This window comes from Strix aluco, chromosome 5 (assembly GCF_031877795.1).
Source record: "Strix aluco isolate bStrAlu1 chromosome 5, bStrAlu1.hap1, whole genome shotgun sequence".
NCBI classification, from domain to species: domain Eukaryota; kingdom Metazoa; phylum Chordata; class Aves; order Strigiformes; family Strigidae; genus Strix; species Strix aluco.
In genome coordinates, this window is record NC_133935.1 from 35,037,807 (window position 1) to 36,191,239 (window position 1,153,433).

Consider the following 1,153,433-nt stretch of genomic DNA (forward strand, 5'->3'; position numbering starts at 1 on the left):
TTATGATTTCTGCAAGGCCTTCTACATAGTCTTTCTTCTGTTCTTTGTTCTTCTTTGATACTTTTCGGTATTCTCCCATCACGTCGCCGTTGTCAGCAGTTCCTCGGTGCTGTGCCCTTTCTCACGTAGCCAGTTGTTAGCAAACTGCTCCACAGTTATGGATGTTCACTATATAAGTGGTGGAGTTGACAAGATGGATTTTTTTGATAGTCTGTTCAGCCACACAAGATGCAGTAGGAGCACTGCAAATCCCTGCTACAGACGTACCATAATAGAGTGACTGGGGAGAGTGAGCATACTGCATGGGAAAAAAGATTTAATTTAAAACAATAATTTATATCTACACTAGGGACCGCAACTTCATTAAAAAATCCCTGCTGCAGAAAAAGCCCAGGAGAACAATCATTACAAACATCTTCCCTGAAGATGCTTAACACACAGCCTAATGGAGTTCTTACTCACATCATTCATATCTCACTGAGATAGCAAAATCAGTGCTGCTGAGAGTCTCTAAAAGCCATTTATCCCTCTCCTATGCTGGAGCTAAAATCCACTAAGTCTCCAGCACTGCAGGCAGTATGAAATACTCTCTGACTCCTGCTTCCTCCCAAGTACTTTTCCCCTCACTAACCTATAGTCCCAAGAACAAACTCAGGCATTTTGCTAGAGCCCAGGCAGGAATGTAGCTCTTCATCTGGTCTTTATCCGGTCATCAGTTCACCTGTAGTTCAATGGCTTTTTCAAGCATTTAACAGTAAAAAGCATTCTGCTGATTTTGTTATAATCCTCTCTTGTTGATGTTCTTACATGTGGCATGTATTTGCTAGGTGCATTCAAGTAAGGCCAAGGCACTGAAGGACAGGCTCTAGAAGGAAGTGTTCAGTGAGCCTGGAACCTAGATGACTCAAGGTGAGGAGTTATTAGTCATCCTCTTTCCCATTAGCAGGTTATAAAGGTTTAAGCAATTTGTATTAATTTTTTAAAAAAATATTTTATTAGTAATATGTATTAGCATTTTAATGAAAATATAAGTAGTTCAAGAAGAGACTGGCTTGCTGCATTCTGTAGCCTACATAGGAAGAAAAACCTTTTAAATGCTTTGACATCTAACAGTACCAAAACACACAAGCCTAATAGCTTTTCTTCCCACCAGTATCTGTGATATTCTAGCTGAATAAAAGTTAAATGAATCCGAGAAGCTTTTCTGTTTACTATGGAAGTGGATAATAAAAGATTTGACTTCACAGCAGCATGAAATTCACCCAGGCCTCTCTATTTAACTAAGTTTTCATATCTAGAAAGAGTAGAAGTGTGTTCAGAAAACAGCTTTGTTGCAAGTGCTGGCAAATGGATAACACAGGGTTTGCCAAAGACCTTGACAAAAAATAGATGAGAACATCAATCACAATGTATTTGGGAAGTCTCACTGTGGGTTAGATGCAAGTTATGAATGCACCTCCCTAATTCAAGCATTCACTCAACAGGAATGAAGAGTTAGATGCAGAGTGCCAGCTGCCTGAAATATATAACTTAACATCATCACAGATTATTTAAATGTCAGTTTAAAGTTAACTTTTTACTTAAAGAGAAGAAAAAGAAATTCTATCTTGACATAAATTCTTGTGTACTTTGAGCAATTATCTTCAACTTTTTTCCCCTTCACATTTTCAGCCCAGTACTGATAAACCCAAGTGTTTAAAAATAATAAATAAAGAGTAAAGAGCTTGTAAAGGAATCAGACCCATTTAACCATCATAAAATTGAGGGGCAAAAGTGTGTTGGGAGACTTTTTTTTTTTTAAGTAGCCTTCCTATATTTGTGCCTTTAAGAGGAGGTTAAAGATGCATCAATACTAGTTCCAAATGTTAGTGTTATCTGCATATACAATGAGCGAGCCTCCTCGTCTCCTGCTTGAAAGAGGGACTCCTCTTTTTCCTTCCTCAGATCCTGAAATACAGTCAGCTGCCTATACATCATCCTCTTCCCCTCCCCCTTTCCTTTCATTTACTCCACACACTTTGTATCCCTTACCGTGTTTTGAAGTCATTTTCCCTGACAAGGGTCCTGTCCCATGAGCCTTGGCACCACAGGACTTACCTTTATCTGAAAGTGAGCACACCGAAAGAGACACAGAGGCTTTGAATTAGCCTCTTGAATTAGTAAGGTTTCCTCATAGAAGATAAAAGAGACTGAAGTACAAACTAAGCCTGTAAAGAGAGACCACTTTGCTCTGCTAGTGAGTCAGACTAAAACAAAGCCTTGCCATTGCAGCACAGGTCCTCTCCTCAGCTCAGCAACTTTTACCAATTTCCTGGCTTGCAACAGACTCCACACAGCTCTCTACAAGCTCCTAAGAGTCTCTGTTGTCTCCAGAGGCTCAGGTATTTTTGCTCCACATTGCAGACCCTGCTGTTTGAATGTAGGACAATCTTCCTTGCTCCTCTGCAAAAGAAGCATCATCTGAATGTAGCAGGCTCCATAAGGTATCACCCAGGTTTGTCAAGCTAAAATGAACAATTTAATAGGTAGTAAATGGAGCAGCTTGTTTTTCTTTGTCATTGGGTAACGTAGTCTTACTGGAAATTTCATCCAAATTTGAATGATTATTCTGCTTTTCTGAACCCTCTCCTGACCTCAGCATACACCCATATGCAGACTCCTAATGCTTTTACTTCTATCCCAAAACACGTATTTCTGTCCTGTTATTCCATCTTTTAGCCCTAAATTACTGAGTCTTAGGCAGTTTTCATTGTTTCAAAAAACAATCAAGGGACTGTTTTCTAGTTCTTAGTATAGGATTATGAGCAAAAGAACAGGTATATACAATAGCTGCTTTTACCTTAACAAACTCTCATTTGTTATTACTGACTTGCACCTGTTGAATTTAATGGCAAGTCTAAATTTTCACTACATATTATTGCACAGACATCACTCCTAGGAAAAAGATGAAAGGAGGGGCTGACTCGCTTGGCAGATTGCTCATTAAAGTACATTTTTGTAACCTCTTGAGCATGAGCTTAGCTTTATGCACAAAGAGATCCCATTGGCCTTAGCACAGCTGAAGAATTCCTGCTGTATAGAAATAAAGCATGCAGACAAAGAGCCTGAGCCTTGTTTCCAAAGAGCCTGTCAAACCACCACTACGTATCCAGCTCCAGTTAAAACACTGGGATGACCTAGCATCAAGAGACATCATTACATCTCATGTTTCTCTTATACTTCATGAATTGCAGAAATCTGTGAAAACTCAAGCAGTGTAACAGCGCATGCATGCCCTTGAATTTTTACTTGTCTGTCTGTGCAGAATCAGATTTTACAAAGGACAGTACTTGTTCAGCTAAAACCAAACACTTTATTGTCACAATATGACTTCATTTCTTTTTACAGACACTGCAATATTTTCCAAACCCCAGATTTCTACTTCATTTTTTAAAATTCCTTTGTGTTTATCCGTGTGTCAAATGAAAGGCAAGCTAAGCCAAATGTTGCCTTAATTCATTACCTACTAGGACATTTGGTGATGAGCATTTCCAAAGAAGAGTCTTCCCAGAGAAGTAAAAAGGTGAGCTGAGAACAGGAATGATATCTGCAAACTGCATGCCTTTGCTTTACAGAGATCTTGGTCATCCAGCACCATGAAGGCAACATCGCTCCAATCCAGACCATTTGCAGTCACCTAGCTGCCAGGTTCTTCTTGGTCAAAATTTCTTAGTTTATTATTTTGGGGTTTGGAGAGTTGCTGTAGAGATACAGCTTTTTAATCTTCCAAGTGTGACAATGCTTCTTGTTCCAGGGAGCAGAGCATAGTACGTGGCTGAGGTGGTTGTAGGTTGGGACTGTTGTCCTGGGGGTGAAGAGGGAGAATGCAAGGTCTGAACAATGTAGTTATAGAAACTTCAACATAGCATTCTAATGATTCTACGATTTTGAGACCATAGGTATGAATTTGTGACTGATGAATATGATTGTGTTATTGGGGAAGGTGGGGAGAAGCAGTAAAAGACCTAAAATAAGTTTACACGCTTTTTTAAAAACTTTATAAATCACTCTAAAACACAATTCTTGGAAAACCAATTATGCAATGCCTTTTTGCACAGACACAGTAAGAGCAATATTCTTTCACTAATTACAGCTCTCCAGGTACCCATTTCTGTAAGAATGTTTGCAAGAAGTTTGTTGACTAAGCTAGTAACCACTGGCTAAGAAGATAAATAATCCAAAAAAGGTAAATAATAAAACATCAGCTGTAAGTTGTATGCAGTTACTCTTTCTTAATTATTTTCTTTCACCTTTGGCACAGGGACTGTACTGTTCCCTTATAGCCCAAACCCATCTGAATAACAGAAACCCCATCTGAATCTAGCTTAATCTTTCACAAACACAAGCACCTACTTTTGCTTGATTTGAACAGGAACATTTGTGGCAGTGACACGTAGAGTAGAATAGCTCAGTTGGAAGGAACCTACAACAGTCTTCTAGTCCAACAATACTTATAGTGTGATTCAGAGCTTGTGGAACACCTAGAGATACTTCAGGTTTCATTCTACAGAGCAACATATAAAACCATATTAAAAAATATAAATAACAATGAGGAGTCAGACATTATAAATTTAGGAAATAACAGAATTAAATTGGTCAGAATTTCTTGTAGCTACTGAACTCAGATCTCTTACATGCATTTAAGATGAGATGAGTTGTAACTTCCTGAAGACTAGTTCTCCTTCTACGGGATTGATAGATGGGGATGAACAGACTTAGGTAATACAGGAGAGCTGGACAATTCTCTCATCTCTTGCTGCAGGCAACTAATTTCAGCCTCTAGGAACAAAATTTATATGTTCTTTTATTTCTTTCTTTCTCTCTCTCCCTCTCTGCATGATACCAGACAAATAAATTAAGCTCACCCTTTCACAAGGGGCCACTACCCTTTCTCATTATACAAGTGTCAGACTTAAGCCCATTAGTCAAATTTGCAATGCTGCTAAACACTTCCAGCGGCAAATAAAGTCACCTGAAATTTTTAAGTTATTCAGTCCTGTATCACGCTAACTACTTTGAACAGTGAAGTGCAAGACAACTCAAGTTAATTAACTCACCTGAGTGGATGTTTTAATCTCAGTGACTTTCAGCCTTGATTTTCCTGTTTAAGGAGATAAGCCTCAAGAACATCTCAAGAAGCACTCAGGTGCTGTCAGTGAGATCCTGGAAGGACTCATGACAATGAATTGCTGTTTTCAGCATAGGGCCGCATGCTGAAGTACAGGGAGAATCCCAAATACTGAAGAATTGCTCAGGCAGTTAGAGCTGTTTCTTCTACACGCTGAGTGAAACAGCATTCTGATGAAAATAAAACCCAGAGCATAAATTGTAATTGAAGTGTATGCCAAAATGCATGCTGCATGCACACAAGTGAAAAAGTTGCACTGGGCATCTGAATTATAACATTTTCTAAACTGTGAATGTTTGACTTAACAGTCCTAATACATTCCTTTTGCATTCCAGTGTAAATGGACTGTGATTTAAGGACCCAAGTCTTAGAGGAAACCAGTGGATTCTTAAGCAGGAAATCACAAAAAAAATTCCCAACATTTTTCTTTACACAGTCAAAACCAGGCATAAGCTAGCATAGATGTTCCTATGACCATTTTCATATAGATCACTGGATAGCAAAGATGCTTCTTTATGTATGTATTTGTAACTAATTTGACATAGCTAAATATCCTACTATAGCTGAGGACATATTAAAAACCAGACCATAAAACTGTGTATTCACAAAAATCACCCAATTCTAAAGTAATGTACAGGAGCCTAATTCCAGGACTATAGACCCAAAGCATTTCTATTTAGTTTGATTTTTAAATAAACTCATTCTGCTGCTCTTTTCTTTGGATGCAGCAATAAATATCTTCAAGGTAGTGCAAGGGTCAATGCTGCAGTGTGTACACAATAAGAGTAATTTATTATGGTCTTGTTTCACAGGTGTCTATAGAATAGTATACTCAGCAAAAAAAAAAAAAAGCTGTGAAGAAGCAACACGCCATTGGTAATTATTTATGTTCTTCTGGGAATATAGGTTCCAGTACAAGGAACTCTCTGTTACAGCAGCCTCACTTCAGAAAAGTAAAAATAATAACACTTATATAAAAGTAAAAATAATAATGCTTATATAAAAGATCAGCAAATTGCATGATTCTAGACCTGAATTTCAACAATAACTTTTATTTCCAAATGCAAGAGAGGTAAAGCATATGCTTTCACACTGTAAATATGCATGTAACTGATCTTAATATGGTTTTTATGAGGTGCCATGTTTGAGTACTTTGACAAACACTAATGCATGCTACTTCTCCTGTGTGAATATCCAAACACGGTCTTTTTTTGGGGAAACATGCAAGATTGGCTTTGTTTTGTAGGACCTCAACTTTGCACAATACTTTCTGTCTCAGCACTAAAGGTCAGTTTGATATCCAAGTTCTGTGCTGCAATCCTACTTCCTAAAAACTCTTAGCACAACTTCTGTCAATATTTTCTGCCTAGCTACATTCCTCAGAGAAATGGCCAGGTGCTATGGTCCTGTAAGGTTTTTCTTCCATCTGGAACCCAATACTTTGCACAAAGTGCTATAACAGCATTGATTTAGACAACATCAGTTCCCCTCCCCAACTAGAGAGCCATCCACTGCTGGCATTCCCACTGGGTAACACACCTGAAAGTTCATTTCGGAGTTAATGGGAATTACTGGCTAGCTAGGTCTGTACTGTGAGCAGATCTCACCTCTCAAATATTTTAATGGTTTACTTTTTCTTAAGATGTCTGAAATGTATAAAAGTGTTAAGCTTATTTACACTTCACACAATTTATTTTTCAAAACTTTTAGTAAGGAAGTGATCTTCAGTCTTGGCTCTGAAAAAAAGAAAGTGAAAATGAGTTTTTCAAAAATGTGTTTGCATGAAATGAAAGGGTCTTACAAAATTAAACATCTCTTGCATTATTTATTGCATACCATGTTTGGATTCTGCTAGCTAAAAGGTTTAATTTGAATCAGAGAAAGGTTTTGCCTGTGAATTTTAAGAGAAGTTAAAGGTCTTACATTGCTGGAATAGCCTCTATTAAATTCATAGACACCAGATGGCCCTATAGCACTCACTCATCTAACATTTCCATTTCCCTATAGGGAAATAGAAAAGGCGTTGTAAAGTTTGATGTTTGAAGCTATAGTTGCTTGCAGTTTTAGACAGAAAATTGCCTTGAATTTTATCACATTTATGTATGTGTGGGTGTGTGTGTATATACACATACGAAATTGCTGAGCCATAAATGAAGTTCTTCAAACTGCATACATTCATGTGTACTTCAACAATGCGAACTCAGGAGTTTTCCATATGTTACTAGGTATATGGTTCTCATGTTTTGAGGTTTCTTCTATGTCAGATACTGGCATGGAAAGGAGAATGAAGTTTTGAGGTGTCACAGAGCAGCCCAGTTCTGCAGGGCCCTTGCATCAGCCACACAAAGTCTAAGAAGGCTAATTTTCAGTGACTTTCCTGCTGTTTCTTGAGCTTTTTGCTGTCAATCCTAAGTGAGGTACATTTTAGCCGTCTCGGGGCATCTTCCTATGGGGCCCAAAATCCATTTGGATGGCCTTTGCCTTTTGCTCATTTCATTCTGAACAGAATTTACATACCAGATGGTCCAGTTGGCTTTGTCTATTGTAAGTAAAACACCCATTAGTAGCACAGCCAGCTTTTACCATGTGAAATATGTAGGGCTTTGGTAAAAAAAAAAAAAAAAAACAAAAACAAAAAACAGAAAGATTGATTTGTAGCTTCACATGAACTCTTTTGCATCCTTCAGTATGGCTTTGGAATATGTCCCCAGGGTACTCAATCCAGTCCATACATTAGTAATGGGCAACAGATCATTGGCTACCAAAGGACTTTGAGAGCAATGGCATCAAAGAAAGTGATTCTGATGGTTCAGGTGAGGGACATAGAATCACAGAATCACAGAATCAACTAGGTTGGAAAGGACCTTGAAGATCATCTAGTCCAACCATTAACCTAGCATTGCCAGTTCCCATCTACACCATATCTCTCAGTGCTATATTGACCCTACTCTTAAACACCTCCAGGGATGGGGACTCCACCACCTCCCTGGGGCAATCCATTCCACTGCCTAATAACCCGTTCTGTAAAGAAATACTTCCTGACATCTAGTCTAAACCTTCCCTGGCGCAACTTGAGGCCATTACCTCTTGTCCTATCACTTGTTACTTGGTTAAAGAGGCTCATCCCCAGCTCTCTACAACCTCCTTTCAGGTAGTTGTAGAGGGCGATGAGGTCTCCCCTCAGCCTCCTCTTCTCCAGACTAAACAACCCCAGTTCCCTCAGCCGCTCCTCATATGACCTGTGCTCCAGACCCTTCACCAGCTTCATTGCCCTTCTCTGGACACGCTCAAGTAATTCAATGTCCTTTTTGTAGTGAGGGGCCCAAAACTGAACACAGTAATCGAGGTGTGGCCTCACCAGTGCCGAGTACAGGGGTAAGATCACTTCCCTGTCCCTGCTGGCCACGCTATTTCTGATACAGGCCAGGATACCATTGGCCTTCTTGGCCACCTGGGCACACTGCTGGCTCATGTTCAGCCGGCTGTCAATCAACACCCCCAGGTCCCTCTCTGACTGACAGCTCTCCAGCCACTCCTCCCCAAGCCTGTAGTGCTGCTGGGGGTTGTTGTGGCCCAAGTGCAGCACCCGGCATTTGGCCTTATTGAACTTCATACAGTTGGCCTTGGCCCATCGCTCCAGCCTGTCCAGGTCTCTCTGCAGAGCCTCCCTACCCTCCAGCAGATCAACACTCCCACCCAACTTGGTGTCATCTGCAAACTTACTGAGGGTGCACTCGATCCCCTCGTCTAGGTCATCAATAAAGATGTTGAACAGGAGTGGCCCCAAAACCGAGCCCTGGGGGACACCACTTGTGACCGGCTGCCAACTGGATTTAACTCCATTCACCACAACTCTCTGGGCCCGGCCATCCAGCCAGTTTTTTACCCAGCAAAGCGTGCGATCATCTAAGCCTCGAGCAGCCAGTTTCACCAGAAGAATGTTGTGGGAAACGGTGTCAAAGGCCTTGCTAAAGTCAAGGTAAACTACATCCACAGCCTTTCCCTCATCCAATAAGTAGGTCACTTTGTCGTAGAAGGAGATCAGGTTTGTCAAGCAGGACCTGCCTTTCCTAAACCCATGCTGACTGGGCCTGATCCCCTGGTTGTCCCGCATGTGTTGTGTGATGGTACTCTGGATGAGCTGCTCCATCAGCTTCCCGGGTATCGAAGTCAAGCTGACAGGCCTGTAATTTCCCGGATCATCCTTCCGACCCTTCTTATAGATGGGCGTCACATTGGCCAGTTTCCAATCTGTCGGGACTTCCCCGGTCAGCCAGGACTGCTGGTAAATGATGGAAAGCGTCTTGGCGAGCACCCCAGCCAGCTCCTTCAGCACTCTTGGGTGTATCCCATCTGGTCCCATAGACTTGTGTGTGTCTATGTGGTGTAGCAGGTCACTGACTCTCTCCTGGATTGCGGGGGGGTCGTTCTCCCAGTCTCTTATCATCTGGCTGAGGGGGCTGGATTTCCTCAATACAACTAGTCTTGTTATTAAAGACTGAGGCAAAGAAGGCATTAAGTACCTCAGCCTTCCCCTCATCACTTGTTACCAAGTTTCCTTCAGCATCTAGCAGGGGGTGGAGACTCTCCCTGGTCTTTCTTTTGCTATTGACATACTTATAGAAACATTTCTTGTTATCTTTGATTGCTGAAGCCAGATTAATTTCCAGCTGGGCTTTGGACCTCCTGATTTCCGCCCTGCATAGCCTCACAGCCTCTTTGTAATCACTGTGAGTGGCTAGCCCCTTCCTCCAAAGGCTGTAAACTCTCCTTTTCTCCTTGAGTTGCAGCCAAAGCTCCCTGTTCAGCCAGGGTGGTCTTCTCTGCCGCCTGCTCCTCTTAGAGCACCTGGGGACTGCCTGCTCCTGAGCCATAAACACTTCCTTCTTAAGGAGCGCCCAGCCTTCCTGGACCCCTATACCCTTCAAGACCATCTCCCAAGGGATCCTGTCAAGCTGGTGCCTAAACAAGACAAAGTCAGCTCTTTGGAAGTCCAGGATGTCAGTCCTGCTTAGCCCTTTCCTGGTCTCTCTAAGAATAGAGAACTCTCTTATTTCATGATCACTGTGCCCTAGTTGTCCTCCAACCGCCACATCATCCACCAGTCCATCTCTGTTCACAAGGAGGAGATCTAGCAGGGCATCTTCTCTGGTTGGTTCTCTTACCAGCTGTGTTAGGAAGTTGTCCCCTACACATTCCAGGAATCTTCGGGACTGGTCCCGCTCTGCTGTGTTGTATTTCCAGCAGATGTCTGGGAAGTTGAAGTCCCCCACAAGAACAAGGGCAAACGACCGTGAGATTACACCCAAGTGCCTATAGAATATTTCATCCACCTCTCTGTCCTGGGTGGGTGGCCTATAGTAGACTCCTACTACAACATCTGCCCTGTTGGCCTTCCCCCTGATTCTAACACAAAGACATTCCACCCTGTCTCCACTGCACTTGTATTCAAGGCAATCATAACAGTCCCTAACATACAGTGCTACCCCACCGCCTCTCCTTCCTTGTCTATCCCTTCTAAAGAGCTTGTAGCCATCAACTGGCACACTCCAGTCATGGGAGACATCCCACCATGTTTCTGTAATAGCCACAACATCATAATTTTCCTGTTTCATCATGGCTTCAAGCTCCTCCTGTTTGTTACCCATGCTGCGTGCATTGGTATACATGCACTTCAGATGGGCTGGTGTTTTGCCCCCTTCCCCCTTCAAATTTAGTTTAAAGCTCTGTCAATGAGCCCAGCTAACTCCTGCCCCAAGATCCTCTTCCCCTTCTGGGACAAGTGTATCCCATCTAAGGCCCAGAGGTCTGGTGCCCTGTATACCAACCCATGATCGAAAAAACCAAAGCCCTGATGGTGACACCAGTCTTGAAGCCACGAATTCATCTGTTGTGTTCTTCGGTGTTCATCCTCATCCATCCCCCCAACTGGAGGGATGGAGGAGAACACAACCTGTGCCCCCGACCCCTTGATCAGTTTCCCCAAGGTCCTGAAATCTCTCTTCATTCATTTAATACTTCTCCTGCTAATGTCATCGCTACCTACCTGAAAGACCAGAAGAGGGTAATAGTCCTTGGGTTTAACTAGAGAGGGGAGTCTTCTTGTGAGGTCCTTGATGCGGGCCCCAGGGAGGCAGCAGACTTCCCTATGCGGGTCTGGTCTGCATATGGGGCCTTCGACACCCTTCAGAATGGAGTCCCCCACTACAATGACTCTTCTGGGGTTCCTTTCAGAGCTGGTTTTAATACCTTTTCTAGAGTGACCTGGCCTTGGTGGTCCTTGATCTTCCTCATTGTTTGTCTCATTCTCTTTCTCCATGTCTTCATTCAAAAGTTCCAGGACCCCGAATCTATTGTGAAGAGGCACCATGGAGGGTGAGGGAGGTTGGGAGAGAATTTTCTTGCCTCCCTGAGCAGGGACCTGTTTCCAGTCTCCCTCATCTCTTAGGTCCCCTCCTTCTGCCTGGTAGCATGAGGGTGAGGGATCACCTGCCTTGCCTGGAGCATCTATTTGCTCCTGTTGATTCATGGGTGCCAAGGTGGAACTCCACCAATCAATCTCCCTTTCACATACACAAGCTGAAAGAACTAGACTGAGGTGACCACATGGGAACCTTTAGCATGAGTATGCCTAGACTCGCTCAAGTTTTAGTACAGTAAAAAACACTGCTAGCTACTCTTTGATCAATGTGAAGAACAGGATCTAATCCAGTTTGTCATTCCAGAAGCAAATATTAAGAGTATTGTATGGATTTCTCCTTCTACTAAAGGGAATCTAGTCTAACTAAAGCATGTCAGAAACTTTATTTACCTAACTCACTATCATGAAGTAGTGACAAGCAGGATCACTCTATGCAGTACTTCTCCGGCATAAGAGCTAGCAAGTAAAGGGAGTGCAGATGCAAGTGTCCTTTCCTCCTTCTCTTCAGAACAGCAGATCCAAATGGAGACTTAAGGGCTGCAGTTAGATGTACAAAACCCATAGGGCATACAGGATCCAGACTTTTGTAGGCCAGAGGGATCATGGTGAGAACAAGAGGGAGAAAAGATGTTCTGTTGACTGAATAGCTGAACTTCTGAGTACACACTGTCACAATACAATAAATTGCGCTTTTCTGACAGCCAGACTTACAGTATCTTAATAAGGAATAAAGCATTTTGGTGACCGCTGTAGGAAATCTATAGATTTTCCTACAAGACAATGTAACAGCCACACAATTACTAGAAAAGTAGGGATAACTTTGTGAAGAGCATGACAGTTGCACTGAGCAATACACTTCTGGCAAAGGAAATGTGGTTGCAGGACATCCTGTTGGGGAGTTGCACGCTGTCAGTGCAAGGTAAGAGTACAGAAAAGCCTGGCTTCCCCAGGTTAGGAACTCCATGTGGGAGTAGCAGTCAGAGCCCTTAGCACCTAGAATGCACCAGAGAGGCTATTCTGTTTTTGATGCACCTATAGGTTTAGCAAGGATCTAGCATTGCCCATTGCCTAGTTGTGAGTAGGGCCACAACCTGAAATTACACTCTTCAGTGGAGTCTGAGAAGCAAGAGCTTAAGACTTCAGGAATGCCTCTCCCCTGACTTAGAGGAATGGCTTTGGACTATGAATACTAGAAGACCTTTTTTTAAAAAAGTGACTACCAATCCTCTATGCCTACCCATAAAAAGTGTGAACAATCCCATATTTTCTATTAAGGTCTAAAGACTAGAAAGCTAACCCAGGAAGGAGAAGACATCACTTCATCCTCATTCAGAATAAAACATGCAATTTCACCAGAACGTGTAACACCTACCAGCAATGAAGGCAGTTTTGGAGTAGGAGGAAAAAGCATCTTCCCTATCTCCTTTTAAATCTTTACTGATGGACAGTAAATGATTTAAGATTCCCCGGGGCAAGGAGCCATGATGTTGTAGTTTGATAGTTAGGATACTTACCTGAGAGAGTCTTGGGCTGTCTTTGTATTTTAACATAACATCTTTGTATTTTACACTAATGTAACTAACATCTCTGCAGAGCTTGGTCCTGTAGGAATGAGTATGGTAGATGCCGCAAGAATGCACTTACAAGACAAAGCTGAAGTGGAAGGATAATTAAATCTATATGATTAGGCACCAGCATCAGACTGACAGGAACTGAAGCCACTTTGGAACAGGCAAAGAACTGCAGGTATTAAAACATTTAAAAAAATCAAATAGGGACAAAAAAAAGTTAATTAGGTGACTCCAGGGAGAAGACCCAATTCTCCTCTCAGTAAAACCAATTAAATTTGTTATTGATGGGCAACATGCACAGAGACAGGTGTAAAGTTTGCTGACAGGATATATGCATGGAAAATACTGGCACACAAGTGCTTTATATTTCAGATAGAGCTTCAAAGAATAAAACTCGTAAAGGTATATCTGAAACTATTCAGGCACATTGTCAGCTAGGAAAGAGTAGGAAGCCCCTTCTACTCAATTAGTCATACTGAAACGAGGATCAGAGTAAAGAGGTCTTGAACTCCAAACAAAGCAATGGATTAGAAGCAGCTATTTATGTCTTTGTAATTGCATGTGATGGAAGCTACTATTTATGTGGTGGTAGAACAAAACCACAAGCCTTCTGAAATACATTCTCCTTCCCTCCCCACAAAAGGATAACAGTAGGGGAAAAAAAAAAGCATGCACGTAAAAAAGGTGCAGTATATGTTTATTTAAAATAAGTACTCATACAGGACATTGATAACACATGGAAAAATCAGTCAGATTCTTGCTCCAAGTTATCTTTCTCTTACAAAAACTAATAGAAGCTGAATATTAGACTTGCTATTTGGCAATGTAAACATTGCAAAAAGAGTATGTATTTCCATTAGGAGGTACTTTGTTACATCTTATTCTTGGCTCACCTCCAGTTACATGACACCCATAGTCAGAATATGACTATGAAGTTGGAGACTGCAATATTCACAGAAGTTGAACGATGTTTAAATATATTTTTTTGTAATAAAACCAAGCCTACCCACATTTAACAGGTGACGCATCTTCAGATTAGCTGATTAAGGTTTCAACTGTAAAAGCTTATGATTTTTATTTCATTTTGAACCATAAAATTCAGTCTATTACATGAGATAACGAATCACAACGATGAAGCCATCTGCTTAATTTTTTCTGAAGTTATAGTTCAAAAAGGTAGATGTTGAGATAGCTTTACACTGAGATCCAAAAGTCTCCGTGTTTAAATTACTACTAAAAACCTTGTAAACGGTTCCAAAGGTGTTGTGGGTTGACCTTAGCCAGCAGCTGAGCACCCCACACAGCTGCTCACTCACTTTTCCCTCCGTCCCCATCAAGACAAGGAACAGAAGAAGAGCAGCAAAGGCAAGAAAACTCTCAGGCTGAGATAAAGACAGTTTAGTAAGTGAAGGAAAGAAAAAAAGACAAATCACCATACACAATATGGAATACTCCTTTGGCCAGTTCAGGTTGGCTGTCCTGGCCGCATCCCTCCCAATCTCTTGCCCACCCCCAGCCTACTTACTGTGGGGGCAGAGCAGAAAAAAAGAAAGCTTTGACCCAGGGCAAGGACTGTTCAGCAACAGCTGAAACATTGGTGCGTTATCAACACTGTTTTAGTCACAAATCTGAAACACAGCACCATAAGGGCTGCTGCGAAGAAAGTTAACTCTATCTCAGCCAGACCCAGTACAGAAAGAAACCCCAAGAATTCAGATATTAATATGCATGAGATATACTGCATCGTAACTCACTATTTGGAAGCCCAAAAATCAAAAGCAAGTCATCTACTGTAAAATGCTTTCAGCATACGAAACTGTGTGCCAAGTTTATCAAACCTGAAAGTAGTCCACTACAGTCAATACTGTTCTTAACATTTGCAGTAGTGGCTTTGACCAGTGTATTTATAAAACAAGTAAGCTTAAGGCCTTCCCCAAACATACAACTTTGTATGTGAGCTTGTGGGACTTATGTCCATGTTATTAAAACAGATCTGTTCTCCTCCTACAGTTTGGATATTGGTATTTACTGTTTACTCCCAGCAGGTTGTAAGCAGTACTGTACAGTAGATATGCATAAATAGAATCATAAATAAAAAAGCTAACAAGGTGCTCAGAAAGGCAGCTTAATGACTTTGCCACTGCACATGAGAACTCAGTTTATGATACTTGCTTACTCTAGTTCCAGGGGAAAAATATGTATTAAATATATAACTTCAGAAACTGCAGTTTCCATGCATCTCTTCTCCTACCCATAAGTAAATATCCTGGGAACAGAGAGCAGAAGTGATGGTGTGTGTAAGTCACCAGTGTGTTCACAGACCCTCAGAGCTCCTCAGTGTCTGTAGGAAGGACTGTTCTTTAAACCCAAAAGAACCCAAACAACACTACTCCCAAAGACAGTAGTTTTTATTAATCTACCATGAAACTAATTTATGTTAAGGGTAAAGGTGTTGAGCACCAAAGATGTTTAACCCACTGAAAGCCTTCAGGAGTTGAGAGCATAAACAGTGCATAGCTTTCTGGCACATTCAGATGTTTAAGGCAAATGCAGTCCCTCATTACCTCTTTGGGAAACTACTCCTCACCTCCAGAAAGTAATACAGGAGAGACAGTGAGAAGGTCTCCATAAATAAAACAATAAAGGCCATTGCAGAGTAAGACTGCCCACAAAAATTAACTTCTAGCACTGAGAGCAGTATTTAGCAATTCAGTTTTACATGTAAAGGCCGCTCCTGCAGAGCACTAAGACTCTACCAGTGCAGGTCAGTACTCGCAGCTCTGCGTTACTGGAGCAGGAGCTGCTTTGGGGCTCCATCCCAGGGGAAGGCACCCTCCCAGCAACTCAGGAGCTTCTCTCCATGCAGCGAGAGCTTTCTTTCTAGGAAAGAATGGGCTCACTTATAATCAGATTTGAACATGAACCAAGCAAGGTTATCTATCTGCCCAGGGTTTTAAAAGTAGCATTGCTCACTGAAGAGATCTATCATGATGAGAGGCTAAGGCACAACGAGAGTGAGCGATCAAGGCCATGATTTTCCATGTCCAACTTAACACAAACCAAGATGACTTCACTTCCAAGCAAGCTAAATTCACTTTAAGGCATCTGGGGGACACAGTGAACGCTGATAACGGCAGCTATCAAATCTAAACATGACTAGAGATATCTTTCTCATATGTGCAGGTGACCCAAATTTGAGTTCTGGGATGCTGGTGAACTAAAAAAAACCCACACAGTTTTGTTTGAGGTATTAGAAATGTTACAGCTTGCGCACAGTTCTATTGCTTGCCACAGGCCTTGATGCAGATGTGCCAGAACCACCAGAATCACTCACACTTTGCCCTGGGTAGATGCTTCTTGCGCAGGCTTTGCTCCGTGAAAATGAGCAGCAGCAAAAGCAGCAGCCCTAGCTCCCCTTTCCTCTCTCACGGCTTTCCCACAGCAGGTCAGGCTAGCAGCAAACAGGGATATTCTTTATTCTATAGTGCTACACAGCAGGCAAGCTCACTTTTAAATATATCCAAATAGAAGTTTCTAAACTGCAAAATAAATACATTTCTTAGTGTAAGTTATGCAGCAAAATGTAGGTTATACCTAATATTTCATGGTAAATGTAGTGTTATTTAACTTTTTTTCCTTGTCCTCGGTGTAGCAGATACAAGAGGCCCATCTGAACAAGATTAAGACTTCCACAGAAAGTAACAAATAAGTTTACTTTCTGGGTTTTTTACTCCCTGTCATAACAAAATAGTGATCATCTTGCCTGCTCTTTGTGAAAGGACCTTTTGATACACCAGGCATTCCTTTGTTACATGCCGTTGCTGACTTTCCTTTAGGGAGAGGCTTCTTGGCTGCTGGGGCCAAGCTTTCATTTACTTGCAAGTTTTTGGTTGAAGGCTGACTTTTTGTGGAAGGCTGCTCTGGCTTTTTTTTGGTCACTGCCGCTTTGGCTGAAGTTTGAGGAAGCCGTACAACAGATAAGGGAGTGCGTTCAGGAGGCCTGGATGAAGTGGGTCCGACCTGAGGGGGTTTACTGACATTTGGCTGCTTATTGACAGCTGATGATACATTTTTGCTTGTTGATACCATTGTAGGTGGTGACTTCGATGCTTTGCTAACTGCAAGGGAAGGTACAGAAGCTGAGTGTTTTAGGACTGAAGCACTTTTCAGGTTCCTTGCAAGGTCAGAAACTGTTTGTGGAGGTTTCTGAGGATGCTGACACTCAGTTCCAGAGGTCTGAATAGCATTTCCAGAAGGAGGTTTTGCAGGGAGCTGCTGAGAATGTGCAAACTTGGCAACAGTACACAGATTTGTAACAGGCAGTCGAGCAGCCCTCGGAGCAACTGAATTCGCTTTGGTTTTAGTGACAGATACAGGCTTGCATTTAGCAGGGACATGCTTCTGTTTTGAAGCCATTGTTTCAGCTGTCCCAGGCAAGCGAGACAGCTGTGTTTTAGAGGATGAGAGCACAGGATGTAGCCCTGGTGCTGGGGAGCTCCGAGGCAGGGCAAATTTCACCTTGGGAGCATCAGGGGACCGAATACGTTTGCGCAATGTTTCGGAGTGAACAAGAGCTGTTCTCATTCCTGCAGATGAAGAGCTTTTGCTTGCAGGCTGTGAAGGAGCAGAAGCTGGTGAGTTGTGTGCAGGAGACTCCAGTTTCCTTGAGGTGCCAGCTAATGGTCTGAAAGGAGAGTGCAGGCCTGTCGCTGAAGACCCTTGTAATTTGGACTTGACCGGCAACGACTTTGCTGTGGGGGATGGGGGCACTGGCACTTTCGGTGATGCCAGGGCAGGGGACTGAGGACGTTTAGCTAAAGCCTTCTTGGCACTGGCCCCGAGAGCCGAAACAGGAGTCGGGGGTTTTGATGGCTGCTTTTGAAACATATTGACAGCTGACATTGGATTCATAACAGGAGGTTCCTGAATTCTAGCTGACGAGTTGGGGACACTGTCACTGGTGACCCCTTTCTGAAAGGCCAGTATTTTTTGCTCCAGAGTTGCAAACTGAAGCACTCTGCAAGGATCATATTTAAGCAGAAAACCTTGAAGAGTGTCCCAGCCTCCACCAACACGTACCATCACATGCTTGCCATGTAGCATCTGAGAATGGACAAAAAAGGTGTGGGAGCAGAAGAACAAGAAAAATTTCTATTTTGTTTTATGCAGCATTATGTCATCTTACATTAACATTTATTGAAATTGACTAACAAACAGGACCTCTTTCTTACAGAGAAACATTTAAAAAAAAGAGAAAGTATGTCATAAATAAGGTTTATGCTTCCCAATTCTTTTATGAAATAGTTTCTCCTGCAGAGACAGTCATTATGTGTTGGGAAATAATGAAAGCATATATACAGAAGACATTTTAACCATTCTGTCAACATGTTTATTCAGTATACAGAGTTTTGGATACAGGTTTTGTTCAAATTATGGATGTCCTCATAACACAGTTATGCCTGCTGAAGAGAGTGCTCAACTATCCTACAAATTATAAACCCCAAGTGCCCAGATTTTGAACAAGTAACGTTCTCAGGACATTCTATAGCATTATCCTTATTTATACGGCAAGTCATTACCGAAATTTTAGAAACACCACAGAAAAGCATTAACTTAAAGTGGTTGCAAAAATCAATGGTTAAGATCTTGACTTGGATAGATTGGATCGGTGGGCCAACATTAACAGGATGAGCTTCAACAAGGCCAAGTGCCAGGTCCTGCACTTGGGCCACAACAACCCCATGCATCGCTACAGGCTTGAGGAGATGTGACTGGAGAGCTGTCTGGAAGAAAAGGATCTGGGGGTTCTAATTGACAAGCAGCTGAACATGAGCCAGCAGTGTGCCCAGGTGGCCAAGAAAGCCAACGGCATCCTGGCTTGTATTAGGAATAGTGTGACCAGCAGAAGTAGGGAGGTGATAGTCCCCCTGTACTCTGCACTGGTGAGGCCACACCTGGAGTATTTTGTCCAGTTTTGGGCACCTCAATATGAGAGAGATATCGAGGTGCTGGAGCAAGTGCAGAGGAGAGCAACGAATCTGGTGAAGGGCCTGGAGAACAGATCCTATGAGGAGAGATTGAAGGAGCTGGGACCGTTCAGTTTGAGGAAGATAAGACTAAGGGGAGACCTTATCACTCTCTACAACTACCTGAAAGGACATTGTAGAGAGGTTGGTGCTGGTCTCTTCTCACAGGTGATTAGTGATAGAACAAGAGGGAATGGCTTTAAACTGCAACAGGGGAGGTTCAGACTGGACATTAGGAAAAAATGTTTCACAGAAAGAGTGGTCAGACAGTGGAATAGGCTGCCCAGGGAGGTGGTGGAGTCACCATCTCTGGATGTGTTTAAGGGTCGTTTAGATGAGATGTTGGTGGATATGGTGTAGGGGAGAACTTTGTAGAGTAGGGCTGATGGTTGGACTCGATGATCCCAAGGGCCTTTTCCAACCTGAATGAATCTATGATCTAACCTACTTTGAATAGGGGATTGAATGGGTGATGTGGCATCCCAACCTAAATGATTCTGTATTTCTCAAACAATACCATAGAGGTATTCCACTTAAAAGCATTTTTCTCCCAATTAGGAATATAAATTTGGATTCTGAGAAACTACTTACTCGTATGAAGAGTATTTTATCTCCCAGTCTATAACGTCCTTCTGATAAGTATTCAATTGAAAATCGATGGGAACAACTGCAGGGAGGATCTTCTGCTATATGTTTAACCTAGTTATTAAAATTGAAAGCATTTGTTAGTATTTTGACAGAAGCATGTGTTTAACAGTTTATTGAGAGATTTAATACAAGAAAAGATACTGATATTTTCATCCCATAATCTAAGAAAACACTAGAATTCTATTCTCTCACAAGAAAATCTCAGCTACATAGAGCTTCAAAATGTAGAACAAAAGATTAAAAGAAAGAACCATATGTACAGGCAAATATTTTGAGTTGTTCCAATCCAATTTTTTTCATTTCTTCGATTTTAAGCTATTTCTACTTTCTTTTTTAAGATTTGTCCATAACACTATGCATAGTGGCATCAATTCCAACCACGACCTTGTAAAGACACTGTTATGGTCTCTAGAAATTGAAACAAGTGCCTGGGTCTCTCCGGTGACCAAATCCATTGCTACACCTGACTCAGGGCTACTTCAGCATTCTCCCTAACTTTTTGTAATGCTTTTATAAGTTAATCTTCTATGTGACACCCAAGAAGGAAACCACTAAAAAAAGGAAAAAGGTAGTACCCAAATGAGTCCAGGGTTAGAAAAGATGTGCCTCTTACAGCTACTTAGAAACTTAAAAAAATTGGAAGATCAAGACTATTGCCAAGCAGGAGAAATAGCAAAATTTTTTAGAGGGAGTGAGGATCTGATGGCTGACATTCCCAAAGAAGTGGAAGTTCTACATTACAACACAGAGGACCTTTAAAATAAATGAATTTTAAAGTCTCAACATGCATTTTAAAGCAAAATAGGAAAGTCATTCATCATTCCTTTTGGACCAGTTCATAAGATGTACAAATCATTTCCTTTTCTGCATACATATTCATTTCCAATTGGTACAGCTACAGAGGTTTTATTTAAAGTCTATTCTTCCAAGAGTTTCATCAAAGCCTACTTTAACATCAAATTGAAGAGAAGCATATGTTACAGTCATAGAATATTGACACACCAGAAAAACTGAATGCGTATTTCTTATACTCAAAGAAGCAATGAAGGGTGTGATGGTGGTGTGGGAAATCAAGGCAAATTATATGCACTGAGGCGTTAACTCTAAAACATATAGGACAGCATATTGCTTACATTTTCAAAAAAAAATATTTGTTCACAAGAGGTGCATAACCTTCTGTTTTCTATTTAAGGAGGTTCACAAATATTAGACGAAAAACAGCCTATGCTTACTGAGCCAGATCATATAAGTACTAAACTTAAGAGTTTGATTAAAGTCTATATCACAATAAACAAGTAGTACTTACTGCCTCATGTAGCTCCCCATGGTGACAACATGACTTTGCTGTACTAATAGGTGATGGTGGTCCAGAGGTCATCAGCAGTGTTTCTTCTAGTTCAATTTCCTTCTCTAGTTTTATTAGTACAGGAGGTTCAACTCCATACCTCAAATACAGAAGTATAGAGTTTAATTGCTAATTTACTAAAGAAAACAAAAAGAAACTGATGATAACAAATATGCAAAATTCTGAGTGGCTTGACTGACAGGAAAGAGCACTAAATCAGTCAGAGGAATAACTGCCTTGATAATCCAAAGACAAGGAGCACTCTGAGTTTCTACTAGAAAGGTGGTCTCGGAGCTGCCACAGAAGGCAGTAAAAATACTGTTAATACTACACAATTTAGGTCACATCCAATTTCGATGAACTATCTTAAAGCTTCCAGCTCTGCACTAGAAAGAAATTAGAAGTCTAAATTTAGGGAATGAGATACCTGCCAAAAAGCTTAAAAAAAATAAAGACCTTAAACCTGTATTTAATGTTCAGTAAGTTCTTCCAAGATGTACACATACTTATAAGCTGAATATAGCACTGAAACATAGTTATAAAAAGCAGTGTGGATCAGCACCTCTCCATGAAGAGTCTGATAAATACTTGAAAAAAATACTCATATTGTACAACTGTCCTAGAAAAGCTACTCAATACTTTCTGCACAGAATTAACATCTACTGCACTGCACTTAATGACTGCAGATGGTCTTAACTTTGTCTTAACTTTTACTTAATAGAATGCGTTCTTCCATTTCTTGTTAGGAGCATGTGCGGATCACATACCTGGATACAATGCGCCCAACTTCCAACAGACAAAGATACACTTGTCTTGGATCCTTGTGCAAAACTAAATGGAAAGAGAATAAAAGGGAGTTACAGCTCATATTTACTGTGGGGAGGCCTGTGCAATTAGCTACAGAGAAGGGAAGGATAAGGAACAGATGACTATAACTTCACCATCATTCTACCCAGAGGATGAATAAAGTGGTATATGCTTTCAAGTCTAATTTTCTATTCCATAAAGTGTTTAAGCCCATCCTGGAACTCCTGAAATCAAACTCTTCTCTACCTCCTAAGAGAAATACACTTTATTTGGTTTTATGCTGCTGATATAAACTGGAAAGAAAGAGATCCGAGAGCTTTCCCTTCCCTATCCCCAAATACATTATCACAGTATTAAAGATGAAGAGCATTCAACAACTGCAAACAGGAAAGGTACTTCATCTGTTCATGCTTGTGCGTACAGACAGATAGGCACACACACTCTATTGGTGAACAGTCATAGGAGAATACACAGCAAGGGACCTAACTGACAAGTGGATGGCTATGCAGTCAGTCAGCCTAAGTGGTTTAAACCCTTGGCTGTGGAAGAATAATCCAGGTGATTCTTACCATTTCAGTAAGCAACAGATTTTATTTTTCTTATCACTTTAAAAGTTCTGGGTGCCAGAAGGGTCCATCCATATGACAGATTCACCCAGTTCAACTAGAAGATACCACTTTGCCAGTGGTGACTCCCCTACCCCTCATTTCACCCCTCTCTATCAGATCCCACCTCCTGCCCCATCCACCCAGAGGTTTTCTTCAGAATTGGTATCTTTGTGAGGCTGTATCTGAAAAGGATGGTCAAAACCCCTGACCATAAGATGGTGAGAATGACATTGGTTTAAGAGACAAACACTCAGATTCAAACATCAGATACTCGCTTCTGATCACAGAAAAGAATCAACACAATTCCAGATATGTTAGTAGCACAGAGTTTTCCACTAGGCTTTGCTTCTTGAAGACTGTGCCCACATTAACCCAGCTAGTGCCCAATGCAGAGGGCTGCTTTGCACCCCTCAGTTCAGAGCAGCTCTAGCAGCTGCATGCACTCGAGCATGTAGGCACACTAAATGACAATCAGGAGCACTGAAGAATGAGATGAAATAGTGGAGTTATAGCCAAACGGTGTGAAGGTGACCATGGCAGGTCTTCTGGGTTTTCCTGACAACTTTGAAATGAAAACAGTCAATTATTTCTACTGCTGCAGTGAAGAACAGAAGAGGCAGAAGGAAAACAGTGTCTGTTTTGGTTTCTTGAAGCTTTCTTGTGCAAGAAAATGGAAAAAGAAACAAGGCCATGAACAGAGAAAGAAAATAGTTTAAAATCTCACAAGTAACTACTTCCTCCTCTGTTCCCACAGAAGCCTCAAAATTGAGATGCTTTTCACATGTTCTAAGAACAGTTACGTGAATGCTTTAGAAAACAAACCATTCATGTGCTTTCCTAGCCAACTAGGAATACTGCCTAATAACTCAGAAACCAAGGGCTGGGAGAAAGGTCTTTCAACTTCCCTCAATGCACCTGCATGGCATCATTCTTTCCCCCACCACCATCAAGTGGTGAAAATGGGTAAAGCTGTAGATACAATTTTCATATGGTGTAAAATTTATATGAACAATTCTGACTTTCTTCACACCATGGAGTAACAATATTCAGCAGAAACCGGAAATTCACTCTGAAGAGAAACCTAATGAGCCAGCTCTATATTTACAGATGAAATCTATCATCTTTCTGATGTTCAATTTAATATTTAAAATGATTTTGCTTTAAATAAGACTGAAGTGTTTCCTAAAGTATAAGCTGAGTATGAAGTCAGATGTTCTTGTTTACATCATCTACTCCAGTTTGTAAGTCTACTTTTTAAAAGATCTGATTATGAAGGGTAAATCTAGAATAGAAAGTTGATAGAACCATAATCTAAAAGGTACTAGAAGTAATTTAAATATATTTTTTTCTTCCTGTTTTTGTCAGCTGTGACAGAAGTGGTATAATTTGCCTGAATCCAGAAGAGAAAAATCCAAATATAACCCTAGCAGAGGTCGAGACATTTGTTTTGTCTCAATGTCAAAGGGCATCCCATGATGGCTACTCTCTCTTTCTGCTGTCTCAGGAGCCACTTCACAGCCATCCACACTTTTCAGGAGGTGTTGCTGTATGTATCTGATGGGAAAAAGACAATAGTCAAATTTTCTTTCCCTTATTTAATTCATAAAGAATGGCTTGAAAGTTTGATGGAGAACATCAGTGGAAAGAATGTTTCATCAAGGAGGCTGCAAGTCTGCTCATTTCGACTGCCAAAAAGGCTCACAGAAGCTATTTATGCCATAAAGCAAGCTGTGTCAAGAGTTACAATCAGACTTCAAAACACTTCTTGGCTATGAGCGAAAGCCACAGCAATAGAAAATCCTGTCTGCTTATCTCAGAGAGGCTAGACAGGTTCTAGTTACCCATCCACTTACAGGAACTAAGATGTTTAAGCAATGCAATTCATACAAGTTGAACTGAAAAAAATATTAAGACTAATTTTCTCATAGCTCAGTTCTACTCGTCTGTATTTCCTGGTACTGAAAAGAAGATACACTCACTAGTTAAATCAAAATGAGACAGATGCAAATGAGGATGTTCTCAACTATTTTAAAAGATGACTTATCCAGTAGTGAAGGCACGGACAGTCCAACTCGCAGGGAGAAGAGCTTGAAAGAAAAGCAGTTAATGAAAACAGTGTCTCCCATTTAAATAGCATTAAGTGGCACAAAGGCTTCAAGAAAATCTAGTAAATATTGTGACAAATTAATTTGATTATTGAAAACAAAGGTTCTTCACAATTTTTTGCTATTCTGCTGACAGACAGATATTTTGCCTTTTTTTAAAAAAAAAAATCCACAAAATAAGAAAATGGTTGGCATGCCACAGAAACATTTGTATTAATTTTTACTGACATAATAGCTGGTAGAGGAGCATTTCATTATTTACCATGTGATGAAAGCACAGTTCCTCTTAATTAGCAGTCAAAAAAAATTTATTCCATCTGGAAGGATCAGTCTAGCAGCTGTTTGTTATAAGGGACAGACTGTGCACTGGGGCAGGCATACACACAGTTGGCAAATTAGTTTTATAACTAACTTATTAAATGGGAAAATACAAATGGTTTGGAGTCATGTCAAGTAGGTTCTGAAGTAAATGTTAATTACCAACAGACTGTTGCCACTTCAGGCACAACGCTCTGATGTAGTCACCAAATTTAGCAGTCATGAGTGCATTATTCTGAGGGCTTTCTGCAACAAGAATGAGCTCTAACACCAAATAAAGGATCTTATTGTGAGTTGACTCCGTGGCCCTATGGTCTTCTTGCACAGGGAAAGCAAAACCATGCTTTTCTCCTCTGTTTCTCAGTGGGCCTTTTTACTGAAGGAAAATATGTAAGTTTGCTGCACAGCTGTTGCTCCTCCGTTCATCCTGCACAGCAACTTTTAGAAGTCTGGAAAAGCATCATGCAAGTTAGAGACATCACTGAACTGATTTTTCAAGGCTTTTACTTGAACACTGCCTTAAAATAAATAAAAGCCTTAATAGCTTGCACAAGACAGGAACAGTCGTGACAAAGGCTTCAAAAGACTATACACAAGAGATCTCCCTGACCAGGTAGTTATCTACATACAGATCAAAGCAAATCTTACAAAAAGATAGATGTACCTAAACCTTCAGATTCAAAGAGATAAGTCTCATCAACTCCAATGGCTCTACACCAGTTAAGAAAGTTGGCTGTATTATCTCTGGCAAAAAACGATCCTGATGGAGCATCCTTCTTACATGGAACTTTTCTCATAGGAAAATTCTGGCAAGGGAAAAAAACAAGTGTGCACATCAATTGCCAAAAGCATATTTGCAAAGGAAAATAAACTGTAAATTCTGACTACAGAAACAGTGGTTAGTAACTATTTTGTGTTCAACCCACCATGTACTCTATGAAATAAAAGCTACGCTAACGTAGATGGCATTCCACCTTATCTTTGTGAACAGTCACTGAGTGAACGATCCTTACTTCTGCAGCCTTTCCCAAAGCTGCCCATACAGTTGCTTCCCCACATGCTGAGGTAAAAGTTTTAGTGGTGGTTTCACAGGTCTACATAGTTATTCCCCGCTCTCAAGCTCTGATTGTAGCACAGAGAGAGAAGCCCAAATCAATTACACTATACTTGGCTGTCAGATTTCAACATTTTAGAGCCCATTCTAGAGAGCAAAGGGAATCAAAAGGGAACAAAGGGCCATTTCCTTGAAAACAATTCAGTACTTATTTGTTTTTAAACTGGTATCTTCAAAACTAAACAACCAGTTCAAAGGTACACAAGTTGCACATCTTGTCCTCCTTAAAAAAAAAAAAAAAACAAAACAACAAACCCTAAGGATTCGCAGCATTCATATAGCTCTTGTATAAATACTATTTGCCATCCTAAGACTGCTGTTTTGTGTCCTGCCACCTCCCCCCAAGTTAATAATAAATATAATATTAGTAATTATATTACTTACTGGTACATATCCATTATTCAAAACTAATGCTTTACTAGATAAAACAGTAAGAGGTAAACACAAAAAAAATGGTCTGGCTATGATGAAACAGTTCCTCCTGCCCCCAAGGGAAAAAACTACCAATTAGGGCACATTAGCTGGTGAACTATTATTTGACAAATTCAAGTATCGCTGTAGCTATACTGGGTACCTGTACATTGAACATATGCTACCTGTACAAATGTTACATGGTTTTACAGTCCAAAGTGAAACATCACTATTTTTCATTGTACAAACACAGACCGCAAGTTGCTTGAGATTCACATTTCAACTCAGCCTTGGTTCCTAACAAAACCACTGAAGCCCATCTCCAGGTACATCTCAATATGGATATTTTCATGGCTACCCTATATAATTGAGTTTAGCCACCAGTTTCTGGAATAAAACATTCTACCAAGTGTCAGTGGATATCTTGTTACCAACCCACACTGATGTTATCAGGGGAACAAACTTCAGACATGGACTAGCTCTACCTCTGGCAAGAATTCTACTGAAATCGAACTAAAAAACTAATAAGGACATTAGAGTTTGATTAACAAAGTCAGTCATTTGTTGCATAAGGACAGTTTATCCATCTATAATGCCACACTGTTGTTAATCAGTCTCCGGATACACAGCTCACAGAATGCTGCTTTGGGAAGCCTCACTCACCTGCTTTCCTTTTACTAATACTTACAATTAAAGACTATATATGTATTAAAAAAATTAATTAAAAAAAAAAATCACAATATGACTTACCCTTAAATTATTTGAGTTACAACATTTTTTAATTGTGTTTTGAAGAACACCAACCAATTGGCAGAGTAGTACCCCATTATCAAGTTCTTCTAGCAGTTGTTCTGCTTTGATTTCTATTCCTAAAAAAGAAGGTCAATATTAGAGTTACTCCACAAAAGGTAAAGAAGTTTCATATGAACTTAGAGGCAACTCAAACAGCATTCTATCCATCATATCATGTACTACAGTGTTAAATACTGAAAATCAGTAGAAATATATAAAACTAAAATCAAATATCCACTTAGATTTTAATTAGACTAGCAAGATTCATAAATATAAATTAGAACAATTAATCACCCTACTTCTAAGAGGTGGCAGCTAATAAAATCTGAAACTGAAGCATGTATTTTAATGCAATTTTCCTAGCCATTCAGGCTCAAATACACCAGATCTTAATAGTACTATAGATATTAAGTGTCAACATTGACTGGAATATTGGAAAGTGCTTTGGAATTTATGAGACAGTGATTTATTTTTCACCTCACCCAGTAAGCCAGACAGCCAGATCGACAGATCTTCTTGCATAGGCACCAAAGTTGCTTCATGCCGCACAGATATCCACTGGTCATACAGGCACACATCTGCCAAACCTGGCCCATGTCTGGGAGTCAGAGGACTTCGGGGACTTAAGGGAAGGTCATCGCCAAACCACACCTGGAGAAGATTTCAGTAAGCTGAAGACAGCGAGCTCTAATATTTGCAGTCAGATGACAAAAACTCACAGTTCTGAATTATGCTAGAGATCTATTATTCAAAGCATTTGTTCCCCTTCAGACAGATACACCAAACCAACACAACAGTAATCACAAACAGCTCAGCTCTCATTAGTAACTCCTGTATCAAAAGTACTACTATGTTCATTCTCTTGACTTCTTTGGATTTAAACTTACATACTCCCCTGAATACTAAATAAAGAAAACATGCATTAAATTTGTGTGGGGTTTTTTCCCTCTGCACATTTTAAATAATGAGATCTGCAGTTTATCACATAATTTACTACAGACTACCGATTTCTTTGTTCAAACATTTCAGAGGCATCTTGTGCTTAAATCATGAAAATGATGATGTTAAAAGAGGAAATATATTCCTGTACAAGAACATAACACACTTTAAATTCTTAGCATTTTTCTTAAGGATTGCATATTTTCAAATTGAGAGATACCTTTACATTTCAAGAAAAGGACCACACTGAAATTTCATGTACAAAATTCTCAAAGAGAAAGTGTCCTTCTGGTATTAACTACTTACTTTCAGTTCAGGAAGTGTGTGAGTTTATAAAATATATTTATTTGTACTAAAGTGACTAACTAGAACATAGGGTTTTTAAAAACTCCTCTTAATCATCAAGCAAGTTTTTAAATAATCTCAGCCTTGGAGTTCAAAACCTTCTTAGGTAATAGCCCTTAAGAAGAGAAAGAATCACCTATCTGATATAACACTGGGTTGTCTATCTTGTCACATTGCTCCATTTGTAAAATGGGAAAACTATTACTTTTTTTTTTTTTTAACTAGAGATAACTCTGGGGATTCTAGCACTTCATTTGCTTCAGGGTAGATTTTTGCATTAAAAAAAGTATTATACAGGTTTCAAATATTAAAAAAGGCATTTACCTGAACTGCATTCTGCATGGTCACCTGCATTTACATTAGTTTCTTCCCCTGGGGAAAGAGAAGAGCGTTTTTAATACAGTCCCTCCTACTTTCATGAAAATCCCAAGAAAAACCCATCAGTGCTGTTTTGGAAAAATAAGAATGTGTCTGATCAGAAATGGAGGGGGAGAGAGGGAAGTATCTTAGTAGCTAAGGTTTTGATCCAGTATTCATTCAACTTCAGTTAGTTCTCTGCTCTTAAATAAAGCAGCGGTTACTACAGCACAAAGTATCAACTAACTTCATATGCATAAATAATACTCCCAGGTTTGCATGATTTTAAAGAGCTGTAAGGCATTTACTTTGCCAAAATACTTCAAACCATTCTTGGATTTAACAACGATGGCATTCACCATCTTGTACAATTGTGCATATACGCATCCTGAGTTTACATTAAATACTTTGAAGATTATGAACATCTTGCAGCAAGGAAATAATTCAGAAGAATGAGATTTCTTCCTGCATAGATAACATGAGAGAAGTCAATGTTTTTATTAACTTCTGATGGGATTTTGACTTTCCAGGCAGCTAGCACACACCTATGTTTTTTCAACACAACACTGCAACTATTGCAGCAATATGGTAATCATGACAACTCCCTGGCAAAACAATCCTTAAGGAAAGTTTTAGAGGCAATCTGGTCAACCCTTTCTCTCCTGAAACCAATACAGTATTTTCCAGCAATGCTTTCAATCATGGGAAAACCCAGCACAAACTCTCCACTGGGATGGGGATCAGTAAGTCTCTCCACGAGGTCTAGAGGTGCGCAGTATTACTGGGTTAGCTACATACACATGTACCAGAAGGAATTTCCTCAGCATAATTCTCCACAATGGTAGTGGTGGGCATTACAACCTCAAAATGTACCTATCTGTGTCTTGAAGCCAGTTAAAAGCAACTCTCTCGCTCCATTACTTAATAGCTGCAATAAAATTTCATCTTACTGATTAAGCTGGAAACCAGATTGCAGACATTGTCAGTCGGTTTTAACTCATCTGTTTTCCCTTAAAAATAAATAACTTCCCTCTCCTGTCCCAGATGCTTAAGCTTTATACATAGACGGCATTCTTCTCTCCTCCTCCATCTGTTGCACAACCTGACCTTCCTACAACAAAAGGCCGAATAGCCCATCAAAGATGACCCAATTCTTGTAAAAATTCTCCCCCTTCCTCTTACCCAGAAAGCAGAATGGTGCCGTTTCCTCCCCCTTTTTTTCCTCCCACGCTACACGCTGACACACGTCAGGCATTTCAAATAACTTACAATGACCAGCAAACGAGCAACCAGTTTGTTTTCAGACTGAAGCCACTTCCTTGTATCAGGATTGCTAGCACTTCTCAAACTTTATCACAGACACTCCAAGTGATATCTTTCTCCTTCCTTTTATTTCTAGAGGGGGAAAAAAAAAAAAAAAGAAAGAAGAGACATCCTCTTCTTGATGTCATTTTTCCTTCTATGAATGAACAAGGGAAGGGCAGTGTATATACCAAGCATTACTAATGAGCATGTTATGCTTCCCACAGCTTTGTCCAGGGGAATACATTTTTCTTTAGCATAAGAAAGCTATTGTCTCAAGAGAGTCGCAGTAAGAGGCTTCATTGATTAAAAAAATAAATAAAACAACAGCAGAACAGCCAGTAAAGAAGTTGGTCTCATTAAAATAAGGAGCTCCATATAGGCTAACAAGAGCTCTAGCATACTATCTGCCAAGAGAAAACAAAAGGCAGCCTAATTCACAGGGAGCACTCAAAACTCGAACAAAGCAAAATATTCACACAGCAGATATCACAAGAATGCTCAACATCTGCAGTTTTGTGGCATGCCTAACAAAAAATAGTCTAAAAAAAATTATAAAAAGAGGAGATTGAAGAAAATGGTGGCACTTGAACTTCAAGGGCCTGTTCTTCTAAAACAAGTTATTTTGTAAGTCCATATGCCAAAGGGCTCTCTAGAAAGTCAAACGGCTTCACTTATTATTAGGACATGTGAATAACCCTTAACAAAAAACCCCTCTGATGATACAGATTATCCTGAACGAATTTTGAAAAATTAGCATAGTAAGAATTATCCATTTTCAGATCCCAAACAGTCCAGCTCTGAGATTGCAGGGAATACAGATTAATGTAGCCTTATCACTTACAGGGAGAGGCATGGGATGAGAAGACCCAGAAGTCTGCCACCTTCAAGTAGTCAGCCTGTAAAGATGCAGAAGGTGCTGTGGGGAGGTGAATACTGCAATACCAGGTAGAGTCATAACCAAATCTGACTTCTTCCAAAACCAGTTGGGTTCCCTGCATCAAAAAACTGTACATAATGAATGAAGCAAGTATTTGATGTTGAATTCGGGCAGCTCCAGCTAGAACTGAATCAGTTTCTACACATGCCAGTTTTATCAACTCACCTTCATTCAGCAGGCATTTGGTATTCAAGGATCACAGCTGTGAAAGAAAAGACCCCAAACTGAAAACACACTGTGTCATGTCCCATGCATAGCCTTAGGCCATGCCATTCCCATTTCCAGGCCAGTTGATATCTCTGAGGTCCCTAGGAGGGCTCTCTACCTGCTTCACCCCTTAAAACAGGGGAAGCACCGGAAACCTGCAAGCGCCTTCTAACCAGGGTAGCAACCAGCCCAGTTCCAAGCTCAGCAAAAACAGAGGTCCCCCACCACCAGCATCACTCTCAGAAAACACCTTATTTCTGCTGGCACTTCTGCTGCCATGGGATGGAAGGAGAAATGCCACCTAGTAGCACCTTACAGCCTGATCAATACAGCAACACTGATTTACTGCGAGACAGGCGGTCAGCCCCAAATGATACACTGGGGAAGGCAGGAGCTGCCTTTGGCCAACTGCCAAACCTCCAATAAAGGGCTGGAGCTATGGATTGACATTAGGAAAGAGAGGTGAGAAAAATATACCTATCTACTGACACGTGTCATAGGGACAGGCATTTCTCAGGAAAGGGGGTGCAGACACACCCCAGACATAACCCACACAGGGCAGCCTCACAAGACCACAGTCTGCCTCTGCTTTCCAGAGAGATGCCCACCACTTTGCCCCCAGGCAATCTGAGGAACAGCAAAGTCAGCAAATACTAAAGCACTTTCCACAAATACTTCAGGGTGCTGAACACATGCTCTGAGATGCTACACAAGATAGTCTGCTTAGTATCAGTTAGTATCATTCAGTGAGGCGCAACCAGCAAGACACACTACACTAATTACAAGCCATTCTATAGCACAAGATGAACCGAGTCCAAGTCCCATTTTACTCCACTGCAGAGTTTACAGAGAAACAAAAAGAAAACAATCCACAACTCCACAGATACCTAAAACATACATGAAGCAGCCATTGACCTAGCTTAAGTTGAACCTACAGGGAGTTACAGATTCATTAAAAAGCCTTAGGTTCCCAGACTCATTAAAAAAAAAAACTTGGGTAGAAACACTTTTACATCTTTACCCTATATTTAAGATATATAACACGTCATCTTCTATTCCATCAACACCCAAAGACAGTCACAACAGACTAACCCAGAGCAGCTGGAAAGTGTAGATTAGCCTTGACAGTGCCTACTGAAACCCACGTTTTTAAACATTCTGCAATGAAAGAAGCTGTCAAGTTAGTATCTGTTGAAACCTACTGCAGGACAGCCAAGATTTTTTTTGGTACATATATCCTAACATGCAGAAGAGGCAGGCACAACAAGAGACGGCCACAGAGCAGAGTGTTACTCTGGCTACAGCAATTACAGAGCCCTTTTGTTGCATTACTGAGTCAGCAGCTCTGCTTCCCTGGGGAGGCCTCAGAGGTAAGAAAGAGAAAGAACCAGACTAGTCAGTCCAAGGTGATGGGCTTTAAGGTGGCAACAAACTCATCACATTAAGGCACGCTGACTGCTTTCCTCAGGGACTGCCTTTCCACACACCTCTGTGTGACAGCGCACATAAGCACATGGCAGTGAGCCCGCTGTCCCCTTCCAAAGGGCAGCCAAGGCCCCGGATTCACCTGTCAGGGCAGGGAAACCCACTTGAAATCAGGGAGGAGTGCTCCGTCTCAGCAGCTGGCATCTCCGCAGATGTGCAGACGGCTCCTTTACCACAGGAGCATCCAGTTTGGGGAGAGGCTGGTTAACATGAGACACGTTCACACAAACTCTTCTCTCCCTCCCATTTCCAGTCCACACTTCTTCCAGCAAAACTACACTGAGGGGAGCATCACTTGCTGTCCCAGCAGCAGGCTGCTGGCTAGCCACAGTCAGGAAGAGCTTATTATGATTTAAATATCAAATCCAGTCTTATTATGAAAGGTCCACCCAGTACATTTAGAATTACAAATGCATAGGCCAGCTAGGTCTTATAGGTCCAGAAGGTATACATGTACATTTTCCCATGTCTTGATCTCATACTATGCCAAAGGTGACACACAGCATCCCTGGAATACAGCCAGCTTTTGGGCAAAGAAAGCGGCCAGACATTTCTCAGCTTACTAAGCAATATGAATGAGTATTTCAGCCAAGAGCACTAGGGCAAATTTCCTACAAAAACAGCACCGCATCCCCAGACGCTGGCGTGAGGCGCAGGAGAGACAGGTTTGAAGGCTGTTATGCAAAAACTCTCCCCTCTCCCTTCTCCAAGGTAAGTTTCGCGGCACTTCACTTTCAACACCCGTGCCAGAGAGACTCCCTCGGCCGGGCGGGAGCGGCCGCCCCTGGCAGGGTGACCGAGCCGAGCCCAACACCGGGGCTGTCCCCGCTGCACGACGCTCCCCGCGACGTCCGCTGCCCAACCCTTTTCAGCGCTGTCCCTACAGACAGCCGTGACTGACCGAGTGCCGCCGCCCCGGGGCTGCACGCCTCATGCACCGACGCGAGCGGGACCCTGCGGCAGCGTCCCGGTCCCCACGCGCGGCCGGACCCGCCGCCGCCGCTCGGGCGCCCCTCACCTCCCCCGCCGGCCCGCTCCGGAGTACCGCCACTCCCCGGTGCGGAGCGGGGGGAGCCGCACACTGCCGCACACCACCACCCTCCCCTCCCGCTGCTCCCCGGCTCCATGGCAGCAGGGCCGTGCCCCGCGGTACTCACCGACAGCCGCCACCACACCGCGCTGCCCCCCGCCCCGCTCCGCGCACCAAGGCGCCCTGCCCTCCCCGCGCCGCGCCGCGCCGGCCGCTCCGTTCGAAAGGGCCAATCACCGCCCGCGGGGCCGGGCCGGGCCGGGCCGGGGCGGGGCGGGGCGGGGCGGGGCGGGGCGCCCGCCGCACCTGGCGCGGGTCCGCGGCACTGCCCGGCCCTCAAGCGGCTGCGGGGGGTGCCGCGGCCCCTCGGGGCTTGCCGGGGCCCCCGGTTTATCCGGGGGCAGCTCGGGTGTCTCCACCGGACCCCCGCCGGTTTAGGTGAAGGGCCTGCGTAGCGGAGCCGCCCCTCCGGCCGCCCCCAGGGACGCGTCCTCTGAGGCGGTGCAGGGCGCAGGGTCGCGGCCCCGCTGGCAGCCGGGCCCCTTTCCCCGTCAGGCCCCCACGGAGGCCGGGTCAGGCGTCAGTGCCCCCCCCGCTGAGGCGGCGCGGCAGATGGCCCTCCCGCCCACGGGCCGCTTGGCTGCCAGGAACGCACGAGCCTTAACGTCCCCTTCTTTGTGTCACCAGCTGCGGTTGGAAGCAGTTGTGCTTCCCTGGCGTGGCGATGGCAGGTCTGGGCACGGGCGGGGGGGGCAGGGTGCTGGGTGCACGGCGGTCAGGGGAAGCCCCTGCCCGCGGACAAGCTTACGTCCAAAGAGGCCTTTGGCAGGAGGGCGAAGAGCTGTTCCTGCCCCAGCGTCCTCCCCTGTGCACCTGGCGCTGCCGGCAATGCGGGGCCGCTGCTTGGAGGACCACGGGGTCGGCACATCGGTGTCCCAGCCGCCTGGTGTCACGTTGCTGGGAGCAGACCCAGGCACAAGAAAACCACCCACCTGCCTACAGCCCCTGTTGGCATCAGGGACCCGCCCCGCCCCACACAGCCTCCGAGCACATCTGCCTTCTTGGGAGATGCTGCTGATGGTGTTTTTCAGAGCCACTAAGCGCCAACAGTCAAAGTCGTAAAGCAAAATAACCCATGATACACCTTCACAAAGCACAGATACTGTATAATTTTTACTTTGAAATAATAATGCAAATGAAGTTACATGTTTATATTGTGAAAAGGGATTTTTTTTGTGTCTGTGTGTCTTTTCCCCATTACATAATTTTTCATCTTCTGAAGAAATAATGTCTTGCACATCTTACACGAACACATTTCACAGTTGAACAGCAAATGACTGGCATTAACCATTTCAGCTGGCTTATAACCGTAAATGTCTGGAACACCTTCTTTAATGGAAGCCAAGCACAAAAACACCGCCGTGAAAAACTATGAATGGAAACCTGTATTTCCCCATTTGTCAAGAGGAACTGTAACTGCAATCAGTTTAATTGCAGCAGGAATTAACAGGGTTCCTCTGAGGAGCTAGCAGACTCTGTGATCAGAGAATATAAATACAGAGAAAGTTATTCTCACGTGTGAAGATCTGATAGCTACACAATATTCTGTGTATAGTGAACAAAATGACTTTTATGAATCCATGGCATGTTTCTATAAAAATGCAGTAAAGAAAATTTAACGTACTGGGGGATATTTTTCTATGAAAATAACTGCTATGCGGTCCTTTAAAAAAATATTTCTCCTAAAATAAAAAGTCTCCATCACTGCACATCCCAGATCTCACAGAGAAGAGGTGTGAATTTGTGATCATTCACTCTCCATGACATCAGCATCTCTGCATGATGATGGTTAAATGTCCGCAATTCTGTCAGACGGCCCAGAAGACATGCAAAGTGTTGAGGGTTATCTGGGTGGTGAAGTTTGCAGAATTTCTGTAGAATATCCAGCAGGGGTTCTTGAAGCCTTTCCACGGACTCTCTGTCCTTTATGTACTGTCGATCTGGTTATGGTTTTAAAAGAAAAGAAGTAATTAACAAATACTCTGATACAATGTCAATATTTACACTGATAAATGAACATTAAAATATTCAAATATTTGCACTGGGCACTGATGCTTACACCTACCAAGAATATTTATTTTCAAATTAAGGGACAATAAAAATGCTTAACATTGTATTTTTGATTTGGGGTTTTCATGAAAGCTTCCCACTTCTAGCTAGGGAAAACTATCAACTTTTTCAAAAACTGAAGAGTTTTAACTCAGAAATGTTTCTCTGGGGTTTTATCGTCATCTCCCAATGCAGTTCTGCACCTGAGTCTGTCCTGTGATGCATTGCAACAACTGAGCAGCACAGCATAAGTTCTTGGAGGTGGAGTACAACTGGTGAATTTGCCTGGTAGAGAAGAGTGTACGTGCAGGTCACCAGGGACAAATCAAACATCTTCATCCTCAGATGAAATTTCTTTGTTAGAAAATACTTGTCTTTTTATTTTGTTCATATGGAAATATGTGTTTGGGTATCTGGAGAGGGAGGAAGAGAGGAGGATGGGGTTTTTGTCACTGAAATTTTCAGCATAAAAAAAATTTCCTGAGCCACACTGACTCAAAGAGTGATGGAATTGCTTCACCTTCCCATCTCCTATGAAACCTGATTTGGAAACCTGTCTGTCTTTTGTCCTGAAGCATCAGGCTTCCCCCATTCCTATGATAGTGATTTTGTTTGAGGCACTGTACAATTTCTCCATATTTTGTAGGCAAAGCTGGTTAGTTTTGTGTTGTCAAAGAATTAGTTTTTATAGCAAAGCCTGTAATCAGGGCTGAGATGCTATTGTCCCAATACTTCTGAAAGGTCAGTTTCCAATACTTTATAGTCAAGAGGGCAACTTGCTACTGTCCTTCTGCTCTTGACAGCTGGTGTTTGTTCAATAAAGGCTGAAGACCTTCACTACCATTCTCTGTTCTAAGTTATAGTGTTTCCCAATTTCCCTCTAAAAAATGTAACATTCCACAATGGTCTGTAGTGATGTGCATGTAACCACTTCTGGGATTTTCTGAAGGAAGAAGCCTGTCATGGTAAGCAGTGAAGAGATACCAGTAATGTTTTTAAACAGGGAATTTATGCACTTTTCTTCCTTGTATGCAAAACCAGATGGTGTAGCAGGACATTGGGAGTTTGGATTTGTGTGCTTGTTTTCTGGTTTAACAACTGAATATACTGAATACGCATGTATGTTCACTTACTCTCATAGAATGTAAGTTTTTACAAGTCTCAGGTCACACTCCTCATGCTTTCTTTCCAAAACCACTAATATTTAATTTCGGATGAGAAGTTACCTGGTGACAGGATAACTATGGCTGTTAGCAGCGCATATTCTTCCTGTGTCATCTTCAACTCTCCAATACTTTTATAAAAATTAAACATGGGAGTTATGAATTCATCTGAGATACCTGTGAGAGAAAAAAAATGTTATTTTAAAATTATTGACATAATCTGGTTTATTGCTACAGAGCAATTATTTAGTATTTGAAGCCTTGACTGTCTTGGTGGGAGAAATTTACTGCACAAATGAGGCCTGATGCAAGACAATTAGTTACAAAAGTGCAAGCACATTCTTGTTTTCCAGATCAGAGTAGAAACAGGCAAGCACTGGCAATTTATTTTCGGATGGTTTCAAGGTCTGTCTTTCAAGCAATTCTTTTTCTGCTACAGGTTTGTCTGTCTAGCTCTCCAGGGCGAGTCTCATGCGTGTTTTTCTTGCCGTCTGCTAATATTCTAGCTGTCTTCTCTTTCCAGGATGCACATTTTGCAAAACAGTCCCCATGTTCCCTATCTTTACATTAGTTATATGGAAACCTCTCAGGGTTTCCATGGTTTAATTCTAGCCTAACTCTACAGCTAACTGCCTTGGGCAGTTGCTTCAGTTGTCTCCATAAAGAGACTTAATTGCTCCTTTTATGTAGCCTGAAACTTTAGCTAGGTCTAGGATTACCTGTAGTCCAAGATCAACTTGCTTGCAACTACTACTACCTTAAAGCATAAACTAGTGTTATTATAAAGTACAGAGCCATAAATAATTAAAATTCAGCCCAATTTAAGGATGGGATCATGTGATTCTCTCACCATCAGCGAAACCCTTTGGGGTTACCAAACTGCAACAAGCCAATGGGGCTTCCTCTTACCGACTGTGTCATTAGGTCACGATGTTCTTACTTAGCCTTAAATTACAGATGTACTCTATTCTGCTTTTTGGTGTAAAAGAGAAGTAAGTCCTGTGACATCAAATGGTTTTTATTTTAAATGGTGTGTGAGTCACTCAGAGCAGCCACTAGACTGTTGACAATGGCTGCTTGCAACTCTGAAGCGGTGTAGACATCCAAACCAGTGGTTCTGCAGCAAGAGCCTTTTGGCCTTCCTTGGCTGAAAGGATGGAAACCTCTTTTGTTCCTGCAGATGAGGGCCATAGGGTTTCTTGTCATTTTACTCTTAATTTTGAGCTGTTCTAGGAGAAGCCTTTGTAACTTGCTGTGGAAACTGCATGAAATAATGCGGGTTTGAGTGTTGTATATAACACAAAGCTGAAGTCCAGGACTGATGAGGTTTGGAGTGCTTCCAGTAGGGGAAATTAAAAATTAAACTCGGCAGGTGGAACTCAAAGAAAGGAAACATAAAGTCACTTGACTTAACTACGAAACAGTCACATTTTGCTGTGACAGTAAGAACTTCAATCAGTGGAATAGTTTTGTGTCCCAACAGTAAGTATGGTCTTGCAGGGTGTGGTTTATTTTGTGGCTGAACAATGTGTTTAAACATGTGGCATGAGCTACCTGTGTTCACTTCAGATTACAAACCACGAATCTTGTTTTTGTAACAAGTTCAACACTACTGAGAAGAGTCTAAGACTAAGTCAATTAAGCATATATATATATGATGTGGGTCAGCTCGTTCTGTGGCAGTTGGTAACACAGCTGGAGCTTTACACAGAGCAAACGAGTCATATAACACTTGTTATTGCTAACTTTTGGGGAACCGCCTGTCTCTCTCTTGGGCAGTTTTAAATGCCGAAGTTCCTTACAAGATGACATATGTAAGGAACACATATGACACACCAAAGTCTTAAAGTTTACACGTCTCTAGAAGAGATTCATAGAAAGGAAAAAAAAAAAAAAAGACTAGCTGAGGCCTAAAGCAGAGCAAATTAATTCCTCTCGTGGAAGTGAATAGCTTAGCAATGACATGAGAAAAGTCCAAGACAAACTGGATATTTTTAGAAGTCTCTGTGCAAGGTAGCATGCCGCTCAGCACAATCATCTTGGCAGCAGACAGGAAATGGGAGGAAGTGGGCTGTGAGTAAGACTCCAGTCATTTGTTTCTCATATTCATCATTGATTTTTTTTTTTCTCTTTTTTTTGGGTCAGGTTAGTTTTCAGCTGGATGAATTCATTGTTTTGCTGACCACAAAGCTTCTCAAGTCCTACTGTCAGTATGGTAGAAGTGGGATGAAATTGATGCTTGTGAACAGGGTGTGGAATAACTAATTCAGGTCCTCACTGGTCCAGGCAGTGTATAAGCATGCAGTAAAACAATCCTTGCCCCAGAAGGCTTATAATCTAACATTAAGAAACTAAAGCATGGATGAGTGAAACAAAAAATGAATATAGATGTGGAAGCAAATGAAATTATAGTAGAGAGCTTCTCTGCATTACTGTACTCCAAACAGAGAAATAAAATAAAACAGAAGAGGGGAAAGGAAGTGAAAATGGGATGTTTCAGCAATGCAACTGATTTACTGCTTTTACTAAAGAGAACAGAACTTTGCAATCTTTAAACAGATACATGTCACAAGACAATTATGAATGAAACGATGCAAAATGAGCAATTTTGAGACCAGGATAATGGAATTTTTTCTTGATTACTAGTCTCACCCTCATGCATCTCTGCTGGAGTTTCTCTGTTACTTCATCATCCTATATACATGTTACAGAAACTGCTGTTCCATCACAAGAGGGGGCTGTTTTCTAATGTGATTGAAAATGCTTCAGTTAGATTTAATAAACTCCACCAGGAAGCAAAAAAGCAGGAAACATGTTTGTAATTCTTGCTTTTTTTTTCTTGTCTACTGTACAAGATGTTGTCACTTCAATTCCAATCAGAAAAAGAATTAAAGGCGATTTGGTGCTTCTAAGTGGAAAGGCTAAAGGAGAAATGAATTATATGATTTCAAATGTCATTGTTACAAATCATGCTCCAAGAGGGAAAAAAAAATCAAATAGATAAAGTTATATTTCTGGCCTCAATGAGAACAGAAAAGTTAGCTCCAGCTAACTCTCTTTATTTAGATCAGACAAGAGCCCCGCGCAGTACTGTGTCAGTTAGGCAGAGCTTCCTGGTCAGTGTTAATGGTGCCTCCTTCTTAACTTTTTTCCAAAAAGGTTTCAAAAATATTGTTTCATGCAGCATTATGGCATGCTCCTCCTTCATGTTGCATTGTGCATCATTTTGAATTACATAGATTTCTAACGTCTATCATCTGTAGAAGATACTGCAATTCATTTGACTGATTTTGCTATGTTAATGCACAACTGCCTGTTAAACCCCAGTGTAGTCAATGGGAGATACTAGCTTTACTGAGCATTAGGCTGGACCAGATTTAAACCCATAAGCATTATTCATTCAGCACCTCTTAATTGCACAATTTCATTCCTATCTGTAGCTCAAGACACAGCATTGTTTCAGACCTCACCTTTTTTAGGGTCTTGTTCCTATGATTTCTCTCTGAAGGTAAGATGACTGTTGCTTTCATAAGGTTTGCAGTTTCAGGACATAAATAATTACCTGGTTAAGGTAATCCTGGAATAGATGTTTTTACTGTGATATCGAGTCAGTATTGCCAGCTTTTTGAGATAGTATTCTCTCTTCTATTTTGGCTGTTCAGTAAAAGTGAATAGAATCTTGCAAGAAGAAAGCTTGAGAGTCAGTTCTAATTAACTACTAGCACTGTGTGATTCATATGGATAAAGAGATCTTTTCTTGATAAACATGGAGGTGCCAGTGGTTATGAAATGAAGGGTATATTAGTAGCTGTTTTATGAAAATAAAATAATTACTTGCAAAATTATATCTTTCACAGTGTTTCATCTACCAGAACTGCTTTCCATTCTGCTTATGAGTGATCCCTTCTAAGCTATTCAAATCCATCAGTGGCTCTTTAAACACTGACCAAGTTCACCCTATTGATGTTGAAAGCTGAAAAGGGGAAAATCTAACCAGTAGAGAAGATACACCAGAGCATGTGCACATGACATAATTTGTAGAGGTTAAATGGCCGACTTAAATGAGAGGTTAGCATGTGCCAAGGAGAACTCACAATCAGGATAGCAAAAATCCATCTTCTCAAAAGCAATCAATAGGACCACTGTGAAGCCATCATTGCAAGCAAAGAAACCTTAATTAAAAAGAAAAACAAACAAACAAACAAAACCCAAAACCAAGCAAACCAAACTTGCAAGGAGGATACAAATGACTTTGCCATGTACCATCCTTTGGCAGTGGCCTGGGTGCCTGCAGTCAGGAGAGAAGTGCAGTCTGGCACACAGCAGCAGCATCTGCACTGCCTTGAGCTAGTCTTTATAGGTCGAATCTAAATAAGTTTTTAGCCTGGAGAAGCACACTTACGCAGAATAAAAGACATTGGATCTCCTGACATCTGTTCTTGTTTTCATGGGTATAAATTAACTCTGTAGATACCGTTTAAACACTTTTAACAATTTAATTTGTAACTTAGGAACATGGCACTGGCTAACTCGGTGTGGTAGATTGTGCAGGACTGTATATGAACAGAAAAGCTCTTTCCTATAGCCTTCAATTTAAGGTGGTTCAAACTTCTAAATGTTTTGGACAGTGCACCAGTTTTGGGTCAAGTCACAGGATGGTAAGAGTCTCCTTCCATGTGGATGTACATGACTATTTGGAGGGTTAGACACTTGGGACTCGCAGTGAAGATCATTTCATTTTGTTTCTCTGCACAAACCACAGCGCAATGGGGTTTTCAAGCACCACTGTTACTCAGTACTAATAATCAAATAATAAAAGCCAAAGGCAATGGAAGTGATTAGGTATCCATTGTTCTGGTGTCAAATTTTGCCTTTGGTTGCAGGAGTCTCTTGTCCAAATCAATGGAACTTTGTATCCCACATTCAAGGGCAAAAGGTGGCCTCTTGCCAGTGCTTTGAAATTCTGGCTGTTTCTTTTTTCCTTGGATCTTGTTGTACTTCAGCACCTGTAACCCATCCAGGAAGACAACAGTATATTTCACAATGTCAGGTGTCCTGCTGCCAACTGAAAATTTGGGTCCAGATTCTTCCATTTCTGTCCATATCAGGTAGTATCTTATTCCCATATACTGAAATTAGTAGGACTGCTCTGTAGATAAAATGATGAAATAAAAATCTGTGTCTCTTCATGACCACTGAAAGCCAGCGTCCTTAGGAAAACAAGCTATAAATGCTGACTGAGAAAATATTTAGTATCTCAGCACTGTTTTTTAAAAATATTGTACTGCTTAGTAATGGGGAGGATTTGCTTTCAAAATAACAGAAAAAGTCTAAGCATTAAATTACTAGGATGTCAGCCTTTCACAAAATGAGTCAATCAGTCACAAGGTGGTGTATGTATAGTGAAGTATCAAATAAGATGAGTAAGTGGCACAAGCTCTCATTAACATTAAACAAAATGTCTGTATTTCTCATTAAGAATTTCAGGATCATCATAACTTAATCCTGAGATTAAGAATCTCAGGAGCAGCTAATGAAAGAATTTCCATAACACCTTATGGAGAAAGACCATCAGGGCACAAACAAAGGCAGGCATTGAAATACACCAGGACTTGAGCAATATGCTCAATCTAAGAAATAAAAATACACCTCATTGGCATGAGAATAAAAATGAATGCTGCTAACGCTCAAAGGTCATCACCACCAGATCTCTGGCTTCTTTATCAGGAAAAAAAAAATATCCGTTCCATACAATCAGACCAAGGAAGGCATAAATATTAATAGATGAGAGCAGCTTCAAAGTGGACATGGTGGCAGGTGACAAAAATCTGGACAGCTTGTGACTTTTAGGCAGGATCCCCACCTCCCTCCCTGATTTTATGGATACAGACATCAAGGCTTGACAATAGGACTTATGTGACATTCAGACATTTGTCTGCACTTAAAAATATGTGGACAGACGTTCTGACTAGCAGCAGTCATTTATGGCTGATGACCTGACAGTGTTTAGGATCTCACTAGGAGCCATAAATAATCCTGATGCTTCTTCTTCATTCATTACCTATAAATTTAATTTCTAAACTCACCTAACTCATTGCACTTCCTCTGCTGCTCTCTATGGTCTTTGCAGGGTGTTTCAGTTTGCTGCATTTAGTCTTCGTTTTCAGTGAAATGTATGTAAAAAACAAAGTCCCTATCTTCAATTTTATGTGTAATTCTCTTGGGTTTTCTTCTTTGACTTCGGTTTAATCTCTTCTGACCCGTCTTACCTCTTGAACATGATAATGGCCAACTGCAGCTTTTAGTAGCATTTGTCCTTACTGTCTAAGGCTAGAAGAGGGTGCTTAGGTTTCTACCCTAATATCACATTTGGTACAAGCTATTATTCAACCCAGAGCCCTGGTGTTGAGTCCTATGACATGCAGGGATGTGAACTGTGTATTCAGTATTTTTGAAAGCTGTGTGCGTAAGCAATGATAACAGAAGAATTTGGATGCCTTCCTTTCATTTTGTTTCAATGCAAGACACCTGAAAATTACCAGGATTTAAACCACAAAAATAAGCTGTTTCAGTAGTAGATATTTTTAAACAATTTTAAATTATTCAATTTGTCTAAATGTGTAATTCTGGAATTTATCCTAAACTAAGACAAAATGTGCAGAAAAATTGCACCAATGCAGGCTCTTAAAGTCAAACCAAAAAACTCAGGTAGCATGTGTGATGATGAACATGATTCCTCTGAAAATTCAGTGAACACTGAGAAATACACTTGGGAAACATGGGAGAGTCAAACCTATCTAGTAAAAGTCCTTCCTCTTATAAACCAATCTGCTTGCATTTTCAGTGCAGAGGAAGTGATACCACTAAGTGACAGGCAGTTACCAGTACTGAAACCATAGGAAGAGGGGCATTTAAAAAACACATTTAAGTCTTTTCATGGAAGGGACATTGCCAGGTTGACAGATAGGCTTTAACAATGTCAGTCCAAAATGCGAGACTCTGAAAATTTTGAGTGACATCTAGGAGCATTGGCAACAACAATTAAGTTAAAATTGCTACAAATGTAAAGATTTACAAGCTGCTTTTGTTGTTTGCTGTCACAGCCCCATTAAGTGCAGCCAAGGAAAATGTTTTTAAGTAGGCTTGAATTTGCACAGACCGGAGAAAGAAATCACATGGAAAAGGGTATTTTGTCCTGTATTCTGGCTGTTAATAGAAGGAAAGAATGCAGCCAGCAGCAAGTAAACTGGATTATTCTCCTGTAATATAGGGAGGGAGAAATTCTGGCTGCAGTATTTCCTTGTATGTCCCCAACTTGATCCTGGCTTGAGGGAAGATGTTTTGGAGAGCCTTTTCCAAGAGAAATAAGATATATATGTGTATATATACGCACTAAAAAAATTATTGTGTTTCATTCCTTGGGAACTACTCAGCCCAGGTTTTCTTCTGATCCAGAACTAATTTTTAATTTACTTTAGAGGGTTTTTTTCTCCACAAAAAAAAGAATTGCAGGAAAACTTCCTTTGGAATAAATAATACCACATTTTAAATCGTTACTTGTCTTGAAATTTTCTTCTACACAAAATGCTATTTTTTAAAATCTGTTTCATGACAGGTAAATATTACCGCAGGATACAATGTCATATTCCAGCTAGTCATGTTATGATATGAAATGCTATCTTTAAGTCTAGTACAAACTTGCAAAGCATAATATTGCATCTCATCTGGACTCAGAAGTTGCAAAGAATTAAGAGGCTATTTTAAAATTATGAGTAAGGGAAAAATTATTGTTATGACATAATGGCTTATGTAATGTTCTGGATCAAGGTATTTCCTGCTTCTATTTTTTATGAACAGATGACACCTTGAACAAAAAGGTTAATACTCGCTGTATAGATTAGAGGAGAGAAGCTTTCAGTAACCATGTATTCATAAGGATTCATTTCTCTAAGACCTATTTTTATCAAAAATTTAGGTTATAATCTGATAGAAAGATCTCTTAATGAAGACATTTGGATCCACAACAACACATTACAGTTTCCAGGAAATATCTCTGGCCTTCTTGGTATACTTCTCTGCCTCCAGAACCTGGGCCAGAAGCCATTCATATCACTCTGGAAGTCACCATTTCCAGTCCATCAAACAATAGCCTCTTATAATAAATCAAAATGAAAGAAATATAAAAAATTGCAAAATATAAACCTAGAAATGAATGTGCTAAGGTAAACTAAATACATACCTTCAGCAAATTAGTTATTCTTAAGTTTCCTAACTCCTTTTCAGGGTTTCGAAAGTATTGGCCTAATTTTGCATACATCAGTAGTACCTTCACATTACTGATTTTGTTTCAGAACTGAATTCAAGCTTTCTATGACTAGTATTGAGGTTAAATGTTCTCCTGTCTCTTCTCCTGACTATTAAAAAGGAAGGCCAGAAGCCAGAATCTATAGACAGACTTTGATTCAGAATTGTTGTCACATTTGAATTTTGAATGATAGGTAGCTGAAGGTTGGATAAAGTTTGCTGGTCAATACAGCAAAAGGCAACTCATTGAGTATTGTATCAGTGGAGCACAAAGAATACCAAACAATGCAAAACATGACCTTGCCTTCTTTAAGGAACAAACAATATCCAGCCCTGTTTGGCTTTTCATAATTGTTAAGATTTACGTCTAGAATGAATAGAATTTATCATAGCCAATGAACCTTTGATGGACCTTCAGAAGCAGAAAACATACTGTGAACATGTCATGTTTATATTCTTCTGTGCACCTTGTGCAGTGTGATTCGATTTTACCAAGCTGACCCTAAGAATAGGTGGTTCCCTTCAGTCATCTCCAGTAACATCCTAAAATCTTTTTTTCTTTCCTCCTTATAGTGATTGCCTTTGAAAACATAAATATTGCTATTTTATGTGACTAATTTGAGATGCTGGTATTTCTTCTTAATCTGCTTTCATGCTTATCATTTGAGACTTGTGCTGAGTTTATTTGGTATAGCATTATTCATAATACTTGCAATGTATTTATAAATAAACCTTTACCTTATGACCTTTAGACTGAAGGCTGAGTTAGATTTGTTCCAGTTAATATAAAGAACAACATTCAGATAAACCTGTTTCAGTGCTAATAAACAATTTTACTAGCTTTTCAAGGGCAAAATACTGACACAGAAGTGCAATGGTGTGGTTTGTTTTTACCTCATTAAACAAGATACTTACCACTGTTGCGAATTCTTTCTTCTAAAAGGACGGTATGTCCTGTAGGAAGTTTCCTACTAAAGATCTCAGCTGAACGGAGGAACATGGCTTCTACTGCTGAGCCCTTCAGCAAAGCAATCTGATCTTCATGATCAAGGGTTTGGAAGCCTGGGAAGATGTTAGATATAAGTAAGGCATCAACAGAAAAGTCCTGGCTACTTTCTATCCTTGAAGTTTTTGCACATGAGATGCTACACATCTGTGTAACCTTGATGTTGATGTAAGTAGGGCTACCAAGTGCTGCGGAAATTGAAACCCAGATTCCAGAAAATGAAAGATTTTGGACCTCACTGAAGTTCATGAACATTAGACTTGTGTTTCAGTGTTCATGGTACTTTAAAAGGAACAAGATAAGCAAAATCTACTGGCGTAGAACAACCAAGAGTAGGGATTTTGTCTAGCCTGATGCTGCTCCCTAACATCTTCTGACATATTTCCACCCAAGCTCTCTGTATGACTCTCCCACTGCCATGCTGCTTTCAGCCCTTTCCATGCTCTGATGGCAAAAATCAGCATTTGAAGCATCTAATTTTAAATATTTCACCTTGCCTTCGGACTAATATAATATCACATAGAGGCTTCCTACTGTGTTTTAAATATGCATTTCTCTTTTTGGAGGGGAAAGACTCTAAAACCCACTGAAGAAATCAGGAGAAATTTGGTGACTTGTGTGAATACGAAGAACAGGGAGCTGAAGATCATGGGAAATTTTCCTTGTACTTGCCAATGCAGGTACCCACCTTATACCCTGATTCTGTGAGAAAGCACAGTAAAAGATAAAGTAGACAATGAAGCGATAAATCCTGCCAGATGTACTCTAAGTCAACACTGAAAATAGTAGATTATTCAGTTATGAAGCTCCTCCTTTATTCATTTCCTGTGAGCCAGTATCCCAGTTAGCATGAAAAATATAGTTACAACTGCAGTGCTAGTCTTTGAAGCAAGACTATGACACACAGAGGAAGGGATGATATGATGGGAGTACCAGGAAAATAATGTTTTCATACAGCTAAGCATTACAATGCACCTTCCTTAACTACAAGTAACCTGTACCATGCCCATTGTTCACTCTTGAGGTAACAGCTACTTGGGAGTTAAAAAAAATACTAATGATAAACTCAGGTTTTCAGTGCTGTCCATAACACACCACGCAAAGACCATAAATATTGGTGCCACCAACCAGGGAAAGTTCTTGTTTAGGAATCACAATTCAGTGGATGTCATGACCTAGAGACTTTGCTAGAAAGCAGCAAAGAGAGTGAAGCAGAGTCTGGCAAGTGTTAGTGGTAATTTAGAAGCAGACTATTTGTCACTGCAGTGATATATGAAAATAAAATCTCTCTGGAGATACAACCCCTCCTCTGAGCATTTTGTTTGTCAATAGGTAAAGACTGCCACATCTCAGAGTGGCAGAGTTTGAATTATTCAACATATTATTCCTCTTTAGACAGTTCCTGAAGAATGCATATGTGTTAGAGAAGGTGGCATTTTTGTATAGTCTTCAAACTGTACACAACAATCACCAAATGGCAACTGAAAGGCATGTAAATTTTGCAATAACAAAATTTGCTCCAAGATACTGGATATACCTGGTAGTTTTTTAGTGAATTCCACGAGAACCTGCACATGACTGGTAGCCATTTCTGTTAAAATCAGAAAATTTCCTTCAGCACTGAATTCCTCATGTAACTGTTAAACCAAACAAAATCTGTTAATATTCATTGTCACTTCACATTTAAGAGCATAAAATACAAGAATTATTAGAGTGGATCAGGCAACAGGTCCATCTAACATTGTAATTTGTCTCCAATGGTTGTCAAAAAAAGGTTATTTTGGAAGGCAATGTAAGAAGTAAAAGAAGTAGACAGTGTCCTTTCCTCTGGAATATGTGTCTCACTTCCAATGTCATGTCTAGCAATCAATGATTTAGGCACTTCCTGAGTTAGAAGTTCTATGTGTATCATAACATTTAACCAAAAGCCTTGTTATTCATGAATTTGTCTATTTCCTTTTTTAATATATTTTTGGTTTTGACCTCCTCAACTTCCCATGGAAATAAGTTCCACAAGTTAGTTACGGGTTATTCAATCCTCCCCCTGCAAGTGTCTTCCTTTTCGTTTTCAAAATTAATGACTTAGGAAATTATTTTCTGTGGTCGTTTTGGTTTGTTGGGGTTTTTTTCTTAAGATTGAACATGACAGTTTAGTAAAAAAAAACCCCTCTTTTAAACCCTTTTTTTCCTCTTCTCCGTGTTTCCCAAACTTTACCATCCTACCATGAAAACTGGGAGCAGTTAAAGGGAAAACTGAACCTTTAGAAAGTAGAGAGGAAAAGGAAAGAAGAGGGGATGAAAGAAAAATTCAAACCTGGAAAATGTTTGGAATTTGTGTTAAAAAAAATGAAATATTATCAAGCTTCCAGGCTGGTGTCTTTATGGAAAGGAAGCTTGGCTGCAAGTCCAACTCAAATCACTGCCATACTGACAGTGCAAAAAACAGAGCTCCAGTCAGCAAAGGTTAGATTTGAGCATAAAAGTGTATTTCCAGAGTTGAAAGCTTTTTCTTAGCATTTAAGTTTGGTAAATAAAGATGTGGTCTAACTGTTGACTGAATGGAAGAGATTGTGCCCCACTTATAGCATGTTTTAACTGTAAGCTTTTACCCATAGTTTGCTCTGCTACTTACTACACCTACTTATGCTGAGTACCAATATTTTCTGCTGTGTAATCCTCAGCTTCATTATCCGCATCTCAAAATGAATTAATCAATGCACTTACTAGTTTTTTTGACACCTCCTGTGGTATTTGTTGTTTACTGTATGAATCCATGATGTAATCAAGAAGGTTCTGCTGTTCTGGGGTAAATTCTACTTTCTCCTATACTGGCAAAAAAAAAGCCCATCATGAAGTGCAGTCATAGAAATCATCTATCACAGAAAAAATATTGTATGGGTTTTATAGATGCTTTACTGAGTTTTGACTAAAAATATCAGAACTACTTCTATACTCAAGCTATTTCCTTGACTTGGTGGGAGATGGAGTTTTAATTAATACAGACAGGTCCAGAGAGTTTGTGAGTATTCTATATTCACTGTACTAGCCACATTCAGCTCAAACATCACCACTGCTGTATAAACTATTACAAGAATTTTCTTACCCTATATATTTTAGTTGTAGATGTCACTTGTTTCATGTCATGGCCTTCATTATCTTCACTGACTGTCTGATCTGAGGGCTGTTTCACATTTTTCCGTAGCCTTTTTGACTTGCATTGTATTTCTGTTAACAGACCTAGAACACATAATACAACAGATAGCAATTGGATTTATATATGCCACAGGCACTGAATAGGTCCATAAACATGCCCATGAACACCCTTTACACTAACAAACCCACTTACCTGTTCAGATCATTTCTTGAATGTGCCATTATCTTTGGATGTGAGTCTAATGAGACATAGTAAGTACACACTAATGAGTAGCCTAGCCCAGCAAGAGCCCATCTGCAGAGCAAAACAGTGAGTTCTGGTGAGCCAGCATCCACACAGTGTGCATGTCAGGAGACTTGCTTTGGACCAGCTCTAATCTGGTTTTATAGACAGAAAACCCATTAGTGATGGGAGTGTGCTGAAGTGTGTCTTTGGTTTAGTTTCATCCAAAAGAAAACCCCTTCATGTGCTCCAAGACCTGAACCAAACCACAATAAATGGGAAAAATTGGAAGGCTGTCATCAGAAGTGTCCTCATCTGATCCGAAACAGTAATCGAGGTGCAGCTGTTCTTACACAAAGGACACTGGATGTTTTCAATAACCTTTAAGCAATATTATGGCTGTAGTGCAGAATCTTCTCACAGAAAGCCCTGAGAAGAGAGGACTCCAGGGCTTTAGCCATTACAGTGTCACTATACAGATAGACCAACAGCTGAAAATGTAGGCTCAGAAGTAACTCAGGCTGGCAAATATACCTTTAAAATGTATTTATTCAAAATGTTACCCAGCTGGTCTTGCTATTTTGCATTTCATTGTATTAGAGGACTGAATAAAGCCTTGGTTTTACTATAGCTTTTCACTTGCCCTAATGAAAGGATTTTTGCATTTGTGGGGTTTTTTTGTTCTAGACTACAATTTCAGTACCTTGAACCAGGGAGCATCCTTAAGTGGATGTCATAAAAACTAGAAATTTGCTTGTGCTAACTAAAGACAGGGACAGTAGGTACCCTACACAACCTGTGGAAGACAGCCAGAAAGTACAAATGAAAAAGTAAACAGCTAAGTATTAATCTAAAAATAAACCTATCAGCATAGGACTTCTTTTTCTTTTTTCTCCCTTTTTTTTTTTTTTTTTTTTTGTTTTTGAGCTTCTTTCAAGTATCCTTCCCATTCTTCACCTTTGAAAATGCAGAGCAGGAAAAGAAGCTCATTCAGTGAGTATATGATGGTGGAGGAAGATACCATGAAAACAGTGAATTTCGTTGTGAATGTTTTTAATTTCCTGTTTAAGCACTATATAAAATAACCTACCTGAACCGCTGAGAAAAGAGGAAATTTACATGATTAGAATAAGACCTGCAAATAATACCTTGAAAGGCGGGAATAGGAATGATAGAGATAATAATTGGTATCGAGCCATGTAATTTGTGCTGCCACACAGCATCATAGATTTCTTTTTCTAAATTATTCAGTGCATCCTTTGGTGGTGTTAATGGGCTTGTACTGTTTTCCACCAGGTTAGAATCTGGTCTACTACCTTCCCAAGGAAAATTTGGTTTACATTTGCCTTAGGCAGTAAGACAAAATTTTCTCATGCTTCTGCTACTAAGTAGCACCTTAACATCTTATTCTGTCGCCATTTACATCAGCTGGAAAACTCATGTGAGAGACAGGACTTCACTTTTTACCTCAGAGATAGCTAGGTTTCAATGGGTATTATCTTCCAGGAAGAGTGGCAGAACCTGGGTCTTCCCTAGGTAGACATTTCACCCAAGAAACTTGCAGTTTATATCAAAATATCAGCAAATGACTGAAATGGATGGTTAGTAATTTTGGACTGTGTGTGGTTTCTGTATAAAGGGCAGGAGTAGGATTGTTGAGTATCTGTGCCATAAATATTTGTAAGACTTTACCTCCTTGTTCAGTGCGAAAAAAGAAGCCACAGACCTTGTAATTACAATCCTACAAAATGAGTAAGTGAAACAAAGTTCAAGGTAACCTTTTATTTCCTAGCCATTTTTTTTTCAAATAAATGCTCTATACTACTAGAAGCTTCATGTTTTACTGTCCTGGATCACCTTGAACTAAAAGCAATTATACAGCACACTCCTACTTAAAAGCCATTAAATGGTACCTTGCCAAACATCCTCACTGCAGTGCATTAGAGCATGCTTATGGTTAAGTCATGAGCAACACAAGATACCCAGTGTTTCCATTCCAGAGAGAGAATCAGGTGGCAGTGGCACTCGCTGGCTTTTATTTCACATATGCCAGTTTGTGAAAATGATAGGCCAGTTTAAAAGTTTCATGTGGGCCCAGTCAGTATTATTTACATTGACCTATTTTTTTCAGTGATGGGTTGTTTCTTTGTCGTACTGAGTCACTCAGGCTATTTTGAACCCTCAAAATTTTGGAACAATGGATCTCGGATCAGCACCACAGGGGAGTTATTTTCCTCTGACACTTAGGGACACATTGAGTGCTGTCATCACAGTGGTGCTGTCTGCTCGTATATTTACATATTGCACAAGAATATGTCATATCTCAGGATCTTTGTAGCCTGTTCAATTTGCAGAATGCAAGATTAATTACATTATGCTGGCAATGCATTCCAAATATCGATGGAGCTTATTGTTTCTCACAAAACCAACAGTTAATATAGCATCTTCTGATCAGATTGAGGGATGGAATTATATTAAAAATTCCAAGTAGATTAATTTCCTGTATGAACCTAAATTGGTTTCACACATACGTGTATGCTAAAATGGTTGGAACCGTCAAGAAAAATAAATTGTAGCCCTGTTCATGGAAGGCAGAAGAGCAGATTTTTGCAGTTTTCAGGAACAAGCTTGCAAAAGTAATGGATTGGCCAACATTTTACTCAAAATGGAATTTTAAATGTGTTTAAAGTTGCTCTCCAACATCCCTGTTGTTCTAAGTTATCCAATGTGAAGCTAAATTAAGTGTATAAGCTGTCAGTCTGAACAGAATATTCGCTTTAATATGAAACATTATTAAAGTCCTTCAGCTTCATTTCTGGAGATGGTTCTACCTATGTGCCTATATGCAAGGCAGGAAAATCTATAGTGCCATGAGAAGAGCTAATGAGACTATAAAAAAGGGCTAGCCCTTAGCAGGCCTTGCCTGATTGCTGGGTGAGGTCTGGGAACATACACTTGGCAAGTCCACAGAAACTTCCTGCTAGCAGCAGTCCTCTTTTCTTGAAAATGGCATTGTTTAAATGCCAAAATTTGGACTTGGCTAGCAAGAGCTTGACAGGGAGAGCCCCAGAAAGAGTAGCAAAGAGAAGCACCAGGACTTTCCTTCTCTGGCTTCCATAACACTGCAAACTCCTCGCTCCTGGGAAGTCTCCCATAGACATGCTTCCCCTGACTGCTTTTTCTTCTTGCTCAAGAAGGCTAATGTCTGTCGTCTAGTGCAAGGCAGCCCTTCCTTCACCATTTGCTCAGCTCTTACACCCTTGTGTCTCTGACCACCAACTAAATCCCAGTGCTTCTAAGTGCATTTGTCTTTTTCAACAGGATTTGATGCATAGGCACGGCATCATCTTTAATGCACCTTCCACCTGTGCATTAAAGATGACATCTTTTATAGCTTTATCATTAAAACCAGCCTAAGTAAACAAATACAGAATTTGAGGCACACTCTGACTATATGATGCAAATACCTGTATACATACATTCAGCCAACATGCCCATTTGCTTGCATTTCCTTAGACGGCACTCCTGGCATTTTCTCCTCATGTACATGTCCATCTCACAGTTGCCTCCATTTTTACACTTGTATACTGCATTTTTTGTGATGCTTCTTCTGAAGAACCCTGCACAACACAGTAGTGACATAGATAAAAGAAAACACTCAAAGAAGCAAAGTAATCAAGTTGAAGAACATCTACATCTCCATTAGGTTTTCTGAATGACACGTGTTCTGCTGCACTGCAAGTTTCTTTCAGTGCTTGGATGACTATATTCTTGATATTTGTATTGGCAACAGTATCAAAGTCATATAATTTAATTAATCAACATGATAAATCATGGGTCCAAACATTAGACATTAGCCCAAAGTAGGGTTCTGGAACTGTGAATGTTGTAAAAATTCAGACCCAAGTCTGAAACCTGCCAGAAGCAGGTTGAGCACCAGCACTAGAGCTGTAGGGTAATACCACACAAATAGCCAGTGAAAAAATTACGAGTCTGTTAAGCCTCTTGAGGTACAGGATGTGCAGCAAGAGAGTTGAGTAACTCATCACCATTCCCTCAGCTCCTGTGAGCTGCAGATCCACATACTAGTCTGCTTGTTCTTCCCCAGGTTTAATAAGGAAGCTGCATCATATTTGCCTATTGTACATGTGGCCTGTTTACAATACACTCCAGCCTCATTCACTAAATGCTGTCCATCTGACAAGTTTAGTAGTCACCTAATTTCACCTGCGCAGGCAGTTCTACTGGTATCGCCACTGGATTCACTCCAAAATTGCACTGTGGTAACTGCAAACAGCAACTGATCCAAGAAATTGAGAGAACCTTTCCTCAGCCTGTCCAAATCTCTTACTTGGCTGCTGCCTAGCACACCTCTGAGACTGGCATTGTGGGTAAAATGTGGAGTGCTCAAGATATTAAATGTAATTGAATAAAAGAGTCATCAGAAAACAAAAGTCTTTGCCACCAGTGATGACTTGAATGTGTCCTGAATTTTTAGTGTGACTCACATCATAATCTTTTTAGACTGTCCTTCATATGGCAGAGACTATTTAGCATCAGCTATAGAGGGAATCAGTTCTTCTCTGCATCTGAGGGCAGGTTTCTGAAATAGACTCCTGGGAGCTTCTGCTAGCACATCACTGATTTATAGTGCACTTCAAACTAGAGCTCTGTGTAAATTTACATGAAGCAGAGATATTCACAAAGCTTTCTTATCACCACTGGCTGGCACAATAAAACCATCGTTTTCCAACCTGGCACTTTGATGCACTGAGGGAGGCACCAGATAAGATCCAGTCTCCCATACTCAAAGCACAGGGCAAACTCAGATGTGAATCTGAATTTTGTCCATTGCAGGATTTGTCTGTGTGTTTTCAGAATGCATTCAGCTAAGATACTGTCCTGCTGAATCTAGGTGAGATAACAGATGATGTGATGATTTTGCCGTTGTCAGATGACAATTTCCCAGCTTTGGCCCATGTTTTTATAGTTTCGTAATCTCTTCCAAGCACCAATGTGTAGCTACCAGTAAAACAATTCCACTATCTGGTCACAAAAAATCTGGCATTTCTCTGAATCTGCTGTAATTCCTGCTTGATATCTCTTCCATGCTGTTTTATTGGCTGCTTTTCAGATAAATACAGTTGATTGGCATCAGTCTCTTTTGAAATGCAGATTACTTAGAACATCCAGCAGCCCCAGGCATTATTTTTATTCATCATTCACATGGTGTTTATTACATTACCATTTACTGATGAGGGAAGGGAGAAAAAGGCTTGGATTTAAGCTGTAGGTTCTCAGTGTCAGTTAAAAGCAACTGCATCTGCTTTACATCATTTATTAATTTTATTTGTTAAATTTAAATCCTGTAATTCATATTTGCCAATAATGGCATATTAATTAGTAGTAAACATTGAAAATCTCTGCACAAATATTTATGACATTCTAAGTCTGATTGATGACTTTATCACTTGCCCTACCCACAAGGTATGCATTTGTTTTTTCATGGAGGAGCAAAGAAAAAGAACTTTAGTAAATGAATTTTTCAAAGTATGTAAGAATGTGAAAGAAGAATGCAACAATATGGATACAAAAGCTAGGAACCAACAAGATTCAAGCAATCAAATATTTTCTTTAGATAACAAAGTTTTTGAAAAAGTGAAAAGATATGAAATGAAAAGTGAAATAATTTTTCTGGCAAAAAGTAGTTTTAACCTTACTCTTGCTTCAGTTTTATCACGAAGTGACTTGAATCATTGTCTTCTTGAACAGACTTCTTCATAATTAATTTTGAAATTAGCTTTTTGGTATGAATGGAATTTCTACATATATTATTCACTAATAATTCAAAATGAACTTAAACTGCCTAAAATATTTTATGTATGACCTTCTGTACCAGGAGGAGTTTTACAAAAATTCAGAGGTAAATCACAAATGGCATCTGTTAAACTAATGAAGGGGTAGCCTCAAAAGCTGAAGGGTTTTCTGGCACAGTCTTTTATCCGATCTTGCCAAATTACAAAAAGCTCATGTTGGCTGGAAATGTTGAATTTGCTTTGTTCTCTTAGCTTGTCATGAATATGATTAATTATGGCTAGAGTTGCTCTAGTGTTACTGATGCTGATTTTTCTTATGGAAATTATGAAAGTTGAAGGAGAACAGATGTTAAAAGTGTAGATGAAACCTTTGTAAATATCTGTTTGCCATCCTGATGGCCAACTGTGTTGGGTTTTTCAATTTAAAAGTATTTGAAGTTCACAATTGCTAACAAAGCGCCTACTCCTCTCTGTGAGACTATCAAGACATGCTCCGGCATTCCTTCCCGCCATGCCCACGTGGTGGGTGTTAGTCTGAGGAGAAGATTAAAGTGGGACCCTTCTTTGCAAGAAGTATTCTCTGGTGTGAGAGACATCAAGCATTATCAACACACTGCCAAGCTGCGCAGAGGGAGTTCACAACTAGTTTTTCTCTCAGCATAACTTACTCTGTGGCTTCATTGAACAAATGTGATACTATGTCACACTTGTTCTGTAACATCTGAAAATGGCCCTTAAAACCCAGTATCACTATACAGGCTGAGGCTATACCAAAAAGTGTTTGATGTCTGTCTGCAAAATTTGTCTCAGAAATGCCCTCTACAGCAGCAGACTTTAAAGGATGGTATATTGGTCCCTATACTGTAACAATGCCTGAACTGCCTTATTCTTTATGAACCACAACAGTGATGCTATTATTGTTAATCAAGGCAGCATTTTCTGAAGTGTATATTGTATGAAAGTAAATGTTCTGTTTAATCTGCTTTTGCATAATATGTAAAATATTAATGAAATAATATTTATTTGTTAATGGATGGTAATGTATTAAAAAATATATATAGAAGTGTAGAGTCTTGTCCAGATCTTTAGATTAATATTCTCATGAGGGATGATAAATAAGATCTAAATATTGTTCCTTCTGCCCAAGAAAGAAAAACAAAAAGAATGGAGGGCATTGCTGAATGCATTACCCAAAAAAAGAATGAAAAAAAATATTAACATATTCATCACAGAGGATTGAATCCCATAAAAATATGTGCAAAGCCTCCCACTTTGAATAAGAATGTCCATGGCATCAATGGAGCAGGAGTGCTGCAAGGTGAGAACCAGTCCTGCAGAAAGGGATCTGCATATTTTGAACACACACTCAGCATGAATTAACAGTTGCCAAAAAGAATGGCTAATGTCATACTTGAATGCGAGACACATGAGATAGTTCTACTGTACTAATAAGAGCACAACTGAAGTACCAAGCCCAATTTTGGTCACCATGCTTTGAGGGTAAGTATACCCGTGTGAAAAATTCCACAGATACACAGGAATGATCAGAGGTTTAAAAAACATAGTATCCTCTTCACCTTGTCAAACAGAATTACCAACCTCAGCACATCTTTTTACTGAATCAGCTGGTACTTTAACCACCTCTAAAGTTTATTGTAGAAACAAAATGCATTATCTTTAAATTATTCCGCTTTTACTATGTTTGATCAAGGGTACTATTCTTTGTAATTGATGTTGCAGTCACGAAAGAGAACAAAAACATAAATAAATTATCCCAATAAAGCAGTAAAATCATGGTTAGAGTGATTCAAACTGAATCAGTGGAGAGATGAACACTTATTTCCATTCACCATGGGTTTTAGTCTGTGTATTTACCTGGTGGTTTTACCCTCTCTCCTAGAAACATTCTTTACAAATTTCATACTTTGTAATAGTAAGTCTGAAAAATGGCTAAGACATTTAATAATGAAGTTAATAAACAGTAGGAATAGCTTACTAACAGAGTAAATGTATCCTTACTTCAAATCTTCATATTAAAATTGAGTTTAATCTGTTTTATAATGACAGCATTCATATGAGTAAATTCATATGTTTTGACTTTGAGACTATTCACACTGAGAGCAGAAAGAAATTAATCTCTTCTTTATTGGAGTTATTGAGAGATACTAAATGACCCTTGACTGTATTCATGTTTAGAGTGTGGTCTGTTGTACCCTCAGAAGTGGATTTGAAACAGATAAAGCAAAACCCCCAAATTAGTTCAAAGACCACTCTCAGTGACAGTGAGCTCCACATTAAGATATTTTAGTGCTTCAGTAATGTCCATGCTTTAGCCTTTATGCATAGAATAGAAATTTTAATTAAATGTTTATTCACAGAATATAATGAAAATTAGGGGCATTATTTTTCTTTATACCTCTTGTGCTATCACTTGTTACTTCATTAAAGAGACTCATCCCCAGCTCTCTGCAACCTCCTTTCAGGTAGTTGTAGAGGGCGATGAGGTCTCCCCTCAGCCTCCTCTTCTCCAGACTAAACAACCCCAGTTCCCTCAGCCGCTCCTCATATGACCTGTGCTCCAGACCCTTCACCAGCTTCGTTGCCCTTCTCTGGACACGCTTGAGTAATTCAATGTCCTTTTTGTAGTGAGGGGCCCAAAACTGAACACAATCATCAAGGTGCGGCCTCACCAGTGCCGAGTACAGGGGTAAGATCACTTCCCTGTCCCTGCTGGTCACGCTATTTCTGATACAAGCCAGGATGCCATTGGCCTTCTTGGCCACCTGGGCACACTGCTGGCTCCTGTTCAGCTGGCTGTCAATCAACACCCCCAGGTCCCTCTCTGACTGGCAGCTCTCCAGCCACTCCTCCCCAAGCCTGTAGCGCTGCTGGGGGTTGTTGTGGCCAAAGTGCAGAACCTGCCATTTGGCCTTATTGAAACTCATACAGTTGGCCTTAGCCCATCGCTCCAGCCTGTCCAGATCTCTCTGCAGAGCCTCCCTACCCTCGAGCAGATCAACACTCCCACCCGACTTGGTGTCATCTGCAAACTTACTGAGGGTGCCCTCGATCCCCTCGTCTAGATCATCAATAAAGATGTTATCAATAGTTATTCCATCAGCATAAGCTTTTGTCCCTCTCTGCTAAAATATCTGGCAATCATGATTCCAATAATGGCAATGATTTTCTATATCCCATTTATCTTGACACCAACTTGTGAATACTATTCTCCTAAGAAACAAGATATTTATCCTATAGATACCATCTGTTTCCTGAAGAAGCTCCCTCCCTAGGGATAGGGGCTACCTCTAGAAGAAAATCTAGACTTAGAAATCCTTTCATTTCACAAACCTGAAGACACCCACCATATCCTTTGGGAGCTGGCGGAAAGAGATTCTCTGGGAACAGCCTGCAGGTGGGAGCTGACAGCTTTCCCTTCCTTTCAATGCACCCAAAAGGAGACATTTGGTCTGGGTTTGCAGCTGATTTCTAGGCCAGCCTAGCATTGAACTCCCAGGAGCCTCCATGGGTTTGGTTCCTCCCACAGGCAGAGATCAGCATGAGCAGCCTCCAAGACAGCAGAGCCAGGCTGCCAGACCCCTACAGGGAAGCTGTTCTTCAGTTTACCAAGAGATAATGATGGCTCAAGAGCTGTAGGTTGGCCAATGGTGCTCTATAATCACAGGACAATGGTGGAAGACACTGCCAAACTGTCTTGGGGAAAATACAGAATAGTGTACACCAGATCCAGATGTAAATCTCTAAAATGCTTAATGACTCAGATAGAGTTAACAGGGAAGAAAAAGAATATTCAGAAACCACTGTGCTTATTTGCTGAATTGTATTCCGTAATTGATTTCATCCTACCTTTGCATCCTTCACAAGTAAGAGCATTGTAGTGGTACCCAGAGGCTTTGTCACCGCAAACTACACAGAGCTCTTCTCCTTTCACTCTGCCCGTGGAGTGACCCAGTCTAGGCTTTTTGACTGCAGGGATATCCATTATCTCTGTTTCCCTTGTGAAAAAGGTCTCTGAAGGTATTCTCCTGAGCTCGTACATCCCAGGGGAATACCATTCCTCATGCTGTGGAGGGTAGAAGCCTAGGTTGGAGTAATAAGATGGTGATGAAATCTGAGGCTGAACTTGGGGAAGTGGCACACTGTTGTACTGTGTGTAAGGTGACACATCTGCCTCTTGCACTGGAGAACTCATTGGCTCTGAAAGGACACCTGAAAAATAATAATGCAAAACCGGTTTGTATTACTGCCATGAAATGGCAGTTATGAGAGAAGTTTTCACTTCCAGACATCCATCTCAAAAACAAGGCATAATCATAAAGATTGCATTATCTGAGCTCAGATTGGCTGTGGTTCTGGTCCTACACAAATACATTGCAAGATATTTTAAAAGTAACTTAACCATTCTCAGCCACTCCTTTATTATTGGTGGAAATGTCCAGCATTGGCACTTACGTAAAAATATCTTGAAAGATACTGTGCAACTAATCATATAAATGTTCAGTTTACAAGAAAGAGTAATCTACACCACAGTGAAGCTAACAACCTGAGTTAGGTCTCACAGCAGAAGAAAAGAAATCCAAAAAAAGCCAGAAATCCTATGGCATTAGTGAAAGTTAGATCAAGACTCAAACATCATGTTAATTTCTATTTAATTCTGAATTAAGATGTCATGACAGGGAAAAACTGCACTGGGGAAAGATGACAAGAGTGAGGCTTAATTAGAAGACTAAAAACATGAAATAAACCTTCAAGAAGAGCCTGAAAGGGGAAAGTGAAGTTACCATAATGAAACAGGGAAGATATTCCTAATATAAGTCATGAAATGCAACCTTCTCACCATCCAGCCTCAGTGTCTGCCCAGCCAGCCTCTGCAGCCTGGTGCCCAGCCCCTACAAGCCTGTGCCACTCAGTGCGGTTGTGTGGTTTGCATATGAAGCACTTCTGTAAACCAGTACTGTTGACCTCTGAGCCAAAAACAAACCTGGCTGTGGTACCAGGAATGGCAACCCTTCCAATTGGGATCAACACAGTATCTGGAGGCTACCTTAATTTTGCCCATTTGCATGTTTAAAAATGCAAACAACTTAAGTCTCATTTTTTTCTGTACTACAACAACATCTAGCAGTCCCTGGATGATGTAATCCAAATTAAGCCCATGTCAAACAGCTGAAAAGAGTAATTTAGAAGTTATGTGCAAACTACTTCATATTTTCTGTTGGAGAAAGCCACATCTTTCTGTTTCATGAAGCACTGACACAATTCCTTCACTAGTTCTAAGAAGAGAATCTGAGCAAAATAATGCATATTTCCAGGAAGATGCTGAGTCCCACTTTTATTGGAATCAACAGCAGTATTTACAAAGAAATCATAGATTGATGTTCATTGGTGACCGTTACTTAACAGTGCTTCAGAAGCACTCCAAAAACATTTTTGCTGACATAAAGTCAGTTCCCTGGCAAGTCTCCTTCACTTCTGAGGAATCAGAAACAATAAAGAAATGCTAACAGTTAAGAAGAGGGAATATCTGTAATGACAACAATAATTAAAATCTATAGTAGGGGATTCTTCCCTCTCCTTTGTCTCACTTCAATTAGTGCCAGAAACCAACCTTTTCATTTCACCTACTTTTTCACCTTCAAGGTCTCATGCTCTTGCTCTGCAGCCTTCTGCCCTTCCTACTTTACAGTGCTGCAGAAGCCATACAAGTGTTTTGGATTTGTGTGATTGCTGAATTGTCCACAGCACATCTTTGCCAACAGCAAATGCTGAGGTCCCAGTTCAAGAATAAGCAGCAAGATGTACATCTGGAAAAATGTGACACAAACCCAAATGAGAATAATGTTACCATTTATTATTATTTATTAGGTATTATTATATCAATATTATTGTTAATAACAATATTTTACAATACATATTTCATATATAAATATATCTATCTTTATCTATTTATAATATATAATTATTTTTAGTATATATTATTATTACTTTGTTTAGTTTAATTATGGTTGCATTTAGTTGCTCCAGAAAAGACCAGGGCCCTGAGTACTACACTAGCGGAAGCAGAATAGTAGAAGGCACTTCCCAAACCCAAGTTTATGCCCTTTAAATAAACACAGCATAGATACACAGAGACCTGAGACAAAATACAGGCAGCTGGGAACTCTATGGAAGAGCCTGGAGATGAAGTTACAGCTTCATGCATCAAATACAAACTGTCACTGATAGCTGCCAGCTGCAGCAGTGACAAAACATGTGAAAGGTGAGGACAGCAATGATTTGAAGCTGACCTTTATTGTTCGGTATAGGTTTGATGAGTGGTTTGTCTTTAATTACATTTACCACTTCTTGAGACTGCTGCTCATTAAGAATGGTCAAGGTACTTTAGTACAAAAACTGGTGTTAATTCTGAGATACACAATCATCACATAAATCATTCAGTCTCTCTTTGGAAAGGACTCTGTTCACCATGGAGATGTAAGTTATCATTTGATAGTTAGTAATTACTTAGTTGATTGAGTTTGCTAAAGGAAAGTGGGACCATCCCAAAATGAAAAGGAAGAAACTGTTGATTTTTTTTATGCCATTCACAGGAAATTCCACAATAGCTCTATACCAGCCTCCTGAACTGCTTGGGCCTCTGAAAGAGCACGAAGAGAAGGCAACACTCCTTCCACAGCAAAAAAAAAAAAAAAATGGGGCTTGTTAAAAAACTCAGGACTACTAAAGAACTGCAGTACATCCTGAGACAATGTTGGGTGTTTATTTAAACCACTGTAGATCCATTTGAGTTACAGATATATTTAGAAAAATGTTCACCATCATGAATTCTGCTCCTGAAGGAAACAAAAAAAAATCTGAGTCATAATATATGAAGTTAAATGGGGGAAAAAAACCAATCAGCCTGTATCTCCTTTTTCCTTCTGTGTCAGGCACATAGTTAAACAACTAGGCTCAACTGAGTCTGTGCTCAGAGCAACAGAAAGGAAAGGGAAGAACAGTCAGGGTTGAAAGAGACTGAGAGAACAGTTTCCTGTAAAACAGGTTTACAGATAAAACCCTGGGAAGTGCTCAGATACTAGTTATGGAGACCAGACTGATTTTTAAAGATAATTGGGTTGTAACTATGTGGGTTTTCACACTTTAGCTTAAAGGTGGGGGTTTTTTCTTGTTTATTTGGTTGTTTTTTTAAGTAGACCTATTTGAAGGGCTTGGTGGGTATCTGTATTTCATCCTTAGAAGTCAGCCAACTTGGGCTGACTCAGTGAGACACCATTCTCCATCCAGAGGAGAACAAAAAACAGTTGTCAAATTCTTTTTTCTCCCCACAAAATCATCAATGAGCCTAGAATGAAACACTGCAAGAAATGGTGTGCTCCAAAGCATTAGTGATCTAAAATGATTCCTAAAAACAATTGTTTAAAACTGTGGAGGTGTTCCATAAAGATGATTTCAAAATGAAACTGTTTCATTTTTTTCTTTGAAACATCCTTTTACTCCGAAACATTATCTTAAAAAATTGAAACAAATGATGATGTCAAAATAGAAACTGGATGCCTTGAAATTATTGGGACAAAGTATTTCTATGACCTGATCCAAAAAGGATGGTCTGTGTTCCCCAGCCCTCTGCATGCACGAGGCTTCTGTTGCAGCCCAAAAGGAGCCGTTTAGCAGAGCCTCCTCCCCTTGGGAGCTACAACCAAGTTCAAGATACCATTGGACTGAATTGAGGTGAAACAACATCAGCCAACCAGTTTAACAATTTATTAATACAAAATACAAGTGGTTAGATAGAATAACTCAATGGCAACTACTTAACTGGATAATTTAACTGGATAAACAGGTGCCATGCTACACATTTTTACTTGGATCTAGTTATAATTCATTAAAGAGAAAGAAAGGAGGAGAGAGAGAGACAGAGAAAGATATCACCATCTGTGGATCCAGCAGCATCCCATTGGTCCTCTTGATTCTTGGTGTCTTGGTGGTGGGGGTCCCTCCCTAGCTTCTGATGATACCATTTTTCTACAGTCCAAGTCCCAAGATCTTTGCCCAGTTCCAAGAAACTTCATGCATATGCATGATGGGCATGGTGTCATGTGATGGTAGGCATGGTCCGGTTCAGCACAGGCTCGGTGTGTCCCAGGTGGTCACAGGGAGACTATTTTTGGGGTCACATCATCTGAGACCCTTCTCAAGGTCAACAACCTAGCACCCTACACCTTCGTAGTTAGTTCTTGATAGGCATTAAAACCACAGGTTCTTGCTTAGTTCAAAACCACAGAATGTATTGTTCAGTCCTACCTCTGCAGAGCTGGAAACTGGTGTTTCGTTCTTGCTTGTGGTTTCCTCTGTACCAAGAAATGTTTAAGACAAATGTCCACGCATCTGTCTGCCACAGCTTCCAACAAAAGCTGAAGATGTTCTGCTTTCAGAGGCATGTGGCGCACTGCTCTGTCCTCTGTGACGTTTGAAAACCACCCTGATTTTTGGAATTAGGCTTTGCAAAGTACTTGCGAGTCTATACCAAATATTTTCTTTTTGCAAAAGAAAATTAATCTTATCTTGCCAACTGGAATGTACATATGCTTTTGTCCAGATATGTATGAGTAGAAGCCTGAGATGAGCTGGTCTCATGCCACTGTAGAGCATGAGCCAGTCCACTGAAATCACTGGAGCTGCAGTAGTATAAGCAGTGAAAGTGAAATCAAGAACTAGCTCACTGGAATACAGCGATATTTTATGCTTGTGTGGTCTTAACTATTTTGAAACATGTATCTGCTTTTCCTTTTAGAAACATATCTTTTACATTTTTAAAAAAAGACTACTTAAGCACACATAAATGTGATGTTACAGCTGCAGATGTTTTAAGATTATGTTTTGCAAATAAATGTTTTTTTAATGAAAAACATTTTACAGAAATCTGGAAATCTTACTAATATCAAAGTGAAACCTTCACATGCATGTGGTCATCATTTTACAAATATTTTCCACAGTACCACTTGCAAATGAAACTCATTGGAAAGTTTTGCTTTTGTTCCTTTAAATTTTACACAGAATATTTTACATAAGACTTGAAAAAATATTTGACCTAGGCTTAACTACTTGTAGAAGTGAAAGGGAATTTTCCTTGTAGGAACTAAAGAAAGTGTTTTCAGTTTGCAGAGTTATACTGAGGTTCTGTGCAGATTGAAGGTGATTCTATTCAGAATATTACAGAAATTACAATGAGATCACATTTTAATGTAAAAGTTATTGTTCCACTGATATAAATCTAATTGAAAATAAAAAAAAATCTAAGCAGGTTTAAAATATGAACCTCTGGCTCTCTGTAGGATTTTCATGAAGGAACTTAAATAAGAACAAGATTCAGGATTAAGTAATTTGGAAACCATAACATAACCATTAATGAAATCCTGATTTAATTCCAAATAAATTATTTGCAGATCTTTAAAGATCACTTGGTTTAAACAACCTTCTAGCATCCTACAGTTTCAAGGAAGAATGCAAGATTAGATGGCAAACACATCCAAGCAAGAACATGACAATATCCTACCTTAGGCTGTCTTCAGTCTGACCATTTCTTGAAGAAAAATACTATCCTTAAGGTACCCAGTCCTCCTTTCCCCCTCTTTCTGTTTTTCTCCCTAAAGACTACGTATAAATAAAACTTCTTAATTCTGCTTTGTCTGTATCCTGTTGACTTCTTTACTGTGAGAACTTTCTTTAAGATTAGCAAAGGAGTGACACAGACCACAGGTTATATAGTTTACTGATTAACTTCATTACAGAGAAACTTGTCTGTAAATGTCTGAAACAATAGCAATGTCCCTTCCCAGTGTGGATTTACCTGGATTAAATTTGGTTACCTTTCAAGGGGATGCCTCCAAGTAGCCTAGCCATTGTAATTTTGTAACTATTGTGGTTTTTTTACAATGAAATTTTTATGAATAAATATTTAGTAATGTCAGGCGATTCTGTGCAATAGACTATCTACTTCAATATCACAAGAAGCATGTTTTAGCTGACTGGATTAACAGATGTGTTTTAAGCACAGAAATGTTGTATCATCAAAAAAAGGCCAAAGTTCCCAGGTCATACTAGACACATCTGTATGACAAGATAGAGTGCCAGAAAGATGTCCTTGCCCCAGGGCCAACCATCAAGGATCGATTCTCAGCTATGTAGCTTAGGGGTAACTAACTCTCTCTAGAGTGGGCAGGATGCATCTGCACTACATAGTCTTTGTTGCTGACCTTACTCTTCTGGGCCCATGTAGCCTCCCTGTGGCTCTCAGATAGTATTGTTTAATATATGTCACTTCAGTTCAAAGCATCTGTAACATTGCAAGGGCTGTGTTGGATGCCACCACAGCACTACTGGGAAACCACGAAGTTAGATGACAACTAAGGTATGAAGGTACAAACCCCACTGAGACAGTGTTAGAGGACCATGCAGAGTAAAAGAACCCAAATCTACGGCAGTCTTGTCCATGCTGCCTTTTTGGGAACAGTCTCTGGAGTAAGTCCATTTCTTAAAGACACCTACTAAAGTAATCCAAAACAGAGCCCTAGAGCAAGATAAATTGAGTAGTATCAAGATGGGCATTCAAGGGTACTGTTCCTCTTTCAGTCTTCAGCCTCTTTCATTTAGCACTGTAGATGAGCCCACTAAGACCCAACATCACATTTGTGACCAGAAGTATGTCTGAGGATCACACCTGAAAGTAAGTAGGTAGAGGATCAAGCCCCAGACTGCAAGATTCCCTTTATTTCACAAAACAGTCTCCTTTCCAGGCTAAGATCCGCAAATGACTCACCCATGCACAAAAGAAAGCATCACACAAATGCAGTTCGGTTTTGCCTTGCTCGGTGGTGCAACTGTCACCTCAGAGTCCTGTTCATCTGCATTCCTCCTTGTTAATTTTTTTTTTCTCAGATTGCCACTCTGTTTGGTTTGGATCTCTTAATTATGCTACATACATGATATTCTGTTTAAATTTGTGTTGGTTTGTTTCCTTTTGATTTGGGGGTCTGTTACAGGCCTAATTATCTTCTCTGCAGGGATGAAGCCAGATGTTGCATCATCTGTCAGGTGGTGCTAAAGACAATCAGTTATTTAACATATCTTATGATCCTGAAGCTGTTTAATCAGTTTGGACACTTGATCCTACTACCTTTTTTTTTAAAAAAAAAAAGCATAACCAGAACGAATACAAATTTATCTAAAAGGAATCAGCCTTTTAAGCTCATCTTAGGCGCTTTTCTATGCCTAGAACAGTTTTCAATGGCATTTTATTGTTCTTACATTGTTAAATATTTAAGACAAGTTTAGATGTATTGCTTTCTTTTCCCCTTTGTTACATGTCATTTTCTGTTTATTCTTCCTTGTCCATTTCAATAAAGCTTTTAAGAGTGCTCATTCACCCAAAAACTTCTTTCTCAGCTAGGGACATGTACAATGAGGATGGCATTTCTTGTCTTGTTGTATTTTGATGTCACATGACAAGAAAACATTGTCAGGCCATCAAAAAATACTTAAAATGGGTCTTTATTCAAATTAAACATACAATACTACTGGCTTCTCTTTCCAGGTTCTTAGAAATAATTCCATCTCTGATAGCTGAAGTTTCACACAATATCTTGCATATTGATAACTCCTATATAAGGTGCTTTTACAGAAAATAGAATGGGACTATTCCTTTAAAGGCCTGCTACTTACTTATCATATAAATGACAGTTTGAGTCAAATGCTGTATATATTTCAGATGCCATACAAAAATATAATCTTACTGTCAACATTTAAAATATGAAGAAGACATTTTTAGTATCTGAAAATTAGTTCTTGCCCTTGTAAAAAGGGCATGTGATAACCATTGGAAGAAAGAAGATAATGGAGATACAGGTATTTAACACATGTATTGGTCCCCGTATGAAAACCTTTCAAAGGCAACTGAAAGATGTTATCAAATATCTTTTTGCAACAGTCTTGCCATCCCAGCTGAATTGCCAAGCCATAGAGCAAGGCTTGTCAGCTTCAGCATAGTGCTCTGCTAATACACCTCAGCATCTTCTAGGTCACAGCTTGTGTTCAGTCAATTTGGAGCAAAGCAGAGGAGCTCAGATCAGTCTATGTCTATCATGGTAGAAGTGTCCACAGAATAAATTCATGTCTCTGAAGTGACCCAAAGTCTTTAAAGGAGACCAGGATTTCAGCCTAAAATCACAGGGGTTCAAAAATGCAATTTGGTAGGTGTGTCACTTTTTCTTAGTTCAGGATATGAAATTGGACCAATCCTCACATAGCTGGCCCTGTTCAATTCAGTGGGTCTTGTGAAATAAAAACAAGATTTGACTGAGAAAGAGAAGTATCTTAACAGGATATGTTCCGTGGAAACCTTTGCACCTCTGAGATTTCTTGTCATCAAGAGACCCTTTACATCACTGGGAAAACCAGAGCTAGAAGGAAGAAAAAGTTGATTTTCCATGCAGATGCTATAGAGGATATATCATTTTATGATACTGTTTCATTTATCATTTTATGATATCATTTTGGCTACTTCTTCAAAATGATATTTTCTGTAAAGAGATCTAGGATGTTTCTAAATTACCCAAGTAGTGAGGTAGAAAAATAGAAGCAGTTTTCCAGGAAGACAGGGTGGAAGGGAAGGACCCTCAGTTCTGCTAGGTTAAAGGTCCTTCCTCATTTGCACTTTGAGTCCCTTTTTCCAAGGACTCATAACTACAGAAGTGAAAAACTACAGTTAAAACACACCAACTCCAAAGACAAAGAGATACTTTACCTTAGACATACACTGTTAAAATAGCAACATACAATTTCAGCAAGGTATAACTGCTGAAAGGTAGAAAACCTTTTTTTCTTTATGCTCTTCTGAAACCTGCTATGAATCCTAGAAATCTTGAGGGTGAGTATGTAGAATTGCCCTGGAATTACCATGGTGATGAGGCTCACAGCACAAGCAACTCATGATTGACAACATTTGAGAGACCTGTAGCTAATGTTTGGAGATGCACTTAGATTTGTTTTCAAAAGTCTAAGAACACTCTCCCTGTGGACTGAGTGAAGCATAATGAAAAGATAATATATTTCCAAGGTTTTTAACAGAATGTGGGTATGCATCTTTGAAAAAGGAGACTGTTTTGTGTAACAGCTGATGTTTGTAAACCAGCAATTTCTCACTTGTATTCTATCAGAGCTGTAGTGTGTGAGAAATCCTGGGAGAAATGTATATGCTAAGGGTCATTTAAAATGAAAGCTTTCTTCTTGTTTCCTTGGATTCACAAGTCTCTACCTGCCAAAACTGAATGTCAAAAAAAATGCAGGTAGTTTACAAATATAAAATTGAGAGGCAAAAACCATTTCCTACAAACATTTTGAAGAGATGGACTTATATTTTCAGAACAAGTATCTTTCTCTGTGGACTCAGTTGCATAATATTTCTAATGTTTGTTTTTTTTTTTTTTTTCCAGCTATAAAAGCAAAAGACACCAAATTTGTAAAGAATTCACTTCTGAGACTTGAGTGACATCCCGCAAAACAGGACCAAGTGGCCATACAAAACAGAAGTCAGCTTAAATGAAACACAGCAGGAGTGCTAAGTCTCCTTCCTAATGGGACCTCTGATTCAACCCCTTAATACATTATTTCTTTCTGTTACAGAAATGTCAGCTTGAATTAAATCTCTGCTAAGCTCTGCATACCTATAATGGGAAACACAATCCCTATTCTAAAGTCCTCACAATTTCCGAGTAAGATTTTAATGTGGAGGGAAAGTATTTTACATTAACATGCTTCCTGGTATTTTGAAGCTATCTGATCATTACTCTTTAAAAATAATGAAATAATTAGTGAAAAAGTAGACGTCAGGGGTAAAATCTTCTTGACAAAAATCTGAAATAGTTCAGTTATGCAGGTCTTTTAAAGGGATTACTGGATATAAAATTTGGCACTCTAGATTTGAACATCTTTCTCCTCTTTGTATATCATGGCCTGACATTGGAATTAACAGGTAGCAAGGAAGTGGTTTAGCTATTTACACATACTTTTTTAACAACTGCAAAAACATTTTACCTACCAAAAGCCAACACATTTAAAGGAAAAAACAGTAACACAGTAATGCAATGGGTTTTGTTTATCATTAGAGATAGTGCTTCAGTTTAGCTGTATGGGCCCAGAACACTGGAATTGGTCTGATTTAGAGAGATGTTCCCAGCTTCTAAGAGCTCTGCAGCAGGAGTGGCTCCACATCAGAGTCCCTCCATGCATGGCCACTATTCTTGTTTCAGATAGATGAAACGGAAATGTTTTCAATTTTTCCAGCACTCAAAGAGAGAATTCTCATCTTATTTGAACTGGAAACTTCTGAAGTGTTACAGCTTTCTGTGGGGGTCTGTATTGTGTGGGGCCCTGAATGTATCATGTTACTCAACAAAGGTCCCCCTCTGCTGCCAAAAGAAAGGCTAAAAAATGTACTATTCTCTTTTTTTTTTTTTCTTAGCAATACATATAACAGAAGACAGCTTCCTCATGCTTATAAAATATTGATCAAGAATTCTTCATTCATTAACAAACCCATGCTTAGCCTTGAAAAAGTCTTGAAAAATGGAACTGGAGCAAGGAGAATTTTTCAGCTTGCATTATAACTTTTCTTGTGCATTGAAATTAATAGCATAAGTTTTTATTTGTCTCAATAAGACAATGGTTTTCATTTAGGTGAAATTAATTTCATAAATTGGCATAATATGGCAATGCAAATACATTGCAGTATAATTTTATTACAAATTAACTGAAAATATATCTGCTCAGCTTGATTTAAAATACTCACATGAAGATAACATCCAGCCTACATACAAAGGTCTGTCTTTGCTGAATGGTTTCAGGTATTAGAATAGTGTTATAAAAACAACCTACAACCTCTGCTATGAGCAGTGATGACAGCAATAGTGTGCAGGGTTACATTAACACCACAGATCCATTATTTTTTATTCTTTCCATAGGTATTGAAGATTCAAGAAGGTTGTCACATGTCAAACACACGTCCTTGACTTGAGATATCAGTGCATTTTCTTCTAGGTTTCTGAGTAAAGGATAGCTTGCTATTTTAACCTAATTTGGTGACTTACCAAACAAGTGAGGACCTTCAGCAAGAGAAAATCCATCAGCAGTGGCTAGCTGGTGATGTCCTATTAAATTCATTTCAGATCCCATTTATTCGTCAGTTCAGGAGGAATATGCTAATTAAGAAATAGGTTGAAAGGAGATCCTGAAAGATATAAAACAAAAAGAATATTTAAAACAAGATAACTAATTTTTGTGTACCCATTGTAAGGCAGGATTCAGGAGTTTGTTTCAATATTTACTGTAACAAATGTTGGCTTGAAGCTACAACACCTAAGTCAGCTTTTAAATAAAATGCTGCATCTAGTTTGTTGGTTTTTTCCTTGCTGTGGTATATTTGCCATCCTTCTGCTGTTCATTTAAAACTAATGGCAGTTTATTCTCGACCTTATTCATATGTTCACAGACTGAAGATCTGGCCTGACCTGCTGAGGTCATGTTACCCAGCCCCCCTTCCAGGGAATACCAGTTGTTTGCATTATTTTTTCAACACTCTTTCATCATTTTATTGTTTTCGTTTACTGAAAAACTGTAAGTTTATGGTTAGGTCAGAAGAATCAAGCCAGGAAACTTGAGTTTAATTTTCAGTGACTGGCTCTTTATCTTGCCTTCAGTAATTACTGTCTGAACAAGATAAACAGTGGCAAAAACAGAAAGCAAAGTCTTAGTCTAATAACTAGGCTCGCCCACCAGCTCCCTCTGTGGTCTCAAGCAGCTGTATAACTCTCACCTGGGGAGGTGGGGAGATGTTTGTGCCCTCTCACTAGCGTACTTTCCTAGCAGGTCAGATGGAGCAGCGTTCATCACCTGAGGTTGACAGTAGCACTCTACCCAGGTCTTTTCTTTCCCACTCCAACTGCTAGGCTATTAAATAAGAGTCAAGAGACCTGCCATTGCCTCCTACTCAGACAGAGGCTATAACTAGAGCAGCACCACATCCAGGAGGAAGGCGTGCAAGAGGCTCCCTTGCCCAGGTCTGGCTCATGTGGGTGGGACAGGGCAAGTCAAGGTTGCATTTGAGACAGGATCATCAGCAACAGGAGAACATACAGCTCCAACAAGATGTCTCAGGGGTCTATGCAGACACCAAGAGGATTCTGCATAAAGTTGACAGACATCTGTTTTGCTTTGGTTTATAGTCTTAATTCTTTATTTGGTTTATTCCCATGAGACTATCCCAGGGACTGTGTTTCCACTCACTGAAGGCGTTTGAGAGTTATAGCCCAGTCTGCTTCCCAGCGAGGGCTCAGCATGCTTCTCAAGCAGAAGTGAAGTCATCTGTCAAAAACGTGCATGCAGCAGGAGGCCCCAGTGCTGAGCAGACTGGGAAGTAGCTTGTGAGAGTGGCAAGCACACTGCGTAATTACATTCAGATTTGTCCATAAGGATTCATTAGGTTCTTTCTTAACATAAACAAAGGCCCTCTAATTAGACAGATGTATTTTAAATGTCTGCCCACAGATAATTTGAACAGTTTACTCAGAAATGTCAAAAGCTACTTGTACCGCAGACCAGATTGGGTTCTTGTGGCAAATATCATGTAAACACACAGTCTCAAATCTAGCATGGAAACACTGTTTTGCAATAGCAAAAAAACTTCACATATCTTGGGATGGGGCTTGGCAACCAGCCCAGCCACCGCAGTAGGCCCACGTTTGCTTCCAGCCATTTTACTGCCTCGCCACCACATTTGCTGGGGAAAGTACCTGCTGGACTCACAAGCTGGGGCTGCCCACATGGCTGCAAAAGTCTTACAATTCCTGACAGATTTACCATGAACTGCCCATGACAGACCCTGAGGAGGGGGTTCCTCTTACAGCCTGTTACAAGGTTTCTGCAATGGGAGAAGACGGCAGCACAGTCAGGACCCTTACAATGGTCAGTAAGAGGAACATCAAAATGAGGCATCTTCAGAGGGCTCCTGAATGTTTCTCTGGATTTTCTTGCTGAAGACCAGAGGAGACAGGCCATCTCTACTCCCTCCTTATGTCCAAACCCTTCAGTAGCTTTCTTACAACCCACGGGCATGCAACCCTTGCAGTTCGTTGCAGGACTAGCTCTCCCTGCAGCCAGACTTGGAGATTATGTTTCATCACTACTACTACTTCTCATGTTTCCTCCTCAGACCCTCTATGAGGAGCTAATACTGCAACAGTTAACATGTCACCACTGAGACTGTGAATTTCTATATGTTCATACAGAGCCTAGAACTTAGCTTCTTATGGAATGTTGGATGTTATATCAAAATACTTTAAAAACAGTCCCAAGATGACATCCATTTTAAAGTATTTTATTAGACTGCCAGTATACAGTCAGATTTTCAATGCATAGCTTCTTAGCTTGTAAAATATATATCCTCCATCTGTCTAGTCCATGCTGCAAATTAAGGAGAAAGCAAGCAAGCTATATTTGTAAGTGCTAACATAGTGTCTGTGTTTTTACAGTCTCTTTGAAATGTCTATAAACTTTTCTTGTTTCTTTGAGACTATTCTATTTTTTAACATGTCATTAGATAATGTCACTCTTTAACCTCAAGACAGACTTCTTATAATCTATTATTCTTTACATACACACAAAAAAAAACCCACCCCACCCTGGTGTTATTAATACTGCCTTGTGTATAGTAAGAAACTTGAGGATATATTTGTCATAGCCTCCCAGTATGCTAGGAGGTTACAGGCTTTGTAACTCTACCCCTCCTGCCACATTAATTTTGATCTGGATAGATTCAGTTTGAGTCAAATGTTCATGATGATTTTACAGTTCCCACCTTTTTTAATACTTCATTTTCTTTAATATATTCAGCTGATGTAGACCATTTACTGGATTTCATGGAAGAAATTAATCCTATCTTCTGGGGATTTCTGCAAGGCACAAGACACGATCACCATTAGAAAGGTGAAATGGAAATTTTCTATTACATGTAGATTTGCTACTGTAAGTTTTCCTGAACATCAAACTCTTCATTAAATACTGATTGACATTTTGCTTTAATTTACCCCTGATTCCAGCCTGCTGTGAGCCATCTATCCTGTATTAGACTTACCCAATTAATTTCACCAGTATTTAAAAGAAGCAGCTACTGATTTCCAGCTTGTGTACACCAGGTACACAATAGAGAGTATTTAAGCACCACTTAATCCACACATTGGTCAGTTCTGGGAAATAGCATAGGTCACCGTAAGTCAGTGTCGCAAGGCATCACAGACCCAGGGGTGGACTCCACTTTCAAAGAGCCAGTTCCACAACACGCACCCCATTATTAACCTTTTCTCAGCCTAATCCTTCTACGCTGCTGCTGTGGTTAAACAGCTGTGTTCCTAGCTGGCTGCAACCCCCATGGAGCAGAAGCATTGCTCTGGCCAGTGGGATAGTCACACCCAGCAGACACACAGAGGCACCCAAATTGCTAGCAACACAGCTGGGTGACAAAGGGTGCCATGTGCAGCACCTATGCACAGAATCTTTTGGCAGAAGTATTCCTGCCAAAGATAGAGGGTCTGAGGTGTTTTTATTTGGCTGGTAACATAAAGCTATGTCATCCCAGCTTCCACAATAAGTTCATCTACACAAACTGAGATCAGTAACTACTCTCTTAATTCAGATTTCTTTATGCACCAAAACCACATAATAGCGCAATGCTTCATGATAGTCACAGGCATCTTTGTTATGACTAAACTTTCATAGATATTTCCACCTCATGCTTCTTTCCTTATATGAAGTGTATCTTTTAGCTACTGCTATCAAGATGAATCTAGACTACCTTAGCCAACTTGACTGATACTCCATCCTGAGGTGTAACAAAAATATACATCAGATAGATAGGTAAAAGCTGAAATAAAGGCAATAGGTGCATGGGAAATCAATATTGCTCTCCAAAATAAAAGGCCGTCAATAGAAATTAAGAAGCATGGGATAAGTTACAAACCTTTTTTTCCCCAAGTAATTAAACTCATTAATAAACCTATTTACTCCATCACCTTTTGAAATTATTTTCATAAGCCAAAAATATACAGCAAAGAAAAACAGAGATCAGTATGTATAAAGTAAAATATATGCCTAATTGCTTGAGGTTATTTTGATCAACTGTGTATTAAGAGCTCTGAATTACATAAAATTTTATTACATGTATCCTTTAGCATACTTCAGAACAGTCAATCAATGCATGTTTCTGTATTATGTTTAACTGAAAAAATTGAGATGTACATTATTATATATGTGGCTTGTTCTTTCACTGTATGTATGTGAATGCACGTTTATTCAGCTTTCTTACAGGATAAATTTTCATGAGAGTATACAAATCTATATACATACACATATGCATGTGGGTGTGGGTTTCAGACTTGTGGAACTTACCGGTGGACTACCTCTGACCCTACTATGATCAATAGTAAAGATTCCCCTGGCTTCTGTGTAAGCTAAGCAAAGCCAAGCCTCTTAATGAAATAATTAAAGTTAAAATCAACAAGGCCCACTGAAAGACAAAAGCATTGTAGCCCCATGCTTTCAGGTAAAGTAAAAATATGTTTGATCATCAGGAAAGCTCCATGATAGTCTATTTGCATTTTACCTTCAGAAGAAGAATGATTGAATCTATTTTAATTACTCAGTAAAGGAAGGTGTATAAAAGTACTGGCAAAATTTTTCACAAATAGTAGTGAGGTACATTTCCCTCCTTCTGTCCTGTACTATTGTCCTATCTTTACACATCTGGCTGACAAGTGCTCAAACAGAAATTTCAGTAACATCATTAATCTATGGCCTGATCCAAACACTGTTAACATCAATGGGAAGATTCCTGTCTAGTTCACAGGCTTTTGATCTGGCCTCATAGCCTTTTTGTAGAATATTTAATGTAGTGTCTCACTTCTTTGAGAGGTTTTTTTATTTGTTTGCTTGTTTGTTTTAAAGTGTATCAAAGAGACATGAAAGCATTAGGAAGATTTATGCTCCTTGTTTCTAGCCTTTTGCTGCCAGATCATTTTGGCATGCATGGCACCATGGGCCGCTGATGCAAAATACAAGCAACGATATAAGTAAGTCTGAGAACCAGAGACAGAACTGGTGTTATTCTGTTTGTTTGAAATTTACTGTTTAGATTTTTTAATATGACATTTAAAATCAGATCAGCAAAGAGACACAGGACACAGAAAAAATGTAGGATATTCTTACAGCTTAATTCTGAAGCAGAAATAAATATCTTTAAGTCAGTCAGAAGCAGAACTGAAACCTCTACTAGAAGTGTCAATGGCATTTCTGTGGGTAGGCAATTAACTTCAAAGAGGGGGGGGGCCAGCTTCTGGCTGTCCCTGGGATGACCTGCTGAACACCATTTCTCCATGCCCTCCTTTCTCCAGTATCTTTTTAATGTCTCACCTGATAAAACTGCAAACCCTCCTTTCTTAACCTGTTTTTGGACTCACATCAAGCCTAGAGGGATCCCAATCTAGTTTGGGATCTCTAGGTTCTCTGTAACACAAGCAATAGCAATATAGCAATAAAAATAACAAACCCCAAATGTGTCCCACCACAATCATGGTTTTCTGAAGATAAATGGCTAGCAGGAACACTCAGAATAAACTGACATTTTCTTAAAAACTGGCAACGGATTCAAATAGTAATTGCTTGAAATGTGAAACCCCCTTTTGCTTGTGCTAGTTATGTGAAATAAATGTCGAAGTCCTGGACTTCGGAAGATGCACACAAAACTGTCAAAGACATTACATAAAACAGTTATAACTTCCCTTTCTGGATTGTCCTCTGTTCTCCCATTAATCAGATTTAAAACATTTTCTGTTCCTAAAAGGATAAAAAATTAACAAACCAATACAATTTTAAACCTGATGCACATAATTATCTAGATAGTGTTATTGCAGGAAAGACTCGGTATCAAAGTTATGCTTTATTTTGCAGTGACACACAGACACAGAAGCCAGATTTCTAGAGACAAATTCCAACACTGTCATTATTTTTCATGAATTTAACCTTTTTCCCAAGGGGAATTCCTGCAGTTGCACCAATTTTGCAGATGCAATTACTTCTCCTTATATTATTCTTCAATAAAATACTAGCTTTAAAAATTATTTTTTTTAATGTCAAAAATCCATTAACAACTACTAAATAATTCAGGTGAGAAAATTGCTTTTTTACTACACAACAGCAAGATCTATCAGTTGAAGGAATTATTACTTACTGTTCTTTTCTGGAAGATTGCGGATGGCAGGATGTAAGACAGTTCTGCGCTCAGTTCAGTATCCTAACGATTCTCACAGAGGAACATTTTTGGTTTTGGTTTTTTTTTTTAGGTTTAGCAGAAGCCTGTAGTGATAACACAATGAATCAAAGCTTGGGCTCATTGGCTCAGTGCCCTAATGGACAAGGATTACTCATTAACAATTCTTTCTTTGCAAAACTCTCCAAACACAGGCTGTGTTAAAACATTGTGAATCCCAGCTTGTCCATCAGCACAGAGACTTGAGATGCTCATTAATACTCTGGCTGTGGGGTGATAGTACCTTGTTGATGATTATAACACATTTCTTGCACATGTACATTTTTATGACACACAGTCTTCTTTTATTTTCCACCCAAGAGGTCTAGATATCATTCCAAGACTTCTAAGTATTTCTGTTACTCTTTATACTTTTTAGGGGAAGTGAGTACTGAAGAAGCAGAAGAGCTATAAATTACAGCATCACAGGGATTTGGGGACATTAAAGTTCAGTTCCTGGATCTGCCACAGTAACGAACTGCTTCATTTTGATTTGGACTCATCTCATAAAGCTTTAGGCATGAAACTGAAGCCCTTAACTTTAAAACTAGTAGATTCATGCACCTTTTGTGCACAAGGGGAAGAAATTGGTACCTGTAGATGGTGAATCACATCCTGGATGGGCTGCACTGCATCTGAAAATGCTGATCTTTTGCCACTGACAGAAAGGGGACCTTGAACCACTACATACCCACTTACCCAGCAAAGGAATTTAAAGTAAAGTGGAATGGATCCAAGCTGTTCTGTTTCAACATCCCACCTACACAGCAAGGGTAATAATTCCCTGTTTTGCATTGCCAAACATATCCAGTGGGGGTGAGTTGATCTGGCAGTGGTATTGAGGCAGATTTCAGCCAGAGGGGACAGCTGGCAGCATCACTCATGGTAAGCAAGATCACGTCTGCCACATGGTATATGCTCTCCGTCCTTTTCTACATATTTGCACTGATTGAGAGTGAATACACAGAGACACAAGCTGTGCCTCCTACTCCAGAGAAGAGAGGCATTGGGCAGCAAACAGAGTCCTCTCTAGGAGAAAGGTGACAGCTGCTGGCCCTGAAATTACCAAGAGTAAAATTCCCTCTCTTTCCCCCAGTTTAAGAGAAAAAATTTTAAAAGGTATATTCAACCTCAAGCTTATATTAAGGAAACTGAAACTCTTTATCCTTCTCTTTAAAATGTAATTAATAAAGGGTCTCTCATGCGTTCTGTCCCTTGCCAATTCACCTGGTAGCCAAACACATGTGGTATGACAGGTTTCTGAAGAGATCAGTGGGAAAATGATGCTGTAAGGCTGTCACTGGACACTAGCACTCCCAAGGGAGTACTGTTTTCAGGGATTTATGCCTACAGTTCATTCCAGCAAGCACTGGCTATATGATAAGTACAGTTAAGACTAAGGTTCTCTCAGTCCTCATTTTTGACTCTCTGAAAGCCACCACTACTGTAAGCAATGAGATTTCTCTTTTACAAATTCATGTTTAGCAGAATTGACAAAGTACTTTCAAAGAAGAGAATTCTTCCAAAACACAGGAGACACATGCCAAAAACACCCTCTCTCTGGTCATCCTGAAGCCAGTTGTAGGATTTGTCCCTTACCAGGTGAGGAAGTGAAGGCTGAGCCAAGAAGTCCAACAAATGTCATATTGTGTCTCATGGAGATTTCCATCTCTCTGATAGTTCTGAAGACCTTAAATCTCTTTTTCAGCTTTCGGCCTTCTGCAGCATTGGTCCTAGATAGTTGGCAGCACAGAGCAATTGACATTTGCAAGGCCCTAGAGACCAACTTTCAATAAAGGTTCTTCCCCAAAAAGCATTTTCCTCTGTGTGGATGCTGTTTGTCAGGCAGCAAAGTGCTCACCACAAAGGAAACTGAATTTAATACCCCTATTCACTAACGAATTTATTGCATTAAAACATTTTTCCTTTCCTTACAATAGTAAAGAGGCAAGTGACAAAGTGGTGCTTTGTCCACTAATTGATACTTTCAAGACATTATTGGAAAAAGCAAAGAAAGAATCCACATGATCAAAAGTGGAGATGTTGCCTGTAGCAACAACATGTGGCATTATTAGTTCAAGCCAGATGTTCATATTTTATTGTGGCTGATGCACAAATGAAAATTGAACAGAAAGGAATTAGAGCAAATCAATTATATCTCCTGTAGTGTTACGAGAGACTATCTACACAGCATCATGAGAGGCAAGAAGGGAAAATATTCAAATCCAGTTACTTATAAATAGAATATCTTTTTTAAGATAGTATTGCATGCTATAATTTTTTAAATTTCAAAAAATTAATTGACATCCTAAAAGTTCTCTCTACAATACTAATATTACTTTCTAACTGATAAATAGCACACGTTCTAAAATACATCCATGCCATTATCAGTGCAAATACATGTTCAGCTACAAAAATAGGGATATATATATAAAACATTCAGGTCTAGAAATCTTTCTGCCTAGAAAATACCACTTCAAACCCCACAATCCATGAAATAATTTGAGGTTTTGTCATAGCTCCTGCTACTCTGGCTTTTCTCCACTGAAATAATTGTCATCCCACACTTGCACTGACACTTGCCTCAGCCATGGAAAGGGAAGACAAATCCTGGCAACAAAGTAGTTTGTCATCAAAAGTGTGGATGGAAAAATCTAGCACAGAAGGAGATGGGGGGAAAGGAGGAAAAGGTAGGTTGGGCTTTGACATTTCCTTCTCTTCATACCCCTATGAATGCATCACCACACATTAAAAAAATTTGAAATTAATATACCCACAAATGACCAGTACCTTCTCCTTTTTGTGTAGAAAAATCTGTCAACAGCTGTACAACTTTCTGCCTACTCACAGCCAGTCGCTTGGAGCCCCCGCAGCATTGTACAGCTGACAATCCATCACAACTAGTGAGACACCTTGGGTCTGTGTTCAGTAAGCCAAAGGACATGTGTCTTGACTGAGATCTGCTTGTGCTCAAGAACCTCTTTGCCCTGTGCTGACAGCTCCCAGCACAAACAGTACTGCAGACACCTGAGGACTCCCCTGAACCAAACTGTGCCTCAGCACAAACCATCGGTTATAGCTCAGAAAGTGTTCCCGACTTGGTTATAAACAGTTGCCACTAAATAGCAGAGTCACCTAGAGATTTTCTTTCATCCCTGCAGCACCATTTATTATTGTTACACAACTTCTACACCACTTTAGTTCATGGTCTGTCTCCTCAGATCAGGCATTTCTTATTCTTAGGCACTCTCAGAAATATCACTATTCACCACTCTAATGAATAAAGGAAGATTTTAATTTCTTGAACGATGGCCAAAATTATCACCAGCTTACAAGACATTTTATCATATGAAGATAATTAAACAGTCTTCTGTAGAGGCTGAAAAAATAGGAAAGAAATAGGGTGCAAAGTTTCAATGAGTTAACTCTAGTAGCTGTTCATCTGTTTTTTTCTCCTCCATTTCAAAAGTGGAGGAATAACTCTGCTTTTAAGATCAGTTTAGCTTATTCAACAAGTCTTTCATTAATCAAAGTCTCTTCATTATAAGTTGCTCTCTGATTATTTGGTTTATGAACAGGGCAAAATTTGTTCAATAATCCTGTGTTGTGCCTTGATGAAATCCAATAGTTTGTCTTTATAACTCACATATTTAAAGTGGAGTGTCATAAAGGGTAAAATGACCATGGAACAATCTGTCCTAAGAGGGGGAATTCCTCCCTGATGGCAGACAGTTAATAGTTAGCCAGCATGCTCTAGCAAGAGTGTATATGTCATTAAGGAGATACCATTTTACAGCTTCCCAGGTGCATGAGGAGGGCTGAGCATATATGGAATCAGCTACAGTATCAGATATTAAACTTCCGTCTACCTCCCTCTAGCTGACTTCAACTGAAATTCAGAATGTGTTTTTCTATTAATAAATTCTGGTTATTCCACATTAGATTTTCTCTCATTATTTTAAATCTTAATTAAGGCACTCATATTACATGCTATTTTTTTTTTCCCCCTCCTGCTAGGGGTTACAAGTTGAAAAGTTCCTAGAGGAATCACAGCTTTAAGTTAAACATATTAGTACAGTATTAGCTGATAAGAACTTCTCCTGAAGGCCTCAGAGTAAATATATAATTTATTCTTTCAATTTTTTCCTTTTGACATTTTGATGTTATACAGTATGATAGTGATTGAGTTCAATAAAGGTTAGCCTTCATTTATGTAAATATTTGGAGAGATAAAAATATTATGAACTGTTGATCTATTCCAGTAAATGAATGCACTGTCCTTTCATTAATAAGTGGTTCTTTTAAACTGAATGTCAAAGGTGATGAGTGAAGTATTATAATAAATACTGGGATATTTTTAGATGGACTTCTGAATTGCTAAAATACTCACACTGACTAAATTAATTCTGCAAACTTTTAAACCTCTACTTGTTTCTCATACTGTGTCTAGTGTCAAGGAAAGAGAAAAATGTTTAAAAGAACTACTTCAGTAGCTAACAAGAAACCATTTTTTTCAGTATGGGAGGGGAAATGTAGTCTAGGCATCATATGAATGGACAGTGTAAGCCATTGGAGGTGCAGGAGGAGCCTCTGCTAATGCTATTTTGCAAGCCAGAGTCACTGTTAGCCTTTTAAACCCTCGGTTCTATACTTCATTGTTCTAGAGAAGGCCTTACTGTGCTCTGAAGCATTGCAGGAAGATGACTGCTCTCATTGCGTATTGAAAGGGAGGGCTGTGGAGCAGGCAATCAGACCCCAGACAACTACCCAGACAGAGTAAAGCCCAGGGGAACTGCCCCATCCTGCCCCAAGAAATCCATGACCACCCCGGGAGCAGCGGGACTTCACACACTCAGCAACTGATGGAAGATATTAAAAAGTCAATGTCACAAGTTTAGCTGAAGAGTATTTATGACTCCACCTCACTAAGGAAAAAATGAAAGGGGCTGGAAATTAGATAACACTGAGTCCTGGACATAGCTGAGGTATTGCCAAACTCAGAAAAGTGAGAAAGTATATCATATTATCTTTCAATTGTCTTCACCTTAATTCCAACAAAGTCATCTATGACTGTGTTGGTGGACCCCTTCCCATCTTATTATGGAAGATGGTGGGATGACTGGTGAAACTGGTGCACAGCTCCTAGGCACATTACAGCAACAAGCTCTGAAATGGCCACAGCTCTCTTAGGACAACAGTGTCCTTAGCCATGGAGGTGCAAACAAAGCCATGGAGGTGCATGAGGTACTTCCAGCCATAATTAACAGTAACAAGCAAGTGAGCAGGCAGTGCCCATGTAGTGGGGGGTAAGAAACACGGAGGTGAAATGGAGGAGAGTGGGGGAAACCACAGACAGCTGGGTGGAGGATCCTTATTTCATGTACTAGGGCCCAGGTCAGTCAGATCATCCTCTTGGCTTCCACCTAGAAAATGGTTGGTACTGAGGGGACAAAGAGAGAAAGGCCAAGAAACCTGTGGTATTAGGGGGGATGTTAAACAATAGATCTCTGGAAACTAGTTTATTTTCCTTTCTTTCCTAATCTTCAGTTTACATCATTGTATTCTGAAAACAAATTACTTCCCTTTTTGGAAGAAAAAAATTAAATGCAGTATAAAGTTTATTAAATTTAAACAACACAAATCAGGAAATGGAGAGGTTACTTATCTCATAGCAGTATTAACTTGGGCTTACTCTGGAGAAAAGCTTCATTTATCGTAACCTAATGTGAATACCCTTTTTGTCCAAAATTGGGTCATATCCCAAAATACGAACCATTTGCATTGGCAGATCCCTCATTTATCTCAAATCTCATTTGGTAGATACATCTCATCCCACAACAGAAAACGTAAAACAAAAACAGGTTATCTAGAGAATAATGATAGAGTAGATTACATGCATGGGAAATTTGTCTAGTTCTGTTTCTTGTATTTGGTAACCCCTCCTGCCAAACCTTCACAAGGAAAGGAGTCTTATATATTAATGAATTTTAGGCTTTGACTGCTTCTCTAAGTAGGTGTGTAGGATGAGACAATTTATGTGAAAAAGGGCAAAAACCAGTTCAAAGCATGGCAGTTCACCTACTCTACAGCATAAGCCATTGTTCCTCCCTCTGCACTGGCTCCTTACAAATACAGAGCCAAATTAGAATTCCTATCTTGTCCTCAAGGTTTCCTCAAAATTGCATCAAGCTAGTGGGGGACTGTGGTTATAACTCTTTGAATTTACAGGTCTTCCCCCAAAACTGATATTTCTCACAAGCATTAGAGTTGCCCACCCAGAGGATGTGCCATGCTCAGAGGAGACAGCCCTTTCTCAGCTGCTTACCCATGGTGGAATAAGTCCTCAAGAGCTTGTGGGATCAGTCCCTATGTTTCACCAGCCCATTTCAGCCATATTTGTGTTTCTTGGACATAGAAATTGATTACCACAATGGCAAATGGGGAAAGGAAGCTGTTACTGTTACAGAAATACTGGCTAGGAAGTTCTTTGGAGCAATTTCTTGCTGGACTAAGCAGCCAGCCCTGGTGTTAACTCTTTTGTCTGGCAGGAACTAGCAGAGAAGTGGGCTTCAGCAGGAATCAGGAGTCCTCCTACCAGCTGCTCTGATGTACAGAACTACTTAACAAAAACATTGCCAGGCCACACCAACCAGCCACCATGTAGCATGGAGAATGAAGTTCCAGTTTCTGATCTCTTAAATTTGAGTGAAAAATTAAAACAAAACAGCAACAATGATCGATAACTAGGCACCTGCTCTTCTGGTTATTGTGAAGACTGCAGCTGAGTCTTAGCTGCAGAAAACTTACACAGGAATTTTTTGGGGGCTGCAGCATGTGTATGCCTATGTGTAAGTGTTGCTATTTCTACTCAAAGAAAACAGAATCTGTATTTGTGATTAACAAAGAAATTGTCACTGACAACTTAGGGGCAAAAATCATGCCCTATTCTTTTTCCAGTAGTCTTTTGTCTGTAATATGTGCTGATGATAAACACAGCACCAGAAGTTGATTGGAGCATCAAAATTACCAAATAGTGGAGTAATAGTATGATTATTAGATACAACTGATGCTGTTCTAATGTTCTAACTGATGACTTCCAACATGTAATGCATGCTGCCAGAAAGTCATCCTCATAAAAACACAACAAAAGGGATTCCTTCCTATATGCATGGAAATTACCCAGATACTAGCAGATGATTCTGTATTTCAGATTGTGTCTCATTAATGTGCAGCCAATAAACATACCACCTGACAAATAAAAGATTGATAGAGGAAAAAAAATGCATGTAGCAACATCTGTTTTTTAAAAACAGAAAATATTTTTCTCCTGGATATGTAATATCAACCTGAAAATATACCTAAACCCTGGAACTGCATTCTTTTTTCTCCATGTCCAATTCATTCCAGAGAGGGCCAAGGAAGGGTATACCTAGCTCTTACTGCTTTCAATTTAGTCCAAGAAAGGTACCTCAGAATTAGAAAAGGTGGGGGAACTGCTATTTTCCCAGTGATGGAACTGCTATTCAAGTAGGTGATGAACTGTAACCTTGAACTATGCCAGACCTTCATGTCACTGCTATAGCATGATATCCTCTATATTCAAAAACGTTTGCTCCGAAGAAACATTGATTCTTAAATCTTTTAGGAAAATTTGACAAAGCGTAACTCAGTCATGTTGTAAAGTTGATGTAAAAATTAAGATTACCAAATATATGCCTCTCCTCTGACATTATTATAGAAAAATAAATTGCCTGAGAAAGAGGATAATTAAAAAATATCAGAGACTGTAAATAAGCAGTAGAACAGAAAAATCTTAGTACTTTAATTTACAACTCAGATCTGTATTCTTTATACTTCATACTTTCTAAATCTCTTTTAAAACTAACATAGTTGATACCCATTTTATCAGTTTAATCATTGACTTGTTGCTTAACCTGTCTTGTTGCTTAGTTCTTTAAAAGTCAACAGATAATAATATGAAATAAATAAAACCTTTGTCACTCATTCCTACATCAAGTTTTACGTAACTATCCTAAATATGAGTTGCAACAGAAACCTTTGAACGGCATGCCAGTAAAATGAACTGTATTGCAAAGAAGCTGATAAAGTCTTGTTTGGAATATTGTCAATTTATTCCAGGAATTTAACTGTAATTAACCAGATACTTTAGGCTTCTTGAATGTAATAAATCTCTGTTCTGTAAATATACTGATCTTCATTTCTTCAAGTGGAAAATCTTGATCTATAATGTCCTGGATAGAGTTCTTCTCTTTTTTAAGATTGCCAGTAGAAGTGGTCAGAGACATGATGGTTTCTGTAATAGGAATGTCAGCCAGCAGGTGCTAAAATGAAATGAGACCTTGACTGCCTTTACGCCCGACCTTGGATTACTTCAAAGCAATAACTGAGGTGTGAAAAAGCACTGTTTTCCTGTACCTGTCCTTGATCCCTCCACTTAATATCACAATTTAACAGTATTTTAATAGTCTACTTTCTAGTCCAGAGTTTTAGAAATTAATTAAAAATCTGGGGTGCCTCCATTTTTTTCCTTTAGATGGTGAATACTCACACACTTCCTGCTGAAAAATTATCTGCTCCCTAACGCAACATGGGGTGAGGAAATAAAATGAATTAGAGGCCTGTGTACAATTGCAGGGCTCTGACCTCATTGGGATCATGGAGTCATGGTGGGATAGCTCATATTACTGGAGTTCTGCATTGGATGGATATAGGCTTTTCAGGAAGGACAGATCGGGTCACCAAGGAGGTGGAATTGCCCTGTACACGAGAGCAGCAAGCATGCAAGGAGCTCTGCCTTGGAATGGAGTTTTAGCCAGCTGAGAGTTTATGGGTCAGGATTAGAGGAAGATCAACAAGGGCAATGTTGTGATGGGTGTCTCCTACAGACTGTCTGAAGAGGAAGAAGTATATGAGACCTTCTTTGGGCAACTGGAATAAGTCTCATGTGTCCAGCCCATGGTCCTCATGAGAGACTTTAACCACCCCAATATCTGCTGGGGGGACAACACAGCAGATACAAGCAAATCAGGTAGTTTCTGGAGTGCATTGTTGATAACAGGTAACTGACTAGAACTGATAACAAGTGATTGAGGAGCTGAAGAGAGGACATGGTCTGCTGGACCTGATGCTTTAAAACAAGGAAGAACCGCTTGGGAGAGTGAAGGTCATGGGCAGCTTTGATTGCAATGAGAGTTTAAGATCTGAAGAGGCAGAAACAAGGGAAAAAGCAGGATCATAACCCTGCACCAGGAGAGCACACTTTGTTCTGTTGAGAACTTGCTTGGAAGAACCTTATGGAATATGGCCCTGGAAAGAAGAGAGGTCCAGAAGAGCTGGTTAGCATTCAAAAATCACCTCCTCCAAGCTAAAGAACAGTCCATCCTGAAAAGCAGAAAATCAAGCAAAGGTGTCAGTAGGTCCACATGGATGAACAAGGAGCTCCTAGCTAAAATCAAACATAGAAAAAAAAGCATACAAGTTGTGGAAGCACTGTCACGTGACCCAGGAGGAATATAGAGCATGCTAAGCATGCAGAGATGGTGTTAACAAAGCCAATGCCCTCCTGACATTGCATCTGGTGAGAGATGTGAAGGGCAACAAGAAAGGCTTCTACAGATGTATCAGTAGCAAAAGGAAAACTAGGGAAAATTTGGGCTTGCTGCTGAATGGGGCAGGGGACTGCGTGATGAAGGACATAGAGAAAGCAAAGGTGTTCAATGCCTTCTTTGCCTCAGTCTTCATTAGTAAGAGCAGCCTCTAGGAATCCCAGGTCCCTAAGACCAGTGTGAAAGTCCAGAGCAAGACTTACCCTCCATGAAGGAGAATCAACTTAGGGAACATCTAAACATATTGGACACTCACAGGTCTATAGGTCCTGATGGGATTTACCAAAAGTGCTGAGGGAGCTGCTGATGTCACAGTGAAGTCACTTTCAATTGTCTTTGAAGAGTCATAACGACTGGGAGAGGTTCCTGATGACTGGGAAAAAAGCAAACATCGCTCCTATCTTTAAGGAGGCAATGAATCTGTTAGTCTTTTATGATGAGAAGACTGGTTCAGTGAACAAGGGAAGAGCTTGACTTTAGCAATGCTTTCAGCATTGCCTCCCATAACAACTTCATTGACAAAATGATGAAGTACATACTAAATAAGTACACAGTGAGCTGGATTTAAAACTGGCTAAACTGTTGGTCTCAAAGGTTTGGGATCAGCAACATGAAGCCCAGCTAGAGGCAGTAATCTGTGGTATATCCCAGGGGTCAATACTGGGACCAATATACATTCATTAATAACCTGCATGATGGGACAGAGTACACCCTCAACAGCTTTGCAGATGATACACAACTGAGAGGACTGGTTGATACATCAGCTCATTGTGCTGCCATTCAGAGGGGCCTTGACAGGTTGGAGAAACAGCCCAAAAGGAATCTCATAAACTTCAACAAAGGGAAATTCAAGTCCTGCTCCTGGGAAGGAATAACCCCATGCACCAGTAGACACTGGTCGGCTGTAAAGCAGCTTAGCAGAGAAGGCCCTGGACATCCTGGTGGACAACAAGTTGAACATAAGCCAGCAATCTGTCTTCATGGAAAAAAAGGCCAACAGCCCCTTGAGCTGTATTAGGAAGAGTATTGCCAACAGGTGAAGGGAAGTGATCCCTCCCCTTGCTCTGCCCTGGTGAGACCTATCTGGGCTGCTGGGTCCAGTTCTGGGCTCCCCAGTGTAAGTAGAACATGGACTTACTGGAGTGAGTACAGTGAAGAGCAATGAAGATGTTTAAGGGGTTGAAACATCTCACATGTGAGGAGAGGATGAGAGAGCTGGGACAGTTCAGCCTGGAGAAGGCTCAAGGGGGAATCTCATCAATGTGTATGAATACCTGATGGCAGTAAGTAAAGAAAGTGGAGCCAGACTCTTCTCAGTGATATACCGTGACAGGACAAGAGGCAGCAGGCATTAACTGAAATACAGGAAAAAATATTTAAACATATGAAAAAGCTTTTTCCACTGTGAGAGTGGTCAAACACTGGACTAGGTTGCCCAGAGAGGTTGTGGAGTCTCCACGTTTGGAGATATTCAAAACCCAGCTGGATGCAGTCATGGGAAAGTGGCTCTAGATGACCTTGCTTTGAGTGGCAGGGGGTTGGACTAGATGTTCTCCAGAGCTCCCTTCCAACCTCAACTATTCTGTGATGCTGTAAGAAGAGATGTGTTGTGTGGTAACCAAATTAACCTGGGCACCTTTCACTAAGACACTATCTATGGAAATCTAGATCCCCAAAGAAAATGTAGCATCACTAAATAAATTAAAATGTTAAGCCTGCTCACACTTTGGGGAGCACACCAGGTGCAGAAACAATTTCTGCACAAATTTAGCAGATTTTAGTTGCTCCTCCTCGGCTATTTCATAGTTCCGTGGGGAAAAAACTAATGAAAATATTACTGAAGGAAACACTACGCTCCCTAGAAGGTTTTGTACCAACTGTTCCTGATGAGGAAGTCTGCATGTGTGGTGTGTTGGGTTGAAGGGTTGGCTGACCTTCAACTGTTGCAGTAATTTGATGGCTCAAGGAAACGGCCTTTTATTTTTTTCAAACTAACATGTGCCTGTGTCCTCTAAAACCAATCCCAACCACTGACACAAACCAGAGAACAACCTGTCAGCAAACTTCTCCTATGTGCTTTTTTGAAGAGGCAGATTCTTTTGCTAAACTTTGGGGAAGTCTTTCCTAATAAGTGGCATGAGTCAGCACCATATCTTCCCCGGAAGACATAAAATTGCCCAAGAACAACTGCTAGATAATCCTCCTGCCTGAGCCATAGCATGAGAGATCCAGCAGGTTAGTGGGGTTTGGGCCTGCCCTCACCCCTGCCTTACTCATGCTGCAATTTGTGGGGACCTTGCAGTGTTTAAGGAGGAGAAGAGCCACCAGAGCCAGTAAAGTCATTCAAGCTCCCGCACAGCAGGGATAAAAATATGTCCTCCTGCTCCACATGTGGAGGGGGGTTAGGTGTAGAGGGGTGCATGGACCAAAGGTACATCTCAAGAGTACCGAAGGAGGGATGGACTGGGTGCACTGTGGAGAATGGACATGGTATCTGGATACGGTTTAGGAGATAGAAGGAATTAGCTGTGGGCTGCTCTTTCTCATAAGTAAATATAACAGCCAGTCAGCAAGGGGCATTTTAAGCTGCTCACAGCTTTTCATGAAATTATAACAGAGGTGGTCACTTAGAAATAGTAAAAATGTGGATGAGGGATGCAGAACACGACTTAGAAGCACCAACTACTTCTCATTCTCTGACAGTTCCTGTAACCATTGCAGCTAACAAGGGCAAGGGACAGAAATCCTGACTGCAGTTTCCCTCCCAGCTTTGTCAGCGATTTTGCCCTCCAGCTCTGTCCAAGTATTACATTTCCCTTTGTGCTCTGGCAGAGCAGAGGGGTGTAGAGCAGGCCAGCATTGCCTTGACCTTTGGCCAGGCAGGGTAACACCTCAGCTACTCACCAGGGCCAGGCTGCTCCAGCTGCTGCTGCTGCGAGCAGGAACCTCAGCACAAACTGTCCCTCTTTCTAGAAAAAAAAAAAAAAAAAGGAGGGGGGGGTGTTGCTAAAAAGCAAACCCTTGTTATTATTGACTCTGTGTTGCCCTGGGGTCTCGTGTACCTTTCCATGAGTTAGCAAGGGTCAGGAGAAGCCACATGTGAAAACAAGAAAATACAGAGTAAAGATAAGGGTCCAGTGCAACTGTAGCTCTTTCCTGTACTCTGCCCAAAGCACTGTAACAGGTAAACCTGAAGTCAGTACAGAGCAATGGAAAATGGGAAGTGAACAGTGTGGGACAGAGGATATTGCATTCCCTGCTGAGGGAAAACCTACCTGCTGGGGTTACTCCCTGCCTGCCCCATGCAGCAGCGTTATTCCACAGGAGTAACATTACACCCATTCAGGATGATTGTCCTTCACTTGTTTTTGTCCTTCACTTGTTTTTGTCCTTCATGACTTTCACGTCTAAATTCAAGTTGCACATTAGTACTATGATTTTCCCTTGCCCACCATGAATCAGCAGGGACCTGTAAGCTGATTCCATTCCCCTGCAGATTTCTACCAGCACAAACTACAGAACTGATCACTGTCAGGAGATAAATTGGGTCTCTCAGGACATGCAGACATATTTTGATTACACAGACGGGAAGGAGCAGGGAACAAGCAGATGGGCTCAAAGTCCCCTCCCTAAACCAAGAGAAAATCCCGTTGCCCTTATCTTAATCATGACATCATCAGGTTTCTCCGACTAATTCCCTTGCTGTTCATTACAGCTATGCCCAACAGAGAGAAAGCACCTGGCATGGTGCTTCTGGTGATGACTACCAGCTCCTGAGAGCAGTGGTCTTTATTGGGTACCTTAACTATTTCCTGGTTTACAAAAGTTGATGTCTTTCTGAGGCTGGTGCTCCAAAGGTTTGTGAGACACCTCTGGGTAACCACAACTCTGAGACAATGGAGATTTATTTTTCATGAGTTCCAGTGTTTTCCTAATACATGTTTAACAAAATAGCCATGACCTACTCAAAGGATCTCTGAATTTGTTGTGCAGGTACAACTAAGCCTAAAACAAGGAACAACGTATATGCTAAAAGTTTGTATAGCAGTGATTTTACTGAGCAGATAAATATGGTTATACATAAGCAAATGTAGTCTGTTGGCTGCTGCAGATATCCAGTACACTAATTAAACGAGAGAGGAGGGAAACCAAGTTAAATGGGTCAAGCTTTTATTATGATCAAGACTTAAAATATCCAAATGGTATGCTCTTGGGGAAAAATGTTTTGATTCTTATTATGTTACTTCAGAGATAGTTCAGCATGAAGAAGTACAATCTTGCTACATTTCTTACACAAATTTCCTTCTTTACTGATGTAATTTTGCATATAGAAGAACTGAAAAAATGTTAAGCAGTATCAACACTAAAACCAAAAAAGTTTGAGATAAAAAAGGGACAATTTTTCCTGTCACAGCTAAATATTGTTATCAAATGAAAGTTAAGAAATAACTGATACCAGTATGTGAGTAATTAAAAGCATTTTTACAAAGAAGCCTGCCAGACTGTCTTCTGCATGTACATATAGAGCTGCAGTACTGTTAGTAGTGTTATCTCACTAGTAGTGTTATCTAATCCAACATAAGATTTTTGGGTGACATAAGAATGAACTTGATCTCTCCATTTATTTGTTCCTGTTGTCATGAGATTTAAGCTTTGAAATGAGACCTGAGTGAACTCCCTGAACCTTGGGATGATGCAGAATATCATGTCTTGACCCATCCTGTAGGTTTTTAACTCAGAAATCTAGAGGACTCCAAGTTCTGTTTCCAGGATTTGGAAACTGATTTCTTATCCATCCTCAGCCCTCTGTCTGATTGGCTGCAATTTGATTTCTCTTTTTCTCTTTTCCCCTTTCTGTTCTTTTAATCACAAGAAATACTCCTCTCTCTTAAAATATGAATAATTAAATAGCACTCTCAAATTAAGGTCTGTATTGGAAAATGGGAAGAAAAATAAGATATCTGTTTTTCACAAATTTTTCCTTAAAATAATGACTGAACTTAAAGATCTCTGGAACTATCTGACAACAGCAGTCAATTGGAAACATTCATGTGAAGCCATGACACATTTTGCATGACCTTGAATTAATTTTCACCTTGCTACTTTCAAATTAATTATGTTACACACATGAGACTCCTGGCACTTTGTTAACATCTGGATGCCCTTGTTATATTTTTTACCCAGAAGTCTGTATATTCTTTTGGACTAAGTGATTATTTCCCTGGATAAGTTCCTACTCAGGTGAATTTTCATTGTTTCTGTCATTAATTTTTCCTTTCTCACTACAAGGAATATTTTATTTAGCTCTTATATAAGAGGAGTATTAATTATCATTAAACTTCTGCTAGTAGTGCCTAGAAAACATCAGGTGTCAAGGAAATAAAAGCTGCATCTTTCTTTGCTAAGAAAGGTCAGTGGATAACAACACTGATCAACACTGTACAACATATACCTAGGACTTACTGTCTTACTTTTTCTCTCCTCAGACTTAAATTAATATTCTGTGGCCTATCTATTCTACCATTTCACATTATGGAGAGCTGACTCTTTATCTAGCTTGCTTAAGATCTCTTTTCCAATATAAACCAAATTTTGCTTCCTTCTGCAATTGGAAAGCCATTTTCAAATCAAACTCTGACTGTATGAACGCTGTCTTATATTTAGAAATATGCAAAAGTTATTTTGGACATGGGGACAGAAAAATGCAAATAATGCAATAAATGAAGTTTAATCAAGCTAATATTTCTCCTTAGAAAATATCATTTGAGTTATTCGCATCCACTAGCATTAGAGCCATGACTTTTTGATAGTCAGATTGGGAAATGCCAGCTGTTTGCCTGATTGTTAAAATATTCCAAATTCTAACATATTTTAAGAAGACAGTTTTAGCAGAAAAACCCTCGGTGATTGCGCTTTCTCAGACCCCACAAGAAAAGGCTGTTGGAGCAAGTTGCAGATAGAGACATCCAGCAAAACTAGAGTTACAAATCCTGTTTGATCCCAATAAGTTGGCTTTATTCTTGTTCATAGAGTATTGTGGAAGCCACTGTGTAGATCAAAGAGTTGATTAAGTGACAAAGATTTCCAGGAAAGAAAACTAACTTCCAAACGCTGCTGATGTTCACTTCATGCAATGCACCTGAACATTTTAAACAGATGAAAAGGAAAGGGGAAAGGCAGCCCAAATATCTGAATGCGATTGCCAGGAAAAGCATTGTGGTTTATACATGACTTCAACTGGTCAGAGATGATATTCTGCCTCTGGAAGCAGTTAAATTTAGAAAAGAAAGAAAGTGTTAATTTAAATGCAAAAGCTTGTCCAAATGTTTTTAAACCGTTTCTTTCAAGGCATTAAATACTGCTCAAATGTCCATTGAAGTCAAACTTTCACTGAACTAAATCAGTGCAGTCTGTTTGCAGATACAAAATGATCTTGCTAAACTGAGCTCCTTGCTGTATCACGTGTCACTTGTGACAGCTGTGGCGCATATCTATAACAGTAAGAAATAGCAGCTACATTCATCAGAGAGGCAACCAAGCTTTCATGTGCTGGTTGGCCATTTCCCAAACTTTCAGGATGTCTGTAGCTCTTTGTCATAACAACAGCATTCACTCCTTTTGTGTTTCTCTTAGTGAGATAGGAAAGTTACCCTTTCTCATTACCGGAAAAATGATGCTTCTTCTCAGAAAACATTACTGTTTCTAGAATAGTCTATTGTCTGGTCTTCTCTTTCCTCTCTGCCAGATTATACTTATGCAGATTCTTATATTAAATCCTTTCATAATATGATTTTCCCTATCAAGAGTTTCTGTAGTAATTACATGCATGCTACATGATTGGAGAGGGAGGAAGAAGCTGTTTGATTTGCACATATACAAAGAAATGGTCCACTCTCTTTTGCAAGTTGTAGTGGACGCTGCAAAATAGTTTGAGAGTAGCTGGTCCAGCTTTTGTGATAAATTGGTGAAAGCATTTGACTGAAGCTCCTGCCATTTAATCCCCAGATGTTGACTATAACCTGCAAGAAAGAAGATATTTTCTTATACCTGTTCTAAATGTCAGTAGTGAAATAAGTAACTCTAGTCTAAACTAAAGTTTACAATTTTGAAAAAAATATTATCTCCTGTCCTAACAGAATAAGCAATAAGATTTTTGGGGGGTTGCTTATTAATAAATGGCATTGTGTCAATGTAGCATTCAGCTGTACCGTAACAATACCCCTGTCATTAAATTATCTACTGATACCAATTAAAAAGTCTTCACTGTAGTCAAATTAGGCATGCATCCATTCACCTCACCTTACTTCTTATCCATATATAGTTGTAGATTGGATTTTGCTGGGTAGAAAAGGAACCAGAGACATGAAAAGAGAATCAGCTAACTTCCTGGTCTCACTGTTTAATTACATTTGTAGGGAAGATAGATCATCCATGGATTCAAATGAATGTGCAAGTGTAATTCCACTCATGATATTCAATTGCTCTTGAACAAAATAGCAAAATGCGTGTTAGAAGTGTTCAAATCTTGTGTGCATCACAGTGGCTATATATGGTACATGAGAACAATAATACTGAAACATCACAAAGCACATCGTAGGCTAGACAGGATAGCTTTCACTTGAATTTAATGAAGCAGTAATCATAATGAAAGACAAATTAAATCACAGCTCACTGAAATTCTCCATTTTGAAAAGAGTATTAATGCCACAATGAGTCTCTGAGTTGTGGCTGCTTGTTATGATACAGCATGCTTCACTGGTTGATACTAAAAATGGTAGAAAAAGGCTAAAGCCACTTTATACTGTCAAACATATACCAATGGCAAAAGAAAAATACTTTCAGACATAGATACTCTAACTCTCAAATGGTACAATACTTCATTTGTAGCAACAGGAAGACTGAGGCATTGAAACATTACAGATCCAGAACTAAAGACTTTACTCATGTAAGTAAGCTCATTCACCTAAATGAGGACTGTTGGGGTTGGGACAAGGAACTCTAGCAGTGTAATACTAGAAAAATAAATTTAAATTACTTCACAATAATGAATTGAGTGAGAAACCTGATCCCAACAGGACTAAGATTTCCTTTCATAAGGATGAATAATATTGCATCACTAACGATGATTTTGTATTCAAAATTATTTCATGCCAGCACAAAATCTTTGGAGAGGAGAAATCTCACAAGTATCCATTTTATTGCCTTATCCAGACCCTGTGGGCTATGCATATAAAGCAAACTGTCAATCACTTTGAAGGAACTGTTGAAGCAATACTGTGCCATCTCTGCTACAAGTTCCTCTGCCTCTTGTTGAGTGACCATTAGTAATTAAATTACAGCCTACTGCCATAAAACAGCTTTTCTTTCAACATGAGTTTGCAGTTTGACATGGGTTAAGAAGCTCAAATGCCAACCTACAGGAATCCTAAAAAGTCAAAGAAGGGCCACTCAGGGCAGACTTTCATGCCACTGGAGCCCCAGTAATTACATATATCACTGTGGATCCACCACGTGGTATGACCTTGTCCTTTCTCAGTTCAGGTGAGAAGATGAGAGCACTCCATGCTCCTACAGTCATAGGCTTGCACCAGGCAGGAGCCGTGCCAGGGCTGGTCATCTAATGGGTGCAGGAGTTCCTCCCAAGAGGATATGATGGCTGAGCAAAGATTTAGTATCACTTCTTCCAGTCCCAATGTTATTAGCCCTCTTCCATACTATTAGAAGGGAACTACCACCCCTTGTATCTAGCCACATGGTCAGAAGTTACAGGATTGAATAAGAAAATAAATACAGATACCAGATGATTTGGGGCAGAAGGGGGGGATGGGAGTAGCTGCTATACAAACCAATTCAATTCACAATTTCAAGTATTATGACAAATCTTGAAAATTTCCATTTTCGTAATGATAAGAAGTCTGTTCTTCCATATCTTGAGTAACTTGCTTTTGCTTTCTCCATTCCCTTCTCTGTACTTCACTGTTTTGACTGGTAGCACCATACATTTTCTTTGGACTTACAAAAGTTTCGTTGTTCATCTCTGTTTCTTCAGCTAGTTCATCCTGATCAATTATGCCACATTTCTCTTCATTGAGGTTTTCAGGATCAGCCCATTCCTGCTTCTCCCCAGAAGCAAAGATAGCATAGAATATCACTCCACTGTAATGCACTAGGGCTGCGATCAGAAAGACGTTTTGCCATTCTTCCCGGGTCTGAAAGAATGGTGCAGGTCTCATTAAGTTTGGAGTGAAAAGAAATATTACTCTCTGAATTAGACCATGAATTAGCACATATTGAACAATGACCATGATCACTGTTTGATTCTTGATGTTACGGATAGAACAATTTATGAGAGTCATTGTGAAGATTTTTTTTTCTCATAACAGCTAATAAAATAAAACTTGGGATTTTTTTTTTTCTCACAGTGAAGTTTCTTTCTTGCATGTGAAATATTCATGGAGATGAAAATGCAGGGATTTCTTTAACAACTGATTAATCTTACTATAGATCAGTGATTGCTTAGGAACCCTACCAGGGATGTGTTATAGATGAGTTTCCCAAGTCCTATAACAATTACCCAGTAGTGTGGAGATATTGCAGAGACCCAGCATCAGGTGGTATAAAATAATATCTCCCTACACAGATAGATAGTTTATAATAGCCAAGAATCTGGCCCCCATCATATTGTAAAAGTCAATACTTAAAACAAACAACAGAAAACAACTGCAGAGATCAATGATGAAATGGAGTTCCCAGGAAGCTTCAGAATGTCTTCACTTTTGTTGCATTACCTAATCCTTTTCCTAGAAAACATGAAGAAATGTTACCTTATGTTTCGTCATTGCACCAACAATGAGCGGGCACACCATGCCCGACAGCGTCCCCACGCCATTGGAGATCCCCATCAGAATGCTGGCATAACGCGGAGCTATGTCCAAGTGATTCACATTGAATCCTACAACAAATGAGAGACAATGGTCAACTATACAGCTTTGAGCTACCAGGCCAACAGGTCTTTCAACAGCCATTCTGGCTGAAGAAGCCTGAAAAAAGTAGGAAACCCCATTACCATATATATGAGAAAGAAGGGTAGTGTTTTCTTGGTGATAAAGGTGGAAGATATGTGGCAACTCTTTATTCTTTTTCAAAACCTGTTTTTTCCCCACCTATGGGGATCATGTTTTATGGAAAATAAAGTTTGTTTTGTCCTCGTTTAAAATATCTGTGTTTCCCATCTTCTCATACTGAAACAATGCACTCAGCAAACATTTTTTATTAAGGAATTAATGCCTCATGTTTGCCAGATGTCTGATATCTTTTTTTTTAGTTAGTAGTGGTTTTCAATACACATTTTCCAGTACTTTAAGTAACAGTTTAACAATATAATAAAAAAACAGAGTATAAACCAGTAGGAAAAAGAATTACCCTTACTGCAGCGTATCTTCTGAGTAAATATTTTATTAAGAAATAAAAACAAATAGAAAAAAATCATATCAGGTAATTATCTTGCTTTAGATAATGAAAATTAGTCATATGAGCTATGGATGATCACAAGAAAGGATGATGAATTCCAAGTCCATGGGATTAAATGCAACAAAAAGTTGAGTACTCGGAAAATCCAATAAAAACTGATTGATAGAAATGGTCTGCTAAGCAGGCACCTTGTAACTGAGTAGCAAAACTAATTCCCATCTGCATAATCTTGAAACAATTGAAGACCAGCAGTTACTTTGCTGGCCAATTTTGCTCAGTAGATCCATCTTCTTGGCAGTCTGCTAGCTGATGGCCTTGCATCTTCATAACTAAAAGGAGTTTTTTGATAACGATGGTACTGATGGAGCTGCAAAAGTCAGTCTGAGACTGGTGAGATGCATGAAATGTTAGAAAGAGCTATTCTGGAGAAGGGCTGGTTATAGGACACAACAGAGAGAAGGATGACCTAGAAAGCAAGAAACTGGCAGCTACGGCTGGGAGCAGGGTTGCAACTGATAGCCTTTGAGCAACTATTTATTCCAGAGTAATTCTCTCTCTCTCCTTTTAGGGATACTGTTTATGGAAGAAGAAAAGGTGGCTGACACTATGAAAGTATATTAGAAAATAACAGCACAAAGCTGATATAAACTGGAATCAATAAAGAGCAGGTTCTTTCAAAGCTTCATGTCCTATGTGCAACATGAAGTAAATTATTTCTGATATGAGAATAAATAGAGAATACCCCATAAACAGCCACTCTAAAAGTAAACAATAATAGAAGTGATGATAGTAACAACAGTGAGGATAACAGCATCACTTTTATCACTAATAGTAAAACCAATAACAAGATTAATTCTTACCTGAAATTGCAAAGCCACTGAAGCCTACTGCTAACACCAGAAAAGAAATAGCCACACTTTTTGTATGAGAATAACCAACCACCAAAAGCAAGGTTGCTTCCATCCCAAAGCCTTCAAATGAAACACATGGGAATAAATTACTTTTAAATTACTATTGGTCAGAGATACTAATAAGGTCTAGCCAGGAAAGCAACTTAAAATGAGACAAAGTTCTTTCATATCTTATAGATATTCTTGAACATACTTGGCAGCTTTGTGGATTCACAGAAATATTTGAATATTTATTGTTTGAGAATATACTTTTTTCTCCTCATTGCAGTGTAAATAACCCAAGCAATTGCTGAAGCTAACTCACTGAGCAGTGCAGGGAAACAAGGAGAAAGTGGTTCTGTGCAAAGTGCTGAAAAATTCACAAATGCGAAAACATGATAGGCAAAGGAAAAAAATACTTCTTGCCTTCAATTTCTCATGATTGTAGTGATGTGAGATGTTCTTGGCAAATGGAACAAAAGAGCATTTTTCAGACAAGTGTGCCACCAACCCAGTAGGGTATCCCTGTGTCTCACAGTGAACTTCCATTCTCTGCCATTACTACAAATTAATATTTTCTAGTATGTAACATTTCAATCCTTCTGGTTTTTTGTTGTGGGTTTGGGTATTTTTTGTTTCTTTTTTTAATGACAATGTAACTATGACCTGAAAATACAGTGAATCTGAGAATCCTTTGTGAAGATGAATAGCCAAGCTGCATGGCATCTCTGACTGCAGGCATCTTTATTTCGGGCAGCCTGTACCATCCATAAATAATGTAAACGAGGAATTGGCAGAGGAGAGTGACTCCACAGGTTATCTGGCTTAAAATTTTTTCTCTGATTTAGTATCTTCCTTACATGTAGATGTCATTGATTTTTCAGTTCAGTGACTGAACTGGAAACAAATTATTTTGTGCTGAGTAAAAATGAGTCTGTCTGTCCTCTGCCTTTCTTTTACTCACCCTTTCCAGAGTAAGCTTGCCAGTGGATTCTGCTGGAAATAGCACATGGGAACATGGCCAATTATTGCAAAGCTGTATCCACTGAGAAGGGGTCTCTTCAGCACCACAGTACATGGTTAGCTTTGTCTGTATGAAATTGCAGGATGAGGCCTGTTTCATCACACTACTCTTCTGGACCAGTTCTTATTACCCTTCTAATTATTAACCAGGTTTCTTGCCTCCTCCATCTTCAAAAACATGCTCATATCAGTAAGGATTTATACCATGAGGACATCTAACATCAGCTGTCCATTAAACATTTCAGATTAACCAGCTGCAAATGCAATCTAGAGTAATTTGTCTCTTGTTACAACTAAACATGGACCAAACTATGATATCTGCATCAACTTCAGCACACAATTGAAATATCATATTTTCAGAATCCAGTAGTACCTCCACAATTCATGAGCTTCCTTACAGTGGTAGTGGTTAAAATCTTCCTGCTCCGTAGGAAGTCAGCTAGCTGCCCTCCAATGGGTACAATGATTGTCATGACCATGTGAGGAACTGCCGACAAAAGGCCAACCTGCAATTAGACAAATGAGTTCTTATTGCTTGTGTCCTCCCTCAGGATTTAGGGGGAAGAGAGCAGGAACCATACCTTTCCTTCGCCTCTTCCCCCCCCTCCTCCCTGCACTGGACACATTTTTCTCCTGGATCTTGTGGGGAAGGATTGCGGACTTTTCCTCCAACAGAACCTGCAGCCAAGACCTGGGTGACCTTAGGATGGAGACTCCACAATCTCTCTTGGCAACCTGTACAAGTGCTCAGTCACCGTCAGAGTAAAAACGTGTTTCCTGATGTTCAGATAGGATGTCCTGTATTTCAGCATGTGCCCACTGCCTCTGGTCCTGTCACTGGACACTACTGAGAAAAGCCTGGCTTTGTCTTCTTTGCACCCTCCCTTCAGGTATTCATATACATTGATGAGATCCCCCTCTGAGGCTTCTCTTCTGCAGGCTGAACAGTTTCAGCTCTCAGCCTTTCCTCATAGGAATTGGAGAGGCTCCAGTTCCTTAATCACCTTTGAGGACCTTCATTGGACTCTCTCCAGTATGTCTATGTCTCTCTTATACTAGTGAGCCCAGAACTGAATACAGTACTCCAGGTATGGCCTCATCAGTGCTGTGTAGAGGGGAAAGATTGCCTTCCTCTACCTGCTGACAATATTTTGCTTAATGCAGTGCAGGATACCATTTGCCTTCTTTACTGTAAGGGCACATTGCTGGCTCATGTTCAACCTGGTGTCCACCAGGAGCCCCAGGTCCATTTTTGCAAAGCTGCTTTCCAGATGGGTGGCCCTCCAGCATGTACTGGTGCATGGGTTTGTTCCTCCCCAGGTGCAGGACTTTGCACTTCCCCTTGTTGAACTTCATGAGGTTCCTGTCAGCACATTTGTCCAACCTGTCGAGGTCCCTCTGGATGGCAACACAACCTTCTAGTGTATCAGCCTCTCCTCCCAGTTTTGTGTCATCTGCAAACTTGCTAAGCGTACACTCTGCCCCACCATCCGGATCATTAATGAAGATGCCAATACCCCAATACTGGGACCAGGCCCAGTATTGAGCCCTAGGGTACACTGCTAGATACTGTCCTCCAACTCAACTTCAGCCTACTGATCATCACCCTCTGGACCTGGCCATTCAGCCAGTTTTCAATCCACCTCACTCTGTGCTCAACAAGCCCATACAGCAGCAGCTTGTCTATAAGGATCTAATGGGAGACAGCATCAAAGGCCTTACTGAAGTCTAAGTAGACAGTATCCACTACTCTCCCTTGTCTACCGGGCCAGTCATTTCATCACAAGTTTAGCAAGTTGGTTAAGTGTGACTTTCCCTTGGTGAATTTTCTGCAAAGGGTTCTTGCTGTTTCTGTTAGCTCTGGTACTTATCCCAGATATGTGAAAAGACTGTTTTGTGGAGTTTTAGTGATCAGCATGTCAACTTCTAGAAGCTTTTCTTTGCAGAAGTAGTTTAGTGAAAAGTTTGAGTTTATTTTCTAGGATGTGCAATCTCCTTACGTTGACATTGAGTCACTTTTACATTAGTTTTTAACTAGTGAGGTACACAGAAGTGCAACTCTAACATTTATGAAAGGCAATTCAGAATAAACAAACCTATTTTGTCTTAGTACCCCTGTTTTTCAACTCCATGCTGCACTTGGCCATTCAGAGTGTCACTGACACCACAAAAGCATTGCAGAACCTGGGCACACTGGTGCTCCCAGACCACACAGACAATGATGTTGTTTATCAGTTTGCAGGATTACACTTGCTTGAAAATAATTTACAATATAGCAAGTAGTTTTTTTAAAGGAATGTTGGGAAACCTTTTCTGGAACAAATATTCAGAAGTCCTCATTCATGCTCTGAAGAGGGAGTGTGACAATACTGGATTTAATGAAGCAGCCGTGTCAGGAATATCAATCCATAAAGAATTCAACCACTCATTGTCAATGAAACATAATGAAATTAAAAAAAAAAAAAAAAAAAAAAAAAAAAGAGGATAAAAATTACCTGGCAAATAATGCTAAACTGCCAGGACTGAACAAAATGTAAATTTCTATTCACTTACCTTGTGGTTTTTATGATATATGGTTATTTTTAATCAGCTCTTTCCCAAAACAACTTTTTAGTTCCTTCCTTTTGCTAATAATTTGATGCAAACAAGATTTTATTCTACGAGATCACCAGAAATATGCCATCCCAACTACTGTGAATAATCTACTGTAATGACTCCAGAGAGATCTGGGATCTTCAAGCACTGTTCATCTCCTAGGGTGAGGTCTGAAGGTCACTGCTTCATCTCAGACATTTACCTTGCTTATTGCGAACCCAAAGACTTCTTCAAAGTAAGCAGGCTGACTTATAAGGAGCAAATAGAAGGTCCAGCTTCTGCAAAAATTTGCCACAATGATTGCATAAACTGGCATTGAAGTGAAAAATCTCTTCCAGGGAGTACTAAATTTCTAGGAAAAATAAAAAAATAATTAAAAAATAAAATTGAAAGCATTTCTGAGTAAGCAAAAGGCAGAATAAAGAGCCCAGTATCTTTTAGTATCAGGACTACCCAGTACATTGCATCCAATTTACACTGCAAATCACTTACAATGTAAGTGAAAGATATCTCCTGGATTAGTGGCAAAAGACAAGTAGAGAAACTTTCTTAAAATTGTTAAGATTTTTAAGATGACTACTGTACTATTATTACTCTACTTACTGAAATTACACAAGGTCTTCTGGAGTCCTGCTACTGGGATAACAGGATCAATAACAGAATCAAAGAAAACTAGTGAAAACCTCGTACCATTCCCCACTTTTTGGCATGATGCAGTTTGAGACATTCCACTGAAAGGATTGTGAAAAAAGGTTTATCCAGCCTAAGAAATATGTGGTAGCACAGCAAGAGGTAGTTACCTACTTCAACCCAATTAATTTCATTCACCAAAAAAAGTCTGTGGTATGGGATTTAATTTCTATAACTTGCTTTTAGCACTTCTAATTTCTATTTATGCCTCAATACTCCACACAGCATGAACAAAAACCACGTCAGAGCCCTATTCACTTGTAATAGAATTCAAATCAGAAACTCAAATATGTAACTATGGCAATATACATTGACGTTCTCCTTTTGTTTTTCTAAATGGTAGTTGTGTTCTAGAGGAAATAGTATGCCTGTGGTTGTGTGTGAACGCATGGTGGTGGTGGTACTACTGTCCTCTGTAGTAAAACCACTGTATAGCAGGGGGAAAACCATGTGACCTGGAATAAGTGTGTGTGTCTCCAGCCAGGACCTTAGTGACTTCAACCAAACTTCAGGAGCATGCCCAAAAGGACTGTCTGGTACTTTATATTGCACAAAACATGTAGAGAAAAGAGTCTGGAGTTAATTTGCTCCAGAATGTCCTAGAGTAAAAGCCAAGAAGGAACAGTTTATGCAGAAACAGCTTTGTTTTTCACCACTAGCAAAAATGAGTTATCTAAGGAAATGGAGAGAAGTTTGATGGGAAAATAGGTTTTAGTTTTAAGTTTCCAGGATCTTCCAGGATCCTCTCAGAGAGAGGAGGAAAGTCTTAAAACAATGAGCTGAGCTGCTGTGAGAGTGAGCAGGGCAGAAACCCTGTCCTTAAGCTTTCAGAATTTTAATCATCCTTAGTAAGAGCTAAAAAAGCAGCTGGATAATTTAACATTTGCAGCCAGTTTCTTATTTAGCTATTTCCATTAATATATTTTAGAACAACCTGATAGTTACTCAAGAACAGGAGATCAGAGTTGTTTTCCCTCTCTCCCCACTCCTTTCCATCCCTAGATGAGGGAGTGTCTATAAGCCAAGAGCTGAAATGGCTGAACTCGTCCTGCCCAGCTGCATGAGTCTGATTCTATAATTCTCATTAAAAAAGCACCTCTAAACATCAATAACAAATAGTTCTGCTGCTCTTAGCGGCTAATAGTATCCATCCAGTCATATGTTCATCCTGTGCGAAGTTCTCACAAATCATAACCAGAAAAGCCTTTTTTACTTACACTTGCACTAGCTAGACTGGCTCCTTCTCCAATACTTGTTTCTATATATATCTTTTCTTCATTGGTTATTGTTGGATGTGCAGCAGGGCTCTCATAGGCATGAAGCAGCCAGAACATGTACCAGACAATCCCAAACATTCCTACAGTGGTGGGAAAAGCAAAGCTCAGTTTTAAAAGCCAATAAAGTCACACTTCAGTATCTGCAGGCCTGGAAGTTTGTTTCAAGAGCCAGTTAAACCAGATCTGCTAGAAAATATGCCCAGAGATGTAAGAAAACATGATAACTAACTCTCTGTGTATTGTATGCCTGCTTGCAAAGTGTTTGAGCATTTTGTGACTTGTATTACATGATATGCATGGGGCAGAGAAAAGGCAGAAGTAAAGCTTTATGTGGGACCTGGGGAAGGAAAAAAGCACATAACATTGTGATCATAACATGGCCACAATCTGCGTAAAAGAACTTCACAATCAGATTGCAATGGCAAATCTTACGCTGCACTCTGTCTCCAGGGAAAACCCATCTTAACTGGGTTGCTGATGTGCGAGACCAGGTGCGAGACAGCTCTGTCATGTGCCATAGGGGGAAGCATGAGGCATCACAGCACAGCCACAAGGTCCTACCCCTGTGATGAGACCACTTTGCACTGCTTTTACCAAGGGTCGGCAGCATGGAGCAGATGTTTCGGGACAGAAGGTTTCAGAGGCATTCAGCTACCCATCAGCAGTGTATGCTGTAATATTTGCTGTTAAGTGTGTGCTCTGGGACACATATCACGTGAGGGTTTGTGCTATGGAGCAACCTTTGCAACTGCATCCAACCCTGTCATTGGGTGACCATGGGCTGTAGCCTAGTCATAACAATTTTAAAACATTTTACAACAGATGATTACAAGATAAAAGCTTTCAGAAGCTGCAATAAGTGGGGAATAAATTGGAATATCCATTTGCAACATCTTCATTCCCCAAAACAGCTTTGATCCATACATGTTATACAGGTTTAACTAAACGCCTGGCAGTACCAGTCTAGTCGCAAGGATCCTTTATGTTAAGCAACTCACCATAAATATAAAAGACTGATGACCATCCTATATACTGTACCAGCACACCTGCCAGTGGCATGGCAACCACAGCACCTGCATAAGACCCTGAGGGGAAAAAAAGATTAAGAAAACATGTCAGCTATGATAGATGAGCTCAGCTTCCAGTGCAGATGATCCAGGCAGGTGCTCGCAGGGGCAGGGAGGGATGTCCCTGGCTGATCAGTACCATGCTTTCTTGTGAACGTGGGAAATGGGATGGCAACTGTAAAATCTGGCTTGGGGTGGTGGGAACGACTGGCCCTCAGTGGTGTGGGATCACCAGTCTCATTTTGCAGCTAGAAGGGCTGTGCCCTGTAGGTAAATGGGATTTACAAAGCTGGAACTGATGGTAAACAACCATGCAGGCATAAGCTGTGTGCACTGAAGTGGGCAATCCCTCCTAACCCTGTGACATATGAGGTGAGCTCCAGAGAAGTTAATGCCCAAATTTCAGAAACCTTCTTGGTGTCCAGAAATCCTGATGGTTGCAGATATGCTGGGAGGCTCTTGTGATGGCTCTAGCCCCATGATCCCATAAGTGCTGCTAGCAGAGATGGTGTTCAGACCAGCCCTGAGTCTGTTTAACCATGTTTAGTTCCTATCAGGGGCATGAACAGATAGATGCAATAGACAACAATTGATAGGAAAAAGAAGGATTAAAAAGTGGTCTGTGCCAATGTTTCTGATTGAGAAATATGTAATACTGGTAAAATATATTTCCAAGTGACTTGTAGAAGAGATGAGTATTTAAGTGCTTGGAAAGGAATTTCCATGAAGACCCTAGGGAGAATTCATGCAATCTGGGTTCACCGCAAGATGGTACCAGTGGCTTCATGTGTAAAAAGTGTTGCTTTGAATTATTCTAGGAAATTAGATACTTGTAGTTTTGAGAGTCTAACATACTTTGTTAACAAACATTTGGTATTGCTCTACTCATTAGCAAATACTTCTCTCCAATGGTTCACAGTGACCCTTCTCCCTCATTTCTGTGTAGTTCATCCACTCACCGTTCCAATTTCCCTGTTACAAATGGGAAGGGGCACACTAAATACAGATGATGAGGGTGTCTTAGAGGGAAATGACAGAGTGAAGTAACGAGCAGTGCTTTTTTTCTTCAGTGCCTACACACTGCATTTGAAATTACAGCCAAACCATTCCTGCCCTGTACTCTTCGTATCTGGACTTTTTAGCATAAAAAAGCAGAGGGAGTACATTTGGATTATGCCTTACCTTCCTTACATTTAGCCATTTACCCAAATCCATCCTGGAGCTGTACTAACATTCACTGTTTTCCCTGGAATTAACAGCTAATTGAAGGTTGCAGAGTTACCAAAAGAAGATGAATACATTAGGTAGAAGAGTGTATGAGGAGGGGACAGTTCCAACTAGACCTGGGAAAGGGCCAGACAGGTGTGACACTCACAGTAGTCTTTTCTGGCAAGAAACTGTGGTAGCCCAAAGTAACCTGTGGCAAAACCTGCTACCTGGAGGATGGAATTAAAAGTAGAACCTCCTCCTTTTTTTTTCTTTTCATTAGCATGGCTGTAAGCAAAAGAGGGTATCTTCCTTGAAGAACAAGGTGTAAAACCTTCTGCTCCCTGCTTCATAGCAAGGCTTAAGGCTCTTGCCAGAGGCTAGAAACATTCCAAACGGAATGAGATAGTTTGATTTCTCCCATCTTTCCACTGGGTTCCTCTCCCCAAAGTCTTCTGAAATTTCCCACAAGCCGTCTTCCAGAAGGCCAGTTGTCAACATTGGAAAGGGAATCAGAGAAGAGAGCAAAGTACAAGCCTGATCGTAATTCAAAAAGAGTGAAGCAGAACAGGCAGTTGCAACATGTTACATCACCTCCACTGCAATATATTGAGCAGCCAGCCTAAAGTACACAGGTCCTTTTATGATAATTTTTTTGAGTGTGTGCTTGTTTAGGAGGGTCAATTCAACATGTATAGTAAATGGAATCCCTAAGGGTGAAGCAAATGAAAAAAAAAAAATTGGAAGTGTGATTTCTCTCATGTGACACCTCTAGACCCATTTTAGTTTACTATGGGAGCCATTCTGATGGCATAAGAAACAAAATGACTCTCAGGTTCCTGAGCTCATAATACAAGCTGAATGGGTATGTAGGCAGATGCAGCAAAGGGCAGAGGGTTTGCATTTCTCTTTTAAATCATGAAATTAATAAAATATGTCTAATAGGTATATGTAGTTACATAAATGATAAAAGCCTATCAACTTACCACAGAATGAAGTGGTGGCCAACCTGCTTCTCTCCAGTGGAGGAGCCCACTTACTCCACATCCCATGGCAGGCTGGGTAGGTGACACCCTGGCAGACATTTCACACATCATATGATTTGTTTTCACTGCATTCCTACTTCAAGTACTTGCTGATACTGTTCAACCTGTCTAGCTGTTTGTCACCATGGAATGATGTAGGAAGGATTAGGTAAGCCTGGAAGAGCTTTAATGTTTGGGTACAAAAATGTCAAACTAATTTGGATAATCACTTATATGATAATGTGTTTTGGGGTAAAAATGCTGTTTGGTACATGCCATGGATGGCAAAAGTAAACTAGAATGGATCAAACTGCAGCACCAGAAACCTAAACTTTTTATTTCTTTTTAAATAAACTTGAAAATATAAATTGGTATGATTAAAAAATTATCATCCTAAATATGAGGAACAAGTGAAAATGTAGATCGATCAGACAACCTGACAAAAATATCTTATGACTTTTTAGAACCAAATCTCCAAAAACAAATGATGTATGAAAAGACCAAAATGGTCACTGCTCCTACCTCCACCAGACCTTGCAGAATCCTTACAAACATCACACAGCCATAATGCACTCTTGCTGCAGAAGGGATGAACATGTTCAGTGTAGATGTTAGAAAGATAGCTGCTCCAAATACCCTATGGAAAAAAGTAACATGAAAGGGAATATAGTTATTGTCTGCTTTTCAGAAGCGATGCTGTTTTCAGGTACAATAACAGACACAGCCTCATATACCACAATCTCACCAACCCAAATACTTGCAGAGTCCCCTTATTGGCAAAAGGAGATAAATCCCCATGTGGTCAATACATTTGCTTCTCTGAATGTAACAGAAGTTTTATAAGTACTTAAACAAAGATGCTGGATTTTTCTTTGTATCAGAGGAATAGATATGGATGTTGGTACTGGAGGCTAAGCTGTTTATATGAGTCCTGACCCGAGAGAAGCATTCTTATCCTGCAAAGTACTTAAATTCTGTTATATCATCAGGGTTTAACTTAAATCAGCTAAAGTCTGGTTTAAACGCCTCTCTGAACATGGGCATGTGCTGGTTAGTTCCACTTGCTGCTGCTGTAATGTATAACATGACTGCTTAAGATCAACTCCTTTCCATGATCACTTCTCTAAATAACAGCTACAAGTGTCCTTTGTGACTATGACATAGAACGGGCATTTCTACAAAACAACTTCTGTGAAAAACATGGTATAAACATTTTGTTACCCTGCTTGGGCAGAGAACTTGGTGCTGCTCAGCACAAGTCAGTCAAGGCTCTAAGTGCACCTGGGGCCCAGTGCCCTTGGGAAATCATTTGCAGCCTCCCAAATGTTAACATCCCTCAGAGAAACAAGCAGCAGAAACCTCCATGTAGTGGTAATGGATCCAAGCAACATCCCTGAAAGCCCAGGCCACTCAGACGCTGTGGGGTAGCACTCAAAGCCATGTCTGCCTCACCCACCACAGTCAGTGGGAGCTTTTCCCAGCACAGACACAGGCTTTCCTGTGTTTAACTGAAGAGTGGTACACACTTACTGCCCTGTGTCAATAATAAACAACAGTGACGCTAGACATGAAAGACAGCGAGGCTACAGGGCAGTCATTTCAGTATGGCATGGGCTACAGGTTTGCTAGGCACTGATGCTGCAGTGCAAGAGAAAAGCATCTCTGGGTGCACAGCTCATGAAAGGACACCTGAGGTGCTCATTTGAAAAATGAGGCTGCTGCACCACAAAAAACACCACTGGAAACCAAGAAAGAGACTGGGAACAACCAGATGGAACAATCATTGAAATTACTACCATTAGTAGGAATGAGCTGTATTTGATTGATTAGATTTCATATATCTTCATATCTGGCTGATTGAAGCCTCGGGTTTCCTTTCTGTGCCACAAATGGGGTTCAGTAGCTGTGTCATGCACTCTCTGAATATCAAGAATTCATTAATCCAGAATCTGTGGAAGTTGATCTACATGATGATTCTCTCTAAGATCCTGTTAGAGCACTGAAGAATATCAGAACTGGCAGTAGAAGTTCTCCACATCTGGCAAGCACCATTTAAATTGAATGGATTACTACTAATCCTCAGTAGTTTACTGTCTTCTTTGTGTTGTCTGCAATTCAAAGCAACCATGTCTGGCTCCCTGCAGACTGCCTTTGTGTGGGAGATCTTTCATTCTGCAGATAGAAAGTTGCAGCAGTTGGTGGCCCTAGGGACCACAGCACTTAAGATACGGGAGGTCAGCCCAAAGCTGCCCTGTCTTGCTCCAAGACTCAAGGTGACACCCTGAGAATAAAGCAGTCTCTTTTGTTCAAGGTCCTCAACTCCTAGCTACACTGATGTCAGCTAGCAGCATGCTACTGTTTGTGGACCATAACTTATGTTCCTTTTTCAAACTACTCAAATTCTGTGACTTTTAACAAGATTCGAATTGTCTTGTTATATGTGTGGCATTTCAGAAAGACACACTAAGCTCCCTTCTGATATATGAATGGTGTTAGGCAGATATTTGATTAGAAATCACACAATTTGGACAACAGCAGTATTTCTCTGTCTTTTGATTTTTCTGCCAAAGACATACACAGATCTTATTATGCATAGCTGTTTATCATGCTCCACTTTTAAAACCTTTTGTTGCCATTCTTTTCTTCTCTTTTTTTTTTTTTTTTAATAAGGATTTAAATTGTTTATGTTTCAATCTCTTTTTGAAAACTTATTCACAGAAAATATATGTCACTTCATTTTTTGAATCTGGTCTTATTATTCACAGTAGGATTAATGGTAGTATTATAGTGCAAAGAATCTACAGTCAGAGATCAGCACTGTTTTATCTAAATTCTCTACACCTATTGACAAAAACAACAGTATATGCCTAGACGGCTCATAATCTGAATGACAAGAAAGGGCTCAACAGATGAACACAAAAGCAAAGAGGCTGGGTAGACTGGCAGAGAGAAGTGACAAAGGAATGGATTTATATAGAAAACAGTCTGAAAATCTGAAGTAGAATACAAAGCCTATGATCATATCTTGACATTTAGGAGACTGCTTTCAAAGTCAAGTAAACATTTAACTGAGAAATAAGTATTGCTTAGTTCTCTATTATGATCAGTGAATAAGAGTTTTGCACCTTGCTTCTTGCCACTAATAGAAATATCAGGTCTGTTATTGTAATGCTGTTGACAGTCTCAGGGAACTACAGCAAACTATGTAAATTAATAAGCACGTGAAAGTATAAGCTGTAAGAAAAAGAATGTGTTTAATTATCCAAACAGCTAGCTCTGAAGACTGAGTTTCCAATCTCTGCTACATCATTTAGTGCCAGCTCTTAATATGCCTAGGTTGTAAATGTATCATTTATACTGAGTTAGAACCAGTCACTCTTCTGCTACTACTTAAGAGGTTGACAAGTGTTTTCACAAACAGGCAACATCTTTCCAGCAGTTCACTGTTATTTATCCCAAAGAAGTTGTCCCCACCATGACTAAAAATATCCCCTTTCTCTTCAATTCATTTGCGTATTCTTCTCCCCTCACTGCTCTGATCCCCGGCCACCTGCCACTTTGGGGTCAAAACAGACTCCTTCAGCAACAGACTCGTCTGCCCAGCAGGGTGTTGTTACTGAAAACCAGTATCAGGAGATGCCTTATGTTTTATGTATCCTTGTCACCACCAAACAATGATGAAATTACATTTAGATGCATGTTTGAGAATAAGCAGCAAGTTAAAAGGATACTCAGAATCACAGAATCACAGAATCGTCTAGGTTGGAAAAGACCTTGAAGATCATCCAGTCCAACCATTAACCTAACACTGACAGTTCCCAACTACACCATATTCCTAAATGCTATTTCGACCCTACTCTTAAACACCTTCAGGGATGGGGACTCCATCACTGCCTGGGCAGCCCATTCCAACGCCTAACAACCCGTTCTATAAAGAAATGCTTCCTAATATCCAGTCTAAACCTTCCCTGGTGCAACTTGAGGCCATTCCCTCTTGTCCTATCACTTATTACTTGGTTAAAGAGACTCATCCCCAGCTCTCTGCAACCTCCTTTCAGGTAGCTGTAGAGGACGATGAGGTCTCCCCTCAGCCTCCTCTTCTCCAGACTAAACAACCACAGTTCCCTCAGCTGCTCCTCATACGACATGTGCTCCAGACCCTTCACCAGCTTCGTTGCCCTTCTTTGGACACGCTCGAGTAATTCAATGTCCTTTTTGTAGTGAGGGGCCCAAAAGTGAACACAGTAATCGAGGTGCGGCCTCACCAGTGCCGAGTACAGGGGTAAGATCACTTCCCTGTCCCTGCTGGTCACGCTATTTCTGATACAGGCCAGGATACCATTGGCCTTCTTGGCCACCTGGGCACACTGCTGGCTCCTGTTCAGCCGGCTGTCAATCAACACCCCCAGGTCCCTCTCTGACTGGCAGCTCTCCAGCCACTCCTCCCCAAGCCTGTAGCGCTGCTGGGGGTTGTTGTGGCCAAAGTGCAGCACCCGGCATTTGGCCTTTTTGAAACTCATACAGTTGGCCTTAGCCCATCGCTCCAGCCTGTCCAGGTCTCTCTGCAGAACCTCCCTACCCTCGAGCAGATCAACACTCCCACCCAACTTGGTGTCATCTGCAAACTTACTGAGGGTGCACTCGATCCCCTCGTCTAGGTCATCAATAAAGATGGCAAACAGGAGTGGCCCCAAAACCGAGCCCTGGGGGACACCACTCGTGACCGGCTGCCAACCGGATTTAACTCCATTCACCACAACTCTTTGGGCCCGGCCATCCAGCCAGTTTTTTACCCAGCAAAGCGTGTGCCCATCCAAGCCTCGAGCAGTCAGTTTCTCCAGGAGAATGCTGTGGGAAACGGTGTCAAAGGCCTTACTGAAGTCAAGGTAAACAACATCCACAGCCTTTCCCTCATCCAATAAGCAGGTTGCCCTGTCATAGAAGGAGATCAGGTTTGTCAGGCAGGACCTGCCTTTCATAAACCCATGCTGACTAGGCCTGATCCCCTGGTTGTCCATTGTATGACTTTTAATGGCACTCGAGATGACCTGCTCCATGACCTTCCCTGGCACCGAGGTCAGATTGACAAGTCTATAGTTTCCTGGATCCTCCTTTCTGCCTCTCTTGTAGATGGGTGTCACATTTGCCACCCTCCAGTCCAATGGGACCTCCCCAGTTAGCCATGATTACAGGTAAATCACGGAAAGTGTCTTGGCGAGCACCTCTGCCAACTCTTTCAGCACCCTTGGGTGTAACCCATCCAGTCCCACAGACTTGTGTGCATCCAAGTGGTGTAGCAGGTCTCTGATGACCTAAACTAGTGACTGACTGTCACTAAATGATTCATGAACTTTTTGATGTAATGCAGACCTACACAAATTTGGACAAATGTATAAAGCAAATTACATTGTGTTAGAAGGTTTTAGTGCAAAATCATAAAGCACTCAATATTTTAAGCTGTTCTGAGATCCGTTTGAATCCCACATTATTACAGATAATTATTTGCATTAGAGAAGTGCCTGGGATGGGGGCATCCATGTATGTTCAAAGTTGCACAGTGCTGAGCAGATGCAACAAACAGGTGACAAAAGAGCCTGTACCTAAGTCTGTAATGTCAGTAATTAGAATAGTACATTTCATTGCCAGAGTACAGCTGGGACAGAATAAAGCATTTGTCTCTTTAGGGCTGGTGGGTTCACAGACTGGGCCCAGATCTCTTGGTTTCCTGCCCTGTGTCTTAGCAAATAACCCCTCTGAAACAGGAACTTCGCACCACTGGTGAATCTACCCAAGCTGAAAATGGTTGGGTAGACAAGGAGTAAAGGAAAAACTTAGAGTTAGCCAGACTTGTGAATCCTATTATTGCAAACAGAAATTCTCTTTGAACTCAGCTTTTGGGATATTCTTGTTTCTCAGCAAATTCTACTCCTAAACCCAGTTATGATAGTCAAATCCATAATGTGATTATCTCAATAATCTCAATATAGCATAGATTGAGTCTGAAACTCTCATGGGGACAGAAATATAGCCTTTGTGCATATGCACAACATGTACTTAGGAAGTAGTCCACTGACAAAATACATTGATTTACAGTGTAAACATGGTTGATTTTACTGTTTGCCAGATAATTAAGGAAACAAAAGCCAAACTAATAATACACTGAATTATTCAGTCAACAGTGTGCACATCTGTGTTTTGGGACCCTTCTGCTGCAAAAGCTGGTGGCAAGACTAGAAAGGCTGGGGAAATGATTAAGCTTAGATAATTTGGCTTATTTGGCAGATGGAAATATACTCTGCTTAGGCACTTTTGTGGGGTAGAGAAATGAATAATTGAGGATGCTAGCAATGTTGAAGAAGCAGTGCAAACTGAAATCTGAGTAACTTTTGGTTACAGACAAAGGAGAGTTGGGACTGAACTTCTGGGCAATTCTATGGGATGACTCTGACCTGGAATCATTTCCATAAGGGCATATGGGTGGGAAGAATGCCCAGGCAGTCTTGTAACCCCTATAGCTCTTTGTAGAATGCAGAGAGCAAAGTACTTTGGTTTGGGGCAAAGCAATGTATAACTGAAGGTTTTAAAGACCTTTTCCGATTCTGAAAGCATTTGTAGATAGGTCACATCTTGTTTGAAAGAATGAAATGAGTACTAACCATCTCTTTTATCTGAAGATCGCAAACACCCTTAACATACACTTCTCATGAGCTCATTCACAACCAGCTGTCTTCAGACAATCTGCCTCTCTCTTGTGATCATGTTCCAAGTTCTGAAGACTTTTTGAAGTAAAGCCCAAAACCAAAGTTAGCTTTGCCAAAATTAGCTACTTTTCTTACTCTCATTTTCAAAAGCAGTTGAATTAAAAAAAAAAAAAAAAAGAAACCCACAAACACCACGAGCACAGAAGAAATATGTATAGATGCTCAGAGATCACCAAACAGAAATCATGAGGCTCTATTAGAAGTTCTAGGCAATCCTAATTACAGTCAGTACCATATCTAGCCATGGTGAGGATATCTGTGTGCAGGAAGATGGATTTGTATCTTCAGAACAGAAATATTTCTGTAATTCCTACATGCTTGGCTTCAGTCCACAGGGAATTTTTAAAGGAGAAAGGTCAAATTTTGTTTGAAATTTCTTGTTTGGTGTTGAGTTAAAAAGCACTAAGGCAACTGCTGAAAGACAAATGCTACAATCATTGTCTGAAGCATTATGTGTGATTTTCCTAACACTCCAGAAAGCATTATTGTTCAGAGAAAAAATGTGTAAATATTTGAGATGAACAAGCTAAATTAGGAGAATCAGCAATAGACCCATAATGGAACTCTAGTCTCATTTTTTGTTATAGACATAAATACTGCACATTCAGTTTCAGGTGTGTATTCCTGAAACACATTATTTCACTATTTTGATAATCATAATTTAAACAGTGCAAAGCAGTCACCAGGCTGTAAAGCTTAATTCTTTTGATTATTGCTTTCTTACCTGTTAGCAGCTAATTTGTTTGAGATGAACCCTCCTGGAATTTGTGTCACAATGTAACCCCAGAAAAAAGAGCCATGAATGAGTCCCACTGTCTCTGGATCCCAGTTGAATTGGGCTTTCTGTAAAGGAAACGGAAGAAATTCTGTAAAATGAAGCATATTCATTGAAAGATAACCACTGTTGGGAAGACACACAGAGGTCACCCCCATCCAAATCAAGGCAGCCTCTTTACACTTGCTGGTGTTGCTGAGCTTGAAACCCCCCAGTTAAGGCAAAAGGATGTCAGATTCCCATGTGAGATTACTGCTTTTGCTCTTAGCTTTCAGTCGGGTGAATAGGCGGGGGAAAGGTTTCAGCCAGAAGCCAGCTAATGCTGGATCTTCATCTTTGCCACTTGTCACTGCTTCCCCCTGGGCTGCTTAGTCCTGAAACCTTTGTTTTCAAGCCTGCTCAGTGTTATAACATGGACCTGATGCCTTTCAATGGACATATCAATTTCCCCAAAATTAGCAAGGTTGCTTAGGTCCTTTGGGTTGATCAGCTTCCTGGTCAGGCTTATCCATGGTTCTCCTTGTCAGGGCCAAACTCTGACCATCCACCATCTGCATTAAGTGGCATGGGAGCAGAAAAGTGGGGGGGTGGGGTGTTGGGGAGGGGTAACACCTGAAGACAAGGCAATCTGGAAATAAAACTAGATAACACTAGCTATCTGACTAGTTTATCTTTTATTAAAAGTGATGCCAGTTTTAGGGCTGAATTTGGATGGAGAAGGCCAGCCACAGGCTGGTCATACATGGTTCCTAGCCAAAAATGTCTACAGCCAAGAGAAATACTTTCACCATACACCTCATCCTTGGATACCAAACAGTTTCAGTCTTCTCAAGGCTCTTCCTGAACAAGGACATTCCTGTTCTCTGGTGACTCTGTTTGACATATTTGTTCAGAGGAGGGATAGCCAAAGCCCAGGGCAAAACATAGAGGAAGTGAAGAAAAAGGTGCCCCCCCTGCCCTCTATTCTGGGAGATCAGACAGGGCCTGGCTCAGTACAATCACACTAATGTAAGGTCAGTGTCAACTTTTTCTCCTTGAACCCTCAATTCAGAACTGTCTTGGAGCAACGAGAAACCATGATGTTTTGCTTCATGATCATTTTTATGCTAATCACACAGCAGGGAAAGGTGGCTAAGCATCATGTGAGGAAGCAGCACAGATATCTTAAATTCTGAATTAAAAGTGTCACTAAAACACTACAGAAAAATGAGAACTAGAGTGATAAACCTTAACATCTTTTTTTTTTTTTCCTGTATTATTTTCTGTGTGTAAAAAGAAGAACCAGTTTTCCCAGGTAAGTTGATTTTTTTTCCCAAACAAACATATTGAAAAACAAGTCATCTTTTCATCTGCAGGGAGAAAGATGGCATTAGTTAGCCAGACATCTTTACAGAGAGCTAAAGGATTTCCCTCCCCATCAATATGCATTCTGACAAGAGACCCACTTTCCTCAGCTGAGTTACATTTCTGTTTTAAATACCTAATTTTCTACTAGTAATTTCCAGCTTAGTTTCTAGGTAGTAATTTCTGCAGGCAGAAACACCATGACACATGGGAAAAGTTCCTGTACCAGGAGGTACTCATGCCCAAACACAATAATCTGAGATTTGTGAGAGGAGTTTGTCTGAATTTCCTCAAACTACCTCTTCTGAGCTTCCCAGCCTATGCAGGCACACCCTTTTGCTCCAGTGTGAAATACAGAACCAGGAAGTCCCAGCAGGACCACATGGAGCAGGAATTAGGCTGAATAAATACAAATTCAGCAGCAAGTCTAAGCAGCAGGAGCTGGTTGGAGGAGATTGCAGATGAAGAACTAGAGTCATAGAATAATAGAATACCAGGTTGGAAGGGACTTGGAAGTATCATCTGGCACAATCTCTCTTGTCAAAAGCACAGTCTAGATAAGATGGCCCAACACCCTGTCCAGTTGAATCTTAAGTGTCCAGTGTTGGAGATTCCACCACTTCCCTGGGAAGATTACTCCAGTGGCTGATTGGTCTCATTATGAAAAACTTTCCCTTGTGTCCTGTCGGAATCTCCCCAAGAGTAACTTGTACCCATTACCCCTTGTCTTTTCCATGTGACCCCTTGAAAAAAGGGAGTCTCTGTCTTCTTTGTAGCCACCCTTTAAATGCTGGAATATGGTGATAAGGTCTCTCCTATTCCTTCTCTTCTCAAGGCTGAACAAACCCAGTTCTCTCAGCCTTTCCTCATATGGCAGGCTTCTCACTCCTTTGATATCTTTGTGGTGGACCCTCTCCCAGCTGTCCACATCTTTTTTGTACAGCAGGAACCAAAACTGAACACAGTACTCCAGGTGTGGCCTGACAAGTGCCAAGTGAGATAATGACTTTGCTGGTGATGCCCTTGTTGATACAACTCAGCATCTCACTGGCTTTTTTTTCCCACAGCAGCACACTGTTCACTCATACTGAGCTTGTTGTCCACAGGTCCCTTTCCACACAGCTGCTCTCCACTAGAAAACTATTCATTCACTTTGGTAAATCTTTCTGGGGTTTACTGAGTCTGATTGGAAACACTCTACTTGATAGTTAGGAAGGGCAGAGAAAAACACTGAAAGACTGGCCATAGCATAACGCGGGAAGGGAAGGAAGATTTACTTTATCCCCAGCCCTAGAATCATAAACATCTTCTCTGGTCTTTGCAGATCAATACCTCCTATGACCACGAATCATACAGGCAGGCATACTTTTAACTTTGAAAATTTGCTATAGACAAAAGTTTTTTACCAAAAGTTAACATATCTGTGAGAAAAGCTGATGAATAACTATACAGCTTTTCACTCATCTCTAGAAAAATGACAAAAGGTATCTGTCTCTCTGGGAGATGTGTTTTGTTTTAGGGAATGTGCTGACAAACGAAGGGTATCCATGGGCTGGGGGAAGCCTCCATTCCCTGGGAGGGTCTGATGATACTTTGTCCTTCTGTAGTGGCTTTTCTTCTAGACCTCAACACATGGGGAATCATCAGGTAAGAGTCAACATTCCTGTGATAATTTGTTAGGACAAAAATATCAAAAAAAATTAAAAAAAAAAAATCAATGAGTGGAGCAAATGTAAAGGCTCAAGTTCATGAAGTCCATAAAGGGACTCATGATATCACAGCCATATACCAAGGCAGGACTGGGGAAACTAAGGTATGCATTGAACCTGCAGTTCCTTGGGTGCATTGTTAAAGGCTTGTAGACATCTGCTGTGAACCACATGCCATCTACTGCAAATTTGAAAATAGCTTGGTACCTAGCTCTGAATACCTGTAGACAAAAGTCCACATTGTCAATAACCTCTAAAAATCTGTTGCCTTATTGCCAGTGACTACTTTAAGGTCTTGAAAGTAATCTACTGATCTAAATAGAGTGCAGCACTATGTACAGCAATTAATAATTTCTTCTGCAGCAGCATCAGAGCCTGCTTCCCTGAGAGATGGTAAATAGTAAAAACTTCTGCCACAGCAACAAAATTGGTCTACAACTGAAAGATCGAGGACCTGATAGACATGCAAGCCAATACAATTCTCATTTATGCTGCTTACATGCTCTATGACATTGCAAATCCTCTGATCTTACTGATTTTTAATATGACTTCAACATCTAAATAGGAGTTAAGCAGCTACACATCTATGTGAATCAAGATTCATGTGTCTCCCTGCCTCAGTTTTTGATCTACGTATACACAGTGCTTTGATATGTGGCACTTTGATGATTTTGAAATGGGGTCTGCTCAGAAGAGTGAAAAGAAGACGTTTTCTCACCTGCAGCTCTGGTTTTCCATTAACGTAAACAGTGTTATTGTTCACCATTTCCACGATGGCAACACCTAGGTTACACCTAATTCCAAAGGAGATGCAAAAGCCCAGACCGCTCATTATGGCAATGATGTAGCGCTTGGGCAGCCCACAGCAGTAGCAGTCACATGGTGCTGGCTTGCGGGTGCTTGCCTGCACCGGCCGCCCCTCTTCCGTCAGCTCAATGTGATCCTCCTCTGTGTTGGTGCCATCAATTTTCCTAAATGGATGAAGAAAGAGAAAATGAAAATGCCTTATTTTCTCAGTAAAATTTACTGAAATGTAGATGGGCAATTATGTGTTCCAGTCAGCTGATAAATCATCTCCTTGCGAGGTGTTTGTCTCTTGGCGGTATGATGAGCTAATGCTGGGCAGGCTTTGAAAGGTTAGCATAGACTACACTTTTTCACGAACGACCTCTGAAGTTTGTAAATCTGAACCACCTAGCTGGACAGCTAGTGGAGAAATGTTCACAGGCTGTTCATGAGCATCATTATGAGAGCTAAATTGAGTTCTGTTGTGATAAATGCTGCTGGTTTTTAGGAAAATATACATATGAAGAAATTAATCATGATTTCTAATTAGATCCACTAAGCAGAGCTGGCTGTAGGTTTCAAGAAAAGGCCAAATACAACACAAAACATGGGTTTGCTTAGCCCAAAACTCCCCGTGAATTTGTTTTCACCTGTGCAACAAAACCCAGGGCTATACTGAAGAGGAAAAAAGGCTCTGGCATTAGAGCCCCTACTTAAGAAGTAGAAGAGCCAGACCTAGACTTTCTCTGCCTGAAGGGATTTGAAGCCACATGTCTCCTCTTCTCTGAAACATCCTCTCACCACCAGGAACGTGTTGAACGTGTTGCCCTTTGTGTAAAATACTCAATATTAAATGAGATCTGAAGGAAGACAGAGACTTTGTGGGCTGCTGATTCACCACTGCTCAGCAGCAGAGGCTGAAAGGGCTTTGCCTGGGATCAAATTTGGTGTAGCAATTGCACTGCAGTTGCGAGGAACTGGGAGAGAAGGTGCCAGGGATGTGGGCTTTTCCATTCACTTGGAATAGGAGAAAATGGTACCTAGCCATTTCAGCATGCAAGAGGTTGCCCATCAGCTACCAACTAACATGGGAGTACAGCTCCTCTGGCTTTGAGTATTAAACAAAATGGCACTTCCACATAATCTGGAATTGCATGATAATGCAATTAAAAATTAATTTGCTCTCCCAATCTGATTGGAGCTCTTAACATCCTGTGCTGCAGGACCAGGGAATGTCTCTGGTATAAAAGGCGAGGTGAGAAAGAACTGAACACACACACCAGGGCCAGAGCTAAATACTTCCTTTTCTAATATTAACTTCCCATGCAATTGTTTTAAATGCAGAATATGGGTTTTCTGACATGCTGAAACACTTAAGCTCATGGTTATCTGTGAATACATGACTAGCCCACTGAACACTACCGATGAGCTTAAGGTTAAGTGTTTACTAAAAGGAGGCTTTGATCAGCAGCTACATTATGAAGCCTTTCAGTTTTGGCATTGCTCTGAAACAGTGAGCTCAGGATCCAGCTCCTTTTGTGTCTGCCATGTGTCTCAGTGCTGTGAAAATACAAACAGTTACTTAATCTAAAGGAAGTCCACCTTGCCATGTAAGATGATAAAATTATTTCATTCACTCTTTTCTGATAAGGAGTAACTATTTCCTTCTTTCATACATGTGGCTGAGTGTATTTGAAATTTAATGCACTTCCAAATATAAAGAAATGTTGACAGAGCATACATGGATGAGCTACACCTGACTGATCTACACAGTAGCTGGTTGGGTCTTGTGGGAGAACAGTGTTGGTTTAATCACAGCTTTCTCCAGGTGCTCTAAGTCTTAGGTACTACCCATAATCTAACAGATAGTACTCTATACTAAAGGTTTTGCAAATATAGGCGGTAAGTATGGCTTCCCAGGGTGCTTCTGTGGACTTAAATATATCTTTCCAATATGAAGTTTCACTTTAAAATCTCAGCGTTTCTAGGCTTTAGAGCTACAGGCTAACTGGTGCATCATTTACTATATTATTCCTTTTTACATCGTATCATAAAACCATTACTTCAGCCTTAGTCTTAGCAAAAAGAAAAAAAAAAAGTGTGTTACAGTCCATCAGGTCACATTTCCAAGAAACACTAGAATCAGAGTGTTTTGGGCCAGAAGGAAACTCCTGGGTTTATTTGACCTAATCCTTTGCTCAAAGCAGTGCTAACTGCCAAGTTAGATCATTAGCTCATTGTCAGGCTGGAGGGAAGACTTTGCATTAAAGCAAGGTAACACAGGAAATGTGATATTACTGTGGTGTTATTGAAGGTGATTGAGATCTTATGATTCACTGTCAGGGAAACAGCATTTGTTAGTGAAATGAGAGTACAGAGAGTAATGCAGTCAGGCACTTTAAAAAGAAGACACTTTATATTCCATGCTCTGTGTGCTAATATAGGTAGGTGTAAACTGAATAAAATATCAAAAATAAAAACCTCAGGAAGTAAAAAGACAATTGAATAATTATTTTTTAGAACTGTTGTCATCTCAAAAGAGTTATTAACAAACCAAAAGAAGTAATTTGATTGTCTTTCTCTAACATAATCTAAGCTATTGATTGAATTAAATCAAAGTACAATTTCAGGAAGTGAAAAGACAATTGAATAATTATTTTTTAGAACTTTTGTCATGTCAAAAGAGTTATTAACAAACCAAAAGAAGTAATTTAATTGTCTTTCTCTAACATAATCTAAGCTATTGATTGAATTAAATCAAAGCACAATTTCTCAATTGTTTATACCTTTACCAGGCTCTCTATTTATAAGAGAGACATTAGGCTTTAATTGGTGTATTATTTTGGGCAGCTGACAAAGATTAGACACATCATGCAAAGCCAAAACATCTGTTCTGATCTGGACATTTTCAGCTGGCTGTCAATTCAGATAGGCATGAAAACATCCTCTGCTCCAAATTCACTGTTAAAAGTGGTAAACCAGGACTAGTACTGTGGGCCAACATTGCCTCTGAGGAGAAATTAATTGCTTTGCTATTGTATTCAACTACTCATTAATAAAAGCAAGTTGAGGACTGATCCATGTCCCCAAATCCACACAGTGTATTTCATATCCCCAAAGCTTAATGTTAACCCCTTTATAGCAGATTTATCTTGGAGAAAACTGTTTTGCAATAGCAGTCAAAAAATGGAGCCAGGATGAAGTGCAGTGCAGACATTCACAGAGCCAATGTTTGACCTAGATTTTTGGCTTTATTTTATTGAACAGGTATATAATGAAGGTATGGCAACCCCATGAAAAGATGAGAAATATATCTTCCAATGTATTCCTATGTATTCCAATGTATTCCTATGTATTTTAGTAGTGCCACTGAAAATTTTCATTTGTTTCATTTGTTGTACACCAGTGATTTAGAAGAAAACTGCTTCAGAGCCAGTTCTTTCCTCTAATTATCTGACTAACACTGGAGAGTATTTTGCTGCATGGGAAATGTTCAGTCCTTACATCAATCTGTTTCCTTTTTTCAGCAAATGTACAACACTTGGCAAGTAAAAAGAGCTAGATATCTGTGTCCATGTTTTGTGCCCAAATGTCATCATAACTATATGCAAAATTTCTCTTCTTTATTGAATGACTACTCTGGCATATACAGAATTTTGGAACAATGAAAGAAATTTCAAAAATTCCTATCAGTAATAAATAAAATCCGTAGAACATACATTTAGCAATCTCCATTTATAGGAATTTAGCATAGAAATTAGTTATTTCTTCAAATGATAAAGTAGGTGGACTAGAATCATACGGTTTAATTTCATTTTATGAAAAACACATAGATTCTACAATAACAGGAAAATGTTAATACTTTTACTGTTAATACTGTGTTAGAAAACATTCTAGAATGAATTCTACCAGATATTACAGTTTTTCACAGGCAGCTGCAGCACAATCATACACAATGTTCAAACCTCACACCTACAAATCCAGCATCAGTCATTACATGCAACAGTTACTGATGATCCTGGTGTAACTTCAGAAACTACACACTGACTATCAAAAAATATCATTTATCCAAAAGCAGATACAATCTTCTGAGATCTCATTTAGTCTCTAGGGATTTTCCCATACCAAATCCTGCAATTGATGCATTGGTACAAAATCCTAGTACAGACAGGCAAACCCTTCTAAGTCGCTCAGTGTGGGGGACCTCTCTGGCTCATTTCTGCATGGTATTTGCATGAAACTCATGGCATGGCTCAAACAAATGCACCATGAGATTGCATCTCACAGGTGCTGCACTCCCAGGCTGCAGGGCAGCCTCGCAGTTTCTCCTCAGCACAACCTCAGTGCACTGGAGGGGTGCCCCTTGGGTGCTGCAGCACAGCGTTGCACATGTGTATTGTGCACTTGCACTAACACCATTGTACAAGGGGCCTTGCACGATTCGCAAACCAGCTGAGTCTGGACACCCCACATTGGGTTCACATTGCTGCATGGTCTGCAGTGCATGAAACTCTCTGTACTTGTGTGCAAAGGAAAAATTTGAGACGACTAAGTCTATGACCCAGCACAGGTAGAGGAGCCCTGTCCAATGCAAGGGTATATCACCCAGCTTCAAACTGCAGTTTTTAGAAGTTTAGGCTGTCTAATTCATCAAGGGACATCTACAGCAGCCAGAGCTACACTATTCAGGGCCCAGACTATGTATAGCAGCTGTGTGAAATGGTCAATATGGCTTCTCATGTTAACAGTGACATTATTGAGTTGTAAACCCACTTAGCCACTTCCAACTTCATCAGTAAGCCCATAGTTGCCATTAGCTGGTCCAAGACTCCTGAAATCCTCAGAGTAGCCTGAGATTTTTCTTTAGTTCATAAATTCTTCTTTGACTACACTAAGTTCACTAAGAGGGCCCAAAGTGGTTTTGCCTGCCAAGAAGCACTGCAAGAAGAGCTTTCTTTTCTGGGAAACTTATAAGGCTTGCAGAACCCCAGCTCTGGTATCCATTCACCCAAGCCTTGAATCCTCTAATTATCTTTTTTTGCTGCCCCACTGTATTTAACTAATCAAGAACAAACCCAATTTTGCATAAAAACAATACTTTGTGCAAAACATCTAAAACATTTCCTAAAACATCTTCTAAGACCTCACAAATGAAACCACTGGCAACAGCCTAAAGAAAGGATGCCTCTCAGGTCTCTCCAATTCAGTCCCCCTTGCTTCCCTTCCAGGATCCAGCTACGCTAAGGTAACCTCCTGTGGGCAAACTCTTGTTTTGCAGCACCCACAAAATAATCTGAGGTTGCTATATGCCTGTGAGGAGGCAGCATGTTGCTTTATGCTGCTTGTGCTTTAGCACTTGAACTTGTCTGTGGACAATCGTTATGGAGCAGCCGGAATCTGGCAGCTGATCTTGCCAGACACTGGCTTCTGGATCTGCTCTGTTGTTTGCAATACGGAGGAAATGTAGTAGGAAGGCGTAGACTTGTCATATTTACAAAAGTGAAAATGTATTTTCCTACCCACTTTGCTAGTTTTGATCCCACATCAACACATGGCAGTCAGTGAAATCGCTCATGGTGATCTAATCAAGAATGCACATTAATTTAATTAAACACCTATCAAATGCTAGAAGAGAAACAAAATTCTTTGCCGATTTACACCATACTAAAGCCAATTCACCTGAGTCAATTGGACTGGATGCAGAGCAAAATCAGGGTTGCAGCTGGTACATATACATATATACCATCATGTGGAAATAGAAGTGTATGCTCTCATTTGTAGGCTAAGCTGTAGAGAATGAAGTTCACGTTAAAAACATGCATGTTTCATTCCTTACAGAAACCTTCAAATATGACTGCATATTTCCTAAGAGACTGCTCAACTTGCACCAATTATTACTTAGATCTGATTGAAGACATAGTGAAAAAATATATTGTTTGGATTGTTTCCTCCACTGGCTAATACATCTAAGAAAGACACTGGCATACGTATGTTTTAAGCAGAAAATAATTAAATCCAGAAAACTTTCTTGTATCTCAACTCAGATTTGGTTTAGTTGGATTCAGTAACAATGTTGCTGAAGTTGAATGCCAGTACCATCAGCTGTGTAGGAACCAGCATGGCATCCTTGATACATGGCTACAAGAGGAGGTGTACATGCTTATTTTCTTGCATATACATGCTGTAGTGTAATACATGTCAATTATTATACATTTTCTTGATATCAAAGGCATGTTTAAATATGCCAAGAACTATATCTCAACTCAAAATAGCATTCCCAAAAGAAGGTAAAGGGATGGATATGAGAGCAAATACATTCAACCACTAAAAATACATTCAGTTAAAATACTGGCCTGATCCATACAAAGATTTAAAACACTTAACATCAAGCATGCAAGAAATGCTGCTGAACCCTCTGGCTCTCATCTGTTGATTAGACAAATAAATGTTGTCAGTGGCCATTACTAATAGAAATAATCTTTCATTTAATTAAGAAATCTCTTTCCCTTCATGAGACTGGTCATTTGTTACATTGTATTTTCGTTTATCAAAAAATAAAAATCCTTCAGTTTGTTGTTTCATAAACTGTCAGATTAAGATTAAAAACTTTAATATTTTTACTCTTTTTACTACCAAACAGCTGCTTCTCCTTTTTCTAATTTGTTAGTCTCCGTAAACACACACACACACATCTCTACTTAATACATTTTTTTCTTCCTGATTTAGAACAAGATTTTTTTAAAAAAACTCTGTAATTTAGGAACATTAAATCTAATTTCAAGAGTGGCATCATTTGGGAGTGTTAATTCCCATTAAATCATCAGGTTTTTTCATGTAAGCTAAACCACAGAATTATTCACATTTAATTATTTAAAAGTTTTTTAATCAAAAGACTCTTTCATGCTCTTTGTAATGTTAGAATGCTATTTTATAACTTATTTCACTTTTTGTTGTATAATATAAATATTCTATCACCTATAGTCATACGTTGTTGTAACAGTGCTCCTTTTACATCTTCTGTCTTACAGCAAGGTGTCTCTCACTATCTCAACTCAGTAATTTTGCAACTCTAAATTCTGTTTTATATTTATACATTTTTCTGTACTTCATTTCTCTTTAACAGATTAAACCAATGGACCTGTCTGGGAATTTTCTGTTGGATTTTACCTTCTCAAATTCCCCAGCGAGTCACTAATTGTGTTCTTCACCTCTTCCTTTCCTGGGTTAAAAAATCTTTCCTTCAGTGAACCGAACCCTTTGAAAGGCATTTTGTCTTTCTTCTTCACTAAATCCCTTATGTTAACAAGCATTCACTTCTGCTGTCATATTTCCCGATGCCAGAATCGGGAGCCTCTGCTCTTCCCCTCGGTGACCTCCGCAATTAACAACCAGTTGCTCAAGAAAGGAGCATGGAAGAAAAAAAACAACAAAACAAAACAAAACAAATCTTCCAAAGCCAGAAAGTCAGTCAGGAAGAGCTCTGGAGCAAAAACCCCTGGAAACAGTCAGGGACTCGGTGGTGCACTTGCGGCGGCTCCGCCGTGCATCTGTGCAGGGTCAGGTACCTGTTCGGGGGCAGCTAGTCCAGAGGCTGCAGCTGGCGAGCTGGAGATGCTGCAAGGGCTGGTGTCCCTGGGCAGAATGTGGCTGCCTGCTCCACGAGCGAACCTCAGGCTGGCTCGCTGGGGCTCATCCTCAGTGCCTCCCTCCCTCCCTTCCTCCCTCCCTCCCCTGTCTCTTTCATGCTGAGATCCTGTGCGAGGTGGTGCTATAGTAACGGACACAATACCTGTCCTCAAACCACTCCAGTTCATTAATAAGACCTCATCTATGACAAGGGCAAGAAGTTTATTAAACATTTACGAGTCCTTTCTGCAGGGAGGGAATTACTGCAAGCTACAGTTCCCATTCGCTATATACTCCTTGCCCAGATGAGCCCCCTACCCCCATGCACCTGCAGGTTTGAACCCAGAGCCACCGTCCCCAGCCTGGTCATTTATTATTGATGTTCCTGGGCCCTTGGGCAGACATACGCAGAGATGCATTGATGCGATGCTGTTTGAATAAGCAATGAAAGACCATCTATAAATTAAACGCATTGCATTTTTGAAACACAAAGTGGCTGGAAGAGGTGAACCTGTCCAACTCAATGTGACTTCATGATGACAACACAGTTTTCCTACCATGGAGGAAAGTATTTAATGAAAACATTTTTGGAAATGCAGAGTGCCAGTATGGTCGTCAAGCCTGCATGTTGGCTGGAGTCAGATTAAGAAATTCTGCTTTGGCAAGGCCTCAGTTATTGGGTTTGGGTTACAATGACAAGAAAAAGAAAGAAACCCCATTTCACGTTGATTTTGAGCTCCTGTCCACCCTTCCCCATTTCCTAGGTGGAGTGGAAGGCAGAAACCTTCCAGGTTGTTAGAAAAATTGAGACCTTTGCATTTGCCACATTCCCCTTGCTCTTCCAAGGAAAGTTAAATTAAGAACCTGTCAGTTCCTTGTCAGGCCACCAGCAGGAGAAGAATTGGTTTCCCCAGGAAGCCCCTGGCTGCGAGTTGACATGTGGAGGGCAGGTGGCCAGGCAGCTGTCCACCCAAGAACCCTGGCTCCCACTCTGCCACCAACCGCCTGGTGCCCCTGAGCAAGCTGCTGTGGCTCTGGTCCTTCTCTCCTGCCCTATGCTTGTCGTTACCCTTCCCAGCACAGGGGCCACACTTTTCCCCCTAATTTCTGTTCAGAGCTTGGTCTATCCAGACCCTACAGAGAGAGAAAAGGAAAAAGAAAACAAGAAAGTGATTTCTCCAGAGAAACAAACTGGATCTGAGCTGGTTTTGCTTACAGACTCCTCATTTGGATATCTGAACTGAGTGAGTAGGAGTGGGATGTAAATCAAGGCCAAAGCAAGGCAAGGTCTATCTGCCCTTCCACTCCTCCCCTGTCTCCTTGCATGAACCACCAGACTCTGGGTTTTAGATGTCTCCATAATACAAATACCAAATGTCTGGATTGTCCCAGCTCCACTACAAGGAAGGGAATATTGGAAAAAACACTTCCTCATGGTTAGGTGAGACAGGCTAGCAGCCTGCACTGAAATCTTTTATTCCTAGTATAAACATGAAGAGAGGAGAGAGGAGGGAAGGGAAGGGAAGGGAAGGGAAGGGAAGGGAAGGGAAGGGAAGGGAAGGGAAGGGAAGGGAAGGGAAGGGAAGGGAAGGGAAGGGAAGGGAAGGGAAGGGAAGGGAAGGGAAGGGAAGGGAAGGGAAGGGAAGGGAAGGGAAGGGAAGGGAAGGGAAGGGAAGGGAAGGGAAGGGAAGGGAAGGGAAGGGAAGGGAAGGGAAGGGAAGGGAAGGGAAGGGAAGGGAAGGGAAGGGAAGGGAAGGGAAGGGAAGAAAGCAGTGCTTGGGGTCCAAGGAAGTTTTACTTGGCTGGAGTCTCTTTTGCTGCAGAAATGGTTACAGTTTCTGCTCCTTTTTGAATAATTCATGTACTGTAGAGTAGTGTTGTAAAACTCCAGGCTCAGCAGAGCTAACACACATTTGCCCTAGCAGTCAGTCCTCCCATAGTGAGCAGTAAGCACAGCTAGGGCTGTGGAGCCAGCCAGCTCTCAGCACTACCCACCTGTATGCCTGTAGCAGGGGTTCTCTGGGTGTATTTCTGTCTAGTTGAGTTGAACAGCAACTGCTGTCACTGCCAACTCAAGGATCAAGTGGCAAACTGTCCCTGCAGCATGTCTTGCTGACCTGGGAACAGCTGCATCTCCTCCTCACACTGCTTAGGCTTGAATCTGGCCATCTCCACAGTTGAGCAAGAGGAGGCAATTCCTCCTGGTTTCTCACTCCAGATTCCTGGCCCCGGACACCAGAGGCACACGGACAGCCAGAGCAGCAAGATCACCACCACGGAAAGGAGCACAGGCCCAACAAAATCATGTACATGCATTAAAACAAGGTCTCCCATTTTCAGAGCACACACAGAAAATGAACTTTAGCAGGTTAACTGCCAGACATCAGAGGTATGTATGTTTTTAGGGATATATACATGTAGAAGTATATATTGTAGTTATCCTCCATTTAAACAAACATCTATTTGATATCATTTGGGATAGTTTCCTGAATGCTCTTAAGGCAGCTGAACACCTGAAACCATGTAAGAACCCAGCTCCAAACTGGAAATGGTGCAAATTCCAGTGCAAGAAATTCACCTTGAAAGACTGGAGCTCAGGTTGGAAAGTGGTGTCCAAGACCCATGTCCTTCTTTCTGGACTTCTGGTGCTGCTTCAGTTAAAGAGAGCACAGAGCAGACACAAGAAAGGAGCTGTGCTCAAAATCTAGTGCTTTGTTCATTTATCCACACATTCTCTAATTGCATTTAGCACAGAAGCCTTAAGTCTGTTCTTCATGCATTTGGGAATGCTTCAAGCAGCTCCCTCAGAGATACATCTTGGCTGGCACCTGGCAGGGTACGTAACCCTCACAGATGGAGGGGCTCTCCTTAGCAATATTGCCCACCTCACCACTAGCAGAACTGTACATTTTTCACAGCAGGTTCCACCTCTCCTTCCACTGCCTGCAGTTCTGCAGTGCTGCAGTGGTGGCCCCTTTTGAAATTCACTGACCATTTCCCTAAGGCTTAAAGAAAGGGTGTTACTCACTCTTGCTTCTCTGCAGGGAGGCCGCTCAACAGGACCAGCACTGCTTCTCCACTTCCTCCCCAGGTTCACAGAGTAGTAAAATACCTGGACTCCAAAACGCTGCCACTGAGAGTGTCACAGCAGCTTTGCAGTGCCCTGCTCCTGTTGGGGCACCATCCACAGAGGCACCACCCAATTCCCAACAAGGATGTGCTGGATGAGGCCATGACAATCCCTATGCGACTAATCCCAGTATGCATTTTGAAGTATCAGCTGCGGAAGTCTCTTCTCCTTAACAAGACCTAATATGATAGCCCTTATGGACACAGGTGCCATTGTTCTTTTTTCTTTCCTGTTTTAACCCTATGCCTTAATTTTCTTTTGCAGAAATTACATTATCCCATTGTGATTCTCCTTCTGATGTCTCAGACCTTCTTAAAACGCATGATACTATATCATATCATTGTAAGTCTGCTGCTTGCAAGCTGTAATCTAAGTCTAAGACAGAGCATGATTTAGGCCTGCACATGCAAAGAAATATTTTGCAAAACTAGAACTACTCCTGGCTCTTACAACTTGTAGCTACCGCTGAAACTACAGACTCATATCCCCCAAAGACCTCTAGTAAGGCTGTATTAAAACTGTATTTTAGAGCCAATATGGACATAAAACCAGCATGCAGACAGCCACTGCTGTGGGCTCATATACTATCATTACCTCGGATGCTCAAGAAAAAAATAAGTTGTAAGAAAACCTGGAAACTGGTCAAGTGCACATATAGGAGACGTGCCATTCTGACAACAGCAGTGCCTTGCAGACACAGGGCTAGATTCAGGATTGCAGCATCCCCTTAAGGAAACTAAGCATGAAAATATCAGACCTAGCAATAAATGTAACTCTCACCTGGAAGAATAGCTTCTACAGGTGTAAGTAAATGTACACCTAGAGGCTATCTAATTTGTTACAGCTATTTCTTTTGTTGAAAAGCCTGGAAAAATAACCTTTATGCTACTCCTACCATTGATTCCTCAAAATAATGGTTTGAGTAAAGTCTTTGCCACATTTAAAGGGAAAATTTTGCTACTGGTTTCAGTGCAGACTGGATAGCATACACATTTCGTGTGCAGATTGTGGGTGTCATTCAGACAGTGTTCTTCTGTTAACTACCATTCCTGATACAGACTTGCAAGCAGCCACTTTTCCCAATGTTTGTAAAATATAAAATTTTGAACTCTTTAGAAATATTTAATCATTATAGTCATTCACATCCTGGGAAAGTCAATTCAGACTTTTGGTGTCTCTGCTGAATTAACATAAAGCTACTTCCCTTCATGCTGTGTGGTCAGCCTTAACAACAACCAAAGGCTGCTGGGGTCCTCCAGTGGAAAAAAATGTTGCCACAGCCTAGTCAGTCGAGGTCAGACTAGAATAACCTTGTTAATTTTTAATCTGTTTCGCTTCAGTTCAAGGCCATGTGATCACATCCCTGGTGCTTGTGAGCTGCTTGTTGGATCAGAGATTGCTCTTGTTATTCCTTTGGAGGAACTTTCCATTGATAGAGTTACTTATTTGTGACTCTGGGCTTCCCAGGTGACTTTGTCTTTTAGCACTTACCAAGTCCTCAAACAGTAGAAAATCCTGGGTGCCCTGTCTCCCTAACTTAAGATTTCTTAAAATTAAATTGAATTAAAACATTTTGATGTTTCAAAAGTCTCTTTGGAATTTTTAAATACCTCCTTTTTCTTCCAAATGGAGCAAAATAATGAAGCAGAAGTGATCAATACTGGTTTCATCTGCTCTTAGGCCTTATGATTGGTAGACTTTGATGTCTACAGCAGTGTGAGTTTAACAATGCTTTTCACATTGGTAAAACTTGTCTGGCAGAGTTCACAGAATCATAGAATCATTTAGGTTGGAAAAGACCCTTAAGATCAATGAGTCCAATCATTAACCTAGCACTGCCAAGTCCACCACTAAACCGTGTCCCTAAGTGCCATGTCTACATGTCTTTTAAATACCTCCAGTGATGGTGACCCAACCACTTCCCTGGGCAGCCTGTTCTAATGCTTAACAACCATTTTGGTGAAGAAATTTTTCCTAATATCCAATCTAAACCTCCCCTGGCCCAACCTAAGACCCTTTCCTCTTGGCCTATCACTTGCTACTTGGGAGGAGAGACCGACACCCACCTCTCTACAACCTCTTTTCAGGTAGTTGTGGAGAGTGACACAGTTTCCCCTGAGTGTCCTTTTCTCCAGGCTAAACGACCCCAGTTCCCTGAGCTGCTCCTCGTAAAACTCATTCTCTGGACCCTTCAGCAGATTCACTGCCCTTCTTTGGACTCGCTCCAGCACCTCAGTGTCTTTCTTGTAGTGAGGGGCCCAAAACTAAACATAGTATTTGAAGTGTGGCCTCACCAGTGCCTCTCACAGAGTGACAATGGCTTCCCTAATCCTGCTGGCCACACTATTTCTGGTACAAGCCAGGATGCTATTGGCCGCCTTGGCCACCTCAGCACACTGCTGGCTCATATTCAGACGGCTGTTGACCAACACCCCCAGGTCCTTTTCTGCCAGGCAGCTTTCCAGCCACTCCTCCCCAAGCCTGTAGCGCTGCTAGGGGTTGTTTCAACCCAAGTGCAGGACCCAGAACTCAGCCTTGTTGAACCTCATACAGTTGACCTTGGTGTTGTCTGCAAACTTACTGAGGATGAACTCAATCCCTGTGTCCAGATCATTGATGAAGGTATTAAACAGAACAGGCCCCAGTACTGAGCCCTGGGGAACACCACCTGTGGTCAGCCACCAATTGGATTTAACTCCATTCACCCAACTCTTTGGGTCCAGCCAGCCAGCCATTTTGTTACCCTGTGAAGAGAATGCCTGTCCAGGCCATGAGCAGCCAGTTTCTCCAGGAGGATGCTGTGGCAAACAGTATCAAAAGCTTTACTAAAGTCTAGGCAGAAAACATCAACAGCCTTTCCCTCATTCACTAAGCAGGTCACCTTGTCATGGAAGGACAACAGGTTAGGCAAGCAGGACCTGCCTTTCATAAACCCATGCTGACTGGACCTGATCACCTGGTTGTCTTGTACATGCTATGTGATGGCATTCAAGATGATCTTCTCCAAAACCTTTCCTGGCGCCGTGGTAAGCCTGACAGGCCTGTAGTTCCCTGGATCCTCCTTCCAGCCCGTCTTGTAGATGGGCATCACATTTGCTAAACTCCAGTCAACTAGGAGCTGCCTGGTTAGGCAGGACTGCTGATAAATGATGGAAAGTGGCTTGGTGAGCACTTCTGCCAGCTCCCTCGGTACCCCTGGGTGGAGTCCATCTAGCCCCATAGACTTGTGTGTATCTCAAGTGATATAGCAGGTTGCTAACCATTTCCCCTTGGATTATGTGGGCTTCATCCTGCTGCCCATTCCTGTCTTCCAGCTCAGGGGGCTGGGTACCCAGAGAACAACTGGTCTTGCTATAAAAGACTGAGGCAAAGAAGTCATTAAGTACCTCAGCTTTTTCCTCATCCTTTGTCACTGTTTCCCCCTACATCCTCCTTTTGTTGCTAGTATATTTATAGAAATAATATTTATTGGTTTTTATGGCAGTAGCCAGATTATGTACTAGTTGGGCTTTGGTCCTTCTAATTTTCTCCCTGCATAACTCACAACATCCTCACAGAATCACAGAATCATCTAGGTTGGAAAAGACCTTGAAGATCATCTAGTCTAACCATTAACCTAACACTGACCTTCTCAACTACACCATATCCCTCAGTGCTATGTCAACCCGACTCTTAAACACCTCCAGGGATGGGGACTCCACCACTGCCCTGGGCAGCCCATTCCAACGCCTAACAACCCGTTCTGTAAAGAAATACTTCCTAATATCCAGTCTAAACCTTCCCTGGTGCAACCTGAGGCCATTACCTCTTGTTCTATCACTTGTTACTTGGTTAAAGAGACTCATCCCCAGCTCTCTGCAACCTCCTTTCAGGTAGTTGTAGAGGGCGATGAGGTCTCCCCTCAGCCTCCTCTTCTCCAGACTAAACAACCCCAGTTCCCTCAGCCGCTCCTCGTACGACATGTGCTCCAGACCCTTCACCAGCTTCGTTGCCCTTCTCTGGACATGCTTGAGTCATTCAATGGCCTTTTTGTAGTGAGGGGCCCAAAAGTGAACACAGTAATCGAGGTGCGGCCTCACCAGTGCCGAGTACAGGGGTAAGATCACTTCCCTGTCCCTGCTGGCCACGCTATTTCTGATACAAGCCAGAATACCATTGGCCTTCTTGGCCACCTGGGCACACTGCTGGCTCCTGTTCAGCCGGCTGTCAATCAACACCCCCAGGTCCCTCTCTGACTGGCAGCTCTCCAGCCACTCCTCCCCAAGCCTGTAGCGCTGATGGGGGTTGTTGTGGCCAAAGTGCAGCACCCGGCATTTGGCCTTATTGAAACTCCTACAGTTGGCCTGAGCCCATCGCTCCAGCCTGTCCAGATCTCTCTGCAGAACCTCCCTACCCTCGAGCAGATCAACACTCCCACCCAACTTGGTGTCATCTGCAAACTTACTGAGGGTGCACTTGATCCCCTCGTCTAGGTCATCAATAAAGATGGCAAACAGGAGTGGCCCCAAAACCGAGCCCTGGGGGACACCACTCGTGACCGGCTGCCAACTGGATTTAACTCCGTTCACCACAACTCTTTGGGCCCGGCCATCCAGCCAGTTTTTTACCCAGCAAAGCGTGTGCCCATCCAAGCAGCGAGCAGCCAGTTTTGCCAGGAGAATGCTGTGGGAAACAGTGACAAAGTCCTTACTAAAGTCAAGGTAGACAACATCCACAGCCTTTCCCTCATTCAATAAGCAGGTCACTCTGTCGTAGAAGGAGATTAGGTTTGTCAAGCAGGACCTGCCTTTCATAAACCCGTGCTGACTGGGCCTGATCATCTGGTTGTCCCACACATGTTGTATGATGGTACTCAGGATGAGTTGCTCCATCAGCTGCCCAGGCACCGAAGTCAAGCTGACAGGCCTGTAATTTCTCGGATCATCCTTATGACCCTTCTTATATATGGGCGTCACACTGGCCAATTTCCAATCTGTCGGGACCTCCCTGGTCAGCCAGGACTGCTGGTAAATGATGGAAAGCGGCTTGGCGAGCACCCAAGCCAGCTCCTTCAGCACCCTCGGGTGTATCCCATCCGGTCCCATAGACTTGTGTATGTCGATGGGATGCAGTATGTCACTATCTCCTCCTGGATTGTGGGGGGGTCGTTCTCCCAGTCTTCATCTTCTTATTGAGGAGGCTGGATTCCCTCAATACAAATAGTCTTGTTATTAAAGACTGAGGCAAAGAAGGCATTAAGCACCTCACCCTTTTCCTCATCACTTGTTGCCATGTTTCCTCCTGCATCTAGCAGGGGATGGAGGCTCTCCCTGGTCTTTCTTTTGTTGTTGATATACTTATAGAAACATTTCTTGTTATCTTTGACTGCTGAAGCCAGATTAATTTCTAGCTGGGCTTTAGACCTCCTGATTTCCGCCCTGCATAGCCTCACAGCATCTTTGTAATCACTGTGAGTGGCTAACCCCTTCTTTCAAAGGCTGTAAACTCTCCTTTTCTGCCTGAGTTGCAACCAAAGCTCCCTGTTCAGTCAGGGTAGTCTTCTCTGCCACCGGCTTCTCTTATAGCACCTGGGGACAGCCTCGTAGTCCTCCTGAGTTGCCTGTCACTTCTTCCAAAGGTCATAAACCCTTCTTTTTTTCCTGAGTTCAGACCTCTGTTCAGCCAGGCCGGTCTTCTTCGCCACTGGCTCATCTTTTCGCACATGGGGAGGGCCTGCTCCTGTGCCTTTAAGATTTCCTTCTTAAAGAATGCCCTGCCTTCCTGGACTCCTTTGCCCTTCAGGACTGTCTCCCAAGGGACTCAGCCAGTCTCCTAAACAGGCCAAAGTCTGCCCTCTGGAAGACCAAGGTGGCAGTTCTGCTGACCCTGCTCCTTACTTCTCCAAGAATTGAAAACTCTTATCATTTTATGATCGCTGTGCCCAAGAGGGCCTCCAACCATTACATCACGCACAAGTCCATCTCTGTTCACAAACAGACCCAGCAGGGCGCCTTCCCTAGTTGGCTCACTCACCAGCTGTGTCAAGAAGTTATCTTCCACACACTCCAGCAACCTCCTAGACTGTTTCCTCTCTGCTGCACTGTATTTCCAGCAGACACTTGGTAAGTTGAAACCCCTCATGATAACAAGGGCTAGCAATCGTGAGACTTCCCCCAGCTGCTTATAGAATATTTCATCTGCCTCTTCATCCTGGTTGGATATAACAGACTCCCACCCTGATATCTACCTTCTTGGCCTCCCTGATTCCTACCCATAAACACTCAACCCTATCATCATCATTAAGCTCTAGACAATCAAAACACTCCCTAACATACAGGGTTACCCCACTGCCTCTCCTTCTTTGCCTATCCCTTCTGAAGAGTTTATAACTATCCATTGCACCACTCCAGTTGTGTGAATCATCCCACAATGTTTCCATGATGGCAACTATGTCATAGTTTTCCTGCTGCACAATGGCTTTCAGCTCCTCCTGTTTGTTGCCCATGCTGCATGCATTGGTGTAGATGCACGTCAGTTGGGCTATTGATCCTGCCACCTTTTTGCGGGCAGAAACCCTAGTTCCTCAATCACCATTGTCAGGTGCTTCCGTGGTTTCTAATACAACAATAACCCTTGCATCTTTGCTGCCACCTGGATCTCCATCCACTACCTCCACCAAAATGTCAGACCTCACTAGCACACCGTCCCTCAAATATTGGTGTGCTGCCTCCACACTTATCTCTTGTGAGCCTGGTTTTATCCCTTTCCCCCTTCAAATCTAATTTAAAGGGCTCTTTAAAGAGCCTCTTTCAAAGAGCCCTAGTGACTCCTGTGCAAAGATCCTTTTCCTCCTCTGAGACAGGTGTACACCATCTGTTGCCAGCAGGCCTGGTACCTTGTTGGTATCTTGTCAAGTGTGTGCTACCCTGCTGTCATTTTTAAATTAAATGTAGCAACTTAGGATCATAGAAATTTTACTCCTGTAAAAAGGGTTGAAATTGGATCAAAAGTTAAGCGGGGACACAGAGGAAGAGGCGAGTTGATCCCATATGTTTTGTTTCAGTAGGACGCAAAGTTAACGTATTTGAGACCCCAAGAAATTACAAGATTATAGCTTAGAAAGCATGAGAGTTCATTTCTAAATGAGTTTATTTTACTTTCTTCCTTTCTGAAGTTTCAGAGAGCACAGAAGTCACTCAATTCACCTCAGGAGGCAGACCATTAAATAAGGCAAATAAAAATCCTCCAGTACTAGACAAGAGTTGTAATACCACACTTCTGAGATGGGGGCACAGAACTCGGGGAACAAAAACACTCACGTGATACTTGCCCATGGTCAGCTTCTTCAGGGGAGGAGACCGCAGCAGCTTTAACTTTCTCCTGAAACCAATTATTTCCAAAGAAAAAAAATGTCAGCTGTGGATTTCATATGAGAGTCACTTTCATTCATTTTATTTCCAACAGAAATCACAGCTGTAGATACAGTAAACAAAAAAAAAAAAAAAAAAAAAAAAACCAACTAGAAAAGAAGTGTCCAGACACAAGAAGAACACACATTTAGACATGTCGCAGAAGTGGCCTTGTAAAGATAAGTGTCAGTGAAGATCATTTTATTTATCATGTAACTGAGCATCAATCAACCTGATACTGATATAATCAACTAAGCGGTAACACTTTTCAAATTGCAAACCTCACCACAGCATCTGCTTGCAGGAGCTTGTGTCAGCTACATGCTCCCTGGAAACATAGGATTATCAGCATTAGGGTGAGTTCAGGATTCAGAGGATGAGATCAGGGTTCCTAGGTGAGTTTCCATATTACCTTCTCAAAGGAGTTTCTTTCAGCTCTTTGCACATGCAAAGGTCCACTCAGATGAAAATCATATCTTATCAATTAGACGAGAAACTTTGGGGTGAAACTGTTTTTCCCTTTGTATTTGTACAGTGCCTGGTGTACTGGAGACTCTATTTCTATTGACATCTGTAGGAGCTATTGTAACACTACATAAAAGAAGGTTACTACAGGAATTCAGCCATCAAGATCTACAGCATCTGATGTCAAAAATAAAAGGAGTGACCTGGGATCCCATGTTATACAAGGGTTTGGATTAAATGATCAAAATGGTCCATTGAAATCTATGGCTTTACAACATCAGCACTTTTACTCCATAAATGAAGATGGATCCAAAGACTTCAGGATTCTTTTTTACCATATATGAGAACTGAGTCTTTTTCTGATGTGCTCAAATGCTTTGTGCTGAGTCAGCCCAAATAAAATTTTCAGATGCTGTTTGTTTCCCTGGCAAAACCAGCATTAATTTCAAATAGCTAAAAAATTAATCTTCAGTTTCTAGTTTCTGCTTCCAGATCAGATATCTGATAGGAAAGAAATTTGATCACAGCTGGACAAGAAATAAAAAATAGAGGCTCCTGGGATGCTAACAACAAATAACAATAATGGAAATAGGAATTCTTATAGTTTTTCTTACTGGAAAATGCTAACTAAGTGGTAATTTATTACACCTTATATAGTAAGTAGGAGGGCTTCTAAAGCATTTCTATGTGGAAAGTTACTATGTGAATTACATCTGTTTCTCCACAAAGAAAAGGACAGAGCTTCTATATCATTGCACTAACTACTACAGGTATATTTAATGATGATTTCTGTGCATACAAGAATACACTATTTTATTTTAAAATCTGTCCTTTTTTACTTTCACAAAGCAGTATAAGGAAAGCCTTGTAGCTGGAGAAGAACATTTCTATAATGTTCTCAATTTATTTGAAAGTTGTTTGGGTTATAGTGACACCTTATGGCAGTTTTATTATATTTTACAGATGGTTTTGAAAGTTAAGATCTCATAGCCTTTTACAGCCTGTCACTATCAGCAAGGAACTGCTTTGATGTTTTTAGAAATCTTTTTGTTAAGAGTTACTCAAAAGATCATTCTATCTCTTCAAATTTGTGGTTTCCCTTTTGCCCTTACTAGGAAAATACATTTTAAAGGGGAATAGTCTTTGGTATTGTATTCTCTCCATGTTTAACAGATAATCTACGCCAGGCAGTACGTGCATAACATGCTACTCAAAACTATCAGTGGTGATACACGACCTGTGAGTACAGACTCTTACCGGATTGATTCACAAAATAATAGCACGTAGCATTGTGTTCCTCTATTCCCAGATCTGAACTCCTTAAAAGAAAACATCAGGATACAAGTTAATGAAAAAATTATTTCCTTTTAAATAGTTGAAAGCCAAACCTGTGGAATATGTAAGTAAATATCCAAACCAGAGACCACGTGAAGATCAGAATTTATAAAACCTGCCTTCCTGGGGCTCTCCCTTACATGAATTTTCTAGTTTCTAATAGGAGTTATCTCACTTTTCCTCACTTGAAATGCAAAGCTGGTCCCTCTAATGAGCCAATATTTTTCATAAAACTCATGAATTCCTTGCCTTTAGTATTTTAATCACACTTTTATCAAACAAGGGTTGAAAGTGGGCAATAGGCTCAAAGTTGCAAAGGGTGTGTGGTGGTGCAATTTTCACCCCTCCTCAATCCCCCCCTCGCCCCTCCTTGTTGGGCTGCTTGGTGCTAGGTGTGATTCCACCCACCTCCCCCAAGCTTTACACCAATCTGTGGAGATAAGGACTGCTAATGGCAGTAAATCAGAACGTTAAGGTGCCCCTTTAACAAGCCTGGCTCCTGCCCCTCCTGATCGCTCGGAAATGGTTATAACAGCCCATCATCTCCTAAGGGCCTGGCACACCTGTGCCTGGGATGTGGTCAAATGGGAACCATAACAGAGTTACACATTCATCAAGTTCTTGTGCAACTGCTGGAAGGCACCAGAAGACTTCGTTGTTCAAGTTGGGTGTGAGCAAAAGGTATCTGACAAAAGTCAATTATCTTGGACCGTATAAATTGCGACCACAAGGGAGACCCTTTGAGCTCTCCTGGATTGCAGCGGGCCTGTGACCAGCATCTCCCTTAAACTGGGATACCTCTCAGGTATCAAAACCCTTAAGGTGTTGTCTGCTGCCAGAGCTGATGGAAGGCCAGGGTGAAGTCAACCCCCTCGAGTCTTGATTATTGCCTGTTGAGGAATACCAAGGCATTGTGAGTATCTACTCTAAACTCGAGAGGAGGGAAATTTTACTTTGAGCTAGCTTCTCTTTTACCCACTCTTTCTCTGCTTACTGGTGTGTGTGGGTACATACTTCATTCTACTGGATCGGAATACTTTTGTCTGTGTGTATTTGTATGTTTTGTGTTTGTGTATGTGCATGTACATATGTATAAATTAAGATACCATAAAGTAAATTAGTGTGAATCTTGTCATATTAAAATCTGTAGATTAGTCGCTATTTTTATAACATTTTCTGAATTATTTTGTAATGATCAAGTGCTGTTAGTGATTAATAAATCTAGATTTCCTGTTAAATCATTACCATGTTAATACTTTCATCCAAGACAGGGTGAAGGAATGAGGGAGAAGGACGACTGAGCAGTCACATTAGTCTTAAAAACAGAGCTGAAGTATGCTACAATTTCCTTGGAAGGGGAAGTTGTGTTTATGCTGAACTATACTTAGGGCTTATTTATATTAGAATAAAATAAGTTCCAGAATATCTTTTATGTAGATCATTTTCATCAAAGAACTGATTATGGCATAGAAGGAGACACAGCTTAAAATAAGTCAACTTTTTGTTTCACCGAGCAAAATAAGTCTGTGTAAAGTGAATACTTTAAGTGCTGACAACCTATGTCAGTGACTAAAATATGTCATCTCTTACAGTCTGTAAATTTTAAAAAAATCAAACAACATTTTTTTTGCCAGACTATTAAAAATACTCATATGCTGAACTAGCTGACTAACTAAACACCTAACATCAGTTGATTTTTTTTTTTTTTTTTTTAGAGTGGAAAAAATATCAGCTGTATTTCCATTTAAAAACATTAATTTTTTCAAGTATAGAAACTGAGCAACACTGAAGAAGCAAAACCTTCTCTTCCCTTACAATACATGTATAAAAAAAGATCTGAGGAAGAATGCAATTCGTCAACTGTGGCATCTTGAAGGACATAGTGACCAGTAATGCACAGTTCAGGACAGAACTTGCTATTACTAATACTTTTGTTCAAATAAATCTTGGTTTTTAAACTTTTAAAAAAGTTACTTTTTTATTAATCCAATCTCTTGGTAGTTTCATATACTGAATATTTTACCCACCTTTCACCAGAAAATGTCTGCTACAGCAAATCAGGGGAAACCACAACCATTCAATCTAACAATGTGGTCATTTCTAACAAAAATAAACATGCTGAAATGCAACATTCCAATAAGTGTGTTATGGCTAAATTAAATCTGAGCTCAAGCAGCTGTCCTTTACCAGCAGCAGTAGCTGTCAGAAGTTAAGCTCTTTCATATGGCAGCAGCAGCCAGCACTCTCTTGAAGGGAAGCTGCTACAAGTATACTTGAAACTGTTAATGTACAGGGACCTGTAAAATAAGACATTTAGTTTTAATGTTAGACATCACTTATGTTTTACTAGCTTTTATTTTTTCCTGTATTTTACTGTAATGTACATAATTTCATTTATACTTTTTCCTAACTACCCTCTGTAGTTGTTACCCAGTTACCCACTTGTAAGATGTTTTGAAACCTGTAACTCCTTGCCTAGTATAGATAAGACAGACCTTGGACAGTCTGAAAAAGTCCCTCAGTACATCCCTAATAGCAGGAACCTAAAGAAAACAAGTGCCTAAGAAGATGCCAGTGTCGAGATAAGTGCTGAAAGCTGGAACAAACAGGAGCTGAAGGACGGATGAAGTAACTGTATGACCATATATGGACACTAGAAACCTAAAGTTCACTAACAGACAGTGTGAGAAAGGCTGTGTGGACCCCTAAGGAGGAGAGAAGACCCTCACTCTATTTTTACTATGCATGCTCAGACTATGTAAATGAATTCTAAGAATCCATTAGCCTAAGACTGCCTTTTCTAAGAAATCTAATGCATATGTATGCTTTTTGTGTATATTAGTCAGAGTTTTATTAGTAAGTGCGGCTCTTGTGGTGGAGTGATTCCCCAGTGCTGCCCACCGCTGCGAATAAAGAATACCTGCCTAACAGCTATACTCAATCCTGTTGAGTGAACCTCTTTGTTTCACTCTGCACAGGCAATTTAGGAATCTGAACAGAGCAGATGGATGGGGGACACTAGCTCAAAGAAAACAGGCCCATGCCTATGGAGCTGGCAGTGGATATTCCGTCATTTTGGCCAATGACAGTTTCCACTCCCCTTTCTTCTTTTTTTTTTTTTTTTTTCTTTTAGCCATTCCCCGAAATCTGACTCTGCTTCAAACAGTTGCTGTATCACTCTGGGATCTGGATTTGGTAACCCTCTGGATTACTTACCTGTAGCTGACTTTAACATTTCTCCTCCAGTCTCATGCTGCCCATAGAGCAGGTAGCAAAAGAAACACGTGCCCACTCACCAGCCACCTCCATCGCACAGTCTGTCAGCTTGCCAGAGCTGGACCATCAAGCAGAGATGCAGAGCCTCAGGTTAGGTTCCCCGCTGCAGCCCCTGATGGCAAAGCAACAATCTCCAGCTGAAGAGCGACAGGCACAAAGTTCAGGCTGCCACTGTCCTAAATTCAGCATTCTCTTACCAAGTATCACCAGAAAAAGAATTGTCAGAGCCCTCTGATTTTTGTTACCCTTCTATGATTTTACACAGCCATGCACTGCCTGTGGGCATTGGCATAGGAAAGAAAATCAAAGAGAGAGAATCTGCAAGAGATGGCTGCACCCCAAAGGGCCTGGAAAAGTAGCAGGCATGGAGTCCTAAGAAAAATTCTGATGAAACAAGTGCTATACACGGGGTCAAGCTCAATTTAAGCTGGCAATTACATTTGAAGAGACCTCCATTTACTTAATTTCTCCAACGTGCAAAAAATCAAGGCTTTGTACTATCTATGTCATGAAAAGAATAAGGAAACATCTCCTACCCACCAGCCAGTTAATGATCTGATTAACTTAAGTAATATTTATAGTGCTTGTTTAATCAAAGAGCTTCAACCGTATGGTTCTGGTTTGTAAAATGTGGCAGTGAGTATAATGCAAAGGTGGTATTTCATTGCAAATCTTTTTTTTTTTTTTTTGTAATGGTTGTCAATGAATCAAGTAACTAATTCCTTAGGAAACAAAGCATATATGCACAATCAAACTACAAAAAAACTCAACTAAATTTTAAAGAGTTTCCTGCTTGCCAAATAATAAAAAAGAACAGATTAATCAATAATTTGATCCTGCACAGGATAACAATGAAAATACCTTAGTACTTTATATTGAAAACACTCAGATTGCAGAAATGGCATTTAGTATCTATCAGGTCAGAAATCCACAACAAAAATGATTTCTTTTGCTAGTTTTATACAACAGATCAAGGCTTTGAGCACAGCTGGCATCAAAATTGTATTTAGTGTGTTCCAAATATTTTAAATTATATATTTTTTAGATAGATTTTTTTCTGTTTTGTAACCAAGCTAGGATTTGTAGCATAAGGCTTTTTGGGGAAAGGCTACATTTAAAGTTCCTGTTTAAAAACAAAAGTATGAAAATGACATTTTAGTGTAATTTTATTTTTCCTGATTCTCCTGCTCTGATTTTGTAAGATACAGTCGCTGTAAGATACAATTATTTTTAGAAATTATTTTTAAAAATTTTAATTAACCCCAAAACTATCTGGTGCCATGTTAGGATAGATTCTTTAGATAATATTTATTGCTCTATTTACAGAAGTATCTGATTGCTTCATTACCATTTTTGCTTATTTGCACTTACTTGAAGTCACTTCTGTGATATCAGCTAAGCACTTACAGTCATAGGTAAGCATTTATCAGCATGGCAGGGGCAGATATCTTTTCTACTTTTTGGGGTTCTTTTTCTAATTTTTTTGAGTTCTCTTCTTTAGTATTTGATTTTTCTGTTCAGAAAATAAGCCAGTTATTCCTCCTTATAGTATCTGGTTCTTAAGCCACCTGCTGGAAAGGAAGCTCCTCAGAGTTTTGGTTTTGTTTACTCTTACAAGCCATAGCCTTAAGCTAGCATTAAGGAGACATGCAGACATGAACAAACACTGCCAATACAGTAACTCTTGCTCCAAACACCAAACCCCTTGGTTTTCACGTCAAATATAATAATGTTTTCACTGATGTAGTTTCAAATGGAGCTTCTGCTTTGATTATCCTCGAATTGAATCACAGAATCACAGAATTGTCTAGGTTGGAAAAGACCTTGAAGATCATCTAGTCCAACCATTAACTTAACACTGACAGTTCCCAACTACACCATATCCCTAAGTGCTATGTCAACCCTACTCTTAAACACCTCCAGGGATGGGGACTCCACCACCTCCCTGGGCAGCCCATTCCAACGCCTAACAACCCGTTCTGGAAAGAAATATTTCCTAATATCCAGTCTAAACCTTCCCTGGTGCAACTTGAGGCCATTCCCTCTTGTCTTATCGCTTATTACTTGGTTAAAGAGACTCATCCCCAGCTCTCTGCAACCTCCTTTCAGGTAGTTGTAGAGGGCGATGAGGTTTCTGCTCAGAATGGCTAAGTATTTCAGAACAGTGTAAAGCCTAGTCTTTTGAATGTTGTGCAAAAGGTGATGGACTGTAAGAAATTCTATTTAAAAAGGCCAAATAATGATTAAGGCACAAGCAAAAAGCCTGACCGAAAAGACCTTCAGAAATTGTAAGTAGATATAGGTAGGCCATTAAATTGCTGTAATTTCTAAGTTCCAAGTTGCTCCACATTCACAACTGCCTCAATTAGCAGTAAGAAACTGCACTAGAGCCATAATAATATAGTTTGTAGCAGGTATCTTACAGAGGACAAAAGGAAAGATTTTGTTTTTTAAAGTTTATAGTAATGCTAAAATTTATGCCTAGAATGTTTCAGAAATTATTTTAGAGATTGAATAACTAGTATTTATTTAGCTGCTCTTGGGTTTGTGCATGGGTAGGAGTTTATTTCTGAATTCCTGGTTCATAAGTTTGGGGGTAAGTTTGGCACAACAAATTGGAATTCACCTTGTCACCCTAAGAGCCAGTTTTCCAATCTACTGAGTAACTGCAGTGGTCTCCAACTGATGACATAAGTGCAGGGAGCTTCTGAGATGCAGGGCAGAAGTGCATTTCTGTCTGGCAACAGGTAGAGAACATTGAATGAACTGTTTCTCTTTGCATTTCCTACACCTACTGAGCTGCATTCCTCACAACTGCGAACTTGTTAAGGTAATACAGTTCTACGAACACTGATATAAAAAGAATTAACCTAAAGCTCTGGTGTATGACATACCTAAAGGAGGGACTAGAGATACTGAAGTGATGAAGCAGAGACAATTAGCTGTCAGTATCAAAGTATTCCAGGCAAAGAAGAATCAACTGCAAAGATCTCCAGCTTCTCCTGTTTGAAGACTTAGGTTATCTGAACTCATGAGAGTTTATGCAATTGTCAGTTTTAAGCCACAACATCTGGATATCTGGATTTCAGCACTTCAGACTTTACTGTTTAATATACACGTAATAGTTATGGATCCTACCAATGTCCAGAAATGGAGGGGACAAAGAGAACATTACCATGGTAAAGGACATTCAAGTCAGATGAGGACTGTGATCTGCTGATCAACTTCAGGCAGGCATTTCCTCAGCAGGATGCCATCAAGTATGTCTCTACCTTACTGAAAGTTCACACTCTGATCTTCTGCTACTATTGACTGAAAGCTGGCATATAACAAGGCTGTACTTCCTTGATGGATACAACTGTGGGAGGAATGGGGATGCCCTCACCCTCAGCAAATGAAAATAAAGAGGGAATTGGAGCCACCTGATGCTACCTTTTCATTTCCACCTCATCCCTCTCTTTCTTCTACTCTCTCCTCAGCTAACAGTGATGGTTCTAAGCAGATCAGAGCTCATATGTCTCATACTTGATCAATTTATACCATACAAAAAGCTGAGAACTAGCTTCCTGCCAGCAGTCACTGGCAAACTAATCAGTGTATCAACAAAGCAGTGTATCTTGAAATTCAGGTTTAGAGAAAGGACTGGTTTCTGGGTAAGTGAGCAGTGAAAATGCAAATTGAGATCACTATGTGGCATCAGAACCCCAGATTCTAACATGGGTTTAGTGTGCTTTCAGAAAAAGTAAATGCTAATTTTAGAGACATCTAGTGCGTCAGGTTTACCCCAGGACTTTTATTCTTTGCATGAAGTCAATATGTGATCACATTCTTACAGACGTCTGGACAGCAGCAATCACTCTCAGAAATGAACTCAAAATTACGTGAGATAAAAAGTATTTTAAACAAAATATACAGTGATAAAGTTTTCTACATACGTTACTATTCATTTTATGCAAATTTTAAATAAAAATATCTTCCAACATGAAAATATGAAAAGTTCATTTATTTCCATAGGTAACTTCATTCAGAGTACAAAGTGATATGAATTTCTCGAAACTGTCACTGTACCTTTTACATATTAAGTAACTGATCTAAAATTTGATACAAGAATAAATTTGCTTTTGAAGAACTGTCCAATAAACCAGATATGCACTAATGCCATGCTATGACAGTTCTATTCATGAATCACAGCTGACACTACAGTAACATCACTCTATAAACCTCATGAGAATTTTAATGTTTTACAATCAAAACATAAAACTGCCACTAGTACAGAGACTGTATGATTAGACAAATAAACAAGTATTAAATATTTTGCACAAGGCCTGAGTTCACTATAACACATTTTGATTTACAACTTCATCTCAGAAATCTGTACAGCAGTTAGAAGTGTTTCAGAGAACTTAAAGACAATACAACTTCAGGGGCTTATTTGTTCTATTGATACAAGTGTGAGGCCTGGAAGGCAAGAGGATTTGGTGTATGAATCCAAGGTTTTACTGCCTTGTGTAATTTCCTTGTAAAGCAGTCAAAACCTAACGGAAAGTAAGATACAAGGCAGGACCTCACTTGAAAATCAGCTAACTCATCTGAAATTCTCCAGATAGGTTTCCTCACAGCTATTTCAGAGTAAAAGTTCACAATGAGTATATAAAATGCAGCATATCTCTTAACAAAGAACAAAAAGGGGTCACATATACAACAGGGTATTTTTTCTGTACTCCCCTCTCCCTACTTTTCTTTTATTGGAAATGGCACAAATCAGCGATATCCCACCCACCCCCAATAAAAAACACCTAATCAATAAACAAAGGTCACTCTAAAGTCCAAAAACTTCATCTGCAATGAGAGATCCAGTGTTCATAAACTTTATGTTTTAAAAACTTTCCTTTTCTGCTCAAGTCATGTATATATAGGCAGACTAAGCATGTAAATTTAGAATAGATAACAAAAGTATCATATAATTGTTAGCCTGTATGGAAGCCTTGTGGAATTTGATTCAAATCTAACTTCTCATTTAATCCTTGCTCTTTTGGTGCAACTGAACTGAAAAATCTAAAATCCTGTAATCTATACACACCCTTATCTATCTACAGACATAGATAACATTGTAATAGAGGTTATAACACAATAGTTAACACACATTTTTCTTATTTTAAAAGGCCATTGGGCTGTTTGTTAAAGTTCCACATAAATGTGAAACAGGTGTTGCTAAAAATACAAAACTTAACAGAAAAGGAAAGTTTCAAATAATAAGGCTTGAAATGTTGTGCACCTCTACATCCAAAAAATCGGCCTTCTGCTTGGGGTACTCAGCATCTGTACAGACCTGTAAGGCCACAACTTCCCCACATTTCTAATTCATATCATCATTGAGAGAGGAAGACATAGTATCTTCATTAAAAAAAACCTAGGGCATTCTACCCATGTTACCAGTAAAATTTCTCTCCCCATCTCCCAGATAATTGGTGGACTCCTTTACCTTTCAAAAGACTCCTCTGATACTGTTTTCCTCCTGCATAAGCAGGTTCCACAGGCAGTTCTGTGCCTTACTGGCAACACCTGTGTGATGAAAAGGAACAGAAAATCTGCTTCCTCCTCCATCCCTGAAATGACACTTGTGCCATTTCTCTGTTTCCCCCTGTTTCTCTCCTCCTGTGAGAGGAAGACCTAGGGGCTTCTAAGCTTATCTGTAACTCAGTAGTTTCAAGGTTCCTCTCTATCAGCCCCAGCAGAGCAGGTTTTTCAAGCCTCTTTAATACAACCTTTCCAACTAGCAGGATTAGTTTGTTTTCTAAGACTGAGTTTTCAGAGGATGCTTCAAAAACCTTCATACTTAAAACCAAATGGAACCAACAGTTCTAATATGGAAAACACCATTGTCTTGGTGCGGTCACGTTCATTGAGCATACACCAGAGCAGCCAAAGCACAACTGATGCTTATACTTAAGATGCACAACTATATCCACTTCTTTTCTCCTTTTGTAGTACACATAATACAGATAAATCAATTAAAGAATAGGAACTTAGACTCTTCTCTTTACTTCTCTTTTACAAATTAATGTAAAGTAAACCAGGTGGGCTGGGCAGTTCAACCCAGACCCTGCTCTGATCTTCCCAGTGGAATAAAGATCTGCTCGCAGTGGGTAAGCACAGTGGGTGCACAGGCTGGAGGCTGTAAGATGATAATATAACCTGCCAGGCTTCCACATTTTTTCCTTTAAATTAGGCTGAATACAAAGGGCAGAAATTTTGTGTCATTTACAGCATTGTTCAAGGCATTGTAAAAATAACATTTTATATCAGATTACTTTTTCAGTAACAGAATTTGCAATTTCTTAATCAGATACCAATTTCAAACCTGTGTTGTACATTTTGTTTTGCATTAGGGCTAGACAGTCCTGCTTCAGGCCAAGCTAGGTCTAACACTGCTTTCCATCCAAGTCCAGAAACAGAAGGCCCCTGGAATGCTCACATTTTGTAACACTGCCCCTTCCTCTTACTCCTTCCCATACAACTTGGATGTGAAGTACAACTGTTGCTCTCAAACAATGGTATTCACTCTGGCCACAGGATGAGTCTTCCAGCCTCCTGCAGGGACTCAGAATGACGACTTGTAAGTGGAGAGATCAACTGGACAAGGCTTCCTAAAGAAAAACTATTGTAGCAGGAGCCAAGTGGCACGTGGCCTCGGTGACTTACCTCTTGCAACTCCTCTTTCCACTAAGTTAAGAAGAAATAATCAGAAAACTTCACACCCACCCAGCTTCCTGACACACTAAGCAGGAAGCATCTACAAGGAAGAGGGATTTGACCCTCTCATTTTAACTGAAGTTATGTTTTTCTTTTTTATTCTTAAATAACTAGAAAATTTTGTTATAACTTTTAGAAGCAGCCTTTTCAGTTTTCGTTGTTGTTATTCTTCTACTCTGGCCATTCTAAAAACTGCAGCAAACAAGAGCAATCAAAATAATGTTCTCAAATCTAAGTAGAAAAAAAAAGTATTACTTGAACCAGATAAAGATCTTATTCCATCACATTACCACTGCATATAAAAGCCTCTCTTAATTTGAACTTGTAGGATTTTTTTGACTTTGTTCTTACAAATTAGATTATTTTCTCAGATAGCTCATGCCAAAAGCACATACCCCAAACCCCATAGTTTAAGAGGTCTAGCATATAAAATTTGTTCTTTTTTTTTTTTTTTTTTTTTCCTTCAGTTAATTTCCCCTCCAATAGCTTAAATTAAAATCCAGTTCTGAAAAGCCCCCAGTCCAGGGGGATCAGGGACTGAAACCCAGATCAGGACACTGACATTTAAGACTGCCTTTATCATAGATGTATTAATTTAATACATTCTAGAGTCCTAACAGATGTTAATTTTTAATATAAACTTATTTTCCAAATAATTTAGAGGAATACAGATTCAAGTAATTCTTCAAAGGCTTGCCTTAAGTTACCCTAACAGAGTTGACATACAAGAAGACATTAGTGTGAGAGTATAGAGTACTAGTAAACGTAAATGAACTTAAATAGTTTAACAGTTCCAGTATCGTCTTAAGTTTACACAGATATCTCAACATAACCTACAATGTTTATCATGAATATTAACAGCACATAAGCATCACAATGTGTTAGGTATTGTTTTCTAAACCACAATTTCACTGGTCCCAGGTACTTTAAAATAATAGGAGTAAGGCAGCAGCTATAATACATGAACAATTCTTTAAGAAATATGCTTAATGCTATTACCGCTTAGAACTGTGGAAATATAACAAAATACAAGTCACGTTTACAGCATAAGGCCCTTTGGTTTCTTAAGCAGCAAATGAAAGAACAATTTCTTCAGTGAAAGGCTTTGAAAAATAAAGCATGTAGGCTTTCAATAGAAAAGGTAACTAGTTCTTTCCTTCTCAAAATAGCCAGATATAGTCTTCAAAATATTATGTAAGAAAGCTCCTGAAATTCCTAGGAAAGAAAAAGTTAAAACCCAACAGTGGTGCCTGACAGAGCTGAGATTCTATCATGGGCAAGCTGAACATACACCTTCTGGGAAGTAGAAGAAACTACCGTTTGGTTTTCTGGAGAGCTTTATTAAATTTGGACTAATACAATAAAAAGGATCAGAAATACCTGTGTATTTACCATATATTCTAGAGCTTATGAATCAAATTGAGAACTCACTTCATATTCCTCTATCCTTCACAAGAACTTGAGTTAAAACAAAATTAAAATGAAATAGTTTATTCTAGTCAAGGCAATTTATGGCAGTCTGCTTTTTCACACAACTATGAGCAACTTAGATGAGGCAATCCTTTTCCATCTTCTCAACGGAGCCAAAATCTATGAAGTAATTAAAGATATTTCTGTGTAACTAAACAGTGTCTGTTTAGCTACACAGAACTACTTAGTTACACAGCTGGGGCACTCAACATCCAAATTTTACAGAGAACATTCATTTTATGAGGTTCCATAACTACACATATTCTTTTTTCACACTAGTTAGAAGCAGTATCAAATTAGTGAAAACACTGGAATATACAATAAATGTGATCAAGCCACCACATGTATTTTAAAATCCTGCGTAAGTGGTATACTGCCTTTTGCTATGGGACTGGTAACAAGTATGTCATTATAAAACAGGTTGTAAACCAGCATGACCACTGAAGCAGTGTTCTTACTCTGTCCTAAACTTGCATAAAATTTTAAAACAACTTCTTATGTCTCCTGAACCTTCTTGTAGTTTACTAGCACATTAATTTCAATTATCTTGTAAGAGAAGAAATACAAAGTATTTTCTCAGCCTCTTACTGGTTAGAGATCTTTCTATGTAACATGGCTAACAAAACTTTCTGAGGCAGCGTAAGAATCTACGTTTTGCAACTGTCACATGGCAAAATGACAGTCGGTGCCAAATTCAGGCAACACAAATCATCAATAAGACTTTAGCAGACACTGAAAGGACTGGCCTGCAGGATTTCGTTCACTAGCATTATTACCCCCTAGGCATTTTTGTTGAATTTAAAAACCAAAATTTTGTAGGAAATTTCATAGGAGTTGATTGAGTACACTTCTGAATAATTTTGCAATACTTAGCTGCTTCTTTTTCGATTGAATATATGCATCCTACCTTTAGTGCTCTGCTGTTCAGTAAAGAGATAGGAAATCTTTAGCATGTAAGATGACTTTGCACTTACGCAATTCCACTGCAGTACCAGGTGAATGAAAAATCAAGTCTTTTTCCAGTGCAAAAGTCTTTACTTTGCTGGGTTGAAAGTTTCCCCAAGTCATGCTTTTACTAATCAAAAATAAGATGTTAATCAGCTTTCCCATGATCCAAATTTCATTGATCTTTGAAAGGAAAAAATGTTTTACCCAAAAAGATCTTTTAAGTCATTACTAGCTGAGCTGCTGTTTGTCATTGTGTTTGCTGGTTGTGTAAAGTTCTGAGGAGCAAAGAAAGGATTACCCTGTATACCAAAACCAGGCTGTCCTATCATGTTCATCTGAGGTCCCAAGACCGAACTGCCCGCACTTGGGGACCCTTGTGGGGGTACAAACTGGTTAACCCACTGGCTTGATTTCTGTTGAGCCAACTGTTTCATACTAACTTTGGGTTTTTGAGGACCAAAAAGATTATCTAAAGCAGACATATCTGGAGGTCTGTTCTGTTGTGTCAGTGGAGAGATTGTAGATGCAGCATTCATAGGACTGTAATTTGGCATATTGGCAGTCGGTACAATGTTCATCTTGGTTGCTCCTGTTGCACTTGGACCACTGAAGAAATTCTGAGTGGTGGGACCAGCTCCCATACTGAATCCAGCAGTCTGAAAACCCATATTAGTATTTAGTCCATTTGTTATATTTCTCTTTGTGTTGTCAATAGGTGATGAAAACCCCATTCCAACACCCATAGAAGGGACAGAAGAGAAGCTGTTTGAAGATGCAACTTTAGCTTTGTTGATAGAATGGCTAGTCAAAGATGACATATTATCTATCAAGGTATCTGTCAAGTCTTTTGTCTGCAAAATACATAAAATGCAGTTAAATGCTTTTCCTGTACAAACACTCTAGCAACAGTCTTTATCATTGCTCCTGCAGAAGTGACATTAATTTTTAAGAAACCAGAATTTACTGCATGGAATTGGGCATGAAATTTAATTGTATACAAAACCAATTAGGTTATTTTCATTCTTTGCTACTTAGAACTAATTGTTATGCAGCTTTATTTTATATAAGACAACATATGAAGTACTATTGTGACATTTGCTTACATGTCCCATTCCTATCCCCAAGCCCTTTATAAATTTAGTTAATACACTCTTCAGAGCAAAACCCTTTTTAATATGTGCTTTTTCCTTATCTAGAACAATGGCCTTCCAATAATAATTATTCCTTTGGAAACTCCTGCAATTTAAAAAATGGGAAATATTGCTAATAATGCAAATGGAAGGCAGATTAAAATTGATGTCAGTTTTTTTCAGCTGTGCCATTGTGAAAACAAAGGTGACTCGCAGGAGAAAAAAAATGCTAAATGCATACTGCACTTGAAAGGAAAAAGCATCACAGGCCCAACAGAAACACTGCAGTAGTTTGTTCTTTCTCACCTGCTTCACTGGAGGTGTTATTGCAGTTGCTTGTGGCTTAAGAGGTTGCTGGCTTTTCAGTTTCTGTGCCTGTTCTTGTTCTTTAGCTAACTTTTGCTTCTCTTCAAGTGTAAGTGATGCCTTTGAAAGGGAAAGTACTGACACTAAGTCACACAGAATGGTTATTCTTACTTCGGTATTTTTATTTCATAAATAGCACTGTCACTTCAATAATACGTGGGAGAACACCACACATTTACACAAAAGAGAAAGTGGATAAGCACAAAATCTATTACAATATTTATCATATTGCTAAAAAGTACTTAAAGCAAATAAATACAATATTAAAAGTAGCATAATGAGAAATTTGAGCAGATCTCAAATAAAGAAGTAACACAACAAAACCATTTTAACTTTGTCTTCTTATTGTTGGGCATAAGAAAAAGCGTTTTTCACAGTTTTTGTTTTTATATGGTTACCAACTGGCACATGATATAGAACTGCAATTGACCATGGAGTTGGAAAGGGAATTTTATTTTAAAGATTGCTTAAGAGGCTTTTCAGGATTTTAGCTCTACTTTTGTTAAGGATGAAGGATAAAATCATAGAATCATTCTGCCTTAGTCTAAAATTAGTGAGAGGGTTCAGATAACTAGAAACGTAAATGATAAAATGCATAGATTCTGTGGATCTATTTACATAATTAATAGCATTAAAATAATCTTACAGTAGTTTATGCTTACATTTAATATTCTATGTCATGTCATGGTTTTTCTTTGCTTCTTGTATTTATCCTCGTATTGACTGTTCATTTTCACTTAACTTTGAATTGTACTGTAAATGTCTCTGCTACCGCATGAAATTCTACATTTTATCTTCATCTCTGTAATTTTATCATAAAGTTGCCTATTTTGATTTTCCTATCTAAATCTACTGCTGTTTCATTGAAATCTATAATTAAGGAGAACGAAAATGACCAAAAATTTATAATCCTAATTGCTGCCTACTTTGTACAAAGCTATTTTCAAGGAAAGGCTTTCACAGAAATTCAAGGATATGATTTGAACATTTTTCAGTGGACTTTCACAAGTGACTATGTATGGTGCTCTGCTATACAAAAGGAGTTAGTTTTCCTTTAAAGCTTTAAATATGATAAATATTTACACGTACTCTTTTTATGTAACCGTATCAGCCTTGTATTAGACGAATGGACGTAACAGGATTCCAAAACAAAGTAAAACACACCTTTTTCTGTTTTGATGACATCTCATTCTCTTTACTATCAGATCCACTAGTTAAAAGATCAGTTCCACTAGTATTAAATACCTTGTCAATCTGTTTAAGTTCAAAGAAACAAAACTTAGTTATTTGAAATGTTGTAATTTAAGGTAACATAAATATTGACTAAGTAACTTTAAATTTCAAATTTCTACACATAACGCAATAAAATATTGTCACTTACCTGACTACTTGTACTATTAGATCTTGCCTCTTCAGACACACTCATTTGGTTAGCTATATCCAAAGATCTATATAGTGCAGAGTATACATATTACAAAAAGATAACTTTACAGTCACATCCACAACACTAAACCAGCAATGCAGATTATTCTTCTGCATTTAAATAATACCAAAAAATTGCATTAGGAGAGCACTGCCGTTTTTAAAGAATGTCTGTGGGAAACTGGAAAATGTTAATATTCTAAATTGTAAAGGTTTCCTAATGATGATTTCACATGATCTTAGTTCCTCCTTTTTGAACTGGGTGACACAGACTCTGGGTAGCCCAAGTTAATTCCACTCAAAAATCTCACCTCATAATCAGACTCCATAAAATAGCTGTAAATGTCTTCAAATATCGCCGCCTTCTAAAAGGCTGCAATATTTATGTTTCTCCAGTATGTTTAATGTTCTCAATGACTACTGAAAAGCAACTTAGCATATAGAAGCAAGACATAAACTGTACTAGTGGAGCTCAGTATGAAGTTTACATTTAATGAATTAATTAAAAATTATTCATTCAAAAAAATAAACTGTGACTGAACTGTATAAAAGTAAAGGATTTTACTCTATAAAACCACTGACATCACCATACTATATCATTCTAGGACTAAAAAAATCTTTGCTGACAACTGTGCTTATTTGAGGCAATTGTCAACTACTGAAGTGAGAATTACCTAGATTTTTTATTGCTATGGCTAGAGTTTTCTCACATTTGCTAAAAAATTAAGTGAAATTTATCTCTGCTCACTTGTTCCTTCTCTAATACACATGTAAATAAACACTTACTTCTGTTGCTCTTGCATGACATGAAGTTGCTCAAGTTTTGTTTTATGCTCTGCCTCCAATCTATTAAGCATATCTTTTATAACACAAATAAAAGAATTGAACTGTGAAAGAAATATACAAGAGGTTTGGATTTTGCAGTGATGGAATTCAGACATGTATAACTTAAAAGGTTGTAATAAAACTTGTAATACACAATATCAGATAAACTGCAGATTTTAAAATAATTTATAATCCACCTTCACTATCTTCTATTAGATACCCAACTACAAGCAAAGTATATACTGAAACAGTGAAAAGTATATGTCACTAACAAAACAAGTGGGGCAACCCAGACGAAAAAACTCACAGATTAATATTACCAGATTAATTTTCAAAAAAATCCTATGATTGCACTTCTACATTATCTGCAACATTTACAAACAAGAGCAAAGGAGGAAACATTAAAACTGTACTTTAGCTTTTAATTTGGATTTTAATTATGTTAGTAGTTAACTGCTTTTGCAGGATATTTGGAAGGTGATAGTATTCATTTTGGAATTTTAAAGTGAATCAGTTAAATCCACTGAAAAATAACAAGCTTTAGACATGCAAATACAGTAATACTGGCAGGTTTTTTGATTTTGTTTGTTTGCTTTTACAACAGACATAGACATACAGTAATGTATTAATTTTTCTCTGACAACAGTTTAAATCTATTCTCTACCAATTTATCAATGAAAAGCATGCAACACACTCACGTTCCTACCTGATTGAGATTAAGATTGTTCTCAATACTAAGAGGAATCAGATGGGGCAATACTTTTCCTGCAAGCTGTTCTTTGGTAATTCCCAACTTCTTATGAGTAAATGTACATTTGTAAATACCTGACATACAACATCAAAACAGCAAACATTGTTAAGTTTAGTATGCAATGTGAATAAAGTAGCACTCTCTATATGTATCAGTCACCTGAACATACATTGTCTCTGTGTGCAAGCAGGGACAAAGATGATCAACAGAATCATAAAAGCTAAGTACTCATCCTCAACACAAACATATTATACCAAGAGGCTTTGCTAAAGTTCAGAAGAAGAGGAGGTTCAAAGTAATACTCTGCAGCTCTGAAACCTGGTATTAGGCAATGTATTGTCCTGGTCAATTACCTGAGAATATGCATCTTTGAACATATCACAAGCAACTGAGTTACCACAAACTGACAAATCGCCAGTAAAATATTAAACTGCGTTAACTAAGGATGTGTTCTGTCCTGGGATACTGAAGTGTCTAGGAGTAACTATCACACTACTCTCTGATTGCATTTTACAAAGATTCTTACCTAAATGTTTGGGGCTGTGTTACACATAGGATCAGAAATCATGCATAGCCTTTCTCTGTTCTAAAATCACAGAAAAAAAGAATACTGGCAGGCACGAGGGATCCAGTGTTAAGCTTTTAAGTTCTGTAGTGTTTCTGACAAGAAGATTCCTCTGCTTAAATAGATTACATCTGGTGGCAAACACTGAACATACTAGTACAAAAGAAGCAGCAGCTTTCCGCACTTTCTGTGGTTAGTATTAGAACAGACCTGTCAGCTGGCCAAAGAAGATATTGCACACAAGATGGAAGGTATTATGATTCCAGAAAAAAGGAGAGCCCAAGTATATAAAATTGATTTCAGCGCATCATTTCCAAACTAAAGTTCACTTACCCACTAGATCCAAGTAGAATTCAGGGGTATCCAACTAAAGTGAAAGATACACTGTCCCTCAGCTTTAAATTAGTACTGATGGATGCCCTCTTGCTGATTTTGAGCAAATCAAAATAATGCTACCATCACATATTATTACAGTGTTTGATGAGGGCTGCTGCCAGTACAGTTCAGCGTGTTACAAATGGTCTTTTGTCTACTACTTTGTTGTCAGTAAGAGAAATAGCCACTGTCTTCCAGACTTGGCCATGCATTCACAACTCTTCCTTGGCAGTCACTCCGGTCATCTGGTCTCCTTGGGCCCATTCAAGTTGTTAAAATCACATATCCTGAGTCAGGCAAGCACCAGAGTGGCACTAGGAAAGCACAACTGAGAGTGAGGCCTCCCCTTCCAGAAGTAACAAGCCATTAGGTTTTGTTAGCTGTTTTGTGAAACCTCATGCAGACTAAGCTCCATTTCAGTGAAAAGGCAGCCATGTTTGCATAAATGTCCAAGAAAATGAGTCTAACAAAATCTGCAGTGAAGAGCAGTAGATTTGTAGACAATCATTTATAGTATCTGACAATGCAAGAGTGGTAAGAGAATGAAGCAGTAACATCTTAAAAGCTCCAGCAGTATCTGAAAGAAGACAGATCATATAACCTTCTGTGGAAAACAGCCTCTCTGGCTGTGTGGACCACATGGTCCATGAAAGAGTCACAGCCCATGAACTGCAATGAGTACTCAGAACTGCACTGGGCCTTGAAGCCTACAAATATGTATGTACTAGTGTTTGGAAGTACCAACAACATGAACAGGGACATACTTAAGAACCAGAAACAGGAAGTTTTTAATAGTAAACTTTGTAAACACTATGTAAACACTATCAGTGATAACACAGAAAGCGTTCAGATTTATAACATCAAAGCACAAAAGAGGAGAAAGTTGAAAGTATTAATTACCTAAAATTCCCATTAGCACTGCAGGTTCCTTGGATGGAATTTGTTGTAGAAAAGGTAAAATATCATCAAGCACAAACCATTTATCCAAGTACTCCAAAATCTTGCCTAAGCACACTAGTGAGTTTACCCGGACCTGCGCAATATGATAAGAATTAAACAAACTCTTTACTATATTTTTGCCTAAGAAAAAAATACAACCTCACAAAACTCATACCTAGACGAAAACAGGTGCTACCAAAACTACAACCTTCATATCTGAAAATTCAAGACAAGTTAAAAAATCCCTCTTGTGTCATGAAAGGAAAATACATATAGTTACACACTGCTCACAAAACCTTAGGTTTTCTGCACAACACTGTTAACATATATTATTGTGGAACACACTTCAATAATTTTTAAAGTATTATTAACCAATAAGTTGTTAACTTTAAAAATTTTTAAGAATAAAAAAACAAATGGTGATTCTGTGTTTGTAAAAAGTTTAAAGACACAACAGCAAAAAGGCCAAAGTAATTAAAGGTAACAACACTTTCTAAGGCCTGAGAGATAAAATTATTAGGATACTTACAGCAAGAGAAGAAGTTTGCAAACACGCATTTTTAATTCTTGGAATTAATGAATTTTTCATTGATGGGTAATCTATTAAATTGGCAAATGTGGGAATTATGTTTAGGCAAAGCTCCTATAAAAAAAAATTCTGCATAAGTTTAAAAAGAAACATGCATGCTTATTATAAAATTAGTACTAATATTACTCAAGATCAAAATTAGTTTAAAATGTCTTCTTAAGCTTTCCTTTTAAGGAAATATTTAAGGAAATATATGCAACTAAGCTGACCTTAATCTATCAGACTCACTTAAAAATAGCTAGAATAATAAAGCATTTTGATATGTATACAGAATCTTGAAAAATGGATTCCAAAAGAGTATTCATAAATTTATAATAAAATGTTTGGATAGCACAAATATCAAAAACTACCTTTATATAAAAACCAACTTTTATTACATCAGACTAACATTTTCCTACATAAGTCAAGCAAATCTGAATGAGTACTATCAACAGCACTTGCAGCAGCACAATGATAGGCTGAAAGATAAAAGAGCATATCAAGATTAAACATACTTAAGCAAGAGAGGAAAAAAAATTATCCCATTTCAGCCCAATCTCAAAAAATAAGAGACAGCAATATTAAGTATATGTTGCAAGTAATACCTGAGTAACCAAACTACTGATGCAGGGAAAAAACCTCACACTAGGTATTTAGAAACATATAACTCTATAATATGCAAAGGCTTTGAAAGATAAAAGTCACATCTGATTATCCAAATCCTTCTTTAAGAAATACTTTGTTTATTTATCTCTCCCTCCCACTCTTGAATGCTTCTGGGAACTGGAAGTTAATTCCAGTAGAAGAATGATTTAAAGAAAAAAAAAAAAAAAAAAGAACCTTAGAAAGCTAATGTCCTGGTTTCAGCTGCGATAGAGTTAATTCTCTTTTTAGTAGGTGGTACAGTGTGTTTTGAATTTAGTCTGAGAATAATACTGATAACACAGTGATGTTTTAGTTGTTGCTAAGCAGCGCTATCCTAAGTTAAGGATTTTTCCATTTCCCATGCTCTGCCCAGCAAGTAGGTGCACAGGAAGTTGGGACGGAGCCTGGCCAGGACAGTTGACCCAAACTAGTCAAAGGAATATTCCATACCATAGAACATCATGCTCAGTATAGAAACTGGGGGGGAGTTGGCCGGAAGGAGCAGATCGCGGCTGAGGGACTGTCTGGGTATTGATCAGCAGGTGGTGAGCAACTGCATTGTGCATCACTTGGGTTTTTTTTCTTTGGTTTTATTTCTCTCTCTTTTAGTTATATCCTTTTTCATTACAAATATTACTATATTTTTTATTATTATTGTTATTATCTTTTATTTTGTTTTAGTTATTAAACTGTCCTTTACTATTTTTACTTTTTTTTTTTCTAATTCTCCTCCCCATCTCACTGGGAGGAGGGAGGAGTGAGCGAGCAGCCTTGTGGTGCTTAGTTGCCTGCTGGGCCTAAACCATGAGAGGTAGAGAATGCATAAAGAGAAAAATAAAAACATGGATACATAAAAGTATCACCAGAAGGTATATTAATATGATTTTACAGCAAATCAGGTCTTCAAAGGTAACTGTCAACACACATGTTCTTACCAGTAGGACCTCAGAATAAGCCACCTCTCACTGACTGGTAAGAGAACGCATGCCTGCGTAGTTTCTGCTGAACAGGCAATGTAGTATAAATGCACATGCTACTTTTTGCAATAGTGGCTAGTAAGAATTTAGGATAAGAGCATTAGAACAACAGTCAAATGGGTCCTCCCTAGAAAATAACTGAACTCAATTTTATTTTACTAAAACAAATTTTCTTTAATAAAACATTCAACTCTTTCAACATGCAGAGATATTACACAGCTTTATCCTTTTTCTTCCAAGTAAACAAACACATGAGTATACAAAAAGTTGGCATGTCAATTTAAAGAAAAGAGAAAATAAAATGTTTTAAATAAAGGCTGCAATTACTATACCTGGATCTGAATTGAAGGTGCTTCCAAGGCCCTATAAACCATTGGTAGAACACTGTTCTTTATTTCATCCGGTGGAGTCTTTGTTAGAAGCAAGTCCATTTTTTGCAGGAAGATCAACAAGATCTATTAAAAAAAGGGCAATTGAGAAGTCAAAAGTTTTAACTCCAGAAACATATACCTACAATTTAAAGTGTGTCGTATCATATCATAAAAATTTCAAGTTTTCTTGTAACTTAGTAAATGCAATCACTTACCATGTTGCTTGCCTGAAGGCATGGAAGACAAAAAACACTGACATATTATTGCATTTTAAAAACAGCAAATACAAATCAAACAAAATATGCATGTTCTAGACTAATCCTTCTGAAATAAGAAATAATAATGACTAAGGAAGGAGTCTTGTTTCTATTTACAACATGGTCTTTTGTTAAAATCTTTATACACATCACTATTGAAAAAGCTAAACGTTCAAAAAACTATGGCTCAAATTCTGCCCTCAAAGCATTTGATCACAACTCCACATATAAAAGCTGTATTCCATCTGTATCTAGAATCAAAATAGGGGCACAATGAAAAGAGTATTACAGCTACTATATGGACACAAAATACCTTTATTCTATTTTACATGAAAATTCTGTATCATAAAATGAAAAATCCCAAACAAAAAGATCCACATCATGTTAACCTAAAACACAACACTAGAATAGCACATTTACATATTGGGATTCACCCTGCTTAGGCTTAGCCATCTAAAAGTTAGCTGCTATTCTAAGTTACTCACCCAGACAGTCTCCAACAGAGAACTACGTAACTCGTAAGACTCATGTCTCATCTCAGATAGGTGAGACAACTTGATACAGGTGACATTGACTATCCATTGACATCTAGACTCCTTTTAGAAAATAGGTTAGACTAGATGGATAAATTGTGGTGAATAGTATCGCATTAATAATAAAAAGCCAAGTCTTTCACAAAAGGAAAGGATTTCAATTTTTAAGTCTAAAAATATGTAGCAATCTGTGCTTGTATGTCAAATAAACAGAAGCATCAAGTGTAGAAATACAAGTGCACCAAGACCGCATTACAGGTTTCCTCCTTTCACTTGCTTTCCTCTACAGGGAAGAAAAATAAATTCTCTTAAACTGCAGCTAATGTGTGTTTTCATATTGTATATTTATAATTACCTAAACTGTACACATACATACAAACTCAGACATTCATTCCATGAACGCTGATTCTGATGCAATATCCCCAAAATTAGGAGAATTAGGGCAAGATGGACCAGAGCAGTTTTAAAGTTAGATTTTATAATTATTCTTGAATAAAGAATTTTTATTTATGCTAAACTTGGCTTTTTGAAACATACATGTGCTCATAACACTGTTCTCTTGTCTAGCAACCCTGTAGTACTGTGGCATGACAGTTTATATGTTAAATACAGTTTTGGAGAAGGATCATTTGATTGTTTTTGCAAATTTGAAAAGGACATGAATGAAACCTGTTATTTAACAACCAGAAAAGCTCCTTTAAAATAAGAACCAGACGTTTGAACATATAACAGACTGCTTTTAAGTTAAAAATTATACTATATAGTCATTTAGATTTCACTGAAGCAGTTCAGCCTTTTTCCACTTGCTGTCAATGCTCTTCAACTAAGATAACATGAAGCTGAATCATTTTTGATTTTTCTATCTGTCTTTAACTAGGATGTAGTTCACACTGTTTCAATGAATCCCTTTCATTTTTAGTTTTCTAGGGTCATATGTGATAGTTTCTACTTAAATAGATAAAAGGTAAGATGTTACAGTCACAGACACACACACCATCTAATAAGCAAGCAGCAGAAGTTGCACTCTAAACAATAATGCTAAAGAGGTGTTTCATTCACTAATACAGAGCCCAGTGCTTGTTTGTCAGGGTACACTTTGGTATTAGAATATGAATTTACAGCAAACTATAAGCTAACTCTCTATGGATTCCCTTAGATATAAATTAAGGGTTTGTCTACACTGGGAAGCTATGTCAGCTAGGGCGTTAATTTACAGGACACCTGTTACTCCATGCTAACTCCAAGAGTACGATATGAATGAGTAGCTTAACTAAATATTGCATTTTCATATTATAAATTCCCTCATACAAAGACACTGTGAACACTGGATAACAATTTCTTCACACTGAATTATAGCAGCTTCCCTATGATACACTGACTCCCTAACTCATGTATCCTATGAAAGCCAAGCAACAGGCCCCTTGTACAAATCTAAAACATCTTAAGAGAGTGTTTGGAAGAAACACTGGCACCTTCCCCATTCGCCCTTCTCCATGAGTTACAAACACACTGGAACTGGATGTTTTTGCCTTGCACAGTCAGACCTGGAATTCTGTCCTCTGAACCTTTATATTTTTTCCTGAATTCCTCGTATATTAACTTTGAACATCTGTTCTAGATTACTTAAACTTTGCCATATAAAAAGACCACAGAAATAGTAGTGGAATAAGCCATGTAGTACTTAGTGTGCATTAAAAATGTCAACGTAACAATTGAATATATAGTATCTAGAAAGCAACAAAAAACTTCACAAAACTTGTTCTTTATGAGCTGACCCCAAGTCTGTATTTAGCTTCCCTCATTTCTCAAGAGATAAAACAGCTTTTGTGCCCTTTATGCACCAGATACAATTTTGCGACAAACTTTCTGATGTTAAAGGTAGCAAAACGCAATGTTACCTTTTAGGATGAAACAGCACAAATAAGATGCTCACTGGCTTTCAGTCAGTTACACATTTAATTTTTTCAAAACAAGAACAAAGCCTCAGTGTATCGAAAGTACAGCATTAAGTAGTTCTAATTTTCTGAGGTATTCTCAGTTACACTATTGTCCCTCCTTCCCGCTCCCCAATATAATGAGAGTTCTCTGATTCGGTTTTCTGAAACCCAGAAATGAAAGGTCTACTTATTGATTCCTGTGTTTATCTCATCCCTTAAGTGCTCTGCAGAGAAATAACAGGATCAAGCAGTAAAACAAGGTGAGCTAGAAGGAATGCATAGCTGCCTTTTATCTGTGGAAGCACAATGCCTAACTCAGTGACAAAATTCTCAGGAATCATCATGCATATGGTGTTGACAAAAGGATGCAAATGTTTTGCTCATTTACAGTAATGATAATGTCTTACTACTTTTATGCAACAGAAAAAAAAAGTGCATTTTACTTAAACAATACATTTGTCAAAATGAAACAAATTTCACAAATTTGTGCACAGCTCTCAAATAAAAACTATTTTATTATCATCAATAAACAGCATTTTAAGAGTCTGTCAAAGTTCTAATTTTTCCACCCCATGATCTCTGTGTCAGCAATATGACACAAGAAAAAAAAAAAAAAAAATCATAGGTTCAGCTACTGGTAGAATATGTGCAAATGTTGTACTGTACAACCCTGCTCAGATTGGCCAAGTAAGTCATAAAATGCTTACAAATATACCTTCTACAACCAACCAAAAATAAGAATTGAGTGGTAAATTAAATGTTTCCTTTTTTGCTAATCTAATCTCAGCTATAAATGCAAATATACCTTCAGAAAACCTATCTAAAAAAGCAGGGGTAGAGGCTTTGTGAATTTCCTGGAAAAAATCTATTTTGTATAAATCAAGACTGACTGCCTGGACAACTACAGAGCGGGCTGAGCAACCTGTGTGAAGCTGGAAAAGGGAAATAGAACAATTAGTCATTTTTCAGGGAAAAAAACACCAAAGAGAAAAATTGTGATCTGAACAATATTAACATACCTGGATTGGTTCTTGCTGCTTAAAAACAGGACCAAGATCAGGCAGAATGAGCCTGATATATTCTTCTTTGGTGCATTCCTCAGCAATTAGGAGAACATTGGGCAAGACAAAGGGTACCATATCAGGATTCACAAATTCAGAAGTCAAGCAAGGCAAAATTCGCTGAATTATAACACGCTAAAAGAAGAAAAACAAGCATGCATCACATTGTACTGCATTACAGTCAGTTATTATGTGCCAGCTCAACAGCTTTTGTATTAACCTGATATTTACAAAAAAGCAGACAGATAATGTTCAGTTGGGGACTCTTATTTTCACAGTATACTCTAGCTAATTTACACTGTGCTACTTTGCTAACTTTTCTCTGTTTGCACTCAAAACATAACTGGAGACTGTAACAACTGTGACTGTCAACAAAAAGCAATTAACTGTACAGAAAATAGGACTTTCTGCCACATACATGAATTATGAAAATCTTATTCTATATGCTTTCTGTAAAAAAGACCCTAAAAAGACCCTCTCACCCCCCCCCCCCCCCCAATAACCAATTTTTCAGTGCTATCACTGAACAAACATAATCCTACTATACCTTCCCTGTAAAACTCCAAGTACACCCCCTAAATGGAATTCTGCTGATGACATAGATATTTACACTGTGGATGTCTACTGTAGAGTTAGACATCCTTAAATGCTTTTAAAATCGATAAAGAGAAATACACAGTTCAAGGGCACATGGTCTTTTTCCTCATAAAATACACTTTCAAGACATAAAAAAAATAAATGTCCTAAAGATGATTAGGTTAGTCAGTGGCTGCCTTAAGTTAGGTGAAATACATCCCATCTATTTCCAAATTCAAAGCATCAATGATTTCTGATCAAAGAAAAATATTACTAAATTGGAGTATTAAATATGAAGTCCAAATATTGCACTGTGTAGTTCAAAACAAAATTAAAAGTAAAGAAATTTAATGCAATGGTTGAGAAGCTCAGCTATTCTATTATGTAGCAAACTATTTTTATATCACATATGCATTATGCCTTATACAAATTAAAGAATACCACAAAAGGAAGAGGAGTCAGTCTAGACACAGTGTCTAACAGTACACAGAAGAAATCTGTAATGACAGACATTTGCCTTTGAGGTTTCTGGGCACTGCTAGCACAAGAAAGTCTGCTGACGGAAGGAAGCTTTGCATCATTCAACATTAAAGTACTGCCTTGCTATGAAAACGCTTCAAGTAATCTTATTGGGAGAAAAGGTGGCAAGATGACATCAAAGAGCTATGATAGCATCTGGAAACAAAGGGAAAGCCTTGTAAGTGGAGAGAAGACAACACCCTTTTAAAGTGGGATGAACTACAAGAGGACATGCAAATGATGGTTCCTTACACATACTGATAGCACAATTTGCCATTTTCCATTTAAAGAATTATTGACAGCTGAGGAGTATTTCCACATCAACTATTTTCTAATCCCCCCTTCTTTTCTACAACTCTATTCTGAAGGTCTCATGGCAGTCTACTATGGTACAATGCTATAAAAAGTTCAGCATTCCAAGATTCAGAATGTTCACAGATGTTCACATATTTTTAAACTCACTACTTCACTATTACATATACAGACATACCTTAGGTAGTTTTGGCAGAACCTTTGGTAGCCCTTTAAAAAACTGTGATTTCTGAAGGTTATCCCTTTGAAATAATGAATCAAAATACTGAAGTGTCATTGCTCCTACATCATCGAAGAATGGTATCTAAAAATAAGATTAAAAGCTTTTGATCTGGAGGGAGACAAAACTGACACTGTTACAAAGATTCCAAAGTATAATCATCTATTTACCTTTTCAGTGCCCTATAGTAAACCTTGACAATGACGTGCCTGCAACTAACAGTAAGAAAAGTACTCTTTTTACATATTAAGTAGCAGAATATTCACAGATAAAGGTTGATTACTAAAATGGAATTTTCCTATCATTTTAAAGAAACCCATCCATGTTAAGTGTACCCAAGTTAACTTACTGTATATGAAATAATGTTTTGTCTACAAAAAATGGAATGAAAAGTAAAAACCTTGATTAAAAGTTCTTCTAGGAATAATTATGCTATTCAATATTACAACAAAGGATTACCTCCTAGGCCATCCAGATCTGGCTACCATCTCTGGAAACTTACAATGAATCAATACGCATTTATATGCAACAAATGTGTAATAACATAAATTTCTCTCCACTGTTCAGACCCACTTGTAAATCCTGTCCACTATAATTTCTTACATGATCTCCCATGTTTGCATTACTTCAGCAAAGAGGGTACAGGCCTTCTTAAGTATTGTGTAACAACAAATATACGTAGACCAGGCTTATAAAGATGGCACCAAGAAAACACCAGGGGGTTTCAACTATAGCCATGGTATATCATATTAATACTGATAGAGCTGCTTCATCATTAACGAAAGATTGATAAAAATACATGATGATAACAAGATTGTTTATATAAAAATCCAACCCCAAACATTAACCTTTCAGTTAGCAAATGAACAGAAAGAGTAGAAGTGTGTCTATCCCAGACCTACACAGACTGGAATGAAAAGTTCTGTATTCAAAAACTTCCATGGGTAAGATTCCTTCTTCCTGCTAGCTCTCAGTTTTAGGGAGGGACATATCAAACCTCATGGGCTCACAGTAGTTAAAAGACAAAGCATGGTCTCTCAGACTATTTAGACACTTGTTTTCAGTTGAAAAATTTGTGCAAAACAAAAACATTTAAAGAAGCTCTGCTGTAAGGCAGAAAGAGAAGCCAATAAGAGTAGGGCAACAAAGAAAAAAAAAAATCAGAAACACAGATTGGAGTAGGGTAATACAGAAGAAAAGAATCTTATCAGTAGAGAATTCAAGCTAGCCTGCACTGCAGGCTTAAATTCTGTCTTCTAGATCACATGCCAAAATGTGTGACCATGGAATTCTACACAGGTTAACACAAACTAGTTAAAACTAGCAAGGTAAATGTGCCAATGTCAAGCTCCATTTTAGCTCATGTCATGCTGGCCATAACAAATTGCTTTTAGAACTAAAGTTCTAATATCTCTACCCTACAATTTAGTCTGTAGTGCTGACGTGGTAAAAGAGACTTAATGTCTTTATAAAACCATACTGTTTAATACAACAATTTACAGATTTGTTTGTTGTAGTCCTTCAGAAAAGTGAGTTGATACCTGAGTAATATTTGCCAGTTTCCTCACTTCCCATCTTTCAGCATATATGTTGGCAGAACCACTACCTGTTCACTCACTATTTCTTCCAGCTGTTAAGACACTGATTTCTCTCTCTGAATACAATCTTTTTATATGACAGGAAAAGAGGAAAATTGTTTAGCTAAGCAAACCTATAAGCAAGAATCTGAAAGGCTATCAAATATGACAAAATAGGGTATAAGACAAAGGCAGAATCATGCTTTTAAGTTCTACTTTCAGATAGGAACGTGAAGGAAGAGTTTGTCAAATTAAAACTTAAATTATCCTACTTGCAGTTAATTTTTGTTTCATTATGGCAAGAAGCTCCAAATATATTTTAAGCTATTCTTCTGCATATTTAAGAATACACCAAAAATCATAAGCCAAAAGTTAATTCTTACATTTATTGCCCTTTATCATTTCATGGCTTTAAAAATCCTTTGAATACAGTTTTAAAGACTGAATTGTATAAAAGCATAGCACAGAAAATACTTCCATCTGTATTGGAAAGCAACAAAATAGTGTTGCATTGCATGATTATTCCAAATTTTGTCTCAGCACCCACTTCTTCTGTATTAATAAAGGTCAGCGTAAGGACAACTTTTGGCATCAACTAAGATCATTATTTCCAAAATAGTTAAATATCTAACATTTCAACTAAAATGATTAACAGGAAAACACTTTAAAATAGCTCTACTGTTTCTACAAATCAAACACTCTTTTCCCTCTTTCCTATGGCTTCTGTATTTTCCATAAACTGACCTTAGTCATTTGATCTGCGTCTGGTCTCACTGCTGGAGCTACATTTAAGAGTAGCTTTACATGTTCACGCACCTCCTCTGGTATATTCTGAAGAGTATTGGAGCTTAAACGGCTCAGCTGCATAAGTAATTTAAGCACATGCACCATGAAGTCAGAAAATCCTGCATAAAACTATTTCCAATATACAACAGGACTACACTTTGTCCTCTTGATGGTTTCTCTACCCACACCCTTGGTACCCTCCCTTCTCCCCTTTTATAACCCATTTGCTTCTGATCCCTCATAGTCTTCTTGCTGTCTCCCAACAGCCTACCTGCTTCAGGTCACATTTCCCTATTTCCAACTTCTCATTGTGTTCAGGTTATCAGAGAACACAAACTCAGTATTTTAAACATGTACATGTAATTATCTGAAGTGTTGTCTACACACGTTAAAACACAGTACACACAGTTAAGGCAATGGGCACCCAAAGAAGTTATGACAAAGGAAACTTGCATATGAACACACATTATGTCAGCTGATCCAAGTAACTATCTTCTGTTAATATTCACAGTCCGCAAAGAATGTGAAATAGCTGATAGCTAAGAGGATACCGATTGCAATGTCAAGTGATCAAATCACTCTAAACTCACCCATCTTCAACAGTCCTACATAGGTCACTCACTGATTTGTGTTTCACACTGTTAACCCCAACAGGTAAAGTATTTATTCCAGGAGACCAGCATTCAACAGGTTTACAGAGAAATCAGGTGAAAAATGAAATTTGTAGTTTATAGAGTCGGTACATGTAACCTTCTCTACACATATTTTTATTTCCCATATTTTGCTAGGATTCTTTTTTCTTGTTATAAAGACAGCATGCAAAGCAAAATACCATCAGATTGCTTATGTTGGAGCACCAGTATTGTGTTCTAAATACTGGTTTAAAATAGATTTAAGTAACTTTTCAAATACGAATATCAATGAACAACAGTCACAAATAGAACAAATACCTGATCCAGCTGTCTACTAAAGCTTTTATAAATATCCTGCTTGTTGACCTCAAAAATTGGTTTCCCTTTATTAAACACTGCATACATAACAGCTCCTAGAGAGTACATGTCACTGGCTGTCTCACAGCTCACAGAGAGAATATATTCTGGTGCCAGATATTCAGGATTTGGAAGACACAAGGATGGCAAGTTTGGATCCCATTCCTTACAAGGGAACTTTGGCTACAAAAGAAGTAAAAGAAAGTACATTTATTAGCAATTTTTGAACAACACTTTAAATAAGAAACTCAAGCAGCAGAAAATAATTAATCCACTCAAATTCAGTTCTGAATGAAACAGAAATGGAATAAGGCAAAACTATTAAGAATCTGTGTCTGTAGCTTAGAGTGATTAGCTGATGCAGTTAAGTCTGAATATTAAAGTTGGGAAGTGTAATGTAAAAGCAAAGCACTGTTGTAAGAGAGAAACACAAGCTATGATGGGAATTCATTTTAGGAGGTAGCAACCAGGCACTGGGTGGATGCAAGAGACTAAATTAGGTGGCTTTGCATGGCATCCAACATGCAGGTGGGCAGAAGTGGCACAGGCTTCAGTCTCTGTCTGAAACCATCACTAGTCTATTTTGACTCCACTGAGCCAACTCAGGCTCTTTTTCTGTGATGACCAAAGGCAGCATTTCAGTCCAGACCTGTGCCAGACGTTTATAGACTTCCTGCCAACAAATATAGAGGTAAATATTAAATAAATGATTCTGTACTGAAATGCAAGGTCATGAAACTGGTTTCAGACAAAGATCTGAATTTGAAATTTAATGATGATAAATATAAAGATCTATTACCTCCTGTTCAGATGGATTTGTTGACTGGATACAAAAATCAAAGCCCATAATTTTCCATGCTCCACTCTTATTCAAAATTATATTTTCAGGAGTAATATTTCCATGGACCATTTTCACACTGCTATGCAAAAATGACAAGCCTTCAGAAACCTGTTAATAAAAGATTATTATTTCAGGTTAAATATTTCCCCAATTATCCTACAACATTTACAAAAATTCTGTTCCTGTGGTCACGGTTAAATTGGTAAGTTAACTAAGACACAATTTTTCACCACAATTTTAGGCTATGTCTTAAAAATTATGTATGAAGGAAATTAAACACAGATGGGTAACCAGCAGATGAGACTACTAATGCTGACCAACTATCACAGCATAAGAACAAAAGCGCTTTTCAAAGTTGATCAACATATTCACCAAGTAAAACCTGGAAACTACTGTTCCTCCACAGAAGGTAAAGAAAAGATTCACATATGGGAGAGACAGCTGTAGCACAGACATTTATATAGAAAATAAAAATGCATTCGATTTTGTATTTTCCATGTCAGAGTAAACAAAACCAGTAGCAACTTAGAGCCTGCTGTGTTCATCTTCTCTTATACTTACAGTGATCAGGGCACTATCATCTCTGACTTTCCAATTATTTAATTTACTATAGGCAGACAAAACTTTGGCAGTTTACGAACTTTGTAAAACAATCATTAATACTAAAAGAACAAGAAAATTATAAGGACAACCTATGCCATACCTGAAGCAAACCATATTTGGTCTCCACATCATAAAGTTTGTATTCTTTAATGTCAGATGGTAAAGGAGAAGGTAGGTTGTCCCAGCTGCCAAGAACATTAGCTAAACTTGCACAGATTGGTTCTGTACAAAATGCCAAGCAATCCCTGTAGAGGAAATACATAAAAACATTTCTTGTAAATGAATGTAATAAATCTCTTGTCTGTGAACAAAGAACCATTCAAACATCATATTATACATTACCAGAGCACTTAGTGCTATCTAAAACCATATTATATCACAGGGTTTGAATTCTTATTGGTATATAGGGTGTAGTATATAGAGTAAATATATAAATAAAATACAAAGGGAAATATATAAATATGTGAAGTATTCAAAAATATTAGAATTCTTATTTTATTCTGTAACATTCACATATATCACTAATGATGCACACAATGCTTCATAAAAAGTTTTCACAAAACAATGGTTTTCTTCTCCTGATCCGGGAAAATCAAACAAATAATTCTTACAATTATTGAACTTGCAAAATCAGGCTTTTAGCTGTGCCTAAAGCTCACACATCCCTGAAGCAATACTTAACGTGGTCAGACAATGATCAGAAACAAAATTAATAAAATGTAAGGTAGTACCTGAATATTCCTCTACTTTGCAAATGAATAGAAGAAGTGCAAACACAAATATGCTTGTTGTATGAACTGCAGTTTGTATGTGAAGTGACTGTTTTCTAATTTATTTTATCTATTGTTTTCTTCAAGAAAAATTACAGGTCTTGCTTATGCATTTTTGTGTCAATGGTGTTGGAAAAACATAGATGAAGCAAACCGCCACACATAGAGTGGACTGGTTGTAACACTGTGCCTCAAAATTTCAGATTTCTAAGTCCTGAAAATAATGTATGTCTCACAATGTTTCACAAACTTCATGTAATAGACAGAGTCATTCTTTACATCCACATGCTTCATACTGGTCTGCACAGCACCGGAGGCCCCAGACAGTCATTGCATCTCACTTTTTAATTGTTTTAAAGTTTTTCTGGAGAAAGCATTACATGGATGGTAGCACACATACCTGGTTTAAGGATGAGTTATTCATGAGAATACTAAATACTGCATCAGTATGAACACAGAAAACTAAATAACAGTAATAAAGATATATTTTTTAATTTAAAGTTATAGGCAAGAAGACAAAAGCCTAACTTTTTGCTCATTCCCTAAAAATATCACAGAGAAGACACAACGCCTCAGCATGAATCTACCGCATAGTTTTTATGTATCTCAATAATCAGTAAGCTTGCTCTTTAAAGTAAAATAAGGCTGATGAAACACACAAACCTCTTACTATTCATCCAGATTTTAGTTTTACTTTAGTTTTATCTACTGCCTTTCCAAAGGAAAAACAACTAAAAATTAAAATACATCGAATCATAAGTGTCAGCCAACCTGACAGGACATCTTTGCTTGGCTTCCTTCCTCCCTACCATTCTGTTAACACCAGCCCTTTCATGTTTCTATTAACACAACTAGGGCTATAATACTTGGTTATGTAGTAATCAAAAGAAAGAATCAGAGCACAGAAAGACAAAGTCCTTCATTTTCAATATGACTTCAACTTTACCATAGAGTTTATACATTTAGTTATGGTTAAGGCATAGATGATAGAAAATACCTAGGCTAGGGAACAGTTATTCAGTGGTTTTCATAACATACATTCTCTGACTTCTGTTGTTTTGAGGGAATAAAAAGATCTCTGTTTATTTTTTACTCTAGAAGCTAATTAAATAAGGACCCAATCCACAGTAAAGGAAGGATGGGGCAAATCTAATTAAAGCAATTGAATACTGCGGAAGCTAATGTCTGCCATACAGTGCAGCTTCTTTAACAATTCCCTGAATAATAGCAAAATCAAATTCAGAGTAACATAATAAAAAGAAAACAAGTTAAAAATAAAAGTGATGGCCAAAAATGCATATGCTCTGGGGAAGACTGCAACAGATGGAATGTCTAGTAAATTAAGTATCTAGGACTCTTTACACTACTACTATTTTTAATGGGTAGTAATGACATTATGAGTGAACTTGTAATTTGGCTTTTTTATCCTTTTCTCCTATAACAAGTTAAATATAGAATAATATTGCTATTCTGTCATTCAAGACCAGTTGTAAATAAATAGACTGTATTTATATTAAATATTTAGTATAAATAAATATTCATTATATAAATGCATGTTAAAATTTATACATCATAATATATATTATATATATTTATATTAAATGTAATTATATTGAATACCAATAATCTGGAGTAGAAACATTCTATTAATAGTGGAAAAGCTACCTACACACTAGGATCAGAAAGGTATGGCCTTTCTTTCTATATCTACTTCAGCTGTGGCAGGCACACCAAATATCCTTTTGCCCCACGAAGGAGGAATAAAGGCTGACTTGCAAGCAGTTCAACACAATTGTATGTTACTTTGGAGACACAAAAAAAAGACCAGGTACAGTCTAGCAAGAAGGAGTCCATCACAACTTTCATCAGGAGTAAACGCTCTGGAAAGACCTGGAATTCTAAAGAAATCTTACAGCATGCTTGCACAAGGTTACACACACAAATATTCTAAGCAAACTTTTCTTTTATGAACTCCCTCCAAAAAATGTTCCATCAGTTTCTGGCACAGCAAGCAAATGGACGGGTTTTGTGTTACTGGTGTTTCTACCAGTAGCTGAGTATGGAAAGAAAAACAATTGGAGCAAAGTTCAGGACATTTCTAAAAACCCACAAATGACAACTCTGACATAATTACACTGTTAATTTTACTCAAAAGACTTAAATTCTTTACAAGAACACCACCAAAGCTTTCTTAACACTCCAAGGTATGAATCTCAGCTTTTTCTTCTGAACTGAAGAGTTCAGGGAAAAAATAATTACAGATGCAGTTGCTGAGTCAATCAAAATACTGTGACAATTCTAGGAGAAAGCCTGGGATCTACTCTGGGATTCACCTGCATACACAATGACTGAGATAACTCTAGGCCCTTTAGCATGTAATAGTTTATTTACTGTTGTAGAGTACTGAGAGCTGTCTTCAACTACCTAACTAACTTTCCTTAGGCTTTTGTGAGGGGCATACTGAACCACAGGGGCAATGACAGCTTTGAACACTTGTTAATGAAAAATGTATTTTGTACTGGAGGAAAGATATAAATGAATATGCAAGTGTCATTTAACCCAAGAAATCCTTCCCAAAGTAGGAATCACAAAGACGAAGAAGCATTCCTACAGTATTCTCAGCTCCTAGAAGCCAATACATTTGGAAAAATGCAGGTTAACAGACACAATCAAAAGTGTAGAAGTTTGAAAGGTAATGTATATAAATCTTTATTAGGCTACCATTTAGAAAAACTGCTTTGGAAAAAAACCTTCATGACCTTCCTCAGTAAGGTGAGGATCAGCTTTGTATTTTAACACAAAGCCTTCATTTTATTTCTTAGATTTTAGTGTGTTGTTATCACTGCAGTTGAATGAACCATAAGACTAACCCATTATTGTGCGTAGTGGTCAACCTTACATAAATCAAATAAGCACTACCAGACCACACTGAATTTTGTCTCCCTCAGTTGGCATGAGTACCTTTTAATTGTTCATAGTTGATGTAAACAGCCACATATGCAGCCACAATACATACAATTTACCTAAAATCTCCAATCTCACATGCATGGAACCAATGTATGAACAACCTTTTGCAAGAAAACAATTTTTAAGAGAATTCTTCAAAAGTGAAATTAATTGAACTACCAAATTTTCATGCTTTAAGGGTCATGTGTAGCCTTATAGGTGCAACCGGACTAAGATCGCATATAGATTATTAGTTAGATTCACACCAGAAATGCATCCTATGGCTTTGAATCTCATCAGATTGTGTTGAATCTCATCAGTATGTGTTGAATGTTCCAGATATTTTACGTCCAATAACAAAACAATGATTAAGAAAGTCTGTTCTCAACTTTACTACTGCTTACCTGGATTCTTCCAACGGATGTTGAACAGTAAGTAGTCGAGGGTGTCGAAGCCTGGTTAGTTGTTGAACACCTCGTTTTAACGAATCAATAATCTGATCCTTTTCAAATTTTTGATACTTGTCTATTAGCTTCTTATCAAAGACAAAAACAGCCACTTCCTAAAAATAAGTGACAAAATTCACTCAGTATATAACACAGACAAAAAACAAGCCTATACACCATTACACACACACACACACATTTTTTGAATCAACAGTACAATCCCACCAATGCAGTAAGTATTTCAACGTGTATGTATATATACATATTGTCCATACTTTGTCCCAGTCATAAGCACACAGGTTATTGTATATAACCTCTGGAATATATATTTCAAGAATTAAGGTACAGCTTACAGCTGTACAAACAGTTAATACATAAACTATAACCACTATCTACACAGTGACAAAGCAGCAGATCCACAGGACAGAAATCAGCTTGATTTTAGGTAGATGAAAGCATTTACATCAACTATGAACAATTAAAATATTCTGAGCATATATGCATTCATTTGGCATTAAATACACCAAGTGGCACTTTATTAAACCAGACTCCGTCTCAGCGTTCTGCTCCAAACCTGAAACTAGACATTCATGAAAGATAATTTATAGTCACAGTAATCAATTAACCTGATCAGACCATTCACATGATAAAACATTAAGAATTTGTTAATGCCTAAACATGTGTAAAAAGAAGTCCCAGAAATGCAGTAGATGTTAAAACCAGAGAAAATAGTTCTTCCAATCCACTTCTGCAAATGGTGTGGGAGAAAATTAAAAAATTTATATGAAACTTTAAAATTTCAGAGGTGGATGTGAAATAAAAAGTTAGATCATATCATCAATTTGGAAGCCATTAAAGAGAAATAAATCAATTAAAGAAAAAAGGAATTAAAAACTTTGTAATGAAACAGAGACTTTCTTGAACTCCTACAACAGCAATGAATAATAATAAAGGTTAGAAACCAGTAGAAAATATGAAAATACAGCTTTCAGTCCCAAGAGGAAATCTATGCTCTTGTACTGCATTTTATAACTATTATTCTAATTAAAATATCACAAGAACAGTTACATTATTGATTTTAAAAAAAAGAAAAAAGACTTCTAGAAATAAGACTATATAAAAAAAGAAATTCAGTCCAATACACAAAAAATTGGTTTATACTTTTTAGCTGGTACCTGTTTCATTAAACCATTAGCAGGTGAATGTCTATAACTAATTCAAGTAAGTACACTTTTCCTGCTTCTATCCACATCAGCTCCCTGCTCCAACTCTTAAGTGTGATGGATCAAACATTAACGTTGACACAAGGCAGGGAAGAACCCATGACAGGGTATGGAAGACATACACTATACCCACTATTTAAAAAATACATATTTTCCAGTACAAAATGTGAATGTATTGAGCAGTACGTGACCAATAACAAAAGTTCAAACTAATACATCACTTCTGAAAGAACTTCTGTTTAAAGGCAAGTCAAAAGAATCAGAAAGTGAATATTTAAATCGGATAGTATGAGACATCAGCTGTGGTTTGAATATTTTATGATGGCTATAAATAAGTTCTATTGGTGCTTGCAGCAATCTTGCACGGTTTGTTTGAAGTTTGATAGAACTTTTACAGATCCAAAATTAGCTCACATATAAGTACGTATATGAAACTGTAGTATTCTAGGTACGAAAATGATTGTTATCACATTGATTTTGTAGACTTAGTTATTGTGGACTGTCAAAAATCAAAATAATTTGAGCTGTGTGACAACTTGCTTTCAACACCTTCATTTTCATGTAACACATCTGATACAAGAAGAAAGCACCCAGCCATCTCTGAACACTAAAATGTTCAATGTGTTCTGATATTAATAATTCAAAATATGGCATACTGAAATTCAATTCTATAATCAGCACTGCTTTTTATGTGCAAAATGCCATATCAACAATATAATATCTTAACCCCCATAGGTCACCAGATATTATTGTACAGAAGAATGAAGTGATAGCTGAGTCATGGGCCACAGAACACATTCTCAATGCACAAAAATTACTGAAACCATATAGTAAGCTTGGAAACATTTAAAAGTGTTCACAGTTTTATGCTGTGTGAACCACATAACTCTGTCAAATCTTGACTATGAACACATTAATTCTGTTTTTCCTTTTCTATTTTACAAGAACTGATGTTCAACCCCAAAAAGGAGGGCTACCGACTGTAGTTGACAGGGATTCCATTTCCTGTACTTACTTTCATGGAAACTTACTGAGATGAAAGGCTGCAAAGGCTTACTTCTTTCCGTAGAAAGCTCTAGGGGAGCTTCCACTTTTTTCATTTCATAGTTTTGAAGGAAAAATAGCTTCCTCCTGCAGATGACTACTTGTTATTTAATTCTGCAGTTGTGTTGCAATTCCAACTTTGTGATATAAAAACAAATTTAACAATAAAAAGACTAAAATATATTAAAAAATATGACTGTTCTCCACAAAAAATGAAAAAGTAGAAACAAAACAACCCTTATCTTTAATGACACAAGCTTTCATTTGTTATGTGATAGGAAGTATATGCACCTTGCTCAACAAGCTCTTGTCTCAACATGGTACACTGGTAACATTACTACCTGGGTTAGGAGGTATGGACAAGTATGTAGGGGACTAGACTGGCCAATCAAGAGATCTAAGTTTAAACCTCAGTTCTGTTCACAATATGACATAGTCTGCACCTTGTGTCTCACCTCCCACATGTTTAAGCCAAGTGCTTTACTTCAACGTGGCATTAGGTAAAGCTCAGTGATCACACTGGGACAGCTGTATGTTATGAGGTGTACCATGTAAATATTTGCCAGGATTTAGACCTTCAAGAAAACACATGTTGTTACTACCAAGAATTTAGAATTTTTAACATGAATCACTGAAAAGATCAGTGTTTATGCCTTTGCTAAGGAATTAAATGTCACCTGTGCAATCAGGAGTAAGCATTGTCCACAGCATGCAAGACACAGGGCATGATTTAATTGGGATATAATCATATTAACTCATCCAGAACACTTTAAGCACTGAACAGAAGTGTAAATCAGTTCTCTTTAATTGTGCTTGTGTATTTCAGGGGAATTCTGTCAACCATTGCCCCAAAGACCTGGTAGTCACTAATATACCCCTTCATAAAGTTTTTTTATTCTTGTAGTTTTAATCACTAAATGCCCCTATTTCCTTTTCCCAGATTCTTTGGGCAGTTTTCCTTTGTACTGGGTCTGGCTGAGATGGAGTTAACTTTCTTCATAGCATCCCATATGGTGCTGCATTTTAGATTCGTGGCTATAACAGTGTTGATAACACACCATCGTTTTGGCCGTCGTTGAACACGTCTCACACAGGGTCAAGGCCTTCTCCTTTTCCCACTCTGCCCCCGCAGTGAGTAGGCCATGGGTAGGCTGGAGACTGGGATGGGACAGTGCCGGGACAGCCAACCGGAACTGGCCAAAGGGCTATTCCATATCATATAACATCATGCTCAGTGATAAAACGTAGGGTAGAGGAAGAAGAAGTGGGGTTTTGGCTTCCAAGGTGGCTGTTTTTTGGAGACTAGCTTGACTATCAGTCTGCCTGTGGGATGTGGTGAGCAATTTCCTTTTCTTTGCTTGTTTCCCCCCCGCTTCCTTCACCTATTAAACTGTCTAAATCTTGACCCATGAGTTTTATTGTTTTTCTTCTTCCTATTTTCTTCCCTCATTCTGCTGGGGTGCGGAAGTGAGTGAGTAGCTGTGTGGGTGCCTGGTTGCTGGTCAGGGTCAACCCACCACATCCTCCAAGTCCATTTGCAATCTTGCATTCCTCATGAAACATACACCAACAGTTTAAAATACGTGTCCTTATTTACCCACGTAAACACCTTATAAACCAAAGAGAACGCAAAACCCCTGCTCCTATCTTAGCCATTGCAACTGCTAAAAAAAAAAAAAAAAAACCAAAAAACAAAAAGAAAGGGAGAAAGGAGGAAAGAGAGAGAGAGAAATAATTCTCCCTAACCCAAAAAAGGCAACCAGGCAACCAAGGCATGTCATGCTTTCTCTCCTGCCCCTAAGAGGAAGGCAAGAATTCAGAACACACTGAGTGTCCTGGTTTCAGCAGGGATAGAGTTAATTTTCTTCTTAGTAGCTGGTACAGTGCTGTGGTTTGGATTTAGTGTGAGAATAATGTTGATAACACACTGATGTTTTAGTTGTTGGTAAGTAGCACTTAGGTTAGGGATTTTTCTGTTTCCCATGCTCTGCCAGCAAGCAGGTGCACAAGAAGCTGGGAGGGAGCCTGGCCAGGACAGCTGACCTGAACTAGCCAAAGGGATGTTCCATACCATAAGGCATCATGCTCAATATATAAACTGGGGAGAGCTGGCCAGGAGGGGCAGATCACTGCTCCGGCATCGGTCATCGGATGGTGAGCAGTTGCATTGTGCATCACTTGTCTTTGGTTTTACTTCTCTCTCTTTTTGTTATATTCCTTTTCATTATTATTATTATGTTAGCTATTATTACATTTTATTTTATTTTAGTTATTAAATCACTCTCATCTCAACCCATGAGTTTAACTTTTTATTGATTCTCCTCCCCATGCACCTGGGAGAGAGGAGGAGTGAGCAAGCAGCTGCGTGGTGCTTAGTTGCTGGCTGGGGTTAAACCACAACACTGGGTTTTTGTGTTGAAAAAGATGCAAACAAAACCAGAAAGTATTTCTAAATTAAAGACTCTAAAAGCTGTGGAAATGTAATGATACTGGAATAGCAATGCTTCTTCCTATTCATCTCATTCCATACTGAGAAAGCATGTTAACAGTATCTGTAAAACATGCAAGCGCTATAGTTATGAATACTACAGAAACTCAAATCCTTCTATTTTCAATGACATTTTGAATAGTGTGGAGCAATAATGCCAGAGAACAATAAGGAAGGGAAAAAAAAAAACAAAACAAAACAAAAAATATTTAATAATTACAGTTCACCATCTATCCTGTGAATTGAATGATGTAGTGCTCTCGTGGAAAAAAATTAAATATGATCATGTTAAAGACTAAATCATGAACATAAAAGCAAAGCAGATTTTAAAGTAGCAGTCAGAATGGTTGATTTTAGAAACTCTGTTTGTTTTCCCTTTCATTTTTGTTCCCTATTTTACCCATATGCACTCACACATTTTTTTAATGAATAATCAAATGTTACTTGATATGCAAACACATGATGTTTTACCAAAGCCTCCTACTGTGCAAAGGAAAATAGTCTCTGAACTAAAATACTGGAAAGCACTCTGATACTACTCTGGTCTTTTGCCAGAAAAAGATTTTCCTCCAGCTTTTGGGGGGTTTTAGAAGCTTGCCAATTTTTTTTTTATAACACTACTTTCCCATCAGTTTGTTTCAGTCATAAAGTATACAACTATTTCAGTTTTAAAATTAATTAGCCTTTAAAGCTTGAATCGTAGGAAGCTTTCATTTCAAAGCTATGTATGTGCAGCCAAAACAACAGAAAGGTGACTGACTTACCATTAATACATTTAGTGCTACCACAAGAAAAGTTAAACACAACTACAGTGGTCTTGAAGTGCAAAACATTATCTCGTGAATTCTGCTAGTTTTTACAACTGAGCTGCCAACAAGAACATTAAGTGACCTTCCCCTGTTTCTTTATGATCATACTTTCTAAGCAGAAGGACATATTATGTCATATTATGCCAGAAAAAAATGTAAGTGCATAAAGACTAAGTTAACAAAGCCAAGACAAGCAGGAATACATATTGTAAAATTAGCAACATGTTACTTCATGTATACATGTACACCCAGACTCACAACTCTTTCAAACAAACAGCAGCAAATCAGCTATCAAATAGCACCAGACAAACACATGCACACAGGTAAGTAATTTCCTCACATTCTGCTAGGTTGTTATTCAGTCACCTACAAAGTAAGCAAGAAAAGACAAGACACATTAAAAAAAAAAGAAATACATAAAGATTCAGAAATCCAGAAAAACCAGGAAGGCAGGAACCAGGCAGAACTCTGAAAAAGGAATAAAATCATACATATCTACTGTCACCAGAGACAGAATATTTGTAACTGTGCACTGACTTAAAAAAGGAACCAAATTAATCCATATTTGAAATCTTAACTTCAGCTGACCAACTCCTGTAAGGCTGCTGAGTAACATCTGTCCTGAGAACAAAGATTTCTGATCAGCTCTACTGCTGTAATGCTAAAACTCCCAATTTAACTATTTTATCTGGTTACAATGACTTAAATTATTACTTGTGTTGTTGTAAAGTGACAATAACAGAGGCAATTAAGCTCTTACATCCCACTTGTGTGATTACAATACGCATTTACTGCAAAACAGCTAAGTGCTTGTAGCTTCAAATTAGATATACAGACTTGCAATACAGCAAATATGTGCATCACTTCACAGAAGTGACTGCTGCCACTTGGAAAATGACAGTCAGCCACTTCCACATTGCCCAGCCAACATTCAAAAGGTACATGCCAAAGAAATAAAAAATAGCAGATATATTGCAATACAACAACGTAAATTATTTGTATTGCTGCATAGTTTTATTTTGTAATGGCAAACTGCATGTTGACATGATGTTACCTAACTGGTAATATTAATAATGAATGGTAATTGCATGCCAAATCACCGGCCATCTAAAACTCCCTGCAGTAAAACTGCTGCTGTATTTTTAATGACTAATGATGGCATATAAATGTACAGACATTAATCAGGGTTTACAGAGATATTGCAGGATCACGTGTGGTAATACCTGAACTAAAACTCTGCAAAATCAGTGGTCAGAACACCCATTCAAAGCTTGAAAAACATGATCGACAGGAACCAAGTTACATACACTCTGTCAATCAGGCACTGAAAGAAACTTGCTACAACTCTCCAGACCTTAAAGCTACACCTGCTACAGGTCAAATGCTTACTGGGCACAGAGATTATATAAAACCTATCCTCTGTATAGTTGAATAAGGCCAAAAAAACCTCCAATTGGTACACTGGGTAAATTCAGTAAATACTACATGTACACACTTCTGCAACAGCTAGACAGATGCTTGAGAATATGGCAAAAGTACCTGCTCAACATTATTCAGATGCTGCCACAATCAGATCACACATTCTCCACAGATTATTTATTCTGCATAGTACATTTCTTCTCCATTTGCTACAGTTTATTTTCCTACCATCTAACAGATCACGTACATATATGTTTTCCAATGTTATTCCTTTGTATCCATTTCTTTTCTGTACATTTGTAGCAAGCTGATTCCTTGTCTAAGTGACTTCATATCATTTCAGCAACAGTTTAACTGAAGGCCATAATTTATGAATACTTCTGTTTACTCGTTGAAAATTCATTTCCTCTCCAAGTTTGAAAAAAGACTTTTCACATTTCTCCAGTACAACAAAATCATTTTCTATAATAACAGTTCTTAAATTCTGCACCTGGCAAACTTTCTTCCAAAGTTGCAATCCCACTTTCATTTACACATGTGACTTCAAGTGAGTCAAAAGTTTATATATTAGTGCTCTAACTCCTAATACTTTAATGAAACTAAAAGGGAATGATACTGATCTGAAAGCAGCACAGGGAAGGCACAACTCACTTCCTCCACAACCTCCTCCTCCTTTACCCCATGCCTTCCTGTTACTATAACTCATGACTTAACATTTCTAACCCCTCAATTTCTGTATGGCAGCTGAGCAAAAAACTACAGTCTCTTTTGCTGAGAACAAATGAAAGCAAACTTCACAGTTATTTTAAACTTCAAAAAACCAGTACTGCTACCAAATAAAGCTGCAAGGTAAAACAAATTGGGGAACCAATCCATGTTAAAACAAACTTCTTCCTTCTTGTCAGATCACTTTTAACTCAGATTAATTCTTGATCTTGGTCTCGAATTGTATGATATGAATGCAGAACCACTTTTTTCTCCAGCAGTGAAGACTTAAAGCAGTTATCACCTATATAGCTGAGAACATTATATTTAAATAATGTTGAGTTCTTAATTTTATTTTACTTACAGTACTACCCTTAGGATTAGTCTGCCCAGTTGGGTTTCATTTTTAAATGCCACTTACCAACTGCTACCTATCACTGTTATCTAATGCTTATAAACTTAGGTCTTTACTTGACAACTCACCTGTTTTGTTGATTTTTTAGTTCCATTAAATATCTTCCAAGCAAGACCATTACCACCACTGGCAATATGTCGGCCAACATCAAATTCCCTAGTAACAGGATTTCCCATGACTGCACTGGTGACATCAGCCGTTACCTTTGTAACGGTACTCTTCAATTTATTCAGCATGGACTCCATTGTCTCAGCTGTGCACCAATGTATTATCCTACAAAGACAAGAAAAAAAAAAGCTTCACAGGCCTCTAGCAATTTCTGTTAACGTAAGACACATGTTGAAAACTGTTAACATCTAACCGATGATCCGATAGGATACAGGAGTAACCCACAAAAAGAATACTGAAATATAACTTTCAGTGCTTTGCAGTTATACATACTCACACTGCATACATGTATCTGTGTGTGCATGCCTGGGGATTATATGTCATTGCTTCTACTTCTCAAAAACTCCTGAATCCCTTGATCCTCCATTAGATCTAACAAAGCAATTAAAGACTGAGAAACTCAACTATTTCTTGAAAAGAGGTAATTGAATAAAGAAGAGAACCTATAAACTGCTCCCATGGAGGGAGAGGTTCACAACTTCTACATCAGTATCAACCAACAAAGAGAACCAAATCTGAATGAAACCAGCTTCCTTCAACTCCAGTGCTCTTGAGGCTACCCATTTTCTGAAGGGATTGCTTAAGACCCCAGACCAGCAAAAGAATAGATGTGTATTATACAGAAGACATGTAAAAAACGTATTCTTTCCTACACTGTGCTTGTCAAAATACAGGCTCAAAATTCAGTATTTTACCTATCAGATTGCTGACATTACTATTTGTATGCTATAAGCATTAATGAACTTAAGTATTAATCAGTTGCTGCAGGGGAAGGAAACAAGCAGTGATCTTTTTATGCTTTATTTTAACAAAATTGTACAAGAAAGTTTTACATCACCTTGCAAATTTAAGAGCTAAAAGACTGTGGCACCTTATAATTTCGTTCATCCTAATTAGTTTAAAAAAATCTGACTTGCTTATTCTGCCAGATAGAAGTTCTGAAGTCTATGTCCCATTTATACAATTGTCTCTCTGATACTGGATACACAAGAAAGAATAAAGATGGGAAACAGTGAAAAAAAGATATAGACATTCATCTTCCTTATTGGTGTGAGCAAAGATGAAGAGAGAACGCAAGAAGAAATTATTCCCTGGAATCAGTATTACATGGTATATTCAAAAGCAACCCTTAACAATATTTCTTCATTTTCTCTTTCAAATAAGGTGTGAAGACTATTATTTCTTCAATCTATAGTAAAATAAACCTAAGACAGGACATCAGCAAATGTACTGAAATCTGCAGAAACACTATTTTCAATTATAGTCTTATTTGTCATATACTCAACTCACTGGCATATAATTTGTGTAAAACTACTTCTTTGAAAAATAGAGAATGTTAGTCCTATTCAAATGGAAGAGAAGATTCTGCTGTGGTAAAGGAGATGTTTGCCAAGTCATGGTAACAAGGACAAAAGAAGCAAAGGGCACAGAATCACAGAATCATCTAGGTTGGAAAAGACCTTGAAGATCATCCAGTCCAACCATTAACCTAACATTAACAGTTCCCAATTACACCATATCCCTCAGTGCTATGTCAGCCTGACTCTTACAACACCTCCAGGGATGGGGACTCCACCACTGCCCTGGGCAGCCCATTCCAACGCCTAACAACCCGTTCTGTAAAGAAATGCTTCCTAATATCTAGTCCAAACCTTCCCTGGTGCAACTTGAGGCCATTCCCTCTTGTCCTATCGCTTATTACTTGGTTAAAGAGACTCATCCCCAACTCTCTGCAACCTCCTTTCACAGTAATCGAGGTGCGGCCTCACCAGTGCCGAGTACAGGGGTAAGATCACTTCCCTGTCCCTGCTGGCCATGCTATTTCTGATACAAGCCAGGATACCATTGGCCTTCTTGGCCACCTGGGCACACTGCTGGCTCATGTTCAGCCGGCTGTCAATCAACACCCCCAGGTCCCTCTCTGACTGGCAGCTCTCCAGCCACTCCTCCCCAAGCCTGTAGCGCTGCTGGGGGTTGTTGTGGCCCAAGTGCAGCACCCGGCATTTGGCCTTATTGAAGCTCATACAGTTGGCCTTAGCCCATCGCTCCAGCCTGTCCAGGTCTCTCTGCAGAGCCTCCCTACCCTCCAGCAGATCAACACTCCCACCCAGCTGGGTGTCATCTGCAAACTTACTGAGGGTGCACTTGATCCCCTCATCTAGATCATCAATAAAGATGTTAAACAGGAGTGGCCCCAAAACCGAGCCCTGGGGGACACCACTCATGACCGGCGCCAACTGGATTTAACTCCATTCACCACAACTAACAAACAATCCAGTGAGCACTGGGACTACCAGCCCCAATGTTCTAATCAGATGTGCAGTGCTTGCTTGCACAAATTAAAGCTCTTCCCACTGTATTATATACATTTATAAGGCAATGTTCTGGTCTGCATACATTAGCTGGTATCTATTAATATATGCATTTATACCACAGCTTTTTCGACACTCAAGACAGATGGAGTTTGCTTCCTCTTCAGAGCTCCTTAGTCTCACAAAACCTGTAGCAATTTATTTCTGACACCTGTATACCTCAAACTTGACTGAAATCAATCACACTGAAGTTATTTAGACAGACACACATTAGTATTAAACTGGAAAGATAGACTTTTCTAAAAGCAGTAATAAACTTACAAAATTAAACTTCTTAGAACGTTATACAAGTTACTGAACAATGCACTCCAGTGTAGATATGTGTAACACTATTAACCTAGTCCTAAGCAAACTCCAGCATGGTGCTGGAAGCAACACAACTATGCTGCTCTATCTTGACTATTGTTGCAGTTATATCCCACCTTCAGTACTCTTTCATGGTGAAAGGAAAAAATACACTAATGCATAATACACTGTGGCTCCACAGGTATTTCTCCAATTTCCATATCAGCTGAGTGACACAACTTTGTGCTACTAAATGAAGAACCAGACTAGGTATTTTAAAAAGAAAGGTATCTGGCTGCACAGATCTCAATCTTGCAAATACTCAACTTTAAAGTAGCTATGGCTCCAACGGGACTACTCAGGAGCAGAACCAGGTATGACTGCAAGCATGTTCACGGTGGAGTTGTCTTAATGATGGGGACTGTGAGTTTTAGATACGAGAAGCTGAGTCTGAATACAATGAGATAATCTTAAGAATAATTATGTACTTGTTGAAGAACATAGCTGGAAATGGATTACAGAAACAAAATTCCTTCACTAAGTAATTTATTAGAGTATGTGACATTTTATGACAATATATTAATTTTACTTTATGAATTGTGCTGTGGAAAAACGCACGCAACTCCTAACTGTGCAGCCCAAGACCAAACAGCTTTTAGACACCAGCTAATATCCGTGTATAAAGGAACTTTTCATTAACCTAATAAATAGGCAGAAACAAGGATCACTGAGTATTCTAAATAGGAGCTGTAAGTATTTCCAGCTCTCAGAGATTTTATTCTGCAGCTATTCCATGAGGCAAACTCTATATGCTAAAAGACTATAAAATCAATTCTAATAAGTTTAACATAACCACAAATCTAATTTATTTGTTTCTAAATCTTGTGCTTTTTGCACTGTCCCACTCCCAGCCTTCAAACCTCCCTAGTGTCAATGCAACACAATCTCATGTTTGAACTCTCAAAACTAAAGAGATGCTTTGCAGAATTAATTGTGGAGATATTATGAAGAAAATGCATGTGCATGCATGTTCAAATTCCTTTGTATAAATCTGAAAGGGATATTCTCTACACAGGTGGTGGAAAAATGGTGTAGTATTGATTAAATCAGAAATGCCTTCGCTGTGGGTGACAGACTAACAGCAGTGAGAAGCATGGAAAAACCACTAGGTGAGAATGTTAACAGCATTCCACTGTCTGAAGGATTAGGAATTAAAAATCAAGCCTGGTAAGCCCTGTCCAACCTGTTCCTCTCCAGCTTGACAGTATGCAAACTACTGTTTAATTTAGCTAGTGAGTAAGGAGTACCACGAAACTTACTTCTCAATAAGCAGCTTGGGTTTTAAGTTTACATCCATCTAACACTGTATATTTGTAGAAATTCTCATGTCAACATTTGGACAGTAATCTCAAATTATCTCAAGTATTTTGCTTTCTAAAAACAATTACTACCAACTTCAGTAAAAATATATGTCAACAGGAAGAATGTAACTAGAAAATCCATGCAAAAAAAATATAATTATTTTGGATAGTATCTATGATACCACAAATCATGATGATTTAACCATATCTGAAACATGCAACTTTAGTTCTCAACTGTATGAAAACTGGTTTGTTCACTTAAGACTGAACTACTATTTATAGAAAAATTAACTACCACAGGAGAATAAAGACAGTCACCCACAATGAAACATTCATTTCAAGTTAAAAGCTAATAAACGAGAAAAGTACAGGATCTTAAGAGTAACAATGTTCAGACAAGCAACACAGGACACGCAATAAATGTTCAAGAACTTTGTTTTTTTTCCTGTTTGAATTTCATGGGTAACAGTAATGCTACTAAGTCCATGAAAACTGGAATTGATCCTAAAAAGAAATCCAGATGGTCAATGTGTTGTTTTCATTAATTCCCCTCACAATCAATAATGGTCTTTATGCTGATGTACATCAGCAACAATACCTCAGCACAGTAACAAGCCAATCACTTGGGAAGGTAGTAAGCAACAGCCAACACGAAAATAAGAAATGAGGCAAAACATTCAAAATATTGAAATAAAGGTAAATCCAAAACAAAGATTCCTCATCATTCTTTAATTCTCACTCATGTAAAACAACTGCATGATTTAAAACTATTAATTTATCCTTGAACTAATTCATAGCTTAACCTGATGTGTGGATACAGATGCACACTGTACAGCAGCGCATCACACACTCTGACAGTATTTTGACCTGTAACAAGCTGGGATTCCCCTTTGTGAACCAAGGCAGCTGGCAGGTGCATCAGTACTTCATGCCACCCAACCCAAACTTCCATCCTATCCATCTGACCCAAACAATGATGAATTCACAGAAGAAATAGGTGCTAAAACAACCTAGTCTCACCAAACAAAAGAAAAAAAAAATTTCAGGCACAACCAACCTTTTGCACTTGTTACAAAAACAACAGGAGGATTCAAATGCGATGATGCACAGTGCATGGTGCAGTTGTGCTCACTGTCACCTTCATGATTTTTATTCAGCATTTCGGTACCGAGCTGCAGCTGAAACCCTACCAAAAACTCACGGAACGAGATCGATGCACGGGGACCAGTCTGTCACCTGCTGACAGGCGAAACCTAACCTAACCTATATGCCGCACAAACCCCTGGATTGTCTCTTGCGGGCCAGTCCTCTCGGACAAAGTATTTTCTGCTACTTACAGCGAGACCGGACTCGCACAGCGGAACCCCCCCAGCGGCGCGCGGGGAATCCCCTTTCCCGCTGCCCGAAGGGCCGGTGACTGTGCGCACTCTCCGCGGGGCGGCCGGGAAGGAGCCTGCCTGGGGCGGGCGGCGGCCGCGGCCAGAGGTGAGCGGCGCTGGCGGGCAGGTGACCCGCGATCCGCCACCTCCCGCGGCTCCGCGGTCCCTGCCAGGCCCTGCTCGCGCAACGATCGCGCCTCCACGGCGGCCCCTTCCTCTCCATCCCTCAGCGCCGGGCTCCCGGGAGGCGGGACCGCCAGCCCCAGCCCCTGCAGAGCTACCGGGCCCTGCCCTGCCCCGCGCAGCGGCACTAGGCCACGGACAGCCGCTCCTGCTCCGGGGCGCGGGGGACAGGCCTCTTACCTGAGCCCGCGGGAAGCTGCGGGCGCAGCGCCCGGCTACCCGTTCGCCCTGTGGGCCGGGCGAGCCGCCTGTCACGCCGGCTCCGTCTCCCTCTTCGGCCCCGTCCCGCTCCAGCTACTCCATAGCGACGGCGACAGGCACGGCGCCGGGGGAGAGGGCGGCCGGAGCGCGCCTCACTTCCGCCCCGGAGGGGCGGTGCTGGGGCGGCGGCCGGGGGCGGCGGAGGAGGGCGGGAAGTGATGCACGCTCCCGGCTTCCGCCAGCGGCCCTGGCCGCCGTTATGGCGGTTTATTTGACTCCGCGGTTCAGGAGGCTTCGAAGTCAGAGCGAGTTGGGGCCGCGGCGGGGGAGCGGGCGGCGGCGAGGTGGGGGAAGAGAGTCAGCCCCGTCTCTCCGCAGCGGCGGCGCCTCGCCGGGGAGCGGGGGCTCTCTGAGGGGGCTGGCGCGTGCCTGCCGGTTGAACGGGCGCCTCCGGCTGCCGGGGCCGTGGGAGGGGCCGTTGGCGGGCGGGAGCGAGCGGACGAGTGCGGAGGTCAGCAGCTGTATAGAGCAGAGAGGAGCTCCCTCTCCCCCATAAGTCGTGGTTAAGGGGGGGCCCGGCTGGTAGAACTGTACGGAAGTGCTGGGAGCAAAGGGCTGAGGAGCAGGCAGGTTTAATGTATTGTAAATGTTGGGCTGTCGTCTGCTGAGCTGAGTGAGAGGGGTAGGTGGGGGAGAAACTGGGGACTGGAGGAGCATCTCCCCTAGGTGAGGCTGGGAGAGCTGGGACTGCCCAGCCTGGAGAAGAGAAGGCTCAGGGGGATCTCATCAATGTCTGCGTGTGCCTGAGACTGCAAAGAGGACAGAGCCAGGCTTTTCTCAGTGGTGCCCAGAGAGGTTGTGGATGCTCCACCTTTGGAGATACTCAAAAACTGTCTGGGCATGGTTCTGGGCAGCCAGCTCTGGGTGGCCTTACTTGAGCAGGGGAGGTTGGACCCTGCAAGCTTCAGCCATTCTGTGATTGTGTAATGAATTAATGTGTATGTGTGCATACATACAGTACGTGTGGTAATAACAAAAAAACCTTTCTTGCCTGTTTTTAGTGTCTTTTTGTTCTCTTCCATTGACTCTACCTTAGTGGGTGTGAGTCAACTTAGAAGGAGGACTGATTCATGAAGTGTTATCTTTCTTTTTAAAATTAAGCTGATTTCTGGAGAATTTAAAACAAAATCATATAGATAACTAATTTCACAGAGTAAAAATATTTTTTAAATGTTAAAGCTTTATAAACATCTGTAAAATGTTCATATAAATATTTTGCAGATTGTGATGGTCCTTTTCAAGCAACTCAGCTGTGGAATAGTATTATTCATGCTCTTCACAGTCAGGTGGAAATCAAAAGACGTAGACAACATCTGAAAATATATAAAAACTGTTTCACTGGCTCAAATGCTGTTGATGTGGTACTGAGCCATCTTATGCAAAGCATGTACCTAAGCTGCAATGATATTTCTCGGCTGAAGGGAGTCCGTGTGTGCCAAGCATTGATGGATCACAAGGTGTTTGAGCCAGTTGGAGCAAAACTTTACTTATTCAAGAATGAGAAAGAAACAGAGTTTGAAGACACAAACACTAGTCTATATAAATTTGTAAATAGCAGTCTTACTCCGCTTCTTCCAAGAAAGAATAAAGACAATGAGAGCTTGTCTCCTGAGCAGATCTGCAAACAGAAAACAAAAAGATGTTCCAAGTGAGTTACTCTGAACTATTCTGAATTTTTTTTTTTTTTTTTAATTTAAGGTGGGTTAACTGTAGATGAAGTTATGTCTGTCCAACCCAGGTATTGGAGACTTTTGAAAACTATGTGCCGGTTTTGAGAAATGTCAAGCCTAAATTGCAGATGCAACCTAATATTTCTTGGTAATACTAAACTGCTTTGTTCTGTCCTTGGTTATTTAGAATAGAGTCTGGCACAGTATCATAAGCCTAGGAATCATTTTAGTTTGCAATCAATTGTGCTGAAATCCGAGAATCAGCGTGAATGAGCTACTTGCTGGAAGCTGGTAAAAGAAATGGAACTAATAAACAGTATTTGGAATCAATATCCTTGCCCTTTCCACAAAGCAGATGTGAATGATTGGTTTTCTAGCAGCAGGGGAGACCCCAGATACAATGAAGCCCTAAAGTCCTGGTTTAACAGCAATTTAGGAAGTCACAGAAAGATAAATGTGTCCTGATCATATTTGTTATACATCTGTTGTGATTTTTTTTTCCCCCTAAGCAAAACAAAGTGTGAAACAACGCTTTCAAACCCTTTAGCATTAGAAGCCGCTGATAAAAAGAGGGTAGAGGAGCTTCTTCGATCAATAAATATTCATGGATCTTTACCTGCAAAGATCATTGTTAATGAACCAACTCATCTGCTTTCAAAAAGAGGTGAGGATTGACTTTTTCTCTTTAAAACTTGATTGTTCTTCACTGTATCTACTTGAAGTACATAATTTCTGTTAAACACTGCCCCTCAGAGTCCTAAATTTAACGTCACTAATGACAAAATAGCTAAATGAGTGCTAAATGGATAAATGCTCATAGTAAGTAAACTGAAGAAAACAAAACAGGATTAAGTTTTTGCAGGATGGTGCTATTCTATTTATGCAAAAGGAAATAGGTTTTAAGAGTAAGTACATCTGTATTACGAGATTCCTTTGCTATTCACTTCTGTTTTCTTGTACGTATTACTAATTAGGTTATTACTAATTCTAATATGATGGGGAAGAGAGAGGTTATCTTTAAAGCCTTCGTTCTTAGCATTCCTATTTTGATCCCTTCTTCTCCAACATGGAAACTTCACACTGTGCTGTTTCCTTGCTTTCTTTGAACACTTAAAACATTCTTGAGTGAGTAAAAACAAAGGTTAGTAGTGTTTTACATGAGATCTTATTTCTGAGGGTGTGTTTTTGTTTGTGTATGGTATCAGTAATAGATGATGTCTGGAAACAGCAAGCTCTGCTACGACTGCTGCAGTTAATTGATGTTCCGCTTCTAGAAGATATCTTGGTGTCTTCAGTGAAGACAAAACCAGACTGTTTTGGCAAAGAAGACCTGATTATCTCAAATACTTTCCTGGACAGAGAGATTACATGTAGCTTAAACTTGCCTGAGTAAGTTATGCATCTATAAAACGGATTTGTTAGTAAATGCTTTATTTTACTCTTGATCAAAGATTTGTGCTAAGTGAACAAAATAGACTTGCATACTTGTAGGCAGGGGTGGCATTAATGTACCTTCCTTTGACTTCTGAAAAGAAGTGGTAAGGGACTTCACAAAATGTATATGTTTAGGATTGGATGTTTGAGGATTTTAAGTATACATTAACACTTTAACCTCAAGTGTTGGAAACACTCCTAGTTTCTAGACCAGACACTTCACTCTTAGGTCTCTATAACAGGTATTTGAACTTGAAAAAAATTATTCTGATGCTTTTTGTTTGTTTGTCACAGTTCCTGGTGGTGGTGCTGTGAAGATATAAAGTCAATAAAGCATCTATTGTTAGCAGCAGAAAAGGAGAAGCTAAGCTGTAGCACTGAAGAATGCTTATATCATGAGACTGTAAAAGTGAAAGTGGCTGCATGTTGTCAGTGCCCTTTTCCTTAAATGTTCTCTTATTTTTGTAGTGTTCCTATTGTTTGCACTTGGGCTGATCTCTATCTTGGCATGTACTTTCAATGAATATGTCAAGGCATGTGTCCTTATGTGTGTATGTCTTAGTAATGCTTATTTCTATCAAATCAATACAACTTTTATCTGTGAGACTGAGGTCCATCTGTGTACCCAAAGAAACTCTTTCTTACAGTTTTTACATATACTTTCTTTAAGGAGAAAATATTAATATTTTTATATATGTTTGGAGTCTTGATATAAGTTAATGAAATTCCTGGTTCCAAACTAGGTTTATGGGTGGATAGCATCTTAACTCCATGGCTTTTTCCTCCCAGAATGGCTTAATGAACACTGTTTCTTTTGAGCTTTCTACTTCTGTTGTACTTGATTTTTGGGTGGTTGTTGGATTTATGTCTCTTAAAATATCTCATATGTGGTTCTTACTCTGTATTATTCTGTGTTAAACGTTTCTAACATTTGGGTCTTTGCTAATATATCAGATGAGTGTTAAGAAAATTAAATGCTTGCTTCATTGCTTTATTCTACAATTACTTAAGGGGAGTGCTTGAGTAGCATCTTTGTAGCCAGTATATTATTTAGGACTGTCTTAAAGCATGCCTGAAAAATGGAAAATTCTAGATATGAAGAACAGCCACCAGTATTGCAAGTAGTCATAGGTTTAATTGACCCCAATATGAAGGCAGGGGAGTAAGCATAATTTATATCTCAAATTTTCTATCTTCAGTTTTCATGTGTCATGTCAAATACTTGCTCTCCATGTAGGTACTTAAAAACTGTAATCAAGTCCTGCTTGCAGTGATTGCACTGCTCATGGGATCATAACTAAAGGGAGGGCATGATCCTATTTCTACTTTACTATGTTACTCCATTTATGCATCCAAGAGTTATACAGTCCTTGTTGGCTGCAGCAGTTCTAACAACAGTTCGATTATCTAGCTGTCCAGCAGCCAGTTCAAAATCTTTGTTTCTTCTCTCCATGATAAAAATAAGATTCTGTGGATCTTGAATAATAATCGCATTTTCTCAGAAGTTATTGATTCAGTTCAATTTGTTTTATATCCAGAGAGTCAGATAAAAGGAATTTTTCCTCTGCCTCCCACAGTTCTATAGTTTTAGATTTCTTCTGTACAAAATGGTTGAGTTAGTGACTTTTTCCTTTGACCTTCCAGCCTCTTTGAACAGTGAGTTGTCTACCTGAGTTTTAGGTTCTCCTTACACTTTCTCTCCCTAGTTAAGGGTTACAGGCAACAAATGCTTAAGAAAACTCTTGCCTTTATAGTAGGTCATATAATAAACTGCTTCCACAGTCTTCTGGAATTTAAACTATTTTTATTTTTCTCTGTTTTCAAACTAATTGTCTTGTTTCTCTTCCGTAAAGATGCAGTCCCTTGTTTTTCACCCTGGTTAGCCCTGGTGGGTTTTCGTTGTGTGTGTTGGACTAATAGTGGGGTGGTGTTTGGTTTTAAATCCTAGCTGAATCAGGCAAGTGTCCTGGGGTCAGTGACAATCTGGCATGACTGCAGCTTGTTCTGCTCTGGGCGTACCTCAGGTATATTGTCTGTAGCATATGAAAACCATGGAAGCTGCTGATTTTGAGCAGGTCCTTGAACTACTGTAGTGAAATAAGTTACATAAACTGCTTAATAAGCAACAAGTTTAATGCTGTGGTTCAAATATGTGACTATACCTGCACGGTTATTTCTATCTAATTTTCTTTAAAGGATTATATAAGAATAGGCAGAGCATTTTAAAGTAAGCACTAAAACTAACTTTTCCTTCTACAGGCTTGACAAATGGCTCTATGCTGCAATTGAATGCTTGGAGTATTTCCCAGACCAATTCATAGTGATGGTTAGTCAGCAGTTACCTCAAAGCACTAACAAACCCAGCAGTCAGAATGCATACAAGAAGATTCTTTTTGACATTATAATAAAGTATTATAGTCAAAAGAAGGACTCCCTTCTTGGCACTCAGGATCTTGCTATTCATTCAGGAATTATAGAACTTATAGGTAAGAGCAACCTGGAACAAAAAGTACAAGTGAAACTGTATAAAGGATGTAACTTACTGAGCATTAATTGACTGAATCCGAACACCATTTGCAGTGCTGTTGCAGATAACACTTTAATTTATAGGTTGGAAGGGAATACTCGAGGTTGCTAGTCAGAACTTCTGCTCAAGACAAGGACAAATTTCAAAGTTAGATTAAGTCGCTTAGGGCCTGGTCCAGCTGAATTTCAAAAATCTTCAAGGATAGAGATTTGCCAACCTCTCCGGATAACCTGTTTCAATATATAACTACTCTCATGGTGAAAATTTCTTGCTGCTAGTCAGAATTTCCTTTATTGCTGCTTGTGACTAATCAGATAAAAGTAAAATCATTGCTATAAAGTTTTCTTGTTAACCAGAATAAGGTTTTGTAAGTTCCAGATTTAGGGCTTTTTTAGTAACAGAAGCTATTTAAAATGATGAAAGAGACTGTTGAGGTTGTGATTCCCCGCCCCCCCCCCCCCCCCAAAAAAACAAAAAAAAGAGCTCCCTACATATGCTCACAAGTAAAACAGGAGGGTTTAATTTAAATACAAGTTTAAGATTAATCCTACCCTAAATAGGCCTGTTACTACTTCAATTCTGTAGGGTATATGGAATGTTGTCAAAAGCTTCAGTTTTTAGAGAACTATGACAAGTTTACTGCCATAGGAGCACAGTTGGCCTATGTAAAAATAGGAGCAGAGTGGTGGATCCTGTAGCCAGAACCTCATGAAAATACAAAAGGCGATATTTTTATCAGTAGTATTTTGCTAAGGAGGTAAAAAAATTGAATTATAGTAGAAGAAGTCGTGAAATGGAAACTATTGCAAAATTACATCGTCCATCCACAAAAAAAGAATGCTAATTTGAAATAACTGACTTAGCCACTGGTAAGTTATGCTAAATGTTCACTTTAATTAAAGATGTTATAGTTCATATGTGCACTTTAAATACAAAACTGATATAAACTAATATTATAGAATATTACTAAATTATAGAATCAAACCAGCCAAATCTGTAGGCAAGGGAAAAGACAGTGTCATAATTCTGCTGAATTACTCTAATGCTCTAGTTGCCTTTAGGTCTTGTCCTTATTAAGTATCTGCTTGGTCTAAACTACATGACCTGTGACTGTCCAGGGCTATTCTGCTTTCTTATTCTTGCTTTAATTTTGTCATCTTTCCAACTAGTAAGTAAGACTATCTCACGAGCAGTTTCTAATGCTTTATTTCTTTTTGACGAAGTGGTAGCCATAATTTTATCACTAGGAAATTATTCTCTGTTTGAATATATTAGTTTGTGTTCTTGGGTCCTCAGCTGTGTTCTAGTTCATATTAAATCACTGTTAGGAGATTGTCCTTAACTATTTTACAACCATTTTGGATTCTAACAGTTTTCAAGTAGAATCCAGTGTACTTAACCTTACTTTGTTAAGTGCTGCTGTTCTGACTAGTGCAAGAGAGAGCTCAAACTAGCTATGAATATCTACACATTCAAAACACTTTCAAAATTAATTTGAGAAGTGCTGCAGTTATCTAAAGTACAACTTAACTTTGTTATCAATGTATATACGGTTATAAGTATATTTTCCTCAGTTGTTAAACAGTTTAAGATGGCTGATAATACAGGTCTGTTGTGAAGGCAAACATGTTGCTGTGCTTGTTGACTTTAAAATTCAGAGATCTGGAGTATTTTACTTATATTACAGATTCATGCAGTTGGTCAAACTAGTCTATGTGGTTTATTGAACCTTTTTATGTTGGAACTTTTTTTTTTCCCTACAAGCTTTAATCACAGGTCAGAGAAACTTGAACTTTTATCTAGAAATTATTTAACTTCCTGCCTTCATATCTACACTTTTATCTGGCTTGATGATGTCCTTTGGCAATTGTCTTTCCTGCTTTTTTCTGCCCTTCTTTTGGAAAAGGGTCACTTACTTGCTGTTTTGGTGTTCTTTTTAAACAAAGGTGGTTTCAAATGGCTTGTGGTACACCCCTGAAAGTCCTGGATTATTTTGTGTAGAATATAACCTCTGTCCCAATAATAGGACAGAGGCCAGAAAATCATATGTAGGTTCTATTCCTGTATCTGTCCTCATCTTGCTCTTACCTTAAGAAAGTTAATTGGCTTTTTGATAGTTCTTTACTTGCAAAGTAAAGAAAAGTAGAATTATCATCTAAAAGGGTTTTTATAGGCGATTATTTCCACTTTATGACACTTCCTTGAGAAATTTATAACCTAATGGATTTGAAAAGGGCAGGTGTGAAAGGACACCAACCAACAACAAAAAACAAACAAAAAAGAAAACAAAAAGAGGCAAAACAAGAAATCCAAACAAACAAACAAAACCTCAAAGCAACGAGAAAGTTAGAATATTTCAGCTCATTAATTACTTTAAGATGAATCCTGGAATATAATACAAAGATGTGTAAACACAAAGAGTGCAAACATCACTTCAGTGTTTGCACATTGTACACAGAAAATAATAATGCCTGTATATATTGTCCAAGTACATCTGTTTCCCTGACTAGCTGTGGCACTAAGGTTTTAATCTTGTATTGATTAAATTATATATTGAGTCTTGTCTAAATGTTTTAGAAGTTACTGAGATAACCTGCATGTTTGGAGGGAACCCCCCCAAAAAAATGGCATTAATATTGGTCTTTAAATATATGTTCTTGACTGTGAAAATGGACAGTTGCACTGGATACACTGTTTTACTCCATTGCAGAAAAAGGAAAAACAGATCAAGCTCTAGAGGCATCACAACTTTATTTAAAATTGTTAGCACCAAATATCCGAGAAGAACTACATAGGCTCCTGACATTCATAGCCATTGCATCCAAATCTGAGGGCTACAAATTACAAAAACAAGTAAGTATCTGTTATATTTAGTGTGGGAAATAGCACTTTCCTATAGTAAAGCTAACTTTTTTTCCCAGAGTTAGAAGTATTGTTTATTGCCTTCCAGTGTGATTTGTTTTAAAACAAATATCAAGATGTTCTTCCCACTGATAGCATCCTGTTACCCTTAATCTTTGCTGACTAAGTAAATCTAATGCCATTTATTTGCAATGCCGTTTACACTGCAAGTAAATCTAATGTCAAATCTGGGTTCTTTTTCTAGTTTGATAACAGATCGGTGATCATCAAGACTTGCTCAAAGTTCATCTTGCAAAATAAGACATTGCCAAAACCACAGGCAGAACTGCTGACTCAGTTTCTGATGGACAGTCACTCTGAGCTCTTCAAGGTAGTATTTTCTTTACCTCATTGGCTTTGTCATTTTAAATGTTAAATGCCATGAAGTGCCTTTTTGGAGATGAGAGTGGTCTGAGGAACAGAGTTTAATATTCCATCTGTTACAATTTAATGGTACAGTCAAGTAGGGCAAGAAACTATTTCAGGCTGTGGACAGCTTTTTGAGAGCTTTGCAATCCTTTATGTATATCCTCTCCCTTTATTTGCATCATTTGTGTTAAGAAAATATTTGAAATATTAAGAAATTATTATTGAGGCCTTTTGACACCTTGTTTCTGATGACTGTCTAATCAATTTTTAGGCTTGTTAGTGTCTTTCTCCTTTTAGAAGTCAGCTGAATACTCGAGTGATGTATAAGATGTCATGCTCTGTGCCCCAGCATACATGTACAGCTTTGACAACTCTTAAGAGTTCCTTTTGGTATTTTGAAATGTTAACTAAAATAAAGAAAATAAATAGAACCACAAAATGAAATGTCCTTTCTATTTCACTTGATCAGTTATGTAAAGATACAGATCTATTTTATAGTGTCCTTTGTTTCATCACACTTTCACACGTGAAAAAATGCAACCTTTCCAGACCCTATATTCACTTTCTGAATTCAGCGAGTGCATTCAAGTTGTGATGCTTTGCTACTGTTTTCCTCAACTATAAAATTCGTCATTAAAGCACTAAACTAGATAGAGATTAACTAATTATCTCAGCTGTTGTAAGATAGCTGTAAAACACTCTAGACATTTATTGTTCAGTTACAAATAAGCCTCACAGAAACACTGACTTGGTTTCAGTAAAATGTTATTTTTAGTTCTTATAAAACACATTCATTTCCACTTCTGACCTTAGCTAAAGAGACATGGGAGATTTTTTTTTTTATAAGCTCCAATTTAGTTTGAAAGTATAAAGCGGTTGCTGTGAGTTTTGTATGTGTTAATCTACAACCAAAACCAAATACCTTTTTTTTTTTTCCTGTTATTATTAAGGGTTCTGACACAAGGGTTAGGGCTTTGATTCATGATTGGAGTTGGAGCCAAATCTGACAAATGAAGCCTCCACTGCTTCACAGCAGTGACAGCAGAGTGGATGGTGGCTCGCTCTTTGCCATTCAGAGGGACCTTGACAGGCTTGAGAGGTGAGCTTATGCAAACCTCATGAAGTCCAACAAGGCCAAGTGCAAGGTCCTGCATGTGGGTCGGGGCAATCCCAAGCACAAATACAGGCTGGGAGATGAGTGGATTGAGAGCAGCCCTGTGGAGAAGGACTTGGGGGTATTAGTGGATGGAAAACTGGCTATGAGCCAGCAATGTGCTCGCACAGCCCAGAAAGCCACTTGTATCCTGGGCCGCATCTAGAGCAGTGCGGCCAGCAGGTCGAGAGAGGTGATTCTCCCCCTCTGCTCTGCTCTTGTGAGACCCCACCTGCAGTGCTGTGTTCAGCTCTGGGGCCCCCAACATAAGAAGGACATGGACCTGCTTGAGGGGGTCCAGAGGAGGCCACGAAGATGATCAGGGGGTTGGAGCCACCTCCCTTATGAGGACAGGCTGAGAGAGTTGGGGTTGTTCAGCCTGGAGAAGAGAAGGCTCCAGGGAAACCTTATAGCAGCCTTCCAGTACTTAAAGGGGGCCTACAGGAAAGATGAGGAGGGACTCTTTACAAGGGCATGTAGTGATAGGACAAGGGGTAATGGCTTTAAACTGAAAGAGGGTAGATTTAGGTTAGATATAAGGAAGAAATTCTCTACTGTGAGGGTGGTGAGGCACTGGAACAAGTTGACCAGAGAGGTTGTGGATGCCCCTCCCTGGAAGTGTTCAAGGCCAGGTTGGACAGGGCTTCGAGCAACCTGGTCTAGTGGAAGGTGTCCCTGCCCACGGCAGGGGGTTGGAACCAGATGATCTTTAAGGTCTCTTCCAACCGAAACCGTTCTGGGATTCTTTCACAACTGCAGTTGAGAGCCTTTTGTATTATATAAGCTGAAAAGAGTTCAAGGCCTACACTACAGTTTTTGCTGTAGTTCAGTGGAAAACAACATCTAGATCATCTTGCCTCCTGTGTCTTTGGCCAGAAATATCAGGAATAAACATATGTATATGTGTTTTAGTGCAGTTTTTTGAATGTTTACCTAAATAAATGTAGGCATAGATTCTTCTTTAGCTAATTACGTGATTTTTAAATCAATCATCTGAAAGATTTAGATTCTCAAAATACAGAAGTATTGGTTTTGTAACTTTTTTCTTTGATGGATTGTATTTTCAGACTCCTTTAACTCTTCTGGAACTAACTAGTAGGAGACTTGAGAGTTTGCTAGAAGGACGAGATCCAGATATCGATTCAGGTACATGATGTGATATGCACTTTTATATAAACCTTTCTATAAAAATCAGTTTATTATCAGTTGACTATAATTTTGTATAGACTATGTTCTTTTTCTTTATTAGAAGTTAAGCATTTAAGCGACTAGTGGCTAATTCACCAAATACTTAAATTATCTGCTGTAAGCAAAACACTGACCTTTGAATATTAGAGAACATGAACTCTATTATCTAGTTTGAACACATTACAAAATTCTTTTACTAAATAATTACTCTGGAGAAATGACTTGCTTATAATTTGGTTTGTGAATTTGATGTGATTTTGTATTTAGGAACAGTATTCTTATATTTCTGCTACAAAACACCTAAAATTCTCACAGAAGTCAGTAGTTTGAGGTTCTAATAGATGTCTTGAGCACAGACCTTGATTGTTTAGTGTTTTGAAGAACTTTCTTCCTTTTCTGGATAAGCACAAAGTTTATTAAGAACTTAAGGCTCATAGAAGAGTAATGTAGCCTAAAAGGAAGGCATTTGACACTTGGTGTTGTCCTGGTTTCAGCTGGGATAGAGTTAATTTTCTTCCTAGTAGCTGGTACAGTGCTGTGGTTTGGATTTAGTGTGAGAATAATGTTGGTAACACACTGATGTTTTAGTTGTGGCTAAGCAGTGCTGATCCTAAATTAAGGATATTTCAGTTTCCCATGCTCTGCCAGCGAGCAGGTGCACAAGAAGCTGGGAGGGAGCCTGGCCAGGACAGCTGACCCAAACTAGCCAAAGGGATGTTCCATACCATAGAGCGTCATGCTCAGTATAGAAACTGGGGGGTGGATCACTGCTCAGGTATCGATCAGCGGGTGGTGAGCAATTGCATTGTGCATCACTTGTCTTTTCTTGGGTTTTAGTTCTCTTTTTGTTATATTCCTTTTCATTATTATTATTATTATGGTTTTATTATCATTGCTATTATTATTTTATTTTATTATTTATTTTAGTTTAGTTATTAAACTGTTCTTATCTCAACTCACAAGCTTTACTTTTTTTCGATACTTCTCCCTATCTACTGGGAGGGGGGAGGAACAAGCAAGCGAGTGGCTGTGTGGTGCTTAGCTGCTGGCTGGGGTTAAACCATGACAGGTGTGTATGTGGGATGAGTGTTTTCCAGTTCATTTCTTTTACAGGCTAACATTCCATCTGGCCTTGCTGCCAAAAATATCTTTCAGCACTGTGATTAAAAGGGTTGACTTAAATAATTTAATTTCTCTTTGACTCTAGCTTCTTCCTTTTGACTTCTGTATTGCCAGTTCACTATGTGCTTAAACATCGAAGAGAAACCATTAGGGGACTGAATAATACTGTTATTGTGCTGTTTAATACTATATTTAGTAGAGCAGCTGAGAAGTAGTTTTGGTACAGAATCTTTAACAATCTGTGTTGTGCTCTGGAATGTGTCCAAATTGCTTCCAGTTCATTGTTCTGAGCATCGCATATTGTGTAGCCAAAGAATACAGAGGTGAGCAACAGAGAAAGGAGTTGCCTGTCTGCAGTATTCTTGGAGCCTGCATGGTCTCCATCAGTACGTTGAACAGACAACTGAAGTACAAACCCCATGCTATATTCTCCCTACTAAGTTCTGGACTTTCAATCTGTAAATGCATATAGATTCTATCTACTTGTTGAAATACCTAGTTTGATCTGATTCTAAGCTCTCCAGCATGGCATATTCCTGTTTACCTGTGTGCCTCATGATCTGCTGTCATTTTCCCGTTTCTCATGGAGGAGGCAGGAGGAAAATCTTTCCTGAGAGCTACTGAGCATTCTTAGCTGGTGAACTTCTGAAGTGCAGGTGGGAGCAGGAGGGAAGGCTGGGGGACCCTGCTAAGAAAAGGAGTCTATCTGTTGCAGGAAGGTAATCATTAGGTCTGCTGGAAATAAACATTCCTAAAAACACCAAGGGAACTCTCTGAGGTCGGTTTTAATCTAGTAAGCCACTTGAAACCACTGGACTAAAGGATCCCCACTGAAGTTTTAAGAGTTAATCTCTTTGCCAGAAGTTGTTCAGCTTTCCCTTTTGAAAGAGTTATGTTTTCTTGACCTGACTCTACTAAACCATGAAAAGTATTTCACATTTGGTGTTTGACAGCATCATTGTAAAAGAAGTGAAGGACACGTCCACATTAAAATTCTGGCAGCTCAGGTTACCACTCTGTGTGAAGCCTTAAGAAGATGGTGTTTGTACAGAAGAAATAGAATTTTTTTCCCCTCCAGGCAATTAACATTTGTTCAACCACCTTGCTCACTAAGGTGTGGAGTAGCTGAATTGCCAGAACTCACCTGTCCAATGATGGGGCTTGAATCCTTGCAGGACAGTACTCTACTGCATAGGTTCACAACATTTTTATAGCTAAACAGTGCTTAAGTTGCGTATCTCTCGAGCTCCAGTTCCTTGCTCTGCCCTCACCATGAACTGCTGCCTGTTCCATCACCTCTGTTTCAAGTGCCCAAACCATGCTGAGCTGTCTAGTCACCTAGAAGTTCCTGATTTGTATTCCTGAATTCAGAGGTGTGCTTCAGAAGCAACCGTTTCTCCAAAGTGTTTATTCACTTGCATTATGTACTGGGCCTTACAATGGATCTGAGTCACTCTCAGGGAGTCGCTGGGTTGTGACAACTGCAAAGTGCCATTCTTGTCATGTAACATTCTTCATTATGGCTTCTGTTTGCAAGAACTGTATTGGCTCTTTGTCTTGCAGGCTTGTTTGCAATACAAAATCATCTGTGATACTGCAATTGTAACTGCTTTTCAATTTTATTTTTGCAATTAATGTTTAGATGTCTGTCCATGCTCTGTGGAGGGCTGTATGTTTCATTGTTTGTAGAGAATTGTAATCTCATCTGAACTGGAATACCAATATACCTATGTTTCTGATCACATTTTTAAATCAGGCTCTTATATGATGCATTAAACTTAATCTGAACCTCTGATTTCTTACAAAGGCTTCACCTTCTGTCAGCGCATGACAACTAAAGAATATGAAGATGAAAAGCAACAAACAAATCAGTATCTTCTTGCATTGGTTCGAGAGATGGACAGTGACCCTGCTATTCCTTTGAAGCAGAAGAAGAAAATAATTAAAGAATTCCAAAAATACCACTCTCTCGTCTATTGTAGTGGTTGTAAAACTACATGTGACTTTTGTACTCTAAATGGTTAGACTTGAATATAGCCTTTCTTTTAAAAAAGAAAACAAGGTGGGGGATGCATATGAAAATTGTTTATGATACAAAACATTTTCTTCTTACGTCTTTACATCTTCAGTTACAGGAAACTACAACTATTGAAATTACTATGCTGCTAAAAAGCATTAATTCTAATTAATGACTCTCTTAAGCAACATTACTTTTGAGTTAGTAATAACGGCACACTGCTTGTGCTGCTTTGAGTTCAGGCTTTGGCACTTTTTTTCCTTCTGTCCCATGACCACATGGCTTTCTAGCTGAGCCACTTCTACATTCAGAACCATGCTTGGGTTCATAACCAGTAAGGTTTTTAATCTTTTCTATCTGTAGTTCATAATCTAACTGTAATCTAATTTTAAACTGTAGATTATGACTCCTATGAGTATTGTAAAAGTGTACAAAGTGTGTCAAAAATGTTAGGAGCCAGTCAGTGGGTTTTGAATGCATGGCAGGCAAGATTCATTAGGCAGGGGAGCTGTGTGTGCTTGCAGTCAGTAATTACAGCATGTTACTCCTTCCCCAGACTGAGCTGCTGCTAATCTGACAGTTAAGCAAAAAAAAGTTAAAAATTGCATTTTGAAAAAACTTGAGGAATAATAATCTTGGCTTAGATCTCTTGGTGTACTTAATGTATTTTAACATGAGGATACTTTGCTAGTGTCCAGTTATTTGTCATCAATACTTTGAATAGTATTTATGGATTCATAGGTCAAAGCTAGAAAGCACATTGGCCTATCTTGACACATTGGAAGTTAACTGTATCTTGACAAGGAAATGTTGATTCAAATAATTAAATAAATATGCAATATAATGTTATAGGGGTTAAATTACTACTTCCATCCTCATGACAGACATTTGATCATGTTTTGGAAATAGAAACAGAATTGAGATTAGAAGAGACCTCTGGTCTAGTCCTACCACCCAGCTCAAAGTGCTGTCAGTGCAGGCTCCTCAGGGCCTTTTCCAGTTGAGTTTAGAGTATCTCCAAGGATGGAGATGCCATACCCTCTCAGGTGAGTCTGGTCCAGAGTTTGACCAGCCTCACAGTATTTTAAAAAAACAACAACAAAACAAAAATTACACCTCACGTTATGTTTAGGTAGAACTTCTTGCATTTCAGTTTGTGCTTATTGCCTCCTGTCCTTACACTGAGCACCACCAAGAAATGTTGGGCTGGGTCTTCTTAACTCCCCTGAGCCTTCTCCTCTCAAGACTAAACAATTGCAGCTCTCTCAGCCTCTTCCTTGTGTGACAGATGCTCCAATCCCTTATCATTTTCATGGCCGTCTTGCTGGACTAGCTCCACCATGACCATGATTTTTTATTATGAATATGCTGCTTTAGGTATCTACATCCTCAACTGCTCTTCAAATGTGTGGTCAAGTTACCAGGATACCAAAGCTTTCTGAAAAGAAGCTCCGTTTTCTTTTCTAAATTTAAATGGTTACACTGTTAGATATACCTAACTACGTGTACAGGTAGTAGGTTGTGTTAACTTGCATATTTCAAGTAGCCTTATTTAAATGACCTGATCCTATTAGAAGTCAGGGGATGTAGTTGACTCTGTCCACACGTCCCTGTTTATGTACTTGTTATTTAACAATTACTGTCCAGTGTAAAATAATTTCTGGAGGAGGAAAAAGGACCCAAGTTTCACCTTTCAGAGGTGAATGTCCCAATTACTACACTACAGGGCCGTGTATTCTTTTTCTAGCATTGTGTGGGGATTTTGGTCATTGTCCCAGAAAAGGGAGCATGTACAGAAGTAGGTTATTATTGAGAATTGTAAACAGGAAAGTATTTCCTGATTAAGTGCTTCTGGTGTTGAGTAGCAGGAGAAGGGGATTTTAGTTTGGTTTTTTTTCTCTCTCTCTCTTCAGTCACTTTACTTGGTCTCACTCAAAGTACTGAACCTGGTAACTAGATGGACTGGGAATTGCTTTGGGAAAAACTGTATTTTTAAAAAAAATTCTTGCACTTTGTGACTTGATTAGAATTTTCTTATGCTAATTTAAAGATGATAATAAAGCATTGCATAAAAGTGATGAATCAGTCAATCATTTCATAGTGCTGTCATAAGGAAGAGGCAGCTCAGTGGGTATAGAACCAGGTATCAAACAGTAAGGAAATGCCTCAAGTGGACAGCAGGATAGCAATTCTCAATAGCTGCCAGGTGCTTTCCTTCAGTTCATGGGACAAGAAGTCAAGATTAATCTAGTTCTGCAAAGGAAACAAGAGCTCGAGAGCACTATTTTATTCAGCTACCCTGTCAGGAGGATCTACTAATTTTTAATCTCCTGTTGAAATAAATGTGATCTTTTATACCGGAGTATAAGGGCCTGCTGAACAGAACAGGTTTGGTGAACTACAGGTGACTGGTTTTTATTGTTACTTTCAGTTACATTCCAAAATTAGGAAAACTTTGTTGGACTTTAGAAAGTTCTGTCAGTTATTTTTAACAATATTTGACACAGAATTATCTGATAGGGAAACTTGGACCTCATTTCCATTTATGATTTCTAGGCTAGAGCTATTAAATTAATTGCCAGTATGAATTTGTATTTGAAGTATAAAATTTCTGGAGAGTTTAGTGAAGGTACTTTCCAGTGCAGTCTTATCAAAGAACAAGTGACTTCAAAGTAAGGAGCCTTACTTCTATTCATAGGCCATTCAAGTTTGCTCCTACCAAGGAAGAGGTTCATTGTTGCTTTTATGGAAACAATGTCAACATTCCTTATTTTAAGTCCCACCTAAAGCATGCTGGTAATCTTGTGAAGCAGTTATTTTAAAAACTAGAGGTTGGACACAGGTGGCTATCAAAATAACAGTGTGCTAGACTTATAGATGTCCTGTGTTTTCTTACACAGAGTAATACAGCAGCTGTATCCAAGAATTTGTACGTGGTGGTCTCATGCATGAATACCCTGGCTGCCTCCTGTGTGGCTCCTGTAGCTATGAACAGGAGCAGGGTGCCTCTGCCATTCCTTTCAGCAGGTGAGACTGGAGGAAAGATGCCATGAGCTGTCAGTCCAAAGTCAAAAAGATCATATGCAAGAAGAAAGATCATCTCAGAAAACTATTCAATTGGGGCAGCTCTCCCATTCTCTGGAGTGCTGGCTTCTCTTCTATATTGCCCTTATATATATATATATAGGATATATATATATCTCCTGTTGCCTGGGTAGCAACAGGAGCAACTCACAGGAATCTGGAATGTTGATCGGAACAACCTGGCTCTAAGTCCACGTGCTTATCTGAAGTTGGAAAGAGGTGGAAGATGGAGATGAGAGTATCTCTGTATCTTAATGCTGCCAGTGAGCCCAGGGGCCGGTGGTGAATACAGTGTTTTCCTTGTTCACAGCTCTGTCCATTCAATTACATCCAATACCCTTGGGTCACAGATTGTCACAAAGAACAATTTTTCAGAAGGTAAGAAGATCTAGCGGTGCTTCAGAGTGCCCCTCTCTGGACCTCGTCCAGGATCACTGGAGGGGCCTGAAGTCCAGTGAAGCCTCTACTTAGCCCTGCCATCAACTGCCCAGGTCAGACAGCGCCCTTAGTTCCAAGCTAGGTAAGTGTACTTACCGGTTTTACTTAAGGGCAGACAAGAGAGGGAATATGAGACTTCAGCTGAGACTAGGATACCCCGGTACAAATCCGAGACTACCAATCACCAGCCCAAACTAAAAGGGCTCCCCCTGAGGCCACGAGCTGCATCAGGTCAAGATCAGTGTCAGCACCCATGTGCCCGTGCCTGCCCCTGTCCTGGCAGCCAGGCTGGCCAGGTGGGGCACCCCCTACTAGCGCCACCCTCCGAGACTTCCACCTGGCTCTTGGCTCGTCCTGTTGCTCTTTCCCCTCCTGCCTGCAGTGCTGCACAGGGTGATGGCCACAGTAACAGCTTCTGACACCACCTTTGCTCTGTCAACAGAACAGGCTGGGGCATTTGTGATTATCAGAATGCATGTATAGGACAGAGGTGGGGTTACCCAGGACAGGGCTGCAAGCTTCGCTCACCTTAGACAGCTTCTGATGTCACCTCTCCAGAAAGGTGAGGGGAGCGGCAGGAAACTTATTTGCTCAGCAATTGTTTAAAACAAAAGCCAAACAAAAAACCCCATGACCTACTAACCCCAAACCCCTTTTTAAAAAAGAACTGTTCAAATTACTCTTTCCTCAAAATCTACGTACACTCTCAATAGCAGTGGTCACATTTCAAGTATATTCCTCTCATTCACTAAAACAACCAAAAATAAAACTCACTTATCTCTTTTCAGTATAGGCAATCTCAGACATTTTGAGATGTGTTTAATGTCCATTCAATTGCACGCAGGAGTTAGAGTAATATTCATTTTGAAAAAAAAAATTAAAATCTTTGTTTCTTCTCACTATGTATGAGTGTCACACCAGTACAAGCATTCAATATTTTTATTGTGTCACGCATCGAGGTTTTCTGCAATACAAATACAATGAAGCTATTGGTAAAATATGATAACATAATGAAATGACAATGAGCATATTATTTCATAGTATTAGGCTTGTAAAACTTTATTTTTAAACTCTGAAAATTATTTTTTCCCAACCCACTTAAATACAGGAAAGCTAAAACACAATCCTAACTGACAGGTTGTATTTCAAAGAGTTCCATTCTGAGTAAAACAATGGAATAACAATGTATCCAACTATGCTATCTATATATCAAATTTCTCTTCACAGATATTGTGTCCATGTTCTTCATAATCTTCTCTAGTTACTACCATGTCTTCAAAATCATCATTTTCAGAAATGAGCTTCCCACCTTCCCAAGAATAAGTGATAGGGCTGAAAAATAAACAGTTATTGTTACTCATCTGTATGTTCATTTCAAACAGAAGTATGCAGTGATGATTTCCAAGACTTTTATTTAGCCATACCTATTTAAAAAATACATTTTTGATTGCTAAATCAAACCATCCAGCACCAAAGTTTGAAATTTTAGCAGGGATAACTGACTTTGATTTTTATAAAAAGCAAGTGCCTCTCTGGAGGCAGGTGTGAAGAGGGCAGGAAGTGGGTATGTCTTTATATTTACATTGCACAGATAATGATGTTTTAATATTTCAAAATACTCTTTAATAATACTTTTTAAAAAGTGAAGATTTTTTTGTACTTTCAAGATATACTTGTTTTGTCTCAACTGTATATTCTCTGCAAAGATGTTACCCCTTCCAAATCCCTGAAGTGGCTATATTAATAATGACATGGCAGTTCAGATGCTGAAAATTCTTCTGCGTAAAAGACTAAACTCTGATCTTGCATACTTATGTATCCACTTAATGACAATACAGCCTTATTTATCTGTTTATGATAAAAAAACCTGATCCTGAAAACACTTACTTACATGCTTAACTTTATTAGCGAAAGTACAGGGCAAGCAGGTGGTCTCAAATTTATTTGGTTTGTCTGAAAATACACTGATTTAAAACATTCTTCTTGTACAACTTTGGTTAACTTAATATTTAAATTAACCCCTTTAATCTATCTTTTTAATCAGCAAAAGAAATTCTAGTTTATAGTTTGTTCTGCTAGAAGGACAAAGCTTGTTCTGTACAATTTAGAACTTACTTTTCAGGAAGAACAACAGAAACATCATAATCAGTTGGAGTAAGACATCGAACTTCAGAATAAACCCGATCTCTGAAGCCTGGAAAAAGGGTGTTTCCTCCAGTCAGAACTATGTTCTTGAAGAAATGAGGCTGCATTTCTGTAAAATAAAAAAGTAAATCTGTAGTTAAAGAGACTGAATATATATTTAAAGATTAAAGGTATTTTTCTCAATTTTGTTATGAATTGGAACAGAAGTAAGATATGCATAGAAGAACTTTATGATCATCTAACAATCACGAGTTAATTTCATTGAGAAATACAAAAAAGTGATCAATCACCCTCTTTTCCTTGTGATTTTTAGAATTTGGCATTGATAACTAGTGTTTTTTTATACTGTCTATTATATTTCATGTTTGTCAACACAATTCCCCTTTCAAAAGGGATTTTGAATGCTACAATTTTTTTAAGAGTACAAAATAATAGCCTCAATGCCACCATACTTATGTGGTATCATAAATCCTATGCAAGTCTTCTTTGTAGTAATGACATTAATTACACATACATCATCTATAAAATGAAAGTCTTAGTATTGCTTCTGACAAGCACAGCAGTCAGAAAGGTTTTACACTTTGATGCCTCAATTACTGAGTTTGGTCAGTTTCATTTTTCTTGTCAGTTTCATTTTTATCTTCTCCCAGTGAAGAAAGATATTTTAACACACAGGTAAAACTAATTTCAAGTATGTTCCATCATCAGTGTCAAAGACGGATAGGTCACATTAGAAAAGGATGTGAAGAAGAACGAAGTCTACAGCAATTAACTGAAACAAGAGTAGAAACCAATCGATGAATCACCACAAAACTGTGTTTGCCTAACAATCTTGTAGACAATCAGTTCTTGAGTATATGACACACACCAGAAGACAGCAGAGTTCACAACAACTTAATAACTGGCATATTGAGTGTACTAACTTCCTAAGACACTTTGGATGCTTAAAAAAAACCAAACCAAATCAAACAGAAATAAACCCCAAACCAACACAACACCCTATACACACTTTTCAGAATACTTCGAGGTTATACCTTCAGGTAAATTCTGAATAGAGTAAACAATGGCTTCAGGAATTCCCATCTCTTGAATACCAATATCCGAAGGATGGAAGAGTATTTCTGGAACTGCAAATCTTTCATTTGTTAGACGAAGTATTTGTTCACCAGTCTTGTATTTTCCACTTAACACCATCTCTTCCCTTGGCTAAATTAAAGACATGAATAGTAGCCACCGCTTAAGAAAAGAAACTACATCCTAGAGTATTCAGCTAATCTTTTTCATGTACTGCAGAGGTAGGCAGTATATTCTATGTTAAGTCGTCTTATCAACAAATCTTTTAAGAATACTACATAGTCTGGTATTAAATCTGAAATGACTTTCCTCTTATTTTGCTTTAGGCAAAACTGCAGTTGATAAAACAGATATGCATGAGAGTGGCCTTAAAATAATGGCACTCCTTTTGAAACTATGGCCAATTCAGTAAATGAGATAAATTGTTAAATTGTCTTCATTGATATGAAGACTCTTCAGGCTCATCTACAACGTGACTTTGAACCTTCTACCTATTAGGGTATTTAAGTTAAATTCAGAGAGACTTACAAAAAAGTATCAAAGCAGAGAAAACATTTTCCAACTTAACTTTAAAAAAACCCAACAATAATGATATGGATAGGTAGTATGACAGAGCACAAGCATAGAAAGCTACAAGTATTAAATAATAGAACACAAAATGCTATGCTGGAAAAATATTTAATCTCAACTTCCTAAGGAAAACTTTAATGCACAGCACAGAAAGAAGTTACAGCATTAGAAAGAAGAAAGTCCTTTTAACCTCTCTACTAGACTTGTGCAGGGGAACAGTCCAAAAAATACTTCAAAAACCATACTATCATTACCTTACAAAATCCTTTTTTGATTGTGCTGAAGTCTGGCAAAACATAATCTACCATTACAGTATTTTCCTCTCCTTTCAATCTGAAAGAGAAGAATGTAAAATACAACAGAATAAAGAATAAGTTCTGAATCCCAAATATTTTATACTGACAAGAATTCCTTTGACTTAACTGGAAAGTTTTCTGATTAACAGTATAGTTTTATTTGTTTGTACCAATAGATTATTCAGAAGTACCAACTTTTACATTTAGTACCATTGTAAACATACTTGGCAATGTCCATGTCCTTGTAAAAGTCTTGAGAAACATAACACACATCTTCTTTCACTTGATTAATTACATGTGTTTCATCCATAACATGTAGCTGCCTGTGAAAAACAAAAACCAAAACCACAGAAGTTTAAGAATAATTCTTAGCATTACCTGTCCAGTTTTTCACTGGAGATGATCAACCACAGTTTTCAAATCACAGAAAGTTACTGTCTCAATATCTAAAACTTGTATTCAATTTACAAAAGGATTCCTGGCCTGCTGGAGTTTAGTATTTTCCTATTTCACAGTTCAATAAATACAAACATCTACTTGCATTTGCCCAATGTCTTCATAACAAGTATAGCCACAATCCTGCAATTAGCTCTACTAGCACAGACCTTTACCTAGATAAAGTTCAAAGCTAAAGGATCCTAATGAAAAGTTGATCCTATTGAATTTTATTTGAGGTATTGATAGAATCAGCAAACTGCCTGATGATCTACTGAGACATCTCACTGAAACCTCTCAGAAAACATGCAAGGACTTGAGTAACTGTGAACACACAGGTAACCTGAACAACTTCAAAAGCGCTGGCACTTTAAGAACAGCCTAATTCTTCAAAGAGCTTAAGCTCACCTTAATTCATCTTGAGCTTAAACTCAAGATCACAGCTAGCAGATCATAACAGACAAAAATTCCCTTCTCCTTTAAACAGCACTTAATCTAAAATTCACAGAACCAGTAACTATATCGCCACAAACTTCTAGCTCATTTCATATCAGGTCTCAAGATGATGATCAGCATGCTTTACCTGTAAGAGATTATCTCCTTCAGATGGTTGGTTAAGAGTTTTCCTCCAACATTAATCCTACAGAAAAGGAGTAACACGAGGAATTCCGTCATTATTAACTTCAGGCATAGCAAACAATTCTTCTAGAAAATATATACAGCAGTTTACCTGATGATTGCCTCTTTCTTCTTTTTACTTCTACAATAAGGTACAATGTGCGTAAAAGAGTATCCACTATCCACGATGATACAGCACAGCTCAGATGGATTATCCCGGAAATACCTGTGTGCACTAAGAGCCCCAGCTGAAATATAGAAAATGTCATTCAATTTTTATATGAATATACACTTTTAGAATTTACATTGATACGAAAATGTACTTGCTTCATATTTAAATGCCTTTGACAGACTTTCAAAACCTCAATACATAATACTACAGCCAACACATGAATTAATTTTTACAGAGGATAAAGTTAGGTATTGTATGTGACTCCTTTTATTCTTTTTCAATAATTCGAGTCCATATTCAGTTTCCTCTCCTAAAGTCCAAGCAGACTGATCACACCACAATTTATCAAGCCTATCTGGAGTATCCTAAGTCCAGCTATCTTTCAGAAGAGTCGTGATGTTATTTACATATTCCCTATTAGACACAATACATATCATGATTGTAATGCTGCATTTTATTTGCTAATACAAAATAAAACCAAACAAAAACCCACCCACCCCCAAAAAAAGGAAAGCTATCAAAGACTTCATGAAAATTTTTGGTAGACTTTCTCAAATGCTATCCTGTTTCAAAATCCATCCGTTACCCCTGTCATCCTGACTGTCCACAAATTTCCTTTAACTTTATAACATGACACTCTTAAGAAAGTAGTACAAGAGTATAGCTGGAATTTCTAAAAAAAAAAAAAAAAATAATGTTTAATCCAGTTAAGAGTACATATAGGAGCATATAGGAGCATATATATTACTCAAGAGCCAAGAATGAAATGAAGTAATTTCTTTACTATCTTTATATATACATGTGTGTGCATATGCATGTAGGCATGCTTATTTATTTATTTATTTATTTACAAGGTTAACCTTCAAAATATATAAATGCAAACTAGGAGACAGACTCACCATTTACTCTAAGAACTGCTTGAAATTGATATTCTTCAAATAGAATTTCATTCATGGATTCTTGTATTGAACTGAAGTTAAAATAAGGTTCGGTAATAATAATATTGGTATCTACAAAATCTACCTATGAAAAACAGATAAAGATTGTCATTACACAAAACTTGGAAATTAATACTCCATTACCATATTTTGTAGCAGCTGAAGATCATGCAAATTTGAAGACATGATTACCACTTGCCGTATTTGTTTGTAGAAGCTAGGCTTCAAAAGTTTTAAGTTTTTTAAAGACTTCACAAGCAGTGATACAACTTTATCAAATTAATGAGTAAAAACATAATAGAAGGGAACACCTTCATATATATTCTGCTTCTGTTATGATTCTTACAAATCGTAATCCAACATTTTAAAGAGATACCCATAAAGGAACACTATAATACTGATGTAAAATACACTAATCCTATCAACTACAGAAAGATAAGTCTCTTCAACAGTTCAGCACTTGCATCACAAAATTACTTATCTAACAACCAAAGATGAAGTCCTGCGCAAAGCAGAATCAATAATAAAACTCCCAGAGACCTCTAATGAGGCTAGCAAAAGATCCTGAACTTTCTGCATTTACTGATCACTCAAACCCCTCAGAAGGTTACTTCAATCATAACTGGATATGGCCCTAAACCTATTACCAGCTGTATCTCTCTGTAGTCTTCACTCATGAAAAAGAATTAAAAACAAGTTCTCTCTGAAACCATGACTAAATTGAATCTAGTTTCAAAACTAATATGAAAGCTGTTTCAAAAGCCAGCACTGTATATTTTTGTGTATGGAGACTAAGATAATTTGAGGCATTACTTTCACTCTCAGTACCATTCTGCCTCCTAGGTGTTACAAAAACCAAAAACTTTCGGAGTATATAACACTTTTTTTTAAAGAAAAAAATAAAAGGGAAGCCTTACTACACTTCTTGTGCTAAATCCAGTTCATGCAATAAATAAGAAAAATTAAGTATGAGGTATTTATATTTCATACATTCAACTTACTCATAGGTAGAAAATGGTTAGCCAAAGATGGTTACTCAATGGATATGTCTTCTCGCGTACTGACCGAGCTCATCACTCTTTTACATCTAAAGTTTCTTGATCTCTAAACCACACTGTATCTGTCTATAATTATTTTTTACTAACTTGAACTTAGTTATATTGATGTGAATTTCTTAACATATGTGAACTGGACTCACTACGAATACACATAAGAGTTTCTTAAATTCCTACACTAGAGCTGGAAGTAAAAATTTTCTTCAGTTTGCAAAAAAACAAATCCCCGTGATTTCTAATTGAAGGGACTTTCAAATAAACAGTAAGCTCACCAGTTCTATTTAATATTTTCTGTATTTATGTTAATTCCATTAGTCAGTATTTAACCTAAACAAAATCTGTAATTAAAAAAAGGCTCTTACTTGATACATTTCTTTTCCAAAAAGATAATCCCAAACCTGTCTCTGGACATCCCAGTTCACCAAGTAACCCTGTAGGAATTCAGAAAAAAAAATAACAATGTTTAGAAAATAAAATCATACTTAAAAAAAAATACTAGACATCATAAAATGTCAAGTGATTGATAAGCTGGTAATATAAAGAAATCTGAGTGTAAAAATGTCTAAATTCACATTTCTATGCCAAGAAGTAAATGTTACATAGGATAAAGAATGTTACAAATATTCCCCATCAATGTTAATTATTACACTACAAAACCAATATAAATTGTGTTTCCTATATACATTATTCTCTTTGACAGAAACCTGGCAGTCTGACCTCTGTGCCAGGGAAGGTTATGGAGCTGATCATCCTGAGTGCCATCACATGGCACGTACAGGACAAACTGGTGATCAGGCCCAGTCAGCATGGGTTTATGAAAGCTTCACTAACCTGACCTCCTTCTATGACAAGGTGACCTGCTTATTGGATGAGGGAAAGGCTGTGCATGTTGTTTACCTAGACTTTAGTAAAGCCTTTGACACCGTTTCCCACAGCATTCTCCTGGAGAAACTGGTTGCTCATGGCCTAGACAGGCATACTCTTTGCTGGGTAACAAACTGACTGGATAGTCAAGCCCAAAGAGTTGTGGTGGAGTTAAATCCAGTTGACGGCCAGTCACAGGTAGTGTTCCCCAGGGCTCAGTACTGAGGCCAGTTCTGTTTCTTATCTTTATCAGTGATCTGACCGAGGGGATGGAGCGCACTCTCACAAGATGGACCACACCAAGTTGGGTGGGAGTGCTGATGTGCTCGAGGGTAGGGAGGCTCTGCAGAGGGATTTGGACAGGCTGGATCAACGGACCAAGGCCAACTGTATGGGGTTCAACAAGGCCAAATGCCGGGTGCTGCACTTGGGTCACAACAACCCCCAGCAGCGCTACAGGCTTGGGGAGCAGTGGCTGGAGAGCTGCCAGTCAGAGAGGGACCTGGGGGTGTTGATTGACAGCCGGCTGAACATGAGCCAGCAGTGTGCCCAGGTGGCCAAGAAGGCCAATGGTATCCTGGCTTGCATCAGAAATAGCGTGGCCAGCAGGGACAGGGAAGTGATCTTACCCCTGTACTCGGCACTGGTGAGGCTGCACCTTGATTACTGTGTTCAGTTTTGGGCCCCTCACTACAAAAAGGACATTGAGGTGCTGAAGTGTGTCCAAAAAAGAAGAACGAAGCTGGTGAAGGGTCTGGAGCACAGGTCTTATGAGGAGCAGCTCAGGGAACTGGGGCCATTTAGCCTGGAGAAAAGAGGCTCAGGGGAGACCGTATTGCTCTCTACAACTACCTGAAAGGATGTTGTAGCCAGGTGGGTGTCGGTCTCTCCTCCCAAGTAGCAAGCAATAGGACAAGAGGAAATGGCCTCAAGTTGCACCAGTGGAGGTTTAGACTGAGTATTAGGAAAAATTTCTTCACCGAAAGGGTTATTAAGCATTGGAACAGGCTGCCCAGGGAAGTGGTTGAGTCACCGTCCCTGGAGATATTTAAAAGATGTGTAGATGTGGTACTTAAGGACATGTGGTTTATGGTTGGACTCGATAATCTTAAGGGTCTTTTCCAACCTAAATGATTCTATGATTGTTAAATTTCAGACTGCTGCACTTGATTCTTGCATGACACTATATATAACCCTGCAGTTGGGGCATATTGTATGAAAACTATTCCTTAAAACACCAATTCACATTCGGCTATAATGTTAAACTCAGGTTATCTTACTTACTTTCTGAAAAGGGAGAATATAAAAAAGACCAGAGGGATCTTTAATTTCATCCAGTTGATTTGCCGTAAAGGTTTTCAAGCGTGCAGTCTTTGATCTGAACTGACAGTTGGGAATAACGCTGGAAAAGATTGGGAAGCCTCCTGTTCATCATGACATGAGACACATTCATTGTCTTTACATTACTTTCATAAATAGAATACTTTTAATAATATTTTTGCTGCTGTGTTTTGGTTTTAATTCATTTATTGGACCCCATTACGAGGGAAATCTCTCCATTCTGACACCGCCGGTGCAGATGAGGCACCTTTTGGAAAAACAAAACCAAACCAACCCTGCACACCGCACTGAGCTACCACCACCCCCCGCCGCCAGCACAGCACAGGGAGCGCCGGGGGCTCCCCCGCGCCCGGGCACCGCCGGTCCCTGGGCGGTGGGGGCCGGTGTCGCGGTCCCGCCGGAAGGCTGGCGCGCGCCGCAGGGGCGGGGCCCGGCGCCCGCCGCAGGGGCGGGGCCAGGCCGGGCCGGGCCTCTCCACGGCGAGCGCAGGCGCGCTGGCGGCCCGCTTGCCGGTGAGGGGCTGAGGGAGAGGCGGCGCGGCCTCCCGTGCACCCCGGCACCGGCGGGGGAGCGGCAGAAGGACGGGCGCGCAGTGAGGGTGCCGGCGGAGCGATAAGGGGACGACCGCCCGTCCCGCCTCCTCCCGGGCCCTCACCTGACGTTCGCGTGGCTGTAGCCGATCTTGGCGTTGTAGGCGCCGTTATCCAGCACCAGCGTCGCCATGTTCCCCACGGCGCCACGGCCGCCGCCGTCCCAGTATTGATCCGCCACCGCCGTGGATCTCTATGGTTACCATAGAGCGGAGGAGCAGCGCGCGCGCGCGTTGCCTGATGGGACGCAGGAGTGCCGCGGGAACCGCCTCCGGCAGCGCACCCGCCTCTGGCGCGAGCCGCTCACGTGATGCCGGTGACGCTCGGGAGGCGGCGGACGCTATTGGTCGGGTGCGACCCGGAAGCTCTCGCCGAAGAGACCGGCGGGGGCGGGGGCGAGGAGTCACCCGGTCGAGCTCCCGCTGCGGGGCCGTTCCCTGAGGCGGCAGTGCGCCTGCGCGGGCAGCTCCCCCCCCCCCCCCCCCCGCCGGGGACCGCGCCAGCCCTGGGGGGGCGGGGGGCGGCCGTTGAAGGGGGGCGGGGAGTCGCGCCCTCCAGGCAGGGGCACGGCGGGCACGGGACGATAACACGAGAGCCGGGGCGGGGGGCGCGAGCCCTTCCCCGGTGTGTATGAGGTTACAGACCCCCTCTGTTGAGGGAGGGCCTTGCCCTCCGGTGAGCCGAGGGCCGCGTCGCGGGTGTCCCTGGCAGTTCCGTGCCGCGGATGGTGTGCGGGAACCCAGCGCACTGGGGAGAAACGCGCGGGTTGAAAGTCACGTATGTGAGAGCTAAGCGCGCAACACCGGCCTTGCCTACATAAGAATGTTACAGAATGAAAAGGGAGAAGACTTTAAATTCCACTATCATTATTTTATTGTTGTTCTAAGCGTGCTGTAATTAACGCTATTTTATTATAAATAATATAAAACCAGTGCTATTGGTATTCGCTGTCACTGACCAGCTTTTGTTTTACTGACATCTGCGTCGAATACCACACACCTTGACAGAATCACAGAGCAATAGAACAGTCCAGGCTGGAAGGGACCTCGAAAGATCATCTGGTTCAACCTTGTGTGGGAAGGAGAGCTGAGATGAGGTGGTCTAGCACCCTGTCCAACCCCATCCTGAAAACCTCCAGTGACGGGGACTTCACCACATCCTTGGGGAGGTTGTTGCAGTGATTGATTGTTCTCAGTGTAAAAATGCTCCTTATATCAAGGTGAAACCTCTCCTGATGCAACTTAAACCTGTTGCCCCTTGTCTTCTTGTTAAGAAAGAGCTTCCATCTTCTTTGTAGACACTTTAAGTACTGAAACACTGTGATACTGGAATACCCTGTGCCTTCTCCAATGAGAAAAGACCTAACTCCTTTTCTCATAGGGCAGGTTCTCCAGCCCCTTGATCATCTCTGTGGCCTTCATTTGGACCCTCTCCAGTCTGTCCACGTCTTTTTTGGAATGTGGGGACCAGGACTGGGACGTCGCACTCCAGGTGTGGCCTGACAAGCCCTGAGCGGAATGGAATGATCACGTCTCTGTCCCTGCCAATGCAGCCCAGGATCCGATTTGCCTTCATTGCTGCAGCAGCACATTGTTGACTCCTGTTCAGCTTGCTGTCCACCAGGACCAGCTCCTTTTCCGCAAGGCTGCTCCCCCACCACACAGACCCTAGCCTGCACTGGGCATTTCGGTTATGTTGTCTCAGGTGCAGGATCTTGCACCTGTCTTTATGATGAATTTTACTGTATTTATATATTTTACTTACCATCACTAATATCTTTGTTGTTATCCAATAAATGTGCATTACAGTTTTGTATCTGTATGTAATTGGCTTTCCCGCAAATTTCAGAACTTACAAATAACTGCTACTTTGTATGATGTGAGTCTTTACGCTAACAAGTATCAAGTGTCTTTCCATGAGCAGAATGCACGGCAATCTGATTTTAGACCAATCATCTTTAGGTGCTTGTCAGTATCTTAAGGACAGCATCGTTAATCCCTGCTTTAGCAGATACTTTCTTTGGTTCTTGAGGAGAGGTCACAGGAATTATCAAAAGCCTGTTTTTCCAGTTCAGAAGTTTCTGGATTATTTTAAAGAACATTGTAAAGTGTTTGTTGTTCTCCTACTTTGCCCACCGACAGGTATAGTGATAGTAAATTTTGGTTTTGTAATTAAAACTCAAAATACACAAAACATAGAATTGTAACAAACACTATAGATAGTCACTGTGTTGCAGAGGAACATAAAATATTACTCTTAAAATTACAATTTTTACTTTATCCTTTTATTAATAACATAAAGTTCTTAGAAGAATAATTTAGACTCAACCATTATAGCTATTGCTAGCTTTTGCCTTGTGAAAATAAAGGTGAAAGCCAGAATTTAATTAATTACTTTTATCTTCTAGATACTATCTCCAGCTCTGTGAGACTTCATCAGTTATCATTCAAGGACTTGTATTGAATTCAGAGTTACTTTTGCTTTTTTTTTTTTTTTTTTTAGGACTTACAGGACAAGTGCCAGGCTTTTAACAGTTCACTTAGATTTACGTGTGGTGGTTGATATACATAAATATTTAAAATCTCTTGGAACTAAAGTTGGTATATTTACTGTCCTTGCTAACTGAGGGCAATTCACATGCATATTTATTGAGTTTGTTTACATATGCACCCATGTATTGCAGTGACACTTCTGATAACACTTTCTGTTGTTGTTGATAGAGTCCCTAACAAAGACAAAGTCAGTAACATAGCAAGGACACATAAATAGGAGTTTGAAATGCCCACATGGTAGCAAACCTCATACATTGCTCCTTACGATAGCTTAGAATTGATATTTTGTGCTGTGCTTTAACTTTGAGTAATGGTCTGTCAGACTACTTAAGCCTTGCATGTCTGCATTTGAAGACAAACCACTATCTTTTGCAGTATCCATATGAAACTGTGCCGAATTTATCATTCCGCAAGTATGAAACAAAGCACTCACTCAAACTAAATCAGAACTTCTTAGGTCACATTTTATTTGTTCTTTTTCCACTGCTTCATTTAATGGGAAAAATGGCAAATATTTTTTGTTAACTCTGTGACCTTCCCGTTTCTGAAGTCGCCTGGGCTCTTGTTTTTGGGTTTTCTTCCTCCAACTCCATTCCAGTTTTCACTGGAATCTACATGACCATATGAAAAGTCAAACTCTATCTGCACATGCTATACAAAGCACACAGCCGCTTATTTGCTTTGCTTTGCTCTGGGGGAACAGAATGATTGAATGGTGCCAGCTACAGAATTTGCTGGTTGTTTAGAGCACCCAAAGAAAAGCACCCAAAGAAAGTTATCCTTAAGGAAGAAGTTATTGCATTCTTTGAACCTCACACAGAGGGTGTCTTATCCTGGACTTAGCATCCATAAACTGAACTCCATGCACCTTTTTTTATTTAGGTGATGGTGTAGGGCAGGCTGCTGGATGAGATGACTGCCTGATGGGAAACTACACCCTTGGGTTCTTGGGTCTTCTGTTAAATTGAAAGAGTTCACAAATAGGCCCTAGAAATTACCTGTGGTAAATATAACACAAAATTCTTCTTTGAGATCATTTTAGTATCCTGGATACACTCACAAGTGGTGTTCTTTCTTGGTGACATGAGTGCCAGCTGCTGCTGGCATAAGGAGGGAACACATAAAGGAGGGAAGCCAGGAACTGAAGGAGATACTGTGGTCAGCAGGGCACCACCCCCAGCCAGGGAGCAAGGCAGGCAGGGGAGGGAGGGCAGCCCACAGCCCAGGTCATCAGGCAAGTGTGTGATGATGAAGCAGGTCTGAGGTCAAGCACATGTCAATCCTCAAGTGAGGTCTGGTGGGGTGAACAAGGACCAGACATAGCCCAGGGATCACCAGGCAGGTCCATGGTGACCGTGCAAGTCTGAAGTCAACAGGGAAAGTTGGCGGGTCAGGGTCCAGATCAGCAGGACCCAGATCAGTGGGACCCATGGTAATACATGTGATGATCACAGAATCACAGAATCATTCAGGTTGGAAAAGACCCTTGGGATCATCGAGTCCAACCATCAGCCCTACTCTACAAAGTTCTCCCCTACACCATATCCCCCAGCATCTCATCTAAACAACCCTTAAACACATCCAGAGATGGTGACTCCACCACCTCCCTGGGCAGCCTATTCCACTGTCTGACCACTCTTTCTGTGAAACATTTTTTCCTAACGTCCAGTCTGAACCTCCCCGGTTGCAGTTTAAAGCCATTCCCTCTTGTTCTGTTGCTAATTACCAGTGAGAAGAGACCAGCACCAACCTCTCTACAACATCCTTTCAGGTAGCTGTAGAGCGTGATGAGGTCTCCCCTCAGCCTTCTCTTCCTCAAACTGAACAGTCCCAGCTCCTTCAATTGCTCCTCATAGGATTTATTCTCTAGGCCCTTCACCAGCTTCGTTGCCCTCCTCTGCACTTGCTCCAGCACCTCGATATCTCTCTCGTATTGAGGTGCCCAAAGCTGGACACAGTACTCCAGGTGTGGCTTCACCAGTGCAGAGTACAGGGGGACTATCACCTCCCTACTTCTGCTGGTCACACTGTTTCTAATACAAGCCAGGATGCCGCTGGCTTTCTTGGCCACCTGGGCACACTGCTGGCTCATGTTCAGCTGCTTGTCAATTAGAACCCCCAGATCTTTTTCTTCCAGACAGCTCTCCAGCCACACTGTGGGAGTGTCAGCCCTGCGCAGCTGTGGGAGATTCAATATGTTAAGAGGCAAACTGACATCGGCCGGTCGGCTCTGCGCAGGCCTGGAGAAGCAACAAGGCTTTGAGGAGAAACAGGCCTTGGAAGAAAGATAAGAAACTGCCAGGCTGTGCTAAGGTGGCAGGGAAAAACAACGGACAGCTGCAACGCTGAGCTGTGGAAAAGTACGGAACCGTCTGATGGGAGAGAGAGTTGATGGCTGTCTAGTTGCTGATTTGCTTGTTATGCTGATGGGAGCTTAAATGAGAGCAGAAGTATGTATTGTATAAGTATGTATTATTGTAAGAAGAAAAAGAGAGATTAAAGAAAATAAATGGCCCCTGCCCTGCAGAAAGAAAGAAGAACAATCAGGACTCATTTTTTTGGCCGCTACACCACACCTCCCCAAGCCTGTAGCGATGTTGGGGTTGTTGTGGCCCAAGTGCAGGACCTGGCACTTGGCCTTGTTGAAGCTCATCCTGTTAACGTTGGCCCACAGATCCAATCTATCCAAGTCTCTCTGTAGAGCCTCCCTACCCTCATGCAGATCGACACTCCCGCTTAACTTGGTGTCATCTGCAAACTTACTGATGATATACTCTATGTCCTTATCAAGATCATCAATAAAGATGTTGAACAGAAATGGTCCCAACACCGAGCCCTGAGGAACACCACTTGTGACCGGCCGCCAGCTGGATTTAGCTCCATTGACCACCACTCTCTGGAACCGTCCATCCAGCCAGTGCTTGATCCAGCAGATCGTTCACTCATCCAGGCCATGGGCAGCCAGTTTTTCTATGAGAGTCCTCTGGGGAACTGTCGAATGCTTTTCGAAAATCCAGGTAGACAATATCCACAGCTTTTCCCTTGTCCAATAGTCGGGTCTGTTTTGCTGATTAAGGATACCAGTTAAACTCGGACACCAGAGTGAAAAGAGTAGGCGTACTTTACTAGTGATAACCAAATAATGTAACAGCATAATACAGAGAACATGCAGTAAGAATAAGCAGGATAGTGCACTTAAAGCAACAAACAGAGTAATGCATCAAATCATTACTACACGAGAGAGAGAGAGAATAGTAATTAAGAGAAATACATCACCACTTGCATATATAATCATCATCATCCAGATCCACAGACGCTGGGGAGCCCTGGTTACAGCGAGGATTTGGAGAGCCTGTCCCGGCAAGTGGGAAATCCTACGCGGTGCGTCCACCCATAGGTGAGGCATCCAAAGTCGCTGTGAACGGGCCCAGCCTTATATACCAGAGATCGGCAAGCCAGAATAGCTGGCACCTTTGTTTTGAGCGGAAAGTTTCTGGTTTCATTCTCCTGTTGGATTCCACCCAAAGCTTGGCCAGGGCTCGGGGGGGGAAGACCAAGGGAGTTTCTACAAGGCCAAATACTTAGGTTCTCAGCCTTGAAGAAGGCTGTGAAAGGAAAGTCGGATACATTCTCTCCTCTCTACTGATTATATTTTGTCTTTCACTAGCGAGTTTACATATTTTATTAATGACTACATGCTAAGTTAGCAGCTTCAGCTTGGGGCCTGTTGTTCAGGCTGCAGTATTTCAATACTTTAGCACTTTTTACACCAGCATAAGTGGGTTGTTATAACTTAGTACAATACCTACTAGCACAATGGTTATCAGCTATAAAATATACAGGATTCATCTATAGGTCAACTCAGGCTTGGGCCTGTTGTCCAAGCCTTAGCACTTCAGGGTCATCTTGTCATAGAAGGAGATCAGGTTTGTCAGGCAGGACCTGCCTTTCATAAACCCATGCTGACTAGGCCTGATCCCCTGGTTGTCCATTATATGACATTTAATGGCACCCGAGATGACCTGCTCCATGACCTTCCCTGGCACCAAGGTCAGACTGACAGCTCTAGAGTTTCCTGGATTGTCCTTTCTGCCTCTCTTGTAGATGGGTGTCACATTTGCCACCCTCCAGTCCAATGGGACCTCCCCAGTTAGCCATGACTTCAGGTAAATCATGGAAAGCAGCTTGGAGAGCACATCTGCCAACTCTTTCAGCACCCTTGGGTGTAACCCATCCAGTCCCACAGACTTGTGTGCATCCAAGTGGATCTCCACTTCCTCTTTAATTGTGCTGACCTCATTCTGCTTCCCCTCCCCATCTCCCAGCTCATGAGGCTGGGAGTCCAGGGAACAGGCAGTTCCACTGCTAAAGACTGAGGCAAAGTAGGCATTGACCACCTTAGCCTTTTCCTCATCCTTTGCTATTATGTTTCCCTCTGCATCCAGTAAAGGAGGGAGTTTTTCCCTAATCCTCCTTTTATTGTTAATGAATTTATAGAAACATTTGTTATTCTCTTTAACAGCCTTAGCCAAGTTGAGCTCTAGCTGCGCTTTGGCTCTCCTAATGTTCTCCCTGAATAGCTTCACTACATCTTTATAGTCTTCATGAGAGACCTGCCCCCTCTTCCAAAGGCAATAGATTCTCCTTTTGTTCTTGAGATCCAGCCAAATGTGCCATGATGTGCCACTCTAGCTGCCGCTTTCCTTCTCCTGTGACACAGTTTCTCTGCACTGGGTGGGGAGTCATTTTGGTAAATCAAGAGCAAAGATCCTTGGTTACTAGATGAAGAAATCCTACATAGCAATGTTTATAAGTGCAAAGTAGTCAGGAAGGCTAAGCCACTCTTTCCTCTTTGTGGTTATCATATTAAGGTGACAGCTGACGACACTCTCACAAGGTTCTCCATAAAGGGTTGCCTTCCTCTGTTCAGAGCAGGAACCAGACTTTGAGACTTTGTATCAAGCACCCTTTTTCATGTAGCAGTGGTCTAATTATCATGAACATGCCAGCAGAAATTCATCTGCTGGCAAACGTGAGACTGTGATTTGGACAATTAGTCCAGTCTTAATAAACATAATCTGGGGATATCCTGATATTAATTTGTATCAGGCTGTAAAAAGAAGTGTCAGATACTCTTCTTGAACCAAGGGATAAGCTGTGCTCCTTATCACATGCCCTTCTAATTCCCTGAGGTGGGGGGGGGGTGGGGGTGGTGGGGGGGGTGTTGATCTGTGCATTTTCCTCCATTCCTTCATTCAGTGTGCTCCAGGAGATGGGGGAGAACATGAAGTCACGATTCAGATCAACTCTGCCAGACAGGAATATTTCTGGTTTCCAGTTCTGACACCAGTGAAGAGCCTCTGGACTTTTCCTTTTCTGCCAGAGCTATGCTTGCCAGACACTTGAAAGGGAACACACAGCATGAGTGCTGCTTTCCTTGCCCCTCATATTTTCTTTCTTGATGAGAAGCTGATCCATCACGATGATGAACACTGTTTCTCTGAGATACCAGTAGAATTTTTTCTAGTTGAGAAAAATGAACTTAAAACAGGAATGAAAGTGATAGTTTCATACACAGCTCATTCCCACTTTATAAATCTCTTTAAAGAATGTGAGGTCAGTATTACACAACTGACTGATTTTTAAATGCCTGGAAAAATCAATTGGAAACATTTATCTCCTGACCTATTTTTTCTGTTGCTGCTTTGTATTTCTGACTTTAAGGTCCTTGGGGTTTTTGTTCATTGCATATAAATTATTAATCTGTTATGTATATGACAAGAAAATAAAATAGTATCTGATGTCTTTGCTCTGCAGCTCTAGACTATATTGTAGAGGCAGCAAGCCATCCTTCATACAGAGGTCACATCTGAAAAGCTTGTTAGTTTTACAGTTGTTAATTTTTTTTCTTTTTCCAGTTAATACCACTATTTAGGGTACTTGGTTGCCCACCACTGAAATTCTTTAAGATACCTTTTTGGAATGAGGGACCCGCAGAGAAGAGGGTTACTGGATGAACAAAATTAACACAAGACATTTATTTTTTAATTGGCTTGGAAATTTTGCTACATCATGAGAAGCTATTCTCTCAAAATTAAAATAACTTGTAGGCTTTATATTTGCCACATATACCCAGTGAAATGTAAGCACGTGGGGAACAAATGGACTTTACAAGTCTGTGGGTTTGAGTAATTGCTGAGAAATTTAAGGGAAATATTATATATGCATATACACATATGATTTATTGCCATATCATTATAAGTTTCTGTCAGGAAGCTTTTCTTCTTTTTCTCTGGCCTTGTTCCTTTTGTGTGGTGCTTTAGGGGCAGTAGCCATCCTGGCTTTCAACTGGGCCAAGATCAGCCTCAGAAGGCGTGCAGCTGTTTGGGCAGGGCTTGCTGCCTGAACAACTCTTCCACCTGCCTCTGGAAGGATAGATGGGAGGGTCGAATTTGTTGCTTCTGCTGTTGTTTGCATGCTCAGTGTACCATTTTGGAGAACCTAGATGAAACCAAATTTGAGGATTGCTTTTTGTAGCTGGAAATGAATATTGCTTATAAAACAGAGGTATAAAAATGATAAACATCTCACTTGGCTAATCAAGGTGTATGTATAACAAAAGAGCTAGAGCAATGGAGTTTATCTGGAAAAAAGTAAATATTCTGTGAATGAACTTTGCAGATCACTTGGGGAGAGCATGACATGCAGGAATTAATGCCCAATATTAATGCATGTAGGTCATTAAGCATTTTATCAAGAGAAATTCTTGCTACATACTAGAACCGGGTTTTCTCTTTCTTGTTGTTACACCTAACACTTTTTAGTGGCACTTTATGACAGATGCTCAACAAAAGTAACAGCCGGTATCGATCACTCGGGATGCAGGGGGAGAGCGGGCCGAGCCCACGGGGGACACGCTCCACAGGCGGGAAGGACGGAACCACAGGAGGGGACGCAGGGAGACTCCTTAGGAGTTCTGGAGACGGGAAAGCTGAAGAGGGAGGAAAGAAGCAGCTGGCGGAGGAGAGCGGAGAAAAGGCGGGCGGTGCGGCCCGGGGCGGGCAGAGGCTGAGGGGGACCCTGGCTGTGGCGAGCAGGGGGTCAGCGAGCAAGCGAGAGTGGGCGGCGCCCCTGCCCCGCCTCCGCCGGCCGAGGGCTGCCGCTCCCCGCGCGGGGCGGTGGCTCCGGGCCCGGCCCGCCCCGCTACCGCCCCGCTACCGCCCCGCTACCGCCCGCCGCCGCCCCCCGTCACTAGGCGATGCTGCAGCCAAGATGGCGGCGGGTGCCGAGTGAGAGCGAGCGGAGGCAGCAGCTCCGCTCCCCGCGGTCTCCCCGCCTCGGGCAGGGGGAGGCGGAAGGATGAGGCGCGTCTCCGGTCCCCGCTGGTCGTCGTAAGGGGCACGGGCCGGCAGACACCATGGCGGGGATTATCAAGAAGCAGATCCTGAAGCATCTCTCCAGGTCAGTGGGGCGCCGTGCCCCGGGGAGGCTGAGGGGTGTGCGGGGGGGCGGTGGCAGCTCCCGGTCCCGCGGCTCCGGGCTGGGAGCGGCCCCGGGGCCTGGCGCGGGAGGGGGCACACAGGCGCCGGGCTCCATTCCGCCCGCGGAGGGTGGAGCTGGAGCCGCCTGCTCGGGGTGACTGTTGGAGGCGGAGGGGGTGGCCGGCCGCTTGCGTGGGGCTGTCCGGCGGTGACAGCCGCATCAGTGGCCCCTAGCCCCCTCGCTCGGTGCCCGGCGGCGCGGGGGGGGGGGCGGGGCGTGCAGGCGCCCGCCCGAGGCGAGAAGGGGTCTCGCTCTGCCTTGGCGCAGAAGGGAGTCACCGAGCGAGTGAGTCACCGCCGGGCCCCGGTCGCCTCCCCGCCGGGCAGACGGTGCCCGCCCCCGCAGCCCGCCTCACGGCGCCGCGCCGAGCCGGGCGGGGGCAACCCTGACGGCGGGCGGGGGCTGCCGGGGCGGCGGGCCCGCGGCCCCCGAGAGGCGGCGGCGCAGCCCCTCGCCGGGGGGCGCTGACGGGGCCCGCGGCGAGCCCCCAGAACAGCCTGTGGCGGCGAGGAGGTGTGCGAGGGGGAGCGTGGAAGAGAAAAGGGGGGGGGGGGGGGGGGAACCCCAAACGGCGTCGTAGTTCGGGGGGGTTTACACGAGCCGTCCTGGCTCGCTGGCTGGCTGGGGCTGTGCGAACTCGGCTGTGGCCCTGCAGGTCTGGTCGCGACATCCGAGCTCTTGCACAGGCAGGTGAGGCCGGGTAACAAAAGAGGCGTTTCGGTGCACGCAAAGGGATGAAAGAAGTTCGACGTTTTCTGGGTAACTGAAGTCATATCTAACGTGCCTCGTGGGTTAAAACAAAAGCTAACAAAAAAATTCCCTGCTGTAAAATTCTGTAGCTGTCAATGCCGTGTGCTTGAAAGATGGAAAAACTGCAGAAAGTATGCAGTTTGATTGATACAGTTTTAAAAAGCCACATTATATTTCTCCCATTTTCTAAAGAGAGGTAAAAACCCATTAGGTACTTGATCTGTCATAATACCACAGCGTTGTTATTCTTCAGAGCTTACTTTTATAAATTAAAAAATATAAGCTGAAATATTGGTCCCTATTTGCTTTTTTTTTCCCCGATATGTTTTATTCTATTTTTGTGTGGTATTTCTGAATATTTATTTTCTTCACGTTTCTGAATATTTATTTTCATCAGTGCTAATAAATAGAGAAAATCAAACGAAATGACAGATTGTCATTTGACTAATGTGTTGATCATGCATGGGGAAAACACAATTCACATTCCAAATCCTTTGATATCTATCCACTAAAGATGATGTATGAAGCAGTAGTAGAATAATTTTTCTCTTCCACCCTACTCATGAGTTTTACAACTGGGAATGCTGGTAAAGAAATCTTGTCTTCACATGAGAATAACTGAGCACTATGCAAATGGAAATTCAATACGAAGATGCCATCAGCCTTGAGTCAGTTTTCAAATTGGAAATCTGCCTGAAATCACTGGACTTAATTGACTGATATAGGTCAGTTCCTTACAGTGCTATTTAGCAAGCTGTATGGAAAGAGAAGTGAACTCTAGTCTATGTGCTACAGGTTAAAGTCTAAAATGTGTCTGGGAAATGGGCATGAGTAACATGAACTGGTTTTTGTCTAGTTTTTCGAATTAACAGCTGAATAGATTAGAATTAAGTACTTTTTAATGTTAATAAATTTGTGTTTGCTTTCTTGTATGATGTGATAATGCTTATTCAACAAGACTGTGTCAAATGATTGTGACAAGTTTCATCTTTTTTAAAAAGCTTATGCAATATATCTAACAATCTGAGGTTTGCAAGTTGAAGCTCATGATCCACACTATGTTGAGATTAAAAAGTGTGTTCGCTACCTAAAATACAGACAGTATTATTATTAAGCCCCTTATTACGGGTGTTCTTAATCACATGAGCAGGTAATGTCTTTTCTCCCTGCAGAACTGGTGCTTCAGTGATTGAAGAAGTTGGTTACATAAGAAAATGGAATTCAAGTGACACAAGCACCTGTAAATCTGGGTGGCTTTTTAAATTTCAGGAACTTGTTTTTTCAACAGATGTGATAATATTCTTTATTTCAGGATTTTCCTTAGGATGTTTTATAAGAACATGATTAAAGTAGGCTTCACACACTGTTTTATTTCAGTGTGGAGCCAAATACACAAGGAATTCCTGTAATACAGAGGGTGCCAAAGGACACTTTCACTTTGTACTCTATTACTGTATTGGTTCCTGTTCTGCAGTTGTCATAGTTGCTCAAAACTGATGCTTGTTTGCCATCTTCAACAAAGCAGGTATTAGTGGCAGGTTTAAAATGTACTAGAAAATGTTGATAAAGGAAGAATGGAAAGAATTATCCTGTTATGTTGATTTACTTTCATTTTTGATGATTGTATTTATGTTTGAACAAAGCCAAATCTAGTAAGTACTTCAAAGAACAAATAGAAGATATAAACCTGTGCCTTCAGTTACAGAGAAGTACTCTTCTTTTTTTGCCACAAATCGCAGAATCTCGGAATGGTTGAGGTTGGAAGGGATCTCTGGAGGTCATCTTGCCCAGCTCCCCCAAATCGTCATTGATTTAGCAATATTTGCCATGAAGATTGCCGCAATATCTGAAACTCATGTGTTAGCGATTTTCAGCTTTCTTACTATCTAGATACTGTATATGCAAATTTAAAAGCGTGTCATTCAGCAGTATAGTTTCCATTTAGCAGTTTACTGATATGGACACTGGTGTTGTGAAGGAGTCTTATCATTCTGCATTTGTTAACTAGGGAAAATTTTAACAGAGGCATGAGTCTTTAAGGTCTGAGAACAAGAGGAAGACCCAACCTGCATTTTGGAAATTTTGGTATCTAAATGACTTTTTATCTTTGTAAAAGGTTCTTCTCATTGCTGTGTTACAGTTTAAGAACAGTGAAGGTAGTAGGGCTTATTTACTCAGCTTGTTACAAACCTGTATCTTATGTCAAGATCTGATAAGTTTTTAGCTTTCTCACAGTCTGTTAAAAACTTTTGAAATACAAGCTGTGTCCTCTACCTTCAACATGCGTTGCTCTTCTCCAAGACCATGGAAGAAAATAAGGAGGGAAGGGAACAATACATTTTTTTTGTTGTTCTTCAGATTATGTGGTGCTTGGCATGGGATATGAAACTAAATGCTGTCTACTAAGCTGAGGGGATGAGTTTGTCATTTGGATTAAATTTTTGTCAGCTCCATATTGTGTTAGGTGTGCTTTTTGTGAATGCAAACGGTGGAGTGTCTTTCTTTTATAATATACATTCCCTAAAATGAAACAAGTGTCTGCATAATGGCATTATCCTTTACGAAGGTAGGAGTGAGACACTGTGTCTTCTGTGTAGTGTTGGGGTCACTTACTGTCAAGGTCTTCCCCAGTGAACTGAAACTTGTGTTGAATCTTCCTGTGTAGTGTTACATGTTTTTACAGGTGAGAGATTTCTTGTTGAACAGCACCTTTTATTGCAAGATTTTCTGTGCACCGCCCTGCTATGATAATAGCAGATACCCTTCAGCGTTACTTCTTTTTCCTCAGTTAGACTTTGCAGACAAATGTATAAACCAGTGGTGTTAAACATTTCCAGTACGACTCCAGAATGCACTACACAAGTTCACAGTAGTGTTCATTTTGTACTATCTGTGTTATAAGGGGATCATCTCCACCACAGAGGTTTGGATCTAAGATATTGACAGAGATTGGGTATTACTGACACAGACTTGTATAAGGGTTTTTTCAGGTGTTTTTTTGGTTTTGGCTTTTAGTATCTTTAACTGAAATTCCCTTCTACTAATGAGTGGTCTGAGTCTTCTGTATAAGTATCTGAAATATCCATGCCTTTTTGTGAAAAACAGTTTTGTTTATCAAAATATGTATAAGATCTATGTTAAGTAGTCCCACTGAATATGGCATTCTTCATCTCAATTAGATATTAACTCTTAAGTTTACCAATGATAACACATATTTCAACTTAAGAAATTACATGTTTGAATCTTATTTGCTGTTTTCACAAAGAAAACGGAGGTTTCAAAGTCTTTGATGTGGCAGAAATCTGAATTGTTTTCAGTTTGTGTCATTAGTTAATGTACTGTGTGATCTTAGACCTTCTTAGCTTTTGCTCACCTGAAGCAATAGATGTGAAAATACTAAGATTTCAACAGAAGAAAACTGCAGTAAATTTTGTGACAATTTTTTTCACCTCATAGTTGGGAAATCATGCTAAAATCTATACGGAGAGTGATTTTAGAAAGAATAGCATACTAATTGTATGGATATCAGGAACCAGTTGATCCTGCTATAAACAGTGATATCTTACATCATCTGGTACAACTTCACTGATACATGTCCGACCTAAATATTTGACTTGCATATCTGCTTTTATACCAGTAAGACATGCCTGTTTGGTGAGGGATGTTGTAATCTCAAGAGATCTGAGGTGACTCCTTTTAGAATCTACCAATGTAACACCTTTGTTTGGCCAGAATGGGCTCATTCCTTCCTGTAACTAAATTACCAAAATTGTTTGGATGAACTTTGAAACTTCTGCTAGTAGAAAAAAAGTAGAATTTTTGCTTATTTTCTATTCCCTTTCTATGTCACTTCAGTTTTGTGAAAGTTATTCAATTCTTTTAGGCAGCCAAAGAACACAAAGTGTGTACCTTTCATAGAGTAAGTGTAAAACAGCTTCTCTCTTTGCTTATACTGAAGATTTTACAGAGTGTATTCTATGTGACTGACTATTGGCTTGTGTAATATGTGGGGGAAATTGCAAAACACAGTGTAGACATAACAATCTCCATTGTTCGGAATGAATATATATTGAATCTGAATGCTTATGGAAAGCGTTAGCATAATGTCTTTCTTAAATGTTACACCTAGAGTCTGAAAAAGGACAGGTAGTAAAGCAGAACTGCTTGAGACAGCAGAAGGGAATGAGGAGAAAGATCCATTTTAAGTTTCATTACAATCCTGTATTTATTAAATTCCCTTATGTTTGGAATTCAGTACTTTTTGTATTTAAATGGAGACTTCATGCCAATGGTTTTGTCAGTGTGAACGTGTTGGTAGTGTTCTGATGAGCATGAAGGAATCAATAAATGCTTTTTTCAACAAAAATAAAAAAAAATCACTTTCTTCTATTTTTGTTAGTAGCTTCATGCGTCATATTGCATTTTAAGCTTCTGTAACAGAATGTCTTCCAAAAGGTGAATCTGAAATTGCTGTGGTGCTTTATGAAATTATAATGGTATTTTAAATAAACCAGCAATCATGTATTTGCTGGTAGAATTCTTAATCATTACATTTATTAAGATTTAATACTAAATTTTGTGTTACATTCTCAAAGATCTCTTAAGCTTTCAGTAGCATTTAGGTTAATAAAATGCACAGAATTTGACTTCTGGTTTTCCATTTGTTTACATTATTTTTGCAAATGTATTATAAATCTAGATTCTGCAGTCATTTTATTTGTACAGTTAAAGTTCTGCTGAAGCTTTGTTGAAGTCAGACAACTCTTATGTATACATAATAAAAATTAATGCATTTGCAGAATCGACAGGAATAAATCAGCATTTTACTAGTACAGTATGCGATCATTTTCTTTAAACAATTCTCAGAATAGTTTTACTGGGAAATAAGTTTCACAATGAAAATGATGTTGAAGATTACTTCATGTTCAAGTAGCTGATGTGCTACTGGGAAGCATTCTCAGGAAAAAGGGTATTTAAATAAAGCCTGTGGGGAATAAAATTGTGTCTTATGTTCAAATAATTATGGAGTATGTAAGAATCAAAACAAAGCCCCCAGTTACATTTTTTGAAATTTGATATTTCTCCTGCCGAGGCCTTGGTGGGTTTTTTTATGTCAAAGGGGTATAAAAGTGTGTGCTAAGTAACTTTCAGAGTGAGAGGTGCCTTTTAAAGTGTATTTTGTATTATTTGCTGCTTTCTTCTACAAGCAGATTGGACAAAGGAGATTAGATAATCTCTGATGAAACATGAATGGAATTAAAGGTTTACACAAAGTATTTGTTTCACAGATTTTTTGCAAATCATGGGAATAATTGTTAACAGGTAATTACACAACATCTCTAGGTTTTGACTGCTTGTGGGAGAACCCAGGTTTCTCAATCCCGTGGCTCCCTCAGAAGTTCTTCTGTACACCTTTGTGGAGCTGGTGCTAACCAGGGTTCAGATCTCTTCATTCTCTCTTCTTTTCATGAGAAGAAACAGGAGAGGCAAGTAAAAAAAGAGCTGCAGCTCAGGCTGTGGCTTTTAGTACTTCCAGGCTCCCCTACGTGGATGTACAAGCTTTGCTATGTGAAGAATGCCCCCAGCACAGATTTTGTGGCAGCTCTGCCATGCAGTTTACCATATAGTTTGAGAATACCAGAGCTTTTATTTTCTCAGAGTAGTTGGCTGCTTCTGTTATCTGACTCCCAAAGAAGCAATGTTGGGATCCAGCTACCCAGGAATCTGGAAGTTACATGGTTGCTTACTTTTGAAACAATTACCATGTTGGTCCCATTGCTGGTGATCTGGAGACCTGAGAAAAATAATAATTAGTAACTAGGTATCTAATTCATTTTAGTGTTAGAGCTCTTTAACATTGTTCAGGTATCCCAACAAACTGCCTACCGGGGCACTGTCCAAACGCTTGGATTTTATTGTACTCAAAAGACTAAAAGTGTAGGAATTAATTATATTTAGGCTGAGGCATCTTTTCAAAGTAAAGACAGTTAACAAAAAATTTCTCATTTTGAATTACCACATGATTTGCCAAATTAAATATTCTGATTTTTAATTTTTGAGAAGCTTAGTGTACTGAAATTTCATAGCCTGAAAAATCAGAATGTCAAGAGTGTGCAGGTCTTTGTACCACTGCCCCAAATACAAAATCAAATCCAAGAAGTTCTGTTCTGTTACGTCTGTAGAGTCATGTTTCTTTAGTGTGAATTTTGAATAGGTGAAGTTGAGACACTGTGAATAGGAACAAATAATGTGGGCTGAGAAAACTCAGGCTAGGCAAAACAAAACTGAAAACTTGTCTCCCATTTCAAAATAAAATAACCTCTTATGCTGCATCTCCAGGTTATTTTTCTTCTCACATTCCAAATATACTTACTGAGTATCTCTGAAACCACTTGGCTATATTATATAGACCTTTTCTGCATGATTAAAATTTTCTCCATAAGCTGTTCATTTAAACATGGCTGCAGCGTTGTAGTATCAGACAGCAAGAGGTATTCTGATGGAAATCTAGCATTTTACTCAGGTCTGTTTCCTTTTTAGTTCTATAATGTCATGATGTGTAACAAACTGTTGTAACTGCAGTTATCTTTAGCTGAAACTCTCTTATGTTATTGTATCACTCCTTTTTCCCTTTGAACTTGATCCCTTGTGTGTCCCCTGTGTCCCGTTCCCTGCAGCGATCCCAGCTGGCTCTGGTGGAGATTGGTTTGCTGTGAATATCCTTGCTACCAAAATGAGCACCAGAAGCTTCTCAGAAGCCGTGGCAACTGACCACTTGCTTTCACCAGGAATAGGGGCCTTTTGTCTGAATACCTTGCCCTCAGGTAACTTCCCCTCTCCCACCTTTATAGAGTAAATGTAAGAGGTGGTATGCATTTATTTAAATTTGCAAGTGAAATGAGCTCTGTAAAATGTTAATTGGGTTTTCTCTCCTGTTTGTTTTTGTAACTTATATTTCTGCAAAACAATTGTTTGCTATGCAGCTATGTGTTTTGTTTTTTCGGGGGTTTTTCTTGGTGTTTTTTTTTTTAAGTCCTAAACTAAATTTGCAAAACTGGTTTGTGAACTAAATCAGCAATCCCATTATAAACATACCTTTATGTGTGTTTTCTAATAATCTTCCAGGTGTTTCTCAATGTCTTTAGGCTATTTGACATTTGCATCAGTTACATCTACTTAATTCCTTTTCATAACTTGATGTTTATTCCTTCTGTATTGATAGATATTTGAAGGATCGGTCAGCTTTTTACCTAGTTTACATAAGAGAATACTAATTTTTTTTAAAAATTCTTTAATTAAAGTAGTCCTTACAGTTAATGTCCTATCAAAAAAAGTTATTTTGTCATGAAATTTGATCAGCTAGCATTAAAAAGATATTTGCTAATGTGACATAAATGATGCAGTTTTGAAAAGGCAGATGTCATGCTTTTTTACCCTGCACCGTTATTTCTTGATTTTAAATTTAGAAAATTATTTTGCATCAAGTGGCTTTTCTTTGCATTAGGTACAGAATGTTGTATTTTGAGCAGAATGTGATAGTTATCAAGTATAAGCAAATTCTCAAAATGAGGTGTTGTTTTTGCTGCCTGCAATGTGGAAGTTGCATATACCTTGCCACATACAGTTTAGTATATTAAGGATTTTATGTTATCTTCTACTCAATGTATGTGTTAAGGTCTGTCGAGTATAGGATTGTCATGTTGGAAACAAGTTTTTTGCGTTTCATAATACTGACCATTTCTATGCTTGTGTAAGCGATACGTGTAAAGATTCATGGAATAGAAAAGCTAATATTGGTCTGTGTGAGGACTTACCATAAATGAAAGAGAAATTAAGCAATATTTTACTTACAAGATGATTTATCATTCATGCAGTGTAAGCTCCTCATTTATGCACTGTGCTTGGCTATGTCTGAGCAGATCTGCTGCATGACACATAATTAGATAATAGCCACTGATGACAGCAGCTGTTTCAGTTCTGCCTGTACCCAAAGAACAACCTATACAGTTTTTCTGAGTAGAAAGAAAATAATTTTCTGTATATATTATTACAGAATTAACTAGGGGAAGCTTTATATTCTGTCAAGAGAGTTGGTGAGGATGTCAGTATTTGAGAAGGTATGGAATGGGTCTTAGAGTGAATGGATGAGTGAACTATGATGTCTTTAAGCGGGAGTAGGATTCCACACTGAAGTCCTTCTGTGTTGTGATGAAATGGAAGCAATTATTTGAAAGGCATCAACAAAACAGATGTACTGTTCAGTGCTCCATCTCCTAGGATGTGAGAGAAAAGGGGAATGGTGTGACACTGCACCAGATGCATTACGCACGTATGGGCTGGTTGTTGACTCAGGGTCCTAATTAGTGATTTGCCTGGAAAAGAAGATCTGTCTTTAGACTGCGATAAGTCAAAAGGCCTGCTGAGTGTTAGGTGGTTCAGGTCCAGTACAGTAGCCTGAAAATTCCCACCTGAAGCTGTAGGGTTGTAGGCAGTGTTTTGGACTTGCCTGGTATGCTATAACTCGTGGCCAGCTGAGAGCAGTAGGTGCAGGTGGGGGTGCAAACAGGGGAATGCCCTGTCCTGCTCCAGGGGGTAGGCCCGTGTGCCTCTTCGCAAGATGCTGCGCAGCAGATCATGCAGGTCCTCTCCATGCTGGACATCCAGCAGGCCACGCAGCATTCTCAATCTTGCACTCAGCCACCAAATACACACCTGACAATTCTACAGGAGTTTAAGGTGTGATTAAATAGAGCATGCAAGGCATTTGTGTGGGGTGGCCACATTACCCATGGGTAAAGAGGGTGATACCCTTCTCCTGTACAAATTGATGTTGGAGGGTGTAAGAAGGTGCCAGTCAGCTGTGTACTTGAAAAATCTGGTGACAGGTGTAGCTGCTGCAGTTGTTATTGCCATTTAGGAGTCCCCCGTGATTCCCTATAGCTTGCAGAATTGAGGCGATGGTAGCCCTTGCAGTTCATCTACTGATAGGGGCCTCTTGGGAGGAAACTGAATGGTATCTGGGAATTCATGAAGGACACAGCATTGCTGATACAGATGACTTCTGCATAAAGGCTGGAGGAGAGCCTCTCAGACCACCAAAGTTATGTCCACTATAGTCTTGCTTACTGGTTACCCACTGGCTGCTGACAGTGGTGGTGAGATTTTAGAGTGCTCCCTTCCTGGTGCAGAGTGTGAGAGTGCCATTGTTTGGGGAGATTTTTTGTCCAGAAATACTAAAATTTATCCTCACAAGTGTTTATTTTCAGCCTAATGTACTATGAATATTCTTAAGTAAAGAATTTAAGTGTTTATGTGTCAGTGTGTGTCTAATCCTACTATGCTGTAGGCATAAAAGGTATTGCCTCTTTCTACAAACCCTACCACAAGTACCTTTTTTTTTTTTTTAATTCTTTTAAGCTTTTGAATTTGGTACCGTATTCTGTTCTGATGTTTTCATGGGCATTAAAATGTTATGCAATGACTGTTTCCTTTTACTGGCTTTAAATGTGTTCTCTTTTAGTATTATGAGTGGTTTTGTTCTGATGTTAAGATAAATGGGCATCCAAGTAACTTTTTGTGCATTGTTCATTACTTTGTCATTAATGTTTTTGTTTATCCTCTCTGTTTCTAAATTAGTTTTAATATTTTCAGAAATGGATATAGTGTCCCAGATGAGGGCATGCCGTCATATTTTGTGGTGATACTTAGTACCACTTACCATTCATTTTTTATACATAGGAGTACTTTAGCCTTCATGTATTCCAAGCAGTTTTTCATCAATTGTCTCTTATCTTCCAGCTTTATTTCCTAAAAATGTATCTTTCACTTAGAACCCAGTAGTTTCCATGAATTACATCTTCGGATGTTCAGTACATTGCATCATCAGTGAGTCGGCTCTTGGGTTCCTCAGGTCAGTTTTCTGTGAACTTGATGAATGTGACTTTAATGTTACCTGTCAACTTTTACACATTTCAACTCAGGCTGTGGAGCTAAAGTCATTTACTCCAAATCTTACATAAACCATAGTTAACGGTTTCTTCCTGGGTGAAATACTACTTTAATACACTGCATTAGAATTAGACCATCCCTAGGACAGACAGGATTCATTCAGAGATTTCTGTTACTTCACAGTTCACCAACTTTTTCTAGGGCATTACTAAATATATTCAGTGCCTTGGGATTTCTATGTTTCCCTTACATATATTGGATTTTGTTGTTCTTGCAGTCTTCTGACTAATTTCTACTAACCTTAAGCCTTTACTGTATAATTAATTTTTGTAGCAGCTTTTGTGATGCTTTTTCGTTGAAGTTTTTTAAAGTACCAAGAGAAGATACTAGTTGCTTGATTCTAATCTTGTTTCATAGGTCTGAAAGATTAACACAGACGTCTTTTACAGAAGTATGGTTTTTGTATTTGTTTTTTTTTTTTTTCCTGGTGTATTACATCCATGCAAAATTTTCATCAGTGCCTTACTGTTTCAATACAGGTCAGTCACTTGTTGCATCTGTAGTCTGTCTTTAGTCTGTTTGCCATTCACTTAACAGCAGCTAAATCTTTAATCCTGTATGACTGTAGTCTGTCTCACCTTTTTCTTTTTTCTCTTGTCATATCTGGATCAAGAAGGGAATGCTACTAAGAACTCTTCTGAATGTCACTGTGCTTAATGTTACTGGAATGTAGAGTTGTTTTTTAATCCAGGGAGTCTTTTTCTTATCTAGGACTTGCTGTCAGCTGAATAGATCTAAGCACCTTGGTACTTTTGACTTAACTATGGTGTGCTGCCACAGAGAAAAGTACAGCAGTGCTTCTGAACTCAGTATTTGTAGGTGGTGTTTTGTTCCTGAGACACTGATATTTCTTCTGGCCACAGGAAAAAAGAAAAATAGCAATGTTATGTTGCCTGCAGCGCTCTATTTGCTGTGATTTCTTTTTTTCCTTATTTAAAAGTGGGAGGGATTTAGATTCCCCCCCCCCCCCCCCCCGCCCCCGATCAATTGCAAATCAGCTTTGATTTGTGGTGTTACACCAGATGAGAAGAACTCACTCATAACAGTACACATTCCGGTGATCCCAATGCTTTGTTTCTGTGGCAGATTTGACAAAGAGTTAGTTCTGTTCCTCTTCTATTTAAATACAAAGTCTTAAAATTTGAAGTGGTGCAGTGAGCAGAATGATAGTAGACTTCCTCCTCTCTGTTACCTAGAGCCATGGGAAGCCAATTTTCCTCAGAAATTCAATTGAAAAAAGACTGTTTTTCTTGCTTCAGAAATCATATAGCGTTCCTTAGTAATCCAATAACATGGTTCAGCCAGGTGAAACAGGAAAAAACCCAGTTATCTTTCTGTTCCATTGCTGCTGTTTTATTATTAACATAGTGACCAGTGCTTGGTAGGCTGTGCTTTCCTTTTTTAGAGCCAGTTCTTTTGAACCATACGTCTTTTTAAGGGCTTCTAGTTTGTAACAAGGAGATAAGCAAAACATGTGGGACATATTATGGTTAAATAGTCTGTCATGATTGGAGCATCCATGTAGGATCAAATCACTGAAGGAATTTCATTTAAAAGGCAAGGGAGGCATATGGTAGAGCCAGGTGGAAGAGATTGTGTATTCAGTAGATACGCAAAACATCCGAGAATCCTGTGTCCAGATGCGATCCAGACTTCAGTTATTTCTCTATTAAATTCAGAGGTTGGAGTTTCTGTTAATGAATTTGACAAGGCATCTGGTATTCTCTCCAAACCTTTGTGGAGTGCTGCTCAAAGCTTCGTGTGGTCTGTGGCCTTCGTTATACAAACCATAAGCTTGTGCTTTCAGAGACGTGTTTCCACCATCTTCTCTACTGTTTTTTGGTTGTTCTTTGTTTCTAGTTTCACTTCTTGGCCATCTTCTCTTCAAGCATGGTGGAGTGCTCCATTTGGAGATCCAAGCCTGTGTTGTCACAAACAAAACTTTAGAAAATAAATATTTCAGGCAAGGAAAAAAGGTGCATCTTCTGTGGAGATTTTTAGTCAGAAAAGAACTAACAGAACTGTTGTGGTCCTGACAAAATACAATGATTGTATCTTATATTCTACATATGATTCTTACTACAATGCTGTTATTGTGCAGTCTTTTACGCTTTTCCCTAAACTCTTAGTCTGTACTCTGTAAATGAAAGTTGAACCATCTATCTAACTGCATAGTAATATTGTGTGTGTGTGTGTGTATGTACCCAAGGGAGCTATGGCAGACTGCTTGTGACACTGATAATTTTCTACTTCTGTATTCTTGCATTTAAAGTGTAAAATATTTTATAGCATTAATCTACCTTATAGAATTGAATATTAAAACTGAATTGAAATTCATGTTATCAGATACAGTAATTCAAATCCTATGTTTTGAGAAAGGAAGGGTAGTTTGTGAAATTGAAACTAAATCTGTGAAAACAGTTTTGCCAAGAATATCTTGTGGTAATAGCAAACCAAGTATGTATTGCCTCAGTAACAGTGATGTCTTACTGCCACAGCAAAACAGTGTAACAGAAGGGTTTGGTGAACTCAACCATGTCCTTTATTTCCATTTCTCTTGCCCTTCCCTTTCACATTTCTCTGTTCTGCTTTATTCACTTCCTGTACCAAGTAGTGGATATTAACACTCTGACTGTTCCCTAGAAAAGGAACATGAGGCAGGAGTTCATGGGATGTTGTGTAGGGAAATGGCCCTGCTGTCAAGGCCTCTGCTGCCAGTTTGACCCAGTTTATAAGAAGTAATGAACTTGTTCTAAGGAATGAACACCAGGGTGAAAAACAAATGGGAAGCTGGGGGGAAGCTGTTTGCTTGTGCCAAATCAGAAAGAATGTGGGCATATCATGAAGTTGGTGACACTGTTAGTTCTGAGTAGTTATATGAAAAGCTCAGAGAATTTTAAAATGTTTTTTCCTGATCAAAGATTCTTAATCATGAAACATCATGACACAATCAAAGACTTCTAATTACTGTGTATTCAGAATTACATGACTCTACCCTAACTTTATGGGAAGTACCTCTCTGCTTTACATAAAAATTGTATCATAAATATGATAGCCTAATAAGTTCTCAAAGTTCAAGCAATTAAGCATTCTATGTTTTAGAATATTTATGCTTTAGAATATTTAGAAATGAAATAAGCATTTCTATGTCTAGAGACAAAATAGTTCTTTAGATATAGAGATAACTTGCCAACCTCTAAAGCCATGCTGCCTCCTCTTTAGATTTTGCCTGGCAATAAATATTAGAAAAATGTCTCCAACACCAGAATATTTAGAATAATATTAAAATTTAATAAAATTTAAGGTTAATAGTATATTAAATTGCAGATTTTATTTGGGTAAGAGTTTTGTCAGGTATGATTTTACCAACTCATGACTAGTTCACTAGAACTTGCATTAGACACACATTAGTGTGTCTGTGGTACATCTTCTCCCTGAGCATCTGTTGACTGAATGTGAAGCACACCAGAAGGAAAAGTCAAAGCACTGTAGCTCACAGGGGCATGTCCTGGTTTGATGTACTGTGGCATCCTAGGACAATACCGTTTGGAGAGTTGTGATTGCCCTAAGGCTTTTTTTTTTTTTTTTTAATTCAAAATGATGTTCTTTTTGTTACTTGGCTCTTTTAATTTTATGCATGAAGATCTGAATTCTTATAAATTCTAACTAATGGGTATGATCACATTGTGTTTCTCAGGGTTATGATCACATTGTGTTTTGCAGGGCTAGCTGCCCAAATAGACCAACTTCTAATTTTTTATTTTTTGTTAGAGGCCACTGTATAAAACTAAAAGGTTTTCCTATTATATCAAGTAGTATGAAATGGTCCTGAAAAAGTGCTGAAAATATCCAACAGACAAACAAAAGTGTATTCTATGGAACAACTGAGTTTAGAAAGAGCCAGGGAACTGGCACAGAAACATAAAATATTGGCATCCTCAGTGGAAAATTGGCTCTGGACAAAGCAGATAGACAAAGCAGATGTCATTATTGTATATTATGAAGTTACTATGGGTTCTGGGGAAAAAACACAGTCTCCTCAGCATTCACTCATCAATCACATTCCAGCCATGGAAGTGGGATGAAGAGATCTGCTGCTAGAGGTGCCTACATGCGAAATACCTTCTCACAATTCACCTGTTAAGAGTTTCTTTCTGTGACTCTTGAAATGAAGATGTAGTCTTACAGGTGGAGATCCTTTTACATTGGTCTGTGCTGAATGAGGCATCACTCAGAGCATTTTTCCTTTCACTGATTGCAGGAGAGGTAACCAATTCAAAGCAACACTCTCAGAAGAATTAAAAAATATGTAGAAATGGGGGGAAAAATGATACTCCTTGTTGAGATTGCTTTCTCTGTCCTTCTGCTCCGTGTTGGGAGGGACTGGATCTTATTTTGTCTTTTTGAAGAGTGTCAGAAGTAACTCAAGATTGGCTTTGCTCTCTCCATTCTCTGCCTCAATGGTATTTTGGTGTCTGTCTTGCTGTGAAGCTTGGAAACTTGTTGCTGTAGATCCTCTGGATTTCACTGTGATGTGTCTGCAGTTGAGACCAAGATGACGGTTAGATCTGTCTCCAATTTGAGTGGCATTTCTGGTGTGGCATAGCAACAAGGAACCCTGAGGGAGACTTCTTTCACAGAGCATGAGTTTCTGGAGACTCTGTGTGTGTGTGTGTAACAGCAGAATGTTTTGGCATTTGCTGTATCAATATTACTTTAAAATAACACCAATTTGTGATTCTTATGTTGACCCTCATCTAGAAAGTCAAGAGTGAGAGATACTGTGATGTGACTGTAAACATTCTGCTGCTTTTTCTTCTAGGAATTTGAATTAGCCAAGTCAGATGAGACTTGGCAATATGATTTCTGAGATAGGAGACTATATTTTGCAGTTACTGATGGGATGTTTTACTGAGTCAGGTTATTCAGCTCTTATTACTCTTTATTGTTAAAATGAATAAAGAAGGGTAGCTAGAAAATGAAATAATTTTAAGTTCTTTATTCCCCTCACAATGTTTCTAAACGGAGCATTTAGAAGTATATTAGTTGTCAAGGAAAATATATTTGTCAGTAGCCTTATCTTAATACATTTTTAGTACTGAAACTATTAGAATGTATTATACACATATCAAAGCTCATTCCTTCTGGATAATTTATGCCTTGTAAGCAATACAGAAACAATTGCAACACTTCTATCATAAGAAACATGTCTAGTATTATTTGCAAATACATCCTGAGTATTTTCAGACTTGGTATAGTAAAAGAAAACTAAAAATTTAACTCAACTTTTCTGAACAAGCTTCTTCCCTTGGGCACCTCCAGCCCCCAGATGTCTTGATCTTTGGAGTTCCTCTTTGTGCTTAAACTGGCAGGTGACGAAACTGTAAGTTTATAATGTCTGGCTGAATGATTCATAGAAGTGGTAAAATGGATGTTTGCATTTTGTCAGGTTAGCTAATGCATTTCCAAAGCTTACCATCACAAGAATGCAGTAAAGCAGTTGGACTGAGAAAATGCCTGACATGTTTCAAGCCACCCTTGGAAACGAGGAGAAGCTTGCCAGCCGCCTTCACCTTCTTCCATCATCTCCCCCTGAGTATCTGACTATTATAATAAGGGCTTCATAGTTCACTTAGAAATTGGTCTCTTGAATGGGAAGGAAATATCAAAGTTCATCTCCTGGGGTGTTGCTTCAGGATGATGTTCCATCATTGTGGACAGACAAACCCCTTTGCTCTCTGCCTGCACAATATCAGCATGGGGAGATTTTGGTGGGAAAAGTCACAAGTGTAATGCAAACTAGTATTTTCTACTGCCTAATCTTGTAAAATTAGACCCAATTCATAAACAGAAACAATTTTCCATGGCAGGATGCAAATGTGGTTAAGTATAGCCATTTATTCAGCTTGTGGTAGATAAAATGCTACAGCGGATGATTTGAGGGTAGAGTACCCATGATTTTGTCATGTTATCTTGCAGGGTTGGGAACTACTTGATGCAGTCACATAAATTGCTCTATTGTATGAGCAAATTATACCGCTTTTGAAGTATAATGAAATTTATTGCATATGTACTCTTTTAAATTGTTACATTTTTTAGCCTTTGTATATCAGATTGACCTTTCAAGTTTTCATCCAATATTTTATATACACCATGCTGCTATGTGTGTGTAAATATGTGTGTTTGTATACTTCTAATACACGTTATTAAAATCTATGATTAAACTAATGGATATTGTAAAGAAAGCTTTTCCTTTCAAGGTTTTAACTCTAAATATATATAGAAAGGTACTATTTGTAAGGAGTAGCTTTTTGTTACTTCTCCTGAGTGACTTCTAAGACATTCCTGCTTGCTCTAAGAATGACAGTATAAGTTGTAGAGGTTTTGCATTTTTTTCTTCTTTTGAAAAACTAATGAAGAGTGAAAGAGATTTACTTCTACCTTATATAGTTAAAAATAGTTAAATACTTTGAATCAAGGATTTGTTATTGTTGGTGATCGGTAGATTGGAAGATACCTCATAATATATTTTATTTTATGTATTTGTAAATGGAGTTAATGAGATGCAGAAATTTAGAGTAACAAAGCAATTCCATTGTACCACTTATTGTCAGGGTGAAATTGTACCTAAGAACGTAAGATTATTTCCTCACCCCCAGACCAATGCTTTAAGTTAAGTTGTCAGCTATATGTGGGACAGCTTGTGATTGCTTTATATGTGTTTACTTAAAGTGCATGTTTGTTTTTAGGTTCACCAAAAATCTGTCACCTGACAAGATAAACCTGAGCACATTAAAGGGGGAGGGACAGCTGACCAATTTAGAGCTGGATCAAGAGGTGCTTCAGAACATGCTAGATCTTCCAACATGGCTTGCTATAAACAAAGTCTTTTGCAATAAAGCATCCATTAGGGTGAGTATTTTATTGTACTGGAATGGTAATTACCTAAATCTTTCTTGTTTTTCTTCTGTTACTAAACTTTCAAGCAAATTTGTATTAATAGAAAATTGTGATGAGTGCGTGATAAAATTTTAGAGAAAAATGAAGATGTTACCAGCAATAATTTCTTACTAACTTTTTTTTCATGTGATGACATGAAATGTGTTTGGAAACAATGAAAATAAGCTGTGACTTTTAAAATATATTTTTTTTTCTTTCTGGGTGTAATTTATTCCTGCATGTTCTGAAATAGAGGCAGAGATAAAAGCTTGTATTTGCCAATGGTAATTAGTCTACTGTAATTATTTATTATTATCTTTATGTGTTATTTCTTCTCTTTGCCCCTCTCTTTCTATTGCTTTCCTTCTTCCTTTCCTATTTCCAAAAATACCGTTCTAAAGGATTCTGGTCTCTGTGGGAAATGTGGAAACACTCTAAATCTGTTAGACGTTGCTTTTTTTGGTCCTTGCGGCTGCTAACAATTGAAGCAATGTATATCATCTGTCCTACATTATACTAATATCAGAGTAATAAATTAAGCTATGGCTTGTTTTTGATAGAAGTTATGATCTGGTTAAACTCTGGCACCTCTTCAGTGTTTCGGGTTTTTTCCTTTTTTTTTTTTCCTTAATGGGAGATAGTCCTGATTTTTCTGAATGCAGTGAACTTAATGCTTTGTTGCAGGCATCCAATTACTTGTAGGCCAACACAGCAAATGTAGATTTTCTTTCCTTTTAAAGGAGAGAATGTGGAAGACAGTGTTGCTTTTTCTGATGCTTGACAACTCAGTGTTAGATAGACAGATTCTATTTTGTTTTCTTCTCAGTCATAAGTAGATTTCGATGTTCTGTTTTTAACACCTAAAATAAATTTATGTGTCCATAAATTTACTATACCATATTTTCAGATAAACTTGTTATTTTGAAAGGAATATTGTTCTGAGTTCAGGAGTTACAAATATAATTTGTATGCATAAACCACATTCTAAACAAATGCTCTACTTTACTGTATTTTTAATATTTATTTTGCTTTAGAGTAATGTTTTCCCTTACAGATACCATGGACAAAATTGAAAACACATCCCATCTCTTTGGTGAGTTCCAAGATCAACTCCTAAATATACTCTGTGTAGCAGAATTTATCTCAAATAGTTATATAGTTCTCTTGACTTAACTAGAAATAACTGACACATTAACAGGCCTTTACTAAGCGTCCTCTAAGTAGCAGCAGATTGAGACAAAATGCCTTGATGTTTTTGTCAGTAGGTTTTTCTTAATCTATGTCTCTGGGTGTCATCACTATAATGTTTGACTGTTAGCTAATTTCTGTCAAGTTCTTCAATCATTACATCTTAATTTGGGTTGACCTGAAGGGTAGTTATTTGTCCAACGAACCTTTTCACAAGTTCCTGTCTGTTTTTTGGAGCTATCTTTTCTAAGGACTTTTCTATTCTACATCCGTACTCTACTCAGTGATCTCAGTTATAGCAGGTGTGATGCACATAACATACAGGGTTTTTGTAACAGCATAAGATTCAGCCTGGTTATAAATAGGATGTAAAATGTGTAAATAGGACTAAATTAGAAGTAATGCCAATTCTTGCATTTGTTTAATTTTGTTCATTAAGCATACTAAGAAATGTGGTAGCACCAGAAATTATTTGCTTGATGATGGCTAAACTTTCTTAATTGTGTTTACTTAGGAATTAATATTCCTTTAACTGTCATGCTTCCCAGTCTTGCAGTGATTTCCTGAATGTGCTTGTAATTCCTTAGTTCTGAGTCAGACTTGGGAAAGACATGTTGTTTTAAATACCTGATGCGTTTGCTAGTGACCCAGTTGTAATGTACTAGTGTCTGTACTGCTTCTTCGTGACACACAGAGCTTAGTGTGGTAATGCTGCAGTGCGATGATTCAACCTCTTAACCGTACAATACAACTGCCAAATTAGGAATCAGTTTAAGCCGTGCGATTCTTAAAGACTGCATACTTCGACCTATGGTAGCAAGGCCTGATTGTTTGCTTTGCTCCTGTTGAACTTACATTAGCAATCTTTGAGGCTAAGATAACTTTCAAGGTCACCTTTTTTACATAAAGCTTTCCTTGAACAAGTGTATTACATTGATAACAGAAGTTCACTCTTCAATGGTAGACTGTACAACAGCCTTTTTGACTTCTAAAGGAAAGTGAATTCAGTGACCTAAATGCCCAACTTCAGCCCTTTGTTACATCACTGAACTTCCAGTATTTTGGTGGGGATATTTTTGCTACTGAGAGTTTGATTAAATTGGAATAGCATCCTCTCTTTGCATAGCTTATGAAGTAACTAGAACTCACTTGTCTAGCCAAAGGTACTTTCATTGAGCTGAGCTGACCTTTGTGAAAATCCATCTGTTTATATATTGGCAAATACTAAGTTATCTTTGCTCATAATCAATTTCTATTTCTATATCATAATATAATTTTGAGGATGCTATGCAGCAGTTTTTTCTCTATCAAAGTACAGTAGTTGACAGTGAGAAAATAAGACAGATATCTACATTCAGGTTTTCTTCATTAGCTCCTATTTATATTACACGAACTCCTTAAATCACTGCCCTGCTGTTCTTTGCACTAGTCATGTAGTGAGGGAAAATTTTCCAAAGGTCTTAATTTAAGAAACCTTAAAAGAGAGGTCAAACATCCGAAAATGTAAGTATAATGAGGAGAAATCTCCCACCATCCTCAAACTAAGGGATTGGTTTTTACTTGTTTTTTTCCTTGTTGTTTTTTCCTTTGTTGTTGTTTTGCAAGGCAAGTTATTCATTGAGACAGCTGAGAAAATAATTTTAAAATGTCCAAATTTCCTGTTAACAGCTAATGCTTCCCTTTAAGCATCAAATTATAGTGAAGTATAAATAAATCCAGAGTAGAGAGTTTATTAATTTTCAGGTAGTAGTCAGGGCATTTAATGGATAAGAGCAGCACAGAAAAATGTTTGTGGAGCAAGTGGATTATGAAGACAGGCACAACTAACACAATATGATAATAAGGTCCATTAGGTAGGGCAAGTTGAATCCTGAAAAATCTAAAATTGAGGACAAAATTTTTTAGCGTGGTTTGTCTGACCTAAGAGAGGGTAAGTGGAGGAATTCAGAAGGGGTGGTATAAAGTCAGAACTAGACAGGGAAGTAGTAGCTGTTGTGTTTTGAAAGAGCTTCCAATGGGACAAGACTTCAGAAATATAAGCCTTAAATTAAGAGCCTTTCCAGGTTGTATGATAGATTTAGCTTACAAACATTGTAATGTAAGTTAGGAGATTCTTGAATTTATGCAGTTGCTGGGAATAAGGTTTTTCATTTGGTTTGTTCCCATTCTGTTCATGCCCCTGTTACTATCCATTACAGAATCACAGAATTGTCTAGGTTGGAAAAGACCTTGAAGATCATCCAGTCCAACCATTAACCCGACATTAACAGTTCCCAACTACACCATATCCCTCAGCGCTAAGTTGACCCGACTCTTAAACACCTCCAGGGATGGGGACGCCACCACCTCCCTGGACAGCCCATTCCAACGCCTAACAACCCCTTCTGGAAAGAAATACTTCCTAATATCTAGTCTAAACCTTCCCTGGCACAACTTGAGGCCATTCCCTCTTGTCCTATCGCTTGTTACTTGGTTAAAGAGACTCATCCCCAGCTCTCTGCAACCTCCTTTCAGGTAGCTGTAGAGGGCAATGAGGTCTCCCCTCAGCCTCCTCTTCTCCAGACTAAACAACCCCAGTTCCCTCAGCTGCTCCTCGTACAACATGTGCTCCAGACCCTTCACCAGCTTCATTGCCCTTCTTTGGACATGCTGGAGTAATTCTTTATAAATTCGAGTTATTATTTATAATGTGTGTTACAGTTCTGCTATTTAAATATCGCCTTCAGTTAAAATAAGGTTTAGGTGTCTCATTCGCTTAATTCCCAGCTTCTTTTGTAAGGGTCCCACCTCAAGTACAAAGAATACAATAATAGCATACAATTTTAATATGATGTGTTGCAAATTATACTAGAATATATCTTAGAAATTATGTGTTTTACTAAATCTACTGAAGATTTGTATACACACACACAGAGTGTATGAACACCCATATATATATATATACTATATATATTCAGATTTTGTTTTAAAGATGCAGAACAAAACTCCATCTACTATCATGAATTTCAGTGCACTAGTTTCAAATATTTTTCATTAAAATTTTCTGAAGTTATTGAACCATTTAGAAAACTCAGGAGGTATTAAGTGTTTCACTGGAAGAACAACCACATAGGAACAAAACACAGAGAGTGCGCATTAAATCATGCCCTTTTCAAAATGCAATTTTTTAAAATGTGTGTGATGGATAAATAATACTCAGGGATCCAGAATTCTGTAATACAATATTTGTCTGGGAAGGTCTGTTAGAATTCACAAAATTTAAAAATTTATAGGAACAAATTAAAAAAAAGAATTCTGGTGCATTACAAAAGCTTATGAGAAAATTGACATATTTCAGAAAAAGTTCTCAACTGATTTTTGTTTTTTTTGTTCTTTATATGTCATCTATTTACTTTGTTACCTCTTAGGTCTCCAATTTTTTTGTTTTGTTTTATTTTTCAAGTCCTTGGATAAAGTCGTAATGGAAATGAGCACATGTGAAGAGCCACGTGCCCCTAATGGACCATCTCCTATAGCAACTGCATCTGGACAGAGGTCAGTGATACTTAGATGTAATTGATCCAAAAAAGTTTAAAATACTTGTTTCAAATTACTATAAAACAGTTAGATCCCCTGCAGATTTCCAGAAGTATATAGGGTTGCAGCTTGCCATTTCCATCTCTCCGAGATTTTATTTTATTACTTGTAGGGGGAGTCATGTATGTATAGAAATAAGGGAACTGTCCAGACCCAAACCTGGAAAGAACGTCTGAATTATGTATGGAGCTTCCGAGGCATGTTTCATATGGGTGCAACTACTGCATCAAAAATTTACCAAGTTTATTTGATACTAAGTTTTTTGAAAATTAAACATATATTGCCTTCAAACTATTTTGAAAATATATATAATGATCAGGTGGGTTTTCAAAAATTTTTATTTTTCCTTTGGCCTAAAAAGTTCTATTTCCTTTATTGTATCATGCCAATCTTACTGAAAGATTTCATTCACACTATATATCCCAAAACTAATTTAGTGAAACAATATAGCATTACATCAGTGATTTACATCCCCCCAGTCATTTCCTTTTTATAGACCCAAAACATTTTTTGAGTGGGCATAGGGACCCATATATGGAGAAACACATTTGATGATACAATTACTCTTCTTATTTTAACTTCTGTGTAACATGTAGAAGTCTACATGGGCCTTTACATCTCCTAGGGTACAGCCTGAAAATCATTGCCATAGAGATTCTGTGTAGGACGAAATTTATAAAAAGGAAAAGGAATGACAAACCACATAAACTGTAGTTTTAAAACAAGCAGGAAAAAAAACCCCAAAGGCAAAAAATTTTAGATGTTAAAAAAATATTTAAAATACGATTTTCCGTTCAGTGATCTAAAACATTTAGGACACATAGGATTTTTATTAAAAAATTAATTGCAACTGCTTTTTTTTAATACTGGAATGCATGTTGATTTGGTATAGAATTGTAACCACCACTTAGAATGCCTTTCTTTTATGGAATGAAACAAAGCAAATACTTTATATTATTTTGCATACATAAAAGATACTAGTTTAAATGGGTGGAATAACTTAGCTTATAGAGGTAAACACTAACCAGATTGGAATTGTCAAATAATTAATTTGACATGAATTACTCATGTATAGTTCTACATAATGCTGTGGATTGTTATTCTTATGTATGTATAACATATATGTTATTTTTTATACATTTATATATATGTGTAAAATATGTCATGCAAAAATTGCATTAATTGTTATACTTCTGGAGATTGATCTTGGTCCAAAATGTGTTCTTTAAAGATTATTTTGAGATTAGGATCATAGGGTGGAAATTATTGTACACTAACTTTTTGTTAAGTATATTTAACAAAAATTCAAAACAGGAGAATATATTAGGAAGTTATTTTATGGTTTGTTACATGTTGTATTTCAGCTGTGTAGTAAGTTTAATTTTGTGCTCTTTCATAACGTGTGTATTTAATACGTTGGCATTTCACTTTTTAGTGAATATGGCTTTGCTGAAAAAGTGGTAGAAGGCATTTCGGTTTCTGTGAACTCCATTATAATAAGGATCGGTGCAAAAGCCTTTAATGCCTCATTTGAACTTTCCCAGCTGAGAATATATAGTGTAAATGCAAACTGGGAACATGCTGACCTCAGATTTACCAGAATACAAGAAGCTCAACGTGGAGAGGTAAATACTATCTTTTGCTAGCTTTTTTTCCCTTGTTTCTGTGGTAAAGGAGGAGGAAGTTGAATTGCAACCTTATACAGTCTAGGAAACATGCCGTTACTGGGAACGGAGACAGTAATTTCAGCTGTCCTCTAGGAACCACAAGGATGTAAAAATGGTGGGTTTGAGTCAGATCAAACGCCATGTCTCTAGCAGTGGCCGAAGCGGATACTTAGGGAAGAGAGAAGACCAGGGCAAGCATATGTACTGTTCTTCAAGCTTGTGACCATTTTAAAATGCAAACTAGGCCAGACTTGAAGAGGACTGAAAGAAAAAAGAATGGTATATTAAATGTGGAAGGATAAGGCATTGTACTGTTTTTTATTATTTTTACTATTTTTAAAGCTTTAACTGGTTATTTATTTGCTTGTGAAGGTTTGCTTAATAAGGACTTTTTTTTTTCTTTAAGCAGTTTTAACTGAATTTTAATAAAGTTCCTGTGGAAGAATTAAATTTTTTTTCTTGCTAGTTTTTATATACAAAAAGTTAATACCAGTAAAGTGCATACTTTTCTACTGTCTGGGAGAACTTAACATGGAAGGCCTAGATTGGTGTACACCATTCTTTTGCTTTCTCCTATGTAACCAAAGTAAAATGTATACGGAGTGCAAGGTTGATTCTAAATATTGTGTGTTGTATTGAGAGAGACTTATTTTAGCATGCATCTGGCCTTGGATAAATAGGTGTTTCAAATTTTGCCCATGTTTGCCCATATAGAGATGATTATTCTGAAACAAATAGAGTTTACTCAGAGTTAAGGAGTCTGGTAGTTGCTTTTTATGTAGGGAGAAAAACCCCAAGAGAATGTTAGTTAAAAATACTACAAAAATAATAAGTTGAAAACTGACAGTTTGGCTTTCCTTCAGCTTATCTGTATGCTAATGCTCATGTGTTAATGAGCATTTTTCAGGCTACTTTGCACTGTGCCATTCCATCTTGCTCACTTCACTGTGTGTGCCTCCTTCCAAAATACATTGGGTATGTTTTCACTTAAGCTTCTGCTTATATTTGCAGGACATAGGCTGTAAAGTTTTCAAATTGACAAGAGGAGAATGACAGCTGAAAAATAAGACACATACCAATCACTTTTCCCTCTTCTACCTTCCCCATGGTTGATCTTTTTTTCTTTAGAGAGTAATGCAGGAAGGAGTTTTAGGGAAACTAGTATTATTACATGTTTTTAATTCTTGATGTCCTGTCTATTTCGTGTTCTTCATGTTGTTGCTGCTGGACAATCACTCATTTTCCCATACTTGATTTTCAGTATCCAGCTGTACTTGCTGCTCTTGTATCATTATTCTAACATTTGCTTGCTGTGTCTTCTAGAAATCCATGTAATGGCTTCAAAGCTTGCGGGGTCTGTATGGCATACAGTGTACTCAATGTCTAACTTTCTCTTTTAATTGAAATAAAACACTCCAAAACCCTCTCCTGTCCCATAGCTTTGCTTCCCTTCCTGCTCTTTTACTATGTACTAGGATTTAGCATTTTGAAACTAAACTACGTGATCTTGTTTTTCCCTCTACCAAAAGCAACCTAGTACGCAATAATTGTGACCTTTATTTTCTTCTGAATATTTTAAATGCTGCTTGTTACCTCTGCCTGCTTGGAACTAGCTTAATATTTCTGTGACATTCTGGAGGTAGAGAGAAGGATCAGGGCTTTACTTCCGGACACCTGTAAGTGACACCTGTTGTATTTGTTCTGTTCATATGCCTCTGCATGAAGGATACATGTGAATGTGTGTGTGTGTGTGTGTGTATATATGTATGGATATATACATGCACATGCTTAGGCTCAAGTAAACTGTTGTATTGCATGAAGGTGTTTTTCTCTTTTTCTCTCTCTTTAAAGGTTTTGACTTTTAAAGAAATCAACTGGCAGATGATCAGAATAGAAGCAGATGCAATCCAGAGCTCTAAGCATGAAATCATGAGTGCTCCAGTTCGACTGATTACTAACCAATCAAAAATTAGGGTCACGCTTAAAAGAAGGGTAAACTTGAAAAGTTTGAAATATTTTATTATTTTATGAATTAATTTTTAACTCGTGCTCTTAATGCATACATGTGTATAGGAAAGGTTATAAATTTAAGCCATATAAAATGTAGAATTCCTCAAACTAAATTTTTGGTAACGTGCAATCGGTAAGACTGTCAAGTTTACAGGAAATATTGCAGGCAGTATTTGAAGATGAAGACCTTGCACAGCTCCTACTGATGAAATCATTTGATCTGCAGACCTTTGTTTGTGATGCATGTTGTCTTACCTCTCTAGATTCAGGCAATATTTACATTACTTACATTTAGAGAAATGGATCAGTTTAATATCCAATGCATACCAAACAAATAAAAAGGGAGGCATAAATATACTATATCTTAGATACTTTTTAGTTAATGAGGAATACAATTTAAAATAAAAAATGGTTGTTATTTAGATGGAAGAAATTTGGGAAGTGTTGTTTTGCATTCAACTTTTTTTTTTTTCTTGTATTTAATATAAGAAATGTAAGTATTTAATGGACCCATTTGACTTGTTTAATTCTACAGTTAAAGGATTGTAATGTAGTGGCATCAAAACTGGTTCTGATTCTGGATGATTTGCTATGGGTTTTGACTGATTCCCAGTTGAAAGCCATGGTGCAGTATGCCAAATCCCTTAGTGAAGCCATAGAGAAATCAACAGAACAGCGAAAAAGCTTGGCTTCTGAAACAGCACAGGTATGATAATTGATTGTCTCACTATATCATTATCAGGTGTTCTAAAATACAACACAGTGTGGTTAGTTGTGTTAATCTGTTTTAGCAAATGTTCAGTTACTCATTTTCATTCAGCTGTATATCTTAAATTACACTGGGAATGAATCACAGTGGTATAAAATAAGCTTTATTTTACAACATTTTGTGTATTGATGTTAATTGCAGGGAAAAAAGTTGTATTTCTTTATCCATGTACAGAGTATTTAGACTTCTGTATTTACTTAACAGTTGATTAACTGTTTACTGAATTTCCTCTCCAAATACTTTCTGATTATGAATTAAAAACAAAAATAATTAAGACACAGTAAGGTAACCTTAATGTGTGGATAGATATGCTTACTATAAGGATTTAAAGTGCTTGTCCAGTTTGTTTTCATGGTACTGAAAAGTTAGCTTTCAGTAAGAGCTTCCCTTCACAGCTCTCTTGTTGGAATATATAGTGAAATATAATTCTACTTTTAACATATTTCTGCTGGCATAGATGTGATATTGATGCTGCATGTAAGATAGTCTTAAGTAAATCTTGGTCATCTTTCCACACATACAGCGGGCTAGACCAACTGAGCTTCATGAGTGCTGGGGGGAGGAACCTCTTCTCGTCTGTGAAGAAGCCACACAAATATGCTGATAAAAGATAGTCCTATAAAAATAAACCATAATATAGTACTAAGACTGAGTAAAGTAATTTGTATAGAATCACTTATGATAAAGCTACTGTACTGTAATGGAGAATTGAGTTCTTGTGGTGGTCCTGATGGCTTACAATGTGATTTGATGGTTTAGCTACAGCCATCTAATGGTTAGCTGTTACTGAGCAGGGAGGTCCTGATTCTTCAGTTCCCTGTACTTGCATCTCACCAATTCCCTGGTACTGGCAGCAGCTCACGTTTGACCCTATTATGATGTAGTTTGGGGAACTAAACTAGCAGAAATGGGCCCAACAAAAAATTGATAATTTTCTGCTGGTTTAGTTTCCTGAACAGCTTGCAACAAAAGATAGAAAATTACCAGTGCTGCAAGTGACAAGGCTGTAAAGAAGTGTAGGGGAAGGGGAGAATGGGGCATGCACTGGCATTGCCTTTGTGACACGTAGACATTACCTCAATTTAGTATTATTCTAAAACAACACACTTTAATCTCAGTAGTGATCCAAGCTGAATACATATGATGCATATTTTTCCTTATTTCAAAGGCCTATTTTGAGTAAGTAAAATGATACTTATGCTTGAAAGGAAGGATAAACTTTATAAATTGATATAACTAAATATTTTTCAGAGCTCTGCCCCTGCACCCAGCTCTCAGCAGGTGAAAGCGCACCAGGCAACAGCAGCACCTGATCAAAACGATGCCATAGTAAAATTGTTTAATGATTTTGATGTTAAGGAAACTTCTCATCACTTAGTAATTTCACATTTGGACTTGCATATATGTGATGATATCCATTCTAAAGAAAAAGGTAACTTTTTTTTTAAAGTAACATGCCTGTGAACCATAATCATTTTTAGAAGACATTTTGAGGAATATGATAATGTTAATCAGGAATCTTTATTTTAGAGTAATACTCAGAATTGTCTTCGGTGTCTGTAGACACATTTAAAATTAGCTAGGTGCCTCTATCTGGACAATGTTTCATTATTAGATGTATTTTAGAATAAATGCAATAAAAACTGCTAAGAGTGCTAGTAGCTTCAGTGCTTTCCTATCTTCTAGAAGCTGATTCTGTCCAGTCTGATTATTAGAGCTGTTTTTTTTCTAAGCTGTGTTATGAAGAATGCAGTGGCAACATTACTGTGGCTTGAAAGGGTTATTATACAATCTGTTTCTGTAATACTCTTATAAAATATAGACTTATAAAAGAGCAGTTCTCTTTGTGTTACTGATTCAGAGGATTTGGTATGCTCAGCAGTACATAGAAAGAATGGAGGAAGTGTTCTGTGGCTTTATAACTTCATGTGTGATGCTTTTTTAAAAAATTGTATATAGCCATATTTAGAATCAGAAAAAAAGACAAATGACACTTCTTTCATGCATTTTAAAAGTGATCAGAAGAGAATGATACATCAGTATCATTCTGTATCAAGGAACTGGCTCGTCACTGAAAAATTTATAGTCATACAAGGTCTGCTGAATAAAAGAGTGTGAAAAACTTAGGTTTTAGCAAATGTATTTCCTTGATTAGGGAAGGTACTTGAAGAGCAGCAGAGCATAAGGCTCACTGGCTAGAGATGTATTTCTTTACATGTAGTATATTTATTGCAGTTAGGATTTATCATTCTTAGTGAGATCTCTTTATTGGCCCTTTATTTTTGGCCATGAAGTTTAAATTTAGGAGTGGAAAAATCAGAACAGAGGCCTTTCAGAAGACCTCTTCACTGCAATAATATTTGTCAAATAAAATACAATAAATGATATTTACAATATTCTTGAAAGTATATGTTGACTTGGAATGAGTGATCACAGCCGTATATTCAGTGTGAACAGTTTTGTTTCAGAAAAAATGCAAATATGTGTTCAAAGAGTTGCCTTTACTTTTTAATAGCATTTAAAACAATATGCAATTTGTTAGTAATGACTGAGTACAAAACACAGAGTTCTACAACCTGATCTTTAGAAACCAGTGAAGACTACATGAATGAAAATTTTGAGGGAAGATAATGAGGTTGTAAGAAGAGCCAGTAAAGGGAAGGAAGAATTATCTGTTTGATGTTTAAAGGAATTCAGCAACATGAGAACTAACATGCTAAATACAATGTCTGCAGAGCTGAGCATTTTGGTTTATTTTACAGACTCATGTTTTATTTTACAGACTCAAATAGACGTGTTACAGGAGGGGCCATGCAGCTTTCCTTCAGCTATTTGACAGTGGACTATTACCCATTTCACAAAGCAGGTATGAAAGTGAGCATTTTGTGAATTACCTGTGAATGGAACTTGCTTGGATACTAAAAAATTTGTTTGTGTGTGTATATGTATACAGCTTGGATAATAATGTTCTAAGCATTTGAAATACACACCTTTTTATTTCTTTCTATATGCAAAAGCAAACAACAAAAGCAACAACCTGGGAACCAATTTAATTTCCGTGAATGAGCTATTTTAGGCCAAATACTTTTCCTTTTCACTGTTCTGTTTGGTCAACAAACCGGTCTTTACACATTTCTGACATGAAAAGAATTGTGTGTTGACAGAGAAAGGCAGTATGGCAGACTGTGAATTCACTAATTGGATATTTTTGAGTCAATCTGCTAGATTTTTTTTTCTTTCATGTAGAAGTCTATCATTGTATGTCCATTTCCAAGCAATGTATTGGTTCTTATCTTATTTTGTTAAACAAGAATCCCGGTGTGTAGAGATTTAATTGTATAGCCTTTTGTTGAGGAATTGTTATTAAACAGGTGTTAGCAATTTCCAAAGAAGTGTTTCTTACAAATAATTTCTAGTAAATATGTTTTTCAGAAATCAAAAAAATTTGGAAGAGACAAAATAAGTTTGCTGTTGAATTTGAGATCAAAGGCAATTCAGCAGCGGGGCTTTTAGTTGACGGGGGGGTGGGGGGGGGTGGGGGGGTGTTGGTTGTGCTTTGTTTTGCTTTTTACTAACACAGACCAGTCATTTTGAGTGACTGCCCACATATGTTAAAGATGTGAATTAGCCATAGCTTGCCTGATGTCCTTTTTGTCACTCATGGTTGCAGATGGAATCCTGTAATGTCAATTTCATTCATAAGTAGCAAGTATAGTTTTTGCACCTTAAAAAAATGTAATTTAGCGTAGGTCGAATAAACATGCGCAGGCACAGAGAAGAATATGCTTAAGAAAAACACTATTCTTTGTATAGATTGGCCTAATATGGTTTGAAATTTGTGATATTCACTTCCTGTCCTATAAAAGTTACAGAGGTTTAACGCATGCCTGTCTTGTGACCCAGCTATGTTTTTCATTTACTGTCACTTCTGATTCCTACTATGTCTGAGGGTCTGATCTATCTATGATTTCTGTGAGCTCTCCTCAGAGAAAATGTAGAGAACCAGGGAAATAAATAAATGGTTTATTTTGGAAGGATACTTAGCCAGATTGAACTATGCCCTGTAGGCTCTTGGATGGGCATGTTAGGAGCAAACTGAGCATGCTTTTAGGTAACGGATACATGGACCGTAACTCCCACTACATGAAACCAGAGATGGAAGAGATCATCTGCAGAACAATGGTGGTGCCTCTGAAAGTAGTGTTCTCCTGCAGTCTTAAATGGTGTTCTGTACAGATGTGTTTAAGTAACAGAAATCTAGATCGCACTAATAAGCTATGACAAAAAGCTGTGAAAGGTAGTGGTGGTTGATTCAATAGGGTGTGTATGTGGAGAGGGAGAGAACATGCCAGAATTTTTTTTTTTCCCCACTTTAAGGGGTCATCATCTTCTCATCGTTGTAGAAGAGTGTGGCAATTCTGTGGTCAGACTGTTGTCATAGAGGGGAGAGTCCCTTTACTCAAAGTAAAAGGAGCATATATTAACCTTGAAAGTTCAAAGGGAATCCTCTAGCCATGTGGGTATTGTGCCTCTATATACTGCTGTATCAGGATATTCCCTGTATGCAGAGCATTCCTACCCTGAAGTCAAGGCTCTGAAATACTGAAGGACAACACTGTATTAATACTCTATAACAGTGGGCAAGAAGGAAACAGCTGTATACTTCTGTGACTGTTACCAGACTGTATTCTGGTTTTGTACCTCTCTGGCTATGGAATATTTAGAAATAGCTCTTTTGGTATAGTCTTCTTGGAAACTTTGATTAATCCTTCAGGAAAGAGCCCTCAATGATTATTTTGCAGATTGGGTTCTTGTGGGGGGTTTGTTTGTTTTTGTAACAGACTACACCCAGAAAGACTCTAAAGGGAATCGGAGGCATAATTGCTGTAGGGTGAATTTCTAACTCATTGAAAATCAAGCCTTCCAAAAATAGCCTTTCATATTACTTAAGAAAAATGAAGCAGGTTGTGTGTCCATTGACTGTGATAACCCTAATGTAAGACAGGCTTATTGGATGTTGTAAACCTGTCTGTACAGCAATCCATCGCTTTACTAGTTCTCCCAGACCTTCTATCACAGAAGCTTTTATCCAGATCCCTTATCTGTGTAGCTGATGTGTTGCTGGATGTTGATCAGAGAAAGCTGCTGCTTTGCCATCATGCAGGACATTTTGCAGCACAGGAAATTCTTGATCAAGCTGATATATTGAGACAGTATGAGAAATCAGAAAGCATTTTCTTCCTGGGCAGCCAGCAATAAATTCAGATGGTAGCAACATCAGTGCCAGCTCCACTAAGACATTGTTTTCTTGTTACAATCTAGCCTGCTCTTCACTTTTCACAGATAAATGTGGCAATGGCATCTCCATATATAGGATTGTAGAATAGCTGAAGATGGAAGGCACCTCAGGAGATTGTCTAGTCCAACCCCTCTGATTAAAAGTGGTGTCAATTAAAGTTAGCTTCCTAGGATTGTGTCCAGTTAAGTTTTGAATAGCTCCAAGGGTGGAGACTCTACAGCCTCCCTGGGCAACCTAGTCCAGTGGTTAACCACCCTCACAGCAGAATAATTTTTTTTTTTTACTGTTTAAGTGGAATTTCTTGTCTTTCACTTTGTGCTTATTGCCTCTTGTCCTGTCACTGGGCACCACTGAGAAGAGTCTGGCTCCCTTATCTTCACTCCCCTCATCAGTCATTAATACACATTGATAAGATCCCTCTGAGCCTTCTCTTCTCCAGGCTAAATGATCCCAGCTATCTCAGCCTTTCCTTGAAAGGTGTTCCAGTCCCTTAAGTGTTTTTGTGACCATTTGCTGGACTCACTCCAGTAAGTCCACAGCCACCTTGTACTAGGGAGCCCAGAACTGGACCCAGCACTCCAGATGTAGTCTCACTAGGGTTGAGTAAAGGACATGGATCACCTCCCTTGACCTGCTTTTCCTAAGCAGCCCAAGGTGCTGTTGGCTTCCTTTGCATCAAGGACACATTGCTGGTTCATACTGAACTTACTGTCTCAGGTTTGGGGTTTTTTACTGCAAAGCTGCTTCCCAGCTGGTCAGCCTTTAGCCTGTATTTTAAATGCTAGACTTGGATTTCCTTTTGAAGTTCATGAGATTACTGTTGGGTCACTTTTCCAGTCTTCTGAGGTCCCTCTGAATGGTAGCACAACCACCTAGTGTATCAACCATTCCTCCCGGTTTTGTACCATCTGCAAAGCTGTTGAGGGTGTGCTCTGTCCCATCATCCAGGTTATTAGCGAAGATATATTGGCCCCAGTATTGTCTGTGGGTGTATACCACAGATGATTGTCTCCAGCTGGACTTAATGCTGCTGATCACAACCTTGAAGACTAACAGTTTAGACAGTTTCTAGTCCACCTCACTGTGTATTTACCTAGTCAGTACTTCATCATTTTGTCACTAAGCATGTTACACACAGTGTTGAAAGCCTTGCTAAAGTTGAGGTAAACAACATGCACTTCTCTTCCCCTCATCCATCAAGCCAGTCATCTCATAGTAGAAGGCTGTAAAGTTCAGCAGGCACGACTTCTCCATCATAAATCCATGCATGTATATTCCCAATCACCTTCATCTTCCTGTCCTTAATGTATTTTGAAATGGTTTCCAGGATTATTTGCTTTGTTGCTTTCTGTTACCTTCTTCCATTACCTTCTTTAGGGTTAGGTGAGCCTGTTGTCCTTTTCATCTTCTTCCTTGAAGATAGGAATGACATTAACATTATTCCAGTCCTTAGGAACCTTTTCTGATCACTATTCAGTGATAACCTTTCAAAGATAATTAAGAATGGCCTCCCCATGACATTGGTCAGCTCTCTTAGCACTTGTTGGCATCTCATCAGGATACCATGGACTGGTGCATGTCTGATCTGTTTAAATGTTTTCTAAGTTAATGCTCCTCTGCTGAGAGGAAGGTTTCCTTGCTCCAGACTTCCCCAAAGGTCTCAAGGACCTGGGATTTTGAAGGCAAGTGTTACCAGTGAAGACTGAGGCAAAGAAGGCATTGAGTATCTCAGCCTTCTCCATGTCATTTGTCACCAGGTCCCCTATCACATTCAGCAGCAAGCCTAAGCTTTCCCTACTCTTCCTTTTGCTGGTGATACACCTGCAGAAGCCTTTCTTCTTGTCCTTAATGCTTCTCATTAGATTTAACTCCAAATAGACTTTGACATTCCTAACACCATCATCCATATTCTTTTTTTGGGTAGCCTGATGATGTTTTCACACCTTATATGCTTCCTTTTTATCTTTGAATTTAGTCGTGAGCTCCTGGTTCATCCACACATCCTTCCACATTTTCTAGATTTCCTGCTTTTTGGGGAGGACCATTTTTTGGCTTGGAGGTGATTCTTGAACATCAACCAGCTCTCCTGGACCCCTCTTCTGGCAGGGTTATATCCCAGTAGATTGTTTCAAGCAGGTTAAAGGCTGTTCTCCTGAAGTCCTGGGTTGTCATTCAGCTTTTTACCTTGTTCCTTCACCTTGGAACTCCACCATGTCATGGTTACTGCAGCCAAGGCTGCCCTTCATGGTTACTGCAGCCAAGGCTGCCCTTCACCTTCACATCCCTGTCCAGTTCTTCTTTTTTTTGTAAGAAGCAGGTCTAGCAGAGCATGTGCTCTCCTTGGCTCCTCGATTACCTGTGTGAGAAGATGGTTATCAATGCACTTTCAGAAACCAAAAGGATTGATTGCATCTTGCTGTATTGTCCCTCCAGTAGATACTGGGGTGGCTGAAGTTCCTAATGAGGACCACGATATGTGAACATGATACTTCTTCTAGTTGTCTGAAGAGGACCTCGTCATCTTCCTAATCAGATGGTCTGTAGCAGACATCCACCACATCATCATCCGTGTTGGTCTCTAATACTGACCTATAAGTGCTCAGCTGGCTGATCATCCATCCCAAGGCAGAGCTCCATGTGTTCTCACTGAAGGAGCAACTCACCCTCCTTGCTTTCTTGGCCTGTGCTTCCCAAAGAGCATGTGTCTGTCCTTTGCAGCATTTCAGTTGTGTGTGCTATCTCACTGTGTCTCTGTGATCCCAATGAGATCATAGCCCTGCAACTGCATGCAGATCTCTAATTCCTCCTGCTCCCACACGTTCCTCATGCTGTGTGTGTTAGTGTGCAAACACTTACGAGAGGCACCTGCCCATACCGACTTCCCAGAAGGTATACAAGAGTTTTCCCTATAATGTTGCTGTCCTGTAGGTACTTCAGAGGTTATATGCATTTGCTTGGGGTGACCCCACTTCAGCCCTGTTTTGGAGAATTATAGCTCCATGGATTTGCATTTAATGTATCTTTGCCCTCTTGCTCTCTTTCTGTTTTCTTTCCTGTTCCTTTGTCTTCTTACTTGGCTAGAACAATGTGAATAACTGTCAAAAGGCTGTGAGGTGGGAGGGTGGGGAAAAATGTTGTCTCTTTTGACAGGCCCCTCCCTAAAAGCTTCTTCTATGCTGAAATCTTTGCATTTAGACTTGCAATCACAATTGTTTTCCCCGAAGCATTTTCCTAATTTAACAGCAACTGTATCTACTCATCCCCAGTGTCAGTATCCAAAACCACATTAAGACCCAAATTAAGTTTTCAGATGCTGGTATTTAAAGAGTGATGTACCACTCAATAGAAGTTATTTGTATTGCATCCTTATTATCTGAACAGGTTAGTAGATTGTCTTTACAGGGACTGTTGGAAGAGATCTCAGTTTCTTTCAGAGGTTTAAGTGCTTGACCAACAGAAACATGTTAGGAATAAAAGAATTTCCACTGGACTTGATTTTTAAGGCTGTGTGTGCTGCCACACTGATTGAACTTACCTTCTTGTTTGTGTGCCATAAAGGTGTTAGAAAGCCAAGACAAAAAGAATACATTTCTGGAAAGGGACCAGAAACAACTTAGGACACAGTTCTGGCAGGAAAGATAAGCTTGGAAAAAGTGAGCATAAGAACACTGTTCTGTTACTTGCTCTCACTTTTTTTTTTTAAGTGAAACTTTTTTTTGCATGTTCTCACATATGACATCAATGTGTTATCAAATTTCTCTGAACTGGAAATATTCAGTGATGTTTTGAGCATTAGTGGTGTTAAAAGGCAGGTGGCAATATTGTTTTCTGAGTGATTTTTGTGAAGCAGTGAGATTTGTTTTTATGTAGTATATAACTTCTGTTTTAACGTCTGCTATAACTTCTGTTGTTCTATAATTACAGCATGCAATGAGATTATAGTCTGAAGAATTGTGAAATAGTGGAAATTTATTATTTACTTCAAAGAAAACTTTAAAATAAGTTAATGTTTCCCCCCTTCCTCTTATTTGCAGGAGACAGCTGCAACCACTGGATGCATTATAGTGATGCCACTAAAACCAGAAGTGGATGGGCCAAAGAATTATTAAATGAATTCAAAAGCAATGTTGAATTGCTTAAGCAGGCTGTGAAGGACCAGGTCATAGATTGTCCTCCCAAATCACCACCTTCTGTATCTCCTCAGAACCTACAAACAGGTACTTTGTTTGCATCACTAATGCTCTAATTCCATGAAATGTTAAAACTATTCTAAAAAAGACTGTTCTTTTCAATGATTCCATTACTATTCTTTCCTACAGGCAAGGAACAGATACCAAAAGGAACGTCTAGGGCTTCCTCTGTATCTTCCCAACAACCAAAGGGCAAACTGATGTCTAGTCCTATTGTGGTTAGACTTGCAGATTTCAATATATACCAGGTACGTTTCTTCAAGTTAGTAAAACTGGGGCTACTTCGCCCTTGACTGTTATGTAACTGTTTTTTAAGGGGCAATTCTGAAGCCCATTGAAATTAATAGAAGTCTTTCAATTTGTTATTGAATTAGATCTTTACAGGACTGCTTCTGTTTTGTTGGTGGATATCAACTTTATGTTAGATGATACCCTATCATAATTATGTGTTGGATCCAGGTTCTATTGTTCCCCAAATCTTGGCATTTGGAATTTAATCTTTTCATTGTACTATGTTAGGTACCCAATATTTTAATATGTGGTTTTATATTTCATGCTTTTCTTATTGTTATCTTTTTCAAAGTACATGGATTTTTTTTTAAATGTTAAATTAAGAGTTTTTAACATTTTTCTCCAGCCCCTCTCTCCCTTCCCCAGTGATATTTTGAGTAGACACTTCAACCTTTTTTTTTTCCCCCCACTCCCTCTTTTGTTTGAATGAGTAGTTTTAGTTGCTGATTGTGGTTCAGATCCACTCTTTGGAGGCAACTGGAATAGAGAAGGAGAATATAGTAGTGATATAAGAGAATCTACTCTAAATTTCAGGTCCTAACAGAAATGCTTAGTGTATGCCCTTAGTCATTGCAACTTCTACTTGCTCTTGTTCCAGTTTTCAATGTTTTTTTGCCATATTGCTTCTGGTAGAGTGGGAGGTTGCCAGAAGCCTTCATCTGGGTTTGAAGGGGTTTTATAATATAATTTTGTGCTGTTGGTGTTTTCATTTGCCTTCTACTCTTCAGATACTTGTCTCCTTGTCCTCCCTACACAAATACATTTTCAATTTTTTAAATTGTCATTATTTTTATATAATTTACAAAAAGCTATTTTTCTAAATAGGTCTGTTATTACTTGAATTTTTGTGTGTGTTAATACAGAGATGTTTGCAGCTTGAAAACAGCTACATAGAGTGAAGCAGGCTTATAAAGGTTTTATATTCCTTATTTCCAGTGAAACTAATACAAGTAGACATAATCATATATTTGATACTAATATGTTGGCTAATTTCAAACTAGCAGTCTGACCTACTAGGTGTTGTATGTTGTCAAAAAAAACCCTCTTTCATCCTTTTTAAACAAGGTTACATTCCAAGAAATTTAAGGTCAAATATGTATCAAAAGGCAGTCTATTTATTGTTTCATAATTTACACTGGGAGGAAACAGAAATGGAGGATTAATGTTCCGTAGTGTTTTGATTCCCCTGTGAAGCTGGACCTTCAGACATAGCCAAGCATATGTATCTCAGCCAGGTGCATGCTGAACACCTTGCTTAGCAGTAGACTGTTGAGAGTTGGCCCATGTACTGGAATCTGTCCTTAGGACAGTACAAGGACGTTCTGACACTTGCGTAATAAACTTATCTAGCTTATCTATCCCTTATCATCTAGATAGGGGATCCTTTTGGACAGACAGTATGCAAATATATGTCCTAGTATAATTGCTTCTACAGGAGCTGTAGTATTTGCAGTAAAGATACCAGGTCTACATTCTACTGAATGCCTTTGAAAGTGACCTGCTGACTCCTGCCTTGCATGAAGGAAGGGGATCTGGTACTGTTGATACTATATAGTTTTCTTGTGAAACTGTTCTATGTGGATTGCTTCTACTACAAGGCAAGTAGGTGTTTCTCATCAGCACTTCGTGTAGTAGGGGATCTACATCTGAGAGCAGTGGAATGTTACACCACTAGGGGCAGTGTCTTGCAACTACAAATGCGTAATGATTTATAAAAATGTAACGTATTAACAAAATCTTTTCTTTTACAGGTTTCAACAGCAGACCAGTGTCGTTCTTCCCCTAAAGCTCTGATCTCTTGCAATAAAAAGTCACTTTATCTTCCACCAGAAATGCCAGCTATTCATATTGAATTCACTGAATATTACTACCCAGATGGAAAGGACTTCCCTAGTAACTCTCTTTTTTTATTCTGAACTATAAATTTTGAGTGTACTTTCACCTTTATGAAGCTTAATACTGATTCCAGGTTGACAGTTGAAAGTAGGTAATGGCTTTCTGAAATGGAAGGAACACAACACTGCTCCATTTCCACAGTGCTTGCTCCTGGCAAGCTCCTATAAATACTGTTTTTTATAAACACAGGGTTTAAGTCTGAAAACACAAAATTCTTACTGACACATAAATTGTTCATTCTCCAACATACATGTATTTTTTCTGTAGTTCCACTGTCTGGCCACATAAGAGAACTCAAACTATTGCAGTAGTATCTAAGATGAAATGAAGATCTGCTGGAGATATTTTTATTAATGAGTTATGGGTTTAGTCCTGTTTTATGTACAGAAATGTCAGTGGATTTGTTGGGGATGGCACTTGAGGACAGCAAATCTCCTTGGTCCTGCCTGTCCTCTGTAATGAGGACATTCTCTCCCTCTCCTCAGACTTCATTCTATTTTGATATTAGCTTTTACATTCAAAAATTCAGTTACGTGCTTGGAGTGAAAGAAAGAAGCCATCACTTTATAAGTATCCCTTAAAAATTTATTCTTCCTTGGGACCTAAGGAGTGGGTTTCCATTGTTTCTCTGATGTAAAATAATGGTGGAAATGTAATACTGCACTCATTTTAAAACAAACAAATAGCAAAACAACCCCTAAACATTTTACTTATTCTCATGATTTTGTTTTCTCTTTTAGTTCCATGTCCAAATTTATATGGCCAGCTGAATGCTTTACAGTTCACCCTGGATGAGAGAAGTATTCTTTGGCTAAATCAGTTCGTCTTGGATTTGAAACAGAGTCTTATTCAGTTCATGGCCATGTACAAGTTAAATGACAATTCAAAATCAGATGAACACGTTGATGTTAGAGTTGATGGACTAATGCTAAAGGTAAGCTGTCATTGAGAAGGAGTTTTGTGGTTCCTTGGAAGAAAATACTTATTCCCTTATTCTGAAAAGCTGTTAGCAAAGCAGCTTAAGGAATAAATGGACAAATAAATGAACAAACAACCCATGCAATAAGCAACATTGCTCTGGAAAACTATGCAGAATATGATGCTTTGAAGACAGACATCTGTCTTCCATCCTACTTCATTTATGTCCTAGAGGTATTTTGGTTTTGTATTGAAGACCTGAATGGGAGTATTAAATTATTACACTGTGTTCAATGAAGCTGACATAGCAGAAGAAAGAAACCTGAGCACTGAAGTAAAAACAACTAGCAAAAAAATTCATATTTGCATTCTATATTAATGCAAGGGCCCTCCCTTGTTCCTCTGGCTGTAGTACATCAAAACTCTTTCGTCTTGTTAGTGAGTGCCTGGAGTAAAGAAGGCAGTTCTTCTGAAGGTTTATTTCCTTCTCCAAAACTCATTCTCACTGTTTTCTGTTTCATGCTGGGCCTTGGCCAGCACAAGTTCTCTATATGTTTATTCCAGAGGAGTGGTGCTTGTTAATGTTGCTGAACATCTGATTTTTGCTTCCCTTGTCTTCTCCTTTGGAGGGGAAGGATTATCAAGCAGATAAATTTTATTCCTCCCCACCCTCTCCCTGCCTTGATTTGCATGGGGCATTGGTTTCCAAGGTTCAGAGGTGAACAAAATAGTGAGTCTTTTCGATGGTGCCCACAGTTTCAAGCATTCTAAAAAGTCAGCCTATGGAGAGATGGTTATCTTCCTAAGGCTTGTGGTGCATATTTAATGGAACTTTAAAAGGACATGGTTTGTACTGAATGAAAACAATTATTGAGACAGGCAACCAGGCAACTACAAATACAGGCTGATCTAATACTGAATTACTATATGTGAATAGCCCACTAAACTAATAGAAGATAAAAGTATTCTTAAATCCTCAAACCTTGATTCATATTTGGTTATTTCATCCCTGTATTAACTGCATTATTTTTATTCTAGCAAATTATGCAAGTTTTACTATTGGTGTGTTTGATGTTTATATATCATATAGTTACATATTTCGTTATTTTGTTCTGAGTCCTTTTTTTTACATGAAGAAACTTCATCACTCCCATCTTTTAAGTGTCTTTAGGATGACTTTTTTACTCTGGTCTTTCTAGATTCATCATGGAGATGATGTGACAGAAGGTAGTGTCACTGATACTAGCAAAACTAGTCTGGCCAAGGTCCATGTTAACAACATCAGATACAGAATTTGGCATCAAAAATATATTTCCTTTAAAACTTACACTACAGATATGCTAGTTAAATTAAATCCAGTATACTGAACTATTTGGGGGTTTTTTTAGGAGTTGGAGTGTATTTTTTTTTTGTGATGAAAAAAATTATTATTATGAAATAATAGTTACAAAATACCTATTCTTTATTCTGCAACGTTAAGAATATTAGCTGTGTTAGCACGTTTAATTGTTTCCTTGTATCTTAACATAGAAATAAAATACTGTAGTACTCAAGGTAGTGAAAAACCGTGTTGGAGAAATCAGATTGAAAACCACAAAATTATAATTTAGACTTCAGCGTTGTAAATACTTGGAACACTTGGAGAAATTTTCTGCCAAGCAGTTTCTGAGTTGAAGAAATGAGACATTTCAGCCTAATATAGCTGACCTAAATCTAAATCCTTCAGATAAGAAAAGCCTGAGACCCGTACATTTTTGTACAAACATTGAGTTTTAGATGCCACAGCATTCCTCTTAAAAATGAGAGGAAACACAAATGATAATCTGTGAGCCTTACTTATCCCTGTTCTGTATTAGTATACCAGAGTTCTCATAAAATTATAATTATATTCTTTCATTTTTAGCTGTCATGGCTGTTACTGTTTCTTTAACTGTATATCTTCTTAATCTACATATTTCTAACTAGACAAAATACATTTCTCTCTTGCAGTTCATCATCCCATCTGAAAACAAACCTGAAATTCATAAAGATCAGCCTCGTGCACTTTCCATTCAAAGTTCAGAGATGATTGCTACGAATACAAGATACTCACCAAACTGCAGACACTCTGATCTAGAAGCTTTGTTTCAGAACTTCAAAGACTGTGATTTTTTCAGTAGAACTTACACCACTTTTCCTAAGTCCCAGAAGAATTTTCATCTTTTGCATCCAATCTTCCAGAGGCATGCTCATGAACAAGATACTAAAATGCATGATGTTTATAAAGGTTATATCATCCCAAAATTGAATAAATATGCATTAAAGACATCTGCAGCTACTGATGTTTGGTCCTTGCATTTTTCCCAGTTTTGGATAGATTATGAAGGAATGAAAAGTGGGAAAGGTCGACCAATAAGCTTTGTGGACTCATTCCCGCTTTCACTTTGGATTTGCCAGCCAGTAAGGTTTGCAAAGTCACAAAAAGAGCTTTTCTTGCATAATCAGACAGCTTTTAACATTCCAAAAAGTGAATCTAGTGATCTTGCTCATAGGCTGCAACGTAAAAAACTTCTAAAGGAATATTACAGCAGTGAGACGGAGCCCTTGACCAATGGCATTCAAATGTCAGACACTTCAGGAGTGCTTTCTGAAAGCTCTTCCTCTGATGCAGATGTACATGTTCTTGTCCATGTTCAAAAACACGTAAGCATGCAGATCAATCATTACCAGTATCTTTTTTTGCTGTTTCTCCATGAATCTCTTGTATTGCTCCTGGAAAACTTAAGGAATGATGTAGAAGCAGTGACAGGAAAACCTGCAAAGCAAACGGATGTCTGCATTGGGATCCTGCTGAAAAGTGCAGAACTAGCCTTACTACTCCATCCAGTGACTCAGGGAAACCCTTGTAAGTCTCCAGTTGTGGAAGAAGGAAGTCCCATGGCATCAGAACTCTCCCCTTTAGGAAATGGGGAAGCTCTTACTTCAGAGAGTCAATTAGTTAACAATAAGATAGTGCAAGCTGGTGTTACTAATTTTGATGATGTAAATGACTGCAAGCCTCTGAATGCTGAAGTTAATAAAGGAATTTTAATAGATCCTCTTTTGTTTAAATCGGACAGTAATACGGATTTTCAGAAAGGAACGTCATTTTCAGATGATGCATCAGATAAAGGTTTGGGAGATACGAGTGAAGGAGGAAGCAGTGGACTTTTTAGTAGAAGTGATTCAGAGGAGGTCTGTGGACCTCTAAGTGAGAAAAGTAGCTTGCATCCTAGGGATTCAGCGTCCATTTTAAATAAGAGAGAAGATTCTACTGAATTTTTCATTGATAAAGAGGATGACAAAAACATATTCTCAAATAAGTTAAATGAACAGGACGGCACAACTGAAGGCTGTCCTAACCAAGTCATTGACTTGGAAACAGAAACTGCCTTAGAATCTGAAGAGCTTGAAATCAACAAAGACAAAGTGACTTCAGTTAGAATGTTTGCATCTCAGTCTTCATCAAGGTATAGAAAATTTTATACTAAATCACTCTTCCTACTCTTTGAAAATATTTATCAGTCTGGCCACATATTTTTAGTAATGGTCAACAGAAACGAACATCTAGTAGAAGAAAATTTTAAAAGTATATAAAGATATAAGATATGCAGTATCCGGCATTCAATGAAAGTTAAAATGAACTGTTAGTTAATTGATTTAAACTATTTACTTTCAGTTTAAACACTGTGAGACATGTTGAGAAAAATACTGACACAAATATCTGCAGGAATGCATGCTGTTTTTTGCCAAAGCATTATTGAATGATCAGATTTTTTTCTTTATATCTTGCCTGGTTTAGAGGAATTTTTAAAGTAACTTCTATGTAATTCATTTAATTTGAAATAATAATTTCCTGATATCTTTATATTTAAAAAGTGCAAAGCCTAAGGAACGCTGCCCGTCCAACCTCCCTGCATTCTCTGTTTCTTACAAGAATATGAAGAGAAGTCCATCACAAGTCTCTCTGGATACCATCTCTATTGACAGCATGATGCTAGAGGATCATTTGGTAGAGAGTGATGGAAGTGACAGCCAGAGCTTTCTGGAGAAAGGTAAGTAGGCTTAACAAAATATTCTTAAGCAACACGTGAAAATGTTGTTTGTTGCTAAAATAATACTTGGAAGGATTGTAGTGCAGCAAATCCTGGATAATTTACAGCACTATTTCTGTTAGCTTCTCCAGTCAGCAATATTAAGTGTACTCACAGCACATCATCTCAAGGGAAAGCAATAAGATGTGCTACTGAAGTAGTGCTACTTAATTAAACACTACTTAATTTTCCTCTCTTGAGGAGAGTAAAAGCATTGCAATGCAGTGTTGAATTAAACAGAACTGTTCCTTGCTTTGCTTAAAAGCTATTGCTTTGGCTGTAAGTGTTTACAGGTTTGTACCCTGAATCAATGTTATGCTTGAAGTGGTAAAGAAGCTTTAATTTTAGAAGTAGATGAAAAAGAAATGGATTTTCACTAATATTCACCACACTAATTACCAGGCAGATGGATCTGGTAGTCTCCCTCCAGCTTGTTCCTTACAGAGCAGTTCCTAGCTATTGACTGTCTAACAGCAGGTATTTGCCCAATTTTTGCTTATTTGTGCGTGAGCATTTGCTCCTGATCTGAGGGAGGAATTCAGGCATATGGTAATTATGTCTATATAGTCTGTAGTATTGTGGACATACACAGTTGTAGTGATCTATTAGGTCTCTGGCAAAACTAGTTAAATAACTTTCTAATGTCAGGAAATATGATAAGAAGACTTTATTGGTATCTCTTTTCTGATAAATTCTACTTTGAATAAAGAATGACATTTTTTTCTGTTGGATTTCTTTTCAGTCTAGAGCAATAATGAGAAGAAAGCTTCACTTGAAAAACTTGTTATATATTTGTGTTATAGGAGTATTCCTGCATGTGCTTATGTGGGAGTATGCCGTAAAATACATTTTCCATTTTAAATAACCTTTATATGTCTTTTTAGCTTGTTAAACTATATTTTAACTGCAGGTTAAGTCTGCATCCTTTCTAGTTGTCAAGGAAACACTACCATGATCACTCTAACAAAAATATATACAGCTTGTTTCTCTAAACATAAAACCTCACACATTTCCTCTAAAGGCACTGTGCAGTGTTTTAGGTACATGGCTTGGAATCTTCAACCTTTTTCTCTGCTGGATCAGTTTTATATTTGATTTGGAAGACTAAAAAAGGCCCTTTACAATTTTTTTAAACAATGCATGTAGAATGCTATTTTGGTTTTGTCACTATGATCCTGCCTTACTTGCATAGCATCTAGAACTTTGCACTCTCTGTAAGAGGAACAGATTTGGCAGGTCAGTCACAAATATTTGTTTAATAAGCCATTCAACTCATCCTAAAAAATGAGTTAATGTATGCATACAGTAACAGACACTGACTTTATTCTTAACGCAGGAGTGATTCAGGTTATGCTATGCTAACTTTGCGTTTTTTCTGATGTATATACGGAAGGTATTACAGCCACAAACTATCAAAGCCCATCAGAAAATGCCCATGAAGGAGGCACAGTGATTGAAAATTGTGATGGGTCATCTCCAGATGCCATGAGCGCTGCTTCAGAGAATGCCCATGAGACTAGTGAAGAAATGGTAATATTGCTGAATTCCATTAGAATACATGCTTCAGTAAATTAAAGCTTAAAGTAGAGCTAAAATGAATGCTTTTAGAGGTGATTTTTCAAGTAGTTTTGGGAGCTCTTGTTAGTGCATTATGTAAGCCTGTAGATCTAGTGCACTTGCATTAAGTACAAATGAAGATTATAATCCAAGTTATACTGAGCATTCTCTGTCCTTTTTATCTCCTCTATAGCCACTGTTGATAAATGACAGTAGCCACTTAAAAATGTCAGAAAATATTTCTGGTTTAGTACATAGCAATATTTATAATATCATCATGTTCTCTTATGCTCTGTTGAATATGATATTTAAAATGAGCTTTTTAACATCATCAAGTTTAGATAAAAGAAAGCACCATACTTCTGACATCTCTTATATGGAGATGTTTCCTTAGCCCTGGTAGCATTCTGTAGTATTTGCAAATAGGAGCATAACAACTGCCCTGGTGGGTCACATCAGAGATGCCTCTTGTCCAGGATTATGTCAGGACAATGCCCAGTTCTTAGAGAAGGTCATAATAATGATGCATGTAGACCCAGATTCCCTCCTTGAGACACCATGCAGGGTCCAACTTTTTCAGTCTGCCTATCTTCTACTTCCTTGCTGATCCTTGCCCTAATCAGTGCTTTTTAAATTATATTCTTGTATCAGTTAAGGTCATGACCTGGAAACCTAAGAGTCTATGGGCTCAAAGAAAGTGAATTTACTGAAATCTGTTGTGTTCTTGCTGATGTATTTTCCTTTTTAGTAATGTTAGTCATGTAATTCTACGTTTGCTTTAAAATATTTGTGGATCACAATTTAAAAAAAAAAGCAGCTCCTTTAAAATAAATTTTCAATCATGTGTGCGTATAGGTAATATGGAAAATCCAGAATTCATTCACATTGTTATGCAAATGCATGTTAGCATATTTTTTTCTATTTGTAGACTATAACTAAAAAGTCAGTAGAAGAATGAGCCCATAATATTAGTAATGATGATGGACATATATCTTCTAATATCAAAGCTGGCTTTTGAAACTGGCTGCTATTTTTGTTTGAAAGACACTACAATAAATAGAGAAAAAGGGCTGACTATTTTGCAGATAGCCAAAGTTTAGTAGCCTATCCTGGTTCTTTAACCTGATCTGATTCAGCACCACAAATGCTTGATTGTGCTTATTATATGCATAAAGTTGAATGCGGCCTTAGAAAATTTCTGGTGTCACATAGGTCACATGCTTCTCTGTCAGAGTGGGGAAAGTCTGTCTCACTTTCAGGACTTCTCTGGCCAATTCTGAATTAGTATTAGTGGGTTTAAATACAAGTGTCTGTTTTTGGACAGACAACGGAGCAACCCATTGTCAAACCAATGGGTACAGTAAGAAGAAATGAGAAAACTTTATGCTTTTCTATGAGCAAGGGTTATGGATACAAAGATTCTTTTGCTTATGTGGGGGAAAACAATAACCATTGTAAATTCAATTTATAATATCATATTGTTTTATCTCAATTTTGTTGACAGATGTCTGTTGTGGTTTTTCAAATATTTGGTGTTAATGGTGAAATTGACATCAGAGGTGAAGACACAGAAATATGCCTACAGGTCAACCAAGTGATACCAAATCAACTGGGAAATATCAGTGTTCGACACTATCTTTGCAACAGAACTGTTGGTAAGAACTGACAATTAGATCTCAGTGTTGTGAAATTCGAGTTGGAAACATTTGTTCTAAGTAAAGAAAAACACTGTATTAGCCTTGAAGCACAAAACCAGTTTTATGTTATACAATAGCACCCTCTTTTATACTGGTTTAGAATATCTACTCTGATTTCTTTCCTAATTGCTATACATTCAAAGGGAAGGAAATAAAAATGGAACCATTTCTGATTAGTGTGGGTAAAAAAATGCATTGCATTGAATTCTGGTCATAAGTTTGCTTTTTTAAAATCAAATAAGTTGCATTGCATTATGTTATTGTTTTATGAAGATGGAACTCCGTTACTGCTCTAATGATACTTTGCTTAAATGTACCTTAGTTTGAAGGGGTGTTTCTTTTCTTCAAGATTTGTTTCTCCAGATTAAATTAACACCCAGAGTTTAAACAGATTTATAATCTGTGGTTTAAGAAAAGTTAAAAATTGACTCTGTGTCAGGAAAGGTAAGCTGCAAGTACAGCCTTTTTTTTTTTTTAAAGCTTGATAGGAACACAAGGGGTAGTTTCATGCCAGATATTTGCACAACTAGATCAACCATTGTATTGTCAGAGCTGGTTTTGGGCCTGAGTACATACACATTCTCTGCCAGAAAACCTAGTTCACATACTGTGAGGATTTTTTCTTGGCATGATATATTGGCATGCCACTTCATGTCACAGTTTGCTTTGCTCCCCTCTGCCAGCCTTCCACATGGATTGCTGGATGCCAGCTCTGTTGCGCTGTAGGTTTTTTGGGGCAGATTCCCGCTTCCTGCTTCTGGTTCATCTCCTTTCCTGGGAAATAGCTATAGCAGCTGTTAGCTGCCATTTATTTCCAGCCTTCCAGCAGTATGGATTTTCTTCAGGAAGTTGTGCTTGATGGTACAGCCTCTCATGCCCTAGCTAAAAAACCTATTTATTGATAAGCTGAGCAGTTGCCAGCAGCTGCTGACTGAGCAGCTGTTGCATGATGTTGCAGTTGCATTCAGGCATCTGAAGGCAAGAAGGACGTCCAGCTGCGAAGACTCATGGCTGACCTTCAGTTCATACAGCAAGCAAACTGATTTCTGGTTATCTGTCATAGCCTCTGTATAAGCAAGAGGGAGTAAATAGTAAGAACATGCCACCCTCCTGCTCTCATGTGTACCTAAAACTAGAACCTGCTTCCTCTGGTGCAGCTGATTGGGAGGCTTGTGCGCTGGCTGATTATTTTATGGATAGAAGGTTATAATTGATTGGAATCTCCAAATACTCCCACTTCATATCTCTTCCTTTCTCTTTGCGGGGGGTGTCTGGATGGGTGGGCCAACAACACTGGTTTTTGTACACCACCGGTCACTCCCATTCTGTAATGTACATCTTTTCTTGTCTCCACTGATCTTTTCTCTCCACTGTAGAGCTTTCTGTACTGAGTCAGGAATCTTCTGCAGCCACTGCTGCTCCCCATCTCCCACACTTATTCTAATAGAAGAGCTAAGGGAGAAAACAGTTTTTAACAAAAAAAAAAAAAAAAGAAAAAAATAATTCCAGAGGATCAAGGTTGGGAAAAAGCTTGAGAATTAAATCAAAAGAAGCAATTTAAATGAGTTAATGGCAACAAAATACAACTAAAAGAACCAGTGAGCAAAAGTGTAAAAAAAAATCCCGATAAAAGCAACCCCCCAAGACCTTTAATAAAACTTACCCAAGCGCTGAATTAACAACTGTAACCAGTAAACTGAGGAACCATGCAAAGCAAAGGATAATCAAGTCATAATTACAGTCTACGAAGGTGTTCTAGGTAAAAATAACCATTTAAAACCTGCTATACTGTTATGCAGTTGGTGTAGAAAGGAAAAAGTGTGCCTAATAGCTGGAATAAGTTTGAGGGCACTGTGGCACCTGTGCATTTGCCTGCTGGGCTGGCTGCAGGACGATGTCTTTACCAGATCTTATCTGGCAGCAATAACAAAAGGGGGGATGGAGCATGGCAGAGGTACTCTGGGAAGGACAAGTGCTTTTACTGAGACCTTGTCATGCTTGAAGGAGAAAGGAACAGCAGTTCACAGCAGCTTCCGAATTGTTTAATGCAGTTTTCCTCTCTTGACTGTGCCCCTTTCCGGTATCTGCAGGATAAACAAGATTGACTTCATGGCTGAGACTGAATGTGTGGTCTTTTCTTTTGCTGGTTTGCTATGCTTTGGATTCTTCCAGCAACAATGCAGGCACTCTTTCCTGGTCTGGAAATACTTAGGGCACATACTACTTATTTCTTTCTTTGTATTTGTTGGAATAATATATATCCTTGAGGGAAACAAAGTTTCCCAAACCAATTCAACTGCAGACTCATTGGACAGAGTGGTCATTGTTCTTCCATCTGGAGAGCTGCCCTACCTCTCAAGGGTTGTTGGTAGCTAATTCTCTTCTGTCTGGACTAGAGCCATAAAAGGTACCTGATAGTTGCAGTGTGCTGCCTTTTTTTTTGTTTGGTTTTTTTTGAGAGAGAGAAATGTGAGATCTTGTTAAACCTTGGAAGGATTGAAGAATGGAGTCATGGCTGTTAGCACTGTGGAAACCTCTATGCAGAGGTAGCAAAGGGAGAGGTTTGGTTCACAGCAGAGGCTGAAGATTCTCATGTTCGTTTACAGGTCTTTCCATTGGTCTTTTGTCAACCCAGATCAATGATATGTTCATCTATCCTGACTCTAGTGCCAATAGATATGTGCATATGCCTTGACTACTGCTGCACTGGGTTGTCAGTGAGAACTGGGCACCATACAGAAAGAGGAACCCAATTAATCTGCAGATAGAAAAGCAAAATAATTACTCTGCCAGGCTGCTGTAGCTCCAGGCAATGTCTGTTGCATGCTGCACTGAAACTTGAAATTACAGTTTTCAGAGCTGTACTATGTTCAGGCTGGGGCAGTATTACTTGAATGAAGTCACTGCCTCTTGCTATATGTCTGTTTGACTGCACCTCATCTAGAACTTTATCCCGTCACGTCTTGGAAAGGACCTCCGAGGGCAGAGACTGCACAACATCTCTGGGAAGCCTGCACCACTGCTTAATTTTCCTCATTCCTTACATTCAGTTTGAACCTCTCTTGTTGCAATTTGAGCTGTTGTCTCTCAACCTTCTGATGAGCACCAGTGTGAAGAGCCTGGCTCTGTCTTTGTAACCTCACTGTAGGTGCTGGAAGGCTGCTGATAGATAGCCCATACACCTTCTCTTCAGCTTTCTGATAATTGCTCATATATGCACAAGCAGAAATCAAGAAGGGGAGATTACAATAAACCGCATGTCAGTAATATGGGGAGAGGAGAAGGAATAGTATTAAAGAAACAAAAATAGAAAATGGAAGTCTTACTTCATCTTTAAATTTAGACTTTATCCACTTCTTTTTTCCCATTTCTGAGCTTGTAAACATTGGACTTTACCAGAGTTTAAACAAAGAAGCATTATTTTTTTAAATTTTAATTCTCTCAAATTTGTTTAACAGTTAGATGCTCTACTAATAGAAATTGACATAATTCGATTGATTTCATTTGAGTTACTTTGATTTCAGCTATCTTTCAAGTTTCAGTGTTTGCTTCTTAATATAATTACTTTGAATATGCTTTTTGTCATACAGATAATTTCTGTAGGTCACCCATCATACTGACAAAATGACTTGAGAATCCCATGGGGTAAAATTATTTCTGGTGGTGAACCCTTTTTTTTATACAACAAATGTATACTAGTCATTGCTGCCCCACTCCCACCTTACCTTAAGTCATTTTATTTTATTTTATTTTATTTTATTTTTAGAACTGTTTAGTTGAATGTTGCAGTTGTCCTTATTGGTTAAAGATACTGATATAACAAAAAACTGCTGGGGGTTTTTCAAGGTTCAAATCTACTGCCGCCCAAATAATGGAAGTACCATGTGGTCATGTTCTTTATCTTGCTGCCTTACTGTTTATGTCCCTGTATGTTAGCAAATAAAGCTCCTGAGTCAGGAAATTCTGCCTCTTCAAGAGAATACCTGCTCTCCTGAGCGAGTTAATGGACTTCAATGTTTTTCTGAATTAAAATTGAAGGAGTTAGCGGAAAAGTATGCAAAATTGTTTTTCTATCAAGACATTGAGGAAACGGATTTTTTTCTTTTTTTTTTTTTTGTGCATGCTGATACTTCTGTATTGTCCTCTTCTGTTGTCACAGTGAGGTACTAGTCCTTGTATGTACTGTTTATTTCTTTTTAGTACTTTGAAGTGATATACTTAGAAATTTGCTCTGAAGTTCTGTATTTGCAAAACTAATTTGTGAATAATACTTTTAAAGTACTTTTGGAAAATCACTTGGACAATAGAGGTAGAAGTAATTTCATTGTAATTGCTTTTTTGTACATTGCAAAATTGTAATGCTAATTTTTTTCTATTTGCAACAGGTTCTGACTGTAAATCTGTGGCTGGACCAGCTAATTCATCACCTGAGATTAGTTTGAGATGGGAAAGTGGGCCTAGTGCTGTCATACATTCTCTGCTGGCTGTAAAAAATGGTTTTCTTCAGTGTCATGTAGAGAACTTCAGTGCTGAATTTCTAACATCTTCCCTCACAAACATTCAGCATTTTCTAGAAGATGAAACTGTTGCAGAAGTGATGCCTATGAAGATAAAAGTTTCTAATGCAAGGATTAATTTAAAAGTATGTTGTCAATGAGCTATTTGGCTGCTCTAAAGAAATTGTGTTCTCGTTTCTTTGATGATGAACTACTAATCTGGATAAAGTTAACTTCAAAGAAACTGCTATCATACTCTGGAAGGTCTTTAGATAACACTAAAACAATTTAAAAATCTATAGATTTGGTTAGCTCTGTGGTATGCCTAGAGGGGAATTCTCTGCATGGCCGAGCTATTTATAGGAATTAATATTTTATACATTTTTCCTCCTCTCCCAGTCTCTTTTGTAGAATGACAGTGTCTGGGAGCTTTATAGGTAAGGTATATCAAGTTCCTAGAGGCACAATGTGGGTTTTTCTGGTTAGACATTTTTTGCTTAGCATAGTAATGGTTTTCTAATTACAAACCACAGATTCTAGAGGTTAGTTCTCTCTCCTACTTTGAGGATAGTCCTTGCAATGAAAGTTCAGTACAAAAGAAGGAAAAAGGTTATGGGAATTCCAGTTCAAACCACTTGAATACTGTTTCTTAGAACCCAGATTTTCTGTTCTGCCCTACCTAGAAACAGATATTAAACAGTGAAAGCTTTTCTTACCACCATAGCTTAAAATAGTAGCAATAAGAGGACACTCCTGCTCAAGTCTCCTAGGGGATTGTCTTTCAGACATTTAAAGAAGATGCTGAGTTCTGTGCTGTACAACCATTGAATATGAAGATAAGGACACTGGGGGGGGGGGGGGGGGAACAACAGAAAGGCAAATAAATGTAGAGATAAAATGATTATAACATTGCTTTGGTAATTAATAATCACCCATATAAACTTTGAACAAAGTGAGGACTGGAATAGCAGCTCCAGTTCTGCATCTGGGGCTAAGACCTTGATTCTGTTAAGATCATTCTTGACTGGAAGGGCAAGTGTTATCTCTACACTGTTCATCTCAAAGTGCATCAGTATTCCCTCCCTTTGTGATGCAGTTTTTCCATCCCCTGAGGATCCTTAGGCACTCCTTTAGGGCTGTTTCTACTACAGGGATAGCACAAGCACTTTCTGTAAGTACTGTGGATCTCTTCCTCAGATTTCAATGTATCGCAAACATGAATGCCCAAATGCAAAAAGAAAAGTCTTAACATATAGTCATTTAAACTTAAAACCAGGATTATGCTGGTTTATTGGCAAGAAGGCAGACTTAATCAAAATGTTCTTGAGAAAGCAGCTGTTTGAAGGGGGGAATATGTATTAATAAACTCACAATAAGAGTCTGTTTGGCAGCAAAAACACTGAAGTTCTAACTCAGCAGTGCACACAAGTCACAGTGAAGCTACCCATGATAGTTGACAAACTGCAAATTTGACATGCAGATGATTCATTTCTATAGAGTTGTTGGGTAATAAAGAGCGAGAGGATATGGTTCAAATTTATGCTTCATTGCCTATTCAATGAAATATATTCTATTTCTTCTGCATGAGATTTGATGCTGATGCAGTGTGTTTTGGGCAGGGAAGAATTTAAGAAAGGCTATTTCATTTTTTGCATTTTCTACTGCAGTCTCAGTGCTGTTTCAAGAAACTTTGGCAGTTACATCTCAACAGCTTTCTTGCTGCATGCTTAATGCTGATATGTATAGTTTCTGATCATACTGGCTGCATTATTCTGCTTGACAGGGATAATGAACTATGAAGACTTCCTAGGGAGACCTCAAAAGAACCGATTTGTGAAGTTTCTCTAGTACAGTAATATAACTGAACTGCAGCTGGTGTCATCCCAAACTAAATTCTCAAAAGACAAAATCTGCTCCAGAATGATGGCTGTACCCATTCAATCTTTAAATAGTTCAAGGGAAAATCAGATAGTATATAGTGCAGGCTTCTTACCTCTGACTCTGAGAGCTCCTGAGTTAAAGAATGTCTTGAGTTAGGATATAATCTTATTGAGATGTCTGTAAAAATACTTTGAAGTATTTTAGTCAGACTGTATATATTGAGTTCAGCAGACTTACTCCAGAGATAAATTTGGGCCTTTAATATGATCCCCTGGAAAAAAAATGGAGCAGAAGTTTAGTGGAGATCTCATTAGAAAATTCTACTCTGAAATGTTCCCTTTCAAGTTTCATTAAATCCACTTATGTTTAACTGAACATCTTAATTAACTGTTTTGAGTTCCGGTTAAACTTTTTTTTGAATACATATATTTTTTAGGATGACAGTCCACGTGAAAATCTCAAGGCATCTGAGCTGGTACCCATAAAACTACATATTGACATACTCTGGATAGAAAGAAATGATGATGGCTCTTTTCTTATTAGAGGTTTGTATGTTCCTGCACCTTGATATCATCTTAGTATTATACTCTGATTATTATTAATACTGGTTTTTTCCTTTGTGCAGACATGTGGCTAATAATGAAAAGATAACCGATGATAATTTGTGTAAGTTGTATTGCTATATACCTTAACTCTAACTGTAGCCACATAGAGGAAAATTACCCTTCTGAATAGTGTATTGGCTGTGATAGCAACCCACAGCTGAATCCATCTGAGAGAAATGAAAATACACATATAACTTTATCAGGCTATGCTTCATCAGTGCATATCACTTCGTCATGATAAGTCTTAAGGTTCCTTTAGACCTTTAACTACAAACCAAACAAAAAAATTGCCTTCCTTTAGAGATTACCAAGGTGGTTACCTGTTGTCTTTGTGTTTTTGTGTGATGGGTAGTAATAGAGAATATCGTAAAACAAAAGACTGTTTGAGAAGTACAAGTAGCAGTTTTCAATTCTGTATATTACAGTGGTGTCCTGGCAGCTCATGGCTGGGATTGCACTGAGACTTGAACAGTGATTTAACTTCATACTTTCCATGACGCATGTATACACTTACAATTTTTTTCTACATGTATGGGCAAATACTAAATACAACAAGGCAATACATTTAGAGCTGGAACTTTACTGTTGTCTTTCACAGATACGTCAAAGAATCTTAGAGTAATCTAGGTTGGAAGAAGCCTCTAGCGGTCATCTGGTCCTACTCCTTGCTCAAAGCAGGGGCAGATTAGATCAAGTTGCTCAATGCCCTGTCCAATCAAGTTTTGAGCATTAAAAAGGCGATACCACAACCTGCCCTAAATAATCTGTCCCAGTGTTTGACCACCCTTACGGTTAATTTTTTTCATAATGTTTAATTGGAATTTCCTTTGCTGCAGTTTGTGTCTGTTGCCTCCTGTCCTGCCATCTCAAGACAGAGGTGCTTGAGTACTTGCCAAGCACCTCAGGGAAGTCTGGTCCATCTTCTCTGTACCCTTCCGCTAGGTAGGCAAAGGCAGCATTAAGATCACCCCATAGCCTTCTCATCTTCAGATTTGACAAGTGCATCTCTCTGAGCCCCTCATTTGTACATCATGTGCTCCTGGCCATGATTATCTTGGTGGTTCTCTGCTGTTGGTATCTTTCTCACACTAGGGAATCCAAAACTGGATCCAGTATTCCAGATGTGGTCTCACTGGTCCAGAGTATAGGAGAATAATAATTTCCCTCATCTTGCTAGCTATGGCCTTGCTAGTACATCCTGTTTGTGCCTGGTCTCTGCTGTCAGAGCTCACTGCTGACTCGTGATAAATCTTCTTGTTGACCAAGGCCTACAGGTCATTTTCTGCAATGTTGCTTTCTGTCTAGCTGGTCCCCAACCTGTAGTGGAGCAAGAGGTTATTACTTCCAGCTGCAGGACTTCATACTGGCTTCAGCTGAACTTCATGAGGCTCCATCCTGTCCAGGTTCCTCTGAAAAACATCCTTGCCCCTCAGTGTGTCAGTCACCCTTCAGTTTGATACTGTTCACAACATTGCAGAGGGTGCAACCACCCTTTCAGGTCCTAAATATATTAACCCAAAAATATACAATGTGTTGTATGACTTGAGGAAGAGGAGGCTGCAGGGTGATCTTAATGCCCCCTTTGCCTACCTAATGGGAAGGTATAGCAAAGATGGACCACACTTCTTAGGGGTATGCTGTGGCATTATTTGCTTGTATTTTAATTAATCCACATTATCTAATACATTGTTTGAGGGTTTAGAGATGTTCCTAAATATCAGAAGAAAAGAGTAATTTAGTGAGAAAATACATAGTTCTAAGGTTTCTTTCAGATCATATTTTTTCCCCTTTTTGCTGAAGTGCTTTGATCCTTATTCTTGTCATGGACTGCTCCGGTACAGTGACTTCAAAGGCATAGGTCAAATGCTATCTGTACTGCAGTGATTTATGTATCTGCAGTGCTACATTTTTGAGTCCTCATGTGTCTGTGTGGTGAGAGGAGAGGGTAATGAACAGAAAACTCTTGTTTAGAAGGAAATGTTTAAAAGAGAAAAAAAAAAAAACAACCCAGAGTATCTTTTAGACTACTAAGAACCACGATCCTAATTTTTTCCCTTGGTGTATGGCAGTGTATTTTAATAGATGTTACAGTGCACTTCAGTTATAAATGCTAGAAAGTTTCATTAATGCCAAGTTGTTTAAGCTATCTTCTAATTTAAAAACTTGATCCCGCAGGTTTATCTCACTGTCTTCAAATGTAATTGCAGTCTTCAGATCTGATTTGGACCTGGAGACAGTGTATTAATAGCGATATTAATAGTTCTCAAACTTCCAGTTATTCAGAATGTGTATTCTGTGGTGATGATATTGGTCGGTCTAAAAATGTGATAATTCTCTTCAAGCTACTTGTTCTCATCCTTCCTTTCCTTTCTGTCTTCCTCCAAAAGGGTATGACTTCAAATTTAAGAATAAAAAAAATTAGATTTTGGGAGGTAAATATAAATGTACTTAATATTACAAGTATATTTGTTTAGGTGGTTTTAATTTTGTGCTGATGAGAATCAAACTTTAAAAAAAAACCCCAGCAAAACCCACTAAGCACTACTCTTAAGTACCTTTCTGTGATATAGACAATCAAAGAATAAATGATGTGTCAAAGATGAAGAATTCAACTAGTGCATTGCAGCAAGCAGCTGGACCTGTTGGACATAAAACACAGGACCAAGCCACGCAGACTACTTGTGAAACTCCCAGACCTTCTAAATCAAGCAGGGATTCAGCTGACTTCCTTAAAAATGAGGTATTAAGAATTCCTTTTGACTCCTCCCCTCCCTCCTCAATTATGTTACAATCATTAATCATTGTAATTGTTACATTATCTGGGGGTGGGCTTGGGGATTACTTCTGCTTAGAAATCTGTTTGAGATGGAAAACATGAATTATGGATATTATAGTATAGTTCAGCACTTAGGCATGCAAAATAAATGTAATACTACTTTCTAAATAGGGTAGTAATACACTGAAGGACTAATTCTCCTTTACATCAAAGGGATTTGTGTAAGGGAGCAAGTCTCTTTTCCCCATCTCCCTCATCCCTGAACAACACAACTACCAAAGACAAAGGACTAGACTGTTAAATCAGACCGTTACTAATCTAGCAATCATACCTGGATTTTGAACTGATGATGACAGAACCCACACATCAATTTGGCTGTTTTTTTCCACTGTGTAAAAATCCATTGCTATAGAGCTCAGAACCTGGTGTCATTTCTACTCCACTCCAGAATGGAAAAAGCATAGCTAAAACATTGGGTATCTTGCCTTTTGAGCTAACTGCATCAGCTCTCTCCATTTTCTACACTCATTGACTGGAAATCAGTTGCAATTGACTTGGCCCCTGCAAACCTGCACTCAACAGTGAATGTGAGCATATGGTGTTTCAAAAGTTACTGTAATGGAAAAAGTTGTCAGTATGCAGGAATACTAATAACCCTCTTTTCTAACCCAATCATTTCAGCTTATTGAAGAAAATGAATGTCTCAAACAGGAACTAGCCAAAGCTAAAATGGCTCTTGCTGAGGTCCAAATGGAAAAAGATGCCCTGCTTCATCGTATAAAGAAGATGAATATTGATCATCAGTAGGACAGTGTTCTGTTGGTGCAAGGCATCATCAACAGAACTTCAGGTGATGGTGGTATCTAAAATACTGTTTGTAAATCGCTGGAAGACGTGGGGGTTTTTTTTGTCACAGAGTTTTTCTCTTTATGAACTAATTACTATTCTGAAATGGTCATTAAACATTGTAACTTTTTTTAGCCCATTTTAAACTGAAATGACTTTGGAAAAATCAGTTTATACTGTACTTTATTAATTTACTGAAGAAAAAAACCATCTACTTTTAATATTATCGAAGGAGATTTTTAAATGTTTTCTGAAAAGTGGATGGCTCAGCAATGAAAGAAGGTGCCTAGGTGCATAACAGAGTAAAATGTACCATGCCTCATTAACAATCTGTACCTCTGTTTGTTAAGGTTATGTTTTATTATTGCCAGAAGTTATCTATACAGGAGGTTACATTTGCACTATAATGATATGGGCTAGATCCTCTAGAATAGTATAGCTACTGAAAATTAAAATACCAGCCCTGAACTGGCCCGAAATCTGTGTAGTTTGCCCAGAGAGGATTTTAAGATTAATCCTCTGGTGCTATAGAGTTCCATATACCCGTTCCATATTCACTCCTAAAATACCACAGTAAATGCTGGAGAATTCAAGTAAGAGGGCATACTACTGGGCTTTCCTTCTGCTGAAGGTCTGCTGTATCTGTACAGCTGATGTAATTTAGACATTCAGACTTTTTTTTTCCTCTCTCTGTAATGAGGATGTAGCCCTGCAAAAGGATCTACCCCTTTGTGAAAGGTGAACTTTGAGCCATTTTGCATGCATGTCTGATTTCTGCACAGCTCATCAGACATGCCCAAGGATTTGGTCCAATGTATTTAAATATGTAATGTCAATACTGGGGGGGAGGGGGGGGGGGATATCCTACAGGGATTCATTAATTGTATATTGCTTTTTTTGATAAAAAAAGCTGTAGAGAGTCATTTAATTACCCAGTGAAATTGTGAGATTACATGAAATGTAATTATACAGTTTAAATCATGGGTGATTTGTACAAATCGAACAATAATTTTCAGCTAAAAACCGGTACGGATGAATAAATAAAAAAGCACAACACTGTAAAATAGAGAATATAAGAGTGTGCTTCTAAACAATTTAGGAAACAACATACAAAACCATACATGCCTGTAAGAGATTGTTTTTGCTAAAAGTAAAAATGACTGAATAATTAACTAGTGACCTTGAATCTGACAAGTGAAAACCTTTTAGTTGCTACCACAATTGTTTCTGCTCCATGGGATGTTTGAGGGAAGTTTTGTTTGTAGATCCAGACAAATCTCAAAATGTATTTAGTATCCTGTGGTTTGACTTTGCATATTCAGGCTGTCAAACTAGTTTTAATTAAAATGGTTTTCATTAAAACTTTTTGGAGGACACATAATTTACACTGCTGAAAATAGTTACTGAAAGCATGTAGATTTCAATCAAGAACTCTGTGGAAGAACTGGTTCAGGCACTATTTTAAAGTCTGCCTTATGAAACCCTAGTTGAAACTCCCTTTACTGCCCATGGAAATTTTTATCTTATTATTCTGAATAAGATGAAAAAATAGACACACAACTGTTTCTAATACAGAAACTAAATATATTTCAAATGGTATTTAAGACAACACAGTATTAAATATGAGTAGTCCAATTTCACACAAATATGTCAGATTCAGGGGAGTTCTCCTCAACTGGTTTAATTCTGATTGGTACTTGTTCTGATTAAAGTCAGTAATTCCTACTCGGTTTATCCCTGCCAAGACGTAGTTAGAATTATTCTGAAGAAAGGAATGTATAGAGTGCTTAGTAGCATGTTGCTGGAATAATACATTGAGAATTGTCTAATTTTTAAAAAGAAATAAACAGCAATATCAAATGCCTGTCGTTATTACTGCACAAGCTAGTACCTGCTTCATTTGACAAAAACCAAACACAAACCAAACCCAAAACAACCACCGAAACCAGCTCTTCCTAGTACAGCTGTTGAAATTCAGGGTATCACTTTCTTGCACTTCATTACAATGGAATACATTTCTATTTCATGGCAGTTTTGCAGTAATGAGCATCATCTGTGGACAGTTCAGAAGAGATGGATGTGCTTGGTTGTGGACTTGACATTACTGAGAGTGATAGTACTGTGTCACTCTGCAATGAGGGTTTTTTTAATTGAAAAAATACAGAGGGAGAGTTAGGTTAATGTTTGACAGTACAAAGTTAAACTAAGCATTAATAGGTTGTACTAAAAATAGCCGTTAAGGGCCTCAGATTAAATAAAAAGGCTTCGTTCATTCTCAGGGCTCTGCTGGTGTTCAGAACCTCCTTAAATCCTAGATACAAGATGTGTACCATCAGTAGAGCCTCTTGAATGAATCACCACTTTTATTCTGCAAAGAACTAAATGGTACAGTTTGTAGAACTTCAGTGTACACAGAAAAATGACTCCAGAAGTCTTGCAGGCAAACTGCTACCAAGTTTTATTTTCCATTTTCTATGGAAACTTAGAGTAGTCTACAGATTATCTTAACACTCATTCAGCTTGTTTAGAAATACTGTTTTAATGTCTAATAAAGCTTTCAAGTTAGCTCACCTTGAAGAAAGAGGCTTTGCCCTTCCCCAGGCTAGGTCATTGCATCATGCTGGCATGCACTGTCCCAGTTCTCACAGTAACTCTAATGTTGGTAAGTACCAATTTTAAATGAAAATTATGTGGCCTTACAGAATTTCTTATAAAAGGCCTGTTGGAGAGGCGGCTTTGTAGACATCATGCCTGTTCTCTGATGTCCCAGCTCTGGCTTCATGACAGTAGCTATTCCAGTCCCTGGATTAAACCTGCCATGGATGTTGGCACAGGGAGCCATGGTACTGGCTTCGAGGGAACTGATGCTTCCCCACTCCCCGCCCAAGTCCTTTATTTCCTGGTTCCGTTAGCCCTGTCTGTATGCTGCCTCCCCTAGGAATTGACTTGGAGTCTTAAACTGGGATCATAATTCATCTCTAAAGGATAACTGCTAGTTACAGAACACTTGTAAGTCTGACAAGATAATGGTTACCTTTAGTCATAATAAATTCATAATAAATTTAAGGGGAATGTGATAATAAAGGTAAGGACTTTATCAAATGTCTACAGTTCCAAGAGTACAAAATGTGTGAACATATCGCAGAAGCAAACGCCTTGCAGCGACCAGATTTCAGGTAAGTAATGATGGAGAAAATGGTTTCTATATAAACGTGTTTGTATTGGTCTAGTTCTTAAAACCTTCATCAATAAATGCTTGAAGTAGATTTTCAGGGCACTGTTGCTATCTGCAAATTTTAGAGAGTACTTCAGATTCTGATTCAGCTGTTGATACAAATTAGTCTTTATCTATTGTAGGAGCAGAAAATGACCTTGCTAGTATGTTAAGTAGCAATGAAGTTGTGGGTACTTGCTGTGAAACCCACTAATTCATCCCTCCCAGTAGGGAAATGAGTCTTTTGACAGTGCTGCAATATAACCTTATCTTTTTTTTTTTTTTCCTTCTGACCTGTGCTACTTTTGCTGACTGTCTTCTGAATAGCAGCCCCATTTCCTCTGCCTCAGTGCAGATACCCATCATTGTGAACCTACTAGCGGGTTTTGTAGTGCTGAAGCACATCTCTAATGTATTGAGGCAAAGACATGGCTTCAAACAGTGCAGGAAATCTGCCCAAAGTGCACCCTGTTTAGTTTTGTGCTAGTATACCACCTGATCTTGTATTACTTATAAATGACATGGAATCTGAAAGCATGAGTAGCACAAAGATCATGTTAATCAGTATCAAGGGATGCAAAAAATCTGTAGTGAAACACTAGGAATAGTGGTCTTGTGCTGGAGGGACAAAGCTCTGTTTCTCAAATTAAGAAAAAGCTTAAATTTTAAGATTAATAGTAAATAGAAGCTGAGTAGTTACAATTCTATGTACTTTTTAGTGTTCTTATATAAAAACTTTAAAATCTCACATTTCTAAAATGATTTTGTCTGAAACTTGTTTTAGTGAATTATTTAAGTTTTATGGTCTCCTCATTGCATATAGAGGGCCAAACCTGCTGTCACTTTAATGTAGTAATTATGGATTTATGCAAGTTTCAAGCAGCTTAAACTGCTTCATGAGCGTGAGCAAGGGTTAGACACTGTATCTTTGAATTGTCTGGTTACTAATTAAAATCTGCTTATTGGCTATTGTGTATTTTGGTTATAAAAAATCAGAAGAAGTTTAATTATGAAAGGTATTTTCTGAACACTTGAAAATTAGTACTTAAAAAATATTTTTGCAACTTCCAGCTTCTCAGATACTATAGAACATCTTGCAAGTGTGTGTCACACTACTTTCTAGCTGAAACAAGTTGCAGGAAGTCAATCTTCAAAAATCAATTAAACTCTTGATAGCCTGTGTTCTCTCCCAGAATAAGGGGAAGGTTCTGCATCCCAGAGAGATGAATCTCTCGTATTGACAGCTACTTAAATGGGTAAATATTAACTTTGTTAAAAGGTCATTTTGGTTTTGTCACTGCCCAAGCCATACCTAACCAGTTACATTAAAGTATGTGTATTTTGTTATTTCTTTGCTATCTCCTGCCTTTCTTTTTGTTGCCATCACTCATTTTAATAATACAAGGAGTATATGTATTTCTTAAAGCTTTCCCAAGGAAATCTCAGTATTAAATCTTATGTTGTCTAAGAATTTCCTGAGAGCATAATTTTGGAAGTAAAAATAAGATGCATTACAACTAGGTAAGAAACCATTGAAAATGCTGATTGATTTATAAGGTATACAAGAAAAGGACTAATGCTGTAGCTTCTGTAACAGTAGTCTGGTAGTGTGTGGAGCATATTGCATGAACTGGTTAATGTAGTTCTTCAAGGTTACGGTATGTTTGAAACCACCATGATTTGATTTGAGTTAGATAATTGGTAAGTGTTTTAAACATTTGACAGAAACACGTGAACAGATGAGCACTTCGGAAGTGGTAGTCTGAGCCAGTAAGTGCTGAATAAAGAAGCAGCCTCTACACAACTTATCTGTGAACAAATCTGGATGTCTTCACATTGTCTGTAAACCTTAATACACCATTACCACAGAAGGTGCAACTGTCATAAATACTTTTATCACAGTGTAATTATATTGTTCTAGAAACGATTGACGTTTTTGAGCACTAGAAAATACCTTTGCAAGGAGAATTATCATGTTGAAGGCTATGATGGTTAATGTTTTACTAATAAGAAAAACAGTGCTTAGCCAGTTCTCAGAATTACGATTTTCTCAGTCACTCTCCTAAACATGAATAAACATAGTGAGCAGAACTCTCCTCCCGCAGCCACCGCTAGATGGCAGTCCAAGAAGTCACTTGTGGCTTCATTTCCCCGTGGGTACCAGTATGTCTTGTTTCTTGACTCATGAACGGTCTCATTAAACTAGAAAATGTCAGGATACAATTTGGAGGTTTTTTTAAACTTTTGATGATTAATTTTATAACATGATTTTAAATCAGGCTTTTTTCACCTTTAATTTAGATATCTTTGTTTCTACTGCCTTTATGGCATATTAATGTTTTCCTCTTGAAATACATCATATGAACTGTCTGAACATTGTTAGAAGAAAGACTTTCCTCCCCCCTTTAGGTTTAAATAAATTCTAAGAACATATTTTGGTACTTACTGTCCCTTTTATGATAAAATGTTTATCATATTTGTTGTGCTTCATTATTATCTGTTAAAAAGTTTAGGAAATTTTTCTGGTTTTTCTATCATTGCATAGATGAACAACTCCACGTTGGTATCATCAATTTATTTGTTCAATTTCCTCGCTAACTAGAAAAAACTCTGATTTTTTATTTTACTAATTTTTAATAAAAGGAGCATATATAGAGGTTTCCTATGTTTCCTTGGGAATAACCAAATGTAATCCTTTACAAATGCTTACCTTATCCAGCTTCACCAGATAGTAATCTAACAAGATAGTTTATATTAACACCATAGTGTATGGTAAGTGATCTGGAGTAATTTCTTTTTGTATCCTGTTTGGTTATTCAAAAACTTACAGGCAGAATGACTAAGCAGAGAGAAAACCAATCTATATAAAATCTACTGTAGGAATGGGGTAGCTTTATTTTTGTCAAAGAGCTAGAGAAAATAGCACAGAAAGCAGATGTCTTTTCATTCCTCTGGAATCTTAATGTGGTTTGTTCCTTCCACTTATTTTTTAACTTTACTTCTAATAGGAGACTGCAACTCAGGATAGGTATGATGGAGAGGTTTTTTTAAGGTATCGTCCTGGAATGCCACATACTAGAACATGTTGCAGAATTTGACAATATATGGGACACCAACACAATCACAGCCGCCTACCTGAACTGAATTTGGTGTAGAAATGAGGTTTCTCTGGTAAACCAGAGTCCTGAGAAATCATTTGCATCTAAACCATAAGATTCAATATTTCTGCAGTATTCACCAAAAAAATACAGACTTCTTGAGTACTTGAAAATATTTATACAATAGCTTTCTTAAAAATGATAAAAAAATACATCATCTCCAGCATTTCATTTCCTATCCAGGAGTAATGTAAGAAATAAGTTGCAAACAGACATTGAGAAATTCTTTAAAGCAGTATCAGAGCTATTTGCTTTAACTAGATCCTAAATCCTACCAAATCACTAACAGCTGGTGACATGGAACTCTCATGGAAAACTGCAAGTTAACTTTCCAACTCATATTCATCTGAAGATGCATCTGAGAGTGGCCATGACCTGAATGGTGAGGTTCTTAAACCTTCCTTTGGAGTTATCAGAAGCATTTTCAGCTTATGCAATAGGAAAGTATCCCTTCAAAGTCATAACATTAAGAAGATTTAAAAAGACTCCTTGAAATGGGACTTGACAAAATATTTCAACAGGCAAAGACAACGTAGAGTTAATCTCTTTTGCCTTTCCATTATGCAAAACACGTCCCTTATTTTTAGCTATTGTAAGTTACTGCTGTCAGGAAAGAGGAAAAAATGAGAGTGTTTGAAATAAGTGTAGGGAAAACAGTACACTATAACAAATTCTGGGCACCTTATTCATGAAAACTTGTTCCTATGTGGCTGAATAGCTGTCATCCTTAATGTCATTGTGGCTGCCTTTTGACTCCAGCAGCTGTAGATTTAAAGCAAAATTTTTACCTAGCAGCAATTAGTGATTTATAGGCAGTAATAGATTTTTTTTTTTTTCTTCCCCATCTAGTGATATAAACTTGAACATGAGCAACAACTTACTGTATGTAGTACGTGGCTACTAACTGACAAACACTGCCATAATCTCCCACTTTGCTGATGTCCCTTCACTTTAAGGACACTTGGAAACTTCTTCTGCCAAGCAGGAGAACCTCCATAAAGTAAGATTTACGAATAACAGACTTAATTATATCAGATACTGTGAGATCTCACCCATAGTACTGTTCCTGAGATCCATCAGAAATGGGCCTGCCAGAAGAATCTGAGACTTCAGAGCACTGGAGGTGAAGTTACTGAAGTTAACTGAAGCCACACATACTTAGAAAAGGATGAGGCAGAGCTGTAACTCGAACATGGCATAAGCATGATGAACATTTTCACTACAGCCATCCTAATAGGGTAATCTTCCCCGTGAGAAATACGGAGTGATATTAAAGAAGAGAAGGAAGTAGAAAAGAGGGACAAAGAGAATTTTTATGAAAGGAAGTTTTAAAATTGTGGCAAGAGAGAAATGCACAATAAATGAAGACATGCTGAATTCTAAATCAGGTGTTATGAGTGTTTAGATACCACAAAGGCACGTATACACAATGTACTTTAGATCAGGTACATTACAAAAAGTACCAAAAGATTAAAAATAACTGGAAGATGTGATTTGATGTAAAAGTTCTACCTGAAACAAAAGAAATTTACTTGGCTTCTACAGCAAATCTGAATTGTTTCCTTGCTAAAAACGGTGGTGGTGGGGAAACAAATTGCATCATAAAACGGTATTAGGCTAATGCAGGGTCATATCTTACTGGGATATTGCTCAGAGATGATGAAATACTAACATCATGTGGTGGTTTAGCCCCTGCCGGGGTCTGAGACCACATGGCTGCTGCCCCTCCCCCACAAAGGGAGTGAAATACAAAGCCCTGGGCTGATATAAGGAGAGGTTTAATACAACAGTGCAACGGCAACACAACAAAAAATAACAATAAGAATAACTGTAATAACAATGAACAGAGCAAAATATCTACCAATACAGCAGTGAGAACAGAGCAAATCCCACAGTACACGCGGTAACCCCTTGTCCTGCTTCAGCGCCAGGATGTGATGTCTGCAGGGTATCTGAATAACCCGGCTAGAGCTTCCCCCCCACTGCTGGGGAAACTTAACCCTATCCTGGCTAAACCAGGACACATCAAAATAAAACTGGGGAGTTCCATATTTTGCTGTTTAAATCTTTAAAAAGTTTTATGGTATCTTTACCGTAAAAAGGAATGATGTGATAAAACAGTAGTGTCACAAACTCACTAATTTGCCATTACAGAACCTATTTTCAAGAAACTACAATGCTTGGCAGGTTTAGAGGTGTGAAAGAAACAAACGTAGGAAAAAATCCATCACAACAGTGATCAGATGCATGTGACTTAAGAATCTTCCTACTTGAAATATTCATTCTACTTTAGTTATTCACCCTGCTTTAATACAGTTTCATACGCTTCTTACACTGCATGTCTATTGGAGGGGGATCTTTTTAGCTCTAATTTGTGGTATACTTAATTATTTGATTAAAGATTACTTTGCATTAATTATTGCATCTTTCTCTAGGATGATGCCAGCCTATTTGCATATCTGTAGCAGAGTACGTCTCTGTGCTCTCTATCTTAATAGAATATGGAAATAGACCATCTAACACAATGGCTGTACCAGTTTTCTTCCTGTGGAAAAAACCCCAAGGATTAATTCCTAAATGTGTTTCGCTGAATCAGCTCCAGTTAGAAGAGTGTCATGGATATGCTGGTATTCCTGTAATCCACTCTGCTGTCTTTGCTACTGATGCTCTGGTGTAGGTCAATATGCTATTGTGTACTTTAAACATTTATGTTATTTTTTTTTGTGTGTATGTTTCTGCCTCTGAGCACTTAGCTATTGAATTAAAATCAGTAGGGTGTTTTGCCTGGGGTCAATAGTCACCTTTGGTTCAGATAAATAATGAGCGTAAATCAAATTAATTGGGTGGTTTAGCCATAGACTTTACCAATTATTATTTTTGACCAAAATCTATTGTATTGTCTGAAGGCTGAAAATGAGAGTTGTCACATTAGCAAACAGATTACTCATGCTAATATTTTCCTCTGTAATCCAGTTACACAAGAGATAAATGAGATTTAGAAATTCACTGCATAACCTTGTCCTCTCATGCAAAAAGCAGTAACTTTCTTCCCTAGGCAATACAGGACTAGCTTTCAAATTTTAATAAACACTCTAGAATGTTGTTTTGTGGGGCTTGGAGAAGTAATTAAGAATGAAGAACCTTTTTACTGTTGGGCTAACTGAATAAAATATGTCAGGGGCCCTAATCTTGTGCTGGGAGCAAAGTATCAGCTTCACAAAATCACTCTCTCTGACAAATTTGGTATTAGTTGTTCCTCTTGGCAGATAGCAGAAGTACCCTTAATATCAGAAGCACTGTGTAGTTGTGTATATATACTGTATAAAACCATAGTGTATCATAGTGTATACTCTGTATTTAAATTTACATATGAAGACTACATTAAACTACACTCTTACACAAGGCAGTATCCTGAGTCAAGATAGATTAGCAAGGTGATAAGCAAAGTTTACATACCTATTGCTTGTGCTGTGCTACTATCGATGTGCATGCATAGGTAGCAGTCTCCATGCTAAAAGGTGATTTACCACAATAAGAGCACACACAGCCAAGCATAATAAAAAGCAATGCTAAGCATATTCTAAATTAAAATGTTTGAATGAAAAAATACACTCATGTGTTTTAAGCCTGTCCCCTGACAATTTGTTTCCCTAGGTCTTGTTTAGGAAAAAAAAATATTATGGTTTTATATTTACCTTTTCCATACCACTTATGATTTTATATGCTTCTATTATATCTCCCTATGTTTATAATTTTTTTTTAAAGCTGAAGTGGCCTACTCTATTTCAGCTGTATGAAGGCTGTACTATACATCTGATTAAGGTTCTTCTCCTTTACTGTTATCTTGCTTATTCTGATGTAATCTTTTCGAGACAGGACAAACATGATAGTTTTATACATTGACATAATAATGGTCATTTCCTTTCCTAGTAATTCCCAATGATTTTATTTGTCATTTTGATTACCATATAGCATTAAATGGACATTTTCATAGAAATATCCCAAATAATTTGAGATTATTGTAAAAGGGGAATCTAAAATCTCTCCTATGTTGCAACAGAGAAATTATTACTTTCTTTTGTCAATGTTGAATTCCACCTCCTATTTTACTATCTACTAGAACAATGCCATGATGTAGTCTTTCATACTCAGTTCACACTACTCTGAAAACTGTTGCTTTGTTAGCAAACTTTGTTACTGCACTTCATATTCTCTTCAGAGATTATTTATGGGTTTGCTGGACAGTGCAGGTCCTAGGAGAGACCTCTACATAGCTGTTCTGACAACCTCTCACCATTGTGGAAACTGGCCATTCTTCCATATTACCTTCCCTCCTTTAACCAATTGTCCATTCACAAGAGAATTGTCCCTCTTACTTGATAACAGTTTAATTTCTTTAAAAGTATTCAGTAAGGACCTTGTCAAAAGCTTTTTGGAAATCTAACTGAATTGGCATTTTCCATATGCTCTTTGACCCCTTCAAAGAATAGATACACAAGACATGACTTGCTCCTCCAAAAGCTGTACTGAATCTTCACTATTGTATGTAGCCAGATGTCCACCAGTTTGCCAGGCATGGAAATCATGCTCAACATTTCTCCAAATCCCCCTTCAAGCCCCTTAAAAGTTATTAGCATCACATTTTCTACCTTCCACTCATCTAGTGCCAGGGTTAATTGAAACAGTAGCTCACACCTCGCTATTTTAATTTCATGAATGTTAGATTTGAAGTCTCTTTAGTTGTTTTTATTGATTTATTTCAAAAAAACCTTTCTTATGGGACTGTAACTTGAATTAACCCCCTGGACTTGACCTGTAAATAAACACCCTGGTAGTTCAAATGACAACCACTTTTTCACCACAAATAGTGATGTTCACTCAAAAAGAACTGGCAAGGCCCAAGAATCCAGTGCGAAGGTAGCTAGCTACATCATAACCATCAAAAATAGAAATTGCAAAGATTGGTAAATTACAGCTAATAAGAGAATCAGTGGAAGATTGTGGTTCATTGTTAAGGAAAATTAAGGAAAACCAGTGCTGTGTCCATGTGGTTCCATGTTAATGATAAACTGCAACATTTATCATAAATTTGTCATGTATTTCTCCTTTCAAATGTCTTCTGATTATTCCTAGTTGTATCAACCCCTTAGCTGCCCAGCTCTCAGTCTGAGATTTATACCTCTTCAATATACATAGACAGTTCTGAGCCTTCCTAGATCATTACCTAAATACATTCTATTTTCTTCTGCGTGTATGATCCATTTCCAGTAACCACTCTCCCTTTTGGTCCTAATGAGGTCTGAAGCTATGTGTGGCAGAGCAGCACAGTTGGAATTTCAAACACATTCTGCCTTATTGGTCATCACAATGTGTATCCACAATCATAAACACACCTGAAGGATGTATGATGAGGAAGTGTTTGCTCAATGATTTCTGTTAATCCTGAGGAGTGATTTACCACTATATATTTCTCCATAATAGTTGGTGTTAGTAGAGACACAAACAGAATGGAAACCATTGGCAGCATACCTCTAGCTATGCTATTGCCTTATAGTGCACCAGTTCCCCTGTGGTGGCATTCCTGGATGCTTCTGTTCAAGAGCCAAGGGTAACATTTGTGCACAATTTTAACAGCTGTCTGTACTTTCAGTTGTGGTCCCTCATTACTAGCATATTTCAGCTGAGATTTCTCTATGATCCTTCTTTCAGGCAGTCAAAATCTGATGTGTAGGCAATGTTGTGCATATCTTAAAAGGGAAGACAAGAAGGGGAAAAATATTTTAAAGTCCGAAAGAGGTTGCTATGTATCAAAGGTAGAAAGAAGTTATTTTTATTGCAACAAGCTGTGCATTGAGCAGTACAGGCAAAGCTTTAATACTGTACTGGATCTGTCAGCACACACTGGATTGGGGCATCTCATCGGCATGCTGCTCTTAGCAACTTGTATTCACATTTGATTCTGCATTTCTCTCTAACGAATGAAAAATAGTCTTAGGCACATTTTGATAGCAAACTACAACAGAGCAGAAGGATTGGATGAATAATTATACTGTTAATCCCACCTGCTGTCACACAAGAAATACATGTAAAGAAATGTACAGATATACCAGTTAATATTAGCATCTGATATCAGAGCAAAATTGCAATTGCACTGAAAATGGCATGGCAGACAGATTCGACTTACTGTCAGTACTATCCCATCACTGTTTTCTAGAGGTTCAGCTCTCCAGACACAACCTGCAGCCTGTATGTACCTGAGACTTTCAAGCAGTGGGAGGTTACAGCCCACGCTTCCCATGGTACGTTCAGATGACTCTGTAGGCCAGCGTCTGGGTACAGAATAACAGTTTAATTTCTTGCTCTTCCTCAGTGTGTTTGGAGACCCATGAGAACGATACAGTAGGGTCAGTCAGTCCAAATGCTGAGACAGCATCTTGCTACTGTGCACCACCACTAAGGGGCCATTTTCTTGCATGTTCTTTTCCATTACAAATTTACATCATGACAACATGCCTGAAAGCAAGTATTTACAGAAAATGTGATCTAGTCAGAATTGTATACTCAGAGATTGTTGTGGATAAGTCATCAAAGATGTCTTTTTCCTTACATATGACTTCAGCTTCTACTTAATCTGATGAGTCCAAGAACTCATGCACTCTTTTGAAACCATAGCACTCTTGGTGTTTTTATAATCCTCGTGAGTTAGGTTTAGTACCTTCAGTTTCTATCATCTTATTTTACAGTGGAGGAGGATGCAAGTCCTTTTGCATATTTCAGTGGTGAGAGCTAAACTAAGCAGCATGTGACTATTATGGTGTGCCCCAGTTATCTAAACCGAGGGCCTGTCCATTGTGTCTCTACTTTCTGAGCCTATCACTGAGGAAGGCCTTCAGAGGAAGGCTGATGTGCATCTGGGTTTCACCCTGACAGGGAACCAGGACATGACAGGCATTCATGCCTGGCCTCAAAAGCTCAGACATGCTCCTGGGACCTCCACTTCGGACTTAGCCTCTGAGCCTGATATTTAGATACCTCCTAGATGAGCAGTGCAAACACAAAGCTAGTCATGGTTGTTTGAAGTTCACCATGTCTTTTTTGCACTATGTATATACTGTAAAGAGCTAAAGACAATATCAAGCCTGAAAAACTCTTGTCACCTAGGTCCATAAGAAATAGCACTTTCTCTTGGGCACTTGCAGCCTTTGTCCCTAACTTACTATGGGTATACAAAAATGAGAATAATAATTAGGCCTATTTAATGCTAGTTTATTTTCTATTGCCAAACCGATCTGATGGTTGATTCCAGCATTTTGAGCTCACTCTCAGAATATCCCTCAGAATTTGTAATAGGGATCTTAGACCTTCCTTATACATGAGAAAATTGGTAATACACAGTCCTGAAATATGTTAGTATGTTCACTACTACACATAACTATTTTAAGTATCACAGATTTGGTTTTTTTCAATTCTTTCAACTCCGTTTTTCACATCCCTTCTGTACTCCTGCTTGAAAATAAAGAGGGGAAAGTCACAGAATGTTAGAAAGCACCCATTTAATTTGCCTTCAAGCATGGGAGGCTGCAGGAGGAGGAAATGAAGAAGTTGTCACCATGAGAGAAGTGAGCCAAGTGATAGTTGCATTGTAAAAAACATTAAGGAAAGTCCCTGCTTATTATAGTCAATCCCAGTCCTTTCACATGACAAATCAGTTACAGGATTTCTAGGTAGGCTAACTTTCTCTGGTATTTTAGAAAATGGAAGAAAACAGAAGGTAGGGCATATGTTGTGTTAAGAGGGATTTTGAGATTGAAGGTGTGATGCCACTTAGACACTGACAGCTGCAGCGGTCATAACTTAAAATGTCTTTGCAAATACTAAAATCATAGAATCAAAATTCTGCTGTGGTATGGAACAGCACTGCTCAAAAAGCATACAATGTTTTGAAAGATTGCTTAGCTGTTTTAGAAATTATTTTTCTCATCTGTAACTGCTGCAAATTATAAAGCTATGTTTCTACTTTCTATGTCAAGTTAACATATTTATTGTACATATAATTTTTAACACTCCACAGTGTTGTCCTGATACTACCAGGAACCAAGAACTAAGACATTTAAAATCACAAAGGAGTCCACCTGATCTAATAGGTTTGACCATTTACATTCAACTCAGTCTTGGTACTTTTTTTTTTCCCCCCCCTTACTACAGTCCACTATCGATTTCATCTCTGGAAACAGACCAACCCATGTTCTGAATTCTTCGCTTCAGTAGCCCTTACAATTTATCTATGTTTAACCCTTCCAATAAATTGTGCTGCTTAAATGCCTTTTTACTTTTCAAGTTGATAGAATAACTGTTTTCTGCTCTATTTGCTAATGAAATTGAATCCTTTGTTTAGCCTTTGCAGTTTTGTTGGGCACTAGGCTGATGGGTTTACTGGGGTATGTTTTGAGCTTCACTACATTCATAAAATCTTCCTGAATTTGCTGTCTACTGTATGCATCTGCTCCATTGATATTTCTATCCCGATTCTCCATACTGTTCTTCAACAGCTTTCTGGATGATCTTTTCAATTAGAGCACAGTCTTGAGATTTTATTTTCCCAAGAAGAATTATGTAACGTTTATACTGAGTCATATTTGCCATCTGCTGATCCAACCACATAAACAATACAAATTCTTAAAAAACGGAGTTTTCCTTAGTATCTGCTTCTAATCTAATTTTTCACAAATGTGCAGGCTTATGCACGTACCCCTGCTTTAAGATTAGCTCTTCACAGAATACTGGCACCTCTTCAGAGGCTCTCAGTAAACTTGTGAAATCTCTTCATGCAGAGGGTACATGTGGGAAGGTATTTATCAGGCAATGCATGTGATCACATACAAATTCAAATGCAAGGCAGAAATAAAGGGAAATTACAGCTACCTTAACAGAGGACATTAAGAAATTTCAGAATGCAGGGGTATTCTTAGTTTATGGCTAACATCTGTGAAACTAGTTAATGCTCAAGTGGCTGCTAAGAAGATAGGTAACTTTTTACTCCAGCTTTAAATTACTGTTTTCCACTGTGACTCTGCTGTGACTAAGGACTTAAACTGTAAATACTAATTCATGTGATTATACATTTATTTATTTAAACTATAATGAAAAACTTGTGATCACAGAATCAGACCTTAAAATTGCTATTTATATCAGATTCCTTCAATCAGAAAGGCTGTAGTTATGGAGTCTCTCCACCTAATAATTTTACGCCAGTGCTCAATTCCATGTCCTGTTGACAACATTGGAGAAGACATCATTTCACATCCTGAAAATGCCAAACTATGTAAATTACATTTTCTAGCTAAAAAATAGATACTGTTTTGTTGCTGTGGACAACTGCAATGGAAAAATAGGTCTCTATGATGATAAATTTTCTTCCTTTGTAAGAGAAAATCTGACCCCAGAAAGAAATTTCTATTGATTTTTAAGAGATTAAAATTGTTTAATTAGCTAATAAAAATATGGAAATGCCTAAAAAAGTATTACTGACAGGGACTAAAACAAATTATTTGTGACATCAACAAGAATCTTTCCATTGATTTGAATGTACCATAGGTCTGGAGTAATTAACACTCTCTCTGAACACGTAACATTAAAATTCTGCCTACCACAGTATTATTTTGCCATTGCTGTGCTTTACATCTTGTGAGCACAGTTCACAGGAGAGCGCCACAGATCTCAGCACAGGAACCGTAAGGGGTCTTTACTTGCCTGTTGTACCTGTGGTTCTACCTACACAAATCACTAAACTAAAACAAGGACATGGGGCTGTAATTCGGCTTTTCACGTACGCACGGTATCAAATGGTGCATTAAACAACGACGTGCCTATGAGTTGACCAGCACCGAATATTTTCAGCATAGCTTCTAAGAACCTGAAAGCCATAAGGAATGATTAAGTTTGGTGCGCTGAAGAGTCATACAATTCAAAAGGTTTGAAGCCCGTTAAGAGAACCCAGAGTACCAGAAGGGATGACTGGATCTGACACCACATCTCTTCAGTTATACCCCTCATCCCTTGAAACATTAAGAAGCCACGATCCTGGCGTTTGACGGGTGTGAGCGGTCCCGCCAGGCTGATTCGCAGAGCCAGCAACGCAGTTTTGCTCGTGACCTCAGCGGGGCCCGGATTTTCCTTTTTGTCTACACCGGTTTACTCAAAGAAGCAGGCTGTATGCGTGCCGGAGCGTCCCGCCATGTCCCCGGATGGCGTTAAATCCCCGCCCGGGGGATCTCCTCACATCCACACGCGTAATGCCGCGGTCCCCGCAACCCCGCACCTGCTGCTATTTCGCCTCAGGGGGCTGCGCCTCAGCACCCACCTCCGACCCGCCCGCGCCCCGCCGGCTCCCGGAGCTGCCCTCCCGCCGCGGGGCTGCGTGGCCTCCTCAGCGGCGGCAGGACTCGCCCCCCGCCGCCCTCGTCCCGGCACCCCAGTCCCTCCCTTCCCCTTCCGCAGCGCGAGGAGGCGCCGCCGCCGCGCGCACCCCCGCCGCCGCGGCCGATGCACCTGACGGGGCGGGGCAGGGCAGGGCGGGGCGGGGTAAGCGGGTGCCGCTCCCCGCGCGCGCGCCCCGAGCCCGCAGCAGCGACCGGCGCGCGGCACCGCAGTGGCGCGCGAGGCGCTGCTGGCGGGCGGGGCGGGGCGGGGAGGGGCGGGGCCGCGCGGGGCGGGGCGGGGAGGGCGGAGGCGCGGAGCCCTCGGCGGCGACGGACTGGGGTAGGCGGAGGGGGGCACCGAGCCCGGGCAGCCACTGAGAGAGCGCCAGCCGCGTCTCCCCAGCAACGGGCCTGGCAAGTCAGGGCTGCGCCTCCTCCCTCCGTCCCTCCCTTCTTTCGTCCGTCCGTCCGTCCGTCTGTCTGTCCGCCCGTCGTGAGGGTCGCTATCCCCCTCAGCCCGGTCGGCCAGCGGGGCTAAGGCTGTCCGCTCCCCCCGCCCCATCATCCGGGCCGGGGCTCGGGGTGGGTGCATGGGAGTCGGGGGGGGGGGGGGGGGGGGAGGTTCTTTATTGGCCTCGTCCTCCACCCCCCGCTTTCCCTTCCACACTCCACCCAGAAATGATCCAGTGAAACTAGGAGGAGGTGATTCTCCTCCTCCCTCCTGCTGCTGCTCCTGCTGGTCTGGAAGGGACTGCAGGAATCTCGGCTCGGCTCCGCTCCGAGGCAGGCTCTGGGGAGGGGAGAGCGATCCGTGGAGAGGGGGGGCCGCTGTGGCCGGGCTGTAGCTGTCAGTGTGCGGCGGGGTGCGTGGGGGGCTGCTGGGTCCCTGACCATGGGGAAGGACCAGGAACTGCTGGAAGCTGCTCGCACTGGGAATGTGGCTCTGGTGGAGAAACTCCTCTCTGGGAGGAAAGGAGGGATCCTGGGCAGTGGATCTGGAGCTATTCCCTTATCCAGCTTACTGAGGTAGGGACATCGTTCCCCATCAGATGCTGGGGATATTAACCTCTTCTTTCCTGTCATCATCATCGCCCCTCTCATTTTCATTTCCATTCCTGCATCCTTCATAGTAACAATAAATCGTTCACTCTCTCGCCAAGTACAAGTGTGCCTGTGTTTAAAGTCACAGGCAGTCATTTTATTAATATAGTGATACTGAATTTCTTGCCTTCAATGCGTCAGTAGGGTACTTATTCATTCTGTTACTAGCTGTGGTGCAGAACTTACATTTTTATTGTTGGGCTAATATGCACGATATACTAATTATTCACCCTTTGATATTTCACCTTCAAATTACCACTTTTAATCGCAGATGGAAGCATTAATTACAGACAAGGCATTGCATTGTGGAATTCTGTGTACAAAGCTATAGCTTCACCCCATACCCTCACCCATAGTTGCTACCCTCACTTGCAGAAGAAATTAAGCATGTTGAAGTAATGGTCCTATAAAAGAAAGAAAGGGAATCTTTTTTTATGAGAGGTCATGGAGGCAGAGAAGGTGTAAAACTTATGGAGCAGGTTAGGTAAGAGCAGCATTACTTTCAAGGTACCTGGATTTAGTGAAGTAAAACTGGGTTACTGGCCATGTTGGGTGGAAGGACTTAACTTTAGTCATTAGTCATATCTCAGGCAATCTACAGCGTGGCTTTAATGTTAAGTTTCATCACGCTTTTAAGTAAGAGCATTATCACAAGCATTTATGACATTTGACAGTATTCAAACAAGAGAAGGTCTGCAGCACACGGTCCAGTGCTAGTGTTCAGTACTACACTAGGCACAGCAAAAGAAGACAAAATGAACTGAAACACCGTTGACCTAGAATTTGAATAAATTGGGATTTTGGTTTGGTTTGGTTGGGGGTTTTCTTCTGGGAAGAAAGAAAGGGCCTAGAGAAATGGAAGTTGCTTAAATGACAAAATATTTGTGATTCTATTGCCACTACCTCCTTAGTATGTCATTTCAATGTCCCCTATCAGAGGAAATTTAGTGTAAATGTCCAAATTATACCTGTTTAAACTCTATTATAATAAAGTCTTGCTATTTTAAAGCTGGATTTAGTGCTGTAAACAACAACAGTTCAGATATTCATAGTTTACCAAAGTTACATGGTTCCCCAGTTCAATTAGTTATTGCACCATTGTTGAATTACTAGCCCATTGACCAAAATCAAAACACACCATGCGATTGGTTTTTGTGCTGTACTTGAATAGGCTACTTAGCAAGGAGTATGCCAGATAATTGGTTGAATTTAAAATATGAGTCTTCCTAAAATGTGATACCCATTTTTCCTAAGTACAGAAGTTAAGTTCACTTCAGTACAATGACTAGCCATTTATAATCCAGTTCTACTGCATGGTTTGTGCAGTGACTTTCTTCAGGGCTAGTGCCTGTGCTATATTCTTGCACTGTTACTTTCATGCTGTGTATCATAAGTTCTGTATATCCAGAGGGAGTGTATTTGCTTGTGGTTTTCTTTTTTATTAAACAGCAGTATTTTACTTTGTGTATATGGAACACATTTAACCATGTGTTTTGTATATACAGATGGGTCATGACAGTCATTGTTTATTACTCAGAATTTAATTATTTTAGGTTGTAAACTCATCTGTAGTGTTTTTTTTTTTTTTCTGGAAGTGCACTTAGCTTAAAGAGGAGTAAAGCAAAGTAAAACGTACTGTTTTATTTATATTTCTTACTAATATTATAAAGAATGTCTATGGCTTCTGTAAATATAACTTCAAAAATTAAAAGTAAAAATCTACTATACAGCTGCTAAATATTTCTAATTTTAAATAAGCTATATGAATATATTTTAAAAGAATTGGTGCATAAACATTCACAGTCTAACGCACTAATGAACATAATGCTTTTTAGAGGGAATCTTAATAATTTCATTGACTTCACCAGGAATGCTCAAAGTAGAAGCCACTATGCATTATAGAAAGTGTTTTCAAGAGAGAATTATATGTGCTACGTATTTTAACATAGCTTTTTTTGGAGATGTTGCATGCTCTAACTGATGCCACTAATTATGGATTAAGTCCAGAATGACATGCAAGATTAAGGTTGGAACTATCTTGGTACAGAACACATGGAAACAAAAAAAGGTACTGAAAGGGAGTCATACTAACATCTTGATCCTGTTTAGGAAGTCGACACTTAACTGAAAATAGCAAAGTTGTAGAAGAGTCATAATTGCAGAGTGTAAAAGTTTGAATTTGAGCTTGGGGGAATCTGAAGATTTTTTTAATAGAAAACCAACTGAAGCAGCTTACTAGTAAAGCTATACTAGTATTTTTTGCATACAGTTTATTAGACTAAAAACTGCTTTTGAAAGTTACAGTAATGAGAAAGCAATAGAAAAAACACAGGGACATTTTTTTGTTTCATAGGATCTTTAGGAGACATTGTGTTTGACAGTAACTCCTGGTGTTTCATTGATCATAATTATTGCTCAATTCCTAACATGGTGCCCCAGAACTGTACCTGTCCCATTGTGGTGAGAAAGGTCCATGTTGCTTTTTCTTTCTCCTTTTGGCAATACTGTTCCTAGTATTAGGTTGGAAAAGTCCAAGTCTTTCAGCATACAGTTGGACTAATACTGTGCTTGTTATGTTGGTCTAAGTAGCAGTACACTATCCTTTTGCATTTCTTCTAAGTGTTGGAGACAACTCAGTTTATGTGGCTGAACTCTCCATGGCTTGATGCCTTTCTTTGGTGGAAATTTGCTTTGCAGTAATTATGTACCTTGTGGATGAAATTTAATATTCATGAATTGACAAATACACATCGATTGTTATCTGAACCAAGGAACAAACTATCTGAGCTCTGATCTCCTATTTACATTTTTACAACAATTTTTTTCTGACTCTTAGTATACTTTATGGTACTTGGGGGAAAAATAGGGCAAGCTTTTGTATGGTTGTTTTATAGTTGACCCTATTCATTGATGTTAATTGCAGAGTAAATGATCTAATTTTTAAAGGGCTGACTTCTAAGTCATTATATTAAATTATGACAACAGTTCAGGAAAACAGCACTGTTCCGGAAGGCTATTTAAGCACACATATAAATATATGAATGAATTCCTGTGAGGATTTAAACACATGCTTAATGCAAAGCATGTGCAAAGTGCATAAAAATTATATGTGCTTAATTAAGAGGTCATATGCACCCAGATATCTTTAATAGATACTATGTAAGATCTCATGCCCAAATTGATTTATCTAAAGCAATGACAACAAATCAGTGATGTGTGACTGTGTTGACTATATAATTTGTTTCAATTCAGGAGAAGCACTGAAAGACTCTGGGTCAGTTTGTGGCCCCCCTACCTCAGTCTCCATGCTTTGCTCTGGAATATAAAGATTGTGGGTGAATATACTGAGGATGATTTCCTCAGATGCAAAAGTTAGCATAAGTCATTGCAACATACTAGAGCAAGTATAATCCTCAGTAAACACTTCTCATAGGGTAATTTAGTTGCTTAAACCTAGATAGTGGCATTTTACATGCCCATGAGTTTCTGAGGCATCTGCATGGGCTGACGGACTTTAACAAAGAACCGTGACCTGTGGAGATTAATCTAAATTCTATGTGGGATTCACTAGGACTTCTAAAGCTGTGTTACACGTGTGTGTAGGCTTCAGTCTCCAACCCAAAACATTAGTGCAGGTCTGGGATTTGTTCTTTTACTACGAAACAAAGATATTTTGAGACACCTCAGAAAACATTCAGTTTAGAAGACCAAAGTGTAAGGGAAGTTTCTTGTCTCTGTTTCTTCTGGGATTCCACTTCCTGGAATTGTCATCCATTAGTATATTAACTGTGTTGCATATTAAAAAAAAATGTTTTTAGGTATGTAATAGATTGTAAAGAGAATTTTGACAGATTTTGAAATGATTTCACTGGCTTTTATATTATTCCAGTATAAACAGGAAAATTTGAGAGTGAAATCCTACAGTCCCTCTAACAGAATGTGTCATTCATTTCTTGTATCCCAACTCCTTAAATGTACATTAAATGATTTAACACATAAAAAGGGTAAAGTGTTCCTAACAAAGCCAGTATTTTTAATTTACTTAATTTGATTATCTGTGTATACATAACATGTTTTTATTGACCAACCAGTTTTTCATTATTGCATAGAGACAGACATTTTTTCTTTCAAAGTGTTTTAGGAAAAATAGTTTTGAAGGTTTTCATGTATCACAGAGACCTTACATAATTTTGCCACGTGCAATCACGGACATGCCTTTTTGACCTACTAATATGTTACATCCTGAAGAAAAATGGATAGTTCTTGATTAAATACTAAATTTTAGTCTTTTTAAACTTCGCATGTTAGAAGAGTTTTGGATTTTTATCAGGGCTATGGGATAGAATATGAATTAATATGAACTGACACAGAGTAGCAGTGAAGGGTGAGATGGCCCCTTCTTCCTCTTTGTTGGCTACTGCCACTACACAGCATGGGAGGGCGGAGCAGCCTGCATGGAGCTGGTTTTTTCCCCTTCTACACTTGGCAGACTGTGGCAGGGAATGGCTCCATTCTTTGCTTATCCTTACTTAGTGCAGCTACACCACGTGTAGGCCTGGCCCAAGATATTTCTCCTCTAAAGTATAAGAAACCCAGCAAGCAGATTGTCAGTCTGCGAGTTGCAATCTGTTTCCTCAGCTGTTTCTCAGAGCAGTGTCTTGCTCACAGCAAAGCCACAGTTCAGCCTGATGGCCTCAGTGCATGCTGAGAACCACACAAATCTACTTCTATCCTTGTGCAGAGCCCTGCGATTTGTTCAGCTTCCAGATGAAAAATCCGATTACACTTAGATATGGCTTGTGGAGCAGAAAGTATTTAAAATATTGAAATACTTTATGAGGCTTTAGTTAAAGTTTTAGCAAACTTGTTTTCACGTTGTAATTTAAATAACAAATGGATCATCTTATCAAGAAAAATAAAAGCACTAGTTCTGTTTTTCATTACAAATAGCATTGTTTAAAGTAAGAGAAACTTAGGTTGATTTTATAAAGAGATTGTGTTATATGAGACTTGCAGTAGTAGGGTTCTGGGTTTACATACTTCTGAGGTCACTTGTTTCTATGTTAGAAGGTATTTATTTTAGACAACCAGCACGGATAATAAAATGGCAGTTATTTGTTACATAGAGGTCAATTGGGCATCCAATTAGTCTATGCTTATTTCTGATTTTAGTTATACTTCTTTTAATTAATATGTGGGGGTTTTTGTACTGATGTCCCAAGCAGAGACCACCATTCCCAGATTCCCCAGTTACCTTCTTTATCCTGTCAGAGTAGGAAACTTAAGTCTTTTGGGGACATATTTAATTTTTGTTCCTTCCGTCTTTCAGTGTGAAATGCAAATTAATGATCACTGCGACACTTAGTTTATGCTGTTCGGTATTAGTGATAGTTGACTGCTGCCTTGATTCTGCATGTTTGCCCTTTCAAATGTATGAGCTTCTCTTAAAACTTAACCTCCATTTTGTTATTTTCTACCTTTCTTAGACTTATTCTTATATCTGATAAATGCTTTCAGTCAAAGTTTAAACAAAATTTTATCTATGGAATTCCTTAGATTTCTTCACAAGTTTGAAACATTTACAGAATGTAAAGGTAGCAATATGGGAGTATCCAGGACATCTGGTAGAAATCTCATTGTTAAGGGCAAGGCAATTCACAAAGTTTGTGTAATAAATCTTCCCTAGGAGCTCAGCGTGATCCTGGATTCACAGCGCTGTAGTTAGTCTCTGTGGATAAACTTCTCACTTCTTACTCCAGATCTTGTTTTCTGAGCATTGTTCAAGTGTACATTCTATTAATTTTCTAAAATGTTACACCAAATGTAAAAAATGAACAGCAAGAACTGTAGATCTAGTGTAAAATCTATCAAGATCCTATTATCTGCCATAGATAGGATCAAGATATGGGATGTAGCAGTACTGGGAGGACTGTTGGAGTTTATGACGGAGTCAGGAGGGCTAGTATGAGAAATTTTACAAACATCTTAAGGAGAAGGTAAGGAAAAAACCCAGAAAGTTGAAGTGTCAGTAACTTAAAAGAATTCTAGAATTCTTAGCCACTATATGGCTAGTGTCTAACTCTGCAGAGGACCATATAAATGCGTTTTGATCACCATCGTGTTTTCCCTCTTGTCTCATGTAGATGATTTTAGTAGTTTGGTAATTCAATAGAATTAATGCTGCTTTATACATTTTTAAAATTGATAAATGACATTGATGCTTTTAAGTGGTAGTGTTATAGCAGAACTAAGAGAGGAAATAAATGAAATAAAATGAATGATGTAATCTGAAAGGCCTCCTATCTTGTGACTTGTCAAGGTTGGAAATATTATGATGAGCAAATACAGATGCTTTTAAGACAAGCATTTTCACAGCCACTACACTAGTGATCAAGAAGAACATAACCATGTTTCTAAAACCCTATAGGTAGATTCTTTTATTTCCCTCAGTTTCAGTTTGTATGGGTATTCACGGATGAGCTATTAAGGAATTGCTTTACAGCTCTAGGCCGTGCTTTTATTGCCCTGACATAGGCAGTAGTTGAAGCATCCTATAAACTGCTTTAATTTATGCTACCGGTGTATAATCCCTAAGGGACAATACAGTGTAGAGTGCAGTTACACTCCCTTTCCCTCAGCAAGCTTAGCCTGCTCGCCTGGGGAGGTCACATATACAGGAGTTCCACAGCTGGAATTCCCTTCTGCCATGGAATTTTTCTGCTGGCCATTTCCAATCAGAGTACACATCCTAATCCTTTTTATTACTTCAAGGTAAAATATTTTGACAACTTTTAATGTTAAATGTGAAAGGCATAATAAGCAGTGTTAATTCCTGCCTACTGATATGACATTTTCATGTACATGGATCCTTTTGGGAAGTAGGGAATACATTTTGTTTGAACTTTATAGCCTTTGTGGGAAGACTTTTATTACTTTTTAATTACTTTTTCCTGATCACAGTATTTTCAATATGTTCATTTTGCATTTAAGAAGTGATATAACAACTCTTCTGTACCTAATTTAACATCTATGAATTTCTAATAATATACATGTATCTAATATAAGAAAGGTTCTGTGAGGTTTAATTCCACAAGACTGTGCTTTTATTAAAATCATTTTACACTGTTTTCCATTTATTGCACATAGCTAAAGAAAGAAGAAATGCTAAAAATGACATCTTGAGTGCAATTTGGTTCTAATTTAAAACACCCTTTGGTAGCTATGTTTCCATAGGTGATGTCTGTGCTAGGTGTCGGAGTTCCCATTATAGCCAATGGAGATCGAGTCAATGCAGTTAGGGAGCGTGCAGAGTGATTCAGCTCACCCCAAAGTAGATACTGAATGATTTTGTTCAAACTGAACCACATCCCTAATTTAAATACTTTTGTGGGTAAAAATATTTCAGTGAAGAACAGGAAAACAATTCTAATTGAAGGTATATGTAGAATATATATATATAAATGACCACTTAAATAGTTAAGCTAAAACAAAATTTGGGTATAATTTCTATCCTTTCATATTTTATAGGTGATTTGGATGAATTCAGAAGTAGTAGGCATTAGGTACTGACCAGATAATCAGTAGATTATCTGATCAAGAGGCAGAATCTTGGATTATTGAATTTAGTGATACAAGAAAAATACATAAAAGGCATGATGTTGTATCACATGAGGTTTGTCACCAGTGTGCCAAGCGTGCAAGAATGGAATTAGAAAAACCTTAGCCGGAGTTGAAACCAGTGAGGGATGGGAAGGGCAAAAGTAAATGTTGACAGCAAAAGAAAATGTGGACCCTCTGCTCAGTGGGACAAGAGACATAGTGACAAAGCACATGGAAAAGGGAAGGCACTCACTGCCTTTTCTGCTTGATTGTTTTGGTGGTGACTTCCTAGGTTCCTGAGCCTCCTAGCAAAATTTCTGTGGCAATGAAATATTACCCATGGTCGAGGAAGATCATGGGAACGCTTAAATTCAAGGGACCGATGCTGCTGCGAGGCCACTGTTATCTTTGGAAGATCACATCAAATGTGAGCTTTCTGATGGCTGGAAAAGGAAAATGTCACACCCATCTTCAGAAAGGGCAAGAGGAAGGTTCTGAGATCATCAGTCTCATCAGTCTAACCTAAGTACTAGGGAAAGTTACAGGGCATATCCTCATGGAAGCAATTTCCGAGCACACAAAGACAAGAACGTGATTGAGAACAGCCAGCATGGATTTACCAAGCTCAAATCATGCCTAACCAACCTTAATTGCTTTCTACAATGAGATAACTGCCTCTGCAGACGACGGGACAACTGTGAATACTGTTTAACTTTACTTTAGAGCAGTCTCAGTCAAAATGTTGAGCTATGGACTGAATAAGATGATGATAAGATAGGTGGAAGCTTGGCTGGACTGCATGGCTCTGAGGGTTGTGATCAACAGTACAAAAGCCAACTGTTGGTGGTTTCCTCAGGATTCAAGGGTCAGTACTGATTGCAGTATATCAAGTATAGCAGGTTTGTAGATGATACTAAATTGGGGAGAAAAAATTCATATGAATAATTGCTATTAGGAGGGACCTGGACAGGCTGGAGAAATGGGCTGATTGGAGCCTCATGAAATTCATCCAAAGCCATTGTGAAGTCCTGCAGCTGGGAGTGAATAACCTCTTGCACCACTACAGGCTCCTATGTTGGAGCTGGACAATTTTTTTTGCGTTTTTCTTCTTTTTCTGTCAAATTACAAAATGCCATTACAAAAAAACATCATTACAAAAACATCAATATCACATTTAGTCTTTGAGTTTACACATTAGTAACTTCTTTCTCCTGTAAGAATGGTGTGATTGGTGTTTGGATTTTTTCCTAAGCCTTCATAGCAAAGACAAGTGCTGAAATAGGTTAAGATGTAAAGTATTCGTGTTGTCACAGCATGAGAAGTGTCGAAGAAATAGAGACCTTTTAGAGAAGGTAAAAAAGGAAGAGTTTTATAAATTAGAATTGGGAATATCTTCTGGAATAGGTATTTTTCCTCTGCATATTGCTGGAACCTCAAGCCTTTGTGATGTAACTTTCTAGTGTGTTTGTTACTGGTAGTTCTGAGAGTTAATTGTGAGTTTAATGTCTTCAGTGTTTACTTTCTGACTTGTCAGGGTCATTGTTTTCTATTTTTAGATGCCACTAGATGTGAGGAGTGAATCTGTGTGTCTAAGTTATTTTTGCAGATTAAAACCCCCAACACACTAATATTAGCAGTTTGACCCCAGAATCTCAATTCAGTCATTGGTAAGGTTTCCTAAAAAACATAATTTACACTTATTTTTAGTTTTCAATTTTCTCGAGTAATTATTTATCCACTTCCATATCCTCCTTGTCATCTGTATAGCTAATTTGTCAGATTATGCTCATAAGTAATTTGCAATCACTCTGCTTCCTGTTTTGTGCACATTTATTGCAGAGCAGTATCTTGCATAACCAAGTGGTCTAATGATCTGCCAGGGATCTTCTCACATAATGTGCACAAGTAACATTTCAGAGAACCAAATGTACCAAATGTAGAAATAAAGCGTATGGTATATAGTGTATGTTACAAATCTGTTGTTTGGCTGTCACAATAGTTAAATCTATCCCCTCTTTTTTTACTTTCATGTAGACTATGTAAGTCTGGATTTCAGAAGGAGTCATGACATAAGCAGGAAATGAAGCCTCTGACAGAATGGAATAGGCATGTGTTCTGGGTGAGGAGATGTGGCTAGAAGACAGGTGGACGGAGAGAGACCTGAATAGGGGTATTTGGAGTGTTTTGGCAAGCAGGCTGTATATAAAAATCTGAAAAGGCTGGAATGCTAGAAATGGATGGTAAAGGAAATGAGTATAAGAATTGAGACTGGGAATAAGAACTGAGACTGGTTGACCATGGAGGTTAGGACTGGTGAGGGGCGGAAGAAGCAAGTTTAGGAGACAAGGTACAAGGAACAGGGCAAAAGGAGTTACATTTGGCAGTATAAAGAGAAAATGTATATCCACTGAAATACAGTTTTCATTCAGTGTCTGACATTTTCATATTTCCTTGCTATAACAAATATTTGTGAAAGGCATTTGCAAACTGTCTAATTTTCTTTTAGTGCTAAAACAGTGGTTAATAAAGTGCCATCAGTCATTCCATTAGTTTAAGTGGAAGAGATTGTCGTAATGGATATAGAGATCCTAAATCATGTGGTAAAATTTTGCCAGGATGACACCACATGGTGAAGTTTCAGGAGTTTTAGTGTGCTTTTTTAATAATGGTGAAAAAAAAGTTGCTGGTGCAGTTTTTATTTAGCTCCCTGAATGTGGGCATTATTTTTTTTTTTAATGACACAATCCTGTAGTCTTTCACAAGGTTCTTACCTCAGTTGTGGCCCAGGATAGACAGTGCTCATTGAATAAGCAGTTATTCAATATTTTTTATCCTTACTATTCAGTGTTTAGCCCCAAGCCTTATTTACTGCACACAATTCAAACTCTTCTCTAGAAAAAGAATGATTAAATTTTCTCCTGGACTTTTCTGTGGTGTTTGTCGCTATAGTATCCGACTGCTTCACAACATTAATGAGTTTACTGTCACAGTACTTCCGTGACTAAGGGTGTTAATATCTCCCAAGTGCTAACTGAAGCACAGGTAGATTATGGTGGGAAGTATCCACTGATTTGGTGTTTCTAACTGGTGACTACAAAGAGCTCATTTTTCACAGTATGAATATAGTTAGTGTAAAAACATAGGAATGGCTCTTCTTGGGCAGAATGAAGGTCCATCTAGCCAAGTACTCTTCTCCAGTAGTGACTGGGAGTTAAGAGGCTGGCCTTAGAAGAATATAGTAGCAAAGCAAGCATGTAGTAAGTAATACTTCCTCCAGTGTAGTCTCACAGCTTCCAACAATTTACAGCAGCTTTCAGAGACAGATGTATTGTCTTTGTATTTAATAGCTCCAGTGGATTTTTCTTCCATGCATTTGTTCAATTGGTCTTTGAAGTGATGCAAATTTTTAGCATTCATAGCATCTCACAGCAAGGGTTTCACATCTTAATGAAGTGTTATGTGAAGAACATTCTCTATAGATTAAGTAGCATTTTATATGTTCAAATGTATAAAGATCTTTTCAGATGTTCAGAAGTTTGTTTCTGGACTACAGACACAGATAGAATCCAGTTCTGTGGTGCAGCATTAAACTGCTATTCCTGGTCTTAACTTGTTTAATTGATTTAGTAAATACCAACTCACCTTTTAATACCTTTGATTTTCAAAAAGGAAAGAGTTCTTATTCAGTCATCCTCATTATAGGGAATAGGCCGTCAACTGTTCCATTATCAACATTCATTTCACAGGGAAAAATAATAAGGAATCATGTAATTATTTAAGGCTAATACATATGTGTAAGCAGGATGACTTAGCACCAGCGCTTTAATCCTTGACTTTGCAATCTCAGTAGCTTTTCATGCACTTTTCTGTATATATTTATATATATTTCCACAGAAAAAGTATTTATTTTTCATCAGAAAGATATATTTCTTTTGAGAATGTAGATAAGCTACCTGTGTAGTGGTGAACAGAACATAATGAATTTGGAGATGTCTCTATTAATTTACAAAAAATACAACTCCTGATGTGTATCTAATATCCTTATAAAAAATGATGTGGAATTAGAGATGCTGGAGGATTTTTTTTTTTTTTTTTCTTTTTGGCAAGTAATATGGATTTGAACAAGGTTCCCATTATATTACCTGAAATAGCAAAGGTAAGGCAAGGAAAATCAAGCTTTAGGTGCTGAAAGTAATTTGTGAAGATGGAAATGACACAGCTGCGTGTAGGGGAAGGATGTTACTTTCCTCTCTTTTGTGGGAAACAGTTATTGAGGAAAGAGCAAGGTCATTCCCCAGCGATGAAGTATTTCCTCTTATATGTCATGACCTAGAAAGATAGTTTGAGGCATAAATGGAGTGTTTATCATTTCCCCACTTAAACTGGCAAATCAGAGTTAATTAGTTACTTCAGGAATAAGCTTTATAGTAGGTGAAGCCAGTCCTGGTCACTGGTACTTACCATGTTGGTACTGCTTAACCAAAAAAGAGAGAAACTTCAGTGTTCAGCCTTCACGCCTCTGTCATTCAGGCAAGAATAAATGGAAGAAAGGTAAAACAAAAAGTTCATTATACACTTGCAGGCCCAAGAATTTTGCCGTAATGCCAGTGTTTGAGGGCACACCCATCCCGTGTGATCTGAAGGAGAATATATGTGATTGATTTGGAGTTGTCTACAACAGTCTAAAAATATTAGTACTTGATTGTGACATTATTGTGGTACTGGTTTTGTGCACTTTGTGAATTATGGTAAAGATTACCAAAAATGTAACCAAGAAAGAGGATTTGGATCCAGATGCAGATTTTGCAGAAAATCCTGGAGAAACAGTGAGAGATACTCAGTATGATGCCATTGTTTTATCTCTTCTAAATCCCAAGAAACTGATCTGGGGGAGCAGGTTCAGGCTTGGGCATCAGCTGGGTTTAGAGTTGCACTACTGAGATAGAGGGAGTGGAGTCATGAGAAATGCAGTGAGATCTAGAACCTTACAGGCTAGGGTTCTTTTACTCACCACTCATTATGATCTAGATCATATATGTTTATTATTTAAAAAAATACACTGCTTGAAAGGCAACTTTACTTTGAAGAGATGGAAGCATGTATTTAAAAAGCACCCACCTTAATGCTAGCTTCAGTTCAAGGATTAAGGTGGCAAATGTTTCATAGGGTTAAAGTTCCAGATGTTTGGTCAAGTGATCAGTATCTGTATTTTACACCTGCTTCTACATCTAGCAAGCTACTGCTTAATGAGTTGCCCCTAAAGAACAGTAGTTTATTTGGGGATATTTGCTTCACTCCAAGCATGCAGAGTGACAAAGTCTTCATATTAAGATGGAAGTATGTTGCACTAAATTTAAAAATACTGCAATCTTTTGTTATTTTTAAAAAAATATATGTTTTAAATAAAAATAATCATTTAAAACAAGTACATTTTTGCTGAATGAAAAGTTCTGGGAATTTATATAATTAAAGGGCTCTCAGCAACAAAACACAAAAAATCATTAGCTTTCAGAAATACTTCTAAGGCATTAATGGAAGACTCAGCCATGCTGAAATAAGAACATTTTCTTTTCACCCTGTATTTTCCCTCGTTGAATGTGCCTCCTACAATCAGAAGAAAAATCCTTGGCTTGCATTGCTCACTGACTCAAAGTAGACCAGTGACTTCTTCAGTTAGTGTTTAGGAATAAGTTTTATTTTGTTGATTTTTTAATAGTTTCTTAGAAAATACTTGATACTCATCTCACGGCTAAACAAAATTTAGCCAGTTTATGACGTGACTGTTTTAATAATGATAGATACCCAAACTCTTAATTTTTCTGTTGGTGAGGGTTGTATAATGGAAAAATAGGCTTTTTGTTGTCAGTTTTCAAAACATAATAGGAGTTGACTTTAATCATATGGTCCCTTCACTCTTTTGATCAAACCTGAGGGTATACAAGAATTTCGAGACCTTAGCAGTAATTATGACAAGGTGTCCTTGCCACAGGAATCATTTCAGTGCTCCAAAACTGTGTAAGACTTACATAGGTATAAATGTCAGAAAAGGAGTAACAGCAACAGAAATCTTATGATGTGTTTCCAATGCATAAATAGTTTTTGCCACAAAATGTAGTCTTGCAGCATTTGGTTCTCCTCCTCTTGCTTTAAAGCTCACCTGGTTGTAACAGGGCACAGACTCAGGAAATAAATTTTGAAAAAAACAAGTGAGGTTGCTAAGAAGTGTTTGCTTTTTAAACAGCCAAGGGACCATTCTCTCTGTTAGGCTGTCTACTTCAGTGGACAGGGAATAAATCAGCCAATTATGATAGAGGTAAGAGATAAACAGAGCTTTCTTTCCCTTCCCTCAGTAACTAAATATTGTTTTCATAGATTTTTTTTCTCCTCATCATCCCTTCTTTTCCCAGTAGAACTGATTTTCTCCCCTTTCTTTCTCTCAATGTGACACCCAGCTTGAAAAGGGAGAAAAAGTTAGGAAGTGAGGAATCCTGAAGTTCCTTATTCCAACCTTGAAAAAGAGGACCTTGCTGCAGATACTCACCCCAAGGCCAGGAAGTCCAGTGTGAAAAAATGGAAGATCTAAGTTAATGCTTTCGGAGAATGCAGAAGACACTAGATTTGACAATAGCATGAAAAAAGTAGACATAATCAGGTTGGAATTCATTGGGAAGCTTGAAAGAACAGACACAGTGATGGGCAGAAGCAATAAGATCAGGGATACAGGATTGATTTTGGAAGTGGTGCATGTTAAGTTCTGGATAGAGAGGTAGAGATCCACTTTCAGAACGTTCCTCAAAGACTGATGAAAACTAAGAATGGCAAATTTATTTAGAGAGTGACAAGAAAATACATGTGAGTGGTTGGATGTTGTCTGGTCTTTGTCCAACAGACCTGTACCACATGTGAATGAATCTGCCTAGCTACTTGGGAAAATGCCAAAACCAAAACCACCAGTTCTGACAAAAGGCAGAAGGAAGGAGCTGAGTCCCTTTGTGATATTTCTGTTTAAAAGTGTTCTTGGGTTAAAAAACCTCAGGATAGAATGAGACAGCAGGCCTCTTTAAAGGATGGAGCCAGAGTGTCTAGACATCTTTGGAAGGAAGTATACTACTTCGGCTAGTCTTCAATTTGTAATAGCTCATTACCCAAATCTCCTTTGAAAATATGACTTTCTTAAATGACACAAGATGTTACCATTTCTGTGTAAGTTCCCAATAAACTCTAAAGAGGAATTAAGTTATTCCAGAAGATCAGCTCATATTACACGTCTGTCTTCAAGTTTCACTTGACTTGTGAGATGCTGTAGCACTGTCAGTAGTTTCAGCAACTGTCATGCAGCAAGCGTTGCTACAGTCTAATGGGATTCTTGGAAAAGTCTGGAATACAGCTGAGATCTTCCTGAGAAGAATGAAACTGACAATTCATTATATTCCTGAAAAGTGTCTTCAGTTATTTTTGGGTCTTGGGGGATTTCCTTTCTCAGCTGCACAGAAAGTAGTCTATATACCAGACTAATTTCAGACTATTACACTACCACACTTCTTGAGCATCATCCTGTAAAGCATGTGAAACTCTGCAAAGGACTGCTTTATTTTCACTGTAACTAAAAGGCGGATTCTACCTTTCAAAGCAGTTGGATTGACATTCACATATGGATTTGTCAGGAACTATTTTAAATGAGTGCAGATTTATCAGAGCAGCGAAGGGGGCTGTCCTGTCTGTGTTAGCGCTGCTCAGTGCATTCTTCTAATCATACGCAGTTTTAGTCACACAGCCTAAGATTCAGACATCACAGGCAGATGCACTATAGTTTTGACAAATCTGTTTCCCTTTGCAACTCTATTAGGGCACATTATTGCACATCTAAGCATACAGAACTTGACAATAATATGAATGATTAAAATATTTGTTTTTCATTTAAAGTTGTTATTTAAACCACTTGGATGATTTGTGAAGAATTATTTTCTTTCTAAAAGTTTTCAGTTTAGTTTTGGTGGGTTTCATGCAAAGAGTTTTTAGCTAGATTTGAAAATGCTGAAAAATCTGTAAACAAACACATTGCACTAAGCCTAGTGATTTGTGACCCACCTTAAAAATTGTCAGAAAAGGAAATAACATCCTGACTTTAACTTCTAATTTGAAACGTAGTCTGTCTCTTAATTTGGTATTGCGTTGCTGTGCTGAAGTTGGCAATATGTAATACAGTATCTGATTTTTTTGCATCATATTGAAGTGATTGTTTGATTTTTGAACAGATTTTTTGGTCCGTAAATATACTCTTGAGTAGCAATTACTGTACCCAAAGAGAGGTTTGCCATGCATCCCTTAAAATTGATTCTCAGGCTTAAGCTGTGATCATTTATCTTTAACATAACAACTGAAGACTTTCACACCTAAACATTAATTCACATTCCAAGTGAACAAAATATATTTTGGCTAACAGCAATGTATTCTGCAACTAGACACTGAACATACTAATGATACTGTGTAACTGTGTTACTGCTCCCATTTGTGCTATATACTACACATCTCAAATTCTGTTAGTACCTTGATCATTGGATTCTCTTTTCCATTTGCAACACTATCAAGTTGTGTTTATGTGTTTCACTGTTAATCAATAGTGAGCTAGCCTATCAGTTTCTCAATAGGTCAGTATTTCCCACTACAGCTTAAAAACTTAAATGTAAATAATTGTTCACTTTATCTTCACCCTTTTTTCTGGTGAGGGATGTTACTTAAATGCTAATGAGACAGGGCTTGGTATCACCATCCGCCAGAAAATAATGCAAGTAGGAGAAAACATACTGAAGAAATTTTGTAAATAAATTTGAGTGATGTCTTGCCTGTAGAGGAAACCTTGAAAAATCTGGAAATGAGCACAGTCACAGGTAGCTATGTGTCCATTTTATAGATCTATGCTTCAGTGAAAAGAGCAAGTTCCTTTCCCTAGAGGCACACGTTCCTCAAATGATACAATGACATTGAAGGTACCTGTCCTTTTCCCTCCACCGCCTATCTTTTTTCAAGAAAGTAGAGGTGTCTGTCTGTATGTCTGCAGGCGTGCATGAATGTGTGACGTAGCCATGAAGGGCAGCTAGTCCTGAAACAGGTAGTAAAATTAAAGTGGATAAAGATTCTTTTTTTTTAATTATTTTTTTAAGGCCAACTTTAATGAAGAAATACCAGCTTTTTCCCTTGAACTGCACTAGTTTTTAGGATACTTGTAGTGATCAAAGTTCCTCAGCATAGAAATGACATGGAGTGTAAGAGAATCCAAAACAATAGTTACGCTGATAACCATATCACTCACTTCAGATGTGGAGACTCACGTCTCTGGTCTGTCATTATCCCAAGAAAGTTCTCTAACCACTGGTTTACCCAACACACACATTTTCCCTGGTCCAAAGATTATATATAGTTACATAAACATATTGAAATAGTTTTTAAAAAATTAAAACCAAAATTTACAAGCATTATTGGTCAGGACAGTTGCTTGGAAAACAGAACAATGGTAAGGGAGGACTTTAATCTTCCCATCATAATCGCAGTCTTGAGTTTCATATTCCATTCTTTCCTATTTAAAAAAGTAGAAACAAAAATATTTCAGAATGATTCTTAGTTAAAGTTTCACATAGAAAAGTAGAATTATCAAAAATTTGAAAAGTAGAAGTCAAACACTTTACTGGATTTTAAAGGCAATATGTTGCAAAGTAAGGGAATGTTCTATTTGTACTATATAGAATCCTTTCTAAACTACACTTCTCAACTTCATTATTTTTGTGTGATTTTTTTTTTTTTTTTTGAGTAAGAAACATGTTAGAGCTTTGATGGTAGCTTCAGAAATGTTAGCACTGTTTGAAGTAGACTTGCAGTTTTCTCTGTGGCATGGACTTCAAAGTACAGAACTCTGAACTTCTCAAAGTATTATGACTATTTTTATAAACTTAGCAAGAACTACACAATTATGCATGTATCAGTTGTAGGTTTGATTTATTTAGGCACTGAATAAGATTTAAAAGTGTTCCCTTTTCAGATGGATATCATCAGTCCATTCTTGTCCATGGTGAAGTTTTATATTTGTACAATAATTTTCATCTGCTGAAGTAATTCCTGTTCATATATGACTTCTAGCTAAACTGTTGGGGGAAAAATATGTTCATTATAATATTACATTACTGAAATATGTCAATTTAGAGCATAGAGGTCTCAAGTTTCTCCTTTTCTTTCTCTCCCTTTTCCTCCATCTCTCTCTCTTTGTTTCTCTATCCACCTCTCCCTGTGCTCCCTCCCTGCCTCTCCCTGCCTCTCTCTTCCCATCACTCTCATGCTCCATTAATCTATTTTTCCATTCATCCCTCTCTCTCTCCACCTCTCTTCTCCCATGCTTCATCTCTCTCTCCCCTCTCTCTCCATCCACATCTATCTGCCTCCCTCTTGTTCTTTCTCTCAACCATTTTAAATCATAATGAGAATCACCTGAAACAAAATAATACAAGAACACAAATCAGGAAGCATTGCCTATTGAGCTGGAAATACGTGGAAAGATATCGTGACATAGAGAAGTCTGAAAAGAGAGGTGATGCCTTTTTTTTTGAAAAGTTTGGTGTTCCTCCCTGAGAATGAGCCAATGACAAATATGATTAGACTGAAACAGGAAAAGTCACCCCTAATCCTGTTCAACATTAAAGAGGAAAAGAGTGAAATAGAGGAGGAGACATGTTTTACTTATAATTTGGAAATCTGCTTGGGTTGTATACTCTTTCCCATGAACTGAGACTTACCATAATAAGAACAGCAAATATCCTAAAGAATTTCTGGGGTATTTGACTGATTATACTTAAGTTCATAAAGGAATAAAAGGCTGTGGAGAAATACCTGATAGGAACATGAAGTACTTCAGACATTTAAGAAAAGAGCTTAAGATAAGAATGTCTGATACATTTTCAGAGATAATTACAGAATCACAGAACCATCTAGGTTGGAAAAGATCTTGAAGATCATCTAGTCCAACCATTAACCTAACACTGACCGTTCTCAACTACACCATATCCCTAAGCACTATGTCAACGTGACTCTTAAACACCTCCAGGGATGGGGACGCCACCACTGCCCTGGGCAGCCCATTCCAACGCCTAACAACCCCTTCTGTAAAAAAATGCTTCCTAATATCCAGTCTAAACCTTCCCTGGTGCAACTTGAGGCCATGACCTCTTGTCCTATCGCTTGTTACTTGGTTAAAGAGACTCATCCCCAGCTCTCTGCAACCTCCTTTCAGGTAGTTGTAGAGGGCGATGAGGTCTCCCCTCAGCCTCCTCTTCTCCAGACTAAACAACCCCAGTTCCCTCAGCCGCTCCTCGTACGACATGTGCTCCAGACCCTTCACCAGCTTCGTTGCCCTTCTTTGGACACGCTCGAGTAATTCAATGTCCTTTTTGTAGTGAGGGGCCCAAAACTGAACACAGTAATCGAGGGGCGGCCTCACCAGTGCCGAGTACAGGGGTAAGATCACTTCCCTGTCCCTGCTGGCCACGCTATTTCTGATGCAAGCCAGGATACCATTGGCCTTCTTGGCCACCTGGGCACACTGCTGGCTCATGTTCAGCCAGCTGTCAATCAACACCCCCAGGTCCCTCTCTGACTGGCAGCTCTCCAGCCACTCCTCCCCAAGCCTGTAGCGCTGCTGGGGGTTGTTGTGGCCCAAGTGCAGCACCCGGCATTTGGCCTTATTGAAACTCCTGCAGCTGGCCTTAGCCCATCGCTCCAGCCTGTCCAGATCTCTCTGCAGAGCCTCCCTACCCTCGAGCAGATCAACACTCCCACCCAACTTGGTGTCATCTACAAACTTACTGAGGGTGCACTTGATCCCCTCGTCTAGATCATCAATAAAGATGTTAAACAGGAGTGGCCCCAAAACCGAGCCCTGGGGGACACCACTCGTGACCGGCTGCCATCCGGATTTAACTCCATTTATGTGACAGCTACAAGTGAAAAGAAAAAAAAGTGTGACTAGGGATTGTGGGCAGTAAAGAGAGAAAAGTTTTAGATTCACATGCATTTAATTGACTTTGGTGATATTGCTAGATTGTGTTGCATGGGTTTCACATGTTCAGAAATGTCTTTCTTTTTAATGTATTGTAAAGAAAAGAATTTAACACACAAGTGCTTTAGATTTACAGTGGAGCTGCTCTGAAACAAGCATGAAGAGTAAGAATTAAAGTAATGATTTTTATAGAAAAGCAAAAAGAGTGGGGAAAAGTACAGTGACTGGCTAATTTAGTGGTTTATAACAAACCTGGGGAGATGATTTTGTTAGTTAAGACATAAGTATGGATAAGCATATTCTATTTAGAAGAGAGAGAAAGAGAAGATATGGAAGTGCTTTACAGTCAGTTTGCAATTGTCTTCAGAAAGCGATAATTCATGTAATGGGTAAAAAAGCTGTCTTGCAAATATCGAGGTCATGTACGTCTGCGCTCCACTTCCTAAGCCTCTCTCCCAAAAGATCTTAAGTCTAGGCACAGAGCCATAAAAGTGGGGAGAGCACATTTAGGGTCTCAGACCCAGAAGCACCGGGAAGCATGATGAAGTAACACTCACTTATATTATCTGTGATTGACATTGTCTGTGTCAGGGTCAACAGAGCCAGCTAATAATCTATATATGGCTCTGCTTAGATTCACATATGTGGAAGAATGACACCCAGCCTAAATCTACACAGCGCAAACTTGGGTCTAGCAGGACTTCTTAGCTCAGATTCAGTAACATGCAAATGTGGCTACAATTCTTCCAAATCTTCGCTAGCTTTGGATGCATTATAACTGCATGCAGTTGGCTAAGAAGCACCATTAGATCCAAACTGGCTTTATGCAGACAGTTCCTATTTCTCTGTACTCATGTCTGTCTGCAGGTAGTCTGCCTGTGAACTGAGGCATGTGGACTGCAGGTTGATGGCATGTTGTATGTACCAATGAATGTTGTACATTATTACATGGTATTTTTCAGATAAAATTCACTTCCCTTTCTTAGTGCAAGATGGATGGTGCTCCCTTAGTTTCTATTTAGTATTTTATTTTCTCATTGTTAGTGTGGGCTTATGCCTTTAGTGCACATTATGCAGATGTGTCTATAAAGAGAATTATTTTCTTCACATGCTTCTCAGTGAGTTTTCCAAACTTAATGCATTTATTTTCAAAACAACTTTGTTTGATGACAGGATATTATTACTCCATTTTACAAATGGGTATGTGAAGCCCTCAGACATTAAGGTTGACATTATTGGGTAACTTTGGATGTGTAGTTCAAAACACCTAAAACTTGATTTCTGATTTTGGAGAATATTTGTCATTACGTACCATTTAAAAGTGCAAACCACAATTTTCTCTGATTACCTGGGCTACTGTAAATAGTGCTTTTACAATGAAAATTTGGGATATGAAGTTGGACACCCTGAAAGTTACGTGCTTAATGATCATTCTTGCAAGGTTAAATTTAAGACACTTTCCTACTGTCAAAAAAACTCTGTGGGGCAACATTGCACTACCCTGCATACAATTTTCTTCTTTTTCCTCATGGATTCCTCTAGTTCATTCAGAATATATTCCCCTTTCTGTTTAACTTTACATTAAACAGGTTCTGTTGCTACAAAATCATGACCTACCTTTAGAGCAGGTTACATAGGCTGAGGCAGGTTTACTGAGGAAAAAAATGCATGCAATTAATAGAAAATGGAATCAAAGATTATGCATACATAAGCAGGAACTGAATTAAGATCATAAAGTCCTATTTGTGCTATTTCTTGACTTCTCAGTGTGACTTGTTACAATATTTTGACATAATTGTATCTATGTAATTTCCTTTTTTTTTTTTTTTTTTGTAAAAACAAACTGATAAATTAGAAATTCCATTACGTTCGTGATATCAACACCCCCTGTGCAATTTTTGCATCAGAGCTGATGAGCTGCATGGTAACAGATCATGGGGCTAAGAACCTGAGTATTCATAGCCAAAGAAATCATCTTTTATGCCTGATCAAGCTTGCAAGCCACTAACTAGATGAACCTGATGTACGTCAATAACAACTGATGGCACTTCAAGATGAGCTGCACAGAACTCTGTACTTTAGTGGAATGGTTGGTAGGAGTAGCCAGTGATCATGTGCATTATTGTTTTGCTGAACATGTTGCTGACATTTGCTCAGTTATCATGGGATTCAGTTTGGGAAGATGTGTTCTAGCAGAGTGTCTTAACAAATGTTTCTGCTCATTCAGTGGAAGTTCAACTCTCTACTCTGTCCAATAGCTTTAGCCTTTGTTCCAAATATCTTGTGTGTCTTTGTCCTTTCACAGCTCTTAGTCTTACCCTGGAGGCTGATGCTTCCAGTCTTTTACTGAGCTATTTTAATTCTTTCAACTCCCCCTCTCCAAATTTCTGGTCTTGCCTCTACTAGTTCGGTCCTCTTTTCTGTCTTCTCATTTATTTTATTTTAGTTTCTTGTGAATTTCCATTCAGATGCTCACTCATATTTCCTGCTCTCAGAAATCCCATATTTTCTCCTGCAACTCTAGATCTCCTTTCTTAGACTCTTTAGTCTGAGGTAAATGTCTGACATATGAGATTCCAACTTGAATAAAGCAGTTGTAGTTATAAGCAAAATAAAATGTGATTTTACACTGGGGATTGGAGGTAATGCTTAAGAATAGGCAGTGTTGCTAGGGCACTTGCTAAATTTACCATCCATAAAGAAGAAAAGTTACCCAGAAAAAGAACATCCCTGGATCTGTATTTTACTGATGGTCAGTAACCTTTTAACATGGTTTGTACAGGAGACCGTGATTTATTTGATTTTGCATGGTAGGATGAACAGATTCTTAGAATGCATTAATGTGTGAATAGTACACTCAGGGAACTTAGTGTTTATAAAATACAATCTGATTATTAAAGTAGAATGAAGGGAATACTGTAATCAAGTAGTATGGAAATAGTTTGAGAAATCCTAAAATAATATTAAAATTTAAAAGACTTTTCAAAAACCATGCATGAAGGTGCATGAAAATTTGTGGATTAAGAATCTGCTGGTTGAAAGGGTAAGAAAGAGCACTCATTTATACGTGTGCATATATATGAAAGGAAAAATTAAATCCCTCACTAAATTAAGTTAATTTTATTGGTTTAACTAGTTACTCTGGAGAATGAGTGGGAGAATTCCTTTGTGCCATTAAAAGCACTGTTTTGCTCACATCCAGCATATATGCATGTTACAGGTACTTTGTATTACACTGGTACTGCTGTACTGGTAACATGTTCCAAGTGGAGAACTAGCTTCAGAATGCCAGTACATTGAACACCTTTATAAATCAGTCTTGACATTCTCAAAGTATTTGACTGATAAGTAATGGGAGAAGAACTTGTAAAATTTCTCAAAAAAAAAAAAAAAAGCAAATTTCAGAATACGTGATACTTAAGCACTTTTTTCTTATATAGGCTGGATGTTTTATTTTATTAAGAATATTAGCTTTAAAATGTTCTCCACGTCTGAGAATTCTTTTTCAAAGATAATTGTGAAGAACTGAAATCATCCCACAGTATGGTTTATAGTTTTCAAAAAGGAAAAATATAATTATAAATATTGCTTTCTTTAAGTCTAATATAATATTTTACTATAATTTTAATTTGAATATGAAGAAAAAAAATCATTAATTATCTAGAACCCAGGCCAAAAGCATTAATGATTAATGAATCATAATTTATAAAAAAGTTCCATTTTAAAATAGAATTGTAAAATTAGGTAATGAAAGAAATACAGAATATACAACATCTTTATTTAAAATAAAAGTAAACCAAATGGTACTGTGATTCTTAAAATCTTAATTAGGAAACAAACCATTGCATTAGTTTGAATATGAATGATGTAATGGATTAAAGTTTTACTGGATAAGAAACTTTCAAAATTGAGACTATAAATGATAGCTTATTCTACCACATTTTAAGGTTAGTAACTAGAGGGTTGCTCTAACAATAAAACAAAGAGGAAGATGCATTTAAATGTGGCTGACTCCCAAGCTAACCTCAAGAAAGTCTGGCATGAAAGCTGTCATGTACCTCCAACCTGTTTGTTTCCTTTGTTCAGTGTCTTGAAATAAGTTGTCTCTTGGGGACATGCCAAAGTTTGATTCTGCTGAGTATTTTTATGTTGGAGGAAGAAACCAAAATTACATTAGTCAAATTGACAGATGCTTAAAAACTGGAAATGATTACAAAATACTTTACAGGATAGTATTAGACTATAGTAAAACCTTGATAATCTGCAGGAATGGTTTAATAATTAAAGAATACTTCTAAGAATACAAATAAAATTATAAAGACTGAATATATAAAGAATACTGAGTATGCAGAAGTTGATGTTAGATATTTTAGATAACCACTCTATACAGATCCTTATGTTTATAATATCAAAAGAATTGAGAGCTCTCAAGGAAGTTCATGGTAACCTAAATTCTGTAGCAACACATAGTAAGAATACTTCTAATCCCAAACGGTTTACAGTACAAAACCACAGTCAAATAAAAGTAATGGAAAAAAACCCAACATTTTATCTCAATTTTGTGATTTCTTTTCACATCTTTTATTATGGGTGAGTAGTTCTTGCCTTTTTAGAATCTGTCTAGAGTTCCTCAGATGTCTGTGTTTTGGTATACAGTTCCTTTCTACTTTAGTTTGTGTACTTTTTTTTTTTTTTTTTCTCAACTGCCCCATAGGAGTTGCTGCATCTTGATATTTGTTTTCCTCTTCTTTGATGTCTATAATAAAAATAGTGTCACTTATACAGTTGGTGCTTGGGACACATCTTGGTGCCTGGTTCATTTTGTATTGAAACACCCGGAGGAATTAATATCTGGCAGTACCTGCAGGTAGTTGGGGCAACATCTGTTATTTAGCCATGTAGCTGATCTAGCACAATATGTCAGAATCTATTCTTGACATCTCAAATAATTAACATTTTTTTTTACTTAAATGGTGTATTAAGACTAGTGTATTATCACTAGCAATAAATTATGACATCTTTTCAATAACTTTTTAAATAATTTGAGGTTAAAGCAGATCCTCAGATTGGTGAAAATTCAGACTGCTGATCTAATCTGTGCTACTTTCACTTGATAAAATTATGCCCTGCCATTTCATTTTCAGAAGCTGTATCAAACCTAATGATAACCTGACTTTCACTGTTGTGAAAGTTAGTGACTATAGGCAGCACTTAACATGTTTATTTATAACTTACATTTGACATCTAAGTGCCCATGTTTTGAAATAGATCCTTATGTTTTATACTGATGTGACAACTGTCCTCTCTGTACTTCCACATGCAATTTGCAATGAAGTTACAAAACCACCTTCAGCTGGTGTTGTTTGAGGATGAATCTGAGGACTAAAATGCTTCTATGAACCTCAAGAGATATGTTTCACTTTCAGTACATTACCAAGGCTATTGAAGCCAACAGGATCTTAAGCACATCTACAGAGTATTGCACTGAAATTCTAAGAAGGGTATTGTATTTAAACAGCTGGAAGGAGCATATCATGTATTAGTTTTCTATTACATTATTTCATTGCAGGTGTATTAGATTAATTCCTATTCAGGTGTCTATGAATATGTTTACTGAAGTGCATGATTGAAAATTCCTGGAAAGCTTGATAGACAGTGAATTAGATATGACAAGGAGTAAAGTCAGTGAAACATCATACAGTTGACTGATACCAGATTAATCAAATACATTAAGGATTAATTTAAACAGATCTAGCATTACCCATCCCCAAAAAATCTTCCATGCATGTAGTTTGCCTTCTAAAGTGATTTTGTGGCAGTTGTGGTCAAAGAAAAACAAAACTTTCATTCTTTGTCAGGCTTAAAATTGAACAAAATTCAGAAGACAGTTTGAAATTATCATTAATATATCAACTATTCAAATATTTTTGTTTAGGAATACATCTTAATAAGATTTGAATAGGGCCTATAAGGATAATTAATGTTTGTCTTCTAGTTTGTGTTATTAATATAGTATCATACCAAGTTTTATTATCAAATTATTCTCTATTTATCTTGATCTTTTGCCCTAAAATCACATTTTTAATGGCAGTGTTTTTGATTGAACTTCAATTTTAGTCAGTTTTAAAGACAAAAATGTAAGACTATCCATTAGTTTATGAGCACAGAATTAAAAATGTGTTAGTTCATTGTCAATTGCAGAATTCAAGATGAACCAAGAAAGCAAGAATTTAATTAAATCTGAACAAATTTCATATTTCTGTAGGCATCCAAAGTCATAGAATTAAGTATATGCATAAACATCTGGAAAACGTAAGATTCTATTAAAATTGATTTATCATGGGGAGAAATAGAGTAGGAAGAAGAGAGTAAGGGTGGAAAGGATAAAAATACTGAAATGTCTTCTTTAAAACTGTAGATGCTCTTCAGGAACAAGTGTACAGTGTGAGATAGTAAAAGCAGGGAGGGTGTTTTCAGTGAGAGTGAAAGAGTGTGTATGTTTGTGGCTAAGTGGGTATCTTACTTGGCAGTGGTTTACCCTGTCTTTTGCAAATCATTTTAATTTAGAAAGATAACATTTTCTCAAGACTATTAAATTTAGAACAGAATAGTAGGGACAGCTGGCTTCAGGATAATTGGTAAATTTGAACTCTTGACAGACCAGGCTGACAGCAGTGAGCATATCTGTTGCTTTAACCCTTTAATCCCATAAGAGAAGTGTCTCAGTTCTTAGAATTCTAAGTTAATACAGCTCCCATACCTTTTTCCAGTTTTCTCTCATATACTCTCACAGCATAGTCTTGCTCTTCTCTGAATCTTCTTTCCTTCTGAGAGATGCCTACTGCTTTTTTCGCAAATAAAATCTACACAACTAAATGAAGTTCACCTTCATTTGATTCTTCTACTCACTTGGTAAGCAACCATCCTAATACTGAAGTGTTCTGGATCCTTTGACTGTTCTCCTCCCTTCCCTTCTGAGCTGGCTCTGAGAGATGTGCATCCTTTCCTGCTTCCTGCGGTAGTAGAACCTGGAATTAGTTGTTATTCAGGTCTGGAAGAATTTCAGATCATATGGAGTGTAGGATAATTATTTTATCCTTTCTGATATGTAGTAATCTATCAGTCTTAAATCCAAGAAACAAGTCAATCATGAAAGATGGGGCATTTCAGGAATAACTTCTGACAGCTACTATGGGCAAAATTGAAATGTTCTAATTTTCCCTTGGTGTGACTCCATAGATATATATTTTTTAAAAATAGGTATCTTACCACAAACTGTGTATTTGTTATTTTTGTTTGACTGATTTTAATTAAACTACCTGTCATTAAAAACACAAGTTGTTTGCAGCATCTTCTGCAAGATATTAGCCTACATTCAGAGATTCAGGCTTTCTCAGAGACTAGTCATAGTTACTGAGAGAAAATCCTTGCTCTTCTTTGTGCTTGAAATGTTCTGTTGCAAAGTTAGTGTCAACTGATCTATTATTCTTATGATTGTTTCTGTATTTTATTTAGAATTACCCAAAGATAAATATAGACCCATTCACTAGTTACAGGACTGGAGGGTAGGATATTTCCCAGGTGAATGCTCTAATATCCTTTTTTAAGGATTTGCCACTACCACTGAGCACCTTGGAAAGAAAGTCAGCTTTTTTCAATTCTTGGGGAAAAGGAGATGGCTGCTTATATTCATGAAAGGCCCTCTGAAATATAAGTCTTAAATGGAGGACATTTTTCTTTAGTCTTGAGACCCCTCATCCTTGAAACAAGAGGAGTTTTCAGAAACACGCATGTCTTCAGTGTTTCCTCTTGACTAGTTTTAAGGAACTACATACTGAATATTCTCATTTTAGATGATTCTCTGCTGAAGTGTTAGCTGAAGTGCCTAAATCTGGCAATGCAATGTACGTGTGGGTAACATAGGTATTTAACTCAGGGTTCATCCTGGGGAGACAGGTATATAAAATCTGTGTTATCTATCTCATATGTACTGTCCTTTTCATAATTCTAGGCCTTAAGGAAAAAGCAAAACTGCACTTTAAAATGCATTATAAAGAATTTCATGTCATGGGAACCTGCATACAAAACACAGAACATGGAAGCCCTTCAGCTTCAGCCAGATAATATTTGCTTACAGTTTGGTGTGCCCTACTTTTTAGAAGAGATCTGGAAAAATAAAAGGGCTTTGCAGTAGTGAAGGAAAATATCTAGGCTTCAGTCTATCTATAAGGAAGTAAGATCAAGAGTTGAAAGCCAATCATTGTAATCACGGACTTCTATTAAGCCATGTATAAAGAATGTAAAATGATTATTCCTTTCTTGAATTATCTTCAGTTGTTTTAATATCTTCAGCTTCATAGGGGTCTGTAATTTCTTCAGGAGGTCATGTTCGAGTACATGAAGGACAAGAGGGTGAATGAAGGAATCAGCATGGATTTACCAAGATTAAACTGTACTTGGCTAACTTGATTGCCATCTGTGATGAGAACACGAGTCAGCAGTGTGCCCCCACTGCAGAGAAGGCCAACAGTATACATGGCCAGAAAGTTGAGGAAAGCGTGTATTCACCTCTGTTCAGAGAGGTGTCCAGTTTTGGACTCCGCAGTAGAAGATGTGAACAAACTGGAGAAAATCCGGCAGAGGGAGACACTAAGGTTATTAGGAGGCTGGAGCATTGATGTACAAGAAGTGGAAAGAGCTTTGTTCAGTCTGAAGAAGACTAAATGGGATCTCATTAAGGTGTCCTCAACTACTTCATTTGGTGCTGAGAAGAGCCAGATTCTCACTGCTTGACAGAGGCAGTGAAATCTTCATTGACTGAAGATACTTAATGGCACAATTTCCTGAGCATCTGACATAACCTCAAAATTAGCTCCAACTTTGAGGTTTTCCCATCTCAGAGAAAGTGGTTGAATCAGATGATTCCGAAGGTTCATTTCAAATATTCTTGAGTCTTCACAATTACATTCTGTGCATGTTATTTCCAAAATGTGCTTTCTGACCATGAGCATTCTGTCTTTTCTGGCAACAATATCTACAGCTGCCAAGTTCTTTTGGTGCTCATGCTCAGGCATAGGATTGATCATGATCAATCATGTGCCCTACTTGCTACTGTTACTCAGCTTAAGCAGTGAGCCTCTTGGACAAGAATGCTGTTCTCCTCCCTAACTATCTTTTTGAGTCTTTTTTTCTCATCAATTAATTTAAGGTGCTTTAATTTAGGAACTTTCCTCATCTGTTACCTTCTTCATTAAGAGTTCATATAGATGATTGCATGTTCCCTTTGTTTTCTGCTGCAAAGTCTGTCATTGTTCAAAGTGGCATTGTCCACAAATATTTTCACAGTAGAGCAGTTCTGGTACCTAGAAGTTCCTTCACCCTCTGCAAATTAGTGAGGCTGAGTTTCTGTTCTCCCCATCAGCCCATTACCTGCATTTTCACAGGCACTCTGAAAAGATAAAATTGTTCAAACTGGCTTGCTATCTGGACCACAAATATTTAGATTTTCAGGAGAAAAGAAACAAGTATGTTTGCAAGTGTGCACGTATGGCCATCTTGTTATGTCTTACTTTTGGTACAAGTCATTTGACCAACTTTTGACCAGTCTCATAATTCTTACCCCAGTGATTAATGGGAGGACTTTATGGTAGTACTGAATGCAGTTCAATGTATCTCCCACGTTTTTCTCTAGGACAGCCAAAAGCAGGCTAGATGTTACTAATGCATCATGTATCCTAGCTCCAAGTTTCTTAGAAAGTGTATATAGGATGGGACATGGCACACCTGTCTTACATGTGTTAGAAGGGAAAAAACCTCTCTGGTTTCAAATGACTGGGTGTATTTACTCCGTTGTAATATGAGAGGTATTCTTGATGTAATCTGCTTACTGGTATAAAAAATCCCCACCTTTATTTTTTAGATAAAGTTCAGTATAGTTGAAGATGAGAATTTGGATTCTCTGGATTAGAAGAACAAAGATCACAGATGCATTTTCTATTATGTGTACTTTTATGCATGACATCAGGAGACGGATCTCTTAGTAAAAAAAAATAAAATCTTCATCTTCAATGTAAAATTAATTTACAGAATCACAGGACAGTTGATGTTGGAAGGCACCTCTGGAGGTTATCTGCAGAGGTCAGCTAGAACAGGTTGCCCAGGACTGTGTCCAGACAGATTTTGAGTATTTCCAAGAATGGAGACTTCACAATCTCTTGGGGCATCCGACTTGTGTTCAACCACCCTTTCAGTAAAAAAGTGTCTTCTTATTTTCAGATGGAATTTCATGTGTGGAAGTTTGTGCCTAATGCCTCTTGTCCTGTCACTGTGCAGCACTGAGAAGAGTCTGGCTTTGTCTTCTTTATACCCTCCCATCAGATACTTAATGATAAGATCCTCCCCGAGCCTTCTCCAGCCTAAACAGTCCCAGCAGTCTCAACCTATACTCTTACAAAAGAGACTCCAGTCCCTTAGTTTTGGAAGTTAAACAAATTCTTTTTTTCTCTCAGTAACAATTGGGACGTAACTATGCTGATGGTTTGGACTTAGATTTGTAAAATCTCTTTATTTTTATTTCTTTTATTCTGAAAAGATAGCTTTTATTAAAAAACCTTTATCCCTTCACATAAAAAGAATTATCAGGAAAAAAAATCACTATTTTATTTATGTTTTACGTAACTATAACCTACCCTCATTTTGTTTTCACCTTAACTACAAGAAAGAAGAAATAGCAACAGAACCAATAAAAATAGATCTAAAAGCTGTTGGAAGCACTGATACATGGGGAATTGCTGTTCTTGTATTGCTTGAATTATTGACAAAGCAACTTCACTCATTCAACTTCAAAATATTTTATGCATAATTTATGTTTCATAGTATAGTACCAAATGTTGCAGTAAAAAATAATTTTATATTGCTGTCTTTGCAATGCTGATTGATGATGATATCTATAGTAACTATATTGACTTCTGTATAATATCTTATTCATTCAAAGCTTAGGTTGAATTCGATATAGTAAGATTTTAAATGGGCACCTTTATAAGGATAAAGTCCACATATTGTCTTTTGGAGAATATGAATTTTTTTTCCTCTGATATGTTGCAAATATGAGTTCTGCTTGATGTAGCTCAATATCTAAGTATGAAAATTATTTCTAAAGAAGGAAAATGACATTGGGATCATACTATATGCATATGCTTCTTATTTACAAAGCCCTCCACAGTACGTAGCATTCAGAAGATTATTTTATCCTGTTTGTAGATATGTCTTTGCTTATAGCAGTAACTATATTTTAAATTATTTCAATTTAAAATAAGGTTACATTATACAGTGTGCCGAGATATGTAGTTTCTAACTGTGGATTGTATGTATATGGATTATTGTTCTTTTATACTTCATTTGAGATCCATTGGTTGGGGTCTAAGTTTAGGACTGTATACTTCTTTTATTTCACAGTGAACCACATCACTGGAAACTGTAAACAAGGAGTAACAAAAGAATATGACTTTTATACTATAACTAACTTTAGTTATTATTATTTGTAATCTTGTGGTTGACCAGTACTCTGTGTAACTGAGTAGGACCAGTGCTAGTTTTTTCTCTTCTTTTGTATCATTATTCTTCTCTTATTAGCATCCTTTTTTTCCTTTTTTCTCCTTACACAGACAACACCCAATCCTATCTAGGAGGGCTTGAATTCTATTCCATTGATCTCATCCCTTAAGCACTTGAAAATATTATGCTTCCTAAATTTTGCTTCATGCTTGGCTTCTGCACACATATGGCCATGCAGCTGAAATCAGAACTTTTTGACCAGCAGTGTCTGTAATTCATTACATCCACCATTATAAGTGTAAAGAAGATGGAAAAGCCAGCTAACAAGTCTTTGTGTTCTTTTAATGCTTGTAATTACAGGATTAAACTAGCAGGAGCTCAGTTCAAATAATTCAAATTTCTGATTTCTTTCTTCCTTTTTCTTGTGTTGTATCTAGTTTATTTCTAATGCACGGTATTAACTGCATTTAGTTTTTTATAGGTGTTTTAGTCTGTACCCATTATGTACTTTTTAGGGCATCAAGTTATCAGAAGAGAAGGGAGAACTGTAAAAGCTTCAGCACTTTCTGCTAAATTACTTTCATTGGAACTAAGTAGTGACACCACTTCTGTGAACTTTTCACAGTCTGGAAAGAAGAAATCAGGAATCTTTAGGAATGTATTTTCAATGTGCGTGGTGGTCAGGACAGTGATCTCATCTTCTCTTATCAGATACTCTGAGTTGTTGCAGCATGTAGAGGATACTGGAGAAAAGCAGTAAGAATCCTGGACTTACCATCGTCATTCTTAATGCCAAGGCTTAGGGTGTTGTCACGGCATTCATCTGTGTCCAAAAAAAGAGATACAAGTACTTTCATTTTCTGGTTATTGATGCCAGAAATGTTAACATTGGAGTTTTTCAGGGAATTATACTATTAAATAGATGATCACCTAGGTTATGTGAATGATAACTTGTCTCATTAATTACAAAGCTCACAATCTATCAGCACAAGGAAAATGCCATATCAAGGAGAGCTCATATGTGTGTAACATTGCTCTTTAGTGCATGGAGTCAGGGTTCTGTCTCACCTTTCCAGGAAAACACTGTTCTGTACTGTTCTGTGCTACAGACTTTGCTGGTAATTTGGCTACATGAGGAAGCGCACTGCAGAATAAGATTCCCTTGTGGTTCGGTGCACAACCAAGCTGCCAACAATGTTTGAAGCATAAAATATTGCTATATGTCTAATATACTAAGAGACTGTCATACCTTTTTTTTTTTCTTTTCAGAAAGAGGGAGAAATAGTAATATAATTGACTTTGGATTCATCAAAGTTATGTTTAGAATAGGGGGACTCTACTTTTGTTACATATCTTCGTATTGGACATCACTGGCATTGGTTAAAACATCCACTTACACGTCTCCTCTCAGCCCCATTATTGTACAGAACTATTCCCATTTTCTTTCAGCTTTGGGTGACAGTGGCCATGAAATCAGTTCTGTTTTGTTGCATAGGAAACCAATGGTAAACCAGCTACTTTTAAGTTAGAAAGAAAATAGAGATCCACCTTGAACTTAAAGAAGAGTCCAAATGTTAAAATACAATGCTATTTTATGTTTATATCAACAGGAGTGGTTTGTATCTCTTGGTTCATAAGATCCTTTTTTCCATAGTGTGATTTATCTGTGGGAAATATCTTTTACTTAAAATTGGTTATGACCAATTCCACTATACAATGCTGTTTGTGACTCCAAGAGTCCTCAGTGGCTGTTTCCCTTTCTCAGGCGGACTGGAGTGCCTTTTTATCCTCACTATGATGATTAGGTGTGGAAAGGTAGCTTTCTTGAACAGGTATTAAGTTTTCATTTACATGTCCTCTCCTCTGTTGAGTAGAGTTGACTAGAGTTGCCATGCAGAAATCTTATGAGTTCCTAAAAATGAAGAAGCTTCCAACAGCTCCTCAAATTTCTGTCAGGTTGTGCTGGACTAACTGGTGTCATTTAATGACCTTTCCTGTCAGAATCCACATTATAAACTTTTTTTCTTTTTTTTTTTTGCTTGTGGCACTGAAAAGCACTTTAAGACTATTTAGACTGTAATTTTGTCAGTAAGATTTAAATTTTCCGTAACAGTGGCATGTCCCATTCAGTGGCCCTGAAAGGATGCTCTTTTATTCAAAATTCCTGCCCATGTCTCTTTCCTTGCCTGGAGATGCCACTAAGCCTTGCAGCAATGACTCTCTGGCATTTATGGTAGACTCATCTCTATACAAATATCCTGTTCAAAGTATATGCCAAGTATTTCTTTACCAAATCAAAAGATACAGGAGCTGGCGCTGGTACTGCCACAATATGATACATAAACAAGGAGATGTGAAATTCTTTCTCCTGTATTGGCAGCTGGTTATTCTTTCAGATTGGTATATCCAGTGTAAGATTTGAATTCCTAGAAGCTCTGAATAAACTGTCAGACAATTTGACCTATTTTAGGCTTGTGAACTGTGAGTGGATGATTTAGAACAACATTCTGTAATTTAATCTTATGACCTGAGCCTTCCAGAAGCTGATCTTTTTGTCTCAGATCAATAGGAAGTGTCCCCTGACTTACTTCAACTGTAGTCAGGCCTTGGAATCTCTGTTATTGATTCCTTCTCTGATTAAATTCCCTGATTTATGCTTTCCTTTCCTTTCAATTCTTTCAGAGATTCTCAGAGAGAGTATGACACTCTGGTACTATGAAAGTGCCTAGTTCCAGGACATCCTTCATCATGAATGTGGATATCCAACTCTCACTTTCATCCTTGACCTGTTCTCACAAGACACAGATTTGTTCTTCCTTCTGGAGAAACCATCCAATTAATTACAAGAAATACTATCTCTGATAAGTAGGCCAAATTTTGAATGTTTAACTAGGTCCCTCTCACCTAAGAAGGCTTCTTTCTCCTTAATTTATGATGATTGGGAAATCAGAAGTGAGAAGTCTGTCCGTTTAGTAAGGGCTTTGGCCGTCCTTAATTTCAGCTTGTTTCATACTGATGGGAGTAATTTTTTTTCCCATCCAGTCACTTCTGGGTTCCTCCCGTACAATTTGGATGGGATTTTTTCCCAAGAGCTCCTCTTCCTCTATAGAACTTAAATGTGGGTATGTTTCATGTGAGAATTTCTCAGGTCTATGCCTACCTTATCTTTTCTGAACTATTTTCTAAAGACTGCTTTTTTTGGAAAGTATTCTTTCTGCTAAGAAGTTGAGGAGATTCATGCCACTGTAGCCATTAAAAATCCTTTCCTGAAATAAGGTCACTCTGAGTCCATTGTGGATGCCTTTCTTAGCTTGATACCAGAATGAGACTCCTAGACTGCCTTGGAGGTAAACTGTGCAATTATGGATGAACTGCTAGGAATTTCCTTCAATATAAGTGTGCATGTGAAGAAGGAGAAAAGAAGTAAAGACATTAACTTACCAACAACAGTATATTGTTTGGGATACACAACTTTCCTTCCCCTTCTCCTCTACCTTGGAGTCAGGCAAAGGGCTAAAAAAGCATGTGGGGTCTGTGTACCACTCCTCCCTTCTGTGCCCTCTGCTGGGAGGATCAAAGGCATAAAGCACAAATGTGAACTGTGGACAGATGCTCATCAGATCTGTCTGGATCCAAACTCAGACAGTATTGCTCTTGTATCCTCTAAGCTGATAAATGCTGTTGCTGGGAGACAGGCTTCTGCCAAAGCTATGACAGGAATGTGAGGCCACATCTAACTTTAACATGCCAGGGAACATTTCTGGGTGCTGGAATGTGCCCAAGGAATAAGCTACCAGGCACAGCTGAAGAATTAGTATGGGCCCAGGGCCTGATAGACAATCTGGATGCAGCTATGCTGTTTGGAAGGTTTGAGTAGTGTAGGTGTGGAGCATTCTATGCCAGTATGACCTCAATGCCAGAAAATAGTTCCCAACATGTTTAATTTACTATTGCTGATGCAGCCCGAGTTCCTAGATGGTTCAGACTGGAAGCGACAAGGGAACTGACATGGCATTCAGAATCTGGCAGAATGGAGAGTCCTAACCTGCATACAACCTATGACATAACTTCTCGGAGCTAAGCAGAGCCAGATAGTTTTAATGATCAAGATTGTACTTCAATCTCAACAGTATATAAACATTCTAGATCCCAGATTGCCCACTGCCACTTTGTAAATGAAAATGTGCAATGAGAACTAAAACAATTGTTACATGGAAGACAAGTACACAAAACTCCACTATCTAAACATGATTGTCTGGAAAATTTGTTATGGGTTTTAGGTTGTTCAGAGTGACTGGAGGATATATGAAAGCCTATCAGAAAAACAGTTTCTGTTTGCAAACTTAAAGAGACAATACAGTACCCGTGTACCTTTTGGTGAAGAGTTTTGTAACTACAAAACTGAAGTTGTGAAACTCATCTTGCCATTTAAAAAAGCCTCCAAAGCCATTCAGAAATTATTTAATGCCCTGGATTTGTTACTAAATTTTTGTCTCCTACATGGCAGAACTATATGATCAACTAGGTTAAAATTTGTATTTCACTGTAATGAGAATCTACTGTTTCATTGGCTATTGAGCTGTCAAAGTTTTCTGTTTTACTAAAAGGTCAAAAGTTTTGTTTCTGTTTTTGTTTGCTGTAGATTTGGTGTAGTTTTAAAATTTCTACAACCATAAACTTCATCCTGGTATTCTGTTTCTGTGCCCAAGGAGAAATTAACCTTTCAGCTTTGTTTGATTACTCTTTTACTGAAAATGTTTACAGGTTGTCTGTTCATTTAGACTACTCTGAACTTGTATGATCAAAGTCTGTGTGGAATTATTTTGATCATTGCAATTGTTTATGCTAGTAATGTACCCCAAATTAATTCAGTGTCTCAGTTATCAGTATTAAAGGAGTACTACTGTGGTACAATCCTCTTTTGAATCATAAGCGTGTTATCAGTGAAGGTATCTCATATATATCTGGGATGAGCTCTCATGCCTTTTAAGATGCCAAGTTCCTTCAGATCACTTTGCACTCTTTTAATTTAGCTTCTTGAAAATCCAGAAGATATGGATATTCTAGTGACTAGGTGGTTTTTAAACATTTACTTTTTACAAACTGCCCCCCCCCCCCCCCCCCCGAAAGAAATGTTCCTGGAATAGCACTAACTTAAGCTATGTCAGACACTCCCGTGTGAGGTTCTTTGCCTCATATGCACCAAGGGCCGGGCAATTTAAGGAACAAATCTATTTTTCTATAGTTCTTGCTGGTTGCTGGATATCCAACTACTCAGGAAAGCTGACCTAAACAAAGTCTTGGTTCAATTTAATGCTTTCCTGTATGAAGCCTCGTCCACTTTTTAAATTTAATTCCACTAGAGGGATATATATATATATTTTCTGATATGACTCCAAGTATGACAGATATTTTTTTGGTCAGGCTTCAGCACTTGGAGGAAAACATCCCTCTTCTTACTACTCAAAATCAGATTGTGCACCCTCTGGTGAAATGATTATTTCTTCATTTAACAGAATAATTATACTGTCAAGATTGAACTAACAATCAAAACTACTTGTTGAAAGTGCCCTTAAAATGAGATGTAGAAAAAGATCTTTCTTCCCAAGATTAAAGATAATCAAAATTTAAAGTGAATTCAGTGTAAGGTAAATTCAACAGGGGTCTGTTTTTCAGTGGTTTTTGGGTCTGAATTCTTTTAACAGTTACTGTTAAGTAGCTTCCAGAGAACTTAACCTATATGTATGTCACAGGCCTTCCATCTTCATTATTCTCTAAAGATCTATACCTTTCAAGGTATTTCACAAACAAGGATCCCTTCCTCCCTGCAAATTATCAAAGTTTAAGAACCTTTAATGTAAAACAACAAAATAAATATGATTTATACATCTAATAAAGGAAAACAAGATGGAATCTGCCATCTCACAAGTGCATTTCATAACCTTTTTTGGTGTGTCATCACTTCCCCTTTTGGTGTTGTAGGCCGGTTTATCCTTACATGTTACATTTAGTTTAGTACCTAAGATACTTAGTCAGGGATTGTTTTTATTGCTGCATTATATAAAGAGGTAGGAACACTATTTGCATTAAACACAGCTGAACAAATCTCAGTAAGTGTTTCATGAGTCCTGCATGTACCACGGTGCTAATAGTAGCTTATAGGGATTGACAGTTGGGATGAATCATTTTGCATGGTGCCTTATTGTGGAACTGGGATCTCTTCTCCATTGTTTCTCAGAATCTATGGTATTGGGAGGAATATTCATATCCAAATTTGGGTTCTCCAAATATCTCTTACCAAAGAGGCAATTCAGAAAGAACATTAAATTATTCCTGTAATGGCTGAATCTTATAATGTATTTTACATAAAGGTATGTGCAAAAACAGATTTTGTGGAGTATCCTATCAGTTCTATTTAAGGAGCAGAAAGATGACAAGATTATTCAGTTAACATTCTCAAAATATTTTTCCCCAAATTTAGCATTTTTATTTTAAGATTGCTGAAACGTTCATGATCCATGGGGCTGCAACTGAGCAGAGCACTTGCAATAGATGGCTGCTATATTTTCTAGAAAACATGTTCCAGTAGGAATATTTGAGGTACAAAGACTGTTTAGTTTCTTTGTTAGTATTTCATTATTTTTGTAGAATTAAGAAACTTAGTGTTCGCTTTAGATACATCTAGAAATAAGTGGAGTTTTTTGTTCTTTTTAAGCTGTTTGAAGCTCTACATCAGCCAGATCTTCCTTTATAGTAGAAGCTTCTGTGTCATTTAAACCTCTGAGTCTTGTATTTAATTTCTATATTTGATAAGGCTTTTAAATAGAATAGAAACAATAACTCCTAATGGATTTGAATAGGGAATTCTAACATAAATAGACTGCAGATTTAGTGAATATTTTTACTGTAATTGTATTTTGCCTTCTAAGCTATGTGTCATAAATTATTTTGTTCAATAAAAGGCATCATGTTGGATGAATTTATTTTTTCTGAGTGACTCAAGTGATTATACATCTTACCAAATATTTTGTTGCTGACGTGGTGGATATGACCTTTGTAATTATTTCAGTAATGGTATTAACGAAATTTTAAGTGGTGATATTCTTGTTACGTAGCCTAAAGTTTTGGAAGACCTTTGTAATATGTAAAGTTGTGAAACTATAGCCTCTCTAGTTAAAGTATGTTACTTGTCTTTGTGAAAGTAATTCTGTGCTGATAAAGTAATTCCAATCATAATCATAGTAATGCTTTGGATGCTCCTGAGGTAATTCTGACCTCTGTTGGCAAAGCACAGCAAATGAAATGTGTGCTCAGTAGCACACTTCTGTTTTCATATTATTTATTTCAGACATGACATGTTGCTGAGAGGAGGAATTAAGGCATTAATTCTGTGTTTTTATTGTTGGAAAGCTTTTTTTTGTCCTACCATTCTGATTAGCTTGAGCATAGGATAGAGAATTTATGCTCAAACTGTCCTTAGTTAATAACATTTCTTGGTTTAGTAATTTTTGTACAAAAGAACAGAGTTTCATCCAATATCTTTCTTATCCAGATTTTCTATGCTATGCCAACAACATTTAAGCATGTCACATTATAATAGCTCTATGTGTTAAAGATTGGGTGTTGCAAAGATTCCATTTTAGGTTATGCAGTATGTCTTATATAGCCACCATTCTGTAATACAGTGTTTAAACCTCTGAGAAAATGTGATCAGTGGATCGGTTTTGCTCAGTTGTACTTACTGCAATAGCTAATTTCACACTAATCAACTTTCTTATTTAACATGTTAATCCAGTTGATAGAAGTAAAGAAATAAATACTGAATTGATGTAGTCTGAACAGGTGCTAATTTTGTTTTCTGTGCATCACTGATAATTTCTATCATGTATTTGTCATATCTGTCTTTATTTTCAAATGTCTTTCCTAGATTGTGTTCTTGTTAACAAAGTTAATATAATGTTGATGGAAAGAATGAGTGTTAGCACTTCAGTGGAGCCAGGTAACATGAAAATACTCTATGCTAGCATTTTAGCAAAGACATGAAGTGCACTTCTGTTTTGAAACTATGTAATTCCAGGACAGACTCAAATTGTTTAATATTTTATGTTATGGATAGGAAGGGGTTTTAGTATGATTTTGAATTAATTTTGATCAAAGTTACTTTCAATTACCTTACATCTTGCAGAAATGTACTGTTTCAGGCTTCTGATAGTCTCGGCCTTGCTCATTGTCTCCTTAGGGCTATGAAGTCTGAGTAATTGACCAACTATTCTACCAGAAAGAACAAATGTTGTGTATACGTTGCATGTATGTTATAGGTCGTTGATAGACTTCAGGAGCCTCAATATCTCAGGATTCATATTTTGGAAGTTAGTTGCTGGAGCTGTACTCTTTCACTGTTCTGAGTTTAAGTTGAGTTTGTGGCAGGTTGTCCAAAATGGTTGGACATTGTTGCTGCTGTTATGAGATGAAGATATGAAAGCTTTGGACTCAGAATATGGGAAATCATCTGGATAGTTGATGTAATACCATGTGGATGTAAACACTCGGTGTGAGACTCCTATGTCTGTTATGTTCTCATATGTCAAGATAGATAGCTAGTGATTGATTACATTGATGCGGGGATTAAGACTCTACTATAGGTTGATTTCTGTATCTCCTTTTTAAATTTCAGCATAAATTGAGAATGAGGTGTGGGATGGCCTTCAATAATCAAGGAGAAGTGGAATCACATATTTTTTCTGGTGTCTGTTTTGCTAGTGTCTGATAGAATTACTCTACTTTTGAGGAAACCCTGATTAGGAAGGACAAGGTATTAAAGCCAGCTGAATTGCAGACTATAGATAGCAAGTTCTGTTCTGTGTGTCCTAACACTATATAACAAGGAGTCTCATCTCAGGTTGGTTTCCGGGATGAACAATCTTTAATTCTGGAATGATGTCATAGTTCTAACAGCATCCATATTTAAAAAATTTGTGATATATATTGTTACTCTTCCCAGTGCTGCTTCCAGTGCTAGAGCTTCAGGAATTTTTATTCCACCTAAAGAAGTGTCAGTAAGTGTTCCAGGATGCATAATTAATCATTCAGAGGTTTTAAAATCTCCTTTTATAATAAATATTGACTTTGCCTGTCTGTGATAGGAATGTGTTTAAAATTGCAAACACCATGAATTTATGATGGATGGGAATACTATGTTGGACCTCCAAAAATGTATTCTGGAAAAACACCCTCTATAACTTTTCTTACTAAAGATTCAAAGTCAGTTGAATTAGAAAAAAGAATGGCTAAAGGAGTATCTTTCCTAACAAAATATGTCATCATATCTGTATTCTTGAGAGGCAGAGAAATAGGACTTTGCTTCAGTTTGTTTCTGATATGAGAAATATTAGAGTGTTTTTTATTTTATTTTAGTGTCATCTCATTTTTACAAAAGAAGAACTTGGAGTGGCCTATCTGAGAACGTGTTCTGTTCTTCCAAAGAAAATACTGATGGTATATATTATACTTTAGTGTTCATAGGTATGTTCATGTAAGTGTATCTTACAATCATGAGATATGCAGTGGCTTTCAAAACCCTTCAGAAGATCCACTTCCATTGCTGTGCTTACAGAAAAATAATTATTGTTTATATAATTTGACTAAATACAAGTTGTCTGGGAAGATGTGAAATAACCAAGCATTTATTTATGAAGGGAGTTCAAGATATGTATGTACATATGTATATCTGTATTACATATGCACTGAAAAAAGATATAGTCAAGTATGTCTGATTATTTGTCTGTCTTTATTGTATGGCCTAAAATTACCTAGCACAGTGGAGTCTTGTTCCTGGTTGATCTTGATCAATCTATAGATCTTACACAAAGTGTATAAGTCTGATTAGTAACAAATGTGTAGAACCCATCTACCTCATATATGTAGGGAGCCCAAACTTATGATACACAGGGTGAGGAGTTGCCCTCCATAGGAACAGTTAATCTGATGCATTGATTTTCAGCATTAGCCATATGGCATCCCTGCAGATTGCTCAGATCATGTAAGATCATACATGGAGATATCACTGACAACACTTCTAAAACATGGTTCACATTGCTTAAACATGAATGATTTTACTTATTAAAGATACTGCCTGCTGCTCTGGTTTTGAACTGAGTATTTTCATAATTTAGTTAGTAGCTGTTCTCACAGTGTTCTTGTGCAGGATGATGCCAAATGAGAGTTAAGATTTTTTCCTATCGGGATGACTGGATTCTCAAGGACAGAACTCTGGAGTGGATCCAAGGATCTGTCTGACTCATCATTGACAAGCTGGAGTTACTAACGTTCACTATGAACTAAGCAAAACCCCATCTTGTCCCTGTAGACAACTGGAATACAGAGGAAACCTGCTGTCATAATTGATGAAAGCTTTCTGTCTTGTAGCCACTCCAGGCAATTTGGTTTTGACTGTAAGGATAAGGCAAAGCTAACCAGTATTAGTCAGGAACATATTGCTCTCTGAATATAGCCACAGTATTATGCAATATACCCAGCCAGCATACTTCCAGATGAGTAGTCTGTAAAGAATGATGAAGCTAAGCTAGTTAGATAAAGGTCAAATGCAAAGTGGCCTTATATATGACAAGTTCTTTTAAGAAAGCATGACTAATTTATTGCCTATTCCTTTGTGTGACATCATCAACAAGTCAAAGTGTTTCTCCTTTACGTTTTTGCATATTACCTGGGGTTTTTTTATAACATTTAAACTGATATAGCTATTAACTCAATCAGAATAAAATGATATACCTTCAAATGAAATTGATTCCATCTTCAAGTAAATGGATTTCAAGTTCAGTTACTAGTTCATGTGACTTTTGTTCAGGTCTAGTATATTTAGTTTTTACCATACAAAGTACTTAACTAGAGAGACTGAGTGCTTGTCAACATGTTTTTCTAGGTAGATTCTTTCCCAGACTGAATGTATCTGAATTTGCATGTACTTACATGTGCACAGACTGTCCAATATGCAGACTCCTAGAACACACCTAAGTGTTGTATGGTTGTATGGCCTAAGTCTGCCATACAAGACCACTTATTTCTCTAGTATTTTAAACACAGATGTTCAAAGTTGGGTAAAAAACAAAAATACTTTTTGTGGCTTCTGCAGAAGCCTACTGCTCATCTTCTGGTCTGCAAAATTTAACCTTCATTCTCGTCTCAGAAGAAAGCCAGCTCCTTGCGTGGTCTTAGCCTCAGAGACATGCAAACACACAAGTGGCTCCCAGGCTACTTCACCTACTTGCTGACTAGTCCAGCTTGATCTTCGCTAGCAATCACATGCTGTCTCTCACACCCACACTCCCTACAGTTGCAGGCGTCATGGATACACGGGCCCTCTGACCCATGATCCTACTCCAGTTTCTGGTACCCAGACCCTCATTTGCTCCAGTTTCTCGCAATACAGACACATGGGCTCACTAATCCATCATCTGAGCCAGTTGCTGGCAGCTGGACCCTCATATACATACATGCACACAGAACAGAGTCCCTTACCCAGGAAAACAGAAATGGAATTTCCTAAGATTGAGTGCAGGACATGGCCAGACTATTTTACTGTAGAGCCAACTGTATACATGTGATCAGCCCTCTTTGTCCCTTTATCCTTCTATTTTCTGCCACTTGTTCCTCCCCAAATCACCTAAATCCATCCCTTTCCCTGCCATTGGTTCCTTTCCTAAACATTCCATAGGAAGTCTTGCTCAATCCCATGTGTCCCATACCCGTAGGCCATAGCCCCTCTCAGTCTGAAATGTGCTCCAGCATTGCCTCATCTTGATGTGTGTCACCCCTGGACAGTGGGGTGGAGGCTCTCACAGGGTAGCCCTGGGAGGAGCCCCAACAGGGTGTCTCTTCCTCTGAGTCTATAATCTGGGTTCCTGCCTGTCATTGTGGTGCTGTGCTCTGCTGGACTTGTAGAGATGGGCCTTTAATGCGCTGATGGCTCTTCTGTGGTGAGCTTGAGAGTATCTGGGCCAGGGTGTTACTTGATTCTCCCACCTGCTGTTGTCTCTTTGTGTTCCTCTGTGGTTATACACAGAAGCTGTTTATCACATAACCTGGCACTCACATGTATGAAATTTTGTACAGTTTCTATTTATCTCAGTATTCTTCTAGACTGTTCTTCGGGTACTTCACAAGTGCAATGTCCAGGTTCTGTAATTTCTTGCCTCAGAAGTTCCATTAGAGTTGCTCCTTAAGTACTAACTCTATGAAAATATGCTTTCATAAGACCTTTTCTATTTCTTTCAATTGCAATTCTTCTTTTGTCCTAAGTTTATTCAAAGGATAAGGCCACACTGAATCTGTGAGGGGTCACATTCACTCTGTGAGACTCATCATGACTAAGGGTATTCTGAATATCCAGGACATGTGTGTCTCTCTCTATGTCTGGGATTCTGCCTCTCAGCCACACACTGAACTTCTGCCATTTATCAGACTTTTCTTAGTTCTTTCCACTGGAGAAGGTGTGGATGGCAGATTGGATTAATGACTGTACTAGCCTCATCCTTCTCTAACCAAAAATATAGTTAGTAACAGCAAGAATACTAATGGGCAAGTATACTAGGTTATCTATTTGCTGTTAAGGTTATTTGTACACTTTTAAATGCTGCCACCCTACTCAAAATTTTAGTCAGGGTAGATGTAGTCTGTCAAATCTGTCAGTGTTCATTTAGCAGTGATATTTTGCAAAACTTGAAAAACAGTAATTACAGGTAAGATACTGTTTTTTTGAGTCTTACATTGTTGGACATGATGCCTTTGTTCTACATGCTTTCTAAATTACCCTTTTTACTGCTTGTGTTATCACTTTAAGTGCTGATTCCTGTTGTATATTTGGAAAAAGATCTTTTTCTAACCAACTGTTGTAGCTATTCATGGAGGAAAGAAGCATGATCCACAGAAGATAAACATAGCAGTAATGCTAAATTCATGTTGTGAGTTTATGATTTTTTTCTCTTTTTGTACTGCTTGATATACATCTTTATGAATATTACTATTACTGCACATATCATTCAGCAAAATCAAATTCTGAATTCAATCACAACAGATATAGTAGGAATGCTCTGTGAAGATGAGATTTATTAGGTAGCTATTGATGCTCATGCCTTAGATAGACTAGATGGGAGTGAATGACTCTTCTTTTTCTAATTTGTCTTCACATTTCTCTTCCCAGTTAACATTCAAAAGGGGTTATATGTATACTGGAGGCTTCTACAACAGCTGGGAGGAGAAAACCTTTCTCTGCCTTTCAGAGAGGCATAGAATCACAGATAGACTTCCCAGAAGTATCCCAGTAGTATTTTTGTGAATGTCTGCTATATCTCCCTAATAAAGAATCAAATGGCACTCTCTATGCTCCTTTCTTAGCTTATCCCAGCGTGTTCTTCAAGTTTCCAAGTTCAAGTGCATAATTCCTTGATAGGAAAGGAATGGAGATATCTAGGCAGAATCTTTGTATATCTTACACACTTGCTGCACGGGAGAATTTCCTTTACCTCTGGAAATCTTTAATGCCAGAGAAAGGTGGAGACTGGATTTACCTTTAAGTATTGTCTGCACTCCATTCCAATATTAATTTCATTTACCATGATAAATCTTACACTTATGGAATATAGTTCATACCTGTAGATCTTGTATAAGTAACGATCTTGTAAAACCCTGGCCTTTTGCTGAAATAGGATTCATTGGATTAACTTGATCATGCACTCATAAAAAGGAAGAACGACCTATGGTTTGTCATCTTCTCTGTTTTGATCACAGTCAATGCATACTTGCAATGAAATTCATTCATGATACCCAGCTATTAGGAGACTTCAAGGTAACCGTCCCTAGATATATGGACTCACAGTTTCTCACTGAGATAGATAAAATTTTGCATAAGCTATTCAAGGAGGAAGTACCTTATTGTACGTAACTCTACCTCTTTATTAGGCCACTGTGTAAGAATGAGACCTACTTGTACAGGAGCCTCTCTAAGTATAGTAATAAGTAAATGTTGTATAATAAATAATCAAACCCATATTATTTACTATATTCAGTATTTCATATTAAATAGAAATCACCAATTGAACAGAATCAGTATGGAAATAAAATCACAGTTTGGTGAAGTTCCCCTGTTTTCCAGACTTAGAGTATTTATGGCCAAGACTGTAAACAGATCAGGGTTAAAGAAAATGAGTGGTATAAGCTGCTTTAGAGCCTGAACGTGAATAACATACTTCATCCCATGAATTAGTTGACCATACATTTTGTTGTATTATTTATATTGAGAGAACTAAAGAGCAGAAATCAAAAAAATAAGCACGTTCCACATATTCAAAAATGAAATTTTTTAAAAAATTTTTGAATGAAAATGATACAACAAAAACATTTGAATAAACCACTGGAATTATATATATAATACACTTTAAAAATACAGTTAATATTAACCAAATTGATAATCCCTCTGCCCTTCTTCTTTTTAGTTATTTTTAAAAGTTTAAATAAGTTTTTTTTATTATTATTATTTTCATTTTGAATTTTTTACTCTCAGTTGCTACATGCAACAGCTGTTTTTAATACTGAAAAGATCTAAGATAGCCTTACTCAAGATATCATCTACTTTTGTCAATTTAAGACCTATAGCTGCACTTGCTCAATAAGAATCCAAAAATGCATTTTTTGATGTTGTTTTTCCATGTAGAACTTTTGAGTGCCTTGTTATTATTTATTATCCTTTAACATATGACTTTCTAAAAGGGTTTTTCCCCACTGCCACTAAAGGCAAATACTTAAATTTACTTTCCTTGAAGTAATTTGAAAATACATCTCAAATTCATCAAAGTAGTGTAAATAATAGGTAAAACCATACATGAAAAAGACATATATTCTTTTTACAGGATAATATTTCTTACATAACACTGGATCTCATCAAAAAAGGAATCTGTACAAAGAAAAAAAATACCATATTTACTAAAATGAAACACTTTTATATTTGATAAGTAGCATTATTAATTTATATAGGTTAGAGCAACATCGTTGTCAATTTGATTTATGCATAAAATAAAGAATGAGAGCTATTTTGCTGCTGTTCACAATAGTTAACATTATTATTTTGTGTCTGAATAACTGATGATACATATTATTGGGTAAAAGTTTTAATTTTCAAAAATGCTCTGTAAAATTGTCCATATATTTTGTATAAGCTCAGTTTACATGACTAAAAATGTATGTGAATGTAGGCAGAGCATGAATTAATATAGGAGCCTGGCTATGGGCTCTAATAACTTTAGGCAATGTGTTTCTGTCAGATTAACAACTACAAAATGGAAATTTTGGAAGATTTTGTCTTAGAACAACACAAATTCCTGTAATACATATTTGTTCTATGGAACACAGGAACAATAAGGAAACTAAACTAGATTTATCTGAGCTGGTTGGTGTTTGCCACCAACATCAGTGGGAACAGGATGAAGCTTAGAATTTCCCACTATTAAAACTGACCTGGCAAGATGAGATTCACTACTTCAGTAGTCTGAACAGCCAAGGGGTCTCTAAGAAGAGCTTCCAAAGATATTGAAGACCTGGGAAAGAAGGTGGGGAGAGGAGTGGGAGGGGTGAGGACTAGACATGTTCTAAGTCTCATTCAGCCCTCAACAGGGTTTAGACTCTAAAATGTGCAAGCATGAACACCATGCTCTATCCACGTCCTCTGGAGGAACTGTCATCCTCTTCCTTGCCACTTCATTTCAGAGAAGAAAAAAGTTCCAAGGAGAGTTAACAGTCAGTTGTCAGATAAGGTTTAAGGGAAACCGATGGACAGACAGACACTCACGTCATCAGGCAGCCTTCTACAGCTTTTAGATTCTTACTGTTTTACCAACATATTTTCCTTTCACCTTAGCAAAATTGTCATATAAAGACCATAAATATTAGTGCATGGATAATTAAATAATAATTAAATAATGTAATGAAAGTTTATGTACAGAGGGGAAATAGAATGGAAACATTTAAAGTTGTGATGGATATTCTGTGCACATATGCATGGTTCTTGTACTGTTGATAGAGAGGGTGCCTGTGGGATGAAGATTAGCTGAATTAACTTCTGATTTCCTTGATTTTGTGTTTATATGTGTGTAACAACAGCCACTTCACAATTATTTTTTTCAATATAGCAAAAAACATAGCAAAATAACAAATCACTCAACTATCTTTTTCTTCAGTGATTTTCATATCACTTTTTAAATGCTACTCTTTATATGTAATTATCTTCAGCTCGTAAAAAAGAAAAACATGTTGATTTTCTTAACAAGTAAAGAGTATTTCCAATTAATATTTGACATCAGTTACAAAGGTCAATATTCTTTGTCCACAGTGAGAGCAAACTGTAATAAGAAGGTCTTTCCGCTTTTGGCAGTATTATAAGTATTATATTTCTTTGTGCCTCACTTTGACAGGTTATAATGGAAGAAACTAGTTGATGATCATGTTTTCATTCAGGGTTTTAATTCATCATTGACTGAAAACCAATTTTTTGCACAAAATGTAGGTTCAATTACTTCCTTAAAATTAATTAAATGATAGAAAGATTTTCCTGATTTACTGATGTACATAGGAAAAAAGAATCCTAACTTACTAATGCATGTAAAATTAAGATGCTTGATTATTGGCTGCATCAAAGAATTAGGATAAACATGCTTTTGAGAACATTCAATATTAAAAGTAATCTAGAGGTGTTAATCTTCTGTCAATAAATATTCTTTTCTGGAGTTCGAATGATAATTTGTTTTGTGCCAGATTCTCCTTAGTGTTGCTTTCACAGTAACCATTGAAGTGTTTTAATACACAGATAAATCAATATATTTGATAATTCCTCATATACTGTATGTGTTTATGAAGCCAAAGAAAGGCTCTTTAGGCTTTTTATCTTTCTCTGCCCCACTTTTATTTGAACTCAGATGCTTTTTACAGAGCTAATACACCACTAGACTTTTGCTCTGCTGTATTCTGATTACAAGAGAAGAGCTTTAGATGAACTATTCACTACAGCTGGGAGTTTTAGGGTGTAAGAATTTCTATTCACAGACAGTTCAATTTGAATTTGTCAGTTATTAAAGCATAAATATTCAGTGTATATACTGAACCTGCATTCATTTTGTAGGAAATAATGTTGCAATGCTGTAGCAATGCAAGACCTCCTGGGAGGGGATTTCTTCACTGACCCAAGGGAAAAGAGATGCTAACAGCTGACTCCTGCTCATGTCTCCTGTATTTTTTAGTTTGATAACCAAGTTCTTATTTTGAGCATGTCTTTCTGGGAGCTGACAGCGATTAGTCTGTCCATCCTGTCTTTATCTTTAAACTGCAACAGGGGAGGTTCAGACTGGACGTTAGGAAAAAATTTTTCACAGAAAGAGTGGTCAGACAGTGGAATAGGCTGCCCAGGGAGGTGGTGGAGTCACCATCTCTGGATGTGTTTAAGGGTTGTTTAGATGAGATGCTGGGGGATATGGTGTAGGGGAGAACTTTGTAGAGTAGGGCTGATGGTTGGACTCGATGATCCCAAGGGTCTTTTCCAACCTGAATGATTCTGTGATTCTGTGATCTCTCTGAGTCATCAGGATTTATTCACTCTCCTCTGTCCTTTGTCTCCCAAACTGAATGTCCTGAGGAGCTTCACATAGGTGCATTTATATACTCATTAATAAAGTTTCAGTTTAAAAAAACCCAACAGTATAGTTTCAGTTAAAAAATATTTCCCAAGACCAGAGTCAGGAAGTACAACAATGTGTTAAAGAGTGCCTGGATTAAAGGAGAAAATTAGAGGAGAAAAGAACTAGGTTTTGGTTGTGTTTGGGGTTTTTTGTGTTTTGTTTTGCCTTTTTTTTTTTTTTTTTTTATTAAGGCCTAATGCATCATGAATAATATATGAGCTCATGGATCCCTTGCATTTTGAAAAAACAACCAACAGGCAAATCCTAACAGCTGTAAACCGAAGCAAAGAAGCAAGCAAAACCAAGTAAATTAATATTCTGGTCATTTATAAATTTATTTTAAAATTTAAAATATGACTGTCTATACCACTTTTTTTTTTTTCCTGCTTCATTCTCCTATAAGCTGGTACAAATCAAAGGAAGAAAGTAGAATCCAATAAAGAAGAAAATAACTAATAAAGTATTTTGCAAAAGAAATTATAGAATATCAATAGATAAGGATTTATTTTGTTTCAGTAGATAAGGACAGCCTGTCTTTGCCATATAAATAACATCTGTTTATTATGGAAGAGTTATCATTTCAAGGACTCAATTTTTACTGCTTCATGAAGTTGAAATAATTTCTTTTAACTGGAAAGATTAGAGTGACTTTCCTAGTTGGAAGTTGCCTTTGTAGAAAAGAACATCTACAGACTTCTGAGCAGATTAAAAAAAAAATTACTTCATTTTTTTGCTTCTTTGCAGCCAAGAAAATATTTCACTCCTGTTCTTCCAAGAAATTAAATTGCAGGAAGAGGTGAGGTACCCAGCACTGCGTAGCACTGGGTAGTGCAGAACACAATGTATCACACAAATAATTCTGTATTCATGCAGTATTATTTATGGGAAAACTACTGCTTAAAATTATGAGCTAATTAATCATTTAAACACACACAATGAAAAAGAGACCAGTCTACAACATCAGTATTCCATAGGTAATAAAATACAGATTCCGTAGTAAAGAAGTCTTAAAAAGCATATGTTAAGCATAATGTATCATTTTATTGGTGTAGATCATGAAAAATGTCAGTATGAAAAACTCTTTTTACCTGTTAGCTTCAGATTATGTTCTTTAAAGTGCAGCACTTGATTCTAAGGTATGAAGTGAAGGGAAAATATGGCTTGCCAATGACTGCTTAACACTGTATTAGAAGCTAAAGAAAAGAGACCGTAATTCAGGACTCATAATCTTGTGTCCTGGAAGTTGTAATGCTAATGACTGAAAACTGTGTTACAGAATAAAAAAATTGCTTCCACAAAGGATACAGTCAGTTTTAAATGTAGTCAGAAAAAAACCTGCTGGTACTCAATATGCCTCTGGTATCCAATTTTCAGGGCTGGGTGATTGTTTTGGAGTGGGTTGTTTTGGGTTTTTTTGGTAGATTAGCAGTCACGTTTTTCTACTTTGAAACCAAAAATTTCCGTTACTATTTTGTGAAGAGTCCATGATAGATTGTGAAACTGTTTACATGGAACATAATATGAAGCTGACTAAAATAAGTGCTGTAAAATACAGAAAGATAACAAAAAAAAATGAAATGTCATTTATTAAACTTCTGGTTTATATATATGTAATTTATTTTTAAATATATTTGGTTAATATGGGAGCTAAAATATCAGGCCAAGTAAAAAGAATAAATTTACTGTCCCTTTAAAGGATATCATTGGTTCTCACTAATCTTGCATTTGCATGAATCTAGACTAACTGACCTAAAGTCAATGAATATATACTTGTGAAAAAAAGTGCAAAATCAGATTATAGCCTCAGTGTAACTACCAGAGTAATACTGGGAGAGCAGATCCAATTGAAATGACAGAATAGTTATTAATCTTTGAGACTGCCCTACATAAAGTTCATGACTGCTGTAAAGATGAATGTGTAAAATTATTTTTATAAATAAATTATATTGGTATCAACATGACATTTGCTATTTTAAGTTCTTTTCAAGATAATTTGTCTCTTAAAGTTTAATCACACTTGCTGCAGAGATCTTTAGATTATTTATACATCAAATTTCTGACATTTCTCTACTTGCCAAGCCCAAAATTAACTTTACAATTGTGCTTTACTTGCAGCATCTGGCGGGGACCAAATATAAACTGCACAGACAGTTCAGGTTATACTGCTTTACATCATGCAGCTTTAAACGGACACAAGTAAGTGCCTCACGTTTAGTTTTTATGTAGAATGGTGTTTAACTGCATAACTTAAAAATATGTAGCATAGCTCTGAGATTTCCACAGAAAGTTGACAGACCCTGACTTACTAAAGTAATCTTATTTCCCATGGGATATATTAATATAAGATTTTTTGACACTCATCGATACCAGCATGTAGTAATGACAAATGGGAAATGCAGTTTAGAAGCTATTGATTCTGTACTGGTTCTTCGAAATTCTTCCTCGATTTTGAGTAAATTTATTATTGTTACTGCTAGTGGTGACTCTAGTGCTTTTTAGCTGGTGGGAAATTGCAACAGAAGATTTTGTGTGTGTATGTACACGTGTAGTGCATTGAACATTTAAGGAAGAAATGTTGTGAAACAAAAGACCATTAATCATTATCAAAGTAAAACTAACATGGTAAGAATATTTAGTAGTTATACACTTGAAAGCAGTAAAAAATGGCTATTACCTTGTATGGGACCTCATAGCTTTTCCCTCCCTGCTGTCCATCCAAGTTACCATATGCATGTCTCAACAAGCTTGGGGAAAGCTTGCAAAATCCCCACTCAAGAGTACTGCAGGTGAAGTGAACTCTATGCCATTGATGTGTCAGTAAAAAAATGTGGAAACTTGCTACATATTTTGCTATTACACCTCTTAACTTGATCTGTGTTACCTCTGTTATTAGGTGTTGCCCCTTGCTACATGTTACCTCCATTGTATTATTCTTCCAGCTGCATGTTGTTATTAAGCAGAACAAGAAAGAAAGATTTTAATGAAGTCTATACAGTAAGGCTTTGGGTTATTTCTCTGTGGGAGATAAGGAACTGATCAAAAACCAACTGCAATTAAGAGTGATTTGCACTAACTTAATGTGGTTTTGGACTGTCCGTAAGATAACATATGAATCCATAATAATTGTATGCTTAGTTTTCTCATTTCACAATTTTTGTGTTCTTCCTTGGAAAAATTAAAACTTTAGGATGTGTCTTTAATTGTATTCTAGAAACCCGCATATTTTCTTTAGAACAGATTAATCTTTTGGTGAATATAGGTATAGAATATTCTGTTTCTGAATAAATACATGACGTTAAAATACTGTTAAACAAGACATTGTGCATTTTCCAAAATTTCAGTTCTGTAACAAGATTGAGAATCATCCATTAATATAATTTACCTCCATGAAAGTAGGTCTAAGTTCTTAATATGGTCTATTAAACTCAGCCTTTTTTTAAAAAGGGAGAAAATCACATTTCTCTTGTTTATTGTTTATGGATTGTTTCTTTTGCCACTGTACATTTTTGATTGACAAAAGCCCAAGCCTTAGCTTGCAAAGACTGCTGGTTTTAAGTAGATGAAAACTGAGTTTAGTATGTTTAATACTCACTGTAAACCAATAGTTACCTAGCAAAGTAAAAATATTGCTGTATAAACACTGAATCTATCAGAGATTTCAAGTGAATACTAGCAATATAAAATCCCAAACCATACAAAAGTCAAATAGTGTTTTCAGACACAGTGTTGGCCAAACTTCTGCTGAAGTCAGAGAGAACTTCAAGATGTGGACTTACGTACAGCAGCAGATATAACTGCAGCTTTTGAAAAGGTCATAATGGCCGCTGGCCTGCTGTGAGCCCTTACCTTCACAGCAAGGTAAGTAGCAGTTACTGACATCACATTTATAGCTTTTTATATTAAAATAAACTGAAATACATCATGAGATATTTAATGATAAATCATGATAGTTCAGGACCTGCTAGCCAAGCCATCATACTGATCCTGCTGCAATGGTAGCACTGTCAGCAAGGGAATTGGACAGACAGCTCATGGTTGTAATTTTGTTAGTCACCACAAATTACAAATAGCTTTACACTCTGTTTCAGATTTGAAACTTGATATTCAAAATCAATATTGGGTGTAATCTTTTGACACAAGAGCCTTCCCACTTAGGAGAAGTTCTTGGCCTTTGAAAACTTTGGAGGTTTTAATTTTTCACGCTTTTCATTGGGATGAACCTGAGAGATTTCAGTTTTTCAGGAAAAGGGAGAAAATAACACTTAATGGCCCAAGCAATAATTTGTGTCTGGGATACTTGTTGGACACCAGTGTTCAAGTGCCTGCTTGATCGTTGTATGTGATGAATTCCCTCCTTTGTGGTTATTCTGGGATAGTTCTTTTTCCTTTTGAAACTATTCTGCTTTATATAATTAAATCATATCTGGGGCAGGCACTTGAATCTCAGTCTCCCTAAGTAATTTTACTTAGCCCAGTAATGTTACTGGGCTAAGGACTCTCAGTCGTCTTCTTTCTGATATTTATTTCTACAAAATGAAAAAGTTCTGACAGAGTGCTAAAAAAGACTCACCCTGGAGAAGTTGATGGGTCAAGGCATTCTTGAAGGATGAAGGAGACCTAGGTTCTATTTTGTAGTTTGAATCTTGCAACAAACTTTTCCCAGTAGTTGCTGTATATTGTTATCTATAGATTTCAGTTGTGGAGGGGTTTTTTGCTGTTTTCCCCCCACTCAGTTCAATTTCTGTTTCCTTTGTTTTGTGTCCCTTTAAAACTACTCTGTATCTCTAGCCTTCATTAGATCATCTACTGCAAGACTGACTATTATTACAGGAGAAGTCTGTCAAACCTTATTTGTACTCAAAGTTTCTCTCCAACATCAATTTTCTGGAACTTTCTGTGGCAAAAGTCTTTCTATAGTGGAGCTGCTCATTCTTGGTGTTTTCATGTTATTTGACCTTGTCAGGAGTAAGCAAAATCCAGTTTAAAGTCTCCCTCAAAGCTTAGATGTGATGACTCCAGTATCTCTATGATTTATTTTGAAGACAACTGGGAGTTTCTTTTGACTTTGATATATTCACTATTACTTGCCACACTTTTCTCTCAATAGGCAATTAAATAAGGTTCCATCAAGGTTGGGAGAAAAATTGCCTCAGGATTTACCTTCTGTCTCAGCTTGTAGTCAAGGGCTTTGTTTTTAGTCATAACATAGGCTGCATTGAGCTCCTTCCCCCGCCATGATGTTTTGAGCCAAATCAGTAAGAGCCAGTGTTTCCATAATCAGCAAAAACATGAATAGAACTGTCCACACTGGATCATAGATGCTGTTAATGTAATAACTAATGAGAAGACAAATGGAGAGATAAGACAATTTATTTACTTTCTGACATACTTGATAACATGATCATTCCACACAGTTGATTTTTACGTTTAACTTTTGAAGTTAAGTACAGGAGACTGCTTAAAAATCAGGGATGCAATATACCAGCTTATACTAATCTTTCATTTAATGTATGATAAGCCACACTGAAAATACTGAAAGAAATACAATAAAAATTAAAATAATAAAAGTCACTTTTCTCCTCACTGCTCTCAGGAAGCTGGATGTGGGAAATGAAAACAGAAGTAGTTATTCCATAGAAGATAGTATATATCTAACTAGACCATCATTAAACTGTTTCCTCCATCTTTGAGTTAATGCCTTAAAGATGTATAAAAACTGTTAATTAAGCCTTACTGCAGGAACCGTGTCCATAAATGTACCCTCTTGTCTTCCTGCCTTCAGAAGTCAGAAATGATGGGGACAGGAGTACTTCTCTGCCTTTAGTGCTTGGAAGGTTTGTCTTGAGGGACATGAACGTAGCCTCGATTGGCAAATTCTAAAAATGATTACATGGCCAGGTGATCCTGTTGAAAGAAACAAATTCAGAGAACTGATCATAATGTTGTTGATGGGTGTTCATAAGGAGTAAGAATTATTACAATTAGTAAAATTTTGTCTATGTTTTACTATCCATTTCATTCTTAGAAATGATTGGTCTTCATTTTTGTAGCTGTTTCACTTGAAATATATGTTTTTTTCTGTTATCCAGGGTAAAAATTTTGATAATATGTATGTTCATGTAAAAAACTTAACAAAATAAGCTTTCTGTCAATTTTTTCAGATTTACTTACTGTTTTCCAGGGATATAGTTCTGAAATTACTTCAGTATGAAGCATCAACTAATGTGGCAGATAATAAAGGTTATTTTCCTATTCACTTGGCTGCTTGGAGAGGAGATGTAGACATTGTGAAGATTCTCATCCATCACGGGCCATCACACTCCAGAGTGAATGAACAGGTGAGGTGATAAAAAATATTTGTGTACTTCATCAGAAAAGAACAGCACATATTCTTTAGGTCTGGCAAATCTATAACCAAGTTAAAAAAACCCAACTCCTTTCCATTGTTTCAGTAATTTCTTTCCTGAGACTGATAAAATCTTCCAGTATAAGCATACCAGATATCTTTCTTCTGGATGGACATTGACCTAAAGGATATTAGATCTTACAAGTATGAAAAAACCTTCTGCTTGTTTCTGAAAAACCATATGAAGACATACTCTAATCTTATACATATCGATGTAAATATCTGATGTAATATCTGATGTAAATACACACTATCTTATACATATTGATGTAAATTTGCATAAATTCTCTGTCTTTTTTACTTTATTAGATACTAAATTCCTGAAAAACTTTGAGATAAATTAATACTCTTGGTATATTTTGAGTGTACTGTAAATGAACTGATATGCAGAGATAAATGACAAGCCAGATGGACTGCATGTGTGCATGTGCAGTGGAAAGGACACATAAATACTAGGAAAAAATGATGAGAGTATTACAGTTGGTAAGGGCAGGACAAGTATGTTGCATTCTGTTGTCAAACATATGGCAAACCTTCTGTTTCTATTCTGTATATTCTTATATGGTCCATTTGTAGAGTTAGTATTTAGAAATAGAAGGAAAGAAGGACATTTAAATCTGACACCATCTGAACTGCTTGAGGACTGGAAGCAGGCTATGAAATATGAGTGATAACTATAAGTGAGGAAGTTACTGGAATGCAAAGTTGAGAGTCAGCTCCAGATTCAGATCTAAATTTTAGTGTCTACATTGCCTGTATATGCACCATTTTATTCCACAAAGGTCTAGTCAGTGTAATCACAGGAGCCAGCAGGGTTATTCAGGTGACCAAAAGTAAAGCAGGATTCATTTGTCCAAACACAGAAATCCAGTACCTTCTAAGGCCTTGCGGTAACTGAGACATCTGCGGGGGCCTGAAGGTATGGCAGAGGATGCTCAGAATTTCCATGTCCTTGTGGAGTGGCTGATGGACTCCAGGTGGGGTACCCTACAGCACCTCAAATGGCAAAGTACAATTTAACAAATGAATTGCACTTTCAGTGTCTATGTTAGTGTGGCTGGAAGGCAAACTGTGAGAAAATAAATGTTAGACCTGAATTGCAAAAACTTAACCAGTGTGAGATGCCATTCCTTGAATAATCTATTTGATACTTGAGGTTATACACTTAGCCATTGGAATCCATACAATTACTATGATATGAATATTAAGTATTAGTGCAGGAAATATAGGAAATTCTGCTGAAATATTGAACATCTGATTCTATACCCCACTGGCTCAAAAAATGATCTTGTCATCACATCTCCTGCTGGTTGTGCATTTTACCCAAAAACTTTATAATGGAAAATGTGTGAGCAATCCTCACAAGAAATGTTGGACCTTAAGTCTCTTAAGGGAATCTTGATCATACTAAACTTTGAAGTTAAACTCAAGCATACACAGTTCTTCTGACCTTGTAAATCCTGTGGTGTTCCACTCTAGACAATGTCCAGCTTTAGTATGTGGACCACTTTGCTGGCACTAACTTTCCCCTACTAATTAGCATTGTATGCATGAAAATATTATCCATATCATGGAATGAGGAAAATGCCATGTTGATATAAAGTCATCTCCACCCACATATTCTTAAATAACACCAGAGGGGCATCCTTACCCACCCTAATACCTATTGTACATTCCTATGAGTCTACAGGTTTCTGAGGCTTTTGCTTATTTGCTTATAGGCCCTATAAGCCAGGTGGCTTCTCATGGCTCTCTTAGCTTCTCTCAGATGTGTGGAGCTGAAGCTACAGCTTGCAAGAAATCCTAGGCAATTTTTCATCCTTGTTTTTTCTTCTGAGAGTTGGGGAGGAGGATAGCCAATTTTCCTGACACTTTTTCACCACAGCAAATAATATACTCAAGTCAGACTTTTCTTCCTTTTTTTTTTTTTTTTTTGTAAGGATCACATTAAGAATTTCAGTTTAAGAAGGTAGTTTTGTTCATTATTTAAAAATTGGTGCAACTAATTTGCAATATAGCTTTGCTTTTCATTTATTTTATTAAAATTCTATGTAAAAGAAATGCTTCTAAAAACTTAAGTGAAAGTAATGAACAACATAACAGAAGTCAATGAGAAGCTCATGATGCACAAATGTATATTACAGGAATTAATGGATTTAATATGGTATACCATAAATTTATTGAACTGCATTCTACACATTTAAAATGCAGTTAACTAGCATCATAGGATCATATCAAGCCATATCCAGCATCTAAAGCTCTGAATGCCCCCTACTGTTCCTATTACATAAAATTGAAAAAAATGGTAAAGAGGCGAACAGTTAAATAACAATCATTTTATGGGGGTGGTGGAATGTAGACTGTCAACTCTGCACACAGAAAGTGGTTACAGCGTAACAGTTATGTAAGAATAACTCTATCACTGTTTAATAGAGGAGTCTTAGTTGACATGCATGATGTATGTTTTAAATTACAAAATATGGTGAAGTTACAAAACATGTGTTTGAACTTCATTGCTGAAGACTTGAAAATATGTAAATTATAAATTGAATGAAGATCAAATAAGTAGTATGAGGTCGAGATTTGTTGGTAAGTTAATGCCAAATAAAATAAAAAGGTGTGCTGTTAACAGTCAGACTACTTACATGTTTATGTAAAGACATCTGGATAGCACAAACATTTATTATGGCAATTCTCATCATAGAATTACATAATTGATAAGGAATCCTAATCTGTGAAAAAATAAATAATAAATAACAGCTACATATAGGTTAGTATGTAGTGTTTGGTATTTTTTCAGGAAATCACATGCCAAAAGGCGAATGACATCAGGAATAAATATCAAGTCCAAAAAATATAGATATATATACAGAGTATGGATAGTGAAAAATTTACAGAAAAAATGTGAACACTGCTGAAATATCTTGGTGATGTTCCCTGTTTTGTGATTCTGCCTGTTTTTCTTTATGCACATAGCACATCTTTTTCCTTACATTTGTCTATTTAATGTACTGTGGAATTTGCCTGTGCATCAAATTGTAATTGTCATAAAAATCATTCACATTTCCTTAATGCAATTTGACACTTCTAAATTGTGAAGGAAAATAGTTCAAGATGCATTCATAATATGTAAATACCTGACATCTAACATATTTACTGACTTCCCCAAATCATCAAAATGAAGCACAGACATTATATGCTTCTCTCAGTGACACCTCAGGGACTTTCAGAAGTACAATTCATTTCCAAAGTAGCCACCAAACCCAATAATTTTCATGTTTTGCATTTGATGCTCCCCCTCCCCTTAAATTAGAGACTATGTGGATGAATTTCAGAATTTCCCTTGCAACTCTTATTATAATCTTATTAGAAGAAAAAAATGTGCAGAAGCAATCCTTTTGATTTGAGCCAATTGCAGCAATAAATTTGAAGAAAACATTTATTCAAATTACAGAATTATTTTTAAATTTTGTTTCCACATAAGTAAAGGTGAATTTCAATGGGAAGTCAGTAGATTTGATTTTGATTCACACTGGGTAATTTGCAGCAGAATTTTTCCCAATAACTTTTACAAAAATAGTCCTTTTGAAAAAATATTACTATCTAAATCCAAGTATTCTCTAAATTGTGGCATCTTTATTTGTCATCATATTGTTCTTATATGGTAAAGATATTCATTAGAATATGTTCATAGAATCATAGAAAGGTTTGGGTCAGAAGGGATCTTCAAAGATCATCTAGTCCAACCCCCTGCAGTGAACAGGGACATCTTTCACTAGATCAGGTTGCTCAAAGTCCCGTCCAACCTGGCCTTGAACACTTCCAGTGATGGGACATCCATGGCTTCTCTGGGTATCCTGTTCCAGAGTCTCTCCACCCTCATCATAAAAAATTACTTTCTTATATCCAATGTAAATTGGATAAACCGTTGCCCCTTGTCCTGTCACTACAGGCCCTGATAAAAAGTCTCTCTCCATCTTTCTTTATAAGCCCCCTTTATATATTGAAAGGCTGCAGTAAGGTCTTCCCGGAGCCTTCTTTCTCCAGGGTGAACAATCCCAACTTTCTCAGTCTCTCTTCATAGGAGAGGTGTTCCAGGCCTCTGACTATTTTTGTGGCCCTCCTCTGGACCTGCTCTAACTGGTCCATGTCTTTCTTGTGCTGGGGGTCCTGAAATTGGATGCAGTACTCCAGCTGGGGTCTCACAAGAGCAGAGTAGAGGGCGAGAATCACCTCCCTCAACCTGTTGGCCGTGATTCTTTTTATACAGCCCAGGAAAGGATTGGCTTTCTGGGCTGCAAGTGCACATTGCCAGCTCATGTCCAATTTTTCATCCACCGGTATCCCCAAGTCCTTCTCTGTAGGGATGCTCCTAATTATTTCATTACTGAGTCTGTACTGATATTGAGGATTGCACTGACCCACGTGAAGGACCTTGCACTTGGCCTTGTTGAACTTCATAAGGTTCACATGGGCTCACCTCTCAAGCCTGTCAAGGTCCTTCTGGATGGCATCCCTTCCTTCTAGCAAATCAACTGCACCACTCAACTTGGTGTCACCACAGACTTGCTGACAGTGCACTTCATCCCACTATCTATGTCATTGATGATCATACTATATAGTATTGGTCCCAGTACAGACCCTAGGGGAACATCACTCATTACTGTAAAGTTCATTAGGGATTAGAATACAGAGACTTAAACTGCACTCAGAAGGAAAAAATAGAAATGGAGCAGGATAGCATGCAGTGAAGAATTTCAGTACCTCTATCAATTGTTGTAGATATAAAGAGAAACACGAAGAAACGTAATAGTGTAATAGGGAGAAGGAACTGTCCAACTATGTTGTTTATGAGTATTTCTCCTCCTACAACTGATATTTCTAGTTTAAGTAAAATACTTTTAGTTTTACATTTCTGTTGCAAATAATTGTAAACTACTTGTATCTCTTAAAATAGTTTGATAAACTAAAACTTCTGAGTTGACTGATTACTTGACTTGCTTTTATAGGCAATTGCTCATGCACTAAACTTTCTGTGTTCATTTTTGATTCTGCATGTAGCCAAATTTTCTGGTATTATAAATTATATAATTTCAGCATTCATACTACAATGGATAACTTTTGATACACATTGGAGCCATGTTCAGAATTTCATTCAGGTTCCGCTGAAAAAGATCATATCTCTCCAAATGCCTTTCTATATTTGTTTGGTCTCATTAATGTTGGTTAGATACATTTGTGCAAATGCAGTCCCTTTTCAAAATTACAGTTAAACCCATTATCATTTCTGTGTTAAAAATCATCAGGGGTCCGCATGCCAAAAAATATTCCTAGACTTTTGGCAGACAGCTTTAGGCATTGGTGGAATATTATTTTGTGACAGGACAAGACCTCATGAAAGAAAAAAAACTCAATCAGGAATGGTAGGTCTTAAAAAAAATCCAACAAACTTAGAGAAACACATCCAGTGATACAATATAGAGCTTCTGTAAAATACCTAATAGGTTTGAACTCTCAGGTTTCTAGATTTTTAAATGTAAGCAAAGTTATGAATAATTTTTTCATCTGTGTACAATTACAGTTGTAGCAGAATTAAAAAGGAAAATATTTAGTCTTGCCTTAAATGCTTTGATTTTTAAATAAGTTTTGAAAATACATCTGGAAATATTAGGGATGCCTAAATTCTAATGCTTGGTTTTGTGTTTAAGAGAATACTTGCTAAGGAAATTTATGGGCTTTTTATTTCTTCCATGACTTTTAAATTAGGTTCATTGATGATGTGTGATAAGAAGGATGTCATTAGTTATTTTTCCACATAAAGTGTAAAAATCTGTGCATTGTGTAAAAACCCATTTCCTTCCTCAAAAAGAATGGACAATAAAGTCACAGTGTTGTTCCCAAGAGCTCTCTGCATTCTTGGCTGTGTTTCTGTTGTAATATTGTTCAGCCTTTGCCCTAGACATCCAGGAAAGCACTTTAATTCCCACTGTAATTAAATACAGTGACATGCTACTTGCTGAATCAATCAGGCAAACTTATTTTTTTCAGAATGATTAACTTAAATCGGTGGAACTTCTCAGGAAACTGTCTTCCTGTTTTAATAGATGAAGTAAGATCATCCTGAGATCATTCCTTTCTCTGTCTTGGGTATATTGTTCCTTTATTTTTTCTCTATTTAATTCTTTAATCATTAAATCCTTATTTTTGTATCTTTTTTTTCCTCTATAGTTGACTGTTCTTGAGTATATAGATAGACTTTTTCAAACTCTCCCATTGCTCCATCCTTCTTTAACCTTAATTCTTCTTTCATAACTGAGGCAATAGCACAAAACTTTTAATAAGAAGGATCTTATTCCCTTAGTTGACATTGGGATTTTGTGACAAAGGAATGGCTTAGTGATTTAGGAAGTCTCCCTTTTCAAGTTCATCATCAAAATGCTTAGATAATAAAGGAGTTTAGCATTCTTTGGAAAGGTCTGCAAAATCACTACTTGAGTCAGTACGGCTTGTACAGTACTTGCATGGACTTTAGGAGCTTTAAAATTTGTTTGGCAAAAATAAAGGACTACACAACTATGCAGTAAAAGTCCTAAATATACCCCCTGTTTAACAGTGGCTTCACAAGGACCTACATAATACTCATGAGAGCCGTTTATTCTCTTGATATCTCCTGTACCTCTTCACTATCAGACTGCCAAGCTACAATACTTGTTTTTTATAACATATTTGTTAATCTATCCTCTAATCAATAGACCTTAAGATAAGTTCTACATTTTGTGGTGGCATGTGTTCTTAGTACAACCTGCAGTGCTGACCAGATGCAATGCTGTGAAGGCACAATTCAGTTTGCAGCAACAGAAGTCTAAGTTCTGGCTGTATGTGGAAGAGAACAGATTCAGAGAAAGGCTAGAAAATGTCAGGACCATGCTTGTGAAGAGACCCATGTAACAAATAACAAAGAAGAAGATTACAAAACATTAAAAGCTGAATCATAAGATGCCTTCTTTATTTCTGAAAGAGGTCCATTTGACCATATGAATATCTACTTGGTTAAAATATTATTAATAATGAATATTAGGGACTTCTATTTTATACCTCTTTACATAATATTGGTCTACTCTTCTCTTATATTTTGTATGTCTTGGTTCTGATTCCTACATGTTTCTTGACTCATTCAGTCTTAGGGTCTGTTTTGTAGTTTCTAACATGTAACAAAGTATCTGAAATTTCTAAAAGCATTCTAGTCTTTTTCTTCAGCACTAGATGGGTTATTTAGACCTTGGATGTCAGATTTGGAGATCTAATTACTCAATGGTGACTTGCACACAGACATTTGTGTTTTCATAGCAGGTTAACTGCTCACTGCAATGAACGTTAGCGCATAAACTTTCTGTACTTGACAAACAACTATTTGCATTTGGAACTGAAAATGTAGGCACTAGTACTAAATTATTAATTTCTTCAAGAATGTCTTTCAAATATTTCTTCAAAACAATAGGCAATTTTAGAGATATGAGGAATAACGGTACCTTAAAATCAATAGAGTTACACCTGGGTTAGCTTTGTCTGCACAAAGGACAAGTCAGAAGTAACAGCATTTTTGGGACCAAGGAAATCACGTAACTTCAACTCTTAAAATATCATCATATGTTGAGGGTTTTCTTTATTCTTACTGTATGTCTTCTATAAACAAATGCCTTAAGGAGGAATTTCATAATACTGACTGAGACATCCATGTCCATCTTTCCATGAAGGGTGAGAAGAGGAAAGATACTGTTTCTTCCAGTCCAGGAAATACACTGTTATAGCCTCCTTCATCTTAGGGATCTCTCTGGGAATGCTGAACCAACTGTGTCTATCTGGTAGGCATTCCCTCCTTTCCTAAATTTGAAGATGGCAGACTCTGTCAAAACCTACTTAAAAACTCTATCCTCTCTCCTCAGTAGAACCTCCTACTTCCAAGGTGATTTATTTTATGTAAGTAGTACTAAATTGTCAAAGTGGATAAATTTAGAGGGCATTTAAACAAGTTTTAATTCTCTCTTTGAAAGTTAAAAATCATTCTGTATTTTATACCTGAATTGATTAATTTACATTTTAAAGAGGGAAGGATGTTGTATTATTAAGTTTTAATTGGGTAGTACCTCTCAGCTCTGGTAACACAATATATACAATGCCTGTTCTGACTGCATATGTATAGATAATTTATCATGTTTGTCCAGGTTGGATTCTTATATTTTATTTCAGTGATACCTAGTTCTTTTAAATTTTGAATCAGTTTGATTTGTCATTAACTGAAATGTAGCTTTAATGTTCAATGTTTAATTGAATATAATTTAATGTTAACATTTAATGAACAATGTTCATTTGAAAATAATATTTTGTTCAGATTTAAAGATGCTTTTATGCTGTTTTAAAATATACTTTTCTGTAAATATGCCCTTGCATAAAAATTCAGCTGGATATTCTTTATTTAGAGGGAGCAAATTTCAGTTTTTTGTGCAGCAGCAGTGATTTGGACTGGTTGGTATCTATGCGTCTATATCTGTGGCTGAAATTTTGCCAGTCACCACATTTTGAGAAAAAGGCCATAGCAAATTTAAATTTTATGATTCTTTGAAAATTTAATCAGAATACTTTAAAACTACAATATTAGATGGTTGGCACAAGATTCCAGATACTTTATATGATATCCAGGAATGCTTGAAAAAAATTCAAACATAAGCAGATATTGAATAGATAGATATATCTGTTTGACAATTGTATAGTAAACCTGTATTTTGATGTTGCTATAGTTATACATCTAATTTCTTTGTGTAACTATTTCCACTGGATAAGTAAATACAGTAACTGTAGGCACAAATTACCATAATTGGCCATTTTATGTGCAATTATCTGATTTTCATACTTAATTGTGGTAATTGTACACAAAATTAGACTGCAATTGCCTGTTCATCTATGCGGTTCTGTCCATGACATATTGAAAATCTAAAAATAAATTCTAATAAACTATGCTTGTGATTTGTGGGTATAGCACTGTACAGAAAAAAATTGCTTTGCCCTGTCCTGTATAAAGGATACGTTAGAAGTCACTAGAGCACAAAAAGCATATCACGGGTAGTTGATAGATCATTGTATATGTAGTGGTCTGAATAATTCACAATGATTCAAATACTTATTAGTCATCAAGGCCTGTCTACCAATGGAAACTTCTCACTTTCGACCTGGCTCTTCTCCAGCTTGTGTCTGGCAGTTTAGCAGGAAACATATTCCAGTCTCTGGGATCTTGCGTGGTGTGACCTGAAAACCTGAAAAGTTTATCTGCAACATTAATTTTTCTGAATGTATTGATCTGTCTCTTCTGTCTCCCAGGTTCATCTGAGTAATTTTAAATTACAAGATGAGATGAAAATTACAGCAATGTTGTTAAAACCATAAACCTGAGAATTAAGTTCTTGATTATAGAATTAGAAACACTGTTACCAAAAAGCGTAAAAAGTTTTCTCCCTTTCTACCTTTCTAGATATTACTGTGCAACATGGATTTTCTTATCCTAGCTAGCTTCTGAGTAAGAGGCCAAAGCCTTATTTCTCTGATTCTCTCACCCTTTCTGTCTTTCAAAAGGCAAATCTGTTTTTCTATTTTCAGTTCTCTGTCCCCAGAACTTTATTCAGTTGTTTCCTTGAGAAATACAGCCTACGTATTCAGATTTATCTCTTCTCCTTTTTTTTTTGAATTATATTGCCACCCTTCTCTAGTATCTTTTCTTAATTTACATTAATTTTTTATTTTTGTATATGACACATTAGCTTACTGGCTTTCTACTTTTACAACATTTTCAAAACTGTCACATTTTATCAGAAGAGGCATTCAGTGTAGATACTTTTAAAATTTATAGTGTCTAGCCCATTTTAAGCCTTCATAGAGACTAGATAAGATATATTAATAATATAGTTGGCATACAGAATTCAGAGAGCTCTATAATTTTTTTTTTTTCTCTCTGCCTGAAGTCTGTTTGGGTTTGCAAGTATACAGGCAGAACTGGAAGAAAACAATTAAAGATACTTCTTATTCTCAATATTTATTTATTGTTAAGATTATTAAATAGTGTTTGGGGAAAGACTTGGGGGGCATTGCTTTATAAAACAAAAAATTATTCAATCCACAGCACACAAGTACTTCTGTGCCTTAAAACACACAGGTACATCTCCCTGAAGGCCTGAGAAGATAGCTTCTTACATGATATGCTAAGTTTTTCTAATATCTACAGTTGCTATTTTGCCTTCTTCCAAGCTTTGATTGTTGTCTGATACTAACTTTTATAGTGATATATGAAACTAGCCTTGTGCCTGATACATTTTCGTTACACAGTTTTTCTCTGTAATTTCACTACTCTAATAACAAACTGCTATGATTTAAAATCAGTTAAACTGAGAAGAGACACTTAAGTGTCAGAGTATTTCTAAGAGAAGGACTCAACTGTGATTTCAGGGACAGTTGATTCAAGGGTTACAGATTTCGGCATATCATGAGCAACAAGGGATTTTGGGGCATGTTGTTAAAAATGGATGGGGACCATGTGGACACACAGGGACCTAGTCTGCTTGAGAGCCACAAAGCTGAAGTATTAATGTATTATTAGTAAAATTTCAGTGGAGTAATTCTGAAGCATTTAACATAATTACCATATATTACATTGCAAACCCTGCCTGTGTAGTGATCTCATGGAGGCAATTTATAGAAGCCAAGCAGTTGTATTGTGAGATTAAACATAAATTTCTGAAGCTTTTGTTTTGTTTTAACAGAACAATGAAAATGAAACAGCACTGCATTGTGCAGCTCAATATGGTCATTCAGAAGTAGTTGCTGTTCTGTTAGAAGAGCTAACAGACCCTACAATAAGGAACAACAAACTGGAAACACCTCTGGATCTGGCAGCACTTTATGGACGTCTGCGTGTTGTAAAAATGATCATCAAAGCGTATCCAAACCTGATGAACTGTAATACAAGAAAACACACTCCTTTGCATCTTGCTGCACGTAATGGCCACAAAGCTGTTGTACAGGTGCTTCTGGAGGCTGGAATGGATGTCAGCTGCCAAGTTAGTGTGTAATTTCTTTCTTCCCTTCTTCCTTTCCTCCTTTTTCCCTTTCTTTCCTTACTTTCCTTTATCATTAGAATATGATTCAAATGAAACAACTTCTTACATTTGTTCTTTTAAAATACGCTTGCATTTACTTTGTTAGAAATGCTGCAAGATGATATGTAGTACAAATTTATTTTTTATGACCCAAATGATGTGTTCAAAGGGATAACTCAAGAAAGATACGTGTCTTCAAAGCTGAGAGTATATTTTAATGTTGTCCTGAGACACGTAAATACACAGATCATATCAACCGTTTATGTAGGTGTATTTATTTTTTTTTACAAGATTGCCATTAATGATACTAAGCTGACTTGTTAAATCTATGGCCCTTAATGTTCACAGCAATCTGAAACAATGCTTGACTGAGAACTCATCTTCCCAGGGCTATCCCATTCTAAACCCAAAATTACTACTAATAATTTTAATTTTCTGCGTTTCTAAACACTTGTATAAATCTAAAAGAAAATTCTGTAGCAACACACTCTTGCAGCTACTGACTCTAACCTGTTAGGTGTTTGGTGCATCTAGTTCTATGCACAGTAAATTATTGTGGTGTAAAAGGGGTAACTTTAAATTAAAAAGACATAGATAGGAACAGATACAAGGTACAGCAGCAGTACATTTTATGTTCAATTCTTTGTAGTGGAAAGTGTCTAAGCCTTTTAACTACAGAGGACCTGATTTTGTTATGTGTGAAATCTTGCCTCAGTCTTATGATTTATCTTGATTTGATTTACAGCACTATATTTGAGTTTAAAGTGTATTTTATCTTCAGATTTAAAGTAGCCTTCTTTCTGTCTGGGTATATATAATATGCTTTGAATTAAGGTTGTTTCAGCTTTATATCTATTTTCAGACAAACCAACCAGACAAATATAATTACATTTTAGAGTCACATCCAGGCATTCTTTACCAATTGGTGATTTAATATATCTTGTGAACTTTGCTGAAACTTTGACTAAGTTTTGTAACCATTTTAGGTGCATTTAATCAAACACCTTTGCACATATAATTCCCGTTTATGTGGAAAGATTGCACCAGGATTCCATGCACTTTTGTTATTTCTGGATTTTTACATCAAGGTCATGTTTTTCAACTTTTGAGGAAGAGAATGTGAAATGGGAAAGAAAAGATAGATTTAAAAAAACATAAAGCAAAACATAAAATATTAACATATTTTAAGATTAAAAATGGATATTCGTAAATGCCTTAAAAATGAAAATGTGGTAAAATTGTTTTGCTACTTTTATTAGCTCTAGTGTCTTTTGAGTGAGCATTGTTACTTGCTTCAAAGTATTTCAAACCAAAACACTTTTTTAATGTGGTTTGCCCACTTGTGTATTTGCCTACCATTATGCTTCCAATTTAATTTGCTTTTGATTTTCTTTACTAGAAAATGATAAACTTACAAAGGTTAATACAAGCAGCTCCTTTGTTTCAGCTGTCCTTTACTATTACTACATCTTCAGTAATTTAGAAAAGTTTAATGCTAAAGCAACCCATAACGGAACCCTCAAATACGTTTCTGAATGTATCATTTCTCTTCTATCTCTAGCAAATGAATGAGGAAAAAGTCAGAAACGATGCCTGAATTGATGTCTAAGAAATAGAATAATTGAAGAAGAATAGGCTCTGCCATGGCAACTTACAAACTGATGGTTACATGAGGGCTGAATATTACACAAGGCTTTTATGAAATGTGTTCTTCCTCTTATGTAATCTAGATAATTTTAGCACTACTGTGAATTCTCCTAAGCCATTTCTATCTATAGTTATACCAAAAGTTTTTTGCTGGTCTTTAAAAAACATAGTGGATGAAAATTTTGTGCAATCTTCTTTTGAGAAATGAGAGATTCTTTTAGTAATGGTGATCTGTTTGCCATCTACACTAAAATTCTAAGACTTTTTTTTAAAATTCTAATTTGTTTTAATTAATTTATGTTCTTATTTTTCTTAGTTATTCTTAGGCAGAGGGGATATTTTATTTTATTTTATTTTATTTTATTTTATTTTATTTTGTTTTTTGAACTGGGTAATCTTGTTTCTTCTGTGTTTGTCCTACTTGCCATAAGGAAATATCATTTATTTATTTTCTCATGGGTATACATATTGTCCATCAATATGTTCCTTTTCATTCAGCATCTTAACATATTGGCAAGTTGGCTCTGTACATATTGTTAACTTATTACTTCTATAACCTCTGAAAAATTCTTTGTTGATGATTACTGGCAGCTTATTAAACTGAACAGAGCAGCCTGTTACTTAAAACTGAACTCAGCTCTTTTAATATTAATTAAATTACTCTGCATCACTGATTGGGAAAGAACAACATACAAAGTATAATCCCGTGTGGTAAATAAAATTGTACACATCCATACACGTTAAATAAATTCAGCATGTCAGCAGTAAAGAGCTCTCAATGTTGAGAGACAATTATAGAAGTAGCCTATCTGCTATCATTCTGTAATTGCAAATATTGATTTGTTTAAATGGGAAGTTTACTTTAGCCATGTTACCTTTCTCTTCTGTACTCCCTGAGCACTTTTAATCATAGCAAATATTTGGACTAATAATAGACAGCATTTAATTTTTGATTGAATTAATCACACATTTTATTCATTTCCCAGGTCTATCCAATATCCTTCAATCTGAAATTATTTAGAAGTGGGCAATACAAATCTGCTTCATCTCTTTATGCTTTGAAGTTTTCATTTAAATTGAAACATATGAAAAATACACAGGTTTTGGGTGAGTGATAGATTTTGGGCCCTCAGTAAAATAAGATACTGCACAGTTCAGTGTGTTTCATGTAAACAGTAACTTTATAATTGTAAATACCTTAAAAACTTGGCCTCTTCTGCTTATCCAACTTTCATCTATCCCTGTTTGCCTTCCCTGTCTGTTCCAGTAATGATGGCAATTTCCATTGCTTATCACTGTAGTTCTGCAAAGAGCTATGCGCCTTCCTTTTTGCTGTTACAATGTATGGAGGATATTCTGTGAATCAATTTGCAAAGCTACCATTCTGTCCTGCAGATTATGTCTGAAATCCGTTTCAAAACTATAGTAAACTGCCTATGAATAAGGAGTAGACAAGTAACCTAATTACAAGCTCTTGCATATTTACATGGTTAAAAAAATCTCTGAATAATAAAACTCTTAATGTGGGCCTGCAAATTGTACGTCGATTTGTGTATCCTGGTGTTCCTACTGACAATGTCCTTCTATCCTTGCTTGCTTTGTGTGTCCAGCTGTGACATTGTACCTGTATTTAGCTGTAAGCTTCCTGGGGCAGGGACTGTTTTATTATATGCTTAGCACAATTTGTGCTACGGTTCTCTATTTCATATACAGAAAACTTATTGCAGAGAATCAATATGTAATCTGTTGATGCAGACTTTAGCTCACTGTGTTCATGAAAAAATACCAGGATTTTTTGAATTAAGTATCACTGTGGAAGAATTTCCAAATATATTGGTAGTGTTCACTTTGCCAGGAAAATATGATCCAAGACAATGAAAGCTTCAGGAAGTAAAGCAGTGAATATTGTCTATAAATCTTAAGTTTGCTTGCTGTAGTATAGGCAACAAAAGTATATTAGCACATAGGTACAGCATTATAAGTGAAAAAGATCTACCAAAACCCTCTAGCACATCTTAAATAATATATAGAAATTATTTGCAACTACATTTTTTAATACTTCTGATTTGTGTAACATGCCCTATTGCACCAGAAAAAAACCCCCAATGTTATTTCTATCTTCAAGTAGTAGGCCACATGTCAATTTACAAAGAGATATATATCTAGTCAGCCAGTCCTCCGAGTTTCTCTTGGCCCTGTTCATCCTGAGGCTCAGGACTTTCCCTGTGTTAAAATGGAGTTTGGTAACTGAACTCTCTCTAACAAGGACATTTCTACCTTCTGGACAGTTTTTGGGTCAAGGGATCTGATTCACTCATTAGTTATTCACTATTACCATGAAATCCTGCCTAGGGCTTTTAAGATTTACGTCAGCATTCTTCTTTGTGACATCTCATGCAGGATTACACATCTGCATTTTACAAGTGTGCTTTCAATCTCCATATTCCCAGAGCGATTTTAGTTCAGTTTCATGGTAATATATCCCCTCTTGCTCAGAAAATCACCTATATAGTAGACAGATTATTCTACTGCTTATATGGTGTGCCTTTCAAATTCCTCTTTCAAACAGACTGTTTGTAATATATATCTCATTTCTGGGATATGGCATTCATTAGTATTGTCTGATAGCTTGCAGTTTTAAAGCAAAGACTGCCTCAGAATTGAGGGCAGTGCAGAATGCCTGTAAAGCACTTCAGGATCATGTTCAGATATGACAGGAAATATCATGGTAGAGTAGACCAAGAAGCAAGAAAGTATAAAATGAAAAAACTGGCATTTGGCTTTGGATTCCTCTCCCAACACTATGAATTATGTATGTAGGTGGCTTAAGTTTCTCTACTCCCTTTATGCATAGCAGAGCTTTGGTTCATTGTTACAGAACTATCTTCTGATTCTCAGGTTGCCCCCAGATACATTTGTTTGCCTTAGACATCTACAGGAAATTTCCTCTTCTCATGTTAGATTTCATTCCATTTCTTATGAGATGTATACTTTCATCAAGGAAAATATTACTTGCCTTTCCTCCAGTGGGGAATTTTGATCAATAGAAACCAAGTGCTGCCAGTTCTGATAATTATCATATCAGGATCTTTTCCACCTCTTAACTGAGGAGTCCGAGGACAGATCCTTTTCCTTGTCCTCAAAGCTGTTGATTCAGCAAGCCAGAACATTAATCTTTCTCAGTCTCAGATCACACCACAGCAATGGATTCTACATAGCTGTTGTCAGTAAAGCATGTCCATTTTTTCCATTAAAAAATGTTCTTCATTAATATTAATACAGAATTATCTCTACAATTTTAGTCAAAGTGTGGTTGGTTCCCATCTCTGCAGTTCATCCTCAATAGGACTAAAATTTAGTGCTCAGGCCTGCTATAACATTTGAACCCCTGTGGATTTCATTGTTGGGTATACATCACTAATTATTATCCCTGGCAGAATCACAGAATGGTTGAGGTTGGAAGGGAACTCTGGACATCATCTGGTCCAACCCCTCTGTTCAAGCAGGATCATCTAGAACTGGTTGCCCAGGACTGTGTCCAGACAGCTTTTGAATATCTCCAAGGATTGAGACTCTACAACCTTCCTGGGCAACCTGTACAAGGGCTTATTCACCTGCACAGCAAAAAATGTGTCCTTATGTTCAAACAGAACCTCCTGTGTTTCAGGTTTTCCCATTACCTCTTCTGTCACTGGACTACCACTGATCCTGGCTCAATCTTCTTTGCAGTCCCTTCAGATATTTGTACACATTGATGGGATTCCCTGTGAGCCTTCTCTTGTCTAAACAGTCCCAGCTCTCTCAGCCTTTCCTCACAGGACAGATGCTCCAGTCGCTCAATCTTAGTGACTCTCTCCAGTAGCTCTGTATCTATCTTGTACTGGGGAGCCCAGAACTGGACAGAGTACTCCAGATGTGGCGTCACCAGTGGTGAATAGAAGGGAATGTCACCTCCGTCGACCTGCTGGCAACACTCCTAGTGCAGCCCAGGGTATCATTACCTTTTTTGCTGCAAGGACACATTACTGGTGCAAAGTTACTTTGGGAGTCAAAGCTGTACTTCACATCCTTGATGACAGGGAACTCTATGTTAATAGTACCAGGTCCACCCAATAGTCTTGAGGTTTATTTATGTCAGTAAGTGACCAATCCAAAGAAAATGCCATATTCACAAAATACCAAAGAGGATAATAAGCTGTGTCAAAGCCTTTTTCAAGATTGCTCATGTCAAGCCTTTTTCAGTAATCAGACCTATAGCTATCAGTGACTCTTCTGAGAACTGCTTTCATTCCCAGAAATTTCTGAGCTGCATGTTAAGCTCTGCATGTACCTTTGTGGTTGCACTATGTCATTGCGGAGTTATCCAGTGTTAAAGTCAGTTGCAGTTACTGGAAAACTTCTGTAGATATTGTTTGAGTAAAGGATTCTGAAACCATCTCTAAGTAAACCTGAACATTTAGTCTTCTTGTTCAGAATAAGTCTGTGAATGTTCACCTGGATTGCTTCTGAAAATTAAAAGATTAGAAATGGTTTTAAGATATGTATTTCATATGTGTATTCTCTTACTTCCTTCTCCTCTCCATTAAACTGTTAGTATACCTGATGTGCTGGATGTAAATGACATTGAGCATGCTCTACTTTATACGTCCATGTACTAAGTATGAAGAAAGATAAAAAGTGAGTGTTCCTATTATGGACATAATAAAGAGTTTTCAGGCTCAATTGGTAGGACATACGTACACTTATTTTGTGCTCACATCCCATCTCAGGATCTCTGATTACTTTTAAATATCCTGTCATTGCATTGCTGTAACACTGGTGCATTCCGATACAACTAATAAATAATGAATCACTGTTCTATTTCAGAGTTAATTTTTTTGTGTGTCTTTAAAATCTTTTCACAATAGCAAGCATGACAGTGGTGCATTTGGATAAAATACAGGAAAACCAACTTCAAGCAGTTAAATCTTTACCATTTTCCCACAAATAAAAACCACTCAAAATATAATTTACTATCAAAACAAAAGATGAGCCAGAGATTTAGTGAGATGTAGTAGTGCTTTAGCTAGTGCTAATGCTGTTGTATGGAAAGGCATTCTGTTCAGATTTTTCAGTAACAGTCAGCAGTATAACATACTAAGAAAAGTAGCTTGTTAAGAGAGGTAGTTTGTTTTTCAGTACTGTAAATTTTATTTAAGCAAAAGTCTATTCACAAAGAATTTTGTGTCTCAGAAATCTGCAAAATCAGGTTCACAGACATCTAAGGTAGAATTTAAATGATCTAAACATAGGCATCTAATGCTATTGGAGGTGCCTTAGGGTATCCAAGACATCTGTATGGAAGCAGATGTGATGCAGATCAAATGTGAGTGAGCATCAACTGGATCATCAGCTGGAGGCCAGGTAGGATATTCTAGGGTGTCTCTCACTGTGTAACTGAATTGACCTTCTAGGGTGTGATCCAGCTTCAGATTAAAACGCCTGAGTGTAGGTGTCCACATGTAAACTGGCTGTATGCTGAACAGCTATGTTCCACTGATGGTATTGACTAGATTTTCACTGCCTATAATTGGAGCTTAGAAATTTTACACAAAGGCAGGCTTGTTAACTTGGAGTTGTATTACATCCCTACTATATTTTCTCATATAGTTATCAATTTTTATAGTAGAACTGACAGCATTTATGTTGTTATCATGAATAATAATAATAAAGAAACTATGGTAGCATTTGTTCTTGCCCATTCAATGTTTTTTATGTGTAGATAAAATAGAGGGGAAAAAAAAAAACTTATTTTCTAAATGTATTCTTTTCAAAAGGATTAATTGGTATTTTAATTTGCATTTTAAATGTCTCAATATTTTTTTTTCTAGACAGAAAAAGGCAGCGCACTACATGAAGCTGCCCTATTTGGAAAAGTGGAAGTAGTACGCATTTTGCTTGAAACAGGTAAATCTGATTTACAGGAGACACTGAACAAATATCCTTAATATTCCTAATGTGATGTATGCCTCCTCATGTTTTGGTTGTACAAATTACTGTTATCTTTCTCAGCCTTTGCAAATCTAATCACATGTATCTCTCCTTAAAATAGTGCTTTTAGAATAAGAAATTACTATACATAGAGAACAAAAGGAATATTTTCACTAACACTCAGAAATTCCATATATGACTCAGTGTATGCCACTGTATTCTGAGAATAAATGTATTCTAAGAACAAAATGGCTACATAAATTTTTTTCACTCTGAAAGACAGCCAAGAATATTCTTTGATCTAGAGGCCAGAAGATTCATGTTCACATTTATTTCCTTCACTTAGCTATTCCTAAGAAACACACCATCCTGCTTGCTCCTTCATTTCCTGGATAAACTTTGAGTGCCTGTAAAGACAGGGGAAGGCACTGTGTCTCCAAGAATTTCATTTGTCCTGAAAGGACAGGAGAACAGGGATATAGAGTCCCAACAAAACCATGTACTACGTAGTAAGAGTTTCAGAATTATTGCAGGTAAATTACTCATCTAAACAACTGTCTTCTCAGATAAATGAGAAGACCAATGAGAATGAAAATATCTAGAAATTACTTCTCTGAGATACATGAACTTCTGTCACACTGAGGGATCTCACTGATGTTTATTATCAGTGCTTGTGGGGTTACGTATCGCAAAAGAAGGTATGTCCTGCTCACAGCTCCTCATATGAATCTCAGCTAGTGCATACCTGATCTCTTTTCAGAAAAAAAGGTCCTTCCAAGGTACTTTCCTGTTTGGATGAATAAGGAGGAGGGAGAAAGGGATCTTCCCCTGCCCTCAAAAGGCAGGGCCTTTTTATATTAATTCACCTAAAAGAGGAAGGACTCGAGAACATCACACAAACATAGAAAGCCCTTAGACCACAGATAAAGAATACCTCTTATAAATTAGTACAGATTATAGCATCTGCCAGAGTACAATTGTACAAGACAGTGGAGTAGAATCTTCAGTGTGAACTCCTTCAACCCCAAATGCTTTGCACTTCTGCAACACTATCCACCTTCTGCCTTTTTTATCTAACAGTCCCCTTTTCTCTAGTTCTACTTCAAAAAAGACTCAGAAGATGTTATAAGTAGCTACTGCAAAGGAAAGGTGTAAGTTGGTGAGTCTGGCCTCTGAAAATCATCTGCCGCTGCTAATTAGCCGAGCAATATTTTGGGTTTATTTTCAGTGAGAAAACAAATTATCTCTTTCTCACAAAACAAATTAGGAAACTCTCCATCAGGTCAGGAAATGACAAGAACTGCAGCCTTTTCTGGTGAGTAGAGAAATCCTCCCATGCTTGCAGAATGTCTTTATAAATCCTGTTTCCTCTGATTTCCTCTATTCAGCATCCCGAGAAGAATCTTATTCTGTTTGTTAGGACCTTCCATGCCTTTGCTTTTTATGAAAGTACATCTAAACTAAAAAAACAACTTGTCGTCTACCATTTCCAAAGTAGCTCCTACAAGACAAAGGTGGAGAGTCATGCAGTAACATGTACAACAGGTTCTCTGAGACCTATCCAGAATAAGCCTCAAACTTATTTATGGTTATGTTCACAGTTTGAGCAAAACAATTACTTTGTCAACAGTCTGAACAGTCTGTGAGAAAATGCTCTGGCTGCTCACAGAGCCCTTATACTACATATGGGTGTTTCAGTCTACTGAGAGCATGAATTTCAAACACGTCGCCATGAAGTACAAAACTTTTAAGGTCAAAAACTTTTTCAGTATTGCTCCCAAAACACATACTGGTACTATGGACTAGAAAATCCCCAATGGATCAGCGCAGTTTGGGGAGAATTAGAATCCAGGAATGTAGGAAAAACATTCAGAGAATTTCTTGATTTTATAAAATATTATTTTCATGGCTGTTTCTTAGGAACAGTCTGTTGAAATAATCCCAAGTATGGTTTAAGAAGCTTATTGCATATCCCCATGAGTTGCAGAAACATAAAAACAATCCATGTCAGCATGTGAATTTTAGGCTACTCAAGATTTAAACAGAAGTGGATTCTGTACTTCAACTATAACACAGCTGTTAATCTGCTACAGTTGTAAAACTGCTTGCATTCAATTTGCCAGATAATTGAGTCTGATATACCACATTTATAAACAGAAGTACTTGGGGTTAAAAATTCCACCACAGATCGTTTTCTTTTTCAGGAATTGATACCAACATAAAGGACAGTTTGGGTAGAACAGTTTTAGATATTCTTAAAGAACATCCATCTCAGCAGTCACTCCAAATTGCAGCTCTACTTCAAGGTAAGTCATATTCAGATATACGTTTGTTAGAGACAAATCAGAATAGCATGGAGGAATATTAAGATATATAGTAATTTCTACTCTTTAAATATTTCATTATACAGAAGAGTAGTCTTTTGAATTAAAAAGACAAAATTCTTGTTTCCTAGATGCACAAAAGTGGTTGAATATCTGAATTTCAGAGTAAAACCTTGCCTTTTCTCAGACAATAGATATTAGCATGGTGTGTCACTTATAATTACTCTTTGTACATTCTTCATTACAAAATAACATTGTAATATTTCACTGCAGTTCCATTAAATTGTGATGGTAAACTACAATTGAAATGCTTGATTTGTTCATAAATAACAACTATGACTGAAAGGTGATGACAAATTTTCAAAACATTTCATTACATTTTTCTCATTTCAAAAAAAAACCCCACCAAACAACCAGGCAGTAACTTTTTCATTATAGCAGAAATATTATAATTTTGTACATACATTTGTTCTCATTCCTCATCTTACTTCATGGTGTAAGACTGGTGGAATTCCATTGCTTACTTCAATCTTCTACTCTAGAAGATGGCAGTAAAGTGATGAAACATGAGCTAGTACGTAACCCAGTGTTAAACATAATTCCTTCTCTTTCTATGTAATTTGTTCCCTGCATTTTCAGATTAGTCTTTCATTAACTGTGTTTCACAGAGGAGTTCCCTGCAGGTATCCTTGCTGCATCTCCACCTGTATGATTATTCCCATCTTTGAATAAGCCATTTTAATCAGTTCAGTGTTGGTTCTACATATGAACTAGCTCATGCTTCAGTCTCCTGCATAACTGTATTTCATAAGAACATTTCCTAGAGAAAATAAGGTCATGTGGCCACACTGTGTCCTTCAGGTTTTCTTTTCTGAATAACTTCCAGACTTGGTAGCCAGCTTCAGTAAAGTTTTCTAGTGAGATGATGGACCAAAGATACAAAGCTCCTATAATGAAAATTTTGCAGCTGGAGGAGAGGTATTCCCTTAAGGAGCAGATTCATGTTATAGCCAAACTGAATTAACAGCTTGCCTTGAGGTCTCCCTCTTTCCTGTTTTTTAGCCCCTTTCCCCCATTCCCCCCTCTTTCTCCTCCCCTACTTCCAGCTACACAGTTCCCTTCCATATTCCCTGCTTACAGGAGATTGCAAAGTGATCTGATGCAGTTCATGAACCAGTAATATATAAAACCTATATTTAATAGCATGTAACAATAATACAAAATAAGATTATATAAATATACATTTGTTTGTTTTAATGAACTTGCCTCCTTAGTAATTCAGGTTCCAGAGTTAGCTCTGTCCCAGGTAACTGGCAGAAAAATGCATCAAAAAGTGGGGAGAAAGATATGGGGGGGGATTAGGGAAATGGAAGTAGGATTTCCCCCATTCAGCAGAAGGGAGTTCCTAATTTGACTCAGACTGCATGGTGAAACTTCAGCCTTCATGTCCTCACTGAGCTGCAGTGTGAACATACCACTATGTAGAGGAAAAGAGGGTTTAATATCATACTGAATCTTCTTCAGTGGCAGGAAAAGGATCAATAAAAGCTTCCACTTTCTTAGACATCCAAATCAATCATCCTTCAGATATTAATCTAAGATTCATTATAATGTCCCATCACCAACTGAACTAATTTTCATTTTAGTATCTCTGTATTGTTCCATTTTTTCCTTAGTGTCTCAACCCCACTGATGAACAAAATTTCTTCAAAGTACCCTTACTCTATGAAAATGAGAGCACCCAAACTCCTCTCAAGGGTTTGTCATGTTGATGGATCAGTAGGTGACTTTAGTTTTTACCACAGAAAATAAATATATAAATTTCAAGGCTTTTTGGTGCTTTGACATGTAATTTTTTCACGTGTGCCTTGAAAATATAAAGAAGACTGCTTAGTAGTTTCAGCTCATATTAGTATGATGAAACTGTGCTTGTAACGAGCAGCTGTTTATTTTTGCTCAGTCTGCCTTATAGTCAGAAGTGATGTATGAAGATGAAAAATGTTTGCAAAGATGCCATTCTGAGTCTTAAGAAAACCTGAGGACCCCCTTCAGAACTCCCTGGTGGAACCCACTGAGATTGTTTTTCATCAGCAAAGGGTTCACTGAAGCTTTAACCAGGAAAGATAAAGTTTGAACTGTGAACTGAAGTTGAAAAATAAAATCAGGAGAGGCAGGATTTGGTACTAGCACTGCTGATGATACAGTAGACCTACCCTCCTCTATAAAGCCAGTTGAGTATACTCTTCACTGAAGTGTGGGTATTTATCCTGTTGTAGCTGAAAAATCAGTGAAGCACTGGGATTTTGGGAAACTGAATGTACTGTAATTGAGTTCGACTTCAGTGGGTAATGAATTTCATGCAAAGAAAGGGTAATTGCTGAGAGAGTTAGTGACTTCCAAATACATTCCTGTTAAAGCTCCTGTCTTCAGATGATTGTCTAGAGAAGCCTACATGTCTCCTTCATGTAGATTTATGGGAAAAATAAATTAAATTAATGGCATCAGGCAATTACTGACCAGATTTTGTAAGTTTCTTCCTAATTTTTTTCTTTGTGCAGACACAATGGCATTGAATTGATTCTTTCACCTTGTTGCCAGTATAGAGAAAGATTTTATCACCTAACATTCTCATTAATTTTTACCATTTCCCCTTTGCATTGTTATGAGTGTTACTGTACAGTTTATAGTATTAACATAGCATATTTGTCCCTGCCACAAGACATTAGCTTTTAGACTATGAAACAAAGTCTAAAAGATGCATATAAACAGACTGGCAGAAACAGACAAGGAAATTACTGGTGGTATTACTGGTGGGCCTGATAGGTAGTGTTCTGTCCTATATGCAGAGGGGTAACAGGGTTGTAAGAAAAGTTTTGAAAGAAAATGAGTTGGTTTTGAGGATATTTATGAGAAACTTCTTTGAAAGAAAAGAAAGTAATTTATGGCTTTAGAACCAGTTCATGGAGATGGTAATACTAAGGCCATTCAGCTAATACTAAAACCTACAGGACTGGTAGCCTCCTGTGAATGAGGCCTTCAGAACTTAAGAATTGTAGACAGACGTTTCTGTTGGTGTTCTCCTTTTTTTAAAGAATATTTACAAAACTACTTTTTACAGATTATAAGTTAAAATGAAACAAAACCTTTGTCAGTGAGGTTTTAGAAGTGATCCTAGTGCTTTTGTGATCTTGACATCTTTCCTCACTATCCTGAGAAAATAGTAATTGAAGTTTCTGCAAAAATATTTTTTTCTGTGTTTGCAAAGTCTGCTGTGTTTTTAGAGATTTTGGTGCATTATCTGATGGAAGGAGAATAAATAACAAAATCACTTTAAAGAGCAATGTGAAAAAGGCTAAGCAAGCCAAACACCACATGAAAGTTTTTTTATTGCATGTTAATTATAGATGGAATTACTAGGAATGACTGTTCAAGCTTTAATTCTTTTTCTTTCATATATGACCCATCATTTTCTGTGTCTTGCTCAGGTCTGAGTTGCATTGAACTCAATTAAAAAGACTTATTACAGTTTAGATTCTTTATCTGGTAATGAAGAAGTAGATGTTTAGGCATTATGTACTCAAAGAGTGGAGAATTAGAATACTGTGCCAAGTAAGGCCAGTCTCCTGGATGCATTTCATGGATGTAGGGAAAGAACAGCATTCAGTGCTGAAGCAGTTAACAGTATTGGCACTTAGGGCTTTATAATTAGGCATTGAAGATAAAATGGATGTTGCCAAGGCTAGTAGGGCTAAAATTAAACCGACCAGCTGTGTTTTAGTTTTAGCACATGTGAACGTGACGCAGGTGCATGCTATGCCATCTTTCAACTCTTTCTCCACAGCCCACTATGCTCTCTATTAGAATCTTGCTCTTTTACTATTTCTGGAAGCAGAATTCTTGTTATTATGAAAAAGAGATAGCAGATAAACAGATGAAAAATGACACAAGCCCTGGGAGGGCACAATAAGCTCTGATGCATAGACAGTATGGAGGGATATGTAATGGAAAGCCGTTTCCCCTCTCTTCTGCCGAAGCTGCTTAAGAACCTAACATTGTTTGTACACATTACCAAATTATTCATAAATGGAAAGTGCATAAACAGCTGGTGAACCAGGACTCCTTTCTTCTTCCCTCTGCTTAAATAGCTTTGGTGTCATTAGCACTGGCTTTCTTTTGTGTATTCTCACTCTTTGTCTCCCTCTCTTTCTGTGGACAAGTAGATGTTCCATTCCCCTGAGTGCAGGAGGCCAGCCTCACTAGAAGGATGGAATAGGTTTCCAGTCAAGAATTTAATTACAGCTGTGTGGGATGAAAAGAATTTGGGTCTCAATCCCCCTTTGTTGCTTCTTTTCTGGGGACTTCTCAGCTCCTTTTATAGGCTATTGTGCAAAAGCTGTAGAGCATTAACTGTTTATGAATTAATTTAACTGCTGTTGTTTTGAGGACTGAAAGCTTAGCTGCACCCTTACCTGTCTCAGGATCATATTATGACTTGAGTGCTTGTTTCTGTTTATCTTCTGTGAACACATGCACAGAAGCCTCCTTATGTGCCTATAACATAAACATCTACTGGTTTCATGTTTCTCTGGGATTAAGTTAAACTTGAGTCATTCAGAATTTTCCTCTGAAATTTAGGAGACTGAAGTCAGCCCAACTTCCATCTCAGCTCAAGTCTGTAATCTTAGCACATCTGATGGTGGCAGTTACCAGTCAGTTTTCTGTAACTGCTGCTGCTGTAAAGAGAAGAGGAACTGGGTCATGAAGCCTCAGGTGGGCTCCTTCCCAGGGAAGCAAGTGAGCTGTTTTGGGAGGAGCTTTTACAGAGCTCAGGGGCTGGGACAGAACTTAAAGGAGCTGAGGATCCTCAGTCAGGTTCTGGGAGAGCCCTGGGGAGGGCAAAGCGTGTTCTAAACATTGCTGCCCTTCAGGAAGACATGGAGTGAAGAAGGAGTAAGGATCCCCCCTACAGGGACATTGGCCATGGAGGGGAGTGCTTTCTAAACCAGTTTTATTCCTCCAATCTAGTTACTTGGAGAGCCTTCTGTTTGAAAAGGTGAGTGTTCAGATTTTTGTTCTAATCAAATTTGGCTTTTTTAGAGTTTAAAAAGCCTTTTTGTCTCTTTATGGGAAGTTGCTTTAGGGAGGAACTCTATGTGAATCCACCCCATGGCATGGCTGAAGTAGGCTCTAAAAACAAAAGGGAAAGGAGCTCCTACTTCATTAAAAAAAAAAAAAAAAAGTTGGTTGTTGGATTTTTTTTTTCCATTAAAAGGAAAAGTAGAAAGTTCTCTGAGGCTAATGTAGCCATTACTCTAAAAGCTAAGGTTTATAAAGAAAGCAAAAATCTTGATCCTCTCACCTCACTGAGGAATTAGGACCTAGAGGAGCTGAAGGTAAGGCAAGCTGTGCTCTAGAGCATGAGCTTTTACTGCCCCTGAAAGTTCAGCAGCAGCTCCAGCAGACCTGAGCCATGTTCTCTTCATGGCTGACCTTCCTGGCTCTGGCTGCTCTGTGGAGAGGCAGCTGTTTCCCTGCTTACGTGTTAACACTTTCATGCCTGCTTGGTTTTGGCCTAACGGATGTTAAGACCAGTAACCACTGCTCTTTTTTTTACTGCTGTGTGACTACTTTTATGCTATTACTTTTGGTGCACATGGCCCTATTTAGATTGAGTATGGCTATGTTAAAATGAGGTAACTGTAGAAAAAGAATCCTACTAAGCAGGCACAGTTTTCAAGATTCTTAGTATTAATCCTCACTGAACTGTAATCTGACGTTTGAGTCAATAGAAGTAAAATACTCCATTCTTCCCAAAGCAGTACGGTGAGGAAACATCTCTGAAATGTGTATTAACATATGCCTTCTTCACCTCTTACATGCTAGTCATGCTGGCTGTCTTGGAAACATGGAACAGGATGACAGTAAGCTGGTGAAGGAAGTCTTATGAATCTGACAGGTTGTGTCCCAAACAGCCTTACTCTCCCCTGTCATAAGAATGACAGGCTTTTCTCTAAAATCTGAGACCACAACTGGGGAAACTGTTCTGGTCTTTAAGTGGTATAATTGACTAAGCTTGGCTTTGTACTGGATGATCTTTCTTTTTCTAAGGAAAGTGACAATCCAGAGCAGTCTCTCAAGTACACTGTAGTCAGAGTAGATGATGGTAACAGTATCATCTTTTTAAGTAAGTTTGGGCAGGTTTTGAAGATTAATTTCTAGCCAGCTGCAGGTGAACAGAATTTGGTTGCTGGTGAAAGCATCCGCTGCTTGGGTGAACTTCTTGGGTTTTGACATAGATCACCTGTTTTGTCTCTGTTTCTTTGATAATATTATGGGTAAGTATATATTTACCTAGACTATAAGCCTTTCACAACTGAGTCCATGTTTTTATTTGTCTTGTACATATCTGGTAGAATTTTCAATAGTATAAAACCAAGTTAGGAGTAGAAATCCCACAGAAGTCCAAAGTTTTAAGGGCTACACTCATACAAGGATGGCACACTGCTGGCCTGTTCTAAACCTCTACACCACACCTTGTGCTGAGCCTTTTGTAGAGATTTTCTGGAAGTAACTCTGCAGGTTTTAAAGTAAGTATTTATCAGATTTATGTTGGACTTGGGATTTCCTCCTCAGAACTAGCCTTCAGCAGGTAAGTGCATTGGTCTGAAAGTGGGGCCCGACAAAGAATAAAAATAGAGTATTATTTTAAAACCACAGTCTTATATGAATATTGGACAGCAGGGTTAAAGTCCTTCACAATCTCCCCTGCATTTCCTTTCCTAATAATATCTGTATTGATCCAATAATTTTAACAATCCCACATGGTAGAACTTCATTTTAGGTTTGCTTTTGGACAGTTGCACAATTATCAAGCAAATATTTTCAGGCGTGAATTCCTTTTTTCCTTTTATTTTTCTTTGGGTCTAGCTTCCTTTTTATTTCTCCTCCATCTTGCACATTAACTTGACCTATAATATAGCTGACAGAGCTGGAGAACATTCCAGAGCATTTTGTCATGCTGCTGGTTTTCTCATGGTCTCTTAGAGCTCATCTTTGCTTCTTTGCTTTCAGCACTACACAAAAAAATAGAAGTGCCCATTTTCATATGAAGAAATGTATGACAGATTATCCAAGGGACCACTGCCAGCCATCAAACTTAATATATGACATTTTCAAATCATACGTTCTTTAAAAAAAACTCAACAACCTGCAAAGCATTTTGAAACTGCACTGTGTTCTCTGCCATTTCCAATTTAATTTTCTCCGATGTCTATTTTATCACAGATTGTATTTGGGTTTGGGGATTTTTTTATTTAATCAGGAATAACAGCAAGCTAAACAAGTGTGTTGTAGACTGTAGAAATTAAATCAGGGAGATTTCACTTCCCAGAAACTCTTTAGTCCTTCAGTGTGATATTGGTGAAAGCAGTTACTGTAGTTTGCTTTTGCATGTATTACAACATGTACTGTTGGGGTTACTATCTTGTATTGGAAAGAATTTGTTTAACCAGCTTCAGAAAATCAAGAAAATGCAGATGCAGAATAACTGCCTGAACTGAGAACCAGTCAACTATGCTGGGGAAAAAATGCCACTATTGTATGAATTATTTTCTAATTTATTATTTAATATTTGTCCTACAATAACATTCATTAAGGTCTTGGTGTTCCATTGAGCTAGCCTATGTACCAAAGCACATGTAAAAAATGTATATATTTACACAAAAATAATAGTAATGAAATTGAGGTTTAGCATATTCATCATTCAATGTTTTTCTCTTTTTATAAACATCTTCATGAAGGTGGAACAAGGGACGTTTTAAAGCAAAAAAGCACAAAAATTTTAGAACACTGTTTTTTAGACTGCTAGTTTTAACTAGACTTTTGAGACTGCATTCTTTTTTCTTGTGTACTATCTCTGTGCTGCAAGCAGAATATTTGGTTTTCTTAATAGTATCAATATATCTAACATTCTGAATATCTTGACTAAAAACTCTTCACAAATTTAGAACAAAGGAAGACTCCTTCACCAGTAATAATATAGTGGAACAGTTACATAGATACATCAAGGAGACAGGAAAAACACAGGGATAGTCTCAACTCATTACTTTTACAATGAGATTTCTGTAACAGTTTCAGCAGATTAAAGAACTGGCCATTATAGTGTTTTATAATACTTTCAATAAATGATTGCCTTGCAGCAGTGTTTATGAATAATTACAAGGTTGTAATATGAAAAATTGAAAAGGCTTTAATGAAAAATGAAGTAGCAAATATACTTTTGATTGGATTAAACCCCCTTAATTCAGGAGTTTAAGTGTATGTGTATCTTTAAATTGCAGAATATATGGAATCAGGAAATGCAAGTATTTCTGAGGAACGCCCACTGGAATGCGCAGAACATCAGTCTTGCATTTTGTCCCCAGAAGTTCCTCCGTCTCCAAAGGCTAAAAGTAAATACATGTACTCTGTGAATACAGAAGCTGTACTGAACTTTTCCTTAATATTAAAATTATATTGCTAACACATTCATACAAACATGCAAAATGAAAAAGAGAGATTAAGAAAGTTATTGATGTTGAGAAGCTTTTTACACCATGAATTACCTGTCTTGACTACGTACACTGTAATTCATGTCGTATAGGAAAGCAAAGAACTGTATTCTCAGAAGGGACAAGTTACTGATGGATTACAGTGTATTATGTTATTTGATCTTAAATATTTTTAATTTATCTGACCTTATGCATTTCATATTCAAGTAAAACAAAAGGATACTAGATATGTCAAAATACTCTGCAGGCGTTGTTCACGTTCAAGTTAAAGGTTGACTTTACTTTACCTTTCCCAGTACAATTGTGTTACATTTGAATGTCTCTTTCAAAGATCATGTGTGTACTGCTCTTCCATTCATTTTCTAACATACCTTTCATATACCACAACTATCACTGCTATGTGCACATGCTTTCATCTTATGTTCTGATTCACCCTTTACACACCACAGCCACTTAAGTAGAGCATTTCCCGAGTGTGGTGTCATCCTGCTCTTCCATGAGAATCATCCTTCTGTAGAACCAAACCTAGCTTCTGTCTTCTGTAATCATCCAAAGTAAACATAATTGACTGCTGGCAAATAACTAATCCTTTCTTCTTAGAGGAAGAGTTTCCATTCATGAGAAAACTAAGTTTAAAGCTGCACACCAGATTATGATCTTCATGGTGATAGTAAAGAAATGCTCTAGTTTCATTCATGTTTACTGTTGGGGTACTTAACAGATGTATGGTGTATGAAGATAAATAGTTCCTTTGAGATTAGTAGAATCATGAAGTCAACTACCCTAAGCAATAGAAATATCTGTCCTGAAATTAAGTAGTAAATATTTTAAAAATATGTTTTACTTCTTAATGATAAGGTCATGATCTCACATTCCTTGTTTCCACTTTCAAGGTGTAAATACTGTAAAACATGCTAGCTGGCTTCTGCTTGTCTATTGTATAATCTGATTCCGAAGAAAAGAAATTGTACTTGATTGTGCTTCCTATCCATCTGTCTGACATCCTCTGACAATCTAATTTCAAATAATTTAAACCAAATTTGAAAGAGGGATAGCAGTATCAATTACCTTTCTGTGACTTTCATGAAAACAGGTAGCTAGAGGATAGACCTTAATTAGTACCTGCACTGAAAGAAATAGGGAAAATTTATCTTTTATGTATTTGTTCTGGCAGCAATCAACCAGCCAGTTAGTGTACACTTACTCACAGGTCAGTCAGCACCCTTGCAGTTCCAGTTTTGTTACACAGAATTCATCCTTGCCTGGTAAGAAATATTCTAGGCCATATGTGGGAGAACATGGGACTGGGGACATGAACATAATTCTGTAGGAAACAGTAGTCCTGTTTCTTTTTAGGGCACTGTATTATGATTTTAGAATAGTTCTTAATATTTAGGTATTTTACTTTCAAATTTTATTTATTATAATATTAATCTGGAATAATTTCAATTTTCTAATTAAAAAGCTGAATATGGATAAACTCAATTATATCTTTGTCTAATTTACAAGTTTTGTGCAAAGTTACCATTGACTAAGAGTAATAAGAGTTTTGAATGCAAAATTTCTGTTACTTAGATATTAAAAGGCAATTAGATGATTTTCATTAACAATTTCTGTTCTTGGTTCTGAAAGTTCCAGTCATAATTAGCCATAGTTGTAGTTTTAAAAATATTTTAAAATATTTATATTTACCTAGCATAACAAACAGTGATGACTGAAGGAAAATGACACAAAAAGAACTCCAGACTCTGTTTTTCCTTTTCAGCATTTTATTCCCAAAGAGGGAGTAAAATGGAACTATCTCTGTATTTTATCAAGTCTATGGACTGTAGTTTCCAACAACATGACTCTTGTAAGCTAGTCAAGAGAAGGGGTTTCTTATTTGCCCCTGGAAAAACTTGGTCTTCACTCATATTTTCATTTCTATTACTGGAGGTAACTGTGTAACACTTATGCAATAGATTATCAGAACCTAATGCAGTTGTTCATAACAAGTAGCTTTTTACTCTGTGGAGGTCTTGCTGCTGCCAGTGGGCTGTTTGCAGAAAAGTTAGCACTCAGTGTGATTCTAATAATTACTACCAGTATTTCTAACATTGGCCCTCAGTTAGTATAGACATATAAAGCCCATTATCTTACTATTTTGGTAGATTTCTTAACTACAGATATCTGATAAATTAAGGAGAAAACATGAAACACAGTGCAGAATGCACTAAACATGGTTTTCTGATAGACTGCTGTAGGGAAGTATGTTTTAAACTTGTGGGTTTTGCCCAGTATATTCTTCCACCATTCCATTTAATCCCAGGAAAGTGAGCAAGAATTGTTTATAAAACATAGCTACCTTGATGGGACAGATGTGCATTCTCAGAAACTCAGTTCCAACCTACTTACAGTTTATGGTACCTATGTAGTGCATTAATTGATCACAGCAGCAAACATGAACTTGATGCTGAGTAAGGGACACTGATTTTGTATGTTTGTAGAAACTTTCATTTCCTGAATTAATTTTACGTTCTTGGATAGGTGCTATTTCTAGTCAATGTTCAGGATTAGAAAACAGAGAAAGGGTAAGTATACACTGTAATTCATCCTAATTAAATGCAAGGTATAGGGGAATGCAGAATTATGTAGATTACCTCCAGAGATTCCCATTCTGGAATGAGATGCCATTATTTTTGAGGGGAGAATTGTGCATGAAGATTACTGTTTAGATGATAAGGCATGGATTATAACAGATGGTCAATAAAATTTAAAGAATGTGCATTTCCTTTTTAGGCATAAATTACCCCGGTATTCTAATTATTGACTAACGGTGTGTCTGTTTTTAAAGGTGAAGCTGTGACTGGAGAATTGTCAAAGCTCTTAGATGAAATCAAATTGTGCCAAGAAAAGGAATACTCTTTTGAAGATCTGTCTCATACAATATCAGACCATTATCTGGACAATTTTAGTAAAGTATCAGAGGAAGAACTTATGACCAGTGGAAGCCAAACCAAGCTTAATGTAGTAAGTAAGATGGGATACAAAGACAATATATTCAGTTATATCTGCTTTATTTATGGCACATTCAAGAAAGAAATAGTACAAGAGTGAGAATAGTACAAATCTAACATTATAATAGAAAAAAATAATATAGCATGTGCTCCTTACAGATTTAGAATTTAATGTTCCCCATATTTTACAAAGATATTGCTACCACACCTCAGAATGGCTTTTTATGGCACCACCAATATGACCAAAAGTTCAGGTTAGTTGTTCTTTTGAGCATGGGGAGTGCAAGGAACGTTTTTTTTAAGCAATCAATCAATTGAAATCAGTATGCTCAGTACTATACCAAAGACTAAATGCTTGCAGAATCTGATCAGAAGTGCCCCCAAAAGGAGCAGCTAAGCATCTTCAGTTATGATTCTTATACATTTTATTACTATATAGCTTTCTCAGTAGCCTAATGGTATTAACGACAGTCACAATACTGAAAATTGTTGTGGTTGTGATACTTCAGTGATTTCCAGCTACAGTTGAAAAAATGACTTCATTGCTACTAATCCTGTGAATAACATGCTCTAGGATTATTTTTTTCTTTAAAAAAGGCTTTTTTTTTTTTAAATTGAATTTTCTTCCTCAGAAAGTAAAGTGAATGGAATTGCGCAGGGAATAAAGCACAGAACAGAGGGAAAATGCTAAGTGCTAAATTTCAATTAATGTTGTTCATAAATTAAGAAAAATTATACTCTCATATGTGGGGGGAAAAAACATGGCAAGTTAAGGACTTTTATGTTCTAGAGAATTTATTACAATATATGTAGACAGAATGAGATTTACAAAGATGGTTAGCTGCCCTGAAATGCGGTAGATACTTTTGTAAAGCCTTTCTAGATGTCTGAATGATTAGATACATAACCCATGTTGAAGTCAGTCTGAACAAGGTACTGATCCCATTTAAGCATTTTCATACATCTTTCTAGTGTCTCTCTGTATTTAGGTGCTAACTGCTATTTAAATCTGCTCAGCTGCTTTTTGCAGAAAATGTAATCTATATAATTCCGTCTACTCAGACTGAAATTTTTAGTCCTAAATGAAATACAATGTGAATAGGAGGTACTCAGACACTAAATCTGTAATTTATGTGCAGCAAGCAAATACAAAGGTAAATTAGACAAATGTATTTTTTGAGACTGCATCTATTTGAATATTGAACTAGATGTGAAAACAAATCTTCAGAAATGGGGATTGTTTAAAGCATGCTGTGGCTTTCTCCTAGTAGTGCACACAGCTTTTCTTTCAAAGAAAAGTAGAATCAGGATGATGGATACACACTCCCAACATGAGGTCAGCATGGAGGGTAGAGCACATTTTCCCCTAGAGTAAACACAGCTATACAGGCCCATATAGAGAGGACTCTTTGCTGTGATGTGGGATTTTCCTGTTTGATCTAAAACATCCATTTCATTTTTAAAAGTATTTTAAGGTCACTCAGTCTGTTCAGTTGCTACCTGGCTGTCTTGCATCAAAAAAAAAGAGGAAGTTGCTCCCAGTTCTGACACACTGTCTTTTAGTTTTGGGGAAGTGCTACCTTCCCGTGGTGTGTAGACTCACTGTATAGTGCATGGATGATACGAAAACCCACACACACTGTAAGGAGTCATCAAAGAGTAATCAGGAAGGAGCACTAAAATGAAGAGATATGTTTAGCTCTGAAAATAGATACAAAGGTGAATGCTGCCAAACTACTCTGGGGGCAGGACCAGCAAGCATGGTGGTGAAAGAAGTGTGACAGTAGAGTGATGACTGAAGAAACTTAAATGAATATTTATGTGTAAGAACATGGAGATACAGAGAGAAAGACAGAAGTGGAGACATATATAGATATGGAGAGTCAGAAATAGATTCCTTGGATATGTATTAAAGAGAAAGATTCTTACAGCTTCTTCTGACTTTGGTTTTCTCCTCCCTGGGAAGCTTCCATAAAAATCTCAGTAGGGTAAGTGGGGTCTTCTGTCATCTGCATTCATTCAGCTTACATTCATTGCTGATGCACATATCAAGACTGTGCCAGGGGCAGCACAGGAGTGTGGTAACACTGGAGCACAGGCTCTTTCTGCCTGCAGGACCAAGTGTTTTCTTTCTCTGTTACCCGCTCAAGCACAGGGCTAAGAACTGCACCTGGCATGCCTTTACAAGCAAGTAGTTACTGCAGGTTCAAATCAGCAGTTTTTCCTCAAACTTTCATTGCTGACCATGCCAGCATCAGCTCTGAAGAGGTGTTGAAGTCAGATCCCTGTTGGTAATGTGTCAGATGATACCATTTCCTGGGCAAATGCTGGTTCCAGAGACAGTGACTGGTGCAGGCTTTTTGACTTCTCCTGTAGTCCAGTCATCTGAACAGGTTCCAAAACCCAAGTCAAGATACTTCATGACCCTTAGGGAGATTCTGCAAAGAAACTGGCTGCTAGGAGTCATCTGTATTTTTTGCATCATGCTATTGTTCAGAGAAATAGGAGACAAAAACTGAGGAATTCCTGTTTGGAGTAGTAGCCTGTGGGTCAAAAACCTAGTAAGTTGGAGCAAGGAACATCAGGAGCCACCTCCTGAGGATAACATGGGCATGTGAAAGAGAAAACATCAGGAAGGAAAGTGTATTTCAAAGCATTTTTTTTAAACAACTGGCTCTTTTGAAGAGAGCCAAATCACCTGTGGTACTGCTCTGTCTAAATAAGGTTTAGATTGATTCAGGACTGCAGAAAGGAGTGTCTTGCCTATCTAGGATCCAAAGCCTGGAATTCTCTCCTGAATCTAAGTGCCAATCTCTTATTTGAAAGAGCAGAGTTCACTGGTTTTGTTTAGCGTAAGGGTAGTGGGGATGCCTGCTTTTTAATACAGTAGCTTGACAGTAAAAGGCTTCATCTGGAGAGTGGTAGAGTGGTGTTTATTTCTCGCTATGGCATAAGGGTGGGTTTTAACATCACCTTTATAGTCTCCCAAATAAAGGACTGAGCATCAGCCTGATTCCCTCCAGTATTCTTTCTGGATTTTACAACCGCTGGGAAAATAGCAGTTCAATCCTGAGAGCAGGACTTGGGACTCTATTGTCTGGCAATCTGTTCCTTTTCTGGCCTCAGATGTCATGCATTGTTGCTCTGTGATACAGCACCTGTAGAATACTACTTTTTCTTTTGAAGAAGTTGTGGGTTGTAACTCTCTTAGATCAAGGACAGAATTGAATCCAGTCTTCCATTTGCTGAGTTATTGGACAGTTAGTCATCCAACCATGTAGCAAGTTGTTCTGGTATGTTTGGAGTAAGGGACTTCTTTCTTTTTATCAAATTTTGCATTGAAAACACTACATGTTTTATTACTTAATATGTTTCTGTGTATGGTGTGTGATGTGTGCTTACAGTATATTAAAGTCATGTAGGAAGCAGAGTTTGCACAACTCTGAGGTTAGGAGAAACTGAAAAAAAGCTTTCTGGGTTAAAATTTTGGGTTTAGTCACCCTAATTCCAAATTATTAGTCAGCTCTGTGTTGACTCTTAAGTTTCTTCAGAACATGGAAGAGATGAATAGGAAAATGGAAGGGCAGGATGTTGAGGACTGGAAGGCTTGATCATCTGGGAGGAGGAGGGTACAATGGAGCAGTAAGTAAGGAGAATAAGAATAGACACCATAGTGTAGATGTGAATAGGAACAGATCTGGAGATGAGTAAAAATGTTCCCATAGGACATTTCCTTCCAAAAGCTGAAAGGGAAACTGGGAAAAATTTTGGGTTCTGAAAAAGCAGATTGTGTTAGCTTCTTGAATGAGGAGAGCAATTATTGAAGAGGGTGAAAACTGTCAGTGCTTGTTTGCTGAATAGCACAAGTCAGATGAGAATAAATTAATGTGATAATTTATTTGAAGAGTACATTATAAAGAATAAACTAAAGACAGTCAAGTTAAAGCTACACTGGAAACTTTATAAATTCAGTGCTCAATTTTGTAAATCTGGCTGTGTTACAAAGTCCTTCTGATGGGCTGTCATCTAAAATATTAATTCCATGTTTCCTAGTCTGTCTTCACCAGTCATTAAAACATATATATTATGAGATTACAGACAACAATGCCCTGTTCATTGTTTCCTCAAAATTGAAGGCCAGGTTGAACATAATTTTGCAACTGGAAATGTGGGTTATTATACTACTCAGAGAGAGCTCCAAAAAGGCATTTATATAGGCATGATTTTAGTTGGAATTGCCCATTTTTCTCAAAGGCTTGTACACTGGGTGGACTAGATGATGGATTCATAGATTTTTACTCCCAGTTCCTGTCTGCCTTTTTTTTCCCTATTTTGGACATTGTGACTTGAACACCCTTTAGTTCCACTGTGTATGCAAAGACATGGGAAGCCCTGATAGCTGCTGCACAGGGAAGCTGGGAATGCCTTATACTTGTGTATTATTCAGCGCTGACATATTACAGTTTTTCTACATTTGCAAAATACAAAACTTTCACTCCAAATAACTAGGATTTGATTGTTCAACAAGTCAGAAAAGGAGCTGTGCTTCAAAGCATGTTCTCAGAAAACATGAGGTGGCAAAAGATGTAGGAAAATCCTTGGCTGTATCACAGTTTAGTTAACTTAGCTTAACCTTTTAAAAGGAAACATTTGTCTTAAGCATGATTGCTAGCAAAATCAGCTTTTGACAATAACTTATAGTACTTTCCATTTAAAAAAAAAAAGTATGATTTTAAAAATATTTATTTTCCAATAGATGGCAGTCTGGCTCAGTAATTTCAAGAACAAAACCAGCCATCTTATGTAAGAGTTTTTCAATTTTTTTTCATTGCTACGTTAAAATCATGCATTTTTAACACGGTTGATAGTAGAAACTACTTAAAAACAAACACCTGTGATTCTTATAAGAGGAAAATTTATTGAACATCATGGCATACATTTAAACTACAAACTAAAATATCAAGGCTAAATTTAGAGGTGTATTATAACAGAGGTTACACATCAAGTGTGTATTCTAACAATCTGTTCGAATTCAAGAACAAGTAAGAGAATTTAAATAGGTATAACTTGCAAAGCAGGAATCCAGAAAAATTAAGTGTGTCAGGAAAATGAACAGAAGAATGTCAAAGTACCTATTATGAGGAATCTTCCTGATCTCCTGCAAGTAAATTGCTTTAATTTAGATTCCTCTGTCCTTCGAGTACTAACTAACATCATTACCAGTTTCCTGTCAGGTTTGAGGTACCTGTGTATGTACTCATGTGAGAACAAATTATTCTAAATGTAATATTAAAACCAGAAATATGCTCTATTTATGGCAATGTGCTGGCTCATTGTGTTTCTTAATTTTAAAAAAATCAGAAAAGTATGGGCTTTTTGCCCATTTAAGAAGAAATTCCTGTGGATACCAGAGAATGATATGTTACTGGTTTTTGCTTTGGACAGCCTATGATTGCAAACAAAAAATAGGTTATTAAGAACTTCCTATGTGTGTGTATGAGTATATATATATATTTGCAAGATGTACATATTGGACACAATACATCTCAATCTTTTCCTTTCATAAACTTGATATTTTATTTTAATGATTTTTTTTTCTTAAAATTGACTCTTAAAAGAGGCTTTTCTTATTCTGTGTTCAAAAGTTTATTGAGGTCCTTACTTAAGAATGAATTTGAAAATTGTTGTTTTCTTTTCACTTAGTAACAATAACTATTCTCCATATTTTTTGAGAAGTCATGAAAATTTTTGAACTAAAACTAATCTTAAAGTAATAAAACTCTGCCATACACACTTAATAAAACTGAAGCTCCAAATTTGAAGTCTTTTCTTCAGATCAGTCCCTTCAATCTTGTGTGGTAGGTGGTTGCTTGCAATGTTTGCTTTTATATTTATGTTATTGTGTTCAGAAACGTAGTACATAAACTACATTGATTTGAAAGTGCAAATGCAATATCTTAATGTCTTTGGATGTGTGATATGAGTTTAGGTTAAAGACATAGTTCCAGAAAGTCCTTTTGTGCTCTTAACAGTAGAGTGTATGTCCAAGGATTTTACTTAATTACCTGGAATAAATACTGATAAATGTAAATTATAAGGTGCCCCTATTTTTTTTGCTTACAGAATAAACCTGAAGATAGTAAAAACATGTAGGATTGTAGTGACTGCACTACAGAGGGATTTCACAGAAGTGGCAGCAGTATATCTGATTAAATTTAATGTGGTTATATAATAGATAATAAAGGCTGGCAGCAGTAACTTAAATTTAAACATGAAGAAGCGTTCTGTGTAGTCTCAGAAAAAAGATTGGGATTTCATCACAGGCGTATAAATGTCAATTTCTGCTTACTTCTGTCATCCAGAAAGGGAAGTTGATACTTACGTACGTTAGGAAAGAGTGAAAAATATATATACACTTAAAAACTATATTAACATTGTTGAAAACAGTGATGGTACATATTGATAGAGAAGATTCACTTTTTACTCTCATGCCAGAATAGCAAGAAGATAGGGGTATATAAAGGCAATAAAACTATGATCATGATTGGTTTATATCTAAGGGGAGATTTGAAAGCATATAATTGTGTTTTTGAAAGAAGATGGCTAAGAATTAATATATGAGGTGAATAAAATTTATGCATGGTCCTTTAGAAGTAAGTTGTTCCGATTATTTTTTTCTCTAAGGAAAAGAACAATTATTTTTAATAAAAAGTGCACATATAAAAGAATTTTTTTTTATTTTACAAAGTAATAATCACTGGAATTTATTGAGGAATATCGAGGTAAACAATTTAGTAACATTATTCAATAATACTGTCGGTTAATAAAAAGTGCACATATAAAAAGAAATTTTTTTTATTTTACAAAGTAATAATCACTGGAATTTGTTGAGGAGTATCGAGGTAAACAATTTAGTAATGTTATTCAATAATACTGTTGGTTTGGGGTTTTTTGTTTGTTTTAACATAACATTTCAATAAATCATGGCTGGGCTGAAATATTGTAATGGCTAAGAGTGAGCAAATATGCTGGAGTAAAATGATTACTATCTTGGATCAAACGTGGCAGCCTTTAACAATATCACACACTTGCATATTGACATTATTGAGACAGTGAGGCAAAATTCCACGTGACGATGGTGAGTAAGCCAGTAGTATATACAATGGATGACTAATGAGGATACATTAAAAACACATTCAAGAACAATTTTGGTTACTTATTCATTAGGGAATGGTAAGACAATCAGGCCTGATTGTTTGGGACTACATGGAGAGAAGCATATAAATCTTAAATTATTTAATATAGTAACATTTATTGAATTTGATAATACAGCTTCACTGTATTTTGCAGGTATTTATGATGTATAAAAAAAGGAAGAGAATTGTACCAAGAGTCTGTATTTAGAATGTTGTTGCTTTACTTAATTCCCTGTTTATAATAGTGATAAATAATTTACGTATTGCCAAATTTGACATTACAAGAATTTTGTATTAAGTTGATCTTTAACTCTTACACCTAGTTCAGTTATGAATCTTATTTTGCAAACATATACTGACTCTTATTTCTGTTGAAAGTAAAAATATGAAGGACAATATCTCCCAGGATATGTAAACCCTACTTTTTAAGATTCCCTTGTTGCAAAGGTCTACCCACTCTCTGAAGATAAGATTATATAACTTTAAAAATTGTTTTTAGAAGCTACCGCCCAACTAAAAACCATCTGTTAGTCGCAGTTTCTAATGAGCACACTGGTATTTCCCACTGAGAAGAACTGTTGTTGCTGTTATTTTTTTCATTAGACGTTTATAATGTGACATCCAGTACCAAGCATCCACTTGGTCAATATAGAATGATATGCTTGCTATAAGCTACTTTACAAAATGATTTCTAAATTCTATTTAAACATGAGCTGGTTATTATAAAGAAGCATAGGGAAACATACCAACTTCATACAAATTTTTGTCCCTTCTATTAGATAGTATACCTAGCCAAGGAAAGTTCAGACACTTTTAATGTATCCTTTCCTAATCTATGTTCTACAGCTATTAAAATAGGGGTTTTTTTGTATCTATAGGTTATGCTATGCTTCAGTACAGTGTTGTAAAGATTTCTGTGTTAGAGGGGTCCTAACAACAGCTGAGTGGAACTCTATACAGAATAGGTTGCTCAGTGGCATGCTTCACAGCCAAATGAATTAGCCTGCAGCTCCCTGCTGCTGTGATTTCTGGTAGAAGTATTGCTAGACAATCCTCCAGCATGCTGCACAGTCCTACCCTGTGAGAGCACTTATTTAAGAATATGAAATACCAAAACATGGTAACACTTAGTATGATTTAAACTACATGGAGTAAAGTATAACTAGGGGAAGGTGCTGGCCAAGCCACCAGTTCATCTAACCTACATTAAAAAGTACCTACTCCTTTCCCATTAGAAAGATTTTCTGGAATATTTAACTGTCCAATTACGTATGTGTGTGGCAAACTCCTTGGCTATCAGATACTTGCAGGAAAATAGCTTACAGACAAATGAATCTTTTTGAATGCTGTTATGTGTTTAGCTTGCACTGGTGAATTCTAAATGTATCTAATCCTTTTGCTCCAATCTGTCACATTCTTTACCGCAGTGACCCTGTATCACTATGTTTTGCAGAATATGTGCTGTATGTACAGACATTTTCTTTTATTTGCTGAGTATTTGCTTCCATTTATTCTTACATAGTTAAATCTGACAGAGTAGAAAAGAACAAATAGCTTGTGTACACCCTCTGTAACTTGCAATACTTCAGGCTTGTTCTTTCTTAAAGCTTTCTTTTTCCTGACTAAGTAATCCTAGCATTTTCATTTTGTATGTAAATCTTGCCATGCTACCCACTACTTCATTTGCCCTGCTGTGGACTAAATCTCTTTTACATAAGGATCTCAGATAAGAGTGTAGCATTTTTTCCAAATAATTATATTATAAGCTTTTCAGATCAAAGAGCTTGTTTGTCCTTATGGATATAAAGCTGTATATAAATTTAGGGTGCTCTGGAAATGATTAGTAATATTTTATCTACTCAGCAATCCTGTTGGACAGCTGTTTTATAAAATTAACCACAGTAGGCTTTTGTATATTTTCACCAGGACCATTTTAGTTCAGAGACTGTCATATGTTGTAGTACTGAGGACATATGTAATTTGAAGACTAACCTCTATTTCATTATACTTAGACGAACACCAAAGAAATCTACTAATCTCAACAGGATCTGAGGACTCTATCAGAACTGATCTTGAGATCGTTTTCCCAATATGAAGTATATTTGCTTTAATTAAATATCCTTTTGTGTGTGTTATTCAGTTGCTTTAGAGAACCTTCTTTTTCATCCCTATTTGTGCCATTAATTTTTTCTAATATCCCTAAGCTGCCTGTGCCATTATAGACAGTGTTGCCAGGCTTGCATAGCAGAACTCTTGTTTCCTCCATTTCTTCCATACCCTCAGTGTCCATCATCCTGTGAGTATGCAGTAGTGTACAACACGATGTCCATTTTTAAGCTACAGTGTCCAACTTCATTTGGGATCTTCTGAGAGAATTTCAGTCACTTCTGAAGAACAGAAAGAGAAGATAATACCATGAGATTTCCACCCAGACAGGTGATTTTGCAATATTAACCTCTGTCATATTATTACAAAACCAAATCATCAGGAAGGCTGATGACTTTTGCTATTACTAGGATATTAGTCACCAGAGATCAGTCCCTCAAGCCCTGACCTTCCCTACAGGTCTGCCAAAAATCTGTCATGGACTCCTGCCCTGTGTTTCCCTCCGGTTTCTCCTCTCCTCAGACTCTTCTCCAGTGTTCCAGACAGAATCAGGTTTTCAACTTCTCCCTCACAAGAGAACAAAGAGCTCTTTTCACAGAATCATCTAGGTTGGGAAAGACCTTGAAGATCATCTAGTCCAACCATTAACCTAACACTGACCATTCTCAACTACACCATATCCCTCAGCGCTATGTCGACCCGACTCTTAAACACCGCCAGGGATGGGGACTCCACCACTGCCCTGGGCAGCCCGTTCCAATGCCTAACAACCCATTCTGTAAAGAAATACTTCCTAATATCCAGTCTAAACCTTCCCTGGTGCAGCTTGAGGCCATTCCCTCTTGTCCTATCGCTTGATACTTTGATAAAGAGACTCATCCCCAGCTCTCTGCAATCTCCTTTCAGGTAGTTGTAGAGGGCGATGAGGTCTCCCCTCAGCCTCCTCTTCTCCAGACTAAACAACCCCAGTTCCCTCAGCCGCTCCTCGTACGACATGTGCTCCAGACCCTTCACCAGCTTCGTTGCCCTTCTCTGGACACGCTCGAGTGATTCAATGTCCTTTTTGTAGTGAGGGGCCCAAAACTGAACACAGTAATCGAGGTGTGGCCTCACCAGTGCCGAGTACAGGGGTAAGATCACTTCCCTGTCCCTGCTGGCCACGCTATTTCTGATACAAGCCAGGATACCATTGGCCTTCTTGGCCACCTGGGCACACTGCTGGCTCATGTTCAGCCGGCTGTCAATCAACACCCCCAGGTCCCTCTCTGACTGGCAGCTCTCCAGCCACTCCTCCCCAAGCCTGTAGCGCTGCTGGGGGTTGTTATGGCCCAAGTGCAGCACCCGGCATTTGGCCTTATTGAAACTCCTACAGTTGGCCTTAGCCCATCGCTCCAGCCTGTCCAGGTCTCTCTGCAGAGCCTCCCTACCCTCGAGCCGATCAACACTCCCACCCAACTTGTCATCTGCAAACTTACTGAGGGTGCACTTGATCCCCTCATCTAGATCATCAATAAAGATGTTAAACAGGAATGGCCCCCAAACTGAGCCATGATCTTTCTTGGTTCTCTTAAAATTCATTTTCTCCCTATTTGATCAGAGTATCACCAGTAGGGATGCTGCAGTTCCAAAGGTGGGATCCAGCTGCCTTAATATTAAGTCTCTCGTGTCGCTGTGGATGTGCAGGGTGCTTACTGCATGGGGCTGACATGGGCTCAGTCATGCCTTCAGGAGCAGTGATTAAGGGTCAACAGCTACCCTGTAGTATCCAAAATGACAGTCGATGCATATGCTTGGCAGCTGAATCCCACCATAAGCCCTCAAATCAGTTGCATAAACATAGGCATGTAGTGCTGTTCTGGTCAGCAGCTGAGACATCTATGTGGGGCTGGCAGATGTGAGAAGGGACTTGGAAAGTAACCGTGTTCTAGAGTGGCAGTTAGAGACTAGGCAGGGTGCCCAAAGATAGACACTGGACCTCAATGTAGAGGCAACTTAATCTAGATCCAAATGTTCCTACAGTAGATTGGCAGTGTTGACATTAAGGATTGAGAAATGTTTGTGAACTTCAGTAATCTATTTGGTTTATTGTGTTTGAGCAATAGAGTATGTAAAACTGTATGAGATCTGTAAGGAATATGGAGGACTATGAAAACATTTTTTTGCTCTCTTGAAAAATTAGTTTTGATAGTTTGTAAAAAGCCTAATCTTGAATATGTGGAAGATATATTTTTCACAGTCATATGTAGATATTTACCCTATCAGAAAGATAACTGAGTTAATAAGGAAAGAAGAAGAAATAATGCTTTAAAAATGTGTTTTCTATCCTGCAATACTAAACAAGGAATACATTGTTCTAGAACTTTTTAGCTTTTGATGTTTCTGCATGTTACAGAGGTAGGTATTTCTGTAATATTTCTAGAACTTGATAACTGTTGTCAGCAGGTACCAATGCAGGTTTGATTGTGGTTTTTAATACATAGTGACATTAGAATAAATGCGTGTTCTACCTACAAAACAGGATACAAACAGTAGAGGGGAAAAAAAATAAATCTTAAATACCTAAAGTCAACACTGGTTTCATGTCTACTCTCTTAGTATAAGAATAAAGTCATTAAGCTTGGGACTGAAGTAAAGCCTGATGATCACCATCTGATAGAAAATGCATGTGAAGAGTGAGAACAATATGGGTATGTCTCAGTTGTTTTCTGCAGTGAGTGGAACAGTGTAGTTTTATCCCTGTGGTGTAAATAGAAGATGGAGCCTACTAATCTATCAGAACTATGTGAAATCCTACAGGATCCATTAGAGGATGGAGGGGTGGTGATAAGTGTAAATGTATGGTTTTACTATATTGTATTCTATGATTCTTTTGAAGTTGAATAAGTAGGTACTCCCTTAGCAGCAGCAGTCCCAGTTTCCTTTCTTTGCTGCTTCTTAATAAGAGGTATACAAGTCATTCTAATGGTAAATATTCTGCCATATTTCACAGGGCAAAATGATCATCCATGATAAGCTAATACAAAAGAATGCTTTCTTTAAAAATTGTTTACTAGCTGAAATTAGAACATCGAATTACGTGTTTGGACTACTTGCTTAATTTCATTTTTATTCTATCCTAATGGCAACAAGCATATTTATTTTATAATTGACATATAAAAAAGATTAAGTATTTTTGTACTTAAGCCTTGAAGTAGTTGACCACTCATGACATAGAGTTTCATTGTGTTCTGTTGGCAGATTTTTTTCAGTCCCTGTGAATAAGCTCAGGAAGTAGAAATGAATAGCAGAAGAATATATTGGACCAGATTTTTAGACCACTATAAAATCAGGATCAGGAGTAATTTAGAGTATAAGGAGCAACTGACTAATATTTACTATGCATTGGAAATGTTTGCCCATGGAATTAATACAGACAAACAGCGTGCTATAAATGCAGCCCTCAGCTTTTCTGTAACTTCACTGTATACTGAAACCCTTGGCTGAGTTCAGTGGTAGAAGTTTTAAAATTGAGATTAGAAGCAGAAACCAGGGTTACTTCACCATCCACACATCTGTTTTTACATCAGTTTCTTTACTTTTCCAGAGGGATGTAAGAGTTGAATAATTTACACCAGTTTTGATCATCTATTTTCTTTTGGCATCTGTCCTTCTTAAACTTATTGTAAGTTTCAGTTTAGTGCCAAGAAGGAAAATCTCAGAAGAGGCTCTTCAATTTTATTTGCTTCAGTAGTTATTTGAGATTGAGCAGTTTCTATTAATACTACTGCTATTATTTCTGTTGATATTGGTGCTTTGCCCAGTATCTCTGGAATATGAACAGTTCACAGCCTGCAAAGAAGCAGCCTCAGCACTGTCTGCCTGTCAATCTTAGGCAAAAATAGTATTAAAATGTCAAAATGTTTTATTCCTATGCTGGTCTTTATTTTAATTATTAATAGTTGATTCCTTATGGGTATTGGAATATTTACTACCTTGCCCATATCTCTGTCCAAAATTGTGTTTCTTCTAAGGAATCTCAGTAATTTTAACAGATCACTTATTTAGTCATAGATACTTCATAAGAAATATAGCGTAACTCAGGAGCTATAGATGAAGACATGTTACTGACTTGTCTTGTTTATCTGTATTTTACAGGACCTTTAAGACAGTATATGATGGCTGGCTGAAGAAAGAGTTTAAGTATTAGCTCTTCAGCTACCTAGGTGTATGTCTGGAAAACAACATAAAGGTGTGCTTGCATTGTGGTGGATCTGCACCTACTATGTTGAATCTACCACAGGCGAAAAGAACAGCACAGATGACCTAGCACAGAAAGAGCAACCACTGTCCTAAATCTTCTGGTAGTACTGGTTATTGAGATGACTGCAGTGAAATTACTGTTTTAATTATATGACAGGAAAAAGCAGCATCTTGCAGTACCAGCCCTAGCAAAACCTTTGCCTTCCTTGTGAAGATGATTTTGAATTTTACTTCCTCCTGCCATGTAAATCAGGCTGGATTGAGAGCTGTTGTTCAGTTGATAGTATTCTGCATCTCTTACGGGGCAGTGTGTGTGTGATCCTTTTTTCTGAGAGTCTGAGCTCTTGCATGTTTTACTGAGATCAAAAGATAAATTACTATTGGATCTTTCCCAGTTAGGCCTTCAGTTTCTATAGCCTGTCAAGATGTTTCAACTGATTGTCAGCTATTCCACTGCATTGTTTTTGTACTATATTGTATTACAATATAGCAAACTACTAGTGATTTGTTACTGATGGATCTGTAGATAATCTAGTACAAATATTCTTCAAGGCCTTTTTGATTTATCCACTCTTAAACAGCATTCTTCTTCAGATGACTAACTCAGTGCTGTATATAGTTTCTCTTTAGATTGGTTTTGTCTATTCAGGTGTGATTTTCTCTTATGTCCTTCATTAAGCCAACAGCAACTTAATGGAATAATAACTGCATTTTCAGTAACACACTTTTACTGAGAATATCTGTGTTAAATAAAAGACTCTGCACTGGAGGAGTAATAAAGTGGTGACTTCTGCCTACTCACTCACCACCTGATTTTTCCCCTGCTTTAATTTCTGTTCCTTCTGCTCTATTTCATGACAAATAATGTATTTTCTATAAGTTTCATCATTCTGCCACCCACTTATCCACCCTCTCTTTCACAACTTTAAAAAAAGAAAAATACATGTTTTACAGCTGATTTGCTTTGCAATTACATTGCACTGAGTTTTTCAAATGTTATATGATAGCATTCAGATTGTATAGGGTTGTTAAATACAGAGATGCCTCTGTAGTTATTCTCCAAGCAGTATTTTCTTTCTGTGACATTTAAAGCCAAAAATGCTGGTCCTTACCTTGAATTATAACTTTTCCTTTATGCAAAGGTAAATATGCTTAAGCTTTTAATTGTATTTAATATTTCTAAAAATATTATCATTTGATTTTGATTTTCTGCAGGCTCCTATGCCCTTCATTATCAGTCTCTTCTTTTTCAACTGGTACATGATTTTTTCACAGTGAGTCACATTTTAGAATGAGTCATGTGCATATTGATTCAGGAAGACACATAAGCCTGTCATTAACATGAGAAATCCCATTAGCTTAATTGGAACTATTCATGTGCTTAAACTTCAAGACTAAAAAAAAGTTACCAAATTTGTGCATTTTTGCACAACCCATATTTGTGTATACCCTTCCTACATACCAGTTTAGGTCAAATCTACTATGCCTATGGGTTGGAAAGGCATCCTTAGACGTACATTTCTGTAGCATAGTGTTCTTGCAGTCTGTATGGCTTGCTGGGTTGAATTCTGTCGTGGGGCTTTATGCTTCAACGTGCTAAGTTCTTTTTCCTTGGTCAAGCAAACCACTTGAAGTGCTTTGATATTAAGCATTTGAAATTGATACGGAATGTGTAAATAGTCTGATTTATGAGTATCAGGTGCATGCTCAAAATTAGACAAGTGCTTAAAGCTTTGCTTTATTTTACTTAATGATAAGAGGGGAAAATTAATTTGAAAAGCAATTCAATCCTGTCCCAAACACAGATGGAGTAAATAAATTCTGGAAGTGCCTATTTCCATGCGTTAAAGACAACCAGTTTAATCCATAGATTAACCAAATAGCTCACATTAAATGCTTAGATTTCAAACAGTTCAAACAAGTTTAAAAGAACAATACTCTAAGTGCTTTTTTGAATCAGGACATGTTGAAGCTTCAAGTGGCTAATATTCATCCCATTAATTTCACACTGAAAAACAAACACAGTATATGCTTCCCAAGATACTTAAAAATTAAAATTCTATAGGCTCCATTTACTACATCATTTTTAATAAATATGTTCTTATTGTGATTAAATTATAATTACTAAAACCACTTAGTGTTCCATTCTCTGCAGTTTTTTGATTTATTGAATTCTTGAATTTTCTGTCATTTGGAAGTTTTCATTCACATGGCAAAATCAAACAGGAGTTAGAAAAGAGTGAATATTCTTAGAAAAGAGTGAAGATTCTTACTGAAATACATTGAGGTATCTTTTGCTTTGCACTTAAGACATACACACAAAATATCAGATCATTAAATATGGCTGTCCTAGTAGTAGCTTTTATATATAGATGAAATACTCTTCACATGAAGATTACCACACTCAGATCAAAAGCTTTTATGCTTCATGAAAAATCAATTAGCCAAGATCAACCTTTTTATTAATAAATGACAATCCAATGATGGGCCATTTTTTCTTTTATGGTCATATGGTCATTTTTTAGCAAATGGAAAGCTATCTTAGGTCTTGAAAAAAAACAAATTCCTTTATCAATGGAAGAAAAGGTATCTTTTTTAGTTTATGCCTGGTATTTTCTAATTAATTTATAGCTTGTTAGGTTTTTACGTCCTAAAACTTTTGTCATATCATATGTATGTATGCATCCTTTTATGAGTAGTGCAATGATTCAGAATTGTCTTAATTGTCATTATTTATGTTATATGCAAGGATGAATTAAAAAATCGAAAACTATGGCCCTGCTTTGAATACACGTTCAGATGTACTTATTCATTTTATAATCTAATTTTTACTTAAAATTTTGACCTTATTCAGTGTGTATTGTACTTACCATCTAGTTCCAGGGTGTATGTACTGCATACTGTCAGATCCTGCTCTGAAGACAGAATGATTAATTTCTGGGGTGCTCATCATGATAGGTGTCAATAGCACTTGCCCACTGAGGGACAGTAACTACACATTCATGTACTTTTCATCACATCTGAGAATTAATCATGTTTGCCTAAAGTTAATATATTTTACTTTTGTTACATATAGTCAATTACCATGACTCTGTTGACTTCAAGTTACAGGAATTTTTTCCCAAGTTCAGACATTACTGTTCTTGAGTTTAAAATGTGTCACTGCCTCAGACAAATTGTTTTTTTATGGAACACCAGTCAGAAAGTACTATCACATGCAGCTTGACTGATGTGCAGTGGTGTAGTGTTCAAGATTCTCCCTGTTTGGGACTGCTAGAGCTTGGATTTTCAGAGCACTTAATCTCACATACTACTGAAAATGGTTGCAGAATATCTCATGCTGATTCCTGATGTAGCCCAGCACTTCTGTGAACTTGCCTTCACAATTTCAATATAGCCTGGAAAGAAGGAGCACAAACTTAGAGACCATCTTGGAGGAGTTTAAATGTCATGCCCAGCATCCCACAGGGGTTATGGCAGAGGCAGGTACAGAGTACACTTCTCCAACATTCAGCTGGTTTAGGAACAAGACCACCCTTTTTCTCCTGGTATTTCCTTGCTGACTACAGGAAGTGCAGTCAAACTCTAACCAGACTCATAGTGAATGAAATGATGAAAGAAATGTAAACTAGGAACATATTTATGAAAGCATGGCTACAGGCTTGTAGTGTAAGGTGAAGGACAAGATAATGAGCATGGGAAATGGAAAAACGCCAAGCAGGTAGAAGGTCATCTTGGGGGATGTGAGAAAGTTGTGGCCAGGCCACCAAAATGTTTCACTGTGATTTGTCTGTAAGACATAGAATGTGTCTTGTAAATGAGGCTTATCCTTGTCAGGATCCTTACTGAATCCCAGAAGGGTACTTTTGGTTAATATAGGGATTCTGCTGTGGAAAAATAGCAACTGATGGTGTTACATTTCATGCCCAAATGCTGCTTTTTTCTGTTCTGCATCCATCAGGCATTTTCCGCTGGGAGCAGGCTGGGCAGCAGCAGGGGGAGCACTGAGAGCACAGGAACACTATCCCAGCTCCCCAGTCCCTGGCTCCGCTGCCACAGCTGCTGGGAACAGCAGCACAGAGAACAACCTGCTCATCCTAATTTATAGAGGATATTCAGAAACAGTTTCCCTCTCTATTTGTCCTTAGTATAATGTAAAATTAGAATATTAGACAATAGAACTGTAATTTTTTTTACTTGTATTTCACAACATAATTACATATCCTTTGGGCCAGGCAAAGGAGAGGTAGAGGCACACTTCTGTAATCCAGCGCTTAGGATCATGTGAAATACTTGCATGGTCCTATGTCCGACAAATTATTTCTTCAGAAGAAACCTCCTGCTGACTTGATTGTTCCAGACTGAGTGGTAGCATTTAGCTTATCAAATGCCTGGTTGCTTTCTACCCTCCATAAGCAGGAGATTGCCTTCTGGATTTTGTCTTTGCTGCTCCATTTCAAAAAGCTTATTTTCTTAATATGTGATATGCTACAAGATAAATGAAAAGTTAATGTTAGTGTCCAGAACTATGGTGCAATAGCAAATGGTAAAGTTCCTATTATTTTATATCTTTAACAGTTTTGCTGGTGCTATCTTGCTCTAGTGGATCCTGTCTGAAAGGGTGTTTATTTGCAATACTTCTGCAAGTAGATGATAATTATGAAAAAAGAGAGATACAAGAAGTAAAGAAATACTTTGATGTTTGGTTTTAGATTTCACTGGACTACTACAGGGAAGTCTCCTCTGTATCCTGAAATGAGGGAATTAAATCACATTTTGCCTAGCAATGGCTGCTTTCAAATATCAAGGCAGAAAGACCAGCTTTCATTAAGAACTGAGAAAAAGAGGGAATAAAAGGAAATAGGCTTTGTATGACTTACTGTATTCATAGAGAAAACTTGTCTAGATAATGAGGTCATATGGTAGTCAGAAAATCATTGACATCTGTAAAAATGAAGGCCAAAACTTTATGTACGCTTTATACCTGGCGTAAAGCTTCTGGAGCTGTAGTTTATACAACTGTTGTTGCATTTGGTAGTTTTAAGTAATAGTTAAGATTAAAGGTGCTCTCTTTTTCTTTTCCTGTTGACTTTTAAGAGTGGGACAGACTTTCTTTGCTTTTTTTGACTCTATCATCATTCTGTCTGTTGCTAAATACTGGCTTGTTCTCTTAGATCAGGAGAGAGATGGCAGGTTACTGTGGTAGCCAACATGATGTACATACATATTCTGGGAGAACAAATAGCCTGTTTATAGAATAAAGTACCCTTCCTTCAGTCTAAAGTATCCTACTGGGCAAATTTTGCCTTTTATGTAGATGAAGACATGAAGAACAAGACTTCCATACCTAAATTTTCAAAGACACAATCTAAATGCTCATTAGGTATGAAAATCAGAGGTGACGTGTCAGGTCCAGCAGAGTCTGAGGAAAGCTTGCCACTGATTGTAATGGTCCAGTATCCTTATGCTAGATTTTACTACTCTGGTACTGCTACATTATTATTCTCTCTTTCTTAGACATAGAGAAATTATATTGTTAGTCTCTAACTGCTATAAGAAATTTTTAATACTTAATTCAGTGTTCTTGTAAAAAACACAACTTTTATTAAATCTTCTATTCTGCATCAGTGTCTTGTGGTTCCCCTACCAATTTTTCCTTTTTACATATCTCATCTAATATCTTTTAAGGTTTTCTGTCTGTTTTGTTTGAGGATATATGATGCTTTTACTCATGTCTTCTAGCTTAGGCAGAGTTGGCCTTTTTGAAGCTTAGTATTACAGTTTATATTGACTTCACCATTTCATAATGTCAAATTTAATTAATCGAGCAACTACGATCTAGGTGGCATTTTCTAACTGCATTTACTTTTTTGAGTGAAAACAGGCATGAATAAAAGCTTCTCAGTGGTGTCTATTTTTCTTTAGGTGACAGAAATCTCTTCCTCTATTTCTTTCTTTTTTTTTTTTTTTTTTTTTCTGAAAAGTGGGCATAAATAGCTTTGGTTTCACTAAAACTCTCCCTACAGGACTATTTCAAGGCTTCCCAGCAGCACACACAGAATTAGATTTTCATGTCCAAAGGATGTCTAAGGAGACAAAATTAAATTATACAACAAGATAGAAAAATGAGGGAGTGCTGGGAAAGGAATGAAGGCTGGAAGAGAATAGCAGGAAACTGGATGGTCTGGGTTGGGAGTTTTATGGGCTTGGGTAACAGTCTGAGGTCTGTGGATTGATCATTCTGTATCTCACCTGTCTACTCCAGGTGCTTCCCTCTCCTCAGGGCATGCAAACCCAGTGTACTCCATTTGGGGGACTTCTGAGTCCCCTTTCTCTCATGCATCTATTAACACCTTCCCTCCTTTTTGCAAATGCAGCTCTCTTTCCGTGCAGCAACTCCCACTTACCCCTTGGAAGCTGTTGTCTGGGAAGAACTGGACTTCTGGCAGTGGGGGTGGATAAGAAAGGTGATAGCAATAACTGTTTCTTAACCTTCACATACATTTCTCCTAATGCTTCCTCTCTAGTGCTTTATTGGTAGCAGAAATCTGGGCAAGAAGACAGAAATCCGTTGTTCAGCATAAAAAGAGCCAACCCTACTCTGTATTAGTTTGTAAATTAGCTTGTATCATGTTATTCATACCTGGATTGCCTAGTTGTATAAGTGTACTAGTCAATTTATTCCAATAGTGTGTCTAATGAACTCTGACATTGGTCCTTTTTTGAACGATCAGGAGATCTGACTGTATGATATTTCCCATTTCTTCTCATTCATATTGACATTAATTTAAATTCCTGTGATCCCCACTCTATCTTAGGCTATTTATATAAAATACATCTAATGGAAATAATGCAACTCTCATTCTGCTTGTGTATTTTTTCTATTGTTCAATAATATTTTGGTATGATTTTTTTCTGTTCTGTTCCTGTAATGGCTAAATACTCGTAAGTTCTCCCTTGAATGATTCAAATGTATTGAACTTCATTGTTCATCTTCCTTTAGTTGTGTTGAAAAGTTCTGTTTGCTATTATGTGTGTGTGGTTTTTATCTTTAGAAGGTGCATTGTGATTTTTCTGTGACTTTTGTCTTCAGTCACTTACATGGACTTGTAAGGTCACAGCTAATATGTGTTACCTGCTTTCCTGTACCTGGCACTGCTGCAGTTCTTTGCTTTTTGCTCCAGGGGGCAAGAAGCACTTTATTCTTTGGTACAACAGTTCTGAGGTTTGAAGTATAAAGGTAGGGCAACCACCATGGAAGATGGCATCATAAATAGAAGGGAAAGACCTGTAGTCTGCTTCCTTTGTCTATGTAAATGCATAGTAATAATAGACTTTCAGACCCACACTCTGCAGAGTTAACCCAATCCTTTTAATAATCTGTGTAAGAACATTGGTTGCTATGGCAACACATTCTGTGGTACCACTTGACTGTCAAAATAACCTCATGAAATATCATGCTAAGAATGTTTTAGAAATTGACTTTTAAATTAAAAAGTAAATAAATCCACCGAACTTTAGAAGATATGGCTAGATTCATGAAGTCTGCAAGGGAGCAACCATTTTCTACCAAGGGGAATCAGACTAGTGGAGATGCGTATATTGTGTTTCTCATCTTTGGTGAGTGAGCTGAAATAGAATTTAGAAATATTTTTTCTGCTTAAATTAATGATATACCAACCACATCTGTGTATAAGAAGTTAGCACAAGAGTCAAAGGTTAAATGATCCTCAGATGTTACACAATTTGAGTTAGTGCCTGTTTTTGCGGTGCCTTTGCTTCTCTTACAGTTTCCATTGGCTTGTGTTCATCTTTAGAACTGCTGCTGTCTCTCTGCTCCTTTTCCCCCCTACTTTTCCTTCACCTCTGCATTCCCTTTCTTGCAGCAGACTCAACACATTTCTTTATTCTATTGGCTAAAATAATCTGCAGTTAAGTGGGTTTGTTTTATTTTTATATGGGTGTCATAGCAGTGCTTTAGAGGTAATGTTACTGCCAGATTAATAGATGTGGTCAGTTATTGTCTCAAACAGCTTTATGTTGGTCAAGCAAAAATCCGGCCACTTCTGAAAGATTGTTTAAGACAAACAAACATTCCTAAAGACAGCATTTAGTATCTGAATATCAGGTAGGCTTTACAAACAAATGTCAAGCAGGCTAGAACAGCTATTATATATTCCAATTTAAACATGGACAAAGAATTAAGATGTAAGTAAAGTTTACATTTTTTGTTGTAATTTTTTTTTAACATGAGATTTTAGAAATCATTCATTACTAGCTTAACTTTTCTCCTTCTTCTCCTGAAATCAGTTGCCACTGTAATGAATTCACTTGAGGTGGACTATCCTGTATAGTAAAATAACATAAAGAAATGGGAACTGTCTACTTTTCCTGTTTCTGGCTGTCATAGAAAATTAGGATACTGGTTTAAGCAATAGTCAGCATTATTCCCTTATCACTGAGACCGATATAGAAGCCTTAATGTTCACAACTGAATGACTTTTTCTGGTACTTTTCATCCCTTATAGCCGATGAAACAAAATAAGACAGGTAATTTTAAAATAAAATTTTTGCCTAAGAATAAGCTCATGTTTGTTACTGGTAAATATAAAAGAAAAATTGAAACCTCATATTTTGATTGAATTCATCTTTTTTTCTGCAAAAAAACTTGGACTGATCTAGGCAAACGTAATACAGCTGTGCTTTGATTTTCTGAACACAACAGATGACTATTGAAGCAAAATCCCCTTATCTTACATTATTTCCTACTTGGAGATAGTATTTCTTTTTTAAATGTTAGTTTTTATTGTCTGTGATATCCTATACTTAATGATGTTAAAGCAAATTTTAAAGTAAAATGAAGTAGAAATTGCCAATTATTTGACAATAAAATGAATACATTTTAATGTATATTATTATGTTCACTCGCATTTAAAGTATAATTGCAAATAGATCAATATGTACCTTCCTTAGAAAGTGTGATTTTCATGTAGGAGATTAACAGTTGAGTAGATACTTTGTCTTAAAATAGCACTTTATCTTTTGAAATTTATAATTGGGAATCTTTTAAGTTTTCATTAAGTAAAATATTTCTTTACAATATATCACTGTTTAATTTGAGAGTACTCTTTCTTTATGCACAGAGGCCACCTTCAATATGTTTATCAGCAAGAGAGGAAGAAGAAGATGATGCAGGTGAAAATACTTGTGGTCCCTCAGGTTTATGGGAGGCATTGACACCTTGTAATGGATGCAGGAACCTCGGATTTCCCATGCTTGCACAGGTATATGTTTACCTTTTCATCATAAACCTTATTAACTATAGAAGAGCTGCTTAACCTTTTCTCTGCCTTATCTCTTACAGTCATTTCTAGTCTTGCCTTACTCCCTTGAAAATTGTTACCTTCGGTCTTCATTTTAACATCAAAATCTGGTTTTAAAATAAAATGTTGAGGTTCGGTCATCCTGCTGTAATACTCATTGAGATGAGTTTAATATTGAGACTGTTTTGATGTTCATTACCCCCATTTTATACAGATAGTTTTCGTGTTGCATATCTTTCTCTTCTGATTCCATCTGGAAAAAAAAATTTGAAGTCACATAGTTTCCTTTGGGATAAGTACTCTATTTTTGACCAGCTTCTAATTAACATAATGACATCTCAGCTACTTTATAGAATTAATTGAGGACTTCATGCATAAGTCAGCTGATGTAAGAATATAGCCTAAGACTTCTCTTTGAAGGTTATGTAAGTCAAAAAAAAAGTCCCCAAACATTTTCAAATCTTCATGATAATACAGGGGAGAATAAATAAAAATGAGTTATATACTTGTGTCTGAGTCCCAACAATTCTCAGAGCAGACCAGTCTGCAGTATCCACCAAGGCATGCCAACAGCTGTGTCCTGAACAAGTGATATTGTATTGCTACAGAACAGGATGATGCTTATTGCTGCTTCTGGGTCTCCCTTGTTTTCTCCCCCCACTATAGTTTAGCAGTCTCATTTCTGTAACATTTTTCCTGCTCTTTTCTTGTAGCGTTGGATGGAGGCCTGCCAAATTTCTGTTTAGAAATGCCTGTTTCTTTCAGTTGCATCCTTACTTGGCACTGCATTTAAATAGCTTTGTCAGATTCTTGTGTACCAGATTGGAATTACATATCCTGTCTCACCACACTTTATACACTGTTGCTTTCATACCGTGACTGTACGTTTTATTCCCTTTAGTCTCATGGGACTTGCACCTGTTTGAAGTCAATGCTAAAGCTTCTACTGCAGTCCATGGAAACAGGATATGGCAACTAATGTGCTTGAGTAACAAAGAGCACTGCCCTATCTTTTTATAAGGAGCTTTTATATTCCTTTCCCCTTTCAGTAGCTGTTTTCTACTTCATACTATCTATCATTTTAGACATTTGGCAAGGTGCAGAGCTGTCGGAATTATCCTGATTTATAATAGGAGCACCATAGTTACTAATTCCTCATTTTTAAGAATTTGTTTCATAAATATTTCTTAAATGGAACTTCTCTTATTTAAATACATATCACCTATGGTTTAATTATTGTCAAAATTTCATATGATGTTTTGGAGTGATTTCCTAATTTAAAAAACCATTTTTGTTTTCCTTGTTTCTTTTTAATGTAAGGTATATACCTTACATTAAAGCGTGTTATAAAATTGAGGAATGCATTTAAAATATAGAATAAAGTTGGCTTTGTTGGTTGGTACCTCTTTCCTTTTTATAAAGCTTCATTTTAAGAACAATGCAGGTTTTAAGATAGTGACTCGTGAATTAGTTTTATTCATTGTACTTTAAAATTTAAACTCAACCTTACAATATCTCATCTTTCTTGCTCTGACACCTGGTAAGATTTTAAATTATAGGTACAAAAAAGGGTATATTTATTCTATGTTCATTCATGAAATGAGAGCTAGCCTTTCTAGATTGTTTCTCTCCATAAAAATTGAAGACAGAGATAGTTTGGGGGTTTTTAAAAATTTCTTTTTATGAAAGACATGAAAGAAATTAAACAGTGAAAAATCTCCGATTTACGAACAAGTGAATTCACTTTATAGAGTGTTTCCAGCACTGTATGCGATCTTTCAAGCTGTTAGCTAATCTGTTGGATCTTTCACATTTACTTCATAATGCAGCAGAGAACATCTTGTTCTAAGGGATCAAGAACACAAAGTATTTATTTCAATTTTTAGATTAAGACCAGTATCTTGAATTGGTCTAAGAAATTATGATAGATATAATCTGTGACAGCATGTTTTAGGTAAAAGTTCAAAAATGTGTTTGATACTCATGTCAGTCCACTAACGTATCAGAAAATGCAGACTCATCATGAAGAAACAGTGAGATAAGGGTACTTGACATCATGTCCTAAAATCCATGCTCTACCTAAGATCCCAAAATAGGGTCTATGAATTACTCTTGAACACAAACAACAAGTTCATTTTTCAAGTTCTCTTGTAGTTAAAATAGATTTTACAGTTATATAAATATACTGTGTTTACACATCAAAAGAGAACAACCATAAAGATTGATTCTTGGTTTATATACACAGTCAGAGGTACAATGGTAAAATGAAAGTTAATTTTAGGTGAGATTATGACAGCGTCCATCTGTGACCTAATGAGCTAACAGTTTTCATATGCCAAAGAAAAGGGCAATTATCTCTTTGACATACTTGATTTCTTTATTGCAGTTATGGGAAAAGGCTTGGCTGGAAGTACTTTTGGCATGCAGTATGTCATTTCTGTCTGTACTGTGCTGGGAAGTGTCATTTTAGAAAGGGCTGTCACAGAAAGTTCTGTGTAAATTGTTCTGCAGATATCATTTAAAACCTAACATAGCAGTAATACATGTATTCTAAGAATAAACAACTCTCTTTTACAGTCTAACAATTGGTGAAGTCCTGGAATGTCTTGTAAAAATTTCAGGGTTTTAGAAAGTTCCCAATTCTACATCAGAATGGAGTTAACAACCAGCTTCATCCAACCCCAAAATAAAAAAAAAAAAAAAAAGCCAGAGAGCAAGGATACACAGCTGGATTTTGGGAGACTGAAATTTAAATGCCTTTTATTATTTTAGCAGAGTCAATTCCATTTGTAGGTAATGATTTATGGTTAATGTCAGGCTATTGCTTTTTTCTGAAAATAATCTTTCTTTTCGGGCAGATATTCCATCCTTGGTAAAACTGATGCATATTTTTGTGAAAGATGTTGACTTTCACAAATGAGTATTTTATACCTGAAAAAAACCTTTCTTAGGAAATTCCAAATTCTGTGTTTTCTGGGTGTCAGTACAAAACAAAAACTTTATTTCCACCTATATAACTGAATAACTATCTTCTACAGATTTCAGAATTTCTAATAATCTTAAATATCAGCACAATAGAAACAGTTTTGAAAACTTTCAAAGATGTAAAACCCCAAAAGTGTTTCTACAGCACTCTCAAATTCTAGCATTGCAGGCTTCATTGGAAACAGTTTACCCTCCAATGACATGCCTGTTATACTAAGAGAAAGCTTTTACGAATGGTGTGATAGTATTAGACCCTCTTCCATGGATCTCCAGTTCTTGTAAAATCTTCCTACAGTAACTACCAAGATTTTTAATGCTTTAAAGGTTGCATTTCTGGGCATCATAAAAATATGATACCAATGAACATTTTTCCTGTCCAAGAACTGGAATAAAAGAATATGATATTTTATATATAGTTTTCTCTCAGAGTAGCCACAAAAATAGGAGTTATGTGGCAAAATATCTCACTATGCTGTAGGTAAATACTGGAAATAAAACTGAGATAGGATCCTTAAAAAATAGGCAATGCTTAAAAAATTAGCGATGCCTGCTAATGATAAAAAAAAAGCTGAAAGTATTGTAGTGTCATTATTATTGACCATCTTAAATGAGGAAGCTTTAGTCAAGAAACTGATGGTCAGTCAAAAGACTGATAATTCATCTAGCTACAGAACTGGAAAGTTTAAGGGTAGAGATAGCATTATCAACTTAATGTGTATATAGGTAGTTATAGTTATTAGGATGTCCAGAGAAACACAGGATGCCAGGACAGAGTTCTGCAGATAATTGAATTGCTACTACAGCTTTGTTTATGCTCTTCTTGAGGAATGATCACAGTACAGGTAATGATAGCAGTGAGTATACAGGAACAGGGGCTCAGCACAGTGACTGACCTTGATGACAAACCTGCTGAGACTCCTAACTGTAGAGTCAGACTGTAAGGCTGTACCACCACATTGTCTGCAGCTTGTAAACTGTAGTGATAGCTACAATATAACTGTAGATACACAGCTACAGCCCTGCTAGCAGTCAGACCTTCAGTTCTTGAGCACATGTGCTACAGGTCCTATTTTTCAACCTGTATTGCTCCCGTGGTTGTACTGGGAGGCTGACTCCTCTGAAATCCAGCCTTCAACTGATTTTTCTTCCCAGTCTGAGTTTCAACAAGCTTCTAATTCAAATATGCTCCTTTCCAATGCATATCATCTCCATGCCAGTCCATCTGTCATTGTTCTCTTGTTTTGTTTCAGGCACTTTGCTATGCACATTGCCTTTGGTTAGTCAGTGAATGGACTTAAGTTTCTGTCCTCACAAAGGCAAGAACAGCAAATTTAGGTTGGGTAAGGATTCACCCCTTTATATTTTTGTTAAAAGGAGTTTGAATTCTGGTCCCTGCTCTATGTTTGCAAATGTTTATGACAGTTTATATGGAGTGCCATAAGCATAAGACTAGAGAGTTATAGTCATCTTTGGGTGCTGCTTTTTCATCTGGTCAAATTTCAACTAATATCGAACTTTTCAGCATAGTAAAAGGTTTGAAAATAACCCCCTATTCAGAAAAGCCTATAGTCTAATAATAAATAGGATCTGTGGATGTGATCTCTAAAACAGAAAGAAATTGAAACTTGATCATATTTCCTGAGTACTCTAATTGCTGTATTATTTTGTGCAAGACAGGCACTTCTACCTGCCTAGATTAAAAATAAAACTGAAACAAACCACAAAAACATAGCTAACTGTTTCCACTGTATTCTAGAAAAAGCCTCATCCAGTAGGGGCGTGATGCATTTTCTCAGGACAAGAAGATCACAAATTCCCAGGGAAGGTGCCATGCTTCTATCTAGAGAGCGTGCTTCTATCTAGATAGCTTATTTCTATCTAGATAGTTCAGAAAGGTTCAAGGGCATTTTGTTCTACCTTGTTTTAATGCAAACTAACATTGAGACAAAGTCATTAAGAGAACTTTGAGACGTGTTGAGATAAAAAAGCTGGTCCCAAACTGCCCTAGCACAAGCAAAACCTGTGTTTTCTTGTAAGCGCATAGTCGGGCTACACTAATTCTGCCCCTTAATAGAGGAACATTCAGCACACACTGGGCAAAAGACAAGATGGAGTGAAAAGTACAGATATTGTCAGGGTGGGGGCTGGCAACTACCTGGGAGCGAGGGTGCTAGGAGCCACAAGGGCTACCTGGGATGGAAGGACACATCCTCACTGGGGGCAGTTGGGGGCAGCCCTGAGCACAGTGCATCAGGCAAGTTCATGATGCTGAGGCAGGTCCAATGTCAAGCCAGAAAGTCAGTCCACACATTGGGGTTGGAATCAGGCCTAGTGAAGTTAATCAGGAACCAAGAGCAGACACCAGGATATCCACAGTGATGAGGCAGGTCTGAAGTGAAGCTGGGAAGTCGGTCTGCAAGTCAGGGTCCAGATCATTGGGGTCCTTGACCAGGCATGGGCACCAATGTGACCGAGTTAGAGATGGACACTCCTACAGCTTGTCTCAGGCAGGAACCACATACATACATACTCACATACATACATACTCACATTTTCTTTGGAATAAAGCAGCATACTCCAAATATATGAAACTCTGTAGCTTTTATTCCATTTTCTTTTTATGGATAGTGTGCTTTGAATATTTCTCTGCTAAGGGACAAACAGGGCCTGATGTACAGGGCTGTCTGCAATGTCAGAGAGATGGGTGGTACAGAGTCCTGTGTGATCACAGCAATATTATCAGTTTCAAGCAAGAAGTCTGCACACCTTAATCTTGACAGCCATGCCGGCATATTTTCCTAATTGTGATATAAAGTAATTGTGAGATAAAGTGGGTTTAGCTATGTCCCATTTAGGAAGCTGGTGGGTCAGCTTGACTGCAGTGTCTCTTGAATGAAGTGTTGTATGTATAACTTAAAAATTCTGACAGTTATTCCCTATGTTTGACATGACAGCCAACCAGGAACACCACATTTGCCTATCTATTACAAAATGAAAGTAATATCTGTAAAAAGAACAGTGCAGTTGCTATGGAAAAAACTGAACTTCAATTTAAAAGCCATAAGTATAAATCTTCATGTTGCCAGTTGCCAGGAAGCAAGGCTATTTACTAAGATAGACACAGATGTGGAAAGTTTACTTAAATATTTAAAGAAGCACTGTGTTTTTAGATTAATGACAGATTCTCATCTTTTTAGAAACAATGAACTTCTGGAAGACCTTCACATTTACTTTTAAGACTGATCTATATTCTGTTTATACAACTCCAGGATTCCTAGAGGTAGGAACTCTAGCAATAGGTTCTCCCATGGAAGACAAATTTCCCAAAAAATGTCTTTTATTTAGAGGGAGAGAAGAGAAAGTGGACTCCTGACTACATTTTTAGGAGATAAACTGTGTATAATACTGTTTCTTTATCATTATAGGTTGTGATGTTAGGAATATTTAGAGTCTGTAGTTTGATGCATCAATTAATAGGGCTATTATGTATTTCACGTCCAACTTCCAGAAGATCGTATCTGTCTGTACTTCTTTTTATATAAATTAAAAAAGTAATTTTTAATGGGAATGAATTTTGTATTGTGTTTGTATTGTAGAGGTGGGTTAAGGTTATTCTATAGAAAGCCTGACATAGAAAATTATTATGTTGCAATTATGTTTACAATTGCAAAGACAGTTCTAGTTATATGAGAGACAGATCAAAAAATTAAGTAAAGAGCTAACTCAGTTTTCACATAGACATCACGTCTATTCCTAAAATATCTCTGTAGTGATACTCTGTGGAGAGGCATCATGACTCTATGTTGTCTCTTTCTGGAGAATTTTAATATTGGGAAATTAGTGGGCATTGTTTATTTTCATTTTAACATATTCTTCCGTTCTGAACTCCTATTTTCAGTTGCCTATAAAAATTTTCTTAGATTTTAAGCTCGTGAGTGTTATAGTAATTTTTTGAACTGCTGAGGTGCAGAGGAGGGAGTATTAAAGAGGGAGTATTTCTTCTTTGTCTTTAATAAAACCAGAGAAAAAGAAAGAGCATATTTTTAATTAAACACTGTTGGCTAAAGTATTTTAACAACTTGGATGCAAGAAATGGTGTCATCCTTCACTTCGCTAACAACTTCACCTCTCAGGGCATTCAGTGGAAGTATATTTCAAATTACACTGGTAAAGAAACAGATTTGGCTAATATTAATTGATGTTGAAGTTCACCAAAATTAGAAATTGAAAGCCTCGTGGCATTACCTAATATATGTTTCAGAGGAGAAAACCTATTATCTTGTTTGCTGATATACTAATTTGATAGGTGATGATATAGACATGGTAGAGACAGAATTATTATCCAGGAAGGACCACCATTAGCCAGGAAAACTTTGACATACAGTATACCTGGAACATGATTAGCCAAAATAAGATTGTTATATTACCTATATTATTTTCCTATAGTTTCTAACCTTAATTGGAAAATATGATTTTTTTTCTCTTCTTAATTTAGTGGATTAAATGATGAGTTTACTTAAATGGGATTGACATGGAGACCTATGTTACCCATAAAAAATATTTCTGTTAAATTCTTGACATGTAGTGTTGTCTCTTCTGCAGTAATCTGAGGTTTTATTGGTAATTTCATGCACATGCCACCCACACACTGAAGCAGCTACTGAAAAGTGCAATATGTATTCTGCCTAAAAAGAATCAGCAGGTGATGATTATACCCTGCTGAACAGTGATGGGAAATAAGTATATTGAAAAAAATTGTGGCTTATTTTAGTGCTATGCTACATTTTCTGATTGTGTTTTAAGAAATTAAGCTGATAATTTTGTTCTTGCATATAGTATGTAGCTTCTTAATTTCCAATGTAAATTTCCAGTTGCCTGTGACTTCAGATGGCTTGTGGCAAATGCATTTTTACTGTAGTAATTGTATAATCTGGACACCACTACACAGGTATGTAATGTAACCAGATATGTTGTAATCTGTTTATCCTTGGGTATATTCAGAATTCTCTGGACAAGGCCCAGAGTAACCTAATGGTTAAAATAGCTCTGCTTTGACTGAAAGTTTGGATGAGAGACTTCCAGAGATCTCTTTCATATAATTATAAACATCCACATTCAGTAATTCTCTGTAAAATTCTAGCTGTGTGACCTCAGATGAGCTAATTTATTTAAAAATTTAGGTCTGACTCCATTTTCTTCAGTTTGTAAATTACTGTTTGTGAAAGTATGGCTATCCCTGTCCAGCACTGTGTAAATCTGGGCACCGTTCATCTGTTGTCTCTTGGTGTTTGACCATGAAACAGGGAAATTAAATGAGATGAGATAGAGAAATAAGAGACAAACAATACTGGAATTATTTATATATGTGAGAAATAATCTGAAGTATTGATGGCCATACTGGTTTTCAAGATGGACTTTAATTACTATTAAAGATATTCAGATTCATATAGAAATGGATTGAACACTGTCACATTCCTAACTGAAATATGGCACAGTGATCAACTAGGAAGATCTTGAATAGTGTAAGTATCATAGAATCATAGAATGGTTTGGGTTAGAAGGGACCTTAAAGATCATCTAGTTCCAATCCTCCTGCCATGGGCAAGGACACCTTCCACTGGATCAGGTTGCTTGAAGCCCCTGGCCTTTAACACTTTCAGGGAGGGGGCATCCACAACTTCTGTGGGTAACCTGTTCCAGTGTCTCACCACCCTCACAGTAGAGAATTTCTTCCTTACATCTAATGTAAATCTACCCTCTTTCAGTTTAAAACCCCTAGCCCTCACCCTATCACTATACTCCCTGGATAAAGAGTCCCGCCCCATCTTTCTAGGTACTGGAAGGCTGCTATAAGGTCTCCCTAGAGGCTTCTCTTCTCTAGGCTGAATAACCACAATTCTCTCAGCTTGTCCTCATGAGGGAGGTGCTCCAGCCTCCTGATCATCTTTGTGACTCTCCTCTGGACCTGCTTGAGCAGGTCCATGTCCTTCTTATGTTGGGGGCCCCAGAGCTGAACACAGTACTCCAGGTGGGGTCTCATGAGAGTGGAGCAGAGGGGGAGAATAACCTCCCTCAACCTGCTGGTCACGCTTCTCTTGATGCAGCCCAGGATACAGTTGGCTTTCTGGCCACATTGCTGGCTCATACTCAGTTTTCCATCCACTAATACACCCAGGTCCTTCTCTGCAGGGCTGCTCTCAATCCACTCATTGCCCAGACTGTATTTGTGCTTGGGATTGCCTCAAACCACATGCAGGACCTTGCACTTGGCCTTGTTGAACATCATGAGGTTTGCATGGGCCCACCTCTCAAGCCTGTCAAGTTCTCTCTGGATGGCATCCCTTCCCTCCAGCGTGTTGACTCCACCACACAGTTTGGTGTTGTTGACAGACTTGCTGAGGGTGCACTCAATCCCACTGTCCGTGTCACCAACAAAGATGTTAAATAGCGCCGGTTCCAACACCAACCCCTGAGGCAGGCCACTCATCCCTGCTCTCCACTTGGACATTGAACCACTGACTGCAATTCTTTGAGTGTGACCGTACAGCCAATTCCTTATCCTGTGAGTGGTCCATCTGTCAAATCCACGTCTCTCCAATTTAGAGACAAGGATGCCATGCGGAACAGTGTAAAATGCTTTGCAAAAGTCTGGGTGGATGACATCAGTTGCTCTTCCCTTATCCACCAACAATGTAACTCCATTGTAGAAGGCCACGAAATTTGTCAGGCATGATTTGCCTTTAGTGAAGCCATGTTGGCTGTCACCAATCACCTCCTTATCTTCCATGTGCCCTAGCAAAGTTTCCAGGAGGGTTCAGTCCATGATGTTCTGGGCACAGAGGTGAGACTGACTGGCCTGTAGTTCCCTGGGTCTTCTTTTTTCCCCCTTTTTTAAAATGGGGGTTATGTTTCCCCTTTTCTAGTCAGAGGGAACTTCACTGGGCTGCCATGACTTCTCAAATATGATGGATAGTGTCTTAGCCTTACTTTCCTCAGGACTTGTGGATGCATCTCATCAGGTCCAATGGACTTGTGCACCCTCCGGTTCCTTAGATGGTCTTGAACCTGATCTTCTTCTACACTAGGTGGTTCTTCATTCTCCCAGTCCCTGCCTTTGCTTTCTGTGTGTTGGATGGTGTGGCTGGAGCCCTTGCTGATGAAGACCAAAGGAAAAAAGTCATTGAGTACCTTAACCTTCTCCATATCCCAGGTAACCAGGTGTCCTATTTCCTCTGGAGAGGGCCCACATTTTCCCTAGTCTTCATTTTATCACTGATATATCTACGGAAGCTTTTCTTGCCCTTGACGTCCCTGGCCAGATTTCATTCTCCCAGAGAAACCTAATCCCTGGCTGCTCGGATAGTTTCTCTGTATCCCTCTCAGGCTATCTGTCCTTGCTTGCACCCTCTGTAGGCTTCCTTCCTGTGTTTGAGTTTGTCCAGGAGCTCCTTGTTCATCCACGCAGGCCTCCTGGCACCTGACTTCCTCTTTGTTGGAATGCATTGGAGGAGGTGATCCTTGAATATTAACCAGCTTTCTTGGACCCATCTTCCTTCCAGGACTTTATTCCGTGCTACTCTCTGAAGCAGATCCCTGAAGAAGCCAAAGTGTGCTCTCCTGAATTCCAAGATAGCTTGCTGTGCACCCTCCTCACTGCCCTAAGGATCTTGAACTCCACCATTTCATGATCACTGCAGCCAAGGCTGCCCTTGAGGCTCATGCTCCCCACCAGCCTCTCCTTGTTGGTGAGAACAAGGTCCAGCATAACACCTCTCCTCACTGGCTCCTCTATCACTTGGAGAAGGAAGTTACCATCAACACATTCCAGGAACCTCCTGGATTGCTTACACCCTGCTGTGTTGTCCCTCCAACCCCCATGAAGACCAGGGCTTGTGAACGTGAGGCTGCTCCTATCTGTCAATAGAGGGCCTTAACCTGTCAGTCATCCTGGTCAGGTGGCCTATAGCAGACCCCCACTATACCATCTCCTGTCCCTGCCTTCCCTTTAATCCTGACCCATAAATTCTCGGTCGACTCCACATCCATCCCCAGGCAGAGCTTCATGCACTCCAGCTGGTCAATGACATGGAGGGTGACCCCTGCCTCCTTGTCTCCCCTGTCTGACCTTCCTAAAGAGCCTGTATCCTTCCATTCCAACACTCCAGTCATAGGAGTCTGTTGCATTTAGGGTGAGAATAAATTTGGTAAGAGATAAATCCCCTTGCATTCTAGCCGGTCCTCAGAGAATAGAGGGGCTAGGGGCGACTGAACTTATCCCTTAATAGGTATGCCAATTGGGGCTGTAACTATAGGTCTGACCCGGATGCCCGAACAGCCCATATGCTGAAGGTCAGGTTGCATTCAAAAGAAGCCGCCAGATTCACGAATAGTGCGGATTAGTGGCCATCACTATAGGTCTGACCCAGCCCAAACAGCCCATATGCTGTAAGTCTGGTTGCGTTCAAGAGAAGCAGTCAGATTCACGAATAGTATGGTTTATTGTTATGCAACATCTACAGATTCTTTAAGATTGCCTACAAGAAATGCACAAACTGCAGGTTGGCTATATAGCACTACACAAAAGAAAAACAACTGCAATCACACACAACAAGTTCCCGGGTATACACACAGCATAGCTGAGGAAATTTTACCAAAAGGCGTCTCTTGAGGGCGGGGGGCGGCGAGAGCACAAACCTGTCGATCTGACCCTCCAATTTGGTGTCGGATTATCGTCCCTCCAAGTTAGGTAAAAAATTGGGGTAGTAGTTATCTTAGTTTGTATGTGTGGGTGGGTGGGACTGTAGTCAAGCCATTATCTTTTGAGTAACGACACAGTACATTCTTTGGTGCCAGGGGTACAGATGTTTTTTTGGGGAAAAAAGGGAGGATGAGAAACAAGGTCAGCTCAAAGTGAGTGGTGCAGCTGGGTTTTGTGAGAATAAAAGGAGGATGAGGAACAAGGCCAACAGGCTACTGCAGAAATCATCCCTTGAGAGAAAAGAGTAGATCAGGAGATAAATCTGTCCTTGGCTTTACAGATTTCTCACTGTTTTGCTTTTCTCATGCTTCCAACACCTAACAGAGTCATCCCACCATGTCTCTGTGATGTCAATAAGATCATAGACCTGCAGGCGTGTGCATGTCTTTAACTCCTCTTGTTTATTCCCCATGCTATGCGCATTTTGCATAGAGGCATTTAAGTTGGGCTCCCAATGAAGCTGACTTACTGGCTGGAATTCCTTTGTGCTGCTCTTCAGGTGTTCCCCTGCTGACTTGTGATCTCTTTCCAGGCTCTAGGCATCTATTGCTGGCACTGGCATCAAGCTATTAGGAGTGAGGTGGACTGAGATTCCCCTCCCCTCACAAGTTTAGTTTCTGTTGCATTTTGTCATTTTGTGGTTTGCAATTTAGTGGTAACCAGAAGACACACTTTCAGGGACTGTTTTTGCTTTCAGTACTGCCTGACAAATTGTGGGAAAATGGAAAAAAAAGAACAGTTTGAATTGAACAGCGAATGGATAGCAATCATGTGTAGCAAATGCTTTTGTACATGAAAGAAGTTCAACTTCGTATTAAAAGCTTCAAATTTGAACCTCATCTGCCTCAGAACAGAAATATTAAAGTAGTGTGTTGAAACTTGAAAACTTATGTAGAAGTTCCTGGTTAGTCTGACCAAACTGGGTGTTGATATCTGGGCACTGTGATTACTACATGGATTTACTACATGGATTAGCCATTAAGTCATGCTGTGGTAAGGTTGCAGTTCAGTGAGACATTTTGGGACCTTTTTGAGCCTAACAATTTTTTTTTCTGGTTTGGCTTTAGTTTCTTTGGGTTTTTTTTGTTAGTGGTACAAATATTTGAGAACCACTGACAAGCTAATACTGGAAACTGTGAGGGCTTTTTTTTAAATTCAGTTTTTAGTAGTTTAGTAGTAGAGAAATTCATGGCTTCATAGATTAAGTCCCTGGAGAAGTCTGTAAAATTGATAGGACCTTATTTCTTTCTGAAGAAAGACCTGACTGATAATGGCATTTAAAAAGAACAACTTTGTAGGCTGTAACTGTGAGTCCTCTCTTGCTGTACAAAAGAAATTGTGTGCCTTGGGTTTATGTCATGTCTGGCTGTTGTACACTGAAAACTGAATCTGAAAATGAGATAAACCCTGATTCAACAAATTACTTAAGCATAAGCATCGATGTGCTTAATCCCGTTTGGGCTTCCATACATACAGAACTTTATCAGGGACACTTATGTGTTCACAAAAATCCAAACCCAGTCTAAGGGTAAGAGTTTCTTAAAATCTGAAACTGATTTTTTTCCACTATTCATAATTAAGATGAACTCATGAATTGGTAGTCAAATAAAATGAAACTGAAGTTAAGGAGAGTCCATATTTGACATACCAAAGGGAAGTATGTAAGACTACGTTGTTGGATGTTTTCATGATAAGGTATTTTGGATTTGTTTATTGATAGAAAACATGATCTGCCACTTCTAGTCAAATACATCTTTTGACTTTAAGGTCTCTCAGAGAGGCAATTCAGCTAGGTAATGAGGAATGTTGTGTTTTCTGTTTTTCTACCTAGAATGGTGTTAATCATTTGTATTGCTGTAGAATGCAAATGCTCTATTCACTTTCCAGAAGCAGTAAGCAGTCCTGATCCATAAAATCTTACTATATTAAATAGCAATATCAGTTATGGTACAAATAATGTAGGGAATACTTGTGTTACTTTGGCAAAAGAGGGAGACAGCTTTTTTAAAAACAAGTTATAAATGTCTCTTTGTATAACCAGAACAGTCCACCAGGCATTTTGCAAAGTTTTTCAACATAAAGGATATAAGTGTGAAGACATGGAGGTAAATTAATGAATTGACAGTATCAAGTTGACTATATTATTTTTGGAGGTGCTATTATTTTATAGCTTCATAATTTCTGATTCACAGCATTTTATACTGTGAAAAAGAAGAGAGAAAATAAAATCTTTAGGCAATGTTAAGTCCTGTTTAATTCTACCTAATTTTGAATTTAGCAAAACTGAGTCCATAACTCTCAGACAGTGTTTTAGTCTACCTAATTGTGTAAGTACTTGCAACCCACTAGCTTCGTCCCTAATCGGCCTTTATGTTCAGCAGATAATTAAGTTCTTTATACACATAAAGCTTTTTGAGTAAACTGTTGTAATCCATTTGTATGTGGACAGGTGCCTAAATTCTATTTTATTCAGATTGTTTTCATAAAGCTATCGTTTTTGTATTGTGATGAATAAATATTGACATTAGAAAGTTCATTCAGAAACCCATCTGGGTGCTTCTGCTCCCTGTATCAATGGGAAAGTGTGGACATCTCTGAAGATGTTCAACTGATTGCTCTTTTATATTGAACAGAAAGCCACTGGAAGCCAGCCAGAATGAGACATGAAGTAAAGGGATGTGTTTGACTCCATTCCTAACTTTTGAGCTGAATTTATGTGCAAATGAAATACCAGGGCACTCACAGAGGGTTCACATCTGACAAAGCAGAAGGCCTTCCTTCACTCCTTTCTGTCCACTTCCAAAGTGGACAGATCGAGTGTATCTTTTTTTGTTTCTTTTGAAACAAAATAATGTAATAATGTTTTATTGTAAAGTGCATGAACGATTTTTGAGCTGACTCTTAAGGACAGCTATCTTAATTATTTCTCATCAGGACTGTATGACCAAAGAAGACCTGCAGACACTCCACAGTTTGGATTGTAAATGGCTAGAATCTCATTTTAAACCCAGAAAGATCTGCTGCCAAGTGTTTCCTGTTGTCTGTCTTTAGGTGGCTCCACATGACATGCAGGCTTTCTGAGTAGCAGATTTCTTTTTCTGACCAACTCTGTTTCCCCATCGTGAAATTATGAAAGGATCTTGAGTTTGCAAATTACTTAAATGTATGTTAACTTTAAGCATTTATATTGCTATTTTGAAGTTGAGTTACTCATTTGTTGAAATACAAGAAATTAGTTGAATCAGAACCTAGAGCAATAGAATCAGTAGGCAATGATTTTTGTGTACTTTTTACCATCTTGCTTATGTGAAACATAGTAGCTTGTTCACATATGAAGGAAGGTCACACAAAATTAATAGGGAATATCTGTAGTAAAAGTATTACATATAGCTAGTGTGACTGCAAATCTGGGGCAAGATTCCTTAATTCCAGCCAAATAGACATATGATTCTGCGGTAGCTGTTCTGAAACTGGAATCTTGCAGTGAACCTATAGAAAGTTTCCTAAATTCAAATTTCATTGAAAATGTGACACTGGTTCCCTTATAATCTTTATTCACTTCATTTTATATAATCTCCACATTCTCAGTTTCCATTATGCAATAACTAAGGCTAAGTCTTTGCATTAAGTAAGTAGATTATCATACCATAGAAATCATTATAGTAACAATTAAAGCAGTAGAGCTTTGACATAAAACAGTGGGATTCCTTATTTAAAGAGCCATAAGGAAATAGCATGTTTATTATCAGGATGTTTCTCCTTCAGTGATCAGTAGTGAATTAGGTAACTATGCTGATGTATTGTCCTTATATTTCAGTCTTAGCTAATTGAGTTCAACATGGCCAAGTCAATCATCATAAAGTTGCCAAATATGTAAGCAGCGTGTTAAAATAGCACTGGATGATGGAACTTTTATATCCATAAAGCTAAATATCCACGTTATGATTGTTAGTGGATTTTGGCACATTTTTGGCCAGGAAACAGCAATGTTCATAGGGTCCCATTCTGAACTATGGTTTGAAATAGGGAAATTACTGGGTTCTTTAAGAACATAGGAGATATGGACAACATTGTATTAACATTTGTCTACTATTATTGTGCATATTTCTCCTATTGTAATGGAGTAATTTATTTTACAGTTTTAAAATACTGATTTTAACTTACAGTATGAATTTACCTCTGTCTCTTTCTTGTAGGTTTTCACACTGCTGAAATACCGTGCTTGCTGTAGACAAAGGTTATTTAGTCCTATTTAATTAGAAAGTACTAAGTTTTACAGACTTTGCACGCATCCTGGGACCTTTAAAGTACAATTTCAAAATGTTGTTCTTCTGTTGATTTTGTATCTCATTTTCTCTTCAGTTGTGTACCAGATAAAGGTATGACTCACGACAATGTTTTTAATTTTTTATAATATGACTCTCAATAACTTTAATATTTGGAAAAACATTTTCTTGTTCTTTCTGTTTTACTATGGGAACATGTGTAGGAGGGGTTTCTTTTAAGAGAGTCTTGGTTTATACTATTGCAATAATATCTTTTATACCAAGCATAATTAAATTTTTATTTCTTCAATATCAAGCTGGAAAACTTTTAAACATGGGAGATTCCCTTTCCTGAAATAGCAAATGCTTATTTGTAGCTTCTATTAAACCCATTGTGTATGGCATCAAGTAATTGGTTTCTATTATGCAAATTTGTGAAAGTATTTACATGACTTCAGAACAGGATGCATGGGCAGATACAGAATACTTTCTAAAAATGCACAGATTATTCATAACAGATAAAGGATTAACACACTTTTGTGGTAAAGCTTTCTTTTCAAAGAAAATGTCTTCTGTAATGTCTCATTTTAGTGATGTTATCTGCCCTCCAATCAAGTCAGTTTACAGTTCTAGGGTTCTTTTCTGCTTGATGTTAATAGTGAAAATTACTATTCATACAGATGATGTGTTTTTCTTCCAGATCTACTTAGGTGTATTCAATTCCTCTCTCCCCTCCACAGCAACCCATATATTTTTCATTTACTGGCACAGTAATTGATAGGAATGAATCTATAAAATGTGAGCAAATTTCAGCCTGTCAGTTTACCATAGAGTAGTGTGTTGATTTTTTTCTGGATTTGCTGTCTAGTAAATACTGAGTCCACGTCAGGGTTTCTCAATATCTAACATTTTCTATGGTTTTGCCCCTTCTAATATGAGGGATTATTTTTCCTTCAAGTTTACTGCTTCTATTGGAAACCTAAGATTGGTAGGTTTTAGTAGAGTAGGAGACAAAACTTGCCTAAGAGCTGGACCAAGCCTATGGGTCTTTTAGTTGTAGAGAAGAATCATGAATGGTTCACTGCCTTGTGGTCCAAAGGCAGAACTTTAAATTCTCATTCAGTCTTTCTCTGCATATTTCACACCTACTCTCAGGCACATTCAAAAACATTAACTCAAGGTGTAAGATACTTCTTTTATTGGTTTAGGGGAAAGTAATTTAACAGTGACTAAAAAAACTTTCTGTGATGCTCAAAATGAATCTGTCAGTTGTTAGTAACATACTACTGGGATTCCTGTAAGTCAGGAGATCTACCACTCTTTCTATAAAATTGTTGTGATCCTTTTTTTTTTTTTTTAGTGAAGAGGTCTGATTATGTAGCAAACTGATATTCTGTAAAATGTCCCTTCATAACCATCTTCAAATCTTTGGGCTGTTACCAAATGAAGTCCAGAGCCTGACAAAGTACACACATATTTATCAGTCTCTGGAAAAGTGGAAAGCAGTTTCTTTCTTCTGACTGCCATGGATACCAGGAGAGCCTTCCTCTTGTTCAGCGTGTTTTGAACTTTGAAGCTAACACCCTTGAAACTGTGACACTTTTCTGAGCCTCTTCATTCACCTTCTGAGACATCTTCTGGCCCAAACTTCTCACTTTCATATGAGTTATTTTATCACTTACTAGAGAAAGTATGTAAATAAATGTATGAAAATAAATGTTTTTATGGGCCCTCCATATATGAAGTTCTGTCTATGAAATGCTATCTGAATACTTTGACAAAGATTAATTAGTGGTTTTATTATCATACTTAGTAATGCATAGTATTCTATTCTTAATTTTTTCATCGTGATTTTTTTTAATTTACCAAAATTTGCTCCATGTGTTGAGCTAACTGCTTTTTGTGTGTGTGTTTACAACCTAGGCATTAGAGCATAAGCGACTTACAAAGAAGTATTGTTTCCATGGAGCTGAGGTTTCAGCTCATTTTATCTTTTTAATATAATAGGTGTTATTTTAAATAGGCATTTTCTTATATTTTGGTATTCAAACAAGACATGTTTTTTTTTGTTTAACGTTGTTTATGAAAACAGTGGGAAAAATGGGAGGATATTTAACCTGGAAATTACTTTCTAGTTTGTAATTGCATTTTGTTCAGCTAAACCAAGAATCATTTATTAAACCAGTTATTGTATTATACTACATTGCCACACACAACCATTAGCATTTGCATAAACCAGATTATGTAGACTTGCAGTGTATTCTTTGTCACAGTGAGTTATTTATTAGAGGAAGCATCTGCTCTTTTTCATGGCCTGAATGTTGTATGCATGGGAAAGCATGTAACATGACTACAACAATCTAGCTTTATTTGAAATTCTGAGTATCTGCCAGATAGAATTATAAAAACTCTGCATAAAATATAGTGATATGTTTCTGCTGCTGAGGTTAACACTGCATTCATTATGCTCACAATTTACCCATATTTTCAGACATTTATAGTTTAGGCTACATTAGTGAGTTTTGTATTGTAACGCTTTGTAGGAACCTTTAGCTTTCAGGGACTGACATCTGTAGAGTTTTCATATGGAATTTTAGATTCTGAAGAAGATATGAGAAAATATGCATTTGAAAAGGAGAGGATAAACCTACATTTGGGGTGCTATATAAATAATGCTCATTTTTCCTCAAACACAAAGTTTGAAAAAGCAGATCTAACTTTTTGGGATGGTTTCTAAAATTTATGCATCATCTTTACATTTCTAACAATATAAATATACAGGACAACAAATCTAACATGTTTTTTAAAATGAACATTTTTCTCAGCTCTGTGGAAGGCTTGCTGAAACTTACTCACAAAGACTGTTTTAGGTGCTGGAGGAAAATAATTATTTCAGATAACTGTACACCTATTATTCCTACAACAGCAAATCCACTTTTTCAGGTGCTTGGTGAGAGGGTAAAAGAGAATACACTTTAAAAATCTATATTATAAATACTTTGTGCAGACCAGAGTAGATCCTCCAGTGTCATTACACTTAAATGAGACTATTGGGGATTTTCCAGATTCTGTAATATATCATGAATCTTATTATCTGTTCTATGACAAATTACATATTCAAGTGTTTCTAGCTGTCATAACAATGAACATTTATCATAGTTTGACTCATGAAAAATTATTCTAATTACACGATACTATAAAAGTTACTTTGGTTAAATTATTAGTAATAGATAAAAGTGTTATTACTAGCCATAAAATTATAGTAATATTCCTGATTTCTTTCAATGGAGAGGCAGCCAAAAGAAATATTTCACCATCTAATTGTGGTTTTGGGTTATGATCACATAGGAAATACTTTCACTTGGTTTTGCGCAGTATATTGTTGTGACAAACTCACACAACACCCTTCAGGTTTGGGCATTCTCCTCACCACCTTGCTGCATGTTAAAAAAACTACCCTAATTTTCTTCAGTCACTGGTCAGGACTTCCTTCTTGCTTGAATTCTTGATTCCTCTCAGCAATCATTGTGTACTTACCATGAATATTTCAGTGTGAAGTGTCCCAATCCAACAATGTTATACATCAGTCTGTTTACAAACATAAAGTAGTATGTTTGATGCAAACACATTCAGACTAGATATAAGGAAGAAATTTTTTACAATGAAGGTGGTGAAACACTGGAACAGGATGCTCAGAGAGGTGGTAGATGTTCCATCCTGGAAATGTTCAAGGTCAGGTTGGACGGGGCTCTGAGCAACCTGGTCTAGTGGAAGATGTCCCTGCTCATTGCAGGGGGATTGAACAACATGACCTTTAAATGTGCCTTCCAACCCAAACCATTCTATAATTCTATGATTCTATGACATAAAGGAGACAAATAGAATAGTCATTGCTCAATCATCAGGTTTGGGTTGCTATTGAGTGTATAGGATCAATAACTCTCCAAAGTTTTATTAATAGGAGTATCATAGTACTCTTCTAAAGAACAACTAGGCAGAATTTATCCCACTACGATGGAAGAAGAGCCACTTGGATTCTTCGTAATGGTCCTCTGACATGCAGCAGACCAGGGGAGAAGATACAATACCCTGGTGGATCTCAAGGGGTATGTTAGAATTTAATAGCAGTATTATCTACATAAATGAAAAAGACATTTTCTAAAGATGACAGATACATTTCATTCTTCCTTTCTACATTTATGGGAATATTTCTCTTTAATGTTTATTATTCAGAAGAAAGGAAACCTTGGGTATCTTAGTTGCACTTCTTATTCTTATATGTTTGCAGATAATCAATAATTTTAGCCATAAATTTTTCTGTAAAAGTCTGAATTATCTGAAAATATGATTTAAGACCATTGAAACTGCCCCCTAATCATTCTCTTTCTAAACCAGTTGTCCTTAACTTATATTTTCAAGTATAAATGTGCATAGGGTCATTCTTGCTCTCCGTACTTTCTATAAAGTGCCTTAGGGCTAAAATAACTATTTCTTCTAACCTTTTCTTATTCGGTGTCTTACATAAATTGTGAGGACAGTTAGTGTTTAATGGCAAGGAAGTCAAATATCAAAAGAGAGACCTGAGCAAATCCAGATCTAGGAAGTTTTCAAATAATATGATGCAGTGTGGCCTTCAACTGTGAGTAACCTAGACTCCAGGAGGTCAAGACAACTGTTAATAAATTTAGAATTTATAAATTATAAATAAGTTAATAATTGCCTGGTGAGACACAACATACCTACATGAGTTATCACTGTGAGGAATGAGATGTACATCTTTAGAGGACAGCTTTTCTGCTGTTGCTCATCTGGCAGTAATGTCTAACTCTGATGTGTTGTCCCGTGTCCTAGGGAAATAATAAAACTTCAACTGACCTGATTTCTATAGGAAAGGAGATGGATGGTATGAAAAATTTTCAGTTAAATACAAATTCTATCTTCTTTTAGAATGTCAGTTCAGATTAGATGCCTACTGAGCCTCTATCATTTTATTCTTAGGTCATACAAACACAAATTTGTATATACTGCTTATATCTCAGTCCTTGAGCATACATCATTCAAACTGATTCTTATAAGGAATGTAAGAGTATCTAGAAGGCAGAAGCAAGAGTAGCTAGAAGCTTGTCAGAAATGTGGAAAAAAGGCCTAACTCAACATCATGTAGTTTTTGAAGATTTACTCATGTTATGAAATATTGTTTCACACTTGTATATAACAATTTGCAATTGTCATATAGATACTTTAGAAGTAAATTAATTCCCACTGATCATCAACCACATCCTCCCCTCTGCCCCTTTCTATTTTCTAGTCATGGTTAGGTTTCAGATTACATATGATAGGTATTATACCATCAAGCATATGCTCAGAAGAGACCCAGCTGACTGGAGGCCTGAGTAAGTGCCACAGTGTGTCCCTGGCATGTGCTGTGCAACTTCAATCTCACATTGCTGTTTCTTTCTACAAGGCAAAAATCTAATTTATATTTTATCAGTATGGGCAACTGTTCTCTAATGCTTTCCTGGTGACTCATCTGCTCTCAGTCTTCTCTTTTTCTGTCATTTCTATTGTGTATGTATTTTTATCCTTTCCACAAAAATACTTATTTTAATGTACTGGCAGTCCAGCACTTTACTTTTATGAAGTTGTAATTTCAAATAAGAACTAATCCTGACTTAAAAGTGCTGGTCAGTTACCTGTGTCATCTTTGACTTTTTAGAATAGTTTACAGAAATCTGAGATTGAATAATCTTTAATTAAAAAAAAAAAAACCAAAAAACAAAAAACAAATTATTTTGATTTCAGGACTCAAGATTATTCAACTATAATGGAAGAATATTTGTTTGGAAGATTTTATTATGCAGATGAAAATATCTAGGATGTGTAGGATTATTGTAGAGTTACTTATTGCAGTGGGTGAGGTGAGACAACAGAACTGATATTGAGAAGAATGTTGTAGAGCTTTTAATCCTATAAAAAACCAGAATCATACTGCTTGATGCCTGATACTTGAAGACAATTTTATGTCTTCTGCTAACACCTAACTTGAATTAGTTTAGAGTTTAAAAGAATTTCTAGAATATGCTCAGTACCTGCAAAACAGAGAACATATTGCAGCAACCATAAGACTTTACATTGTTTTTCTCAAGCAATAAGAAGTTTGTCTCTTTTTGCTACATATGCACTTTTTAATTAAGGCTTATCATCTTCACTTAATCAGTTGATAGAATTCCAGACTTTTTGAAGTATTGACAATTCTTTTTTGACTCCAACTTATATAAGTTCTGCTTGGCATATCATATTTGCTTTATTAGGGAGAGATTTAGGAAGAATTTACTTGTCAGCAATTTACTTCCAACCATTTTCTCAGTAACCTCATCATTTTTATTTATTCTTCTTTGACATTTATATTATTGCAATGTTATTTACAGAATGATGAATAACATGCAGAAAATCAAATTGAATGTGAAGAGCAATTAAGAAAGGAGTAGGGTGCAAAAGAGTGAACATCATTATGTCAGTAAGAATACTTGGTGAACCTTCATCTTGAATGCCATGTGAAAATCTGATCCCTGCCACATCACTGAAGACTGTGGGGGTGAGGGGTGACAGAGATGGTCAAAAGCCTGGACTGAGTGAGTAGATTAGAACTTCTCACTCCTTAAAGGAGAGGACAAGGGAATTGTGATAGAAGTCTGTGAAATCACAAGGAGAGGATAAGTAAAGAACAACCATTCATTGCCTTCTAAAGTACAAGAATTAGGGATGTCAAACTTGGTGAGATAACTAAAACCAAAATGGGGTGCATGCAAACTGTAAAAAGTGACGTGTGCTCTGAAGGAAACTTGAGAAGGTAATTTTAGAAAATTTCATTGGTGGACACACAAAACTAAGTCAGCACCTTTTGTTTATGAAGTGTGGGAGCCTCAAAGAGTTGTAGGAGGAGAACTACTAGTACTTGCTTGTCCTGGTCTTGTGATGGTCTCACTGTTCTCTAGGCCAGCTCTGTTGGCTGCCTTTGTAGACATAGACATGAAGTATGATCCAATGTCTATTCTTATGTTTTGTGTTTCAATTTTTAATGTTTTTTTAATGTAGCTGAATTCAGGAGCTGAGCAGGGTTTCACTTCAGTGTTTGGTGACAATATTAAGGCTGCAGTATTTCTTCATAGGCTTCTCTAGGCAGATTTACTATTACTAGGGTTTTGACATTCTGACTTACTCTTATAGAAACTTGCATGTACAAGGATTAAATTGAAGTCTGCTGTTTTAGTCATTGCTTTGTTAAATAAATTTTTGCCTCTGTCTTTTTACGGCAGGCTTAAATGGACAAGGTAGAAATTCCTCTTTTTCAAGGTAGGAAGGACTCGTCCTGCAGTTGCACTTCAGCCACTTCAATGCCTCCACATTACACAGTGCAGTCTAGGGACAAATATTTTCTATAGTTATTGTGATAAAAAGGCAGAAATGTAATACAGACTTAACAGTGCTCTTATTTATAAATTGCAAGATTTTTAAAATCTTCTGTAATTTAAACCTAAGGTTTCAACTCATGCACATTTATTCCAGTAATAAAACTGTGTGTTTGTAAACTTCTTGATTTAAGTTTTACTCTCCCTAATATCCATGCTTCATTTTATGCAGTTATTTTCAGGATTTAAAAAAAAAAATAGCGTTTTGTTTTGTTTTTTTTCTACAGGATGGGGCCTGAAGGAATAATTTTCTATTAATTTAAGGAATGACATGGATTAAGTTTAAAAAGTTGTATTTGGAGCTGCAGTAGACCCACTTATGACCTTTCCTAATTCCTTGTTACAACTTTAGAGTCCACTAGCTGAAACTAGTTACTATTAGTATATATCAGTAAGATTGCAAATGCACAGAGCTCATACTCTGTTTACACATAAGCAGGAAAGGGCAAAAGAGGTAGAGACACAATTGCATTCCTCTTTTAGGCATGTTTTCTGAACACTGACCACTAATCTTGTTTGCTAGTATATATTCATTTTTTACTACAAATGCTTGTTAGTCTTCTGTTTCTTTTACTTTGTATGATTTTTTTCCCTGTTAACCCTTTCCTGTATTCATCTTCAAGTTCTTTATTCAGTTGTGGTTTAACCTAGGATTTAAAATTTGGTTCTACTGAAGTCATCCAGTAGAATTTTGAAGTGGAGCTCCTGTTGCTACCATGTCAACCCTATCCTTTGAGAGGCTTTGAGTTATTACCACATTATGAAGTCTCATAAAAATCACATCACAACACAATGAGGAAGAAAAAACTGCAAAAAGTTTGGTAGTGTAATGATCCACTAACAGTATAAATCATTTACCTAAAAAAGGGACTGTTATCTACAGCCATAGTTTACCGTAGGTAATATGAGTTCTTCTAGTTGAAGAAATTGTTATTCTACATTCTGTTCTAGTCATCACATTCTTTGATCATTTTCTGAGCAGTTCTATGATAATATCTAACTGTCAGGGTGCTTTCTGGCCCTTTGCATTTTATTATATCATATCTGATCGATGTGAGGTGCTTGGCTTTCCCAGGCATCCGTATGTCCAGTGTAAGAAAGATGTGGAAATATGGCTTTGCCCATGCAACTGCTTTCTGCCAAGATTAAAATCACAATTCAAGAAACTCTGGTGAAACAATACGGTATCTTCTTATTCATGTTCTGAAGCAGAGACAGGCCACTTGATTGGACAGTTTAGTGTACCAGCAAAATTACTGAGTAATTCTTTTTTCCCTCCCTCAACATTTACTAATGATGGGAATTCACTTTATGTATCACTGTTAAGTGACCTTGCACCATTATTGCTGTTCACTCAAATACAGAGCAGTGATTCATGTTCATTCACAACCTGGAATTCTGCCATCAAAATGTAGATGGCATATCTTTAGCTTTCTTATGTATAATATAAACATATTGTAAAACCATCCCCAAAGAGAAAGTAATTGTAGTGGATAATGTAATTGTCACTTTCATGAGCTATAATTAAAAAAATTGAATAAGAGACATCCCCTGAATTAGAACCTAGCAAAACAGGTATGGCAAGACCAGTTATGTTGGAGATTTTGGTAAAGACCAAGTTTCTTGAATAAAGACATTTCTGTAACTAAACAAGAACTATATTGCACAAAAATTTAAAGAAACAAGAAATGTTATCTTCTAGTATGTGAGTAATTCTTCCAGTCTGTTACAATTTGGATGTGGTATTTAATTTGCTGCATTTTAAACCCTGCCAGCCAGAGTTATTGAATCTGGTTCTTTTCCTGTGTCATCTGAGAAATATCTCTCTTACCTACTTAAATTTTTGCATTTCAGGAATCTTATTCAAAGAAGAGAGATTATGCATTGGAAGCAATATCCTCTGTACCTCTGGATGCAGTTCCTTCAGAAAATGACAGCAGTCTTTGTGATTCGATAGACATAGCAGTGACCAAAAAACCTTGTTCCCTAGAGATAGCAAGAGTTCCTTCCTCAAGACCAGGTAAATCACCAAACAATCCTTTACATAGTCTTTGGTGTAAGTGTCATGTTATTTGAAGGTATAGAATTATATATAGAACATATAGGTTAATAGTTTTAAGAATGCAGCACTCTGTTTACTTACCACAGTATGATTATAGTCTTCTATTAGCTACCATAAGAACTTAATATCAATATAGAGATTAATAGCAAAATGCTGTAGAACGGAAAACAAAGCAGATGTTTAAATAATTTCCTAGGAAGATGTAAGATTGCAAAAAGCCAAATTAGAAGTCAAATTTCTCTAAGCCCATCCTTTTGCAGTAATCTATTTACGAACCTGTTTCTGTTTTTTAATGAAGTACTTAGCAACATTATACAACTAATTCAAAATTTAAAGTACTCTGTAGTTTCATGTAACATGAAGATCTGCTGTGTTTTTGAAAATGAAACAGTGAATGAGATTTGATAGAAATATTAAATGACAGTTCAGCAGGCTGCTGTTTGTATTATACGGGTTTGAATATCAATAGTTACAACAGTTAAAAAACAATGGAATTATGCTGAGTCAGATGAATGATATTATCTTTGAAGACTCTGTTTGTGTTCTCCAAAATTGTATGCTCTCTTCCATTACCTTTGTTTGAATTTTTCATTAGTCACCACCTGGTACAGAAATTTCAGAATATAATAATTTTGCTATAAGTAATGGGACTGAGAGTCTGCTTTGACAAGTGACAGTTCTCAGCAGCACAGACCTATTTGAAATGGGAAATTGACTTTTTGACCTGTGCTATCTTGATTATGAATCATGATTTAGGAAATACACAAGAATGACAGATTGTTGACTAACATCATCTTACCTATCTAATCTGTGTAAGGGGAAGCACCTTCTTGATTTCACAGCTGAACTAGTATTGGAAGAGTGCCAGAGCGATATCGGGCATAGTATATATAAGGGCCAGATATCATGATACAGCTATGGAGTCTGGAAGGTGAGGTGGAGTGAATCATAATTCCCACCTCTCCATAAAATTTGGGCTAAAGAAGATTGAGGGAACCTGCATTATGAACAGTGATCTAAGAGGTGGCACAAAATAAGATAGCATCTTTATAGCATAGTTTCATAGAGTGGACCAGAATCTGACTCGAAGATCAGCATGACTAATTGTGTAACTGAAGGTTTACTTCATTGATGATTTTTTGACTCTGATAATCTTAAAACAGCAGAGTGTGCAGGACAGTGTTACGAGTTGTTGTTCAGTAAAGGAAGAAAATGCCAAATTATCCTTGTTTTTCAGACTTCTGCTTGATTAATCACCATAAACATACTTATTGCAATGGGAAGACTGCCATATCCCTACCCCATAAATTGGCCAAGGAAGTTCATTATCTGCCTCTGTAGTAATGTGGCTCAACTACAAAGCTTTCCATTGTAATTGGTACCTAAAAAATGATAGACTTTTCACTAGTTAAAATACCAGGCTTTGAAAGCGTGCTGTCTGCTAAACATAAACATTTTTCTTAGGCATAGTAAGTCCATTAACATCAGTATGAAAAACAGATCCTAAAAAAGAAAATTTTTAGGTCTTAATCTGGAAATATGTTTTGCATATGGTTAAATATGGTGTGTATCAGAGGGCCAGAGAATAACTAAGGAAGCTATAGGACATTCATGAGGGCACCCATCATCTTTATAAGATCTAACAAGGTCAATGAGTTGACAATACAAATGTACTGTAATTCCTTCTGTCTTGGTTTTCCATATACCACTATGATCTTTTCCTTGGCATTTTGTTGAGGAGAACATTTGGCTGTATAGATAAGCAGATTCCAAAAGGTGATTTTATTTTAAGCCCTAAATGTAGTAGTTATCTAACTGGCCTGGCTTGTAAGCCGTATCTGCAATCATGTTGGCTGTTATTTTATACTACGGATGGCCCAAATGAAACCACCCATGTCACTCACAGTTATAAGATACTTAACTCTACACATAATTGTATGTGAATGTCAGTCTGCCACTTCAGTTCATACAGATTTATTGCTTGAATAAGTTATCTATGATTATAGAGATCATTAATTTAAAGCAAATATCTAATTTGCATGCATTTTTTTTCCAAATTCCCCTGGTTTTGTATCACTGAGACATGCTGACTTTGGGAATACTGTTTCAAATTGCCGTACTATGTCATGTGTAGAGTTCATCTCAGAGCATGAGGCAGCACTTTGAACAAAAAATTGCATCTGTCAGTCTCCTTTCCCTATGCTGTAGGACACTCTGATCAACTCTCCCCACTGTCTGGGGCATTACTACCTCTTGGCAGTAGAATGAGACTTACTGCACTCAATGATTGAAAATTCTTCTTTCCTGTATTGAGAGGAAAGGTCATTCTTGCTGGCCTTTCAAGCTGTAGAGCTGCATGTTGCAACTATTATCAGCCCTGCCAGTAATCTCCTAACAAGTTGGGAATAGTCACCTTGCCAGTCATCATTCTCTGATCTACTGGGGAAAAAAACAGACTGCTCTGTAGTTCTCCACATTATTTTTAATTTCCTGAATCTTATTCTTGAACTAGTAGGGAATAGCAGAGGATGAGAACTCCATGCACCAAATGGTAAATTGTTAGATAAAAGGGAGAAAAACTGAGCAGAAAGGAAATAAAAGTAGTCATAAAGTTTGTTACTTCCACTTCTGAAATCCTGTGTTCTGTGAGTTTTATTTCTGTTTGCAAGAAATTAGGTTTATATAGGAAAAAGAACAGTTACATTGTTGATTTATGCTGGCAGTTAAAACAATTGCTTCTAATTAGGAATGATCTAAGAGTAAAAAGGTCTACTTGTTTGTCTGAGTTCAAGTTAAGCTGTTGTTTCTTGGTAGATTGATAGGACAAGGTTGACAGAGTGTGTTAGCATATCTGTCTCAGTATCTCTGCTTTTAAACTAACAGGTAAGACTTGATAGGAATATTCTGAGATACCGCACTGTTTTAGATGAATTTTTTTGCTAAATAAAATCTAAATTTGAATTTAAAATTTCATAAATCAATGTCATAAAATTAATTTCATAAATTCATTGATCCATGAATCATTCTTACTAATCTTTCTGTTTGGCTATTTCAGAACAGCATCCTTATTCCTTAAACTAGACATTTCTACTAGTAATTTTAATTTTTAGACTGCCCTTGATTAACAAAAGAAATCACATGACATAGTTAACCTTGAAAAATAACCATAAAATTTCATTAGTTCATGAGGCATGCATTAATATTGCCCTTTTGATCTTAAGACTGTAATTAAATTTTGTGAACTATAGCAACATATCATCTCAGAAAAGGTGTAAACTTTTAATAAATGGCTAAAGCTTAAGGCACTGGATTATTCTAATGCTAAAGTAGGCATTGTCAAGTATCATCATGAAGTTAGTGTGTTTTTGATCAGTTATCTAGTGTCTAGAATACTGGTAGCAGAAGTTTAGGTGCAGCATTATGCTGCATTGGGGCCTGTGCTGTTGAAGACACTTACAGACTTGCATCCTTGGTAGCTTGGACATTTTGTACCATACTCCATCCTTGCACCTCATAATGTCATACACTTTATTTAGCAGAAATACTGAATGAAATCTGAGCTACATTACAGAAGAAATGTTAATAAATGTATTGTTTTCATTGGAGTTAAGTGTGTATCCATATCCAATAGAGAGATCATATCTCTTTCAGTCTGCCTCTATAATTTCTATTGCAGAAACTCCCTAGGAGTGACACCAGGTGGCAGTCTACATGCTACGTTTTTAATAACAGTCAATGATGATGGCCAGTACTAAAATATTTTTATATATACACTAAAATACTTAAAATTGTTTTAGGTCTCATTGAGTATCATTAGGAATTAGAGAGAACTTTTCAAAATCTAATTTTCATTAATAACTTGGTGAAAAAAAAATCCTCCTTTGGGAAAATTGATCTGTCCATGCAGATTAACAAAGGTTTTAATACAGCATCTGAATAACATGAAGTGACACTGCTGTCTGTAAACTGCATGAAAATCATTCTTGGACAAGGGAGTTCTAGTTCAAGGACCTATTTTTTCCAGTTATGTTACTTTACTGTGGCTGCAGGTCGAGGAGACCTTAGTGAGCCATCTTCAACTCTGGAATCAGTTCAGCTGTATCAATGCAGTGTGGGCTGCAAAATCCAGCTGAGAAATAAGGTAAATACTTAGGGGCTTCACTTCTGCTGAACTCTCAGCCACTGCACAGTCAGCAGTTCCCAAGTCAGCAATTTTAAAGATAGCTCTGGTACAACTACTCTACCCAGTTACATCTAAGATATGTCTTCTGTCAAGAGGATAAAAATGTCCTTAGATATGTGATGTGTTGTCACTAGCCTGTAGCAGACAAACACAAGGCAAGGACTTGAAACATAAAGGAAGAGATACCTTAGCAGCTATTCTGGTCATCTACCCAGCTAAATGTACTTTGGAGAAATCTTGCTCTTGTCAGTCATGAGGTTTTTGTTATTTAGAAAAATGACTTAATTTGCACTTAAATTCCACTAACTTCTAAGGAGGACGATGCAAGATAATAAACCTGTAATTAATGATACCTTTTTCTTACAGCCTCATAATCACAACAGGGAAACTAACAAAAAATGCTTGTCACTGAATTACTACGACTTATCAAACTCTCCCTAATATGGTCTACCTACTGCAACATTAGTGGTTTTTTGCTTCCTCAGCCTGGCATCCCTCTCCTGTCATTACAGTGAAAATGAACCTGAAATTTGTAGCCAGTGTGTCAGTTCACGTTTACTTTCATTCTTGTGTCTACTGTATAACACTGTGTCAGCAGTATCATACTGATACCTAGGAGACGGTTCTGTAGAAACCTGAACTGAAAAATGGCCTAGCTGTGATAACATTTTTATCAGAATTAAAATATGAGTCTTCTATATAGTTTCTCAAATCATTAAATACTTGGTTTGGTAAATAAAGTGCTATTTGTCATGTCATCAGTTTCTGACTGACTTCAGGAACAAATCTTCACAGCACCTACCCTGAATATTTGAACATTTTAATTCTCCAGATTGAGATAAGATAGAAAATGCATCTTTTATTATTTAATGAATTTATACCTTCACTTTTTTGCAGTTATCTTTTAGCTATAAGCAAACCAGTGCAAAGTGGCCACAAGAAGGAACCATCACACTGCCAGATATACAAAATTGCCTGGATGAATAGAAATTCAAGAGGCTAGCCTTAGTCACCCATGCTTCATCATTTTGAAACCATAATTGATCTGAAGGATCATGCACTAACCTCCTGAAGGCTACTCACACAAATTGCTTCAAACAGAAGGACTGCTAGTGGAGATGTATTTCATTTGAGCATGCTTTTTAAACCAGAGGTAGCAGGTTATAGTGGATTTAAACAGGTGACGTACAGTCTAACTCCTCAGGATTAAATACTTTCAGTGATTGAGAAAGATCATTTTAGCTGTGTAGAGAGCATAACATAATAAAGGAGGGAGTTTCTTATCAAGCTGAGTAACTGCAATATATAACAGTTGCTCTGGAACTGTCTGAAAATAGCTAGAGTCTATGAAATTTAGCCTAATTTGACACCAGTGTTTCTGATGCAACTGATTGTCCATGAAAGCTTTTGATATTGTGATGCATATTCAAAATCATTACTACCTACCTGCCGTGAGTGCTGAATTTCCAAAGTACTGTCTCAGGCCTGATGTCTCGGGGAGCAGCAAAGGCCAGATGCTTTTTCAGGGATGGGGAGCCAGGAGCGAAGGGGACTACCATGGCTGACAAGGCAGGGGCTTCACTAGTCAGGGCCCTGTGTCACCACCCATGAGCAAAGCAGACCTAGAGATCATGGCCAGGTTCAGCTAAGAGCCCAGATCATCAAGCAGGTTCGTGCTGATGAGGTATATCTAAAGTCAAACTAGAAAGTCAATATGCAGGTCAGGATCAGGTCTGGTGATGGCCGGGAATGTTCATGATGACAAGACCAGGTCCAAGGTCAAGCTGGAAAGTCAGCCCATGCGTTGGGATCTGGATGCACAGGCCACAGGCACAGGCATAAGCACAAGCACAAGACAGGCACTCCTTCAGCATAGCTCAGGCAGGAACTAAAGGCCCTAGACTGAGCTGAAATGGTGTCTTCAGGAAGGGGGATGTGAATGGAGAACCTCAGAAGGGGGTCAGGGCCATTAAATCTTATTAGTGCCTCAGGGACTGACATGATGTATTCTTTTGTCTATTACTCAGGGAGACAGTATCTCCAAAGGGTACAATTCATCTGTATGTTGAGTGTGAAGAGCCACTCAGAGCTTGTAAATAAGGAACACAAAGCATAGGTGTGTATTGTAATGTGAGCCATGCATTGGTTTGGTGTAGATAACTTACAAAAGAGGCTTGTGTTTCCATAACAACCTAATAGCTGAAGTCTTTCTTAGGCAGCAGCTGGTTTCTCTTCTAAGTAATTTTTGGCCTTAGAAAAATGCTCCCATTATTAAGTAAAGTTTCCCAGTTCTCAGGGTCTTTTATACAGTCTAATCCCCCTTTTCCTTTAGCACAGAAAAAGATTCTTAGGCCCGGAAGAATGAGTAAGAGTCTCACAGTGCCCTGACATGATGAGGATACTCCCCTTAAAGGGAGAAAAGTTAGGTTCTAGCCTTTGTGTAGTTCCTTTAATAAACCTCTCAAGATACATCTTAAAAATAGCTGGGATTTTGTGCCTGCTACTCTGAATAGAAGTCTGTTTCAGGAACACTGATTTCTGTTCTAGTGATTAAGAAGCTTCTCATTTCCAATCTTAGTGTATTCATGGCCAACTGAAGTCAAGACAGAGGAACCCTAACATAGTGTCTTTGTCTAAGTCAGAGCTCTCCAGCAGCTCTTCAAGAAGCAATTCTAGGCAGCCTCTGAATGATTCTGAAAATCTCTTATTGCCCTTATGCATGTGTCTATGTACTGCCTTGTCATGGTGGCTAGAGGACTCCAAAGGATGGTAAAGTGTTGCATAGAGGTCTTCCAAGGGTGTGTAGTCTCTGTCACAGTATGTTCAGGTTATTTTATCTTATTTCTGTACTCATGCATTCATTTAAGGTATTGGCCTGTATAGAAATCTGCATGATATTACCTACATACTGTGCCCTAATATCCTTCCCTTTTTCTGTGTAAGAAAAGTATAGTGAGGTTGTAAGTATAATAAGATCTGAAGGGGTTAAACCAAAAAACAGATATATTTTTTCAATTAAATGTTATATTTATTCCAGCTGAAAATATTTTTTTTGTGTTACTGTTTATTAACCTGCTTTTTAGTGACATTTACTTTAAAGTGAAAATTGAAAATTATCAAACAGTTTTCAGCTGTATTTTTCAGTCAGTATCTTATTCATAGTGAAATATAATGCCCAGCCTTAGTTATAAGACCTATACATACTTTTTCTCAGCTCTTCTTCATCTTCTTCAACCTGTGTTTGAACCATATGGAGAGAATTTGGCTATGGTTTGGAATTTCTCAATTTACTTGTTTTAACAGTTTAATTTATAAAGATGTAAGGATCACACAGCTTCAAGATACAAATCTTTGCCAGAACACAGTGTATTGGAAACCAAACTAACCTTCTCCTGACTGAGTTTCAATGATGACACATTTCATATTTGTCATTCCTACTGCCACAGGATAGAGTGCACACTTCTTATCAGAAGCAATTTTGTCTAATGCACTAGCATATGTTTGCAGTTTGGATTTTTTAATTTCATGTGGCATTTTAATAAAGGTTAAGGGAGTGCTGATGGAAGAATAAAATATACAATAGCTCTTCTATCATTCATTTTGGTTTTTTTTCTTCAGTACAGCTAGTACTTGTTTTAAGCACCCTTCAAAAATGTAAAAGAAAAGATTTCTGAAAATTATGCCTGGAGAGTGTTTGCTGATATAGTTGTTCCTATAATATAAATTATAGGTTTATAGTTTATTTTCTAAGTATTTTCTGACATTTAATAGTTCTTTTTATTTTCTTTAAGTACACGTTCCCAAAATATGGGCAGCTTCAGAGTTCTGTTTTATCATGACATTTTCATACCCATTTTCTCTATTTCTAACATTATTATCATAGTTCTTGGAGTACAGTTAAGACGATTTAGATTAGCTTTTTTAACAGTATGTCTCTTAGAGGAGCACAGTTCACCTGTGTTTCTGGTCCTATGTTGATTACTGTTTTGTTGACAGGTGTTATTAACCTACTGATTTTGACCAGTATGTCTTCAAGTGATTTAAGTCTCAGAGGCTGGCATATATTCCTAATCTCACTGATGTTAGGGCATGTTTTGCCATTGATTTCAGTTGAGTTAGTTTTTCACTGTATATATCTTCCAAAAGAAGGGTCTTTGTTAAAATTAGGAATTAGTCAGTTAAGTATTGATATGAGATCAGGAAGAATGTGTGTCTTGTAGTATAAGATGAAAAATGAGGTATTGTCTGTGAGAATATTTCCCTTTTCTTCTGATTTCATCTGAGGTAGTACCTCTTAAGGTAGTATAAAGCTGTTATAGTTAGAAGTGGCTGTAGATGGGTCACTGCAATGTGCATATCTGATTTCTGCCCAGTTAGCTACCTCCCTAAAATCATGTTCTGACAACATGTGCAAGCTATGATCCATTTTATTTATCTTTGGGTAGGTTTCAGGAGGTGAGTGAGACAGCCTGAAAATTCTTTCTACAGTGCAGTTTGTTCCTAGGTAGTTCAGGTAAGCCAGGTTTCTGATACCACAGAAGAAGATCCAGGTGATCCATATACACTTTATGTATGCAGGTCCTGTTCCATATTCTTTCTTGATATGGCTGTACCCTGCTGTCAGTAGAGTTATACCAACAGTGCATATATCCCCTATCTAATGTTTAAAGAAGAAAACATATCCACTCTTTATTGTTTTGATTTCTTATACAATGTGGGAATTGGCTTTCTTGATAGAAGTTACAAAGGGAGATGAAAAACAAAACATAAGTCTTGTGGTACAAAATAGGCACCATTTTTATTAGGGTGTAACTTGAATTATAAATGTATTAACAGAACAAATGAATAAATGAGAGAAGATGAATGATAAAAGATTTCAGTAATAGTTCATCCACTGTCTGCTTCCACTCTAAGCAGTCCTGGACAGCATGAGATAAAGCCATAGGTTCCTCTAACACAGCTGTTTCCTTAATTGTCGTCTATTTTAAACGAGCAAATTTGTATTTGGACAGACTTCTGTTATCATAAAATTCTGTTATTAAATAATAACTAGAAAATTTAAGTGCTCCAATTTTGCCATCACTTGAATGGCAGACTCTAACTGCAAAGCACTATGTTAAAAATTGATTATTTGCTGTGTTTGGAATAAAAAAAAGGCCTGCTTTTTTGTTTCATTTCACTTCTCGCCTTTTGAAAAAAAGCAGAATTTATCCAGCAAAGCAAAAATATAACTTCAGTATCACAAGCTGAGAAGCAGGCAGTGGCAGCATTCGGTGATCACCGTTTCTAGTATCATACCTTCTTGACAGATTCTTGCCCATTTCACTGTCAGCTTTCAGAATCCCAACAACAAACATTAAGAGAATGAGGTTTATACAGGCTTTTTGACTCATGGTATTTTTAGGATAAAGATGGGTAAAACTGTTACCTTTTTTTCATTTGGGTGGTCTGGAAAGAGCAAGCGAGTGATAAATACAGTGGATATTTCTCATACACATACCTCTGGAACCATTCTTTATTAACTTTTTAAAATTACCTTGGTTGCAAACATAGGCCACTTCAATAAATTTTAATAACCTAAATGTAATGTTAACCCAAATATGTTATAAAAGTCAATGTCAAATTAACTCTTTTTACTTATATTAAACTTATAATTTCATTTAAAAAACAGGTTAACTAATAATATTGAGTTTCTCTGAAGCACTGCTGATTTACATGACTTATACCCCTTTTTTCATTTATTATTAATGGTGATCTGTATCAGCTATTCCATTATTCCTGGTGTCAGGCTGAAAGCCTAAAACTACTAAGGTTACTCCATTAACTTCCTTTTAGTCTTCTCAAATCTCATCAATATTCCAAGTGCTATTAAGAAGCAGCACCATTTGTTGAGATAACTTCTTCCCAGATCTTTTTAAACTCTTGAATGCAAATTACATAGATCTGTTGATTAAGAATTTCTAGCTTTACTAACTCTCATTTAACATTCCCTTTGGATATTTTCATATGAGCATATTTTCATATGAGTTTCTGTTTGATATTTAGGGAAAATATTTCACATCTCTATTTTTTATAATATTATTTCTCCTGCCACATTTCTAGAGTAATGTGCCCTAATTTGGTTTGTTCCATTGTCCATTTCCCCCTCTTCTTTATGTCCTTGATGCAACAGAGGTCTTGTGGAGAAACAGCTTTATAATCATAATTAAAGACTTCTTCAGAATGCATATGCACAGGAGGCTGAATTGAGGTTGCAGAAGCCATGTCAATTCTTACATATCACAGCTCTAATGTACTTTCCTTTACAACCTTATCATCCCTCTAAGAGGTTTTTAGTATATAATTAAGATAATTGCTCCCCATCATATGCTCCTCTGGATAACATCTCTGATAACATCCTTAACAATGAAATGTTATTCTTAAAAATACTCTGTCATTTCTGAAGTTAAAGCACATGGGAATGACCATTACCATGTGATCAGTTCATTATCAGAATACATGCAGGTCTCTACCCATCCAGTATGTTCCAGTAAATATGTTTATGTTGTTAAAGTAATTCCACTTTCCAAAGGACTAGCTTACATTTTCTCTGCGAAGTAGGAGGAAAAGGCTGCTGCTTGACATATGTTAAACATTTTCTGATGATTCATTACTTTTTATTATTATTCATTAAAGTACAGTTGAAAAAAATTAGCTTTCATGGGAGTTTGGGGCAATTTTTGCAAATGAGTGCTCATTAAAGTGTATGCATTCTGACCAACACTCAGTTTCACCCATCCCGGTGTGATTACCATCTAGAATGATCTCCTTATACACTTGACTGCCTGCTGTCAGACAACCCCCCTTTTCCAAATCAAGACAATAATTCAAAGGAACATAATTATTTTGAGGTATTTTGCATTTTAAAACCCATAAGCAAATACTATTTAGCAGGATTTGAGTTTTTCTTTGTTAAATGACTATTGCATCATCCTTTGCAAGTACTTTTGAGTCAGGGAAGGAATATGCATAGACCATATACAATATATTCCATTCTAGTAAGTAATCCTATGCTTCAAAATGCTGCTGAGATTGTTTTATAATTGAGCAGATGTGGTAGTACCTTTTATAAGTGGCAATAATTTAATAGATATATGAGGAATAATATTGCTATAAAACCCATCAAATTGCTAGTATTATCATCAATAGTAAAACTTCATCTTGCCATAAATTTGTTTACATTTTACATGCATCTAGTATATTCTGGAGGAATGTAAGCTTGTATAATGGGTATAGCACTGCATGGGGATCTTCAGTATGCATTTAGCTAATGTTATATGTCTCCTGGTGCACCTGTGAATTTTCTACAAACCTTAAATTGACTTTTCTACAAAACTTTTCAGGGTGAATCTTACTCCATATTAGAAGTTGGGAGGAACCAGTCGTCTTGACTTCACACTTTTTATTCTGTTATACTCAAGGCTTTGCCTATTGTCCTATTTTGCATTAAGATGAACCGAGTCCTAAAACTTGAGAGACCCAGTGCTAAAAAGTTAGTGCTTCACTTGACTTATATCTATAATGCAATAAAGTTCAAGTACTATAAAAAAAGCTAAACTCGTTTTCAGAAACACTGGAAATGCAATATAGATATGTCTGAATCACACAGAGAACTCAGATGTCTTTTGTGGAAGATGAATTTCTCCACTTTGGTCTCTCAATTTCAGATGATAAAGCTGCTCAATTCTGAATAATTAATCAGTAAATACTGCAACATATATATCTTAGGATCATCTAGACATTCTCAGCTGTTGTAGAAAGTTATGACATTAACAATGCTCCTGATCTCTCCTGATCTTTCTGTAGTTTTTCAGCCTTTTTTGACATTTTGTATTAAAGGTTGCAGGTTTAATACAGTTTATTAGGGAGTGTTTTGTGACTTGCTGTAGATGGTGAATAGATGTGTAGTCTACAGGTGCCTTGTAGCACAGTTGTTATTATGTGGATGCCTGCACTTTAGGTATTAGATTTGATGACTTGGGCAATCCCTTCTATTTCTATGTCCCATATCAGGGCACTTCTCTGGGATGTGGGGGATCAAGCTGAGAACCCTAAGTACCAGGCTGTATATAATATGGGTGGCTATATCTGTATCACGGGATGTGAGAATGCTGTTCAGTGCTGGGCCTGTGTTTCACATCCTATCTGCATCCCAGCTCCATGTCAGACCAAGAAATACGAACTCAATCCCTGCCCCTCTCTGTCAGATAAGGTTGAGCTCCAGCAGGACCCATGAACTGAATGATGAAAAAATCAGCTTTGTGGGGACACTTGCCTTGCAGTCTTTGTCTTTTTTTTCCCATTAGTCTTGCTTGCAGTCACACACCAGGACTTCCATCCTGCTCCAGAAAATGATACATTTTCCCAAGAAAATCAGTTTGGATTAATCAGTTTTTATATGGTGAAAATCATTTGTCAGAAGATTCACGACCAGCTATACACTGCATTCATATGTCAGTTTGGTGGCTCTGCTAACAGATACTGACGTCTCTGGATCATAGCTCTGCCTGCTTCCCCCTTCCTGCTTTCCATCATTTCTCTCTGTAGGGATCATCTACTGCCACACAGTTACTGTGCTTTTTCAGATATTGTAGTGAAGAGTCGCTGGCTTTGACATGAAAGCAATTAGAAACCTTTCACTCTTTTCTACAGTTCTAGTAGACCTAGCATAGCAACAACTCCCCCCTCTACTCACTGCCAAACAAACCAAAAAAGTTTTGCTGGCCCTTCTGACTGATAATCTTTAGGAGGATTTTTTTTAGTCCTTGACTGCATCAAAATTGGGCTATGATTTTAGCTTATGTCATACAATCAACTGAATATGCATATTAATAATTTTATTTTAGCATTGGCCTGAATCAGATCTGAAATACTGTCTTTTAGGATAAAATATCATACCCTATTTCTACTATCTTTACTTCTCCAGTAAGTAACAACTGAAATGTGTTAATTTTGTGAAAAAATTAAGTTGTTGTATATAATTTTTCAATACCTTTAATTGTGTTCTATTGGAAGATCACTTTTTCATGTGAATATGATATGTTTCATGAGGGTTTTTTTCAAATAAACTTTTCTACTAACTCCAGTACATTTTGAAAGCAGAAATCTTGGCATAGCTTGCTAAATTTTGTTAAAATCAAAATATTGTGAAAATACTAAGCAATTACTAATATAAACCATTTTTGTACATAATGAACAGATTTATTTGTTTTGTTCAGTGTCAGAGATGATTAAAAAATAGAAAAACATTGATTCCTAGTGAAGGTAATCAGTGTTGCATTCTGTAAAAAAAAAAAAAAAAAATTCCCTCCTGTTCTATTTTAAGTAAAATAAAAACCATTCATTTACTTCCATTTTCTCTGCTTCTGTCTCCCTTTCTGCATCTGCTGGTCCTGATGGCAGTATGTAGCTTGTTGCCAAAAAGTTTCCTTCTATTACTTTACAGAGATTCCATTTTTGTTCTTTTCATACCGTTTTTGTTTTTGTGCCACCTCAAAAGGAAATTTGAAGTATGCAGGAGATGTAGGATTTTGCTATATATCAAAATAAGATGGGAATGAGTTTGTATTGCCAAACCACAAGTGTATAGATGAAGCATATCTTTACTTGCAGCTAACAATAGAATAATTTTCCTCTGCAACAGGATATCAAACTAGTCTTTTCCTTTTCTTTTGATATACCTTCAAATACTATGGATTTGGAAGAACCCATATGAAAGAATATTTTCACACTCAGTTGCTTTATCGTTTTCAGAAAGCAGGAAAAGTCTTCAGAAGGACCATTTCATATTTTCTGCTCCAGGGCAGGGTGTATTATTCTTTGTATAGCACAATATATCATTGTATGCAGTAGTATCTGTTCTGGATGAGGATACTAAAACTAGCTGTTAGTAAAAATATTCTTCCCACTCCAGCTCCAGCTGTTCACTCCATGTCCTTTTTCCTTCAGATATCATTCCCCCCCTGCTGGAAGATACTTAAATAATATAGCACAAATAAAACCAGTTTGTTACCAGTAGTGCTGGGATTGAAACTAAATTTTTTTCTTCAAGAACATTTCCATTATTTTGACACCTATTTCTGTATTACATTATTAAGAAAAAAATATCAAAACTTTCTGTGAATATTGTGTAAGTAAAATTTGCAAAAAAATTTTTTTTCTGATTATATAAGTTCCCTTCCAGAGTTTTTCTCATCCAGCCTGTAATAACTTCAACAAGGATTTGCCATTGATAAATTTAACAAAAGCATTAAATGCCTTGTGAAGCCATTGCAAACAAAAAGCAGTATATTTTATAAATTGCTTGTCCAGCTGCTAGATATCAGCCTGATAAACACCCTGTGGAATGAATTTGTGACTCATATTCTAATGGAATAATGACATTTGCGATAGGAAATTGTTAGTGGTTAGGAGTTCTGGCAGTAAGAGTGACAGGAATTCTGTGAATCCTGCCTTTTCTTTTGGCTAAATACTTACCTGTATTCCAGTGTAATTTAATTGTAATTCTTTGTTGTAGTTTAAGAATTGAAGTTAAGGAATATTGAATAGTTTTAAGCCATGTTTTTTACCATAAATCTTGCCAGAAAAAGCATACTTAGTTATGATCCTTCTTTTGGTATTAGTGGTTGGATGGGATCAACTACTTTGTTTCTGCCCCACTATGTTGATATATTCCTTCTTCTCTGAATATACTGATTTGGCTCTATGTCAAACAAATGGGTCAAAGCTGCATGGTCTAGAAGTTGTGATTTATTCATTTGCTGTCAATAGCAAATACAAATAGCATACCTCTTCAATATATGTAAAGTTTTGTGCTATCTTTATCATTCCATTATATAGTTGACTGCAGCTCTCAAAACTTCCAAGGGTCTATCCAAATTCCATACCTGTGGTCTCTATAAGAAATGTAGTAGGTTGCATTAGTGGGAATACTTAATGGGAAGAATTTTAAGAAATCTGCAGATCTAGCCTGTGGATCTTAGAGAACCTAAAACCAAAACAAGAAGAGAAAACCACTGAGGCAAACTGCACACTGTGATAGTAACTAAATTTAATATGCTGAAGTGTATAGAAGATTCTAAACATTCAGAGCAGGAATTATGTAAATCCTGCTCTGTCAGTCAGAAGGTAGGCTTAGTAATTCGTAAATATATAATGCTGTTATAATACATAATTTCATCTAAACTGCAGCAGAGATAAAATAAATTAATGCAGGAATATTAGTAAAAAGGATAGAATTTGAGTATTTTTCAGAAGAAAATGCTCAGTATAAATAAAAATATGTAAAATTAATATATGGCACAATCGTTTGGCATGTTAATTACAAAAAAGATAATTTGGAAATTCAAAAATACAGTCAAGTGTTTGGGGTTTTTTAGTTACTAAAAAGTCTAATGCTGTAGTGCCACAAATTAGTTGTTAACGATTGGAAACTGGATTGTGTTATTCCAAAATTAGCCATAGTATTTCTTTATCTTTCTCAAATCATTTGGACGTTATCAAGGCAAAATATTGGGCTAGATAACTGGTCCATTCTGGTACAGATGTTTCCATATTGCTTTCAAAATGAACAGCAAAGATTTTTAAAATTCCCTGAATTCTGACTTGTATTAGATTAGTAGTGCACACTATCTGCTAGACAAATTCTTTATGCTTAATGAGTATACTGTTACACTGGATAAAATACACATTTTTAGTTTGGAACAAAATACTTTCTTCTATGTAAATATATATATATTAAATACAAAAATATACATTTTTAGAGTGAGAGTTGAGCTCTATGAAGTCGCTCAAAAATTTAGATATTTAAATAAGAATAACTGGAGATTGAAACATTTTAAAACATCATTTCTAGCTCTCTGGCTTTAAAATATTTTGTTTAGCTTTTTGACTTCAGTGTTCTGATAAAGAGCTTTATTAACTAATTGATTCTTCAGAAGAACTGAAGCTCATGAAAATATAGTTTTGTCCATAAGTTAAATTTCATTGCAACTAAAGATAGATGCATATTGAAAGGTTTATCTTCAAGACTACTTAAATTATTTATTAACTGAGCTTGATCCCTGAGGAGTATGGCTATAATCAGTATTACTGAAATGATTTGAGAGCACTTGCTCTCATCACCCTTTGCAGTTTATATTCTGAGATAATTTGAAAATGTAGCCTAATTCACTAATCATCTATTGCATTTGCAATAGTAGAATACTTTCTCTGCACACACAGTTTGGTTATTCTTTTTGGACTATAGAAGAATCCTTATGGAATACTAAGGCATGCATATGATACCATTCAGTGGCTTCTCACTGATGAGTTAAATTTAAAAATAAGCAGAGACATCCCCAATATGTATAATTCTTTTTTGGAGGATTTTTTTTTTTTTTTTTTTACAGGACTACTAGGAATTCAATTTTTTAGTGAATGACTGAAATAAACAAAAATATTTTGGCACCTGTAACTACACCTTGTGCTTTTCATTGAACTTCCAGAAACATGCTGAGACAAGGGAAATGTAGAAATCTATGAAATATCTGTCTAGGCAAGTGCAGTCATTTCACTACAAACCTTTTAAACATGGAAAAGCCAACGAAAAAACCCATTTCACAAAAAATAAGTATATGGCAACTGTATAGCATTGTTTTTGAATGCTCAATTAGACATCAACAGCTTGCAAAGGCAGTCTCAAAAGGTTACTCAGGAAATGGTGAAAATCACCCATCATCTCTCATTAGTACTTAATGAGAGATGTTTTTCCAGACAGTTGCCTGGTATTACAAGGGTTATGGAAGCTTGAAGCAGTTCCAAAGTCTATTTGTGCAGGTGGGTGATTAAAGGAGATAAAAAATTGATAATAGTCATACACAACTCTTGTGGATGATGCAGAAACAACTAAGCAGACCCCCTGCTGCCACTGGAATGCATTGCACTGGTAATTAAACACAACCCTGAAATAGCTGCCACATCCAAGACTGGGCCAGTTATAGCTTCAAGTGCTTTCAACAAGACAGTTGCAGATATATATTTACAATCTTACTCAGAACAATGGTTATTCAGGTTTAAGTGTGTGGGAAACAAAAGAGCAAGTTCAAACAGTTTAGTCCAACTGTTCTCTCTGTGCATCCAGTGTAGCTACCTACTGATTCTATTATTCAGTATTCCATCTGCTCTTTTGAAATGTCTCTTGTAATGTTCGTTCCTTGAAATCCTGAAATACATGATTGTCCTTATCTGTAGTTCCTATATTTATGCCATGTTGAATAGTCATGTAGGAGAGATTTGCTTTGGGGATTTAGTAACGTTAAAACAATTTTAAAGCTGAATCCTATACTATGGAAAATCGCCTAGTCCCTCAATTGGGAGCCTACTATATAACATGAATGCTTTTGTTGCCTACCTGACAAAATAGGAGATTTTCTAATTTTTTCCTGGATTTCTGTATGAACTATAGCCTGTCTTAATTTACTGTATGCAGTTACTGTGAATCTTTGCAATGGGTCCACCACTTACAGGAGCCATCACATTTTTATCACACATGCTATCCAAGAAATCTTATATATGGCAGCTCTGTATCAAATCCAGGCAATTCCTACTATTTTGTGCCTACTCTGCTCAGTTTTGGGCCTTTGTTAGTTTCTTCCTAGTTGTTGGCTTAGGCTCCTGCCTCTTAAATTTACTGCTGGTGGAATCCAGTAGCCTAGACTGACCATTGATGAATGAACTGAGCCTATGTAGTGCTGTCTCCATACAAAATGTTCAGATATATTGTTTTAAGACTTGCCCTGAAATCTGTCTATGGGTATGTTTAAGTGTAATGGGGCGATTCTCCTTGCTTTGCCTTAGAAAGGGCTAATCGTGTTTTAATGAGTCCTCTGTAAGCTTCAGGAAGATCACTGTCCCCACATTCTCTTTACCATGAGGAATAGGATTCCCATGATTCTTCGTGTGGGCCTGGGTCTCTCACTTTTAGATAAAGCTCAGCAACAGTAGGAAAGATTCCCTAGGCATAATCTGGGCAAGTTTCTTGATCTTCTCCTCTGCACGAGGATATCAGCATATCCCTGACAAAACTTCCATGTCTTTGATTATCCCTGGAATCAGAAAATACTGGTTTATCTATCATTCCAGTGTGTGGTTATAAGTGGCAAGTCTTCTTTCATTCCAGTTATGAAGCTTTTTAAAGGACTAGATTATCATTCCCCCATTATTGAAGAGCACTAAAATCTAGTCCGTATGACTAGGGACCTACATTAACCTGTTCATTTCTTAACCAGTCAATGAAACTAGCCCTTCTGGTGGCCGTGACCTCTATGAGGAGATGTATGTAAATTCAGTCACTGGTGACTGATCCTCCAGAAATAGTACTATTTCCATATTATCTTCTTTTATACTCTTCCAAGATTTATATGTGGTTACGATTGATTTCTGTCCAAGACAGATGATTAGCATTGCCATGTTCTTTTCAGACCTTTGTGCCTCCATATAACACATCTGATGTTAAGAGAACATATAACATGTATAGACAAAGGCATTCCAACATTTTTTTCTAAAGACAGATCCAAAACCATAGAAATTGCCAAACTAAATAACTGTTTCTCTAGTAGTTTTCTAATAGTCTAGCAAATTGAGTCTGCTATAACTGACCAAACTTAGGTCTGTCTTGATACCACATTAAAAAGCACTTTGTTCCCAGACAGCACCAAGCCATCTGGAGCTTTATTCACATTTTTGACTTATCCTGATGCTGGGGTGTCCAAAACAGATGCAGGGTTTTGGCCAACCTTCAAGTAGTTTGAAACATTGCATGAAATCTTCCACACTGAGCAGCGCTTGAGGAATAAAAAGAACTTGTTGAAGTTGTTGGTTATATAAATATGCAGGTGTATATATATATATATTCATGCATACGTATATATGTGCCCATTCATTTTCCTCCCTTCTTTTTCTTTCTCCTGGAGTTGCAGTGTACAAATCCATCCAGGCCCTTAAGGTTATAATATAAAGTTCTACAAGGTCATAATGATTAGGCTTTGTGCTTTTAAGTATTTTGTTCATGTCTAGTATTATATTTTCAGAGATTTTAGAATTTATTATATTGTATTTATACACATCATTAGATGTGTAGCATATAATTTAGTTCTAGATTATTACTGGTCTATACCTCTGAAGTTAAATATACATTTCTTCTTATAGTAAATTGTAAATCTGAGCATATAATATTTAAGTGATTCCACAAATAATTGGAGTGTGGAAATAAAATAGGCTGAGTATACACTTGCATTTTGGTTCAGAGCACTGGGTGTGAATTTGAAATAAATCATTGATCCCAGTTACTGTTCATTGCTTCAGTCACAGTATGGTTTTGAAGCACATAAACTAGACTCCTTTTTGATCTGAAGCTCCATTTCAGGTGGGCACCAAAAGTATAGGGTCCTTCTGGAAGCTGAAAGGTACATGTATGGTGGGGGTGTTTGGTAGAATTAATAAATTGTTATATAGTGCTAAAAACTCAAATCCATGTATATTCTAAATGGAGTGTCATGAGGATCAACTGCTTTGATCTGCTGATCCATTGCCATTACACTAAATTGTAGAAATAACTGATGCAATAGCTAATATAGTCATAACTGTAGATTTTGAAAAGGAAGCTAGCATGTTTCTGTAATGAAAGTGGAAAACTACAGATTAGCTGTGTGTTCAATTGTGAAGATTTATTTCTGAGGTGGCATCTAATTATAACTATATTTCTGGAATATGGGCTGACTTTTGGCTTTTGATATTTTGCTTGCTGAGATGTGGTAGGAAGTGTTCTGGTTGGTATACTTGGTATCTGCCTGATAGTTAATATTGTGACATTATATACATATAGTGCCTTTGCTTTGAGTACATTATAAGAAAAACTATCTATTAGAAAAGTTCCAGTGAGGAGTTTGTCCTCTCAGTACCTGGATAGTGGGATGAAAATTTTGATGAAACATTTGTTGGAACTGTGGTGATATAGTCTATCACTATCCATAAGGGCATTTTTCTCTATGCAGTGTACCACATGAAAGAAGACAATCATCCACTAACTGACTACTGATGTCACACAGCACAGTAGAAGGCAAAGTTCCCAGTGCATGATTTTTTTGTAGTTTCAGTTAAACAGTCAACATTTTTATGTTTTTGTCTGACATCTTAGGAGAAGATAGCAGTAAAAGAATGCCATAGTTTGCTCTTACAGTATACTAAAAGAAGACAATATTCACTTCCATTTTGGTCTCCCCAGTCTCAAATCTGAGAGACCCTTTAAAGTGTAAAGCAGTCACCACATCCATGAATACGAAGAGCTCCTTGCATTCCCCTCTTTTGTTGACCTCCTTTATCCTGTACACTTCAGAAAAAAATTACTATAATTTTTTACCGTGACGGTAGAAATAAATTATCATTTTCACAAAGATCTTTTGGAAAGAATGATTACAGTTTTCAAGAATGTGAGTTGGGATTCATCCCTCATGGTTTTAGGATCTTGATTCAGTTGCCCATATATAGCTGCCTGTTGACATTTGAAATGCTTTTGGGTGTCCCAAGCTGATGTTTTAGAAGGGCAGTGAAATTCCATAGTTCCTGCAAGCCTCTTGCAGAAACCTTGAATTTCCTTGGACCACTGAGATGGCGTTAGTTAACAATGCTTTGGCAGTTGAATCTTGCTGTATTTGTCTACAATAGGTGTCTGAGCTAGCTGTCTAAACTTTGTTTAAAGCTAATGCATACCTTAGTATAATTAATGAAGCTTAGGGCTTGTTCCTCAGACCTAATATTTCTTCAGGATAATATATCTAAACATAGAATAAATTCTAATTAATACTGTTTTAATGGGTTTTCGTTGACTTAAAAAGGAGTTTATCTTGCTCACTGAAATGTAGCTGTATTTAGAGAAATCTCACCCTGCAAGTCTGAAGAACAGTTTCTGAACCACTCAAGACTGAGAACAAAATGCCATTTCTTTGGATAGCAATTTAGTTACTAGCATACAAATACAGAAGTTGCTAACTTTAGGCCCTGAAATTTGATTCCAAAACTCAGTCTTATTAGATAGACATATATAACACACTACATAATGTAGTTTTCATTTTATTCAGAAATCCTTTTTGTACTGAGAGACTGCATTGCGAATGAATCACTGAGTACTTAAAATGTCAGTGATAATAGACCCAACTTTTTTTCCTACAAAAGGATTAGTTATGATGTTAATTCTTACATAATATTTTTTGTGTCAGACATGAGGTTAGTTTACTTGCATAGTTAAACATTTTTATGAACAAGATAAGCATACTTATATTGATTAGACTTCAATAATATTGAACTGAATAATACATAAAATTGAACACTGAGCAAAAAGCATCTTTTTTTTTTGCAATTGTATTATATATGACAGTGTGGTAAAAAATATATTTTGTGAGGTGTTTGTCTTGCTGCTTCCTTCCTCTCTTAATGTTCTCATAAAAAGGTGATGTAAAAAAATAAATATGAAATGACTTAAGAACTTAAATTCATAAATTTCAAAACAAAAATGATGTGAACTAATTCTTATTCAATGCTACTCAATTTCATAATTTTCCTGTAAGAATGTATAAAATAACTGTTGGTGAAATATGGAATAACTGGAATATACCAGTAAATAGCTAATCTGGATTTCTGGATTTGGTGGAGTTGATTCAACATTAACAGGTTTCAGTGTAACTGAAATCAAGCCACCTGTCTATAATCAAATGGTGTAATTCTAATTTAAATAATGCTAGTGTGGCTTGAGGGTAAAATATTTTTCAATAGTGGTAGGAACAACCTGACCTTCAACTTCCAAGCAGTGGTGACATAATTTGTAATTACAGTCTTTTGATACATAGGAAAAAGACTAATATGCACAGACAAGTTGTGTGAAGCACTAGTGTGACTATTGTAAATACTGAGTCTTCTAATGTGAATATTTCAAAAATTGGAAAAAATAGCAAATAGAATTTTAAGAAGCAGTAAGATTTGGAATTTAAGATTAAGATGTTGAAACCTGTCTAATCCTGTGAGAAATTTTAAAATCGCCATCTTTTTTCGTATGTCCATGAGACAGTGGTAAATGTGATCATGATGGCATTGTAACACCTTCTGTCCTTTAAAACCTTGTATGCTGAGCCAATTAATCAACCAACAAGCAAAGGAAATTAGTAAGATTTGCCAGAATGTAAATCAGCATAGCTATTTTTATAGTCCATGCTAGATGAGTCCAGTTAATCCAAAACCTGAGTTTATCTAACCTGTTAAAAAATTATTTTGGTTATTCTGGACATAGAAAACATAACATAATATATTTACTTTATCCTATCCTATTCTATTTCCTTTGCCCTGAAACAAAGAAAATGAAGGAGGGAAGGTCCTTAGTAACCATTTTTAAAAATCAGAATAAACTCCAATTACATAATCCTCATGACAGTTTCTCATGTATGATGGAAGCAAGAAGGAATATTGTTAGAGCATGCTGCAGTTCAGTAATTTTTAGCTGCCAGATGATCCTTGGGGCCTGGCATTATCTGACTTGTACAGAAACATCTCTTAGCTTATTGCAACTTGAGCCAGGAACTAGAAGAGAATGACAGCCATAAATACTTCCCTGTTGGCCCCATCTATAGCACCTATCAGAAACTCAGTATGAGAGCTAATCTTTCCTAGATAAATTTGGTAGGCTCTCAAGTTTCCAAGTTCTTTTTGCCATGAAATATTCTACTGAAACTTACAGTATTACCATTATGGTTATGTAATATGGAGCTTTTGGCCTCCTGCTAAGTCATTCTGGTGCTTGATTACCATCACAGCTGGGAAGCTATGCCTTATTTCATAGTCCTCTCTATCCTCTGAACTGATTTTCACTAGCTTTACTTCACATTGTTGAAACAGTGTTAGGAACATTTAGAGAAGGTAAGAACAATATTTTAAATCCCTTTAATGGTCCTTCACAGTGCCATAAAATGGTAACAGCATCACAAAATATGTCTAAACAGCAGTTTCCCATGTACCTGCAAGTATGTAGACAATTTTAAGCCAGCTGTAGGTTATCTAGCTGAGATACTGCTAGAAAGGTAGCTTCTGCAGTGCAAAGCTCTATGGAGGATGCAAATTTCATCTGGGAAGCTGAGTATATTTTCATGTATTTAATCTTTGCTGATCAATTATGTTGCTTACAGTGTCCAGGAAAGTTGTCACTGATGGTTATTAGCATAGGCTGAATTGACTATGTGTCTATATAACTTGTTGAACTGGGTCATATGTGTTAGGATTTTCCAGGATGAGATATGAGTTGCATTATAAAACTCCCAAGTCACCCTTGTTATAATGATAGTACTTGGATTCACAATTGGTAATTCAGGGTAACAAAAGTAAAATATTTGTCTTTGGTTTGTGCCTCATTTTATTTAGGTATTAAGTGCTGTATCCTGCCTTAACACAGAATGTGTGTATGAGCTGACAAAATAAGTGTAGATATGCAGTATATTTCTCACTAAATACATTTAAATTATAATAGGTTTTGTAAGTTGAAATAGTGTTCTGAGTAGCATTCTGTTTTCAAAATAATTTTTTATTTTAAAATGTATGAAGTATTTGTAAGTTCACATAAATGCTATTTTTATTCACAGATAATGCACCTCAGGTAGCAATTACCGCACCAGGATCTGGTAACCATAGAAACAGCTCTACAGGCCCAACACCTGACTGCTCTCCTCCATCACCAGACACTGCACTTAAAAACATAGTGAAAGTTATACGTCCTCAGGTAGGTGATCACCATAAGCATCCTCTTATTAGTTGTATTTTTCATTTTAAAAGCAGGCTATGATGCATGTATTCTAAGAAGATATTATCACTATAAACATATGAATAGGTCAAAGATAGATAAACAGAACACAAAATATTTTTTGTATTTAGGAAGCAATCTTGATAGCAGGAGAAGACAGAATATTTTATGAATAAGCCCAACAATGTACAGAGAGATATCAGTACATTTTTCTTATAGGACTAATGATGAATGAAGTCTTTATGTAATATTTTGTATTGTTATGTAATATTAGTTTTCTTCCAAGTTTATGTTCTGTTTTTATCAGTATTAATTCCCTGTTACTTTTTCAGGTTTTCTTTCCTCTTTCTGCATCTCCATTTACATGGTCCTGTAATATTTCATACCTTCTTTAGTTTACTTTCTCTATAGTATTTCTTCTTGACTTCCATCCTTCCTAACTGTATGTGTTTCTAATAGTGTTTGGTAAACAAGATGCTTAATGAGTAGAAAACTTGAATGCCCCTTGTAATTCTTTAAGTAAGGAGTACAGCCTTTTAAAATAAAAGCTTCAAAATAAATAAATCGTAGAACTTGATTCAGTAGTATAGAGGTAATCAGCATAAAGGAGGTTTTTTTAGAGCCACAGGACCATACGATAACATAGGTCAGAAGAAACCTCAGGGGATTATCTAGTTCCCTGCTTAAAAAAGCATGACATAAGGTGTGTCAAAGCTAGCTGTGACAACTACGTGATGAATTGACTAATTGTGCAACTTCTTTGGTGTGAACCAAAAGAACTTTTATTCCTCTCCTACCAATTATTGGGTTCAAATGCAGCCATCTGTCCTTCATTGCTGAGCTGATCTCTGCAACTAAGCCACTTTGATGCTAGTGGATGCAGGCTTTGCATCATCAGTATGTTGCTGGCATTTGTTTTACTTGAGAAGTAAGCTGAAGGATACATGGTATTTTGGTAAGAATTATATAGGACAGATTGTTGGAGACACACAATGAGTGTACAGTGATGGAGGTAGATCTTCCTTTCAGTACTCATTGGAGCACACAGTTCAGAAGGTCTTGCAGAATTAAAGGTAATTACTAAGTGCACCTGCCATTTCTCTCTAGGAGCCATTGGTTTCTTACAGCTGACGCTGTCAATGCACAAATATTCTAATAGGTGGCTGGTGCAGACCGTCCCTCTTTCATAGTACAGTAGTTTGGGTTCCACATCCTGGTTAAATCTAGATTGCAGGGGGGTCTAAAATAACGGCTTCTTTTCCTTTTCTTTTTTTATATTTGTTTCTTGTTTTGCTTGTTCCTGTAGTCTCTCTGCCCCTCCCACCCTACATCAGTATAGTACTGAAATGCCTCCTTCCCTCTAAGCTGTTTTTTATAGTAGGCGGCAAGCAAACAGAAAGGTATTGGAATATTGTTGGAACAAGCTGTTGTGTGATAGCTTATTGAAAATAGCATTTAAAAAGCTGTTTCCATCATGATATTGCCAACAGATGGACCCAGAACACTGAATGGTGATGTTCTCCTGCTAGTTAACTCTGAATGGATTCAGCAGATTCTGGGGAGCTATTTTCAAATTTAAATCATACCATTTACTGACTTTCAGTATTCTTATCGTTCTGCAGAACAAAAGCTAGCTAGCTGTGTGATATATATGGTCAGAACTTTACCACATTTGCTGAAATGTCTCTCATGTGGCTCTACGTGTGGCATATTTCCTATGCAGAAAACAACAGCAGAATGGCATATGTAGGCTGTTGTACATACATAACATACATTATGCTTAATGTATGTTGTAAATCTCTGCACTAATACACAAGAAGTTGGATACACTATAACATTCACATCCCATTATGCTTCTTCTTTCTCCATGTTTTATGCACATTCCTTCAGTATTCTTCCTTTGCTTTGCTTTTGCTACTTACCTAACCACCCCCTAAGATCACAACCCAAGAATGTAGACAAAGAACTTGTAGATATTTGCAATGTGATGTTTGCTAACCATTGGTATTAATTCTGCCTGCATATTTAATTCCTTTATTCCATGCCTGCTGCATTCAATTACATGCCAAGCTCTTTGAAGTTTAGCACAATAGGATTCTATTCTTGACTGACCTCTCACCACTCATGTAAAACTAATGAATAGTGTTACACAATGCATGCAAAATAATTAATTTTCTGTTGTCTGACAGGGTCTCTTTGCATTTTTCTGGCAAAATAAACAGATTTTATCCAGATCTAAAACAGGGATCATATGAATTTCCAAAACAGCTGTCACTCCGTTCCCGTTTTCATATGTCATGTGCATCCAGCACAGGAAGGTGCCAATAAAAGACAGAATGGGAAACCCTTCAGCAGCTAGTTTTGCACTAGGCAGGCTTTGGTAGCTTGGATGAAACTGCCAGGGAAGTCTGGCCTTTTAACTCATATTGTTATTTTCATTTATAGCCTTATTTATCTTTCCTGGAGTGTTGTGCATATAACAGCTTACCCGCAGTGAGGAGAAACACTGTTTCTATGTAAGCAGCAGCAGAGGGGACCAAAGATTCCTTCCTCCCACCAGTCTGGTGAGTGCAGGCGGTGGCAGAGAGTGGAAAAGAGAAACCTGGCGAGCTGATTTTGAAGGCAGAGGTGGGGGTCATTCTGCCTCCTGTTTTCTTTGGCATTTTATTTCTAAGACTGCGTGACAGCTCACATGGTGGCAGTGCATATATATGCTTCAGCACATGACAGATTTTGAAGACGTTTGTATGAATGTGAGGTTTAGCACAGCGCCAGTGGCCTTTCCTCTCTCCTGGTCCAGATGCTCACGTACCAAATGCAGCTGGTGGGGGACCCTGTCAGATACACTGCCCACATGTTGTCCCTGAAGAGGAGGGAGGCTGTGATGCTGCACTGCCAGCCCATGGGGTGAAAGTACCACAGCTGGGAAGTGTGAGACAGGAACAATCTTATACACAAAGTGTGAGTCCTGAGGGGTCTGGGTCATGGATAGTTAAGGGATTCCTCAGAGTGCACTCAAAACTTGCTTTGTCTTTTTCCTTCTAGTTGTCTCTTAACCTGGCCCTAATTATTCCCCTTCTTACATTAAAAACATACCATCACAAAACCTGGCTGGGAATTTCTATTTCTGGAGTTTTATCCTTTCTTCAATTAATTATGATGAATTTTGAGATGAAAAACCTGCAGGTTGCTGTGACCCTACCACTTGTCCTTTATGAGATCCCATTGCTCTCTAAAATTATCTAAAACTCTCTTTGGATATGTCTCAACTATTCAATTAAGTGTACTATTACTAAAGCTGAAACCTATTTTAACTGGCACAGTACAGCACTCTGGAGAGAGACTGACTCAGATCAGAGAAGGAATACTAAGTTCAGTGCCACCCACCTCTACAGCTTCCAATCCTGAAGCTATCACACATAACAGTAATTCAGGGATCTGTGTGCTCTTTTATCTGTGCACCTTAGCTATGGCCTGTACCTGTGATCTAGCATTTTGCAAATACATGACTTGTTTTCAAATTTTCACAGGGTCAGTCATTGAAAAATAGGATTTGTTGAAAAGTTACATATATGCCGATAAGAAACAAACAGAATTTAGGTCAGGGTTTGAATCACTTGATCTTTTTTTTCAGATTGTCCAGAGAAATCTTAGTAAGTTTTAACTCTTTAATTGCTAACTAGTGAAGACTTTGAGAAAGTAATACACTTTCAAGTTAAAGACATATGCCTCTATGAAGTGGGAGAAAAAACAAGATGTGGTAGAAGACCAAGTAGGTTGATGAGTTAACTAAGTCCCCATAAATTTTAGGCTCTCTCAAGTTTTAACTTAGTTTCGTTAGTACATATGTAAAATATAATTTACCTTATCAGACTGGAACTTTAGAAAGTGGTAGTAAAATTGAGCTTGTTCTACCACAATTCCTATAGCTCTCGGTCTGGATGAAGCCTGAACAAAATTGGGCTGCATGTGACACTTCATGTCACTTCAGTTTAATAAAACTCTCCTTATTTATTTGTTCAGCTTCATTTGAATAAATAAACTATATACATAGAGGGAGAAAGAGCACCTTTTGTCCTAAGAGACTGTTTCTTTTGCTGGTGCTATTCACTTGTCGGTCATCAGCCAATTCTCATAAAATTGAATTCTGACTTCTCACCTTTTAAATTATTTATTAAATGTAATCCAGCATTTGCATATTCTCTTCTTGTCTTTCTAAGCTATGTTTCAAATGGCTAACTGTAGGTACAACTTTTGATGTCTAAAAGTGGATTGTTTAAAAGTGACTTGGATTTTATCTCTTATGAATTAGTACTTTTTTATGTGAATAACCCAGCTCCCTAAGAGTTGTTGTTTCAGTGACATAAAGGAGGGTAGAAAGACAAAGGAACAGAGAATTTTAGCATATCTGATGATGAAATTTCATCAGTTTTATTGCTAAGATCTTCAACAATCTATTCATTACAATATGTTTTTTTTCTTGTGGGTTTGGATGTGCTATCTTTACATTAGGATAAATAGAAAAAATTATGACTATTTAACCTTTTTAAGTGAAGTTACAAGTCCATCTATGATTCATCATTCCTCTGGCTAAGACATCTAGCAATATAAAAGTTTAAACAGTAGAGGACAAAAGAAATTGCCTCATTTTTCTTCAAGTGGTAATAGAATCCTGCAGGACATCGGTAGTCTCTGACAGACTTATCCCACTTGTTTGGGCTACCAGGTGTGCATTGACTAATGTATAACTATTTTGTGCATGCACAGTGAGCCAGGCGTGCCTATGTATATGTAGTTCATTTAGTCATAGGGAAAGACAGGGACCATGTAGTTCCGCCACCCTGGACATGAATGGACAGACCAGCCATAGGAGATATATGCTCAAGAGCCTCTCTAGTGGACCTAAAAAGTGATAGCAATTTACATTCAATGAAATTGTATCTCATCCTTTTTACAGTTAGGTGCAGCAATTACTTTGAACGAAAACAAACAAACAAACAAAATCTTAGAGGCAGCTCTGGAAAATCACAGTTCCAGAAAATAAATTTTCAGAACTAATTGTTCCATAACAGGATTTTAACTATTTGCCCATGGTGAAATAACCCTGGTTCCTCCCCTGTGCCAACACCCTGCTGCAGTATCCTTAGTTCTTCCCAAATGAAATGCATCCCTTGTCACACTTAGCTTGAGTTGGCACACGCCTGTCTCTGCAAACATGGAGAAATCCCCACTGCAGGCTGTTCCACCAGTGCACAAATGCATGAGAACTCTGTGATGTATCTACTGAACTTGTATTGCAGCACAAAAAATCTGGTTTGTTACATTTTAGCATAAAAAGGAGGGCTGCAGAGCACAGTTATGCGGTAAATTCTCACCACTCACTTACTGAATGAGATCACAGGACAGCTGGGGTGTAAGGACCTTCTTTCTCCTATGAACTGCTTTCTGTGCTCAGCCCAAGTTACAACATTCTCAACCAGCCAGGGAATAACCAGGAAAGTCACCATGGAGAAATTCTGTGCAGGCACGCTATGTTTCCTGTTCGGGTGCACGCTTCTTTTTCTGGGATGTTGTTGTGCTGGACTTTGTGCAACCATATGCAGTGTCCATGCTTAGCACAAGAGGCAAATAAGACTTAAAAAAGACTACTGAGAGTTATGATTTTGTGGGCGATCAAACCCATCATCTCCAAGGTAAAAGCCACCCCTGTGTACATGATTTTATGAAGTTCTGAAAGGTGCTGAGCATTTGAAAGTTGCTGAGCATTCCCAAAACCCACTGAAATGAAGGTGTATTCTACAGTCTACAGATGGGGAGATGTAGCCCTCATCATTAGTGTGCCTGGTGTGGAGATTTCTCCTATGTTATGTGGTTTTTCCAAGGTTGCATGTATCTATCAGGGCTGCAAGCACTTTAAGGTCATTGACAGCAGTCAGTGACCTTGATTCTAGGTATGGAGATGTGTTTCAAAAAAGTCTCTCTCTATATATTTTTGTTTCTAAACCTTTAAAGTGTCTATGCAAATCTACTGCACACAGTTTGATATCTTCTCATTCTAATGATGTTGAAATGAATAAAGAAACAAACAGATAAATAAAGCTCCTAAATAGCCTTTAAAAAAAGGAAAACAAAAAAGAAGTAAGAGATATACTGTCAGTGCCATTAAGATGTGGTTAGCAATTCATCTATGTGCGACTGAATATAGGACAGACATTATGAAATTCTGTTATTCTGAAATACTGAGTACCAATTACAAAAAAAAGGTTATGGTTGGAATTGTCTCACAGGACTGATTTCCCCCCCCCCCCCCCCCCCCGGCATTACCACAGAATTAATGGGTAGAAGACATATAACAGAGGATGATATTATAAAAAAGATTCCTTAGAGCATAATGGATACTCTGTGACTATTTAATAACAACATTAATGGAAATATTATTAAAGAGAGGCATTCTAAAAGGTCTCCTTTGACAAGTAACTATAAAACATAATTCTATTTAGATTATTTTAATTAGAGCTGAGATAATATGAAAACATAAACACATCCACCCAATGCACAGTACTAATGAAAATAGCAAAGAGTATGTGTGAGTGCATTTAATTGCAGTTCAACAGGATACTAAATCACAAGTATAAATTAAAGCAGAAGAACACTCTTTATTGTCATGAGTATTATGTTTCTAGAATATCACTTCTACATGCATATGTTTTCTTGGTTGAAGATGGATTCTCTAGGTTGTCTTTTCTGATTCAATATAAACATAAATCATACGGAAGAATTGAACATTTTTCATATCTGAACTTGTAACAGACCAAATCAGTGAAACACTGAGCATAAAGATATTTCAGATAGTTCAAAGGTAGGTATGTACATCCACACCAGTAAAATAGACTTTTGAGCTCTGGAAGGTTGTCATCTATACTGTTGAATTGTTAACACAGTCCTGGGTATAGTTTTGGTCCTGTACAATTCTCTCTCTCCAAAAGTATCTACTGTCAGGCCTGACTTCGAATTTGAATGGATCAAGGACCTGATAGGTAATTCTGCTTTGAAGACCCTGGTCTGAAGACTAATGAAGTTTAATAGTAGGAGTGTAAACCAATCCATGCCAATTGCCCTGCCCTAGTACGTATAATGCTTGGAAATGGTAACACAGAATCTGGAAGATTGAAGTCTTACATATAGTGATTTGATGGGTATCGCATCAGATTCATAGCATTTTCCTTTGCTTCTGTGTAGTACTGGGCAGTTTTGAGTGCCTTAGTTATTGAGTAATCTTATCATCATCTGAAAATACATTACATTTTCACAGATGTGTTCTATTTGTAGTGTGGAACGTAAAAAAATGCCATCACCTTGGCCCTTCAAAAGCAATTTTCATAACCTGTAGGTCAAAATGGGATGTTGTTAATAGCTGGAAGCTGAGATTTTTTTTGAAGAAAATGTCCTTACATCCATTTTCCAACTGTTTCAGTGAAAATAATACTTTCTGTAATTTTTTAAAAGTTAGAGACTTTTTATAGCTGAGGAATAAGACATTCCTCTTATTTATCAAATTTATCTCTCACAATTTGGAGCTCATTTCAAGCGATGTTTTCCCAGGATAGAAATAATGGTGTATCTTCAAAATCTGGTCACTTCTGTCAAAGAAGGAAACCCCTACAAAGGTGTTACAGTTTTTAGCGTTCAGGACTGCTATACCTCACAACCCACAGCAGCAATATGGTTGCAGTTAAAATGAAAGTAGAAGCCAAGGAAAATAGAAACTGTGAGAAGATCTGTTTTTTCCCTTATTTATTCCCAGTCTGATTTGCCATCTGAGATAAGACCAGAGGTTGAAGATGGAAGGGGGCAGCAACTCCCTGACCTTTAGTTACATACTCCAGTGGAGGACTTCTAAAGGAGGAGTGATTATAACACACACAGAGGAGAACAGAACCACAGGAACAGAAAGCACTATGGATATATGAATCACATTGCAGGACTTCCTAACCACAGGCTACAGGAAAGAGCTATGTGTCTGTGCCATCCTTGAGCATGTCACTAATGATGAAATTATCAAAGTACGCTGATGGGCCATGAGATTAGTGTAAAGAAGTATGTACTTACTGCTCATGCAGGATGCAAGAGGTGTCTGTCTCTAAATTAAAAGTCAATCAAACAGAAATTTCTAGGACTTTGGCACTATGATGCCGTTAAAAAATAATTTAGTTTTAAAATGCATTATGCTTTTAGTAATGAAAAGGATCTACAGTTAAAAAAGAGTTAAATCATTTATTTATCTTTTTTTTTCCTTTTAATTCCCATGATCTTGTAAGCTCCCTGTTGTGGCTGCTTGGGATATATTTGCTGCCAGCCACTGTAATTTCTGCCTTCTGCTCTTAAACTAAATTAAGATGTTAAGAAGTAAAAACAAGAATGTCAGGATGAGTGCTGAAACTGCCTATATTTTATTTTTAATTGTAGTCATAATTTAAGATAAGGTTCTATGAAATAAAAAAGAGAAAATTAGATTACCTTATTAAAAACCCAATGTGTTCTCAGCTTGTTTAATATGGTATTTTGAGGCTTGACAGAATAATTGATTCAGGAGTCTAGTAATAGTTCAGTACAGTCTTTCATTTCTAGATGACATAGATGAATCAAACCCAGATCCATTGTAATCTCCAGTTTTTGCAATTTCAAGGCCACCTGATCATCTTAGTTCAGATCCTATAAATCACATAACTCTTGGCAGCAGCATTGACTGATAAGAATGTATCAGGCCTGCTGATTTCTGCAAATCAAAACAGGGATACTTGAGACAGGAGCAAGTGAAGAAGCTTGTCCTCTCACAGGTTGTATTTTACCAAGAAAATTATTAATGTTATATTGGATTTTATGTAAGTGTACATGAGCAAGAGAGATGAAGAGAAAAACAGAGATGGGATGTTGAGGCAGAGGACAGAGACTAAGAAACTATAAAAGTGTTGTGAAAGTTGTATTTGAAAGGGAGGACAGAGGTTAAAATTGGATGCATTGAAGGACAATGAGAGGGATGTAGTGACAAAGTTAGTGGGAGAGAGGACAGTTAGAGAGTTCATTTGAGAGACCTTGATGACAAAACCACAGACAAAGCAGAGAAGCAAGTTTTGGAAGACCAAGTAGAACAGGAACCAGCTAGGATACTGTAAAGGGTGTTTTAGAGTAAAACAAGTAGTTTTGGAGGGAATATAACAATAGACAGAAGAAAACTGAAAAAAGGAAGGGCGTGAAAAGGAAAATGAGTGTGTAGAAAGAGAATGGGGTCTTAAGAAAGAAGGAAGCGGGAGAAAGGAAAATTTCTGAAGTGGAAGGGAGTTGATCAGAGAACGATAAGAATGGAATCATCTGGGTGGGTACCAAAATGAAGGATTTATGTGGCCATATGGCTACGCTAATACTGTGTTATGTATGTTAGATAAATCTGTGAAAGGGGCTACAGCCTTTTACATTCTTGGGTAAGGCTGTATTTTATGTGCTAGGTAGAATTTGGTGATGTGGGTTCAGTTCTCTTCTATCATACATTTTCTGCATGGCTTTTACATTATGTAGGGCAGCTGGAATTTGGCAGGAACACTGCAGAATTTCCTCTAGGCTCATTGGTTCTCAGTGATTTAATGAGCCACACATCTGTCCCTAGCGAGAGCTTTATACCCTAGTTCATCTGTAAAATGGGGCTAATAGCTCTGCCAGAGTGCAGAGGAGTGTTGTGAGAATTGATTCTTTAAAGACTGTGATAGTGGTATGTACACAAATTCCAAAGATAAGAGAAGGTGGAGTCACAAGCTTGTATCGCAGAGTGCTTCAAGGTTGGAGAAATATTTTGATGTTAAATTGAGAAAGGAATTTTGCCCTACTCTGCTAAATGTGGTGAGGAATATTTGAACGATCCCTTGCATGCTCATAGTGTTACATGCGAGTCATAGTAGCATTACAGAATTTGCCTGTAACTTCCATTCATGGGAGCATTAAGTCCTTGCTTGTCTTTTTAATAGACAGGTAATTCAGTATGTGTATTTTGATGCCTTTCCCGTTTTGCGGTGTTCATAGTGGTATCTTTCTTTGCTCTATGTTCACTATTGACTTAACATGAAAATATTCTTATTAGACCTGATTTGAAAGTTATTTATTCTTTATTCTTAATCTTGTTATTGCAATATCTTTAAAGGTTTTTATTGATATTTTTTGCTTTTGCATTGAAGATAAGGTTTCTTCATTGGCCTGATGTGGTATGCTGTTCTAGGATAGTCTAGGTTTTTCTAGGTCAGTATTATGACAACTGAAATAATAGTAATGAAGAAACATTTTCAAGTAAACAAAATCAGTCATTAAAGAGATTTACATATAACAAGTAAATTAAATACATGAATGTAATGAATAAAGAAAATTACTTAAGGACAAATCTGTGTGTGGTTATCTAGCATACGTATCGGGGTGAAGTTAAGCCATAAGTATGCTACAATTTCACAGGGGTTACCTGACTGTGTGCAGACATTCTGAGTAGTATGGGGCAGACATGTAATGGCTGACAAAGCTGGCTTTGGTACAAAAAATGAAGGAAGCGTCATCTCTTTGGGACAGAGTTTTGTGTTCGTACATTCTCCACAGCTATAAAACCTTGACCCCTGACTACCTTTCCTGGATGTTATTCCATATAGTAAATAATCTTCTTAGAATTATTCAGGACCTATCTCAAGAGATCTTTGTAAATTTTATTTAGAAGTGGCTTTGGCAGATGCAGTCAAGGAAACCAAGGTACAAGACTGCAGTGACTTGTTAATTGCTGGCTACACATTCTACCAGTAAGACTGGAATCTGACTCCAGATTCTAACAAATGAAGTAAGGTTTCTAAAGTGTGTCTGCATGTGAACTAGAGGTGGGATTCAATCTGGGACTAAAGCATCTATGCATTTCTCTGTACGTAAGAATCTCTGTATGATTTGGATATCTAATCTCCTATCACGCTCAGGAGAGATGTTGGATTCAACTCAGTTGCCTAAAACTAGGCATCTAATGTCATTTGAGGTGCCATAAAGGTGTCTTTGACATGCACATGGAGGCTGTCAGGTATGATAAAGGGCATACATAAGGGAGACATGCACTCTTCTGAATGGAAGCTGGAGGCCAGGTGGGGTGTCCCAGGGGATCTCCAGTGATACTAGATACCTGTGTTAAGGCAACTGAACTAATACCAAGGTGACTGGGGTAAGGTGAATTGTTCTCTGGACTCTATTGGTTGTATTGACTAGATCTGAATTGACTGTAATGGGAGCTTAAATAGCTAGTGTAGATGGAAATAGCTATGCTGTAAATTTAGTTATCTAAATCTGGAACTGTACTTTAGAGAGACACAGGCAGAGGGATGCAGTCAACACAGACGGGTTTACTGCATCTCTCTTAGCATACATAACATTTTACAGGACCCAGAAAAGGTGCAAAAGACTCCTCTAGTTAGCTACAAAAGCTCAGATGCTAGATTCCTATGTAATTATGTAGAAAAATTATAGACCTTGTTAACTCCAAACAGTATTGGAGAAGCGTTATGCTGTAGAGTACTAGAGGCTATGTGAGTTTCTGTACAGAATCGTTAGAGTGGAAAGACATATTAAACTGAAATATGTTTCTCTGAATTAATAATGTCAAAGCCCAAAATAATATAGGAGGTATTTTGTATCACCCATGTCAGCAGATGGTTGTATGTTATCATGAACAAACAGAAAACATGTTTCTAGTTTCCATAATAATCTTTGAAAATCACTCTAGACTTATTTGATATCACTAACCCATGTCTCCAGAGCAAATCACAACTATTTATTGACAGACACATTTTTAGAATCTGTGAGCTTTGTAAACTAAACTGATCCATAAAAGAAGCTTCAGAACAGTTTGGGTTTTTTTTTTGTTTGTGCTTTCCCTCATCCCCCCAAGACCTTGCAGATGGTTTTTGTGAAACCTTTTAAAGGTGTTAGAATAGCTTGTAATACTACACTGAGGTAAAGTGAAACAGCTGATCAGCCTTAAGTTAGTAAAAGGCCATATGATGTATCAGATGCTCCTATTCTGGCTCCAGGAAAGGGGCATACAGTCGAAACAGTGGCTGGAGACCTGACTGGACAAAGATCAGAGCAGTTGCTTTTGAAGCTGCTTGGGAATACAGAGCTGAACCGTTCCAGCTGCCCTTTTAGGTAGGGTCTGTCTCAGCTTAAGAATAACCAGAGATCCTGCACATCATGTTACTTGAAATGTTACCTTTTCAACTCACAAGCTGAAGTCCTGCAAAACCACAAAGACACCATTGCTTGGCAAAGGGCCAGAAACATCTTTCTAGATGACTGGAGATCTTTTTCAGTTTTACAAATCGATGAATTTGTTTCTAGCAAAAGCGTGCAGTTTAGGTTTAGTTAATACACATGAATTTTTTTGGTCTGATCAGAGAGTTATTTTGGCTCAGGTCCCAAACAATGACTTTTAATCAGACTGGTGTTGGAGTCTGTCCCTGTTCATTGAACTCTCCCATGAAATTACTAGACCTAAGAATCAGCCTTTCAAAGCAGAAGCTGGTTTTAATTATGAAAGAAAGTAAATCCCCTCAATAGACTGTAGATGAGTTCCAGATGAATGTCCAAATTTACCCCTTACAATTTTTCCCAGTTTTAACAGGACACAGTAAATTCACATGGTGCCTAACACAACTTTAACAAACAATCAACATTATGCAGACCTAAGTCTATTTCATTTTTTGTCTGACATTCCAATAGAAAGAGTGAATTTTCAGTGAAAAGTCTGGTACTGTATTTGTAACACAAACATTTCAGGACTCATAACCTAAAAATTAACTAGACCACAAAAAAAATTGAAAATTACCCCACTGGGATAGATTGTATTTAACAGGTAGTTCTAAGTAAGGGATGGTGAATAGCTTCATGGTTCAAGGAAGATCTTATTGCTCCCAGGGCAATAATTTGGTCTTGACACTAATAACTAGCAAATTCTTGACCTTTACAAATATTGTGACCTGTTAAGCCTGACATACTAAACAAAAAAAAGTTACAGCACCCTTTATTCTCTTTTTCTATTTACTTTTCCCAGCTTTAGTTATCTAAGACAGCAGTTCCTGAGATGTTTTTCACTGTCATGAAATAAATATACAGACAGCTATACACCTGGATGCAGGGCGTCCTCTATTTTGGATGAGACATTTAATGTTTCAGGTCATTGGTCTTGAAGCAACAAGGAGCGTTGTGGGGTTATTTTCAGTATTGATCCAGATGAGTGCTGCAACAGACTATTTAGCATGACATTGCAAAGTATCAGTGCTCTGTGACTTATAGTCCATGACATCGAGCACTAAGGTTATGTCTATCTTAATAAGTAGTGCAGCTCAATGGGAACAGATCTGTGTAGTGAAAAACTTGTTGCTGATCTGATGATCACACTATATAGATTTCATTGGTTTTAATTTGGGCTAGCTTCAGTGTGATCCTGTGTTCAAAAGGCCATAAGGAGTTGAAGAACATTTTGTACAATCCTGGAATGTACCATATGGTGTAGATCCACCCAAAAGGAAGGAGTTTCTCGTGCTCTCAAGCTGCTCTGCCATCTGAAGCACAGCCATTAGGTGGGGTCAATCCAGAGGTTCACTTCAAAAGTAAATGTTTGATACAAACTGATATCAAGCTTTTCACTGTTCCATGAAAACTCATGAAGAAAGTTTGATTTTCAGGTATGTTTTCTAAGATGACACATTCCCCCTAAGCTTTTAGACTTTTCAGTCTTTGAATATTTAAGGCAGCCCTTCATAAATTGAATAAACAGCAGAGGGTTGCTTTTGAGTGATGAGTGCTTGGTATTATTTTGTAAATTTCATTATACAGGCATCAGCAGTCTAATTGTTTTGCAAGATGTACCCAGCAATGCAGCTGGTGAAGAGCTCCCTTTTCTATCAAAAGATGATTGCAATTATTATATGCAAGGCTGTAAAACCCTATTTTATTTTGAATTAAATTGATTAGCATGAAGACAGGCATTTTTTCTAATAAAGATTAATCCAAATTTTGGAAGGAAATTATCTCCATACACCACAGCTTGTCATATGAAATAATTTTTACTAGTATAACCTTTGAGCCAAGTAAAAACAGTAAAAAGAGAGAAACACTAGGTAAACTCATTAAATGTCAAGTAATGAAAACTATACAAAAAGTGTATTTTTCACTCCAAACTTCTGTTTTTCTTGCAGCCCAAGCAGCGGACATCAATAGTATCTTCTCTGGAATTCCACCGAATGAATCACAGCCACAATTGTTTTGAAATCAACTCATCTATTGGATGTACAAGTTTTATTTCTACTCCTGCAGTCAGTCCACCTAATTATTCCTTTGGATCTCTGGAATACAGTGTTGAAGAGAGAGAACTTCCAGGTATAGAAAAAAAAAGCTTACTTTGCCTATCAACAAACCTTTATAAAACTATAGGTCTGTGAGTTTAAGCTGGAATTGCTGCTGTCTTTGGTAATTAAATCCTTTTATCATAAATACACAAAATTATTCCTGATTTTTTTTTTCTGCTGCCTAACAAGGGGTTTTCATATTTCATGACCAATATTATTAAAACATAATTTTCCCTGAATGTTATATTTTGAATAAACCAGTCTTTGTTTTACAGAAATGTCTAGAATTTAGGTATTGTAGTTTTTGAAATTACTATGATTCAGGTGCACATCTACTTTTATCATTGTGTGGTCAGCATACTCTAATACCAATTTTAAGCTGGAGAAATGTGATTAGAAATCATTATGTAACCATCACTAAAGATGAGAAAGGGAAGATTTCTAAGTAACCTGACATTCTTTCTGCAGTAGTAATGGGATTCATTAAAGGAAAACTTTAATATATTTGCTCTGATGATAAGAATTGAATAGAGGTATAGTGTGATTGTAACTGTGAAGGTTTTATCTGTATATAGAAGTTTACATAATGAAAATGCTTTAAAAAGGATTAAAAATATGTTCTTCCCAGATCAAAACTTCAGGAGCAAGAAAGTGTCAGAAAACAATGCATTTACCTACTTCTGTCCCTTCAAATTTCATAGACAAATCGCTTTATTTAGGCTAAACTTGTAGCAGAAGAGTATAGTATTTGGGAAAGCTGATATATTGAAACAAATGTCTTTGATACCTAGTTTGTGATCTGAAGATGGAGTTATTTCTTTTAAAGGGATTTTGTATTTAAGACATAAATAGATGTAGATTACTATAAAATAAAAAATAATACAAATGTTGAAATTCAGTACAAACTTATCAGTTGGCATCTGTAGCATTGGTCTTCAAACGAGATGAGTCCTCTACGTTTCTGGTTGGTAGGGTTTGAAAATTCTGAAAACTGTTGCTTTTAAATGATAAAATAAAAAGTAATTTCATGGTCAGATCAAAGGAAAACTATATTGTTAAAGAACTAATGTGAAATAAGCGAAGAGTGGGATATCCTATTTGTTATGATGAAGAAAGAGTTAAAATGACCAGAAATTTGTCATATTGTTTTTCTTGGACTGCCTGTTTTATTATCTTTGAAACTAAAAGAATGTACTTCATGGATATGGCAAATCTTTTCAAGCCCAACTGGAAAAAATTAATTTGAAAGGTATCTTTCATTCCTATGTCTGGCATCATTTGATTCTTTAGGTTTTCAAATGGTTTTTTGTTGTTTTTACTACTGTAAGTTCTCTTCAGTGATCACAATTTTATTCTGGATAGTTGAATGATATACTGAGTATGTCTTGATCTTTAAAAAGTAAAAATAAGAAAACAGAAAGAACATTCATTGGAGCTAGATAATGAACTTCTCCAGATTTCTGCTGTTGTACAGTTCTGGTTAAGTTCTTCATAATATCTGGATTTGCTTTACTTTTATCTCCTTCGGTTAAATTTACAATGAACTGCACTCAGTAACTTTTAATCATTGCATTTCATTTGGTCTAAAATTTGAACTATAATCTCATGCTTATTAGAATTGTACATCTCTAATTTGTGGATGATTTGATTTATGGATTGAGTGGAAGCTGAATTTCCTCTTGTTTCTGCCTAGAAAGCTAAGAAAAAATGACCAAGGCGAAATGACTGGTTCTGAAGTTCTGGGCATCTTCTACATTTTTTTCAAGAGTACAGTTTACCAGAAGTAAATCATTCATTTACCATCAGTACATGAAATAATTACCATAAAAGTGCAATTCCTCCACCCCACCCCCAACTCTCAGATGGTTTCTATCCTAGAATTATTTAAGTAATGTATAGGATCACAGATTAGATACAATCTTAGTCTGAATGAAAACAAAAATATTATTTTGCTCATTAAGGTCCTTTTGACTCCTCCAAGATAGATGATACACTGTAATTCTGCAAGAGACAAGGAGTACTAATGTATAAAGAGAAGAGCAAAATCCAGAAAGATCAAAGTTGTCTCTCTTCAAAAAGTCTATGAGGCTTGTCTCTTACCTAGATTGTTGAAAGCTGAACCTTGAATAATTATTGTCAGCAAGGAGTAGCAGAAGCAGTGTTCTGACACAGCTTTTTTTCTGCTTTAGCTAGTTGTAGTTTCACTTGTTCCTTTTCCAAATCTACAGTGACAACAGTGTTACATGTCTTGATTATAATCCTCTGAATTGCCAACTTGTTCTGAAAATTCATGAAAGATCTGCCCTTTAAAAGAATGTTTAGTTCAATAATAATTGAGGATTTGTGTGCATTTGAGTGTTTCCTTCTGTATTATGTTCTTTTTTAAAAAAAGCATCATCAACAAAAAGCAACAAATTATTTTCTCATGCTTATTGAGGTCAAGGGTCTTCTAGCTGACCAGGAAGAAACAATATACAGAAGGAACCCATTTTCATAGTAACTGCATCTAGTAGTTTTTACAGGATTTCTAAATCAGGAGCTGCCATCCAAATATTTTACTCAATTTCAGTGCTTTTTATGTTTTCTTCAGGAAACTTGCAATAATTCATTATCATTCAGATGATAGTGGGAGATGAATACAACAAAATAAGTATTCTAGTTCTAAAATCATAATTTTGCCTCAACCTCAATAGTCTACTACCAAAGAAGAATCAATCTCTTGTAACTTTTGGTGGATTAGAGAAATTTCCTTTTTATATTTGAAGATTACAGTTTTATTCTTGGTGTTTGCTAATTCCCTACATCCCCTGATTTGAAACAGGGATCCCAATTTTCAAGAAGTGTATTTCTATCAAGTAGAAAATCACTGAACTCTGCCACAGCACTATATTATCCGACTGACAGCATACGACAGCATTTTCTGATTAATTAGCTGGAGAACAGTCCACATATAATGGTAAGTATGTACTTTAGCTTTAGGATCAGATGGCCTTGTATTGTAAACAAAACTGTGTATGTTGCCTGTATGGATGGTAGAAGACACCTTAATAGCCTGCAGCTAGACTCTGTTACTTGTTTTGAACTTTAACTGATGGAAGAACCTGCAACAAGTTTATGGAAACTCTTCTCTCGCTCCAATATACATAGGGCAGACTGTGAATGCGACTTTGGCGTGGCCTATTTTCACAGCTTTATTTGCAGCAAGAACATCAACTTCATAGAAGTGTTCTGGAATTCAGAGTGAATGATCATGCTCTTACAGCATTGCATTTCACCTCAAGTTGGAGGTCAGTGGATCCAAATAATGTCAGCTACTACCATTAAACGTACTAAGCTAAAAGTGCGTCCACTCCGTTGCACCAGGAAGTCATTACTGTATGTAACTCTGTCATGGCAAGATGCTAGTAATTTTCTTGGTCATCTGAATACATATTTAGTCGTTGTTTTGTGTGGCAACACAAACGAAAAGTTAAAGACCTGATAATCAGGTGAGGGTTTCATTTGTGAGATGGTCATATAACTTTGACCATGAACCACTAGATGTTCAAGATCATTCACTCCAGAAGAGGGCAGTCTGGGCTTTTAGGGGGATGCCTCTGTAATATCATAGGTCTATGTCTTATATACATCCCTGAAGTTCTTTTGAAACTGTAAATCTTAAAGATTGAAGGTGACAAAATCGTCGCCATCTTGGTAATGTCAGCTTGGCACAATCAGCAGTTGCAGCTGAAATTGTCACTCTGGTTTATTTTATTTTCTATTTCTGCTTGATTGGTCAGAATAATGGATCTTCTCTAACCCATATTAACTTCATCATGCTTTCTTGTACTGAGTATAATTGGGCTGTGAAATTAAAAGGACAGTTCTGAAGATATTCTTGTTCTGTTTCAGATCAGAAAATAGATCTGTACCCAAATGCACGTATGCAGCAAAAATGTCAGCAGTTGCCTGTAGGTAGTGTCATTACAATCTGTATTTTCAGTCCATGAAAATCTCTAGATTTTCAATAAATTCTGTATACCATTCATATGTAAAAGTGCATATTTTTTCTCTCATCTTGTTGTGGTACCTAAAGGTATTTACTAAGTTTCTCACTTAGTTACAAAGTCTCTCTCCTCTGTAGGACCTTCATATAGATCTTATTCTTTTTACATGTCTTGTTTTCTGACTATGAGTAACATTGTTTCATTTATCTAAGAAGGCTACATTGTTCCTTAGAACAACCCAGAATGTACAATTCAAAGATTCAGTCTTTAATATATGGACTATAATTTTTTTCTCTTCTACAATGAAAAAGTAGTATTTGAGTCACACCTTAGGTTTCTTCTAAACATGTCTTCAGATATTTTTTTAAAGTAAATATCTGACCAAACTGTTTTGTCTCACAAGCCTGATTTTTCTGAAGCAAAAGCAGCCATAAACTTAAGGATAAGTTTGCAGGTTTATCTTTGTCTTTTGAGAGAATCAAGATATTCAGCATATTACTGTGGCTGTTAGAAAGTATTAGAAACTTGGTTCAGAGGTCTGGTCTAAAATTCCTGGCTATGTTGTATTCCTAGATACAGTCAAAATTTATTCTGCTGCAGGAATGTTCATTTATGTGACATCAGCAATGCTGCTATTTGAGTAGGTCCATATTTGTCAACATTACTTTCATATTCAATTATCTCATTTATTAAGATCTGATATGAAAAGACCAAACTGTGATGTCTGTGTAGCCTCTTCAAGACTGGTTTCTTCAATTATAAAAACTTTTGGAATTACTACCAAAAAAATGAAAGGAATGAAAGGAACACAAAGAAAAAAGAAAATAGCTTTTATTGCTAGAGGGTATTAGGTGTTGCTATATGTAAATTCACGGTACAGTGTCTTTGTCTGTTAACAATACCTTACTAATTACCAAAAGAACACATGGTTTTCCAGTGACAGAGAAAGGGGAAAATGTTAGTATGTAATAAAATATGCATAATCAACAAATGCCAGTAAATAAAGCATTCCCATCTCCTGTATATGGACACCTGCACCTCCAGTGAGAGAGCATCTGAAAAAACTGTTATTCTGAGCTTGTACCAACCTATTATGGATCAAGAACTCCCTTCCAGATGAAATGCCTGAGAAGGTCAAATTCAAGCCCTCTTTTCTCTGGTTTTTAATTTTCTTCATCATCTTCTTGATTACAATACAACAAAACCTGACAAGGCATTCTTCAAATGAGGTTAATTGGAGCCTTTTCTTCTATGAATATTATCTCTTTTTTCCCTTCAATTTATAGCTAAGTTCAACTGAGTTCAATTAGTAAGACATTGTAGAGCTATTCCAGGAACTGCTACTGGGGATTATGCTTGGTACTGTCTCAAACAATTTCTTTTTTGTTCTAATTAAGTTGTCCAGCAGATGTAGCATGTTAAGGTCTCCTTATGTTGCCCTTATTTTTACTGCTTCTAATTCCAGCCTTTGCACAGTTATCCAAGGCAGGAACAGACTGTAGTGTAGAGTTAATTAATATCATAAACATCTATTTGTTAACTATTATTTTCTTTACACCTTCAAGTTTCAAAACAACATACTTCATGAAGCTCATTGTAATTATATCTCACTGTTAGAAATATGTCAACATACAGTGTATAATGTCCAAAAATTTGATAGTGGAAAGATCAAGTGAGGCAATGCCTGGAAAGCTGTAGACTCCTGTCATCCCGTTCAAAAACAAGATATCTTTTTGCAAGAAACTGATCTGTACTAGTGATTTCATGAAACATTGGATACAATAAGCCCTTAACTCCCATGCCACCTGAACTTAAAAATAATCTTGTTGGAGATAATTATATTTTTCCAACTTAAACTTCATGATAGTGTTACCTAGCTCTTCAGTAATGCCTATACAGTGTTATCTTTCAGTGTTTTCACAGGCTTAAATAAATTATCTGGACTAAACACACTTAGTAGGTGTTAGTGTGAACCTGCTCTGCAAATATACTGTCTCACATATCACTGACTATGTGGATATTCTGATTGCTAAACCAATGGTAAACTAACATGAAAGTAAAACAAGTTAAAGCAGGCATGTTGGAGCAATAAAACTGCAGATGGATCTCTAAGCCCTGTTGTCAGATACAACATTGGATATGTTAATACAACAAGAAATGACATGAGCAGCTATCTCTTTTCAAATGAAATTCTGAACCTTCTGACCAAATGTGGATAAGCATGTGTTGAGCAATGTGCTTACCTACCTTTTATTCAAATGGCTATTCTTCAGAGTATTTTCTCTTTTCACCCACATTATTTGCTTACTATGAATAAAGCCAATTAGCAGTTGTTGATAATAAAGGGGAAAAAAATCCTATGTAATATGTAAAATACTCATTTTGAAAACCTAAATTCTTGGGCCTCAGTCTGGCAAGCAAGAAGGTGGGAAATAGAGCAATGCTGTGATGTAATTTCTGGAGATGAGAATTTCTTAGAGACTGCCCTAAAATTGGGGAAGATTTCCCTCAGGGTCCTTAGGAACACTACATGTTACACTACAGTCAGCTTCAGGTATTAGCTATTTCTTCAACTTTTTTTTTGCCCCTAAAGTAAACATAAAGTAATGCGTACATGTTTGTGTACATGTCAATTTGTGCTACTAAAATCTACTGCACTTCATTTAGTTGCACACGTCCTGTTCTTTGGGAGATGACAGAACAGACATGTAACAGTGGTTCACCACATCATAAAATGTTTTCCTGAAGGAACATCAGATATTACAACAGTAATCCTATAAAGAAATTTTAAAGAGCTTCTTTGGAGGAAGAGGTTAGAATGCAACATAATTACATTTTTAATTATATATATATGATGTGCATTTTTCCAGTTATAATAATTATCCTGACATACAAGGTCAAAAGAAAAAGTATCTTCTGTAATGTTTCATTTACAATTCTTAGCCATTTCTAGAGACACAGTAACTATAGGCAATACTCATATTTATCTGATTGTCATCTTAGTCAACTTTTTCCTTTGCTGTTTGTTTTTTTTTTTTTTACTAAGCTGGAAACAAAATAACTCCTTAACTTGTAGTGGGACCATTTGCAGAGACAGATCGTTTTAGTCTTTATGCTCTCAGCATGCCTTGTATTGTTTCCTTATCTTTCCCTTGGACATTTTGTAAATAAGATTGACCATGCTTTGGAGGGATACTCATGAGAACTTCATCAGTCAGAAGAATTGCTATTGCAAGATGAGAGCTATAAGAAAAGAGCAGTAGGATGTTTCAGTCTTCAGTTCCTCACAGTATTGTTTGTGGTACAATTTTCTTTCACTCTGTGAATGTATTTAAACTGTTTGTAGCATTATTTAGAAGATTCTATCTTACATTTCAAGGTATTTTTCTTTTTATCACGTCCTCTTATTCATATTTAATAGTTTTCCTGCTTCTTCTCCTTAGCAGAAAGTTTGTATCTTTTAGAAAGCTTTCTGTTCACCTGCTGTATTTCTGAGCCTTACGTGAGATGATTAGAACTGAAGGAAATGGCAAAAAAAGTGCCTGGTTTTTTCTTAAGAACTTTTAGTCCTCCAAGCATACTCAGTGAGCTCCAGTTAATCTATCTGTATCTATAGTTAATCTATCAACCAGTAACAAAGAACGTTTATCTGTTTTCTTTTCTCCTAAGACCATTCTGAAATAAAAGAATTTTTATTTCTCTTACTCTCTGTGCATGTAATGCAACTGCATCTTTTTCTATTTGCTGTTCCTTGCTACCTAATTGTAATGCTACTACCATTTGCTGTAATAAATCTCTCTTTTTATGTTCCGCTCTGTATAAAAACATAGTCTATACAGGTGGGAAAATAAGCCTTCTATACCTTTGGTGAATATCCAACAACTAGGGCAGAGTCAGTCTCACTCATGAGCTAATTAACTAGGTATTCTATTGCCAGCTCGAGTTGAACAATGTAAAAGAAACACATATCAGAGTGCATTGCATTCAGTAGTATTCTTGGGGAAAATGAAAGTTTGATGCCATTTAGTGAAAGGAGAAAATTGAACACAGTTCTTCCTCATTCTGGAATAGCCACTATCATTTTGTCTAAAATGAAGATGACACCGTGAGTTCCAGACTTTTCATTCTAGCCTTGAAAACCTGTTTTAGCAGGAACTAGTCAATAAATCTGAGACACTTCCATGAATGACTGAATAGATCTTACTATAAACCAAGATGAAATATTTGCATCTGGTTTTTCCTATGTTACTGAATAACTTCTATACAGTAGCTAGTTTGATAGTTTGTAATTAGATAAGAATTCAAAAAGATACTGGCAAGTTTGAAAAAATTTAAAAATATTCCTTGCTCTTAGGAGCTTTTCTACACTTTGGTAGAAATAAGTAATGGCACAAATTCAGGACATAATAAATAATATAAATTGAAACTGTCAAGAAGTTTCTTTGAAAATCTATAGAAACATTATATATTATACCTAATTTTGGACTTGGTCATACAAGTTCTGGATATGAGTGTTCATTTTGTATTTCATTTTGTAATGTAACTCTAATTGTAAAGTTGTATAAATTGAAAGGGGTGGATTTTTTCCATTTCTTATTGTTACATAGTGAGAGATTCTATCTTAGAGGTATGTAGAGGTTTCAGTGAGAGTTTGGACTTATTCAGATGAAGAAGATAGGGGCAGATAGCCAAGTCTGGGGAAGATACAAAGCTGTACTCTGAAAATATGTCAGAACTGTCAGAGACCGAAATGAATAAATTCTCATAAGTTTAACAAAACCAGAAGGACATAAAATAAAAAAAGAATTAGAAAGGTTGGCCTGAGTAAGAGTAAAGTTTTATCTACCCTGTATCATGTTTGACAATGACAAAATATGAATGACTTTGGGAATTGTGTAATTGCAAAAAAATATCATACTGACACTTCTTCAGAATGCTCTTACAACCTTCAAGCATTTGCAGCCGAAGGTCCTCCTAAGCCCAAAGTCCTCCTGGATGTTTCCTGTGTATTATGTAACCTTAGTAGATTTATGTTATATGGAATTATCCATTCTCCATTGAACCCATGTAAAATTTTTGAACCCACAACATATTATTGCAGGGAGTTCCACACTTAACTAAATATCTAATCTGCATGAGGGGGGTTGCACCTTTTGTTTCCAATCATTTAAAAATTCAAAAGGCTGAAAATTGGGTACATTTTTTATGTTCTAGAGCTTTCATTTTTGTGACTTGCACCCAGCAGATTGTGACACCAGCTGATGCCAATTTTCTGCATTTCAGCAGCACTGTTCATAGAACTAAGATTCTTAATTCCTGAGGCATAGAATAATTTTCTTTTGGATTGTGGCTTTTTTTCTAGTTATGGATATTTTTCTTATATCAAGAGAAGCCCTTTGTTAAATCATTTGAAAGAAAAATCTTATTTCCAATTTTGTTGATGTTTTGTAGAGCTCATTAGTGCTTATTTACTGTTCGTACATTTACAAGAATGAAAGTATTGAAGACTTACTCTGTAGTGGCATTATTTATGTATGTTATTTCTTAATATTTAAGTCATGCTGAAGTACCCTGTTAAGAAAGAACTCGGGTCATTCTTGTACAGCTCAGAAGGAATAATATTACTCATCTCCTAAGAATTTTATTTGTAAGAAAATATTTAAGAATTGCTGTCTCCAGACATATGTCATAGGAATGGCAGGATTCTCTATAATCCTTCCTCCACACAGGTATATTGGTCACAGTAGAGGAAACACACATCTTGTGTCATCAAAAAAATCAAAACCAGAGTTCTGTGTAGTCTTACCAAGGAGTTTGTAAACCTATATGCACTCTCTTTTTTAATGTATTGAATAGATTGTTACTTTGGTAATAAAATCTATGCTTCTGGTCTCAGTTAGGCTGTAGAGAAATATGTCCTTGCACAATTGTTTGCAAGATGCTTCCTTGTCAAGAAAGAAGAATCTCCATGGAGAACCTCAAGCTATATGTGAAAAACTGAACACATACAAAAAATATGTTCTTTGTAGCATTTTTAGTACCACTTTATTTAAAATCCTGTTTAGTTTAAATTCTAAGTTTAAATTCAACTTAGTTAGACCCAACTTAGTTCAACTCTGGGGCTCAGTGTGCTTGCTTTTGAATTTAAATTTCAGTTTTTCTTCAAATATAATGTTCCCCTGGCAGCTTGTCATTTATTAAGCTATCAAGGTATCAGGCTTATATATATATATATATATATATGTATATTCATGCTTAAGAGCTGTCTTGTTACTGTTACGCTTAGCTTGCATGAGCTATATTAGGAGAAAGGTAGATGTAAGTTTATTCAGTTTTAATGTTCACTGGATTCCATAGTATACCATAAACCAATACTATAGTTCAATAATAATTCAATATTTCAATAGAAATAATTCAATAATAAAGGATTAAATGTTAATTTCCTTTTATGTTACTAGTTTTGATGTTTCCTATAACAGGAGACTGGCGATATTGTTGGGGATTTTTGTTTCTGATAAATGGGTTTAAACTATGAAAAAGCTACATTTACATATGTAGCAGTTCACTAAGAGGCAGTTTAATATCATTATTACTAAGGCAAAAGTGAAAACCAGGTATCCTTTAAATGAATTCTGTATATTATATATCTTGCTGGATCTTAAAGTATTGTCTTGGAATGTTCAGTGGCACCTTAAAAATGGTGGAAGAACAAATCATGTGTATTTTCTACAAAAAAGTCAACAAAAGTATAGCACTCACATTGAAGCCCATCTTCCCATTTAATTTCAGCCAGAAGGAATACAGTTCATGCATTCTGAGATTGCTCCAGGATGTGAACCAAAACACAATAAATAGGAACTGTCAGGAAATTTCCCATCCAAACTAAAACTCTAATGTAGATGTACCTGTAAACCTTCGTTATAAACCAGCTCCTATTAACCATGAAAGAATCAGAATTAAAACAGTGAGAAAGGAGAGATTCTGAATATTTCAGCTATAGAAAAAGCTCTGATTGGCCCTTTTACCATGTCAAATATCAGAGAGCCTGACTGTGAGATACAAGTTTTGTAAAACCAAGTTTATTGCTTTGCTTTGCTTTTCTGAGATAAGGAAAGCCAGTCATTAAAAACATAATTATTAAATTATTTGAACAGTATTCTGTTTATGCAAGCAATTGGAATAACCCTACCTGCTAGCTAGCTCACATGCATCCCTCTGAAGAAGTGAGATGATACCTGTAATTGCCCTCCTCTCCCTTGTCCTGTGAAAGGTATCCTATGCCATCTTCATAGGCAAGAGAAAGGTGACACTAAAAAAGAAAGCAAGCGGATAACAACATAAAAAAGAAAAGTACTGCTAAAAATACAGGTTCAGGAAACGTGGAAGGCTGTTTTTCCCTGTATTACCAGGCATTCTTCACAAAGGTAGTAATGTACATTATTTCTCTTGAGCAACATGAACTACATGGACTATACTATCCCAAACTTTTTTGTAGTTTAGGAGGTCATTTTCTATCATGACGACAGAATAATAAATATTCTATATCACTTGCTCAGACATACTCAGAGAATTTAGGCATGCAGCTACATTTTGGTGGTTTAACAAGTAGCTGGTCCTCACCTGATCTGCTGTATCTTCATGCTTTTACTCTACAGCAAATGTTGAATTAATCTACTTCACAGTGAAACAGATACTGTTCCTTACCATCCATGTAGGAGTGCTAAGAGTACACACATGGCCACTTACTACAAAAGCATTGATGCTCAAGTGACATGTTGACTCTTATCATGTCTCTATACTTAGAAAAAGGATGGGGAAATGGAAATATCACTGATCTCAATTAAAGATAAGGTGAGCAGCACCAAAGTACTAAGTGCCTTGCTTAATTTTCGATAAAGCCAGGACAAGACACTTCGAAGTTCCAATCAAGTGTCATAATCAGACTTATGATTATTTCAGGAAATAATCAGACTTATGATTATTTCAGGATTTCAGAAAATTCTGAACTGATATATTCTTTCTCTCAAGAATATACTTCCACAGTATAACAGCAATTGAAACATCACCTATAGCAACAGTAGCCATGGGGAAATATTTTTTCTCCAGCAGTGAAAGCAATCCACTATCACAAAATTATATGCTTTCAATGTGTATTTTAGTTTTTTACATTTTTAAATGACAGATATCTGAGTTTAATAATGTCATGTATGTTGGTCTAAGCTACTCTGCCTCTTCTTACTCCATGGATGATATTTGCTTGCTTTAAATACTTGTATCAGCTACATAAATAATCAGCACAATTGCTTTAGAAAGTGTTGTATAGTTGTTTCCTTTCTTCACCTTTTGGGATTTAAATAATCACAGATTATTATGTCTTGAATAATTTTTTAACTTCTTGTTATAATTAGACATTCTGTTGTGTTTCACTTTGCTGGGTAAAAAACTGGCTGGATGGCCAGGCTCAAAGAGTTGTGGTGAACGGAGTTAAATCCAGTTGATGGCCGGTCACAAGTGGTGTCCCCCAGGGCTCGGTTTTGGGGCCACTCCTGTTTAACATCTTTATTGATGATCTAGACGAGGGGATTGAGTGCACCCTCAGTAAGTTTGCAGATGACACCAAGTTGGGTGGTAGTGTTGATCTGCTGAAGGGTAGGGAGGCTCTGCAGAGAGATCTGGACAGGCTGGAGCGATGGGCTAAGGCCAACTGTAGGAGCTTCAATAAGGCCAAATGCCGGGTGCTGCACTTGGGCCACAACAACCCCCAGCAGCGCTACAGGCTTGGGGAGGAGTGGCTGGAGAGCTGCCAGTCAGAGAGGGACCTGGGGGTGTTGATTGACAGCCGGCTGAACATGAGCCAGCAGTGTGCCCAGGTGGCCAAGAAGGCCAATGGTATCCTGGCTTGCATCAGAAATAGCGTGGCCAGCAGGGACAGGGAAGTGATCTTACCCCTGTACTCGGCACTGGTGAGGCTGCCCCTCGATTACTGTGTTCACTTTTGGGCCCCTCATTACAAAAAGGACATTGAATTACTCGAGCATGTCCAAAGAAGGGCAACGAAGCTGGTGAAGGGTCTGGAGCACATGTCATACGAGGAGCAGCTGAGGGAACTGGGGTTGTTTAGTCTGGAGAAGAGGAGGCTGAGGGGAGACCTCATCGCCCTCTACAACTCCCTGAAAGGAGGTTGCAGAGAGCTGGGGATGAGCCTCTTTAACCAAGTAACAAGCGATAGGACAAGAGGGAATGGCCTCAAGTTGCGCCAGGGAAGATTTAGACTGGATATAGGAAGCATTTCTTTACAGAACAGGTTGTTAGGTGTTGGAATGGGCTGCCCAGGGCAGTGGTGGAGTCCCCATCCCTGGAGGTGTTTAAGAGTAGGGTTGACATAGCGCTGAGGGATATGGTGTAGTTGAGAATGGTCAGTGTTAGGTTAATGGTTGGACTAGATGATCTTCAAGGTCTTTTCCAACCTAGATGATTCTGTGATTCTGTTTTTCTTATGGGAGTTTTATTTCTTTTTACAGGAGCTATATGCACTCTTTTTAGGACTTACAAACCAAGCTTGGTTATTGGATATGCACTTTCTTTCCATTCAGTTCTTTTACATCACAACCAATAAGACCACTCATGCTACTAATCACTATATTCATATACTGATACTGATTTACAATAATTTTGACCAAAGGAAAACCCACTGATCAGTCTGTGTATAATTAATACCCCTCAACACCCCAGACAACAGATCTTGTACAATTAGCATCCTATCTGTAAGCAAATTAAGCTTAAAGAATTAATTACTAAGCATTGTCATGAAATAGTATTAGGAAATAAATACACAAAATAGTAAAAGGGCATTATAATACAGGCTGGGCAATGAGTGGATTGAGAGCAGCCCTGTGGAGAAGGACTTGGGGGTATTAGTGGATGGAAAACTGACTATGAGCCAGCAATGTGTGCTCGCAGCCCAGAAAGTCAGCTGTATCCTGGGTTGCATCAAGAGAAGCATGACCAGCAGGTTGAGGTAGGTGATTCTGTCACTCTGCTCTCATGAGGCCCCCAACATAATAAGGATATGAACCTCCTTGAGGAGGTCCAGAGGATGGCCACGAAGATGATCAGGGGGCTGGAGCACCTCCCTTATGAGGACAGGCTGAGAGATTTGTGGTTGTTCAGCCTAGAGAAGAGAAGGCTCTGGGGATACCTTATAGCAGCCTTCCAGTACTTAAAGGGGGCCTACAGGAAAGATGGGGAGGGACTTTTTATCAGGGAGTGTAGTGATAGGACAATGGGTAAGGGTTTTAAACTGAAAGAGGGTAGATTTAGATTAGATGTAAGGAAGAAAACCTTTACTGTCAGGGTGGTGAGACACTGGAACAGGTTGCCCAGAGAAGCTGTGGCTGACCCCTCCCTGAAAGTGTTCAAGGCCAGGTTGGATGGGGCTTCAAGAAACCTGATGTGGTGGGGGGTGTCCCTGCCAACGGCAGGGGGTTGGAACTAGATGATCTTAAAGGTCCCTTCTAACCCAAACCATTCTATGATTCTATGATCAACTATATTTCACAGCTATTAGTTATTTTAGTCCTAAATCTGATAACCCAGGGATAACAACACTGATGATACAGAAGAAAAAAAAAAAAAAAAAGGATACTTTTATGTTTCTGAGCAAATAATTTTTCATCTAATAGAAATATATTTCTTAGCATTCATTGTACCCCTCATTTATTCCCTGGAAACTTGAGAGCTGAGCTCGAAATAAACTAAAGATATGGCATTAAGTCCAGTGGTTCTCTTAAGTAAATGTCAATGATATGTTTATACTAACATCTGATGAAAAATGTAAAAGTATTTTGTATTCTGACTTAGGAATACTGTCACCTGTCAAAACTATATGAGAAAGGGAATAAGAAAAATGAGATAGATAGGTCAAAAAGAGGAGAGATAAGAGAAAGTGAAAGCAAATAGTCAGCAGCTTGGTGGTAAGGATACTTATCTATGCTATAAAATCCTTCTTTTTCAATTAAATGGGCTGAGCAGGGATTTAAACCTCTGTTTTCCACATCACCAATGGATACATCAAACTGCTGGTCTTGTAGGTTCATACATTCTCTAGTTTCATCCTTACATTCTTTTCTGGAGCTGAGAAATCTTTTGCCAGGAAAGTGTTATGGAAACCAACAACTACACCTCGTGAATCTTTTGTTAGGTGAATTAACATTTTCTACCAAAAAAAGCTGAAAATTATGTGAAAAAGTCCTAAATCATCCTTTTCTGTAAATCAAATGAATGCGGTTACATGATCTTGTAAGACAGACAAAATAAATTGCTATTGGTTTTTAATGGATATAGCAAATTATTCTGCATGCTACTACTCATTCATTCATAACCTGAAAAATAAATTAGCCTTTTCATAAAGGCATTTTAATTACATGCTGTAGTTACATATTAAATATTATTCTTTGAAGTCACTGTATAGTCCTAAATGTGAAAACATATTTTGCAAAATAAAATATTTGGTAAGGTATCTATGGTTATGACTGTCTTCAGAAGATGTCACAGAATATTTGATATTGACAATATATGCAGTTCAGTGAGATATGTATTGAGAATGCTGATTACCAGTTAAAATTCTCTAGGGGCCTGATGCAAAGCTTGTTGGTATTAGTGGAAATATTCACTCTGAGTTTAGCAAATTTCAGATAGAATCAGGCTCTAACACATTAAAAATTACTAGTGCGAAAGAGCTTTTTCTTTCTAAAAACACTGGAGGCAAATACATTAGTTCAAAACCAGTGGGGTATCATTCTGAACTAAATCTATAATTCTAAAGTAGAACATGTGCATGATAGGTCTGAACAGTGATTTAAAACCGGTTTGAATTGGACTGGCATACTTAACTGACAAGATTTGGGATTATTCTGTGCTCTAAAAAAGCATTTAAATCTGCATGCTTCCTGTTTTTCTGAGGCTAGAGATCAATTTGGGGCATTTTAACACAGTACATCATTTATTTCTGTTTCCGATTCTAAAAATTGCTTTGAAGTATATGCCAGAAGCGAAATTATTTCTGCCCGTAGATGAAATAACTCATTCTCTGTGGCTTCCTCAGATGTGGAGTCAATCTCTGCTCAGGAAAAATATAATTTTTAAAAATAGAATAATATGAAACTCCTAATTTTAAGTTTAGCACTTAGGATTCAGAAAACATTATAGTCTAAGTTGTGGCACATAGTCACAAGCTCTTCTGATGGAGGCACATCAAAGATGATCTCTCTCAGTTGGGCACAATCTGCTCTGGGAAACAGGAGAAAGAGAATGGTCTGTTGTCCATTGCATGTTATGCCAATGAAGAAGTTTACTTGAATCCTGCTGGACAGGTGGTTATTAGAAAAGCATGGGGAAGTTAGAAAAATTTGTTCCATTTCCAGTATTTTTGTCCCTTTCTTAAGAGTGCAAGTTCATGCAAAATAATGTAAGCCTGTTACTACCTTGCCTGGTGTTCTCAGATATTTAATGTAGAACATGCCAAAAGAAAAGATGATTGGTTTATCTCTTCAGTCCCTAGCATAAAAATTGTTCAGGGAGAGTTGCTGCTGTCTGCTGTTCTTGAACAGCTGTCTTGCCAGCTGATGTAAGGTCTTATGGCGGGCTTTCACACATACACAGAAGATCAGGAGCAGTACACGGTCTGGCCCTGTGTAGATTCAGAGCAGTATATAAATAGAAAATGTAGAATTATGTTGTATTTGAAAGAGACATTTAGTTCAGACCATCACAGCTATAGTCACGTTACTACTATCTGGTTTTCAGAACATTTTCTTACCAATTTTCTGCATAACTCTGAATTCTGAAATCTTATGAGATCATTGCAATGAAGCATTATGTCATCTTTATTGCTGAGGCATTGAGGGTCAATTATATCTTCCTATGTTAGTACAGTTTATGAAGAGATTTCAAATAAAGTGAAGTCAGGGCTTGTTATCACTAAGGATAGGATCTCTGGGTCATGCTGGAGACACTTCTAGAATTCACCAGGATACCAAAAGGGTTTCATCAGTGGCTAAAGCAGATCTTTGAGGCTATTAATTTTGCCACCCTTCCACTCACAACCCAAATCCCACAATCCCTTTCTGGCTGAGGTTGGGAGGACACCTTTTTTTTAATGACACACCATTGGAGCTTTTGTCTGCATAAAACATCAGTGAATTTGGTTGATGATATAAAATATAAAGTACAGTTGAGAATAAATATATTAAACATGTGGAAATTAATCTGATATTATTTTATGAGTGTCCAGATTTCTGGAATGAGTAAACTGGATATACTGCTAAATGCTTAAGAATACCATGTATGAGGAAGTGTAATAGGATAGAAGATGCTTATCCAAAATTTGAATGGTGTTTGCATTGTTTAATGGTATGTGGCATAATGTTTGGGAAATGAAAGTATATGGAGTATTCTCTTATGGGATTATCTTTTGGTGACTTTGCACTTCTGTCTTGACCCAGAAATGCACAGTAAATGTGAAGACTGTTTTAAAAAGTGTGGTTAACAATAGAAATGCACCTTTCCAATGAGGTATTTACTAAAGCTGTTTGAAGCTCAAAGCCTGAATAAGCAAAACAGACGCAAAAGTTGTCCCAATTACAGTTCAAGTGTGATTCTGCATATTTTTTTTATAATTAGATAGCATATTGGAATTATAGAATTGTGATAAAGAAAGATTTGGTGAAAACTGTGCTGCCCTGATATTTTGCAGAGTTACTGAAAATAAGTTAAGTGTGAAGCATTTCGCAGATGGTAAAAATTCACTCCAAGGAATTTAAATTGATACTCAAAATGTTGCTGTGTTCATGAAGCTCCTTTTGCATCTTTAAAAAGAAAATTGCAATGTACTCTAATCACTGCCAATTGTACTGTAATTTATTACAGGAAAGATTAAATGAACACAAAAATTGCAGGTGGAAATTGCAGTGTAAAAACTTGCAATATAACATACCCTCATCTTTCAAGGTTTGACCTATTTTTGCTATATTATCATGAAACTCAGCTTTCTTCAAGGAAATACCAGTAAAACATCATGCCCTTATCAAACAGCTGTCAGTGTTAATTTAGTTACAGAGACATTTCCTTCAGTGTAAGCAAGATTTCTTATAATCTCTTGATGTATTAGCTTCTAAAAAATATTTTTAATCAAAGGTTTCATTATTGTGTTTGAAATATTTGAGTCAGTTTAGGATAACAATCTAATATAAACCTTTCTTCAAATTCCTTAACATTGCAGTAGTTTTACCAGTTTAAATTGTTTTGCTGTCTACAGTACTCAATTGTGGGTTACCATTGAACTTTTTTTTTTTCCAAATTTTGCATAACATTTTGTTATCTAACATTTGATATGTGCTTCTTGCTGAGTCAATGCAAGTAATGCTTACCTGATTAAAGAACAGAAACATACAAATTTAGTTTGGCATTATCAGCATAATAATCAGAACTAATTAATATAATAAATGACACATTCTTTGTCAAATGTGACTTACATTGAAAAAAACCAAAATTAGGTACCTTCATAATTAAAATATCTATAAATTCAATGCAGAGGTAATTTTTTCTAAATTAAGAAAGTACTTGTACATGTTCCTGCATAGACATGCCCTGTTTCCCCAGGATTTCCAACACAGAACTTCAAGGTTTTATGAAAAATAAACAAGAGCAAAAGGACTTCAGCTGTGACTGATCCTAATTCTTTTCTTGGTTATGCATCATTCAGAAGCTGATCACAGTTTTATCCATATAAGTCACAACAATTTGTCTGTCTAAAGTGCTAAGCAAGGGAACTGCGTTGTTTAATTTCTATGGCAGAAAAATATGTGATGCTGCTCATAGTCTGAATAGTTTCCATTATGTTCTTCAGAGGTAGCTGCCTGTTAGTGGTAGTTAAAATGTGTTTCATGATATTTGGATCAAAGCAGCCCTATGAATGACTGTGCCTCTTAATTTCTTGCTGTGCATTTTGCAAGAATTATTGCACACATTTCTGTGTACAGATAATATAACATTGTAAAAGCAAGTTTGTGATACTGAGAAATTAAGGTGCTGTTTAAAGGAGAAGATTGTTCTGGTTTTGATTTTTTGAATCTGACAGTAAAATACTAGAGGAAAACCTGGAAAATGGAGAGATGAATCCAATTAATTTTATAAAGCAGCCAAAGATGAAGTTCTCACAGCAACCATATTTTAAAATCTAAAAAAACCCCAAAACCAACAGAAGTATTAATTTCTATTTCTCTTAAATGCTGAAATATGGATCCAGACTTCTTGAGCATTTATATCAAATAAAGAGAGCAAGAAAGGCATATATCCAACAGTAGAAGAATATGTCTGACTGTAAGCTAACCTGTGACACACCAGCAAACTAAGAATTGTTTTATCTTTAAAGAGACATAAGCTTATGTCTACATTAAGCATAAAATATAAAATGCAGGCATTTGAGTAGGTGACATATTTATTGTTAGATTTCTTATTAGTGGAAATCATATATAAAAAATCAAGTATGAGTTTTTAGCACATAGCTGAGAAACTGGGTTAAATGCCGATTCTTAGAATTTTAAACTAAGCTATGTAGAGGAGAGCTGTTAACAGCTTCAGTATCTACTTTAATGTTTGCCTTGTTGTTATGTTTTAGATTATTCTTCTGTGTTTGATGTTTTGAAAATTACTTATTCTAAGACATATTTGCTGGGAATTAATCACTGTTTTCCTAACATATTTATCACTGATCTAGTCTTTAGATGAAGCCCCTCTCTTTATAAAACACAAGGAATGACCATGCATCTGCTATTTTTCTAATTCAATTGAATATGCTAAATACTGAACTCTTGGCTGTAAACCCATGTTGACTCTTCAACTGCTTGTATTGTTCTAGCTTAACACCCTGACTACATTTCCTTCTGTGTCAAATGATGTTCATTTGGTCAAATGAAATTCAGAGTATCTAGGAAGACTACACTCTTTAAGATACAGCTATAGAATGATTGCTAAAATTAGAGCTAGCTTTATTGTAAATACTACTTTTAAAATACTGTGGGGGAAGTAATAATAATGCTACAATTAATATTCTTTATTCCATTACTAATGCATATTTAAACAGTGCAAGTATAGATTACTGGAATTTTTTTTTGGTGAGACGTCATCAGAACCACATCAGCAAAATGAAAGGTTGTACCAGGACCGTGCTATGACTACCTTGATTTGGTACAATAGCACTAGTGTTTAGATTGCAGTGATTTTATAAAGCCTATCCTTTGCTGTTCAAGATGTCAGCTGGGTAATTCGGCTCAAGAAGAGCTTATGTCTTTCTGACATAAAACTTCCTGTGAAATTAATAAGAGAATGTCTTCCATAATTCTTGCATATGTATCACAGAAATGAATCCAAAATACTTTAATGCTTTGCTTGTTATAAAGATATTGCTAAATATCAATGAGTATTTTTGTCTGAACAGGGAGTTTAAAACTCAGCTTCCTTAACGTTTCAATGCATTTTCAAAATAATGTAAGTTGTTGATATCAGTCTTTTTCCAATTCTGTTGGCAAAAAATACACGTCAAAATCAGACAGTTTTTCTGATCTTATGTAAAAATGTACTACTGTGTAAACTGGATACTGATTCTGAATTAAGTGAATTCCCATTCAGTGAGATTACTTTTTCCATATTTTGTTTCATAGCAGTGGATCTGGGTTGCCTAAGCAACCAGCAACCACGTCTGGGATGTGGCTGATGCTTTCTTCCTCTCTCCTAGCCTGAGTGCAGTCACTGCTGTGCAGAGCTCCCAGTCTCAAGTCCCCTTGTAAGGAAAACATTGCCCATCACACTTTACAAAGTGTAAAATGAATAAACTCCCCTGGACTAGACAAAACCCGTGCTGTTTCATGTTGAGGGATCTCCTAGGAAATATGGAGCTGGAGCTGTTGCACTGGATGAGGTCAGAGAACAAAGGGTGCACAACTGAGAATGTGAAGCTTTATTAGCTCTGTTCTCGTAGGGGAAGTTATCAGGGGGAAGACGGAAGCACGGAGAAGTGGTGTGACTTGTTGGGAGACACACACAGATATGCATAATGTAGAGATGTGCAGATAATCACAAACTCTTAGAGCTTCACATTCTCTGCATACAGATCGAGTCTTGCCCAAAAGATGTGTAGCTCTGTGAAGCAATGCTTCTGGGCAGGATATTTTCAGGAGTCCTGTTGGTGATTTTCACATTTCAGCTATTGTTAGATAAATAGGCGCTTAACTGCTTCTGCTCTTGGATTAAACAGAAAGTGGACAGTAGGCTCAGTACTTCAACAAAATTTATTGGTCCGGTTTATTTTGCTACAAATTGAAAATATCAAATTGTTTGAAGTAAGTCTCCTGCCTCTGTTACTCTACAGCAAAATGTCATTGGTAGATTATGTTGAAATATATAGAAGATCAGAATCATGTTACGTTCTTACTTGTTCTTAAATGTATTAGTTAGATTAAGTATTCTTCAGATCAGATGCTGTAATATGAAAAACAAAGAAATGATATATTAAAAAGATTTGGGTTTTTTGAGTTCATACAGTGAGAAAAGTTGAGATTCTTACACTAACATTGCCTTTCCTAGCTTTAAGTACTTGATATCTCACATTCATTTCTGAAGCAATTTTATTTTTTTATTTTTTAATGAATATTTTCCACAGGGTTGTAATAGCAGATCTTATTTGCTTCATTTTCAGTAAAAATTGAGGTAATAAGAAGGTATTTTAAGAAGATGGTTATATACAGTGAAAGGAAAAATGAAAACTTTTATTCCTTTTTTTATTCCTTTTAGTGGTGAAGAAAAAACAAGTGAATTTAGCATAAATTAATGGAGTGTAACTTTTCTGCACATGCGGATAAGGAATTCTGATGCTTTTAGCTCATTTGTTTTGAGTGCACAGTTCTCGAATCTTGAGGGAGAGATGATGGGTTTGAGGGTTCCATCTTTCCTTTCCTCGTCTTCCATCAGCTGTGAACCACAATGATCTGTAGTGTAACAGAGCATTTTGCAGTCCCCAGGACATTAATCCACTGTGACAGGACCTCTCTACAAGTTTATTTTACATAGCCAGGCTGGGTGGGAGTATGAAAAAGCCATGTTCAACATGTTTCTGCTACTAAACTGTGTACACAAACTGTGTATGAAAGCAATTTATTATTTAAAAACAGCCCTTTTGCTAAAGTACCTTATGATTTTTCTTTTTGTTTGTATAAACTGTCTCTTCTTTAGTGAGTGAGGGGGGAGTGGGGGGGTCTTCTGAAACACTTTAAACTGAAAATCCAGACCTGTGGCTATTTTAGTATCAGGAGAAGATGGTCTTTAGAGAGACACCAATCCATGTAACAGTTCCATATACTTGTGGCTTTGCTCACACACACACAAGCTGAAATTAACTGGTCAGCTCGAATAAAGTTAACCATATACATAATTAGGTATAAACCTGGTCTTTTTCTAGAAAAAATGTTAAAAGTTAAAATGTTTATTGAAAGAAATAAAATATTTTTCCACAATTTAAGTTTTTTGAAACACCACTAATTAACATAAGAAAAGTCCAGGCTATTTAAGAGGTAATTGCCAGGATATAGTATTGACAGCAAAATTAGTGCTCTTAGTTTTTTATCATATTATTAGCCCCCTCTACATATAGACCGAACCAATCTGTTTTATGCTCCTGATTGCTAATGAGAAATATTAATACACTGCAGCGGAAAACACTGACTAATCACTTGGAGATCACACTGAAAAAGAGATCTATACTCAAATGTAAATACCAAACAAAATTGGATTTATGGCTTTATTCTGTTTTCAGTATTTGAAAGCTTAATAAACTGTGTTTAAAGCATGTGCAGGTATGCATTCTATTTCTGAACAGTTTCATTATATGGTTTCTTTTTAAAGACTTGTGTGTTTTCACAATGTGACATAAGTAAATGTAATAAGTAAGCAGAAAGCTTTGCATCCTCTTAAAACTCTACATATTAGTAGTGTGAACAGAACAGAAAAAAATGTAGCTTAATATAATATTAGGCTTCCAAAATAAAGAGTTAAATTGCTACATATGTGTTGCTGAAAAATGCTAGAGAATTCTGGGACTCATAATTGTGTATTGCTAGGAAAAAATGAGTTGCTTCTAAAAATAGTTTGACGATCTATTTTATTTACTAGCTATTCATTAAAGCCACAAATTTTAATTGTAATAAAAAGTATTAGCACTAAAACATAAAAAAACCTAAAGCAAATGGTCATCTTAAGAAACACAGTCCTTAAATTTGTTCTGAGGCATTATAATATATTCATTGACTTTAGCAGGCTTTGCACAAGGCTTCACATGCCAAGGTAATGGGAGTTTATCACCATTTTATGTTTTATGTTTTATCAGAAGCAGAATTATCACAAAATCATTATTTTGTAGTCATTCATGCTATCTGTGAGAGATGTGACACTCTGGAAATAATATTATACTGAAAAGTAACAGATGTTAACACCATATGAATTAGTCAGGAACCACTGTAACAACTTCATGTATGTTAGGTATATCAGAGGATCCCACAGGTATTTTCACCCAAAGAATTCTGTGGGGATGAAAGAGCCAAGGACATCTGAAGTATTCTTGATCTCTCCTGCCACTTTACTGCAGTGTAAACTCTAGTTTTTGTACTGTATGTCTTAAATTGTTTTGAGGAGCTGTTTTGGGACCTGTAGTTCATGGCATGTCTGAGGATGGTCTCTGAACTCTTCAGTACTGATGTTCTGCAGCATCAGTGCCTGTTCTTATGAAGGACTAGATGCAGTGACCCCATCCTAGGTTCCTTTGTGCAGCCTTTAATGATGGTATTCCTCCATCAGTGTCACATTCTCCTCTTGGAACTGAAGTTAAAGGATAGTAGTTAATACAAATGACGTGTTTTGGTACAGCGCAAGCATCTTCTCTGTGAAGTTTTAGCCACCAAAGGAATAAGAAAAAATGAGTCCAGGAAACCCAGAAGACTGAGACCTGGAAATGAAAAGCAGTCACTCTGAGTTAATGTAAATGTCATTTTTCCCTCAATCCAAAAATGAACAGATGGTGCTCAGTAAAGAAAGGGCTTGTAAGATAGATTGATAATCTTTAACACTAGTGATAGTAGTAGTAGTATAACAATATCTAGTTCTTAAGCATATATTTGTATTAATTATTTCTTATACCGTCTTACAAAGGTCAGTATTGTCCCCATTTTACAATATTTCTGTGTTGTACAATGAACATGTGAAGATAAAACCAGCAATTCAGGAACTAGAAACAATTAATCTGTAGACCTGTGTGAGGTCTAGTTAGTCCTAAGGGAGAGCACTAAGTAGACAAAATGCACTAAATAGACAAAAAATATATTAACAAATGGGACTGTGTCTCAGACCTGAACTTCTGTTTTTGCATGACATTGCACTGTGATATTAGGCTTACAGTGCATTCAGAGTTAGATTAAGCACATTACACAGCTGGTGATTGGTGTGCTTTCCTTGGGAAATGGGATGTCAGATGTCTTAGAAAGCATAGGGATTGAGTCATTTTCTAGGAAGATGAAATGTGTAGGAGAGAGGAGGAGGCAGATGATATGGATTGGGATCATAATTTGGAGCGATGAGGGAAGACTACATGGCACAGGATTGATTGATAGCCTGTTTGGGAAGCTGGAGCTGTACAGTGGGAAGATTAGGAACAGTGTTTTGGAGGGAAGCTTCACAGATGCATTGATAGTGTCTTGACTCTCATGTTTTCTAAGGTTAGCTCTCATAACAGAGGCGGGTGTAAAATCTCAAGTGATGATGATCTTCAAGGTCTTTTCTAACCTAGATGATTCTGTGATTCTGTCACTCATGTGAAATTAAATTCTTTAGGTCACTCAGGTGACCTTAAATCATATTGAGCTCTAGACAGTAAGCTCAATGACTGGCTAGTTACCTAGACATGTATATAAGGGATTTATAATGTTATAAGATAGTTTCTTAAAAATGTATCTTCTAAATAAATATTGCTTTGTTTTTTGGAAAGCTGTCTTGTCAGTGGTCAGCTTTGTTAGCAAGCCAGCCACAGCTTCTGCTGAGTTAATTTGGGGATTTTGAGGACTTGGTTGCCAGTGTTAAAGAAGATGAATACACTTTTTATTACAAAACTTTGATGATGAGTAGAAGTCTAAGAGCTTAATTGGTTGCCGTGGGAAAGATCATTAAAGGGTCAGGTATTTGTCTGAACTTGGCAATCATGACAACATTGCAAACTCCTGTTACAATTTTTCTCCATATTTCCCTGTGTGCAGCTGCTGCAAGCACAATAAATAAACTTTTAAATGAACATTATTTCTAGCTCCCCTTCCAGTAACAAATGGCTTTCAAGGACCCTAGAAAGCCTGTTTGTCTTAAACATAATAAAATAGTAGATTGTCTGACATATCAGTCTAAGAAGTTGTGAGAATATTAGGTACCATCTATGTCTGATTTAAATTCATTGTATCATACTGTGTGAAAAGTCATGCCTTGCAAAATAATATTTAATCATTTAAATGTTTTAAATCTTTTAAATTCATACCGTTATAGTTAAACCACAATCATGAAACTTCACATTTTCTTTTGAAGTATATGTGCCTAGAAGTAACACATCATTATTTTAGCCAAGGGGCTTTATAAAACATTCTCTAATTTTTCAGTTTACTATACATATAATGACATTTTTGTATACTCTGTAGTTAAATTTGTTTTCTCATATATTCAGTTCCTTTCATGTTCAAAAAGATTCTTACAAACATTAGCAGAGGAGTATAAAAGCACAGTATAAGCATTTTTAAGGGACTTCTGAAAAATTCAAGATTTATGGTGAAGTCTGATAAGCATCTTAAAAGATGCTGATAATATTTAAGTCTCATAGTGCTGTTTTCATTAGCAGGATTTAGAAGGATTGGTATTATCACAGCCAAGGAAATTCAGGCAAACTAATACTAAACTGATTTTCCAGTAAAACCTGGTAAAGTACTGAAAAAGCTAGGAGTAACTCCTGAGTCACAATATAGCAGTGTTTACTTCAGTCTACAGTGTTTTCTTATGCATTCTGATTGGCCTTAGTTAGACAGTCTTCCATTAAGAGAAATAGGTTGCTTTAAATAACTTGTAACATTGTTCCTGCGGATTTTTAAATTAAAAAATATAAAGGTTGGTATTTTTAAAGGTATCTGAGCAAGCCAGGCAAATTGGGGCAAAAACTAATTCCCTTAGTCTTTCTTGGCAGCCCCAGTATTTTACTTAAATTGTAGTGAATATTCCTACAACACTGGCAATTGTGCCATCTTTAAACGGCCTCTAGTTTAAGAACTACTATTAAAATACAGCATAGCATAGGCTAATTTGCTCTGGGGTTTGGAGCAAGTTTCACAGCCTATTCTATGCACTGCAATAATATGTCAAGATTTCTGTAACTATGTAGGGGTTTTTTATGCTAGCTTGCCTGTACAGTGCACTGCAGTTATTGTTGTGAATGCAGTGTGGTCATATCTCATGTCCCTTTAAGCAGTTTTGGTTTTATTCTTTTCTGCTGACCTTTCATATCACCTGTTCCTTTTCTTTCCTTGTCGCGATTCAGCTGCAATGTTAAATACTAATGGGAGAAGTGATACAAACAAAGGTATTAGTTTTAAGTTACAATAAAATGATTTTTATGGATTTTCTGTAGGCATGCAGGTATGCAGCCATTAAATAAGACAGTGTTGAAGTATTTATGTCTGCAGAGTTTATTTCTAGCGTACACTTGTATTAATACTTAGAGCAAAGGGATTTTTTTATAGAATTTCAATACATACTCTTATATTCATCAAATTAGTTTTCATCTCTTACACTTTTTTCCACCATCTAGAGAATCTTTCAGACAAGAAGTGAATTTGCCTTTAAACTAGGTGATGAAAACAGGTCTGTGTTTCATAACCAAGATCTATGTATCCTCTTTTGCATCAAGGAGTTGTATAAAACCTTATTTTCCCTTAGTGGAATGGAAATTACTACTTCAGGTAGTTCAGATTTTTCAATGGATCCCACAATTTATATTTGGAATGGGCAACCTCTTAACAGAATGCTCTCAGTGAACAGCTGGTACACAGTAACATTTTATATCATTACAGCTGTCTTCAAAGTGATTTTATGACTCAGCCTTAGTTTGTTACCAAGACTGGAAGCTTAAATTATGTTCAATTTTTCTCCCTTCATACTTCAAAAAAAATGTTTTCTTCAGAAATAAATTGCCTATATCTTAATCTCTTGATTTACATAATTTTTGACAGTGTGTAAAATTCTAATAAATAATTTCTCTCTTTCAAGAAAATGGGTTCCTCTCCAGTGGCATATGTAAAACTCAAGTTTCTTTCTAAACATGTAAAGTCTTTATTCAGGTGCTGATTTGGTAGGTTTTGAATGTTCTACACTGAAAAAAAATCAACTGAACTGCATTTTTATTCCATCACAAAATGGCTTCATATTGGTGGATGTAGTGGAATCATTATTATTATTCAGCTAGTCTCTGTCACATGTGCAAAGATATCTTCCAAGAAAGCACTCCTGTGTTCTCAAATTCTTAAACAAGAGCAGTTATTACCTTGAAAACTACTCTTAAATTAGGATAGTGGAAATTTGACATGATGGTAGATTTATGAGACAAACATTTACAATGTGCTTACTGACAGACCTGCAGTATTCCCACTGAAATTGGGGGAAGGGAGTTTTTTTGTAAGAAGAAAGCTTCAAGTTGGAGACAGGATTATTAGAAGCAACTGCTTGGAGGCCATATGTGTTGTTGGAGTGGGATATGAGAGAAGATGAACTACATCTAAAAAATGATTGCTGGTGTCTCTAAGATCCCAGCTGTCAATTAAGTGCTTTTCATACTCTTGCGAGTGCGACAATAAAGGCTCTGCATGATATCCTTGTGTTAGTATTGTTTAGTTGTGATGGTAGCTACATCTAGCACTCAGTTATGGCTGATACTTTCAAATCAATCATAGTGTTTATACATGAAATTAAGAAAGAAGTCTGCCTAGTTCACCAGTTTATTTTAAGAATGTGTGGGAGCTTAATTGTATTAACAGTCTTTGAAGTTGTAGAGGAAGCAGAACAATAACAATCTCAGTCATAACACTTCCAAACTTTTCTTGTGCTCTCTCACAAACATTGGACTGGCATATTGTCATTGTTTCCATTTTCTGAAGAATTCAGCAGATAGAGTGTGAAATTTCGCAGTTTATCAAATAACCTCTTTGTCAAAAGGCTGAAGGGCACTGTGAAAAGGCCAAAATTCATGCTTAGATTTTGTAATACTCTTTAGAGTGATACAACCCAATAATGCCTTTAACTGATTAATCTATTTTCCTTTTTTCCCTCCATCTCCATCTGTTTCTTTGGTGTGACCTCCATGAATGCTTTTGTAGTCTCATGAGAATGTAGGATGAAACTTTATATTTTTAGGTTGTAGTTCTCTCTGTAAAGTTAGCATAAGAATGCATAGATTCTGTAAGTGTACACATGATTATCTTCTGATTTACAATGTTTGTGATGACAAAAATAAGTCTATGTGGTAATGGGGATGTGTGTTTGAGAATTTTTTTTTTTTTTGTCCAGCATAGGCCATCTCCTCACAAGAAAAGTATGGTTTCATGAAACAGGTAAAAAATGCCCTTGGTATTCTGTTGTTTTACTTTGACCCCCTTTATCTTCTTTTCAGACTGTTGCTTGGTTGAACTTTGCTTTCTTTGTCCTTAGTTTTCAAGTATTATTGGAATTCTTGAAGATTTTTCTTCAACGGCCCAAAGTGGTGACTTCTCCTTGTGTTAGTCCACAGATCAGCTATGATCTTGGTATCTGCTTCCAGCCATGCTGGAAACTTGGTTTCCAGCTTTTTACTACCTGAGCTTTTTACTATTTCTTTGGGTTTGGGATGTTGTTCCTTTGTTCTCATAACGTTCTGGAGTCTTACAATGACTGAACAAGAAGAAATCATTTGGAACTGAAGATTTTGAGCTGAGGCCCATGAATACAGTAATCTTTGTTCAGGAGTCAAAACACAGGCCATATGTAAGATTGCACAGCAAAGGAATAAGCGCGTAAGGAACGAGAAGGTGTCTCTGGTAACTGAAGAAATTCTGGCTTCATGACTGAAGGTTATCTTGGCTTAACAATCAGTTGTCTTTACAACCTGGTTTACAAGAACATGGCTGGGCTTCCCACATGGCATAGCTGAAAGGGTTGCTGAATGAACATAGGAAATGTTAAGAAAACACACTGTTGACACAACTAAACATCTGAAGAAGATGAAGCTTTAATACAAGAAGACATCTGTCGTGTAATTATGATAGCAAGGAAAAACTACCTATCATAGAATAACTAAAAAGTGTTTGGTGTTATTCCATTATTTTTAACTAAGTCAATATATAGTTTTTCAAAGGTACTTCAGCTACTGTAAACTTAATATTGATTTTTTCATAAGTTTTCCCATGATTGTCATGTTGTCATGATACTGAAAACATTATTATGACTTAGTCTAGAAATTGTCTATGACAAATCTGTAGGTCCAATTGGAGCAACAAAATCAAATGTAATACCAAAAATAATGTCATTGTTATTTATGCAAGAAAAGTTGCATTTAAACATGATTGACCTCAGGCAAGGTATGGAGTAAAACTAATAACTCCAAGCAATCCACTTCATCTATAGAGAGACAGCACACTGAACAGTGTCCAGTCAGCAAGTATTTAAAAACCTCAGCTTGCATCTGGGCAGTAAATTAGATTTGCAGCAGCTGTGATAACATGGGAAAGGAACATGGGAGAAATTAAATAGGGAGACATCAAATTTCAATATCTCGATCAAATGAGCTTCCTGACAGGAGATACGAGATGTAGCAAGAAGACTGAAAGCACTTGCTGAGCAGTGCAGTTCTGGTAATATGCAGTAATTCCCTGGAAGTAGAATTCAGATTCACCTTAGCTTCTGTGTGTTGGGTTTGTGTGTGGTGGGGTTTTTGGTAGTGGGGGAGGGGGTACAGCAGTGGCCTTTTCTAATTCACTATTCTTGAATATTTTTTATTTCTCAGGCATTTTAGCTCTTTTTTAAAGTGCTCTCTTTTTTTATTTCTATTTCTTTTCAAAATCTTCAAGCAGCTTTTTTGTATATTCCATTTAGAATGCAGTGTGAAATAAAAATTAAGTGAGATCACAGGGGGTTGCCTTTTACAAATACTTCAATAAACATTAATTTGTGAAAGAATGATCCCATGATTAAAACTGAAAACTGATTTTCATATTTAGTGTCTTTGGAGTGGGGGCACTAGCTCATCTGCCTAAGAACTGGGATCATCTTTTTTAACTCCTTTGGGTCTGCCATTGGATGTGCATATTGTTCAGGGAGACAGACCTCCTTATTCTGTGCTTTTATATGCAGGACAGGTACAAATGGCACTTTCTGACCTTAAGTTTATGAATTTGAGTTACCAACTGCTGTGTGTGTATTCTTTTTAAAGACATTGTACCATACATGTCAGCTTCGGGAGAAGACAGACTAGCATTGCCTTAAACTCTAGTCCACTTTAACCAGCTGAAAGCCTTTGTCTGATGCCTACCTTTAAAATTCATAGAATCACAGAATGGTTTGAGTTGGAAGGTCATCTAGTCCAATCCCCCTGCAATGAACAGAGATATCTTCAACTAGATCAGGTTGCTTAAAGCCCCATCCAGCCTGACCATGAATGTTTCCAGGGATGGGGCATCTATAACCTCTCTGGACAACCTGTTCCAGTGTTTCACCACCATCATCATAAAAAATTTCTTCCTTATATCTAGCCTGAATCTAACCTCTTTCAGTTTGAAACTGTTATCCCTTGTCCGATTGTAACAGGCCCTACTAACAAGTCTGTCCCAATCTTTCTTATAAGCCCCCTTTAAGTATTGAAAGGCTGCAATAAGGTCTCCCTGGAGCCTTCTCTTCTTCAGGCTAAACAATGCCAAGTCCCTCTGCCTGTCCTCATAGGAGAGGTGTTCCATCACTCTGATCATCTTTGCGGCCCTCCTCTGGACCCACTCCAACAGGTCGATATCTTTCCTGTACTGAGGATGTCAGAGCTGGATGCAGCACTCCAGGTGGGGTCTCCTCACTCTATACCTCTCACATCTTGGTGTATAGTGATACTTTCACACCCACTTGTGGTAATTTTACTTGTTCTGAGTCAGCCTTTCTAACCGACTGATTGAGGAAAACTCATACCACAAAAAGGCTTAGAATTCTTTCTTTTCGACAGGAATTCTTAGAGGGTTAGCCATGTAGGGAAAAAATACTGCTCTGAAACTCTTCACCTGAGAATTGTGAAGAAAAGTTGTACAAGTATGATGGTCTTTCTTTTTTAATATTCTTTATCAGTGAATTGTCTTCAAAAACTTGCAAAAAATATCAGACCTTGGAAATTACTGATTTATGTTGAATGGTTGTCTTTCATGTGGTAAAAAACATTGCTGCTGTTGGTTTTAGTATAAAGTATGGTTTAACTGAAGTAGAACAAAGATGCCAATTTTAAGCAGCGGGCAGTTACTTTGATTCAGACTTCTGTACTCTATGGTGATTGCTGCATGTCTTGCGCTGCTATAAAATGATAAAAACAATTAAAGTTCAGATTGATTAGAGATATTTTGAAGGCACTTGCAAATTACAGACTTTTAGTCTTTATATTGACAGTCAGACTGCAAGGTTAGGTGAACTTGATTTCAAATTTCACTTAAAATTTACTTTTAAACTTCACTGATCAATTTATCTGTGGAGTTAATTTTGGTTTGGAAACATGTAGCATATTTCCTCATATATTTGTAGATGTGGGGTTTTAAGTTTGTCCAAGTTATAATAAACAGCCACAGAGGAGGTTAGAAGAAAGGAAGTTGCTTTCAAAAAAAAAAAAAAAAGCCTATATACCTCTTTTTCTCTCCGCAGATTCTTTCTTTGTTTACCTGTACTGTAGTTATTCCAATTACTTTAAATTTTGTGTCATCTTTTACTCTCTGAGCAAAGATCTTAATAGCTTAATGCCTTGTTTTCCATCTAAAGATGAAGAAAATTCAATTACCTGTTAACTGGGCTAGAAAGAGGCCAGTATGCATGTCCCAGTTGGTAGTTCACTCCTTGTTCATTTAAGAACTCCTGTCATTCTCCTCAAAAATACCTAATGCATGTCACTAATTCTCACAGCCTTCATCAGCCTTCTTTCATTTAGGTTGGTGCAGATAGGCAGAATAATTAAATAACATAAGCTGAAGTGCTAATAATACTATAATTTTCAAGGTAACCTATGCCAGGAGTGACCATCTTGACTTTTTTTGACTGTGCTTCTTTATATTAGGTGCTTATATAAAAATACTTTCATCTTGAGAAAAATGCTAAATACTTGGCATTTCATCTTTTTATCTTCATGAGATTTTTGAAAACTAACAAAAAAATCATAAAAACACTGCACATTAAAAAAGTCCTTTTTAGAACAAATTGTAATTTGAAGATCTTATCAGAAGTTTCTGTGTTTAGAGTCTTCAGAATGGCTTCTTTTCCTCTTATTCTTGCTCTTTTCCCTTCTTCTCCCTGTCTTTTTTCTTTCCTATTATTAGAAAAGGAGAGCAATAAGGTGTTTGCCCACTTTTAATTAGAAAAGTGATTGAAATGTTTTCATTGTAATTTTTCATTATTTAACAATAAAAGCTTTTGAAAAAAAATTAGAAGAAAAAAAGAAGACATCTGCCAGGTTTTGTTCTGATATCTGTTGTGGTGCTTTCAGATATGTTGAGCTGCTAGTGATGCTTATTTGCCTTTTTAAAGAAGAAAAAGTGACTTGTGTAAATGTCTCAGGAGACCGTGATAATTTGATTTCCCGTTTATTCCAAATGATGAATATGCTAATTAAAACAATTGTAATATTGTTTCTGCAATTATTTGTTAATTATGATTGACTTGACGAACTACTTCTGCATACTCAGTTCTCCTGAGTGTGTTTGGTAGGTTAGACAGTTTGCTGGTGCAGAACTTTACGAAAGAAAACTCCAGAGTTGGATTTGAAAGAATCAGCGTTATTTCAAAGCAAGTTGATCCTGAACCTCCACCAATCTGTGTAGCAACAACAGTGGGCTTGAGGCAATGCAAGGTATTGTCTTTTTCAGCAACATAATGTATACTAATGTTAATTTTTCTACAACTGTTAATTTGGTGGAAATATACAGTTTTACGATCCTTTTGAATCATGAAAAACTGGAACAATTAAACTGTGCTACATGACTTCTCAGCAGAAGTAAAAATAGCAAAACTAGTAATAACAGGGCATTGCCAGACCATGAAAGACGAGAATCAATTATTTGATGACTTTGAAGGTTTATTAAGAAAGAATTTGTATGCAACAACTTTCCTTGAAAGTAATAGTGAGAGCCAAAGCATGTAACATGCTCAGTGCAATAGACCAAGAGGGTGTAGAAGAGTTCTTGAATGGGTCAAGAGCGGGGGGCCTGGAGTTTAATAGATACAATGGTCTGGGTAGCAATTTTTAGTTACACAACAGTGTCGGGGATGAAAGTAATGATTTAACAGGAAATCTAGATTTATTAACAACTAACAGCACTTGATTATTAGGAAATAATTCAGAAAACATTATAAAAATAGCAACTTTTTTACAGATTCTAAGATGACAAGATTCACACTAACTTGCTTTAGGGTATCTTAATTTATACATATGTACATGCACATACACAAACACAAAACATACAAACACACACAGAGACAAAAGTATTCAGATCCAGTAGAATGAAGTATGTACCCACACACACCAGTAAGCAGAAAAAGAGTGGGTAAAAGAGAAGCTAGCTCAAAGTAAAATTACCTCCTCTCAAGTTTAGAGTAGATACTCACAATGCCTTGGTATTCCTCAACAGGCAATAATCAAGACTCGAGGGGGTTGACTTCACCCTGGCCTTCCATCAGCTCTGGCAGCAGACAACACCTTAAGGGTTTTGATACCTGAGAGGTATCCCAGCTCAGGGGAGATGCTGGTCAAAGGCCCACTGCGATCCAGGAGAGCTCAAAGGGTCTCCCTTGTGGTCGCAATTTATACGGTCCAAGATAATTGACTTTTGTCAGATACCTTTTGCTCACACCCAACTTGAACAACGAAGTCTTCTGGTGCCTTCCAGCAGTTGCACAAGAACTTGATGAATGTGTAACTCTGTTATGGTTCCCATTTGACCACATCGCAGGCACAGGTGTGCCAGGCCCTTAGGAGATGATGGGCTGTTATAACCATTTCCGAGCGATCGGGAGGGGCAGGAGCCAGGCTTGTTAAAGGGGCACCTTAACGTTCTGATTTACTGCCATTAGCAGTCCTTATCTCCACAGATTGGTGTAAAGCTTGGGGGAGGTGGGTGGAATCACACCTAGCACCAAGCAGCCCAACAAGGAGGGGCGAGGGGGAGTGAGAATTGCGCCACCATAGACAGTTGAAAATGGGAATCCTTGATTATGAGATCGGTAAACCAAGATAGAATTCACAACTTTGTCTGCAGGAGGTATAGGTTCATGTATCAGTTCACCTGGTATTCACCTAGGACTTCCCTGTTGATGCAGATTCTGCCCATCTACATATCTATAAAACAGGATCACAGTGATCCATTCTCTCCTCACCTGTTCCTCAGGTGAAATGTAAGTACACTTGCTTAAATGGCAGAAATACATGTAGGATAGGAAGATCAGACCTGGCTGACTTGAGTCCTTAGTTCACAGGCAAACATAATTATTGATGTTTGTTCATTTGTCTTCCTCATACTGAGTGAAACATAACTAAATTAGAGCAAAATGAAGCAATAATAACATTCTAAGCCTGTCTTCCTTCAGATATTTCAGGTTTAAGGACTTAATGAACTTGTTATAACCTATATCAAAGCATTTATTTCCTGTGACACTGCAGATAAGAACTAGTTAACTCTGAAAATATGTTGCTTTCTAAACCCAGAGTATCTGATCACACAGTAAGGAAGTTTCATGTACTTATTAAAACATGCTAACAACTGGATGGGGTTCTCTGTGGAAGAGTTTTCTACAACCTATTATTCCTGATATTCTGATCATGATGTTGTTACCCGAGCAGAATCTGGGCTATTAATTATGGGCCTATAATGGGATAATTCCCACCATTATTAGTGTATTTTCTGATCCCTTAGACATTCTGTTTTTCTGTTTACAGTTTCTAGACTCTTAAAACAACATTATTCATGTGTTCCTACTGGTCTGGAGGATGTTTTTGTAAAGCTGTACTGTCTTAAATCCTTTCAGATTGGTAAATTAGTCCTCCTTGTTAGACCATGCTAATATTTATTGTCATGCACATTATTCCACCAATCTAAGAAAATATTATTCTCAGTAGGTGTAGCATTTGAAAAGCAGAGCTATTTGGTGCCTTAGGGGGGCATCCACCTGTGTTTCAGAGAAGAAAGTTAACCCCCACATTGCAGAGAAGTAACATCCTTTAGTGAATTCTGTGGAAGCGACTGAAGATGTTACCAGCACCTCCTTGTCATTACATTTCTTTCATATGTGGCCACCGACAGATCTGGCTTCAGCAGAAGGGTTTCTGTGAGAACTTTCTAATTTATCTCAAGCAAAATAAACCAGATGAACTCAACTACTCTGCCCAGATTGGCACAGCTGACTTACCCTAAGCAGATCAGAGGCCATTCTTACAAACAGCACCAGCAGTGGAGCTGTTGAATGATACCTTCTGGCTGAAGAGCAGCAGGGTGGGTGGTAATGTTTTCTGTTGCCACATCTATTCACTAAATGAAACTCTGTCCTCTAACTTTCACATGATCCTAATGGAAGATAAATCATTCAGGATTTCTATGTGTAACACTTATATTGCATGACTTTTCAACGGGTTATGTAAGTGGGGGTTTAACTGGATTAAGCTGTGTCTCTCTGTATCACACTCTGTAGTTCAGAGATATGGATGGAAGACCCTCTGTTTCCAACCAAGAGAATTAACCTTTATTTGGAAATATCAAGGAAATATCTCTGTGGAAGCTTCTGACCAGCAACTAGTTGATGATTCATACAGTTTTTCATATTTTTTTTTAATTATTTTTATTTATTTAGTAAGGGAGCTTGGTAAAGTGTCATTTATGATGGAATTTGAAAGTTGATAATTGTCTTCCAAGTTCATTCACTGTTCTTCCATGTCTGAACTGTTGTGGTCTAATGCTTGTTTTTCCTGTAACTAAATCTGAAATTGAACGAGTGCTTTTCTGCATCCTAGTAGCTTAAGCAAGCTACACATTGCCTCTCCTAGCAGTCATACTTAATTCATAGCAGGTTAATTCTATGTTCCAAATGCACATATGTTTCCAAAATGTCCTGAGCTGGGGTCAGCCAACCTTTCATGCTATGTGCCACTCAGGTGATCTGGCTTCTAAACTTGATGGCTAGTTTGGTAGAAGTATCCAACAATCATCACTTAAAATGCTGACAAGTTTTCAGTTCTTATCTAAAGTAAGTGTGTCTAAGTCATCTGAAGTGGGGTAGATGAACATATGCAATTATTTATTCTACAGTAACAGATTCTTTGAGATGTAATGTCTACATGATACTACCATCAGTACTCCTTGTCTGCTACCATTTGACTTCTAAGAAACAATTCAAGCGCCTAAACAGAGATGTCTAGACCAATTTGGACACTTCAGATACCTCTTCTGGGCTCCTACTACTTTTCTGGATAGACCCGGGTTTCCAACAAGTTGTGTGTCATGTCTGTCAGCCCTTGCAGACACTTTGGATACCCTACTGGGTCTAAAATGGCTGTATATGTCAGTGTTCAGTCACCTGGATCGCTTCTCTTCGAAAAATCTGCTTTAAGCATTCTGTGTATGACATTACTTTTTAAGTAACTACAGTTATTTATGAAAAGTAAGCATCTTTCAGAGGCTGTCAATCTGCCTAGAAAATTAGTATTCTTAGTTAAATTCTTTTGCACATAATCGGTTAGATAGATTTTTTTTTTTAAGATCATTTATGTTTTGTAAAGACTTTTCAAAAGAATTTATATGGCTATCCTTGCACATTTGCAACCCCCAAATAAATAATTAGGGGAAAATGAATATAGAGAATCTATTTTTTATTCCTTCATTTTCCCCATATGATATTTATAACAAAAAGATGTAGTGAGTTGCAAGATTTTTAGTAATTAGTTTCAGAACAGTTACATGTAAGTAATTATATAAAATTTCAGTAAAAGTTCCACATAAAGTTGAAAAACTTTGCAGTTCTGGATATAATCTTCCATGACTGTATGTATCTACATCTAGAACTGGACTGTAATTCTACAGCCAGAGGTACTTTCTAGACATTTTTAATATCTATACACTTTCTGTCCTTACAGCTTTGTTTCTACTACCTAATGAGAAATTTTGCAAAAATTAAATGAGGCCATTTGAGGTGGGGGGCCTTTTTTTTACATTATTTCCTATGAAAGCACTGACTCTGTTCTTTCTGGCTTTGAAACATAATTATAAAATGAAACAGGGCATAGATGAGCTTGTGTCTGGAATGAGGTGAGGAGAGGCAAACTATTTTGTATCACATCTTAAATATCTTAAAATACTACTCAGATCAGAAATATATTCTTTACTAAGGTTAGGAAAGACAGAAATGTATGATCAGTGCAAATGCCAGAACATATATTTTCTATACTTTCTGCTTTTGTGTCATGCTTGAGGAAACTAAATTGTTACTTAGGCAAATCCTTCCTTCCAAAAACAAATGTTGAAATTGTTAAGCAACATCTTTTAGAAACAGCATTCTAAAAATCATCTGTTATTTTTCCAGTCTCTTTTGCCTTGACAGTTAGTAAGTTTTGTTTCCAGTTGGTGGAGGACTTTGTCATTCCTGCTTTACATTTGATGTGTGAAATATAAGGAGTGGAACAATTAACGAGGTTTCATTAGAGTCTTCAACAAAAGGATATGGTTTCAAGATCTCATCTGTCACATTCATATTGCTTTGCACTGATTTTGGTTATTGTGTCATCAGATTTTCTTCTATTACTCTTCCCTGCTGTGCTACATTGTCAAATTAACATGTACTTTCTGAGCACAGCCACAGCCCACTCAACTGCTAGCTTTCTCCTGCAAGAAGAGATTACCACAGAATTTCTCAATGCAATTATATGTGATCTGTGAAATTACATTTTGCATCCATTTCCATTCATTTCTCAGAATTTCTTATGAAAGATTGCTTGGGTGTTACAAAGAAATACTGGGGTTTTTTCCTTTTTGCTGCATGGTAGAGTTGAAATATTCTAGTAGAATTTTAGCTTGAACACGGGTGTTGAATTAGTCCAGTGTTTCATCTGGGAGATGTTGAACATTATTTTATCTGCCTAAAATTTTTAGTCCATAAATATGTTAACATATTAGTTTTCTGAAGGATTCTTACTTTAATGAGCAGGTATAAGGTAGATTCTTGTGCTTCAAAATGTGATGGTTCATGAGAGGCTGTCTGTCATTAAGACATCTAGGAACTATGCCTTATATAGTCATAGAAAGAAATTCTCATGGAAACGGCATTATGGAGGTGGCAGCTGCAGCTCTATATTTTTGTCTAGGTTGAATTTTGCAGTTAAAGATTAACCCTTTATATGATTTGTGTAAAAATTACATTTATGTCCCCCTCAAATACAGGATACAATCTACAAGTATCAAAACAAATTTCCAAATACGTACAGAAGAGTCAATACATCTCTATAAGAGTTAAAATTAACTCTATTTGCACCAGATTACACTGCTATTGCTGGAATTTTGGGTAAGAACTATATTTGGATATTATAATATGGTTAGAATTAGCAGTAATTACCAATTGATATCCTTCCTTCACTGAAAGCTTTTTTCTTCATTAGAGGCTGGCAAGCAATGTTCAAAAAACTCCATATGGCACTATCTTTCTCCCAAAATCTTTCTCATCTTTTGCAGTTCCTGATGGGTCACTGTGAAACAGATGAGTAAAATGTGGTCAGTGAAACTACCAAGAAGGTAGTGGTAGTGAGGCAGTAAAATCCTTAAGTACACAGTCAAGTGCAGACTGAGATGTTAAGGGATTGAATTGGCAGTTATGAAGCTAGTAAGAGCAAACACGTAATCTACAGAGACTTTTACCGTGATTTCTAAGGGACTGTACAGCTTTGAGAAGCTGCTAATGTTGGAACCTGGGCACAGCGCCTGGAGACTGCTGACACCAACCTTGCAAGCCACCGTCTGGAGGAAGCAGAAGGAGAAACAGCAATCTGGCTGGACACTGTTGCTCCTTTTCTGTGTTGTTACTGGTGACAGTAGAAGCCCACATTCTTCATTAGTTGCTTAGTAATAGTGTTGTTATATCTCCCACACAGGTCCATAGTACCTTGGTGTAACATTTACTAGAGTGAGAAAACATTGCACTGCCTCATCAAAAATATCTGCAGCCAACATACTGCCATCAGAGAGCTGGAGCTTGGTCAGAACACCATGTTGTTTGCCATGTGAAATGCCTTGCTGAATACTGATAGTTCAGTTTTTAAATACTATGCGTTTTCTGTCTTACACCTTTTCTTTCTGATAATCCCATTTTATGATATCAATTTGGCAATACAACAATTCTCATTACCACTGAAAGTATTCTAGTGTGTCCAAAGCAATCTTTATCATGCAAATAAGATGACTTTGCTTACCATCCTTCTGTGAGAGGGTACTCTCCAAATATTACTCAGCTGTGACTGTTAGTTTTATCAATCAACTGAGTGTGTGAAAAAGGGAGTTGAGAATACATTTTTGAGTAGATATTCCACATGTAGCGTGTGCTGCTGAAAACATCTTTCTGGATCAAATGAAAACAGAACTTGAACAGATTAATAGTGCAGGTGTCACAATACAGTTGTTACCATAGCTATAGAACAAATTTCTAGTGGATTTTTATTTTACATTAGAAACTTGTGCCATGGCAACAGCAATGCCTGTTGAAGATGTAACTCTGTCATTATAATTTATGTATTACAGCTCTTTTCATTACTATTATTAACAACTATTATTCTCCTGAATGTACTTTAGTTTTGAACATGGAATCTCTTGAGATACAAATGTGAATAAGCTGATTTCCAACTTTACATGAATGCCAAATTCACAATACTTAGTATGCTCCTGGTTTTCTCAATGTGCTCTGCAGTCTTAGAGTCAGATTCAGAAAATAGATATGTGAGTTTGATGAAGCATCTGTAAATTATAACTCTCAAATACTGAAAGTGAGAAATAGTATTCCACAGAGTTCTATATATGTACCACAAGCGACTGTGCTGGGGTGCACCAGTGTGTAAATAAATAGTTGATTGAATTGCAATCTGCTGCCTAAATGCCAGTTTGGTTGTATACAAACTGGTGATAATAGCAATATGTATCTGTGGCTTTGAGATTACAGCAGAACTGAATTTATTTGTAATTCCAAATGTAAATATTTTTCATGCAACAGAAATAGCAGTATCACAGTGATTTTCAGAAGTAATCCACTCAGATGGGTAAGCTACACGTACACTTGTAATAACACTAAAGATCTGTAGAAATGACATCTATTTATGTTTTGGTATTTAGGATACTATTTTCAAGTAAAAAGATAAGGTGGTAAGAAAAGCAGTGTCTGGTGAGGAAGCAAGATTGCTTTCTTCTGGCTTTTTTTTTTTTTTAAGATAACAAAAATTTTGCAAAAAGAAAAACAAATAATTTATCATAAGCAGAAAAGTTCTCTCCATTTGGATTCAATCCAAGAGCTTGAACGTCTCTACCTATTCTCTCTCCCTGGTGTCCTCACACTCTTTCTTAAAGTCCATTCTCAGAAGACTTACTCAAAAGCCAATGAGAAAGCAAAACTGGTATCATTAACTTACTGTTCATGGTGTATAGACCTATGCAATGTAATTGCATATCATATCATTTCTTAGTGCCAGTTAAGTTGATTGAAACAAATAAAAATAAAGCATCTAATGAAAGGGTTCAAAAGCATATGATAAAGTTAGGGGATAGAACACAATAGGAATGGAGAGTCTGAATTTCTCAGATATATCAGTAGATTTAAAATTCTAACCACACAGGACATTGATCATCAGTATAGACAACTTAATGAAAGGATTTTTTCAATGTACAGCAGTTTTCAACAGAACAAGAATAATTTTGATATGTTTAAAACCAAACAGAAAGTAATACATAAAATACCCCATTTTGTACATCACTATTAAGCCTCAGAAGAAATATTGATTTCAGTATCAGTTGTCTTAAAATTTATGGCAGAAATATGCAACAATAAGAAGATACCAATCTCAGATATGGGTAATTATTAAAAGCTAAGGAAGGATTTTCTTTTTAAGTAAAGTTGCCTGTTTTAGCAAGGATACAGAAGTATTATATTATCCAGTTTAAAGTTTTTCATACTTTAAGTTCTTGAGACTGAGGTCTTGGACGTTCACATGAGCAATGAAGACATGTACTTGCAGTTTTAGATATGGTGCAGTTTGAAGAGGTTATTTAGTATCTCATGCTTCAGGTCTTAGGTCAACATATAATGTCTTGGAATAAGAAAGAAAAGCATACTCTGGCAAATTATTTTAGGACTATCTATTGCTATCTATTGCATGGATTATTTTTTTTCCTTCTATGATTTCTTTAGAGCAATACAGTGAGTGGTAGGCTACTATACCCTGTACTCTCATTATTCTCTGAACATAAAAGTATTAAGCATTAACTGCATTAGGAAACTAAAATAATAATACAAATCTGTATTAAAAGAGCATTAGCCTTAACAGGTATCAATTCAAAAGTCAAAAGATTAAGAATTATAATTGGATCATTAAAGAGTTGGTTGAAAGGGATGTCTGGAGCTCATCTAGTCCATCCTCCTGTTTGGGGCAGAACTGTCATCATCAGATCAGACATGAGGGGAGGTTTAGACTGGACATTAGGAAAAAATTTTTCACAGAAAGAGTGGTCAGACAGTGGAATAGGCTGCCCAGGGAGGTGATGGAGTCACCATCCCTGGATGTGTTTAAGGGTCGTTTAGATGAGATGTTGGGGGATATGGTGTAGGGGAGAACTTTGTAGAGTAGGGCTGATGGTTGGACTCGATGATCCCAAGGGTCTTTTCCAACCTCAATGGTTCTGTGACTTTTCCTAGCCAGGTCTTGAAAACCTCCAAGGATGGAGATGCCACCTCTCTAGTTAACCTGTTCGAAGCTTACAGTGTGGCCTGCAATGCTGCTTGCTTCTTAACCTTTATCGTGACCACATACATTTTTATTCCTGACAGTCCATCCTTTTCATTGCCCAATATAGATGTGATTTGCATTGCTCAAAATCATGAGGTAAAGAAAGCATAGCTATGAGATCTTTGTTTTCTTTATCATGTTAACAAAGCTCTTAGTGAAAGCCGATGGTACAAAAGGAAAGAACTGACAGCTGAGGTAGCTGAACACTGCACTGACATCACTCTGTCTCTGCCAGAGCTTTTGTTATGCTGATCAAGACAGACCAAACTTTATCCAAGTAGTAATTAACAGCATTCCTTGGTTTTTTGAATGCTGAATTTGAGATATTAGGGGTCTGACTTCTAGAAGTACAGAAGTCAATAGCAACTGTGCTTTGAAAATATTCTGTTATACAATGTTAAAGAAAGCAAATCTTAAAGAATTTCAAATTGGATGCCCAAAATTTGTGGACATCTTCAGCATTACCTCCTTGTGCCTTATCTCCCATTTATCAAATTAGGATGTTATCATGTTACAGCCTCACCTTGTAAAGATACATGAATTAATATTTGTGAACCCCTTAGATAATGGGCATCGTAAAAAAATCTGAGGAGCTACTGAATAACTTGATATTCAAAGTAGAATTTGAATGCTGTGCAGCAAATAGGTAATAGGACTGCTCTTTTTGAACAAGAAGAATATAAATGTTGAAGAGCTGCTCTTTCATGGGGCAAACTTCATTCTGAACACTAAATGAAACAGGCAGGGTTTTTTTTAAAAAACAGTAGGTGATGATATAAAAAGTGAAATACAGTGATGCTAGCACATAAGAAGACTAAAGTTTGACAGGCAACGTTCAGTTTCATCTTTCCTGGCTTCCTGAAAGTGTTTGTGTGGGTATTTTAAAGATGAAATTTATACCTACTAGAAATATATACTTACATATGCACAATATGATAACTGTACTGAAAGATCAAGCTGAAAAGGTTCATACAATATACCTAGAGTTTTTGGGTACATTACAAACTGCTGCCACTTGAACTAACAAAATAATCAAAAGTAATGTTTTGGCATGCTGTCACTGCACCACTGCTAGAAAGTTAGACACGACATGCACACACTTCGTAGTGGTCATTACATATATTTACTGACCACAGAGGCATGGGAGTTCTCAGAAGCAACATCTTTTGTTTACAGTAGTAAACTGAACAAAATCAGGGCATGAGACAACATTGGTGCTTGGCAGTCTGTACTGTTAAACTGTTGTGTGGGTTTTGGCAAGGTTTAGCCAATACTGAATAGTGCTGACCCAGACAGTACCCAGACATAACACAAGTTTTAGCTGAGGCCAGAGACCATTCCCAGGAATTGTTTGGATTGGCCAGCTCTGTCTTGAGGAGGAGAGTTTAGCTGAAAGAAGATGAGCCTAATAATTCTTTGAGATCCTAATAGTTGATGACCAGTTTCATTTAGTAGTATAGATGTAGCAAAAATATTAGAGAACATAATGTGGATATTAGTCAAATCCTTGCAATCCAAGTGTCTCTAAGCTTTTATTTTACATGATTTATTCTTCTTTCTTACTTTGTCCTGACAAAAAACATTTGTCTCTTAAATGAGTTCAATAGACAGCTGTAAGACACATCTCTGGAACAGCAGAATAGGGTTCAGTTCATGATTAAGGGATCTAAATGTAGGTATCTGGATGCTGTCTCCCATTGTAGTCATTGGCAGTCTAGTCAATACAGTCAACAGAGTACAGGGAGTGATTCAGCTGACCAGCCACAACACACAGTGAGTGGCATCATTCTCTAGTATGCACTGACTTTATCAATCTGATCTCTGACTATGGTGGGAGCTTACAAACCTCTTACCCATGCAGATATGTAAAATGAGACATCTTAATCTGGAGTGGAATCTCAGCTACTGAGTTTTTCACGTAAGGGAAAAACACCAAAGTCAATAATTATTTACATAATTTATTTTTCATTTTAAGCTCACCTTCAAAATTGCAGATGTACAATTAATTCAGCAACTTTCAGAAATCAAAGAAAGTGAGAATGTCCCTGTCCCCATTTTCCTCTGCTTTTTTCCCCCAAACCAACTTTTCTGGCATTATTGATTTCTTAAGCTCTATCATGTTCCACATTTAACCTTTCACCATAACACCCCACATCTTTTTAGTTGCAAAATGTCTTCCGTGTATATTCTAGTCAGTTGTTTCTCAAAGATGAAAACTAGATTTTCTTAGGTTGCACTCGTAATCTTGATTAGAATTTTATCATGATACTTTAACAAATAAGAAAAACACGTAATTTTACATTTTTAAGCTGCTGACTAGTAAAAGAGCTGATGGTATTTTGAAGTACACACCAAAAATCTTTCTTCTATTATTCATATAATCAAATGCCTCCTTTTAGAAGTGATATTTTGAGTTCTGTGGGGTTTTTTTACAAACAGATATTTTAGCAAATAGGAGGAAGCTGCTCCATTTCTTTGCAAATTATGATGATGCTATGTTTCATTCCTTCTGGTAGCTAGATAGAGTCTACGTATGAACATACAACTTCTAGCAAGAATGAGATGAATATAGTTATATTTAATGAAGTAGTTATAGAGATGCAACTGTTAGTGGGGGCACAGTTATTCTGAGTAGAATATGCTAACTTAATGCCATGTGGATAGAGCGATGTTATCCACACCAACACTTTAAATGAGGCAGCACAGGTAGAAAAAGGTCTCTTTTTTTTTTTCTCCTAGTCCTTACAGCATCAGGCATAAAAAGAGCTATGAATTTTTAATAATACACTCTGAACTGTGCCAAGAAGTGAATTTTTTCTTAGTTCCCTTTTTTGGGTGTGTGCTAAATTGTATATTAAACTTGTTTCAAAAAGACTTGATTTCCTATTTTTTTCAATGGTTACTATTACTCTGAATCTATTCTCAAAAGTTCTCAGAAATAAAAACAACACTCAGATCTATTCTTTAGAGACTGTCAGTAAAAAGACATCATAGTGTTATATTATAATGACTATTATTATAATGGCTATAAAAAGAAAAATTACCAACAATACTCCTGACAATACTGGTTCTTCGTGTGTTTTACTAGCTACAAACGAACTAGCTAATTCATCATACTAAACTGTGTAATTTGTACACATTTCAACTCAATAACAAATTAAAAGAGACACCATCAAGTTGATGAAATAGCATTGACCTGTTTTATTTTATAGATTTGTTTTTTCCTGGAATTTATGTGTAGCACTGAGTGGTTTTGGCTGGTTTTCAACTAGTCAGGATAAAATAGTCAAGTTTAAGAAGACAACTCTTTTTTAAGGGGCTAATAAATCTATTCATGTCACAAGTATTTTTTGTTTCTGTACGTAAGAAATAACCAAGCTGCATACAAAAGTCATTTTGCTGAGAGTAAGGTCTTTGTTGTTTGCAGTATTTTATCACTGTGTTTTTTTACAAGGTACTTTCTCATTTCAGAGCGTCTTTGCCAGGGAGAAACATCCACTGAAAGTGAGCTTCCTGAAGGACACCCCGCTGAACAGTTTGCAGGTTTACTTCATGGATCATCACCTGCGTGTGACCCACCTGATAATCCACTCCAGCTCTACAGCAAAGCAAACCAGTGCAGTGGTCCACTAGAGAAAAGCATTTTGAGCAAGAGCACAGTGCAGCAGATACAGCTACGGAAAGAAAGCAACACTGATCCTCCTGTTAAGAAAAAAAAGCCACCAGTTATAAACAGAACCATATTTCATACTAAAACAAAACCAGTAGAAAATCATACATTGGTTGGCACGTCAACAAGGATAAGTGAACAATGGGTTATTACCACTGGGGGATTTGTGGAGCGAGCATGCACACTTGGCAGAATACGATCTTTACCAAAGACTTTGCTTGAAATGCATTTGTGCAAAAATGTTTCAAAATCTGATTCTAATCTTATCACCCATCCACCAAATGACAAAAAAGCAAGAAGCAACTGGAGTGAACCCACACCAAACCAGCAGTGCTCCAAAGGGAATTCAGAGAGAACACCTTCCTTCACATCAGAATGGGAGGAAGTAAGTTTTGTTCATTTTTAAGTACAAGCAAATATGTGGTGAAAATGCTTTTATTGTTTTCAGTTTCAGAGGTGAAATAAAAAGTGAATCTTCCACACTGCAGATCCTCAGAGAGTATTTCATAATGTAATGCATGGTAGTTAATGCATGGTAGCTTGACAGCTGGCACAAAATGCAATGCATTTCTGTACAAAATGCTGCACACTTAGTGAAGTCTATTGTTTCCATAGTGAATGAAGTTAACCAGAAGTAATTCTACAATTTTTTGTGATATTGAAATTATTTTCTACTACAGCCCTCACCACTGACACTAATAAAATTGGTAAAATTCTTTGTAGTTATGTCCAATATTTATATATTTACCAATTATTTCCCACCATGGCAATGTCTGCCAGCAAGACACAAGAGAAAATGTCAGGAATAGAGGGACTAAGATTTTTAGGTTGATATGCATTCTGCAAACCCTTGCTATATAACATATCCTCTAACTGGTATGTAGCCTGTGTACAGAATGCTTGACATATACCTGACTCTTGTGTGAAGTGGGAATACACTTATAGCTACAATGAATTCGGGACTATTAAAAGAAATGTCCACACTGAGTTTGTAGTACACATGTTTGCTCATACACGAGATTTTATTTTAGATTTAGAACTAGATTTAAAATAATTCTTAGACCCCTTTTTAAATTTTTTTTTCTCATTTGCTAAATTTCAAGAATGTAAATAATTCTTCATAGATGCAAAAATTCCCATCTTACTGAGGGAAATTAAGAGTGGGAAATGTTTAGATCTTTACTACTATTACAGAGAAGCAAACATTTCTCTTTAAAATGACTGCTATGGGGAAATGTATATACCTCCAGAGTGCTATTTCATTTCAGAAGGAACTCAGAGCTTGTTTGTGTGATTGGTTATTTTTCTAGAAAAAGGTTTCCAGCTCATTTAAATGTCTGGTTTGATAGGGCATCTGAAGGTAGTTTTTGTTGTAAAGGAGATACTTTCTTAGTGGAAAGGTATTCAGGATCATGTTTTGATCTTAATAACTTGGATATATTGTTATGAACTCCTGATTTGAGTCAGGTCCATGTTTGCCTTTTTAGGGGGACATCAAGGTTTGATTGTTCTTAAGAGTAAGAAAAATGTAGTTTATTTAAAAAAAAAGTTATTCTAAATTTGCAGATTCTAACATAATTCCCAGACTTTCTCCTGTCACCAGTTTTTAAAAAGGAGTCAGTTTTCCTAATAGTCCTAATATTAAGCTCAGTAAAACCTGGTTCTCTGTGTCTGCCTTCTTAGACAACACCAGCCTTTTGATTCACTTTTTGTTTTGTTCTGTTCTTATGGAAAATAAAATAGGTATAATAGTTTTGACATAGTAAATTCAATGTAATTTAGAAATGTGCAAATGAGTTTTGGGATCAATGTAGTGCTGTTTCACAAACAATATCATTGTGTGGTATGTGGGGACATAGCTATGTTTCATACCTGTTCAGTGGCCTTGGGGCAGATGAGGAAATAGGAGCTAGGAAATTCTCTGGAAATCTTAACTGAACAATTGCTTTAGTACTTGATAACACATGAAACAGTATTCTTCTGTATTAATATTACCACTTAAATAGACCTCTAGTGGTTATACCTAGATGACCAGAGACATCATTATGAAAGGAACTGTACTGTAGAAAAAGAAACTCTAGTCTCATGCTTTAGATTTTGCTAGCGTACAAATGTTGGAAAATAAAAATCGAAGTGAAGAAATTAATTGTCTACCTTTGATTTTTGCATTTGGCAATCTTAATTTTTTTTTTTTTTCCTAACAAGAGTAATAATGCCTTAAATTTATGCATGAAAAACTAAAATAAAATAACAAAGATGGGGCCCATCAATTGTTTTCACTGTTCTCTCTTTTGTAGATTGATAAAATCATGAGTTCAATAGATGCTGGTATTAATACTGGACTGGGGGAGATGAATGATCACACTACAAGTAAGGAAAAATAACTAATTATTGTTTAATTTTGACTTAAATGTCTATAGGGAAACTGTGGATAAGATATTGCTAAGTAACCCACTGTGTTGAAATCATGAACAGAATCAATGTTGTTTACTGTTAGAGATGCATTAGGCCCAGTATCCTGGAGCTGTTACTTTAAATAGCATATTGGAGTCCTTACTGTTGTTTTGAAATCTTATCAGAAAAAATATTCCATTAGTGTCTTCATACTGAAGCCTTTCTACTGGGGGAATATTTTCCAATCTTTTCCAGCTGAGTTTTTGTTTGGAATGATGGGACCCTGGGTATATCCAATAGTTGCTGACACTTTTTAAAGCATTGCATTATCTAATGCTACTTCGAGCAAATATTTGGCACAGGGCTGAAAATGTGGCTGACAGCCAGTGACTGGTGTTAGTAAGACAGGAAAATTTGCAAACCTCCCCTACCATGGTGAATTCTAAGAACTCTAAGTCATGACTAGCCTGTTGGTGTGTTAGCATAAACCTGTGCAGCTGAGTTGATAAGAATTTTGAAAGTATTTCACTATGTCTTCTTCCTAAGACATGGAAGGAAAACTGAGTTGTATGTCTGAATAATTTGGTCTTGAGGCAAAGCTATGTTAACTCACCTATACTGGTACATCCCTGCTAGCAATTGCATGCGATTACTTGGGTTTATGTATCGGGCAGGAGACTATGTACCTTATCACTTAACATTTTTTTAAAAAGCATTTTAACAACTGTCCATTTCATGGACCATTACATCTGTACAGGACAAAACTGTGTCTTACCAATTAAACAGAGTTGACACAAGTATTTTAACAGTAGCTGGACAGTGAGAAGGGAATCTAGAAAAAAGAGAAATTAACTGATTTGAATACCATTATAATTGCAGATAAAACAAGCAGATTCAGATTATTTTTTTCTAAAAGAGTAAGGGGCAATATCATGAAAAGTGCTAGGCATGTTGTCCTGGCAGGCTATTTTTAGTTTCTGAAACTTGCAGTGTTGGAAGCGAGAATTATTCATAGAGAAACTCTAGGTTAGGAGATAGTTAATAATTTCTGCAGATATTATAAGTAATTCAGGATTTGCTGCTTATTATTTTTATCATGGTAGTTGTATTGGGTCTGGCTGAAATAGAGTTAATTTTCCCTGTAGCAGTCCTCATAGTGCTGTGCTCTGTTGGTAGCTAGAAAGGTGTTGCTACTGCTGAGCAGAGCTTCCAGGGCACCAAGGCTGTCTCTCCAATGTTCCTCCCTCACCAGTAGACCGGGGGTGGGCAAGATCTTGAGAGGGGACATAGCCAGGACAGCTGACCCAAACTGACCAAAGGGATATTCCATGTCATGCTCAGCAATAAAAGCTAAGAGAAAGGGGCAGGGGCAGCATTTGCTATTATGATGCTTGTCTTCTGGAGCAACCTCTACATGTACTGAAGTCCTGCTTCTCAGGAGGTGGCTGGACATCACCTGCTGATGGGAAATAGAGACTAAAACTTCTGTTTTCCTTTGTTTCTGCATGCAGCCTTTGTTTTTGCTTTATTAAACTGTCTTTATCTTGACCCACAAGGGTTTTTTTCCATCTTTTTTTCTCTCCCCACTGTCCTGCTGAGGAGGGGAATGATAGAGTGGCTTGGTTGGCACCTGGCATCCAGCCAAGGTCAACCTACCACACTCCTTTTTGGTGCCCAGCGTGGGGCTCCAGGAATTTGAGATAAGGGTAGTAATTGGGAGAAGTAATGGGCAAAGCATGGACTGAACAATGTTAGAGAGCAGAACGATCATGGGAAATTTCAATTCTTGTAATTGTGGTGAAGGGACGAGGGGTGGATTGTGTGTAAATTGTCCACTTCTGTTCAGTGTTGTGATGATGTTTTGATTTTGGCGTGGGGAATTTTTTTTGTTGATATAAGTGAAGTTTGTGAAGATTGTGTGATGAATGTGGATTTTAATGATAATTCTTAAACATGTGATTCACAGAGGCAAGGAGTGGGATATATTGGGTTTGCATGGCAAGGTTTTGGTAGAGGGGGTACAGGGGTGGCTTCTGTGAGAAGATGCTAGAAGCTTTCTCTGTGTCCGATAGAGCCAACACTAGCTGGCTCCAGGACAGACCTGCTGCTGGCCAAGGCTGAGCCCATCAGCAACGGTGGTAGTGCCTCTGTGATAGCATATTTTAAAAGGGGGAAAAAAAACCTGCACAACTGCAGCTGAAGAGAGGAGTGAGAATATGTGAGAAACAACTGTGCAGACACCAAGGTCAGTGAAGGAAGGGGAGGAGATGCCTCAGGCACCAGAGCAGATATTCCCCTGCAGCCCATGGAGGTTAATGGTGGAGCAGATATCCACTGCAGCCTGTGGAGGACCCCACGCTGAAGACCCCACGGGAAGCCCATGCTGGAGTAGCCTCCTGGCAGGACCTTTGGACTCATGGAGAGACGAGCCCACACTGGAGATTTGCTGGCAGGACTTGTGGCCCCTCAGGGGACCTACACTGGAGCAGTCTGTTCCTGAAAGACTGCACCGTGTGGAAAGGACCCACGTTGGAGCAGTTCATGAAGAACTGTAGCCTGTGGGAAGGACTCACATTGAAGAATTTTGTCAAGGACTGTCTCCCGTGGTAGGGACCCCACGCTGGAGCAGGGGAAGAGTGTGAGGAGTCCTTCCTCCGAGGAGGAAGGAGCGGTAGAGAGAACAGGTGACGAACTGACCATAGCCCTCATTCCCCATCCCCCCGCACCACTGGCAGGGAGGAAGTAGAGAAATCGGGAGTAAAGTTGAGCCCAGAAAGAAGGGAGGGGTGGGGAGAAGGTGTTTTAAGGTTTTGTTTTATTTCTCATTATCCTACTCTGTTTTAATTGGTAATAAATTAAACTAATTTCCCCAAGTTGAGTCTGTTTTGCCCGTGATGGTAATCGGTGGGTGATCTCCCTGTCCTTATCTCGACCCATGAGCCTTTCATTATATTTTCTCTCCCCTGTCCAGTTGAGAAGGGGAGTGACAGAGCAGCTTTGCTGGGCACCTGCCATCCAGACAAGGTCAAACCACCACAGTAGTACACAGGCACCAAATGCAAAATCAGGCATTGATTAAGAAGTTGCACAGCAAGTAAGAGCTATGAAATGGAGACAAAAGCAACAGTATGCATATGCAAATTTGCATAACTTAGTGATGTGTAAATACTATTCTGTCCCTTCCTATGACTGACCACTGCTTTTCTTTTTCTAGTTTTTCTTCTTTTAAGATCAGAAAATATCTCACAACTCTTGTCACCAGCCATTTTGTGGCTTCTACTGCATGCATTATTTTTCTTGGCATTGAAATGTGGCATTTGGTTCTTCAGCTCTTTCAGTTGGCAGGAGATCTACTCTTTTCTTCACTTCTTTTCCCAGAGGGAACTTTGAGTCCCAACTTTTTTTCTATTCAGTGTGCAGTTTCTGGCAAACCAACATTTTTTCTTTCCTGTCAACTCCTTAATGGTTTTTAGCCAGTTTAGAATGATAATCTGATTTTGCTCTTAATGAAGAAATCAAGCTCTGTACTATTAATCAAAATACAACTACTTTTCTTTAAATTTAATCAATTTTGCTGTACATGCAGACTACAATAAAGACATTTCTTTCTGCTCTAGAGCTGGCTATATTCAGCTTCACATGTATGTTTTCCACTTTTCACTCCTTTATGCCTTTTCCAGTCAAACACAGTTTAGGCAGCAAAGCAAAGGGAACTATTATAATATCAAATGCATTAAATGCCTCATATGAAACATGTTGTACTTCAAGTATTTTCTTATTTTTTTTTTATTAACAAAATAATAGGGCTATCTAGCAGAAAATAAGGAGTCTTTATTTCTCACGATTAGCCAACTGGAGTAACTACTCAAGTGGAGCCTTACTACAGTGATATTTATATATTTAACAACAGATTTTACTTTCAATTTTAGCTTGTGTTAATTACCTCTTGTTAAGTGGTATTTGTACTGCAAGGCAATACACAGGTTTTTCTTACTGATAGTACAACCTAACCTAGGTCTTTGGCCCCAATGAAGGGGTTGCTTTGAAGTTTTCTGCAGCAAATCAGCACCTTTTCTTTGTGTTCTTCTTCTATTTAAACTCCTATAGTTTATTGGAAAGAAGCATCTCAGGTGCCTCAGTGTTCCTCAGAGGTGCCTCATGTAGCCCTTGTCTAATTCCTTACAGATGCTTGCATTTTCTGGACCCCTATGTGTTTTATTTAGGATTTTATCTGCCCAGGTGTTGTAGTACTGAGGACCTAAATTCCATCTCAGAACTTCTTGTTCACCTTCTCTCTTCTTCCTGGCTCTGTGCTAAGCATTACACAGCCAAATGTAAAGATCTGGCCTATGTTTAGGAATAAAAATTAAGTAGTATGGTATCAAGTAATATAATTTTGAAATAATTAATTTACATATAAGGTTGAGGTTTTTTAGTTTTGCTTGAATGTATGTGTAAAAAGATTATCCAGTAGAGATTAAAAATAATGTATTCATTCCTCAGAGTGTATAAGTCAAAGAGATTTCTTATAGTGTTGAACTGGAAGCATCTAGATTATTGAGGACTATATTCAGGAAACTTCACTTTTCTTGTCTAATAACTTTTTAGCAAACAGTAAGATTTCTGATAATACTGAAGAACAAATGTAGCTTGATATGGAATCCTTCGTTTTAGTATTTACTTAGTCCCGTACTTCGTGTTATACTCCACTGTTTTTATGAACTGTTAGTAAAAATAAAAATATATTCAATTCAAGCACAAATATTCTTAATCTACCAGGCATGAAGAAATTTTAATACTACATAGTATCTCATTCCCAGTGAAAACTATGGAATAAGTCATACACTGATAGTTCAGTAGCTATATTTAAAATTAGACAATGATGACATCTTGTGATGAAATCCTTGAATGGATTTACAGGAACTGTGGCCTATATTTTCCTACTGGTGGAATCTGGAAAGACTTCTTTTCGATCTCCAGGGGAATCTCTTAAGAAGTAATTAAGAGGAGCAGTGAAAGGAGAGAATCAAAACTGCTGAGTATGGTCATGAGAACTTCATCCACAGCATGCATTCAGAAACAAAAAAATTAAAGCAGAGCTTTCAGTTTGGTAACAATACAGGAAGAGTAAACTTGAAACTAAAGAGAGGAAGATGGCTTCCGATATCCTCTGAGGGCATGTAGCATTCAACATCTGAATAGCTTATCACTGAAATCAAAAGCAGGAGTGCTGACCAGGGAGCAAGTAAGAATTAATCTCAATTATAATATACAAAAAACCCCACTAGCTCAAGGAGTACAAAACCTCTATTACCAAAAGGAAATAAAAGATGGTGCTGGCTAGTGACCTTCTACTCAAGGTGATGTGGAAACATCTGCACCATCTGACACTTACATTACAGCTGGTGTGCTTCTTCACAAGAGTCCAAATATGCAAAGTTGCAAAGGATTCTACTGCTCACTAGCATACAATAAAGAATATTAATGATACTGCCAAGAATGATCCTAAGCAAATCAAAAGTGCTTATAAGGCTCTGTGACAATATAGAGGTTGAAGATTCAAGAGATATTATTGTCTCTCCTCTCATGTCCAAGTCAAGCATCAGATATACCCTAAATATAACTACATGGCTTCTATCCTGAGATAAGAGAACTTTAAATTAAGAACTATGTGGCAATGACAAAAATCTTCATTTTAAATAATGCATGGACATAGCTCTAACCCCTGAGAAAGATAGGATTATTTAAAACAGGATTAAAGAAGTGACTAGACAAAGAGTCATGGGTCAGTTTGCCAGATATCTTAGCTGTTTGTATACTAATGGTAGAAGAAAGAGAAAGAGAGAAGAATTAACAGAAGAATTAATGAGAAATTGACAAGGATTAGCTGAAGATTATGACAAAATCGGCATTGTAGAGAATCATATATATTACACTAGTAGTCAAATCATGTAGAGGATATAACTTCTTTAGCAAGAAGGGAAGAAGAGAGGAAATGTTGGCTTGTATTTCAATAATATAATGGTTGCTTTGAGATCTCAAAAATAAGATTAGTTAGAGCTGTTAAATATCTGTTGGTATCCAGGAAGGCAGAAAAGAACGTGGTTGTTCTTGGTATGTATCCAAAGCCATGGGACTTGATAGTAATGGGAGATTTTAGTTACCACAGAACTTGTTGGGAAGGAAATTATATTGACAGACTGTCCAGGAAAAAAAAAATCTCAAGCAGGTAGATGTCAATAAATTCAGAGAATTTATTTTAAAAAATCTCTAGGGTGCAAGTTAAAGAGAAATCTGTGGGTTCCTCAACAGAACACTAGTAAAGACCATAGTACAAGCTTCACCAATGTGAAGAAAAATAAGTGTAAAAGACCATCTTGGCTAAATTGTCATCTTTCACCTTAGACATAATGAGGAAAATTTCTGTGTTTACTAAACATGGTAGAATAATACATGCATGTAGGGACAAGTCAGAAGTGCCAAAGCACTCAGTGAGGTGAAACTAGCAAGAGAAGTGAAGATTTAACATGACATATTTATATTAGTACATTAATAGGGAGAAGAAGAACAAATAAATCTTTGGCAGCTAAGAGAGGTGCTGCAGGAAAGGAAAAGCTGCTCATAGTGGGTGCAAAGAAGGCAAAAATGTACAATGACTTTTTATCACACATTTACTGAAAGGGTTATCAGTGAGCATATGACATGCACAGCTAATCCTAGGGCTAGTACCTCAATTGTAGATAAGGAAATAACAGATTATATAGGTTAGGTATCTTAAAACTGATTTAATTAACTTCATTTTGTGTTACATAACTCTGGAAAACATAGATCTGTTAGTGGGTTTCTGTGAGAATTCTCAGAAGATGGATGAGGTACCAACAGACTGAAAAAGAATTATGTGGAACTTATGCTTAAAAGGGGAAAGGAAGGAGAATGTGGGGAATTATTTTCAATTCATAGAAAAGTCACTGAACAGATAAACTACTTAAAGTAGCTAGAAAATAGCAAAGAAATAAGAGACAACATGTATATGGCAAGAGCAAACCCATGAAAGCAATCTAATTCCCTGCTAGGAGAGGACATCAGATTTTGTAGGTAAGGAAAGAGCAATAGATGCCCAGCATTTGGACTTCACTTAAGGTTTTGACATTATCTCATGTTTTTCTTGTAAGCAAATTAAGGAAACATGGCCTTGATGAATATAATGGTAGGTCAGACAGATCAATCTTATTCTTAATGTCTGAATTCAAACTTCTGCAGTGTAGACTGCATCGAGTACGTCTGAGCCACTAATACTGAGTTAGATAAGCAGGCACTTCTTTGGTATATCTAAACGTCTGAAGCATGGCAAATGGCACTGGAAGTGTCTATAAAGAGAATGTAGAGGACCTCCTCAGATGTAGCTGTCTAAAACTAGCTGAAATTAATCTCCCCGTCTTCTCCCCGGGACAAAATTATAAAGGCAATATAGTGAAGTATCAAAATTGATTATTAGGGAGATGTAACTTCTGTTACATTCAGGAGCATGTTAAAGACTTCTGGGTATTTGCCAGAACTTAAAAAAAAAAATAGTTGGGGTATAACTGACCTTGGCTTGTCAGTTGAATGGATTTGGTCAGTGTTTTAAGTCGCTTTGAGTCTATTTTGTAATGATTCTGTGACTACTACGATAAAATTATTTAGATGGAACCTGTCTACAAAGTAAAGTTTAAAGAAGAAACACTTCAATTTTGTATTTACTTTACTAAATTATACACAATTTTTCCTACATAAAAAAGTCTTTCAAGGCATGCATAGCAGTATTTCTGTGTTACTTGGAGCCCAGTATCTGTTCAGAGGTGTGTGATTCAGAGTTTGCTTACATCTGCAAGTCATTTAAAAGGGAATAATCAAGAACTAATCTACTTCGGATATTTTTTTTTTAAATGGATATCATGTCATCCTCATGATTGAAGCAAGAATTGTTTCTATTCAGAGCAATTAAAATAATGACAAGGAAAATAATTGTTGAAGGTCATTCCATATCAAAATAACCTAGAGTCAGTTAAAACTGTGCTGGGCTTTTGAGAGAACCACTTCTGTCAAATATGTTCTAGCACATGGAGGGTGACTTACAATTTTATAATTCTGCTAATCATTAATCCATTTTTGGATGCTATCCATAAATGCACTGTCCAGTTGCTGTGTGCATACAAGTGCACTGTAGTCAAGATTTCTTTGGTCAGCTGAGCACATACTTATCCTTAAGTGCCCTCATTGTTTCACCTAGAGGCATACAGGGTACAGTTTACTGAATTACCTTCAGTTTCTTGATCTACAATTTTGGCTTGAAACGTAATATACTGGCAAGCCTTTTCCTTACAGCTGAAATAAGAAAATTTCTTATTACATTTAGCAAGTTTGGTTTTACAAAGTTTATTCATTGCCCATTTGTGAGAAAAGTACCTTTCCCTATGCTCGGAAATAATCCTAGCATCACATTCAGCATCTATGTCTAAATATCAATATCAAGGCTCCAAACTTTACTCACTGAAGCTACCTGAGTGCCTTTCAAAGAGTAATTCTGCTTGTTACTGGAAGAGGTGTATGCAACAGAATTATACCATATTAAAAAAAAAAATTGCTTTCAAAGGAGCTAGCAAAACTTCTAAAATAATTACTTTAGCGGTATGTATTATGTCTACAACTTCAGAGAGACCCATGAGTTGGCTTTTCTAGAGATACTTTGAACCAGAAGGGCTGGAACACTGACACCTATGCCTGAGTTGACTCCACATGAGCCGTAGCTCATTTGAAAGTAGCAGAGCTGCAGTGGGTTGTGCTGTATTCAGAATAAACCCTACAACTACAGGTTCCATCAAGTTTTTCCACAAGCAAGACTTTATTGCTTCTGGATGCACCCACTACATATGCATGTTTCTCTGTCATGTATTACATGTTTAATGACAGGGATTGACAGTACGTCATTGAGCACTGTATTAGAGTACATTTTGTAGGATACTTTCTCTGATCTTTCATATTGGAATGAAAGTTGTAGGCAGTCATCATACAAAAGTTATTTTCTGTGTTTATTTTGCCCTCTCTACTGATATGACCAAGGCTATTGTTACCAATGACTACTCCTTCGTAGTGTGGAAAATATTGCAAGAAATTTAGTCTTCAGATTTGTGAGAGACATGATTTTGAGCACAAAGGTTGGAAAAGTAAAGCAGACATGACCTCAGCAGACCAGGGAAAGATGGAATCAGGTGAGGCCACAGCCAGAAAAGCTGAATGAGAGGAGTAAGAGTTCACATTGTGCCCTGTACAGTTGGAACATGTAATCAAAATTGAGTAGACCTTTGACTGCCAGAAGCTACATGCTCAGTTTCCTTTCTTTCTTCCATCTGCTCCACTGCTGCTACTCAGACATGAAGCCTTCATCTTCCCTGGTATGGTTCTGCCTATAAAAGCTAAAATATCACTCAGAATAAATCAAACTTTCTTTTAGCAAATGAAGCCTTGTTAGGCTGGCCCTTTTCTGCTTGCTGCCATATGGTTGCAGTTTTGGCAAAGTGGTCTTCCTCCAAAGCTGTTAATATCCTCCCTCCTCCAAGGGCAGAAAACGGAGAAAATATAAGTACTTAATTAAGGCAGAATTTTAATTAGATATGTGTAGGCATGTTGGCATAAGGAAGTTTTCACAGTGGTAAGTTATATACTTGAAAGTATATACTTTAATTGTAATTTAGTGTCTGTTTTGCAGCAGTTACTTCCCCTTTTTAAATCTCTGTGTACTTAAACTGAGCACTTTACTAAAGTGGATTTGATTCATAGATTTTAATAAAATGAGCCATGCACCCTCTCTCAAAGTGGAGACCTCTTAAGCTTACAGTTTTGAACCCACAACTCTAACTTTGCAATAGCCAACCACACCAATCAGGCTGTAAAATAAGGATTACATCACTTCCCTCCCAACTCCCACCTTCCCATTGAATCTGATACGCTGTGCAAAAAAAGCGAAATATCTGTAACATCATAAAGAGGAAAAAGAAGAAAAGGCAGAGGGAACCTGACTCTGTAGCTAATAGAAGAGGGACATGATGAGAGGAGACAGCTCCAGCAGCTGGTCTCTGCTCCCAGTGCTGTTTGATGCCTCTTCAATAGGAAATGTGTATGCAGTTTGAAATTTTTAAACTACAAGTCTGTGAAATTTTTACCATCAATTATAGGACTACACTGTAGGGAACAGAGCCGCACATTTGGGTTTGATTCTGCACTTCCTTCTGTCTTATTAAAAACTGCAAAGTGAATGTGGAATTTTAAGTCGCAATGGCAGAACAGCTGAGGGGAACTCATGCAGCTAAAGTCAATACGAGATGTTATGGAAGGCGAAGGTGATTCTTGTTTCAGGCAAAACTGTTTACAGTCAATCATGTTCTCTTACAAATGTCACTCACTCTCACACTCGATACCCAAAAGCACCAAGGTGTGCATGCATGTGTGTCCAAGTTGCCTGTCTATGGTCACTTGCGTGTGACATGGAAGTCTGACGTGCATTCTCATTGCATCTCTTGGGTTCTTTTTGATTAGCAGTTGCAAACTGGTTTTTGGATAGATCTTTAGGAGTCAACAGCTGCTATGATATGGTCCATTTGATCCAAGATTTTGTTTATTTCGGTGGTGCTGCTCATTGTTTTTGCTTCCTTATCTTGGATATTTTAGGGCTAGAGTCTGTTTTCCTTTTGGAATAACAGGAAGATGAATCTCACATGCAATGTACTGTAATGTTGTTGCTGTCCTATGGAGTATAGGGTCTTCTGCTGATAAATCATCTATGCTGTTGTTTTATCAGAGCACACTCCTTCTTGTCTTGAAAGAAATACATTCCTTAGTGTTTTAGCACTGTCAGCTGTGTCTTTGGTTATCGATACAGACCGCACCTTTAACCCTTTGTAGCATTGTGTCTTCTGGTGCTTTCACACATGCATTTCTATTCATGCATTATTCATACCAATCTTCATATTTCTTTTACAAATCTCTGCATTTTGAATTATTTGAATGGTAATGTGTGTGTGTTATCAACTATGTTATAAAATACTAGAGAACAGAAGCTATATAGCTGTAAAATATGCAGAAGAAATATTTTGGTCATTTATTTACTAAGAACATGATAGTCGTAATGCATTGCATGCCACTGAACTTATACAAAGATCATATAAATTCTACAGAAGAAATCATAAATAATTGGATTAATGTTTTTTCAACTTCTACATTGTAAAAGCCTAAACAAGATATAAAGATGCATCTGTTTTAATGATCCATTGAATCCCAAAACAAACCTTAGAGAAGACTGGGCAAACTGCAGGATAATTTTAGAGCTTTCAGCTATGTTTTATAATAAACGCAAGGGAGTTGAATGCAAAAAATCTGCAAGCATTTATTTTATTTTCTGTTATTCATGTGTTCCTATTATATTGTCAGTTTTACCCCATAGTGTCATAAATGGGATATTCAGCTATATGCTCTTCATACATCAGTTAATCAGAGCTGGTTTTGAAACAACCTGCTACAAATGAATACACAGGCTAAACTGAAAATATAGTAAAAATGTAAATCATCAGACCATATTTACCCATGTAGTCTCTGATGCATTTTCTTTTTACATTTCCACTCTCTCTGTAAGTGCCTATCGACATATACCTTTTATCTCTGTCCATGCTTTTTGTGTTCAAAGTTATGCTTATTTTTCCAAAACTGTTTGCAAAGTAATTCAATCATTATATTCATAGACTTGAATAAATGATTTCTGGGATATGTCTTCTAGAAGGAATAGAGAAGATTGACAGCAAACAGAGAAACTTAAGAAAATGGAACTATAATATCATAAATATTGACATTCATCAGTGAGTAAATGTATAGCCTAATTCTTGGCAATTTTGTTTGTAGTCTACTTGTGACCATCAGATTTGTCATGCTAAATTTAGATACTCTGCAATAGGAATGCTTGAGCAAAGGAATCTTCTACAAACTCTTTTAATTGGAGGATTAACATGTAATTTTGACTGACTTAATATACTGACTTTTCAGTGGTGTTTTTCCTACATCAGATGTAATGTTTTATTGAAATGGTGTAGAATATTCAGACCCCATTACAGCACTGATATTTTTCTCCTTTGGAAAAAGTTTGAACCTTGGCAGTCTTGTAAGTAATCAAACTGTACTTACTGTAGGTTTTTTCTCATGGAATCGATACAAAATATTTATTCTTCCTTGGAAAGCATATAGTAAAATGTTTGTCAGACCTAAAGATACTTTTTTTTTTTGTTTTGTAGAAAGACTTAATCTCAGAGTGATGCATACTGAACACCTACCATCTATTCTTTCATTTTGTTATTAACCTAATATCTGATCCTTACATTCTGCTGTTAAATATGGTTAGAAAAGAAGTCTATATGACCACAGACATGAACAATTTATGTGCAGTTTGAATATACTACTCAAATCTATGAAAATTCAAATAGTGTACTTACCATGGTTCTTAGAGCCTTGTTTCAGTATTTTTAAAATATTCTCACATTATATAATTTCCATTTAGGAGTGAGAGATATTGAATTATAAAGAAGACATGCATGTTAATAAGTACACATGCATGAGCTAGACCTATACCATATTCATATACACCCATAATACTTGTTTTGAGACAGAGTACAGAATGGTATGAATACACAGAATGCAAAACTCAGAAAATCAGATTTTCATTGACTTCTAAGGGTGTGAAGCTCAGAAATATTGACAACTAGTAGTAAAATGGAGAGTGAAGTGATATGATGTTTAATCATGTTTGGGGACAGTGCTAAGAACTGTATACATTACTGTACAGAAAATAAAATTAAGTGAATAAAAGTTATTCTCACTTTAAAAGTTTGGATATACTTGCCTATGGCCTAGCCTTACAAAATTGCACTGACACAAACAAAACCAGTCAGAACTCAAGTTAATTGGTTATGAAAGTTGCTTAAAAATAATATTACTCACATTACCTCCTGGATTCTATTGGTAGTAAATGGGTCCCTAACTCTTAAGTGGATTTGAAAACATTTCTGAGGATGATAATGTTAATTCTGCAATCTGCTCTTCCTGGTCAATTCTCTCTGTCAGACCTATCCCTGAAGTCACTGAGATGTACATACTGTATCTTTTTGCACCATGGGATTCAATATTGCTGAGCTATGCCCATCTAGATAGGAGATAAAAGGATCAGCAAAGGTAGATTGCAGACTTCAGAACTTGAAAAAAATGGATTAAAATATTTTTCAAAGTTATTTCCTGTAGGACTGAGGTCTTGCCTGTTTCTCCACTGAACCACAACAGTCCAGGGGGTGTACTAATAATCTGTCATCTCCACAAGGACAGTTTGGCTGGGTTTCACAAAGTTAATGCCAGAGTGTTTGTTGGTGTGCCTACAAAGCAACAAGCTAACGGTGCCCTAATGTCTATAATGCTCTCATAATTATCCTACTGTAATTCCAGAGGTTAAGAAATATTTATTTCAAGCCATGTTAAATGACATGAAAAGAATGATCAGACTACTTGAGAGTTTTAGAATTCACTTGCTTAGGTTTAGCTTTTCTTTGCAGTTTAATCGGAACCTTGCAATGTTGTAATCATTTATACCCATGTATGTTAATACTTAATTCAGTTGATGTCACTAAATTGAACAGCATTTATTCTTAAAGTAGAATCAAGTTCAATACCAGGTTAAAAATGTATGCAGAATAGGAATTAGCACTTCAGTGGATTTAAAAGTATCTGATGAAAAATTAGGCTTTCACAACCTGTGGCCAGGAAATACTTTAAAGAGAACAGAATATTCCTGACTTCTAAGATAGACTATGAAAACCATAAAGTGATTACTAAGGGCAAATCTCTAAAACTTTGTTCAATATCTTTGGTGGTCGTTTGTATAACATTATATGAGTGTTACTCTTACAAATATGTTAGAGATGTGGTGGTCAGTGAGACTATGAAGAAGTTTATCTTCCCTATATTATATAGAGATTTGAGTCCACTGAAACTGAATTAATAATGGTTTTTTGAAAGTTCAGTTGATTCACTCATGTTTCCTTCTTAATCTAGTAGTCTTTATATTTAAATAGGTATGAATCCTTGGAAGCTCACATTTCTAGTAATTGCAAGAACATCATATGCTAGTTAAAAATCATTGGCTTATTATAGAATTTACAGCACACAGAATTGTTTCTAGTTTTAGTTCCACCTACAGAAAATGAAGTAATTTAGAATATATAACTAAAGTGTATTCATTTGCTTTCTAACCCAGACTGTTAACCTGAGTTCATGATCATAACATGAGAATCAGTATTTTCTTGTTTCATTGCCTTATATTTAGGAAGATATTTGAATGCCTTCAAATCCTTCAAAAATTATTTGCTATTTACTACTTACCACCCCTACTTCATAACCCATGATACAAGGAAGTTCCCAAAATTGTTTTTCTACTTTTATCCACTGCTGCCTTTAGCTCTTTATTTTCAATTATTGCATTATTACAAATTTGAGATGACTGAAGTTAAATTATTGATTGCTAATATGAATTATCATTAAATGCTAATAATAGCATTTAGTGTAAAGTTGTGAAATGTTGTGGTATCTATTTCTAAAGTATATTTATTATTTATGACTTCATGCATGAATTTAGATAAACATTTTTTATGAACTCTGCAATTTCACTGCTTTTCTATCTATGGCATGTGATGGACCATCTCAGTTACTTATTGCTACTTCTGTTTTCTGCTAGGCAATTTGAAATATTTTATAGAGCATAATTCCAAAGAATAAATTGTCTTGTCAGTACGCAGATCCCCCTATTTGCATATGAATATGGCATTCATATAGAGACCAGCCATTCTTCTCAAATTTATGCAAGCAAAAATCCATGTTCATTAAAGTTTTCAAACAGCGAATAGCAAGGAATGTAGCTCAACAGCTGTAGACCAGAATTTACGAGAATAACTGTAGGTGTTCGTTTTGTTTATTAAACCAGCTCTAGTTTTGATCTTGTTTGTAGTATAGGAAATAATCATTAACATGTTATAAAACATTAGCAAAACCAGTTTGACGGTTACATTTTCAGCTAACCTGTACCTGTAGGACCACTTGAGCTCTTGCTGAGATCCATTAGCCTTGACAAAGAAACAATGAAAGGGGTGATGCCTGGAGTACAGTTTATTAAACTTGTCTGGAAAATTGTATTTCTATCATTCCAATTTCTAAAGCAAAAAGCCATGCAGGACTAAGTACAATACCATGAGAGCTGTTTGCACTGTCTGTATGCATCAACAGATTCCTCAAATAGGATCCTAGGCTCCGTCTGTGGGTAGGGGAGGCCAGTTCAGAGTTCCTACTCCAGAGGTGGGAGAATGAGAGTCAAGCAGTCGGCATGAGGGAGCTCACAGACAGGATGAACAGGGTTTATATAACCTCATCCATATGCAAACCGTCCAGTGAGTTGCCAGAGCTGTGCCAGCATGCCACCCACTCAAGTAACGTCTTTATTATTCATTGAAAGATGCCGCAGTTTTCTTTTGGTGTTGCAGAGCCTGTGTTAGCAGGGAATAAATATTACAGAAGGTGGTTATAGTTTTTATGTAATAAAGCAAGTTCCTATTGAGAATCTGACTTTCTGTCAGGGAACAGAGAGTGCCTGTTGTTCCCTAATGGCAGTGAGCTGTGCCCTCACGGTGCGCAGTCCCATGGGGTCTGCACCCAGTGCGCAGAGCCAGGTGCTGGTAACATGCTCCATTGACCACACTAGACAGGCCCCTGAGAGATGACTCAGGGCCAGTGTCCGTTGAGGGATCCCAGCCAGGAGCAAAAGAAGATGTAACATGAGTACATAATCTGTGCAGGAGGCAGGGCTGGAAAAAAGCCACTATGTATGTATGAGGGGTCCATCCAGGAGATGAACTGTCTACAGTGTCAGTCCAGCACCCATCCAGTAGTTAGGACCAGAGGCAGGGCCAGAGACCGGCACTGCTGCAGCATTTCTGGAGCAGGGACTGACAGCCCCTAACGGAGCTGAAATGGGGTCCTGGGCCATGGGCACAGTGAAGGAGGCCTGGCGAGATGCTGGGCATGGGCGGCAAGGCCCACTGGTGCCCTCAGAGCCCTGACACCTCTGGGTTTTAATCATTATTATCATTTTATCTAATCATATGAGTAAAATGTGGTAAATTGTGTCTGATTTATATCTTATTAATTTCTGGGATTTTGAATGTTCTAGGAAAGAAATAGCTGAGGGGTAGTTCAGTGTTATTTTTTAGCAAAGATCTTCAAGTTACCTTTGCTCCCATTTAAACACACTTTTTCCAGGACAGAGTTAGAGTATCATCTTTACAATTAGCTGCTGGTTAACATTGAAGAGCTAATGCATGTAGTAGATATTGTCCTGTATCTAACCTAGAAAAATGTTGAAGTTAAGTTAGGATTACCTGAAATACCTAGATCCAACCTATTCTTAACTCTAGACAAATCTCAGGTGGTAATTTAATCTCAGATAAGTAATTTAATTTTAAAATGAACATTTTTTACCTGTTTTAAAAGGCTTGAAAGGGCAAAAGGGAGAAAAAAATAAGTAAAAGGAAAAGGCAGATGTGAAACAAAACAACAGATTGTGGTAGCTGCAGATGAAGGATGACAAAAGAGCAAATGATCATAACTTACAAGGACAATAAGTAGAAGTGAAATAAATAGGGAGTGTAGAAAAGGAATTATAAAATAAAGCCAGATAGAACAGGAAGAAGAGTAGGGAATTCATCTGATCAGATGTTCAAAGGAGGAGTTCACTCTAAAATCTGGTGCATGGGGACAAGGGAGCCTCTGAGTCCAACTAGGCAAAAGAAAACAGAAGACAAAGTGCCACACTGTCTCAGATTGAATCTGGTTTGTAGAATAACCCCAGGAGAAATCCTTAACCTTCCATCATGTGTACTTTCAAGGTTAAGGATTTCAAAGATATGACCGTCTACTATAGTGTCAGTGCAGGTGTCTCATTTCCACAGCTCTCCACAACAGGACCTTGCAGCAGTTACCAAATCTATGAAATTATGGTTACCATTTAACAGCTCTGTTTAACTTGTTGAGATATTTCTGTGCAGTCACTGTTCTTTCAAACCTTTTTTGAGCAGTTTCTTCAAATATTTCTCTGTTACCCAGTTCTGCATGTTTGCTAGTCCAGTGTGGCTTAGCGCAGGGCTGTACAAAGATTTGCTCAAATTTGAAATCGCGTAATTTTTTTTTTTTGTCGTGCCAGAAATTATAGCATAAAAGATTGGGCTTGCATAGTATTTTTAGCAAGACTATGTAGTATACATTTATATATATATAAACTTAGTATACTAGTCTTTAACAGTATAAAATCTTTACTGAATTAAATACAAAATTTTGATTGGTCATGGTGTCATGTAAATTTTCAAGGTTTTTTTTTCTTGCTAGACGAAAACAGTGAAAATGATTACTCATAGGTGGTGAGTGTAGTGTTACTATTATCCTGTAAAAGTTCCTAAGGCAAGCACAGAAATTGCTCTAAGAAACTAACTCCTTTTTTCAGAAAATGTTTTTAACTTTAATTGAAGCCAGAATAAGGATGTACACATTTACCCCTTGGATGTAAATACAATTCGTGAAAAAATGACAGACAACTGAAAGCTCTTTGAAAGAATTTGCACTAGATAATTTCATAGTATAGTGGGGATCCACTGAGATTTGGATTCATATCACCTGCTCAACACTGCCTCCAGCAGTAGAAGCTCCTTCAGTGCTCATGAAGAGGTGAAAAAAAGCAGCTGAATTCTAAGTGCATCTTAACTATATCTTCCGAAGTGCAATCCAAGGTTGCAGTAACCTGTTACCCTTATGGTGGCATCCAAAGTGCAGAAAGCCATTCCATCCACTTCCTCCATTTCCCATGAACAGAGTTACAGAGGGAGGGTGGAAGATGAATCCAGTTCTTCCTGCAACCTTCTTTCTCCCAGCATATTTCATCAGCCACCAGACTGGCAGAAAAATCCATGAAGGACTATTAAGCATAAAGACCCTATTTCTCTTTCAGGATGGTACTGAGCTGCAAATTGCTGGAAACTGGGAAAATGCTAGGAAAGAATAGCTGTATGTCCACCTTACACTTATGCTCTCCTGTAGGCATAGAATAGTAGCCACTGTGAATGAACCTGGTGAATGGATGAAGCTAGATGAAGCTGTGGTGTGATCCAGTGCAGCTGATCCTGTGGTCTCACAGTGAAACATCCATCTGTTCTTAAATAATTCTTGCAATTCAGTAGGTTGCACCATGTATTTCTGTTATGTAAGCCAAGGATATGTCTGACTGAAGTTGTGGCTATTACAATGCTATATAATATAGTTTGATTTTCCTGTTGTCTTTAGAAAGAAAATATCCCTGAAATTTATTCAATTAAAATACAAAATTAGAATCTAGAAAGACTAACTGTATCTCAAGTAATCTTGCTGTATGTTCGTGTGTGTTACCATATACCATATTGATATTGCGCAGCATCATAGTAATGACAGTCTTGAATAGAACAAGGTGCCCTGAGTCCTAGTCCAGTGGCCGTGCTCTAGAAAACAGATGTTTTAATTTTCCAGTAAGATCTGTCCCTCATTCACTGAACAGGATGGGTTCTGAAGGAGGCTAAATCAAAGTTGCCAAAGCAATCAACCAAACATGAAAAGTATCCTAACTTTGAAGTGTCTGTAATAAATATGTTTCATGATGGAGTGGAGTACTTCAACTGAGCTGTTCCTGGGTAAATAATACATCAGCAGTCAGAAACACAAAGTCGTAGAAAGGCCAGTGGGGTTCACAAGTACAGTTCACTGTTGACAAATCATCTGTCAAGTAAAATGAATTGTCTTTGCCGACTTTGTAGTTATAGCTGTTATAGATAAAGTTGTTGTACTTAGTGGTAAAGTTATAATAAATATTGGAATAAAAGTCAGAAAGGAACTGTGAGGATGATTTTCCTAATTGATGAGGGTTGTTCCATGAGCCTGCATCAGCTGTGATCTGAGAATTATTTTTGTGTGTTCTGAGCCACACATAAGCAATGGAATGTAACCTTTAGATTATAGATACTAGATAGTGTTATTTAAATTCAAGCTGTTTCTATCGATTTTGTTTTGTTTCTTTTTATGCCATGAAAAATGTCTCTAAAAACACTTTCAGGAAAATATTCAGCATCATCAAAGATGATCATCCAAAGTGGCATCATCATCCAAAGAGTTAGGCTGTTGACAGAAGTTACAGATTTTATGTAAGGCATCCAGGTTTTTCAGAGTTTTATGAAAAAGATCATTTAAAATCTAAGTATTTTGAGTAGCCTAATAATATAACTGAAATGCATAAGATAAAGCAAAATCTTGCATACACTTCTTGGAACCTACTATACTTCTCCCATAATAAACTTTCTTTAATTATATTGGTCTGCTGGATGTTAGGCATAATTTTTCCCATACACCATCCTGTTCCTAGCTATTCTTATCTCTTCTCCAGGAATACATGTCGTTAGATTAGTTTATTCACTAGAACACCCAGTCACACTAACTCTGCTGTAGCACAAGTTCTATCACAATATCAAGAGATAACTTTTTTATCCAGCTAAAATCATATATACAAAGAAGAAAATTAAATCCCATTTACTGTTGGACAAGGCTGAAAGCTTTAATTAAAAAAAAAAAAAGTTTACAGTACTTACTCTAGCATCAATTTCTTCTGCAGCTCTGCTAAACTGTCTGCCAACTTACTTAAAAGATTCATCCTTTCATATTGTGGTATAGTCTCCACTCAGAAATTTCTTGGTCAATAGCTACTACAATTCTCCAGGTTTTGATTCCTTAGCAGCAGAAATATTTAGCAGTGTTTGACAGGTATTGACCAACCTAAGAAAATGGTTTATAATAATCTAATCATGATGACTGGAGGAGCACCTCCTCTACAAATAATCACTGCATTTCTTTCTTTTCCTCACTTGAAAAATCAAGAAAGAAAAATCGGCATTGTTAACAGGAGAGATAATAAAATAGAGACTTTAAATTCCTTTACATTTAGAGCAAATCTGCCTTACAACATGTTTGAAATCATGTGCTCTCTGATATCACAGAATCAGTCAATTCCAAACCCCACAATAAAGATATTCTGAGTCTCATTGGGAACGAGACGTCTTGTAGAAATTATCGTATAGCATACCAGATGGCATCTTACTTGCAGACATCACTTCAATGTGCTTCTTCTATTGCCTTGGAGAAGAAAGAACCAAGTATTGCTATCCCTGTAAGAGACTTCTACATCAGTTTTCCCATACAGGAATAGGTATATGCTTTTTGATTGTGGTATCACAGAATGATTATGTTCTTTGAAATCAGAAAAGCACAGTAGTCTGTAAATGTGTTGCAGGTGAGACCATCTCATACTGTCTGCATGGCATTTTTCAATATCAGGACCAGCTTTAGGCATAGGCAAAGTAGGCATTGCCTGCAGCAGCACACTGGTGGGGCTGGCACTGAATCATAGACTAGCAAAATTAAGAGATAGCCTTCTAGTCTCAAAGCAATAGCACCTGCTCCAGGTTCTGCTTGCACTGGCTCAGAAAAACTGTCCAAGCAGCCCAGCTAAGATAAGTCTCCTGGGCTGGCAAAGAACAAAGAGATCTAAAGAGCTTCAAATTCCCATACAGAAAGACTCGATCCTAGTGTCCACATTCCTGGCTCTGCCTACTACTACCTTTGGCAGAAGAAGGAGGGAAAAAAGTCTTGCACATGACAGGATACTTTAGCAATGAGACGATAGTCAAGGATAAGGACAAGGCGGCAAACTGAATGTGTTTCTTCTTATTTTCTTCCCCTTGTTGAGCAACCTTATGTTGTGTTGATAGGTTCAGACATGTAGTTATACTGGCAGAGGACAGAGTTGGAGGGAAGTGCGCAGTGGGACCAGCAGTGCTATAATCATCCAGTGCTGGGGCCATGGAGATATTTAGACACAGTACCAACAGCTACATGAGGAAATGTGTCTGGGGAGCCACTCAAAAACTGAATTTTGCCTATACTGTTGCTAGGCATTGAGCCAAGCACTTCTCATTGCTGGCAGCATAACTTCCGTGCTGTTTATAGTAAGGTAAAGCAGAAGCAGTTTTACCATGAAACTGGTATATTGATTGTTGGCTGTGCCTTATTGTGGGCAGAACATTTTTGTTAGTGGGGGACATAGGATGCAGAGACATTTGTTTCTATGCATGTATAGGAAATACAGAAGCCAATCATGCATAATTCTTTCAAAGAGTGGGATTGTGCTTCACTAGGTCTCTTTCCAATATCAATTTGGGGAAAGGGGAACACAAAGTCAGGAATCCTTTCCAAATAAATTCATGATTTCTCAGTCAGCTAAGAAAAATTCAGCAAGGATTTATTTCTCATCTTGTTTAAGATAATTTTGTTCTCAATTTGTTCTCTGAAGAGCTTGCCCAGCCTTTCAAATTTGCTTACCCAAGGGAAGTCCACTATATTTCAACTCAACATAGCCTACCCTCCTCCTTGCAGCCTTGCTACTGACTAGGCACAACCCTGAAGAGATTATGCTCCATCTATGTACAAAGATATTGATTCAAAGTAGAAAAAACTCAGCAAAATAGGGAGGATTTACAGACAGGTGTGAACATATGTATTTGTATCTCCTTGAGACCTAGATTCCTATCAATTTGGTATATGTACTTTCTCTTAGAAAAAAAAGAATTATCCATTAATCTGTTTGAGGTACATTTAGCTATTTGTGCACACTCTGCTCTTACCAAATATGCTCTATATTGCATATATTCACATGCTATTGCTATTAAATAAGTGAGGAAACTCCCAAGTTTCTTCAGCAATTCCATATTTACCAGTGCCTGATAAGCTTTCAGTACTTTTTCAAGAGACCTAATGAACCTTTCATACTTTGTGTAGCAATGTATCAAATCCGTAAGAGGACCTGGAATAATGTAAAACCTCATAACAGATCTCTCAGGCAATTTTCCAACCTCACGAAAGATCTTCTATGGCTCAACTAAAATTATTTTGCAAAATCATTATGGACTTCAGTTTGCCTAAGATGTTCCACAAATCCAAGTGGCAATATCAGAATGAAAAGTTATCCAGTTTTAGTCCAAGGACTAGTCAGGTTGTTTCAAAATTCTTATAATATTATTAATTTTAAATATACAGCTAAGTTTAGAGTCTGTTACGCGACTGCTCAGGGAGCCTCTGCATGTCACTTGCAGAGACTTTGTATTATAACGTGTCGGTCATACTATAGGTTTGGAATTCTATGAAACAGATTTCTGCCATAATATCATCAATCCCAAATGATGCCCTTGACAGATATCTGTAATTTCCTTATGCCTGGAATTAAATTCCTCCTTAGAGATGGTCATTGTTTGAGATTCACAAAGGACAAGAAAACCAAAGAAAAGTAATTAATGTGTTCAATAAATTAAGTTCTACTGGATAGGATTCTTCTTAGAATTGTACCCTGAATATACCCATTTTCTGCCTTTTTTGCTAAGTCCTTTGATCCTATTGTGAAAAGCGAAAGTTTAGTAAATAGTTCTCTCAGACCAAAGGTGTAAAATATTTCTGTCTTGAGAGAAACTGTCTCAAAAATGGAACATTGAAGGAAAACACATTGTGAAGTATTTGGTTTGTTGTACAGAAAATGAGCTTTGCTTTCATTTTAAATCCAGCATCTTTATTAAATCTTTTCCAGTAATAGTTGATAAAATATACATCCTCTCTAGAAATCATGCAAATCTTATATGCCTGCTATCATTCACATTTTTGTAAGAGAGGATATAAATTTAAAATTTTATCTAGTAAAAATATTCTTTTAATTATTCATTTGAAATGGTGACCTTTTCAAGTTGAATTATTATATGTTGGCATGAAGGTTTTCTTGTGTCTTATAATATTTTACGGTTGAAGAAATCATGCAGATAATCAAATTACTTTGACTAAAATTGTTGTGCCGCTTATGTCTTTTGCTGTACTATAGGAGAGAAACTGTGAAATGTATTCATTATTGATTCATTAAAGGGTTTTGCTATTATAAAAGCAGAGATGAAGACCACTACCTATCTTGTATTAAAAGGGGAAAGGGGAAGGCATAGTAAACCATGTTATAGGCTATGGTTTATGTATTGCATTTCTTAATGTCTTGTGAAATGTAAAAATCTACAACAAACAGAAATGTAAAGCGTAACTGGTATGAAGATTCTATTCAGATTTAAGTGCTCTAGGTTGCTTTTGAATCTTGCTATTTTCTGCATTTGTTTTGACTGCTCTCATCATTCAAGATTGACGCTTGGATGGGTGTGTAGGAGGAAGCAGCAGCAGCAGGCTTACAGCTTGCAGACAAAAAAAAAATCTGCCTTATCTGATGGCTATTATTGAAAATGCGAGGTGTAGCCTAGGCTGGGTAATGAAGGGGAGCGAGCGAGGGGGAGCAAGAAGCATGGAGCTGCATACTGATGAGTGTAGGAGTACTTGATAAAAAGAATTCTTGCTGCTGGCAGTGCATTGCTCATTGTGGAGTATTCCAACAATCACATATAACGGAGAACAGCTTAGCTGACAGCTTGATATGCTTTTTTTTTTTTTTTTTCATACTGTATGACGTACTGGTCTGTAGTAAAGATTAATAACTAAGAAATGTAGAGCTAGGATCAGATCTTACGCTATATACTGCCCTGTAAACTATGTTTTACTTCTGACTTTTCTGCTTGCTGAAAACATTAATCTGTCAAGCTGGCGGGCTCCTTTGATACCAACTTTCCCAGGAACACAATGTGGCAATGCCACCTCTCAGCCCAGGACTACCGCTATTATCCAGTGGATGGTTATTCGTTGCTTAAACGCCTCCCTCTTCACCCTCCTACAGGACCCCGATGCCCTGTCCAGACAGTGGGACAATGGTTGGAAAATATTGGGCTACCTCAGTATGAAAACCACTTGCTGGCTAATGGATTTGACAATGTGCAATTTATGGTAAGAAATCTTCTGTGCATAGCTGTGTATATATACACTGTAGCTGCCTTTTTTGTCTGTCTCTTATGTGCTCATAAAAATCTTAGAGCTATTCTGCATTGCACTAAAAGATCTGTTTAGTGTCTCACTTTTCTATGTCTAGCTAAATTAATATATAAACTGTCATTGTATAAACTTCCAAACTATACACATTACAAAATATTATAGACAGAAATATGGTAAAAGAAAAACTGAATATTAAGATTCTTTCTCCCCTTCATCAATCTTCAGATTAAAAAAGATGCTCAGTTCTTTTAATCCATTGCAGGATTTTCACAGTATGTAAAAGCTGTAAACACCTCTATCTGCAATACATCACATTATTGCTTTTATTTAAACATTAACATCATTTTAATAATAATTAACTAACATGCAATGCCATTCTTGCATTGAGAGGTATTTTTATAACAGAAAATTATTTAATGAAGTGTGCTATCTATGCACATGATTCTGGATGTCTCAGTTAAATGTTTTTGCATCTTAGATAATCAGGCTGTGGGATTCACTTGTTGAAACTTATGTTCTGTGTGGAAAAGTAACGGATTCCTTTTAATAGTTCCATTTTCATGTTTTAATTCTAGGCATTTATCAGGAACATATAAATGAAATAGAATTTTATGTACTTGAGGATTTACAGTATTACCATGCGGTGTAAAGTAAGAGAGACTTGCCATGCACAAACTTTCCATTGAAATGAATGTTGACAGTAAAGCAAGCAGCTTACTTGTAAGGTTGTTATATAATCACTTTTCGACCTGCTTCAGTATTCCCATTATTTGAACCTCTTGCAAAAATCCTGACCACATTTCTTATAAAGTATCAGAGCTTACAATATTATTAATCACTCTTTTTTAAAGATATTATTAGTAATCATGTATATCTTGGAACAGTTCTAACTAACTTTTCATAACTTACACTTGGCATATAAGAAACAGAAGTGAAACAGCATGAATATTATGGCTATAAAATCATCACGAGTTGTGTTCTTCCTATTTCTTTTTCCAATATCATTATATGCCTTTGGGTTACTGATCAGAAAATTAAGACACAGATCTCTGCCATTTCCACATTATAATAGTGTAGAGATTTCTTCCTGTTTTTACATGGCTGCCATGTGATCTTTTGCTTATATCAGTAAAAATCATTAGAATCTTCCTTTAAATATTGTTGAAAATAAAGCTGCAAGGGTGTCAGCTCAGCAATGTCAAAAAAAATTCCAAAATGCATTTCAAGCTACAGTTTCCCAAGATGTAATACATATTCTTATATATGTTGTGGCGTTAGTTACATAAATAGCTGATCATTTAGTCTTAAAGAGATTACAGAAGGAAATTTTTCACAGGAGGCTGTAGGTGGCATAAATGCAGAGGGGTACACCTACCACAGGTAAATGATGAGCACCAGAGGAGCCAAAGAAACTGCCTTGGAGGGCTTTCCAGTCGTCCCCTGTCTGTGGAGAGGCCTGAGCCATGTTCTGGGGGAATTTATAAGACTTTCATTTCCTGCATCTCTTATTAGTCTACTTATGTAAACATACAAATTATATATGAGATTCTGTTATTCAATATGCAAATCAAACTTTTCAGGTATCAGGCAGATTAAGTTATGCTTGCATAATTGCGTGTTAGCTAATGTTTTCCGGTCATTTTAATTTAAGTCTTTTCTGAAGTGGTTTGTTTTTAAATAGATATTGCAGGTAAAATACGTAATTTCTCTTAATATTAGTTGGGGTAGCATGCATATGTGAATGGAAGATTACTCTTAAATCCAGTGATTAAGCAAAAAGCTGTAAAATTGCCTCATAATAAAAAATGTACAATTTTAGTAATTTAATAATTCCTAATTTATTGATTTCACACTGTTCATCATGCTGTTACATGTTTCAGTTTTTGTTTGTACCAGAAACTGAATAGTTCCCATATTGGAAATAAAAAAGATCAGAAAACACCAATTTCTTTTTATAATATTCTTCTGAATATATCAACATTATGTAAGGAAAGCCTCTCCAGAAAATTTAAATGACTGTTTTAAAAAATATTTTCCATTCTAGACAAAATACTAAAGAGAAAATTGAACTTGGAAAGTATATAGGAAAATGAGAAAGACCTGCTATGCTAAGATAAAAATTCAGATTACTCCAAACTTAAATGTGTTGTAGTCTTCCTTAATATGAGAACTGCTTTACCTTCATTAAAGTGGTTTACATATTAATCTATATTTTACAATCTTATTAATTGTTGCAGATAGGTTAGCTGCTTTACTCTAATACTTTAACTCTAATACTTCAATGCAGTAAAAATCAGTTAGACATATTTCTTCTTCATTCTGTGCCATATTACTGCTTTTGTTTTTCTGGAAGCACATTGTGACCTGCATTTATTCATTCTGTTGCCTAAGCAACAACCATCACACTCCTATTAAGTATGATTTAGTAGTACAGGTCTTACTAGATGTTCAGAACAGGAGAGGGAATATCACAATGTTATAATTAATGTCCATGGAATAACATACATCTGAGAATGAATAGATCCTATTTATACTACTCAACAGCAAAATTCTATTAATTAAATTAGCATTCTAATAAAAAGGTGGTTTTCAGATAAAAAGATTTCATGGTTAATCATTCATTAGATCATAGAAATTAACTCCTTGGGTTTAGTCCCCTCTGGGCATTAGGAAAGTTATTCACTAGACTGTGCTTGGAATTAGGAATATTTGTTTATGTTACCTGAAGTGTGTGGACTTTATAGTAAGAAACAACCTGTTTCCTATTAACTTTACAGTACGAATATTTTTCCCTAGTTCATCGATATATATATTTTAAAAATATGTTGAAACATATTAAAAAAATAGTTGTGTTTTCATTAACTACTTTATTTCTACTTAAAGTGTATTTGCACACATGACAAGTGCAATTCCTACCTACTATTACTGTCGTGCAGGAATGACACTTGCATAATATTTAATAGGCCCAAGGCAGATTCAGTCCCAAGACTTGGTTCATGTGTGCCTGCCTGTAGGAGTAGAATCGTACTTGAATATGTGTGTATATTTATATGGAATCATTATTAACTTTGATAATTTGTTGTGTAATGGGTTGCAGTGTCCTTCAGATGTAAAAATTTGTAGTGACTTTGTGCAGAGATACTCTATATTTGAAGATGCAGATGATATAGCAATTTCATAATGTGAAGGCTATTTTGCAGTTAAACTAAATCTAAAGTGCAAGAAAACAAATAGATCAGTCATAAGTTACAGTATATAAACTAGATATAAACAATAAGGAAACCTAATGAATCAGTGAACATCTTCTTGTTGCATAGATCCCATGGATATCCCTGGGACAAGTTATAATCTTTATGCAGACTTGTAGGCCTACATAACTTAGTATGCTGAGAAAAAAAAAATTAAATTGCAGAGAAATAGATGAAAATATACAAATGTGTGAGGTCACTAGGTCCTTGCATGCAGCTTTTTACAACTCTGGAGCTTCATCAAAGACTCCATTCTGGATTCACAGAGATAAAAGCAGTTCAATCAAATCACTGCCCAGTGGGAACTAGTTCTGATTAAGGACTGCATATGACTATCTATTTATAGGTTGTTCTAATCATTTAAGGTATTCTGAAATTTTATCACTTGCTTAATATTGCAATTTGATGAAGATAATATCTCTTTAAAAGATTTCTAAAACACTGTATGAGAGAAACAGGTACCAGGCAATCAAAAGGAGTTAACAGAAAAATATGGAGCATTTTATTTTATTTTTTGACATTCCAAAATATTGTTCACTAGTAACAGTTAATAACCTGAATTGGCATTAGACACTAGACTTCCATTGCTGCTGTGAGCTTACAGACATGTACCTCTCTCCTTCAAGTACTTAAATGGTTTGCATTGCCTGAGGATCTAAGTATTGCCTTTTTTTTAATTCTCACTTTTTCACTGTTGGGAAACTGAGGCATAGCGTGACTGCAGGGTGGAATTTAAAACTGCTTATACATTTGAGATAAGAGGCACTAGTTCTTAAAACAGCTACTAACATAATGTTTAACAGATCAATTAAGTCTAGTACCGATTGAGATACTGTAAGGAATCCAGGAGATCCAGACAGGGCTGACAGATATGACTGAAGACTAGAGACAGCCAGGCCCTTCATGATTGGCAGCTGGAGTCCAGGTGGGATATCACTGAGCATCTCAGATAGCTTTAGAGTCCCTATGCTTATGCAGCTGAAATGAATCTTAAATGCTATACGTCACACATGTAATAAAACATAGAGCTTGTGACATATCTAGGAACTGAATATAGATGTCTTGAGTTTCCACCTAGTATCTTAGTTGCATATGCATTTCTTTTCCTTCTAATAATTTTCTGTATTTGTATTCATCCTGTGAACTTACCTGCACAAGTATGAAAGGCATGGACTACCTTCGCAATTCCCTTTAGCTGCCTGTTTTAGATTTAGTTTTGAGTTCAGATTTGACTTTTCCTTCTCCCTTCCTCTCCCTCTTTCTTTCTTTGTTTCTTTTCTTTTGTTTTTCACTAGGTCTGGAGGTTTATTAGTCAGCTGAAATTTATCTGTAGACTGTCCTCTCTCAGTTGTCATTTCCTGGGATTTGCTATCCTGGAATACCCAGTAATTCTTCTTGCCTTTAATGTCTCTGGAGGATCTTAAACTCTGTATCAAGTATAAAGGACAAAAGCAATTTTATTTCTTTAGAGTGAAATGCACCTGAAAGAAATTCTCTATGTGCATTGACTCTAAGTCCCGTGCTTGTAGAGACCACCACAGCTTTTATCCAAAAATACCTGGTGCAGAGATTGATGATTTGGGCATTAGACGAAAGCTTGAAAGAGTGAGTCAGTCTGCCAACACCTTTCTTAAATTAGCCATGCTGCAGATGATTAAAAAAAAGGCCAATGTTTAACAAGGGTTCTAGTCTGTAGTGACTTTAGTGACTTTCAGAAGTCAACTCCTAATGTGCTTAGGAGAGCAGATCAACCTTTGCAACATACAGGCTCTGAGCTCTCCAGGTCCATAATGGCTACTGCGGAGACTCATCAGGGCACTCGTGCATCATCTGAAGCGTAAGAAGATTTAGAGAGCATTGTCTGTGTGTAGAAATAAATAACTGTTTAAGACACCCTTAAAACTAGCAGTCAGTGATATGCAGCAAGCCAAATTTTTAGCAGAGTAGAAGGAATACAGGTCCCTCTGATGCTGGAATAAGCTGTGGTTTAAGATTTTCTGTACATCTAGTAAAAACTTAGAAAATATGCCTGGAACCATGAGTTTCAATCACCTCATTTGGACCTCACTTGCAAATCCCAGGCCTTGCTTTTAGTTTCATGGCAGATCTACAGAACTTGACATTAAAACTGTGGAGTTCCTCTCAGTGCCAGTGTGGCCCTGGCTTCTTTCCTGAGCAAAGTGGTTCTTTGTCACTCTGCTCTTTTGTGAGTCTTCCTCTCCTTCACCTAGGTAGCCCTTTGAAGCTGTGGCTCCTGGGGCAGGCCAGCTCCTCCCTTAGTCCAACCTGTTAGCCAAACATAGCGTGGGGCAGAGTTAAAGTTCAAATACAGACATCTACATGTGTACCAGTCAGTAGATGTTCAGGACTCAGTTTAGTTGCCCACGTATTGGAATAACTTGAGATGTCTGAGACATCTGTGTAGGCCTGGAATATATCATACAGGATCTATGGAAAACCCATACTAGTGTGGAGCTTCAGTTGGATTCCAGGCAATGTACATTTGCAGCACCTCAAATGACTCTAAATTCATATCTGTGGGCAACTAGGTGAAGCACCTAATGATCCATTAAAGCCAGTGGAGCATAGAATGCAATTTAGCGGACTGGCTGCCTAACAATTTAGGATAAATTAAAGTAGATTCATCTGGCCAGCTGAATCACTGTCTAGGCTGTAGACAGTGATTTTTTTTTTTTTTACTAGGTCAGCTCTCATGTAGACACAAAAATTTCAGTGGCTCAATGTGGGCTAGAATCCATCCAGGGTTCACTGAAAAGGAAACACAAAGTATTTTTATTAAAGCTTTTTCTCCTCCCTCAGAACATCCAGCCCTGAGGCTTCAAGATCTTCTTTTTCATCCTAGTAGGGATTCGTACTATAAAACCTGCAAATTAGAGCTCAGGTGGGTGCCAGAGATGAAGATTGTGCTTGTCATCCTGCAACAGCAGCAGGTCTAACAAATAATCCCATTCCACATACTCCAGTTAATGCCTCTGTCATGGTATTCTTCAAGCTGATTGAGAGACAGAAGGGCTTATTAATGTACTCCTCAATATTGCATGTGTAAATAATAGCTTGCACTGTCTTTCTATCCTGAGGTCTCAGACCATTCTTCATCATCCTGTGTGAGTGCAGGCAGATCTGGAGAGGCAGTGTTCATTCCCCAGTGGAAAGGGATTTCATGTTTATCTAGCTATATATGTAATGTGTGTGTTTGAAAAACACAGGCACTGCAAGCTGGTGACTGATCCTGCACTTGACAAAGGACTTTATGAAAATTTTAGCACTAAAGATTGTTCAACAGAAGAAAGAAAAGCAAGACAGAATTTTTGTGTATTTCATTTGAACAATTGATTCATAAGGAACCCATCTGCAAACAGACTGTTGACTTATATTAAGACATCCTGGGTATGGTGGATTCCTTGAGAGTCAGAGGGAGTGTGTTTTCATCTAAACCTGTCTCAACAGTTGTATCTTGAAGGTATAATCAGGGACAGGTCCATCTGCCTGTTTGCTAGGTTCTCCTAAGTTAACCTTTAGGTGAGGGTTTCTCTGGTTATTCTGGAATATTGGCCGTCTCTATTTAAACGTCGATCCACACAAGGTTGTACATACAAGGCACACAAACAGGACTTCATGCTGTACACTGGTAGACAATCCAGGTGCCAGTGTATGCAGAGGAAAGCCCTCCACTCACCTCTGCCATTCAGGTTAGTGACATCTGGTGTATATGTGCCTCTTTCAGAAGCTCACTCTACAGCAGTCTGAGAGAAAAGAGTTTGTCCAATGTACATATCAATGTATTTGGCTCAGTCTTACCCTCACTAAGATCAGAGGGCCAAATCCAGACACTGAAAACCATTGCATGTACAGTAAATAGTCATTGCATGTACACAAAGTGAAACTATTTCATGATACATATCTGTGAGTAAGGTACTTGAGAACTGGAATTAGTCCCATCCTAACAATGTTAAATATTAATGTTAAATGTTGTGCTTGAGCTAAAAGCCTGCCTAGTGCAGAGACTGGCCTTCATCTTAGTGTAGAAACACTGATGAACTGTATCCTGAGACTACCTTTGTGAGGAACTGTCTATTGGCCCTAAATACAAGTTTAAGAGAAACTAGTAGCAAATATTTCATCTGAAAGTTAGTCTGATAAAGCAGATGGAGATTCCAATAATCAGAATAAAACATGACATTTTAATAACTCATAAGAGATGTAATGCCGATACAATGTTCTTGCTAGGTACTTATTTAAGGCCAAAACCTTCCAGCTGATTTTGTTACCAAAAGGACCAATGCTAAACCTTCAAGAATTAGAAATGTTTGTGTATAGAATTATGTGTATAATGCTATTCTTCATAACTAATGAAAGATGTGGAAAACATGCCAATATGCAAAGGTCATTAAAAGTAACAGAAGGTTTAAAGGTTAAGAGAGGTGGAAAGGCTAAGAGTTTTTACTCTTCAGAGCGAAATACTGAAGATTCAAAGGACAATCAGTTTATAATTGTATTTACATTGTAGGTAAACAATGGAAAACTTTGCAATGGAAGGTAATGGTAGACTTAAAACCAGTGGCCTGTATGTAAGAGAATATTACAGCTTATTCTTAGTTGTTTCATATGGGATACTTCTTAATAAATTTATTTTAAAATAGAATAAAATGAATTTTAAAAGGAACACAGTATACAGTTGTGTATATTACTGGTTTAGAACACTGTCCAACAAGAAACAATTAAATGAAATCTGGACCAGTAGGTAAATTAATCTCAAACAATGACAGACTTTCTTGACTAAGTTAAAGATGTTAGAAGGACACAGCAGTACAGAGGAGCTTGATTACAGATAATTACATTGTGGGATTCTGGAGTAGTTATCAGGTAAAGATTAATGGGTACTAACAGATAACTGGAAATAAACATAAGATTCTTGGACATGTTATCCTTTATGAAGGAAGACTGAATGATGTAAGAAAAGCTCAGGTAGTTATATGAACAAGTATTAATGCAGATGAAAAAAATAGAAACAATCTAAAATAAGAGATAATATATCATGAAAGAATAGATAAATAACCAAAATACAAAAAGGAAAAAAAATAGGAGAAAAAAATGACATTCCATTAACTGTGTGAGTAGAATGCATTCAGAAAAGGTTTTATCAATATGCTGTAGCAAAAAGGAATGTTAACAAAGTTATGACCACCGCTAGAAGTCAGATAAAACTCATTTTAGTTTTAGCATAAAGAACAAAGTATGAGAATTAGTGAAATATGGTGTTAATGAAGACCACTGAAATATGAGAGAGAGAGAGAGGGAGAGCTATCAATACTGCAAGCAGATAAAAGAGTACTTGGTTAATTAAATGATCTGAATCATCTAGGTTAGGTGATGTTTGATGAAGAGTCTTAAGAAACTGAAAACTAGATCCTTTAGCAATCATCTCTGAGAACTCCTGGAGAATGAATGAATTATTAGAGGACAAATAAAGTACAAATGTAGTACACAGGATTCATCCTCAGTATAGATTTCCCGTCTCCTGACCTCTTTGCCCTCAACCTTCCACATGCAACTAATGCCTTATTCAAAAAGGAAATGGATGGTGATGTTATTAGCAACAGATAGTTACTGCCATCAGTACTGAGTCTGGTGGGAAGAAAATGAGGAACTGAACAGAATGTCGCAATGGGATGTAATGGGAAGAGAATAAAGCTAAATGAATTAACTGCGCAGTTGGGAAATGAACAAAGTATTTAAGGAAAACCAGTAAAGAAACAGATGTATTGTACAACACATTGTGCCTCTCATCATGTAGATGAGAAGCTTTTCTTCCATCAGAAATAATTAAAATTTCGACAACGGAGACAAGCTTAATCTTGCTAGTAAAACTACAGCTACCTTTTAAAAGCTCTTCTGGAATGAGGTGCCAGAATTGCCATGCTAGCAAGCCATTCCTGGTACAGAGTTTCCTGACTCCTAAATTTCCTGGGCACCTAAACTTTCTCACCTTCAGTTTAAAGATCTTCTATTTTCCCACACATTTGTGAAAATGCTTCCTTCTCCCACACACCATGCCCATATATTTTTTATGGTACCAACACCCCAGCATCAGTTTTAACCCTTGCAATGACAGAAGCAATGAAACCTGTGAAGCCTTTATCAACATGCTGTCTATTCTGCCTGCCCATCACAACATGCTGTTCATTCTGCCTATTCACACACGCACCCACACGCACATGTGCACACACACATACACACATTACACAAAAAAGTAATTCACTAAGGTGAAAAATTCCATGTGCTCAGAAATAAAGAACTGGAGAGTTACACTGCCTGTGCAACATCGGTTCGTCCCTCACATTCATATGCCTTATGATACAGTTTTCAATCACAGGTTTCTTTACTAATTTTTTCCCTCAAAATTCCTTTCTCATTCAGTGTACTGAGATTTGAGTGTGCACAAACACACATTTCAAAGAACTAGCAGTTAAAAATAAAACTTGCTTTATTTTTCTAATGTTGCATTACTTAATGATTTTACAACCTTAGCCCAATGGTTGTTTAAAACAATTATGAGACCCCCAAACTACCTTCTTTTCTCATTCAGCAGGGATTTACACTTGTTTAGTATTGTTCATCTAGAACATTAGAACTGTGTTATCACTCGTTACCACTCTAAAGTACTTACACATCCAAACATGCTTCTCATTTGCATTTGCTCTTTAGAAACTGGGTTATAAAGAGTTAGAAAAGATAAAAGAATAACACTTCAGATGATAACTTAACCAATTAAAAATTAACATATTCAGTTAGAAACACTGTTGTCATGATTTATTGGAAGCTGAGCAGTGTGCATCAGAGGTCAACCTACAAAATCTTTGCCCAAGTGTTTTACATGGGTCTAAGCACAGGTTCAGTTCTAAGAAAGTTTGATGTTCTTGACTTTCAATGGGAAAAGAGATATATTCTTCAACTGCTGAAAGTAAGGTAAAGGCCCAGTGCAGACAAAGCAAACTGCCTTGTCTTAACTATGATTTTATTCCACATAAGCATAAATGATTAAATTAACAACAAGCTTTTATTCATCGTGAATACAAGGTGAAACAATGAAATTCACATGTGGTCTCCGGTCTTGTTCTTAGTCCACTCCTAATTGAAATATATTTTCAGGAAAACCAGTACTTTACTGCCCAAATAATTTAGTTTTGTAGACTTTAAAACACTACATTAAACATTTCAAACATTTTATTCACTATGAAACATATTATATTCTGTATCTTTTGCTGTCCCTCATTAAGCTCCAATTACAGTGCATATAGGATAAAATCTCCATGCAACAATACACTGTATTTGTTTTAGACTGACTAGTCTGATGAAACAGAGGGTATAGAGACTTCTTGTACATACAACTCATGACTTAACTGAAATCTTGTGTTTCAGATGTTTATTAGTATTAACTTATGCAGGATTTTATTGAATTATTGGACACTGAATGATTTAACAACATTATCGATGGGAACAACCATGGGTTATATTTGAAAGATGTAACATACCTGCTTTAGATTTCCGTTGAAAGTCTTTGACTGAATAATAATTCTTTAAATATTTTTTGATCCAAAGACTAGATCTAAATGGAAGTTTTGAAATAAAAGCCAAAGTATTTGCCCAGGTGGCAGATGTGGAGGGATAAGGTTACTGTGGATACAGGTGCTAACAGTCAGTTCAAATATTAAAAACTGGAATACCATGAATAAAAGTATGCTGGATAAACACCTATCAAATGACCTTTCCGATATAAATCCCAAACAATATTTTCTCTGACTGCCTAGTTAGCAGCCATGAATTGGTAAAGACTGGCCCCCTGCAAACAATCCTCCTTTGCAATTAGGAAGAGGGGGGGAGGAAATCTGCATCTTATTCACTGGAATTTTACAGCTCATGCTAAAAACAAATATATGTGCAGCCAGTTACAGCTCTTAAAATCTCTGAAATGATTGATAGCTTCTGTTCTTCAGCAGCCACACTATTTAACAGCTTTTTCACTGTTTCAGGTATGCTCTCTCCAAACAGCTGCCCTTTTAATCACATAGAAAACCCACTTCTTGAAGTAAGTTAAAATGGCGTTTATAAAGAAATAACAGATCTTAGCTGCTATGCTGCATTAGATTAAAAGATTGCACAATACTGAGTTGGTTTTTACCCTTGATTCATTTTTAAATATAGTATGAATATTACAGTTCTGTTAGCTTCTCTGAACTCCCTAGGTATCCCTCTTGTTGCCAGAAAGGAATTATAAATTGACAATGCAAGTTATTTTATTTTGGTTTCAATCTCTTGGAATTTGGAAATGTGTCTATTCTGTCCATGAACCTTTTATTTCCTGACATTCTGATTTTTTAAGTACTTGTTTTATTGCCTGTAGAAATAGAAGACCTTCACTTTCTGCCTAGAAAAATAACTTTTTGCAGCAAGAGTGGAATACTATGCCAGAGAATCCAGATACAGACAAATCTTTAGTTCCCTGTAATATCAGGCTTTTTGTCAGCAAATTCTGCTGTTCCTGCTTGTATGGTTTGATTTCTTTCTTTCTCTTAACTCTGCTAGGTATGTAATAGCATCTTGCTTCATATATGTATTTGTTCAAAATGCTTGCTGATTCCCTTCCTTCTCGAACAATAAGAAATGGAGACTCAGGGGAAAAGAGAATAAAGAAAACACTTGCTAGCAGATGCAGAAGAAGCCTGGTCCATGGAGAATGCATAGGACAATACATCTAAGAGTCTTTCCTGAGGTCAGCCTTTGATTTGAATTATGAGTTTAGGGAAGATGCTTCTCTGTTCCCTCAATTATCTGGCTAGGAAATTATGTAATATTTCTGGCCCACATACATGAAATCAAGAGAGGATCCTTGGATAAAAATATCTGTATATTGAGAGCTACCTTGTGGCTAATTATCTGCTTGTGTCTGTCCTTTGATAGTACAGATAGTACCTGTAGTTGCAGAGCAGAGTTTCTCAGGAGGGAGTCAGAGGTAACCAGATTTCCTGAGGAATCTCACTGAGTACCTTCAGTTAAGTTCTGAATAAATTCAGTGGCAAGGATGGAATCAAGCTAAAAATAGTGCATAAAAACAAAACAAGTATTTAATACTTATTAATATTTTTATGCCCCAAACAAAATGAATCAGGAACATATTTTCTGTGTATGAGCTAGCTATATGTAATTTATCATTACTTTAATCTTCAAGTCATGCATTTTATTCCTCTGTAAGCCAAACTCATGGCAGAAACTGTTTCTTAGCATTCCTCTTGTCTCTCCTGGAGCCACCCGTATACCTCTTTTCCTTTCTCTTTATTTCCGAGATTCTCTGTGTCTCTCTCTGCCCCCCAAAATGCATTTGTGTTTCTGAGCTCTCTCCATGCCTCACCACCCCTGCAGGCTCTTCTTGTGCTCCCGATGTCCTCCTTTTCTCCATTTCCTCTTTCCTCAGAAGAAATCACCATGTGTCTTTTTTATCTCCAAATCAAAGGAAGGAAGGAAGGAAAGAGGATGAAGAGGAGGAAAGGGAGGGAATAAAAGAAGAGAAAGAGGGGGACGGAGGATATCTGCTTCACATCTAAGTTCTTTACTGACTTAAAACATTTTAGGGAGTCCTGAACAAAAGCAGAGGGACATTTAACTGGATGATTTTCACAGAAATGTCACTCTTTGGGAGACAGCTGTGGCCCAACAGAGCTGGTGCCAAGCTAGTTTGCTTGGCTGGGCTTAAGCTGACTCCTTGCAGAAAGTTCTCCATGCTCTCCACTGTGCTTTGTAGTACCATCTTACTCAGATTTTTCCACTTTCCAACGTGCCTAAGGCTTCTGATTTACTTGAACAGCTAGATACAAATCATTACAAGCTTTTCTGATAAAACTGTTGCACTGAAAACACTTTGATACATATGTGCAAGGGAAGGAACAGAATTTGGATTAGCTGAAGTGTTAGTGCTCACAGCTAAAACTGAATTTGACTATAGTTGTCCTGTGAATACATATATAGATAGATACTAAGAACTCATTGAAATGGAAGAAAACAATCCCTGCATTTAGGCACTGAGAACCAATAGATTTACTTTTTTTTTTTTTTTTTAAATTCTGGCCCTAATTAGTCCTACTTTAATTCTTTATCTTTATAATGGGTATAAAAATGCCACCTTACCTTGAAGGAGTCTTATAAAAGGTATTAATTCCTGTTTTGGAGCTGTCTAGTATTATTTCAATGAATGTCTAAAAAAAGTCTGAAGAAAGTGAATCGTTCTTACTGGCGAGGTCTTCGATGTAAAGCTATATATAAGACATGGACCCACACAGAGAATGATAAAGGCTAAAGAAAAGAAATATAAACTATCTTATTTTGTAAATACACTGAATTAATTAATTATTCAGACATATAATTATACTGTCTGTATGATGCCATGTAGAATATGTATCCTGGGGTGAAGGGTGGTTAGCCAGTGTTGAGCAGTCTTCATTCTGGTGTTTTGTAGCTTTGTGACTTTGCAACACAAATTTAATGTGTGGTGGGGATCAGCAGCTCTTATTTTGTCTGTTTTATTCGTTGCAGTAACTTCTCCTTTTAAGAAGGTGTACTGAAATCTAGAAATTATATCAAGTGAAGTTACAGTGTCCCATAATCTTGTGTCATTAACTCAGGACCATACAGTTTTGTTATCTGATTTGTTGGTAGCATGGATCTGTTTTGGACCTGATAATAGTGGGAGAAGGGACCAGTGAGAGACTCACAAGTGCTCACCAGGACCATTAGGAGTACTTTTTATCACAAAGTTAAATTAGAAATAGCTTGATCACAAAGAAATCTGCAAAGTGTCAGTAAAACTACTTGAATTTGGCTGGGGGGAGGCCTCAAAGACTCCCTAAATGTTAGTTGTTGAATGCAGTATCCTTGTATAGGAAAGGAATTGGTAGAAACACTCACCACAGTAGCGTCAGGAAGAAGGGTGCCAGACGAGGTGGACTGACTTACATGAAGGTTTCCTCATGACTGAGGGAAATGAAGTACTAAAGTGTCAGATTACTGGACTCTGACAGTAGATATCCCAACATGTGTGCTTGGAAAATCAATTGTGTAGCAACATTGAAAGATCCTTTCATAGTGTTTTGGGACTGGATTAGTCTACGTACAGGTAATACTAGCCTAAGAATATATCAAGTTGTCCTCTCATTGATTTTGAACATGTTATTTCAGATTTTTAAGAAAATGCAGTATGTCTATGGGAAGAATAATCAGCCCCTCAGATAAAAAACAGAACAAATTTACCTTTATATAGAAGATTCTTGAAACCAAATGCTATTTACTAGGCAGGAAGAATAGTTCAAAGGGCTATATCAGGATGCTAGGACTGCCTGTGTGAGATCAATATGTGACTTCAAGTTTCACAACTAGTACTTGCTTTGACTGTAGACAAGTTACATAGTTCAATTTCTGATAACAGCCATCTTCAAATGCATGGACTTTTTTCTTATATTCACTGTTAATAAAAGATTATAATATGCCTGCCACTATATGTGCAAATGATTTATGGATTGGTATAAAAATGTCATGTTGTGTGAGTATTTGTAACTTCTAACTACTCAGTTCTGGGTAGAAAACACAGAACTATGGTAGTCACACTAATTACTGCTTTCGTGTTGTATCTGAGATAAACAGTACAAGAATATTTGCAAAAGAGTGAAAAGTGTGTAAATAAAGCAGAGAACGTGAACAGAAAGAAAGGTCACAGTATTAGAACTTTATCTGAATACAGTATGTGGATTGGAAATAAGTTGCACAAGGAGAAGAAACAGATATGAAGGGAGGAAGGGAACACAAAGTAGACAGTTTAGTACCTGACTCACACAGCCAGAAATCTGATTTTGCACTTGTTTGTCTATTTATTGAATGTGTTTGTTTATTTTTACATTCCAGAATTATAAATGTTATTGTTCAATGGCAAGATACTTAAAAATTGTGGGCAAACTATTTTGATGCCTGTGGTAATTAATATTTTATATGAGATCCAGTCACTAGCTACACAGGTTTTTTTATAGGTTCTGGGTGACAGTTGCTGCATTATTGGTGACATAGCTAGATCATGCTACACGAAATGCTACTGTTTAATATTAAAAATGTGTTGTCATGGATTGACAAAGAAATATTAAGAAATGCAGTGATCAGTGAATCACTCCAGAGTGCCCTTCTTACATATCAGTGGCTATCCAGTTGTGTTCCAAAATGGAACCTTTAATTTTTAGATAAAGTTAGCATAAATGGGATGTCTTTTCCTCATTCTTTGGACTCATTGTCCCGTTATACCTTGGTCAAGTGTTTCAGGGATCAGTAAAGGATGGAGAGAGTGAAATATCCCCTTTATGCATAGAAGGGATGCCATCCAGAGGGACCTTGACAGGCTTGGGGAATGGGCCCATGTGAACCTCATGCAGTTCAACAAGGCCAAGTGCAAGGTCCTGGTCCTGGGTCAGGGCAATCCCCAATATCAGTACATACTGGAGGAGGAATTGATTAAGAGCAGCCCTGCAGAGAAGGACTTGGGAATACTGATGGATGAAAAATTGGACAAAAGCCAGCAATGTGTGTTTACAGCCCAGAAAGCCAATCCTATCCTGGGCTGCATCAAAAGAAGCATGGTCACCAGGCCAAAGGAGGTGATTCTCCCCCTCTACTCCACTGCTGTGAGACCCCACCAGCAGCACTGTGTACAGCTCTGGGGCCCCCAACATAAGAAGGACATGGACCTGTTAGAGCAGGTCCAGAGAAGGGCCACAAAAATGATCAAAGGGCTGGGGCACCTCTTCTAGGAGGAAAGGCTAAGACAGTTGGGGTTATTCAACCTGGAGAAGAGAAAGCTGCAATGAGACCTTGTTGTGGACTTCCAATATATAAATGAAGAGAGACTTTTTACCAAGGCCTGTAGTGACAGGACAAGAGGTAATGATTTTAAACTGAAAGAGGGTAGAATCAAATTGGTCATAAGGAAGAACATTTTTTGCAGTGAGTGTCGTGGGACACTGGAACAGGTTGCCCAGAGATGTTGGTGGATGACCCATCCCTGAAAGTGTTCAAGATCAGGTTGGATGAGGTTTTGAAAATGTCCCTGCCTATGGCAAGGGGGGTTGGACTAGATGATCTTTGATGATCCCTTCTGACCCAAACGATTCTGTGATTCTGATTCTATGATTCTAAGTATCCTTTCTTCCATGCACTCTACAAGTTTGGGCCTGTCATCATAACACAGTTTTGAAGGGACTGCTCTTATTTTGGTTCTTGTGGAATATATCATCCCAAAGTTAATTTGTGAAAAGGCTAGTCCAGGACTTCTGCCACCTCTACAAAACGTAAAAAGAAATAATCTTTGCAGTGCAGGGAATATTTGCTGCAGTCTAGAAAAGATATGGTAAATCAACTTCCTCCAAATGATAAAGAGCAGCTGAGTCTTATGTATCCATTGAAATCTATGGTGGATTTGTATTTAGCAAAATCAGTTTTTCTGCCTGCTATATCCATCACTCAGTCTCTAGTGTAGCTAAATGCCCATATGCTTAACTTTAAATTAGCCCAAAGATGAGAGTGGAAAAAATTATGTAAGACACATTATTTATATACTTTGCTTTTCTGGACAGTTTTGGCCACTAGCAAAGACTCTGAACCAATGAGTTAGAGAGACCTTTGATCTCACCTAGTGTGGTCATACTGATGATTCTTGAGAACTACAGCCTCGATTCATATTCTCTAGCATGTTTATGAGGAGCAGTGTCTGCTTGGTGCTGAACATAGGCTTCATGGTGCAAACCAGTCATTCTTGAAGTCGCTACATGTAAAGCGAAATGCATCCTAATATGATGCTGTAGTCTATGTGTGACATGTGGGATGACCAGTGGAACGATAATTAATCCTCCTTTATAAGAATAGGGAAACGCATTTCTCAAATCGTTACTGGAGAACAATAGCACTGTGTAATGACATAAAGCGCATGGGATCACATCGCAGCGATCTGCTGGTTGCCGTGGTGACGGGAGTGGGCCCGCAAAGCCAGCCACCCGACTGCTGAATTGGAAGGGATAAGAAAAACACAGCCCACTTCCCATGCGAAATGAATTACAAGAACAAGCAAAGGAAGAAAAGAAAATTGTCAACCCTTAATCAAATGTTCTCTTATTTTTAGAAAGGGTTTGAAGAAAATGGAGGCCATCTCTGCTTACCTCTTGGGCTTCAGGGACCTGGCTAGTACTATCTCTGTACATACCATGGAAATAAATCACAATGGTTTGTATAAGAAAAATCACATGTAACAGAAATCTCATCTGTGTGCAGTGGGAGACGACAATACCTTATTCAATCCTGCTGTTCGTTGTGCCTGCCTTAGCAAACAAAATCTGTAGGAATATGTTAAAATGGGTCTCAACATAACGACTGTATTTAGCAGGCAAGCCTGACTGCGTATTTTCCCTGCACCCTTTTATTTTTCACCTAGAGAAAGTTACTGTATTCCAGTTCCTTATTAGCTTACAAACTCTCTTACATTTTACCCTTGCTTCACCACTACAGATCAAAAGCAGCATGGCGGAACGTGAAATGCATTTAAACACAGCAAATCAGTGACACATAGAAAACACCATTCATTTTCCAGTATTTCTCATTTTTGGGAGCTGCTTCATATTTTATTGTATTTAGTAATATTAAACAAAACAGCAAGTTCAGTTGACCTAACAGCCTCCAATTACTAGCAGTTAGGTCTTGAAAATGGTTTTGGCACCTGAAAGTTAGTCAGTGCCCTCATTGTGCAGTGCACAGAGTGGACTCCAAGCAGCCAGGTGAGGCCTCCAAGACCAAATTAAAAATGCAGTTAGCTGCAGCAATGGTAAGCATCGCCACGCTTGACTATACAGTTCCTGTCTCTGGGAGTGGGATCCCTACAATTGAATTAAGCACACAAGACCCTGTATAACTTAATAGGAAGAGAAAGGCATTTAAGAAAGGGGTTTGCAATGCTAAGCAGAGGAAGCCACTAAGATGCTCCAAAACAGGAGTTATATCCGAAGGCTTTGCCTCCCTTTGCAGCCCTGCATTAGACACCATTTGGAGGCTGGATTTCCCGTGCTGCTCCCTGGATCTTGAATCCAAGTTGTCCCTTTCGATGAGGGCAGTTAGCGCACTGTTTTATTTCAAACTACAGTATGCAGCAGAAGCATGAATCTGTAGCACAGAAGTTAGGATACTTGGTTGAAAGAAATTAAAAGTCCTGAATTTTTATCTTTTTCTCTGCTTTTTTTTATTTGGCAGTCACTGGATGTAAACCAGAAGTCTTTCTAGCAACAGCACAAGAAGATTGATTTACCACAGTCAGCTGTCACTGGTCTAAAGGATAATATTCCTTTCTGGCTTACTGACTAAACTTTACAGCAGTTTTGTTTCAGCAGGACCAGTGAATGATTCCTCCTCAATCCCACAGTGCCCTTTCCTATCCGTTGTTGCATAGCTTGCTCTCTCTTTAGGAAATTCGAGTTTGAGAAAGACACGTAAATCTGATCTCCCGCCTTCTGCATGAATCCTCTAATGTCTGGGCTGTACTATGAGAAAGAAAGAAAAAACCATTCTTCCTCCTTCCATCACATTTTTAAGAGCAGATGCCAGTTCATGCTGTGCACCTGTGTTTCTGCCTTGGGCATGCTCTCCGACTTCCTACCAGATCAAGCTCTGATGGCATCTAAGAGAAGGGCCCACTTTCTAGACTCACTCAAAGGTCCGATGTGGTTTCCAAGCTGCTCTGTCTGCTCAGAACAGAGAGCTCAAACACCGGGCAACCCAAAGGTAAATCTGCTGGTGTGAGCAGGGTTCAGTTGCAGGGAGATGAACAAGCACTTCCAAGAGCTCAGTTGTAACTTTAGGGCATAAGTGTGTGAAGGCTTAAGTATTTTTTGAGCATCTGTTTTCCTTGCTGCTATTTCACAGACCCTTTCTGTGAATAACCTATTTTTAACACATGGATCCTACCCAGAATTTTACAGTCAGTGTCTTTGACTTTGTGTTTTGTACTCTCCAGGCTGATTTGGGTGGCTCACATTTTAAACATGATGACTAGGGTTGATGAAAATGTGAGGAAGGAAGTACTTCTGTGAGACATTCTGGGAGGTGAGCTGACTTTTTACACTTTTTCAAAGCTTCAAGGTTAAACAGAACTCCATTTTACATACAGAACAGGTATTCAGCATTTTTGTTATGTCTGAAAATATCATGTTTGCCCCTTCTTACACTCCCCAAACTTGCACACTTATTGGAGAAAGGAATATTTTTCTGATAATTTAGAAGTCTGTTAATTAACTCACAGTAATATTGATTTTAAAGTGGGTCCTTTGAGAAATTTAACATCTAAGCTAACTAGCATTTATCTCAAGTAATCTGAATAATGGTACAATATAGACTCTCTGGAATTTTCATTACTCAAATGAAGTGAAATTATCTTCACAGTATACATTCAAGACATTAAGATGTAATTTAGGTAAGTATTAATAATTATTTTATTGAATTGTTATGACTAAATAGGCAGACAGAGTTGGGTCAACAGCGTTAGTAATTAAGTGGGCCAAGTGTGACATCAGAGGTAATTTTTTCAATTGCCACCTTATCTGTGCAGTTAATTTGTATGTGACAATTGTGTTGGTTGTAATGAATCAGTGCTACAAGGAAGATGGGATAAAAATAGCAGAAATTCTTCCTACAAGGATCCTTGTCCCAGCTATCAGTATTGTTTAATTATCACCATACTTTAATTAACTATTCCTGTTGTGTGAAAGGTCTGTGACTATATGCTTATTTGAATATCAGTATTTGAAAAGCTTTTGATGGCACTGGTTACTTCAAGTTCACTTCTGGAAGAGCTGAATGTGAACCAGAGAGATATCTTTAAAACTTAGGGACTCAGGTCTATTGGGACTCCTTTTTAAACTGACCGTACTTATATCACCTTCTATCTTTATGTACAGTTTGCAAATTAGGGCTCTGAATTGCTATCACCCCACCCTCATCTGTAAGTGAAATGGCTTTTTTTAGTTAACATTTCAATAGTACTTTATTATTACTTCCTGACAAAATGACAGTAACATGGAAAACTTTCTTCCAGCTTTCTCTTTGGTTTTGTGGGCTTTTTAATTGCTAGGAAAGTCACAAATGTAAGGACTGACAATAGAGCAAGGTGAGGATTGAGAATGAGTATCAGTATCAGTAGTTTAAAAGCAAAATAATTTTGGAATAACGTTGTCAAATGATTATTTTGCAACATGCTTGGTCCTTTCTTCCCAACATATTTTATAATCAGTCTCTTTCCCCCAAGGCAAAATTTCATGCTTCTGCAGGGGATTTTTCTAACATAGTCTTGTCAGGTTTGTAGGTGAAATAACAATTTCTGCAGTATCTCTGGGAATCTGATGAATCTTTCTGACCTGAAAGTACAAGTTAAGCATTTCACTTAGTAATCATTCTTACAGATCTTGTTTTCATGTTAACAGTGGCAATGCTAGTGAGAGGCAACCTTTTCACTCACACTGAAGCTTGCTAAATTCTGGTTGTTTGCCAGTTCTTGTTTGGAAATGAAACATGAGACACATTGCCTGAAATTTTTGCACTAGTAAGAGGCAGTGCTCATTATTGAAAGCTATATTTCTCTAGTCATTTCTTGCAAGTGTCTAAGAAATAAACTCTTTTACCTTGTGGAAAAACAATGTTGTGGTGAAAATTTATAAGTCTTCTGTCATATGATTTAGACAATGAGAAAGAAAAGTCCTGGTTATTCCATGTGTCCTTAACCACATTGAGAAATGTGTCTGATTTATTCCCAACCAGAGGACAGTTCAGATGTCAACTATTCTAAGGGGATGCAGTGTGGAAAGATATTACGATTAGGTGGGTGAGAAGCAAAGCAATTCAGACTGAGAAGAGGGCAGGTTTAAGTGAGCTGTTAAGGATGTGCTTCGTAACAGTCTTTGTTCCCATTGGTATCAGATACCTGCTCCCTTTCTTTCCAGTTATGCATTTGAGATGGAAGGGGTAAGAAAGAATAGAGCTCTTTGGTGCTGTTGGTCTCAGTTTTCAATCTGACTTCAGTCTCCAAGCATGTATAATGGAAGTACATTCCCATCTGCTCCTGCCTGTCTCCCACCTCTCTTATCTGAGTGGCAGGAATGATGGTGCTCTCAGTGCTCTCAGATACTCCAGCTAAGTGTACCACCTCCCATATTCTCTTTTTTCCTTTCTGTGCCAGGTCATATGTCCAGCAGCCCTGTAAGCCCAAGTATGAGGTCTGCTGCCCCATCTCCATTCAGATCCCCCCAGCTGTGCTCCTGCAGTGTCAAGCCTCAGTCAGCCAGGGTGAGATTCAGTGCAGTACACATCGGTAGAGATATTGGCAAGGCACTTTGAACACCCACCAGGCCTTGACTGTGATATGCATGCACCATGATCCTACCCATCACTATGTGTTAGATGCCACCTGTACCAGCTCTTCAGAGTCCCTACTGATCTCATTATGTTGATGGTGCAGCAGAATCTTGAAAGTTGTTCTCTTTTGATAGTAGATGAAATTATTAGGTTATTTTTAATAGCATTTTAATAGTATTTAATAATAATTTTTTTTTTGCTATAAATCTGACATATTCCAGATTAAATTGTTTTCTAAATGTTCCATATACTTATATCTACTTACATATATTTGGACTCTGGTATAAAGGTCTAATCAAGCATTTTTCAGAAAGACTGTATTAACCTCAGGTAGAGAGTGCCAGAGGTGATTTTGTGTGGAACTCAAATAAATGCCAATAAAATCTTTATCTCATAGTTTACCATTATGTATTTCATTCTGAACTTATTTATAGGAACTATCTCAGATTTTGGCAAAATTTCTGGGTTTTTTAAATTGTGTTGTTTTTCATATGCCTCCAGTCTCCCACATGCAGAGTCGTTTTTCCTTCCTTCTTGAGCCCAACTGTTCTGTGAAACTACTGCCTTCTTACTCAGGAGATTGGCTTCCTGTATGTGCTTACAGGGAAAAAGATGATATTCCTGAGAGTTATGCAGAACCACAAATCCTGGGGGGGGGTGTCAGCTACACTCTTTCCTAACTGGAACTTCAGAAGCAGGATCTTTCTAATTCATAAGTAAGACTATCTCTTATGCATTAACAAGACAGGAAGCAAATGAGATCTGAATCTATCCTATAAGCAATTTTGATATATTCTTATTGTTTTAATTCCAAGAAGTAAGTTTTCCTTCCAACTAAGTTTTCCTATAGATTTAAGAAACTACAATATCACAAAGCCTCTTAAGTTTTTATTACATAATAAAAGCATAATAACCCCAGTAGAGATTGCTGTCCCATATTTCCTGTTATAAGAACCTGGTTTGTATATAAGCATAGCAAAATTAAATCTTTGGACTCAAATTCTCTAAGTGACTACTAGAATGATTTGGTTTTTGGTGAATGTATCAGGTAATATAGCTTCTGCTAAGGCTGAAATAGTGCTAAAAAGACACTCTTGCATTCATAGTAATTTTAATTACATTTACCATGTCATCTCTGTAAAGTTAATTGAGGTTAAATTTGGCCCAATTTATAATAAATGTGTGCATGGCAGCTAAGAGCAGGGAGAGAATTTATCCTCTTGTCTCTGATCCGCCACAGAAGAAAGTTAGGTTTTCCTCACTCTCAACATAGGAGCCTATGGAAGGAGGCTGGAGGAGCGCAATAAGGATAATCAGGTAAAAAAAGAATCAGGCACTGGAATTAAGGGGAGAATGGGAGCAGACACCATGGAGATAGGAATACAGGGGACTGTTTCTTTCTCTTCACAGGTATGTCTGCAAAGCAGACGACAGCTTTCTACTGCTATTAGTTTACTCCTCTGTGCTAAGCAATTGTGGATTATACTGAGTATCTAAAATTTCCTGGTTTGCTCTTGTATAAAGATGAAGACCTGGTTTAACTCCGTGGCAGGAGACAATGATGTCTGTTTTACAGGAGAGATGGCGAGATGGCTGTCTGCTACTGTTGACACTGATGGTAACACAGCAAAAGCTCCAAAACCTGAGCACATTGAAGAACCAGGTTGTTGCTTTCTTAGACTGGAGACAAGGAGGCAACATGAATTCCAGCCTTTCCTGAATTTTTAATATTTGATTTTGTAACCCTGACATACTTTAAAAATATATATAATACCAACTACAAAGAAACAAAATATATGAACTAATATATAAGGAAAAAAACAACAGTAAAGAGTTAATAAAATAATGCTTTCTCTGCTATGCAGCAACTATGTGCAAATCGACACCATTTTTCCTGTGCCTGTTAGTTGAACAGTTTTAAACATTGCAATATTTGAAGCTGGATGCCAAGGTTACTGACACCAGTAAACATTGTGCAGGAACTCGGTGATGAGTACACTATGATTGTGCATAAACATCATGTAGCGATGAAAGGTGAAATCTGAAAAACAGTGAAATGAAGTGAAAGCAATAGCTGTAAACAAAATAGCTGCATTTATTAAAATGAATGAAAATGTATAGCCTTTGTTTTGGACTGGATCCTCAGTTGGCTCAGTTTCCTTAAATCCATTCATGCTAGCTATTTCCAGCAGCTAGAGAATCCAGCCCTAAATGGAAGGGTTTTTTTTCCCCAGTTCTTACTGTAAGTTTACAGCGTACTTTAGGTTATTTAAAGGAGAAAGGAAGAAAGGGGAAATTATATTTTGTATGTGTTTACTAGGGAGATGAAGGGGGTATTAACCCCATCTCATCACTATCACTGTTGGCACAGCCTGTGCTGCATGCACTCTTATACCGTGTGATCTACTTAAACCAGCATGATTGCACAGCTCCCTTTAGAGCAGGTCTCTGCTTGCCACTGTTCTGAATGCTGCACACAAATTCTTTCAGGTTATGATTGGCAGACTTGTAGTCTTAAATCATAGCACTTAGTGTGAAATATAATTTTAAATGTAATAGCTTTGCAAAGTTTCCATGATTGCCCTAAAAGACATCCCCTAGATTTTGCAGGATACTCTGCAGAGTAGCACTCGAGAGTCCTCAAGAGTACATCTGTAAACTAATCAGTCCATCTGAAAAGAGTGAAGATTTAGCAGCTGAACACGGTGAAGTATTGCATATTCCAGTGTGCTTTTTGAAAGAAAGCTATGTTGCTGTGGGACAGGAGATTTGGTATTCAGAAAGAATTCCTATCCATTATTAAGCCCTGATTCAGCAAAGTATTTAAGCATGTTCTGTTATGTGTCTAGTAGCTTTTCATTTTGCTGCTGCTTAAGAGCTCTGCTGAGTCAGAAGCAGCAAGCCAAATGGAAAGGTGGACATGAAGTTTTCATGGATTTGCTCGCATAAAGACTATTTCATGATGATGTTAAATGAGTATGAATAGAAATGATTGTTGCTTATAGCAAAATCAGTGTCATGAGACTCCAACAGGGGTAAGAGTTCAAGACAGGTCATGTTTTTTGCAGGTTTTGTTTGCAACTGCAATAGTTATAAGCTTTTTAAAAATAAAATAAATTTTTAAAAAGCTGAGTTTTTGTCTGAAATGAGGTAGTCTAAAAAAAGGAATACAAGATTGCCAGCCTACTTTGAGCCAGCTTGATTTGATCCCTGGCTGCAATTCCCTTTCTGAGCTACTGTTGTGCCTCCTGTGATTCCAAATAGTCACTGCCAGCTAATCAAGTACCTTAACCTGCAAATGCTGAACTTACTATCTAGGTGGTGTCAGACTCCTTGAACTTAGGAGTCGTATTATCCTGTTTGTGTATCTATAAGTCCTCTCCTACTGCTAGAAACTTCTAAGAATAGAGGCTTGAATTGTGGAGGCTTATTTTATGGACATTTGTGGGCAATTATTTTGTGTATTGTTTGAACAGATGGTCTTTTTCAGCTGTTTGCATGTCAGGAATTATTTGACCTGCCTGCAAGCAGGGAGATAGGAGCAGTGACAGAAAGTTAGGATTGCACTGGTAGAGTTAAATTTAGGTGGATAGGGACTGTATGGGGTTTGTTGATACCACTCCATTTCTTCATGATTTTACTAACAAGGAACTAAATAATTTTATCCTCATCCACTCTGCTCATCTTATTCTGTGTTAAGTATTTTCCAGTCTGGAGAAAAATTAATAGCATGGATAGTTGGGTGAGGGAGGAGGGGAATTGAAAAATTAAGTTTCTGAACATTTCTGTAGTCACATCCTTGGTTCTGGTCAAATGAAAGAAGGTTTGCATCTGGTATTTGGTTTGAGTGAGAGCTACAGTTTCCCCACCAGCAGTGCTACCAGCAGTATAGTAATTGTCCATGAGTTCAAGTGCCTTCCACCATATTTTGTCATTGTGAAAATGAATGCAATCATCAGTAATTTATGATTCTTGTCAGATACTATAAGTTAAGCAAAGTGTTCTGCTTTAAAGACAACAAAAGGGCTTGTTTCATGCTATTGAAGGCATCTGTTATTTTTTCATTTCTATTCCACTTTTTTTTTTTTCCATTTTTAGGGAAGCAATGTAATGGAGGACCAGGATCTCTTGGAAATAGGAATCCTTAACTCTGGACACAGACAGAGAATACTCCAAGCAATCCAGCTTCTCCCAAAGGTATACTTTCTATTATCATCCAAGCAAGGGAACACCTACAGTTTTTATGTTATTTAAAACACTTTTTTGAATGGAGATAAACATAACTCTCTACTGTTTCTGTAGACATGGTTTTTGCATATGCAAATGTGACAAAGTAATGTCATTGTATTGGACTCACTTTGTATAGATGTAATTGACAAAGCAAAGGAGAGTAAAATCTGTAATCTGAAGTGATGGCTCTTTAGAATTTATTTTCATTATTTTTAGCTTTTCAATCTATTTATAGACTGTCATTACATATGTGTAAATAAGGCTGTCAATGAGTCTTAGATGTTTGTCTTTACATAGCAGTTGGCCTGGAAATACTTTGCCCCTTACATAAGTATTCTTAAAAGCCTTGGATGAAACATTGTTTTCCTAATACCTGCCTTTCATGTGAGATGCAGAGACTTCCTGCAGGCTTCATATTTGATTTGCTGCTGTGTACATAAATTTTGCTTCCCAGCTGTGGACAGAATAACTTGCAGTCATTTTTCCAATAAGTTTTGGTGCTAGCTGATTTAAACTATAGATTTTAAAATCAGTGATAGAAAGGGATTGTTGTTATCTTTTGTGTACCAGAATATGTCAGTGGAGGCTGCTACCAGAATTCCAAACAAGAGATAGTGAGCCTAGCATGAAAACTTACTATTTGATTTTGAAAAGCTGTATAAGGAGACTGAATGAGAAATGGACACCAGTAAGGCTCAGAAGGCTGCTACATGTGATGCAGATACTTAGTGCAAGATACTAGGACAGGAATAAAACCTAGTGTAAAGTACATGGTGTGTTCTGGAAGGAGCACATGTAGAGTAACCGAGGTAAATAGAGATTAGTCTGCTTGCAATTTGATAATATTGGAGAATGAGAAGAGTTATTAAAGGACTTTTCAGTCTAGAACATGTGGCTGGCAATTGCTAGAAGAGGCTTTTTGATGCATCAAAGCTTACTGGGTGGATCACTTGTAGAAGAGAACAAGGGTTTCTGTTGTATGGTAAAAATTAGAAGTTGTGAACAATTTTTGTATCTGGATGTGTTAGTTATATATATTACTATATGAGTCTATGCACTGAAACACCAAAGATTATTAAAGACAATAATGTTCCACATACCATATTAGACAAGTGAGGTAAATGGTAGAAGTAGTAGGGTATATAAATGTAGCATTTGATGAATTACAATAGGTATTTCAGGTTTAACTATGAATTTATGCATTTTTCAGCAATATTATCATTCAAACAAAATTTTGTAATCTTAATCCCTGCTTTTAGCTAATGAAATATTCTTTTCTGGTTTTCATACTTTTAGAGAGATCAGCTTTCTTATATTCTCATTTAAATTTTTCAAAATTAATGAATGGATTGTTAATATATCATAATTTTAGTGCTACCCTCCACTCAGTAACTGGTGTTTATGAAAACATTGTTAATAATATCTGCTTTTGGAGAGTATACTAATGCTGAGACCATTATGACCATTCTGTCATAAAACTCCAGCTGAGCTCTTTTTAAAATGTGCTTAATGTGAGAAAGGAGAGAATCGAGATCTGGAGATACTCTTGAAACCAGTTGAGAACAAGATGGTTATGCAGTTGGAAGAATCAACATCTTCTGAACTAAAGATAATTAACACAGAATGGCTTGAAGCATGGGCTGAATAATGGTGAGGCAGTCTTTAGCAGCTTCCCTGTCAAGCTAGAAAAAACAGTCCTTAAGGACGACGTTTTTAATGTGCCTTTGATGCAAGAACGTTACACCAAAACAAAGATAGTTGAAAGCTGAAGTGTGCATCACATTTCTTCACTTGAATGACTCAGCAATGCAAGAGAGCTTACATAGTAAAAATACATAATTTCCTATTCAAAACGGAGTTCTTTTAAAGGCACAGCTGTTGGAATAGTTATGGGGCCCAAAAATTGGGATCATGATAAGTTTTATCTAATGTAACTCACCCTTGCTGTATTCACAACAGCTTGCTGAAGATCTAAAAAATTTTCACCAGGAAAATTTTTGTATATCTATTTGTTTGTTGATAAGTTCAGCTCTATCATCATGCATTCAAAACAGTGCCTACTATCTAAATATTTTAAGATCTTAAACCATAACTGGAGTCTCACTAATTTGAATCTCATTAGATAAAAATTCTTTTTTATCTAATTTTTATTTTGTTTATTTTAGTTTGTTTGTTTTGAACATGTACCTCTTTTCTGTTCCTCATTTAATTTAAAACTTGATGACTCCTTGTGTTTTAGTATTTAATAACATTGCTGATTATGTTATTTTTAGCTTTACTATTAATGTTTCCTGTCTTGTGATACTTTTTAACTCAGATTTTGAGGTGGAAGTTAAATGCTTTAAAAAACATCTATGGAACAACACTTCCTTAGAGCCATATAATCAGGCAGTATTGAATAAGCTTAGAGAGTAAAAATCAAGTAACAAATCTTTTGTCAAGGTTTTAAAATACACTTTTTTAAAAGCTCTTTTTGTTATTCTCATCAATATTCATCTCTGCAGGCTGAAAATGCAACAGGCATTTAGTGGCTGAAAAGAAAAAATGTCTTTTTTTTAACTCAGTAATTTCTGGCTTCCTAAAGAGTGATGAATTTTTGTATTTCAAACACCAGTAGCCTGTTTAGGAACTTCTTTCTAGAGCTTGAAGTAGTTTTAAACAGGAAAAAAACCCACATATCTATCCAAATATAGATTAATTAATCATTGTAGTTTCTTATGCAGTGTTTAACCAGTATAAAAAGGTATGTTTACCCAGATGCCTCAAAATATTTTTCCCTGATGATTCTATATTTGAGAGGAACATTTCCTAAGAGTGTAAACATATGTTTGTAAGAGATAGGCAGAATTGAAATCTTCCAGTTAGATTTCTGCTTTTCAAAATACCCTTCATTTTTGTTGGATTAGAGCTAGTAGCCCAAATTCTCATCTCACACTAACGTAATTTAACTTATTCAAGTTTCACATTAATATTAACTAGAGCACTTTATGGCTTATTATTATTAGATAAGGTTAAGTCACTCCAGTAGAAATATGATTTGTAAAGTTAATACTTGAAGTGGAAATATTTTATACATGACATCAGTCTTAGAGCAAATTTTGTAGCAGAGTTTGATACTGCATTTAGTATTTTTTTATGTGGAAAGAATGAAATCAATAAATGTTTGGAGAATGATTTTATATGGTTTATTAAAATGAAGTTCAGACATGTCTTGAGGTAGAGACAATGTCTAAAAAGATACTGAAGTTGCGATACACAGATCTGAGAAAAAAAAAAAATAGTGCTGAGAAAAGAATTGTGTGCAGGATATGCCTAATTGACTAAGAAAATAGTAGCAGTCATGATGTAAAATTTTAGCCACACTTAAGTGACATAGGAAACCTAAGGACCATGGTCAAGTTATTTTGGCATCCAAAACCTATGTGCAAGTGACTTCTCAATGGGTTCCTCAAAAGCTAAAATGTTTTTGAAAATAATAATTATCCTAGTTTATCTGAGAACTTAGATAAGAAAAAGGATTGTTTTTCAGTGGGATGCTCAATGTATGGCTCCTCCCAGTGCATAATGGGAACACATTCTCTCATTTGACAGATGGAAGTAAGATGTTAGCTGAAAGCAGCTTTCTCCTGGATTCAGAGCTATTCTTAAAGTATACAGCTTGTTCCTTCCTGCACGGAGAGGTCTCAGCACAAAGCAAGTCTGAGAAACTTGTAGCAGTGGTGTGCAGACAGACAGACTCTTTCCTGGGTGCTTTGCAGAAGCAGACGAGGAGTAGGATATGAGCAGGCTATGAGCACATGCTGTCTGTGAGTAGTGTTATATGAGCAGTAAAGCTGTGCTTCCAAAAAGTGCTGGATCTATTACTCATATGTAACACTCTTCAGTGCAAGCACAGTAAGTCTGGCATTTAGGAAAACAGAACTACTGTGCATGTGCACATGAACTGTGCTGCATATGTGACAGAGAAAGACCGCATCATATGTTTGCTATTGCTATACTGCTATTGGCTTAGACATTCCAGATCTTAGCAAGCTGATCTGTATCCTGGTGTTTAATCTCCCCCATTTAACACAGCTAAAACTTCCATTCCTAAAGACAATGTCCAAACTAGGAGATGTTGCAAAGTGGTATCATAATATTTATGATCGTTTCTGGCTGTGACTCCTTGGTTCTGGTCTCTGGAAGTGAAGAAGAAAAACAGGATTCAAAGGAAGTGCTTTCTACCCTGCTGTTTCTCCTCCTTATAATGCCTCTGGCAATTACTCTCCTGGTTTGGAAGGAAGCCACTCACCTGCTCATGGCACTGCTTATAAGACCTTTAATGATAAGGACAGAAAAAGGTGTCAGAATCCAGCATAACAACGAATTTTTCAACTCTGAAACACAAATGTGTAGTCTACATTATTTAAGTAATGCAGTGGAATAGGAATGGATCAGTAAAACAAGGCAGTTAGATACCAGGTGTTTACTTCAGACTAGCTTTAGACTGGTCCCAAAGACCAAATGTCACAGAATCACAGAATCATTCAGGCTGGGAAAGATCCTTGGGATCATCGAGTCCAACCATCAGCCCTACTCTACAAAGTTCTCCCCTACACCATATCCACCAACATCTCATCTAAACGACCCTTAAACACATCCAGGGATGGTGACTCCACCACCTCCCTGGGCAGCCTATTCCACTGTCTGACCACTCTTTCTGTGAAACATTTTTTCCTAACGTCCAGTCTAAACCTCCCCTGTTGCAATTTAAAGCCATTCCCTCTTGTTCTGTCACTAATCACCTGTGAGAAGAGACCAGCACCAACCTCTCTACAATGTCCTTTCAGGTAGTTGTAGAGAGTGATGAGGTCTCCCCTTAGCCTTCTCGATGTCCTCTCCATGCATGTGTTTCAAAACTGTCTGATGAAAGCAGTCTCACAAACATTTCCTTCTTAACTAAGCCTATCAGTGAGCCACTCTAGACATGACATGCTGTGATTTATCTGTATTATTTAGGTAACAGTAGCATGTCACTGGTCCTGCCACCATTGCCCATACACTAAGTCTTATTTCTCTTCCTGCTTATTTTATACTTTCTTATTTGTGGTTGACTCAGCAATGCCTACTGGCTGCTCTGAAAATAGTCAGCAGGCAAGGAAATACTCTATATGAGTGGAAGCACTCTTCTCTTTCTATGGCAGCTAGACTAGGGTGACTGAGCTGACTTAGACTTTCTGCAGATCCTTTTGTCTGAGAAAGTAGATATGGACAATTGCTTTCTGGGAGTTTTTGCTGGTGTGGCTGTTTTGTCCCAGACTTTCACCCTTCATGTATTCATGAGCTCCATAAGGGCCACTGATGGTATTGACATTCCTATCTGCAACCTGTCCACAGGCAGCTATAAGCTACAAAGACTGCCAGTCAGTTGTCCCACACCTTTACTCAGTGAGGCATATTTATGAACATATTTTCTGGTCATCAAAAGGATTTCCAATACCCATATGGTCCATAATTCCAGCGCTGGATTCAGAGGGAACTCTAGCGTCCTCTCTATGGGCAGCAATAGCGTTAGCAGGATCTGGATACCGCCTGCCTCATGCAAAATGCTATGCACCTTCTGGATCACCAGGTCATTGTTATCGATTTACCAATAAGTAGAAGAAATTGTGTTTGATTTAATAGAAATATAAAATCATAAGAAATATTTAGTAAAAATTTTTGTTTGTTGTGGTTTGTGTTGGCAACCGATTGCTGCTTTAGAGTCACCTATACAGTCCCATACCAAGGCCGAAGAGATTGGTCATAATCATTTAGTAGAAACGTTTGGAACCTAGGTAACCAAATACAAACTGATCTGTAAGTTGATTTATAATATATAGATAGGACCAGAAGAATACAAGTAGTTATCAAAGTCTAGGATTAATAGAAACTTGGGGAAACAACCGTAACAGCTTACAAGTACTTGCCAAGGAAACTGTGTTTGTGTATGAAACTGTGTCCTTGGGAATTGTGTTTGTGTATGAAACTGTGTCCTTGGGAATTGTGTTTGTGTATGAAACTGTGTCCTTGGGAATTGTGTTTGTGTATGAAACTGTGTCCTTGGAAATTGTATATGAAAAGTTCTATATAAGATGAGTGATTTTAGTGCTTGGTGCGCGCTGTTGGTGAGAACACTCCCCTGCGCGCCCGGCCGTCAATAAAGAAGTGTCTGCTTATCTGCATCAAATTGGTGTTGATAAGTTCTTTATTCCGGATTTTCGGTAACATCATGAGACCATACATACTCAGATATGGAGCAAGTACCCAGATTAACTGTAACTCTGTCACATGCTGTGTGAAAGGAGACTATGGCTTTCGCCATCTGCCTGCAAGATAGGAGGATGCATGACAGACTGGACACAAATATTTCCATTGTTTCCCAAACTATAGGTCTGGGCTATGTTCTGCACAGACTGTGCAAGTACACAGTTAAGTCTTTTTAACTTTTTGACAGACTGAAATAGCAAAGACCAGTTTCTTCAAAACCCATAAGCACAGTCCTCTGTTCTCTTTGAATCTTCTCAGAGCATCAAGGATGGCACTTGTGTCCAGGCTGCTGCACCTTCCCAGATGAAGGGAAGACCAACCAGAAGTGACTGGAGTAATATAAGGAAAATGTGATTAACATTGAATGTCTTTTTCAGGGTTTCAAATGAAATGGGAAGATTGCAAAGAAATGGATCTCTGTTTCCTTGTGTGGCTGAATTTCCCAATCCCACCTCCACACAAAAGAAGTGGAGATATCTTTATGGCCTCTGAGGCTTACTCGCTTCATCCGTTCACTCCTCAATGGCTGGGTTGATAGCATTTATTCTACCTACTGGTGTGTGACTGCTAACTTCTGTCTCCAGTGCCATCTGGAAAACGTGCAGGCCATTTGACTATAAACAAAATTCCAGTTGGAGCTGCTAGGAGATGGTTGGTGAGGTGGCAGGAATGAAAGGCTAACAAGGCTTATGTTAGTGACTGCCATGACTCAGGGAGGGAGGAGGAATAAGACTTGAAGACAGCTAGAGATTCGGTGCTGGCTAGGTCAGAGGGTGCTTTTCTATGTTCCCTCTCACCAAGAAACCCTTCTCTATGTCCTTCTCCCCCTCCTCCAGTGAGATAAGAGCTTTTGTCCCATCCTCTCCCACTTTTCATCTATCAAGAGAAATGATTCATCTCCCCTGTGTCTATGCCTTTGGTTGAAATACTCCATTCAGTGAATGACTCTCCCCTTTCAGTCTTATGGTGGGCTGTTAGTACATTGTATTCAAGGCATAGTGCCCCAGAGGGTCCCTGGCTGGACCTCTTCAGTCTCAGAAATGATCTCTGACTGCACAGCATGCTGTGGACAAGTTCTCTATAGCTGTCTCACATACAGAGGTTCAAAGGTCTCCAGAGAGACACCGAGGTGGCCTCCAGAGGTGCCATGAACAGCCTATGGCTCATAATCGCTGCTGCCCAGTCTCAGAGAGCACACCTCTTAGGAAGATATCCAGCACTAAAGAAAAGCTAAAAATCATAGAGACTAATGACACAAACATTTTCCTGAGGGCTGTCACAGCCCACTGTGGACTAGCAATGACAGAAACTGGTCAGTGTGGCCTAACAAAACAGGCAGGAGTAGCACTTGCAGTTGTGGAAAGAATAGAAGAGGTTCAATCAGTCATCACAGTCTGTTGCAACTCAAACACCTAGAAAGAGTCTGCAAGAATGAGAAACATAAGAGTGCCTATCCATGGAAGCAGCATTTCTTCCTCAGGATTGGCCCTGCCTCCTTCTTCATCTGTCTCTGGTCACTTCTGCAGCTGGCCCACTGGTCACTGCAAGAAGCATAATTGGACACCTCAGGACTCCTCACAGCAGTCATGAGGTCAGCCGCCTCTTGATACTGACACCCGGTTACTCTGCTATCAGGAAGCTTTCAACTTTTTTACAGAACGAGTTGATGAACAGCATCATTTCCTTGGAGGTCCAGTTAGCACCCTATGGGATCTTCTGTGAAGCTGAAGAGATTAATGATTTTTTTGAACATCACAAAAAATAGCATTAGTAAAACGTGGATGATAATAAAATCATTATAGAAGCAAAAAGAAATTCAGCAGAGTTCTGAGCAAGACAAGAGAAAGTAAGGCAAATAAACCAGAAGTATCAAGGAGGGAAAGGATAGGAGTCATGAAGAGTTAAGTGCAGCTGACAGCAAATACAAAGGTATACCTCCACCATTTGGTCCATACATGCATGTATGTTCTCTCCCATTGAAGAACTTGGTGTTAAGACTGTCAGTCACTTGATTCCGATCTTTGTGTCCCTGTTAGGGGTTGAAAATGTTTTTGGTGCCTGACTGGTGCGGATCTTCTGGTTTACTTTCCTCCAAACAGAAAGCTGGATACTACATAACCAGACTAGTCTGAAAAACAAACCCATGAGAAGTAGAGACAATAATCAGATTACTTTTCAATCTGTGGCACCAAGATACAGTACTGTTAGGCTAAAAAGATCATGACTAGTTCAACCCCCAAGTGGGATAAAAAAACAAAGGTGGAGTTGATAGCATGTCATCTAAAGTAAAACAAGCAGAGCTACTCAGGATCCAGCAAAAGATGAAAGTTTGGTTTTGGAGATGTCAGTCTCTGCTAATACCCAGTTTCTGAAAGTATGCCTGTAAAGCTCTAGCTCTATGCACCGAAGTACCAACAAATACCCACACAGCTGCTTTTAGAAATTATACTTGTAAAAACTCATGAGATCAAAGACCTTAGCTTCCACTTAGTCCACAAATCCTAGATTTAGGTCTCCTTAAGATCACATTATATGCAATGGAAATGTCCTGAACTGTTGCATAGGTCATCCTCGGTAGCACTGAATGAAAGCTGTTCTTCCCTTGTCCCAGGTATTGTGTCTGATGAAGCACTAAGAAATCTTTTCAGTCTTCTGGATGTGGACCTGTTTAAATTTTTCCAGGAAAAAAAAAAAAAGTGTTTGTACATCTATTTTCCTTTAAATTCAGATGACAAATTCCAACTGCAAAAACCATCGAAAGGGTGCCTATTGCAATGTTGGCAATCTTAGGCAGAAAACTGAACTCAGTTTGTGGTATTCTGGATTTGCCATCAGGGCAGGATCCTGAATCAGGCAGTGCTGTGAAGTGAATGTGCCTGTACTGTCTTTTTATAGATGTCTTTCACAAGAAGACGGAAGGCTTTTGATTAGCGGAAAGAAAAGTCAAATATTAATAGAACACAAGCTTGAATAGTTAACTTTTTAAATATGTGACAAGGTAGACAGAATAGAGAACCAAAAGGTTTATAGATAGCTCTTCCTCACCCACTGTTGTCTTTGCACATAGGTCCCTGTTTTCACTCAGTTCCTTTCTCAACAGCAGCAAATGCAAAGTCTTCTCAGGTCCTTAGGGAGTTGTGCCCATCCCCCGTGAGAGCTACCTCTCTGCCCTTAACTGCAGGCTCAATTTCTGCACAAGCACTGCAGGCACCAGCTTTACATGCTGCCCCTGTGCCAGCCAAGCCCTGTGGTCTTCAGAAGTCTCACTCTCCTGAGCCTTTTCTTTCACCGCTCCAGAGGAAGAATGATTTCCTCTTCCAACAACATGAGTCCAACTGATCGCATTTGTAAAGTACATAATATAAAACAGGCAACTCACAAAGACAAGAAAAAAAGAACTGATATGCCCCCCCGCCTCCATTACAATCATCCAGAATTACTCAGATTGGCAGTTGACAGTTTCATACAAGTTCCCAAAAGTGCTCCTTAAATCTCTCAGATAGGCCAGCAGTTTAAAAAAAAAGCATTATGTGCTTGCTAAAAAGATGTTTCTTGCAAACCAACACAAGCATAAATCCGCTGTAATCATAGCCATCATTTAAAAAGCTGTGAAAGTCATCTCTTTCTCCTTATACAGTGGATCAAAAACTTGATTTTAATACACACAGTGTTGAGATCCACTAGATAATGATATTACCTGTGAAGAAAATAGCATTAGTTCCTCATCTGTCTGAGAAGATCAGAGAAAACTGATAATAGTCCATGTTACTGAATTCACCTTGATGCTTCTAGTGCATATGTGATTACTTTGAAGCTCTGTTCATGTTTATGTGGCTACCTTTCGGAGACAAACACTCAAGTACTTTCTATGCTAATGTAAAAGACTATGTAGGTATAGCAGTGATGCACCTGTAAAAAGACTGATGTACAGTCTCTTGTAAAGGATTTCTCAACCCATTAGGATGCTACTAGACATTACTATTTTATTATGAGAAACAGCTCTTTCTGGCTTCTGCCTTCTATTCATTTAAAAGGAAGTGATGCTAGTGATAGAACAATAGGACCTAGGAGAGAAATCTCCTATGGTTTGTGTCTCCTTCCATGCTTCATTTATATCATATTTTCTTAAACATTTCTTTTTCTCTAAATCCTATGGGCTTCATTCCTAGCCCTTTCCATAGTCAGCATGCTAAAATCATCTGCAATGAAACAGCTAACATCGATATTGTTCTTTAACAATAACAGAATGAACTAGTAGCAGTGTCTGTGGAAGAACAATACTGCCCCTATTTATGAGCAGTTAATATTTGAAAGGCTGTCATGACTTGAAGCTTAGAGATTTTATACTAAGTCAAACAGTGTGCACATAGCTGCTTAGGTGTTTGACACCACTGGTGCATGTGTTGTAGGTGATGTGAAATGATTGAAATATTATACATGGAAATACAGTCAGTAGATAGGAGGGGTTTTTTTCTTTCAAAAAAACCCAATCAACAAATAGCATAAGCAAGGAAGTCTACAGGGTGTAAATGATCCATGAGAGGTGTCTAAGATCATGATGTGGTATAGAAAAAAATACAAACAGTCCAAGAGCCATGACCTATTAATAAGGACTGGGATAAGATGCAACTAAACCAGAGCTCTAATAAAGTAAAGGGACAGCACTTCCAGACAGATATTTCAAAGTGGGTTTTTTAAATTTAAAAACTCCATAACTTTTTATTTGAAAAGCAGATACTATTAATGATACTGTCACATCTAGATAACCAATCTGTCTGTCAATAAATATTAAAAAAAAAACCCCAGACATCTATGAATGACAGTTAATAAGCTAGTTGATGTTATTAACAGACAGAACAAAACTTTACGTACAAGAGGATGGATACTGAAAGTTTATTAATTTTCATATATTAGACACATTCTAGAAAATCTGTTTTAGATAAGACAGTGGTTCTTGGTTCATGACAAAGAAAATATTGCTTTTGTGCTGAAACTGCTGGCAAGTATTCTAGTCCTGAGATTAATTTTCTGGAACAGGAGCAGCAGAAGGGGGCTGTCCTACCAGGGCAGATGGGCTGGGAGCTGAGGGGGCACAGTGGGGCAAGCAGGGAGCAACGGCACAAGGTGAGTGGGGCTGGGACAGTGGCAGTGACCATGAACAGCCATGTCCCAGGGCAAATCCACTGGGATGAGAATGGGACAAGGTCAATTCAGGAGGGTGAGTCAGTGGGTGAAGATCAGCGATGTGCATGGTCAGGCACAGAAGTACCTACAGCGTAGCTCAGGTGAGTGTCAGGGACACAGACATGAGCTCACATGCAGCTCCTGTAGAAGGTGGGATGGCCCCGACTGGGCTTCTCACTGCTCTTTCTCACACAGGTCTGATCCAAGGCTACGCAGCTGCGCTATCCCCAACGTGGCCTTGAACACAGGCAGCCAAATCTCTGAGACAGGGGAAAATGCTTGCAGAGCCTGCTGCTGCCCAACAACAGGCCAGTGTATTTTTGTGCAAGCTATTGAGTGACTCGATGACAATTTTGTCTATTGGCACCAAATCCAGAGAGTGGCATTGTCACATACCTTTCAGTTGTTCTCAACCTCTTACTTATTGTTCACCTATGTTTGCTTGTCTGCACCCTTTTCAACACACCATAGTAGTGATATCTATTTTAACAACTGGATATATGTCCAGTGGGAATTGAGAATTCAGAAACTTCCCATGCTATGTTTGCTTTTCACAGAGGCTGATGGGTTTCCAGAATTATGGACCAGACTGCATGAGTTTTCTCAATGAGCAGGTCAAAATGTCATGTTAAAATCAGGATTTATTAAACATAAAGATCAAATAGTAATAAAGAAAAGAAATAATTTGCATAATGTGTCCCATCTGGATATGTTGAAAATTGTTTCAAACGTGCTTTGCTTTTCTTTATTAGAGAAAGGAAACAAAAATACCTTATATCTTTCAAAAATCATGTGTTCCCTGTGGGCCCTGTACATCATCTTCATGTCTCCTCTGTAGCAGGTTTTTCTTCTTCAGTTTATGGGGTCCTTTCTTTTCAAGTGTCAGTTTTTTAAGCATACCTTGTTTCAAATCAGCTCATGAAATAGGCTTCCCAGGAGTCAGAGCTCCCAGGGTCCTCCAATGTTTTTGTAGTCTGCTGGACAGACTACTGTCAATCTAAGATTTGAAGTAAGTCTGAATGACAATGAAAGAAGAATTTGCTATGCTTTTTACATCTAAGCATTTCATTCTAAATTAGGATGAAACTGAATTCCAAAATGTCAAGTTCAACAACAAAACTGAGCTCTCACTTTCTGACTCCTTTGTTACAGAAGTAACCTGAAAGGCTATGATTCCCATTGTTAATTATGTGATTTCTCTTGTCTCTCTTTTATTATTTAAGATAATGATTTCACTACATCATTTAAACATTTCCATTAATATTTTATATCCAACATCTGCAGCAAAAGGCCAAAGAGTAAACTGTCATATTCACAATGCAGTGTGCCTGCATCGCTCCTATCTGATATTGCAGGAAACCAAGATCAGGACCTGCTGGCTTTCTGCATTTGAACAGACAGCTCGACGAACACTACAGCAGCTTTCAAATGCAGACTTTAACTTTTTTCTCTGTTTTGAATTCAAATTATATTTCAAATAAACTGTGAGAAGTAAATTGGCTCAGGCAAGATATTAAGATCAGAATTCTCTCCTTTTTAAATTACTTTGTCACTCACTTCAAACTTAAGCTCAAAGCATTTATGTTTCTGTCACACTTCCCTTGTTCCTCAGAAAGTAGGAATGTACATAAGCAGGCAGAAATGGGAGACTGGCTTTCACCATGCGCAGTGTCACCCTTTCACAGTCGGGAGATGCTACGCAAAACACAAGGTTTCTAAACCTCTAAAACTTCTTAACAGTTTATGAGTTCAGTGTATTATCGAGTTAGCAATAGTTAACACTTCTATAGAAAGATGATATGTGTATAATACTGTTGAAAATTGAGGCTACTGCATAATTTTTTCAACTTCATTCTACTTCTACTTCTGCCACTTGTGCAAATTACTTTAAAATTCATAAAAACAGTATGACATAACAAGCTGCACAGGTAGAGGCTTTCTACATTTTTATCTTTAATGGCTAGCCTGAAAATCTTCACCTGCATCACTGAGAGGCAATTGTGAAAAGGAAATTGCAGCTCTTTACTTCTTAGTAGCTTAACAAAATACAGAAAAATAAGATACCAGAGGTATTTCTTAGTTTGTTATGAAAACAAGATTTATGTGATTATGCTTTCTGTGCCTGTGCTGCTATATGAATGCAAGTCCTTCGCCTCTGTGTACGTCATTCTGTCAATTCCATTCTAATACTATTTGGTTCGATTGTCCAGTCTCAAGCAACTTTACAGACAGAGAGCAATACAAATATGTTCAGTTCCAGGAGTTCCATGAAAAATGTGACCAGGTAAAAGAAAGAGACTTTTTAAAACCTCCATGGGGGCAGAAAAATATAGTGCAGCTTCAACCATTATAAAATATCAGATAACCTAGTAGAAGAGATAAATTAGGAATAATATAACCAAGGCAATATGTTTCATTTGCAGTGTGATACCAAAAGATCCAGTCCTCAGTCTAATTTCTTCCCTTCTATGAAATCTTAGGTGCAAATCTGACATTTTTGTGCAGTCAGGATATTAATAATGTCTCTTTCACCCTTTTGCCTTTCCTCACTTATGGATTCTCTGATGTCTAGTAAGAATTGAATTCTGGCTAGAGTCTTAGTATACTCTGGTTTAAAAGGCAAGCAGCCATAAGAAAAAGATCCACTGAAAAAGTTTTATTAGTGCTTTTTCTCACAAAATTGTTTCATGTTGTGCTAATTATTAATAAGAATGTTTATCAGAGAATAAGATAACTCTGACCCAAAGAAAATAATACACATAACTGCTGTTCAGAAAGCCACTTAATTAATATTATCTGTAATTCTTACTCATTCTTGTTTTTCAGATGAAGCAGATTGGTCACGATGGCTACAATCCCACCTCTGTAGCTGAATGGCTGGATTCCATTGAACTGGGTGACTATACCAAATCCTTTCTAATTAATGGCTATACATCGATGGACCTTGTGAAAAAAATCTGGGAAATTGAATTAATTAATGTAAGTTGATCAATTTATAGCAGTAGTTCTTCCTAAATGTCCTTACATATCAAAGAGAAAGCACAAAAGCAAATTGCACTACAAATACTGTCATCAAGTGCTGTTAATGATTACAGCTTTCATGCATATACCTGGGTTGACTGTACCCTTTGCTTCCATTTGCTTTGCCATTGTCTTTATCAGGGTATTCAATCAGCATGATTGTGTCTGCCTTCAGGATGCTGAATGACATTTAAAAATATATTTTGGTAGTTTATATCTACAAAGCATAAGTCTTTGCTTTTAAAGTGCCTAGCAACAGCACTTCTTGTAAAGATACAGTTTACTTTTTCCAGATACTCTGGCTAAATGAAGCATAAAATAAGGAAACCTTAAATATAGTCAATAAGTTATGCTAAAGGAACAAAATATTTTATTTTATTGTCACTTTTGCTTGCAACTTTATTTACATGAGTCAGTTAAATTAGATGCCCACATATGAACAACCATAAACGTTAATGTGGACTGCACTGCAGAGTAATTTGGAATGAAGTTTGTACTGTTACAGTGAAGACATTGACAGTACAGCTTTGCCAATAGAATTTTCATGTAAGTTATGTGTCTGAAACTGAGTTGTTTTCTTTTATAAAAGATCGATGATTATGGCTTTGGATCTGCTGTGGCTTTTGAAATCAACTGTATTGTCAGTTTATCTGAGCTTCAAGGCAATCCCTACGTGAAAAGAAGCCCAATATCATATCTTATTGGCTCTTCACAGACAAAAGGATGTGCTATTCCTTCCAGTATAGGAGATACTGCATCTCTGCCTCTAATTAGTGCCTAACTCCCAGAACAGCCAAAGGCATGTAGTAACTAGTAACCATAGGCAATCAAGCATAAGATAAAGCAGCTGATGTAGCTTTATACCAGGAAACAGTTCCCAGTGTGTCCCAGTCTGGAGAAATGGAGAACATAATGATGGTGCGAAGCCATGTTTCAACACAGTAACTGGTGTGTGAGGCACAAGCAGGTATAGCCCAAGACCAGCATCTAAAGAAAAGAGGAAAGGAAAAAAAAAAAAAAAGAGAGAGGGGTATTTCATATTAACTGAAAGACAAAACCATTGCATGTTAGAATTTCTTTTCTTGCTGTCACATTACAGTTAATGTTAACTAATGAAAAAATGTAGAGTAAGAGTAAGGACCAAACTCTGTCTTACACATTATGTCTGTTGCATGCAATGTATGTTGTAGGTGTATAATTGAAGTCAGGATGTGACTGATGCTGTTATGGGTGTCTGCTGCTAAGCTATTTAGAACTGTGATTTTTTTTTTTAACTTAGTGGCTGAAATTTTAATATAGAAGCTAATACAGATTAAAAACCAGAACTGAGTTGAAAAAAGTGGAAGACTCTGCTCATATTGTCTTCTGTAACTTAATTTTGCATCCCAAACGTTTTGCCATAATCAATTCGGATACAAATTGCCCTTTAGCTCCCCCAAGTGGATCATTAAAGCCTCATTAAAGGCTTGTGGTTTGATTCCAGCCTTGCTTAAACTGATGAGAAGGGAAGTACCTGCACTGAAGTTAGCAGGAATACACTTCTGTAAAATTAGTATAAACCAGACCAGTACATATCCCTCTAATTTGAAAGCTTAACATCATGTTCTTTTGAAGGCCTGTACTTCTTGGGAAGACAGTCCCTTTTGCCATGAGTCGCAAGAAGAAGCTGTTAAACAGTTGTTTAAGTATTTGTATAGATATAGATACCTATAGAGAGAAATATTTCTCCCGTCTGATATAACATTGGATCCTGGTGTTCAAGAGAATAGTAAATAAACCAGTTCTACATTCTCAGAATTTCTATTTCAGTTCAGTCAGTATACATTTGATTCCCACCAATCAGTAGTAGCTAACTGTAATGATATAATGTTCACTGAGAAAATCTGTAGCTTAGAAGAGTATTTACTGTTATTTTTCTGTTTCAATTGGGGGGAATCTTTCAGAAATGGACAAGAAATTGGTTTGAAGCATTGTGCAGTCTGGCAGAACAAGATACTTATCTCTGACCAGCAGGCTTGCTGTCTGAAATCAATTTCAAGGGTCTCACTTCCCATTCAGGTGATGGCAAACAAGAGCTTATTACAGAAAGTTTTTCATAAAGGCATGTATAAAGGTCAAAACCACTAACTCTGGAATAGGACTCCTGACTTGAGTAGGTCAGAATCCAGGCACTTGAAAAATAAGAGAAAAAACAAACTCAACATCCTGAAAAGAATTCAGGGTACCTTTGTTTTGGTGGGTCTTGGTGCTTAAGTTTTAGATGGAACGTGTTTCATTTGCACTTATGCCAAATACACAATAAAAATATATCGAGGCCTACAGATATGATAACTTTTTCATTTTAGCCATCAGTTTAAATAGTTGCAGCCACTGAATTTGACATAAAAGCCATTCCTGCTTTGGTGCAAGGAATCTCTTAGTTCATATTTGGTGCTTCTTTCCATTAAGCCATTGTGAAATCATCCATGGCTTCTGGAGGGGTAGAAACAGATCTAAAGGTAGAGATAATATCTTCTGTTAGGTAAACTGGCATAGCTGAAAGGACAGAGGAGAGAAGGGGACATTTAATTTTTCATAAGCTCTTCTTTACATCTTAAAAAATGAAAACTCTTTATTATCTTCTCTCTACACTTTGTGATCATCAACTCACATACCTGTGGATGAAGTTCATGAAGTTTTAGATTTTTTTTCCTAGATCTAAACTAGTAATAAGGTCAGCCTTATCATAATGTATCTCAATATACTATTGGGAGTTTTACTTATCACATGCCTCTGAACTTCCGTGTGTGATGCTGACCAAGATACTTTTCTTCTACTTTGGGGCATAAATCTATTCAATGAAGTTATTAAAGCAAACAGTTCATTTTTTGAAAGACAGAAGGAAGAAAGCATTTTCTGAAAGTCTCCCTGCAGCTGAATGAAGTTAGCCTCCCTAAATTCCCTTTATAAAGGATGGCGAAAGAAAGGATCATCCAGAGGATGATTCAGGTTGGTGAAATTATGGTTAATTATCTGGATTGCTTCCTAGGGGAGTTTTTCTCTCCCTACTGACATGCAGAGATGCTAAGAAGATTAGCTTTAGAGTGTTGATCCACGTGAGGGTAGGAGGCTCTACAGAGGGATCTGGACAGGCTGGATCATTGGACTGAAGCCACTTGTGTAAGATTCAACAAGGCTAAAGTGCTGGGTCCTGCACTTGGGTCACAACAGCCCCATACAGTGCTACAGGCCTGGAGAAGAGTGGCTGGAAAGCTGCCTGGCAGAAAAGGACCTGGGGATGTTGGTCAACAGCCAGCTGAATATGAGCCAGCTGTGTGTCCAGGTGGCTAAGAAGGCCAATGGTATCCTGGTTTGTATCAGAAATAGCGTGGCCAGCAGGACTGGGGAAGTGATTGTCCCCCTGTACTTGGTACTGGTGAGTCTGCACCTTGAATACTGTGTTCAGTTTTGGGCCCCTCACTGCAAGAAAGACATTGAGGTGCCAGAACATGTCCAGAGAAGAAGAACGAAACTAGTGAATGATCCAGAGAACAAGTCTTATGAGGAGCGGCTGAGGGAACAGGGATTGTTTAGCCTGGAGAAAAGGAGGCGGAGGGGAGACCTTATCGCTCTCTACAACTACTTGAAAGGAGATCGTAGTGAGGTTGTTGATAGGACGAGAGGAGACTGCCTCAAGTTGCACCGGAGGAGGTTTAGATTGGATATTATGGAAAATTTCTTCACTGAAAGGGTTAACAAGCATTGAAACAGGCTGCCCAGGGAAGTGGTTGAGTCACCATCCCTGGAGGTATTTAAAAGACCTGTAGATGGGGCACTTAGGGATGTGGTTTAGTGGGACTTGGCAGAGTTAGGTTTATGGTTAGGTTTATGGTTGGACTCGATGATCTTAAAGGTCTTTTTTAACATAAATTATTCTATGGTTCTATGATTAAAGTTAACCTTTGTGAGTTACCCCTTACACCCATAAGATGCTGGATTGATCAGAGCTTTGAATCTTCTTATCTTCCTAAAAAGAACAGTTCTTACTCTATTTACAACACTGTTTTAGCATCCTTGGAAGTTACCATCTAGGAAAGCACATTTAAAAAAAAAAAACAAAACTGTGAGGAGAATGCCAAGCATATGAGAGATGGAGGTCTGAAACACTGGTGGTAAAGGCCATTGTGGTGATTTAGCCCCTGCCGGGGTCTGAGACCACGAGGCCGCTGCCCCTCCCCCACAAAGGGAGTGAAATACAAAGCCCCGAGACTGAAATAAGGAAAGGTTTAATACAACAATGCAATAGCAACACAACAAACAACAACAATAACAATAACAGTAATAGTGATAGCAATGAACAGAGCAAAATAGCTACCAAATACAGCAGTGAGAAGCACGATGTACAAAACCACAGTGCACCGCGCTCCTGCGCCAGGAAAGCAGGAAAATGTGACCTGCCAGGATGTGATGGTCCGCATGGTATCTGAATAACCCGGCTAGAGCTCCCCCCCACTGCTGGGGAAACTTAACCCTATCCTGGTTAAACCAGGACAGCCATCTTCCCTCAGCTTCTCTGGTCTGCCAGCTACCTCACTGGCATTAAGAAACAAATTTAATATGCAGCTTCCTGCAATTTATTGCAAATTATTCCAGCAAGGTAATGTCTGCTCTAACTTACATGTTAGTTTCTTTCAGACTTTGATGTATACATATATAGTGTGTATTTCTTCAAGCACAATCAAGCAGCAGTTATGTAAAGCATTTGAATATTTTTTTAAATTTTAAAATCAAATTAAAAGTTAATTAAAATTAAAAATCAAATTTGAAGTTATTTATTTGCATTTCTTGTGAGCTCCCACCAGCATTGTCTGTCCTTTTTCAACAAGCTAGACTTTGAAATTTAGATTCTGTTTCACTACTTCATTTGTCATTTAGATCAAGAATTTTCCCAAATCCATTTGCTTCATTATTTTCTCAGGTAGGTGCTTCCTGGGAAGCATTGTCTAATTTCCTTATCCTGGGATTGTCAGTATTCAGAATGCCTTCTCCCAGCATTGGCTTTCCCAACACTTCTGGTTTTGTGTCCAGGTTTCTTGGCTCATTAGAGAGGTCAGATGCTGTACCCAGATTCAGATATCATTTATTCAATGCTGTAGCTACAGGGAACTTTTCTGAAATATATATAGTCTGCTGAAAAAAAAAAGTCCACTATGTTCTGAAATCCCCTAACCCATCTAAAGTGTGCACCTGTGCTTTAAAGTATAAATGCTCTTCTACATGACTAATCATATTATTCTTGTCTGTTATTCTGGATTACTTACGTAACCCTCCCCCTCAGGGAGTCACTCTCTTCAGGGAACTTTTACCAGAGATTCTTCAGGCAAGATATAAACAGCTTTTACCAGAGATTCTTCAGGCAAGATATAAACAGTTTAAAAGCACAAAGCAAGCTATTTATCATCTAACACACAACATAGATTGTAGGACTAATGAACTAGGCATTAAGTCAACCCCCACCAAATGAGTCATTAAGTCTAATGGGCAAGTAGTCATCACTCAGGTAGGGGAGGGCTGGCCTCCATTGCTCCCTGGAACAGGCTGATGTTGTTGAGTTGATGTCTTCTGATTTCTCTTTTTTTAACTTGGGATTTTATACCTTTTCATGTGAGTGTTGTTATCTTTGAATCCTTGAGGTGCCAGTTTCCCCTGTCTCAACAATCTCAGTTATGTCTGCAACTTTACCTTTCTTATCTCGCATGCTTCCAGCATGTGCACTCTCTCACAGCTCCTTCTCACGCCCTAGCAATTTTCTCAGAAGAAAACTGAGAATGGTTGCACAGCTGCGCTGTACTGAAAGTAGGCCCTGAATCACAGATAGCTGAACTCCTGGGAGGAGGGTTACATGTAAGTGGCCTGGTTTACATTATTCTCTATTAGTTCATCCTGCACTGTGAGCTTCTATTTTTGTACATCCATCTTTCACATGGATATCTTTGTCTTCTGTAAAATTAATCTTTACCAAATAGTTTCTTAAACGCAATTACTGTCCAGATTTTGAGCTTTTGGGGTACTGTTCTTGATAGTCTCTCACAAATTGCATTCCTGGTTTACATTATGGTATAATGATTGCTGTCCAGGATCAGATCAAAGATACTAGAGAGAGAAAATAGCTACCAATGGACTGCCTTCCATTAGTTTATAACTAAGTACTTTGGACCCTCCACATCATGAAGTTCCACAATTTAATTTAATTATGTACTGTGTGACAAAAGGATTCTTTTGTTTCATTTAAAGCTGCTGCATGATCATTTCACTGCAGCCCACTAGGTTTTGTACTGTAGGAATGAAAGAGCACGAATATGGCCATACTGAAACAGATCAGAGGCTCTACCTAACCCACTGTACTGTCTATAAAAATGGCCATAAAGAGATGAGCAGGGAAGGCTGCATGGATAGCACAAGCATATTATGAATTATCTGCATAGAATTCTTCTAACCATTAATAATTTTCAGCTCAGGGACTTCTAGAATTGGGCCAGTTCATCCCAACTGTTCCTTGTCTTTTTAACCTCGAATGAGTTATTATCATCATCAAGTTTTGTGATCTTACTGTTAGTCTTCTTTCCTATGGAATTTATAAATATATTGAACAGCAGAGGTCCATTCACAGATCTCTTCAGGAATTCACTAGGTACCTTCCTCCGCTATGAAAACTGCATTTTCTCCTACAGTTCCCTGGTTTAACCAGCTATTTATCCATGAAAGAACCTCTTCTTATGGCTTAATGTCATGACTGTTGTGTTTGCGTTTTTTTTCTTAAAAGCATTTTAAGACTGGTTTCATCAAAAGGCTTTAGAAATCCAGGCAAACAAGCAGATTAAGCAGATCATCAACCTTCTCTATATACTTTTTTCATATGTTTCAAAGAACACCAATAGGCTTTTGAGACATGAGGTTTCAAGTGACATGCAGTCACTTTGACTCCCTGGTTGTATTTATCCATGTGTCTACTACTAGTATTCATCATTAGATTCCTGCTAATTCACTGGGGGGACAGGCTCAGAGGCCAGTATTTCCATGAATTTTCCATGAAACTTTTCAAAAATTGGCATCAATTTTGACACTCTACAGTCCTCAAATAATGAGAAGCTTTTAAGGGAGAAGTTACACATCATTGCTATAATTCAGCATGTTCATCCATGAATGTTTATCTTTTCTATATTGTAGTTCATTTTACACACTTCTATCATTTCTCCTTTCAGCCATGTCATTTGCAAACTGAAGAGTTAGTCCATTTAGCCATTTCATACTTCCAGAAATCCTTGTTCTGTATCTTTCTAGTCTTTCTCTGTACAGCTCCAGTATGCACAATGTCAGCTATGCATGTCTAATTTTGAAGTCAGAATTACTTTTATACATATTTAGCTTAAGCCTATAGCTCTAAGTAACAGAAATGACTGTAATGAAAGTTCTCAAAGCTCTCATGAGGCCTTAGACAACTAATACACCTACAATGTCAGTAAAACTTATAGTCTCTGCTTAAAGAACTTAAAAATGGACCACATACTGCATTCAGATTCCTTAACCAGGTTAGTGTCTCACTTAGCAGCCTCCCAATCTACTCCAGCAAAGCAGATAGCAACTCCACAGCTTGATTGGGTAATATGCACCAAATGGATGGATTTTGTACAGTGCTCATTTGACAGCTTAATTTCCCATGCTCTATAGCATGAAAAGGTACCTTTTTCTTAGGAAGGCTGTCCTTCAGATTCTGTTTGACAAATTACACTGTGACTCTTCTTCTCTTGTTATTATTTAATTTCCCAAGCGTGACAACCTGCAGAGGCAGTTTTTGAAGAGGAATGAAACATTACATCTCAATAACATATTCTCAGACATTGCAACTGCAGATCTACAATTCCTGTTCCTTTTCCTCTACCTCAGAGCCCTGTGCTAGATTTCAGATCAGTGAAAAGAATTAAGAGTGCTTGGAGCCATGGTCCTTTCTGATCTCCCAGAGATACTACTGACTGATAAAGATGCCCATAGCTCTTCCTGTATTTGCTTTCTAAATGGCTCCAACAATTTTGATAATCAGAAAAGGTTTCAAGACCGTGAGTCTGCATTAGCAATAGGCTGTGGGTTCTCAGGTTATTAGGTATTTTGTTAGTAAAAATAATTTTCATAGTTGTTTAGAAAATTCTCCGTATGACTTTTTCGCTGTTCACTCTTTCCAAACATTCAGGAGCATATTACTAGTGTACTTGATTAAGAAAGTCCTTGAAGATAATTTATGTGAATCAATACTTTTAAAACAGCTATGCACACACACATATTTGTGTATGTATTTATATATAAATGTATATAATTGAAAGTAAATAATTCTCCAGCAAGCTAAATGATAGACTATCACACTTCAAATGCAAATGCCACTTCTGTGGAGACAACCATGTTGATGTACTGGTGCAAAACCAGAAGTCTTGCGTTTCAAAGTTTCTAGGTGGCATAAAATTCTTGACAATGTCTGAGATCCTGCAAGAACAAATGTGCCTGTTGTACTGAGAACAGATATTTCTAGCCTTTGAAAGTTTTCTGGGCATCTTTAAAATTCTCTGCCAGGTAGACTGAATGTTAGGTCTTCTCACTCCTTACTAAAGTAGTAGTCTATGTATAAGATGCATTAAGGCATTTAAAAAAATCTTTTGTACTACATTTGTGGTGGTTTTTTTATGTTAAATAACTACAATTTTGAGATGATTAATGCACAACCTTGATTGATTTGGGGAAATATGAAGGAAATTTTCAATATCCATTCAAATTCTTTGGCTCATCTGTGTGCAAAATTATCCTAATTAATATAAATAATAGGACCAAATATTAAGCATTTTTTTGACAACAGGATAGTTGCTTATATGTTTCAAATCAGATGCCCTGAAGATGGGTCTGGAACTGAATAGCTTTCATCATGATGCATTATTTCTTCATGAGGTAAGACGTATATGGATTTGCTCAGTTGCTCCTACATTAGTAAAGCAATGCTACAAATGAGATTACATTAATATGTGTTAGCTGCTACAGTTGTAAATAAAAAGGATAGCTCTCTATATTTCTCTATTTCCCTTTGAAACAGGTTCATTGCATATGCAAAAAAGTTATATTATACAAATAGCAATTTTTTTTCTATACAAAATAGTTGTGTAGATTTGATTTATCCAGGGCATGCACAGAGGTCTCTAAAGGGTTTTAACAATGCACATCTTTGTTTCTTTTGCAAGAATGAAATACTTACCAATTTGTTCCATTGGATCTTGCACTTGAAAATTATTCTTTCTGCAGTCAGATTTTTTCTGCTTTGAGTAATGGTAGCAGATCCATCAATCACTCAGTTCCTAAGTGATTGTAGATATTACTGATCATTTAGAAACAGTTTTTATGTTGTAGTATTGCAGTGACTCTTTCTAGAAATCTCATTGGAAGCTCTTTATCCTCAACAAATCCATGTGCTAGTATTGTAACTTCATAACATGTTTAACTCTTAAGTATAGTTTCTGTGTGTAACATTTTGCATAGGTAGTGATCTCTTAGCTTTTGAGCAATTTGATGTACAATCTTTCATCTTTTCCTCATGGTAATGCAAAATACTTTTTAAATACATCATCCTCTTTCCCCTATACTGTTACTTGCAAAAGATCAGGAGACAACATAAACCATGTCAGTTCCTTCAAATCATCCACTGTTTACCCCTTCCCACTCCCACCTTGGATCATGGCAGTTCTCAGACTCAGGAGAAGTGGGAGGAAAAACACTTCTTCAGTTCAAATACAGTCCTTTATTCAGTTTACAATACAACATGGTAAAGAAAAAGAGAAAGTATTTGCACTGTGAACATTTTCGCGGCATTTATTTGTTGGTAGTATAATGATTCTTTTATCCATCTGGTGTCGTTTTGCACTAGAGGTTATTTAAATAAAGACATTATATAATTACTTTAAAATAATTTCCCTAATTCTATATTTATATTTCCTTATATTATGTCAGTAATAAAAATTTTTCTTTTCTGATTAAAAAGTTATAGTAAAATAACCATGTTTTATCAGTAAATCTAGCAATTGAAATTTGTAGATTTCTTTTAATGTTTCCCATTTCCTGCATTTATTTTTAAATGTAAGGATTTTGGTCATATCAAAATGGTATAATTCTTTAACAATCCCTTTTATCTCTTTTATGAGGTAAATCTATGCTCTTATATTAGAATCCTTAAAACCAGAGCTTTTTTTTCCTCTTTTTCTCTTTTTTCTTTCCCTCTGCCCCACGCTCTCTTCAAAACAAATTATAATCATGTAGTGATTGGCAGCAATTTTTAGCACTAATAATCAAAGCTGAACAATTTTAGCACCTATTGTGTTCCACCTGCAGGATCATTTTCTTGTCCTGTAACACACTAGGTAGCACAAATGATTGATTTATAATGCAAGGTAATTTTTTTATTAAAGCAACCTACTCTGCCTAGTGCCAGAGAGAGTACTGTCTCTGAAGTATCCTAACAAAATCTCCATCCATTCAGGCAGCAAATAAATTGCCTTATCATCTGATATTCTGTCTAAAATCTTAGTGTTCTATAAGAAAGTTCATATTTCAAGTTTCAGAATATGATCTCCTTTCTGGGGGATACAGCAGAAGCAGCCCAACCCAAGACTTCTCATTCCCTTTTAAAAAACTAGAAAATAACCTTTCCTCCCAGTCCATAAGTTCTCTACAAAACCAGATCAAATAAATAGTTACTAAATATTTTGTTGTCCTAGGCAACAACTTCTGCCTTCAGTAGCTTAGAAGAACCCTGGATAGAGTTATATTTTACTATCTTAACCTTTTCTGTGTTGGTGAGCCAGCAAGAAAATTGATTTCTATTTTAAAATAATGTCCTTTTTCAGATTCTTTAATCTTATATTAATTTAGAAATTTTAGATAAATCATATTTTGAATTTGGCCTCCAAATATGCAGTCTTAGGATAGCATCCTTCATTACTTGTAGATTTTAAAAGGTAGTTCCTCTAAAATAATTTCATTATGAGTATTTAAATTTTATTTCCTAGACAATATTTGTGCTAGTTTTGCTGGAATAAATGTCTTGTTTTGAATGTTCACATTTGCTGCCTCCGAAACCTACCTCTCATAGTTCTAGTTTATGGTATTCTAAAACAGATTATGTTGATTGAAGTTTTATGATTTACATGGTAAAATACTTGAAGTTTGTGGTAGATAAAAGCAAACAAGAACACAGTGATGTTAATGTTGCAAAGCAATGCTTCTGCCTTTACTTTGAAGAAATTTGCAGTGATAAAAACCGTAAAGAAGTATCCCCTGTTTGCAAAGAAATAAAGCTGCAGAATTTATTACATAATGTCTTCAAGGACTGCAGTACAGTTTCATGCTTTTAAAAGAACGCTGTGTTTTTCAACTAACTCTCTCATTCAGCAGTGTGCAAAGAAGAAATCATTCCTCTTTAAAATGTTTTAAAATCTTTTTTTCTCTGCTTCTTCCTTGCTTTATAGGATATTCTGAGGAGTTGATATTTCCAATAAAAATTCCCAAGAGTGTATCAGATCTTGACTAGCATCATTTGTCTTCTGTTCACGACTGGTTTTAATAGTTAAAGGTAAAGAGGACTGAATGGCAGTCATGTTAGCTATAAGGGTATTGAATATCAGAAACATTTTAGAAACATTTTCTCTGTACAGCAGATTTTGTTAACATTCTCGGGTATAAGAGCAAATGCAGTGCTGTGCCATATAGACCTATCAGAGTGATTAATGTGCCAGAAATAGGACAGCAGCATTATCCTGGGTCTTCTGCCTGATTCTCCCTTCTCACATTGTTCAGAGCTAGCTTGGATATCCCTGCAATCCACTGCATTTGTATCGTACAGATGCAGTCCTGGATTTCAAAAAAGAGTGAAAAGTATTATACTGAGATTATTAATAGGCGTAAGGTCAGAATTTTTCAACAAAATGAAGATGAGGGGAAGGGAAGTATTCACTTAACTATAAAAGGTTCTATTGCAGCCTGCAGCCAACAGGGCTTGAGTCCTTAAAGTCATCTTCAAGGTTTTTTATCCTTCATTGGTTTTAACTTTCAAAGGAATAAGGTTTCAGTCCCTTTCCATAAAGGGCAATTTAAAATTCTAGTGGTGCCAAGAAAGTTGAGAACACCATGCAACTTCTAGTATTCTAAGACTTGGGCAGTTCTGTCCCAGGGCATTCAAGATGGCATCTGTGATGTTAGAGCAGACTGAAGTACACAAGGATTGCAACTTGTGGCATCATCTGCATATTGTAGTGAGACCATATTCATATGAGACCATATTTCACATTGAGTCTGTATTATTTCAAAATTACATAGCATTATCTCCAGTTATCAATATTTACATCTGTAGAAAATTGATAACTGAGCATTATCTCCAGTTATCAATTTTCTACAGATGTAGATAACACATTGTCAGTCTGAGTGTTTACACCCTTGAAATAGTTATTGGCAGGTATCTGTGATCATAATGATCAAGTCATTGCAAGGTTATGTACATTTAACTCTTGATTTATGTTCCTGCCTCAGTTTGTAATTTTTTCTTATTCACTGCTTATTTTACAAAATGTTCTTCATATCGTGTAGAGATGTTAGAAATGCAGTATTCATCCAAAAGTAGTATGTTGTATGGGTCTGAATTCACTGCCATAATTTGAAAAAAGAAATTTAGAAAATGTAGTTAAACATGTTGTTATGTGTGATGATATTCAGGATGATATTCAGATAATGAATTACAATATAGCGGTTACTCTGTTAATAGAAAATGCAAGAACTTTCTATTTTTATGGGGTTCAAAACAGAAAGTCAGTTTCAAAATCTCTTACAGTGTTTTATCTGTGTTTTTTCATCAGTGAATCACCTGATTCAGATGCAGTAATGACAGAAGCTACCGGAAAAAATATAGTTAGACCTTACTTATATTTTTGTCCAGGTATAGAAAGCTGGATCAGAACCTGTCTGAGCCAGAGACAGGTTACATAAACACACTCATCAGGAAAGGACATACATCAGTTTTCCAAATAGCAATTTTTATTGTTCTGGAGGAGTCAGCCCAAGCTCCCAACCATCTTGATTTTCTCAGGGTCTAGTCTCCATGCTACCATTTAAAGCAACAAAATCAATAATAATAATATTGGCTAGTTGCACATGAGCTGCTAATGTCTGTCTGTCTGTCTCTATCATCAAAGAGGTTTTCTCATCATCCCCTCTTCCACATGCATGGTCTACTTGAAGATGGAAAACACAGTCATAATGTCTTCTTTTAAAATACTTACCCCTCCAGTGAGTCACAAAGAAATGCATATGCACTCACGTGCACACATAAAGCAAAAGAACAAGAATTATGCAGAGCTGAGTATTTTAAACGTTTGTGTTCCCACATGCAATATGGGTCTACTGTGTTTTCAGTGAACGTAACCAAGCACAAGGTAGTTCGTGCCTCCTGTCTTATGAGATAAATTTATGTAAGATTTATATAAGCAATAGACAAGGATCAAAGCATAACTGAGGAGGATGGATGGCAAAACACTGGGCTAGTTAATAAATTTACATTATTAAAGAGTAGTGATAGATCTACACTGCTTCTTTTGTTGAAGATGAGCAATAATTTGCAAGCAGAAATAATTCTTCTTACCTGCTTTTAATAGCAAACTATACAGTAGCACTAGTACATGGTATCCACCAAAAAAGTTCATTATCTTGGGTTATCTGCTCTTATCTGTGAACATTTTTTTTTGTTAATTTGTGGCTCCCTGGGAAGCAGGACCATAAGATGTGACTTAATGCAAGAGAAAAAAAAAAATGACAGAAGTTTAATATGCCTCTAAGCATATGGAGCAGTTGACTTTGGAAATTCGCTAGAACTGAAGCGTGGGAAAGAGGAAACTTAGAACTGAGGAGAGTTAGTAGTAAATGAGGAAGTTATATGCAAGGATGAGATGCCAAGAGTGGGAAACAACTGCCATTAGATGCTAATGGGCTTAGCAAGAAAGACTAGAAATACATAATGAAGTAACATACACAGAGTATATAAGTATCATATAAAATGGAAAAATATTAACTTAAAGTCCTTTATGTCTATGTAAAATGTAAACAAATTACTATATAGCTATATAGAGAGTTTCAAATATTCAAAATTATTTTCACAATTAGGTTTTCTCTGTTTTCCTTTAGTCTGCAAATTAGTTTGTTGGCCCTTTGGGGCAGGGAATCATCACGTGGATTGATAGAGAGCTCCTAGAACACTCTCTAAAATATGATCTGAAATTATAGTTTCTCTTGGTATTTTTACTACTATTATTAATAAACAGTTACAGGATATCAAAGTGATGATTTACAGAAAATGTTAAAGATGACCACATGTCTTATATAATACAGAAGAAATAAAACACTGGATGGTGTTTCAGGTAAGATGATTTGTGTCAAGAATACCTTGATGTGAGAAAGAGTTTTAAAAAGATTCTTTGAAGATGTTTCCATTTAAGCTAAAGTTCTGGGCAAAATATTTTCCTGGGGATTTTGGTATAATGTACTTCAGCTTTTCACCATAAGATTTCTAACGGTCTCTGGAATTCAGATAAGGAAGAGAAGCAAACTGTCTTCTATCTTCTCTGCATTTCCTAAGGGATTTAACACAGATTATTCCAATGTGTCAAGGATAAAACCCCCTCACTGTTTTGCAGGAGGTGCTGTTAAGCAAAATGGATGAGATTTTGTGTTTATTGCTGACAATTTGTTATATTTCCATAAGCAATAGCATTTTAGCATTCCATTTGTTTTTGTTCTCATAAATATTTTTTTTCTATTTAAGTATGCAATGAGCTACTGTATTTTTCTTCTGAGAATCAAAGATTATGTTGCTTATAATTCAGTACAGACCCATTAATAGGGCAGTGAAGAGTTTTATTTGGTCCTGAAACTCATTTATTTGGTTTGACTGTGCATGTAGCAATTATCAAGACAGTAAATAAACTCCGAGGGTCTGAAATATAAATCTTCTGATGGGAAAATGTTAAGGTAAGTTTAAATGAATAAGAGAGTCAGAAATGTGTTTAGTGATACTGCAGAAATCTGTCGTCAGAATCACAACAGACATAATTCTGAGTATCTGAAATCTTGTACTCAGATTCAGTCTTTGTCACATCCTACTGATGTCTTGAAAGTGGCAAAAATATAAAAAACAAAACAAACAAAAAAAAACCCCTGTCCCAACTATCTGTCAGATGGTGTGGTAAAGGAGATATCACTGTTTAACAAATGATTTTACTGAATTGTAAAAGAGATGAGTATAACTGATAATACCCATGGTCAGTTTTCACGTGCAACTAGTATAATAATAAGAATGTAACGTGTTTATCTATTTCAGAATTTAGGTGACACTTGGCTTTGAAATATACCATGTGGAATCAATTCCTTTTATTGTTCATTTTGTTTTCTGCTTCATCCTTTTTATCTCAAGGGCAGTTTCCATAAAAATGAAACAATTTTATGTTTGTTTGCTCTCACTGAGTTCTGTTTGCTCTCACTGTGAGCTTCCCACCTGAGTTCCTAAACCTGTTTAGCTGGCATGCTGAAAGTAAGTTGTCATGGCACATAAAGAACAAACACTGGTCAATGCAATGTACATTCTGGGAACGTATCTGAAGGTTTTGTACTGTCGGTGCTTTCACCAAAGCAGTCTTGCAAACAGCTGAAAACTTGGCTTGGCAGTACATATGTCATTGTGCATGTGTGCACGTGTGTCTGTAAAGTTCTGGAGTTCTTCTGTATCCCCTTATAAAATTTACTGTTATTTTAGTAACCCAGCATGCTTATTCAGTGCATTGTTTGACATGAGGCTCTTGAGATCATTTTAAATGTATGGACTGCAGTGACCGTTGCAGTAAGGTACTGTGAGGTGTTTAGATGATATGTAAAGCAGTATACATAGTCATAAAAAAGGAAGCATTACACAATTACACAATAGGGTGATATAATTTAATATATACTTATCCAATCTGCTTGTGTTATGTTTACTTGCTCATGTCCTCCCTCCACTGGCTTTTATTTTTTAAGACTTTTCCTTTGCCAGCATTCATACTGTATTGCTGCATGAGCAATAAAAAACAAGACCAATTATATTCTCACAGTGTTTCGATCCAACCAGTCTCTCTCTTCTCATGGATAAACAGAAGGAACTTCAGTTACATTGTTCAGTATTTTAAAGTGCATCTTCTAACCAGCCATTCCCAAAGCGCTTCAAGTTTCCAAAAGGGTTTTAAAGCACATCTTTACTGAATTATGCCTAAAAAAAGGTGATGTTGGGCAAAATTCGTAACTGTGTCTTTCATCTGTTCATTATATTACTTAGGTGTTTTACACATTCCACTCATTAAGTAGGTGGAAATGTAGCAAGACATTGCATTGTTGGAAAAACCTATGCTTTTCATATACTTGTGCTAATTTTAAAGTTCCTTGAAATGATTGGTGCTACAGTACCTAATCATGGATATACTGGAAACTTTCCAGATTATTTTATTTCTGCTATAACAAAGTGGCTTAAGAAACAGACACTGTTTTTTCATAACAGTATCACAGTTCTGAAAAAAAAATTTTGACATCTATTTTTGAAATTTTTCAAAATAAAAACATTTACAACATACAAAATTTTAAAAATTACATTTAAAAATCTAAAATATACAAAAGTATCATCTTGAAAATATTTTTCATGTACCTAGGTGATCACTTGAAATTTCAGACAATTGGAAAGAAGTCAGTGTTTTCTTTGACTTGTATTGAACATGCTAGGTATATTATACTTTAGCAAAAGAGGGACCTATGAAGGGATAAAATTTCAGTTGCTGGCTATATCTGTGAAATTCATATTTACAACTCAGACATAGTCATAGGAGATACATGTCTAGTTTCTTGCTATAATCATTGAAGATATGCAGTCATTTCTTTGATATGATTCATCTTGTCCTAAACCAAATGCTTAAATTACATCAAATGAGTCATGCCTTAAAGGTACCTATTTCTCTCTGCTAAAGGGACCCTTATGTGAGCACAGAGGCCTCTGTTGTGGTTATTTTACATTCCATAAGATGAATATCACTCTAAATCTGAACATGGCTTTATACACGAGAAAATACAATAGAAATTATTGACTAAAAATGCGATATACAGGAAAAATACTAAGCTATAGTCAGAAAAAAAATAGTCCTAGTATCAAAACTTTTGAGATGAAACCTGTTTCCCCTAGAAACCTGTTTCTCAGTTGTGGAAACATACTGAAAAGTCTTGGTATGTTCTGAGAAAGTTATTGTAGCACACCATCGTATACCAACACGTTTTATCATTAACAACCACTGGATGTACCGGACTGCTAAAACCTGCCTACTCCTTAGGAACGTCATTTATCATACAACCAGGGATTTTCAGTCCTGCAACTATATGCCTCATTATTTCCATGGCATCTGTATCATAAAGCAGAACAACTTTTACCATATCTTTTTAAACCTACACTCTTAGTTATATATTGAAAGAGTACCCAAAGTAAATAATCTCGTTTTTCTGACATGCCATTTTTTGTGAAAAAGTCTAGAATAATTGAGTATTTTTTCAGATTCTCTTTTTAAATTCCTGTGTTCTATCCAGGACCTGTGTTTCTTATTCAGGCAAGATAAGTCCCGTTCAAATAGCACAGACCCTGGTTTCCTAAGGGCTGTGCTCTCTACAGCTATGCCTACAGATCTGAACCTACATGCACTTCCTAAGGATAAGTTTTATATAAGATGATACTTTGTAAACTTTGTTACAAGATAAAGAAATAATTCTGGTTTTGGCACTTAAACCAAGCACTTGCTGAAAGTATAACTCCGTATGTCTCCCAGATTCAACTAGTATATCTGCTTTACATCTGAGACCTAGAAAACTTTTACAAACATTTTTCTAGTGGTCTCTTTGAAAATGTCTATGTATATGGCAAAGAAGGAATGAAATTTGATTATGCTTTCCTACTCACTGAAAACAGAGGAGCTATACATGCAGAATCACCAACTCCTACCCATCTTCCTGAGATTAGTTTAGAATACAAAAAAGTTTGAATATGTTCTTACAGTTATAAAAAGACATGTTACCAAAACATATTTTAAATTGCCCTTGATATTTCTGTGCATCATTCTAGTACGGTTTTGCACACATCACCAGAAAGATACTAAGATGTGCTTCTGGGAATTGAGAGAAGAAACAAAAACCTCACCAGATAGTTGACAAAGTAGAAGGTATCAGTAAAATAATTTAATACTGTTACCAATATTGCTATGGAGTACAGAAGGGACATGACAGAACTTTATAGGTTTGAAGGGTAAAATCAGAAAAGTGTCAGAGTAATGTATTCATTTTTATTTTTTTTTTAGAAAAAAAGACACTTCTAAATTAATTAAAGGAAAAAATTGTTCATGACATATGAAAAGTTAGAAAACTGTCTCTCAGAATGAGCAGTATAAACATCATCCTTTGATACATTTAAAGTAGGTGAAAACCAGTGTACAACAGAGTAATAGTCCTGCATGACAGGAAGACGGGTTAGAAACCTAGTAGGAGTCTCCCCAGCCTTAACTTCCGTGGTTCACTGGTGATACCACATATTAACTTTCCCATGAAGCAGCATATATTGCTATACTGCTTACAAAATGGCATTTTAGAGTCATTGTAATAAATGAAAATTCCACTAGGTGGTTCTGGTGCTCTTCTAACAAGGATCGAGAATGTTAGTGCACGGCAATTCTATGTCCTTTTTTTGCTGTATTGTTTTCCCAACTATTCTGAGTATGTCAGAATCCAAACAGCTATATTCTGAGTGGTGTTATTAATAATATAGATCTTGATTAAGGATAAAATACCCTCGGTCAAATAAGACTATATTAAAGAGACAATTATATTAAATAAGACAATATTAAAGTATGAGACTTTAATATTGTGAAATTCCATTGGTAGTACTTATCAGTTCAACTGCTAGAGCTATGTTTACTTTAGCCTTCGAAATTACCTTCTTGAACTTGTAAACTTGAACTGTAGTCACAATGGACTTGTAATTAGGTTTTTTATGTGCCGTATCATCAATTTAGTAGAATTTTATATTAGTATGTTTATTGGCATATAAAACACTGCTATCATCTAAGGTAGTATGTAACAACAGAACATGAACAACTGTGCAATCATGGGAACTTTCTTTTTGTATCAGCCATTGCTTAAGGTAGGATATTGATTTAAACACATCTCTGCTCTAGAGCTCTGCTATGGCCCAGCACAGCCACTCTTGCATTTTTATTAAAATTAGCTTATACTTACCACCTTTTCCCTTTGCAATTCCTCTGTTTCATAAATACCAACTACTTTTTCTCTCAGATGGCCTGAGATGTGAAACTTGAGATATACAGCTTGCATATTCTCAGTTTGTATTCTTCTTTAAAGGCTGCTGTTCTATTTTAGACCTGAAGAAAGGCCTTTGTGCCCAAATGCCTGTATCTCCCAAATGTTTCAATCTGGTCTAGTAAAAGGTGTTATTCATTACTACAAATCTTGCCCTTTTGAGTAGGTTTAGAGTATGTTCTGGTTCTACAAAAGGGGTTTTTTTTATTTTTTTTTAAAAAAGTATGAAAAGTTTTTCTGTCTTTTTTGCCATTTCTGGTGTTATACAGTTGGTTATTTTTGCTACCATAGTACATGTTAATGCTAGGTAACTACTCCAAATATTTCCACAAACAGACTACAGAACTCTGTTTGCTTTGCTGTGTTTGCATTTTTCTAATATGCTAATGAATGAGTTTCATAGGAGTGTTTATGGGAGAAATTTACTGAATATTATAGAATATTACAGAGAATACAACAGAACAGATATGATAATTTCCAAGTCTGCACAGTAGAAAACCAATTCTGATAATTAATGTTTTTTAAACTACTTCAGTGTATGTGCTCTCATATTTTTTTCTGGTGAACACGTAGGCTTGTATGCAGCAAATATAAGCCCATTGACAACAGCCCTGCTGAGCCATTAGAAAACACTGACAGACCCACAGAGCTCCACAGTGCAACACAAACTCCCATCAGGCCAGAAATGGGACCTCATATCATGTACTACAGACAATTACAAATCATCTGCCATTAGTTTTCCAATTTAAATACTGAGTACTCACAAATAATTCTTTTAAAAAGCCCCTGGATCAAATTTCACAAAAAGTAGGAAGCAGAAGGCAAACACATTTCATAAAATCTTCCACTTCTTCTGCCCTTTTCAGTTCTTGAACCTACCTTTTGGAAGAGATTGTGCATTTTACAAGCAGTTTGTATAACGCTTTCACTGCTAATTTGTGCCTGGGCCGTGCTTTTCTGAGCTCATGTTTGTGCTGGTTTTGTATCTAGGTTTTAATAGCACTCCTGTAATTAACATAATCATCATCTCCAGAACTTGTAGATACTTTCTACACATGATGTTTTTATTTCTTTAACCCACTGTTAAGAAAGCTTGTAAAATCAGGCTGTGCATTTGCTATTAAATACAAAATTGCAGAACATCTACTCATCAGATGCCATGCCACACAACCTATGTGGGGAATTTAAATTGATTGGGACTCACTTTACCAGAATAATCTTCTTTTCATGGTAGGCGTAGAATGGAGATTTACTTCAGTCATTGAACTAGACTAGAACTAGAGGTATTTCACTGTAGACAATGATATAAAAAGATTGCAACAACAAACACACCCAAAAAACATTCATCAGGAAGAGTAAACCAGTCTGAAAAGCATTATGACATGTTTAAAAATGCTCTGATTTGTCTGGCAGTCAAAAAGCTCCATCACTCTATACAAAGGGAGAAGGCACCTTAGGAAAATGCTTATCCGAAAAAATGGTACACTTTTTCTAAAACTCATTCGTTCTTTCATCTTGCCATAGCCAACCATCTATATCAGAAGTATTGTAAAGGTGTGATGTAAATGCTTTCCTAGCTCTAGAAAGCTCACCTAAAAATGACACATAAATAGAAGATGAAATGTGCAGTGGATTGTGATTTATGTGTTGAAATACCCTTGTGGCCACTGTTATTCTAGAAAGACATAAGACCACTTAAAACTAGATATTACAATACAGAAGATTATATATGGAGAGAAATTAATTCTCTTTGTAGCCAAGCATTTAGTGTAATGTGATTAAGCACTCAGTAGCCAGTTCTGGGTGCAGGAATGCATGGATTTGCAACATTTATTTCTGTCAGAGTTTGTTAGTGAAGTTGGAACAGACATGCCTTTGAAATACAAAAAAACTACTCAGTCTTTATGATTAAAACCCAGAATCTCATGAGTTAACAAATAGTGGAAGTTTACTTTTCAAATATTTTGACTACTGTTGCTTGCCATATCCAGGGACTATCACTGTAACCAATACTAAAGCATTTGTGGGTGTGAAGAACTAGCAAGGAGTATTCTCTTTTTTTTCTTTTTTTTTTTTAAGCAATACCATAGGTGAAGCGACACTACTGTGCTTCAGTTCTGCCCACAAGCCCTACCTTAAGCAAAGGAATGTTAGATACTTTTAGAATGCCATTATTCAAGATGTACAAAATTTATGTTTTATGTGAAAACAAAATAATTTTCTGCTAACTTTTGGACATTTCAGGCTTGTCTTACTCCTTGAGATATAGAACACAGAGGTGAGTCATGTTGGTGTGAACAACTTTTTCATATGGTTCATAACTCGTATTACCAGAATTGATCTCAAACTCAGAAGCCTGAAAGTATATTCCTTTTCTCTTGGTATTTCAAAAGAATATTTCCATTATATCTTAAATGGTGTTTGTTATTGTGCACTTTCTTTCTAGAGTAACCTCTTATGGTATGTTGTTTCTTAGGAGGACACACAAAATGACACAGATCAGCCTGGCAGATTTTAAATTGTCTTGGTGGTTCTTAACACACCAAGACACCTTAGCACACCACTAGAGCCAGAAAACTTTGAAGAATGGTTTTGATTAGAATTCTCATTTCACGTGTGTTTTGCAAAGCCATTATTGCATGCATTTCCATCAGGACCACCCAGGATATTACTTCTTAAATTCCATGTAAGTTTCTGTTATTCCTGATGAATTTGTACTAGCTGCAATAATAAGAATTGGCTTATGGTACATTACCAAATTACTTGTGACTTTAGAACAATGAATTCCTCAGCTATGTCTACATTAGTACATTAAACAGTGTTCAGAAAGTGTCTCCAGGCGCTAGAGCACACATTCAGAAGGACCCAGGTACCCTTTTGACATATATAGCTTCTGTGAAAGCTATATACCAACTAGCATTCTCCCCAAAAATTCCCAGACACAGATCTGGAGCTAGGATGTTTTAAAGGCCATTCCCAACAGCCGTGCTGTCCCTCAGTTTTGCAGAGTCAGGGTTTACTAACAGGTGCAGACCATTTCATACAATTTCACCTTGATGCCCAGGAATGTTCTTGGGCATATTTAATTTATTGCTCTGGCTATAGATCCACACTTGAGACTCAGAGAGTATCTCAACCCTGACACTGTTATGAATTTACCTGGACACTGTTAACCTGAAAATTATATTTTTCAACTATCTTTTTTTTTTTAGAACATTGTCCTTTTTTAGCTTATTTGACTGCAATTTTTGTCTCTCACGCTATCTCATTTTTTTAACAGTTTGCTAAATGTTCTTAGACTACCATAGAGAAGCCATAAAATTGCTAGCATAAAGTAGGTATTTAAAAACAATTAAGTACCAGTAATTTATTAGGAAAGGTCAATAATCCTACCTAACAACTACAATTTTCCTCTTTACAGTCCTCTCAAGCCTAGTTCTTCTTAGAATATTCTTTAAGAATAGCTGCTTGAAAAAATTAAGATTCTTTTTTTGCTTCACCCTCTATTTTTCCACTTATTGCATTGTATCCTAGTTTTCCAGAAAAGACAGGAGCATTTGTGCCCTCAGCATGATTTTTACCCTAGTATCATAAGATATATACATACATTAAACGACCTTAAAAATCTCCTGTGCTGTCTTGCAATGACAAACATGTATATTTAACTCCTAGTCCTTTTTTGGCTCAGTTATACCAAAACTCATCTTGATTAGTGTCTTGCTATAACAACACTTTATATGAAATTCTAACGACTTGGATCTCAATGGGAAGTTTTAATTAGTGACAAAAGTACTCCTTTTCTGTCTTTCTCACAATACTGACATACAAGCAGCAGATGAAATATTTAAATTTTAACGTGTACTCCAGCATACGCCTTTGTTTTGTGTTGTAAATACTGTTTGGCAGCCTGCTCTTACTGTGGTTTTACTTTATTACTATACATAACTTTATGAAAAATACTTTAAAAGTTGATACAAGGTATGGGTGATGACGATCTAGGTATTTTCTGTGATACATCTTCCATTATCATCTTGTTTCTTTCCAACATTTTTGCTCTGTTTTTCAAGTTCACATTCTATGATACCCAGGTTTTTTGATCGCTTTCTAACTTTGACATCAACTGTAAATTAAAGCCTGCTACTTCTTCTATTGCTCACTTTGTAGACATTGCTACATTAACATTGTAAACTTCTCAGAGCAGGGATCACCTTATTGTCTATGCAGTACTTAGCACAGTGATTTTCTGACTCATGAACAATGTTTCTATCCACTCTAGTAGAAGAAAAATTAGCTATATTCATGTTTTATTATGTGTGATTTTAATTGTATTTCCATTTGATCAGGTAAAAAGCAAGCGAACAGGACTCTCCCTGCTGTCCTGCATCAACAGGGTGGCTCTGATTGTCTGCACTGCAGTGTGAAGGTGTGATTTCAGAGATCTTGTACATCCTGGCTTACCTGGTGGAAGCTGATTTATCCTTTACAACTGATTTGTTCAATCCCAAGTTTTATCCAGGGGGAAATCTGTTGAAATCTATGCTATCACAGGTGTGGTGCTGCCAGCAGCTGCACTACCTGAGTATGTCAGCACAGACTGAGGTCATACCTCTGGGTAGCTGTTAAGTCAGTGCTTACATATGTCTCAGCCTGTGACTCGCTTCCGTCAGGGACCTTTTGCCCATCTCACGGTAAAGCATTAATGGCACAGGGGGAGCCTGATGCCGCGTTGACTGTACCCAGTGCTTCAACAGTCAGATGTGTGTCGCAGATGGGGCAGCGTGGGTGCAGACAACACCCTCTATGTGGCTGCAGCGTCTTTCCCTACTACTGGCAGTGCCTGAGCCAGAAATGACTCAACTTTTCTATAAGATACCGACAGAAGTCTCAAGCACTGTTATTTAAAATCATAGTATTTCAAAGCAGATGTATAATGCATGCCTCAGAGATCCTTGGTCTGTTTTATGGAGTCACTTTGCAGAAGATCTAAAGCAATGTTTTACCATCAGTGATGAAAAAGAAAGAAAGGATTTTGAGAATAGGCAGAGGAACAACAAGATTTAGCAAGAGTCCAGAAGTGTCAGTGTCCCACAAGGCTGGGGGCTCACTGGGGCTGGGGTGCCAGGGCCTCCTCAGGATGGCAGGGCAGGGCCTGGCAGCTCAGGCCCATCCCACCACTCCAGCCAGGAGCAGGGCAGCCAGGGGGCACCAGGGCAGTCCCAGCCCCGCGTATTGGGCACCTCCCTGGGAACAGGCACAGACCGAGGCTGGATTTGGATGTTGGCCCATGGGTGGGTGTCAGGATCAGGCATAGGGGGGGACTGGAGTCAGACATGGCTCCAGGATGGTCGTGCAGGGCCTTCCCACAGCACTGTCTGGGGACATCCATGAGCCCATGCACACCAGAGGGGATGTGCTCTGGGCCCTTATCAGAAGTGCAGAGATAGTGGAATGCCACGTAACAATAACATGGTGCATAGTGACTCCTTTTCTTGCTCCAGTTGCTAAAATCCTCCAGAATGTAATAAACTTGCTGCTTATATAGTTTACAATACATTGCTAATTTTGGTTTAGTTCTGTCGACAAGTTCATAGGTTTGGATGCAGTGGTCTTCTTGCTTATATCCTTTCTGACAAAATCTGGTTATAGCAGAGATCACTTTACTAGAATCAGTAGTGCATAGATGTAGTAGGTTACCTTTTTCTGTTGAGAAACTCTTTACGATATAGGTAATAATAAAGGAACATTTTAAGTGTTTCTATTCAAGAGTCATTTCTAGCATATCTGACTTTTACTTTTGTGTGATAGTCTGGCTCTTTTAATTGAGCTGCATATGAAGCATGATGGTTTTGTTCTTGTTTGTTTTGTCTACATTTCTATAAATTAAATTCAAACGTAGTCATAGGTTTCTAGATATTAAGATGATCAGACTACGCTGGCTGGTACAAAGCTGACACTTTCCACAAAATATCACATCCTTACCATTTAGTCCTTTTTCACTTTCAAGGATGAGAAAATAAGCTTTGTTAGATGAAATTTTGTGTTTATTATTAACAAAGCAAGATACTTGTTAGTTATTGTGATATTTAAGTTCATGAAAATGTAGATAGATGATTTGGTAATTTTACTCTATTAGTTTATTATTCTTGCTACTTTGTAGGCACTCTCCAAGGTCAGTGGAGGGAAATAGGTACCTCCCATGACTGATTATCCTATGCTAAACTGTTGTTTTATTTTGAGATGGTGCTTTTGACCTCTACTATTCAAAAGCTACCATATGATGAGGAATAAAAATTGCTCCAAGAAAATATCCAGATTCCATACTACTGAGCTCTGTCCTGATGAAAAATTACCTTGTTACCTCTATATAGTGATCTCTTCTGCAGTGGTTGGGGATGAGAGCAATGTTTGCATCGTAGCAGTGACTGAATATTGAGTAATACTCCAGAAAACTTCTGAGCTTTGTGAGTCACCAAACCTGAGTGGTGTGGAGATCCTCTGGGCTGATTTGGAGGGGAGGGCAGGAAGGATTTCAGAATGTTTATGATTATTCCTGTAATCATCCCAGGAGCTTCATGTAATCAAATTTATACTACATCAAATACATCATATATGCTGAGCAAAGAAATGTTCTTACTAACAGAAGCAGGCAACAGCCAGAGGAGTCAGAATTTATATGTTTTTTGAGGTCGAGTTTTCCAAGGATTTTGATTTGGGGGGTAATTCAGAGGGCGGGAAGTTTTTTCTAAAAAGATTTGGAAACAACTTACCTTATTTCTGAAGCAAAACACTTCCACTCAGGAAAAAGTCATGTATATTATAGTTGTGGATATACTTCTGAATTTAAAAATTGGTACATATTAAAAAAAAATGTAGTACTGTGTGATACTTCTGCAACTTTCATGCTGACAGTATACAACAGGTTTGTGGAAATCCTCTGGTTGACACTTCTTGCTATCAAGTAGTATTTACAACTTTGAAACTTGAATTTTTTTCCTTCTTATTTTCAGCTGCCTTAAGAACACTGACAAACTAGCAGAGCATATGAGATTTCAAGGATTTAAGGAAAGCAGTTAAGTCCTGTGTGATGAAACAGTGTATAGGTATTGAAAGTGGTCAAGGCCATTCTCAGCTGATAGACTTAGATAGGGTAAGGTAGGTAAGGTTAGACATTATTTAAAGGAAGATTTTTAAGAGGGCTAGTGATACAAAGGCTGAGTTAGACTGCTAACTAAACATGGTTAGGGGCTGTTTATGGGCTCTGAAATTAAGTGGCATGAGCTGACTGGTATCTGTTCAGCAAAAATCTCATTCTTACCCCAAAAAACCCACGTGATCATGTCTTAACTAGCTAGCGAGAACGGTCCCTGGAGCAGGCTGTCCTGTGAACTGTGCCTCAGAGAGTGCTAACTGGTCATCCCAGGGAGAAGGCTATCAGTTAATTAACGTGGATGATCAGCAGTGTGGTGCCTGGGCTCACTCCCTGGCTTTGTTCCAGTGAGCAGTTTAGCCACAAACAGATATCCTTTCTGGAGTGAGCAGCTTTTCTCTGCAGGCTTGGGGCTTGCTAATGGGCATTCCTGATTGATCCAAAGGCAAGTTATGATTTAGTCTCGTTCAGTGGGTTGTTTGTCTGCTTATCTTTGCTTTAGGACACAAATTGATGGGAGCCCCTTTGTTGGAGCATTGGCAGAACTTGGTGCCTGAGATGGCAGGTAGAAGACTGGCTTATACCTCATTCTCTTTTATGCAGTCTTACTGCATTTTTGTTAAAAGATAAAGACAACTTCTAAGCAACCTAGCCAAGTGATCTGGCTCTGTGTGTACAGAAAAAAATGCCCTGGCACACCATCACAAGTCCCATTCTACAGGAAGAAAATAAATAAATATTTGAATATATATATACAACAGCTTATCAAATCCAGATCTCTGATCTTCTTCTCTTGGGTGCAATGGGTGAATTAGATTTGCAGCAGTCTGTATTTGTTTTTATGAGAACTATCATTCTTTCTTCCCTGCTGCATAAAAAGGCCTATTTTCCCAGAAGAGCTTAGAGAAAAACACCCAGAAAATATAAAGTTGTAGACCCAAACTTTAGCTTTTATTCAGACTCTGCTCCAGTTCACTTTCCTGTGCCATAGTAGTAGTTCTAGGATGATATGAGTCTCTTGCGTCTGGATGGTTTACAGCAGAGGTCCTTCCTGAGCCAGGAGGTGGCAAATGCTTACCTCTTGAGACTTAATGAATTCATTCTAATTACTTAACTGGGTTCTGCAACCTGTATTATCGGTATTTGTAGGTGAGATTGTTTCCTTTCCACCAAAAGACATATTTACATGTCAGTAATGACTATATAAGCTGGTTTTACTAAAATCTGCAACCAACTAGAAGAGGCACTGGCTCTTACATCTTGGAGGAACATTAAGAAACTTCTCATTTTGAAGCATTCATCAGGTATCGTTCAGAAGTTGATCACAGCAACAAGGAGTGATGGGACCGAATACTAAGCCCTGTCTTTCTAAGTTTGGAAAAGAAATGAATCTCTGTGGTAGGGTGATACATCTGCTGCTTCCTAAATTATTTGGAATAGATTGTGAAGTTTTTTGCATTTGCAGAGCCTACCATGTTACTGAACAGCACCAAAGGACAATCTCCTGTATAATGAGGGGAGGGCAGGTATTACATAAAGCATTCAAAAAGGTGATCAAGACAAAGAGCACACCTGTTCTGGAAGGGAAAGCACCTCTCTGGACCTGCAGGAGAGCTTACTATAAGAAGTGAAGCCACCAGACAAGGTATTTTGCTTTTTAATGTCACAGCTCTTATGGGTGTGTGCTTTTGTGGGAATAGATGCTATATTTTATTACTTCAGCAGACAGCATCCAGGACATGATATGTTTTTTCATTAATGTCTCTACCAACCGCCCGCATGAGTCAATCACAATCTCCTTTATAGATCATTTCTTAGTTTTACATTTCACATTAAGAAGCTGCTGGTTTTTTAATATGCACTTCTGATGTAAGAAGTGTGCTGGCCCCCAAAGTGAAAATCAGTGTTACTGTAAAAGATACATGCCTTGCAGAATGTGAGTATTCCAGAGAAGAAACAGAAAACATTAGATCCATTTACTAGAAAGTAACTAGCTTACTTAGTTATTTGTGGCCTATTTACTATTAACAAAATGACCAACATGTTTAGATGATGGCATTGGAATAGCTGCCTATCCAGTTTTCAATCTGCAATTGCTTTGTTGGCTGCTTCACATTATCGAGATTTTACTGTGCTGGTTTAGTAAGTTTGACTTTTGTTTACTGAATTTACTAACAGTGAAAGCTAAAGCTTGCAAGGCCAAGAGGTTTTCCACATCTTCTGTAACTGATGCTAACCAGTGCAAACAGGACCTTCTGGATTAGGACTGTGTGCAGGTTTGCAGTATCTACTGCTGTATTCTGATTTGGTCCTCTAAAAAGGAGCATTTCCGTAGAGGTGATTTATCAACATTAAGGTTGAGGTCCTCAGAGGATCTGAATTAGTGTTGCTTCACTGCCAACGTATCTTTTACATACCACATATCTAAAACTTGATAGGAAATGGAGTACCCAATATCACTGCTAACCCCCTCATACCTTTCTTTTTTTTTCCAAGATGTTGCAGTTGAAAGTGAGAAGACATTACATATGGTCATACAACAACAGAAGGAGGCCAAAGGAGAGGTCAGAAGCATAGCAACTGAACTTTTGGAAGAACAGAAGACTGAGGGACCATGTCTTCCTCCTTTTATGCAAGGAATCATGAAGATAGCCTGAATTGCAAAAGCCCAGGCGAATAAGGAAGGGGAAGAGAGTAAGAAAGAATAGGATGTGAACCCCTTTGACTTTCTATAGAGATTGCATGCTCAGTATATCAAAACAGTACTGAAAAAAGAGGGGATCAATAACAACACAAAGAAATACTGCAGAAGAAAGTAAGATAGAAAGAGAAAATAATCTCCTAGGATTGGTTTTTTTAAGAACTAAGACATTTAGCAAAATACTTAGCCAAGTTGTCAATTTTCTTGTATTGTCAAGTGTGTTGTATATCAGATCTGACTTAGCAGAGAAGCAGAACAGTTCTGTCCCCTGTAAAAGTGGTAGGGGGGAGAAAAAGCAAAGGTGGAAAAAGATTTTCTTTAAAACCAAAGTGCCTGTTATCCAACAAAATATGCAAAAAACCCCATGTGTAACAGTCCTTTCTTCTGCAATGTGTAATATTCCATGAGTATCCTGGTTCTGCTTTTTGAGACTAAAAAGCTCTGAGAACCTTCTGGCACCCTCCAGAAGGCAAAGTCCTCCAAGATCTTGGAGTCTTCCTTTTTGACTTCTCTCATTAGAATCAAAAATGCAAGCAACAAACTTCTTTCTTTCCTGCTGTCATACAAACATAGGCGTCTGTATTTTAAGACATTCCAGTTGCTGTAATATATCTAGCTTTTTGCTCTTTAGAGAATGGTATCCATGTTTGTCTCCACACTGTGCTTTTCTGCCAGCATGCCAGTCTGAAGTGGCATACACCTGCCTGTTTACCATGTATCCCGCATAGTGTGGCTGGCCTTTCTTCAGGGAATAAAAGTAAGTCTTTCAAGATATCCTGAACTTTCAGTTCTGGGTAACCTCATTCACCTATGACTATAGGAAATGTAAGCACCGACTCACTCTTTTTGTCTGAGTTACATCAGGGTTGTAGCAAAACATGAAAAGGGAATCACAGTTTTGCTGCTAGTGAGCGAAGACTAGTTTTTCTCTGAAACCATTTCTTTATTTCCATAGACTGCTTGCCCTTCATGTTATCCTTCTGTCTTCTCTTGGAGAAGTAAGGGTGAATGAGGAGAAGCAACCTATTGGCAAATTTTCATGTTATGTCCATTGGTGAATCATGAGACTGAATTTTCACATTTCACAAAAATTAACAGCCATTTTAATAATTTAGTCCATTAATAAGTACCATCTTTGCAGTGCATTGCACTGCCCTTGCTGTCTCTCTCTCTCGTACTCCAAAATGTTCCACCTGTATGAGATACCTGATATTGTGTCTCCTCTTCTTGCATTACAGTGTCTCTCAGGCCATCCTCAGAGTCATCTACTTGAATTATGAATGTGAATTTTAAAATTGCAAACACTGAAGTAAAGATTGCTCAAATAAAATGTTTTTAATGACCTCTAATCCAGCTGTTCCGCCTTGCGACTGTATGTAATTGTGTTTTGTAGGCTTGAGGGAAAACAGTCTCCTCAGTTTCTTGGGTAGAGAGAGAAAACATTCAAAGGCCCTGCTGTGGACCATCATCCCCAAAGTTCACACTGAGGTTCTGGCTCTCGAATGTTCCCCCTTCCTCTGGAGCACATCTTACATTTCTTTTGGGGGAATTTACAGCTCCTTCTCAAAGAACTATCACATTAGCCATTTGTTATTGATTAGGCACAGAAATATTAGCACATCTCCAGTTTAAAGGTTGCTTTTCTCACTCAGGTTTCTTTCTGACTCTAGTGACTACCCAGCAGTAGGAAACAGTTTTAGTGGAGGTTAAGTGATCCATGACCAGACCACTTTACTGATTGGAGGTCTAAAGCCATACTGTGGGTTGATGGAGCATATCTGCTTGGGCTTACATTATGATTTAAGGCTTCATGCTAAATTAACAGTTTTAAAGGTTACAAGTGATTTTTCTGCACATTACCAAACTCAACAATTTTTTTTCTTTTGCTGCTTTGTGATCTGTTTGCATAGAAGTCTGTGACCTTATTGTTTATCCAAATATATAGTGCATATTGATTATATGCAAATAATCAATCACTTTGACTTTCTTTTTAACAAGAAATTGCCAGAAAGCTAAAGCAAAAACATTCTTACAATAAATTTGTTGGCACAAATTTAATTTTCTTCTGTTTGTACTGTAAGTCATGCAGCATGCTTCCAGCAGTTGTAACAATGCTGAGTTCTTTCAAAAAAAAATTTAATAAAAATTGAAGATTATGTAAAAATGACTGATTGTATTCTGTCATACCTAAAAATATATGTAAATAATATAATCCTGAGGAAGGGTGTGAATGTTGGCTACTATGAATGATACTATTCTTGCTTTAAAGTATTTATACTCTTGCTTCACAAGCTTGGTATCTGATATTGGTGATGACTAGAAGTTTCAAGTAATTCATGGTGAATAATGGATTTAATTAGTTTTAGCTCTGTTTCTGCATGTGATTTTGTCATGAACATCTTATAATTTTCTCAGATGTATTCATGAGATAATTTCTCTGAGTAAGTTTTAGTGTATATATTGTTCACAACTGCAAATATTTGAAATTCAACATCTAAGATGTTTTAAAGACCTTTGATTGGATGTGAGTCATACAGTATTTTTCTGTTCCAGGACTGGTTAAAAGAAACTTATAAATTTTTATGACTAGTCACATTTACAAGTTCAAAATTTGCTGTGTTCTTATTCTCTGATATTCATTTTAGAAGGTCCTTTTCTGTGAACTATTCTGCTACTTGACTCCTTTGCCTGAATAGGCACACAGAATTATACTCAAAATGAGCCCAAACACAGCCACAGTAGAGTCAGCATTTTTCCAAGTAAATATTTCTGGAAATACTACCCAGGTAGATATACCTCTCATCAACTGGCCATTTCAAATGTGCTTTGACATACTTTGTTTGAAGTCACTTTATGACTGGAGTATTTAGATCTTGAGAACTGGGGGGAGGAGGGAGGGTAGAAAAGGTCATTTGCAATTCTTAATATTTTGTGCTGTGGTTAAGGAAAGGCATTTAGTGTTCCTTAGTGTCTGAGTTCACATAAGCAACACTGAATACTAGCCCAGAATGTCTGGATGAAACTATATATTCAGTTTTGCATTCGCAGTTTGCCTACTCTGATACCACTAGAGGAACTAGCCCTTGAACTAATACTTGATTCTAGGATAGGATTAAGAGGTATATGTTTCTCTTACTCTAGTTCTATAACTAAATCAAAAGTGTATTTCTGACATATGAGTAATTATATGTAGTGATTAAAAATTAAAGCTCTGAGCCACTAATACCCCAAGGCAGCTGTTCTGTTTTGCTGATACATCATGCTGAATTAAACTGGTCACTTTCGGCCTGCTCACCTAATTCACATACTTCGTAATGAAATGAAATATTTTATTACATTTTGGCTGACCTGCCCTTTACCTCTAATAACTTGTGGAAGAGATAGAAGCAAACAAAATCTATTGATTACATACTCCACACTTGTGTAGTGGTTAGTATAATTTAAAAAGAAAGTTATGCATGAGAATATGTTCATTAGAATGGACTCATATCCCTGATGTCATTAGGATGACATCCAGAATGGCATTTAATATCATATACTTTTATCACAAGTAATTAAATTTATTAAAAATACTTCAGTGGGACTAATTCAAAATTCAGAATATGCTTAAATTCTTTGTAGATGAAACATATAAGAATTGAAAATACTCTGTGATTTCCACTATGGCTCTTCCTGCTCTGTGGTAACTAAGAACAAGCATATGCTAGTCTAACCAGAGGAAATTACATATATTTTACATCAAGCTTTAAGTGTTCCGGGGAGTTCATTCAACCCAATCCAATATTCTGTAAATTTGCTACATCAGAAACATTTATTCATAATCTTAATTGCCAACGATCTTGAAGTCTTTTCAAGTAGCACTTCTAGGGCTACTGTTATCAGCAAGACAATTAGTAAAGTGGTGTCTTAAGTATCAGTCAGGTTTATTGAAGTTGGTATATTTTAACCTCCATTTTCATTTACTTCTATAGTCTCAGGTAGAAATTACAGTGTGTTTCCAAAACATATAGCAAATGCTGCTTTCAGTTATATATTCTTATTTCAAAGTAACTATTAACTTTCTGAAGAGTTATTCTGGAACTACAGAAAAGCAGCTGAGGGCAGAGTATGGCCAGAGTTTTCACAAACTACTATCCTTCTCCTATCTGTGTATCTTAATTGCCTGTTTTTTATTTCAAGTAGTTAGCAGATGCTCCTCTGGAAACCTTACACAAAACTATGAAGCTGTTCCCAGTAAATAAATTATTGTCTTGAATATCCAATAGACACAATTAAATGCATGTTCTTTTTCCAGAGCTATTCCACCACTTAGAACAGGTATGCTCTGACAACATACCCTATCTTTAGAACAAGATGAACTTTTGTATTTTGCCCTTTGTAGAGATGTGCTTAAAAAGTCAGCAACACTATCTAGCAACCAGAAAGAGTAATTATAGCTTTCTCCTTCTCTATGTAAATTCATTTAACAAAATAAACACAAGGGTATCCCTTATGTTTTATCATGGCTTGTTCTTCTGCCTTTTTTTCACGCAGAGGGACAACCATACCTTACATAGGATCCCAGCAGGAAAAACCCTAGAAATTCCTGGAAGCCCTGCCATCTGTTGGAGCGTAGCAGAATGGGAGCTCTCAGATATATAGGAGGTTTTGGTCCATCATCTCTTCTACACTTTCTGTAAAGAACAGAAGATAACACACAGCCCTCCATTTGAATTTTGGGTAAGCCCCTTTAACATAATTCTTATACAAGGATGTTGCTGGCTTACCTGAGGCCCTCTCAGATCACCAGTTTGTGATCATCATTATTTTATTATATTAAGTAAAAATAAAGTAGTGAAGATGTGGCAAGCTGTCACCAAATGAACACAGGTTTTGCAATTTTTTTTCATGTATGAGCTTCATATCCTCAGACAATAGCTAAAGATCATTGTTATTTATCAGTATACATATTTGGTAGCACAAAAGGAATATAAAGGTTATTTTCTCAGTGAATGGCTTTGCAGAGATAGTATCCCACTGACAATTCTTTAACAAATAGGGCAGCTTTATCCAATATTCTTGACCTTCGACAAAAATACCCTGTGTCTGCTTCTTTTCTCCCTTTTTAAAAACAAAGGTGGAGCAGATAGAAGAGGCAGAATTAAATAACATAAAAGTATTTCCTGTGCAGTCCCTTTCTCTGTACTACTTTAAACAAGTTATCACAGATATCAAGATAACCACTTTCTTTTTCAGTCTATGTAAAAAGAGAGATAAGGCATATTTGTTATGAAGGAACATACAGATTAAAAATAATCTTCTGGCAAACAGCATGGTGAAAAAAGAGCAGAAAGGTCACATTAGACAGCATCTGGGTGGATTGTGACAAGGAAGAAATGGAGATGAATGACTAGTCTTAGATTAAAGATTCTCAGAAGTGTCTTACAGTAGAGTAATCATCATTGCAAAGGTGATTAAAATAGCGCGCTTAGTCATGTTGTATCCACTAATCTGGAGATAGAACATTATTATACAGCACTTATTCACGTATGTAGTGCATGAACGCAGAATTTTAAAATGGTACATCCCATTCGGCTTGTGAGTCAAGCGAAGATTATGGAACACCCATTTAATTGCCTCTGTAATGCCACAGCTGCAGTATGTGTATTTCTGCATTCAAATACTAGAAGCTACTTTCCTAGCTATTTTAGCTCATTTTACCTTCATTCTCTTCACTTCCCTGCTAGACTAGCTGCCCAAGGCCTACAGTGAAAAATAGCTTTCTGCAGTCTTCCAGAGGAAGGTGCCGCCTGCACCCAGCTGGTCTGCAGTAAATCAGAAACCTCCCAACATTTTTTCTCAAAAGGGAAAAAAATTCCATACTCTGGCTGAAAAAAAACATTGCTGACATACTTAACAGACCAACAAACACCAGTCTACTCAAGACATCTTCCTAAATAATTTTCATCAAATTGTACTTGACAGTTATGCTATCTAATCTATACACCATCTCTTATAATTCATGGAACTGATTCCTCTGATTCTTAATCAGATGCATGATCTGAAAATTCCTGCATGCATCCTGCATGCTTTAGACCACCACACTGTTGCATTAGTTGTGGTTTATCTTTTTTCATGTCAGTTTTAGAAAAAGTTTCTTCATTAGTGATATTTCCTAACCTGAGGGGATTCTAACCTGCTTGTTCTCCTTGTAGAGGCAAAGGTGACCCTGAATATCCTGCAGCCTCTGAGAAATCTAAGAAAATAGTTAAGATCTTGTCCAAATGCCTCCAAGGTGAATGAACTATCCCACATGCTCCTTTTTTATCCACTTTATGCTCATATATTGTGCACATGGAGACTGATTAAGGAAGACAAGATGCTCATTTAGCTGAAAATGTTACCACCATCAAGTAACTTATTTAGTATCTGAGGATGAGAATGTAAGACATAGCAAGAATATATTACCTTTGATGCTTTAAATTTGTGAATTGAGAATTATCTCAAAAAAATATTGACATTATTATTTTAAAAATATCTATAAAAATGAAAGAATTATATAGGAAAATATGTACATTTTCCTAAGTTCAATGCTTCTGTTTCTTGATTAATCAGGGTAATAGTTAAACATGGAATATAATCTTAAAGGGAGCTGCAGTCCCTGACGTAGATGGCTTTGTGAAGCCTTAATGTCTGGGGTATTTACAAGAGACAATGGCAACTTACCTAGCAAGAAGCCATATAGCTGCATTATCGCACTCAGCTTGCTTTATTTTGTTCTGCCAAGAAGTTGTGTATGTTGGACAAGGCACAACCCCCTTCCAGTGTGACTATGATGCTGCTAGTCACTGATCTACTGTGTGCTGAATTGTGCTGCATTGCCATAATTGAAAAGGTTTCTTCTAGGATAAAAATGTAAAGATTAGCAGTTATAAAATATTTTCTTCTTTCATACATTATTCTGAGTGATATTACCTGTTCTGCATTCTAGTCTTTTTTCCTCACATAGAGGAAATTCTCGTGTAATACCTGGGAAAATGATTCATCAGGTGGCATCACTCTCAAATCCCCTGTGATACCCAGAAGATTTTTCAATATTAACTTGCATAATTTCACTAATAAGGGACAGCTGCCTACAGAAAACAACCATAAAAATTAGTCCTAAGTTTGTTGGGCTTTTTTTAATGTTTCAAGCAGTCTTTTCATTACTCCAGTTTGGACTATAGATATTGATTAATTACAAATTCAGATAATTTATGGGGCAGACTCAGATAGTCATGTCCTTTTGACCAAAGAAATAAAACTATTACTGATATTTGCTAGCCCAGAGATGTCAGCCCACTGTAGGGAGCTATGCCAAACTGCTTTCCTCCGCTGATAACATCCAGGGTAAATAGGCAAGATCTTTTTCTCTCTTCTTCCTCCTCTTCATCAGTGAAATGTATTCAACTCAAACAAGTGATTGGCCTCTTCCCAGGGGGTCCAGAACTTCATATCCCTAGAAGCTAATATTCTTCTCTGTTCTGCAGCAGTATCATGAATATTATTCAAGAGTCAAGAAACTGTCTGTTCTGCCAGAGAAAAGAAGGCTTTTGCCAGATCTTAATCATGAACCATATAACCTAATAGTCTATGTTTAGAAACTTCTCTTCCAGATGGAGCACATTTCCTTTTCTCATCTTAGGATTTCTTCTGCTCAGTTGGACTGTTTATGTTATTCCTTCCTGTTTTTCCCTCAATTTCTCTTCAAATAAGACTCAGAATTAGTCAGTAGAATTACTGTAAAAATTCAAAATCTTTCTCAAAGTAAAAGCCTCTCATTTGCAATAGGTAGTGTGCCTCAGGGTAAAAATTGGTATTTTTAGATACAGTAGTGCTATTTTTCCCAGATGACTCCAAAAATATATCTAAAATTATTTTATAAGTACTCTGAATGTTCTGTCATTTCCTTTTATTTGAGGTGGCAGTAATTTTGATGGATTCACATTGCAAGGTTACATTTTAGACTTCCTTGCACTGATAGAAAACACTGAAGTTTTGAAAATGAGAAGTTTGAAAGGCATCATTCCTCAGAGACTGGACCAGCAAGAAAAGAAATCATAAATCACTATTGCATAATTGTAGGGGCATACAAGAAAAGAAAATTCAATAAAACTCCAAGTTTACTAAAAATGTTAATTAGAAAGGCAGGACAGAGCTTTTTGTTTGTTTGTTTTCATGGGAGAAATCATACCATTCTCTTTTTTTCAGGGTTGTAGAATTTCACCAGGAAAAAAACAAAACAAGAAACAGTGAAATGAGCATAAATACTGCCAGGTATACAGTGGGGCACATGTTTTTTTCTCTTGGGTGAGATAACCTACTTCAGACTTTTAAAGGTGCACTTGATCGCATAGTAGCAATGCTGTGACACTGATGAGAGCCTTTCTTTATTGCTGTCTCTTTGCCAAGGGGAAAGTGCTGTCGTACAAAGCACAGCTCACATAGCTTTACTTTCGCTGTCACTCTAGAAGCTGTAGGAAGAATAGTGGTACGCTGAACATCTGAGAAATAAGAGTGAAAAGTAAAAATAGACGTAAAGAGAAGCAAAAAAAGATTTCAAGAGAGGAGGAGTGGAAGTAGGAATCAACATGAAGTCCAACAAAACATCCTTAGTAAAACCTCCATCTATTCCATTGCTTAGGCATTGACACTGCATCTACTTATAAAAGTAAAAGAGTGTTGCTTAATGTTATTCCTGTTTCCATTCCCTTTTTAATGCTTAGGACTTGTAGCAAGATATTCTGATATGATATGTAATTGTGGAAAATGGCTCATGGAGCACAGCACAGTAGATAAGCATTAGTATCTTAGAAGAGCATCATTGGATTAGTAATGAACTGTATAACTTGATGCTGTCTTGATAGAGATGGTATCAAAAATGAATTATGGTAGCCTTAAGTTATCACAGTTCTATTCAATCTTTGGACAGAGTCACCAAGGCTTCAGGGGCTGTAGGTGGGATTTTTCTCTCTCTCCCTCTCCTACTGTCCAGCCAGTCTGATCTCAGTGGACTAGGATCATGGGGGAACTTTACCATATAGTGAAGGCTGAAGTTAGTGATGTTTGTATGGTGCCATATTACTCTCCTCCTGGACTCCCTTCTTGGGATATGGGCTCCTAATTGTTTTTCACTCACTCTCTTCTGGGGCTTTACGACACCAGCTCACAGCTATTATCTGCCTCAGCATTTATGAGGGAGAGGGAGGAACACTGCAGGCTGTGGGGAACGATATGTTTCAGGCATTTTACATGCCCTCTGTAGGGTAACTATGGAGGTAGCATCTCCCCAGCTTTCAGGAAAAAAATGTATTAAGAGGTCAAGGGAGCAAAAGCAGATGGACCAGGGTGTACTTACAGAACCAAGAACAAGATTCATGTTGTGGTGACCATAATGCTACAGTAATATCAGTGCCTAATAATTCTGGTACAGTTTAGTATTACATCCTTTTAAAATCTCAGTGTTGTTAGTTGTGTAGTATGGTAATATATGGTGATATTATGTCTACACTGATGAGGGTATTGGGGTTTTGAGTAGCAAGGAAGAGTGAACTCCTTTCAGGTCAAACATACACATTCACATTTTCTTGCAGCTAGATAAAATGAGGAATTAGGAACATCATACAGAGCCTGTTCTTTCTTTCTGGATCTGAAATCCTTCAAAGATGACACAAGCTGTTAATACTGAGTTGTTAATATTGCCATTTGATGACTCTGGAGTGGACTATGTGAAATGTGTTTCATGGCTGCCATTCTAGCTTCTATATTTGTCACAAATTGTCAGTGGTGTTGGTTAAAGACTATGTGTACTCAAAGGCAAAATTATTCACATGTCTATGGAGCTGATGCTTCCAAAAATGCTTTGAAAAGTGATGGCATGGCTGTGGGGAAGGTTGCAATGGGAACTGATATACTTATCCAGTGGGGGAATGTGAGCTTGAAAGAATGAGCAAAATGGCCAAAAAAGTTCTAAAGAAATACATAGACAGTTGGAAGCAGTTAAAAGAGAAAAGCTGAGTTAAGTGTGAACATGAACAAAAAAAGAAAATATAATAATAAAGTGAATAATAATTACTATAGGGAAAATTAGAAAGAACAATTCACAGGACAATGAATAATGAATAGGATCAAAGGAGGGAAAATCTGAAAATTACTATATAATTAATTTCTATTTACTCTCCTGAGAGATTATTTTTAACTCTTTTTTCTCTAAACTAGTTACTGACAGATAGTGTACACCTAGATAGCTGGTCATCTTTTTTAACATTTTTATGGTATCTTGCAAAATACATTTCAAGTATATTTTAACTACTAAAGGTAGCTTTTTCACTTTCCACTTACTATTAGCAACAAAAAATTATTTAAAAAAGGTATCTTTTCTGGCCACAAAAGCCTGTTTACATATTTTTGAAGCTATTAATAAGGTGATAGTGATAAAGTGATAGCTGGTGATAAGATCCTAGTATGGGACATTACTTTTTCCATTATTAAAGACAGATCAAGTTTCATATTATAAAAAACATTTTCACATATACATAAATTCACACTTAAAATCAGAAATATTTTGTTTAGGAGATATCCAGCAAGATTACTTTTTTTTTTTAAATGAACTAATTTTACAAAGTTTCAACTTTTGCAAGCATTTCTCATCCTCTCATCAGAAATTATGCTGTTGGGAAGCTGGTATCTCTTGAAGAGTGCCTTTAAGAACAATTACCTAATATTCTGGACAGATACTGACAGATTAAGGGATTTTTTCATGGTGAATATTGAGATATCTACTGAATAAAATTCCTGAAATTACAATCAAACTCCACTGATTCCTTCATTCTTTCCCCCCTAGCTAGCAATATTTTCAAATTATTTCAAAACAGATTTCAAAACTTTATTTCAAAATGATGATAAACAGCAAGTGGGAACATTGGTGATTAACAGTGCAATTCATATGAATAGGTTGCTCTGAATAGATTAGCAATCATTATGCCTGATGACTTTGGAAAGCGTGGACGATCACTAGAACTTTCATGCATCAAGAAGAGAATGGAGGTGAGACCAGACATTACCTCTACAGGATATTTTTCTGAAGTGGCTTCAGCTGGTGGGACAAGGCTATTTTTTTTGACACTTCAGAACACAGAAGGCTGTTCAGGCCTGGCAACCTAGATGAAGCTGTAGCTTGAGCTGTAATAGGAGTGCTTTTTGTGTCTTCTTAGGGGTAAAAAGTGTTTTGCCATGGCCATCTGGAAACCTGCTTCCTTTCCAGCTGCATCAGCCTGTGGTCAGCAATTTTGTTGGTAAATCAACAACTGAAGTTGTTTTAATAAGGGCAGGTACTCTGATAAGTCAAAATATGTCTGCACTGGCCATAAAACTTGGAGTAAAAAAGATGAATTACATCTTTTAGTCCCTGAATTATATAGTCATACATAGCTAATATTTGCCCTCTCCACACTGGGCAAAAGACACTGCAAGTTCCAGCTGATTAGGTATGATTGATCCATTAACACTAATAAATATCTGAAAAGGTCCATTGTACCATGACCTTTTGAAATTTCACCCTGCTCCAATGAAAAATGAAATTCCTGCCTGATATAGATGTTAAGGGTGCTATAGTTCCAGACTTTATTCTAAAAGATCCACCTGGTCTCATGCTTCCCTGTTTCAGAAAAGTTATTGCTTTCTGTATGCTGAAAGACATTACTTGTATACAAACTACAGAGTGATACTCATTTCATATGGTAGATGTTTGTAGTGTTTGCACATCAGAAAGTTGTTTACACAGAGGTGATGGATGGGGACCAGATATAGAGAGTCTTTCAGAATGCTCTCAATAGGCTGCAAAGCTGTTTCTTCAGATGTCCTCTTGGACTTTAGTGTCATGACCAAGTAAACACTGTGCTTTATTTGGAAAGCAGATTTTATGTTGTGAATGGTTAATGTTGTGTACGAAATTATTACATACTAAGGTATCTACTTTGATTTTGTTATACATTACTAGGTAGATAGGCAACTTAATGGCATTTTTCAGTTAAATGTAATTCTAGAACAATAAAACTATAGCTTTGATGTATAACAACATAGACTGGAAAACTAAACATAGAAATAGTCAATGTTCAGGATGAATGCATATTTGTACAACTGTGGACCACAACAATTTATAGAGGGGACCATAGCTGTTCTTGTTGTGATTCTTAACATGGAGAGGGTCTGTCTGTCCCATGCAACTAGAAGAATGAAAAGGCTTTCGGTGGTCTGTGTACTCAGTAGGCTTCAGGACAGGGTTAGATAGGCCAATACACTTATGCATTGTCAATCACTGTTCTTCAGTGAGTTCACCTCTTCTGCATCAGATCCAGCAACCATTCCTGAATACACCTTTTTCTGTCCAGTCTTCCTTTTCTTGACTATTTCTGTCATTTTTCTAGTTCTCACTCATTCTTCTCTTAATATAAGTCTTCTTCTCTGCTATTGTTCAGCTGCTGTCTTGGAGGCATAGCTGGGTTTTGTTTAAGCAACACAATTCTCCTCCTTCATTCCCTTTCTCATCCCTTAGAGATGTAGCAAGGTTTTAACTACTGATACCAGTTTTTTCCCCTCATGTTGTGCTGTGATTGGTGCTAAAAAAGGAACATTTTTGATTCTCTTTCTGTAGGGTATTTTCCAGAAAGGGTAAGATTTTAAAGTGGGGTTTTTTTTTTCATTCTAGTACGTTTTCCTTACATACAGTCTAACAAGAGCCTTTCAATGACAACCACATGTCTTCCTAAGCAGAGGTTAAGGATTCAAAAGTAGTAAGACTAGTAACTTCATTTTAACCCATCTAAGACAGGCTGTCTTTACATTGAAGATAGTACCTGCCAACCAGTGTTAAGTTAATGGTTGGCCTAGATGATCTTCAAGGTCTTTTCCAACCTAGATGATTCTGTGAACATACCTCCAGCATTAAAGCATGCTCTTAATGAAAAAAGCAATAATTGGAAAGATGCACTGCATTTGTACTGTTTGAGTGTCCTCTGCACAATAATGATCATGGGATGCACCATCAGAAAATTACTCTATTAGTTCTATGAATCCTTTCCAGCTCTTCCTTTAAAGTTCTTCACTGTCCTGAGAACAAGGATTTAGCAAATGGCATAAAACCTAGGAGTGACCTATGAGTGTTAAACAACATTTTCCTGCTTTTTGTAGTCAAGAATAATGACACAGAGGATCAAGTCAGCAGGGAACAACATATATGCATGAATAGGCTCAAAGAGATCTAGTTCAATGAGTTATATTTAACCTTTTCTTCAGCCCAAAACTGCCAAAGATAAGCTGCCATTATCAGATTCTTCTGAACTGGGGGAAAAATACATTACACTGGAGAAATGCTCTCTTCTTTTAAACAACACATAATTAAGATATAACTTACAGAATTACTAATTGATTCTCTATGAACAAGATGAGAGATATGTGACGTTTCTCCATTTCTCCAGCAGTGTTCTGCCAGTGATACCAGATGTAGTTCATAAACAGGACAAGAAAATTTATCACCCAGGCTCTCTTATTATACAGAGGATAAAGGATTAAAATGGTCCTTGAAAAACCTTTCTCTTTGAGATGTAGAATGATTAATTCCAGGAAGATATCATGGGAGCTAAATGTTTAAACTAGACCCTGACCAGCATCTTGATCCCATGTGAGTGCCAGTACAACTCATTTCTGCATATTTACTCTATTTAAAGGGTCTAGACAAATTTCTGTCGTCTGTCAGAATGTCACTGAGCAGCTGCAGCACATTAAATCCCTGCAGACAATAAATTTGCTTTTGCACATGATATACTTTAAAAATGTATGAAAGGTCTTATTAATTTGTGCTCAACAGTAAAAGATGTAGTTCTGTCATGGGAACTTAATTTGGCAAGGATATAGCCTGGATCCATTTGAAAACATGGTGGATTTTTTTTATTTCATTTATCCATTTTTCAACAGCTTTCGTAAGACTCATGACATCTGCAAGGTTAGAAGAATTTGCTAGCTATGGCGGCAGCTGCTTTTTCTCAAGAAGTTAACCTTCCCTAGACTCCTTTTGATAAGGCAGGCTTTGACTATCATATTAGACTTATCAATTTATTTAAGATTCATCTTTCTAAGACTGCCTATTCATAAAGGAGAATATAAATACACATTTCAGGTTAATCAACAGTTAATTTACAATATGAATAAGAGAAATTTCTAAAACAACCTAGATTTGTATTTCTTATGATTATGTTTTATCTCCTATTTTTATGACAACTGTAGAAAGATACTACTTCTCAGTCATTATATAGGTGGATTAGTCAGGATATAGAAAAGGGATATAGGGCAGTATCAATTCTTCCTTCTCCAAGAATTTGAATTAAATTGATGACAGCTGCAGTGGACATATAGTTAACATATCTCTGACATATTCCTGTTGTTGAAGGATCTCTATTCATACTATACAAAACAGTATTAATTAGATCTGGCTTCTAGGTCAGCCACTTAGCTTAGCAGAACAGTATTTCAATACCCATTCAACAATGATTGAAATGTAATGTGACTGGCAGTGTATGGAGAGCACACCTGAAGAAGGAATGGATGTTACATATTCATGTACTTTCAGGTTCCACTCACCTTATCTGTTTTTGGATGGGAGGGAAAGGGATTGTGGCCAGAATGTTAATAAGGTCATAAGAGGTCCACAAGTTGGCAGAGAATAAAGAGCTGAGATACTGGAAATACCATGGCCTTCCTTTAGTGGCCTGGCTTTCAAGATAGGCATGGATTCAGAGGGGAGAGCTAACAGAGGCACACAGGCTGTTAAAAGGAAGTCTGGACAGAGTATGAAACTTTAGCCTCTCTCTTAACTCTGATTTAACATTACAACCTCCATTTTCACAAGATGATGATGAAGTAGGGGAAAGCCTCCCTGTGTAGCATGCAGCCAAGCCTCTAGATCTCTGCTTGAACTTTTCTTTTACAACCCCAGCACCAAAGCAAAGTGAAGTAGTAATATCTGTAGCAATTATTTAGTTATCATGACGTATATATCCTGGCACAAATTTAAGTGTTATTTACAAATGAATGTTTGTTGAAAAAACATTTCTAATCCTTGCTGTAATAACATCTTACAGCATTTATGTGGTTTTTAAAAGAAAGCTTAAAATAATTTAACCTCAAGTATGCAGTTTAATTTCATTTTATGTATAAGAAAATCTTATTATTTCTGAAAGTTCAGGACAGCACCAAATTTGTGACCTTATGTTAATTTTCTACTGGTATATTTCTTGGAATTTTTTTCTTTTGTTTTACTATATGGCCATGTAAGTTCAAGGGCATTAATATTTATTTCCGAAAGTGTTGCCAAGTGGAAAAATGAGGATCAGAAGCAGTTTTAAGATAGGAAATAGTCAAACAAATCTGAAAAGGAGGGAGAAGTAGTAAATTTTGATTTACATATGTAGTGGGGAAAAAAATGTTTCCATTTTTACTGCTCTGTTTTCTTGCTTGAGTAGTACTCTGAATGTGCTATAGCATTAGAAAAAAACCTAAGCAGCTGGAGGGCTTAAGGGCATTGGAGTCTTGGATATGTCTGTCTTCTGTCCTGCCATTACTTACAAAACATGGAGGTAGCACAGAAGTTTTCAAATCCTATTCAACAAACACTAATGGGAGACCTAATTATTTTAAAGCACTTTGTACCTACTGGATTAGAGACTTTCTGCAGTATTGTTACTTGGCTTTCTCATATGCTATCTGATGCTGGGACTCTCACTGGATAGATAACAGGCTGAAGACAGCTGAACACAGATATTTCTCTTGGCTGGACTTTCTGATGTCTTATGTGGTCTTAGAGAAATGTTTGATGTATTGCAGGTCAGACCCAAAATTTTCAATACACATCATGTTTCTGTGGTGACTGCCAGGTGAGAATCTGTTCCAGCTTCTCATGGAGTGTATATGGAAATATACTGGTGAACTGAGAAAGGTTGTTTTGTCTTTGGTGTTTGGTAGTTTGCCCTGAACACTTTGACGAGGAACTTGCTCCTTGAAAACATGATTTCTGTGTTTGCTCCATTAGCTGTAATGTGCCAGGACATACAAGAAACAGAGTTAAAGATGTGCCTCTTCCCAAAGGCATGAAACATCAGGATCTTGTCTCACGGCTGTTCAGAAGCACAGGACTTCTGCATGCAGCTGATTCACTGTCGAAGACCTTGACATGAGCTGGAATTAGCAAGTCTTGAATATGTCTACATTTAAATAAATAGGGTGGGACATAGGATAAAGGGGATCATAGAACAGAAAACACATAGTTCTCTAAGCAGAGAAGACCAGATGTGGAGTAATGCAGTTTGTGATAGTAGTGGCGAGGACTACTTGAAGAGGTAATTGAAATAGTTAAAACAACCTAACTCAGGATGAAATAGACCAATGTAGGACACAATTTTACACAAGGTGAAAATGACCACTTTGTTTTATGAAAATCTTCGATGTGTAGAGAAGACTTACATTTTGATAGAAAAGACTCCATTTGTGGAAAGGCTTACTTTTAACTTTTCGGGGAAAAAAAAGTCCTCTATAAAAGTTTCACATAATCAAATATATACATTTAATTTTTGTGCATAACAGACTTTCAGGTTAAAACTTCACAATTCAGTACAATCATTCAGGAGAAGCCAGCAAAAGCACTTCCACAACTTTAAAAGCCTCTCTTAAATTTGGAGGAACTGGCTATCAAAGAGTGTCAGCCAAAGCACTAACAAAATACTGTCAATTCAAATCATGATCCAAATAGAATGTTTCACTTTAGAGCACTTTAAAATAGTTCCTCCTTCCTCACACTGTATATGCTATCTGATTAGCAGAAAACTGTTAACAGTACAGTTCTTTATTCGAGTAGTTAATCAAATAATATGAAAATTTTCAGCAGTAAGTATCACTGTTGTGTTTTTTTATAATTCAGTATGGGCATCATCCAAAGCCCATAGCAACAGGAAGGAAAAGTAATGATATCTTCCTGAAACCCATCAGCTCATTATGGAATTAGTCTCCCTGGAGATGACATCTGAACCCCTTTCTACTGAGTTTTCTATTGCAAGCATGAAGTGAGGGTGATAATAAATATAGCTGTTAAAGAAATTGGTCTGCTTAATCAAATGCAAGTTTGTTTACTTTTAATTAGAAAAGCTTTTCTGAAGAAAAAAGGTCTGTTTATTCTTTGTACCTCATCCATTTTTTTTGTAAATTAGCCTCTTTTAGCGTGCTCTCTAGTTTCTTAACTAACTCTTGTCATGCTAGCAGCTGAATGTTTCTTTTGAAGATATTCCTTATTGCTGAAATTTCTGCAAGAAGACATGGTAGTGTATATTTTATTATGGAAGGCTGCCATGCCTGGACCTTGAACTAACAGCTGAAACTTGAAGTCCTTTCCAGTGACATTCTGCCCAATATGTGCCCTGGAACTCTTTTTGGAATTAGAAAAAGGCCCACTGAAATATCACTGTTATTCTATATCCATAAAAGACACAGTTCTTCTTAAAAATCAGTATTAAATAGAAAAAAAAATCTGATTATGAACTGAACTAACAGTCAAATAAAGAAGAATTCTTCTGCCTGCTTTAATAACTTTTCTCTTCTTATTATTTTTTAGGTTATTGTTTTCCTGCTTCAGGACAGTCCTCCCCTTAATGTGCCAGAACTGCAGGGCTTAGTCATCTCTTCCCCTTCCTCTCCTCCCCCAGTGCCAGAACTTTTCATTTATGGTTTCGTTCTTTGAAAAAGCTAAAGCAACATTTGTGTTGTCCTCATGATTTATCCATAATCCCCTGAAGTTCAAGGAAAACTTGAGCAGAGTATTTTTCAGAATATATGGGTAGTAAAATGTGCCTCAGAAGAGCTTCTCAGGTTCCCAATTTAAAATTCTTGCTTCGCTCTTTCTGCTGTTGTGGACAAGATCCTAAATAACATTTTAATGTTGATCACTGACTCCTGATCTAGGAAAACAGTATTCTCTTGAGAACCCATTAACACCATGTAGTTACTCAGAAGAATTACTGCTGGGCAATACGGACACCTCCTCACCTGTAGAGATTAAGCATTTGGCATCTACAGGTCCATTCATCTTTAAATTGAGAAACCTGGGCATGAGGTTGATGCTAAATCTTCTTCATGATAAGGGAAGGAGAGTAATTATTAGTGGGCCATGGGAGCAACTGTCAACTTTTTTTTTTTTTTTAATGGTGTGTGCATGGTTTTAGGTAAAAGCAAATAGTAGCTTGGAGATTTTCATTTGCTGAAAAATGTTACCAAACTAAAGCCATTGATCTTATATTTTAGAATGTTGCTGCTCAATTTAAGCTATTTTAGAGGAGCCTTGTTCTTGGGATGTCCAGTCCTGGTATGAGAATTAGAACTCACTGACCATCCTTTTAAAAGCGGGAAACTGATGAACTAAGCTGATTAGAATTTGGTCCAAAAGCGAGAAATTCATGGTCACCAGCTTCTCCACGGACATCAGTGGAGGAGGACTGAACCTTGTGTTCTAGTCTGATGGGAGGTGGATTCCTTAGCCATTTAAATCACCGTTTTCCCAGAAAATACTGCTGTTTTCCTTTGACGGTTGTGTAAGAATAAACATTTCCTATAGTAAAGAGAGAGAAAGTGGCAGAAATTCAAAACCCAGCTACAACAAAAAACAAACGATCAAAACCAGATTGATTTCAACTAAGTATGCCACGTACCACTGTTGGCAGTGCAGATGTACTCTGTAGGATGATCACCCATACTTCACACTGTCAGAGTGCTTGCCTGGGAACTCTTTAATGATTTCAGTTCTGCAAAGTGCTGAGCAGTTTCCCAAGTACCTGCAGCTCCACTGGCTCGCTTGGGTCACCACATTCAGAGACATAAACCCAGAGAGATACTGTGCTCCTGCTGAAACTGAGACTCTAAAAGACAGATAATAAGAAAAAGTGACTGCTAAGTAGAGTGTAGAGAGGAACTGATAATGCTTTCTACTGTAGGAAATTAGCTGGTTTACTTGGTACGTTTTATATTTAGTATGCATCCTGGTGTTTTGACTGCTTCCCTTTTATGTGATGTATTTGGGTTGTAAAGGGCATTGGTTACTCCCTGTACATTTGGAAGCATAAATGCCAATGTTTCTGATTATATGTAGGTTATCACTGATTAATGTGTTCACTGAAGGATCAAATAGTCATACTTTACCTATAGTAGTTTACAAAATACAATCATTGTGGCATGCTAGTAAACACATCAGAAATAACTTCTAGCATCCTTTCAATTTGCATTTCACATAACTTGTCCATTTGTGCCACTTGATGCATTGATTTTTTTCAGCTTGATTTTTCATTGGCTAGATTAGTATTTCTTCTGAACAGCTCTTCTTTTCCAGAACTTGAATTTTATTTCACAAAACCTAAAAGCTGTGTGGAAAATAAATTAATATGAGAAGTAGAAGCAAAACAATGCAGCAATTCTACTTATGTTTGCACAGAGTACTTAAAAGTTCTTAATTTTAAGGTTTGAGAGTTATGAACAGCAGTTTACCTCAGTATTTAACTCCATTAAATGAAGAAAAAAGGAAGTGAAGGGGTACAATCTGAAGGTTACAAATCTTATCCTGAACAGCGCTTCATTGTCGGTATGGGTATTTGGACTTAGGAATTACTTCTGCTTTCTCCTGTCACTCAAAAAGAATGAAGTAAGGTCCAGCAAACCATATGAGCCTCCCTGGGGAAAAGGTAGACCAGTGCTAATTGGCAGAGGACAGAGAACATTCATCATAGTTTAAGTAAGAGTGCCTTCGCTGAAAGCATCATATTACTTTGTTTCCCCATGGATAGAGTTGGGAAGAGGCAAGGTATTTTCCCCAAATTTCTTTACTGCCATGAAATAATTTTCAATTTCACACACTAGTGGAATTATGGTAAATTTGATATACATTACTGAAATGAGGAAAAAAAATTAGTTATCTATTCAGATAGGAGCATTTGGCCTTTAATAATTTGTTCTGACATATCCAGGACTTGGCTAAAGCTCACTGGCAAAGGCAAATCCCTTAGATTTGTGGGGTTTGTTGTGTTGAATGCGGGGAGTTTTCATTCTGTAACAGACCTCCTTAGATCAAAGTACCCCATCCGCCATTTGGGCATGAGTCCTTGAGGCATACTTGCCTTAATGCCTCAGGTCAAGTAATACATTCAGCAGAATTTTCACAAGATGAAGTGTGTTGATTAGAATTGTGCTGTAGCCATTCTCAGAGTGATTTATAGTGAAAGAATAGCATTTTAAATGAGTTACATTAATTTCTGGTAATTATCATGCAATAACAACTCAATGTGGCAAATACTGTATCATTTAACTGGGATAGTTGTTATTGCACATTACAGTTTGCTTGAGATTTTGTATAACTTACAGATAGGCAAACCTTCACATATTCATATAGAAAATATAAAAATATAATAAACAAAGATATTGTATAATGCTCACATCTAATTGCAGATATTACTAGGAATGGCAATTTGAGAATAATACAATTTCTAAATGTCAAATAAGTTTTTTCCATCAAGTTAAAAAGAAGACTACTTTCTTGAACTATATCTTTTTCTAATTTGAAAAATCTTTCAAAGTGACCTTCTGTCTTTCTTGGTTATGGTGAGCTAAGTTTGCCTTTAAATGGTAATGTCACTGAAATCCTTCTAAGTAAATGTATCAGTGCCTGGCCCCAAATCATTTACTTATTAAAAGATGCTATATAAATACCCCAGAACGAAATGACCTGGTGGCACTCCGTGTTTCCTGAACCAATTTATATCTTGCTTAAACAAGTTCCAGTGTCCAAGGGAGTCAGTGGGAAGATACCTGGGTAACTGAGAGCAGAATTTGGCTTCTATAAATTGAGCATTCAAATAGAGACATTTTTTTAAATGTCAGCTGTGAACACTAAAGCTAGAGTTTATTTTTTAATGTATAATTAACACCAAAATACCCATGAGTCTTATTTGCTTTGACTCCCATGCTGCTCTGTCTCTTTCATAAGATCACAAGTAATTTCAGTTGGAAGGGACCTCTGGAAGTCATCTGGGCCGAATGCCTGCTCAAAGCAAAGCCAAGGTAGATCAGGGAGGGCCTTGTCCAATCAAGTATAAATATCTCCAAGGATGGAGATTCAACAGCTTCTCTGGGTAACCATTCCAGTATTTCTCTAGTCTCATTGTGAACACTTTTTTTTCTGTTATCTAGTATTTCCAGTGTTGTGAACAGTGTCTGTTGGCCCCTCATGCTATCACTGTGCGCCTCCAAGAGTCAGGTGACATCTGCTCTGTATGCTCCCACTAGGTTGCTGAAGATAGCAATTGCATCCCCACTTACTCTTCTCTTCCCAGGACTGAATAAGCACGGCTTCCTCAGCATCTGCTCATGGGGAGAGTTGATGTGCAAGTGTAACTGCTTGGAGCTTACATACAGCTTTACTAACAGCTCGTAAGAGTCAACACTGTCCATCTCCCTCCTTCTTAGTTATGTTGGTTGAGAAGCCTGGAAGGGAACAGGACCAGAAAAATATGTTTTCAAATACTAAAGTCCTCAGATACAACTGGGAATATACATTAGAACCTGCACCATTTATATTCAATAGTATACTCCTTTTACCATAAAACTACCTTTTCATATTAAAAGAGATTACTTCTTTCATAAAGACAAAAAACCTTTTTTGATCCAATGTAGTTTCACAAATATATCAGATTTTTTCCTAACCATTTAAAAAGCACTACATTACTATGCTTTCCATGCACTAGCATAAAGAGATGTAATCTAATTTAAAAGCTTAAGTCGAGCAGTTTGTGTGCTTGGGTAGTAAAACTCTTCTCAGCAATGTCTCCTGCAGCTGAGCAGCCCTGCTCTCTGGTCAGAAATTTACAGGGATCTGCTGGAGGATATTGTTCCCGCACAGATTTCTTCAGTTAGTTTTGGGCTACTGTAGAAGTCTGTGCTCATGGGTGGTTGGTGTAGCTGTCTGTCTACAGCAGCAGCATGTACAGTACAGCAAATGTGGTATTGTAAGCAGTTCGGCTCCAAAGACAACAACAATTTTTTTTTTTCTTCAATTTTACCAATGACTTGAACAAAGGCTCAAGGAAAATTACATCCTTGTGCTTTTATTTCTCTTAGTATCTTAATAAGTCTCTCAAGAAAGAAATTAAGTTTTCAGTCAAGATTTATCCTACAAAAACACAGGATACTTTCTCTTACAATTCCCTCACAAGTCTAGATTGTGACTTTTTTGATAACTACTTCCAGCGCTTTGCCTTTCTGTGCCATCTTCAGTTTAGGGAAAATCCCAAGTGTTTTCTTCAATATGATAGGTGAATACCATTCCTTCCCTTCTGTAGCAAGCATAGGATGTGAAGTGACTTACTCAGATTATGCAAGGTGTCTGGCAGAAGTATAAAAACTTCTCAGAAAGAAGTTACAAGACTTGTCAAAAGTGGCTGCTCCATTTGGTGTTGTCAAACAGCAGCCTCTGCCATAAGTAGCAGCATGGTTCCTCCCTGTTCTGGCAGGAAATAAACTGGGAGTAGTAATTAAGCACCACAAAGTAGTAAATTGCTGGGTCTGCACTTCCTTCCTCATTTGCTTTTCCTTAACTGTCCACTACATGTCAAAAATAACTGTCATTTTCAGACTAGTCTATTAAACTTCATTATTATTTTCACCTGAGCTAGCTAATTTCTGCCAATTCGCTTCCTTGCCTTCTTTTTCAGAATGCTAAAAGCACCCCATTTCATAATGACATAAATTTTCTGCTTTGCCCTTTGTGCAGCCAGAGTTTACCCTGGGCAAAAAGAATCTCTCTTTGCTCACAAGCAAAATGTTTGTGGGGAAGGGGAAGGAAAACAGGGAAGAGGAAACAGGAATAGAACGGGGAAGGGGACACATAAATGAATATGTGACTTTGAGGAGAACAGCCATGACAGAGTTCAGCCTTCTGTGTTCAGGAAACCCTCAACAAACAGTCAGTGTGACATGTGATTTTATTTAAATGTCCACTTTTCCTACTGCAGAGATGAATATCAGGAATTGATATGATCCTAGTGTGTATAGCATACTTATTAGGGATTATTGTCTAGTTTCTTCCTTCCTGCTCCAGATCTAACATACGTATTGCATTGGAAGCACCTGGCTATATTCACTTTGTAGTCGATCTTCTGCCATAGTTCTTTTGTAATTTCTCCAGTGGTATTCTCAGTGGCTCTAGTGTTTGGCTTGGTGTTAGCTTTTGTCTTTTGTTCCTTACGTTGTTGTATTTATCAGTCAATCTGATAAAACAGTGGTTTCACTCAGCTTTATAAATGCTTTATTTAAATCAAACTGAAAATTTTATTAGACTCTAGGATGGCCGCTGTCTTACTTTGAACCATCTCTGTAGAAATGGGATGCAAAAATAATGCAAGCTTTATTATGAGAACAACATTGTCAGGGAAATAACAAAAACTACAGTGGAGCAAATAAACCTTGGGCTTGAGAGACTAAATACAAAAATTATAAAGCATTAAATAGACATAGTTTGACCAAGGGCACAGATTTCAGGAATATTTGTGTAACTTTTCATACATGAGGAGTAATGTAATAGTCTGGAAATGACTGAAATACCAAAGAAGGAGAAGAATTTTATTCACAAAAGAATAAATGGCAGCAAAGGCATAAGATTAGTAAAACAAAAAAGCCTGAATGTTCAGTATCAGTGAGATGAAGTATCGTTGAGATACAGTGTGTAAGATTATTGTGGAAGTAGTTGAAATTTTCTCATCTGGGACATTTTAATCTAGACTGGACAAAAACTAGAAAACATAAGGAATAGCTTTGTATTTGCAGAGAGTTAATGGGACATTAATAAAGATTTTCTCCAGCTCTAACTTCTATGAATCAATTTAATGCAGGGAAGTCCAAAAGGTTGATGTCAAAGACAGAAAATGACAAAAGAGATTATGCTTCAAATGGTTATGGATATGGACACTGATCATAAAAAAAAAATTTAAAATTTGATGTTAGATAGAAACTTAAAGCCATTGATGCAATATCTTGTAGTGGTTAGGAAAGCAAACAAATTACAGGGATGTGTCAGCAGAGCAATAATCAGAAGAAACTGCTACACAGAGATCCAGTAAGACAACCCTAATGTACTTTGATTGGCTGATGGCACTGTACTATAGACAGAAATTAGGCTTGTAAAGATGAGCAGGCCCTTAACCTATGAGGACATACTGTTATGCTGATATTCCTTAGGAAAAAAAAATTAGTAAGATTCCCTGTTATAAATTTTTATACTAAAAATGTAAGCATGTTCAATTCCAGTTTGCAAAATTTGTCTCTTAAATGTCTTAATTTGAAAGTCTAATCTCCATTTCAGACACTCATTTATGGACCTCAAATGTCTGCTGTTTGGGCTTCCAAGACCGTCACCTTTTTAGGGTTCCTACCATGAAATTTAGGACAGAAAATTACTGTATCTTGGATGTAGAAGAATCTTGGATGCCAGACTTCCTCACTGTTAACAAACTCCTTTTTCACATTTCCAATTTATACCAAATCTTGAGATACTGTTCCAAAGGTGATGTTACTGTAACTCTTGCTCATATTTACCGTGATTGTTCTTTTGTCCCAGACTGCCTTTTTCATCCTTCATTTTATAATACAATTTGTCTTACTTATTTCAGACATTAAAAGGGTGTGTTTTATTGTAATTTTTACTGCATTCTATCATGTTTTTAATAACATCCAAAAACTCTACATTTATCAGGGGAGTTCTCATTTGGCAGTTAAATTATTTTTATCATAAAGTGGATATTATCAGACTCTTTGAGAGGAAGCATGAGACTGAAATAATGGGACAAAGATCAAAGCCAGCAGCTACACAGTTTCTTGAGAGGAATCCCTGACTGGAAAAGAGAAGCTGGCTGACGGCATTTTTTTGTACAACTAATGAAAATTTCCCAAGAGTTTAGACCTTCTAATAGTTTGGAACATGTAATAAAAACTCATTTCAGACTAGTACAGAGTTCCCAGTGTGTGTTCAGTTTGCCCTTTACTGCTGGTAAAAGCAGCACCTTAAGCTTCTGTCCTGCAACCATGCACAGAATCAGTCCTGTTTATTTCAGTGCTTATTCCCAGAAAAACTGGGAAGTAGGGTCTTATTGCTGCTAATTTTTCTCTAGCCTTTTTTATTTAGATGCTCTGATCTTTTTAACAGTATTTTTCTATTTTATCAGTACTGAAATTGAATCTCAAACCCTTTGATTAACACGATAGAATAACTGCCTGAGTGTCCTTTACTAAAACGCTTCTAGATCAATGTAATAATTAAAATTCTAGTAAATTAATAGAACCAGTAAAATATTAGTACATTTTCACTAAACTCCTTGATATCTCATTAGGAACTTTCATAAATTCTGACTTGTAATTAAGATCAAGTGTTTCATTCAATTATCTGGAATATACTCACTTCATATGTATTTTAACATTACTGCAAACTGATTTTTTTTAATTAAAATAGTTTTTTGAAAAAATTTTTAAGTGCAGATCAGAGAATGCAAGATGCAAAAAATAAAGGTGGAAAGAAAAAGAAGGGGAAGTAAAAGAAAAATATTGGTTATGATCAAAGAGTTACTGATGTATCAAATGAAAAAAGTATGAGAATTACACAATTTAGGTAATTTATTGAATAAAGTGAAGCAAGTTATCCAAAATAAGAGTCAGTCAGCAAAATTTATCTGTTCTCTGGGAAACTTTTAAAAAGTATTTTTCCCCTTCCAACTGCAAGTAATCAGGTATAATGTTTATATAATATGGCCTGTGGTTTGTATACTAATTTGTTATTTACTCACAAGGAAGAGCACCATTCATTAAACCACCAGAAGCATTTTGTGCAGTGTTATGGGTTTTCCTTACAGGAGATCCATCACAATAAAGAGGACTGCAATTATAAAGAGCTGACAACTATACAAGTGATAAATTTAAAAGCTGTCTAACTACGGTTCCAGCAGACTGTAACCTGCCATAATCTCTAAAAATATAAAGCACTTCAACATCTTCATCCTATATGATCAGTTCTGAACGCATGTGGATTTTCAGAAATTTTTAGAGGCCTATCAAGAAGGTAAATACTACTCAGAAAGTAGTTTCTCGTTTTTGTCAGAGTGCAGCAAGGGACAACTGCTCCATAAGGGAGGGGACCCAAGGGGGAGAAATATGATCTCAAAAACTGAAAATTTTTGTTCTGAACTGTGAAATCTCCTTACTCATGCTGCAGCAGGGTGTAGGCTGTCAGCCTGGACAGCCTTAGCACCCTTTTCCCTGATATTCAGAAGAAAAGATCCCGTAAAAACTGAGGCAAGGATATTGAATAAGTCTCTTGTGTATGAAGTTGGCATTAGCTGTTTTCTAACTACTTTGACATTCGTGGTTTTGGTGGGGTTTTTGTGTCATTAATTCAATAACCCATAGCCCTGAGAAATATGTGACTGTGGCCTCAGATTGAGTCACTGTTTCCAGGACCAAAGATGTTCAGATACTTACAAGCCAAGTAACATTTTCAGCACAGGCAGGCAAAAGTGTTGAACAGCTGACTGGATGATGCTCAGTCAACACTCGTTTAGATGTGCTAGGCTGTTCTGTGTCATTTAACACACCCAAAATGTCTTAAAGTAGTATTTAAGCATCAGGATCAGGAACTTCTTTAGGGAAATTTCTTGCTGGAAGTTCATTCTCAGCGGAAGATTTTCTTCTTTTCTTATCTCAAAACTGGCTTTCACTGGAGAACCATAACAGCAATTAGTTAATGATCTGAAGCTTTTTTTCCTCAGCAGTCTTGCCTGGAGAATAAGAACAGTAAATATTTCTTGTGATTACCTTCATTTATCTAAACCTGATAGACCAAAGTATCTCCATGAAAGTGAATCATCCAGTTTTCCTCCCTAACTGAATTATTTTCTTCTGAAAAGGCAATCTTCTGCTTCATGAAGACCACCCCGGCCCCAGCCTGGACTTCTTGCTCTTGGCAACTCTTTGCTCAGATCTTAAAAGTCAGGCAATGTTATTAAATTTTGCTGATGCTGTCATTGCTTAAGACCTAATTTCAAATACCCCTTGCTGACCACACATTTTTCATTCAGACAGAATCTTATCCTGATGCTGTCATCCTTTATTTCTTTTTTACCCAATACATTGGCTAAGCATGTAACTGTAAATATACATGTAGTGTCACTGAAATCCATGAGGCTACTTGATTTGGTTACAGGTTTGGGGGTTTTTTTCATGTTTGTCAATAAGCCTAGCTAGAGAAATATGTGAAGTCTGCCACTAGACAGTATTGTAATGCAGGTAAGGAAGAATACAGGGAAAGGTGGAAAAGGAACTTAATTTTTATCCTGGAATATGAAAAATACGGAGCAGCAAATCAGTTTTTCAAGTTTGAAAGATTACTGGGCTTCCATTCTGTGAAAAGAGGTAAGAAAATATACATTTTTTAAATATTTCTAAAATAGCATCAAGATTTAGTTTTTCATATGAGAACTGTAATTCTGGAAACCAGCTATTATAGTTAGGTCTGAGCATATCAGTGGCAGAAGTTAACATAAGTTTTCACCCAGTAATATATATGATATTTCATTCCACTAATCACTATTCAGCTGCTCCTAACATAGGGAAGAGAAAAATTAGAGACATTGATTATCCACTGTTGATTACACAACAGCAGATAGCAAAAAACAATTACAGATAACACAACAGTTTGTGTTTTTATAAAATGGCATACAAAAATAGAAAAGCTGAATTAATTTCTACATAAATCCCAAGAGAGACGTAACTTCTGAAGAAAAGCTAAAAAGAAAATAAGCAGTTTTTGCAGAAACAAGTTTTCTTCACCTTAATTGTCTACCAAAACCACATTGAGTATCTTTACTGAGCTATTAGCATATTTTCCCCTCTATTTTTATCCAGGAAGACTCTGTTCCTCTCTAGGCTCAGACTTAAGAAAAATGTTTTGCTTTTGAATAATTTTATAGTTGCGGCAGGTTGCTCCAGTGGCATGGCCCACTTGCTTTAATCACTATGCTACATTCTAGATTGGTAAAGAGTAATTTTATTCTGTTCTGTAATTCCATTATTCTTTATTTGCTGAGATCTGTAGTGATGTGCATGTGGCAAAAATGCAAGGTATTGTGAAAAAGAAAGAGAAAAAATTGGTTCTAAATTTGCAAATAATACCAATGTCATTAAGATTTTCTATTTGAGCTCAATATGTTTGTCTTTTGTTAGGTTATTTTAGTAGAAGTAAATATATTGTTAAAACTGATTTCATGTTATAATTGACTTCAGTGATTTGGCCTCTAAAAAATGTCATTTATTTTATACGACATGATGCTTTACTTGAGTAAATACCAGTTGATATATCCATTATTTAAATGCTGCAAAAGGTTATACACATTATATTTATTTATCAACAACAAAACTGCCTGTATCAATGGTAAACAGACGCAGCTTGATTTCATGCTCTAGATTGGAAAACAAATTCAAAATGCTGATTATCCCAGAGCTACCTTTTCTGACACCCTGAAAGCTCTTGTTTCATTATCACCACCTGCTATTGCTATTATAGATTCATACGTGAAGATGATAATCGTAACCAGTGAATCTTCCCATATTCTAATGAAAAAATAGCTATCAAAATTATGCATTACTGATGGGGAAAAAAAATGAAGCAGGGTTTCCTTCTGGCATGTCCAGATTCAGATGAGCACAACAAAGCCAGTATCCATTCAGGAACAGGCTCAAGCTTGCTGGTATATTGTCCCACTCTGCCTGAAACATCACAAAAGCAACAGAACAGCTGAGAAAAACTTTTACAAAAAGGAACTCAAACCCTTTTGACTGCCATAGGTGATGCTCTATTGGACCACAAAGGTGTGGGTAGATTGCAGGCTGTTGAATCAAAAATCTTCAAACTAAACTGCCCAGAAAGATGGGTTACCAGAGTTACATTTTCCTGTGCTTATACTTGGAGTTTGCAGTTTGTTATGTACTAATGTCATTAATATAGATACTGGTATCATTAAAAACTGGCATGAAACAGGTGAATCAAAGTAAGTCATACAGCCAGCTAAACTCCTATTTTCTTTCTAATTGTAGGGAGGATACTTTATCATCTGGCAGAATTTTGATACCAAAAATCTGAATTAACCTGGATGCCTTGCTTATGTCTTTTTCCAGGCATTTTCTAAAAATTCCACCCTCCAATATGTCCATTTGCCCTGTCACAAATGAACGGATAGAGCATTATGTCACATCTTCATCCCCTGACAGATTTTTGTCGTTGAGGCCCTTTCTACATTCCTGCTGCCATGTGCGCCATGGAGTGCTGATGTAATACTGGAACCATATTCATAAGAACTATCAGACCTTTGGATTTAATTAACAGCTAATTAACAGCCCTCTTGGCCTTTGAAGTTAATACTATACCAAATTCAAGAAGTAATTTGTATAATTATGAATGTTATTTAAAAATGATGAGTTGAAGCATTCACAAGATTTTACCTTGACAAAAATGTGATTGCTAAAATTGTCACTGACCAATACATATTTGGGAGGAACAGGCAGCATTTAAAAAGAAAAATGTGTATTCCCATTGTCCACAAAAACTCACTGGAAATGAGAAAGAAATTCATAAGATCTCCAAAGAAAAGAGTGTGAAATGGAAGTGGGGAAAAAGTAATTTCTTAGAAATCTCTTTTAATGGATGAAAATATGCAACATCCAATGCCAGTTGCCAGGGCCTGGCAGTATACTGGAGGTGACTGTCTCACTGCAATGCATATTACAAGACTGGGGACTAAGCAGTCACTATCATGCACAATTCAATGTTATAGCAATTTTTATTTAATTTGTACGGCCTTGCAAAAGTTGTAATGTACAAACCCAAATGTATTCCTTCATTATCTGGCTTTTCAGTCTGCTTTTCATTCACTCATGCCCATAAATCACCATTTCCTGTTTATATGGTAAGGTTACACTAAGGTCCTTAATTTAACAGTATTTGAAGCAAAACAGTTATGAAAATGAATGTTTTGCATGCGTAGTGGTAAATGTCTAAAGTACCTAGAGAGTGGTTAAAATACAGTATAATTGTATACAATTCAAAATGCAAATCAGTCTTACATTTTTGTTGCCTTTTAACAAAAGCTGTAGGTTATTGTAGCTACAGAGTTGCTTGGGCTTGAGATGACCTCTAGGGGTCACCTGATACTTTCTCTTATAAAACCACAGGGTTTATTTAATTATTTCTAAATCACCCCAAGAAATTAAAGACTTCTTGAACAGTTTTTCACTTTAAGCTAGTGATGGCACACTCTGTTTTGTATATGAACTCTTATTTGTTTAGATATTATATAGTCCTTCTTAATGTGTAACCTAGATTTTCCCTTCTACATGTTAAATGAGTGCCTCGGTCTTCTTTGATTAATCCAAAAGATGGCCTACTTTATGACATGCCTTTAATTATTTGTAGACAGTTCCTGTTATGTCGTTTTCCTCCGGATGGCACTTGCTTAACTCTATAATTCCACATAGATCTTATTTCCCAAACATCTCCGTTCAGCTACAGTCTACCCAGCTTCCTTGGCCAGAGCACATCCTTTTAAATACTGTGTCCCTTGACAATTCTGTGATCTTTAATCACTGTCAAGTACAGCATAGCCATCTTGCTCAGTATTTAGGTTGTGCTTTTCCAGAGTGAATGAAAAATAACATCTGAGCCTAAAGGGAACCCTACAAACAAGGAGGAGGAAAAGGCCAATTTAAGGGAAAAATTAAGAGTGATGTTAAGAGGGGCAGCAGCCAGAAGAGTCCTGAAATTCTCTCTCCTGTGGCTTACTCACGTCAGTCAGGTGTAACCACAGAACAGCAAGGGCTGATGTTGTTCTGATGAGTCTAGGAGGAGTGTGTATATCATCACCCTTCTTGCATACAAGTGTTCCCATGATTGGAGGAAGGTTCCTTAGATCATCCCCTTTGCCACAAATTGGCTTATGGTATGACATTCCAGTATCTCAATACATAAAAATAACACCTCTCTCTTTTGCAGCATTGTGAAATATTAACATAGGATCAATTTATATTTGATCCTGGGGAGAGAATTAAAGGTCATAGTACCTTTGCGTTGCATTTATTATGTAGCAATCCCCTCTGGCCCTAAAAGATAGGAATTTTCTAAATCATTAATCCGGTTTTGTATTGTTACAATGTATATTTCGTCTTTGATTACTTCCCAAAATTTGAATAATTTTTTTCTTAAAATAATAAAAATAAAGATGTTTCATCCAGTGAATATTCTAATAACTTTAAAATGTGTTTTAGCTGATTCATGGCAAGAAACTGGAATCACAAAATATTTAATGGAGAAAATGTTCTGAAAAACTTTAATTTGGATATAGCCAGATGTTTGTTCTGAATTTTCAGTCAAAACAAAACAGTAGCATTGTAGTTTAAAAGCCTACTGCATTCGTTTTCATGTGGGATCAGTCTTCATAGTCATATTTTGTAATAGTCTGTAGTCTAGAGACTCCTCTGATTCACCACGGTACTTGTTCAGAAGGAATCTCATACTGTAGTGAAAGACAGACCTTGAGGGACTCTAGCCTTCCAGGAAAACATAGAAATCTTAATTATAGATCCCATGAGAAAAGTCACTGCTTTGGAAAGATAGTCAATGTTTTTTTGATTTGGAAAAAAAAGGTTATTCAAATGGAATCTTTCATTTTGTTTTCCTTGTTCAAAACACACCATTCCAGGAAGAAATGCTTCAACTAGATTTTCCAAATGAAAATTCAGTACTTTTAATGGAACATGTTAATTGTGAAGAAACTACATCTGTAAATAAATCAGGATATCCAAATAGGCTACCTATTAATGACACTGTGTATCTTTTCATTCTCTTCTGACTCTTTTCTAATCACTCTACTTTATAATCCATCTATCAATCTGTTAATAATATATTGACAAAATTTACATCGCAGAGTCTCAGAAATAGGCCGTTCATATCTAATATTTGAATAGTGCAAATATATTATGGCCACCATTACAATACAGTCATTATTTGCAGCATGGCCTTTGACACCAATAACAATATTCAGTATTCAGATTTTTTTTTTAAACATGCATATGCATCTTACAGTGCCATTAAATATACATTTGAAGCCATATATTTAGGGTTGATATACATTCTGTATGCATATGCATGCATTTCTAAAGTCAAGAAAAGTTTCCTTTCTCTTCAAAGCTGATCATCTCATGGTATTTTCGGACCAACTATACTGTCCAGCTCAAAATTAATTTTCCTAACTAGCCTTCTCTCTCTAAGTCTCTGTGAACCATTTATTCTTTCCTCTGTGACTTGCAAGTTTTAAAAATAGTACATTTACAGAAAAAAATAATAGAACAAAACAACTTTTATGATTTTATGCTTTCTTTTTCTACATGAAGACCACCAACTGGCTGAGCCAGGTATCTCCTTAGTTCAGTTCAATACTCCATTATAGCTTCCCCTCTCCCAACAAAACCATGCACGCTAACATTCACATACATTCAGCTTCATAGGTCCCTGTTTAGTTATCTGTTTACTAGGAAGCAAATATTCTGTTCTACAATTCTGAGGTAATGTTCCACTTTATACATTTCTTAGGATTAACAGCAGATTTTCACTCTTTTTCATTGCTTTGCTTTCTGATCACACATTAGATTATATCTGTTCACTCATATCTTTATCTTCTTTTCTAGTTAGTCAAAGGTGGAATAACCATTGTGGTCACAAGAATAAAATAGATCTGTGTACTTTTCCTAAATTTCTGTTTCTTTTAAAGATTTCAAGAATCATTAACCTACATGAAACCAGATTATACTTTATACTCATATGGATATTCCATATGGAAAATTAAAGATGCTTCAAACTAGATTCTATACGATCTTTTAGAAACTATTTTTGTATCTTTTTTGCATCCATTTGGGTTGCAAAGCCTCCTCACTTCTGGGGTCCTTTCAGTGACATAAACAAAAAATAAAAACTTCAAACCTGTACTATCTCAGGGACTCCCTTGTGCTGCCTTCTGCTCTCAGAGAAACTATCTTCACAAATATTCCATGTTTATAACCACCACCACTGTCAGCAATTGCCCAGCTCATTTCCTGACACCTTATTCAAAGGCAGGTTAAGGTGGTTTGTAGTTACTCCATTCCTTTGGCACTCCAGGTACTATCTAGTTCTCAGCAAGCAAGAACCAAGTGCTGTGTGAGCCTGTTATGAACAAGACATCTCTAGTTGCCCATTCAGGTGATCTTCAGATAGTAAATTTCTTCTTTGATTGATGTTTAATTTTTTTATAGATCTGTGAGTTTGTCCCAGAATAAAAAAGAGCATAACCTGTGTTTGCCAGTGAGAATTCCTCCCCAAACACTCCAGCACCAGCCCCTGCAGAGACTCCAGTGGTTCCAGAAGATAGCTCCAGTTATGGAGTATGGGTCCCACAATAACTGCATGCTCACACAATTTTATTTGGACTTGCTATTTCCAAAGAGGCTGTATAGCCCAAATTTATGAGCTTCTTTGGATTTCTCTCCAACATTGGACAATTTTAAGAATAAAAATCAAAATTAATTCTGAATTATTCTGAAGCATAGGCATTGACCTTCTAATTATGAAACTGGAATTAAAAGAAATGTATAAAGACAACTCTGGTTTTAGTATAATAGCTAGATTTCTTTCTAGTTCTTAACTTTTCTCTTCTAGGATATTTAAGCTATCAGAAGTGTTTGACCTATACAGCAAGATCCCATCCTCTGAGTGCTGACCCAGAGCTGAAAATAAAGCCGGCTTGCAGGACTGGCAGCAAATTCCCCATGAGACTTCCCTGCTTAAAACAGCATTCTGTTAGCTTTCTGTGTTCAAAAGATGACAACTTCCTTTCTCTTCCCCACTTTAAACTTAAGTCCCCGCTTCTTATCCAAGCCAACACAGATTCTTCATCTATCTTCAGTTAGTGTATTCCCTTTGTCCTGATTTGTTACAGCACTGTTGGAAGTGTTACAGTCTCTGTCAAGTTAAATATATCATGAGAATTATGTGCATATATTTTACCAAGTGCATAGTCTTCATTGAGTGCTTAACTTCCTTTAAGGACCATGCACAGCACATAACTCCAGTAACAGACTCCTGTGACTTGTTTGCAGCTCTCCCTCTCCCCTGCATCCTTCTCGCCTCTATGCTCACCCTTAACCAGCAATGGGGTCTTTTGGCATCTCATTTCAGACAGTATAATTTACTAGTAAGAATTTCTAATACGTTTTTTGTTTATCTATTGGATTCACACTATGATGTTGCTTGCTCAGTAAACATGCCTAAACAATTATTTTACCTCAATATCTGAATATTATTATGTTTATGTGTACTTATAATAACCTGTTATGGAGTCAATCTGTTCAGTCCCTATTCAGGAAATTCAAAATCAATGTATTTGGCTCTGAGAAAGGATTGTAAAAGCAGTCCTGTTAAATCTTTTAAATAATTTTATCTTGTTTCTTATTAAAGATCACTTCCCTACTTGAAAACAAGAATTAATTTTATCTTGCTCTGGCTTTCTAGATTCCTTGATAGAGTATCAATCAGTAAGGGTATGGATATCAGCAAAGCAGTTCAAATTAGCAAATACTTATCTCTAACAAAGTCAAGTTGTTATAACACAGAACTTTTCAGCTCTGTTGAAAGAAAAAGAAATATCACAAACTTTTGGAGAAGTTATTTGAACAATCAGGATATAATAGTTTTACATTTTACTAAAAAGAAGCTACTTCAACTTATTTTCAGAAATAAACTTTATTGCCAATGGGCAATAATTTTCTATGACTAAAAATTCCAAGTATGAAGTTAATGGTTTACTAACAATGAATTTTAAGTAGAAAACAAATTTCCTCCCTTTGTTTCAACTGATTTCATTTTCCCTGAAAACATGTGTAATGTTGTTTGACAGTAGGAAAAATAATTGTTAGGAGCCATTTTGTTAAAAATCTAGGTCTACTTTGATTTGCTTGTCAAAGAGCAGTGTGGTGACACCCATGGTTTGAGCCTGGGAAATCTGAGATGTAATTAACTCTGTGGATGCAGTAACCGGTTTCTTTATTTAAAATCATCATTTATGCTATAGATTAAGATGATCCTTTTTCCAGAAATAATCTAGCCCTCCAGTTTCTGAAATCTCATTTGTATAAGACATTTCTGTTACTTTCACATGAAGGTGACTCAGGTCTAGTGTCTGTAGTCATGGATGTTTCCGCCTACAAGTGGTTTCCACAATAATGAAAAATGCCCCAAAGTTTAAGTTACATATCGATATAAATACAAGTGTAGGAAAACAGATCCAGACATTCTCTAGGAATGGAGACTTCCTCATCATAATACCCTTCTGGTCATATTTTTTTTGATTCAGGCAAATATGATAATGGTAGTCTTTTCCCATGAGGGTAGTTAACAACTAGCCCTGCTCGTCTGAAATTATTGAACACACCCCAGTTGAATCCCTGCTGCTCAGCCTAAGCCACTGCCAGGTTAGGAGAATCGCATAGTGTCTACTGTTCTCCAGCTTTTAGGACTTACAGGTTTCCCTCTAGCATCACATCAGCTAAGAGAACCAGGTCCACAAATCAACCACAAGGGATGAAGCTTGCAGGAATGCATAATGGCACCCAAAAAATTCTGAAGTCATTCGCAAGAACAAACAATTTAACAGGATTGTCCTGTTGCTGTAAAAGAGAAGCAGGCTGCCTAATTCCTTACAAGGAGAATCATGGCCACCAGAGCAGCTCCTGATAGTGATCTACAGATATACAGATAAATGAAGTGTCGGATCAAGCTTTGATCGCTGTGATCAGCCCATCAGCATACTTTGCTGCTCAGTTCAATGAAAAACACAGGGGAATTTTAAAGAAAATTCCATTTCTGATCTGATCAAATCCACCCATACCATCACTGACAGAGTTTGGCTTCAACATACACATCTAAGATTTTGGAGCTTTGAAAAGTATTTGCTAAAACTCATTAAATTGATCCCTGTCCGTTCTGGCTAGATCCCCATTACTAAAATAAGTTGTTCATTGGCCTTCAGGAAAAGGCATTTACCACACAGTGGCCCACACAGCCCTCAAACCAGGACCACAGCCTGTCAACAGTCCCGCTTCTCACACTCCACTTCTGCCCAACCTGTAACATCCACAAGAAAGTTAACTGACAAAATGGCCGGTTCGTAGCCATGAGGGAGGCAACATTTTTCTCTTTATAGTAACAGATCTCTCTGACAGAACAGACTGTGAAGTACCCTAATGTACATTCCTGCTATGACAGAGGTGAATGGTCCAGCACTTCATTTATTTTTATCTTTACTTATCTGGTCCTGTCAGGATGCACAGTAGCCAGCCTTCTCTTCAATTCCAAAACAAGAGCAGAGTGAGAACATCAGGTACAACTGTCTCAGCTGATGACAGCATGCAGGTGCAGATATGTCTCACTCACCGCTGACACAGCCATGACACCTACTCAGCTACAGGGGGTCAGACCTTAGAGAAAGAGCTGTCTGCTGGAAAGGCAACCAGGCAGGATGAAGGTGAGAGTGACTGAATGAGAGATGTACCTTGTGCTGAAATCATGCAGATCTTCCCTGTCAAACTAGTACAACAATCTGGGTTCACATTTGCCTCCTCACCAAGCTTCTAAATTTCTAAAGATGCCCTTCTTTTCACCATCTTGCTAGAAATCTTCATCCTTTCCTAAGACTTGCTAGTTGTTACACACTTGCTTCCTTCATGCAGAGCTGCTATAGTCTGCAATACGTTACAATCAGTGGAAGTAATGAAGTTTATGGCAGGTATAGAAAATGGCTGGCACTTCTACCATGCTCTGCCATCATCCCACCGGGCTCACGCTGACATCCTTAACTTGTTCCTCTTCTGGCTTAGCAATTCCATTAAAGTATTGCTCCTAACTGAGAAAGCAGTTAATGGATCACATACCACCTATACTAAAGATCTGATTTCAATTTACAAAGGCAGATAACAAAATCCAGAACAAAGTGAGTTGGAACTGTGCAGAAAGTCTTGTTAGCTGAAGGGGTAGAGATGTGGAGATCCAAGGTATTGGAAAAGTTTAGACAAATCCATAACCATCATTAGACATTTTAAGCAAATACTGCCAAAATGTCTGTTCTGAAAGGACCAGCTTATGTCAGAAAAGACACTGACAATTTAGATGTAATATTTTATACTGCATTAACCTGTTTTGAAAAGATGCAAAAAAATGCTTTGAAATCATCATTTTCATATTTACAGTCTAAATCTTTGGAATTCTGTTCAGGAAACATTGCAAAATGTTTATGTTTTCTCCTGATTCGGGATGAAAATACACTTTTGTATTCTGTTCAGTCCTTCTCCGTATGGGCTACATCAAATCTATATAAACAACAGACTGCATCTGTAAGATTTTATTGAAAAACTGGAGCTGTGGGAAGAAGCAGAAAGTATTCAGTTCAAATCAAAATAACTTTCCAAACCTTATCCTAAGATGATCTTTTGAATTAATGCTTAGGGTTCCCTGATATTAATTTGGCAGGCGTAACTAACTAAAATCAGTTATGCTGCAGAAAAATGTATCTCTAGGAGCTTGCATTACTACTTTAAACATCCCTTTCAACTCTTAATCTTAAATAATCAACAGTTGCTCTTAGGAATTTATAGAAAAACTAGTGCTAGTTTTACTCAGATGTATTAGTGCAATCAAAGTCAGCACTATGTTGGGGTTGAGTTGAGTCAAACCAGGTGACCCACAGAATCACAGAATCATCAAGGTTGGAAGGGACCTTGAAGATCATCCAGTCCAACCATTAACCTAGCACTGACAGATCCCAACTACACCATATCCCTCAGCGCTATGTCGACCCTACTCTTAAACACCTCCAGGGACGGGGACTCCACCACCTCCCTGGGCAACCCATTCCAACGCCTAACAACCCCTTCTGTAAAGAAATAATTCCTAATATCCAGTCTAAACCTTCCTTGGTGCAACTTGAGGCCATTCCCTCTTGTCCTATCGCTTGTTACTTGGTTAAAGAGACTCATCCCCAGCTCTCTGCAACCTCCTTTCAGGTAGTTGTAGAGGGCGATGAGGTCTCCCCTCAGCCTCCTCTTCTCCAGACTAAACAACCCCAGTTACACATCACTGAGTTCAGTGGCTCTGTGTGTGCGACAGCAGTGCTTTTTGTAGAGAACAATGCTGTTTATAACCAAGAGAACCATTTCTGAATATGATAATTTACTTCTTGAAAGATTTACTTTTGAAAAAATGCAGCTTAGCACTAGTTTAAGACCTAATTAATGCTCTGAGGGACATACACTCAGAGCCTCAAATAGGATTTATTTTGGTGCTCAAAGCCATCTATGCTTGAAATTCTATATAAGCACACGCCGTTGGACATGCCAAACAAAAGGGCTAGTGAATTAGGTTTCTGCGTTTATTCAGTGTGAGGTCTCTGAGAAATTTAGACTATGGACTTGTATGTGTGTCTGGAAAGTTTGGCTTGCCAGTGTACTGGGTCTGCAGCTTCTCTATCATTCATCTGTGTTCTCCCTCTTGCAGAGGCTGAAAATGACTGTGAATTGGCTGTGTAAAACTGTGCCTAGAGAGTGACAATTTTTCTTTCACTTTTTTATTAAGCCTTTTGTTCCACGGAAGATGGAAAAGACAGTTCTCCTTGAGACTTGGTAGCCCCAAAGGCAGGATCAGGGCCTGGGGCACCTGCCCAGCTGGCATCTTGGATAGGCCTGCTGGGAGCGGGCAAGAGAAATGCAGCCTGCGTTAGAAACCGTATACTGCCGATCACTTTACCTGCGGTAACAGAGTTAAATTTTTTTGACTTGGTAAAACGTTTCTTCCAGCCCCCGCCTGCTGAGGTTGTCAGGTAATGTGCTCCGCCATCAAATGTGTAACTTCCTCGGCGAAGCAGATAAGAGCCGCCATGGGGGACTGAAAGTGCAACTCTGTACTCTGACATTTTGTAAAGTTAAATTACAGGGGCGTTATCTTTTATATTTTATTTCCCTTATTAGACAGCGCCGGCGCTGCTTAATGGGATGCAGTTACTGAAGTAAACAATCCCGTGGGATGCCTATTTGCCCGTATTAACGCAGGAATTCAAGCTCTGCTAAGATTTATTTAGACACCAATGTTTAAAAAAAAATTTTAAAAAAAGTGGTTTTGCCGAGGGAGCACGAGAAGGTGTCCGCCAGCCGGCGGCGGGGACAGAGTTTCGCTGCCGGCTCCCGTGGCTCCGAGACGCCCCGGCCCCGCACCGCACCGCGGCCCGCGCCAAGCCCGGGGCAGCGGCGCCCTCCGGGAGCGCCCCGCCGCGCTGCCGGCCCGCCTGCGCGGGTGGGCGCGGAGGAGAGGCAGGGCCCATATCCATAGTAACGGCGGGGGCAGAGGGGAGGCGCCGCGGCAGCTCCCGCCCGCCGCAGCCCGCGCGGCGCCGGCACCGCACCGAGCCGCGGTGAGCGCGCGCGCGCCCCCGCCCCGCTCCGCGCTTCCCCGCGCCCCGCCCCCCTCACGCCGCGGGCAGCGCGGCCCGGAGCGCGCGCGCGCGCCCCCGCGGAAGGCGGGGGGGGGGGGGGGGGGGGGGGGGCGGCGGCGCGCGCGCGGCGGTGGCTGGACGGGGAGGGCGGCGGGGGCTCCGGTGTGCGCGGCTCCGCGGCGCTCTCCCTGCCTGACTCACCGCGGGGCGCGGGGAAGATGCTCAGCGCGGAGGGGTAGCGGTTGCGGAGCAGACGTCGGGGCCCCCTCCCTCCCCGCCCCCGCCGGGCTCGGCAGCTCAGCCCGCCGCCGCCGCCGCCGCTCCTAGGTGAGACCGGGGGGCAGGGGAGGGCTGGGCGAGCCCCGGGCGCGCGCGGGGGGCCGGGCACGGGGCCACCGGGCGCCGCCCCCGCCCCGCCGCGCAGCCCGGAGCGGGGGCCGGGGTCACGGCGCGCCCCCCCCCCCCCCGCCCCCGCGAGAGGGGAAGCGCCGGCAGCGGACCCCGGGGGGCGGGCGGGAGCCGGCGGCGCCTGCGGTTGCCGCTTTCGCAGGATTATGTCAGCCCTCGCCTCGGCGCTGGGGCGGGCGGCGGCGGCGGCTCCGGCTCCCGCCCGGCGGCGCTGCGGGGCGCCGAGCTCCCGGGGCGGGCGGGGGTCGGCGGGGAGGCGGCGGCGGGTCAGCGGTGGGCGGCGGGGCGGCCGGAGTTTCAGCCGCCTGACGGAGCCGGTGCTCTTGGCTTGGTGAGTTTTCACCGGGCCGGCGTGGCAGGGGGAGGAAGGCGCCGCGGGCAGCCCTGCCGGCCCCGGAGTGCTCCCTCCGTGCCCTCCCGAGCAGTGATTGATCTCGGGAGTTGGGGGCGGGGGGGGAAGTGGGCACCCAACTCGTGTGGCGCCCCTGGGGGAGCGGTAGCAGGGCGCACGGAGCCTGCGGCGGCCGCTTTCGGGGGGGCTGTGTCAGGATTCGCACGGCAGACCTTTGCTTTCCGAGGTCTCTGAACTTGGCCGTGGTGTGCCCTGGTCTAAAACTTGTCGAGCGAGGTCTGGGCTTCGAGGCACCGCTATCTGTCCTTTCGGTTATTTAAAGAAAGCTAGTTGAGCGAAGTGCTACGGTTGCGTTTTTTTTTTTTTTTTTTTAAAGGGGAGGGAGGATGAAAAGCAGAAGTGTGTAGAGATCAGAATGAGGATTTATGCTTTGGTATGTCAGCTTTGGTTCACGTTTGAAAAATATATCTGAACGAACAGTTATTTCACCCTGATGGCAAGAAGGCAGTGTTGGTATCGGGAGAGAAAAAAATGATACCTGAGAATTTAATTTGGAACTCAATTTGCTGCAAACGTGCAGTAACGGTTTTCCTGAGGATTTTTAGCATGTGGACAGATGCATGTTGCCATGTGCCTTGCAAAATTCCTTCTGCTGTGTGAGCAGTGGCAATGTATGCCCACATGCACAAAATCAAGGTGTGCTCCATACCATTCTCAACAGCAGCGGCATTAATGAGGAAAGCTACAGTGTCTGTCTGTCTTTGGCAGGATTACCGATACAACGTATCGTAATGGTTCCTTGACGAACATTCTAACTTATTCCCCTAATGAGCTACAAACTAGTGTTAAAGTAGACCCTGGCATGATGGATAGTAGCTTCTAATTTGAATGCGCATCAAGAACCAATTTGTGTCATCTTCTGTATATGCCAAAATATAAAATATAATAATCTGCTAATAAAAACCTCAGTGGAAGGTTGTTACGTGATAAGGGGACATTTTTTCCTGAATAAATATGAATACAAATTGTTAGCATTCATGTAAAGTTTGTGCTTGTTTGCCAAGCACAAACCCATGATCCTATGGTGTGTAATTACCATAACGAGTTAAAAATCCATTCTGATGGCATCCTAAATATTTCAAAGTGATTTTAGCTGATGGATTTTGGTCTGGCCACACTTGTTCACCAAGAGATCTGTTCTTTTTATATGTGTATGTAATGTGTATACAAGCTGTGGTCGTGCGGTCGCTCACAGACCCTCTTAACCTTACACACCTCAGAAGTTCCATTTCAAGAATTTTTGTAAATGGTTGACAGATGAGAATTGGAACAACTTGCTGATGTATTCAAAGTAAAGTCTGCTTTCTGTAATACTGGTGAGCTCCTTTATTATTTTTTTTTTCCGGAGAAAGGAGATGTGATAGTCAGGAAGAGATACATGTATCCAGTAAGAAGGCAAATTAAAATATACTATACATATTCATTCTACTTAGAAGGCATTTAAATGCAGTACCCCAAAATTAATTGAGAAAGCTGAGGGCCTGATGCTCTTTCTCGTAGTATTTTTCGGGGGGTGGGGGGAGATATGACACTTCTAACTGGAAGCGGGCACATGGAGTTAAAAAGGGAGGGTAGAGGATGTGAAAATTAGGAACAGAGCTGTCAATGAAGCTGCCATCAAAGAAGGCTGCACTGAACTAAGAAACTAAAGCAGATCGGCTCTAGGTAAGAGTTTTGTTACTGAGGAACTTGAGAAGGCAGCTTTGACCCAGGTCAGTCATGATTTGACTTACATTTCAAGAGCAAGGTGCTTTAATGTCGGAGGAATCAGAAGTCTGTGTTGGAAATGCTCAATTTATTTCCATCAATCAGGAGGATGCAGATTTTGCTTTGTTTTAATATTGAACAACTGACATTTTGGTAAGGATATCTGTATTTATTTGTTAAATGTTAGTGATAGGCATAATGAATGATATTCTTCACAAATAATAAACTTCCACCTCGCTTTGAGCGGACTGAGAAACTGCCAAGTCCTGGACTTAAGCTCTCTTGGCACTTGGTCCTGAGATGCTCTGCATGCAGTTAAAGTTAAAGCAGAGATGAGAGTGAATGGTATCATTCTGGGTCCAATATTATTTGTTTGCCAAATACCAAGCATGACTATATTATATTTGTAAGACTGGGCTTTTTTCCTGGTGATCCTATTATCACAATGCTTTGCTTACTAAATGTTGAAAATTTAGATTAGTCTTCCAAATCAACAATCGTTGTGATGAACTGGACAGTTTTTACTCTGAGAGATACGTTTTGGGATTGTTTTCACATTTGGGAACATGTTGGTTTATACTAGTTCACATTTTCAATGTTGTCTTCACAGTTATATGAGCTACAAGCTTATTTTTAAGAAATCACAGTCAAATTCTGGAGAATAACACCTTCAGAAAATTGTACCAGCCTGGCACTCTTCACAATCCCATGTAATTTTTCCCTTTGTGTGGGCAATAACAGAGGGCTGCTTGTACTTGATCTTTTAGTCCATGTGCCAACTATGCCATCTTGTCTACAACAGTAGTCTTGGTTCCAAGTATCAAAGGGTAATGCTTTAGATTAACCTAGCTTGGACAAGGTAATCAAGCTAGGGAAAGCATTTCATTGTCATAGTTTAATAGCTGTCTTTATCCGTAGTTCTTTCTGCATTTTTTCCCTTTGAGGAGAAAAGCTTCAAAATGTGATAATTTCAGTAGTGTGTTTGAGCATGTTAAATAGAGTATTTTCAGCACTGAGATCCAAAGATGCAGGTCTTCACATACCTTATTCTCAACAGTTCTGCTCCCTCGTTTGAATTGCTCTCAGATATCGCCTTGGTTCATGGATTACATGTAAAGACAGTGGAGCATTTTTAGGAGAGTTTCAGAGGTCATATTGCTTTTGACATGGAGTTATATACTGCTCAGTAGTCTGGGAGAAGAAGAGGAGATACCTGATGTTGGGTTTTTTTCCCTCCCTTTCTGTTTACATACTCTGGAGCAACAGAAGATTTCTAAAGGTCCTTCAACTAGCAAACACCTCTTCCTGTCTCCAAAAATTCCTCATTTAAAAAAACCCTCAAATTTGGGCTGGATTCACTCTGACAAGCTTGAGCACAGTGTTAAAGAAAGAAAAGGATCTTGTTGACATTGTCACCCCCCAATGAATTTCTCTGAAGTATCTTGCAACATTACAAATGCCATTTGTGCCCAACTTCATGATAGCTGAAGATAGCAATCATTATGTCTAGTGTAAGGGATTGATGATACTTGTGTTGAACAAACCTTAACCAAAGGAGAATCATCAGAGAGAGAGCCTTTCTTCCTTGATAAAAGGACAGTGATTCTGGGTTGAGAAGTGCTGGCACACCTCCTGGAGACTATCTCTGTCCTTGGATCACAGAGTGGAACAGGTTCTTTTGTCATGGAAATGTTCAAGCACAAAGGAGAAAATCCAGGACCATCTCTGGTCTTCCTCCATTCCTTACTGACTGCCTTCAACCTCCTACTAGTGGGATATTTCTAACTCAGTTGACCGAGGAACATCTTGGAGAGTTTTGCAGTGCCTTTCTTAAAGACAGATGATACTTGCACAGTCCTTGCTTGGCCTATTCCTGTGATCCCTCTCCAAACAACCAAAAAAAAGGGTGGTTTTCTTTTGGAAAAAGTAATTGGAAATTCCAGCTGGTGTAGAACTAATTGTAACCATCCTGTTTTTAATAAATGTACCACACATGCTATATGCTTATCAGCAGTGCCCGAAATAAGTGTCTGGTGGGGAAAAGAGGCCTTAGAAAGCTTGAGATGGAAGTTCTTTCTCCCAGGCATTTGCCTTTGTAGTTTGCTCTTTCTAGAAACACAAAACTGGGACGTGTTAAGGAAGGATGTATCTCTTTGCTTATGTTTTTCCAGCTTTTTGATGCAGGAAATCCAGGGTGATTTGTATAAGGTTTGTTACGTGTAGTGGGTTTGTTCTTCATTCTGTCCTGGTTCCTTCAGTCAACAAATGTCCAAAGAGGTTTTTCTGTTGTTTAGAATATTTTAAGTTCTGATGCTGTAAAAAGAGTGAATTTAATTGTAGCTGCAGTAATAGCAGATGAAGTCAGCAGAGAGTTTTACCCATTTGACAGCAGATTTTAGTCCATTGTTTAATTTTTGAAGTACTTTTTTCCAGAAAGTGCTTCTCTACAGTGGAGAATAAATGCTTAGTTTTTTAGTACATTTAAGCATCGTGAAACATGAAAGTGATAAACACTTGTTCTGCTTGTCTGACTGCAGATGATCACCTAAACTTCGTTTAGTTGACTGGTCCTCTAAACTGCAGAGTGGAGTCAGACCTTCAATGCTTCTGGGTATTTGCATGTATGCTGCCTTGGCTGGTTCTGTATACTTTGAAGTAAAGCTTTTGCAAAGAGTATAATGAAGATAGTTCCTTTCTTCTTTGTGTATCTGTTCAGTGAAGAACACTTTCACACATAATATCTTTTTACTTCTAAGTATTGTGAATGGTGGTAAAAGCCACTGGTAAATTGGTAAGCCGCAAAAATATTTGGATATAATTATTCCTAATATAGGAAAATGAAAAGTCAGTTCCAGTGTTCATCAAGATTTATTATATAATACTAAAATGTGTGTCTATATGTATGTGTGTATACATATAATAGGAATAACTTCAATTATAAAGTTTTACTGCTGTAATGCATGGTCTTCTGACTGGTTTTGGGCTTCGTCTTATCCCGTTGACACTGATATTAAGACTCTCATCATTTTAAATAGATTCCTAAAAAGTGCTTGTAGAAATAATCTAGCAACTTCTTACTGTTTATAAAGTCTTAGATAGTGTCACTTATTGCATAGATAAATATGCCCGGTAAATGTCAGTTTGCAAACAGTTAAAACACTTAAAATTTAAGATAACTAAAAACTGTTTAATTACCTCCTTCAGGATCCCATAATCAAAGAGCTGTTATACCATCACCATGCTTTGTTAATGCTTTTATTTTCCAGGTATATTTTCAGAGGTAATTCTAAAATCTAGGAAGAGTGTTACTTTGTTAATAGCATAGTCACCTGGAAAGCTCATTATCAATGGGTACCCGATTGGTTTGTGAAACACCTGGGTTGTTATTATATAATAAAAATACATAGAATTTCAACATTCTGTACTAATATTTATAAACTGCCACAGAGGTAAGTGGATATTGGGGTGAATTGTCACACAGAAAAATACTTGAGCAAAACCTAAGGGAAGTATTGTATGACTCATTTGTATTTTTACTGAAGCCATTACAAAACTGAATGCAAGTTAGTATTTTTCTTTAAAATCTGAATGTGGTGGTGTTCCTGCTCCTAGCGCTAGCAAGAAACAAGAATTCAAGGATTTTTATAGACCTTTGTGAGTACTTCTCAATCCTAATCCATGCTATGACCAGCTCAGGTATCTCAGAAGCAAAGACTGGCTCTACAGGAGGCACACTGTAACAAGACTTCCAAACCTCATCTTCATTTAAAAACTCACAGTTAAATATTGTTTAACAGGTGCTCACAGGTTTAAAAAAATCTCTTGCACTAACCTTTTCCTAGGGGTTTCTCCACTGCTTATTAATTTAATTAATTGACTGTCCATGTGATTTTTACATACTTGTGCAAAATGGCAATAAATCTTTAAGACTGTCTGAATACTGCAAGGTTGCGCTTCTTTAAGCATGAAAGTATGAGAAGAGCACTAAATATTATGACTATAATTTCTGCTTGGATTCTATTGATTCTAATTTTGGTTGTTTGAAAGAGTATCTTTGGTCTGTGTGAGAGATTAACAGGCCCTTTGCCTTAGCACAAGATACTGATTTGGGGGTGATTGTGTGGTGCTGTGACTTGGGCGCTTCCAAACTACTGTGTCGTAATTAGCTCTGCTTCTTTAAACCTGCCGACCCACATGTCTGTGGTGCTCAGGTCGCAGGGACTAATACCGCGGGAGGTTAAAACCTTCTCGGAGACATCAGTACAAACACCAATGTGGTGGTTACAAAATGTCCGTTTATTAAACTGCGTATCTTACATATATACGTTCAAGCACCTCCTTCGTGGGTGTGCCCTTAGTGTTACAAGCCTATCCATCACCTTACCTTGTAACAAGGGGGGCTACAGCTATTCCTTCCGTACATCGCGAGATCTTCCGAACGCCACTCCCTATACTACTGTCTGCACCCAGCCATCTCAGCACACTGCCAAAGAGCTCCATACTTGTCCTTAAATACTTTGTGTATGTATTAGCCACGATCACAGCACAGTAATAACAAGTATTTATTTAGTGTTTTCTGCATCATGTTCATTTCATAAGCATCTACCAGCCAGCACAGGATAATCTTTGGGATTGACCTGGATAAAATAAACCATTTCCTCCTGTGGCACTTGGCTGTGCCCATTCCTGCTACCTGTCTAAGGCTTGCTGCCACCATTTTTGTTCTTTACAGAGCTGTCTGGGACTAAGCGGTAGCTCTGCAGTGATGATACGCACAAGGAAGCATGGGGTAGGAGAAGAAAGCATCACGTACCATGAGGGGTTGCACTCAGAGATTTGCAACAAGGTTCTCGGCTGGTATAAATTGTCATAGCACCATTGATTTCATTGACTGAACAGACTGAAGATTATGTCTCACGTACTTTGTCAGGAGTAATCTTCCTGGATACTAGGAAGAAGGACAAGCAATGGAATACATTCAGTTATAACTGCAGTCAAGCAGTATTTGGATGGGTCCTGACCTACCTTTCTGAAGGTAGTATGCATCCTCCTATTTCTATCACTGTCACAAGAGCCCAAACCTGACAGAAGCCCCATGAACTCTTGCTAAAGATGCCATCTTTTAATGTGATTTTATTTATTTCTTGATTCGTTTGCATTGACCAATTAATTGGCTAGAACTTCAGAGAAAACGCAATGTTGACAAGGAAAGATCAAGAGCAGTATTTTCTGTCTTTGCGGCCTAAAACTTAGGCTCTAAACTCTATAATTCAGTATGTGGTTTTCAAAGGGAAAGGTGCCTTTAGAGGAGGCATTAGTCTAGTTGATATTCTCTGTAAATGCCCAGTTGTGGAAGTAGGAAACTAATGATAGGCAGTCCTAATCTGTAAAGCTTGGCTGTAGGGTGTTAAGTTTCCCTTTGAACTATTTTTCATTAAATATGCCACGTTCTACTGTATATACAAGCAAGTGACCTTCCAAAGTCAAAAATTTTGTTGAAATGCTTTGGTCTTGATATTTAAGGATAGTACTGCAGGACTATACTTCTGTAATAAGAGTATTGGTAATGTTTATTAAAAAATAAATGCAATTTAAAACACAAGCTAAAGAGCAAGTCATATCCCCCAAAAAAGCAATTTTTTTCCTGTTTAAATAGTTGACTCCATTGAGATTATATTTTCTTTGTTAGTATGTATACCGAAGACCACTCCAACCAACAGAAAGCTGGAAAGCTTTTTTATTTTTGAACAAACAGTTTCCTAATTATTTTCACAAGTAAAGAAAAGTACCACTTACTTCTGCTGACTGTTGGTGTTGGGCAGCATTGTACATGTGTGGTACCTGAGGACTTGGTAATGCCCTGTGGCAGTCAGACCACACAGCTGAGGACAGTAACTTGGTCAGACTGGGAAGTGATTCCCCAGATTGCTGCTCTTTGCTGTCCAAGATTGGTAATCTATGCAGGGACCTTCACAAGGGAAGAATCTCTTTTTATCTGCAAAGCATAGCATAGAATTTGTTTTTAAAAATGCCTTTCTTGCCTTATGGTATAAGAACTTAGACTTTGTGTACGAAAATTTCTTTTGCAAGAGCAGTTCAGAAGTACTGTAAAAGAAACAATCTGAATTAGAAGCGGTGAATAAACACAAAACAGCAGTCGCCTTTCCATGTTGTTGACATGCACCCTATTTTGAGTTATGTAATTTAAGTAATAGGATTATTATTTGACCTTCATAATCTCATTATAACACTAGAGGTACAAATACTCATGTAAAATAAAATTTCTTCTTTTCTAACCAATCGTCACTTTTAGTTATCTGTATGTGATGATAATTTTATATTTTAATGCAAAACTGTTGATTCATGGAAGTAATCCTGTGTTCATGCATTATACAGAAGCTATATCTGGTATTGTTGCTATTGCTAGGGGTTGATGTGTCACATTTTTATAAATCTTATTTTTAGAATATCTTATTTCAGCCACCACAACCTGTTCTGGTTAAAACCCTGTTATGTTGATCCTAATGCAGTGATGACATAACTAAGCGGGTGAGGGGACTAGTTAAAAACTAGTAACATCCCTGAAGTATTTAATTTATTAGGAATGTAGGAATTCTTTGCAAGTCAGGTAGCTCTTAAAGAGATGGTAACAGCAAGAAAACAGTCAATTCAAATGTGTAAATTAAGTGGAATTTAGCACTTTTGCTATAGTTTACATTTTTCTGCCACTCACCTCCCTCCTGGTTCTTTAGTCTGAAGTTTAGACTTTTATACTATGCATCATATACTTCATTATTCACATCTATCATTTCCAAAAACCAAATCCTAACCTTTTGCCCTGGTGCCTTTATGCTTCTCCATGGGAGGAGGAGGGGTGGAGCTGCCCTACTGGAGTGTGTGTGGACAATCCCCTTGACTGATGGTCTCCAAGGTGGATCTTACCCCATCGTTCCTCCTGTTCCTGCTCTTACACCTCAGTATAGGGCCCCGCTGAAGAGGATGAGACAATGGTCTAGATCTCCCTGCCTGTGGGAGGGGGCAGGTAGTTGAAGTTTAGCTCAGCCTTGAGGCATCCACAGGTCCTGCAGGTTCAAACTGAGGATTAGGGGATCGTAGTGTAACTTCAAGTCACTCTCTCACACATTGCTGCAGTGAGCAGGGGGGCTAGTCCAGCAATATGAAAGCTGACATAACTGAGTTCAGTCTAAAGGTTTTCCTGTTGCTGCATTCACAGATAAAGCAGTCAGAGTTTGGCTCAAACTTTAATGGTGTGTGTGCGTCAGTGTAATCTAAATTGTAGGTATTTACATAATTACTGAATTACCAGAAGTATTAAGAGAGCTGTCATGCATTATTATACTATAAAACCTGATACCTTTTGTAGACTATGACACATGGAGTGTTTTTGTTTATACTTTTGACATATTACAAAAGATTGTGTGATGCATTCAGAAATTACATTGACACTATAGCAATCTCTGTCTCCCTTTTCTACGCGGCAGTTCCTCAAAAAGAAGAATGTCAGTCATGGTTTCCTATAACCTGAAAAGGAATAAAAGTTGAGGTAGCTCATCATAAATAAATTCAGATATAGTTTTTTCTATTTCTTGAAGCTCTGACAAAGTGGCCTTCCTTCTTACTCTACAGTATAGTTTCAGGCTGTGAAACTTGGAAGTTGGGAACAGTAAACTTGTTAAATTGTGGACAGCAGGAATTGAAAATGGGCAATTTTAATGTTGTCTATATTCTGGAAAAGATAGCGATGACAGAAGGAAATAGAAACTGCAGGTCTGCAGGAGAGATGCTAGATACTGTAGTAATTGGGAGTGTAATCAAGGTTTAAATTATTACAGTTTTTATTTGTATTCTGGTATCTTCTTCCACGGGCAAGAATCCAGTAGGCATATTCTAATTTAGATTTTGGTAGGGCTGCTTTGGAACATCATATTGTTAATGGTGGGGTGGTGGTGTTTTACTTTTTGGGATACAAGAATTACTGAGCTATATTTGTGAGGATTTTGCAAAGATATTATTTTCTATTATACTCCTGGTGTGGGCTGGGGAACTTGTCATGTAATCTAAGGACTCTGAATGGAGCTTTAGTCCACTCTCCCCGATGTGTCTGGGAGATATTTTTATACCTATGTATGTTTATCTTGGGTACGTAAGATACTTCTACATAGCAGGGAGTATGCATATTAGGGCATGTTAGTTTTGTCAGTGCATCCCTTCTGTGTCCTGACAGCAACCTGAAAATGCAATATTCCTGTTATTTAGCTGAATGTCCACAAATTTCTGGAACTGCTGTATTTTGTATTGCGTACGTGGCTGAAGCTCTGCAGTGCTTGGTCAATGAGAACATTCTGGTAGATCCCACGTGGTAGAAGACAAGTGTGAGTGGATGAAGGCAGGTGACAAACAGGGCCCATCACTAGCCCTGTGTTGCCACAAAATACATTGCAAAGTCTCATCTGTTTTTTCAGCAGTAGGGAGTGAGAGAACAGGGTCTCAAAGACGTGTGCTCAACTAAAGCAAATGCTCCTTTATGAAATCACTCCAGTTGCTCTTATTTCCAGCTTTCTATAGAAGATTAGAAAAGATTATGCTAGTCTGCTACAAATAGCCCTAGTATCGGTCCACGAGTTTTGATTTTGTTAGAGTAGTGATTCAAATACTTCTGCTCACTGTAGTGAATCATCCTTCTGAGGCAAGGATGTTTTCTACCAACCAAACCAAGACTCTGTCAGTGATAGCGTTGATTGCTTCTCCAAAGTATAACAAATCCCACTGGAAAGCAAGAATACTTTCACTAGGAGCGCTTGGTCCATGATGAAAGTAGAAATGGTTTTCTGGATGAAGTAGATAAGAAATTGAGTGATGCTCGTTTCAGACACTTTTATCCTAAACTACTGACCTACTCTTAAGTAGTCCTGAATTTCTGTTAGCTCGGTAAGAGCCCAAGACTTTCATCTGTCTGTTAAGGATAATACTATGTGTGTGATTATTCTACAGTTAAGAAGTTTTTGAGGGATTTATTCCTTGTGTTTGCTCTGCTGCCTGAACCGTACCTATCCTAGGAGTTGATAGCAGTATTTATCAAAGCTATGGAGCCCCCATTTGAGCCATCTGTAGGTAGTGGTTGTGCCATCTGTCACTAAAGACTGTGTTCCAGAGGGAGAGACAATATGCACAGACTTTGTCATGCAAAGCCTGTAGGGTATGGTCTCTGATGTTTGCTTTATCCTTGTAAGATATATAAGTTGTAGTGTTTCACTAACTTCTAAAATTTTTATTGTAAGAGGCTTCTGAACGTCACGGTAGCTGATACTTCATCCTCAACCATCTGTATGCATTATGCATTTTACTGAACTCCTCACACATTCCTCTGGGAGGTGAACTATGGTACCTAGTTGTTAAAGGCTGTAAGAATGTTAAAAAATGGACAAAAACAAGCTGCAAAAGATTTCAATCTAGTATATAGCGCTTGGAGATAATGGTAAGAGCCACACAAAATGAGGTGCCTTTGGGTGCAAGCATATCATTTTCTGAATATTTTTGCTATGAATTATCGCAGATTACAGCAGCAGCAGATGTTCAAGGCAGCATGATATAGATTGTGTACACTTTTGTGTTATGATTAACTGAGCCAATATCCTTGTATACTGAGAGGCAGGTGATTTCAAAAAGTTTCAAGAGAACATTAACAGCATGTTTCAGGAATACTTTCACTACAGATGTTGCTACCGGGACCGGCATTCAAAATTTTTGTGTGGTGTTTAGTGATCTTCTAATTTGTGATTAGCAGTAGTGGTTTGTGATTAGCCACTAAATTTGAAGTGAAATTTGCATTGTCATCAGATGTATTTCACATTGGATCTGGGGGCAGTGTGATGACCTAGACAATATTGAATGTGCGAACAGTTACCTACTGATCAAACTGTAGGCCTTCAGGACAGCAATTTTCATGACTTCATATTCTCTCTATTGCACAAGCTTATTGGCAGTCCTTGTTGCAGTAAGGGTATGTCTTCATACTGTGCGGTCATGGGGCCATGAATCCTTCTGCTGCCTTTTTCAACTCACAGTAAAGCATCAGCCAGACACACGCTGGTAACCAGAGGGTTCAGAGGCTGCTGCCGAATTTGTGTGTTGCCTGGGACAGTGGCTTGTCCACGCAAGTAGGACTCCTGAGCTGCCCTTGTTCATTTTTGACCAGTACAGTGTTGGCAATCTGTCAGAAACAGACATGAAATATAAATCAACAAAGTGGTGGGTTTTGTAGTGCAAACGTTTTTTTTTTTTTTAAATGCAACACAAGGAATAATTTGTACAAAGGACAAAACCCTAAAAAGAGACATTGCATCAGTAAGAGGTGATAGTGTGCATTGCTATGTTAAACGGGAAAGGAACTGATTTAGCATAAGCAAACAGACGTTAAAAAAGCCCTGTGATAGCTATTTCTATTCTAATACAGATCAGATGTAGCATTAAAAGCCTGTCATGGCTCATATGTGTGATGTCTGTGTACTTATATATGCATTAATAACATATTCCAAGAAATGCATAACAAGAACATTGTCAGTAAGAGGTAACGCATGTTTAATCTAGCCTTGGCTTCTGAAGATACTCATGAAACGTGGAAGATCAAAGATTTTATTTAAATATTGAATTTCTGGGCATTTGAGTGGATTATTCTTTGTTCTTTACGGATGTTCTCTCAACATGAAACCAAGGGGATATATAAATATATATATTTGCTTTTTTTTTTTTTTTTTTTGCAGTGTAGCAGGGACTTGCTCAGTTGCTAGGTAACAAGGTATTGCTTTATTTGCAGGAGCAGTATCTGAGTTGATAGTAGAGGCGATGATTTATCTAAAATGTATTAATATATACTCTAGCAGTAATAATGATTATTGGAATTGCTTTTTTTTATGTGCTCCATACCATGGAAAAAAATATGATCGGTTCATTAGAATATTTCCTTCTGCTGTGTATAGAAAAAATGCCTAAATACTAAGAATGTCCAGTTACTTAATGAAGCAGCAGAATCTGTATTGTTTATTTAGTGTCTTAAAATGAGTTATTTCAAAACCAAAACAAGAACTAAAGTGTTAATGAAGAAAAGGGATTTATAAGGAGTAATTACTTCCCTAAATTGTCCATTCATACCTTTCTTTTGGCCTTTCACAGACGGGCTTGCTTTTCCAGCAGCAATACCTTTTCCTCCAGGGATCAAGACCAAACCTGTCAGTCACCAGGGCAGAAGTTGGCTCCTTCCAGGTGGCTGGCTGCCATCTCGGTTTTGCCTCCAAGAAGACCAGCAGGTGGTCTGCAGACCGCTCCACTGCCTCCTTTCTCACACAAGCCTGGAAATTCAGAATGGTCTGAGTTGCCTTCAGGGCAAGTGCTAATGCCACCTGCTTCCACTGCTGGCATAGTGACTGGCTAGGTGGTGCTGGATGCTGGATCCGTGACCAAAAATGTCACTGCTCTTCATCTTGTTCAGTTTTGCTGTTATTTGGTCCTAGTGGATTCCCCATCGTCTTGATGCTCCTCTTAGGTTGGGTTACTCTTAGCCAGGTAACTTCTTCACCCCTGTCAGTTAGGTGAGATGTATTAACCAGATCTCACTGCTGTTCGTGGATGCAGGAAGACTATGCATGGAGCAGGATTTCTGTGGTCACACTGAAGAACAGTTGTTCTTTCAGGATGATGGAAGCCATACTGACTTTAGAAGAAAGTAGTTTTCGGCATTAGCCAGATTAGCATATGTAGTATGGCTGAGCATTTTTTAGTATGATTCAAGTCATGCTTGCCTAAATTTTTGACACCTTTCTTCCTTAAAAGCACTGAAGTTTAATACATCACATGTATAATTCTGCTATTTTTAGAACAAACATTGACCTTTCCCCACGTCAGTTTTTAGCAGTTGCAAATCTTTTTAACCTGCAAGCTCACTTGCTGGACTTAGAACTTGGTTCTCAGACACACACACTGCTCCAGAAAGCTACAGTTCACCTCCGCTAAGGAGTTATTCCTCATACTGATTTTCTCATCCTGGTGGATTTACCTTTCAAAAGGCTATTATCTATAGTCCTGATCATTGTTTGGTTCTTTTTACAAAGCAAGATCCTGCTTTATTTAAGCATTATCAGTCTGTGATGGAGAGCAAGATTAGTCTACAAGTGACAGTTGATGGGCAGGCAAAATCAGGATAGTATAGATGTCAAGGCTGATCTCAATGTGCCTCACCTGTGCTAACAAACATTTGCAGCTGCGGGTAACATGTTGCTGCTTGAAAACCTGTTTGTGGCTTTTATATTCTATCGTTTGTGACATTATCCCTTAGACCTCTAATGACTTCTAACACAGTCATTCACATAATCAGTTCATAAGTAAATAGCTGCAGGCTTGGACAGTGTCTTTAGAACTAAAGTATTCCTGATCCTTTGCTTTCATTTCAGCAAAATAAATGAGTAGATTAAAAAGAGGCAAAATGTCACTCTCACAGTATCTGGCTTCCTGAAAAGTTGCAGAAAAGAAAGAGACGCCAAAGCACAAGAGAGTTAAAAAGAGTAAAAGTTAGAAAGCTATTTCTATATCTATAAATTTAGAAAATTAAAAGAAATAGCAGGAAAACAGAAAGGACAGATGAGAGAAAATGGATGTAGTAATAAAAAAAGAGCAGCAATTATGCTTCAGCATGAGTCAAAAGGACACATGAGGATGGTACTCTTCTGTGAATCATCAAAAGGAAGGTGTTTGGAGCCATTGCAGGATAAGGCCTTCAGAATATACAATTTCATTTTCTTGAAGTTAGAGGAAATAATTTTTTTATGTTTTCATGTACTATCAAGTGGAAGCTGTGCATTAAGGAAGCTTATGCATCCAGGGTTGGTCACTACCTGTGTGCTCATCCTCGCCTTCACTTTCAGAAGTTTCTCCTCTTCTGACAGTGCCTAGCTGCAGCTCTGTGTGCAGCTGCCTTGGGTGCTTTATCTTGGCAGCAGGAGCATCTAGAGTCCTTGGATCATTATCATCACACAAAGGCATACTAACCTGGACTATAGGACTCCCTTAACTCCCCAGATTTAGTGAGCTTTGTGTAATACATTTTACTGCTGTTTAAAATTCCCCAGTCCTAATAATCTGACTCTGACAGAGGACAACATTTGCCTGCTTGATGTTTTTGTTATTTGAACAGTCAGGTTCACAACTTGGTTCTTCCCTGAATAAATTATCTGTATAGCTATTTTGATAAAAATAAATGCTTTCCTTAGTGGATAGTCAAAGTACTGGATTGTTTCTAATTTCGGAATGCTTTAATATGATTATGTGAGCTTAGAAATCAATCTGATGTTTGTTTGTCCTAAGCAGCAGGCCTCTTTACAATCTCAGTCCAAAGAATCCTGCATAGAAATTCTGGATGTGCATGCTCAGGTGAGAAAAATCGCTGAAGACAGTTGCTTAATTAATCACTGTTCTGGCATGAGTGTGGAACGACATTCACTCTACATGAACGTCATGTCAGTTATGTAGACACAAATGCACAGCCTGGGTTTGTTTCGCCGAGTTGTGTTTATCACTGCTGAAGGACAGAATTGAGTCTAAATTTGGGGTGCTTTAAATTTTCTGTTTGTAGGAAAAGACTATTAAGAGTATCATGCTCCTTTTCATTTTATGAGCTGAACAGTGATTAAATAACTGCAGTTCTGCTGAAGTTACGTGAGAAATGAGATTTGAGGTTCTTGCTCTGAGCTGTAACTATTATTAAAATACATGTATTTTAGAATTTTTGGTCACTGACTCCATTAAAGTTTTCTTTTGGGGAATACTTTTTAACCTAAAGAATTATGTTTTTGCAATTATGCTGTCAGTCTTTTGAGCTGTCGAACTGATTGGGCATTTGAGCTGTAAGAATGGTTTATTTCAGAGGTCTGAAGTTCCCACAACTGTCATGACAGTGAGTAGAGGGAACCCTTTTAATATCCTCATTGTGGTGGGGATATTGTGGCTTCCAGTGCTAGGGTGGGAAAAACTGCAGGTAAGGAGTAGTAGAGCCATGGTGGGAAGCTGAAATAACGACGAGAACTGGGGAAGCTAGAAATAATACAGAGGAGAAAGAGGTACAGAGAATGGAGGAGTTCTGGTCTTGGTTGAGGGAAGGATTGTGGAGACATAAATGAACATCCATAGGAAAATATACTGTTACTTATGCTCCTGGTGGCAAATGTCAATCAGCAGATGCCTCTTTAAAATAAGTCACTATGTGATGAGTGGCATATTGGCTTAAGTGAAAGCACTCGGTTGTGAGTAGCTCCTCATACCGCTCTCCTCACAGTGCTAAGTGCCCTCTGGTAGTGTGACGTGACTGATAAGGGCCAGGAGTGCCTGGCACTCTCGTCTTCTGCCCAGGGGAAAAGCATATGCTGCAGGGTAGCTGGATTTAGCAGAATGTTACGGTTCATGGGAAAGAGTTCCTCAGTGTGCATGTTGCTATGTAGTGGGTACGGAACACAAAGGCAGATAAATATGCATTCCACCCAGAATGGAAGGTGGCGGAGTGGCGTGATAGATGGCTACGTTAGAAATTCACTTTTGATTTCTGGTCTCCTTTTAATCAGATATTTTACTGTTTTACAAGGATTAATGTTTGCTAATCCTTGATTGGATAAAGAGTACATATTTTAATGGGTTTTTTTCCTTTATATTTGTGATCAGTAAATGCAGTGTCACTTATGTAATCATAATACATTTTCACTTAAACTAGTGGTCTGTGAGAAAGTGTTGTGATTTTCATGGATATCATCATTAGTATATGAGAACAAAGAGCAGTATAAGAAATCAGTGTGTAACATCTGATTTTAGGCTTGCAGAAAGTAAAGACTGTGAACCACTTCTTACAGTGCCTTGGCCAGACTGTGCCCTGACTGCACACAAGGTGGATTTTTTTATGGCTCTTATTTCACCCATTGTGATTGTGTGGATACAGCAAGTAAGGCCAGAATGGTTTTTTGAATAAAGCATGGCGTTAGGATTTAGGAGATGTGGTTTTCATGCCTGTTAGTATGCCAAGTTTTATCTGCAGCCTTAAGTTTATCAGTTAATCCACATGTGCTTCTGGTTTTCATTTGTTAAAAGGAAAATTGGGAAAGAGAAATCAAGTTAGGTGTTTGTTTCTTTCTGCTCTGCACCAATAGAAGCATACACTTCTATTGTTCAATGACTCAAGAGTCACATTCTTATCAGCAGTACATAATGAAGTGACCACATTGCAACAGGGGAAGTTGACTCTATATAAAATTAAAGCCAGTGCATTAAAAAAGTTTATAATCTGATGTTTATACTATGGTAAGACTCACTAGAGTACAATAAAGCTTGATCATATGCAATGTAGTATAATGGATTAAATTTCCTAATAGCTAATAATAAGTAATCCTTCTGTCTCCAGGGTATAGAGAAGGTTGAAAGGCAGCCAAACCACTGCGTTTTCATTGTGTCAGTCTCCTTGTCAGCTCTCTGTGGAGCATGCTGATGGGCAGGAGGGAGGTTAGGAAGAGCCTGTGGGTATGTATGGTGCTGTCGGATTCATAAATTACACAGGTCAACTGAAAAGTGGGTGCAGAGTAGCACATGTTGTATATCCTTCTGTGACACTCCAGCGTGGCATTCTTCTGGCTGAGGGGATTCAGTTATTCACTGCTCTCGCCCTCTCTTAATTTTGCTTGTGAGCTCATTTCACAGGAGTCTTATTCTACTTAATGCTTCTACGTAATTTTCCCGAATACTGGAAGTATACAAAAGCAATGAGAAGAGAATAGACCCCTGAGCTTGGACTGTGTTTTCACTGTGCTAAATTCCTGTTTTACCATTCATAAGCTCGCACTCTACAAAACCTGTGCTGCTGCTCTAAGATAAAATGTGTAGGTTTGGATTTCATATTTCTAAGAAGCTGGATAATAGGCATAGAAGTGATGCATGCAGCAGCATATCAGAATGATTCTGTGTTATATTGCTGTATTTGAAAGTAAAGCTAAAAGAGCAAGTCTTTTACTCTTCTTCACGTTTCTTTAATCATTTTTTAGCATGCTGTGAAATAAAACATACTGTGTCATATCATTTTCTTCTTAAATCACATTGCTCAACCCTATTCTTATTTATCTAGTGAAGCAGGAGACCATGTCTGAGCACATGTACTTTGCTCCCTGCTCTCTCCAGTTCCAAACTCATTTGATGTTCAGTTTACAGCCCTTTTTTATTTCATCTTGCTGGGCTGTGTCTTCTCTCATACTTTGCCATAGAGTGATAGATGTCCTGGATGCCTGAGATGAAAGGACAAATCTTACCAGATTGGATGCATCCGGTTCCCTTCATTCCACCATGGGCATTGTTCTTCTTGAGACCTGGGCTGCTTTAGCTCCTTGTAGGCTTCTGCTCTAGTAAAACATGTGTGGTGACAAAGCAGGCTGGAAAGGTTAAGAGTTGACAGTATAGGATCAAAAGCAGCTATTAGTAAAAGTTGCTATCATCTGCATCTTACACTAGTGAATCGATGAACGTTGTGACTGGAATGAACTGATTTGTGGCTCTTGCTTACCACTGACACCAACAGCCTGGGAGAGGTTCCTGTAGGGTCAGGAGGAAGGAGACATGTCAAAACTGCAGGTTGTCCCCAGCTTGTCTCAGATCTGCCTCAGTCTTACGTGCTATATCAGTGGGTTGGGAGCAGAGGATTAGCACTAACAACAGTGGCTTTTACACCTGAGTCTCAACAGAGTCCTTTACAGAGCACAGCCAGGGAGAAATACTGCCATACAACTTCTCTCATTTGTCTTTGCATGTGGTTTTTGGTTTTAGTAGTTTGGTTACACTTGGGATGTGTCCAAACTTTTCTTTGCATCCCTTCTTTTTACCTAGGTAAAAGTTAGAACCTTTCATAACTCAGCGCTGTGAAAAGCTGAAGATTTATTGAATGGTAACAAAGTGCTGTGTTGTTTTGTCTTAGGGACCACAAGGTAAAAATTTTCAAGTTTGAAAATAAAAGGTTTTTCCTAACTACAGTATGCATATTGCCTGCAAGTTTAGTTTGTGTCTCAAAGGCTGTCTTGCTTGCTTTTACATGGTAATAAGGATTCTGCAGGCAGTATTTAGGGTAGGGCTGCTGCAGCTTGTGCAGACTGTTCATGTATGTAGAATTTGAAATTTCAGTTGTCTTTTAATTAGCTATTATATAGATGATGAAAAGCTAGTCAACCTCAGGGCTTCAAATGTCATAGGAAAATTAAGATGTGGGGTTTTTTGCTCTCCCCCCTAATATGATAATTCAAAGCTTTCTATGCAGTCATGGGACTTGTGTGTTTTGTCTTCCTTTGCTGAGATTCAAAAGTTTGTGGTTTTGTGAGGAAGATAGACTTTGATGAGACTCATGATGAAATCACAAGAGTGAGAGACAATATAAACAGGATCTGCTTACTCTTACCATAAATGTGCCATCTCTGAAATGGAAATAAAAAGTAATTTTAGGATTTTTTTTTTCCTAGCCGTGAATATAAGCAGCTATGAGATTGAATAAATTTGTAGGGTAGGTCTGCTGAATAAGAAAATACTATTTTTACACAGTCAGCTTTCATTCTAGCATTTCATTTTAACTGTAGCCATCCTTTTCAGTTCTGCAATGCAGTGTAATCCCTATTTTATTGGAATACAGCATGTCTCATCCAAGTGAGACACTGGCTTCATTGCAGTCAATGGTATTTTGCCACTGACATCAAGAAAACCAGGTTCTCATCCTTGTTACCAGTAAGTGGTGTTTGAAGGAGGCTCTTTCACTGGTTTTAGATCATTGCAGGCAGGTAATTTATAAACTTGTGGAAAATATTTTAGATACTATCAAAGCCCTAATGTATGTATGCTTGATTAAGTTATTAAACAGTGTTAAGATGATACTCAGTTTGCATTCAGGAATTAAAGCAAAGCAAAGTTTCCTTTGGGAACAGTGCACCTTGGACCAAGAACATAAGTGTAAATTAAGACAAAAAGTAAAGTGTTAGCTAGAAACTAAACATGAGCAATTTCAGCAGAGTATGTAGGTTGTGCAGCCCCAGATGTCTAGCACCCTCGTACTTCTGGCAAACTGAGAAGCATTCTCAGTGGGTTCTGCTGCCCTGGATAAATATATAGATCCACAGGAAGAGGCAAAAAAAAAAAAAAAAAAAAGAGCATTTTTATTCTGCTTGGAGGATTTTGTTGTTAATATTTAAGTTAATGAAATGTCTGACCTATTGAATTATTTTCCTAACCATTTATCCAACTTTAAAATGCATGAAAAATTCAATACCACTAACAGAGCAAAAATTTAAATGTTGTGTGTTTGCTGAGTGCATAATAACCTGCAGTGTATAGATAACTTCAGTTTGCTGCACAGAGATTTAGCTGTGCAACTTTGAGCTAAGTTAAAATAATGATGTACATTTTCCCATTTAATTTTAGAACCTATTTTTCGGTATATGGGTCAGCTCCTTAACTCAGTCCTGCATTAGTCTTGTTGCACAAAGCAGGTTTAGAACTGTGATCAGCTCTTCCCTGTTTTCATTTCTTTAAAATACTGAACTGTAAATGAGATGTTTATGTCTAGAAATATATGTGTCTGAGGACAGTTATTGTCTTCTTGCAATCTGCACAACAAAAGTTATGTTTACCCTCTGAAACAAATTGTTTTTACTAGTAACTCTTCTGCTGATAAATCTGTGCAGTTTTTTAACCTTTCAGGAATTAGAGAGTTTGAAGAGAAAAGACAGTTGCTTGCTTCGCATCTTAACCTCAGTTGTAAAGTTTAACAGATTTTGCTATCTCATTTGCCCGTGTACGTTCTTTGCCATTGCGAGGAGTGTTTTAGCACACTAGCTTGTGTCTGCATTTTTGCCTTGGGAGGGGGAGCTAAGCTCCCTTGATTTTGAACTTGAAATAGATTGTGTGAGCCTCTGTGAGCACATCTGAATGAGTAATTCTTCAGTTGCGCATCCCAGAAATGTGAGGCTTAGCTCCCAGTTTGCTCTGACATGCAGCAGTTTGATGCTAATCAAACCTAGGCCTTGGTGGTCACTGTTTCTCAGGTATGTTGTAGCTACCTATTCTGCAGTGGTATGAGGGGTCTCTTGCACTTTTTTCTTTCCTGCTTTCCATTCAAGTGTGTGTACAAAGATGGTGACACACATATTCATTTTTGCATAAAGTTGTGTGTATTTATTTAAACCCCACATACACACTTCCATGTACTTGCACACCGAGCATTTGGAATCAACTCAAGGAATCATGCCAATTCACATTTCATTATACTCTCCATTTTATGCCTTAAAACTGCACCTTTACAATGAGGGTAGTCTGGGAGATTTGTCAACGTGTGTCACTGGAAGGTACTGCTGAGGGATACCAGCTCATGTCTTGTCTGGATAGCGCTCTATATTTAGGGGTTTTTTCATACATGGAAATTCCTCTTGCCCTCAATTTATATTTGATTAAGGCTTTGTTAATGCACATTTTCTTATTGCACACACAGAATAAAAATGTGGTTGAAGTTATAAGAATGAGTGACTGCCCTTGCACAAACCTATATATATTCTGGGTATACCTCACCTGGCCTTTAATCTTAAGAGGTGGTATGAAGTGGTGAGCTGCTAGGTAAATATTACCCTTTTCCCTTCCCTGATTTTAAGAGATAAGTGCGGAAAAAAAAATTGGCTAGTGTAGGCTTTTGGCTTTTTAATGTCTATTGAAAAATAATTCCATGCAGATCTTATGGTAGACACTCTTCATTGTGCTTGTCAATTGTTTCACAACTTTACACATATTTTAAATGAGATAGCTGGACTATGCTGCTTTAGCATTTAAATGAAGCCAAATTAGTATTCTGTCAGCAAGCAGAAGTGGTTTTTATACTAGAAAGGTGTAGGAGGGAGATGGATAATGACGGATGAAACTTGCTGATACAAACACATGCCATGTTTTCTTAAAAATATGAAATTCTGAACTACTGAAGCTTGTAAATTGCTAAAGCTGACCCTAGATGATTTTAACATATATGCCAATTCCTGGGGACTTGGAAAATTTATTTGCAAAATAATACAATGGTAACATACAGAAGTAAATTTTGGTATTTTCTAAGTATTTCTTGCATCATGACATTTTAATCATTTTCAGTTTAGACAGTAAGAAAATAAATCCTGGTGTAGAGATTTCACAAGATTTTAAGTAGCTAAAAATTAGATGCACAATTAAAAAAAAAAATCCATAGCAGGAGCCCATGTTCACGAAATCACTTCTTTCTTCAAAACATTATTGAATAGCCATTCTGCAAAATGCTTCCTAATGCTACAACAGTGTTTTCTCTATATATTTTATCTCAATAAAGAATTAAACAATCATACTATGCCTAGTAGTATACTAAGTCGTCCTAGGTCACAGCTGATGAGGGGAGCTGGTTGCAGTGCTCCTAGCAGCACCACTTGTACAGAAGCTGAACTGAACAGACTACGAAAGAATAGAAACATATGTGGGTGTTTGTTCTCTTCATTTCAACGGTATCCTAGAGGTGCAAAATAAGGACAGAAGTTGTTGAAGAATGAGGCGGTCTCTTTCTGCAAGCTTGGGTGGTTATCCCATAAATGACATGTATAATAGACATTAAACATACATTTAAAAAGTTTATTACATGATTATTTCACTGCTTATGGAGGAGAGCTGATGCCATTAAATCAAATCTGATTTTATTATTAAACCAACAGCTTCCTTTCCATTTTTCCCCAGGCTTTTTGCCTGACTTGTTGGTCGGCAGTTTCTGCTCATTCTTTTGTTAGAGTTTCTCCCTGTCACCACTGTAGTGGTCAGCTGGACAAGGTGGGAATATGGTTGCAAATGCACATTAAATTGCTGAGCTGGGTGGGGACCAGTAAAGAAATAAAGGGGACCTGGAGCAAAGCTGAAAGGTGGAAAGGAATTTGGGGTCTGTTGAGCTGAAAATAAGATGTGAAGAGAGGGAGAAGGTTGACAGGTGAGAGAGAAGGAAGTTGAATTTTCAAAGAAGAAAATACGAAAGTTATCCAAACAACCAGAACAGACAAACAAAATAATGTACTCTGGTTTATCACAAAGGCCTTGTGGATGTCAGCTACTGGTATCCATCAAATAACTATTTACCTTTTAATTTTATTGTAAAATGTAAATCCTTCCATTAGCTATTTCTCATCTGATTACTATAATGACCCATTTTCTGGTCTTCCTATTCTTCTCCTGTGTTATTCATCCTCTTAAAATTTCTGGCACTCATTTTATCTCTTATAGCTTCCAAATTCCCATTTTACCCTATTATTTCAGGAGCTTGCGTTGGTTGTATCTGCAGTTAAGAAGTGGATTAATAAAACAGCATTTGCATTTTAAGTTCTCAACAGATATAATTCCTTGTACAGTAGGACTTAGTTGTAGCTCATGGTGTCTCTCACCATCTTTTGGTTTGATTTGCACACAGTATTTTGTCATTTATTTGCTTTCCCCTTTGCTCCCTGACCATGGATGCAGAGGAATCCCTGGCCTGTGAGAGATCTTAGTTTATGTTGGTCTGTAACACAAATGTAGACTGTAATTTTACATATTGTAGCTCTCTCTGAAGGTGTTCATCGCTGCCTGTGTGTCCCGGCGATGGAGCATGCCACGACATGTTCAACATGACCCCGAGCAGTGCTGGTTTGCAGCAGTCAGGCTTGTGGGATGTCTGCGAAGCAGCTGCAGGTGGGAAGGGCACCCTGGGGTGGTGGCGGGGAAATGCACATGGTAAAGCATCCCACTGTGCTTCCAACTTCTCCGTCCCACAGCCTCCCAGCATGCTGGTTTTGAATTGGTGCTTCTGTGTCAATCCTCAGAGGGCTCTGCCAACAGACACCCATTTTATGGGAACACATTTTGAAATTTCAGGGTGCTGGTGGGCGCACCATGCTCTGCTCCCTCTGTTTTCCAAACTGAAATACACATTTTTATCCCCTGGCCAGCTCTGAAGCACTAGTACATTTGCGTTTTCTTTTAAAATGTTTTGTTAACTTTACGTATCATTCTAAATCTTCAAGCATGAAGAATCTTGAGAATTTTTCCCAGTCTGTCCGTGCTACACTTTGTTGGGAAAACCTGGCTGCACTGTGCTCTCATGCTGGTTCTGTCCCCTGGGCTCACAGCCAGGGAGGGCACCTGAGTCCTGGGGACTCGGTGGGAACATCAGCACTTGCTAAATTTCTTGTGATAGGTAGTAATCCAGAAAAGATCAGCTGTACCTATCTCGGACCAAATTAGAAAACAAAGTGAGTTCCTGAAATTAAGAATTTGCCTGCAGCTGAGTAAACCCATTGTATGTGATACAGAAACATAACATTTCAAAAGCATATTTTAACCTTGTCCTTAAGTACCGTGTTCCTACTACTAAAGTAACAGAGTCATTTACTTTTAATTCTATGCAGAAATCTGGTTTACTTGAGCTGTTGAATATCTGTGAGAAATCTGTTTCATAAGAAAATATGAACACAAATCATGAGTGGAAAATATTTTATGGTACAAAGGTTCATATTACAGCAGAAACAAGTAAATTTAAATATCAAGGTTCTTAAAATGAGAAGAGCCTTACACTTTTCTGGATCCAGATCTGGATCAGAAATACAGGAAGAATTAAAAAACCCCACAAACGAGATGTGTACTTGCATAGTAGAGTTTCTAAAACTATACTTAATTAACAGTGACTAAATTTAGGCTTAATTACTTACTTGAAAAATCCAGAATGTTAATTAATTCTTTAGTACAACTCAGAAATACATTTTGAGTCCAAGTCATGTGAAGATATCCCAAGTGGCTACGTATTAGAACATAACAAATAATGTAAGTTATATTATCTAATTGTCCATAATAAGAGGGTTTTTTCTTTTTGCTTTTTATTCATATAAATTTACTCTTCTGATTCATTATTAATCATACTTCATGTGGTGATTTCATGTAAAATGTTCATGATGGGATTTCTTTCAATGAGTGGATGTGATTGTACTGTTGTGCATGTTTCTGATAAGATGCTGTAGAAACTTATGTGGCTTCACAACACCACTGGCTATTGTACATTATACTATAAATTAATAGATATAAATATGCATATAAACTAATCTCTTTTCTGCTTTAACATTTTAAGCTCCAGCAAAATTAAAGGTCTGCAGACATCATCCCAAACAAATTTGGATTTTCATGGCATTATTTCTGATCTGAAGGGTGATTATTTAATGTTGTAGTAACATTTGTAAAACTGGATTAAAATAGAGTCTGATCTTCATAACACATAAATGGGCTGAATCAGTTATATAAGATTTAATTGAAGAAATGTGAAAGTGATTTCTTTTGGAAGTACAGATCATGTGAGAGAATATAATGAGCTCTGAGTATATTACTGAACAGCAGTACTGGGGGAATAATCTAGGCAGGAGTAGTAGAGCTACTGGATATTTGATTGAACATCAGTCAACAGCATAACACAAATAAAGGACAGTGATATATGAATGTTGTGCATGCTAACAAGAGGAGTGTTTGTAAAAGCTTGTTGTTTTCTGTCCTATGATATGGTTCCCTTTATGTTTCAGCTGGGATAATGTGCTTATATGTTGCATTCTTTATGTCCAATTAAAACAAATTTAGGAGCAAGAGTTATTCTTGGTAGAAGAGTTTAGCAAAAGTGCATGTATGTTATGATAAATGACTTGCAAAAGAAAGGAAAACTGTTCTTTTCTCTGGTTTATATTATTTAAAAATTTTTATGTGTTTATATTGGTTTTTAGATGAGGGGAAGACGGATTGCTGGCTTTTTTCTGCTCATGTTGTTTGTTAGAAATCATGGCTGTGTCTCAACTTGTAACAAGATACCGAGTGTAATGAGCATGTTCCTTCTAGGGGGAACAAGACTGAGGGCAAACGTAACTTTCTGCCAACATGTAAGTGGATGTTATAAAGGAGATAATGATGAATTATTTTCATAAATCAGTGAGGACAGAACAAGAGCTAGAGAAGAGACAATTTAGGTTAAATATTAACGAAAACATAATTCAAGAGTCAGAATGGTTAATGATTGGATTAAGGATATTTGCATAATTACAATATTTAGAATTATAAAAAGGCATGACTAGACATGGGGTAGATTATTGACAACATTAAGAGCGGTTTGGGAATCATTATAGATGTGATTTGGGGCCTGTGACTTCTTGCAATGTGGAGCGGCTGTCCTGCAGTTAGCTGCATCCACAGGTCTGCTAAGTCATTTTGGTTTCATGCAGGTCCAAAAATCCCCTCATGTAACACTCTGCAAAATAAGGACTGCTGGTGTTACTACTACTGATGGGAAGAGTGGGGAATGAAATCCTTGGCACTGTCTTTCCTTCTTCCAACTTTATTGCATGGGTTGGATGGGCCTGAGGTAAAGAACAAGAAGAGCAAAGCCTGAGCCGTGAAGATTAGGTTTATCTTCTTTTTGACACTCCCTTTAAGGAGAACTTTCCTTTTTCAGAACCTTTTGATAAGGCTGAAGAAAAAAAAAGAGTAGAGGTAAGGAAAACATGTATACTACCCTGTACAAGGAGTCCTGTGCAGCTCTTCTCACTGAGAAAATTCAAACAGAATTTATAGCAAGAAAGCTTGTCCCACGGTAACCCATTCACTGGTGGGGTTTGCCAGAATGTTTCATTAATAATGTATCTGCCCAAACTGTGGAATTCAAAAAGATACATCTATATTCTTTTTAATTTATAAAATAGCTTTATGACAACAAGTTTGAGATGACCAAAGTTTTGCTGGTTTTCACTGTTAATACGAAGTTCAGTTTATCGTTTTTTTAACTGTAGTACAAAATCAGCCTCCTGTTTGGAGAGCTCTTCAGTACAGCTTGCCCACTTGCTTTGTTCTAATTTGGTTACGTACAAAAATGTTTCTTCCTTAAGCCAGACTAATGTTGAATGTTTAATGAAGGAATCTGCATAAGAAGATGGGTATGATCTGAATGGCCTTGTGGTTTCAATTTATCTCAAATCATGCAGACAATAATCTTTTATGTTGGAATTTGTCGTGTTGCTCAGAGCCACAAGGGAAGAACTTACTTGAGCTATTGACGGATGAATATTTTTGCTACTTTATTTGTATCCTTTTGTAACCCCACTTTCTGATGGTGTTCCTTCCTGCTCTTACCTCAAGGCATGAAAGAAAAAGATATTTTGAGAAATGCTTTTGCTGTCCCCTTGCTGCCCCTGGCAGAGTTAATCCAGCCGTCCTGCTGTGCTCGTAGAGCCTGTTCTCTCCCACCCACGGTGCTTCCTCCTCACAGATTAAGAGTCGAAGTACAGCATGATGCAGACTCTGCCTATGATGTATGAATCTGCTCTGCCATGGTGGCCATTGCCTTTTTTTAAGGTAATAGTAGCGTTGACAGTTGTGGTAGCATAAAGGATACAAACGAAGCAAGGATGTAAGAGAGAACTAATAGCTTTTTTTAAAGCCATATCATGTAGTTGAAAAATGGACAAGATTTGGGGTTCAAAATCTGACAAGCAACATCACAATCCAAACCAAATGTAGTTTAGACATAATTGCTCTTAATTTAATTATGCTAATCAATTAGACTACCTGAAAGAAAACAGTAGATTACTATAGCTGCAGTTGAGATGAATTGGTAGCTTTTACATATGTAGTAGCTTCTATTTGGTGTTAAAAGATGAGATTGATGAAGTTGAAGGGGGGTGTTGTGAAATCTGGGGAGAGGGGCTGGTACCATTTATTTCAAGCCATGATTTTCTTCTAGATCCTGTAATAATTGTTTTAATAAGTTTAATTAAATAATTGCTTAATGAACAAGGATTGCAAACCAGGATAGTATAGGACAACTGAGAAAATAAGTTGATGGAGAATTTTTTTATTTATTGTTTTTATGCTAAGGTTGTATAAGCCATAAGCTATACTGAGGTTATTGGTCATTCAGTGTTTATTCTTTTGGGGAGTGTCCCTGCTGAAACAAAACTGATGAAGTTGGTGAGCTGTTTGTTGTTGCAGAGCAGGTAGAGCGATAATTGAAGACCCTCTTTACATCAGGTCGTATATGTAGGGGCATATTTCCTGTAAAGTAATGAAACTAAGATGATAGAGGTGACATCCCTGGACAGCATAACACATGGTACACAAAATAGAGTTAACAGTGCCTATACTGACACATCACAAAGTGTGTTTTACTTCATCCAGTGAGCCAAATGCTGTCAAAGAAAGCGGTGTGGCCAAGACTAAGCAGCCGCTCTGCAGTAGGGTGAATCCATGGTGATTACTGGTAAGGCAGAAACAGTTATGAGAAGAAAAATATTTTTTATGAAATGGCTACCCTGTCTCTGACAGGTTTGTTCCAGACCTCAGGAGGAAAATGGCAGACACCTGACAGACAAACTAGAAAACCAAATTTAGTAACTGCTGAATACTAAAAAGCATAGGCTCATAGACCATGGTTTCTGTGGCTTTAGCATTCTTCACAGATTTTTTTTTTTTTTTTTTTTATACTAACTGTCCTTTCGGGTGGTCCAGTGTGAGAGAAGCTGAGATTTCACTGTGATGGATGCATCTCATGTTTGGCTTGCACTGCTGTAAGCACAAGTGGCTGCTGAAGAGGAGTTTTCCACCTCTTCCTCTTTCCCCCATCCTTGGTCGTACTTTCCTGCCCATGTTTATTTACCAGTGTTAGCTCTTCTGTGGTCAAGTAAGGAAGTAGATAAGGTGCTGGTGGTACAGAGAATGGCTCCCTGCCTGCCCCCCAGGTCTGTTTTTAAGGCAGATGGGATCCCTGGAGTGGGATCCCTGGGAGGTCGCTCTGCCTTAGCTGCTCTCACTCTGCAGCCCAGCACCCCTCCAGTCAGAGCAAACCTTGGTATTTTTTTCTGCAGATCTTCTTTCTTTTCAGGAAGCATTTCCATGCAGTTTTCATGAGACTTGTAGGACAATTCTCCTGTACTTTGTCAGCGTATGAGGATGGGTTGTGTCCTTAGCATCACACAATTGGTTCATACTAATGGAGTATTGACATTGCCGGCGAAGGCTTTTGTATATCAAAGGCTACAAACACTTTATACTTCTTTATGATTTTTTTACAGCTCTTCCCTTAAAAAAATTGGGTAAATATTAATGCTAGCAGTGGGACAATAATGCACGATCAAGTTTTTAACTCTGGGATATTTAATACTTTAGGGGATAAATTGTATTCTGGATTGCTGTGTGTGGTATTCTGTGTTACCTGCTCCATAGCACAGCCTGAATGCAAGCCATAGGTAGCCTCTGTGCATTGACTTGGCTTAAACTACATATTCAATACTCACACTTTTAATGGGAATGTTTTACAATACAGAAAAATAATTTTATTAAACTGAAAATGCTTTAATACGATAGTAATTAGATCTTCATGCACACAGCTGGTAACTTACAAGTATACTAAGAAAGTGAATATGCGCTAAATAACATCTCTTAACAACATTTGTTCTGATGCGTGGTCCAGGTTCTCCTGTCCAGTATTTGGCTTATTTGTCTGATTGTTGAAGACGTTCTTTTTGTAGTCATTGCGTATCTACAAGATGATGATGATTAAAAAACCAAAATGCATAGAAGGACCTCCATTAAATTGTGCTATTAGAAGAGAGTATTTAACACCATCTTAGGTTTTTTTGTTATTTTACTGCCATTTTTATCAGAGGATATAATTGGAAGATATAGAAATAAACAACCAATTTTCAATTCTAATATATTAATATATCTGTATAATTAACTGATATTGTTCTCATATTACAGATCTTACCTTTTAATGACTGCATTAGTTTTAACTGTGAGCTAGAGTAATCTGCATTTTTACTCCAAGCAGCAAATGGCTTTTTGCTTCTTCTGGTATTATGAAAACATTCATTATTGTATGTTATTAGAAAGCCTGAGTGTGTAGACAAATGTGTCCCATTCTTTAAAGGGACTTGAAAGTGGGGTTTTTTTTTCCTTTTGCTTGGAATTAAGTCCATGATGAAACTGAATCAAGATCAGAAAAGGGATCAATTCTAGAGCTGTTAAAATTTTCTATGGAGATTTGTATTTTTATCTCCTGTTTCTTGTTACACTAGCTATATTTCACGCTTGTATACAGATTAATGTGCTTTCCTGATAATTACATATTAAAAATAGGCAAATAAATTATTAGCTCATTATGAAGCGTGTTATAGTACCAGTAACTTTAATTATAATTAATCTGCTATGTAAGTAATCCTGCAAAATATTGTGGGATAACATATTGGTAGTGCAGTTGCTCTGTTGTAGTGCTATATGAATAACATTGAAGGCCTCAAGGAGGTTGGCCAGGAATTATAATACTTGTCTCTGTGACCACACATTTTCCAAATCTGATCTGAACCAGTGACTGGACCTGTCATTAGCTCAACACATGGGTGGGAATGCAAATCACCAGTGGAGGGAACAGTCTAAGAAGTCTATCCTCTAGGACTGAATTTGGAAATGTATTCCACCTTTCAAGCTGTCCAGTGTTTTTTTCACTTACTGCTTGTGAAAACAAAAGGAATGTTTTCACTTTATGTACTGACCTGCTTAGTGCTTGCTATTTCTCACATAAATAATACTTTCAGCCTTGTCTCTTAGAATAGGTAATCATTATTGTAATAATCTTTGTGTTTGTATATATAACAGACTTTCAGGATTTCTGATTTATGGGGTTTTGAGCCTCATGTAATAAAAATGCACATATATAATATTTGTCATTACATCTGAGGCTTGCAAAATCATTAAACTGTGATTTATTTTTTTTAAAGGCCATGGATTTAACTTTTATTAAAAAATTGGTTTTAAAAAGTTCAGCATGTAGCCTGAGACACATCCTCAGGAGGTAAAGTGGCCAGGTCTCAGCATTGGCCAAGTCTTGTTTCGTTGTATTTTCCTCATTTTTATTAATGAAAAATAAAATTAATATTTTTCCATTGAAATATTAAAGGTTATTGATTACAATTACTTTTTCTTATCTTTAGTGAAGGCAAAAGTACTAGCACCTGATATTTTCAGTCAGCCAATTCTTAAACTGATGAGAATTTGGAAAAGAGTTTAATGACAAAAATGGCTTGTCTGTCAGAAGTCAGGACAAACATTCCAGCAGCCTCAGTAGTACCAAAGGCTGTCCTGAGAACTTCTGCAAAAAATAATAAATCCTCACCCGCCTGAATCTGACCTGGGATGGCAACGACTGAACAACATTGTAACACCACTGCTCTGGCAGCACGTAATGTGCATCAGTGCAGCCTGGAGGAGTGTAACAACCCAACATTCAGAATTACCTTTACTTGGAGAAGACTCTTGGCCTTTGGCTTCTTAGTACCATTAAAATGGAGATCTGCAACTGAATTGTATATTTGAGGGGCTGGGGCAGGACCAAATAAATATCAGTTCCTCATGATAACGTGTAGAAATGGGACTTACTAGGCAGCCATCTGTCTTTGTGAAATGCTGTTACCGAGACAACTGACATCTGTTTCCAGTTGGGTAGTTAATTCAGGGGGATAATGGTGCATATTTCATATCATTATGGTATGAAATCATAAGTCTCTTACAAGTCTCTTCATAGGCATAATAATCAATTGCTTCCACTGCAGTTGAGGAAACCAGAGAAGTCTTGCATCTAGCAGAGTGGCAATGAGTCTCTGATCTGCAGGGTGCATTGGAGCTTCTTTGTTTCCACATGCCTGCACTTTGCTGGCCAGTCAGGAATCTACAGGAAAACCCCTGCACTGTTAAAAATGGCAAGGGTTTGTGATAGTTTTGACTAGATTTGGCTGTGTTTGGTATTGGTAAGCCACTGGGCATTCCGTATTGTAGCTGACTCGGCATATTTAGAAAGATTCACTATGCCTAGTTATCACACCATGTAATCTTAGTCAGTATGTGGTGCATTTTTGTTTGTTGCAGGTTTTTTTTGTTTTAACTGTTAACCACTGACAGCAGTTCTATGGGTAGGATTTGTAAAATTTTGAATAGTTGTCCATGCTGGGAATTTATATAGCAAGTGTATTTAATCCTTTTTCAAATTTTCAGTTAAACCAATCATGGTGATCATCAGGTGAGCTGTACTGGTTGGTCTGGGCTCACTTCCTGGGTATTCTGGGCACTGCCATGTTTTAGGATTAGCCCTGTGGGGCAGCATTGTGGCAGGAAAGTAGTAATAATCAATGTATCCTTCACCCGCAGTTCCAGATATCCTGGAGTTCGGAGTTTATTCCAATATGACCAGCAGTAAAATGATTAATAAAATTGAATTTAGCTAGGGCTGTTTACTTACAGAAAAAGGAAGATCACACCTTGTTGGCTTGCATTTACCATTTTTTCTTCTTAAATTCTCAAGTGTCTAATGCTGCTACCAGACAATCACTAGCACTATTCTGATCACTCTCTAGTTTCCCACTTTGTAGCTAGTTCCTAGTGTCTGAGTGCTGCTACCTGTTTAGTCCAGACCACTTGCACAGCAGCCCTGCGGAGAAGGACTTGGGAATATTAGTGGATGGAAGACTGATTATGACCCAGAAATGTGTGCTCGCAACCCAGAAAGCCAACCATATCCTGGGCTGCATCAAGAGAAGTGCGGCCAGCAGGTCGAGGGGGGGATTCTCCCTCTCTGCTCCGCTCTCTTGAGAGAACAGTGCTGTGTTCAGCTCTGGGCTCCCAATATGAGAAGGACATGGACCTGTTGGAGCAGGTCCAGAGGAGGTTAGGGGGCTGCAGCACCTCCCTTACAAGGACAGGCTGAGAGAGTTGAGGTTGTTCAGCCTGGACAAGAGAAGGCTCTGGGGAGACCTTATAGCAGCCTTCCAGTTCTTAAAGGGGGCCTACAGGAAAGATGGGGAGGGACTCTTTATGAGGCAGTGAAGCGATAGGATGAGGAGTAAGGGTTTTAAACTGAAAGAGGGTAGATTTACGTTAGATATAAGGAAGAAATTCTTTACTGTGAGGATGGTGAGACACAACCTGGTGATGCCAGATTGGATGAGGCTTTGAGCAACCTGATCTAGGTGTCCCTGCCCACAGGAGGGGAGTTGGAACTAGATGAGCTTTAAGGTCCCTTCCAATCCAAACCATTCTGATTCTATGATGGTACTAATGTTACCCCATACAGTAACTTTTTGGATTATTCCAAAAGAAAGGGAATTGGTGTCTTGAATTTTAGTAATCTTTATAATACTCATCTAAAAAAAAAAAAAAATTATAAAAATACAGTATTGGATCATATTATTCAATCAGAAGTCAAGATCAGGCAGAAGAATGTTGCAAAAATAATGCTCAGTTTTAGATTGAATAACTTGTTAATTCCAGCATCTGCACATATACAGTCATCAGGGAGTTATTGGGCTACATGTGTTTGTTTTTTAAAACATCTGTCAACTAAGTCAGGAATCTAAATGCAAAGTGTTACATTGGTTACATTTGTGGATTTCTTAAATTTCCTAGTGGAATTTCATTTTGTATGATAATCATTGGAGAATATGGAGGTAAAAATAGGATTAAATTTCTGTGCGTGTATCATTTCTTTGGACAGATGACTTGCCCCATTCTCCTTTAACTGTATTACAGCATCAAATATAAGCAAATATATGCGATGGAGTCATATTATTTTTGTCTCAGGTATCCTACTGTTGGTATGGAAAGAGGCATGTCATGTACATGCTTTTTTTTGTTCCAGTAATGAAATAACAGGCTGTGGAGGGCCTTAAGCTACTCTGAACAATTTCATGACATGTTGTAGCTGATTCCTGCAGCCACACTGCAAAGCTCATTTTGTTGTCATATATTAAGCAGGCTACAATCCATTTGACAAAATGCTTCACTGCGTAGCATTTAGGTGCATTGTATTGTCTGTCCATATAGTTCAGTGTTACTGTGTTCACTGTTACCTGGTATATATAAAATATTCATGGGGAACTAACCTGTGGGCTGGATAAGTGCAAGACTTTTAACGGTTATCTGATACACAACATTAAAATACTTCTAAGATACTTTTTTAGGCAACTTTACCATTGCACATTGTTGACGTATATTTGTGGTATTTGACATTTTTGATAAACACTGTCAAGTATAATCCATCATGGAACAAGTTTTCAGAGTTTCAGGGTGTTAAACTTTCATAACTCAAATATAGGAGTGTTTCAGAAAACAGCATTTTATATTTGTAAGTTGAGTAACAGGTTTTCCATGTAGGAAATACAGCCATCTTCAGTTAACAGTGTATGTGGTCCACATGAGACTGGGCTACAGCTGCCTACTGGCTGAGGACCATATGTTTCTGTAGGTTGCATCTTTAAATCCCTACCACTTCAAATTTGGGGTGACCACCATTTTAATCGAAAAACAAAATGTGGAATAAGCTGAGTAGTACTTACGGTCTGTATTGCTTTCAAATTTAGCACAGTTTTTGAAATAGTATAATCATTTAGACCTGTCTGCTAATCTTTATGTGCGAAGTCCCTCAAGACTCGTGTCCTTTTCTCTGCTGTTGTTCAACAGCTCTGTGAAGTCAAAGAGAATTGCTTTGTGTGATTTCATATAGCTAATAAGGCAGTCAGAGTGCTGAGGACCTAGAAGCAACCCAAAAACTGTAGCTTGACTTAAAAATCTCTGGGTATATGGTCTTGATGATGGGGAAGCATTATGAAAGAAGCAAGTTCACTGAAGTGTATTACCTGAGTAATGCTTAAAGCAGCTGTAGTTCATTTATGTGTTTCATATAGTTAAACACAGAGATAAACTGTGCACCCTTCTGTTTAACATTCAATATAAGCGGAATACATAACTAAGTCTCCTGCATGCCTCCAGCGTTTCTGTGTGTGCTGCGCTGTTTCAACTTCACTCATGCTTCTCCAGATCTAGACTAATAGGAGAGTGCATGGCAGGCTTGTGGGACTGCAGCTTGGGTCTGCTGTTGAACTGCAGGGTCTGCAGCAAACCTGGAAGCTGCCTCTCGGAGGAAGGCCTTGATCTGTTTTATGACATAGCCCCTCACTTTGTAGATGTGGGCAAACAAGATATTCATGATGTTCAACAATATCAAATAGCACAGAGACATCCAACAGAGGACATGTGAACGAATTCACGTGCCATGGATAGGCAGGGGTCCACCCACCAGAATAATGACAGCATGTAATGACATACCATATCCTGAGATACTAGATCTAGGAGATGTCATAGGGGAGTTGCTGGGGTTTGGGTTTTGTTTGTTCTCATGAATGGTAGCTCTTGGTGGTACTGCTTAAACTGAGGTAGTTGTTCACTTAAGAGGTAGCATTTTCAGGGTTTTTTGGGGACTACTACTTTTTTAGGTTGAGTGAGAAATTCCTCTCAGCTGAAGGGTGTTGACACACAGTGGTCCTAAATATAGTGGGAAGTACTGTCTTCTGAGAGGGATGGAGGCAGCTCTGGTGTATGAAACCATATATACAGTCTGAAAGAGTTATGTGAGGACACTGCTGTTTGCAGAGCAGAGGCTTACTTCTACAATTAGGGCTGCCTTACACTTTGAAGCCATTGTAGCCATTAAAGAATAGCATCAAAATACGATTTATTTTCCACTAATGCTTTAAGTTTCTAACTTGCTGCTTCTGCCCCCTCTGTTTTTCTAAGAGCAGTGGTGGTTTTGTATGTGGCAGGAACACAGAGAGATACAAGTGGGGAATAGTTGCAGTAAATTTGGAACACCTTTTTGGCAGTGTTCTTGGAGTTTGGACAAGCACAAGGTATTTGAACCTATCCACTGATGGTCATAATTGTGTGCAACAGAGATTTTTTTTCATTGCATCTGATAACAGTAATAGACCTCCAGGACAAAGTTTGTCCATTCTTACGCAAGGATGATTGTACATAATAATGCAAACTGTACATGTTGGTTGGAGATTACCCATGAAAGACATGGTGAATAGATTTAAAAGTGATAACATTTATTCATTGTGCAGTTCCGTTTCTCCGCTTGTGCCCTCTCTAAGTGTTTGTTGGCTGTTCCTCACTGTCTTCCTCATCCATCCCGTGAATCCTTTTAATACTCATCACTCACTGTTTGCCTGCACCTCTACATTTCCTTGTCCAGTGTCTTCCTCCCCTTCTCTTGTTTTTGTTCCAGATCTGCTCCCTTCTCTTCCTGGTTCATTTTCCTTTCCTCCTTACTCATTTTTTGAGCCTTTTTTTTTTTTTTTTTTTTTTTCAGTTTTCCACAATACCTGCTTCAGTTTCTTCCTTCATTTTACAGGGTTTTTCCTCTGTTTGATCTCATCTCTCATTTTGTCTGCTTATTGTTTGTCTCACGCTGCTCTCTGCTTAGCCTGTGTAGTGGACTAACTTGTTAAAAGATTTAAAGAGAAAATGGCTTCACTCTGAATGGATCTTCATTTAATGATTGCAATGTGTTCTTTTTAATGAGGTATTTTTGTTATTATTTCAGGTCTTAAAAATTAGCTTGATTGGCCACCGGAAGCGTGTTCTGGCATCTTTGGGAGATAGGCTTCACGAAGACCCTCCTCAGAAACCGCCTCGGTCAATAACCCTCAGGGTAAGTCACTATGAAAATTTGCATTTCGTAAGAAGTCAGCAAGCGTTTCATAACATTCAAATGAAAACAAACGGCTGCTTCAAGTGGGATTCAACCTACCTCACTTCAGAAGTTTACACGGTAGACAGGCTGACCTGCTCAGTTGCACCTCCCCGTATAGCCAGCAGAGATAATTTGACATTTTTACAGGGTGATTCATCTGACCTGTTTCAGATGTCTACCTTAGGATGAGATAAGTAGTATCTTAGAATTAACAGCTTATCTCCTTTACTCAAAAAGCAAACTCAGGACCAGGTGCGTACAAGCCGCGCATCTACATTTGCCCACAGGAATGCCAGCCCAGCCGATCGATGCTGCGGAAGGAGAGTTACCATTTTCCTTTCATGTTTTCAAATGCTTGCACTTGCTTTTCAGACATACACTTTATGCTTTGTTTAAAGAGATCCTCTTGAAATTGTTGAGATGCAAATGCCATTAAGATGTTTCTGTGTATCAAAAGTTTAGTAGTGTTTTTAATTTTCATTTGCATTCCCTCTTTCAGAAACCTTGTTGCAATGTCCCTAGGGTTTTTCCACACTTGACCAGATTTAATCTTCTCTCATTACACCACCTTCACTCAATTTCTCTGATCCAATGCCTTTGCTTACTTGCTGTCTGTTGCCCTTATCAAGTTGTGGTCTGATGACCCATTCCTACTGTGTTCTCTCCAAGGGAGTTCATATCAACACTTTTTATTTTGATATTTTAGGTCACACCTTTTGCATTTGATTGGATCTCGTTATTTTCATGGGGCTGCATTTCTGACTGGAATTTCATTTGGGACTAAAGTTCCAAATGTCAGAGAGTGTCTGTGCTCCCAAGTTAAATTTCCTAGCGTAAAGAGAAATAGAGAAAGACAGAATGAGGGCTTATTTTTACATACACTTACAATTTCTGTGACCAGCCTGTTTTCACTCTGCTTATTTTCAGATGCCACATATAGACATTTTAGATTGCCCCCCAATTCATCCTATTCCTAATGTCATGCTGAAAAAGGTCTCACAAGTCTATAACATCCTGCTCTAAGGCACATTGCACAAATATGTGGATATTTTTCTTGTATTTCATTTTTTATGTATTATGTGAATGATTCCTGATGCATGGCAGGTGTTAAAACACTCCCAGGAAACAGGAATCATTTGAAAGTCTCACATTTTTGCTCAATACTTTTAGTGCTCTGGACTGGGGAATTAGTTTCTCTTCAGCAGGTGGGAAAGTTTCCACAGCCCATGTTATTGATTAGGACTGTATATTCTTAGTTAATAGTGAAAACTGAATGTCCTCCGTCTGTAGTCAAAATGATAAAAAGTAGTCTGCCGCTCCACAGCTAGAGCTACTGATGTGGGCAAGTGCTAAATGTCATTCATCACCTCGTGGTATTGGAGTCTTCACAGAAAATCCTAAAGAGGAGGACGTGAGTTTGGATTAAGGTTTTCTTTCCCATCAACTGCTACTATGCCATTTCACACAAAACAAGGATATAGTATTTAGTCAGTAGTTTGCAATAATTTTTAGCTTGAAAATTGTTTTAAATAAACTGCTGCTACTACAAGATCGATTTATATAGAATCATAGAATGGTTTGGGTTGGAAGGGATCTTAGAGATCATCTAGTTCCAAACACCCTGCCATAGGCAGGGACACCTTCCACTAGACCAGGGTGCTGTAGATCAGTAGAAAAGATAGTTTGTTGTTTGAAGAGTCTACTTTTAAGGTCCCAAGGTCCACCTAAGCATGGATAACATTTCATCTTTTTCAACTCTTTCTGTATTAGCTTTTAAAATACTTCAAAGGAAGATGTGGTTAAATATTGAGGAAAAGCAACAAACATTAAAAAATATCCACAAAATATGTTATTCCCACAATAACTGTGTACTAAGGAAAAGTTATTTTGATTTCAAACTCATAAAGTTAGAAAATCCTGGATCTCAGGTTACCTATGCAATTTTGCTTTCCTTCCTTGAGTGCATTATAATCTTTAATTACAGGACCAGTTTCCATGTTATTCATGGAACCCAGCCTCATCCTGTCAGCACTGAAGGCTGGAATTTAAACTGAAAGAACAACAATTTAGGTTGAAAATTTGGAGGAGCAGCATTACGTTAGTAGAGATAGTTTAACACAAGAATTAATTCACTAGAGGGAATTCCTGGTTTCAGGAACTGGTTAGACAAACATCTGTGGGGCATGAGATGCACCTAGGCAGCCTGGGGAAGGATCTCTTAAGCTCCCTTCCAGCCCTGACTTGGATGGTTCCAGCTTTACGTGACCTGAAGGACTGAGAGGTGGGGATGAAGCAGATTTTGATAGTGAAATATATGATCGGGCATCCCTGCAGGGCATGTATCCATGCATTCACAACAGGGTGGAAACATGATTTGAATACCTGGTGACTAACAGTAGCATGGTACTGAGGACATGATAGCACTCACGTGGGCATCCATGCAGGTTAAGATGAGAAAGTGAGTATGTAGTAAGGAAGAGGAACGAGGAAGAATGGGAGAGAGACTCATGATTAAAGGAATAGCTGTAGCTACGAAAATACAGACTTACACCTTCTTTTGCCACAAAGCCCTCAGATAACGCTTGGTAAGTTATTTAGGTAATTACCTCATAAACAGTCACTAATTGTATGTTACCGACATTCTGCATTATTTGACTGGAGTCTGGAGTCTGATTTATACAAGTGCTGAGCACACAGTGCTGCAAATTAGATCAATAGAAGTGGAGTTTTGAATACCAGCACTTGGAAAATTAGGCAATAGATACTGTAATTGGGCATCCATAGTGACTGATAGTTTTTAACCTTTGTCTCTGGGTCTCAGGTCCCCCATACTAAAGTGGTGGTTATAAAATGCCAGAAGTCACAGGGTGTTGTGAAAATAAATTGATTGACGTTTGTAAAGCACTTACAAACATCATGAAAATGACGCTATTAGTCATCCTATCTTCAGAGCAGGATTTGAATAGAGTTTAGGGAAGGGGTTTGGGGCCACGAAATGAGGTGAGAATAAAATACTGACTACACGATAACTAATGATAACACAGTGCTGAGTATATGACAACATGCTGCACAGTTGAGGATCCATCTGTGCTGTGAAGGACGACTTTGGGAAAATAGCATAAAATCATACAATTACATACTGTTCCATAATGCAGAGGCACCGTAATTCTTTTATTTCTCGACTTTGTAATTCTTGTCTGTATTGCCTTGCCAGCAATCTTCCAATGTAGATCTCTGGGTGAATTTCCTCTTTATATGCAGTTTGATAAAATATGAAAAGCTTTATGAGAGCTGGAATCTGTATTTCCATTGCACGGTCATCTGTCACTTTGATGCACTGATGGCCGTATCAGTCTATTAACAGTGGGTGAATCGTGATTCGGATCAGAGAGTGGTTATGTACCTGGCTGGAGGGGCAGGTAGCAGTCATTAAAAAGATTCTCATTTGGTGCCCCTGTACTCAGGTTATTTTCAGGGCAGAGGTGTCTGCACCATCTAGTCAGAACTGGGCCCGTGGAAGAACGGGGGGTAGGCTTTAGACAGTATGCCTCACCAAACCTTCTCAGTGTGTGCAGATTACAGCTTTTCAGAAGCTTTTAACTGGGCCAAATGTAGGTGGATTTTCATGAAGGAGGGAAAAAGACTATTCCTAAGAGGAAAAAACTCCTTTCTTTGCCCTGGGAAATGTGAAGTGCTTGTCTTAGATCATAGGAAAGCTAGAGAATTAAAAAACAAACAAACAAACAAAAAAAATCTCAATTAATTAGAAGTTGCCAGACAACTATGTATCTGTGATTTTAGTCAACCAGCATGGAAAATACAATCCATTATTGTGATTGCAAGGAATAATGTCACGTAGACTCCTACATTTCAAATATTAACATCAGATGTTACTATCACTTGAACGCATACAGAGAATTGCAACTTTCCTTTCCATTTGGAAGAGATTAAAGGCTCTGATTTCTTAGACCAGATCTTGTTTCTTAACAGCATGGAGTAAAATACTTTGATGCTTTTCAGAATTAGGTTTGCTTCAATGTAATCGTGCATGGAACATCCAATTTATTTCTTCCTTTAAATAAAAAGGAAAGGTTTTTACCCTCCACGCACACTGGAGCAGGTCTTTGCTTCCTCTCGTTGTGTCATGTCTTCAGGTCCCTTCTTGTTGTTCAGTATTGAAATACAGTGTTACAGCAGTAGGTAATTTAGACAAGGTCTCTACGGCGCGGACATGCTCCTGGGTATGTTCTGCCTCCAAAGAACTCACCGTTGCAGAAATCTCCAGTGTCAGAGAAATTGAGCCCAGTAACCTACATCATGAGAGGAACGTGTTTCCCTGTGCATTTTTACAGTCCACACAGGGGTGGTATGTGTGCAGACTGGCTGGCCAGTATGCTGTAGCTCTGCTCCTGCTGATTGCAATTTCCAGGATAGTGTTGAATGGTGGAGCCAGGCACTGGTGTTTGTAACTGGTGTTCGAACAAGTGATGTGCGTGAGAATAAGTGTTTCCAAACATACATGTGGTGGCTGTCTGAGAGTGGTGTGGTGGCAGATCCTGGTAAAACGTAAGATCAGGAGGACATGTTTAGCTGTTCATTAGATAGAGTTCATGTATCAATTTGTTGTGGTATTTGCACACTGACTGATACAAGATCACAGTTCAACACAGCTTACATGAAAAGCCTGGTAAAATATTTGTACTCTGATGCTTTCATGCATTCTAGGAATTGTTATTTAGCTTCCTTCTGATATCCAGTACTTCAAGTTAAAGGGATGTTCTGCAAGACCTATAAAAATTGCAACAATGTGTCTATATTTTGTAAATGTTCATGCATTTCTTTTTTCCAGCAAGAGATGTTGCTGGAGTTCAAATCACTTTCAAATCACTTTCACTGCTCAGAATGGCTGCTCAGAAGTGGTGAGAATGTATTTCATCTTACAAATAGCTAGTCCTAAATCATGGCTTTATTTCGGCCTTGACAAGAAGTAACTCACTGTTTTATCTCCCTAGCAGTCCTAAAAGGGAGTATATATTACACAAGGAGGTTTTGGAGAGGGAATTTGCCACTAGCTCATGTAAATAGTGAATTATTTTTTCTTCCACGTGGGCTCTGCACCTTAGGTAGGAAATCTCAGAAGTTCATCCACAGTAACCTCTACTTCAGGAATTGTTCCTTATTTTTTTTAGTATGAAAAATTCAAATGCACTTTTAAATGTGTGGTTTGAAGTCAGCAATATGCTGTTCTTCTTATGCTGCATTTTTCTCCTCTCTGTCCAGGAACCCAGTGGTAACCACACTCCTCCTCAGTTGTCTCCATCACTTAGCCAAAGCACTTTCACTACTGGTGGCTCCCTGGACGTTCCCCACATTATCATGCAGGGCGATGCAAGGAGAAGAAGAAATGAAAACTATTTTGATGATATTCCCCGGTCAAAGCTGGAGAGGCAGATGGCACAGGTAGGGTTAAAACAATGCCATTAAAAGGCTGCTCCTTGCTGCAATTGGTTACAGAACTAATCCTAACCATAGCTGTGGGTCATATATGAAGGCTGAATTGTAAACTACGAATACTGACAATTTTTTCAAGCTGTCTGTTCCAGTTCTCTATATTTCAGATAGTGTAAGTTGATGTGCAGTTTCTCCTGAGAGATAGAGTTTTGGGGTTGTTTAGGTGCCCGGAGGCTGAGATGCAGGTGCTCCCTGTGCACCAGAGCATGCAGATTCCCACCAGCACTGACTCTGCCTCTTGTTTCTGTAAGAAGGTGCAGATTCCTCAATTTCTGAGCAACCTATATAAAAATAAGCTGACATCTGTTCACTGCCAGAAGCTCAGAGGACTTGGGGGGTGGTGATTGCTGCATTTATTAGTGGAGAGGATCAGCATTCTGCTAAACTTTGTGATCTGGGGATATATCTTGAGTGTTTAAAAAAAGATTTAACAGTGCAAGAAATCATTTGAGCATCACAACAGCACTAGACTCAACTGGATGCTAAATCAAACTGTTCATGAAAGAAAGCCTAAAGGAGCCTCCATCTCTAAATTTTTTCACCTGACCACAGTAAGGGTAGCGATTATTTTCAATCAAGCATATGTTGACCAGAGTGATGTCTTGTACTATTCTAAACAGCAGTAAAGTTAAGCTTGGACAGCCCGTTGGCGAAAATGCTTTAAGATGAACTCAGCTGTTTTTTGATGGTGCACATGCTGAAAGACAGCCACGTCTTAAGCCATGTGGTGCTTTGCAGCGTATGTTGGAAATAGGGCTTTGATTTGCTGTCAGAAGCAGATGGGCAGCCAGTGCAGTTCCTGGAGCGACTCACTCCATGAAGGAGCAGGTTGCTGCATGCTGCCCTGCATGAGGCTTCCCAGTGGTTCTCTGCCTGCCACAGCCCAAAATAGAGCCTCAACACAAAATTCAGCCTCAAAATGGAAACAGCTATGCAAATAACTATGTTATGGTTAGCATAATGAACAAAAGGCTGCGGTCTCTCAGCTAATTGCATGAACAAGAAGTAATTAAATAAACAAGCAAAACAAGGTGCTGTTGTTACCTGGGAACGCAGAAACAAATTGAATTCCATTTGTTCAGAGGACATTTCTAGGGAAGTGAAATTGCATTTGGCTGGGTGGGACTGTTTCCCTGCCTTTTTTTAATCTCCTAATTTTCTGCTGTATAATCTTGTTGTACAGAAATAAGGGGAAAGTTGCCTAGTGAATGAGCTTGTTTTCAAACCAAAGTCTGCTGGGCTTTTGTGGCAAGAACAAGGTTGAGCTGAAGTCCAGCAAGGAAAAGCCCAGTTCTTAATATGAAAATATTTCTTTGAAGATCATGAAATTTAGGTGTTTGAGCATGAAATACACACTGGCTTATGGCTGAGTAGACCGGTTCATCTACTTAGTTCATTTTATCACTCGGTTCACAAATCCCTATTCCTCTTTTAGTCACTAACATTGAAGGGAAAAAAAAAAAAACCACAAACAAAACAACCAAAAAAAACATACTAGAAATTCTTCCTGTCTCCTTTTCACTCTTTTCTTTTTCTGTTTGAAGTTCTGATATTCCCAAGAGGTATGACACGCTCTCATATATGGCACCTGGAGATTTTGTTTGGGATGTTAAAAATTGCATTTCCAAGAGGACTGTGGTATGTTGCATATCCAAAGAGAAAATTGAGCAGTTAATACTTACACCACTCCAAACCACTAAAACCAATTAAGTGCTGGGATTTTTTTTTTTTGTGGGAGTGCGTACCCACTGAATGAATAACTTCAGCGCCTTCTCTCTGACTTTCACTGTGGAATATAGCAGTCATCCTTTGGGACTCCAAAGGGGAAAATGGATTCAGGTGAAATCCATAAAAGAGAATTTTGTGTTAGTCCCTGAACTCCAATCTGTTTGGAGTCTTTCTCATCTCTGTTCCCAAATTCTGCACTCCTGATGTATGTAAAGTTCCCTTTGACATTAATGGAAAAGTCAATGACTCCCTCTGGTGATCATTCTCACTAAATTGGACTCACCCCATTAAAAGGCTAATCAGGGAATTCTTCAACCATTCTATCCCAAAAATAGATATTTAATTTTTTTTTTTTTTTTTGCTATATGTGCTTTGCTAAAATGAACTATACTTCCTTCAATGTTTTCCCCCAAAGCCCCTTTGAAATTAAAGGTAAAGTAATTGTTTCTGAAAAATAAAGGAGATCTAGCTGATTCTTAACATGAGCCTCCTGCTCCGTTCGTTTTTTGTTTTTTGGGTTTTTTTATCTAGCAACTTCCTCCTTGCAGTTTGCAGGTTCCTTTGGCTTATGTCAGATTAACAACTTCTGAGCTGATACCAGTTCAGCTTTCCAGCTAGAATACTTCTCACAAACAGAACGATCTGGAGGGTTTAATGGAATTGCTTTGAGGATATTCTTTGTATTAACCCTTTCTTTGCTAGGCTGTTTGCATGCTGCTGTATGAATCTGCATGTTTACTGGATGCTATAGTAGACAGATGTGCATAAAGACTTCTTTGATGCTGTGATTTTTTGAAAGGGTTTTAGGTGTGTTCTTGATGATGAGATTCATGAGTATTTTTATGGCCTTGAAGAGAGAAGCCAACACGGTATTGAGAGCTTATTCATGGTATTGCTTTCATGAACTTGATTTTATTTCAGAAATGTTAGAATAAGACTATTTTTAGCCTCAATTTAAAATCTAAAATCTGAAGATATTTTGAGAAAATGGTGGGATCTGATGTTTTTATCTTTACTATGGCTGTGTTTGCACTAAACCTTTACATGGGGGTCATCAAACGTGTTGATCTTTGCATCAGATATCAACCGGTGTTTGTTAAAACAATGAGCACATCTGTTTAAGTCTGTTTTCCTTTGATCTGCTATATGGGTTTAAACAGTTCTCTAAACCATAATGAAATCTGCTTGTAAGTAATACACTTTGCTTCCTGGAGGAAGCACTGATTTAAATTTACTTAATGTGGGTGGTTTTGTCTCAAGGCCAGCATGTACCTTCATTCACAGTTCCCTAACAGACTGTTTGCGACCTAAGAGGAGAAAAAGCTAATATAAACAATGAGTCTTAACCAATTTAGATTCCCCTCTGGAATAGGTTTGGTCATTCAACTCTCCAGTTGGTCATCCAACTTTGAAAGTCTTTTGACGTCTGATTGGATAAATCACAACTGCTGAAAAGGTAATACAGAAGGTTGTGAGATGGTTTGTTTTCCAAAAAAAAAGGGGGGAAAAAAATCCAGAAAGGATTGAGTAATCTGAGTCATCTTTGACTGTGGTTGTTGAATTCTGAGCCTGCAAACTGTAGATTAATATGATCAAATTAACATAGTTTAAAATAGCTGAGGTTGCTCTTAAGATTGCCTAAACCTTTAAAATAGAACTGAAATTACACAGGCAAAGCTCAAGGATTTTGGAACCAAAATCAATAGGAGGAGTCCCATTGAAGGAATTGGGCTATTCATTCACCCCTGAAATTATGGCAGGGAAGGAAATATATCTCTGCAGGGAAGAGCTTTGGAAGTTAAAAGGAAACATAGCAAAGTTTGTTAAAATGCACCAATTAAGATGTCAGGTCTTTAGGATTTGTAATTCTCCAGACAGCAGAGAAGTTTTAGGTACTAGCTGCAAGCATATCCCAGACTGCCAGCCCCAAGGCTGTTGCTTTTTACTGCTCCAGCCAGTGACATATAGGTGCTTTTAGTCACTGTGGTCCATAAGACCTCTCACTGTGGTGTTTGGAATGCTGCACCCTGCCCCAAGCCGGGAGTGAGGGCCGAAAACATCCTCCTCACGGCAGACGGGCAGGGAGGTGCAGGGAACGCTGCTACCCACGCCAATCCTTGCCGAAGCAGAGCTGGGTCAGGCATCACCCCGATGCTGACGCACGCTCTCCCCACAGGGCTGAACCTGTGGTGCACCCCGAGATGGGAGAGGTCTGTCATTTCGGGAGGTGGTGGGCGGGTGCCTCTTTAGGGTTATGGGGAAAGCTCCAGGCTCTGTCTGCCTCTGGGAGAAAAAACTGGTAATGAGTCAGAATAAGCTTTCTGGTAGGATAAACCTAGTCATGGCCCATATGGGGGGCACCCCAGTGGGCTGTGATGGAAGGAAGAGAATCCTTTAAGATCTCAGAGAGTTAGAAAAATTATTCACAAAGGCTGGCAGCAGGTCTTTCCCAGTGATGCTGAACCCAGACTTCATTTTGAAAGCCTTTCTGGGTTCTTTGCTCCCATGGTCTGAGGGCTCTCACTATTTTATTTTTTTGTTTGTTTTCTAAACCACAAGATAACCTAAATGTAAGGTCATTGTAATGACTGGGTAGTAAGTTTGAAGTAAAGCTACCCCAATTGTTCGGATTCTGCCTTGTAACATAATTTTGTAAGATATAGTAATTCATTGCAGGATTAGGATTGATATGCAGGAAACAGTCATTTAAATGGAGTTAGTACCAGAGATCCTTTATCTACAATGGAGGAAAAGTGTAATAAAAACAAGAGACAGAATTTGTGAAGGCAGATTTATAGGAAAATTGTGTAATAATCTTGCTGCTTTCTGAAATAATAACCTCCAACTCCATAACATCTTCCAAATACTTCACAGATGCTAATGCATTCATATTTCCAGTGCACTGTGGGGCTATGTGGTTTAAAATCATGTTTTCAATTTCATAACTAAGAAATCGAGGTACAGGGATGTTGCAAGTTAGCAAAGATGACTCTGAAAGTTTGAAGAAGCCAAAAATAAAACTCTTGTCTTGTAACACCCACCTTTAGTTTTTTAACTTTTAACCACAGTATGACATTTTTTTATTTCTTGTTTCCTGTTTGTTTTCCTGTCTCCTCCTCTGCTTTGGAAGGATTAAAAGATTATGATGAATGAAGGAAAATATGCCCAGGGGAATATTGGTGTGTAAAATGAGATTATCTAAGAAGCAATGAAGAATGGGTTTTATCAATGGTTGAAATTACTGGTGAAATAACAGAATTCTTTACTAGTAGATTTAAGAAGCAATAAAGAGAAGATTACAGTTGTCTAGACTTCCATTCTGTTGTTATTTCTAAGGTTTCTTACTTCCATTTTTTATAAGCATAAAATAGTGTATGTTGTGAGGATGAATGGACAGACATTTTAAAGACAAGTTTGTAAAATCCAAACAAAATGCTCTAAGGTTCATATTTTCACATGCATTTTACTTTCAATATGGAAGGATGACTGAACTATGAAGATCTTCAATTTAACATCAGAAGAAAAATGCTTGACTGAATCTATTTTTGGATGGTGTAGATGTTACTGACAGTTGTCTTTTTAATTCAGATAGGTCTTAATGCCATAGAGGGCTGTATCTTGAACTGTAACTTTCAGCAAACTTTCGTGTGTAAATCCCTTGACTGTTGTGTATTTAATGGACAAGTAAACTGATAAAGACATTATGAAAATTCCTAGTAATTTCTGCCTGAAGAGAAAAATACAATTTTTTTCAAGAATGTTACGGAAGCTAGCATTTTAGAAATAAAGTCGTGGGATGTGGATCATACCTACATGCTGCTTCAGCATATGGAATTAAGGAAGCCACTTCTATATTTGGTATTAATGATCCAAACTAAAGCCATAAATACTACACCAAGAAGGGGACAGATGTTCTTTCAAGATGGGGACAGATGTTCTTCATTAATTTACTGTTTTTCACACTTAGCCTTGTGAGCTAGAAGTTCTACATTGGAAAGGTTGTATGAAAAATGGAGGAAGATTGGATGAAAAATGGAGTAGATGAGGTAGTTTCTACTGTCAAATAAACTGTTCTTATTGAAAACCTGAATATTTCAGAGTCAAAGCTGAATTTTAATATTTAACATCTACATTCTTGAACTGCTGGAAAAGAGTTGTGCTTAGAGTTTGGGTGTTCTTCTGAAAGACCCCACTTTTTTTGCTGTTGGGTTTTTTTTTGGCTAAAATGTAGTTATCTGTACCTAATGTTCAGGGACCACAGTCTCATAATCTTTATTGATGGTATTTGTCCAGAAGTTTGTATCCTCTGTGCTACACTAAAAGCTTGGGGAGCACTTGTAGCTGACAGCACCAGCAGAAGGGGAGTCATCAATCAGAAGAGACTTGGCTACTCACCCTGGGTTGTGGGGCCAGAGCTGTGGCTGCAAAGCTGCACCTCCAGGAGCCGGGCAGGGCAGCTGTAGCCTTAGCAAACCGCTGGGAAGACCCTCAGTTCGTCCTCCCCAGAAGGAACCCGAATCCTGGGTTGCTGGATTGAAATCAAATGAAAACTGACTGCCTATCAGAGAAGATGGCCGTTGCATGAAGGAGAGTGTCGGCTGGTTGAGAGAGAAGCACAGCTGTGTTATTAGTTTTTTCTCATCAGAGAAAAACGTGCGAAGTATGGCCCTGCATGGAGCAGGAGGTGGAGGTGCGTGGGACTTAGAACATTGACCTTGGCACAAGATGAGGCTTTGCTTCTCACCGTGCTGTGGACTGGAAGGGACAGTCTTCGCAGGCTCACTGTGGTCCTGGGCCAGTTGTCTCCCTTCCTGAGATGTGCTGGCCATGGCATGCACCTTCTTGTGAAACCTCGCTGGGTGCACTCACCTGGAGTGTCGTGTCACTGCTCACACCTGTCACGCACTGCCTGCCGGCAAGAAAGCCCTTCCAAGATGGCTGGTGATTTTCTGGAAATCTTCATGTAAAGTGTTTTCAGGAGAAGCTAAAGAAATATACCAATGCAAAACATATATACTTATTCTAATAAGAAGTGTTATTTCTAATTTCTGCTTCTCTAAAAGAAATACAAATTTCACTCTCTATCTCTGAAGATCTTGTTTTCGAAGGAGGATCTGTGATTGTTCCTGCTGGCAAGACAAGCTCTCCTCAGAGCTCTGGGAACATTCAGGGAAGTAACATCTATTGAGATGGTGCAACTGCTCTCCCACGGTCCTAAAACTTTTGGAGTGACGATTACAAAAGGGGCCAGACAGCCCCATTCATCAGATTTTCATTTGTTGCTTTCAGCTGTTGCACCTTCAAAGATTGTTTGCCATGCCAAGAGTGATTTTTCTGGGATTTGATCCAAAATTCTCCTAATTTCTGGAGCTAGACTGAATTATAGTTAGCAAGTTACTGCTAGATATAATGTGCATCAGAGGGAGCAGGGTTTGCTGCTGTTTCTGTCTTTCCCTCCTGCACCTCAATGGGGCTGCAGCCCCAGGAGATTTCCCAAGTGATTTCCCGAGTCTCAGCCCTGTGTTGTGAGACATGGAGGGAGAGACAAAGGGGGAGTAAGCCCGGAGGTTATGTTCAGCAGCTCCTCTTCTCCTGGTGCATCAGCTCTGTGATGTGGAAGTGCAAGAGAGGGCAAGCCTTGCCGGGGAGAAGTGGAGAAGGCAGCAGAAGATCGAGTTATCAACAAACTTCTTGGACCAGCTGAGGGGTCAATAGACCATAGGGGGTCCACATTTACTTAACCAGGGCCATGCCCTAGTGTTTTCTATACTTCTGTTTATTGTTGTTACTCTTTCCTGGATTCCCTCAGTGTGCCTCCATCCTCCTTGAAGTGCAGTGGCTAAAACTGAACGTCACTCCATATGAGACCTCTCTGGTGGCTGCCCCATATGGCAAAAAAGTTCCTTCCCTTGTGTTACAATATGCTACTTCTATTAAATACCTCCTTTTTTTATTTAGGAGAGCGAAATTCAGCAAAGAGCCACCAGGATGATCAGGAGCTGGAGCACTTGCTCTCTGAGGAGAGGCTGGGGGACTGGGGATGTCTGGAAATGAGGTGGCTTTAGGTACAGAAACTGGAAGAGGAGAGGTGCTGACTGGATGACAAGAGAAACATCCTCCCCAGGAGGACAGGCAAGGTGTGGGACAGGTTGCTCACAGAAACTGTTTGGTCTCTGTCCTTGGAGGTTTTCAAGACTTCCCTGGATGAAGCCCTGAGCAACCTGGTTTCATCTCACAGCTGATCCTGCTTTGCTCTGGGGTTGGAATGAAAACTTCTTGAGCTCCCTTCCAACTTGAATTATCCTGTGATCTGTTTGCTTATACTTTTGCAAGTATTTAATTTGAAGTATACTAAAACTTCCAAATCTGTGTCCTCTCCCCACCTCCCTGTAGATCACTCTCCTAATTTATTTGCTATTTTATTTATGTATCTAATCTTCCTTTTGCAAAGAATATTCTTGTCTTACTGAATTTCATCCGAATGATTTCTGTAGTTCATCAAATCCATTTTGAGTTCTTACCCTATTCTGGAAAGCCCCTCACTTCTGGATCCTCCCCAGAGAGCCTGAGCTCTCCTCCCAGCCACAGAGCAGGTCATGGCAAGTTGCCTTGGTGTGTTCCAGTCCACTAGTGCTTCAATACTAATAATTATTCTCTAAATGTGAATTTCAACTCCTTGTGCAACCACTGCATTTTGACTGAAGCTAGTTTGTGTATGGTGAATGTTGTGTCACCGCATCAGGAGTTACACCATCAGTGTCCAAGTCCTGCTGGGCTTCTCCTTGCTGCTGCAGATTTAGTTAGACAGTTTTCCAACAAAGGAAGGAAATTTGATCTGAGATGATTTATACTGAGCAGCCTTATTATAAACATCTTGAATTTTTCTTGGCCCATAAAAGGTCTGTCAGGTAACATGACAGGCAATATTATGCTTTTTCTTTGTTATGCTAAGTAATATATTCATAGATACAGATATACACACAAACATGCACATATTCCTGTTTATTTCAGGTGGCCAGGAGCAGTATCAAAACATCTCATAGGCCACAGGACCAGAGGATGGTGACTGGATTTTTAAACAACTTTTCTATTAACTTACTGGTCCCTGCCATTAGACTGGCTATAACTTTCTGAATCTTTCTCTTCTCCCATCTTAAATACTCTTTTGGCCCTTCTCTGGTCCTTTCAGTGTCTTCTATGACTTTCTGAGGATAATTGCTCCTAGTTTAGGTAAATCTGTGATGTCTCCTAAAATGCCATCAAATTAAGTTTCTTAAACTGGGCTGAATACATCAAAACTGCCTTCCACCCAGCTTCTGTTCCTTCTGCATATGCTGTCCAGGTATTCTTTTCTGTTGCTTTCCTCCTTTCTTCTCCTTAGAAAGTACATAATTTCCGTGATCAATCTTACTGGTTTGTGATCACTTTCAGTACAGTTACTTTCTGTTTTCAGATTATCAACCAAGTCTTCCCTGTCTATAGGGAGGAAACCTAAAGTAAGTTCTCCATAGGTAATTTTGTTCACCTTATGAAACACTAAGTTTTCTCCTACATAACCCTCAACATCAAAGACTTGTATATGTCCTGTCCTACAGTTTTTCCAGTAAATATGAGTAGTTAGAAAGACTGGGAATGTGCAAAACACTTTGTAACATGATTGGCTACTGACCTCACAACAGGTGTCTGAAGTAATTATGCGCTATTGTCTTCTATCATGGAGGAAGTTAGCAAGAACAATAACAAATATTATTTCTTATATGAATATGTTTTCTTGAGATCAAGTAGGTTAATTTAAATAAACAGGAGAAGTGAAAACATTCTTAATTATTTTTAAAGGCAATTATAAAGTGACTAGGAGTCCATGTCAGAACTGAGATTACTGAGAAGGGAAGGGAGATGGATGAGTGGAGAGCAGGTAACATGGAGCCTCACCTCCCTCCCTCCCTCCCTCCCTCTCACACCATTAACCAGCCATCCATATCATGGGTAGCAGATGGCAGGAGCTGTGCACAGCAGGTCATTCCCTTTCCCCCTTCCTTTGCCCCTCCTGCCCGTCAGAGTTGTGTCCCATGGTGACTAGATGGGGAAGTCTTTCATGTGTGGGACATCGATAGCTATCACAAAAGTGGTGTCGTGATAGCAGAGTCTTGTTGCGATGTTACTCATATGCATTTATCTTTTGGGAAGAAGAAGAAAAAAAAGGGCATGTTTGGTACATCAGCAATAGCTGATGCAATTTTTGGTTCTCCTTTACCATATTAGGAAAATGTTCTTTGTTAAACTCTCTTTTTCACAGAACCTCTGTGTCAATGGTATTAAGTGCCCAAGTGTATTTGTGTTTATTATGGTGGAAGTGCATGCACAGACTGAATTCTTTTCCCTTTTTTTGAGGGCATATGTTTTGGGAACTGAAAGTTCTGAGTGTTTGAACCCTAATCCCAGTTCTCCCTCCTACTGTCTCTTTTCTGGTCTCAGATACTCACTTAACCTTTTTCCTTTCCTTGGTTCCTTCCTCTTCAGCACAGGGGTATGCAACTTTAAGTATTTCTCCTGGGGATTTCATAATTCATTAAAAAATTTCAGCACTTTGAAGACATAAAATATTTATATCGCAGATGCTAAATATTTTTACAGTGGTGCAAGGAAAAGCTTGGTTTCTGAATTTGAATTTATTACCTTCCGTAAAATTAATGTTCTTTCTGTACTGCATTTCAGTACCTTAGTCATTCAAACATTAATGAATGCAGAACTGAGCAATGGGTTTTGCACTGCTGCCCTTCTGACTGGGCATTCATGCAGTTATGGGAAATTCTCGGTCTCTGATGGTCTGCTTGATTTATTATTGACTTAATAAATCAAGTCACCTGTATTTAAAGATGATTTAGCTTAAGCCTAGATCCTCCAAACCTTTGACGTCTGTTAGCATACGGTACCATACTGCCTTACTTTACTCCTTTCAGGAGTGTGTTCAAATAGCACTGCAGTATGTTTTCTTGATTACCAGACGCTTGGGGATGCTGCATCTGGCATGGAAATGCCTTGTCTTTTACTCTTCTCTTGAAAAGCAGAGGCACAACCTCCTGCCATGGATTCTCATTCAGGAATCCCTCCAGGCAAAAAAACGTAGGCACCACAGTGACGGGCATGGCTGGACCATCCAGAATTCAGTCTGCTTGACACACAGAAAAAAAAGCTCATTAGTGCCAAGTAGTGAAATATCCCAATTCTTATGTCCAGCAGACCAGCTGGAGCGGTGTTTGCTACTGGCCTTGCACTGAGAGTGTGCGTCCATCACATGGAGGAGGACTGTTTTGTAGCAAGTTGCAGAGGATGAGGTAGAAGACAGTGAAACAAAGCTGAGCTTTCTATTAGCTAATGCTGTCAAAATGTAGAGCCCTGCACATCACGAAGGAGAAGCAACTAACTTTGAAAACGAGATGAGGGAGGAGAAATTAACCAGATACAGGAAAGCTTAAGAATTACTGAAGCTGGAGGAAGGGATGTGTGCACTTGCATTTCAAATTACGAAGGAAATAAGAGACAATTAACAACATTAGGCAGCCACCAGCCTGTCTGGCAGTGCTTGATAGTCAGTCCAAAGGATGCCAGCCTGCCCTGACAGTAACAGGAAGTAATTACCTAGTCTGTCACCAGCCAGGTTTCAGGCTACAAAAGGTAAGAGCAAGAGCCATATTTCTAAGAACAGTTGCACTTTTTGGGGTTGTTTTGAGCATTGGTGCTAAATTCCTGCTGCTGCTGCTGCCAAGAACCAGCAATACATATTCTTGCTGTTGTTAAATTACTGATACATTAATTGCTATCTATTCTGGATGCTGTAGTTGCATTTTTTCACGCGTGTTTATTGCCTTTTGTTGCTGCCTGCCAAAGATACTGCGGGCAGATCCTATGTCTGATGCTTTGTTTTAGTTGCTTGGCTACTGTAAAATGTTATCTTAGCTTTTGCTGAGGTGTCACAGATGCTTTCTTGATGAGTATCCACACAAGGAAATATGTAAAAGATGCTGGTGAATGCTGTGCTTGCTTACTTCTGTTGCTTTTGCTAGAGATGCTACAGTATGCTTACCTCGCTTTGTTACTACAGACTATCTGTACAATAGGTACACTGTACCTACAGAAGGTAGACTGAAACCTTTCATTTACACAGCAGGGTCATGGTCAATACCAAAGGTAATATTCTGTATCTTTGTATGCAAAGGAACTGTTGTTGGAAGGAGATGGTGGGCAACTGCCTCACTTAATTGCAGTGCATTCTTTTCTGGTAATTGTTACAAAGAAAATGTATTTTTCCTGTTGTATTGCCAGATTTTCCCCTTCCTCTCTCCCTGTGAAAGTCTCCAACAGAGAGAGATTCAAATCTCAAAACTTAATTGGGTTGTTGACTTCAAACTTATTCCCTGCCAAAAACTGAAAGTAACCAATATTTCTTCTGCTCTCTGCATTTTCTGTTTATGCTGCATAACTTTATCTCTTTACATCACCAGCACTTGTGACTAAATTGTTTTCTTGTGCTCACAGTTTGAAACCTTGTCTAAAGTCTCTGAATAAGCTATGTTTCCTTCCAGACAGTCCAAAAATATTTAATCAGCAAATAAACAAAAAATTACTTTTAACAGCTGTTTTACTTCCTTCTTTAATGTTATTGCAAGCCTTTTCTTAATTATTCTTGCCTTTTGGCAGTTGCGGTGCATTAATATTTACAAGATGAGATGTAGTTTTCTGTTTATATTAGCAGTCCTCTGTCTGTGAGATCTGGACCAACCAGAATGCAGGATATCCTTTCTCATCGATTCATCAGGTTCATAATGTAAGATACAGTGATAAATGCTATGTTGTCACTCTATGGATGTACAGTCTGTTGCCGTGGTGTTATCTACGGGTGTCATGTCGCTGAAATGACAAAAAAAGTTTGTAACTTGTCCGCCCTCTTTTGGGATTATGTGTGCGCGCATTCGTGTATCGTGCCATGTGGTTAGCATCTGTTGGCTGTATGGTGTACATACAGGACGTGGAGGGATTGCCAGCAGCAGTCTCACTCAGGGGGAGCTTTGACTTCTGTTCCTGATGTTTTTGTTTGCTCACTTTTCCAAAGTGAGAAACCGTGCAAACAGCTCGGTTTGCACAGTTTCACCCCCACAATGTGTTGTGCTGCCCTTCCTGTTAATCTGTAGGCTTTGCCTAGCTGGGGAGCACACAGTGTTCGCAGAGACACTTTTGGGGAATTAGAGGTAATGCTGATGGTGCTTTGAATTTTCATCATTTCTGTGACAGAGGCATATCTGCCGTGCATGTGAGAGCAAACCTGGTGATCCATATTGCAGCGTGATAAGGACGACAGCCAGTCGTTCAGATTTCACTAAGCATAGTATTTCAGAGGAGCTGTAGATTTCTCCTGATTTCTGTCATAGAGCTGCCTCCTTGGAGCATTTCTGCCAGAGAGGGGCCATTTTGTTTATCAAGCTTTAGAAGCTTTTAAAATGTAAGTATACCACAAACCTATTTCCATTATTTCAAAAGCCAAATATATTAGGAGCTAAAAAAAATTCTTTCACTGTAGGAATTAAAATGTAAGCAAATAATGAGGATTTGGCTGGTCCACAGAACATTAAAAATCTTACAGGGAGAAAATAATTAATTTTTCAGCCAGAAGTGTTGTATCTATGTGTGCTCCAATTTATTGTTGTCATGGTGACTAATGCACATTACCATAACTAGGCATGGGGCTTTAATAGGTGAAAAGTTATAAAATGTTAAAAATTGTTAAAAATTACTATATTCAAGCCACTCAAAAACAGGCCCTTTTTTTTGCCTGCAGCATGGAGGGTTTTTAACTTGACATTTTTATAAAAAGATGAGGCAGGTGTTAGATTTTATAGAAGTTGTACTGAGATTACTCCTTACCTGTGACTACCTCTGCATCCAGGTCCTTTTCATGTGAGTCAAACACAGTTCTCAGAGAATGGGATAAGATGGAAGAACGTGCAACAATTGTAAAAAATTACCTAATAGCAGTAATCTGCTTCTGTAGCTTATTTGACATCAGGATCTGACCCTTTCTAGAGCACATCTGCCCATTTTCAGGGTTATGAAGCACTGCAAGAACATGAGATACTGGTCTTTAAGGCTATGAACTTTATGGTTAAAAGTTGTCACTGTAAAAGGATTGAACCTTTACCACTCTGGCACCTGACTTGAGACCCTTTTGTGATTGTAAATTCTTTATCTGCAAAATGTGGAGAAAAAAAATCTTCTTTCTGAAGGTGACTGAGGCAGAGAGAGGAAAGGCACTGGTTAAAGGCATGGGGAGGTTAGAATACTAAAACACAGGCAGTACAGCAAAAACCACGTGATAAATTGCACAGCTGTCTGATGAGTTGTAAGGTTAGATGAGGACTAAATTATCTCTTGCCTTTCTACTTCATCAGAGAGATAAAAATTCCATACGTATATTGTGTCATAAAATATACATAAGCTTAAATGTTTGATTATTTGTTATAATTGCAAATTAAATGTTCAAAGCAGAAAATCCTTATCCTATCATCTCTATTTTTAAAAATTAAATCAAACATCATAGTTAGTCCTGCATGGCAATTTACAAACATTTCTATACTGCCTGAAAGTGTTTTAGGTGCTTATGAAGGCCCTGAGTTGTTCCACACCGATTCCTTAGATTTAGAACTACTTGTAATTCAAATTTTCTACCTCAGACTTGAGACTTGTAGTTTCAAGTCTTCTGTAGGTCAGAGATATTCCTACTTTGTATTTTACCTGAAGTTAATTGTCATCATCACATCCTAAATCTCAGAATTTCAGTATCTGACTAGAGTTAGTCAGCTGAGGAGCTCCTTTTCTCCCTGTAGAGGCTTTTAGGCCCAGATTTATGAAAGTATTTAGCTGTCTAAATTTTGTTTAAAAGCCTTTCTTCCATTAGAAAAAAAGAAAAAAAGGGGGGGGGGGGAGGAGGAAAATAAATTGCTTGGGAATATGTAGTAGGAAATACACTTCTAAACATCTTCATGGATCTGGGCTTTGGAGACTACCCTGTTATAACTCAGTCCAAATAGGTAATGAATACTAGCAATAGTATGGTTAAAAAATCTAAGGAGAAAAAATGAAATCTAAGAAACAAAAGGAAAGGAGACCAGAAACCACTTCTGCTGAATATTAAAAAAACACTTATGATACAGTTACAAAAGAAAATTTCATGGCTATATATAACATGTCTTCTTCAGCCATCATAATAATCTATACCTATGATATTCAATTTTATGTAGCTTTTCTTAGCAGCTGCTCGCTGTACAAGACACGCTGAAATACATGAAAGGTCTTCAGGTGCAGTGGTCTGTCAGGAACAGCAGAAATCCTGTATCTCTGCCTTCCCTTAACCTCAGATGTATTACGTGTTTAGATCATCCTACAACAATCCTATCAATTCTGTTTTGTCTAATTCAAAAGGAGCAAGTACTAGGATGATTGTATATATTTATAGAGCAATTAATGGATACAAATGAATGGTGTCCACACGGTCCCTCTCTAAGTGTCTTATACACTAGTTTTATTAGCCTGGTTAAAGATTATTTCCCATTTCCTCATGGCTGTTGCTTCCTAACTCCTTTATAAAATTGATCCAATATGAGAGGTAGTCACTGCTTCTCTTGTTACTGTCCTTCATTTACAGACAGAAACAATACTATCTCCATGGTTTTAATATCTTTCCTGTAAAAGGGGGTCAAACTGTAAAATGATGCACTCATTTCACTCCTTATATACCCTGCTTAATTTGTCAGTACTATCCATTTTCTGCATGCAAGGGAAGTCACCTGCATACCAGTGCAACAAAAGGGTTTGAAGTGCTCCCCAGGGTCACTTATTCCATAGAAATTCTGGTCCTACCTCATGGCCATCCCTGTGCCTCCTCGGTGGAACAACCGATGGTCAAAAGATGTACTTTTATAACTTCTCTGTCCTGGATTAACTCCTGTTCCATTGTAATAACCTTTTGCTAAATGGATAGGATGTACCTCCTGAAATCTGCTTCCTTACACAGAACATGCAAAGTGTATCTTTATTAGTTAAAAAAAGGGACTATTTCAAGTGGTCTGTTAGCTATGGCCTTGAACAGTTCGTAAGAGACAGTTGAGCACACTGTGACAATTTATGATGGGTGCAATCCATCTTCTCTTGTAGTCAAATACAGGCTTCGCTAATAAGGATGCAGATCCTTGCCCCTTGAAATATGAGTTAAACATTATTTTATAAAGAGAACTGCTTCTTAAAGAAATCAAATTCCCACTTCAGATTAAATATGATAGAAGGTTTTTATACATTAGTGGTCAGAAGGATTCATTTCTGTGGATACAGAATGTTCCCAAATGGGAGCAATTGCTCCTGCTGCTTTCCTTTCAAAATCTGAGGTTGAAGTCATATCCATAGCATATAGGCAACTTAACTAGGCAAAACAGAAATTACAATACTGTATAATTTGTAAATGTGCTAATAGTGCCAACATTAAGTAGGTTTGACTTGTTTTATGATGCTCACTTGCTTGAAGTTGCCATATCGGCAGGGTAATGTTGATGTTTCCAGATTTATCTCTTGCTTTTCATTGCAGAGTTGTGCAAATGTGTGTCATTTCATTATTTTGTGACACATGAAAATGATGTACTTTACTTGTTTTGTTTACTCTGTCTTGATTTAATTAGTAGGATGTGATAGTTTGCCAGACTTCTGAATGTCTTCAATAAGAATTTTTCATGTGCTTTTGATGCTTAACTTCTTTTTGCTTTAAAAGTCTTAACTTCTAGCCATATTCTGTGTGAAATGCTGATGACAATTCCTTGCCAGCTTCAACACATATTTTAACAATATGACATGCATAGAAAATACACAGAGATAAGTGCAGGTAAAGAAAGAAGCAGCATAATCCAAATTGAAATAATCATATAGGAGAAGGTAAAATAGTTTGAGAGAGAACAAGCAGGGGAGGAAGGAGGAACAGGAAGGAGAAATCTGATCCCCAAAAGACAGTGGGTAGGAGACAAGAATTCAGAGACAGACCAGACCAGACAGGGTAGGGGAGAAGCGGGGCTGGTGACAGAGGGAAGAGGGCTTGGGAAGAGGAGAAGGACTTCATCCATGGGTCATTTTAAGTTAAAGTGAGCTGATGCTGGTTTGGTAGCATCCCTGGTGTTGAGGACATGGGCAGCATGGGCACATGTGAACCAAAAGTCAGAGAGATCACAGTTAAAAAATTAATAAACTCAAAATAATATTTTTTTTGCATGGGCCTGCAAGGTGAAAGGTGCCCCAAAGGGCCCAGAGGTCAGTCCAGGTCAAATAAAGCCCTGTCCAGAAATAGCAATGGCAAGTGAGACATAGACCAGCACTGCCATGCTGGGGGCATTCCTATACCGATGCCTGTGTTGGCTCTTTTTGGAAGGGAGAAGAGTGTCCTGCGAAGGGATTTGTCAGCCAACTGCAGTCCTACCCATGTTCTCTGAGGGCTTTGAGGAAAGAGGGGAGATGACAGCTCAGGAAGGCAATCTTCTATATCAATAAGAATGATGAATGTGGAAGGGCAATGTTAGTAACTCTACAATGAGACATCAAGAGAAGGTGATAAAAGTAAATATTCATAAAGAGATTAAAGAATGCCTTATATGTTTGAAGAATGTATAATAAGTTTTGAGATCAAAGCAAAGTCTCAGTTATTTAGCCATTTAGGAAAGTTAGTTATTGGTTGTGTGTGGTGGATAATGGAAGACTTATTAACTGTGTAGAAAAGCTTGTAAAACACATAGTGGAATTTGTGAATGGCATTTTTGTGCATCTCATTATTTTTTTCAAGTGCTCTCATCCTCATATATGTATTGTAAACAGTTATTTTTAAGGAATATTTCCGATGCCTAATGATTTTATTCTCAAAGCAAATAGATTTAATTAAAGCCTCATTAAACACTACAGTAGATGACTTTGGATTACAAACTAAATAATGAAAAAAGTTGTAGAAGTTGTATTCCCTTATTTTAGTAACATTGCTCTATGTGTAGAAAATAAATTATTGTTAATTGAGCACAACAGTGGAGCTACTTTATAGCAAATTTGCCTGCAACTTCTCTTATATCTTGAACAACTGTGATTTTCAGACAGGAGACTGGGGAGAGCCTTCAATTACCTTGCGACCTCCAAATGAAGCCACAGCATCAACACCTGTACAATATTGGCAACATCATCCAGAGAAACTCATCTTCCAGTCATGCGATTATAAAGCATTTGTAAGTGTTGATAAATTTAGTGGTTTGTTTTGGTGTAGATATATTAATCTTAAATTTTGATAGGCTGTTGGGTTTTTTCAGTTATATTTTGTCAGTGACTTTTGATGAGACAGGCCACTTCTGAAATAATGTAAGTGTAATAAATGAGAAACAAGGATGCACAGTACTTTTTGCTATGAGTTTTGTGATATATTGCAGTCCATGTAGCAATAGTGTTAGAGAAATGACAGGATGAATAAGTGGCCAAGTGTTGTAGAAGTGACAGTGAAGGCAAACACCCCAACTTCTCATCTGTCACAAATCCCTGTCTAGTACTTATGGAAAAATAATAAAACATAATATGGGATTCTCATGCCTACCTTAATGCTGCGTGCACAGCAGTTAAAGTATTGCCTTGCCTGAGTTTTATACACCTGTTTTGGGGGAAGGGAACTAGGGAAGATGGAGATCATCAGGGTCCTGAAGCAGTGTTTTTTGTCCATGGGACAACAGCACATTCAAACCTCTCCCAAACTGATGACTACTTGCAGTACCAGTAAGAGTCAGTTCCTTCAGAGCAGGGCATATTTATTTTTACCTCCGGATAGCTGTAGCTGATCCCATCCCTGGAGAAATGGAGCTTCCCTCTACAGCTAAAGATGATTAGTATTCTCTGGCTGGTATAAACGCTTGTGAAGGAGAGGAAGATCTCATGAAGTATAGGAAGTCATACTGGAAGACTTTGTTTTTTAAAAGAAAAAACGTTTTCTGAATTCTTGAGTTCCCTGTTAACAGGGCAGAGGGGCTGGTGCTTTTATGGAGATGAAGAGGTGCCTCAGCCCATCTATTTAAACTCACATTTCCCCTTCCAACTCTGCTAGAAAGCACTTTTAAAGTTGCTGAAGGTGCTTCCCAGACCACTGTGGCCTCTTCAGAGGTGGCCACCTAATGAAGCAAAGTTGACTTATTTTACAAAGGAAAGGAGCTCAGTAGTTGCAGTGCCTTTAGCATAATAGTTGAGGGTTAACCACTTGTCCAGGACGTGGGTTTTAGATCCTCTTCACCTGAAGAAGCTTGGATCCTTAGTGCTTTTTAGGCTAATGCTCTGTTCACCAAACACTGGAGCATTTTGGGGGAGAGTTGGGAGCTGATGGACCTGATCTAAAGCATATCTGAAAAGGTAGGAGATAGGACTAAGTGCAAGTGAGAGCCTGGCTCACACGGAGGAGGGACAGAAGGGGTGTTACAGACCTGTCTTGCTGGAGCACATCTGCATCTTCCATCAGACCTTCATGGAGTAGAAATTGCCATGAATGCAGTGATTGTCCCTAGACAGTAACTAGAATTTCTGCCTTCCTCTGCAAGTGGAGTCCCACTCACCTGCTCTCAGTCTTGCTCTCCTTCTGTGCAGCACCTCAAATTGAAAAGGAAGCTTTGTAACTTACAGTTCTTTAAATATTTTCATAGTTTTCAGTAAAGTGAACAGGTGTATCTCAAGAGTGCCTTCTATCTCATTACTTGATCCAGCAGTAAATTCATAATCAGGTGTAACCTCTGTAGTAGGTTGGAAGGCTTGTGCATCGTTAAAGAAATGAAGTTGGGATCACCAGGAATATCCAAGTTACTGGTGATTAAGGAATCGCCAAATCAAAATATCCAAGTTATTGCTGATTAAGGATACATCTTCCTTTCCTAAGGGTCATGCATCACTGCACTGACTCAGCTCCCTGAGCTGTAATGACCTCAGCCTTAGGGAGTAAAACCCTGGCTTGGAAGTTACAACGGGGGCAGTTTTCATTGTATGCCACATCACTCAGTTGAACTGTTGGATGTCCTCTGTGTTTCTCCCACATGCTCTGGGTCTTTGAAAAGGAACATTTCCAAAAGTACAGCAAGTCCAAGGAAAACAAAATTCCCTCCTAGAATTTTGTATTTGTCTGACAACTAAATTGGACAGTGCCTCTGTGGTTTGTTTGTCTATTCTGCAGTCCACTCTGGGAAGCATTTCTGAATGCCTGCAACTGAGACTTTTTGCTGCTGTGCAGATGGGACAAGAGCTGCCTGCGTCTTCTCTTTCTGGCTCTTTTTCTGCCATAAGCTCAGAAGCACTGCTTTTTTTCCCTGATGCCTGACCAAATGGTAGCTTTCAAGGAAATACCAATTTGTTGTGCCACAGTCTATAAAAAAAAAAAAAAAAAAATTAAAAATTGAAGAAATTAATTGCATCCTTCTGAGAGAAGGCTAAGGATACCAAAGGTGTCAGACAGCAGGATCCAGAGAAACATACAAGTTTAACTCAATATGCTTTAGTTTAATTTTCTAATTTCAGAGTTTGCTTTATATTTGTCATTCTTCTTCAAGGGCAATATCAAGCTATCCCATCAAATTAATGCCCAAAGCCCTATTCATGTCACCACTGAGCCCCCAGCTGGACTCGCAGCTGCTTGCTTTATGAATCTTTAACATCTGCACTCCTCCAGGAATGCCCTTCATTCATTTCTTTCTGCTTGTGCTTATCTGGTAGTGTTGGTGTTGTGCACTCTTCCATTTATAATGCCCTGTAAAGTGTTTCTCAGTAATTACCATGTTGGCTACTGTCTACATTGAAATATTTATGCATTTTCTTGCAGGTCAGAGACTTCTGCAGTACACAGTGTGAACTAAAGGCTTTAAAGAAAATATTTCAGTTTAGGTCAGGAGACCGGAGAGTTGAACCAGTACACTTTCTCTTCAGTTCCAGCTTGCGTTCAGCTGTAACTGAAATTTTTTTTATAGGTTCTTGTTTAAGATGAAGCTGATTCATTATCTGGTTGGGTCAGCTTAGAGTGTTTCCAAGGGGAGTCAGTGTGGTAGAATGAAAGGAGTCAGACAGCGGTGATGGGCTACAGCATCCTCTGGGAAGAAGCTCCTGCCCACAGTGCTTTCTCTCCTTCTGCAGCTGACCTACCCTGTTCCCACCAGTGGCATGACTTCTCTTCAGCTTCTGTGTTGCTCACTTAGGACCAAAGACTTACGAGAAGCCATGGCATTGCGCTTCAGTGAGAATGCAAAGAGAGACATCTCTGTGCCTGGGGAGGAGAAGACAAGGGGTGGCTTGCTGTCCTCTTTCCCCAGTTAAGCCAGACTTACATGTGACACCATATAGAAATACAGAAACATCCTGTTTGCACAAAGCTATATGAACATGTGCACATCCACAGATGCACATGCCTGTAGCTTCTATAGGAGAAATGCAGAGTGTGGTTCTCACACAGCCCTGTTAGCCATAACGAGACCGCTTGCTGCTAGGTGAGAATGGCAGGGATGATGCAGCCAGCTCCATCCCTGGAGGAGCAACACCATAGAGATACTCAGAGAGATACTGAGACTGCAGAGGAACAAATCCAGAGGAGCAGAGCCTGCTGACAGGGTTCAGAACAGCTCAAACTGCACATGCCAGCAAATGACATTGTGAGGAAGAGGCAGATGGGGAAGGGGATGTGTCAGTGAGGCACTCACTGCCCTGTGTACCCTTGGAGATGAGCAAGCTCCTCTGTGAGCACTGTGGCTTTCAGTGAGCTGAGCCAGGACCCAGCACCAGCACCCTGCTGCTTCCTCTCACCCAGCCCTCCTTCAGATCAGTAAAGGCTTCAAAATAATATTCCAGGGTCAGCCTTTTCTTAGGAAGAAATAATGGCTTAAACTAGTTTTCAGTTCAGATTTATTTTCTCTGTTTGCTGATGCTGGGCTCTGCTATTTGCACATAAATTAGTTACAGATTGAGTACACAGAGGTTAACATCGCTGCTGGCCTTCATGTCCACATGATTGCACACATAGGAACATGAGTTTGGCAGATGGCAGCTAAAAACAGCAGATTCTCCATTTTTTAATCAAATGGCTTTTTTAAGATGAAATCTGTAGTATTTGTTTGTTGTTTGAGTGGCTAAGGTGATAAGCTAGAAGACTTTCAGATATCGTTTCAAAGGGCTCCATCCGATTCAATACACTTGTTGCTGTGCATTCCTGTTTCATAAGTTGATTAACACACTGGTTTAAATGATTTATCAGAGAAATGCAGAGTAAAAAAACCTGAAGAGATATATTAAGTTGACCGCTACCACTGTGGGGTTTTAGGCATTTTTACTGCATTTCTGCAGATGTTTGTCTATTTTGGAATTTTAGTTAAGTTTAATGACTTTTTATTTTAGTATTTAGGTTCTATGCTGGTAAAAGAGTTAAGAGGCACAGAGTCAACACAGGATGCATGTGCAAAGATGAGGGTAAGTTAGTAAACCTACTCCTTTCTCTATTATCATAATATTAAATCATATCAAGTTGTGATTACTTGTACTGTGCTCTTTTTGCTTTTATAATGTTCTGTTACCCATTTGTTTTCCATTGCTACACTGGTATTCAGTAGGAAGTTTATTCTGCCTTTTATCTTAATTTCAATACCAAAATTTAAATGTCGATTTTTATTTTGTGTGTTGTATCTAAGAAAAAAACAAATTTGTGTGTTATGTTTTCTCTTGAATCTTCAAGTATGTTTCAAAGTTCTTTCCACACACTTTAAATGTGCCCACATCACGTTGCTTTTATAAACAGAATTTATAGCTCATATATGATAGTCTAGATTGAATTTACTACATGAAAATATGTACTGGTAAATATATTAACATGTTACTGAAGCCACTGTTTTTTACATATGGTCTAATCCTACAGTCACATAATCCTATGGATGTTTTTACTCACATGAGTATTCCATTAATTATTGCTTATTGATTGAAGGATGAAAAGGGATCTAATTCAGTTTCACCTGATGGTGGAAAAGCAGTTAGGTTTCCTTCAAACTGGTAAGAATGTGTTTTTCTATGCCTCTTTGATTTGATACTGGTTTGTAGAAAATTACAATGAGGCTCGGCCTATCACCAAGAAATATGCTGCTGCTGGAAACTCAGAACAAGCCACAGGCCAGCTACATGATTTATTCCCAACTGTAGCTGTAATAGGAACACACCTGTTCATAGAGATGGTGAACATATCATGGTCTGACATGATTAATTAATGAAGAATATAATTGTTTGGTAATCTACCAAATGTGTAAAATTACAGATGAATGAGTGAAATCCTTTCTTCTGTGGATCATAAGACTTTTATGCATGATGCCTCTGAGCACTAGATGTAGCATTCAGATCAATTAGAAAGCTGGAAGATGTGTAAAATTCATGCAGTCAGACAACCATTTCCTCTTAGCTACATATCTGCAACACACAGGCTGGTTTTTTTGTACAAGCTGTTTTAGCTAAGGGCTGGCAGTAATTCACGTTTACTAGATTGCCTGAAGATCTGTGGCTTTTCAGCTAATTACATGCTAATCATTCCTTACCTGGGCTTAAACTCTAAAAAAAACCCCAACAACTTGACACGGAGGGATCTACAATCACATACATGTGTTCTGGGGAATTAATTGAGGCTGCAAGCATACTATCTTGCAATCCAGTTTTCAGACTGTCAGACTTAGCAGTTAAACTTTTTAGGCATATGCCTGTGCAGATCTTAGGGCAAAATTTGACACCATAGTAGCAAATGACAACTTCAGTAAGTTATTTGACTGAACCAGGAAGCTTAACATCAAAAAAGTCACTCTAAATAATTTATAGCCATTTTAAGATTTTTTTAAAGTAATACATTTGGCAAATTTAAATCATATATGATTGATAGGATTATATATCAAAATTATATATCATGTATATATATCATATAGTATATATGCAACATCGTGTATATATTATGTATGTATACTTAATATATATATTACATGTATATATGTATATATACATAATATATATGATAGTGTGTATATATATACATGTATATATATTTGATATATTATTATATATCAAAAATATATATTGTGTATATCAAAATTATATACACAATAATCATATCATCTTGGTATGATTATATATCAAGAATATGAAAACTTAAGAGGTTGAAAAAACTTTAATTTAAAATACAATTTTTCTATAAAAATAGTGGAGGTGCACTAGTAGTGTATAGTGCCATACAGGGCACTTATACAATACAGTGATGGAGTTTATATACATTTATTTTATATATTGTCTTTTGAAACCATTGCACTGCAAGAATGTTTATTTTCTAGTTTGAGGGGTTTTTATTGCAGAGGTTTGAATAAAATAGTTTTTAATCAGAATTTCATCTATTCTTTATACATAGTCCTTTTAATTATATTTCTATTCAAGTCAAAAGCAAAAAACATTGACTTAATGGGAACAGATTATTATTTTAGCATAAGTTTCCCAGTGAGAAAACTGTATCTTTTTATAAAACTTTCTCCCTCTGGTTGTGTTCTGAAAGTTGAATTGGGAGTCCAGGTTGTCCCAAGTTCATCCTGAAGTCTTGCTGTAATGTTCATTATTGTATTTAAGTACCACTGGGTTGTCATGGAAGATGTGGCTTGTTTTATAGTTACATTTTATTTTAAATCTACCAAAAGGAACATTTCACTTACAAAAAAGCAAAAAGCTAGATATGTTCTTTGACTGCTTCTCAGGTACTGAATTCTATCCGCTTGTCCAGTGCCTTTAGAGTCAGTAAGATTTTCACAGAGGGTTGTACTAGTGTGATAGAGCAACATTTTTTAATTTTAGTATTTGATTTTTTTTCCCATTGATATATTTCAAATCTCTAGCATGCTGCAATCTGAAACATGGAGGGGCGGGGAGTACATCACATATAACCTTGTACCATGCTGAGGTCCTTCCCCACAATTTTTTAATCTTTCTGGAGTCAGCCACATAATGGCTTTTAATGAGAATGTGTGAAAATTAGGTACCTAATTTTTCTGTCAATGTGGCTTTAGCTTCTCCATCTTTAACCTAATGCTGCTTAAAAAAGCATTAATGTTCCCTGAATGTCTTCCAGTCAGCAGATACACATGGATGAAAGAAGCCTGTCAGTGAAAAAACCATCTTGATCTTCCTTAATCATTCGTAGATACAGAGAAACAACAAAAATTACATGTTTGCTGACTGCAGATCCCTCCCTGTTAGTTGTAGATGCTTCCTGTGCTTTCAGTTATTGCAATTGACGGTTTTGGTTCTCAGGGGAAGTGTCATGCAGATACCCCTCACATCTCTCCACAGAGGGGCTTACAGCAGACTCCTCCTCTTACAGCCTAAGAATGAAGTGAGATTCTAAATCTTCTGTAATGTAAAAAAACCCCAAGCAACCAAACAAAAAAAAAACCCAAACCTGAGAACCACTGTCTTAATAACTCTTCTTGGCTATCCACTGTGCTTCTCAGCATTGTGCAGCAGTGTGCTCCAGCAGGGCAGATGATGGATTTGTTTGGGGAAAATCATGCAGATGCAATAGATTGAGCTCAGCACAGGGGTCAAGGTTATACATGCTTTTTGTTCCCACCCAAACTGCAGACTCTAGCAGCCATCCAAAATTTTGGGTATTTGGCAAGAACTGTGCCTGTTAGAGGGATTATACTTTATTTTTCCATTCGCACATTTGCGCTCCAAGGATGGATTTATATTTTATGGTTTCCTATTTGTTTCCAGCTATTTTCTCTCACAAACTCCCTCTGCAGTCAACAACACTGTCTCCTTATCTCCATTCCCCACCTGCTGTAAACTGACCTTTGCTACTTGCAGATTAAATCTTGCTGTCCTGGCCACAATAGATTTATTAATTATGTTTGAGAGATGCCTTCAAGAACTTAAGAGCTGTCATCTTTCTCAGCATGGACTAGGAAATATTACAGGTTGTGTTTTCAATCAGATTACTGCCTTCACTTCAAATCACCATAGGAACACGAAATGAGAATAAAATGTGTTTATATCAAAATAAAGAAAAGGAATAAAGTTTAATTGGAGCTAGGAGGAGACTTGTTCTCTACAGTAGACTTCCATCTGGCATTTACACATCTGAATTCCTTGACTAGGTAAGAAGGGGACGGTTTTATACTTAGTGGCATGAGCACAGCAGCAAGGTAGACTCTTTCCTTGCAGTAATGTTAAATCGCTAATGTTGCATATACCAGCTGCACAGTCTGAACCAATCAGATATTTACTACAGCAGTAGGGAATTTAGATTTTGTTCTTGGATCCTGCCATATTCCTGAATATTATGTATCTTTCTTAAAGGTTTTCGTGTTAGAAAAGAGGTTCTTACATTTCAAATCAAAGTTCTGGGGAACCAGCAACATAATTCTATTTACAAAGCAGGTGTTTAAATATCTTGCTGCCTTAAGACCAAAATGCCAAAGTTGGAATTGTTACAAAATCTGCTTCTCTTATCTCTGAAGGGGAAGATGGAGCAGAGTTGACTCTCTCAGAAAATAGGCAGGGTCTGGGGCATTTCTCCCTCATTTCTCCTTACATAAAGAAGGAGGATCTGGGTATAGATGGCAGTCTCCTTGTTTCTGCTAATCCCTTTCTACTTTTCAATCTCCATTTCATTTCTCCCCCAAAAGTAGAAGTGTCCTCCATAGGCCTCCTAGTGAAACTAACCAGGCAAATACCATGTCAGGATCAAATACTGTATTTGAGAATTTCTATTCTTCAGTCTCTGTTCTCTTGAGACTCATAGCTCTGTCTCTTTCATGTGGCCACTGCTTTGGGAGGGCCTGCAGTGGAACAGGCACATGGATATTACTCAAAAGGAAAAAAGAAGTTGTGGGAAGTCTTAAAGTCATTCAGTCCTTATGCACATCCACATCATGCCATCCCACGTTCTTCAGAGGATTGTACGTCCTTGAACTCTGTGGCTGAAAGGAATCCAAGGTGCAGGAGGGATGCACTGCCCTTTCAGCAGCAGATGAGTGTGTACCGATATTGCAAAAGCAAAAAAACCTCTCATTCTCAAGTAGATGAGTTGCAGGTGCATCCCCAGTGCGATGTTCATATTAATGATATAGCTTGGAGGCATCCACTAATTGTAGAGAAGTAAACAGTCTTGTACCACAGGGATTACAGATGCTATCTTATTCTAAGAGGTATTAAATTATGTCAGTGATGCATTTTAAACCTTTTGGACTGAGAGAAGTTAGTAAATATTTGTTACAAGGCAGATTGTAGTTTCAAAATTGGCTTCAAAACTAAATGGTCAAATGTGAACTTTGAGTTTTTATTTCGATTTCATCTCATGCATGATATTGTCAAAGTGATTCACTCAAAAGGAACTGTTTAATGAGGATTCATATGCCTTAAATACATAACAGACTTATGGGTATGATAGTAGGGGGTACATATTTTGAAACGTGCAGTCTGGAATTAATGCCATTTGGGATTAATTGTTGCTACCAGTATGGGAAAATGTTCACATTCTCATAGTGAAGTGGATTCCAGTACATAGTTGAATAGTAAAATTTCCAGTTACAGTCTTCAGATAGCTATTAAAAACCAGAATAGGACAGAGTTAGCAGATTCATTTGCAAAAGTAAAAAGCCAAGATGAAAACTTAAGATTTTATAGGCTCATAAACTTGTACTCAAATTGTATGTATGGAATTGTTAGTGACTTGGCATAGTTGAAAAATGTATTTTTACTGTGTATTTGCAAGATTGAGTATAATTACATATGCAATAAAACCTAAAAATGAACATGGTTTCATTTTGGCCACTGTATGAAAGCTGAGTAATCCAGTTATCAATGTATATATAAGTACATGAAAGTGGTCAACATGGCAAAGTAGAAGTACCAGTGTATCCCATTTCCTCTTGGCAGGAGATAAATACATGAGATGAAAGCATTTTGAGAGTGGTCTGTATTACATCATGGGCTACAGTACATCAAGTGAATGTATGAATATCTTTCTTGGACACCATTCTACATGTGCTCCTGAATTTCTTATTTAGCTGTTTTGTATGTGTGTGTGTGCGCGCACAGAGATACCATGTTTTGTACATTGCAAGAGTATTGAAAAGTATTGTCTTAGTGCTCTCAGTTTTGCACAGAACAAGGTATTGCAGTACAATCCTGTCTTGAAAGGGTTAAAGGCTCTTTAGGGTTATAGATTTTTGTATTTGCATATATTTGCTTTTTAAAAATAAACCGCTAGTTTATATTGTTTTATTCATAGAACAAAGTCCTCTGCCTCTTAAGCCATTGTTATTTACCTTGATTTGGTAGGCACACTGGCAGGGTGGATCTCAAATTAGTTGGATTTTAGTTTATATTCTATATAAACGTCTAGCAGTTCTGCACAGCCAGGTGCTCAAAATCCAGGTGGAAATGCTTTACCCACTTAAGACAATTTGTAGTACTATACTATGGAAATCAGAGTCTGCCGGTGGGTATGGTGGTTTTTTCAGTGAAACTAGAGAAAATCATAATCAAGAACAGAAGCAAGCTTGCAGTCTCTGGCACCGCTGCTCTGGTCACCTTTATGACCAGTTTCAAAAGGAGGAATTAGGAGCAGCCCTGTCCAAGGCTATTCAGGGTTTTGGCATTGTCCTGCGTAATGGCAGCAGTGGGTTCAGATGCAAATTCAGAAGGGTCTTAAATCAGACCTAAATCCAAACCTTTACTGTAAAAGCAAGCACTGTAATAACTAGGCACTTATGCAGAAGATGCCTTCCACTAGACAGATCTCCATTCTGGGTGCTGAGAGAATGAAGCAGCTTCATCACAGCAGCTGCATCACAATACAGGCAAGGCTGCTATTCCTGTTATTCCTTATTTTGAAGAAAAAGAGGCTCTATGTCTTTGGGGGCTCTGGGGAAGCTGAATATATGACACATTAGATTTAGGATGGTCATGCTTTCTTTCATCTTCCTGTGTTTGCAGTGAAGCCTGCTTTATGGTTCTTGAGTTACACATGGCCTTCTTCCACACAGTCATCCACCTGTCCAGTAGGAGTTATTTCAGAAGTGGGACCAAAGCTCAATCTCTGGCACTGCAGACTGTGGAGCATTAAGACTCCTCACTGCAGGAGCAGTGCACCTGAGGAGACAGGGCATGCACATCTGTCCTCAGGTAGACAACCAGCTGATCAGAGGCAGGCACTGGCAACAAGCCTAGAATATCCTTGCTGTTCATCCAGATGATTCTCCTGAAGAAGTGTATTAAAACAAAGACCCAAAGTTACAGTCACAAATAGTGGAGTTCATAGGAACTATGACCAGTTCCAGGCTAGTGAGCACTTGCCCAAAGACAGGGTCCTGTCACTATGATTGCTTCTACATGAGATAAAATCTAATCCTGCTACTACGGTATGAACATGCCTTGGAGCATTAGACCATATGTCAGCATGCACATGACATCCAATGCCAGCCTTCAGCTGTGGCTCCTATAACTTTGGCTCAAATCCATATGCTTCCCATAGAGGCACCAGATGGACAAGAATATTTTGTCATCTCATCATGTCCTCACGGAGTTGATACGGTGGCTAGAACCTGAAAAGCCCAAGGAAAGGAAATACTGACTCCTGTGTCCCACCTTCTTCTTAAATTCTGGTCACAGGCACAGGCAGAGATGCCCACTTGGCCTGCACAGAGGTGTGAAATGTCTGACTATGAAAGCTGTGGGACTTCATCTTAACATCCTAGAATTTAGAGCCAAAGCACTTACAGTGCCTGAGTGAATGGTATTCATATTGTATTTCTGAAAACTCACATTACACATCCTGGCAGCCACCTGCTCCATTAAAAAGAAAGGAACAACAAGCAAATAGTATGAGCTCACCATGACAACTCAAAACTGTTGAAGTCTGGAAACTGCTTGGAAATAATAATTACATGGTGGACTTCAGTTACTGTATCACTGGGAGTCAAGCGGGGGGAAGAGCGCTGTGTGTTTTTCATGATAGCACTGTCATAATAACAAAGGATATTATTCCACTGCCCAACTGTTTGTTGCAATGGGGGTACAAGTACAAAATTGCTTTCCAAAACCATGTTTCTACACTGGACTACAGTATTCCAGAACACCTCTGCACAAATCCTGGGGTTTGTATGGTTTGCAAGCTGATAAGGGTAATCACCTGGTCCTTACCAGCTGAGACAGTTTGGCTTAATAAATTACAAATGCCCATCAGTCTCTGATTCATTTCCTAATTTGCCAGCTGTAATTTAATAGTATCTTGATGAGCTGTTTCATTCAGATACAGTATTCTGGCAGTTCATGACCTCAATTAAATAGTAAAGATCAGGTCTGCTCTAGACAAACCCAGGTGAATGTGGAGCAGATAAGGAAGATGATTAAATTACAAACTACTGGTCTAGATGAAAGAGGACTCCCAGATGGGTAGTACAACGTGGCCTTGCCAACAGGAAGCTTCACCTTTATGGCAAATAAGATAGTGCAAATTAGACCAAAAAGCTAAAGTAAATGAATGTAGTAGCTGTGTTTGTATAGCGTGTTGGAGAAGAAGAGGAATTTTGCTGCTAAGGAGGCGAGGAAGGAGATAATTACAATAATCAAAATGGGAGACAAAGAGCTCCTGAGTGTAGCTGTCAGGATAGAAAGAAAGGACAAAAGTTGGATGATTGCTGGGTTGCCAGATGATTAAAGTGATGTTGTCATATTTATGAATATTTTGTCTGGCTATGAGCCTATGCGGGGTATATTTCTGATAGATGTATGTACTGCAGCTTCCATACAGTCACTGCCATGCTTTCTGTGCATTGAAATGAAATTTTATGAAAAAGCTTATTTGAGATCTATTATAGAGGCACACACACACACACACACACGTATACACAGGTATGTACTTGCTCTGCTTTTGGCAGGGTTACCATTTCTTTCTTCACTCAGCTTGGAGATGTGCAAATCAGATTAGTGTCTTCCTTCAGATTCTGTTAGATTCTTCAGGATGTTTTACCATTTAATCTTTCATTCTTTAAAAATGCCTAGCCTTCTGGGGGAAGGAGCTTTCTCCAGGATAAATTGACACTTGATTGTCATCTTGAGTCTCTTGTCATTTGATACTGAAAGATGCAACAGTCCTCTCTATTACACGGATGGGTGGGCCTCTCCTTGAAACTTTAATTAGAGGTTTTAGCCTTCATGGCATGGACACTAATTGCAGAATGTAGCTGGATCTGTAGCTTTGAATTTTATGCTGGCAAAAATGGAGTCTCATTTGATTCTGGAAGGAATGAGATCTGATAAGGGGACTTGATTACAGGTTTTTTCTTCTAAGCTTTTGTTTGTTTTGCTCTCTAGTGTTAGCATCACCTATTTTTCAGACTCTTTTTTCAGATAAAGTCTGTGTTTTCAAGCTTATATCTATGCTGGTTTATTTTTCTCGAAGAATACAAAACCACTGCTACTACTTTTGTTCAGCTGCTCTAATAATCTTTCTAGAGGCCAATTCTAGACCTTTCAGTGTGTTTACACTTTCATTCTGTGTGCTGATGTTTCTTCATATGTAGCTGTAACTGAACTTACTCTCAAGAAAATGTTTGATTGATCTGTGATTGTTTGCAGATACTCCCACGAGTGACTGTTCTCTGGACATTATCTACTTTATCTACAGTAGTTTTGTATAGAATAGTCTAGTCTGTCATTGCCTTCCACCTTAAAAGAATTCAAATTAGCTATAAACTATTATACCGTATTTGGTTTTTTGTTTGGTCGGGTTTGGGTTTGTTTTAGTAAATCTAATCTGTAAACTAATCAACAGGTTTCTCTGCAGACAACTTAAATATTTTCCCAGTCTGTTCAGCAGGAAGTATCTTTGCTCTGTGCATCATATTGAAGGCATACAGAAGTAGACTAACATAAAAGAAAAAATAGCCTTATAGGAAAGCACGAACTGTAGGTAGGAGAACCTGACACTGAGGGAATGCAGAATAAGCATCCATTCTAATTCATGTGTAAAGCAGCTTCCAGTAGCAGCTGCACTCGAGGAAGTGCAGACAGTCAGACATGACAAGATGCAATGTTGGACTGACAGATTGACTGGCAAGCCTAGAGGGTTGCAGGGATACCTTGTGTCACAAATACAACTGCAAGAAGGCAAGAGAGTGAGACATTTCTAAAGAACAACTAATTGCAGCAAAGAAACAGTACTATGAGAAGTACTGCACTGTTGGAGTTTACTGTTCCAGTTTACAGCTGGAAAGAGCAGGAAGAGGGGAGGCAGGGATGAATGGGACATATCAGATCAATGTCTTAAACATGCACGTTTTGGGAAACTGATCGCATGACTGGTCTTTTTAAGCCTGGCAAACTTACTTCATTCTCTTCCTATTGTGCTAGAAAATAGGAGAATTTTTACCATCCTTGCAACAAACTGTAAAGCTCCTTTTAGTTTTGTAACTACAAGGCAGCTATTTCAAAAGCCCAGAGCATAGTCAGCTCAAGAAGTCAAATATTTGGATAAGTACCTTTTGTTTAACTTACCTATTTTGTCAGAAGAGAAAGAGCACTGTTCTTGCAATGCAACAGAACTCTTAACAGCATCTTCACTTTGATTTCAGAAGTCTACAGAACAAATGAAGAAAGTACCAACCATTGTCCTGTCTGTCTCTTACAAGGGAGTCAAATTTATCGATGCAACAAATAAGGTATGTGCAATTGTTCAATATTAGCTTTTATTTCTCACAAATAGGAATACCTATGAGGCTGGATCTGTAAGAGCACCAGACCAGAGGGGGGACAGAGTTGCACTTTGTGTTTTCTTCTCTTTTTTTCTTTTCTCTCCAAAATGGATGTAATCTCATTGTCATTCTGCAGAAACTCAGTCTGGAGGACAAGTGAAGTAGCTTTAATGGCTCATTTAATGGCTCATGGAACATTGTGTTCAACCTTCTGCCATTAAAAGTCAAACTTATCACAAAAGACATTTGGCAAGGAGCCTCTGTGGAATCCTTTACCATGTTCTTCCCTATACAGTTCCTTAAATATGCAGAAAAAATATATATATTTGTTCATTAATATAATTTTGGCAAAAAAAAAAGGTGTCTCAAGAATAAAGGTGCAAGGTTTTATCCAGGGCCAGCCATTGTAAGAATAAGAAACGTGAGCCTTAAATGTCCTTTTCAAATGTCAGAGACTCTCTGAGAGCTGTTTTCCTGGTACTAGCCATTTGATTCCCTGAACTTCAGCAGCTTCCTAACAGTTGTTCCGTATTTTCTTCATCTTTCTGTGTGGCAATGCCCCTGCACTTTGTTTCTTACATTTTAAAATACATGCAGCATATTTTTAAAAATAAAACAAAAAACCCCACAAAAAAACCCCACAAAAGCATAAATTGAGAGGTCAGAAAATTCAGTGATAGAGCAATGGGTTACTGTTTAACCAAAGTAAAATGTAGAAGCTCTGTAAGCAGGAGTAAAGTAATGCATGAATTTCTCCAGGTGTCTGAAATGGCAAGAAAATACAATCCATACTGATGCTTGCATATGAATAGAAAAGAAATCTTTTCTGTTATGTGCCTGAAAGTAAGCGGTATAAAAAATAAATCCGACAACCCAGCTACCTGACCAGGTTAATAATGTATATAACTTCTTTGTGTTGCTGAACATTCAGACCACACGACACATCTAACCCAGTATCCGTCAAACTTGCCAAATCAGTCAGTTTTTAAAGGTGTTTAACTAGAACTGGGTTTTAAGTGAAGGAATGAAAGCAGATTTGTGAACTTTTGCTGGAGTTTGGAAGCCATATCTAGGGTCAGAAGATGGCATGAAAGAAAATCAGAGGTGAAATTACTGTTATGTCAAGTCTGGCATATTTGCCAGAGCAGAGAGGCCAGGGATTCCTGTCAGCTCCTTTTTCTTCCATTGGCTCAAATCTGAGGATCTACAGCTATCATTTCCTTTGTGTTCTCTGATGTGCAGGGCATAAATCAGGACATTGTAATGCTATTAACTCTAACTTGGGTAAGGTTGTTTTCAGCTCTTAAATCTCCTCTGTAGTATAAAGGATGTAACTGCAATGTCCTTAGGTTTACAAAAAAAAACCCAAAAAACCAAAACAGAACAAAAGGAGCTTCCAGTATCTCTTTACACAGTGCATATAATCTTATGTAAGATGGAAACTTGAAAGAAGTTTGGCAAATTGTATTAGGTGGCTCTAGACCAGTCCCACTGAAATTTTACGCTGAGTAGTGCAATAGATGTATTTGATGGAGGTAAATAATGCCACAGTCCTGTTTTTTTTCTCAAGTGGTAGATCGCTTTCTCTCCAGTTCAAAATCTGCACTGCCTTTTCTGTAAAAACCAGGTAATAGCCTGCAACTCTCCCAGGAGCGTTGTTATCATCCTTGTCCACAGTGTGCTGTACCCAATTTCTTCAAGACCCAAAACAGATTAGCACTAAGGTGAGATCCTATTCAGACTTGTACTGCTTCCATATGAGCTTATAGTTGACAGCGCTGGGCACCACTTAGCAATAAATGCATACTTTTTAATGACAAAAATAACTAGCAGTTACGTGCTTGAAAACTCAGCTCTCATGGCTGTTCATCCTTTTCCTTTGTGCCACCAAGCTAAGAATTTGTATTCCAAGTTGTAGCAGGCAAAGCTTCAGGTGACAAAGGGCCCTGACCTCATTCCACGACAGCTATTTCAGTGGCGCCTTGAAGCTTGGCATGACACCACTTTGACATGACACCATTTCTTTGCAAGTGAGGCCAGAAAGAAATTGCTGCTTAGGAAAAAGCAGACTTGCAGAATTTTCTCATGGGTCATAGCTAACCCTAACTTCTGGATGTTTTCTGCCAGGAGGGGGATTGGCTGACACGAGGTAGCAAGCAAAAGGAAGGCTGCTTAGCAAAAGCCTGATCTCTCCAAGGTATTTCCTTGGCAGAACCAGAACCAACTTTCAGCTTCCCTGGTTTTTGAGAAGCATCAGAGGTTTCTCTTGCCAAACTGAGTGACAGTTTTTAGAATGACAACTGTAGAGTGTCAATCAATGCCTGAGGAGTGTACCTAAATTGGCGAGAGCTGGTTCATAGCCTTGTAATTTCTATAGAATGGGTCTACTGGAGTAGTGACCCTAGGAAACAGTAAACACATGCACAGAAAATGTTTGATTTTGAAAGATCACTGATGATATCCTATAGAAGCTAGGGAAAAACTCAATTTCACTACTAATTTCCATCCAGAAGACTCAGTTTAGGCATACTTCGTTTTATTCAAAGCAAACTTGATATGGGTATGTTTCCAAACTTCACTTGAATTAAAATTAAAACATTAAAACAATCTTTATGAGTTTTGACTCAAGTGCAAAACCCTGTGTCAACCCCAGGTCATCCAGGAAAAGTTTCAGCACAGGAGAGCTCTTTTCACAACACTGCATAAATTCAGGTGATTACTTTGTGGCTCATGATTTGGCATAAATACTTCATGTGATTTCAAGACCTCTCAAGCTTTAATTCTTTCTTCTTTCTAAATACAACATCAATGACAGTATATTACAGCTGTATCTGTGGATATCTAAATCCCTGGTTTTGGTATAATTGTAATTCTCATCAAAATCTTTATTGAGGGTAAAAGTTATCAATTCAAGAACAAAGAAAATAAAATGCTTACAGTAACATAAAAAGCAAATGATTGTTAAGCAGAGATTATACATGTCATAAATTGGCATATATTGAAACATAAGTACTGATTTTGTAATTTTTATGAATAATACATTAAACAGAAATAATCAAGTATGTTGCAACAATTTAAGATTAAGAGGATTATTTCATTTCTTCAGTAACAGTTTCCTTATCTTAGTTTTTCCATAATTCGAAATTTGGAATGCTTTTTATTAAGATTTTTCCTAAGCCACGACTTCTTCAATTGGATACTTTAATATGTCTTTCGAAAACTTGACACTTACATGCAAGAAGGAAAGTTGCCACTTAGCAAATGAAAGAAGATATGGCAAAGCTTCTTAAGTAACTTAGTTGCATATATTTCCTGTTCTTTAAAAAAAAAAAAAAGAGGGTGAGGAAAGGAGATGGGAAGGAAAAGAGAGGGGTGAGGGAAAACCAGAGATGCTCAGAGATTGTTTTCACTTGTACAGAAGCAACTGAGGCAGCAGCAAATGGTGGCTCTGCGAGGGACCAGGACACTACAGATATCAAGTTCTGTGGCGCAATAGCGATGTCATGCTGCAGCAGGCTTGTTCACATTGGGTGATTGTGGAAAAGCCAGAGCTACAGCCAGCAGGGCTACAATTCAGAAAAGTGTATAAACTAACCACCAAGTAAATTCATATTTAATGAATCATTCTTCTGTTTCAGTAAATCATTTGAAATGTGTGTGTTGCTGAAGCAAGGCCTAATCATAAGCCACTCTGCAGTATCTTCTTCTCTGGCTTCATGGTTCCTTTGGCCTGAACACAATAATTGCATATCAGCAATTTATGTAATGAATATCCATCATTTCCTCCAAAGCTTTAAGACAGCTTTTTTTTATTTCATCAGACAGACATGCCCCACCTCTATCTCAATAGTATGCTATAGCTTACATTGGCTGTTGCAAGTAGTGTTGCTCGGTGCATGAATGGTTTAATTTTTCTACACCTCTCTTACAGGATGCTGTTGTCAGTAAGTGGAGAAAAGTTGCCAGATCCTCCTGTAGTTATCTTTTTACTAAGTAGAAGCCTTTCAAGAGCTCAGGGTTTCAATTATAAGTGATGTTTGGTGTTTTTTTCCTCTTGAAAAAGTATAACTGAAATTTGTCTAACAACACGTGCAAAAACCTCAATATTGAGCCTGTTAGATTTCACCAGATCCTGTCTGTCGGTAGACTGAAACAGTGTCATGTAGCGATCATTATACAGAAAGCCAGCAGCATCGTAAAATGCTTGTATAGTGCTTTGAAACTGTATTTACAGCCGTATGCCAAGAAAGATGTCTCTTTGTCATAGGATACTGAATAAATTGTACAAAACTCAAGCAGACTCATAGGGAAGATTCTAGAATGTAATTGTCTCCTACCAGGTTATTGGCAATTTTAGATATCATTGGAGAGGGTCAAAATTCCAATGACCTGTGTAAGATCACACATGGCGTATATTAAATATCTGCTTATTAAGAAACTTCTGAAGTACTTCAGTACAGCAGATAAACATAAAAGCAAATCTAAACCCACGCCTTTTACTGCTCTTTTAATTCCTAAATTGATTGAAAATATTTTTTTAAACAGAATATTATTGCTGAACATGAAATCCGTAACATTTCCTGTGCTGCACAAGACCCTGAAGACCTTTCTACATTTGCGTACATCACTAAAGACTTGAAGACTAATCACCACTACTGCCATGTATTCACTGCATTTGATGTGGTCAGTGTATAGAAGATACTTCATTTAATAGTTCTTTGTATTAGTAATAATTTTTTAATTCTATTAAAACGTTTTCAGGGTATATGGTGATTAATGGAAGATATTATTCTTTACCGCATGAAAAGACTAATCTACTATGGGATAGTAAAAGGACATTTCTGGAGAAGAGCAAAGATATTCTTTGATATTATCTCATTTCCCATCTGAAATAACTCACCTCTGTAATCTCAGCTGTTGACTGTAAACTTAGTGAGTAGCTTTTCATACGAGTCTTCACATGTAATTCTTCTAACCTAAGCTATAGCCTTCCAAGAAGTTTGTAACAAGCAGGTTTGGCCACCCATTCTGAAATCTCAGCACACGCCAAATAAACAGATCAAAACTGGATCAATGTGCGTTATATACAGTGCTCAATCCTGCTAAGAGGTAGGTTCGGGAACTAGCTTAAACTAAATTTGCATGACGTCCTGCATTTTTGACTGCATTGTACTGCCTGTGCAGTCAGGGAATGATGGGTTTGATGATGTCCAGCTTTTTGGCTTTAACCCTCATGTGTCCATCCCATGCCAGCCAGCAAGGGGTGAGAGGGTTGGACACTTTCTTGTGGGATCCCTTTAAGCCTGGATACATCCCACCCTCATGAAGCAGATATGGGCTGCTTTTCAGACCAGAGGTCAGATGTTACCACCATAAGTGCTTTCTTCAGCTTTCTTATTCTGCTGTTCCATGACTTTGTGATGCAGTGTAAGCTGGATCAGTCCCAATAACTCAAACATCTCTCTAAATATTGTTTAAACTTTTTGACATTATATTGAATAAACTGGAAAAACTGAAGCTTCCTCTGCAAATGTGTAGAGAATGTATGAAAAGTTTTGCATTTATTTTAATCAGAGAACTAAAACATTTACAGATCTGACAAGACCACACAGGTAGCTAATTACATATCTCAAGAGGTCCTAGGAATATTTGGCTACTACACTGAATCTGAAAGATTTGAAACATCTGTGATAACAGAGATCTCTGCATTGTCCTTTCTGTGTTCTTGAGTAAGAAGTTACCCCTGTAACCATCAACAGATTATTATTATTAGATGGTCCATTTGTTCTGCTCTGCTCTCCTCTCTGTCATGTCAGCGCAAGTTTTATCTTAAGAAATAATGCAGATATGGAATTTGGGGAAATTTTCTATTAACAGCACCCTTACCTTTTCAAAAAGATTGCTTTTGTTTTGAAAATAGCAAATTGATCCTTAAAATCTTACTTCCTTGTTCCAATCTTCTTGCCTAAAAATCTCCAAAATGTTCTTTCAGCAAAAGCCCTTACAGCTCCTGTTATTTTGGTGGAAGTTCTTCCTATATTTATGCTTCTCAGATGGTGATGCACAGACTACTAGTGTTTCAAGAAATCATGAACACATATAATTAATCAGTCATGCTGTTTTCAGCTAAATAAGTCAAATCTCAAAAATAGAGATGTCTGAACTGAGGTATTTTATTTGGGACATTGCAGAGTGATAGCATGTAGGAGAGTTTAAATAACTAGATGTACAGAAAGGTAGGTTAGAAGGAATTTTAGTGTTTTAGTTCAGTGCTTTTGTTGTTTGAATTTCGTGCTGACATTTTAGTGTCCGCAGGGAGTATAAAAAAATTCTAAACTGTGTTAAAAATAGGTAGGCAATGGTCAACAAGATGTTACATTATATAGAATTTAGTGATCAGTGAATCAACTGAAATTAGACTGTTTGAGTGAAGTTATTATTTCTCCTGATCCATTTAAATACTTAATGGTTTCAAAGTATTGCAGTTTCATTTATAGGCTTAATAATCAAGCACAAACATAAAACCAGGTATAGCAGATGAAATTAATTTTCTCCTTGCTTGGCAAGAAAAGAATAGTAATCCAGGAATAATTACAACATTTTGCTCACTTCCAGTACCTTAGGAGGAGCATTTAATATGCCAAGCACTTTAAATGGCTATTTTAAGCACTACAGAAAATGTAATGTCTAAGTGTCTTAACTTAGTTTTCTCCTGCAACATAATCCTCAGTGGGGTGTTATCTACTCAAATATTCTGGTTTTGTGTTGTTTTATTTATCAGGAAGCATTTTTGATGCAAGTACAAGCTCCATAAAAAATAGCTAGATATTCAGAACACAAGCATTCAGTAAATTAAATTTTCTATTTAAAGTCTTAACACTTATGTTAGCCTAATCTTCCAGTTTGCTAATAGAAACAATCCTACCCATTTGTCAATGGATAGAAGTCCTATCATGTTAAGAAAAAATAAAGTTTAAAATGGTAGAAATCCACCATAAGCTGTGAAAAAGATGCATCTTAAATCATATATATTATAGTAATACAATATATGCAACGGTATGAAAAAAAAAATCACTCTCTTAGGTCCTTCAGTTCCTCAGGAAATGTTGGCAAGAACAATTTTTTTGCAGATAGGAAAGCATTTTAGTGTAGTGACGTGTCAACTACCAACATTACCGATACTACTTAGGAGTGATTGTACACGTAACCTGTCTACTCAGAGTTAAAATTCTATAATCAAAATTGCAAAAACATCAGACTTGATTAAAGAATATTGAAGTGGACAAGGTTTTTGGGAAGAAGAGGATTTATTGCTCAATATTTGAAGTCCACTTCACTCATTCACTTATAAAGCAGCCCTAAAATTACCGGTGAAGGATTCCCTCTGGAGAAACAAACCATCATAACAGTTTCTATACCAACTTCTGGTTCATATATGGGAGACATCCAAAGTAATTTCCATCAGATATACTTTCATTGCCCAATGCACCTCTTAACAGAAGACAGCTGGAATAAATTGGAACAGTTTCTGCTCTTCCTTATGCCAAGGATTAGACCAGTGCTCTGCATAACACAAAAACATTTTTCTTCTTTTCTGTGTTCTGTTGTCCTTCGTTGCACAGACTTAGCTTGATAAGAATTGGAAACTGCTAGTATACATACTTAGCAGAGAAGAAAAAGCATGCATTTTGGTCTCAAAGTTCTGTTCATTGCCTTCTTCCAGGGCATTAGGGGACTTTACAAAATTTTCCTCTGTTCCTATGATCAAGGTTCAATCAGCGTGGCATGCCCATGTCTCCAGAAGAGAAAACTTCTTTCCTTTGCAGTACCCAGAGGCAGTGTGCCCAGACAGTCCCCTCTCTGGGGCATATTAGCTAGAATATGTAAAAAAACATTTAAGTTGCTCCTGGTGAACTTCTTGAGACAGAGCACACTCAGCCATCAGCTCATGAGCAAATATCCTCTCTTGTCTACATCGATGGCTTTTGCAACAGCATGAAAGGCCTGCTTTGAAGGCCTGTTTCCATCCTCCCATTGCATACAAGATATCTTTCTGTGCTGTACTAAAAGAGAGGGATGGATTCAGAAGAGTTTGCCATCCACAGCTGCTTTAAATCCAGAATGAGAAGGGGTCAAGGATTTACGTTGCAGGAGTCCCTGATCATGAGAGCCTCATGCAGCCCAGGAGTCCACAGCTGTTACAAACAAATGCCAGCCATGCTGGTCTCATCACACTGTCCTTGACGAGCTGAGCTTTATTTCCCTTGAACGCATAAAGGCTGACACGTTGGAAAGCACAGACAAATGCCCTTTCCATATCCACCCAAAAGTAAAAGATTTGTGGTCTGGAGGGATAAAGCATATGTATGCTTAACAGTGTAAATGTATATGTGTGTCAGCTCTGCATCTCTCGTAACTCCCATTACTAGTAAGTAACCTTCCCTTCTTGTCAGGCTTTTATAGCAGCAGTCTTCAACATTTGACCTTGAAGACTCTAGTATGACTAAGCAGTAGGCTACTGATTTCATCCCAGGGGATGGATATTGTGGACTGGGTTGGGATTTTTCAGAAAGTAAAGATTCCATATATTCTGTTGTGCTCAATTTTGACAACTGCGATTTTAAGTTCAGTACCTTGAACACAGGGTATGCTAATTGAAATTCCTACACATCCGATGTGATGGGTAGCTCACATCGGATCATCTGCAGCTCACTAATCATCTGCAAGACTCCAAAGGAAGCATCTTCAGTAAATTGAAAAAGACCAGATTTGACACTGATCTTAAAGAAGGAAAAAACAATCATCACCTAAAAGCAAAACCCCATAAAATCCTCATTATAGCAACAGTGCTTTCCCAAAAACGCAAAATGTTAGTTTTTCCAAAAATTCCTTTGCAAGTGAAATTTTAAGTTTTTATAGCTCAAAAGACAGAAACCTTACTCTCTTTCTTAAAATATTCCTGAAGCCTCAGCATAGCTTTATAGAAGCCTGAAAACACAATGAGGAAGCAGTGCCTGCTGCAACTTACACAGTAAAAAAGTCAGTTAAAATGTGAGAACATTAGCCATTGTAGTAGGTTGGCTGAGTGAAAGTGGCTGAAGAATCTTGACTCAGACTTGCACTGGGGCATTGAATTGTAACATTACATGGCAAACAAGGCAATTGACCTCAATTTCTCATCTCCCAGAAATGGTTGCTTAAAGGCGTTAGCTTACTGACTTTCCTTCTCTGCTGTGCCGAGCAGGGAATAGAATTGTAGCAGCCTCAGAAGCACCATGGTCCTAAAAGTTTTGCCTCCTTTCTAAAGAGCTTGCTGGGGTGCTGTGAGGGTCAATGTCTTCTACAGTGACCAGGGGGTCTACAACTTCCGTGCTAAGCATCTTGAGACCTGTTTCTTTCCTTTTGTGCCACATGACAAATTCAAATAGCCCCCTCACTCCATCAGAAAAATTGCCACAACAGATTTTGTGGTTTGGTTTTCTACCCCCATCCCCAATGGAATCCTTCTCTTACCTCTCTGGTATAGCCCCTGCAAGAATCCATACTAACTCTAATCCTCATTTACCTCTCCCAGTACTACAGGTGAAAAATTCCTCAAACCAAATTTATTTACTTCTGTCTTTTTCAAAATACAATTTTTCAGATAGCTTTTTTTTAATTTTACAAGGTACAGTTTTAAAGCCCTCCTTGCCTCCATTTGCAGACTTCTCTTTGTCAAGGCTCTACTGCAGTACACAATGTATGAAATTTATGTACAAGTTACAGTTCAGTTTACATTTTGAATATTGAACAGAACAGTGAATGTTCTATTTGCTATTATTTCAAATATTTATTAACCATACAGTTACATGTTTCCCACAGCTTTCAGGCTCCAGGCAGGCCTATTTTTTCATTTTACAGACTACAAAAGAAAACAAATCATAGTGGCTTCTGATGAGATGCAGGACTCAGACTAGATTTATGGCACAGCATGGCAAACTCTCTGCTTGTCTGCACTCTTTATCTCTGAGCTTTTCAGGACTGTCTCCCTGTGACCTTTTTGTATGCCACCGGACGGCACATTTTCTCAGTCCCACTAGTATTACAGTCTGTTTTTTCTACAAGCCATTACTACACCCTGTCCTGTTGATGTATACCTTAGCAATAATAATAACCACTGTAGCCAGTCCTGTGAAGATATATTACTACTATCTTACTGTCATGACAGCTGATTAAGATGTCTTTAGAATGATATTCTTGTCCTACTAATAGGCATCCTCCATTTCAAATAACATTATTGTGTACCTTTTTAACAATTATACTCTGTTGATCTTAACTGCATAGCCAACAAACATTCTGCTAAAAGGCAGGACACTTTCTAATAGTCTCTTTAGTCTTTCATTTATTACTCCACTGGCAAACCATCCTGTGTTTCTCAGTCCTGGCCAGTTTCCTTAAGTTAAAGGGGAGACAATTTGAGACTACTGCTATCAAATCAGGCAGACATTTTTATTTGGGAAGCTATGAAACTTTGGCTAGCTTGCTGTTGTAACTGCAGTCATAGCAGCTGAGAGCATATCCCACTGGAGGAGCATAATTGTTTTCTGTCTGACCTAACAAAGACCAGAGCTGGCACCTTTATAAGAAACTCGTATAATGAGCTAAATATGTTGAATTGAGCCTATACTATCTCAGTATACATGTGTGATAACAAAGGGATGGAATTTCTTCGTAACTACCATGAAATTACAGTGTAGGGCATGAAATAAAATGCTTACCCTTTTAATTGTGTTTTAATAATTAAAGGGCAGATAGTGTACTTCCAAGTGTCTTGCATTGCTTCCTGGCTTACTGCAAACTCAACAGTTAGACTTGACTAGCTAAAGAGATATCTCATTTAAATTATATCAGAAACGTGGGAATTTTAAGGGGTCACCTAGTTTCAAAGCAATGCAGGATTGCTTCCAACTATGGGCTACAGAGGTTGAAGGAAGAGAGGGTAGCTTCTGAATTACATCAGAGCCTTAACAAATTATTCCAAGAAGACGGTAGGACATAAGGAGGCAAGCCTGCAGGCATGCATTTGCTCTGCAGGTGTTCAAAACATTATGCAAACTTAGTAGCCTAGAAATAGGCTCTAGTAGGAGCCTAGAAATAAATATACCAAAACAAAGCCACAAACCTGAAGAAAAATTACCATAGATATTCACTTGCCGTTTAGATTAAGGTCAAATTTGAAACTCACAGCTGCTTTTCATTGATGTAAAACTGTACAGAAAAAAAATTTATACTGACCCCCTGGTTCCTCGTTCATGCTTTATGAACCTTCCAACAGGTTTTCTTCCACATATGCAATGAGAACTCCCAAAGTATCCTACCTATACCACTGAACTGGTCTTAGTGCCTGACTTCTTTGATCATACACACTAAGCCCCCCTGACATACCAGTTGAAGCTCAAACATTTTTACTTCTAGAAAACAAAACCATGAGAGGGTTTCCTCAGCACTTGAAACATGGATCTGAAGCAAGGCACTGTCTTTCATGCATGCATAGATGCACTGCATCTGTGAAGCAGAGCATGCACGTCCAACATTTGCTTTATGCCCTTTTGGAAGCATCACACCAACACTGTGTCCTCCTCCCGTGATGTTCAGTGAGAGCACAGAGCACCCTGAGGCATACCCCTGGGAAGCAGCACATTGGGCTGCCCACTCTAGAGTAGGACAGGTCAGCAGAGGAGATCTGAAATAGAGCAAGGCTGAACATCAGATGGGTGCAGTAGTGCAAGATGGGTGGGATCTTGAGAAACAGCAGAGATGGGGTGAGCTGGGAAGGTGGGGGGACTAATGTTTGAAAAAGAAGTGACACACTCACCCACTCCTGTTTTCATGTTTAGTGAGACAATGTTTTCAAGGTTTTTAGAAGTAATTACTTTCTGTACAATAAATTACATTTAGATTGTTTTTGATCAGTGAGAAATCAGATGACAGATGTAAATATTACAGAGACTAAGGAAGTTATTACCAGCATGATTTTAATTATTTGCATTACACAATCCCTTCTGTAGACAGTACTACCCCACTTCATGTATCTGATGATAAGTCAACGTCACTTCAATTTTAACTGTTTTTGTTTTGTTCCAGAATTTAGCTTATGAAATCATTCTTACACTAGGACAAGCATTTGAGGTGGCCTATCAGCTTGCACTACAAGCACGAAAAGGGGGCCATTCTTCAACCCTCCCAGAAAGCTTTGAAAATAAACCCTCCAAACCTATTCCCAAACCACGTGTTAGTATTCGAAAGTCAGTGGTAAGTAGAAGGTAGTCATGCATGCAAAAAAACAAAATTCAGCTGTACAATTAATAGTTGATATACTAGAAGCTGTATAAATAAATACACCTGTTGAGTCAGAAATGCTCCATGTCTCAGTCATGCCACCTCTTCTCATCAGCCAGTAAGGTTGGGTCACTGCAGCATGGGCAGCCATTTCTAATAACTGCTTATTTCACATTCCTCCAGTTTAAGATGTTGCTTGACTAGTGTTGTGCATATGTCTTTTATAGTAATTGCAGAGCTTAGTAACTGATTTGGCCTAATTCCAATCTATTGTGCTTTTTTAAGTGCTGAGAATCACAGCCAATGCATACCTCTAAAACTCTGCTGTTCTATGGACTTTGCTGATCTCCTATTGAGAAAAAAATCCGCACCAAACTTGTTTGGTACACAATCACTGCATATGTATCCTAATCAAATTACAAATGTCTTGTCAGACCAAGCAACTTCTTTACTTACCCTTTTTTTTTGACCCTCAGCAGACCCTCCTGTTCCAAAACCGGGATTCAATATACCTTTTCAGTAATTTCTTGGAATCCCAAACTCATAAGAATGCAAGCTCATTGGAGCCTATGTACTGATTGTCTTTAAAGTGCCCTCCTGAAGTGCATAGATGACAGAGAAATACTCTTTTATGGTAGAGCTTTTAAAAAAATTATGAAAACTATTTTAAATCAAGTGAGAATACAGGCACAGGGTGATTTGGGAGGGAAAGGGGAAAAATGACTGCACACTGTATCATATTCACTGGCTATAAAGTGAGAACCATACTCTGTGATATTTAATTATTGGATGAGAGGAAGGGGAAAAAAACGTATGACTGTACCCTTTGTCATCCATTGCCACAGAATCTTCCTCCATAAAATTTTAAGAAAGACCATTTCCTGACGCCATCATCTGTCTCAATAGCAAAAGGACTTCTCAGGATCAAGCATGGCTTTGACGAACTACGATGCCCTGTAGCTTGGGGGTAGACACAGCTCTGATCTAAACAGGAAAAAGAGGGCAACCGTGGGTACATGGGAGTGTAGACCACCGCACTGACTGCTGTAGGACTTTGTCGATACAGGATTTGTTCTGTGTTCTATTCGCTTAAAGAAAAAACTTCTAGAAATGCTGTGCGCAGAGATGGTAACGCGTCTGTATGTTTGCATTTGTCTTAAAGCAGATAGATCCATCTGAACAAAAGACTCTTGCGAATCTACCATGGATTGTTGAACCTGGACAAGAAGCCAAAAGAGGCATTAATACCAAGTATGAAACTACAATTTTCTGATACAAAACTGTCCCCCTGTTCCTTGTTGTGCCTTGCACGCCAAGCAGTCACAGCACAGCCTTTCCTTTATGGCAACATTTCAATCCAGCAGAGAGGAAGACTGCACTGTATGAGTGGCCTTGTAACTAACAAAAAAGGCTGACAGTCATTTCTGGTGATGTTCTTCTTCCTGCAGCACTGACAGAGGAATGACACTATACGAAGACTTTTAAAATTCCAGTCCACAAGAGGAGTGAGAAACCTTATTTTTCACGCAGTTCTCCCTTGTGACTCTGCCACAGTGCTTTCTTTGATTTCTGATTTTAGAATTCTACTTTTTAAAAAAAAAAATCACAAGGTCTCGAAACTAACACTAATGCTGCCTACGAGTAGAATATTTGATTGGGTTTTTTTATTTAAATCTTGGCAGTTTTTAATTGAAATAGAACCAGAATTAATAAATAGAGTATTTGTGAAACCACTGAATTCATTAATAATTATTGTGTTGAATAAAGAACTCATTAAAGTGACAAGAAATTAGGCACCCTGATTTCTGTGTGCGCTGGTTTTATATGTAATCATTGGTGTCCTTTGATCCTCTACAGAAATAGGAACCTCTTGCATTGTAACAAAGGATCAGAGTTTATGAATGGTTAGAAAAAGGTATTAATAATGCACAGAAAACATTTATTAGATATTTTTATGGAAGAGAAGTACTATAGGAAAACATATGAATATTTATGGAAGGAAGCCAGATTAATTATGACAAATGTTGTTTATTTTAAAGTTAAGTAAACCACTGCTATTGCAGCATTATGAAAATTATAAGAGTTGTAGCATCAGTGCACTGGATGTTCCATGTGATCAGTCTGGAATGAAAGTGAAACGGTCATTCTACTACACCTACATATAGTTTATGCAGTTCAACATTGCTATAGCCATGAATTCTACTAGTATTTTTAAAGAAATAATCTCAGTGGTTCTAAAAAAAGTTAAAACCATGGATTTTGCTATCAAGATTTGTGTCACAGAAAGCTTGTTTGGAAGAGTGTTCATAAAATTCTGCTGCAAAACATTTTCTAAATAAAAATATCAAGAAAAAGAAAAAAATTCCAAAGTAATAAAAATGTTTTCATGGAACAAAATAGTTAAGCATTTGCTTAATATTTGATTAAATAAGATTTACTTACATTTTCTTTGAAGTGTTTTAATTTTTTTAATGTCTGTGGAGTATTTGTATAATACCATGATGTATATTTATGTAGAACTGAAATTATAACAGTACAAATATCACTATAGGAGAAAAATGACATTTTAACGTATATTGTTCTATCCAGTCAAATTGTGAATCATTTTGAAGTTCATTATAGAGATATTGATAAATTGTGTGGTTGTCTTAATGTTTTTTTAATTATTATTTCATATCCAGCTGAGGTTTTCGGTTAGAATCATCAGTTGGTAAATTCCAAAAAATGGATAATTGAACTTGGTTTAAACCTGATAATTGTATATGGTTTAGTTAAACCTAATCATAGCGCTGAGTGATGACATACTTTTAATACAGTATTCAATTTACTTGAACAAAATAGGTCCCTGTACATATTTTTGCCTATTCACTGTTGATATGTACGTAGTCAACTGACAGTAAAAAAATAACACTAAAAATATGGTACCAAAAGGAAAATTGTATAGGAGAACAGTAAATAGTAGCCTCACTGCAACAAATACTTATGTAAATATGCTTGGGCTTCCAGTTATAAATTTTGTAATTTTGTCATTTATTTATATCCTATAAAAGCACACAAAATAAAATGAAGTTGTACAGTCTCAGTGCTTTGTGCATCATTTTATCATTGCTAAAGGAAATAAGGGGCCTGATCCAGAGGATACTGAACTCAGTGAAAGGTCCTCCCCTCCCCTTTCCCTGATTTCACTGGGCTTTGGATCTTGTCCCACGCAAACCCAGGCATTGCTGTGGAGACAGTTTTGGTTTAGAATACAGGTTTTGTTTACAGGTGGTAAATACTTCATACTTTATAGTCCTTAATCAACTAGTTCTTCAGTGCACGACTGAACTACTGACTTCCCATATTTAATCGCACCCTGTAAAGACTCATGCAGGGAGTTATGTTAAAACACATTCACTTCAGGCACCAAAAGTACAAAGTGGCTGGATTTTCAGGCTATAAAACTGGGGCACCTCTTATGTATCTGAGTGACTGACCCCTAAAATTAAAGTATGAGAATGGAGCTGCAACACAGCTCTAAGTAGATGTAAGGGAAAGGATTGAAACAACAGCAAGAACTGGCAACTTGGAGGAGGAATTTGATGTAGGCTCATCAAAGAGTTGTCAAGCATGTAAGGTGGCACAGTAAGCAGCTGAACTTGTTTGGGAGAGATAATTGGGGCAGAAGAGACTGAGACAGATGAAACACTGGTGGGGCAGGGAATGAGTGTAAAAAGTTTTGGGACACAGTGAGGCAGTGAACAATTGGAGCCCTCACAGCAGACATGACTTGAAACTGGAAGGAGAGATAAGAATTAACAAGCATAAGACACTTCTGTATTTGCAGAAACCTGGGATTTTAGAGGGACACATTTCCCTCGCTAACTGATAGTAGTGTAAGCCAGTTGGAGAGAAGTCCATGCGGTCCCCATGGGACAGTGGGACAGTGGTTCAGCATTCCTTTCTTCAGATCCAAAGAGACTTCTACAAACCTGCACTAACCCAAAGCAGTTACCATTTGATTTGTAGTCCTTCTTGGTCAAGGTGACTGTCCATTCAAGTTCCTAGTATGCTGGAAGTGTATAGGTAGTAAGGGGACAATGGTCAATCTTAAAATCGATGGTAGGAAAAAAGCCAGACACTTCCAAAAGATCAGAAAGTGAGGAAAATTGCTATTCTTGACCTCTACTCAAGGTAAGAGGGAAGCAGAGGCAGTTAAGGAGAGTATGTGAAGAAAGTGGAGCACTGTCTTACAGTGGGAGGGTGGAGAACAGAGAAAAGGAGACATGATATGGAAGTAGACTGAATTTGACAGGAGAAGAGAAGGAAATCGGCATCAAAGTGAGGTAAGTGTGGGTGACAAAGGATTTTGAGAATTATTTGGGTAGTGAGGGCTCTAATATGCAAGGTAAAAAAGCAACTGATGGGAGAAGGCTTAAGGACTGTGGAGGCGGAGGGTTTCCTAAAGCAGATGTTGCATTTCAGACTGGACATGGTGACTCCTCCAACCTGGCCTGTTTTTTATTAAAAGCCACAGGAGCTACCGCTCACAGCTGGCAGGAGGAGACACTCAGCATATCTGGTTCTGGTATTCTGCCAGTAAGTTTATAAGAGGCTGCTTCTCCTGCAGAACCACAATGTTGCACGTGCCTTGCAGTTTTAAGCCAGTATCTCAGCATCAAAAACTTACATGGCCATGAAATGGTGACCACCAGGAAGAGAATTAGCAGATCATGAAGAAGGTTGTGTCAGTCCTTTGGAAAAGAAAGCAGCATTCTAGACAACTAATAAACTTTCACACCCAACTGTGAAATAATTTATAGTTTCCATTCTAGATTAAAACAGGCAGTTTGTGCCATGTGCAGAAGTCTCATTTAATTTTGCCCTAGATTTCTTTCAATGTGTGCTGTTCAGCTGTCCCGCTTCACGCTTTGCTGGAGGATGATGTCTAAGATGTCATCAAGACAATAGTCTAGAAATAGTAACTTCAACTGTCTCCAAACTACCAGCCCAAAGAACAATTGACTGAAGAAACTGTATGGTAGTGACAAGCATGTAAGTGAAAGGCATGGCATAAGGATTAGAGACATTATTTAGATGTGGGCACTTATCTAAGAAGAGGGATATCTGTTATCTCATGTAAAAGGACCAGCTGAAGAGAGTGGGAGAAAAAAGGACTCAACTTGCTGGAAATATTGACAGGATTTTCAGCTCACTGAAAAGCATGGGGGATAACGCTCAGGCTTCTACTGAAAAGTAACTGGTTAGTGCTCTATAATTTCTTTAGGTGAACCAACATCTTTGCTTAACCAACAAACTGACCATACTGCTATCAAGTCCACCCTTGAATACACTGGTTGTAGTTAACTTTCACACCTGTGAGCTGATAACGCAAGCTGGACAGAGGCTGATCACAAGCTCAGCTAACTGAAACAAACATGCAAGATTCACCTGCAGCCACAGTTCACACTAGGATGTAGATTTTGTGGAAGTGGTGGGTAATTTCCTTTCTGCTGACTAGACAGTCACACTCATCCTCATTACAATCCTGAATTCAACCAGTCCAAAAACCCGCTGAATAGGCAGAAAAGGGAAATTGGGGAAATGGCCTATGGTCCTTGCCTTTCAGGAAGTTGTACAGTACCACAAGCAAACTTCTCTTCAGTCCTACTTAACATTTATATGCCTTTGCTAGTGCCACATCTTTCACCCTGCCGCTCTGGAAGTCAGGTACCTAGATATCTTTGAGATTGTGGGCCTGCATAAAGTGGTAACAACTAGACAGACAAAAATGCTATCGGTATGTCAATGAGACAAAATTCTCTCTCACCTCTTGCCACCAAAACTACTTTTTCTATCAATCAAGAAAGATTAATTCAAAACACTTTACAACCACATAAGAAAAAGTAAAGCTTAGACAGAAACTGAGGGCCTTAGTCTTCCTCCTCACGCACAGAAAATATATCACAGATTTAATGTCATAAGCTCACTTAAATGTAAGATACATGCCTTTTTGTCATTTTTTTAAACATGGCAATTCCTACCTTCAAGTCATTAGAAGAACTGCTCAAATCCTCCAGTTCCCTATCCAAAGCTAAATTTATTCTAATATCCTTTTAAAAAACAAAATGAAAAAATCATGCACAATATTAAGGATGGGTCAATGCTTGAAGGAACATGTCCAGATTTGAAGGCAGTATATTTGTTATCATCTTTTCTAAACATGTAATAGAAGACCCAGAAAGTCAGCGTGAGACAAAGGAAATGGAAATATGCTCCAGTATGGAGAATACCCAAAGAGCATTATCTTTATCCTATAGTGACACCATGAGGAAAAAAGAAATAGACTACACTAATTTTTCAAATGCATTAGATACAGTGCAGTCTTCATTCTTCTGCTTGTGGTTATTGGATAATGATAATTGCTAGGCTGCAGAATTAAGGGCTTGGGCATGTCCTAAGCAAAAATATCCTAAGGTATATAATTGAGGCTAGCACTACTTATTTCTTGAGTTTATGTTGCAAAGAAGATTACTATTTTTTTTCTTTGTTACCTTTATATATTTACACTGTTATATACTGTCTGGAGGTATCAGTGATGGATTAGGTGAACAATTGTGCACTGGAATTGAGTGAATCTGCTGAAACCTCCAAGTAGCTGGGAATGCTGTGCATGAGTGAAGGCTAGTATGGAAAGAGGTTAGATCATTCACCATGGCCATCTCTCTGCCACAGCCATTACATTTCACACAGCTATACTTTTGTAAAGCTTCAAGAATTACCTAGGCCAAATAGCTCAGACCTAGAAAATTAAACTGATTGCTACAAGAAGTAAAGAAAAGAGACCCCTAATGTGTCATCATTATCCCCAGCCACTGATGTGGCAGGAAAGCCCTTAGGTGAGAAGTACCTAAGTAATTGCAGCTGGCAAAACACACAGCCTGCCTCCTATACTACAGAAAATGATGGGGAAAGATACCCCTGCCAACCTGACTTGGGGGAAATCTGTTGTCCAACCAGAAGTATAGTCATTACATGATGTAGTCTGAAAGGAAACTGCACTAAGAAAACAAAAAGATTGATACTTGTCTCACCTAAAGGCACAGCTCACCTGTGTTCAATACTGCACTTCCTAAAGCAGCCAATCTCAAAGGTGTAAAGATTTAAAGGCCAAATTATACAGTACAAGAATGAAGATCGTGCTGATCCACAGATGACCAACAAAACCCCAGAATCTTAATATTTCATTACAATCCCTCTCCTAGCATGAACTATGCAGATCCAAGATAAGAAACTTTATCAGAGGGTTTCTTAAATTAATTTCCGTACCTATTTTTGGGTGAGACATGCAAAGCAAAGGAATAAAGATATTAGCTTTATAATAATCCATAACATTTGAAGCATACAGAACACCTAGGAGCATTTAAGTAGAAACTGAATGTTTTTCTGAGATGTTTGTTTAGACTCAATTTTGTGTAAAGTAGAAATTGAGAACTAATTCCCTTGCTTTACATGATTTTACAAGGTGTTTTTTAATTCCGGTCAATAGAACTTGTTATTCTTTTGTCATGTCAGCAAGGCTGAATTGTCCCACCTCTCTCCCACACCTCACTATTAGATCATTTCTCAGCTGTCTCTCCAATTCAATAAAATAAATTCAACTCAAACTTTACACTGCAAGACTTTTGCCCAGCCCATGGATCCCTTTTTGTGGTCCTCTTCTAAATTTTGGTTGAATCCATTTTGCCTATGAAATACAAATACCAGAGCTATATGCCCCACTCCAGCTGATGCCTTAATGAAGCACATAGATTTTTTCCTCCCTCCTTCAGATCCTCTTTATGTACCCACAAGCCACTTATGTATCACTGCAGACACCTTGGAGTTTGTATGGATGATACCATCCACTTTCATTTCCACACCGCCATTTTCAAGATGATATCACTGGCATTCTTAAGTTCACTATGTATGGCAAAAATATACTTTGTCCATAAGATAACAAAAACATGCTGTTGGATGTTGAAAGCAGACACACATCATATTGTGATAGTTACTTATTCTTGCAATTCATTCTAGCCAATTTATATCATCTGCAGCATTATGATCAAAGGTTTTATAGATCATGGACAAAAACATTAAATAACACTATACCAATAATGTGACCCCTATTTTAATTGATCTAATATGTTCTCTAACAGTGCTATAAGAATAGAAGCTCTTTTAAATCAAAACACTCTGTGATAATAAATTAAATTCCCTAAAGAAAATCAAAGTTCATGTATTGACACTGATGGGTTAAAACAAAAAAAAATCACAAGCAAAACAATTAGAAATCTCTCAGCAATATTTGCTGAAACCAGTCTCTCGTAAGACCACAACAATCAGAAACACCCAGAAAAATGCTGTGATGTTCAGAGTGGGATCTACTTTTCCATATAATCTTAAATCTGACATTCCATTGTTTTACTTGGGACTGACTTCAGGTCAATAGTTGCCTTGGTCACCTCTTTTAAAACACCACAATTGTCGTGATTTACAATCCTTTAGAAATTTCTCATTTTTTCAAGACATGATAAATTTCACCAGGCATGATTCAAAGGACGTTTCATCTTATCCATCTCACACATTTGGTTATTTATTATTTGGACTTGTGGATTCAAAATTCTTTAGTTTGAAGAAATGCATCCTTGCCACCTGCCCTGTTAAGATTATAAACTTCCTATCCCTGTGATTAATATATTCCAAATATTTTGTCTTTCCATCATATTTCACAACTATGTCACTGTGATCAATGGAATAAGCTGCTTTTTGGTAATTGCATAGGTTTAATGACCTCTTACTTACTTTGATTATTGATATTTCACTCATTGGTGTACAAACCCCTATCAGTATTTCCTATACTTTGCTTTGTAATTTACTCTCTAAAATATCACAAACGTCTCCTAATATATTTATCTGTATTTCACTGCAGCTTCTACACCTCTTTTTAAGGGATGCCATGTAAGATAGCATCTCATTCAGCGGGTTTTTTCACATCTGCGGAACTGTGACTCCTTGGACCCTTTTCAATGATTCCAAGCTTTAACACCATCCTACATTACATCTATGTTCCCAACTATGCCAAAAATTGTTTTGCTGGAATTATTCCAAACCTGTACCTCCCTGAATGAGGTGAGACCCTGTTATACAAGGAATATACAAGCAAAGTACAATCAGTGTCACCTGGAAAACTGCTAATTTTTGCATCTTGAATTTGATTTCATAATTTGATTTCATAAGGGTTTGCTTTTCAAGAATGTCTCTGCTGATCCAAAGCCAAGCGTGTGGGTGTTTTTCATCTTGCTGTAGTTGATTTAACTTGTAGAAAGGAGACTTAACTTCCTCTCTATATTTTCTCTCAATTACATAAACATTCCTGTGAACAAGTCAGTAAGAATTTATGACAGATTTAGAGCTGCCTGGTGATAATTTATGAGTACTTTATGTTGGCCTGATTACTGAAATGTTTGTTATATGGCTTCGCTTGTTTAACATAGCAAGAACCTGTCAGGAAAAAACAACTCTGAAAGGGAAGGATAGATTAAGGTACCCAGTTTTCAAACTCTTCTCAGTTCTTAAGGAAAAATGCCAGAATTATTTGAACAGCCTATTCAAAATAGCCTCTAAAACTGGCTTAGAGGAAAAAAAACTGAAGTCCAAGAATCGGCCAGAGCAAAACTTGTTTTTCAAATGTAAAGCAAAAAGTGCTCAACTGTTAAAAACAGTAATGTTTCTGTCAGTCACTGTACAAACACCACTATTATAATTACACCTTTTCCTTTAACATGCCACTGTTACTGGATTATCCATGCTACTGATCTCTGACTGCAGTCACTTAAATCTTGTCTTTACATCCTCTGGGGAAGAATTTTGCAGTCCTCCCATTTGGACCAAGTCCTTGGGTTATGATACCTAATTAATCTGTTCTTGCTTTGAAGTTGACTTTTGAAGTGGTTAGGAACTTCCAATTTCCCCCTTCAAGGAATCTCAGCAGCCATGAACATACTGTCACCTCAGAAATAGCAAATAATATCTCAGTGTGGTCAATTCAATAGGGAAAACCATTTTGTTAGAACTCAAACATTGCACAAAACACATTCAAAGCAGAAGACACACAAGCTCAAAGCCCCTCACTACTTGTCATAGTTATCAATTCCAATTAGACATCCAAACTTTGCTTTTGTGAGAAAAAGAATATATCAAAGTTAAGACCTCTTGTATTTGCTAACTGCTCAAAGTATTCACTGTGATCAAATTCTCATTTTCTGGATAAGTTCCTGCTTAACAAAAACAAACACACGGACAGATACATAATATTATCCTAAAATAATTTCTAACCCATGACAGAACTCAAATCAGGAGCAAAATAAGTAATGCAAAATGGAGGTACAAGCTGCATGAGCTGGAGGAATTGTGGTTTAGTTTTGGAAAAGCAGAAGATGTAATTTGTATGCAAATAAAAAATAAAAAATATAGGAAAGATTAGCATTTTTAGAGCAATATGATGCATAATACACTTATCTAACAGCTTGTTAAAGATGATTCTTTTTTTCACTAATACATGCTGAAGAAACCAGAGAGATCCAGAACACAAACTGAGAAAATGCTCCATTCCACAGAGCCACTTTGTGATAAAAGATAGTGAAGTACAACTTTGCTCCAGCAAATCTTCCCCTAACATTACCAATACTAGAACCCTGAACAGTGGAACCCCCCGTTTGAAAGCAGGTTGACAGTAGTAACTAAGGACTAAATACAAGATGTAATGAGGGGTAAAGCATCTTGAGAAACCACAAAGTGTAAAGAACTAGTACAAGTTTAAGAGGAAAATTAGACCATAACTTCAAGGAATAGACTTTTTTTCCATGTCTACCAGAACCAAAAGTTTAACCCTTCGAACAAAGATATTTCTGGAAAAAGGAGATAAAGCAAACTGGTAGACTTTTTGCTTATTGCCTTCTATTGTGTTTAATATATTTTTAACCAAATTTAAACGCTGAAGACACACTATGAAGAAAATTCCAGGTCACGTGTAGTTCAATTGAATTGTACCTGTCTCTGGCAGGTATTCACCATTACTATCTTTCACTGAAAAACAAACTATTCTTCCACAGTAAGTTTGGCCACTTATCATTCTTCTTATTGAATGTGTACCCAGAAGATCTGTTTCAAACCCAGTGCTCCAGACTATAAAAAAACAGCTGCTGAGTCAGAACAGCAATTTAATAGCTGAATCATTGATACTGTAGAAAGAAAAAAAAAAATTACTATCTGCTCTAATTTTTAGAGTGAACAAAACTACAACTGTTTGGCTTTGAGAAATTAAGAGTGCAACATCTTTAAAATATTTCTTTAAATGCTTTGAAAATTCAGATGCACTCAGGTGACCTTTTTTCATGCTACTGTTAAACATATACTCAGAGGTAAAATTTAACCAACATTCAATCTGTTCAAACTCTTTGAAACTGTTCCTCCTCACATTTCCCAGTTCTGAAGTTTAAGTCACATATTGATAAGACCCCTTCCACACATTTCCTTCAATCTCATTTGTACAGATGGAAATATAAAATGCATAATTGCTATCCTGAACTGAATATAGATAAACTCCACAGCATATTGTAAGAAATCATGCAAATACATTGAGAAATTTAGGAGTTAACAACTTGCATATCTTACATTACTAACTGCTGAGTGTTCAAGCACCAATACATGACTATCGGCTTCAGATTGGATTCTTTAAAGTAAAGTATTTGATCTGTATTTAGAGACAAATTTCCACTGACCTATGTCTGTTTGTTCATCTATTCCCCCCCCCCCCCCCCCAAAAAAAAAAAAACCCAACACAGAAACCCCAAAAAACCCCACCACAAACCAAAAATTGTTACAAAGACAAAAATAAACATTGCCAAATCTCAGGTTAAAAATATGCCATTCTTCTCATGTAGTGCTGTGATACCAAAAGTATATTTTGCACTGTTTCCTTTCCTGCACTACTTCTGCCAAGGAGCTTATAAACAACAGCCAATACTGAACATAGTATTAACGGATGAATTTAAGTGGTTCTAACCAGAAAGCACAGAAAGAAATGTCCCTGTCACTGTGCCTCTGGGACCAGAAAACTTGCTCTCAGGACATGACAAGACTAAGATTTCTTAGCACTGGAATAAAAGTTTGAACCAGCAGGCTACAAAGTCTTAATACACGTAAACCAGATCATTGACTCTAGTGAGGAAGAGGAGTATGGACCAGTTATTACAATCTTTGGAGACTATTACAGGCAAATAATGTGATTTTTAGAACTACAGAAAATCCCTGCTCATTTGCTAGAAAGTGTAAGTTATCTACAGAAATGAAATTTGCTATACAATTAGTAGAAACAGTTAAAAAAAACCCTATTGTTTTAGAAACATGAGTAATGTTATAAAAATGTGACTAATAAAACACCATTTTTAAAAGTTATTTTAAATATTAAGCATACTCTGTGTGCCTTTATGCATTAAAAATAACACGTTTACCTAAACAACATTGTATTTACTTTTACACAGCTGGATTGGGTAAATTTCTCTTTGCCTCATTTTGAGTCATTTTAAGCAACATGATTTTCAAAATGCATCTGAGTTCATCTTATTAGAGAAACTGGACAAGGCTTAAAAAAAAAAAAAATATCACAGAGGGACACAAGTAAACTGAAAGAAGTAAATAGAAGAAATGAAAAATACCAGACGCATAAACACACAGAGTCTATTTGTGGCATCTTAAGTACTCAGGTGATCCCCCTTGAGTACAGAATAAGAATCCTCTCTAGCCTGAAGGACTTGAATCTAACTGTTCTCAGAGCAGTTGTCATATGTACAACATATGATTTGTTAAATGGAAACAAGCACAGGAAGCTAATTTATTAACAGTCAGGCCCCAAGAGAGAAACTGCCTATTGAAACACTTACAAACTACTTTAGCTTTCTCATTCTCCTGAATAAACATACACGTGCTACTTGAATAATTCAACTAGTCCAACTATCACACAGTTGTGCTATATCCCACAAGTATAACTGTAGCAGATCATATAGGAAGTGCTGAAGTTGTAATACATGCACACTGAAAATCTTACTCCTTTATACTCACTGGATCTTTTAGGATGCACCCTAACAGCCCAGCCTAGGCCTCTTTTAAACCTAGTTGCAAGGTTTCTCATAAAAAGCCCCCTTAGAAGAAAGACATACAGTAAGTTAATTTGGAAAACAACCCTCAAAACCCAAGAAAACCCAACACCCCTCCTTCAAACCCACTGCTCCCACCACCCCACAAAAAAAAAACCCCATACCAACATGCAAAGACATGGATAGTAGCATGCTGCACAGCAGGTTTGGAAGTGCTGAAAAATATAGGTCAAACCACTTGCAGAGTTCATGCCACAAACAAGCCCAGTTTCAGCTTAACATCTTACTGTATATTGGCAGGGCCAGTGGTTGTGCCCCATTCCTAGCTTGAAAGAGCAAAGTGAAATTGAGCACAAAAATCACACTGAAAGTGTTCTGAGTATCTGGCACACTCCCTGTTCTCCAAACAGCAAGGTTCATTTGGCTTCTGCACTTCTTGAAATCACAACAGAAATAAGGTGTCCCAAGTTGTCAGAGCTCTTGGGCATCATCATCACCACCTATGAGCCCAGATAAATTTGTATCTTCATAGTAGACAGAAGAAGGAAGAAAGCAAGATGTGGACAAATACACCTGAGTGTGGGCTACCAGAGGGAAACACCAGAAAGCATCTCTCAGCTGCAAGGCTGACACTTGCACTCCTCGGCATTGCCACAGCATCTGTACTTGTTATGAAGGAGAAAGGGCAACCAAACAGTTTGGGAAGAGGTTCATGTTCTGCCAGCAACTGGAAGAACATACCTGAATTCTCTGTGACCTACTAGCATTCTGGATTTAGTGGCTTCCTGAAGATGGGGCAGAGTGGCCTCCCTGCAATGTTCTGTGCCTGGAGGGCAGAAGAAAGTACCTGAGTCAGACTGCTTTCTCAGCCTGACTTTCCCCTGAAACCTGCAAAGGCATCAGCTTCTGTAAAGCACCTCAGGAGAGCAGACACAAGGACACAGGCTCTGTTGCAGGTAGATACAACCTGGGGAACTGGGTTCCATACAGAGACTTCACTAAATAAAAAATTGGGGAAAAAATTAGCAATTTGCACAGCATTCTGTAATAGGGAGTTTAACAGCATCATTTTCTAGGGGAGGCTGAATAATTTTGGGGTGGAGGATGTTTCTCTACTGTCAACAGGTTACCAGTTTCAGCTCTACCCACACACTCCAGCACTACAAGAGTTCTATAAACCTTTACATGGAAAAACCTCAGGCAATAACTGCATAGTTCTATTTCAAACGACTGTGTAAGGTAAGGGAGGGGAAAGAGAAACATTGTAGTTAAAGGAACGGTACAATTCAGGGCAATATAAAGCATCCTCTTGAGCAGCTGTATTGCATATGCATATAACTACTTGTTAATAAAGAGGAAAAAGATTTGTGAAGGAGCTGTAGGTCTAATTGCCAAAGTGAAGAGGCTCAAAACTTCTACAGAAACTGATAGGCATCAATAATAGGAAGTGTATCTAAAAATTGTTTACACAAAAGCATATTATAATTTCAGAACTAGATAAAATTGGCAATGCTCATTATTTAAATTTGAATGCAGATTCAATTTGATCTGGCATTACAAGAGATAATGGAAGCACTAATGTTCAATCTACGTAAAAATTGCTTCTGGACAAACTTTGTTTCCTTCAAAATACATCTAACATCACAGAGAACAGCTAAATCTGATGACACAGCAGGACTTTATTTTTTATTACAGTAAACTGTCTTAACCTTCTTAAATATTTTAAATTTAAAAAGTTGCTGTCTTGGTTGGCCCCTTTTTAAAGAAATTTTCATTTAAATTTCATGATCCTCTTCCTGCAAATCATATCTACTTGGCTCTCCAGACTTTCTCATTGCTATTTCTCGTCTTCCACCTCAGCTACAAAGACTTACAGCCAACTCCATACATTTGCACATGAACGCAACCATCCTGACTGTATTACCACCACCTTCTATGAAGCACAGCTTCCTCAGAGCCAGCAACAAGTATAATGCTGCTGTGTTGTCATTCTTGCAGAATAATTCAAGAATGCACCATTTATCTCACACTTCTTTGAGCTTCTGTGTTACCCGCTTCCTACTCGCTTCAAAGTTGAAAGAGTCTATGAACTCTACTCATACACCATTCATTTTCTTCATTAAACTATGATCAGTTTTTCTTATCATCAGTTTCATTACTGTTGTCACAAAAGACAACTCTCTGCCCTGGTTCCTCACATGAAACATTTATCTATCTTTTTACCTAGTCGGGTCTCTAAATTCAGACCATCATGGTCCTGTGCAGTAAGGACAGGACAGCTTATGCAATTGAAGGACACTGTCTGAGAGGAGCTTCCTGCTCCTCGAATCTTCAGCTATTCAGGGCAGGTACTGATGAGGGCTGTACAAACCTCACAGTAGGGGCAACTCCATCCTGAACATTGCAACACCAAGCTGTGTGGTGCAGCTGACACGCTGGAGGGAAGGGATGCCATCCAGAGGGACCTGGACAGGCCTGAGAGGCGGGCCTGTGCAAACCTCATGAAGTCCAACAAGGCCAAGTGCAAGGTCCTGCATGTGGGTCGGGGCAAACCCAAGCACAAATACAGGCTGGGAGATGAGTGGATTGAGAGCAGCCCTGCGGAGAAGTACTTGGGGGTATTTGTGGATGAAAAACCGAGTATGAGCCAACAATGTGCACTCACAGCCCAGAAAAGTCAACTCTATCCTGGGCTGTATCAAGAGCAGTGCCACCAGCAGGTCGAGGGAGGTGATTCTCCCCCTCTATGCTGCTCTTGTAAGACCCCAACTGGAATACTGTGTCGAGCTCTGGGGCCCCCAACATAACGACAGGACCTGCTCAGGCGGGTCCAGAGGAGGGCTATGAAGATGATCAGGGGGCTGGAGCACCTCCCCTGTGAGGACAGGCGAGAGATTTAGGGTTGTTCAGCCTAGAGAAGAGAAGGCTCCAGGGAGACCTTATAGCAGCCTTCCAGTACCTAAAAGGGGGGCCTACAAGAAAACTGGAGAGAGATGTTTTACAAGGGCATGTAGTGATAGGACAAGGGGTAATGGCTTTAAACTGGAAAGGATAGATTTAGATTAGCTATAAGGAAGAAATTCTTCACTGTGAGGGTGGTGAGACACCGGCACAGGTTGCCCAGAGAAGTTGTGGCTGCCCCCTCCCTGGAAGTGTTCAAGGCCAGGTTGGACAGGGCTTTGAGCAACCTGGTCTAGTGGAAGTTGTCCCTGCCCATGGCAGGGGGTTGGAACTAGATGATCTTTAAGGTCCCTTCCAACCCAAACCATTCTGTGATAAGATTCTACATTCCAAGACTTCAGTTTCCCTTTGTTCATTCTTTCCTCTGTCCTCATATTTAATACTGTTGCTTACTTGTCAAAGTATTTTGGTATAGTTTGTAAAGCAGCATTATGTTTAGATTGAAAATAAAACCACAATAAAAGGCAATAAAAGAGGCAGCACTCCCCCTCCGTTCTACCCTGTAAAAAAAACCACTTAAGAATTCAAATTAATTTACAACTTTGGCCAACATTGCCCAGATTATCTTTATTGAATGCTGTACATACTTAGAATACAAAACATCATGTTTTTTCTATTGAATTTCTTCTCTTTACATTTCTGCCAGCAGTACTTTGATTATACTGACCTGTATTCAATAGCACCTTAGAAATGGTGGAATTTCAAGTTAAAAAAGAGGAAAAACTGGTGATTGTCAAAACCAGGAAAATACTAAGAATGTATATTAAATCTTCTGAAATGCACACAAAAAAATACTAAAAGTGAGGATTTCATTATTCAGTACCAGTTGAGACATTTTCTAATGTACTTTTTACAATCAAGTACTTAGGAGTGTTCTACACTGTAGTTGCCAACTACAAAAATATAAAAATCATGATATTAATGTTTGTGAAATTGCTCATAGCAGTTGAGATGCAATTTACTAGATCAAGGCTTACCAGGTATCTAGGAAAAACTGTTATCTAATTATTCACAAGATATGTCAAGTACAAAACATCAACATTTCTACCCTATATTGAGTCTATAAATAGATTGTAAAAACTAAAAAAAAAAAAAATTTCACATATTACCAGGCAAGAGATCCCTGTGCATAGAATTCTACGTAAACAAAGCTGACAACAGTAAAATGTCTCCATAGTATAAATTGAATGCTAATTTCTAAAATAAAAATAACTAAATTTCACATCTCCTTATATTTTTCAATATATACCTTCTAAACTATTTCCATTCTCAGTTTAGCTGGTTAGCTGTATTCATCTTTTGACTGGAAATGTGGCACAATCTCTTCCACTTCAATTGTAATATCCGTTCAGATTTTGCTGTGAGAAAACAAGACTCAAGATGTTTCCCTTAATAGGAACAGCTCATATGTGTTACAATGCACTTTATCTCCATGAGGTTAGAAGCATGAAGGTTCTTACCACAAGTGGGAAGCACTGCTACTGTAAACCAAACAGCTACTTGATTTGTTTTGAACATCAAGCACCAAGATAGCTAGTTTCATTTTTCAAACAAAGGATGTCCCTGATTCTTTTCATTCTGTACTAAATGAAAATCCTTGCATCACAGTAAAAAGAATTTTTTTTTCATCTTACACAGTTATGTTCATGGCTAGAGAGCATTTAGCCATCACCCTTAGCACAAAATACAATTTCAAAGTATTATATTCCTATTATTTCTTCACTGCTATTAATATTAATTTCAATTAATTTGAATAAATCTTAATATAATTTCCTTACAAAATCAGAAGCAACATACTTAAGATGCAAATCAAGACTTAAGGATTATAACAATGCTTATTAAAAACAAGATTAAATGCCAGTTCATTTGAAAAACATGCATAAATATACATGAAACCATCATGAATTCAACAATGAAATATAATTCACAGCTTAATGAGTGTCAGACAAACATTTAGCAGAATTTTGTTTCCAGCTGAAAAAATGAATTATCTTTGCAGTGCTCAGCACATAAATCATAACTTCTGTAATACATAAAGAATACCAAGATTATCAACAGTCACATACACTTTGAAATTAGGGGACACATGTATTGACTTGAGGTTTGTTCCATTTGTGTAGAACGTTTGTAAGGATTCTCCAGTAGTTACATTCCACCACTGTAAAAAATAACAATACTTTCAGTTAGCTAAAGGAAGCTTGGAATAAATTCTATAAACAGGTTTAGCATGGCAAGCCCAGTTGACCGCTTTCCCCGTAGAGTTAGAATTCAAAATAAAGAAACCTTAAGTAGAAAACGTTTAGGATTGGTATTAGAGGTATAAGAGTTTCACATGAAAGGAAACTTCAAAAAGACTGAAACTGTTCAATTTTAGCAAAGCATACAAAATAATAAATTCAGGGCCCTTACCCCATCAAAAAAATGTGATCAATTGACATAAACTGCAATATCTTAAAAATTTAATATATGTATTTTTATATAGCCAAATGAATACATGAAACACATTGCCAGACAATATAACTTAAACTATAGCTGGATTAAACTTAGCTGGACTCACAAGAGGATCAGTTGTGTACACATTTGGAACCACCTGCAGTTTTGTTAGCAGGACAGAGTTTTTTCAGTGAGATTAAAATACTTTTTTTTTTTTAGAATATACAGTAAGCACTAATAACAAAAATACAGAGAAACCTTCAACCATCAATTTACTCCATGAACATAGACTGAAATTTCACGTTTCTCAGAAAAACTGTAGACCAATGCAAAATTGAACCAAATGCAATCCAGCGCAAAGGTGTTGATTGTTTCAATAAGAAGTCTACCCTCTATTCTTGCAGCATTTGAGTGCAATATCAAAATATTGAAACAGACTACCTTCAGCTTTGATCATCTATAAAAGCAGGTGGTATTAGTACTTTTTAGCTTACTCATCTCACGAAAAGTGTAACATTATAGTTGTGTACATACTACAGATTTGCAACTACACATCTATACTGTTCTGATTAAAAACACCTTTCCTAAAGTGTCTGTTATTTGATGGAGACCAAGAGAAAAAAAAAAAAACAAACAACAACAAACAACAAATGGATGTTAATTAGCTGTTGAATCTTTGTTGGTGCATAAATGATCAGGTGCTGGGTCAGCGAGTACCACTCACATAGCAAGTTCAACAGTACATAGCTGGATGTACCTCATCTATGAATGACTCATTTGTTTAAAGTTATTTTCCATGTAACTCTACAATCCAACTCAGTCCAGTTTTTAGAGGTTCAAACTTCTGAAATGTTTTAGACTTTCACCGACTAGTATCTTGCTACAAAAAGGGTGCATGCGTGTGTGTGTGTTTCCATGCACATCATACACGTCCATCTGTAGATCTTGAAAGAAACGCAGAAATACAGTACTTTGAGAAGACATGGTGATGAATCTGGTCCAAATGACTAGAAAAAGGCAAATGCCATACCCATTTTCACAAAGGACAAAGATGATGCTGGGAACTACAGGCCAATAATCTTCACTCCAGTGTCTGGGATTATTATGGAACAAGTTTTCTGGAAGTCATTTCAAGTCATGTGAAGGACAAGAAGGTGATGATTAACAACTAGCACAGATTTACCAAAGGTAAATCATGCTGAACCACCCAACTGACTTCTATTGACAGTAACAGTGGCTCTGCAAACAGCATGGCAAGAGCAATGGATGTGATTTAACCAAGCCTTTAACATGGTCTCCCATCACATCCCTATAGTCAAACTGAAGAGATAAAGACTGGATGGGTGGAACACAAGGTAGGTGACAAACTGGGTGGACTGATAAGATTCAAAAAGTACTAGTCAGCAGTTCAGTTACTGTGTGTTGAGCCCCACCCTAGTACAAGAAAGACACTGACAAACTGGAGCATGTTCAGCACATGTTCACTGAGATGGCTGGACACCTAGAACAGATCTCGTAGAAGAGAGAGACAGAGCACTGAATTTGTTTAGCCTGAAGAAAAAGGCAACTAACTGCTGTCTTCAACTACCAAAAAGACAGTTACAGATGACAGAGTCAGACTCTCCTCTCAGGGCCCAGAGGTGCCCCTGTTGGAGTGAGGGACAAAACTTGATGGAGCAAGGCTCTAAGCAACTTCACCTAACTGCAAACTATGTCTAGCAGGGGGCTGGACTAGTTTGAGCTCCAGAAGTCCCCAGCATCCTAAATCATTCTATGACTCCAAGAAGCATCACAACACCATGCTGTGTAACCACAAGACAAAATGGGAAGGAAGCTAGAAACAGAATGCATGTCTTGTTCTTTAATATGAAATGAACATCAGAAGATGTTTTCAATGCTAAATTAGAAAATTCAACGGTCTTTGTTAAATAGTTACTAATTGACTTCAAAGAATTAGTCCGGTAGCATGTCCCAACACCTAAACACTGACCAACCATCAACAAACCCCCAGCACTCTGAAATGATAATTCCATGACCTGTCATTTCAGATATACACACAGTTTCTACTAACAGGTATTAGCCATTATATGAAGGAAAAAAAGAAGTAAATTCATGCAAAATTTACAATTATGAAGAACCAATTCATAGACTCAAGGAAAGAACGCTTCTTCTCTTCCCAAAAATCATATGCCCAGTAGATGTCTGAACCAATGAAAGACTGATGAAGACTGATTTCCTCAGTTTCAACATGCTCTCTTCCAAAGATTACTTACAGAATGTCTTTCAAGGCAGAAAATTATCACTTACAATTCCTTCTGAATTTCTGCTTTGAAAAAATTTAAAACTCGGTATCTTTAAAAAAAATAAAACTCTGACATAAAGCATTTTTCTGCTCATTATAAAGAACTTAATTGCTGCTGAAATTGAGTGGATATTAAGGCAGACAAAAATGACTGAGAACTTTAATGTTAAAGATGTTAATGAAGGCCATTGCTAATAAAAATCTGAAGCTAGTAAAAATGGAATATATGGCATTCAAAACCAAACTCCAAGTCTGAAGTCGAAATTCTCAAGAGACCTTTACAGGCGGCTTTCAGATTTGAGAAGAACTGAAGAGCGTTAGGCATGAAAATGGAGCAGCTTTGTGTTAAGTAAAATGTTTCAGGTTTGTTTCTTTTAATTAGTCTGCATTTTCCTTTAGAATTATCAGTGTATTTCCATTCAGTTAGTATGGTAGAAGATTTTATTATTTCAAGGCTTACCTTAAGATAGCCTCCAGATGACACAAGCATTTTACTGTCAGGAGAAAATGAGAGGTCTGTTACCCAACCACCATGTGTTGGTTCTCCTTCGTCTACAGTAACTGGGGAACAGAAGTGAAGTAATGCACCTGTTAAAATGTCCCAAATCTAAAAGAGAGAGAAGATTATGTATATAAGTAAACTTAATGAGGAAAAAAAAACTCAAGTAAGGAAAGCTGAAATGTACTTTTTTGCATTAGAGAAAAAAAACCCCTTCTAAATAAGCATTCTACTTGAAATGATGGAATAATCAAAAAATGAATTCTCCTCTTAGAACTGTATCATATATGGAGGACTTAATCACACATCCAATTCACAGTAGAATTATTAGTAAATCACGTAAATCAGATCCTCAGCATTCATGGAACATATATCTATCAATATGGTTACAAACTACTATCTCACGTGGCAAACTTTGCTATTTTCAACTTCTCAATGTTCACCACAATGCAGAACACAAACTATGAGAATTCTTCTGTCTGTGAACTGACTATCAATTGAATTATAAAACAAACACCAAGGTTAAAGCAGTACCCTTATTTCTCCTTTGTCATCTCCAGTGGCCAGTAATTTGTTATTACGAGAGAAAGTACAACACCGCACGCAGGCTTCATGACCTTTCAGCTCATGAAGAACAGATGAACTTTCAAAGCTCCATATCTGAATGAAAATCATTACAGAAGAATGAAAAAGTTAAGTTCAAAACCAAAGATAACTTCTTTCTAAAATAGCTTTAGTCTTCAAATGTATGTAAGACTTCTTCGATATATGCATCTATGTGTGTGCATTTATGTATGTATTATACTGGAGTCTGTTTTTCTTTTTATTATCTGAATCACACAAGAATGCATTTGCTACAAGTTACTGAACTAACTAACTGCAAGTATTTTTTTTTCTTGGAGTAATAATGAAACTGATTCATTTAGAAGAAAGTTTAAAACTGTTCATAGAAAAAGGATTCATCAGTCAATTTAAAGCTATATTTTAAAAATCTAATGGGACACTTTAAAAATCTAATAGGGCAGCCCCAGAATATTAAACAGTTCACTTCTTTTTGCACCTTACTTCTGAACAGGAATACCAGAACCTATGGGCAGTACTTTCACTGAAAGTTTCAGAAATTTTTCTTAACTTAGATTTTCAAATTAAGAATATTAGGCTATTAACAAATCAATACAGAGAACTAAACGAAGTGTTCTGCACAAACTTGTGCATCAAATGTGCATTTTATTCATACAGAAGTCACCAGGACAGCCTCAAGTTATATCCAAGATCAATTGTGAATGACTGTAACAGCTTTAGAAACATGTTCACAGATACACGAAATTTAATACCAGAAATACAACAGGATAACTTAAATAATAACCAGGTACCTCAGAATAAAAAAATACAGCAAACATTTCAGGTGATGCAAATAAAGCATCATTTTTATCTTTGTACAGAAATTAACCAACCTTTGCAGTTTTGTCAGCAGAAGTAGATGAAAGTTTACTACCATCAGGTGAAACAGCACAGGAAAGAACAGTACCTCCATGGCAAGCAAAATCTTTTTCTGTGTTTCCAGTAGTGATATTCCAAACCTACCAAATATACAGGAAAAACAGGTTACCTTTGTAACACTGTAAAAAGGTTAACACACATATTGTCTTACACAATAATATTGTCTTACACAACAATTTATAAGAGATAAAACTCAGCTACAGAGTTCTAATACATCCAACATTTTGTTATACTTACTGGTATAGTTAAAATCCAAAAGTGTAAATCTTACAATTTTGCATTTTCTATTTCTAGTGGCTTAAAAGTCAGTTTACACTTTAGGATCAATTCAATAAAATGTGTGTCAACATGAAGTGCAGGAAATACCAAATGTTAGAAGAAACAGTAAAATGTATTTTATGCGATTTGTCAATTCACAACCTTTTATTTACCTTAACAGTTCCATCAAATGACCACGAAAGAAGTTTTGAATTTTCCAGAAGTCTAAAATCCTTGATTGCTTCCTTGTGCCCTCTTAGAAACACACATTCACTCAACTGCCAATTCCATACCTAATCATAAAGATGGAATACTTTTTAACAAAAAATTTAACGGCAGACATAAGTTAAAAATCAATCAGTTCATTCTTCCTAATTCACAGGAATAATAAAAAGTTCTTACAGAGGTGTCAACTAATTAAAAGGTTACATACTGAAGATATCCATAGTAGAGATGCTGAAGATTGAGGATGCAATAGTATTTAATAGTCAACCTGTGAGAGAGTTCCCTATATTACACACATAATCTGGTTTTCAAAGTGAATTTGACGCTTAAAATTCACTGGTAATTTAAAAAGAAAAAGCAAACCAATAATTTTCTAGGCACCCCAGAAGTTTTGGGGTTTAAACCTTTGATTATTGCAACAAACAGACTTCTGTCATCTGGCAGACCTCAGATTTTCCATACGTAAATTAACTTTCTTTTATATTTTTAAAGCATATTTTTAATGAAACGCCATTTTGCTTTGCATTTTTATAACAAAATGACACTTCTATTGTTAATTCAACTACTAACTCACTGAACGCTGAAGAAGTGTAATTTTATTTTACAGAAGCTATTAAGCATCAATTTAATGTAAATTACAATGATGTAATAGTTTTCAAATTAAAAGGTTTTCTGCATCAAAGGAAGAACAGAAAGCAAGAGGTGTTCCGATGACAATCCTGGAGGTTTAACCGAAGCACTGTCCACTAGAGGGAGCTGAGGACCCAAAAGAAAAGCTACCCACGTTACACCTGAAAGAAGGATCCAAAAGCCGATAAACTGGTGAGCTGTCAGCACTGCTTAACTGACCACAGTGATTGCGCCCAAGCTAGCTTCAGATCGAAACAAACACCAAAGTGGGATGCTGCATAGGTTACATGTATATCAGCAAGTAGGTGGAACACTAATGTTGGAACAGATCTGGTGAGCAAAACAGTGCTGAGGACCAGCACCCGTATGTGTTTTGGAGGTTTTACTTCAAACCAGCTGAACGCTCATTAGTAGATGGAGTATGTGTTCTAGTTCAGGAATCCTGTCAGCATGGCTGCAATTGCTCTGCAGTGCAAACTAAACCACAGCAAGCATAAACGACCAGGACATTCACTTCAAAAGTGCATCCCTGAGGCGAGTTAAAATGCTAATATAGACACACCAGAATGCTTCTCTGGAGCCAATCTACCTTGCTGAGAGGCAGATCTTATTAATATGAGACTACATCAGTGTAGCCATTCTATTTCTAGCTAGTGTCTGTATTCAGCACTGTACTGGACTAGGTGGATGCACTAGCCCACTCAGAGACAGGTCTTTTTACCTCATTCCTTCAGACAGTGTAAGCAAGCCCACTGACAGACCTACCATATATAGGCAGATCTGGGTCACATCCCAAACCCTTCACTTATGCAATCAGAACTGTTGAGATACCTTGTTTGAAAACTAATGTTCTCTTCACCCATCTTAAAGGAGTTGGTGCCTTTCTATCATCCACAGCATTAAAAATAGAAATTGTGTAATATGCATTATCACAGAAGGTATAAATAGAAGCCAACAGTTTCTACAGTCCCTTGCCCCAAGACGGAGCAATACAGAATACAGTAGTCATTTACTGAGTTTAGATTATCTATAGCATAAAGATATTTTTAAATAAATTGTAAATTACAACATAATCTTTTTAAATATCTTCCAAACCTGTATAACTGAATCATGAGCACTTGAAATGACAGTCTGACAATCAGATGTAAATCGACAATGCTGCACAGACGTCCTGTAAGCCTCCCGGGACTTCAGAACTTTCCCATCCAACAGCTGTAATACCTTTATAATGAAGAATGCAATAACAAAATGCAATTTATTTTACATACTTGAGGAAAAGGAAGAAAAGAACATGCAAATCCTTTTTTTAAATACCATGAGATTGTAAATACATGATTCTCAGTCAATGGATTGGAACAACCAAAAATTTGTATTAGCTTAGTCCTTGGTAAAACGAAATTTAGAGCTACATTATTAGCACAACCTTTACATTATTGTCATTTAGGCATCACTCACAAATGTAAAAAAAAAAGTACTATGTTTAAGAATATTATTGTACAAAGTCATTCAAATGACATTCCTTTAAAAAGAAAAAGCACCAAGAAGGGTGTTTTCCTACTATTTTTAAAATCAAATTTAGGATTTCACACCTTTATTGTTCCACTCTCCTGCCCAAAAGCTGCAAATTTAAGATCTTCACTTAAGCAGCAGCAGGAAATGGGGGATTCTTGAGCTGCTGTCTGCATAATAACACTGTCTGTATTTCCACAGAGAAGCTGCAAAATAGAAAGTTAACTATGTTATTACAATATTTTTAAACTTAAATAAATTACAATACAGAGCTAAGAATCCTAAAGAGAACAGTTCAACAGTTTCAAACTTTGAATTATAAGGATCAGTTACTTTCATAAACCAATTGCTTTGAAGGTCAGTGTAACTATCTTCATGGAATGCTCTCTGAACAGGACAAGTTTGCAGAAGGAAACTCATCCCAGTATTAGCCATCTTTTTAAAGTTTGACTACAGAAAACAGTAATTCAAAATGTTACTCCCAAATTTCAAAAGCCATACAGCAAGCTCCACACTCAAACTCACCTTGCCAGAGAGATTCTACAGCTCACGCCAAATGGAGCGTAAAATACTTTAAGTGCATCCTCTAAGCGTGACTTTAAACTTATTAGCATACACAATACAGCAAATCTCAACTCAGTACCACCATCATTATCTGCACAGTGTCCCTCAGTGCAGGGCAGCAGAATCCTACCTATACATCCAACACTAAGAATTCATTTTCACAGTCCAGAACAAAGTCATTCCTATTCAGATGCTGCTTTAGGCTAGACACCTGAAATAGCTACCTCATGGCCAAAGATATGGCATTGCCCATTTTGTGTGTTAATGTGCAATCGATCTGCATAAGCAGCATTCTGCAACAAATATGAAAGTGTTTGCACTTTTAAACAGTTACAACCAAGTAGAAGCATAATCTGAATGAACTGTATTGCCTTCACTTCAAAGAAAATCCTATCAATTAATTTTATTTGATGTAGTAGAGAATCATGATATAAAAATGAAGATGTGCATGCATTTGCTATCACGGAATGGAAAAATATATTCTGGATGTTGGTGTACTTACTTCATGGTGGGAGGGTCCGCAGTAATAAGACTGTATCCACTATTAGTATTTTCTTTAAGACGGAAAAGATCCCATGCTCTCCTAAAGCTATAGGCAGACCCGGGCTCACACCTTTCATTCCCCCAATTTGAGGTGATTCCTTCAGCTATCACACAGTAGTTCTGATGTGTTATGTACATGTGCTGTGTAACACCTGGTCTATACATGCTGCATGCACTACACATTGCTGTGCACATCTGTTTTGCTGATCGAGGGTGCCAGTTAAACTCAAGACACCAGAGTGAAAAGAGTAGGCTTATTTTACTGTTAATAATTAAAGGATATAATAAAGTAATACAGAAAATAAGCAATAAGAAAAATACAGAATAGTACACTTAATTATTACTACATACAATTAATTATAGAAAATAAGAATAAGCAAGGTAATGCACCTAATCATTACTACACAATGGGGAGAATAATGATTAAGAAAGATACATCACCACTTGCATACGTTACTAACATGCAGACCCACGGTTGCTGGGGAGCCCCGGTTGCAGCGAGGATTTGGAGTACCTTTCCCTGCAAGTGGGAAGTCCTACGTGGTGCGTCCATCCGTAGGTGAGGCATCCAAAGTCGCAGCAAGAGGGTCCAGCCTTATATATCAAAAATCAGCAAGTCACAACGACTTGCACTTTTCTTTGAGCGGAAACATCTGGTTTCATCCTCCTGTTGGATTCCACCCAAAGCCTGGCCAGGGCTCGGGGCGGGAGAACCAAGGGAGTTTCTAACAAGGCCAAACACTTGGGTTCTCAGGCTTGAACATGGCTAAACAAGGAAAGTTGGATACACATCTTACAGCATTTCATCCTCACTACTGATTATATCCTAAGCTACATCTTTCACTAGTGAACATACGTATTTCGTTAATGATCAGATACTAATAATAAATGCTAATGGTAATACAGATTTTAGTAATTAGCAGATACTAATAATGGATAACATTTGGGTTGTGAGGTTCATCTAAAGGTCAACTTTGTTTCAGGGCCTATTATTCAGGCCCTAGCACTACAACATCTAAGCTATTTGGAGGGCCCACAACCTCCCCAGTCATGAAGAGATCACAGTTTTGTTCCTCTGCATCCACTTACAGTTTTGACATCACTGTGGAAGTTTCCCCTCAAACTCCATTTTTTTCTTACTGAACTAGGCAGAGTTTCTAGATATAAAAATGTGATCATACATTAAGAGCCATCTGCTTACAGATTCAACTGTTGAAAGCCATGAACAAGCAGTTATTTCAGTGCTTCCTACTGAGATTTGCAGATAACATTCAAATGTACTGACATATTGGAAAATACAGCTTACTTGTAAATGCTTCTGATTGTAAATTGCTAAAATCATCACTTCACTATTGTGAAATACAACATCTAGTTCACTTTTTAGGACAGCATCAGAAGACTTGCACACCTTCTTTGTTTCCCAAATCTGTTGAAGAACACAGTATTTCATTAGTTTTATTAAAGGCCAAGATACAAAACTTGCTGAGTATCTGTAAACCAAAGTCATATAAACTTGCAAGAAACACTGATTTTTTAAATCAGTGAAAATTATGCTTTTGCTATTTTTATTTACTAAGGACATTTGTGCAATTACTATAGTGATTCCAACAGATGAAACGGAACTAATTTTTCACAGGCTGACTAGTACATTCCCCTGTGTTTAGAGACATAGCTATAAAGTCCGCAATTTTCTAATCCAAAGAGTGTTAAAAGCCAATTACAAAAAATAGCAAGTACAGATTTCTATACTTCAATTGCTTTCAAAATGTCAAGAATATAAGTGCTAACTTGGGGGAAAAGGAAAGGTTACTTTCTGAACTATATTTCTATTTTCACAGGTTTTAATGAGGCATTACAATTACTGAAATCTATCCTAAAATATTAACATGCAAATATATCTAACAATGAAAGTAATATCAAGTCTGCTAAGATCCTCAAAAAACTTCACAATTCCTGATTCAGATAAAATCTGAAGCAAAATAGAAGGCTACAATTACTCTTGAACAGCCACCAGACTTAAAAAAAAAAAAAAAATCACATAGATAAACAGTAAATAAAGTAAAAAACTCATCTCATTTTACTGTATATCTAATTTTATAACAAATAATTAAATTTATATTGGCTATAAACATAAATACTACATACATAATGCACATTGTATATGTGTTATATATGACATATACTTTTATAGTAAATAATTCCTTAAACGAATAATTTAAGAATACATATATAAATTCACATTTTTCAAAAAAGGAAGACGCCATCTTACACGTATTGTCTGGTCATCAGATGATGTCAGAAATAAAGATCCATCTGGTGAAAATGTCACACAGTGAACCCAGCTCATGTGTCCCCTGCAATATGCCACTTTTGATAAAGATTTGATGTTCCACAACTGCAATAAAAATATGAAAGAAGAACTCAAATAGATTTAGATTGCATTTACAGGGAAAACAGTGCAAAACAAGAAGCGGTATACTTAATAACTATTTCTTCCAGTGCTTTCTTACTTCTCATTCTGAAATCTGATGTAACAAGAACTGTGCCTGCTTATCACATTTCGATGGTCAGGGAAATTGAACCAACAGCCCCTTTGACTGCTATAATTTTAAAAGACAAGGGGAAAAAAAGAAGAAGGAAAAAAAAAATCACTCAGTATAAAAAAGTACAAGTTCAACTTGACCACGTAGGTTGCAAAACCAAAAAAACCCCCAAACAACAACAACAAAAAAAACCTAACCCCAAAAGTGATACTTGTACAGGCTTACTCCAGCCATGCTAGTCCCAAAGTTATTCTAGCTGTTTCATTCCAGTTTAGTGAGTTGTCACATTCTGTAGCAGCATATAGAAGAAGAGGTTTGGTTTGAGTTAAGCAATACTCCTGAGAGTGACAACCATAACTTTAAATAAATTCAGTAGATTAGTCTTTTTATATAAACGTGAGTTCCATTGTCCAAAATGAACATATGACTTAAAAATGTTATTTCCCAATTGACATTTTACATTTCAGAAGTGAACAAAAATCAAAAAGAATGAAGCACATTGAAAGCCTGCTAAGACAGCTACATTTTGTTTACCTCTGCATACAAGAAACTATTAAGACAAATGAAATAGTTTATATTACAAGTGGTCTTTCCTGGTATACTGTAGCAAAGACAATCACTTACCTCAACAGAACAGTGAGACAAAGCAACTGCTACTAACTCATCACCAGGACAAAAGTCACAGTATTGGATTGTACTGTGATGACTTATGATGACTTGTGATAACAAATCACTTGATTTAACATCAAAAAGCTGTGAACACATAATTACAATAGTTAGCACCCAGTTTGAATAACTTCACTATAGACAAATATCTTATATGCTCTACAGCATACATTCTTGAGTTTAGAAGGTATTTCTCCCAGTCAAGAAGTTTGTTGCCCACATATTTTTACTTTATACACACTTGAAACCATGCACCTTATATCAGAAAAATTTTAATGGCCTGGGATTTTATCTTTAATCATAATTTTTATCTACACTGTAATATACTACCTCCAGAAAATTATAAAGTGAGGTACTTACCAAAAGTTTATTTCTGGCTACCACCAAAATCATGTCACCATTTCTGGACCAAGAGCAACATTTTACTAAAACCTCCACTTCATCTGGTTGCTCATCTGCATTTTTGAAGAAATCTTTTATCTCAATACTTTTCAGTTCATTTCCTGAGCGTGCTTCCCAGAGCTGCAATAAAAAAGTAAAGGAAATACACAAAAGCTCTTTTTACTGATCTAGATACAGAATACAACAGGGGAGAGGTAACTCTCAATCACTTCTAGGAAAGAGGTGGGGTGGGGGATAGAATACAAAAGAGCCTTTGCTACTTTCCCCATTCAAGAAATAGCATTAGAATACTCACAAGCCCAGATGGCTTAGAAAGTTAAAAACCAAAAACAAATAAAACACAAAAAAAAGAGGATTACACTGTAGCAGAATCCTCTCCCTGGGTTCTTCTCTCATATCATTCCAGCTACAATGCTGTCTCAACTTCTACTTCACAAAAGAATAAAACCAAAAATAATACCTGCTATGCAACTCTATTAAAAGTCCACTCACCATGAGAAATCTGGTATACATCTAGCTTTGCACCTTAATTTCATTGAGGGCCCTGCCAAAACTCTACTGAATATTTCTGTTCCCTCCACCAGAATTTTCCTTCTGAATGACAACAGCTACAGAAACCCTTCTTTCCTGATTTAGCAGCTCTCTATAGAAAGATAACTGTTTTAAGAATGGCAATTCTGAAATAGCATAGTTCTGTTGCAACCACAGGCAATAAAAATAATACCTACATTCCGAGGGAAAACAAATAAACCTCTCAAATTCTCTTCTAGTGCATACATTAAAAATGGCACATAGAACTCCTTTTAATGTCTACTGATGATTCCTTTTCAGAGATGACAGAACTTTCAATTAACCTAAAAACTTACTATTTTTTTTAAAAAACAAGTTTCACTCCTCCCCTCAAATTTTCTTAACAAAGTACATTAGGGGGAAAAAAAAAAATATGGTGAAATGTAAAGGATTCAAAACGAGGCTAGCTAGGATTTATTGACAACTACGGGCACCCAACTTTTTTCATGGTACTGGACAAGCTATTCCAAAATCTTGCATTAAAAATGGGACCAATAATCAACTGTTTCAGGATTTAATTCACTAAGGCTGATCATGCAGACAAAGTTTTCTTATACATATTCCACATTTTATAAAAAACCATCATCAAAACGGTTGATTTACAGTTACACTGTGTACCTTTACAAAACGGTTGATTTACAGTTACACTGTGTACCTTTACTGTTCCATCTGTTGAGCAGCTAGCAACATATTCATCATTTGGTGAAAATCTACAGTGATTGACAGAATTGTCATGACCGATCATCGTATTTCTAGAACACTTCCTGTTCAAATCCCAAAGCTGCATGAGAAATAAACATATAAATATCAACATGTTCATGAATTATTCAAAGACAAATTGCTCTTGCTCTTCTCAAAATCATGCAACCTCAATTTTTTTTTTTTCTTAGTTTTACCCACATGTTGATGCTATGCCCCAGGCTATCCCACAATTTGCCTCCATCTGCTAATGTGCACAAAAACTATTAACATCAGAATTACACAGAACTAGTTAAACTTTCTGTACAGTGCAGACAAGGCCCTTGAACAGCACTAAGTTAATGAAAGTTTCCTCAGACTGAGGAAGAAGCTTCCTCTTGACTCTTTCCCTTTCAACTCTGAAGTTCAGAATTATGCAGTTTACATGTGATAATAAAAATGAAATCTCTCAGGTTTGTCTTGGACAGTCTGAATATCATCCTTGCCACATCCACACTAACAAAGTTAAAAGAACATTCCATATTTTTTTTGTTTAGGGATCCTCCTCCCCACTCCTCCCACATGCACTGTTTTCCAAGCCTACAATCCCACACTTCCTTCCCTTGTTTTGAAATTTCTTCCCTTTCTCCTATATAAAAAAAAAAAAAAATAAAAAAAATAATGCATTTGAGTGTTCAAGTGAGAGCTCAGAACAGGAATAATCACTTGTGTGGTGTTCTCTGAAAAAAAAATCAGGCCCTTTTGATTATTGTGAATACTTTAGTTCTGTTACTCATTACTCATGAAAGTGCTGAACACCGTCTAAATTCTTAACCACATTTTAAACAACTCCCTTCTACATCTACTTGTTGCAAGGTGTCAAACCGCAAATGCATCTGCTGAGGTATCCAGGAGGTCAGCACGAAAGCCGCCTCTTTCCACCCTGACATCAGATTGTAACTGTATTTTACCTCCAGTTTACACAGACACAAGATCTTGCAAGAACTCTTCACATGAGACTTCACATTACAATTAAGACACCTCACATCCTGCTAGCTATGCTGGAAGTGACAGTTGTCCTCCCCACTAACTGCTGTTTACTCCTAACAGTTCTCTTGAACTGGAACTGGGCAATTGAGCTACTGCAGGGAACTAAAAGAGCAGAAAACCAATCCCACCAAACAGAGGTTTTTGCTGATTTGGCTGCTTGAACTATCATACCACCGTAGATTAAGATTAGCACATGCACTGCAACAAAGGCAAGAATATACAGCCAGGGCATCTTCAGTGTCAGTTAACTACACGATTTGCTTAGCTGTACTGTGAAATTGCACTCTTATTTGCCACAGTCTAGGTCTTACTTGATTCTTCTGATTACCCCCCTCCCTCAGAGGTAGACTTCAGTTGCCTGATTTCTGCTCTTTCTGTGTATGCATACTGCCTTCCAATCTGAACAGTGCCAGCTGGTTAACCTGATAAACCTCTTGCTTTGATTACTGTTGTTTTGTTGGCTTCCACCTTCATTTCTTTACTATGCCTAATCAATTTAATCAAAAGATGTACCTGCTACACTTCCATAATACTTTTTTTCTTTCATTCTTTCACCATCTTTTTTATGTTACTAATGTTTTCAATCATAAATTTCTGCCCTCATTTCTCTTATGCCATTTTTAATCAGGTATTTCACTCCCATACTCTCCCATTCCCATCTCACCCTATAAAAGTCTTGCCAAAGCCCTCACCTTCCTGCCCTACGAGTAGAGGACTTGCCCATTCTCCTTCACTGAGCATAAACACTCCTTCTGTTCTGCTTTGTTGAAATCTGATTACAGATCTGTACTCAGTACTCTTAATCTGTTGCCAGCTATTCTCTATGAGGCTCATTAAAAAACCTTAATTTATACTGTTTAAAAATATTTATACATCAACAATTATCTTGTTATGGTACGCAGCACAAGAATAATCTCAACCTTTTCCACTTACTTTGACGAAAGTGTCATTTGAGCAGGTGGCTAAGAGATACTGACCGCTTCTGTTGTTGAACTGGCAGCAATTGACCTGCTCTAAGTGTTCTTCATATACACACCTGCACTGGCCTGTTCTTGAATTCCAGATCTAGACAGAATTGAAGGATAAAAAAGAGTTTTAAATATATTTATAAGTATTTCATTTAAAAAAAAAAAAATCTGTAAACTATGCTGAAATACAGATAAAGCCCTAAAACACTCTTAACACCACCTCAAAAATGTTTTGAAGGGAGAGCAAATATATTTATAATTAGAAATAAAAAGTTACGAGGGGAAAGGTCATAATTCAAATTAGAATCTGATAAATACTGGAACTTCACCAAGGTTTTGCTACAACAGTGAGGAAATAAAAATTCCAAATAATTCACATGTAATGGAAAAAAAAACATGAAAAAAAAGAATTATGGATACATTCATCTCACATTACGGATAGGATTGGACTCATACATTATGTTCTACTTAAAAAGAATCATCTGATAATACAAGTAAAATAAGTGGTAATTCTGTAAGGATGATGTTAACATCAAGCATCTTTTACATTACGTAACAAGGGGGCTTGTCTGTTTGTGAAGTGGTGAATTATCCACATAAGATTTAAGACAGTTAAAAAAACCTTTAGTCTTAAGAATGTGCTCTGCCTTGCTTAAAACTGAAAATAGAATTACTTATTTGGAAAAAAAAAATAATTGTCTGCTCTCCATTTCCTTACCTTCACTTTTTTATCAGCTGAACAAGTTGCTACAAATTCACCATCTGCAGAGAAAGCGCAACAAAGTATTTCATCATCATGGGCACTTATCTCCAAGAGTCTTTCTCCACTTTCTGCTTTAAACACCTAAAACAATAAACAATAAAAATCTTAAAACCCACATACAATTTTAAAACACAAATATGTTTGTTTTCTCTCAAACAGCTCTCTTTATATAAGCTTGTCATAAAATTGATCTACTTTTGAAAGAATGTATAATTTCAGGGAAATTAACATAATAATTATAAAAATATTTAATTTAAGCTTCAATTTTATAAGGATGATAGAAATTGTTAGGGAAAGAAATAGTGAAAACTGATTTTAAAAAAGATTTCTATATGCAATGTGTGTTTCATTAATGACTTTTTCTACCTTCACTCTTAAGCCTAAATCCATGTCCTTTCTCAGTATTTTTTAACAGTACCTGCAAAACACTGTATCTATTAACAAAATCTAAACTATTCTTAAAACTATAAATTTCAGGTTTATATCTATCTATCTATTTATCTCTCTCTCTCATATCCTTCTGTGGAAAGTAAGACTTTCAGCAGCAAATGATGATTCGGGGAACAAACAAAAAAAAAGAACTACTGAGAAGTCATATGGGATGACAGAAGTCTGTCTTGAGCAGTAAAATGTCAGTTGGGGAAAAGCGTCACATATTAATTGATTTCCCAAAATTCTGGGATTTAACTTTACAATGGTGGGGAAAAAGGGGTCTCCCTTTCCTCCTTAGGTTACGTATTCTTAATTATTAAAACAAATCACTAGGTGCTCTCTACAGCAGCGTTCAGGATACTACAATTGTGAAGTCCCCATTTTCTCCTTTTTCATTGAGTGGGAATATCAATGACAATGAAATGTTTGGTATTGGTTCAAATAAGAACATAAATACTGAAGTAACAGGAAATCTACTTTTACAAAAAACTCTGCAGAACATCTGTTCTTAATCTAGCAATCATTTTTTTATTTTACAGAAGTAGTAGAAGTAGCCTTGAAAACTGAAAAGCTGAGGCCACTACTGGAGAAAACATGAATAAGCTCAGAGTTAAACAATGAAAAAATGATTATTGCCGATTTTCCTATTACTTCTTCAACTAAAGTTTTTAAACACAATCGCAGTCCACAGATTTTAGTTTTTCGGGTAGAAAATGAAGAGAAAAATAAACAATCTGCACTCTCAATAATGAGGCCATTAAGTACAGAAGCTCAGCACAATAACTTCAGCACAGCATAAAATGAGTACATCCACCAGGCATCTCCTTAAGTGGATACCATGATCATAGTATTGTAGAAGCCAGCAAATAAATAAATAAAAGCACAATAACAACACATTAAGTAGCCAAATGAACAGCAATTAAGCACCACTAATATTATTATTTTCATACTCAACTTATCAAGCATCCAAAACAATACCAAAGGCTTGCAGAAAAGTTGTTCTTTTCCCTTACCTTTGGCTGTCTGGAATATGGATACTTTACCAGGTTACTGGCTGGCTGATTGCTAGTTTTCTTGAGAGCTGGCTGGCTCTCCTCCAGGCAAACTGCTGGCAAATTTATATTAGTCACTTTCCTCTCTGTCTCCCCTAATCCACTTCTTAAGAACTTTGGGCCCATTTCCAGTCTAATACTATCCTCAACTTCAGGGGTTCGTTTTTATTCCCAGATGTATTTCTTTTGCGTAAGACAATTTACTAATTAAGCATCAAAGTAGCATAATGTCTATTACCATCCCACAGAAATAGTAAAACTGTAACTAAAACGTCTTACTGTTTCTCACTTCTGTAGAAGGTCTACTGTGACTGGAAATAACACTTTTGCAAGCAAATACTAAATATGCTGGGGTGCATTACTTAGGCTGTGAGCTCTTCTGTACCATTAAAAGGTGTCTCACGTTCATGGATTACAGCTGTGAGGGTATAAACCCCGAAATCACACAGTTTAGCTTTCTAACTACAAGATGACACTTCCTATTCTAAACATGCAACTTGATGTTTTATGTAATAATAAATCCTTTTCAATCATTCTAGCTCTCTAATACCTCCACATAACAGCAAAAGAAAACTGACAGGAGTGTTAACAAATGTTATCAAAATGGCACTCAGCATCTCTTTTCATTCATGCATAGGTATCTTACCTGAAGTGTTTTATCAGCTCCACATGATGCTATTCTTTGTCTATCCTTAGAAAAGCAGGCATGGTAAACTGCATCTCTATGTGGACGAACAACCAGACGGTAGAGGTTTTTCAAGGATTTTTTATTTCTACAGGGTAAGACAGTTGATTTTAGATGAGTAGGATTTCCTAGAGCCTTTTTATTATTCAAAATCCTCTGTAAAAAGATAACACTTTTTCCACACATCTTGAGCAGCAAGCTTTATAACAAACAATTTGTTTAGATCTTAGTAAATTTATTTTCACAGCAGTGACTCAATTCTTATCACTAGATATTTAAATAAAATCTATGACTATCACTGCATTTCAATCAGAGATTAAGTACAGAATGTAACACAACTTAGATGACTCTTGCCTCACTTTAACAAAAACTTAGAATTAGTAGCAATCATAACCACCCTGTTTAGCCAGATCTTAATACAGAAAGCTGTCACTATAATAAGATGATTTTTGGTGATGAATAGATTGTTACAAGATTATTTTTTTTCTAGAGTCAAAATGAATCAATGTACTTCAAGTTTTTATCATTACCAGTTTCAATCTTCAGGTTTAGCATTTACATAATGGGTAAAACATCTCAAAGTAGCTGTGCTGTAGAATGAAAGCAAATTTTCACTGCAAAATACTGACTCATCTAAGCCAACATTTCACAGAATCATCTAGGTTGGAAAAGACCATTAACCTAACACTGACCGTTCTCAACTACACCATATCCCTCAGCACTATGTCAACCCGACTCTTAAACACCTCCAGGGATGGGGACTCCACCACCTCCCTGGGCAGCCCATTCCAACACCTAACCACCTGTTCTGGAAAGAAATGCTTCCTAATATCCAGTCTAAATCTTCCCTGGCGCAACTTGAGGCCATTCCCTCTTGTCCTATCACTTGTTACTTGGTTAAAGAGACTCATCCCCAGCTCTCTGCAACCTCCCTTCAGGTAGTTGTAGAGGGCGATGAGGTCTCCCCTCAGCCTCCTCTTCTCCAGACTAAACAACCCCAGTTCCCTCAGCCACTCCTCGTACGACATGTGCTCCAGACCCTTCACCAGCTTCGTTGCCCTTCTCTGGACACGCTCAAGTGATTCAATGTCCTTTTTGTAGTGAGGGGCCCAAAACTGAACACAGTCATCGAGGTGCCGCCTCACCAGTGCCAAGTACAGGGGTAAGATCACTTCCCTGTCCCTGCTGGCCACCCTATTTCTGATACAAGCCAGGATACCATTGGCCTTCTTGGCCACCTGGGCACACTGCTGGCTCATGTTCAGCCGGCTATCCATCAACATCCCTAGGTTGCTCTTTTTTTTTTGCATATTTTAATAAAGCTAAAATTGCTGGTCAAGAGAGCAGTGTATTCACCTACATATCCTACAAACCATTTTTAGAACCCTGCCCTAGGACGGGAGACAAAACCATCTGTCTCTGTTCTGCTGATTTCAGTCATGTTCTTCAGCATAAGTCTCCCACATCCAAGGTGAAACTACCAGGTGAACTACCTGGAGATTGACTCTTCTGAACTGTGCAGCTTCCAAGCATTTTAGTTAGAATTCTGTTAGCTATGAGAAATTAAATAACCAAACATTCAAAGAGAAGACCTGGATTTAAGTATGCCTGGATCAACCTGCCTGGTTATTACCATAATTACCTGACATAGAGTCATTCTGTTTTGTGACCACGAAGTACTGCAGGTATCAGAACAGAAACATCAAACAGAAGAATCTAACAGAGACAGTTACGTGATCAGATGACTACTGGACTATGCTGGAAAAATGTTTAGATATGTACACTTTTTCCTTAAACAATTTCCAAAAATATGAAAACAGCAAAGAATTACTCAAATAGAAATTTCAAGATTGAGTAGAGATTATAAAGCCTTTTAATATTCCCCAACTCACTACTTTCAAAAACTTTGCAAGTTAACACAAATGCTCTCCTTTTTAAAGTGTAAATTTTACTAGAAAACCTAACAACACACTGTGACATGCCCAGTACTTGCACTGAAATTCTAACTTTTTTTAAAAATAAAAGTATTTAGAGAAGTTTCAAAGTATCTTCTTTTCATCTTTGTATAGTTATTTAAAAGGAACAATCATTGAGCACAGAAGTAAATAAATTCCTCTTTTCTCTACTTATTTCTATGAAATTGTTACTAATTTGTGGCCTTACATATCCAGAGTTCCCTCGCTCCTACAAGTTCTTGAAAATTATTTCACTTTCCCCAGAAAAAATAAAGCAGTTCTTAAAAAGGTCCTTATATTAGCCATACATTGTATTTAGCTGTACGTTAAATTATTTCCTTGGATCAAGGGATCAGCATATCAGCAGATGGACTGCAGATACTTACATCCATTCCAAATAAAATGTTCCTGTTTCTCTTTGAGCATGTAGCTTGGCTTGTTGATACACCTCTGACGTCTCTGGCTGGCAAAGACCCAGCTGTATAATGTCAGGAAACGGCTGCCGTCCAAGAAGGTGCCCATTTAAAGACAGAAATTCCTGGAAGTTCTCACGTACTGTGCTATCCTACATACAGAGCAGATACTATTTAATAACATAGAAAGTGTATTTATTTCTTAAGTGCCCTTTGCTTTTTTTAATTTTCTATACAGCTAATATTCTTACAGAAGCATTTAGTTCTATTTTTCTATTTAGTTCTATTAGCAAGTACATATGATAGACTGAAATATTTCATTATCCTACTCCAGAAAGCATATTAACCTTATTTTTCAAATAAAGGATACTGGCAACAGTGATTTACTCAATAAGAAGTCAATGTGAAATACCAGAAAGACTATTCCAAGCAGTCAACAAAATTCTACACCTCCTCAAAAGCAGAGTATCATGTGTACCCCACCATTAGGTACTGTTGTTCACCTTCGTTATTGAGTTCCATGGTTAATTACTTGGGCACACACTGAAGTTACAACTAAAACTGAAAACTAAGTTTTCTTCATTTTTCTCTTCTCCAAGTTAAAGTTTAACTTGGTACTCTTCTTATGTTCAGTTTTTTACGCTTTCTATATATTTCCTATATATACATACATCCAACAAAATGTAATTAAGAATAGAAAAACATATTTGGAACAGACTGATCATTTACCTTTTAGTATCATACCTTTTGATCCAGGATTGAACTATATTCTACATATTCATGAATCAGGTGAGCAGGCCCTACCAATTCTGTTTTAGCTTTAATCCAATCTAAAGAAAACATAAGATCACGGAGTTCCTACAAGAAATACAAATTTAAGTTCAGAGCATAATTATGGGGGAAAAGAAAAACACAGGAAATACATTAGGTTATAAAATACATTTAATATGCTTCAGTACAATTGTGTCTAGTTAAAAACTTAGGCAATTTCCTGTTACCTGCATCTTACTTGATCAGGTATGAAAATTCGGGGTATAGAACTCTAAGCTTGTTATTTTAATGCGAAGGACTGCTCTTTGACACAGCTAGTCGGAGAAGGGATGGGGGTACAAAGCAAATCTTGACTTCTGTAGCACACAAGACCTGATTTAAGATACAACTCTGAAAAAGCCGCTTCTAGTCCAGTCTAGCAAAGATCACTCTGCTAATAGTAATCTGTTGTTATTCTTAACAGATGCTGAATTTGAATGAAAGCAAGAAATCTGTTATACCTGCATTTAACTTAAAAATGAGAAGGCTACCTGAAAGGCAATCAGAAACTGCAAATAGAATTATCAGAATAGAATAGACTATTTCAGTTGGAAGGGACCTATAATGACCATCTAGTCCAACTCCTGACCAGTTCAGGGCTGATCAAAAGCTAAAGCATGTTATTAGGGGCATTGTCCAAATGCCTCTTAAACACTGACAGGCTTGAGGCATCAACCATCTCCCTAGAAAACCTGTTCCAGTGTTTGACTGCCCTCTCAATAAAGAAATGCTTCCTAATGTCCAGTCTAAACCTCCTCTGGCGCAGCTTTGCACCATTCCCACATGTTCTATCACTGGGTACCAAGGAGATTAGACTGTCATTTCCCTCTCCACTTCCCCTCCTCAGGAAGCTGTAGAGAGCAATGAGGTCACCCCTCAGCCTCCTCTTCTCCAAACGAGACAAGCCCAAAGTCCTTAGCCGCTCCTCGTAGGACATTCCTTCCAGCCAGTTTTGTTGCCCTCCTCCGGACACATTCAAGGACCTTAACACTGTTCTTAAATTGTGGGGCCCAGAACTGCACACAGTCCTCAACATGAGGCTGAACCAACGCTGAATACAGCACAATAATCACGTCTTTTGACGGGCTGGTTATGCTGTGTTTGATGTACCCCAGGATGCCATTTGCTCTATGGACTTCCAGGGCACATCACTGACTCATGCTGAGCCAGCTGCTAACCAGCACCCCCAGATCCCTGTCTGCAGGGCTGCTCTCCAGCCACTCCTCTCTCAGTTTATACCCGTGCCTGACATTACTCCATCCTAGGTGCAGAATCCAGCATTTGGACTTGTTAAATTTCATCCCATTAATCACTGCCCAATGCTCCAATCTATCTAGATCCCTCTGTGAGGCCTCCTGTCCCTCAAGAGTATCAACAGCATCTTCCCGTTTGGTATCATCAGCAAACTTGCTAATGGGGCATTCCAGTCCTACATCCAGATCATTGATAAATATATTGAACAAGACTGGCCCTAGAATTGAAACCTGAGGAACACCACTGGTGGCCACTCACTAGCCAGCCCCATTCCCTTTGAGCTCTACCCTTCAGCCAGTTCTTCACCCAGCACACCGTGTACCAGCTCATCTCACAGTTTGACAACTTGTCCAGAAGGATGCTGTGAGGGACAGTATGAGAAGCATTATTAAGATCCAGAAAAACTACACCTACCGCCTTCCCTTCATCCACTAGGCACGTGACCTTATCATAGAAGGATATCAAATTAGTTAAACAGGACTTTCCCTTTGTGAGCCCACGTTGACTGTGCCTGATGATTGCATTATTCTTAAAATGCCTTTCAACAGTATGCAGCATAATCTTCTCCATAATTTTTCCAGGAACTGAGGTTAGACTAACAGGTCTGTAGTTTCCTGGGCCTTCCCTCACACCCTTTTTGTGGATGGGAATAACGTTGGCTAGCTTCCAGTCAGCAGGGACCTCCCCAGACTCTCAACACCTTTGGTAGATGATCAAGAGGGGTCCTGCCATAACAACCACTAGCTCCTTCAGTACTCTGGGATGAATTCCATCAGATCCCATGGACTTGTGAGCATTCATCTGATATAGCTGGTCCCTTACAATTTCAGTGTCCACAAATGGAAAGTTATTGTTTCCACCCTTCTGGTCCTCTGACTCAGGGGACTGGGCAGCCCAAGGTCTGTTAGTATTATTAAAGACTGAGGCAAAAAAAGCATTGAATGCTTCCCCTTTTTCTTTATCCCTATTACTCAGATGACCATCTTCAATGAGTATTGGTCCAATGTTTTCTTTAGACCTCCACTAGCTATTAACGTACTTAAAAAAGCCCTTCTTGTTAAAAAAACGTTCTTGCTGGAATCAGGAAAACTGCTTAAAGACAACACTGCACAGGCTCGAAGTATATTCCAATTTAAAATCAGTAAATACCACAAGGATTGAAAGATTATCATGGTTAAACAAAAAAAAAAAAAAAAGAATACCTCCCATCTTTATTAGCCTTCCAACAAAGAGAAATCATGTCTAAATAATGAGAAATAAGCAATATAAAGAGTCTAAACTCTGGGGAGCATACAGTCATAATGAGACAGGCTAAAGAACTCTGAGAATCTAGTTCTACAAAATGTAGAAAGGCTAATAATAAAAACATTTTTCCAATACACTGAAATTAAAGAGACTGAGATAATGAAGTTAGTATGAGCCAAAAAATCCTAGATTTGTAGCCCACATTAATTATGAAGGTTCCTATAAGTACACAAAGTGTATTTTATATGATGAGTCAGATGAACCATCTCAAAAGAGGTTCAAGAGATAAGGTTGAGTACACGTGAAATAAAGCAATTAGCAACCAGGACCAAATCCTATTTGAGGCACGAGTTCGAAAGACATTGAAGTGAAACTACTGAAGTATTAATCTTCCTGCATGATTTGCATCTTATACTAGCTCAGTACCTAAAAAACAGCTGGTGGCAAAAATGACAGCAATTTTTTTAAGGGCTCCAAGGCAATTCTGGGACCAGGAGATTTGCCCATCTAACTCTTGCTGGATTTTTTGTGGCTGTTAAAATATGGTAATACAGAGAAAGAACTTTTACACACAAATCAGTATGATATACAAGGAAAAAAACTAACAAGACTTCTGTAGAAAAAAAGTAATCTAACCAAATTCTCTGAAGAAATCAATTTACTTGTATTATCTTACAATAAAGTGAGCCTGGATTATCAAAAAGGTTTAGAGAAGATTTCTTATCAAAGCTTCTTAAAAAGGAAAAGAAAAACACAAGCTATTATGATACAAAATAAGGAATCTTCTCAAGAACTGGTTGAAAAGACAAGACACAAAGGGTAGAAATAGTTTTCATAACAGACAGTGATTATCAGTGGAGCCCCTAAAGGACTCTATGTTGAGTGTTTACCTGTCTGCGCAAAAGCCTGGAAGAAGAGAGGTTCGAGTCAGGAAAACACCCGAGGGGAAAGACAGGGGGGTAAGGGTGGGTCAAGAAAGGAAACAGAGGACACTAGTCAGAACTCACCTTCTGCATGTTGGCGCCAGCCATGTGATACGCTAGAAAGTTATACCAGTACATGCAATCCTCTTGAGATGGAACAGGCGTATTAAGTTTGTAGTATTTCTTGTACTGATTCACTATGTTTTTGTGCAGCTCCTGCAGTGTGAATCAAAACACATTTTCAGTTAATACTATACCAAGGTATGGATTGGTTTCAGTATTGAGGAATACCCTTATGTATGTAGATTTAAAGCAGGACTAAAAACTTGGTTTTTCTTCAGATCTACTTTTTCTGTCCTGTCCTTCAGAACTGATAAATTTATTTGGCCCAACTTACAGGCCCTTTCCCTGCAAGTATGGCCTTAAATTGACAAAAGGAGTAAAAAGAACTCCTCTGTACTAAAGAAGAAACTTCCTACTCTGGTAGGGTCTTGATGCCTTTGGAATCATCAGTGGAACATTCATCTCCTGCTGGAAACATCTTTGACAGAGAAATAATAAGAGTCTTCTCTCAGTTTAGTTTCTTAGCTGCAAATGGAATCAGTTTCAAGTTAGAAATAAATGTTTTTAATTAATCAGCATTAAGTATATCTACATTATGGGCCTATTCTATGAAGCTACTCTGGATATCATTTAACAAAGGAACACTTCCTGAAGAATGCCCAGCTTTGCAGAGTGAAGAGTAAGTAGATTAGTCAATACCCTACCTGAAGCTGGTTGCGATTCTTCTCTGTAAGAAAGTCAAGTTGAAGATCATGTAAATAATAATGGAATGACTTCCCATTACGATCACAGAACAATAGTGATTTGTTAACAAATTCCTGTAGTATATCTTCAACTTCTTCAGTTTCCATATCCCAAAGAACGCAGAGAACCTAAAAAAGACACAATAAGAATCAGAAGTAAGAGGTAATATGACTTGTATGAATATCATAAAAGGCTACGAATTAACTGACAACTAAACACATGCTAAGAAATATAGACACATTACAAATGGTGATAAATTCAGTAAGTTACCCATTCTTCCATATCAAACTACAGGACAGATAATACAAATTATGCCATCTTTTGTCTGTGCTGATTTATGGTGATTGTATCTTTTTCTTAAAGGAGACAAATTTCACATCAGTTTTTAAGCCTTCAGAGAGCTCAACTACAATCTAATTAAAGAGGTATATATAGAACGCACATTAAACTTAAGCATTATGAATACATTTAGTCAGTTACAATTTTTTTAGTTTCACTACTGACAATAAAAGGCATGATACAATAATGGACCTGACCTATCCAATCTAGTAATTACTACTAAGTTACATACAACATAAGTTATACACAAGAATAATGTTATGAATTCTTTATTGTTTGTATCTCACTAAAAAGTATTAGATTTCTGCATTGCTGTTATTACCTTAGTAGGTACTTTAACATCTTTTGGGAGGATAGAGAGGTCTTTATAGTAGTCTTTATAATTGTCATTCAGTTGCTCAACACTTATGGACATTGCTTCATCAAGGGCTTCATAATCATAAGAAGAAGATTTTCTTATTCTTTTAAACTGCTTATTCTGCAGCTGTTTGAGATAGTATTCCCAACGACTAGGGAAGTCTCGTAATAATGCACCTATCAAGGATATCACAAGAGGAGAACCTGAAGGAAAAGATTAATTTGATCTTAGAGGTTTTCAAGGAACACAATCCAATAGTTTAGTCAAGTGGTTGAAGTCAGGTCATTTTCCCAATACACTGATTAAATTCTTGAGGTGTGGAGAACAGACAAACAAAACATGTCATCCATCTGGACATCTAGACGTCCATGTAGTCATCTGCAAACTCACCAAATTTAAGTGTAATACGGGGGCAAGGGGAAGATATGCTGAAGAAAACTACTTGAAAAATCAACATGGGACACTTCTATTTAGTTTAAAAAAACAAAAAGCATTTAACAAGCACGTGCTTTACTTAAGGTGTACAGTATTAAAGAATGTTCCCTCCTCTATTTCTAAATCAAAATCTAGAAGAAAAAAATAGTCAGTGGTAAATGGTATGTTAAAGAGCAGCAGTATACCTTTGCATTCCCTTACAAGGCAGTTAGCTTGTTCTGGCAGTTCTGATATTTTCATATTCACAAATAGGGATAAAATCTCCAGTCCCTTCTCGTGTGCTAGTCCACTTTCCACATGAACCTCATATTTATTGCCTAGACATAGAAACATGGAAAAAAAATTAAAAGAATGTAAAAAATCCTATGGAAATTGAGAGCATTTTCTGAGCAAAATCTGGAGCAAAGGACCTGGCTCATGATTTTTTGCACAGTATTTTAAGTATTTTATATAACTAGTACTAAGAAGTGATAAATTCTACTTACCACAGTCAAGCTTGCATTAGAGACAAAAAAATATTAGACTATAATCTAGTAATTACAGATGCATTATGAGCATGTCATAGCAGTGACTGCTCAATAGCTTAATCAGTCTAACAGCAACAGTGTCACAGAAGTTAATTTATCCTGTTGAGAATAACTGCACTCTTCAACACTTTCAGGATAACATATAATATTTATTTCACAAGGAGCATAAAGTCTTACAGAGCAGTATTCTAAAACTTTGCCACTTGTGCACAAGTTGATAGACATAGATTCTATCAGATTCTTTTAAAAGTTCACAAGAACAAACTGCATACACACAATCTGTGGTGCAGGAGACGAAACTGTTCCTTACCAGCCACAGCATCTGTTACACTCCTGTCTCTGCTGGTGATAAGAACCTGACATTGATTATCAAATGCTTTTAATACCCAGGAATCCCAAATGTCATCCAGGATCAAAAGAGATCTAGTGCAAGAAGAAATATTGCAGATTTCAGATCAACTGTTAGTACTAAAATACAGTATTGCATTTTAATAATGAAAGAACATTTTCAGAATTTACGATGTGTCATCGCGTAATTTTTTTGTATTAATATATAAAATACCTTAAGAGGGCATTAAACATGGTGCAAGAAAGCTGAATGCAAGTATCTCAAAGAAAAGGTTTTTAACATTTATTGCTTTATAGCTATAATTGAAGTGTAAACAATAAAGTTTTTGAGAAATTTTTCTATTAGTAGATGCCCGGAAAAACAGAAATACTTACTCTGTTTTTCAAGTCACCGGGTATCATGACGAAGAAAAAAGTTGCACAGGACTAGATAACAACTCTGCTTAACACAGGCTAGTGATAAGCTTTGTGGGAGAAACCATTTCAGTTTCCTTTTGACTCAAGAGTTTTCAGTTTTGTTCTTGTATCTTCAGAAAGATATATGAGACTAATCCTCTTGTGAAGGAATTGTTTTGAATGATGAGGCTCTTTTTACATAAACAACATTTTATAGTGACTACATATTCAAATCCTATGGCTAGTTGCATTTGTAGATTACTACATGGAATTTCACCAGAATAATGTATAGTAGACTTCCCTACACCTGCCTATATGTGACAAAAAAGTTACTGAAAAATGGTTTTAAAAGGTTGGTTCCAAGGGAGCAAGAAGTCAAAAAGCTGGCAAGTAGATTTATGAAAAGAAATACCAGTTATTTGAATTCTATGTGTTTTGTGAAGGAAAGAAAATTACTGAAACCCAATCCTACAAATTGTTTACATTTACTGCCTTTTTTATGTTAAAAAGGGATGGAATTTCCAGCTACACTAGTCATTGGTTAAATTGCCCAATTCCCACGGAAGCATGCCTAGACTTCTGCATTTTAATTCAGCTAAATGATGCGTATACCATCAGTGCTTAAAAATAAGGATTTTATCCTTCATAAACAAGTGCATACACATTATACCACATTTTCAAAGTTGCATGTAAGTCTTGGACACCCGTATCTCATTTTTATACAATTCCTCTATTAACACCCTTTTGATAAATCAGAGGGTTTACAAGAACACTATCATAGCCATAAATGACTAATTTTGTGGTACTTTCACACTTGAAAATATGCCGGGCAGCATGAATTACAGCCTGATTTTATGTTTTTAATTAATCTGAGAACTTCAAAGACCTCCCAGTCTTTTGGTACCTGTGACTTTCTTCCCCAACCACACCAACAAATCTTAAGTCCTAATTAGAATTATAAAAAAAAAATTAAAACCCCCAAAACACTGTGATAACAATCACAGGAGATTTAATCCTGAAATTTCTTACTTTAAAGAATATCATAGCTTTAATTTCTTCAAACATAATCCAACAAAATAAATAATGCTATTTTGCTCATAAAGTTTTCATTTGATTAATACTTTAATCCCAAGAAACATACTGGATTCACAATTTGAATCCCTTGATTAATACTTTATTCCCAAGAGATATACTGGGTTGACCATCTGAATGCAGAAAGAGCTGAAGTGACTTTCTGTCACCAAAGAGAATTCCAGCGCACAGCAAGCTCCTACACAAGCCTTAGAACTAGTGAAGCTTGGTTTCCAATGCACTTGCACCCTATGAACCTCAATCCCCAGCACATTCCCCTCTACCTCCTCCCATGCCCATTATGATTTCCCAGATAACCCATCATCAGCAAGACAAACTTGTTCTTAGAGCATTCTCACATATTCCCAACTGGGCAGGATGAAGCCCAGGCTGTAGCCTGTTCCAAACAGAATCACAGAATCATCTAGGTTGGAAAAGACCTTGAAGATCATCTAGTCCAACCATTAACCTCACACGCGGCTTGGTGAGCACCCCAGCCAGCTCCTTCAGCACCCTCGGGTGTATCCCATCCCGTCCCATAGACTTGTGTGTGTCTATGTGATGCAGTAGGTCACTGACTATGTCCTCCTGGATTGCGGGGGGGTCGTTCTCCCAGTCTCTGTTTTCTGGCTGAGGAGGCTGGATTCCCTCAGTCAACTAGTCTTGTTATTAAAGACTGAGGCAAAGAAGGCATTAAGCCCTTCAATTCATTCAGTATACCCCTTTTCACCACTGTCAATTTTCAAAAACTTACAGAATTTTCAAAGATACAAAGTTCCTACCTTTAGAGTCAATTCTGGCAATATGCTCAAAGTGTTTAGGATAGAGGAGGAGAAGAGAAAGGGTAAACAGGACTAAGATGAACAGCGTGATCACATTAACATGGTTTTGAAATGGCAAAAACCAGTCAGACTACAAAAGTTTTGTAATCTATTCTTGTCACTTCTCCTTGAGGTGCAGGCATTCTCTGCAATACTCCTATTAAACATCTGTTACTTTATCTTGAAATAGACTAATGAACATTGCCAGGTCAACAGCATCCCACATGAGATATCTGGCAGTCTATAAGGAAGACACTGCCACAGCTGGCATTGAAATGCCCTCAAATAAAACCAAGTGCCTAATTATTTCCAAAGCTGGCATTTTCTCTTTTCCACTTAGTTTCCTCAGCATACGGGTGCTCTTTTGACAAAACACAGTAAGCACCTCTTAAATTAGTCACTTTGTGCAACTACAAACAATCTAGCATAGCACAGCATATCAACCATGCTAGGCTGTCATGTTTCTTGGCTATACAGTAGCAGCCAACTTCTGGAACAGTTCATGATGCCATAGGGATACACCTTACAGGAACATAACACACAGCTCTCCCTTCTACTCAGAAGAGACTGCGATGTTGTGCATGAATTAAACATCCAAATTCTTCTGTATTGAAGAATTTTGGTTTGTTTGTTAATGAATAAAAAGTAACAAGAATTGTGTCAATAGAGACAACCACTTAATATACCCCAGAGAAACCTGCTCTTTCGGTTGGAAGTGTCTTGTTTGCACTTTTGATACAAGACCTCTGCATAAAATTAAAAATTTCTTGTGGAAGACCTGGCAGTGTTTTTCAAATCTTCGCAAGAAAGGTATTTTTTTTCCCTGTACAAAAAGGACAATATTCTTCTACTCTATGTGATCTGTAAAGGTCACAAGGTTGGAGTATTATTCCTGGATATCTCACTCAGGTGCAGGCTTGTTTAGTTTAGTGCAGATTTTCCCAGAAAGTAATGAAATCCTCAAGAAAAAACAGAAACTCTTGCTCAAAGATGAAAAAAGCTGTGCAGCGACTGAGATGCTGCTTGATTAAATCAAATCAATTTTCCTGAAGTTTGAAAGAAACTGGTTTCTTGGTGATAATTGATCATATCATCAAAACCTGCTTTCACTTTGATAACTCTAGACAAAACACTTTAAAGAGACATCAGCTGTTCTGGAAAGGAAAAATTTTCTGCAGTGATACACATCCTTTTACTGCTGCAAATCCTCACACATCAGCAAAGCATCCTATGTACACAATGAGAACACTGAAAGTTGGAGCAATTCTTATTTCCAACTGTTTGTTCCCGACTTTCATTATTCAACAACTAGTAACTTTACAAGTGAATGTGACTCCTGCACAGCTGATTAATGTATTCTGTTAGCAGAAGCCTTATTAGCCTACTAAATATATTCATATCCGGGACAAGCCTACAATGTGTCCCTTAAGTTACTCCATTAAAAAAACCCATTTAAACAGGGACAGAGTTATACTATCTATATTTTACATCTGCCTCTAGCATCTATTTACCTTTCAGCTTTTGTACACTTATCTGGACTTAATTATTCTTTTATCATATGTAAGTCAGTAATTTAGAAAATTTTAACAGGAACTCCTACACAGGAATTAAAACTTCTAGAAGTATTGTTAATTTCACATGGAATAACACTTTCTAATTATCTACAGTAAAACAGAAAAAGGGGAAACAAAAAGTGGAAGAGTTAGGAAGTTGGTTTTAAAAAAAAACACACCACAACACAGCGACATGTAACCACAGCACAGATGCCTTAGACAATTAGACTGAAGTTACTCTGCAAAGTTTTATCAATTAAAAGAACAGTCTTTAATTTTACTGACATCACCTGGGATATCTGCGTAGCATCAGTAAACGAAGACGATCTTTAGCCTCCTCAATGTTAAGTGGTGGCCTTTGTGAAAGAGCAGAGTCATGTTCTAATCTACTACAGAGATTCTGAAGTTTTATTAGGAGCCCTGCTTTGTCCTGTTTTCCAACAGAGATCCAGTGAACTCCTCCTGGAAAGTAATCTAACAAGAAAAGCAATATTAATCATGCTATACATTTAAAATATAATAGCAGCTTACAACAGCAATCAATAACTCAATTTCAATTAAAATATAAAACTGTAAAGTCTATTGCAAGCCAACCTTGTAACTCTACCATTAACACAAAAGGATGGTTCTACAAGACCACAACTCTCTATTTTTAAAGGAACAGGCTCTGTAAGGCAAATTCCCACAAAGAATTCACACTGCCACTGATGATGTCATCCCCCATCTCTACATGCTTTCCTGCCTGTCCCTTGGCAATCCCTTCTGCATCCATCTTGCTGCTAGTCTGACTTAGCATTTGTACTACCGCAGGAGTGCAGAGTTTGGGATGTGAAAATTATCCCAAAACAGTAAACAGGAAGGCATGTAAGAGAGTCAGCTGTAGCAGAGGATGCTGTAGCCTCTATCCCTACATCATGTTTTCTAATGCTTGAGTCCCACTTTCTCCTTCAAGTGTCCTATGCAGGGGAAAAAAAAAAAAATCATTAAATGATTTCATTTATGATCTGCTTTAAGTGAAAGTGAAACTAGTGTAATCACTCCACAAATGCCTGCCATTATTAAAATATATGCAAAAGTTAGAGCAAGATCTTTTAAACTCACATAGCAACCAGAAGAGTCTGAGGATTTAACAAGCAATGCCCAAAAGGAATATAAACTAGATATGATTATTTTGCACTAACAGAAATAACAACTTTAAGTTAATCAGGGATGCATCTACTCTCATAAACCAAAGCAGATTCCAAGGTGAAAAGCTATTGAGAATCTTTTCCCATAAATTAATAAAATACTTAGTGGTCCTAGAGCACTAAATTGTTACAAAAGCTGTAAGCTGCAAGCAAATATTTCAGAAGCACCTAAGAAATTTAGAAACCTAAATCCAAAATTACTTTCAAGATGACATAAGATACTTCACCATATATGTCCAATACACGTATACCTGTAGTAATTTTTATAAAAATATAGATGTTTTTCTAAAAGTACCTTCAAGAAGCTGATGATCCCTTAAAGCTTCTGCTGTTAAAACAGTCTTCCCACAACCTGCCATTCCATAAACTGTGACCCAGCCTGGATCATTTCCCAAGCAGAACAGTTTCTGTTTAATAGCATCTACCAGTTTTGGACGAGTGACAAACACAACTGGTCTCTGTGGTACACCTCCTTCGCAGAGAATTGTCTTAACTAAAGTTAAAAACAAGAAACATGAAAATAAACAGTAATTTCTAAATGTGATGCCTCTTCAAATCAAACCAAACAGCTCCCCACCCCAAATAACTAGTGGGGTCCCCTACAAATGCTCTAAAAACTACTGGACTCACAACACCAAATACTGAAAAAATACTGCTTTTTAGAAATAAATTACTTAACAGGTAACTAGCCTCCCACCTACAATAGTGTTCCAATTAACAACTACATATGAGGCAAGCTAGTTACATCAATCCCTAGAAGTGAAAAGTTAATTAACAGCTCCAGTAGAAACTGTGGCAAACACAGGAGCTCAACATCACTATACCCAACTACGAAATCACTTTCTCACCCAGAAGTTATTGCCCCATGGATGCAGCAGAAAAGAAAGCATGCTGTGTAAGGCTTTTACTTTGTAGTTAACAGCACAGCATTGTGGTCCAAGTAAGACTTCCTTTGATTTGATCCAAGATAAATAGCACGACTTGCAATAGAGCAGGTAAAACATAACAGGAAAGGAAATGTGCATTTATCTGTTGCTGCTGGCCACAAAGTGGCCATATGTGGTGCCATATTATAATGATAAGCTTTGGGAAATCTTACTCAGGTAATCAAAATGCCACATGCCTATGACACTTAAAATGTAGAGTGCCAGTAAATATGGCAGTTAGACATATGCAGTTAGAAGGTTCTTCCCATCAGAAACTACCAATTCATTTCATGTCAAAGATGATACTGATGACAATGTAGGTAAAAGTTAAGAACTTATGTAGAGTAACTAAAAGACCTGGTGGAGAGAATTGAGCAACCTAATAACTCGATTGAATATTGGAAGGTAGACTGAGTGATTAGAGATTACTCTTTAAGATACACGTCAGAATTTTGGAGGCTACAACTTTTTACGCGAGATTCAACTTCTTTAACATATACGGAAATAAAAGTCTTTCATGTACAACAAAAATGTTACAGTTTAGAGAAAACTGTGAGAGCTTCAGGTTTCCTGTCTTTTAAAATAAACACTACTTAATATGAACATTTTCAAGATGACCTACAAAAGTCCTAACTGCTGCAACTCTCCTATCATATTAAATATATGAAATACAGAAATACTGACTACTACACCACCAAAACAAGTGAATGCACCAACTAGTCCTTCTTCACTGGAACAGGTATTACAGATAGTCACTTATCAAGGAATAAAAAAGGCAACTTTTCTTTACTTTCAAGCACAGGGATTGCTGTAGTTACACTGACCGTATGAAGTCATTCCATCCATTGAACTCTTTCTGTTACCAGAGGAGATGGCAGGGATGCCGTCCTGAAGAAGTGCAGCAAGATCTCTGTACCCTTCATGGAGCAGTGCATTATAAAAGGATCTGTATGAATTATTATCTTTTGTAAGAATAATGTTTATTAGCATAGCTGCTCGCTCCTTCTGTGTATTCTAGAGAAAACATTAAAAGACATGTTATACAAAACTGAAAGACCTTAGAAATCATCTAATCTATCACTCTGTCAATTATAGACTGTTTATGGTTACAGAAATAGCCTTCAACTTGACCAAGCCACCAACTCACTCTTATGAAGTGCAATAAAAACTGCATGGTAGGCATACACTAAAGAATCTGTTGAATTCAGGAAGGATAGACAGAAATCGCCATTTTTAAAAAGGATGATAAAACATGTGAGTAGACTAGGAAGTTAAGTAACAGTCAGATTATTCTACCTGTTGTTTCACTCTCTCCTCCTCCTGTAACGTTAGTACTTCATCAGAAATCATACGATCCATAATATAAGAGGTCTTGATGTCTTTTTCCAATGCCTGGCGATTCATAAGTAAATAATTTCTACTCTTGACATCCATATTTCTTCAGTATGAAAAAGAGGGGAGAAAACAAAACCCGTCAAGTCAGAACCAGAATATAACTTAAAAGTACAAGGAGAAAAGTTTTAAAATAGCTTATGAATTGTGGTTTTAAAGTCAGAAAAAGTAGCAGAGCAGCTGCATTAGGGGAAAATATGGTGAATCTTCAGACAAGCTCATACTACAAACTGCAGAAAGCTAAAAAATTAAGTTGATCTTCTACTTCTGTCTTGATAAAGAGACTTTCATACTACTGTTATATGAATTTAATTACACTGTTTATATATATATAAACATATGTATATATACATATGTTTATACACTAGTCTAGCTTAGCTGGACAGCACAGTAGCATCAAGAAAATACTGGGGAAATTAATATTTCTTTTTATCAGAGTAAAAAAAGGCATATTAATAGTTGTGTTGGGTCTGTGTGTGTGGCAGGGTTTTTGGTAGCGGGAGAGAGCTGTGAGAAGCTTCTCAAAGCTCCCCCGGCTCCAAGTCAGACCCACCTCTGTGTCAAGGCTGAGCCAATTAGCAACAGTGGCTTCACCTCTGTGATAAATGTATTTACGAAGGGGAACCTGGGAGGAGGAGGAGGAGTTGTGAAGAAGACACCTATGAAAACACCAAAGTCAGTGTAAGAAAGGAGGAGGAGGAAGAGGAGAGGTGCACCGGAGCAGAGACTCCCCTGCAGCCCATGGTGAGAGGGCAGGCTGTGCCCCTGCCACACACTGAGGTCAGCAGTGGAGCAGATGTCCACCTGCAGCCCATGGAGGTCCCCACGCCAGAGCAGGTGGCTGCACCTGAAGAAGACCAGGACTCTGTGGGAAGCCCCCAGTGTTGTAGTTTGGTGCTGGGAGGACTGCAATACGTGGGAAGGACCCATGCTGGAGCAGCCTGGGAAGAGTTTGCAGCCTGTGGGAAGAACTCATGTCAGAGAAAGTTTGTGGAGGACTGTCTCCCATGAGAGGGACACCACACTGGAGCAGAGGAAGAGTGCAAGTCCTCCTCCCCTGAGGAGGAAGGAGCAGTGGGACTCACTGTACCCCCCACCCCCCTGCCGCTCAGGAGGAGGAGGTAGAGAAATCGGGAACAGAGTTGAGCCCAGGAATAAGAGAGGGGTGGGGGGAAGGGGAAGGTGTTTTTAAGATGTGGTTATACTTCTTGCTGTTGTACTCTGTTGTTAAGTGTTGTTGTTAGTGTTTGAATTAAATTGATGCTCTTTTTCTTCCTCTAATGAGTCTGTCTTTTGTCCATGACCTGTAATGGGTGAGTCATCCCTCTCTGTCCTTATCTCTATTCCCGAGCCTTTTACTTTACTTCCTCATTCCCATTCCTGAGGGGGAGGGGTGAGCGATAGGCTGTGTGGTGATCAGTTGCCCTGTGGGCTCAAAACACAACAATAGTTAAGTTCTAATAGTTCACTAGCTACTGTGAATATGAACAGTATTCTTGAAATATTGTTTAGATGTCATATGCTGTTATGTTTAATAAAAACATCCAGCTAAGCATTATTACAATCAATCTGACCACAGTATTTCTCAGCTCCACTTGGAGGCATATGAAGCACATATAAAAAGAATTTCAACCTTTAACAACTAGACTCATAGTAAAACTTTTGTGCTCACTACATGAATGGAAGGTTTCATTAAAAAAGCATGTATGTACTGCTAATTCTTGAAAAAAACAAAAATATTCCAGTGCTTTTCCTCATTTCTATGAATTTATGTTTATGAACAGTTGCAGAACTAAAGAATCACAGTCTGTGCAAGCTTCTCATTTACTAAGAACTTGCTAAATGTCTCTACGAAAAGGTCTCCTCCCCGCCCAATACATCCCTCAAAATTTTTAAGTCCTTGGATCATGTGATTGGGACAACAGGATGAAAAAGAGAACTGGTCTCATGGCTGACAGCCCTGGGCAGAACTACAACAGAAAATAAAATCCCTGCGTACCAAATCCCATGAGATAAACTCGATGTTGTCTCCAAGTTCAGGACTTGATACAACCACATTTGGATCTTGACACATGACGTAAAGATGGAGCACCCAGCACTGCCAGCGACTGAGCTATACCTTCCATTGTCAGCACCTGATATGCAACTAGAAACTTGTGTTCTTCCTGTATGTCATTAAAAAAAAAAATTGCCTGAAGACAACAGAAGGTGAAAACTATTGTCTACTACGTAAACGTTTTCCAGTACTGATCAACTGTCCCTGAGAGTCCCAAATGATCTCTCCAATCACACTCCTGCTGATCGACGGAAGGGTCCGTAGGCAGTTGCAAGCCCCTCCACGGAGCAACTACGCAGCTCTGTGCAGAAGCATTCACACCTTTTCCTTCACTCCCTCCTTCAGCAGCCGGGCAGATGCAGTACAACTGCCTGTGGATAAACCCACGATGGAGTGCCTCTTCCGCTGTCCTGACGGAATTTCCTATTGTCACTGCAAAGTATGTGGTTAGGAAAGTCTTTCACCCTACCTTTACCCCACCGCACTGTTTAGGAAAGGGGACTTGAAAGCTCCCCAGTCGAAAAACGTCCAGGTTAAAAAAAAAAAAAAAAAAAAAAATCATCAATCCACACGTGAAGCAAATACAAGAAGACAGCACCCCACAAACACGCAAAACAAAGGGTGACCTCACACCCAGACACGCCTCACCGGAGCCGCCGTTACCAGCCGGAGGGAGAACGAAACAGAAAGCGGAGCGCTCAGAGGGGCGGCCCGACGCCGGCCCACCCCCGCCGGGCCGGGGGGCTCTGCCCGGCCACCTCCGCAACTCCCCGCCCCGAGAAGGGGGGGACGAGCCGCCTCCGCGGCAGGCAGCTCCGGAGCCAGGGGTCCGTGTTCACCTCAGGAGCACCGCGGCGAAACCGCCCAGCCACGGCCCTTCCTCGTCCCGTCCCGCCCGGCCCTGCCTCCCCCCTCCGCCACCGCCGCTCACCTGCCGGGCAGCGCCGGGCCCTTGGGAGCCGCCGGCAACAAGTTCTCGCCTGGCCCTGAGGAGGAGTCGCCAGCGGGCGAGCGACGCCGAGCCGCGAGCGCTTCCTCCTTCCGGGCGCGGGGGCGGGGGAAGGGCCGGCCCGGCCCGCTGCCCCTCCGGCGGCCGGCAGCGGCCCGGCCCCGCGCCCAACAAAGCCCCGCGCTCCACGCGCCGGCGCAGAGCCGCGGAGCTTCGCCTGCGCCTACCGGACCCGCTCGGCGGAGCGGCGGCAGCGGCCGCGCGACTGACGTGGCGCGCCGCGGGCTGAGGGAGCGGCGGCGGCTGCACGGGCAAGGCGGCAGGCGCTGGGCCGGGCCGCAGGTGGGGCTCTGGGCGCGCAAACGTGGTCACGGCGGGGCAGGACGGGCCCTCCCCGCCGCCCCCGCCTTGCAGCTGAGGCCGGGGGAAGCACCGGGGCTACGGAGGGTGCCGCGGCGCAGGAGCGTGGCAGTGGCCGGAGGGGGTGCCCGGCCGCCGAGGGAGGGGGGAAGGCGGCCCCAAGCGCTGGGGGTCGGTGGCGCTGCGGGCGGCCGCTGGAGCGACGGGGCCGCGCGAGGAAGGGCGGCGCCGGGGCTGGGTGGTGTCCCGCAGGCCTGCCCCGGGGGCGGGCGGGGCGGCTCCTGGGCTGGGGGTGTCCCGGGAGCCCCGGAGGTGGAGGGGCTGTGGAGGTGCCCCGGAGGGGAGGGAGCAGTCGGTGGCTTTGCCCCGGGCCGAGCGCAGGCAGGGCTGGGGCGGCGGCCGGGCGGTGTAGGGGAGGCTCGGGAAGGTCTCTGTGGGGAGCCGCGGTCGTTCCTCTGGACCGCACGGGGCTGAAGTTGTCCTTCTAAAGCTGAGTTGTTCCTGTATTAAACTATTTTCCTAACTCGTAAAAGAGAGACCTAAAAGAGGTGTCTCTTTTTTTTTTTTTTTTTTAAATTTTAATTTCATAATACATGCCTTCAATCCCAAAGGTGCTTTAAAAGTTACAAAATTCGCATTTTTGCTGTTTTTCTTGAGAGCAAGAGGTGTTTTTTTTCCTACATACCTCAAACTCAGGGCATGCTTCCCAGTACTGGCACTCACAAACAGCTCTAAGCGTCGTGCTCTGGTAACAGATTGGGATTTTAAACAATGCGTTTTACGCCTTTATTTGACTATGTAAGTATCTCTAATATTTAAATATTTATATTTTGATATGTGGCAATACTGCAGAATGATTCAGAAAGAAGCAAAACATTTTTGTCCTAAATTGTGCTAAGCCAAATCCACTAAGGATCTAGTCTATTTTGAGCAGCATGGTGGAAAATTTTAGGCTTAAAAATTCCACTCTGTACTTCCACCTGGTTGGTTAGACTAGGAGCTCTTTTACTTTTCAAAACTGGAGATTCATGTTGCTTGAGTCTATTCAGACCTTAATTTTAGCAAAGACAAAATTGTAGCTTCTCTTTTATCTAGATGCGTGATTTCATTAATCTTTATTTTTCTATTAATGACTTTCTATTAACTGATGTCTCTGGTTTTACAGATGACATGAAATCATTGCAACAGAACTATTTCTAAATTAAAGCTTGATTTGCAATCCCATTTTTAAAAATGAGAAACTTAATTTGCCTCTAATGTGGAGTAGGTAATTTTAAAAAAAATCTACAAGTAAAACAGGATAGTGAAATTGATTAAATTGTGACAGTAATCGACTATAAAAAGAAATATGCTTTCAGTCCCTCTGATTTTGAATATATCTTCAAAATGGCTGATTGTACAACAGATGAAATATTTCTGGAAAGGTGAAATTAGTTAAAGTTTGAAAAGTCAGTTTAATAAAATTGGAAAGCAGTGCTCTATAATATAGAAAACAAATTTTCAGTGACTTATGAAAGTATTGTGATGCTTTACAAAGGTTTACATAACTAGAAAATGTAAACATTTTTGGAGGTATATTTGTAACTAAAGGGTAAAAGGTTGTATTTGAGGATGTTTAGAAGGAACTAGTCCTTTTTGTTGTTTGTTTTTTTTTCCCTAGCTCTCTCTTTTGCTTCTGCTTTTTAAAAACAGAAAATGTCTGAAGTTAAGCAGAGGAAAAAAGGTATTTCTTCGTTCAAGACCAATAAAGGTTCTCAAAAGGTTGAGAAGCACAGTAATTGTGGGAAGCTGGCAAGTCCCAGGACCAGCCATAATTGGAGTTCCTTTTGGATGGACTCACGAACGAGCTTCAGCATAATTTTCCTTGCTGTTTGTCTGGTGCTGATCTGGTAGGTAACCCTCTAAAATGGATTTTAATACTTTCTTTTGTACTCAGTACTGTATTCAATCACGGGCAATATGTTAGTTACATTTGAATATAGTGTTTGGGTTAAGTGACTATAGAAACTTGTTAAAGCTAGAAGGATCATGAAAAGAATGGCAGTATTCACAAGTGTGGAAACATTGGTATACAGTAAGGGATTATAGAAGTTTGATCTGTTCTATCATGTTGAAAGTCTGAAAGGTGCCATGCTCATGAATTGTAAATACCTGCTTTGGGGACTACATCTAACTGTGAAGAGCAACTTAATCTGACAATAAGTACAACAAGGCTCATTTGGCAGATTATAAATAATTCAGCGGTAGAAGTGAAGTAGAGTTTTCTGTAAATAATCTCAGCAGTGTGGTAAATTGTTTATCAGATGGAGTCTTCAAGTAAAGGTCAAATAGCTTTGTAAAAGATGTTTTAGAACATCTTAGCAGCATCACTACCTTAGTTTCACCAGAAACTTTGAGCTTCATGCGGAAATGATACAATGAGATACTGAGAACTCCAGTGCAAGAAGTTAGTCCAGATTTTGATACGCTCTAGGTATCAATCTGAAAATTAAGGTAAAATTTGTTTTTATTTTAACATCACCCAGATTTCATTATATAAATCTTTGAGAAACAGAATGACATAGTAGAATAAAATAATTAGTGATGCTTCTGCTTACTGTTTTATATATGTTTATGTCTGGTTTGCATTTATCATCTATAGCTAGCATTTTAGCTTTTCTTGCCAAGCTTAATCTGTATAGAGTATTGTAGATCTTTTGAAACTTCTAATTGCTATTCAATGTATTTAATGTCAATTTATGAAAGCACAAATATTTTAAATAAACTCTGTTGTTCTAGATAAAATTGTTCTTACTACTGAGAGGACCCCTGCATAGTCTACAACAAGCCTTGTTTTGGGATTAATAAACACCCAGCAAAAATCAGGTTTTTTTGCTTGGTTGTCTCATTTTCTTTTTAACTGGACAGCACTTACAGTTCAGAAAACTCTCAAGCTCACGGTAAATGAATCTAGAATGTATGTAAAGTACAGGACTGAGAACTCTATTAATCTGTTCAAAGCTAGCATCGTCATAACAGTAGCTATACAAGCTTTGCACCATATGTTCCTGGATGGTTACAATTAAACAATGTTAGAGTTAACCAGCCTTTCTAAATCCAGAGGTTTCTATGCACGATTTTATGATACTTAGCAAGAAAGTTCCAAATTATTTTTTTGCGTTTTATTTCCACTGATTATATAATACATTATCAGCAAAATACATTGAGGCAATGCATTATGAGCATGTAACAGCCCCTCTGTCAGCAGTCTTATCAGACATTTTTCCTGTTTGAATAGCATACAGTGTAAAAATGAAGCACGTTTATGGATGTTCCCTTATTTTTCTACCTCTATTGGATGGTAACTCCAATATGAAAGACAGTTCAACTTCATTAAATTCTGATTTTTTTTCTCTCACATATTGATCGAGCAAATTCTGTGAACACAAATCTCTGCAGTAACAGATTGCTGTGAGTCAGGTCCTGGAACACTTAATATGTGCTAATTATATAGTTATGTTTACTATTTATTTACTTGCAATTTGCAGGTTCCTATTTCAGCAGTCAGGTCAATTTGCTGATATGGAAGAAAAGTACAATTTCTTACAGCAAAAAGCTGAAAAATTCCTGGATGTGGAAAATAAAATTAACTTAATTTCTGAAAAGGTAATCATTAACATCTTAATTGGATAACCTCTGGGGGACATTTGCCATTGTTTTACTTTGTTGTCATTTAGTTAAATTTAACTGACTGTTTTAAAATAAATTCTCATAATGTATTTTACTTGCCTGTGAATAGGCCTTTGGAGAATATTTTGTGTGACTAAACGTGTCAATCCATACCATTGTTCAAATATGTGAATATAGTGGTTGTATCTCGGTATTATTTTTTAGACACTAAGCTATTTTTGAAAACTTACATTTATGCACATACTTCATTCTACCAGTACTGTTCTGTGTATAATTCTAATGTACATTGATTTGCAGAAAATTTACAGGCATTTATGTAGTAGACCTGTTCTAATGATATGAAAGGCCTAATAAAGGGATAGTTTTATTTTTTCATTGCTATTTTATTTTATCTACGTGTGTCATTAACAAGTAGAAAGCCTGAGCTGGCTGCCAAATTATCCTCTATATTTTACAGATAATGATGGGATTAGGATTAGAGCATGGTTTATGCCAGTGATGATGTTTTAGCACTGATCTCATAATGATGTCATTTATACATGATGTAATTTGGATGCTTATGTACTACACTTCATATTGCAAAATGTTGCATGGGATTTATGTAGTGTGATATATTTTACAAAAAACTCCCTCAAAAAAACCAAACCAAAAAATCACCATGGCAAATAAGGGATTGACAACAAAGAAAATGGCATATATGCTATAGAAATTCAACAACAAACATAACCTTTTCTGTGACTTTTTCATGCTAGGTTAATCAACAGTATTTTAAAGATGAATTATGAAAACAAATCTTATAGGAGCTTTTTAACAAGTAAAGTGGCTTCTAAGGGACTTTATTCTCTGTTAAATAAATGCAGATGGTTTTCTGTTCTTACTTTTGTTAAGTAGACATGGATATTGTTTTGTGTTATAAATGCAGCTTGAGTCTTCTGAAAGTATCCTACGAGAAGCTGCCTCATCCATCTCTGTGATGACGGAGTTTGAGCAGGAAATACCTTATCTTCATAACATCATAAATGATATTCAGAACAATCAACAGACTCTCTCTATAAAGATGCAGAGCATTAATGAGAAGTTCCAAAATGTTACAAATTCCTGGAGAAGAAGCTTGGATGAAATGAACACAAACACTAGTGGTTTAAAATCTGAAGCAAAGTTCATACATACAGAAGTTACTTCCCAAATTAATGAATTTGACCAAAGAATTAAATCCCTTTCAGAGAGAGTAAGAGATTCAGAAGACAGTACAGCCAGAAATATCAAAACACTAAAAAGGCAAGAAGATGATGAATTCTCTAGAGTTGAACATAAGTTGGACTTGCATGCAAAGGCAGTTGAAAAGCTAGAACAACAACAGAATAGTCTGGTAGCCAAGGACACAGACCTGAATCAGAAACTTGTGAACTATGAACCTAAAATTGAGGAGTGCAAGACCCATTTGCCAGCAATTGAAAATGCTATTCACTCTATTCTTAGATTATCAAGTGAATTGCTAAGTATGGAGAAAAAGATCGAGGACTTGACAACACAGCTATATACTGTTGAAAATCGTATGTTGAAAACTGTTTCCCATACAGTGGCGATGCAAAAGGTTCTTGAAGGCATGCAGTACAATGACAACATACTGAAAATGCAAAATGAAATAGTGGTTTTAGAAGAAGTAGTGCATGACATAAAAGTATCTTCAAAAGCAAAAGAAAGCTGTAACTTAGAAAATGACCAGAATGGGGATAAGTGAATTTGGACATAGGGTTTTCATTGATGAAAGAGCCTGTTAATTTATTATAAATAATGGGATTCCAACATATGTTAAGGATAGCTGAAATATTGTCATTAATTTAAATAGGCATTGGATCAGACTGAAAGGCAAACTAGAGAGCAAGAAATACTGTTTTAAATGAGGAAAAGAGTATTTTCTTAAATTAAGGATTATTTTCACCTTATTTATTAAAAGTTCATTTTTATTAAGAAGTAATTTGAAGCAAAGTATTTAGATTTAAGGAAAAAATTCAAAACCGGAGACATCAGATTACAATTTATATTTAGTTTTCACTATGTAGTTTTTTATATTGTTACTTTTTGTATTATATTCCATGAAATTGTAACACAATGAACAATTAAGTTCTTATCTCTAGGCAGATATACATGTACCTCACTTTTAATGTATTATATACCATAATGTTTTTGTACTTACAGTACAGACTTCTCAATGTCAGAGTTGTTACCGGAATCTACATATTTTATGTGCAGGAAAGCACTAAGTACATTTTTAACAGCTGAAGCTTAGATATAACAGCATTGCAGAAAACACTAGTCAAGTACCCTTTACTGACAACCTGCTCTTGTACTGATATTTGTAAGCAAGGGATTATGTAGCAGTTGGTGTTATCTTTTATTTCTTTGATCCCATGTGAATAGCCACCTTAGACCTCATTGCCAGCCCTTTCAAACTTCTTAAAATCACTGCCGTAGTTTTGTTCTGCCAATGAAGTCATTGGACTACATATAGACTGAAGTTCTTATTAACATATTCCTGTTAGCTGCTGCTTCTGTCATTTAATTTGCAAGTTTGGTGTCATCAGTCATTGTATTAGTTTGGGGTTGGGTTTTTTTGTGGTTTTGTTTTGGTGCTGTTAGAAACAAGTTTAACCTTTTCTTATGTAGAATGTTTTCAGTTAACATTACATGACATGTCTGGTATTGCTTTGCATTACAAAGGGAAAAAAACAGTGTCACTGACATTGTTTCCCAAAGAGCTGCAAAAGCAATTACTGAAAGCCATGGAGTTATGTACTTGGGGGCAGGGAATATGTAATTTATCCATAAGTCTAATAGATCTACTTATATGGGATGTAATACTACCTAGTAGGCCTGTAGTTGTTCATTGAAATCTGGATCTTGGGACCACTATAAATTTGTGTCTACAGATTTGTCTTGATAATTTCCAATTCCTGATTTCTAAACTCAGCAAAGGAGATTGCTTAGTAGACAGTGTGAACCCACAACATTTATGACTTAATCAGGCTTAAGTTAAATTATTCTGGTTTTGTACATTAATTTATGTAGAACTCTACTGAAATCTTCACTACAGTTAATGCTGCCCATTCAAGAGACTATTAAACCAGCATTTCTCAATGTTATAGTCTTAACCGTTTCATAAATTTATTACTTATATATATAGATTTGTATCTCTTTACAGTCATACTCAATAAAATGTAGTGGATTGCCCTGTCCTGGTACATAATCTAATTCAAAATAAATTGCTCTTCCGGAAAGGGTATGGAATAAATACTTTAATGTTCAGTGTTCCATTAAGAAATACTATTCTATATGGAAATGTTTTGTAAATACTTTTCACAAGTGTGTTCCCATGTGTCTACTTTATACATTTTTGGGGAAAGGTGGCTAAATGACCAGTGGCATGCTCCCCAATTTAATGTTGAAAGCTGAATGTACACGAGATTGAACAGGAAATCCTCATCCTTAGAGAACAGTAAGTAGGAAACCAGCATGACTGTCCACAGCCTAAATTTTGGTATTTTGTTTCTAAGCAAACAGTTCTGTGCTACTGAGGAATGACCAACACTATCAAAAAGTTTAAAATATTTGTTTCTTTGGTGATATTTTTACTACTAGTATCAAGAAAAGGATTAGTGTGGAACTAATTATAGTCTCTTAGAATATTCAGCTTTTCTCTTTCTTTCTAAGTTCTACACTGACTTGTTAGGGATTGAACAGGATAGTATCACTTGGGTATTTTCCTTTCTTCCTCTCAAATTTGAAAACCAAGAACAAATTGTTGAAAAAAACAGAAAAAAGTGAACTAGCAAATTCAGCCCAGAATCCCAACAGTAGCATACATGTTCCCTCATTAACATAGCTTTTCTAGAGGCAGGCTGTTTTAAGTCATGTTTTTCCTGTAAAGTAGTTTGGTAGCTATTTAAACAAAAGGGAACCATGCCTAATTCCTTTGGTTTTTTATTCCGTTGAATAGATATGATTACCAAAATAAAAACACCTCAGTTAAATATGATCCATGATTTCTGAATACGAGAATTTTAAAGTAGGCATCTTCTTAAAATGTTACTGAATATCTTTCTACATGTGTCTTTCCAGATCACACAGGTTTTAGGCTTAATACAAACATTTCTCTAAATCAGAAGATTGCATTTGATTACTTGTGTTTTCAGAATTCATGCTGGAAAGTCATATAGCACCTTCCTGTAACTTTTGTTATAATAGAAGAAGCAGTAACACTTGAATTTGCTATGTATACTGAAAGGAAAAAAAAAATGAAATTTTTGTTTCTGTTGCAACAGAAGTTTATTTCCTAAAGACAGGGTTTGCACTCAATTTTAGTATCAGAATAGTAAGATATTTCATTAGTTTAGAGCTTTAATTTTGATACGAGTTATTAAACTAGAAATTTTGTCAAATATTTTTATTTGCATCCCTCTAGTGTGAAAAGACTTGGAACATAATGGAACAGCTGGAAGATCTTCAAATAATTTCTCACATTAAACATTTGCAGGAAGATATTTATACAATGAAAATATGGTCTAGCAGCATAATTAAAAAACAAGAACAACTGCAGAAGAATTTGACAACTCTTTTTCATGCAGTTTCAAGTGTTGAACAGAATGCAGCTTCTGTAGCAAAAAACGTAACTTTGACGATTGTGACAGTAAAAACTGACATAAGGCGCATTTCAGGCCTAGTCTCAGATATGACTGCGTTGACAAATTCTCTGCAAACACTAGAAGATAAAGTAGAAAAAGGTGAGAAGATGACAGTAAAAAATATAGGTGACCTACTTACCAGTAGCATTGACCGAAGTACAGAACTACAAAACTTGGCATCCAGTAACGGAAGAAAAATTGAGCAAATTAAGACAGCATTATCTGAGTTAAGGAGTGACTTTAACAAGCATTCGGATAGATTTTTGAATCTCGAAGGTGACAGAGCAAAAGTTCTCAAGACTGTTACATTTGCAAATGATTTAAAACCCAAGATGTACAAACTTAAAAAGGATTTTGCCATCCTGGAGCCATTAATAAACGACCTAACACTGAGAATAGGAAGATTAGTGGAGGATGTATTACGACGGGAGAAGGAAATTGCTTTACTGAATGAGAAATTTTCCAATCTAACAAGAGTTCAAACTGAGATCAAAGATATGAAAGATGAAGTAACCAAGATTTCAGACATGAATTGATCATGGTGAAATGCCACTGCCTAAAGAATAGTAGTGTTTGAGGAGTGTTAACTCTATCATGTGTAGTACTAAGAAGAAAGACTGTATTTAAAGGCTTCATGTAGAAGCACACCAAAACTTAACTAGTGATTTGTCCTCTTCCTTTGAAAAGGACAGAAAAAATTCATACTGATTTGAAGGGACAAGGTATAATGTAAGAAAAAAACCCATGTCTCTGTGCATGTATTTATCTTTCTGAAGGACGACAGATGCTATATTTAATAAATTGCTTGTTTTGTACAATAAAACAGTGTTAAAGTATAAAATGTTGTTCTTGCCTTTAGAAAGAAAGAAACATTTCTTTTTCGTGAAGAAAGCAGGACCCAAGACTGATCTTCAGCTTTCCTTTCCTGCTCCAAAGGAAGGAATAAAATTGTGGTTTCCAGAAAGAGTTAAGAGTTTGTCAAACTGCAGCAGCAATTTAATTTTTGTCTCAATATATTCACTCTGATTTTTTGTAAACTATAGCACTTTTTTTAAAATAATATTTAAAGAGGTAAATGCAGTGAAGCAAGCAATGCCCAGAAATATTGCTGATGCCTTGCAAAGTTTGTCACACATTTAGATGGAATAATTTGCATAAGGTTTTGTGTGAGGCTTTATAATTGTAAATCATAATTACTGTACAGCACTCTTATGCCTTTAAAACACAGAACTCTGTATGAGGACAGTGCTTTGAAGACCTGACCCCCCTACTGATGGCTTTCTGCCAGTGCATGGTATCTGTTCAGAAATCCGAACAGTGTTACTCATTCATTGTTTCTTAGCCTGTGAAATACTATAGTAAGCAGCAGAATTAGCAAAGAGAAGCTACTTAGGTCCCAAAAGGTTAGACTGATACGAGCCACTGGCAGTATTTCTGTGGTGAAGAGCAAGAGTTTAACAAGATCTGAGGCATTTGAAAATGTGGTAGGCGATAGACTGAAGTAACAAGATAATGGGAATGGGTTTAGCAGAGGAAAGGAGAAAAATAGGAATAAAAATTACTATAAAAACAATTAGGAGAGATGCAACAATTCAGAAAATCCCTATAAATGAAATTATATCAAGAAGTACAAGCATACAGTAAGGCCTTTATAACTTCTCAATTGTTTAGTTGGTCATACCTGAACACCTTGCAGCTACTAGACTCTTGATTGTATGGAAGATATAACCATTCCTCTCCCTCACTACTCTCCTCCTCATTCAGCATTCCACGTCTTTTGGCCTGCTTCATGTTACTGGTCTTCTGTACCTTGCTTGCTTTATTGCCCTCAGTCAATCTCAAATGCTTCATTTCATCAAGTTTTCCTCTTTTTTGGTATAGGCTCATTCCTACTTCCAATTTTCTTTTATCCCTTTCCAGTCCACCTGACAGACCACAAGGATAAATCTGTCAAAAGACAAGGTTTCCTAGAAAGTGGCCACAGATACTATTTACCAATCAGTGTCCCTTTGCTCTTTCACACAATTCTTAAGCAAGACCCTGACGACAACAACCAAATGGCATTTGAAAAAGAAAAATTAAAGAACATCCGGAATGATCAGCCATGCTAAAGCATGCATTGTGTATCATACCTGGAAAAAAAAAATATACATGCACGTACACCATAAGAGTTTGGGGTTTACATAAATATATCTCATTTGTATATTAAAGCTTGATATTCACTGAATCCACCAATCCTGGGGTGGTTCTATGTGTGTGCAAGCTCATGTTAGTCCCATCAAGGAGAGCACTTGGCACAATAGCAGTGTGAGAAATCTGTCCTATATATCTTTCACTATGGCCCATATGATGCAGGGAACAGTGGATTAATTGCATCATGGGCTATAGTAATTTTATTTATTTTGTTTTCAACTTTATGAATGAATCATTTGTGGTCACTAGCCAGTAAAAATCCAGAGAGGCAGAACTGGACAACCAGTAGAGCACTATCTACCCAAGTAAAGAGAAGTGGAAAATATACTCCAGCTGCACAGTTAATAAGAGAAGTCATGACACAGCAAAGCCGTCTTTCTGGATGAAAAGAACACACTCTCACTTTGGGAACAGTAACCAGAAAATAAGCCAGGATAAACTGTCGATTTCACTTTCAATCCCCAAATGAATAACCTCCAAATCTTGAAACACATCTACCAGTGAAAAGCTGGGTATACAGTCCTGTTCATGGTCCCCATGGGAAGTATGCAAAAAATGTTACAGAACCATTAATTTATCTATAGATGTATGCAGACCACCCACCCTTCCTTCCCAGGAAGGGCAGGTCCAAAGCATTACCATCCTTTCAGAAACTTTGTTGCTACAAACGAGAGAAAAAGCTTTACGTCACAGAGGTAAAGTTTACTTGAAAAAAATAAAATAAAAAAATAAAAAACCCACCAGGATCTAAAGTTTACACACCTGGTGTATTGTGCTCAGAAGTAAGCAGAGTGATCAGTAATTCTCGCATAATCTGCACAGGTATTACAAATCCTCATTTGCTCTTCAAGCACACACCTCCACTGTACTAAAAAATTAAATGAAAGATTTAGAGTAGCTTTGTAATTACACTGGTCTTGAGGACACAGCCAAAGCTCTTCCTACAGTGGAAAAGATGATGTGTAGAGAGAGGTATTTTTCATAAATTTAAAGCAGACTACTAACACCACCTCCCTGGTTTAGTACTGTCAGTGGTGAGGAGAGTGTCAGCTCAGTAAACTACCCCTGACATAGTTCATTTCCAGGGGTGCTCAAGGATACTCTCTATAATTTTATTAAGTGATTGAGAGATTCAGGTAATAATGACAGCTATGCTACTTAAAACATATCATTCCATACAGCCCAACCTGTAGCGATACTCAGGACATCTTTGCTTTAACTTACTGTGCAGGTGTAGAACTGGCCAATTAGATTCTTGCCAGCAACTCACAAGGTGGGGAATCAAAACCAACCAACAACAGCATTAAGTGATCAATGCTGAAAAGTGACACAAGCAAAGTAATCCCAACACATTAAAATCTACTTTTAGACACTAGAACATCAGCTCAGCCAAGAAGTTTCTGCTAGCAACATCCTTCTCCCACAAGTTATGAAACTCGTCTGTAACAAGCCCATATAACTGCTAAGATCAGCTATCCAAGATACTCATATTTACTATAAAAAAGCAGGATGTTTATTGTTTTCACCGTGAACTACATCATTTCTATGTAGAAATGTAAATGATTACAACTATTTGTATTATTACAGCCCATTTTAAAATGATATGCAACAAACATTTCAGCAAGTATCAGCACATTTGATGTGTACATGTAGTAGTACAACCTGGTACAAACACAGGGCATAAATGGAATTGTTATTCCAAATTTATATAGACAGTATGCTTTAAACCAGAAAGCTGATCTCAGCTCCAGTAACAGCAAGAAAGGATTGTTTCCTCCCTCATAAAACAACATGCACAAGTAGCTTACACATAATCCATGTTTTACAAAGCACTTTGGGGTTTAGTGACTGGTCCAGAGTTAGCCAAGTCCAAAATGGAGTGCTCCTTTTCAATACAGGACCTTCCCTGCAAGAAAAGCTCAAGTCCATCAAAAGCACCACTGTGCTTTTCCTCTGCTCCATCCTTTTGACTTCGGGAAAACTTACCACACATTATGCTATAAAGCAGTTATCAATGACAAAGTTGACCTTTTAAATGCATTTTAATACTAGTTTTTCCACTAAAGCTTATTTAAAATTATCAGTAGGTGACTTCTTAAGCAGTAACATTTTATATTAAACCCCTTCATCTCAAGCATCCGAGCAAGCCTCTGGCTGAATGTCAATGAAGTCAGCAGCTGCAAGGCTTGTGCGCGCTCTCTCTCAGGTTTTCCACTGAAACTCAACACTAGAAGTACCAAAGTATATTTTCCCTTTCTCAGTTAGAGAAGGGGAATGGCTAGTTGCCACTCGTAGTCTTATCTCAGATCTACCTTGATAAAATTATCTGAGCATCTTTAGGTAGTTTCAGGTCTACCCTTGAGCAGTAAGAAAATAGATTTAAGATTCTCTTATTACTGCACATATTTAAAATGGCTGCACAAGTGACCCAATTCTAGAGGAAAAGCATGCAATTTTGCTTCCCACATAGAGCAAAAAACAGTCTTGAGAAATTTAGCTTATCATTGGATTACTTGACAGACTACCTCACTGCCTGAGCCAAGTTTGTCTCACTCTTCTGCCTGCCTTAGTGTGACAAAAGTGCTTCACTTTCTCAGGATTAGAAGGAACTTGAGATGTTTTCCAGGAAACAAAAGTCTACTGAGTTAAAACACGCCTTTAAAGAAGCTATGATAGTCAGTACACAAAAGTGATACTGTTTTTTCTAACAAGTTTAACCACATACAAAAGTTAACTTCAAAGGCTGATGTAACATCAGTGGCCTTGACATGAGATCAAGTCATAGTTAATGCTCTTCTCCAAGAAAGCTCTTAGGAGCATTTAATGATTCGTTAAATAATTTCAAAGCTTCCCCCTCACAATAGGGCAACAAAATGTATGTACATACTTATATCATGAAATATATTTAATTCAACACCAAAGTAGTTGTACAAATGTTTTATTTAGACTTACGGAATTTGACTTTGCTGTATAAATAATGCAGTTTGATACCAACCACTCTAAGAATGTGTCATGGTGACAGGGAATATTAGATTTTGCTCCACATTTTGAAAGGTACCAATTCAATTTGGATGGTAGCATAACCATCCAAAATCTTGGAAGTCAGGAGGGTTTTCCCAGAGGGCGAGAAGCTCAACACTATGTAAAATAGTAGCAGGAACATCAAACTTCAGTAAGACACAGTGGTCAGTATATTTATGCTACTCCCATACCACCTGCTTTCATTGTTCTTTTGACCCTGAAGGACACAAGAGGAAGGAACAGTACAACGTATGTGAACGCCAAGCTAGAGTTCAATACCGTAAGCTCACATGCTGGAAGGCAGCATATCCAAACAGTTTTGCACAAAAGACACTTAAGCTCCAGCTCTAAGTGAACAAAGTAGTACTGGATACGGTGAACCTCTTATATACTATTAGGCATTTTCTGAATTTTTCTCAATGTGATTATCAACTGTGGGTTCTTGAACAGACAAAGCACAGAATGCAGCAGGCTCATTTTTCTGTAAAAGACTGGTAAAAACAAATTCATTGTCTTAACAAAACATTGCACGAGTGTCTTCCCTTGCATGTCTAGGAGCCTAGATTTCTTCCCATCAAGTAAGGTCCAAAAAAAGATTGGTATGGCTTCTTGCACTGCAGCAGTGCATGGTTCAACCAAAACTCTGCTTTACAGTTAAACTAATTCAGAAAAAAAATATATCAAAGCACAGGAGTAACCAAGTATAGGGAAAAGTTGACAAGTTCATTAAAGTCTACAGTAAGAGGCAAGGCATTTTTATTTTACTGTAAAGCTGTAGTAAGCTTTTAGTGGTTGGGTATCTTTGAGAATCTTCATCAACATCAGCTTTTCTTTTGTTAAGGTGGCAGCTACTGTTTAATTCCACAGTACAACCAGAAGGACTGAGTTCTTTGGTGTGATTCAAAGCCAACAGAAGCAAAAGTTAGTCAAATAAGCATAAGTTAGTTATGTTGGGATGACCACCCCAAAGCAGAAACAGCTCTATTACATGTAAGGTTCCTGTATGAAGAACACCAATATTATGACCAGGATGCCCTAGCAGATTGCAGTCTCATCTCAGCCATTCCACTCAGCTGTTTTACAGTAACAGCTTATTATAGGCAAATAAAACAGTGGACTCAAAATGCATAGAACTGCAGGTTAAGTTTCTGCTGTTCTGCAATGACAGGTTCTTGGCACTTCTCTGGAAACAGCGAAAGCCTATTTTTGTTACAATTGTTTCATAATTCTCTAGTTCCTAAAGTGTAGAATAGGTTAAATTATTTTTTAGGGGGTGGGGGAAAGTATTTGAGGTATTTGCTGCTATGAAATGAAGCTTACATATGCAGTAGTAAACAGACACTAAGCACTCTGTTTCTCATTTATTTCAGGCAATGACAGTGGTAGAATTTAAACCCTCATGTGGGATGAGGGTACAGCCAATAATGACATCATATAGTTTGTTTTCTACATAGTCAAATATATAAAAGTTTCATGAAACTCATCACTGGGACAGCCAGCATAGTCAGTCCATGAATTGTCTATTCAGTTAGACCAAGCTTCTTCTTCAGAGATTCTGGCATTTCAGGTGGAGGTGGACGAGGAAGTCTGAAATAAACCTTCACAGAATCGTAGATGAACCACTGTAGTGCAGTCAGGGTACCAATCATAATGATACGTGCAAACAGACCTTTCCATACACCTGTAGAGCAAAACAAAAGATGAGTAGCATACAAAGCCAGGAAAAAGAAATCTTCCCCAAAAGACAAAACACCACAAGCACTTGATCCAAAATACATAAAAGTAAGGATGTACCTCTGAATCCAAGCCTCATAAGAACCTGTGAAGCAGAACTGCCCTTTTCTTTGTTCAACACAGACACCACGGAGTCAGCAGGATGGGAAACAATTGCACAGAACACACCAGCTGAAAGAGTAATTTGACATTAGTTCTGTGGTGTACAGCTGAAGCAAGCTGTACCATTACTGTGTACATTAAGTACAACCAGCTGAAACCAAACCTTCTAATAACTTCTGTGCAATTTACATCAAGCCTCCCTGTATCCTAAAAGGACAGCAGCTACATCCTACAATGTGACGTGAATATTAGAAAACACCTCAGTTCTGCTCTTGCATCACCTCTTCTGCTGAAACAAAACTCCTTCTGAATATTGAAAATTCCCCTTTCATCCAGATTTCTCTCCCCTTCCTTCAACCTTCCCCAGCCTAGCAAAGATGCAAGTTTTTTCACTTAAATCAGCTGCAGTTTCTAAGCTTGGACATTAACATTGGTAATACATAGAACTTAAAATTAAGAGCACTGTCCTACTACAGACCCATTTTCCACTTACAGATTGAATATAGTTTTTTTTCCCTTCACATTTTAAAGTGAGAAGTAAATTCTGCCATTCTAGTTACATCTATTTGATATTCTGAGGAAGGATAGACTTCTAGAGTTGCGGTAGTCCATTAATGAAGTGTAGGACTTAAAAGATTCCTTACCAATATAGCCTGCAATAAATGTGACTACCAGCTGTTCTCCTTTTGTACATTCACTTCGTGGCTTGGGAACGACATACTTGTAGAGAGCTTCAACAGTACGCTCAAAGCAGGCAAATTTCATCATTGTGTATGGAATCTGTCTCATCCATAGCGGAGCAACACCTTTATAGAAACTTAACCAGAGAAGAGACACTCAATTTCATTTTCTCCAGTATTTAAAATACATGTCTAACTTGAGAAAAGATTAGTTAGCTTATTGTTGCTATCGACAATACAACTTCTAAATACTGACACTGTAAGGCTTAAGTGTCTTAATACCTACGAACCAGAAATTTAAGTTTTATTAGTTCCCAAGTACTAACTTGAAACAGCAACACAAATTAGAATTTACCTGATCACTACACCGCACACCTGTTTTTGTAGTCACTTTTCAGAATATGATGCATTGCAGCAATGCCACACTGATACTACAAGTGCAGTAAGGCTCATGTCTGCATACCAGCCAAGTCCCGATAGTAATACATGACTCGTATGTTTACAGCCACTTCCATCAGAACAGAAAGCTAACATGCAGTTATATTACTCTTACATGCCAATGACTCAAGCATCTTTGACTGTACAACCAAAAAGTTGCTGAATATCTCTGACTGGAACTGCTAGAAACTGAAGTTATCCAGCAGAACTCAGCACAAAGATACTCACAAAGATGGATCTAAGGAGCATGTGGAATTAACAGCCAGTTCAGCACAGATTCCCTGCAGTATGTTGTTATGTGGAAATACAAAGTCCAAAAAGTATTATAAGCTAAGACCACAAATAGTTTTGGCAACAGTTCTTCATTAGGAAAAAATACTCAACATCAAGAACCTGGATAAAAATAAAAATCGAGATATACTTACGCCCAGATGCCTTCTTCTCCAAACATTTTAGGTACAGCCTGCCGCAGAGTGTTTGCATATCCAGGCTGTGTCTGAATACGAACTTTAGCAGCTTCCATCGGAGCCAGAGCAATGTCAGCAAAAAACTCTGCACTGGCAGACGCAGCTAAATATAGTGAAGTACGCCACAGATATGCATTTTCCTGAAGTGAATTTAAACACACATTTTTATTAATGAATCATGCTTTTGTGATTACTCTCTGTTACTAATACTATTATGTTGTAGATGTATAGCCTCATGTAAACCACCTAAAGCTTACCTCTCCCAGCATGTTGCCATACAGGATTTTGAAAACTTCATAGAAACCAAATTTACAAAGCCCCTGCATGGAATATCCAATAAAGGTAGGAGCCCATCCCTTAGCCAAGCCACGAACACCATCTTCTTTGACTGTCACTGAAAATCCATTGAAGATGCTCTTGTATTTTTGTGGATCAACCTAAAGAGAATAGGCAGTTAACTTCTAGATATAGCTTACTATTTCCCTTCTCACACCCCCACCTGAAATATAAATTCTTAAATTCCTCACACAGCTGGCTTCCTAAGGTTCCCTGGAGGGATAACGTACTCATACTCACCACAAGGTTACACTAATGTAACTGTAACGGTAATTTGCTAGTCTCAAATCCTAACTTATTTTAACAGCCAGTATGTTCCTCAATACTCAGGAACCACGAAACAATACGAATTTCTGTATCGGAGAGATTTACTGAAATCACTATTCTAACACCGTCTGTAGTATACTGGCATATCTATGTTTAGATCAGATTCTTTAAAAATTTGTCAGCTTCTGTCAGCAATCTCAACCACTCTGCATGTCATACCTATGTACACTCAAGTGTTGCCACAAACCAAACCTTACGATTCACTTGATTCTTCATCAGAAAAGGTCATTTGTCCACTGTTAGTTTGATCCCTCCACACAGTCAGACTAAGACAGATGGAGCAAAGCAGATCAAACAGTATTCAAGAAGTTCTACACTTGTACTTTGACTTCACAGTAAAGTGAAGTAAAATATTTTCTGCACACAAAACTTTCAGTGAAATTTTATTAATAACTTATCAGAAATAAAAAAACCCAACCTGAATAATTGTTTCATGTGAAAAGAAACCATTTAACAGAAATTCTTAAACAGATCATTCTGACAAATTTTAAGTCACATCACACTGTTACTTTTCATATTTGACATCATCCAACATTTCCTCAGAGAGATAAGAAGATATCAAATTAGAAGTCAACCAAAGCTTTCAGAAACAGCTATGGGACATGCATGCCAACCTGCAGTGACTGATATTTTGTCTTACAGTGTGCCAACAACCTACTTGAGAACTAGTTCACCTAAATATGTCAATTTTAAAATATTCAGTATTTCAGAAAATTGCGTATTTATTCGGGCACTGTAAAATGAAACTGTTCATGTAGGAACCATGCTTATTTATCATCTACAGAAAAGGTGACTTCTTAAAAAGACATGAGGGCAGGCAACGGGTTTCTTCCTGGAGAATCTAGGATTAGTAACATGCTCTGTACTGGATCTGTAAAGAGATAAATGCTGACAGGTTTTACAAGGTCACAGCTGGAATCCACATGGAACCCTCGTGTTGCACCTTCCTCTTAGTGCTGGAGAAGGAAGGGGAAGTACTACCACCCTTACCACATAAGCAGCCCAGGACAGGTAGCCCAAGCTGAGCACACCTACCAAGCAGTTGAAGCCTGGCAAGTATGAGGCCTTGCTCCCAGTTGTGTATGCAGCACTGTATAGCTCTCAGGCCTTCTGCCCATTATCCCAATTTTCAGTCAGATTAAGAACTGTTTGAGATGCTACATCCTCTTTACCCATGATCAATCTCCTTCTCAGGAAGCTCAAACCTTAGGCACAGGTAGTCAAGCTACAGATCTCAGATTACGAAGTCCGTAACAATAGAAGAGTGCACTTAAGCTACATTTCAGAAATAAAACACATACTCAGTTACAGTTATTCTCTACTCGTAGAAATAGGGAATTCCTACAGTTAGCCTGGTCTCAAAGCAAATTTTGTAGAAAGCAGCACGTTGCCCTCATTTGATGCACCCTGTGTTTGTCCGATGTGTTACAGAATTACTAGTTTGAGACCAGAATTTCAGATGCTCTCAAGTAGGTGAAAAAGCCTCTCTTGTAAAGAATGCTAAATAAAGGCCTTCCAGAACACAATTTTACAGGATATCACATGCAGTACTCCTAGCGCAAGTAGTAGGCCTCACTAATTTATAGTTTCCTCCTAATTTCAGGAGTTCTATAATTACAAAATCGCCACTTTTATATTCAGTGTCAACAGGGAAGTCATTAACTACTCTATTTCCAGAAATTTAGAAGTGTGCTTTAATTTGCTTCACTTTTGAGGCACAGATTTGCCTGAATAAATCCACTAGTATGTTTTATCCATGGCTGTTCACTAGGTGATTTTAATGTGGAAGTTGGTATTGCAAATTAAGTGCAATGTGATGACACTCCTTTCAGTTAGATTAAGAACCACTTCAAGGAAACTAGCACTGATGGCCTTACCAATACTATATCGAGTTTTACCTATTCTATTCAAAGTGCCATCATTAGAAAGTATCCAATCCATAAGCCATGCATCGATATCCACAACGTTAATGGATCAAATTACACATGCATGTCACTCCAGGCTGAAAACCACAGATCTTCCAAAGATACTATTTCCTTTCTCCAAAAGCACATGAATAGCACTAGACAGCCTACCAGCCAGCAAAGAGTAACATTGTGGTGGGTGCCTTTCAGCAAAAACAGTCAGTTAAACATGCCTTAAATGTAGTCAAAAATAATTCTAGAATATCCTAAATGTCCCTGCTTCTCTTGAAAGTGGTACTTTGTTAGTCTCACAGCAGTAGACTTGATAAAAGACCATTCAAGTTTACTCACTTCCTGTCATCCAGAAAAGACCAGGTCCCTACTGTTAATTCTTAATATGATGGCTACATAGAGAAAAAGTTTAATAAATGTTTAAGTTAATACAAACCTGCATACGACATTTCACTAAATCCAGAGGTACAACAGCAGTGTGTGTCAGGCCACAACTTAGGACCCCACCAACGCCACAGAGAGCATAAAACTTGAGCGAGCCATATTCACAACTGTATTCTGCAGCAAAAAATAAAGACACACCATGCTTTTACATAAACTCCATGCACTGTTGGACAGTGATGTCCAGGGGATAGTTTATGCCTCCAAGTCATTAGTAGATTAAATATACCACACTAAACATGCTTTGTCAATGTCACCACATACCAACATGCAGAACAAACCTGTATTCTGCATTTAACCAGGTCTAGAGGAACCAGTGCTGTATGTGTTGTTCCACAGCTAATAATCCCACCAAGGCCACAAAGCATAAAGAATCTGCCTGAGCCATACGCACAGCTGTATTCTAGTTAATTGAAAAAAATTACAGATATATATGATCAATCATAAATGGTAACAAAGACCAGAAAAGAAACAAAATTGACTGAGTGCTACCTTCTCAAGTGTATTAAACTGAAATAATGTCCCATGCTGTATTATTCAACTGTAGAGTTATACTCAAAAATAATTCCCTTGCTTTAAATTAACACCTTTTGGACTGACAAGATTCCATTCTAAGCCTTCCAAATCGAGTTTGTTCCTTTAAAAAAAGCAATGGAAGAAACAGTTCAGTTTTAGCTCACAGCACACTTGAACCACAGAAATTAATCCCAGAAGCTGCTAGTGGAAATTATGACTCAGAAGTTGCAAGGTCCAACATTTTCTTCTATCAAGGAATTAAGAATAGTGTTTCTCTAGTATTCTTGAGACAAAGCTTCTCTGGTTAAATATTCTGTGATAGCGCAACTTCTGCATTTAAGTACAGACCATAGAAATCTACAAGATCAGCACTGGATCTTTAGGAAGATACATTCTCAGGTATTTTTCAGATTCTTTATACATTTTTTTAAAAAATATTTCTTTCAAATACAGAATCTCAGATTTATGCAGTTTTCGTTTCATGAAACTGCAGAACATTATTAAATTAATCATCACATTCAATGCCCATAAACAGGGTTCATTAAAGAATCTTTCAGATCACATTTAATCAAGGGATACTTAATTTGCAGTGTTCTATACAGTACTGCATATAAAACCACCCAGTCTTAAGAACAAGTTATTAATTTTCACAAAATCCAATAGAACAAAGTTACTGGAGCTGAAAAACAATAATCAGTTTCCCTCTTCCATTTCTGAAGAAGCTAGGGAGGGTATGATTATATGCAACCAGAAAACACTCAAGTTTACAATTAACAGTACGAAATAAGCATAAGGTAGCAGCACAGTTCTACTATGCTTAGCATTTTAAATATATAAGTAAAAGCAAAACTCATATACTGAATAAGCATATAGAAAACAATATGCTATGTAGAAAATATTCCCCAGAGTAGCAAGGGATAATCTAGGTTCTTCTGCTATTAGATCTAGTGGTGTTACTTCAATATAATGGGATATTAAAGGGTTATACCAACTTAAGAACTGTCTTTAGAGAGTCGTTAATGAAAAAGACAGAAAAAACTTATCCTATTCAGAGCTTCTCTGCCCTGTCTTTTTGCTTCTGAAATAAATTCCTTTATGAACATCAACAAAAATTCACAATTATGTTCAACAGCATCAACAGAGCACCAGTTAACACTAGCAGGCTTATCCAGCTCATAACTTTGCTATTATAAGGGAACTTCTTCCCCAGAATGCTCCAGATTTTACATGACATTTTATATTCACACTTCTCACCTTACTCTTCAAAATTAATCACCAAGACAACAAAAATGTTTTTTCTTTATTCTAAAATAACAAATTCCAAATCACAGACACTGTATTAAGCCTAAACTTAAAAGTGAGAAATCAGTTAACAGTCAAGAATAATGCATAACCTATGAGAATTTTTTTTAATTGAGATGCTGCTCAAGACTGTAAATATGCTAGTCCAGGACTTACATGCGCCTCTAAAGTAGCTTGGTTATGCTAGCAGATTTGCAGACAGCAGTAATATTTTGTTTACAACTTGCCAGAATGACTGGTTAAACAAACACAAACAAGGCTTTCTATGAAGGTGTAATCGGAGAACAGACTCTTGGTCTCTATTCAGCTCTGCCTAGTTGCATCTTTGGCCTGCAGCACAACAGTACTGCAGTAGTTACCATGCTGCCCAGGTACCAGAAATATTTGTTCACACTCCCTTTTTCACAACAATTTACTGTTAGAAGTCATACTCCTCAACTGACAGAGACAGACATCTGTATAATCCACAGAAAAGTAGAGCTTTATTACAGTGCTATTCAGACTGACCTGTTGGCTAGGTGTTCAAAAAGAGTAATTAAGAAAAACAAGCCAGTATCAATTAGATTTGAGCTCTTTACAGGTACGTTAAGTTTGTAGTGGTATGGCAGTATTAGGAAAAAAGCCATAGTAGATCCCACACTTTCTATTTCAGAAGTAGTCAAATTTCCTAAAAACTGTTATCTGAAAAAGAGCACCAGCTAAATATGTTGTACAAAGGGCAAGAAAGTTATTCTAACATACCTAGGACTGACTTAACACAAACACTCTGAAGCTACTGAAATATAAATATACAGCACAAAAACATGCCTGCTCTGTTAGGACAGCTACATCGTAACTATTTCATTTCTCTGCTTCTGATCTGACATGTTAGCAAGGACAAATTCAAAGAGCCGATCATAAAACACTTTGTCTCTGAGCTGTGTTACAGTTGTTGCCCTAAGCTGAACTCAGAAGGTCTTGTGGTTTGTACTGACTTTGTGTGACCTTGTGTAAGCTCCAGTTATCTTCTGCAACATGTTACTCTCCCAACACAAAGGCCAGAGAACCAACTGGCACGTGAAATAACGAACAGAGCAGATAAAACTACAAAGACTAAGAAATTATGGTCAACTTTGACCGAATTTGCCTACAAACAGGATGAAGAATTAGCATAATGCTTTTAAGAAATAAGTGCACCTACTGAATATCTTTAGCATACTGAAAAGCGATTTAAGGCTTTAGTTAGCTAGCAATAAGATTACGACACTGAAAGCCAGAAGTCCTTACTTGAAAACTTGGTAAGATCTCACACCAATGTCTGTCTCTCTTTCACATATTATGTGAATGTTCATGAAAGAGCACTAACATACTTCAGTAATCACAGTACTTCAGAATAGGTATCGGTTTTTGTAAAATAACGGCAAAGAGATAGTTTTAAGTTATTAACAGCTTAAAAGAATTATAATTTTAACATCTACCTCTGCTATTAGCAGTATCATCAAGGTCTGACCCTTGGAAGTCACAAAAGTGATCAGGAAACATACAGGAAGCACTTGCACTTAAATCTAAAATGCATCACTGTATCTTAAGACAGCAGAGCTATCTGGCATATGCCCCAAAACTATAAAGGAGAAAAAAAAAAAAAAGCAGGGAAAAAACCCACAAAATAGAACAATTGCAGGCACCTCTAATGTGTCCAGATGTTTAGGTGTCCAGCTGTGAATAAACAGGAGGGAAAAATAAGAGGAAAATAAATAAAAGGATGGGAGAAATGGTCTTTCAAATCCATTCAGATTCAGGTGATGTTCTTCTCCGCGAAAGAAAGAAGTACGGGCCTACATCCCCAGCAGAGCCAGAAAAAGCACTCCCTTATTCCCAAGCCAGAATCCATTCGAAGCCTCTGTAATTACTCTGAACCAGAACCTTCCTGTGTCCTTTCCCAGTAACATCGGATCTTGCTGCCACTCAGCACCCACCGCTCAGGGAGCGGAAGAGGCTGCCAGCGCCTCCCCCACCCGTGCCCTTCCTCGTCCTCCAAGCGGGCGCGTGGGCCTAGCGCCGGCTCCTCCCCGTCCGGGCCGAGCCCCGCTGAGCGCTAACCCTCCCTCCGCCGCCCCGACGGGCACCGGCGCCTCCACCACCCGCAGGCCTCGCCGCCGCTGCGACCCGTCCCTCCCTCTCTTACCTTCAGCGGCGGATGCGGCCGCCAAGCTCCGCTGCGTAGTAGGCGCTTCCGCTGGCTCCGCACGCTTCCTCACCCCATCCTGGATCAGCTGGAAGTGCGGCGCGTAGAAGGGGTTGAGCCGGGTGAGCGGCACGATGGACGAGAACATGGCGACCTGAGACGGACAAGAAGAGTAAAACGGCTGGGACTAGGAGGCGCCCCACGGGCCCTCCCAGATGGCCCCGCACCCGCCAGGCAGCCCGTCGCCCTGGGGCGAGCAGCGGGTCCCACCGGGCGGGCAGGTCGCCCGCACGCCGCCCCGACTCACCTCCTAAGATGGCGGCAGCGCGCGGACCGCTGCTCGGGCGGCAGCTCGGCGCAGAGGCTGACCGCGCGCCCGGCTCCGTCACTTTGTCCTTCGCCGACGCGAGGGGCGGAGCCGGGGCCCAAGAAGCTGCAGCGCGATTGGCGGAGGCGCTCTGCGAACCGGCGATGTCGCGCATGCGCACGCGAGGCCAACCCTCGTCGCGCACCGCGCCCTGGGCGGTCGGTCCCTGCCGGTCCCCAGGCCGCGCCCCGGGCGGCGAGGCGGGGGCTCGGCTAGCGGAGCCCCGGGGGGCGAGGAGGGGGTGTGAGTGCGCGGTCTGAGTCCCACGGCTGCCCGTCGGCTCCCGGTGCGGTCGGCGGCTGCCCTTGCAGAGGTCAGGCTGGCACCGCAGCCGCGACAGACCTGAGCAACGCGGACGGAAGGCCCAGCGGCAGGGAGACGGATTTTTTTGGGTAGACAGGGTCTATCAGTGCGCTCTCCCCGTCTTAAGCCCAGTGCCAGAACTGGGCCTGCCTTCTCACTGCCCCTCTCTGGGCGCTTGCCGGTTAGTCCACGTGCTTCCCGCAGCCTTCGGAAGCTGTTACAGCCCAGGGCAATGTCAAACCAGAGACGCTCTCCAGCGCCTGCTCCGCAGCCACCACACGCACATCACCCCTGTGGCAGCACCCTGCTGCTGGCACCGGCAGACCTGCCTTGAATCACACCCTGGTTTTAAAATTAGTTTAAAGAAGCCCTCAGCATTGCCCCAGATTCCAGTTTTGTTTACTTGCATCTAGTAATACTTTAATCACAGCCTGGTAAAGCTGCGAGACACAGCTCTCTTAACAAAAGGTTAAGCCCTTTCATCAGGCTCCTGCCACAGCACAGCGTAAGCCCAAGCGTGGTCAGGAGGAAGGCCACCAAATGTACTACCTGCAGCCTCTACAGCTGCATTTCACCTCTGGAGGTCAAGCTTGCAAGGCATCTTGACACCGCCCATGCTACAACAGCTGCAGCTGCTTACAGAAGAATTGCTAGCTACTGGTTTGTTAAAAGTAGAATGTTATTTAGCACAGCACCACGCTTGGCCTTAACTACCTTAAACTATGCCTTTTCTAACACTCTATGATTTCACTCATTTTAGTTGATTTACGCAGTACAAAAGTGGCAGAGCACAGTTCAGCTCTCCAGTTACTGAAGAGGTAAGAACTCCCAAGTTTTCACCATCTTGATCATATTCTTTCCATTATAGTGCTCTGTAACAACATAAGCACAGAAGACGGCAAAGCAGGAGGCACGCACTGGATATCCCAGCTATTACTTCTGGGCATGGAGCCATAATGCAACTGATAACACCTATGCCACCACACTGAAGAAACACCCCTTCGGTCAGCTGAGCGGCTCCTATCAAACTTCCTGGAGGATGACCTGCTACACTAACCTTAGGACTTGGCTCTGCTTGCTGTATTTCACAACCAAGTTGATCCAGGCAGACTGTCATACACAGGCAAAAATGACACATGCCAAATAGCCAACCTAGACTTCTGTGACAGTGCTAAGTCCCTCTTGAGTAAACTAGAGTCCAGCTGCTTCCAGAGTGGGAAAAGGTCAGCTGAAACTTGCATTCTTTAACTTCTTTCATTTAACAACCAGCTGAGAGACTGAAGTGCTGTTTACTTCACTGTCACTGATGGAAGACAGGCCAGAATTGTTCATTTTGCCATTACTTGTTCTGCTCTACTCATGTGCATCTAAACAATTGTTGGTAGCAATGTTTTATCTAAAAGCCAAACACCAATACTTTTTTTTAATTAGCTAATAACCTCTAAACATGACTGAGACTTGGGCTCTTCTCTTGAAATTACGTACCATGTATCAATACATATATTGAAATTACAATCATTGCAATTCTTGCAGACTTTTCTGATTTTTAACATGCAGAAAACCTCTGCTCCTTCCAAATATGAAGGATGAACGTGATTATATAAATCTAATGGCAATTTGTGTGCACGAGTAGTACTGACAGTCTGTGGATCAGTTTCCTTGGTTTTAGCTGAGAGTTAACTTCTAACAGCTGTACTATTAAACAGCAAAGTCTAACATATCTCCATGAAATGTATCTCTGCTGAATGCATATCATTTTACATAGAAAATCTCTTCAGTTCTTCCCAGATGTGAAATAATAAAATAGCAATAGCTGTAATTCAAACCATCTAGCTTAATCTGATTTCTGACACACACTGAAGGTAGTAATAGATGAAGACTTGAAAGATGTTACCTTTTGGTGTCCACCTGTCAGATTCACAGTGAGAAGAGCTACTGTAAATTAAATCCATCTTCCTAATCAGTAGCTTTTCAAATGTTGGGAGTTTAAGAAAATGTCTGTTTGGCAACTCCAAAGTTTTCCTAATTACATCTCTCCCTTCTGTTATTAACACCCACCACACGCATCCCCCCTCCGTTCCCCAAGCAGCATACAACCAAGAAATTGTATTACAATAACTTTTCACAGCTCTTAACATTTTGATGAAGCCTGTAAGTAAAATCAAAGCTCTTATAACCTTGTTCTCCAGATGACATTGTTTTCAAAAATATACAAGATAGTGAAACAACGTTCCACATCTTTGATAATCAGGTTAGCACAAGTAGCATCTGCTCCTGTTGTAGGCATGTGGTTTACATACTCATTGTATCAATGCCAAAATTACCAGACCGTGATTCTAGAGAATCAGTAACAGGTCAATTCAAGCTGTAAATAGGTTTCACAGCCCAAAGGGAAGCCTTAACACTGCAGGATCTCCTTCAACAGGATCCAAACTAGCTAGGTTGAACAACAGCAGTCACATCCTCTGAATGCAGGATAGCACTGAAAACTCTCCTATTCTTATTAGTCATTGCTGTAAGTGTCCTCATCTGATAATCTTTTCTAATCTAAATTCTCCCCAGACATTACATGTTTTTCTTCCCTAAAACATCTTATTTTTCCTAAACAGCAAATAAAGGCAATGCAGATACAATTTTTAAACCACAAACTACCAATGCTGACCACAAATTTCAAAGTGAGGTGGGACAGAAAATCTGAGGAATTATTCTTTTTGGTATCAATATATACGTAGTACTTATATACGCCACCTTAGGACTATTTTACAAGTTGAATTAACTTGTATACCCTGTGCTGTATGAACACATGCATGTATGTATACATCTGTTGTAGCCTGCTGTTGCACTCCCCAAGGAAAAAGAAAAGCAAAAGTTTCAGGCAAAGATAGGTAGATTTACCAAACATACAGTAAAAGCTGTATTGACAACAAAGGGTATGCTGAAATGCTGAAGTTTGTAAACAGAATTTAAAATTATACATCACAACCCAGCCCTGTATCTATTTTGATCAATCGGATGAAGTTTGGGGTTTTTTTAAAAGCTTTTCAGTCATATCAAAGCAAGCCAAATATACCACACACAAGACATGCCACACAATATTACAAGTTTCGTTTGTAATTATTACACATTTTTTCTGCTTAACAGTCTCCTTTTGGAGCTCTATTATTTAAAGGTATTCTTTTTGTACTCAGCTTTTCCGATTTAACTCTGCACAAACTAGTTAACACTTTTTTTTTTTTAATCATTTGTCTACAGAACTAGTCAAGAAGGTGATTAGCAGGAAGCGAGAGTTTTAATACCATGATTTTTTAAGTTGTGCCATGATAAACACAAACCAAAACACACGTAGATCAAACCTGGGAGGGACCTGAAAGCATTCTGTAGGGCAGTACTGAGGATACTGCTAGCAGTTAAACTCAGGGAAGAAAAAGTTCCTTCACACCATTTTCTACTTAAATAAAAATTAAGGTTTCAAAACACACACAATTTAAATTTAAGATCCTCCTTGAAAGTTTCTTGGCTCAGACACTAGGTAAAGCTCTCACAGCCTTTACCGTGGATCACGCATCAAAAAATTGTCTCAACACTGCAAGCGATATCCTCCAGTGATTCACAGCCTGATACCGACTCCTGAGACTGGGTGCATGTTAAAAGATTAGCACACAATTTAAAGGAAAAAGCACAAGCTCTGTGTTAGAAAGCTCTACTTCAGACAAGCAAATCAAATCTGCCATGTTTTCAGCACAGCATTCTAAGCAGTATAACCAATCATGAGAACCCACCAAAACCAAAAAACATTGCCATGCCTATTAACTTACACAGACCTTTTTCCAGACTTCTTGTAGCTCTTGCCCTAAAAGGGACTTAAGCAATATTTACATCAGAACTCAGCTAATTTTTGCAATTGGAATTTGGATACTAATACCAGTCCATAAAATTGCTCTGGTTTGTGAGCTTAACCTGGCTCTGTCTAGAAGTCAAGATAAACTAAGGGAACAAAATTATTTAAAATTTTTGTTTTGGCACTTTGTATCAAAGACCACAATATACTTCAGTGTAACTTACACAGCAGTATTTAGAAGGCTTTAAGCACATGCAACTATTCAGCTAGTAGCACTATTACTACATGTGTTACTCTTAGAATAACATGAATAGCTTTAGGAATGCTGGTACATCCATATTCAGGGCTGAGGGAGAAAGGAAGAGAGTGAATAATGAAGAGATTACTCTAAGGGTGCTCTCACACCATTAAATGCCTCAAGAAGCTCACTCATTTCTTGAAGATGCATTGTCTTCCAACTACAGCTGAATTACATGTAGGTTGCTCTGAGGACTTATGTAGAAAAGTCTTTACTTTCTGTGAAGTAACACTGAAGTCGAGAGGATTCTCCAAAACAGTGCATGAATGAAAAATGACATTTAATTGCACTGCAGTTCAGTTTGGGGTTTGGTTCGTTGGGTTTTTTTATGATGCTAATAGTATCCCTGAAGGACGTCAACTGAAAGTATTTCATGTAACTACAGGAGAAAGATATATTTCATGACAAAACATATAGTAAAGTGGGGTGAAAAATAATTTAAAGTGAAGAGGAAGTTCCTTAAGCATTGAAGTTCCTTAACCAGCTTCTCGCCCCATCTAATTAAAGACCAAACATAGGCTAAAGGATTGTGGTGCAAAACTATTATTATAGCGGGAGTATGATGAATATTCCTCCCACCAAGTGTTGAGGTGTTGGCATGAACTGCTCTGGATTTACTATCTTTTTTTTTTTTAAAAACATGGAAGACTGTAGCAGCACAAAATGACACCACTGATACATCAGTTGTCTTGCTTTTGCTGCTTTTCAGCAATGCATTTATTTTGATAAGGAAAATCCACACACATTAAAATCATTTTTATTTTTCTGCATTTTGACACCAAAAGTGAATGTCTTATGTTACAATTTTCTATAGGATGGACACAACTTTAGCTATTTGGATTACTCAAAAAAGCAGATTAAAAGGAAAAAAACCATTAACCTAAACAGAAAAAAACCCCCACTATTGCTTTGCTATGAATTACCATGTTTGTCCCAAAGTTCACAAAGTAAAGCTTCCCCATTGCTATAGTCTACACAACAGTTGTACCTAGAGTAAAAAGATAATGACTATTAACTAATGTTCTCAGCTTTTTATAAGTAGCACTTTAAGAATAAGTAGTATGATTTATTGCAATTTTGTACCAAGCAGTAAGACTGAACATCTGTATGCTGCAGATTTAAGCGCACCAAAATGTATACATTCACTTTAAAAAAATTGTTGCTTATCACTCTTCACTGGTAGTAGTGAAATCAGCTGCCTGCTCAACTAAGTTATACAATATAGAGTGTTTCAGCATGCTTCCACTGAGAAAAATATTCAGCTGCATGAAAGTAGTAAATCTCACCTTAGAAGATGAAAACTGTAGCAGAAAATGCAGCAATGCCCTCTTCATACAAGAATAAAACTTCATATGGAATTTTCACACTTTGAGAATACTTCTCTACATGAATATTCAAAGATAATCACATAAAGCTGTGTTGGAAAGACCTCGCTTTTTTAAAAAAAGAAAAAAGACTACTGCTACTAGACTACTTCAGATAACAACCTTGACCCAAAAAAGTGTTTTAGTAGCAAATTATATTGATGCAATTTTTATTTTCCACGCATATTACTAATAAATAAGTTTCTCTAAGACATCTCTTGCCAATTAGATTTGTATTCAGCTCCTACAACACTGTAAGCACTAAAATGAAGAGATACATTTAAATGATGTGAACGCTTAAACGGAGTTACTAATATGATACTAAGACTTTTACAGAAATGCAAACAGGTTTACAGTTACATTTACTAAAAAGTTACAGTAATCTACAGAAAAGGTTGTTGTTGTACTCTCCCTACATCCTAAGAGATCAAATTCAGTTACATTGTTATTGAAAAAATGCATACAAAAATGCATTTCCCTTTATCACCTGTGTTAAAATTCTCCACAATAATCTAGAGACAAAAGTACAACTTCTTTTCTGTACAAAGGAAAAGCTTTAAAAAACCCCACAGCTTCACATTTTACTACATTTTTGCCCTTCTCAGCTTCCAAGTTCTTGCAAAAACAAATATACAGTTTCTCAAAAATGAATTTAAAGGATGTCCACATTAAAAAAATAAAGCCTACAAAAAGTTCAAAGATCTAAAAAAATGTTACTCCTATGGCAAAGTGATCTACTAGTCCAAAGTCCAGAAAGTTACCAATGTCCATTTAATATTATCTTTCTTCATTTATCCAATTTATCAGGTTCCAATCACATTGTTTGTAAGAAGTCCTTGAGCCGATGAGAGGGCAGAAGAGTTCTCTACAATTAAAAACAGGAGATCAAATTGGGTGTGCCTTTCAGAAAGATACTCATTTGGCACTGCCTGGAGAGACAATATTCATATATTTAGAGAAAGGATTTCCTTGGTTAGTCTCCATAGACTGATAAACCAGAAACAAGAAGACTGAAACAACAAAAAAGAGAAGAACTTTTATCCACAGGGGGATTGAGCGTTCTTTTTTTGTTGGTGGCTTCTCCAACTTGATGTCAGTTGAGGTACCATATTTTGGAATGTACTTAGAGAAACTTTCCTCCATTCTGAAGTCACTGTGCTCTATAGGCCGGCTAGCAGCTCCTTTGATTGGTCTACGGCAGCTAGCACTAATTGAAGAAAAAAAGAATTAAAATATTGCATTTTTAAAAGAGCAATCTAAGGTACACAGGAAAGTTTTAGTACAATTAAAAGAACTAAAAATTGTTTCTAGGGAACACAGTACCTGAAATATCTGTCTCAAACTCTAACATGTCTACTATTACTATTTTTAAAGTTAATCATTCAGTGTTCAAGCAAACACCCCTTAAAAAAACCTCAAAGGCAATTTCACCCTATCCACATAATCAGTGGATTGTAACTGGCAATAGAACTCTAGGAAGTGTCTCTGCATTTTTAATGATCACTTATGCAGCCCACTGAGATTTCTAAACCTAAGATTGTCCCTGGCCATTCAAATACCTACTGATGGCTAAGCTAATACACAGAGCCAGAAGGCAAAGCAGTAAGGGTTAAGAAACCCACATACATTGCCATGTCCTTATATACAAGGAGTACACGTGCATGATTTTTATTTAAAAAGTGGTATAGATTTAACTAGGCTGATAGACCTCAAAACAAGAGAGAACAAAGCTGAGTAGTGAGCAGATACACCATAGTAGTAGTAACTGGTACCACATATTCTCTTTATGGTAAGACTTTATATGCAATTGCAGTTTAAACTGAAGCTATAATTAACATGTTGGAAACACAGGAGCTGATTTCACATCTTAACACAGGGAAACTTTTTCTCATATTCTCTAAACAGGACAAAGTTGTGTGAACTGCTTTATTATCCAGAGGGTTGTTTCAATTTTTGTTTAAATACAAGGTTGCAAAGAGAAACCTAATAACCCTTCCTAGATGTCATCCTTATTCATGCTAAGAGTAATCTTTGACTACAACAGGACTGCTACTTAAAGGAAAAAACAGGGTATATGAAAATTCTTTTTTGGCTTTCAAAAAGAAAGCTCAAATATATACTGGGAGACCTTTCCTTAATTTAACAGCAGGCCTAAAGCAGTTGCATCTAGTCAAAAACTTAAAATACCACAGAGAAGCCCTTTCCATTTAACTTGCAGCATCCAGAAGTTCCAGTAATAATTCCTACTGTACTACTACCCTGTTCTCCCACCCCCAATTTAGAGAGGAGGCTGTTCTAGCTAACAAAACTATGTATACAGAACAGAAGAGCTAGGTGGTCATCTCAACTGTCACTGAGCCAGAGTGCAAAAACTGTTCTGCAGAAATCTACCAATGTAATCAAAGGATACTTCTCAGCTTAAATAGGTTTATGAGAACCAAGAAAGAAGCCCCCATAAGCCTTAGAGATACCTAATTCCTGTAGGTGTTGATACTTCATAAGGGAACATTTCCTTAAGAATATCCCTTTCTACTCTTCGTTCTTCTGTAGGAGTTCTCTCCAGCACCTAGGAAACCAAAAACAGTTATAGGCCTAACAGACCACAAAACAAAAAAGCTCCTGTATAGCTATCTCAGTGACCATAACCATGTGTGATTTATAAAAGTGAATGAGTCACCCAGTGACATTCAAGAAGTTTACTTCTTGGGGTTTAGAAGTTACTTTAACCTTTTTTAGTGGCAGCTGTCTGGTCACTTTTGGTGTCTTAAAGCATTCAGTGCTCTCCTCAGTTTCCTTTAAGATAAGGAATATGTTGTATAAATACAATACGCCTGCCAGCCAATGACGTAGATGATCAAAAAAACTTAACCATCACCTCGATCATGGCTGTATTGAGCAGATCACAGGATTGGTTGTGGCCAACATGATTAAAAAAGCACTGATGCAGGCAATCTGTCTCTTCTTGCTGTAATAAACAATGCCATAGAACAGTAAAATACTAACTAAAGAAAAAAAAAAACTTAAACCAGTTTGAAATAGAACATCAAGTTTTCCCACAACCTTCTACTTGACTAAGTCTACATTCCAGTCACATTATAAACAAATAAAGCAGCCCGTTTCTAAAAATCACAGACCCATTGATAGAACAGGCTTCACAAGTGTCAATACAAGTTTTATCTACAGTAACTACATGAAGCAATGAACCCCATTTAAACTCAGCCAAGCATTATCTTGTAATGTAAAATTCCACAATATTACAGTACTACATTAATACAATTACATATACTTGCAAGTTCTCCAAGAGATATATAATTTTGACAGCTTGAATAGGTTAACAGTAAAAGAATTATTTTCTTTCTTGATAACTGACAGGAAGCTACAGATGCTTTTTAAATACAGGCTTTTGGTCTAAAGTAATCCTACTATTTGATTCCCTAAATTAAGGCACATTCCAATTTTTCAGGATAGGCTGATTCACGAGATCAAAGGTAATAACCCAATTCTGCTCTATCTTTGAGCTATTCAAAGAATTTTAAAGGAAAAAAAAATGCTACAGTCTTTTCAGAAAAATAGCAGCACAAGGAGAAATAACACACCAAAACATATTTAGCTTAGGAAAAAAAGAGGAAACAACAAAAAAAAAGCAGGATTTCCACACACACCCCCCAAATCTGAAAGGGGAAGTTTATATTCTTTCTTTTATGCCATGTGCCAACACTAGTTTATTTTGATGTCCTTCACCCCTTCTGTGCTAAGGAGTAAGCACATACACCCAAGAATCTTGTTCACAGAGAGTAAGCAAAAGCAATCTAAGTTTTAATTTATTTACTTCAGCTGTCATCAGTGGTTTCTTTGGTGTTCTTCTGGGCGTGTCTGAGAGTTCACTGACTGACAGCGTAGGAGATGCATGCTTGAAATTTCCAGGCACCCTATTGACAACCTGCCAAGATTCAAAATTGTTCAAACTCAGAATCAGCCAAAATACAAAACAAAAGGGGGGGAAGGTGGCAGAACTAAACAACAAAACCTTTATGTGCATTGAATATATGCATGTTAGGCATTAACTCAAGAAGGTTATGTAACAGAGACTCTGAAATAAGCACAGGAAACATTGCTTATCATTCCAAGTATTTTCTTTTAAGCCATTTAGAAACATAAGAGCTATTTAGTTCACAAAAAAAGCCAAACTTAAAAGTAGATATTCTGCATGTACTCAAATAAATTAAGGAAAGATCTAAGCTTTTAAAGTGGTTCTTTTCAACCCTCCCCCCCAAAAGACATTAGATGGGACCTAGGTGTCTACCTAGTCCCACGTGAAAGTGAACAGCATTACATACTAATACAGATACTGAATATGTAGTTTCAAAGACTACTGAATAGTCTTACTTTCCTTAAAACAATCTTCTAACTGTTCAAACCAGAATGATTCTGACAATAAAGATATATTACAGAAGAATACCACTTGCATGACTTAAACATATTTACTAAGCATATTTACTAGGGTCTCGTTGCTGGCAGTCAATATAGTTTCAGCTATGGGAGTACTCTCTGATATTACAGCATCATCTACAGGCAACTGTGCTGTAGCTTCCACCTGTTTGTTTAAAACAAACAAAAGAAAACAATTGAATAAAATAGCCACTGGAACCCTAACAGTGAGAAAAAAAGCTTGTCTATTATAAGAAGCCTCTCATCACCCTTTTCCTTGGTGTTCTTCTTGACACTCTTGTAGACTCCCTAGAAAATGCCTGCAGAGGTCCACTTTTTGAAGATCCACTTGTCCAGACAGTCTCAGTAACTTCATCTTGAGAATAGGTCTATTCAAGCATCAAACACATGATCAAATACATGAAAGCCAGCTCTCAACATTGGATACCCACAACCAACAGCCAGAATAGCATGCATACTCCAGAAGCAGCATGTCTACAATCCCCCAAAAATATGAATCCTAATACATTCAATAATTAATAGCTAGCTAATTAGTAGCATTAACCACAATACTTACGTTAGAGCACATTATTGTTCAAATACAGAACTGACTAGATAATGCCAAACAGTAAAAACTGGTAATTTGCTCACCGCAATAGAGTAAACTAATGCTACAAGTAGTTACATCAAGTTATGGACAGCAGATACGCTAGCTTTCAGGCCCATTACATTACCTGCCTACACAAAAAAATTAACCTATGAGCATAAGCAGAAAGCATCACCTTGTTCTCCACCCAGACAGGGGTCTATTCTCTCAAGCAGAGATGGGAATGGTTTAGGCACACCCACCTACATTTCAACAGGAACTAATCTCCAGCCACAAGGGGCAGGGGGGGATGTTTTATAATTGTAAAAGTTTCCACACGCACAGATGAGACTTACACAATTTTCACATAACAGTAGGTTTAAACAATCAAGCCTCGCACAGATCTTTACAAATCTAAATAACAACATGAAGTGCCAAACTTTTATAGCCATAAAAGGCAGATCATTCCCTATGCCTTATTGCAAGTCTTATGCTCAAAGAAAAAAGTCCTCCTCAAACCTAATTCCAAATATAGACCTGGAGGGAAAGGGAGATGAGGTCCTGCTTCTTCTAAATTATATACAAGATTTTCCTTTTTATTTGGTTAAGTTTAAAAATAAGAATTAATATTATGTTAATACTGAAATCTTTGCACATTAACACCTCATGCATTTATGTATTGCCAAGTCTTTAGAAGTTACACTCTGTGCTGATGGAAGTTATACAGATTGGTGCAACCGTCAGGTCTAACAGCAGAAATAGCTTCACCGGAACAGTATTGGCGCCAAAACAATGTGTTAAGAGAGCAGGCTGGAAAGTACTTATTTATCAGGAAGTGAAAACAAGTCTAACAATGCCCTATCCATTCCCCACTCGTATCTTCAAAGTTACTCCGGTGAAACTAGAAGCTGAGCAGCTTTATGACTCTTAACAGAAGTTCTGTATTACAGCTGCTACATATCCAGCAGAGGGAGCACAAGTGTTTTGCTTGACTCCTAAGTCACTGAAATACTTTGAAAACCAAATGATATATATTTATGCACAGACCTCAAGTCCAAACAGATTCAGATGTTTCCTACTGAATTGTAGATTTCAGCCTTAGTCTCCAACATCTAATTTAAACAGACTTCTGATGAAAGATCTCCCAACCCTCTTTATATATTCACCAGATGCTGGCTTCTCTTCCCTATTAAGAACAGCTTAACCTGCAACCTTCAGTCGTGGCTCCCCACCTCACCCCCATATACTTTCTATTTGAGAGGTATTCTTTAGAAGCTTAGAGAAAAACACTAGTTTCAGAATGGTTCCACTCAAACACATTCCACTCAAGAAAGCAGTAAGGGAATTCCCTCATCCCGCTAATGGAGAGCTCCCTTGTCCCAGGCTGTTCGGCTAGGAATTAGTTTTTTTCTAACAAAAAATTAGAAGTACTTCAGTAAATAACCAACTCTCTCCTTAGTTCTTCACATGCTTGTCAGACATGTGTTTTGAGTACCAAGTTTCAAGTTTTTTCTTGCATGAAAAGTCTAGGAAAAAACCAGAATCTGCTGCATAAGACCCATCCAGACTTCAACAGAACATACCAAACAGACAATTTTTTTTTTTTTTTTAAAAAAAGAACTGTTATAGTTATCCTCACTGTAAATTAAGCAGGCCTTGTCTGCTTATCCCACAAATATCTGGACTAAATAAACTCTATTAGAATATAATACTCATGTTTAGATACACCAACACCATGTATATAACCAGAGAAAGCTACAATGGTGTGGTACACAAGTACTATTCAGCATGTGTTTTTAACTGTCACATTACTCACAAGCAGTAAAGCTATAGATCATGAGTTTACCTCAGCTATCACTTATCAAGTTTTTTTACTAGGTGTATGCCACATGAAATTTGTATGCCAGCAGCTGCAATGCTGCATGTTTTATTTTTAAGAAGCCCAGCTATATTGTCAAAAAAATGCAGGGAGGAGTAGGGGAACACAGCAAATGCAGAATGTCACTATACAAAGTCTGAAGGAGAGAACGTAGTTTTATGTTGCTAGGACTCCTTAACATTTAAACTGATTAGCCTGCCTCTTTCTGTCCAGTGCCATTTACTATGAGGCCTTCAGCTCAGTTTTGAATTTGAACTCTATATTCACCTACCTCATTGGAAGAGCACATTCAAATTAGGGTTTTCTTCCAACTTTTCCAGTTCATTATGAGGAGGCAATTAAGCACAAGCAGCCAAGCTCAAATTTGTCTAGCCCTCCACTGTTAACTGACTGATAAGACCCATAAGCCTCCTCAGCCTCCCCACCCTATTTCTTTTGCACCAGCCTGCTTAAAGACTATCTATTCGCACTTTTCTTAAGAGAACAGCAACATCCACCCATACCAAATGACAATCTTTCCAGCTGTGTATGTCTGGACTAAGACTAGGGCTACACAGGACCTAGAAGTGACTAACAAGTCTGCTCACACCACACTACCAACCAGTTCAGCCCCACCACTTTTGAGAGCCTCATAGTCTTTGAACCAGTTGCATATAATTCTGCAGAATGAGTATGGTCACTTGACACATTAGCAGCAAACTTAAGATCTGATTTCACAGGAAGAGGGGCAAAAAAAAAAAAAAGAAAGACAACATCTTCCCCATCTTCCACTTTTATTCTCAGCAAAATACATGACTACACACATTTGCTAGCCAAAACCAATGAGTTGTTATTGGCTTCAAGCAGCTCTAAATTTTTGTTGGTGGGTTTGGGGCTTGTTTGTTTGTTTTAAACACAGCAGTCAAGAGTTGAAAGGTAAAAGGTTTAACAAGCTACAGAGTTAAGAGTTCCTCAAGAATTTGGTATCATTCTGAAATTAGATCATTTTTTGATTAATCAAGTGATACTCCTTTAATTAACTACTGGTAATTAAAATACACAAGTCACAAAATATTGCATCTATACTGCACATGTAAAAGATTGCAAGACAAAACACAGTAATAACCTAATGTTATTACAGTGAAATTGGATGAAAAAGATTGAATATGCACTCATCACTTGAAAAGGCCACAAAAATACATCACTGCATCTTTGCCCTTGTATTCTGTTAGTGGGTTCCTGAAGACTAGGAAGCTTGCTTTGTTGATAGCTGAATTAAACATCTCTATTACACTGAGGCTGGCAGGGATTTCTGGGTGAATAGCAATTTAGAAAAAAAGTAATCCTTAAAATACAAGAACCTCAGGATTCAGATGCCCATGATAAAGACCATCATGAACAAAAGCTGTCTGATAAATTAAGGAATATTTTGTGTGATGAACTATGTGTGGTTTTTGGTTTGTCGAAGTGAAATCTGTTCAGCTTGTACCCTAAAAATCCAATTAAAAATAAGCAGAACTAGTTATGGATCTCCATAACTGTTGTATTACCCAAGCTCACACAGCAGTATGTTGCCTGCTTTAAGAGACATCCATAGCAAAAGCATGTTTATACATACATACACACTATCTAAATAGGAAGTATCTGGCATTTACCATAAAGTAGTAAGAAAAGTCACTGATCTGCTAAAATACATCAAGCTATTACCAGGTCAGATTTTGAGTCACTTACTGTTTTATAGAAAAGTCCTTTACTGTAGCACAACTCTGTCACATAACAAGGACAGATCAGCCACCAATTACCAAATCTAGTATTCAGCCAGCAGTCTGAAAACCTGAGGTGTTTCTGTAAAATCCCTCTTTCACCAAGACAACAGAACTAATATTTATAAGTAAAGGACAAGCGTACATACAGCAAGACTTAAACTTGTTATTTATTATTTCTCCTCTTAGGAGAAACTTTCCAACAAATTAATGTCTACTCTAGTACTGCTGCTACAGGCATAGTAGAGGAAAAAAAAAAAATATATAGATAGCTAGTGCATGTGTGTACACACAGACACACAGTTCTGTGTATATAGGCATATACAGAAGTACGTTACTTCATATATTATATTGAAATCAGTCATTAAACAGATGTATTTAAAATGCACACATGTATCTACAAATATCAAACCACATAGAGAAATACCATGTATATGCATTTAAAAACATTTCTTAAAAAAACAAAACCAAACTTCTTCCAAACTTTTTTTTCTTTTTAAAAAAAAGGGCTTCTTTTATTGAATCGAGTTGTTTACAAACATCCAACAGGATGACATCAGCCCATCTGACTTAAAAACCTGTCAGGTTTCCAAAACTAAACATGTTAAGGTTGCCTATTATTTTTCTCTAAATGGTGCTACAGCAGCTGGCAAGTCAGACAAACAGCTTTTAGCAGACCATAATTCTGAATGTTATCAGACAGGGTAAAACCAGCAGTTGTAGTTGATTCACAAGATTTTCATGCTGTATTAGAACAGGCTTTCTGAAAGAACTTTTAAAGAACAGCATAGCCCCCTTAAGTCAAATGTGATTATGTTAAAAGTAGTAAGGTGTTTAATGAGCAGATCAGCTGCAGTTAGCAGCTGTTTCAGATGCCACTAAATTAAACATACCTGGTTGTGTTCAACAACTCTTCTTTGTTTGAGTGCTACTGGGGTCTTCATCCTGGCTTTCAATGGTTCTCTCTGCTCAAGCCTCAGCTCAGTCTTCGGATCTGTAACCAGTTTTAATATAACTAGTTTCCATAATACTACTAATTGCTGTACTAGTTTAAACCAACTGTATTTTAATAAAAATTCATTTTAAGAGGCAACATAACTATGTTACGAGTTATCACTTCCTTAAAAAGTTTTAAGATACAGGCAAAGTTTCTCCATTGAATGTAGAAGGACAAAGACTTTTGAAGAATAACCTTAAAATTATTTTAAAACACTGACCCAAGTATTTCAGTTTTGTCCTAAAAATCCTACATTTCAGATAAGCTTTGACCAATCCAGCAGTTCCATTTAGAAACAGGTATCAAGTTGCAATTACTTTAGCCGAAGTACCATTATACTACCGATTGTAGTAAAAGTATTGAAGCTTTTCAACACTGTTTAGGCTGTTAGTTTTGTTTCTTTTAAAATACATTCTTTTATATAAAACTCTTTGATGCAGAAGGCTGAGTGGTTAGTAGTCATCTTACCAGTAAGAGGATGTATTATTTCTATCCCCCTTCTAAAATTCTAATAGCATTACACCAACATATTTGGAGTTTGTTTATCTATAGATTTTTTTTTTCTTTGATGGAGGGAGTGTTTATTTGGTTTTTGTCGTGTGTCGTCCCCCCCCCCCCCTTATTTCAACAGTTTGGCAGTTAGATGAAGCATATGTAAGTATAAGGAGATAGCTGTCAGTTGTGACTGAGCTCTTGGCTGTCCTAAAAATAAATAAATCTCTAACATCCCCTCCTCCCTTAAAGCACAAAAGATTAAAGTTCAAAAATAAGACTAAATATTCAAGGGAGATCCACAGAGTTCCTAGTTGTATTTCAATCCTTTCTGTCCTATCTCCTTTGAAGTTCCTGTAAAAACAAAAAACAACCCCGAACAACCCACCCCCAAAACCAAACCACACAAAATAAGCATCTTCTAACATTCAATACACTCTTTAAAACCTACACTGGTTTTATTTTTTGTAAGATGGTGTTTTAGATTCCACTTCCCCCACCCCTATAGTTTTTTGATATAAACTTGATATTAAAAAACACAAAAACTACACCCAAGACCAACCAATCAACCCACCCCAAACTAAGTCCACCAGGAACAGAGCTTAAAAGGGACTCTCAGTCATACATGACATATATTAAACATAAAAAAAGTACAGAAATTCGATAAACAAACATCCATACACTATCCCATAGTAAATAACTACTGTGAGCACCGTAAGACAAAATTGCACGTGCACTTAAAGATGAAGCGCAAAGAACACTGGAACACTTAATACACAGTTCCCCTACCTATCAGATTTATAGGCTCCAATCTGGGAAGAATGGACAAAAGGGAACAGTTTAGTAGCAAAAAGTTTCCTTTCCCAGAACAGGCACCTGGATCACTGCCATAGTACTGCACGATCAGGTGCATAACTCACATGGTCTACAGAAGTATCTTAAAGCCTCACCTAACAGCAGGATCATGCCCTCTATGTATCAGTAATACTTACAGTAGGAGAAGTATCTAATTTGAATAGTTCACACACAAGTTCCACTTAAGTCTTACCTTCTTCATTATCACTGTACTGGTCAGAATCATTATTTCCATTCTCTCTGGTGCTCTCAGCAGTTGAAGAAATTGCTGGGAAAGACACAGGTGTCTTCAGTTCTGGACCTTGCTCCATCAGTTTCAACAGTTTTTTCTCATAAAGTTTCCTAGTAGTAGCTATAACAAGGAAGGATACATGCTAAAGATACAGTTTTCATCTTTCCTGACTTGACTGTTAGAACTTGGCTGTTATATATTCCTTGGGAATCTCTGAACATATGTTTTTAATTTTTAATCCATCTGTAAGTCCTAAAGCATATACCTCTAGGTATATAATTCTACCTTTAAGGCTTCTAACTTTTTGGTTTAAGAGAATTCTCAAGATAAATTTAGACCTGTTAGCATACTGAAAGTTACAAGCATTTATCTATGGAAAGGGAATTTACCTGCTGCTTAGATGTTTTGTTTCATATGCTGCAATACACAAGTTATGCCCTCACAAAAAATTGAGATTGATATTGCAAGGGCAACAGTTTCCATGCATATTCCAATATTACCCTCTTAATCCCTTTACCCTGGAATTAATGTCCCTTCCCCCTTAGTTTAACCTTTGCCCTGTTGGCAAACAGTCCAATAAGCATCAGTGGTGCAAGACAGCAACAACAGACCTTCCTGTTTGCTGCTTGCTTGATCTAAGAGGACAGCTGTTTAAAACTAAAAGGTATCAAGTCTGGCACATACTTCCATGTCAGAACTGTGCTGGCAAAATTCTGTAGAGGTGATCAGTGCCTGAGCTGTTAGCTGCAGAAAAGTCTAACCTTAGAAGATTTCAGGTAAGAGGAAGCCACTCTTGAAATAAGTGGCAGACTCTCACAAGAAACAGAATCCATACCCTGTAAGAACCAAGGCATTTACTTAGGCCAAATCCAAATACCTTTCCAGCAGACTGCATAGGTACTTGAATTTTTCAGAAACTTGAGTGCTATCCAAGAGGACTACGTTGAATGGGAAGCCATACAGAAACAGCCAACAAAAACTATTATGCATAAAACTTTGATACACACAGGACTCCAGGCTCCATCACTGGCACTTCCATCCACCTAGGATTTCAAGAATGTTCCACAGAAGGCTCAGCACACTACAGGCAACCATCTTTTTTTGAAGAGTTGTGAAATCAAAGTCCCTTGCCATTATGCTAGTGCACAGTCTGAAAGGCAAGGAGCTTTGATCCCACATCACAGATGAGTGCCTAAGGCAGGAGATTAAACTGAGGTCAGGACTTCTGACATGGGTTAGCATGCAGGATAGAATGCTAGGTTCAAGGGGCCAGGAAAAAAAACATTTAAAAAAAATCAAAGGAAAACATTAGTGCACAATGCAGTGAGTGGGAAATGCTCTAGGGAAGGGAAAGGTCCATGTTCTTATCCTGCTCTCAATGCTATTAGCTTATTATGTAAAATGTACTTTCTATTTAACCAGGCCCCAGATCTCAACCTCTGTATCAAAGACCTAATTATCCCAGAGCTGAGCTTTAACTAATAGTTAGACAGCATCAGAACAGAAGTTGGAACATCTCCAGCTGGCCTAGAACACAAGAGGAACAAACTGTGGACTTGCTTACACTGCAATGCTTCAAGTCTTCTCAATGTATACAGTTCAGTGAAAGCATCTGAAGTGGGAAGTAGGATTGCAACATTACTGGTACTAAACTTAATACGCAACTGTATCAAAGAAGCTTAGAGCACTCAGAACAGAGGTTTAGTGAGAAACATGTTGAACAGATGAATATTTGCTAGTTCAGTTGACCTACCTACAATTGGGCCAGGATTTAGTCCATACTTCACAAGTTGCTCTTGAAGATCTTCATTACTCATCTCTGTTATATCTAGGTCATCCTTCTCCTCCGGCCTGGGTTTGTCAGTTTTCTTTGTGGCTTTCTGTGAGCATGGAAGGGAGAAACAAGAGACAGAGTGTTTCCAGTTAATATAGAACACATCTTTTTCTTCTAAGGGAACAGGAAGATAAGAGAGTCCTAAACACACAAAACCGGAAAAAGCCAATATATTCTCCCCCACCAGCACCACAGATTATGTGAAACACTTCAAACATTTACGCCTACTAAGCAAACATGCACAAGTTTCCTACTTACGTAAGGGAATACCCATTACAGGCCTCCTCTATAGTGATCCTCTGTTTTAATTTGAAGTTGAAGTATATAAAAGGAGAGGATTACTTTCCTATGACTGGAGAGGTAAGCTTCTAGCCATTTCACCATGACTGCACTAAACTACAAATATCTGTGTTCCATTGGCACTTCTTCATATTATTCTTCTACCTAGTAGGTCAACACTTCCTCCCCTGATGATATGGAAGAAGTTCTTCAGTACCCACATCCTCTCAACCAACTTCCCCAAATCCCCATTCCCACTTATCCTGGTGTTCTCTGTAAGAGTACAAGATGTTACAAAATGAGTGTGGGAAAGGCGAAGCCAGAAACACCCTTAAATTTTCAAAATCCTGCCTGTCTGTTTAGGCCTCTGCTAGTGTCGTTCTAACAAATCCTAAACCCAACTCTGGCAACACTACTTGAACAGTTGGCAACACACCACCACCACATACAGATGGTTATCAAAATAATCTGTCAAGATGCTACTCCTAAATTAGCAGCTTCCGCTATATCCAAAGAGAGTGATCATAACATTTGCTCAACTTGGGAGGCCTTTGTTACTACAATAGGCATTTCAAGCTCCAAGATCTGCAAGAGAGTGAGGAGGTAAGACAGAAAAAATATGCTTAGGATCTGCTGTTCTTAACTAAGAAAGATCTCGATACTGCTCTGAAATAAGTCATATTTGTATCTCAAAGTTGTAGGATATAAACAGATACAACTTCTACACTTATAACATTCTTCTCAACTTGGTTGCCCAGAGGAACTTATCCAGGTTTTCTGGTACTTACCAGAGACTAAAATTCCAAATACAAATATGTTATAACACTCAGTCACAATTAATAGTTTTTTCTTGTTACATGTAATAAGACAGCACTAAAAGACTGTAAGATGACTGACATGAATCAACAGTATCTAGTTAGCCATTAATGCCGGTTCAATATTGGTTTGCACGCAAGCTTAGTCTTGCCTCAAGTATCTTGGCATTTTAAAGCTAAACAGGGACTGTATGAGGTTTTCCCAAATATAACTGACCCCCTAGTTAAATTAGATTTTCCTCTAACTCCCGGATTGTGAAAATCCCAGCATGATGCAGCTGCTGAAAAACCACACATTCTAAGAGCTCATGCTATTTCTTAATTCTAAGAAATAGACTCCAAGCAGTCTGAAGAAAGGATAGGATCACTAAGTGGCAGATTTGACTAATGAGATTTACAACTCACTTTATTAATCATTCCATTTCTTTATCACATAAAAATCTAATTCATTTTTTGAAGCAACTGAGCCTACTTATGTTGTACACAAAAAATGACCAACCTGCAGCTATAGGAGACTTGTATTTATTTTTGAATGTGTGGCCATAACACTATTTCAAGTTAAGTATCACATTAACAAGAATTTCATATTCAGTGCATTTTTTTTTTTCTGAACTACTGAACTGTCCAAACAGTGAAAAAGAGCTCTAAAACACATGCTGGGTTTTCTTGCTGGGATCTGTTTAGACTATTGACAGCTGTGGTGTTTACACACATCACCAAGCAGATTAACTAAGATGCTACTTCCATATTTCAGAAGAAAACTACCACCATGGTGCAGGAAATCAACATCCCAATGGCACTTTAAATAAACTGGAAACCTCATTTAATGTATCTCTGCCTTTGTATATCACTTAAAGGCCACAGAAAAGACTATAACAATATACACCAGAAGAACTAAGTATTCTACTAGACATTTTACAGAAATCTGAACTACCAGAAATCTAACTGCAACTAGTGAGTAATATGGTCCTCTAACACAAGTAAACTGACACAGCTCATAGTATCAGTGGGTTTTTTTTTTTTCTTCCAAGTACCATTTCACTTTTTACTGCAGTATTACCACACATTGAGACCATCAGAGTAGTCAGTTTCTGCAGAGAAAAAGGGCAGGGAGGAGATGAAAAGTTGAAGGTAATCCGTGTTCTTCCATAATGTATTGATTACCTTGTGTTCTGTAAGTCTTCAAATTTTACTTTTGAATGACTATTCTCCTTAAAACAGAAGCAAATTACTTCACTTGTACAAGTAGAAAGTTGCCACTTAACTACTCACTGGACCATAAGATCCAGCACTAGAAGCATAAGGCAGGAAAGAAGAATTTCTCTCATACCTTGGTTGTGGCATGACAGCATTAACCTCAGCAACATTAACTTTAATTACCACTACTATTATAGTACAAAGCACCACTACATTTTCTGTGCAACATCTCAACTTATCCATGTGACTGCCCCATGAGACAGATGAAGAGAGCTAGCTTTAAAATTTGTCATTGAAAATCAAAACAAAACTAGTAAACAAAAAGCCCCCCAAAACACCTCCACATTTTCCTGGTCTGGTGACCACTAGTAAGTCTTACTGTGGTGCAGAGGTGAAGTGCTTAAAACGAAATTGTGGCGAACACCAGGATTTGCCAAAGTAAGGTGGTGCAGCACATAATGTAAATATTCTTGCAACACTATACCTAGACCAATAAATCCTTATCTGAAAAATCTAACTCTATCCAAAGCTAGCAGCATTAAAAAAATATTTCTAGTCATTGCCATTTTCTAGAAATCAAGGCAGAACAGGATCTAAATACTTCACTTGAGAAGAGATTTGTTCACACCAAAGAGATGGCAATTTGGTAGTGGTATCTGCCAGGTTGTTTCAGATTAACTAGGACCCAACCCTTCACACAAGTACTGAAGTGAATTATAAACATGGGGCTCCCACACAGCATTCTCAGCTCTAGAGCCACAGAAAAAAAAAGAGCATGAGAAGTTCATCTTCTCAGAGTGTCAGCCCTCGACAGCAAAAAGCTTTCACCTTCTTTCACTAATGAGGGGAGCAGAAAATGCAAGTGATGAGAATTCAGACCTGGAAGCTATCCCTTACCTCATCTTTTGCATTCCTGCTGAACAGAAATCCAACAGCCACAGACCACTTATCAGACAAACTTCACACATACGTTCGCTAGTTCTAGCACTACTCCAAAGAAAAGTGTAAGTAACATCTTGAAGAAGCCATTAAATAACATAACAGACAACTATGAGACATCATCAAAAGACGCGTTTTCAAATCCCAAATTAAATGACACCTACACTAGGTTAGTCAAGGACTTTAATCCCAGGCAGGTACAGCTTCATCACTAGAAGGAGAAAGGCTCAGGGCTTCTTTAATGTTTCTCTGAATGAGGTAAAACAAGCTAAGAAAGCCCAAATCACACAAACAGAATGCTCTTTAATTCTCCAGTTTGTACAGTGTTGTCTCTGGTAACAAGTAACTGTATTTCTCTTAGGGGAGGGAAAGATAAGAAACTGCACATGCCAAGTCTCAATAATAGATTTAAACTGCAAAATAGAGGTCTCTGTTCCCCTTGCACTTTTTATTCTATCATAGGCAAACATTTCCTGCAGTAGAAGTTTTTGTTTTTTGGAAACAAAGTCCCACTGAACTTTTTAACCTCAAATGCCTTGAGACAATATTTAACAAAAACTACAGGACAGACAAAATAAACAATGGAAAGGAAATTATGCAGCAGTAATTCAGAGATACTGATACACACAACTTTAAGAATTCTCTACCTTTCAACCTTAGTTAGTAAGTGCCAGACTTAATTTCCAAGCCTATGTACAGTAACAGTCCTAAATTATAAGATTAGGGACTACTCAACCCTTCTACGCCCTCCTCTGCCCAGACACTAAATTCCACGTTACTCAGTGAAGGGAATGTACCCACTCTGAAAACAGATGAACGCTACATAATGAAGAATTGTTTCCAGAGAACCTAAGTGAAAGAGTAAAAAATCACAACAAAAAACAAATCAAGAAACCAAACTAACAGATGGTCTCATGGCTTATTCAACTGAACGTTGATCTGGAGATCTGGCTTGTGTATGTGTTCCTGCTGAACAACTGACATGCACTGCTAGAGAAAAGTTACTTCGATGGGATTATTTTATTTAATTATAACTGCCATTATTACACCAGCGCTCTAACAGGCATGTCTCCCTAGTTGATGAAGGTGCAGAACAGCATGGCAGGACTTCTCACTGCAGCAGGAATTACTCAGTCACCTCACCCTACTGCCCACAGCTGTCACTGAGACAGCAGATGAGTGCCATTTAAAAGGCCACAATGGTGCTAATCTGTATTCTGGGTCACATCATAATGAAGAGATACAGCCACACAGGGAACACTGAATAGATTCTCTTCCTTCACCAGGTAGCATATATGCTTTACATTCTCTTGCCTATCCGAGTGCGCAGTTTCACCTTCCACACTCCTAATCCTCATAAACTACCAGTTTTACTATTACCTTCCTTTTTCTCAGAGCGAAGGGGTTGAAACCATACAGATACCTCAGCTACAGACATTATCACTACCACACCATTCTGGCCACAAAGAGCTGAAGCTAGCTCTTAATTTACTTGGCTACTTGATTAAAACAAAACATCATCTTTACCTCACAGATCTCTTCTATAACCTTTCAAACAGGCCCTTCAGGTCCAGATGATCTCATTATACCTTCATTAACAGGATGAAGAAGAGACATCTGACTGATCTTTTTCAAATCACCACCTTAAAGATCAAAAATATCACTCAGTGTATTCTAAAGAAATTCTTCCAGGACATGAAATGCACCAATAAACTAAGTCATAAAAACATACACATTCTGAGCTCTGAACAGCTCCTGTTTGGCAACAGTGTCAAGATGATATTTTTGGTATGTGCTTTAAAACAATGCTCCTCAAGGGGCAAAAAATGCCATTTCATAGTTATTTTTCCTTTGAGCTATCTGTCCTGATATTCAGCCCATAACTAACCAGGACCATCCAGATGCAGATGATTCCCCCACAGCAAAAAGGTGTCTCGCATACCAGCCACTGTCCTCACATACCAGTATGCTAATCAGACTTAGAAAAAAAAAAGTTGCTAAAAAAACATTAGCAGAGCTGGAGAAGCTGGCTCCTCCAGACAGTATTATCAGACTGAGGCCCAAACAAGCATGATTTCAAAAGCTTTTCCTCTCCAGTGAGAGCATCTAAACAAAGTGAGCCCTCCCCACCCCCCCAAAAGTAGTATGAAGTCTAAAGAAGTGGCCATATTTAAAATGATACTTTCAAATATTTCACAGGAAAACTCTCTTTAACAAAAATATTTGGGATAACATTTAATCTTACTTAGATTTAGTGAATTTTAGGTATTTGGCAGCATTTGAAGTCATCATCCACAAAACAGACTGCACTTCATACAAAAGGAGTGGATTTTGCTGTAACACATTACAAAGCGTAAAAATGCTGTCTGAGTTTCACTGAAGGGAAGATCTTGCTACAGTGTCTTTTAGTGTCAAAAAATGCTAACTGTCTAAAGAGTTTGCTGTTCCAAATCATGATAGCTTCAGAGCCTGAAAACAATGTGGTCAGAACAAAACCCCTAAAAGTTTTGATCTGCTCATACTTGCATGTCAATCATCTGTATGTTCACTACCGTATCAGAATAAAAAACAGGTCAAAATAAACCCATGTGAAGATAAATGAAACAGCAGCATCATCACTATGGACACAGGATATTTGTCTTACAATACATCACCTTACATCATTAGCATATTAAGGTTTTTATTTATTCCGAGAGAGGTATAGCTTGGATGTAGTATTGATAGAGCTGTGCTGGAAGAGTGATGGATCTAAAAGACATAATTTGTAGACGAATTAAAACTGTGGCATTTGTCTCATTGCTGCGCAGCTTTCATCAATAGAAAATGTGCACATAAATGAATTATCAAATGACCAGAACTTAGAAAAAAGAACACTAAAATGGCAGTGTAGACAGCTTAAAATTACTAATGACTACAGCAGTGTCAAAACATTTAACTGTCAGAATCAAGAGACTTGGTTGAGCTCTACCACCTTTTCAATGGCTGCAACACGGATATTCACAGTACTACTTTGAACCTGTTTCTCACACCCATTTTAAGGAAAACACTGCTCTTCCCCCCTTCAGCATGCGTAAGTGAGCAGACAGATCAAGGTATAGATTCAAGCGTAACAGGAATACCCGCCGCTGTCCCCTCAAATGGAGCCCCCCAGCATCACTGCGGCCCTCCCCCGCCCCGAGGGCCCCGGGGCGGCAGCGCGTGCCGGGGCGGCGGCCCCGGAGCGCCCCCTGGCGGGCAGCGCAAGCAGTCCCACCGCAGCCCTGCCCTGACGGCGGCAGCAGGTCCAGGCCCAGGCCACGGCCCCAGGCCTTCTCCACCGAGGCGGGCACGGCAGCTCCGAGCGGCTGCAGGCTCAGAGAGGGCTGCAACTCCCTGCGCTTACTGAAGGGACACTCGAGCACACCCAGAGCGGGATGGGGGGAAGGCTCCGCGAGCAGTAAACCCCTCCAGTGACCAACAAGTCAGGACCACCCTTGCTCAGGCCAATATGATATCCCCATTACAATAAATTTTTCACACTAAAAGCCATATTAAACAATTTATCTTGTACATCTTTGATAGCCTTTGCCAATAAAGTAAGGGCAGACTGCTTTTTGACCGTGATCCCAATCCTTCCAGAGGACTTGAGCAAGCTGGCACACACACAGTTAAGCACTCACAACTACTGTGTTGGTATTACTACTGAATAAGCACAAACTTAAGAAGAAAGAGATTACATCTCTCACTTGTGTTACTCTATTCAAAAGTTTCTTTGATCCAAGAGTCATTCTGGCCCTTTTCTACCTCTCGCTCTATGCATCCAGCATTCATTCATTCATCCACCTCAACAGTGAAAGTGAATTTTCACTCCCAAATCAGTTTGTTTTTTTGATTGATTATTGTTGTTCGGGTTTTTTTTAAGGATTGTAGAATATTAAGCTATATCCAAAGAAATACCAAAAAAATAAGGACTAACAGAAAGCACAGTGGGACAGAACGCTCCAAAACGCAAACCTATGTCAGTGCTCTTTCAAACATTTTTACAAGTTAATACTAGCCTGGACAGAGTCACCTGGATTGAAGAGACACTCTCAATTTTCAAGTTAAGCAGTATCCAAATCTTTAGAGTGATACAGGAAACATGGAATAGAGCAGTCCAAGTTTTTGCATCCCATAGAAGATACCTTTGTAATATAGGCAAGTATTTTGGTGTTCTAGAAACATATTATTAAGTAGTTGATCGCCTAGAAGTTTGAAACAGCCAGTTTACAACCCCTCCTCAATGTACACAAGCCAATACTACAATTTCTAAGACCTGTAATACACATAAAAATGGAACTAATAAAGCATTGCAATTTTGTTACTCAGATCTCACCCTAATAACAGAAAAGAGCCATGTTATTATACCAGTGCATGTTATAAAGTAGTTTTATTTCCTTATGCACCCAGTGCAAATTGTTTTCTGATTCTTTTAAACATACATGTAAAAGCAATACCCAAGATAAAACAATGAAGTTAGAGAGGAGTAAGAGATAGAGGTCGCTGAATCCACCTTTGTTTCTGAAGCCTACAAAGTGACTTACAGGAAATACAGGATTCCTTTATTCTATTCCTCCTTTCCGTAATGCCTTGCAGTTCCAGCTCCCTACCTTTGTCCCTTATTTCTAGCTTTGTCTCTTTCAGATGTCTGAGTGCTTTCCCTCTGGCCCTCTCTATCTTATCAACTTGCTTTGTTTCCATACCGGAATCCCACTCTACTGGATGTCAGACCTCCTTCACTCTGTCTCTCCCTTCCAACTGTGCTGGGGGCAAGTCACTCTGGAGACCTGTATGTTACTCTTTTGGAAGGGGAGCTGATCAGAGAAGCACCCTTATGCCAAAAGGCATTAATAGGGACAACAGCTACCCAAGCTACAAGCAGTTTCAGAACTACCTAAGCTGTACTCAACAGACAAGCACACATCAACCAAGCTTTTTTTTTCTGGGGTGGTGGGCAGTGTGGGAAGCATGACAGATCCATAGCCAAGCAACTGTCACTAGAACATTCACTGAAGTTTAGGAAGCTACGATGATATAGTGCTCTGATATTAACACACGAGACTAGCATAAATAGCACAGAGCCTTCCAGACATTGTTAACAGAAGTGTAGGAGTACCACCCATTTTATAAACATCAAAAAAGTCGCCCATAATTGTTTAAGCTTTAGTACTGTGGAAGGGAAAGGAAAAATCAGGTCTAGGAACTTCAGCAGCTATAAGACTTTCCTTCTATAAGAGTGAAACACATCAGATTCAAGCTCATCCTATTCTACTCAAAAGCACCTTACAATTGTTACAGGCAAAACAGTAACTCAGAGAAGCATCTAGTTCACCGTAAAGTTTCTCCAGTGAATACCAGTTAAGTATTTGAATTAGATGTTAAAAAGAGATAAATAATTTGGTTAGAAATCTCTTCCTCTCTTAGGTGCAGTTTTCCGTTTCTTAATTCAAGAACTGTTTGTTGGGGTTTTTTAAAGGTTTCGGTATGAAAGACCTTCAAGGGAGTCCATTTCTCTGCACTCTTTACAAATGAGCTTTGAAAGACACTATTTCAGATACAATTAAATACTTGTTATATCACATGCATTACAACTCTGGTAGCTAGCAATCATTATACAAGCCTTTACGTGAGACCAGACAGCTTCGAGTTAGAAATTAAAAGATTGCTTTCTCAATATATGCAAATTTACAAACCACTTACTAAAAATTTAAAAAGAAATGACATTTTCCCAAAGGGGAAAAATTCCAAATGGCATCAGCTCCCTGCCTCTTTCCTTACACGATAAAAGAAAGTATGTCTAAGAAAGCAAGTAACAGTGGCCCAACCAAACACGCAGCAAAGGCACTTTGCTATAAAACATATGCTCAGAGGTATGAGAAAGACAGCTACATTAAGTAGACCCTCTTTACACTAAACAGTCCACTTCATTAAACAAAACAAACAAGCTGTTCCTTCACAGCTTCATTCTTTCATCAGGAGATATTTACACAGAGCAGTGTTGCTCCAGTACAGCTGGGACAGCTGACGGGAGTCTTCTTTCTAAAAGTAAGTTGCAGCCCCGTGCGGAGTTCCTCTCGCTTTATTCCTCCAGTATTTTACTTACGAGACCGCCCACCAAACCAAAGTAAAGGCTTCCCGATTTACGGTCGCGGGGTGCGGGGGGGGTGTGTGTCTCACGCTTCAGGCGCGATCGCGCTGCCCCTCCCCGGCTGGCGGGGCCCCGCGGCCGCTCGGAAGCCGCCACCGCCGAGAAGCGGACAGGCGGCACGCGACTTGGAGGCGAAGCCGGCGGCTGCCCTGCACCCACCCCGCGGGTCCCGGACCGCCTGCCGGCGCGGAGCGGCCGCGCTGCCCCTCTGCCCCAGCGGTAGGGACCGTCCTCCTCGGGCACCATCGCGCCCTCAAGCCGAGCCGGGCCGCGCCCTGCCTTAAGTAAGGCGAGGCGGAGCCGGCCCCGGTCCCACGCGGGAGAACGTGAAGGGAGCCGCGGCGCCTCACGCCGGTCTCCGACTCGCGGCCGGGCAGGCGGAGGGGAGGGGGGGTGGAATAGACCCATTCGGGCGGGAAAGCGGGCCCGAGGCTGCCGGGAAGCCGCGGGAGCAGCGGGCGGGGGCCAGGATGGTAGCGCGGGAGCGGGACGGCGGTACTCACCCGCCCAGCGGCAGCGCCGCGGTTCCTGGCGCCGAGAGGCGTGGGCTCCCGCTCCTCGTCGCTGGAGAAGTCGGGCTGCGCGGCGGCGGGCGGGTTGCGGGCGGTGAGGTGCTGCAGGTAGAGCTGCACATACACGTCCTTGCGCTGCTCGCCGCCCGGCAGGCTCACATTGTTAGCGATCAGCTCGCTCTTCAGCTTCTCCTTGGTCAGCACCGACGGATCCGCCAAGAACTCGGGCATCGCCGCCGGCCGCCGCCGCCGCCCTCCTGGGAGAGGCACCAACAAAGCGCGGGGAGAAGGGGCGGGGGGGGAGGGGGAGGAGAAGGAGGAAGACTCGCCTGCCCCGCGCCAGGGACCCAGCTCCACAGCGGGCGGGCGCACGCACCGTGGGCTCCTGCCAGCCAGCAATAAACCGCGCCGCGATTGGCAGAAAGGAGAACGAAGCGGCCGTACGATTGGCTGTCGGGCGGAAAAGGGGAGAGGCGCGCGAGACCCGCCAACGTTAGTGCTTTGCGCGAGGGATAGTAACGCAGTTTAAATTCGTCTCAGGCGGGAGAGGCGCGGGGGGCGGCGCTCGCGCAGGGCGGCCGCGGGCAGCCTCAGGCGGCCTTGGCCGTTGCTGCTGCTGCTGCTGCTGCTGCTGCTGCTGCTGCCGCCGCCGCCCCTGCCCCCCTCCCGGCCAGGCGGGCGCCTCGCAACAGCGCTTCCCCCTTTACCGCTACCGCCGGGGCCTCCCCGCGGTAGGGAACCGGCAGGCTGTTTCCCTCTGGTGGGAGAAGGGGTGGGAGCGCCCCGTCGGGGTGACGGGTCGGGCCCGTCGTGAGGCGGGGGAGGCGGTTAAGGAGATCGCTGACACCTGCGGTGATCCCCGTGACCTGCTGTGACCTCTGCCACCGGTTCTGCCCCCGCCGCTGCTCCGCAGGCTCCGGCTTCCCTGGCGCGATCAGCTGGCAGAGCTGCCGCGAGCTTTTCTTCCGTTTGGAGAGGCGACCGCCTCTCAGATACACTGAGAGGAGTTCTTCCCGGGTAACCGAACTTGCTGCTACCGCCAGCCAAGTGCTTAACTTCACTAATGCGTTAGCTATCACGCTTCAGAAGAAATCCAACCGGGAAATTGGTAGTTAATCTGTTAGTGTAACTGCTGCCGTTGTGATGACTTACATGTTAAAAAAAAAAAAAATAGAATCACTTCTATAGTATTAAAAAATTTTAAAGGCACGTAGTCATTTTATTGAGCTGACTTCAAAAATTTCACGAGTGTGTCCCTGCTGGGGAAGTAGGACGGAGTTTAAGACTGCAAGTTAAGACGGAGTCTTAAGCGAGTTAAATCTTTCTGTTCACAGGCTGCTTGCTGGGAACATATGATGCTATACATTTTCCTGTATTTTATGATGGGAACAGTTTAATATTTACATCTGACTATATATCCTATCCTTCTGAGAACTGTGTTACAGTATCAGAAGAATTGAGATGTGAATATTTTCATTTGACCATCAGTCATGGACATGAAACAGGATTGCTAGTGTTTGCACCCACTACTCTTCATGTTCCAAAAGGAATTTTCTCTGTTTGGGTTTGCTCCATGACAAAATATGGTGGCTGTCATTCCTGTTTAGCCATTACCACAGTATCGGCTAGATGAAGGTGCTGAGGGTTATTTTTGTGGAAGGTAATTTTGAGGCAAATCATTGACCCACCGGCAAGAAGCCTGATGCTTCCAACTGAGGAACTGGCGTGGTGTAACAAAGTAATTAATACACGGGAGACACTTAGCTCGGGGAATTTAATTTACCTTGTAGTGCAAGTAGTGATATGAGGTGGCCATCACCTGCAGTTCATTATAATTTGTATCTGAAAGTATTCAGTATCACAAGTGTTTTGGCAATGCTTAAAGGAAATTGAATTCCTCTCAAAATTTGGTAGTAATAATTTAAAGTGTAGATAGTATGTTTCACCTTGAAAAGCCTCTAGGTGCCTTGGAAAATAGATCTTTCCCTCACCTTTAAAAATTTACATCTTATTTGGATATGAAACCAGTTGCAGACTGACACAGCATACTTCAGAAAGGAAGAGGCAGAGAGATTCTTCAGCTATTTTACTAATGTAAAAAATAACAACCTCAATTCATATCAAGTCTAAAATGTTTTAAAGCAGCGTAAGGGGGAACGGAGTCTGGGAAATTTTAACCAAAGGTAACAGTGGAAATACGATCTAGAAAGTTGGTGCAGACACCATCTAACATTCCCACGGACAATAGTGGTACTCTAGGCATGAAGCTTGTTTCTGACGCAGCTTCTTAGAGGAGTGCAACTGCCATTTGCAACTCATCGTACTGTTCAGAGTATGCAAAACAGTTGGTGCTTGCTTTTCTTGTGAGTGACCCTTAGGAGTGAAAGGAATGAAAACTGTTGAGCTCGAAGTCAGTTTACACCTTTCAATCCAAGTACATTGGTGGTAAGTCTGGTTTTAATGCATTAAGTGTAGCATAAAAATGCAACAGCAATATGGTATGAAGTAGTAAATCACTACAGTTACACTCCCAGTTCAGCTTTGGTCGTAACAAATAGATGGGTTAACTGGCTTTACTCTGGATCTGTATTTTTTGTCTTTTTGCTGTCAGGGAAAACTGGCATAGAAGCATAAAGACAGCAGAAACTCAGCACTGTATGTTTTGGCTACTTTTTCAAAATCCAGTACAGTGGTTGTGGAGCCACAGCCTCAGATTAACATTACTTACAGTTCATATTTACAGTCCATTCATGTTTTGAAAGTTATTTCCCCAACAATAGAAATCTGAATTATCTTTCATTAATTCTCTGTTACATTGTTACACTGATATAACTCCCTTGCATGGACATTGGACTCTTGTTGGCTTACCTTTAGCTGCTTCCAAAGTGACAAAAGCTAAAAAAGCATCATATAATACTCTAGCGTCACTCTATTTCAAAGCAGTAGACTTCTCTGGGAAGCCAAGTCCATAAAAAATCCTTGGCACAAAACTGTCCTTTATTTCCCTGGTTCTACACTTTTTGTGGGAATACAACAGAAGATTGGTGAGGAGGATTGTAAACATGCTCAAGTGACTTGCAGCTGGGATGTCGAAAACATATATCGTACTAATTGTTGTTTAGCTTTGTGCACTTGACGGGTAGAACTTCTGCATTTAGATAACATAGGCCTGTCATAGACACAGAGGCACCTTATTGAACATCCTTGAGATTCCTGCCCTGCTGTGGGAAAGATCCACAGTAGCGAACTACGCCTGTGAAAATCCCTGATATATACAGATGAAAGCAGCAGGTTCGAGATCTTTTCTTTCTTCTACTCTTTCTGGCTAGCAAGGACCGAGCTCCATGTGCTTGTGTCCTCGCTTGCGTGCCTCTGCCCGGGTGCTGCTGCAGAGATCCCCGGGTTGCGAAGTAACAATGAATTTACTCTCTGCATTTCGCATGTGGTTTTGTGGTTGTTCCTGCATCCTGCCTGTGTCAGCTCACACACTTTTCATTATTGCTCCTTGGTAAAAACACGTATTCTCCAGGCAAGGTAAAGACAGGGAAAGTAATACGAGAAAGTGCCAAAATGTGCACATACATAATGATTAACACTGGAACCTGCAACTATCACCACAATTAGACCTTAATACAGCTGAGGATCTGCACCTTAATTGTTTGTTTAAAGGAAAGAAAGCTTGCATTTTGTAGCATAAGGCAGCAGTCAAAGGGGATAAGGGAATGAGTACATTATCAATGAGCTCAAAAGATCTTTCTAATGTTTCTAGAAGAAAAAAAAAAAAGAACAACAAAATATGAGGTGATCCATATGCCTGTTAGATGATTTGTGTCTTAAAGGTTGGAGTACAAAACTGGTGTTTTGCCATGCCTTCTGTGAAGCATTCCAGTACTTAAATGTTCATCCCTAACAGCAAGTTCTGGTTTTCAAAGACAGAATACCTGCCTCTACCTGAGAAACAGGTAGACACATTTTACCTCTTGTCAGTATAAATGGTGACAAAAGGAAAGTTTAGGAAAAAAGTGCAAATGGTGTGAGATTATGGCCATTTTCAGTGCTGAAAAAACTGCTGTAAGCTTGCCTAAAAATGTGAAATATGCTGAAAGTAGAAGCCAAAAATCCTTCCTTTGTAGGACCTTCCCAAATGTCTGGAATTTGTTAGCTTTCCTGAGCGTGAGAAAGAGATTTTCATACAGTCGTCTTTGACAGGAAAACACTGAATGCTGCCTATCTCAGATTTCTAGCTTTGAGTTTCACCAGGTTTATGATTCCTAACCTCTAATGCCACCCATAAAAATAAGGCAGGTAGTTTAGGTTGTGCTACACCGAAAAAAATGAATTTTCTATAGCTACATGTTCAAAAAAGTATCCTAAATTCAGTGGAGGGTTGGATAACATTTAATCCATAATGAAGTATAGATGTATAATTTGCATTCACATGTAACATTTGCCTCATAATACATAATAACACTGTGAAGGCTATAAATCCATGCATGGCAAAGGCGTTTAAGTAAGTGTTACAGACATGTCCTTGCCTTAGCCTGAGCTGATATGGAAATCTTCTTAGCTAAAGGAAATGTAAAAAAAACTATATGAAGTATTAATTCAGTTTTGGTGCACAGCCAGTTTCACAATGAAAATAATACTCCCTCTGAGAAAAGCAATAGAAACCAGAAAGCATTACTATAAATAAAATAAGCAGTTGCCTAATCATTATGGCACAGTGTAGCTATACTTTCTAGAATCACTCATTTCTTCTCCATGTTCTTGATAATTTAGAAAAATTAGGTGGCTTTTTAATAACTCTGGCTTTCTTATCAGAAACATCTCTTTTTAAGCATAATCCAAGTTGAAATGGCAAAGTGGTAAGAAAAAAGCGTGCCTTACTATAATGGAGTATATTGCTGCTAGAGCAGTTCTCTTACATCTTCTGCTGAATTTGCCAGTGGACGTAGTTTTAGCAGGGAGAGAGGCCAGGCGACTGCGCTCACCTTGGCACCTGCTGGGATGAATATGCTGCTGTGTCTGTCACCCAGCGTGGTGACAGACAGGTGGTTGCCTTTGCTGTGAATACAGGGGTGCCCAGCGCTGTGGGTGGTCTGCACGACTGTTCCTGGGCAGGGAAAGAAATGTGTACAACTGAGCAGTGTAACTGTTAATACTTCTTATTGCTGACACTGTGATAGACAAAGGCCTGTACCAACAAGGATTGAAAACAGAAGTATCTGCTCCTGCTTAGGTACACTGACAGAAATGAAAAGGACAGTTTACAGGGCAGTTTCCCACACGGAATCATTTCCAAACAAGAATTATTTGGATATCTATTTTTATCATACGCAGACAGAGATAGTGCAGCAGCTATATTTACCATATGTAAGCTATTACTTCAGCTCCAAGATTTTTGAACCTTATGTGGATTTTAAGTTACTGTCTATATTTAGCTAGTAACAATTTTGTAAGTAAAAACATCTGTGTTAAAAGATCAGTCAGGTTACAAAACAAAGCATTTAAAAGTTAGAAAGGGACAAAAGCACAGAAGCACACACACTGTAGAAATGCTGGTGAGAGACAAATACGCACCAGTGTACTTGAGTGCCTCAGAATTAATAGAGTCAACTTGACAAAACAGCTGTGGGATGACAGACTATTCTCTTATCCCCATTTTACTGATAGGAAATTGAGAGGGAGAGTTTGCACATAGCTAAGGCACATTTAATTCTTTCACTTAGTTTTGAAGCAGCACTAGATTATTTTGATTTAGGGACAGTAGACTCTCCCTCCAAAGAACAACTGACAAAAAATTTAGCTGAACCATTGGTAGTTGTGGTTGTTGTTGAAAGGGATGATCCTGCTCTCTATCCTGTCCCAGGCCATGTGCTCCTGACACTTTTCTTGTGTCGGATCTAGTCGTTGTGTCACCAGATCTGCATGCTGAGCCAGCAGCTGCTCTGCACAATTGCAAGATACGATCCAAGTGGAGTGGGGGAAACACACAGGCAGGGATGGACAGGGCAGAGCGAGACTGACTGTTTTGTGACAACCTGCACCCACGTTATTACGTTCGGTATATTAGCATGAAACCACACCCTGAAAACTTCAACTCCTATTAATAGATATTCTCTACTGTCATTAGCTGACCCCCTTACTGCAAGCCAGGGGTATTGTGTGGCAACAATCTGGAATGCTTAGAGCAGCGCACCTGCTTTGGCAGCGGTACAGGAATGCAAGCAGATTGCTGCCACATCTGACATCCATCTCTCTGAGGGCTGGTAAGGCAGAGACGTAAGATATTTTGTGGGACCAGGGAAACATCTAACAGATTACGCATCCAATAAAAAATGCATCTATGTAACAGATTATGCGCCAAAAAAAAAAAAAAAAAAAAAAAAGAACTAACCACATAAATGAAAGTCCAGTGAGCATAGCGTGTGAGGCAGTCCTCCTCTTCTATTCAGACCTGGTAAAACCTGAGTCAGCTGAAATACTGTCACCAGTTCTGGGCACGTAAAAATGCAACTCGTTTGGAAAGACCCAAGAGGCAAGTGATACAAATAATCAGAAGCCCAGCAAACATGGTCTGTTGCTCTGAAACAGCTATGGAGAGGCATAACACATTTCAAATATGTAAGCAGTACCTATAAAAAGGAAGGGAATAAACTGTTCTCCAGTGCAATAGCACGAGGGCTGGATTTAAGTTACTGCAAAAGAGACATCAGGGTTAAACTACAAATAGTCGCTTCCTAACAGTAAGGATAGCAAAGCACTGGAACAGAGCACTTAAGACGCACACAGAATTTCTCGATTTGAAAGGTTTTAAGGGTATATGGAACAAATATTAGCCCGTAAACCCAAAAGTATTTATCTTTAAAAAACCCACATAATTTGATGACTCTGCTGAGTCTGGTTTCTAAGATTTCTGTATTCTCTTGATTTTCTGCCATGGTTTACAACACTAATAATCAGTTCTTACAAACTTATGAATTGTATTTCTGGCATGTTTCTCTCTGTCCCTCAAATTCAGGCCTTTGACAAACAATTCTGTTTCCCTCCTAATTAAATTTCATTAAGTGTCAAACTTTCCAGTCCATTCAAATCATGAAAGTATTACTTCTAGGACTCGTTATCTCATATCTAGATCAAAATTAAGTACTTTGTGTGCCTTTCTGCCTCTGGCACCTCAGCATGTGAAAATGGCTACTCCGAGAAAAGTTTTCTGTTCCACAGCCTAAACCCATCACCTTCTGAAGCACCTCCCTTGGCACTCCACTCACCTCTCCCTCCCCACCAGGGTTTTGTTTGCCTTCAGGGTTCCTAACCCAGCATCTGTCTCAGCCCTTGGCTCATCCCGACCACTTGCTTCCCCTGCCCTGACTTCCACTCCTTTTCATTTGAGCTTCTGTGCTGAAAACAGGGTCTCCCTGACATTTTTTGGGCCTCTGTCCCACTTGAAATTATACCTCTTTCTGACTTTTTCTCATCATTTCCACACAGTGGGTAGTCTTTGTAAAACTTGAAGTAGATCTTTGACACGTTCTTGCCTTTTGTGTTTAAGTGTGACATTAGAAAGTCCTGGATACACAAACACCATAAACAAGCACACGTCTGTTTTATCCAACGGGATCTTTATGGATCTTTATGGTTACATTGATACTGCAGCAACACTGCACCATCACTCCCATTGTGATGCAGCTACTGGTGCACAATTGCAAGATGTGATCCAAGTGGAACGGGGGAAACATGCCTTAAAAACAAATTAAGTTTTTTAAAAAATTAAATTAAAATTTAATTAACAATTAAAACAAACGGGAAAAAATGCCTCTCCGTGCACCGTGGCGTGTGCTGCAGGCAGTGGTGGTGCCAACGGCAGGGAAGGACAGCAGCGTCCTCGTTTCCTTTCCCCTTGTGGCACCCTGGCACTTCCCCCAAACCGCTGCTGCCGAAATTTGAAAGCCAGATGCTTTCTACACACTTCTTTCTCGAGTTTCTCTCCGCGGGCTGCCTCGTCGGTGCCGCTGTTCAGACGGCTCTCCTTCTATACTTCTGCTTTCCCTCTCGGGCTCAAGCAAAAAGAGGAGACCCTTAGCTTTAGGGAAAACAACAAAAAAAAACACACAAAAGAAATTAATGTCCCTCCCTTTCCTCCGAGACAAAGCCGGTGAAGACCGAGAACGGAAATATAAAGGAGAAAACACAAAACGCAAGTGACCCCGACGTGATTCGAACACGCAGCCTTCTGATCTGGAGTCAGACGCGCTACCGTTGCGCCACGAGGTCCTGCTGGGCACCCGCACCGCGAGCGTTAGAACTCGCCCAGCACGGGCAGTCGGACGCGCCGCCCCGGGACGCCCCCCTGGGCCGGGGCCAGACTGCGCGGGCGAGGGCCCTTCTCGCCTGCTCTGGCAACCGCGTCCCCGCGCCGGCCCCTCTCCGCCGCTGCTTCGTTTCCCGCCTTCCCGCGCAAGTACGTCAGCTCTCCCCACCCACCCACTACGGGCCCCAGTGGCGAGGGCCTCCCGCCCCCCGGGGTGCCGGGCTCGCCTCTCGCGGCATCGCCGCCGTACGCAGCCTTGTGGGTCACAGTTCCCGCTGCCCGCAGGTCCCGCCCCCCCCCCTCCCGCCGTCCGTCAAAAGCCCTCCATTACCCGCCGGCAGGGAGGTGGCGTGTGCATTTGTACCTAAAGGCAGTCGCGCGAAGAGTTTTCTCAAGGCAGTTCCTCGTTAGTATAGTGGTGAGTATCCCCGCCTGTCACGCGGGAGACCGGGGTTCGATTCCCCGACGGGGAGGCCGCTGCAAATTTTTTCCTCCCCCGTCCGGGCGGAAGGGCGGGGCGCCCGTCGCCGAGGATTTTTATTGCCGCCCGGGGGCCAACGGCCGGGCCGCACGCCGAGGAACAAAAAAACCACACGCGCGGGCGCACTTCTCCCCGTCGGGGAATCGAACCCCGGTCTCCCGCGTGACAGGCGGGGATACTCACCACTATACTAACGAGGAGCCGCCGGGCGCCGCAGCCGCTGCGCAGCCGCTGCGCGGGGAGAGGCCGCTGTCCGCCGGCCGGGGCCGGCCCTGCGCTGCCCGGAGGCCCTCGGGGAGCGCCGCAGGCCCCCACGCGCTCGTTCCGCCCCTCCCCTGGCCTCGGGAAGGCTGCGGCTGGGCGGGCGCGCGCGGGGCAGCCGAGTGCACGATGTGCGGAAGCGTAACGGCGCGCACTGCGCGCTGCGGCCCGGCGAAGGGAAGGGGCGGTGCCGGTCGCTGCTGGTGTCCCCCCGCGCGGGGCGGTGGCGGCGCGGAGGCGTCCACCATGGCTCGGGCGTCTCTGGGCGCCTCCGGCCCTGGCGTGTCGCTGTGGGGAGGGAGAGGTGCCGTGCCCTCCACCCGCATCCCGGGTCCGCACCCCCCCGCCCAGCAGCGCGGCGCTCCGCGGCTCTGCCCGCCGCAGCCGGGAGAACTGCGGGGCGAGGAGACTGCCCGACGGGAGGCGGCGAGGGGCAGAGCAGCAGCTCGGGTGTCTTTGCGTTTGTATTTCTGCATTCGCTCACGCAGTTTCTTTTTACGGGAACCTGAGAAGCCGTGGAGTCAGCAGTCCTTGGGGTGAAGGGCCTCGAGCACCTGCTTCTTACCTACCTAAAAAGGGAACGAGAGAAATGGAAACCAATTACTTTGAGATTTGAGAGTAAAAGGCAGAAGGACACATACTGGGCATATGGCTTGATGCTGGCTTGGTCAGCAGTGACATGGTTGTAAGTTTGTATCACAGTGACGTTAGACAGGGAACTATATTTAATTTGATACCTTGTTAGATGAAGAATTAAGGCCATATAATAAACAAGCGATTGGAACAACCAGTGTCCTCTTCTGATGGTCTCAGCTACCTCTAGTATTTCCTTGGATGAAAGGACTCTACCTTAGCTTTTTCAGACAAGCATTGCTAAAGAGCAAACAGCAATCTCTACACAGACATCTAAATATAAGTGACCTGTAAACAAAGCATTTCTAAAAATTGGCCTACTTGTTTAAGCATTTGAATATAAATGTGTTTCTCAGTAGATGCAACAGATTCAAATTTTGTCCTGACCAGTGAAAAATCTAAAGCCTCATAATAATTTCATTAGTTTAGAGGTAGTGTAATGAGATGAACTGGTAGGGCTGTGAACTGATGATAGGCTTTAAACCTCCCAGAGCAGGATCAAAACCAGTGTTGCTAGGCTGGTCTAAACTGGCTGCGCAGGTTCAAATTTTATTCAAAAGATATTGATGGTTAACTTTAACCTGGGAGACTTTCTGGTGGATCTAACATTGCCTGTTTGCATTTTGTGGGACCACTCACACTTGGCTCGTTTGGACCTTTTTGGCAGCCGCTTCTCAGTTCCTTCTGTTCCTTGATCCCTGTGGTCAAGCAGCCTAGATGTTACCACTTGTGTAAGTGGTGGTGCTTGCTGCACTCAGGCCTTGTTTAGCTGCTGCTCTTTACCTCAGAGCTGGTTTTGCCTCAGGTTCCTGCACAGACCTCTCATTGGGCCGTCTTCTCTTGGAACAGGACTTCTGCTATCTCCATAACATCTCTTCCAAATTTTTGGCATTGCTAAGCACTTTCAGAATACCGGAGCCAGGCTCACAACAAGTGTAGACATTTTGTTGTGTTCTTCACTTTGTCCGTGATGGCAAAAGCAGATCTGGCTGGAAGTTCTGGACCTGCTGGAGATATGAGGAAAGCCTGTGGTGTGGCAGGCCTCTTGAAGCACCATTTTCAATAGCTCAGTACATTGCTAAGGGTGTTTTTATCAGAAAGCAGCTAGTTTAGAAATGAGAGTACTTGGTCATGCCTCAGCTCACTGCACTACTTCTGCACACCCACTCCCATTTTGGGACAGCTACTTCTGGCTGCGTCAGTCATCTTGTACGTTCTCCACATCTTCCAACCAGGGCAACCCTGAACCAAAAGTGCCAGTCAATACACTGGCTCATGCTCTTGCACAACCTCCTCCCACTCCCCATTTGGCAGGGAGAGAAAGCATATCTACTAAAAATACCTACTATGACCTGACCTTGTGATGGTGACTCTTAAACAACCCTGAAGGAGGGTTAACCAACTGTCCTGCTATGGTGAAAACAATGAGCACCTTTTTTTTCTCAGTGAAGCCTATATGCATGTCTGAAGCCAGACTTTTAAAGACATCCTTGTGTACTGCCACCAAGAAGGTGGCTTCTCCAAAGCTGTCTTAGAAGGAGAGCAAGAAGAGACATTGAAGTATGAGTCAGCACAGCAAAAGTGCTGTTTTGAAGTGGATGAACTATTCAAAGACTGCAATGACTCGCAGTTACAGAGAAATGCATTCCCTGTTGGTTTGTCATGGAGACATGTAAGCACAAAGCAGAACAGGTACTAGGAACTAGTATCGGTGTTCCAGAGTCTGTGAAACATCTGCCTTCTCCTCAGGATTTGCATACAGCTATTCCATGTGTCCAGTCCTAACAATCTTGTTCCATGCTTTCCTCATCATTGCACCAGCTTTGTGTTCAGCAGCCACTAGAGGCCTGCTCCCTGGAGCAACGGCCATCTGCAAGAGGCCCTTTTTGACCATAAGCAGGAGTAGGGCTGGGATCTAGCGCATCATCGTAACTGGAAGCTAGCTACTTCCCCTTCAGCTTCCTTAGCTGAAGCTCATCTTGCAGCTTGTCCAGCTGAGTTCTGAATATCATCATGGACGGGAGATTCCACAACCTCTTTGCCACAACAGGTTGTCCGCCCTCACTGGGAAGAATTTTTTCTCCCCTTATATCTACTTGGAATTTGCCATGTTGTAACTTGATTGGTTGCCTTTTGCCATTTTGCTGTGCACCTCCAAGAAGAGTCTGGCTCTATCTTCTCTATTCCCTCTTACTGGGTAGCTGAAGACAACAATTAGATCATCCTGTAGCCTTCTCTTCTTCAGGCTGAACAAACCAAGCTCTCTCAGTGTCTCCTTGTTTGTCACATGCTCCAGCTCCCTGTTCTTTTGGTGGCCCTCCATTGGACTCATTCTAGTTTGCCAATGTCTTTCTTGTACCGCAGTGCTCCAGACTGTGCAGGGTACTCCATAGGTACTCCATAGGCAGTCTCACAAGTGCCGGGTGAGGGTGGGGGCAGTAATCACTTCCCTTGATTGGTAACGGCTATGCTGTTACCAATGCAGCCCAGTATATGATTAGCTTTCATTGCTACGAGAACAGTTGCTCACTCAAGCCCATCCTTGTTGTTCACTGGGACCCCCAGGACCTTTTCTGCAAAGCTGCTGTTTATCCAGTCAGCTCCTGGCTGTTGTATGGGTTTATTATATCCAAGGTGTAGGACTTTAGAAAAGTTAAAATTAGAAAACATTCATGTCGGCCTATTTCTCCAGCCTTTCAGAGTCCCGCTGAATGACAGCCCTGCCCTTGAGTCTATCAGTTGCTCCCCTCAATTTCATGTCATCCACCTGCGTCACCTTATTTGACTTGACAAGGAACATATATTATTGTCGGCACGTTGAGGTTTGGCACAGCTGATGCCATCCTTGACAGTGTGATCTGGGATGGATCTGTGCTATGGCAGCGGCTTGTACTTCTCTTGCCATGTAGAACTACTCCTGCTTCTAGCGTTACGGTTGTCCAGGTGTGATGCTGAGACCGTGGTTTCCTTTTGCAGATCTGAGATGCAAACTGTGAAGTGCAGCATTGCTGCCTTGGAGGCACTGTCTGGTCCCCCAGGCAGAAGGCTGGGCTGCACAAAATCTCCTCACAGTGTTGCTGCGCGAGCATCCCAGGGTCCATAAGCAGTGGATCTGACACAGTGCGATGCAGGATACCAGCAACATGCTCATGGGTAACACTGTGTTTTGCTGATCAGGGATATCAATTAAACTCAGACACCAGAGTGAAAAGAGCAGGCGTATTTTATTAGAAATAACAAAATAATGTAACAGAATAATACAGAAATCATACAGTAAGAAAAGACAGAATAGTGCACTTAAACAAATAGGAAAATACGTCATCATTAAATCATAAAATCATTACTACCTGAGAGAGAGAATAGTGATTAAGGAAGATATATCACCACTTGCATACTTTACCATCATCCAGATCCACAGTCGCTGGGGAGCCCCGGTTACAGCGAGGATTTGGAGAGCCTGTCCCGGCAAGTGGGAAATCCTACGCGGTGCGTCCACCCGTAGGTGAGGCTTCCAAAGTTGCTGTGAGTGGGACCAGTCTTATATGCTAAAAATCAGCAAGCCAGAATAGCTGGCACCTTTGTTTCAAGCAGAAATATCTGGTTTAAATTTCACATTAGGTTCCCCCCAGAGCCTGGCCAGGGCTCAAGGAAGAAACTAAGGGAATTTCTCTGCTTATCTGATCGGGTTATGCACAAGGCCTCGAGGACAGGCACCTGCCTCCATGACTCTGTTACCCTATTCATATACAAAGGAAGGGGAAGATACATTCATCACATCAGGTCTCGGAGACAGACACCTGCTTCCGTGACTCTGTTGTTCTATTCACATACAAGGAACGGAAAGATACATTCAAGGTAGCTGCATCCTCCATGCATATTTCATTAGGGATTACATACTGAGTTAACAGTTTCGGTGCAGGGCCTGTTGCTCAGGCTTCAACACTTCCACCTTTTACATCAGAGTAGGTGGTATTTATAATTTAGTATAACACCTGTTAGCATAATGGTTATCAGTTATAAAATATACAGGATTCATCTGTAGGTCAACTCTGGCTTGGGCCTGTTGTCCAAGCCTTAGCACTTCACACTGGTACAAAGTCAAGGTACTGTATCTAATTGAAGTAGCCGCTTAAAATTTGGTCCTGTAACAGTCTCTTGAACTAGATCAAGCCTCTTACACCAGGGCATCTCTCAGTAAAAACTGCTTATTGAACCATACTCTGAAAATGGTGCCTTCTATTAAATATGTTAAGCTTTCTTTTTTTACATAAATAACTGTACTGATGACCATATTTTATACAAATAGGAAGCTATTTGATATTGTGATTACTTTCCATTTTCTTGAGGTAGCTTTTGGTTAGCTTAAAATATATTCATACTTAAAATATATATCTGCTTCAGATTAGTCAAGGTAAGTGCTAAGTAACACCTCCTTGGTGTCACCTCCAAAGCACTATAGCCTTCTGGAGAGCTGCCCTGATACAGAAGAGTTATCTTCTGGGTTTTTAAAACTAGAGTCCCTGAAGGAAGCTAGGAACAGCAAACCAATTGTCATTGGGTTTAGAGTTGTTGTACAGAGGTCTATAACCCCATTAGAAAAATGTTAGGGCTCCAAACCAAGGAAAATTTAAAAAGCTACAGAAGTGGTTTTGCCTCTTCTGCAGTTTATGGAGTGATCAGGAAAGTGTCAGCAGGTTGAATGTGCTAAGTGTAGCATGAAATGTTGTTAGGGCAGCTCCTTGCATCAGCAGTTCCCTCCTAGCTGTAGTTGCCACAATGATCCAGGTGGCCTGAAAGAAATGAGGACAGTCCTCAGAACCCACAGTTGCTGACAGGTAAGTTTTGTGAGCAGTAAGTCAGGCCCTCATCGCCTTGCCAGACTGTGAAATAGAACAAGTAATTTCAGCCCAATTACTCTAATTTTATATTCAGTGAGGGGAAAAAAAGAGCCTTCTGTAGCTGCAGAAATTAATTCTTCTAAATTGATGTAAAAACACAAACCCTAGATGAGAAGCGAAGTCCTTCACCGGTGTGGTCTTTAGGATGCCCCGGTCCAGAAGAGCTGCTGCAAATTGAATGCATTTGATTCTGATTACTCTTCATAGCTATTTTATACTCTCTTATTGCTGCCCATTCACACACATTCACACTCCATCTTCTCTTTGTTTTCTATTTTCCATTTAATTTTTGTCTGTACCCTCACCCTGTGAAATTCACAGCACAGGATTTAATGAGCTTTTCAGTAAGAATGGATGAGTTATCAAATGGCATATTAAATTATAGGACTTCTTTCTGTATAGTTTTTGGACATACACAATGTCCAGTGTAATGGATTTGTTGTGCAATCTGTATGACTTAATGATCTCTCTCTGTACTAATGTATTTTGATCAAGCTAAAATGAAGTTCTAGAAGTTATTAGAATTTACATCACTTAAGGGAATGAGTGATCACACATGCTGTGTAAAACCAACAGCTGAAGAGCTGAAGAAATTAAAGGTAAAAGGGACTGTGACATTGTTAGTGGGAAGAGGGACTTAAGGGGCTTTCTCCTATTAGCATGCCTAGTATAGTTTATACAGTATTAAATGCAGCCACACAGCTGGGCAGCTTCCTCTCTGTTACATCATGTGAACTGTCTAATAAATGGAGCCTTTTAAAAACTTGTTGGAGGAATCTCAGGGCTTGAAAATTTCAGTCCTAAGAACTGTGAAATAAAATGGACTAGAAGTGCCCATGCAGAACTGCATTTTCTCTGAAAGAAAGTTGGATAGTGGAATCTAGCCATTTCTATTCCTATAGCACAGTTTAAATCCGATGGATACTCCCAATAAGAATAAACTCCTTCTCACAGGGAATCTGTATTCTGATCACTTTTCCCCTCAAAAGGGATTGCCAAGCAAAAGTACTGGAGAAATACCATAAAAAACTGGAAAATTCAAACCAGAAAAAGTGGAGGCTGGCTGGTTTTAATGAATAATTTCAACTTCAGAACAGCAAAAACTGAGAGATGTCCTACTGAGAAATCAGAGGATAGGACTCAGTAATTAAAAGGCAGAAGATTGATCAAGTTTGTATACTGAATACACCTCTTTTGGTGTATGAGATTTATTGTTTCAGAGTAATCTCAGAAGAGTGTTTATGCAGCAAGGCCTTTAGACATATATCAGGACACTCCAAAACCTGAATAGATTGTGTACTAATGTAAGTATTCCTGTGTAATGCAGTTCTGGATACTAGAATATGCATACCATATGACTACAAGAATAGTAAAAACTTTCTACCCATGATGAAAGACTGCAGTGGACCCAAACAATTTCACCATTGGTCTGACTTGGTCAGATGTATGGCATTTCTTAGAATCTTGAAATTGTCAATAATTTGCTTCAAAATAGACCAATCATGCAGTGCCTAAAAAGGAAAATTCTGGAGACAAACATGAAAAAAAATCAAATCCTGTCATATACATCCATAAAGCAACTATCAGGTCTGACTCTCACATCATATCAGTTCTAGGAGTAAAAAACTGTCATTCAGAAAAAAAAAGTAATCATGAACCTAACAAAGCAAAATGAAGTGTAGAGACAGGAAAAACATGGGATAGCAAAACCCACAGAAAGTAATACAGGAAAAAGCACCATAGTCTGAAGTTAGATGTCCAAAACAAAGATGTCATGAGATAAAGACATCGCACAAAGAAATTAATTATATTGTAAAGAGCATGGGGAGATATTTAAAGGTATTGAGTTTACAAAGCTATAACTGAGGCAATATGCGATGATTTTATCTTTATCTTAGAAAGCTGATCTTTTATGCATTCTCATGCTCACTCAATCTAGACCATGGACAAGTGCAGGCCAAGTAATTACAATGGGGAAACCGGACATCAAAACCAGAGATGAGCACAGGGAGGAGGTGCTCTTAAAACAAAAACCTCTGTGCTTGCTTAAGGTATGAAATTAGAAATATACAAAATATCCTGCAGAATACTTGGAAAAAAATTGTATGTTCCCACAGCAGAACTCACTAATGCCCCAGACCTTGAACAGTGCTTGCTGTTCTCTAAGTTTGACAGATTGTACTACTGTAATACTGAAAAATCAGTGGGTAAAAAAAAGATAAATATCAGTGTGCTGAGCCAAGAATGAATAGAAGTCAGTTTAGTTTTTGTCTAGTAGTTAACACAAGGGAAACTGACCTTACCTTTAAAACGCTATCAGAGTGTGTCATGGAAGTATAGAGGGAAAATTATGTATGTTTGCTGCTTTTGTGAAGGTTTTGAGAAGTTTCAGCATGACAGATAGATATGCATCACTGAAAAATGTATTGATAACTCACAAAATCTAGACTTAAGAAAACACTGTAGCTGAGAGAGAAAGCAGCATTGTGAACAGATATTCAAACATCATAGTGCATCATCAAGGTACATTTTGTCTGTGAAAGTATTTGGTATTAAGTAGAAAGCATAACAAATGACAGTTTGGAATCTTCTAAATGGCATTGGAGTTAATGGAGCTTATATGAACAATATAATGTCTGTTAGCAATCTTTCTCTAATAGTTCAGTTAGAGATCTTCAGAGCTTGATGAATGTTTTGAAAAAAAATGATAATAAATGTTAAAAAACCAAAAGTGCTAAGAATAGTCTCAGCAAAAGACCAAGTTGACAACTAATTTATTTTAACAACCAAGCACTAGATCAAAGCTACCAGCACTCTAGCAATTTGTTGTAGTGCTGGCTTCACTGTGCATTCCCGGTCTTCCAGTCTCCACCATTTACTACTTCATTGTGTTGTGCATGGGGAACAGAAGAATAGCTCCCTTTCTGGACAAAACTATGGGTTGATGGGGCAATAGTTTCCTCATGTCTCCTTTCCTTATGATAAAAGGGCCACATAGCATGGAAACCACATTCTTTTCCTTACTCAGGAATGTACTCCAATGATTGCAGTAATCCATGTGCGCAGGGAAACCTTGAGAAACCCCAAGTGGTCCTCATGACTAAGAAAAAACAGTAAGGCTTAATTCTCATTTCAGCAGTTGCTTTTTATCCTTGCCATGTGTTGTGCTATTACTCCTGGCTTTTCACTTCTGCAGTCTTTCTGTCTTCCTTTTCACTATCCTTCCATCCCCCCCTCCCCTTTTTTTTGTTTTACTCTTTCTTCTTATGAAAAACCAGGATGCCCCATGTCTTGTCCAAGTCATGGGAGTGCAAGAGTGACTTGAAGGATGGAGGAAACTGCTGGTCCTGTTCAACCATGCCAGGAGAAGATCCTGGGATTGGCTGCTTCTGCTTCTGACACAATTTTCAGTGGGTAGATGAGCAATAGAAGGGAAGTGGATAGGTTTTTAAATTTAGCAGATGGAAGAAGGAAGATGGTATGAAATAAAACATTAAAAAGCCCTTACAGAAATTAATTGCCATTTCCAATGTTATTCATGATAGAGAAAAGCAAATGTGCACATTCACCAGAGATTACTCAAGATGTGATGGATGGTTAACCATCTTGCTCAATTGTAAAAGCCTGACACTTAAAAAAAGATGCAGAAATGAATCGCAGTGCACTTTAAATTTGAAACAAGAGATGAATATTTAAAGTCAGTTGAACAGCCAAAACCACAAATGAGACTGTTGAGAATGATGTGCTTAGAGCACAGCTGCTTGAAGTAAGGGCTTGACACTACTGTGTATCTGCAATACATTGCCTGACAATCACCAAATTACTCTTAATTCTAGTAAAATTAAAGAAAAAGAAGCAAGAGGAAAAATATCAAATGCATTCCTAGGTAGACCCAGATTCAGAGAACACAGGACATTTTACAGCATTCTCACAGCTGTTAAGGATGGGAGATGGTGATCTGCAATCACTGGTTTGGAGATGTCAGCTTAAAGAGATGAGAAAAAGGCTGAGGAATTGGTGTGGGGCAAAATGTGAAGGAAGACATTGTCAAGGTGACAATAAACAAAATAAGGGGTTATTAAAGTGCAGTGCAATGCAAAATAATGCATCTATTCCTGGGAAAAAATATAAGCAAGTTTTTTTTCATTTACATTAGTGTTCCTCATTATGTGTGATTGGAATGTGGAGATTTTTACTTCAAAAGGCACAAACAATGTACTTCAGATCAATAATCTTTATTTCTTTGCTGTCTGCTATTTTGCAGGATAATGATCTTTCTGTAAGGTTTTTTTGCAAAAGAACTAGATTTTGAAGTTTGCAATTGCATTGGCTCCCTCTGGTGGCATTCTGAAATGCTCTACTTTATAGTCCAGTAAAATTAACTGATTCAAAATTAGTTTGGTAGCAGAAATTTGAGGTTACTATTTTATGTAATTGTTACATTAAAAATAGGAGAAAAAAATAATTATATCTCTTAAATCCAATTCAGTTTACTCAAAATCGGCTCATAAAATTAAATTCTAGCAATCTGGGTCAAAATGGCTGGAGAAAACATCATTCATTTCCCCTCCCTCACACTCTCTTCACTGAATTAATGGATAACATTTTGCTAGTATGTGGTTGTAAAGAAGAGGAGTTACAACAATGTCTTAACTATGGGACTGGCCTGTTTCACTTGGCAGCAAAAATCGATCAGTCTCTTACAGAAAGTTATAATAGGAGAATTTCCATTTTGAAATTAAGGCACTTGGCAGCTGTTGCCACTTGCATCCTGAGAGTTCTTGCCAGAGCTGAACCAGATGTGCAGTTAATGCCTGGTTTTGTCCATTTGTTACTAATAATGAATATAGAAAAGAGAGGAAAGAAAGGATAAAGAGGAGCAGGAAATGGAGGAAGCAGTTAGATCATTTCCCCTCTTTATTCATGTAAGCAGAACCCACATTTTGTGGGTTTTGCAAAAGATGAAACTAACCCTTTTGCCTAGAGTTGGGTAACTCTGCAGTTGCCCATTCTCAGTGTAGCAAGACTGACTGAGAGGAAGAAAATGATTGAAGTTGCATCATCACTGTATCCCAGTCCCCTATCTCTGCTGTGTAAGTCCTCATCACCGAACATGGTAGGTTTCCCAAATGAATGAATGCTCCTGCCACTCTTTTACTTAATAATAACTGAAAGTTCAGGGACTATTGCCTGGAACCAGAGAGAGAGAGTATTTTTTGACTCTGCTGTATGAACATTGTTGGGTTGATACACTGATATACTTTTAATTATAGCACTTTAGAAACTATGAAAAGAAGACAGGAAAAAGTCAAGTTTTTCTGTAGGTTAACTACTCATACTGGAAGAAATTGTGTAGGGTCTTCTATTTAAATGGATGAGGGGCCACAATCTTTTCTGACATAGTTTAAGAAAAGTAAAAAGGGAAATGCTAAAGATATTTTTAGAACCATTATTTTCTAAATGGCACGAAGACTAAGCTTTTCAAAAGGACTTCAGTGCTAAATACCAATAATATTTTACACTTCTGACAAAATTCAGCTGAAGATGTCAAATTTTTGCCCAGTCTGACACAGGCAAAATCCTGATCCTACATGCTTCTGGTTAAGCAGAAGGATTTAAACAAACTTATTAGATAATTCTTTAATGAACTTACTGGTCTTCAGCTTTTCAGAATTATTTCAGACAGGTTATTTCAGGTTTTCAAAAAACCCCACAACCAACAATACTATAAGTAAGAGCTATACATCTGTGAATAGTATATATATATATTTGTCTACCACAGATGAAGAATTTTCTATGATTCACTTACTAGTATATTTAAGCATAATAGCTTGGCATTCTTAAGGCCTGTTTGTGTAATTCTACACACCTGAAAGTTCCTGGAACATTTCTTTAACCTGTAAGACACACACCATCAGATAAGCAATATATTGTGTGTGTCAGCATGTTCTTCTAAAACATTTAATATGAACTTTAGTATTACTGAATCTTGTTTCTTCATATGAGGAAGTCCTGTATTATTCAGCAAGTTCTTTACCTCACATTTCCACAATGTATGTTTTACATCTACAAAACTTACTAGGTTTGGACAATGCCTTTTTGTTTTTAAAATCAATTGAACCAGTAATAAGTTACCAATTTTTAAATAAAGCTGGCTTCTGAGTCAAGAAAGAACAGAAGAAATTTCAGCCATTTTTAAAAGGCAAAAATGATTGAAACTGTGCATTAAGAATGGAAAGTCATTCATAACTCCACATCAGATGATTAAAAGCTGAGCTTGACTATTTATAGCTAAGCACTGTCAAGAGCAATATGTGTTGATGAGAGAACCTGACTGTTAGTACATTGCTAGATTAGGTGCATGTTAATGAGGCCTGTACAGTGCAAGAAAAGGGATGAAGAGTAAAGGTAATATTTAGAAGCCAGAAAATGTTTAAATTACTTAGATAGACAAAAGTGTAAAATCGGAGGCAAAAGGAGTTAAAGTAAGTAAAATTTTCACTTTCTAGCTATTTGTAAAGAAGCTCTACTTCCTACAGAGACTTAAAAATGTAGACTCATAAGGCTTTACAAATTTACGTCTAAAAAGAATTACATTAGTATTTTTAATAGTAGTTAATTACTACTAATAAATACCCGCCTGCTAAATAAATAATGATTAATACATTTAGAGTGTATATTTTCCTGAAGGCATTTTTTCAAACAAAGTAGAGAAAGCAAACACTTTTCAGAGGGGCTCCATTGCAATACTGTGCTGAAACCAAGCTTTTTAGTTTTGCTTCTGTCTTAATCTTGGTTGTATTATTTCAGGGTAACTGAGAAGTATCAAGGCATTTGACTCTTAGGGGTGTGTCAATCCTTAAACCTGGGTATGGAATCACTTTTACAGTGGCCATCATGTGGTACAATTCCCTAGAAGATTTCAAAGGTGATGGGATGCAGCTTTGCGAGACTATTTAGATCAGTTTGGGAATCTGACCAGAAGATGTATATTCAGGGCAGAAGATGTATCAGAAGATAGATCGACAGAGTAATTGATCAATCTTCTGGTCACCACTTTTATTTAGAAAAAAATCCTTAGTATGCATGGGAGAGAGTTCCTGAAGTCTGACTGTCCCTGTAGAATAATATCGTATTTTCATAGGATGAAAGATTAAAATACCAGGTATTTTTTAGGTAAATGAATTTTGGATATCCTATTACAACATGCATTCTTATCATACACTACCTCGTGTAACTGCAAACTGTAGCAATCTGTTTTCCTTATATTTGGAAGTAAAAGAACAACTGTACTCAAAAATGGGCACTACAGGGCCAATTAATAACATCCCTGTTCTCTTAAATAGAGACATGCTTGTGTGTAAAGTTTAGATCTAGATCTGAGTTTGCCTACAATTTAGGGAGGAACGGAAGAGCCTTGCAGTTCTGTAGACCGGATGCAGAACTTCAGCTGAGATATTTAGGAGAAGGATGTTGTGGCTAGATGGATATCTCAGATTCAGATAACTTTGTGTTTCAGGATGCATTCAGAATTTGGGTGTTGCCTATGCTAGTTCCATACTTAAACTTCCTCTGTGGTAAAACAATTACTTAGTCTGAGATTTTGGTGAGTGAAATAAAGAGAATTTGTGGCTTTTGAAAAGACAAGATAGTGAAAGCTATGTTTATGGAGAGGAAAATATGCACAGAACTCATGGAAAGAGGATATGAAATTTGGAAGGCTGCGGCTACAGTTTCTGCAGCCCATAAACCACCACATTTCCTTCATGTGTTCAAATGATACAGACAAGAGATGGTCATTGCTCAGTGTGGTCTCTCCTTTTGCCAGATCGCTTTCTGAAAGGGAAAACAGCATGAAGTTATGCAGCAAGAACAGCAGTTTCATGGCTAGTCTGAAATGGTTGGATATGGAACAAAGAAAGGATGGGGATGGGTGATGGAATCAGGGCAGTCCAACAACAGCAGGCGTGCCATGCACATTGTCAAAAGTTTACTGGTCAGAGATCTCAGCAGCTTGGCAGGTTCTTGTGCCTACATTCATCCTCTCACTCTGCATGCACATAACGACAATGCCCAAATTGTGATCATTCATCTCCTAGCTCCTAACTGTGATACTTAATGAGACCACTGTGAACTCTCCCTCCTTATATAGTCAGTTGTCCTGGTTTTGGCTGGGATAGAGTTAATTTTCTTCATGGTAACTAGTATGGGGCTATGTTTTTGTTGTGGGGGTGCACAAGAAGTTGGGAGGGGACACAGCTGGGACAGCTGACCCCAACTGACCAAAGGGATAGTCCGTACCATATGACGTCAGGCTCAGAAACATAAAAGCTGGGGGAAGAAGAAGGAAGGGGGGGAAACATTCGCAGTGATGACGTTTGTCTTCCCAAGTAACCGTTACACACAATGGAGCCCTGCTTTCCTGGAGATGGCTGAACACCTGCCTGCTGATGGGAAGTGGTGAATGAATTCCTTGTTTTGCTTTGCTTGTGCATGCAGCTTTTGCTTTGCCTATTAAACTGTCTTTATATCAACCCACGAGTTTTCTCACTTTTATTCTTCTGATTCTCTCCCCTATCCCATTGGCAGGGAGTGAATGAGCAGCTCTGTGGGGTTTAGTTGCCAGCTAGGGTTAAACCATGACACAATAGAGAGACAGAGACAGCATTTCAGTGTTAGGCTAGCAGAGTGTTATTCTGGGCTGCCTACAGTGTCCAAAGTCGGATGGGATAAAAGTAAGCTTGTTTGACTAGGAAATTGTTATTCCTGCTTGTTTCATATCCCCCTCTTTGTCTCAAAAAGTTAGTTCCTAAAGTTTCTCATTATTTCAGCAACATAGAAATATTAACTACCTTGACCCATTTTTTTCTTTCATTGTTTGTCTACAGGAAGATGGTCATACACATATTCTTGGTATATTATTACTGAAGAGATGGTTACACTGGGAATGAAGATTGGTTTATATTGAAATGTGTTTCATTAGGTAATTTAATTGATAGGTTTGGTGCTACCACAAGACAACTCCCAAGAAAAGGGAATTTTTTAACTTAATATACCATGTATAAACACCTTCTAAGCCTGTATGGTAATTGCTCATCATTATGTCTGAAGCAATGGTCTTTTGGCAGAAACTTAATGACTATTATTCCATTGGGGAAGATAAGGCTCTGGTATTCACTTACTGAGTTATTGTCTTAATTCTTTGTGTCTGGATGATCACAGAGAATGTAATAATAGATTGGAAATGAAGGATAAGAGGGTCTATTCATCAAAGACTTTATCCAAAGGACATACGAATTCTGGCTGGCTGGACTGACTGTTTTATGCAAGTGTCATTTGTACAGCAGATGCCTAATAGCAGCTGCTGAAGAGTCACTGAACTGTATTGTTCTCAGAAAGATGTATGCATCTTACCATCTTTGCAAATTGTAAAAATAAATTTATAGACTACAAAAACATTTTCATAGATGAGACTGTTTTCAAGCAACTAAAGAGGTGATATGACTTAATTTCGTTACATGACTATCTATTCCTTGCTTTCTAAATGCAGATAATCTGGAACAGAGAAGAAGTTTATAACAGAAGGTAACATGAGAAGAAAGACTATTAAAGGTCTTGGAAGTATTTGTATTCCAAAGAGTTCTTCTATCATGCGTCTAGCTACAGTTTTTATATTTTTCTGAAGGGGAGAGATTTTTTGTTGTCTTTTGAAGTGCCTTGACCATTTATATACCCACTATTTGCTTTTCTACAGCCTGCAATGGGAGAGGATTTTTTTTGTTGTTCTGTAAACAGCATCATTTTCTCCTAGACATAGCCATTCATGACAAATTCACAGAGGAGTACATCTTAAGAGGAGGAGGGGTTTAGAGAAGGCATGGGAAAGTCAGACAGCTGGCATGCTGCAAGTGTACCCATTTACAACATTTCTTTAAGTAGTCCTATAAACCATTTCTCATTTTCTTGGAGACTCAATGTGTTAAACTCCATGTTGGTGTAGGATGGGATACAGAAGGTGGCATGTGATGAAGAGCTCAGGGATGTAAGCACATGACATGGGGCATGTGCTGGGTGTATTGGTCATTTTACAGAGGAAGAGCTGAGGTGCTGCATTTGCCTGTGCTTGTCAGGGCCTTATTTCAATGCAGGGACAAGGAAGATAAGAGCCTACAGTGCAATACTGTTGCATCTTTTACTTTCCAGAACCCCAGGCTTGAAATACAGCTCATACAAAGATCACCAAGGAACTGCATTTACCTACATGAGTACAGAAAATGGAAGAGGTTATAGCGCTGTATTGACAGTGAAATTCAGGCACTAAGATAAGATCTACCAAATAAGTAAATCTTGCACTAATCTTTAACAGTTCTACAGTTCAGTTTTAAGAGCCTTTAGTTTTAAGGGTTCCTCATGTCATTAACTTGCACAGAGTGCATCAACCTCTCAGACATAACTCAGTCTTGTGAAGCCAGCAGCAAGAAGAACAGTAAAGCAGTATTTGCAGAGCAGAGCAGAGCAGTGTGGTGGGACTCTGATCACCAGCAGTGTTGGATTTACAGCAGCATATGGCATGGGCAGCAGTTGACTTGTATTTGGAGATGGCCATGGAGAATTAAGATGCAAAGATGACAGTAAATACATCTTACTGCCATTCACAGTTTTTGCAGTGGCTGAAGACGCATATGCTTCCATTGAACCTGAAACTTCCATCAGTTGTGAAATTTGTATCCAGAGAATTAATGTGCAGAAGAACGAGAACTCAATCATACAATCAGCCGTGTTGTGGATTCCATGCAAAAGCCACCCCTGCAGTATAGATCAGCAGCTGTATTTGACTGGATATAGATATATAGATGAGCTAATATAGATAAAAAGCCATATTTGAGTGGATATTGTCCTTGCTCCACAAGGACACGTGGATCCCTGGGGCTGGCATGCTGGGGGCTCCTTGTGGGGGCTGGGGGCTCCTTGTGGGGGTTGGGGATGTGACAGGGCAGGGCTTGGCAGCCCAGGCCTATCCCACCACCTCAGCCAGGAGCAGGGCAGCTGGGGGGCACTGGGGCAGCTCCAGCCTTGGGCACTGGGCACCTCTGTGGGGGACAGGCTGAGGCTGCACTGGGACATCAGCCAACGGATGTGGGTCAGTATCAGTCCTGGTGAGGAGCTCTGGGGTCAGACACACTGCTGGGATGGCTGGCCAGGGTGTCCCGGTGGTGCTGCCTGGGGGCATCTCTGGGATACCAGCAGGAAGGGGCTGCGCTGACTTTGTCCTGGCCCCAAGCCCCACTGCCAGACCCCCAGACGGGGGAAGTGTGCACTCAGGACCCTTAGAGATGTATTCAATAAAGGCACTACAAAACTAGTGGGAAAACAAAGTGTCAGCAGGAAACACAGAGTTTATCACAGGTTTTATAATAATTGACAGATAGGAACCATACACTACAGCAGGGTCATGAAGGCTGTATAAGAGCTGCAGAACAGGTGAGGAGACATTGTCAGCTGGGCCCGTTGCTCTGGCACAATGTAAAGACATGCTTCCCGGTCATGAGCATGTCTCTGTAACTCGACCCTCCCTCTCTGCAGCTAAGATATCTGGAGAGTTTCTGTTAGTCCTGTTTCAGCCACTGAAGGAGAAAACACCAAGACTGAAAAGAAGCAGCGTTGTTACATCTGCTGAAACTAGCACAGGGTTAGTTAATGGCTAATAGTGGTCAAATAGTTCAGAGAAACCAAGGATGTCAGGACAGGGGTCTGGCATACACTGCTAGTCAAACTATCCAGCCACTCCCCTTGGGTGAATACTGCTGGGTCTGTATGATTATGTGATTTTCTAATGTAGATTCCTGGTCTTCAAGTGTAACTGATGACATTCTTTTCATAGGAGAGAGAAGGATTAAGAAAGAAGTGATTTAAGAACATAATGGGAATCTTCAATTATTTCTAAGCAGAGCTATTGCAGAATATTAACTTGAAACAGAGACTAAGGAGATCTGAGGCCCAAGTGTCAGAAGTCAAAGATGTGAATGAATTACACTCAACTTGTCATTAAATATGAATACCTCCATCAGGCATCAACAGGGGGTCTTCTGCCAACATTATTTCAGACCAAAAGAAAGGCTTATGTTGTCTGAAAATGTCTCAATTTTTTCCAGCTATATGAATTGCAAAAATAAAAGATGTTAACTCTCATCACAAACCATGACACCTCAAGGTCTCATAAGAAAATTCTCCATGACTGAAATACTGGTTAAGTACATTTTGTGAAATTTATTCTGTTGCTAGCCCTTGATTTTTAACTGTATTGCCACAGTACTTCCAAAATGAAAACATTAGGGTGATAGTTCTCTGCAAATATGACTTCCCATTCCCCAAATCTTCTGCATCATCTTCCTGACATACTTGGGAGAGGCTAAGCTGATGGTTAATAAGAAGAAAGAGGTGTATGAACCAGAGTATTGACAAAAATCATTGACAAATGGCCTCTAGACAGAGCTCCTGAGGGGTTGTGACAACGTCGAAGTGTTAGTCCACAATGCTAAAATAGATATCACAAGACTGAAGTGATCAGAAAAAACAGTCTTGCTTGCTTCCTTAAGAACAATGAGCTCAGTGTCTCCTCCAGTAATTTTGAGACAAAGCAGTTCTTGATGCAGGACTCCACCTACTTACAATGCTATAAATCTGCAGAAAAACATAGCAAAATATGTCAATCCTCAGAAAAACATCTGCATCATCCTGCCATGCCCGCTCGTCCATGTAGCCCTTAGGAGCCCCAAACATAACAATTAGATAATATCGCCAAGTCTGAAATCTTCTCTCAGTCCCATGGCTTTTCTTCACACCTTTCTCAGCAGTATCTTTCCATACTCATTTCCAGCCATGTCCTCAGATTGAGTTTCTAGTGTTGTAGAGGGGACAGACTGCATCCTCATCAAGTCTGCAGATCACACCAGATTGAGGAGGCTGTTTGATACACTTGAGGGCTGTGCTGCTGTTCTGACGGGCTGGAGGGAGGGACCAACAGGAACCTTATGAACCTCAACAAGGACAAGTGCAAAGTCTTACACCTGGGAAGGACAAATCACTGGCAATGATACAAGCTGGGGACTGACAGGCTGGAAGGAGCTCTGTGCAGAAGTACCTGAAGGTACTGGCAGTCAGAAAGCTGAACATGAGCCACTGGCATGCCCCAGCAGCAGAGAAAGCATCCTGAGCTGTATTAACAGGAGCACAGCTTGTAGACTGAAGAAAGTGTTTTATCTCCCTCTACCAGCATTCGTTAGATCACACCTAAATAGTACATGTTTTGGGCTCCTCAAAACAAAAGACATTGATGAACTTGAGCAAATTCAGCAAAATGTCACCATGGCAGTCAGGCTGGAGGACTTGCCCTGTGAGTGGAAACAGAAGGAATGGGGCTTGTTCAGCCTGAAGAAGACATGGCTTCAGGGGACCTAAGAGCAGCCTTCCCATACCTACAAGGAAGTGATTGAGGAGGTGGAGCCAGGATCTTCATAACAGTGGATGGTGGGAAAGCAGGAGACAAGGCATGTCAACTAAAACAAGAGAGGCTCAGACTGGACATAGGGAAAAACATTTTCCCCATGAAGACAGTCAAGAAGTGGGACAGGAGCCCAGAGAGGCTGTGCAGTCATCATCCTTGAAGGTTTTCAAGATCTGGCTGAAAAAACCCCTGAACAACCTGGTCTGATCTCACAGCTGACGCTTGTTTGATAAGGAGGTTGGACTAGAGAGCTTCAGAAGGTCCCTTCCAACCTGCATTATCCTCTGATCCTATTATATTATTTCTGAAAACTTTCCTTTCCCCTCCCCTCCTAGGATGCCCTGAAGAAAGTATAAGGAGGGTGAGAAAAGAGGTATGGCATAGGAAGAAACTAATGCTTTATTTCAGTAAATTACATTAAAATCTTATGATTAGGAAAAGGGAGGTCGAAGTAGCAGAAACCCCAGGAAGAGAAAGCATGAGGCAAAGTATTTTGGAACAGAATCTGTAAACAGTTACTCATTTGAGTGAGGACTGATAGACAGCCCTGAGTAGTGTACAACTGTAATGGGACTTCATGCTCTACAAGATCAAAATAGTAAAGTGCTCCATTATGGCAATTATCTATCAAAGGGTGAAAATGCAATAGATGAAGTTGCTAAAATACTTCTGTGTTCATTAGCCTCATTATGTCGCAAATGTGTTATAGGGCACTATATGCTAATGCTGTACCTGACAAACAGAAAATGTTAATGGCAATGATAGAAATGCAAATTATAAGGAAGCCAATCCATGTTCAGCCATTACAAATCCAAGTACATGTTCAGCCTGCAAATACTTATTGGTGAGTCCGTTGTCAACTTCCAAAACCCTTTCATCTGATCCAAGTTATGAGGGGATTGAGGTCACACAGCATCTTTCTCATGACATGATAGATCAATAATATTCTACTTAGAGCCAAGACTGAACAATTTCGATTTTTGACTTAGGGAAACAGATGACTCTTCATTTGACCTTGAAGATTATTGGAAGGCAATTAAATGATCAAGCATTGTCAAACATTCTTTGGTGAAAAGCTCTTTGTAATCAGGATTTGTAAACTTGTACCAGGTCTGGCTGAGCCAGAATTGGTTTTTCCCCTGTAGCAGCCCTCATGGTGCTGTGTTTTATGTTGGGAGCTGGCAGGGTGTCGATAGCACACTGGTGTTGTGGCTACTGCTGAGTAGTGCTTACACAGCACCAAGGCTCTTTCTGACATTTCCCCCCCCACAGTGGGACTGGGTGGGCAAGATCTTGGGAGGGGACACAACCAGGACAGCTGACCTGAACTGACCAAAGGGATATTCCAGACCATATGACGTCTGCTCAGTATAAAGCTGGGAGAAAGGAGGAAGGGGGTGGGGTCACCCTTGGTCCTCCGAGGCAACCACTACGCGTATTGGAGCCCTGCTTCCTGAGAAGGCCCGACATCGCCTGTTCATGGGAAGGAGAGAATAAATCTGTTTTCTTTTTTTTGCTTCCGCGCGCGGACCTTTGCTTGGCTTTGCTTATATTAAAACTGCTGTTGTTTTACCCACAAGGGTTGTTTTGTTTTCCTATCTTATTTTCTTTCCCCTCTTTGCCCTGTTGAGAAAAAAAGGGGAAAGGGGGGGAAGTGATAGAGCGACTTGGTGGGTACCTGGCATTTAGCCAAGGTCAAACCACCACAAAACTGAAAGAGCCAAATAACTTGGATTGAACTAAACTACAACTTTTTAACCAGATAACTTAGTGAAGTCACCTATGTACAGGGATGTGGGTCTCTGCTTTCTGTCATAAATTTGTCTTAAGGTTTTGCAATTAATTATTTTTTAAATATTATAATTTTTTATAACATTTTATTAAAGTAATTACTTTTGGTTCCAGTCAGGAAAAAGCCTTTAACTCATCAGGTACCAGTGGCTTCAGACATGTTTTAAGAATTTCACCATTCCCCTGTGTGGCTGAGTCAGGATTTCAATATTCACCCATCGGTCTGGGGAGAACAGAAGGTACATATAAATCTCTACCAGTGTGGAATACATTCCCTCCAGAGTGGTACTAGTTAACAAGCTATAGGGAGGAAGGACTATTCCCCAGCTCTTTCTCAAATCCTTCCAGGCAACTCCTTCCAAAGCTCTAAAGAGTCCTTCAACACTTACATTCAGAAAATCTAAGGGTTCTAATTATAACCACTTCTTCACCACTGACATGGATGATGAGGAGAAAATGAGATCTCAGTGTGTTCCTTCTGGTTTTAACTCACCTGCAGCGAGTGTCAGAGAGATAACTGCCTTCTGTAGATTGCATATGGCACCACTGTCTCAGGATACTAGGAAAAAGTTATATGAACAGCTGATTTGTGTAATCGATTTGTTCTAAATTTGGTGCTCATTTCCAGATTAAAGCCTCAGAACACAGATCTGCGTGTATAAACTCTCTGGAGTTATTACATTTATGTCACGAATCAAGCTCATGTAATTCTGGTGCTCAGGAAAAATTACACAGTAGCAGGAGAGGAATAAAAACACAACAGGATAAAATTGCATAATAACAGGAAAAAATGAAGATGTAAAAAGGAATTGGTTGGTTTTGAGGTTAGGGTTATGGGGCTCTATGGCTAAACCCAGCTGGCCTGGAGGAAGAGAAAAATAGGCTAAATAAAAATATGTTGGAAAGAAGCATTGCCAATTAAGTTTTAATATTATTTGGGCAAGAAAGTAGCAATGCTTAATAAGAATCTAAACTGAAGTCTATTAACTGTCAGGGGCAAAGATATGTAAGGTTCTTAAATAACAAGCACCTATATTTGCTGTTCTCAACAATGTATTTTCTCCAAGGAGAATTTCAAAATATGACACTGTAATTCCAACAACCCTCCCATTTCCTGGAACAGTTTTTCTTCCCTTTTTTGAATCTCTGCATGCTTTAATAGCTTCAAAAATATTGCAGGGGGATAGTTAAATTGTTCAGTAGTTACACTTGCAGACAGTAGTTAGGAGAGACTCGCAAACCTGGAGAAAGAAAAACAGATTTCTGAATAAAGAAAGAAAAAATAGCAACAGAGATCAAAGTATGCTTCGGGGCAAGCTGTTCTTTATAATTGCAGCAGGTGCAGCAAGTGATGTAGCTTTGCTGTGCAATGAGGATAAGATAGGCCACTGTGCACAGCCCCAAAGGGCTTTGGCTTATGAAGTGTCACCTAAGCAGCACATACTGCCTTGCCATAGTTTACAGGGATTGGAAGAAGATAAGTCTTGTGACAAACTTGAGGATGATGGGGGCCAGAGAGGCTTATCAAATTCCCGTGGGATTTTTCTAAAGAAAGAATGTCACCAAAGTGGCTACTCCAGCCTTTAGACCAGTTCAGCTTCTGTGGGTAGGCTGAATACAGGATGCTTTGGGGCAGAAAATGTCTCTTTCTGTCCTTTGCCTAGTGTTCAGCTGGGAAATTGCTTGTTAGTGAGTACTAACACTGGATTAAGCTCCCAAACTTCTCATAATTCATATCGTCTGTCCAAAAGTGACTTTTGAGCCTTGGGCAGCTCTATTGAAGCGAAGTTGCTCCGCTGCTGCTGTCATGCGGTGAGTTATGGGGTAGCACTGGCAATGAGTCTGTGTGGTGATCTGAACCCTCAGCCGCTGGAGCAACGTGGTGGGACAGACAATCCTAGGCCACAGAAGGATTCAGCTGTCCATCTAACCCAGCCTCCACTGGGAGGAGGCGGCGGTGGGACCTTGTGGCAACCACCTGTCTCTGGACCAGTGCTGGATGTCTCTTCTCTTCAGCTGTCATGGGGGTTGCTCTTTGCAATATGGAGATTTTGGTATGTTGCTTGTAGGCTCTGAAAGATTATTCACATTGAATAATGTATATAATAGATGTTGCATTTGATTAAGAAAACCTCATATGATATTGCCAAATTCAATTTTAATTGCATTTATTTTGAAATGAAAAACAATTGAAATTGTTGGATGATTAGGATGCACGTTGTAGAGTAGACTTTTGCGTATTATCCAAACAGAAGATGCCAATACTTGGACATGTAACCAGTTAGCTGCACAATTTGCAGTCATTGGATCAGAGCAGTTCACAGAAATATTTCAGTTTATAAATCTATATGCCAACCACTGCACTAGTGGCACTCTCTCTATATTCACAGCCATAGAACCATATATGCCTAGCCTACACTTTTTGAGCCAATATGATGCTGGTGCAGTTCACATACTCTCAGCATTGGTGTCTGGTGGGGCCAAGAGTTGCAGTGGCTTTGACAGTGTTCCCTGTTCTGTGCAGGACTGCATAAAAATGGGGGGAATCAGGATCAGATATTCAACTGCTCTTGATGCATTTCCCTACCTTGCATTCATGGTGTTAAGAATCTAATCCACATGGTGGCCAGGTGTCATGAACTTTAAACCTTCCAGGTATCTTTTTAACTGTTTCTAAGATAAATAGTTGCCACTGTTTCCCATGAAAACTGCTCAAAGAAGGCATACAAAGAAACCATTTCAGATGAAATGGGAGAGGAAGATAGCTATGAATTTTAGAGATCACTTTTAGGGGTCAAAACAGTGTGATAAAAGCATTTAGAATGTAATTTGTAAAGTGAACCCAAGCCGAAGTGCATTCTTTGGGAAACAAGACAAAACATCGCTCTAGCTTATTACTCAGGACAGGCTGCTAAATGTTTTTAATGTGACTGTAACAGATCCTTTGTCATTAGCAGACGCATGTGCAGAGTATGAACACCTCAACCTGGGAGATAATTAACAGGAACAGAAAACCACATGACAAAAGCTGGTCCCTCTCTTCTGTATTGTATCATCCCTTCTGGGACACATAGGATGCAGTAATATCAACAAGTATTAAGCTAGGGCTTAATCTCAAGCCTCAGCCTCTGCCAGCTTCTACATTGCTCTATAAATCATCCTCTCTTCTTAGCAGAGCTTGGCTGGGTATTAAAGATGTGTTCAAAGTCAGCACTCGCTGATACAATTAACTAATCTACATCTCTCAAAGCTGAAGCTAGATATTTATTTTTAGGTAGAACTATTTTTCATCTGAAAGCACTGATTTATCAAAACTGAAGTGTTTTGTGGGAAGATGTTTCAGCAAAAAATGAATAGAACTGTCTGCTGAGGAGGCATGTGTGAGAACCTGCCAGCTTGACTAAACAAGGGGCAATGGCAAGTTGAGAGCATGCAGCCCTGGAGTCAGGCATGTGGCTCCTTGCAAGCTCAGCTTCTCTGTTCTCAGTTTTTAAGTATCTCACCTCAGGGCTGTCAGGAGCCAGCAATGGGGAAATCCTCAGTGTTCAGCCTTGAGCCGCCCAGCCACGGCAAACATTGGTGTAACAAGGCTTAGGGAACAAGAGGGAACTTTGTGAAAAAGTAAAAACACAAAGAGATCCGGACTTTTGAAAACTGTGATTTCGGACTTTCCTTGATGTGACAACTTAAGTCTGAAAGAGAAGAGGCTTTTCTACATTGTCTCAGCAGAAAAGTTCCTGTTTCTAGACAATAATATCTGCAAATGTATGTACACAGCACTAGCTTCCCATTTCCTAAGCTGTCTCCACAGGGCTTCTTAAACCCTACCTCTTTCAAACATGGAAATACAGGTTCTGAGACACACAGCAGCAGTCACCAAGGGAAAATGCTAAGACAGCAGCATGGTATGAACTAGCCAAGTAGAAATCCCACATTGAAGTTACACCACTTCATGAAAGAGGTCTAAGAATGCATGCATTAGTAGATGCCATTCTCAGGAATTTTGGGGTACATACACACCCCTGTCCCACTCTCTCTAGCTCTGGGTTGCTGCATGTAAGACTTGCACTTTCACCTCATTGTATTTGCCTTTGGACAAAGCACAAACAGAGCATCTGCTCTGTTCCCCTGAACAGTGACTCTAAAGATCTAGGGTCAGAAGCTGTGAAATAACTACTCTCAATTCCCTGAACAAGCTTGCTATTGAACTGATTCCTTTGTTCTTACCCAGGGAGAGTACTCATCTCTCTAATTTGCTTGGCAGCTAAACCACAACCTCCTACTATTCAACATACTCTAAAACTATAAAGCATTGGTTTGAATAGTGTTTTATAGTGAGGAGTTATATAAAAGAAGAGAGACACTGACAAAGGCAACTGCAGTACTTGTCTACATAATTACACTAGTATAATTATACTGCTAAGATAATACTTGTATAACTCACACAGGATGAGTGTCTTTTTTTTTTTTTTTTTTTTCCCTGCAGCTCTATATCTCTTGTAAAGCAACATGATGTAAGTCTTGGCTAGACTACAGTATTGTATTTGCTAGGACTTGAAGCTTTCAGTATTTAGGTACTCTGATCAGTACAGAATGAAAATTTGACTGATACAAGATAGATCAGTGCCTCCTCTCAGACTTGTCCTCACGTCTCTACAAGCACTTTCCATAGTGTTCAGCCCAGTTGATCTTGGTGTCTATATTCAGGAAGCTTCAGGACCTGTTCCCGGTTTATCTAAAACATCCTATAAAGTGTCAGGAGGAAGACTGCAGTGGGTAAACTCAGGAGAGGAGCAACATGTATCAAAAGGGGGCTGCTCACTTTCCTGAGGCTGCTGGCCATTGGTTTACTCTAACCTCATATTGCTTTCCCAGTCATCACACAGTCATACTAAAAAGCCTGCCATGATTATCAGCCATTCCTTGAAGAATGCTGGGAAATAAGAATTTTCATTCTTGATTGGCCAAAATATGCTGGTTTGTACAGTGGCAAATTGGGAAGGAACGTGAGAAAAGTGCATGTTAAGAATTGTAGTTCCCTGTACATGCTCCTGACTTCTGATAATCTGAAGTTTATGAATGTCTAAAGACAGAATTTTTATGGTGTTTAAAATGAGCAGTATGCCTATCTTTTTATGAACCTAGAAGCCTCTTCAGAGAAGTGAAAGAGTATATAGGGGTTCATCGATTTTGGACTAGATTTTGCTTCTTGAATAGGAATAAAAGTTTCCATAGTCCATATCAGGCCATGAAGCTCTTCTCTCAACCAGGATTTTGGAAAGCACTTATTCAGGAAATATCTTATGGTTCTTAAATGTTAATTATACATGGAATTTGATACTGGCATAACAGGAGCTAGAATGAATCCCTTTAAAGTTCAAAGGTGAATTTTAGTTTTCTGTCTTTCTTGTAATTAATTAAATGATTCATTTTCATATTGTCCATGGTACTCTTACATTTGTGTAAGTGTTGTTACTACCGGGCTTTTACAATTGAAATAGTGTCAGTCGTACTCAAATTTGTGTTAAAATTTGGGATAATGAAACCACATTTCTGCATTTTCCTCAATAGTGAAAGATATTTGACTCCAAAATTATAAAGCAGTAGGGCATATTTTTCTGTTTTAGCATCACATATATTCCCTTTTCTATCCTTGAATGCAAATAAGTTTTTTAAAGAAAGCCAATGCTGTGAATGTCATATAACAACACGTGAACTTTGCACTGGAGCTAAATCTAATGTGGTGGCATTTCCATAGCTGTGGGAGAATCATCTGAAAAGGTTAGGCAGAACTACCTTTTTTTTTCGTTTGAATACATAAAATTGATCAGTTCACAGTCAGTGGACGTCATCCATTTTTGGGCTTGGACTCACTGGACCGTACCCAAAAATAACTGACGTACTTTCCTCCACTTACTTGTATCTGCCTGCAGGGACAGACAAATCCGGTTGCTGAGTACAGAAGCCAGGCAGTGTTAACTTAAAACTGGTATTTAAAACAGATGGTGGCCTATGTTGACGCTGACCTTCAACATGCTCTCATTACTTTTCTTGTCACCCTTATGTGGTGGTTATGACCCAATGTACAGAACAGTTGCGTTTCTTTGTTTCATGCTGTCCCCCCTGTTTGACTCATGTTGTCTCTGGTTTTATACTGAAATTTTTGTCTCTCTGTCTAGGGCCGGTGCTGTCCGTCAGCATTGAGGAATGGGAAGGGAGACGGCGCACACGGTGCTTACCAGCCTCATCAGCAAACTCTGGGTATGAAGGGAAATCAGAGTTAATTAAAAACACAATTAACATTTTTCCAAAATGTTAGCACTGCAAATACACTATTTCCTCTCTGTTTATTATTTCTAGTATAAAGTCTTTCTTTCATCTGATTAGATTTCAAAGCCGTGCAGCACTGTTAAGTGAGTGTCAGCACCTGAGGTACTCTCTGGGGAGTGTGCAGTCCCCGCGACCGGGCCTGCAACCCGCCAGCTAGAGGCTGCCCGTGTTTTCAGCATACGAAAACCGAAATTAGACCACAGTGGTGGAAAAAAATTCATCACAAATATTAAACTGAAAAGTTAATCTAGCTCTAAGACAATTTTGAGAGTTCCCCCCCTCTGCGTGAAAACCCCTTTCAGGCTGGGGTTTTGGCTGGGCGTTGCAGGGCTTGTGCTGGGGTAGGGAGGCCATCTTGTGGTCAGTGTGGAAAACTCCCCCTCTCCCAGCAGGCTGGCAGCCCTCAGCTTCGTCCGGGGACCGAGACAGTCGTTGGGGCCTTGACGGCAATTTTGAACCCCCCCAAATGTGCTCAGCCGCATTTGACCGAGAGAACCCGGCGCTGGTGTCTATTTGGCGAAGTGAGACCGGCAAGGAAGCGAGCTGGGAATCCCTGTTCCTAGCAGAGGTTGGGGAGCTGTGAGTGCCCAAGGCTTCTGAAAAATCACGTTTCTGCACTTGGTGTTCATTGAGGGGGTTTTATTGTCTCCTTGATGTACACCTGGGAGCCTCAGCCATCAGCCTGGACAAAGTTGCTCCGTGTCGGGGGAGTTTTGTGTCAGCAGGGAAGCAGCAGTCCTGCAGCTGGCATCAGGACACAGGGATGAAAACCTGCCTTGAAATTGTAACCGAGTCAGGGGAGCGGGACAGAGCCTCCAAAGCCGGATTCTGTTAGCATTCAATAATTACCATCTGATTAGTGAGATTATGACTGCGAACTGAGAGCGAGGCCTGCAGCGTGGTCACGCAGGCCTTACCCAGGCTGGCCTTGCAGGGCACCAAGCCAAAGGTTGAACGGGCGCATTCACACGGGGGGCAGGAGGCAGCTGGGACGCGCTGAAAGCAGTGCTGTTTGGTGGCCTAGCCGAGGAGGGCTGAGCAGCGAGTCCCCTCTTGCTACTTCATGTCAGACAGGCTGAACATGTGCTGTGTGGACATTGCCCGGTACGCTCATACTGTGGGAAATCACTAAGATTTCTACTCACAGTTTCCTTTTGGACCATGTGCAACAGTGTGCCACAAATTCTGTCTATCCAGACATGTGGAAATCCCAAACAAATACAAGTCCTCAAAATCCACCTGGTAAACATGTCCAGAAGGAAAAGGAGAGTCTGGAGAAACACAGGTGTCTGTCAGTTTTAATCAGGGCTACCGAAGGATGGAGGAAAAGAGCAAAATGAAGGGGCAGCAGTGAAAAAGCATGCTGGGCTTTTCTGGGAGCAGGTAGTAAAGAGCCCTCCTCTGTGCTTTAAAAGGTATTAGCTTAACCTGCTCTTAACTGTCTGTATGCTTTCTCCCCATTGTTCATATGCCCTTTTGGGTCAAGGAGTATCTGCATTGTATTTGTGTAAAGTCTACCACATGAGACTGATTTTTATCGATTTTGTATCTAAAGATAGATTAAGAATGATCAGCTGCCACATTTTGACACTTTAGTGTAGAAAGGTGAGGCCAGCCACATGAAGGACATGCTGACTGAACTTGGTAAAGTCTGTTTTGTATGGATCTGACAAAAACAAACATGGAAAAAATGTAGAGCCCTGTGTTTTATCTCAATTTAATTCTGTATATGGGGTAAGTAGATGCACACTCGTCTGTTTTAATCACTGCAGTGAAACATTTATTTTATATATCAGCTCACTATAAATAGAGATAAATCTGCTGGGATGATGCTACATTAGGTCATTTGTTCTCCAAAGGTATTTTGTTTAAACTTCTACCCCACAATCCTGTCTTAAGTTCTTTGCTGCAAATCCCAAGACTGGGCAGACATACACTGTATGTACTGTGCACACCTTTTATTTCAATGAGTACTAGGATTAACCATTTCCTTGCACTCCCTTGTGCCACCGCCTGTATTAACATGATGTAAACACCTGATCATCTAATTTTCATATTCTTATACAATACCTAATGCGATGAGGTCCTGAGGCTACAGGCATTACCACAGTAGGGCCGAAGTAATTACAGTAACAACAGTAATATACTTAGTGGCCATGAATTTTGCTGACATGATGTGCTCTTAGCAGCATGTCCAACTCCTGCTGCATTGAGCAGCTGAGAATTGTGGGCAGAAATCAGAAGCCAGTCCTCTGGTGGAGATTGCTGCTGCCTAAGAGACCACCTTGAAATCTTCATCCTTGCAGCTTAAATAACTTGAACATTTCTTTAGAATTCTGTACAGATGTAGCTCAGCTGCTGAAAAAGTAGGAGCTGTTATTAATCTGTCTGGAAAAATATGCACAATAATACCAATGAAAAGACAATTTCTGTTCAGCCTATTTCCCTCCAGGATTCAGTTTCAGTAAATAGAACTAGCTTAAGGGAGACAAACAAGATTTGCCTCTGATACTGGTATGCATACAGGAACACGGGCAATTTTGTTTTATGACTGCAGTTTCTTCTATTTCCTGTTTCAAGGGTTTTTTTGTATTATACCCATTTTTGCCTGTTAGAACTCCTCATATGACACTGAAATGCAGTATTTTCTTGGTTTGTCTTTGATCTTTGAATATGAAGTTTTGAGTTGGGTTTTTAAAATTAGAATATTTTTGTTTATTTTGCAGGTGGAAAGACTATCCCACTAACTAGCCCTTTGGCCTTATTTCAGTTCTAGTCCTCTATGTTTATCATTCAGTAGGCTCTCCAAAACCATGTGTGTTTTTCTCCACATGTGGTTTCATAAACATTTGAAACCATTTCAGAAACAATTTAAATTCCAGGACTGCTTTTAGTTTCTTTTTCTGGTGTCTGTATTTTAAACCATTTGTTTCAGTCTGCACAGTTTGCTTCTAGAGCAGATACATTTCTCTCCTCAGAGTAAGATATTATATCTTTCATGAGACAAAATAAGAGTAATCCACAGGTGATCTTTAGCCAAGGCAAGAAGGGCAATCATAGGAGCTAGAAAAGCAAATGTGAAACCAAACCAGACTGCAATGAAACAAAAATTCTTCCAGTTGCAGAAAACAGTAGCTTCTCTGATAGTCTGTTACTGCCCAATTTATTAACATGCAGAGCATATCTATCAATATCCACATATTTATCACATATCTAATCACATTTGGAACAGAAAATAGACTTGTTTTGCACAGTCATGGCCCAAATGTATCTTTAGGTATATCTTACATCCCACTAAGTTTGGGAACGGCTTTCTTTGCGTCTTGCACATTTACACTAAAAGGAATGCGTGACATTTGACAGCTTTGTCTCAAGTGTTGTATAACAGATTCTGTGTATTTTGTAATATATTGGGCCTACAAATCAAAACTAGTCAGTAGTCAAATGTCTGCAGCATACAGTTGTATGTAGTTTGAGTCTAATGTGCTTTCACAGGAATTCCACATGGTGTTTCATACTATACTGCTAATCCCCCACAGGTAGGGAAATAAGTACATTGACTTAGCTCACCTTTAATCTGACTTCAGTTACATCCATCCTGTAGCTTTTGCCACGCCTTACCTCCACAATAGCACAGGAGTCTAAAGCATGAAGTGATATGGGTGCCGTGGCAGGCGAAGCTGTTGCAGTTGTTTCAGCAGCATTGCCTGGGGCTGTGTGCCCATCACAGGTGGGAGCTGCTGTAGCCATTTTGCATTAGTGGGCACAGTGTAGCTCAGTATCGTATGTTATGGCTTCCCAGCTGACATGGTTCATAGCCTAACATTAGTTTGCACAGTTTTAGTTAAATGAAAGAAATAGCTTAAGCTGTTATACCAGAGTCTGAAGTGCAGTGGCTGAGAGCCATGACACAGCTACTTCTGTTACCTCACCTGTGGGCAAGAATCTCCCAGAAAGTTATGGGACAGAGATCTGTGAAAATGAAACTCCCCATATATTACGAATCAGAGCCCTTTGGCATATTTGAACCTGCACAATGATTTTTTGGAAAATGTTTGCCACCACTGCTGATCCCAGAGTACTGTCTGCATGGGTTCTCATGGCTGGAGTAGACCACTGACCAGGCTCTTCTCATCCATTGGTGGTGTTAATGATGTGTCATCAGAACTGTCTGAGACTGTTTTGTAACAAGCCACTGCACTTTAATACATTTGTTTTATTTCTCTGTATAAAAAAATTGATTTTTGAAATCAAAGCTTGCAGCCTATTCCCCCATAAAGTAAATTAATCACCTTGGTATTCCTTTTTAGATGAATCCAGCAGCTGTGATAATGACATTTTTGAAAGTGGCTGCTGCCTAATGCCCTGTAATTATTCTTAATAATGATTGACCCATAAAATAAAATTCATACCATTCTTAATACACATCCTAACTAGAAGCAGTGATGGTGTGTGTACAGAGCATGCATATCAAGAAGTGTCTGAGTCCTTGTTTAGTGGGACATATCTAGCCCCTGGCTGGTACAAAGGTATTATCCTTTGGCTGCACTGGAATTTCAGTTGCTATCAGCTGCAGGGAATTCAGTCTATGGTCCAAACAAGAGTCAGACCGCAAAGCATGCTATAGAAAATTAAAAGTAGAACAGTATTATGTGTGGATACTTTACTGTCTATCCTAGACAGTGAATGAAAGGAAATAATGAGAAACAGAGATAGTGTTGGAAATCTGCTTATACCAGAGATGTTCTCTGTGATAAAGAAAAATGCAGTTCTGGATAGTTTTTCACTTGTATGTGTTTTTCACTTTCATTTAGGCTAGGGTAACACAATCCAAAAGGACTAAATTGTGGCACATTTTATAAATGAAAGGAAACATACGAATAACTTTTTTTTTATAAATTGTCTTCGTAAAATGAATACTCTACCCGCCTGGTCAAACACACTTGGCTCAAGTACTTATGTACAGGACATGCCTGAAGGTAGCTACTATTAAAAACAATACAAGGAGGTTAGAATGAGTCATAAGGGGAAAAAGTTTTCTCTTTAGTCTCAAGTGAGCATAGTTCAGATGTAATAAGTACCTAAGTAAGCAGTATCTTTTTTGCTATGAGGGGAGGAAGAGAACATTTCTATCAGGACTGAAATATTCATGTCATCTGCTATGACATGGTATCTATGCAGGCTTTTTATTAAGCAGCATCACTTGGCCCCTGGGACAGTAACCTAGGCTGATTCTTGCCTATTACTGTAATATTGTTCAACTTGTGTCTTTTCACAAAGTCCAAGAATATCTTTTCTCTGTTGTTGCTCTTTGATGGAAGCTCCAGTCTCTTAGAATCCAAAGATCTGCTGAATACAGGCATTGGTATTATTTTTCATTTATGCATCTGCTGTGTTTTATACCCTTTAAAAGGCATTGTACATTAACTCTAATTTCTACAGGTCTTAACAACAATCAGATTTTAAAAGCAACTCATTCTACTCATCAGTACAGTAAAGTTTATCAAGCGCTGATAGGTGCATGGAGTTACAAAGATTTTCCTGGACGATGACATTCTCCTGCATTAGCATGTGAATTGCTTTCAGAAGGCTGTCAGTTAAAAGGGAACAGTTCAGCTGTGACCTACTGAGCATGCATGAGACCCAGGCCTTTGCTTGTGGATGCTAATATCTGAAAGACCAAAGCACTTGAGGGACATAAGCAGCAGAAGAAAGAAGGTGGGGTTTGGGTTTTTTTCTTTTTTTGCCGTTGGAGATACAACAAAAGGAAACTAATACAGTCATAGAAAGTGTTGGTCTCTAACATTACTTTTATTTCTCCTCTGCGTGCTTCTGAGGAGCCTTCCTTAGTGAGGGACCCTAATCTTTCAGAGCTCCACTCCAGCCTTGGCCCTGCTTTGCTGGGACACTTGCTGAGCAGCAGAGTCTCTACAGGTAAAAACAGTGCCTGCAACTGTAATTGCTGGCTTTGTACCAATCGGAGAACCAGTCTGAGTGGAGAAACTCAGGATCTAAAGTCAACAAAGTGAGGTTTGGTAGAAGTAAATGCAGAAGATGATAATAATGAGGTGAAATCAAGCACAAAATGGCCAATGCCTGGCAAGATAGCAGAGCTGCAGAACGGGGTCTGGGGCTTATACTGGATCACAAACTGAGAAAAAAAAACAGTCAGTGAGATGCTGTTGTATAGAAAATCAATCTCCCTTTGGGATGTATTAGCAAGAGTGTCACTGAACTGAGCAGAATTTACTCTTTGCAGTGCTGTTGTGACATCATTTGGAGAGGTCAAAGCATCACACATTAAAAGGAAGACATTCCCCAAAAGAGCAATGAGAATAGTCAGAAGCATTTAAAAAACATTATCTGTGAGAAATGAAAGAGGAAAGGATTTTTTGCTTTAAGAAAAGAGAACTGTGATTGAGGAGAGGTAATCCTGATAACCTTTCGACCCTGTAAAATTTAAAAGATTATTCTAAAGAGGACAGTGATCAACCATTCTTTCTGCTCATTAGCACAGACTAAGGAAAATAGCAGCTGAAGTTTCACCAACACTACTTTGAAATATTAGGGAAAAAATCCAGCTATAAAGGTGTTAATGTTCTGGAACAGGCTATCAAGGGATGTTATATCTTCCACCAAAATTTTTTGGAGTAGGCTATATAAATGCATGCCTCTTCTTAATAGGAGGCTATAGTAAGTGTCATCAGATCCTTTCCAAGCCTACAATAGGAACTGCAGTAAGAACTGCAGGGTTACCTTTGCGACAAAAAGCCTCTTCACACTCTGAAGCTGCATCAGTGCATGGTGTTATCAGGTCCTCATCTTGATATGGGCCCCTGCACTGTGTGCAGAAATACCTTCACATTATGAAGTTTTAATATCCTTGGTGGTTGTGAAGGTTTTTCAAACTACTAAGTCAGTTCCCATAATAAGCACAACCTACAAAGAGCTGCTTACGTGACACCCCACTTCTCTCTGAGACACAGCAGTACTCACCTGTATCCTCTTTCATAGGATCATGACATGGACGTGTGGGATCTGGAACAAACCTATGAAAATTGGGACTGCCAGCAAATGTAACCATTGTTTCCCTGGTTTGTCTGCAGTCTGACTCCTTTTTGAAAGCCTGCATCTATTTTCCTACCTCCTGGGCTGTGTCTGAAGTAAATAGAGATGAGCTGAAGGACTTAATGCTGGCAGCCTGGGAGGCAAATAATTCTGTGCCTGGGACTGTAACCAGGCAGCTAGTCAATATCAACTTCAGTAAATCAGGAACACTCACTGCTCCCAGCAAAAAAATCACTTCTTTCTCTAAAAGAGCACATTCTTGGAAATCTACACTCAAAAACCCACTTAGGAACTTTCCAGACAATTAATTTACATCTCTCTGGCTTTTAATCTCCTCTCCCCACAACTGGTTACAAAATTTGGGCTGCTAAAGACTGCTGTAGCAATTGCAGTGGGAATCTTTCTTTTTTTTGTTGTTTTTGAGTTGGGGACAGAAGAATATGCATTACTGTTTTGATGGGACATAATATATATGGGAATAATTTGTATGTAATAACAGACAGGGTCTCAAATCTGTTATTCCTCCTGTTTCTTTGGCAGGCATAAAAGCATGCAGGGTGCTGTACAAGCAAGGAAGAGGTTCAGATAGATATTATAAATAGTGTGTTGGAAATGGCAGGAAAGTCTTGGTGCTTCAGGGTCTCTGTGCAGGTGAAACATGAGTTTTTAAAAGTCATTGTCCACACTTCTGCTGTCACCTGGGGATCCCAGGGCAAGTAAACTCCATACTCTTTGACTGACTCTTTAAAAGATATCGCTAGAAACTGAAACACACTATTTCATGCAAGAAAGGTTTCCTACATTTTGGATTTAGAGAGTCTGATTGCTGAAATGCTGCTTTCATATAGCCTTCTCTTCTAAAAATTGGTTTTCCCCAAATGATCCCAAACTTTCTTAAATAACCTGAGAAATCCTAATTCCTGTAGAACTTTTTTTCTCATTTTTGGTGTTATCATTGGTAAACATACTTCTAGGCTGGCATTAAATGGCAAACTTTTGACGTACTTCTAATAACTTCAACACCTGCCTTTTTTTTCACAGCAGAGTAAATCCCACCGAAAAATATTTATAGTGATCATCATTTCAGATGCCTTTACAATAAATCCAGAGGACTTAAGAACAAGCGTTGATCTTTTCTGTCGGCCTCCATAACTGCAGTGAGTCTGACTGCAATAAGTCACAGCTCCCAGAGGGGCTTTGATTATATAGATTCAAATGCAGAGAGAGCAAAGATAAGCCCAGGAGCTAAAAAGCACTGAATCCTGCCTTAAAATTAACAATCACAAAAGCTGTATCTATTTAGAGCTTTGATTTGACTAAGTCTCTCAAAGCACAGATCAATCATAGGCACGGTAATGAAGCCAATCACCATAATGTCTAAGTGAGGATGGTTATCCCAGACTCATTGTTCCCTGCATTAGTCTAGAGATACGGTAGGATCAAGCTCTCTTGTTAGACTCTCAGCCATTCCTCCCTTTGTATCTACAAATGACAGACAAGGGACAGAAACAGATATGTCTTGCAGTCCACAACAGCATATCAATATCTCAATCTGCATAGCACACACAGGGGTCACCTTGCAGATGGATTAGTGTGCCAGCTCCCTGTTGCAGCTAGGTAATACAATGAGTTACATAAAAGTTAATTAGCAAAGCAAAGAAAACAGAGAGACTAGAAAGGCTCTGATGATTTGTTTAAGTACTATAATCCTCTGATGTTCTGCAGATTTACAGTGAGACTCATGGATTCTTCTTTATGGCAGAATGTATGGGATGGGTTATTGCTTGGTGAATTTGTAGATGCATAGCTGAATAATCTATAAGGCGTACTTATAAAACAGGGTAATCCTACATGAATCAGTCTCAGAGCTACATGTTAGTTAGTGTCCTTTTGATTTATTCCATGAAGATAACATTTAATAGGACTGACAGACTGCTCCTGAGTTTGGCTAGCCAGGGCAGATCTCCAGAAGGAAACACTTGAAACAGTTTGGGACTACAGGCCTATTTCAAAGCTTTTAATTTCTTTGTTTTACTTGTCTGAGTATTGCAATCCTATAGTTAACTTTTATTTTTAACAAAATAAACTACGTTTTTGTACTAACCCTTTTATCTTTAGTAATACGTGTGACCTTTAGCTTAGCTGTGATATACAGTCCAGCCTGATATCACAGACAGAGCAAACATTCACCCGCAAAGGTCTTATGTCCTTTGGGATATGTACCATCTCAGTCCAAATGCTGCAACTCTATAGAGCTGAGGAACAAGCTTTAATCTTTATGCTACAAGGACTGTTTTGTTGTTTGGTGAGATGATGGCAGGACTTGTGGGCATCAGTTTCCCTTAATGGAGATCAGGACTTCATTGTCATGGGATTCCAGACATAGCAACTTGATGACTGTGTAGGATGAGAAAACAGATCTACACAACCTGGTGGAGATCAGATGAATGAGGTGATAAGAAAAAAGTAGAACCAGGTGGTTTATGGACCTGGGAGAGGAGCAGAACTTCTTAATTTCCACCCCATGTGGGTCATGACTCAGAGGAACTGAGTCATAGTAATAACTAATACAGCTGTTCTCAATCTCATTTCCTATGGATTAGCAATTCCACTGCAAAGATTGACTACTGCTGCTTTTATTAACAACCAGCAGTGTTCTCCACAGAAATTAAGCCCTTGGTTGAATTTCTGCAGCTGTGCCTTTAACTCCCTCTGGCCATCTAAAAATCCCAGGGTAGCTCCACAGAGGGACAGGGTACTTATCAGAGACAAAGACCAAATATGGTCCCTCCAGATCAGTGCTGAGTGGGTGACAAAGTGGCAGAAGGAAAGTCACTGTCTGCCCGTGCTCTAGATGTCCTTTGGTAAAGCAGAAGAGTTAGTTTCCAGGGGCAACATGTGGAGCTTTCAAAAATGTCAATCTCCTATAAAAGGTAAAAATCAGTGGTGGAGCTTTCAGGAAGGAGGAAATTCCAGGGGACCCAAGGCACGGGACTGGCAGAATGGGATAAAGGGGAGTGAGCAGTGATATTCAGCTAGAAAAATTAAATTTCGTTGTAATTTCAGGATCTGGGGTGTATGGCCTTTGGCTGGCCACTTCACTCCTTTGGGCTTTCACCCCTCAGTTACAAACTCCTGTTTTGAGGGATACACTGTAGATGCAGAAGTGATTTTTTTTCCCCTGAGACTTAAATGTCAATACCATGCATTGCTATAAGAAATGAATGTTTACTTAAAAAAGGCACAACTTGAAAGAACTGCAGACACTCGGTATTTGGACTTTCTGTCTAGAATTGTGGGCTAATGCAGAAACCACTGTGGTTTCATAAAAGAGAAGTGGAGGAATGCCATAACCCGAAACGTTTTTCTCTTCCACAAATGCTTTTGTGGTAGGGTTGTCAATTGTACAAGCAGCCACTGGATGGCAATGTTTCACACACAATTTCAGTCTCAACGGTTTAATAGGTCTTGAATGCAGGTGCTCGTCTGATTAAAACTTTCATCCAAATTCTAGTCTAACACTTATTTCAATTCCATGTTTATATCGCTGACAAAAATTGAACTGACAGTTGTATTATGGAGAGGCTACTGGCTCTGCATAGCTAAGGTCAAAACTTGTTTTCCATTATAAACTCAATCTTGGCCTCACCTCTGAAATTCTCAGTAAAGACCATTCCTCTTTCACATATTGGGCCTACAGTGAGTAGTAAAGAGAGATGTTTTGTTCACATTTCAGATAAGTTAGGCAAGGTATCCATTTGGTTCAGGTCTATGCACACCTGGCTGTTAAAATATGGTTTAGCATTTTTTGCCACACTTTGCCGTGTCTCCTCTGTGAAACTTCCTGTGAGATTCAGGACCCTGAGGACATCATGTGCTGGGGCTAAAAGGCTCACTGGGTAAAATGGGAAGTAAAGTTACTCCAGCTGAATTCATCCTCCTTTCCTTATGTTTGCCTGCAGTGGAAATTCACCTAACATTTCTGAACATTTTCAGCAAATGAAAACCTGGTGACAAGTAACACAGTGACAGGTGCAGGTATTCTCAGAAAGCAATTTTTTACACTCATCTGTCAGTATTCATGCTGAGAGCACTCACACCTGGATTCAGCTAGGAAACAAGCATAGCACAAATCGGGTGACTTGGCTGGCAAATTACAGCTGACCAACAATGGCTCAAAAAGAGCTGAATGCTTAGAGCACTAAGGTGGTGTATCCATCCACTTATTTTTTCTCTTTTAAAAAGAAAAATGTAACACTTTGGGAGACAATGTGAAATAAAAAAGTTGAAGAATCCTGATCATTAGAAGTATCTATTATGAAAAAGCAAAACACTAAAAATCGCTGATGATATTATTTACTTTGCTTCACTTACCATGTTACAAAAGCCTCCTTTCTGTCTATACACCTGCTCTTGTTATCTATTGCTGATCAGCACATACCTGACAGGTATGCCATATGCCAGGGCAAGAAAACAGAAAACTACTGTTCAGAGGAAATTATTCACAAATCTTTGTTTCTTGTTTCAGTGCAGGTTTCGGCAATAATTGTGGGAATCATGTTTACAGTACATTCCTTCCTTTCTGGGACAATTTAATATGGGGTTTGCTGGGTCTGAGGAAACAGACTCCTTTAGAAGAGGTCTGTCTCTTGAGATATTTCTTGATGCTGCAATCATCCAGGAATGGATGCACTTTCTACTCTGCCACTGGTTTTGAGCAACAAGCTTTTCATACCTGCCCTCAGAGAATTTGGAATTGCTCTATATGGGAAAAATCCAATCTCATTCCTATACTAACACAGCCTTTGAATCGTCTGCTTTACTTCTAAAGATCATAGAGAGTGCTTCTAGCAGATTTTGTGTAACAGATAAAAAGGTACACCAGGACTGAAAGCCTAGTATTGCTGTGGAAGAGAGCTCAGGTTAGAACTACACCTGAAGATCATTTCCACTTTCAAGCGTTCTCAGTTTAGCCTTACAATGTGTTCCCTAACTTTGTAATGGCTCTCTTAGAGAATTAAAGTGCTCTTATATTTTATTTCTCTGATACTGACAGGCTGTACAGCAGTACACAAGCTTGTGTCTAGGAAGTACATCACTTCTTTTTCTTTGCTGCTGTGTAAATCTAAATTCAGAAGGTGAATCTGTATTTGATCAAGCCATTTCAAACTTGGCACTTCCACCTTTTTTGATCATGAACAATGACATGCCACAAAAGCACATAAACTGTTATAACACAAAACTGAGGTGCGGCCAGGCAGTGAGTGAGAAAATAAATTAGACTTACATTGCCTAGACCTTCTGAGAAAATGATGTAACCTACTCCTAGCAGTAGCATAGTGATACTATTTGTGTCACTGAAATTCATTAATAAGGTCACCATTTCTCTAAGGAACTATTGCTTCAGGTGTTAGTAATCTGAGTGTGAATATTTGTTTTGACAGGACTTTCATCAGTTTGCATATATTTAAGTCAATTATTTAAAAAAGGGAAATATTTTAAAAATAATTACAAGTATTCATGCAGTTAAAGCAGATTGTTAAAACCCTGAACAGTTCACCCAAATATGTTTTACAGGGCGTATCATAAAGGAGTTTTTGTTAACAAGCATCTGTTGATAGCCTAGGAACTCAGGCTCTTGGCTGATGCAGTAGGTCAGTCATACAGAAAGGGTAAGTCTCAACAGCACTCAACAGCCGTTTGCATAACCTGGTCAAAATACCCAGGGCCTGACTTTTTAAAGTGTCTGATTTTACTGAAATGAGTGAGTTCAAGCCATAGGTCTAATATACAGCTGCAGCTATGCATGCAGATCTGGCCCCAGGAATTCACATTACACATTGTGTATATGTAGAATATGCGAATACTGATCACCTATTAGCATTTTAGTCTAAATGCCCTGCCCAGAAATAGAGAGGAACTCTTTGGCAGGGACAAGGGAATACTCTGTGCTACTGAAATAACAAAAGATTTGAGTAACTTTCTTTTTCAAAAACATCAAAGTTTGCCTCTCTGGATCAAAATGGAATATTTTATTTTGGGACCTTAAATCAGGACAGACTGCATACTGACACACATGGGTACAAATCACAGTGAGAGTTGTCCCGATGTATCCCTTCAAGTATTGAATAGTTCCTGAATTACCTGTGCATACGCTTGAAGCTAATCGTGCAGATTTAAGTCTTTAGCATCAGGCTTATATGTCAACACTGGAGTTCTTTCAGTATGTTGTGGTGGGCTCAGATTAGGCAGACTTCCAAAATATGGTACCGTCAATTTTACATTTTAGCAAACCTCTTGCTGAAGTCATCAGGACTTTTCCTGAACAAAGAGCGTAAGATTTCCCCCACTATTTGTGGTAAGGTGAATAAGCTAGTAATTTTCTCCTGTCATCAAAGAATACCTTTCTAAAATACCCTCCCTGCAGAAGCACATAATCAGCTCTCAGCAATAAAATGAAATTAAGGAAACATGGAGAACAATGAAGAACAATACTTACACAGGTAAAACTTGGGGTGACTTTAGGAGAGAAAGAAGGAGGGCACTTAAAACAGCATATCTGGAAAACATTTCTACTCACCTATGAGATGCTTCTGGATATGAGCACTGTATTTCCTATGGAATTACAAAAATTAGAACAACTTTGGGAAATTAATGTACCGGTATAAATATTCTAAGAGGCAGTAGTCAGAGTTTCTTAGAGGGAAACCTTTTATAGTACGTCATCGCCAAACACAGAAGTGGTCTAGAGGCACTGTGAGACAGTACATAAAATGAGACTGGAATTTTTCAGTGTGGGAACTTTTATTGTGCTATGAAGTCAACTAGATGTGAGGGAGATATACTGGTTCGAAAATACAGTGAAATCCTTATATAAATTGTCACTATTAACATTTTTTGCCAATATTAATGACATCAAAGTGACTTGAGAGATTGCATTTATTTCCTATTGAATATGACAATACCCTCATACTTTCCCCACATTGGGTTTGTTAATTATCTGTGTACTGACATCTGTTTAGGGATAATAGTTGTCAAATCCAAGGGCCCATCAAGTAATGGAAAAAGGAGAAGGAAGAACAAGACTGCATGGGAGGACACACAAGATACTGTTTAGTGTTGTGTGCTTGTAGAGCTGGGTGGACAGAAGGACTGCCGGGATGGAGACTCAACTGTTCCAGGACATGACAGCCTGAGGCTTTGAGGGAAGCTTCAAGAAATGTGATAATCAGGGAACAATAGACCTTTTAGATAAATGTCTTCCTTTGCTACATCAGCTATTCGCTCGTCAGCTCTGCACAAAGATTGATATTAGAAGACAGTTATCTTCTTTAATGCAGGACTGGTGTTTCCCCTCCAGGCTGCTTCAGGAAAATGGTGCTTCCCTCCTCAAACTGTGACACCTCTGGGTGTCAGATATGTTGACACCAGTATTTACTACAAAGATCTTTTAATGGAATAGCCGACTGAAGGGAAGCGTCACTAGTGAATGTCAGAGCAGCCCCCTTGCTTTGAGGCTGAGCAAGGGCTGAAAGGCATCAGCGTGACTCCAGACCTATGGTTCTTAAAGCTGGGCAGTAGTGGCTCCTCCACTGGGCCCCCTGGCCTGCCCCACACCTTCATTCCATGCGTGATGCCACACACTGCAAGGCACTCAGAGCCATCCACCACTTAGTGTCAAACTTATGCAGACAGACAAGTGTTTCTGCAGCTTTTCTTCTCTTTGAGCAGAAAGGGAGACTGTGGGCAATGAAAGCCTGTCAGAAATACGTCCCTTCCCTGCCTTGTGACAGCTGTGAGAGGAACAAGAAGACCACCTCACAAGAAGATGAGGAGGACAAAAATCCTTGTGAACAGAGGAGCAAAAGAGGTGGAATGTGAAACCTTGTGCCCACTGAGATCAGAGGCAAATTTCCCAGGAAATCCTGTGAGACCAGTCCTTCTGCACTAAGAATGGGAGGCAGAGAGAACCAGAAGCTTGAAAGACTTCACAAGTTGACATATAAGCCTGATGCTAAAGACTTAAATCTGCACGATTAGCTTCAAGCATATGCATAGCTAATTCAGGAACTATTCAATTACTTGAAGGGATACATCGGGACAACTCTCACTGTGATTTGTACCCATGTGTGTCAGTATGCAGTCTGTCCTGATTTAAGGTCCCAAAATAAAATACTCCATTTTGATCCAGAGAGGCAAACTTTGATGTTTTTGAAAAAGAAAGTTACTTAAATTAAACGTGGGAAATATCAGATATCTTATGCCTCAGCAGAAGCTTGTTTTTCCCCATGGGAAAGAAAAAAGAGGATTCCTTAGAAAACTTTTAAAATGGAGAGGATGTTTTGGGGCTTTGTAAGCCAAAGACCAAATGTCTTGAAGGCTGAAAAGGAATATTTTTGGATTTGGTTATTTTGTCAGCAGCAACCATGTGTTTTACTAGAAAACAAAAGCCTTCACAGCTATTTTATGCACCTTCATTTCCTAGTAAAATGTTTTCATCCTTTTCTTTTCACATCTTTGCAACAATCTCCATTAAACTCTGTTTTATTTTGCTGCTTCCTGCTTTCATTATTTTGGTCCATCCACAGTTTTGCAAAATGGACCTACAGAGCTGTTTTTTTGGCAGAGAATCTCTATCAGGTTTATAAAGAAGGTGGCTCAAGCAGTTTCTCTCTAAAGTGTCAGAAAATGGTTCTGTCCCCTCTCTCACTGCTGCTCCCTTGCTTATACCTGTGATTTTGGATTCGCATCCAGTAAACAAGATTTCTGGTTGTTATCTTGTTTTGCTATAGTATCTCTCCAGCGGTGGCATAATCTCTATCTGTGATACCACTTAGCAGTTCATATTTTTTAAAGCTATCCCTTAAATTTGAATCCAATAAATGACTTCTCTTAAACACCCAGTGGAATTCTACTGTTTCTTAGCTTTGTTTGACATCTTGAGAAAAACTTTAGCTGTAAATCTATAAAGAAAGCCTAATTTCCACCTTAATTCCAGACTCAACAGAATAAAGACTGTATACCTGTTTTACTGGTATATGGGAAAGACTTGAAGGAGGTAACCATTGCAGAGATTGATTGTGCAGCCTCAGCAACTTTGAAAGTAAGTAGGACATTTAAAATCCCAAGTTTCAGCATTTTCAGAATCTAAAAAATTGTTGTGAAAGTGAAAAACATCGTTCAGTCTGGAGCTACAGGGAACAGCATCTGTTACATTAGGACTTATGAATGATGATAAAAGAAAGAACAAGCAAAGAGGTTCATATATTTAGGAAGGCTTTATTTTGGATCTGAGGAACTATTTCTCATATGAAAGAAGGGAAAAATACTATGTCATGTCCAAGAAATGTGTTTATTATAATACACTTAGTTATTTTCATAACAGAATAGTCAGTAAGTTTTTTTTCTTAAACCAAAAAGGATACACTCTTTGGAGAACCTAGTGTTAGGCATACTCAGTGTACACAACGACAGCCTGGTTTTGGATGCTTAAGTGGCAACAGAATTTGAACTGATGCCCTGGGAGAGCCAGAGGATAGTGCTCTGGTGGTTCCTGAAAGCTCCATCATCAGGAATCTTGATCTTTTGATTCTAATTTTCTTTTCTGTGAGGTGCCACATGGCTCTCGTGCTGCATGAACAAACAAAATGCTTTCACTGATCAGAACAGTGAGAGGTAAAAATGCATGTTGATAACATCGAAATTCTAGATCAAGTTGTCTTTTGTATTACCGATATAAGCCTGTCTGAGGAGTGGCCCAAGGCAAAGCATCTAGAGGCAAAAGCTTCTATTGATTAGTCTTTGTGTAAGGAATTTGCATTTTGGTTCTTGATAGCAATTTAATCTTTTTGTACAAAATTGTGCTGATGGTGGATTTGCCAACAGGTCTATTGAAGCCACTGAGGATTGCCTGGATAACTCTCTAGGGCAGCTCTGGTAATTGTACTTGTGGAGTTATTGGATTGTTAGGGAAATATCATTTAAAAATATAATAAAAAAATTAGATTATTCTTGGCAGGAAAAAGACAATCTTGTTCAGTGAGTCCAGACCTCTACTACATCTTGCTTTTCCTTTTCCTATATTTCTGAGTTTTCCATTCAATCTACACTGTTTATTGCCACCATTACATTTAGTATTTGCTTAATTTGTATGCTGGAAGCTGAGAAGGGGAATCAGTGGGTGTCTTATTGCCCCACTAAAATGTTGCCTTTATATCAACTTGTCTGGGTCTGGGGAAGGTTGATCATCACACGTTTGCGCTTCTTGTTAGCAGTTCTGTAAGAGCCTCACAGGAGAGAGAAAGGGTTTTAAGGTATTTCTCATGAGAAAATTAACAGATCAGTGTGACTATAGTCACAGCTAAGGCATTCCAAAGACGATTTGCTCCTGGGACCAGCATGTGGTCCATGCTGGCTTTGCAGGACAACCCTTTGATGCCTGTAATTAACACCTCTCTTTTTCAGCAAAAGGTTGGAGCAACATTCACCCGCCAACACTGGAGAGAGGATAGGTGAAAACTACTTATACACACCACCTTTTCCTTTCAGCAACCTTTTTTTTTTTTTTTTTCGATTCAAAGCTACCAGCTGAAATACAGCCATACATTCTGGAGCCTGTTGGATTGCTTTGCGAAGGGACACTCTTGCTTGCATAATGGGACCAGCTGGTCATGGCAGGTTATGTGATGCCAGCAGCTGCCTCTTTTCAAACAACTTTAGTGGCTCCTAGCCCCTGCCAATTGCAAGGTTGAGACACGGGGTCCTTTGGGAGCTCAGTCTTTATTAAGCAACATGGAGAAACCCTGTTGTTCTAAAAATTTGAAGCAAATTAGAAGGGTGATTGACTACTTCATGGCTAGCTCTCCCAGCATTTCTGTTGATCCAGAGAAAGATCAGTGAACAAAAGGGAGTAAGTGGGGTCTACTTTTCATATATTTTGGACTAGCTCACAAAGAAGTGGTGCAAACATTTACTACTTTCCAGTCTGGTGTTAATTATGTAAGTCGCACGCATTGTTTCTGCTCTCAGATTGAGTGATATAGGTAATCAACCATGTCAATGAAAATTATAACAATCAAACTTAAATGTGGGTTTTTTGTTTGTTTTCTGAATATCTCAGAATTCAAAGGTGAAAATCAATGTTTTGAACATCAGTGGAAGTGAAGCTTGACTGTATGAATATTTACTGACAGCAAATATGTCAGATTGGAACATCATATGAATGAAATTTGGGTTTGCTTGTTATTATTGTTAATAACTGGTTGTGTGACAGTGTTACTTAATATTCTTTCAGTGTTCAAAATATAGCGAAAGCATACAACTATGTGATAGTCTGAACTTCAAAAAAGTTACAATATAAGCATAAAACACAGGGGGTTTACTGGTTTTGTAACAAACATTTGCAGAATTTCCCTCTTTTCTCCCTGTCTTCTGTCTCTCACACACAAATACACTCTTTTCCCAATTATAAGAACCACTATGAAAAAACTGATTTAATGTTACTACTATATATTCCCCAAAATAGGGCTGCATAAAGATTTTAGTTCCTCTAACTTCTGCAAGTGCTTTGTTTTAGATTGAAGAGAGGAATCAAATCACACTGATCACATTTTGTGTTGTCAAAATATTCAGTTATATTTCTGATATGCTTCTATAATTCATTCTGCAGAGGGATATGCTGCAAAAAAAATGTCCTCTTTCTTAGAGCCAGAATGAAAATCTATCATCTCTAATAGTGGTTTTGGTACTTTATATAGCTAAGAGGGTTGGGTAAATATCCCTAAAACTTTTCTATGTATATTAACAACCTTACTGTTCAACTCTTTAGACTCTATTTAAAACCTTCCAGCTGGAATAATCATTCAAAATTGAAACTTTGGCCACTGAATTTTCTGGCAAGATTGCTTATTGAAATTTCATATCTAAAGTCAATTTTCATAAACTGACTAATAAATTCATAAGTATAAAAAATACTAGATTTAAAAAATGTGAGCTTTTAAAGTGGAAATACTAGTATAAAAGTTATAATATGTAATTAGGGCATAAAAACATGCCAAGAAAACTGTATGCTCAGTCCAGAGTTAGAATATGACATTTCAAATAGTGAATCCCTTCTGTGGATTACTCAAGCATAAACTGCAGACAGGGAGTTATTTTTTGAGGAAGTATTCAATATATGTTTGAAATAATGCATATGTTCAAGGAATCCATAGTCAAATAATAACAAGGAAAAAAATTGTATATATCTTCTCCATTTGCAGGAACAGTTTGGCACTCAGAGGCGGGATCAGCCTCAGAATTACCAGCAAAGTGAAAGAAAGCTTCAACAGCCTTCTCTAGCACTGGCTTGCAAAATGCACACTCCTATATTATGATGTGGTTGCAGTACCCTCCATTTAAGCCAGGTTGTTTCCATCCATGCAAGGATCAGTTTAAATTTCTTTAAACATTGAAGACTCTCATAACACAGGCATGCACTAACTGCAATGTTAGAAAAGAGTGAAGTTCATAACCCCTAGCAAGATTACAGTAATGAACTGTATGAAATCAGAGTGAGAATAGACAGATGATACAGAGCCTGGTCAAAAGCCAAAGGAAATCAATGGCAGATCATCTGCAGGCTTCAGTGGGGTGGGATTGAAACCAGGGAATCTAATCTCAAGTCTGATCCTCAATTTGTCTGTAAATTTGAGCAAGTTATTTCTACTTTATAGCCTTTGTTTCTCTCTGGAATGGTTGTGAGGCTTCAGCTAGTGTTTTGGAAGAGTGTCAAAACCTTAAATGAAAATATGAACAATTCCAGAAATATGAACCAATACCAACAACACAAAAATATGGGCTTTTCATCTTAATTGAAAGCAAGTAGCAACAAGATAATGGCATGTATAAAGTGTATTACAAGTGCACTTAAACTTCCAACTTACAGAGATTCAATTAGAGAGATATTGCAAGAGTATAGATGAAATATGTAAGAGTACCAAAGAAAAGCAATAAAACATATAAACCACCAAACTGCATTTGTCTGCCATGTGAAAACTTTCCTCCACATACAAAGAAAACCCACAGGTACTGAATATATTGGCAAAACAAAGGCAGAAGCATATTTCAAAGCAAGCAGGTGCTGCAAAAATAAAACCATTCAGAGAATCTCAATGAATAATAATATGACTACTTATCACTTACATAATGAAGGAAACATTTTTGCCAAGGGCTCAGTACTAGTGCACCTTAGCAAAATTGTGAGTGAAGAAAAAGGAGCATTGTCAACATGCATATCAAAAGGTTATTGGATTTCCTATTAGGATATTAAAAACTTCCTTCTCTGAGTCCGAATCATCCATGTTTCTGGCTCCACAAGAGTGCTCTACTAACAGCTAATGAATCCTTCTGGTTGTTCATATATATATATATAAAACTGCACCTTTTTGCATAATTTTGACCTTACCATTTTTGAAAATGAGGAATCATTTACTCAGATTAAGCTGAAAGGACATTTTCACTGAATTGGGATGATTCTTAAAACCATATTTTACAATTGTATTGATACTGGGCAAAGCATTGCTCTGAACTTAGAGAAAATTCTTTGTTATTCAGTACTGATCTCATATCCAGAAATGACACTTTTCTTTAAGTTTTTCTGTGTTCCTGAACCATGCCTTTGCAATCATGTTTTTATGTCCTCTCACTGGCTTTTGTTTGCTACATGCAAAATATTCTTAGGCCAGTAAGCACATTTTTGACAAGTGTATTTTTGCAGAGTATTTCCATGCAGGCAAAAGTACATGTCCTTTTGTCCACTAACTGCAGTACTGTAAAAATTCAAAGCTATTTTTATACAGATCAATTCTCCCTATATATTAATAAATGATATTTTAAAAATTGATATTTTGATTTTTTTATTTTTTAAATTTTGATAATATTAAAATCTTAATTTTTTATATATATAAAATATATAATGTGAGATAGGTCTATAAAGCTACACTGATGTGAGCTAAAGCCACTGTGGTACTTTACTAGCATTCTCTGACAGTTATATAATGAAAAGTATGTACAACAATACCATTTAATTCTTTTAAAAGGTGAAATTCTCTCTATGTTAATGAACACCCAAAAAATGTGACTGATTTATCTGAATTTCACATGAAGAGAATCTGGTTTATCCATGATAATGTTGTATAACCCAAAAGGATCCCATCTGACAGCTGTTGAATAGCATATTTAAAACATGGGATGTGGGAGCAGTCAAGTCCTTTATAACGAATATTGATGCCCCCCTTTGGCAATTTAACTATAGAAATCAAGACTTAGTGTGCCTGAAAATAATTACCTTCTCCTCACTAGAGATAGTCCTTCTGTACGGGGATAATGTTATGTGGACAATGGCTATGGGACTGCTTTTGTCATGCTCCTCATGCAATCTGTATTTGATTGACAAAGAATTTCAAGGGCAAAAGTTCAGGTTTTTACAAGTGCTAGTTGTAAACCCACAAGGTAAAATCCTCTTCTCATACGTGCCAAGATACTCTGTTCTCCCTCATGTATGAGCCATCTCAGAAGATAGGTAGCAGAGAATAATGACTACAAGAGCAGTGATGTGGCTTTGAGATGAGACTTTTGCTGTGAGAACGCTCAGTTCATTTAAACAGAAAAGGACTCATTATCCTGCCATCTGTGACAAAACTTTAAAGGCTAATTTCATTTCAGTCCTTTTGTCTGCCTGTGGAAAACTAACCGTTCTAATTCCTGTTTGCTCTCATTTGCCTGAACAGGGTAATTTCAGGCTCTCTGTTTCCTGATTTTAACAACAATTAGACCTTTGGGCATTGCTGAAGTGCCTTGGATTTTTACAGCTAAACCTTCATACTTGAAAGGCTGCATAAGCCTACAAAAATAAAAACTATCCAGCATCTTTCCCCATGTGGGGAATTGCATAACTTACTGCTGTTACTCCCTGCCCTGATGCACATGTTCTAGATCTGCTTTTTCTCCTTCTGAAAGGACAGGGAGGGAGTTTGTCAGGAAAGCACAGGACTCAGAAACCCAGTACAGGATCAGAAGTTGCCTGCAGGCACACACAGCCCAGGCTCTTCGCCTCCCCTGTGCTCCATAAACCTTTTCCAATACTCTATAGCAAACTTCAGTAGAAAGAGCAGAAGCCTCAGAAGCTACTCTTTGCCCCAGGAAGGGAGGGGGCACATCAGCACTGCCTTGCATTTTCCAAAACCAAGGAGTTTGTCAGGCGGGAATGTCTCAATGGTCCTGAAAGGGGTCTGCCCCAGCGGTACCAAGGGAAGTAAAAAATAAAATATGTAATGTTTTATCTCCATGCTGCTTTGTCTCACACTGATTGCAAACTGACACACTCCCCTGATCTTTTCAAATGCTGAAATATTTTGGTGATCTCATCTGGCTCCCACTAGATACAACAACTGCACATCTTAGCAGGCAGACTTGGGACAGAGCAACTGAAGATGGTTAATGGAGATCTCACTGGAGAGAGATTGGAGCTGATGTCATGTTCTTGCTGGAGTGTGGGAGTGAGATCAGGTACAAGTTATGCTAGCTTACACTCTCTCTGGCCTCAAGTCATAATCACTAGGGTCATATTTTTGTAAATGCTTAGCACCTGCCACTGGGACCTGGTTTCTAGATGTGCTTCCAGTTGAGCACTGAAATAAGCAGGTAGATTTCAAAAAAGCTCAAACTCTTGGGCTGAATTCTTCTGAAATTCTGGCTGAATTTGTGGGTGGTGAGTATTTGCAGATCTTGCTCTGAGGGCTTTTGAAAAATTACTCTGACTCTTGCTGTAGAATAAGAATTACAGCTGAGTTTCATTTTTGCACATTTAAGGAACAGTACAGACAGGTGATGCCTGAAACCTTTCTCATCCTATCGATATCTTGGCTCAAAAGTAGTATGAAAGTTGGTCTACCTGTGGCTTATCTCATCCGTTAAAGCAAGCCAGATCTAAGATGGTCTGCTCAGATAGGATCTGAGCTGTTAGCTCAAAGCCTCTTGGGAACTTATGTGCCATTTTTATTCTGTTCTGTAAACACATGCATGAGAAAGCTCCTGGAGGAGTAACTTATTAGCTACACATGAATTGTCATTTTGGTCTTGTCTGGGTCAATAAAGAAACTTCTGAGAGATCTGCTAATGTGCTGCAAAACCTGTTAGTTGAAGATAGTAATTCTAGAGTGTCCCCTCTGGGTACTCTTCTGGTTCCTGGAAAGAAGGGAATCATTCACACAGGAAGATATTAACAAAAATGAGAGACCAATAAATGCACCTGTCAGTGTTCGGCAACAGCTAAAATTAATTCACAAATCCAAACAATCTGCAGAAAACTGAACACAATTATATAAGAAATTAAGTTATACAGTTGCCATGACCTTTAATCAATCATTCCAGCTGTTAATGTTAATTTTGTGATCTGAAAATCATAGTTCTATTTGCATTTTAATGGCTGTTAAATGAGAGTCATCAGGAAGAAATAGTGGCAGCTTGGCCTTTTGATACCAAGTTCTTCCTTCCTAATGTGATTTGGAAGATTTGGAATTCCTGTTCAGAAGGGGTTTTGTTTCAAACTGCAGCAGGCATAGGGAGCCAATTTTGCAGAGGGAAAACAGGCAATTCGAGGCAAAATCCCTTTCTAATCCAGCTGCAGCTACAAACAGATCATAAAAAAACAGGTAAAAAAGCTATAAAGGCAACTTCATTACCCTCATACTAACAAAATCTCTAGCATCCTTTAAAACCCTTTTCACAGATACATGCTATTTTAATATTTTTTTCCATCAGGAGGGTCTTTGTACTTAACTAACAGAAATTTTTGTCAAATGGAAAATGAAATAAAACCCAGCAAATGCAATAAACCCACTAAATAACCAGGAATTTTAGGTTTAGTTCCATTAGTTTATTTTGTATTTACCTAGCCAAAGTGTTGCATACAGGACTGTCTTATAACATAAATACTACTCATTGGCTTATTTTGCAGATAATCATAAAATCATAGAATGGTTTGGGTTGGGAGGGACCTTAAGGATCATCTGGTTCCAACCCCCCTGCCATGGGCAGGGACACCTTCCAGTAGACCAGGTTGCTCAAAGCCCTGTCCAACCTGGCCTTGAACACTTCCAGGGAGGGGGCAGCCACAACTTCTCTGGGCAACCTGTTCCAGTGTCTCACCACCCTCTCAGTAAATAATTTCTTCCTATGTCTAATCTAAATCTGCCTCTCACAAGAGTGGAGTAGAGGGGGAGTCTCACCTCCCTCAACCTGCTGGTCACACTTCTCTTGATGCAGCCCAGGATACAGTTGACTTTCTGGGATGCAAACGCATATTGATGGTTCATATTCAGTTTTCCGTCCACCAATACCCCCAAGTCCTTCTCTGCAGGGCTGCTCTCAATCCACTCATCTCTCAGCCTGTATTTGTGCTTGGGATTGCCCAACCCACATGCAGGACCTTGCACTTGGCCTTGTTGAACTTCATGAGGTTTGCATGAGCCCACCTCTCAAGCCTGTCCAGGTCCCTCTGGTTGGCATCCCTTCCCTCCAGCGTGTCAGCTGCACCACACAGCTTGGTGTTGTCAGTGAACTTGCTGAGGGTGCACTCAATCTCACTGTCCATGTCACCAACAAAGATGTTAAACAGCACCGGTCCCAATACTGACCCCTGAGGAACGCCACTCGTCACTGCTCTCCACTCGGACATTGAGCTGTTGACCATAACTCTTTGAATGCAACCATTCAGCCAACTCCTTATCCACTGAGCTGTCCATCTGTCAAATCCATGTGTCTCCAATTTAGAGACAAGGATGTAGTGTGGGACAGTGTCAAATGCTTTGCACAGGTCCAGGTAGATGATGTCAGTCGCCCTTCCCTTATCCACCAACGCTGCAATGACGTTAGTGGTATTGCATTAGATTAAAACTCTATTTAAATCATATTCCCACTCTGGAATAGCTGTGAACTTGTTGATTGCTTTAATTTTTAATAAGATCTAAATGTCTGCCAGCCTCTTGTGCTAGTATTTTCCATTTTAACATTAATACATTTTCTTATTAACAGAAAGACCTTCATTGTTACATGACAATTTATTTGTATGCAAAGTGCACAAATCTGATTAAAATGTGATGTTCTGTTTAAATCTTTGTCTAAATCTCCTAGGAGACAGTCCCCAGGTGAATCTTCTTTGGTTAAAAAAGGAGGTCTTGGAACTACATGTTCAGAAAGGAAAGCAGTGAGCTGCAGACAGATTTCAGCAATTGGAAAGCAAAGTCAGTATTAACAATGAAAGAAGAAAATGGTTTAGCTTATCCAAAGTCCTTTTTATTTAAAACAGGTAAATTGTAAGAGGAAGAAAGTTTCACCAGATGTTTTCAGGCTGAGTTTCATAAAGGATTGAATAGCAATAGGAAAGAGGAACATTGATAAATGCCCTGCCTTTTATCACACAAGTAGGACTTCTGTCCATAAAGGCAGTCTAATTTGAATGCATTGAACAGCACACCCTCTTCTTTCCCCAAGCAGAGAGCCTATGCATTTTCTGCTTCTACATTACTTCTACAAATAAAACGTGTACAGGTGGTATGCATGCTAATGGGGCTGATCTCGGAAGTCAGAGCACCAACTGATGCGGCAAATTTTCTCAGGGCAGAAGGACTCCCATCCTTACCATGACAAGTCCTGCCCTGGGTTCTTATGCAGACATACTGTTGCCCTTCAAGCAGGAAACGAGGCAGCTCCTAGCTTTGGCTGAAATGCAAATGAAAAGCAACAGTTTCAGGAAGCCAATATTTTGGTTTTGTTGGAATTCAGGAAATTTGCTGACTTCGAAACCCAGGGATTTTTCTCTCTGGCCAGTAGTGTTCCAATCCATACTATGGCTTTGTACAAAGTCAGGGTGGTTCTGTGTGCGTGCATGTGTGTACGTGTGTAACTGTAAGTACGCAGCAGTATGCTGTGAATAAATGGTGATAAGGATCCCTAGTCTGAAATTCTGGCTCTACAGAAGTTGGTGAGAGCTTTGCCACTAGTTTTGGTGGAACCACGCAGTCAACCTGCGGTCTGAAGTCCTTTAGTCCAGACTAATAATGGCTGGAGTGCAGGGGTCTGAGAGCTTCTCCACACTGGGCAGACTTAAGAATGCTTGGTGTGAAATGTCTTTCCATTGCAGGTCTTGTCATATTTACATAGGAACAGACAAATTTCCAAAGCTTTGGAGGTTGATTTGTCCAGGTGTTCAGAAGGCCTATGGCTAATTCTAATTCTCTTCTCTGGACCTCTTCAGTTAAGACATCAGTCCACAGGTCTCCTGAGTACAAGCTCACTCATAGCATTCCTAGTAATTCCAATTCTGGTCAGGTTAGAACTAAGAAATTTTTTTTTCCCCAGGTACTTAGGATTTCTGTCACGTAAATGGATATTAAACACTCTTCAAGAAGAATGGCATGTGGAAAGGACTCACCTAGATTTTTTGCTAAAGAATCAGGCTTCTCCTTTTTTACCCAACCATACACATCTGTCCTGAATTTTCATTGCTGGATTAAAGGCATTAAAGAAATCCCAACAGAGTGATAACTTATTATTTTCCACCTGTTGATAATCCTTGGCATTTAAAATGTCACTATTTTATTTTTCAGACAGAGCTTTCTCAGGAAACCCTCTATGTGGTGTTTATCATGCAATACATATCATGTTCCTCAACAAACTTCAGGAATCAAGCCAGCAGATTAGCTCCAGGAGAACAGACAAATCTCAAAGGTATCTTTATAGCTATATTGCAGGTCAGAAGCTCAATGCAAATGGGACCCATTCTGTTGCTCACAAATTGCTGAATTGCAGGCAATGTCTACATTAATATCCTAAACAAATACATTCTTCCTGTTATTCTTGATCATATCTTATCTGTATTGCCTTTTTAAAATCTAGGTAATTTAGCATTAAACTGAAATGGTTTCAACAATTCAGACCCTGGGGTACCACAGGGTTGGCTTTTTTTTTTCTTTCAGGTAGGGAAGGCTTTAATTCACTTTTTTTCTCGGATTTCATAATTTTTTCTGCACCCATCAGAATCGCTACCTGCCCCTTTCAAACACATTAAAGTTTAAGAAAACCAAATATTTTTCAAGATATTTTTATCCCAGTTTAAGACATTTATGATGATCTAGCCTGGGGACTAACGCATGATGCTGGCTGAAAAATCTTTATGCAAAAGTAAGCCCATTTTCAATTTCCTTTCTGAAAGCATACCAGAAGCAATGATAGATGCTTCACAGTCTGGGTGTCATGTACCTTCCTCCTCTTTGTGAATATGCTCTTTTTTTCTTCAGCAAACTTTGACCAACCTTGTTCCATCTGATCGTAGATGTTTTTTAGAAGCCTTACATCATTAAAATGCACTGATAGGAGTTGTGAAAAGGAGTTTCATTTCTGTCCAGTTCCCTACATTGTTGGAAGTAGTGCTAAAATACACACAAAGGGCATCTGGCCCATGGAAGATGGTTTCCACACAAATAGATTTATTCCAAAAGATTTATGTATACAAAGATAAGTAAGAAGATTGTTGACACTGAAGGAGAAGACTCTTCTTGGTAAAATACTGACTACTGGAGGCTTTATTGTGACAGCAAAACTGAGTTTCCTCATATCCCCTTTGGGAAGACAGGCTGGTGGTAGTCTTGATTCCTTGGTGTTGTCCTAAAGAGAGGAGAGATTTGGGGATGGGCATCTTCCTGGTCAGACAGGAACTGGAGAATGGTGATGGGAGAGAGTGAACAGAGCCTCCCACTTGCACTTTTGCCGTGAAGAGTGGAATCATGGTCAAATGCTGAGGGCAGCATTGTTGAGACAGCTGACCCTACATCCAGAAGTGCGAGACAAGAACTGACCTTTTGGCTGATGGGCAGCTGCCTCCAAAACTGGTATGGGAAAGCTCTGTTGCAGAATCCTTGATGGATTCATTAGCCCTCACCCTCTCACTCTCCTCACTTTGCCCAAGAAGTCCTCTTGGGCTCCCAGAAGTGATTATTTTAAAAGTTAGTAACCTCACCTGTTATGGTAATTAAGAAAAAAGAGTAAATGGTAGTTGTTTAATGTGGACCATGCTACCAGATCCCCCGAAGTGGAGGTAAAAATTTCCTTAGCCATTTGGTGGAAGTATTTATCACATCTTGTTCAAGTGGTAAGTTTGGAATGGCTTTTGGTGTCCTGGTTGAATGAATTTCCAGACGATAGGATTTCTCATTTGCCTCAGGAATGAGTATCTGAAGATGAGTTTGGAGTGCTAGGCTTTGAAGAATTAATGGTAATAGAAAAAAACTGGAAAACAGTGTAATAAAGTGAATGAACAACAAAGTAAATGACAGTCAAATAAGTGAAATAAATCTCTGAAGAGAAATGATGTCTCAGCAGAGAACCAAATTTAATGGAGAAAAGAAATTTATTGGGAACTTAAACAGAATCTGCAGGAAGAAAGGTTAAAGTGAACTAATCAATAAACGTTTAGAAAGTTGTCATTTCCCCAAGTCTCCTAACACTCACAAAGTCCTAATCCCAGCTTCTTAAACTGTATAGCAGAACTGAGGTTGCAGGACAAGATAGTATATCTGGTCTTGTGCTGGCAGACTTAAACAAAGTTCCCTATATTTTCTTCATCCCTGGGACCTACAAGAAGGCTAAGGTGATTTACCAGAGCTGAACTTCTGACAGAATAGCCCCAGGGGCTATAAAACGAGCTTGGACTTAACATTGTTATTCAGAAAACTGCATTTAATAATTTAGGATGCAGGTTATTTCAGCTAGAGATATATTTTAAATAGCTCTCCTGATTTTAGTTTTAGGCTAATGGATAGGGGCATATCACAAAATTGTAGTAAATATAACTCTGCATTACATGAAGCACTATTAATAAGTTGCTTTTAGTGACAACGTTATTGCTCCTTATATGTGAGAACATACTACAGGTGTCACAGGTAATTTCTGAAAAAAAAATCTTCAGAATATTTACTGATAAGCCTGATAGGATTATTGTTTTGGATGGGAAAAATCAGGAACAGTCTATCTTCTGAATCTTATATGACTGATCATAAAGTAGTTAACAGAAATTCTCCATCACTGCAGAAATATTTACAGCGAGGTACAGTTTTATCAGCACAAGAATAAGTAAAATCCATTTTAAACTAGGCTATCATACAGCACTGTGTGTGTGAGTATTCCTGCTTTGGAAACTTTTGCAGTATGATTACTCTCCTGTTACACAATCTGGAACATAAATTGACAGCATTAGGAAGAGCTTTTCATTCATTGGCATAATGGTTCAATGTGTTATGGAAATAACTTAGATTCATTTATATTCAAGGGCTTTGGAAGGACTTTTATGTAGAATGGTGCTCAAATGCAAATTTCCAACATATCCAAATTCACTTGACATATTTTTCTCTTAAAATGAATTATCAAACACTAGGATAATATTATGGAGAAAAATGCATGTTTTAACCAGCAGCAGCCATTTTCTTGTGGAGTGGTATTCACATACGTCCTATTAGCGTGAAAATGTCAGATATTTTCTGTATTTATTTTGCATATACCCAGGGAGGGATATGTGTGTGTTTTGTGTATATTCAGTATTTAAAACTTTAGTCTTGCAGCAAGGCAGTAAGAAACACCTCCACATGGAAGTCTGAGAGTAGCCTGTTAACAGCCAACTTCTGAAAGTGATCTGAAATCCAAATGCTTATGTGGACCATCCTGAGAGCTCCTGCATCTCATGAAGATGTGGGGCAGAATTCAGCATCCAAAGCAGAAGTCATAAGAGGTCGCTTTGCTGGAAGATGAGTAGGTGGTAATTAACATGTCCTCTGAAGTGTCTTTATTATTGCCATTATCTGATGATCAGAAAGGGAGGGTGACCAGCTACAAAGTCACTCAGATCAACAGATCCACACTGTTGTCAGATGTAAAAAAACAGCATCATGTTGATTCCCTGTTCGACCCCTATGCATCACCTCCATCAGGAAGCAGTGGAGCCCAGGAGTCCCAGCTCTAAGTCACTACTGATACAAAGCCAGGCTTTTATCCATTTAGAAATCTTAGAAGACATTAACTGCTGAAGTCCTCTCAGCTCTTCCAAGTCAGAGATCACAGAAAACAATAGCTGAATAAATAAAACTGCCTGTAGAGAAGGCTAGGTCCTTCATTTGCTTCCCTGGGAAGCTTTCAAGAAGTATTGACACCTGCACCAAATGAAGATACCTCTTTTCATAATAACAAGCTTCTGGTCACCCAGAATGTCAGAAACTGAAACCATCACAGGATACAAACAAATCTGATGGTAGGCTGGAGAAATTACTACACCACGAACTGTAGTGAGTTCACGATTATCCAAATTGGCCTCTTTGCTCATTTCTCTTTGAGATTTCTGAGGTATTACTAGATATCATTGCTTGTGTACATTCACGGAAGACTCCAGTGTTTCTGTGGAGCTAATTAAGGGCAAATGGAGCTCTGTTTAAAGAAGTGAAAAATGTAAATGTGAAGTTGGGAACCTGCTTCAGTCAAGTGACCACAGAGAAGAGGGGAGGGAAACATAATAAAGCTCTGAAAATCCCACTGCGGAAAAGCTGAATTACAGCCAGAACAGGGAAAATGAATGAATTCTGAATTTCTTTTTCCTGCATGCTGACAAATTTTCAATGTGAGTATAAAATAAACCTTTAAACTAAACCTTAAAATACCACTGAATAGTTCAAGGAAGTTTCTGTGAATATAATAGACCATATTGAGGATCCAAAGTGTCAAATTCAATCTGAGAGTCTGTGCTGCCACCACTGCAGCTCAAACAGTGATGTCCCTCAGGCACTAGCCGTGTCTTGGTCATTATCTATAGAATACTAGCTACTAAAAGCCAAACTATAGATGGCCAAGGGAACAGACATAGGTATTACTTTGAAGAATTGCCTTTTGGAGGGTACAATAGCCTACCCAAGAACCTCCAAACTGCCATTTTCTGGGGATCTCAGAAGGACTTGGATTCCTAGGAAGCCAAATAGACCCTGTTTACCCCAGCAGCACAGAAGCTGTGTGTAGAGACACAGAGTTGTAATCTGCCATGTTTATTCTTGCTCTGCTTGTGCTGCTCACGCTAAATGTCACTCAGACTTTGAGATCTGCCAACTGGAAGATTTCATTGCCATGGTTTGATGTGCTTCTTCTGAGGAGGCAGCCTTTTTGCTCTCTTTTTGCACAGCAGAGGTGGCAAGGAGGGGAGGAAAGGAAAGCCCTTTTCTTCCAAAAGGGAACTGCTGGACTGAATCCCATGGTCTTCCCCACAGGTCTGTCCCACCATTTTCCCCTTCTCTTGATTAGTCCCTGATCCCTCTCTACACAGCTGTCTTGAGGCTCCCTACAAGCTCCCCCATTGCCTGCTTATGCTGGATGTAAGGCATTACACTCTTTCCACAGTATCTCAGGGGACCCCTTTAACCACAAGCGGTTTATAGTTCAATGTATATTTGAAAATTGATAATTTTGCATCATGTTGCAAGACACTGCTTAGCCCTGGGCAGTGCTGTATTAGGAATGGCATTAATTCCCCCACGGGCTCCAGAGCAGAAACTACAAAGAGTGGAAGTCCAGCAGAGAGCTGGTGTTGGCAGCCTCGGAGGTTGCTGCTGACAGCTCGGAGCGGCAGAGCAGGACTCGGCGTCCTGGGGTACGATGGACGAGCTGCTGCAGCCAACTGAGAGACGCTGACTTTCTTCCCATGTGCTGCCTAACAAAAGGAAGTCTGACCTCTGGGACTGGAGCCTCTCCCAAGGATACAGGTAACCACACTGCACTCTCACAGCTTTACTCTCAGTGGAGTAGCCCAGCATACCATGTGTGCCATGCACAACATTCAGCCTTAGCAGGAAAGCACAGCTATTAGCTTTGCTCTGCACTGACAGAGTATTCACTAGCTTTGCTGCTGGGTAACCTCCCAAAACGTGCAAGAAGAGACATGGGCAACTCTTCACTGCCAGCTATAGATCTGCTCTGCCACAGCAGCTCTCATGTCTCAGGGCTGCAGTGCTACTTCCCACTCCCTCCCCACCCCCCCGCACCCGGACAAGAAAATATAGCAAGAAAGGGGAAAGGGATAGTCTAATCAGGGAAGCAACTAGGAGGGCATGAAAGATGAAGGATACTAGGAAGAAAAATGTAGCTCAGTCTCAGGAAGTCGTGTTTGTCTTGAACAGTGCTGGAGCTGGCTGGGAAGGGAAGAAATTGAATAGTTCATGCGTTAATACTAGATGGATAGTTATTGTGCAAAAAGACTTGGAAATTCTCGTTGATGAGAGGAGGTCTGATGTACTGTCATTGCAGAGCATTAACAGGGTGATTCATGTGAGTGAAATCTTTCAATCTCAGGGTGTAGTCCTTGTAGGTAGGACTGAGGCGGGGGGGGGGATGGCAACCTGCACTACCCCCTTTAAAGTGATTAGTAGCTGGAGGAGTGTGAAAACATGCAAACGGTAAACTCCAGAAGGGATGTTGGGGGAGTGAGGGGGAATGAAGAGATGATGTCTGCTACAAAACACTGAATCAAACCAGCAAGTAGGATGAATTACTCCTAAAGCATCTGTCTGCACTGTAGAGTGAAAATTGCATTATTACAGGGAACTTAAGTTTGGAAGATCTCATGCAGCTGGTAGTAAAACATTACGAGTTTCAGAGACTTAAATATTATTTTTTGTTCCTTTTTTAAAAATATTATTTTTTGTTCATTTTTTTTTCTCTCCACAAAAGGAGATTGCACTTGACAGCTATCTATCTGGAGACTCATTCTAACAGATAATAATAGATTAATTCTAGGACTACAAGTTGTTGATTGCCTAAGGCTTATAGGGTCTGGTTACATTCATTATGAACAAACAATGGACAGTCCTAACTAGTAATATTTATGTTTGGAGCTCCACAGAACTGAACTTCTCATCATTAAGGAATATTAAGAGAATTTGACTAGAGGGTGGATACAAGGCAGAAAAAAATGCCTGAAAATCGGGAGCTGTTTAAGAAGTTTACTAGATGGGCAAAAAGCCATGGCCTAGAGACAAGAACAAGGACAACTTTGTCAGAAGGCTCAGGATGGTTGAGAGAGGAAGCCCATGACAACAGGTTTCTTAAGCACAAAGGGCTATAAAGGGGCAGTGAACTGTTGCATGGAGACAACCACAGCATATGGCTTCTAGCACAGCACATGGATGTCCTTGGATATTGGCAATTTTTCTACAGCCCATCAGGCCTTTCGGAGGGATCTGCTGTAGAAGTCCGTCCTCTAGGAGGATGACCCTGGCTGAATGACAAGGGTAAACTGAGCAGCAGCAGTGTAGGGCTGGCCTCAAAAAGTTAACAGTTGCCTTCAGCCTGACATCCAAATTCTGACACTGGGAAAAACAAATATCTTCTTTGGAGTCCCTTGAGAAACTACACTTTCCCCTTTGCGAATGATGAGCCTGTGTTTGAAACAAAAACAATTTTAACAGGAGGAAAGGAACATTAATTTGGGGAAAAAAAAAAAAAAAAAAGAGCAGCAGCAAATCAATGGTTCAGCTGTACAAATAACCTGTGAAACATCTGCCTACACAGTAACCTCCAGCAGTCTTTTGTCTCCCTCTTCTCAGCTGCCTGATTGACCAACAAATGCCTGCCCTTTCACAGGCTGCTTTCCTCCCACACTTTGCTTTTTTGATGCCCCACGCTTGCTCTAGCATCATTAGCTGACAAAGTCCAGCATCTGAACTCAGGCAGGCTCATCTCCAGCCCCGAGGACAAATGGTATTGCGTTTCTGTGACAGGGCTCCTATGCCATTTGTCCCTGAATGATGATTTTCCAGGTGAATGTCACTACAGAAGCTACCCTCTGCCAGTCTGGTCCAGTCCTGTGCACCATCTGCTGCCTGTTGCAATGAGGATTGCAATACTCTGCATAGAGGACAAAAAAGGGGGAGACAGAACAGTTCCGCAGGGCTGAGCTGCCTTCTGCAGATTCACAGCCCTCATCAGCCCTGACTGTTTCCATCCCAGCTCCAGAGGTGGGATGAGCTGCTCAGGACTCAATATGATCAAGTTATTAGGTTACACGATGGGACCACAGTTTCCCCAAGCCATCTCCACCCTGTTTGTAAAGACTCTGTTTATTTAAAATTACCTTCTAGCCTGGCAAACGTGCAAACCAGGTTAGTTATTAATTCACCTTTTGGAGTCAAGTTTATGATGGCCATATGAGGCTCTCATTCAGAAAAGATCGACTGTGCACAGCTGGCAGTTAAAAACCCATTCATTACTACAAACCGAAACCAGCAATGCAAACAAGACTGCAAAGCCTAGAAGAGCTGAAACACTTTGTTTCCCCACCGCCAAAAGCCCAGAAGGAGCTGAGAAACCTCGGCTGAATCTGCCGGAGCTCAGCTCTACTCGCCTGTTCGCCAAGAAGAGGCGTTTGTAAGGAAAAGGGAATGGGCTTTGAGGGGACCCGAACCTGCGCGGGGGGGCGCCGGGGCTGGGCCGGGGGCGGTGGGGGCCGCTCGGCCACTAGAGGGCGCTGCCCGCCCGGCCGCCGCGCCCGGCCCCGCCCCCAGCCGCCCGCGAGGAGCGGAGCGGAGCGGCGCCTTTGGGATACCTCTGCAAGGGGAAAAATAATAATAATAAAAAAAGCAAAACCCCCACGTAACCGAAACATCCCGCTCATGTAATGCGACAGCCCTCGCTCCCATGAAACACAGGTCCCTTCCGGATCCTCAGCGGGGAACCCAGCGCACCCATGGGTTCTCCCTCCGCAGCTGGGGAGACGCGCAGGGAAAAGACTCAGGTGTGGTCCGCGTGGGGTTTAGGGTTTGGTGGTTTTGCAGTACTGTTTTGCAAGATGTTTCACTTAAACTTCACAAACATGCTTGTTCACTGGGATTTCAGCTATGTCCAAACCAGAGCCAGAATTCTCTCCCCCCTCCTAGTTTAGGGTTTGAGCAGGCATTTAAGATACAGGGACTCTTCACACCCAACTCTCTGCCCTCGTGGATGAAAACTACTAACTCTGGTTTATATGAACTTCTTTATGTTCATGAATAATTTCCCTTATAAATACTCCTTTCTTAAAGAGTTAAAGAGGAAATTGTGGTTCTCCACAATTAATAGGTTATTGTTACAATTCTGGAACCTTATGAGTGTGTACAGTGATGTGAATAAGTTGGTTTTCGTTTTAGTAGAGGTGAAAAATTCAGCGAATTCCATTAGCGTGCATTTGGTTTGGATGTGCTTGCTCCCTTTTTATTTTCCTTGTTTGAATACTCTATGATACATATTAGCTAGCAAGAGTGATAGGTGAAACAAGTGACATTTTGAATGATTACAAGACAGTTCTCATCAAAAGTAATTTTGGAATTAAAAAACATTAGAGTTGGCATTGGCAAACTCTTACTATAAGAATGTCATCTATGAGAGAACAGAAAACTATCATCTGATATGCACTATCAATCAATATTAACTAATACAGCTCAACAAAGAATGTTGAATGCTGCTGTAAATTTCTCTTGAACAAACTATAAATCAAGAATATATGCTTAAATTATATGACAAGTAAATTCTAGCAGAGAATTACACTGAAGTGAAAAACTTTTATATTTTTTGCCAACAATTCACAAAACAAGAGCTAAAGTCATGTAGTCATTGTGAAAAATAAACCCAGTTCTAAATTTTTGTAAATAGTTTTGCATTTGCAATTACATTTTCTGAAACATACTACCCATTTTTGTAGATCAGTAATTTTGAATCAATGAGATCCAAGCTAAAAGCTCTTTCTTCTTTTAAAAATGATTGCTGTGTGCATGGTAATGTTGCAGAGCTAACTGCTTCGTTGAATGCATATTGCATGAATATTAATCTAACAATATAAGCTGATGGTCATGTGGGTCTAGAAATTATCACCTTCTCATATAGACAGAAAAATTAAAATATAAAAATGTCATTCAGCATTTACTGAAGTTGGGAAAACCATGAAAATGGGCATAACATTGACAAGCTTTCAAAACGCTGTGAGAAGTACTTCTGGTACTGAAAGGCATGCTTGGGGATCACAGCCTTGTTCCTAGTCACCTTGTAACATCCTCAACATCTGTGTTAGACTCCCTGTGCAGCACATGCATAGCAGTGCTTACCTCGAGATGGAGTCCAAGGAGCTGCTCTGCTGTGAGAAGATGCAGATAGGCCACAGCAAGCACTAACAGTGCACATGTCTAAAGCCTGTTCCTCCCTTGGACTGGAGCTTTCAGGAAGGTTCTTCCTTTCTGGACACAGGCTGTTGAGTCTCCCTTATTTGTGAAAGACACATTAAGGCTTCTGAATAGCAGGATGCTCTGGGCATCTTGTTCCCAAGCTCTTCTTGGATACTGACTATTAAATACTTCATTACTAACTGGGACCTCAGACCACATATTTTCTTCTTTCAAAGGAGAGCCGAAGTGCATGAAGAGAGCATCAAGTGCTGCCTTTCCCTCTCCCATTTCCAACAAGTATTTGATTGTTGTGTACAGAGCAGAACTTGCCCAGAGCAGAGTTATTTCAAATCCAGCCTGGGAGACAGTCCAAACTGTCTGTGGTTAGGGCAGCCTTGGGGCTGTCGGGCAGTGCAATGAGTTAGTCCCTTCTGGTACAGGTGAGTGACAGCTGAAACGGAGTGCTGGTGCTGGTAGAAAAAACATCTGGGGGAACCTACACTGTGGCAAGTCCTGCAGAAAAACACAGCCCCTAGTTTGGGGGTCCCAATGGTGCTCCTGTCTGAGACAGAGTTAAGCCACTCACCGAGGCTGAGAGAGGCTTTTCTGGGATGAGGCAGAGTCAGATACTGGACTAGAAAAAGGTGGTGTTCAACCATAAAAGCTACAGCCTTCAGGTGCTTCTGGAGTAAAAGGAATGGGGCTTACAAAGACCCAAGTTTTGGAAGCAGCATTTCAATGCTTGTGTGGATCTAGCCCTCTGCTTTCTGTAAAATAAAAGGATTTTTTTTGTTTGAATGCAGGGGTAACTTAATGGAAAGTTGGCCTTGATCTTACAACTAAAAACAAAGGGAAGAAGAAAGGGTTAGGAGTCCCATTTATACCTGGGCCACTCCCACTTGGGGCAGATGTTCCCAGACCTCAGGCAAGATGAGAAAAGTGCATAGAGAACAACATCAACTCTTCTTACAGCCACTGAGTAGGTGAAAAGGTTTAACAGAGGGAGCCAGTCTGAATATCTTAAGTTCCTTGTGCAGTCAAGGCACAAGTTTTATTCCCACAAAAAAAAGTCTACATATCAGTCAGAGATGACTTGTCCTCCCTCACCCCACTTTGGCCAAATGAAATTGCTTTAGGTTATATCAATGCTGTTGTTCATGATATCTCAGCTGCAGGTATGGGTGCTTGCCATTACAAAATACACCAATAAATACATGAAGGCCTAAGGTTTCCTTAGCTTAATGAAACAAACTTTTCACAGAAGAAAGCTTCTACAAAGGTTTTTATCTTCATGACACTAAACCAGAGCCTATTTAAAAGTGTTTTGAAAACAGAACCAGTAATGTAGAAGTGGTTCTGAGATACCATGTTAAATGTTTTTCCTGCACAAGTGCTTAATGTGCATACAAATAATGAAGGGACAGGTCCTTAATAATTTATACAGTAAAAATTCATATTGCAATTAATGAAAATTCTGTCCTGAGCAGTCTGAGGAAAAAAAATACAGAAGAAATTTTAGCTTATACTGAGAAAGAAATAGGATATCTCTTCCTCTGTTGTGTGAGGGGCCCCATATCACTGGCTGGAGGAGGGAGGCGGGGCACATTGCTCATCAGAGCTCTGCACAGGAGCTGGGAAGAGAAGGGAATTCTCTTCAGACTGCTGTTATGTGGTGGCTATCCCTGCTGGTCTGGTATGGGAAATCCTCTTCACTGCTTTCAGGACTGGCCCAAGGTCTCTCTGCTTGAAGCAAGAGACAAAGAGGGAACTGAGCTGAGGTGATCCGAGCCACAACATGACACCATGGCTATTCCACATACCTGAGTTAGGACTTCAGTGCCCACAGAGGTGGGTAAATCCTCACCCTACAGACTCCAGAGAATTTGGATATATCCAAAGTTGCATTAATTATATAAAATATAAACACAGGAGGTAAAACACAGCAGATAAAATGAAACCATAGGTATCTGGCTAGGCCAGTCTGTTTTTCTGTACACACACATGGCAAATGCAGAGTTTTTAAACATACATGTGGTTAAAATGAGTGTGTTCAATGTATTTTAACTAGATTTGTACAAGAAGACATTTACTGTTTAGACAACACAGGAAAGGTCAGTTGCTAGACACTGCTCTTCACTTAATGAAGATATTACGACAGTTTCAATCCTGAAGTAAAATTCTACCAATTCTAAAAGAGCTTTTAAAAAAGGAATGGAAGCCCTAAGAGTGAGCAGCTATTGAGATGAAGGCTTCAACACTGGTGATGTTTTATCTTTGCAACTGAAAATGACATCGACAAGTGCCAAGTGTGTGTTGGTGTGCACATCCTTTTCTCCTTGGCCTTCTCCTCACCTACTAAGAGAAGGAGCAGTGAAGTTTTCAAGAGCCTGGCAGTGTCCACCACAATGTCCATGTGAGCCCAGACAGTGCTGCTTATTTGAGACACAGCAGCTTTCCACACGGAAGTCATCGCTCCAGCCATTCGCAGTTCTCCTGTTGTTAGACACCATCATCAGGATGGGAGAGTCTCCTGCACAACTGCTGCTGGTGGATTTGCATTAGACTTGTTAAACATGCAGGTCCCCCGTGTGATTATTCAGATGAGCAATCAGGTGGTTCATTTCCCGTTTTAAGCATCTAGATACAGAGCAGAGCATCCAGACTATTGCTGATATTTGTATGTGCAGCTGCTTGTAATGGGCTCACTCATTACTGCTTGTGCAGTGCCATTAGTGGGTAGAGTGTATTACTGACACAAAGACACACTTGCCCTGAGGAGTTTACAGTCAAAAGCAGACACCAGGATAGTGAAGGCTACAAATATTCAAAAAGCGCAGGAATGAGAGAATGAGGGCTATAACACTGAACGATTATGAGATATGCTTGTTATGTTCACCTCTTGCTAGTGCCTTGTTTTTTCAGTCTATGCTGACACCTAACCTGAATGATCTTGCAAAAGAATCATGTTCTGAATTCATATAGCTTCTTGTGAAAAGCTGTTGATGTTCTAGCGGTATTTTTAAGACACAGAGGAGACATGTCAGAGAAACGGGAGCCCGATTGCACTGCAGATAGGATATTCTAATCAGCGAGCAGCTTATCAGCACACTTATGGGCAGCAAATGCTTCACAAATCCTGACGAATGCCAGCTGAAAATCCCCATTATTACTGACATAACTTTCTCGATAAGCCTCCTCAACAATATGAGCTATTGTTTATACTGAGAAACACTACTGAGGTTCAGTGGAAAGGTGTGCGGAGCTTTTTACCCCAAACAAATGAAGCGCTGGATTCATGGATGAGAAGCAGACCTGCTGGCGTTCACAGCTCTTATTCTATTCAATGGTCACAGCAAATGGCACCCTTTCATTTTCCCTTCCTGCACTTCATAGTACAAAAGAAAAACTTAAACCTAAACCAGCTATTTTTATTTTTGATTAAATCTTTCTTTCCCCTCTCCAGATGGTACATGCAGGGACACGACATTAACCCGAAACAAAAATGAGCAACCAGAAACAAGTGTTCCATTAGCTCAGCTCAGTGCCTGATGTGTTTATTTTCAGTGGATCTGTGAAGCAGGCTGACAGGCAGAATCTTTTGCTTCATGTATCACTTACAGAGCTCCAGTGAGCAGACACCATATTAAATAGCCAGTGAAAAAAGCTTCAGCAAGGCATGGCCACATTTTTTTTCATTTTAGGCACAGATACAGTTGATCAAAACCTCGATCAATGAAAGAGACTCATCAGAGACAAAATTAAGATAATTGCATCGTAACTACAAATTGTCATAAGAGACATTTTATGACACAATTTAGCTGAATTAGATACTATTGACCTCAGAGTGGTTTATCAAGGCAGGAGAAATAAATTAAAAGAGATGCGAGTACTCTGAATACAAACGGTAAGCTGCATTTTCCAACTTCTTTTCAACTTCTTTGAGATCAGGTGGGATGCTTTGATTTACAGTCACTGAAATGAAAAGTTCAGACTTTCAAGCCACTGTCATGTATGAGAACAGCAGAGCCAGAAGGTGCACAAAGTGCCATTATATGGTTTTGTCTACACCAGTGCCCCAGGCCAGGGCATAGGTCTGTGTGTTGGCCTGAGATCATCCATACTGGAAGTTGCATAGCAAGGTCCCTGACATGATTTTGTCCTGTGCTAGTTAGCATCCCACCCAGATTTCAAACACAGCCTGAGGTTAGCACCAGCTAAGGACCTGTCTGACTGCAGGCCAGATGCGGCCCCCTGTTTTGAAAAGGATTTTAGCCATATGGATGAGAGCGGTGCTGTGCCAGTGGACCTCAGGGCCAGAGAACAATCCCTGTTTACCAATAGGGATATGCCTTGCAATACCAGACAGAGAAGGGGCAACAAACTGTCTTCTGTGCCAAAACCAACATCCCAGTAAATAGCATTGGTAACTGGACTTTCTGGTTATTTCATAGTCACTACGTTAGAGCACTCCACTCTGGTAAAGCATCTTAGCAGGCATTGATAATTTGGAAATACTGGCTTCCTTTGGGCTAGTTCCTGAACTGGATATGCAGAAGAATGCGACGTACAGAGGGATGCACGCTTGTCAGATGCAAGCCAGCTTGCAGCCGGAGGTGGTGTAGGTATGCCATGGTGCTGCAGCTCACAGGAACAACTTTAGCTTGTAAATACTGATGGCATCCCTGTGTGGAGGTTTTGGCTTGGGTCTCTGCTAGCTAGGGGAAATGACCATGTGGTGCCATGGCCCACCAGCGTGTCCTTTCCCAGGCTTTCTGTGTCAGCTGGGAGGTGACTTTTCTTAGGTGTTTGCACACTGAAGAGCACTGCGGTGAGAGGGGGCTGACCAAAGGGTTTAGCTGTTATTGAAGCACAAGTAATAAATAACAGGAGTCACTAACAATGAAAATTAACTGAGCATCAATCAACATGAAAGTCCAACTCACCTTGAGAAACAATGCCTCAAACAGGGAAAACTGAGATGCCCTCTGCCACCTATAACTTCATTAAACCAGTGAGGTTTTCCACTGAATGTACTTGGCAAACACACCACAAACCCTTACTGAGTTCTCTGCTGCTTTCAAAAAGTGACACCTCTTGGGACCTGGAATCTGCTGACACAGATGTTATAAAAGACTTTTTGTAGGATTGACGGCAAATAAAATATTCTGCTGCTTATTGCAAGCCGTTTGACGGCATAATTATGGGTATCCTTGCTCCAGGCTTCCTGACTGATTCCCACCTGACAGACAGCCTCACAGGTTTTATACATTCAATGAATGCATTGGCACTCTCCCCCATATTTCAGCATAAATCCAGGAATGGAACAGGCATCAGGTGACTGTCTATTTTGAATCCGTTGTACAGCTTTTAACATTCCTGTCTTTTCTGTGTTGTTACAGAAAGTCTCACTCTTGCCTCTCAGCTTCCTGAAACAGAAATAAAGGGCTGTATCACAAACATCAGAAACAGAAGACAAGAATCATGGCTGAACCAGGGTGATGTATGTGAACATTAGTGTGAACAATTCAACATTATGTTTTTATTAAGGATAGCTTAAAAGGGAGTGGAGAGAAACTAGAAAACCAGAGCCCTCTCTTCACAGGTGTTGAGCACCTGAAACTTCCATTAACTTTCTGAAGGCCTCCATTTCTTTTAGGTTCAAGGTGCTCTGGGAACAAAAAGCACTTAAGAGAAACATGCTGCTTTTTAAATGGCAGTGGCCAATGACAGACAATAACAATTTGAGGAAGGACAAGGAGCACTTTTCTGTAAAAAGACAAGATCACCTCTGAAAAAAACAGGACAACCTGATTTTTCTGTGCTTATTTTAGCAGAATGCTCCAGACCAGACCTATTAAATATCTCCACTAAATCTTATTTCCATGGAGGAGTGATATCATTTGTGATCATGGACACCATCTTTAGTTTTGACTTGAAGCACACTAAGCTACTTTTGCCTTATCCTTTGCAACTTTAATTGTGCAGTAAAGTATTTGTAGCCTCGTCATGGGGCACTATGCTAGGAGTCAGCTTTCTATTGTACATCTCTCTTCTTTTATCACATTTTAAGCTTGTCTTTATCTTTTTATAGCTATTGCGTCTTGATACCACTCTCATTTGTCATAACCTCTAGCCTAGACATGACTAGATGTCCTCAGACATCTTTCTTGCTCCCACACGCCATGGAGCCCTAGGGAGCAATCCCTTAGTGTGGGTGCTGCTTAAAGTCAGCAGCTGAGAATGCAATGAAGTGTAGAGCCTTTTCTTCTTCTGATCTTGTCTCTAATACAACTCATACCTCTGCATTTGAAGTTACTTTCTCCTGAGTAATGTAAAAGCCTGATAACTGAGTCTGTAGTCCTGAGACCTTCCAGAAGAAGGTTTTAAAAATGTGCCACTACACCAATGTTACTTTTAGTGTAATTGGCATATAAAAGATAAAATATTGTAATTTTGCATCCTAAGCCTGCAGAGAGCAGGGCTAGATACCCTTAAATCACAACGAAATTTGTGATATTACTGTAAAGGGAGTGGAAACATCCAGTTTAATTTTGACCTTTCAGAAACCAATGGATAAGCTAAAGAATTGCCTGAATGTGTGGCCTGGAGGTGACAAGTAACATGTAATTCACAGTTCCCAGTTTATTTCTTTCCACTGTACAGTGTGGTACTTGATAATGGAGCTGACAGCTCTCTTCTCATGAAGAACATTATTTAGGAGAGGTGCTGTTTAAGCATGGTTCAGAAAGCCCTGAACTCATGCCTCTCTATGGCTGTGGAAGAGGGTTTTACCCATGCTGTTCCACTTATGTTTGTGCAGACGAGGATGATAACAATCTCTCACCTTCATCACGAGGGAATACATCACTCCATGAGGATGAAAAGGGATAAACTATTCTTTGAGATTTCTTCTGTTATCCTTCATCTTCCACATTCTAATTTTTCTTCACATTCCTAATTGTTAGAAAAGCTTTCTGTTTTGTAAAGAAGGTAAATGCACAGGTACAGCAGGAGAATATTTAAGAGAATTTAAGTGTTCCACTTGGCATAATGCTACTGTAATTTTAATTTCTTGTTCAGGATTTGGGCATAACAGTTCAGAGCTCTTGATACCCAGGACTGAAACCTGCCTAATCACAGTAATCCCTGTGTATTGCACTCCCTGTGAGACTTCTGCTCTCCCAGGAGCATGTTCCTGACTGAAAGATCTGAAATGAAACCCACATTTCTGCATTTTAAAGACCACTGCAATACCCCCATGGAAATAGCATTGCCATGCAATAAGTAAAAGCTGGGCCAAAAGGAGAATATCTCAGCTCCAAGGCTCCAATATTTATTTCAGGAGATGCAGTACGTCAAACACTTCATCCTATGTAAGCATGTTAGACTGAAGAGGACAACTGAGCATTGACTAAGGAATGTGCTGGAATTTACAGTGAATGAAGGAAGGACCAAAAGAGCAGAATAAAAGTCACAGACGACTAAGGTTACCAGGCTGTAGTTACCACCAGTACAGCACTGAGTGGTAGTCCAGTAGGTAGAGCAAACAGTAACAATTTTGCCAGCTATCACTGTCTGATATAATGCAATGAAGAATGACCACAGACTGTCATTTAAGAAGTGATACTGCTTCTTAAGACCAGCAGTGCATGTTTTTTTTAGGGCATCAAAGTACATTTGTACAACAGGGCTACAATGCAATATCTGGCAAGAAATGCCACCACAGGGGTTGTCAGAAGCAGGCTCCCTCGCAGAGGGAGCACCCAGGTGCTGTGGTGAGAAAAGCCAAAAGTAGTCTCCATGGGAGTCCTAAGCCTGGAAAGACTCCACTGCACAGGACCTCCATTGTGACGTCCCAGTGCTGCTGGCTACCAGGCCCATGAGGTGTTTGCCACAAATGACAGTGGTCTCTTGGGTGGAGAGTAAAAATTAAAAGGCAAAACAAATATCTACATGTAGAGCCTACCAGAAACATTAACACTTCTCAAAACTGATGAGACAAGGAGGCAGCAGGGGAAAAAAGTGTAAATGAAGTTCATTTTGGAGGAAAGCAGCAATGGCCAGAACACAGTGGCTAGCCTTGAACTCTTTCTTCAAAAGCGGAAAGACCCGCTGAAGAGCAAAATCATGAATGTTCAATCCTGTTAAGTGAGCTCACAGTAGGAGTAATTTTTAAAATGAAAAGCATGCCCACTGTTCAGAGACACAAGCGGGAGAATGGCAGGGGAATCTACAAAAGGAGAGAGGTGATGAAGAGAGACAGCAGGAAATCAAACTCCACTCAGAACAGCAACCTGCAAAGTTCCAGCGCAGTCCAGCCTGCAAAATAACAAATAAATTCTCCCCAAGATGAATAAACCTCTAAGTGCACTGGTAGAAAAAGAATGAGTTGTACCTACAGGTACCTCATGGCCCTTTTAAATGGTAACAGTTAGAAGTCTGGATGTGAATACAACTGTCTTTTTCTTTCTCTGATTCACATTATACATGCTTTTGTAATAGCAATATATGGAGTAAGGAGTTTGGCAACTTGGAAAAATTGTTGTATTTCAAATTACTTAAATCACCAATAGAGTATTTTAATTTTCTTCTGATATATTAATCCTTTGCTGGAGGGGGTATCAATTATTTATAATGTATAATTACATATATATATCTATCTGTAAGTCAGATACCCTCACATTACATTTATACTTAGGTACAGTAAGTGAAGCCAGAAACTAGTGTAATTTCTACCTTAATCAAAAGATGTCTGCTTAAGAAAATAATCTTGATCTGTAGGTGTTCTCCATGCCCACTTTCATTACTCAGGTGTAAAAATTGCTCCATTGCTTTAGCATGCAGTATTAGCTTTCTGACAAGGAATCTTGCAATAAATTGTCTATATTTTACCTTTGAAATATCTGTGACATTCATGTTAGGAATATCAAGAATTGTTTCAGGCAGATAAAGTAAGCAGATTTATTTTAGATTTTTTTTTCAACTTTATTGCCTTCACCAAGTTCAGAGGTAGCTACTGTACCCTTTTCAAAGTTTGAGATGGTCTAAACTCATTAGAGATAGGAGCTTTGACTGGTCAGGCATGGTACATGGCCATAAGGACTCAATTAGATATTTAAAGCCTGTGCTCAAAACAAGAAAGATGGGTTGATTTCATTAGTATTGACAAGCAGGTCATTGAGAAGTTCACCACAAGAAGAACTCATTTAGATAATAAATCCTCACTGGTGTTTACAAGGTAAGCTTTAATTCCTGTCCAAAAGAAAAAGGAAGGATTCCTTCTTTTTCCAATAATGAGGCAGCTTTAGGATTTAATGCAAACATATTTGGATTATAGGATGGTCAGCATTTTCACTGGGAAACTTTGGACAAACCTACCTAGGCAGTAATTTTCAGTGAGTACAGCACTGCCATGTCACTTCTGCTTCAAGTACTAGGTATTTCAGTACTGGAAAGAACACCAGGATTGCAAGGCAGGTATGTGCTTGCTACAGGCATTAGTGAATTCTTCCTGAACAAAAAGCTTGGCTTGATTCAATAGTAGAAAACTGCATTTAATTTACTACTTCAAATTAACCTGCGCAAATTCCTTAGTAATCCTAAATCATTAAAATGTTCAAAAGAATGACTTTGAATTTTTATTTTGGGCCATTGTCATTAATACCATTTCATTTATGGCCAGTTAGAGAGTTCTGACAAGGAAAAAATTGTGTTGGGACTGTATTTTCTCAGTTCCCACAGGTGTAGTACTTTAGGTTGGTGTATGTTTGTAGGTGTCCTCTTCCTCAAATACACTGTGGCCAGCAGACCAGGCATGTCTCCATATCGTTTGGGATGGTCGCTAATGAGAAACTTAGCAGCATGTTAATCAGAATTCTGCAGAGTTGACAGAAGTGGGGTCAAGTCAAGAATAAATCCCTCCTCTGCAACTTGTGAAACCCAGCAAAGCTGCTGTGGCAGTGACTGCAAATAACAAATTCTTTACTCATTTTTAGTCAGTGGAGCTACATATTTCAGGACCCCTGCAGGCACACTTGGACTCTTCCTTCAAACTGTCCCCCTTTGTGTTACAGCTACAATAGCTGGCAATTTTCTGATGCAGATGGCTAATCTGCCTCTGCTGCCCTGCAGCAAAACCCTGAGAAGAGTTGAATTTCTCCCAAGACTGATTTTCCAAGTAGCTAAAACAAGCACCCCAGTTGGGGAATTTTTAGGAGGGTTGCAAACACAATCTGATGGTTTCAATTGCACAGGATGAACTGTCTCTACAGCTGAAATTGATTGTCCCAGTGGTCTTCAGTGTTCTGAAATTAAAGATGTGTTGAACTTCAATATTACTGGCATAAGCAACTGTGCACCCAAGGATATTCATGACAGTTGCACCAATTTAGTGTGTGATCAAGATTTTGAGATTGATATGATAATCAGGTTGGTAAGTATATGCCTAGGCACGTAATATGTCTGGCTTTGGAAGCAGGCTGAATATGCAAATAAGCACTCTTGTTAATCCTTTACTTCGTTTAAAGCACTGGAGATCACTAGCTGTACTGTTCACTTTAATAGGTCGAGTAGTGCCCTCTAATCCTATCCTTTCCTTTCCTTTCCTTTCCTTTCCTTTCCTTTCCTTTCCTTTCCTTTCCTTTCCTTTCCTTTCCTTTCCTTTCCTTTCCTTTCCTTTCCTTTCCTTTCCTTTCCTTTCCTTTCCTTTCCTTTCCTTTCCTTTCCTTTCCTTTCCTTCCCTTCCCTTCCCTTCCCTTCCCTTCCCTTCCCTTCCCTTCCCTTCCCTTCCCTTCCCTTCCCTTCCCTTCCCTTCCCTTCCCTTCCCTTCCCTTCCCTTCCCTTCCCTTCCCTTCCCTTCCCTTCCCTTCCCTTCCCTTCCCTTCCCTTCCCTTCCCTTCCCTTCCCTTCCTTCATGATAGAAATAAATTGTAGGCAATATTTTTTTCCAGAATGAGGTGAAAGACAAATCAGGGAAGTAAGTGTGCATGCATAGCTGTATTTGTACACTCCAGAAGATATATACATATATCATGTTCAAAAATACACATTGAAAGGATATAACTGTTTACAAAATCAAGCCCTTAAAACTTAGGAAATGCCAGAATTAAGTTTGCCTGTGCATATTTAATTCAGTTCTGTTCTGTTTTTGCATTACGATGAGTGCTTGATCGTATGTCTACATATTTTTTACCCACAGGTGCCTGGGATGGATTAGGATCACTTGCTGGGCAGCTTTTCAATATTCTGTTTTATCTCCATAGTTCAGCACGTGACCCCATGTCTCAGGTATTGCACTCTATTCAAGCTGTGTTCTGGATACGTACTTATTAATTTCATCAGCAGCTATTTGGTGGCAGTCACTGCTATTGTTTTCAAGTGGCTCGTGAATAGCAGTGAATTCTGTTTTGCTTCTCTGAGATGACATTGTTATCTTCATTTTTCAGGTGGAACAAAAAGACGCAGGAAGATTAAAGTCCAGAGGTTCCACTAATTTCAGCCACCAACGATCTCTGCTAATTACCTTTGTGGAAAGCTGATAGCCTTAGCAATAGCCTTTATGTAGTCCAGTGCTAACAAAGCCTAGCCAGCGGCTGTCACAGCTAATTGCTAATTGCTGACGGGGAGGCACTGGAGCCCCGATCGCCTCCCAGACTCTTTGAGGCAAACGTGTCATAGGTAGACACAGACTTGTCTGCTCATCCCCTCCACAACAAAGGATCCGTGGGCAGCCAGCTCCCCCACTCCCCATCCTTGCCTCCTGCTGAAGATGGCAGTTTTGTCCCCATGCCACTGAGAGCGAGCCAAGGGGGGACTCTGCTGCCAGCCCTGGTGACCAACCCCAGCCAAGTAGCAGCAGCCTTGGGCATCAGCTGCTGGGTGATGCCGAGGCACTCCAGCAGGGCCTGTGCCCAAAAAGTACAGACCCCTTGAGGAATTTAACTGCTTTCCTGTGCTGAGAATTCTCGGACTGGAATCTTAGGAAGGTGTGTAACGGGCAAATTTGGGTTGATTTGCACAGGAGTAGCAAATGACCTGTTAACCTTTCAAGAAGACAAAGCCAGGGTATATATTTTTCCTTAAACTTGTTCTTAGAAAAAAAAAAAAAAGAACAGTCTGAAGTTAGATATTTCTCTAAGTATATAGCCTACAGGAAAATCCTCCTAGAATACTTCAGCCCAACAAGTAAAACAGTTAGCAGATGAAGCAGGGAAATTCTGGATGACTTTACTATTGAGTAGTTCTTGTAGTGGCCTTGCTGCTAATAAGAAGGCATATACACGCACGTATGCACCCACACACAGACTACGTGCGCATACACAAGCACAATAATTAGCAGGACGCTGGATGCCCTTTCATTTATTTCACTTGTTCTTTTCTATAGAGCTTAATCTTGCAGACAGTTTGCTTTAATCCTGAGCGGATGGAAACGGCAGGAGTTTGTATAAAATTGGTGTAAGTTTTCAGCCACTGAGAGCAGAACCCATCAGAAGGCAATACTGAATAAATCCAGAGGAATACCATGGCATTAATTGTGCACCGTGCTGAGCATACCTACTGCGGCAGAAGGTGACTCCCACTGCAGTGATGGATGGGATCCTGAATGAACTAGGACCTCCTCATGTTTCACCAATGCAGAACTGCTTAAAGCTTCATGTCGTGGCCTAATTCAAATTAATTGAATTTAAATGGTAAACACGGAATCATACAAACAACTGAAGTACAAAGCTTAGGAACCCACTGCAGTCATTTCTCTTTTGGAAATGTGGTAACACCTTTGGAGGAAAAATAATGAAACATGGAGAAAAAAAAATCATTTGCTTATGGAAAAAAGTGTTAGGTGTTTTTAAAAAAGTGACCTGCCAGATGTTTTGTGTATTAATAATATCTTTATACATAATCTAAGTGGGGATAATGCATGTATCACTAAGGGCTCAACTTTACAAGGAGTGTGAAACAATAATCCTCCTGAGATGTGTTGTCAATGTCAGTGCCATGCTTTTTATACATGTGTAAAATACAGTGGAAACCATCTTAACTGTTTTCCTTCTTATTAAACACTCTTCCAAAATCTATAATTCAGTGAGACATTAAGCAGTTGGCATTTGTTGCTATACAATCCCATTCCACAAACCACACTGTGAATTCAGCGGGGCATTCGGCACTAGCCAGCTTTTGTTATCAGTAACTCTACATGAAAGAACTTGCATTTTCCTGCTAATGAAACAAACCAAAGATTAATAAAGTTGTTCAGTATTTTAAAACCTTTGTTTGGATTGCAGCACTGAGATTTCAATACAGAGAACTGTTGACATGCCCCCCAATCCAAGTGTCTCACTGCTAAATGCCTGTATGCTTTTATCTGCCGCAGATGAACATATAGAAGTTATAGCAACATTTAGACATCGGTAGGATAACATCACTAAATTCTGATAGGGGATCTCAAATATTCAACGACCTGTATGTATATTAGGGAATTATGAATTAAAAAGGCAGACTAGACCCTTGGGTCTGAAGATGGTGAGCAATACAGACTGGTGAGCAAGGTAGAAAGATCAGATCCTGACATAACACCTCCCCTTATCTTCCTAGCATGATCATTGCTTTTTAAGAGCCTTATTTTTGCAGAACAATACAGTTTTTGCCCATCATACAGTTTGCCCATCACAGACTGATAAGCCTTTCAATGGTCACAGGCACCGGCCTCAAAAGCCTCTTTGGACTTTGAGTGCACTGAGTTCCTGACAGCTCCTTTATGGACACCCATGAGTTTGCGTGGTACCTGCCACCACCTGCATGAGCCCAGCTGGGCTCGAGGAACCAGGTTTTGTTCAGCAAAGTGCCTGGCATTGCTCCTGAGATGCCCCAAGTGTGATGGACGCACGTTGCTTGCGGGTGAAGCATCGGGGCTGGAGGTCATGACATGGGTCTGCAGCACTTGGGAGCTCCCTACACACAGGATCATACTGGGGTGTCACTGGAGCATCCCGAGCAAGTCCCTCTGACTTCTGGAAGGCTCAAAATGGGGATGATGAGAATGAGTCAAAGCTATTTTAAACTGTGGCCTCTGGCCTGTGCTTAAGTCTGTCCTGTGTTTCTGAGGCCATCCCTGTACCGTCATTGCGCCCAAGGCAAGTCTCTCTATCCACCCCCTCCTGCTATGACACGTAACACTCAGCTTGTTTCTCAGATTATCATTAAGCAAAGGGGTACAACATAGTTTTTGGAAAACCACAGCCCTGCCCCGCTTCCTTGGATTTCATTGTCCATCTCTCTCCATCCTGCTCCACAGAAGAAGGGAATTAACTGGATTTATCAGCATTGAGGGAGTAACATGCAATGTGACATTAAGCTGGAAAAATTTCAAGTTGGAGGAATTTCAATTTAGCAGATAAAAAAAATTGGTTTGGGGAAGCAAGTGCTCTGAGTTTGGACTCTGTTAGTGTAGGAGAGCCTGTATCCCACATCAGTAATATTAGGATGAGTTTGCACCACTGAAACCAGGAAGAGTTTTGCTGCTTATCTACAGATGGGCAGGCCAGAGACTTGTGGTTTTCTGTGTTTGTATTTTTCAGCTTTTTTTGACTAGACAAATTATTGCCAGAAAAATAATGCTGAAATCATTGTCAAGAACTGACTGCAAGTATCTGCCTTTTACAGGAAAAAGCACCATCTTCCTCCCTTCTGCACCCACAAATATGAGATATGTCATCTGCTCTTCTTGTTGAGAGACATCACATCAGAGCTAGGAGCACAGTTCTTCAGGGGGAGAGAAGGACCAGTCAGCAAAGTTACAGAAGCTATTGCATGGCGTATGTTTTGCCCAGCACAACATTGTGCCAGCAGGTTTCCAGGCTATGCAAAAATATGCAACACATTAATGATCTGATTTTTAATGAATTTTAAAATGAATTTGTGCTGTTGCAGTTTTGTTAGCTGCTGAGCAACAGTATTTGTGTTCACAATTAGTTGTGGAAGTACAATGGCAGGCATGCAGATAGAAGCTGGATTTAAACCAGCATGTTCCAATTAAATACATGGCTGATAACTACACAACTGGAGACTTGTAACAATGGCATTGTCAAGAAAGATCAGACAGGTGTTTGAAGACGCAGTGCAAAGGCAACTTGAGGGTTGAAATTCTGCACTCTGTGATGTCTGTGAGGAGAGCTGGATCTTTTTACTGCAAAACCCTAGACTGTGAGGATGAATGGGAAGCAAGAAAAAAGGCCATGGACTTCTGACAGTGGAGGGTTGCAAGGACTCTAAATACGCCAGGACAGCAAGGTCTTAGGGCCTCAGTTCTGTCCCTTGGTCTAGAAAAAGATAATTTGTTCCCATTATGGAATACTGTGGAGACAGAGTGTCAGCCCCTGTGTGCAATAATTACAACTTTAAACTATCCTGTTTGGATAAGATTTCTTAGGAAGCAAGTTGTTGAGTGTATGGATTGCTCCACCTGAGGACAAATAAGAGCACTGTATTTTAGGAGATGTTTCTAAATGTTAGGGCATAAGAAGGCAGCATCCATTGCCTCAGAGAACAACTCAGGATCACCATGGCATTATTTTAATTACCTTATTTTTATTTATTTATTTATTTTTTAATCTGGAGCATGCAAGGATGAGGAGTAGTTGCCTATTTTTAGACTTCTTCAGGGAAGAAGACCAGATTTTTCTTACCCATTGAAATTGCCCTTTGTGTGGCAATTTCTGAGATAAAAACCATGGAGCAAATTGTTCATTTGCCAAAACTCCTTTGCTGATCTCATTTTGTAGATCATTTGGCAATGCATGGATAAGATATATGCAATATATGTCCCACCAGTCTGCCTGCTGTGGTGTAGGCTAACATGCAATTGTCCATCAGGAGACCCATCTCTGTGGTATCCTTCAGGACAGAGCAGCTGTCCTGGTTTCAGCTGGGATACGGTTAATTTTTCTTGAGCTGGCCAGACCTGAATTGGCCAATGGAGTATTCCCTATCATGTGATGCCCTGCTCAGTGTATAAAGGAGGGGTGGCTGGGAAAGAGGTGGGTTATGTCTCACTTCCAGGATTGTGACATCGACATTGGGATCTTGGTTCTTTTAGGATCACTGACCAGGAGTGGGCTGGGTATCAGTTGGTGGGTGGTGAGCAATTGCATTGTGCATTACCTGTTTGTACTTTCTGTTATTGTTTTATTACAATTAGTAAACGTTTTTTTTTTTTTTATCTCAACCCATGAGTCTCCCTTTGTCCCTCAAGTTTAATCCCCCATTCCCCAGGCTGGGGGAGGGTGAGTGACCAGCTGCGTGGTGTTTGGCTACTGGCTGAGTTCAAACCACGACAGCAGTGGCTTTGAATAACCTTCAAGGTTTTGTGTGTTGGAGAAGAGTTCCTGAGCTTCCTGAATTTGTGGATATGTGGGACAAGCAAAGTGTGTTTCTCTGTGAATTGTAGGAACCCCACAGAGATCCTCCTTTCCTTTATCCTCTTGGCCACCAGCAGCTGTGCTGGGGGACGGATGAGGCCCCCCAAGTCACTTCCCAAGTCACTTCCTAAGTTCCTACCATTGCAGAAGGGGACTTGGAAAACCCTTTGTGAGTCTCTGCTGTTGAAGGCTAATCTTGACCTGCCCAGGTTGCTGAGTTTGAAGACCTTGTCGTAGGTCATTCCCCTGAGAATGATCTTATTTCCTAGCCAGTGAGGTAGAAAGAGTTTCCTAAGTTTGTTATAAATCTTGGGGGAAAAATGGGGAGAGAGCAGTAGAGATGGATGGAGAGTGAGGAGTCCTGCCTATCCACCCAGCCCCAGAATCCTTACAGCCAGCATGAACTTCACAGGACACTGGGAGATACCCAAGACAGAAAACACTGGACAAATCTTTTCTTGTCTGTCTGTTTTCATCTGCATGTAGCCAGCTGAAGACACAGAAAGCAGCTAGTTTATTATTTCCTCAAAGAAGTGTCAATTTCTTGGCAGGGAAAATGCAGGCTGAGACACAGTAAGACACGCTCCATGCATGCCAGGAGCAGCAAGGAGATGAGCTTGGAGCAATGTCCACATCCAGCAGTGAACATATGTCTTAGCTACTGGTGCTGCAGGGATGGGAAGGTAAGCGGAGGGGCTGCCTGTGGGCTTGGTGCTGGGCAGGACACTTGCTGTCTGCTGTCTGTAGCTGGTGCCCCAGGCAGCCCAGTCCTGTTCCAGGGGTGTGCAGAGCTCCCTGTGCTGTGATGAGAAACCATGAAGGGGTCTTGTCCTTTATTATCTTCTGAAACAGGGATTATCAGTGCTAAAGATGCACAGCTATTCTTCTGGACAGCTTCGCTATTCCTATTTTATTGCCTCTCTGTGGAGGAGGCTGCCCAGCTCTGACACAGTTGCTGGACTAACTGCAGTTGTGTAACTTGCTAATTTTACCAAGGGCTACAGGGAGATTTATCAGGAAGAGTTAAGTCACCGGACAGATGATACAGACTGGATGGCATGGAGAGGAGAGGAGAGGAGAGGAGAGGAGAGGAGAGGAGAGGAGAGGAGAGGAGAGGAGAGGAGAGGAGAGGAGAGGAGAGGAGAGGAGAGGAGAGGAGAGGAGAGGAGAGGAGAGGAGAGGAGAGGAGAGGAGAGGAGAGGAGAGGAGAGAGGAGAGGAGAGGAGAGGAGAGGATAAATTTTTAAAGCTGATAGCTGCTTCACCATCCTATTCCCTGGACTCCTGATCTTGAGGCTGACTCCTCTGCTGTGGCAGAAAGAGCAAGAGAGGTTAACTGTGGAATTAACCACTCCTCATATAACCAGCACAGTTTCTGCACCAGAGACACATAAACAGCAAAATGAGCGATTTTCAAGGAAAAGTGCTAGTGTCGTTTCTGGGCAGATTGGGGGAAATAAAGGGATTTTAGTCCCCTTAGACTTTGGACTCACTTAAGTGTCTTTGGGGCACTTAGTCTGTGCAAAAAGAAAGACTTGACAGATAGAGGGGTAGCTCAGGAAGTATTATACAAATGTCAGGATTACATGACAACTAAACAGTTAATTTGTTATTTAAAAAAACCTACCCTGATTTTAAGAGTGTCTCAGGTGGTTAGCCAAACAGCCCACTTCTTATGAAGTTTGTGAAAGCATCGTAGAGACTTACTTGTCAAATAATCACACAACTGACAATGGTATCACAATAACCAGACTTCTGCAGCACTTTGAGGTCCTCCCCAAGGAGCCTGCTGCAGGGCAGAGGGGAAGTGGCTGGGGGGAAGTCACCCATTCTTGCAAAATTTTCTGCGATTTAAAAATTTTGCTGCTGAAGAAAAATGGACCAAGACAGAACTAAACCTATTCTATATATGAAGGGCTATAAAAATTGGCTCTGTACTCACTTTGCATTGCCTGTCCTTCCCCCAACACCTCTTTGTCATTCAAAGTATGCTCATAGGAAACTTCAAGAGAAGCTGCCAACAACATTATCAACATCAAGAGAGACAGACAAACCAATGACACAGGATGTAAGTGAAAGGATACCACTGAGAAAAGCTACACAGATGGTTTTATAGATTAAAAAAGCTGGCATGTCTAAAGCTCAGGACTGTTAAAAACAGAGACAGATAGAGGGGGAGAGGGTGAGAGAGAGGAGTAACTTACTTACTCAGTCCTTCTGGTCTGATATTTCTGTAGGCCCCATCTGTACTTTGCAAGAATGGGTTTGTGCTTTTGGTTGCACTCCCAGCTTGCTCTTCTTGGTGTTTATAGACTATCCCAGATGTCAAGTTCTTTGCAAAGCAAGTTGATAGCTCCTCACAGCAAGAATTGTTCTGTTCTGGGACTGTGCTGAGGCATTTTGCATTTATAAAGTGATTTACAGTCTAGGGAAGTCCTGTGAGGAATGACTTTCCTGTTCCTAGGGCAGAGGAGCACTAGGTATCTCTCTTGGCCTGCCTGCATTTTAACTAGAACAAGTTTAGTTATAGCCTTTGTGCCTAAAATTAAATCACTTATTCTAGTAGTTCCCAATCCATGGTCTCTTGTACCACATCAGACAGTACTTTCTAGGGTGCTTCCCACTGAAGGCTTCAGGTAGGGAACATGTTCTGAGAAGTTTTGGTAGTGCTATATTTGAACAAATGTTTTGGCAAAACAAATGGACTTTGTCTCTTTCAGAAGACTTCTGGTATTACCAGCACTGCAATTTTGACAAGCAGATAAAAATGCTAAGGAGGACTCCACAAGCCTTCTAGAATATTTGACCAGGGTTGCAAGGTTTCAGGAATTCTAACTTCTAAACAAACTATCCCAAAAGAGTCATCTCCTTCCTGACAAGTAATTTCATTAAATGGGTGCTACTTCTGGGCGCCCAGTCCACACCTCCTCGCACCACCCCTCCTGGCTCTCCTGCCAGGTGCTGCACCCAAACATCCCCCAGCTTTGCTGTGTGCACCTAGTGTCTTGCCCACAGTCCCAGACAATGAGAAGGCAATAAAGAGATCCAGAAATATTTCCTTCTATGCTAGTCCCCTGGCTAGTTTGACTTGTGCTGAAATTTCACTTTTCTGTCTCTACGACATTCATGAAGGTAATAAAATTGCTGCTGACTCTGGAGGTCTCAGGGAGTCACTGCAGGCACAAACTGTCCTTGGGTCACCTGCAGCATCTTGCATGAAAGAGGGGCTATTTCAGGAAGCCATTCATGGCACTCCATTTCATAATCCAAGCCAAAGTAAAGCTGCGTCTCTGTCAGTGTCTCTCTCGTTTTAAATGTTTGAGATTGTGGCAAGTGTTTGATGCAAAAAACCTCTTCTAAGTGAACAAATGTTATTTTCTTCCTGAGGACTAGAATTAAATGAGCTTCTGAGAAGTAAACAGACAGACAGAAATATATATATAGACAAATGGGCGGATGATAAAATCAGTGCTTTACTCTGATCTGTTTCTAACATTTCAGAATAGCAGCTTTGGAAGATGGCACTTCTATTTACAGTCCTTTTCAGAAATAATAAGTGCAGTTTGCTAGAATTTTGGTCTATTTAATCACCGCATTACCTTTTAGCAAAGGTTTGCCTCCCATCATTAAGTAATTCACTCAAGGTAACAAGTGAAATAAAGCCAGAGGGATATAGTAGTCTCAGATTTAAGCCTTATTTTACAATAAAGAACAGTGTGGTTAGGCTTTCTCCAGAGGGGTTTTTTTTTTGTGTCTTCTTGCTTTGTTACAGCTTGCAGAAAGCAGAGATTACAATATGTATCTGCTGATCAATATTAAACTAGTAGAGTGAAATGTCAAGGAGAAAAAAATTAAAATCATACTACATTTCAACACCAACAGAGAAAATTCCAGCATTGTTAAATGGCAGCAATAAAAATACCAATTGTTATTTAGTTTTAAGTAATGAACCAAATAAAAAATACAGAACTTGCTACATTGCCTCCCCAATGGAGCTTAATACACTGCTGCTTGAATGTTTGTACAATCTTTAATTTAAACATTTTCTCTTCAGGTCTTAATAATAGGCACGGGTAGTTGCAATTTACTCCGTCTTCAAAGGCAAAAAAGGAAAGAGGAAAACAAAATGCTTTAACAACTCACATGTGAACAGAAGTGGCTCATTCAGCCAGAGGAGGTTGGTAAGGTTGAAAGTCAGAGAATATCACCCCACGATTTATCTTTCAGCCAGGTAAGGGCAGGATTAGCATGTGGGCTCTCCAAAGCTGCTCCCCCAGTGAGAAGGAAGAGCCATTCATCACTGTTTACTGGGCCTTTGTTCTGCTGTAAACCCTCACAGAGAAGAAATATAAAGAGTAATTTGTGTTTCTCAAAAGGAGACCAACACGCAATCTCATAGATGCTTCAAGGATTTTTTTTATTATTATATTTTTAATATATAAGCAACCGAGGAAAGTGTTTAGAGGTGAATGTTAATATATTCCACTCCTTGTGGCCCACAGGATTCTCAATTCTCAGTTCAGTTTTTTCATTATGCATCCTTTGTTTCTGGAATTACTGTGATAGTTTACTGGTTTGAAGGATTTTAGAGTTGCAGTCATAAATAGGAGCAAATCTTAACCTTGAAACTTGAATGACAAAATAATCCTATTTGAAACAACTCCTGAGTGGCACATGGAGGAGAAAGAAAGAAATTAATTCCCTTTTTTCCTGTACATGACTATCTCGAGCTCAAGCTGCTGTTTAAAATTGATCATCTGATAAAATACCAAATTTTAAAATGCCTGGCTCTGATTTTTTTTATGAAGGAATAGAGGTGAGCTGAGGTATTTATTCCTGGCCTTGGGACCTGTGGATGCATGACCCTTTGATTCTCCCCTCCCCTTGGGGCACTGGTGCTTATGGCTCCACACGAAGGCAGAAATAATTTTGAAAAGCTTGGGTTCAGATGCTTACCTGCAAGGTAAATAAGGAAATTTTCCTCTTGGGCTGCATTTGATTTCTTTTTTGTTCTTTGATTGCTGGTGTGCCTTTGCAGTGAAGCATGGCTCACTATTCACCCCGCCGTGTCAGAGGCAGGACCTGAATGGAGGGGCTGCTGCTTTGCAGGGATGCACACCCTCCCTCCAGGTGACCGCCTGCTTGTCTGGGTGGCTGGATGGCCAGGTCAAGCCTGGGAAGAAGTATTTTGGGGAGGCTGGAGGAGTAGCCCCCCCCATTTACAGCCTGGGACTTGGCTTAGTCATGGCTACAAGGGCTTTTCTCTGAATCCATCCTTGCTCTTGTCAGTCCTGGGGAGCTGGGAGATCTCAGTCACTTCCCTCTGACCCACAGCATGGCTTTCTGCAGGATATGTAAAGCTAGAGTCTGTGTTTTATAAAGTAATGGAGTGACATTTAATAGGTCACAACATACAGAAGGACGGATTAGAGAACATCAAACAGCATTTAGTGTTAATTTTTATTGTACCTATAACCTTTATCCTTCCTTATAGGAAACTCTCCCTCCTGATGGTCTCATCTGTACTAAAAATAGAAAAAAATAAGAATGTCCTTAGCACAGTAAAGTAAATCAGACAGTAAAACACAATGCCATGAAAGAAGATGTTCAAATAATCAGACCCTGACTCGCTGCACCTCAGCAGTGTGCAGAGAAGGGAAGACCTGGCTCACCCTTCTGCGGGGCAGCCAAGGATGCCCTGCACAAACCCAATGCCACTTGGGCTGAGATCCTGATAGACCCTCCCAAGTATTTACATCTGGATTAAGGGGACTGACATGGACACTCCCCATGCTTCAGACTTTGATATCCTTTTCCAGGTGTGCAGAAACCTTCAGGACAGGACAGATTTTCCCCTTATCTGTGCCAGGTGATAAAACAAACAAGGAGCATGTGACAATGACATCTGGAAAATGCATCCTGAAATTATGTCCAGAAGAATTTGGTTTTGGCTTGCTTTTGCAAGGGAAACTGAGACATAATATGTTTAGTGGCAAGATATATGGCAAAGAGTGTATTAGAGGTCTAGCACCGCTATATAGTACCTGAGGTAAGAGAATATTGCTGAAATGTTTTCAGTACTTGTACCTACATAATGCTTTTCATTCTCTAAGATCTGTTTCAGATAGACTCATACAACCACTGTAAAACATATTGACATTATACTTTTTTTCCAGATTAATCTAGGAAACAGCTGGGAACACAGCGTTCATTTCTGTCTTTCTTATTTGTTGCACTGAGAATTTTTAACACATTCAAACTATTGGTCAACCAGTAATCTGTAAGCCACAAGAGGCTGGCCATAAGAAATTAGGATCAGAAATTATTTTCCAAATTATGCCACAGACCTTTTCCTCAATCAAAATTAAGTTAAATGAAAAAAGCAATTAGAAAGATATTATTTAAGCCTGAGTATATACAAGGCAAAGAGATGGTTCTCACTGCCAGCAACAAGACTCTTGGGATCTATCAAATATTGAATGTTGAAGATAGACTCACTAAAACCTAGGACCAATTAAATATCCAGACAGACTAAAATTTAAAAGAGACTAGAAATTTCAATTATGTATAAAAACTTAAGAATGGTCACCTGTAGTTATGAGGACATAATTCATTGTTACTTATGTTGAGGGATGGAAATGTTGAAGAAACAATGCCAGGTCTGTATGACAGATCGAGAAAAGTGAATCCTAAATCTAACTGGTTACCTAATGAATTTCAGAGGTATTATGTGATTGTAGATAGTCAGAAGACAACATTGTAATAAAAATAAACCTCAGGTGTTTACTGTTCTGAGAGAGAATCTAGCTTAGGGAAAAAATAACACACACACACACACACACACACACACACACACGTACTTACACATCTACACAAAACACAGGAAGATTTAATGATAATCCATCATCAACATTAATGGGGAAGAATTGCAGCCACATCAGGTAACCAAGAGTATGTGGGCCACAGCTGGAGGTACTAAACCAGGCTGCAGGCATCATGATTTTCCTGGTAATTCATTGATTCTTTCTAACCAAGGACTATTGCATACTTTCATAAACCTGGAGACCAGCATAGTATTGTTCTGGTCACCCAGGCCAACACCAGTACATAATCCATGGAATTTCAGGCAGTACTTCCTACATCTTAGGATCCTTCATCCTTGCCTTAGAGCAGGGGATATCCTTGGGACCTCCAGAAAATTACGTAGGCACTCAGCTATGCAATGATTTCACAGTGATTTCAGGGGATGTTAGTACCTTCCCCTCAAAGGGAAACATAGTCAATCTATCTTATTAGTAACTACATAAGCCAAAAAAAAAAAAAAATAGTTAAAGAGAGTTTCAGTGTAGCTGATAAAATTGAAGTCTTCTATCATTTGGGAAGTGTTTTTGAGTCTGTCTCAGATTAACTGTTATCAAAATACATTTTTATCCTCAGAAGGCAAGAGAATGCTTTTGTCTCAGGCCTTTCCTCAATCATGAAGGTTAGGTTTTTGCATCTACAGATCTGACCTAAGACTGCAGAAGTACTCGAACAGGAGAATGAGGAAAGCAAGGAGGAATTATCTGCAGCTAAAAGGCAAGCCTCTCAACACAGGCTAAAGCTTTTTTGCTTTCAGCTGCTGTCTCTCATCTCATGTTGTCTGATCTAGCATCTAACTGACAGTGGGAGACACCCTGGAAAATGAGGCATAACAAAGCCAGGAGACAGAGGGGAATTGCTTCCCTCTACACTGGTGGCTTATGCTCAGTGCCAGGGAGGAGAGGAAGTCATGGGCATGCGGTCTGAAGGCTTTGTCCCTTGGTAGGTGAAAGAGGAATAGCCTGAAGGTGGAAGCCTTGAGAAAAAGTCCAACATTTATAGGGGCCACAGAATAGGAAGGGAAATTATACATTGTGAAGGAAGGGGTACCCTGTTTGAGTCAGGAGAAAGACAGAAACATTACCTTGAATGAAGGATTTCCTTGGAAGGAAAAAGCAGAAGAGGGTGGTATCCCTGATTAGAAGACAAGACCAAAAGGAAAGACAGACCAAGAAAGAGTTGCTTAGTGAGGAAGGGAAAAATAGTCATAGTGGGAGAAATTATGTAGTTTGCACCATAACAGCAAGCACTAAATATAGAAGGTGAATGAAACTGTTTAAGAGAGACAGTGGGACTTAGTGTTTGTTACAGCTAATGCCAAGCAATATTAATTTACTCCACCAGGTATTAGTGAATATTAATATTATATCATTAGCAAGCTTTCAGTACCACTCACAGTATGTTATGCCTTTTCTGGGGTGAAATAAAAGAACTCAGTTTCTAGCCCTCCTACTTTTATGTCTTTTATGAGTAACACATTCACTTTTAAAAATAAAATACAGCATGTAAAAGTAGTAATTTACAGCTAAAGCAACTATTTCCTGGTGTTCTCATTAAGCCTATTTTATGCACCTGTCTTCTATTCACTCTTTGAAATTGTAGTCTACAAATAAGTGTACTGGGAGTGAGTAATTAGCTATAATTATTGTTTCTTTGTAATATTTGGGGATGTCGAGAAGATTTCTTATGTGAGGGTGTCTTTTGTGAGGAGTGAAATATTCATAGTGATGCTGAAGCTTATGACTTGAACCTGCACATCGACAGCAGCCTGCAGTGAGGAGAGCAAGAAAGAATTAAAGGGGGGAGTGCTTGCAACAGCAGGTTTCACCAAGCACAAATTCCAATATGTTTAATCACTGCTCAGTTTTAAATAATTTTCATGAAATATTTGCATTTTTATGTCTGCTAAAGGCTTCAATAGTTACAAGTTTGATTTCCCAAATTTGCTATAATGGTGTGTATGTTTAAATACATCTGTATGTATAATGATCTTCAACATTGCTGATCCTCTGTGTAATGAATTAGACTTTTCATTGTTGTAAATAGGACTGATGCGAGACTAATAAACCAAACCAAAGAGTATTGATACATGGAATTGATGTAAAGTAGGTTAGAGGAGAAGCTAATTAACATGCTTGAGTGATTTGCAGTCTAATCCTATACAAAACATTGGAAACCAAACTTGTGAGCACTGAAACAATGATTCCCAGCTGAAGTATTAAAAGCAATGTTTCAAATTCTGCCATGGTTTGTCCCCTCAACACTCCTTAATATTACACTAGGTATGATTTTGCAGACTAAATATAAGCATTGGTATTTATTTTAAAATCGAATTTAATGTCAAATCTGTTCTTCACAAGGATTTTTTAAAGAAATGAGTGGATTTCTCCATCAATTTGCAAGTCTAAACTATTCAATTCAAACAGTAACTGTGACAGTGTGAAAAGCTATTTACAGGTCTGCAGCCATCTCTGGTTTCATCAATTTGTTTTTCAGTCTTTGTTGTTATTTCTTGTTTCTTATGGATCTCCTGGGACAGCTTCTTGCTTGAGGAGAGAATGTCAATAGCTCATTCGTCCTCCAGGATGTTTCCTTGCAACAATGAGAATACTCCCCAAATTTAATCCAGTTCTTTTGCCTCCTTTCTGTAAAAACAAGGAAAATAAAAAAAGTTATTTCAGGAAACATGAACATCATCTGAATAAGACTGCTGTGTAATAACTGCCTGGTTTTGCTTGGTTTGTATAAAGGGATATTAAAATAGACTATAACTTTCAAATATCCATTGCTGAAATTCCAGACCATTTTAGGCACTAAGTTCAGAGTAGCGTAGAAGCTAGACAAAGTTCATCTGAAAAGGGCTTTCTGCTTTGTTTTTGTTTTGAATTCACCAACATATTCATCAAACTTGTAATTAAATCTTTTGTACCTGTAAGGCTAGTCTGCTGGAATATTTATTTAAGAACTAGTTTCTATTTTCCTGGGGCCATAGGGTATTTCTTAGCCCATGCAATATAAGGATACACTGTGATATTTGTAGTATTGTTTTAAAAGGTAAAGAATGAATGCAGACAGGTATTTGTATTCTAGATGGGTTCTAGAGAGAAGTAAATTTGAGTTAGGTGGAGGGCTTAAGTTTTCTAAGATGTAATATATGGGGAAAGCACCTGTTCTTTATCTCTTTACCTGCAATTTATAAGAAAAGATAATTTCTTTTGTTTGGGACATGTCTACCAGGGGAAATTAACTATGATAGCTACTCTGGATTAATTCTCCACACAGATGCTGGGTTAATATCAAATAGAAAAAGGGCATTCTTATTCCAGAATTAGAGTGTATACATAAGGGAAATCGTCTTTCAAACCTGTTCCACATTCTGTTCATGCCTGAATTTAATCCAGATTCATTTCCTTACAGGCATCCTGAAAAAAATACATTATTTTTTGTTTTAGGTAAAGGACTTCACAGTGATTCCTCTAAACCTGGGTCAGAACTGTGAGAACAGGAGAATTACCTGTGTACTGATTTAAATTTATTTCCTTGTATTTACTACTTCAATTCCTATCTGGTTATATTTCTTGAGTTATTGAGCATCAGGATGCTTTGAGCTGCATACAACAGATATAAACTCTGTGCTGAACCCATCCGAAAAAAAATCAATTAAGTGAAAACAATAAAATTATGCTCCCTGGAACAGATCTATAGCAAAAAATAATATTAAAAGCAGCTGAAGTTTGGTGTGATAGAAATGCATAGAAGCTGAGGCTGTGACTTCCCTGTCCACATCTGTACATATCTGTAAATTCTGCAAAATTGTTGAACCTTTTATCTTCTGAGACTCTGACAGGTTCTTTTTCTCTTTGTTAACATAAATTACTACTTGGTAGGGGGACCAGATTCTCATATTAGTTACATGATTATTGTCTAGCATATTGTAGCTTAACCCAACTTTCCCTCCCCCTTTCCCCTCAAACAAAAAGCCTCTAAAAACCTATGGGAAATCAGGTGAGAAACTGTATTAGAGAAAATCAGTTCATATATATACAGACCAACAACCTTTTGACCTTTCTTGCCAGAATACACACGATAAGGGTAATTGCCAGCACTGTTATTTGTTCTCATTTTATTAAGTCTGTTTTTACAATAGGTGTTAGAGATAAGTACTCTGATGGCTATTTCTCCAGATGTCTGGTTTAAATGTACCATAAAACATGCTAGATGGTGTATCCATTAACACCATATAGTGACGAGAATAGCAGATTAACATTAAACACTGTGTTAAAAGGGAAAATATTTCTAAATTGCATTTGCTTGGGTTAGTCACAGCAACTGGAAATAAAACTGAAACAATTAAAAAAAGATTTCGTTCTATATGAGGTTTACCTTTTTTTTGCTTTTCTTCTTATTTTATTTTTAATTCCAGGACACTTTCAGAGTCAGAATGGTCAGGTTTGGTCCTTCTGATGCTACACAAATGGAACAAATATGCTTGTGCTTCCAGAGCTGGGAAGGAATCACAGATATCTGTCCCTACTCCTTCCCTGCTCCCTCATGTTGCACAGAGGCTCTCTGCCCTTGCAGAGGTTATTTTTAATTCTAAGAACCCATGGTGCTTACTATGAAGCACACTTTTAAATGTTGCAAACATTATCTCTCCTCTTTTGCTCCCCCAACAAAACCCTGAACATTTTATACTTCCTGTGTGCATCACTTTGTTGCCATCACCAACATCAGCTTTGCCTTTCAGCTTTGGTGTTCTGTTCTGCCTTTTTCTGTAACTCCTAAACAATAGTCCCCAGCTACTTATTCCTTTCCTTTTTAAATTTTTACCCCTTTCTTGGATAATTTCTCCTTTCTATCTCTTCCATCAAGTATTTTGCAACAACAACAGTATCCGATTAGTTCCTGTGATTTCCTTTTCTAGTAACTTGTATAGAGAAAACATACTTTGACAGATACTTCAGGCAGATAATGAGGATTTTGGATACGGGTGGTCATGTGGTACTTGAAATCCCTGCTGTAATGAATAACAGCCTTTCCCCAACTGGATGTGTTCCATTTCACTTTGTTTCAATGTCTGTCTCAGCTTTGCAGACTATACAGGAGGATTGAGTTCCTCTGAAAGGTTTTCAATTAGCACTGTGTTCCCAAACTATCACAGCAAAAATGTATCAGAAGGGGGAAAAAAAGCGCAAACAATTAACAATTTTATTTCAAAAGCCTTAAACCACTTGGGCTGATTAGCATAGCAAGAAACATCATTTGAATGAAGCCTAATGAACTAATTTTGACAGTCCTGCGCTTGTCAAGCATTGGGTTTTTTCCCCCTTTAAATCGATACAACACATTGCTTTTATTTCTAAGCAGTGAGCAGAAATAAGTGAAATATTTTAATTGAAAACTGAGCTCATATATTCATCATAATTAAAAAAAAGGGGAGGAGGAGAAAATGTTTCCTTTGCATCAGCAGATGATGAAAAGTTTTCTCCTCTTCTGTGAGAACGTGACTTGATTTTCATTCCTCATTGTCAGTGCATTACAACTACTCACAATACTCCAGAATTTTTTTTTTCTCAACTTTGGATGTTTACCTTCTCTTTAAACCTTAGGGCATGGGATGGCAGCACAACACTTGCTACACAAGAGGCTGGCTCCTGGATTTAAACTACTCGATGCAGTGGGAGCTCATGGCACAAGAAGGGTAATTAAACAGATTGAAACACAGCCCTTCGAGACTGGATGACTGATGACTGCCCATCTGTGGCTTTAGAAGATGGCTTTCTGCAGTGTCCTGTCAGGTGGGAGTGGGTGTTGCTTTACTGAAAGGAAAGACTCCAAGAGATTAACGTCCTGGTACCTTCATGAAGAGATTTGCTAAAAAGCTCGTCTTCTGAATAGGTGGATGTTTCCAGCCTTATTGTATTGCTTCTCACTAGGGATGAAAACCCACAGGGCTGATGCCCAAGTCAGCCAGCACCATTTTGCACCTACGCTCTTCAGCAGGCATGCAGGCATTTGGTTGGTAAAAGAGGGCTCTTGAACTTTAGGGAGGTGATCTTTTTTCTGTCTTCTCATACCTCATCCCAAACCTGGGGCTGGGATACTGGCTGAGGCTAGTTTTCCGTGCAGAGTGGTCATTTGTCATCATCTTGAAAAGCTTCCTAGCAGACAGAAATTTGGAGAGATGATCCAAATTTGACACTGTTTCCTTCTTTCTTGACAGCTCATCAGCCTACCCCATAATGTTTATGAGGGGTTTTCAACACAGTGAAAAGCTGTGGTGTAAGATTTTCTTTAATGGATTTCACTGCTGTGATGAGTGGGGCTTATTTTCACTTGTAATAATCCAGGTGTCTCCTGAAACTCCAGCTTTCTTGTCAGCTCAGACATTAAGGTAGGTAACATTGGTGTCCTTTCCTCCTGAGCAACTGTCTTGGACTCAGCTAACCTTTTCAGCAAAGTCAGACGATTTATCACAGCTGACACTTGGATCTGAGATTTGGGGAAGGCAAGCAGGGATTGTTATCAACTGGCTCTTAAAATCAATGTCATGAAGATGTTAATTCCTGTGCTTATGTGCCTCAGCTTCCCAAAATGCATTGTGACCATGTGTGCTCTCAATGTTGCGTGGATATGTGCCAAGAGACTGGCAAAGTCACAGAGGACATGAGAGGAGCTTGAACACCTCAGGGTTCATGGATTTATGATTAAAAAAGAATAAGGTGAGTGAATGAAGGTGCACTCAGGTGAAGTGAAATAGGAGGAGAGGAAAAGGAAGAGAGAATGAAGGAATAATTGTAGTAAGACAAAGGGGAGTGGATGAAATTATCATGCAACAAAGTAGGAACTGAAGACAGAAATCCAGAGAGAGAATGGATGGGAAAAGATGGAAATCCCTCCATCCTCTGCTGTGACTGCCAAGAACAGTCTTGTGTCTGCTGTGACAGGGAAAGCTGCAGCTACACATCCAAACTGTGTTTTAGGGACTAGAGGAGGAAGGCCATTTCTTGCCCTAATCACCCACTTAATATAGAAGGAAAATTTGTGCAGTATTTTAGAGGATGATACTGTTTTATTCAACAGCTTTTCTTTAAAATGTTCTTTTGGAGTGGTGCAAATTTTATATGGTCAAGGAATATAAAAACATAGTCTGAAAAGTTAGGCATTTGATGCACTGAAAAATCAGAAGAACAAATTTTTTCACACAGAATGATGAATATAATGCACTCCATTTATAGCAGTTATGTTTCTAATAGATACGTTTCAGAATAATATACCAGGTTTATTAGATAATGTTACATGCTGGTGATAAAAGTCGTTAAGGAGTTCCTGGTCTTTTTTAGTTTTACTTTATGACTAGTACTTCTCACAAAATTCTTACTACTGTGCAAATGCAAGATAAGCATTCTGAAACTGGCACGTTCCATCTTCTGGATTGAGAACAGTAGCAGGGATCAATGTCAGTGAATAAATATAGAAAACAGTCCAGCCTTTGAATTTCCTAACACAAAACTGAATAAATCTTTTCCATGTAAACCAATTCTGTACAAGAAAGATTTCTTAGTGCCACTGGACATGGCAGTAACAGCTACCTCTTTCCTTTCTGGCTTGAAGTCTCAGCATCTGGTAGGTTTACTTTGACTTTCAGCAATAAGCTTCTTTCAAATAAGTATCACTTTCCCTGGGTACATATGGATGTTCAGCAAACACAGACACAAAGTCAAAAGTCACATGCACAAATAAACAGTAATTTTATGTTTCAGAAATGCTGCAAGTGTGTTTTAAAAGTATATGACAACATGAATATTTTGACCTGGTTTGATAGTATTGAAAGCAAACAAACAGGAGATGTGAAAGTTTTGAAGTACTGTCTCTAGATACAACTTTTCATTGAAGCAACATATTGCTGCGCAATGAGAAATTCATCTATTGAACTCATCTGCTATTAGTTCCCCAGACCAATAAGTAGCACCTAGACCTAACACAGGCCTTTCACATGCTGGAAAATATATACCTGCTTTCACCCAGCCAGGGAGGGAGCATTAATACTCTGCAGCAGCCGGGAAAACACGTGTGTGCTACCAATTAGGAAACCTTTCAAAGTGTGGCTTTGCAGCCCATCTGTGATATGCAGACCTCAGCTTGGGAACCATTATTCTCTACTAATGGCACCTGGGGAGTGGGAGGGATGGAAAATTGTGGGGTTTGAGGTAGCAGAGTCTATTAAATGCTATGGCAACAGGTAGCAAAACAGCGTTTTCCCTTTCTCCCTTACTAATTAGTAGCTGTTAGCATCTGGAGTTGACTGTTGGTGGATGTAATTTGCTGCATTCCAACTTGTGATGGTGCAAGGAAACTGAAGGACCATACAAGAAGCAGTCACGGCAAGAGGCAAAAAAAATATTAGGGATGAGCTCCTGTATACTTGTTTTGCAAACCATGTTTAAAATAAAATCATGCTCCTGGAGGCCTGGGATTAATATGCCTAACATAGCAATATTTTCTACCCTGTCTGAATTGTTTTGCTTACATTTTCTGCATTCTTTTGACAGAAAATAGTCCAATACTGATCTTTTCACTTGTTCAAAATTTCCAGAAAATGAAATTGCGAATGAAAAGAAAACGCCCATGGTAGGTCTGAGGACAATCTTTCTCCTTAACTATTGGTGATCCAAAGCCATTGAAAGAAGAGGTTTCCAGGTAAGTTCTGGTCTGGTGGCATGCTGGTAGAGGGCCAGGGAAGGAGCCATAGGCATGGGGTTTCCCTTATCTATAGGGAGAAGTAGGTTCACTGCAGTCCTTTCCCAAAGAGTCAATGGTGAAGTCTTTCTTCTTACCAAAGCTGAATGTTTTGAGATCACTGTCTTTCTGTTAGATATGATTATTATTAAATAAATTTGGCCTATGGTGTTCTATGTTGTTTGGAAAGAGAGGAAGAAATGTGTCTGAAGATATAGCGTATTTGCAGTAGTTTAATTTCCTGAGGAAACCAAGATAAAAAGAATTTTAGACTTCTATATTGCATATACTTGGTATATTTGAAGGCAGGAGTGAAATTAGACCACTCTGTTCAATTGCATTGATATTTTGGGCTTGTTTGTATTAATCTCATTCAGTGCTCAATTACTACCAAGCTCAACAGAGTTTCCACATGGAGAGGAGAAAGGAGCTGACACCAAGAGATATCAAAGTAAAGACCTGTCAGCTGAAACTGTGCCTGATACCTAATGTCAATTTTTCAGGGATTCTATCCCTGAAATGGATAATAATCCCTATTAAATGAGGTGGTTGCTATTCATTAGTTAAGTACCAGGGTTTGCCAGGTACCATCCTGACATGCTACAAATAGAGCAATAATTGTTCTAAAGGTCTGGTGGTCCAGAGCACATTCAACCTTTTGCCCACTTCAGTAGCCAAGAGACTGCAGTACAAGTTAGTTACGTCCCTTTATAAGACTTTACAAAAACTTGTGCATTTTATATGATCATAATCTGCACAAATTTATTCATGGATTTGTTTCTATTGTAAGAAATTCCAGTTACACATATACATATTTGCAGAACATAGGCAGTTATCCTGACATCTCATGATATATGCCAAAGTGCAACCCTCCATGTTACATCAGCTCTTTGTCATCAGCAGATGGGCAATTTCTAGCAATAAGCTCAGTTCTGATTACTCATGTACTTATGTTTTCTTTTGCTGCTTTTATGTGGGTTTTGAGTTTGGATAAACAATGCCACGGCTCTGCAGGAAGTCAAATATTATGAGAAACTGTAAGAAAATTGGAATTTCTTCTAAAACCAGAAGTTGCAGATTATTTATTAAGGAAATAATGTGGCTTAATAGAAGTAGGGCATTTCCATTTTTAACCATGCCTAAACAGAAGTTCCAAAGTTCAAATATCATCAGCTTTGCAGAAATGGATTTTAATTTCCTTTTGTGTTTTTAATTTGTGTACCAGCTTGACCTTGAAGGCCTGCCAAAGAGATAAATCTATCTTCTGAAAATGCAGAAAAAATGATAAAAGCTATGGGAGCTAGGTGATGATGGGCATTTGAAAATCCCACTAGATACCCATCTGCATTTTTTAGGCACCTAAAATAAAAATCTATCTTCAAATCTGCAAAGCAATCAGTTGCTCATTGGGCATCTGTGATGGCAGATTTAAAGATCTGCAGGTGCACTAATAAGAAATCAGCAGGATCTTAAGCAACTTGAATAGCTGTGTTATATAAAAGAACTGAAACTGTAAACTGGGATAGGCTGCAGGAATGACTCAAAGAAAAAGTCTCTGGTGAAGCTTGAGGAGCAGTAGCTCCATAGGGACCATAGAGAAATATTTGATTAGGGGTGTTTTTGATGCTCTTTTGTTATCATTACTGTTTGGGTCATATGTTTTACACCAGATAATCTTATAATTTTTTTTCCAAGACCAAATTCAGCAGTTCAGTGGATGGCAGTGGATTAAACCCTATTGACACATATGATAAAGCAATACTGAAGTTTTGTTTTGTTTTTTTTTAAACTATGTTGTTGAGAGGAAAGGCTTGGGATTTGGACATTGTCTGAGACATGTAGATTATAGAGGGGAGAAAAAAAATCTATACAAACCATACCAAAATAGTCTTAATTAGCACACTGGTTTGTAGCGTCCAAGTCATTGAGACTTGGCAGAGAAAGTGCAAATGAAATGAAGGTGAAAGAACACAAAATTAATTCTAATGTTTTCCCTTATCTCTAAGTCCTGCCTGTGGTTTCTCTACATTAAAAAGATATTTTTGAAGTACCATTTCATTCAACAGATACATGATACCTATATCAAAGGTAGCCCAATACTTTGCAGGACTAAATTAGATATTCCCAGCTGCAGGATTTCTCTGGCTGTGATTATGGAAATTCATTTGTACAGCATTTTTAGCTCAGTGCCTCATTGTGCTTGCTTTAGCTTTTTAGCCTGAAAGAACAATGACAGTCATTTCATGAGAATGAGGTTGTAAATCACTTACCTTTTCAGTTCAATGTTTTCCCCCAGCGTTCTCTGAGAGCATCTGAGAGAGCTGGGCTTGGAGGACACTACTTCACCACTCGGTCCCTACCAGTGCCACTGGTGACTTGGTTTTTCTTTGCCTGCATGTTTAAGATAGTTCTTCTGAACTTTCAGGCACTGTCACTTTGCATAGATCTTTAAAATGTATGTTGAAAGCAATTATTTCTTGCCCACAATTACATACAAGCTTGAGAAGCAGTTTTGGATTTCCTTCATTAATATATTCTGATGTGGGTTTTTTAAATCCTATTTAAAAGAAACCAGATTAATGAAAAACAAGTAGAAGATCTCAAAATCTGACATGTGTTTACATTATCTGTGGAAAAATTAAAAAGATTTTCCAGGAGATACTTTTTTATCAATATCTAATGTGTCACTCACGTCAAACAATGAAAGACAATTAGAGAATGGCCCAAGGTGGAGAAAATTCAGTAATTATACAACCATAAATGGCAAACTTCATTATTCTTTTAATCAAGAGCTATTTAAATTATTCTTTACTTCTTTTTTGAAGGTAAACACACAGAATTTTAGCCAGGTTGTTCAATAAGCTGTTGCTTCTCATATCTACAAGGTCTGAAACAGAGAGCATTATCCTACCTTCTGATTTGCCTTGTGTGTTAATTGATAGACGGAAATGAACATCTTTGTTTGCTTTAATTTACACAAAAAGGCACAGCAGTCTGACTATGGATTGAATATATGATAAACTTTTAAAGAGGAGCACATGTGTAGTCAGAATTTAGGATTAAATGGTGTGACAGTGAGACTGGTAATTTATTATAATTTTTAATTTATTGTACCATTTTGATACGTTCTGTACCACAGCTGCAGGTGGATAAGCAATAACATGGTGAACTATGATGCAAAGGCATGAACATTTCTCAAAATTTTAAGAGAGAAGTACTGTAGTTGTTACAATCTTAATATATTTACTGAGTACTAGAAAAAGCAGGAATAGTGGATCTGTAACAGGACTCAGTTTATCTGGAAAGTTAAATTCTGACTTTTTGGAGAATTTAACTGCACTGTCTTACACTGCAGGGACATTTTTTTGCATTCAATTTACTTGATTTTATTTATTTGTTTTTTTGAAATGGAAATGAGAGGAAACAAAACTGTCATTACTTAATATTATCATATGGTTGTAACCGTTGGCCTTCACTGAGGGTAGTTGCAAGGAATAACTAAGTTGTCCTGAAGAACCAGGACCTGAAAACGCCATCAGCCTCTGCTGCAAACACCAGTATGTGGCATCAGCCAAAACAAAAGCACATACCTCATGTGTACGGTGAGAGAGATTTGCAACCTTCTGTGCTGCAACAGTCTCTGCATGAGAAGCAGAGGAAGGAGAAGAATTGATGGTTGAAGAAGGATGAAGGAGAGAGAAGGAGCACCATATGGACTGAACAAGCCTTGAGTGCACAGTCCCAAGAGAAGCTATCAGAGAGAGCTTTGTGGCTGAATGGGAACAGAGGTGGCTCCTAACCTCCACTGAAGAGCATCTGTCCGGGGCAGCAGTGCACAGCCTGGGAGCTCTCTCATGCTCTGGATGGGGAGTTGCCTGGCACCAACCACTGTGGCAAAGGTGGATACAACTGTGAATTTAATTGAACTCACCATGGTCCAAGTGAACCAGGAGTGTTTAGACCACAGCTAACCTACTGGGGACTTCTGAAATAACTGTCTTACTTCTCAAGAAATGCAATGGACCTGAAGTGGAGGTTTATTTATCTTGACATATGACATTTTTTAGTACATTTGGAAGCCTTTGCTTATGCACTCAGGTAACTCTGACTTAAAATGGAGCCACGGGCAGATTTTCAGCACGCTTGGATATGTGTTGGAGCTTTCAGGCAGGCAGTTTGGTGGGTGCATAGCAAGACACCTGTAATATTGTTTTTGATGGCCAACACAGCACATTGGAGATGATCATTCATGTTCTTCCTGCAGGACCTCCAAGGGCACCTCATTTTTATTCATGCTAACAAGTCTGATATCTATCCCAGAAGCACTTACAACATTGTTAGCAAGGACCTTCTTGCATTTGTCCTGTTTGTAAGAGGTCTGCAACATGCTTACCTACAATGAACCTCAGACCCATGTCACAGGTTTCTTCTTTTAACTGTTAGCTTTTTTAGCCTGAGCTGAAGTTCCCTTACAGGGTTTACTTTAAAATATAAGAGACGTTGAATTTAGAAAAAAACAACACCCCTTCTCCCTTTCCCTCTAAATCCCAGTACCACAGTTAGAGTTGCTAGAAAATTGCTAGAAAATGTCAATAACAGTAGTTTTATTTATAATGGAGAACCATTCTTATTTCTTTAAGACAAAGCAATCTTTCATGTGTGCATGTGATGAGACACCTACATTGTCATCCTGTGAATTGTCTCAGGGACTGTTTTCATCATTCTTCAACCTGATCCTGGACAAAGGATGTGGGATGGCATCACAGAAGAGCTGGGACTTGACTATTATGCCTATATTTAACTGAAGATACAAGCACTCTCAGAAGTGATTTTTCAGATATTTTAAAGTTTTTCACTCTTATTACTTAATTTCTAGAAGCTTCTCTGTGCAAAATCAAGTGTTACATACAGTGACATGAGTATTATTTTAGGTATGTAACTAGAATATGTTTTAAACATCTTCACAAGCCACCGAGATTCAAAATGTAAAACTTATTGAAAACAGAAGGGAAAGGAAACTATAAAGGCAAATAAAATGGGTCTCAGCAGACTTTTCAGAATCAACCTGCTTAAGGGACCTTGGCATAGCTATCTACCCCATTAAATTTTAAAATTTTTATAGAAGATGCATTTCAACTTAGAATGTCTTAACTGGAAAGTATTTTTCTGGAGAGAATCACTTTTGGCTTCTTGTTTGATGGTCAGTTCCATAATGCACCTTTTTATAGAAAGAGGGTTTCTTTTGGTAGAGATAATTATTAGTATTTTGATCAAAGTAAATTGAAAAGAGAAAGAAAGGTCTTAATATAAAACTTTTCTTGCCTGATGCCCGTGTTTCTCAGATTTAGAAGCCAAAAGAAAGATTTCTTCTGAACACAAATGCTCTCTGACATTTTATCTCTTGACTCTAGCCCTACTGAGCTGATTTCTTTCTTACTTTTGCATGCCAATCAACTGAAACTAAAATAAAATAATTTTACTTGCTCTTTTAAATCTAGTAGTTGATCCTACTACTTACTTGTCCTGGAAGGCAAAGGGACACAGGACATCTGGTTGGTCTCCAAGCACAACCTCCTCAGAGCACAGGAACCGCCACCCTGATGTCAGGGTGAAGTCAAGCAAATGAAGGAGGTGGCCAGTGTGGATGAACAGGAACTTCCTGACTGAGCTCAAGTGCAGCAGATAAGGGCATGGAAGGAAGAAGTGAGAACAACTACCCAGCAGTAATATGGAGACATAGCTTGAGCCTGCAGGAATGGAGTTAAGAAAGTTCACCTGGAGTTGAAGCTAGCAAGGGGTGTGAAGGGCAGAGGATGTATATTGGTGGCAAAAAAAAGACAAAGGAAAATGTCGGCCCCACAGCTCAGTGGGACAGGAAACCTAGTGATAGAGGACATGGTAAAAACTGAGATGTTAAATTCCTTTTTTGCCTCATTTTTTTATTGGAAATATTTATCCTTCCAAGCTCCTGAGCTCACTAGTAGAGTCTGTGAACAAATCACTACTTACCGTAGAAGAAGACTGAGTTAGGGACCACTTCAGCCAACAGGACACACAAGTCCATGTGGCCAGATGGGATGCATGTGAATGTGACAAGACATCTCTCTGACATAATTGCAAGGTCTCCATCAGCCTTAAAAGACTTTGATCAGAGGAGGTTCTTGATGACTGGAAAAAAGCCAATGTCATGCCTGTCTTCAAGAAGGGCAAGGAGGATCCATGTAACTTGAGACTATGCAGCCTCACCTCAGCCCCTGGGAAGATTATGAAGCAAATTTTCCTGGAAGGACTGTGACATTTCTGAGCATGGGCTAGATGAGAAGGTGACTGAGAACAGCATGAATTGACCAAGGGAAAACTGTGCCTAACCAACATGTCTCTTTTCTATGAAGACATGAACAGATCTGTGGATGAGCTGAAAGCAGTGGAGGTAGTTTACTTTGTCTCCCACAGTATCCTTACAGCCAACACTGTGAAACACAGATGGGATAAGTGCACAATATAGTGAATAAAAATGTGAATGGACTGCTGAGCTTATGCACTTGTGGTCAACAGTACAAAGTCCAAATGGTGGTCTCTTACTGGTGGAGTCCCACAGAGTTTGATACTGGTGCCAAGACTGTTTAATGTCTTCATTAACAACCTGTTCACTAGGATGGAGTCCACCCTCAGCAAGTTTATAGATGACACTAAATGAGGAGCAGGAGGGTAGTTGATATGTCGGGGAGCAGGGCTGCCACTCAAGAAACCTGGACAGGCTGGAGAAATGGACTGAGGGAAACCTCATGAAATTCAAAATGGATAAGAGCAAAATCTGCATCTGGGAGCGAATATTCCTTGCACAAGTCCAGTACAGGCTGGGGACCAAATGAACAGAAAACAACTTTGCAGGAAAGGACTTGTGGGCTTTAGTGAACAAGAAGTTGAACGCAAGTCAGCAGTGAGCCCTCAAAGACCAACCACATACAGGCTGTACTAGCAATGGTATAGCTAGCAAGACTAGAAAGGGAAGCTATTGTTTCCCCATATTTAGTACCGGTGAGACCATATCTGCAGTACTGGATCCAGTTTTGGAGTCTCAAGTATGAGAAAAACACAGAGAAGGACTGTCAAGATGATTGGGTACTGGAGCACATGAGGTATGAGGGGCTAAGAGAAATGCATTTCACAGAATCATCTAGGTTGGAAAAGACCTTGAAGATCATCTAGTCCCACCATTAATCTAACACTGACCATTCTCAACTACACCATATCCCCAAGTGCTATGTCCACCCAACTCTTAAACACCTCCAGGGATGGGGACTCCACCACTTCCCTGGGCAGCCCATTCCAAAACCTAACAACCCCTTCTGGAAAGAAATACTTCCTAATATCCAGTCTAAACCTTCCCTGGCACAACTTGAGGCCATTGCCTTTTGTCCTATCGCTTGTTACTTGGTTAAAGAGACTCATCCCCAGCTCTCTGCAACCTCCTTTCAGGTAGTTGTAGAGGGTGATGAGGTCTCCCCTCAGCCTCCTCTTCTCCAGACTAAACACCCCCAGTTCCCTCAGCTGCTCCTCATAAGACCTGTGCTCCAAACCATTCACCAGCTTCTTTGTCCTTCTTTGGACACGCTTGAGTAATTCAATGTCTTTTTTGTAGTGAGGGGCCCAAAACTGAACACAGTAATCGAGGTGCGGCCTCACTAGTGCCGAGTACAGGAGTAAGATCACTTCCCTGTCCCTGCTGGCCACGCTATTTCTGATGCAAGCCAGGATACCATTGGCCTTCTTGGCCACCTGGGCACACTGCTGGCTCATGTTCAGCCGGCTGTCAATCAACACCCCCAGGTCCCTCTCTGACTGGCAGCTCTCCAGCCACTCCTCCCCAAGCCTGTAGCGCTGCTGGGGGTTGTTGTGGCCCAAGTGCAGCACCCGGCATTTGGCCTTATTGAAACTCATACAGTTGGTCTTAGCCCATTGCTCCAGCCTGTCAAGATCTCTCTGCAGAGCCTCCCTACCCTCGAGCAGATCAACACTTGCACCCAACTTGGTGTCATCTGCAAATTTACTGAGGGTGCACTTGATCCCCTTGTCCAGATCACCAATAAAGATGTTAAACAGGAGTGGCCCCAAAACCGAGCCCTGGGGGACACCACTCATGGCCAGCTGCCAACTGGATTTAACTCCATTCACCACAAGTGAAGACAAGAAAGCTACCTGGTGATCTTAGTGCAGCCTTCATCTACCTAGGGGAAGTGTATAGAGTAGATGGACCAAATTTCTTAGAGGTCCTTAGTGGCAGGCAAGAAGCCATAGACACGATTTGCAATAATGCAAATTCTGACTTGTTATTAAGGAAAAAAGATCTACAGTGAGAGTAATAAAACATGGGACAGGTTGCTCAGAAAGCTGTGGAGAAAATTAGAGACATTTAAAACAACTGAACAAGGCCTTTAGCTAACACAAGTTAGATTTGCTTTGAGTAATTGATTGGAATAGATAACCTCAAGAAATCCCCCAACCTAATTATGTTGCAATTCTGTGATTTTATTATTCTTGCCCTGCAAGTGGCTAAATGAGAGGAGACACAAATGAAGGAGCAGATTGGAGCAGCTATTCAAATTCATTCCACTACATTCTTTGAGTCAGAGGAAGAAGAGGATTGTAGAGAGAAATAATACATTTTAATAGATCAACTGATATAGCTGGAAGACAAAACCAGGTACACTTTTTATTGGGTTTAAAAGAGAAGCGGTATTCTGTAAAGCTGGAAACAAGTAGAGAACAATTGGTCTAAAATTTATGTTTATATTTAGCAGTGAAAAAAGGTAGTAGATACTTTCAGAGCAGTGAAGAATCCTAGACTAGAACAGAGCAGCATCTGTAGGATAGAAAGAGAACCTCAACACTGATACCAGCTCATGCATTTTACCCTTAATCCCCCAACCTTTGCCTTCAGTAACAAGCACTTTCTTCAGACATTTTCACAGCTGGAAGAACAACATGCTCCCACAATATGCTGTAGGAGTCACCATGAAAAAGAGATTCTAAATAACTACCAACAAACCTAAGAAAGCTTCATCATCTGGACTGAAAACCAAGGATCCCTATTGATTTCTACCACAGCTTCATTAATCACTTTCTGAACAAACACTAATTTCCTAGTCACAATCAGCAACATAAAGAATAGATAGAATACATCCAGTACCAAGACCAGTGCACCTACTTCTGCAATAATTTAATTGCCAATCAATCATTTAAACCAAAACAAAAACGTTGCTCTATAAATCAGATCCTGAAACACCAGTGTATTAGCTTTGAGGAAATCTTACAACATCTACCCAAATCCCCCAAGAACTATGAAAAAAGGATTGTCACCTGTGAGGCAGTTCTGTGAAAATAGACCCCATCATTAACCAAACCACTATACTACCATATACAAAGTCTCTTCATTTAAAAAGTTACATCAGTTGTATGCAGCTGCCTGGGTAATACCACAGCCTTGAAAATAATACCGAATTATCATCCATACTTGAAGAAAGCTGGAGTTTATTTCCTTCCTTGGAAAATAAATTGGCAGCACATTCCCTCCCCCCGCCCCCCATCCCCTCCAGTCTCACTACATTCATTGCCCAAAGCAAGTTTCCTGGAGATCAACATGCACCACTTGTTCAGGCCATTGTTCAGGAAGACTGGGAATTTTGGCAGAAGGCCCACTTGGCTAAGCAAGGAGCTTCTTAATGCACTAAAATGCAAAGCACATAAGAAGTGGAAACAAGGGCAGACAAGAAAGGAAAAGTATAAAAGTACTGCTCAGACATATTGGGGCAAAACCAGAAAGACCAAAGCCCACTTGGAGCTAAAACTGGAGAGGAATATAAAAGCTAACAAGACGGAATTCTACAAGCATGACAGAAGTGAAAAGAAACTCAGAGAAAATACACATCCATTTCTGAATGGGAGAAAAACTAGTGATGGACAGTATGGAAAAGGCTGAAGTACTCAGTGACTTTTTGTCTCAGGGAAAACCTGCTCCCAGATCTCTGTGCACACCAGAGCTATATGGGAAGGAGGACAGCCAACAATGTATTGAAATCCATAGGGCTGGAAGGGACTCCTCACTAGGTGCTGAAAATTATGGCTGATATGCTTGTGAGGCTGCCATCATTTCTGAAAAATCGTGGTGTTTGGGGGGGGATCCCTGATGAATGGACTGATGTTACACCCAGCTTTAAGAAAGGCCAGAAAGAGGATCTAGGGAACTGTAGGCTGATCAGTCCCACTTCTGTCCTTAGAAAAATAGCAGAGCACATCCATTTCTGAACACATGAAAGACAGGTAGTAATCAGGATCAGCCAACAGATTTATCAAAGCAAATCATAGTTATGGAGATGAAGTTGGACTGAGTACTGGGCTGCATTAAAAGATCACAGCCAGCAGGTTGAGGTGGGCTGGTGATTATTTCCCTCTTTTTGACACTTGTGAGACCACATCTGGAACACCAGTTTGACCACCTAATTTCTCCCCTATGTCCTCAGTATAAAGACAATACTGACATATTAAAGTGAGTCTTGGAGAGGGTCACCAGTATGACTGGGAGGAGCATAGCTTGTTCAGCCTGGAGAAGAGAGGTCTGATTGTTGATTTCTATCACCTAATGGGGAAGTATAGAGAAGGCTGAGACAGACACTTCTTGGAGGTGCCCAGCAAAAAGTACATGCTATAGAAAAGGCAATTTTGGTCACTGGAATCATCAGAAATATTCAAAGCTCAGTTAGACAAGACCTTGACCAATCTGATTTCAGTTTTGAAGTTAACCCTGCTTTGAGCAGGAGCCTAGACTGTGAGGTCTTGAGTTCACTTCTAGCCAAAACCCTTCAATGTTTTTATGATTCTGTGTTGAGACAACCTGATTCCTTTCTGTATTGAAAGGACTGATGACATGGATATGGGGAGAGTAGTGAATATGGGTTTGAATCTTTCTTGTTTGGAAACGAAAGAAGTATGGACAGGACAAATGGACTCCCAGATGAACTGAAAATTGGCTGGGTCACCAGGCTGAAAAGATAGTAGTCAATGGCTAAAGGTCAAGGCAGCAGCCAGCAGCAAACAGAGTGCCCAAGTGTTTGGTAACAAGGCTGATACTGTCCAATATCTTCATCAGCAAATGGATAATGACACAGAATGCACCCTCAAAAAGCTGTGGAAGGTTTGATGGAGTGCACCATGACAGTCTTGAGTTTGGGGCATATGGCCAGTGATGAGAGATTGAAGGAGCTGGATTTGTTTAGTCTGCTGAAGGGGATCCATAAGGGGAGAATCTAAGAGCAGCCTACAACAGCTTGAAGGGAAATTACAAAGCCAGCAGAGACACAGTCTTCTAGTAGACAACAGATAGTATAAAAATATGCAATGGCTGCAAATCACAGCTTTGAAGGTTCAGAGTGGACATCAGGAATGACTTATGCACTAGGAGTGTAGGGCAGCAGTGAAACACGCTTCCTAGAGAGGTGGTGAATCTCTGTCTTTGCAAGTTTTCAATACTTGCTTGGCTAGATGGGGCCACAAATTCTGATTTATTGTTTGCCATAGACCTGCTTAAGCAGAACTCTGGACTAAGTGAGCACTCAAAATTCCAATCAAAATTTCAATGGCTTTGTGAACTGTACTGCATCTGAACAACACATGAGACTTGCCAACATATCTCCATCCCTCCTTTATTGGATGCAGAGGGAAATGTGGTAACTAAGGATGAGGAAAAGGCTGAGGTGTTCAACGCCTACTTTGCCTCAGTCTTTAGCAGTGGAACTGCCTGTTCCTTGGACACCCACACTCATGAGCTGGGAGATGGGGAGGGGAAGCAGACTGAGGTCAGCACAGTTGAAGAGGAGGTGGTCAGAGACCTGCTACACCACTTGGATACCCAAGGGTACTGAAAGAGTTGGCAGATGTGCTCGCCAAGGCTCTTTCCATGATTTACCTGAAGTCATGGCTAACTGGGGAGGTCCCATTGGACTGGAGGGTGGCAAATGTGACACCCATCTACAAGAGAGGCAGAAAGAACAATCCAGGAAACTGTAGACCTGTCAGTCTGACCTCGGTGCCAGGGAAGGTCATGGAGCAGGTCATCTCAAGTGCCATTAAAAGTCATATAATGGACAATCAGAGGATCAGGCCTAGTCAGCATGGGTTTATGAAAGGCAGGTCCTGCCTGACAAACCTGATCTCCTTCTATGAGAAGATGACCCGACTATTGGATGAGGGAAAAGCTATATTATCAACCTGGATTTTTGAAAAGCATTCGACACAGTTCCCCATAGGATTCTCATAGAAAAACTGGCTGCCCATGGCCTGGGTGAGAGAACGGTCTGCTCGATCAAGCACTGGCTGGATGGACGGTCCCAGAGAGTGGTGGTCAATGGAGCTAAATCCAGCTGGTGGCTGGTCACAAGTGGTGTTCCTCAGGGCTCAGTGTTGGGACCATTTCTGTTCAACATCTTTATTGATGATCTTGATAAGGACATAGGGTGTATCATCAGTAAGTTCGCAGATGACACCAAGTTAAGTGGGAGTGTCGATCTGCATGAAGATAGGGAGGCTCTACAGAGAGACTTGGATAGATTGGATCTGTGGGCCAACGTTAACGGGATGAGCTTCAACAAGGCCAAGTGCCAGATCCTGCACTTGGGCCACAACAACCCCAACATCGCTACAGGCTTGGGGAGGTGTGGCTGGAGAGCTGTGTGGAAGGGAAGGATCTGGGGGTTCTAATTGACAAGCAGCTGAACATGAGCCAGCAGTGTGCCCAGGTGGCCAAGAAAGCCAACGGCATCCTGGCTTGTATTAGAAATAGTGTGACCAGCAGAAGTAGGGAGGTGATAGTCCCCCTGTACTCTGCACTGGTGAGGCCACACCTGGAGTATTGTGTCCAGTTTTGGGCACCTCAATACGAGAGAGATATCGAGGTGCTGGAACGAGTGCAGAGGAGGGCAACGAAGCTGGTGAAGGGCCTGGAGAACAAATCCTATGAGGAGCAATTGAGGGAGCTGGGACTGTTCAGTTTGAGGAAGAGAAGGCTGAGGGGAGACCTCATCACTCTCTACAGCTACCTGAAAGGATGTTGTAGAGAGGTTGGTGCTGGTCTCTTCTCACAGGTAATTAGCGATAGAACAAGAGGGAATGGCTTTAAACTGCAACAGGGGAGGTTCAGACTGAACATTAGGAAAAAATTAGGAAAGAGTGGTTAGACAGTGGAATAGGCTGCCCAGGGAGGTGGTGGAGTCACCATCCCTGGATGTGTTTAAGGGTCATTTAGATGAGATGCTGAGGAATATGGTGTAGGGGAGAACTTTGTAGAGTAGGGCTGATGGTTGGAGTCGATGATCCAAAGGGTCTTTTCCAGTCTGAATGATTCTATGATTCTATTCTATGATTCCATGACCACCATGGTAAATGCACCACTACAGAATCATCAAAACCTCTGGCTCCTGCACAAGCACATCCCAGAACACACTATGCACTGGCCAGTGAGACAGATACCTACACAATTTCCACAGCAGTAAAATAACAATAACCACACACTGGAAAAACTCACAGAGATCATCACTAAAGGACAGAATCTCCCAGTTAGCAGAAGGACTTTTTTCACAAAATAGCCACTCCACCTGTGACTGTTCATACCTAACCCTCCAGGGAGATGTACAAAGCACCTTCAGAAGAAGAGTGTGGGAACTAAATGCACACCACTGCTGGACACTAAAAATTACAGACTAAATAGAGAGATTGGCTTTATGGTACATCGTAATTTCCCTCCCCAAGCTCCCCCATCTTTCACAGACAATGAATTACCTGTCTTTTTCTCTTTTTGCCCAATAGGAGCTAATGACCTTATCAACTATTTCCTTGCTCACACCACTCTTATACTCCACAGGTACCAACCGCTTTCTCACCCAGATAGTCTAACTATTTAACGTAATCAGGTTAAACTCAGACCAACTGTTCAGTTGCCTTTAACACCAAAGATGCTGCTTTTATTTCAGCCTTGAAAAATGGCTCTTGTATCTGAAAGGCTGTCAGTTTTTTTCCAACAATCTGCTGGGTTTAATAAAAGATCTCCCCCTATAAACCTTGCCTCATTTATATCTGTAGATTATCATGTTATAATAACAATGCCACTTTTCTAAATTACACTGTTTCAAAGAACCATGTTTTCAAAGAATAATGCATAATCCTCTCTTCCACTACCACCCATTTTCCTATATAGAAGAGGCACATGCCCAGACTCTGCCTGTAAGATGAATTTTCTAGTGGAGCCAGATGATATGACAAAAGTTTAATTTACTCTAATTTGGAATGCTGCAGATCTTAATCCTGATATAGGTCAAAACTTCTTACAGTCTGCTGAAGGCTGATGTAAGTCAGCCATTGAAAGTTATCTGTCTTTATGAACTGCATCAATCTCAGACTTGTCAGTACAAACATGAACAAGACTATGTTGTAGCAGACTCCTGTGCTCCTGGAAACTGCAGAGCTGAGCAATTTATAATAGTCAGATGGTCTGTCAAGCTTGTATTCTTTAGGGCTAGTGATCTCGGTTGACAAGGAATGTTTTCAAACGTTTAGTTTTTAATTTTTTACTCATCTTAAATCAGCCCATTAGCTAGTTGCTGAAAATACAAGGGAACTTCTGAGACCAAAAAGGAATCACAGTCCTGTCTTGATGGACTGTACCCCACGTCATAGACATGTTATTTCAATGTAAGACTAATTTAAGATGAAGGCTAGCGTAAAATTCGAATATTGCATTAAAGAGGGATTGCAGCAAGCAATAGTTAAAGTACACTAAATTCTGTAACTTTTGTAGTTGTTTATAAACCAATTATACTCTTGCTGGAAGCCAGCACCATCATTGGAACTATTCTGGATTTTTACTTTCCACAGTTTTACTATAGGTCAGAGTTCACGATAAGCTGCTCCACTGTATAATGAACTAAGCCAGAGGGGTTGGCTTAGTAGTCTAAGTATCAGCTTTGAAATATCCAGACATCCTGGAAACAAAGGTTTAAATCCCAGCAGGGCTGACTCAACCCTTCCACTTTTTGAGATAGATAAATGGTGTGCAGTGCGCTAGACTATCTACGGACCTCTCTGATAAGGTGGGACCTGAAAAAGAGACATGTGATCTACTCTCTGCACACATTAAAGGGTTTATTGTCTTTTTCTTAAGGGTAAGTTTGTTTCAAATTCTTGGCCAAAATTTTTCAGCTCCAAGAGTTGTGCAGTTCAATCTGTATTGCTTGTCTGAGTGACTATTGCCTCCTGTTTTAGAGACAGAAATGCTCCAGTGAGACCGCCTGCACTTCAGCCTGATCTGAAGCCTATCAAAATTAAGGTTGTTCTCGTAACCTTTATATTGGTTTTTTTGGGTGCAGCACCTTCCAAAAAACCCTAGGTGCTCCCCCCAAACCCAAATATTATTAATGAGGAGTCCCTGTAGTACAGTATATCAGAAGCACAAATGCACATGTAGCACCATATATTTATGTCCTCTTAGATATGCATCTGTGCACACACCTAATATGAAAATTAAATCAAACAAATGTGACTCAGTCCTTCTAGCTACCGCAGCCCACTTGTCCCAGTTGTGCAGCATATTAACATTCATCTCACAGTGATTTGCCTACAGAAATTTTGCAAGATGAAAGTTTGATGCATAAGAAGAATCTCAGGACAGAGCGGTTCCCTTAGCAACCTTGCAGCCGGCTCCAGCAGCCTGACCCAGCTACAAAGCCCTTCACGAGCCAAGGAGACACACTTAATGACAGCTGGCTGAAATTTGGGAGCACTGATAAACTGCCTTCTTATCTGGAAATCACCTTTGAGGAATATTATCTTTATTGACTTGATTTAAAAAAAAGCCCACAAACTGCTGCTACAAATTAGTACATAATAATAAGCAGCAATACCAATTTATTAGTGTGCCTTCCCTCTCCACAGTAAAGCACCTGGGGCACTGAATAACAGAGAAAAAATAAACACAGAGTAATTAATTAATACTGATTACACTCCCTCGCCTCTGGACCAGCTCAAATGTAGCTGTTTCATCCTGTCTGGCTCACCCATGCTTCTCCCCACACCACCTCTGCTGGGGACCCCCTTGTCACATCCCCCAGCTCTCTTGCCTCTGCAAGCTCTGGCCTTGCCTCATGTCTTGGAGTTGGCATACAACTTTGTCCTTTCTCTATTTTCGTCAATTATGTCCCTGCCTTCCATCCCCTGCCCTCATTTTGTGAAAAAAGGCCAGTTTTATCTTTCATTGGAGAGGGCAGTAAATTGCAGCTATGACTGTATTGTGGTAGCGAGCAAATACTTAGAGAATAACATGTCCAGATATTGCTGTGATTTCCTAGGTCTTTTTATCTGCAATGCTAAAACCAAGTATTATCAAAAGTTTGGCTTTTAATGACATATTCATGTGGTATCTCTGGGCCAGCCCTGAGCCTCCTGGTTGATTATTGTGTTGTCCAAATTAAGAAAAATCAAACATCTCTCTCTATGGAGACGTGCTGGCATTGGCTTCCACTCAGTTACAAGGTGCTGCCTTCTAGAAAAGTTTCAGCCTGAGTTTTGTAAATCTTCACTTCACACTAGAGCTGACTCATGGGCAAAGATGATGTTTAGCTGGTAGGGATTGCAACAGAAAATTTTTGTTGTATTTGTGTGTGTGCACACAAAGGAGGTTCAAGTTCTGTCAGTGCAAGAAAAGGCATTCTCTATAGGCTCTTCATCATCAAGATAATACTAACAAGATGAGAATATTAAATTGTTATCTGTCAGAAAAAAAAAAGGCCTTTAGCATCTTAACTTTCTCCAGTGTGCTCCTTTTCATGCTCAACCCCTGTTACCACATGTAAATCTCTGCAAGGATTAACCAGCAAGAACCCCACTGAAGACTACTGTGTCAGTGCACAAACTCATGAGAACTCAGTAATGCCTTCCAGCCTCTTAAAAATAAAGAGAAAAGAAAAACTATGCAAATTTTATAATATGTTATAATAGTTATTACATGCTGTAAATTGTTACGTGTTGCAACAAGTTTGAGTGAAGATTGTAGTTACCTCCATTGCATTATTAATATTACTATTAAGAGAGAACAGTAATGAAAAAAATCTTAGCAAGATTTGTAAAATTCTGATGGAGATGGACCCCCTGGTCTCCAAGATAAAAGTTTCCCATGTAAACAGAAAATCTGCATGTCAAAGGAAGATATTCCCTTTCACAGCTTGTGTTAGGCAGGAAATTGTAAAAGTTGTGTCTGAAAAATGAGCACTGCGCACCCATGCAAGACTGTGGCTGGAGATGTGACAGTGCGTGTGACAGCAGCTTCAGCATTTGTTCATGCTGGGGTGAGCATGAACCTTCTTTCCACAGATTTGCATTTTGAAGGGGTTGTTTGTGGGGAAGATGAGGTGTTTTAGGACAAATATGCTCAGCCTAAACCACCACTCATTCTAAGCCTCAGTTCTGCATCTGTAGCTAGTCAGAAATAGATATAAGTAGGTCTAGATTAAATACATAAAATATGCTTCTACATCTCATATTATTTAAGGAGATTTTCCTCAGTTCACTCGCCATTATCCAAAGCTAAAAGATATCCCTTATTACAAGTAGATACACATGCAAAGTTTATCATTTTGAATCATCCTTTCACCTTGAGATCAGCTTGGGCAAAGTTCAGTCACAGGCAGAGCAGGTGGCTGCCTGGGATGGCTAACTGCTGGTGGCTGCAAAATTATGATCGGTCCTGACAGTCACAGCTTTGACTCTTTTGCCTGCTTTGCCTGTCCTTTATCCTGGAAGGTATGGGGACTGGGTGTCTGAGCCCCCCGAGCTACCCTCAGAGTGGACATCTTTCCCTACGTATCTGGATGTGCCACTGCCCTGTGGTTGAGGTTAGGGTGTGGTGCTGGGAAGTGGATTTCTCCAGGGTGGAAAGAGAGGGACAGGCTCATTGCATTGCCAATCTCCATGTCTTTTCCTTCCCCCTCCACCTTCCCCCTGCCATTTGTGTGAGGGCACAGATTCATGGGGAGAAGGGAGGAGGAGGGAGCAGACCTATACCGTCACCCAGCACCACTGAAAGTCTTCCATAGTCTCCCCAAACCACTGAATCTTTCCAGCCCTCTGCACCACTCAGCCCTCTTCTTTCTCTCCCTTTCCCCCAGACATTTCCCATTCCTGGTCCCTGATAGCTCTCTTCCCCAGCCGACACATGCCTTTCCTCACAATCCCTACACTGTCCCCGGTTATCCCTTTTCACTCTGGATTTGCACGCCCCTACCTGTGCACTTGACATAAACATTCCTGACCTCTGAGCAAAGTACTCCTTTTTTCCCACCTCCGATGTCTTAGCTCTGCCCATGCATTGGCATGGCTCCTCTAGCTGCAAGGTCATGGGGAGCAAACCAGAGCCATCAGCTAGCTGTGCACCAGCCCCGCAGCCCCATGATGCCAGCTGTGCAAAGCTGACAAAAGCTCTGGCCATGAAAGCTGCTGTGACAAAGAATTTACAGTCTCAGCAGACAGGACAAGCAGAGGCTTATGAAAAGGGAAACAGGAAAGCAGAGAGAAGAAATATGACAGCCCAACACAGAGGACATCTGTAATATCTTCAGAGCTAGATGTGCTAAGGTGGACCTGCATCTTAAAAAGAACAGGGTATGGCTAGGGGACCATCACTCACAGATAGCAGGGTTACCAAGATTTTATGATCGACCATGTGATCCTTGAAAATGTTGAATTTAACCCTCTAAACACCTAGCTGAAATGAAAAATAATTTAGGACATTACAGTCTGAATAGAACATTAAGACCTATTTAATATCCACAGTGGTCCCATCTGAGTTTATAAGCTATGACTATTGAAAATTTTAGACTTTCAAAATAAAGACAGAGGGATTGACTGCAGGGATGTGTCACCTCTGAAGCAGACCAAAATAATTGCAGAATAGGTGGTGAAATATACAGGATAGGAGAAGGACATTCTTGCTAGTACACTGCTCTAAATTCAGTGTGATTGAAAAGATTTCAGAAAGATAGCAGTAATTTTTCATGGAAAGGAAATTGAAAGAAAAAAAGAAATGCATCTGCCTCAGATATCTCAGTTTTGTGTTGTTTTGCTGATTAGAAATGGCCCAATTTGTTTTATGATATCATTTGTTACTGTACCACAAGGTTCCAATAAACACTTTAATAAACATCACAACCCAAGAACTCATCATCACTGGTTATATCTCCATGAGAATTTATGACAGCATCATTCTGCCAGGGCTTCTGACTGAAGAATTTAACTTAGATGGTTATGATTTTTTTTTTCGGGGGGACACGTATTTGTAGAACAGTTGGATAGAGCTGGCTAATCACATCAGCCCTACACATCCATAGTGGCAGACATTTAGAATTTTTTTTGACATTTTGTGTCTCCTGCCTCCCACAGTGGCCTAGTGCAAAAAGACATGAGCAGTGGAAGGGTTACAAGCTAGAGCCTGAGCTCCAGCTGAAGCCTGTGGATGGGACACTGGCTCTACCATGACCCTGTCCTGCTGGCTACAAGTGCTGGTACTGGGGCCGGTGAGTGACTCTTTCTGGACACTGAAAGCTGAATTCCAGTCCAGGGCCCCTGCCTATTGCTTTAGTTATATCTAGAACCTGTGTGATCTTTATGGTTGAAACACTGATGAGAAAACACTTGACTTAACTTCACCCCACAACCCAATTCTGTTCTTTCCTCCTAGTTCATAGTTTCAGCCAACAGTTTTGCACCAAGTAGTATGGAAAGAGTGAGATTCTTTTCATGTATATCTTAACAATACTTAACACTATCAAATACTTAATAATAAGCTCTGGTACAAAGGCCTTCACAGACTGCAGGAGTAAAGGTGTAGCTCTGCCAAGGGGAGTGGAGGCTGGACCCACCCATGGCTCTGGGCTTGGTGGGAATGAACAGCACCAACAGACAAATTCATAAGGGGGGTAAAACAATAAGCAAGAAAGAAAACAAGGTCTTTCCATCAGCCCTGGTGAAGAGATCAGAGCTAGTGAGAGCCTAGTCCTGATGCTCTGGGCAGGTGCTGGGTGTCCTCAGCTCCCATTCACATCTGCACAGCAGGTGAGATTGGGAGCCTGCGTGAGTACTCAGCACCATGCAGCACTCATCCCTGGGAGCTGCTGCTCGGAGCCTCCCCTTTTTCACCTCTAGTTTTCTTCAATTTTAGTTGCAGCATGGAAAAGTAAAATAGGAGGAAGGGATTTGATGCACTCAGAGATAGTTCAGTTTAATGGTGGCAACAATCTGCCAAATTCCCAATATTAATTGGCCATGTTTGTCTCCTCAGCTGAAAAGAGACTTATCAGGAATGTGATTTGTATAAAAGATAGCTGGTTTTATACCTCTTTGTATAAAGCAGGCAATCTTGGCATAAATCAGCATTAAAGCATTTAAACAATAAGTTGTTAACTCATAAAACAGTAAGTCAGCTTCCAGCACAAGCCAAAATCAGTCACTGTCAGGTTCTGCTCACTTGGTAGGAGTCTCCAGGCAAATTCACTCACATCTGCGCCTTAAAAATAGATTTATCTCAATGTGTGGGTGATTTAGCTTAGATTCTCTTCACAAAGAGGTCCATTTCCAGGCTATTTTTATAGCAAAGTCATAGACGTACACAGGTGTGGGGTTTTTATTTTTTTATTGACTTGCATTTTTTGTTTTTTAAAGGAAATGTCATTGTTTTATTTTTCATGAGTATTGCACCACAGAGACCAAAAGTATATGGGCTTCACCACTATGCCTTCATTTGTAAGTTCTCCTATGGCTCAGTATACGACTGTTCTTTACTACATTGGCTTATGCAGCTTTTTCCTTTTCGATTTTCTTAGCATTACTTCCTACTGTACAGCTCAAGACTAAAAATAAAGGATAAAATGACAATAAAGGTTCCCAGGGAAAAACAAAAGGGAGAAAGCATGAAAAGGACTTGAGAAGAAAAGGGTACAAAAGCACAAAGTACAAAGGAGCCTGGAGTTTAAAAGATTATAGAATTAAGGGGAAAAACGTGCTAATGTAATCTTGAAAAAAAAAAAGAGAAATAATTCAAGTGAAAAGCCATCAAAAGGAAGATAAAAAGGAGGAATGTTTGAAAAAAAAAAAAAGGAGATATTTTTAGACAGCCTGTTTAACCTGAGGGAAGAGCCCTCAGGAAAGCCAGATGTAGTTTACTGAAATTATTATCCTAATAAAATGTGTAACAGAACAGAGAGCGCCATAACAACACTTTTACTGGAGAACACAAAACCATGTTCTCCCTCTCCTTTCATAACACCTTTGTTTTGAGTAGATCATGAGCACAATTTTCGCAACAGGTGCTGGCATTCCCTGCTCATTAATTCTCTGGTGAAATAATGTCTGTGCGGCTCATCCTTATTTTCTTGTGATACACATTGAAAACAGTTTTTCCTACCTATAAAATGGGAATTTTATTTCCAGACCTGTCTCGCCTTGGGGGGAGAGGGTTTAGATTAAGGGCCAGTGGGGAGCAGTCCCCCAGTCCTCTGCATCTGGAGAGAGCAATGGGAATGCAGCCCTGCAGGGCAGGAGCAGTGTTTCCAGCCCTGCCTGCCCATTGCCCTTTCCTCAGGCTCATCTCAACAGGTAGCTTTAATTATTTATGTGATGCTCTTAGCAGGGTTAAAATCAAATAGTCACTCTGAGGGCAAAAGGGGAGAGTCAGTTCAGCTTGGTAAAACAGAATCATTAATTTTCTACGTGATAATCTTTCATTACAGTGCTATATTTAAAGCTAAGTCTTTTTTCCCCTCTTGTTCAAAGCCTTTATTTACATCAATGTCTACATTTCCTAAAATAATACATTTTTGGCTGGAAATTGTTATGTTTCTCCTAATTTCAGAAATAAACTATGCTGAAAGATTAAAAAAAAAAGTGTTACACTTATTTTTTTATATTCATATAATTTAACCACAAGAGAGCGAGGATTCTTATTAGTAAAGACAGTCTTTATTTCCCATTTCATTTCACTGGGGCCCAACTATAATGCAGTTGAAAAGGCAGTTAGATAAATTAGCAAAAGAAATATCCATCAAGGACTATTAATCACAAAGGTGCAAACTCAGTTTTTGGCATAGGAAGCCACTAAGCTAAGTCATTAAGTCTACTGGAAACTGAAATATCACTTGGTTCTCACCTTGATTTAATTTTGCTTTAGACCAGACAGAGCTCATCTAGATGAACCATTGCATGCAACTTGGCCTTTTAATATTATAAAACCAGAGCAAAAAGAAACAAAAATACCTCTTTAAAGTATTTGTCATTTCATTGGCGTGTATTGCATCAGAAAACCCAGATCGTTGCTGCTAGACACACCATTATGGCCAGGGAATATGAAGTCTATGCTCATACTGCAACACTTAGTCCTGTCTAGGTTAGAGAAAAAGATGGGCAGTGGAGAATCTTCTCATTAGGTGTGCACATGTGCAGGGAAAGGCCTTGACAAGTGAGTTAGAAGGCCACAGAAATATTCAGAAGTGGTGAGTACAGTTCCCAGACAGGCTGGTAGTTGTTTCTGACATTCATTTCTCATTATGGGTTACACGTAGCTGAATCCTATCAATGGCTGACCTAATCATTGCTGGGATGGGGATAAAGGTGGGTGAGCAAGGCTGAAATCAGGGGAGCCTACACAGCAAGGAAGTTAGAAGTAAAAAACACTGCCAAGCTGTATTTGAATTTCCCACATGCAAACCCCTGGCAGTTAGAACTGGGTCTGCACAGTCAGGAGCAGGTATAAAACCTCATTTCTGCCCATGGTCTGATGTGGAAGGTGGGTTATCGCTGTGATGAACCCAAGCTAATAAGCCCTGGGAATGCCATTGCCCTTTCCTAGGGACAGCCCCAAATGCCTGACCCTGTCTTGTTTCCCCTCTCATTGCTCCTGCCAAAGAAAACAGCACTTAGACTGACATTTAGTAAGCCCAGAGGGATCTCCCAGCAGTAGGAATTCCTTCATCTGTAGCTCTCTTTTTATTAATTTTTTCACACTTTTATATTCATAGCACATACCTTGAGGAAATGGAAGTGATAAGAAAGCAGGACTAGAATAGGTGGGGCACTAATCAATCCTCCACAGGCAAAACAGCCCTCATCACCATTTTGTTTGTGCACAGAGCTTCCCTGGTTTATCACATTTTGGCTCAGCTTACCAGGAAGAAAACGCTCCGTCATGTGCGGTGCCATGTAACCAAGACATGCAGTCAAACTGGAGCAGTAATGAAGACGAATCACACAACCACACTCTGCATAGCTCATGAGCTGATGTATGTTCGAGTAACATCGCTTATCAAATCCACTGGAGAAAATGGGTGGTTTGTGAAATGCTCAGGAATAGAAAAATAGTCTGATAGAGAAACTCATTGCTGATTGCAGATGGATCTTGGTGAACTGTTTGGCAATAAGCAAAATGAGATGAAATGGGATATGGCAGGTAATTCCTCCCAGAAGGAGGTGGTGCCTTTTGGGAGCAAAGCAGTAAAGTATCATGGAGTGGATGCAATCAGAAGGTGTTGGCTGGTTTACCAGTCCAGGGCCCCAAGCCTGGGACTCCACCTGGGCATGTGAGTCTATTAATGTCAGACTGTGGCTCCCTCAGTTAAAAAAATGTAGTCCTGTCTACTGGAATTAGTATAATGAATCTGTGGAAATGAAAATACATGAAGCATTTCCCAAATGGTCATGCATATGGTTATGCTTGACTTCAAAGCTGAATGCATCACTATGACCTGTCTCGCCCCACACTCCCTTTTTCTAAGGGAAGAAATTTGTGTCTCTGGTAGTTTTGCATCTTCCTTTGAACACATCTTAATGTTCTTAATATTAAACCCCATTCTTCTTTAACAGCATATTCTCCTTTATATAACAAGTCCAAAAGTAAACTCCCACATGAAGGATGGTGTCAATATTCCCCTCCACAACCTCCTTGTCTTTAAACAGTAAAATTGTTGACACATGGCTCAGAATATGAATACTTGATCAAAATGAACCTTTAGTGATTCCAGAAATTTCACGTCCCCAAGCGTCTTTTTGGCAGATGGCCAGTAATCATCTACATTTTTTTCCATTTGGATCCACCTTGTTTCAGGTTTAATGCCCTTAGAATAGAACAACCATTATGGAAATTAGTTAGCAGCTGCTGTACATCAATGTTTAGAAAATTAATATTACCCACATTACACAGCACAGAAGCTGAATTTTAATGAAGCATGGAAACTATAAGCAAATTGACCTTTCACCTCATCAGCAAAATAGTCAAACACAACTTTGTCTGAGAAAACTTATAATTTCCACCAGAATTCTCTGGACGTGATAACAGAAATATAGTATTTTCATTATAACAAAAGGAATTAAATGCTGCAGCAGATTAAAGATGACAATAGAAACTAAACTATTATGTGTTCTTACTACTAAGCTTTAGAAATATTTTCTCTTAGTTGTATGACAGTGGAAATTACAATGTTTTATAATAATAGGTCTAACACATGAAGAGAAATGATGAGCTATATGCTAGGAAGAAAACTGATCTAAGCAGTCAGCTGAGGTTTCTGCTGGCTTAGGAGCCTTTACCAGCCCGTACCAAGAAGGCAGCACCAGTAGTCCCTTGCTGGCTTTTTCATTGCTGGCTTGTTTGCTTTGCTGTTTTTCATCACCATTTTCTTTTCCTTTTTACTGAACTATCTAAAATGTTCAATTCTGACCTTTTTTATTTAAATCATGTGTCTTCTGTTATATTCTAAGGCAGTTACAACTAAATCACAGGAAAAACAGAAGGGGTAAATTTATTATACTCAAGCAATGTATCATGGACATTTTAATTACAGCTAAAAACATTTGGTTAATGTATTTTTCTCTCCTTTTTTAAAAAAATTCCTTGCAAAACCCACTTAGGAAAACTTGCAGGGTGTCTTTCTGCAGAGACTTTCTAAAATAATTTTGTAGCCTTATTAAAACACCCTCTTAGCATGTGTTTCTATGTATGTGCTTGTGCAGTATTGTGCATTTTGTAAACATGTGTCAGGACTGCCAGTATAAATTTACCTTGAGGGTACATTCATTGTATAAATGGCAGCTAGTACAAGAAAGTCTTCCAATGGAAAATTATGCACAGTTTCTAGCAGAACTATTTACTGGTGTTCAAAGTTAGAGGAACAGATCTAAATGCTGTAGTGGCCACATTTATTTTTTATTCACATTTAGTTGGCAATAAAAAAGCTCTGAAATTCTCAAAAGTTAATAAATGTAAAAAAAAAGTCATCAGGAGGACATTACAAAACTCAAATAACTGTAAAATAAACTGACTCACCTGGCTGCAGCAGGAATCCTGCTCCATGCATAGGGATTAAAATTAACAGAACTTTGGAGGAAGGAGAAAGTCTGCTTATCATTTCCTTCAGACACAGTGCTGATTAGAAGACAGCAACAGAGCCATAAAGTGCTATAAAATTACTTAAAGGTCATCACATGTTGTAATAAACTGTAACCTATTTTTTTTTTTAATGCTGACATGAATCTGCTGAAACTAGAAAAGCAGGTAACTTTTTCAATTAATGTCAAAATGTTCCATTTTATTTTATAGGTTGTTTTACCCATTCTAAGTTAAAATGATGCTTTATTATGGCATCATTTTATGAGCCCAAAGAGACATTTTGACATTTAGCATAATCTTCTAGAAAGTCAAAAGAAAAATTGTTACAAAAGATGTACTGAATAAAACACCCTGAAACAAAATGTAAGAAAGATTACATTATAAATAGGAGTGGTGATTATTGTTTTTTTTCCCACTTCAAATGTGGGGGCTCTATTACCCCCGCCTCCTTAATACTCTTCAACACCATCTTTGAAATAAAAGGCAAGCATCTTGCAAGAGAGACCTTTTAAAAGCAATAAAAATCCTTCTCCAGCCTTCATTTTTGTCTCGTTATTTTACCTGTAACCATTTGATGACAGTTTAGCGCAGGGGTATTATGGATTTAAACTGCAATTTATGGGCAGTCTCTACTCCTTACTGGGGCACAGCGGGTGAAAGGACAAGACATAAAGGCTTGAATAGTCTCACTTAAAGAGCCTCTTTCTCCCAGCCCTCTCTGCACTTGGGCACTCCAGCACCCCCGTTCGTGTCACCACAATGCGGCAGTGGGAGGATGCTGGCCCCTCTCCCACCACCAGCCTTTTTTCCCTGCTCGCCTGCTGCTTCCCCACGCCTCTCAGCTACATTGCCATGGCTCACGGGTGGAAGGAGATGATCTCCTCCGCTTTGGCTCCCCTGAGGAGTGGCCGCCCTGTGCCCTGGGGCCGGCCCCCTCCCTGGCTCCCAGCCACAGACACAAGTGTGTGCTGGTCACGCACTCCATACTTCTTCTCTGAAGCCAAGGGATGTTTAAAAATACCCTGTAAGGGTTATTGAAGCCAGATGCTGTAGAGATTCACAGAGTCTCTCCTAATGAAAAGGTTCAATTTACTGTTGAGCCACCCCTTATGTCCCTGGAGCAGTCCTGGTTTCCTCTGTGTGTCTTCAGAAGGGCATTTCCCACTTTCCCATCTTCACCAGAGACCTGAGAAGCGGGAATTGACTCCAGGAAGATGCTTTCTCCTGTAGGCAGAGGTTGGAGGAGCAGATGAAAGGCAGCGGCTGTGGCCTGGCAAGATCCCCAGGAACCAGGGCTAAGTCCAGTAGGGCCTCACTGTCCATGGAGCTTCATCTCTTCTCACTGGCAAGGAAAAGGGAGGTTATACTTCATTAAGTATTAATCACTCAGTGCTGACATGGCATCTGGGGGGGTTTCTCTATTTTAACAGCAGCTGCTTTTTGGGACACAGTAGAGCAGCCTAAGAACAAACATTGACTCTTGCCTGCCAATGGACATGAAGTGTTTTAAAGCACGGGATGTCTGTGTGGAGGTAGCAGTCCAGAAGGGTGAGGGGAGAGGTGTAAGGAAAGGCCAGTGCCAGTCCTGCCTGGGGGACCACGAATGTCTGTTCAGGGCCAGAGATAACCTGTGCCATATCTGGGAATGGGAAGAGGTGGGAAGGGGAAGCCACGGAGGGCTGGACACACAGGACACCGTGAACACAACATGCAACTTCTACACAGCTGGCTTCGTGTCTGTGATCCTCAAACAAACCGTGCGTTGGACAGTGTTAGAAATGGGACCAACAAGACCTACAGTCTGTGTGGTGAGACACCAAGGCCAACCACCCAGAAATGTCACAGGCAGTGGAGCAGAGCAGAGCTTGCACCTGGGACAACATTGCTGTTTTCTTGCATGAGGAAGAAGTGAGCAGAGGGAGAATCATCAGGCTCCTGCACGTGCCTTGGAGATCTGGGGCTTGAACTCAAGTCAGTCGGATAGGTGAAAAAGTCTCAACCAGTCTTGGCACCACAGAAGGGGTAGTTGGCTGCTGGGCAATCAGAGAGGGACAAGGTGAATCACCATCATCTCCCCTTGACAGCTGTGTTTTATTCAGGGTCCGGCTTTGTGAGAGCACCCAGTCCCTGTGTGCTTGTCAAGCTGGTGGCAGCAATTTTCTCTGGGAATTTAAACACTGCCAAGTGATAGAGAGGGCAGTGAAACCTTCATTTTGGACAAAGAAACTTTCAGCTGCAGTGAATTACCTGTGGCTTCCTTATAAACCTTGGGTATTTTCTGCTCTGGTGGTGCTTACTGGAAAGGCATGAAAATACACTGCTGGAACAAAAGGAGGAAAAAAAAAGAGAAAAGAGAAAAGAGGAAGGTGTGGGCATTCACAGCAAAAGGTGAATGTTAGAAGAGAAGGAATATAATTTGAGGTATAAGGCTGGAATCCCCATTGATCTAACGAGCCTCACAAGCTGCTTTCTCCCCGTGTGTTAAATCACCAGATCCCTTCCCCAGTACACCTTGTAACACACAGCCAGCCAGTTTTCATCCTGAATGATACCCTTGCAAAATCTCCAGTAGGCCTCATTAGCAAGGAGCTGCTAGCATTTGCAGATGTGTTGGATTTAACTTGTATCTCACAGGCATGTTTTTAATGTCCTTGTTATGACTGTGACTGCATTTTTGAAAGATTATACCAACTCCAAATGACTGCAACTTTCTGCCTGCCCCCAGGAACAGGACAGCAGTCACACCATTTGAGGTCAATCATAAGAAGGGGTTTTTCTACTCTTCTGTGTTAATCAGAAGGCAGAATCTGAAGTGCCAGTTTTGTAAAGAACTCTGTGTCCAGTTTTCCTCCAGCCCCGATGCTGAACTGTCTGATCAATACTAAATATAATTTATAATGATGGCCCCTGTGAAGCTTGCAAATGTTATGTCAACACATCTTAATAGCTTTGGCTTCCTGAGTAGCCTTGTTAGATGCAACCTTGTCTGCTTCTGCTACTCTCTTAACTACTTCCACCTACGGAGCCCCATCTGTAATGATGTTGACCACTTCTCCTGTCCTTCTTGCTCTCTTCTACCAGCAGAGCCGAGCGTTGTCGGTTCCTGTTGTGTGAGAGCTCTCCGACAAGCACATGGAAGAAAAAAGAGAAGAGGAGGGAAGAAAACAAAATTAATTCCCCTGCCAATTCTCCCCCTCCCTGCAACTGATGAACCAAAGAAGGAAATAATTGCTACTCTCTTTTAATAACAGCACGTTTACAGAAATTTCCATAAAGATGATTCAGAAAGGAATGCATGGATTTCTTCTCTGTGGGGTGTCCAAAACGGTTTGCATTGTTCTGTAATGTAATGTTATTAGTGCTTCATCTAATTTATATTTGCATTTCCCTGTCTCCAGGGCAAATTTTTACAACTCACTTGCAAACTACTAAATGAAGAAGTGCTGCAGTGTTAAAGAACTACTTTTTCTAGCAAGCTTTCGAGCCCTCCATTAATTGCCTAGGGGCCAAAACTGAAAGGTGTTGAAGGACTCCAAAGAAATACTGAGTTTTCTCCATCCTCATGTGGAGCGGAAAGCACACAGCACTGCAGGAGGTCAGGAGAAGTGGTTGTTCATTACAGTTGTAGCATGGAAACTGGAAATGTATGCACTCTGTGTCTGTAGCCTGTATTTGCTATAAATGGGAAGGGTTGTCTCCCTACTTACCATTGGAAGGGAGGTTGAGAGTTGAACAGAGGCAGGTGAATGATGAGTGACAGCTGGAGAGTCACCATCCTTCTCAGGTGTCTCATTGCCAGAGCATGTGCCACATCCATGTGTGTGGCAGGATAGTTTAGGCAAACCAGCTTTCACTAATTGGATACTTACAAACATTTAAAGAGCCCCAATTATAAAAGCGTTTTTCCTGCCAGTTACTGTGTAGGCACAGAGTCTCTATCCCAATGGAACAATACAGGTGAAGATACGAAATAATATTAGTGTTATTAATGAGTTATTCTGAAGTAGCTGTAAAATGTCCTTTATGTGCACTGGAAAACTGATGCAAAGGGACGTAAATTACTTGCTCAAAAGTCAGATGAGAAATGAGCGGAAGTGGGGAGGAGGAGGACAATGATCCCCTGAGTCTCAGTTAAATTCTTCACACTCAAACCATTTCTCACCTTTCAAATATCATCAGTATAAAAAAGTATAAATATCTGTACATAAAAACCCCAACAAAACACCACCAGTGGATTCTTAATGCAGAGAATGAGTGTATGGTATTTCAAGAATTTGCCCAGCATCTCAGGTCAAGCTAATTTGAATATAGCAACACAAGCTGCAGACATGCCAGGGACAACGGTTACCCTTTTATTCTAGAAAAGAGCTCAGGCTTCACACCCATGGAAAAAAAATGTACTAAAAATCATCAGGTCTAGGAGAGAAAGAAGAATAATGTGAGATTTCTGTTCTAAATACCTGATCAAAACACCAGAAAATAATAAAGCATCAGCTTCCTAACCTTTCTGGGCAGCAGAAAATCGTGGTGATTTCTGTGCCTGTGATGCCAGGGTGGTTGCTTTGTTTTCTAATGAGAGAATATTATAGTTCAATTAAAACAGGATAAACTTATTCCACCTGCTTTTTAATGTCAATAACTCTAGGCTGCAGTTTATGACAAACTGTATCAACACAATGGGGAAGCTGCACCTGCTTAAACATCAGGTCTTAATTTGGCCAAAAATCTTTATGGGTGCACCTCAGATTTTGTTTTTATAAGATGCTCTGCATGCTTCACTGGGTGCTAACCTTTCAGATATATTTGCAAAGCAGAAAAGTGTAATATTTCAAGTCTTAACCATGTGTCTTAGTTAGCAACTCATGCCTTATGTTCCAACATTTTTAAAAACTCTTAATTAATTCAAGGTAAGGAATCAGAATCATGTAAGTTTTTTTCTCAGCAGGGATTCAAAGAATCTGTCCACCTGTTCAAAACAGAGCATAAGCCAAAATTTCATGTTGGAGTGACAATTATCTCTGTCAGAGAAACAAACATTCCACCCCTGCTTTTTTTGGCCCATCCTTTCCATTCTGGAATGACGGTGTGTTCCACAGAACTAGTCTTCTGCACCACAGCAAATCCAGCAAGTATCATTTGCAAATGTTATGCCAAGTTAAAAACCGCAACAAGAACAAAACCTAATTTCCACTTCAGCAGCTTGAAGGTTAGGTTGGAGAGAGAGCAATGCAGACACTTGTATTTATGAATATTGTATAAGGTCTAACACGTAATGAAAGTTGTATTTTAAAAATGAGGTAAATGCTGGTCAAGAGAATGTCCTGCTACGTAACTGTTTGGACTCCAAACGTAATGAGCGTGGCATTAACAATGGAAAAGAACATCTGTCTCAGGGCTGGCCTCTCCCTCTCCCTTTGTTCACTCCTCCATAGATCCATCTCTCTCTCTTCCTCTGGCTTTGGTAGTCAGCAAGCAATTTTCTCTTCGGCAGGACAGCTTCTGCATGGCAGTGACAAACATCTTCCCACTCACATCAGTGAGATTCTTCATAAGGAAGAAGAACCTTATACAGTGTCCTCACAAAGCCTGTTTCCATATACTGGGATCCTAAGGGCAATGGTAGTGGACAGAGACTATAAACATCCCTTAATGTTTAGGAACAAGTACCTGTGATAAGAATTTAATAACTAGGCCATGTTTTCAAGAGAAAGACCAGAAACTTGCAGTAAAACATGGAAACTGACCTTCAGCTCAACATTTGCAGTTTCTACAATCTGGGTACCTGCAGGCTTTGAATACGACTTTTGGGAGACCCAAAGTCTGGCTCTGTGTGAAGGGTGCCTAAATGAATCCCTGAGGATCATGCATATCACAAGACAGAGCATCATGTGGACTTTTTCTGAATCTCCTCCCCAGCTGTACATGTGTGCACCCATGTTCTTTGAGGACTTTCCCAAATATTTGGTTCAGGTACAATCCTGCAGTTCTGCCTCAAAGAAAACCCTCACCAAGTTCTATGGATTTTGCTAGGCTAATCAAGCAGCCACCACACAAAGACTTTTTTTCTGGCTGAGTCACGTGCAGTGGATGCCTGTGCTCCTCCTCTGCCTCAGTGCAATATCTGCGGTCTTAATTTGGACTGCATTTAGTACCTTGAGCTGATGCTGCACTCGGAGAAAACTCCACCAGCGCGGTGCTTTCAGCAGCATAGGAACAAGCAGCTGGTGCCTGGCAGGAATGCCTGGTGCCCTCACAGTCACTGCTGCAGTGACTGGCCATGGCCACGGATATCTGGGAAGTTTTAGCTAGGTCAGATCAGTATTTGTTAAAGGCGATCTGCCTTAAAAGTGCCTGAATTTTCACACAGGTTAGAAAGGGTGAGCGAACATTTGCAAACGAACCCCCTACAGATCTGAGTCTAGACACAGCCAGTGAGAGAGAAGGGGTGTTTAAGTTGGATCGGAAGGATTTGACAAGCAGCCAAGACACTTCTTCCTTATTTGTAGCAAACTCTGTTAAAAATAGGATAAGGTTCAGAAGGCTCAGATATGCCCTTCAAAAAAATCCAGATAATTGAAGGCTTTCTCTCACTGACACGTTTCTATTTCTGTTGTCAAGAGGAAGGAAAAACTAATAACATTGGGGTTTAATAACAGAATATCCCTGACATACAGAAGCTGCTTTGATTTTGATTGGGAGTTATACAAGGTAGGCTGCTGTTACCTGTGCTTAGTAAATAGTGCACAGTAAAATCATAACTGAAGGGCTGAGGTACAGGTCAGATACACTACAAACGAAAAAAAAGGGAGAGCTATGACATCTTTAATTTTTTTTTTTTTTTTCATCCTGCAGGGATTTAAGAACAGTAATAAGTAAATAGGTTTACAGCTGTCTACAGGTGAGGGTTTTGTAATCACCAATATGACTATATTTTACAGATCTGATCTGTTTAGGACCAGGGCTTTTTAATGACCAGAACTGGTCCAAATTTCAGCCTTAGTATCTCAACAGAAGTTCAAGATTACCTTCTAAAACACTGACAAGAACGAAAGTGGTAAAATACTCATTATGGGACCTGATTTGCTGCCTAGACTCCTTATTACTGGCGGCAGTCAAAAACCAAAAAAAAGTACCCATCTTAAAATGGCAGCACAGTGTTATAAATAACCATTCCCTGTGAGACTTTTGAGAGATATGCATTCAGTTTACTGAAAAAAACATATTTTTCTTTCTGTCACCAGAGTAGAGGCAATATAGCTACACATGAACATACTGCATTCTGTCTCAAACACTTCCCTGGAGAATTTCCAGTTAAGTTCTTATTCTACAATTTTTATAGTCAGCGATGATACATAAAGTACAGAAATAACACAGTTTAACGTGAAGCTACCAAGCTGAATCTCCACTCCTGATCAAAGAATCTTGAATTGACTTTAAAACCAAGTGAATTTCATATGGAATTTATGGTGCAGAAATATGTAGGGAATGTTTGGATTTTTATCAGGACATTTCTTGTGCTAACTGAAGCTTCTGTAAATTGAATTATGGAATATGAAACTCCTTAAGGTTTATGGCAGAGTTTGTTACTGCTGAAATGAAGACAAAGAACTAGAGATAACAGGTGTGCCAGAAGCACAGAGGCTAAATATGATCCATTTTGATGTAAAATTCAAATATAGTATTTTCTGCAAATATTTGAATTCCATTGTAGATGAGTAAATACTGGTTTTGTATTAATTCATACTGAAAAAAGATATTTGCCTCTTCAATGCTGAATAGACTATATGGCGCTATAAAGTTTTAGTTATTTCTTTTGCCACTAATATTTGTATCATTTCATAGATATTACAGTGACAAACTCCTTGGACTTGAAAATATGTTGTGTGCCCTGCTCTCACAGAATCTGTTTAAGCATTTCACTCTCCTGAGTTTGTTCATTAGAGCAGTAATTACTTACAGGAGCTGAGCTTGCTTTTTTAGGTCCTAAAACATGCTGCTTTAAGTAGGTTCTTTGAAGCCAGCACATTCTGTAAATAATTCAAACATATTTGATTCATGAAAACATGTCCAAACGCCCCATAGATGTAATTTCATACAAAGCAGAGATTGGGATACCAGTTCCTAGATTCCTACCTCTTCTGAAGCACTGGGGCTGCAACAGGGACTGTTGCTGAACTGCGAACTTTAGGGGCCAAGAAGCGTCCTGGTGGCCTAGGCATCTCTGTGCCAGCATCAGATGGGGTGAAGCCTTGGCTTTGGCAACAATGCAGCAACTTAATATTAGTATGGTTCAAATTATCTTTCAGTTTTAATGGAAACTTCATACCTGTATCTAACCATTACTGAAGGGAAAAGGGTGCATTTGTCAAGGAAGAGGCTTAGCTGAGGTTTTGCAAAAGGCTATGAGATGTGCGCTGGATATAAAAGAGAGGAAAGAACCTTGGATGCTTGGAAAGGTGAGGTCAAGGCAAGTGTCTGCTGAATGCTAAGTATGACGATGGGTATTACATTTAGTTACCACAGGAACAGGTACTTTTGAAATAAAGTGGAAATATATATAAAGTTGGTGAACACAGTGCATTTGAAAGACACTGGAATGGAAACTGACTTTTTTTCCCTGCCTCACAGAGGAAATGCACCAAATGTACCAGCCGAATACAGCAAAGGTAGCAGCCAGGCCAACCCAGCAGTGTGTTGCCAACTGACCTGGAGCAACTTCAGAGGCATAAAAATTGCTTATTTCCATGGCCCATCTAATTTTTGACTTTTCTACTAAAAAGGCACTAACTAATGTAGATTGTGGTAGTGGAGGTTTTTTTTGCAAGCCAATTCCTGCAACAGTATGAAGCAAGCAATCTCATTTCTGAGATGGCACTAAAATATTCACATCAACTTAGGCTACAGCTGAAAACCCAAACACCATGTGCTTCTGAAACAGCAAAGCTTCAAACCAAGCTTTAAGAACACACATACTCTCTTTGCTGTTAATGGGACCGTTCATGTGCTTCCAGCTATGTGTGTTTAAGTGTCTCAGTGGATCAGGACTTCACTGAGATCTCTACCTTAAAGATCTTGTTTTCAAATATGGCTTTCCCATTTTCTGCTTTTATGTTCTACAGCACCTCCTTGAGAAAGCAAAAAAGCCCAAGCAGGGATAACATCTTCTAAGTATTAAAAGCAAGTATAGAAAAGTAAAAAAAATATATAGTAAAGCAGAAGCTTAAAAAAATTCTGATACATTGTTCAAAAAGAAAAGAGAAATGTGATAGCTTAGGATGCCTTATGAAAATGTTTTAAAAGCTGGATGGAAGTACTTGCATTAAAAGTACAACTCCATTTTTAATTCCCTTGACACATTTTCATTGTTTAGAGATTTTAGAAATATTTTATGGTCATGTCTTCTGAAACCATGCTTATCCACCACAGGGCTGGTGCTGATACCTTTTAGCTGGTGGGGATCTCGAAAGCAGCAGATGTGTGAGTGCATGCATATGATTTACACATTCAAAATTTAAGGGAGTAAGGTTGTACAAAACAACAGTAGAGTTTTTCTTTAGAAAGATAATCCTAACAAGACAAAAATATTTAGTGGTTAGATTCTGGAAAACAGACAAAATGTTCCTTTATATCCTGTAAAGTCCCTTCTAACTTTCTTCTGTGACCTTTTTTCAAGCTCCAGCCAGGTTGCCACACGCCCATCTCTGTGAACTTGCAGATAGCCAAGAAAATCCCCGATAAGAGCTACCTACCACACAAGCACACAAATGCACAAAAGCTCTGCAATGCATTTATTGAGCTTGTTTTCCAACACAAAGCCAATCTACTTTTTCAGTTTCACTGTAAAAAGGACAGCTGAAGCACTCATACAAGAGACTCTTACCACTTACCTCATCAATAAAATCACAGGACAGCTGGGGTTTTGGGACCTTCTAATTATATCCTGAAAACCTGCTTTGACTCAGCTCAACCTGTATGTACATGCCCACATCTGTGACCTTGGGGATAGACAGGGAATTTGGCACTGTGGGTGTGCTTCCACTTCTGCTGCGTTGTGGGCTGCATGCTGGCATGTGCGCCAACTATGCTCACCATGAGGTGGAGGAAAGAAAGATTTTACAAAGGATTATGAAATTACTGTGGGACTGGATCACATAATCTCGAAGGTAAGAGCTGCCCCTGCTCCACTGCCAGAAAGATACCAGTTTGCATGATTAGTAAAGTCATCTACAGAAAAAAAACTGCAGTAGAATTAAGCAATCTAAACATAATATCTTAGAAAATCTGAAGTTATCTGTTTAAAATCAGCTATGTTTTAGGAGTCAATGAAATATAACATGCTTTTAAAATGAAGCTGACCTATAACTGCAGTATAACACTTTTCCATTTTCTCTTAAACAAATAAAATCTAAGTACATAATGTAAAATAGTGGGGTTTCAGAGTCTGCTAAATTATTAAAAACAACTAAACAGATAATAAAAAGCAATACATGAATGATCTACATTTCAAAAGCTGAAACATAACTGTGATGTACTTCATACAATTAGTTTTGCTGCAACGCTCATCCTGTGCAGAACTTAGCAGTGAACTTTCCAAGTACGTACTTTACAAAAGGCCATCTCATTACGCAGCCAATTAAAACGATTTGTTTGTTCATGATGGAATCTAATGTAGAGATTTGTTTTCTTCCGCTACATACCTTCTGCTAAGAAGCCAAATTGGCACAACTTTATAATTGCACTAGTTCCACTGGGAGCTACAAAGAAGTTTGTGAAGCTGATAATTCTTTAGTGCAAATGAACTAACAATAAAGACAAGCCACTTATAAAATTTTCCACTGTGAAAATTCAGAAACACTGTAGCATCTAAAGAAAACGTAGATTAAAAACTCCAGGATTTTATTAGATTACCATCTTTATTGTATTACTTATGTTATATTTATTATATTATTATATTACCATACATATTATATTATCAGCTTTATAATTGATACATTGATGAAGTCTTTGTCATGAGGATTTTAAGACCAACAACCTGATATTGCAAAACCTTGTTCTTTCCCAAGCAAGATACCAAAGATGCTATAAAAGTTGTCACAGTGACAAAGTTTTGGCCTCTGTTGCCCAAATAAACCCATTAACAATAAAAGCCAACCTGGGCATAAAACTCAGTAACTCATGTTTTAAAATTGCAAGAAAAACCTGTAGTGCCTTACAGCCTTTGCTTGTAATGAATGTGAATAGAAATCTGCTATGAGGCATGCAGAGCAATATGCACCCCACACAGTGTAGCCTGTTCATCAAAACTGCAGTATGTACAAATCCGCAGATTAAAGCACAAGACATAGAGAGAACAGGAGGAATGGAGATGGAGTTTTTAAAAAATTAAAGCTAAAACTAAACCCTAATGAATGTGGGCAAAATAAGGGTTTCTGTAGCTCACTGTGGAACTGACTTTGGCATGGAAGCTTAACTGGCGTCATTGCTGCAATAGAAGTATTTGTGAAACACTCAGGTATTTTTTGCCTCTGAAGTTTGTTTTTCATTGTTGATCTGGGGAGAACAAAGCAGCAGAATAGGGACCATCAATATGATCAGAGACAGACCTGATCTCCCAAATCTGGTGGAGAGATAGGTCATTCTTGTTGCAAGACCACATCATCACAGAGGAAATGCTGAGAAAGTCAGACATGAAAGACTTGTTGTCATCCTTCTGGGCACAGGTGACTCTGCAGCAGCAGCAACAAACTACCTTATGGGTGCCATAACTCTCACACAACTCTCAAGGGGATGAAAAATGATGGGTGTTGTTGGCAGTGCTGGGGAGAGAATGTCACCCCTAATGGTACTGACAAGCCATCTTTATGGGTGACCACAGCCACACACTCTTCTCTCCAGAACAGTTAACATTTCAGGAGAGACAAAAAATAAATATTAGTCTGAAGAGAGAGGAAGCCACGCTGCCTTTCATCCCTTCTCCTTACCCTTGGCAATCCAGTCGAAAAGTGAGGGAGGTGAAGGAGGTCTCCAAGGGCTCTGTGGCCATGTGGAAGCTAAGCAGAGCTCCAAGGGTGAGACAAAGGTTTCATCACAAGTGATCCAGTAGCCCAGACCTGACAGTTTTGTCCACACTGTGGTATTAAGCAGACAATTATGTTCCCTTTCCTTGGAGGCAAAAAATTTATACCATTTGCTTCAGAAGATTAAAATTAGGAGCTAAAATATGGTGTATGCTCAAATACTTCCAAAGGTAGGAATTTCCTTCAGGGCATCTAAATTGCCTCAAGCAGACCTCCTTTTATGGCCACAAGTGTGTGGAACTAACATCTCCCTTACCTTGTGACTTTATCGTCTTTCAAATCAGTGCAAAGTAGCAGTTAAGTACCACCAAGCCAGAAGCCTGTATCACTGCATTTTGGCTTGGTAACTCTCCAAGGTGCAGAAGAAAAGATAGTTTGTTACAGTATTTGAGCTATTTACCTTTGGACAATAAATGTCAGTGTGAAATATCATTGTTATTCTTATTGTGGATAAAATTAGAATTTAAACTTGTAAAATATATGGCAGCGGCTGATGATATAATAAAATGAAGTTTTGGAGCTGATGAATAGTTTATACTGTGGATGCTCAAACAAGATAAAGAATGGAGTTAATGCTGAAAAAAATGAGCTGGATACATCTCATTAAGGACTTACTGCTGTATTTGCATTTTTGTTTAATACTCAAATCCTGAAGCACTGCAAATGAGCTGTAACTTTGCAGTCTTTAAAAAATAAATAAAGATTAGATAAATGCAGATGCTATGCAAATAGTCGATCAGCAGCAGTCTACTGAGCAGCCATTAACGAGTGTCGGGAAGTTACACAGGTGATCATGAAAGACCTTTCCAGTAAGACTAAATGCCACAGTGATGTGTAAGTTCCTTATGATTCTTCTCGTGAATTTGTCATACAGGCTATAAGAGGTAATCTGAAGTTATGCCTTGTTAGTTGGGGAAAGATGATGTATCTGTAGGTGGGGAAATACATGTAGAATTGCAATAATGTAAAGAAGAGACAAATAGTGTAATTGCACAATGCCTGAATTATTGCAAGGGAAAAGAAATAACCTTTTCTATCATTTCTGTTTTTCCTTCATTATTAAATAACATATGAATATATCTCGCATTCAGGATCATACTCAGATCTTCTAAAATGACTCATCCTAGATCAGACGAGACAGTTGCTCATTTATACCGCAGATTCCAAAAGCATTTTAAAAATCATTCTTTCTCTCTCCATTTATTTGTCTGCCGTACACTTTCTTATTGGTTGTTCGTTATGAAAGAGATTTATAGTTTAAACCTCCATCTTATTTATCCCCTTCCTTTTAATGAGTAACTATAAAATAAGCATCATTTTCCTAATGTGCATTTTGAGTGTCAGAAATAAGCAATTTAAATGTGAAGCTTCAAAACACTATTAATGCTGCAATTTAGTGACAAAATATCTCTCGGTTTTCAATGTCTCTTGCCACATTTCTTCATTTCAGTGATTTATTGTATTATTTCTCTGCCTGTAATAGTTAGTGCCCTGAGTAGCCGGTTTATTTTTGTATTTTTCCACAAATTAATATATTTTGGTAATGGCTGGCTCTACCTTTGCTTGACAATCAGCCAAGAAGAACGCAACATAAGCCCCCTCATTGTGACAGGCCCTTCTCGACACCTTTTTGAGATCGTCTCTCTATTCACCGACTGCATATGACTCCTGAATACTGACTTGGAAAATCTCAGCCTGCCACAAATGGCTCCAGTCTCACCAGAGAGCACCAACCACTGGTTTCTCCTCGTGATGACAAGGGGGAAAAGCTGTCACAATGCCTAACATGAAAACCTAAGTAATGATAGAGATTAGAGGGTTTCTTGATGATTAGCTCAGCTTCATCTGCTCCAAAACCTTTAGAGAGGATGAACTCTGTCTTGAGAAAAGCACTGTTGCTCAGTGAGTTTACCAGTGTCTTCTCTCCTCTCAAACATGCTACGAGCACCAGTAAGTTCTTAGTAGTCGATGTGTGCCATGCACAGCTTCAGGGTGCTGGATTATACTCCTGCCTGCATGAGGCACAATATAAATTATCCATCATCCTCCTGCTATTTGAAGATATCAAAAGTCCATTTCAATTTTTAATATGCATTCAAAATCCAGAGACTATGCCACCATGCCTTCATTGGATATACACTTGTGCTGAAAATGTTTTCAGACAGCTTTATACAAACGGGTCATTTGTAAAAATTTACTGTGGTGCTCTGAAAGCTTCTGTAGGACAAATTGTGCATGACAAAGACCTCCCACGGTCTTCTTCCCTTCTCCTCCCAAGCTTCAAAGCCTGTAAAAACAGTTTGGGTACCCTTATCATATGCATAGTGTGTATGACGCAGGGATGGCTTAGCATCAGTATTGCCATTAGGGCTGAGGAAACAAACCCCAGAGATGCAAGGTACCTATCCTAGTCTTGTACAGCAGATATATAAAAAATTTCCTTGCTCTGTGGCCTAATCAAATATTCCTAAATGTCAGACACAAATGCATTCCAGTGATGATGTCTACACAGACAGCTAAATCAAGTTAATAGCAACATTTGCCACTGGACAAATAGCTGTTATCACAAGTTTGGTCCTGAATACAGGACTCCTGTGCCCCTGCAGATCACAAGCCCCTTTTTGTTGAGATTTTGAAATACTTACAGAAATGCAGGACTCCAGTTCTGGGGATGAGTACAGGGAAAGCATAACCCCCTCCTCTGCCTGAAGAGTCAAAGAGTGTGCAGGGTTATTTCTGGAAGATGACAAAGCTGTTAGCTTGTTGATGTAAACAAAAATGATGGCCTTATTGTGAAACTGCATGATTTATTGTGATCAACAGCTCATTTTGGTCCCACAAGAGCAAAACAGTTGAAATTTCATTAAAACTTAGTGTTTCTTTTCCTTTGTGGAAGGATAAGGTCCCACTGACCTGGCAAAGGATGTGATGGACATGTCTCATGGATGGTGGGGGAGGTTATTGCTGAAGTAAGTTCCCTCAGGGAAAACCAATGCTGAGGCACCCAGAAAAAACAGGTACCATTCTATTTGTAAAACCTGCCCAGGCTTGTCACATTGTTCAGAAGGGGCCCAAACAAGTATTTTAATCATATGTTTATTTCTACTTAGATGTATATTTGTACAGTATTTAGCTCTGGAACACATTTTTTTTACCCCAAACTGCCTTCCTACAAGGAGAAGGAAGCCCATCACTTAGCAGGAGCATCCCCAAATCAACTCTGAGGTTCAGTGGAGATTGGCTGGATAGGAAGATTGTTAGGGTAGCTCCTAGACTGAACTGGACAATCCCATGGAGTGGGCTTTGTGTGAGTGCCCCAAGACTTCAAGTTCCTTTGCAAAACTTGGCGCACCCAGGATTTGGAACACCCTTGCCCTCTGGTCACTGTACAGGTGTCCAATTTTATAAGACCATGTGTGCCTGAAGTTCTGCCGTTATGAGCTCAGATTATATCTCCCTGCTCTTCAGTCTCACCCCGAGTTTTACCATGGGAGGACTTAAGTTTGCATAGAGCCTGAAACAATAGCTTGAAAGACATATATTCTCCACCTGTAATAAAATAAAAAACACTGAAATTTTCTAAGAGAAGTATGAAATGTCATTTTACTGAATGAGTTCACCTGAAAGAACACATCAACCAGAAAATTGTTCTCTGCATGCACCTGAATGCTCTTTGATTGCTGCAGTCAGTCACAGACCATCACATTAGTCTTTGAAAGAAGAAACTGCAGACTGACTGCAGAGACTTGAGGACATTAGGCCAGCAGGGCTTGGAGACACTCTGAAAGTTTCTCTCCCTGCTCATATGGTGTGGCACTGCTGAGTATTTTACAGTTTAGCTGACCACAGAGGAGACTGTCAACTATTTTTCCAAGTGCTAATCATGACAGTTTTGTGGAGAATAAAAGAGGGACATAATAGGAATGAGCAGTGCCCTGGATTAAGAGGATGAAGCTGGCCCATCTGAGAGCATCATTTCAGGCACACATGGAAGGTCTATGAGCCCAGGCTGCCCAGTCCTTCAGGCTGGTCCTACAGTACAACAGCACTATCTCTTTTTGCTTCTCATCTGAAACAGTCATTTATTTTTTACTCATTTTAGTTATTGGGTAAATTGGTAATTTTCTTTTTCTGACATTTTAATTTTCTTTGAAGAGACAGATTTATTAAAGAAAAAGCTACCCAAATCATCATCTTGTATCAGTGACCCTCAAGATGTGAGCAGTCTTTTTCCCTTTGAGCAAATTTTGCACAATGTGCGGAAAAGAGAAAGCTCTGAATAGCTCACTCAATCTATTGTATCCAAAAGACACATGGGCTGTACAAAAAACATTGCACATTTTTACCACATTTTCCAGTAGAAAATCTGGAAATAAATGTGGAATGATGTAGTTCAGGTTTATTAAGTCTACTTGACCCTTAAGTCATATACTGACATTTTAATTTTACTGCCTGACATTTAACAAATCCTTAGCAGTACTGAAAAAGATAATGATTAAAAAAAAAGAAATCTCTCTGCATAGTTAAATATATGCAAATAAAATAAAATAATTAGCAGCACCTTTTGTTTTATCATATAAAATTGTTCACTTTGGTGATTTTAATTGCGTATTCAGCATGTATTTCTCCACAGCCTTTTGACTAATAGCTTGCCTTATTTATTTAAGTAGTGGTTGTTTCTTTAAATAGCAATATTTATAAAAGTGTTAGGAAAAAAGAAGGAGAGACTGCTATAACAATAATTTATAATATTCCTAACATTTGTCAGACTTCTCCTTCCTTCACACAACTGACCTGGGGAGCCACTATTACTGGAATGAAAGAACTACGATGCTTTTGCATATTTCCTACAATAGGATCATGTACCTCCCAGCTATTTGCAAGAAGTCCTACAGGAACAATTATGAAATACTCTCATTCATTTGGCACAATGGCATATGGAAATTTCCTACTACACTAATTACTATGGTTGCAATTTTTAGCCAAAAATGTCAGTGTCTAGGATTTAATTAGTCTGCAGCAGGATTTTAAAACTGACCTTCTAGTTTAGTTAATTAATTTGCCAGTTCTTTTTTTTTTTTCTCTTTTTTTTTTTTTTTTTTTTTTCAGAGAACCCTGTCACATCAGTTTTTAGGAGATTTTAATTAAAAAGAAATCATTACTTCCAATGCTAGCAGAATATCTAAAAGCAGTTGTTAAACATTTTTAGTAAATAAAAGCAGTGAGGTCAAGTTCCTATTGCTTCAGAGTGCCCCCCTAGGCATTGCCCACAAGTGCTAAGATTGCTACCCAGGTATTTGTGAAAGGCAGTTTGCAAAATGTAAAAGTGCAATGAAGTTTTTCCCCAATTAACTATTCATCCCTATGCTTGTGTCAGCACTCTCTGCTGATAGTAGTTTCTTTACAGGAATTTTTTACAGTATTAATTAGAGATCCGTTTGAATAAAAATACTAGAAACCAGCACAATGAAAGTCTTGGAAAGTTTGAATTGTCTCAATGTCTCCAATGAGTGTTTGAGGCTGATTTCTCATTTGAACCAGAAATCTTGATATAAATTCAGTTTCAGAGTTATAAAGACAGAACTGTGAGATTTTTTTTCATTCAGTTTTATCTTGACATGAGCCAAAATATGCCTTTTATTCTATCCTCTTTCTTTGTGACAGTTACTCTGCTGAGAAGTTATACATTACTCTTTCCTGCAGAGAAAATTAAAAACAAGCTATCTAGCAGTCCCAGCTCTGCAGCACATTCCAGCTACTGAACTGTGTCATACTGTTTTAAAAGAAGAACTATAGTACATCTCCTGAAATGGAAGCAGCTGTGACTTTTTAGGTGCAAAGGAATCAATAAAAGGATGAAAAGTACATGGACATGCCTGAGACTGCTCTTGACACACGCACCCGGACACAATTACGAGCTATAGTGTACTATAATGGTAGGGGTTTTACAGCTGAGATTTAATCACCAGGAGCATGAATGTTTCCAGCTAACCCATGCAAAGGGACCTTACATTTTTCAGTGACAGTGCACTTACTTGTGCAAAATGAAGAATTTTGACTGGGGACACTCATTTGTTTGTAAAAAACAGTATATGAAGTTGGGTGAAATATCTTAATAAAACAATGTAGATTCCGGTAACTCTCCTTGCCATTTTGCAGTGTTGACATACCTAGGAGGAAAGAAGACTAGGTCTGTAGTAAACATTGAGAAGGGATGACGTTTCTTCCCTATCACTGGTGTTGCCCTGGAAAGACCATGTTCCCCACTGTCAGCCCTTTCTGCTCTGCTGGCATAGAGAGACAGGGCCTTCCAACTACCCTTGACTGGTTATATATCCAGCTTCAGCTTTGGTGTGTTCTTATTTCTTTTTCCATGCTTCTACACTGCCTTTCAGAGATTATTTATTTGGGATTTTCAGAATACTTTTCCTTACCCTTTATTTTTTTTTTAATTTTATTTTTCCCCAGAAAAGAGAAGAAAAGCAGGTGAATTCGTCTTAGTGATTGAATCTGAGATACTCCCTTGGAGATAGACACTTTTCAAAGACCATTTCTAAGGCCTACCTAGTATACTCCAAAGAAAACGATGAGAAGCTCCGTGTGAGACAAGGCATATCTACATGTGAACAGACAAAATTGACTTGGCTTTCCTGTAGCACTTCAAAAGTTGAAGGCTGCCTATGAGGCCTTAATGTATGCCTTATCATATTTGTGCTGTGTGACTTTGCTAGATGACCTGAGTTGTCCTCCTAGTTCAATAGTTGCATGGGTTTCTAAACAACTTCCAGTAGATCTCAAGAATCTATCCCTGGAAGTGTTCAAAGCCAGGCTGGGTGGGGCTTTGAGCAACCAGATCTACTGAAAGATGTCCCTGCCCATGAGGGGACATTGGACTAGATGATCTTTGAAGGTCTCTTCCAACCCAAACCATTCTGTGATTCTATGATCTACCAGTGAGTAAGTTTGATGGTGAGCTGAGGGCCCACTAGCTTCAGCGTGTTTGCTAAGTACAACATAGCTCATCACCAGTGAGTTATGAATACGGTGTCAACTCACTTGTTGTACAAAATCTCTCTTGAATATCATGAAATCTCTAAAATGCAGGAACCTGCATCATGTGTTTCATAATTTCCAGGAATCTGCTTTTGATGTTGCCCCATTATTCATTCATCAAAAGCGGCCCTCTGGGCCTTTACAAACTGCACGTCTGCTTTCATTTCTTGGCAGTGAGCTTGCCTGAAGACACAAATTCTCTTCAGATATATTTTTCTGATGTTGCTATTCCTGCATCATTGCATGATGCTAAGCTCCACTGTAAGGACTACCAAAAATGAGATGAACTCTCTCTCCTGTTTTAGACTATTTTGAACACTGAACGCATCCTCTTGACAGAGCTGGAGAAGCTTTGTTTCACACGTGACTGAAAGAGGCTGCGTGGTTTCAGTGTTTGTTGACTCTTCAACCTCAGCAGGGGATGGAATTTCATAGCTCACACCTTTAGCTGAATGTTTCACAAGCAGCATCACTAAGTTAAACCCAGAGAATTTCTCTTCCTTTAAAACAAGGATCACAGGGAAGTTATCGCCTTTGAGTTGCATGGTAACTGTTGACCATTTAACAGTTCAAAGCAAGTTCTGAATAACATCAAATATAGACTTTGCTTATTATTATAAGCTAAATGAATGTGTGACTATTTCTGTCTCAGAAACCAGAGAGCAGACTAGCAGTAATCACTTGTGAAATGAAATTAAGCTTACAGGCAGCTAGACTGAACATCTCATTTCTACACTACCATTCACAGTTTTGACTCTGTATTGTACGATGTATGTTCCCAGGGCAGAATTTCATTAACCTGAACATATTTTGGGCTCATCAAGTTAAAAATCAAGCAAGCAAACGAAAGAAGAGTCAGTGCATCTTTCATAATATTTCTACTGTTAGAAGCTCCAAAGCTTTCAATTGCCTGAAACCATTAGCCAATTTTCTCATTACCTTCAAAGTCTGGAAGGAAAGTTCCATTTCTATCAGCTTTGACTGTCTACAACTTTATCACAAAAGACCCAGTAGACTTCCTGTACCCATAGTTGCATTATTTTTCATGTTCCTTCAATAGCTTGAGGTACTTGTTCTGCCTTTCAATAACATCACCCCTTACCAATCAATAAAAAAAGTGGACAATATGAATCTTTCAAAATCAATAATATGTACAATAATTATGCAAGTATGCTAGTGACAGCCAGAGTGTTAAAGCAAATCCCAAGCCCCATGATCTCAAAGCCTCCAAAAACTAGCAGAAAATGATGCAGTTTTATTCACTTGTACTTTTGTATGAGCCAGTGTCAAGATTAGATGATGAGTGGGTGTATTAACTTCTCAGCCTATTGCCTCAGCTTTCGCAAAACAGACTCCACTTAAATGCAAGGATTTTCAGTTTGATCAAAAACTTCCTATTGCTGGCTGCCCATTGAAATGGCAGAGTTCAGACAAGGTGGCAAAGAACAAAACAGTATATGTGAGTGTTAACCCCTCACACTAGCCATTTATGTGGTACAAAGAGGATTCATGAAGCAGCCTTACAGAAGGAAAAATCTCAAGGCTAGTTAGATATGTTTGCAACAATGCAAGTCGAAGGCAGCCTGGAAAGTTCGTGTTTGGCAAAGAGCTAGTCCCTTGGGTGAAAGGCTGGGGTACTCCTCTTCTTCACATTTTTCAGTCATATTAGGAAGTTAGCTGGTGGGTTCTCTAGGGAATGCACTGCTTCCTAAATAATACATCGATGTCATGTGTTTTTAAGAAGCCTGCAGTCTTCAAATTCCAAGATATCAAATAATTTCCATGTAACTGTACAACCTTTTCAAATACAGAGGCTTTTCTGAATCAGAGATGCTTGGAGGCTATGACTGGATTTTCTGAAGTCTTTCTTACCACTCATTCTGAGCTCCACACTCACATCCATTCACTTTCCTACAAAGAAAGTACAAGTTTGGCAGTAGGAAATGATGGGAGATAAGGGTGGCTGGCACAAAAGTGTGTGTTTTCACATTTGCCCACTTCAAGTCTAGTCTCAGTTTCTGATGTCCTTACTTTCTATTGGGCTGGTGCATAAAACTGAAAGACCAGGTACACAACCGTGAGATTCCTTGCTTTCGACCATTTCCTAAGTACGGCATAATGGTGTAGACACCCTTAGCAACCCAGACCTCCATGTGCTGGTGAAGCATAACTTAAAATGGACCTCTAAATTGCTCTGCAATTTTATCTCTTCAAGTATGTTCAGATTCAGGGATATAAAAAGCCCCTTACAAGCAACTTATTCCACCCACTAATCCTCCTTTTTTTTTCTTTGGGAATACAAATTTCTACTTACATCTTTACAGAGTCACAAAAATATTTTCACATGGATTACATTTAGCTGTTTCAAACTGAACATGCTAACCAGAAAGTATGCTGAAAAATCCCTTCCGGGGAAGGTTCAAGAAGATTTACATAAACAAGCAGCCACAGCTTGGTCATTCATGTGTGTTGCTGCCCAAAACTGTTGTGGAATAGAGGTAAGGTGAGAAATGGAATAAGAGAAGCCTTTAAGAATAAAATAAAATAAAAATTTAAAAGCACACCTATATCGATGTTTCAGAGCACCACATTAGAGCACAGGTTTATCAGCAGGAAACTGGATACACTATCAAAGAACAGCTCTAGCCTGTCAGTCAAGAGTTCAGACAAATCCTGTTTATGAGCGTATGCAGTTCTTAGAAATCCTTTGGTGATAAAGTGAGCTTGGATGTAGCCTGCATTTCCTGTGTCCTTGGCCTCCAAGAGAGCGATAAACTTGTGTGAAAGGAAACTTTCCAGAGTTACAAACATCTGTCCTTTGATCATATTTCTAGACAATCAAGCCAGAGAGGCTGTAAGTGGGATGAGACGACAGGACTAAACATGGATATAATCAAAGCACAAGAGAAAGGGAATCAGTTTGAAAAACTAAATGATAAAAGGAAATAAAAATTTAACATGATGACTACTTTACCTTTTTAAATGCATTTTTAATTCACCCATGGCTTTCTCTGCTAATTTCGTTGCTCTTAGGTGTTGCTTTCTGCATCACCGAAGCCTCTGTTTGCATCTTCCCCATTTTTCCTTCTCGTTTTATATTTTCCATGTATTTTTAAGGGGTGTACCAGCCTTTAGAGCCACGAAAGACAGGAAAAGTTACACTAGAGAAGCCAGAGATATAAGCCTTTAATCAGCAGGAGGGAAGGTTTTCTGAAAGACTGAAAATCCAAATAAAACCTAACTTTTCTTCGGGGTTGGCCATTTGCAGTTGTCTTATTATCTCAGGGCCTTATTCTCCTACTTGGGTTATTTTGTGCAGTGGCCTGCACCACAAAAAAAGCACCAGCCAAGCAGAGATGAGTGTCCACAGGGCTCTTTTGACATAAGAGTGTTTCTCTCCCTGCAGTGTTGGGTCTCCTCTGTGAAAAGTTTCCCTATTCATTTCCACAGTAGGATTCAGGACTAGAGAGTTTGCCTTATTAAAAGTTCTCTATTTCATGCAACCACAGTTCTTAGGAGATGTATATATATGTATGTATGTCTGTATATATAGATATATATTTAAGTACAGATTTGATGTATTTAATTTCTTCTTCATAGCTATGGAAGGAATAAATATGAGTTTAAAGATGCAGGCAAATAAGCCCTGAAGATGAAAAAATATTATGGAAGATCAAATCTTTGAGTACAACTCCCTGTCAAAACAATGTCAAAGACCTATTTTAGAAAGAAGAAAACAAAAAAGCATGCAAAACTTTATTTGGCTTGGTTTGGTTTTCCAGCTCACAGTAGCAGTATACTGCCATATTACCATATAGACAGAGAGTGACAGACCTGTAGACTGGATAAATAAGATTTGCAATTAAGTCCTCATTGAAAAAAATGTCAAAATTCACCAGCAGGACTCTTTACTAAGAATTTCATCTTTTTTTAACCAGTTCTAATAAATGAGGTAACAGATGGCCCCAGATTCAATCCAAGGTTGCACTGGCTCAGGGGGCTCTGCTTATTCATGGGTAGCAGCTGAACCCCAGATCTGGGCTGCACCCTGGGAGGTGCCTTTTGTTTTAATGGGTAATACTTCACATTTTTGTCCCTCCCTTCCCCCCTTCTTGTTTTGTCAAATCCTCACCATGGCGTGAAAATGATGCCTCATGAGGTTTCGTTTTTGTACCACTGGCAGTCGTTTTGCCCTCCTCCAGTTCTTAGGGGAAAAGGCTTGCATAGCTTTTCCATAATGACCTCCTTATCTGTGCAGCCAGCAGCCACATTGGCAGTGTTGGAAATTGGGTTTGCTAATTAAGTAGTGCTCCCTCTGTTGGCTGGATGTCAGTGCCCCAAAACAAGGACTTGCACAGCCAGGGATTGCATTGATTATTAGGAAAAAAAAAAAAAAAAAAAAAAAAAGCAGCAGCTCTGGCAGAGTTAGAGCCCAGATGATATCCCAAAGTACAGTGTTACAGTTGTATTGCAAATTAAAATTAGGTCCTGAATAAGCATCTTCACTGCGTGCAGCCTGGGAACTTTACAAAAAAATGAGTTGTGTAATTTGGAACTCTTCGCAAAATGTGGTTTCTTCTTTTTGAGTGTCCATGCCAAAACTGCTTCCCCTTCCTTTACATTCACATCAGTCAGAAATAATTTAGTGAGTTTGAAGTTTGCCTGGCAAAGAAGAGAAATAATTCAGACCTGTTATGTCCTAATGCAGTTGAATACTGAATGAAGGCTGAGAACTGAATTTATTCTGTGTCACTTTGGACTGTCCTAATTCAACTCAGGAAGGTTTCAGAGACAAAACTCAGCACCTGTATTCTAGCTGAAGTGCCATCTTTTAAGTAGCTGCACAACTGCAGAAGAATGTGGATGAATACATGCAAATAACGTTAAACAGGAAAAAGAATGCATCTTGTTTAAGACCCGCTCTTCAAAGATACATAGCACTTTGTGAAAAATTATCTACAGCCCAGTTTGCTCAGGTTTGAAGATTATACTGTCTCAGTGGTTTTCCCCTCACTTGCTGAAGAAGCATGAAGAATTTTCCACCAAAGAACTAAATTACACATCCAGAAACTGATGGAATATTTTGGGTCCCTGTGTTTATCTTGTTCACATTGATGGAAGGTGAGTCAAAAACAGTGTAATGAAGTTTTGTCCTCCTTGCTCCATTATGACACAGTGACAGAGAGCCTCATTATTACTCTGTTCTGTTTATGAGCATGGGAAAAGGCTTTTGAAAAACACTGAATATCTTCACTAAATTACAAATCTCATGTTTCAGAATTAAAGCTGGTCTCCATTTCAAGAAAACTGTATGTATCAACTTTTTAATTAACTACTTACCTGGTGCTCTGTTGCAAGATGAATATATTTGGGGTTGTATTATTAGCAACCAACATTATCTTGTATTCAGCCCATTGGGTTGTCAAACACCACTTGCATTAGAGGAGAGTGTCTCTGTTTGGCACAATGGAGTTTTGAATCATTTGAACTTTGTAAACTGAAGGGGATACAACACAAACTAAAGAAAAATCCCAAGACATATGTGCTTCAACTAAACTCAGGAATTCCTTTAATCCTACCTCTCTGTAGGATACTGCCACCTGCAGAGGCATTTCTTGGCAGGGTTCTGGCACTGGCTGTTTTCCTGAGCCTCTGACCTGTCAACAGGGAGTTGTTGACATCATCTGATCTTGCTGGACATAAGCTACATTCCCAACTAAATTCATTCCTGAAACTTGTCCACATAGATAGCTCACTGTAAAGGTGTCTTTCCTCTTTTGAGTCTCTTACATTTTTTTTCCTTACTCCATATTTTATTCTATTTCTCTGCTATTAAAGCTATTTATCATCTCAGGTTCAATCTCAGACTGTTTTACACTTGCTCCCCTTGTACAAATCATTTTCTTTATTTGCTGCTGAAGCCATACATTCTGCCAGCCCCTACCCCTCCCCCCCACCTTCTTCAGCACCAGTCTTTCTCTCCATTTCCCATTTGTGTTAGCTCAAGTCTCACTGAAATAATTTCTTGCATTTCAGGTACCACAGGGAAGATCAATACCAATTAGGAGAGTGTATTGTAATAGAGGTGTATTAAAATTTTTCATTCTTATAGGCCAGTTTTATTCCTACTGAAGGGTAAAATAAGGCAACAATTTAGTGACAGTGCCCTTTTCCTGAACAGGGTTGTATATCAAGTTAGCTAAGAGTTTAGCAGGGCATGCTACCTTTGCCTACAGCGAAAGTCTTTTCCCTTCCCATCAAAACACTTGCTCTTAGTTACTTTTGGATATAGACTAGCGCATTAAACAGACCTCGGTTCTGACCTAAATGTGAGAAATAGCTAATACATGATTTACAGCTCTGAAAACCATCCAGCAACTATTTTAATGAATGCATATAAGGGCTTTTTCTTATCTTTATTGGAAAATGGTATAAACAGAGTGCTGTTTTCTTCTTTCTAGGCAAATGCAGAGTCCTGTTCACTTCCTTGGTGTGCAAATCCTTGGCACAGGGTTTGGCTCCTAGTGCTGTTAATACAGGCAGGGAAGACAAGATACATAGTTACTAAGCTTTTAAGCTTGGATATGATTTCAGAAAAGCATCAGACTCCACATCAAAATGCTCGGTGAGCTCCTCATGGAAAGATACTTGTCCTGTTTTCGTTAGGGAAGGAATCTGTGGAGATTACATCAAAAAACAAGAGGGAGACTGAGGAGTCTGTATGTCTTCCACCACCAGGAGGGGCCATAGCTGCAATCAAGAGCATGTCCTTGACTTGTACCACACCCCTGTCTTCCTACAAAAAAATGGCTTAATTTTTTTTTTTCCATGTCATTGCCAAACCTCCAAACCCAATGAATTTGCTTGCTCTCCCTCCACAAACTCTCTTTAATGGATAGTGTAAAGCACCCCACGCTATCCTTCTGCTATTAAGTGCACCTCAGAAACCAGCATAGAGTCATAGCACAAAATAAGGACAGGCTATGCTGTTTACTGCAAATGAAAGCAGGGGGGCTGGGCTGGGGGACGAGCTTTTCACAGTCTGGTATTAAAAAGTAACTGCCTGCATCTCCACTGCTGTCAGGAAGAGCTATTCTCTAAAGCAAATGGATACCTGACAGTGTTTATTCTAACAGTTTGGGTTTAAAATAATGACCTCAGACTTTAGTTAAGCATTTAACAAACAGCAAATTAAGATTTGCATTCTCAAAGAAATTACTGGAACAGGCTTGATCTCTGGTCTGCCAATGAGGCAGAGGAAAAACATCACAGGAATAAATTGCTGTCTTCAGTCCTCCTGCCTGCCTCCAGACAGGCAAACCCACTGCCCCGCAGAACATGCTTTGCCCAGCTTTGTCCTCCAAGATGGGCATTATTCCCCCCAAAAAGCCATTCATTTGTAACATGCAGTAACCTGGTGAGATTAAGGGGCACTCTGTACATGCAACATTTCCTCGGTGTTTGCAATCTCCTTTCCCTCAGTTCGTACGCTGGAGCTCACTCCTTTCTCTGGAACTTTGCTTAGGGGCCTTTGCCATCACCAGTGCCTGCAGCTACACCAGACTAACAGAGAAGATACTTAGTCCCTGGTTTACTAATAATTCTCAGTCTCCCTCTTGAAAATCAGTACTTCTCCCTTGCTTTTATTTCACTTGCTTCATTTTGTTTAAACAACCTTGGCTGTAATTCTGTCAACTCAGTCTCTTTCCTCTCCCTTTGCTCAGTGCAACTTTTCTTCTTTTTGCCTCTTTTCCCTGCTGCTGCAGTAGCAATATGTTGCCCATCTCAAGTCATAGAAATGTGTTCATGTCACAGATCTCAAACCCCATTCTCTGAAAAACTGCTGCTAAACTTCAACCAAAAATGTGCAGTGGGCAAGGAAAGAGCCTGGACTGCAGCGTCAGAAGGCTTGAAAGCCTCATCACATTTTTGTTCCAGGTCATAAAGCTGCTACCCTAGGGGGGGGGTGGGAGAGGGGGCAGAAGTGGATGAAGCCTAAGCCTTAGAAAAGTGCAGCGTGACTGGTGCTAGACCAGTCCATCTGGTGATTCAGCTTCTTTATGGCTTGCTGTGAGAGAATCGCATGGCTCCATTCACGCATGAAAAAAGCAGAAGACAAAGGGTTGCCGCTGTGATCTGAAATGTGGTGTTATCTGATGCCACTGACAGTCTGAGCATCACCCCCACCTACTGGGGCAAGAAACAGAGAGCCTTGAGAGAGGGACAGCAAAACCTGAGTGGGGGTGAGAGAGCAATGTCATTTTCTTCACTGACACACAGGTTTTCCAATTGTCAGTGTTTGTCGGACAACTATTCTTCCCCTGAAAATTACTGTTACCAGTTGGGGAGAATTTACAAATAAAATGAACAGAAATGTTGATTCCTGCTTTGACTGCGCTTGGCAACTCCCTGTCTTCTGATTCCTTGTCAGGCTTCCTCCACACAGGTTCCCTTTTGCCCCTTGCAGTGGTACGGACCTAGGGTGCTACTGCTGTGCTCTCAGGGCCTCTGATAGCCTCTTCACTGCTTGACCCAAGATTTTACCAGTGTTCAAGCCTTGCAGGCTCTTTGATTTGCCATTTAATTCTCCATAAATGTGCAATAATCAAAAAGGTCCAACAGGGTTTGCAGAGGCTTCTAATCCCACTGCTCTTATACATCAAGACTGTACAGGAACTAAATAAATATATGCAAAATAGTCAAACTCCTACCTGCTTTGCCCTGATTCAGTTTCATAACCAATCATCTGAAGTGTCAGACTAAAGTATTCAGGAGGCATCTTCTCCTCCATCCTTGGGGTTCTTCCTGCCTCCTTCTCTTCTTGGGCTGTGAAATAAACCTGTCCTTCATGGCTTCCCATCGGGCTCCTTCATCTCTAGGAAGGCTCATTCAAATACCCTACCATGTCATGAAGCTATAGATGGACAGGGTTTTTTAGACTGTCTACCCTCTGACCAAAAATGCTTCATTTCAAGAGAAAATTATCAAGCTGCAACCTTTCTCCATAGTTATTCCTCTTCTTTGTCTCTGAAATGTTCCCAAGCTGAAGATAAAATCATACTGGAGAAGCTAAACAAGGCCCTGATTCAAAATGTGAGTAGTAGAACTAAAATAATTGTAACAGAGCCAAAGATGTGGTCTTGTTTGTATATCTCAGTTTTCTAGGAGTAACTGTTAAATGCATATACTATTTTCCAAGAGCACTGATGTAAGGAGTAGAAATAGCAACACTTCTGAACACATCATTTCAGAAACAACAATTCTGATTTTATACATAACGTCTAAACTTCTAAACTCTGTTCATTCATCAGTGACCTCCAGGAGTCTCCACTCAAACCGTGGAGTCATGGTAAGTTATTAGTGGGAAACAACTATCAGTCAGTGAGTGGTCGGTATAATATGTTACAGAGACTTTGAGAGCAAGAGAAGGAGAGAGAGAAATACAGCAAGGATCCTTGCTGAGGACGCAAGGAAAGTTTTGCACTGAATGTGCAAAGGACCAAGGGGTCCTTTGGGCCAGTAACTGCTCGGTCATCTGTGTTAGCTGCCTGACAAATCAACCAGGACAGCAAATAGAAAGAGTTTCATTTTGCATCATGTAAGGAAGGATTTGAGGTAAGGCCACTGAGAAGAGGTGCAGAAGAAAAACACACAGGCAAATCTCATATGTTCTATATAAACTCTATCATGATAGGCGCAGATGGACAAATACATTCGAACCACCTGTAAATCAATTTGTGAATCCACAGAGATGCATATGGTTCCATTATATGGTTCTCTATAGGAGGTGTTCTGTGTGATGTACACAAAGACTCTGCAAGCACAGTGGTGAGGTAAAAATCAAGAGAAAGAAAGGGGTTTCTGAGACGAATCTTGTCTTCCCCATTCCTGTCCTGTGCACAGTTTGAACCAGCTTTCTAAGGGGGAGGTTGCGATCAATAGAATGGTGTGCTCTCTTCCCTCCTGCTATTCTAAAATAACACATTATATGGTGGACGATTAAAAATATTAGAACTCTTAAACTTTTCTACATGTAAATATTCTCCGAAATCTAGAATCCAAGAAAGGACTGAAACACATTTTTCTTTTCTTATTTTGTGCCTGCCAAGTGAGTTCTCTCATTAATAGATCAAGTATAAATAACCCACACAGTTGGCGCTGGTAATTTTCAAAATATGATATACATAAATTTAACTTTATAATCTCATGATAAGTATGACTGTATGAAGAAATAATAAATGATACACTTTGTAATGCAGCTTCAGATGTTGCCAGAACATTTTATTGCTGTAGCAAGATTCATATCATCTATCACATGAGGAGTAAGGGGAAGATGTTTTCTCTTCTTCTGTGCCTGCTCCCAGTGGCCTACAGAGAAGCCAAACCATTTGCAACAGTTCTTTTGCAGGTAGCTCAACTAATTTTCTCTGCCCGCATTGGGGATTTAACACTTTGGGCTGAGTTCAGCTTGGAGAAGGTAGGGACAATTGCCAGGGACCAAATGTTGTTGGTTTCACATGTCTATGACTTCTTAGAACCACCTGAGATAGAAGAGTATGAAATGTTATATCTAAAATTGAAAAAGTGTGACATTTAAAAAGAAAAGATGTTGGAAAGGAAACAAGGGGGAAAATTGGCAGGGTAGGAATAGAGGAGCAATGGGTATAGAGACAGGATGTAGGAGACAAAAAGTTTCAGAGAAATCAGCCAATCTCCACCCAAGTTTTCCCCATTTCATGGCCTTTTTTGTTCATTAGCAGAACTGAAGCCCCAAGCCCCAGATGTGTACATCCTTAGGATTGCTCTGCTCCACAGACCCTGCTGTGACTACAGTCTCCAGAGACATGCTTGAACCCATATTAAATGAGTTATCTTGGGTAATATTATTTGACTGGGACAGCACAAACAACACAGACAACAAAATGGCACAGACAGCTAAGCATTTGCACAAATATTCAGGCAGTATTTGCAGTTCATGCAAAGCCCATGTAAAGCCCTGTGTTGCCATGACTGCCCTTCCAGTAGCTTCAAGCTTCTCCAAGTGAGCATCAGTGGGGCCAGCCCAGGCAGTGAGCCGTTAGGCTCAGCCCTGACAGCAGTGCAGAGTGGCACTTGCCTGACACCTGAGAGTACAGTTGCGCTGGTCTGTAATGCAAATCATAATGCTGTAGACCTCTTGTCCTCACACAGCCTGGCTGGTGCATTAGGATTTTTCCATTCCTTACCAAAATGAACAGCCTGCAGCAATATCTGGGTTAGACTCTGCTGCAGTCTTCAGAGTTCAAACAGCCAAAGTGACAGGATTCTTGAGCAATGGGCAGAGGAGGCAGAGACTATTCCTAATGAGATAAGTGAAAGAAAAGATGTTGATTTGATGAACAACTGTTATAATGGAAAGCCCCACATGATGGACTTCTTCCCTGCTGTGTTCATATCTACATAAAACAGCATAAACATCCACAGATATACTTGCTATCTGTATGTTATATTAACTATATTTATATATATTCATACGTACATATAAATATGCATACACACATAGAGATATAGAGATACAGATAGATAGATAGACAGACAGACAGACGGATGAATGGATGGATAGATATGCACATGCAGCTTCTTAAAGTGGTTAGAAGCAGGTGGTTCTTGATTAATCCAGGAAACGTGTGATATTTGCAGGAATAGAAAATACTACACGAAATGTGCCAGAATCCTGACCTTTGTCAAACGTGTAACATCTTCTCAGTCTTATAGGATACCTGGATGGAAGAGTGGTGAGGAAATCCTTCTGTCATCTTTGCCTGGCTGACTTATTTTCATTTGCTCATCCCCAGCAAGAACTGGTGTCCATCCTTTTGCCTGCTCTGGGAGGGAGCACAGATTCTTACTCTACCTGGATCTGAACATGACTATCTCAGATGGGTTGAGTCAAAGAGCCCACTAATTCAACCACTCATATGGTCTACAAAGGGCTAAGTGAACACATCTCATCTTTCTTTACAGAATTCTCCTATTACACATTCCTTCACACCAAGTTCAAAGGCCAAGTTCTGCTTAATGAAAAAACTTCCAAAATCAGGACTGATCCACCTAAGAAACACATCCACTAAGTTTCTCATCAGTCACTAGAATTGCACCACTGAAAAGCCATATTTTTAAAGCAATGTAACTTGAGGACGCAAGACTGTCTGGCCAAGCACTGGCTGTAGGACCTGCTTCTGAAAGAAATCAGGCTGAGCTATACTGCAGTTAAAATTAACCTTTTTAATACAGTTTTTCCTCAAGGACAGTATTGGTAAATACAGTAATCAATAGCCATGCATGGGGAGGAAGACAAAGGAGAGAGAAAGAGAGAGAAAGAGAGATTCACACAGGTGGTAATTCTTTCTTTTTTTTCCTAGCATCAGGAAATAACAGGCTTGTGTCATCATGTGAAAAGCTACCTGCCTCACAGTATGTATCCTAAGGCAGGATTTGTTCCTTTTTATTGCTACACATCCCCTCCATTTCTCCACTACTAGTACAGCTAAGCTTTCTGCTTCATGTTGAGCCCACCCTTATTTTGCCACCTCAGAGCCATTTTGTAACATATGGTCTATTAGGTGTAGACATGCAACCGCTTACATAACTTAAGGCTTGCTGGAGTACAAAGACCTAAGTATGCAACAGATGCACAAATGAACACACGGACGAACATGCTGTGGATATAAAATGATGATGATAGTGCTCAGAATCAGATTTATTCTGCTTCTCCTGTGGAGTACACCTGTCTTCTGCTGGCAATACGTGCCAGCGAGGCTTCCTCATCCAAAACTAAACTTAGGTCTTCCTTCCCTCATTAGTGCACTGTGACTCCCCCCTCCATACCTCTTTTGCACAGGTCAACTGCATGTTCGTCAAAGCATTTCATTAGCATATTCAAGACATACCCCAGTAGACATGAATGCGATACACACAGACGCAAACAAATAAATCTACATGAGCAAACACAAGTATACCTTGTGGGTTTGCCACAGGTTTTAAACAAATTCCCAGAAAGGAGATTAAAAGTCGTAACACCTTTAGTTGTAAGAGAGTGAGTTTTCTTTATTACTTTCTTCTGGCAGCTCACCACCTTTTTTAAAGGGGGATGTGTTACTCATGCCATGAAGGGAGCTTCACCAAAGGACCCTCAACTGTGGTTTTCTGCCAGATGGAGCTATTCCAGAGGTCACATATTGTAGCTCCTGATCCTTTGCTTTGCTCAGGTAGCTCAAAGGCAATGGAGTTACTCACATCCAGCTGGCAAATATTTGAGGAGCCTTCAGGTGGGATAATTCTGATATGAATAAGTTTACACTGTCTGTTTTTCTCTGCAACACAGGTATTTGGGCTTGTTCAAGGTAGTCTGAGTGCATAGCTTGGTATGTTGGGTTCCAGCGGTCTGGAGGGGGATGTTTAGGGGACTGAAATTTATAGAAAGCCTTAGAACAGTAGAGAAATGAAAATATGCTATGAAGCAGATTGTCCAGGCAAGTAGTTGTAAAGCTCTCTTGATTACTTATTATAAAAAAGAACTTATTTCATGGACTGGGAAACCAAGGGAGCTTCCACCCCATCACGCAACACTTCAGCTTCAGGTTCCCTAGCATATCGTTCACAGCCCTCCCATACTCCATCACACAATACACGTTGGGCCTGCTCCCGCACTGTTCCCATCCTTCCCTCACTGGGGTCACACCTCATGTGTTTAGGATGCTTTTACATCTCTGAGACTGCAATAGCTGTGTGAAAACTCGTTCATAAGTTGTCAGGGAGCAGAGGCTGACAGACAATGCAAATGCAAGAGCACGATTTCCTCAGAACTTCTACCTGCATGAAATCAGGAGCCTTTTTCGTTGTCTGCAGTAACCACACAGATAGTGTGACAGAAAGCAGGCTCTGAGGCAGTAGTGGGTCTTTTACTAGCAAATCTTTCCTATTTAGCACCCTCAATGGCTTTGCCACCAACAGTTTAATCACCTTAGAAAGCCATGGATCCCTCTGACAGTAAAGGATACTACCTAGAATTACCTCAGCTGCTTCTTCCTGTGGCTATATTGTCAGACATTATCAGCAAATATTTGCTTGTTATAGACTGTCATTGGGGGGAAAAACATGCCAGTCTTCTTGCCTTCCAGGTAACTAATGCTTTGTTGTTTATCCAGCAAAGACTGTCTTCCTTGAATTGTTCTTTCTGTGTATATTGCTCATCCAGACAGGCTGACAAGTGACAAGCTGCACCCACAAGCAGAAGTAATTCTGAATATATAAAGGAGAAAAACCTTTGTATTTAAAATGGTATGAGTTTGTTTTCTTATTGTCCCCTCCTGCTTCTTCCCAAACTCCATCTCATGGTTCATATAGAGGGTAGGGGAGTATGAACATTTCTGACAATCAAAAGCCTTATTCATAAAAGGAAAGAAACTCTGCTGTATTTGTTAGAAAATGAGGGATTTTGAAGCAGGAAAATTGCATGCATTTCAATCACTGTTTCCCAAGTTCAGTATAAAATGATAAAAATGTTCTACCTAATGCCTTAAGCTTCTAGTGCAATTTCACTTTGAAAATATTAAGAAATATTCTATAGTTTTGAGAAAACATCAGACTTGAAAACACCCACATTTCTCCTCTTTTATTTCCTTGCTCTTTTGTATTGTACTACAGAAAAGCTGAAGCCTTTATTTTATTTGGTTAAGGATAAAGAGAAAGGTAGGAGTTCCAACTGAAATGCAGACACTACCTGCCAACTTTCATGCCTCTCTTTTGAAAAGCACAGAGGGAAGATGGGCTGAGACTGCCATGTAAAGTTGTAATACAATGTTAAACATATATTACTAGAAAACAAGACCTTCGGTACAGTAATGTGTGTAATGACTGGTTTAAGCGTAATTGTGAACCATAATAATAATAAAACATACAGAAGTACGAGTTCTTAATTAATGGCCCATTCTTTTGGTAAAAGTGCAGCTGCTTTGTACCTTAGGTGTATATAATTAAGTGTATCACAAGGTGTGGTTACATTTGTCTAATAATTGAGCACTGTAATGGAGCCTCCATGGCTAGGTGCTATTTTATTTTTCCTGTTCAAATCTAGATTTTTTTAAAGCTGCAGATTAACTAGGCTTACTCTTAAACAACAGAAAGTTCTTTTAAATTCAGACATGAGATGTAAACAAGGGAGAATTTGAAGTCTTTCTAACAACCAGTATTAACATGAATCATGCAGAAAAGTGCCTGAGTCTATTACACACTCTTCCTCTAAACACTGACCGCATGTTAGAAAAGCATCTTCAACTGCATTTTAACCTCAAAGTCATTCTCTGAAAGGCAAATGATTTTGCTTTAGTCCTTAACAACCAAGAACTAAAAATTTATTTGAAACTGTATTGTGCTGGCTTAAATACTGATGATGCTTTCTCAAAACCACAAAAATGAGCGTTGTGCCTCTCTCCAATGCAGGCTTGCCTTTCTTATGCTGTAATTCACTGCAACATATAAGCCTTTATTCCTTTTCCTATACAGGGAGTCATGTAACTCCAAGTGTTTTCCTGTTGTGACTGAGAAGATGAGGAATTATAAAAGACTAACACTACAATTTAACGCTTCAGAGAAACAGTGTATATCATTACTCCTCTGTAGCCAAGCACACTAATTAATATTTATTGCACCTGTCAAACCAGTAGCCATGGTCAATCCATTGCTGCAGCAGTTCAATGGGAGGCTGGGCACCATATTTCTCCTTGGCAGGCATGTTTAGGTCATCAACAAAGACAAAAGCCCTTTTCCCCAGTGGAGCACTGTAAACCCTCTTCCTTCTCCTGCAAAATTAAACCATTAATTTTATTCATGTTAATTTTCATCTTATTTTGAAAAAGCAGGAAAAGAGAGAGGGAGAGAGAGAGAGAAAGAGAAGAAAAGAAGAAAGAAGGAAGGGAAATCACACACTTTCAGGGGAGCCTGCCTGACATTATTATTAGAACCAGTTCTTTTGGAATCCATGACCTTTTATTCTTATCAGATGTGCTGTAAAGGTCACAGAAACATGGGGAGGACATAGTTATAAATCCACATGGAGTTTAATCAAAGGTGGCACGTTGTTCTGAAGTAAACAAGCTAATAAAACTATTCTAGTTTAAACAAAAAAATAAAAGGGAAAAGAAAAAATCTTTGTTAAAGACTGTCAACAAAACTCTGATGAAAGTGAATGTATCAATGGAATTAATTAGGCAAGAGGGATTATAATAAGCGAATTTCAGTGTTGCACCTACAGTAGGCACTTTGGCACCCTGAGTGAAATGCTTTTATTTCCAGCCCTGCACCTCGTTCCAAAGCATGTCACGGTGCGCCGTGTGCTGCTGGGGAGCCACATTCACTCCAGCTAATTACAAGACAATGAGAACTTGAACTAAAGGCAGCTACAGAGCAGATTGCTTCAGTTTTGCCAGTGTGTATCCTGATTACACCACGAACGCTTGTGACACTGTGAAATAACAGAATAAATGGAAGAGAGTTGAGATATGACACCCTGCATTTCAGCATGCAGCATGACAACAAAGTTTAATTATAGGCCTTGCAAGAATTTCCCCCTTTTTTTTCCCCTCAAAAGTACCTGGTCAGGCTGTCAGCAAAGGGATACTGTGCTCCAATGTGGATACTAGGTAAGCTAGGGAGTAAAAAAAAAAGACATCGATTCTACTTCTATTCAAGCTGGATTTGTTGTGATGGATCCCTGGGAAATGTCTAACGTACCTAAGAGACAGGAGTGTTGGGCAATGCAAGGACAGGAGGCAGTGCTGAAATACCAGCTACCAAGAGTGAAGGTGGTGAAACAACCTGAAAACCTACTGTCTTGAGGAGGAGTAAAGCATTTGCATCTTTTGGAGAAGACATAGATCATCTTAGTGAGGCCGAGTCCTGCAGGAGTCCTCGCGAGCACTGTATCTGATGCCAAGGCTTATAGAATATATTATAAAATGGTCAGTGAATGGGTATTTTGATGTTACAGATGCATATGAATAACATCATGCTTCTGCTTGCAAAAGACCATGGGCTGGGTTTTCAGTAGATGAGCAATACTCAGAGAAATAGATAAACGCTTTGAAAATCTTTCTGGCTGTCTAAATAACTCTTTGAAATAAGAGCTGGCTGTCAAACCTACTAAGGTACATTTGAAAATCACTCTAGCAGTTACATGACTCAACAGATGTCTAAATACCTTAGGAAATACAACCCTTTATGGTTAGATATATAAGGACAGATGTATACATATTTTGTCTCTTACACTAAGGCTTGTTACTCAGGTGGGTCTAGATCCACAGGGAAGATTTAGGTCATGCCACACAAGGCTTTTAGGCACTCTGCCTTCTTAAGGAAACCACAGCCCCAGGCTGGATGCTTGAGGTTTCTCCATACAGTGGAGACAAGAAGATGTTCAGAGCCACCGTCTGCCAATGACACTGTCCAAGGACGTTATCCACCAGAAGACTGCAAGTATCAGGGCAAGGTGAAATCCCACTTTTTAAGGAGAGTCAGGCACACCTCTATTTCTCATCAGCCCATGCAATAGCTCGTTGCCTGGTACAAGAAACGAAAACTGTTCCAACCCCAGGAAAATGCCCTGGGTAGGGCAGCTGTCCTGAGAAATGGCATCAATCCCTGCCCAGGTGGAGGGGTGCCCTGAGCCTGGGTCCTGGGCTCCCACCCAGGGAAGTGCAGGCAGCTGAGGAGCTGGAGGCAGAGCAGGGGAGGCAAGCCTCAAATGCTGGGGGGCTGAAATGAGCACTAAGTGCCGGCGTTTGTCTTGTGAGTCTAACCTATATTTCCTGCCTCTTTAATTCCTCCACAGGGTTTATTATGCGAGGCTGATGAAATGTATCAAGAACTACACTGTGGGCTGAATGTGGAAAGAAGCCATTTTCCTTGTGCAAATAATTATAGAACTAATTCTCAGGCCTTTTGTCAGCTGTCTCGCCTCTCCCTTAAACACTATCGGATGGCTGTAGTGTCATAAAACAGGTTCAAAATAATACTTGAAATTAATACAGCTTGATTTAGATGGCCATTTATTTTATAGCCCTAGTTAAAATGTCGGGGAGATTTAACAGAAGATAAACTTTGTATTTGGCCCTTTATGCTAGAAGAATTCTATCAGCTCAATGCCTGGTTTTGAGGGCTTAGTGTTAACAGTATTTTTCCTTTTCCCTGACAAATGAACTGTTAGTTAGCCATCAGTTAATTATTGACACATAGAGGTGATATATCAGATAATAATTTGTATCAAAGAATCACAGGAATTAGATACAGAAAAAGCCTCTTATGTCATTCATGTCCTTACCAGTAGGGAGCTGGTTTGCATTCAATATTTCTGTACAGTTCATGTTACAGGACCTAAGAAATGCTGCTTTCATTGTTTCTCCTGGAGTTTATTCATTAACAGGAGTTTTTTTCTAATATGCAGCTTAAACATTCATTACCTTATTATGCTTCACAATTTACTGAATTCAGTGCTTCCAACATATAGTCATAATTTTTACCTATCAGCTGGAGGTGTACTCTACTGTATGAAAACGTCAGAACTATCATACAGCTACTGCCTGATAAAACATTACTCAAATCCTGTAATGTTTTCAAATTGTGAGCTATTAATAATTTAACATAATTAATTCAAAGCACTTCACTCAATGTGAACCAGAGAGAGACGATGGGGAAATGATGCATATTCCATCTTTCAAGGGTGGAATTAAATATGGAAAACAAGGGAAAGATAAAGAGCTGCCAACACTTACTTGGAGTGTAATTCACCTGTTTTGAACTTACTATAAATTTCATGTTTCTAAGACTTTCAACGAACTTCACAGGCATAAATAAAAAAAACCTTTCCCCTATCACAAGCAAACAATTTAACATGGTTAGAGCTGTTTGTCAGGCATAAGAAGAAAAGAAACAAATTAACAAATGGGAGAGATTTTTCTACAAAGGGAAGTAACAATTAAGCAAACGAAGATTCTTGTAGAAAATCCTTTAAAATGCAATACAAGCAATTCCCTCCTCTTTTTGTTAATGCTTATCAGCAAAGAGTATTGTATCACTAACGCTTTTGCTTGATTAAACCTTCTTGAAAAGCAGCTTGTTGTTGCTCTTTTCGTGATGGGGTTGCTTTTTAAAATTTTATTTATTTGAATCAAGGCTGGACCCAACCTTTGTTTTCCTGGTTGGAAATTCTTGCTGCTAGAAAGAACTGCAGGTGCTAAATTATGGCACAACACATCGCAGCTGCAGAAGTGCACCTGGATAAAATTAGGCTAGTAATGAAAATTTCACCTGAAAAGTGCCAAATGGGAAGTCTCAGAGATTGAATGCTTCCATTAAGCCACCACTCAGGAACAAACCAAGTAATAAATATTGAAACTTTCTCTCTTCTTTACTTTGACCATGAGGACTTATTTCAGATGTGTTTTGCTCTATATTTGGGGAAAGAGAAGAACACAGAGAGAGCATGTTCATCTCTCATCTCCATTAAATCCCTAGCCAACCTCTGCTGCCAATAGAGGTACCAATTAGTGCTAATTGTAGTAGACACTAATAGTGTAGACACCTGTCACTATCTATTGAGCTGGGACCATCAGTAAATTCACAAAGGCCACCAAAAAAGCAGCTGGAATAATAATGATCATCATTTTGGTACTGACCCAGTCTGAAATTAAACTGTTGATTCTGAGGTAAAAAGCTGAGCAATGCTTTTCGAAGATACAATAATCTAATAAAAGTAGTGCACGTATATATATATATTGTTTTTTATTACAGAAACACACACAAAATGATACAGGACTGGTTACCATAGCAACAGTGCTTCCTGCACTGCATGGACCAACAATCCTTACTATTTTGGAGCATTACAATGGATTCATGCTTTATAAAAAGAAGCTGAGCAGCGAAACCTAAATATCCCCTCCAAGGCAGTGGCAGGACCTCTGTGGGGAGACTGATGAACCCCAGCCAGACCTGATCCCTTGAGCAGCTGACATGTACATCATTCATACCCACACAGGCAATGTTCAGGTTCTACTATTTCACGTGTAATAATGTCATAATTTCCTATGTAATATGTCACAATGAAGTGAAAGGTAGCCACCTTTCATTTTGACAAAAGCATGCGGAGTCTGTCAGCTTCAGCACAACAAGGGCAGTTCAAGGACCGAGCCTGAGCATGTTTCTAGGCCACCTACTGATTATGTGATGTAAGTCATTCCAATAAAAGCTCACTTCCCTCAAAAGTGGTTGTGGGAAAGACAAAAACCCCTATGATGTGAATCATGCTAAACCAGCCACCCAGACATAGGACATGTGCTGCTTGTCTTGGGAACAGGAACCAGCACCTGTTGGTCTTGGGGGAGCTTGTGTTTCCCGCAGTTATTCTGCAAGTACTCCAGGCACTCTCTGCAAGCACTACTAGAGTGATAACAAGCCCATAAAACACTGAATGTTAGAGATTACATATAAGCACGATAGAGAAAAATTAAATCCATTAAAAATCCCTGCCAGGCTGCGATTAGCTATTATTATTTTTTAATTCATTGTAATATACACTGTGCATAAGAGAAAAGCTAAAAAACTTAAATGAGAGCGAAGCTAACACATTAATTTCCATTTTAACTTAGGTCTCTTGCCTGGAATAAATGGAAGTGGTAGCTCATATAAATAATCTGTTCCAAAACCTTACGGATGAGGGAGCCCTGCAGAAATACTGGCAGGATGCTATTTGTGAGGGGTTTCTTTCTGGCAATAAAGGGAACTGCCTCCTATACTCAGAACAGGACATTTTTCCTTCACAACTGGAACAGCTGGGACAGCCATGGATTCTCAGGCAGTTTTCCTGCACTGAAGGAAAAGGGGGATCAGGAGTTCGGAGGGTTCCTGCAAGCTGCTTTCTGCTTGAAGCTAAGCACAAAGCAAATATAGAGGAATATGTTTAGACAAACAAAGCCTTTCCCAAAGACAGACATGTTTCATTTTCAGTTCACAAAGTACTTTTTTGGATTTCTGCATGTTGGGAAATCTGCCATGAAGCTTCTCTCTATATTCTAATCTCTTGTAAGGCAGTATTTTGGGGCCAGAAGCACTCATCAGCTCCAGCAGTACTTGATGGGCCCAGCGATGCTGGTAAGGACAGTCTCTTTTTCTTCATCCCTCTCCTGGAGGAAGCACAGGAAAGGTTTTCATTAATCGCTGGCTCTCCAGGGAGAACTTGGATCTGGAGTTCCCTTCGCTCACCAGAGGGCTGTGAAGACAAGCATGGAAAAATGCTAGTTCACTCCCTGCCTTTCAGTACAGCACTTCACATTCCCCAAGCAGGCGTGAAGTGATGTGCTTAACAGTGCAACCTGCCTATATGCCCTGATGGAAAATATTGCTGCAAGCAGCTAAGTTTTCACTGAGGGGCCTAAGTGTACACCCTGAAAAGACCCTGTCTGTGAGAGAAGTTTCTTGGTAAAGATCTCCCTCTTTTTTTCAAGAATTAATTAAATGTGGTCACCAAGGAATGGTGAAACAGCTCAGGCAAAGAACTTCAAAACAGAAGCTGTAATTAAACTACAAAATTCACTTAACCCACATTTGCTCCAGCAGGTGGGTAAATGCAATCTCCTCTGAGAGAGAGGCAGCACAAGAAAGACTCCACGGAAGAAGATGAAGTTGCTTCTCTAGCCCCCAAAGAGCATCTTTCTCTATCTCATGTTCCAGACTAGAGTATTTTGACTGACACAGAAGAGGGTACACTGCAGCCCTTGCCTCCTCCTCACTGGCCTTCAGCAGAGGTTTTGGACAAGTCACAAACCAAGCAGACATGGGCAAAGAAGTACAGGGTGTCTGTCCTTTCTCCCCCATCAGTTCAAAGAAGGGCAGTCCAATCTTTGTCATCAGGGGATGAAAGAAATCTCATTTTTGAGAGCACACTGTGCACTGTTAGTCCCTTATTTATTTGACTGCTTAATTCAGTACGTGACTTCAGGCATGTAGTCAGACGTCTGGTGTTCATTTTCAGTCAGTTGACAAAATGCCTGGAAGTTTGAGTCATTTGATCAAATACTCCACTGAAATAATCGCTGACTGAAACACTTTGACAGATCCAGGATGGGTTCTCCTTTAGCTGATTTCTTTATAGACCAGAAAGTTGCCTTGTGCTGTATGTAGCTTAAGCGCCTCTTTGATCAGGCAGTTTGGCAGTGTTTGTTATGCTGAAGGTACACCATGCACCGCTGTCACAGCCTCCTGCTGCATCTGCTCTGCCTGAAAACCATGTATGACTGACTCCCTTCTTCTCCCTCCTCTGGAGTCGCCACCTCCCTCCTCCCTGATCTCAGCCAACAACTCTCTGGATGGACCTGCATTCATTTGGCTTCTTTCATCTTACTCCAGTACTTCTGTGCCCCCAGGAGAGCCCTGCACCCTGCCCAGGATCCCCTTGGTCCTCACCTGTGAACATCTGCATTGGAGATGTTTTGTGGTTTTTTTTCTGATGCCATGACCACCCACAGCCTTCTCTTAATAGCTAGGCTGCATTTTCAAAGTGCTACCTGCGTTTCCAAGTATCTAACATTCACAGTGCTCACCTCAAGATGACAGCAACTTATACCATGTGGACCAAGTTGGGTGCTGTGTCATTCCATCATTGACTTTTACTATGCTAGGTTGTGTTGATTTGTACATAAAATGCAATATGCTTTGTGCTGGGGCTTCCAATTTGGTGGCAGATGTTTAGCAATTAAAAAGTTAATAAAATACAAACAATGACCTTTCTTACAAGAATAATTTCTCTGTTCTTTGCTTTTACAGTCTCTGTGATCAACTGCAAACCTTAAAATGAAGCTCTGCAACATCTGTACTACAGTGTGATTTCATTCCCAGGAAGTGCTTGTAGATGCATACATTAAAGATTCACTCACTCTGAGTGTTTCTGAAATGTTTGCTATCTGCTTCAGTTGAGGGGGCCAAAGTAACTCTGGGAAACCATGCTACAAGTTGTACCACTATGATGCTGGCCTCTGAGAAATAACTCCAAGTGATTCTGGACAGGCATAATCAGGGAAGAAACCTCATCTAGTCCGTAAAACTATCTGAGCTGGGTAGCTGGTGTTTCTCATTCAAAAAAAGTACATTTTTTTCATACAGTTTTGGAACACCACATTTCAGGTTCTTCAGCATCTTTTGGCTCAGGAACAGATATAAAAAGAGCATGAAAGACACTTTTTCAAAATATTTAACACTTTTTCCAGACATATATGACATTTTTCAGAATCTGTATGTTCTCACTCATTTCGTAGCTAGTCCACTGCAATCCATCACCCAAACAGATGGACATTTCAAATAATTTTTATGAACTGGAAAATCAAAATGTAAGTAATCGAAAATTGGCAATTTTTGACCATCTCTGCATTGGACTAGCACCTTCCTAGAGTCTGCTCAAGTGCTATATTTATAACCAGACCACAGGAGTAGCCTATCCAGAGCCCCGTAAGGCATCTTATTAGCATCCTTACTTAGGAAGATGCTGGGTCATGAACAAGGCAGTCAGTGTGTGTGTGTGATGAGAAGCATGAGGACAGAAGCCAAGGGAAGATGTATTGGAAGGGAGGAAAATGTATTTTAATGTATTTGTACCAGGCTTTTTTCTTTTTTAATCTCAAGGTTTGTCAATCTTTCTTTGCATACTATTCATTTAAGATAAGATAAAACTCTAGTTGGATTGGTTTTCTCATGGCATTGCATATGTACTATATATAAATTGAAAAGAGTCCCCTCCTGAGAATTTTCTTGATTTGAGAGAAAATTCCTATTTTACTGTGGGTTAAAACAGTGCAGCTGCCTACCTCAGAGAGCATAAGCTTATGGTGACCTCGACAGGGTTGGGACTGACCATTTTTGGATATCTATTTATTCCAAATCTTCTGCTGAGACTACCTTAACATTCTTTTTGATGACAAGTTTGAAAACACAGCTTAAAGTAAAATATAAATATAAAACAAAAATACATTGAACAAGTGGTTTTATCATGACTATCCAGAGATGAAAATGATCGTGACTTGTGAGCCCCTCAGCAAATACACTCATGGCATTTTCTAGTCCTTTGTACTGTTGGTAGGATATATTTCTCCATTCACTAGAGTCTGGCAGTTTTCAAAATAGCATTTATCAAACTCCAGTGTGCATAAAAATGTATTCTTTATGTACTTGAACTATTTATGTTATGGCTGATTCAAATTCTTAGTTTTGTTTGCTCAGGGAAGTTGCAATTATTACAGTAAGTTTTAACACCAAAAATATCATCTATAATGTTCTTAATGATTCATGCCCGCACTAAGCACTTTCAACACTTTCTCCTCACTTTTTTTTTTTTTTTTTTTATTAATTGATGCATGATGTTGCCCACAGATCTCATTTCTGGCACTTGCAAATACGAAGTTCCAAGTTTTGTCTAGGCTGGCTGGCAAGCAAGGGTGTCCGTATTGAAATGAGCAGAATACACTATGAGCTCCCTTTTATCATGCCAATTAATGTTTGACTTTTTGTCTGCCATGTGATGAATTAAAAATGCATGATTTAGATGCTGGAGAGCTAACCATTTTCTAGATATAATCCCCTGGATGCTGCCATTCTTCCAGTTGATCTTTTTGCCCTCTGTGTGTTGGCGAGTACCATATATAGCCTACTGCTCAGATCTTTCCCTAACAGATGGCTCTCTTTACTAGTTGGGACTCAATCTGGTGATTCCCCTTAATATGCTTTAGACTGAAGAATATCCAGGGACAGGCAGCTGATTCATTCTCCTAACGCAAAACCAGCTAAGAAGATAAAGTTAAATAGACATGCTTTCTGGACAATGTGCTGTTCTATATACCCCATAAATCAGAATATTTGTCAACATCAATTAAAGTGTAGTTTCCCTGGTAATAAACATTACATGGAGAAACAAATCAGCTTTCATTTATTCTGTCAGAAATGGAAGGAGGGCATTTCATATTATTTTGTGGATAATCTCTGTGGAGTAAACTAAGCACAATTACATATTTGATTTTAATTAAAACTCTGGGTACCTTTCGAGTTTCGTTAGGAAGATGTCCTGGGTAAGATTAGCCGAGGCCTGCTCTGAGAAGTTAATTTGACATACAACATATTTTTCATGAGGTAACTGTCGCAGGAAGTTGTTTGTAATAGCTATCTTTCCCAGGCCTGTGGGGGCAACAAAAAGTAATGGCTTATCCTGAAGCAGCAACTTCTCCGGTATGCAGTACATCTGCATAACAGTCCCAGTGGTGCTCACAGTAATGTCATTAAGCTGAGAGAATAAAAGAACCAAAAGATGCAGATAAAGGTGTTTCATTACCCACTGTACACAGAACAACAATAGAACTTGGCCATAAAATAGTTTTGGGTCACAATAAAAGCAAAAACCACAGAAAATACCTGGGAATGACAAAGGAGTTAGAGTTTATGAGCAATGGACTGGGTGGAATTGCCAAGTTGGAGACTTAAGCACAAAAGAGCACTAAGAAATCCTGTTTGGTATTGAGGGAGGGAGGCTATTATACCCAAAGCTGGTAATGAGAATGCAGTGTCGTTAACTGTTTTCTTTTACAATATTTGACACCAGGATGGCTTAATGCTATGTTGTTTTCTCTTCAAGCTACAGTTTTCCTTTGCAAGAGTGTGAGAGCAGAATTCTAATGTGAAGTATACACTGGGAAAAAGGGCCTCACTGCTCTGCTTTGTCTTTTCCAATCTCTTACACTTTAACTGGAAGGTCATTTCATTTATTACACACAGAAAAGGGCAGGAGTCAGGCTTAAAGCTTGGTATGTACTCGTATATCAAACTGGCACTTATTTTGTTCTCCCTTATCTGGGTTAGCCTCCTGCCCTCATCGCTGTTATAGGTGCATGTGTCTGGCTGGAGAGAGGTCAAAATGACCTCATTGCATGCACTCCTCCTTCGCACCCTTCCAAAGGAGTTACCTTGACTTGGGGTATTGGCGGCAGAATTGCTCTGCTGATCCACGGGGCATTTTCTAACCTCAGCAGCTATTCCTCTGCATGAGAAAACTACAAGGAACGTGTGCTTCATGCAGCAGGTTCACAAAGCAATTTCATCTATTCACAGCTGGCTTATTAAGGGAATCTAGCAAATGGCAGTATCATTGAAGCATTTTGTTTCCTGCCCTTTTCCTTTTGAACATAGCTTTGAAAATGTAACCAATATAAGCTGATAGAAACCAATTGCTGGGGTTGATAGCTTGTCACTTATGTTTCCTGAAAACCAGAAACTATTCACAGTCCTCTCTACTGGGGTTCAGACTCTGTTTTGAGGAACTATGGCTCAGAGTACCTCATTTTCTGTGGTTGTCCAGGGCTGCATGCGGTGCCATGGCTGTGCTGCCTGCCCCAGTGTGTGGGCTGGTGGCTCTCCTCCCAGCTCAGCCTGGCCACAGCACAGCTACCAAACCTCTGAGCAGCCAGTGTGGGCTCTAGTACAGTAACTTAGGTCAAGGTGTGAAAGTGCAGAGGACTGAAGAAAGAAAACTCTCATATAATGCTGTATTTTTCATATGAACTCTCTCTTTGGTTGAGGTCAAACCACTCATACCTCCTCCCTTGTTTGTCCTGGATTAGCACCACACTGGCTATATTGTGTGCAGCAACATTTTGCTAGGCAGCATGCAGACACACTGGTAAAGCTAACCCACCTCCTGCAAGAGCCTATGCTATGAACTGACAAGGCAGATAAAAGCTGGGTGGGAAAGTCAGAGAGTTGGTGTGATGTCCCAAGGTCAAAATAGCAACTCTGGGGCAAAAAAGTTAAGAGTCCCCGGCTCCCTGTGACTCACTCCAGGGTCCCTTCCAGCACAATGCTGTGGTGAACAGCAGAGGTGGATAAGACCCACTATCCTCTAGTGAGGATGTCTGTAACATTTATAGAGAGCCATGGCCAAATATACAAAATACATCAGTGCATAGGGATCTAACAACATTCTTTTTATTTTAACGAGAAGCCTTTGAAGCCTTTTAAAGCTGCAGATTGAAGAGGAAGCAGTTGGCCAATGCTCCTGCAGTAGAATATGGCCTCTCCTCTGGGATTCCCACCAGTTTTTGTAAAAAACAAATTAATTCTGTTTGGAGCATGTCCTGAAGTACTGTCTCTGTAATCAGCCCCCTCCCTGACCGAAGCTGGCCGTGGGCCTGGCTGTACATTACCGATGGACTGGAATTAGATGTTCTTACAGATGGCCAAATGTTTTCAGTATTGCCTCACCCCCGCAAAAATCACATACCGGGGGCCCTTTCTCTGCCCTTTAGATGCAGAGGTTGAGGCTGCCATAGAAAAAGGGAAAAGGAAGAATCAAGGAAGAACAGAAAATTCCAAAGACTATTTCATTACTACAGATGTTTTGTGGCTCCAGAAATGTGCACTGTATACACCTGAGTGTATACAATTAAACTGTGAATTAGCCACAGTTTGACCTGTACAGTATTGGTAGCTGTCCTTACAGATTGGTTTCACTCCAGGCCAAATTCTCAGCCTAAAAGGTTAAATATATAATACTTCATATTGTCAATAATCCATTTTTCCTGCTTTCAGCAGTAGGAAGAAGGTGAACATACAGCTAATTAAAATACATTTGTTGAAAAGGTCATGCAGTAAGCTGCAGTTCAGCTGAATAGAAGGATTACAATCCTATTCACCCAATCTGGTGACAAACATACTGAAAATGGAGATACAATTAATCTGTTTTGCTGTCACAGAATGGGAAATGGCTCAAACTTAATGGTATTCAGGTTCTGAAAAAAATCCCAATCCTTAGTGTTCCCAACATGCTCTGGTACAGTGGTAATAGGCTATGCCCATGCTTTTCACAAGGGATTTAAGGAGTCAGCTGCTCCAATTCTATTCAAATGCAGTTTGAGCATCTCATTCACGTTCCTGTAAAAATACCCGTTTACTTTACAGAAGTCATTTGTACAGTGCAGTCACATATTAGTGACTATTACCTCCTGGCAAATAACTAAACAATTAAAATCGATGCTCAGTTTGAAATCACTGATCATCTCCTTTTTCCTGTGAGAAAACTTACAACAACAAAGTTGTTGTGTGGCTACATCTAAATGTTCCTCTGTGGAGTCTGATCTCAGTTCAGGAGTCTGATATTTGACTTTATCAAAGATGGGAACTGCTTTATGTTTAGATTTCACCAGCTGCCAGAGGAATCTAAAGGTACCTCCTCTGCATGAATGCATAAAAAAAGAAGTTGTGAACATTGCATTTTTTGTGCTATTCCCTGTTCTGAGTCAGACACCTCCATGACGCCATAGGCCTGAGAAGATTTTTATGCCAAGGATAGTTGAACATTAAAGAGAAAAAGATTACATTCATCAGCCTCTCACATTATCCAGAAGAGATTTGAAAAGCCACATACCTGTGTTCCTTGTGATCATTATTTACCCTGGGTCTCTCTGTTGAAATGCCAGCTCCCCATCCTAGTCAAACTTTAACACCAGGGCTCCTGCAGGAACTAAAGGAGCTCAGCAGCTCGCAGAACCTCTATGTGTGTGTGACATATGAGGTGATGCTGTAGGATTGTATGACCCATGCATTCCTGAATAGTCAGCAGCGTGACAGTGAAAAAGATGCACTATTATCATTTGTACAAGAGCAAAGACTTCTCCCTGCATGGAAGTGCAGAACACCAAGAGAAACAATAAGGGAATGAAAACATGGTACCTACTTGATTATATTCAGAGGTAAAAATGCAAATAGGCTGACAGTAACCAGTTAGCCACAGATACTGGGCTTGCTGAAAATGAAAGGCAGCCCAAAACAAAATCTACTTATAGTTCTTCAGGTTGACTTACAGGAGGTTTAAATTCATTATACAACTACAAAGACTGACAAAATATGAAGTTTCAGAACACCCAAAATAATACATGGAAAGACAGATGGCCAATGACCAAGACTAAAAGTTAGGTTTAAATAAAGTAGACTGAAAGCCAGATCCCACAGTGCTGAACTCTTAGCTGCCTTCTCCTGCTGAGATTCCAGATCCCTCATGCAATCTAAAAGGTTGCTGGCATAGGTGATCTTGTACATCATTGTCGTGCAGGGCAACACCATGCAAAGTTTTGCCCAGCTATCTCCAGAATTTGAAGCAGCCTTGACAAAGAGGGCAAATTATCATGAGCTACAGAACTTCTGCACTGCAGTGGATAAACAACAGATCCAGATCCAACATGGCACAGTAGAGACTCAGATGGCCATGGAGTGCCCCGTGCAATAAACGTCTACATCCTAACTGCATGACACACAGCACCATTTCCCCAGCTGACAGTGCATCAAGCCTGGTCTCCAGTGGCATGACAAAACCATGCATCACACAGGCATTTTCATATGCAATATGGGCTCAGAAATAACCAGTATGCTGGGCAGGAAGCTGCCTAGACCTAACTGACACATGCAGCTAATGACAACAATAAGTCTTAAGTCCTGTCCCTCAGGCAGAAGTCACCACCAGAACTCTCTTGAAGACCGATATCTGTACTTTTTCTTTCTTCCCAAGGCTTGAACAGGATCTCAGTTCTTGATGTCAGTTCCACCGTGAGGTAATTCTCATTACTTATTATTCTCCATACTCCTTACACAAAGACAAAATCAGAAAGTTGTAGGCTAGCTTGGGAAAGGATGCTAAGCAGCCTCTGTGTTGAAGATATGCCACTATGTAAAAATGATGCAAGATAGGCACAGGAACCAGGAAGAAGGGGCTGATGAGAGATATTTAAAGAGCAAACTTGAAGATATTATAAATCCCATAGCTTAAGGAAAGAATGATCACCTTTGAGAAGAGAGGCCTGGGTTCCAGCACTCTTTAATCCAACAACCCCAGAACAAGTACTGAAGTGTAGTGTTTGTCATCACAAGCGAGCCTCTGAGCCAGTACAGCATTATATACAGCCTACTACATCATCTCTGAACTTGTTCAGTGCACAGTGGCACAGCCTCAGAGGCACCTCTGTCCTTGACCCAGAGCAGTCCTGGGCCTGAAAGTTAGAGGATTTGGGAGGGCCCTTCAGGCAAAGTGGAACTGAGCAGTGATCACTTGGCAGATGAGCACATTAACCACAAACAAAGGTTGTACACTAAGGGAAAGAGGAGGCAGGTGCTCTCAGAACTGTTCTGAAGGAGGACACAGCTGGGTTGGCCTCCCCAAGGAGCCCAGTCTGGCTGCCCATGGCCTCCAAAGGCTGGTCTGGCTGGTCCACAGATGACTCTTCTGAGGGAAAGTCTCCTCTGGGTTTGATCTCAGGTTGGGGATGGGCTGCTCAGCTCTTTCAAAACAAGGGGAAGTTGGTAGGAATCAAACAGACTCTAGGCATTTTCAGAGTCAGATGAATAATTAACTAAAGTAATGATAGAGTAAAAGGAGAAAGGTGAGCAGTGCATACAAAATCCGGTCTCTATCTTGGATTTTCTACTCTCTGACAGAATATGAGTTCTGACTGGAGATTTCTGAGACAGAGCTGGGATTCGTTACTCCCTCCTTCTCTCTCTCATAGATTCTTCACTGTCTAATAAGGATTAAGCTCATGCTGCAGGCTTTCTCATAGTGGGCACCCTAATTAAAGTCTTACTCGTCTACACAGCTGTTTATTTTCATCAGACGTGTGGAATTTAACATATTTAAGACTGTCATTCCACATTCAAATCTGGCTGAAACTAATGAGTTCAAAATGTACTTGAAGAGAATCTGTGGGTAAAACAAATGTATGCCAGATGATCACAGCAGTCTTACTTCCTTAAGAAACTAGGAAAAAATCTGCAGTACCTATGAAGCTTAGGTACTTCCAGAGGTAGGTCGCAGCAAAGGGAAGTTTTCAAAGGTATCTTTTGGAATCAGATGCTCAAGTTTGATTAGGTCCCACCAGAAAATCTATTTCTGGGAGATTTTTCTTCATTAAAAACAAAACAAAACAAAACAAAACAAAACAAAACAAAACAAAACAAAACAAAACAAAACTAAACTAAACTAACAAGCACTCCAGAGGAAAGGACTCATTTGTTTTCTTACCATGTTGAATAGAAATCCTCTTCTTTCGACCCACATGACCCTGCATAACGTTAGCTGTACTAATTGTAAACAAAAGTCACACTGTCAAAATAAAAGGGAGATGAATTAGCAACAATAGAATTCATTAAAGCTTGTTAATCTTTAAGAGGATGGATGCGATGTAATTGGAAGAAAGGCTAAGAGCTATGTGGATAAAACATTTCAAGGGAATACATTTCACTTCGAATGACAAAATATAATTACAAGTGAGCAGTTAAATCAACTGTCAAAAGCACAGTTACAGCTGTCTTTTTTTTCCCTTTAAATTTTAAATACAGTGATGTTCTTTTGCCAGCTTTCCCAGCCTGTCTGACCTACTGTGCTCTGCTTTGGTTTTAGCTGCAGGCTCCACTAGGCTGGTTCTCATTGCTCCAAGGAAGACTGTACCCCTCATGTATTTTCCTCTCTTTTCCTCCTTTGTATCCCACCCCACGTACTTAGCTAGCAGGTCATCCTCATAACAACATATGCTGCAGATTTCCTTTTTCTCACTGACCCCTACTTTCCTTCCTTAGCAAAGCTGATACTCATTTTGAAAGTCAACCACAAAATCTACTGTTTACAAGACTCTCCCCTGTCTGTAAGCCAGATATCCAGGGATCTGCAGTCTCCTGCTTCGGTCCCTGAGAGATCCCTCTACATCAGATGCCTCAGCTTCCTCTTCTGTACTCTTTCTATTTTTACTCTCTGCCCCATAGCCCTCGTCTTCTTCACAACTTTGTAGTCATAATATTTTATCAACTATCAGTTCTTATTCCCCTTCCTATCTGAGATGCCTGAACTTCTGATAACAGTGCTTTTTGTGGTTTAAATATCTTCTCTCTTCTGCTGGGCACAGTAGTCTTGTGGTTATGGTTCAGGTCCTCTCAGCCAGAGCACTGCTCTGTTCCCTGGACAACCTCTGCTATCACTGCAGTGCCAGACTCCTCTATCAGCCCGTACGTAAGGAAACCTGGGAAGTGTAAGCTTAACACCGCAACATCTGCACCCACAGCATACACTCGCCAAGAGGATTTTGCTTGTCTCCCTTTGCATTATTGCATGCTATCTCATCTCTCAGTTTAATGCTGCTTCTTCTGGTACTGCCTATCTCAGCTAGACAGTCAGCTCCTTGAATCATAAGCTTTTATGTATAAGCTATCTAAACAGCACACATACACTCAAGGTGTCCCTTCAAATCTAAGCACATATATTACTCTCACAGTCAAAATAGGTGCTTTTCAGGGAGGAGAGACAGGACTAAATAGCAGCATATGGTGATTTTCCCACCATATCATTACTTCTAAGAGCTCACAGTCGTATTTCTGAGGTCTGGTTTGTAACCAGAGACTGGGTGCTTACACACACGCACCTGCATTTGTCTTAATATACACACGAAGAGCTGCGAGTGACTACTGCCAGGGCCCTGAGAGCACACCCAGCACCAACTGTCCCTGCCTGGACCCTTGGGGTTTCCTCCATCCTGCCCAGGCCCCGGACCCCATTTCAGCCCCAAGGAGCCATCAGTCCCTGCTCCAGTGAGGCTGCAGCAGGGCCGGTCTCCAGCTCCCCACAGCCCTGCCTGGCCATGGGACTCTTGAGCCAGACCCACGCCTCAGCCTGGCCTTGGCTCTTCCCCACTGCCCTGGGCAGCCACCCTGGAGCTGAGTCCAGATCCTGAGCCTCACCCACACGCTGATGGGCCTGTCCCCAGGAAAGTGCCTGATGACCAGGGCTGGGGTTGCCCTGGTGACCCCCAGCTGCCCTGCTCCTGGCTGGGGTGGTGGGACAGGTCCTGGCTCTCCCATGGAGAGCCCCTGGCCCCACAGGACCCTGACAGTTGTACCCCAGGGTCCAGCATTTTCTGCAAGCTTTCACAGAGGAAATTCTGGTAATTGCTGGAACTCTGCTGCAGGTGCTACACCTGAGTCACCTCCATGCTTGTGCTCACAATGAAATTACCAGAATCTGCTGGATTTTCATATCATATACAGAATTTTGGTACTTATATTTGTGGACGGCTTTTTATACTGTACTGGTGCAAAAAAACCAACCCACCCTACATCTTCTGTCATCTCATATTTGCCTTGCTGTCCAGTTTATCACACTGCCTCCTGGTCAAGGCTGCACCATCCTGATGCTCCTGAGATGTCAGATTGTCCCCTCCTCACACCAAAATCACACAATGCCTCCCATGTTCAGCTAGATGCTGAATGCTGATTTTCTTGACCATAAGTAATAATCATGGAGGAAACACTTGATAAGCAATGTATTGTGAAACTGCTATTCTATTAAAAACTTCTGTTCCCACAGCTTTCCTTGAATGAATTTTCTGTCATTTTTTAGAGGAGTCACCTTTTACAAAGCACCTCCAGGTCTACAGGCAGGATTTGAAGTGTGCTCCATTGACCAGTAGCAGCAAAAAGATTTTCTTTGCAAATAAACTAGATGTCAACCGCACTACATGCATACAGTTTCTAGGAGAGGCACAAGCTTAATTTTGACCCTACCAAGGGAACAAGCTTTTTGTTCTCATTCTTTCAGCTCAGAGTAACCAGCTCCCACCTAAGCACATGAGGTCCTCAGGGCTCTTGGAACTGAACATCAACCCACCCCTTTTGCATGCCACTGGCATTGCTTCATCTCCTCTGCTCAAAGGACCTGCTTGTGGTGGACTTCACCATCAGCTCATGCTGGCATGGTTCACATGTAGAGGAAGGCCTGTTCCAGCACTTGTGTGAGCTGGATGCTGTGATAGGACCTCCATAAGGATGTACCTCTAGAGTCCTGCTGTGAGATCCAGTGCTGGAAATGAATGGTGGAGTTCACAAATGCCCTAGGCATGGTCTTAGTTCCTGCCTCCAACAAAAAGATGACATCTGTTAAAAGCTTATCATCCCATAGGACACTCCAGAACAACCTCAATGCCTCAAGCAGTCCTAACCTCAAAAGCAATCTAAAGAGCTGGGACCAGCGTTGCACTGCTATGGTGTCTGCTGGCTGCTTTCACCGAGTATGGGGGCAGTTGTGGGCACAGCTGGCTGTGAAATTAGCTGGAATGGGGAAATGAGAGAATCATGAAAAAAGCAAAAGGAAAAAGGCTACAGAATTCACAACAAATATTTCAGTCATGGGTTTGTATGCTTGTATTCTGTCCCAGCCTCCTCTTACTTATTAGTAATAACTCCTCAGTAACAACTCCTGACTTTAGGAATGGGGAGTTGTCTGATTATGTGCATATAATATGTCTAGCACCCTGTGCATGCTATATAAATATTTCATAATGTTCCTAATGACATGACAACACTATTCACAATTTTCACAATTATAATTTTCATCCTAGCCAAATAGACAGATAGAAGCTTTATCCATACTAAATGAAAAACACCATAAAAAATTATAAACAGAAAACAAAAGAAGCAAAAGTATCTTTTTTTCTAACATATCTGAATCTCTGACCTATGAGCTGCAAGCACTTTTGTTTCAGGCTCAGAGTGTGAAATGAGTGGAACCAAAACTCTGCCTAAACAGGAAGAGTTCAGAGGTCCCCAAAAGTTGCCTGTTCAATTTACAGGGGAGAAATAGTGTACCAGCCGAAGTAAAACCTTTAGTTCGGTGATATTTATACTGTCAGTTTAGGCCATCTTCCAGATGAAGTATGTATAATAGTAGTAACAAAGATTATTACTGCAGGTTAATTGCATAACTGCAAGTGTATACAGTTGTTTAAATAACACTGCTGTGAACACAGATCTGCTTGCCCACTATCACTGTATTTTAATATGCTCTCTTGCAGCATGAATTATGATTAATGAATTTCTAGGTGAATGGATTACAATATTGTGATTAAATGTAATACATTAAAATGTCTCTGCTGGTATCTCTGTGTTAGAAAGGAATTAAGGTGATTCTTTAATCTTTGTTTGTGTGAGGGTTTCTAAAATGAATTTAGCAACTGCATATATGATAGTTTTGGAAAATTGGAAGAGGTTTCTTCCAAATAAAACTTCTCATTAAAACATGTAAATAATTAATAGGGAAGACAATATACCTTCCTTTTAGAGCTTCTGAACTGTGACTTTTGGAGTGTGTGCATTCTATCTTTGGGGACTTAATACAGAATTTTTCCATTTGTTTTCTTCTAAGTCATACCTTGGTGTATTAAAACAAACCCACCTTATAACACCAGTTCACTGAAGTGCTTAAGTACCATGTATCTCCACTACTATCATATACGTAAAGCTTTGTATAGGCTTATTTTTCTCATGAGAGCAGGGAGTTTATGATCATTTCTCGTGCACTGAGGAAATACCTTGTTTTAAGAGGCTCATCATTAAATCTGGCAACAAATCTAACTTAACTCAGTCACAGCTAAAAATGGAACCATTGACTAGAAATAATAAATAAAGAATTAAATTATTTTAAATACTTAATATTTTTATAAAGAAAAGAGATTAATTTTGTCTGAAGCCTTGAAGTTTTCTTTGCACCAGTGTTTTAGTGAAAAGATTATCATTCACCCTATTTTCTGATTAGAAGTATGTAAAAGAAATATACACATCCTGATTTTTTAATGTTTTTTTCTTTCTGTCTGATCATAAGAATGTCATTTTCCCTTTGGCTTTTTGTTTTGTTTGTGTTTTACTTTGGTGCACATAAGCCACATAAAAACAAAAGCCCAAATAACTATTCCAGCCCAAGGATACAGACTGAAGACTAACAAATTATTCAGTTTTCAAAAGATTTATATTTCAAAGGATGATGTGCTATGTTGCAAGTACAACTGATGGAGTACATTCTCTTTAAATATTGCATTCTAGTCTCAAAAGTCAAAAAGGTGCAACCCTTCTGCAAAACATTGACGAAAAACTCCACTAAATTGTTTGTTGCACCTTCAATTCCCTGAACAGTGGTCCTTTAATATTTTTTCTAATAGGAATCATAGATCCAGGCTGCAGCATACTAATGAGTCTAAGCCTACCAATTACATTTTGCTCTCCATTTCAGATTAAATGATTGTCTGTCTACGCATTCATGCAGCCCACCCCCTCCCCACACCACGGTGTCCTGGTTTTCAAAAATAGAAATAATAACAATAATAATGTACTGTATCTTTCCAGTTAGCTACAACTCTATATGCTTTGTTAGGCTAATGATAAAAAAAATGCTTGAATCTCAATGTTATGGTAGCTGTATCATGAGGATAATCAACTTGCCATGCATCCCTGATGCTTTGCACAGCAGAACAGACAGACAGGCTTTATCAGAAACAGCAAAGTGCATATAGAAAATAAAAATAACCCACAGATGAAACAGCAGAAGAAAGCTGATGGGTAAAACAGTAAAACTGCTTGGAATTTTACACTTTATTCTTTTCCTTTGGAAAAGACTTTTTTCCATGAAGTGTCCTTTCCATTATTTGCCTTTTGAAGAAGATCCCTTCCAGCTTTCTAGTGTGCCTTTTCTCCACAGCCCTGGTCCAGAAGATAACTGGGATAGCTGCTGTCTGTACTCCATTCACCCTAGCTGCCAGAAGAGCAGTGGTTTGGGGTGTTCAACTTCCAGCAACACATGGGAAGGTTACTCTCAGTCTCACCCCCTTGCCTGCCAGATGCAAGTGGACACCCAACCATGCAAAAACATTACACCTCCTTTGAGCTCAAAACTTTTACATCTGCAAAAGCAAGGAGGTTGAACCAGACCCACGCCTCTCATGATCTGCCCTCCACTTCTGTATGCCTGGTCCCCATCCTGGCCATCAACACTGTACTTGGTATTGTGTTAGTTGTGCCAAAACCATAACTACACTAACTTGGGACTTTCAAATGGTAACACAGGCTTTTCTGTCAATAGAAAAATGTCCCCAAGCCCAAGTCTTAGCCTCTTGGGTTTCACAACAGATGGGGAAGTAAGAGAAGGACAGTGAGGCTGCAACTGTAGGCTACTTTTATGAGAGCCAGAGGTTGGGTTAATGTAGAGTAGCTGTAGGAAATGTTTGACAGAGACTTGTAAGAGATGGTTATAATATTCCAGAACTTGAAATTCACATGCGTCCAGGAATACCATGGGCAGGGTTAGGGCAGGACTGCATATAGACAGGTTGCATAAGATCAGAGGCAAGCTAAAGCCTCTCAACACACTTGTCTTCTCACACAGCACTGCCTTAACATACATTCAGTCCCTGATCTGCAGGAAATGGAAAGCATGCTTCCAAAGGATATTTCTCACAGCTCATGCTCATAGGTAGTAGCCTTGTTCATTCCCTCCATACTGGGAGGATGTTTTGTGCCAGGGGGATGACTATTTAGTCCTATGAACCTGTAGCAGCCTGCCTGGCTCTGGAATTTTAGAGGATGCAGTATGGGTTGCGGGGCTTTGGTGTACCCATCTTCATAGAGGAGAGGGTCACTATTGCCCGCTGAAGCCTCCCAACACTCACCTTACACGCGGTAGCAGGAAACTAGTTTTAGGTAGACAGCTTCCCCATTAGCCTGTGGGTAGTTGAGGTCTGTGTTGACATTTTGCTGATGGAGACCCTGTGCAGCTGGGGACTGGGGGAAGATACTGAGCAAATATCCCCATTGCTTGGTAAGACCCCTATCTATTGCTGTGCATAACAGGAGGACAGGGCTGGGTCCATTCTGGGAGCGTCTCCTTGACTCTAAGTGCCATGGTCTTGCATTGCCCTTGTCTCAGCTGCAAACCCTGTTCATTGTTATTTAATGAGTTTATCCTGAGCATAACATGCATTTCCCTTCCTTCTACTTTCCTGTGTCTCACCACAGCTGGTCTCCTGCCCTGTCCTAAACTCTTTTGCTCTGCTTTCAAAGCAAGAAGAAAAACACTTCTTTCCAGCTTGATAGCTCATACATGAAGAGAGGAAAATAGGATACCGACAACAGGTTGGCATGATGCCTGAAGAGTGGATGAGGCAGCCTTCAAATTGCCTGAAATTAATGAAGGAGGATGGCTGACCTATACTGTAGAGCCATTCCTGGATTGCTTAATGATGATGAGGAAAGGTAATAAACTTGCTGCCTAAATCATGTATCTCTCACCTTGTCCTGAGACTCTGAAACATTGAAAGACTGTATGGGAAGGATGATTCTGTTTCTCAGCTCCCTTCCAAGGCTGATATATTCCCAAACTCCTTGCTGGCTGTTGTACAAATGTGCTGGCTGGGCAGAAAGTGCCAGGTACCCAATTTCATCCCCATCTAATTCTCATATTGCCAGTTGATTTAGAGGATTCCTGAGCCATCTTCTAGTACAGATTTGCATGACGACTCTGATTGATTATCTTCTCTTCACAGACTCCAGAATGAGAGCAGAATTCACTCAACTGACACACAAGAGCGTGCGTGATTACCCTACAGAAACTAGTGGCAAAACCCCCCACGTGGGTGCCATAGGTAAGTTTTAGAGAAATCACTGTTAGATTAGAAGTCACTAAATGAGTCCCACTGGTTTCATATCAACCATATACACTGTGAGAGTACTAAAAGTGAGCTAACCTACACTGGGGCTAATTTTGCCTGGTAAGCACAACTGAAAAAAAATCCCACCACACAACATAAAAATTACAGGTATTCTGTCTGTCCCCTCAGAGTTCAACTACATAAACTGCTGAACTGGCACAGCTGCAGGAGGGAGCAGAAAGACCTCACAGGGGAGGGAAAGGGATGGAGATTTGGTGGTCTGCATTGGGAGTTTTCTAGGGCAGATCGCCAGATGCTGGAGAAAGACTGTGCCGTTGGGGAAGACCACCTTTGACAGTTCTCCAGCCACCCTGTTTATCCTCCCTTCTCTCCAGGGTGCCAAATGCCAAGTCAGGCATTTTGACACCTATGGAGGGTCAGGATCAGGAGACCTTCAAAAGAATGAGCAAAAGAAAAAAAGATTATTTTTTCTTAAAGTGATCAGTGGCAGGCAGGTACTCACCTAACAACCCTAATTTGGACTGGATCGAACAACCTTGTTGAAAAAAAGAGTCCTCAGGGAAGCTCTGCTTTGATTACAAGTGCAAAGAGACATCGTGGTCAGTTGCAGTTTTTCTTTGACTTCAGTGAGAGTAGAATTTCACCCAGTGAGTCTGTTTAATTGGCATTTACTATATTCAGATACTTTTTACATTTCATTCCCTGCAAATCTACTACTGTCAACTTCCAGTCAGGAATACAGCACTGGCTGCAGCCATCAACATGGATAACTCTACTGCAGGAATAATTTTACTCTCAGGTTAAAACTTACTCAACTGCATCAATAACCTATCTGGAAGAAGAGTAATTTGCCAAGGAAGGTTAATTGTCAGTCAGAGGGTCTGACTTATATGGAAAGGTGAGAAATCTAAATATGACTAGGTTGGCCAAGCACTGGTGGGAGGATACATGAATCATCCAGAAGTACCAGAAACACCTGAACACCAGATGGAAAGGAGTTGATTAAAGTGGTATCACAGGTAAAAGTAGGAGCAGTAGTTGGATCATCTTTTCAGAAATGATACATCTACAGCTAAATATAAAACCAAGCTTTGATAATGAAACTTGCTATATAGGAGTAGAGTTTTTCACAGTAAGCCATTAAGTCCTGTCTCCTGGGACCTTAAACCTAGACTCAGAAAGTACCTTATAAGGCAGCAACAAAGCTGCCACAGCCTCCAGTATGGAAAAGATGACCCAATATATCTTTTTCTTCCTTAATTTCTATAATTCTATGAGCTTTCATATTTTGAAAATAGAATTCATTTCTGTTCATTGAATGCTGATACTGCCTGTTGTCTTGTGAAAGCAGAAACCTTTCCCCAAAAAGTTTCAGCTGCCCTTTATTGCAGTCTTTCGTCACTGTCACATCATCGTCTTCAGGCTATCTGCACCAGGAAAAAAAATGTTTAGGAACTAAGATTAATAACAGGTTTATTGGAAGGGGTGAAAATGCAATAGGATGCATGATTCTTAGCCTCTAGCTGTTAATGCAGCATCTGAAATACGTTGGCACTCTTTGCCTGTGGAAACAGGAATGCTATTTCTGCTGATACTGGAAATGCAGCACATTCACAACACTGCTCTGAGAAGACAAGTAATTGTTGACCAGTTGCTATTAATAAACAAAGAAACATTGACTTGGAGTATAGCAGTGCTTTCTGAGAATGACATTTTTTCCAGTTTATCTAACCTACCATATTATTTTAGCACTCCTGAAATGCAGTGTGTCATTTTTAAAATGAATTAAGGTTGAAATGGAGTAGAACAGTAAAAGAAACAGTGGAAATGGAAAGGAATTCTTGATTAAAACAGGAATGACTGAAGCTAGATTTACTAAAAAAGCTTGCTGTGGAAGAAAACTGCTCTAACAGGTGACTTCCTTTCCCTTAGTACTTACTATGAACTACACTCTCAGAGAGAAATCAGAATTTCAACAGGACTCAGTAGGGCCAGAAAGGTGACACAAAGGAGAGCTGGACAAATTGTGAATAAATTCTCTGAATATTTTCTCCTGCCTCCTTTTTCCTCCCCTCAGTGACAACAAATCTTTATCCTACCTATTCACTTATTCTTGTGTATTGTGTGCTAAATAGTTAGTCCAAATTTCACGGAGTGAAATTTGTTGCATTGGAAAATAATTGCTCAGTTGGGGGTTAGGAAGGGGAATGTTTTATTACCCATCTTGGAAAAGGAAATGTGTTTGGATCATTAAGCCATTCTTTTCTCTCTGGATAAAATCAGATCAGAGGGCACTGGAGACATGACAGCAATGGGAGCAAAGATAGATGGACACATACACAGATAAGATGAATGGACAGATATGACAGATGCTGATAACAGGGTTTTAATATCTGGGGTAGAAGAGATTACAAAAACTACAGTCTTCCTCTGGCCAGATATGGAAACTGTTTTCTGGAATGTTGCATTTGGTGTTAAGAATTCTGTAAAAGCATTAAAGTGATCTGATGTATATGATTTATAATAACTATAAAGAAGCTACCAGCCTGTAAATGGAAAAATGGAAAGGCTCTGAGGAGCAGAAAATCATGGGACAACAGAAATAATTTGAAAAATAGTATCCTCGAGTAATATAGACACTTTCTCACAGGTATCTCCAGAGAAGAAACTTCTTACTGAAATACACAGCAATCTTGTATCTAGTCCCTATAACTGATTACATCATCCACTATATTTAGAATAACTTCAGTGCAACCATGGAAACTGCTTTTCCTTAAACTCACATTATTCCATTCAACGTCAGTTGACACTATAGAAATACTTTCAGAAGCTCACAAAACAATTAATGTATCACTGTTATTATATGCCCGTTTATATAGCAACGTAGTTTTTGTCTTTTCTTGAAGTATGCATTATGTATACCCAGAGATGTCAGATTTCTGACAAAGACTACAAAGAGACAAATGCATGGAATAGAGTGTGCATACAAGACTACAGGAGAATTCAGAGTACATCCTCTGTACTTTGCTTTTAGCCCAGCTGCCAAAGGAAAGGGCTCATGTTGTCAAACTGCATGCCCATGTCTGTGTGTCTGTCTTTCCCATGTAAGTTTTGAACCCAGTTTCAACCAAATTTGTCAAAGACAAAAAGAGGAGATTTTTAATCTCCCACAGTGTTTGTAAAGATAAACAGCTATGCAGAAGGAAGTCTTACCAGTGATCCCACTGAAAGACTAATAAGGACAATCCTTATTAGACCTAGGAGAATCTACAAAAAAGAGGCTGCATGATTTCTTCAAGTCATGGAGCTACTTATAATAATGATAATAATATTAGAAACCAAATAAATCTATATCTATACATTGCATCACAAAAATACAAAAATACTTTCTTTTGTTTCTTTCTTTCTTTATTTAAAATGCAGCTTTGCAGAAATCACTAAGAAATCCCAAACAACTATCAGAAATTCAGAAAAATCCCAGAAAACCTAGAGAGGAATTCAGAAAAACACTTACAAGCAGAAGTCCCAGGCTCATCCTTCTGAACTGAAGGCAAGGAGGTACAATCATTTTGATATGAAATTGCTTTAAATTTGTGCAAGTGATTATCTGAGACTAAAAGATAAAGTTAGAACTAGGAAACAAAGTACTACAAGGTAAGTAGAGATGCCCCGTTTTCACAGTGCAGGAGTGTTACCATGAGGTCCCAGATGCACCTGTGCTCTTCAGCATATTTAGAACTGAGCTATAAATGGGAACAAAGAGACCACATTTGCAGGCTACAGTTGATTGTGAATAATTGCAGAAGGATCTACTGATGTTATGTGGCTGAGTGATAAAATGGCAAATTATATTCTGTGGTAATAAATATGAAACAGAATATGTGTGTGGGAAATTATCCAAACTATACATGTACAGGGATGAGCTCTAACTTAGCAATTACTACTCAGAAAGAGATACTGGATTTGTAGACACCTCAGCACAAGGCAGATCAGATATTCAGAGTTATTGGAAAAGTTATCAGAGCAAAACAGAAAAGACCTTTATGTCACCTACAAATTCAGGGCACACATACATTTTTATGACTGCTCACAAGCAATGTGAGAAAACTGGCTAACATGAGGAGGAAGAAGAAAACAGAAAGCCAGGCTATGGCATCCTTTCAAAAAGAGAAGAATAGATGAGAATTCCTCAGCCTGGAAGAGAGTCAGCAGAAGGGTGGTGAGATTAAAGCCTACAGAGACATGAATTGTATGGAGAAGATGAAGGGGGAGTGACCTCCTTCACACTGGGGAGAGGATGAAACAGGAAGAAGGGAAACAGCCTTGACCCCCGCTTCCACTTCGTGTGAAAGTCCTGACAGTGGCATGTCTTTTACATCTGTCCCAAGTCCTGTATCCTGTCTCTGAGTGGTGTTAGCTAAGAATGCACTGTTGCATAAAGAGACTACAGGAAAACAGAGTAATCATTACAGAAGCAGGAAAGAGAGGTTTCTGGTAACTACATATATAAGTGAGCAAAACACTCACCAAAGACATTGCTTTTAATCCATTAGAGCTTCATGGGTAGCGTGCTGTCACTAACAATATCTCAATTCTGCAGTAGCATCATGGCAAGACCAGCTGGATACTTCAACTGAGTGGCACAGCACTTGCTTTGAAAAGACCACAGTGTTTCAGCATTTTAACCCTTTTTCTCAATAACAGCAGCCAAAACTTGCTGTTGGCTACACCTACAATTACCAAGTTGTGGCATGGGACCAGACCTGTAGGACAAAACGGATGGTGCTGAAGATCTGATATCTTCAGTACATGGTTTGGAGAAGTGAAGGTGCTTCAGCTTAGCTCTAGTCAAGTCCCATGGTCTGAAGTCAGCAGATCTCCTGCTGCCCTTCCTCTACTCCTGGGAGGGCACCCAGCCCTCCCAGCCCTGCTCCAGGGCTGTCCTGGCACCTCTCTTTGTGCAGCCAGGTTGTAAAACAGGTTGCTGAAATGATCTAAATTAAACATAACCAAGCAGAAAAATCTACGCAAAATATTGCTTTGCTGAAAATGATGGCCAACAGCTTGCCAGCTGCTGGGTGGGTTTTGTCCACATGACTTCTGTGGGAAAGCAGCCAAATGAATTTTCAGTGCAGTGGCTGAGAAAAGGAGGACAAAATGGAATGATAGTGATAGTCAATTGCTCCAGCAGCAGGATGTCCCTGAAGCAACCAGAAAGAGACACCTAAAATTCAGTCCTGCAGTGTTGAGTGTTGGGGTCCCTTACATAGTATGGAACAGGGAATGAGTCCTTTCTGCAGACAGGAACTCTGAAAATCCTTGATGGTGGCAGATGACATTCTGCAAAAGCTCCCATATTGAACACACGAAATCCATAAGCATTTCAAGTTGAAAGAAAATTATGACTCACATGTAGTAGATTGATTTTCAAACAAAATGACTCTGTCAACTTTTATGTTTTTCGCAAACTTTTCCCAAGGCACCAATCCCTGTTCAATCTTAGGAGTCTCAAGGATGTTGGCTTGAAAAGCATAACCTTCCAAAATATTTTGCAAATGTTTCATGGTATGTCCACTTGTACCAGTGGAATTCTTTAACAAAAAAATCAGATTGTTACCAACATCCAGAAACTAATTAGGAGGGAAAAGTACATTTCAAACTGCAAATATACCTTTTTATACTCCCAGAGCATTACAAATTGAATGACAACTTGATTTTCAACCCCCACCCCTTTCTGTAATATTAAAAATGTGACTAGAAAATAGTATATCACCAACCTGAAACCTAGTTTTACAAATACAAGTTTTAGCCTAAGGCAATAGTTTCAAACAGTCAACTGGGAAATCCTGAAAATAGGGGCTGGAATGTCCTCCTGAAGTGGAGAGGCATCCTGAACTAATGCACTGGCTGCATGTTGATGTTTTGTTGTAACATCTTATTCCTTCTAATGGGGCAGAGTTGATTTCAGATCTACATTAATTTGCTAAGAAAAGTCATTAGACACCTCCAAGTCATTTGCATGTCACTTTAATCCTTCAGTGTAACATAGACAGTTCCATTGTCCCACATAATATGAACCAGCTGAATGGATTCCAATTTATCAAGAAACTATAAATTGCAAAATATCAAGCTGAAACAGCAGTAACAAACCCAGTGATCACTGTCCCATACATTTTAGATTGTTATTTAAGGCCTCCTGGGAGATCAATGATGTATAACCTATTTCTCAGGATTCCTGCCAGCTATATGAACTCTTTGCAACTGCTTTCACTCATATATTATGACTTGTTTATGATACTGAAGAATAAGTGATGGGATCAGCATGGTCATGGTGGAATGGGAAATGATGTGGAAATTGTCTGGAAAAGGTATAATTTTTTTTCCTGTCTCTATGTGCATATACTGAAGGACAGTGCTATTACTAGCTTCTCCCACAGGCATCCCATTTAGGTACCTCGCACATTGTGTTTAAACCTAGATATTCCCTCTTTGTGAAAAATACTGTATCTGGGATACTAATTGACTCCTAAACAATAATTACAGAATTCAGATTCAAGATTTAACTTTAAAATTAAATTTAGAAGTTACCAAGAGGGTCTGCCAACAAAACTTTAAATCTGTGGATTTCTTCACAGGTTATGTGGCTGCCAGGCAAGCAATACCCCACTTGACAGCAGTTGATATAACAGCTCATTTCAACCTCCACTCTGTCCCTGTCTGCTCCCGCTAGTGCATACAGCTTCCAGGAACCAAGGAGACTGAATCCCTCAAACAGAGATTTCCTGCTCCAGCTGCTGCAGACGAGATGGATCCAACAGGTTCTTTTGGGGAAGTAACACACCAAGTTCCCACTGAGCAGGAAATTTGTAATTACACCTCCATTACTTTCCCACTTCCTCAACCAGCACTTCTCAGTGAATAAGCCAAGCCTCATCAACAAGACACTGGAAAGAGCAAGCAAAACGCAAAGGGCAGTTGCCCTCCTTCCCTTCTGTAGGAGCAGCATCTGATAAGGAGGCTTGGAAAGCAGTTGTGGCTAAAAATGTCAGGGAGGACAGCTCTGGGACCACCACTGGCAAAATTTCATACCCCTTCTTTCTGATCCTTCTCAAAGCCAGGCTCCCTTGCTCTGTGTCCCACTCCTATGTCATATGTGTTCATAACCTCCTGTGCAGCCCTCAATGTTGTCAGCACCTTGGGAGCACATCTTGCACTCTGACAGCAAAGGGAATCGTGTCCTTTGGGAGGCTGCTGTATGCAAGCTGTTTTCAACATTATACCACAGATTTCCTGAAAGGTTCATACTATCAGTACAATTACTCCCATTTTACAGAGGACATAACTGCAGCTGAGAGCTTACTGATTTTCTCAGAGATTTCTCATGTGAATTATATTTTTAGCTCAGGAATACATTTAAGTATATATTTAAGTCCACTTACACTGCTCTCCAGGACTACACTATTAAAGACTTATTTTAAAGCCCACTTTAAATCCTGCTGATTAAAGTCCATGCCTATATGGCTTTCTGAATAAGAAAACTTCACCAAATTGGAGTCTTGCGTATAACATGAAATGAAATGCTGTTCACTATAGGCACCCAACAGAGCAAGGAAATATATCAAGGGCTTTCATACTTGGTGTCAGACATGATCAGATTCGTCTTGGGTCTGTCCTCTGAGCAGAGAAAGTACCAGCAGATTGGAACTGTAACACATAAAATAAGAGAAATAAACACGACGGTCTCATCTGATAATGAGAATGCAATGTGTTTTCTGTCGCCTTCCTTTCCCACCCCAACAGAAAAATCTATTTGTTTTCCACAAAGCATTAAAGCATAATAAACCCATTTGTCTAATAATGGAAAGTTTCATTTCCCATTGTTTCCAATGCCTTAGCATATCCTGCATCATTCCTACAATGTAGTGAGTTTTGTAATCAATATGGTCCTAACAGTGCTTCTGTGACAAGGTGCTTTAAATGATTATGCTCTATCGTCATTTCCCATGCAACTTGTCTGCTCCCTCTTTCTTCTCTCCCTGCACAATGACTTGCAGGATGCAGCCAGAATGAGATATTTATAAAGCCGTCACGTTATTTCATACACACAGATATACAGATATCTCACAGCAAAATATTGTACAGTGCATTGAAATAAAAGCCATAATGAGAAGAGTTAAATTGTAGGATGTGTTGCAGTGTTAAATAGAAACTATTAAAGCCTTTCTCTTTTCTGTCACAAGACATGGTATGTATCTTCACAATATTATAACTCAAATAACTATCAAATTATAGTAGTTAGCTTCAAGTTCTGATTCTTAATGTAGTTATCTGTGTCACACTTTTGTAATGCTACATTATAAAGGACAGTGTTGCTTTGACCTGATGGAGAGAGACTAGTTTTTTGAACCTTAGCCCAACATCATGATTATGTCTTGCTCACAGCACTTCATCACAGACATATGCATGCCCAGATGTGCATACACACATTGCCTATCTCAAGCTGCCAACAGAAGTGCCCTGTCTACCAATAAAACATGACCTTTTGAGGGTGAAATCTTGCAACTATGTAATGGCACGCACTCATGCACATTAATTTTAAGAAGTTGGGGTCTTGGCTACAGGTGGAGATGCAAGGAGCAAAGTGGTCATGAGCGGAGATTTGGCAAAGCCATCAGGATTAATAGTCAGAGGCTTAAAGACAAAGCTGTCTGCAGTGTACAAAGGTGGGAAGACCCTCAGCTCCATGGCCCAGTCAAACCAGAGCATGTCCAGCACCACAGTCTCTGCTGCCATTTGGACTTGGTACTGGTCCTACCAAATGCCCATCACTGTTTTCTGCAACACAGAGATTTTTCTTCTATACGCTTATGCAGCACAGGCTAACACAGTGCTCAGTGCACCCGAGCCAGCTCTGGCTGCGCTGGCTTGAGCACAAGAAACAGCCTAGATGAACTATATGTTGTTCCTCTCCTGCCTTGCTAAGAAACATGTGGTATTGATATAGGCTTCCCACCTAAGCAATGATTTACTTTCTCCTTGCTTAGCATATCAATTCAGATAGGATCAAAGTACTAGCTAACATGGCTGAAAACTAATCAGCTTATAATTTGCACAGGGTACTGCTAGTATTGTACATCATTAATAAATATGACAAAAATCAGACAACTGCTTGCTGATCATTCATATTACATAGGAAATTGACTGAGGATGTAATTTAAAAAAAAAAATCTGTATTCACTCAGAATCAGGAGCACTTTTTCCAATTTTTCTTTTCAAGAGTTGTCCACATCTTAAAAAATATAGCAGAACAGTTGCTTTGATTTTGTAAAATGTCAGCTATCCCTAAGTGGCTTTTTTCTAGATTAGGAAAAGTATTGACAAGTTTTCTCATTTGCAACTCTAGGAAAGTTCCACAAATCACGTTTTCTGGTATGATTTTAAGTCAATAAATATCAGTCTATACACAGAGGAAATGAGAAGAAAAGTGAAGTAGCTGAAGAGTCATCAAGTGAATTGCTTCTTTTCAAAGATCTACTAAATTAGAACAAAATTTTTAAGACACTGGAAATCACTCAAAAAATGTTGGAAACCGCTCCACATCCCTCCAACAATAAAAATATTTTGCAAAAGGCAATCTGAAGAGCTCATTTTTCTCCTCTGACTGTAAGTATGAGTGGCTTTGAAATATTTTAGCAGAGGTCAAAAGGCCCTCCTAGCAATCCCGTGAGTTTTCCAGTGGAAACAGTCAGTAAATTAAAACCAACAGAAAATTTAGGATGTTGTCAAAGCGCAACCCAAAGGGGTAACCAGGACGCTGGGTTTCTGTGACCGCTGCATGTTGCCAACTGTCTTCTAATTTTGTGCTACAGTCCCACCATAGTGGTCACTCACAGGCTGATCTTGGGGGGAATTTCTCCTGCTTTTCATTAAGCCTTTTTGCCCCTCTGATGCCAGCCACACTGCCAAGTGCCATGCCAGACTACTCATTTCCTCTGCACATCCGTTTTCCCTTCGGCTGCAGGCCAGGCCTCTGTCGTTTTCTGTGGTACCTGGAGCTTTGTAGTGCATCTCTCCTGGGCGACTTGGTGTGATCAAAGGCAGCCACTGTCTGACATGTTCAGCAGTTTCACTGCAGACACAAGGATGTGTTTCATAGTTAAGGTGAAATTTGGGGCTTTCTATGACCATGTCTGGTTAGTCTTTCTCATTAAATTAGAAAATATCAGCAAGGGGAAAATAACTCAGAGAAATTATAAGGTTTTTAAAGGCTAATATCACACATCATATAATTTTTTTAAAATGTTTTGGCTTAGGAAGATCAATTAACAGAAAGAATAAACTAAAATAATCTCTAAGTGCAAGCATCACGGAAAGGACTGAATGCTTAATAATTTCAGGCCATGAACAATAATTGAGAATAATACTTTTTTAAAGTATAATAATATTGAAGGATAGCAATGCCATTTTAGCTGGAAAAAAGGGAAGAAAAAAAGAATTTGGTCTGCTTTGATATTTAGGATGCAGTCTTTGACTTTGTTAAGATACAGTTGAAGAAGGAATGAATTATTCATATAAATGTTGCCGTAGTAACAAGCCAGCAAATAAAATAATGAAAGCAGTTCCTTGTTTTTAAGGGGCAAACTACAAATTTCACCCTATTGGTTCTGAAAGTTCAACACTTCGTACACTCTGGGGCAACTATAACTTATGCCTACACCTGTGACATATCAGATCTGCATGATCCCCATTCCCCCTATATGATCATTTTTTAACATTAAGAGGAGTGCAGAAGCAATCAATTCAGTGAGCTCCATGCCACATGAGATGGGTATTTGACACCCAGAACCTAGTCCTGCAATGTGTGGAGATGGTTTTTTCCTTTCTTTTTCTAAAAATCTAGATAGCTCCATTCAAAATGCTTTTTTAAAAGAAAACGAAGGCCAGAAAGCAAAGCACACCAAATCAGAAAATTTCAGTGCAAAAATGATAATGAAAAGATTTTCAAATAACACATCCTTGTAGAGAAGGATGCAGATACATAGCTTGGCATTTCCAAAGCAATTAAGTCAATTACGGTGAAACCAACAAAAGGAAGAGAGTAGGGTTTTTGTACTGCCTAGTGAAAATCAGAGCCCTGTGCTTGAAACACAAGCTCCCACTTGGTGCCTGAGGAAAATTCAGCATCTAAAACTGTCTCAGTTGACACAGTGAGACTCGGTTGCCTGAAAAAAGGTAATGGACAAGAAGGAACCATCCCAAGCCTGCTGGCTTGGGGGACAGTGAGATGTCAAAAGTGTGACCACTGGGACAAGTATCTCTGCCCCACATGCCCAACCAAGGAGCCCTGTGGGGTGAGGCAGTGGGCAATGCCTGATCTGGTCTGCTGCAGGGTGCTCAGCCTGGACAGTGGGGGACACATATAACTGGGAGCTGAGCCATTAATCCCTCCAGAATGACGGTGGGGCTCTGGACACTCACTGGGGAATGGGGACTCCAATATTTCAGAGAGGACAGGGCTAAATCTGAACACTGGTAGACTGTCTGGTGGTCTTGGATGATGCTACTGGCTTTCAGAGCTCTCCCTGGCCCCCTTTGCCAGGGGATGTGTATACACACAATTGCTCCTCACAGCTGCAGGTTCCTACACTCATACAAAAGCATTTGCTACTCTATATTTAGTGTGTAAAATGGGGTTATTCTTCAGCTGGAGAACAGCAATACAGCTGGAGACCAGGGCACCTCAGCAAATGCTCACCAGTCAGTGTGGACAACCCATGACACAAGACTCGTTTTCCTGAAAGTTTTTGTAGTTTTAATCGTATGTGCTTTGGTTTATTCTGCAAGTCTATTTCTATTCAGCTTTTTCTCATGTCATTAAATATCAGCTCAACAAGAGTATTTGGCTCTGTAAATAAACCTGAGGCTAGGCTAGGAGCAATACTGGTTTATACCACCAGAGAACCTGGCATATATTCTTTCATATTCTCTCTCTCTTTTTTTTTTTCCTCTCCTGTTTTTTTCCTGAAAATATTTCTTTATTTTAAGCAACTGTACAAAATATCGTGGAAGACAGAGTGCAATGCAGTATCTTTGTAACACATTACTTAATGTCCTAGGTGTAATCAACTGAGACATTCTCTAGCAGTGGAGAGTTCAAATAAGGGTCAGATTGATGCCAGGAAAAAAAATTCTTCTGCTTTCTAAGAAGTTTTTAAAAAATATATGTATATTTTTGGCCAGAAAATTTAATATGGATGGGTACTTTCAAACACAGCATCAGTATATCCTCTGTGTCTGGTGTTTCTCCCTTCATTATCATCTAAGCTTGGCTTTACAGACTACCTTACATCAGATCATTTCAAAGCAACATCTGTTGGTTTCAAGGTTAAGCTTGCTGTTACAATAAAACACTGCTAAAATGTTAGCTCTCTATAGAAATACATTGGCCAAGGTCCACTTTATGCACAAATTATTGTCTGGGAATACTGCATAGAAACTAGAAGAAAACATAAGCTAAATTACAGGGCTATTTGTTTAGAGCAATCACTTGTTTACTATAGCTTCAGTCTGAGAACACTGAAAGACCCTGGCTTTACACTATTTTTGAGTCTGTGTTCATGTAACAGCGGGCTGATGTGAGCGTTCGCACTTCCCCTGTGTGACAAACATCTTGTCAGTCAATGCAAAGGATAGGCAGGGATGGATGAAATGGGGCCATGGCCATGACTTGTAGGGGTGTCATATGGCTGTAAGCCACCAGCGAGTTTGAGCAACTACAAGTAGACTCCCAAAAATGCTGCTGATGAATTATCACAGGCCCATTACAGGGACAAAGTCTCAGCTGGGGCAGGACTGACTCAGCGGATAAGGAAACAAAAGTATTTTTGTTGCATTTATGGTGGTTATTTTCATTCTGCTGAACTTAATTAATATTAGGCAGACTTATGGCAATTTTCATCTTACCAATTTACCTTGCTTGTTATACATAAAACTGCCTTTTATTCCACCTAAGCTATTTATTAGATCAACTTGTGAGGGTAGTGATGATTGTGAAGTAGATGACTACGTAGACATTGCCATTGCTACATTTGGTTTTGTGTCTCTGAGTGGGACAGATTAATGCTTGTAACAGACAGCTCCACCAGGATCATGGATTTCAAAAATTCTCCTTAGGAAATAGAAGTTTCATTAGAGGTTAGAAATATAAATTGGTGAAGTGACAGATTCTATGATATGATGGAAGCTCAATTATAAGTGGATAACATAATATAACAAGTGCAGATGAAATCCTATTAAGGTCTGAAAATCCAATATCTCATCTTCCTGACTTTTAATTGATCTTTACACATATTGTCATTGCAGTCAAATATTTGAAATGATTCCTGTACACATAAACAAATGTAAGCACATTAACTCTGTTAATAATTTTAACAAGTAATTTGTATTTCCCATTAGACTGCCTTACAATTTGCTTTACTATAATTAAAGATATCATCAGTGATAAGCTTTAATGTGTTATTTAAAGTCTGCCTGTTTATAAGATTTGCTTTTATCATTAACTGCAGGTTGATAAGATCCACACATACCCTCATTAAGAAATTAGATTTTATGTCTAAAATAAATAGGATGTTCAGGTAGGGAAGGACTGCTGATTTTTTCATAAATCCTAAATATAGATCTTTCTTCCTAAGGTTGATCTGTGGTGAGCCAAGCAAGTTCATTACACCATAACTTTCAGTCTGCTTTACCAGAAAAGCAACACTTTTGCCAAATATCTTATGCTTCACTTGCCATAAAATTGCATGTCTCCATGGTGTCTAGAGTACTGATGGGCAAAAGAAGTTCTTCACATGAAGATAGTTATGTAAACTTGCTGTGGAGAAAGTCACAGGTTGCTTTGCTTTTGGGTGGGGTGAAAAGCCTGAAAGAATGGAAGTCCTTTTGCCTTGGGTTTCTCAAAGCCCAGACAACGGAGGCTTTCAAAGACCCAGCTAGCAAAACAAATGGGATACATACGGTATAGGACACTGGTTAAGTCTTTTGCAAATACTTTGCTGCTTATGCCCTTCCAAATCAGATACAAAACACCACTCCTTTATTCTTGACTAATACAATGGGAATCAATGGACCACCCATCTCTGCTCCTGCTCGGTCTCATGCAATCGTTATGTTCCTCTTAACAGCAGTGCTCTGAACTGACTTTTGAGATTATTTCTTTCATGTTACTTGCCAAGAAGAGAAAGATAATTAATATGTCTGTTTCCAGCTTGAAGTTTGAAGTATTTGCCTGTGGTAGAAATGTGACTTTTGGGAGTCTTTCTTTAGATATACCCAACACTGCCACTTTGTAAACAAAACCAATTTTTGACACCAGCTATGACTAATCCATTGCTTTAGTTCAATAAGTAGAACATACGTTCAGTTCATAATAAAACAGCTGAAATTACCTTGCAAGGCTGGAAAATTGACGAGTGGTTTAGCTTTTTTTTTTTTTTTTAAGGTTATAAGACTTTTAGACAGAGGTAAATAATGTCCTAGTGAATAAACTGGCAGAGCAGGTGGAGGTGAAAGTAATTTTCCTTAGTTTATTTTTCACTTGTGGCTTGTTTGGAGGGTTTTTTTTGTCCTCAATTTTATTTTAAGGGATGAAACACTTATTCCCCAGCCTCAGCACCTGCTGCTTTACTGTTCTTATTTTTGTGTAGAGAGGAGATGATTTGGACCTTAATTAAAATTGGAATCACTTCTTACCATGGAATGATATTAAACATTTTGCTAGCAAGAATCAGCATGCAGTAAAAACTTTGTCTTGCTGTTTTTTTCATGACACTTTCAAGATTCCTCCAGGAGACAAAAAAAAGACTACAAAGACATCACCAACAAGTAATAGATTGATGCTTTTCTATTCCACATAGCATTCAGAACAGCAAAATCATTTGCGTCCTCCTTCCCCAAGATCTCAGCTACCCTTCCTCAGTAACTTACATTTTACAATTGTCAAGAGCAGAACAAATTCAAGTATAACATTAACTGAGAACTGTTTAACTATTTATGCTGCTATAATTTTGTATTGATTTTATGTAAACTTTTAACCAAACACAGATTGCACTGCTTAAAGAAGACTTTGGGGAGTTCCTAATAAATTGCCTTTCCGATCTTTAATGGAGCATTAGTAATTATCGGATACAATGTGATTTAAAGTCATTTAGAAGCCACGGAACAGTAGCTTGATACAGTACATTTCTGTCTCACTAAAAAGTTGTGTTATATGCATTTTATATCTGACAAAAAACACCAGAAAAAATACTGGCAATAATTTATCTTGATTGTAAAACTCCATGTGATCATCGTGATATCACATGCTATATAATATTTTCATCATTAACAACTACTGTAGTGATTTAAGCGTTTCTACAGAAAAAAAGAAATAGTACAGGTAGGGTCAGATGTACAACAGAAGGCTGCAGGACAAACTTACACCTATTTTCAACAAAATCTTAGCCAAGGGAAAATAACCAGGTCCAGAGCAGGTAAGAAAATGAATGAATAAAAACACACTCCTGCTTGCAGTAGTCAAAATTAAAATAGTGTGCCCACAGAAAGATCACAACAGAGAGAGATTATTCCAAAGTTAAGACAGAAATTCTGGTGATGACCAGATCTTTAGACTTTCCCTTCAGTTGTGGGTTAAAAGCCAAGGAAACCCAATGAACGTGTGTCACTGGGTAACAAAGATCACTGGGTAACCAGAAGCTGCTGTGATTCAGCAACTGGACACAAGTGCATTGGAATGGGACACACATGAATGGCCTGACAAGTCCGCTGTGTCTTATCCATTTTGTTTCCAGCCCTGACAGCACCTCTGATGATATTTGCTTGAGATACAAAAGGCTTCACTAATTTTTCCATAGTCCTTCTGTTGGTTACCTGGCACAGCTGGTTTAAGGAAGCTGACTGTGCAGTGAATCGAGGATGTACTGGAGAGAAAATTCACTTTTCTGTGGTGCTATCGCTTTATCTTTTGCTGCTGACAATCCCCATATTTTCAGCAGTCTGTACCTAAGGCAATGACTTTTTATTAGGCAACTCATAGCCATGGGAAAAGGCCCCATCACCTCAGAGCTGCATACAGGCCTAAGAAAAAGCATTTCCTACCCCTTGTCCCCAGCATGCTACAGATGCAATAGCTTTCAGTTCATCCCTCTGTCACAGCTCACTACATCCACAGCCTGCTTGCACTGTTTACTATCCCCATTCATCTTTTCTCCCTTCTTCACTGCTCATCCCCACATGCCCCTGAATCCCCTACCCCTGTCCCACTCAGCTGCTGATCCCCTATGTCTCAGCCTCCCACACTTGCATTTTGTGGACCCAGCTTCCACCTATACATATTTCTCCATCCAGTATCTGAACCATATCTTCAGTCTCCATTCCCTGTTAGCTGCTTCCACTTTGTCTATCTGGCTGTTACTGCCACTCAATTCTCTTTCATATTTCCACTCTATCCACAGCAAGCACTGCCCAGGTCTGCAATAAATTTCAGCTAACCCATTTCTTGTTCCTTCCATCAGTCTACCCTGATGCCTTTTATCAGTTTCCTCCCTAGGGAATTACTTGCCCTTTACTTGGCCCCTATAACACTGTTGGAGTAACTGTATTCCTATCAAGTCTACTCATCTATCTTCAGCATTTACGGTGCTTGGGTCATTACAGAGCGTAGGTACTAATACCTTTCCCAAGATCACCAATTATCACTGGATCCACCTCCTTAAAACTCAACCCATTAATTAGATGTTCTTACTAGTAGCCTCATCCCTTTCTCACTACCTCATATATACATTTCAATACCTTTACCAATCTACGAACAAAGGAACAAGCCTGCAGAACTTGTATTTGTAGGTCTTTTCTGCCAAGCACAGCTGAACAGGCTGCCATAAGTAACAATACCCCCGACTTGCTTTGCAGATTGCCAGATCCCCAGGCCTGGTGCACAGTCCATAAAAATCCATCCATTGACTTGAGCGGTCAATGAATAGGGTCTGCTGCCTTATTTCTTTGTTTGTTAGAGCAGACAAGAGCAACACGATTAAGCAAACATTCTTAAGATTTAGGAGAGGGGGTTTTTTTAACTGCTTATTTCATGGTGGACCATAACTCATGGAGGTCACAGGCCTGACTCGAAAAAGCAGAAAGCCCACAAATATTCCATAGAGCACTCGCTGGTAGAAACACAAACGTTCACAGCCAGCAAGCAGCTAGCTTACCTCATCCATTACCTCAATCAGCGTATTCCCATGTGTGCAGGAACCTTCTTAGGTAGATCTAAAATGAGACAGTGATTGATTATGGAAGGAACTGTTATATAACTTAGACATTATCTCGGTTTCTACAACCTTAATCACAAAGTTTCAAATGCATTCAAATGACAAACCAATTTAAAAACAATTTGACTCCCAAGACAATCACAACAGGGAAAGACTTTAAACTGAGCAGGTATTACAATGCAATTAGCACAATTAACCCTTTGTCACAGCAGCAAATCAAGAGTTTCCACCTCTTAGTGTTTCTTTAAAATGTCTGCGATTGGAAAATTGACTTCCAGCAGGGAGGAGTTAACACTATGGCAATCTCTTCCTTACAGATTTTTAACAGTCACCAGGTGGCAAAATCTATTTATACACCATATGTTTGTAATAGGATCTCAATTTGTAAGATACAACATTAAATTTCTTGAATGAATATACTGAACAGAATAGCATGGCAACTGGAGCCGCAATAACATGATGAAACATATTAAAATTGGTGTTAATATAATAATCAGCTGTGTTTTGTTCCATATGGCAATTTATATTAACAGTTAAGTTAAACCCCATCTGTTTCTTCAAAAGCTGAATGTAATAAAAGAAGAAAGGTCATGATCATGAACTTTGGTCTTCAAGTCACACTGCGTGTATTTAATAATGAATGTATAGCTTACTGGTTTTCTATATGATATGTGCCAAGTTAAAAGGCAAGTTTTTTCTGCATGTAAAAAGTAGCGATTTTGGAGGGAATCTTGCTCCCTATCTCCTAACTTATTGAAGAGCCTTGAGGAGGTGCACAGATGGCAGCAGAATGGTCAATGGCAACATAAAAAGCAGACCTAAATTTTTCCTGCACTGAAGATCCTGTCATCTCAGGGTACACCTGATTCTGCAGCTATGACAAGACAAATGGTATATTCCACACATCTAACAGGTGTGCTGTGCTACGCTTCTATTGTACTGGAATGCACTGACAGTACAGCAATGGAGAACATTTGTCTTTATAACAACTGACAAGATGCATGATTACCGCTGTAAGGGTATCAGGGATGAAAAAGAGAAGGCCCTGTCCATGAGTCTAGTTATTAGTCACATGCTGAAATGCTGACCAAGTCTAGGAGAGTAGGAATTATTTGTAAAATTGCCTTTGAAGAATGTTATCTCCCACCCCACTTCCAATAAATACATAAACCAGATCTCACCTGCACCATATTTTTTTCATATTTTTTTGGTGAGAATTTCTGGTAGTTTTGTAACTTAGCCAAGTTCAAACTATTAATGGCCACCTGAAATTCATCACATCTGTGGCTTTATTTCTTCAAACTTTGAAAAAAATCTAATTATTACTATGATGGATTTTTATCAACACAAACATCTCAGAAGAGTTGCTACCTGTGAATTTGCCCACTGTGGGCAAAATACATATATACTGTGGGTTTTTTTGAAGGCAAACTTCTCCTGGGACACCTTTGAGGGAAATATAATTATCAAGCCCCATATTTAAACAGAGGATCCTCACATGTGCGTCTACCTTGCACTGAGATATGTAAAGACAGGGTCTAGGTTGTCAGTTTTGTCACACATGTGACCGCTTATGTCAGCCCTTTAAATAGTCCAGCAATCCTGAACCACCTCCCTAAAGTGGATGTGTTCCCCACTAGCTGCCTAGAAGTTAACCCATAGTGTAACCTTTGTGATTTCTGTCACAATCTATACATTGATCTGTGAATATAATCTTGCCATTGATGAACAGATGCAGTGTCCTCTGCAACGTGCAACAAATTCACTGTGTAAACAGCTCTGAGTTCCCTGTTTGGATCCAGGAGCTGAGTTACAGAACAGTAAAAGTTTGTGCAACCTGGGACACCATGTCAGCTACAAAAATAAAGAGGATTAGGAGCTTAGTTTATTCCTACCAATTATAATTTAAGCTTCATGAATTGCCTCCCAGGGCACAGTAAAGGCAAATGTGGGTTGTTCCCTACCTATGAAAGCATGGTTTTAGCTAAAACTTTTCCACCTGCAAGGAAATTACACATACAGCACAGCTAGGTAGTACACAGGCAGGAGATCTTCCTGTTTCTTCAAGAATGTGGATTATGAAAAGAATAAAGGTGTCTTGCAAGATCTCCCCAAGACCCCCCCCCCAAGTGAGGGTATGTGCTCCTTGGTGAAGATAGTCAGTATGAATGAGCTCAGCTTCCCTGACTTTATATAGCAGCTAACTGGATGTAGGAGCAGCAGTGGCTGCTGTTCAAGGCAGACCACGTATGTGACATTTGAGTGTCCAGCACGGTGGATGTTGTTTTCAAGGTGTTTTCCCCCAGCAGATGTTAGATAACTGAAAAAAAAATCTGTCTTTGAAAAAGCTCTAACATCCAGCACTGCTCAGAGCCACATGTGATTTCGCTTACCTCCCTACAAGCCTTGTTTTTCTGTTGTCTGCCCTCTCCATAAGCTTCTTGGCCAGGTATTTTGTCCTTATATCTGCCTGCAAATGCCATCAGTCAATTTTTTAGCCAGGCAAACATGCAACTAATAAATAATAATCAATTTCGAAAGTAGGTCTTTAGACAAGTGCTAAAGAGTCCTTTCTATCACGGGCAGGTATTACCTCAGGAGAGCTGTTGTGGTCTCTTTCCATATTCACAGTCCTGCACGGTTCTTTTTTATTTATGATAGTAAAACAAAAATGAATTTAGAGGGAAATGATATAACTTCTATGCCATTAAAACTGAGATATAAACCACAGAAGCCAAGATATGCAAAGACACAGCTGTCATTTTTCTTGACACCATGCAGTCTGACATAGTGTCAGACTTAACTTTGAGTTTCCTGGCTTTGGTGGGTTCTTGTTCTAACCCCGAGACATCATTTAAATGTAGTTTGTCGTTTCTGAATATAACTGTAACTCTTACATTATCAATAATAATAGGGTACCTTCTGCTCCTCAGGGGCCAACTCTCAAACAAATGGCTTGTGAATCAATAAATACGTTAGTGTGCTGCAGCTGAATTTATTTATTCATGAGATGCTTATCTGTCTGTAAATTCCTTAGGAAAAATCCTTAATCCTACCATACTGAATTGACTATTTTTCAGTTTTAAATTGGACCTTATTAATTTTTTTCCATGCTGGAAAATGTCTCTCATGCAGTATATCTTCACACAGAATTAAATTTCTTTCTGTCTCCCTTTCCTCTCCCAGGGACTAAACCCAGTGGTTAAGAATGGGAAATAACAGATGGCAACAAGCTCCCATATACAAATCTGCTGTGTCTGGGCGTCCTGTAAGCTCTCTTGCAATCTACTCACAGAAGCCTGTATGCCACGGCATAAGCACAGTCACATTTGGCTTCTCACTCATCGGTGACAGGCTGAGCTGTTTTTCCCTTTGTTTTATTGCCGGCTCATTGGCAGCTGCTGTAAGTAGAGATCAGCTCCATCACAACCGAGCACAATTATATTTATAGGGTACAAAGGTACTTACAAACCCTTAAGCATAAAATTGAATTCGATGCTAAGGTTGTGATTCAGGTTTTACCTACTGACTGTGGCAGGAGATGTCTTCTCAAGATTGAGGAACTAAGAAAACAATGTTCTGCTGTGGGCTCATTTGAATAATCTCACCACTCATTAAACACAGCTGCAAGGCAAGGAATGACAGAGTTCAAAGGCAAACCAGGGGAATATATTAGTAACAAAATTATTGTCAGAGCCTTCAGGTACATTTCCCCAATATTCCTCAACATAATGCCATTAATTACAATAGGAACAGTTTTGTCATTTGCAAACACTTGAAAAGATTAGAATACTCTGTGCTGATAGCCTAAATGTCTATTTTTAGAAATGCTGTTGCTAGAGAATTCAAAATGTTATACACTTTGATTAAGGACCAAAAGAAGGGTTAGGTTTAGGTGTTTGTGGCCTATTTCACCTTATGTGATTGATGAGTTGTAGAGCCCAGACAGTATGTTCTTTTCTAAAAACGGCTGTTGATGTGATTTAAAATATATTGCCTAATCCTGATATTTTCAAGAGGCTACAGACTGCAGGAGAGAAAAAAAAAAAAAAAAAAAAACAAAAAACCAACCACTCAGAAATTCACATAAGGTTATGTTTTGCTTCTGTTTTTACATATTATTATCATCAAGCTACCTCTCTGGCCAAATTACATCCTCTGGCTCATCAGAAATGCACCATTTCCCACCTTTTTGGCAAACATTGTCTGATACACCTGTTAGGACAGGCAGTGAGCACAGCAATGGGGCAGTCTCTCTCGATTCGGTTCCTGTGATCGGAGGGTGCCAAAATGCTTCAGGGCTACCAAAGTGTTGATGTCTCCAGTGCAATTTTCATCACTCTCTTTGCTAAATAAAATAAGCTTTCCAATATGGCTCAGGAGATTGGTGTAGTGTCTTTTTTTCTTCTCTGCAAATCAGAACTGCTGCCATTCTTTAATATTTATCAACCTGAATCCAGAGGGAAATATTCAGCCTCTCATTTTCCAGAATACGTGTTTTTCCTCACCCAAAAAAGCTGCTGGATTCTATGAGGCAAAGAAATTCAAATGTGTTTGATTTGGGAGAAGGGGAATATTACGAGTGCTTGGAGGACTATGTGGCAAGTGGCCATTTTTCAGATCTGCTATTGTAATCAGAAGCAGAGTGACTGGAAGGTATTTTCCATGAAATACCTCTCTGGAGCTAAATCCAGGGACTGGGGCATTGTTTGTGAAAACACTGTCATTTTTAAAGGAAATGTACTTGTTTACACATCATAAAAAGTTTAATAGATACTTCTACTTTAGGGACAAGTGCAGACAGCTAAAGCTGAAGAAAGTTGTTTTTTATGAATCCTTCAAGTGAGAAGGAGCACTGAAAACTAAAAGACTGTAAGTGCTACTTATGGAGTCTGTCACTTTTGAATTTTGTAAAACTTGTAAGGGAAACGCTTCATATGGAAGAGATGTCAGTACCTTGGCTTACACAGCACTTAGGCTCCTGTTTATCTTTCAACCTATGAGTAGTAACACTGACTCTCAAAGGACATGCTTACAAGCTGAGTATGGTCTTTAGCCAGGACAGGGAAGAGGACCTGGCACAGTGACAGTGTGCCATGCCGTGCCATCCTGTGGTGTGCATGCTGTGCCCCTGACTCCTCTCCTTTTTCGGGCCATAGAGCAAAGGACCCCTCCAGGCACTGGGGTTATTCTGCAGAGGAGATCAGTGAGCACACAAATGAAGTTTGATCATATTCACTGCTGATTTAAGTCTTGTTTTGGTCCTGCAGACGCTTTGCTGAACCCTGCAAAGACATTCACAAGTGAGTTTGCAGGAGAAAGTCCTTTATTAACAACAAGCCAACACCAGCTGCTTTTAGCCTTTCTGTGTGGGAACAAAGGTCATGAAAAAGAAGGGAAAAGAATACACTTTTTTTTTCATAGGGAATTAAAAGCACTAAAAACCATGGGCCTATCTCACTGCAAAATTTAATTAGACTATTTTTCAGTGGTTTGTTTAGTTCTCTTATTTATATTTAATGTGACTGCAAACAGCAAGCAAGGAATTTGGTTCACCAGCGTAATGATGCATTATGTTAGTGACTAAACTCCTGAGACTTCGTGATCCTGGCATTTCTGGTCAGGTCAGCTCCTATTATTCAGTTTCTGGAGTCACATGTAAAGAATATTAGCATTTGTTCTTCTAGTGAGGGGAGGAAGAGCACACCACCAGCACGCCGGTGGATGCTGTTGCTAGGCAGGAGCCAGAGTCCTGCAGTGGGGTCATGCTTGCTCCCTCCACATGGTATCTGGTGTCATCACAAATTACTGCAGATGGATTGAAGAAAGCAGACCTGTATTCTCTGAAAGGAAAGAGCATAAAGAGTGGATGGAAGAAATGTGGTGTTAAGAGCAAATTGTTGCCATTACTTGGCACAAAGGTCCATACTCATTCCTAGCTTTTAGCATGTTTCGTTCTGCTGTGAGGACAAACAGCATAAAAGGACAGAAAGAGTTGGTTGTGTTGGCAGCCTTGCACAGTTCATATTCCCTTTGGCCATGGGGAGAAAGTATTGAAACCGAAACATGCACCCAAACATTCAGGTTTCCAGTAAGAGAACTGCTGGTGGTGGGATTTGGAAATCCTTGCCCTCATCATCCCTCATCACTGTTAACCCAGTCAGCTGCCCTGTAGTTTATCTGAGCTCTGAGAGCTCTTCAGACATTATGCTCTAGGGTAATAGTTTCCACTTTCTAAGACAGAGAAAGCAGAGTTGCCTGGGGCATCTGCCAATAGCACAGGAACGTGACAAGGGAAATTTATGCTTTGGTTTTCTGGGGCTTTCTTTTTAGCAACTTTTTTTTTTTTTTTTTTTTTTTTAAATCAAGCTCTGATAATCTAGTGGATGAGGCACTGATTGATTTCATTTTCTCAAGTTGGTTATATTTTGCAATTTCTAGAGCACATTTCTGTGAGTATATGTAAGAAATGTTGTATTTCATTGAACAGGAATGGATATTTTTAGCAAATTTTTTTTGGGATGTATAACAAAAAGGTAGGCTGAAAATGCCATGGCACCTTTGTCAGGGTACTAGAAAGTGAAAAGACCTATTGAGAGGTCTCAAATATTAACTCACACTTCTAACTAATGTAGGAAATACAATTGGAATGGGATAATAAGAAAAAATTACTAACCCCTTCTTATGCAGAAAAGTTTCAAAATCTTTGTCCCCGAAAAGAAATAACACTCAGGGACAATTAATATTCCAATCAAGTCTTACATGATATTCCAGTCATATCATACAGCATTGGTATAATGGAGTAGACTGAAAGAATGAAAGCAATAAAATCAGATAATCTAAAACAGCTCAACATACACAAGTCTTTACATCCAAAAGGATTATTGACATAATATATATACTTAGCTAGAAAGAAGGCAAGAAACTGAATTCTACTGATGGTCTTGTGCTTGGAGAATTTTTTGCCCTCTCTACATACCTGAAAAAAACCTATACGGGCTTTGAGATGAGTACATAAAAATAGTATGGTGGAAAAATCCATGGAAGAAACTCAAGCTGAACCTGAACACTATTTTAAGCAGTGGGAGGCAAAAGTCTTTGCATGAAAAATGGGCAAAAATTCTTAAGAATGCTGATGCCCAAGGGTATAGGTATTAAGAGTATCTTGCTGGTGGTTAAGAGCAGACTATGTAAACCTGTAAGATGGAGTCAGTGCAATACTTTAAGAAAATTAGCATGATTTATTTTAAAAACTAATGAAACAAATAAATGCAAAGTTTATAACGTGTTCTGGGGTTAGCATACATGTTGTGGACAATTGATAAATGCTGGCCTAAAGTGTGCCTGGTGTGGGTTATAGCCAAGGAGGCTGTAGTCTGTGTAACCTGTTTCCTATCTCCCTAAGGGGGTGAAGTGCTGGTTTGCCACAGGTTTGCCCCGTTAGCAAAGAATGGAAAAGTGAAAATCACTGACCATGTGGGACTTCACTTTGGGATTACACAAGCCAGTAAAACCTATGAAACTACACAACAGATCTACTGTATCTGAATGCCTCAGGATCACACATACAGAGCTTCATTAACATTGACATTGCTTGTCTGAAGAGGACCATCCATCAGAAAAGGAACAAAATTAATTCAGACCCTATGGGCGTTTTAATAGGAAGATGAGGAGAAAATTCTCAAGAGGTGCTCAGGAATTTCTTAGGACTGCCTAAGAGTCTGAAGAGCCATCACAATTATTCATTCCTTTCTGTCTGTATCCAGAGTTTCCAAAAAAGTTGTTATTAAAACACGGCTTTGACTTCTGTGTATATAATCAGTTCCAAGTTCAGGGCAAAAGATTGCCATTTCACAGAGCTCCTTGGTCTGTGAGATTATGTATGAATGTACATGGTAATAATGATAGTAAAAGCAATAAAAATTCCATTCACTGGAAATGCAGACAGACAGACTATACTGTGCATACAGCATTTGTATAAGAGTTTATAGGATTGATTCACTTCATGGCTTTACAGTGGCTATGGAGCAATCCTGTGTAGTTTTTTAGCAGCATCAGCAGTGCTGAGTGATGTGTTAAGACGGTTCATGTTACACAGCTGAAATGATGGAAATCTAGAGATGCAGTCTGCAGTAAGCCAAGCTGGACTGTAGCCAGGACACTCAGCTAAGTAACACTACTGGAAGCTCATGAAAAGCAATCTTGGGATCTTTAATGATTGCAGAGGAGCAAGCTAACAGTTTGCAACTCATCTGAAAAACAGTTCATCACCACAGTGCATTCAGTCTTACGGCTAAAGCACTGTTGGACAGCTGGGAGGTCTGGTCCCTGTTGTGGTTTAACTCCAGCCAGCAATTAACCTCACACAGCCAATCACTCACTCCCTCTCTGGTGGGATGGGGGAGAGAATCGGAAGAGTAAAAGTGACAAAACTCATGGGTTGAGATAAAGACAGTTTAATAGGCAAAGCAACAGCCATGCACACAAGCAAAGCAAACCAAGGAATTCATTCACTACTTCCCATCCGTAGGCATGTGTTCAGCCACCTCCAGGAAATCAGAGCTCCGTCATCTGTAATGGTTACTTGGGAAGATGTCATCACTTTGAATGTCCCTCCCTTCCTTCTTCTTCCCCCAGCTTTATATGCTGAGTATGACATCATATGGTATGGAATATCCCTTTGTTCAGCTGGGGTCACCTGTCCCAGCTGTGTCTCCTCCCAACCTTTTGTGCACACCCAGTCTACTCGCTGGCAGGGTGGTGTGAGGAGCAGAAAAGACCTTGACTCTGTGTAAACACTGCTCAGAAATAACTGAAATATCCCTGTATTATCAACAGGTTCCAACACAAATTCAAAACATAGCCCCATACTAGCTACTATGAAGAAAGTTTACTCTACCCCAGTTAAACCAGCACATTCTCCACCCCTTATTCCATATTATTTACATCATGCTCATGTCCCACACTGTCCAATACATCCTCATTAACCATCACCCCCCTTTCCATACTTTGATGTAATACACCTGATATCATTCCCCTAGTCTATGGACCACCCCTGTAGAATGTCTATAAAATGTCCACAAATGTCCACAAAATGTCCACTGAGTTCATTTAGTCCATGGCTTTGGAGTCCATCTGTTATTGTGGTCATTCAGGACAGGAGAGGTAGTGTGTTGCATGGAGTTACTGGGCACCAAAGCCAGCTCAGGTCAGGTCACTGCTGTACTTGCGCTGCTTCTTGTGAAACCATACCTCCATTGTTTCAGGTGGTTCCTGTTATAGTAATTCCTATAACAGGCAAATCAAATCATGGGTTACAACAATTTAAAGGTATTTCCATGCCAATCTCCACTTCTGGTCCCTTTGGGCCAGGTTATAGGCTTTAACATTGCAATGTACTCCTCCCCTTGCCTCCGCTCTGGCTTGGATTTACCCACAGACTGCAGTCCCTGAGGGTTGTACCTGCTCCAAGTGGGGCCTTACCTATGAGCCACAGTCTGTTCAGGGGTACACCTGCTGTGCCATAGACTTATCCACAGCCACAGTCACTTTGAGGTGCACCTGTTCCAGCATGGCCTTATCCATGGGTGACAGTGCCTTCAGAGATATAACTGCTCCAGCGTGGCCTTACCCACAGCCACAGTCCCTTCAGAAGTGAACCTGCTCCAACATGGCCTTACCCATGGCTGCAGTCCCTCCAGGAGTGTACCTGCTCTGTCATGAGCTTATCCATGGCCACATACTTTGAGGTGCTCCAGCATGACCTCATGCACAGCCACTGATGCTTCACGGTCTACCTGCTGCAGCATGGACTTATCCTTGGGCCACAATCCCTTCAGAGGTATACCTGCTGTGGCACAGACATAACCACAGCCACAGATGCTTTGAGATGTATGTGCTCTGATGTGAACTCATCCATGGCCACAGATGCTTTGGGGTGTCCTGCTCCCATGTGGGCTCATCCACAGGTCACAGTCCCTTCGACTTGAGTTCACACTGGAGTTCCAGCCTGTCATGTCCTGGCCATCTGCCAGCCCAGGTGCATGGCCATTGTTGTTATCAAAATGTTTTCAGGCACAGGGTGAAGAAAGCATGGGGTTTAACCCCCAGCTGGGGTTAAACCACAACACTGCCCACTCTGTCACATGCTTCCCATTCAACAGTGGGGAAGCAGGTCCATGTCTCCATAACTCTGCTTCCCCCACAACACACATGGCAGCAACGAGCCTCCATTTCATCCAGCCTTTGCCTACTTGTCAAATAAGTGTAAAATGGGATGTGACATGGTGTGTTGGTACACATCCATCCTGATGTGACCCTACCCTTGGTGGGGGATGTCTCTGCTCTTGAAACCACCTTCTGAGGATGGGACAATGTGGTAGGACTGAGCAACATGTCCTGTGCACATGGTAGAAAGTGACAGGTTCCACAGGGGTGACCCTGACAAGGAAAGTCCTGATGAAGGCTGGAGCTCTGCACTGATGTTTATTCCTGCAAGGAGGTCCCCATGTCAGGCACACTTTTGTGACAGAGCCTGGTGCCACAGCTGTTGCTGAGGCTCAAAAGCAGGAGAGATGCCTCAGCACTATAATGCAAACATGTGAGGAAGAAATACCACCATGAAAGAATGTGAGGCTAACGTCAAAAATAAATGACATTTGACAGGCCTGGTCTGGGACCATGGGCAAGAACAAGAGTAGCCAGATGATAGAACAGGGGCCTGTGAAGAACAAACCAGAAATACTGAGGGACTTGCTGCTAGACATATTAATCTGGAATTAAATAATGTTATGTATTTCAAAGGAGGCATAACAAAATCCACAGATATGTTACTACAAAAGATCTAATTTTACCCCCCTAAAATATTCATATTTCTAAAGTAGTCTGATATTTAAGTCTAGAGATAGGGCATTCAAAGATTTAATTTAATTAGATATAGAATTATAGGCATTTAGTCTAAATCAAGAAAGACGGCTGTAGTTGTTGCCTAAGAATAACATAAAAGACTTTAAGCTCATTCAGACTAAAACTACCTAATCACGAACTGCCAGCAAGTTTTTGAAATAGGTACTACTATATGATCCGAGATATGGAAGAAAATGCTTCAGAATTAATCATACTAAATAATAAAATCAGCAGATTAAGGAAAAGAAAATGTAAATAAGCAGGCACTGTTAGCAAACTGAAAACACAAAAGACAGTGGACCAGAAGGACCAAGAAACTGTTCCACACAAATTCTTTATCAGTGGAAGTCCAGCCAACCAAGCTGTTACATAAATCTGAATTGGTATGCTAAGATGATACAGACAGAGAAGCATAGCTATGTGAGTTCTAATAATTAATATCATTAACATAAAGGAAACCTGACTGGGTTAATTCTAACAACTGTTTGAAACTTTTGAATAAAGAAACTCAGATGGCAAGCATCTACAGAAACTTATTCACAAGGTCAAATAGTTATAGTTGTTATAATAATATAATGAATTAAATGAATGGTTATTTCTCTGTTACAATAAGAATATCTGACAGACATATCAATACTTCTCTCAATTTATATGAGCAGATGAAATATTTAAGATAGACATTGAACATGTTAATCTGTACCTTTTCATTCATGGAAAAGGGTTGTTCTGAAAGAAAATTAGACAGACTATGCAAAAAAAGGCAAGCTAGAGAAATCAAAAAGCCAGTATAAAACCAAGTCCCACAGTTTTGAAAATAAACATATTGAATAATGGAGAGTGCATGTGTTCAGACAGCATTATGTGACAAGTTGCCAGATGGGAACCCTCGAGGTCACAAAGGAAGTGTCTTGGGATCCTGCTGCTTATTCTGTGTCCAGGTGTATGAATCTGAGCTGCTAAGAATGAAATCAGTCTTTGAAAAACCTTTTAAAATTTCTCTATTAGTTTTCCCTGTCCTGCTTGGAATTCTCCATTTTTATGAGCATTCAAAGCAGAGCAAGGCATAACAACAGAAAAATGGCAAAATTTGGGTACCAAGTGGAACAGGAGAACAAATGGATGGACTCTGGAGCAAGAGCTATTTAAGAAAACTGGACTTGGAGAGAAGAGCTGACTTCTGTGGGCCAGCAATGGATAAAGCATCTGTGGGCCAGGAATTTGTAGATATATCTCTGTATACATTTTATACAGAAAGGCAGGGATACCTGTGGTGTCTAGTGGAAAGCTCATTGAAGTCAAGGGTTGTCTGTCTAGATTCCCTCTCAAGTCAATAGAGTGAATAAGCACTCCAAGGGTAACTAATTTCATCCTAATGTAGATGACTGGAAATAGGTCAGATTATTCACACTTTAAAAACTGCTTATTTCATTCATGTGGATAAAAGATATCTGGCTGATACAGTCTACGTGGATTTCCAAAAGACATTCAGGAAGGTCCTTCTACAAAGGCTCCTAAAGTAACTAAACAGGCATGGGATATAAAGGAAGGTCATTGCATGAATAAATAATTGATTAAACAATTGGAAGAAAGGGTAAGAGTAAATGGCCAATTTTCACAGTGGAGGGAGGTCACCAATGGAGTCCCACAGGGACCGTGCTGGGACTCATGCTGTTTAACATATTCTTAAATGCTGTGAAATAGAGGGTGGGCAGTGAAGTGGCAAAGTTTACTGAGAATACTGGGTTATTCAGGGTAGGAAAGTTGAAGACCAACAATGGAAAACTGTATAAGGACCTCTTAAAGTTGAATGACTGGACATCAGAACTCAAGGTAGAGAAATGTACAAGGAAAATGAGGAAAAACATCCTCATATATAACCATGCAATTTTATCTGATATTACCAAGATCATAGGCTTCTAATGGATAAGAAGAAAATTCCTTTAAAATGTTGGCAAGGTGTGGAGTTATGGTTAAAAAAAAAAAAAAAAAAAAAGCCAACATAAAGAATTATCAGGAAAAGAACAAAAAGAACACAGAACAAAACAGAAAACAACATTATGCTTTGAAAAGCAATGACTGAGGGAGGCATATAATATCAGATTATGAAATTGTGAAGTGAGGGGAGAAGCCAGCAGGGAAAGAACTATTTGACACCTATTCCTGTACAAGAACAAGAATACATCAATTGGTGCTGGGAGATGGTCAGTTCACAAACAAAAAAAAAGCAAGCAAGTTATTCTTCGCACAGTGTATACTTCAGCTGCAGAATTTCTTGCTTCAGATTGTTGGGGATTTACATAGAAGTTTACATAGATTCAAAAAGCAACCAGTCCAGTTAAGAGAAGAAAACTTGTTTGAGGGTAATTAAATGCAAAATAAATAAATAAATAAACCACCCCGCAAACCCCCAATATGTTGGTTTAGGAAACCACTGACCTGCAATTTGGAGAACGCCTAGAGAAAGTTTCCATATTATCATACATTGCCAACAGCTTTACAGACTCATTCTTTGGCATCTGCTGTCAGCCATTGCCAGGGGTAAGATACTGAGCTGGATAGACCTTTGCTCAACCCAGTTTGGCTGCTCTTATATTATTTAATGTGAATACAGGGACATTCTTGACAAACCTTTGTCTCTTGTACACCAGTGATTTCCAGTGCTAGAGTTATAAAAGTACATCTCAAATGTGAAAGAGAAGACTGAGTAATTTCAAAGAACAAAAGGCAGAACACAGAAGAAAACTAAACAAAAAGTCAAAGAAAAGTATTTGGAAGAACAAGCACACACACTGCTGTAATGGTTACCAGATCTGCAAAACATGCGAGTTGAAAAACAGACAGAAAGTGAGAGTGACAATGCAATGAGTCCTTTAAAAGAAATAATAAGCTTAGACTGGGCTGCACAGAAACTAGTTCCCTTGACTACCGGAGACTTTTGGAATGGAAAAAACCCAGAGGTGACTGAGAGAATGAGCAAGTGCAGAAAGAGGGGAAAACAGAGACTCCAATTAAAATGCACCAAGAGAGCCTGAAAAAGATTCATGAGGACACCTCAGATGGCGTTATGCAAAAGACTGGGCAACAAGCAGACTTTATTGGGCCAACATGAATACACAGACAGTAAAAATGGTCAGAAATCATTGCCACTGTGCAAAGTACCAGAGACAGAAGCACCGGGAGGCTGTGACAGTTTGTGATGCACCCAGCAGAGCTTGGCAGCAACTGGCAATTGATGTATTTGAACATGGAGGAAACCACCGCCCGCTGATAATTGATTATTACAGTTGTTCTTTTGAAACTAACAGAAGTAAGCAACACATTAGCCAGCACTCTAGTGAATCACACTGAGGTAATAGTCACCAAACACTGTATTTGTGATGAGCTCATTTGAGATAATGGGTCACCGTACATGCTGGAGGAATTTTGAAGATTTGTAAAGTACTGGGGCTTCAAATGCAGCTGGTAGTTCTTATTACTGATAGTTTAATGGGCTGGCCAACACTTACAAATAGCCAAAAAAATACTAATGCAGACAAGACCTTTCTTCAGGTTTACTGACAAGCCCTTATGGAATCAGATGCTTTACTGGCTGAGGTGCTAATAAGCTGAGAACTCTACTCATAAGTCCCATGGCATGCCCCTTCTACAGCCCAGAGCTGTAAATAACAGCCAAATAGGATGGAGGGGAGCAGAGTGGGGAAGAAGTCAGCAAGCCCAGCATGATCATTCAAGAAACTATAACACTCAGAGATAATGATGTGGCTGGTGACATCCTTGTGTAGAAACAGTACCTGTGGAACAATTCACTTTACCTGTAATACAGGTAGAAAATGGAGAGAACCAAGATTTACAAATTAAGAATTGCTCTCTCCAAAATGGAGAGAACCAAGAGAATTTAGATGTTAGAACACAGCTCTGGCCATCCAACTACTTCTCCCCAGTAAAAGTCTGATTCATGATGCTGAAACAGCATCTGAGAAAACCACCAACTACAGTCCCACCATGATTTTAATGCCACTCATTGTGCAGAAGGAAGATGGCTCAGGCCTGACCATCAAGTGATACTTGAACTATACTATGCCACTCAAAAAATTCAAGCCCAAAGAGCTGATGTCCTAATGCTGTGATTATACAGAAACATTGGTAAGAGCATCTCCAATTTTATGTCAGTTTCATGCACTGTTAGGTAACTGGTACAACATCGTTTGCAGAAACACTCTTAAAATGACTCCAGGAGATTGTTTCCTGCTCATTCACTCTGCATGGGTGCAGATTTCAGATGCTGAGAGCAAAGAGCGTTTTTGAAAAGCCCAAATACAAAAAGCCTGTTTAAATTTACATGTGTGGAACGTCATTCAAATGAGCAGTCCAAATAAGACAAAATAAAGGTCAAATAAATAAAAATGAATGGTTACATCCAAAACAGAAATTCACACCTGTGCTATGGAAGGGTTGGGAAAGATCTGTATGGCTGAACAGGATCTCTTTCATCTCATAGGGTGAGAGGAAAACCTCTGTGATACTGCAGCCATGCCATAGATATTCCCTCACACAGACACTGCCTCAACTAAGAACTAAGACAAATTAATGGCATTTTGAATGTTATAAAGCAGTGCATTCAGGTAGGAAGGTGATTACTGTACTCATTATAATGGTTAACTGGGAGAATATGTCCCTTCCAGTGCAGGATTAGGTTCCTTTCCATGTGTGCAGCACTTCTCTAGGAGTAATCTGGCTGATAAACCACTACATATATGAACTGAATGGCTCTTTTCATTCCCCTGTCTCAGCTAGCTCTCCACTGAACACAGTGGGAGATTAGAGTTGCAGAGCAGATGAAGAGACACATGTAGCCACCTAGATTTAGGCTTCTTAAATTGAATGTCATGCACTATGACTATTTCTCTTCTTTGTGACTGCCCTTATGCTCTTGTCCTTATTCACTTAATTCATTTAAAACAAGTAAAATTGTAATTCATGTAAACTAGCAGAAGGTAACTCTTCTTGTTTGTTTGTACAGTCTATCCCCAGTCCCCTTGCCTCTGTCTGACTGGAAAAGCTAGGAATAGCTTCTTTTTTATGCTTGCCAGAATCTAACATAATGGGATCCAGGAAACAACTGGCTTTTTGGACTATATCATGGTATAATTTTGTATTATTGATCATAAACTACTGATTACATATTAGATCCTATATGATGTCACAACAGCAGAACTTGGCTCTTTGTGATGTGTATACTTAGAATTGCAGTGCAACAAATTCACCTGGCAAATGTCAGACTGAAGAATATGAAGCTGATCACATATATATGTATATACACACACATATATATATGTAAATGAAGTAATTGTGACTGTGTTTATCAAATTTCTGTTTTTCTTAATTACAAAGTAATCATCCATATTTTGCATAAACAGGTGCAATCACATTAATTTTTTTGAAAAGAGTATGGTCAATTAATTTTAATTAACTGTAATAAGTTCTCCTGTTGTTATTTTCTTTTCCTAATAACCTCTTGTTCTCCCAGCTTTCTTTAACCCTCAGGATTATCTTCAGTTTTCTATTAAAATATTGATGAAGCTTACCCTGGTTAGTTTCCACATCTGACAAGATCATAACTTGATGTGTACTGTGATCCATTAAAAATCACTTAAGGCAATTGTTGGTACTACTGTAACATGATAAACCTGACAATAGACTGTTAGTTCAAAAGAATCCAGTAATTTCATTTATTTCCCATTCCTCAAAACATCTGTAGTGACATGAAAGAAATGTCAAGTTAAAAATAACAATTCATGTATTGTGGTATCAACTGTGATTTCATTACATTACATCTGTGAGCAGACAACAGCTGCTCCAGCATTCACATTTTAGGTGAGCTGGTAAATGAAGAAAAGCTTAATTTATTTCATTTTAAGATTATCAATTATTCAAATACTTACAAAGACATTTCATTTTCCCCACGTTCCTAAAATGAGAACACAAGATGGTCGGCACAATGGGGGGCAGGCAAATGCTGGTGGGCTCTGCTTGCAATCTGAGCCTGCAGAGTCTGCGTTAACCCAGAGCAGGTCTTTGGGAGCCCGTGGCTAGGGTGGCGCTGAGGGTGGCTAGCCAGCCAGCTGGGGAAACTGGGACATAGGCTCATTCTCAGTATCACGTCAACATGGCTTCCTGCGTTTTGTGTGGGAACTGAATTGCATCTGCTGACAAACCTTGCCCATGTCTGGCTGCACTCTTCCATGATGGCGTGCCTTAGCCATCGGAGAACTGCTGCTTAAAAGAAAGATCTTCCAGGTCCCTTCTAAATACCTTGCTTCCTATGCTGCAAGTCAGTTATTACAAAGTGGCTACCTTATCACTTAGAAAAATTAATATATGAATACATATTGAAAGAGCTGGCAATCTGACAAAAACCCAGCAGAGAAAAGTACATGTAACACCTCCTCCCTTCTATGCATTTATGGCAGTAGTATTGCAGTGTCTAGGACTGATAGGACCTGGTAAGCTCATGTTCTGCTCTGAGACATCTATGTTAAGAAAGAAAGTGAAGTTTTAGCCTTCTTTCAGAACTACATTGCTTTAAACTAGCAAACCTTCAGGGCTGGCCTTACTTTTAGGGAACAAAAAATGCTTAGTCCTAAGTGAGACAAAGCTGAAATCTAGCAGAAGAACTGCTATTTCAAGACATCCCTTTTTTAAGATATCTGTAAGAAAAATGAAGCTTAAATACAAGAGTGATATAGGCACTTCAGAAATCCCCATACAAAAAGGGATGGACACTTAGAGATATGGACGGTTTTAGGTGCCCATTTCAGAATGTATCCACCTAATGTCACTGCATTCGGGAAGAATGGATCTCATTATATAAGAATGACACAAGTAATAAAAATTTTAAACATTGGCAAGCAGAGAAAATCCATAGACAGAGAAGTGTTTCACAGGGTTTGTTTTTTTTTTTTCTCCTGAAAGCATCATGTCTGCAGCTAGTGGTTGAGTGCATGCACAAATTAAGTTTACAGATTTCATAAAGCAATTCATTCTGCTTGAATGTAATAGCAGTAATTTTTCATGTAAGTCAGCAAATACAATCCATAAAGGAAAAATACTGCCATTATTTTAAACTCTATTGTTCTTATTCAATCCAAATGTGAACTAAAGCTAAATAATTTACTGTGTAAATTTCATTTTTAATTTTATGCTATTCCAAAAGAAAAGAGAGTGAATGAGAGAGAGAGAGAGAGCGAGCTTCAAAGCTTTAAATCCTTGTATCCTAATATCTCAACAGTAAAATAATCTAAGGAGCGTGCTGCAGCAAAAATGATTGCTGGGATCTATAATAGGATTGTTATAACTCAATAGCGTTTTATAAATTTTTGATTCATTCCAAGTTTTTGACAGCTTGCCAAGTTCCAGTTTTTATCTGATCATCTTTGCATTAATAATACATTACAATAAGTTTCTCTGAAAAGTGGCCACTTTTTTCTCACTGAATACTTTACTTTTGCCAGCAAAATATTGACTTGGGTTTATAATCAATTGCTGTTTGGCTTGATCATGCTTAGCATGAAACTAAAATATTTGCTGCTAGACAGCTGCCAATACAAATGTCATCACTGTCCTACTCTAAAGAATTCCATCAGTTGCTAAATGATCTGCCCTGCAGGTTGCAATACATAACAGACTGAAGCCCAGAGCTTCAAAGACTTACATGAGACTCCCATTCCCCTGTTTCAGAAACACTTACTCCCAGCAACAGCATCCATTTCCATACAGTCAGCTTCTGAGTCACCTGTGGCTTGCTCACTGACTAGATTCAATCAAGGCAAAAATACTGAATAAAAGAAAAAATGTCAAAAATTATTTCAGTCACCTTTCCCCACCTTCTCAGACATGAATGAAAATTGATTTTCAAGAAAAAAAAGAACAAAACAAATAACAAAACACTAGAAAAGGACTTATTTCTCAAGAAATATTTCAGAAAAAAGGTTTCAGCTAGGTGCAGTTCATGTACCCTTATCTTCCTATGTAATTATAATATTTATATATAGATTAATTATGCTTGATTGGTATCAGGAAAAAAAATAGTCTGAGAAATACTGTTGTGTAACCTAACTCAGTTAACTTACTTCCAGAAGGCTTAATACTATTTACCTCTTCCTTCACGTTAGCATGTCATCAGAAAGCCCCATCAGGTTCTGGCACGTCAACCCCAGCCCCAGAGTTTCCCCTGCAGGGTATGGAGTCAGAAGTCCTGCAATTCTCTCTTTCTGCCTTCGAAGTTGACAGTATAGCTCTCAGAAAAGTCCAGGATCAGCAGCGAGTTAAAGGTCTACACTGCTGGCAAGAGATTACTTTGTCACATCACTCGACCAGAGAAGACAAGTGTGCATACCTCTAGAAATTCCATGATGTTGACAGATAGCATGTACTCCTGGAACAGGGGAAACCTTGCTGCATCCTCAGCTACTCCCATTTTTAATAAGTGTAGTGTGACTGACCTTTCTTAAGCCCCAAGATGAGGACTACAGAGAGTGAGAACCTACCTGGAGAATATAAACATTGGAGTCTGGCCTAAATGAAGCTGTACTGAGGTCCATCTGAGAAAGTCAGTAATGTCCATCTGTCTGAAAGGCAAAACAAGCATGCAGAAGTGGCACAGACACAGAACAAATGCCAGACACCCTACCTGATCCTCACAGTGCCATCTTTCCTGCCATAGATCTCACTTTGACAAGGTTAAATGCTTTGATGCTCTGGCACATTGTGTGCGTCTACAATGCATATCATGCATTGTTCAGTTCATGCCCAACTTAAATATCCAGAAAAAGTGAGGAAATTAAAACCAAGCATGTGCAGGCACTGCAGACCAACAGATTTTTTTATGTCAAGGGATGCCTTAGAATTTCATAAAGTCACCCCTGACATCCAGCCATTCTTTATAATTAATTACCTTCAGGGTGTGCCCTTAAAAAAGAAAGATAACATAAAACTATGAGTTTACATTTAAACACAATTACACATTATATTTATTGCTTAATATAATAAATTTCTCCTCTCCCCCAGGCAACAGGTAATTGTTCTGAGAAATACAATGTGTGTGAGCCGCTAAACTATGCAGGCCCTTTAAAGCACTGCATACATCTATAGCGTCCCAGTAGCGATGACACTGTAAATTGTAATGCAACTATATACCCTTTATGAATGTCATCTTCCTAGATCGGGTCATTACACAGGTGCTTTCAGAAATATGTTTCATCTTTCCAAAATTTTAAATCCCTTTCAGAAAAGCATGTGAAATTTTGTCTCTGAAAACTGTATGGCTTATCTATGGCAGTCCTGTGGCACATGAGAGAACAGTGCCCCAAGACTCAGCATTAGTGATCTCAGAGAATAAACTCCCTTTATATAGTTTCATCTCACTTGGGGGAAACAAGGAAGACAAGAATGTGAGTTTGCTGCAGCTGCTATCTCCTGCCTGGAAGTGACTGTCAATCAGCTTGAAAGGTAAGGAAGATGCATCCCTCTCATAGAAGACACAAAGAACAGAATATAATGGGAGTTCACTAAATCAAGATGGCAAAAAGCATCTTTTGGAATTAAAATTGGAAACAGCTGGGCCCTGACCTTCTTTCACGGCTGTGATTAATCAATACACCTATGATGAATCAATTAACAGTTGTTAGCTGGTATATCTATTACTAAAAGCAAAAAACAGTAACAAAATTCAATTGAAATAAATAAGCCTGCACATATATCTCAGTGAAAAAAATTGCTCTGGAATGGTGCAAAACCAGTGCTCATTATTTTTAATGTATGCTTTCCATTTGCTAGAGGTGGGCTTCCTAGTCCTCAGGTTGGGTGAAGGTGGCAAGTGCATGGTGCTGCAGAGAATGCTGAACACACATGAATGACATATGGGACTGAGTTAAAAATTACCTTTTTTCTCACCAAAAAATAAAAAGATGACAGTTTCAGATTCACTCACATCACTGTCTTTTTGCAAATCCACAACAGCAACTCCATCACTGATACAGTGTATAATGCTCCCTATTCCAACACAGGTAAGCATAACTTACATGGCAGCAAAGAAAGTCTTGAAGCAAGAAATGCCATCCTGATTTCCCTTCTGACAGTATAATTTGTACTTTTCAGATTTGAAAGAGTCAGCGAATTCACTGAAAAAATGGATGGGAAAGAAAAAACTTAAAACTCTCTCTCACTGTCTTGCACATATGAAATGAGAAGTAACACCCAAATGCAATCAAGCACATGGAAAATAATTTTATTTCTTATACAACAGAAGTAAATAAGTAAGTTCATTCAACCCTGGGTTTCCAAACTCTGATTTGTTATACTTTCTTCCTATTGAAAGGATTATTTGAATTTGGTTTTACTTTCCATTGAAACATCAGAAGATGCAGCTGCACTGTCTGTGAACTCTCACCATAACTTGAGATGAGCTAGAAGGTTGATATTTTGCATTTTGTTGCACAGAGGTATCCTTTTCGTTTCACCACAGTGAAAAATGAATGATCAGAAATACCATCAGGCTGCAAAAATGCATCAAATATTAGCTGGAAATGTATAAGCAGGAGTAACTAATAAGAACAGCACTGGTAATCATCACTTTGCCAAAGGAGAAAGACATTTTCTGTTTTGAGGGTTGTTTTTACTTCCCCCTGTTGAAACACTCATTCTTCCATTAATGTACACTGGTCATGATATCGTTGGTTTGTTTATGTGATTTCCTAACACTGTGGATGTCTGTGAGGCTTTGTCCAAGCATCTTGACACCTCATTTTCCCTGACAGCAATCATTCCTATCACAAATGCCAGTGGAGAATGCTTCAATGGAAGAAAGTGAAATTGGGTGTTTTCATAACCACACATCATTGTTACAGTGATTGAAAGTCAACCATCAGGAGTACACAGGGTTTTGTATGGCTGCAGCAACAATAACAGTGAGTGGCTCATGACCAGGAAATCACCTTTTATTGTTTCCTTCTGTGTTACACTAATCCTTGTGTTTTACTGTAAACTGACTTGACCTGTGGTGAGGTACATGCCATCTGAAAATCAATATCATGGTCTTTTCCCTTTCTCTGTACCACAGGTCGAACAAAAGGAAGGCATATTTTCTTCTCTTTTTTTTTTTTTTTTTGAGACTTCATCTGAACTGATCCAGTGTGCATCAAAGAAACTCAAAAGGAAGCTGGTTCCACTAAGAGGAAAAGCATTCAGAAACATGATGAGTTTTTCCTCTATTAATGCAGAGCTGACTCGTGCAATTGATCAGGGGACCAGAACCCAGATACATATCATAAGAATATCACAAGTTCTCCTCTTTGGCCTGAGGCAACATGGGCATTTCATTACATCAGTGCATCTCTTGGCGTTTTGTTTATAACAACACTCCCATATCTCAAGATGATCCCTACTTGGCTGTAAATCACGCCTCCTCCAGCTTCTGACTCAGACAGCAGCCCCTGAGCACACAAGAGCAACAGACAGAAACCAAAGTGGTTTTGAGCCACATAAATTTGTAATTTTAGATGCAGATATTGGACAAAGACTCAGTTTGTTTTCTAATTGAGCCAAACCAGTTTGTTCTCTCCTAGTGCCAAGCCACTCACATGTAGGTCCTTGGTTTTCCATGTTCATAGTGTCTTGGGGAAAGAGAAGCATGTTAAATGCATAGTTCCCACTTTTGGTCAGAGGTGCTGGAAAGCAGATGATTCTCTAAAAAGCTGCAGAGTCTGTGTCCTTTTCTCCTCGGTATTTCTTGATCAGTTTTTTGTTCTCATATTTTCCTGCCACTGGCACCAGCATTTCCACTTTAAATGGTGCTTCAACATAGATATTCCCCTATGTCTGCCATTCTTCCTTGGACTAACATTTGCATGGCAGATGGTGCAAATGGCCCAGCAAATATTTACTGGATCAGTGTTAGAAAAGAAAAGCAAAGCAAAAGAAAACAAAAACACCCCAGCTGCCAGACTGATGACTTTTTGGCACCATATTGTGTGCCACCAGTCACCAGGATGGGGAAAACACCACAGGAAGATAATTGCTGTTGAACTTGCTGGATTTTTCAGAGTATCTTTTGAATCTTGTTGCTTGGAACATCCCCAGAGGGGAGGTACAAGGACAGGAACTTTTCCCCTTCCTTCTCAGAGTCTGCCTTTTCCTCATTGCTTAGGTGAAAAAGAAGTATTATGACAGATTAATGTATTCCCCTTTCAAATGAAAAACAGCCATACTTGGTATCAGAATTGCATTAATTACAGAACACAGATTGAGTTCCTTGCAAATGGAGCCTGCTGAAACTCTCATGGCCAAGTCTGGGATAAATATATTAAAGTTTTAAACAGTGATAGAAGTAGAGGGAGGTGATCAATGTTAAGAACAACCTATTGCTGTTGGAGGCACTTACTTGCTAAGACTTATCACAGGAAGAGCAGAGCAGAGAAGTACCTGTCCAGTGAAGTTGCCTTTTAATTTCCAGGTTCCTGTCAATCAGAATATTCCTCTATTTTGTCATTTCCTTGGTAGTTGAAGTGGGTGTAAACACCTTTGATGGTGAAGGACAATGAAATGCCAGGAAGTCTTAAGGAGAAAAAGCCTTTTTCTCTACCACAGTGATATTCTATATTATATTTAATGGTGCAGAATCAGTGCAAACGATATAACTATCCAAACTGAGGTTATTTTCTAATCAGGCTACATACTCCATAATTCAAAAAAGAGTCTTAAGATTTCAAGGGGAAAAAAAGGAAAACAGGAAAAATAAACCCCCCAAATATCTGGGCCACCATTCTGAAAAGTAGTTCAGCAGATAGTCAAAGAAAGATTTGTATAGAATGGGACACAACAAAAGAAGATGGAGCACATCTGAAATTCTTGTTCCAACTGGAAGTCTGAATCATCTGAAAATCAAATTACACATATTCAAGTTTATTTTTAATTATAATTACTGTCTAAGAAATTTTTAATAGTGTCTTTGAATATACATTTGTTTTAAGGAGAACACACTTTCCTTCTCCCATCAGTCCCTCAGGAAAAATTCAATTTCTCTTTAAGCTTAAGAGCAGGAAAGATAGAAAAGAGAATGCACACCCAACAAATATCAGGCAAGAGAAGAAAGAAATTCAGTCTCCTGTAATTTTATTTTGCCCATTTATCTTGTACTGTAAACTGTGAACTAAATGAGAATATGCCATGAACCGGAAAAGGGAAAAACAATACAGTGCTGATTAATCTAGTTCATCCAAAGTTCTTTCCTTGATCTCATGGCATTTCAGAAGACAGTGTTCATTAGCTGCCAAAGCTAAAAAAATGTCACCGTATCCACAGTGCCAAAAGAGAAGAGGAGAGGTCCTCCACTGAAAAACTCAAGTGACTACAAGATCCTTGCATAAAGGCTGCAGAGGGCTGTTCAGGGGTCCTCTCTCCAGGAATGCTTTTATGACATTCAAACAGATCTTGATTTCCAAAACACATATGCCCTAACCCAAAACTTGGGATCATCTGAACTCAGATACTCAAATTGCAGCATCAGATGTGGGCATTCATAAACAGTGAAAAAGTTTAGGTACAGACACTATTCCATAATCTAGTGGGTCCTCCTCTCCTGCTGGGTAGATTCATATAGTTTAGAAAAAGAATATATTATACAGAGAGCAAAGTTCAGAAAACCATCAATGAGAATGGTCTATTTAAACACATAGATTCACAGACTGGCATGATGAATGCCGAGAAGATGGGTCAGGGTATTCAAAGTGCTTGAAGGCTCTGACCAGCCAAAAGGAAAAAAAAATTAAAAAGGAAAAATGGCAAAAAGCAGTTGGCTTTGAACCTCATGCCTGTCTACCTGCTTATTAAAAATGATGGTCACCTGGTTCTGAAGGTTCAGCGGTTCTCATCTGGCACACTAGTAATTATCCAGTTAATCTCAACTTGGCTCAGTTTTTGCTGAGCTTCAGCAAACATATTCAGCTAAAAGATTGTATAACCCCAACTGGCCTGTACTGATTTCTATTAAAAAAAAAAAAAAAAAAAAAAAAAAAGATCAGTGCTTAAGTAATTTGTCAATGTTTTAATCTTCTTCCAGCTGCACACCAAAGAGATTCTTTCTTCTATCATTTCTACCATTTCCTCTCAGTGATTCCTAAACAGAGGCTAATCTCTCTGAAGCACCTGCAGACTGCCACATTCTTAAACCAAAAAATCCACCAAAGGATATTGGAAATTAAATTTCACTGGCCCAGGGTAGAATATCACCAGGTCTTTATTTTAACTCACTGCTTTTATGTGGTAAACAGAAGAGGTTAAGTAAGGAAAGAGAATATCCAATTTTTGTGCCATTTCCTTTTCTTTTTAGACAAAAGTGGTTTAAAACAACCCGTGTTACTAGAAACAGACGTGCTACAGAAGGCTTTAGAGTATGCAGAAAAAGAGTCCAGGATTTAAAATAAATGTAATTCATGAGGTTTAGATTTTTGTAAGCAAATCTGTCCATTATATCATTAAGGAAGCAGCTGTGAAGTCACTGACCACCTCCACAGCTGGAGGAACTTGGCAAAGCTGCACTGAAGCCCAGGGAGGGGTTGCTTGGGGAAGGGTCCAGCCTTGTTTTCGTATATACTCCCCTTGTTTCTCTGTACATAGGACTTTGTATATACGGATATATATACACATGGAAGTCTGCATGTCACATACATCTCGTGCACGTGTACATAAATTCCCACCTATATAAATACAACAGGAGAGGCTAGTCCCATCTTCTGTAACTGAGAGTGACACTTGTCACTCTGTGTCTTGCAGAGACAGCACTGTGGTTTTGCAGAGCTTATTGCTCTGTCAAAGGGAGTGAAGTTTTCTGTGTGGGATTGCTACCTCAAATTGTACTGGTTTTTGAAATTTTCAGCCATAACATCCAACAAATAAGATGTGGGGAGAAGACTCTTGTCCATCTTGAAAAAAAGATTTCTCTTGAAAGGAGGGAGAAGAAAGCAATTCAAATGAATGTTAAAACCAAGGATAGAGGGAAATGTTGCAGGTACCTACCTATAAAAGGGGGGGTCAGCTGACCCTGCTCTTCCTAGGGTATTGTAAAGATTTATTAAAGTTTCTAATGTGTTCAGATAGAGTGAGAAGAACTGCAGAACAGTCAAGTAGGAAATGAATAATTCTGTCTTTAGAGCTATGCCTGAGCAGTGTGCAGTAAATAAGGCCTGGGGCCAAATGACAAGCAATGAGGATAAAAGAACATATTGAATAGCTGCTCATTAAGTGAGCACCATCCATCCTGTGCCCTGCTGAAGCAGGTGTCCTGGGGAAAAGTAATAGTATGCAACCTTGTAATTAAAACTGTATCATAATGCATATTCACCAGGAGGCAAAATTAAGGATGCCCTGAGAAATTCAGTCTGACATTGCCTAACTTTTCAGTGCTGGACTTTGCAACTTTTATGTTCCTTTTGCCATATATATATATACACACACATACATAAATATATATATACATTTTTTTTTTTAAATTATTTCTGTATTTCAAGAGGTGGAGACATATGATAGGAGATAGCAGCATATAGTCTTTCTGGCCACACATCCAAACAAGAATGAGAATAACTTTAAGCCAATGGACTGAAACTAAAGCCACTGCATGGATCTGAAGAGCCCAGAACAGTGCTGAAAGGAGATGGGTAGGACTGAAAATCCTTAATCAAGGTAAAGAAAGTCTGAGGGCCAGAGATCATTAGCCTATGCCCTGTACATAATAGGCACTGATGCATATCAGGGTTCGATCTTGGTACGTACCTTGTCTTGCCTCACTGACATTACAGTTATATTTCCTTACAAACTTTAGCTAACAAATCTTCTATTGAATAAACTCTATAATTCATTGACTATGTCCTAATCGTTCCACACTTTGCTATCTTGTTCTTTCTTTCTTTTAATCATGTTCATACTTATCCCAAAGAAATTTTAAATAATTTTCCGTGTTTATTGTCTGTCTTTAAGCTATTGCAGCACCTTTTCTCATTTTCTACCCTGGAGTGATCTTGCTTGTGATCTGTTTCTCCTCGATTTTCTGATAGTCTCTCTGTACCCATGAATATCTAGGAGTGTGAAAATGATTGAAAATGACTGAAGAAATATGGTTATATTAGCACGTGCATGCATATATGCATATGCACACACAGCTTTTACACAAGCATAAATTAAAAAGGATGTTAAAAGAATGTTAATATCACAGAGACAAGGTCATAGCAGTAAATGACTCCATAAAGTTGTTTGAACCTGAAGCACAAAATTTCTTCTTTTTTCTGTGTATTTCCCTTCCACTGGAGCTGCTTTTGCTTTTAATGAAATGGAAGTTTATTTCTTTGTTGACCTCCAGATGTTCTGCCTGAGTAAAGGTTATCCCAGTACCTCTGTCCCCACACACAGCTGGGGCTGAAAACCCAGCCAGGACTGTTCCCTGGCTGTGCTGGAAGGTAGGTAATCTGACCACGAGACCTGCTGCTACATGACCCTCAGGCAACCACTCTGCAAATATGAGGATCAAGGAAGTCTTGTTTTAACCAAAGACTAAATTCAGCATCCTCAGCCCTCACCCTATGGGCCCATGCTCTGTTTTCTGCACATGTCAGTCTTAGTAGACAAAACTATTTACTTTCTCATGAGTTTCTGCTCATGGGATTTGTCTGGGTGCTCAACTTAAAATGCAAATACCTGGGGTGTTGTGGTTTGTTTTTTTCTGGTCAGCAGTATCAAACTTGACACTTTCTGTATTTCAAGAGGAGGAATCTGTTGTTTGTAACTTGCTCAGAGAAAATGTCTGCCTAGCAACTTTCTGGCAGGGCACAAAGTCTAATTTATCCTCAACTGCCCCCAACCCACCTTGCACTTTCTTTTGATGCTACTTTTCTCAGCTTTAGCCCTAGTTTCTACACTGACACATCATTCTTTAGTAATATCTTTTTTATATACAACACATAGTTTATAGATCACCTATTTCAGAAATCTTTTGAATAATTTTTTTTAAATACACTGTTTTTCCACTTATTTATTTATAAAGCAGTAAATATTTTAATACTCCAAATGCTATTTTATAGGCCTTGAGGGAAGAAAAAACTTATAGAAGTCACCAGAATTAATTCTGTATATAATAATTCAATAAATTTAACTTCTAATATCTAATCCCACTGTTCATTCAGCCCCTTTGAAAGTCACCCCTTTCCAAAAAAACACTGCTTGAGGTTAAATCTCAAGAGCTTTCAACCTCTAAAACAGTTATAGTCTCTAACAAAATATTGCACATGCAGGCTTAAGGCTAGCACAGTGCAAAGGTAAAATCACATGAGTTGGAAGAAAGAAAGAAGGAAACAGTATTGTGCTTTTTTTCCTTCAGACAAGTATTTGCAGATAGCAGAACTAGTGAGGATGAGTTTCCAACATATTTGTGTCTTCTGCTTGGTCTGCCCAGTGGCTAACAAAGTGCAAGCTGCAAGCAAAGTTTTCCCTGCAGCTGTGAGGGTCATGCATGCATGGCATGCTGCAAGGACATCTCATTAACACAGATCTGCTGAAGTCTAGCACAAGATGGGCTCGTGCCACAGCCTTCCCCTCCAGTGTGAGCCACTCCAGAAATCTTGGTCCTCTTCTGCTCCTTCTATTTGCATAAAAATTGAAGGATTTTAACTTTTTTTTTTCCATCTGGAGCATGGAACACAGAAGCTCTTCATGGTCTCTGGTGCACCAGAGCAGTGCTTGGGCTCAGAAATAAAATCTGTACATAGAGAGAAAAGGTGAATTCCTGTTCTTGTATGAAGATCACAGGTCAGGCTGTACCACACATGGGCAGTAAAGTGTGAATCTGTCTGTGAACGTGTTCCCTGATCCCTGTGCCTCTATGGCAGATCTGATTGACATTGATCAACTGGTTCACAAGTCATTTGACACAGAAACATGCAGACAGCATCACAGAAACCTTGTTTCTGGAGGAAACCAGGGTCAAGATACCATTAGCCTAGAGAAGCTTTGGGATGCATTTAAAGTACTGGGAGGCAGATGGTTTAATGATCTAGATACAAATCACATAGTCAATGCCTGTCCCACAGTCTCCTTCAGCTATTGGTCACAGCAGCATCACCAAGAGCTTTTAAGACTGAGTGCAAGAAAAGCTGAAAGAAACCACTGTGAAATTGCAGCACTACTTTCCCTGAAGTCCAAGCACAGTGAGATATTATGCCAGGTTGTGGATCTTCAGGTTAGCTCAGGCAACTTGAAATGAAATGTAAAATTTAAGCATGTCCAGCAGATACCCCTGAAAACACCACCATGTTTAATGTCCGAATGCAGAAATTTCACCTGAGATCCGTGCTCCTTTGCAGCCGATGGCCCCATGCTTCCACCTGATAGCTCAGGGCTTGACAGCTGTGGTGGCTGGTGCCATAGCAGCAGAGTATGCCAAGACATTTAGGTGATTTAAATATCTTAGAGCCAGGCACCTGAGAGAAAAAGAAAAGGTACAGTGAGATGATAGAGAGAGTCTGTAAGTTACTAGGGGACATTGCCCTCTAGTCAGATCTGTTTGACATGGGAAATTACAGTTCCAGACCTCTGGAATTCCTATAGCCTGACACCAAGGAGGACTTGCCCACCGGGATCTTTCCTCTGCCTCTGCTGAACTCACTGCGAATAGCAATGACTACTGTAGAGGTTCAGCAAAACTTGTTGCATTTGACAGCTGCTTGCTAGATATCAGCCATGTGCTCAGAGGCGCATTAATGTCTTTCCAAGCAAAACCAAAATCAGGATCTGAGCACTGTGGGAAGAACCAAAGATTTAACAGGGGAAGGAGGAGAATATGAGGACAGCTTGAGCAGAGCAAACACAACACAGCAGAAGTAGAGAGGAAGGAGCAGCTGAGCTTTACCCTATGCTGCTATGTTGTGGACTACATGCTTTGTTGTGGTCACCGGGGACCCAGTTCTTTGAGCAGCTGCTACTGCAGGGCCAAAGAGGGAAAGAACCAAAGAGTCTGCAACTGAGGGACTTCCTCATCTCTTCTCTGGCTTTATAAAGCCTGAAGGCAGAAGAGAAAGAAGCAATGTCAGTGATCAAATATGAGGAGAGACACAGTGTATGAATACACAGCTGGCTCCTCTGTTTTGCATCCCAACCACCCCTTCCTGTGTTTAGAACAATAAGTGACATTTTTCAGCAGAGCTGTTGAGAAGAACATTTTCTTGCAGTTTGCTTCACCTGATGCCAGGCGTAGAGTGGTGCTCTCCTCACAGACCAGCCAAAATTGCTGCTGACAGTTCTGGAAAGCCGTAGAGACAACAGGAAAAAACAAGGGAGGGGTGGGGTGGTAGAAAGCTGATTAATAACAATAGTGGTATTAGTAATAATACCCAGTACCCCTGTTTATGTTTAATATGAGCAGGCAGCATAAACCACAAAACATTGCTACATGTACCTGGAGAAGGGAACGCTAACCTGAAGGGGTAACGAGTGGCCAAAGGTCACCCTGGCTGTGCAGGTCCTCAGACATACCTGTACTCTGAAGGTACATACATCACTGGTCTGCCACATCCAGAGAAACCAAGATGAGTTTAGCCATTTTTTTGTGCAATTGTGCAGTGCAATAAAATGGTAATTGTGTCACCTCTTTTCAAGATGAGAGGAGTGAAAGGACAGAGGGAGGATTATGAAAGAGCAGTTCAGAAAGTTCAGTTTCTTGTTCTTACTCATTTCTTCTTCTTCATGTGAGACCTTTCCAAGAAGGGTCCTTTTGTGAAAAATACTTCTGTGCTTTATAGTACCAAATTCCACTTAGAGCACATTGCGACTCCAGTGTAACACAGCTTCTACATACCTGCTTAATGATGAGCATTTATCTAAATCGCATCCTTAGTCAGCACAGGATTCAAATCCCTTATGAGCCTCAAGGACTTGCAATTACTTTTCAGACTGGAGAATAATACATCAGTGTAGGAAAAAGAGACCTTGAAAAACAGCAATGTGACAAATGGAATCAAAACCAAGCCTGAAAGGTACATTTTTAAATATCAACAATAATAAAAAGTTATGCATAGTATATGAGAAGAACTGTCTCAACACTGAATACTTAGTTGTTATTATTATTCTAACATGTTAATAACACCCTTGTCATCTGGACAAGACATGCTACAGCTCTATACTGATATTTTAGCTCCAGGCAACTGGACTATATGAAACAGAAGTCTAAAGCATGTTGTGGGTTCTGTAGGCCAAATTGTCCCCACCAGGATGTTCATCTACACAGTCAGAAAAGTTTCACAAATGTGGACTTGGCATTCGCCCCACAGTAATGAAAATTCACAGTTAGGTGTCAGCAAATGCAGCAAGTACGGAACACATCCTACAGACGTTATTAGCATTCTGAAGGTTTATCATTTCACTGTGTTCAAGAAAAAAAGACAGAAGAAGTATCACAGATAATTTTCACTGACAGTCCATCCTGTTCCAGGGTATGAAGTGAAGCTATTTGTTCAGCATTACAGCATTTTAGTTTAGGTACTGGACATCTCATGGGAGCCTGTTATATACTTATTTATACAAATTTGGAGCTGTGGACTTTATAGCATAGGAGGATAAAAAGTAGAGCAACATCTGAATCAGATCTTAGATTTTCTGAGCATTTTAAAGAATGGTTTATGTATTAAAAAAAATGAATATTGGAAATAAACAAATAAATTACCAAAATGGCATAGTCACTAGCTGATGAACAGTTACTTTGACTCTCAGTTAATTTGTCTCTCTTACATGAGAAATAAGTTAGCTTATAAATCAATTTCTGCTTTGAAAAAAAAAAAGCAAGAATTAAATCATAAGTCCTATACCAATGGAAAAGTTAATAGAAATTTTAATGAAAGTACAAACAACATAAGGTTTGAACTCAATATCCTTGAAATATAAGGCATTTATCCCCCAGGCTAAGCAGCTTTTGGTACTATCTACAAACAAGATACATGATTTTCACAGGCTCTCCTGAAGAGCAGAGTTATTATCATACATTAGATTTTGCTTCTTGATTAAAAAATCATATTAATTAAATGCAATTAAATTAAATTAAATTAAGAGTTGAAGATGCAGCAATCCATTTATTACTATTTTTTCACAGTGTGGGCCACATTCTAATAGAGTGATCACCCTCCCTCCCAGCCTCCCAGTCACGGTTACACAACATCCCTAGAGCACTTGCAGTATCTGTGTATGCAGAAAAGACATGTTTCGGAAGTATTTACAGATTTTAATTCTCTTCAGTGAGATCTTTCTCCCATGAAGAAAACAGGTTGTGTGGCCTCCTCTTCATCTTTGGGGTCATCTGTTCCTCTGAATTGTTTTTTCTTTGCCTTGCTGTCTCTGAATTGTCTTTTCTTCATCTCATTGTGTCAAGTCTCCTTGTATTGTACTGGTCTACTTCCCTGTATCCACTCTAGAATTCCTGGAAACCTTCCTGCAACCGACAGACATCTGTGCTGATAGCTACTCTTACTGCATCTGTGTTGTACGATCATTAACATCATACATCTCAATGATCCTTGGGAAGAAAAGAACTGGAGAAGAATAGAAAAGATTCCTCCAAGTAAGAACAAACAAATTTTTTTTTGGTCTTGAAGGCAGGATCAGTCATCCAAAAGGCACTTTTGTTTCCATGTACAGACTCCTGGAGCAAAATTTACTCAAGTAGCTTTAAGACTAGAGGTCTAGGATGTGTCCATTTGGTTAGAGGGGAGAAGCTCCCATGTTGGCAGGGTAAGTTAGCCCAGAGGAAACTGCAGCAGGCAGTAGGCAGACTGGTCCTGCACATAAGTTAGTGTGTCGGGTCCTTCTGCCCTACTCTATATATGCTGGCAATATGAAACACATGGGCTGCCCTGCTGAATATCGGAGCTCAAGAAAAGAACTGGGTGCCCTGAACCACAACACCAAAAAAGGTAAGCCACTTCGCCCAGCAGTATGGAAGTGGGTAATGAAGTCCCAGCTGGCTGAAGAACTGATAGCAGATGAGGAGTCTGAGGCAGAAAAAAAGACCTGCACCAAACAAACCATTTCTTGTCAAATAAGGCTCAGAGCAATCCCATTGGCAAACCTGTGACCTCGTTAAAATGAATTTGTTCTTCATGGATTTTTATCCTTCTGAAAATATGAGAAAAAAAATTCTATTATTTGCAGTTCTTTATGAGCAGGCAATCTTCATGTGGGTAAACTATTGAGAGCTTGAGCAGCTGCCCCTATGAAACTAAAACCAGGGCCTTCATTGATGAATGCACAGACACGTCACAAAATTACAACAGAGCCAGTTTTGTAATGTGCATATAATAGAACGTGGAATTATTTTCTGCTGTTGTGCTCTCCTTCCCTCCACTAAGCTGGCATTGCCATCCCTCCTTTTCTGAAACACCTGCTACTCTCAGGAGCATTCACTCCCCCCTCCACACTCCCACCATCTGCAAGAAACTTCTTCCTGTATCATCTGTCTCACTCATTTTCTATCTCACTTCAGTTCACTACAGGCAACATGTTCTCTCCCTTGTCTTCCTTAATTCCTTTTCCTTTCTCTCAGCAATACCATTTTATATGTTAATATTGTTATTTAGTGTTGTCTCAGGTTCCTGGATCCAGGTTATACTGAAGTAGCTTGTTGCATTGCATTTGCCACTGTATGTTTATACATTATGCTTTTATCTCATATGGCAGATTTGTTTCAAGGACATTATGAAAACGAGTCTGTTCATGATAATATACTGCTGATTCAAGACACAATTTTGTTTTTCTTTTGGAAAATCATGTTGGCTAAATGTCTTTCTTTTTAATATCTCTGGACAGCTTCTGCATTGTGCTCCCTTATGACAGTTTGTTTCAGAAACAGATTAAACTATACTGCAAAATAATCTCTTTATATTGTCCAATTCACAGCAAATACTAACAGGGACTGCACTGAAAGGAAGATACATTCTATAAATACAGTGAGTCCATAACAGTTTTTCCTCTGATATTTATATAGTCAGAAACATGGGCTTAGAATTTATTCTCCAGCCCATAGACAAATCCTGTTCAGATCTTTAAATCGCTTAACTGTGCTATTACTCAGGGACACACCAGCCTGTAAGTCAGAGCAGGAACCATCCAGAAAGACCAGGCCATTGCTTTACAGACAGATAGATATGTACATGTACGCTTACAGTCATCCTGTCTGCTTCAGTCCTGCACTGAAAAGACAATTTCTGAACCAAGGTGAAGAGTGGCCAGGCACTTCATCACAACCAGGTCCTCAGTCTTTTGCAGTTCACTTATTCACATTGAACACTGATGCTTAAGACTGGCCTTTTACTCATTATCACATTTAAAAACAGTTTTAAGGGTTTATTTGTAAGCTTTATTTGTAACATATGTTCACACATGAAGAAAAAAAACAAAAACCAACTTGCCAGGTGTCCATTAGTTTTCAAAGAAAACCCTAACCAAACTAATCTCCTGAGTCTGAGAAATCAAATTGTAAGCCTTTCAGGAAAATTGCACTATAAAATAGGCCACGCATGAAAATATAATTAAAGTGGTTTGTAGTTTTCACTACAGGAGCCCTGTTCTGCTCTCTGAAACACCAGCCATCACTCCATTCATGTGAAATTGGATCAAATCTGCCATACAACTGCTCCATAGTGATAGTTCTTGGGCACATGAAAACATGCTCTACTCTATGTTCATCCATTAGACCTTTTCTTTCCTGCTGTTCAAGAATCCAGCAAGTACTTTCAAAGCAGAGGTTTTGCACCCTAGAGGGCTTCCCACCAACATAAAAACATACCAAACTAGCACTCATTCATAGACCTTTCAGAGACAAAAAAACCCCACTTTTATTTATAGAGATAAAATTCTTAACTAGGAGATCATTCAGTTTTCCATGACAGCAGTTGCTATGCATAGTCTAAATTTCCCCCCTAAAAAGACAAGATTTATATTATGTCTTTAAAAAAGTCTGTTTGTTTGTTTGTTTTCGAGTGGAGGATGGCAGAAGGACTGGTAGTACACCCGTAAAGTTATAAAGTTGATTCAATATATAAAAAAATATACAAAGGTAGCAGATCCACTAAGGAATATATTGCAACTTTCCTAAAGAAAGAGAGTGGGATATTGAAGAAGGAAGGAGAGAAGGGTGAATTTAAAGGAAAGGCTGGTTTTCTCCAGGGATACCTTTTTTCATTTCTAAAGCTTTTGCCCTGGGGGTCCATTTATCAGCTTGCTTAAACAGTGCATATGCGTAGTTCAAAACAGTAACTGTTTAAAGATATGGAAGTCTATGTATGATTCCACTGAAACTCTTTCACATTATTTTCTTAAATGAAAGAATTCTGCATTCACATTTTAAAGTATTAAATAGAAAGATGTCCTGGTTTGTATTATCTAACCAACTAACCAGGGAACCAGCTGCAGATTCATTTTCTGTATGATTTCCCTGATGGATACATTCAGGATGCCATGGTCAGGAGCTGGTAAAACAACCCCTGGGAAGAGGTCAGAAATGATGCTATCAGCGAACAGAATACTGTGGGACAGGCACAGAAAATTAAAAGAAAAAACAGATAAGGAATGTGCAGCCAGGGCCACCACTAACATAATCACTTCAGCTTCTCTTATTTAAATCTCCTTTAATCCTTCATCTACAATTAATAAGATTTGCTATTTAAAAAAAGTTCAGAGGGTTCTACATTTATTGCTGGAACATAAAAGTAAAATTCTGGCCTTTCATCATCTAAAATATATATAAAACTTTGTGAATCAAAAGTCTCTTTTTAACATCTCTGAGGGTGACAAGTTAAAAAACCGCCAAAAATGAACAGTTTATTGTTGAAATCCCACCACAGTGTAGTGAAGATATAAGCCAAGAAGATACTCGGTGGTATACTGAGCTGGCATCAAAGAGAGTGACCATTCTATCTATTTTTGAAAATAATTTTTCATTTAAAATAAAAAGTAACCTATTAAAGGTGCAAAGATTATCTTTCTTGTACCTAACAGTGTCATGACAGGCTGGGTACATAGAAGGACAGAAGCAAGGACAGAAGCAATACCTACAGGGAAATGACCCCAAATTAATGTTAAATACGGACTCTCACAACAGCAATGACAACAATATAAATATAAAAAATGAACTGTACATACACATATTTTGTGTTCTTTCAGACCCAGATGAGATATTTGCACATGCAACATGCACAAAAAGGCTATTTTCATAGCCCTGGATTGCTAAACAAAGTCTTGTTTAATATATAGAGGAAAACCTGATGTGGTGTTTAAGGAAGGTGAGTCTGTGTGCCTTCCCTTTATTAGCGTAACACAGACCTGTGCTGGTCTGAGCTGGCACACTGGGAGCTAAGAGAATGCAGCCAGTCCCAACAGAAAACCATCACATCCTCTCTCCCAGCCTGGCTGCCAGGTGAGGCGATGCAGTGTGGGACAAGCCCTGCTCAGATATCCCTGGCTACCAGTGACCCCTGGCCAAGGAGCTGGTGCCACTCTGCCTAGGGATGGGAAGAGACCAGTGGGGTGAGTAGGGGACATGGAGGCACAGCCACCCCAAGAGGGCACAGAGCCCGCCCTGATCACCAGCCTGCCTGAGAGAGACTGTAATACTGAAGGGAAGCAGAGCAGAGAAGAGCCAAAAGGGCTACAAAATAGGGCCCCCTGTCTGACCAAAGCCAGAGGTTAATGAGACAACACTAGTGTGCTGCCAGGGATGATGGACCAGCTCCAGAGCTACACTGTCACAGGAAAAAAGCTCTTTTTTGTTTTTCTCTACATATTTGCTTTTGATCTGAATGTTTTTCATCTGTTGTATAGCCAGGACTACCTCTTCCACTTTTGAATGTCTTGTGCAGTAAGAGTTTCTGGAGAGAATAAAAAAATTATCCAGCCCAAACAGCTTAATAACATCTATAGGTGTAAAAGAGACCCTTTCCTGATTCTGTTTCAGAATCAGCAAAGAACTTGTGTATCTAAAAGTTTGCCCTTTTTCCCCCCCATAAAGGATATTTCTTCTGAACTTGTTGCCATCAGCATGGCCTACAGAGTGAGTAGTGGTGTTGCCTTGAGAGATGTAGGACATGGCATTGTTTTAACATGAGAGAAGACATCATTACTCTTCGTCACTTCTATTGTTCTTATTGTATATATAAAGATAGATGTATGCACCCAAGAAAATAAATTAATCTACTCTGGATCAGACCACTCAGCATTTTCCCGTATCTCTTCAACAGTGTGTTTGAAATTGAACCAGGAAGTTTCCGCATTTTGGAGAAGTTTTCCCCTGTAGCAGACAACACCCTACCTGGATCCAAAGAAATCACCTCTTTGGTGTCTGTCTCTGCTTCTTAGTTTCCAGCCTCATCCTCCCAGTGTGCAGCATCAGAATGAGGTAGAGGTAGGGAATGGGAGGGGAGGCTCACTCCTGCTGACAACTGCTAGCACAGAGAGAGATCCTGGCAGGGGTGTCCCCTGAGGCCATTAAACAAGCTGAGGATACTTTAGTGATGACATTGCAGCTATGGAAGATGGCCAGCACCAGCAAGGTGTTGTTTTTCAGCGGGATACCTGAATAGGCATATCTCTTGTTTCTACCACTGCAATACAGAAGTATAGGCTGTGTATCACTTTTAAATGATGTACCTTTATATGCAAGGACAAAGAGTAAAACACAGTGTATGTGTGTATTCTGTGTTAGATATACATGCCAAAGACTCTCAACAGTGAATTGTTTCTGGTTGTTCAGTTTAATGGCATTTAAATAGACTGATTTGAACTGTTAGTTTTCTGAGATGTCCTAATTTGATATCCCCTCTTGAGCTAGCAGAGCTAGACTGGGTTTCACAAACAGGTAGTCTGAACGAACGTTAATATTTCAGATAAAGTATGTAAAAATTACATTATTCACATTTCTAAGATCGCAAATGCCGTATTACATCAATACACAGAAATCTTTAAAATCCAGATTTCAAATGGTGAAAACTATCTTGTTTGTCAGCGTGCCTTTAGTCCTATCAGAGATTAGGTTGCAATCATGCCCAAAAGAAACAGTTGAAAACTACTCTGTGATCAAATCACAGATACCTTGAACTAAACTGCTCACTGTGACACTTAAAACAGTTAGGTTGCTGCAAGGCAGTATAAACACACTGAAGGGATGTTTCATACCATAAAAATAAAGAAATTTATTACACAATAAACATAATTCAGAACAACGAGGAGAATGGCAACTTCCAGAAGAAAAGCCTGTCAATCCCCACCACCACCCACACACACATAGATGTGCATCCAAGGGAAAATAACAGTTCATAGCTTCCATTAAAATATATATTTAATAACTCTACATGGCTGTAATGACGCTTTGAGATTTTTCAAAGAATAAAAAAGCATTTTCAAATGCATTTCAAGGAGTAAAGGCTACTAGCAAATTCCCTGCCAAAACAACTTAAATTACCATGCCACTTTTCCATGCGTGTTCAAAAGCAAAATGGAGATGAATATGAAACACCAAGTCTAAGATCTATTTTTCAAAGTGTTGAAGCCAACACATGAAAGTGAAATATTTCTTAGTCTCCCTAACTATAGATCCACCGCATTAATGCAAGACAACGACTAAAAGCTATACCAAAGCATTTAAAGGCTAAAAAACAAGCAATCTGGTTTTCTCAAGGAGGGCATAATAAATTAGCTGTAGAAGAAACAAAAGTGTTCGGAATTCTAAGGCAACTAAAAAAATGCCTGTTAGACACTGAGGAATACCTAAGTGTGAAATTTCAAAACTTGAAATATCTAATTTACTTCTATTTTTAAAATGCCTGTTTCTCTCAGGAATATGAAATAAGGTACAATAACCTGAAAAACCTCAAGAAGATGCAGAGACAGATGGAAATGTAAACAAGTTTGAAGGATCTCTGCCAAAAGTCTGCTCTAATCCACTGTCCAATCATTAAAGAATAAACAGCACACAAACCCCTTTGTTTTGAATGAATTACAAACTGGAATTACTTGGCAAATAGACAATGCAGAGCGCCATGGAAATAAAGAAATAGAATCTAGCATATAGGGACAGATTTGCAAGTCATGTCCTTCTGTGCAAGATCACAAAAAGGTAAAAAATATGTCTTTAGGACTCTGTTGGCTAAGGGTCTAGAAAACAAACTTTTCACTTTTTGCTCCATGGCCCTGGCAGCAGCAGGTTGGAGGCACTGCAAGCTGCAGGATCCATGGGAAATTGGACTGTCTTACAAAAGCTGCCTCAGAGCTGCCCTTGGGACCTGACTTTCTGTCCAAGCAGTCAGTGAGCCTCCGGGGAGGTGAGCACATCCTGAGGCAGCTGGCACTCCAAAAGGGACCTGAGGAGCAGCTTGTTGCAGCTGTGGGTACAGAAGGCATGAGGTTGCCATCCTTGTAGCTGCATCTCAAATGTTGCATCTTCATAAGGTATGTAATAAAGAGACTAACTTTAATTCTTCCCCAGACATAGCCCCCTGGTAGTTTAGTTGGCCAATTTCCCTGCTATGATTTACATCTCTCTCACAGTAAAATATCTCTTGTTTTAGGAAGAGAAAATATCCTTAGCAATTTCCTATTCACTCCACTCTCTTGTGACAGCATGTTTCTTAAATTCAGGGTTATCGTTGGACAAGGTGCCCAGCATGGAGATTGTACTTCATAAAAAGAAGCTATAGATGTCTACAGTGCAGAGAACTAGGCTTGCAATGAGGCCATCAGTATTCAGTTCCTCTCTAACTAGTTTTGTGCTCCCAGTGGTCTCCTTCATTTGGTGGCATCAGCAACACCTACCAGGAGCTGTCTGGCCAGACAGGAAAATGGACACATTGCTTTTAATTACATGACTCATTAGCTAATGAAATTAAGTTTGATCAACAAAGAAATTCTATGTTCTATTTTGTTCTATTTCTCTTATAAATTAGACTGACTAGATTCACATAGGTAAAACCCTTTCACTTTCAAATTCCCAATATCTGCAACAGTATCCCAGACACTCCTCATCCACATATTGTAGAAACGATGAAAGAATGATTTTTTTGTTGACAATAGGCACAGAAAAGGACCAGACGTCCCTCTCATTGATGCTAGCATAGATTGGAAGTAATTCTATTAAGGTCAATGTGGATCCATCAGACACTGCAAATCCATATTTCCCAGGGAGAGAATAGAGTAGGAGCTGGAGGCAGCAATTTGGTAGGACAGTAGTACGCAGTTGTGTTAGGAAAACATGGCATGGTAGGGTACAAAGCTTTGACTATATTTATATATACATACACATAGACAATATATATCTGAGAAAAAAAAAAATAGATTCTCTCATTTATCTGTTGGGAGGTCTATTAAGGATGCATTAGTATAAACCTGTTTTCCTTGTCTAGATTCATCCCAGTCAGTTTCCCCTTTTTCCAAGGAACTTCACCTCCAAATTAGGCAAATATTAGGGTCCTCTTTCTGTAATTATATACATTTTCTTTGTTTGTCAGAAGATGTGGCTAAGTCCAGCTGAAATGGCTCCTTTCCACTGTTTCCCCCCCAGACTTTTGTATCAGGTAGGTAACTTTCTGTGAAGAGCTGCTGCCTGTGCTCTCTGATGCAATGGCAATCATGCCTTTATTTACCAAATACCTATATAACTCCATCCTTGGCCCATTGGCAGGGAAGATCCAAATACAAAGGGATCTCTGGGGAAGTTGGGGGTGAAAGAAGGTGATTAGGGAAGAAGTCAGCAAGGTTCTTCAGATACCTGATCTTAAATTTCCAAAGTCTATTCATTTTCCATGCTGGAAATAGGCTAAGACATCTCAAATGTCCTCCTGCCCACACACATATCACAAAATCAGCTGTTGGAGTGGCTGATACAAAGAGGTGGCTTTCAAACTCCTTGTAAAGGCCAGCTGTGGTGCAAGGCAAGTCAGATCAGAGGGACAGTCCAGCTACATCCCCTCACACCTCTCTTCTCAGCCTCCTTCCTGCATCCCCTTTCCTTCCTCTTGGAAAGTTTTGCCCCTTCCATTGCTATTTCTGTAAAAGAAAAACTTTTACAGAGTTAGGGAGTTGTTTTGCATGACGTCTTTGCACATCATAATTGGGAAATGTGTTAAATCAGCAGTTAGCTTTAGTAATTGAAACATGCTGGCTGGGGCCCATGAGGTGTGGAGTGCCCCAGCTGGGACTAACAACAGCCTCAGAGCTGGAAGCAGCAGCTGGGACTAGCCAGGACACCAGGCAAGGAAGGTGGCTGGAAGAGGAGAGAAAGGCTCAGCAGGGGATTCAGAGGACCTGGCGCAGGGACCCCATCGTGCCTGGCACAGTACAAAACACAGCGCAGAGCCAAGTGCAGCTGCCCCCCTCCCCAGTTGCAAACAAAGATATAATCATACCCATTAGTTTTGCTGCAGAGTAGCGATGAGTGTATTTCCAACATTTCGGAGGTAATTTCACTACATGGTCCAGGTGATTAGCTGAGCCCCTTGGGCCTGCAAGACCAACCTTAAATCTCATGTAAACAAGCTTAACTGGGAGCGGGTGAATGTTTTTACTCCCCCTTACCAGACAGCACACAACAGTTTGAAAAAGCAATGACAATTTGAAAAATTTATAGATCTGAACTTTTCAAACCTGAGAAAGACTTTACTTAATTTTCACTTGCAGGTGAGAGCATGTAGCACTTCTTATTTCATCAGACACGTTGGGCATCCACACACACAGATAAGTGCAGTATTTGATAAGCCCCACATTGGGATGTATATCAAATGCTATAATATTGCCACTTCATTTGGGGTGGCAATATTATAGCACTTCGTATATGTGTCCATATATTAAGGAAAATTGATTTGTTGCATTTTTCTCTGTATGTTCAGCTGATCCAATCTAGTGTCTATATCACCACTCTCTTTGCTCCAGACACCCAGTCTCATGGGCATCAAAATATTAAGATGAGAAGAGCCTTGTATTTGTCATATAAGACACAATCCTGATTTCTTAATTTTAAGGCTTTCATTCTGTTTGAATTAGCTGTTGACAGTGATGTTGCTTTCATATATGTTTTTCTGAGTAAAACTTCTGAACAAGGAATCTGTAGCATGCTTAATTTTCACCCAAATCGCTACTACACAGTCTTGTCTGCCCAGCTGCACATACTTTACCTCACCTGAATGCTCAACATGTCTTACTCCACGGTCTACTGAACTCCCCCAGGTTGCTCTCTACTGAACTGCACTGCTGAATACAACCTGAGAATGTTAGCAGCTTACCTTGTTGTCTGGCTGTCAGCCTTGTGCATGCCAATGCTTACGCTACTACTCCAACCTTCGCAAATCATCTGACCCTGCCATTGAAACCTGCAGGAGTCTGGAATGGCACTGGGTTTATGTATGTGCGGAATTACTTCCACAACTTAGCAGAGCAGAGGCTATGCAAAATTACCCTGATTCTTAAGGGACTGCAGATTTTACAGGTACCAGTGTGCTAAAATGGAAGACACTCTTTCATTCACTTTACAAGCCTCACCAGTAAAGTCTTACGAGACAGTAGTTTCCTGGTTTTAATTCCTGGGACTGATAAGGAATAGACACAGAGCTCCCACCCGCTGCAGTAGCACAGTGGGAAGTCCAGTGGTTCCTTCAGAGCAGCTGGGTGCAGCACTGCACATTGCTTAATTAGCCCTGATACAAATACTTGGTTAAGTCCATCTTTTACAGCAGGTATCCTCACCACAGGGTATGCTTCCATCCCTTCTCAAATCACATCCCTAGGACTAGGTTGGGAATGAACCCTAGCGGGGCGGTGTCAGCTCGCTATCCCAAGGAGAGCTCTTGCTTGGCCTCACACTGCGGTGACAGGAACAAGGCTTGACCAAGACAAAGTCCCCCTCCCTCATGCAGAAATCATGCGGTTAAGCCTAGAAATCCTGGATGTGGAGAGAAACTCTCAGCCTGCAAAGCCGGAGAGTTTCTCCAATGGGTGAATTTGATTTTTAAGTTAAGAACAGAAATGCGTTCCCCTGTCAGGGAGGACTTGCTGAATTCCATTAACTGCTCATCTCTCCTGGCTATCTGCAGGTACTATCAATACACCTTCCACCACCTCTCCTGGGATAGCTGAGACACTTGGCAATTAATTTGCAGGATCTCAAGCAGAAAATTATCTCTCTGTAGAACGAACAAACCCTGACTGGTCTCCATTTTAAGACAGATATACAGAAATGGCTGCTATTCCCATGAAATCCTGAGCATGCATCCCCCTCTCCCACTTATCTCCTCTTACTCCTTCTGGGATTTATATAGGTGATAAAGGACAGCGCTGTTGTACAGAAAAACCACAGTTTGAGCGTGGCCAGAAATGCACTCAAAACTGAGCAGCAGAGCCATCTGACTATCACTGCCTTCATCTGTGTGAAAATGTGGGATCCATCCAGCTCTTTGGAGCAGGCTCAAATAGCTGGGGGTACAGAAAACACATTCTTAATTTTCACCAAGGAAAACAGTACCTTTAACACATAAGAATCAGGAGCTGCACATTGAAGATGAGAGACAGAATTTCTATTTTCTACATGCAGAGAAAGCACTGAAACAAATATGTTTTATTGATTATTTTGATTGTGGATCTAGAGAGTAGGATCTATTCCAAGTGACATCTGCCATTTAAAACTTTAGCAACGTGATAATTAAACAAAAGTCAGTTAACTTTTAATTTATTTCTATCAATTTATTTTCCAGAACCACTAAGCTGTGCTCCAGACTAGATAGTGCCCTCCTCAGAATTTAAAGTATATCATATTAAGGTTCTTGGAATTTCCCTGCGAAATTGAAATCTGTTGCTGTGAATACTCATGTTCAATAGAAGTAACTATGCCTCTTACTATGTAAATCAAGAGGAAAAATGAATTCTAACTGAAAGAAAGGTTTTTCCTGGAACAGCTTCACAGGGATGTCAAAAATGGTAATAAAATGGTGAAATAAAAAATAAATCAATATATACAAACTGAAATGTTAAATGCTATACTTTCTACTTCATGTTTATCTAAAATAAAAGTCCTAGCTTTCTGTAAATACTGCAATCTGCTTTCAGTTATAAATCTGGTAACACCTGTTCTAAGAGGAATTTTCTTTGACTGTGGGGTGGGAACTCTGTAAATTGATCAGGTATGTGAATAATAAAGAAGAGCCAGATCAGTGCAAAGCTGGTGCTAGTGATTCATTTTTCCCACTTCCAGGTGAGTGAGTTCACAACAGCTCAGCAGCTTCAGACTTACATTCTTAATGAAATGGTGAATATTTCTTTAAAGTTCCCACAAAAGTGGTTAATTATAATCAGGGCATGAGCAGTAAATTTCTTTTCTCTCACTTAACATTAAAGTAACATTAATTACTCAACAATAATTAACATTAATTATTTTACCAAAGGAGCTTTATTCTCCCAAGTTCCCACTCAATTAAAGCCTCACTCATACGTTGAACAAGCAGACCCTAAAAATAAACCAAAACAAATCCCAGAACCCCTGGAAGTGCTCTCCTGTCTGGGAATGTCCTGGCAAAATCTGTCTGTGTATCCGTTTGAGATATTGATATTGCCTCCAACAGCAGGCCTCTGGAGTACCTTTCTGTATTAAATGCATTTACTGCCCAGACTCTCTGTGCCATTATCCTATGAGTCAGAGAAACAAAGCACAGTGTTTGTCTGCCCTAATTTGAGTAGCCAAAGTTAGATGTCACCCCAGGTTCATCTGCTAAATAACCCTCTGGAAACATCCCTGTCTCCACCTCTCCCTCCAGGGCAGTGCAAAGTCATCGGCTCAAACTCAGACATCTTAATATTAGATCAGAGTCAGATGAAATGTAGCCCAGCCTAAGTGATTTACCTAAAGTGCAATACTGGGAAAAAGATCTCATCTTTCAAGTTTCAAGCCCAACTAGCTATTAGACTATTCTTTCTCTTCCCCAGTTCAAAATGGAGCAACATCAACCGTTTCAAGTAGTACTTACATAATTTACACTTTTTTATGGTCTAGTATTGCTCTCTGGCTAACTAGACAATGATTTCTTCATATAGAAAAGTTAGAGAGCATTTTGTGGAAAACACATCTGGTTTAGATAGTCTTTGGGGGGAGATTTTTTTTATATTATCATCACTTAAAATGTTTCTAATACAGAATTTACAGTATCTTTCAAAATTAGATAAGATTTTATTATCAATAGGTGGGTGCTCATAATTCTGTTATTGCCATAGATTATTTGGGGTGAATCTAAGGGGCGGTTCAGTGCTTCCCATTTTTATATACAAATTGGAAGAGATTACCAGAGAGTTTAATGAGTCAGCAGACTTAGGTGAGCATAAAGTGTCCCACACGTATATGAGGTGAAGAAAAAAGCAGCTACAAAGTACAAATGGTCATGAGGACATAAACAGAATTAACATAATTAACCTGCCAGGAGGTATGCTGTAAGATTTGGTTAACTACTAGGTAAAAAAAAGCCATTAATCTTTTATAATCTGTTTATAAATGGACCCTCCTTGTGAAGTCTCACATTAAAAATCTATAAAGATTTCAAGAGGCATCATCACATCAATAATATTCTCTAGCTACTTTAATTGAGAATGCTGTGCGTGATGTCCTTGCCCCAAAAGATGCACCTTTCCAAGTTTGGCCTAACTAAAACCAACCAGCAGACGTGTTTGTAAACAGAATTGATAATAGATACCAAAAAGGCTGTATTTAACCCAAAAGTCATGTACTTCACATGTTATAAAGAAGGAATAAACGCTCAGCAAAGCGATTCCTTAACCAGACAGTTTATTATGCATGCACTCGAGGTTAGGGAGATCTGTAAGTAACAAAAATCCTTTGGGTAATGCCCTGCATCTTCCACAAAGCTCGTATTCGTTCACGTTTCAGCCTGGATAAAGCAACCCCTGCCTGCTTTCTAGTCTGCAGGTTGATCTGGTAGTTGTTGGCTACTCATAAGCAACTTTTTACTAGTTGTTGAAAGGATGTCTCTCCACATACAGGTTTTAGAAGGCTTCATAAATATGGTACAATTACAAATATAAGGGACATCCCCTTTCCATCATAATTTTCTTCTCTCACTTTCAGACAGCAAAACAAACCAGAAACATCAGGTCTATTAAAAAAAAAAAAAAATACTCAAGTTTGGCAAATTGATGCTCTTGTAGGATTATACCTTCAGAACATAGGTGCTAAAAGCTTATTGCACAGAGTTCATAATTTTTTTCAAAACTGTAACGAGAGTGAAATTGCTCCTGCTTTATCATTTGCAACATAAGGTGGATCTGAACTGGGGGTTTTATGTCAGGAAGATGCCTGATTGATTTTAGAATAGAATCTTCAATGTTTTTTCATACATCAATTGAAGTAAAAAGTCAACACTGATTGTACAATTGCCTGCTAAGAAGAAAAAGCACACAAAGTTTTTCTGCAGACATTTATTTCAGTCCTTATGAGTCTCCTGGTATGTCATTATAAACTGGTGAAAACATGAACCAGAGATATTAATGGCTTTGTTCTCATTTTCTTGTCTTTAAAAAAGATAAGACAAAATGAATTGAATTCATGCTTGGTGTGAGCCTCATGAATTTACATCCAAACTGATGGTAAAAATAAATAAAATTAAATGCCTCTACTTTGATGAGCTACGCTCTTCGTCTTGGATACAACTGTCTTCTATATCCTCTTGGACATTATTTTTTGTAAATTCCTGTGTTAGTCTGTTTGTTAAACTTCTTCATCGTAACTGTTAAGGTAAGAAAACATAACATTTTATCTGATATGTGAGTGAGAACACAATGTAAACAAGATAGAAACTTTAAAAATCTTCCTTGGAGGGTTTCCAAATCCAGCAATGAAGCACTGAGTCCTTTATTTCCTTAGTTTAAAAGCCAATTTAGAATATATCACTTTTCATTTCCAGCAGCAAATAACCTCCTAAAATAATTTTGATTTAAAGGGTCATATTGCCAACCATAATGGGCCATACTGAGTATGTCTGGTAAAGTCTCCACTGAGATGTGATTTCTGACATGCAGAGATCATAGCTTGTTTAAATATAGTGGAAATTCAGCGTTTGACTCATGCAAATTCAGGGTTTGGTTCATGCAAGAGACACATTTTTTTCTAGTGATTTGCTAGAATGGTTCTCCTCCCAGAAAACCTTGTGTAGATTTCCCCAGAGAAAAACACCAAGAAACATATTCTTGATTGTTCAAAAACGAGTAGGGGAACACCATTAGTAATGCAGAAGAACGTGAGGGCAAAGAAACCTTGTATGAAGGGTTGCACATGCATGTCCTCCTCAGCATCCACAGGACAGGCAATTCAGTTCCTATCCACCCACAACGGCACTGACAGACATAAGTTCGAAAGTGAACGAGACCAAATTACAGCAGCTTAATAGTTTACTGACTCTCATCTGAGTGATCAAAACCCAACTTTGATTTGATAGAGCCTTCCTCAGTGATGAGCCAAAATGCAGCGGCTGAAACTTCTAACTGCATTAACCTCAGCCTATTGTATTGAGGTCTGGACTAATCCACTTTACCTCCAAGTTCAGCCGGGCTCACCCTGCACACAGGGGCAATTAGGGCAGCTCCTCTGACAGGTGGTAACACATTACACTGACAGTACTTAATCTCTGATGATTGCATGTTAGTCTCATCTCCAGCCAAAGCTTAATTCTTCTCTATGATAGATTATTTTTACTGTATATGTTCTTAAATTATCCTGACAAAACATGCTTGCTTTTTGTTTTTAAACAACACACCATATTATATTTAAAAAAATAATAATACTGCATACCATAAATAGGAAATCAAACATATTTTAAACATATATTTATTTATATCATTTTATTATATACTATGTATTTATGTTCTTCATCAATACATATTATAGCTCTCATAGGCATACCTTCCAGCCACGTGTTCAGCACATTTAATACCTGCCATTTATGTTTTATTCCTCTCTGCTCTTCTCTCGAGGGGGAGAGCAGGGAGTGCAGTGGAGTGCTCAGTTTTGTCAGGGCCTTTGGTTTGGTTCTGGTTTTAAACATACATGTTGCTCCATGCGTTTGTCAGGGGCCAAGAGGTCCAAGAAGTGTTCTTGCCCTGGAGCAGCAGATGAGGAGGTGGTCCTCAACCCCCTGCTGGAGAGCATTTGCTCCCTGCCTCCCAGCCCAGCACTCCAGAAACCCTCAGCCATCTGCATAAACCTATGAATTCACATGTGAAAAGGAATCTGGTTTGCAATGCAAAAACACAGCATAAATGTTCAAGGAAGCTTTCTATTGTAAAGAAGTGGTAGATATGTCATGACTGAATGTGCTAACACGTTTGAAATAGTTTCACAGAGCTATTTTCTGTGTAATGGTCAGAAAAGGCATTTAGGCAGTGGTGCAAGAGGAAGCTGGCTCTATCACTCCACCAGTTTCTCCTGAGAACAAGCAGACAATAGGGAATGTGAGTATAAAATAGATGCCTCCAAGTAAAATGCCCTCTGCCACCAGCACGATGAGTTAATCCTGGCAAGCTGACATCTCTGATTGTTCTGCTGGGAAGTAACACTTCCTATGTCTGGAAATTAACTTTCAGATTTCCAGTGAGGATGGGGACAGGTTTTACTCTTGTCACCCATGGGTTGCAAAGACAGATCTTGTGACAAGAACTAGAAATCTGGAACTTATTTTAAAAGTATATCTGATATAACACTAACCATTGGAATACATCCAATTTATAATTATAAGACTGGAAAACTTTAAATTAGGTCAAACTTCAGTTCCAAATTAAAATGAAAGCATTCAAGGGCTTAATGCATACCAGCAAGACACGCAGTGTTGCATCTGCTTTCACACTGGCTACTTGAAGGCTAAATTGATATTAAAAGCAAGAAAGTTAAATAAGTGGATTTCTTTTTAATCAAGAGTTGGTGTTTTCTTTGCTCATCACTTTGTGCTAGAGGGCCATGAAGCTATCTCAGCAAAACTGTCGGTGCTTGCAGTCTCCGTAACCAACTCCCCAGTGAAGTTGAGCACTTATTTAGCTGTAAAAATGTTTCACTAGTTGGAGTTTCTAAAATTACACATAGAAACAAGAAAAAGGTTTGATAAATCTCTTCCAAATATAATAGCAAACCTCAAGCAAATTACCTTTAAAAAAATTATTTACCAGAGACAATTCAGCTTAGATGACATACTTGCCTTTCCACAAGTTTTTGTTTTTCTACAATTTAACAGCAAAGTTGACTGCTAAAAACAAAAGCTTGTGAGTTGCCACAAGCCATGTAACGAAATGGTGGCTTTCTTTACAATAGATGCTAGAACTCTGCTGACTCACAGATTTTCAACCCTCATCAGTAGATCACCCTGACATCCTACTGGGGATTGGTAGGATTCCAGTAGGAGCCATACTGGGTCCTCTTCTTCTTCCAACCTAGAGAGTGACAGTGTCATGTGGAGACAAGTGGTGATGTGCCCTGCTCTCTGTACTAGGCTGCTGGACATAGCTCTGAAATGAGCCAGTAAGAAATAAAATAAAATAAAACATAATAATAAAATATAATAAAATAGTCAGAAAAATAGACCTAGTTAATGGGAAAATAATTTCTATTTGGGTTATGTATGAAATCTGCAGACTTTGTAGTGAAACAAAGCCTTCCATAAGCCTAAAGAGCAAGCAGCTTACATTCTTGTTGTTTCTTTTAAAATTCCCATTTTATGACAGTAAGACTAGCGAACTCTCTACTGTGAACCCATCTCTCAAAGACATTTCATCAAAGTAACAAGGTTACCTACTGGAAATCTAGCATCAAAGATATGGGCAGAGGCAAAAAGTACAGGGAATTCATTGTTTCCAACTTAACTGCAGATAGCAAGGAGGAAGTTCAGTAATTATTTTTACCGTTTTTTTGGCGTGTGCGTGTGTTTGTGTGTTTGTGAAGGCAATTACACCAGGAAATTAAAAAAAAAAAACAACAAAAAACAAAAAAACAAAACAACCCAAAACCAAACCAAAATAACCCCAAATCACAATCCCCCTCACTCGTAAAATATCCCCTGCTAAGTTATCACTGCACCTATTCAAATATATCTGTACTTTTTCCTTCACCTATTTTGAGAGTTGAAATAGACTGCAAATATTAGACATTGTGTTTGGATAGTACAACAGAGAATTGCTTGAATTAATTAATGCAAACTTATTTTTTGTCCAGAGATGCAAAAACCAAATGTAACTAACAGATGGGCAAAATAATAAATGTTCACTTTTATTTTGACTTTTAATCACTTTCCCCATGTTGTATTAAAAAGAACATAAACAGCCCCTTTTTAATATGAGCATGCTAAATATAACCTGTTCCTTAAAACTGTAATAGACAAAAATAAATTACTTACTTGAAATGGAGCTATTAGCTTATCAAAGCTGGAGTAACAGAAAATTTACTCAGAAGTTTGGGATTTTGTTTTGTTGATTTTTACATCACATATTATCTTGGTTAGGAATGTGGTTTAAAAAAAGAAGAAAAACAACTCGAACAGGAAGCAACCATTAAAAAAAAAGGGAAATGGGGAACTGCTTAGTTGGGGTTGAGGTATCACTGTAGCTATGCCTCTGCAGCTTCCAGGGGTGTATCACACTTTCCTCCTGCTGACTTCAGGATGCCATTCCTCTCCCTGGTGCCATGGGCAGTGGCTGTCTCCATGCTGCAGGGAGGGCACCCGCCAGGGCAGGATGTCACCACCACAGCAGTCCTGCCCAGAGGTAGAGGAGAGGGCTCAGCCCCCTGGTTTGGGGACACAGCCCCCTGGGGCAGGACAGCCACTCCAGAGGATGCTCTGGGCTGGGGCTGGGTACAGTCCATCCTTGTTCTGCACAAAAGCCAAAGTCCAAACCCTTCTTTTACTTTCTGACTGGGGTAATGATATTTTGGCAGCTTTTTGCTTCAACACCAGACCAGCATTTCAAAGATGTGCTGTGTTTCTGCTTGGAGGCAAGGCACTGTGGTGGCTACCCCACCATGCCTCTGTCCCTGTCACCTCACTCTTTGAGATCTGCATCCTGCTCTCTGTAAAAGACAGTGCAACACCTGTTCATCATCTCTTACCTTCAGGGTTTTTTTTCCCCTGGTTTTCTTTTCGAGTGGTAGTTTATTCAACACGGTGCTTGCAAGTCTTTGATGGTGTGAGGTAGGAAATCATTGCACAAAGAGCGTAACTCCCGGCAATCTGAACTCTGCTTTTAACACAAAGCAACATTAGCTTTATCAAAAGATATATTGTTTCTACCTGCAGTTTAGAACCTTTTTGTTTTCCTTTTGCCGAGCCGTTCCTTATGTTTCTTTCATCAACTGCCTTTTAAGAGAGGAAAGAATATAGCTTTCTTCCTTCAGAAGCAGACTGCCCAGACAAATCCCCCTTGCCCTAGAAATCCCTGCTTAGGGTCAAATTTCTTTCTTGGATACTTGATTAGGGACTTTCAGAAAAATCAATGGGAGCTGCTTTCAGGCCTTTAAAGTCTGGCCCTGGTAAAGATGATAAGAAATATAAAATTCCAACAGAAGAATCCACCTTTTCATAAGAAATCCTTTCAAACATTCAAGTTATCTAGAAGCTTGATTTTTCATTCACTTTCAAAGAAACGGAGCAGAACACTTAAGTATAGTGACATAACTCTTTTAAACAAATAAACAAATAAGAAAATAAACATTGTCTTGAGTCCTTAGTTTTAAAAAAAGCCCTCTCTCAACATTAGATGCATGAGGAAACAAAATATGGGATGTATTTTCTTCGGGAAAAATATTGTAACCTTTCACCAGGATGAAATACATACACAGATGTGTGGTCATCAGTGTGGGAAATTTGTGTACCTGAAATAAATACCAGCATAGTCAAATACGTTGCTGAAATTCAAGTGACCCTTTACCTGCTATAAACATGAGTGCATTACCTGAGTGCAACTTTCACACACATTTAATGACAATTATCAAAAGCTTTGAAAAATTAGTGTGCTGTTAGGTCTAAGATGGCCAGCGTAATGAACAATTCTGCTACAATATCATCTTTAGGCCACTCAAAATATCTACTCCTGGCACATAAAATAAACATACAAAAATATAGTGAAGGAAGACTAGATTTTAAAGTGGATTTCAGTATAAACTTGGGAAAATACCACTCTGACGTGTGAATTGTTCACTTAAAGATAAGACCATTGTTCTAAAGAAAACAACTGTCCAATAAAGTTTCAGTGTTTTATAGGACTGTGGTCACAAAGGAAAAATGAATTTAAAAGCACATATATTCTATACGTTTTGAAATCTGCACAGATCCAAGCCCCAGTCAAGTAAACAAATTTGAGTAGTTCTTTTCATCAGTCACCTGCCAACGTGCATTGCTAAATTAGCAAGAGAGCATATAATGCTTTCAAAATTAATAACCAGCTTTTCTTTGACTGCTGTAAGGTCAGGATTTCAAGGTGCTTTACTACATATGTGTTTAACATTTTTACCAACACCAGTACTGCAGAGCTAGTGCAGAGCTTTGGAGGAACAATCTAAATCCTCTCCCGCTTTCTGCATTGTTAGCAAAGGTGTTGGCAAACATTCCCAGAGCACACTCTTTGCATTACATAAAATTTAAAATACCAGGAAAAAGTCCAGATCCACCTCAAGATGTTAGATCTTAAGATGCTCGATATTCAGTCTTCTAAACTGAACACATTTGATATAAAAAATAATGATAGGTAGGTTGCATGAGAATTTTAGGAGGGTATAGTAAAGGGTTGTTTTTAAGTATAATTATTTTTAAAGGATAAAATAAATATTTTTATATTTCATTTTTTTGAAAAAAATTTTTTACAAATAGCTGACATTTCATCCCCAAGGTCATGAATATCAAGATAATCCATAAGGAAAAATGGGCTTTCAGCATTTACACTAATTATCCTGAGTCTTCTTTGAAGCTTTCCGAGAAGGAGTATTGAAAATGTTAGAAAAAAGACAAATGAGTTTAAAAGTTGTTTATGGAAATAAGTAAACAGCAGAACTTATCAAGGATGGTTTCAGTGTTAAAAACCAGTTGATTTTATGATGTGACATTTGGAAACTGAATAAGAAAAGTCAGCTACTCCCTCCATTTGTAAGGAAAACCGATCCCGGCATGCTGTTCTCAAGGCTGTTGTGTGAACATGTGCACATTAAAAAAAAAAAGCGATGGTAAAGTGATACCTTGCACAAGAAAGTGTCAAATAGCAGCAGTGAAGATCAAACAGTCTTGCAAGCTACCATAAAATAAACAAGTATTGTAAAATTAACAAAAATAGACAACCATCACTGATATACAGAGATACACATCAGAAGTTTTACTGATGGGAAAAGCACATTTTTGAAAAAATTCATGCACAAAATTTACAGGACCAGCATTGGGTAGTGTATGACTATGGTTCAAGATTCCCTTAGCAGTCTGCCTGCTCAGCAAAATGCCTTCAATTAGCCACATCCTATACGTGGAGGCTGTCACATCTTTTCAGGATGGTGGAAAAGCTGGGGATGGTACTGTAATCTACCAATATTTTGAATGCATGAAGATCAATGTGCCAGAGTGGGTTGCAGGTGAAGGAACTGGTTACAGATCAGGAAATCACACTTGGCAGCAGGATAGATCTTCCCTTACCTCTGCCTCAGCAAACATAAAAATACGAGCTTCCTTAGTCTCCTTGATTTTGGTCTGGAAGACACAAGTTGGAAGTGAGCACCTCCCAGTAAACAGCATTTGTGTTTCTGAAAATTAATGTTTCCAAAAGTGAGAGATGATCTTGTAATACAAAAGTCTTTGCATGCAACACAGGTTACTCTTGTAGACCTCAGCTCAACAGTTTGAATTGCACCCCTGGGAGCAGACAGTTGCCCCAGGGCAAATGACAGGGGAGGCTGCATCAGGTGGAATCTGTCCTTTTCCTCGGATGTGTGAGGAAACACTAATAAGTCATCTTTTGGGGACTCTCAAATTTCAAATTAACATTTCTATCATTGTCCCAGAGTAAAGCACATGGCTATGAAGACAGTGTTAAATCTGAACCTGTGTGCATGTTTCAGCTTCTACAAGATAATATAGAAATAAGGAACCCAAACTGGACTTTGATCAGTGGCAGAGAATGGGCAGATGAGGCTGGGAAGAGAAGGGTGCTGCTGGACATGGGGATACAAGAATTGGCAATGAAGGAAAGTTCATGTTGGGGTTCAAATCAAACAGGTGTAGGGAGGCAAAAAGAAGAGACTTATTTCCTGTTTTACCTGATGTGAACTGGGATTAAAGCCCTCCTTTAAGATAATTCCACCAATTTCTCCAATTTATAAATGACAGTAACAAAGCAGTTATTAGATACCTTGACACCAACTACTAACTCAAAAACAGACTGAAGAAATTTTTGCATTGATGGATACCACCTTCAAGAATATTTCACAACGTGACCATCTTTGTACTAGTTTAGCCAAAGTGTGTGTGAAACAGCTTTCACACAGGCCCTCTATTTCTGCTGGCTGCCTGGAGAAATCCCAATTCATCCAGGTACACTGTCTTCATGGTGACTGCATGGTCTGATGCCATACTTCCCTCCCCCTCAAGTCCGAGCAGAGCACTTGAGTGAGTAGCACCCTATGGGAGCTCCAGAAGGGCAATGACAAAGAAATACTATTGATATATACTGTAAGACTGTATTGCTTATTTCTCTACAGCTCCCTCATAGCTACTGTTTCCACACTTGAAATCATATTATTTATTCAGACACTGTAAAAAAACCAACCAGAACACAAAGGAACAGATTAAAGAAAAAAAGGGGAAAATAGCTGAGGCTAGTAATCCAAACACTTTATTATGAATAACAAATATTGCTGGGGTCAGAAAGCAAAAGGTTGGATTTCTCTCTCTTAGAATATTTATTACAGAAATTAAATCACTGTTTTTATCTCTAGTTTGGGGAATGCACTTGCAGAAAAGATGAGTTCACTTCTTTTGCTATCTACCAGCATGGTAATGTCCTATTTCATTTTCCTGTTAGAGTATCACTTTTCTTGTGATTATAGCTGTGTCAAAGTGTACTTTCTTTAAGCATGCAGAAGCAGCATAATATCTTTCTACAAAATGAGAGAAATTCTGAAGTTATTTGAATTGCGTGATCCATTATAATGTAATATCTGGCCTGACGTAATGGTCTATTAGCTAGCTTCCTCTCCAGTCTGAAATTCATGTAAATACTTACCCCTGTGAACACAGTTTTAGACCCTGTAACATACCAGTGGAGAATTTGTAGTCATTTAGATCTTAGTACTCAGAATTTAAAGAGACTATTTTGTTTCCTATTTCTGAAATTTATTCTTTCCTACAGTGTGTCATTAAGAAAAATTTCAAGTATGTGACTTTAAAAATATTTAGAAATTTCAAAAACCACACTGTGTATTCTGAATGTTCTTCTGCAAATAGTCATACAAAATTAAGAGTGACAATATTAGAGCTTTTGAGGAGCAATTAAAGATGATGAGGCAAAATTTTGGATCTACTCATTTTAATGGCAAAGTTCCCAGTGGAATTCCCAGTGGTTCTCCCTATAGGACATTTACAGTGTCCGTGTTCTCTCTCATCCATTTTGACACTTACAAAGGAATTAATAACTTTGTGAATTTCTAGATTCAAGAGTGGATGAGAGCAGCTTAGCTGAGCTTCTGCAGATGAGACCGATGTCACGGATTTGGACTGATGGAAGAAACCAGACATGTTGTAAAGATTGTATTTTTTGCAATTGAAGTCTACAGACTAGGAGTTGCATTAGATCTGAGCTCTTTTTAGGACATGAAAAAGCCTCAGAACCCCCAAAGTCTTTCCTGACTCACAGCTCTGATGTTAGCACTCTGACACAGACCCAACTGTCTTACTGCCAGGCAATTACAGTGATAATGAGCAGGAGCAGGGGCTGGGAATGATTGTGGGGATTGACCAGCAACCTGAACCAGAAGAAGATACCTACTGGCCTCTGATGGATTTCCAGGCACTGATCTAAATATGCTATAAAAGCCTTCAAAAGATATCAGACCATTCAAATGTCTGGGTGGCCTCTACCAAAGTTATCCCATATCAGCTCACTCTGTCTATGGCAGCCTCTGGGTGCCAGAGGCTGAGAGATTTCTTAATCAGGTATATTGTATTTTGATTAGATAAAATCCTTTGCCATTTGTATGGCACTTCTTTCTTTGGAAATAAATTTCTTCAGCAATTTGAGGACCAGAAACACCACATAAGTAGTATTTAGATCTCCTAATGGTTTATTTTCCAGTTTGAAGATATCTAGAACTCAAGCTAGGTCTCAGAATTAAAACAAAAAATAATGATAAAAAGACAAGTAAAATCAACACTGGAGAGGTGTAATCCTCCAGTTGAATCTCATCATTATATCATTATATCACCATGATATCACCTATCATTTTATCTAGTGTATGATAATATATTAATATAACATAATACAATATATCATAATGGATCAAAAAAAGTGCTAAAAACCACATTTAGGACTGCACATGTATGCAGTTTAACTCTAACCTTAACTGTACCTTAGCTCTAAATTAATCTGAGAATACAGGTTCTAGATGACCTTACATTAAAAGAATGAAAAAAGAATATCCCTTTGCAAACATGAATCCCATTCAAAAATGAAACTATATGGGATGAGCTAAAATAATTTTAACTGCCTGCAACAAACCTAACAGTTTTTAGAAACAAAAAAAACAGTTTTAAACAAAACAACAGTTTTTAGAAATAAAAACAAGAAGAATTCTTCTGTTCGTTGACTAGTGGCATGCAGAATTTACAGCGAATGGTAAGTATCCTAGTCATCCATTCTAATTAAAATTTAAATTGAAAACTGGGTTCTAATGAAGAGAAGCTTAGTGCTGGTATTGAGGGATCTCCTGTCAGTGGGCAAAGGAAAAAAGTGCACAAAGCAAAAAAGATTTCACTCAGGCATTTACTTGGTGTATGCTGCACTCTAATACAAAAAGAAGTGCATGCTGCCTTTTCATTGAAAAAGAACTGATGCAGACACGGTTGCTCCTCATGGTACTGCAATCTGGGGAGAAAATCTCTAAATCTAGCAGAGGAGCAAACAGCGATAAGGAAGAAATGATCCTATAATTTTGTCCACCCTATCAAAGTTGTTATGCTGTTGTTCCTTTTGGATTGTTTGACAGCTCCACTCTGCCAGGCCACCCAAATTGCTGATAATAAACATAGTGGGGGGTGAGTTCAGTCATATATTCCTACACCTGCACCTGCTCAGACCCAGTGTCTGAAGGGTCAGCATTTGCTGAACAGCTACAAAGAGCATTGAAGGGAAGTGCAAAGCAAGCTCTTTGGCACACTTTTGTCTCAAAACCACCAGTACATTTGTTTTTAAACTTTAAAATTATGTTTTAATGTGCTGCTAAATGTAATAAAACCAAAAATCCATCACACCCTTAAGCTAATAAATTGTCCAATGCATTGGAAAATTCCTTATGCATGAAGTGGTAACCTGCTAAATGAATGAAAATGCTAAAGCCATAGCATCTTCCAGAAATAGCTATGTATCTCTAATGTTCTAATACAAGATAATGGAAAATACAGCAAGCATATTGTATTTTTAAAGCCTTCTTTTGGTTCTACCTCAGAAGCAGAAATTTAAATAAATGGTTATAACCTAATTCAATGTCAATACCTTCTACCAAGGGTTGCCAATAGCTGTGATGTAAAAAGAAAGAAAAAAAAAATCAGAAAAATGCAGGGGCTGTAAAAGATCAACCAGATCACCTCAGTTTATACAAGAAAATAAATTATGCAGTATTTCCCTGTATGGACATTTAATTATGCTTTGTGCAAGTGTAAAAATTTACCTTCTTAAAACCCAGAGCTCTAATTTGTTGCAGATCCCTCTTTGCAGGGTTGGGTTTTGTTTTTTGTTGCCCCTCCCCAACAAGGTAATAAATGCCATATTAAAGCAGTCTCTCTACTTGGCTGTGAGTTTTGTGTAGATGAAAGTTAACTCCTGTCTTTCAAAACACTGTGAGTGGCAGGTTGTATACCAGTGTGGAAGAGAAATCTCACTGCTAATCTATCACAAAAAAAATACAGTGTCTCCCCACAAACCTCCCTCTGTCACTGTGCTCAGAAGGTTGCAACAGCAATATTTCTCTGGCTATATTTACAGTAGAGAATGCAGAAACCATTAAAAAAATCACAAGGACAGATTTGGCATAGAAAAGCAGTTAAGTTTGATTAAAATGTACTAAAATTGTATTTTTTTTTTGTTTAACAGTAAGCTTCAGTCAATGTTGTTTAATATCAGTACTGTTAATGAAGTTGTCAAGCTTGTCACTTTCATTGAATACCAACTTTGCTAAGAAACTGGTACTACAATTACCTCCAGCTCTATACGATTAAATTCATCAAAGCACACCAAGGCTCCAGATTGTGCCAGACCTTTGAAGAATTTCCCCATGGCTTTGTAGTCTCATCCATCAGAACAGTTCAACACAATGCACTGCCAAAAGAAAAGAGCTTTAAAAGATAATTTTTTGTTATTTAAAATGTATAGGACTTGGCAACATTTACTTTTATTGCCTGTAACACAGCCTCCTCTACTACCACTCCCCAGCCCTGGAATTTCCCTTTATTTATCTAATCAGAGTCTGTAATATAAAAGTAGCTCATGCATTTCTTAACTAACTCGATCTTCCACAGTAGCATGTGAAATACATTTACACACAATTTTAAAAATAAATCTCTAACAGCAAGAAGATAAAGTTAAAACAGGAGGAGCAGCAGTTTCATGTCCACCCAACTCCTGCACTTGAATATGCTTCTCCGCATCCCTCAGTAAAATATCAATTCTTTTAAAGGAAACACATAACTTTCAGAAAAAAAAAAAAAAAAAAAAAAAAAAAAAAAAAAAAGATGCAACCTCCCTCCAAAACTAGTGAACAGGTGAGGGAGGAATGCTTCTTGGTAGAAAAAGTCAATGGGAGAGAAGAGGCTTCTGGATTCCTCTATTCTCAATGCTGACACAAGGAAACCCTACCAGGGTTAGATGACTGCTCTCACCAGAAATCACTTTGGTGAAAGCTAACCTCCTTCTGTCCCCATGTCTTCCTGTCCTAGGCTGCCCAGTGTAGAAGGACCAAGTGTCCCGAGAGGAGCCCAATTCCAGCTGTGCAGCCCAGAGGCAGGCACCTCTTTGGGCACATCCTGGGTTAGGCACTTCTTGGCAGCCCCTGGGGTCACACCAGCAATATAGCAACCCAGGTGTTTCCCGAATTTTTCCAGTCATTGGTTTTGCTCTGTGTTCTTTATACCATCCTGGAAATAAATATGCACCATCTCCTGAAGACCAGGCAGGAGAAATCACTGCCCACAGATGTGATTTTGTGGAAATTAAAATAGCTACAAAAACAAAGACATAAGACATGAAAAATCTAAAAATAAGCATGCTAATTTACACTGTGCTCACACACGCTTGTTGCACTGTTGTAGCTGGGTTGAAGAGTGCAGAGGGTGAAAAGATGAATGCTGTGCTGCTGGTGTCAAAGCTAATTTGACAACACTCAGTGTAGTCTAGACTAAAGCACCATGCTTGCTTGGACTGCATATACTGTCCAGAATAAAATTCTCAAATATAGCCACAGAAAAGATACATTACAAGGAAAACAAAGTTCTGAGTCTATATTGCAAGCTCAAGACCATATTGTGATTTTCAGACAGCTACTCACAAGCTCTTCCAGAAGTAACCACCACTTTGGATTTGGTGATTAGGTAACGCAGCCAGACATCCAATGCAGCTCTCCACAGAAGTTATTTCCTTTTGGCTTCCCACTTACTGCACTTCCCTCCCCGGACTACGCTTATAAATAAAACACATCTAAAGCTCTCAGATTTATACTTCAAGACAAATGAAGTAGAGACTTTGACAGATAGATCACCTGTGGAGCCATCAGGCTCCAGCTCATACAGAGCCAGAAAGCGCCAAGTAAGGTCTCATCTGCCACTCTCAGGAACCTTAGCTCCAAAGTATATAGAAATATAGGAGATGTAGAAACAGCCCAAATGGGTCACACCAGCAGCCCCTCTAATCCACCAGAGGTCAATCTTTGCATGTGAGCCAGGATAGCCTATGTGAATCGTTCTTGGGACTGAAAAGGAGAGGTGATGAAGCAAGCAAGCCACCATGGATACATATCAACAGGAGTTATCTGGTCAGGCCACAAAATTTTGGGAGGATGGACCTATTCAAAATAGGATCAGAGACAAGACAAGGAAGAGAATAATGTATCAAATTTGGTGATTATCTTAGATATCTGCATTCCAATACACAAGTATGTGAAATAAACAAGAGAAGACTGAAGTCTTCATACGTGATCAAAATTATTACTTACTTGGCCCAAGAGGCTCAATCCAATCACATTCTCAGAACTAGTATATGAGGTGATACGAAACTTGCTCAGAAGTACAGGTAGAGGAAAAAGGAAGGATCTGAGATTTCAAATATTAAGGACATATTTATTTGCTCTAAGATCCCAGAATGCAGAGCAGGATGATCTGGTGGAGGAGGCTTTTATGAGCAATAAGCAGAATCATTTAAATGAAAGGACTTGGTGGCGCTCAAGCATTTCAACTATGCAGGCAACTAATGGAAACTGGATACACTGGGACACAGAATCCCATTCTCCTTCAGATGATCTGGCAACAACTACTTGATACAGATGGCAGAGAAACCTCCAGAAATAGAGTATTTCTATATTTGATTCTTACTAATGGCATGAGTCATTTGAAAACCTGAATATAGAAAACAGCTCAAGTGAGCATCATTATGGAGAAAGAACAGCAAAACAGAAACCAATGGACTTCAAGATACTGATGACCTCAAAAAATGGACTGGTCTGCTCTCCAGGAACTAAGCTGAAAGGGAAAAATAGTCAAGGAGAAATGGCAGTTCCTCAACATGACTGTACTAAGGATACAAGTGCAAACTATAATAAGGAGAAACTAACAGAAAATTCAGTAAACAATAATCTTTTCACTTACCAGAAATACTTGAAGACATACAGGAGGCAAAAATTATGTCAGTTTACAGACAGGCTTACAGAAATAGCTAAAGATGATAGACTCACAAAAGCATGAAATGAGATACAACTGTGAAATGACATGGTGCATAACTAGAAATCATTCAAGAACATTAGTAATACTAGGAGATGCAAAAATATGTTGGAAAACAAATTGCAGAGGAGAATTTATCAACAGGTAGTGATGAGAAGAAAAAAGTTGACTGCTTTTTTTCATCCATCTTTACTAGAGAGGCCAGCCACAATATGGTAGCCAGCAATACCAATGACAGTAGGGTAATGCCTCAGGTTAATGCAGGCAAATAAGAGGTTAAAGTAATTAGCTTAATAATTGTGTTTAAAGATCATGCTGAAGCAACATCAGAATCATTATCCACTATCTTTGAGGATTCATGGGTGACTAGTGAGATGTTAGAAAACTGGGAAGGGCCAACAGAAAGCTGATATACAGGAGGAGCCAGAGAATTACCAGTCCGATTTCAAATCCCCTAAAAATCATTGGAACAAACAATTAAACAAAGGACTTTTCATGAGCCCTGAAAAGAAAACATGATAAGCAACAGTCTGAGTTGATTTGTCAGGAACAATCACATCAAAACAATCTAATTTCTTCCTGTGACAGGAGAATGACTAGTTGATATGGAAGCTATAGTAGATGTCACACATCTCTTCAGTAAGGCTTTTGACACTGTCTCAGGAGAAAGCTAAGAAAAACTGTTCCGGGTAAATTTATTTCAGGCTGGGTATAACTGCTGGAAAGACATAGTTTAAATGTAGCTACCAGTGGTTGATTATGAGAGGACTGTATTAAACAGGGCTCTGCAGTGCATTGCAACTGACTACTGTTCTCTAAGATTTCCATTAGCCACCTGCATGACAGAAGAGAATGTAAAAGTTACAAAGCATACCACCTTACTAACATGAATAACCAAAGCCCTTTTGTTTCAAAAATGCTGTCACAAGAGGTCAAGAAACATAGAGAGATGCTCACAAGATAATCATCCAGCACTGGAGATTATCCAGCTAAAATGCTGTGCTGAGTTTTGAAGAACCTGAACAGAACTGTATACCATTGGAGAACATCTGGAAACAGAAATGGGAATGTTCTACAACAGAACATTTCATGAGACAGAAAGAGACAATAAACAAGCACCAAAAAAAGGCTTCTTTAAAAACAAAAAAACATAAACTATTTTTTGTGACAGTGGTGGAATGTCCGTGTTTTGGTCTCAAAGATCGACAAATGTGCAGGAGGACACATGGCTTTGTTAGTCGAACTCTGTCAAAAAGAGACAGACTAGGATGATCTTGAACTCTTTTCTCAGTCTATCTTTTCACATGATTCTAAAATCAGAGAAAGGTGCAAGGCGTATGAGCTAATCTCTGACAAGTTTATATCTTGCATTGTCAGTTTTAAGGCAGCAGTCACAGTGCAGTGCCACGGAGATATACCCAACCTGCTTATTGGATGAGGGAAAGGCTGTGGATGTTGTTTACCTTGACTTTAGTAAGGCCTTTGACACCGTTTCCCACAGCATTCTCCTGGCGAAACTGGCTGCTTGCGTCTTGGATGGGCACACGCTTTGCTGGGTAAAAAACTGGCTGGATGGCCGGGCCCAAAGAGTTGTGGTGAATGGAGTTAAATCCAGTTGGTGGCCGGTCACGAGTGGTGTCCCCCAGGGCTCAGTTTTGGGGTCACTCCTGTTTAACATCTTTATTGATGATCTAGATGAGGGGATCGAGTGCACCCTCAGTAAGTTTGCAGATGACACCAAGTTGGGTGGAAGTGTTGATCTGCTCGAGGGTAGGGAGGCTCTGCAGAGAGATCTGGACAGGCTGGAGCGATGGGCTCAGGCCAACTGCATGAGCTTCAATAAGGCCAAATGCCGGGTGCTGCACTTGGGCCACAACAACCCCCAGCAGCGCTACAGGCTTGGGGAGGAGTGGCTGGAGAGCTGCCAGTCAGAGAGGGACCTGGGGGTGTTGATTGACAGCCGGCTGAACATGAGCCAGCCAAGAAGGTGGCCAAGAAGGCCAATGGCATCCTGGCTTGTATCAGAAATAGCATGGCCAGCAGGGACAGGGCAGTGATCTTACCCCTGTACTCGGCACTGGTGAGGCCGCACCTCGATGACTGTGTTCAGTTTTGGGCCCCTCACTACAAAAAGGACATTGAATTACTCGAGCGTGTCCAGAGAAGGGCAACAAAGCTGGTGAAGGGTCTGGAGCACATGTCGTACGAGGAGCGGCTGAGGGAACTGGGGGTGTTTAGTCTGGAGAAGAGGAGGCTGAGGGGAGACCTCATCGCCCTCTACAACTACCTGAAAGGAGGTTGCAGAGAGCTGGGGATGAGTCTCTTTAACCAAGTAACAAGCGATAGGACAAGAGGGAATGGCCTCAAATTCCATCAGGGAAGGTTTAGACTTGTTATTAGGAAGTATTTCTTTACAGAACGGGTTGTTAGGCGTTGGAATGGGCTGCCCAGGGCAGTGGTGGAGTCCCCATCCCTGGACGTGTTTAGGAGTAGGGTCGACATAGTGCTGAGGGATATGGTGTAGTTGGGATCTGTCAGTGTCAGGTTAATGGTTGGACTAGATGATCTTCAAGGTCCTTTCTAGCCTACATGATTCTGTGATTCTGTGAAACTCTCTATAAGCATAGTAATCTCAACCATCTGGAGTGACAGAGAGTGCAATTCTGGGTGATATCTCTGCCCCACCTGTTGCTCAGTTAATTCAGTCATATCTGCACAGCACTCCTTTCTGCAATGGAGACATGCATGTGGTAATTAGTTCATGCCCAGCAACTCCAGTTTTTAAAATCCCAATTAATAAGAACTATGTAAAAAGGACATCCTGTGTGGAGATAGGATGGAGTTTTTCATTGCCCATGCAAATGTTCAGTTCTTGTTTCAGCTCCTAGGATCTGGAAGTATCTTTAGTGACTGGATATACTGGTTAAAATAATATCTTCTTTTTTTTTTTTTTTGTTGAAGTTCATTGGTTTCGAGCTTTACTTTGTCTTCTTACATATGTTGTTAAACAAAAGGGGACACAAGAGTAAACTACCCCTTCTGGGCAATGCCCCTTCCATATGTAACAATCCTGATACTTTTCAGCCTCTTCTCATTTCAAAATCATAGAGTCATGGAACAGCCCAGATTGGAAGGGACCTTGAAAGATCATCTGGTCAAACCAAAATCTCACTGTCTTAAACTGTGCCGGAAATTTGTCTTTTAAAGACCCTCCCTCTTGTTGTTATATCTTTCCAAGACAGACTTGCTTGAGCTGAGGAACAGCATGAAATTGGAGGGAGAAGGGAGTCTTTACATATCATGGCACTGTTGATGTTTTCAGTATTATTCCGTATTCAGTTTGTTAGATAACCAGTTTGACTGGGTCACTTCTTAATTGACTGCTTCACATTTCATATTAAACAGAGGTTTACAGTGACCTGTCCACAGTGATATTCTGGTCTTTTTCCTTAGTGGTTACAGCTAATTTCAAAGCAACAATGTGCATGAATACCTCAGATGATTCTCTCTGAAGTCCATTAGCCTGTCTTCATCAGCAGTGTTTTCCTTTGCCATTGTGCTGCCTGGTGCTTTCATTTTGGTCCGCCTGAATTTCATGCTTTTCTCCATCAGGGCACAAGGCTGGAGACCAGTGGAGAATGGCAGAGACACACAAATCTCCCAACTGCAGGGATCGAACACCAATGTCTTAACTCTACAGAAGGGACAGGACATCATCTTGACTACTCTAGAAGTAGACCTGGGTTTGCTCCCCTCTGTAGGTCTGACACATGTCTACTCTGATAAAGCCACTTCCACAAAGTTACACCGAGTGAGGGAGATAGTCCAGCATGTGTTACCAGCTGTTATGAGCTTTTTGTATCCCACAACTATCATTTCTTTACATTGCCTTTTCCCTTTTGCTTATTCCCCTGCTTCTTTCTGTTAGTGTGTGAGAACAGAGGTGCAGGTAATCCATTTTTGTCATTTTTTCTTCTAGGTCTAAATTATTCTTTGTAACCTGATTTCCTTCTCTGTCAGCATTCCCTCTTGCTCTTAACCTTTTGTTTTCTTTGTTCTCCCATCTGCACAGGGTTTATTTAAATAAATCCATGGGAAAGTAACATGAATGAGACTTTTGCCTGTAAAACTAAAAGCAAGAGACTCACTCCACTGGCACTGTATTTCTATACAATACGTGTTGCAGAAAGCTACATTCACATGGTCAGAAAATGCATATAACTGGAGATAGGAAGGAAAGATGGCTAGAGCTTTTTGTCCCTCACAGAAGCAACAGCACAAACCATACTGATGACAGAGGCTCAAATGACTCATTGGAAATGTTTCAGTTAACAAAAGTATTTAATCTTGAGCATCACATGCCATGTGAAATGGGAAATCCCACATTTCAGTCTCTTAGACTTTTTAATGAAGTACCTTTCTCTGCAAAGTTCTCATTTTCTGAACCAGCAATGTCTCTCAAACCTCTTTCTGTGTATGTTTTGTCTCTCTCCCTCTCTCTGTCATGCTTTTCTCCCCATGTTGTGAACAATTCTCTGGCTTCTTAGATTTTCCCTTTACCTGAAACCTTTAGCCTCCTTTCAACTCGGAAAGATTGAAGAGATGTGCCATTTTGCACTGCTTGACAGCTGACATCCTCCAAGATGTTAACACTTTGCTGTTGTTGAGCAAGGAGCGCTGAGCAGTTGTATGTCCACCAGGAACTGGAAGAACAAGTTGCTGAGCACAGGCATTCCTGTTCTTCAGTAATAGTTTTTAGCTCTTACTTTCGACCACCAACATGTGACTCTCCATGCACTTCACCATGAAGTACAGGCTGAAAGCAACAGCAGAACATAACAGACAAGTCAGGAAGCTTCTTTCCTCGAAAAGCCAGCACTGGCCTGAATGGGTAAACAAGGACCTATAACAGGGATTTCAGTAGGCAGCCTGGGACACTGCACTGGTAGTTAGCCCATCAGAAATAATCATGCTCTTAAAGTTAAGCACACACTGATAAATCAAATTTAGCTAGAAATTAGAAACCAGCCATGCAATATTTTGCTGTTACATATATGTCTACGTTGGGAACTGTTTCTTTTCATTTGCATGTGTTTATGTACTTAAGAGATATTCATAAGCAAATCTTCTCTCTCCTACGTGTTTATTTTCTTAATGAAAATATACTGTAATTTGTTGGTTTAGAAGAACTGGACTTTTATCTGTCAGATACAATAATTTTAGATCATTTCCTTATGTCCTTATTTCTGTATTTCCTTCCACTTTTGTGATTCAGGAAGGTGAAAAACTAAACAAATAATATCCAAGTACCATCTGAATGTATAATAAAAGGAAAGAAATCTTCCAGTCACATTACTATATGTTCCAAGCAAATACTAATAATAGTTTGTATGCATAATAATAATATATAAGTATAAAACACTGTATATAGAGTGATACAACAATGAAAAATATCCCTCTGGGACTTATACTCTTATTGTCTCAATGAAATTCAGTTCCTCTTTTCTCCACTAATTTAGCAGCACACAAAACCAGAATCCTTTCAAGTCCCACACTGTGCCTCAGAAACGCCTGTGTACACAGACTGTGTTTCTTTAATCAGTGTAAATTCACCCTGCAATTTTCTCTCCCCACTGCTACCCCCTTGAGCAACAGCTTAATAAATAAATAAATAAATAAATAAAATCCATTTAGCTAGTCCCTGAGTTGAGTGCAGTCAGACATTCTCTCTAGGTCTTTAGGTAGATGAGCAACCGTGCTGACTTCAGTGACTCACATACTTGTAATTATGTGCACACAGGGAATCTACATCCTTAATTTGTTTTTTGCCTCCTGTGGTGTTTAAATCATGAGTTGTTTTTTTTTTTTTTTTTAACCTGCTTGTTGTTCTAGTTGGGTCTTAGCAAGTTTATCTTTTTCCTGTTCTAGCTGGCTTTTCAGGTGCTCCAACAAAGTATAAGTATAAGGCTCCCACCAGAGTCCTTAAAGAAGAAAGATTTCCAGGGTAAGTATACTATATTAATAAATGAAACCCAACCTTTTAAAAATTACACTGTCAGAAAAAACCATTAGGCTGTAAAAGAGTTGAAGTAAACATTAGATTTTAATATCTACTGCTGCTCAGATTTTTCTGAACTGAAAATCCCCAGTGAGCACTTAAAACTTCATTACTACGCTGAAAGGTTGTGAAAGGCTATTTAAAGGTTTTCAATTTTGCTGAAGTCTAGAGGTTATTACAGCTTGAAAGAATACAAACCCTAATATTACATGGAATGAAAGGAATCAAATTTATGTTCTCATCTCCCCTGTAGTTTAATCCAGTTCTATTAGATTCAATGGAGAAAATTAGGGCAGGTTGAAACTTTTTTAGAGGGCTGATGAAAAATAATATTTGGTCATTGTAGAAAACATTTCTGTCTATTACTCACACTCTAAAGGATATTCCTATCTCTTGGTCCCACAGTCACAACTTACAGTGTTATCAGCCTCCTGCTCAGAAACCCATGGGCTATGACCTGTGTCAGACTCATACCAAAATGTCCAGAATTACACAAGAAAAATGAGGATATCTGACTCCATCTCAGAACTGAGGTTATCTATAACTTGATATGCAGGCTTTCATTATAAATATTTTAAGCTCTTTTCCTCCTTTACTTAATTTGGGAAGGAATATTGGGTGACTCAAATGTTATGGGCTATCTATCATCATAGGAGACAGCTATAATGGAAGTTGACCAAACAGCGCAGTGCGAATTATGATAAAGAAGAACTTTTATACTCATCTACTGAGCAGTCCATCAGACTCCAGGTTTGGTCAGTCCCAAGTGCTAAATGAAGAAAAGCATGTGACTGGTGTGCAGCTGTAGCTGTGTTAAGAGCTGTTCATCTCTAACCCTACTGGGACTGGAGAGATTGACAGTCCATTTCTTTTCATTTTGGTGCTCTAGCCATCTCAAGCTCTCACAACTCAAAGGGATAAGGACCCAACTACAGAAATTTCCCTCAAATCATATTATCCTAACATAAAATAGTAAAAAATACTTTGAGTTTTACTTAGTACCACACATACCTGATATCTGCTGGCATTTGTATCTTGAGCCAACATACTGCCATTTATTTTAAAACATACCTGGTGTTAATTTCTTAAATGCTTGTACATGACTATAGCTGTGTTGACCTGAATCCTGGAGGGTAAAAAAAAAAAGAAGAAAGAAAATAACCAAGCAGTACTCTGCATTTAAAGAAACACCTTTAACAAATCTGTGCATTAAAAGAATAGCTTTAGTAGAGGCAGGGTCCCTGTATGAGGAAATAAAATTACTAGACCACTTTTTAATGGCTGGAGCATACCACCCTCTTAGACACAGCAGTCACAGTGCAACTGAGAAGGGGAGAACAAATGAAAGTCTTGGTGACCTTTCTGCCTTCCTTTGCCTGCTGCTTTAGGACATGGCAGGAAGCAGATCGGCCTATGAGGTGGCTATGTGACATGCTGGTTATCTCAATCCTTGAAGGGCTGCTCTTGGGTGTACGACACATCAGACCTCAGCATTCTCCATTGCTGATCCTCCACCGAGCTCTCAGTAAGGCCCATCCAGAAGATAAACACTCCCCACCAACAGCACCATCCTAAAGAGAACTTCATATATTCATATTACACCTCTACACAACACTGTTCCTCACTCTCTTGGAGAGGTTCAGTTCCAGACTTTGGCTGTAATTAAAAAAAAAGGGGTAGAGAGGTACTAGAAATGTTGACAGCCCTAACCCTGAAAAATCTGTGCCTTTGACTGCTTCCCTCACCCCTCCTTACATCATCTATTAGCCCTCTGACTCCTTCAGAAATCACACCATCCTTAACGGAATGCATGCACAAACTGTCAAGGAAGTACAAAGTGTTTCAGGGACTCACACGACAAAGTAGCTGTAAGGGATCTCCAGAAGTCTTCTGGTCCAGTCTCCTACTCAAAGGGGGTCTGGCGAAGGAATGTTGCTCAAGGCCTTCTCAACTTCAGTTTTGAATCTCTGGCATGAGGATACCACCTTCTCTGCAGGCCTCTGGGTGTAAAAGAGTATTCATCTACATTTTTATATAGGAGTATCTTCAGCTACAAAGACACAGAAAGACATACTACATTTCCAACAATTATTTCCCATCATGAAACCCAGAAGGCATGCGGATAGGCAGAATGCTACTATCATCAATGGTGGTCAATGAAGTATAGTGGTTTTAAGATGCAAATTGCTCTTCAACTTCAAATCTTAATTTCATTCACTTGGGAGAATCGCAACTTGCACAATATGTGGACAGAAACTTTTATTGACATTTTTCTGAGAGCACTGGCTGTTACAAAAATCACTTATTCAACACATCATTTCAAAATATTCATCAACATTTTGCAATTGATACATGTTCTACATCATTGTAATACATCTTTAAATTTTCATGAAGTAAGTAAGATTTCTACCTTTTGTTGATAGGAGAGTTAATCTTCATATTTTTGCCATATAATAAGTGCTAGAGCACAGATCCTGTTCTTTCCTTTACATGTGTTTAGAGATGAAATATAAAAAGGCATTAATTTCTTAAATATTGACATGTGTGCAGTTTTCACCATTCCTGTAAAGGTCAGTGAGTATGTTGTCAGTGGAGGAGAAGCAAATAAGTGCTCCTTTGCCCAGGAAGGCAGGTGTTATTTGAATCATTCTTGCTAGGCAATTTTCATCTTCCTTTGAATTTATTACTTGTGTCAGCATCAGCAACAATAAATCAAGCACAAGCTGCCTGTCGGCATGGACACTTCTGTTGTCTCATAATGTGGGAAACTAATGAGGAGGAGGAAATGACACTGTGTGGGTGATGCAGGTAGACATGGTCCCTCGGGATGGGTGTGAGGACAGTGTCTGTCCCAGCTTCCATCTATTCCAGTGCAGGAGGCATGGTTTATAGGTTGCCTTGGGGCCATGGACTTCTCTTCCCAGAGCTCCTCAGCTGTGGAGTCCAGCTGAAGTTAGTATAAATAAATATTTTTAGAGAATCTAACTTACAAACAGCACCTTGGGATCACACAGGAATACAAATTTTGTATTAGCATATATAAAGTGCATGTCTTGTACTACCACACAAGGATCACATCACATTAATTTTCAGTCCTCAAAAGTACTCAGATCTTTCGGGAAGCCAGAGCTTTGCTCAGCCGGATCTGAGTCCAACCCAGTACTGCACTGTTGGCAGTGTCTACCTAACCAGCAGCAAGTGTTTCCTTAGCCTGACGCTGTTTCAGGTCTCTCTTCTTTTCTTTAGAGTCCTAAGAGAGCACAAACCAAGTTATGAGCTTGATGACCTCCGAGCCCTTGGTCCTCTGAACTAACTGTCTCTTGTAGGGATGCAATGACTGGCAAAATCCAACCCTGAATCCAGTGGGGTTCAGCAGTGCTCAGGAAAAAGCAGATGAGTATAACACATACACATGCAATACACTAAACTGCGGAAAAAAAAAAAAAAAGAAGTTTTTAGGGGTTTTTTTATGGCTCCAGCAGGCTTACTTTCTTTTACAAGAAAAAATAAAGCAATATATCTGCTGACACCCTGTAATAATTTGCAAGTAAGAAACTTTGTTTTATGCTCATATCTCCTGATTAAACTGAGTTGAAAGATACACAGTTTCAGGCTGTTTTCCCTTTTGCTTATGGTGTTTCCAGAATATGGTCCCAAAATATACATTTCAGAATTAACAGGGACTGAAGAGCTAATAAATGCAAAAATGCATCTCAGCTTTAACCATAGACTGCAGCAGATACCTCCATAGCTTCCTCAGAGAAAAGTGGTACATTTCTATATTACTTCAACTATTTCTTCAAAGAGTTATAAAATGGGATGCTAGTACTCACACACACACAGAAAGACAAATGCAGTCAGAATTACTGCAAATTCAGTCAGCATTATAATAAAATCCATCAACATTAGCTTTATAAATACCCTTTATTGGAGAATCAGCAGTTTCTTCACCCATCCAAATGCTTTGGAAAGGGAGCTGTTTCTCCCATCAGTGCTCAACTAGTGCTTCTATAAAGGCAGTGAGAGATCTGAGCATGCATCCAGGAGGAAACTTCAGCTCTGCTCTTGGTCTGGAGCACACATTTTGTTAACTCAGAGTATGCATTCTCTGTGCAATGTTCTTGTACAAGTTCCAGGGGGTGAATTTGAGGGGTGCAGCTTTGATGGGCTAAACATATAATGATGACATACTGAAGTTTCTAATGCTAATGTTTAAATGGAATCTAGTTGATTAATGAGGTCTTTCATTTGCAGTCACTACAAAAATTTTTTTTTTTTTATCTTACTTGCACAGTCTACAGTACTTTCAAAGACACTGGCTGCTCATTATGAATAATCACACAGTGTTCATGAAAGAATAGTACATTGGAAATGACAAAATCCCCAAGTTATTAATGTGCAAATATTCAATGTAAAGTGAAAATTATTTATAAAAAACACTCTGAAATTTTGTAATGCCATTTGTATAATTTCATAGTAGAAAAAAAAAAAAGTGATGTGATCTTACTTTTTATCATGTTTCTAATATTTGCTATGCCCAGGATTAATTTTCAAGGAAAATCTAAGTCTTCTTTTTAGACAGCTGCCGCTTTGAGACTTAAAAGAATTGTTTAAAGAAAACAATTTGCTTTAAGAGAGTAAGAATATAAACACTGTACAAGTAGCTGTTAATGACATTATAAATCTATTTCTTAAGAAACACATTTAACTCCTGGTTTTAGATCTAATCATTAGATTTACATTAAAATATATTCTACTCTCTCAATTTCTGTTCTGACATTCAAAGGTGTCCTTTTCCTCTGGAAACATATTGATACAGAATCATTTCAATAACCTGTTTTGTCAATTTCTGAGTTTCAGGTATTAAAATAATAGCAAAGAGAAAGATCAAATTTATCAAATTCAAGCAGAGATCCCTTCCACACGATGAACATTTAACCTATAGAAGACTTGATAACTAAAAAGCATCTTTGTGGCAAGAAATAGACTTCAAGGTGGGAGTCAGCCTGCAGCTGTTGGAAGCAGGCAGGGAACTTATTAGGGCAGAATATACCATGCCTGCACCAGGAGGGAATCCCTACTCTTTGCATTGAAGTAGTTGGTAACAATTAGCCATATGAAATTAGGTTTTTAAATGTAGGCACCTGAATTTATACCGGTTGCATTCCATATATAGTATATCTAAGGTATCCAGTACCTCAGAACATGATCCTCTACATTATCTCCCATTTATGATGCCCTTTTTTCTTAGAGACAAAGTAGAAAGAATAGGACAGTGAGCGTGACACTCTGCAGGATGTCACATGGAGGTGCCCCAAACAAAACAATGATCTGGCCTGGGTATGTCATGGTTGAAGCAATGCAAGTTGCAGCCTTGAAGAAAAAAAAATATTTGAAGCCACAAAAATAATGAATTTGCTTAATGCCATATATTTGCTGGCATTTGTTTGCTTATCTGGCAGTCAGTTTTAATATTTGACAGTATTACTTGATATGCCTAGGTCTAGGGCTCAGAGATTTCTAGAAGATACTTTTTACTTCCCAGACACAATACATGCACCTTATCCTGATGCAGATCTCCGCCCTTCCACCATGCTCCTTAGTGATACCAAAAGAAAAGAGAGGTTGGAAGGGCTGTGATTTGAAAATAATTTTAACTTCTATACAGTTTTGAAGGCTTTTGGAATGTGTTCTGAGTTTCATGTAACACTATTTCTTCAAAGCAATGAAAAGCTTAAATTAGTGTTGCTTGAGAACATTTCAAGACTGATTTTTCTGTAAATTAATTTCTTGTGCTATTTTCACTGCTTTTGGTTTGCAGTAATTTAATCAGTCTGTAATATTCTAACAGTTATTGTGCCACACTTTAATGTTCCTTTACACTTGAATGGAGACCCTGAGCATGCTTCCAAGCTATTGAGGGGACACATTCTAGGTGCTGCTTGTCCCAAACTTCACTTTTCAGTGTCTGAGAAGGACAGATATAGTTAAAATAGGTCACTGTCAACTTTAAATATTCTATTTTTCTCATTATGTGCACTGAAGATGACTTACCCTCACAGACTCATTTTAAGTCCTATATTCTATTGATAGTTGTTTCATGTCTCTACATAGATTGTTTTGAAAATATGTAGATACCTTAGATAGGAGCATATGAAATATCTTAAAAAAGAAAAAAATAAATCCTGATTGTGCAGACCAGTTGCACAAAAAAAAAAAAAAGTTTCTGGCTGTAGTTTTTATTTGTTGTTTATGGCAATTTACAATGGGCTTTTGCCACAAATCCTAGTCAGAATCTATCAATCTTTCTGCCATAAAGTAAAACAATGCTTCACTCCCTTTGTGTGACCCTGGTGCTGTAATATTTTTCTAATTAAGATCACTATAAAATTCATTTTTCCTCTACTTCCTCCTCCACATCCCACTCCCAATTTTCTCTCAGAATAAGAAGGCTACCGTTTCTGTCTACTACCAACATAAATCAATTCATAGCAAATAGCCTAGTGTGATATCTATTAACTTGTCACCAGGGATAAAATTTATTTAAAAGTTAAGAAGTGTTTTGCAATATAAAATGTTACCCAGTGCTGCAGTAAATAGTATATACTTCCTTAATAAAGCACTTTTTCAGGCACCATTTTTAGAAATACAATCTACTGATACTGGAAGACTGAATGAAATTCACATACCATGAACACCCTTAGTGATTAGTGTCTCAAGAGTAACACTCTTCTGGACACCTTGCCTTGTATTATGTCAACAATATTTTCCATTGGTTTACTGTCCCTTCCTTTTTTCTTGTTTTCCCAATCAAGCAAGTAGATCACCTCTTTTGGATAGGGACCTAAGAAAAATACAAAGTAGATGGATAGTCCAAATAATTTTCTGATACTAAACATGACATGGAACTCAGCTAATTCCGTTTTACTTTTCTGTAGGTTTTCCAGTAATTTGATTTTAGTTGCACAAATATGAATGCATTGGTTAATCAAACCTGGCATGTCCAAAACTGTGTAAGAAATCTCATATTTTCTAAGCAGATTTGAAAAACTCCTTTTGGAGGAAACCACCTCACTTAATAGGTGTATAAAATACAGTAGGGTAAAATATGCATTACAGAATTTGTTTGCCTAGTCACATCACTTGTATTCTTCTGTTCTCCTCTGTTTATTCTGTTTATAAATATCTAACCAGAAAGAGGAAATAGAAAAAGACAGAGAAATCATAGGAAAAAGAAAACAAACAACAATAAACCAGTATTTCAGCGGATTACATGCAAAAAGGAAGAAAAGAATTCATCTCCAAAGACTTACATGAATCTTTTTAAGGATAACAAGCATAAAAAAAAAATAGTTGGTATTACATGTTAAAAGTTCTCTTTAAAAACCCATTCATTTGTAATGGAGAAAACATCGCTGTATTTTTCCAGTTCCATGTACCACCCTGTGTTAACTTCTCCTCAGAGATATGTTGGATAGGTCATTTAGCAATTTTGCATAAATTGGAATGTTTCAGATTTCCCTTATCTAAGTATGATTCATTTAGCCACTAAAATTGCTATTGAAACCCATTTTGCATCATTAGCTGGTATTACTAAATCGTTCAGCATGCTCGGAAAACACAACCATGGGAAAACATATGTTCATATGAAGCACTTTTGATAAGCTGTTATAAAGAGAGTTCCAGTACATAAACCCATAACTTCTGCCCATAAAATGAAATGTTCAACAAGTAGGCCAAATCTTGATTATATCTCTGATATTAAAGCTGCAGTTTTGGTTTATTTTGCCACATGGTGACTGTGCCATCTGTGAATGACCCTTTTAAACTCCTCTGCAGGCTTCCATACAAAGTGGGAAAGAGCCACTTTTATGGTTTGCTTTCATTTAATATTTAGCTTTTGTTTTAGACAATCACAATTCATGATGTCTGTCCTGGTGTAGGAATAAAGAGATCTCAGGTTTTCCTCACAGCCCTCTGGCCTGACCTCTGTCCAGCAGCTGTAATGCAGCTCTGGGACGAGGGGATGCTCCTTGCGTCACTGTGGGGACCAGATCAGGAGCCTGCCTGTGACTCCAGAGAATTTCCCAATTAACAGAGTGTGGTGGATACATCCCTTCCTTACTTGTAATAGCCAAGCAAGGCAAGAACTAACTCTGCCTTATTCATCACAGTCAAGCAAGGGAAGAACCACCATAAAACATTTTTACAAGCAACCAGTTGCCACAGGGTTATCATTTTTCTTTGAAAATCCGCAGCAACCATACTGATTCTTTGTTGGAAAAAGATGTTAGAGATCCAAAGCTATGTGTACATGCTCACTTGAATGTATGACCAAAACTCTTTAAAACACAAAAGGGGCTCCTTTCCAGAAATTCAGTTAGTGATTTGGCATAATTTCTACCTTGCAGTTTTTTGCACATTAAATCAAAAGAGAGCATTTCCATGATACTGCCTGGACAGAAGCTCTGGTCTGGCATTTGGTGGCTGATCTGCTCTGGCCTTAACTGCCCCATCCAGCCATCCTTTCCAATGGCTTGCTCCTGGCCATGAATCCTTGTGTCCCTGCTGCTGCACTTGTGTCCATGTGGTCAGGTAGGTTGGAGAAACTTAATCCATCTGAAAAATAACCTGTGGAAGTAAATAAACAAGGGTGTTTACTTTCCAGCATGCTTCACTGCCTGCCTGGAAAAAAAACTGTGCCAGCATGGGACTGTGGGATGAGGAGAGAGGTGTAAAACACAGGGCAAGAGCAAGGGGCAGCTACTGCCTGTGCTGGTGTGGCCCCTGAAAAGCTGTTCAGCATGCCATGCCCACAACACCCTGCCTGCCACCTATTTGATTTTCATCACCTTCTCTATAATCAAAGCTCTGTCTCCTTTCTTGTATTTCTAAGCAAGCAATTCCTTAGTGTGTAAAGGCTTAAGCTCCACTTACCACTAATGCCTCTATTGCTCTGTGCAGAGGGAGAAGCACCAGCACGCGCTCAAGCAGGTCAGCAGAAATAGCCATTCTTCCGTTTGGTCAACAGCATCAATGAGGTCATAACTGCCAGCAAACATTTCTTCACCGACTTGATCTACCAGCAAAACAAATCTCTCATGAAACCCGGTTAAATATAGCAAAACCACTGTTTGTCTTCCTCCCTGAGAGATATCACAAGGACATTTAGAAATTAATCTGAATGATCGTTAAGTGTCTTTCTGACACAGAGTAAAGATCAATCTCGCTAGCAGGTAACACACACAGGTTGTCAATGAGGTGCCCTTACAGAGGTAACAGAGGGGAGATGTTGAAGTCTTTGGGGATGAACTACTACCCAAAGCCCTTTCCCTTGTGTCACATCAGTCCTCCATAGCAGAGGGGAGCTTGCATGGCTTGGTTCTTTCACTGCTGACAGATAGGACCCTCAGCAACATTTTGCAAGGCAAATTGCACACACTAAGCAGTGCTCTAGCAGGCAGCCAACCGTCCATTTAGAAATATTACCAGCCCAGAGAGGTAATTTGAAATAGCCATAAGTGGTGAAAAAGTGCTTGGAAACACCAGTGTCTGTACTACCCATCTTGCAGGCACCCTGAGGAGGTAAAGGGGGCTGGAAGTGAGATACCTCAAGCCAGGAGCAAGTTGTTGCCAAATACTTTTGAGAGCTAAGATGACCCTTCCTGTGTCACTCTGGTCCCTGTAGCACCAAGGTGAGACAGAGACAACCCACAGCTGATGAAATGTACAGCACTGTTTTACCTAACCTGTGAGTCATCAAAACAATCTTATTCCCTGATTTCTGGTGAGGCTAACTCCTAGACAAAGCAGGCGATGATATGCGCACTGTGTTCACTGGGGTCTATCATCTCCAATACAGGCATGCAAAAAGATGAGAGGTTTTTAAAAAATATCGAAATGCCACCACTGTACAAACTTCCACAAAACAAATGGAAAGATTTTCTCCTTTCTAATGGCACAGTAGATTCACTTAGTACAGCTGCTCAGGTGCTATTTTTGTATCATATCCCTCAAAACCATTGCATCTCACTGCAGAGAGGGGTGTTGGGTGGTAGGATGAAAGAGAAACAGGGATGCTGTGTCTGAGGAGTCATTTTAAAAGCTCCATGAATTTTGTATATTCACAGAGGAAGGAAGTGTTGCTAGCTGACAGGATACTCTCTGCCATTAATTAAAGCCTGTTTACTTAGGGATCATATCTTGATGCAAAGGAAAAGTATTATTTTTAGAGAAATTTCACCTTTATTGCCATTGAATGAAATTAACGTTAGCTGAATGGCTCACTTGGAAACATAAAATGCAAAAGTATCTTAGAGTGCCAATTACAAGCATAAGGTCTGGAATGGCTCTCACCAGCAAGCAGCAGCTACCGGTCCTTGTGAAACGACTCCGCAATGCCCTCTCTCTCTCTCCTTCCTGCTGTTGAATTTGCTGGCTTGTGATTCTTCAAAACAGCTCATTTTACTGCAGACAGAAGCAAGCATGATTAACCCACTGTCCAAGCTGACTAAAGCTATCTATGTTCATGGCAGCATGGCTACAATCCCAAAACTGCCTCGTTGAGTGAAATCCTTATACAATATTTATTCTGAGCTGTTTGCCCGGTTTTAGAGTGTACGTTTTGATGAGCTGGAGAGACACCTTTCCCTGATGAAACCAGTCAGTTCAGGGATAGCTTTGATCTTTGCATGTCTTCCATCCAGCAAAAGGATTTTGCAAACAGTAACCTTGAAGGAAGTTGATTTTCAGCCATGAGCATGAAAAAGTAAATATTAAATGTCAGTTAAGACTTCTACAGAGAATTTGGGGGTAAGACTTTGTCTTAATAGAAAGGAAATTTGGGAAAACTGAAACTTTTCTGTCATGTTTCAATTTCTGACATGCAAAATGAAAATAAAACAGATTGGCTTAGGATGGATTGATCCATGCAGAACTAATTTAGTTTGCTAAATACAATTAAAATACCTTGTCTCAGGACAGTTCAACATTAATCTTTCCTTGAGCTGCCACAGTGCTTCATGAGAGCTACAGTTTATTCTCTTCTCAGAGACAGGTACCTGACAGACCGCATACCTTATGGTCCACACAGTTTTTAAATGAGACTGGTCAAAATAAAGCCATTGCTTTGCTGAATTTCATTTCGATATATTACCTTTGGTTAAATCTGAAAACACAGAGAAAGTTTGGATGAGAATTTAGGAATCCACCTGCCTGGAAAGCCAAAAATTTGTTTGTATCAAGGTCTGCAAAGTGCAGAAGTAGATCACACCTGGCCCTCCAGGCAGGTGGTGAACCTCCTGTCTCTTTGGAAATTAATGGCTTCTGTGGATAAGTTTGGAGAACCAGGACACCAATGCATAAACAACAGCTCAGATCCCTCAAGATGGACTGGGAAAACAAGCTCAAGGTCTGTCACCCAGACTTTTACATTGCAACACTTCTGTGCAGAAATCATCCCCCATGATTGCTAAAGATGTGATTTTACTGCTCTAAAAGCTCTCTGAATTGTGCCATTCAAGAATAAAGGCAGCAGCTCTCCCCTCCAAACATCTCTGCGCGGCTGGATACCTTGTCATTGAATACTTTCCTCTCATTTTTTTCTTTCTTTCCAGCACAGTTTCGAAATTGATCCCTTTTTTTTCAATAAGCTCAGGATTTTGAAGGGTTCAGCTGTAGTTGTAACAACCAGTTTTCACCACTGAAAATGCAAGGGTGGAACAGTACACACTTAGAAGTAGAGTTTCAACATTTTATTTTCACAGAAAGGCTATTTCTTTCTAGGACACTAATGAGGAGAAGCCTGTATATGAAAAAAAAAAAAAAAATGACATACACAGGTGGCCAAGAAACTGCAGAAGAGTTTCACCCTTTAGTGAAAGCATATTAATGCCAGCCCACTGTTACTCTAGGCTGCTGGCTGATCTGATCACTCCCACTGAGCTCTCTCTCCTGGGGACACTGGGAGGGCAATTCACATGGGGGAGTCAGCTGCCGCTGGGCGATGGGAGCTGAAAACTTCCAATTGATTTGTCAATTGATCTTCTATTATAGGTCTTTAAAAACACTTAGTGGTGTGTTCAGGTTTTTTTTGGGGGGGGAGTGGTGGTGGTACAATTTTATAAAAATCTTCTCTGGTTTAAATGGTAGTTTCATTATTCCAGTGATAACTTTGAATCTATGCATGCACACACACACACTCTCCAGACATATTGTTCACAAGATAAGAAGCTTAGAGACAATTGCCGCCTTTTCACTTCAGCTATACCACAAGCAAAGACAGATACATAATGCAACAAATCCCTGAGCAGTGAAGTCAGTGGAGGACACTGATTCACAGCAGCTGAGGACTGAGACTGGAGCACTCACTTTCCCTTTTCTTGAGGGAGAAGATTCCTTATTTCATTCTGAGGATTTTCCCTGTAGGCTGTGTGCATCATTAGAGATGAACTAATTATACAGAATGTTTTAGAGATATTTTATTTAACTAGTGACACACCTTTAATTCTGTTAATACCACATGACAGGCTATACATTACACTAAATGGAATTAGGTGTTCATCATGAATCAAGAAATGGCATTTCCCTTGCCTAACATGTCTACTTACTAGCATCTCACTGCAGGTGTCTTTTCTAACTTCCACAATATAGTAAATTCCTAAATTTTGTGAGGGACTCTATATTGAAATACAGGTAAAGATTAAAGTTAATATTTTACTTATGAGTTCGTGTCCCAGTTTCAAAATAAATTTATCCTATATGCCCTTAAGTCTCACCAAAAGTCAGTTGTAAGCTTTTAAGTGCTTACTGTATCGAAAAGTAGATTTAGATGTATCTGAATACCTTACCTACTACCCAAAGCAAAAGGAATGTCAGCAGTGAACAAATTACTATGTTAACATTACTGTCATATTATTTTTAAAGCTTTGTCTGGTCACAGCTTAATGTTCTGTGTAAGTTCAACTTCATCTGCACTTATTGATTCAAAGTGTTATTTAAAAAAAACTCATTAATATATTTTCCTGTCATTCTCACTTATACACTGCAATCACGAGACAATTTTATCAACAACAAAATTCAAAAATATAGCAAAGAATAATGACAAAGCTCAAAGAGATCACTTTTAGGAGTATAAACTTCAAATCATAATTTTTCATTGGTGACTGCAAAGGTATTCTATATTTTAAGTACTAATATTTGTGGACTTCTATTGGTGGTAAAACTACTGTGCTATAAATAGTGTCTTTCCAAAGGAAGATGTTGGCAGACAGCACAGTGTGTATGATTCTGATTTCTCTTGTGTAAATACTGCAGTTTATCCTGCTGTGATTGACATCTGTGTGCTGATATTCTCTACTTCTAAATTTATTTCACTATTTTCACTGCATTATCCCTTACTTCAAGTCTGATTTAATTTGCTTTCTAGTTATTTTTAATATTATGTAAGCTGGAGAAATGGGAGCTCTTACTCTCCCTGTATCCAGACCCTGCAGAAATCCCTCCTGTCTGGGCCTGAGAAAGCAGGGATACCAGCAGGCAGGAGACATTAATCCAAGGGGAAGAAGACAGGATCTGTCTTGTTTTAATGCATCACCTCAGATCCCATCCAATATAAAAGGAGTCATCCAAGCAAGATTAACTGTTGTTTAAAATATTACCTCCTGATCAAGAGACATGCACAGGTCCAGGTAAAGTTTTCCACTTGTGCTGAGGAAGTAGAGAGGATGAGCACCTGGGAACGATGGGATTTTTCTCTTAATCTGAATGGTTTAAAAGCTGTGGATGTTCAATCCATGAGTTCCCTGTCCCTGTCCTTGGTCCCCACCCGTCACAATCCCTTTCAGATTCACAAAATTGGCCCTTGAAATAACACAGGTTAAGGAAAACATGTTACATTTTATAGCAAATTTGAAACATCTTCCCCAGGCTGTCAACTCAAGCTTGAATGAGCTGGAGAGGACACAGGGTGACATGTTGTGCTGGTTGCCCTCTCTACTTCAGGGAAAAAAGAGACTAAGAGACTAAACATGGCTGCTCCATGACTGCCTGGGTTAAGATGAAATATTTGAATTTAGTTTCAATTTTTGCTGAGACTATAAGAAAACAAAAAATATGGGAAGAATGGGATGCAGAAGAATGTGAAAAAATGTGATAGAAGGTGTCTGAAACCTGCATTCACGTCTGTTCTACATCAATCTGTGCATGAAAAGCATTCTGGCTTTCTTTCTATTATCCAATATTCCCTGAACCAAAGGGAAAGTGTGAATACAAATATTATTGAGTAGGATGTGGGAGACTCCATCCTAATCCCTGATTGAACCTAGCAGGTTATGTATCTTTCTAAACACAAAGAGATCACCTTTGCGGAAGGAAACCCCCAGCCAACTGGAAGCTCAGAAAGTGTGAGCTATTTGTTTAGCATTTCCTTGCTCCTCTACTAGCTATTGCTGGGGACAGAATCCAATGTTCTTAGAGGGTCAGGGTTGGACTGCAAGCTCCATTCTGGACCTGAGAAACACCTCTTAAAAAAATTTAATAAATTTAATTGGTAAATCTTGCCTAGTCATGCAGAAAAAATCCTATTTCATCAAATCTGCATTTTACAATAAGAAAAGTACTTTATGAAAAGACTCATGGCCAGATCTAAAGCCCACATTCTTGTCAGCTGGGAGGGACTCAGAGGTATCCTCAAGAGGGGATTTTTCTCAACCCTGCTGAATTCTTACTTAGAAACAGCATCCTCTTTTCACAGTCAGGACAGCCTAGGGGAAGGGAAAGTAAGGAAAAGCTGACACCACTGAGTTTTCTGCCTGAATTACACCTTCTGTAAGATCACCAAAGGCAGCTGCACAGTGACCCAAACAACACTGGAGATGGCACCTGGGAAGTGGTGGTCATGTCAGGGTGCCCACCATGTACCCCTGTTGAAGAGCTCCTCAAGCTCCAGCGCTTTCTGGAGCAGTCTCCAAAGGGCTTTATTGTCCCTACACTGCCCTAATGCTACAAGCTGAGTGCAGGGAGCAGAGACACTGCTAACTACTGCCCAAGAAACTTATGAACTGTTTCATTGGGATCTTGTGATAAACATAAAAAATGGTCAGACTGATACCTAGCAACATTTTCTTCCCAACATTTTCATTGTTGTGGAAGGTAGGCATGACCAGACTGAACACTTGCTTGGCCCCTCCAGTGCTGTATCCTGCTTTGAACAGTCAGCAGCTCAGAGGGTGCCAAGCCAGAGGCAGGAATCCTGCACCACAGAAACTCTTCTAGGTGCCAAAGTACACTGCATTTCTGATATATAAGATTACCACTACTTTTATGCATGGGTTTTGTACACTGCTGAAGTAAAACAGCTGGAAACCCAATCTTTTAAGTAAGGTTACCAGGTAAAACATTTGTATTTCATCTTTATTACTATAGGAGCAATGGGAAGTGAATGAGCTCCAGTGTGAAGTATTTTACTTCTCTTTCATACAAGAAAATGAAAGGTCAGGTGCTGTGAAGGATCATAATGGGTTTAGGAAGATAGAACAGCCCTCCACTATGGTCCTCCATAACCAGAGAAAGATGAACAGCATATACAGCTGGTGCATTTTATCATTAAGAAGCATCTTCAAATGCCAAACTTATTTACTGAACTTACAGTTCTTTGTTATCTCTTACAAGCAATGCAAAAAACTAATATGTTTCATATAGATTAATCCTTGTAATTCTACCCTGCTTACTAGCAGAGATAACTCTCACTCACTTTGTCTTCTCATTATCTAAACAGACATGCCTTTCCTTAAGTCATCAACAGAGGTCATCACACAAATGCCCTTGTGGAATATTCATTAATCAAACAACTAATTTGAAATGGATCTTCAAAGCATTATTCATTCCCCATCATTCTTCATACATCAGTTTAAATGCTTTATGTGTATAATGATTAGGTTGATGTTTAATTAATTGTGAAAATGTGAATTAAAGCTAAATTACAACAAAAATTATTCTACAGCACACAAAAAACTTAATTCTCTACTGTTAAGTTTTGAAATCTCAGAAAGATTCCATAAACACCTTTGTCAATTTCGTACTGTGAGATTATAGCAGATTAGTTGGCTACACTGTTTAATAAAGGTTATAGTCTCAGTGCCACTAATTTACTTCCTCCAATGGCAGAATAAACAAAGGTTAATCTAAATAAACATCACCTATTTGTAATTATGAATAAATAGGATATTTATTATTTGAGAGGCAACTCAGAGGGCCCAAGACAGAGGGACATACACTGGAGATGTTCTACTTCAGCTTGAGAATTTATCTAATCTCATAAAGCCCTTACATAGAATAATTAATTTCTCAGAGATCACCAAAGGTAATCCAACATCTATAGAGTATGCATACATGTCTCAGACATGGCAAAAGTCAGTTGGTTTTATGACAGAGCAGCATACAAATTGCAGCACTTTAGTTACATCTTTCTTATTTACAAACAAGTGGCTCTATGTTTCAACTGGATAAACCATTATTTATGTTCCTTCCTACAGGTTTTCACACATTGTTGCTCTTGCAGAATGAATACTGCTTCTAAACGCCAGGAGGGCATTTCATAAATGGATGGCTGATCTCAGTACACTGCAGTCCAAAATACTTTGGTATGCCTTCTGCTGAAATATTTAAAGTAACAATACAGTAAGTTGATTTACAAAAAGATCTTCCCAAATTTACACATGAAAAATAGTAAAATATTTTTATGTGACAAGAATTAAAACAACTTAAAAATTTCTATTTCAGTATAGCTGAAATACATATATATATGTATATAAATATAACCAAAAATCTATATATGGACAAAGAGGTCCATATCATGATGCATGATTAAAAACTAGTTATGGTAGGTAAGTATCACACCTAATTTTTATTACAAAAGTAAACAAGTTCTAAACAGACTTATTTTCAGCTGGTTATTTAATAGAGGTAGGACAAAAAAGACCACTCAGATTAAAAGTTTTTTTTCCTGCTCACAAAATGAATACGACAAAAGCTGTGCAAAAGGCATCATATTGAATTCAAACAAAATCAGAACAGGGAATGCATTTTATAGGACAGGGTGACAGCAATTGGTCCCAGTGTGGCAAGGCAGTAAGCATTGGCATTTGTTAGCACTGTTCTGTGCCTTATTTGTGTAGAGTTCACATATGCTTCCAGCAACAAGATCTAAACCCACATCCTTTAAGCCTATCCATATGCAGTATTGCACCGAAGTAAGAATTAAGTTTCCATTAGATATGTGCTTAAATGTATTGTATGATAAGTCTACACTATTGAATGGACAATGCCTGAAGGATAAGCAGTAAGATTTGAATGGAGCTGCTCAGAATGAGGGAATTTTTTTTCTTTTCAAAAGCCTTATGAACTAGTCTGAGGTGTCTCCTTATTTGTATGGCTCAATAATGAGAAATGCTGAACATCTACAGCTCTCACTGACTCAGAATAATATGCACATCCAGTAATAGACCAATTCTCTTAGATTTACTTTCCGTAAGCAACCAAGGAAAAACACCAACTTTTACAAACACTGCTATTTCAGCAGCAAATCCTTGAGTGCACAGACTTGGGCCACCAAAGCAATATGAATATTAAGGATGCTGACTATTAGTCAAGATGAAATTTTAGATCAAATTAATGTCAAAATACAATGCAGAAGAAGCCAAATAGTCAAGCAGCATTTCATTAATTTTCCTGTTTGGGGAAAGTTCAGTAGAGGTTTTCAGATGAACCAAGAGTTTTCAATTTGCTCAGCTGTCTTGAATAATAAGTACCTTTTTTTCCCTTTTTTTTTTTTTTTTCTTTTCTCTCCAGCTGCGATAATAGCTTTATGGTCTACAAGCCACACATGCTAAGAAGCAATGTCCAAATTCCACTTCAGCACATCACAGCCCTTAGCAACTGATAAAGCAACATTAATAAACCTGGTCTCATCCAAGTCAAAGCAGATACCATTCAGAAGACACTGAATACAGCAAAAGGGATTGAAGTCTATGTCTAGTTTTCAGTGATTTATTTATGAAATTCCTAGGGGATATAGCCACACAAAGGTCACAAAGCTGTGGTCTGTGGTAAATAGTATGTCATAATATATTTAACAAATAATAATTCAAAACACAGAAAACTATACAGGGAAAGGTTCAGAAAATGTTTCCTAGCTAGGAAGTTACTGAACACTTGGGTTTAACAGTTTTATTATAGCTGAGGGGTAAAGTCACTGCTGACTCTACAAATAAATAATTCCCCCTCTCTATGATAGCAGAGTTTTTTCTCACATTAAGATTGTTCAAATCCTAGAAAAATTACAGGTCAAGATGTAGAAGTTTCCATGAAAATGTTCCTGTGGATTGTCAGACACTAATGAAGGAAGAGTTTCACATATGGCAGTAAGCTTTCAGAGGTTATTCAGAACCAGTAACTATAACAATAAAATATGAGCAAAAGAAAATTTATTTAGCATCAGAGAAAACCTCAGGTGGTATATCATCCTGGATCTCAGAGTTAATCACTGAAAAATAAAGGGAAATACTGTACAGAATTCTGTATTTGATTCTATAGTGCCAGGTGTCTGTAACTGTAAATGGCCCATACAACAGCAATCCTATATTTCTTCTCAAAAGGTCATTCCCTCATCTCGTATTGCTACTAGAATCAGCATTTACAAGGAGTCAGACAGAATTTTCCAGCCTCCTTCCTATTCCATAGCATTATTGCCCTTTTTTAATGCCATAAGCAATTGTTTCCTTCCCTTGATGCTCAAATATGCCAAGTATTATATGAGAAGGACCGTTACCAAACCTCACAGACACCTCTCATAGTACAACTCTTGTCCTGCTGCATATTACAACTGATTTACTCCTTACCACGCTGCTGCCAGCCTGCAGCCTGTTTCCCAGGAGTTTAGCTACATGGCCTTTCAGTGTTCCATGTTACATTTTATAGCATATGTACTTATAAGATATACGTTTTCACTGCTGGCTGCTTTTACTAAGAGAACTCCGCAGAGGATCCAATTGGTTTCCATTTTTACAGACACGTAAATAATGTTAAACATTGGGAAAATTTCACAGGAATTTAGTTGGGTTTTGGCTAGCATATCCTACTATGCTAGCAAAAGCTTTAGGCTGGAGAGTCTGTCATGGTGTGCCTGCTCTCAGCCCAAATGCTCAGAGAGGAATGACGTGTGTGAAGAAACCTTAAGCTATGGGTTTGTATCAGAAGAAACCTCTGTGAGTCTGCCTTTAGTTATTGCAAAAGCCCTGTAACAAAGTCCATTAGGGCTCTGTTCAGGTTCTCTCTCTTAAATAGTTGTGTTCTGACTTTCCTTTCCTTGTTGCTCCTTTCTTCCCTCTAGCAACATGTAAAAAAAAAATGTGTAAAAAAACCCCAAACAAACACAAAAGCCATACAGTCTCATTAAGCCTGGACACAAAGTTCATCATATGTAATGATGAGGACTGTGCAGAAATTACATTCTTTACATGCAAGCAAGATGGATCAAAATCCCAGCCATATCTCTGCCTGGCTCCCAGGACATCATCCCATAACTTGTCATATTCACCTTAATTAACTCAGGGCATGTTTGTTTTGTCCTAGACGATTTTTTTTCTCCTTTTTTTAAGGAAAGGCTACTGGATGGTAACAATGAAAAGGGCAAAGGTCAAGTAGAAAGAGTCTTCTGAAAGGTCAAGCCATTAAGAATTTGCTTATATCTTTCATTGTGTCTGCACTTTTGCTGCTGATATCCAAAAGCTTAGTCCACAGCTGAGCAGGAGAGTCAAGTCTCCTGGTCCCAGCGGACACCACATCAGCCTCCATTCATCTGCTCTGTGTAACCTGGCTCCACTCAAGGTTCTCACTGAAATTACGTCCAGTGTTTACCATCATAGCCCTTCCATTCTGTGTAAACAATTCAAAATATCAGAAGAAGTATTAATATACTTGTATCAGAAATAGCGTGGCCAGCAGGGGCAGGGAAGAGATCTTACCCCTGTACTCGGCACTGGTGAGGCCACACCTCGATGACTGTGTTCAGTTTTGGGCCCCTCAGTACAAAAAGGACATTGAATTACTCGAGCGTGTCCAGAGAAGGGCAACGAAGCTGGTGCAGGGTCTGGAGCACATGTCATATGAGGAGCAGCTGAGGGAACTGGGGGTGTTTAGTCTGGAGAAGAGGAGGCTGAGGGGAGACCTCATTGCCCTCTACAACTACCTGAAAGGAGGTTGCAGAGAGCTGGGGATGAGTCTCTTTAACCAAGTAACAAGCGATAGGACAAGAGGGAATGGCCTCACGTTGCGTCAGGGAAGGTTTAGACTGGATATTAGGAAGTATTTCTTTACAGAACGAGTAGTTAGGCATTGAAATGGGCTGCCCAGGGAGGTGGTGGAGTCCCCATCCCTGGAGGTGTTTAAGAGTAGGGTCGACATAGCGCTGAAGGATATGGTGTAGTTGGGAACTGTCAGTGTTAGGTTAATGGTTGGACTGGATGATCTTCAAGGTCTTTTCCAACCTAGATGATTCTGTGATTCTGAGATTCTGTGATACCCCCTTTAAAACATTGCATCCTTGGAATCTTTGACTACTGTGACAGAGTGAAGAAAAATGTAGATTTAACGACATATTAACAAAAACCACACAATGGCTACAGTGAGGTAGAGGGTATACTTGCCACCAATCCTCCAGCCATTTTGATTGTCTGCTTTAAGACTTTTCCTTATTCTTTTTATTGATTTAAGAGTAAAATGTTTGAGGATGTCTCTACCCCTGCTACACAGATTATTGTGAAGTAAAGATAACCATCATCAAAGAAAAGACCAGTTTATTCTCATGTGCCATTTGAAAAATATCTACTCAATCAAGAGAAAAATCAGGAACAAGAGATGATGAAATAAAGCTCTTTTAGAAGAAAACATTTTTACCAACAAGGAAAATAGCCTGTTCAGTTAGCTTTTACTTTTCAGTTCTGTTAGAAGTGGTCTTGCCCACAGACTTCTATTTTCTCCTGGATCTCCAGGAAGATAATTCCAGCTGATGAGTTGTGGAGCTTCCAATTCCTACCTTTTATTCTTTAACAGGCAGTAGAGAGAAACATCTTTAACAGCTTAAATTTTCAGTTCCTTTATTAGCATTATTACTTGTCTTCAAAATATATTTTCCATCATCCAACAAACGTCATTCCCCAGTGCAGGTGCAATACAATAACAAAGCCTGTGGTTTACCAGCACCTTTCACATTCCTTGCATTTAAAATATTTGCTAATGAAAACTACTCTGTCTCAACAATAACCTCATGGAAAATGTGCAATTAGTCAATAAAATAATTATTTGCAAGGACCTTCATTCCATAAAATAGTGGAAAGTGTTTCTTTCTCTCTCTTTCCATTGTTTTTAAGATAAATAAATTTCAGAAGCAAGAGATGCCTGAAACAGAACTCTGTATTTTCCTTAATTGAAATCAGAAAATTGTCCTGAAGTCACTGGATTTAATTTGACCTACTCATTTTTTTTAAAAATGTGATGGGCATATTTAGTAGCTTTTGATGGCATCATGATGGTGATTTTGGGGTACTTACAATAACTTACCCAAGCTAGCAGGAACATAGCTTTAGTACCCTCATATAACCCAACACCTGCTGTTTTTCCTTCCTGAATACCCTTCACTGATTTCATCTTTGATTTCTGCTACTCTGAAAACAGTGTGAGACACGAATCTTTACCAGGTTAATCATGCAGCCTCTGAGGTCTCTCATTTTCCTTTTGTGAGATGAAATGTGAAGGTCTCTGGATCTTAGACATCTCAGGACAGTCCTAAGTGCGATGACTTTCACATCTGCAAGCACAGTACCGCGCGCCAGCAGTGTCTCCAGGCTGAAAACCAATGGTGCAGACACGCAGCTGCTCCGTAGAAATGTCTAACCCCTCTGTAGGAGGTTATAGAAACTTTGCAAAGTAAGGGTTCCTGGGGTTCTGTGATGAATTGTGAGGAATGGCAATGGTCCTTGAGCCTATAGCATCCCCCAGGGCATCTATCTCAGTTGTATTTACAACAGTTGCACTTCTAGCACATCTGGACTGGTCATCTTGGAGCATGCCTTCAGCATACAATTACATCTTCTTTACCAGTCACAGCTGACTTGGGTCTCAGCCTTAGAACTAGGCTCAGCCTGAAAACAGCATCCCCAGCGGATATCACCCACCCCTTGTGCCACTGCCAGGGACTGGTCTTCCCACCATAAATGGTTAATGCAATTTCCCAGCAGTGTGAGGCAACCTGATGGTCATTTGGGGATGAAAGGATAAAGCCCTGACATGTGTGGTCACAACTGGACATGAACAGAGGAGCACTCACAGAAAATGCTTTTATCAGCATAAGTTATTTTGTTTTAGTTCCCATAGGGTAATAAACTGTACCACAGTGGTGCTGGTCTAATGGTAGATGTGTTTGGAGTTACAACTTTGGGAGACAAAAAGCTCATACCCCTATCAGACAGAGTTGCAGCAATTAAAAACTGCAGTCAAGTGGAAGCCTAGAACAACATAAGCAATATACATACACAAAACCTGATGACGTTTCGCTTTTGTGGACCTCAGGCCAGCTGAGAGTGCACAAGGGAGGATGACTGGTGCCAACACCCTGAAACAAAGTCACAGCTCTCCTGGCCACCTCCCAACCTAATCACACATGCACATTTCAGCATTATCAGCACAGCTGCTTCTGCACCACACAGCAAACCAGCCTGGGGTTTAATTGGTTGAAAAATTAACCCAGGAAGTGAAGAGGAAGAGAACGTTGGGGGTCTTTTGCCTCAACTCACAGGGCTGTCACATGCAAGTGGCTGAGCTGGCACTGCTGGACAAGAGGATGCTCCCTTTGGGGGAATTATCCTGTTTTGTTAGCAAAGGGTTTGCACTGTGAAGTTGCAAGCTGTGACACTGCCTTGTCCCCATCATCATTTTGATGCATTATATAGATTCATTGCTAGTCTTTCTAGCCAGACACAGACCTATTTCCATTTCCACACAGTAAGTGACACTCGCCCGCCTCAAAACAGAGCACATATTTCAAGTTCTTTAGCACTGTAGAAACAGGTTTTCATCACCACATCCCATTTCACTGCTATTTACCCTTTTTTGCCTTTAGTTGTCTAGGTACAGCTTCAAGTACCTGGGTGTTTGTCACAAAGCTCTTAGAATACAGTCAGCAAAACCTGTACATAGTTTCAGGCAATATTAACCCTTCTTCTCCTCTGTTGCAGTCTAACCACAGTTTTACTTATCACTTCTATTACAGGAACACAAGACATTGGCAATATCCTTGATTCCTCTTGCTCTCTTAGTATGTGCTACATAGGTAAATGAAAGGTGGACTGTCTTATCTTGCTGGGGGTGCCTTCTATAATTTTCAGTGCATTTCTCCATCAGAGTGGTGTCTGGCTGAAAAGCTCCTTTTGCAGACCACAAACACCACCTTCAAATTACTAACTATGGGAACATGGATATCCAGCATCAGAACTGACCTGGATAGGATTTAAAAACCATTTAAACAAACAATGACAAACCGCAACAACAAAACCATAAGACTTCCAAAGCAAGTGACGTGGAAACGCAGAAAGACAAGCTGCTCTTAGATGCACTGGGAATTGGTGATTCTTACTTCTTTTAGAGGGTCTGTTAAGAACGTTAACAACCACTGAGTCTAAATCTCAGTCTCGCTCACTACATCCATCAAGCCAGTGTTGCATCCTCCTGCTCTGGACTATAGCCGTTATCTCAAATATTTGCTAACAATTCAAAGAGAATCATCTTGAAATTCCTCTATACATCACATTATTGTTTTAGTTTTGATCTCATTGATCTGATCAGTGATTAAAGTAATAAACCTCTAAAATTCAATGCAATATGAGAAAACACTTAATAAATAGGGGCAAAATCCCACTTGAAAAGTGATGGCTATACCTGCTGGAAGGAACTGCAGTTAAATTCTGGAGAAAAAAATTAAAAAGGTGTTAGGATTATCTATCTCATCTCCCTTCAGCAGACAGCAAACTGTTGTCTATGTAAGTCAAGTGGTACTGGTTATGTTGCCAGCACTCATGCTTAGGACCGATGTACATTTTTTCCTGTAAGTTAAAAGATTAAAGAGTTAAATAAACCAAAGGGCAGCAGGCCACCCAAGTGTAATAGCTAGTGTTAATGAAAAGATAACATAAGTCTCACTACCCCTTGGGTACCAGAATTTCTATCATTTAAATTACAGGTCTCTCATACCTTTAATCAACTTCAGTGAGAATTGCAGGGTCTTAAAACTTCCCATTTTAGAGACTGGAGTCAGAAGCTTTCTGCAGCACTGAATATTTCACCTCGTATAGGAAAGGCACAGGCAAAATGTTGTATCACTCAGTAGGCAAAAGGTTCAGATGTTACTTACCAAATGCAGATGGTGTCTCCTTGCAACATAGTCCACCAACGTCTTCACTCCTCAAACGCTACCTGTGTCAGAAAGGAAGTCCTCTATAGTCTGAAGAATCTCTGAATCCAGAGAGCAAATTCTTGCTGGGTCCAGAAAAGCACTTTTATTGGGAGTATTTCAGGATTTTAAAAGCACCAGACACTGCAGACACTCAATGATGAGGAGGTTTGTGGTGATCACAAATAAAGTTGGGAGTGGCAGGGAGAACTTAGGTGCTTCCATCTTTTTTCCCTGCAGTTATGAAATAAGGATTAAGTTTTTCCCCTTTGTGGAGTGAGTCAGTATCTGTTCTTCACTTGGTGAAGTCCTCTGTTAACCTTACTGCTCCTTGCCATAAATTTTGGGCCACTGATAGGATGAGTAATACTACAAAAAAATCCAGAATCATTCATTTTGTCTCCCACTGTGGCTTGAAAGAACTATCATATTGCAGATCTTTTTATTGAACCTTAAGGCATTTAAGGAAAGATTTAGGTGTCATTCTTTGAAAAGGATATTGGACTGTGAAGAGCGTGCAGTTACCAGATGTTGACTCAAGTGTTTGTTTCTGATATTTGTGTAGGATATGACCTGACTGGTTCCTGTCTACTCCTGAGTAAAAGATACTGAATGAATGTGCAGTGCAACAAAAATTACAAAACCAACAAAACCAAGCCAAACCAAACAAACAAAAAAGTGTTTTACAATTTATGCAGTCATTGAAAAGACTGGATAAAACCTGAGGATGGAGCTTTTTCTTTCATCCACAGTTTTCTCTTGCTCTGATGAAGAGATAATACATCTAAGTATTCAACACAAACTCATTATTTCAGTTAAGTAATAAATACTATGTCATCTTGGCACACTCAAGGAATATTTCAGCAGTATCTTCAGTTTTCCTGTTGGAAGAGATATTGAACACTAAAAATGAAA

General features: G+C 38.6%; 12 protein-coding genes, 1 long non-coding RNA gene and 4 other non-coding genes across 51 annotated transcripts; 5 read left to right on the forward strand and 12 right to left on the reverse strand.

The window, feature by feature from the left end:
* Nucleotides 1–13,839: 13,839 nt before the first annotated feature.
* GAS2L3 (growth arrest specific 2 like 3) lies at nt 13,840–30,310 on the reverse strand. The gene is made up of 9 exons (XM_074825409.1): nt 30,244–30,310; nt 28,942–28,989; nt 27,816–27,984; nt 27,292–27,410; nt 25,681–25,822; nt 21,946–22,009; nt 21,140–21,278; nt 19,777–19,884; nt 13,840–18,262 (listed from the first exon to the last, which is right to left on the reverse strand). The coding sequence occupies exons 2-9, from the start codon at nt 28,969–28,971 to the stop codon at nt 16,871–16,873; spliced, it is 2,163 nt and encodes a 720-aa protein (XP_074681510.1). The 5' UTR covers nt 28,972–28,989; nt 30,244–30,310; the 3' UTR covers nt 13,840–16,870.
* Nucleotides 30,311–35,098: 4,788 nt separating this feature from the next.
* NR1H4 (nuclear receptor subfamily 1 group H member 4) lies at nt 35,099–77,854 on the reverse strand. Of its 6 annotated transcripts, XM_074826968.1 has the most exons (13): nt 77,734–77,820; nt 77,062–77,186; nt 73,639–73,732; nt 70,874–71,013; nt 61,359–61,537; nt 59,580–59,942; nt 53,364–53,516; nt 49,624–49,757; nt 49,245–49,343; nt 48,058–48,157; nt 46,430–46,576; nt 37,274–37,387; nt 35,099–35,938 (listed from the first exon to the last, which is right to left on the reverse strand). In XM_074826968.1, the coding sequence occupies exons 6-13, from the start codon at nt 59,923–59,925 to the stop codon at nt 35,700–35,702; spliced, it is 1,332 nt and encodes a 443-aa protein (XP_074683069.1). In that variant the 5' UTR covers nt 59,926–59,942; nt 61,359–61,537; nt 70,874–71,013; nt 73,639–73,732; nt 77,062–77,186; nt 77,734–77,820; the 3' UTR covers nt 35,099–35,699. The 6 variants fall into 6 exon arrangements, with proteins under 6 accessions (XP_074683069.1, XP_074683066.1, XP_074683068.1 ...); XM_074826965.1 differs by lacking the exons at nt 61,359–61,537; nt 77,734–77,820 and adding an exon at nt 77,839–77,854; XM_074826967.1 differs by lacking the exon at nt 61,359–61,537 and having other exon boundaries at nt 53,376–53,516.
* A 16,520-nt stretch (nt 77,855–94,374) lies between these two features.
* Nucleotides 94,375–126,107, reverse strand: SLC17A8 (solute carrier family 17 member 8). Its single transcript, XM_074825410.1, has 12 exons — nt 125,551–126,107; nt 118,316–118,568; nt 114,494–114,612; nt 107,531–107,645; nt 106,970–107,057; nt 104,709–104,795; nt 103,651–103,790; nt 101,946–102,095; nt 99,522–99,654; nt 98,096–98,206; nt 96,590–96,717; nt 94,375–95,974 (listed from the first exon to the last, which is right to left on the reverse strand). The coding sequence occupies exons 1-12, from the start codon at nt 125,691–125,693 to the stop codon at nt 95,636–95,638; spliced, it is 1,806 nt and encodes a 601-aa protein (XP_074681511.1). The 5' UTR covers nt 125,694–126,107; the 3' UTR covers nt 94,375–95,635.
* A 19,269-nt stretch (nt 126,108–145,376) lies between these two features.
* Nucleotides 145,377–188,293, reverse strand: SCYL2 (SCY1 like pseudokinase 2). Its single transcript, XM_074826970.1, has 18 exons — nt 188,113–188,293; nt 182,253–182,457; nt 174,040–174,197; nt 170,020–170,164; nt 169,275–169,424; nt 168,437–168,658; nt 167,445–167,561; nt 165,082–165,207; nt 163,455–163,631; nt 159,670–159,792; nt 157,677–157,790; nt 157,109–157,241; nt 155,224–155,342; nt 154,479–154,579; nt 153,652–153,718; nt 153,435–153,524; nt 152,211–152,330; nt 145,377–151,625 (listed from the first exon to the last, which is right to left on the reverse strand). Exons 2-18 carry the CDS (start codon nt 182,427–182,429, stop codon nt 150,975–150,977), a joined length of 2,790 nt encoding a protein of 929 aa, XP_074683071.1. The 5' UTR covers nt 182,430–182,457; nt 188,113–188,293; the 3' UTR covers nt 145,377–150,974.
* A 74-nt stretch (nt 188,294–188,367) lies between these two features.
* DEPDC4 (DEP domain containing 4) lies at nt 188,368–204,652 on the forward strand. The gene is made up of 9 exons (XM_074826971.1): nt 188,368–188,477; nt 189,415–189,841; nt 190,373–190,527; nt 191,069–191,252; nt 193,557–193,783; nt 196,535–196,677; nt 196,931–197,056; nt 199,315–199,393; nt 202,365–204,652. Exons 1-9 carry the CDS (start codon nt 188,393–188,395, stop codon nt 202,580–202,582), a joined length of 1,644 nt encoding a protein of 547 aa, XP_074683072.1. The 5' UTR covers nt 188,368–188,392; the 3' UTR covers nt 202,583–204,652.
* Nucleotides 204,653–207,017: 2,365 nt separating this feature from the next.
* Nucleotides 207,018–216,595, reverse strand: ACTR6 (actin related protein 6). The gene is made up of 11 exons (XM_074826972.1): nt 216,260–216,595; nt 215,548–215,665; nt 213,762–213,830; nt 212,306–212,429; nt 211,347–211,482; nt 211,200–211,256; nt 210,406–210,504; nt 210,140–210,218; nt 209,276–209,447; nt 208,212–208,350; nt 207,018–207,428 (listed from the first exon to the last, which is right to left on the reverse strand). Exons 1-11 carry the CDS (start codon nt 216,325–216,327, stop codon nt 207,299–207,301), a joined length of 1,191 nt encoding a protein of 396 aa, XP_074683073.1. The 5' UTR covers nt 216,328–216,595; the 3' UTR covers nt 207,018–207,298.
* Nucleotides 216,596–226,001: 9,406 nt separating this feature from the next.
* On the forward strand, nt 226,002–285,619 carry BLTP3B (bridge-like lipid transfer protein family member 3B). 4 transcript variants are annotated; one of them, XM_074826974.1, is made up of 22 exons: nt 226,002–226,207; nt 233,716–233,862; nt 243,796–243,958; nt 245,040–245,078; nt 248,616–248,707; nt 250,185–250,374; nt 252,268–252,408; nt 252,962–253,132; nt 254,447–254,627; nt 255,978–256,061; nt 262,529–262,711; nt 262,814–262,932; nt 264,727–264,868; nt 265,612–265,805; nt 267,779–269,277; nt 269,687–269,862; nt 271,295–271,431; nt 272,963–273,113; nt 277,541–277,797; nt 279,969–280,077; nt 282,708–282,877; nt 283,595–285,619. In XM_074826974.1, the coding sequence occupies exons 3-22, from the start codon at nt 243,896–243,898 to the stop codon at nt 283,718–283,720; spliced, it is 4,224 nt and encodes a 1,407-aa protein (XP_074683075.1). In that variant the 5' UTR covers nt 226,002–226,207; nt 233,716–233,862; nt 243,796–243,895; the 3' UTR covers nt 283,721–285,619. The 4 variants fall into 4 exon arrangements, 3 of the variants coding, with proteins under 3 accessions (XP_074683075.1, XP_074683074.1, XP_074683076.1); XM_074826973.1 differs by lacking the exon at nt 233,716–233,862; XM_074826975.1 differs by lacking the exons at nt 233,716–233,862; nt 283,595–285,619 and adding an exon at nt 280,158–280,198 and having other exon boundaries at nt 282,708–282,831.
* Nucleotides 285,620–301,441: 15,822 nt separating this feature from the next.
* ANKS1B (ankyrin repeat and sterile alpha motif domain containing 1B) lies at nt 301,442–749,186 on the forward strand. Of its 7 annotated transcripts, none has more exons than XM_074826981.1 (26): nt 301,442–301,575; nt 352,693–352,773; nt 356,759–356,915; nt 367,789–368,085; nt 375,642–375,717; nt 377,946–378,047; nt 386,405–386,515; nt 389,448–389,623; nt 412,295–412,435; nt 437,806–437,971; nt 461,891–462,027; nt 476,307–476,487; nt 522,309–522,892; nt 524,805–524,877; nt 548,882–548,988; nt 574,869–574,967; nt 589,299–589,451; nt 695,568–695,675; nt 700,998–701,177; nt 713,707–713,781; nt 719,120–719,248; nt 723,417–723,488; nt 733,667–733,753; nt 738,332–738,469; nt 745,910–746,077; nt 747,267–749,186. In XM_074826981.1, the coding sequence occupies exons 1-26, from the start codon at nt 301,442–301,444 to the stop codon at nt 747,375–747,377; spliced, it is 3,843 nt and encodes a 1,280-aa protein (XP_074683082.1). In that variant the 3' UTR covers nt 747,378–749,186. The 7 variants fall into 7 exon arrangements, with proteins under 7 accessions (XP_074683082.1, XP_074683083.1, XP_074683078.1 ...); XM_074826982.1 differs by having other exon boundaries at nt 713,710–713,781; nt 747,270–749,186; XM_074826977.1 differs by lacking the exon at nt 713,707–713,781 and having other exon boundaries at nt 747,267–747,355; nt 747,553–749,186.
* A 13,583-nt stretch (nt 749,187–762,769) lies between these two features.
* On the reverse strand, nt 762,770–802,489 carry APAF1 (apoptotic peptidase activating factor 1). 11 transcript variants are annotated; one of them, XM_074826986.1, is made up of 28 exons: nt 802,260–802,448; nt 799,826–799,931; nt 799,177–799,318; nt 798,705–798,894; nt 797,250–797,447; nt 796,058–796,241; nt 791,889–792,001; nt 791,237–791,368; nt 790,581–790,819; nt 789,880–790,047; nt 789,197–789,328; nt 785,625–785,738; nt 784,854–785,032; nt 782,474–782,600; nt 780,299–780,424; nt 779,546–779,677; nt 777,540–777,665; nt 776,273–776,434; nt 775,871–775,999; nt 774,973–775,098; nt 774,010–774,129; nt 771,677–771,802; nt 771,183–771,308; nt 769,406–769,525; nt 768,929–769,054; nt 768,009–768,134; nt 767,436–767,582; nt 762,770–764,398 (listed from the first exon to the last, which is right to left on the reverse strand). In XM_074826986.1, exons 3-28 carry the CDS (start codon nt 799,312–799,314, stop codon nt 764,255–764,257), a joined length of 3,750 nt encoding a protein of 1,249 aa, XP_074683087.1. In that variant the 5' UTR covers nt 799,315–799,318; nt 799,826–799,931; nt 802,260–802,448; the 3' UTR covers nt 762,770–764,254. The 11 variants fall into 11 exon arrangements, 8 of the variants coding, with proteins under 8 accessions (XP_074683087.1, XP_074683086.1, XP_074683085.1 ...); XM_074826985.1 differs by lacking the exon at nt 799,826–799,931 and having other exon boundaries at nt 802,260–802,489; XM_074826984.1 differs by lacking the exons at nt 799,826–799,931; nt 802,260–802,448 and adding an exon at nt 801,272–802,217.
* IKBIP (IKBKB interacting protein) lies at nt 802,462–811,829 on the forward strand. 7 transcript variants are annotated; one of them, XM_074826998.1, is made up of 5 exons: nt 802,510–802,619; nt 803,249–803,435; nt 804,330–804,526; nt 806,165–806,282; nt 807,229–809,598. In XM_074826998.1, the coding sequence occupies exons 2-5, from the start codon at nt 803,409–803,411 to the stop codon at nt 808,045–808,047; spliced, it is 1,161 nt and encodes a 386-aa protein (XP_074683099.1). In that variant the 5' UTR covers nt 802,510–802,619; nt 803,249–803,408; the 3' UTR covers nt 808,048–809,598. The 7 variants fall into 7 exon arrangements, with proteins under 7 accessions (XP_074683102.1, XP_074683099.1, XP_074683100.1 ...); XM_074826999.1 differs by having other exon boundaries at nt 802,520–802,619; nt 803,334–803,435; XM_074827001.1 differs by lacking the exon at nt 803,249–803,435 and having other exon boundaries at nt 802,462–802,619; nt 804,298–804,526.
* Nucleotides 811,830–817,548: 5,719 nt separating this feature from the next.
* SLC25A3 (solute carrier family 25 member 3) lies at nt 817,549–827,062 on the reverse strand. 2 transcript variants are annotated; one of them, XM_074827005.1, is made up of 8 exons: nt 826,933–827,062; nt 826,626–826,779; nt 822,639–822,760; nt 819,881–820,060; nt 819,582–819,763; nt 818,683–818,855; nt 817,997–818,107; nt 817,549–817,883 (listed from the first exon to the last, which is right to left on the reverse strand). In XM_074827005.1, the coding sequence occupies exons 2-8, from the start codon at nt 826,771–826,773 to the stop codon at nt 817,723–817,725; spliced, it is 1,077 nt and encodes a 358-aa protein (XP_074683106.1). In that variant the 5' UTR covers nt 826,774–826,779; nt 826,933–827,062; the 3' UTR covers nt 817,549–817,722. The 2 variants fall into 2 exon arrangements, with proteins under 2 accessions (XP_074683106.1, XP_074683107.1); XM_074827006.1 differs by lacking the exon at nt 822,639–822,760 and adding an exon at nt 822,925–823,046.
* LOC141924890 (small nucleolar RNA SNORA53) lies at nt 819,169–819,408 on the reverse strand. The gene has a single exon (XR_012623691.1). It is a non-coding gene; the product is annotated as a small nucleolar RNA SNORA53 (small nucleolar RNA).
* A 5,053-nt stretch (nt 827,063–832,115) lies between the features above and the next one.
* On the reverse strand, nt 832,116–856,154 carry TMPO (thymopoietin). 4 transcript variants are annotated; one of them, XM_074826994.1, is made up of 9 exons: nt 855,740–856,154; nt 845,760–845,886; nt 843,968–844,042; nt 842,324–842,424; nt 837,493–837,612; nt 837,294–837,389; nt 836,625–836,735; nt 835,267–835,361; nt 832,116–834,002 (listed from the first exon to the last, which is right to left on the reverse strand). In XM_074826994.1, the coding sequence occupies exons 1-9, from the start codon at nt 855,977–855,979 to the stop codon at nt 833,711–833,713; spliced, it is 1,257 nt and encodes a 418-aa protein (XP_074683095.1). In that variant the 5' UTR covers nt 855,980–856,154; the 3' UTR covers nt 832,116–833,710. The 4 variants fall into 4 exon arrangements, with proteins under 4 accessions (XP_074683095.1, XP_074683094.1, XP_074683096.1 ...); XM_074826993.1 differs by having other exon boundaries at nt 843,968–844,126; nt 855,740–856,153; XM_074826995.1 differs by lacking the exon at nt 837,493–837,612 and having other exon boundaries at nt 843,968–844,126; nt 855,740–856,153.
* A 7,195-nt stretch (nt 856,155–863,349) lies between these two features.
* LOC141924478 (uncharacterized) lies at nt 863,350–864,631 on the reverse strand. Its single transcript, XR_012623555.1, has 2 exons — nt 864,424–864,631; nt 863,350–863,831 (listed from the first exon to the last, which is right to left on the reverse strand). It is a non-coding gene; the product is annotated as an uncharacterized LOC141924478 (long non-coding RNA).
* Nucleotides 863,951–864,022, reverse strand: TRNAW-CCA (transfer RNA tryptophan (anticodon CCA)). The gene has a single exon. It is a non-coding gene; the product is annotated as a tRNA-Trp (tRNA).
* On the forward strand, nt 864,461–864,532 carry TRNAD-GUC (transfer RNA aspartic acid (anticodon GUC)). The gene has a single exon. It is a non-coding gene; the product is annotated as a tRNA-Asp (tRNA).
* A 37-nt stretch (nt 864,632–864,668) lies between the features above and the next one.
* Nucleotides 864,669–864,740, reverse strand: TRNAD-GUC (transfer RNA aspartic acid (anticodon GUC)). The gene has a single exon. It is a non-coding gene; the product is annotated as a tRNA-Asp (tRNA).
* Nucleotides 864,741–1,153,433: the final 288,693 nt, after the last annotated feature.

Excerpts from the sequence above, each read along its gene's own strand:
- ACTR6 (XM_074826972.1), bottom strand. The coding sequence starts at position 216,327 with ATGGCGACGCTGGTGCTGGATAACGGCGCCTACAACGCCAAGATCGGC. Across the intron at positions 210,219-210,405 it reads AAGGACATGGACATTGCCAA|ATTGAAAGGAGAGGAAAATA; the intron begins GTATGTTTACAA and ends CTTCTCTTTCAG. Across the intron at positions 207,429-208,211 it reads TCTGTTGTTCTTCCTGAAAA|CCCTATCACTTATTCTTGGG; the intron begins GTAAGTTCTAAA and ends TTTATTTTTCAG.
- DEPDC4 (XM_074826971.1), top strand. The coding sequence starts at position 188,393 with ATGGCGGTTTATTTGACTCCGCGGTTCAGGAGGCTTCGAAGTCAGAGC. Across the intron at positions 188,478-189,414 it reads GGGGAGCGGGCGGCGGCGAG|ATTGTGATGGTCCTTTTCAA; the intron begins GTGGGGGAAGAG and ends AATATTTTGCAG. Across the intron at positions 189,842-190,372 it reads AAAACAAAAAGATGTTCCAA|CAAAACAAAGTGTGAAACAA; the intron begins GTGAGTTACTCT and ends TTTCCCCCTAAG.
- SCYL2 (XM_074826970.1), bottom strand. The coding sequence starts at position 182,429 with ATGGAGTCCATGCTGAATAAATTGAAGAGTACCGTTACAAAGGTAACG. Across the intron at positions 167,562-168,436 it reads TTAGTAGACAGCTGGATCAG|CTGAGCCGTTTAAGCTCCAA; the intron begins GTATTTGTTCTA and ends TTACTTATGCAG. Across the intron at positions 151,626-152,210 it reads TAACACCTCCAGTGAAGCAG|ACAAAAGACTTGACAGATAC; the intron begins GTGAGAAAGAAC and ends TGTATTTTGCAG.
- SLC25A3 (XM_074827005.1), bottom strand. The coding sequence starts at position 826,773 with ATGTTCTCGTCCATCGTGCCGCTCACCCGGCTCAACCCCTTCTACGCG. Across the intron at positions 819,764-819,880 it reads ATGGCAACATGCTGGGAGAG|GAAAATGCATATCTGTGGCG; the intron begins GTAAGCTTTAGG and ends AATTCACTTCAG. Across the intron at positions 817,884-817,996 it reads TATGAGGCTTGGATTCAGAG|GTGTATGGAAAGGTCTGTTT; the intron begins GTACATCCTTAC and ends TTTGCTCTACAG.
- ANKS1B (XM_074826981.1), top strand. The coding sequence starts at position 301,442 with ATGGGGAAGGACCAGGAACTGCTGGAAGCTGCTCGCACTGGGAATGTG. Across the intron at positions 378,048-386,404 it reads AATTGCAGCTCTACTTCAAG|AATATATGGAATCAGGAAAT; the intron begins GTAAGTCATATT and ends TTTAAATTGCAG. Across the intron at positions 589,452-695,567 it reads GGGAAATTGAATTAATTAAT|GTCTTAAAAATTAGCTTGAT; the intron begins GTAAGTTGATCA and ends TTATTATTTCAG.
- BLTP3B (XM_074826973.1), top strand. The coding sequence starts at position 226,164 with ATGGCGGGGATTATCAAGAAGCAGATCCTGAAGCATCTCTCCAG. Across the intron at positions 262,712-262,813 it reads TCCTCAGAACCTACAAACAG|GCAAGGAACAGATACCAAAA; the intron begins GTACTTTGTTTG and ends TCTTTCCTACAG. Across the intron at positions 282,878-283,594 it reads CTGACTTCCTTAAAAATGAG|CTTATTGAAGAAAATGAATG; the intron begins GTATTAAGAATT and ends CAATCATTTCAG.
- IKBIP (XM_074826998.1), top strand. The coding sequence starts at position 803,409 with ATGCGTTTTACGCCTTTATTTGACTAT. Across the intron at positions 804,527-806,164 it reads GTTTGTCTGGTGCTGATCTG|GTTCCTATTTCAGCAGTCAG; the intron begins GTAGGTAACCCT and ends TGCAATTTGCAG. Across the intron at positions 806,283-807,228 it reads TTAACTTAATTTCTGAAAAG|CTTGAGTCTTCTGAAAGTAT; the intron begins GTAATCATTAAC and ends TTATAAATGCAG.
- NR1H4 (XM_074826965.1), bottom strand. The coding sequence starts at position 70,958 with ATGGGATCTGAAATGAATTTAATAGGACATCACCAGCTAGCCACTGCT. Across the intron at positions 37,388-46,429 it reads AGAAAGAATTCGCAACAGTG|GTATCTCAGATGAATTCATA; the intron begins GTAAGTATCTTG and ends TTTCTCTCACAG. Across the intron at positions 35,939-37,273 it reads CATAGTTATCCTGTCACCAG|ATCGACAGTACATAAAGGAC; the intron begins GTAACTTCTCAT and ends AACCATAACCAG.
- TMPO (XM_074826993.1), bottom strand. The coding sequence starts at position 855,979 with ATGCCCGAGTTCTTGGCGGATCCGTCGGTGCTGACCAAGGAGAAGCTG. Across the intron at positions 845,887-855,739 it reads GCGGCGCTGCCGCTGGGCGG|AAAGCCACAAAGAAAACTGA; the intron begins GTGAGTACCGCC and ends CCATGCTCACAG. Across the intron at positions 834,003-835,266 it reads TCAACACCTACAGGAATTAG|TGCTAGCTGCCGTAGACCAA; the intron begins GTATCTCTAAGG and ends TTCTTCAATTAG.
- APAF1 (XM_074826985.1), bottom strand. The coding sequence starts at position 799,314 with ATGGATGTCAAGAGTAGAAATTATTTACTTATGAATCGCCAGGCATTG. Across the intron at positions 798,895-799,176 it reads AGGAGAGAGTGAAACAACAG|AATACACAGAAGGAGCGAGC; the intron begins GTAGAATAATCT and ends TGTTTTCTCTAG. Across the intron at positions 774,130-774,972 it reads CTGATGACCAGACAATACGT|ATTTGGGAAACAAAGAAGGT; the intron begins GTAAGATGGCGT and ends GTTCTTCAACAG.
- SLC17A8 (XM_074825410.1), bottom strand. The coding sequence starts at position 125,693 with ATGCTTGTTAACATAAGGGATTTAGTGAAGAAGAAAGACAAAATGCCT. Across the intron at positions 104,796-106,969 it reads GGCCACCACTTCATTCTGTG|GGTCTTATGCAGGTGCTGTG; the intron begins GTAAGTTGATAG and ends TTTTCCCCTCAG. Across the intron at positions 102,096-103,650 it reads CCAGTCTAGCTAGTGCAAGT|AAATTTAGTACTCCCTGGAA; the intron begins GTAAGTAAAAAA and ends TATTTTTCCTAG.
- GAS2L3 (XM_074825409.1), bottom strand. The coding sequence starts at position 28,971 with ATGCAGGTGACCATGCAGAATGCAGTTCAG. Across the intron at positions 25,823-27,291 it reads GTAACTCAAATAATTTAAGG|AATTTTCCTATGAGAAAAGT; the intron begins GTAAGTCATATT and ends TTCCCTTGCCAG. Across the intron at positions 21,279-21,945 it reads GTTGGGCGCATTGTATCCAG|GTATGGAGTTGAACCTCCTG; the intron begins GTATGTGATCCG and ends TCTGTATTTGAG.